We start from the raw sequence: 1,153,433 nt of genomic DNA, 5'->3' as shown, positions 1-1,153,433 counted from the left end.
ATTCCATTGTGTATATATACCACATCTTCCGAATCCATTCATCTGTGGATGGACATTTGGGTTGTTTCCATGTCCTGGCTATTGTGAATAGTGCTGCAATGAACATGCGGGTGCATGTGTCTCTTTTAAGTAGAGTTTTGTCTGGATAGATGCCCAAGAGTGGGATTGCGGGGTCATATGGAAGTTCTATGTATAGATTTCTAAGGTAGCTCCAAACTGTTCTCCATAGTGGCTGTACCAGTTTACAACCTCACCAACAGTGCAGGAGGGTTCCCTTTTCTCCACAGCCCCTCCAGCACTTGTTATTTGTGGATTTATTAATGATGGCCATTCTGACTGGTGTGAGGTGGTGTCTCATGGTAGTTTTGATTTGCATTTCCCTTATAATCAGCGATGTTGAGCATTTTTCATGTGTTTGCTGGCTATCTGTATATCTTCTTTGGAGAAATGTCTATTCAGGTCGTTTGCCCATTTTTCCATTGATTGATTGGCTGTTTTGCTGTTGGGTTGTATAAGTTGTTTATATATTCTAGAGATTAAGCCCTTGTCAGTTGCATCATTTGAAACTATTTTCTCCCATTCTGTAAGTTGTCTTTTTGTTTTCTGTTTGGTTTCCTTTGCTGTGCAAAAGCTTTTCAGTTTGATGAGGTCCCATGGGTTTATTTTTGCTCTAATTTCTATTGCTTTGGGAGACTGACCTGAGAAAATATTCATGAGGTTGATGTCAGAGAGTGTTTTGCCTATGTTTTCTTCTAGGAGTTTGATGGTGTCCTGTCGTATATTTAAGTCTTTCAGCCATTTGGAGTTTATTTTTGTGCATGGTGTGAGGGTGTGTTCTAGTTTCATTGCTTTGCATGCAGCTGTCCAGGTTTCCCAGCAATGCTTGCTGAATAGACTTTCTTTTTCCCATTTTATGTTCTTGCCTCCTTTGTCAAAGATTAATTGACCATAGGTGTCTGGGTTTATTTCTGGGTTCTCTATTCTTTTCCATTGGTCTGTCTGTCTGTTTTGATACCAGTACCACACTGTTTTGATGACTGTGGCTTTGTAGTATTTCTTGAAGTCTGGGAGAGTTATGCCTCCTGCTTAGTTTTTGTTTCTCAGGATTGCTTTGGCAATTCTGGGTCTTTTGTGGTTCCATACAAATGTTTGGATTGTTTGTTCTAGTTCTGTGAAAAAATGTCATGGGTAATTTGATAGGGATTGCATTGAATCTGTAGATTGCTTTGGGTAGTATGGCCATTTTTACAATATTGATTTTCCCAATCCAGGAACATGGAATATCTTTCCATTTCTTTACATCTTCTTTGATTTCTTTGATTAAAGTTTTATAGTTCTCAGCATATAGGTCCTTTACCTCCTTGGTCAGGTGTATTCCGAGGTATTTGATTTTGTGAGGTGCAATTTTAAAAGGTATCATATTTTTGTATTCTTTTTCTAATATTTCATTGCTGGTATACAGAAATGCATCTGACTTCTGAATGTTAATCTTATATCCTGCTACTTTGCTGAATTTATTAATCAATCAGTTCAAGTAGTTTTTGGGTTGAGTCCTTAGGGTTTTCTAGGTATAGTATCATGTCATCTGCATACACTGACTGTTTGATCTCTCCTCTTCCTATATGGATGCCTTTTATTTCTTTTGTTTGTCTAATTGCTGTGGCTAGGACTTCCAAAACTATGTTGAAGAGCAGTGGTGAGAGTGGGCATCCCTGTCTTATTCCAGATTTGAGTGAGAAGGCTTTCAGTTTTTCCCCATTGAGGATTATATTTGCTGTGGGTTTATCATAAATGCCTTTGATTATGTTCAGGAATGTTCCCTCTATACCCACTTTGGCGAGGGTCTTGATCATGAATGGATGTTGGACTTTGTCAAATGCTTTTTCTGCACCTATTGAGATGATCATATGATTTTTGACTTTTTTTTTTTGTTAATGTGGTGTATGATGTTGATTGATTTGCATATGTTGAATCGTCCTTGTGAACCTGGGATGAACCCTACCTGGTCATGGTGTATAATTTTTTTGATAAGTTGTTGGATTTGGTTGGCTAAGATTTTGTTGAGAATTTTTGCATATGTATTCATCAATGATAGTGGGCGATAGTTTTCTTTTTTGGTGGTATCTCTGTCTGGTTTTGGAATGAGGGTGATGGTGGCCTCATAGAATGTCTTTGGGAGTATTCCTTCTTCTTCAACCTTTTGAAAGAGTTTAAGGAGGATGGGCACCAATTCCTCTTTATATATTTGATAGAATTCGCCTGTGAAGCCATCTGTTCCTGGACTTTTATTTGTAGGGAGTGTTTTTATGACCTCTTCAATTTCATTTCTAGTGATGGGTCTGTTCAGTTGGCCTGTTTCTACTTGATTCAGTTTTGGCAGGCTGTAAGATTCTAGAAAATTGTCCATTTCTTCCAGATTGTCAAACTTGTTGCCATACAGTTGTTCATAGTATTCTCTTAGGGTTTTTTGTATTTCTGCTGAATCCGTCGTGATTTCTCCTTTTTCATTTATAATTTTGGTTATTTGGGTTCTTTCTCTCCTCTTTTTAGTGAGTCTGGCCAGGGGTTTGTCAATTTTGTTTACCTTTTCAAAGAACCAGCTCTTGGTTTTATTAATTTTCTCTATTGTTTTTTGAATCTCTATTTTATTGATTTCTTCTTTGATCTTTATAATTTCCTTCCTTCTGCTGACTTTAGGTCTTTTTTGTTCTTCTTTTTCTAATTCATTTAGGTGTAGGGTTAAGTTGTCAATTTGGGATCTTCTTTTTTGAGAAAGGCCTGTATTGTTATAAATTTCCCTCTGAGCATTGCTTTTGCAGCATCCCATAGATTTTGAGAGGTTGTGTCTTCATTATCATTTGTTTCAAGGCATTTTTTAATTTCCTTCTTGATTTCCTCATTGACCCACTGGTTTTTTAGTAGCATGTTGTTTAGTCTCCATGTAGTAGGTTTTTTCTCTTTCCTTTTCCCATGGTTGGTTTCTAATTTCATGGCATTGTGGTCAGAGAAGATACTTGAGATAATTTCTATTCTCCTAAATTTATTGAGGTTAGCTTTGTGTCCCAATATGTGGTCGATTCTTGAGAATGTTCCATGAGCACTTGAGAAGGATGTGTATTCTGCTTTTTTTGGATGTAGTGTCCTGAAGATATCAATGAAGTCTAACTTTTCTATTGTTTCCTTTAGGATCTCTGTTGCTTTATTGGTTTTCTGTCTAGAGGATGTGTCCATTGATGTGAGGGGGGTATTAAGGTCTCCTACTATGATTGTATTCTCATCAATATCTCCCTTTATGTCTGTTAATATTTGTTGTATGTATCTGGGTGCTCCTATATTTGGGGCATATATGTTGATGATAGTAACATCCTCTCCTTGGATGGATCCCTTAATCATTAAATAGTGTCCTTCTTTGTCTTTCCTTATGTCTTTTGTTTCAAAGTCTATTTTGTTTGATATGAGTGTTGTGACTCCTGCTTTTCTGTCATGTCTATTGGTGTGAAATATTTTTCCCCACCCTTTCACTTTCAATCTATATGTATCCTTTGTCCTCAAGTGAGTTTCTTGTAGGCAGCATATTGAAGGTTTTTGCCGTTTTATCCACTCAGCCACTCTGTGTCTTTTGATTGGGGCATTCAGTCCATTGACATTTAAGGTGATAATTGATAGATGATTATTTATTGCCATTTTGAACCTCGTGTTCCAGTTGATTCTATGGTTCTCCATTCTTCCATTCTTTTTTTTTTTTTTTTTTTTTTGGTTGGATGGTCTCCTGTTATTATCTGCTTGAGTATTTTTTTTTTTTCATTTTTTGCGAATGCAATATTTGGTTTTGGCTTGTGGTTGCCCTGTTTTTTAAGTATGCTAACCCCTTCCTATAATTGTGTGTTTTAGCCTGATGGTCCTATAGGTTCAAACACTTCATTACTATATTAAAATTAAGAAGAGAAACCTACAAACAAACAAAAAGGGTTATTTATTTCCTAACATCCCTTGCCCACATTTCATGATTTTGATGACTTTATTTTTTTCTTTTTAATTTTATTTTGTTTGAAGCATGTTCATGATTAAATCTGTATGCTGGCTTATTTGAGTGACTGCTCTCTGATTGTGGTTTCCTCAGTCCTAGTTCTTCCTCTTCTTCATATTTTTTTTTCTTTTTTCTTCCCTTTCCTTCCTTTCTTTTTGGTTTAGAGAAGCCCTTTCAGTATTTCTTTTAGCCTGTGTTTTGTGTTGCTGTATTCTTTTAGTTTTTGTTTGTTGGAAAAAATTTTTATTTCCCCTTCTATTTTAAATGATATTCTTGTTGGATAAAGTATTCTAGGTTGCATATTTTTTCCTTTTAGCACTTTAAATATCTCTTGCCATTCCCTCCTGGCCTGTAGTGTTTCTGTAGAGAAATCAGCTGATATTCTTATGGGGGTTCCCTTGTAGGTAACATTCTGTTTTTCTCTTGCTGCCTTTAGGATCCTCTCTTTATCACTAACTTTTGCCATTTTTATTATGATGTGACTTGGTGTGGGTCTGTTTGGGTTCAGTTTGTTTGGGGCCCTCTGTGCTTCTTGTATCTTGAATCCAGTATCCTTTAGATTTGGGAAGTTTCCAGCGATAATTTCTTCAAATATATTTTCCATTCCCTTATCTTGTTCTACTCCTTCTGTAATTCCTATTATGCGTAGATTGGCCCGCTTTGTATTATCCCATAGGTCTCTTATATTGCTTTCCTGTTTTTTGATTTGGTTTTCTGTCTGCTGACCTGATTGAGTGATTTCCATTATTCTATCTTCCATATCACTGATTCGTTCTTCTGCATTATTCATTCTGGTTTTTACTGCCCTTAGTTCAGTTTGCATCTCTGCAAATGAATGTTCTAGTTTTTCTTGGCTCCTCCTTATATTTTCTAGTTCCTTTCTGAGGGTATCTGCATTAGTGTTCATATCTTCTCTTCATTCCTTCAGTATTTTCACTGTTTCTCTTTTGAACTCCAGGTCTGTCAGACTGCAGAGATCTGTTTCATTGTTGACTGTTTTAGGTGAGTTCTCCTGTTGGTTTGACTGGGGGTGGTTTCTCAGCTTCTTCAGCTTGCTTGTTGTTTTCTTTCTCCTGAGGGAGTTGTACTCTCCGTGATCGGGCAGTGTTTGCCTTGTCACTGCCGTGGAATATTTCCTGAGGGCTGGTGTTGTTGGTCAATCTTTTTTGAGGCAGTGTGGCTTTTCTGGAGTGTTGATGGGGCTAACAGTGTTTCTTTGAAGCAAAGGAGGACTTCCTGAGGGCAGACAGGACTGGGAGGTCCACCCCACGATGGTAGCAGATTTCACTTGGTCATGCAGAGCTTGCTCTGGTGTTTTTAGGCTGTGGGGTTCTTGCAGGGGGTTGGCGGTGTTGGGCAGTTGTTCCTCAGGTGTGCAGCACCCCCTGAGGGCTGGAGCAGCTATTTGGGTCACTGAGAACCCAAGAGGCTCTTCCCTAGGGCAGCCCAACTCAGAAGGATGACCTGAGAATGTAGGCGGATCTTTTCACAGTCTGGCGGAGCTTGTTGTAGCTTTTCTGGACTGCAGGGGGTCCTGCAGAGAGCTGGCAGTCCTTTTTTACTCCTTCTGGAATTCCTATTATGCATAGATTGGCCCACTTTATATTATCCCATAGGTCTCTTATATTGCTTTCCTGTTTTTTGATTTGGTTTTCTGCCCCCTACTCCTCCGCCATCTTGTCTCCTCCCTCAAAAATCTGCTTTTATAAAGTTATTTTCTAATTGCTGTGTGGGTACAGACAATAAATTATAACAAATAAGTAAATGGCATACTATATCACAGAGTGATCTGTGTTTTGGAGCAAGTTAAGTAGGAATGAATAAGGACCTTTGCAATTTTAGAGTCACCAGAGAGGGTCTCCATGACAAGAAGACCTTTAATCGAAAAAGTTTTGAGGAAGTGAAGAAGTACACCAGCTGGACACTCAGGAGCAGGGCATTTGAAGAACCAGCAAGCACAAAGGTCCTGAGGCAGTGGAGTACTGAGTCGCTAAAGTAAGTTAGGGTGGCTGACCAAGTGATGGAGGGGTGAGGCGGGGGAATTTACCAGAGTGGTAGCTCTGTATAACTAGAAATCAGGAGCAAAGGGTTTGAATCTTAGGACCACTAGTCTCCAGCTCTGCGATTTTAAGCAGGGCATAACAGTCCTACACTTTAATTTCCAGTTGTCTACACTTGCTCAAAATGTGGCCCCTTGATTCCTGATGTAACATAGAAGGCCAAAATAATTTGGTAGGTTTACCTGGTTCACGAAATCACTGGGCCCTAAAAGGCTAAGTGTCTTCCCAAGTTTTTCAAAGAAAGCCAGATCTTCAAAGTTTCAGAGCACCCATACCTTCCCAAGTCACCTGTAAGCTATTTTTCTACACATTCAAGAGACATTCATTGTCAAACTGTCCTCTCTCTCTCCCCTCCTTCACTGACCTTCTTTTACAGGGTTTTATATGCTTTCTGTCCCCATGTCTTGTAAGCCCACCCACCCACTTCCATGAGACTCTTCTTACCAAGGTCATCATTGACGTCTGTGTGGCTTGATCCTTACTTTACTTAACCTCTCATCAGCATTAAATCATACTGAGGATTTCTCATTGCAGTATACCCTGCTATGGACAGAATTGTGCCCCTCTCCCAGTTCCTCTGTTTAAAGCTTAATCCCCAGTGTGATGGTATTTGGAGATGGAGACATGGGGAGGTAATTACAGGTAAGTGAGGTCATAACAGTCAGGCCCTCTGTGGAGATGAAAGGAAAAAGAGCAGTCTCTTTCCCCACCCTATGAAAATATATCAAAAAGGTTGTTGTCTGCAAGCAAGGAAGAACAGATGCTGACTCACAGACATTGCAAAACTTATGGTCTCCGGAGGAGACAGTTTGGGGGGTGGGGGGATGTGCCTGGGCTGTGGGACGGAAATCCTGTGAAATTGGATTGTGATGATCATTATACAACTACAGATGGGATCAATTCATTTGAGTGATAAAAAAGAGAGAGAGAGAGAGCCTAGAAACAAATCTTTCTTGCATTCTGGCCTTGGACCTGCTTCCAAACTGTGAGAAAATAAATTTAAAATTGTTAAGCCACTAGGTCCATAATATTTCGTGATGGCTGCCTGAACTAAGACACAGTCTCTTCCCTCATCTTCAGCCAGGCTTCTCATTCTAGCCTGATGTTCTCTTTCAACACTGGCTGTTCTTGCTTTGCTTCTTTTTAAGTCATAATTTTTCCTGATGATGAAGAGATCAAATATCCTCAAGGCTGAGAGAGTCAATTAGTTCTTCTCACTGCCAGCTCTTCCAGAAATATCCATGACTATGGCTTTAATTGGCATTTTGTCAATGGATTCCTCTGTATCTCCAATTTACTATTCTTCTTTGATATCCAGATCCATATACCCAACCACCTACTTTGATTTCTCCTCCGTTTGTCTTGACAGCATCTCCAAATTGACCTGTGTAACCCTGAACTTGTGATCTTAGTGAATGATACAAACGAAAGTATTCTGGATAGAAATCTAGTGGCTATCTAGAAGATTGCTCTACCTTTAACCACTTACCATCAAATCCACCACTAAATCCTCTTCAATTTTCCTTTCTATAGATGCTTCCAATGTCTTACCTCTCGCATCTTCACTGCCCACCTCCTAGTCTCATAATTTCTCCTAGTTCATGGTGTGACTTGGTCACTCTGCAGCCAAACTCTGTCTCTCTTCTCTTCTCCACACTGCATTCAGAGAGATTCTTAAACATGGATACTGGAGGAGGTTTTTTTATTTTCAGCTCTGAAAGCACTTCTTGGGGCTGGCCTATGAGGTCTTCTACGGCCTGGCCCCTGCTGCTATCTCCTGTCTTCTTGCGTTCTTCCTTGCAGTCTGATTTCTAGACATACTGGCTTTATTTCTCTTCTTGGAACATGACCTGTATTATTTCATCATGTGCCTTTAAGTAGTCCTGTCTTTTCCTAGGGCTTTCACTTCCTCCTTCACCAGATGAACCCTGCTGTTGCCTGTCAGCTCACGGCTCATTTTCTTAAAGGCTCTTGCTGACTACAAATGTTTACTGCAGTTCACTCCACTTCTCACCAACTACCTTGTCTTTGTCGCTTAATCCAGTTGCTATTTTCTATTTATTTTGTCTTCATGTGGCCTTTGATCCATATTTGAATCCTCAAGTCGACTGTAAACTTCCTGAGGGTAAAGAATATGTTTGCATTTTCGTTTTGGTTTGGTTTAGTTTTTGGTCACTATTTTATGTTCCGAACCTAAGTCAGTGCCTATTACATCATAAATGCTCAATAACTACTACTACTTGAGTTTCGCGTGAAAGAAACCCAAAGCACCAGTGGGGGTACAGTGGATAGATACTTTTCCAAATGCCAATCAGTTAAAATTTTGAACTGTCTTACTCGTTACTCATCCCATAACCAATAGGAACATTTGAGTTTTCAAATCCCAAGTTGTCTTGCTTATAATGTACAAGTAGGAAGTTGTCTTACTTATAATGTACAAGTAGGTTGTCTAAGTTTATTTCAGAGATAATAAAATATCTAATCAAAAAAGTTATGGGTTGGAGTTGAAAGGTGGCTCAGTGAGTTAAGAATCAAGCATTGTCACTGCTCTGGTGTAGGTCTGATCCCTGGCCAAGGAACTTCTGCATGCCCTGGACATTGCCAAAAAACAAAAACCAAAAAAAAAAAAAACAAAAAAAAGTGGGAAGAAGTAGGGAAAGTTTTTTATTAATTAGCTAAAACACCATAGACATGCAGTTATCCAAATATCCATGCACTTCTGCCTTTAGATAAATTGAGATAAAATGAGATGGAATAAGATTATTTGAGTTTTAGGTAATTTTTAAGATTACTCTTTGGGTTCAGTATTATTTCTGATATTATTGCTCAGCAAAGGCCTGTTCCTATTTAGCAGCAAGGGCACAATCATGTGAGATACATTTATAAGTGACATCATAATATTCTTTGCAGTTCCTTTTGTGGCTCAGCGGGTTAAGGACCTGACATTGTTTCTGTGAGGATGTGGGTTGGATCCCTGGCCTTATTCAGTGGGTTAAGGAGCCAGGGTTGCTGTAAGCAGTAGCGTAGGTCACAGGTGCAGCTCGGATCCCGCATTGCCGTGGCTGTGGTGTAGGCTGGCAGCTGCAGCTCTGATTCTGCCCCTAGCCTAGGAACCTCCATATGCTGCAGGTGTGGCCCTAAAAAGAAAAAAATATTTAATTTCCTGGATGAAAGAATAGTTGGAGAAACAGATGGGCAGCAGTGATAACTTTGACTGATAAGAAGGTTAGGGATGGTACCTTTTGGTTATCTATGCAAAGGGCAAATAAGACATTTTAGCTCATTGTTTTCAACCCCATTCTAGAGCATATGCTAGGCATTTTATTAATATTTATTCTGATCCAATGTTTACTTTATGCATTAGATTTTAAATCAAGTTTGATATTATCTGTAAGATAATGCAATGTCATTATCTGCTTTATCTGCTATACTAGTGAACTTAGGTGCACAGGAGAGAGATTCCACATGCTTCCAATTTAAGTAACATTTGTAAAACTGATTGTTTCCGGTACAAATGCTCTTGATAAGTGTCATACTTAAACCTATGAAAAATTTCATGGATCTCCTCAGGCAGTTGGTTTCCTAGAAAACTGCCTGGGGGGATATGCTCATCTTACATTCCTGATACAACCTCAAACAAGCATTTTCAGAACCAAGTTCAATGAAAATATTTAATTATTGGGGAGTTCCAATTGTGGCTCAGCAGTAATGGGCCTGACTAGTATCCATGAGGATGCAGGTTTGATCCCTGCCCTTGCTCAGTGGGTTAAGGATCTGCCACTGCCATGAGCTGTGGTGTAGGTCACAGACGTGGCTCGAATCCTGCGTGGCTGTGGCTGTGGTGTAGGCCAGCAGTGGTTTCTCTGATTTGACCCCTAGCCTGGGAACTTCCATAAGCTGTGGGTGTGGCCCTAGAAAGCAAGGGAAAAAAAAAAAGAATTACCAGAAATCATATGAGACACATAGGAAACACTTTCATGGGCAACTTCAATCTGAAAGTTCAATCACCTCACTCACTTGGATCGATGTCTGAATTATTTTCTCCCCTCTGTAGGAAGATTCCAAGTATCTAGGGGCTCCTTGGCATCTGAATTCTGCTTCCCACACTTGCCTGGGCCTGATGGTCTTACTTCTCTCAGCTCATCCCCTCCAGGGCAAACTGCTGGTTACAGCAAGTGCAGGGCGGTGGGGAACTGGAATGAGGCAGAAAAGCCCCTCTCGATTGGCTTCCTCAAAGGTTCTAACTTCGGAAAATCCATGGGGTGTTGTCCTGCTCACGGACCACGCCTCCTGCTCTCTCCCTTCCAAATTCACTTCATGACATAGTTGTCACAAGACAAAGTTTGGGAGGCACCCTGTGAACAAATAGAAGAAGTTGTTTTTGTTAAGAACGCTTTATCTAGGCTACAATTCATCTTGCCTGCAATTAATTTTCTGTTGCTGGGACTCTTAGGTGGGGTATTCTCAGAATCAAGGGCAAAAGGAACAGTTCCTCTGGAGAGGGTGTAAAGTTAAAATGGTATCGTCTATCTTAAGAAGAAAATGCAATTTCCTTATCAAAAAGGATTTTTTCCATTTTCCCCGTTGAAGTCTAATTGCATTTTAATTTAACCTTACTTGATGGCAAAAGTGTAGTAAAAAATTGGGAGTTCCCGTCGTGGCGCAGTGGTTAACGAATCCAACTAGGAACCATGAGGTTGCGGGTTCGGTCCCTGGCCTCAGTGGGTTAAGGATCCGGCATTGCCGTGAGCTGTGGTGCAGGTTGCAGACGCGGCTCGGATCCCGTGCTGCTGTGGCTCTGGTGTAGGCTGGTGGCTACAGCTCCCATTCGACCCCTAGCCTGGGAACCTCCGTATGCCACGGGAGCGGCCCAAGAAATAGCAAAAAAACACAAAATAATAATAATAAAAAAATAAGGAATAAATAAAGTGTAGTAAAAAATTGATTTAAGGTCATGGAATCATATCCAGTATCCTCCATGGAAGGAGACCTGTCTCCAGGGGAGACCTCTGGAAGATGACTTGATGTGGATAAACGACGGTTTCCAGTTTGCTTTTCTTCAAGGGATTAAAACAGCAAGTAAGATGACTCTTAATCATTCATGCAGTCAGCGAAAGCATCTTGTACAAATCATGGAAGGTGGGAACGAAGAAGCGAGCTTAATTAAGGCATCTGCAGCCTACTTACATAAGCAAGAAAGGTTGAAGTCAGTGCCTTCCTTGTCACTTATTTATTCATTCAACACATCTTCACTGAGCTCCCCAATGCGCCAAGATCTGACTGTTGCTGCTTTCGGAAATACTTTCAAGGGAGGGAGCTGGTCCTTGGCCTCCTGAAGCTAATATTCTAGTTAGAGGGGAAACAAGTCCATATTTCATAGGACCTCAGAAAGTGATACGTGCTAAGAGGAGCAGAGAGGCAGGGGAGGGCTGCAAAGTGTTGGATATTGTGCTGAAAGACATGGGAAGCCACTGGAAAAGTTGTGAGCAGGGGAGGGACGTGACCCAATTTATATTTTGGCGACCTTGTGGAAAGAATGCCTATCAAGGGATAAGAATAAAGGGAAAATGACCAGCAACTTGCCTTATTCTTGGGTTCTTGGACTAGGTTTGCAGCAGTGGTGATGAGTAGGAATTTGCAGATTAAGAATGTATTTTCTATTTTTTTAAGTTGTATTGAAGTATAGTTGATTTACAAGGTTGTAATAATTTCTGCCTCACAGCAAAGTGATTCAGTTACACACATCCACACATCCATTCTCTTTCAGATTCTTTTCCACATAGACGATCCAGAATATTAGGTAGCGTTCTCTGTGCTATACAGCAGGTCCCTACTGGCCAGTCATTCCATATTCCTCACTGTGCATATGCCAATCCCAAGCCCCCAGTCGACCCCCCCCAAAAAAAAACCAATAACCTCTCCTCTTTGGTAACCATAAGTTGGTTCTCAAAGTCTATGAGTTTGTTTCTGATCTGCAAATAAGTGCATTTGTATATACGTTTTAAAGGCAGAATCTTTAACAGTGTTTTAGATGTTGTCTCTAAGAGAAATAACAAGTCTGGAATGACCCCTGGATTTAAGATTTGGGCCCCTGGACAGATGATGTTGATGCTTTTAACAGAGATGAGGATGCTGGAAAATCATCAGGTTTGGGGGAAAAAATCTGAAATCCTATTTCAGATGTGTTGACTCTATAGACCTGTGGCAACAAGCTCAAGGTGTCCAGGGCACAGGTGAGAGTTAAAAATGGGGACAGAAATGAGGAAATTGTCATTTTCTGATAGGATTTAAGTTGAGGGGACAGGCTGTGAACACCAAGGGAATACAAATACGAGCCCAAGGCATTCTCCATCTCCGTGTCACTGCCATTTTTGAGCCCCTTAACTCTGCTGTGGGGACTCTCCTGCCCCCTCGGATGGTGAACAACTCTCCTGGCACCTCCACATTAAAAGCCGGTGGCACCTCTTCCTGTCCCCCTGCAACAACCCCAGAGATTTTCCGACACTGCCACCTACCCCCCGGTAGGAAACATCACCTGGCCCTTGATAACCACTGGTGTAAACAGGGGTGAGAAGGGAGCAGAAGAGGGAGCAGAGTAAGCCCTGAGTCAGCCCAACATGTAGAGCTTGAGACAAGGAAGAGCAGCCAAGGAAACTTAGACATTGCAACGAGGAAGGTAGTTGAACAGGGTGGAGAAAAGATAAAGCCACTGACTCTGTGCTGTGTAAAGAGATAATAGCTGTCCTACTGAAATGCAGATTCCCTAATGGCGTAAGAACCCTACTATGTCTAAACTTGGAAGTATTTGTGATTCTTTTAAAATGAAAATCATGTAGCTGCCCTGTCCTACTGTTTCCCTTCTCTTTAAAGTAAAAGGCAACATTCTTACAATGGTCTGGAAGTTCCTATAAGATGTGAGCCCCTCTCCCAGCTGTTCCCTGGGACTTGATCTGCTAAGGACCCTGGCTCTCTCTGCTCCCCCGTGGCTGACATTCGTGGCATGCTTTTGTCGTGCCTCATACTCAGAGCCTGTGTCCTAGCACAGCCTGGCAGGATCGTGCCCCCCAGGGCTCCCCTTCAGCTTTTCCAGTTTTGCTCAAGTATTTTCTTCTCCATTGATCTCACTTTCTACAATTGCCACTCTCCTCATTTTATCTCCTTCCCTTGTGTTTGTCACCATTGAACAAACTGTTTATTTTAACTTATTTTTCTTATTTCCTCTCTCCCTCTATTAAATGGTAGGTTCGATGAGGAACTGTTTGTGTGATTTGCTGTTCTATCCTTAGCACCTGTAACAGTGCTTCCTATAGAACTGATATGTATTGAGCTGATGAAAAAAATAAATGAACTAACATTTATTGTGTACTTACTATATTCCAGGTACTATGCTAAAAGCATCAGGATGAAATAACATCCAGGAGTGGGGGTGGGAGGCGGTTCCCTGGTGGTCTAGTGGTTTAGAATCGGTGATTTCACCACTGTGGCTGGGGGGTTCAATCCCTGGTCTGAGATTCTATATCTAGCTGCTGCACGTCATGGCCAAAAAAAAAAATTGTGTAATTTTTAATCAATAATTTGTTTTTCCTTTAATCAAGAAATGCATTGCCTTTAATTGCACAATGAACACAGTTACTGAATAGTATAGGTCAGTTACTGTGCTGGGACTGGGGACTAAAACAGCAGCTACACTTAGAAGGAAGATGAAGTACTCAGAACAGGGTAGGATCAGGATGGCTCTGGGATGGACATCTGCCCAGGGCCCTGGCAGAGCCTCAGAGACGGACACGCACATGCTAGACTTAAGGGTAGGGAAGCTTTCTGGAAGAGCTGGTCACTAAACTTTGTGGCAAAAATGCAAGACTTAATCTAGAACAAAATGGGCAGACCCGAAAGGGAACAGCATATGGGTTAGTGTAAAGCTGTGAGGTCCACTGGCATCTTTAAGAGGTTTCTATATGTATTTACTGTCACGACGAGAGACGAGACAGGTGTATGATCATCAGCAGAGTGTCTGTATTCTCAGGCCTATACAAGGGGGCCACTGAGAGATTTTTAAGCTAGGAAATGACACACTCACAAGATCACATTTTATGAAGGTCAGCTTGGCATACGTTGAAGGTTCACTGTCAAGGAACCAGACGGCAAGCTGGAGGTTGCCCATGGAGCCGTGGCCTTTTTCCAGCAGAGTGTAGACCGCAGCCTGAACGAAGTGTCCCAGAGATGAACAAGGAAGGGCATTACAGAAGCCTTCCCGTGTTATATGAGTCAGCTAACGAGTGTTTATATTTTCCTAAAGCACATGTCATGATTGGAAACCAAAGCTCTTGGTGTCTGAATTTTTTTCTTGGAAAAATTCTATCCTGTGGATAAGGTGTGTGACTATATATGGAATAAAAAGTGAGCTTTTAAATATAACATGTATCATATTAGAGGATAAGCAATACTTTTTAAATCTCAGTTTTATTTGAATTTATTAGACATACCCTGAGAGCACAGGGTATATGTCCCAAAAGTTAAATATTCAGAACACTATGGCACATAATCTGTGTTCTCGAGAGTAACTTGATAAAACCCAAAAGATGTGTAAGGTACATATCTGTTTTGGGTTTATAAATATAACAGATTTTTATGGAAAAAAAATACATTAATTCTTGAGCAAACTGACAGCTCTATTATCTTTTTAAACAGCATCCCTCCAGCCCTTATTTCATACAAGCTTTTCTGTTGGTTCATCTAAACGTTGCCCTGTGATGAGCCTGAAGAGTCGATCATTTTAAGGAGTGCAGCCCTGAGATTAATGGGCAGGCTGGGAACCAGATGTCTGTTGTGAGGGCTGAAAACCCAATTAAAAGAGAGGTCGTGAGATGGCAGGAGGAGAAGGGGTTGCTGGAGTCGGTCGGGCAGGGGCGCAGCATGGCAGGGCACAGGTGGGGAGAAAGCCGAGATTCTGTGCTATGTTGGCAGACCTGTTTCGGAAACGAATCCATAGATACTTTTATCAAATGCTCTGAAACTCGGGAACCAGATGGGATTCGGGGAGACAGTAATATCCACAGTAGTTTTTGGAAAAGTGTGCTCTGAGTGTTGATCTCAAGAGTAAATTGCAGTTTTGAAAAACCCATTAAAACATATGTGTTAAGACGGTTAGCCGAAGTCTCGGGAATGATTCTTCAGTCATATCCGAAGTAGCTTTCTGCCTGGATGTATTAGTGTTCAAATAACCAGCACCTATTTATTTATCTCTACCTAGTCAATAAGCTAATGCAAAACTTTCTTCCTGCTTCCTATTCCTTTAGCTGCTCTGCCTATCACGCCATGCGGTAGAGCACCCCAGGTTAATCTTTGCAAAGCAGCGCTCTAACAGGTCAACGTTTTAAAAAATCTATGCGAACTCCCAATGGGTTACTAAATACAGTCCAATTTTCTCTCTCCCCAAAGCAAGAATCTGTACAATGTGATGCCATCTTTCTCGCATTCATGTACTCACATGAATAAATATTATGCACTCGCTAAATGCCAGATATTCATCTAAGTTCTAAGGATACAACGGTAAATAAACAAAGACCTCACCCTTGTGGAATTCATATTCTAGTGGGAGGAATAGAAACATAAAAGAAAAAATAAATATTCATACACATATACACAGAGGATGAAAAATACTCTGAAAAAAAGCAGTGTAAAAATAGGTAGAAATTATCATAGTTTTGTGTGTGAGTTTTTTTTTTTTTTTTTTTGTAAAAGGTATTTTAAAAAAGCCTTCATTGAAAGGGAAAATTTGAGTGGCGGCTTAAAGAGGTGAGAAATAAATTTAAGTATTTGAGGAAAGGCTATTCCAGGCAAAGGGAACAGCAAACAGTAATCCTAAAGAAATACAGTGCTTGGTAAATAACTAGGCAAAAGCCACGGGCAAAAGCCACGGGCCTGGGGCAGGGCGAGCAGAGGCACAAAAGCAGGTGAGGTGGCCGGAGAGGGGATGGGGAGGCCAGACCAGGTAGGGCATCAAGGTGGTGGGGAGCTTAATAATTTTAAGAAGTGACATGGTGTGGTTTATATTTAAAAGGACCCTCTGGTTCATGTGTTTGAATGGACTATGGGGGTAAATAAACATAGGGAGATCATGACTATACAGGTGCTTTTAGAGTCAATGAACTTGGAGTCTACCGAGGGAGGAGGTATAAGTCTAAGGGGGATGGGGCCTGGGAACTGCCTCTGGATATTGGATATACTCATGCAGATGCAGGAGGCAGTGGTGGAGCCTTAGAAGGAATGGCCAGGGAGCAAGAGGAAAACCAAGAGAAGGCTTATCTCATAGAAAGTGACCGAGGAGGCTCCGTGCAATTGTGTTAAATGCTGCTGCTAAGTCAGATGAGGGTGAAAATCATAACTGAGCTTCAGAAAACAGAAGTGATAAGTGATCTTTAAAAATACAGTCAGTGGACCAGCACGAAAAGAACCGGTACAGACAACAGTTAAGGAATTGAGTCATTAAAAAATGGACTGTAGATAAATATGATAGGCAAAGGGTGATGTAAGGTAAGAAAAGTGTTTCCATGCCAGTACTTTCCCTATGTTTGCATGTTGATAAATACTGATGTAGGTGCCAAAGGCTCTCGCGAGAGCAGCAGGGAGCGGGGCGTAAGTTTAGAGACTGGCCTCCGACCAGAACAGGCAGTTTATGGGCGTTGGAGAAGAGAGAGACTGGAGGATGTGCTGGGAGCGTGGGGGTCTCCTTTGGAGAGTTTGGACTTTTTCAGGGAAGTAAGACAAGGGTCTTCAGCTGATAACGAAGATGGCTAAGCGATGTGGAGGTTGAAGAAGAGAGACGGGATAAAATAATATCCAAGACAGTAAGGAACCAGGCTAATGCAGCGCTAAAGAACTGTTGGATCCGGGGTGGTAGTGAATGAGGAGGCAGGCTAGAAAGGTAAGAGGCAGGTAGGAATGTGTGGTGTTTACGGAGGAGGATTTTCTTTTTAATTGAAGTATAGTTGGATTGCAGTGGTGTGTTAGTTTCAGGTATACAGCAAAGTGATTGAGTTATTCTTTTTCAGGTTCCTTCCTCTTAGAGGTTATTACAGATAGGGAGTGTCGTCCCCTGTGCTACACAGTAGCTCCTTGTTGATATCTGTGTTATGTATGGTAGTGGGGAGGTGTTAATCCCAAACCCCGATTTATCCCTCCCACCCCCTTTCCCCTGTGCTGACCATCCATTTTTCGATGTCTGTAGATCTATGTTTGTTTTGTCTATAAGTTCATTTATGTTGTTGTTTAAGATTCTCCATATAAGGGAAATAAGATATGTTCCTTTCTCTGGCTCATTTCACTTAGTATGATCATCTCGAGGTCCATTCTTGTTGCTGCAAATGGGATTATGTCATTCATTTTTATGGCTAATATCCCACTTGTGTGTGTGTGTGTGTGTGTGTGTGTGTGTGTGCATGTGTGTGTATCCACACACACCCAGGGGTGGGAGTGAAGGATCTTTTTTTTTTTTTTTTTTTTTAGTTTTTTAAGGAACCTCTATACTGTTCTCCTGTTCTCCATAGTGGTTGCACCAATTTACAATTTACACTCCCACCAGCAGTGGAGGAGGGTTCCCCTTTGTCCACACCCCTCCAGTCTTTGCTACTTGGAGGTTTTTTCACGGCGGCCATGCTGACCAGGGCCAGGTGATGCTAGAGGACCTTGCCCGAATGTGATGGGTGGAGATACTGTGAGTAGTCAGGTACTCGTGAGAGTGGAGGTCGGAGTATGGACAGGCAGAGCCAGAAAAGCCATAGGATGACTGCAAACATACCGAAGTTATGGAAATGTTTGCAAGCATAAACTAGATGCTACAATCGCGAAGGGACAGAGTGTGTGACAATGACCACAACAAGGAAGCGCAGCGGGTGGGATACACTCATGGTTAGCGCTTCCAACCTACATACTTTAAAGAGAAGGATGGATGAGGCTGGAGGAAGCAAGGGGGATCAGGTCCAAGAGGATAAAGCGTGTAGAAGAGGAAGTCTCTGACTGAGAGCGCTGCAGGGGAGGCCCCGTCTTCAGGGAAGAGCCAGGTCTCGGAAGTGAATATTCACAGAAGCCATGTGGGGAGATTTTTCCAAGAGGGAACCGTAAGTTCCAGAGTGCACAGCGAAAGGGGTTTGGCATCAGGAGATAAAAATCTGATAGGCGAGGAGGGTGGCTGAGGACAAGTGCATTTCTGGTGACGACTTACATAGTCAGGAATTGAGGGAGCGTGAGATGCAACCTGTCGTCCGCGTCGCTAAGGCAGGTTGCACTGAAGCGGCTGTGCATGCTGATGGGGAGTGAATTGCACAAAGACACGGACATGAGGGCGTGGGGACCTTTGGAAGCCACTGCAGAGGCTGTGCACCCCAGCTACAATCACCAGCCGTGGCTCCTTTCGAACTCACTGTTCTTCCCATTATCTGGGCTGAATTGTGATGGCAACTTTGAGAGCCCTGGCATTTCTCGGAAGCCAAAGGAAGCATGGAAGTTGGGAGGAGAGCAGCCTCAGCAGGAGCCCTTGAGCTTTTGACCATGTGTGTGCGGGAGCCTCCTCTTCACTCCTGCTTTTGAAGGCATGGAAATTTAGAGAGTGGATGCGGCAGTGATGCTAAGACAAATGAGGTCCTGGGACCACTTCCTTTCATTATTTTTCTGACGGCTCCCTGTTGCACACAGTCTCTTCATCCGCTCCATCTCTGTTGCAGTTGCATCACTCCCTTTGTGTTTTTACCGACGTTTGCTCCATCTGTATTGCCATCTCTCCACTTTTGAAAATGTGACCCCCCCTCTATCTCACTTTTTTTCTACCAGTTCTTCTCGTCTGCGGTATTGTATGGCAGTATCGCCCTTCCAGAGATCACTGGGAAGTGTGGTTTGCTTGAGAGGAAAGAAAACAGGCAGGCAGAAGAGAATTAGAAATTCCAGTGATGTGGTGGGTTTCCCTTACGAGACGCATTTCTCTTATCGGTGATTAATTAGTTTTGCCGAGTGTCTCAGCAGATGTTGCACACACAGGACCCAGCTGAGGTTTATCAACGAGCAAGCACACGTGCATTCTTCTCTGTTGTCTTGTGAGCTTTTCCACCCTGACCCAGGCACTCTGCATTTTCAGTATATAATATTTTCATCACTTTGCAGCTGCACACCTGCATCGTGGCAATGTGCTTAGTCTCGGATGAGCCATCAGAACAGGCATCAGTATGTGTCACTGCATACGGTATTTTGTTTATACTTCTGTGAGCCCCAGGAAAGTGGGTGTACAAATCTTCTTCCACACACTGTATAAATACAGCCAGTGCATTTTCTGTGTATTTGATATAAGTATTCCTGAATGAATGAATGAATGCTGATTTTTAAAATATTGGGGAAATTGTTACATAAAAGGGTGTACATAGCTTAAGAACAAAGTTAAGTAAATGAAGGACAAACTGGAGATTATTTCCCAGACCACACTCAAAACAAACAAACACAACCCTACAATGTCAGAAAAAAAATTCAGAATCTTAAAAACTGGAGGATATATTCAGAAGGCAGGGCATAGCCAATGAAGAATGAGAGCAAAAGAAAGAGAAATAGAGAAATTAGAAAAGGAAATAATCAAAGACCTGAGTAACTAGATTTAAAGACGAGTCAAATATTTAGCAGGAATCAATGCTATTTTTTTGTCTTTTTAGGGCCACACTCACAGCATATAGAGGTTCCCAGGCCAGGGCTCAAATTGGAGCTACAGCTGCTGGCCTACACCACAGCTCACAGCAACGCTGGATCCTTAACCCACTGAGCAAGGCCAGGGATCAAACTCATGTCCGCATGGATACTAGTGGCATTTGTTTCCTGCACCACAACAGGAACTCCAATCAATGCTATTAATAAAGGCTCATTTTTGTATATTTGTGAAATTTCTGAACTCCAGAGATAAAGTTGAAATTCTAAATGAGTCCAGAAAGAAAAATAACAATGACTATTATTTAATGTAGTTCAAAAACTGGAGAGGCATCAGATTTCCCATTACTAAAATGGTTCTAGAAACACATTAAAAAGACTTTAAAATTATTTTAATAATATTTTAAAGCTAGAATTTTATATCCTTCCAGTGCTATTTGTAGAGATTTCATATCAATTGAGTATAAAAGTACATATAAAAGAAATGGAAAGCAAAGGATACATCCAGCCTAATCACAAATACATTGAACTGTTCTGCAAATAAAAGGGTTAGACAAAGTAAAACTAAAATATCACTTTATACCACCTGAGATAAGGTAAAGATCTTTTCTTCTTAAACGCTGCTAGAGAAAGTGTACGTGGTTCCATATTATTATTTTTTTTCTGGGTTTACCAAAATTTTCTTTGTTTTAGTTTCATAGAGAAAGCCAACCCCTAGTAACTAATATCCACACCAAATTATTTTTTTTGCAACTCAAGATGAAAATATCTAAAAATGTTTAAAATACATAAACCCTTCAAGGATTAGGAATATATGTACAAGGATATAAATTGCAAGGTTGTTGATAGGAATATAAAATGGGAAAAATAAAGAATGGTTGAATAAATGATTATTTACTCATAGAATTATTAAAAAATGATGAATTTAGTTGTGTATACGGATAGACTTGGCTTTTCATAAGGTATATTGAATAAGAAATGCAAGATGAAAAAGCATAATATAATGGATTTTTATGAGAGAAATTAAATGTACATGTGTACATATGCATATATACAACATGCATCATTCTACATACCAACACATGTAAGTAGTGCCTTGTAGTTGCTTATGTATTTGTACATAAACTTTGGAAAACTAGAGAAGGATAAAGACCATTTTGTTATACTTAATAAAGGAATTGATTAATAAATTCAGGCAAGGAATATCAGTGGTTACTAACATTATTAGTTGGAAGACTAATGGCAAACTGGCTATTTTCGGGCACCTAAGCATCACTCCAGGAATTGCTGCCTGTTCCAATGGGGGAAAAATATAACATCATAAGGGAAAATTAAGGCTGTCATGACTTTAGTCTGATCCTCTTAGACATGCTATTACGATAACCAACCCTTATGCACATAGTGATGAGGCTATAGATTAGAGGAATATCTGACATTTTATTTCTAAAAATTTAATTTTCACGTGCACATTTTAAAGTAAAAAGTTTTCAGCCTGATCAGTGTTGACAAAGTTGAACAGTCATGTATGAACAACATCTTGAAACAAAACAGACTCCTGTCTGTGCCACAGAATCTGCCCCCTCTCTTCTCTCCTATGTGATTGACAATTTCTATACATTAAGTTTAAAAAAGACATTACAGGGGAACCCATGTATTGTGTAGATAATATTTGCTGAACAATGAGAATGTAGAGGTAATTACTCCAGATTTGCCTGCATCATGTGTTTAAACCATTGGACATTTGAATCAGAGACATCTTCTTCTCGCCTGACTTTATATTTACGTGTCCATTTTGTTGATGTTGCTAACAATCTAAACCTTTCTAGAGTTTAGCCCAAATTTCCTTAAAAAGGATTTCACACTAATAGATACATCTGAACTTGTTTCAATTTCAGTATTACTGGCACCCACTTAATAGGTTTTTCCTTCAAACTTCCATTTTCTTGTTCTCTGTAGAAAATCAATATGAAGTTAAAAAAAGAGCTGTTAGATAAAATTACAAAGGGTTACCTCTTCCTTATTTATAGATATATCTACTTTATAGTGATGCTAAGTAGACTTTTTACTCTTTAATTTCAGATTGAAAGTTTTTGAAAAGACTGCTTTATATCTGAATCTTTCTTTTATAAAGAGATTCTTTTTCATGCTTAAAATGGCATTTGAACAGAAAAATATTCCCTTTAACAAGAATGTCTAACAAAAATACGACTAAATACCAAGTATAATTACAAACAATAAAACCTAAAACTGCTAAAGGCCAGAAGTACTATCAGCCTAATTTATGCTATACTTTCAAATGTCTAGGATATTATTGAAGCAGCTCTGAAGAAGATTACTTTAATATCTGTGCTTTGAGAATATAAGTCATTTATGGACTCTAGATGGTATAAATGCTAATTATTTGGTTGTTAGAGTAAAATCAAAGTGTAAGCATATTTAGGGCTTTATTATTTTAATTTTCATAGTCTGTGGGGTTTCCAATCTAAATTAAACTAAATATTCTTGATAGTTCACTAGTTAACACAGTATATACTGAGCTTTTGGTTATAAAAATACTGCAAAGATTTTTATATTGGTCTGTAGCTGTTTGAACTAGAAAAATAAAATGATTTAAAACAGAGTTAAGCAATTTGGTATCTTAGGTCATTGCAGCTTGGTTAGAACCAGTTCAAACATACAGAATAAATACCATTTATTGATTTGTTTATTTAAAGATACACACAGTTCCCTTGAAATTTCAATGATCTTAATTGAACCCACGGACTTTTATTTGGATTCCTGTTATGGAGAGGTCTCCTTGACCGGCTGCTTGTTCTTTTCAGCAAATGGTGCATTTGAATTAATTCTTTCTCTGCAAGAAAATATAAAATTGTCTTCTCTGCACTTACACATCTGGGATCAGGTGAGATGTCCTGACACAAAAGCTTACTGACGGAGTTATGTTTTAATTTTTGGACCTTTCATTATCTACATTCAGTGATTTATTTAAATATAAGAATGAATTTACATAACAAAGTGACAAATTATAGAATGGATAAAAACAAATATACTATGAAACATTTCATCCCAGGGAACAGAATGAAATTCAGTCTATACCTTGTGATGTTGGTGACAGAGCATTGCCATGTATCATTTTTCTAGACCCTGGTTGGCAGTTTGCTACAGAGATTTCATAAATGATGTACTTCCCATGGAAAAATCATAAGATATGTGCAACCAGTTATATTTTTTGTCTGGATTTAGAAAACTACAATTTAGAAAAGATTGTAGAACCATATATGGCTTTCTTCTATCCATGAAAGCAATAGAGAGTTTTGGTGAGAATTAATTCTAGTCTACATTTTGTTGATACTATTAGGTGATAACATATTCTGTTGAGTGCTTCAGGGCATAATGTAATGAAAGAGTATCCCTGTCTAAGAGAAACTGACAGTCTAATAGAAATATTAGTCTGAAAATAAAAAGACGCCATGTTACAACAAGGACAAAATTGGTGCCTGAGATGTCTAAAAGTAAATTGTTGTAGACATATAAGGGAACAAAAGTATAGATTGTCCTACATGTAGCTGTAGAAAACCTATAGTTTTAAATGGAAACACCTACAAGGACAGAGACGGTACTAAAAGTACCCTGAGAAATTTATACCTAAAATAGTAGGATTTTCTTTTTTCTTTTTATTACTGAATGAATTTTACTACATTTATAGGTGTGCAACAATCATCACAACCAAATTTTATAGCATTTCCATCCCAAACCCTCAGTGCATCCCCCTACCCCCCAACCCGTCTCATTTGGAAACCATAAATTTTTCAAAGTCTGTGAGTCAACATCTGTTCTGCAAAGAAGTTCATTGTGTCCTTTTTTTTTTTTTTTAGATTCCACATGTAGCATTTGATGTTGGTGTCTTATAGACTGACTGACTTCACTTAGTATGATAATTTCTAGGTCCATCCATGTTGCTGCAAATGCCATTATTTCTTTCCTTTCAATGGCTGAGTAATATTCCATTGTGTATATGTACCACTTCTTTATTTACTCATCCATCACTGGATATTTAGGTTGTTTCCATGTCTTGGCTATTGTATATAGTGCTGCAATGAACACTGGAGTACATGTGTCTTTTCAAGTCATGGTTTTCTCTGGATAGATGCACAGGAGTAGGATTGATGGATCAAATGGGAATTCTATTTTTAGTTTTCTGAGGAATCTCCATATTGTTTTCCACAGTGGTTGCACCAATTTACATTCCCACCAACAGTGTAATAGGGTTCCTTTTTCTCCACACCCTCTCTAGCACTTACTGTTTGTAGACTTTTTGATGATGGCCATTCTGGTTGGTGTACAGTGGTACCTCATAGTGGTTTTGATTTGCATTTCTTTGATAGTGAGTGATGTTGGACATCTTTTCATGTGTTTTTTGGCCATCTGTATATCTTCTTTGGAGAATCATCCGTTTAGATCTTCTGCCCATTTTTTGATGGGGTTGTTTGTTTTTTAGTACTGAGCTGTAGGAGGTGTTTATAAATTTTGGAGGTTAATCCCTTGTCAGTTGATTCATTTGCAAATATTTTCTCCCATTCTAGGGGTTGTCTTTTTGTTTTATTTAGGGTTTCCTTTGCTGTGCAGAAACTTTTAAGTTTAATTAAGTCCCATTTGTTTATTTTCGTTTTTATTGTCATTACTCTAATAGGTGGATCTAAGAAGATGTTGCTGTCATTTATGTCAGAAAGTGTTTGGCCTATGTTTTCCACTAAGAGTTTTATAGTGGGTCTTATATTAGGTCTTTAATCCATTTTGAGTTTATTTTTGTGTATGGTGTTAGGGAGTGTTCTAATTTCATTCTTTTACATGAGGCTATCCAGTTTTCCCAACACCACTTATTGAACAGGCTCACTTTTATCCATTGTATATTCTTGCCTCCTTTGTCTTAAATTAGTTGACTGTAGGTGCATGGGCTTTCTGTCCTTAAATTAGTTGACTGTAGGTGCATGGGCTTTCTGTCCTGTTCCACTGATCTGTATTACTGTCTTTGTGCCAGTACCACATGGTTTTGATGTCTGTAGCTTTATAGTATAGTCTGAAGTCATGGAGCCCGATTCCTCCAGCTCCAAGTTTCTTTTTCAGGATGTCTTTGGCTATTCTCGGTCTTTTATGCTTCCAAACAAACTTTAAAATATTTCGTTTTAGTTCTGTGAAAAACGTCCTTGGTAATTTGATGGGGACTGCATTGAGTCTGTAGATTGCCTTGGGTAGTATAATCATTTTGTTAATATTGACTCTTCCAATCCAACAGCATGGTATGTCTTTACATCTGTTTGTGTCATCTTGGATTTCTTTCATCAGCATCTTATAGTTTTCAGAGTACAAGTCTTTTGTCTATTTAGGTAGGTTTATTCCTAAGTATTTTATTGTTTTTGATGCAATGGTAAACAGGATTGCTTCCCTAATTTCTCTTTCTGATCTTTCATTGTTAGTATATAGAAATGCAGTCGATTTGGAACATTCTCTAAGATTGATCACATCCTGGGATAAAATAGTAGGATTTTAAACTATGTTTGGCACCTGAGAATAAAGTCAATAAAAATTTTGTATATATATATGGAAAATTTAATTCCAGACAGTCCTAGACCTTTATGACAATGCAAAAAGAATGGTTTCCAATGAAACTATTGGCATTAATTAGGCATTAAGTATAATTAATATTGTTTTAACATATCTAAAAAGAGAGGGGTGGGATATTCTGCCAAAAATCCTTAGTCAAAGAGCTGGAGTTCAAAGCTATTTCCAGCCTTGCCTTGCCATAATTATTTTTTAGTTTATATTTACTTTTTAAAGTAATTAATTAATTGAAAAGAAAATGCATGTGATGGACACGTAACTGAGGCACATTCTGGGAGATAAAAGAATTTATTCATTCATTCACTTATTCATTTGTGGATTTTTTTCTTATATTCAATAATACATGAATAATATATGAATTCTTAAGTTTCATGCACTGTCCTAAGTGCCAGTCTTACAATACTGAATAAAAATAAAGTGGTCTCCGATCTCATGGGTTTAGAGGCTTTGATAAATGAATAAAGTTGAATGCATTAATAACATTATTTTTTCTAAATGAAAATATCAGGGACCAATAGTATTAAACAGAATATGGTGAATAGTTGAGAATTTCATCTGTTGCCTTGTAAAACCAATGTTGTTTTCTAAAAACAAAAAAAGAATGTTACATAACCAAAGCATAGTGAGTCTTTTTGTTAGTTAACTTAGCTTGTGATGGACTAACCAAATTAGAGACCCAAGAGTACTGTTAAATTTAAGAACTAAGTTTCCAGCTGCCAATACTCTGTTGAGGATCCAGATGGTGCTTTTGGAAGAACATGCTTTCAGTAATTTGGCAGCATTTAATTCCATCATTAGTGAAGAGAAAGCTTCATAAATTGAGTGGATGTGTTATACCAAGAGTTTTAATATATTTTTTACCACGTTGAAACCATACAAAACAGGAATATAGATGTTTAAGATGAAAAAACTGTCTTAAAAGAGTTAATATGTGTTAGTCTTGAAATGGGATCCCTACTTTGAAACACTGAATTTTGTGAAGGCACATGTTTCATCGTATTGATCATCATGTCCCATATTTTAAACTTCCTTTTCAGTGTTTTTAACACAGCCAGATACTCTTTCAGGTAGGTGATCTATTCCAAGGAATATGGGAACACTGAATCAGGACAATTTGGTTTGAAATGGCTAGTCCTGTTGTGATCCATTCCAAGCATCACATATTGAACTCCCTCTTCTTTTCTCTTTGAAATGCCTGAGGCTCTGATGTGATTCCAGCCAGAGTCTCTACCCTTCTCAAGCTGCCTGGATGTTCATAACATTCTCCAGAATCTCAAAGGGTTCCCACAACTCCCTAGCTGCCTTTTTGTCTTTACTCACTGTTTATTTGATGATTTTACCAACGGATTCCAGACATTATAAACTTGCTTTTCACGTCCACTGTGATACCTTTTCTCTTCCTGTGAGTCCGTGTTACTAGTGGAACAATGTTTATCATCCATTATGGATCTAAACAATTCTCTAAGAAATATATAAATAAATGACATAAAACAAGCCATAGCCAAACCATGGTGAACTCAACCAGTGCCAGAGAGCGTGACAGGGCACTAAGAACTGAAGATGACTGGCACTGGTTGAGGATGGGTCATAACACTCTCGCAGTTTTCCAGAGGAAGCGTACACTCTGGAATGGAGATGAGTCCGTGGTGATTAGGGAATCTTTCTGGGGTCAACACCAGCAGAGAGAAGGGAAGAAAGCAGAATGGGCTAAGGAGAAAACTGTCTACCATGAGTTCTTGATGGAGACTATGGCTGACTCCACTGAGAGCTTGTGAAGTAGGGAGCACCTTTTAGGTTGTACCTAGGTGGGACAAGGGCCCCGGGCGTTCATATCTCTGTGTCTGTCCAGTCACTGAATGTGATGCCACTGTTAATCAGATGGCTGACAGCTGAGGTTTTTCTTTCAGCAGCATGCCCAACAATATTCAGCCCTTTGGGAAGATCTAAGTGATGCTTTGTGGCATCCATCCCAAAGAGTCTGTGGCCAATATTATCCAGTAAAATATTCCACACTACTGTTCATTGATTGAAGCATGCAGTAGTACTCAGAGAAGGACAAATATATACAAGTGTTATTTCATGGGTTTGTTTCATACACACACACACACCTATAAATATGTACATAAAATATATATAAAATCATCGTCTTATTATATTAACTATCATCTATAGTGGGTTATATAAATGAACTTATAACTTCATAATGTTAGATGAACAGCACATTTAAATTTATAAAATTACAATATAGTTGATTTACAATGCTATACCAATTTCTGCTGCACAGCAAAGTGACTCATATATCTGTATACACATATAGATGTGTATATCTGTATATATTTGTGTGTGTGTATACACATAGTTCTCTTCTTATACTATCTTCCATCCTGGTCTACCCAAGAGACTGGGTATAGTTCCCTGTGCTGTGCAGTAGCACCTTATTGTTTATCCATTCCAAATGTAATAGTTTGCATCTACACCGACTCCAAACTCCCAGTCCATTCCACTCTCCCTGCTCTTGGCAACCCCAAGTCTGGTCTCTATGTCTGTGAGTCTGTTTCTGTTTTGTAGATGGGTTCAATTGTGCCATATTTTAGATTCTACATATAAGTGACATCACATGGTGTTTGTCTCTTTGTGATTTATTTCACTTAGTATGATAATCTCTAGTTGCATCCATGTTGTTGCATTTGGCATTATTTCATTCTTTTTATGGCTGAGTAGTAGTCCATTGTATATATGTACCACATTTCTTAATCCATTCATCCATTGATGGCGATTTAGTTTGCTTCCATGCCTTGGCTATTGTGAATAGTGTTCATGTATCTTTTAGAATGAAAGTTTTGTCCATATATATGCCCAGGAGTTGGATTACAGAATCACATGGTAGTTATATATGTAGTTTCTGAGGAGCCCCCACACTGTTTTCCATAGTGACTGTACCAATTTACATTCCTACAAACACTGTAGGGGGGTGCCCTTTTTTCCATACCCTCTCCAGCATTTTTTTTTTTTTTTGTCTTTTTTGCCATTTCTTGGGCCGCTCCTGCGGTATATGGGAGGTTCCCAGGCTAGGGGTCTAATCGGAGCTGCCGGCCTACACCACAGCTCACAGCAACGCCAGATCATTAACCCACTGAGCAATGGCAGGGATCAAACCCACAACCTCATGGTTCCTAGTTGGATTCGTTAACCACTGTGCCACGACGGGAACTCCCCTCCAGCATTTTTTATTTGTAGATTAATGATGGCCATTCTGACCTGTGTGAAGTGGTATCTCATTGTAGTTTTGACTTGCATGTCTCTAATAATTACTGATGAGCATTTTTTCATGTTCCTACTGGCCATCCATGAGTCTTTGTAGAAATGTCTAATTAGGTCATCTGCCCATTTTTCAATTTTTTTTTTTGTAGAATGTATTTGAACCTATAGGACTATCATTCTAAAGTAAGCAGATACAGGAAGGTGCTAACATACTAGAAAAGCAGAGCAAGCACAAATCAAAGACAAACAATACATTCACAAAAACCAAGAAGAGGACAAAAGCATAAATAGGATGTGTGCACGTATGTGTAAGTGGGTCACCATGCTGTACAGTAGAAAAAAAGATTGCACTGGGGAAATAACAAGAAGAAAAATCACTGAACCATAAAAGAATAGAAATAAACAGAGGAAAAACATAGAATCCTCTGGAAAAAATAGTTTAAAATGGCAACAAATACATTTTGCTTTTGAGTTATATGAGTTGTTTGTATATTTTGGAGATTAAGCCCTTGTCAGTTTGCATCATTAGCAACTATTTTCTCCCATTCAATAGGTTGTCTTTAAAAAAAAAGTTTCCGGAGTTCCCGTCGTGGCTCAGTGGTTAACGAATCCGCCTAGGAACCATGAGGTTGCGGGTTCGATCCCTGGCCTTGCTCAGTTGGTTAAGGATCCAGCGTTGCTGCGAGCTGTGGTGTAGGTTGCATACGTGGCTGGGATCCTGTGGCTCTGGCGTAGGCCAGTGGCTACAGCTCTGATTCGACCCCTAGCCTGGGAACCTCCATATGCTACAGGAGTGACCCTAGAAAAGGCAAAAAGACAAAAAAAAAGTTTCCTTTGCTATATGAAAACTTGTAAGTTTGATTAGGAGCTATCTGTTTATTTCTGGCTTCATTTCTATTGCTTTCAGAGACTGAACTAAGAAAACATTTGCATGGTTTATGTTAGAGAATGTTTTGTGGTGTCCTGTCTTATTGAAATCTTTAAGCCATTTTGAGTTGATTTTGTGGATGGTAGGAGGGTGTGTTCTAACAGTGATTTACAGGCAGCTGTCCAGTTCTGCCAGCACCAGTTACCAAAGAGACTGTTTTTTTTTCGCATTTTATATTCTTGCCTCCTTTGTTGAAGATTAATTGACCTTAGGTGTCTGGGTTATATCTGGGCTCTCTATTCTGCTACAATTATTTTTTTGGGCTATTTTTGTACCAGTAGCACACTGTCTTGATTACTATAGCTTTGTAATAGTGTCTGAAGTCTGGGAGAGTTTGCCCTCTGGCTTTTTTCCCCCTCGGGATTTCTGGGTCTTTCATAGTTCCATATAAATTTTTGGATATTCGTTCCAGTTCTGTGAAAAATGTCATGGGTAATTTTTCAGGGATCACATTAAATCTGTAGATTGTTTTGGGCAGTATGGCCATTTGAACAGTATTAATTCTTCCAGTCCAGAGCATGGGATATCATTCCAGTTCTTTGATCCTCCTTAATTTCCTTGATTGATGTTTAATAGTTCTCAGGATATAAGTGTTCTGTCTCCTTGGCCAAGTTTATTCCTAGGTATTTTATTTATTTTGGTGTGATTTACAAAGATTTTTTAAAATTGCCTTTTCTAATATTTCATTGTGCGTATATAGAAATGGAACTAATTTCTGAATATTAATCTTGTATCCTCCTACGTTACTGAATTCATTGATCAAATCAAGTAGTTTGTGTGTGGAGTCTTTAGGGTTTTCTATACATCCTATCATGTCATCTGTATATAGTGACAATTTTACCTATTCTCTTTTAATTTGGATACCTTTTATTTCTTTGTTGATGTTCGCTTGCTGTGGCTAAGACTGCCAATACTATGCTGAAAAAGGGGAGTGAGAATGGAGATCCTTGTCTTGTTCCAGATTTTAGTGGGAAGGTTTTCAGCTCTCCATTGTTGAGAATTACCTTGTCTGTGGGTTTGTCACAAATGGATTTTATTATGTTGAAATATGTTCTCTCTGTACTCAGTTTGGTAAGAGTTCTTGTCATGAATGGATGCTGTATTTTGTCAAATGTTTTTTCTGCATCTATTGAGATGATCATGTAGTTTTTGACTTTTGTTAATGTGGTGTATGACATTGATTGATTTGTATATATTGAACTTTCCTTGTGAAACTGGGTTGAATCCCACTTGGTCAAGGTGTATTATCTTTTTTTTTATGTGTTGTATTCAGTTGGCTAATATTGCCAAGACCAGTTCAGCAGGTTAGAGCTTAAGAACAGGTGCTGTGAAACTTAAGGGAAAAGTTAACACAAAACAAGACACAGAGACATTTATCTTAATTAAAGGTGGGAACCAGGGGACTCAGGGTCTCAGGGAGCAAGAGCGATGCCTCAAGAAACCACACTACTTTTATTGTGCTCTTTAGGATTACGTCAAGTGAGGAGGGGGTTGTAGGTGCAGGATATATATATGTGTATTTTAAAGTCACATAGCTGGTAGCTGATTAAGCTTTTACTCTGACCTTTAGGCATTTAACAATCATCAGCATTGAGGAAGCTTGGCGTCAGCTATCTATGCACAGCATCTAGAGAATCACCATCGTGCTTCTGCAGATGGTGTACCTATCTGCAGCAACCAGGCATGGCTAGGTTTGCACCTGTTTTCCTTGCTAATGCATATCCTGATGATGACCCTTCATAAACCCCTTGGGGCCATGAGGCTCATCTTCCTCTTATTCTTTAGAGGACATATCATGCTGTGCTAATGGAGTGCCTATCTGCACAGGTCCAGGCATGCCTAGACCAGTGCATTATGTCCTCATTCAGCTGACCACATGAATAACTTATGCCTTTAGGTTTTTGTTCTTGAGCTTAAGTCATTTACCAGCACTGCAGGAATATGGGGTAAAGTAAGGCAGGACAAGATGGAGTTTTCATCATAGAAAATAGAAGCAAAGAGGCTGAGAAAATATTGTAGAAACATGTCTCGCAACATCTTAAGTTTTGAGAATTTCTGCATCAAAGAGAAGGGCCTGTAATTTTCTTTTTGTGGTAGTATCTTTGGTTTTGGTATTAGAGTGATGGTGGCTTCATGGTATGTCTTTGGGAATATTCCTTCTACAATATTTTGGAAGAGTTTAAGAAGGATGGGTATAAGTTTTTATGTTTGGTAGAATTTGCTTGTGAAGCCATCTGTTCTGGACTTTTGTTTGCAGGGAGTTTTTATTGCATATTCAATTTCATTTCTAGTGATTAGTCGGTTCAAATTATTTCTTCTTGATTCAGTTTTCGTGGGCTGTATGTTGCTAGAAACTTGTCCTTTTCTTTTAGGTTATAACATTTGTTGGCATATGATTGTTAATAGCATTCTCTTTAGGTTTTTTTTGTATTTCTGCAGTATCCACTGAGACTTCACCTTTTTCATTTCGTATTTGGGTTCTCTCTTCTTGCTGGTGTATTTGGCCAGAGGTTTGTCAACTTTGCTTACCCTTTCAATGAACCAGCTCTTGGTTCTATTGATTTTTTTTCTATTTTTTTAATCTTTATTCTTTATAATTTTCTTCTTTCTGCTGACTTTAGGCTTTGTTCTTTTTCTAATTCTTTTATGTGATGGGTTAGGTTGTTGATTTGAGATTTTTCTTTTTTTTTTTTTTTTTTTGAGGAAGGCCTGTATCACTAATGAACTTCCCTCTAAGAACTGCTTTTGTGGCATCCCATAGATTTTTGTATGGTTGTATATTCATTGTCAGTTGTCTCAAGGTGTTTTTTTAATTTCCTTTTTGATTTTTTTTTTGGTCTTTTTAGGGCCACACCTGCAGCATATGGAGGTTCCCAGGAAAGGGGTCCAATCAGAGCTACAGCTGCTGGCCTCTGCCACAGAAACAGCCACAGTAATGTGGGATCCGAGCCATGTCTGCAACCTACACCAAAGCTCACAGCAATGCCGGATCCTTAACCCACTGAACAAGGCCAGGGATCGAACCTGCAACCTCATGGTTACTAGTCAGTTTCGTTAACCACTGAGCCACTACAGGAACTACTTTTTGATTTTCTTGTTGAGCCATTGGTATTTTTTTGTTTTGTTTTGTTTTTGGTTTTTTTTTTATAGTGTGTTATTTAGTTTCCATGTAGTCAGTTTTTTACTCATTTCTCCTCCTATGGTTTATTTCTAGTTTCATGCCACTGTGGTCAGAGAAGATGCTTGAAATGATTTCTATATTCTTGAATTTGTTGAGGTTAGTTTTGTGCTGCACTATGTGGTCAATCCTAGAGAATTTTCCATGTGCACTTGAGAAGACTATATATCTGGCTTTTTTTGGGGGGGTATGTGTAATATCCTGAAAGTATCAGTTAAGTGTTCTTTTGTCTCATTTAGGATCCCTGTTGCCTTATTGATATTATATCTAGAGGATCTATACATCAGTGTGAGCAGGATGTGAAAGTCTCCTAGTATTACTGTATTCCCATCAATTTCTCCTTTTATGTCTATTTATTGTAGGTATTTAGGTGCTCCTATATTAGGTACACATATATATTGATGAGTATAAAATCCTCTTCTTGAATTGATCCTTTTATTCTTAAATAGTGTCCTCTTTATTTTTCCTTATGGCCTTTGTTTTAAATCTGTTGGGTCTGAGTATTGCGACTCCCACCTTCCTGTCATTTTCATTTCACATGAAATATCTTTTTCAATTCCCTTTCAATTTATATGTGTCGTTTGTGCTAAGGTGAATCTCTTGTAGGCAGCATGTTGTACGCTTGCTTTTTTTTTTTTAATCCAGTCTGCCACTCATGTCTTTGGAGTATTCAGTCCATTGACATTTAAGGTAATTATGATAAAAATGTACTTGTTGCTGTTTTAAGCCATTTTTCCAGAGGATTTTATGTTTTTCCTTTGTTCCTTTTTTTGTGTGTGTGTGGTTTGACGATTTCCTTTTATACTTGTGTCCTCTTCTTGGTTTTTGTGAATGTATTGTTTTAGATTTGTGCTTGCCCTGCTTTTCCGGTATGTTAACCCCTTCCTGTATCTGCTTGCTTTAGACTGATAGTCCTATAGGTTCAAATTCATTCTACAAAAAAAAAAAAGTCTAGGTTTTCTTCCTCTATTTCCAACATTTTATGATTTTGATTCCCTATCTTACATTTTCATACTTATCCTTTTGCTGTTCCTGGGTTCATCACTTTCACAAAAGGCTTTTTTTCTTTGTGATCTGTACGCTGGCTCACTCAAGCGATTTCTTTCCAATGGTGATTTCCGTCATCCTGTATATCCTTATAGTCTTCTTGCCTATTTACAGGAGAACTTTCAATATTTCTTTTAGAATGGGTTGAGTATTGCTGTATTCTTTTAGTTTTTGTTTATCTGAGGAATTATTTCTCCTTCAATTTAAATGATAATCTTGCTGGGTAGAGTATTGTAGGTTACAGTTTTTTCCCTTTGAAAGCTTTGTACCTCATCACTGTCTCCTGGCCTGTGGCTTTGCTCCATAGCTCTGATCTTAGCACCCAGCCCCTGCCCGAATGTCTCAGCTTGTGGTGCCCTTGCCGGGTGGTGATACCAGCGGTCTGAGCAGCTATCTTGGCCTTTCCCTTCTCAGACTGGCTAATGTGATTCTCCCTCTCCTTCTGCCCACCTCCCCTTTTGTTCTACCCAGTTTCATGGAGTGTGGGATCTTGCCCTTTTTGGAAATCTGAGGTCTTCTGCCAGCATTGAGTAGAGACTGTGATTTTTTTTTTTTTAGATGTGTCTGTGGGAGATGGTGAGCCCCACATCCTACTCCTTTGCCATCTTGATCCCACCTCTGGATGAACAGAACATTTTTAACTTGCTGTGAGCACTTCATTACTGGGGTCTTGTGAAACTTTAAAGTATTTGTTATGCATTTTTCTAAATTTTTTTTTAATTTTCAGAAAGACACTGAAATCACCAAGCAGAAATTCTGTGACATTTATGTGAAATCAAATCTTACAGTGCAAGCCACCCTGCTGATTTAACTATTGGATCCAACAACCTTTCAACCTGACACTTAGACCACCATTGGTCTCAATTAGTTCTACAATTAGTCCTAATTTAATGGCAGTCATTCTTTTTTAACATAACCTGATTTAGCAAGGAATAAGCTGGACTGAGACTACCAATTCACTTAAGACTGGCTAACAAATAGTAAACAGATGGCAAAAACTATTACTCAATTCAAATCTGGGCTAAAAATCAAATAATGACTGTAAGTAGAAATCTATGCTTTTTTTTAAATTCATTTAATATCTATTGCTTCCTTGGTACATGTTAAAGATTAAGGTTGAACTATTAATAAAAGTTGTTAAAATATCACCTTTGGTTTATATATACATATCAATATTATAAATATATATAAATTGAAAATTTTTAATTTACATAGCTGGACATTTTATAATATGAAACATACATATTTGAAATTTTGCTTTTTATAGTGACCTTTTAAAATTAGTAGCCAGAATACATAATGTAATTTTGGTATGGATGAAATTAATGATTGTTAGCTCATTTGGGCTAAGACTACATATAAACCATCTGGTGTAGTAGACACTGGAATATTCCCTCCACGAGGAAAAGGACATTATCTTCCTGTGTATTCCTTACACCTTCAACACTTAATCCAGTTCTTTTAACTGTAAGCTCTATAAATGCTAAATAAGTGAATAGATATGTGTGGCATTTGTTAAATCTGATAATACATGTTGTGTATATTCTTTTTAATAACACAACATTTACAAAATAGTATTTGACTCCAGGCTGTGCACTGGAGTATTTTAGGAGTATATAGTCTCTTCCAAAATTTATCATTTACTGTTGGTCAAACTATGAATCTAAAAATACATCTTTGAAATGAATTTATGTAAGTTACAGCACAGAGAAGTACACTCATTTCCAGGGTGTAAATGAACGTTGAAAATAAGTAGATATCTTTGCATCATTTAAAGGTATTATGTTTCTTTAATATTTCAAATATGTTACATGTTAAAGGACATAACATAATGTCATTGGCAATGTTCTTCATAATTCTTTTAAAATGTACTAAATGATATTCTATCTGCATCATTAGGTTACCGTACCACAGTGTCCTTTGAGAATATGGTTTTGCTATCATTTCTAGTTGTAATTACCTCTCACAAAAACCGTACAGGCTTATTGAAATGACTTGATGTGTGAAGGTTGAGAAGACAATGCCTACCATCACTGTAAATAACTGCAGCTTGATGGCATGGCGTGTTTATTTCACACAGGCTCACTCTTACAAGGTGCCGAGTTTTTCAACCTCTCCACCATTTATGATTTTTCTGAAAAGGCAAGTTTGAGATATTTTTTTTTGGAACTCAGAGTTTCTCAACCTTGACACTTTTGACGTGTTGGACCAGGTAATTCTTTGCTTTATGAGGGTATACTGTGTGGTACGATGTTTAGAAACTGCTCTTTTCTCCATTTATTAGATACCAGTAGCATCCTCCACCTCCATTGTGAAAATCATGTTTCCAGATAGTCATATATTGCTGTAGGGGCAGACTCTCCCCTGGTTATCAACTATTGCATGAGTTTCTTTTTCGTGCATGTATGTGTTTAGAATATTCAGGAGACTGTTACTGTCACTGTCATTGAATCTTAGTGTCAAATTTTACCAGGCTCGAAATTAAGAATGAAATGTTAAATGCCACTCAGTGTAAAGAGAGACCCCATGGAAAGTATCCCAAATGGGAACCAGGCACCTTGTCCACAGGCTTTCTTGGAGGCAGGACCAGCTCTACTTTACCAAACAGCACCTGAGCCAAACTTCTCCCCATCAACTGGCCAATAGAAGCGAATGGTCAGAAAGGTGATTCCCTCACTCCGAGAGGGCAGAGTCTTTTGTGACAGGCTTGCTTACTCAGGAAATTCTTGCTGATGGAAACTCCACAAGAGCTTGTAAAGTATCCAGCCATGTGCTGGGAGGAAATATTAGGTGTCTGCATGAAACAGTCAGGTGTCATAACCAGCCACTTATTGTGGCCACTGTTTCCCATGTTATTCATAATGACTATCTGAAGATTCTTGAGTGGTTTTGTTTCTTTGCTAGCTTGTTTTTGGCTATGTTTTGATTTCTTTTGTGCAAATACCAAAGAGTAGCTCTTTTCTGAGCAAGGAGTGACAGGTGTAACCTTAACTCTATAGGCAACTGCCAGAGGTTTTTCCAGAAGGCATCAAAGGCCAGTTAGAGTTCTGTCACAGAAGCAGCGACAAGTGAGAAAGAGAAGGCAGTGACATCACCATGTCAGGCACTGATTTCTTCCTCTCTGCCCCCAAACACTAGGGCACCCAGAGCTGGGATGATGGTGGAAGGTCTGCATGTTTAGCATCGGATATAAGACCAGAAGTTTTAAAATGGATTGGACCAAGTTTAATTGTCCACACTGATCAGAGGTTAGTAAAATCTGTCAAAAATAATACAACGAGCCCAGATATTAGAAGAAAAACTTTTAGGGAGTTCTCTTGTGGTGCAGTGGGTTAAGGATCTAGTGTTGTTGTCACTGTAGTAGCTTGGGCCACTTCTGTGGCACACGTTTGATCTCTGGCCCGGGAACTTCCATAGGTACAGCCGAAAACAAAGCAACAAAAACTGCTCTGTTCATGCCTCAGAGTTGAGATGATGGAATAAACCTGTCTCACAGATACAGATCTGCGTATGCATTTATATATATATGTATAAATATATATATGTATAAATATACATGTGACAAAACTCAAACATAGTCGAAATGAAGAAATGAAGGATTAAATTGTATGTAACAGAACTTAGGTTAGCTTTGCAGCTGCCGCTTCTTCTCATGGGGTAAACAAACAGAAAAACAAAACCTCACCTGATAAGCATTAATCTTTAAAAAGCTCAGTTACTTTGGGGTTAAAATTATTTTTTTAGGTAAAACTCAAATTCAAGTCTACCCAGTTTAAGACTTAGTATTTTTCGTACTTCTCTCTGCCCAGAGTGAGGCACATGAAGTATTCGGGGCTTCCGGATGGTCCTGCTGTCAGCGAAGGAGCATCGGATCCACGGAACTCACGGTCTGCGGTTGTGCCCAGATATACAGTCACGCTTACGTGTCTAGGCGTTATCCTGTGTCCTCGCTCAGGGCCACTCAGCGGCTCCACTGCAGGTAAATGCACCCTCAGGAAGCCCAGAATCGCTCCCCACCAACTCACCTCCCTCCAGTGCTTCATAGCCACTCGGAGGCCTGAATTCAGCTCCGTCCTTCCCCAGGGTCCCTGACTTGCATTATTTATCCAGAACGTCTGCAAAATTGAACTCACACTTCCATAGGCACTGTTTAACCTGGTTTAGCAAATACCAAGTGATGGTTTCTGTTTAGAACTACTGCTAATGCTGCTTGTGATTGTTCTTATATTTGAGCTCCACTTGTCAAATCCATTATATATACACAACTTGGTTACATGTTTAACCATATATCAAACATATTTTTAGGATCTGCTAATTTTTAAGTACACGTTCCACCATTATTTGAACTTTCCCAAGTTTTGTTAAATCGCTTTTCCATTCAGCACATAATTTTGCAATACAAAAGCATTCAGAAGATATTTTACAAAAAAAAAAAAAAATCAAGGTAAATAGTGCACAAAAACAAAGGAAATTTTAATAATTATATACAAGAATTATAACACTTTTTAAAGCAAAGCAATGTGCCCTTTATCATGCTACTGTTTTCCCTGAAAAAAAAAAAAGCACTAGATATAGGAAGAGAAGTTAGGACATGATGACTGTAATTACTTTATATTCTTATAGCATTTATGACAATCATATCTAAAATATAGTCAGCATTCCCAATGTTAACACTTTTTACAAACAATTTTGGCATCCATCCAGTTGTAAATGTAATTAGTTTGCTTCTATCTTTCAAATACAAAATAAAATCCAAGTTGTAATATTATCCTCAAGAAAAAAATTGTATTTAACTTTTTCCAGAGAATCAACTCTAATTTTCTTTCTACAAAGGTATATGGCAAGTGTCAAATGTAACATTTGTAAATATTAAGAATATTTTTTAAGTTTTCAACCATAGACTAATCATCTTTCTGCTTGCTTTGGAAGCATATGTGTTAAAATTGGAACAATACAGAAAGGATTAGCATGGCCCTGTTCAAGAATATTATTCTATACTTTTGAGGAAAAAGATGAATGGAAATTAATAAAACTAAATTTATGATAGAAAATATTGGATTATTTAAACATTGTAAGAATAGTATTTCAACTAGCCCTTATGTCTAATTATGTTGCTTCTTATAGTATACAAGCATACCTCAAAGATACTGGGGGCTTGATTCCAGACTATTAGAATAACCTGACTATTGCAATAAAGTGAGTCACATGAAATTTTTGTTTCCCAGTGACTATAAAATTGGTTTACACTATGCCGTTGTCTATTAAGTGTGCAACAGCATTATGTCTGCAAAAACCAATGTACATACCTTAATTAAAAAACACTTTATTTCTAAAAAAAGCCAACCATCTGAGCCTTTAGCAAGCTGTCTTAATACCACAAAGGTCACCAATCACAGTGATCACCATCATCAGTATAACAAAGGATGAAATATTGTAAGAATTACTGAATGTGACACAAAGGCTCTAAAAAGGTAAATGCTATGGGCAAATTGCACCAAAAGACTTGATAAACAGAGGGTTGCTGCCCACCTTCAATCTGTAAATTGCAATATCTGTGAAGTATGATAAAGCAAAGTGCAATAAAACAAGGTATACCTGTAATGTTATTCTCCATAATTATAGTTGGTTCTAAGTCCTGAGGAAATTATTGCTGGATTATTTTATACCTGTGTTCAATGTACAGGTGTTTTGACTTTTGTTTAGGTTTAAAATTTTTCACGCTAAAATATTTGGAAACTATTTTGTTTACATTGCAGAAATATTCTGGATCTTGTGTTTGCTGTGTAACAAATTATCCATTTAGCATCTTGAAACAGTACAAAGTTTGTTTCAATGGACAAGAATCGAGGTATGATTTACTTGAGGTTTCTGTTTTAAGATCTTACAAATCTGTTATCAAGGACATGCTGGTTAGGGCTGTGGTGTCATCTGAAGTTTGAGTGAGGAAGGATCCATTTCCAAGTTCATATGGCTATTGGCAGAATTCAGTTTTTAAGGAATATCATTCTGCTTGCTGTTGGCTGGAAGTCACTTTCAATTGCTAATCACTTGGACTTTTGCATATAGCAACTTTTATGCCACCAAGGGTGAGAGGTAGCAGAGAAAGTCTTCTAGTAAGACAGAAATTATGATCTTAATCTATATGTATGTTTTTGTGCTGGTATCATAGTGTTTTAATGACTATAGTTTTGTAATATAGTCTGAGGTCAGGGAGCCTGATTGCCCCAGCTCCATTCTTCATCATCAGGATTGTTTGGCTGTTTGGGGTATTTTGTGTTTCCATATAATTTTTTTTTGCTGTTGTTGTATTTGATTTTAGGGACACATCTGCAACATATGGAAGTTCCAAAGGGAACTGCAACCATACAAATTTTGAAATTTTCTGTTCTAGTCCTGTGAAATATGCCACTAGTAATTTGATAGGGATTGCATTGAATCTGAAAATTGCCTTGGGTAGTAGAGCCATTTTAACAATACTGCTGCTTCCAACACAGACATGGTGCATCTTTCCATCTACGACGTCCTATCACGTTTGCCATATTATACGATTAGAAGAAAGTCACAGGTCCTGCCCACACTCAAGGAAGGGGATTTCAAAGGGCATGAATACTATGAGATGAGGAAAATTAGAAGCCATCTTGCATTCTGTCTTTCAAGCAATTAACATTTTTATATTCATTAGTTTTTAAAGAATAGACTTACTGGAATTCCTGTAGTGACTCAGCAGTAATGAACCAAACTAGTTTCCATGAGGACATGGGTTCGATCAGTGGGTTAAGGATCTGGCATTGCTGTGAGCTGTGGTACAAGTTGCAGACAGGGCTTAGATCTGGTGTTGGCCAGCAGCTGCAGCTATGATTCAACCCCAAGCCTGGGAACTTCCATATGCCACAAGTGGGACCCTAAAAAGCAAAAGAAAAAAAAAGGAAAAAAGAATAGACTATTTGAAATAATTTTATAGTTATGTTTATGTGCATCTTCAGCCCCCAGAATCTAAATGGTTTGTAAACCTTGAATATTCCCTGGTGTGGTCTGTAGGTAGTTCCCCCAAAGGAAATCCATTGTATTATCTATCTTATTGTTGATATATAAATGGGAAGAGGGATAAACTACTTTGGCCAATGATTATATGCCATGCATTGGCACAGGGATTTTAATTAGATCTTATATAATCTGTTTGGATACTGCAAAATTTATCAATTTTTACAACTGGCTAGAAGGAATCAAATAGATTCATGCATATGTCCATGAATAAATAAAATATAAATAGCTGGCCTGTTTTGATAAAAAAAAAATGTTGGTTGGGTAGGGTGGAAGACAGATGAGAAGAGACTAAAAAAAGACTGATAAACAACAAAAACACACTAGAAATTGATTAAAAATTTTTTTAAAAAGCAAAAATCAAACTCCAGGAGGTTAAACAATATGCTACTGGACATTCGGTGGATCACTGAAGAAATCAAAGAGGAACTAAAAAGATAGAGACAAATGTCAATGAAGATACAGCAATACAAAACCTTTGGGACATAGATAAAGCAGTTCTGACAGGGAAGTTTAGAGAAATACAGTCTTATCTCAGGAAACATGAAGAAACTCAAATAACTTAATATTACAGCTAAAGCAACCAAAGAAGGAAGAAGAGACAAAACCAAAAATCAGTAGAAGGAAACATAAAGATCAGAGCAGAAATAAATTACAATGAAAACAGTAGAGAAGATCAATGAAACCAAAAGTTGGTTCTTTGAAAAGATCAACAACACTGATAAACCTTTGGTCAGATTCATCAAGAAAAAGAAGACAGAGGACACAAATCAATAAAATTAGAAATGAAAAAGGAAAATTTAATACTGACTCCATAGAAATACAAAGTATCATAAGAGATTACTATAAAATGCCAATAAAATGGACAACTCAGAATAAATGGATAGATGTTTACAAGGTACAAACCTATCAAGACTGAACCTGGAAGAAATTGAAAACTTGAACAAACCAATCACAACACGGAAATTGAAAATGTGATTTAAAAACTTCCAACATTTGGAGAAGAGTTAACACCTGTTCTTCTGAAACTCTTTCAAAAATTAGCAGAGTAAGGAACACTCCCAAGCTCATTCTCTAAGACTACTATCACCCTGATACCAAAACCAGACAAAAAGAAAATTACAGGCCAATATTCTAATGAACATTGATGCAAAAATCCTCAACAAAGTATTAGCAAACTGAATACCAATAAATATTTTAAGGATCATACACCATAATCAAGTGAGATTTATCCCAGGGATGCAAGGAGTTTTCAATATCTGCAAATCAGTCAGCGGGATATACCACATCAACAGACTGAAAAACCCTATCATCATCTCAAGACACCCATAAAAAGCTTCTGAAAAATTCAACACCCATTTCTGATAAGAACTTTCCACAAAGTGGGCATAGAGGGAACCAAGCTCAACCTAATAAAAGCCATCTACAACAAACCCACAGCTAAAGTCATTCTCAGCGGTGGAAAACTGAAAACATTTCCACTAAGAACAAGAACAAGACAAGGATGTCCACTTTACCCACTACTATCCAACATAGTTTTAGAAGTCCTAGCAATGGAAATCAGAGAAGAAAAAGAAAGAAAAGGAATTCAAATTGGGAAAGAAGAAGTACAAGTATCACTGTTTGCAGATGACATGATACTATGCCTGTAAAATCCTAAAGACACAACTAGAAAACTGTTAGAACTCAATGAGTTTGGCAAAGTTGTAGGATACAATATTAATACACAGGAATCAACTTCATTTCTAAATAGTAAAGATAGCATAAAGAGAAACAATCCCATTTAGCATCACATCACATAGAATAAAATATCTAGGAATAAACATATATAAGGAGACAAAAGAACTATACTCTGAAAACTATGAGATGCTGTTGAAAGAAATCAAAGATGATACAAACAAGTGGAAAGATATATACCGTGGTCTTGGATTGGAAGAATCAACATTGTCGAAACAACTATACTACCCAAGGGCATCTACAGATTCAATGACATCCCTGTCAAATTACTAAGGACATTCATCACAAAACTAGAACAGAATATTTTAAAATTTGTATGGAAACACAAAATACCACAAATAGCCAAAACAGTCTTTAAAAATAAAAATGGAAATGGCAGAATAAGGCTCCCTAACTTCAGACAACACTACAAAGTTAGAGTCATCAAAACAATATGGTACTGGCACAAAAACAGAAATATAGATCAATGGAACAAGACAGAAAGCTCATAAATAAACCCAAGCACCTACGGTCAACTAATCTGTGACAAAGGAGGCAAGAATATACAGTGGAAGATAGTCTCTTCAGTAAGTGGTGCTGGGAAAACCAGAAAGCTACATATACAAGAATGAAATTAAACACTATCACCATACCCAAAAATAAACTCAACATGGATTAATGACCTAAGGCCAGATAGTATAAAACCCCTAGAGGAAAAAATAGGCAGAAAGGTCTTCAACATAAATCACAGCAACATCTTGTTTGGCCCACGTTCTAGAATAAGGTCAACAAAAACAAAAATAAGCCAATGGGACCTAAATAAACTGACAAGAGTTTGCATAGCAAAGGAAACCATTACAAAAATGAAGAGACAACTCACAGAATGGGAGAAGATCTTTGCAAATGAATCAACAGACAAAGGCCTAATCTCCACTCATACAATTCAACAACCTAATAGAAAAATGGGCAGAAGACCTCAATATATATTTCTCCAAAGATGACATATGGATGACCAACAGGGACATGACAAAATGCTCACCATCTCTTAATTATAGAGAAATGCAAATCAAAACTACAATAGGGTACCACCTCAAACTGGTCAGAATGGCCTCATTATCAGGTCAACAAATAACAAGTGCTGGAGAGGGTGTGGAAAAAAAAAAAAAAAGGTACTCTCCTTCACTGTTGATAGGAATATAAACTGGTACAACCACTATTGAAAAAAGTGTCGAGGTACCTCAGAAAATTAAATATACAACTACTTACCATATGACCCAGCAATCCCATGCCTGGGCATATAGTTGGGCAAAACTTGCATTGAAAGATACAGTGATTTTCATGTTCATTGCAGCACAATTTACAATAGCCAAGACATGGAAACAACCTAAATGCCCATCAACAGATGAATGAATTAAGAAGATGTGGCACATACATACAATGGAATACTAATCAGCCATAAAAAAGGACAAAGTAATGCCATTTGTAGGAACATAGATGGAACTAGAAATTCTCATATTAAGTGAAGTGAGGCAGAAAAAGTGATACCATGTGCTATCACTTGTATGTTGAATCCAAAATATGGCACATGATCATGTCTACAAAACATATAAACTGTAGTCAATAATTAAGCAGTAAATATTTTTGAGAACCCAGACTTACTGGCTTTGTAGCAAAGTTACATTACATCGTATGTACATACATTTTAAAATTCTTATTACAAAATCTATGTGTGAAACAGCGACAAAATAAAAAAGTTCAAACAAAATAAAGTTCAAAGGCTCCTTTTGCTGTGTAATGTAAGGCTATAACATTACAATGGATGCTTTACCAAAATACTGTATTCAAATATTTAAATAACAGAGCATTAAATTTAAGAATGAAGCATATATCTTACACATAGGTAACTCGTGACTTTGTTATGAGCAGAACAAACTGTAAAATATGATAATGATTTTCTTTTTAGTTCTGTTAAAGATTTTTGGCAAATGATATGTAGCTATTTTAATGAAGAAGAATGTTAAAGGTACCTATTTTTCCAAAATAAGCCGATACTGGCGTGCTTGTAAAAATCAGCACTTTGAACACCATTTGAGCCATTAAATGAAACAACTTATTAACTCAGAAGAAAAATGTGCATAAATGTGAACCGGTGTGTGGAGAATAATTAAATTGTAATTCCAAAAGGTTAATGTAGCGATTTACTTGTCCTGATTTTTTTAATATAGATAATAGTGCATATTTTTGCAATATGGCAAACCTATGTATGGTGTATTTTCCAATACATGTGGGAATTGTACATCTGTGCTAGGGTTTGTGTATGGTACTCTACAATAATTTATTTGATATCAGTTATTTTTACATACTGCATACCAAATTGTATTAGCATTTAGATTTCAAAAGTTTTAAACTATTCTGAGTACAATAACAATACAATCAATTTATATCTAAGTTGACTGATGAATATCCTTCTAAAAGAGCACACAGTGACATCAGCTCTATAATGCTGTAACAGCTATTTAATTTCCTTTATTTAAAAACTCAGGGGAGTTCCCATCATGGCACAGTGGTTAATGAATCCACCTAGGAACCATGAGGTTGTGGGTTCAATCCCTGGCATTGCTCAGTGGGTTAAGGATCCAGAGTTGCCGTGAGCTTTGGTGGAGGTCACAGATGTGGCTCAGATCTGGCATTGCCGTGGCTGTGGTGTAGGCCAGCGGCTACAGCTCTGATTAGACCCCTAGCCTGGCAACCTCCATATGCCACAGGAGTGGCCCTAGAAAAGGCAAAAAAAATTTAAAAAATAAAAAATAAAAATAAATAAAACAAAAACAACTCTGAGTCCCACTTTGTTTTGGGCACAATTTCTCAGGCAAATTTGTTCATTTATTTTACATATTCTTCTTTTTACAAATTGACAATAGTATTAATAAGCTTTTTGGAAAAAAGATTTATATATTTTTAAAATTTTCAAATGCTAAAATATGTAAGCAAAATTTTAATTTACATATTAAACAAACTAAATTTTCACAACCAAAATTAAACTTCATCATGTTGCTATAATTACAGTATATATGTTTTCAGCATATCTATTTTCAAATGTTATCCTAATAACAAAAGTTGAGACTGTATATACCTTTTAGTTTATATAGTACACTTATAAGAGACAAGCATATATAGTGTTTAAATCTATACACCAGTGTATGTTGTGTAAGTATAATGTGATTTGGAAATTACTTTGCACTGCAAGACTCCTTGCTAAAAAACACAGTATTTGAGAACCAGTTTTATTACTCTCATAAGGAATTTAAAAAATGTTATTATTAGAGACAAAGAGAGCAGAAAAGAAGAACTTCAGCTCTCCTCCACCCAGGAGAATGCCAAAATCACAACTAACTACTGCACAAATCTCAATTAAAAAAGACTGGAACCTACCAAAAAAGATATTCTACACCCAAAGATAAAGTAGAAATCATAAGACAGTATGAGGGGAGCATTCATGATATCATCAAATCCCATAATTCTACCCCCTCCAAATAAGCACTCCATAAACTGGAAAATAATTATATCACACTTCTCCCATGGGGTGGCAAGTTCTGAGCTCCACATCAAACTCCCCAGCCAGGAGTTGCATCAGGAGGAAGACTTTACAGGCAAGTGGGGCTTGATCACAGGAACTCCACAGGCCTGGGATAAATATGAAATTCCATTCTTGGAGAGCACACACAAGGTCCCACATACACTAGGTACCAGTGAAAAAGCAGTGACTAAAAGAGCTTAGGCCAGAGCCTACTCATCTTGGAGGGTCTTGTTAGGGAAGCGGGGAGCAGGTGGAGCTCTCTCGGGACAGAAAAGCTGATGGCAAACGTATCCAGAAGTACTCATCTGAAAGTTGACATCTTACCTGGAACATTAACACCACAACTTGGCCCCGACCAACAGCTTGTAGGTTCCAGCAAGGGCTGGGATGCCTCAGACCAAACAATCAATAAGGCAAGAACACAGTCCCACCCATCGACAGACAGACTGCCTAAACATTTTCTGATCCTACAGCCACATCTAGACATGCTGATTGACATGGCCTGCCCACCAGAAAGCTAAGACCAACACACCAGCCCCTCCCATGAGGATCTTGCACAAGACTAGACCAGCTTCACTCACAAGGGGGGAGACACCAGAAGTAAGCAAAGTATGAGACTTCATCCTGCATAATACAATCTAGAAATGCAAGTCAGAACCTACCTTAGAACCAGCTGGTCACTGGTCCTTGGGTCATGAGAGGGGAGTGTACGTCTGGGGCAGAGAGGACATCACATAATGAAGGCCACTTCTCCAAGGTCAAGAAACATTAAGCTACTACATTTACACAAATACAAATAGAAATCTCAATGAAGTGAGACAGCAAAGGATTATCATCTGGACAAAGGAACAAGACAAAACAACTACGGGAAATAGAGTTAGGGTGTCTAACCAAGAATGAGTTTTGAGTAATGATCATAAGATGATCCAAGGACTCCAGGAAAGAATGGGGGCAAAGAGTGAAAAGTTACAAGTAGTTTTTAACAAAGAGTTAGAAACTATAAAGAAAAACCAGAGCTGAAGAATGTATTAACTGCAATGAAAAATACACTAGAAGGAATGAATAGAACAACCAATCAGTGAGCTAGAAGACAGACAGGTAGAATTCACTGCCTAGGAAGAGAAAAAAGAAAAAAAAATTAAAAATGATGAAAGGTTAAGAGACATTTGGGACAACATCAAATGTGCTAACATTTGCATTATAGGAGTCCCATATGGAGAAGAGAGAGAGAGAGACAGAGAAAGGGCCTGAGAAAATATTTGAAGAGATAATACCTGAAAACTTCTCAACATGAGAAAGTAAACTGTCTCATAAGACAGGATGCACAGAGAATCCCATACAGGATTAATAAGCCAAAATACATAGTAATCACACTTAGAAAATAGTAAAAGCAATAAGAAAAAGGCAACAAGTAACACACCAGGCAACTTCCATAAGGTTATAAGCTGACTTTTCAGCAGAAACTCTGCAGAACAAAAGGGGGTGTTGAGATATTTTTAAATTGATGAAAAGGTAAAACCTAAAACCAATACCACCCCACAAACCTCTTATTTGTATTTAATGGAGAAATCAAAAACTTTATAGATAACCAAAAGCCCAGAGAATTCAGTACCACGAAATCATCTTTACAACAAATGCTAAAGGAGCTTCTCTATGCAAAAAAGAAAAATCCATTACCAGAAACAAGAAAATTACAAATATGAAAGCACACTGGTAAAGGCAAACATAGAGTAAAGTTAGGAAATCATTCACACTCAAATAAGACATCAAAACCAGCAATCATGAGGAGAGTACAAAAGCTGGACATTGGGAAGGAATTTGAAATGAAGAGACCAGTAGCTTGAAATAGTCTTGTACATAGACTCTACATCAAAATATTAAGCCAGTAATCCTCAATAGATACACCCATAAGAATTAAAAGCAATTTCAATACAACACTAAAGATAATCAAATAACAAGAAAACAGAAAAAGAAAGGAAGTAGAAAGACCTACAAAAATAAATCCAAAACAATTAACGAAAGAGCAGTAAGTACCTATCAATAACTGTCTTAAATGTGAATGGATTAGCTGCTCCAACCAAAAGGCACTGACTTGTCTGAATAGATACAAAAGTAAGACACACATATATGCTGTCTACAAGAGACTAACTTCAGATCTAGGGACATATACAGACTGAAAGTGAGGGAATGGAAAAAGGTATTTCATGTAAATGGACATCAGAAGAAATCCTGACTAGTTATCTCAGGAAAAATAGACTTTAAGATAAAGATGGTTATGGAGTTCCTATTTTGGCTCAGAGGGTTATAAACCCAACTAGTATCCATGAGGATGTGGGTTCAATCCTTAGCCTTGCTTAGTGGGTTAAGGACCTGGCATCGCCATGAACTGTGGTGTAAGTCGCAAATGAGGCTTGGATCCCAAGTTTCTGTGGCTGTGGCATAGACCAGCAGCTGTAGCTACAATTCTACCCCTAGCCTGGGAACTCCCATACATATTCTGCAGGTGTGACCCTAAAAAGAAAAAAAAAAGAAAGGATGAAAAATGGCTAGGAGTTCCTTTTGTGGCTCAGTGGGTTAAAGACCCACATTGTCTCTGTGAGGATGCAGGTTCCATCCCTGGCCTCACTCTGGGGTTCCACAAATTGCAGCATAGGTCACAGATGCAGCTCAGATCTGGTATTGTGGCTGTGGCATAGGCCAAATCTGCAATTCTGATTCAACCCTAGGCCAGGGAACTTCCATATGCCACAGGTATGGCTATAAATATAAATAAAATAGGTGGTTATAAGAGACAACAACATTACATAATGATCAAAGGATCAATTCATGAAGAAGATACAACAACTGTAAATATATATGTACCAACCATCAGAGCAGCACAATATGTAAGTCAACTGCTAACATCCGTAAAAGAAGAAATTGACAGTAGCAGAATAACAGTGGGGGACTTTAAACACCTCACTTACATCAATGGATGGATCAACCAGACAGAAAATCAATAAGAAAAGACAGGTCTTAAATGACACATTAGAACAGATGGACTTAGTTAATATTTGTAGGGCATTCCATCTGAAAGAATACACATTCTTCTCAAGGGCACATGGAGCATTCTACAGGGTACATCACATGCTAGGCCACAAATCAAGATTTGGTAAATTTAAAGAAATTGAAATTGTATCAAGCATCTTTTCCAACCATAATACAATGAGACTAGAAATCAAATACAAGAAAAAGCTGCAAAACAAAACCCCAAACAAATTGAAAAAGCACAATAATGTGGAGACTAAAACTTATGCACCAAACTTATGCAATCAGTGGATCATTAGAGAAATCAAAACATGCCTAGAGACAAAGGACAACAACAACAAAAAACAATGATCCAAAACTTATGGAATGCAGCCAAAGCACTTTTTTTTTTTTAATGCTTTTTGCTTTTTAGGGCCACACCTGTGGCATATGGCTGTCCCAGGCTAGGGGTCAAATGGGATCTACCACTACTGGCCTATATCACAGCCACAGCCATATAGGATCCAAGCTGCATCTTTGATCTACACCACAGCTCACAGCAATGCCAGATACTTAACCCACTGAGCAAGGCCAGGGATCGAACCTACAATTTCATGGTTCCTAGTCAGATTCGTTTCTGCTGCGCCATGAGGGGATCTCCAGCCAAAGCATTTTTTAAGAGGCAAGTCTACAACAGTAAAACCTCCTCTAAGGAAGCAGGAAAATTCTCAAGTAAAACAAATTTACACCAAAAACAACTAGAGAAAGAACAACAAATAAAACCAAAAGTTAGTGGAAGGAAATCATTGAGTTTAGAGCAGAATTAAATGAAATAGAGACAAAGAAAACAACAGAAAATATCAGCAAAATTAAAGCTGATTTCTTAAAAAGATACATAAAATTGATAAACCTTTGGCCAAACTCATCAATAATAAGAGGGAGAGGGCTCAAATCAATAAAATTTAAAATGAAAAGGGAGAAGTTATACCTGACACCACAGAAATACAAAGAATCATAAGAGGCTACTACAAGCAACTATACATACCAATAAAATGGACAACATAGAAGAAATGGACAGATTCTTAGAAAGGTACAATCTTCTAAGACTGAACCAGAAAGAAACAGAAAATATGAACAGGAGTTCCCATCATGGCTCAGCAGTTAGTGAACCAGACTAGCATCTGTGAGGATGCAGGTTTGATCCCTGGCCTTACTCAGTGGGTTAAGGATCTGGCATTGCTGTGAGCTGTGGTGTAGGTCACAGACACATCTCAGATCCCACATTGCAGTGGCTCTGACGTAGGCCAGCAGCTACAGTTCTGATTGGACCCCTAGCCTGGGAACCTCCATATGCTGCAGGTGTGACCCTAAAAGACAAAAAGACCAAAAAAAAAATAAAGAAAATATGAAGAGACCAATCACAAGTGCTGAAATTGACACAGTAATTTAAAGACTTCCAACAAAAATCCAGCATAAGATGGCTTCGCAGATGAGTTCAGTCAAACATTTAGAAAGGAGCTAAACACTATCATTCTGAAACTCTTCCAAAAAATGCAGAGGATCACTCCAAACTCATTCTATGAGGCCACCTGCACCCTGATACCTAAACCAAACACATTACACAAAAGAAGGAAATTAGAGGCCAATATCACCGATGAACATGGATGCAAAAATTCTCAACAAAATTCTAGCAAACTGAATCCAATGAAACATTAGAAGAATCATACACTATGGTCAAGTGGGATTTATCCTATGGGTGCAAGGATTCTTAAATATCTGCAAATCAATCAATAACATGTCAAAAAACTGAAGAATAAAAACCTAGATCATCTCAATATAGACAAAGCTTTTGACAAAATTCGACACTCAGTTATGATAAAGAACCCTCCAGAAAACGGGCATAGAGGGAACCTACCTCAATATAATAAAGGCTATATATGACAAACCTACAGCTAACAGCATAATCAATGCTGAAAATCTGAAAGCATTCCTCAAAGATCAGGAGCCAGACAAGGATGTCTACTCTCACCACTGTTATTCAACATAGTTTTGGAAGTCCTAGCCATGGTAATCAAAAAAGAAAAATAAATAAAAGAATCCAAATTTTGAAGTAAAACCATCACTCTTTGGCATATGACATGATACTGTACATAAAAAATCTTAAAGATACTATCACAAAACTATTACAGTTCATCAATGAATTCAGCAAAGTTGCAAGATACAAAATTAATACACAGAAATCTCTTGCGTTTCTATACACTAACAATGAAAGGTCAGAAATTAAGGAAACAATCCCATTTACCATTTATACTAATAGTGAAAGATCAGACAGAGAACATAAGGAAGTAATCCCATTTACCATAGGATTTACCCATCCCATGATGCAAAACATTTTTACTCGAACAAATATAAGACACTCATGAAAGAAAACAAAGATGACACAAACAGAAAGAAAGATATACCATTAATTCTTGGATTGAAAGAATTAAAATTGTCAAAATGACTGTACTACTCAAGGCTATCTACAGATTCAAAGCAATCCCTACCAAATTACCAATGGCATCTTTCATGGACCTAGTAAAAAACCTTTTTAATTTGTATGGAAACACAAAAGATGCCAAACAGCCAAAGCAATCCTGCAAAAGAAAAAGAGAGCTGGGAGAATCAGGCTTCCTGGCTTTAGACTATAATTCAAAGCTACAGGTATTAAACAGTATGGTATTGGCCCCAAACAGAAATATGATCAGTGAAATAGTAAAGAAAGCCCAGAAATAAGTCTATGAACCTATGGTCAATCAGTCTGTGACATAGTGAGCAAGAATATATAATGGAGAAAAGACAGTATCTTCAAATAAGTGGTGTCAGGAAAACTGGACAGCTACATGTAAAAGAATGAAATTAGGACTTTCTCCAACACCATACACAAATATAAATTCAAAATAGATTAAAGATCTAAAAGTAACATTGCATACTATAAAACTCTTACCACAGGCAGAACTCTCTTTGATATAAATCACAGCAATTTGGTTTTTGGATCTGTCTGCTAGAGTAATGGAAATAAAAATAAAAAAATAAACAGATGGAAACTAATTAAATTTAAAAGATTTTGCACAGCAAAGGAAACCATAAACAAAAAGGACAACCTACAATAATTAGAGAAAATATTTGCAAATGATGTGATTGACGATAGACTAATTTCCAAAATATACAAACAGCTCATACAGTTCAAGATCAAACAAAAGCAAAAACAACCCAACTGAAAAAATGGGTGGAAGGTATAAAAACACACTTCTCCAAAGAGGATACACAGATGGCCATAAAGCACAATGTAAATATGCTCAACATCACTTGTTTTTAGAGAAATACATATCAAATCTACAGTAAGGTATCACCTCACACCAGTCCAAATGATCATCAAAAATTATACAAAGAGTAAATATTGAAGAAGGTGTGGAGAAAATGGAACCCTTTTACACGGTTGGTGGGAATGTTAGCTGGGAATTCCATTATGGAGAAGGGTATGGAGGTTCCTTAACTTAAGGGCTACCATATGATCCTGCAATTCCACTACCGGAGAAAAACATAATTTGAGAAGAGACAGGCACCCTAATGTCTAAAACATCACTATTTACAATAGCCAAGACCTGGAAACAATCTAAGTGTCCATCAGCAGAGGGATGGATAAAGACAATGTGGTATCTGTGTACACACACACGCACGATGGAGTATTAATCATAAAAAAAGAAAGAAATAATCCCATCTGCAGCAACACGGATGGAACTAGACATTATGTTACTTAGTCAAGTAAGTCAGGCAGAGAAAAATAAATATCATATGATAGTCTTTCTGTGTGGAATCTTAAAACAAACAAAAACGAACTTATTGACAAAAGGGAAGTCGACCTACAGACATAGAAAATAAAATTTTGGTTTCCAAAGGTAGGTTGAGGAGAGGGATTAAATCAGGAGATTGGGATTAAAATATACCTACTACTATATGTAAAATAGGCAGCCAACAAGGACCTACTGTATATCACAGGGAACTATACTCAGTATCTATACCTATAATGGAACATAATTTTATAAGTACTTTTATAGCTGTATCTATCACTGAATCACTTTACTGTATACCTGAAATTAACATAACATTGTAAATCAACTATATTTCAATAAAATTTTTAAAGACTGATACATATATTCACAGAATAAGCAAAACAAAATGTTATTTTTAAAGCATTTACCTGATGAAATGCACTTAATATTTCTTTTGAAAATTCCATTATTATTGGAGAGTATTTTGTTTGTTTGTTTCATATGGAAGTTCCCAAGCTAAGGACCCTAATTGGAGCTACAGCTGCCAGCCTACACCATAGCCACCACAATGCAGGATCCAAGCCACATCTGTGACCTACACCACAGCTCAGGACAACGCCAGATCCTTAACCCACTGAGTAAGGCCAGGGATGGAACCCACGACTTCATGATTCCTGGTCAGATTCTTTTCTGCTGCGCCACTACAGGAACTCCTGGAGAGTATTTTAAATCATGTTAAGCATATTGGCCAATCTGTCTGGCAATTTAATAACTTCAATTTTATAATGTTTAATGATTGTTGTGTTATTTACCAGGGTTCTTGGTCTCCTTACTCAATAGAAATTGGTAAGAAGCCAGACAAAATATTCAGGTAAGTCTTTACTGGGACTCATGATGCAGCAGAAGGGAGTTAAAATAAGAGTTTCCTTGATCAATACCTGAGGGGAGTCATCAGCTTGTTCCTTATTTGGGGTGAGGGTAAGGGTGTAACAGTGCAGGGGTCCGGCCTGTGGGGTGTCTTAGGTGGTTTGCCTACCCCCCTGGTGGTGCTGTGTGCAGGGTTCATGTACACTACTCTGATTTTGCACCCAGCTCCCCAGAAGTGTCAGTTGGGTTTCTGGTCTTTTTGTATTTTGTAGTTCATAATTTGCCCCAACTACACATGCATCCAGTTATTTTTGGTCCCTTATAATTTCTCAGTATTGTGTTGCTGGAGGAGGCATTTGTCTAGGTGAAAGCACCATACAAAAAGGGTCTCAGGTCTCAGCCTGGCTCATTACCCCCTGGTTCTTAAAGGGTATAGGGCTGAAGATTTTTTCTTCTGAAACTTCTATGGGAAAGAGGCCACAGACTCTAGCCTACCCTGGAGACATAGAAATCCCTTGCTGACTGTCCCAAGGACTTGTGGGGACCTGAGCCACCCTCCACTGGCCATCATGAGTCTTATTTGAAGCTACTGGAGCCTAGAAAACACAACCTCAAGCAAAAGGTTAAACACAGGCCAACAGGGAGAACAAGAGCCACTGAAGACCCTGAACATGAAGGAACCAGTGTAACTTTAGGAGTGCTTCACCAACTGTGGATCAGACAGTGGAGGCAATCACTGACCCCGCCAAAATCATAAAGCCGTTTTGCTTGGCTGTACATTTCCTACATGTTAAATTCTATCCTGTCATATGGGTCTAGTTCCAGCAGTAAGTACTGGGTATCACCCAAAACTCCACCTGGTTTTGTGAAAGGTAATCAAGAGCAAGATGATTTTCAAAAACGGTATCGGCCAAAGAACCAAGAGAGGTCTTACGCCCTGTTAAGGCTTGTCCTGTCTGTTCCATCATATTACCACGCTGTCTGGTGAGATTTATTAGTGTTGCTTCATGATCACTTAAGCCTCCCTATGGAGCTATCAGTCCCACGGCCAATGCTATCCCTGCTAGGATTTTTTCCAGTACTTTCTAGGTTTGCTGTTAAGCCAGAGTGGCTGTGTTATAAAAATCCCTCTTCCCCCATAGTCTTTATAGGGCACTCTCCTATAAGGTGGAGATTATCAATGCATTTGTAGGCTGTACCTTGGTTGGGAAATGACAGAGTCATAATTCCAATAGCATATGATGGTTTGGGTGTCTGCAGAGGAAAACAAGCCCTACAGAGGTGCAAAACTAACTGTCTTTCGGAGCTGTTAAGGGCAGTCAGGCCTGGAAGCACAGTAACTATTGTTAGTACTTCATGAGGGGACAGTGGACAATTATGTTGATAATTTACAACATTTTAAACAAGATGTTCATGTATGATCCTGCTGACAACATCAGAGGGTGGCACTCCATAGGCCAGGTAACTATTTGCCCAGAACCCCACAGATGGTTTCAACTGGACTGGCCAGGTGGATGGGACATTTCCTTTGTGCCACTCCCATTCCCCTTCCATGTTGTTTAGGGGGACATGGCCATAGTGTGAAACAGGGCACCAATGGGTAAGGTTGGAGGTACAATTTGTTCTTATATGAAAGGCAGGATATCTGGAAATCAAAGAAGATGTAAAGAAATGGAAAGATATTCCATGTTCCTGGATTGGGAAAATCAATATTGTAAAAATGGCCATACTACCCAAAGCAATCTACAGATTCAATGCAATCCCTATCAAATTACCCATTGACATTTTTCACAGAACTAGAACAAACAATCCAAACATTTGTATGGAACCACAAAAGACCCAGAATTGCCAAAGCAATCCTGAGAAACAAAAACCAAGCAGGAGGCATCACTCTCCCAGACTTCAAGAAATACTACAAAGCCACAGTCATCAAAACAGTGTGGTACTGGTATCAAAACAGACAGACAGACCAATGGAACAGAATAGAGAACCCAGAAATAAACCCTGACACCTATGGTCAATTAATCTTTGACAAGGGAGGCAAGAACATCAAATGGATGGAAAAGGAAAGTCTATTCAGCAAGCATTGCTGGGAAACCTGGACAGCTGCATGCAAAGCAATGAAACTAGAACACACCCTCACACCATGCACAAAAATAAACTCCAAATGGCTGAAAGACTTAAATATACGACAGGACACCATCAAACTCCTAGAAGAAAACATAGGCAAAACACTCTCTGACATCAACCTCATGAATATTTTCTCAGGTCAGTCTCCCAAAGCAATAGAAATTAGAGCAAAAATAAACCCATGGGACCTCATCAAACTGAAAAGCTTTTGCACAGCAAAGGAAACCAAACAGAAAACAAAAAGACAACTTACAGAATGGGAGAAAATAGTTTCAAATGATGCAACCGACAAGGGCTTAATCTCTAGAATATATAAACAACTTATACAACCCAACAGCAAAAAAGCCAATCAATCAATGGAAAAATGGGCAAAAGACCTGAATAGACATTTCTCCAAAGAAGATATACAGATGGCCAGCAAACACATAAAAAATGCTCAACATCGCTGATTATAAGAGAAATGCAAATCAAAACTACCATGAGATACCACCTCACACCAGTCACAATGGCCATCATTAATAAATCCACAAATAACAAGTGCTGGAGGGGCTGTGGAGAACAGGGAACCCTCCTGCACTGTTGGTGGGAATGTAAACTGGTACAGCCACTATGGAGAACAGTTTGGAGATACCTTAGAAATCTATACATAGAACTTCCATATGACCCCACAATCCCACTCTTGGGCATCTGTCCGGACAAAACTCTACTTAAAAGAGACACGTGCACCCGCATGTTCATTGCAGCACTATTCACAATAGCCAGGACATGGAAACAACCCAAATGTCCATCAACAGATGATTGGATTCAGAAGATGTGGTATGTATACACAATGGAATACTACTCAGCCATAAAAAAGGATGACATCATGCCATTTGCAGCAACATGGATGGAGCTAGAGAATCTCATCCTGAGTGAAATGAGCCAGAAAGACAAAGACAAATACCATATGATATCACTTATAACTGGAATCTAATATCCAGCACAAATGAACATCTCAGAAAAGAAAATCATGGACTTGGAGAAACTACTTGTGGCTGCCTGATGGGAGGGGGAGGGAGTGGGAGGGATCGGGAGCTTGGGCTTATCAGATACAACTTAGAATAGATTTACAAGGAGATCCTGCTGAATAGCATTGAGAACGTTGTCTAGATACTCATGTTGCAACAGAAGAAAGGGTGGGAAAAAATGTAATTGTAATGTATACATGTAAGGATAACTTGATCCCCTTGCTGTACAGTGGGAGAATAAAAATTTAAAAAAAAATTAAAAAATACAAAAAAAAAAGGCAGGCTATCTGGTGTAATTATACCTCAGAGGATTCTCGGAGCATGTGAAACAAATGCCCTTTGTGCAGGTTAGCATAGCATGCCCCATGCCTCGAGTCTAGTTGTATCGGGGAGTCAGGTTAATGCACTGGAATAACCCCCTAGAAAGCTCAACAGTGGCTACTAGAGGTCAAGGGGATGGCAAGTGTCCCTGGTTTAGATGGTTAATTACAACTGTACCCAGAAAGTTCAGGGGAAATGCAAGAGGAGGGCCAGTGGTCAGCTGGGGAGTTAATGGCATTATTTTACAAGTTTCTCCTTCAGCGGGGGTCTAGAAATGTTGCTAAGAATATTTTCTTGCCATTGTTCCTTAGGTACAGGGACTGGTAAGGTGCACGAGGTTAACAGGAGGAGTATTTCTGTGCAAGAGTGTTTCCCTCATACCCAGCATGGACAGAGGAGCTCCTTCCCTGGTGGGAGCAGCTGAGCAAACTGGTACATCACAAGCAAGATTACGGTAGCAAGAAAGGCAAATAAAAGTCCAACCCACCACATCATTCTATTTGTCTGTTGCTGGTGCCTGTCTTTTGAATAGGTGTCTCAGATTTTCCACTGGCTCACAGGTGTATTGTTCTACTGTTGTGATCTGTGGGGACTTTTGGTGGTAAAAGCTTTAGTCTGGACAAATTTACCCAACTAGGTATCCCCTGCAGGTTGACAGCAGCGGGGGTGGCTAAATTTGCTTGAGAGAGGCTCTTCCATTTGACAACAGTTTGTCCACAGGGGATCCCTCTTACCATGTTTAAGAAGAACTTGGGGAGGGATCAGATGGTGGAGGGTAGGTTGGGGAGTTTACCTACTCCCACATATACACCAAAAATAGATCTACATATGGAATGATTCTCACAGAACATCTGAACACTGGCAGAAGACCTCCTGCTTCTGAAAGGGCGAGAGAATCTCCATGTAACTGGATAGGACAAAAGAAAAAAAGAATCAGGACAAGACCTGCGCCCCCTGGAGGGAGCTGTGAAAGGGAAAATGTTCCCTCAACCCTGGGAAGTCACCTCAAATGGGAGGCGATCCGTCAGGATGGAGGGGGAGCTTTGGGGCCTCGGAGGAGAGTGCAGCAACCAGTTTATGGAAGTCAAAACAGAGAGAGATCTGCACAACTGCTGCCACTGCCCAGCCCGAGACCCTCATCTGCTGATAAGGGCTGGGGTTTGGTGCAGAAGCTCAGGCCTCAGAAGTTAGACCAAGGGCGAGCACTGGGGTTGGCTGTGCAGAGGAAGGGGCTGAGTATGGAACAGCCACAACCAGGAGTATACATGGAACAAGCATGGGCCTCTAGAGGGGAAGGGAACCACTGTTGGGGATCATGCAAGGACAGGGGCAGGTCACCATAGGTTGTTCTTTCCCCACTCGCCTGCTCTCAGGCAACAGGATACCACCTGCATGAGCTCTATGGTGGGTGCGAGCTGTGCTGCCATCAGGAGCAAGAGGAAGGTATGGGCTGCTGCTCAGAGAGCTGGGAGCAGGCACCCATCACTCCCTGGGCCCAGGGATGGCACGTAGACTGCCACTAGTGCTGAAGGACGTGCAAGCAGGCACCAGTCACTGTCTCCATGTCACAGGCCCAGGGAGCCCGCTTGAGACATTTCATCAGTACAACCGTATCAAGGGGATAATGGCCAGCACAAGCTGAGGAAAGAGGTGGAAGGCGTCCATACAAAAAGCAGCCCTCGGAGTTCCTGTCATGGCGCAGTGGTTAACGAACCCAACTAGGAACCATGAGGTGGGAGGTTCAATCTCTGGCCTTGCTCAATGGGTTAAGGATCCGGAGTTGCCATGAGCTGTAGTGTAGGTTGCAGATGCAGCTCGGATCCCGTGTTGCTGTGGCTCTGGTGTAGGCCAGCTACAGCTCTGATTAGACCCCTAGCCTGGGAACCTCTATATGCCATGGGTGTGGCCCTAGAAAAGACAAAACAAACAGACAAACATTCATACATACATACATACATAAATGCAGCCCTTATCCCAAAAATATTCAACCCACACAAGCCATCCAGGGATGCTCCTGCATATAAATGGCCTTCTAGGATGACAGTTGATAACTGTTTCTCCTAAACTCAGAGTGAGAGGAATACAGGTAAAAATAAAGAAGCAGAGGAACCACTGTCAGTTAAAAGGCCAAGAGATTCCCCTGTAGAAGCAATGCAACAGACCTCTTCAGTCTATTAGACACTGAGTTCAAAAAGGAGATAATAAAAATACTGAAGGAATTAAGCCTATTGACAGAAATATCGATTACCATCAAAAAGAATTACAAACTATGAGGAAACAAAAAAGTTAGAAAATTCATTTGCTGAGATGAACACTGAAAGCGTTCACTGAAAGCACTGAGTGAATAATGCAGAAGAAAGAATAAATGATCTGAAAGACAGAATAATGGAAATCACCCAATTAGAACAGCAGACAGAAAGCCAAAATAAAAAATAAAAAATAAAACCAACATAAGAGACTTGGGATAACATAAAGCATGCGAATCTACACATAATAGGAATCCCCAAAGAAGGATCTATGGTATAAGCAGTTCCTAGAGGGAAGTTCAGAATGACAGAGGCCTTCATCAAACAAAAAGAACAATCTCAAAGAAATGAGGGAGTTCCCGTTGTGGTACAGTGGAAATGAATCCAACTAGTATCCATGAGGATGTGGGTTCGATCCCTGGCCTCGCTCAGTGGGTCAAGGATCCGGTGTTGCCATGAGCTGTGGTGTAGGTCACAGATGCAGCTCAGATCTGGCACTGCTATGGCTGTGGCATAGGCTGGCAGCTGTAACTCTGATTCAACCCCTAGCCTGTGAATTTCCATACCCCACACCTGCAGCCCTATAAAAAAAAAGAAAAAAGAAATGAACCTACCATCTAAAAGAGTTAAAAAAAGAAGAACAAAACTGAAGTCCACAGTACGAAGGAAATCATAGAGATGAGAGAAGAATTAAAAGAGAGATGAAGAAAACAATAAACAAATTCATTAAACCTCTATCTGGTTCTTGGAAAGGGTAAACAAAATTGACAAACCTCTGGTGAGGCTCACCAGGAATAAAAGAGAGAGAACCCAAATAAATAAGTTGAGAAACAGGAAGCAGCATCAAGATGGTGGAGGAGCAGGACATGGAGCTCACCTTCTCCCACAAACTCATCAAAAAAAAAAAAAAATCTCCGTGTAAAACAATTTGCACAGACATCTGCTGAATGTTGGCTGAAGACCTAAAACTTCCCAACATGGCAAGAAACCCCCCATGTAATAGAGTAGAAAAAAAGGAAAATTGGGGAGGGGGGAGAAGAAGAAAGATGGGAGGAAGAGAAAACCAGAGATAAAAAGAAATCAGGACAGGACCAACACTGCTGAGAGGGAGCTGTGATAGGAGAAAGGAATCCATACCCTTGGAGACCAACTAACTGATGAGACGATCAGTCGGGAAGGAAGGGAAGCCTCAAAGCCTCAGAGAAAAGGACAGCAGCTGGTCTGAGGAGGGCAAAGCAGAGAGAACCATATGGACTATATACCACCACCTGACTCACCAAAGCATGAGACACTCAGGCAGAGGCCCCCTCGGGCTGGGCACTGCGATTCAGATCTGGCATTGCTGTGGCTCTGGCACAGGCTGGCAGCTACGGCTCCAATTAGACCCCTAGCCTGGGAACCTCCAATGTGCTTTGGTTGTGGCCCTAGAAAATACAAAAAAAAAAAAAAAAAAAAAAAACCAAACAACAAAAAAAACCCACCTACAATACGCTACCTACAACAGACTCACCTTAGGGCAAAGGACACATATAATTAAAAAGTGAGGGGATAGGAAAAGATATTTCATGTGAATGAAAATGACAGGAAAGAGTAAATGGCAATACATACATCAGACCAAATAGATGTTAAGACAAAGGTCATAAGAAATGATAAAGGAAGACACTACTTAATGATAAAAGGACGAATTAAAGAAGAGGATGCTACTTTCTCATATATACCCCTAATATAGGAGCACACAGATACATACAACAGATACTAACAGACATAAAAAGATAACCTGATGGTAATACAACTATACTAGGAAACTTTTAATACCCCACTCACATCAGTGGACAGATCATCTAGACAGAAAATCAACAAGGCAACAGGGATCTTAAGTGACACAATAAAACAGCTATTCTTTTTTGTTGTTGTTTATTTTTTAAATTTTATTTCTTTATATATATATATTTTTTTTTTTCTACTGCACAGCATGGTGACCCATGGATGGAACTCGAGACTCATCCTGTGTGAAGTAAGTCAGAAAGAGAAAGACAAATACCATATGATATCACTTAATACAGCCATTCTTAACTTTCAGGATATTAAGTATTTTTGAAAAAAACAGAACGTATTTTTCAAGTGTACTTGGAACATTCTTTAGGACTGATCACATACTGGGGCACAAAACTAATCTCAACAAATTTAATTTATAGGAATCATTTCAAGCATCTTTTATGACCACAGTGACATGAAACTAGAAATAAACCACAGGGAAAATGAAAAAAACAAACAAACAAACAAAACTGACTACATGGAGACTAAACAATGTGCTACTACAAAACCAATACATTAGTGAGGAAATCAAAAAGGGACTTTAAAAATACCTCAAGAAAAGTGACAATGAAAACACAACCACACAAAATCCATGAGATCCACAAAAGCAGTTCTGGGAGGAAAGCTCATTGTGCTACAGGCCTTCATAAGTAAGAAAGAGAGAGAAGAAAAATGCAAAGTCTCAATGGATACTGCAGAACTACAAAAAACCTAAAGAGAATACTATGAACAATTATATGCCAACAAATGTTATAACCTAAAAGAAAAGGATAAATTTCTAGAAACATATGGTCCATCAAAACTGAATCAAGAAGGAATAATTTTAAGACTCCGCACTAGAAGTGAAACTGAATATGCAATTAAAACACTCCCTACATTTGCAACAACATGGATGGAACTAGAGATTCTCATACTAAGTGAAGTCAGAAAGAGAAAGATAAATATCATATGCTATCACTTATATGTGGAATCTAAAATATGGCACAAATGAACCTACCTACAGAACAGAAACAAGCTCTTGGATATAGAGAACAGACATGTGGCTGCCAAGGGGGAGGAGGAGGGAGTGGGATGGACTGGAGTTTTGGGGTTAGTACATGGCAAACTATTACATTTGGAGTGGATAAGCAATGAGGTCCTGCTGTATACAGCACAGGGAACTACATCCAATCACTTCTGCTTAAACGTGATGGAACGTTTTATGAGAAAAAGAATATGTGTATGTATGACTGGTCACTTTGCTATGTGAAAGAAATTGACAGAACATTGTAAATCAATCATAAGTTCTTTTTTTATTATTATTATCTTTTAATACTTATTTCCCCAATACACTTTTTTTTCTACCATACAGCATGGTCAACCAATTACACATACATGTACACATTCTATTTTCACACATTATCATGCTCCATCATAAGTGACTAGATATAGTTCCCAGTGCTACACAGCAGGATCTCATGGCTAATCCATTCCAAAGGCAATAGTTTGTATCTATTAACCCTGAGCTCCCCAACCACCCCACTCCCTCCCCCTCCCCATCAGCAACCACAAGTCTATTCTGCAAGTCCATGATTTTCTTTTCTATGGAAAGGTTCATTTGTGCCTTATACTACATTCCAGATATAAGTGATATCATATGGTATTTGCCTTTCTCTTTCTGAATTACTTCACTCAGTGTGGGAGTCTCTAGTTTCAGCCATGTTGCTGCAAATGGCATTATTTCATTCTTTTTATGGCTGAGTAGTATTCCACTGTGTATATATACCTCATCTTCCTAATCCAGTCATCTGTCGATGGACATTTGAATTGTTTCCATGTCTTGGCCATGGTGAATAGAGCTGCAATGAACATGTGGGTGCATGCATCTTTTTTAAGGAAAGTTTTGTCTGGGTATATGCCCAAGAGTGGGATTGCTGGGTCATATGAGTTCTATGTATAGATTTCTAAGGTATCTCCATACTGATGTCCATGTGGTTGTACCAGCTTACATTCCCATCAACAGTGCAGAAGGGTTCCCTTTTCTCCACACCCCCTCCAGCATTTGTTGTTATTTGTGGACTTATTAATGATGGCCATTCTGACTATGTGAGGTGGCACCTCATAGTAGTTTTGATTTGCATTTCTCTAACAATCAGTGATGTTGAGCATTTTTTCATGTGCTCATTGGCCATCTTCCTTGGAAAAATGTCTATTCAGGTCTTTTGCCCATTTTTCTATTGGGTTGTTGGCTTTTTTGCTGCTGAGTTTTGTAAGTTGCCTGTATATTCCAGAGATTAAGCCCTTGTCCATTGCATCATTTGAAACTATTTTCTCCCATTCTATAAATTGTCTTTTTGTTTTCTTTTGGGTTTCCTTTGCTGTGCAAAAGCTTTTCAGTTTGATTAGGTCCCACTGGTTTATTTTTGCTCTTATTTCTGTTGCTTTGGGAGACTGACCTGAGGAAATATTCATAAGGTTGATGTCAGACAATGTTTTGCATAAGAGCATCTCAATAGATGCAGAAAAAGCATTTGACAAAGTCCAACATCCATTCATGATTAAAAACTCTTACCAAAGTGGGTATGGAGGGAACATACCTTAACATAATCAAAGCCATTTACGACAAACCCACACTAAATGTAATACTCAATGGAGAAAAGCTGAAAGTCTTCCCACTAAAATCTGGAACAAGACAAGTATGTCCACTCTCACCACTGTTATTCAACATTGTACTGGAAGTCCTAGCCACATCAATCAGAAAAACGAAAGAAATAAAAGGCATCCAAATAGGAAGAGAAGAGGTAAAACTGTCACTGTATGCAGATAACATGATATTGTATATAGAAAACCCTAAGGACTCAACCCAGAAACTACTTGACCTGAACAGAAAATTCAGCAAAGTAGCAGGATATAAGATTAACATTCAGAAATCAGTCACATTTCTATATACTAACAATGAAATATTAGAAAAGGAATACAAAAATATAATACCTTTTAAAATTGCACCTGCAAAAAATCAAATACCTGGGAATACACCTGACCAAGGAGGTAAAGGACTATGCTGAGAACTATAAAACATTAATCAAGGAAATTAAATAACATGTAAAGAATGGAAAGATATTCCATGTTCCTAGGTTGGAAAAATTAATATTGTAAAAATGGCTATACTACCCAAAGCAATCTTCAGATTGAATGCAATCCCTATTAAATTACCCATGACATTTTTCACAGAACTAGAACAAAAAATCCAAAAATTTATATGGAACCACAAAAGACCCAGAATTGCTGAAGCAATTCTGATGAACAAAAACCAAGCAGGAAGCATCTCTCTCCCAGACTTCAGGCAATATTACAAAGCCATAGTCATCAAGACAGTGTGATACTGGTACCAAAACAGACAGACAGACCAATGGAACAGAATAGAGAACCCAGAAATAAACCCAGACACCTATGGTCAATTAATCTTTGACAAAGGAGGCAAGGACATAAAATGGGAAAAAGACAGTCTTTTCAGCAAGCATTGCTGGGAAACCTGGACAGCTGCATGTACATCAATGAAACTATAACACACCCTCACACCGTGCATGAAAATAAACTCAAAATGGCTTAAAGACTTAAATATAAGACAAGACACCATCAAACTCCTGGAAAAGTTATTTTTTAATTAAAAAAACACTCCCTACAAACAGAAGTCCAGAATCAGATAGCTTCACAGGGAAAATCTACCACACATACCAACAAGAACTAAAACCCATGTTCTTAAACTTTTCCAAAAGATTGAAGAAGGAACTCTCCCAAAGACATTCTATGTAGTCACCATTACCCTAATACCAAGACCAGACAAAGATACTACCAAAAAAGAAAATCACAGGCTAGAATCTTTGATGAATAGATGCAAAAATTTTCAACAAAATTTTAGCAAACTGAATCCAACATATATAAAAGATAATACACCACAACCAAGTGGGATTCATCACACTTCAAACTCAAGATCAAATGATTGAATAGGAGGGAGCAATCGCAAAGACATCCTGTAAAGCCACCATCACATCACCCTGATATAAAAACCAGACTATGACAGTACTTAAAAAAATTCACGGGTCAACATCTTTGATGAACAGAGACACAGAAATTCACAACAAGATGTTAGTGAACTGAATCCAACAACACATTAAAAAAAGATTATACACCATGATCAAGTGAGATTCAATCCAATTTCACAAGGACGGTTCAACATACACAAATCAGTCAATGTGATACACCACATCAACCAAAGACAAGATTATATCCACATGATTGACTCCATAGATGAAGAATAAGCATTTGAGAAAATTTAACACCCATTCATTACAAAAATAATTTTACCAAAGGGGTATTCAGGGAATGTATCTCAATGTAATAAAAGCTATTTATGACAATCCCACAGCCATTATAATACTCAATAATGAAAATCTGAAAGCCTTCCCACTACAATCTGGAACAAGAAAAGTATGTTCACTCTCATCACTTCTATTCAATATAGTATTGGAAATCCAAGCCACAGCAAGCAGACAAGAAATTAATGTATCCCAAATGGATGGGAAGAGTTAAAATTGTCATTACACATGAATGACAGAATACTATATAGAGAAGACCCTAAAGACTCCACAAAAATTCTCTTAGAACTGATAAATGAATTCAGCAAGGTAGCAGATACAAGATTGACAAATCTAAATCAGTGGCATTTATTTATACTAATAATAAAATGTCAGAAAGGAATGTATAAAAGTACCTCTTAAAATTACACCAAAAATAAAATACTTTTGGAATAAACTTTATCAAGAAGGTAAAGGACTTATTTACAACAAACTATAAAATACTAGTAAAGGAAATTAAAGAGGATGCAAAGAAATGGAAAAATATTCCATGGTCCTGAATTGCAAGGATTAGTATTGATAAAATGGTCACAGTACCCAAAAGCAATCTACGAAGATTTAATGGGATCCTTATCAAAATACCCATGATATTTTTCACAGAACTAGAACAAATAACTCAACAATTTATATAAAACCATGAAAGTTATGAAAGACCCAGAATTGCCAAAGGGGGAAAAAAAAAAATCAAAGTGGGCATATTACAAGGCTAGCTACAGTAATCAAGATAGTGTGGTACTAGTACAAAAACACACATACAGCTAGCTCAGTGGAACTAAACAGGGAGCGCAGAAATAAACCCAGACACTTACAATTAATCTTCGATGAAGGAGACAAGAATATAAAATGGGAAAGAGTCTCATCAGCAATTGGTGCTAGGAGAACTGGAAAGCTACACGTAAATCAATCAAACTAGAACACACGCTCACATTATGCACAAAAATAAACTCAAAATAACTTAAATATAAGACATTATTCCATCAAACTCCTAGAAGAAAACACAGGCAAAACATGCTCTTACATAAACAATACAAATATTTTCTTAGGTCAGTCTCTCAAGGCAATACAAATAAAAAATAAAAATAAATGGGACAAAATCAAACTTAAAAATCTTTTGCACAGCAAAAGAAACCATAAAAAAAAAAGGCAACCTACTCATGGGAGAAAATAGTTGCAAAGGATGTAACTGACAAAGGCTTACTCTCCTGAATATACAAAGGACTCATACGACGACAACAAAACAACAAACAACCAAATTGAAAAATGGGCAGAAGACCTGAATAGACATTTGTCCAAAGACAGTAGAAGGATGACCAATAGGGACAAGAAAAAATGCTCAACATCACTATTATAGAAATTCAAATCAAAACTACAGTGAAGTAGCATCTCATACCAGTCAGAATGGCCAGCATTAACAAGTGTACAAAAGACAATGCTGGAGAGAGTGTGGAGAAAAGGGAACCCTCTTTCACTTTTGGCAGGAAGGGAAACTGGTACAACCTCCATAGAAACCTATAAAGAGGTTCCTCAGGAAACTAAATATAGTACTAACATATCATCCAGTAATCCTACTCCTGGGATAATATCTAGACAAAATTCTAAAAGATATATGCAGGATATTCGAGACAAGATGGCTGAGTAAAAAAGAGTTAAGCTCACCTTTTCTGATAAAAACATCAAAATTACAGCTAACTGCTGAACAACAATTAGTAAAATAGCCTAGAAACTACCATAAAAGGTATCCTACACCCAAGGACAAAGAAGAAGCCATATCAAGATGGTAGAAGAGGCACTTTCATGATCTTAGCAACTGTATACCCACCAGGTGGATGACCCACAGACTGGAAAACAACTTTATCACAGAGGTTCTACCACAGGAGTGAGAGTTCTGAACCCCATGTCAGTTTCCTTAGCCCAGGGGTCTAGCATTGGGAAGAGGAGTTCTGAGAGCATTTGTTGTTGAAGGCCAGCAGGGGATGTGCACAGGAGCTTCACAAAACAGGGGGAAACACAAAGTCCACTCTGTTAGGGAAAAAACAAAACAAAACTGGAGCACAAATTGATAAATTACAAGAAACGCTGAACAAAGAAATAGAAGACGTAAAGGTTAAACAAGCAGAGATCCAAGATTCAATTAAGTGAAATAAAAAAATTTGCTAGTAGGAACCAATAGCAGATTACAGAAGCAGAACTTATGAGCAAGGTGGAAGAAAGACTGGCAGAAATCCCTGATGCAGAAAAAAAAATTTAAAAAAAAGAATGAAAAGAAATGAGAGTATAAGAGAACTCTGGGATAACCTTAAATGCACCAACATATGATAGGTGTGCAAGAAGGATAATAGAGAAGGGGTCAGAGAAAAATATTTGAAGAGATAATAGTCAAAATTATTCCTAACATGGGACAGGAATCACTCACTCAAACCCAGGAAGCACAATGAATACTATATAAAGTAAACCCAAGGAAGAACACCATGAAACATATTAATTCGATTTATCAAAATTAAGGACCAAGCAAAAATGTTGAAAGCAGATATAAGTAATGAGAAGCAACAAATAATAAAAAACAAATAATGGGAGTTCCCGTTGTGGCGCAGTGGTTAACGAATCCGACTAGGAACCATGAGGTTGCGGGTTTAGTCCCTGCCCTTGCTCAGTGGGTTAACGATCCAGCATTGCCGTGAGCTGTGGTGTAGGTTGCAGACGCAGCTCAGATCCCACGTTGCTGTGGCTCTGGTGTAGGCCGGTGGCTATAGCTCTGATTGGACCCCGAGCCTGGGAATCTCCATATGCCACGGGAGCGGCCCAAGAAATAGCAAAAAGACAAAACAAACAAACAAACAAACAAATAATGAAAAGCAACAAATAATAAACACGGGAACCTAATAAGGTGCCAGCTGATTTTTCAGCAGAAAGCCTGCAGGAGAGAAGAGGGTGGCATGACATACTTAAAGTGATGAAAGGAAAAAACCTTCCTCCAAGAATTTTCTACCAGGCAAGGCTCTCATTTAGATTTGAAGGAGAAATCAAAAGCTTTACAGACAAGCAAAAGCTAAGAGAACTCAGCACCACTAAACCAGCTTTGCAACAAATACTAAGGGAACTTCTCTAGATGGAAAAGAAAAAGCCACAACCAGAAGCAAGAAAATCACAAATGAGAAGGCTCACCAGTAAATGCAAAAAAACAGTAAAGGTAGGAAATCATTCACACACAAAAATGGTATAAAAACCAGCAAGTGAGAGGAGGATACAAATATTCAATACTGAAGATACATTTGCAATTAAGAGACCAGCAATTTAAAACAATATTGCGTGTGTATGTGTGCGTGTGTGTACACACACATATATGTATTTACACATGCACATACGTATACACAAACACACACTTCTGTATCAAAACCTCATAGTAACTGCAAACCAAAAACTGGCAATAGATACACACATGAGTAAGAAAATGCAATCCATACACAACTGTAAAGACAGTCATCTAACCACAAGAGAAGAAAATAAGGGAAGAAAAAACACCAACAAATCCAAAACAATTAACAAAATGGCAGTAAGAATTTACATATCAATAATAACTTAATGTAAAGGGACTAAATGCTCCACCTAAAAGATACAGACTGGCTGAATGCATCCAAAAACAAGATTTTATATATATATATATATATATAGTTTACAGGAGACCCACCTCAGCTCTAAGGACACATACAAACAGAAAGTGAGAGGATGGAAGAAAATATTCCATGCAAATATAAATTGATAGAAAGCCAGATAGCAATACTCATCGCAGACAAAATAGACCTTAAAATAAAGAATGTTACAATATTGACCATTATGTACTGACCAAAAAAGGTCAATACATAATGATCGAAGTCAATCCGAGAGGAAGCTATAACAATTGTAAATATATATGCACCCAACATAGGAGCACCTCAATATATAAGGCAACTGCTTGCAGCTATAAAAGGAGAAACTGACAGTAACACAATAATACATAAAACATAGTAATATACATTAACTTTAACAACCAACTTACAGTAATGGACAAATCATCCAGACATAAAATCAACTGGGAAACACAGGTCTTAAATGATGCATTAGATCAGAGGGAATTAGACAGTTATAGAATATTACATCAAAAAGCAGAAGAATACACATTCTTCTCAAGCACACATGGAACATTCTGCAGGACAGATCACATTCTAGGCCACAAATCAAGCCTCAGATGTTTTAAAAAATTGAAATCATATCAAGCTTCTTTTCCAAATAATAATCTATCAAACCTGGAATCAACAAGGAAGAAACTGTAAGAAACAAAAACACGTGGAGACTAAACAACATGCTAATAACCAACCAATGGATCACTGAAGAAATCAAAGAGGAAATTAAAAAATACCTAAAAGCAAAACAATTCAAACCTATGGGATGCAAAAGCAGTTCTTTTTAGTACTTTTTTAAAATTTTTATTTCTTTATATATATTTTTTCTACACACAGCATGGTGACCTGGTTACACATACATGTGTACATTCTTTTTTCTCACATTACATGTTCCATCATAAGTGACTAGACAGTTCCCAGTGCTACACAGCAGGATCCCATTGTTAATCCATCCCGAAGGCAACATTCTGCATCTGTTTACCCCAAGCACCTAGTCCCTCCCATTCCCTCCCCTTCCCCCTTGGCAACCAAAAGCAGTTCTAGGAGGGAAGTTTATAGCAATACAAACCTACTTCAGTAAAGAAGAAAAATCTCAAGTAAACAACCTAACTTTGCACCTAAAGCAACTAGAGAAAGAAGAACAAACAAAACCCCAAATTAGCAAAAGGAAAGAAATCAGAAAGATTAGAGCAGAAACAAATGAAATAGAAATGAAGAAAGCAATAGAAAAGATCAATGAAACTAAAATCTCATTCTTTGAAAAGATAAAAAAAAAAATTGATAAGCCCTTAGCCAGACTCATCAAGAAAAAAAGAAAGAAGACTGAAATCAATAAAATTAGAAATGAAAAAGGAAAAATTATAATGGATAACACAGAAACACAAAGGATCACAAGAGACTGCTACAAACAACTGCATGCTAATAAAATGGACAACCCAGAAGAAATGGACAAATTCTTGGACAGGAGCAATCTTCTAAGACTAAACCAGGAAGAAATAGAAAAGGTGAACAAATGAATCACAAGTACTGAAATTGGAACTGTGATTTAAAAACTTTCAAAAAACAAAGAGCCAGGACCAGATGGCTTCACGGGTGAATTCTCTCAAAAATTTAAAGAAGAGTTACCACCTATTCTTCTGAAACTATTCCAAAAAAAGTGCAGAGGAAGGAACACACCCAAACTCCTTGTATGAGGCCACCATCACCCTGATAGCAAAACCAGACAAAGAAACCACAACAAAACAAAGAAAAATTAAAGGCCAATATCACTTATGAACATAGATGCAAAAATCCTCAACAAAATACTAGCCAACTAAATCCAGCAATACATTAAAAGAATCATACACCATGATCAAGTCAGATTTATCTTAGGGATGTGAAGATTTTTCAATATCCACAAATCAATCAGTGTGGTAAACCATATTAACAAACAGAAGAATAAAAAACTGTATTATCCTCTCAAAAGATGAAGAAAAAGCTTGATAAAAATCTAACACTCATTTCTGATAAAAACCCTCCAGAAAATGGGCACAGAGGGAACCTACCTCATCATAATAAAGGCCATTTAGGACAAACCAAAAGCTAACATCATTCTCAATGGTGAAAAACTGAAAGCATTTCCACTAACATCAGGAACAAGACAAGGATGTCTGCTCTCACCACTTGTACTCAACATAGTTTTTGAAGTCCTACCCATGGCAATCACAGAAGAAAAATAAATAAATGGAATCCAAATTGGAAAAGAACTATCATTGTTTGCAGATGACATGATACTGTACCTAAAAAAACCCAAAAGACACTACCAGAAAACTGAGAGCTCATCAATTAATTTGGTAAAGTTTCAGGACACAAAATTAATGCATAGAAATTGACTGCTGCATTTACCTATACTAACAGTAAAAGTTCAAAAAGAGAAATTATGGAAACAACAACATTTTCCACCATATCAAAAAGAATAAAATACCTAAGGATAAACCTACCTAAAGAGACAAAAGACCTATACTCTGAAAAGTGTAAGATGCTGATAAAAGAAGTCAAAGATGACACAAAGAGATGGAAAGATACACCATGCTCTTGGATTAGGAGAATAAATATTGTCTAAATGACTATACTACCCAAGCATGCTACAGATTCAGTGTAATCCCTATCAAATTACCAATGACATTTTTCACAGAACTAGAAAAATATATTTTAAAATTTATTTGAAAACAAATAAAACCCCCAAGTAGCCAAATCAATCATGAGAAAGTAAAATGGAGCTGGAAGAATCAGGCTCCCTTGCTTCAGACTATACTATAAAGCTTCTTTTATCAAAACAGTTTGGTACTGGCACAATAGACATATAGATAAATGGAACAAGGCAGAGAGTCCAGAAATAAACCCAATCACCTATGGTCAACTAATCTGTGAAAATAAGGCTAGAATACACAACAGAGTAAAGACTGTCTCTTCAATAAGTGGTTCTGGGAAAACTGGACAACTATATGCAAAAGAATGAAATTAGAACATTCTCTAATACCACCTACAAAAATAAACTCAAAATAGATGAAAAGACCTAAATGTAAGAACAGATACTGTAACTCTTAGAGGAAAATAGAAGCCTGACACTCTCTGACACAAACCACAGAATATTGTCTCAGATACACCTCCTAGAGTAATGACAAAAACAAAAATAAATGGTACCTAATTAAACTTAAAACTTTTTGCACAGCAAAGGAAACCATAAACAAAACAAAAAGACATCCCACAGAATAGGAAAAAATGTAAGCAAATGAAACAACTGACAATGGATTAATCTCTAAAATATAAAAAACACTTTCTGCAGCTCAGTATCGGAAAAACACAAACAACCCAATAAAAAAATGGGCAGAAGATCTACATAATTTCCTCAAAGATATATGGATGGCCCCAAAACACAAGAAAAGTTGCTCAACATCACTAGTTATTAGAGAAATGCACATCAAAACTTCTATGAGGTACCACCTTAACACCAGCCGGAATGGCCATCATCAAGAAGCCCACAAATATTAAATACTGGAGAGGGTATGGAGAAAAGGGAACCCTCTTATATTGTTGTTGGGAATGTACTATGGTGCAACCACTATGGAAAACAGTATGGAGGTTCCTCAAAAGACTAAAAATAGAACTATCATACCATCCAACAATCCTACTCCTGGGCATCTAAAACCATTGAAAACCATAATTCAAAAGATACATACACCATAATATTCACTGCAGCACTATTTACAATAGCCTAGACATGGAAAGGACCTAAATGTCCATCAACAGAGCAAGGAATATAGAAGATGTGCTACATATATACAATGGAATATTACTCAGCCATAACAAGAATCAAATAATGCCATTTTCAGCAAAATGGCTGGACCTAGAATTTACCACACTGAGTGGTGAAGGTCAGTGAAAGACAGAAGTCATATGATATCACCTCTATGTGGAAACTAAAAAAAAGGGGATACAAGTGAACTTATTTGCAGAATAAAAGCAGATTCACGGATTTTGACAAACTAATGGATACCAAAGGGGACAGATTTGGAGGTGGGTTGGAGGGGTGGACTGGGGGTTTGGGACTGGCATATGCACAGGAAGATGTCATACATGTATAAAATGGAATACTACCCATACTTAAGAACCAAATAGTGCCATTTGCAGCAATATGGATGCAACTAGAGATGATGATACTAAAATGAAGTCAGAAAATGAAAGACAAATACCATATGATATCACTTATATGGTGAATCTAAAATATGATGCCAATGAACCTATATATGAAACAGAAACAGATTCACGGACATAGAGAACAGACTTGTGGTTCCCAAGGTGGGCAGGTAAGGGAGTGGGATGGCCTAGGAGTTTGGGGTTAGTAAATGAAAATTATTACATTTAGCATGAATAAGCTATGAGGTTCTACTATATAGTACAGGGAGTGATATGTACTGTCTTGTGACAGACCATGATGGAAAATAATGTAAGAAAGATATTGTATATACATGTATGACTGGATCACTTTGTGTTACATGGTACAACATTGTAAATAAACTCTATTTTAATAAAAAATGTAAAATAAAATAAACAATAAAAAAGTAAAAGAATACTATGACCAATTACATGCCAACAAATTTGGCAACCTAGAAAAATGTGACAACTTTCTAATAACATACATACCTCCAAAACTGAATCAAGAAGAAACAAATAATTTGAACAGATCAATCACTAGAAGGGAAATTGAACCCATTATTTAAAAAGAACACCCTACAAAAAAATTTCCAGCACCAAATGGATTAAAAAATGAATCTATCAAACATGCAAAGAACCTTTACCAATCCTGCTCTAACTTGAAATCAAATGATGGAAGAGGAGAAAAAAAATGGCTCTATGCAGCCACCATCCCTGTGATAAAACCAGATGATGATACCATGAAAATGAACATTACAGGCTAATATCTTTGACAAATTTGGAGTCAGGGATTTTTAAAAAGATTTTAGTAAATTGAATTCCACAACACATAAATAAGATCATACAGCATGACCAAGTGGGATTTATTCAATTTCACAAGGTTGTTTCAACATACATAAATCAATATGCTACACTGCATCAACAAAAGAAAAAACAATATCCACAAGATTGACTCAATAGGTTAAGAACAAGCATTTGAGAAAATTCAACATCCATCCATGATAAAAATAATCCTACTAAAGAGGGTATTCAGGTAACACATCTCAACATAATAAAAGCTTTTATGACAATCCCACAGCCAATATAATACTCAACAGTGAAAAGCTGCTAAAATCTGGAACAAGAAAAGGATGCTTGCTCTCACTACTTCTACTCAACATAGCATTGGAATTCCAAGCCACAGTAATCAGACAAGAAAAAGAAATGAAAGGTGTCAAAATTGGAAAGAAGGAGGTAAAATTTTCATTATACACAGATGACAGAATTCTACATAGAGAAAACCCTCAAGACTCCACAAAAATACTTTTAGAACAGGTAAGTGAATTCAGCAAGGTAGCAGGAAACAAGATTAACTTGTTTCCTTAAATCAGTTCCATTTCTTTACATTAATAATAAAATATCAGAAAAGGATTATAAAAAGTAACTTTTAAAATCTCACTGTAAGAAATAAAATACTTTGGAATAAACCTGACTAAGGAGATAAAAGATTTATATACTGAGAACTAAAACACTAATAACAAAATTAAAGAGGAATTCAAAGAAATAGAAAGAAATCCCCTGCTTTTGGAGAGGAAGAATTAACATAGCTAAAATAGCCATACCACCCAAGGCACTCTACAGATTTAACGTGATCCCTATCAAATTACCCATGACATTTTTCACCAAACTAAAACAAATAACCCAAATAAAAATGTATATGGAACCATGAAAGACCCAGAATTGCCAATGCAATCCTGAGGGTAAAAAAAACAAAGCAGGAAAGATATTACAAAGCTAGCTACAGTAATAAAGACAGTATAGTACTGGTACAAAAACAAACATACAGCTCAATGTAACAGAATATATAGCCTAGAAACAAACCTAGACACCTATGGTCAATCAATCTTTGCAAAGGAAGCAAGAATATAAAATGGGAAAATGACAGTCTCTTCAGTAAGTGGTGCTGGGAAAACTGGAAAGCTGTATGTAAATCAATGAAACTAGAACACCCTCTCACATCACGCACAAAAATCAATTCGAAATGGCTTATGTTCTTAAACATAAGACAAGATACCATCGAACTCCTAGTAGAGAACATAGGCAAAACATTCTTTGACATAAATTGTACCAGTGTTTTTTAAGGTCTCCCAAGGCTACATAAGTACAAACAAAAACATATGGGGCCTTATCAAGAAACAATAAACAAAGCAACAACAAAAGAAAACCTCTCAGAATGGGAAAAAAATATATAGTTGCAAATGATTCAAGTGGCAGGGGCTTAACTGCCAAAATATACAAACAGGTAATACAATTCAACAACAAATAAGTCAAAAAAATATGCAGAAGACCTGAACAGATAATTCCCCATTGTGACATTCAGATGGCCAGCAGGCACATGAAAACATGCTCATTGTCACTAATCATTAGAGAGATGCAAATCAGAGTACACTGAGGTACCACCTCACACTGAACAGCATAGCCATCATTACTACATCTGCAAATAACAAGTGCTGGAAAGCATATGAAAAGGGAAACATCTTACTGTGCTGTTGCAAATGTTAGTTGGTGCAGCCATTATGGACAACAGTATGGAGGTTCAAAAAAACTAAAAATGCAATTAACCTATGACTCATCACTCATCAATCCAATTCCTGGGCTAGCTTATAGCTGGACAAAATTATAACTCAAAAAATTACATGCACCCCTTATGTTCATAGAAGCACTATTCACAGTCACTAAGGCCTTGAATCAGCTTGAATGCCCATCACCATGTGAATGGATAAAGAAGATATGGTACATCTGTACAATGGAATACTACTCAGCCTTTAAAAATGAAAAATGCCATTGGAAGCAACATGGATGGACCTAGAGATTGTCGTAGTAAGTGAAGTCAGAAAGAGAAAGACAAATACCATATGGTATCACTTATATGTAGAATCTAAAATACAATGCCAATGAACCTATCTATGAAGCAGAAACAGATTCAAAGACATAGACAACAGATTTGTTGCTATTACGAGGTTGGGGAGGGAGAGAAGGATGGGTCTGGAGTTTGGGTTTAGTAGATGCAGATTATTACCTTTGGGAAGGATGGCAGCAAGGTCCTATTGTAGAGCACAGGGAACTATATTCAATATCCTTAAATCATCAATATATGTGTATGTGTAACCAAATCACTTTGCTATACAGTAGAAGTTAACACAACACTGTAAAGCAATTGCACTTCAATTTTAAAAAAGAACTTGTTCCTCAAGGTTTATTTGTTAAAGATAAGCTTCAGAAACAGTCAGTGTCTTTTTAATAACTCAATTTGAAATTTTACAGTAAGGGGAAGAAGGATCAAGATGGCAGAGGATTAAGATGTGGTGCTCACCTTCTCCCACAAACACATTAAAAAAAAAAAACCTACATGTAGAATGATGTGCACAGAGCATATACTGAATCCTGGCAGAAGAATTTAAACCTCCAAAAAGGGCAAGAAACCCTCCACATAACTGGGTAGGACAAAAGGAAAAAAGAGAAAGAAAAGGAATTAGGACAGAACTAGCCCTCCTGAGAGAGAGCTGTTCAAGAGGAAAGGAACCCATAGCCTGGGAAGCCACTAACTGATGGGGAGATCAGCTGAGCTGGAGGGACCTCAAAGCGGTGGAGAAAAGCACAGCAGCTGGACTGAGGAGGGCACAGCATCGTGAGAACTGCACAGGACATTGCACCACCGACCCAGAAACCACAGCCCGAGATGCTCGGGTGGGGGCTGGGTGCTGAGACTCAGGTTCTGGAGGTCAGTTCTGGGAGAGGACTGGGGTTGGCTCTGTGGAGACAGGCTGAGGGAATAGGGAGTGGGGCCCATGGGCTGGTGAGCAGAACATCCCAGCTGAGGGAGCCCATGAGGAGGTCTGGTCTGCAGGAGAAGCAAGCCACCACTGTTGAGGAAAACGAGAGGAGGGGTCAGACCACCGGAGGAATCTCTTTCCCCGTGCATGTGAGGGCTCTCACAGGGCAGGGTGCCTCCAGTGCAGTCTCTGGGTGGCAAGATGCCACTTGGGTTGGCTACGTGCAACAGGGCGCCTCTTGTGCAGGCTGTGGGTGGCTGGGCACCTCCTGTGTGGTCTATAGGTGGAGGCAAACCACAGCAGTCCTCTCAGCTACCAGGGGTGGGCGTGGCCTGCCACCACTAAGGGTCTGTGAACAGGCATCACCAGCGGCCCTAGACACCTCAGAGGTTGGCAAAGAGGGCACTGCAATGGAGCACCACTCACTGTTGCTTTCACTGCCCTAGGAACATGCCCACCCTGCTGCTGCCACTGCCAAACACTCCACACACCACTTACACCTGCCTGATCACTGTCACTTCCCAGGGCCTGCAACTAGAAACAGCCTGTGCCACCTTCCCATGGGTCTTTGCCACTGTCAAGGGCCCTGCAACCTGGCACTAGCTACTAGCCCTGCCTATTGCCGCCATCTCCCTGAAAGCACCCACAGCACCCTAAAAATAAAAAGCCGTAATAAAATGCCCATGGGTTCCCACGCATATATATAGCCCTCCAAGACTACTGTAGTTGTTTTCCCTAAACTCACAGAATAAGAAAAATATAAGCAAATTCCCATTGTGTCTCAGCGGTTAACAAAACCGACTAGGAACCATAAGGTTTCGGGTTCGATCCCTGGCCTGGCTCAGTGGGTTAAGGATCCAGCGTTGCTGTGAGCGGTGGTATAGGTTGCAGATGGGGCTCAGATCCCACACTGCTGTGGTGGAGGCTGGCAGCTGTAGCTTTGATTTGACCACTAGCCTGGGACCCTCATATGCCGTGGGTGTGGCCCTAAAAAGACAAAGAAAAAAGGCAGCAAAATGAAGCACCTCAGGAAACTTTCCCAGTTAAAAGGACAGGAGAATTCACATGAAGGAACAAACACCAAAACAGATTGAGCAAACAATTCTAACAGACACCAAGTTCTAAAAGGAGACAGTGAAAATGCTATAGGAACTATGAGCAAATATGATGGAAATAAGAGTAGATATGAAAAGTAATGCACATTACTTTAGAAAGGAAACTAGAAAAATGAGGAGCCAAGAAAAATTAGAAAATTCATTTGCAGAGACACTAGCTGAGTTAAAGGCACTGAAAAGTAGAATGACTAATGCAGAGGAACCAATTAGTGACTTGGTAGATAGAATAATGGAAATCACCCAATCAGGACAGCAGATAGAAAACCAAATGAAAAAACATGAAAGCAATATAAGAGGTCTATGGGGTAATAGAAAGTGGTCCAACCTATACATAATAGTGATTTCCAGAAGGAGCACTATTCACATTAGCCAAGACATGGAAACAACCTAAATGCCCATCCACAGATGAACAGACTAAGAAGATGTGGTACATATACACAATGGAGTACTTCTCAGCCATAAAAAAAATAATTCCATTTGCAGCAACATGGATGGAACTAGAGACTCTCATACTAAGTGAAATAAGTCAGAAAGAGAAAGACAAATACCATATGATATCACATTATCTGGAATCTAATATATGGCACAAATGAACCTATCTCCAGAAAAGAAACAAACTCCTGGACTTGGAGAACAGATATTTTAAATCAACTATAACAGGAAAAATAAAAATCTTAAAAAATAATTACAGGGAGGGACTATCTGGGAAGTGAGTCTTAGTACATTCAGACCTCAATTAACAGAATTAGAATTTAATATCCACTGAAACAACATTTTTCTAAAATTACACTCATATTTACCAAATATAGCCAAATTAAGATTAATTTGTTTTCCAATTTCAATAAACTTGGCTTGATTACTTAGATGTAAGTGTAATGGATCGTATAAATTCTTTTAAATAGGCTGTGCTGGAAATTTTCATAAGGAATCTCAGACCAAACTTGAAGTTTGTTTGTTTGTTTATTTATTTATTTATTTATTTTTAGGGCTGCACCTGCAGCACATGGAGCTTTCCCAGGATCAGGGTCAAATCAGAGCTGCAACTGCAGTCTACACCATAGCCACAGCAACATGGGATCCAAAGCTGTGTCTGTGACCTACACTGCAGCTCACAGCAAAAGGGGATCGATCCTTAACCTACTGAGTGAGGCCAGGCATCAAACTTGCATCCTCATGGTTACTAGTCAGATTCATTTCTGCTGAGCCATGAGGGAACTTCTCAGACTAAACTTTTGAAAGGCTGCTCAGGGCCAGGAAAGCAATGCCCAATTTTCTTTGCAAATTTGAATGAATTCAAATTTGAAGTCTCCTCCAAATACCTTGAGATACTTGCATCTGTTAAGAGATGGCCTTTCTTATTTACCCAATAAAGCTCCTGGGAATCTCTGTATTTCCAACTCCTGGAGGGATCAGGTAGAGGGAGAAAAACAATGTTTCAATTCTACTTAGGGGTTAAATTTACCAAAGTGGGAGTTCCTGTTGTGGCGCAGTGGTTAACAAATCCGACTAGGAACCATGAGGTTGCAGGTTCGATCCCTGCCCTTGCTCAGTGGGTTAACGATCCGGCATTGCCATGAGCTGTGGTGCAGGTCGCAGACGCGGCTCGGATCCAGCGTTGCTGTGGCTCTGGCATAGGCTGGTGGCTACAGCTCCGATTCGACCCCTAGCCTGGGAACCTCCATATGCCACGGGGGAGCGGCCCAAGAGATGGCAAAAAGACAAAAAAAAAAAAAAAAAAAAAAAAAAATTTACCAAAGTGCTATAAATTCTGATTAACTAGAGGGGAAGGGTTTCTGGGAAAATGCAAATGAATAGCCAGAATATTTTAGACAAAACTGAAAAATTACAACATCCATTGGTTTACTCAATCCTCTGTAATTAACAGTTTTATAAAGCCATCAGGCTTAATTCACTAGTATGCTCTGAAAGTTACCAGAAGCCTGTACTTGTCAAAAAGCCCTTTCTTTGCATCTCCCTCAAGATAAAGCCTTTTGTCCAAGCATCAGCTTATCTGTCTATGAATGACAGAAGATTTAAATGGCACAGTTAAGCACCTGATCACAATGCAACTGATAAAGAAACTTGGTTCTAATAACTAGAATTAGAACTGATAATATTTATCAGGACACGCTAGATTTTTAGGATTTCCATATAATTTCTACAATATCGATGTCAATAACTTACCCACATGATACAACCTAAGATGTGATTTCGTATTGATTTGACAATGCTCCCCAGTCATTTAACTCCCCAAATGAACAGTTGGTTTAGGATCTATCTTTGGGATGCTCTTGTGAGACTTTGAAGTATTCTAAAGTTAGCTGGAGGTCAAAAGAATTTTAATTAGAATTTGATATTTGGCAAGTCTGTCAAAATTATCAAAAAGTTTACACACAAGTCATAAAATCATAGGTTGCTTTGAAACAATACTTATTCATGTAATCAAAATGAAAATACAGTATTTCAAAGGGCAAATAGGGAACAGCTTATTTAAAGGCAAATAATTCATACAATCTCTTATCAAAAGCAGCATTCCAAGAAAAAACTGTTCTCTTGAGAGACAAAATCTAGTCTTGTATCAGCCTACTCTTAATCAAATTAATTCACCTAATTAAATTTTTTTTTTTTTTGGTCTTTTTGCTATTTCTTGGGCTGCTCCCGCGGCATATGGAGGTTCCCAGGCTAGGGGTCCAATCGGAGCTGTAGCCACTGGCCTACACCAGAGCCTCAGCAACGCAGGATCCGAGCCGCATCTGCAACCTACACCACAGCTCACGGCAACGCCGGATCATTAACCCACTGAGCAAGGGCAGGGACCGAACCCGCAACCTCATGGTTCCTAGTCGGATTCGTTAACCACTGCGCCACGACGGGAACTCCCACCTAATTAAATTTAACCCAACCTTAGAATATTCTAACCATGTACGAAAATATCGTCCCAATGTTCCTCTTCCATAAACCTCCAACTTTTTGTATCCAGTATTGTTTTTCCCTTTTTTTTTTCCCATTGGGAACTAGCTCTAGGACAAAAATCACATTTTTTGTTAATAAAATGCATTTCATTCCTCGTACCTGCTTTCACTGAAAACATGCTTTCCATTTTTCTTGCATACAGAATGTTTCCCTTATAATTTTTAACCTTAAAACCTTAATCTCTCGCAAAAAAAACAAAAACAAAAAAAACAAGCAAGTCATTGCAAATGGTCACATAAGTATTTTTTGATTGGAATGTCTCATAACCTCTAGAAGCGTGCGTCTTCTAAAAGCATTTCTTTCCTCAGTGTGGCATAAGAGATGCGTCTAATAAACCCAAACGTCTTTAGTTTCCCTCTTTCCTAAGACGGCAAAAGTAGGTAGAGTGAGATCTGTTTAGCAGTTAATGTTATAGTATTTTCTTATTTGAAGTGATCTAGGTATTCACTGAATTCTTATCATTTAACTTAAATTTAGTTTCAAGTTGCCAAAATTTGGAAAAACGATTTTAGATGGACATTTCCAAAACATAATTACTCCTACACAAGTTTACCAAAAGCTCTCGTCTCAGTTAACATACTTAAAAGTTTAATCATATCAGGTTATTTTCCTTGTAGACGAATTTTATGGCCAAAACAGCATGCACTTATTGACTTTGGGTAACTCTAGGTACAATAAAGTGTTATACTTAATGTTGATGACTCTAAAGACCAGTCTGTGTTAATTAAACCTACCAGCTTAAGCTAGCATTATCATCAGCTATCCATTCAATACAGATTATTTCCCAGATCGCGTGAATCTGAAACAACTTGTTGTCTGGCAAGTGTTTTGTTTTGCTTTTGTTTTGTTTTGTTTTCTGAGAAAGTAAGTGTTCAGTTTCCTTTAAGACAATTAAATACAGCTCTTTACAAGTTAAGTTTTGCATAACAACAGGTAGAACCAGAGATCTCCTAGCTTTCCAGCCTGAGTTTAAAATCCCCCCACCCCCACCCCGTCTGGGGGACTAGAGATAGATCAGCTAGTTCCTGAGAGCCCAGGCAGAACAGCTACCTGGTAAAGGCAGGGGAAGGGAATGCAAGCTCCTCTTTGTTGTTGTCCTTTAAAGTCCTAGTAAGCAACCTAAGGCCGGAATCTCATTGTGGTCTGGGTTTGCATCTCAAGGCTTAAGCATTCCACTGTGCCCACAATTTCAGCAGAGTCTTACAAGAGTGGACGGACAGACAAAGCTACAGAAAACAAAGATCTTTTGAAATTCACTAGGACTCAACAGGTACCAAGGAAAGAACTTAAAGACCCAAAGAAGGAGTCTTCAGGATGAAAGCAACAGGAGTGTCGGGGGAGACTAAGGGAGAGGCAAAAGCCGGGGGATCCACATGACTGAAGAAGAGAAAGGGACACCGAGAAGGGCTGCCGTTTCCACCCACCCCCTCTTGGTGTCTGTTCAGGCCTCGACCCGCCTGAAGGGGGGGGGGGGGAGTGCAAGAGGGAGCACCCCGTTCACTGTCCACCGGGTGCTGAAGCCCAGAAACCAGCCAGCTGTACAACACCTGCGGGACTCTAACTCACAAGGGAACTCTCACCCACACACACAATTTGTATGTTGTCTGCGGGCCCCGCCCCCAGGCACCCACCAGTATTTAATCACCTGCCACTTCAGCATGTTCCCAACGGGACTTCGCTTGGCATCAGGAAAATAAAGGTGAGGATATTGAGATGGTTGGACTTCCAGCCACACAGGCTATGAGGTTTGAACCCCTATCGCTGTCAGCAATCTCCCATCAGCGGGGAGCCTGACAGACCAAGATCCACACAGTATGAGGTGAGTCTTTCTCACCTCTGCTTGTCACCTGTCACGGTGAGCTGTGGCCAGCCGTAGGGGGCATGGGCTCACAAACTGAGAGGAGGGACGTTGTAGCTGCTCGATGTCCCCTCTCTTGGAAAGATAGGACAGAAGTAGCAGAGGACAGAGAGAGGAGCAACAGATGTGAGTAGAGGGAAAGGATCAAAGGGAATGGGGGAGTGTTGCCTGACCCAGGGCCCTGAAAGGCAGAATTACCAAATGCGGTGATTGCTGAGAGGCTAGCCAAGCGGTTCAGGCAAGGGTTTACTGTGACTTGTGCTGCAACACAAGGGAGCAGAAACAACTAACAGGTTCCCTTACTTGCTCCCTGAGGAGGGCGCTGGCTTGTTCCTCATATGGGGTGAGGGAGCAGTGGGTCCAGGGGTTGGACTGGAGGGGTAGCTAAGGTGGTCTGCCCACCTCTTTGGTAGTGCTGTGTGCAGGATGAATGCCACTACCCTGCTTTTGCTCCTGGTTCCTCAGAAGTGACAGGTGGGTTTCTTATCTTTTTTAGGCTGTATCTGCGGCATTTGGATGCTCCCAGGCCAGAGATCAAATCTCAGCCACAGCTGTGACCTCTGCTGAAGCTGTGGCAATGCAGGATTCTTAACCCAGGGTTCAGCAGTAACTTGAGCTGCTGCAGAGACAACACCAGATCCCTAACCTGTTGCACCACAGCGGAAACTCCCTGATCTTTTTTATCTTGTGCAAAATTTGCCGCAACTGCACATGCATGCAGTTATGTTTAGTCCCTTATAGACTTTTGGCGTTTTGTTGCTGGAGGAGCTATTAATCTAGGGGCAAGCACTGCAGCAAAGGGTCCCAGGTCCCAGCCTGACTTAGTTCTAAAAAAGAGAACAAACATAAAAAAAAGACAGAAGCAAGCTTATGTTCACTTCGAAACTATATGTTTTAAAACAAAATATTGCACTATGTTTTCACCAGGGAATGCTTGTATTCCCTATTTCATTTCAGTAATGAAAAGAAGAGTTGCCATCTGGCTATTTCAAATGTATGGAATTTATGCTTCTATATATAAATGATAGCATATGCAAAGGGAGACTTGTAATCCAGTGCATATTCCTAGAAATACTTAGATAATTTATTCCTTTGAAAGTATGTACTATCTGCCTCAGATAACACATTACTTCTAACTTTAAAAAAAAATAAGGAAAATTTGAAATCATTTTACCCTCAAAAGTTTAGGACTATATTTTACCAAATTTAGCTTATTAGATAGTTTCCTTTTAAGATAACTAAACATTTCTGTATGTTTTAAGCTCTCCCACCCAAAACCTACTGATAGTAAAATCTGAAAGGTATTAATATAGGTATATAAGCAGAATAGGAAATGCAAGTTTTCAACAGATTTTTAAAAGCATAGACAGAGGCAGGGAAAATGATTTAATAGAGCAAAATAAGCAACAACTAAAATACAGCATGGAGAGATAGTGATGAGAAGAAAGACCATTCACCCTGCAGAAACCTAAAAACATACAAACGAAAGCTCTGACCTTAGAACTAATGGCAAGACAAAGCAAAAAATTGGAAAATATATTGAAATATGTGGAACAGCCACTTCTCCTTCTGCCCCAGCAATTGTGCTTTTCCCTGAGCATCCAAAGTTCCTTTGCTGTCCCAGCTGCTCTGCTCACTGGTCAGAGGACTCCCCCAGACGCATCAACCTCCCCTTTCCTGCAGCTTCCTCCCTGGGACACGGGTCCTGATCCTCCTCTGCCTTTTTTTTTTTTAATCTCTTTCATCCTACCCGGTTATGCAGAGATTTCTCTTGTCCTTCCAGGTGTTTGAGCTCTCCTGCCATTGTTCCGTAGGTGACCTGTGAAGACCGTTCCGCTTGTAGATGTATTCTTGCTGTATTTGTGGGGAGAGGTGAGCTCCGCGATCTCCTATTCTGTGATATGGATTCCTCCTGCCACTGCTTTTTTAATGAAAGTAATGTTGTCATGTATCACACTGGAGGGTTTAATTTATTCCCACTATTTCTTACATTATATCTGTTATAATGATTTTTTTTTTCAAACTTGTTTGAGGCATAGAGTTTACTTGGCAGACAAGAAGGATATAAATATTCTCTATCTGGGCTGAGAGGGAAGATCTGACCATTGAGGATTTCAGATTTTCTCCCTCCAATCTGATTCCTCTAAAGAATAAGCCCACTTAGGTGGCATGTGAAGTGTGGGGCTGCCATTACAGCCTCCTTCCCCACACAGTCCCCTGTCTCTGTAGGCTCTGGGGGAGGCTGCTGCTTGAGCTGGACTGCACCCTATCACAGTCCTGGCCTGCCTACCCAGAACAAGCTCATGCACACTGCAGTTGCTGCCCTACCCTCATCCTGCCAGAAAAGTCCCTTGTGCACACAATGGCATCCTACCCCACCTTCCCACACACCAGTCACTGCCTGGCACCACTGTGCACCTTCTACCTCAAGAGGAATTTCTGGTAGGTTGCTCACATATAGAAGTGGAGCTGAAACCATAGCTGAGTTCCAGGGGCCCTACAACTAAGAAGAAAGAGCTGAAACCTCTTTTCCTGGCTCTGTGAACTGTAGATTTACTCCTCCACTGCTGGCCTTATAAATTGTTCAGTGCTCATGGAGTTCTGAATGGACGAGTGCTCCTGCAGATGAAAGAGGTCTGACTATAGCTGTCATGGGTTTTGTGGGTGTGTCCATGTGGGGGTTGGACCAGGCCGGTGTCTGAGCTGACTCCATGGTTCCCACAGGTGGCCCAAGTGCACAAATACTACAGCCCTGGGTCCTGACCTTGGCCACCAACTAGTGGCTTGGTGAAAACAAAACCTGAGAGACACCAGGGCCAATTACCAACATACTTATTGTCAAGGCATGCTGAGAACAGTGCCAACAGCGGTGGACTTTGTGCACCCAGACAATGGGTGAAAGGTAGGCACAACAGAGCACACTCACTAGTGAGCAGCCCCAGTGGAGGAACACGCATTGGCTCCTCTTCCATTGGGAGTGCTGAAATCCCTCCTACCTTGCATCACAGATCAGAAATGCTGATCAGAAACAGATCTGGGGGTTTCTACTCCAGCAACTACAGGGCAGACACTTCCACTTATGAGGCTGTGACAACCACAGAACAATTAGGAAGCCCCATTCAATATCTAATACCCAGTGCAGACTCTAGTCACTGCATCAGTCATACCTCCTGTCAAGGGGATAATGGGCAGTGTATACAGGGGAAGGAAGTGCAGGCATCCAAACTAAAAAACAAAACAAACAAACAAACAACTATTAAACCAAAACAGGCTGCCTTAAGTTGTACTGAGCCAAAGCCACCTATAAACATACCCTGTGACACAGCTCTGACTAAAAGTGAGACAAGACCCAGATTCACCCATCCGTGGGAAGGCATCAGTTCCTCCAACCAGGAAGCTTGCACAAACCTCTAAACCAAACTTATTCACCAGAGGGCAAACACAAGAAATAAGAGGAACTAATACACTGTAGCCTATAGTGAGAAGACCACACATAAATTTAGAAAAAAATGAGACAATAGAGAAATATGTTTCAGACAAAGGAACGAGATTAACAAAACAAAACCTAAATCAACTAAATCAAGAGGAGATAAAAAAATCTACCTGAAAAAGAAGTTAGAATAACAACAGGAAGGGTGATCCAAGTTCTTGGAAAAAGAATGGATGCACAGATTAAAAAGTTATAAAAAATGTTTATGAAATTGCTGGAAGATTTAAAGAGTAAGCAAACAAAAATGAACAATATCTGAAATTTAAAAAATGAGCTAGAAAGAATAAATAACAGAGTAACTGAGGTGGAAGAATGAGTAAGTGAAGTAGAAGACAGTAGTGAAAATCATAGCCATGAAACAGAATAAATAAAAGAATGAAAAGAAATGAGGACAGTCTAGGTTTAAACTGGTATGTTTAAAGAGTCCTCTGGGACAGGTTTAAACATATCAACATTCACATGGGGGTGCTAGAAGGAGAATAGAGGAAGAAAGGCCCTGAGAATATATTTGAAGAGATTAAAGCTGAAAACTTCCCAGATATGTGAAAGGAAACATTCACTCAAGTGGAACAAGCACCAAGAGTCCCATACAAGATAAACCCAAGGAGGAATACCCTGAGACACATTTATCAAACTATGAAGAATAAAGAAAAAATATTAAAAGCAACAAGAAAAAAAGCACAAATAACATACAAGATAACTCCCATAAGGATATTAGCAGATTTTTAAACAGAAACACTACAGGCTAAAAGGGAGTGGCATGATATATTTCAAGGGATGAACGGGAAAAAAACTTCAACCAGAAAACTCTAGCCAGCAAGCTTCTCATTCAGATTCAACAGAGAAATCAAATACTTTACAGACAAGCAAAAGCTAAAAGAATACAGCATCACCAAACCAGGTACACAATAAATGCTACAGGAATTTCTCCAGATTTAAAAGAGGAGACCACAACTAGAAATAAGAAAATTGAAATAGGAAAGCTCACCAGTAAAGGCAAACAAAAACTAAAATGGAAAATCAGGAAGTTACCTTATGGCTCAGCCCTGGGCACACCTACGGCATGAACCACAGCTGCAGTGCACATTTGATCCCTGGTCCAGGAAATTCCACATGGCATGGGTGGAGTCAATTAAATTGAATTAATTTTTTTAAAATGGGATATTATCCACAAACATGATATCAAAACAAGCAATCATGAGAAGAGGTGATGAGGACAAATGCAGATTTTTGAAAATGCATTTGAAATTTAAGAGAACAGCAACAATCTGGCATATACAAGAATGCTATATCAAAAACTCATGGGAATCACAAACCAAAAAACTGTAATAGACACACTCATAAACTTGGAAAAGCAGGAGTTATCTTGTGGTCCAGTGGGTTAAGGAACTGGTGCTGTCACTGCAGTGGCTTGGGTGGCTGCTGTGAGGCAGGTTCGATCCCCAGCCCAGGAAATTACACATGCTGCAGGCATGGACAAAAAAAAAAAAAAAAAGAAAAAAAGTGATTCAAGTACAACACTAAAAATCAACATCAAATCACAGAATGAGAGGAAGGCAAGAAAAAAAATCCAATAATAACAAATCTGAAACAATTAAGAAAATGGCAGTAAGTACAGACATATTGACAATTATCTCGGAATTCAATGGATTAAATATTTTAACCAAAAGACATAGACTGGATGAATGGATAAAAAAACAGGACCCATACGTATGCTGTCTACAAGAGACCCAGGTCAGATCTAGGAACACGTACAGACTGAAAGTGAGGGGATAAAGGAGATATTCCATGCAAATCGCAATCAAAAGAAAAGTGGAGTAGCAATACTCACATCAGACAAAATAGATTTTAAAACAAAGAATGTTATGAGACAAAGAAGAACATTACCCAGTGATCAAAGAATCAATCCAAGAAGAGGATATAACAAGTGTAAATATATATGCACCCAACAAGGAGTACCTCAATATTTAGGGGAACTGCTAACAGTCATAAAAGGAGAAATTGACCATAGCAAAGTAACAGTGGGGGACATTAACACTCAACTGAAATCATACATTTCATGGTTTTATCCAGTTTGCTCAGCCCCTGACTCTCTTCCCTTCTGGTAATCACTAATTGCTTCTGTGTATCCACACATTTTTTTTTTTTCAATTCTACATTTGAGTGAAATTACATGGTATTTTTTTTTCTGTTTGATTTATTTCACTTGGCATTATACCTGTAAGTTTTATCTATGTTGTTCCACATGTCAGAACTTTATTTTTTACAGCTGAGTAGTATTTCATTGTACATTTTAACCACATCTTCTTTAACTATTCATCCACAAATGGATGCTTACATTGTTTCCCCATCTTGGCCACTGTAAATACTTCCGTAATAGACATAAAGAGTGCCATGTCTTTTCAAATTAGTGTTTTTGTGTTTTTCAGATAAATACCCAGAAATGCAATAGTTGGGTCATGTGGGAGACCTGAATTTAAGACCGGAAGGGATAAAATTCATGGAAGAAAACATCTGTGGTAACCTCATTAAAATTGGTCTGAGCAATGTTTTTGCGGAGCTGACTCCAAAAGCAAGGGAAACAAAAGCGACAGTTAGAAAATAGGACTGTATCAAACAAATAAGCTTCTGCACAGCAAAGGAAACCATCATCAAAATGAAGTTATCCTCCTGAATGGGAGAATATATTTGCAAATCATATTTTCAATAAAGGGTTAATATACAAAATATATATAGAACTCACTAAACAACTCGCCAATTAAAACACAGGCACATTATTTGAGTATCATTTTTCCAAAGATAATATACAGATGATCAACATTACAAGATTTTTAAAATCACTAATTATTTAGGGAAATGCAAATCAAAACCCCAGTGTGATATCACCTCACATCTGTTGGAACAGCTATCATCAAAAAGAAAAACAAAGGTTGGCAAGGATGTGGGGAAAAAGAGAATCCTCCTACACTGTTGGTGGGAATGTATATTGGTGTAGCCACTATGGAAAACCGTTTGAAATTTCCAAAAAAAAAAAAAAAATAAGAATAGAACTACCTATTCTTTTAAAATAATTTATATACAAAAAAGTCTGCTGTGATATGCACAACAGGCCAAACACTATCTAGAATTTTGGTTTTACTATCTAAATTTTTTACCTCAAGTAGCAACCCTCACTATAGATCTGACTTGCTTAATCTCTTACTTACACAGGTTCTTACTTCTCAGTTTCAGGCCTGAGAAGGGGCCATGGCACTGTGTTATATAATCACCCATTTTATTAAATTTTGCAAAAGTAAGCTATTTTACGACTGATGTTATATGGTATTTCTCTTTGTCTGATTTAATGTCACTTACCATAATACCCTCAAGCCCTAGCTATGTTGTCACCAATGGCAAGATTTCATCTTTTTTCTAGTTGAGTTGTATTCCATTGTATATATGTTTCCTCAATAAAAAAATAAATCTAAAATTAAAATATATATATATTAACTGCAACTTGATAACATGATTCTTTCTTTCCAACATGAATTTTTATCAAAGTTAGCCTGGGTGTGTGATGGCAGGACAAAGACCTGGACACCCTAGTGACCCAGATAAGGGGAAGTTGAGTTGGGAATACATTTAGTTTTCAGGGACTTCCTTATACAGATAAATTATTATTAGCTAACTATCTGAAGGAGAAATGGATTCTAGAAATACTCCTCCTGCCAATTCATGCATCATCGTGACAGAAGACTGTGGCACAGACATGCAGGTATGGAGGTTGCCAGGGAGGCACAAGGTTACAAGTGTACAAAGTCAGATGGTAGTTTGTGGAAACTTCTTCCAAATCCTATAGACCATATCAACACTGGATAAATTCTCCTGTATTTGACAATACCAATCATTTCCATATTGCCAAGAGAAAATTTTGAAGTACAAAAATAAATCCATTAATAAGAAAGACTAGAGGAAACTGAGGAATTTTTAAAACTGTATTATCTTCCTGAAATGTGAAGTATTTCAGATTTTTAAAAAATGTATATTTCTTTTATTATATACCTATTTTGTACACCTTTGAAAATTTAGACATGTAGTTGATGTACAATATTATGTTAATTTCTCCTGTACAGCAGCAATTCATGTATTGATATACACATATCCATTCCCATATAGGTTGTCAAAGAATATTGAGAGGTCCCTGTGCTACACAGATCCCTGCTGACTATCCATTCAATATGCAATAGTGTGCAGATGCCAACCCCAAGCTCCCACTCCATCCCTCCCCTGACCTTTCCTCTCTGTAGTATCTTTTTAGAACCTGCATGTAAGTGATATCATATGTCATTTGTCTTCCTCTGTCTTACTTCACCATCCACGTTGCTCATTTTTATGGCTGAGTAACATTCAGTTATATATGTGTACACACACCGCATCTCTCTTTATCTATTCCTCTGTCAGTGGACATTTAGGTTGCTTCCGTGTCTTAGCTATGAACACTGGAGCGCATGTATCTTTCCAAATTGCGGTTTCATCCAAATGTATGGTAGTTCTATAGTTCTGTTTTTAGTTTTATAAGGAACCTCCGTACTGTTTTCCAAAGTGGTTGTATCAATGTGAATACCTACCAACAGGGTAGAAGGGTTCCTTTTCCTCCGCACCTTCTCCAGCATTTATTATTTGTAGATTTTTTTTCTGATGATTGATATGGCCATTCTGACTGGTCTAAGGTGATACGTCATTGTAGCTTTAACTTACATTTCTCTCATAATTAGGAATATTGAGCACTTTTTTCACGTGATTTTTGGCCATCTGTTATGTCTCATTTGGAGAAATGTCTATTTAGATCTTCTGCCCATTTTTGGATTGGGTTTTACTTAATTCTTATAGTTTTGTATTATTTTTCTTAAAAGAAGCCTCTGAATTCTTATAAGCTTTAGGCTCAAAAGATCTGGGTTCACCTCTGCCTACGAAGTAGAATAATTGTTTTTATTATTACTATTATTACTGTGTCTAGTTGAAAATGAATGAAAAAGACGAGTCTTTTAGAACCACAGTGTAATTTCTCCCTCTTCACAGAGCAGATGATAGGACTCAAACCTATCTGTCTGAATACATGGTCTAATGATTACATAATGTCGCCCCCCAAAATATTTGTGAGCCAATCACAACAGGTCACTCCTGGACATTTTCTTCCCATTCCTTGATTTGTCCAACATTATGCAGTATGATTAAGTCCAATTAAAGCTTTCTATCTACTATACATCAGTGTACTAAATATATAAAACTAGTGAACTAGGTACACAAAAATAAACAAAATTCCATTTTCCTTGTTTTCTAGGCGTGAGTATTCTTGTCAGGAAGAAATGAATGAGGAAATGATTTCTATATAATATAAAAGTATCTGGTAGAGACATTCACGAGTTGCATTTCCAGAACCTTAAAGTATGCTTGACTCAGTGTGAGTGAAGCATTATGATGGGATAGAGCTGGATTCAGTAAAAGATTCACACCAAATGCGACACCTGAACTGAATTTTAAAAGATAAATAGGAGGCAGCAAGGTAAAGAAGAAAGGAGATGATAATACCGACAGGATTGTGTCGTTTTAGGGCACAGAGGTATGATACAGCACAATGGAGCGTGACATCTGAAAGTAAGTAAACGGACAAAATTATACCAGTAAAGGGCCAGAGTTTTATATACTTTGTTAAGAAGCTTGGATTTTATTTTACACTTAAGATGAGTCTGGAGTTTAAAAAGTATTTAAGGCAGAGGGATGGTTTACTGTGAATCGGAATTAGCTCCAACATGGTGGCACAGGCGTTCAAGATGAATCTGAGATGGACAGAACACCCAGTGCAGTGACGAGGCTGTGGCCGCAATTCTGGTGAGAAGGAGAAAGTCTCGACTAAGGTGGGGTGATGGAGATTGATCAAAGAGGATGGATTTGACATAAGTCACCATGACGGTCCGTTGAGAACTATGCAGGGTACCACGACGGCTCCTGAGGTTTGACCAATCATGGTACGATGATGCCAACATTTAAAGCAGGAAAAAAACAGAAGAAAAATCAAAAAGGAAAGAGCAAAATGATGTTTCATCTTTGACTTGTTAAATAGGAGTGACTTTGAGACAATCTATCTGAAATGTTAAGCAAACAATTTAAGACGACACCTGGATATAGTTATAGGTTTGCGATTCATTAGTATTTTGGTAGCAGCGTAAACCATGATTACAGTGGAGTCGCCAAGCAGCACTTAAAGCAAGAGAAAATAATCCCTGGGAAAAAAAAAAAAGAAAAGGGGGACCAGCCATATAATAACGTATAGGGAAATATGAAGGATGAGCATCAGTGGCATTAAAAAAAAAAAAAAAAAAAAGATTAGTTCAAAAACTAGGAGCTGTCAACATCCAGAATGAAAGAGAAATCAAGAAAACACAGGAAGAAAGTATTTCCATTGAATCTGTTTCAGAGGCTGTTGGTGACCATGGCTAGACTGTCCTGAATAAAATACAGTGATGGTATAGCAAAGGGAACTGTATCTAGTCACTTATGATGGAGCATGAGGGAGGATAATGTGAGAAAAAGCATGATTATACGTGTGTGTATGTACGTGTGTGACTTAGTCACTTTGCTGTACAGTAGAAAACTGACAGAACACTGTAAACCAGCTATAATGGAAAAAATAAAAATAATTATAAAAAATACAGTGATGGGAGTTCCCGTCGTGGCGCAGTGGTTAATGAATCCAACTAGGAACCATGAGGTTGCGGGTTCGATCCCTGCCCTTGCTCAGTGGGTTAAGGATCTGGCGTTGCCATGAGCTGTGGTGTAGGTTGCAGACGCGGCTCGGATCCCACGTTGCTGTGGCTCTGGTGTAGGCTGGCAGCTGTAGCTCTGATTCGACTCCTAGCCTGGGAACCTACATATGTCACAGGTGCGGCTCTAAATAAATAAATAAATAAATAAAGTGATGGTACCAGATTCTCATGAGCTGATGAATGAATGAGTTAAATGTGTAAACTGTTACTCTAAGAAGTTTAGTTGAAGAGAGAAGAGGGAAATGTAGGGTAGTATGTATTTAGAGCCTAAATATTACCTAACAAAAATGTAATTATTATTTACTCCCTGCTCTCCAGGCTCATCTGCTGTTTGTATTCACATTCAGTTGGTATTAACTAGTTCAAAGAGAAACCTATAGTCAGAAAAGCTTTTATATATGTGTATACACACATGTATATATAACATAGTTCCTTCATTTTTATTTATTTGGATGCTATCCTCAAAGGTCTAGCATTTTCAAATTTATTTCCAGTGTGTATGTATATAAAAATATATATGCATTTTTCTTTCCCATTAATTTAACAAATGTCTCATATATATATTCTATATCAAGCTATAAGTTCTCAATTATATTGCCAATTATTCTTTGCCATCTGTATACACACAATTTAGTGCTAAATCCAATTTGAATAATGTGAAGCCCTTGATCTGAAAAATGGATAAAGACAAAGCCCAAGATAAAAATCCATGGTGAATCTTAAAACATTAATTTTTTAAAGATATCGCTCTTTATATCATTCTTTTCCTACTAGAAAAGTTTTTTTTTCCCCAAAACTGCAGATATATCAACCTGAGTTACACTTTTTCCTTCTGATTTTGCCTGAAAACATTAAGTGTAACTTTTTTCATTTCAGTTTTGGTCCTGTGCCCAGATGCTAACTTCTAAAAGTTAAACAAATCAATACAAGGCTGTACTTGAATAGTCTAACTTCGTCACTGGGAGGGAAATAACTAAGATAAGATCTACCTCCTTGCCCCATGAAGAACAAATATTTTTTCATTTTTGACTTCTGACTTCTTCAGCATTTTATATATTTTGTATGAAATTCTACTCAATTATTTTTCAAAGACTGAAGCTACAAGATTTATTTACAATTTAACTGAGTTTGTCCTGTTAGATATTAAAACCAACAGTGCTATTTCTCCTCACTGTCTTTATTTTCCCACCCTGCATATTCTGACCTTGAGTTCACTTTTAGAGACTCCTGCTTGAGATGCATAGTACATCAAAAAATAGGTTAAAAATTTTAATAGCAATCGCTTCATCACAACTGAATTTCATGTTATTCTATCAAGAGTTACATGAAAAAATAAAATTTTGATGTTCATAGTAGGAAGGGTAATGGTTTTATCTTCCAGTGCTCTCCTGCAGAACATGCTTAAATGAATGCATTTGTAATACAGAGCGAAACATCATCTGTGTTCTGCATAACTGCATCTTGGCTGTAGATGATTGCAGTGTGGGACGTGAGAAGGAATTCTGAAATGAGCAGCCTGTTTCCTACAGATAACTTTATGTGTCCTTCTTTCATCATGAAAAGAAGTTAAGGTAATAGCCATCCTATAAACAAAATGCAAAATTTCCAATCTAACTCTTGATTCTCATGGCTTTCAGTTTGGGTTCAGGATTGTCACAAGGCACTGTGTGAACCTGCGCTGCGTTAAGCTCAGACAAATTTCTCAAAATGTTTTAAGGATGATTTATAACAGGTAGTAGGTTTTTGAATGTTGTTTTGATTCTGACATATGCATATTAATAAATAGTCGATGTCGATATAGATGCAGCTGTCAAAATAATCAAGGTCAAAATATTGCATCTGAGAATGCACACAAAATGCTTTCTTGCCTCAAAGCTTTCACGGCTAAAATAGTTATTATGTTATATAGTTTTAACAGTGATAATATAACTCTCTCTATATAACTATAACTATATAACCATGTAACTATAACCATGTAACCATAACTCTCTCTGTATACATATAGGGTTACAGTGTGTGTGTGTGATGGAGGCTAATAGATGAAAAGCCCAGAAGTGAGAATCAGTTCCACCATCCCCATACCCTAACCAGTCCCACTTAAGCATTCACCTGTTTTTATTCTTACACATACACCCTAAGACAATCATGCCCTGAGAAAACCTCTTTCCCCCCCAAAAAAAAACCAGCAGAAGAGACGTTGTTGTTGGGGCACAGTATTGTCTGGATACGGCTGTCCCCATAACCTGGTACTGTCACTCATTTCTGATTATAATGCTTTCTGCTTGTTACTGTTGCTGACCACCTGCTTAAATGTCTGATCTTCGAGGTCCCTGACTCTCTGAGACCTGGCCCTGCTACAATGGTTCTGCCCTTAGGTTTCAGGTGGGATAATAACAAGTCAGCAAGATCCCTTTCTTGCTCCCTGAACATGTGTTCTGCTATTGGCTTTTTGCCATGCACTAACCCCAAAATTTAGACCTCTTGGGTCCTAAGAGCTACAAACTTTTTAACCAATTACGTTCTTCTGTTTGCTATCAGTCATTCCAAACAAATCCAGAGATCTCTTCCACAGCATTCTTAGCAATGGTGACATATTTACTTTAGCACATCAAGTGATTAAGCATTCAGTTTATTTAAGAATTCCCGTCATGGTGCAGTGGAAACAAATTTGACTAGGAACCATGAGGTTGAAGGTTGCATCCCTGGCCTCGCTCAGTGGGCTAAGGATCCAGTGTTGCCATGAGCTGTGGTGTAGGTCAAAGGCGCAGCTTAGATCCTGAGTTGCTGTGGCTGTGGGGTAAGCGGGCAGCTGTAGCTCTGATTAGACCCCTAGCCTGGGAACCTCCGTAGGCTTCAAGTGTAGCCCTAAAAAGCATTAAAAAAATTCAGTACATTTAATGCAACTTATTGCTATTTTGAACAATGGCTCCTTAGTACAGCAAGTTAATGATTGGTTTATCTAAGTGGGTCAGTTTCTATGTTAAATAGTTACATTCTATGTGCATACATCCATAGTCAATTTTTGTAGGTATCCTATCATACACATTGGAATGTATGTGAAATTCATCTCTACTTAGACTTATTTTAAGTTGATGTTCTGGGAATTCTGATAGATACAAGCTTTTCGAAGAAAGTGGGTACACTAAAGGGAAAAGATGACTAGAAACTGGAAAGGGGTCAGTAGACGTAAGCATTGATGCGGGACCTGAAGGTCAGAGTGCCTGAAGGTCAGAGTGCCTAGGGATAGTCTGCGGCAATAGTTGAACCACCCAGACAGAGCTCTGTGGCACTGCTCACATACCCTAGGAAAGAGAGAGCTGTATGATAAAGCTGAAAGATCTGTGTCACCAGAGAGCCACACAACTATGACAAGGACTAGTCTGTCAAAGAACAGGCTTGTAAAAGTAACACAATACCTTAACTGGCCGGAGAGATGATATATTTTTTAATCAAGGCTAATTCAAAATCTGATGGGCAACATAAGCATAATATCTGCCACAAGGCTTGTTTGTGTGCATGCATGTGTGGCAGGACCGCACGAATAGATGTTTTGATATCAGTCATCAAGGCATGTTCTTGCTTCTAAAGAATGGATAGCCCAGTTGTCTGACAGATGGGGCATTAATGTGAGACTGTGAGCAGCACAAATCAGACAAAACAACCAGCAAGAGCAATGGCCAGGACAGACAGTGGAGTAAATCACAGATGTCAATTCTTGCCTACCATGCCTCCAACAACTTTTAGAATCCAAGATCAAAGGAGAAGGAGACAGGGAGACAGGGGTTATTCATCCAGCAGACTTCTGTACCAATTGTATGTGTGTGCATGCACGCTTTTTTCACACAATATCACTCTTCTGCTCAAAAATCTTGTGACCATTCCTGTTTCTCTTAAAACTAAAAGCCAACTTTCTTTTGATATCCTACATGTGTTGATCCTAATTATTGCTTTACCTTCATCCTATCTGCCTCTCCCTCACTGATTCTAACTTCCAACACTCCCAAGTCTTTTCTTAATTTCTCCCTCCTCATTGAAGCCTATCCTGACCAACTTCTTTAAAAATTCTTCTACTCTACCACCAGCTCTCCAAGTCTTCCTTACCTTGTCCTACCTTTTTTTTTAGCTGTTGTGTTTACCACCTTCTAAAATACTTTATTGTTCATTCTCTGACTCTTCCTAGATTATTAGCTCCAAGACATTTACTGATTATTCCATGAACCCAGAACAGTATCTGAAGAGCCTTAAATGTTCAAAAGCGCTTCTGAGTCAGTGAATAAAGTAGAGCTAATGTTAAATTATTTGCCTCTTTTGGTGGCCACATGGGATGTCCTGCATTTTATTAAAGTCCTTAAGTGGCAAGAAGAGCTGGAAACACTATGAGAAAACAGCTTCACCCATGGTAGTGGTAGCCCTTAAAAAAGAGTTCAGACATTCCAGGGTGAGGAAGTGGTTGCCCCAAGAAGTAGTATATCTGGAAACTGAAAGTACTTTAGGAAGAAAAAAAATCAGTTAAGGAGCCTGGAGGGTGTGCCAAAGCTTCATTCACAAAATTTTACTTATCTACTGTGTTTACTGTTTGTCTCGCCCCATAAAAATAAAAGCTCTATAAAGACAGGAATTTTTGCTCATTCAGTTCAACACTAAGAACTCTGTATTTCAGAGGCAGGGCTCAATACATGTTTGCTAAATTAAGACAAATACTACTTTACTAATAGAAATTATATTTATTAAATATTTTTGGCTCATATTTGTGAATATTGTAACCAAAATATACGATCTCATCAAGTTATAGTCATGTGTTAATGAACATAAAAATTGTTCTCTTCTGTTTTAGTATTAATGGATTTGTTAGCAAGAACAGAAAAATGAGTAAAATTTGAAGATATTCACATACTGGATCTACCCAAGATAGAATGATTTAATAAAAATGCTAACTACGAGAACAAAGATTTTCATCTTTTTTTAAATTGTTGAAACTGTTACACATAAAGGAGGAGAAAAAAAAAGTAATTCTATCCAAGACCCTAGAAGAGAAGTAATGAGTAATTAATGTAGCCAAGAAGATATGACCAAGACTGCACACTGGTACCACAATGATTCACCACATATGAAAGTTCTGTTTGTCTACCTCAAAAAACTCAAGAAATAAATAACATACTCAAATAAGGCGATCGGCAGGTTTTTCAGCAGAAACCCTGTAGCCAAGAAGGAAGGGGAGTTATATACTTAAAACAATGACATGGAAAAACCTGCCATGAAGAATACTCTACCAGTAAAGCTCTTGTTTCAGATTGGATAGAGAAATCAAAAGCTTTGTATACCAAACCGAATCCAAGAACACATAAAAAACATCATACACCTTGACCAAGTGGGATTCATCCCAGGATCAAGGATGGCTCAAAATACACAGATCAATCAATGTGATACACCACATGAACAAAAGGCAAAAAACACATGATCGTATCAATAGCTACACAAAAAGTATTTGATAAAATCAATATCAACTCAGGATAATAAAAACCCTACAAAAGTGGGTATAGAGGGAACATATCTCAACATAATACAAGCTATCTATGGCAAAGCCGTGGTCAATATAAAACTCAACAGTGAAAAGCTGAAAGTCTTCCTGCTAAAATCAGGAACATGTCAAGGATGCCCACTCTATTTCATTCAACACGGTATTGGAATTCCTAGCCACAACAATCAAACAAGAAATAAAAGCTATCCAAATTGGAAGTGAAAAGGTAAAACTGTTACCATATGCAGATGCCATGATACCATATATAAAAAAACTCTAAGGATCCCACACAAAAACTACTTGATCAATGAATTCAGCAAAGTAGCAGAATACAAGGTTAAAATTCAGAAATCAACTAGATTTCTGTACACTAACAATGAAATATTAGAAAAGGAATATAAAAAGGAGAATACTTTTTGAAACCACACCAAAATAAATAAAATACATAGGAATAAACCTGACAAAGGAGGTAAAAGACTAATATGCTCAGAACTACAAAACATTAGTAAAGGAAATTAAAGAGGATTCAAGGAAATGGAAAGATATCTCATGCTCCTGGATTGGAAGATTTCATATTGTTAAGACAGCCACACTACCCAAAGCATTCTGAAGATTTAATGCAATCCCTATCAAATTACCCATGACACCCTTCAAAGAACTAGAACAAATAACCCAAAAATTTATATGGAACCATAAAAGATTCAGAGTGGCCAAAGCAATCCTGAGGTAAAAAAACAAAAAACCAAAAAACATAACAGGAGGCCTAACAATCCCAGACTTCGGACAATGTTACAAAGCTACAATAATCAAGATGGTGTGGTACTGGTACAAAAATCAACAAATGGTTTGTGGGAACCAGAGAGCCAAGAAATAAACCCAGACACCTATAGTCAATTAAACTTTGACAAAGTAGGCAAGAATATAAAATGGGGAAAAGACAGTCTCTTCATCAAGTGGTGCTGGCAAAACTGGACAGCTGCTTGTAAACTAGTGAAACTAGAACACATCCTCACGCCATGCACACATACACACAAAAATCAATTCAAAATGGCTTAAAGAGTTAAACATAAGACATGATGCCATAAATCTCTTAAAAGAGAACATAGGCAAAACATTACATGACATAAACCATACTAATGTTTTATTAGATCAGTCTGCCAAGGCAATAAAAATAAAAACAAATAGGATTTAATAAAACAAGTTTTTGGGCAGCAAAAGAAACCATAAAAAATATATTAAGAAAACCTTATGGAATGGGAGAAAATATTTGCAAACAATGCAGGAGACATGGGCTTACTCTCTAAAATATACAATCAATAAAAATAATAACAAAAAAAACCCAAACAACCCAATTCAAAAATGGACAGAAGACCTAAATAGACTTTTTTTTCAAAGAAGACATATGGACAGCTAGCAAGCCCATGGAAACATGCTCAACATCACAAATTATCAGAGAAATGCAAATAAAAACTGCAAAGTGGTAGCACCTCACACCAGTCAGAATGCCCATCATTAAAATGCCTACAAATACAAATGCTGGAGAGGGTGTGGAGAAATGGGAACCCTCTTATACTTCTGGTGGGAATGTAACTTGGTGCAGCCACTGCGGAAAACAGTATGGAGGATCTCCAGAAAAATGAATGTAAAATTACTATATGATCTAATCAATCCCACTCCCATGTTTACATTAGGACAAAAATCTAATCCAAAAATATGCATGCACTATTCACAATAGCTAAAACATGGAAGGGACCTAAATGTCCATGGACAGATTAATGGATTAAGAAAAATCACACACACATACAATGGAATACTACTCAGCCATTAAAAAGGATGAAATACTGGAGTTCCCGTAATGGCTCAGTGGTTAACGAATCTGACTAGGAACCATGAGGTTGCGGGTTTGATCCCTGGCCTTGCTCAGTGGGTTAAGGATCCATCGTTGCCATGAGCTGTGGTGTAGGTTGCAAACATGGCTTGGATCCCAAGTTGCTGTGGCTCTGGTGCAGGCCAGTGGCTACACCTCTGATTAGACCCCTAGCCTGGGAACCTCCATATGCTGCAGGAGCAGCCTAGAAAAGGCAAAAATACAAAAAAAAAATGAAATATTGACATTTGCAGCAATATAGATGGAACTACAGATCATAGTAAGTGAAGTCAAACAGAAAAACAAATATATGATATCACTTATATGTGGAATCTACATTATGACACAAATCAACATATCTACATAAAAAAGACTCACAGACATAGAGAACAAACTTTTGGTTGCCAAGGGGGAGGTAGGACGAGGAAGGGAAGGATGGGGAGTTTGTATTAGCAGAAGAAAATTATTACATAAGGGATGGATAAATAACACGGTCTTGCTGTAGAGCACAGAGAACAATACTTAATGTTCTGTGATAAACCATAATGGAAACGACTATGCAAAAATATATGTATAACTGAGTCACTATGCTGTACAGTTGAAATTAACATAACATCAACCGTACTTCAATAATTTTTTTTTTTAAATAAGGCTTTTCAGCACTATGTATGGAAAAACTTTTAATAGGTTTTAGGTGCAAAAATCAGTTAAAAGACTGAGATACTTCAAAGAGATGCATGCACCCTTAAGCACCTCAATGTTCACGGCAGCACTATTTACAACAGCCAAGACATGGGCACAAAAAGCCAAAAAACAAACAACAAAACCAAAAATACAACCTTTTACAGACAAGCACATCTAAAACAATTCTGCACCATCAAACCAGTTTTACAATAAATACTAAAGGGTCTTCTCTAGTTGGGAAAAAAAGCAGGGGGGAGAACAACTAGAAACAGGAAAATCACCAATGGGAAAGCTTACTAGTAAAGGCAAACATACAGTACAAGTAAGAAATCATCTACACACAAATATGCTGTCAATCCTAGCAAAGAGGAGAGGAGGAGAGTACAAAATGCAGGATAATTAAAATGCACTTGAAATTATGAGATCAGCAACTAGACACAATCATATATACACACACACACATATATGATTATGTATGTATCTCATATATATATATAGCTATACCATACCTCATGGTAACCACAAACCAAAAGTCTGATATACACACAAAAAAGAAAAAGGAATCCCAACACAACACTACAGACCATCACAAATCACAATAGGAGAGAACAATATATCTAGGTAAGCACTTGCGCTGTGAGCATGCATCCTTCCTTCTGCTCAGATTCTGAACAAGGTACTAGTTACCCAACCCTCCAACCAGTCAGGTCAGACCTTAAAGAACCTGGAGCAGCCCTGAGGTCCACAGGCTCACCTAAGAATGATTCCCGCTGGAGTTCCTGCTGGGGGGCAGTGGGTTAAGACTCCGACTGCAGTGGGAGGTGCAGGTGTAGATTCAACATCCGACCGGCGCAGTGGGTTAAAGGATTCGGCATTGCCTCAGCGGCAGCTCGGATCCAGTCCCTGGCCCAGGAACTTCCATTTGCTGTGGGTATAGCCATTAAAAAAAAAAAATTATCACTGCTTCTATAATAAACATAATAGTAACTATCACTTAATTATCTACGATTTGAGTCCTCCGTTAGACAAGCATTTTCATTTGCCTAGAAGACCATCTGAGGATAAAGTGACTCAGGTCACGCAAACCCCGGATGGATTCTAGAATCCATATTCTTTCTATGGCATTGCTCAAGAATAAGAGCCTACCCACCTGGGTCTCCGGGTTACCATGGCCCTTTCCTCCTTTGGGGGCTATAGCCTCATCCTGATTAGGCAGCCTTGACTGAGGCTCTGACACACCTTTTATGTCTCATTAGCCCCCTCTCTGCAATGGTTGCACCTGACTTGGGGACTCAGTCACTGCCTGGAGTCCTGCTTCCTCAGGGACGGGTTAGGGACAACAAAGCTATTCACTGGTCACTGTTGAGACCAGTGATGCTGGGATGACGCCACCAACCACAGAAACTCTGGCGTGGAGTTAGTTCACCCGCCTGACCTTCTTTCAACACCTTTGTCTTAACAAATGCTGATGAGAGACGTCTGGACGGTAACCGACTGTAAGCCAGCCTTAAGCACTTAAAGTTTATTGCTGAACTTGAGTGCTAAGGATCCATCCTGGACTGTCATCCAAGCCCACATCAGAGCATAGTCAAAAGCATGAGGAAATATTCCAGTGGTATGCTGACAAAGTCGAAAAGGCTTTGTGCAAAAGATATAGAAAAAATGACACATGTGAAATGTATGGAGAGACCCTCTGAGTTCCTGTAGAATCATGAGTTGTTTTAGTTCACACTGTCAGCCAGAAATGCATCCAGCATGATTTTATAAAATCTTATAAAATTTCATCAGTGGTAAAAAGGAAGTTGGAAAAACTAGTGATTGGTTGAGTCACAGCCTCAGGTGAGAGCAGTTCATCCTAGGGGCGATTTACCACACATCCCTCCTTTACAATGTGCATGAAAATCACCTGGAGCTCCTGCTACCGTACATCCTAATTCAGGACAGCTGAGGTGGCGCCCGAGGCTACCTGCATTTCTAACAAGCTGCCCAGCCTCGCTGAAAGCCACTGATCCTCATACTACATTTTAAACCTCCTTGACACAGGTTTAAAAATGAAAAAAAAAAAATTATATATATATATAGTTGACTTACTTGGATTTAAGTCATGCACAGAGGTGGCATTAGAACTTTCTCGCCAAGGTACGCGATCTTAACCAGAAAAGTAATCATAGAGGAATAAGTGAAGCCAGCGCTGAGTCTCGGAGCAGGAGGGAGATGGAGGCTGGGGGTGGAGAGCCTGGAAACACATATACAAATCAAGAGAGGCAAAAAATGGACAGCAGTTCTAGAAAGAGCAACCATCCCTGTGTTAAACTCAATCACCCATGTTTGAAAGGCAGATAAGCGGGTAGCCTGGAGTATTTGAAGCCAGAACCAGGAATGCCAGACCCAAGACACTACCCTCACTGGCACAGAGAAGGCAAACGTCAAAGTCCTAGCAGTAAGTAATGGAAAGAAATCAGGACAAGCAAACCAGCACCGCCAAGGTGACCACAGGATGACAAATGTCCAGTAGGCAACTAGGAAGATTCCCAGATGCAGGGAGGGAACTTACTTACCTGCTCGTCTCCAGAGTCCAGAAGGAACTGAGCAAGGGGAATCGAAGTGTCCTAGTATTGGAGGAAACAGCGCGTCCAGCAAGGAACCCAGAAGGAATGAAGCACCACAGTCAAAGAACACAGCAAAGGCTCTGCTACCCCCCGCAAAGAGAAACCTGCCGTAAAGGTAGGTGTCGTGCTGAACCAATGAAAATCTCCTATTCCTGCCTCCCTGCGTGGAGCAGAATCAACACTACAGGAGATAAAACTTAAGTAGTTCTAGCTGTGAAAATTGGCAGATAGTATGAGGCAGAAGGCACACAGGTAGAGCCTCGAGTCTCAACGTGAGGTCCCAGATCTGCAGTATCAACACCACCTGGGAACCTGCTAGGAAATGCAAATTATCAGCACCCACCCCCCACACCTGGGGGGGGGGGGCACCCTGCAGCCTGCCCTCCAGGTGACTGCCGCCTGCTTGCTGAAGTAGATTCTACTGAAAGCTGGGCAGCGAGATAAGGCCAGGTGTGACAAAGGACAGTCATTATAAGTAGGATTGAAAACTGAGCTTTTAAAGAGCTGGTGTAGACTAAAGCCTGTTCACAGGGAGAGGAAAACCAGATAGAGATGACGTACAGTAATAATTAAAAAACATGGGGAGTCCCTGACAGAGCTCAGTGGTTAAGGAATCTGACTAGCATCCATGAGGATGCAGGTTCCATCTCTGGGTTGGGGATCTGACGTTGCTGTGAGCTGTGGTACAGGTCACAGACACAGTTGGGATCCTGCACTGCTGTGGCGTAGGCATAGGCTAGGTGGGCAGGTACAGCTCCGATTAGACCCCTAGCCTGGGACTCTCCCTGTGCCGTGCCACTGTGGCCCTAAAATAATAATAAATAAAACATGCTCTGTGAACAACAGCAACAAAAACCAAAGCAGATGAATGGAAACTGTAGTAAAAAAAAAAAAAAAAAAAGTGAAAATTAAATAACTGGCATAAACCATCTTTGACTCTCAAGCTTTTTATTTCCCAACGACATAAACGTGTCTACTGCTAAAGACACCATTAGAAATTCTCAGTAATCCATATGCTGCTTTCAAATGTATTTCTTTAGCAGGGAGAGAGAGACCACGTTAGGTAGGTAGCTCCTTGGCCAGGGTGGTCATGTCATGTAAAAATATTTATCAGAGTATCCAGAAAAATTGCTAAAAATCCTGAGCCCAAAACATATGTCTTCAGAAAATTCCATAGTACAGTAAAAATGGAGGCAGCAACGGGGAAACATTAAAAAAAGAAGAGAAACCTCCCAAAAGTTTAGTTCTACCCAAAGAAGGCTACAAAAGATGCGGTGTGAAAACACTGTGCTGACTCCGACGGCCCCACAGTTGTAGGGTCAGGAGACTGGGAGGTGTGGGATGAAATCCAAGAGAAAAGGGCAGTCTTGGTGTTCGGCAGAGCGATACAATCAGAAAATAATTACAAATAATCCTAAATTTTAATTCTTTCATAGGCTCATCTATGTATTGGCTACATGACTAAGAGGCCGGAGTCTTCCAAAGAAATTGACGCTCTCAAGTATAAGCAAAATAAAATGGAGACATTGCGGTAGGACTAAGGTGTACAAGGGCTTAGGGACTGACAGTGATGAGCTGTAATATATGTAGGTATTTTACTTTATCCAGGAAGCATTGCGCTGAAGAACCCTTTTGGGCAGCATTTCTTCTTTTTTTTGGCCACACCCACAGCATGTGGAAACTCCCTGGCCAGGGATGGAGCAAGCCAAGCAGTGACAATGCTGATCCTTAACCTGCTGCGTCACAAGAGCATGCCCGGGCATCATTGCTATTCAGGTTTTGTTAAATAAAAGCAAAGGCTCACTCTTTTTCATCCAAGGACATCTCTCGCTCACTCTCTCTCTCACACACACACTCACCCCAATGAGACCATCACATGCTCAACAGGCGTATCACCCAGTCTGGAGAAGTGGGGAAAATGAAGAGGCAGATTTCCCTCCCTATACATGACGAGGGATGTGAATATCTGGAGCCACGCAGAATATCATCCCAGATAATTTTAAGCATAGTCCTGGAGGGCATAGTGCCTTACAGAAATCTTTTAAGTCGTTGTTATTAATGAGGTAAGTGAATGACACAATCCAACCTGTGCCCTTTCAGCCAAGTGCTTTCTCTGTAGTGAAAGAATGGAATAAATCGTACCATGTTTAGACATAAACGAAGTATCACATTTTGGGGAAAATGCATTAAAACGGTGCTCTATAAATGTTGCTCGAAACTGCTGTCAAAAGAGTCAGGACTTCCCAAGCTGGTATTACCAGCCCCCCTATGGCTGAAAGCTCAAAGAGAAGATGGTTTATATTTATCTTGAGGCTCTTTACCTTCCTGAGAGTAGGAGCTTAAAGGGGTAGTTTTAAAAATTAATTATCTGGAGGTGCTTATTGGTGAGATAACATAATAGGTTTTGATTAAAGTTTCAGAGAGTACTGACAGAAAGCCTCCAAAGGGCTCATGTGTCTAAATGACTGTAGCAGACCTTGGCTAGTCATTTATCAACCTTTTTCTCTTCCTTGCTGGAAGGGTTATTACACAACGAGACTACATTCCCGTCTCCTCACAGTCAGCCGTGGCCACGGGGCCGAGGGTTTGTTAACAGAGTGAGAAGGCAAAGCGCACTTGGCCACGTCCAGCCTCGGCCCATGAAACCCTCTCGTGTGGTCCTCTGCTCTGTAGGCCATCTCCCCATACGATGCTGAAGATCCAGCAGTGGCCGTTGACATCTAGGGCATGGCAGGGACACTTTTGGAAGGAGCCAGGATGCTGAAGTCATTGTGTGGGAGATCACCCACAATGATGGAACGTTGTGTGAGCTAAAAATGCGCTTCTGATGGATTAGGTCTCAGACTTCATCAATCTGGGGACTGATTTTATAGGTCTTAGTTTAATACATGAGACAGGTTGTCCGTGGATGTGGGCCGTATCTGCTAAACCTGGTAGATATGGATGATACATAGTAAAACAACAAGTGAGCAGGAAAAAGTGTTGTTTTTTTGACACCAGATAGCCAAATCTCCAAAACATAAATTCTCTATGACTAAAGAATATAGGAGTTCCCTTGTGATGCAGCAGGTTCCCTTGTGATCTGGCATTGTGTCTGCTGTGGCTTGGGTTTGACCCCTGGCCCTGGAACTTCTTCATGCTATGGGTGTGGCCAAAAAATGTAAAGAATGCAGCAGATGTAGGCATATTCTATAAGAGACTGGTGAAGAACTATTCTATTGGGATGACAAAGCAAAGCCAAACTATAAGAAGAGTGCACACTTACGAAAACTCTGTAAATAACGGTTAGGTGGCATCTTAGTGGTGATTCAAGGACTTGGAAGCTTGCATTGGGCAGGAGCTCGGGCTAGCAATTACCTTTCATTCTCCACATGCCTATCAGTTGTTGGAACTTAGGAATAATGTGCTAAAAAGGACAAAGAAAACGAAAGGATGTTTCTAAAAATCCTGATGTACGATTGTCACAGACAAGTTTGGGCGATGTATATGGTGTCCTTTTCAAAAAATAAAATGACTTTCTCTATCATATAACTATTTGGTGTCAAGCTGAATAAAATGTGGCCGTGATGGTAGTGACATTAGAAAGTTTCCATTATGGGAGTTCCCACTGCGGTGCAGTGGAAATGAATCTGAATCCGACTAGTATCCATGAGGAAGTGGGTTCGATCCCTGGCCTCACTCGGTGGTTTAAGGATCTGTTGCTGCCTTGAGCAGTGCTGTAAATAAGGCTTGAATCCCAAGTTGCTGTGGCTGTGGCATAGGCCAGCAGCTATAGCTCTGATGCAACCCCTAGCCTGGGAACTTTCACATACCCTGGCGTGGGTGCAGCCCTAAAAAGTAAAAGCAAAAGAAAAAAAAAAAAAAAAGGAAGTTTCCCAATCCAAATGTCCATCGACAGATGATTGGATTCGGAAGATGTGGTATATATACACAATGGAATACTACTCAGCCATAAAAAAGGATGACATAATGCCATTTGCAGCAACATGGATGGAACTAGAGAATCTCATACTGAGTGAAATGAACCAGAAAGACAAAGACAAATACCATGTGATATCACTTATAACTGGAATCTAATATCCAGCACAAATGAACATCTTCTCAGAAAAGAAAATCATGGACTTGGAGAAGAGACTTGTGATTGCCTGATGGGAGGGGGAGGGAGTGGGAGGGATCGGGAGCTTGGGCTTATCAGACACAACTTAGAATAGATTTACAAGGAGATCCTGCTGAATAGCATTGAGAACTATGTCTAGATACTCATGTTGCAACAGAAGAAAGGGTGGAGGAAAACACTGTAATTGCAATGTATACATCTAAGGATAACCTGACCCCCTTGCTGTACAGTGGGAAAATAAAATAAAAAAATAAAAACAAAAAAAAAAAAAAAGGAAGTTTCCATTATGGGACAATACTTAGCTTTGCATTCTTGCTTCAATCACTAGATAACGAAGAGAATCATATTGTCACGCAGCAAGTATGTTAAAAAGCTTTATGTGGCAGTCCAATTTGTGACTCTGGAAATATCTATAACATCTCGAATTAGAATCCAAGTTTTTCCAGGCAGAAAAAATGAGCAATACCTCTAGGGAAATTACAGGTTTTTTTTTTTTTTTCCTGACTTTAGCATAAACTACACTAATACAGTGAATATTTAACTTGCTTTTACTATCCTGCATTTAGGTACCTTTTTTATTATTATCCTAATGTCTTTCCTTGAGGGCAATTCGCAGGTCTTTACAGAAGGGCAAATAAGTGGGCCAAATACTGCCTCTGTGTTTCCTGGAGAGGACACGTGACTTGACTGAATGTTTTACTCCTGAGTCACTGGAGCAAAGACTGTAATAATGACAGAATTCAGATGTCTGGCCGCAAATCTGACTCCTGCAATGACGTTTAACTGTGAAGATGGCACCTCTAAAGCCTGTAGAGCAGCCCTGGCATCTAATACCCACATTTCAGCCAAGACCATCATTCTATACCCCTCTAACATTTTTGCGTTTATTCTCCTTTTATTTAAGATTTTTGTTTCGGCTTTTAAGGTAAATAGTTACCGTTGTTTATAATTAAGACCTTGACTGATGCCCTTGATTCAAGTAACAATAGGACTAGTATGTCTGCCAGCTGTGTGAAGGCAATGGCAACGGTTGATATGTTCTCTGTTTCATAAAGCATGAATTGTGTAGCATTGCAGTTGGCTTTCTGAGGAGGGAAAGAGCCCCCAACCTGGTATGTGCAAAATTTGGTTTATTTTGCCCCAGGAAGACTAAGGGTGTTACATCCAAATGTAAGACATTTGCCCATTGCATTTGGTAGAATATCTTCCCAAATCTGAAAGCGCACCTGGAAGGGACCCTACAAGATAGTCCCTGGAATTAAGGCGAATGTGTTTTCTTATCCTAAGAACGATGGAGCAGAAATGCTGGGAGCACAATATTGGCGTCACAATGTTTGGTCAGGTAAACTTAAGATTTTCCCACCACAGAGAAGACGGTATGGGTTTCCATCCATGACAATGGTTTTTAGCGAGCTGTGTACATTGGTTTTTGCTTTCTTCATACAAAAGGGTTTACCTAGGCACATGGCCCCACACTGGTAAAGATGTATCAAATACAAATCTCATACTAAACATTTAATCTGCACTAAAGCTCATGTACTAATACACCTTTATCACTCACATTTTACCGGCATGCCTGGAAGGGAAAATTCTAGAAAGCACAGAAGAATTGAGAACCTGCAAGAACAAAAATAATTTCTGAATTTAAGATGAGGAGCCACTAAGGAAAAAAGTTACAATGTAAAGTAACATGGCATGATAATTTAAATTCCGATAGTATACTAGAGATTTCATAGTCACTCTTCCATACTCTGAGCTTGTACACCAAAACGCTGTATGCTCCTAGTCCATGAATGCAAGATTGCTGTGAAAGAATTAAAAGAATCAAAATGTATGAAATGTCTTTAAAGAAAACTGTGTGTTGTTTAGAGGACACACTTTGGGGTTCTCAGATTCTACGTTTTCATTTTTATTTTTTGTTTCTTTTTTCATTATCTTTGAGCTATTTTACATCTCTCTAAGCTGTAAACAAAAAAAAAACTCATTAAAACAAATTTGGCACCACATTGTAAATCAACTATACTTTAATAAAAACAAAGAAACAAACAAATAATTCTTGTCCCTAGAAATTCAAATGTTGTCTAGTACAATGTAAATGATTATTGCATGGTGGAAATTGGTATATTCAACCTGTTTTGCATTTATTTTGTAAATTCACTTCGGCACTTTTTACCTGAGCACAGAAGCATGGTATTTTGAGTTTTCTTTGTAACATCTTACTGGGTCCTTCACTGAGTTTAATACAATATTTGATATGTGCATATTTGATATTTATCTTATAGGAGGTTATCTTTTCTTTTGAATCTCTTTCAGCCATTTATGAACCTGAATTGTGAGTTGCAATCATTTACCATAGAGTGTGTTCTATAGATTATATTCCAGTAAATGACTATTATTGAAGGACAATGTGTCACTTGGATATTTACGAGATCTCACATTTCTGTGAAGTATGTATTTGTAAGGGGAAAAATTATCTTAAAAGCGTTTTATTTTACTTCAATAGCAAAATATCCAAAAATTGCCATCACAGTTTTCACAGCATATTGTGTTTTTTTTTCCTGTTGCTATGTATTAAAATATCCTTTTCTTTTACTACCATATATTTTCTGAAAGCTTCCCAATACTTGAGGGAGAAATCCTTGAAAGAGTTGTTGAATCTACAGAAAACATCATATACCTCTGAATAGAAAGAAATTATTTTCCAGAACTATATTGTTTTAATAATACATTGTATGATTTTCAGGGGAAAAAAGTAACATTAAGAGCTGCAAACTACTATAGAAGTTATCATGTGATTTTAAAAAGTTTCTGCAAGCACACTTCAGAATCAAAGGTCTCAATATCATCACTTTATGGGGATTTTTCTTTTATTTTAATAAGTTGCTGAAGTGTGTTGCTATAAATTATTAAACAAGAGTAGCAAATATAAAGGGATTTATGTGTTCTCTTTCAATGAATCTCATTTATAATTCTCAAAAAATCAACAGAAGATTTTTTTAACATGAGATCTTTATATTTATGGACAGAGAGACTTATTTAACTATTCAGATATTGCCTTCCTACAGCTTTTATAGTTTAAATACACCTGCACTCTATAGGGTGCAAAAATCAGGCTTTTCCCCAGACAGTTCTCAAAGGGTTGCTTTTTCTCTAAGGAAGTATGCATTAATAAACTTGTCACATGTAACCCATCAAGTATTCATGTTGCAGAAATATTTATCTAACCTAAAGCAATATATCCTATACACATTAGGCATCCTGAAAAGTGTTTAATGAAATGAATATAAAATTAAGAAAAAGTCCTCATATATGTGTCTATTTAGCATCTAAAGTGTGTCTGGCCCTGAATTAGAAGTTAATGATACAACATAAAATCATCATGTCTTTTACCTAAAAGAAACTAGAGTCTCTACATTCCAGGGGAAAGAGGGAAAGGTGAACACACCCTGCAAACAATAAGGTAGATGCTGTGTCAAAGTATGTCTGTGTGTATTTTTAGGAGTGCATGTGTATATTTTAGAAGTAAGTGTGTGTGTGTGTGTGTGTGTGTGTGTGTGTGTGTCCGTGAGAGGCAGAGACAGAGAGTTTAAAAGGCTGATAAAGCCCAGGACAGGGTTCTCATCTTGCCTTCGGGAAGGTTTCCCAGAGGAAGCAAGTCCTGAGTGGAGAATTTGAATAAACAAGTAGGCACGAAACAGAGAATGTTACAAAATGGGTAATTATTGCAAGTAGGAAAAAAACAAAAATCACAAGAAAATAAAATATGGGAATGTGGGGGCAAAAATGGCTACAGGACCAGGAGACAGAAGGCAGATCATGAAGCATCAGGAAAGCATAGGGATTTTATTTTACAGTTCGTGGAGTAACCCGAACGGCTTACTTTTTCTAAACATTGCATATCCAGTAAATCTCCACGGAATAGATCATATATTTTGTGATTTGACCAGTTCTCACAGTGCCAACACTGGAATCCTTACCCAAACAACAATTTCTCTCCAGGACAACCACGACAGCGCACTTCCTATCGTCCTGCTTTCATTTTGTGCCCTTACAAGTCAATTCTCCACTCAGAACCGATGTCCTCCTAATACTTGTTTTAGATTTTGGTCATCCCGTTGCTCGAACACCTCCAGGTGGAGTTCTCTGGTGCCTGGAGGTTAAAGATCTGACATTGTCCCTGCTCTGGTCTGGATCACGGCCGTGGCTCGGATTCGAGCCCTGGCTGGGAACTTCTGCATGCCATGGGCAAAGCTAAACACACAAAGCAAATTAAAAAAAGCTCCAGTTACTTCTCTTTTGACACACGAATTCCCTAATAGGCCTTGAAGTGCTTCCTAAGTTATCAAGCCACCCTCAACTTTATTTATTCTTGCTCTTCCTCATATGCCTGCCGATCTAAATGTAGTGACCCGACAGTTACTCCCGGAATATCCAAAGGCACTTTCCCTCGAGTGTTGTACTGGCATTCCTTCTCCCTGGAAATGCTCTTGGCTAGATGCCTTCTGGGTCCCTGTGTTTCATTCAGACTCTGCCTTCCCTGGACCCCTCTTCTAAAGCTGAAGCCATTGGGATGCTCTCGATGCCCTCAATTTTTTTTCTTTATACATTTTTTCACTGCCTGAAATATTTAGTATATATGTATATTGTATATCTGTGATATCAGTAATTTAACAAGATACTGTATACCTTCCCCTGTAGAAAGCCAGCCGCATGAGTTCTGCTATGCTAATTGCATTGCTCAAATCCAAGCATGTAGGAAAATAGGAGCTCGATAAATACTTTGCTGAATGACAAAATAATGCCATTTGCAGCAACGTGGATGGAACTAGAGACTCTCATACTAAGTGGAGGAAGTCAGAAAGAGAAAGACAAATACCACATATCACTTATATCTAGAATCTAATACACGGCACAAATGAACCTTTCAGCAGGAAAGAATCTCATGGAGAACAGACTTGTGGTTGCCAAGCGGGAGGGGAGGGGGTGGGATGGACTGGGAATCTGGAGTTAATAGAGGCAAACTCTTGCCTTTGGAATGGATAAGCAATACGATTCTGCTGTACAGAACTAGGAACTATATCTAGTCACTTACGGAGCATGATGGAGGATAACGTGAGAAAAAGAATGTATATAAGTATGTGTGACTGGGTCAGTTTGCTGTACAGTAGAAAACTGACAGAACACTTATAACCAACTAAAGTGCAAAAAATAAAAATCATTTAAAATTTAAAAAATATTTTGGTGAATGCATGAATGGATTGATTGCTGATTCCATGATAGGAATGTTTATGATTTGAATATTAAACATATGTATGGATCACCACAAAATGAAACGATCACAACTCAATCATCACTTCATTCTATTAAAGCATATCTTAGTTCACGCCATAGTTGGCAACGACACAAGAGGATTTTGTTAGGCGTAAGCAATATTAATGCGGAAAAGAATCTGTTTTCGTGGTTGATATTGCTTTTGTAAATAAGTTATGGGCATGGATATTAACGTTTTGAATTAACAGATGGATGTGAATCAGATATGGGACCGGTTTTATTTGTAAATCGCTAGAAATGAAACGAAATTTCCTTTTGTAAATATATTCAGAATTTTTGCTTTTATAAGACGTAGCATGTTATATTAGCATACGTATTTTGTTAAAACATAAGTACTTCTGGTTTTGCCATTCCCATTATAAAATAATAATTAATAATAATGAGACCAGCCCTTGAGTTAGTTCACTGAGTGATATTCACTCAGAGCTCATCTCAATAATACTAAATGATGTGCTTGAAAAACTTAAAATGCCTGAACTTCAAAATGATTAAGTACTTTCACTTAATTCTCCCCTGTGTTGTGCCTTGCATTGCATCATTGCTGTTATTTTTCCCGACCTAGTCCCTCTGAGATGAATTGAACTATTCTGATCTATTCCCTCTCAGATGAATTGAACTACTGGTTTATTTTTGGTTTGCGCATTGTTAAAAGATTTTGTCCATGTTTAATAAAATGTGAAGTTGTTTCTACAGATTCCTATATTTCTGGCTATGGTTTCCTATTTTTTATTAAAAAAAAAAAAAAAAGAGTTCCCATTGTGGCTCAGTGGTGGTTAACCAACCCAACTAGTATCCATAAGGACTCGAGTTCAATCCCTGGCCTTGCTCAGTGGGTTAAGGATCTGGCGTTGCCGAGATCTTGGTATAAGTGGCAGTCGTGGCTCAGATCCTGCATTGCTCTGGCTGTGGTGTAGGCTGGCAGCCTAACCTGGGAAATTCCACATGCTGCGTGTGCAACCCTAAAAAGTAAAGAAAAAAAAATTCGTTGTAATACAGCACACCTTTCAAATATCAATGTAGTTTCCATCCTATTTCTCTTTGAATATATCAGTGTCTGATCTATACTGGATTTAACTGAAATTCCATGAGATACATTAAAATTTTAATCTTCATATGTAGTTAGTGTTTACCAACAAATGGTTCTCTAAGTGGATATCTTTCATCTGCATTTGTAATCAGAGCATTTCCATGGAAGTATAAAATTTATAGAAGTGTTTTTATTTAGATTTTATGTAAAAAAAGAGTAGTGCTAATTAAGACTTTTGTAGGGCTTTCTGTATTACAATGTGCTTGGAACTTCAGTGAATTCCCATTTTGTAGAAGAGAGAATCAGCAGAGAGAGTTAAGCAGACCAATCACTTAGTAGAAGAATCTTGACATGGACCCTCTTATGAACTTTGATATTATGGTCTCAAAGCTTTAGGTTTTTACCATAACTCGCCCTTCCATGACCTCCTAGAGGGGAAATAAATCAGCCAAGAGCTAACCCCACAAGAGTTTGTAAGGGAGAAAAGGAGAGTGATGAGAGTTTATGAAAACATGTACTTTTCACTGATAATCACCCATGTAATAAAAAGACATCCAGGAGTTCCCGTCGTGGCGCAGTGGTTAACGAATCCGACTAGGAACCATGAGGTTGCGGGTTCGCTCCCTGCCCTTGCTCAGTGGGTTAACGATCCGGCGTTGCTGTGAGCTGTGGTGTAGATTGCAGAATGAGGCTGGGATCCTGCGTTGCTGTGGTTCTGGCATAGGCTGGCGGCTACAGCTCCGATTTGACCCCTAGCCTGGGAACCTCCATATGCAGCGGGAGTGGCCTAAGAAATAGCAAAAAGACAAAAAAATAAAAAATAAATAAAAAAAATAAATAAAAAAAATAAAAAGAGATCCAACAGCTCCTGGATATAGTAGTCCGTAAAACAGCAGGCATAGAATATTCCAGCTAGGTTGATTTTAGAATTAACTAAAAAGAAACAAGAGCAAAACTCCTATCAAGATGTACAATACCATTGGTTTGTTACATAGAGAATTTCACTAGACTTCCAAAGGGTTTCCCCACCCAACTCATCTTCTCTCCATTTTAAATGGAGCAGCAAAAGGGACCTTTAAAAACATAAAATCTTTAACGCATTGAAAATCCTTCAGGGACTTTCTCCTGCACTTAGACTAAAATCTACATTTCTGAACCTAGAACATGAGGCACTGTTCACTTGCCCCATCCCATACTTACTCCTGCTATGAGCTTCTTTCCAGGTTTCCACACTCTAGCCTTCTTCCAATGAGCAAGTGGTATCTGAACCTGATAGTCTTCCTTCCTCGTCTGATTTTCCCCGACTTTTGTTAACTTCCACTCAACATGCAAATTTAACTTTAAATGTGGATTTTAATTGGCGTAGATTTCCTGAATTCATCTCGTGGAGGTCCCACCTGACCGTCCCTCATAGACCTTATCAGAATTTGTCAGTCCATGTTGATTTGTATCTTTCTTTGTTTAATTTTTAAGTCCCTTTCCAAAAGGTGAGCTCACGCAGACACAGGGCTTAAGTGTAAGCTTATAGAGTTCTCCACGCTGTACACATTGACAAGGGCAGACCTTTAGTAGGCATTCAATAATGTATATATTTAATATTTAAATGGATGAATTTTTTTTTTGTCTGTTCGTCCTTTCTAGGGCCACACCCAAAGCATATGGAGGTTCCCAGGCTAGGGGTCTAATCCAAGGTGCAGCTGCCAGCCTACACCACAACCACAGCAAGGCCAGATCAGAGCAATGTCTGCAACCTACACCACAGCTCATGGCAATGCCAGATCCTCAACCCACTGAGCGAGACCAGGGATCAAACTCGAAACCTCATGGTTCCTAGTTGGATTCGTATCCACTGCGCCACAATGAGAACTCTGGATGAAAGTTTAACACTTTAAACATTTCAACCCTTGGATTTCATATATATATATATATATATATATATATATATATATATATATATTGGCTTTTTAGGGCCGTACCCATGGCATATGGAAGTTCCCAGGCTAGGGGTCCAATCTGAGCTATAGCTGTTGGCCACAGCCACAGCCATCGCAATGCAGGATCCTAGCTGCATCTACAACCTACACCACAGCTCATGGCAACACCAGATCCTTAACCCACTGAGAGAAGCCAGGGATAGAACTCGAAACCTCATGGTTACTAGTCATGTTGGTTTCTACTGTGCCACATGGGGAACTCCTGATTTCATCTTTTGTTTGTGTTAATGCCTTTCTAAACTGGGTCTGAATGCATTGGCAAATGCAATCCTTGAATATGCCATAACCTCTCTCTCATGACTCACAATCTATGCTGTAATATGGCACTAACCTAGTTTTTAAGCACTGAATAAAGGAGACACTTTAACCATTGACTGGAAAACGGTCCTAATCCAGGATCAGCAGAGAGTTTGTTAGACAAACACCTACTTGGCCTCCATCCATGACCTACTGAATCACTGTCTCTAGGGCTGAGGACGAGAAATCTATATTTTAACCAACTATTTGATGGATCTCGTGAATACCAATGTTTGAGAAGCACTGCTCTAGACAAATTTGAGTTTTTATGAGCTGACTTATTTATGTGCATTTATTAATTAAGCCACGCCTATAATGTCAAGACATGGCCCCTAAGCCTTAGAATGCACCACTTGAAGATAACTTTTCAATAAGTTAACATACAGGAGCCTTTTATTACCTGGCCTCTATCCACACCAAAATGAAGGAGGAAACCAATAAGACATCAGAGAAACATCATCATTTTGCCTAATTCCTCATGATGCCAGCTGATAGCACTTTTACCATTTCTACATGAGCTCCATCATTTGGCTGAGCTTTGAATTTTTTTCTTCTAGTAGCTATCCAGATGATTAAATCATGAATAGAAAAATTAATGCATTTTCAGAGTTCTGTTGCTGAGAGCTATTTATAGTCACACTTCCGTTGTTGATTTTAGTTGTTCCTGGTGATTATCTAGCATCATGATTTGGAAATTAGAAAACAATATGGACAACTGATGCCAGAAATAGAGCACTAATGGCTCTTCAGTGTCATAACACTCTGCTCCCAATTGGGTTATAAAAAAGTCAGATGATACTTCCTCTAAAAACTGTGTTTGGGGATTGAAGGTTTTCCAAGTGTACGTTTTTCTATGAAATAAGTGATTTTTACCCTGCCTCGCCATGGAAGGTAGGAAAGAAAGAAGGAAGGGAAGAAAGAAGGAAAGAAGAGAGGAAGAGAGAAAGAAAGAGAGCAATGTATAAATGTTTTATATATATATATATATATATATATATATATTTTTTTTTTTTGCCTCACTCATGGCATGTGGAAGTTCTTGGGGCAAGGATCAAACCTGTGCCACAGCAGTGATCTGAGCTGCAGCAGTGAAAATGCTAGATCCTTAACCCTCTGAACCAAAAGGGAACTCCCTATATTCTTTATATTCTTTAGGAGATGGTGAGTTAGGTGCAGCCATAAGAGGAGACAAGGAGACTCGGGGAAAAAAGCAGAGTTTACAATGCCCATAGGTCCAAGAAGCACAGGCATGCCCTGTAAGGCCACCCAAGGAAACTGCCAGGGTGGTCAGGAGGCAGAAGACAAGATGCAGGGTAGAGCTTGGCCTGTGGCCTTTCCTGAGCATTCACAGGAGAGGCAAGGCAGCATAAAGGAAACAGCTGAGGCTAATTTGAATAATTTCACAGGGCTGTCGGCTGTAAGGGTGGGCCCTGGCTACTAAAGGCAGAGGAGTGTCACTTGGTGCAAAAGGGCCAGATACGGGAGGCAAGGCTCCAGGCTGGTGAGCTGGCACACCAAAGGCATGCTCCTGTCTGGGCATGTGTTATCTCCAAGAGCCGGCTGCCTCCAAGGAAGGCAGTCCCTCCTTAGCCAAAACGAATGTTTGAGTTGTCAAAACACCATAACATACCAACAATTAAAAATACTTAGGATACAGTAAACGTGTGTGAGAGAGTGTGTGTGTGTGTGTGTACCCCACCATCTATGTGTGTGCATGACACAAATTATAGAGAAAATATAAAAAAATCTTCATCATAGGAAAGGAAGACAAGAAAAAAATACATGGCAGCAAACCAATTGGAATTGATTTTTTGATTTTGTAAAATAGTGTGAAATTATGTTTAATGGGATTTGCTCAAAAACAGTTTTCAAAGAAAGAGGGATACATCTAAGTACACGAAGCACCAGCTACGGGAAAAATAAAATCTGCCCCGGGTCCCCTGAAATAGACTCCCGTGAACCTCTTCCTCACGTACATGGCCGGCAATACCACCTCCACCTTCCCCGCTACGATGGTGTGTTTGAGGACCTGGCGGCCCATTCAGGCACTCATGGCCATTTCAGCCACTTTCCAGAGGCTAGAAAGCTGAAGCCAGACGTCTCTTCCGAGTTTGGTGTACCTCACTGGGAACCTTAGGGGTCTGGCATGGGCTATTTACAAGTGCCAGTCAGGAGGACTGCTGCCCACACAGGCATCAGATTGGTCAGCCTTCACGGAGCCCCCTCAGAGGATGGAGTTCACGGTGGAGGCTGCTTTGATGAGCCTGAGAAAGCAGCAGGCGGTGCCTGTGTAGCTGGATCTAGTTACGACCTTCCGTGTGCCCGGTGGCTTCTCCTCATCACACCAACTCTTAACATTATCACTTGCTGGAAAGAATCCACCGTTGTCTTTTCTCCCTGGCGAGGAGACAAAGCCTAGAAAGACAGTGTGTACATATCGCTGCCAGTACAAAGAAATTATGCCACAATCGTGACTGAAAATAATGCAGAAAACTTTATTTATGTTTCCAGGATAGAGCAAGACAACACATAAACCCATAACTATGTAAACCAAAGAATGGTTGCGGCTCAATCAAGAACCACAGCAGCCTCTCCTTGGACTAACTTAAATGGTTAAGAACAATGCTTTAAAAAAAAAAAACATACAGCATGCATAAAGCCAAAAGAATGTAAAAGAAGCAACTACTGGCACATGGTGAAGCAATTTCATATCTGACTTGTGAATTCATCTGTGAATTCCTTCAACTGTAACTGAGACAGGCTGGGACCTGGGACCCTTTGCTGCAGTGCTCGCACTGGACATGCATCTCCTCCGGCAACAAAATACCAACAAATGACATGGGACTAAAATAACTGCCTGCATGTGCAGTTGGGGCAAATTATAAACAATACGATAACAAAAAGACCCAAATCCAAAGGGCACTTGCGAAGAGCCAGGAGCAAAAGCAGGGCACTGAGAATGCATCCAAGAGGATGGGCAAAGTGGCTGAGTCATCCCTCGGGCCCAACCCCTGCCCCCACCCCTACCCTCACCCCGTATAAGGAACCCTCTCCAGAGCAAGCAAGGGGACTTGTCACCTGTTTTCGCTCCCTGTGGGGCAGTCCCAATAAAGCCTTGCCTGAATTTCCTGTCTGGGCTCTTATCAATTTCCATTGATTAAAGACGCCGAGAACCCTGGTCGGTAAGAGAACTACCCTGACGACAAAGGAAATGCACTGGATTCAGTAACCTGATTTTTAAAGTGAAAAGTGAAAAGCTAAATAATATTAACATAAACGTTTGCAGCTGTTCCCTAAGAGAATTCTGATCTCTGCTTCGCCCTCTGTGTGAAATCCTTCTTGCATGGCATTGGTAATTGTTTCTGTCAAGAAAATGAAAACTTGTAGATATTTACTAATGTGCCTTGGAGAGCATGTAACCCTGGAGATTTGTGTAATGTACCTTTGGAAATGGAAATTCTACGGATAGTTCACAAAATACCTCCTTGACTCAATAGTTAAATTCTTCTTGAGGCAATCAGTGTCCTTGGCAAAAGCTATTTTGTTACCATTTTCTTTATAAACAGCAAAGGAAACTGAATGACTCGGAGATGATCAGATACATTTATTAGAAAACGTTTTGCAGATCATGAAGTTAAGATTTTGTGTTTACAAGTGACCCTTTTAACTCTATAGTCAGAAATGAGCTGTGACCTGATCCACCATTGTAGTTATATTACAAGGCAACACGGATCTAAGTTATATGAAGGACTCTGCTTTATTGATATGAATAAAATTCACAAAAAACCTTCTACATAATTTTATTTTTCTTTTTAGGGCTGCACCCACGGCATACGGAGGCTCCCAGGCTAGGGGTCGAATCGGAGATACGGCTGCTGGTCTATACCACAGCCACAGCAACGCCAGATCCAAGCTGAGTCTCTGACCTTCACTGCAATGCTGGATCCTTAACCCACTGAGCGAGGCCAGGGGTCAAATCCTCAATCTCACGGTTCCTAGTCATATTCGTTTCTGCTGAACCACAATGGGAACTCCATTTCTACACAATATCTTTATTTGTTATTTGAAATAGATCTATGGTTCTATATATTCATAACAGATTTTACTCTCAATGTGAGTCATAGAAATTGATACTACCAAAAATAACTCAATTACACTTTCAACACTGAACTATAAGAAACTGGACACCGAGAAACCTGGAATAATGAGAAAGGTGAGTTCCATGGATGAAAACAAATACATATTGATATATACATCTGTTTGAGATTCTAAAGCACTGCTATTTAAAATATTTTCTCAAAGAAAGCCCCTAAAATGCAAGGATTATTCTATACTTTCTTTCCCACTACCTAGGGGCTTAATACCTAACTATTCATGATCCCAAAATTACCAGTAAGATTGGCGTGAGAAAAAAAAGGCAAAGGTTAGCCCCCTTTGACTGAGGAGAACTGAGAAATTGAAATAATGAGTCATTTATGCAGAAAAGCAATGTAGAAATTGGAACACTCATCTCCACAGGAGAATCATCTCCTCGTTGAGCTAAACAAAGCTTCTCATTTTTTAAGAAGTCAAATTCCAACTGAATTAGTAAGAGTGGACATAGATAGCACAGGCTTTTATTACAGAATTTATTTTAGTCTGCATTTGAATCTGTATTTTAGGCGTTTAGTTATCTTGGAAGAGAAGTACTGCTGGTGCCAAAGAGAAGTTACAGTAATGTGTATTTTAGGAAAAGTTACTTTCTTTTCCTCAAGGCTTTAGAACATAGCCCTGGATTGGAAGAGACCAAAAGTGCTACTGAAATGAACAGCCCAACACTCCTCAGAGATCAGCCATACAAGCCCAGCTCTTGCTTGTTCTTTCAAACTTCAACACTCCTTGGCTCCTTATTCAAAATATTCCCTCTTACGAACATAAATATGATATTAAGCACCCATTCTGAACAAATAAAGCTTGTTCTTCTTGCTTCCAAATCTGTTTTTCATTTTGAAAAACAATGAATAGTTTCTATCAGCAGCCAAGTCTACATCAGCAGCAGCAGTAGAAGCTCTTTGACTTCGAGAATGCAAAGTACAACAAAAAGCATCAGTTATGTAAAATATTGCATGATCTTAATCATTCAAGTAACTGGGTCACCATGCTGTACAGGAGAAAAAAAAAAAACTGTATTGGGGAAATGACAATTAAAAAAAGGAAAAAAAAAGAAATGCATAGTTACTACCATATTACTACTATGTTATAAAGTAAAAATAAGTTTAATTTAAAATGTTCAAGACACGGAGGCAACCCAAATGTCCATTAATAGATGGAGGACAAAGAAGATGTGACATTTTCATACAACAGAATATTCCTCAGCCATAAAAAGGAATGAAATAATGCCACTTGCCGCAACATGGACAGATCTAGAGATTATCACGCTAAGTGAAGTGAGCCAAAGACAAATCGCATGTGATATATTGCTTATATGTTAAATCTAAAAAAAAGACACAAATGAAATTATATACAAAACAGAAACAGAGCCACAAACATAGAAAATGGGAAGGGGAGGGAAGCGGATAAATTAGAAGTTTAAGATGAACATGTCTACACTACTACATATAAAACAACCCACAAGGACCTACTGCATAGCACAGGGAACTATACTCAATATTTTGTAATAACCTATGCTATAAAGGGAAAGAATCTGAAATATATATATATATATATATATGAATCACTTTGCTATGTCCCTGAAACTAACACAGCATTATAAATCCGCTATACTCCAACAAAAATTGAACAAAAGACTTTTTCTATGCAAAATCCAGAAACGAATAAGTATGCGAATGTCCTGAAACAATAAAACAAAAAAATGAAAAGACTATAATTTTGATTTTTTTTCTTAAGAAATTCACTTCAGGAGTTGGTGTCGTGGCTCAGTGGTTGACAAATCCGACTAGGAACCATGAGGTTTCGGGTTCGATCCCTGCCCTTGCTCAGTGGGTTAAGGATCCGGTGTTGCCGTGAGCTGTGGTGTATGTAGGTCACAGACATGGCTCGGATCCCGCGTTGCTGTGGCTCTGGCGTAGGCCGGTGGCTACAGCTCTGATTAGACCCCTAGCCTGGGAACCTCCCTATGCCGCTGAAGCGGACCTAGAAAAAGACAAAAAAAAAAAAAAAAAAAAAAAGTTCACTTTGAATTATTTTTGCAACTGTGTCAAAAAGAAGACGGCTCTGTATTTCTCTAGCCACTCACATAAACCTTCCTTCTTTATAACCCTTGAAATGTAAGACAACCAAAAAGCAGAACCATGACTAAATAAACAAATGTTCCAACAAACTCTTGCCAGGGTTCAAGAGAGAAGATGACTGAAAATTACTGCAGAGTTTCTCATATGTGTGGGTAAAAGCAAAAACAGGTGGACGAATTGATGAATACATGATAGATAGGAAAACAATTTTTTTTTGTTTGTTTTGGTCTTTTTGACATTTCTTGGGCCGCTCCTTTGGCACATGGAGGTTCCCAGGCTAGGGGTTGAGTCAGAGCTGTAGCCACAGGCCTACACCAGAGCCACAGCAACGCAGGATCCACCGAGTCTGCAACCTACACCACAGCTCACAGCAACGCCGGATCCTTAACCCACTGAGCAAGGGCAGGGACCGAACCCGCAACCTCATGGTTCCTAGTCGGATTCGTTAACCACTGTGCCATGACAGGAGCTCCCCGAAAACTCGATGTTTTAATATGGTCATAATTCAGTCTCTTCTTAACGTGAAGACTATTCTTAGGGTTTCTAATCTCTGCAGTTTTGCTCTTAATAAAGGCGAACAAGCATTGGGAAGAAACAATATAACTCTGTTTTCTGAATAGCATTTTCCAGGGTACCGCCCCCAGCATCTTGGCGGTTTCACTGTTATTCCGCCCTGGTCCTGCCTGAAGAGCACAGGTTTTATACTTCACTGCGGCGGCAGTCATCCCCTCAATTCAAACTTCTATCCCACACACAGCTGTTTCACCATCGCTTATTACAACAGTCTAATAAATAGATACCAAAAAAAAAAAAAAAAAAAAGAATTCTTCTGCTCACTTCCCTGTTATTGGCAGTTCAGAGAAACACGCCATCCTTAAGAAATGGTGGTCTCCTGAAAAATTTATGTCTCTTTTTTTCTTTTTCTTTTTTTTTTTTTTTTGTCAAGGGGAGTGGGGAGGAGGCATAGTTTATTTCCAATTGGAAATAATTGACTGGACTCTTGAAGAAGAACAGGAATGAATCTTTCTGCATATAATTACTTTATTGATTTACAAGTAAATTTATTGCAATTATTTCTCATACACATGCTGCTCCACTTATTGACTTTCAGTCCCTGTGATCATTTTCTTTCTTAATAAAAGAAACTATGAATAATTCCTGACTTCATCTTCTTCTATCTTACTTTCTAAACTTCAGTTAACAATTCCGACTCCAAATTTTGTTCAGGCAGAAATTATTCTCATGATCCGTTGGTTAAGTTTCTGTTGGTTTCTAGTAATCTTTTTTTTCACTTTTTTTTGCAGTACAATTCACAAAGAATTAAGACAAACTGTCAAAAGCAACTACATTTTCTGGCTATTTTGATAACAGTCGGTTATTTATTTTGGCCTGAATAGTTATTGGAATCATTTCGAAACTGAGCTTCTGGACCAGAATAGCGTTTCTTAACAGCAGAGCTATTGACATTTGGGGAAGGATACTTTCTGGCAGGAGCTGTCCTGCGCACTGTAGGATGCTTGGATGCATCTCTGGTTTCTACCCACAGATTTCAGTCACACCCTCACACCTGGCCACGACAATCAGAAGGGTCTCCAGACCTTGGTAAATGTCCCCGGTGGGGCAACATCACCAGGGTGAGGTCAACCTAGAGGTTGAGAACCATGAGGCTACAACATTCACTTCTTTTTTTTTTTTTTTAATGTTAAATGGTTTTTATTTTTTCCATTATCTCTGGTTTACAGTGCTCTCTCAATTTTTACTGTACAGCAAGGTGACCCAATCACGCATACATATATACATTCTTCTTCTCACATTATCATGCTCCATCGTACGTGACCAGATATAGTTCCCAGGGCTATACAGTAGGATCTCAGTGCTTATTCATTCCAAAGGCAATAGGTTGCATCTATTAACCCCAGACTCCCAGTCCATCCCAGTCCCCCACCTTGGCATCCACAAGTCTGTTCTCCATGTCCATGATTTTCTTTTCTGAGGAAAGGTTCATTTGTGCCGTATATTAGATTCCAGGTATAAGTGGTATCATACGGTACTTGTCTTTCTCTTTCTGACTTATTTCACTTGGTATGAGAATCTTTAGTTCCATCCATGTTGCTGCAAATGGCATTATTTCGTTCTTTTTTTATAGCATTCACTTCTAAATTCATCTCTGTAGACCTACAGAATCTGCTCTTCTGCTGCTTTTGTTTCCAAGTTTATACTCCTCAGTTGTGACACCTACTGCTCTTAGGTTAGTTGCTACCATCAGTCTTTGCCCCTTTTTTTCTCTCTTTTTTTCCTATTGATTCTGTGACTTTACATGTTTGCTGAACCCCATGTTAAGAGAGTTAAGTGACGGGAATTATGCACCTTAGCTTCTTAGAGGTTTTAACAATGACAGAGTAAAAGACAACTATATATCTATCATATTAAAATTTATTCACATATGTACCCATTTCTATATGTCAATGGGTAGAAATAGATTTATAGAAATTGTGAGCAAATCTTTTTTTTTTTTTTTTTTGTCTTTTTCTCTTTTTCTATGGCTGCACCCACGGCATATGGAGATTCCCAGGCTACGATCTAACTCAGCTGTAGCTGCCAGCCTACGCCAGAGCCACAGCAACGGCAGAGCCGAGCCACATCTGCAACCTACACCACAGCTCACAGCAATTCCAGATCCTTAACCCACTGAGCGAGGCCAGGGATCGAGCCCGCAACGTCATGGTTCCTAGTCGGATTTGTTAACCACTAAACCACGATGGGAACTCCAAATCTTATTACTAATAAAATAACAGTAAAACAAATGCATGTGGCACACTTCTTATTAGCAACGATGTTCAGGTCCAAATATTTTTCCAGTTTCACAATTTTTAAAAATTGGTTATTTTATCAGAAGATTCTAGAGTTCCCCAAGAAGCTAAGCCTGGGTCAAATTCTCCATGAGAGTGATGATAATTATCACATGTAGAACGCTAAATCCAGGCATGAAAAGAGGCAAATATTGCCTCGATGGCTTTTAGCCACACAAGTATCAGCTTCACTGTTCTGTCTCTTCATCTGTAAGATTACTGGGTTGTCATAAGAATTGAATAAGGGAATAAAACAGTTAAAACAGTACCAGGAACAGAGGAAGAACTCAGGGATCTTCTTTGATAGATTGCTCCCTCTCCACTTAATTGAAATGCTAATAGGTTAATTACAACCAAAACTGTGAAGTTCAGAACATGTATTCCTTCAAATATTGTCCATATTTGACCATCTTTTAAAGACTTCAAATGCAACACATTCTATAACAAACATAAAATCTAATCACTTTCTAATCTTCCCCTTGTATTCTCTAGCTCTAGGTATATTCCTATTTTTTTATAGCTAAATAGGGTTGATTTAAAAAAAAATCTATTTCCTTGACTCATTCCACTTTCCTTATTCTTCAAGCCTTAGAACCATTTAGCCTGGGTCTAAGTTATCCCTCAGCTTGTGGTCCCTCTCTGATAACAATCCTCACAGTACCATACACAATAATCTTTCTAAAAGAAATAATCTGATCAAGTAACTTTTTACTTAAAATCCTTCAATAGTTTCCATGACAATTCAAGATAAAATCTGACGTCCTCCGTATGCCATAGAAGGTTCTCTGTGATCAGGCCTCTTATCTTTTGTCTGTCTTCACCTTGAATCTCCTACGAGAGTCCTACTGAGTCATTTGACATTGATCAATTCCAGGTGGTGCTCTAGCAGCCTTAATTCTAACTCATATGTCCCTCCATCTCCTTGAAATGCTTTTTTCTTAAATTTTTATTATACTTGATTTATAATGTTCTGTCAGTTTCTGCTGTACAGCAAAGTGACCCCGTTATACATTTATGTACATTCTTATGCCTTGTTGTTTAATGCAAACTCATTTTTGGACTAAATGTCAAACTTGGGTGCTTATATTTTACCTATGATTTATGTCTTTATTATATTTATTATACTATACTTATAGTCCATATTTATCTGTTTGACTCCTCCTAAGATGCTCAGATTCTTAAGGGCCGATGCTATTTTTTTTCTGTAGCCCCTTATGTCTCACATTTTTCTAACTGTATCTTGAAATGAAGATGTCTAAAGTGATGTTGCTGATAGAAGTTTGAAGACAGTACACAAATCACTGTGAGTACAGTGTAAAGAACAACAATTTCTTATCTAGAGATCCAGATTTGCCTCCCAGCTCTGGTACCTTACTTACTAGCTTGCACACCATAATGCAGGCAGTGATCTATTTGTAAATTCTATTTCCTCATTTGTAAAACCGTGAATAATTGTGGCTACAAAGGGTTGAGTTTAGAGTTGAATAATGTAAAACATATGAGGCATATGGTAGGTGTTCAGAAACAGCATCTATAATAATTGGTTCCATTTTTAACTTCAACTCAAATTCCAAGCAGGATTTAAATTCCTACAAAGAGTTACAATGAATTTTCCAAACAGATCAGAATGGTCCTAAAAAGTGAACGTGAGGCTTGAAAAGATTCTTGGAAAGAAAGGACAAAGAAAAGAATGTTTCACGTATTAAAAAGCAACTAAAAATGGCAACATATGCACTTTTCCATACCTAATTTAAACCTTCCATTAGGATAGTGACAAAATAATGATGATAAGAAGTAAGCCCAAAATATACAAAATAATCAAAAAGATTATGAAGCCAAATACATTTACAACTAAAATCATAATTATTAAGCCACATTCTAAGTTTATAATGTCCTTGGAAATATTAGCTAATAACAATATATATACATATATATATATATAAAATTTAAAATGAAGAAATAAATATATGTTCAAAAGTTGTAGAGAACTGAATAGTTCTCTTGCAGAGCAGTGGGTTAAGGATCTGGCATTGCCACTGCAACAGCTCAGGTCACTTCTAGGGTGTGGGTTCAGCCTCTGACTCTGGAACTTCTGCATACCATGGAAGCGCCAAAAAAAAAAAAAAACAAAAGTTTGTAAAGCACTGAGATACATGGTGTGGTGCCTGGATGCCACTATCAACATTTAACATAACACAATGGAAGGAAATAAAACCTTTCATAGCCTGCAAACAATCAACTCTTAGCTCTTACAGAACATACTTTGATTGAGTGCATAGAGGCATACAAAATAATTGAGAGTTGATCTTGTAGGTAAACTTGCATTCTAGAGCAGTTGTTTGGCTTAAGAGCAATAAGGGGTCCTAGTAGGTGAAGTCAGACTTAACAGGAGACCTCTTCCCAGGGCCACACAGCAGATGAACTGCAGATGATTACTGAACGTACTGCATATCTGGGTTTTGTCATATAGAGCTATATTGTGAAAGAAGAATTTTTAAAATACATTAGGTTCTGTCACCTTCCACAGAACTTTCTGCTACTTTTATCACATATTAAATTAACATCTAGATGAGTTGTTAAATGCTGACATTTAGACCTGGTTATCAGTGTCAAGATTCTGGTGCCCAAAGGAAGTCAAAATACAATGACAAGAAGAGTTTCCATTAGTCACACACAACAAATCATATTTAACTAAGTCCCTTAGCAATGCATGAACATCATTCCCAAGAGACACGTAGAGCAAAATCAACAAAAATTTAAGTGACTGAATGTATTATTAATGTATTAATCAAGTTTGGCTTTAATGTCAATGTTTTTATATTTTTATACGTGTAAGAATAGAACCTAGATGAATTTAAACATAGTCAAGTGATTTTTTTTTTCACGACCACAACAGGTTATCCCATTTAGTATATAAAAGAGATTTGTCACACATAGGTTCCATAATACCTCTAAAAGCTTCATTAGTCTTTTGTTATGTTTTCAAGAGCAAATATTAGTTTATAAAGCACATACAGGTCCAAGTTCTCAGTTTTCTATTTTCCAAGAAATTGAGTGTTAGAACAGGATGGAAATCGCATTCTTCTCATCTATGTGCTCGTGCCCTTTGCAATTTTACAGCTTTTCCCATGTAGAGGTGAAGTGTATTTACCCACCTCTTCAGTTTTGGTCTGTCTATTTATGTGCTTTGACCAAGGAGAAATTAGGAAATAAGATGCAAGTAGAGGCTTAAAAAGTACTTGTGCAACGAAGCCACCCTCTTCCTACACTTGCACTCTTAAGACCATCATGTGAATAAGGTCAAAATAGCCTACAGGTGTACATAAGTGATCAGATGGAACAGAATAAAGATCCCTGGGCAGAGAGCCTGCCAGTCACTGAACAGAGTGAGGCCATCCCACCTCATTCAGCCACCAGCCACCTACCAGCAGACCAGGAATAAAAGAGACAGCTCAGCCCATCACCCATGCTCGGCTAGAAGAGGCACACAGTCAACAGAATACTAAAGTAAATAAAATGTATTTGTTTTGTTTTTTGCCTTTTCTAGGGCCACTCCCACAGCATATGGAGATTCCCAGGCTAGGGGTCGAATTGGAGCTGTAGCCACCGGTCTACACCAGAGCCACAGCAACGCGGGATCCGAGCCGCATCTGAAACCTACATCACTGATCACAGCAACACCGGATCCTTAACCCACTGAGCGAGGCCAGGGATTGAACCCGCAACCTCATGGTTCCTAGTTGGATTCATTAACCACTGCGCCACTCCAGGAACTCCTAAAAGGTATTTTTCAATCCACAAACTTTGGGATGGTTTGCCTTGCAAACTGATAATTGTTACAGAATAATTTCTCTCATAGATCAAAACCAAAACACCTTGATACATAAACTGTGTTCTGACAAAGAAGCCTTTTAACATAATGTGTACCAAAATTAAAACAATGATGTCATCATAGTCAAGATGAAAAATAAATACTCAGGCTTGCTACTACTCATTCATGACTGCTAGATCAAATGCCAGATCAAATACCACCTCTAAGGAAGAATTCCCTGATTCCTTTTTCTGAAGATAATCTCTATTCTGCAGCTTTTTTACTATATTTCTCTTAAGACATAGAATTTACCACTTTTTTACTGCATTAATTTTGAATGTGTGCACTTTTGTTTCCTCTACTTATTTTAACCTAGAAGAGAGTAAGATCTGCTTTTGTGTCATCCTTATTCTTCATTATGAGCAATGCATTGGTTGGAACATAAAATTATCCAGCCTATTTCCTCACTGGAAATCACATGATTAGCCTTGATGCTTGGTGTGCTGTTTGTATCATGATCCATGATTCAAAGCCTATACTTTGGAACAACAAGGTTCTACTGTGTAACACAAGGAACTATATTCAGTATCCTGAGATACACCGTAATAGAAAAGAATGTAAAAAAATGTATACATGTGTATAACCGAGTCACTTTGCTGTACAGCAGAAATTAACAACACTGTAAATCAACTATACATTAATAAATAATAAGATTTTTAAAAACAAAGTCCATCTTTTGGAAGAAATGTACTTATATGGGAGAGCTCAGATTTAAGGAGCATTTCCTGGACTTTACGCCAATAAATGTTGAAATCTTAATATAAACTAAAAACTAACACTAGAGAGTATATTTGTTACCCAACTTTCATCATCTGCTCATTGTTGCTGGGGTCTTATTTCTTTTAGGTCCTCTCAGCTGCCTGAGCAAGAAAATACGCGTGCATACTAACCTATATATACGCACATGTCTATAAATGTCTAAATCTAACCATTTGTGTCTACATTAAATTAAAGACGAGTTCATACTGATGTCTCCAATGTTAGCCCATTACCACATGGATTATTCTAGCCTTCTCCGTTTGTTTGTCTGTAAACCCTCACTCAAAAAAGTAAGACATCTGGTTCCTATGGTGTGTCATCAATTCACTCATTTTTTTCAAATTTAGTAAACATACATAGCAGTATTGAAATTGTTAACCCACACGCCCTCAGAATACTTATCAGTTAAAGTGCTTATGTTCAGTTTCTTTTGCTTTTAATTTACAGACTCAATTCATTTCCAAGATTACTGAGGTCGGTATCTTTTCTTCCACCTCTTTCAGTTTGGTTGTTTCACCCATTTGGAACACAGTTCGATTTTCTTGTCAAAGTCTATATTCTTTCCTGGGAGTCCCCGAACTCCTCATGATTCTTTTAAATTTGCATACATTAAATTTCACTCTTGTGTGATCAGTGTCCATTTGACAAATGCATAAGGCCATGTTTCACAAGAAGAGTTTCACTAGGTAAAAATCTGCTGTGCCTTGCCTGGTGATCTTTCCCACTATTCTCCAAAGCCCTGACATCTTCATAGTTTCATCTGTTCCAGAGTCGCTGTTGGTTCACAACCTCCTTGGAGCTTCCCAGGTGTAAACTGAAACTGGCTCTGTACACGCAGAGCTTGGCGAGACCAAAGAAAAGAGGCAGACCAGATTGGCAGGTGGAGGATTTGATGAGCAAAGGGATCTGTATAGGAGGCTTGTTTGGGGTGGTCAAGGAGTAAATTTGCACACCCACCCATCAACTCTTCAACATTATGCAGAGGTCTTCACCCAGGTCAGTCGTGTAACACCACGTTTTGTTTTTTGTTTTTTTTTTCTTTTTCTTTTTTAGGGCTGCACCTGTGGCATATGGAAGTTCTCAGGCTAGGGGTCCAATTGGAGCTGCAGCTGCAGGCCTCTGCCACAGCCACAGCCATGCCATATCCAAGCCACATCTGCAACCTACATCATAGCTCATGGCAATGCTGGATCCTTAACTAACTGAGCGAGGCCAGGGATCCAGCCGGCATCCTCATGGATACTAGCTGGGTTCATTATCACTAAGCCACAACTGCAACTCAACACCACAGTTTTATCTGTAGGCTCTATCCATGAGGCAGCTTTTGGAAACAGGACAGGCAAACCAAATGCAAATGCCAAAGACAGGGGAGCAGGTGGAAAGCCTCCAACTGCCTGGATTCAGCTTGAGAGTCAACTGGCAGTCACTTCTCCTTGACCTCCTGCAACAATCATGCATTATACAGACTTTTCAGATGGGTATCTTCTATTTAACTGTGTGCACTTAGAGTTTTTTCATATCCATCCGTGCTTGATAGTTCTTTCTTTTTATTACTAGACCTCATTTTTTTAGAGCAGTTTTAGACTTACAGAAAAACTGAACAGAAAAGACAGAAAGTTCCCATATTGCACACATGAATGTAGTCATTTGTTACAATTAATGAATTAATATTGATCTATTGCTATTAACCAAAGTTCAGAGTTAACATTAGGGTTCCTTCTTTGTTTCATGGGTTATATGGGTTTTGAGGATACAGAATGTCCATCATTACAGTATTATACAGGATAGTTTCACTGGCCTGAAAATCCTGTTTCATCTATTCTTCTCCTCTCTCCTACCCCCTGCTAAGCCCTTGGCAAGCACTGATATTTTTACTGCCTCTGTTGTTCTGCCTTTTACAGAATGTTATGCAGTTGGAATCACATGGTATGCACCCTTTTCAGACTTTTTTCTTTCACTTAGCCATAGGCATATAAGGTTCTTCTATGTGTTTCCATGACTAGGTAGTTCATTTCTTTTTATCTCTGAGGAATCTTACACTGTAAGGACATATGGTTTATTTAATCATTCACCTGTTGAAGACATCTTACGTCTAATTTTTTTCCATCATGAAGAATGCTTTTATAAATTTGCATGTGTAGGATTTTGTGGTGACAAAATTTCACCTCATCTGGGTGAATATCAAGGAGCATGAATACTGGACTATATAGTCAGAATATACTTTTCGTTATAAATGGCAAAGCTGTCTTCCAAAGTGGCTCTTAAAGTGAAGTCAGCCATACAAGAGACACTGACATCCAATGCTTTCCCTGACATGTGGAATCTGAAAAAAGGACAGACGGAACTTCTTTGCAGAACAGATGCTGACTCACAGATTTTGAAAAACTTATGGTCTCTGGAGGAGACAGTTTGGGGGGTGGGGGGATGTGCCTGGGCTGTGGGATGGAAATCCTGTGAAATCAGATTGTTATGATCATTATACAACTACAGATGTGATCAATTCATTTGAGTAATAAAATAAATAAATAAATAAATAACTTATAACAGCAAAAAACAAAAACAAAAAACAAAGTGGCTCTTAGATGTGTCTTTTTCAGAGGAGTTTTTAATTTTATTACATTTAACATATCAGTGTGTTTCTCTTCACGGATTATGATTTAGGTCTTGTATGCAAAAACTCATTGCCAAACCCAAGCACACCTAGACCTTCCTCTAGGCTATCTTCTGGAAATTTTATAGTTTTGTATTTTACATTCAGGTCAATGATTAATTTTGAGCTAACTTTTTTGAGAGGTGTAAGATCAATTTTTATATTCTTATTTAATTTTTCTTAGCATATGCACATCCAATTTTTACGCTACCATTTATTGAAAAGACTATTCTCTATCCACTGAACTGCCTTTGCAACTCTAAATGGGTGGCTAGTTTTGTCCAGGTTTATTTCAGGGCTCTCTACTATGTTCTGTTGATTAATGTGTCTATTCTTTCACCAATACATGCTGTCTTGATGAAAGCAGCTTTGTAATACGTCTTGAAGTCAGGTAGTGCTATTCCTACAATTTTGTTCTTCAATATTATGTTGGCTCTTCTGAGCCATTTGACTTTCCATATACACTTTAGAATTGGATTTGCAATATCATCAAAATAGCTTACCAGTAATTTGATCTGGAATTCACTGAATACATAGGAAACTGGGGGAAGAACTGACATCTTGACCATATTCAGTTGTTCAGTCCACAAATATGAATACCTCTCTATTTATTTAGATAGTCCTTGATTTTTTTTCATCAGGGTTTTACAGTTGACTGTGCACACATCCTAAACATTCTTTGCTAGATTTATACTAAAGCTGTTTCATTTTTTGGTGCTAATGTAAACAGTATTATGTTTTTAATTTCAAATTCCAAATTGTTCATTGATCGTCTATTGACAAAGCAATTTACTTTTATATATTAATGTTCTATTCTGTGACTTTGCTATATTTGCTTATTAAATTTCAGTTTTTTGTCTACTCCTTGAGATTTTTGTACATAAACATGTCTTATGTGAAGAAATACAATTTTGCTTCTCATTTTCAAATATGCCTCTTCTTTCTTTTTTCTTAATACATTGATTCATATTTCCTTTATAATGGTAAACAGGAGTGGTGAAAGAAGACATCCTTGCCTTTTTTCCACTTAGCAGGAAAGTATCTAATTGCTCATCACTAAACATGATGTTGGCTATAGGTGGTTAGTAGACATTCTTTATCAAGTTAAGATTCTTTCTATGTATCATTTGCTGAGCATTTTTATTACAAATGGGTATTGGGATTTTGTAGAATGATTTTTTTGGCATCAATTTATATGATTAATTTTATTTAGCCTCATGATGTTGTTACATTAATTGATCTTCAAATATTGAACCAACGTTTTATACCTTAAGTCCCACTTGGTCAAGGTACATAATTCCTTTTATACAATGTTGTATTAGACTTGTTGATATTTTGTCGAGAATTTTTGCTTTTATTTTGTTATTTATTTTTGAGAAATGCTAGTCTACAATTATATTTCTCATAATGTTATCTCATTTTTCTATTAGGGTTAAGATGACAATAGAACAAGTTAGAAAGTGGTTCTTTTGTTTCTATTATCTAGGTAAAACTGTAGAGAATTGGTATCATCACTTCTTTATACATTTTATAAAATTCACCGGGAAAACCATCTGTATCTGGTGCTTTCTCTTTGAGAAGTTTAATTATTGACTCAATTTCTTTTAATAACTATAGACATATACAGACTACATATTTCCCTTTGTGTGAGTTTTGGTTGCTTATGTATATCAGAGAATGGCTCTATTTCCTCTAAAGTATCAAATTTATGAACATAGAGTTTTCATAATTTCCTTTATTTTATTTTTTATATTAAAGATATAAATGGTGGATTACTCTTTTTTCATTTACGATATTAGGAATTTGTGTCTTGTATCTTTTTTCCTTGCTTAACCTCGATAATGACAAATCTTATTCATCTTTTTACCATTTATTTATATATTTTTTCTACTGTACAGCATGGTGACCCAGTTACACATTCATGTATACATTCTTTTTTCTCTCATTACATGTTCCATCATAATTGATTAGACAGAGTTCCCAGTGCTACACAGCAGGATCCCATTGCTAATCCATCCCAAGGGCAACATTCTGCATCTAGTTACCCCAAGCACCCAGTCCCTCCCACTCCCTCCCCTTCCCCCTTGGCAACCACAGGTCTATTCTCCAAGTCCATAATTTTCTTTTCTGTGGAAAGGTTCCTTTGTGCCATATATTAGATTCCAGATATAAATGATATCATATGGTATTTGTCTTTCTCTTTCTGAATTACTTCGCTCAGGATGAGAGTCTCTAGTTCCATCCATGTTGCTGCAAATGGCATTATTTTGTTCTTTTTATGGCCGAGTAGTATTCCATTGTGTATATACACCACATCATCCTGATCCAATCATCTATCAGTGGACATTTGAGTTGATTCCATGTCTTGGCTATTGTGAATAGTGATGCAATGAACATGCTTTTGGACAAACTCTACTTATTCATCTTTTCAAAGAACCTACTTTTGGTTTCACTTATTTTCTCTATTGATTTTGTCTTTTTAAATTTCACATATTTTCATGCTAATTGTTATTATTCTTTTTTTTTCTGCTTGCTTTAGGCTTAAAGTTTTCATCTTTTTATAGTTTTCTAGAATTCAAGTTTAGGTTATTGATTTTAGATGTTCTTCTTCCTTAATATATGCATACATACAATGCTATAAATTTCCCTAAAAATACTGCTTTTGTTACAGCCCACAAATTAGGTAAAATTTTATATTCACTTTCACTTAGCACAGAGAATTTTTAACTTTTCTTGGCTCATATTTTATTTTGTAGTATGTTTGGTAGGTGTAAGAGTTGAAATGAGAGTTTGCCTTCATTGCATTTTATTCTATGAATTGACTTACATCAGAAAATTAAATTTGCTTTAATATAATCTCATGTGCTTTGGGATTTTTCATCATGATGAACAAAGTGAACATTTGAGCTGGAAAATCAGTGAAAGTGTTTGAACCAACTAAAAGGTAATAAAAAGCATACTTACCCTTAACTTAAAGAGGCAATTAAATTTAAAAACTGTGACTATTTTGGTGACTGGAATAAGGATTTTATTAACCAGAGCTCAATTTTGTTCATTTATTTTTTTCCGGGGAAGGGGTAAAGATTAATAGTTTACTGTCTGAGCATCTGTTTCCTGGAGACCCTTGATCAAGTAGGCACTTAAAAAGATCACTTCCACTTAACATGTGACCGACCACATGTTACCTCTGGGGTTAAAACCTAGTAATTGTTCTTAAGAATCCTCTTCTGTAAAAATCTCATCTGCCTACCTTCCTTGCTTAAACAGAATAACCACAATAGTATTTCCAAGACACTAGTGTCTCTTTCTTTGAAGTAGTTCTCTCTCTCTCTCTCTTTTTTTTTTTTTTTTTTTTTTTGATAAAAAATGTTTCCTGTGCCCTTCTGTGGGCCATAGTTAAGTATTAGCAGAAAAGTTTGCACATAAACATCCATTCTAGTATTTCTAACTCCCCACATTCCATAAAGGAATTTCTGGCATTTTAGTTTCATTTAGCAAAGTCACAAAGGAATCAAGCTTTTAGTAACTATTAGTAATCAGTTTGTTAATTTGTGGTAACACACTAAATTTAGAATCTCTGGTAGTTGCATCCATACATTCAGTCATATCTAAACTACATTTCTGGAGTTCCCGTCATGGCGCAGTGGTTAACGAATCCAACTAGGAACCATGAGGTTGCGGGTTCGGTCCCTGCCCTTGCTCAGTGGGTTAACGATCCGGCGTTGCCGTGAGCTGTGGTGTAGGTTGCAGACACAGCTCGGATCCTGCGTTGCTGTGGCTCTGGCGTAGGCCAGTGGCTACGGCTCCGATTAGACCTCTAGCCTGGGAACCTCCATGTGCCACAGGAGCGGCTCAAGAAATGGCAAAAAGATAAAAAAATAAAAATAAATAAATAAATAAAAAATAAATAAACTACACTTCTCTCTCTTGGGTCTACATCCTCAAGATGTACTGGCACACAGATCTATAGCTAATCAATTAGAAAAATCCTGCAAGGGTAGATCACTGCGAAAACCTCTTCTCATTTTGCTTTTTTAAGTGCTACCTCTCTTATACCAAGCTCGTGCTTGACTTTATCAGCTTAGCAAGGTGATGTGGTGAAGGGGGAGATATAAGAAGAGACAAATTTTTCTTGCCGGGTAACTGTCTCAGGCAGGTTTTTTTCTTTTTTCTTTTTTTGGAGGCAGGCAGGGGGAGTCACATTTGAGGCATATGGAAGTTCCCAACCTAGGGGTCAAATTGGAGCTAGAGCTGCTGGCCTACACCGCAGCCAGAACAACGCCAGATCCAAGCCACATCTGTGACCTGCACCACAGCACACGGCAATGCCAGATCCTTAATCCACTGAGCGAGGCCAGGGATTGACCCTGTGTCCTCATGGATACTAGTCGGGTTTGTTACCGCTGAGCCATGTTGGGAACTCCAGGCAGGGGTTTTTAACCAAGTCTTAAAACAAGGCGGGGATATCTTCACTATGCAGAGGCGGAGGTTGGCCTGGAATACCCGGTGAAGTAGGTGGATCCAGGGAAACCTGAGACATCTGACTCCTTCTGCACATCCTCATTCCACCCCAAAGAGGTCATGGAGGTATATTCTTCCTCACCAATGCCCTAACTTTCCTTAAGGGGCCTGGTAAATATTTAAATAAAAAATAAATTTATATATATATATATGTACACACTATTATAAAATAGGTAAACAAGAACCTCCTTATATAGCACAAGGAACTATATACACTCAGTGTCTTGTAATAACCTTATACATGGACTGGAATCTGAAAAAGAATATATGTTTATTCGCTCTGAATCACTTTGCTGTACACTTGAAACGAACACAACATTGTAAGTTCAATAAAATAAACAAATAAATCCAGCAATTCAGAGAATCGAATGTTGGTTTTGCTTTTGGGCTGCATTACTGTCCTGGCAGCAAACATTAAGAGAGGCTTCAGAATGCTTATACGAATTTCACGGTCTCGGATGATGCCTCGATCTGAGAATTTAGGATTTTGAGTACATCGTTTCTTTTCTCTAAGGTTTCTACCCAATGAAAAGCATCATGAAACCAACCCCTTACTCTTATCCAGTTTATCTGAATAGACTGTTGGTTCCCTGATAGCCTTACTTTCAACAAGTATTTTAGTCAAAGCAGTTACAGGAAATGCATGTATTTATTTTGTCACTGCCTGCTGTGTGATAAAAAAAGTTTCATGCTGGCTGAATTCTTATTGTTTTCAGAATTATCCTGCTAGATAACAAAGTAAAATTGTCCACAGATAATGCAACCATGTCGCCTGCAATGACATGCAGTCTTCCTACACATGCTCTGGGACATCAGTTGCAACGAGAAAAGTCCCTTTGCCTCATTTATGCAAAAAAGGGATTTGCTAAAGAGCATTAGAAAAAGCTGGATGCATAGAAAGTACACGGGAATAATCTTGGTTCTCCTCCTCTGGAAACACATCCTAGAGCCTCAGGAGAACAGGCCTCTTGAGAAAACTGCCACAGCTGCCCTTTCCATCACGCGGAATAAGATGATAACGGTCACCGGTATGAAACCACTGTCCAGCACCAATTCCACTTCTGCCTCAGCAAATCAATCAATCACATAACTCCTGATGTTCTTCCAGAGCTTTGTGACAAACTGGACAAGCAGCCCTGGAGTTTCTTCCCGAAGCTGTGGTCACCGATCTCCTGCTATGAATCATATCTCTGTGCGTCTGATGGGCAGAGGAGAGATCACACGTCCACCTTTGATTTGCTAGGGGATCTGATAACCCAAATGCTGCTTTCTCGTTGTGAGAGACGGATTCATGGAAACTTCCCGAGTTACAGAAGCACGACTCAGGAGGTGACCAGGAACACGACCTGTGTCAGTTCAGTAACCAGCTGCTACTGTGAGACTCACCCTCCTTGTTGTGTTTACTTGTTTTGTCTGTGAGTCACACAGACTGTACCTTGACTGTCATGACTCCTGGTCTCCTCATTCACTGCTTATTGCTCACTCGCAGGAAGCTCGTCTCCTGTCCTGTTCTCTTGAGTAGACCCCACTCAAGACGCCAGTACAAGCAAGTAGTAATTAGTGTGATGTAGAGTTTTATTCACTGTGACTTTAGACTCTTAATTAGGACTTAGAATCTGATCCTCTTTCATTTTGAAAATGACCCCGCCTATAAAAAGAACCCCTTCTTTGGCCTCAGGTCAGAGTTAAGGAGCTTAACAGCATCAATAAAGACCTCAGCTCCAGGATGCTGGCGTTGGTCTCTACCTGTGCTGGCCATGGCCCCGCACACCTGTTATTAAGAGAGAAGCTCAGGCGGCAGAGAAAGCGGTGACAGAGACAAGAGCTGCAGGAACAACGAGCTGTTAAGAAGAGTGTGTAATGATCTCTGCTCTCTGGAGCATGAGTTTTTAACCAAGGTTGTAGAGAAATACACACGCCGGGTCCTATTCCATCCAAGGTACTCACTTGGTTGGTCTGGGGTAGTGCCTGGGGACTCAAATTTGTAGACAAACAAACAAATAAATGTTTCACGTGACTCTGAAGCATGCTCTTTGTTTAAAAATCCTGCTCTGATGGAGGAAAAGATAACTCTTTTGGTAGAGATTAAAAAGGGGAGAGTTGATTTTCTCGATTCGGTTAATACCCACAAGTAAAGACAAGATTGAGAGTGCCTGCCTTCAGGTGTAATCTCAGAAGAAACACTGTGTACGTGTGAGGGGTGTGTGTGTGTGTGTGTGTGTGTGTGTGTGGTGGGGGGGGGCACAAAAGCAGTAGACAGAAAGAGGTACAGCTCTACTTCTTCAAGATTCTAGCAACCAAAATATTGAAATGAACATAAAACACTGACCCTGGAGTTCCCATCGTGGCTCAGTGATTAATGAATCCAACAAGTATCCATGAGGACGCAGGTTCGATCCCTGACCTCGCTGTGGGTTAAGGATCCCGTTAAGGTGGCTGTGGTGTAGACCGGAAGCTACGGCCCCGATTTGACCTCTAGCCTGGGAACCTCCATATGCTGCCGGTGAGGCCCTAAAAAGACAAAAAGACCAGGAGTTCCCGTCGTGGCGCAGTGGTTAACGAATCCAACTAGGAACCATGAGGTTGCGGGTTCGGTCCCTGCCCTTGCTCAGTGGGTTAACGATCCGGCATTGCCGTGAGCTGTGGTGTAGGTCACAGACGCGGCTCGGATCCCGTGTTGCTGTGGCTCTGGTGTAGGCCGGTGGCTACAGCTCCGATTCGACCCCTAGCCTGGGAACCTCCATATGCTACGGGAGCGGCCCAAAGAAATAGCAAAAAGACAAAAAAAAAAAAAAAAAAAAAAGACAAAAAGACCAAAAAACCCCAGCAAAACAAAACAAATAGACTGATCGCAATGAACAGACTGCATATTTTTAGTTATATAGTTTTGCTGTACATCTGCTTATTTAGCTAAATTCTATTACTATTTCTTCGTATGATGGTTAATTAGCTGAAGGATAACACTTTAGATAGGAAATAGAATCTTTGAGCTATCTTTTCAGAAGCTGATTTATGGTACGTCTTATTTACTCATATGAGGTATGTGCTTCCTGTGACTTTGAATGCAAATACTTCTATACATTAAATGTGGGAATGGGCCCATTGAATGTGCAAATTCCAGCAGGACACAATATCGTATTAGGTATGCCCTCATTTCTCTCTTTAATTATCCCTTTTGAGGTTCTAAGTCCTAAAGCCTAAATGAAACAGTAACTAGACAGATGCTATTCCTCACCCACCCCTTCCAGCACCTCTTCTGGAAACTTAAAGAGAATCAGAAAGTTTCATTTCCACAAGTAGACCTTCCTACATTCAGATGTTACTGATCTTAAGCTCAAAGTTCTTGAACAAATTGATAAGATCTTTGTAGGAGGAAAAACGATAGGGTTTTGAAACCCGAACGACAAAAGCTGCAGAAGGCGCAGATCTTAACCTCCACGTATTGAGGGCAGAGTTAAGGTGATTAGTTATCTGGGTTTGATATGAGGGGCTCCGTGCGGCTGTTGACCCCGTCTGTTCAGTGCCTCGTGGATGAAGCCGCTGAGTTTTTAATCTCACATATTCCATCACAGTCTCCATTAGAGATGTAATCACTCAACTGTCAAATCTATTTTGAAAAGGATTTTGGAGAGAGAATACAGCAATTTATCCTTTGCTTCTCTGAAATGATCCTTTCTGAAAATCGCACCACAAGCAGACACAGGGGAGAGTGTAATACAATCCCTGACAGCCTTCGTTTGCTAACCTTATCCAATAAAGAGATTCTTCTTACAAAGGTTTATCATATTACCTCATCTCATGGTGGTATTGCCCTCTTTGGGAAAAAAAAAAAAAAAAAAAAAAAACCACCTATTCAGAGAAATGCCAAAAAAAAAAAAAAATCTCTTGGAAGTGTAAACACATATTCTCGTGTTTTCAGGGTAATGTGAGCAATGCAGCAGCATCTGATGCTGGCGAGCCATCAGTCTCCTGTCACACACAACTCACAGATGCATACGTTTCACTGAATGTAAAGCACACGACAGTCAGCCCCATCAGTACCAGAATATTCACTTGTCATTAAAACTGAATCGCCTAAGTTTCCATCCAAGCTTCTAATCAGAGCATCGGCTCTCGAAATTAGCAATGCTGTGGAGTACGATGCAGGGAGGAGGGATGAAGACTGGGAAAACTAGAAAATTGTAGGTGGTGATTTGCACAGACAACAACATAAAATTCAATCTAACAAACATTAACAATGTGTGTGGGGGCGTGCTTCTTGGATTTTTTGGAAGCAGCCTCCTGCTTTCAAATATAGCTGATATTTTGGAGTTCCTGTTAGTGCTCAGTAGGTTAAGAACCCAACTAGTATCCATGAGGACGCGGGTCCAATGCCTGGCCTCGCTCAGTAGGTTCAGCATCTGGCGTTGCCACAAGCTGCCACAAGGGGCGTAGGCTGCAGATGAAGCTGGGATCTGGCACTACTGTGGCTGTGGCTGCTGCTGTCCCCTAGCCTGGGAACTTCCATACGCTGCAAAGGGAGCTGTAAGAAACAAAACCAACCAACCAAACAAATAAATAAAGCTGATATTTCAAGATCCTGAATCTTGTTCTAAACGTTGACTGTTCACCCCATGCCTGCAGGAGGGATTCTCCAAACAGAGAGTCCCACACGGATGAACACACAACAACCAAACCAGACAGATGAGACAGATGAGTTTATTGGTCACATACACTCACAGCCTGGGCAGGGGAGGGCACGGCAAGACAGGCACATGGAGTTTCAACTCAGAATACAAAAACGGGCTGTGGGAGGCAGGCTTTGTAGTAAGGGGGTGGGGGGCGGGGGCTTGGTGGCCACGGGCTTATTGGACTAATTCTCTAGGCTGGTAGGGAACTTACCCCCACTACTCAAGGATAAGGGGGATCGGTGCCTGGTCCCCGTGATACGGAGGGGTGTTTGGCTAAGGGATCTCATCCAGGGACCTCCGGGTTTCCCCAGATGCCAAGGCCACCCTTAAATCTCTGTAATCTTAATTTCAGGCCCTCGTTCATGTCCTGAGATACACTGAAACTTATCCCATGGTACTCCAGATTATCCTTTTCTCATTTCCATCACCGTATCCCTGGTGAGCACTGCCTGGAATATACCCTACCTCGGTAGGAATGTTAAGTCCTCAGTTCTGTGCTTACTTGGTCATTCGCCTTGGAAGCATCATTTATTTCTGAATTAAAACCTAGTTTCATCCAATATTTGGGTGAAATTCCCACTGTACAGAGGTCGATAGTAAAATCAGAGATATGTCTTACCATTATCCATGCAGCAGACCTGTGAATTTAATCATTAAACAGTCAAATAAAGAAAAGGCACCACATTTGGGTTTTAGAAGTCCATTGGGTCACACCCAACACTGCTTCGACCAAGAAGCTGACTTCAGGTAGAATTATAGGTAAAGGCTCCTCTTTTTCCCCATTTTTTTCCCCCAGTAAAACAATGCTTAACACTGTTGGTTTATTACAGACATTTAGTCCTGCCTTTCCAAATCACGACACTCTGTTTGCTAGGAGAATTCATGCAATTTCTTTGTAAGCTACTCAGATTTAACATAGCACACTCCTTTGGAAATCATATATTACTGTAGTGAATTTTGATCTAGGATCTTAGGGTGACTGCTCGGAATTCACTCAAAAAAGCAAGCACGTTATTGAGAACATTTAACACCACTGTGATAGATTCACTAAAAAAATATTTGTACATGCTATATACTTCAGAAACCACTGAAGGCATGGGCGACTGTCCATGGTGTTCCATTAAAAAAATACACCTTCGCTATGCTTTATGCATGAAGAGAATTTTGACTCACTGTATGCAAATATATACATCACTGAGTTATATCAGGAAGATGTCGTTGCAAGGAAATGTCATTTTTCAAGGAAAGAAAAATAGATTGTACTTGAAAATTTATAAAAATGTTAGTACTGAAATAATAGAGATGAGCGTGTATGTAAACTTTCCAAAAGAAAATATCATTCTGGAGTTCCCATGGTGGCGAGGGGGTTAACGAATCCCACTAGGAACCATGAGGTGGCGGGTTTGATCCCTGGCCTTGCTCAGTGGGTTGAGGATCTGGCGTTGCCTTGAGCTGTGGCGTAGGTCACAGACGCGGCTCAGATCCCGAGTTGCTGTGGCTGTGGTGTAGGCTGGCAGCTAGAGCTCCGATTTGACCCCTAGCCTGGGAACCTCTATGTGCTGCGGGAAGCGGCCCTAGAAAAGGCAAAACGCCAAAAAAAAAAAAAAAAAAAAGAAAAAGAAAATATCATTCTGGCAAGTAACAACCTATCCATTATGGAAGACCTTCCCAATGAATTACATTGTTTTAAAAATAATATAAAATTCTTCCTGTAAACAGTAACCACTGCCCTATTGAAGACCACGCTGACATCACCATACTTCAAACAAAGCAGAGTTCATACAACACTGTTAGGATGGCAAAATATGATCATACTCACACAACTAGCTTCCTGTGTCACAGTAAAGACAGAATCCTATTTAACTTTAAGGGCAGACCACGTGATCCGAACCATACAATTGGATGCGGGGTTTAAGAACTTCACTGTACAAGTAAATTTGTGACATCATTTCACTTACCATGCTGATGATTACACACAACAAAAACAAGTTAATTTGCCTTAATAAAAATGTATTATTGGCCCACATAGTTGAAACAGCCTTAGGTAAGGTGAGTTTCAGGCATGAATCAGTTGGGGGGGGGGATGCTTTCATAGGTGCTGATCTCTGTAAGGGGCTTATTCCCTCGGGCTGCTCTTGGGACCTGAAAAGGTTAGGATAGGATAGGGAGTCTGACCTGGGTGGTTCAAAACAGGCCATTGATCATTACTGAAAACAAGAGGGCTGCAATGAAGCAGAAAAGGACAAACAGAGACAGCAGAGGCGTGGTCTTCAGAGCCTACGTAAATGAGGCATGCTCCTCGGAGCACTTCCCTGTAACCTGTTCCCTGTGCAGATAAGGGATCTGCCCCCAATCAATCAGAGGATCCGAACACACCCCCGTACAGAGATCAAAAAACACTCAGCCCTTACCCCTTTCGCAGGGTGCAGGGGGGGCTGGGACAGGAAAATTTAGTGGGTCTGGGGGTGGGGAATTGGGGTCCCCAAACACACCCTCTGTATGGGGATATAAGGAAAGAAGCCAGACGCAGTCTCTACTGCAGGATGGCCTTCTCCCTCTGCGGGCATAAATACCCTCTGCTGTACACTGTCACAAACCTGACTCTTAATTGCGATCAAGTTTGTGAGCTCAGAGACAATCGGCAGGAGCATTTTTCACGTGGGGAGACGGGAACAGCCCATCAAGAGTGCCCTATCAAAAGCTGTAAATTTTGAACTAAAGCGCTGTCGCTGCAAGGGGAATTCGCTTTGACCCAGAGCCGCTCCTGTCCTCAATGGAACGCTCCTGCCTGGAGAGACTGCCTGCCTCCACGCCTGCCCAGCGAGACCTCTGGCTTTATCCCTGGGGCCACCGCAGCACGTCCCAGCTGGAACAAACTCCTGCCAGACTGCCTGCACCTCCGAACCGTTGTTGCATGTGGGCGAGAATTGAGAGACATAGCACAGAGGAACCTGACAGTTTTTACATAGTGTTTATTCAAGAACCAGCTTTTATGTATGTGTATCTTTGCTTAGGCTCTGGAGCCTACCCCCAAATAATTCCAATTATATTGAGTCTTTTGTTCTTAAATCATCCCATGATCACCTGCATGCATCCATCTGTTGTGATATATTGACTCAGTCTGTCTACTGAAGTGTGATTGAGTTTATTCAGCTGGATACCAGAATGCCTATAACAGTATATTTACAGTTCATTTATTTTTGTGCTGTCATTGTGTTGTGATTGGCAGGTCCCTGGTCACATATACAAAAGTCAATCAGAACTCTCCCAAGTATTCTGCCCAAAGCATGTAAGAGTTAGAAATGCCTGGTGTTTGACCTACTTTTTTCTTGTAGGTTTTGGAGACATTTGTTGTCAAATTTAAACACACAGAGTAAGAATAATTCTGCTCTTACTGAATAAAAACTTTTTTTGGACAGTGGAAATGAAAAAAACAAAAATAAAAACACACCAATTATAGGCTGTAGGCTCCAAAGCCCCATTTAAGAAAAAGGGAAGAATCTGAATTTTCAGTTTTTAAACATGAATTGACTTAAAGTTTAGCACATGCTGAACAAATATATTATGCTGAGAAAAATATTAAAATAACTATATGTAGGTTTATTATTCATATTATCAATATTACTTTAGGGATATGATAGATTAGTAAAATAAGAAACAAGGGACTTTAAAGCAGTAATATATGTATTTATGCTGACAAGTGTAAACAAGCGCAAAATGCTGTCTAAGAGCTAGAAGCTAGAAGCCTTTGAACAAGTGTAGCGACATGTTTTTGGTGGGGGTTCATATTAAATAATACCTGTAAACACATTCTCTAACCAGACGTTTTGATATTTGAGTGCATTTTTTATGATTGCAAAAATAATTTACAGCCACACATCACATCATGTATTACGCCTAAACTGACCCCGGTTCAAGTACATGCTATGCACGTGGTAAATACTTACAGACAGTTAACCGTGGTCATGTCTGCCAGTACCTACTATGTTTTATTTATTTATTTATTTATTTTTTTTGTCTTTTTGCCTTTTTCTAGGGCCGCTCCCGCGGCATATGGAGGTTCCCAGGCTAGGGGTCCAATCGGAGCTGTAGTCTCCGGCCTACGCCAGAGCCACAGCAACGCGGGATCCGAGCCGCGTCTGCAACCTACACCACAGCTCACGGCAACGCCGGATCGTTAACCCACTGAGCAAGGGCAGGGACCGAACCCGTGACCTCATGGTTCCTAGTCGGATTCGTTAACCACTGCGCCACGACGGGAACTCCTGCCAGTACCTACTATGTTTTAAAAGTGACAGGTGAACCAGCATGTTTTATTACCCAAACTTATTCATTTACAAAATGATATTTTAGAATTAGAAGAAGACTAACAAAATTCATCCATCTATCTGTTAGGCCGGTGTGACCAAAGGAAGTTAGGGGATTTGCTTTATCTATGATCATAACAAGGGAAGATAGAGGATTAGGAACAAGACCTCCAAATTTTCTTTTTCCTTTTTTTTTTTTAGGGCCACACCAGCGGCATATGGAGGTTCTCAGGCTAGGGGTTGAATCGGAGCTGTAGCCACCGGCCTATGCCAGAGCCACAGCAATGCCAAATCTGAGCTGCGTCTGTGACCTCCACCACAGCTCACAGCAACGCCAGATCCTTGACCCACTGAGCGAGGCCAGGGATCGAACCCACAACCTCATGGTTCCTAGTCAGATTCATTTCCGTTGCACCGTGACGGGAACACCAAGATCTCCAAATTTTCTACTTTCACATCGTGTCCCTGTGTACAGATTACTTTACAGTCCAATTACTTGAATTACTGGTAGTTACGCTTCTTTGCTTTACGTTGACAAATTATTCCTCAAGGGAATTTCAGTCCTGACTATGATGTAGTCAATCAGATAGAACAGCCCTCTTTCAAGGGTAGTTACCCCTGGGTGGTGGTGGTGGGGGGGAGAGCTTCATTACTAAACATATTCAGGTGTTTATTCTACTTGATACAGATTGAAATTAGAGCTATTTGAAACTGGATAAATTGTACAAACTGAATTGGAAGAGGAAGTTGTGTCTATGTGTCACCTTAGCCAGGGAAACAGCTCCTTGGTTATGGGAAAGAAGACAACGGGAGGTTCCATTTGGAGATGAAAGTGTTATGTGCATGTGCAGCCAAACATGACAATTGCAGTTTTGCCACAATTATTAATTAACCCTCCACTTTGTACATTTCAGTGGAGAAGACAAGAAATGGACACTGCCGCATCAAGGATTTTTCACTGAAGCAAAACAGAAAAAAAGATTCGGGTTAAATTAATGGTGTTTATTTTGCCCTTTTTATCACAATGATCAAGATAAGCCCATTGATACAACCAACTATTATTCAATGTCTGTTATGTGCCAGTCATTGTTCTATTTGGCAAAGGTGAAAAAAAATAGTTTCTACCATTCAGGACTCATAAGCTAGTGGAAATAAGAACAAATATGCAAATGAATGAAGCTACTAACGAGACTTTAGCTATTAACGAGACTTTAAGTTCATAAAATTATGAGTAATGAGTGTTATGTCCTTTGGGAGGGGTGAAAAATGCTGCTTGAGAAAAAATCATTTGATCTGAATATTGAATTTGAGTACAAGTATTCTTTTGAGTCAGGGAAAGGAGCATTTTACAGAGAAAGAACAGTATGTACATACATATAGGCAACAAATAAAGCTGTTTGGCTCTGAAAGAACTCAATTTAGAAGGTCTTTTTTCTTCAGATGGCAACGGTAATGAATTAAGATAAAATTGTGTTCAATTTTCTATTCCATAATGAATTTTGTCAATCAAAAATATACTTCCTGGTTAAAAATTCAAAGATCAAAATGTAAATGAAAGACAAGAGCGTCTGTGGTGACAGGTTCAATTCAGAACTTTCAAAATCATCAGGTTACAGAGGCAGCCACATAACTAACAGCATGCGTAAAACAACCCCAATTTCTTATAAAATTACTCTTCAGAAATCATGGAAGGTCAGTTAATTCCAAAACGTATGATCCCATTTTGTGTAACTAACATCAAGGTAATTTTCTGAGTGTGGCAATGTATGGAGCAGAATTTGGTTCCTAAGTGCAAATCTTAGTTAGAAATTTGTTATTGTTTAATTGTTTAATTTCCATTCAAACATAAGAGTTAATTAAATGGTACTTTGTCAATATCCATTTCAGTCTAGTTTATGATCGGCCATGCAGTTTTCTATTGCTAATCAGTCTAGAGACAAAAATCAAGGTTTCTATGAAATGTACATCCTAAAAACATTGTGCTCCTCCTATATTTCCCACCGGAAAAATACATATTAGAAAGCACTACAGTAATTCACTAGCAAAATGCCATATAACTGCACTGAAGAATTCATATTTAAAATTTAATGTTGGAGTTCCCGTCGTGGTGCAGTGGTTAACGAATCCGACGAGGAACCATGAGGTTGCGGGTTCGGTCCCTGCCCTTGCTCAGTGGGTTAATGATCCGGCGTTGCCGTGAGCTGTGGTGTAGGTTGCAGACGCGGCTTGGATCCTGCGTTGCTGTGGCTCTGGCGTAGGCCGGTGGCTACAGCTCCGATTCAACCCCTAGCCTGGGAACCTCCATATGCCGCGGGAGCGGCCCAAGAAATAGCAACAACAACAACAACAAAAAGACAAAAGGACAAAAAAAAAAAAAAAAAAAAATTTAATGTAAAAAATTTAAGTTGATAGGATAAACATAAATTTCCTCATCTGTTGAATTTTGTAGCATGTGAATATATTTCAACATAAAAAACACTTTAAAATTTTGTTTCATCAACTGCACAAAATATATACAATAAATTCCTTATATACTTGAGCAATATGTAGACATAACAGCCATCTATTAATGTAAAATAATTTGTGCCCAATTTTTATAATGTATTTTATTTTTATATGTCTTATTTTATTTTTATATGTATTTAAATATGCTCCATGGAATATGACTTCCAATTAATCATTATAATTTTTAGAATAATGTAGAATTTGTTCCCCTATTTGGAAAGATACATGGGAATTTTCAGTTATCAGATTTTGTCTTAATGTTTAAATCTGCTAGGACTCTTATTCAAAAGCTCAAATAAATGTGCTAGGAACATTCTTTCTTAGAGCTAAAAGTCTAAGTTAAAATGTATACTAATAATATCAACAGTCCCAGCATGAGTCATATCACCACTACCATAACCTCACAAATAGAGAATTTAAAGAAGAACAATGCTACCTTGTTTACTAGTATCTAGAACAACAGTAAGAGTTGGTGAAGATGCCAGGTAACCAGATTCTCTCAACCGCCGTTTAACCCCACAGATTGCTGAGGATGCTGCCTGATCCTCAGAGGCTTCATCAGTGTTTATAAACTTTCAGAATTTCAAAAGCAAACTTCCTCCAGTCTCGAAGTGCTCAATGATCTTTATTATTACTTGATCAACTCCCGAGACATGCAAGTGAAGGTGAAACTTTCAAGCTAACCTCCAGCAGACGGTACTTTATTTTTCACTCTGGCCCTAAGAGCTGCACTATTATCCGCCTTTGCTCCTCAGTGGGTTTCCCCAGTTTTACCACTTAAGTATCAGCTTTACCCCTTATGAACAGGGTCAGCTTGAGCCAGTCTCATTGTCTTTTAGCCTTGCATTTTTATCTGTAACAGGGTGTTAACAGTTCCTGACAACAAAATCCGTGATTTGAGTCAACCATAGACACTTGATACATGTTTGTCTTTGGGTGTCCAATGTTCCCCGACGGAGTGTCCTGCATCCAGTGTGTCCACACAGAAGACTGTGTTCTTTTAAGTAAAGGAAGCGATGGACATAACTATGCTAGGAACGTATCTCACGTTAAGTCACTGATGACATTTAATTCACTAGAGTATTCTCTGTGTATGGTCTACAAATAGTGCTCACGCTTGCCCAATAAAAACCCTTGAATCACTGAGGAATCCACACAGTCATTGCTGCTTTCAACCCATTCTAATGCTAATTTTCCTAAAAAAGCAGAGAGGATCCACTTCTTTTTTCCCACCTTTTCACCCAAGGAATGGTTCTATCACCAGTCTCTTGGCGTTTGAAAATACTGCCTGGGGTATATATTTCATAAGTTCAACTATACCCAAAGGTATCAATCTAAGGACTCCTGGGATAGAAACAGAGAATTCGCGTAGGTTTATGACATTTTAACAGGATAGTTTAACTGTTATAATGGAAGAAGAGAAAACAATCTAGATACCTCTGGAGGTTAAAGTTATCTTTCATGAAATAATAGATATGAATCATTTAAAACTTGAATATTGAAAAAATTCATTGAACACAAAAACAGATGCTTACACAATTAGTTTACCGCAAAGCTGGAGACAATGGAGAGTTTTGAATTTATATGCATGAATTATTAGATAGTAACCAGATCAAAGGAAAATAGTACCCATGATATGGGCTCTGAGTTATTCTGACGTCCACAGTACATCTTCTAAATCTAATGGGATTTGATTAATTTTTCACATTATTTATCACAGGGAATGGAAGCAAAAATGATAATTATGTCTTTTTAACGACCTGCTCTATATTCCTTATACCCACCCTATCACCTGAGTAGATATCTAATCACCCCTTTTCCAAATAAAATTTTTAATTTTAAACACACGAACTAAAAGAAGGAAAAGAATCCATGACTTCAAGGAACAAGTTTTAAACAGCTGACTGTGTAAGAACAAGAAAATTGACCCATTTTTTGATCAATAGAGAAAGGTAAGACCCTGTGTTCTCCAAAGATGCTATAGATTTCTATAGATGCAGAAGTCCTATAAAATTGGTATCATTCTTTTTCAGCTTTTAAAAGTATTTTTGAGGTAAGAAATAAATTGAGTTCCGACTGTTTCTGTCAGAACACAGTTTCAAAAAATGACTGAATGTTGCATTCTCAGCTCTGCCACTGACTCTAAGGCTTGTTACAGGAACCAAGTGTGCCCAGTTTTGACATTTAAATGTTATCATTAGGTTGCGATAGATGAAAACAATTCTCAGACTGTGTTCAGTTCCCTGTTAGTTTTCCCTCATTCAGAACAGTTTTCTGTTTGTTCAAGATCAGCATATCCAGAGACTCTGAAACAGAAACATTTTGTTGTCCTTAATTCTTATCATTTTCCTCTCTTCTATGCTCTCGTAGTGCTGGCATCTCATAGTTTAAATAAAAGCCAAGGCTAATACTTGTAAAGACAATGAAAGCATGCCTGTAACATTCTAAGGATTGACTGTAGCATAAAGTTACTCTTTGTGTGTCCTGAGTCACCATTCAATACATACCTCTAGGTTTGAGCCTGGGCAGATTGCCATTGGGTTTTGGTACAAACTTTCTTTTCCATTTCTAAACCAGAACTTGATTGTCAAGAATCAAGAATTCAAAGTGAACATAATTTTAAGAAGATAACAGGAAGGAAATTGACTTTATTCTTTTCTTATAATGTTTCCTTATAATGATCAATGATATTTGATGTACTCTTTCATGTTTTACTAAATGTAATGCTAGTCATAATCAATACCATACTGGTACTGGCATTGACTTACAATTGTGTTGTAAGTCAATTAGAGTACACTTTTTGAGTCCTAATTGCTGTATTACACATAATCTTCAATAATGAAATATACGTATTTTTGAATAAAATAGCATGATACAAATATGCACATGAAAACAGGAGAAAGATGTGGAGAAACAGGTTGAGGTAGGCCAACTAAAGTCCTAAGAAACTTTTCCATAAGAACATTAACGGTTTCTTTATCCTGACATACTAGGCTGAATGTCTGGTATATAACATAATATTAGATTTAATATACAGCGCTACCATTTAAAAAGGTGGAAAATCATCCACAAAATGAAAAGACAGCCTATGGAATGGGAAGAAAATGTTTTCAAACAATGTGACCAGCAAGGAGTTAACATCCAAAATACACAAATTACTCATACAGCTCAATATAAAAAAAAAAAAATCCAATCAAAAATGGGTAGAACACTTGAATAGACATTTTGCCACAGAGGCCATACGGATGGTTAATGGGCACAGGAAAAGATATTCGACATCACTAATTATTAGAGAAACGCAAGTCAAAGCCACTATGAGGTACCACGTCACACACCAGTCAGAATGGTTATCATGAAAAAATCTACAGATAACAAATGTTGGAGACGATGTGGAGAAAAGAGAATTCTCCCACCCTGTTGATGAGAATGTAAATTGGTGCAACTGCTACAGAAAACAGCATAGTGTAGCCTTAAAAACTAAAAATAGAGTTACCATATGACCAGCCATCCCAATCCTGGGCACATATCAGGGAAAACTCTAATTCAAAAAGATACATGCACCCTAATGTTTAGTGGTGCTCCTTAGAACGGCCAAGACGAGGAAGCAACCCAAGAGCTCATCAACACACCATTGGATTAAGATGTGCTATGGACTTCCTGCTGCCCCAACCAGTATCCATAAGGCCCCGTTCCATCCCTGGCCTCACTCAGTGGGTTAAGGATCTGGTGTTGTCGAGAGCTGTGGTGTAGGTCACAGGGTGGCTTGGATCTGGCGTTGCGGTGGCTGTGATGGAGGCCGGCAGCTACAGCTCCAATTCGACCCCTAGCCTGGGACCTTTCATATGCTGTGGGTGCGGCCCTAAAAAAAGAAAAAAGAAAAAAGAAGAAATATATATACATATATACATGTATATGTATATATATACACACATACATACACAATGGGATATTACTCAGCCACAAAAAAATAATGAAATGTTACATTTGCAGCCACATTGATGGATCTAGAAAATATTATACTTCGTGGAAAAGACACAGAAAGACAATACTATGTGATATCACTCATATGTGGAGTCTAAAAATAATACAAGTGAATGTATATACAAAATAGACTCGAAGACAAAATGCAAACAATGGATACCAAAGGGGAGACGGAGTTGGGGGAAGGACAAACTAGCTGTAAGGGATTAAAAGAAACAAACTACTACACATAAAGCAGATAAGCAACAAGGATTCACTATACAGCACAGAGTATACACAATTATCTTGCAATAACCTATAATGGAATATAATCTGCAAAAACACCCCTGAGTCACCATGATGTTTACCTGAAACTGACACAATATTGTAAACCAACTGTACTTCGGGTTTTTTTTTTAAAGGCAGAAGTATCTTGTTTAAATGGTGTATAAGGAAGAGAGAGGTTACCAGCTTATGAGAACAAAGATAAAATGTGCAAAATCAGAGAGAACAGTGCTATGGGCATTACCTGGATGGAACAAATGGCCAAACTAAGACAAAAGGAAGACCGTGTACAGAACTGGCACTGAGTTTTGACAGAATTTGTGGAGGCTGGCTGGTTTAGTGTTCTGTATCTTTAGTTGCTTTACTTGGGAGCAGAAAACATAAGTACACTAGAAAAACACCATATGGACCAACGTGGCTTTTCATCTTTGAACGATGGCATTCCTCTTTTTCCAGTATTCTGTGAACTAATCTGAATTATGGAAATGTTCACTGAAACAAAGGAACTGTATCAATACAATGTATTTTTTTATTCCGGATACACTATGTTGGTACTCTATAAAACATCTGCTTCAATATTTTTACTTTTGTGATATATATTACTACAAACATGATAATTATAGAGCAATTTTAAAAAATCTATAGGAAGTTACACATGAGGATTGTATTTTTCGCTTTGTTGGAAATATACCCATTTTTACCTACTTTTCATATGTCCATATACATAGGATTTAGGAGATTTAAGTTAGTTGAAGCTATAAAAACACAATGAAACACAAATGTAAAGAGGACATTTTAAGGAACTTCTACTTTGGATTTCTACCTTTTCAGAAAACTTCAGAAAAGATGCTTTCATTTTTTTTGTCCTTTGATTCTTTTTTTTACAAGTTTGTGTTTTTCTCAGGTTTATAGCTAACAATGTGTCCTTCAACCTAGTCCAAATTCTACTAAGCTCTACCTTAGGTACTGTCTTACCTTATTCTTTTTCCCTTTATGATTTTTTTTTTCTTCGTGAACATTTCTTGGAAGTTCCTCTACGTTCTCAAAGCTTTTGTTTACATATGGTCTTATATTACTCTCATTTTAAGTTTCAGATGGATTCAACATTTTGAATAACGCTTTGTGAAAAAAAGATGGTCTCAATATTCTTAACATAACTCAGGATCTTGAAAAGGCCATTCAAAATATTCACTTCCCTCATGCTCCACCAGTGTATTTTTTTTTTCCCCTAGTTCTTTGAAAAGTTTACCGTTATCCAGGGAGCAAAGAAATAGCTTTGGTTACCTTTTAAAGAGTTATCAGCTAAGATTACAGTGTTCCTGCTCATCAATTTGCTTTTCCACACTGATCTCTGACTTGAAATTTTCAGGCTGTCTTGAAGGTCAAGTAACAAAATAGCACCATTCATTATAGAGAACATCCCTCCTGCCCTTTCGTTTGGAGGACCCTGCTGTTCCATAGGTATGACAGCAAAAGGAGAAGCATGAAGGCTCCATCTGGTTCTGACCTTTGTAAGCTTCATTTCAGTAGAGGCAAGGATTAATGTAGAGAAATGTCTCATCTTTTGAAAACATCTTGTTAAAATTTCACAACTCAAAAAAGGTGTCCAAATGTTCTCTTTAAAGAATCTAAATTTTAAAACTAAAAAAATAGATTATACATTCATCACAGGCCCGAATTGTTAGAAATTTAACAATTCTTTTCTCTCATGGAAACACTGGGCTTAACCTGCCCTTTTCGATGCGGTTTCCAAGATAACTCAAGCATCTGCTTTATGACAGGACTTCAATCAGCATGGAGTCAAGTGTGACTGTCCTGCTTCTTTTTATAGAAAGGATTAATTGTGTTTTACATCTTCTGAGTGACAATTATTCTGATAATTGTCCCCTTCACAATTCCTATCCTCTTCAGACGCAGCAGGATGACAACTGATGTTCTTCCTACAATATCAAAATCTGACCTATAGGAACCTGACCTGAACTGGCACAGGAACAAGAACCCAAACCGGCATATGAGAAAAAAAAAAACATTTTATGGGAATCTTAAATATTTTGACCCTCTTTGATGTATCACAATAGCCTATTCTAGCTCATACGCTCTCATAATGTATGGCAGGCATTTCTCATTCAAATATGAAAGTTAACTACTTAGACTGCTTGTGATTTTAGAATTAAAACCTAACCACTACAAGCTCACATGTTCAAAACTAATGTTGATGATTCCATAATATAAATTATGATCATGATCCCACCATTAAAACACCAACTGCACTGATTTGCTTGAACAATTTGCCACAAAGACATTTCATAAAAAGAATGGTCTATTAGCTTAATCGTTGACGTTATTTCATTTTGCTTCAGACCTGCTCATTTTTTCTAAAAGGTTTTGCCCTATTGTTTTATTCTTTGTGAATTCTTTTCCTCTTTTGATTCGGAAACAACATTTAGTCAAGTTATCCCTTCCAAATAATTTTTCATCTGATTCGTCAGTGTTCCTGCATTTCACTTTGGCCACGATCCTTTAGTCTGCTTATATCTTAGAAGTATGTAATGATATCTTGAGCATATGTGGCTCAGAAGTTGCACTACAATAGTTCTTTATATATCCTTCCTAAAGGAAAACTGGAAGTACTCTTCAAAATTAGAAATCTTAGAGTCCTGTTCCTTGCTTTGCCCAACCCCTTTTGTGAAATTCCAAGACACCGTTCTCAAACGTTATGTGTGTTTTGAGAAGAATACTTTTTCTCAAGTGTAGTTATATATCTATCTGGAAAACTATACAGTGATACCCAAGAAAATGGAAATACTAATTAATCTGGGGCTTCATTTTCTTTTTTTCAAGCAGAATATAAAAACAATATCACAACTGAGATTCACTGATGAATTTAGCATCATTTAGCAATTCATTTTTTCTAAAAAGTCATTATATTGCCAAGAAGTGAAACTAACAAAAAAAAAATGAAAATTCCAAATCTTTCAATTAAAGAAATTCTGAAATATTCATTTCTTAATATAATAAAAACCATTTGGGAAACATTATTAAGGAAAATTCTGCGGCAAGCATAGTAAATTTAACAAATTCACTATCTCTTTGTATTGGGCTCCCATTGCATTTTGGCAGGGCAAACACCTAGATTTGACATTGATCCACAACATAGATAGATTAAATGGGGGAAGGAGAAAGATGGTAGAAATGTGCCCAGTGGCATCTAGGAGGGAGGAAATAAATAAGCAGCTACCATTGTTTGAAGAAACCATGAATTGTGTTATGTGTGGTACATGTGTGTGGACAGGGAGTGCTGCCTGCCCTCCAAGTAAATAAAGTTTGCTGCCCAACCATCCCAGTTCTAAAAGGATCAAACCATTGGTCACTGCAGCTGCCTGGGGACAGTGAACCCCGAGGGGAATTGAGAATGGAAAGAAATAGGAAGCATTGTGTGCTTTGGATACTGGCCCTTGATAATTACAATGCACATCTAAGGAATAATTTCAGTGAGCCCAGATTATTGCATCTTCCCAAATACACAAAAGCACTAAAATCATTAACTTGAGATGTGTGTTCTTTGTGATTAGCAGTAATCTTTTGATGTTTGATTACATGTCTCCCCCCATCCCAGGCAAAAGAATTCCTATATATTCTGGCTCCTCCCTAATCTCTCCAGAGCAGTTCCTCAGAGCTATCTGAGAGGCTGTCTCCTAGGCTATAGTCTTCAGTAAGACTCCAGAATACAACTTAACTTGAAACTTGTAGGTCGAGAGTTTTTCTTCACTCAACATATGTGTTTAGGTATAAATAAAAGACTAATAAAGTTTGATGCTATATTTTATGAAGAATTTTTGCCAGACTGTCAGTTATAAGAGTTGGAAGAATTAAAGTCTGTCCTGATGAAAATTACGTAAAAAATAGATAAACACATCAAAAGGAAAATGTAAACTAGAGAAATGAGAGACAGTACATTAAGTATAGAAATCTATAGTGGAAAAAGTAAAAACAGGCTGTACAGAGAATAAGAAATGATTAACAAATACAAATTATCTAAAATGACTTAAAAAAGAAGAAACAGGGAGAATATATAGTTATAATTTTCATTGTGATGAAATCAATATAATATAGGCAAATTCTACATTTATGAATATGTAATTTTGGTGTCAGTTACTGTGTGTGATAAAATTTAGACAAAGACTACTGTAACTAATAAAAATTACTTTCTTACTCCTAAATATCTTAGAAAACATCTGTTTTTAAATTATATTTGTTTCCTTATTGTCTTGAAAATCACCCATGAGAAAACAGAAAAATGAGAAACATTGAACTATATTTCTGTTTTTGTGCCAGTAAATATTGTTTTGATAACTGTAACTTTCTTGTATTGTCTGAAATTAGGGAGCTTGATTCCTCCATTTCTGTTTTTCTTTTTCAATATTGCTTTGGCTATTCATGGTCTTTTGTGTTTCCATACAAATTTTAAAATATTTTGTGCTAGTTCTGTGAAGAATGTCCTTGGTAACTGGATAGAGATTGCATCGAATCTGTAGATTGCTGTGGGTAGTATAGTCATTTTGACAATATTGATTCTTCCAGTCCAAGAGCATGGTCTATATTTCCATCTGTTTGTGTCATCTTTGATTTCTTTCACCAGTATCTTATAGTTTTCAGGGTATAGGTCTTGTGTCTCTTTAGGAAGTTTATTCCTAGGTATTTTATTCTTTTTGGTGCAATGGTAAATGGGATGGTTTCTCTGATTTCTCTTTAATAGGATAGAAAGCTCAGAAATAAACCCAAGCACTTATGGTCAACAAATCTAGGACAAAGGAGGCAAGAATATACAGTGGAAGAAAGATAGTCTCTTCAATAAATGGTGCTGGGAAAACTGAAAAGCTACGTGTAAAAGAATGGATTTAGAACACTCTCTAACACCATATAGAAAAATAAACTCAAAATGGATTAAAAGACCTAAGTATAAGGCCAAATACTGTAACAATTGTAGAGGAAAATGTAGCAGAATGTTCTTTGACATAAATCACAGGAACATCTTATTTGATCCACCTCCTAGAATAATGACAATAAAGACACAAATAAACCAATGGGACCTAAATAAACTCAAAAGCTTTTGCATAGCAAGGGAAACCATTAAAAAAAAAAAAAAAAAAAAAAAAAAGATGACCCACAGAATGGGAGAAAATCTTTGCAAGTGATGCAACCAACAAGGGCCTAATCTACAAAATATACAAACTCATACCAATCAACAGCAAACAAAAAAAAGCCAACAACCCAATTGAAAAATGGGTAGAAGACCTAAATAGACACTTCTCCAGTGAAGACATACAGATAGCCAACAAGCACATGAAAAAATTCTCAACATCACTAATTATTAGAGAAATGTAAATCAAAATTACAATGAGTTACCACCTCACACTAGTCAGAATGGCCATCATTAATAAATCAACCAATAACAAATCCTGGAGAGGGTGTGGAAAAAGGGAACCCTCCTTCACTGTTGGTGGGAATGTAAATTGGTACAACCACTATGGAGAACAGTATGGAGGTACCTCAAAAAAAAACTACTGTATGACCCAGCAATCCCTCTCTTGGGTATATATCTGGACAAAACTTACATGAAAAGATACATGAATACCATTTGATATTACTTATATCTGGTATCTAATATACAGCACAAATGAACCTTTCCACAGAAAAGAAAAACATGGACTTGGAGATTAGACTTGTGGTTGCCCAGAAGGAGGGGGAGGGAGTGGGATGGATTGGGAGCTTGGGGTTAACAGATGCAAACTACTGCTTTTGGAATGGATTGACAATGAGATCCTGCTGTGTAGCACTAAAAACTATGTCTAGGTACTTATGACAGAGCATGATAATGTGAGAAAAAAGTATGTATACACATGTATGTGTAACTGGGTCCCCATGCTGTACAGTGGGGAAAAAAAAATTGTGTTGGGGAAGTAACAGTTAAAAAAAAGAGAGAAAAAAAGATACATGTACCCCCATATTCATTGCAGCACTATTCACAACACCAAAGACATGGAAATGACCTAAATGCCCATTGAGAGATGCATGGATTAAAAAGATGTGATGCATATGTTCACAATGGAATACTAAAGCCACAAAAAGGACAAAATAATGCCATTTGCAGCAACATGGATGGAACTACAGATTCTCATACTAAGTGACGTAAGCGAGAAAGAGAAAGAGAAAGACAAATACCGTATGATATCACTTACTTGTGGATTCTAGGATGTGGCACAGATGATCCCATCTATAAAAAGGAAAAGGCTGGAGGACATGGCAGATTTGTGGTTGCCAGGAGGTCGGGTGGAGGGAGCGGGATGGATGTGAGGCTTGGGGTTGGTAGATGCAAACTGTCACATTTGGAATGAATAGGCAATGGGACCCTGCTGTACAACACAGGGAACTGCGTATTCCTGGGTAAATACGCTGCATGACAGAAACTGAGGAAAGTCTGCAAATCAGCTATACTTTAATAGAAAATAAATAAATAAATGAGAAACAAAAATAAAACATGAACTTTGAAGAAATCAAGAGATATCTAAAACTCAAAATCCCAAATACTAGAAGTTATTTCCAAAAGCTTTTGGAGGTCAGTAAAATGTAGATTAGCACAACTATGATCAAAGATCTTGACAGAGCTTAAAAAGCACACTTCTTCAAGTAAGTAAGTAGTACACCCTGAAGTAGAAAGCCACAATGTCTATTTTCACCTATGGAAATTAAGTGCAAAAACTGGCTGTAAGATTTTCTGAGTTGGTAGCTTGACAGGCAGGGGTTAAAAAAAAAACAAAACAGCACACGTGCCATTCATGAGTCTAGACAGGCACATACTGTTGCAGCAGAGAGAGGAAAGCTACTCTGGGTTGAGAGCAGCCCTATGCTGCTACTCCTGACTGGCTGGGGGATCTCACTCACATCTAAGTAACCTTAAAAGGGCAATTTTACTAAGTATGAGGATGGACGTGGATTCTGCCCCATGAAGATCATCTGGTTCAAAGAGAACTCTTTCAAAACAAATGATAAGAGATGGATAAAAAGCACATATAATGAATAGGACAAAGAGTGAAGAAGGAAAGGAAAGGAAACTCAGCAAAGGAAAATATCATTAAAATGTTTCAGCAGAATGGCTACAAACTGTCACAAAAATATCACAATTGATTATAAAACCACTGAAACAATCATGTTAGGAATCTGAGAGCATTAAACGTTTCTTCCTAGAGGGGGACTGGTGAGAAGGAAATGAAACAAGAATTGTTAAAACTCAGAAAAGAAGTGAAATTTCCAACGTCTCACAGAAATAAAGGCTAAATTGGAAGCAGTGAAAAAGTAAAAATATGGCTAAAATCACAGTAAGAGAAAACAGGAAAGACTTAAAAAATGGAGCAAAGTGAAGTAAGAACACTCAAAAAGTTGAGCAACTACAGAGAAACTTAAAATAAGCAGTATTTTTTTTTTTTTCAAATAAGAGTTAATATATTCACCCAGCATCTCCCAATGGGTCCAAATAAAATGAAAGATCAAGGAAAACATATTTAGATATTCAATTAAAAAAGCTCTTCAGATATAAAAAAGGACTTGAATTTACTTCTTTAAAGAGAACACTGTATCCTAGGAGACGCTGACCTGAAGGTATCCACTATAAAATAAACCCTTTAAGTTAACTGAATTTCAAATTTTATATAGATACGAATGCTTTGGCCAGCCAGGAAAAAAAGATTTAATTCATCTGTAAGGTGAACAAAATAGGCTGACCTTCAGCTTCTTCACAGCAATACTCAGTGTTTCAATGATCACGAAACAGCACCTATACAATCTTCAAGGAAAGAAAGTGTGACCTCATAAATTTATTGCTGACCAAACCACTGTTCAAACATGGGGATGAAACAGGGACAAGAGAGCAATTTTTTTTAACTTACAAGAAACCAGAGTTCGTAGTAAGTTCATGTGAACTCTAAGTTCATTTTGAAGAAATTCTTAGGGAACACATATCACCCACCAAGAGAAAAATGGCTAATGAAAAGTCAAGGACATTAAATCTATTTAACTGATTCACTGAGTAGAACTAGAAGAAAAGAAGGTATTATATTTACAGAACATAATGTGACTCTTAAAGAACAAATAACGAAGAACTATAAAGAGACAGGTGAGATTTTTAAGCGTGTTGATTTCTAAAGTTTTACGAGCTGGAGTAAAACACGTATCACTTGAGTACATGCATTAAATAATAATCATAACAATAATAAACATTGAAGCTTGAAAGTAGAAAGAGTGGAAACGGAAACTCTAAAAAGGAAAGAGAAGTTTCTTTTCATCACATATCTTGCTGTACACTTAAGTTGTGAACTACATTCAAACAATATCCATCAAAAGAAAAGAAGTGGCACAACAGGATCAGCAGCATCTCTGCAGCCCCAGGTCACAGGTTCGATCCCCAGTCTGGCACAGTGGGTTAAAGAAGTCATTGTTGTGGATCTGATCCCTGGCCTGGGAACTCCATATGCAGCAGAGCATCCAAAGAAGAAAAAAGAACAAAGAAAAGCAAAGAATAAGACTTGTGGTTGCCAAGGGGGAGGGGGTGGGAGTGGGATGGACTGGGAGTCTGGGGTTAACAGATGCAAACTATTGCATTTGGAGTTGATAAGCCATGAGATGCTGCTGTAGAGCACAGGGAACTATATCTGGTCACTTGTGATGGAACATGATGGAGGATAATGTGAGAAAAAGAATGTATCTATATGTGTGACTGGGTCAGTCTGCTGTACAGTAGAAAATGACAGAACACTGCAAATCAACTATAATGGAAAAAATAAAAATCATTTGAAATGATAAAAATAAATGAGAAAAAGAAGGCGTATTTATATATATCATTGGGTCACTATGCGGTACAGCGGATATTGACAACACTGGAAATAAACTGCACCCTGATAAAAATAAAATTAAAAAAACCAAATTAAATAAATGAACAAATAATAAACAGATTAAATCAATACATAAAGACATAAATAAATAAAATTCCTGATTTGGTCTGGAAGATAGCATAAGACAAAAATTTCTAGAGAGTCAAATAGATCTGACGATTTTCTAATACCAAGTATTTCCACACTTACATAACATTCACATGCTTCTAGCAATCTTCAGACAAATATCAAGCTGTAGTTCACAGGACTATTGCAGAGTAGATTTGAAGTCTATTACTGTAAACTGAAATGTGTTACAAACATAATCGCAATCAAAAGCAATGAGGTCCTGCTCTGAGATACCTACATACTCACGTACTGTGATTATGTATATATTTATCTTCAGGTAATAGTTTATTTAACCATATGATGAAAATATTCAATTCCTTAAAATTTATCTTTGTTCAATTGCTCATGATATTTGTTTTAAAATTTTCTTTATGAACTCATAACACATATGCTATCTGTCAGGATCTCAGGAACCGTAAGAATGCAGAATATATATAATATTATAACTTGTTAACCTGCTATTTGAGAACCAAAAAGCCCAAATGGGCAAACTGAGAGATCACGGGGGCTAGTAAATTGCAGGAAGCTGCTCCCACACTTTGTACTGGAGAACAAGGTGGAGTCTGAAATTATGAAAATTGTAGTTTGAAGGAGGCATCTGCTGAGCTGAGGTCTGTACTACTGAGGAGGGGTGCCTGTGGGTGGCGTGGAGTCTTGGAGGAGCATGAAGGGGCTGGACCTGGTCTGTGGACCAACCACAGCTGGACCCAACCAACAAGAGCAGGAGGCAAAGGCAGAGGAAGGCATCCTTACACCCCCAGCATTCCATCCTCCCTCTTGAGCCCTCGACTGGCATAACCTCCTAAGATGCTGGCATCCCAAAGAAAACCACAGGGGAGCCTAGTTCTGAGGCTGAGAGACAGCAGTTAGCAAGTAGCAGAAGCAGAAAACACCTGCCAAGTTTTCCCATGTGTCAGATTCCAGGAGTTCATGACAGAACATGAAGTAAAATGCACAATAAAATAGTCAATCAGGAGTTCCCACTGTGGCTCAGCAGTAACAAATCTGACTAGTATCCATGAGGATGTGGGTTTGACCCCTAGCCTTGCCCAGTGGGTTAAAGATCCGGTGTTGCCATGAGCTGTGGTGTGGGTCTCAGACATGACTCAGACCTGGCGTTGCACTGGCTGTGGGGTAGGCTGGCAGCTGTAGCTCTGATTTGACCCCTAGCCTGGGAACCTCCACATGCCGCAAATGCAGCCCTAAAAAGCAAAAAAAATTAATCATATCAGGGGTGGATTTCTGGGTACAGAAGGCTGAGGAGCGTCCTTTAGATCAAAACATGTTCAAGGGAGGAGAAGGGGGAAAGAAATGAGTTGGGATACACCTCAGCCAACGTCACAGCGATCTTTGGAACGAGCGTGGTCTTGCAGTCTTGTCCCTAGCGGGGCCCTGATGGCAAAATCTTCCAAAATCAGACAAAATCTTCCCTCATCAGTCAGTCATCAGATGCGGTCTGTCCTGGGAAAGGTGGTCTGTCCTTGTGCAACTGAGGCGACCTCTAAGGATGCTGAGGATTTTGCAGTCCAGGCCGCCACCACCACCACCCCAACAAGCGAGGCAACAGTCTACCTCTGGAGGATCAGTGTGACACGGCACAGTGCCCATGACCTTCCGATTCACTGTTGAAGTTATTTGCAGGAAAGGAATGTGACATAAAGACGTGGGTGTGGCTAAAATAAAAATAATAGTGACAGCACCAACTTCCGAGAAGGATGCAGAGAAACGGAATCCCTCGTGCACAGCTAGTGGGAATGTAAAAATGGTACAGCCACACTGGAAAATGGTTTAGGATTTTCTTATAAAACCAAACAGGCAATTACCATCTTCTCTAGCAAAGCACTTTTGCGCATTTATCCCAGTGAAATGAAAACTTATAACCAAGCAAAAACGTATACAAGAAGCTGCAGCAGCTTTAGGCATAACAGTCACATGCAAATCGGTTCAGATGGACTGCAGCGGGTACATGGGTGAACGAACTGCTATGTGTAAACTATGGAAAGCTTGTCAGGAATAAAAAGGAATGACCCACTGCTGCATATAACACTTGGATGAATCTCCAAGGACTGATGGAAAAAAGTCAACCTCGAGAGGTTATAATATACTGTGTGATTCCATTTACATAGCACTTTTGAAATGAAGGCACTTTGGCAATGGCAGTCGCCCTAGTGGTTGCAAAAGGTTGAAGACCTTAGGCAGGTAGATGTCAGAGAGGTGAGTACGGGCCTCAAAAGGCAGGAGAGGGATCATTGTTTATTGAGTCTCTTCAGTATTTTGACTGTCATGAGCTACCTAAACCTACACAAGTGATAAAATAATATAGAACTTATTACACATACACACACACAAATACAAGTAAATCTGGGGAAATCTGAAAAAAATAGGTAAATTGCATCAATTCCAATATCCTCGTTGAGAAATATTATAGTTTCGCACCATGTTATCTTTGGGAAAAATGATGTACAAGAGATTTCTCTGTTATTTCTTACACCGGCATGTGAATTTATAATTATCACAATAATAATTTTAATGTAAAAAGTCCAACAGAATGATCTAGATAAAAAGGCGTATGTTCAGACCTGCAGGGAAACCACTGTGAGGCAGTAAAAAGAGACGGACAAAGACCTTAGGTCTTAGACATTAAATCCTTAGTTTCAGAGGTAGCAGCAAGAATGCAGAATATTCACCCCATCACTATAGTTAGCCCGGTTCATTATAAAGATAAATTTCCTCCCTGTGTTCTTGGAAGAGGTCATGAACTCCTCTAGGAATTCTGATTCTTCTCTGCCTCATCCATCCCATTCACTCAGAATTTAGCACTGTTACTTGCATGCGGTTTCTGGTCAGGAAGTATTTGGTGATAGAATGTGATTTAATCAATAAGTTCACTGATAGAGGGGAGTATATAAGTTATTGTGTGATAGACTGAAAATACCGAAAAACCTTTCCTGCTTAGGAAAGGTAGTAGGACCAGAATGAATGCAAACAAACATTAATTGCAGATTAGTGGAAGAGACACTAAAAATTAATTAGAATGCAAAGATTGGAGGTTTTTGACCGAAGAAGGAGGGGTCTTCAAGATTCTGGAATGAGGAAAACCATGTATCTCTCCATATCCATGTATGGAAAGAATAATTTCAAATTCTTAGATGTGCTTTTCCTGGGTTTCTGATCTAAATTCACAGCCTTACCATCTTTGCCAGTGGCTAGGATGCTGGAGACATTTTTCAGTCTTCCCTGTTTCATCCCAAATATATCAAATTGGTTTACCTTCTCTTCTTGATAACACTTCCAAATGGTTTGTCTCCATTCTTCCTGCCTCTATTCTAAGTCTAGTTCATTATCTCTTACCTCAACTATAGCGATTATCTCCAGACCGCATCCCTGTTGGTCATCTTCTCAGCTTCAAATCCATCATTGCACTGCCAACAGAATTAGTTTTCCAAAACACAGACCTGACCAAGTCATACTACTGTTCAGAGAGCTTCGATTGCATTCTTTCTCTCATGAAAAAAAGTGTCAAAAACTCAGGAAAACATTTCTTTTAGATTAATGTTGCCTCATTCTTTCTGGTATTAAGGCTATTAAATCTTTTGCTATACATTAAAAATTACCATGCTCTCAGCAGGCCATGCTGTCTTCAAGAACACGTCTTTATTTTATAATTATTTCGATCTTGAGCGCCATTTCACATGTCACTGTATTCTTCAGAATCAATCTCAATATAAACTTTCATTACTTTTCTTTAAAAATTCATTCTTTCTAAAACCCTATTTAGAAAGGCCTTATTGGAGTTCCCGTCGTGGTGCAGTGGAAACGAATCCGACTAGGAACCATGAGGGTGTAGGTTCCATCCCTGGCCTTGCTCAGTGGGTTAAGGATCCAGTGTTGCTGTGAGCTGTGGTGTAGGTCGAAGACGCAGCTCAGATCCCGTGTTGCTATGGCTCTGGCGTAGGCCAGCGGCTACACCTCTGATTCGACCCCTAGCCTGGGAACCTCCGTATGCCATGGGTGTGGCCCTCAAAAGACAAAAAAAGAAAAAAAAGAAAAGAAAAAAGAAAGGGCTTATTAGCACAAATGCAGTTCAGCTCTTATTAAATGCTGTCTCCACATTTGATTTTTTAAATCCTTGGGAGTAGGTGCAATGCTTTACTCATTTAGCATCTGCAAGAAGGTCTAGCTTTGGAGTTCCCATTGTGGCTCAGAGGGTTACGAACCCAACCCATATCCATGAGGAGGTTTGTTCAATCCCCGGCCTTGCTCAGTGGGTTAAGGATCTGGCAGTGCAGTGAGCTGCGGCATAGTTTGAAGATATGGCTTGGATCCCATATGGTTGTGGTGTAGGCTGATGGCTGTGGTGTAGGCTGACAGCTGTGCTGCAATTCGATCCCTATCCTGGGAATTTCCATATGTGCAGGTGTAGCCCTAAAAAGCAAAAAAAAAAAAAAAAAAAAAAAAAAAAAAAGGTCTAGCTTTCACTGCATTGAATTGAATACATTCCATGCATTATTTCAACAATTCTTTATTGCAATTGCAAGTCGTGCCCACACGTTTGCGAGTAGATGAGGAAGAAAAGATAAAAAGCCCCTGCCTTCATCTCACATTCATTCTACTGGGAAAGACAAGCAATAATAAACGAATGCATAGTAATAGCTCAGATACAGTGCTGTAAGAAATAAATGGAAAGAGACGATTAAATTGAACTGAATTCATGAATGCTCTCAAGAGTTAAAACATTTTTCTATAAAAGTCAAACTGACATGTTAATTCTTCTGGGACTACATTCTAAATGTGAACCTAGTATTGTGAGTGATAAAACTATCACACATTTGGTGACTGCTGGGGATTCAGAAAGAGATACTTTAGATGGATGAGAGAAATGAGCAATCTCACTGATAAAAGAGTGTCATGCAATAGACATTAACTTCCAGATTGTGACACCAAGGCAATGCCTTTCGCACTCAGCATACGATACAGAAATCATGACCAAGTTTTGTTCAGAATTTATCATTACCCTGTGTTAGACTAAAGGGGTTTTGAAAACATAGGGAAGAATGAACTGAAAATTCAGGGACTATGGAAAAAAGGCTTTTCAAGATATCAAAAGCTAAGAAAAAGACATGTAATTGGTTATTTACAACTTTACATTTGAGCTAGATGGCAGGATTAGAGGTTCCTGACCTTCCCTCTACCTACAGGTGGACTGAATATAGAGCTACACATGGGTCAGTTCCTTTGGAGAGAAATTTTGAAACTAGTAGACTGACTCCTACAGACCAGGAGAATGAGAAAGTACACAGAGACAGGTGGAAAAGGCTGAGGCCCACTTTCACCCCCAGGATAGCAATTCGTCATCAGGAGTGAAACTCCTACCACCAGCTTCACCCTGAGGAGTGACGGGCTTGGACCCCACATCTGGTGCCCCAACTTTTATGGCCACCCCCAAAGGGCCTGGCTCCCAACCCTCCGAGCTTGGACAGCCAACGGGGTTTGGCATTCAGGAGTCCCGCAGGACACATTTAAACAAAGATACACTTTTTATATGATGCACTTTTTATATGGAAGGGATCTGACTGCATATTTGCTCAGCTGACATTCAACGGTGGGCTTGGAATCAACCCGCCCTTGGGAGCTAACTGAAAGAATGGGGTGGGTACCCCCACCTCCTCCCCCTGGCCCACTCCAAAAATAAATCCAAGTTCCCGTTTTGCAACAAGTACTAGTGCCCCAAGTTTTAAGCTGTCCTCTCAGGGCCTAGCTCCCGAGCCACCAAGCTCTGAGGGCCAACAGGTTCATCATTCATGAGTCTTGGGGACAACATGTAACACAGAAGGAGCTTCTAAACACCACACAAGTGCTTCCCACAGTTACCCCTCAGCACAGAAGGATCCGGCAAATGTGCTCACCTCCCAGTTTCTCCTCAGAAGGCTTTTTTTTTTTTTAAGTATAGCTGATTTATAGTGTTGTGCCAGTTTCTGCTGTAAGCATAGTGACCCGGTCATACATCTAAATTCCCTTTTTCCCCTACTCTCTTCCATCATGTTCTATATCCAATCTCTTGGGACAGAACAGGAATGGAAGGCTTTTGACTGCATACTTTGCTGCCAGAGGGTCAGGCTTCTAATTCCATGGACCTGGGAAGTGAGGGGTCCTATAATTACTAGTCTTCTGGGAGCCTTAACTGCACTGTGGGAACTTCCTGTGCCTTCCTCTGGGCTTGTCCCAGCATTTAAACCAAGTCACCAGCATCTCCCTGTTTGTCCACCTACTAGTGCCCTAATTTCTACAGCTGCCAACTGAAGGGCTGATCCTGGAGTTCCCGTCGTGGTTCAGTGGTTAACAAATCCGACTAGGAACCATGAGGTTGCAGGTTTGATCCCTGGCCTTGCTCAGTGGGTTAAGGATCCGGCGTTGCCGTGAGCAGTGGTGTGGGTTGCAGATGCGGCTCGGATCCTGCATTGCTGTGGCTCTGGCGTGGGCTGGTGGCTACAGCTCCGATTCGACCCCTGGCCTGGGAACCTCCATGTGCCGCAGGAGCGGCCCAAGAAAATGGCAATAAAATAAAATAAAATAAAAAATAACAATAATAAAAAATTTTAAAAATGAAGGGCTGATCCTAAATCACCTAACTTTAGGAGATGACAGATAAACTAGGAGGGATAGATAAAGTCTTAGAAACATACCACCTATAAAGCCTGAATCATGAAGAAATAGAAAAGCTTAAATAATTCCAATAATTTGTAAGTATGCAGAATCAGTAGTCATAATCTCACAACAACAAAAATGTCCAGGACCTGATGGCATCACTGGTGAATTCTATCAAAGATTTAAAAAAGAATTAATGCCAGCCCTTCTTATACTCTTGGAGAGGAGGAAATAACCCCAAACTCAATTTCTGAGGCCACAATTGCCCAGATACCAAAGCCAGACAAGGATACCATGGGAAAAGAACAGAGATGCAAAAATCCTCCCTAAAATATTAGCAGACTGAATTCAACTGTACATTAAAGAATCATACGCCATGACCAAGTGGGATTTACATCTGAAATACGGAACGGTTCAGCATATGCAAACCTATTAACGTGATATGCCATATTTACAAAATGAAAGAGAAAAATATGGTATTTTCAATGTATGAAAGCTCTTCCTCCAACATCAGGAGCAAGACAAGGATGCCCACTCTCACCACTTTAATTCAGCAAAGAATGGGACGTCCTGATACCCAGAGCAGCCAGATGAGAAAAGAAAACAGAAGGCATTCAAATCGGAATGGAAGAAGTAAAACTGTCTCTGTTTTCATATGATATGATATTATATATATATATATATATATATATAAGAAAACCTAAGGATGCCACCAGAAAACTCTTAGAACTAATTAACCGAATCCATTCAAGTTGCAGTATACAAAATCAATATACAAAAATCAGTTCGTTTCTGAACATTAACCACTGTCGGAGAGAAATTAAGGAAACTGCATTTATAATAACATAAAAATGAATACAATATTTAAGAATAAATTTAACCAGGGAGGGAATCCTTTCACAATATATACACACATCAAATTATCACATTGTGGAGTTCCTATTGTGGCTCAGCAGAAACAGATCCGACTAGGAACCATGAGGTTGTAGGTTTGATCCCTGGCCTCGCTCAGTGGATTAAGGATCTGGTGTTGCCCTGTGCTGTGGTGTAGGTCGCAGATGTGGCTTGGATCTGGCATTGCTGTGGCTCTGGCATAGGCAGGCAGCTACAGCTCCAATTAGACCCCTAGCCTGAGAACCTCCACATGCCGCTGGTATGGGCCTTAAAAAAAAAAAAAAAAAAAAGACAAAAAGACAAAAAAAAAAAAAAATTATCATGTTGTGAGCTTTAAATATATTGTAATGATATCTATCAACTGTAACTCAAATCCAGATAAAAACTTCATACCAAATTATATATCTTTTATTTTTGTTTTAAGCAAGATAATTCATTAAATAAGGATTTTGTGAATACCATGAATTAGTCATGGTAATTTTTATGATCTTAACTATAACTATTCATGGTATATAACTGGCTGTAATTTTAATTCATGTACATCATTTTATGAAACTTGAATTCTCTCTGTAACTATTTTCACATATAGTAATATCCATACGTTGTTATTATAAAATAGGTGAATGTTTATAGAGTGTTTTGTGGCATTAATCATCTAGGTTAAAGTTACATACTATAGCCATATGTGCTTATAAAATTATTAAATACTTCATTAGGACATACACAATGAAAACTGTCTTCCTCCCTATACTCCTTTTCATTTCTTAGAGTAAGTATTTTTGTTTGGCAATTTCTGTCTTTTTTAACCCCTTCTTCCAGCACTAAGCTCCTTATTGTAGGAAATACATGCATGTCACCATGACTTGATTTATTATTCTGAGACCTTATTTATTAGTTGTCCTGAAATGTGAGGTTGATATTACTGAACACTTCCCAAATTTTTGTAATTATAAAGTTCATTGTTACAGTGGTTAATCTTTTAAATGAAAGGTATTTGTATTCTTAGAATATTTAAGTGCTGTGAGAATGAATAACAGCCTTTTAAAAAATTGTAAAGATCCCTGTTATCTAATATCATAATATATGATGTTACAAGCCCAATACTTAGAGGCTTATAACCTGACCCCCTTGCTGTACAGTGGGAAAAAAAAAAAAAAAGGAAAAAAATAAATAAAGCAAACAAACAAAAAAACACAAAAAACAAAACAAACAAAAAAAAAACAATAGCCATTTATTATTTCAATAAATTCACAGATCATCTAGGCTTTTAGGGGATCTTGTTCCAGGGTGGCTCGATGGTAGTTTTGGTCTCTGGAAGACTCCATACGTGTAAGAGTGCCTTGACTGGCAACGGTGTGGCTTTTCCCACTGCTTTCCCATTTTCAGAAAGCCGAAGTGAGTTTATCCTTGTACTGTAAGCAGACGTCTAGGAGATAGCAGAATCTTCAAGGCCTCTCAAGGCATGACCTTAGCTCTATGAAATGCCACTGACCAAAGTAAAATTGAAATCCACTTCGGATCTCTTTTTTGTTGTTGTTTGGGCTGCACCTGCGGCACACGGAAGTTCCCAGGCTAGGGGTCAAATTGGACCTGCAGCCACAGCCAGAGCAACGCCAGATCCGAGCTGTGCCTGTGACCTGCACCACAGCTCACGGCAATGCCGATTCCTTAACCCACCGAGCGAGGCCAGGGATCAAAGCTGCATCTTCATGGATACTAGTCGGGTTTGTTTCCACGGAGTCACTATGGGAACTCCGAAATCCACTCTGGTTCAAAGAGGGTCACCATCTCCCCCTCCTGGTGGCAGAAGATGGGAACTCATTTTTCACTACCATAGATAACAAAGAAATGTGGAGAAATGGTGTGATTTTTCCTATCATCTGGCCACAGAATGTTTGAAAAATAGCCATATTAGAAAATATATCTGGTTCTGTCTGTCATCAGAATCAAAATATAAAATAATCTGGCAATATGCTTTTTTCTTTTGTTAGGACTAAGGTAACTCTCTTACTATATTTTAACTCATTTAATCGAGTGGTATAATAGGGAATGAAGATTGTATCACTCCTATTAAATTTCACTGCGATTAACATATTAATAGAGACACCAGTAACGCCTTTGTCTGACTAAAAAATGTATCCTGTATATGCACCTTTTCCCTAAGTATAAAACTTAGATATTTAAAACTTAATGTAGGTGCAATGGGAGAAGGTTCATTGAATCCCAATTCAACACTCTGCTATTTTAGCTCCCATACCACCATTGCATGATGATGCTATTTAAAGAGATTTGTAAAATATAATGGCTGTGATTAGCTATCTATATGCATAATTCATGAGGACAAGTTGCTAACATTTCTGGTATATGAAGCAAATCTATTTTTCATTTGCATTTTTTTCAATGACTGCTCTGAAAGAATTTTCAATTTTGATGTTTAAAAAGAATCAGATTTAGGATTTGCATATCATATAGTCATATGTATTACTTATTAAACTAATTTACTCCTTTAAATCTACTGTAGGTTAAGAAGCCCCACAGTCTGCTTATAATTGTCAGTTATCCCTGCAGTATATGAAACACATCAAAGGAAAAGGTCAGAGAGTTAAAACAGGCCATTTTCCTGTTGATCCACATTAAGCAACTTTAAGAGGCTCACACTAATTTTCTAAGAATCAGTATGAGGAAGAACAGCTTACTAAAATCAGTCCAGCTAGGATATATCAGACTCTGATCATTTTCCTTAGGACATTCAGGTGGGATGGGATTCCTTTTACCTTGAAATATTGTATGTTGCATGGTTATAATGTTACAGATTTTTTAAAACTATGTTAAAACGAATCTACTTGAATAATTTTTCAGAAAGAATACCTTTGCTATGGCCTGGAAATGTTTTTGCAACTGTAGGATAGAGGCACAAGGTAATCAGGGTGTTCCATGGTGGTAGTTTTAGGGACAAACTGGAAGCACAGATCGGAAGAGGCAAAGCCTCAAATAATTAATCTGTGATGCATTCTGATAATTCTGGTTATGGATAGGCAAAATAAAGAATTCGTGATAAAAAGCTGATGGGGAGGCCAGATAATCAAATGACCATCAAAAATGGCCAAAATCTCCTCCCTATTCAATTCGTGTTTGTTTCTATACCACTAATGAAAATAAGTCATTCTTCTCTGATTCAAGTTTGATAAATTATTCTTGGCCTTTTTTCTTAATCCAGACGTAGTACTATCACCCAAATAACAGAAAATAAAGCATCCTCTTAAAGATGTTTGTGCGAAAGTTATGCAAGCACTAAATGGAGCATATCTATGAAAATCAGGCTTTGTAACTATTCAAATTAAATTATAATCTTCACCTTATTTTTCTCTCATTTATTTCCCATTCTGTTTATGGAATTCTAAATAGTCTGCACACTCAGTAAAATAAGTATGCACAAATTTTATTTTAGCCTAAACATTGGTGCTAGACAGAAAAACTTATGCAGCATGTTCTGCACAAAGTTTTGAAATGTCTATAAAATGTCTATAATATAATAGCTAGTATCTCATTGATACTAAATACAAACTAGACCCTAGGCCATTCATGAACTTAACTTGTTAAAATAACATTAGCAGGCTCAGAAAGAATATCTCATTTTATGTGAGGTCAAGTTCAGTGTTTTTAACATTAAAGAGAACTAGATATTCTAATTGCTAAACATTAATTATATTATGACTTAAAGGTACCACAGTACCATCTGTTAACAAAACGGGAAAAGAGAGAAATCCACATGACGATAGGAATCAAATTCCAGGGATTGTGGATGTTTGTTTCCACTGAATAAAAGATAAAGAAACATAAAGGGAAAAATATTCTTAAAATATTCGGTGTCTGTATTTAAATGGTAATGGTTAATAATTGCCATGAGAGCCAAGAATTTTGAGTAGGAAGCGTTTTAGAGCTTTCCACACTGACAACCTCCGTGCTCTTAAGGAAAACCCTAAATAACACAGAAGCAAGATGACTTGTCCAAAGGCATGCATCAGATTTAGACTTTTGAGCCAACAAGAGGATCTGAGGTTCAGATCATGGAGTCCCCTTGCAGAGGCCCTAGACGTTAACACCATTTCTCAGCCTCCGGGTTTTTTGTTTTTGTTTTTTTAACTATTGGGAACTTGACAAATGGAATCCAGATATTTGTTCTGCAGGCAGCTGTAAAGATTAAATGAGAGACCACGAGGAACTCCGTTTGGCAAAACAAACAACAGCAAATACTCAGTGCTCAGCAAGTGTTTGTCTTGTCTTAACTACCATGGAGAGGATAATAGCTCATGAAAAGTCTAAAATTTGAAAGGAAGGCTGATAAAATTCTCAGATTTAAGTGCGAGCCCCAGAAGTACTAAAAGTTTGCCATTGATCAAGCAAAGGGGACCTGAAAGACTGCTAAAGAAAAGACGGGATTTTAGTTAAAATAAATGGAGATGGAGGTTGCCTGTGAAAGCATGACTGGCTCTTTGCATTTTGCTAACATTATCTTGAATCTACCTTTCAGCCAGTCGAACCCACCCCCCAGAATCACAGGTATTAGGTAAGGACTGAGTAATTGGAGGAATGTGCCCCTTTTAAAAGTGGTAGATTTTTGCTGGCTTCTGCAATCCTTTACTTCCCAAGTCCTCATCATCCTACACAACCCTAATGCAAGCCTTCCCATACATCAACGGTTCTCTTAAGTAAAATGAGACTCTAGGTAATAATTTATATGTAGTCACAAAATGTCTCAGTCGAACTATGCAGGAATTTAGGCCACGTATGAACATAAATGAAAAAAATAGCATTTTGTTTGCTATTTGACTCAAAAATTTATTGAGCACACTAGATTTTATAGTCTTCAAATAAACTACAATTTTTTTTTCTATTTAAGCTATTGCAAAGAATGGAAACATGCTGAAATGAACTAGAACATGAACATTAAAAGATTTGGCTAGTTGATGTTTCAAATTAATATAAACAGTAGAACCCTATATCCAATATGAATCACACGGAGTAAATAGTTACAGAAAAAATATTTTCTCTTTCTCTGGTTGTTTTTTAGTTATTGTTAAGGGTACATGTAGAAGACTGCTACTTTAGTGTTTAAAAATTCTATGCTACTTTTAAAGGTTGTTATTCTAGATTCATCTAGGAACATAGATTCCATAGGTTTGTGAGATTTAAAAATTCTTTAATGGTGGAACACAACGCAGTGGCATTTGGATAGATGAAAAGCAGAACTCTCTGTTACTTACAAAACTGGGAAGGTTGCCTTAAAATATAAAATAAGAGTAGGTTGTCGGGTATGGCCAAACAGGGGCTGAACGCAGGAATGGGGTAACAGTAAGCTGAAGTTACAAGAGGCGGCTTTTAACTAGTGGGTGTGGCTAGTGGGGGTGGAGTTAGCTATTTCCGAGGCTCTCTGTGGATTGGCTAATTTGAATGATTGCTAGACGCTGTTTTTCCTTGTTTGGTACCTTGCCTCAGGCAATTAGAGTAGCTGTATAGATGCCCTGGAGTCTAAAAGCTGAATAAGGAAAGAGGTTGGTGTGTGGACTTAATCTGATACTGAAGAACTGACCAGTTCTATCCCAAACCTCAAAATTGACAGCCTTTAAAAAAATTTCTTAAGACAGCATTTTAAAAAAAGTCACACATCAAATTATTATCCTAATAAAATGATAGCCATCAGTCTGCAATTTTGAATATTGGGAATAAGCTGCATAGATTTAATGAAAACTGCCAAATTGAAAGTGATTTAACAGACTGCAGAATAAAACCTAAAAATGAAAGAAAAAAGAGAATAATTTGACCCAAACACAGCTTTTAGAAAATATAGATTCCCTTTTCAAGTAAAAGAATTATTATAGCTATCATAAGTAATTATTTGGGGCAAGTAATGAGAATCCAGAATTTTCTTAAATATTCTTTCTTTCTTCTTCTTTTTTTTTTTTTTTTTTTTTTTTTCATTTTGGGTTGCCACCATGGCATTTCCAAGCTCCCGGGCTAGGGGTTGAATTGGAGCTATAGCAGCTGGGCTGCACCACAGCCATTGGAGCTATAGCAGCTGGCCTGCACCACAGCCATAGCAATGCCAGATCCTAGCTCATGGTAATGGATCCTTTAACTCACTGAATGAAGCCAGGGATGAACCTGCATCCTCATGGATACTAGTCAGGTTCATTACCACTGAGCCACAACAGGAAAACTCCTAAATGGAATTATTTAGCATATACTCTTTGCATTTGAATTCCTTCCTTGAGCATCTTTGTGAGATTCATACATGTTATTGCATTAAAAAGTAGTTAAATTGTTTTTATTACTGAGTATATTCCATTTAATGGATATACCTCAGTTGGTTATCTCTCTACCTACTGATGGACATTTGAGCTCTTACTAGCTTTTGGCTTCTAAGAATAAATCTGCTGTAAACTTCTGTGTGCAAGCCTTGTTTCTCTTTTGTCAATACCTAGTAATGGGATTGCTTGGTCAGATGGTAAAAGTTCAATTTTATAAGAAAATGTCAGTGTTTCATATCCAAAATGGCTGTAACACTCGGCATTCCCACCATGAATACACAAAAGTTCTGGCTGTTGCCTGTTCCCCTTTACTACCTGTAATAGGTGTTCTGAGTACTTTTTTTTATTTTTTAATAATAATTTTATTTATTTTAGTAGATTTGTGGAAGTATCTTGCAATGGATATAGTTTATATTTCCAAAATGATTTATGGCATTGAGCATCTTATGTGATTATTGGTCATTTATATCTCTTCTTTGGTATTATCTTTATTCAGTTATTTGCCTATTTTCTAATAGGTTGTTTTTTTATTCAGTATAAAAATTCTCTATATATTCTGAATAAATCCTTTTTAGTAATATGTTTTGCAATTATTGTCTTCCAGTCTGTGGCTGGATTTGTATTTTCTTAATGCCTTTCTAAGAGCAGATTTCTAACTTATTAGTTTTCTTTTTCTTTTATTGTCTGAGTATTTATAATCCTAAGAAATCTTTAGGATGTAAAGTATACAACCTTTCCTAAGGCTGCAGAGATTTTCTCTTCTGTTTTCTTCTAGAAATGCAATAAGTTTTACTTTTAGATGATCTTATTTAAATTACCTGGGTATGTTTGAACAGGCAGCATTAAATTGCTAAGTGAATCTGAAATTTATAGAGGAATTAGAATATAGTTTAGAAATTGAAAGATTCTGAAAGATGAAATTGATTCCAAATTCCCCAATATCATTCGGACTCCTAGTATTAATATATATAAAAAAAAATTAATAGTGTTCAAATCCCTATTGTTCCAATATACCTCATTCAAGAAAGAAAAGGAATTATTAAATGGAGCTTGCATTGTTATTTGAAGTTCAATAGATTTTAGCTAGGTAAGAAAAATTATTTTGGAGAAACAAAATTGATATCCAAAGAAATGAATTCTGTGGGCAAACAGGAAAAATAAAACAAGTTTAAAGTCCAAGTCACCTGAGTTCCTACCACTAATTATATTTACCATTTATTTTATGTAGTTAGAAGCCAAGGAAAAGAGTTAAATTGAAAATTGCAAATAGTGTTAATTTCAGCTAATTTTTCCTTTTATTTTTAATAATTATTAAAGATAATTATTAAAACATTCTCTAAGTTTGCTTATACTTCCCCTGCTATATAACTATGTCAAAGAGATATTATCAAACTTAAAATTTTGAATAAATTAAAGGCTTATTAATGCACTAAGGAATTCACTAAATATGTATCAAATAGTCCAGGGATTCGGCACACAGCACTTTAAAAAAAAGTCACAAATTCTATTTATAATGGAGATTACATTCTGCATGACTTAACAGCTCAAAATCTGTTCTTCAAATATGCCAGGTTGATTAGAATTTTTAAATGATTACTTCATAAATACTCCACTGAAATACACACACATACACGTAAACCCATGATTGCATGATTTTTCAATGCAGAATATTTCAAAGCATTAATGCTAAAATTTGATAGTAATATCATTAAAATTATTAGTTATAAAGTCAAAAATTGTAATCTATTCTTTGGTGCCTACAGTAATGTAAATAACCACAAAGTGAAAGCATCTATATAAATTAAAATTTTTCCACATGGGAGTTAAATACTTAACCTTTCAAATTTAAATATTTCATTTCAAAATTAACTCCCATCAGAATGAATGAACTATATCCATTTCTACTTTCTTTTTTTAATTAAAATATCATTGATATTTATAACACAGTAAATTTAAGGTGTACCGTGTGTTGCTTTGATGTGCATATATATTGCAATACAATTACCATTACAGTGTTAGCTAAACTTCCATCAGGTTACATCATTATCAGTTATTTTTTGTGATGAGAACACTTAAGATGTGTCTTACCGAATTTAAAGTATATCATCCACATTATTATTAACTATAATCAGAATGCTGTGCATTAGATCGTCACAACTTAATCCTCTAACTGCAAGGTTATGCCCTTTGAGCAATGTCTCCCCAGTTACGTCATCCCCCAGGCCCTGGTAACCACCATTCTATTCTCTGTTCCTATAAGTTCAGCTCTTTTTGGATTCCACATACAAGTGACATTAGTATCTGTCTTTCTCTATCTGACATATCTCATTTGGCATGATGCCCTCAAGATCCATTTGCATTATCACAAATGCCAAGGTTTCCTTCTTCCTTATGGCTGAATAAGATATACATATATACAAACAATGTATCTTTATGCATTCATCTCTTAACAGACACTTAAGTTGTTTCCATATCTTGGCTATTATGAATAATGCTACAATAAATATGAGCATGCATTTATCTCTTTGTCATCATATTGTCATTTTCTTTAGATACCTACTCAGAAGTGGGATTGCTGGATCATGTGATAGTTCTACATTTAACATTTTGAGGAACCACCATTCTGTTTTCATAGAGGCTCAACCCAATTTATACTCTAATAACAGCAATGGGGTTTTCTAAACATAGCATTTTGTTATATAATTAATTCCAATGTAAAAAATTAAAATGCAAATAAAATAATTATATACACAGGAACTCAGATTCGAAAACAGCAGGCAAGATAGGAGAAGATAGGGAGACCCAAGGGATTCGATACAATATTAAGAAAAAAGGAAAATTTTATCTATGTTCAGAATAAGATGAAATTTTTTCTCATATTGTCTTTGATTTGTTATTTATGTAACTTTTATGAAATTAAGTAATATGCTCATATTCCCACTTATATTCGATAGTGCCTTACTGCCCTTTAGTAAAATAAGAACATAGGTATCTCTATTATTTTACAAAATCTTTCCACCTTCCAACTTTTAGCAGCTAATGCTTCTACATTACAGGGATGTAGACTCGGGGTGATTAATGTTTCATTGCTTCTACACATGAGCTTGTATGTTGTGCTACCCATTGAGCAAGACGGTGGGTATATAAAATGGAAAAGGTCAAGCATGAGCCTTTAATGAGACGGGTAACGAATCACGTGCTTTTGTGTGGTTTCAACAGTACGTTTGCATATTTCCCTGCATTTTCTGTGGCTTTGACACTTGTTCTGATGCATGGATAGTTTAAAACTCCAATGACAATTCAACCCAACACTGAAATATCAAGTTTTGTGTGATGAAGTTGCTGCTTGAATTTTACCCGTTATCAATACTGGAATTTCAGGATTCCAAAGTCAGAGCTATTCAGAATAAACTTTGTTAGTATCTGAGGATATCTTCATCCAAACGTCTTTTAAGGACAAGAATGGAGACTGTCTTGTACGAACACTTTGCAAGTTCAAAATGAAAAGCACTAATCTAGCACTAATCTCATCTGCATTATCTAGCAATATGCCCTGCCTACTAAAGGGGAGAAAATGGGAGTTCCCGTCGTGGCGCAGTGGTTAACGAATCCGACTAGGAACCATGAGGTTGCGGGTTCGGTCCCTGCCCTTGCTCAGTGGGTTAACGATCCGGCGTTGCCGTGAGCTGTGGTGTAGATTGCAGACGCGGCTCGGATCCCCAGTTGCTGTGGCTCTGGCGTAGGCCGGTGGCTACAGCTCCAATTCGACCCCTAGCCTGGGAATCTCCATATGCCGCGGGAGCGGCCCAAAGAAACAGCAAAGAGACAAAAAAATAAATTAAAGGGGAGAAAATGATAACTTATTCTCCTGCTGCAAATGGTACTATGGTTTAGTTGCTATGTTTTGCTCAGGACTAAAAAGAGGTGGGTGGCAGGGAGACACAAGTCCACAGGCACTGACAAACACAAAGCATCTGCTGGGGTCACCCCTGTACTTTTCTAAATAGGCTCAACATCGGGGGAGCTACACAGGATTGTTTTTCCCAAAACGTTGGTGCTGAGACAGCTAATCATAATAAGCATAGAAATCTTCAGGGGTATTAAGGGGAATTACTTAACCAGTTAATCAGAAAGCACAGCATGAATGAGGCCAGCTTAAATCTGGATGGTAATTCCCCAGGAAAGTCCTAAAATAAAATTTTGTCCAGATTTTCTTGTCTTTAAATACATAAAATAATTCTGAAGCAACACAACCTTTTAAAAGTTTTAAATAATTGTACAGAAATAAAAATTACAGGTGAGTCCAGAATTTCAGAAAGGTTACCCTGGAAACTTTCCAGCATCTATGGACAATCATATCAAAAAGGAACATGTAAAATAAAAAGAGAGAATACGGCCTTGGTAGCCATGAGAAGAGAATATTATGGAAAATGAAATAGTTTCCTATGGAGACTGACGAATGCACAATGTTGAATCCATGCTGTTTCCAAGATATTAAAACTAAATATAGTACATCTGCTCTACTGCATCAGAGATAATATATCACAGTGTGAAGTTTCATGATGATTATGTGTATTTGGCTGTTTTTTTTTTTTTTTTTTTCTGGTATTGCTATTCCTTTGCTTTTTTTCATTAGCTGAGAGCAAGAAAGCTTGCTTTTCAGGGATAGTATTAAAAAATAGTAAAGCAATCCAGCTGATACCATAATGAAATCCTACAATGGAAAGAAGTCTGGTATTTAGACCTAGGACTGATTATGTTGTTGGATGACGAAATACTCCAGGGGTACTATCCAACAGCTGAGCTGCCGTCCAAACCAGGAGCACACCAGTTCAGCCATGTGATATGATTTCTGCTTGACCTCAGAGAAACTATTAACCTGAATGCTTATCCTGAGCTAAAGTTATGCAGATACAGCAGAGGAGCGGGAGCAAGATACTACAGGGATATACATTCACAGCAAAATGAACAGGAAAGAGTTACTTGTTGTTAGAAAAACATGTTATGATCCTGTGCCATGAAACTGTCAGCCACCCCAAAGAGCATTATGAAAATGAAATGTTTCTGTTTCTTCTACGACTTATAAAAGAAAAAGAATATATATATAGAGACATACATATATATGTCATATATATGTATATATATATATATAGACATACATATATATATATGACTTTGCTGTATATAGGTCACTTTGCTGTATAGTAAAACTTGACAGAACACTGTAAATCAACTATAAGGGAAAAATAAAAATCATAAAATAAAAAATTAATTAAAAAAATGTAAAGCAGAATTTTTCCTCCTTGCCAGCTTAACAAGGGGAGATGAAAAACCAGTGCAGGCACTTAATCATAATAACAAAGTTATTTTGCAGTAAAACGAATGCATGAGAGGCAATCTTGTAATGGAAACATGGGAACCGATTAACTTTCAGATAACATACAGCAAGAGTAGTTTTATTGCAGGAGCATCCATATCCAAGCCAGAAAGCTTAGATTTCCGTGATCATGGACAGAAGCTCATTATTAATGTGTTTTTCTTGCCCCTTAGTCTCTTCGTTGAAATGGAATTCAAAGCTCATGCTGTGACTCTGCAATATTGTTCCCTGCAAGAAATGAATTTGTTCCACCTCAGAGGCAATATGTTTTTATGCTTAATTCTGCCCTGGGCAACCACAATGCTTGTTTATGTCTTTAACATGGCTTTTAAAGAAACTTATTTCCATGAATCACCAATAAATCCTGCTTCTAGGATCTAGTTCAGTTATGAGTTGAGGAAAAATGTACATTTTCTTGCTCTATTGTATGTTTATTAATCTTGATTAAGCAGTAGCACTGAATCACAGGTATGATGATATATAAACATATCATTTTCATATTTCAGTATTACTTTAATTATATGCTTTTATTTAAAGTTTTTTTTTCACTAGATCAGTTTAGCCCTAAGTATAATTAAAGAATTACATTTACAGGGTAATAAAGTTATGTGGTGAATTTTAGCTTTTGAATAAATACAAAACAAAGCATAGTTATGTTCAAAGGAGTGAGAAAAACGTTCAGACTCAGTGGCTGAGGAGCAGGAAAAAAATCTGGAGCCATCATTAATGACTGACATCTCTTTATGTTATTTTCCTAGTTCCCATAATAATAGGCCACTTTGAAGAAACCAATCCATAGTTCAGAATAAGTGATATAATTAAAGTGTCACAATTTGCATTTTGAAGACAAAATTAAATTAAATTAGAGAGGTGTTTTGAAGCAAAGCTGCCTCCAGCCTAGTAAAAAGGATCATTAGATATTTAGATATTTAGTCATTTTAAAAAGAAGAAGGAAATTCTACATAGAGTGTTTGCTTCTGCTAAGCGGAAAGAAAAGAATCTGAACTAATTTTCAAAATTCTTATTTAAGACTGGCCAGCAGGGACCTGCTGTACAGCACAGGAAACTGATCATTTATGTGGGAAAGGAATCTGAAAAAGAATGGATGTGTGTACATGTATAACTGAATCACTGTGTTGTACAGCAGAATTTATCGCAATATTGTAAATCAATGAGACTTCAATCAAATGTAAAGGAAAAAAAGAAGTTTCCACCCAACATTAATAATACCTAATATTTGCACAAGATCTCTCAGCTTTCACAGTGTTTCACATGGACCTACAGTGATGATGATGTCTTAACTGGCCCCCCTGATTCCACCCTTCATCCACCTCAGGCTAAACTCAGCAGCTACTCACACTGCGAGATAAAGTCACAGTCTTTGCAGGGGTGGGAAGATCCTTTCAGGATTTCGCCCTCCAATAAGTTTCTAAAGGAGGGAGAAAAGAAGTGGGTGTCGGGGGTGTTGTTGGGGAGCAAACGACAGACAGACAGACAGACACCAAGGAGAAAGTCAGATAATTAATTTCTCAGTATTGACCACTATGCCACAGTTAATGTAAAACATTAACAATTAGGGGAGTTCCTGCTGCAGCTCAGCAGTAATGAACCTGACTAGCGTCCATGGTGATGTGGGCTCAATCCTTGGCCTCACTCAGTGGGTTAAGGATCCCGAGTTGCAGTAAATGTGGTGTAGGTCACAGATGCGGCTCAGATCCCACGTTGCTGTGGCTGTGGTGTGGGCCGGCAGTTACAGCTCCAGTTGGACCCCTAGCCTGGGAATTTCCATATGACTCAGGTATGGTCCTAAAATGAAAAGGAAAAAAAAAAATTAGGGAAATGCAGGTGAAGAATACTCAGGAACTCTGTATTAAAAAAAATAAGATAAAAAAATGAAAAATCTGTTGCGTCCATCTGAATATTGAATGTTTCCAAAGACATTTTAGTTTTGTCAAAAATATATGTGTTCATGACTATTAAAGCTATAACCACTGATGACTCATTTTTGAACATTCTAGTAAGCACTACTATTGTTTATATATTCAGATAAATCAATAAACTCATACACACTTATGTGATTAATAGTCCCCAAAATGATAACATAATGCGTGCTGCATTGTAAACTATGTATCACACTTGCCATGGTCATTTTCCATATCCACAGATATTTTCCTGCATCATTTAGACTGTTTTTCAATAAAATTCAAAGCAATAAGTTTACGGGTATTTTCTTAGCAATAGCCTATTGACGGGTAATATATTTTCCCCAATTTTGCTGTTATAAAGACTCCAAAACGATTATCAATATTTGCTGAGGATCTGACTTGGCCTTCATCTGATGACTAACTTCTATGGTCACACATTTCACTTCATCCTAACAAATAACGAGAGGTTTAAAATTTTAATATCAAACATCACACTCTCCGACCACCATGTCGTATGTGTCCAGCAAGTGCTCCCCATTCCTCTGGCTGCAATAATCCTTAATCCGTGGCGCTGACCGTGGCTGGAGGAAAACACAGGCCTATTCTCACTTGCGTTGCTTCATCTCCATGATCAGCAAGCAGAGTAGGCTTGCACAGCACTCGTCCTTGCTTCATGCTCTTTCCTCTTCTCCTAGACAACTTTGATAGACTTTTTTTTTCTCCTAAAAGCTTCGTAACCTCCTCCTTGATCTCCAATCTCAGCTAAAGAGCTGGGTTCTCCCTTCACCTGGGAAATGGAAAACAATCAGAAAAGATGTTCCACACGCTTCGACCACGTCAGGGTTCTGGTGTGGGACCCGATGGCCTTGTCCTCGTCTTCTTTCCAGTTGCTACGAACTTACTGTTGAAACCACACCTTTGCCCTCGACTCCATTTCCTTGTGCTCCACTCCAGGGCTCCACTCCGGCACCATATGCACTCCTGCCCCCTCCCGTGCAATCCCTTCCTCCACGGCACTGGACCCTACAGATCGGTAGACAGATATTACTATTTATTTTTTTCTATTTTGCAAACAAAGCAAACACAAGAAAAACCAACAGAAGCACCAACAAGGGTGACACTGCCCAATTTCTTGTCTTGACAATACAGAACAATTCCTTGGTTGTTATCTCTAATTCCTCTCCTCCTTCTTTCTTACTCCAAATTTCTTCCTGCCACAACTCCTAAACTGTTCTTGCCAAAGTTGCCAGTGATCCCCAAGGAGCTAAACTCGGCAGCTGGTTCATAATTCTTACCCTACTTGATGGTCCCAAGGGATGACGTTTTGCCTCTGAACAATATTTTTTTCCTGTGGCTTCCAGGATGCCAAGTTCACCGGCAGTCCTCCTCTCTTTTTTGGAAACTTCTCAGTGCATTTTTCAGATTTTTCTCAGTAACCCACTTTCTAAAGGTCAAACCCAAAACTCCACGTTTTATTTTGTCTTCTTTTCCATTTTTACTTACTCCTTAGGGGATTTTCACCAGCATTGTGGTTTTACCACAATTCAGGGGCTAATGACTTTCATCCCTATATCTTTAAGCCAGACCTTTCTCCTAAACTCCACATACTATATTTAACTGCCTACTTCAATACCTAACACTCATCACATATGAAATTGAGCTCCTGGCTTTCTAAACCCCCATTCTGGTCCTCCAGAGGCACTGCATCTCCGTTACGTGGCAACTACATTACTCCAGTTGTTTATTCCCTTTGATTCCTTTCCTTCTTTCACTCCCTAGACCGAGTGTACAGAGGAAATCCAGATGACAGTACCTACAAGAGATGTCTGCAACTTGGCCATGTGTACTCTGCCCGCTGCCTTCACCCTGGTCTACGGAACCAGAATCTCTCTATGACAAAACTGCGTTGGCCATTTATCCGGTCTTGGGTCTCAACTCCCTGATCCGTCAACACAGCTGCCAGAATTTTAACACGTAACTCAGGCACGGAGTCCTGTTGTTGTGTCCTTTAAACACTCGCACGGCTTTATAGATCCCTCGTGGTGATAAAGTATTTAAGAGACCCTGTGTGACCTGGCTCCCTATCACCACATCAATCTCGTCCATCCTTTCTCCCTTGATCTTTCCACCTGGGTCCTCCCAGCCTCCTCCTCACTGCTCTGTGGTCCTACCAGGTGTGCTGCTGTCTTCAAGGCCTTTGCCTGACAGACGTTTATGCAAAAATTCACCTTCACTCAAAACTTCACCTTCTTGGATAAATATCTTCTACAGACACTTTATCCAAAATTCCACACACATCCCTAACTTGTGTAATCCCTCTTTGATTCTTACTTTCTCTTTCTCCCTTGCCACTAATATGCACAGTCTATATTTATATTTATCTTGTATGTCTTTCTCCTGCAAGATAACAATTCAGAAGGATAGAGACTGTTTTTCTGTTTCATTTGTAACTGTATCCTGAGCACTGGAAACCATGCTAGACACAGAGCAAGTGTGCAATTAATATGTGGGGCAAATAAATGGATGTTTGCTGCCTTAATTCCATCTTACTGTATATTAAGGTGTCTATATCATTTGCCCCTGGAACTAACAGCTCTGCTTTGCTTGAGAAGAAGAGGTAGTTACAGATAATACCAGGCAGGTTTATATGAATGGTGAGAAACATAAATTCTGTAACAAATATAAAACCTTGAGGAATCAGTGTGTTATGGTCTTGGAGTTTGAGTGATGAGTCATCCAGAGCAATAACCTGTATCAACTTCAACCACAGACAGAGATATTAATACCTGAAAATCCAGGAGAGAATCCACTGGGTCTTTAAAATATTTCTGAGTTGAAGAGATGAACACAAAGGTGTAAGGTGGAAAAATGGAAAATGAATGGTTACCTGATACTGTCACTGAGGTGCTTGAATATTTTAAAACTTTCCAAGTAGGTCATGTTCGTTGGCTTGGTTCAATTATAAAGGAATATTGTATATACCATGGAACAGAAGCCTTTTTTTTTTTTTTTTTTAGGGTTGCACTCACGACATATGGAAGTTCCCAGGATAGGGGTTGAATCCGAGCTACAGCTGGCACAGAGCAACACAGGATCCAAGCTGCATCTGTAAACTGCACACAGCTCTTGGCAACACCAGATCCTTAACCCACTGAGCAGGGCCAGGGATTGAACCAGCCCGCATCTTCATGGATTCTAGTCAGGTTTTTCACTGCTAAACCATGTTGGGACCTCCAATGGGGATCATTCTTATAAGAGGAATATGTTTACTCTTATTTGTCTCTTAACACCTGGACCTTTTATTACATTCAATTCATATAGTATTTGATTAGGAGAAGAGTCAGACACGCGCACATGGAAAGTTCACTTTTACATTTAGAACACATTTTCCATGTATGTAGGAGAGGAACAAGGAAACACAAGTACGAAGGGTGTAGTCTTCCTTGAAAAAGAGAGAGAGAAAACTGGGGTCCCCTTTGTGGCGCAGTGGAAATGAATCTGACTAAGAGCCATGAGGTTGTGGGTTCCATCTCTGGCCTCGCTAAGTGAGGTTAAGGATCTGGCATTGCCCTGAGCAGTGGTGTAGGTTGCAGACGTGGCTCGGATCCTGCATTGCTGTGGCTATGGTGTAGGCTGCAGCTACAGCTCTGATTGGACCCCTAGCCTGGGAACCTCCATGTGCCGCAGGTGCAGCCCTAAAAAAAAAGAAAAGAGAGAGAGAGAGAAAATTACTTCCTGTTCTTTCCTCAGCACACATCTTGACAATGAAGAGCGAATAATAAGACACTTTCTATTTAAAGGAGAATTCATGTTGGAACATAGGAGGTTATTCAGAATGTATTCCAATGTTGCTCCCTGTCGGGACCCAGGCAAGGCTTGATTCAATAGCAGTAGTGTAGTTTTGGTTTATTGGATAGAAGAATACCTCGGATAAAGTGATTTTATGAAGACTGGTTCGACAAGAAACACACTGGAGGCAGGAAGAGTGGAACATGTGGTCATCAAGACATAAGATTTGGGGAAATGAACATTGACTCCGGTATGAAACAGAAGATATACTGAGGAGCAGGAAGAAGGAGGAATCGATTTGACTTAGTGATTAGTTCATGATGGGACGAGAAGACTGAGTAATTATTACCAGACAACTTTAACTCTTTGGAGCTTATCAAAGCACAAGATACCATGGCTTGGTTCGTTATTGTTAGAGAAACTATTCATTAACAGCAAGAATGCTAATAACGAGAATGTCTACAGAGCACATTCTCATACACACGATCACAGTTTGACCTCAAAACCTTCCCTGATTCAGTTTTATATTCCAACGTGTTCTTTAACGCAACATGATTTTTAAAAAATAGTTATATGGTTTGCTTAATGATATGTGTGTGTGTGTATATATATACATATATATATATATATATGCCTTTTAATTATATATAAAATACATATATATTTGCCTCTTGGATTTTTTAAACAACTGAATGGTTAAAAAAAAAAAAAAGAATACCTCATAATCATTCTCAGATTTACTGACAACATTTTAATATCTTTGATCAAATTCTAAAAAGACATTTAGAAACTTAAATTTTTTATTTATTTATTTTTAGGGCTTTGGGGCTGCACCCATGGCATATAGAAGCTCCCAGGCTAGGGGTAGAATCGGAGCTGTAGCTGCTGGCCTACACCACAGCCACAGCAACACAAGATTTGAGCCGTGTCTGCAACCTACACCACAGCTCATGGCAACACCAGATCCACCAACCCACTGAGCGAGGCCAGGGGTCAAACCCACATCCTCATGGATCCTAGTTGGGTTCGTTAACCGCTGAGCCACCATGGGGACTCCTTTAATGTCTTTTCATAATAATAAAGAAATGGTACATTTACTGCTTTCTAGTAAATAGAAAATAATATCTAGAGTTGATTGCTTTTGCCACGTGAAAAATGCCCTTTTCTCAGCAGGAACTTCCTTCTCAACTACTGTTGATTAACACGTGTCCGAGGGAACAACCATCATGGTCTCTATAAATCTATTACCACTCTTCCTATCTTTTTGAAACTGTTTTCTATTAAGTAGATGAGCATATTAAAGATGTCAATTTTTTTCGATCCTCTGCATATTTTGAGTATAAAAACGGAATGATTACTCGCATAAGAACAAACAGACCAAAGGAACAGAACAGAAAGCACAGAAATATACCTCTCATATACAGTCGACTGAGCTCTGAGAACACACAAAGGCAAATAGATGGTCTTAGACAAATGACTTTGGGAATATCCACAAGCCAAACAAAGGAACCAGACACTCATCTTATACCATACACAACCACGAGCCCACAAATGGTTTAATGATGTAAACATAACACTTGAAACTATAATTTTCTAGAAGAAAACTTAGGGGAAAATCTTCATGATAGTGATTTTGACAATGTTATCTTGGACACGACACCAAAAACAGAAGCAACAAAAATAAAAATAAACAAGTGGGGGCCATATCAAACTAAAAGCTTCTGCACAGCAAAGGAAACAATCAACAGACTGAAATAGGAGAAAATATTTGCAAATCATATATCTGGTAATGGAGAATATCAAAATCTATAAGGAACTCTTACAACTGAATGGTAAAAAAAAATAATAATAACCCCACTCATTGATGGCATGAATTTCAAAATACCTGTGGCCACTTTATTTTATTAATTTTTTTCTTTTTACAGCTGCACCTACATCTAGACATTCCCAGGCCAGGGGTATGACTGGAGCTGCCCCTGAGGCCTACACCATGGTCATAGGAACACCGGATCTGAGCAGAATATGTGACCTACACCGCAGCTTGTGGCAAGGCCGGATCCTTAACCCACTGAGTGAGGCCAGGGATCGAACCCACATCCTCACAGAGACAACGTCTCATCCTTAACCTGCTGAGCCACGAGGGGAACTCCTCTGCAGCCACTTTAAAACCTTCACACATACATTTTCTTATGCATTCAGATACAGAGTCACACGCTATGCAACCGGACTAAATTTTCTTAGATTACATTATTTTATCTTAAGGTTTCTAGCCATAATGATTTTTACTTCTGAATTCTCTGATAACAAGAAAAAGATGGAGATAATGCAGATTGTCCATTTTATAAGTATACCCCATAAATATTCATTCTAATATAAAACAATCTTAAATTGGGGGTACGCTCATAGGAAAGTACTGGATGAAACATTTTTTATCAAAATGATAAAAGTACATGTTTGGTGGCACAGAATGTAGTCCTCTGAAAAAAATACTTAATATTTTATGGTAGTCTCATATTATAGATTAATTTTTTATCCAGAGAGTCGATTTGCATGTATCTATGACTGCTCAGGATTTTAGGTGAAACACATGTTATTTCTTAAAAGTCAGTTTAAAAAATGGAATAATAATATATTTTAAAAATGTTTGAATATATATTTTTAAATAGAAAACAAGTGGACACAAAGCAGGTCTAATCACATTTCAAAGACTCTTCAGATAAACTTTGACATTTTTCCTCAAAGTTGACACAGTGAAATGTCTGAGAAATGTAAGGAATTTTCTAGATACCACTAAGCCTTTGAAGCCACTTCCACTACATAAAAGGGTTAACAGATGAATCACTGAGTGTCAGATCTGTTGGAATCAGCTCTGACGACTTTAAACAAATTTGCGCCACCAACATATGAGCGGTGAAACCTGTCTTATTTGGTTAATAGCAAGTTATTCCTTAAGTTGCTCTTCAGGTTTTAAACCTAAACTTATGCATTTTCCTTGGAAATGTGATTATTTACTAAAAAAGGAAGGAATATTTCTACACATTTTACTTCTTTCATAATTTTTCCTTTTTGTATTGCTCTCAGAAAGGTGCCACATACAAGGAAATACTCTAAGATACTGTGTTCAGGAAACCTAAGAACTGGAAAGGGATGCGACAGACTAAAATTGAACACTTTTCTTCATCTATGTGTATCTCCAGCTCTTCTCTGATTAAGTGTCTTCGGTATTTTGTAGCATTATTCTGTCTCAGGAGCTAGCATTTTCAACTGAATTTCATTTATTTTCTTCTATAACATATTGTGTTAAAATACTATAATTTTCAAATAATGTCATGGAAAGATGCCTGGGATTCATAACTGAAAGTCACATCCATTTATTTTAAAACAATATACTGAATTTTAACTTTGGATGATTTTTACACTGCTAAATCAGCATTGATTCTGCCTTTGAATATAATCCTTGATGTAAGACAATATTACTTAAATCAGTAGTAAATCCAATCTACTTCAGTTGATCTTAACTTTTCAACTTTTTTTTTTTTCTTCACAGCCCCTGGTTTCCCCTTTCCTAAGAATTACTCATCAAAAATAAAAGCAAATAAAAAAAAAAACAAACCAATACTTGCAACACTGGAATGACTTTGAAGGCCCAAAATGAAAAAACCCTGCAGCAGCCTAGGTGTCCCCAACAATATTTTTTTTTTTCTTCTGAATGAAGTACAATTCCTGTTTCCTGGCATCTAAATAAATAAAAAAAAAATAAGATTTTTCATTTGCCTTTCTTTTTTGCCCCTGAAATTAACAATTACTGACCTAGAAGTCAGCAATGTCATTACCGCATCTGATATAAGCTGTCTCACTTACAGCTTTAATTGTTTTTCTATTTAAAATTTGAAATATGAGCTGCATACTAACAGCCAAATAAAGTAATTAATTGAATTCTCACCAACTGAGGGTGATATTCAAAAAAGTCTCAGCATCTTGAACTATCATGGTAGGTATGTGACATGATGAAATATTTCAACTGATAGCAGAAGGTTGTTTGTCACCTATTTGAATACATAAATTGCTTTGAGTGGCGAGCAGTAAAGAAATTGCAGTTTGTCATGCTACTTTCCTAACATTTTAAATAGTAACTGGTCTCATAAACTGTGTGTAGGAAATGACATTTTCTTTCCCTAATAAAACAGGTTTGGAATTAAAAACAATTCCTATATTTTCCAAGTAAAGATTTGCCTTAGAGGAGAATTAATTTTGGGAGAAAAAAATCATAAGATCTTTTTTTCTCATTAAATGTATGAATCATTATGGAGGTGATATTACTTTGGGAACATTTCTTTCCCTAGAAGTAATATGTACCACTTCTTCTGGGGAGGCTGTGCATACTTATACAAATTTTACTGTGCACAATTACACTTAAGGTGCAAGTGAATTTTACAAATATAATTTGAGTCAACCTGTCAACACTATAGGTTAATCACCAGTCCCTCAATATTTTTTTCTTTAAATAGTGAGATTCATGTCCAGGGTAAATACATGACATCATGCTATAAGCCAACTTTAAGCTAAGGGCAAGTCCCCAGAAAAGGGTGAATGTGTAAACCATTAACCCACAAGCACAGAACTGGATGATGGGGACAGTGGCAGGCTGCTAAATGCATCTCAGAGGAGGACCAAAAGCCTTTACTATAAGAGATAAAACAGATCCAGTGTTTTACCCCTTCTGTAATCAGGTACTATATCCGCTCAACTGAGAGCCAGCTATGTGTCAGCTCCTATCCTAGAAGCCGTGGATATACAGGCTTCTGCACTAGAGGAGACTTCAGTGCAGTTGAGAAGAACAGAGAACACAAATAATTACAGCAATAAAATGAAGTCTGTCCTAGAAGTATCTGCAGATTTCTCTGGGGACATTGAAAACACAGAAAATTTCATCTTCCAACAGGCACTTTTTCTCAGATCCTTATCCTCTAGATTTCTATTTTCTTTCATGATCCCTTAACCCTTCTCTTCATATATTTCACCTGTCTAAATAAAGCATGTCTCCTCTTTGCACACTGATTGTATTAACATCTCTCTTAATTACAGCAGAGCAGACAACCATGGAGCCTGTCTCTCAAGCATAGTGCAGAATATACACGCATAGCTTTCCTCATCCTATGCCTAAGCTCTGTTTTGCTTTTCTCATAAGATAATGTGAAAATCTAACTCAACAGCGCTCGATGTCGATGTCCTTCTCTTGGAGTTCCCTGGTGGCCCCATGGGTTAAGAACCTGGCTATGGTACGGGTTCAATACCTGGCCCAGGAACTTCTGCATACCACAGGTGTGGCAAAAAAAAAAATTCTTTTGATTGCTCAACAAGTCTTACCTCATTTGACACAGAAATGGTTCTCAAAAAGAAACTTCTAATGAACATTTTTTAAATTTGTTCGCAAAATATTCAGCTGCAATGAGCAGCCTCATTCTTGTCCCCACATGTACCTGTGTGGGAGTTTCTTTTGCATATATATGAAAAAGCCAAGTGTTGAGGTCAGGAAGCATGAGTCTACTTAAGGTGAACACGTTTCAAAAGACTGGTCTTCAACATGACCACACCTACCAACCCTTGCACCAGCCGTCCATGAGGATGTCCATGGCCTCGCTCAACTGCAGCACAGGCTTCATTCCACTTCTTATTCTGTCACTTCAATGACTTTTATGTTACAGCTCACTGATATTTCCACTTCTTCACCTACTAATGTGCAATTCCTCCTCTATAAATTTCCTCTTCATATTGTTTGCTATTTTGATATTGAAGTTCCTTTTATTCTTGCCAGTTTACAAGAATGCCTTGATCTCCTAGACATTAACTACTATTTTTAAAAACTTTAAGTACCTTTTCCCAATCTATAATCTATCTGTGAATGTTAGGATATGTCACTGCAAAGAAAAAAATGACCTTTATGGAAACACAGCCTCCAACATCATATTAAGGTGGTCCTTTGAGAGATTTAGGAATTCCTTTCTCATCTCTAGGTCACAAATATGTTTGTGTTAATCAAGATTTTTTAGGAAAACAGAAGCAATACGAGATTAGATGGATCTAGGTCTAGATTTTTTTCCTCCCTCATTTCCATTCTGTACAAGTTTTATCCAAAAAAAAAAAAAAAAAAGGAGGGCACCAAGATATTCATGAAGAGTTACCATTATTACAATAAAGTCTTCATTTGGACACAATAAGGACCCAATTCGGTTTTCTGCTATCCTAGTCTTGCACAAGCTAAAAACTTGAAAATTTTCTCAGTGTGGAAGAGTAGGACAATTTTTATACTGAAATTGTGCCCCATACGAGTTATAAAAATTAGGACTTTGTCTTCTATTTATCTTTTCTTTTTCCATTTTTCTTACACTCAGCTTTAGTTTTTCTTCTTCATAATTTTTAAAAATACACATAAAGAAATTTTTCTTCATGTGTGTGTTTTATTCCACACTACCCAGCAATATTCTGGCATCAGCTGGGTGTCCTACAGTTCAACTCCATTCTGACATTGTCTTCCTGGAGATAGCAACAAATCCACAGATTAAGGGCTCAGTCCTGCAAAATAGCCCCCTTCAGACATCAGTCACAATGCCGTGTTGTCACCTGGGCTATCGATTGGCCATAGACTAGAGATTCCAATGACATCCCCATGGGTTGAATATGCTAGAACAGCTACAGAATCCAGGAAGACATTTTACTTAGCAGATTCCTGGTTCATGATAAAAGAATATAACTCAGGAACAGATAGATGGAAGAGTTGCACAGATCAAGCTATGAGGGAAGGGATCTGGAGAGTTCATGCCCTCTTCAGGCATGCCACCCAACCAGAAAGAACACTTAGCCAACTATCTGGACGCCTTATGATCCAATCCAGTTAACACCTAAAAATAATGATCATAATATTCATTAACAGAATACTTTCATATTTAATATTTCAAATAAATATAAAGCAGGAAACAACTTGATTTTTCTCCACATAATAATGAATTTTCTAAACACAATGTTTATTTTATAGAACTACAGAAAGCAATAAAAGTTTTCCAAATATCTGGGAGTCATTTCCAACATCTGGGAATCATCTGGGAATGGCTAAACTCAGAAATAAGGTCAAAACTTATGACATGTAAACTTGCACTATTTCTATCTCCCTCTCCCTAGCTCTGCTATAGTTTGGAGAGAACTGTGACAATTTTACCTATATGACAGCTCCCTGAAGAGCTGGGATCAGCATCCAATTAGATGATACAGAAGAATGCACAAGCAACCTGGAAAATAGAACACTGAAAATCACCCAATCTGAAGAGCAAAAAGAAAAAAAAAGAATTTTAAAAAATGAGGATAGTTTAAGGAAACATCAGTTGAACTAAGATTAAGTATACTAACATCTGCATTACAGGGGTCCCAGAAGAAGAGAGAGTGAAAGAAACAAAATGTACTTGATAAAAGAAAAGTGGTTCAAAAATTCCTTAACCTAAAGAAGGAAACAAATGTTCAGGTCCAGGAAGCACAAGAATCCCTAACAAGATTACCCAAGAGAGGCCCACACTAAGACATATCATAATTAAAATGGAAAATGTTAAAAGCAAAGGGAGATTTTTAAAAGCAGCATGAGAAAAACAAAGAGTTACATACAAGGGAATCTCCATAAGACTATCAGCTGAGTCTTCAGTAGAAACTTTGCAAGCCAGCAGGGAGTGGCATGATCTATATTGGAAGGAAAAAACCTACAACTAAGGATACTCTACCTGGCGAGGTTATCATTCTGAGTTGAAGGACAGTTTCCCAGAGAAGCCAAAACTAAAAGAGTTCTTTCTCATCACTAATCAGGAACGTTTAACAAGAAATGTTAGAGGGTCTTCTTTAAGCAAAAAAAGAAAAGGCCATAAGTAGAAATAAGAAAATACATGAAGGAAAAAAATCTCACTGGTAAGGAAATACAAGTCAAAGCAAGGTATCAACCAAAGAAAAGCTACTATGAAGGTTAAAAAACAAAACACAAAAGATCAAATATAGCTGTAATAAATATGTAAGAGATAAATGAAAAAAGATATAAAATATGACAAAACATAAAACATGGAGGGGGAGTAAAACATGTAGAGCTTTTAAAATGTATTTGAACTTAAGTGATCATCAGCTCAAAGCAAGTGGCTGTGTATGTATGTGTGTGTGTGTCTATCAATATATTTGAGCCACACTGTAACTACAAGTCCAAAATCAATGAGATACTCCAAAAGTAAAGAGAAAGAATACCAAAAAATACTAAAGAAAATCATCAAACCACAAAGGGAGAAAATAAAAGAAGAAATAAACAGACAAGAACTACAAAACCAACCAAAAAAAAAAAACTGAACCAAATGGCAATTAAATAGACAACTATCTAAATATGAATGGAGTAAGTGCTCCAATCAAAACACATAAGGTGGCTCAATAGATAAAAATACAAGACCCCTGTATATGTTGCCTAAAAGAGAGTGAGGGTATTACACTAAGTGAAATAAGTCAGATAAAGAAAGATAAATGCTCTATGTTTTCATTTACATGTGGAATCTAAAAAACAAATGATCACATGTAACAAAACAGAAACTCACATATACAGAGGACAAACTAGTGAATGCCAGAGGGGACAGGAATCAAGGGATGGGCAAAATAGGTGATATGGATTAAGAGGTACAAACTATCAGTTATAACATAAATAAGTCTCAGGGATACTGTATACATCACAGAGGAAATGATAATATTGTATTAACTTTGTATTGTGCATAAAGTATAAAATATGGACTCACTACATTGTGTACTTGAAACTATTATGATATTGTGACTCAATATTTAATTATACTCAATTAAAAAAAATGTCTGAGGAAACCCAAACTTAGTACGCTAGTAAGAGATTGATTCACTCTACGAATCTTTAAAACAATGGTTATAAATATATTCTAAGAACTAAAGAAAACCATGTATATAAAGGAATAAAGAAACAAAATAAAAATGATGACTCAGAAAATATGGGATATTAATAAGAGGATAGAATTTATATTTAAAAAGATCCAAATTAAGTTTACACCTAAAAAGTATAAAAATTGAAATGATAAAAATCCACTAGAGTTTATCAATAGCATATTTGAACTGGTAGAAGAAGGTGTCTGGAGTAAGAATGAAAAAACAAGCAAAATGAACAGACCCTCAGAGGTCTGTGGGACAGTATCAAGTATAACAACACAGGTCTAAAGAAAATGCCCAAAAGGAGAGGAGAAATGGAGCAGTGAGGATGCTTCAAAAAAGATAACCTCCACAATATTCCCAAGTTGGGTGAAAAATATTCATCTATGCATCCAAAAAATTGAACACACTCCAACTAGGATAAACTCAATGATACATATCTGTCGACATCATAATCAAATTGTTCATACACAACAACAAACAGAAAGTCTTGAAAGCAAAAAGAGAGAAGTCAATCATAAAAAAGGGAATCCACTGTAAGATTAACAACTGATGTTTCATAGATACCATGGAAGACAGAAGTACTGAGATGACAGCTTCAAGTGTTGAAATAAAAAGATTGTCGGGAGTTCCCATCGTGGCGCAGTGGTTAACGAATCCGACTAGGAACCATGAGGTTGCGGGTTCGGTCCCTGCCCTTGCTCAGTGGGTTAACGATCCGGCGTTGCCGTGAGCTGTGGTGTAGGTTGCAGACGCGGCTCGGATCCCACGTTGCTGTGGCTCTGGCGTAGGCTGGTGGCTACAGCTCCGATTCAACCCCTAGCCTGGGAACCTCCATATGCCGCGGGAGCGGCCCAAGAAATAGCAACAACAACAACAACAAAAAGACAAAAGACAAAAAAAAAAAAAAAAAAAAAAAAAAAAAAAAAAAAGATTGTCAAACAAGATTTCTATTTCCAGAAAAACTATCCTTCAAAATTAAGCAGAAATAAGACATTCCAATGTAAACACAAACAGAACAGGTGTAGGAAGAGAGAATATAACAAATCCATCTTATCCTTATGAACTGTATTGTTCCAATCTCTCTGGCAAATCTATCACTCCCTTCTGCCTGCAAAGTATTCTTCTAGGGCTATGAAGGAGGGTATGGGGCATCAGCAAAGGCAGTTCATACAAATGAAAAGGGAAAGAGCATAACACTGCAAGGTAGAAAAACAGATTCTAAATGCAGAACCTGTAAATTAACTGTAGGACTGGGGCTAGCTGAGTTTCAGTTTTCATATTGTGAAATGAAAAAAATCACCCTAAATCAGTGGTCTTCAAACATTTTTTTTTTTTACTTCCTGCTAGTGAGTCTAGAAAAGATAACATATGCCATTAGTTAAATTTTCTCAGTGAGAAGGGTTGGGATCACATCAGAATCAGAGCAAAGTATGAACTATGTTTATAGCATTTATTGCTTTTTTAATGGGCAAATAAGGGAGAAGATGAATAAGCCATTTTCCAAAAATTTTAATTATAAGCAATTTAACAAGATTCTACTAAGAGATGAATGAAAAATTTATTTTGTAGAAGCATTACATCTCACAAATAAATAAGGAATGACAGAATATGACAATCACCACCTCAAAACTCCTACTGATTTTGGATGATGGGGACATGAGTATTTATTATTCTATTCTTCCTACTATTTCATTTATTGTAAATTATCCATAATAATTTAAAAAAATCTTACATAGACTTTACTTGCTACACGTAATCCTGGCATTTTTCTGATAGAGAATTTACTACAATGCGTTTTTTTTTTCTTTTTTTTCTTCTTTTTAGGGCCACACCTGAGGCATATACAAGTTCCTAGGCTAGGGGTCTAATCTGAGCTGTGGCTGCTGGCCTGTGCCACAGCTACAGCAATGTGGGATCTGAGCCACATCTGCCACCTATGCCTCAGCTGGCAGCAATGCTGGAACCTTAACCCACTGAGTGAGGCCAGGGATTGAACCTGAATCCTCATAGATACTAGTCATGTTCTCAACCCACTGAGCTACAAAAGGAACCCCATACAATTTAATGAATTATCATATCAGTTTGGATAGTTCCTCTTTTTCACTGTTGTTTTTCAAAGTAGACTTTATATTATGAATATTTTTTCTTCATAAAATTTTAGAAAAAATTATCAATTTCAAAAGTCTAAAACAACTGGTAATTGGCAGGAAATTTAACTTATAAATTATTTGGGGATAATTAACATTTTCATAATATTGTGGCATCTCACCAAAGAGCAGGGAATCATCTCCTCTATTTTCTTAAACAGTGTTGTAATTGTTTCAGCACACAGGTCCGCATATCCTTGTATAAGCAAGTATCCTACACGGATTTATATACTTTGTTGCTAATAATGGAAATTACTTATGGCATTTTCAGGTTTTCTATTGCTATTATAGGAAAATATTGATTTTAAAATGTGGTTTTTATCAAAATATCTTGCTGAATTCCCTCATCATGATTAATAGTTAATACAGTCTGTGTTTTCTGTGACAATAATCATATGATCTGCAAATAATGTTATTTTCATCTCAATTTCTTTCCATTGCTGTGATTCTTCTTTCTCATTCTCTAAGTACATCTTCTTCTGTTACAGTAAAGTAGAGCACAAGAAGTTCTTCGTTACATTAGATTTCAGCTGTCTTTTTTCAAGTCCTTCACATTAACTGTTCATGTTTTATACCTCTGCTGCTTTTTTTTCCCCATTATGTTGGAATATATAGTACAATACAGAAATGTGAAAGTAAGTCCCATTAGTATTCAAGAGAATTTCAACTGAATATTGTAGAAGACAGTAAATCTGACGTTCACCACCTTGGAAGAGATTTTTCTGAAAACATAGATTATGTGGCCACTGTCTACTATGTGTAGGCAATTTTGACTTTATCACCAGGCAAATCAGACCTGGAGAGAGATATTTATGAGTTCTGTATTCTCTAACGTCTTTAAAGTTACACAGTTATTTTTCTATGAATTATGATCATGTTTTTAATACATACATGAGCACTCAAAAAGCTTTCTTTAGAACTTTGCTTACTATCCCAAGCAGCAGATATAAATTAAAGGTTCATTTTTCCCTTTAATTACAAGATATCTTAATGCTTTTGTAAAATATATCCAATGTCTTCTGAATCCTCTTTAGAATATTTTAAAATATCTGTGTTTTAAGTAAACAGTAAGAATTTGTATATTTATTTTCCAATAAAAAAGGACAGCATAATAGTCTACTCCCCAAAGCCAAATACTATTCAAAATTTTCTCATTATTGAGTAACTAGAAGTAAAATAATGATTATTTTGTTTCTTGGTCAAATAAGGTCTTTTGTGTACATATAACTTTCAAATAACTACTCTTTTGTAGTTATATTGCAAATGATCATTTATAATCGAATATAAACAAATCAATGGGCTTTGTAAACTAAGTGACATACGCAGCCCCAAACTATTCACACACATCATCCCTGCTGTTTTTTCAATACAGAAGAGTTGGTAAAATAGATTTCATTAGTAAAATAATCATGAGAAATCTTTTAAGGTAGGTCTGGATTCTCTTAGAGATCACAAGATGTAACTGTGCAACTTTATTTGGATAATTATTCTAATCAAAAAAACTTAACCTCTGTTGAAGACACATTTTTTTTAAAACTGGATTTAACACAGAACACTTTTTGACATGATACCATTGCAGAATCAGTGATCACAGGATGCTCTTTGGAATGGGCTGTTCTAAAACAATTTTCATAGATAGTTGAGTATATTATTTTTTATTTGTGGTTCATATTGCTGTACACTCAGACTGATATATACCTGGAGACATTAGTTATTTATATTTATGTATAAACTTCTTTTGACAGTTCTACATGAATATGCTAAGGCCATCTCTAAATCTCTCAACCATTCTCAGATTATGAGTAGTTCAAATTAATATCATTATTAACATAGAATTAGGGGAGCAATATCTACGTTGGACCAAAACTACACAAGCCTATTTTGACATTTATATTTTATTGAGGTGTATTATTTAAAATTAAATTCTCTAGATGACTGAATGTAAAAATTGTTAGGGCAATGATTGTACATCATTTTATTTTCAAATTTGCATTATCTAGCATAGTCATAAAGACTCAACAACTATCTTTGGATAAATTAATGGATATGTGATAGAAAAAAAAATCAGCTATGGATTGATAACTAAACCTACTAACCTAGTTGGTATAAATTTAAATAATCTAGACGTGAAACGTTTGGTATCATAATATTGATATCCCCGGCCCTTCGTTTACTTGTCAAATATATTATAATCAGTTTTACATTATGTGACTGGAAGCTACATGGCACTGCTAAGACCTGAAAAGAAGAATTACTCTAATGTAAGTAAATTACTTTGCCATGTGTTTGCTAGTTGTGTCAACAGATTCAACTGAGGCAACTGTTTAAAAACCTGAACAAATCCCCTTATTCCAACTGCCACTTGCAAAAAAAATTAACTATGTTAATGTAATAAAATAAAAAATGATCACATAAGTGTGAAAATGAACTACCAAAAATAGAAACTTTTATTGCTATCATACTGAAAACTAAGGACATAGCCAATCATTTGAAAAGGGAAACTGCTGAGATGAAAATTAAATGTTTCTTTTAAAAATAGCTTTTCAATGATTTCTTTTAAAAACAGTTTCAAATGACCAAAGGAGAAAAGAATCTTGTAAAACCATGGTAATTTAAGAAATGTGCAATTAAAGTTAATATGATAGTACACACTTTGCTAATCTTTATACTATATGAACATAATATAATTAATAAAAAGTTACATATCTTCATATTTAATGTCATAAAATGAAACATAGGCATGTAGCTCTCATTTTTTTAAACTGAAAGTTTAATATTCCTGACTTATTAAAATTGCATCAAACAAGAGTGAAAATATCCTCCCCCCCCAAAAAAAAAAATCACTCACAAAGGGAATACTAGAAAGTTCCCTCAAATTTTTTCTAATACTTAAATTCTTTAATAGGAAAGGGCATTCTAAGAACATAGATTATAGAAAGTCTGTTTTATTTCTAAGTTTTACCCCCAAACTGGGTTTCTTGAAAATGTACCTGGACATTATTCTCAATCCATGAAAAATTTTAGCTTATCTAAGATGTCGTACAAGGCAATTAATCTGTATAGGAATGGTTTTATTGTGGAATTTATTTTTCTTAAAAATGTCATGACCTTTGAAGATACAGTCTGTGCTGTGTCAAGACATAGAGCTAAGATTGGTTATACATCCAAAGGTAAATAAGAGGGATAGCCTCAAAGATCACAATAAATTGAGAATAAATCAATATATAAACTTCATTAGAGACAAATTTGCTTAATGTTTCAAACTATAATGCCCACTTGCTGCTGTTTCATTATCACGAACAACTTTCCACATCGTCTTCATCATATTCTACATTATAATATTCCTCATTCCTTATTGACAACCTTGGTCAAATAAACATTGGTCTTACTCATTTGTCTTCCTTGCAAGACTCAGTACGTCCTTTTCTTTTTGTCCACACTTAAAACAGGGGCACAAACATCTGTCTTGTTCACTAATGTAGTCCACTCTTACTATACAATGCCCCCCATAAACAGTAAGAACCCCATCAACTTCACGCTAATAGTTTTTATCCTTTTCTCACTTCAGAGCCTCACATCCAAATTCCCACTTCCTTCTTTGCAAATGTAATGACCTTGAGCAGGAGAACTCTATGGAGCATCTCTATCCATGGTGATAGTTACCATGTCTTTTGCCTCGATGTATGTTATAAATCCACCAGTGCCTTGAACTTATTAGCATTGTGTTCTTTTAGGCTTTTGTCATTATTGACGAGAAGTCAGCATTAATTATTACCATTGTTCACATGTACGGATCTTTTTTTCCTTCTGGTTGTTTTCAAGCTTTTACCCCTAATCTTACTAACTTTCCTCCATGTCCTTGCTGACTATATTTATGGTGTTTGGGGTCTGCTGAGCTACTGGAATCTAAATGTAACTTTTAAAGATTTTAGCCTTTTTTAAAAAAAACTTTTCTGTCCCAATTTGTTTACTGTTTGGTATTGTTCCACTCAGTCCCCTGAAACTCAGCTCACATGTCTTCAATCTTTGTCCCTCTGTTATTCAGACTGAAAATTGCTAGAGATCTGACCCCAACTGACTCATTTGTTAATCAGTCACTTTAATCGTCTAAGACCATCATATAGTTTTCTTAAAATTTTAGGGAGTTCTAGGATTTATCTTCTATTCATTATTATTATATCCACTTATATGATAACATTAACATTTATGATTAATTCAGATAATGTTCCTTTTAATTAAAGATATTTATAATAGTGGCTATATATCTATACATACTAAGTCTAACCTCTGTGCCATTTCAGGTTTGGTTTCTATGAATTGCTTTTTCGTGACTATGTGTAATATATGTTATTACACATGTATCATTATATAATTATCTTTCTTTGTATAATCATTGTTTGGGGGAGATGCAAGCGCTTTACTAAAATAAACCTGTATAATTTACCCACTTATTTAAAGTGAATAACACGATGGTTTTCAGTATATTTACAAAATTGTGTCATCATCATACTCAATTTAAGAACATTTTCATCATCCCTCAAAGAAACCAGGCACCTTTCCAGTCATTTTCCATTTTCCTTCACTAATCTACTTTTATCCTCTATAGATTTGCCTATTCTAGACATTTCCTATAAATAAAACCATGTAACACGTGGTCTTTTGGGACTAGCTTTTTTCACTTAGCCTGACATGTTCAAGGTTCACCCACACTGCAGCATGTATCAGTACTTCCTTTTTTTAAGTGCTTATTGAAGTTATTAAGATGCTCCAAGCCCCAAGCATTATGTACATCTTAATTATATAAAGATATTTTAACACAAAAAAAATTGGGAAGAAGATAATCCTTAATGAAAGGTTCCCATACATTGATTAAATTTAGCCAGTGGAGAAACAGCATTTCTTAGTGTGGGTCATCAAAAAATCCTAGTGACTTATTTTAGTCTGGTATCTTCAGCAAAAGGGATACAGCACAACAAAGACTTTTTTTTTTTTTTTTTTTTTTTTTTGCTTCCTTTCTAGGAACTTAGGTGACATGAAAAACCTATGACTGTTCAAAACAGTGGGGCTCCCCACTCCTCAAACTATAAAGGACATGTTGGACCAGATAATTCATCCATCATTCCATTAAAAAACCATGAACGCATGGTTATTATTATTATACGCAGGCATTATCTTAGCATAATGACTCTTATTAAATCTTTAATTGTATAGGCCTTTACTATTCAACTCATATTTTTTAGTTTTATATTCCAGGCAGTAGACTAGGCTGGGGTTGCAAAAAGAAGTTCAAGACAATGTGCTGTAGAGAAGCTAGCTGGTTACATGGGTGAAAGATTATTAGTCGTCCCTTGGGGTTTAGGGGTCACAATAGAGGTGACATTTTCAAAGGATATGCCAGGCAGGGCAAGACATCTCAAGACTAAACTGAAACGCAGGTGGCTGTGTGGAAGTCACAAGCAAAGAAAGGGGAATTTTACCTCTGAGATGAGCTGCCGGCTGGGCTTTTTCAGCAGAGAACCAACAGCGAACGTGCTTCCGGGCCTCACCACCGACAATGAGCAAGGCAAGTGCAAGGCTGGGACGCCAGCAAAAGTCTGAGCTCAAAGGGTCCCACTAGAGACGAAAAGAAGGGGCCAGGTTTCAGGCAGTTTCGAAGCAGCAACTCTTGCAAAAAGCACCTGCCAACTGCATGGGCCACACTGAAGACCTGATTTCATTTTTTGGGAGCTGCCATCATGCCGCTGTCAGAGCTCCTTTGTCTGACCTTCTTAGAGCACGAGTGTCCTCGGGGGCTCAACACTGGCTCTCAGAGGTCTGGACCTTTCCTATAGCACAACTGAGTCAGCCACCCAGCGGGTCCTCGTGTCCCAAGACCCCCGTGTGGTTGCTGTCGCTGAGTCCCGAGCCGCGGGTCACGCAGCTGCCCTGGCCCCTTTTTTACGAGCAATTAATACGCAGTTGCCCAGGTATGCCACGTTTCCTTTATTTGGGGGGTTTACGGGCATTCGGATTGTTTCCACTTCATGGCTGTTATGAATAATATTTTCATGAACCTTCCAAGTGTAGATTTCTGTGAACATATGTTTTTATTTCTCTTGAGTAGACACCTAGGAATCATATTGCTAGATTGCATAGTAAGTAGCTGTGGGAGGAACTGCCAAGCTGTTTTTCAAACAGAAGGCATTATTTTACATTCCCACCAGCAACGTGTGAAAGGTTCAATTCCTCCCTGTCTTTCCTTGTGATCTGTCTTTTGCATCACAGTCATCCTGGTGGACGTGAAGCTGTATCACAGTATTGTTTGGGTTTGTATTTCCCTAATGGCTGTGATACTGAATATCTTTTCATGTGCTTATTGGCCATTTGTAGATACTTTTTTTTTTTTTGAGAAATATCTGTTCAGATCCTTTGCTTATGTTCTAAATGACTGTTGGCTTTTTATTATTATTATTATTATTATTACGTGGTAAGAGTTCTTTACATTTTTTGGTACAAGTTTGCAGTGATTAAAATATAAGTGACTTTTAATATTCTCTTCCATTCATTGGATTGTCTTTTCACTCTACCCTGGCGGGAGTCTCACCCTGACCTATGCAGCTCCCTCTGCATAACATTTTTGCTCTCCCTGATACTTCATCTGATAGATTCCAGCCTCTTCATCAAAGTGTAATCACTCTCTCCTCAGCTTGGTGGGATGGTATTCTATTGAGACCCCAACTCTGAGCTGTGAGTCATTGGGAAACTGTCAATAGACATTGAAGCTGGACAGGTATGGAGTTAAACTCTTGTTTCCCTTTATATAAAAATCACAGCTATGTGCTGCCTGTTGCCCATTGCCTGAAAACAACTACCCTTTCTTATTCTTTACAATGGTAGGGCTAATCCTGGCACCAATTCCTCCATTCAGGCTATTTGCTGTAGAAAAAACTAGTTTACAGGGGAATGTATTTCTTCCATTTCTCTAAGTACTCAGAATCACAAAGTAATATTACTTATCCTGAGAAGTCATTCTCTATGTTGTTTGTGATAAATAATGAAATCTTCTAACATGAGCTTAGTATCCTGGATTTTTTAAATGATTTTGCATTGAAAGGAGAGTTTAATACATTCTGTAAATTTCTGAGACCAATAATTCTGAAGATACCTTAAAAATTACAGCATAGCTCTTTCAATTGCAAAAATCTAAGGAAAACTGAAAAATACCTGCTATAAATTAGCTGAATTATTCGAATGCAATTCAAATTACTAGAAATAATTTACTAAAGAGTGCAAATAATACTGGTACAAGAATGATAACGAGGGGAAAATTATTCTAAAGAAGTAGACTGCTCACCTGGAGGAGATAATTAGGTAATGAATGGTTAATTGGTAGAGTATGAAGTTGGTGTGTAGGTATATTAAAGTAGATTAAAAAGTCTCAAGAGAGACAAAGCAAAGGAGAAAGCAATTTAGCTTATTAACCAGTATCCTCCCTCCACACTTCTTAGACATATGTAAGAGCATAATCTTTCAGGGAGAAATCTAATATCATTCATTTATTCACTAAATGGAGAAAACCGTGAAAATTATTTGGAAGCATCAAAATTATGAAAATTATGGCATTGAGAAATTAATTAAATAGCTATTTAATTTAACTTGACTCTCAGCTTATTAATATGTAACACTGAAACTTTTAAAGACTAGCATCCTGAGGTTAAAAAGTTAGCACTAAACTACTCAGCACAGGAAACCAGAAGATTCTGTTAAACCTATAAGTATCATAGGCCACCTCTGTTCGTCCAAGTGTGGGACTGCGGTACAGATAGTACATTGTCTAGTAGAATAAAAAAATGTCCCCTTCCAATAATTGCTTTATGTATTATTTTCTTATCTATGATGCATAATAGGTGGTCAGTCTTTTGAAATTCTGCCTGCTGAGAAATAATCTCTGCCCTCCTACAGATTTTGGTTTCTCTGAACCATCTTTTAAGTGCTCTGTGTTCCTGATCAGATCTCCAGACCTTGTCTATGAAACCAAACAGCCTGTAGGTAGAGCTGTCAGAAAAAAATGCAAGATGTGCAGTTAAACTGTATTTCAGATAAACAGCTTTTGAGGGGCGGTATAAGAATATCCTAAATACTACGTGGAACACGCCTGCACTTAAATTATTCATCAGTCATTGTTTAACTGAAACTCAAATTCCTCTGGATGTCCTGTGCTTTTGTTAAATCTGACAAGCCCACTTATTCAGTAAATGCAAGGCGGCTTGGTTGGCCACCATGGAAACTGGGTGTTGAGGCTATAGCCTTAAAGTCTGAAAGACTCAGGTTCTTGTATAAGAATTGCCTCCATGTGACCTTTGTTGGGTATGACATTTTTTCTACTGTAAAAGAGGATAATTATAGTATGTTTAATATTCTTATTCGAAGGATTCAAAGAATTTTTTTAAGTGACAGGACAACAATGTGAAGCCTTTACAAATAATAAGCCCCCATAAAATAATTAATATAACGATAAAATCATATGTTATTATTTTTCATTCAAAGAGACTTAAGGAATATATATTTCTATATCTATGTGGTGAACTATACATGTGGAGGGGGTGCCCCTGGGAGCCAAAAGCCTCAGGCTTGTCACCAAAAGAAACTGATTTCTGCTAGTCTCCTAAGAGAGCTGGGAAAGAATCCCAAACTCTAGAAAAGAACCCAGTCCAGACAATGTCTTGATTTTGGCCTTGTGAAATTCTGAGCAGAAGAACCACTGCTGTGCTTGGACTTAGAACCCAAGGACACTGTGAGATCATAAATGCATGTTATGTTAAGCCACTAAATTTGTGGTCATTTGCTATGCAGCTTAGAAAAGGAATACAATCACTCCAGTGCCATGCAAGACGATCTATACTTTCACTTGCACACATAGGTTTTCTTTTCTTTTCCTTAATCTAATCTAAACCTGGTTTGTCTTCCCTCCTTCCTAAGAGGTATGACGTTAGATCTCATAGAGTTGAACAGAAAAATGTATTTCATTTTCCCTTACATTTATAGTTTTTTTCCATGTTAAAGTATACACATCCAAAGGGTTGATCATGATTTGTATCCAAGAGCACCTAGCACTTAGCTAACTTCATGATGCTATTCCATAAATGTTTGTTGATTAGAGAAACAAAGAGAAAGGAAGTCAATTTTCCATTTCACAAGCGAATGTAACGATGTAAAAGAAGATGAAGGATGGCAGAAATTTACACAACACTGTAAGTCAGCTGTATTCTAATTTAAAAAAAAGATGAAGTTAATTGGCTAGTCTGTAATGCTGGTTAATTTAAATGTGGTAAATGATATCCACCCTTTTGATTGTTTCTTTCCCCCTCATTCAGCTATGTGTACAAATCCTTTCTTACAAATTTCCATAACTGTAATAATATATTTCCTTACATTTTCATATTAAATTTATTTTGTCTCATCTTTTTCAATTTGTACTTTAGTAATTAGAATCCCATTCTGTTTTTTAAAATTTTGATCAGAAAAATTTGAAATATAACATTAATTTGGATGGTTTGTGTGTAGTAATATTTTTATTTATATTGCTGTGAAACACTTTGTGAACATAAGATAAATATTATAATACTGGGATAAAAATTATCTTCGGGAAATCGTTAATGTGAATTGCAATTGCATATGAATGGCGTGTTTTGAAACTGAATTAACATTGCACTTGTCCTTAGTAGATTTGATATTTCTCTTCTTGTCTGAATATAAAGTTCATATGTAAAAATTTAAGGTCTTCTAATTATTGCTTAAGAAAAATGATATGTCGCTGCAATTATTATTATTTTGGTTAGGATGCTATTATGAAGTGTCTCATGTACACAAAATAATATCAATAATTCATATGAAAATGAAGTTTTAATTCTAAATACATTATTAGAGCCTATGAAAAGATAATAATGTGAACTGTTATAAAATTGGGCAGAATAAAAGGTTAAAACTATAAAAACAACCATTTCATTTCTTACACATGTTTATGTAATACTGGCCTTAGGCCTAAGTGTTGGATATAGAAAAATGAATGCAACAGTAAGATAATTTAGAAAAAATCCAATCATCTACCCAGTCCTGACATCCTATAAGCTAATTTAAACTAAACACATTTACACATTTCTGGCTTCAGACTTCAGAGTTGAAGTGTGTAGTCTCTAATTACGTTCTGGCAATTATTTGCTAGAAGTTTAAGGAAGAGAGCTTTGAAATCTTTCTGGAATGCTCTTTGTATATTAACTAGCTCGACAGTAATGTGATTAAACCAGTGAGTCTCCAAATCAGTCTCAAGGGAAGAACATTCTTTGAACATCTGTGAAATTATTTTTCAATCATTTTAAATTTTATTTAAAATTAAGTTGAGGTGTCTTGAGAGCCCCCACTTATTCTCTTGTTATTTATTCCTACTGCCATCTCAGTCTGCATGTCAAGGCCATGGTTCTCTTTTGGTTGTTAATCAATTTCATTTTGAGATGTGAGAATTAGACAAAATTCAGTGTATGTGAAACTAATTCACTCTTCCTATGAAATGGAACACTTCGCCTGTATGTCCAATTTATGTGCTTTGCTATTAGCCAGGATCAAACATAATTTTTGTTGCATTCTTCTTCCTTGCAGTGTACTATCAGTTGTCATGTCTTGTCAAGTCTCCCCTCACACTGTCTATTGCATGTGTTAGCTCTAGTTGCCTGCAATACACACATAGACACACACACATGCATGCACATATGTACAGACACGAGGGACCTGCACTTCCTTGATATGATGCTAGTAGATATTTCATGTACCACACACCTTAATAAGGAGGTCGGGATGGATGGGGGTGGATCTGGAGAAAGAGAGCACCCAGCAAGCCAGGAGGATGGGACTAGAAAACAAGAAGGCAAGTGGAATGTAAGGAGATAGAAGTGTCTCAACTTAGAATAGATTCACAAGGAGATCCTGCTGAGTGGCATTGAGAACTATGTCTAGATACTCATATTGCAACACAACAAAGGGTGGGGGAAAAATGCATACATGTAAGGATAACTTGATCCCCTTGCTGTACAGTGGGAAAAAATCAATTAAAAAAAAAAAGTGTCTGCCAGTAGTTGGCTTTTTTTTTGTGCTGTGATGTGTCGATGATGGGTGAGTAAACCATCTACACACAAAAGTTCAAAGGCCAGAAATGTCCTCTTCTTCATCAGGGCTCCTTCTTGGATGAAACAACTTTCCTGAGGGCCCCAAATAAAATACTTGGAAATACCCTGGTGCGTATCTAATTCAGGGACTAGTTCTCATGACTTTTTTGCTAGCCCGTGTCTTCCCCAAGAAGCAGACACCAGCGATTTCCTTACTACATTACTCTGCCATTTGTAGGCTCAAATGCATGTCATGTTACTATTCAGAGGACCAAGAATCACCTGAAATTTTAATATTATTGTTTCTTTTTGTAAATAAAACCAAGTTTTACACTGGTACACTTTTGAGTGTGGCATTAAAAACCATCCCTGGCTATTTCCACCTGTGCCTTTAATTAGTGTAGGATTCCAGAAAATTCTGATATAAATTTCTTCCCATTTTCCCAATTCTGATACAAATTTCTTTTCATTTCTATTCTGATATAAATGTATTCCATTTCTATGGATTTAGTTTTAAGGTAGTTCAAAAATTCGGCTTTAGTATAGCTCTCACAATTCTCTGGATTATTTTTCTTGCCGTCAGTAATATGGCCTAATAATACAGCCACAAGAATACAGGGGTTTAAATGTCTTTTCAGTGAAGCAAAATTTTAAGGGACATACTTTGATCCATAATATTTGTATTTGTGAAATATACTGAATAACTGCCTTATACAAGGAGGTTTATATCATTATTGTTCTTTTTCTGCTTGATATGGAAAGTTGTCACATCATTTTTATTGCAGGCATAGATATGTAACTGGAGAGTATTTACTTTTGTTTGTTTTAGAAATTATTCTAGCTAGTATGCGGTTATACAAGCTGCTGCTGTGTGTTTGTATTTATGTTTAAATACTTTAAACAGTATTTAAATTCACACACATTTTGGATCACAGAACATAGCAAATATTCAGCACTGTGGTTTTCTATTCAAAGATAGATTTTGGCTGCTGAATTGATGGTTCATGTGTTGAAATAAAAATGTGGCTATTGAGAAGTTGATTAGGCTTCTTCAATATATGAGTGCTATAAAATATCTTTAAAAGAACTTAAAAAGGCAACATAACATAAATTCTGCTTTTTCACAATGATGCCAGAGCTGTGCAATTAAATACATTTTAGTGCTTATAGAAAATGTGAAAGAAATATATGACTTTATTTCTAGTATTATATACAGTCTTGGTGGCAAAGATAGAATGAAAGGATGACCTTATTTTGTCAGTATGAAACTGATTTCAATATTCAAGTGTTTTTTGTATGTCTATCATTGAGTAATATGAAATTGCCAGTAGTCTACCACTTTTGAACCTCAAAATGATGATTTCCTATGGTTCAGCCTAAATTATGTGAAAATCTGGGTATGTGAAAAATCTAGGATAATATTCTACCTCTAACTTATTACTGCACGAAGAGAAAGTAAATACAATTCTGAACACACAGAAGTAAAAATACAACAGTCAACTAAATGACCAAAAGGCATGTAGTACTTATAATCACAATTCTCAATCTTTTAAAGATTCCAGATTTTTTTTTTCTTAGGGCTGTACCCATAGCATTTGGAAGTTCCCAGGCTAGGGTTAAATCAGAGCTATAGCTGCTGGCCTATGCTAAGGCCACAGCACCATGGGACCCAAGCCACATCTGTGACCTACACCGAAGCTCACAACAATGCCAGATCCTTAACCCACTCGGCGGGGCCAGGGATCAAACCCACATCCTCATGGATGCTAGTTGGGTTCGATACCACTGAGCCACAACAGGAACCCCGAGGTGACTTTTTATAAAAATATGTATTATTCTTACTTTAACTTCACAAAGTTACTGATGTACACTCTGTAATAGGCAATGTTGACTTTATGCAATTTGAGGAACTGGTGTTTGTCCTAAAGGCCCTCTCTTAGTTCACGTGTCTTTTCCCCTCTTTCCAGCAGCAAGGCTTATTCATTCTAGCACACATGGGGAAAAATGCTCTTTTATCTTCCCTCCTTAGAGCCCATTAATGGTTCTTTTTGCTCTTAGTACTACATGACAAGAAGGAAACCTAAAGCTTGTTGATCACTTCAAATTGGGAGGCAAACGAACATTTTAGGCGGGGGCCTGCAGCTGAAATCTGAGACCACAAACAGTTCATTACAAGTAATACATGTAGAGGGAAGAAGGAGGAGCAGCAGGAAGTTTGCAGTGTCTTGACCATTGCTGCTAGATCAGATTTAGTACTTTATTTTTAGCCAACTGGCAATGATTATATTTGTGTGAAAAATTTTTGAATTTAGGCTTTAGTTCAAGATAGACAAACGAGGAAATTCAAGGATGCCCAAGAAAAGAGGCAACCAGGAAAATGACAATACACTAATTACATACCATATGCAAATTATATTAAAGATGGTATTCAAATAATCTCTTGGATCAAGTGGTCAAGGGGCCATGCACTTAGCTGATACGATGCTTAACTAACTTGACCGTCAGTGACTTTACAAACCAACAGCGAAAGGCACTGCCTTTTCCCTATGTCTTGATAATCCATCTACTGCCTCTGACTGCTCTTTATTCCTAGCCTGTGCATCAAACGATACTTTGTTCATGAATGTTTCTTATCCCAAAGAAAGTAACAGGGTTACAGTGACCTTATATTGTATGTGAAATGGTCCAGGGCCAGCTCAGTGCACTCCAGGGAAACCCAGAGAGACTGATATTTTGTTTTTTGATGTTGGTGAAGCAAGCTATATTTTTGTGCTCATTGAGTGTTTTAGACATGACTTATGTTTTGTGAATCCAGGGTCATTTTTATTACTGCATTCAGAGTACCGATCAACACATGTAAGCACAAGAGATGTTACGTTTTACATCTTAAGCACTAGCAGCAGGTGTTTTTCTCCTGTAGGAAATATAGCCGTATCCTTTTCAAAGCAACTTAAAAACTTATCAATAACTTGGTAGCATAATGAATGGGTAAATATGCTTATAAGTCTAGAAGATAAATCATGTTTACTTTTTTTCCGAGAATTGCATCACAACTAACAAGGCAGGTGAGACATCCTTAACATAATGTAGAATTCATAAATATATTGTTGTCTCTATACTGATGTCCAGAATATGTCCTTATTCATTTTTCAGGACTCCTGAATGTTCTGCACAACAATTCAGTCAGTTTGTTTTAGAACCAGGTCTTCTGCTTTCTCTGGAGCCTTAAAAAAATGCAAGAAACTTCCTGAAGGATGCAGGCTCCAATTGCACATTGGAAATTTTTTCCTAAAGAAAAAGTAATGAGCACTAGTAAAAGTGGTGAAAATCATTAAAGGGCTAAAAAGAATTAATAAGACAGTGTGAATGTACTTTATCTGAGGTTACATGCCCCAAATAACATGTGTTTCACTACAAAAGATGAAATCTTGAGGAACTCAATTACTTGCACAAGAAGAACTTGGGCTTGAAGGAATGATCTGGAATAGGTAATGAAAGAATGATCCAATAGGAAAAGAAAGACCAGGACCTAGCAATGAGAAAGAGCCAATCAGTGGCAACAAATCCATCAATGAAAATTCTCCGAATTCCTTAGGGCCTGTTTTTAATCAGTTGGATTTTGTAACTTTCTTCTCTTAAAATAATTAAATAACAGAAGCCAAAAGAATACTTTTATTTCTACTTGAGACAATGTGAAAAGCTGCGTAAGAGCTTTGGTCAAAAAAGAATGAAATGATGCCACTTGCAGCAACATGGATGGACTTAATAGTTATCATAAAGAGTGAAGTCCAACAGAGAATGACAAATACCATATGATATCACTTATATGTGGACTCCAATTAAAATGATATCAGGAGTTCCCGTCATGGCGCAGTGGTTAACGAATCTGACTAGGAACCATGAGGTTGCAGGTTCGGTCCCTGCCCCTTGCTCAGTGGGTTAACGATCCGGCGTTGCCGTGAGCTGTGGTGTAGGTTGCAGACGCGGCTCAGATCCTGCATTGCTGTGGCTCTGGCGTAGGCCGGTGGCTACAGCTCTGATTCAACCCCTAGCCTGGGAACCTCTATATGCCACGGGAGCGGCCCAAGAAATAGCAACAACAACAACAACAAAAAGACAAAAGACAAAAAAGACAAAAAAAAAATGATATCAAAGAACTTATTATTTATTTATTGGTCTTTTTAGGGCCGCACCTGCAGCATACAGAAAGTCCCAGGCTAGGGTCTATTTGGAGCTCTAGTTGCTGGCCTACACCACAGCCACAGCTATGTCAGATCCTTAACTCACCGAACAAGGCCAGGGATTGAACATGTGTCCTCATGAATGCTAGTCAAGATTCGTTTCCACTTAGCCACGAGGGGAACTCAAAAGAACTTATTTAATAAAACACAAACAAACCTACAGATTTTGAAATCAGTTTTAGGGTTACCAAAGGCAAACCTTTTGGGAGAGAGGAATAAATTGGGAGGATGGGCTTGACACATACATACTACTATGTATAGAATATATATAGCACTATGTAGCACAGGGAGGTCTCCTCAGTGCTGGGTAGTAACCCATATGGAAAAAAAGAATGGCTCTATGTACATGTATAACTGATTCACTTTGCTGTAAACCTGACGTTAACAAAACACTGTAAATTAGCTATATTCCGATACATTTTGTTAAAGTATTTTCAAATTAGATATGGGCTTAGCAAGTAAATACAGTTTGCAAATACTGAGTCAGGCGACAACTTTTAATATTTTTAACTTCAGTTTAAACAAAAGCATATTGTATATTCTTTCTTTCTGTTAAAATCCACATGGTTCATGTCAGTGTGAAAGCAGATTTAGTCTCTACAGATCACTTATAGAGCAAATAATTCAAAATATTGTAATCTGTAAGAATGCTTCCGGTAATAGAAAATAAATTGTTGAGGAGCATTTGCATATGTATAACACTGACTTAAACCTCAGCATTCTGAAGACTGACAAAAGTTTAATTACAGACTCAACTGTAGTTTTTACTTTATATCCTTTATTCTAGACACATTTTACATGCAGATACATCAGTCACAGCTATATCTTCTTGCATATTTGCATAATACCCATTCTTTTCCAGCCCATTTAACAAATAGAAGCATGTCTGAGGTATTATAAACAGGTGGGCAAAAAATCAACTCTTTCATACAGTGAAATATAATTTTTAACTCTATTCTGGTAATGGATTTTGAAGAGTGGATTGTGGGGAATATGGCTTATTTTAAGAGGCAACAGACTATATATCACTTGATATATGAAGAATCCTTTGAATTTTGACCTCCCATGTGCAGGTACAGTTATCCATCAGTATCCCTGGGGCATTAGTTCCAGGACCCCAGAGGATAACAAAATCTGCAGATGCTCAAGTCCCTTACATAAGATGATGTAGTATTTTATATAACCTATGCATATTCTCCTTATACTTTTTAAATGATCTCTAGGTTACTTATAATACCTAATACAATATAATACTATGCAAATAGTTGTAAACATAATGTAAATGCCATATAAATTGTTGCCTAGGTAGCAAATTCAAGTTTTCCTCTTTGGAATGTTCTAGATTAAAAAAAAAAAATCCCCCCTAGTTGGCTGAATCTGTGGATGGCAGATGGGAACCTGTAGCTATGGAGGACCAATTGTATGTGCCTTTCTATATCTTTTAGTTTCCTTTTTACATATTTAGATTGTGTAATTAAAGATACTTCCTATCTCGTTGAATGAAAGGATTTTGTAGTTTTCTGACTTTCAGAATAGTCTTTTATCCATGTTAAAACTTGCCTTGGAAAAAAATAGATATAAACAGTCACATGCATGCATAACTATACACTTGAGATGGTAACACTTTAGGGACCCAAACCATGAAATTACAAATAGAAGATGCTCCCAATAAACCTTGACTGAATGAAGGACTAATATCTTCCTTAAACTTAGCCATTAAACAGTACATAGTAAATTTCACAAAAAATAAAAAATGTATACACTTCAAATTATTTTCTTTAATATCTTGAAGAAAGCATTATTTTGGTATTTCTTAATAATTTGAAAGACTGTAATTTTAGAAGAGGAAAAACTTGCAATTTTAATTACTTATGGTGGAAAAATCTAACTTGTTTTTGAATTTTGCCTTCAAAATTACTCTGCAATAGCGAGTCAGTTCTCAGGATCTTTTAGCGCTTGGAGAAAGATCTATTGAATGACACTAAATTTAGTCTAACTGTCATAATTGAATCAACAAATAGTGACAAACAAGATTTCTAATCACTTATTTTTCAAAATGTACATGAAAGTTCTAAGTTGTTTCATTGCAATGGAAAGTCTCATGCATGGATGTTATGTGTTATTGTGTAAAGAGATCCTGATTAAGAGGAAAGGTATACAGTTCCTAAAGATTTGTTTTGTTACGTAACCTGCAATTTTAAATTTCCTCACTTGAAAATAGAATTCAGTACTACCCATCTTACTCATTTGTTGTAATTGTAGGAGTCTCTGATAACCCACTTTGGTGAGAGAACTTTGAAATGAGTATAAAAATATCTAAAATAATGACACAGCAAATTATTTTAAAAAGAAAATTGTATAATTTAATGTGATACCATATGTGCAAATGTGAGAATTTGCTTAGTTTTATGTAATGTTAATTGAGTGCAAAAAGTATTTATCTGTCAATGTTTCTGATAATTTGATTAAAAAATAACAATACTGATAACATTCTGAAAATCAATTAAAACACTAGAGTTTAAAATTATTCAAAGTAGTCATGGTTGCTGCAAAGGCAAAGAAATATGGAAATGGTGAATTATTTTTGCGAGTCACATCTAGGAGAAGGAAGAAATAATATTTGGCATTTTTACAAATAAGCAATAAACACAGGAAATATCTACGGACATTTTAAACAATGGACAGGTCCTAAAACAAGACATACTGTATATATGCAAAGTTTTCAAAATAACAATGGAGCAATGTGCCTTGTTTCAGCTCCCCCAGTATAGGAAATGTGTATTTTCAGCACTAAATATAGTGCCCCTTCATTAGCTCATAACAGGGGATTAATTATCAATTATTTATTGTGTACATTTTAAGGAAATTAACACATAGTCATTTGACACAAGACTACAATTCTAAGTGGAAGGAAAAGATAGAAAATACTTTCTAATCTATACATAGAACTTCCATATGACCCCGCAATCCCACTCTTGGGCATCTATCCGGACAAAACTCTACCTAAAAGAGACACGTGCACCCGCATGTTCATTGCAGCACTATTCACAATAGCCAGGACATGGAAACAACCCAAATGTCCATCAACAGAGGATTGGATTCGGAAGAGGTGGTATATATACACAATGGAATACTACTCAGCCATAAAAAAGGATGACATAATGCCATTTGCAGCAACATGGATGGAACTAGAGAATCTCATACTGAGTGAAATGAGCCAGAAAGACAAAGACAAATACCATATGATATCACTTATAACTGGAATCTAATATCCAGCACAAATGAACATCTCCTCAGAAAAGAAAATCATGGACTTGGAGGAGAGACTTGTGGCTGCCTGATGGGAGGGGGAGGGAGTGGGAGGGATCGGGAGCTTGGGCTTATCAGACACAACTTAGAATAGATTTACAAGGAGATCCTGCTGAATAGCATTGAGAACTTTGTCTAGATACTCATGTTGCAACAGAAGAAAGGCTGGGGGAAAAATGTAATGTATACATGTAAGGATAACCTGACCCCCTTGCTGTACAGTGGGAAAATAAAAAGAAAATACTTTCTAGAAATATTCAAAAACAGCCTTTTTATCAAATTTATAGATTTACTTACTTGATATGTAGCCTAAGTCCATTTTGTTCAATGTATGCTTGATATTTTCTAATACTAACTCATGTTACACACTGTCATCTTATTTGTAATTTTGACATATGTAGGTATAATTATTTGGAGATCAGAAATCATCTTCAGTTGAAATTATAAAATTCTAACAGACCTCCTTGTGGATATGTTTATAGACATATTTTATAAACAATTTGTGAAAATCTAAACTCCTGAGCGGACAGTGTTTATAAATGTAAATCATTTTAATCTCCATTGTATACAGGTTATATTAAGTGAATGTTTTGTCATCATTTGTGCGTATGTAGGAAATTGCACAAATCCTAAGTATGCAGTTTGATAAAATTTCACAAATTAAACACTTACATGTGACCAGCCCCGGCTCAGGAAATACCACATTACCAGCAGTCTCGAGGCTTCACCTGTGTGCCTCTAGTTATAAATCCATTCTAAACAGTATGACAGTTAATCCTACATGTCCACGTCACGAGGCCACAAGGTGCCCGGATATTTGCTCAAACATTATTCTGTGCCTTTCCGTGAGGGGCTTTTGGATGAGATTAACATTTAAATCAACAGCTGAGTTAAGGAGACTGCCATCCATAATGTGGGTTCATCCAATCAGTAAAAATTCTGAATAGTACAAAAAGGCTGACCTTCCCTTGAGGAAGAAGGATTCTTCCTTCTGAATTTGTTTTTTTTTTTCATTCCTTCAAACTCAGATTGAAACATTGCCTTTTCCTGTGTCTTGAGCCTATAGTTAGGCCTTGGGACTGAAACTAAACCATCAGTTCTCTAGGATCACATGCTTGCCAACTGACTCTGAGGACCTTGAAACTTTCCAGATTTCATTGACAGGTGAGCTGATTCCTTATTTTATGTGTGTGTGTATATGTGTGTGTATATGTGTGTATATTTATATCTATGTCTACATATCTGTATATATACAGACACACACACAGATGTATATACACAAACACACACAAACATCATTTCTCTGGAGAAAACTAAAAAAAAAATACTATTTTAATGTATCCCTTAGAATAGCTTTGCCATTTTTGAACTTTATGTACATGGTATCATAAATATGCATTATTTTATATTTGGTTTCTTTCATTCATCAGTATATTTGTGAGATTTACCTACAGTGTCAGAAGCTTGAATTTCACTTTATTTTTATTACTGTGTATATTTTTAGTCTGTGCGTATATAATTCATGTTTGTAAAATCCAATTCACTGCATATTAACTTCTGGGAGGTTTCCAACTTAGGGCTAGTATGACTACTACCCTATTCACACTAATTAGATGATATAGAATTCTACTACGTTTCTAAATTTTTGCTTTTTTTTTTTTTTTTTTGTCTTCTTAGGGCCGCACCCGCGGCATATGGAGGTTCAAAGGCTAGGCGTCTAATCAGAGCTGTAGCCGCTGGCCTACACCACAGCCACAGCAACGTCAGATCCAAGCTGCATCTGCGACCTACATCACCGCTCACGGCAACGCCAGATCCTTAACCCACTGAGCGAGGCCAGGGATCGAACCCACAACCTCATGGTTCCCAGTCAGATTCGTTAACCACTGCGCCACGTTGGGATCTCCCCCTAAATGTTTTTGAATGTGTCCTTTAAGTTTATACCTAGAGGTACACTTGCTAAATAGTAAAAAATGCATGTAGTCATAAATATTTATGACCATATTTATTCACACTATTGCAAACATTTTAAAAGTGTCTGGTTGCATCTATGAGTTGTTCAGTTGTTTAATTGTAGCTTCACAGTAGGTGTGGATGGGTATTGCATTACATTTTAAAATTTCCATGACGGTTAATAGCATTGACTACTTTCTCATATGTTTATAGATTACCTGCATATATTTTATGGCATACCTGTTAACTATTTTTCCACTTTTCTAATAGACTGTCTATCATTTTTCTTAATGATTATAATAGATTTTTAAACATATTGGATAAATTTTTTCTCAGATATAAATATACATATGCTTCAAAATTGGAGAAACAGACTTTCTCAGAAAAACAAAAATTTGAAAGTGTGTTGATGGTAGATCTGCCTGCAAAGTAATGATGACAGTTCTTTAGTTTTATAAAGTTTTTTGCATCCTTTTTATGAGGTTCCACATATTAGTGATCTCATGTGATATTTGTCTTTCTCTCTTTGACTTACTTCACTTAGTAAGAAAATTTCTAGGTCCACCCATGTTGCTGTAAAAGCATTATTTCATTCTTTTTATAGCTGAGTAATATTCCACTTTATATATGTACCACTCTTCTCTAGCCAGTACTCTGCTGATGGTCATTTAGATTGCTTCCATGTCTTAGCTATCGTAAATAGTCCTGCAGTGAACGCTGGGGTACAATATATACAACACATAGGTAACAAGGACCTACTGTATAGCATCAGGAAATCTACTCAGTACTGTGTAATAACCTATATGAGAAATTAATCTGAAAAAGAATGGATATAATGTATATGTATAACTGATTTACTTTGCTGTACACCTAAAACTTTGTAAGTCAACTACACTCCAATAGAGTTTATTTTTAAAAAAGAAGTTCATTAGTGAAAAGGTAAATAACATGGGTCAGAAATTCAAATCTACATGAAGAATGGAAGAACAGTGAAGGAGAAATAATTGAAGTTGAAACACAAACTTTTATTTATCTTATTTTCAACTGATTTTACAGGATACACTTTTTTCATAATAAAACAGTAAAAATGTTTTTGATTATGTATGCTTATGGATATATCTTATGTTTGTCTATATATGTGAAATGAATGACAGTAATGGGAAGGGAAGGGTGGGAAGAATTAGGAATATTTTGTTATTATAAGGTAGTTGCATTGCCAGTGAGGTGGTATAGTCACTGGCGTTTTAAATTGGACTTTGATTTTTTTTTTTTGTTTTTTTTACTTTTTAAGGCCACACCTGCAGCATCTGGAAGTTCCCAGGCCAGGGGTCAAATTGTAGCTGCAGCTGCCAGCCTATGCCACAGCCACAGCAATGCCAGATCCAAGCCATGACTGCAATCTATACCACAGCTCACAGATCCTTAACTGCCCTGAGCGAGACCAGGGATCAAACCCATATCCTCACAGATACTAGTCAGTTTCATAACCCACTGAACCACCTGGGTAACCCTTTTGATTATTTTTAAATGTACATTGCAAATTTTATGGCAACTGCTGAAAAAAGTGAAAAAAGAAGCATGATTAACATGCTAAGAAAAAAAGAAGATGGAATCATATAAAATGCTCAATTTAAGCCATAAAGGGCAGAAAAAGAATGCAAAATAAAAACAGGAACAGGATTTCCTGCCATGGCACAATGGGATCAGCAGCATCTCTGCAGCACCAGGAAGTAGGTTTGCTCCCTGGCCCAGTACAGTGGGTTAAAGGATCTAGTGTTGCCACATCCAACAATTGTTAAGTTGCAATGATAGCTTGGATCTGATCCCTGGCCTGTGAACTCCCTATGCTGTGAGGCAACCCAAAACAACAACAACAAAGACAAAATAGAAACTAAAAACAAAAGAAACAAATAGAAAACAGTGCTGAATATAATATTTATCTAACTACATCAGTAATCATTTTGAATGTCAGTGGGTCAGTGCATGAGTTAAAAGACAAGGACTGTCACGGTTGATCAAAGTCCACAACTCAACTATATGGTGTCCAAAAGAAATACACTATAAATATAAAGATACATATACATTAAAATTACTTTGATGGAAAAAATATACCATACTAACACTAACTAAAAGGAAGCAAGAGTGCTATGTTAATTTCAGACTGAGCAGACTTCAAAGTAAGGAAAGTTATCAGAAGTAAAGAAAAGAGTTACATGATGATGAAGGAGTAAATTCTCCAAGGAGATAAAACAGTTCTTAAGGTATATGCCTGCAAGTGGCAACAACATGAGGCAAAAGCTGATAGAACTGCAAATAAAAATAGATCAATCCTCTCTGGCAGTCAGAGGCTTCACTTTCCCTTTCCCAGAAATTAACAGATCCAAGAGGCTGGAAGTCAGAAAGGACATAATTGAATTCAACAACACCATCAATCAATTGCATATAATCGACATCTAGAAACTCCTTCATCCAACAAGAGCAAAACTCACATGTTTCTCAAGCTCATGTAGAAAATTTGCCTAGATCACATTCTAGGCCATAAAACATACTGGTACTTATTTTAAAGGATAGAAATCATAGCAGGTCACCCTTGAATTACAATGGAATTAAACTAGATGGTAAACTGAAAGATAACTGGAAAATCCCCAAATAAGTGGAAGTTAAACAACACACTTCTACATAATACCTGCCTAAAAAGAAATCTGAAATTTTAAAATATCCTGAACAAAATGAACATGAAAACACAACTTAAAATTAATTTTACTGTAGCAAAAGCTTAAAGGAAAATTTATAGCATCAAATGCACATATTAAAAAAAACAGGAGTTCCCATTGTGGCTCAGTGGTTTGCAAATCCAACTGGGAGCCATGAGGTTGCGGATTTGATTCCTGGCCTTGCTCAGTGGGTTAAGGATCCGGCATTGCCATAAACTGTGGTGTAGTTGCAGACGTGGCTTGGATCCAGCATTGCTGTGGTAGTGGTGGAGGCCGGAGGCTAAAGCTCTGATAAAACCCCTAGCCTGGGAACCTCCATATGCCACGAGAGCAGCCCAAGAAATGGCAAAAAGACAAAAAAATTTTAAAATAAAAAATAAAAAAAGACAATTCTCCAAAGAAGACATACGGATGGCCAAAAAACACATGAAAAGATGTTCAACATCACTCATGATTAGAGAGATGCAAATCAAAACCACTATGAGGTAGGTACCTCCTTACACCAGCCAGATGGCCATCATCAAAAAGTCTGCAGACAATAAGTGTCGGAGAGGGTGTAGAGAAAAAGGAACCTTATTACACTGTTTGTGGGAATGTAAACTGGTGCGACCTCTGTGGAAAACAGTATGGAGATTCCTCAGAAAACCAAAAATAGAACTACCATTTGATCTAGCAATCCCACTCCTGGGCATCCATCCAGAGAAAACCACGACTCAAAAAGACACATGTACTCCGATGTTCATTGCAGCACTATATACAATAGCCAAGACATGGAAACAACCTAAATGCCCATTGACAGAGGAGTGGATCAAGAAGAAGTGGTACATATACACAATGGAATATTACTCAGCCATTAAAAAGAACGAAATACCGGCATTTTTAGCAACATGGATGGACCTAGAAATTATCATGCTAGGTGAAGTCAGTCAGTCAATAAGACACCAACATCAAATGCTATCACCTACATGTGGAATCTGAAAAAAAGGACAGAATGAACATCTTTGCAGAGCAGATACTGACTCATGGAGTTTGGAAAACTTATGGTTTCCAAATGAGTCAGGTTGTGGGGTAGGGGGATGCACAGAGAGTTTGGGATGGAAATGCTGTAAAATTTGGTTGTGATGATTGTTGTACACCTATAAATGTAATAAAATTCATTAATTTAAAAAAAAGAAATGGGAAAAAGTTTTTTAAAAACCCGATTAAAAGATTAAGTTAGCATCAGAATAAATTTTGCTGTGAAAAATTGCTGTGGAGAATGAAAGTTTTCAACAAAAATATAATAAATATCTAAAAACTAAAATATCAAGGAAGTTCATATTCAGAATTAAGGAAGTGAATGTATTAGAAGAGATGCTATTTGAAAGTTTCATTTAAAAATATACATTTTTAAGAACATCTTTTAAGAATATTTTTAGATTTAAAATTGTCAAGATAGCACAAGTCATTTCATATAACACACACCAAGTTTCCCGTCATTAACATGTTACATTAATAGAGTATATTTGCACAATTAAAGAACAAGTATTGATTCATTCCTTTTACCTACAGTCCAGTTTTCTCTGACATCCTTCCTTTTTCCCTAAAATATTACTCTGTGAAAGAGTACAATCCAAGATAACCACAATGCACTTAATAATCAATTCTGCTACTTCTCTTGACTTTAATAGTTTGTCAGATCTCCCTTGTTTTTGATGACCTTGAGAGATACTGGGTGCACTCATATTTTGAATCAGTTTGTGTTTGCCTGAATTCCTCCTTCTCCTTGGAATGGAGTTAATGTGTTTTGGGGAAGAAGATCACAGAGGTCAAGTGACATCATTAATGGCATAAAATATCAACATGGCTTGTCACTGTTCATGTTCACCTTGACTATGTGGCTGAAGTAGAGTTTGCAGGGTTTCTCAGTTGTAAATTTACTTCCTCCATATATACACAGAGAAATCTATACCTATAAACCTATGTGTGTGTCTCTGTCTGTCTGTCTATCTAGCTATCTAGCTACCTATCCAGGGTCCATTTGACCTATTACCTATCTGAAAGGAGGTTACTATGAAAAACAACACTTAAAGGAGGTGGAATTTATGTTTTTCATCCTTGAAAGAGAAGTGAACATATAAGTCATCTGCAATTATTTTTCACAAGGGATTGCTCTGCCGTCTTTCATTATTTTTTAATTCAAATTAGTACGGGTTTGTGATTTATTTCATACTTTGGATTATAATCTAATATCATTTTATTTATTTTGTTGTTCAAATTGTTCCAGGTTTGGCCATTGGGAGCCTTCAGTTGGCTCCTCTGTCAACTGTTGCTCTGACATGCTCCAGTCTGTGTGTGAATGTGTACGAAATTTAAAACTTTCTTCATTTGTGGATGCTCTGGGTTCATTTTGCACAATTCCTGTCCTCCAGGTCCTGACCTTTGTAATGCATCTATAATTTATCTTTTTCCAAAATGCTGTATAAGAGGAATCTTATGGTACATAGCCGTTTCAGACTGGTTTTTTGACCCAGAGATGTGCATTCTCGATTCATCCATGTCTTCATGTGACTTTATAGCTCATTTTTTTTTTTTTTTGGACTATCCATCCCTCCTCTAATTACACCATTCTGTACATATTTAGTATAATAACAAATTTTTGACTTATTCATACATAAGTTCTATTATTATTTAGACCCTATGTAAAGTACTGGTGATATGCATATGAATATAGCTCATTTTCTTTTATCGCTGAATAACAGTCCATTGTGTGATACACTGTGGCTTGTATATCCATTCCCTTATTGAGGGACTTCTTGATTGCTTTCAGTCTTTGGCTACTATGAATAAAACGTTATAGACATTTACATGCAGGATTGTACCTGGAGGGAAGTTTCAAATCATTTGGGTTCACAGGAGCACTATTGCTAAATTGTACAGCAAGATTACATTTTGCTTTGTGAGGGAAACATTAAACCATCTTCCAAAGTGGCCCCACCATTTTGCAATCCTATCAGCAAAGAATGAGAGGTCCTCTTGCTGCACAATATAGCCAGTAATTGGGCTTGACTCCTTTTGGATTGTAATCTTTATAATAGGTGGGTAGTGGCATCATATTTCCATTTTAATTTGCAATTCCCTAATGTCAAATGATGTCCATTACCTTCACATATGCTTACTTACCATCTGCATAACTGCTTTGGTAAGGTGTCTTTCTGGATAGTTCACCTGTTTGTTAATTAAATTGTTTATTTCCTATTGTTCAGTTTTAACAGTTATTTGTATAGTTTATAAATAAGTCTTATAGAAGATACGTATTTTGCAAATATTTTCTCCTAATCTGTGGATTGCATATTCATTTTCTTAAAAGGTTCTCTTCTATAAGTTTTTGATTTTATTAAAGTCCAACTTGTCATTCTTTTCATTAATACACCAATTTTTTGTGTTTTATGTAAAAATTAATCACCAAATACTAGAAAATATTCATTTATTCTTGTTTTATTTCTCACCAGAAGTGTTATAATTATACAATTTACTTTTAGGTGATGATCAACTGTGAGCTAATTTTTATAAAATTATCTAGGTAGATTCCATCTATGCCTCAAGCTGCCTTAAAAATACAGACAGATTAGGTGTTAGATATTCCTAAGTAACAGCTGAAAGATTAGTCAGATTTATATAAAAATTTTGTTCATCTAAAAAAAAAATAATGATTAGAAATTTTTTGTATTATGTGCTTTTTTTTTTTTTTTGCTATGCAGAGGCATGGCAGTGACAATACCAAATACTCAGCTTCTAGACAACCTGGGAACTCCCTAGAAATTTTTTGATAAGAAATTCAAAACAGCAGGTCTAGATGCTATGTTTTGTTCATTATTATGTTCATCTTTGCATATGCATCTGCAAATAATGCTCTCCAAATAATATATTTATTTTTTAACAATAATTTAGAATATGTCAGCATTAAGCAGAGCTACTTTAAGGGCAGTTATTAAAAGGGTATGAAAAAATTGGTCAGCTTGGTAAAATTTAGAATATTGCCAAGTAAGCCCTATAATTCTCATTCTGCAATTCAAATTCTTCTCCACGTAATAATTTTTTCTTCTCTCTCAAGGACTAAAAATTACCTAGAAGAGCAACACATATATAATCATTTTAAAAGTGTGATACAGAAAAATGTATAATGTGTTTATAATCTAAATGTTCTCATTGAAATACCACATGTAGACGGATGAATAGGTAGATAGATAGTGCTGGTACAATAGATTCTTAGGAAACACATTTTGAATTAAAAAGAATTTGCCTTCGTGTTTTACTTGTTGAAGAGTGTAGTACTTCCCGCGTTCATAGTACTTTCCATCTAAAATTGGAGAAATAAAGAGCATGTCATGCGAGCAGTAGATGTACAGAAATCCCTGAGCCACTTCCCAAGATGAAGAGGGAATCCACATCCAGAAGCTTCTATGCCGGGGCCTGGGCAAGCATTTCAAAGCATGAGAGTTTAAGGACCACAGCTGGGGATATCTAACTTATTCATCCCTTTGTCACAGGTAGTAATGAATGGATTCTGTGACTTGCCTCTATCATTCTACCTCCCCATAATTCTCCTTTGGTCACAATTAATAAAAATAAGATTCTTTTGACGTTTCCAAAAGAATGTTTCCCCGTTATTATGCAGTGTTGTTTCTGCAGCAACCTTGATGTAGTACTTCTATACATCTGCCGCTACTCCTCCTCATTGGCAGAGTCTCTGCTGTGCTGAAGGTGTGCCTGTGTTATGGTCCTCCTTGCATGTGGCTGCTCTGGCGTCCCAGCCTTCAGTCAGATGGACATTTTCCTCTGTCCAGATTTCTCTCTGTTCCAGTTGGGGAGGAATGCCTAACAGGGCAATGTTCTCCCCCACCCCACTCCCAGAGATGGCTAACCCTCATTCCTCCTACAACATGCAAGGAGAAAACATTCTGTCATCTTGGGTTTCAGTTTTCCTCTGAGGATCCCACGGTATATCTTGGTTGAGCAATATACTGTTACTATTAATCTGACTTTGATCCTGTTCAGTAAGAAATATCATCATCATCATATTTTGCTAAAACTATATTCACTAAATACTTAGGATCATTTTCCTTTCAAGGCTCACTGGCCTAGAGGGCCAAGGTGCAAAAAGTCATTCCCCATAATTGCAGGATAGTTTGCGAATCCAAGTTCATTAGCCACAGATAACATTCTGTGCCCATATTTTATATAATGCCTAATGGGGAAAACAAGCATCTGCCTTTTCAGTGTAATGTAGCCTGCATACCTCTTAATTTGGAGCCAGACTGCCTTATTTGGAATCCCTCTGGCTCTTAATGGATCCAATTTGGGGCAAGTTCTTTAACTTCTCTGTTATTAAGGGTCTTCATTTGTATAATGGGGATATTAATAAAATTATCTCCTGAGGTGATTATTAGGAATAAAGCAATGTGTGTATGTAAATTGTTAACACATATATGTCTGCATATATATAGTATGTCTAATATACATACATATATATTAAGTGTTCTGTGTGTATTTGTGCATATGTGTATATTCATGTGTGTGTGTATATATATATATGTAGTCTTTATTTTTATTGCCTACCATATAATATATAATAAATATTTTGCAAATATTTTCTCCCATTCTGTGCATTGTCTTTTCATTTTATGTATGGTTTCCTTTGCTGTGCAAAAGTTCTTAGCTTAATTGGGTCTCATTTGTTTATTTTTGCTTTTATTTTCACTATTCTAGGAGGTATGAGGTTTATGTCAGAGAGCATTTTTCCTATGTTTTCCTCTGAGAGTTTTATAGTATCTGATCTTATATTTAGGTCTTTAATCCATTATGAGGTTGTTTTTATGTACGATGTTAGAGAGTCTTCTAATTTCATTTTTTATACATACCTGTCCAGGTTTCCCAGCATCACTTTTTGAATATTTGCGAATGAAGTAACCCAGAAAGAATGAATCTCCAAAATATACAAATAACTCATGCAGCTCAATATAAAAAAAAAAAACTCAAAAAAATGGGCAGAACATCTAAATAGAAATTTCTTCAAAGAAGACATACAGATGACACAAAAACACATGAAAAGATGCTCAACATCACAAATTATTAGAGAAATGAAAATCAAAACCACTGTGAGTAATCACCTCACGCCAGCCCAGATGGCCATCATCAAAAAGTTTACAAATGCTAGAGAGGGCGTGGAGAAAAGGGAACTCTTTCATGCTATTGGTGGGAATGTAAATTGGTACAATCACTATGGAAAACAGTATGGATATTCCTCAAAAAACTAAAAATTGAACTACCCTATGATTAGGCAATCCCATTCCTGGGCATCTATCCAGAGAAAACCATTGTGGAAAAGATATGTGCACCCCAAAAGATATATGCAGCACTATTTACAACAGCCAAGACATAGAAGCAACCTAAATATCCATAAACAGAAGAATAGATAAAGAAGATGTGGTATATATATACAAAGGACTACTACTCAGCCATAAAAAATAATGCTATAATGCCATTTGCAGCAACATGGATGGACCTAGAGATTATAATACTGAGTGAAGTGAGTTAGTGAAAGACAAGCATATGATATCACCTACATGGGAATTTAAAGAAAAGTATGAATGAACTTATTTGCAGAACAGAGACAGACTCACAGACTTTGCAAACAAATGTGTGGTTACCAAAAGGGACAGGTGGGGAGGTGAACTGGGGGTTTGGGATTGGCATAGGCACACTGTGGTATATGGAATGACTGGCCAATGGCTATCTGCTGTAAGGCACAGGAAATGGGAAAAGAATCTGAGAAATAATGGATTTGTGTATATGGATAACTGAATCAATTTGTTGTACAGCAGAAATTACTGCAACCTTTTAAATCAACTGTATATGAATAGAACTTTAAAAATAAAAAAGAACTATCCCCCGAATTACACTGCACTATTTTTTTGCCTAGAAAAAAAAAAAAAACTTAAAAAAATAAAATAAACAGGTCAGAAAAGTGAACACAATAAAATTAAGAATTGGAAAATAAATAAGTAAATCTTACCACAAGCAAAAACTGCATAATAACAGAGATAAGTTTTTAAAGGTCAAAAAATTGCTTTAACTATTTAACTATGCCTCACTACAACACATAATTACCCTACCCACAAAAGGCTCTTCAAAAAATAAGACACTAACCATAGTTGAAGGCGAGTGGGATGTTGGAATAAGTATTAACCAGAGGGGGAGAAAAATGACTTTAGAAGTACAGATTCTAGGAGAGGAAGTTAAAAAAGGAAGCAAAGCTTGTGTTAAATCAGATGTGTGAATTTAGATATCCACTTCTCAAAGCCAGGGGTTGTCAAGCTTTAGCCCCCACTGGAGTCAAACCACCTTGTAGGAAGGACAACTTAATACACACATGGCAGGATACCACCCACTGGAGGTTCTAATTTAGTAGGCCTGGGCTGGGGCACAGGACTTGCATTTTCTGTTTCACATGTCATTCTAATGCTGCAGGTTGTGCAGGGAACATAACAGGAGAATGATGGATTTAACCACACCTGGAAAGGGAATCTTGAGTGACGAAGGTGCAAAAGGAATGCCCGAAATAACAAAGTAAGGAAGCATAGGGATCCAGAGATGTTTTACATAAGCAGACGTCTGGTTCCTATGTTTGACCAGTAAATGCCTCTCTGTCCTGTACAAGGATTTCTCTTCTCAGATCTCTCACAACAGAAAGGAAATAACTGATTTTCCAAGGAGTACACCAGGCTTCCCTAATACGTGGAACTGAATGACATTTTCATATTAAAATTGGATGGAAGTACTACTCCTATTATTTTAAAATAAGGATTAACATTGCTATTCATCTACATTTAAGCAAGTCAGGACTTGTCCTGCCTGGAGACCTGAAAATAATTACATTTTATTACCTGGCCATAGGATTGTCTGATGTGTTTGAAATGGAAGGAGTCCTTTTTAATTTAGGCTTTAAGAATAATGTATGTAGGCTTGATGTATGCAATTTTAATAACATGGTTATTAATAAAGATTTGGCTTACTGTAACTACCTCAAAAATAAGTTAGGATACTGAGAAAATTCTTCAAAAGTAATGACTGCTATCAAAATCACAGCTGGCTTTTTTGTAGAAATTGACAGTCACATCTTAAAAATTGATATGGAAATGGAAGAGACCCAGAATAACCAAAATCATTTTGAAAAATAAAAACTTAGAGAACTTTTGTAATTTCAAAATTTACAGCAAAAATATACTACAAAAATTTAATATTTACTATAAAGCTACAGTGATCAAGAAAATATGGTTTTGGCTTAAAGATAGAGATATAGATTAATTAAGAGTCCAGAGTAAACCCTCAGATTTATGGTCAGTTGCTCTTCGACAAGGGTATCAAGACAAGTCAATGGGAAAAAGGAGAGTCTTTTTAACAAATGCTTCAGAGACATGCAGAGATTTTTATGGAAAAAAATAAAGTTATATCTCTGCTGTGCACCATACGCAAACACTAAAAAAAATAATTTTGGGGATAAATATATGAGCTAAAATTACATAAATCCTCAGTTAGAATATAGGAATAAAACCTCCTGATCTTTGGTTAGGCAATGACTTCTTAGACATGACAACTAAGTCACAGGAGACAAAAGAAAAAGTAACTTGAACTTCTATAATCAAGAAAGTAAAAACATAATCTGAAGAATGGAATAAAACACTTGCAAGTCATATATAGGTAAGGGACTTGTATCAAAAATATATAAAGAATGTTTATCTCAATAATCAAAAGAACCTAATTTTTAAAAACAGGCAAAGAATCTGTTCTGACGTGCAGTAGTATACAGGCTTAGACGTATGGTGCCCGTCGTACTTTTGGGAGATGTTTCTTTGTTATTTCCTAAATGCAAAATTTTTTTGAAACATTTTAGAAATATAAGGTCTCTTCTTTTTCCACGACTGTAATTGTTGTAAACTCCTATATGAAAAATATTTTTTAAGTATAGCCAGTTATGGTTTATTTTCTTTGTCTTTGTGATGGGCACCTCACTTGACGGTAGGTGTGTGGATGTGTTCTGAAGAAAGTCAATCAAGTAGCTTTTGAAAAACTTTATATTGAATGATCCTAAGAAAAATCCCAGACCCTTGACCACAGAAATAACTGAAATGTAGTCACCCAAAAGACTCTACAACAGGGAAAGATTTTCATCTAGAAATAAAATTGCTAGTAAGGAGGAATCAATGATATTCCGCTAGAGCCTTGAGTAAGAAGTAAATACACTTTGAGGAAGTAACAAAGAAAAATATTCCAAGACTAACAAAGCTGTAAAAATTCAGTAACATAGATTATCATCATCGTGTCCATGAATGCCAATCTCTCACCTCATATAAGCACTGGAAAATTAACTTAATAAATGGACTTTCTACAAATGTTCTGTATTTTGACAATAGTGTTTAAATGCAGTGAAATGGTTACCTGAAGTTCTCAATACGTACAACACATTACAGTGAAGTCTGTTAAGGCCCTCAATTCCATCAGAGGCCTGCAAAAGTGTAATATTAATTTGTAGAAACTTGAATTGGAAATGTGATATCACCATGCCTCATTCTAGGTTTAGTCATTATCATTGGAATGAAGTCTTATTATTTCATTTTCAGGTTTTCATTAGAAGCTTCATAACAAGGGTGAAACATTAGCATTTTAATGCTTTTGTGAATAAAATTGTTGTTGCATGGGCTCTTGAACATGGGTGCAATCATTTTTCAAGTGCTCACTTTCCATTGTAATTAAAGATGGCCTACTTGACAAAAATCCAGGTCTCTGAAGTAATAATAGCATTGCTTTTAAGTACTTTATTATTATTCAGAAAGCATTTTGTATCATTTTTACATCTCTTTTAGTATTTTTCCCCAAATTATCAATATTCTTGCTTAAGCCCAATGGACATTTTTCAAATCTGATCTTTCTTGTCATCTCAGTCACCTACAACATCAATGGCACTTCTCTTCCTGATGAAACACTCATCTGTCACCTATGAAGATTCTAGATGTCCTTATTCATATAGGATACACATTAATTTATTTTGTGATTTATTTTTCTCTTCTCATCTCCCCAATTCTGGTTGTCTTCATATTTCTGTGCTGGGACCTCTTTTTGTTATTTATTTTTTCATTCAAGCTTTCATACATTCATTTACTCTATATGCCTTTCTGGGCAACCACATTATCTGCAAGGGGTATATCTCTGAAAATAGCATTAATCCAAAATAGAACAACAGTCAGAATTCATATGCTAATTTCAGAGAGATAGAGATTCAAGTATTTGCTTTGTAACTTGCTTTTTGCATGACTGTGGTAACTTGCTAAGTCTTAAATTTGTTTTTTTTTAATACAATAAGAGTAATCATAATAATATTGCTATCATTCACTGTAAAATTCATGCCAAATCCTATAAGCACCATACATACAGCATCTATTTCATTTCTCATTTTAACACTATAAAGTACTGTGTGGCATAATATCATATACTTAAGAATTTGAGTAACTTGCCAAAGTAACTTACCTGTGATGAGAACTCAGGTCTATATGAACCAGAGAATGAGTTTTTTTTAATTGAGGAATCATTACAATGTTTACGATGTAATTACTTACATTGTTTACAGTGTTTCAGGTGTACAGAAAAGTGAGTCAGTCATATATATACACACACACACACACATAGTTATAAATATATGCATTTTTTTCAAATTCCTTTTCGTTATAGGTTCTTACAAGATATTGAATATAGTTCCCTATGCACTACAGTATGTCCTTGTTGCTTATCTATTTTATTTTTTTGTCTTTTTGTCCTTTTAGGGCCGCACCCATTGCATATGGAGGTTCCCAGGTGAGGGGTCCAATTGGAGCTATAGCCGCGGCCTACAGCACAGCTCAGCAACACCAGATCTGAGCCGTGTCTGCGACCTGCACCACAGCTCACAGTAATGCTGGATCCTTAATCCCCTGAGTGAGGCCAGAGATTGAACCTGCAACCTCATGGTTCCTTCCAGATTCGCTTCCACTGCGCCAGGACAAGAACTCCTTATCTGTTTTATATATAGTACTGTGTATCTGTTAACCTCCAATTCCTAAGTTACCCCTCCCCCACCTTTTCCCTTAGGTAACAAGTTGTTTTCTATGTCTGTGAGTTCTTAATATCTCTCTAAAATTTTCACCATCACAATAGTCTACCTTAAATAGCCTGTACCATAAAAATATCTTACCTGTAGTACATATGGGCACAGAGAAGGACACTCATACACCAAATTACACACTCAATCTCTTTAAATAAGGTAGATGCCTCAAATTCAACATAATCTACACTAGTTAATAGACTATTTCCCTATCTCCACCTGTTCCTCCTCCTTTTCCCTTCACTATCAAGTTCCCCACCTTTGCTGCTTCCCCTCACGCGTGAACCCAACTTATCAAGTCCCTAAATTCCATCTCATCCGTTATGTCTCTCCCCTTTTTCCACTGCAATTTCCACTATCAAATCCACCATCTTCTCATGCCTGTATACCCGAGATATATTTTACCAAATGTCATAGTCATTTTGTTTTTTAATTAAAAGCAATTATGTCACATTTCCTTTCCTACTACCCAGACAGCAGAAAACCTCTCCTTTTAACCTCCATTGCTTATGAAGCTAAAATCAAATCATCTTCGAGTAGCTTAAGAGGTGTGTATGTCTGAATTTGTCATAAGTAATTCTCACATTCCTTATTAAGTAATAAGGAACAGTGGTTTTTTTACGTTCCTGGCTTTTACCTTGCTTCTAATTTTATCTAAAAGAGTCTTGCCTATCTTCATTACTTGCTCATCTCTTTTTATTTTCAAGTTGAAGCATTTATTTTTGTCTTAAGTTTTAATTTGATGTTTTTCTTTTTTATTGAAGTATAATTAACATCCAGTATTAGTTTCAGATGTGCAATTTAGTGATTCAATCTCTATTTACATTCTAAAATGATCACCATGTAATTTAATGTACTATCATTGACTGTGCTATCCGTGGCGTATGTTGTATCCCCATGACCTATTCACTCTCTAAGTGGAAGTCTTACCTTCAAAGCCCCAAGAATTTCTCCCACCCCGCAAAACCTGCCTCTCTGGTAACCCCCAGTCTACTCTCTGTATCTGTGAGTCTGGTTTTGTTTTGTATGTTTTTGTTTTATAGATTCCACATAGAGGTGATACTATATAGTATTTGTTTTTCTCTGTCTTCTTTCACTTAGTATAATGCCCTAATGATCAATCCACATTGTCACAAATGGCAAGAATTCATTCTTTTTTACAGTTGAGCAACTTGTGATATATGTATACACACACACATATATATGCATGTGTATACACATATATATAAAATCTCCTTTAACCATTTATTATAACAATGTTTACAATGTTTACATTGTTGATAATGTTTGAGGTGTACAGAAAAGTGAGTCAGTCATATATACATACATAAATATAGTTATAAATAGTTTTACAATATGCATTCTTTTAAAAATTCTTTTCCATTGTAGGTTCTTACAAGATATTGAATATAGTTCCCTATGCACTACAGTATGTCCTTGTTGCTTATCTATTTTATATATACTTAAGGAGTAGAGCTTTTTCTATGTTCCTGGCTTCTACTTTGCTAAAAGAGTCTTGCCTACATTCTTACTTTCTCATCTCTTTTTATTTTCAAGTTGAATTTTTGTATATGATGTAAGATACTGGTCCAATTTAATTTTTTTTTGCATATAGTTGTCCAGTTTTCCTAATACCATTTACATCTTCAAGAAACTGTCTTTTCCTCATTGTATTGTATTTGTTCTTCCTTTGTTGTAGATTAATTGACCATATTAGTGTGGATTTATTTCTGGGATCTCTATACTGGTCCATTGATCTATGTGTCCGTGTTTGTGCCAGACTATACAGTATCCACTACTATAGCTTTTAGTATAGTTAGAAATCAGGGAACAAGATTCCTCCAGCTCTGTTGTTTCCCAAGATTGCTTTGGTTCTTTGGGGTATTTTGTGCTACCATACACATTTGGAGATTATTCTTCTAGTTCTGTGAAAGATGCCATAAGTATTGTGACAGGGATTCCATTGAAACTGTAGATTATTTTGAGCAGTATTATATTTTAAAAATATCAATTTTTCCAATTTATGAGCACAGTATACCTTTCTGTTTATTTCATACATCTGTCATCTTCAGTTTCCTTTATCAGTGCCTTTAGTTTTCAGAGTACAGGTCTTTTAGCTACTTGGTTAGAGTTATTCCTAGGTATTTTCTTCTTTTTGATGCAACTGTAAGTGTGCTTGTTTTCTTAATTTCTCTTTCTGATAGCTTGTTCTCAGTGTATAGAAACACAACAAATTTCTGCATATTAATTTTGCATCCTACAACTGGACTGAATCCATTTATTCCAGTAGTTCTTTTTGGTGGATTCTTTAGAGTTTTCTATATATAGTATCAGTCATCTGCAAGTAGTGACAGTCTTACATCTTTTCCAATTTGAGTGCCATTTATTGCTTTTCTTGTCTAATTGCTATGGAGAGGACTTCCGATTTTATGGTGAACAAAACTGCTGTGAGTGGTCATTCCACCCTTGTTCTTTATATGAGAGAAAAAGCTTCAGGTTCTTACCATTGAGTATTATGTTAGCTATGAGTTTGTCACATTTGGTTTCTATTACATTGAGGTATGTTCCTTCTATAGCCATTTCACTGAGATTTGTAATAATAAATGACGATTGTATTTTGTCAAGTGCTCTTTCTGCTTCTATTTAGCTGTTCATATAGCTTTCACCTCTATTTCGTTAATGTGGTATATCACTTGATCAATTTGTGATTGTTAAACCATCATTGTATCTTTGGAATCAATCCCATGTGAACATGATGTATGATCCTTTTAATGTGGTATTGAATTCAGTTTGCTAATATTTTGTTGAGTATTTTTATATCTATTCTGATCAGTGTATCAATTTCCAAATGTGTTACATGGGAAAAATAATAACACGTGCCTCATTAGTTGTTACGAAGACTGCATGCTTTAAGATTTTTTACTGAAACAAAACTAGCATTTACATTGGCTGCAGAAAAGACTCTCCATAAGAAAGACTGTAACTTTAAATGTCACAGTAATCTAAAATCTTACATATATTTTGGTATATATATTATAAAAACGTTGCATATATGTTACATTGCAATAAATATGTTAGTAAATAGTAATGATTAATTGTTAGAAAAATGAAAATACATAAATATGTTCTATGCCATTTCAGTGAAAGGTGCTGAACAGAAACCTAGCTGACAATCAAATGATTAATTTTATTATTCTCCTAGCATAAATGTCTGTACTAGATCAGTTCTTGGAAACAAATTTTAATAGAAGGAGTAAATGATGTGCTCAGTACTATCCTATTTAATGAAGGAAGGTATACTCACGTGTTAATATGTTTCAAGTAAACAAATAGTTTTAAAAACAATGAATTATCTTTGGTTTCATAACACAGGGCCATTTAATATTTTCTGTATTTATATGTAATGTATATATAATAAATGTAATGTTTTCAAATGTATACAAGATACTTTAAAATGAAAACCTGATGCAGATTTTACATAATAAGAGAATCCAGGATGACATATTTTATTTAATTATTTTTTACACAAGTATTTAAGTTAAAGCATGAAAGTTCCAGAGTGTGCTAAGTTGTGCAACAAATGTCACCTATCCAAATAAAAATAATTACGAATTTAATTTTCCCTTGGTTCTGTTGTGAATTGATGTGTGCATGCTGAAAATGAGTGATTAATTTCCTCATAGGTTAGTGCAAATTAAAGAATAAAGCTTTTCAAAAGAAAGGTTAGAAACTCATATGATCTGTTCTCAGATTTCAACCTTTCTTAGTTGAGATTTCCATTATTCCAAGTCAGCAGGGAGAGTGCTAATTACTCACTTAGGGATGCTAAGGTGGCCCTGGGAGGTAGATGAGATGAGGTAAGACCCTAACTAGTAAACAGGTCCCCTACAGGGACAACTTTTTAGCAGCTCTTCCCATTGAAAACCTCAAAGGGAAAGATTTTTTACAGTCAGTCAGTCAAAAAAAAAAAAAAAAAAAAAGAAAGAAAAAAAAGTCTATCAACTTATAAGTAGAAATAACAAGTATTAAAATTTTAATGTTAAGTTACTCCTTTAGGGCTTTCTATAGAGGCCTGGAGCCCTTGATCTTGCAGCACTGAGTGGCAAGCTCACTGCGGGGAAGGTGCCTGCCATCCACGACCTTGCAACCTGGACCAAGGCCATCTACTTCTGAGCATGGGAGGTGGATGAGCAGAAATCCCCAGCAAAACAGTCACGCAACTCACTTCTTAAGGAAGAGAAAATCAAACCAGATGTCCATAGTGCTATTTTCAAGATCAGGACTAACGGTTGGAGCGAGAAAGGGCTGTGGGTTTGGAGATGAAGTCAGCAGGCAGGGAGTCAAAGCGTTGAAGCGTCAAGTAGGTTTAATTACCAGCAAATGTCCAGGAGCACTGAGAGAAGGCTTGGGCTCCCTGACATAGGTTTTAGAGGGGCTTGTGGCTGAAGTAACCCGTCTCAAGGTTAGCCTCAGGCTACATGGAAGATGTAGGAGGGGAGGATGTGAAAATTCCAAGACAGGGTCATGGGAAGGGTAGGAGGAAAGGGTGAGGACGTTTCAAGACAGGGTGTGGTTGAAGACTAACATCAAAATGCAGGGCGGTCATTGATCCAGAAGGTCTGTTCTTGGCAAGATAAGTGGTGGGGGGGGAGTCAGCAGTTTGAGTGGTTTAATCTGGCTCTAAGTACTAATAACAGAAGGACAAATGAAGAGAGAACAGAGCTACCTACACCTTACCCAAGAAGCTGATGAGAAGCAACTGAGTAATAACACAAGCCACAGAGAAGTCCTGAGAGGGATCTACATTCTCTCCTCTACTCAGGGAATTCTTTTGAAGAGCTGGACTGAAATCACAGCCTCTCCAAGGAGTCTACGTTAGGAGAGAGTCAACGGTGAATCTGAGACACAAGTAAATGTGTTGCCTCTGCTGCCCTTTGAACCCCACAGAACCTGAGGGACCAGGTAAAAGAGCTGCCTTTGCCTTGGCCGTGCTCAGCCAAGGACACCTGCCAACATAGAACTTGAAATGTTTGTGCCTCTCCCCAGCGTATGAACTGCCCTTCAAGCAGGAAAAGCGACTGAACTGATCAGGATGGCATCTTCCCTGGTCACGTCATACCATGTATGATATTGGCACTTTTTAAGTAAACTGGAGGATTACACGCATGCCTGACTGGGGAACCACCTTCTGCCCTTCAGAACAGAAAGCCTAATTTTTGAGCACGTATTTACTCCTCTAACCTGTAATCGCCAGCATCATTTTGTAACTCAATCTGCTCTCAATCTCTAAGGGCATTATTCTCCCTCAAATTCACCTCTTTCTCTCTCAAAAGTTTTCTCCAACAATTCCTTAGCAAAAACTTAACCAAGCAAATTTTATGTTACCAGGATGAAAAAAAATATATCTTGCTGGTATAAACCATAAGAAACCTGGAGTGGCTATACTAATATGAGACTAGGTGGACTTTAAATTTTAAAAGAAAAAAAAAAAGAAAAAAAAGGCCCTGCACATAATCAGAGACATGTTACAACAGCAATGGCTCATCTCTTAAGGAGTGAATTTTTAGTGTGTTGGGAAAGCCCTTTCCAATCAATCAATCTTTTCTTGATCTTTCTATCTGATGGAATAGCAGAACAAAAACTACCAAGGAGCAAAGATGGGCACTGGTGGAGTTTACTTGGGTTCCAGGCACATGGCTAAGCTTCAGTCTAGGAATTGGTTTCTTCACTTGCTCGGCCTGCTTATTAAGATTCAACACTCAAGTCTGAGTATATAACAGAGGTTCATTTTGCAGCATGCTTGCTTCGCTTTTCTTCTCTGTATACATATTACTCCCAGGATTTTCTCTGGCAGCAACTATAGGAGAGTTTGTCTAGATTTTGAGGTCTAGAATTCTTGCCACTTCTTCATCTATCTCCAATGATTTTAATCCTTTAGTCTACTATGTAGATGACTGATAATTTTGAATAATTCTGTTTATTAATTCCTTGGCATATGCATGCTTCTAGGAGGAGGTTTAATTGCTGCATTTCCTTAGGTTTCCTTAGGTACATTAGGAAAGATGGGAGAAAGCAGAGCAAACAAGATTGTCTTACTGGAAACCCTTGTTAAATTGCTTGCTATCTCACCTTGCTTGACCAAATTAGATAAAGCCAGAGAATCATTATTTTAACAGTATGTGAGTTTGCCAATCACTTATTAAAATAGCTGCTGGAGGTTTACAAATTCCAGCTATATACAAACACTTAAAAAATGATTTTGGATGTCACAGTGGAGATCCCAGGCATTTTATTTCTTCTCTGAAAGAATAATACCTTAACGAATGTGAAATTAACAGACATGCCAACAATAGACTGAATACTTTTCTTGAAGTAATAGTATATTATTCAAAGACAAATCTAATTTGTTTATATATTAAATATAATTTGTGCTAATAATACTTCACTTGAGAGGAATACATTAAAGAAATAACATAGGTATTTATTATATTTATTGAAGCCACTAGTTCCTGGTATATAATCTATAGTTTTATAATTTATTATAAATTGTCAAAAGTTGCTGTAATTCTCTAAATAGCTTGTTCTCAACCTGGGGTGGTTTTGCTTCCCAGGAGCTATTAGACAATGTTTGAAAACATATTTTTGTTGTCATGGCGATGGTAACTATTTGCTTCTATTTGGTGGAGGCCAGAAATGCTATTAAACATCCTACAATGCAGGACAGCTTCCTACAAGGAAGAATGATCCAGTCCAAAAGGAATTCTGCTCTTAACTGTATAGGATGCTTGAAAACAACATTTGACCAATAGATTTGGGAGAGGAAGAGGGAGAATGAGTATAACATTCTTTCTGACCTAATACCTTTTTTTTTTTTTTTTTTTTTTTTTTTGCTGTTTAGGACCACAGGTGCAGCATATGGAAGTTCCCAGGCTAGGGGTTGAATTGGAGCTGTAACTGTCATCCACAGCCACCACAGCAACTCGGGATAGGGGCCATGTCTTCGACCTACACCACAGCTCATTGCAACACCAGATACCCCGCCCACTGAGTGAGGCCAGGTATCAAACCCTTGTCTTTATGGATATTCGTCAGATTCGTTTCCACTGAGCCACAACAGGAACTCCCTAAATAATACATTTTTGCTCATTTTTCTGTTAACTAAAACTAATCTAAAATATAGATTACTTTTATAAAAAAACAAAGATGAAAGATATTTCTAAAAAATATTTGTTTAAAACTAATATATGGAAAGAAAAATAGTTTTTTAAAGGTTTTTTCTGAATAAAATAATTCTGAAGGAGAGACGTTAAAAATACATTTTTAAAGTTTCATCACAATCACATGGGCAGAAAAGGACATACTTTTTTCTGTGTGTGTGTGTGTGTGTGTGTGTGACTGTGTGTGTGTGTGTGACCATGCCCACGGAATGAAGAAGTTCCCAGGCCAGGGATTGAACCTGCACCAGAAAACTAACCTGAGCTACAGCTGTGACAACACAGGATCCTTAACCCACTGAGCCACCCAGGTAATTCCAGGACATACCATGAAAGGGAAGAAAATGTGATATATATACACACATATGTACATATATATATCACATTACATCTATGTGTGTATACATATAAATATATTTCATATGTAAATTTATACATAATGCATGTGTTATATATAATGCTTTTGTTAAAAATGTATCCAAACAAAAATTTTGTTTTAACTGTTGCAAAAACTGAAGGAAAGAGTCGGAAAGAACATCTAGAGAATGCCAGCGATCAATCACAGCTTGTCACGATGGTGGAGATGAGTGACTCTGGTGTTAATTTCATAAAGGCAAACCCCCCCCCCCCCATAACATTTGTTAATGGCCTGTCCTTCTGGGTTGCTAGGCAGAATGGAAATCTTAAAAACAATGCCAACTCACTGTTACTTGAATTTGTTCTTCCAGATTTATTTCTCATACTCACCCATAAATCTGCTGCATTATTTTTCTTCATTTTTTTATATGTGGAGTCTAATTTTAATTTCTAAGTTTTATTGAAGTGCAGTTAATGTACAGGGTTATGATACTTTCTGCTCTATGTTCCATTAATTTTCACAGGTATATCTACTATGATATTTGTTACATAACTGCGTAAAAGTTGCATATATGAGGAACTGTTTCTAAACATGAACCATACCCTTCTTAGAAAAATGGAACACATCTTGTTCATTTTTGTTTCTTTGAAAGCTAGTATGTTTCCTAGCATGTATATATGTATATTCAAGCCTTATTATATATATGACATATACATATAATCCTTACAGATTTAGAAGGTAGAGAGGAAGGAAGAAATGAAAAAAGGAAGGGGGCTTAATTTTTTAAGAAATCAACACTAAAATTTCCCCACTCTCCCTGCATCAGTCAGTCATTATTAAGGAAAAAGAGAGAAATTTGATTTAAAAAATGGCTACAAAGGGGCCAATTGGGGACATAATGTCACCCAGAATTATGTGCTGCTCCTTCCCCGAGGCTAGACTTATGAGATGAAAATGACTGCTGTTTGAGTGACTGCCACTGCTGCGGCCTTTTGAGAAATGATACTGGGGCCACAGTCACTGCCACTCTTGGAATGGACCCCAGCCAGTAGGATTCTCCCTGCCTCTGTTTTCACATGAACGCCTTCTAGTCAGATCCTTCAGGTTAGGCGTCACGAAGGACATGAATCTGGGCACAGACCCATCCAGTTAGTGAGTCCGAATCTTTACAAGATGACAGTAGTGATTGGTTGTATATAAATTTATTATATAAAATAAACATATATAATTATCCAAGGAAACTCAACAGTACATAAAAACTTGACTCATTATATAAGGAAAAAAAATCAACAAATTCTCCAGTGTTATTTTCCCTCTGCAATGTATAAAACGGGTGTGCTCCCTTGATAGCTTCAAAGTGCTTCTTTTCTACAGAAATCTCAGTTTTAAAAAGAATGGCTGGTATATTTCCCTCATTTTCCTCTAATGTTTTATTCTCCACTCTCCAGAAGTTTCAAGTGGAAAGCCAATAATTGTGTTGTCAGGAAGCTGGCATACATCTTTGGGCAGGACCAAAGCAGGCCACAGTGAACAATATACAAAAACGGAATCTAAAAATTAATTTTCATTTTTAAATTGGAATATAAATCCTGTATAGTAGAATATTTCAAAGTAACATATAACATTTACTTCTTTTTGTATGCATTCCCTGGAAGCCAAAATTGCCTGGACGATGCACATGAACAGGAGAGAGGTGAACATTTATGAGATCTGTTCCAAGGTCACTTTTTTTTTATTCCAAGGTCACTTTTGCCTTTAAAAAGTATTGAAGCTTCTACAAATGATACCTCTCTATTACAGTAGTAGAATAATCTTAAGGTCAAAGAAGAGCCATTTCTTCATTTTTTTTTATAAGAATCTAAACCTTACAAGAACAGAAATGCTTGAGGATATCAATAAAGAAAGCATTTTAGGATAAAATCCCTAAAGGATGTTCCCACTGTGTGAAAAGGAGTCACACTTATTCAACTGCCTGCATGCTTATCTTTAAAGTGCCTCCAGATAGTATATCTTGAAGAACTGAAATTTGGAACAAAAGACAGTGCCCAGGATTTAGAAACTGTGTTTTTAAATGTCATAATGTAGTAGAAGACTTCTGACAAATGGCAAGGGTTGGAAAAGTTTTAATTCTTTCTTTCTTTTCAGTTAGTTCTGAGAAATCTTGGGAAAATTCATTCAATGTGTAGCTATGACAAAGACTTCTTTATGTATCTGATTTTTAAAAAGGAGAATAAATATTTATTCTAATTTTACTTCATCACAATAAAAATAAAGGTTAGGGAAAAATATCCCTAACTACGTGTGTATTTGTGTGTATATATTCTAAAGCCTTTTAAAACTCAGAAATCATAATATGTTCGACAGTCTTTTTTTTTTTTCCTTTTGAGGGCTGTACCTGCAGCATATGGAAGTTCCCAGGCCAAGGGTGGAATCAGAGCTGCAGCTGCAGGTGTACACTGCAGCCACAGCAACGTGCAGCAATGCAGCATCCAAGGTACATCTGGGACCGACACCACAGTTTGCGGCAAAGCTAGATCCTTAACCCTCTGAGCGAGGCCAGGGATCAAACTGCATCCTCGTGATGCTATGTTGGGTTTTTAACCCGCTGAGCCACAACGGGAACTCCAACAACAGTCTTCATTTTATAGTTATAGGTGTAATAATTATATAATTTTATAGGTAAATATCTATATCCTTTTATAAAAAGGACTGTTGAAATTAGTATTTTCTGAGATTATTCAGAAGATAGACCAATCTATCCATTCATCCATGTATCGACAAATTATATTCAACAAGAAATAATTGTTGAAAAATAGATGTTTTAAAGAGAAACTATATCTTACATGACAAGTTTTAAAAAGAAAAACAATTTTTCCGTGAAAGTCCATTGATAAGTAGCAGTGGACCATAGTCCCAGGAATTTATTTAGAATTAGCTGTAACAGCATTGTCAGAATCTGCATCTCTGTGTCTGCGTTATTCCCTGACACTAGGGAAAGCCACGTTGGTTTGTCCGTCCAGCAAGCTCATGGTGCTATAGGTATTAACAATCCCGGGGGGAGCAGCCCTCAACCAAATTTCATATATATACACAGTAATTCAGAACCATGGGTTTTAAACTGTTTTCCAGTGTGTCCTACAGGAACGAACTTCAGCCACGTCTAGACAACTGGCTTAATAATGAACACTTTATTGGCTCTAATTGGCTGGGCTTTATTCCTTTATCAATTCCCCACTCGAACAACTTATGTTTCTTGCACCTGCCAAATAAATTGCTTACACATATTATTGTGTGGGCCTACATAATTTACCAGCCTAATGATACAAAAAGACAATATTGTCGGTAAATATCCTTGGAATCTCAGGATCTCTAACACTTCACAATTGTTACGATTCTCGAATGTTGTGTAATACGATGATATGATGAAAATTTTAAAGACAGTTTTTTTTTAAGATGTAACAATAGGCAATATAGACAATAGCTAGCATTTACGGGCTATACTGGCAAGGGCAATTATCAGAACGTGTAGTTTTTGGTTGGTTGTTGTTAAGCATCTTTACTGCATTGTTAAGAGGAAATTCTAGGCTAAATCACCCAAGAATCAGCTCAGGGCATCATGCGAATGTCACTAGGCAGGGAGGAAGACTCAACTCTTGCAAGTGGAAGACAGACCATCCTGAAAGCCAGTTCCATAACTGATAATGAGAGCAAGAGAAGAGAAGGTTTAATTGAAGCTAAGTACGCCTAGGAATGGATTTGGAAAGATAGATGAAGAGGGGGGATGTGATGATAGATAAGGAGATTTTTTTAAAAGCCAGTGTTATTTTCCACCAGCAGTGTGTGACAGTGCTGGTTTCCCCACATTCTTGATATATATTTGATCTTTGAAATTTTCATTTAAGCAATTTCGGTGGGTAGGAAATAGCCTTGTATTTTGATTTTAATTTGAATTTCTCCTAATGGCTAATGAATTTGATCACTTTTCTATACAGTGTGATTAGCAATTGTGAAATCAACCAAGTGGAATTCCTTTAGCCATTTTTCTATTTAAGAGTTTGCTTTTCTTTCCTCCTTGGTGAGATATATATATAGAGAGAATGTAAGTCTTTTGTTGATTATATGCATTTCAATTCTTTTTCCCCTTCTGGATTTGTGTTCTCACATTAATGGTATTCTTTTGCATCAATTACATAAGACTGGATACTTGAAAGTACCCACAAGACTCTTCAGGGGTTACTCATCCATGGCTCTAACACAGGTAAAGCACAGAGAATTTCTTGATGAAGCACTCTCTCATGCGATTCAAGATTTTACACACGGACAAATATATCTGGAGCCAGTACTAATACACAGCTGGATTTGCTACTTCGCACGTGGACAAATCAGTGGCTTACAATTAATGGGACAGTGATAATATGGAGGTAGAAGAATATTGAAAAATGGATCACAAACCCTAAAGAGATGAGGATGCCAATATGTATAGATTACATAAGCCCAGAGAATAGATAGATAACTATGTTAGCCAGGAATCACTAAGAGACATTCTTTTTAATAAAACAAATAATAATGGCTATGATATGGGGGACCTGTTCATCACCAAGAAGCCAGAGTTGATGGTGTTATAGAACTTATCTCCCTAGAATTAATGGGGCTAATAGAGGATTCTGCAGCAGCAGAGGCCAGGTATTTTACTTTTAGAAGAAAGGTGGACATATTACTATAAGAAGCAGACTAAAATAATGACTCCCAGAATTTGTGGCTGTGGCTAATCTACCATGGTGTTCCTAGGGTCAAGAGACATGAGCAGCCAAAAAAGATATTGATTGATCTATGTAACCTACAATCGGTGCCAGCCAAATAAGAAATTAGTACACCTTAGCCAATATCCAAACCGAAACCAGTTTCAGATGCTATTCAAACTAAGTGGAGCTAAGATCATCTTGAAGAAGAACCCTAATCACACCACAGGGAGAGTGTAGAGCAGAAATTTCTGCAATATTTCACCCAAAGAAGCCTGTAGCCATTTATCAGGGAATCATTCACTAAGGGAAACAGAATTCCAGATATTTCCAAGGGTTTTAGATATATGGCCTGATCTATTTTCCAAGGGTTTTATATAAATGGCCTGATCTGATACAGAATTCCAGATATTTCCAAGGGCTTTAGATATATGGCTAAACCATTGATGGCACAATGGGCCATGAATAGATTTGCCATGGTGGTAGGAAGAGAGGCTTTTCATGGGTCCAATGACATTGAATTTCCTCTCACAAAACCATCATCTAGCATATGTGCTACTGAATGTCCAAACTATAGGAAACATTTAGAGACTGAGCCTATGATACAGTACCAGCCTGATAATTGGTAACAGGTTGATTACGTCACAGCCCCTCCACCAGGGAGTTGGAAGGCATATTTACTGGAATTGAAACATATTCTGAACATAAGTGTACCTTTCTTGCTGATAATACTTCAGCAGGAAAACGACCTGAGGGCTTACTTGAGTGTCTGACTTATCAGCTTGGGATCCTGCCTCTAGAACCTGGACTTTCCAGCCTCTAGACCAGTGATAACAAAATATGTGATGTTTAGGCTACCCAGTCTACGGTATTTTGTAGAGCACACTAAGACCTCTCACTAAGGATAGAAGTTAACTCCTGTGGGACTGATTGCTGGCCTACAAGATACAGTATACACTTGAACTTGTTTCTGAGAACCAAGAAGTGGGGTTGGAGTGATTCATCTCAACATTAATCCCAGCAGCTCACCTGGAGAATCTGTTCCTCCTGTCACCATAACTTTAATCATAGCTGGTGTCGAGGTCCTATCTGCAATGGGAGAGAGAGTTCTACAATGGGCACAGTAAGGGTTTTACTAAATCAAAAAGTACGGCTGCGGCCAAGGAAAGTTAAGGGTTCTTGATTCAATAAACCAATAGGTAAAGGAAGGAGTTACTCTGCTGGCTGGATCACTGATATGGATTAGGATAAAGACATAGGGTGTCATTATATGACAAGAGCAGGGAAGAGAAATTTTGGAAATGAAGAGATTCACGAGGAAAGTGATTAACGGTTTCACATCAGCAGATAACCATGAATGGGCAGCTACTTAACTAGAGACTCAGACTCCTTGGGATAAAGGTCTGGGTTTCCCAGCAGTGTGCCAGAGCTGCTCAGACCAACTTATAAAAGGAAGTTGATAAAATATCAGAAGGTTGTGACTGGTTGTTAAATATAGTCATAGTTAGAATATATAAACTTGTAATTAAATAAACTTAATATAAAGACCAAAGATAATAATATCAAAATATTTATCTATAAAATAAATGTTGTTAGTTTATAAATAAAACATTTATAAATGTTTTGACTAAATATTTGACTGTTGTTGACTAAATAAAACATCTCTGAATGACTGTCCCTTCTTTGTTTCAAATCTTCAGTCCCCTACCATTGTTCCTTGAGTTCCCAACTAAATTATTTTCACTGGAATTGGCTTCCCCAATAACTCAAATTAAGACAACTTATAGTTCCTTAGAGGTCCTCCTAAGGGCTGATGTGACCTTCCATGCTTTCTAAGGATGTTGTAAGCCTCTGAAGAAGAGGTAAAAATGTCCTGGTCCATAAGTGCTGTTTTTGACTTAAAAAGCAAAGTGAAATGACGAGAATCTACTTTACATGTAATTATATACTATCATGAATTGTTATCTTGTTTCCTTTAATTATTTGACAATTCATTTGAATAATCTCCGGGGAGTGGAAAAATTAAAAAGAACTAGAGCTAAAACCAGGCAAGGTGCTCTGGTTGATGTATAATTTCCCAGGGCCTATCTATCTGTATTTATATTTATCCATCTCTCCATCTATCTATGTTAATCTATTGTCCATCCTGAGCTGTAAAGTAATAAGCGTTGCCCTATTTGTGTGGCAAGCATTACATATATAATAACAGGAGAAGAAGAAATAGAAGTGAGTTTTTTTTCCCCCAAATGATAGAGAAGTACTAGAAATTCTCTAGGACATCATTTCCTAAAATAGGCTCTGGGGAAACACTAGTTCTTTTACAGCTCTTAAAACTGGTAAAGTAAGAGACCACAGGGATAGCTACCTTTTCCCTCACTTCACTTACCCCAGTTCCCCCTCCTGCATCCTCAATGCAAACGTGAAAATCCTATTCTAAGAAATATTTCTTGAATATTGTTTTACTTAGTATTCCTCTGACATACTTTACCAAGAATATGTAAATGTAGGTGTAAAAATATGTAAGTTCTCTAGACTTTGGTAAGCACTGCTCTTGACACTCAAATATTAGGATTCAAGCAAATCTTATTAATCACACGTCTTATTAACTCAAATACCATTCACCTGGACAATTCATGTATGTATTTCAGTAAGTCAAGCATGACAATTAGCTCTTAAGTCCACAGCCCTGCCTATAATAAATATAAAACCTGTATTAATTGGCCAATGATTTACCAGTATCCAACCTGTCCAGGGACCACTTTTTGTGGTTCTACTCAGATAATCAACTGATATTATCTAAGCCACCTCAATATTTATTTAAGCAATATGAAAAAGAATTATGATTAAGCATTGAATAAACACAGACGCCATGAGGGATATTGTAGAAGGTAGCTTCGTTTCTTACCATGAATAATTTGAAATTTTGGAAGAAAACAAGATTTATGCGAAATTATTAGAGCATGGAAGTTACAATGCATAACTAAACGCTAAAGCATCCTTCTATAAATTAGAAGTGCAATACCGTTTCACAGAGAATCAATATTAGCATAAATTTCTCTATTTACCAAGGCCTCTAAATTGTTCTTAACAATGTAACAGTAGCTAATTATTTTGAGGCAGTGCCACTATTTATTTCCTCCTATTGGACTGCTGCTCTCTGGCCCTAGAGCATGATTCAAACTACAGTTTGCCTTGGTACAGTGAGAACTTTCTTCAAAGGCACAGTAATCTTCATGTTAATGTAGCTTGGAATTTCAAGGGCATACCTGATATAACACTGTGTTGTCATAAATATTTCTGACATTTATGCATTATACTTTCTTTAAAAGCAAGTTAATATTTCAAAAATAAATTAATAGTAACATCATTTCTCAGCTCAATTATAAAATATGCTAATGTGTCAGACATTCTTAATGCATCAGGACTGGCTGGGGACTGCGGTAGCCAAAGTAGAAAGACTTTTCAGAAGCAGTATTCCGTGGTGGATAATTTAACCATATGGTCATTGGCTTTGATTTAGTTCCGCAGTGGGTGTTGGGAATTTTATGGTGTAACTGAAATAGATGTAATACTTCTAAAAGGGACATTTTACAGAAAAGGAAATATAAATAGTATGATGAAAATTCCATTTATTATATTTCTTTCCAAATTTTACTGTGGCCTTTACACATTCTCCAAGGAAACATACTTCCTTTGGTATATGAGACATGACTTACCCAGTTCAGGTTAAATCTAAGAGCCCTAACACTGCTCGCATGTAGGTATTATATTTTGGATGAACTTCAATAAATCAGAAATTATCTGGGAAATTTCTCACAGTTATACTTTACGTAGTCCTAGATACCAGAGAAGGGGGAGAGAGAGAGAAAATGAGAATGGGAACAAGAGTGAGAGTTGTGGGAGAATGGAAGTGTCTTGCACTGATAAAGGAAAGTCTTAAAGTTCAATCTGCAGGCACATTAAAAAAATAAGTCAAAAAACCTAGCAACAAATATTTCATAGAGGTGTAGTAAATTACATATTTGGATATTTGCACTATAAGTGTGTATGGACAGTCACGCTTGGTTTTGAGTCAACGATTCCGTCTTCTACCAGATAAAAGCACATCCGTGACGTATAGAAATGACTTGACCTGGTTGCCCATATTAAACCCATGCACTTAGTGAGAAGCAGTGTTAAGGGGAGCTTGGCTTGCCATGTGTACCCCTGAGAAACAAGAACTAGAGTGGAGACCCACGAAGTTTCCGGAGGGTCCATTTACGGATTCTATTAATATTTTGTGTTTAAATGTAGCAGCGTTTAACAGCCTGACTATGCATGGGATCACTCAGTTCTTTCAGCACCTGTGTCTTCATCTATACAATAGGGATTATAATTTCTGTCCTCCCTTCTTCCTGGTTTTGTATCAAGGACCGACGGTAACTGAAAACGCGCCTACACAGAAACGGTTTCGTTCTCCTTCTAGTTTTGTATCTGACTGTACTTGTCAGCTAAATCTGTTCGGTCTGCATGAGAAAGTACGCAGGACAAAATTGAAGCAAAGAAAATAAATACATCCAGTGGATATAAAAATGGGATTACCATTTAGAGAGAACATGAAATGCATTTTTAAACTGACATTTACAACGGAAAAGCAATGGCCTGAGGGAAAATGCAGTGCCCTGATGGCCCTGAAGTTCTCTGGTCCAAGAAAGCCAGAGAGAAAAATAACCACCTGTGTGTCATGACCTTGCACGGAAATGTGAACAGTTGAAAAGGCTCACAGGGAGTGTGAATATGCTGCTGATAAGATGGAAAGATAAAACCATCCAACACCAGATTCTAAGAATTGCCGTCACAATTATATATTTAACTGCAGCAATGTGATACTTCATCTTCCTTTAAGCTATCATTATTATGGAGCCTATTAAGCCAACCAACAAGGATCAATGCTGATTTTAGGTTAAAAAAAAAAGGAAAGAAAAAAACTGTTTGCTTCTTCCTAGAAACAATTCTGAAGCCATATTTTACCAGCTCTCTCTTGCCCTCTTTTTAATTCATTTCATGTTATTTCTTCCCGCTGGTGTTCATTTTCACTGCCCTCACTGTCAGAGAGGTGTTTTCTCTCTAATTGTCACCAATGTCACTCTCTTCACAAGGTGACACTGCCATAGCAGTTTTGTCACCTAAATCAGTGGGACCATTCAATCTTTTGACCAGTGCACTAACATCTGTCCTCTCTGATGGCTTGGTCCCAATTAAGAACTTCGTGCTCAAAATAAACTTTAGTGCCACAGCAGTCAGGTTTTTCACCAAGAGAGGAGTAGGTTAGAACTGCTTGATTGGAAAAATAAAAAAATTAATGTGCACTTGTACTTTCATTATACCCTGTCTTCTTCATTCCATTTCTTATTTACACGGTATCTATTTTTTTCCCATTATGTGCTATTTGTGTTAATTCTACACTTTCCTAGGATGTTCATGGTTAAAGGCAGTTACTGTTGAGGTGGTGAGAAGGAAGAGATAAACCAGTGATTTATTAAGCACTACAGCTCAGAGATATAGGACAGTGACTGTATGCATGAGGCATCTCAGCTATTTCAAGTGTAATATTAGTTTTGTCATGATTGCTACTTTGGTGTAAATCATACTTCCATGGAATCCTGTCTCTCCCACATTCTGAATTCCTAATCCTGACCAAGTTGATTAACCTCGGATACCTTCTTATAAATAAAACTAGTAATACAGCTCTTGAGGGTTTGCATCATCTTATTTATTTACCCATGAATTCATTACTATAATATTTCTTCCTTGTTACATTGTCAACTCCAAGACCAAAGGGTCATCTCTATTGGTTTAACTTTATGTTCCCAATACTTAGCACTACGCCCAGCATATAGTAAATACTCAATAAATATTTGAAGGATTGTCTTAAAGATCAAGCAGTATCTGCACAAAAAAAAAAAGAGAGGTGGGGAGAGAAATGAGTAGGAACTTGGATAGTCTTCTAAAAAGGAATTTTTAAATGCTTGAAAAAGTGAGTGAAAAAGTCCTTGATGGTACATAAAAAATTTAGTGATATAAAGATGTATGTTGGAAAATAAAATTAATATTTAAACAGAGTTGGTAATGGAAGATAAAAGGCATGTTATATTCTGTAGATAACTTATGATTTGCATATGTCAATACCATAATGTCATGATGGAAACGGATGCCTTGAAAACGTAACTTACTCCATAACACATGGTAATAAAGCACTGGGGTGAAGATTAGACCTGTAATACTTGATACTCAGAATGATATTCACTTCATTTCATACAAAGCTCACAAATTCTACTTTACATTGGGTTAGGTCAAAATATTATCATCAAAAATAAAAATATATTTTAGTTCATAAAGTAAAATAGGGACCCTATGCACTTTTAAGTGGTAAATATCCTTTTGTAAAGAAAATTGCCACACACGCATCAGATGCCCTCCCCTCCCTGATACTATTTGTTTTTCACTGGGCTTAAAAGTCCTTAAGTAGCCTTTTAAACCATAAGAAGTTACAAAGAACTTCTATATTTTATCATGTTACTTTATTTATCAATTGGTATATCTATAGCTATTTTTGACAATGCTGTCGTGTAAAGAGAAAAATAAACAGAAAACCTAAAAATTTTAAATACGGAACTTCAAAAAATGGTGTTTTGGCCATTATAAATCATTTTACTAGGAAAATCTTGGCTCACTTAAATTGCATTTTAGAGGAAAATATATTGATTCATCTAAATGGGCACAATTAACAGGGGAAAAAAGAAAAACTAACTAGTAAAGATATAATCTATGGTAATATATTTTACATTACAAACTCAAGAAATAACTGAAATAACCAATTATCATTATATAGCATAAAAGTTATTTTTTAAAAGATAATCCATTTGAAAATTCATCAACTTAATGGTAAAAGGATTCTCTTTACCTGAAATATTTATATATATTTTTGAATATATTAAAGAAAATGCTTTTTGACTTTGCATTTAATTAGTCTTTTGGGGATATTGTGTGCTGAAAATTTATCACTGCAGATGTAGAGTTTCAAAACATGAAAGTAATTAGTGCTCTCTTGTTGTAAAAATACTGAATATTACACTAATTGGAATTGTTTAAGAAAAACTAGTAAAATATTTTCCCAGTAGAAAATTTATATATTAATTATACAAAATATAAATGTAACATTAAATATTTCCACTTCTTTTTTTTCCTTTTAAGATATTTTAATAAGTTATTTTCCCTTTGAAAATATTTTTCTATGAGTTCATATTTTAGGAAATGCCTGAGAAGACCTTTTGTAAGAATGGATTTTAAAAATTTACATGTTAACAAGTGATTTCTAAACACACATTTAACTATAATACATTAGTATATAATTTATCAAAATATTTACTATACAAAATATTTAAATAGTCTCCCATAAATCTCTGTCTTTACTTGGTGCCTTACATTTTAAAAAATCAGATTTTTTAAAAAAATTTAGAACAGTTCTAGAACTACAGAAAAATCATGCTGATGGTCTCCATATACTGTCCTCTGGTCCCTTATTATAACATCTTATATCAGTACCACATATTTTTCACAATTAATGACCAACTATTGATACATTATTATTAACTGGGGTCCACACTTTATTCAAATTTATTTATTCAGATTTCCATAGTTTTTACCTAATGTTCTTTTTCTGTTCCAGGACCCCATCCAGGAAACCATATTACACTTAGTTACTCTGTTTTCTAGGTGCCTCTTAGCCGTCCCAGGTTACATTTCTGTTCCAGGACCCCATCCAGGAAACCATATTACATTTAGTTACTGTGTTTTCTAGGCTCCTCTTAGCCGTCACAGGTTACATTTCTGTTCCAGGATCCCATCCAGGAAACCATATTACATTTAGTTACTGTGTTTTCTAGGCGCCTCTTAGCCATCACAGGTTACATTTCTCTTTTTAACTAGTGCTTTATTCCTAGAAATGGCCCTAGTGTTCTCAAGCACACTCTCTCTCTCACTATCTTTCACTCTCTCTCCTCCTTTCTCTCTGTTTCTCTATTTCTGTCTCTCTGTCTCGGTTTCTCTCTCTGCAGACTATGGCAGCCCTCAAAAATCTTGTTACTATTAAACACAAAGCTTGATTTACGTACTTGTTTTAGATGATGCAGAAAATCATTACACAACAACATTAATGTATTTGGATATTGTGCACTATTTTATTCAAATAAAGATACATTCTTAAATGCTTCCTAAGTGAATCCACTAATTTATTTATTGCTATATCATCTTAAGCTGAGATATGTCCACATATCATAGCAACAACCTACTTTAAAATGTAAATGACTTATAACAACAAAGATTGAATTCTCATTCAGTTGGCATACCCACCGAGAGTCACTGCATGTCTTCTTCATTCTGTGACCTGAATGAAGGAAGAGCCTGTGAAATTGCCCATCTAATTGCCATTGGCTAATGGGGTCCATTGCCATTGGCTAATGTAGGAGAGGATATAACAGAACTGTATGATGGCCCTAATGAGTGAGGCAGGAGAGTAAACAGACTTCTGAGATTCAGCACAAGTCACCTGCTTCTGGAGAAAAGGAGGAAGGTTATAAAAGTCTACCTGGGTCAGAATTTCTAGACAGACTCTGAGAAAAAGTAAATTAACCTAGCAGGGAAGACATGCAAGAGCACTCCAGGCAAAGAATGTAATATATCTAAGTGAAAGAAAAGCAAAGATACCTCCGTGCGTTTAAGGCATTTGCAAGAATTCAGCATAGAGAGAGGGCACACTGCGAGGATGAGGGAGGGAACAAAGGAGCCTAGACCAGTTGCAGTGTTTTATGTACGTGACCTTGTGGTTGAGAAGGCGAGTCCTGGGATTCCTGATGAAGGAAGCCATCTCCTGAAAATTGCAAGATCAATATTAAATACTACTTTTACGCAGATTATAAACTTGAGCATCGGATAGCTTACAGTGTTCTGCTGTTTTAACAACTACACACTGTTGACAGTGGAAACAAGACAAGAGATAGTCATTTATAGCCAGGAAAACTGGGCAGGAAATGTGCCAGGATGACAAAACTGGGCAAATTTAAAACTTCTGTGCTGAGATGTAAGATTTTGAAGATGCTGTCGCTGGCAGGATCATTTCTCTCCATTGCCTCATGGGTATTAATGTAAAAGTCTTCAGTCTGTGAGGAGATGGGAGGCAGGGATGAAGAAAATAAAGATAAGGACTTCCTTATCTTTCAGGTCCGGTCTTCAGAGAGAAAGTGAGCCTGGGTTCCTCTTCAAGGGGCCAAAGAGTTGATTAAGATAACAACTGCAAGAGGAGCTCAGCGGATTAAGCACCCAACATAGTGTCTTTAAAGATGTGAGTTCCATCCCTGGCCTCACTCAATGGATTAAGGATCCGGTGTTGCCACAAGCTGCAGTATAGGTCACAGATGAGGCTTGGATTTGATACTGCCGTGGCTGTGGTGGACCCGGTGTTGCTGTGGCTGTTTCATAATCCTGCAGCTGCATCTCCATTTGACCCCTAGCCTGGGAAGTTCCATCTGCCGCGGGTGCAACAGTAAAAAAGACAAAGAGAGGCGAGGCAAGGCAAGGCCAGGCCAGGCCTCCAAAAGATGCACAGGAAGTGAGGGATAGTAAGGTTGAGGGAATCTTCAGGAGACTAGAATTGTCAAGAGGGGGATTATGGGCATTTACCTCTGCCAGTAGGACCTGTGAGTCTTTTCCTATCTGAGCTAGAAACAGATATCACCTCTGCTGAAGGACCAGTTCAGATAATGAAAAATTCACTCCTCTCCATCCTCTTCCACACACACAAAACACACACACACACACACACACACACACACACACACACAGAATGATGTGAGTCTAAGAGCAGAGGCCAATAGAGAGCAACAACCCCCCCCCCCACCCAAGAAGGGCTGTGTTTTCCTTACAGGAAGGAGAGGAAAATTCCATAGGTATGAGTGTCCTGGCCAAGAGATTGTCCTAAGAATCAAGTAGAACATAAAAGAAGGGTTAGGGTTAGGGTTAGGGTTGTTTCTTAGGGAAAAGAAATGCCCATCAAAGCACCAAAAATAATATTTCTGTCTAGTGATCCAATGAACTTCCTTGTCTGTACATCCTATATCCATTCTCTACTCAATCCATCAGGACTACAGATTGCCTGAAGGATCTTACTATTGACTGGTCTCTAACTGAGGAATAAACTTACTACTTTATGCTTTGTTTCCTCCTTTTAAATGGGAACTACACATTCCCCTGTTCAGAAGTTAGTCCTTGACTTGAGCTTGAGACATGAAAGGAATGTGGGAGCAAGCAATGCATGTATCTGGAGAAACGCCACTGAGACAGGAGCACACCCGGTGTATTCACTGGCTAGAAGACAGTGAGCAAGGCTGCAAGAAGGTGTGTAGGAGGGGCTGGTTGCTTAAACACAGAAACCATAAACACTGCCTGAAATCCTTTGTATCTACCCATAGCACAATTTGTAATGATCTCTTGATAGTGCTGTTTCTAGAAAGCACAAATGTACATAAACAATATTATTAGGAAAAAGCAAAAGCACCCCTAGAGAGAAATTCTAATGAAACAATATAAATCTTTCAACATTCAAGAGCATGCTAAAATACTGCAAAACCTACCCCCAAATAAATGTACCCCCACATTACAAATTACAGAAATTTGTGTAGAGTTACAAAAAAATTATAAAATAGACAGAAATTGAGGACATTTAGAACACAATAGCTGAAGTAAATTTTCATTTCATAAATTACAATTCTCATATTCAGAATATACATGGACAAACAGCAAGAAGATATGAAATGAGGATTTAGAGAACTCAGGAAAGAACTTGAAGACAAAATCATCTCAAATCATCGCAGAAATAAAAAAAAATAAAGGACAAATTGTGTCTCAAGAAAGAAGAGACGTGAGTAAAAGATGAGTAAGTACGAGGGAAGGTAAAAATAAATTTAAAAAGATCAAGAGTTAAGAGAGATGGGAGTATATATAGAAGACACTCAAAGAATATTAAACACATGTGTAACAGGAATACCTGAAGAAGAAAAGCAAATATTGTAAGAGAACTAACATCTAAGAGTATAATTTGGTGATAACAATGATATTGGCAGAGTAAAGACTTCCAAAACTTCATCCCTCCATAAAAGCAATGAAAAAAATGCAAAACCTGGAAGAACTGCCATTTTAAGAACTCAAAATGAACCCAGCAGTCTGGAGAGAGTTCAAGAAAATGACTGAATATCAGTAAGAACAGTGAGCTTGTAACAGTTTGATGTGCCTTAATCACATTTCCTGCTCCTCCATTAAAACTGTACTCTTGGAAAATAATAGTTCACATTCCTGGGATCAGACTGAAGGTAGAAGAACGAAGCCGGAGTTCTTTCAAATGGTCACAGCTAATAAATTATCACTGTCGGACTTGTCTGATGGTTTTCTGGAAGACCCCACTCAAGGGTCTTATCTTTGACCTGCAAGCTGGGCTAAAAGTCTCTACTCAGAGGAAGTTTTAGAAATATTTCTAGGTCAATATTTTAGGGTCACAGCTGTCTGAGGTAATGGGTAAGCCTTGGGACAAATAACTGACTAACCAAGAGCCTAAAGAAAGGCTGATGAATAAAATGGCCATGGGGTTTGAAGAGAACTGAAATCTTTCTGGAATCTAGAAGGTGGCTCACATGCCCAGGGTTGGGTGTCTGATCAAGACAGACACAAACATCTGATGCTCTCATCTCTGTCTGACCTTGAGGCTCTGCAAACGTTGAGATTTAAAAAAGAGAAATGAGGAATAATTCATGCAAACAATTACTATACAGGAGCCAGAAATGCTACAGGGCTTATTTGTGCTGTACACAGACATCTTGATAAGAGGAAGGATAGAAGGGTTGACAAAAAAATGTGCAGTGTAAATTGGGTACAACTGAGGCATATCTAAGGATGTGTGTGAGGGAATTAGAATCGTAGGAAACTTCGTGTTATATGTTTACATTTTATTTAATAAGGTCACTGCAGTGGTATGTAAGAGTTTCTCTAGGACTCAGCACTTACAAAAACATCAATAATACTGATCTGAGACAGTGATTCTGTAAGATTTTTCTCTTATCCAGCGTTGATCTCAGATACTCTTTGTTTCATGGCAACAGTTACTATTAAGTCCTTAAAACAAAAGGACCAGTCACTCAAGCGATGGAAAAAATATTCTTCAAAACAATTCTGGAAAACCGATGAGAAAGAAAGAATCAGATATTGGCCTGGGATTAAGAAAAAGGTATCTCAGGAGTTCCCACTGCGCCTCAGTGGGTTAAGGATCTCATGTTGTCTCTGTGAGGATGTGGATTTGATTCCTGGGATCACTCAGAGGGATAAGGATCCAGCGTTGCTGCAAGCTGCCGTGTAAGTCGAAGATGCGGCTCAGATCCGGTGTTGCTCTGGCTGTGGCGGAGGATGCAACTGTAGCTCCAATTGGACCTCTGGCCTGGGAACTTCCATATGCTGCAAGTGTGGTCATGTAAAAGAAAAAAAAAATTAGAGTAAGAATAAAAAGCTATTTAGATATCTAGCATTTATCCATTAGGGCTGGTTGAATATGGTATCCTGCCTCTGATCCATTCCCTATTGATAAAATTTATCTAAGAAAATAAAAGAACGACTACTTCAAAAGGGTTTGTGATGAACTGTTAGCACTACTTGAGCCAGTGAAATATCTACAAATCCCCTCAGGGTGAGCTTGAACCTAGTAGCATAGTCCTGCCTGGAATGAAACCCCACCTTAATTAAAATCCACAAACTTAAGTTCATATGCTCAGGACACACGGTTTTGATTTTGAGAAACCTTAATCCCATACTTATAAATACTTTAAGATCATCTGGGTTTATCTAGTTATCATTTTGATTAATAGTTACATGATTTTCTCAAGGCACATTGCATATTTAATTTTGACTTTTAAACCTAACTTTCTATTTAGATGGAATAGTTCCAAATTTCAGTTTGTGTTTTTATGCTTTTTTCCTAAACCACATACAGGATCTTTTTAAAATGTTAACTTTTTAAATTTATCCAACTCTTGCTGTTATTGATGTCTTTGAGCAGCACATAAAAACTCATATATTTAGATAAATACACAAAAGCTAGTGTTTATTTGCTCAGCATTAGATAACATTAAATAAGACTCGTATATAGCAGTGGTCTGCAAACGCAGATGGATTCCAGGGCCTGTCGTGTAAATAAACTAATGAAGTGATGCAATAACAAGGAATAGTGACAAAATAGTACATTCTGCATCTAACGGCATAAAAAGACAATTTTTAAAAATTCTGCTGACCAAGCATAATACAGCCCTATGTCAAATTTGCAAATGCTACTTTAGAAGGCAAATAAAACTATACTGATTATTGTATTAGAGTAGGGTAGGGTGTGCTACAGGAAAATAAATCCCAAATAGCAGTGGCTTCATGCAATAATATTTTATTGCTTCTTGTGTTTTTGTCTAATAGGAGCAGTGAGGGCTCTGTTAAATGCAATCATTTAAACACTCAAACTTCTTCCATATTTTGATGCTACCAGCTTCAAGATACGACTTTTTTGGTCACTGCAAAAGGGGAATAAATAAAGTGGAAGCTCTCCCGAGAAGATTTATAATCACGTCTGAATTCATGTGTCTCATTTTTACCCATATTCCACTGGCCAAAAAATCAGTCACACAACCTGACTGCAAGGGCCTAGGAAATAAAATTCTTCCAGAGATCCCAGAAAAAAAATAACAAAATGGATTCTCATACAAAACTTCACTATTGTCAAAATTAGGTTTCAACAAAACAAAGCCAATTTCCCTTCAAGGGTAAGTACCTTACATTATGTTTTAAAAGTGATAAATAAATATTAAATTAGTAATTACAGATGATCAATAAATTAGAAAAAGTGCTAGTGCAATTTATATACATTCTTGCTCAAATACTGATTACAATTTGAATTATTATGTTTTATTCTAGCATTTCAAGATAGATCAGCCTTTTCATACGCTTCGGGACAAACTATCCCAGAATTTGTCAAAACAAAACAAGAAGGTGTATAAGAAACCTTTCAGAGGCAGCCATAAGGAACTGTGATTCACCCTCTGTTGGGAAACATAGCCTCCAGGAAACGTGTTCTAATTAATCTGCAGGCAGGTTTAGCTTTTTGTTCCTCATTAGCACATGATCTCCTGATCTGCCCAGCCCGAATGCAAACCTGTCCAAATACAGCTTGTGTGTACTATTGCCATGTTTTGATCAGCCTCAAAATTCCTCAAACCTCCTGCAATTGCAAACCAGACATATCAGGGCCCAGATTCTTTGAACTGAATAAAACGATCTTCTGGGAAAGCAACGTGCAATCATTGCCTATGGGAGTCCTAACTTTCTCTTTCATCAGAGAGACTAGTGAAACAAACCAGTTGAGTTGGAGTCTCAAATCCACAGCTTCCTTGGTCTTAACAGTTGGGGATGTTATTCATCATTATAATTAATAAAAATAGCTCTCGTGGTTGCACAATTAATATTTGCTAATCACCATGACGAAGTTTCCAGGACTGTCATTTTTGAAGATAACCTGAATCTTTTTCCTCTTTATCGATATAGTAGTTTTACTCTAGCCTCTCCCCAAATTATTATGATCAAATCAAGTAATACATAAGAAAATATTTATGAACTTCAAATACCATATTGTTCCTATTTGTATATAATGTATTATGGGCTAGCCAACCTTTACCATTTTCAAATGAGACTATTTAAAGATGCCACAAAGCTGTTCTATGCTTCCAATGCATGCATATGTATGTATGAGTGTTGAGAAATATGTAGAAAGACATAAGATCTATTGTTTGAAATGTTCATGTAATATAATGTTTTTACAGCTCCTGGATATGAAAGCTAATGTCTAAGAAAGAAGGAAAGAAGTCAGGTATGTTTGGAAGAAATAAAATCTACCAGGAAAAAGAAGAGGAAGGAAGGAAAACGGAAAGGAAGGAAGGAATGAAGGAAGAAGGAAGAAAGTCGAAATTTTCTTATCGGACCACATTGTGCTTGCATATTTGATAGATGCAGAGAGGAGAGACTATCTTCAGTCCTCTTTGAAGAAGCAAGTAGCTACAGACTCAGCCATATGTCTAGGACTGACTTTGTAATGAGATTTCAGGAGTGTGAACAAGAGCACACAAGCGAACGCAGAGTTCTATTACAGCGCACTATAAAATGATGAACTGTTAATTTAACAGAGTTTTGCATGAAAGTCTAGTCTTTTTCTGTAAGACTGGGTTTTTTAGGAAGAATGATTGGAAACCATTACAGAGGAAGCAAAGCTAACTCCTTCCATATGCAAGGTTTCTGAATTCCCAATTGCTCTTGCTGCAGACATATGGACACGGGTAATAAGCTTGGCTTCTACCGGAAAAATACCAGCAGTTTCACGAGTTAATTCATCAAGGAAACGAAAACAATGTAGGAGCCTCGTATATTAAACTGTATGTGGTCATTACACACACTCTCATTGTAATGAAATAATGCAAAAGAATCATCTTTCTAAAATCAAGCACTTCACATTTAATTAACCAGTATCAGAATATTCAATTACAATCTCAGGGGACAGATTTTTGAAAGCGGCTCCTCCAGTTTCTTGAGCTCCTCTTTGTGTGCAAAAATGATTTTGTTGACATGTAAAATAAGTAGCTAGGATCCTTTTTAATAAAACCAAAATCTCACACTGCTTAGTCAGTGGCATAATTATACTCCAAAATAGGGAGCTTTGGAACAGAGAATACAGCGATGGAAAATTTCTAATAGGGAAACATTTAAAGTTATACATGATAAATTTGTATATAGGAAAAAGAAGATCAGACACTGAAAAGCCTTTTTTTTTTTTTTTTAAGACATTGAGTTTATTGTCCTTACTAGAGGACACATGGTTTTTACCTTTTTTTATCAAAAATGAAAACCTGAAGTCATTTTTAAAAATTCTTTGTTTTGGAGTTCCCGTCGTGGCGCAGTGGTTAACAAATCCGACTAGGAACCGTGAGGTTGCGGGTCCGGTCCCTGCCCTTGCTCAGTGGGTTAAGGATCTGGCGTTGCCGTGAGCTGTGGTGTAGGTTGCAGACGTGGCTCGGATCCCGCGTTGCTGTGGCTCTGGCGTAGGCCGGTGGCTACAGCTCCGATTCAACCCCTAGCCTGGGAACCTTCATATGCCATGGGAGCGGCCCAAGAAATGGCAAAAAGACAAAAAAAAAAAAAAAAAAAAAAAAATTCTTTGTCTCTGGAAGTAAAATACAGGTAAGAGATACTTAATTAGGGAGGTCCCCTTGTGGTACAGCAGAAACAAATCCAAATAGCATCCATGAGGATGCGGGTTCGATCCCTGGCTGCTCAGTGGCTTAAGCATCCAGCGTTGCCGTGAACTGTGGTGTAGGTTGCAGATGCGGCTTGGAGCTGGCATTGCTGCAGGTCCCCATTTGACCCCTAGCCCTGGAACTTCTATATGCTGCATGTAGGGCCATAAAAAAAAAAGGCAATGTTTAGATTGTTAATATATTATGCACAGAAGCACATATCAGCAGTTTAAACACAGGGATAGTGAATGCTCATTATTCATTTTTTAAACCCTAAATTTGTTTAAATTTAATTTTATTAGAGTATAGTTGACAAAATATTCTTTAGTTTCAGGTGTACTGCAAAGTGAATCAGTCATATGTATAGAGAGAGGGATATGAAAAATATGGAGATATATATGTATATATATCTCCACTCTTTTTTCCCATATAGGTTAGTACAAACTTTTGAGTAGATTTTCTTTCTTTGTTTTTTTCACGGCCACACCCGCGGTATATGGAGGTTCCCAGGCCAGGGGTCCCATCAGAGCTGCAGCCGCCAGCCTACTCCACAGTCACGGCAATGCAGAATCTGAGCCATGTGTGCGACCTACACCACAGCTCACGGCAACACTGTATCCTTAACCTACTGAGTGAGGTCAGGGATCGAACCTGTGGCCTCACGGATACTAGTTGGGTTTGTTAACCACTGAGCCAAGAGGGGAACTCCCAGAGTAGCTTTTCTTGTGCTACAGAGTAGCTTCTCCTTAATCATCTACTTTATATAGTATAAACACTAATTTTGAATCACACAGAAAAGCCTATTTCATATTAGCATTACATATGAACGGAATAACAAGTACACAATATTTTAAAGAGTTTTTTTTTTAAAGAGTATATAAGATTTTAGGCAACGAGTTAATTAGATGCCTTGTTTGTCAAGTTTACCCCATTTCCTGGCTAGACAGGGTCACTAAGCCATTGCTATATTAGACTCAGTGAATATTAGCTTTCCATGTGTATTTGGGGAAATGAAAACATGTCCAAATACACATGCTTCTTGACATTTTACTTCCTTTAATTTTCGCTTTTTAATCCATTTCCCTTTAAGTCTTTAATCATCTTTCCAGTAAAGATTTTCCCTTTCATTCTGTTCATGTGTCTGAGGAATTAAATATCCTATTCTCAGTGGTTTCATGTAATCAAAACCTCCCGATTCAAACCCTGTGTGCAATCTGCAGGGAGAAATGATTAAAAGCGCTTTGCAGATTTGTTTACGCTCTGCTCAGAATAAGCAAGTGCAGACTTTTAAATATCTGCGAAGAGACTGCCAATCCATTACCATTCTGGATGAACTTTCTGAACAAGACATTTTCCATTATTTACAGTATGAGATGCTTGCAGTCAAGTTTCTGCTAGAAACACTTTTGGGTAATAGATGGCACAAAACGAGGCCACGTCGGTCGGTTTCATACGCACAAGCTCATTAAAGTTTTAAACACCCAGACCAAAGCACAACCTCTGGCAGCCATTGCTGAAAGGCCCCAAAAGATTCCCCAGCAGAAATAAAGCCATGGACACAGATGAAATTTAGGGCGTGGGGGTGTCGAGGAAGTGAGACAGCAATTTTTAGAGTATTTTTTTATGTAAATGCTTCCAAGGGACGGATTCTTACCCTAACAGTCTTCCATGGCTGCAGTGGGGGCACCTCACTGAAAGATTGATTATCCGATGATGAAGTAGGGACAACGAGTCATGTTCTTTAAAAGCAACTGCTCATGAAGGAAAGGAAAACACGGGCCTGTCATTCAAGGAGACACAGGATGGAGAGAGATGCTCACAAGCACAGAGCTTGGAAAGCAACAGATCTGGATTTAAACCTCAGCTGTGCTGCACACCACTCGTGGGACCTAAAGCAAACCAGGGAACTTCTGTGCACGAGGTGGTATGTGTCAAATGGGGCATATCACTCCTAATCTCAAAGGAAGACTGTACTTGACACAAACATGATTCCATAAAATGTGGAGCAAACTCTGGAGTACGTGCACGTAAAAATTTTAACTATGTTGAATGCTATTATGATTCTTCTATCTAATGGATTGTATTAACTGTGAAAATTCTTCTAATTTCCAGGCGTGTAATTCATTGTTTCTAGGTTTGAGTCTTAAAATGACTGGCATCAGCACTTTAACTGGTAGATTTTATACTGAGCAATCAAGACACTCCATCGCCAGAACTGAGAGTACACAGGGGACCCTGGGACAGCTCAGGAGTGAGGCGTACCAATTCTCCTCGAAGTCAAAAACCTGCACATAACTTTATAATCACGAATCTGTATCTATGGTCCCACATCCTAGATTCAACCGACTGCGGATTGTGCAGTACTGCAGCATGTATTTGTTGACAGAAATCCATGTGTAAGTGAACCCGCCATTCAAACCCATGTCTTTCAAAGGTCAACTCTATGTATTTTGTGTCTATAACCACAATGATCAGGAGCCGAGCATATTTATAAGACAGTTACCAAAAAAACCAAAACAGACTTCTAGAGTAGGTTTTCTTAAGGAGAACCTACGAAATCCTTCTTTTGCTTAAGCAATGTACGCTCTAGGAATGATTTTAGGGAGCATTAGCTGCACCAGAAATGTGGAGAAGAGTGGATACTTAAGTATCGAGAGGAATTTAAAAGTTAATTGTTGGGGTTAGAGAAAGTAGGTTACCTGAAATCAAGGAACGGGAGGAGGGTCAGGAGAGGAAGAATTAACATGTTGCTCTAGCCCTGATGGTTAGACGAGGAAACGAGAGAAGTGGACAGTGAGAGAACCACGGGAATAGAGATTCACCCTTGGGATGCCGAAGGGCCGGGGGTGCGCCGTGGCAGCAAACCCCCAGCAGGGCGCACCCTACGGTGAAATTCAGACCAGGTTGAAAAAGAAGAGTCCTTACATTCTGGGACGAAGGCCAGAGTTCAAAACCAAAAACAGGGGATCATTATTGTAATCTGGAAGGATGCATATAACGCTATTCACATTCCAAGCCAGAAGCAGACTGTGCTCCGAAAGTTGACTATTTTATCCCCTTAATAACTGAACATGTCTCCCCCTTAAACCATATATAAATTTCTCTGTTATGACACTGATACGCAAGTTCTCTGTGATTTAACTGTGATTATAAATGCTGAGAGAACAGTGACCAAGAAGACAAGGTCTTATAAAGAACAGACTTGTGGTTGTCAAGGCGGGGGGAAGGAGTAGGATGGACTGGGAGTTTGAGGTTAGTAGAGGCAAACTATGACATTTAGAATAGATAAGCAATGAGGTCCTGCTGTACAGCACAGGGACCTCTATCCACTCTCTTGGGATAGACCATGATGGAAGATAATATTACAAAGGAAATATATTTATATATATATGACTGGGTCACTTTGCCATACAGCAGAAACTGGCACAGCATCATAAATCAACTATAGTTTAAAAACAATAAAAAGATAAACAAAAGAAGATAAGATCTTTAACAATGAAGGGCAAGTAAGTTTAACAATCCTAAAACAATAATACGAGCTAATATTTATTGAGCACTTATCAGTTGCCAGGTACCGTAATCTTATTTTTTAAAGTGGAAAAATGAAGCAGAGATGCATAACACCTGGTAAATAGTACCAGCTTTAGTAACAGTGGGGAAATGGATTGTGTATTAAGCTAGAGAGAGGGTCAGAGAGAGAAAAACAGAGAGAGAGACAGAAAGAGAGAGATTTGGTAAGTTTATGGAAATACTTAGCATTAGTTTCCTGACACATAAAATGAGATTAAAAATATGAACTGGGGAAGGTTGTGAGGAAGAGTGGTAGGAGTTAATGCATAATCTATTAAAACCTTAATATGAGCAAGAACGGTTCCAAGTGCTTCACAAGGACAGCCCATCCGTTTGCACAACAAAGCCATGAGAAGAACACCCTTGACCTGCAACTGTACAGGTTAGGACACTGGGGGCAGGAAGGTGAAGGGACTTCTGCAGAATGACTGTTAATAAGTTGCAGAGTGGCTTTTTAGGCCAGGCATTCCGGTCCCAAAGCCCAGTCTCTTCAATACTATATGCTTTCCCATCAATACCACACTTAAGATCTTATTTATACATGTGAGCGTGCTTAGGTCTATATAAACTCATACACATTTTACACATGCATATTAAAACGTGTTCATAATGTACATAAAACAAAATAAACTCCCCATAGGCTATTGTTGTTGTCATTTTTATTGCAATTATTATTATCATTTCATAGAAACTAATTCTGTCCTACAGCTCATTTCTGGAACCAGGACCCTTTAAGTCTTAGGGTAACCATAGAAAAAAAGGAAATAAAGAACAGGAGAAAAATTAAAAAATTTGATTGGCTTATAGAGTTTTTGATATCGTGCTATCTGATTGGACATAGAAGTGAGGCAAGTTTTTTCTGCCATACTTCTGTAAGGACATTCTACTTCCATTCCAAATGAATTCTAGGCAATTTGAATACTAACAAGAACAAAATAAACTTTATCCACTTCCCATCTTTTCACACTTTCAGCACTTTCCTAGGAGCAAATCAAATTCTGTTCTAGAAGAACATCTAAAAGATGAAGATTCTACTGTTGCCTTTCGTCAGAATTCAGACATAACTATGGAAGCTCCCCTCATTTCATTTCATGAGTACATACTCTCTTAGGATCTGTGCTATATATACTTTGACCCATCTGCCAAGTTCCCAAATGCAAGGACATACAAATAACTGGAAAATATATACATACTGATTATGATAAAACCTTTGGGGAAAAAAAAAAAAAAAAAGCCCTGTTAGGGAGTTTCACACTGTTTAATATAAGAGTAGTAACTCATATCACCAGCTAAGGAGGCTAGAATTCTTGTCTCAATTCCAATTCAGGGAACTCTCAATATTCATAAATAGATCAATTATGCTATGAAAAAAAAATCTATTTTTTACCCTTAATTCCTAAAGAGAAGGTAGCACACATCTCCTGTACAGTCTATGAGGCATCTGCCTGGACATAGATATGGATAAACTTCTAACATGCCTTTGACCTCAGATGGTCCTGTTTCGTGACATTAAAGAAACATCTGATATTCCATGCTCCTGGGTTGGAAAAATTAATAGCATAAAAATGGTCATACTACCCAAAGCAATCTACAGATTCAATGCAATCCCTATCAAATTACCCCTGACATTTTTTCACAGAACTGGAACAATCTAAAAATTTATATGGAACCACAAAAGATCCTGAATTGCCAAAGCATTCCTGAGGAACAAAAACCACGTAGGAGGCATACCTCTCCCAGACTTCAGGCAATATTACAAAGCCGCAGTAATCAAGACAGTGTGGTAATGATGCCAAAACAGACACACAGACCAATGGAACAGAATAGAGAGCCCAAAGATAAACCCAGACACCTACAGTCAATTAACTTCCACAAAGCAGGCAAGAATATAAAATGGGAAAAAGACGGTCTTTTCCATAGGTGGTACTGGGACAACTGGACAGCTGCATGCAAATCAGTGAAACTAGAACACACTCTCACACCATGCACCAAAATAAACTCAAAATGGCTTAAAAGACTTAAATGTAACACAAGACACCATCAAACTCCTGGAAGAGACAGAACATAGGCAAAACATTCTCTGACATCAACCTTACGAATGCTTTCTCAGGTCAGTCTCCTAAGGCAACAGAAATAAAAGCAAAAATAAACCAACGGGGCCTGATCAAACTGACAAGATTTGCACAGCAAAGGAAACAAAAAGACAACTTACATAATGGGAGAAAACATTTCAAATGAGGCAACTGACAAGGGCTTAATCTCTAAAATACACAAACAATTTATACAACTCAACAGCAAAAAGCCCAACAATCCAACTGAAAAATGGACAAAAGACCTGAACAGACATTTCTCCAAAGAAAATATACAGATGGCCAACAAGCACATGAAAAAAAAAATGCTCAACATCCCTGATTATTAGAGAAATGCAAATCAAAACTACTATGAGGTACCACCTCACACCTGTCAGAATGGCCATCATTAGTAAGTCCACAAATAACAAATTCTGGAGAAAAGGGAACCCTCCTGCACTGTTGGTGGGAATGTAAACCGGTACAACCCCTATGGAGAACAGTATGGAGGTACCTCAGAAAAGCAAATACAGAACTACTAAATGACCCAGCAATCCCACTCTTGGGCATATATCTGGACAAAATCTTCCTTGAAACAGATACATGCACCCACATGTTCACTGCAGCACTATTCACAATAGCCAAGACATGGAAACAACCTAAATGCCCATCAACAGATAAATGAATTCAGAAGTTGTGGTATATATACACGATGGAATACTACTCAGCCATAAAAAGAACAAACAAATGCCACTTGCAGCAACATGGAGGGAACTAGAGACTCTCATACTGAGTGAAGTAAGTCAGAAACAGAAAGACAAATGCCATATGATATCACTAATATCTGGAATCTAATACATGGCACAAATGAACCTTTCCACAGGAAAGAAATTCATGGACATGGAGAACAGACTCGTGGTTGCCAAAGGGGAGGTGGAGAATGGATGGACTAGGAATTTGGGGTTAACAGATGCAAACTATCGCCTTTGGAATGGATAAGCAATGAGATCCTGCTAAACAGAACTGGGAACCATATCTAATCAATTATTACGGAGAATGATAGAGGATAGTGTGAGAAAAAGAATGTATATATGTATGTGTGACTGGGTCACCTTGCTGTGCAGTAGAAAACTGACAGAACACTGTAAACCAGCTATAACGGAAAAAATAAAAATCATTTGAAATTAAAAAAGAGTCACCTGGTGATTAAGGACAGTAGCTTTGGAGGTCTATGGCTCTGCCTAGAAGCATGTGGTAGGGATGCAGCAACAGACAATTTGTTTCCTCCTCCCAGCCAAGACAGAAAAGCAGCTGCAACTTTGCAAGCAACAGCAGCCCAGGATGGGTGTAGGGAGCAGAATCTGTGTTTGAGTACACCGGTAATTCTAAACTGATGTAACAATACTCTAGCACAAATGAACTCAACAAGGATCAAAGGACCTGAATATTCTTGATGTATCCGCTGATTTAAAATAGAAAACTTGGGGGAAGCAGACTGTGGTCAATATAGACTCTGGTTATAGGTAGGTGGACTGTACTTGTTCATTTTGGTTAATATATTAGCTTCCTGGGGCTTCTGTAACAAGTTACCATGTAACTGGTGGCTTAAAATCAGTAAAAGTGTATCCTCTCAATGTTCCTGAGCTAGAACCCTGAAGTCAGTATCACAGGACCACAGCGCGGTGCCTGCCAGGCTCCTTTGGAGTCTCGAGGGCAGAGTGTGTTCCTTGCCTCTTCCAGCTGTTGCTGATCATCATCACTCCGGGCATCAAGACCTGCCTCTTTAAAGAAACTCTGCTCAGTGTTCATGTCACCTCTGTGTGAAGGGAATCTCCCTCTGCGTCTCTCTTATAAGGACACATGTTATCATGATTTTGCATTTAGCTATTTCAGGGTATTTACCTCATCTCAAAATCCTTAACTCAATAAAAGCTGCAAAGAGCCTGCTTTTCTCTTTCTTTTTCCTTGGCCATATAAAGTAACAGACATAGGTTCTGAGAATAAAGACATGGATATATTTTGGGTTTTTTTTTTTTTTGGATTACTATGGTATATATTTAGTAAGAATCCATGTTTCTGCTAAAAGAGTTGCATACTATCAAAACTTCCTAGGAACCTTTAAGATTTTCATCAAGACACAATCACAACACCAATCAACCAATCAGTGATAACAACAAGAAGTTCAATTAGCACATATACAGTGAATACAAACCAGGCTCCATTCTAAGTGCTTAACATTTATGAATACATTATATAGGAAATACACCACCCAAACTACCTCTGAATGTGAGAATGGGTCAATTTCCCTATATCAGTGCAGAACTGTTCAAATCTTTAAATTAAGCTTACTGTCCCCTAGAGGAGATATATAAATTCATGTTCAATCCTGGATATTTTCCACAGTGGTAGAAGCTCCTTCAGGGGAACTGAAGAGTAGCTATGGTAAAAGGGGATGGTTGTTGGTCCCTTTTGTCCATCATCTACGACAGCTGCATTAGGCACCTGCAGCCTGGACTATGGAGAGTAAGGTCATTTTCAAGAAGGTAAGGTAATATACAATTCTGCTAATTTAAATAAGGCCTAAAGCATTCAAATAACTCAAATATAAAATAATTTATTTTAGAGAGCAGTTAATGAGGAGCTTGTAGGGCTTTGATTTTTATGTTTTTTTTTTTTTTTTTGTCTTTTGTCTTTTTTGTTGTTGTTTTGTTGTTGTTGTTGCTATTTCTTGGGCCGCTCCCGCGGCATATGGAGGTTAACCACTGCGTTAACCACTGCGCCACGACGGGAACTCCAGGTTTACCAATATTAAAACATAAAAATCGGAGTTCCCGTCGTGGCGCAGTGGTTAACGAATCCGACTAGGAACCATGAGGTCGCGGGTTCGGTCCCTGCCCTTGCTCAGCGGGTTAACGATCCGGCGTTGCCGTGAGCTGTGGTGTAGGTTGCAGATGCGGCTCGGATCCCGCGTTGCTGTGGCTCTGGCGTAGGCTGGTGGCTACAGCTCTGATTCAACCCCTAGCCTGGGAACCTCCATATGCCTTGGGAGCGGCCCAAGAAATAGCAACAACAACAACAAAACAACAACAAAAAAGACAAAAGACAAAATAATAATAATAATAATAATAATATTGGTAAACCTGAAAATTTTCTTCAATTAAGTGGGCTGAACTCCCCAGCTTAATGGGAAATGGAGGATTTTTTTTGGGGGGGGGGGTCTATTTAGGGCTGCACTGCGGCATATGGAGATTCCCAGGCTATGAGCCAAATTGGAGCTGTAGCCACTGGCCTACATCACAGCCACAGCAATGCCAGATCTGAGCTGAGTCTGTGACCTGCACCACAGCTCACGACAACACAGGATCCTTAACCCCTGAGCGAGGCCAGGGACTGAACCTGCATCCTCATGGATACCACTGAGCCATGATGGGAACTCCAGAAATGGTTGAATGTTTAAATGAATGCTTCTCATTGAGACTAAAATGATATTTGAAGAACATGAAAAACTTCTCGGTGTAGGTCAATGATTCATAATGAAATATTACAAAATTTTGCAACCAAGTATTATTATGTTTCCTATCTCTCTCTTCTCTTAAAAGTGTTCTACTTTGGGCATTTGTAACAAGTTACCAAAGACTGGGTGACTTAAATAACAATCATTTATTTCCCATGGTTCTTAAGGTTGAGAAGTCCAAGATCAAGATGCTGGCAGATCCAGCATCTGGTGAAAGCCCCTGGTTTGTAGGTAAATGAATTCCTTTTATGTCCTCACCTGGTGCAGAATAAAGAGACAGGAAGTTCTCGTCTCTCTTTTTTTTTCCTGGCCACATCAGTGGCACATGGAAGTTCCTGAGCCAGGGACGGAATCCCAGCCACAGCTGTTCTCCGCCACAGCTGTGGCAATCTCAGATCCTTTAACCCACTGCACAGGGCTGGGGATCGAACCTGCACCTCTGCAGGAACCTGAGTCTCTGCAGTTGGAGTCTTAACCCACTGTGCCACAGAGGGAACTCCCATGTCTCTTCTTACAAAGGCACTAATCCCATGGAAGGGTTCCCCCTTGTGGCGAAATGACTTCCCAAAGGCCCCCACTTCCTGATATAATATCAAATGGAGGGTTAAGATTTCAAAATATGAACTTTAGGGGAATGCGTTCAGTCCATAATAGTTAATAGCCACGTAGAAATCCATTCCCCTACATTAGCAAGCCCCAAACCAAAGGCAACACTCCCTTGGGGCCACATCTTGAGGTTTTTCAGCATTGTCTCTCACCCCACTCCTGTTCTTACTTTCATGTAGAAGCAAGCCAGCAAGCCAGTGCTCTTGTGTTTGATTCCCCTAGCCCTTCTGTTCTTCAACCCCTTCTCTCCCCCCCTCTTTTTTTGGCTTTTTAGGTCCACACCTGCAGCATGTGGAAGTTCCCAGGCTAGGGGTCTAATCGGAGCTACAGCTACTGGCCTACACCACAGCCACAGCAGCACCAGGTCCAAGCCGCATCTGCAACCTACACTACGGCTCACGTAACACTGGATACTTACCCATTGAGCAAGTCCAGGGATTGAACCCGCATCCTCATGGATACTAGTTGGGTTTGTTACTGCTGAGCCACAATAGGAACCCCTCTTCCTTCCCTTTTACAACCTTTTCTTTTTCCAGAAAAAAATTTTTTTTCTAATCATTTACTTAGTGAATTTGCCCTTAAAACAGCCATATTCCTTCATATTTTTTTTTCCAGTTTAGCAGACTCTAAAAAGAGCTGAGACTCTAAAATGGGTCCATCTCACTAGTAGTATGTATTCCTTATGGCAGTGTACATACTCGACCCCAAAACTGGCTGTTGAATCTGGTGCTGCTTGGAGTTATTATTATATTTGTTTAGAATGGTTTATTGGTCCAAAGTTTGACTCTTCCATGGCATGTATGCAGTGTTTTCATTTTAGTGATATGTTTTCATTTACTCACAGCAGCCAAGTTTAAAAACAATTCTGATTTTTTTTTCACATCTTTATTCCTATGATTCTACAGTCATTTCAGGAACACACAGTGCAGAGCAATGAGAGAATCAAAAAAGGTGCATGTGAAGTGATTTGTAAATGTGGTCTGAAATGCTTTAGATCAGTGCACAATATTTGCAGATCATAATATAATGGACTCATAATAGCACATGATTCCCAAACCTGGAGATCACGAAGGTAAAATGAATTTCCAAACCATATTTGTTTTCTTCACCTCAAAATAAAACCACCCCCCAGCATTTCCACTGTTGTAATTAATGCCGAATATTATGTAGCAAATCATTCTGCCTGCTGCTTCCCTACCCACTTGCTGATTATCCTGGGACTCGTCTTGCTGCTTCGTCAACCTGATGAGTGGTATTGCCTGCCAGACACCGTGCCCACCTGTTCATAATTTACCTCCAGCATGTCATCCTTGACTAGTATATGAAATTTAAAAAAAAATACTGTGAAAATGATCACCTTTCAAGGCTGAGATTATAACAATGCAGATGCTTTGGCTACTTCTTCCTAATTCACTAATGACTGCCCGATATTCCTTTTTTCCTGATATTCCATTAAACAAGGGCGCTCCCCCTGTATTACAAGCTAATTTGTTCTCACGAATGTCCTTCACCGTGTGCTTTAAGAATATATTCTCCAGGTAGCCACCTTCTTCTTCTCTGCAGAAGCTTCTGGGACCAAGAACAAGAAAAATGTGGCAGGGGCGGCGAGGGCCAATTAAAAAACAAATCTGCACTAACTGCTGGGTAATCTTCAGTAAAATCACGAGTGACAATACCAGATGCCTGGGGAAAATTGACATTGACCAGATCCGTTTATTGCTGGCACTGCTTTGATTCATCTGCACCAGGCAGCTGTTGTAAAGGTAAATGGCTCGCACTCCCATTTTGTGCTTTTATGGGTTTGTTTTGTTGCGGCCGTCTTCCTATTTCCTTTTTCTCACCCAGGCTTGTCATAGGTCAGATGTTACCATTTTCAAATGGCCTTTCCATCTCTCCTCATTTCCCAGGCACCAGATTTGCAAGTAGATTAGTGTAGCTTTTAAGCTAATCACATGCTGAATTACTGAGCTGTTTGAATATAATGAATGAATGCACATTTACCTAAAAGGTGGACTATTCAAGCGAGGAAAACACAGAGTCTTGACCCTAGGTTGCTCCCATTGTTCAATTCAGGGGCAAGTTCTTTTTTCATCTAAATGACAGTTTCCCTTATTCACACTATCCTAGGTCATAGCCTAGCTGCAATCAGCACACAGGAAGGGCTATTTAATGTTGACTGAAGGGATATTGGCACATTTAAGAGACGTCTAAATCCCAATGCCTTCAAAGTTTTAATCCTTATCAGTGTATTAAATACATTCTACGCTTTTGTGATTTGTTAGAGCTCTGTGCTTGGGTGGTTTCTTCAAAGTGTCTAGAGTTACATAAGGCCACATACTAAATATATCATGTTTTTAATCATAGTTTTAATGAATGGTCTATAATGTTATAATGAAATAAAAATCTACTATGGAGTAAAATTGACATGCTACACAGTTTGGTTTTTTTTTTTTTCTTTTTCTTTTTTACAGCTGCACCTGGGGCATATGGAAATTTCCAAGCTAGGGGTCAAAGGAGAGCTGCAGATGGGGCCTCCACCACAGCTATGGCAACACTGGATCTGAGCTTCATCTGCACGTACACACTAGATCCTTAACCCACTGAGTGAGGCCAGGGATCAAATCCAAATCCTTGCAGAGACAACGTTGGATCCTTAAGCCACTGAGCCACAATGGAAACCACCCCCCCCTTTTTTTTTAATAAAGCAAGAAACTAAATATATTTTATAGTTGCATGGGAGAACTAACAAGCCTGGCATCACAGGAAATGTTTCCTTCTCCCCGTCATTCAGTGGTATGTTATGGAAGAGATTAAAACAAACAAAAAAACCCTCATTAAATAATATATAAAATATATTTTGGATCAATACAATCCTTTCCATCCAAACCACCTCCCCATCAAGTCCAAGTCACCTTCAATAATCACCTAGACCAGGGGTTCTGAAACCCTAAAAAAGTGCATACTGAACACGTTAAAGTCTTGTGAAAATGCAGATTCCACTTCCCTGAGCCTGAAGGGGGCTCCCAGGTAACGCTGAGGCTGCTGGTACCCTACCCTACTTTGAACAGCCAAGCCCAGGGCCCATTTCCATCTACCTCCTACCTCTCATATTGCCGGAGGAATCTCCTAGAGGAGACTTTTTGTTTTGTTTCAAATAACATAAATCTAACCCAAGCGTCAGCCACTCTAAACTTCATTACACGTTCGTTACTGTAACACGCGCTGGCCACAGTGACCTCAGTGGCTCCATCAAGTCAGCATCTTCTCTGCAACTGTTCAGCAGTTATGCAAGGCTATCCCTCTGTATGGATCTTCCTACTTCCCACCTCGGTTCATAACTGGGTATGTCACGTCTTTCAATTTTCAGCTTAAATTTACCTCATTCAGATATGACTTCCCTGACCACCTGTATGGAAGCAGCAATTTCTTCCTACTATTCTCTCATGTGTGTTTATCTTATAAACACAGTATGTGTTCATTTCGTAGTTATGCATGCGTTTATTTGATTGTTGACTGGGCCCCACTAAGCAATAAGTTCCATAAGAATAGGAATGGCATCTGTTGCATAAACCCATTTATACATAGGGGCACACACAATTCCTGTTACAAAGGGGTGCTTAATTTCTAAGTAAATAACACTGTATTTCTATTAGGATTTTCTAGGTTTTCTTTAATGACCTATCCACTAATACAAACACAACTCTCTGAAATTATCCCACTTTTTCTTTTTCCTTTGAAGCATGTTATCTTGTTGTGCTTTTTCAATCTTATTTGAAGCCATTAATTCCATTCAATTTATTTAAGGAGACACTCATAATTTCAAGATACAATGGAATTTCATAAGGAACAGTCAGTATGTCAAATTCTTCTTCCAATGCTTTGCAACAAGCAATTCTGCAAACTGGTTTATACTCCATTACTATTCCATGAATGGTCACCATGCAAATTCATAACGTATCTGTACAGCATGTCATTGCTGATACCTAAAAAGACACTTAGGGACCTTCTGGAATTCAGCCATGATATTTTATAATTAATAGATAATATTTATTAAGTGCTTATTATGTCTTTTTTCTTTTTACCTTTCTCTTCTAGTTGACTTCTCCTCCCACTTCCTTTGGACTGATTTCTTTTTCTGCCTTCTCTTATCTTCTCTAATACAATAAACTGTTTCACTTTGGCAGCAGGACTGTGATTTGTAACCTGTCATCCTTTTTTTTTTTTTTTTCCAAGAGTTTTAGGATTAGTAAAAAGAATTAATTATAAGCCATTCTCTAAATCAAATGTTGAGACACACTCAAGGTATTCGTGTGTTAGTATTTCTTCAGAACTCAAAAGACTTGCTGAAAAAAATATGAAAACAAAGCATCTGCATTCAGGCACAGAGTAGAATTATAGTTTTTTTTTACCATCATGGAAAGCAAAAAAGAATCTGTACAAAATATCTTCAACCATTTGGTTAAAAGAGTTCAGGTTTAGTGTCTTTTAACACGAAATTGCCCCAGAAATCACTGGTTTCAACACTTCAAACCAAAATCACTTGTAAAATACACAAAATTCCCCTTGGCTCCGTTTCCCGGCACATAGTACTGAGTTCCTAATTCCATTTATAGAAGGTGAAAATCAATTGCTTTTTTTTTTTTTTAACGTAAAGCAATCTTCAGCCTATAACACTCCCATTATTTGGGAAGCCCTGTCCCACCAGGCCCAGCAGGGCTATAGACTCCCTGGCTTAAGGAGAGAGTGCTATTAATTGAGAATGATCAAAAAGTACTGCCAATTTGCTCCAGGAAGTCAGAGAAGTTGGAAAAAGCTAAAAAGGCTATTCTCCTTTGTATCGATCCTTCTATGAAGCACAATCACAGGTCGCCAGCAGTTTTTCCTTCTCTTGTTTAAAATCAGATGTAATTTACTGTTGACAAACAGCAGTGCAAGGTGTGTTCGATTTGAGGTCACTTTTCTCCACTCTACGCTTTGATCCTATATTGAACTCACTAAGAATGTTCAGTTATCTTTAGCTGACTAAGTTTATACTGGCTACCTGTAGGGACTTGCAATTTTATCTATAACTTCATCTAACATCTACCTGTGAATAATGAAGCACAACTGCAGCCCAGTCAGCAGCCCGATGGAACCTGATGGAAGCAAAAGTCTGACTACACAGGAAAGTAAAAACTCCTTAAGTTTGTGATGGCATAAACACAAATTTCTACTCTGAAATTTGCATAGCATTAAATCACATAATTATGAACCTCATTTTATAAAAGCAGAAGAAACAGAGAGGTTTGTTTTTGTATAATCACGAGTTCTTTGTACAAAAATAATAGTCAGGAAATCCAATTAAAGTTAGTTGTTTACAATAAAACAAGTGTAACAAAAGTTGGAAAGGCGGAAAAGAAATAAAATAGCTTGCAGTGCTGAAAAAGTCTTTTCTGCTCTAAGAGAATTATTTTTAATATCTACTTTAGCTCATTAGAGATTTTAAAAACTCCCCTTCTAGATTTGCACTGAGATAAGACCAGTAACAAATTTAGGTACACAATGTCATTAGTTATGGGATCCAGAGTAGGGTAAAGAGATATAGAAGTACAGCTATGAATTTAGTAGGTGGTTAAATGGGTCATTATGGCTATTTGTTTATGAAGATAAAAAATATGTGGGTAGATAGAAATTTTAAAAGGGGAGGTGGCAAATTTGTCCACTTGGAATATTTACTTAGTACCTATTACTTTTCTAAGTCCCAAGTTTAAATACAAAATTAAGAAAAGAAAAACAAAAAGAACCATGTGGGATGGGCATTATCTGTGTAAAGGGTAGACTTCAGAAGAGGAGAGAGGAAAATAAAGGGGAAATTATCACATAATTGCCCTGAAAGAGATAAGCATATAATATACACACAAGACAAGCATATCATATAATAAGCATATACTACAGTATGCCCTGAAAGAGATAAGCATGGCTGCTGTTGGAGTCCTGGGAGGGGAAGAGAGAAACTGTCCTAGAAAACAAGAGGAAAGCCTTGGACCATTGCTTGGAAAACTCCCATCTTGAATGATGATTAGACTAGTGCCACCTACTGGAGATGGAGGGAAAGTGCCTAATGCAGAGGAAGGTTATGTCCTGCGGTCTAGAGGTCAGGTGGGGGCTGGTAAAGCTGTGGAAATGGATCACATGACTTACTCGGGAAAATCAGAGAACTTCGGGGGGGAAAAAAGCAAACCAATGAAGTTGAAGATATCATCTGAGAGCAGAGATCGTACATCATAGAAACAAGACTGGGCATTTCTGCGGTGCAACAGCATTGGTGGCATCTCGGGCTCCATAACCAGCCCGGTACAGAGGGTTAAGGGTGCTGCATTGTGCAGCTGCGGCTTAGGTCGCAACTGTAGCTCAGATCCCACCCTGGCTGGGGGAACTCCATACGCCGCGGCGGGGCAGCCAGAAAAGGGGAGGGGGGTAAGAAATGAGATGGTAGTTTATCTTAAAAGCTGAGGGGAACCATACAAGACCTTAATTGGGTAATGAAAATAATAATAACTGCCAGCCTGTATGGAGACCTTACTATGTGAATGACACTGCTAAATCTTTCACTCATTATCTCATTTAAGTCTCCTATTAACTTTATGAGGTAGGTACGATGATGATTTTTATTTTATGAAGAAGTGAACCAAGTCTTGGAGAGGTTAAGTAATTAACTTGTCAAGGCCACAGAGCAAATGCGTGGTAGGGCCAAGAACTTCACATTATTACTCGCCTTAACTGCTTCCCAAGAAGGGGCATAACACATCAGATTTGTCTTTTAGAGATGTCACTTTGAGGTCAGTACAGATGGACCTTGTATTCATGAAGGGCAGATTAATAGCATGATATCAGGTGTCAGATGTAGACAGTTGCTCGGGTGTTGTTATCATGTGGGTGAGAAATAATACGGACTTATAAACAGAGATACGATCAGTGTAACAGATAATGCAACGAGTTTTCTAAACTCGTAACTGTTCCAGATTGAATGGCTGTGTCCTCCTAACATTCAAATGTTGCAGCCCTAACCCCCAAGGTGACTAGAATTCGGAATCGCATCTGTGAGGAAGTGATACATGTTTCTGAGTCATAAAGATGGGGCTTTCATCCAATGGGGCTGGAGCCCTTCCAAGAAGAGGAGGAGACAGCAATCTCTCCCTCCCTCTCCCTTCCTCTCTCTCCTCTCCGCTCCTCTCCAGTGAGGACGCAGTGAGAAGGGAGCCAGCTGCCAACCAGGAGGAGAGCCCCTACCAGGAACGGAATCGTCTGACACCTGGATCGTGGACTTCCCAGATTCCAGAACTACGAGAAATCAAATTTCTGTTAGGTCACCTCGTCTATGGGATTTTGTGACGACTGCCTGAGCTAACAAAATAAGCTTCTAAACGGAAGCTGAATGGAAGGGCCAACGACTTTCAAGTTTCCAGCTTTGGAGTCTGCCATTTCCTCAGTGTGGAACACAGACAAGTTAACTGTGTCAGGGAAGAGGATGGATTATTCTCTTGTAATATTTATGGGGATTTTCCAATTGTACGGACTAATGTGGGGAATTTTTCATTAGGTGATTGACTAATGGAGTGATTTGAGTTGGAAAGATATATGTTTGAGTGGGAATGATAAATTTTTGTGTCACCTGTATAGATAATCATTTCTCCATTAACAATGGTGAAATTGCTAAGTATTGGAAATTATAAAATGATCTCAAATTTGCTTTAAATGAAAACAACCAAAATCTAACATAAATTTTTGTCATTGAAAATTATGTCCAATATTTTGGAATAATTTCTGTATACATTATTTGAATCATAGATATAATCATGTGATTAGGAGAAACTCAAAACATGTTACTTGTGACAGTCAAAATATTAAAATATTTCAAAAAACATACTATTATTGTGTCTCTATTAGTTCTGTTTTCATTTTCCAAATATGAAAAAAAAACCCATACTTTATCAGTTTGTCATTGAACAAAATGCCCTCCTTGATTTCTCAGTTTCACATACAGTGTGGAAAACGAGTAGGTTAGAATCAGCTGATTATGTTTTGCAAACTATAATTTCTCCTTCTCTGTTCCTGTCTCTCACTGTGTCATTAATTCTCCATCTAAGACACAGAGTTCACAGGCTTCGCTTGGTAGTCTCTCAAAGTAGAAGTTAAACTATTTGTCAACCCTTTCATATTTCTTTCCACCCATTCCTCAGAGTGACCCTCAACTTTCCGAGAGGCCAGCCCCTAAATCTCTCAAGAGCTAAATTATAAGGTTTTGTTGTTGTTTTGTTGAGGAAGGTCAGTTTCAGTCTTGTCTTCAAAGCATAGTCAGAGCCTTTGATTGCACTGACTGCTAAGTCTTCTACAGTCCCTTTCCTGTGCTTATTTTTCAAATATTTTAGAAATAATCAGAGCAAAAAAAAAAAAAAATCAGTTTTCAATGAAAGTAAAAACTAGAGAGGAGGTGAGGGCGTCACAGGACCCTGGCAATACAGAATTTACACTCCCCTTTGATAAACAGCCAAGGGAAGGCTGCAGGTACAGCCACCACCACCCAGCACGCATCTCATTAGAACTGGAGCAGAGTGTTAATTTGTTGCAGTAAACACAATGTAAACAATGTAAACACAATGTGTTTATTTTATTTATTTATTTATTTGTTTATTTATTTATTTTTGTCCTTTTAGGATCATAGGTGTCGCATATGGAGGTTCCCAGGCTAGAGGTTGAATCAGAGCTGTAGTCACCCGTCTATGCCACAGTCACAGCAAGACCAGACCCAAGCCACATCTGCGACCTACACTGCAGTTTAGGGCAACACCAGATCCTTAACCCACTGGGTGAGGCCAGGGATGGAACCCACATCCTCATGGATACTAGTCGGGTTCGTTACCACTGAGCCAAGATGGGAACTCCCTCATTTTTTTTAAGACGCCATAGAAAAACACATTTTTTTTTTTTTTTTTTTTTGTCTTTTTGCTATTTCTTGGGCCGCTCCCACGGCACATGGAGGTTCCCAGACTAGGGGTTGAATCGGAGCCGTAGCCGCCAGCCTACACCACAGCCACAGCAACACAGGATCCGAGCCATGTCTGCAACCTACACCACAGCTCACGGCAACGCCGGATCCTTAATCCACTGAGCAAGGCCAGGGACCGAACCTGCAACCTCATGGTTCCTAGTCAGATTCATTAACCACTGCGCCATGACAGGAAATCCGAAAAACACATTTTAAATAATCAGAGGAAAACAGTGGAGAAGTAGACTGCATAGAAGAGTTGAAGATGATTCGAGGATGAACAATTTAGGATAAGAATGGAATTAGATTAAAAATTGCTATCTGACCCAAACGAATCTGATAATAGATAACTCTGATTCATTTCGGTAATAACGACAGATTCAGAAAATTTAGAGTGGAATGATGTTCAGTCATTTTTCCATAGCTCCCACCATGTGCTTATTGTAAAGCTTTCAGTCCAAATTCTGCCATACAGACAACATCTATTAAAGGAATATTTATTACCTAGCAAATTTAAAACACCTTTTTCCAATGCTTTCTAGACATTTGGTGACATCTCAGCCACTTCCTTAAATACAAGGTTCACTGAAGACTGTCACCTCACCATGATATTCCAAGAAAAGTATTCGTTCACCCGAGAGTTGACATCTGGAAACCAGAAATTCTACCTCTATACCTGGACTCAGCCTTCCTAGGAACAACGGCACAGCTCCTATCTTTAAAAATAAAGGCTCCAGGGTTCTTTTTTTTTTTTTTTTTTTTCGGTGCTCCAAAATGAAAATAACTTGAGCTTTTTGGTTATCAAAGATACTGTTAAAGTAATCCCAGAAAATACCAATATCAACTGAAACTTTTTTTTTTTTTTTGTCTTTTTGCCATTTCCTTGGGCCGCTCCTGCGGCATATGGAGGTTCCCAGGCTAGGGGTCGAATCGGAGCTGTAGCCACTGGCCTTCGCCGCAGCCACAGCAACGGGAGATCCGAGCCGCGTCTGCAACCTACACCACAGCTCACGGCAACGCCGGATCGTTAACCCACTGAGCAAGGGCAGGGACCAAACCCGCAACCTCATGGTTCCTAGTTGGATTCGTTAACCACTATGCCATGAAGGGAACTCCTCAACTGCAATTTTTTTAAAACTGGGAAAATGGAAAGCAATTTTTTAATAGGCAATTGGTTGGGTTTTTTAAATCACTCAATTTTATTACATTTATAGTTGTACTATGACCATCACAACCCAGTTTTACAGCATTTCCATCCCAAATGCCAGCGCATCTCCCCACCTCCCTCCAGGACTCTCTTGATTCCTACACCTTGCTTATCTAAGGATCAGGAATGTAGCCAAAATATTCCAGCTAAATTATTCTCTTAAATACCCTCAATTCCTCGATCTTAACTCTAATAAAAATCATGCTCAGAAAACACCAATTTTACCACTGGAAACCCATTTCAGACCTTCAATGTGATAATTTGCCAAGGCATGCAATTATTCAGAGGTTTAGATACAATCAGAATGTAACCTTTCTGATCCTTCTTGCAATGCATATTCCTTAGTAGAGCAGCTGATTCGTTTAATATATTTAAATTAACTAGCACATGTGTGTTACACTCTTGATGCTCCAGAGTTTTCACGTAGATGATGGATATCCTGACATATGAAATTGTGGCCAAAATGCAAAGTCATCTACACCAAGTTATCCTTTAGAGAAATATTCTCAGGGATGAAAATGCAGGGCAAATGGTGAAGGTTTTTTTTTTTTTTTTTTAATTCTTAGATTTTTTTCCTCAATTGTCAAAGTAGAACATGAGTAAGCTATAAGGGGCCATAGAAATTTTTTTTCTGTCAAGGATGGAACAGCCAAACTTAGAGATATAAACAGAGCAAAGCAGAAATAGTCTGTTTGGACTCTAGTCCTTCTAAACCGTTCCACAGACTTTTATTTTTCTACTCCAGTTTTAGATTCTTCGAGCAAGTAAAAATACAAAGAGAGGTATATGCCAACAGTATTTCTCTTACAGTCTTTCTGAGAGAGACTATACAGCTATCAAATTCTGACCGGCCCCAGGCCAGCGGCCAGGCAGAGCTGAGTCGCAAAGGAGAGAACTCCAGGAGTGCGCGTGAAGGTGCGACCAATTGTCCCAGCATTTGTAGCAAACTTCCTCCTAGGACATAAAGAGTGTCAAAGATATCTGGGAACTCTTTGGAGCAAAGCGGAAGCCACTAATTCAGTTCAATTTGAGAAACCAATATTCAATTCAGTATGCACAGTAAAAAGTAGCATGGCAGGGAGTAATTTGGAGAAATCGAGCCCAAATGGATTACTGCAATCCATTATGGAAAATACAAGCACACAGAAAGGAAACTGTGTTTTTCCGCCTAAATAGAAATCAGTCTTTAGAATCCACCTATATAATGAAAATGCAGAGAGAGAGACAGGAGAACAGAAAGTGAAGGCAACAGAGTAACAGTGGCATCTGTGATGAGGACAGAAAGTTTTACAGGCCGAGATTCAACATACGCAAATGTGGCAAAAGCCCCCAGAGGCGAAATACTTCTGCAGACAGGACTGTCACACAAGCATGAAGCCGAAAAGAATGACAACCTCATTCAAGCCTGAGACTTGGACTCTCATAATACAAGAGTTTTCATGTGGCAGAAACAGAGAATAAACAAGACAGTTTTTGTGTGCTGCTAGGTATGCCTTTAATTATTCAATAAATCCATATGCAGTTCACCCATAATGTAATGTGGCTGCTGTTCAATTCTTAATTATTTTCCATATGATTCAAAAGAATCTAAGGTTTTCAGTTACTGTTAACTTACCCAATTCAGAGGACATGTGGATGCAGCTGAGCATCCTGTGAGATTCAGTGTTAAGGCAGCAACGTGCACTGACTAAAGGCATAGCTGCCACGTTTGACTGCATGCGTTGGATTCATGGCCCACTGATTATGCGACCTTAGGTAATTTGCTTATTCTCTCTAAGCCTCAAATTCCTTGAAGGAAACTTGAAATGATCATAATTTCTATCTCACAGGGTAGCTGTGAGTTTTAACAGAGAAATTAGTACCTAAAACATTATAAACACTTGACACGTATGTCCCATTACAATTATTATAAATCAGGGGATTCACTGCACGACGGTAGAACACTTGCATTCCGTCCTTCTTTGCTATGTTCTGGTCGTGCTGCTTTCAGACAAGGAAACAAATCATTTCCATAGAACTGAAAGCAGTGTTCTTTGGGGTGTCAAGATGAGGCTACCTATGGCACCCTAGCTTTACCTGTATGCAAAGTGAATCACCTCAGCCAAAGAGGAAGGGAAAACCTCTTCTGTTTCCTTGGTCATTACCAAAGCAGCTCAGCTGGGAAAACAAGGAATCCGTCTATGCTATAAATGGATAAAGGATCACGAAGCCTACAAATAATTTAGTGATGAGATGCTAAAGGATTTCACAAGTTAAAAAGGTTTTTCAGTCAGAGTTCCCATCGTGGCTCAGTGGTTAACGAATCCGACTAGGAACCATGAGGTTGCGGGTTCGGTCCCTGCCCTTGCTCAGTGGGTTAAGGATCCATCTGGCGTTGCCGTGAGCTGTGGTGTAGGTTGCAGACGTGGCTCGGATCCCGCGTTGCTGTGGCTCTGGTGTAGGCCGGTGGCTATGGCGCCAACTGGACCCCTAGCCTGGGAACCTCCATATGCCGTGGGTGCAGCCCTAGAAAAGGCAAAAAGACAAAACAAACAAACAAACCAAGTATTATTTTTCTCCATTATTTAGCTATTTTTGCATGGTAATAATATGCACATGTTCAAGAAATGGCAAAAAGACAAAAAAAAAAAAAAGTTTTTTCAGTTATATTAACTGCTGCCTATGTTACTAGGGACCAGCAAGTTTTAATCACAATCTTTTAGAACTCGCGTGTGTGCACACACACTCGTTATCTTGTGTCGGTCACTCCAGTTAATCACTTCAGCATAACATGGTAAAAGAAATCAATAGAATATGGAGAAAAGAAAAGCATTAAAATTAAGCCACAGTGCTTTCTGCCTTATAGATGATATTTAAAACCTGTATTTCATTAATTAGTACCCTCGAATCAATTAAAAATTATTACTCAGAAGGATTTTAGTACATTGAGATGATGATAGGACAACTGTGAAACTTTCAACGCGTTCTTTTGTTTTTAGAGTTTGTTTAGGTGGGCACAGACTATTACATAAATGAGAAGCATCAGATATTCTGGTCATCTTTGCTTTGGACATGGTCACATTAAATTTTTTTTTTCTTCACACTGTTTCACTGAACTATATGTGAAGTTTTAGAAGCAGAGTAAATCTGAGCTACTATAAGAAATTTGAAAACTTTTGCGCTCAGAAGAAAGAACAATATCGATTTCACTAGTTTTTAAATGCAAGTCCCAATCTTGGCATATTTGCCAATCACAGATGCAAGCATATTTGTTTCATCGTTGAGAACACACTTAATATTTGTTTATTGTGGTTTTAGCTTAATGCGGGGTAGTCCATTTGGTCAATACAGGTTGACTTTAGAGAATTCTCATCAATTATTTCATTGACCATCTCAGCCACAAATACATTGTTTATTGCTTGTTTTCACAATTCATTATTGAATATAGATCAAACTCTACTTCTCTGTCATGTTATCCAAGGTTTTAGAGTACTTGTGGTCTACCTTGCTTCAAGTTTTATCTGTTGTGTTAAGAACTGACGATGAAATTTTCACACCACTGCTATATTATTCTTTTTCTTATGAGATTTAGCCAAACAAGGACATGATTATGTTTCACAGAAGGAGAAGCTACTTTCTTCATTTGGTTCTAACTATTTGCCAGTTTAACAAATCAAGCATCAGAAGACTGACACCAGAGAATTCTCAGCTATAATCAATTGAGCCTTCCAACCTTTTATTGCTTTGAAAAAAACAAACAAACAAAACAAAACCTAACAGTTCTTATCAACGCCTCTGTTCTCTAGTGATAGCCCTACTGAAGATGAGAAATAGACTATAAAACGTGGATAATTTGAATTGAAAATCCAAAATATAGCACTGAAGCTAAATTCCAAGAATTATGGTCATTCTCTCAGTGTATGGCTTTCAAAGGATTATAAATTGAAAGACTAAGACTATTTTACTCTATGCTGAGAGAATGATTTGGCTTCTTTGGCCAGAATAAACGTCCCAATTATGAGATTTGCTTTGTTTTCCATATAGTAAAATGTGATCAAAAAGAGTTGTCGTAAAAAGCAAATGTCCCATTATCTTTCTTCATATAACGTATTTTCCTTCTGGTTTCACAGTGCTAAACCAACATGGTGCTTTTTCTTATTGTCGTGTTTTGATGGGACAGGTATGAGCTGATACTTATGACGCATTTCTGTTCAATATGTTCTAATGCAGGCAGAAAAGAGATGGCATCCAGCTGGAAAAAAGAAATAGTGCCTTTCTTTCTTGTTATTCTCACAGCAAATGCAAGTGGGCTTTCGTTGTTGTTGTTCAACCATGCTTTCTAATTACTGATTTGAATGGTTCTGTAGATTAAAAATAAAGTTCTTAATTGAGTATAAATGAGTTTGGAAAATATCCAACTGGCAACGCTTTTCTCTTGTAGCATTTATTAGAATCAAGATGTTTCCTAATTGAAGAAGCTAACACATTGCTATATCTTTTAAACTCTTCTATGTTCAGGCCTTATGGGAAAAAGCACTGGGGGTTGATGGTGTATGGTTTGGGAATTGAAGTAGGATGTATAAATATATTAAAACACCCTCTGAACAGATTTTTGTCGAATTAACTACTTCATTTCTTGAAGACTCCCGAGAAAACTTGCACCAGCATGACAACAGCTGCCACAAGTTTTTTGGTCTTAAATACATGTAAGACAAGTAATCATAACACTTGATGTAGCCTGAGGCCATGTGTGCATGTTCTGGAGAAGTGATAGCATGACTGAGCGATAAGCAGCGGATTCAGACCCAACCAATTCCTCATCCTAGCTGGGTGTAACATTCTTTTCACTTTCCATACGTCCTGGTCTTTCTTGGATGGAGCTTGACATTCATCAGCGTTGCTAATTATTGCACATATTTTCATCAAAATAGTATTAGTGAAGTGAATTGTTCCATTGTTACGTATATTTCATTATCTAGCGTATTTAATTTGAATATAGGTAGTATAATGGCGAGAGAAAGTTTTACACATATAAATATATGACAACAATGTAACATGTAGACTATGTAGAGGGAGTCGTGTATATTTGAGTAATTATATAGACATAGATGCACACACATAAAGTCTTGTGTGCCTTTATAGACATACACGTTTTATATAAACATTAAAAATCTGGTGCTGAATGTTTGCTGCTATAAAATGTAGGGGAAGGTTATTTCAGCCAGATCTAATAAAGGGAAATATCCTGAGATTCTATGAAATAATCTATTAGGTCACACTTTATTACAAATTAAATATTCACATTTTCCTGTCACCCTGCTTAACTCTTCCACTGCAAAGGTCACAAGTTTAAAAGACCAGGGTATCAGTAACTGGCAGATGTGACTGAAGCACACACATGTTCTTTCACATACTGTATTTTCATGACGATATCATGCTGAATACTCAGTTATAACTGCTCTTTCATCTTAGTGAATCTTCACTACGAAAGCAGACACCACTATCAAATATGCCGCTCAAAGATTGAGAGTACATTCCTGCATTACTGGGTCCTAATTAAAATATTGGCCTGAGGCCCCTTTAAAACAAACAAACAAACAAACGTATTCATGAAGCTTGAGGTAAAGTCTTAAAGTGAATTCTGTGATTTATCAAAAGAGGTATGTTCAATTTTAAATGTTTGGTGGTAGTACCATTGCTTTTTCAGAATAGCACTAGTGTTATAAAAAATCTTACTGGTTTTGAAGTCTTTTTAAGTAAGAAAACCAAGTTTCAAAGAAATGAGGTTATTGGTCCAAAATCCAATTAGTTGCTAATAACTAATATTCGATCTAATGAGAACTAATGGCAGAACTAGAATGAAAGCCCAGTTTTTTTTTTGTTTTTTGTATTTTTTTGTCTTTTTGCTATTTCTTGGGCCGCTCCCGCGGCATAAGGAGGTTCCCAGGCTAGGGGTCGAACCAGAGCTGCAGCCTCCAGCCTACGCCAGAGCCACAGCAACGCGGGATCCAAGCCGCATCTGCAACCTACACCACAGCTCATGGCAACGCCGGATCCTTAACCCACTGAGCAAGGGCATGGACCGAACCCACAACCTCATGGTTCCTAGTTGGATTCGTTAACCACTGCGCCACGACGGGAACTACGAAAGCCCAGTTTCTTGAGCACCCAGGTCAGGCTTTCCCTGCGGTGTGGTAGCCACTGCACCGTGTGGCAGGGAAGGGGGAGGGGGAATATGTGTTTGCACAATAACTCTTTCATGGCGCCCACTTTCATCTGCAAAATGTGGAAAGTCACGCCAGGCTCTAAGAGAGACTCATAAGCTTTGGATAAACTAATTAGATTGTTTTCAAATCATGCATTCTTTCAGGGACTTACTTCACTCATTTTGTGGTACATTTACTCCTCACTAAGTGAAATCTGAAAATTGGTACACAAGCACGACTATAAAAAGAGTAACTGTTTCTTTGTTTTTTTGTTTTTTTTTTGGCTCTTTAGGCTGGGTTAGGGATTGAATCAGAGCTATAGCTGACGGCCTACGCCACAGCCACAGCAGTGCCAGGTCCAAGCCATGTCTTCGACCTACACCACAGCTCACAGCAACACCAGATCCTTAACCCACTGAGCAAGGCCAAGGATCGAACCTGCATCCTCATGGATACCCGTCAGGTTCTTAATCCACTGAACCACAATGGGAACTCCAGAGTAACTGTTTTTCAGGTGGAAAAAATGTCTCAGAAATGTGGAGGGAAAGTGATAAATAATATATGTACAATAATAATAATACAATTAAAAAACACAGTAATTTTCCAAAATTAGAGTGGTCCAGAGACAGAGCATTTCACTAAAGAGACAATGAGTTTCCAATCAGTGAGGAACTTCAAGCAGAGGCTGAAATACTGCTTTTGCCAACATGTTGTATTTTAAAGCCATAAATTATTTGAAGTTTGCATTAGATGATTTATAGATTTCCTTCAAATTCCGAGTTTCTCTCTTGACATACCTCTGAGTTTTCCCAGGCTGCATGTCCCACATTTATCAAATAGAACCTACAGAATTCAGACTTCATTTGCTACACACCCCTTTTGGTATTGCATCAATTTTGCTTTCCTACAGTCTTCACTCTAATGGATTTTAAAATACTTTTGGAAACTGCCTGACTTTACTTACAAACGTGTAAAAATAAACAAAAGCGACATGGAAACAGTCTTACCTATTGGGATCGGTGATGGTTTCATTTTGCTGTTTTCCGTTAAGTGTGACTGTGTTTAAAATAGAATCCGTTTTTAAGACAAACGAGAAGAAATCTGCATAGGGAGATTATAATTAAATACGTCATGTAAAGCAAACCAACCCATTCTTACAAACTTTGATATTCAGATTTGTCTGCTGGTTGACTTTATTTGATAATGTTTGCCTGTCGAGCATTTCCAAACACCTTTTTGCTATTGGAAACCTTTGTCCTTTGGCTTGTAACCCTGCTCTGCTCAATTCTGGCCAGTTAACACGCTGGCTAGAAGGCAGCATGCCAAGTGCAAAACGGATTGAGTCCCAGAAGAAACCCCACTAAAATGCCTTATTCTTTTTCTGAGCCCAGCTGCAAAATGAGAGTAACAGAACTACAGCCAGGCGCTGAGGTGCCTCCACAGAGGAAATTCTGAATAAACATGCCATGCGATGAATTTAATAGTTTCTCAAGCTCAAATCAGTTGACAGAGAATTTCTGGAGAGATCTTTGTTTCCCTGTTCCTGTGTCTGCAATCGTATTAGCATATTGTGACAGGAAGAGTCATTACTAATAATAAATTAGGTCTTAATTATAAATGACGTTCTGGCAAAAATTAGGGAAACAAGGGTTTGTCTCAAGATTTTCATGTGCCTGTCAGCAGTTATACAGGCAAAAATCAATATTAAGTTGTAGCTCAGGAAGAGGCTTGAAAATCATCTATTCCGTTATCATTATTATTTTGTTGTCTCTCACAGGAACGTCAGACATCTGGTTTCAAAGATAATGGCGGTAACAATTATTTGCATCATAGCCCCAGCTAACTAGATAGCTGAAAACATCTGTTATAATCTTCAGTTTTTCTAACCTGTCCCTGGAGAGGTTTTGATGGCAGAAATATTCTCCCTCTCTCTCTCTCTCTCTGCAATAATCATTTTTTGCAAAATACAGATAATTTGATGCTTCAGGAAATTATCTCTAGTGGTGCCTTTGTCCTTTTGATTTTAAAACTGGAGGGGAGGTGCCTTAAGAAAAACTTGGGAAGAAAGTCGTCTTGTCAGAGTTGGAATTTTAAGGTCATAGTTTCTACTGAACTGCTCTTTTTAACTGATGGGCATGGTTTTTCTCTGATAGACTAAGCTCATAAGGAGTAGAAGTACTAATACGTGAACTAATGCATCAAAGATGCACTGGACTGCTGCCCTTAGGATTCATTAAAACATACAGGCAAAGTTATTAAATTTTTGTGCACTCTAATCCAATAATTAATTAGGAAGTATTTGTGATACTACCGCGAATTGACAGTATTCTGGACCCTGGGCTCTGTGGTGCCTGCGAACAACCTAAGTCACACGGTCCCTTCCAGCATCGAGATTCTAAGCCTGTAGAAGAGCTTTAAGCCTTTAACAAGTGAGACAAATTATAAATCCTAAACTACAGAATATGTACAATGATGTGCAGCAGAAAGAAATCAGTGCAGGCAAAGGAAACGGAAGATTTTAACCTGCAGCAGCAGCACGCTCATGACAGCAGAGTTTAACATGTGTTGACTGCATGAACAAAGGAATTCATGAGTGAATGAATAACACAGGAAACTCTTGGAGATAAATGGGATCTGATCCAGCTTTAGAGAATGGTTGTAATTTTTGTAGATAGAGAGTAGGAAAAAGTGAGAGGGAATGGGTATGTGTATAACTGAATCACTTTCTTGTACAGCAGAAATGCTCACAACTTCATAAATCAACTGTACTTCGATAAAACTTAAAAAAAAAAAAATGGAGAGGGGGAGCATGGCCCCTGGCTTTCCTGCCAGCGGGACAGAATGACGGTGGTGAAGGAGATGGGTGGGGCGCTCCTAAGAGTGGAAAGCAGGAGCACAGCAGAGAGAAAATTCTTGCTCAGGCATAAGGCTCACATGAGACAATCAGAAAAGTATGTTATGCCAGCATGTGAGTACACTGTAGAGGTCTATAAATGATGGGCTGGAGAATTGATTTGTAACCAGATTTAAAATTTCCTAAGGAAAAACCTCCCCCAAACCTGAGGAACATTAAAGAAACTGGGAGTCTTATGAAGGTGCTCTTTTGATAAGACATGACAACAGCTTACATCAGTTTGAGTAAGGTTGAGAAAATATGATGTTTGAGGGACCACAGCAAATGGTTACTTGGTAAGACTTCCTGACCATGAGATATGCGGAACAGGGAGAAGAAATCTCCAGCGCTGGGAAATGCGGGTTATTTTAGTTGCAGTCACCATGTTGTGTAATGAGATGGTACGCTGAAATGAAGACCAGGTCCGTTTGGAACATCTGGGGTCTAAGGATGCGTCCAAGCCTTTGAGTGGAAATATTACACAGGTGGGTGGAAATACAGGACTGGAATTCTACCGATAGTTATTTGGAGCTATTAAATTGGCGGTAATAGCAGAGATTGATATTGGGAAAAAACCAAAGAGAGTCATCTCTCAAAGTGAATACTATTTATATTTGTTTAAATTACAAATCAATTTTGGAATGTTTCTAAACATATCTGCTTCATGTCAAGTTATCTCTGTGGTTAGCAGTGTTCTGTAGGTTTCATTGTAGTGTTAGCTTCATATGATCTCCCTGGTATACATTTGACCAAATGGTATTGACTGTAATTCCAATATTTTACATGTAGTGAAGCTACTGGTGTTTAAGGATTAATTTGTGCTGAAAGGTTGCATAGTAATGTTTATGACGATAAAAATAATGCCTTGGTCTGCATAAGAATACAATTTACACATAATGCCTTTAATAAAACAAAATCATCTCTCTAATTTTATACTTCCCCAACTGTATCAGTATTTCATGGCTAACTTTTTCTCACCTTTCAGTGCTATGAGATTTGGATAAAGCTCTTCTTTTTTTATAAATGTTCTTCAGATTCAACCTGCTGCGAGCCTAGGTTAGCATAATTGAACTCAGGAGAATATTTAAAGTGCATGAAAAAATAGGGCATCAAGAAAACATATGGCTTCCTAATTACGTTGTAGGCTTTTAAAAATCTTTCTCTCTCCCTCTCTCTCTCTCTCTCTCTCTCTCTCTCATGATTACTTTCCCCAGTCCACGTGCATAAATGGTTCTGTCGGAGACAGGCATTGTCATGGAGCAACAGCGACATTCACTTAACTGTGGACAACTGGCATTTGGTCTTTCAGTTGTGTTTTTTAGGTAATTAGAATTTTGGAAGTTATAACCCAATACCTGTAACAGAAAGTCTCTGAATAAGAGCTCTAGTTTATAACTGACCGGACCTTAGAGAATTCAAGATGTCTCAATATAGAAAGTTGTTTACAATAAAAAATCATTGCCCATCAATAGCACGATTTCACAGGGGATTTTGGCTTTAATATTACAAGAATATATAGTAAGCTTTTTATTTTTTTTAAGGAGATTTAGGTTTCATATGGTGTTACTTATCTGTCATTTTACTGAATAGACACAAATGCTCTGAATCCGTAAACACCAAAAGCATCAATCATAATACGATTCAATTTGAAATAGTCACCTGTACTCTACATATTAAGTGTAGGTCATATTTAGGTTTGTGTGGTTTCCGCATAGATTATTTCTCTGCTTTTCAAGAACTGTTGGTTTTACAAAGGGGCCCCACACGTGGAAGACAGGAAGAGATGGAGGACAGAGGCCAACTCCATCCGGATGGGCAGGTGGCAGGTTTAATAAGCAAGAGAACTTACTTAGACGTGTCTTGTGGCCTCAAGACTAGTAGATCTCCGACTTCCCATCAGCATCTCCGAAGATCTGAACTGGGTTCAATCATGTATATCATCCCCGATGGTCTCTTGAGAGACCACCTTACTCCCTCAAGGCTGTGTCCCTGGAAGAGCTCCCACTGTGGGGACGGCGCGATGAGAGTACATTCCAAGGACAGGGGTGGGGTGAGGAGCCTCCCATGGCCCAGGTTGGGTTCGCAGGTCAACTTGCTGTCCCTTCTTCCGAGCTCTCACTCTGCCTTGGGTCTTTCCCAGAGCCCGTACCCATTCCTAGGATTTGTCACTTTCCCCCAGATCAGCAATGAATCGCCCAAAGCCATAAATGTTTTGTTCCATGACTGGACGTAGCATGAATATCAATGTCTCCTACCAGGTGCTGTGGCTGGACTGGAGTCTCTTAACTTTCATTCTTGCAGTGAATGTGGCCCCATCAAAACAGACTGTTTTGGAACAATCAATTCCAAAAGACTTGTTTCTGAAGAATTTGTTGTACCTCCTCGAGAGACTTCCAGGATCCCCTGTGTCAGGGAGGTCCCCCTCACTGGGCCAGTCCTCCCTGCAGGCTAGACTCATCCAGTCTCTACTGGAGTGAGGACCTTGAACCCCAGAATGCCATGCAGAGCTTCTGGAGGGCAGATGTGTGTGATGATGCACATTTTCTCTGCCTCCTCTGCAGCCAGAGCCATGCCTCCCATATCCCACAGCCTCACTAGCCATGCCTCCATACATGCCCTGACCTTTTGTTGGAACCTGGCATCTATCTCAATAAGCTCTGTGGGAATGCATTCGCTCATTAGGAACATTGCCTGAACTGGGTCTGCCCTCCTGGCAGGGACTGTTGCTGTGCTTTTAGCTTTCCTTTGTACTAAGCATGGGGCATTTAGTCTGTTTCCTCATCAATCACAGCATTCTCCTCCTCTTCAGTCTCCTCACTTTCCCAGGGACTCTGCCTCTCAGGGTCCCAATCAGGCTTTGTCACAAATTCTTGGACTTTAATTCATGGCGGTTGTGTCCTCCTAGCTTTGCAAAATGGCACTCTAAGTGCTCCAACTTAACCATCCTGCGCTCCCACCTTGTGTGCTGACTCTGCAGCCAGCCGAGTAGTGGACCACTGCTCAGCCTTCTCCAACCTCAGATCTTCTTCCAACTCTCTAACCTGAGCTTCGGCCCAGTTGGACACCAGTGTCCAGTGAAAAACCCACTCCAGAGGCCCACCTGCTGTGCGGTGATGTGTTGTCCTTCTTTGTCACAGAGAAATGTGGCCCTTAAACAACGGCATTGAGGCAGCTGGCATTTTCAGGGCATCCCTGCACTCAAGCATCTAACCTATGGGCCTCCCTCCTTCCTTTACACAGAAGCCAAGAGCCAGCTCAGAATTTCTCCCACTGAGGACTCTTTCTCAAGGCCCATTTCTTTGATCTCCTAGCTAACTCATCAAAAATTCAGAAGCTTCCAGGGTGTAACGTGAAACCAGCCCTCCCACATGAAAGGCAGGGAGAGACTAAAGAAAGAGGCAGATCCCACCAGGTTGGTAGGTGGCAGGTTTAATAAGTAAGGGAACCAACTTACAAGGCTTATCATCTTGGAGGCCACAAAACTAGTACATCTTCACACCTGCCCACCAGGCCTTAAAAGTTTATATAGAGACCCCAACGGAATGCCCTCCAGATAGTCTCAACAACACATTCTTCTCTCGAGGCTGTGTCCTTGGAACAGCTCCCACGGCGGGAACAGTAAGCACACCGTACATTCTAAGGTCGGGGAAGAGGGCTTATATCCAACCAGGTCCAGTTATCAGTCAACTGGCAGTCACATCCTCTCAATGACCTCCTCCAATAAGAATAAGACAGAGATAAGGTCAATTTTAAAATTTAAAGTATATAAGAAAATATGCTCCACACCGTATGTCCTCAGAAACAGGGAAATCAACGCAACAATGAGTTACCACTACGCGTTTCTTAGAACGACCAAAATCCAGAACACTGACAGCATCAAACGCTGGTGAGGCACTGGAGCAACAGGAACTCTCACTCACTGCTGCTGGGCACAAAATGGTATAGACACTCTGAAAGACAATCTGAAGGTTTCCTACAAAATTAAATACAGTCCTACCATATGATCCAGCCATTGTGCTTTTTTGTATTTCATGAAAGGAAATGAAACCATGTCCAGATGAAAACCTACACACAGGTGTTATTAGCAGCTTTATTCATAATCGTCAAAAGTTGGAAGCGACTCAGATGCTCTTCAGTAGGTGAATAGATATAAAAGTGTGGTATATCCAGACAATGGGCTATTATTCAGAGCTAAAAATGGAACGAGCTATCAAGCCATGAAAAGTCATGGAGGAATCTTAAATACATATTACCAAGTGAAAGAATCTGAGAAGGCTACATGCTGTATGAGTCCAAATATATGACATTATGGAAAAGACAAAACTATGGAAACAATGAAAAGATCAAGGATTGTCAGAGATGGCTAGTGCAGATGAATAGATAGAACAAAGAGGATTATTAGGGGAGTAAAAATAGTCTGCACGATACTATAATGATGTATATGCCATTCTACATTGGTCCAAACCCACTGAATACACAACGCCAAGAATGCTTAAGTCATGTTGCAACAGAACAAAGGGTGGGGAAAAAAATGTAATTGTAATGTATACATGTAAGGATAACTTGATCCCCCTGCTGTACAGTGGGAAAATAAAAAAAAAAAATAAAAAAAAAGAATGCTTAAGTGAACTATGGACTTCGAATGATCATGATGTGTCAATGTAGGTTTATCTTTGGCAAAGATGCACCATTCTGGTAGGGATGTTGCTCATGAGAGAAGCTATATATGTGTGGGAGCAGGGAATATATAGGAAATCTCTGTATCCTCCTTTCATTTTTTATTATAAACCAAAAACTGCTCTGAACATAGCAACATCTTTTAAAAAATTAAAGGAAAACATTGGTCCATGATGCTTGAGATGAGTTATATGTATAAGTGATTTATTTTTGAAGTAGTTTAAATATACATTGCTCTTGGTACTATTGTATTATTTCAATCAATATTATTGGGTATGCCATGCCTTTAGATATTCTTGCACAAATTTGGTCATGAGTGGTATATTCAATTTTGTTAAGACAACATTGCATTAGAAGAAAAACATACTGTAAAAAAAAAATAGATTAGGAGAATTTGTCAAGTATTTTTCTTTAAACATATTCAAATAAAGGAAAAAAGAATATATTTGATGAATTTATATATTATTTTGGCTTCCAGAGTTGTCCTTTCTATAAAGAACCAATGAACTAATCAAACATTTTCATATCTTAAGTAAAGTACTTGTCAATACATCAAGTGCCCTTTGCTACAGTTTTTGCTTCCCAGAGTAACTGGTGAATTTTAATGGACTCTAAGTCATAGATACACTGATAATGAAAAATAAATATTCTTTACAATTCCCAGGGAGAGATTGATGTGAAGGTATTTTCTATTTAAAGTTAATAAGTTGGCATCTGCTTTGTTTTGTTTTTAATTTTTTAATTTTTTTTTTTGTCTTTTTAGGGTTGTATCCCTGGCATATGGAAGATCCAAGGCTAAATGGTGAATCAGAGCTATAGCTGCTGGCCTACACCACAGCTACAGCAACATGGGATCTAGTCATGTCTGCAACCTACACCATAGCTCACAGCAACGCCAGATCCTTAACCCACTGAGCAAGGTCAGGGATCAAACCAGAGTCCTCATAGATACTAGTCAGTTTTGTTTCTGCTGAGCCCTGACAGAAACTCCTGGCACCTGCTTTGTTGATCACACTTTTATGGACTAGACTAGTGTCTCTCAGTCCCCCAGAGACTGATCAACTGATAGAATTGAGTTTCTGGACAAGCAAAGTTGAGCCCCACACCCTAGATGCCCTTTATAGAACCAATTTATTATTTGTATTTTTGAACATCTGTATAACAACAGAGAAGAAAATGGGGAATTCAGTGAGAATTTAAACTTAGATTTTAAAAATTTTACAATAAAATATGTTCAAAGAAGAAAAACCATAAAAATGAAGTTATTAAAAATCCATGCTCAAAGAGAAAACAGTACCTTTAGCATGTTAGTTCTAATAATATGCAGTCAGTTAGGATGAATGAAAGGAACCAAAGGTCATTGGCAAACCCCCTTGCCTTCCTCTTTTTTGTCTTAAAGAAAGGAGGGAGACAAATGAAATCACTAAAAGATTTCAGTATCAAGGAAAATGTGGTACATACTAGCCAATGGTGATCAACCATTCAGATTACCTTCCAATTACTCTTCTAAAACTGAACACTGAAGAATCCTTGCATCCCTGGGATAAAGCCTATTTGATCATGGTGTATGATCTTTTTAATGAATATTTGTATGCTAATATTTTGTTGCAGATTTTTGCATCTATGTTCATCAGTGATATTGGCCTATAACTTTCTTTTTTTGTGATATCTTTGTCTGGTTTTGGTATCAGGGTAATGGTAGCTTCATTATCCTGAATGAGCTTCAGAGTGTTTCTTCCTCTGAAGTTTTCTAGAAAAGTTTCAGAAGAAGAGGTGTTAACTCTTCTCTGAATGTTTCTATCAATGTGATACACCACATCAGCAAACTGAAAAATAAAACTATCTGATCATCTCAATAGATGGAGAAAAAGCTTTTGACAAAATTCAATACCTCTTCCTGATAAAAAACTCTCCAGAGAGTGGGCATAGAGGAGAACTACCTCAAAATAATAAAATCCATTTATGACAAACCCAGAGGTAACATCATTCTCAGTGGTGAATAACCAAAGGCATTTCCACTAAGATTAGGAACAAGACAAGGATGTCCTCTTTCACCAATGTTATGCAACAATGTCTTGGAAGTCTTAGCCATGGCAATCAGAGAATAAAAAGAAATAAAAGGAATCCAAATTGGAAAAGAAGAAGTAAAACTATCACAGTTTTCAGATGACATGATTCTATATTTAGAAAACCCTTAAGACACTACCAGAGAACCATTAGAGCTCATCAATGAATTTGGTAAAGTCAGAGGATACAAAATTAATACACAGAAATTGATTTCACTTCTATATACTAACAATGAAGGATCAGAAAGAGAAATCAGCAAAACAATCCCATTTACCATGGCATCCAAAAGAATAAAATACCTAAGACTAAACCTATTAAGGAGTCAAAAGACCTGTATTCTGAAAACTGTGAGACACTGGTAAAAGACATCAAAGACACAAATAGATGAAAAAATATATCATGCTCTTGGATTGGAAGAATCAATATAGTCAAAATGACAATACTACCTAAGGCGATCTACAGATTAATGAAATCCCTATCAATTTACGAATGACATTATTTATAGAAATAGAACAAAGTATTTCAACATTTGTATGGAAACACAAAAGAGTTCGAATAGTCAAATAGCCAAAGCAATATTGAAACGGAACTGGAGGAATCAGGCTCCCTGGCCTCAGACTCTACTACAAAGCTACAGTCATCAAAACGGTAGGGTACTGTCACAAAAACAGAAATACAGATCAATGGAACAGGATAGAAAGCTCATAAATATACACAAACACCTATGGTCAATTAATCTATGACAAAGGAAGCAAGAACATACAGTGGAGGAAACATAGTCTCTTCATAAACGGTGCTGGGAAAACTGGACAACTGCATGTAAGAGAATGATATTAGAATATTGTTTAACACCATACACAAAAATAAACTCAAAATGGATTAAAGACTTAAATGTAAGGCCAGACACTATAAAACTCCTAGAGGAAAACATTGGCATAATGCTCTTTGACATAAATCACAGCAACATCATGTTTGACCACCTCCTAGAATAAAGACAAAGACACAAATAAACCAATGGGACCTAATTAAACTCAAAAACTTCTGCGCAGAAAAGGAAACTATTAAAAAAACAAAAAGACAACCCATAGAAAGGAAGAAAAATTTTGCAAATGACTCAATCAACAAAGGTTCAATATACAAAATATATAAACAACTCATACAACTCAACAACAATAAAAAAAAAACCCAACTGAAAATGGACAAAAGACCTAGACATTTCACCAAAGACATACAGATGGCCAGCAGGCACATAAAAAAATGCTCAACATTGCTAATTATTAGAGAAATGCAAATCAAAACTATAATGAGGTACCACCTCACACCAGTTAGAGTGGCCATCATTAACAAGTCGACAAATAACAAATGTTGGAGAAGATGTGGAGAAAAGGGAACCCTCTTACATGGTTGGTGGGAATGCAAATTGGTACAACCACTATGGAAAACAGTATGGAAATACCTCAGAAAACTAAATATAGAACTACCATATGACCCAACAAACCCACTCCTGGGCATATATGCAGACAAAAATTTCACTGAAAAAGATACATGCACCCATATGTTCACTGCAGCACTATTCACAATAGCCAAGACACAGAAACAACTAAATGCCCATCGATGAATGGATTAGAAAGATGTGGTACATATAGACAGTGGAATACTACTCAGCCATAAAAAAGACAAATAATGCCAATTTCAGCAACATGGATGGAACTGGAGACTCTCTTACTGAGTGAAGTAAGTCAGAAAGAAAAAGATGGACGCCATATGATATCACTTATATGTGGAATCTAAAATACGGCACAAATGATCTATCTACAAAACAGAAAAGATCATGGACATATAGGACAGACTCGTGTTTGCTGGGGAGAGAGGGAGGGAGTGGGATGGATTGGATGTCTGGCATTATCAGATGAAAACTGTTGCATTTGGAGTGGACGGGGAATGCGATCCTGCTACAGAGTTCAGGCAACCACATATCTAACTGCTTGTGATGGAGCATGATGGAGGATAATGTGAGAAAAAGAATGTATATACATATATATGTATGACTGCATCACTTTGCTGTAGAGCAGAAATTGACAGAACATTGTAATCCTAGTAAAAAATTTAAATAATAATACAAATAGTGAACATTATAAGACACATTCATTAATAAATAATGAACAATAATAAGACACATTTCCGTGTGTGATAATCCAAGGTAAATATTTTAAATTTGTTGACCAAAAGTCAAAACTCTTTTTTTTTTTTTTTTTTTTTTTTTGCTTTTTAGTTAGGGCTGCATCTGTGGCATGTGGAAGTTCCCATTCTAGGGGTCGAATCAAAACTACAGCTGGCAGTGCAGCAAAGCAGGATTCAAGCTGCCTCTGTGATCTACACCATAGCTCTCGGCAACGCCAGATCCCTAACCCACTGAGCAGGGCCAAGGATGAAAACCTGCATCCTCACGGCTACCAGTCAGGTTCGTTACCACTAAGCCACAACTGCCACTCTTCAATACTCTGTGTCAGTGTTTAGCTTTATACATACAATCTTTTCTCTCCTCCTTAGTAATATAACTGGTTATTTTCATTGGTTGGTCTTATAATATTAACTTTATACTGTAGCAGTGTGTTTTTTGTATTCATTTTTTCTCTTGTATTTTTACACTTAAACATCTGTCACTTGACAATGACAAGATGTCAGTGTACAATGTACGTTCTTTTTTTTTTTTTTTTTTTTTTTTTTTTTTTTGGTATTTCTTTGGGCCGCTTCTGCGGCATATGGAGGTTCCCAGGCTAGGGGTCGAATTGGAGCTGTAGCTGCCAGCCTACGCCAGAGACACAGCAACGTGGGATCCGAGCCGCATCGGCAACCTACACCACAGCTCACGGCAACGCCGGATCGTTAACCCACTGAGCAAGGGCAGGGACCGAACCCGCAACCTCATGGTTCCCAGTCGGATTCGCTAACCACTGCGCCACGACGGGAACTCCTCAATATATGTTCTTTGCAGAAATATTCTTGATTGTCCACATGGTTTATGAAGTTGGAATCTATTAATATATTCTTGTTAAATATAGTCCTTTCTCATGCTTACCATTTCTTCTCCATCCATATGCTTAGTTTCTTCATTACTACTAACTAGTCGAGAGGTCAAAGGAAGGATAAATTAAGGCGTTAATTTCTTTGTGCTTTTTTTCTAGTTCTTTTGCTACTGAAACACTGCTGGATTCATCTTAGTGAACCAAGGAAAGCACATCCATTGCTGGATGATATGGGAGAGAAAACTGACATTTTAGTACCTCCAGTTTCAGGTACTTTCTTTGCGGCGGGAGGGCCACGTTCGCGGCATATGGAGGTTCCCAGGCTAGGGGTTGAATCGGAGCTACAGCTGCCAGCCTACACCACAGCCACAGCAACACCAGATCCAAGCTGTTTCTGCGACCTAGACTACAGCTCATGGCAATGCCGGATCCTTAACCCACTGAGCGAGGCCAGGGATTGAACCTGTAATCTCATGGATCCTAGTCGGGTTCATGACCACTGAGCCACGTAAGGGAACTCCCTCAGATACTTAATCTTAAATACACTTTCATCCTCACAATTCTGAAAAACTGATATACTATTTTTAAATAATCGAGGAGACTGGGGCTTAAAAAGCTCAAGAACTTGTTCAAAGTTATCTGCATTAGGAGGAGAAAGGGGAGAGATTTACTCACAGTCTCTGCAATATCAAAGTTTGATTTTTTCAAATTTGTGGTTTATAAATTTACATCTTTTATGTAACAACACCCCAAATTTTTTTGCCATATCCACTTATGAAATGTATTATTTACTATTTCTATATACACCTTACTCTATTCTCTCCTGCATTTTAATATTTTAATTAAATGGATTTATTCTTAAATGAAATTTTATCATTCTCATAACTGAAAACAAATATCCTCTCATATTAACAGACTGTAATCATAACAATAAATTTAAGGATGACAAAATAATGCTGGCTGCCAAATGTTTGGAGCTCAAAAGAAGCTGTTAAAAATGGAGACTAACAAGTGATAGAGAAATATTAAAAACATATTCGCTTCCAAGGAGGCTTTTATGTTTGAGTTCATCAGAAAAGAATGAATGGAATTGATTAAGGACTATCTTTCTCTTGGCCTCTTTCTTATGTCTTTCTCTTTTTTTCAATAATTTTTGATAATCTATCCATGAGCCGCCTAAGAGCATCCAGAATTCAAAACTGGCAAAGGCAGGACAACCAAAACATTCAGGAGGAATCAAAGACCCTAGTGGATGCTATTCTCTGGAGTCCTGAATCACTCATTACTATCTCTGCTGGTTAATGTATTTGCTACGCAGCTAAGGCAGGGTCACTGGACAATAGATGTTTGAAATCACAAAGGACTCATGGAAAAGGCTTCCGTGTATTAGCATTTGAGAGAGTGTAATGCTGTATTTTAATGATTGGACCCATTAACCCCGAACCAGTAAATTGTCCATTAGCAGGTAAAATAAGAATCTATTTGAAGTGTCTCTTCTATTATCACAGGTCTGTGATAATCTGTTTCCCAGTTCAAAGTTTAAAGGTATCAAATAGAATCGTAGAATCCAGTGTAAAAATACATTCCTAGCAATTCAAAGCTGGAGAGCACCTGGTAGATTATACAGTATAATCACCTGTAAAGAAAAGTGTGGAAGCTAAAGTGTAAATAGAGGAAGAGATTGCCCAAGGTCACACGCTAATTAGCAACACAGCAGTAACTAGAGCTTATTTCTCATTATTTAAGGCTTTTCCCTGTACACTTCAGGATGACGCTCACTCCTGGTAAAAAGGATGGAAATAGCAACAACAATAAATGAAACAGATGGAAGCTTTCCTAAGCTCAAATTGTCTGATAAAACTTGAATAGTGAGGAGTTCCCATTGTGGCGCAACAGAAACGAGTCCAACTAGGAACCATGAGGTTTCCAGTTAGATCCCTGGCCTCGCTCAGGGGGTTGAGAATCTGGCATTGCTGTGAGCTGTGGTGTAGGTGGCAGACATGGCTCAGATCTGGTGTTAATGTGGCTGTGGCGTAGGCTGGCAGCTGTAGCTGAGATTCGATCCCTAGCCTGGGAACCTCCATATGCCGTGGGTGTGGCCCTAAAAAGCAAACAAACAAACAAACAAAAAACCCTTGAATAGAGAAAGATGAGTCAGGTATTTATCAAATCACCTTTACATAAATAAATATGTTGCTTCTAAACTTTCATTTTCTACTTTAATATATATCTGAGTGTCTGCATGGAATTATATATTCTACTGTTTATATTGCCAAATGCCTTGCGCTCTTTGTTAATTGCAGGTCCAAGACTGATTAAAGCAACCAACAGATTTATAAGTGCTAACCAGACTAGAACTTTCCTATTACAGGGTGTAAAAATCATCAAAAACCATAGGAATATTGCATGCATTATTGAAACTGCCGTCCAGCACCATTTGGAGTCATAACTTCTAGTTTAAATGTCACCAGATACTCTGAAGATTACTTTTTCAAATGCAGCTTTTTAATTAAGTCATATTTTACACAGAAAGTAAAGAGACAGGCTGAGTGTACACAGAACTGCTGAATTGACTTCCTGGTGGTTACTCCTGGGGAGGGGACCTGTGCATGGTAAGGACATCTTTTGAAGTCCATCATTTTGGCTGCATGTCTTATTAACTCAAGCGCTAAGACGTTAATGACTTTGGTTTTACCAGCAGCATCTCTAGTCTAGGCATACATATAATCCGGATGTCAACTGCTGGCAGTGATTTTTAATAATGGGATGATTTGGTCAATACAAAGTTTAGTATATACTCCCACAAGCCAATCTTTAATGTTGACACAAATATCTTAATATCTTATTGGTTCTGCTTTTTGTTCTTATATATCTTTATACATCTGGAATGTTTTCTTCTTTGGCTTGCAATATGCTATAATTTTATTTCACTCATAAAATAATTTTCATTTATGTGAAAAAAAGTAGATTCTGCATGGGGAGACTGATAGCATTCAAGTAATAGGTATGTGCAGAGAAAAGTTGGCATTATCCAAAAAACCAATATTTTTTTACATCCTGTTCTTCTCCAATAGAATGTTTTAGACTCTTTCATATAATGCTATCATCACATAATTCTACGCAAATGTTATTAGCTGTACATTTAAACATGCTTTACATAAATGAAGAAAATAAGAGAAAAGAAATATGAAGTTTTTATTGTTTCACTGTTGAATTCTTTTTCACCCAAACTGTATTGATTCTTTTAGATCTGGAAAGGCTATGTACAGTGCTAGGTTATTTAAACTTTTCAGAAAAGTTTTTATTGCAATGTATATAGAGAGCCATATATCTCCCTACATAATACATAATAAAACAAACATTTTTGTCTAATGCCTTAAAGCATAAAATATTTCATTATGTATAATTATTTAATCTCCTGATCACCTTTCCTATTTATTTATTATAATACTTTACATCTTCTTATCACTTTTTTCTTCCCTCACCAAATTCTCAAGCATAGATCTTAAATCAGAACAAAGCCAAGAACAAGAAATAAGGGTAGAAAGCAATTGATCTATTTTGGTAAGAAGAGAGGGTGTAAGATTTAGCATACTCTCATTGAATATATTGTTGTCACTTAAAAATATTTTTTATGGGAGTTCCCATTGTGGCTCAGCAGGTTAAGAACCCGACATACTATCTGTGAGGATGCGAGCTTGACTCCTGGCCTCACTTGGTGTGTTAAGGATCCAGTGTTGCCAAAAGCTGCAGTGTAGGTAGCAGATGTGGCTTGGATCCAGTGTTATTGTGGCTGAGGTATAGGCCTGCAGCTGCAACTCTGATTTGACCCCTAGCCTGGGAACTTCCATATGACATAGGTGTTGCCGTGAAAAGAAAAAAAAAATAATAAGAAAAAAAGATAAAAATTATACTGAGGTTAGTAACATATAGAACTCCAAGTGTTTCTAATTATCTTATAATGAGTATTAAGTGGGGAGTTAGCTTAGACTGTTAACCCCTAAATTCACTAGGAAAAAATGATAATTGCATATAATGTTAAATTCTACCTGGTTCAGGCTTAATTATAGCACATAGGTTTTTAAAAAACAATAAAATAATTTTATATCCTTTTCATGTAATGTAAGAAGACAGAAAATAATTACAAGATGTTTTCATGGTACAGAATACAACATCATGCTAAACAAATTGTTCTTATCTGCAGCACACTGGGTTACACTGTTGTTAACTCTTGCTGTATCTTTTGCAACAGTATCCTGATGATATCAGCATCACCAGTCTTTGGTTCACTGCCTAAAATAAAGACCTAATCATGCTATGTCCAAGATTTCACAGTAAAATCAAGACCTACCAAGCACTCACCTGATTAATTTTTCATTTCTTCCATAGCATACATCCCCAGTTCTCTATATCACATGCCTTTCAGTGAGCCTGTGTGGTACTTGTGTATTTTACAATCACCATTAATTGTCCATTCATGCTCTTATCTCTGCCTGGTCTTCACCCTCTATGGTTTGAATTAAGAGCCTTAATGCCTACATATTTAGAGTGTTATTCCCAATGGAATCAATCATGTTAATTCTGTGTTGCCAGAGCAATTCTGTCACTGCTACTCTAGCAGGTAGGAAACACTGCTTTGCATTATAAGTTACATGGATGTGTGTTTACGTGGCTAGGTTATCAGATCTTTAAGGATAAATGTAACATAGTAATTTCATATTCCTCCGAAACCTTGCATGAGGTGCTCAATAAACACATGTTATATTGTTCTTGCATTTCTAATTCCTACTTTTGTCCTTCACTGTTTATCAAACTCTTAAAGTATATTATATTGTATATAATTAGGATAAGTGATACTTATATTTAAATATTTACATTTACATATTTTAAATATAATATATTCAAATATATTTTATGGTAAGTTTTGAGTCTATCATACATTAAGGGAAAACATCTAAATTATTCATTGCCTTCATTTATTTAAAATTCACTCATAAGTAAATCTTGATACTGATATTGTATTAATTCAAACTGAGCTTTATTATTGTGTGCCTCTTGTTTGTGGAGGACAGCATTGGGAAGGAAAATCAACATTTTTTGTCTTACTAATAAAATGAGCCAGTTTCTGATCAATTGACTTAATCTAGGAAAAGTATTTGCTGAAGGTGTGTCAATTGAATTATTTAATATTCTACTAGTTGTAGAGCCATGGAAGCCATGGAAGTGTACACCGTTACATATTGTTTTTGAAGTAGATGCTGCCTATCTCTATATTTTTATAAGTATACTACCTGCAATTCAGCAATTTCAATGTACTCTTGCATTTAAAAATGTATTTTCAATTGTGTGCTTCACTTCAAAGATGACCGGAAACAGCATATATTATGGAAAATGTGTAAATTTATTAATATTCACAAATGTCTTATCCCACAAAAACACTAAAGATAATTCCCCTTCTGCAGCTCCTCTCTTGTGGCTACTGTGAACAGGCGACTAATGATAAAGACAGGTGACAACGAAGAAGGCGTGGGATGTAGAGCAGAAAGGGCAGAGAGGTTCGCGTAGAAGGGTGATGAGGATGGGTGGGCAGAAATGCAAGTGTCACCAGGACCTGGGGTTGACAAAAAGCTAGGGACAGTTTTAAAGTGTAAGCTGACAGAGATCAAGGGCGTCTTTGTAACTGAAGGCAGGAGCTATGGATCCACATACGCTGAGGAAGATTTCGTAAGAGGGTCTTGTGAAGTTTCCATAACGTCTACTCTGAAATCTCTTTAAAGTGGGCCAAGACTTAAACATATTTTCAGTGTGTCATAAATGTTGAATTACATATTCTGGATGAAACAGTCAACTAAACCATGAGATGATTCAACTTTATGCAGGTTTCAGAAGCCAATTTGGGTTTGTTCTCAAGTAACCAATATTTCCAACTATTCTCTGCCTAAGGTTTTCTTTGCGGTATAGATAACACTGGCTACATGCAAACAGATATAAATGATAGCATATATGGCAGCTATTAGTTTGTTCTGTCCTCATGTTAAAGTGATAATTACTCCCGAACTTTTCTAGAATTATAACGTTAAAAATTTTATTGTTCTGCGAAATTTCACTATTTTTCCTTCTTTTCTTTTGAGGGCTGCGCCTGCGGCATGGTGAAGTTCCTAGGCTACGGTCACATCAGAGCTACAGCTGAGGCCTGTGCCACATCCACAGCAACACTGGGTCTGAGCCACATCGGCAATCTATACCCCAACTTGAAGCAATGCCACATCCTTAACCCACTGAATGAGGCCAGGGCTCAAACCCACATCTTCGTGGATACTAGTCAGGTTCCTAAGCAGCTGAGCCACAAGGGGTACTCTGTGAAATTCCACTTTTATTAATAATCATTTACTCTTGAGTTATTTTCTAAATAAAATTTTTTGAAATACTAAGAATTACAGAGCACTTGAAAGATGTGCGATAATTGGTATGAATTGATGAGAAAAGCACTAAACTGGGAGTAAAGATAAATATATACTGTCTTGCTTCCTATGGATGCTGTAACAAATTACCTGAAACTCGGTGACTTAAAATAGCATCAATTTATTACCTTACAGTTCTGGAAGCCACAAGTCTGAACGTAGTTTCACTCATCTAAAGTTGATGTATCAGCAGGGCTGGTTCACTCTGGAAATGCGAGCTAAGAATCTCTTTCCTTGCTGTTCTAACTTCTAGAGGCTTCCTGGACTTTATGGTCTGTGAGTCCTTTCTAGCACCTCCCCCACCTCTTACTTCCATCTCAACTCCTACTTCACCGGCTGTGTCTGGAGAGACAGAATTAAGTACACTGGTAGAAGAAGACTACGAGGCAGAAATACACCCTGGCCTGCAACAAATCAACTGCCACATTTTTCTCCAGCAGAGATGGGTTTTTTGAGGTTCAGCAGAGAATTGCCTTTTGGGATGCACAAACAAGTGCAAATCCCAGACAGCGAGGGAAAGAGAACACTTTAATAAAGGGAAAGGAAGCTGGGGAAGGCTGGAGTAAAGGAAGAGTCCATGGCTTTCCACTGGCTGAGTCCTTCCTCTTCCTGCTGGACTTTGCTATCATCACAAAGGGCGTGAGAGCGCCCCCTTCTGGTTTCCCATTTCATTTAATTGAGGTTTCTGTTTATAAATTTCTTACACAGAGGTGCAGGCAAAGAAAAAAAAGAGAGGGGGGGAATATTAGACACAGAGGAAGAACAACAGGAGAAAGAAGTGAGATAAGACAGGAAAGGGAAAGGAAAGAAAAGAGAACAGGAGAAAACAGATCAGAGGAAAATTTTTTAAGGGAGAAGGAAAACAAAAGAGCACAAGTTAATAAAATCTTCAGAACTAAGAGGTCTTTAGTTTTTGTTTTCACTTCTAAAGCATACTTCTTATGTTGACCATATTATGTTTAAAGCATTTCTTGTTTACCGAGCCCCCAAAGAAGTCCACTGTGGATGAACTGATTGAGTCCCTTTGTATTTTCCAATGACCCACAGATGCTTTGAGTGAGAATTGCCTGTGATGTCGGTATAAATTGAGATTCCTGGACACATCCCAATCTGCGGATTCTGAAACTCTGTGCTGCAAATATGCTTCCCAAGCAGGCTGGGTGACTGGATGTGCAGCTATATTTGAGATTTCAGATCTCGTATTTACAGAGCTATCATCTAAATGTGGCCTGCGGGTAGACCAAAGCTCATTCCTCCCCATCTGCAGCATTTACTCTGTGCTTGGGATTGAAATGCTGGTTCCGCCTTGTTTTTTTAAAATCACTCTTTGATGTGAAAGGCAAACCAAAGGCTGACACTCCTAGTGACAGAATGAAGTTAATACACATGCCTGACTTGCAGGCTAGAGGCCAGAGAGGATCTGATGTTGTACCTCAGGCGTGAAGCAATCTGGAGGTGGAATTCCTTTTTCCTTGAGGGACATCTGTCTTTTCTCCCCATCATGGCTTTCTAATATCATCTTCCAAGGGTTCTTAATGCCATTCTGCATCTGGGACACCACAGGTGATCTTCAAGCTAACATGCCTGAGTCCCTTCCCAGAAACAGCTTACAGTGGTGTGAGATGGGTCCCGAGATGGATGCTTGTATAAAAAGCTTTCGAAATGATTCTAATGTGCAGCCAAAGGTGCCATCACTGAATTGAGCATCATAAAACAATTCTCAATTGGCAAGATCATTGACTCAAACTTAGTAGCAGTGCAGAATTCCCTTTAAAATGTGCACCTCTTTTTAAAGAGGCATTAACTGACCACTGGGCTGCTGATCGGACCCCAAAGACGAACCAAACAGAGGCTGGAAATGTTGTGATGCCACATAGACCATGCACACAGTTGCCAGTCTCCTTTAGTCAGAGCCAACTGGTTACGTGGTCACATCTATGGGATATGATATATTATAGACAGTGAAAAGCAAATGAAAAAGTGAATTGGGTACCATTAGTTACTTATAAAAATAAATAAGTAAATAAACTAATACTTCCTACCAATACATGTGAGTCTGGCAAGGGCCATGAATTGAATCAGAAAAGAGAGTGACCTTTTAAAGAGAAACATGCGTTATCTTCTAACGTCAATATTGACCTAATTTACACTGAAACTCCCTGGAGGGAGGGGAGGGGGGCAGGAGACCATGGCTGAATTAACACCTGTGGGTGACTAAAGGATGCTCTTTTCCTACCACTTATGAGGAGTCTTCTAATGAAAATGAAGTCAAAAAACATTGTTTGGAATCTGCTGCATGCAAGGTAGTTTGTGTGATAGACCAGTTTCCTTCTTTTCTAAGCCAAAGCGTTATGTTAACTAAAATCATAGAATAGTATTTGTTGAAATAACTGAACCAAAAAAAAAAAAATCACTTTTCCCCCAAATTCTACTCAAAATCTATGTTTCCAGCATATTAGAACATTTACAGTCACTTAGCTGTGTGTTAGAGCAATAAAGCAGCTCAAAAATATAGCTTCAGAGAAAACTGGAGGAGAAGAAACTTCTTATTTTGAAATAAGTCAAGCAAAATGTCCTTTTTAACCTTCTTAATAGCACCCTCCCCTGTTTTAAATTGAGTCATTCTGAGTACCTGAGTTTCATGTTTTATAGTTTTATAATTTGTAACGTCTGGCAAAGATCAAGGTTCTCACTTTCCACCTCACAGATGTCCTTGCAAACTGGAACAAGATTTAAATGGTTTACATACATATATTACCTCATTAGTGCCTAATTAAAAATACGTCTGACAGCTGGCAGACAATGAGGTGCTTCAGATAATCCAAGGGAACTGATCAAGGATGGAAAATTGTGCTTGTACCACTTAGATGAATTCATGACATTCATTTTTCATTTTTAGGAATGGGCTTTTTTTCCTCCACCAACTTTATACATTTTGTATACACGTTGTTACTGACATAGGCCTGGTGCATTTAGATTACATGTCATATTTTATAGGGGTATATGCAATTCTTTTTCTATGAGAAGTTCTCCTTAGAAAAAAGGGAGAAGGAAGGGTCTTTTTAAATGTCATGAATTTGATCTGATTCCCTGATAGCTAATATTACCTACCTGTTTTATCAGTTTTGTCTTCTATATTTGTTAAGGTTCTACCTGGTCCATGTCCTCAAGTATTTACACATCTTACTGTTAAAGAAATAAACAGGGAGTGCCACGGGTATTGTATTAGGGTTCTCCAGAAAAAAATGCAATCGAATGTGTGTGTGTGTCTACAGAGAAAGAGAGCGAGAATTTACTTCCGTCTGAAATCTGCGGGGCAGGCTGACGCACTGGAAACCCAAGGAGGAGCTGCTACGATAGTTCACATCGAAAGGCAAATCAGGAGGCAGATCTCCTCTTCTTCAGGGAACCTGTCTTTTCGCTTAAGGTTTTCAGCTGATTAACTGAGGCCCACCCACGCTATGGAGGGTGATCTGATTTATGCAAAAGCTATTGACATACATGCTAATCACACCTGAAAAATACTCTCACTCTATCACCTCTCCTGGTATGCCACCCCACACGGATATGCTGGCCTTGCCAGGTCTACACATGAAAGTAACAATCCCAGATTTACAGAGGTACATAAACACACAAAACTCAAAGCGATCTGAATAAATCACAAAGGCAGGAAAGGTTATTTTAGGGGAAAAAGCCGATTTGCTTGGAAAAGAGACAACAGTACAGATGCCCATCAATAGCGATAATAACAGAGATTTCAAAGACAAAACCACAGATGTCATTGTTAAAAAGTTGAGTCAGTCCTGTTCTAGTAATTACGATCTTTTCCTTCACTTTGCTCTATTAATTATTCTAAGACCCTTAATCCAGAAATGCCTCGTTTCCCAGGGGAAGTCGTTTGCAGGCAAAATTCCGTGGAAGTCATTTGTAGGCAACACAGATAAGAATGCAAATATTGCCTTTGGCCTAAAAAACATTCTGGAGTAGTATGCTTGAAACACCAGTAATAACCAGAAGGTAGAGCTCTGGGTTATTAGAGCTCTACGCCAGCAATAAGTTTGTAGGGTTTCCGGGAAGGAAAGCTGATCAGTGATGTAGGTGCTGCTTTTCCAGCTTTACTCTAGGGAAGCAGTATCTGAAACACTAACTTATATAACTGGTTACAATCCGTCCAGATCACAAACTGTTCTTTAGGAAGAAAACTGCTGAGTTAAAAAACAAATGATTAATATTTATTCCCTGAAACCCTTTCAAAATATATGAATCAAAGTTGTGTGTGGGATGCTAGAGCCACTCAGACGGCCTGGCAAACATTCTCGGCTTCTCTTCCCAACTCCACATGCAGAAAGAGCGACTGGTAATTGACATCTTCACTACAGGACGTGGCAAATGCCACAAAAACGGCTTTCCCCCAAGACTGGGTGTCAAATATTTACACCATCCACTTTAACCGCAGGTTTGTCGTTTCAAGTGGAAATGTGTGTCAATGACAATGTAGCATTACACCACAGAAACTACATAATTCCTTTATCGTTCAAGTCCGTGGCCATCAAGTAAACTCTAAGAACATGTATGCAGGTAGAGTTAGATAAAATCGCTATTCCATCTCTTCTGTACTAAAGAACCTGTCTGACTTCTGTTTATGCTTCCAAAGTCCTTGGAACCTCCCACGTGAATGTCTTTGTTCTTTATGGAGGGCCCTTCAGCCCACACCTGCGTTTATGCTAACAAGTGATTCCGAACAGGGTCTGAGTGTGTCAGAAAGACCAACTCTGTCATGTGAGGGGCCCTTGAACCACGTGGTTTCATCCTGACTTGCTGAGGGGCCTAGAGACTGAGTTCAATCACATGGCCAACGGTTCAACGGACCATGCCTGGGCAACGAAATCCCAGGAAAACCTCTAAGGCCGAGTTCAGCGCGCTCCCCTGATGAACCATTCTCCAGACGTACTGCTACCTGTTGATGACACCCTGATGTCAGGACGACGATGAATCCTTACTCCAGGGGGAAGGGACAGAGGGAGTTCCATCGGGGGCCCTTCTTCACCCTGTGCGTCGCTCCTTCTGAGTGGTCCTGATTTGAATCCCGTTTTTGTTACAATCCAACTGTAATCATTAAATACAATGCTTCCCCAAGTCCTTGAGCTGTTTGAGTCAATTATCCTTGCAGTCATTTGATCAGAAGTGTTTTTGGCTTGGGAAGCCCCAGGCTTGTAGGTAATGTCTGAAGTAGGGGTGCAGGTCTGTGCCCCTCATTTGTAAAGTCTGGCCTAAATTGAGGTAATTGGCATTGTATATTATAGATCTAAAAATGAAAAATCTATAATAAAAACAATATTAAATTGAAAGAGATTCACTGTATTTTAGTGTTTTTTTTTTCCCATACTCCTTTTAAGGTTTATTTGATTCAACAAATTCCTTTTTTCCTTATCATATATATATATATGTATATATATATATATATATATATACACACACACACACACACACACACTGACTTCAATAACTAAGCATAAGAAAAATGTAAGACAGCCATGAGACGCAACATAAAATTATCAAAATCACCCCATCTCTTATTAATGGTTCCTTTGGGGGTTATTAAGTCAAAGAGGAAGGAAAAAATGTGTTTTGTTCATATGAATGGCTAAATAGATGTTATTCAAGGACTAGAAGATAAAAATGCAGACTATAGAATACAGTTTTACCACTCTTCTATTTTTTTTTCTCTCAGTCCTCTCTTTTGAATTTTTGTACCTTCTGTGTTTTCTCTTTTTTTTTTCTTCTTCTAATTGGAGTGAAGTGTCTTCAAGAAACACGGTCCATTAATGATGGGAAATCATCTCTATGTTAATGAAAGTGATTCTCCAATTAACTTTAAAGTTATTTTTCCTAAGAAAGCATAACAGTAATAACATTGCTTTCTCAAGTTCAAGACCAGGTGAAATGAGGGTGTATCTCTCTGCACTTTTAGTCAGAGCCCCAGGAAGAGAACTAACACTTAAGACAGATGCCTGTAAATGAACTCGTGGCTTAGGCCAGTTTGTGATGTTCTGTGGCCACACTTGGTCATGTGCTCACCCCCAAAAGAGGGGTAACAAAGAAGCTATTAGCAAAAGAAGAGAAAGGATTATTTCAGGTGAGGTCTTCATTTGGGGGAAGGAAAGGACAGGGCACTTATCATGCCGATTACCTCACTCTTGGGGATCAGGAAATTTCAGATTGATATCTGAGAGGCTGAAATTACAAGGCAGTCTTAGTTTGCTGTTGTGGGAGGCAAATTACTCCATTTTGAGCTTGTGACCTCTTTTTAAAGACGGTAATCCAATACAACACCTGTTCTTTTCAAATGCAATAAAAATACTTTTTATTTTTACTCAGCTACATTTTATGCCTTACAAATTGGAAAAAGCTGTATACAGTAAGTTTAATTGTTGAAGAGGAAATGCAACATATGCCCACAATGTTATTGTGTGAAAAGTGCCCTACAGTTATTGGGGAATGAAGGTAAAAGGCACAAATCATGACCAGTTGGAGTTAATGTGGAAGGTGTTATAAAGTCTGAAATCGGTCTTTGAAGTGTTGATAAGATTTCAAAGATAGATGAACTTTAATTCAGGTAATAAAGATATTTCACTTCATCTGGTGTTTCATGGGCTCCCGACTGTGGTTTAAGAATGACTAGCTTTTTGCTTTCAAAGCCTAACTCATTGTTGTACATTTAATTTATATCTTAACAGACAAAATTAATTGCAGTGCTTTGCCACATTCAAAAAGATTTTTCTTTAGCTCTCAAGTGGAAGTATTAACCTACTGTAGGTATCACTACCTCTCTTTGTAAAGAGGAATAAAAATGTGCAATTAATTTTGGACGATTTCTTAGAAACCTCGTATCCTACTGGGCGATTTCAAGGCAGCAATCGCTTGATGATAGATTTCTTCTCGCCTGACATTTAGCTCCTGAAAACATTATTGGAACTTTTCAGGTCTGTAAGGGGAAAGGCATGTCTGTGGCAGAAAGACTATTAATGGAGGCCCTGAGTAGAGAGGTTACTAATGCTCAAGAAATTGGGGCTGTTCACAAGCCAGCTCAGAGATCATCTTACTGTTGAGATGGCTCCACAGATTTTGAGTTAATAGAAAGTACTGGATCAAAGTTTAGAGAGCTGCTTAAGAGCAGGAATGAAGCAAGGTCACTCTTGAAAAAGTTCCCAGAAGAATAATACAAAAAGAAAATGAACACTTTTTTACTAGGCTTCAATGCTCCTTTCAACTTCAGTTGAGGAACACCAGCTATGGGCGTTTTTAATAAAAAATGTATTTGTGTTTTCTCATAGAAGGTATTTAAATGTTTACATTTGATTGAAGATGGTTAAAGGGGATTTTATTGACTTAATGTGTCTGCTAATGGACTGTGGAAAACAGATGACTCTTAATGATGCTTTGAGGTGAAACCTGTGTCCCTTCTTGAATCCGAGCTGACCTGTGCGTGACCAAAAGAATGCAGCAAAAGGGATTCCCTTCGACTCTCAATGACAGCTCAGAAAAGGCCACTCAGCCTTTGTGGGGCTTTCTTGGAATCATCGCCCTCGGCTGTCATAGCCAATTACCTTGTTGTGAGAAGCCCAAGCCACGTGGAAAGCCATGTGTAGGTGTCTCCAGCTATTGGCACCATTTCATCTTTGCAGCCCAGGTGCCACACATGTGAGTGAAGGAACGTCGCCTCAGAGGAGTCTAGCCCCCAAGCTGCTAGGGACCCTCAGGCTTCAATCTTTCCACCCAAGTCCCCCGGCATCTTAAAGGACAACAGGCATCCTCACCATTCCTGCTGCATCCCATCCAAGGTCCTAGTCCATTATTTGTGAGCATAACACAAGAAATGGGTTAGGCCACTAAATATCTGGGTGATTTGTGATAGCGAGAGCAATGGAGACAATCTTTGTCCAATACACTTTTAGTTCAAGTAGAAGGATATTCATACACAATCTAGGCTGGGTTTGTATTAAAATTATGACTTCGTTCCCATGACAGCTTTTTAACTTTTGTCGCAGTTCCTAAGTCAAACGACTGCTGTAAGTTCTGAGCGTACCATACTTTTGCTTCTGCAAAAGGTGAGGAGACATTTCTTTCTCCTGTGTTGGAGACACTCAGCCATCTATTTGGTCGTCTACACTCTTTCCCATGTGGGAAGCAGGCCAACAACTCTAACTCAATATGTTTTCTGGTTATTAGAATGCAGCATCAGGGCAGAAGCAGTCTCCGAATTCTGATGACTAGGTTAAAGTTCTCCAGAATCAGGATGTCTGTAAGTAGACAGGTAAGGGAGTCCCGGAGAAAAGAGAACTGGAGGGGCTTTCTTGACCTAAGAGAAGCCATTCTGGCCTAAGCCATTCTGCGATCTGTTTGTCCACAATACCCGTCTTTGACCAGCTCTCAGTAATCAATGATCTTAGGGAATAAGGAATGTAGAGCAGAGCAAAGGCAGTCAAGCAAACCTAGAGCCATAAAGCAAAGTCCCAGTTCCACTTGGGAGGAAATACATAACAATACACCTCAGCTCTGCAGGAGCGCAGGCCCCCACCCAGGTGAAGGACAGAATGATGCTGACCCTCTGACTTTAACCACCTGAAGCTTGGCCTCTGTGCACCTTGGCCCCAGTTCTATGCTGAATTTTCCTCCATTCAAACCCCCGCACGGATGTGCATGTACCTGTAGCTTAAAACCCCCCCAATTTTGCTGTTTGGGGAGACACTGCTTTGGGAAAGATCCCTGTGTTCTTTCTTACCTGCTGCATGTGACAATAACCTTTCCTCCTCCCCACCTTTGGCTTGGCGGTGTCTACTGGCTGGACACCCACCAGCGGGTGAATCCAGTTTCTGAGTAACCCGTCCACCTTTGATTTGTGCAGCCCTTGCTCTGCTTCAGTCAACATGCTAGCTCAAAACGACAGATACAAGTTAGAACTGCTCTTTTCTATTAGGATTTATATAAATGCCTATTTCTACGGATTACAATGGATTTTTACATATTTGTTTTTGAATGTTTAAATGAAGACAGTATTTGGAGCCCACAGCATCCGCAAAGATAATAAGCATGAAGGAGAAGAGAGAAGAGTGATGTAACAGAGAAACCGGGGACGGGGTGGGATGGGCTGATGGATGGGGTGCAGGAGGCGGACCTCTCCATCAGTCTGCTGCTGGCGCTACAACCTCACAGGTGAGGACCACAGAGAACTGCTGGGCTCTTGAGCACCTTTTCCCTGAAGACCAGGGAAGGACATGTTCTCTCTGCCTTCTTGCTTTCGGTTCATCTCAAAGCTACCAAGGCATTTTCATCCCCAACACCTTGCTCGGCACAGAGCTTGCATTTAGAGACAAAACACTGTAAAACAGGGAAAGCTGTGTTTTATGTTTTTAATCCAGTTAAGAGACAGACTAAGTGGACCATTTTCTCTCGGGATGGGCAGTGATTTGAACTATGTGTGTGTGTGGGGGTGTGTGTGCTATGTTTTCCCACCTTCTGCTTAAAGAGTAAAATGATGCACCTGTGAGGATCCGAGGTATTTTCAGGAGTAAGTCTCTCCTGATCAAAATTGTTGGTTGAGGCCAAGAGAGGATGCACACCTGTTTGCTCTTCCTCGTGTGCAGTCACTGTCAGCCTCCTGTCTGTGTGGTCTGCACATTCCTGCCCAGAAGAGTTCCTGTTCCGGGTCGGCCGCCTCAGCCCTCGCTTTCCCTCTGTAGCCGGCCATGCGGGGACATGATTTGCACTGCCCGAGTTTTATAATGTTCCAGAAACCAATGCAGAAGACAGACGGAGGAAAGGTTTGCTGTACTTACTAAAATCGACTCTGTCCTGCTGTTAATGAACATTGATGTAGGCAATAAACTGATTAAAATTGTTTTGCGGGCGGATCAAGAAATAAGCTATTTAAGGACAGACATTATTTCAGCATGAAGGGCTTTGCAAATTTGTAGTTTGGGTTTTTTTGCATTAATATAATGTAAACAGCTAGCTGGATTAAAAATGACCTGTCGCAGTCACAAACTATTTAGAAAAACAGCACAATTATATGAAATTATGATGACTTGTTTCCTCTATTACCAAAGAACTCAGAAATGCAGTCGTTTTCAAAGAATATTATGTGCGTGTAATGGAAATGGTTTCAGTGAAAGAGTCTTGCCTCGTGTTCATTAAGTTTCCGCATTATTAACAGTTGTTTCGAGTTAGAAGGCAGATTGGAACTAGTTTATTTTGTTTGGGGGAGGGGACAACCTACTGTTCCAAATAATTAACTGTAAGATCATACGTGGGTATACACAGAAAATGATAAATATATAGGAAGCACTAAATAGAGTGCTTGAAACCATTACTGTGATTTGACAATCTGAAAATAATTTCCTTTGTTCTCGTCATTAGGGGAGAACCTAGAAACAAACATAAGGGTGATTTAAAAGCCATCAGTAAAAAGCTCTGACTTTAATTAGTGTCATCATCCTAAGGAAAGGAAAACGTTCCTCGTGGAACATGTGCTGCCCTCTTCACAGGCCGGGATGCATCCCAGGGGGTTAAAGCCAAACAAAACACAGAATGCGAATGCGAATTTAGCTAATAATATACGGTATAGCTCCACGTTATGTGCAAATGCATTAGATCCCATATTGGTATGAGATCAATTTAACACAAGGCAAAACACAGAATGATGGAAAAGAGATGCCAACACATTTCTAATGACACTCAGAGGAGGACAGAGAAATATCGGAGAGAAGAAAGAAAGTCTCGGTGATGGAAAGAGCCTATTTTAGGGGGCAGGGAGAGACCGAGAAATGCTGGGCTTTGGTAGATTGCGGTGGTGTTTTTCTGGTTTTTTGTTTTGCCCTTTTTTTTTTTTTTTCTTTGACCATATCCACAGTACATGGAAGTTCCTGGCCCAGGGAACAAACTCACATGGCATGCCACTGTTCTATTTATGCTATTTATAATTTATTCCATGAATCAAAATATAGGCACTGGACATCTACTGAGTTAACGTAGCTATACTATTTATTCTAGGAAATAGATAAAATACATGTATTTTCCTATCTATCTAGGAGAGAAAGTCATGCATAGCAGTAATATATGTTGGAGTTCTCAGATGGCTTAGCAGTTAAGAGCTTGGCTTTGTCACTGCTGTGACTCAGGTTCAATCCCTGGCCTGGGAACAATTCCCACATGTCACAGGTGTGGCCAAAATTGTGTGTGTGTGTGTAAACAATACAAAGTAGAAACCATGACAGTTCAGAAAAGGGGAAGCTTCTTTCCAGGTAAGAAAGTCAGAGATAAAACTGTGGAGAAGGTGGACTCGACCTACCCGCTTGAGGATGATTTGCACTTTGAAGCAAATGCTTGGCTTTCATTCTTTTCCTGCTCCTGACCCTTCTCTTCTTCCCTGTCCTCTCCCTCCTCTCCTCATCCCCCTCCTCCAAATTCCTGCTTCTTGCCTGACTCTTGGAGGAGAGGAGGGTGAAGAAGACAGCATATACCTTATCTATGACCAAACACCCGTGTCCACGGCAGGCTACCTGCTTCTCCGTCATTGTCGCTACTTGTCTATGATGTCTCTGAAAGCAGAGGCAATATTTCTTTCACCCATGGCTCTTACCACTATGCACAATGCCGAACACATGACCATGACGAGCCCACAATAAACAACACGATGATGCTAACGAAGGGCGAAAGAATTCGAGCCCGGGCAGCGCGGTGAAGAATGCAGTCGTGAGCTAGAACGAAACAGTCTGAAATCAGGAAAGAGTGCTTTCACATTATGTCATAAGGACTCCATAAATCATGCTGCATTTAGAAGAATTCAGACAGGCTACCAGGGGTTCTGGAGCCCCTCCGCCCCCTGGGACAGTGAATTGTACGGAATCGGCATTATTTCTTCCCATCTGTGTCATTTCCCCTATCTCAATATTGTGCGTTATTACAAAACATAATTATACAATATCTGTGAAGTCTGGAAGACACTGAAAGATAAAATCATCCAAATAGTTATAATTTATTACAGGTTAGGATGGAGATTCACTACAAGTCATGGTTAAGGTTTAAGCGCATGGAAGTTGAAATAAGACAGACTGCAATTTTCCTTGTTCTATCAGCTACTGTCAATTTACTGTTATTTAAGCCTCGATTTTCTCATTTGTAAAATGGGGTTAAAATAGCACCTACTGCATAATTTTCTGGCTGGTGTGAATGGAGGTAATATATGCAAATCCTTATCTAACCCCGTAAAAAAGACAAGTTCTTTCCATTAAAGCAGAGGTAGCCAGCTACGGGCTGGGCTCTCTGCGTCACTGTAATTCACGAGGCGCTTTACACACACCAGTCTTACCATCCCCACTACCTACCTTAGGTGCGCAGAATTTGAGGAAGATACGAGGTCTATAATTACAGGGGAAAAAAACACTTACTGCATAGAGATGGTTAACGAATGTTGTCGATATAAGGGTTGATAACATCCTGTCTTTTATAGCCATTTTTCAACAGTCCTCCTGGAGAAGGAGGCATAGAAGCAGGGGGGAAGGGCTCACTGATAAATTAAGGCTGTTTTACATTCTTCCTGTTGTTGCCGTCACTAGACAGTCATAATATACCTGGCAAAAGATGCCCATCAGGGGCTAGTGCAATAGCAGATGGTCAGAGCAGAACCTGGGTTTACAGTTCCCGACCCTCTGTATTGAAACACCAGCTACACATGAAGGTGACATTGTCTGATGTACGTTCTATTACTTTACATTGAAGCGTCCCTCCTTCCAACAAGGAGGCGCTCTGAGGTGGGATATTATCAGAGCACCAAAACGTGACACCCCCCCCCAATTGTTCATTAATCATCTCTTATTACTGGGCTTTTCCTTGTTTTATCATTAGAGAACACATGGAAATCCACAGACATGTAGGAGTTTGCAAGAGGTAGGACATAAGATGCCAAGCGCTAGGGCATTCATTCATTATATGGCTAGTCTGCAGCATTTGCCTGTGAGGCTCTCAGAATTGAATGGGGGCTATAAAATTTCAAAACAAAACAACAACACAAACACCACAAACCACCAGAACACTTCCTGATTGATGATGGGCTAAGTGGTAGGAATAAGCTACCGTAAGACCTTAAAGGAGAGTGACATACATTCTAATTGGACACAGAACACAGTACAGTAGGGAATTATCCAATTAGTACTTCAATAATTTAAGCTTGAGTGTTTTGAAACCTACAAACATGAAATATTTATTTGAAATTTAAATTTGACACCGCTTCATTTTTTTTCTTGGGAGTAAGTAGTCTCTGATAAGATGTGATGGTGGTATGTGCATTATTTTAACAACAGCCCTTACATCAATTTGTAAGACGTCAAGTGAATAATCTGAACAAATAAAATCAGACCATGTGACTTTAACTGGAATTTAAAAGATTTAATGAACACAAGATGTGAAAACTGAACATTGTGCTTAAGGAAAAGTATATAATCAAAAACTTTCCTTGTTCTGATATCAGTACACCAGGTGTAATGGTTTACACCAGGCAGGCAGGACAATATAGAGAAGGCCACAAAACTCATGCTCCATGGCTACTACAATCTGGAATTTTTGTTGCAAGAGTGTAACTCAAGTGATTTCTAGACCTACCTATACCTTCTCGGCTCAATAATTAGAATCACCAGCCCCACAGCTTTTCAGAGATTATCACACGTCATCCTCAGAACACAGTCTCTGGAGTAAGACTGTAGCTCTGGGACTTTTAGAAAGGCCCCTTAACCCTGTTACACTCAGTTTTCTCAGTCTAAACAGTGGGAATCTTACTAATGCTTTCTTCTTAGGATTCTTGTAACAGTTCAAATAACTAACCCATTCAAATCTCTCTCAGAATGATTTACACATGTCGCACATTCAATAAGTGTTACTGATCATTATGTTAACATACACAGTCAGGAGGAATCCGGTTCAAATTAGCCCAGTGGATTGTCTAAGGGCAAAGGGCAAGAAAGGAAATAATGCAGGGCTTGAAATGAGGCTGCTGTGATTTGAAGCTGTAGACAGCATTAGTAGCTATGCTGCGCAGCCCCAAGTTCAAACAAGCCACTACGTACTCAGCCCCTACCATATGCTGATAGTGCATCAGCTCCCACAATTCAATGATGAATAATGGGAATATTTTTACTCACGAAATTTATTTTCTAAATGAGATTAAGACGATAAACAAAAAAACAAATAGTTGAATTGGTTTCAGATTGTATTGAATGCTATCAAAAAAAATAGGTTTGTAAGAACAGAGAAAACAGGGGGAGTTTCTGTGGATAGCAGAATCAAGGATGGCTTCTCCAAGAGGTGACATTTGATCTGGGACCTGAAATACGAGAAGGCACCACCTAAGCAAACAGAAGAGGAAAGAACATTTCAGAGAGAGGGGTCAGGATATTCATGTGCCTGGACTTAGCTCTGGGATGTAGCATTCCAGAAGAGAGCAATGGGTAAGAAAGTTCTCTCCTGCGGGAGGAGAGCGAAGATGGCAGCTTACATACCCGCCAGAGCATCCTCGTTCTTGGGGTCTTTGTAAGAAGTCTGAATTTTATCTTAAAAGAGCTTACACGCCACTGAGCGATTGAAGCAGAGACGTGCAGGGATCTGGATGGCCTTTGTGAGACTGGATCGGAGAAGACCAAGAAGGAAGTCATGAGGTCAGCTTTTTATAGGGCTAACACCACGAACTAGGAACTTTTAGGGGAGGTGGAAAGAAAGTCATGGATTTGAGAAATGTTTGGGGTGGGAGGTAGATAGAACTGACAACTCTTGGTGATGACCAGCTATTGGCTGATGAAAAAGAGGCACTAATTCTGTTTAGGTTGAGAAACTGGGTGGAGGAGGCGGGGGTTACTCTGAGAAGGTCAGAGTGGGTAGAAATGTCAAGAGCTTCATTTTGAGCCTGTAAATTTTAGACGCTTCTTTCTAGTTGAAGTGGCGATTAGCGAATGCAGGTGAAACTCTATGTATGCCATCTCAGACACCAAGGAGCCATCAACGACGTCAGGCTTACCACGAAGACGGAGAATAAGGAACAAGGGTAGGGTGCCATGGAAATTAGGGGCCACTTTGTACTGAGAGCGTTCAGTTTTCTCGTCCACAGAAAAGAAAGATCCTTTGCTTTTGAACGCTACTTCTGGAATAAGCAATTTCCTCAAAAGCCAATCCTGTCACAGTATGAAATCGGTAACATCACCTCATACTGAAGACAAAAATCCCAAATTTCAGCTGCTTAAATGGAAATCTTTTTAAAATGTTGTTCTAAAAATGGCATTTCATTATAACTTTAAGTTTCTAAAATATGGTCCACAAGTAATCATGGATATACTTTCTTCAAACACATTTTAATCCTGTGAAAAAGGCTTTCTTTAAATAATCCTTTTTTATTAATCATCGCAGAGCAAAAGACTGCTGTTTCTGAAGTGTTCCAAACTCTACATCTACAGATTAAGAAAAATTCTTACAGAATTTTATAAGTATGAATATTGGGTTAAATAAATTTTATAGTCATGTTGGAGTGTCATGAAATTAATATTCACAGTCCAGATTGCTACAGTTTATACTTCTGTATGTTTCAAATCAGGTGAATAATACTGGTACCTAGAGCCCCACAGGATGAATTATCCAATGTCCATTGATTTCCATTTGAGTGTTGGTTTATAAACAAATATTAGTAATATCTTACAAATTTCTAGAAATTAGTTGTATCTAAGAATTTACGTATCTGTTTTTAGATATGTATAAATATAATTTAAGAAACAAAAATTGATATTGAGTTATTAAATTTGCAGTTACTGAAAACTGTTTCAGTAATTATTGATTATAGCCCTTGTTAAATACATCTAATTACTCTGTCCTAGTTCTTTTATGTTGAATATAACTACGTCTAGATAATTGAAACTAGGAAGTGATTAAATGGTTTATATAGAAAGATTTGTTGGAATAGGGCTAGCAAAAGGACAAAAGATCTCATGAGTTCTGTGGAGAACTAGATGTTATATTCTACACTTATATTTTCACCTAATTTTTCCTAGGGAGTAAGGGGCAAAGATGTTTATGTTCTGTCAAACATGACAATACGGTGTTATAAGAGGTATGCAGAGCTGGCACAAAAACTCATGGAATTTATTGATGCTATGAAATTTAAAGATGTGATACTTTTGCCCTTGAGACAAGAAACATTCATTTAATAGAGGGTAAGTGTAAACATATTACTTTTTACACAATTCATATTTTTTAAATTGACAGCATGCAATTAAGACATATTTCTCTCTATATATATAGAATCTCTCTTTTTTTTTTTTTTTGTCTTTTTTTGTTTGTTTGTTTGTTTTGGACCACACCCATGGCATGTGGAGGTTCCCAGGCTAGGGGTCAAATCAGAGCCACAGCTGCCGGCCTAAGCCACAGCCACAGCAACACCAGATCCGAACCACATCTGCAACCTACACCACAGCTCGTGGCAATGCCAGACCCTCAACCCACTGAGCGAGGGCAGGGATTGAACCTGCATCCTCATGGATACTAGTCAGATTTGTTTCCACTGAGCCACGATGGGAACTCTTTTTTTTTAAACAAACAAACAAACAGATTTTTAGTTAGTTTCTATTCCCTAGGAAGCAGAAAATAATATTATTTAGTAATGGAGATTTAAAAAAAAAAAAAAAAGCTTAAAAGTCTTGGTAATGTTTACATTTATTTAAAAGTCAAGACTGTTTTATTTAAAGCAGCCTCAAAAATGGGTTCAATCCCCTGCCAGAAGCAGTGGGTTAAAGGATCCCATGCTGCTGTAGCTGCAGAGCAGGTTGTAGCTGTGGCTCAGATTCAGTCCCCAGCCCAGGAACTTCCATATGCCGTGGGTGCTGCCTTTAAACAAATAAATAAATATAATTTAAAATACAATAAAACAGGCATTCTCGTCGTGGTGCAGTGGAAATTAATCCCAACTAGGAGGTTGCCGGTTCAATATCTGGCTTCGCTCAGTGGGTTAAGGATCCGGCGTTGCTGTGAGCTGTGGTGTAGGCTGGCAGCTGTAGCTCCAATTGGACCCCTAGCCTGGGAACCTCCATGTGCTGTGGGTGGGGTGCTCAAAAGACAAAATAAAAAATAAAAAATAAAAAAATAAAATAAAACAAAGCAGCCTCAAAATGGTAATTCTTTTCTTCTTCTTCAAAAAAGCTTGGTAGTGATGCCCCTCCTTCCACCTGAGTCAGTGTCTAGAAGTGGGAATATATCCTTCCTGGGGTGCAGTGGTCAAGGCAGCTTGTTTCTATTTGGGGGGGCAAGTGAGAGATTTGGTAAGACTACCAAGTGATACATCTACACCTTACAAAAGAGGTCAGAGGATGAAAATGAACATTACAAAATCAAGAAGATCAGAGAATATTCTTAATATTTCCAACTTCTGAATAAAAACAAATATCTTTCATTAAAAACTAAGTCTGAGAGCTCCCACTGTAGCTCACCAGGTTAAGAACCTGCCTTACAGTATCCATGAGGACACAGGATGGATCCCTGGCCTCGCTCAGTGGGTTAAGGATCCAACATTGCGTGAGCTGTGGTGTAGGTCACAGATGTGGCGCGGATTTGGCATTGCTGTGGCTATAGTGTAGGCTGGCAGCTGCAGCTCTGATTCAACCCCTAGCCTGGGAAGTTCCATATGATGCACATGCAGCCCTAAAAAAAAAAAAAAAAAAAAAAAAAAAGTCCAGTCTTTGAGTCAGAACGGCTTAGGAAGCAGAAGCTCTTGTATATTCTTTCACTCAGATAACAATTAGTGGAAGATAAAACATAAAAAAAAAAAAATCATGGTCAGTTTAAAAAATATTTACATTTTCAAAGCCAAGAAATTGAGCAGAAATGCAAAGAAATGAGCAGGAATAGAGCCACCAGACTGCTAGGCTCTGGTACAGAAGCAGGAAGGGCCAGAAGTCCAGCTCTCCTGCCCATAACTCTTCCTCTGGCTGCTTCCACTTAGCAAAGAAGCAGGGTAGGTGCCTCTGCTGTGAGGAGAATCTGGAAATATAGTAAAGCAATGTCTGAATCTATCTGTTGTTCATGTCGAATGGTGGACCAGACACACAGGGAGAAACAGAGATTTTTTTTTTTTTTCCTTTCTTATGGCCACACTTGTAGCACATGGAAAATCCCAGGCCATGGGTTAAATCTGAGCTGCAGCTGCAGGTCCACGCCACAGCCACAGCAACCCGGATCCAAGCCATAGCTGTGACCTGTGCTGCAGCTTGTGGCAATTCCAGATCCTTGACCCCCTGAGCAAGGCTAGGGATTGAACTCGCATCCTCACAGACACGCTTGGGTTCTTAACCCACTGAGCCACAACAGGAACTCTGAAACAGAGATTCAAGATGAGCCTCTGAATTGAGTTTTGAATTGATAAGTGGAAGGTCCAAGATATTTTGCTTGCTGAGGATCCACGATGGAGTGAGCTGGCTGGGGCATACAGGCAAACTTTCTGGTAAGGAAGGAATGAGCTGGGGGAGAGAGGAATACAATTTTGATGATTTGGAAGGTAAAACCAACTCAAAATTATAAGGCATTTTGCCAGCAGACAGTCTTCAGACTTGAAATGTTGCTCCTTCCTGGGTCTCCAGCCTGCTGTCCTCCCTGCAGCCTTCACAATCCTTGAGCAAATTTCACAAAGATCTCAATCTCTCCTGAGTCTCTCTCCTCAATCATCAGATCTCATGATGCTCATAGTAAAAATCAATGCGATTACAACTGGTACTATCCTAAAAGCTTTATATGCCAAATCTTTAAGTCTTTACCCTAAGAGATTGACACTATTTTTATCATCCCATTTTACAGATGAAGAAACTGAGACAAAACAGGTTAAAAGCTTATGCAAAGACATGCAAAGTGTATGAAGAAGGTACAGGATTCCAACCAACCCAGCTGATTTCCAAGTTCAAATTCTTGGGAAGAGGTGAGAATATACATATACACACATACTCATACACTTAAAGATGATACTTGATAGTTTTAGACAGTAAGATAGGAAAGCATGGTCAAGACTTCCCAAACATTCATTCACTCTCAGGATACCAGCTCCCGTGAGAGAACGTTAAGAGCTGAAACATCATTAGCAGTTTTATTTCCTACATTTCATACATTTAATTGCTTGTAATGGATAAATACTGAAACTGAAAAAATGGATTTTCAGTCAGTGATAACAGAATAAATTGAGAAGATGCACATATCCTTGATCAGATGATCAAACTACCTCAAAATGAAATTTTCTAACTAGGGTGTAACCCAAATGTATGTATAAGCAGAAATATCTTCTCTTTGGACCTTGTCTCTAGCTACTTATGAAGGAGAGGGTAATGGATCTTTAAAGAGGAATAAAGTAAAAGTCAAAAAAGAAAAAAATACTGCACTTGAAGCTGACATTTTGAGATTTAATTTCATTGACCCTAAGCCACTCCAATTTATTGATTCAGGATTCCCTTCAGAGAATGAAGACCTAAAGGGAGGGGAGAAAGATGAGGTACATATGTAGGAAGCATTCTTCCCATTCTTATTTCTAGTCAGTAAAACAGTTTGGTTAATTTGTTTGTTTTAGGTAATTGTTTAAAATACTGTATTAGTAGAAAATCAGTTACATTAACTCCATTACAAAAGAGTACAGTTTTACTGTTTTAACTTAGAATTTGGATGAAGACAACAGAAAATGAGGAAGATTATCTTATGAAAACATTTTGTTGATTTATTTTTAATATATAGATTTGGTATCTTTCTACTTCAACATGAAAAATCTAAAGGTTTGACATTCCGTGATAATAGGATAGTTTTAACAGTATTAGGATTTTGGCTCTAGAAATATTTGAGCTTTAAACATCCTAGCACCAACCTAAAGTCTTACTTTATTTTGCATGCCATTAATTATACTTATTTATTAGCTTGATATTTAAATGGAAGCATCAATGATTATTCCTTCTAGATACAGTACTCTCGGTGTTTTGCAAATCCACTCATCAGTGGTCCTTGGCAAAGGAGCTAAGCTGATACTGACTTAGCACATTCACAGAGAGGCCAAATTAATAATGAGGAAAACTTTCGTAGGGATAATTAAGAATGAAAGAAATATACCCTCCAGCCATGTGAGCCCTTCAAAGACACAGTACATGCAACTGCAGAAAGACCAATTATAATTTATTATGATAGAGTCACTAAAACAAGTTCCCCTAGAGGTTTTCATGAAGTAATACTTTTATTGCCTGTACTTCAAGCATAAAAGCAGCTTTTATTTTAAAATAATCATGAGTTTAGCCTTTGTACTAATTTATAATGATCTCTAACTCTTTTCTTTTATTAAAGTGATTCAACTTTCTAATTATGGAACATTGTTCTGCTTTCTCGTGCAGCTCTGAACTGTTCAGTGTCATGTTACCTGGTACTCCTTACTTAGTTCTTACCAGATTTAGAGACACACCCCCCCACACACACACACAAACACCTATTTTGCAACATATCTGATTAATTAGTGTCTGTCTCCTCCTCCAGAGCATAACCTTTGTGAGGGTAGGGATCATATTTATTTTACTGCTGATGTATCCCTAATCTATATAAAAGTGACATGTATTGACAATGTGCTTAAAAAGCATTTGATAAATTCATGTGAATTAATGATTAAAATAAGTCATAGAATGGAGATTGCTTTCCATCGAATATACTCCCTTTGAATTCAAAATTACCAGCTTTGCCTTGAGCTCTTCACTAGACAAATAAGACCAGACTCCTATATAGAATTAACTAATTGCTGTGAGAGCCTCATAAGGCAGGATGACTTATGTTCACACAGTTAATCAGTAAAAGGAAATGATTGGAAAACCTATCTCCCGGTCCTAGTGCTCCTTCCATTATACTCCAAATACTGATTTTCATGGAGAATTGATAGCCTATTTGTTATTTAAGGACTGAGTCAACATTTACAGCGCAAGAGTATTAAGTAATAGCCATTAGGATTAAGATATCTTATTATCTTAATAGGATTAGGTGTTTTTAAAGCTAAGACATCATAAAATATAATACAGTCCTAAATGTTGTCTAATTGCATTCTTCAGGGAGCCTCAATTTATAAAGCAGATGAAAGAAAAATACTCGGGTTGGGAAGGATGCTGGAAATAGAGCCTTCCCAGCTCCCCTTCACCCCTCCTTAATCCCTGAGCTATCACCATGTCTAAGGGATCAAAGACACGGAGCACCCCATGAACACTGTATGAAAACCATCACTTTTGTCCAAACTCTCAAAGGTTCAGAGGAAGTTACAGACCATTAAACCTTGTTTTTTGTTTTTTTTTTAAATACCCCTGTTATTTCCTAAGTATGTAGTGAACCTTAGATTGATATCAAAACAATGAAACACTCACTCTTTTATATAATATGTAATCAGAATTAATCTACTTTGGAGAAGATGGTTCTAACAGGTTTTACACCCCGAAGATAGGTATCTGTAATGTGGACCAGAATTTTATGAAACATTTTACTTGCTTTTCTTTTTCTGTTTGTTTCATACATTTTATCAGAATCTAGTTGGCTTAGAAAGTTGTGCTAGTTTCAGGTGTACAGCAAAGTAAATCACATATACATACACATATATCTGTTCTTTTTTAATTTTCAGATTATAGATATCTGCTTGCTTGACCTCAATGGGATATATCTCCATTATCCTTTTGGTGATGTCAGTAAAGTCAAAATAATGTTCCTTTGATATAAAATATACCATTATTTTTTAGGAAAGTAGAGCTGTTAAACAGCTGGATATTCCAGATTGAAGTGCAGGCAAGGGGCTGAGCCTAGAAATATGGAGACACAATAAGCTACGATAATATTTAAATAATGAGAAGAGGATTTTTTTTTTTTTTTTTTAAATGAGTGAGAATGCCTAGGGAAGTACAGAGACTGAAGCAATTACTCAGACCTGGGGAGCCCTTTACTAAATTTAGGGATTTAGTAAAGGATGAGACACTGGCAAAGTGACTTGGAAAAGGGGAGTTAAAGGGCACAAGACTAGTTAGAAACGTGTTGTTACAGAGCCAAGGGAAGAAAATATTTTAAAAAGAAGGGAGTAATTGGAGTTAACTGGAAGATCCAGTGGGAGGAAAATTACCCAAGTAAAGCTTTGGCCATGGATAGAACATGGATAACGTTGATATGAAGGTTTCCTTGGAATGATGGAAAGTCTGAGAGGTGTGGCTGTAAGACAGCCTGGGAGCTGAGGAAGAAGTAATAAGAGAAAACTCTTGGGTGGGTTGGTCAATGCGTTAGGCCCTTTGTGTTGGCTAATTAATGTTTATAGAAGAAATTAGGCTCCTGTCCTCCCAGAGACTCTGAAATAAGGGTGCTTCCCCCTGCCTTTTTTTGGATAATTTTTTATTATGGCTTTAAGAGTGTTATAACCAAACAGTGCCTTAAAGATTAGAATTATAATATATTTAACGGCACTTGGCTTTCTAATATTTAACTCATGGTCTCAAAAAATGATACAATGTTCTTCAACTCAGCCAGCCAAGGCTCTCTCTCGATATCTGGTCTAACTTTCCATCTACAGAGGCTTTCTTGATGACTGCAGTTTCGAAGAAATGGCTCTCAGGCCCTTGAGAAAGACATTCCTAGGTTGTAAAACTGCCAAGAGGCTGATTTACATCTCAAAGGGACAGAGAAAGAATTCAAAATTGCAAGTGTTCTAAAATCAGTGCTCTAAGAAAAAGGAAGTTAGAGTCTGTCTGCAGAAAGAAATCCTTCTAAAATGTAGTCAAGATGAAGGGAGCATTATGGCCTCTGTGGTCACAGAGAATCTGAGCTGTACATGGAGGGATGCCAGGGAAAGAATAAGACAATGCACAGTGAAACATGCCAGGATCCATGGCCATAATAAAAACGGATAATGGTAAATTATGGTTACTGCTTAAAAGGGGCAGAAAAAAGGGGAGCTTGGTAGTTAGAAAGTAGAGTACCTGAAACAGAATTTTTTTTTTTTTTTAGTAGTATAAAGTTATAGTTAGTAAAAAGATGCTAGGCTATAAACATGGGAGTGGGAAGAAGTTATTGATACAGAAAGAGTTATTCGATGAGGAGATTTCAGATGTCAATAAATTGGATGTTTTGTGACATGGTTACTTAAGTAACCAGGAATGAAGAAAGACCACTGATTAAGAGATAGCAATTGAGCTTGGTGTTAAAAACTTCAGTGTTTTAAGAACAAATGGGAAATATATAAACAGTGGTAGCAAGGAGGTGCTATGGTCTGATGGCCATCAACAAAAGCCGTTTTCTTTTTCTTTCAAATTTTTATTTTTTAATTTAATTTTATTGGAGTCTGGTTGGTTTACAATGTTGTATTAGTTTCATGTGTACCTATACATATATCCATTGTTTTTTCCTATTTAAGTTACTACTAGCACTACTGAGATTTTCCAGTAGGTTCTTGTTAATTACCTTTGTATCTGTATTATTCCCACTCTCCCAATTCTTCCCTACTCATGATGGTTTCACCTATGTAACCATAATATTGGTTTTGAAATCTGTAAGTTTGTTTCTGTTTTTGTTTTAAATAGTTCTTTTGTATCATTTTTATTAGACTCCCCATATAAGTGACATCATATGATGTTTGTCTTTCTCTAACTTAGTTCACTTAGTATGATAATGTCTAGGCCCATTCATATGGCTGAAAATGGCATTATTTCCTTCTTTACGTGGCTGAATAATAGTCCACTGTATATGTGTACCACATCTTCTTTATCCATATGGACATTTAAGATGCTTCCGTATCTTGGCTCTTGTAAATAGTGTTGCAGTGGACATCAGGGTGCAGGTAGCTTTCGAATTAGAGTTTTCTCTGGATATATGCCTAGGATTGGCATTAAAGTCGTGTTCTTTTCATCGGTTTGTTTGAGAATGGAGGCAGAAGAAATGGTTGGAAGTGAGAAAGGAGGAGGAAACCACTTTCAGGGCTCATGGTACACAAGGTAGGGGGAGAAAGGAAGCCTCCAGCGGAGTGATGCCTGCTTTTCATTTTCTCCTATATTTCAGCGGGGTTGAGAAGATGAAAGCGATGTTCAGACAAGCTGTTGAAGATGTGGAAGATTTGGTTGTGATTTCTGGAAAATACAATGAAAATGTATGGGATTCGGAAGGGGCAGGCGTTTGGGTCAGGTCAGGGGGTAGGCAGAGTTGTTGGGTAAGTGGCCAAATGATGATGGCTCACCTGAACGTTTTAGATTTGGGCCAAGAGCCGGATAGAGTCACCACACATGGTAGAATGAGAACAGGCGGTGAAAGTCACCACTGCCGTTGCCTCCTTGGAGGCGTGAATCTCCTGGGCACTGTAGATCAGGAGACAGACGGCATGGCAGAGGGAAATGCCTCGCTGAGAACAAGAGGGGCTCTGTGAGTTTCCCTGAAGTCTCCCAATAGGCAGGGTCCTGCCCTGGAAAAGGAGCTTTACCAAAGCCGTTTGATTGCTGTTGTGATGGTGACTGCTCCCATGAAAGTAAAAACACTGAGCATTACAATGACGTTACTCATGGTATTAGCATGGTAGCATTAAAAACACATAAACTCCCACTCTTTGGCTCAGTATTTAATTAGAAAGACTAACCATTTGTGAGCAATGACCACTGGGTAAAACTAATGCCCATATTTATCCCACAAATCCATTTACATTACATTTCAGAGTACTCGTTTTTTGTTTTTTTCCCTACTTGAAGGTGAAAGGAGAGAAAGTGATTTGATAGAGACATTTCCTTTGTACTGTTTACCTGTAATCCTATATTTGCGATTTTTTTAGAACTACTATAGAAAGGGATGGGTGCTCTGTAGGAGAAACGGCTTTGCAGTTCCACAGGCACCCACCCACCTCTGCTCCCCAAACCCTGTCAGCCCCAAACCCCTAAAGTGACAACCACGGTGGAATACCCTATACAGAAATGGATTAGTCTATGAAATCACTCTGCTACATAGAGGCTGTATGTTTAGGCAAGTCTGACAGATTCCTGTAGCTAATAAGGCACTGTGTCAAATGACATTTCTTTATAACTTGCATTAATGTTTTAAAATCTGGACTCCTGAAGTATAGACTTCTTGATTGATTTTACAGAGACCATGCACATTTATCTAAAAATAATGCTGACTGTGAGCTGGTATTTGTTAGGAATGTATAGAAAGAAATGGAATTTCAAAGCAATCTCTCTCTCTCTCATTCTTTTTTTTTTTTTTTTTTTTTACTCTGCACAAAGAAACATAGGAGATAATAAAAGGAAACACAAAGATGAACAAAAGAAGTAACTAAATAACTTCACCTTCATCTCATGCACCTCATGGAGCCAAGCATGGTACAACATGCTTTAGCAACATGTATTTCTCACAAGGACACAGCAAAACCACTGTAAAACAGATGTCAGTATTTCTGCTGTAAGTAAGGTGACTTTCAGGGAAGGGAAAGTGAATGAGCAACTGATCCACCATCATATAGCTGTTACCTGTTCTACATGACCACAAGATAAATGCTGCTCCAACACATCATACTCTTTTTTTTTTTTTTTTTTTTTTTTTTGCCTTTTCTAGGACCGTTCCCATGGCATATGGAGGTTCCCAGGCTAGTGGTCTACTCAGAGCTGTAGCCACCGGCCTATGCCAGAGCCACAGCAACGCCAGATCCGAGCCGCGTCTGCGACCTACACCACAGCTCATGGCAATGCTGGATCCTCAACCCACTGAGCAAGGCCAGGGTTCGAACTCGCAACCTCATGGTTCCTAGTGGGATTCATTAACCACTGTGCCACAATGGGAACTCCCATACTGTTTCCTTTTAAGAAACATCCTCTACCCATCTCATGGAGGAAAAGAGACCCAAAGTCATTTTTCCTAAGAAAAAAGAAAGAAATGCAGACAAAAAAGACTATATGATGGGAGAAGAGAAATTGTCCAAAAGTCCCATGAGATTGCACATGAAAAAGAGATGATTTCTGGGAAATTTTGTTTAAGAGCGGCTATTTTATTTGAGTCAGGCAGAAAAGAATTAGAGAGATTTCACCGAAAGCCCAGTCCATCGAGAACAGAGCAAACTGAGCTGCTGAATTCCAGTGAGCGGACGTTTCTAGTGTCTTTGCTCTGTTTTAGTTTTTATGTTGAGAAGGAGGATAAAGTGTAGGCAGAGAAGAATGGCCCAGGCAAGTCAGAGAGACTGAAGCTTCAAGGGAGAGAGAGGATAATTGATGAAGCAATGTTCTAGGTGTAATAGGTCCAGAATCAAGCCACCATTTGTCATCATTTTTACATTTTAACCCCTCTGGAATCAGAATGGGTTTTATAATAAAGAAGCAATATCAAATTTTAATGGCAGCATTTTTCCTTTCTCAGAATATATGAAGTCACTGTGATTCATACAAAAAAAAGTCTTCAATTTGAAAAATATAGTTAATATCAAAAGTTAATATATTTTATGGTTTCCAGACACACACTTTATTTTTTTTATTACTCAATGAATTTATTACATTTACAGTTGTACAGTGATCATCACAATCCAGTTTTATAGGATTTCCATCCCACAACCCCAACGCATCCCCCCACCCCCCGAACCGTCTCCTTTGGAAACCATAAGTTTTTCAAAGTCTGTGCATCAGTATCTGTTCTGCAAAGAAGTTCGTTCTGCAAATAAGTTCATTCTGTCCTTTTTTCAGATTCCATATGTCAGTGATAGCATTTGATGTTGGTGTCTCATTGTCTGACTGACTTCACTTAGCATGAGAATTTCTAGGTCCATCCATGTTGCTAAAAATGCCAGTATTTCTTTCCTTTTAATGGCTGAGTAATATTCCATTGTGTATAGGTACCACATCTTCTTGATCCACTCCTCTGTCAATGGGCATTTAGGTTGTTTCCATGTCCTGGCTATTGAGAATAGTGCTGCAATGAACATTGGAGTACATGTGTCTTTTCGAGTTGTCGTTTTCTCTGGGTAGATGCCCAGGAGTGGGATTGCTGGATCAAATGGTAGCTCTTCTCCTCCTTCCCATTTTCTCTCACTTAGACTACAGCACAGCTCACATTTTCTTCGTTCTTAAAAATCTCTCATGCTTCAGCCCATCATGGAAATATGGTGAGTCCCAAGAGTCTGCTCTGACTCTGCCCTCCCCTGGCCCTGCCTCTATCTCTGGGCTGTGTTCCACCTTCCCGACTCCCATGTCCTCAATCTCTGCTAACAAACCCTTCTATATCTTCAATCTCCATACCTCTAGAAAAATCACAAACTCATATTCCTGAAAACCTTTCAAATATATCTGGTTCCTGTCAGTCTAAAAAAAGTGTCTTGTTTCACTTCAGCCTTCCCTTTATAAAACAATAAAACACCCCTAACTTTCTATTCTCGATCTTGGTTAAAGAAGTCAGAATCATCGCATGCAAGTGAGCGATCACAGTTTAGTAAAAATATTCTACCCTGTGACTTGCTCATGCGGCAGAGACATAACTGGTCTCAAAGTCCTGTTAATTGTACTCAATATCTCTTAGGTTTGCTACTTGTTTCCTTTCAAGAATCATTTCTATTTAAATCACTAAAATAAAAGAACAAATCGTACTGTATGCAGCAATACTGAAGTTTCAAAGATAGACCTACTCTACCCTTGTCATTGTAGTTATTGTTAGTAATTTACTGTGTATCATTCCATAATTGCCCTTGACTTAAATAAACATAAATGTTTTTGGGATATGTAACAATAGACTATATGTGCTTTCTCTCAGTAACATAAATTTTACCAATGAAAATAATCAATGACTTGAGTTGCTAATATAGAATTTTTCAAAGTTTTCATCTAGATCAGTTTAATAGAGCCTATGATTTTAATCATTTTTTTTCTGTCATCCTAGTAAATTTCTCTAGTTGGATTGGACTTTGGATGATGTCTTCAATTTTACTATTTTAAGAAAGGCTAACAAAACTAATTGGAACATTTTAAGATTTTCCATTTCTCATTCACATGAAATGTGCACTTGCTCTTTTGAATTCATAAAAGGCGAGAGATCATGATTCCTTTGTCTATTTTTCACTCTGAAATTGAGATTTTATACAGACGATGGCTGTCAAAATATGATTACTGACATCTGAGTCAGCTTTGATGGTCTGTTCTCCAAAATACAGAAGACATTTTTTTCTGTGTGTATTCTTAGATTGCGTGCATCTTAGAGCTTTCCAGTACATTATGATCATTTTAAACAAGACAGAAAAAAGGAGGAAGAAAGTAATTTTTGGTTTGGTTGAAAAATATAAAATTGTTATTGTTTCCTGGCCAGAAATATTCGAGTCACTTTAAAATAAAGATTTTAAGAATTAAATCTAAAACTTGTTGACCATATTCCTATTCTGTATATTTCTTCCTTATACAGGGAGGGAGTGGGATGGACTGGGAGTTTGGGGTTAGTAGATTTAGAGTGGATAAGCAGTGAAATCATGCAGTAGAGCACAGGGAACTATATCTAATCCCTTTTGATGGAACATGATGGAGGATAATGTGAGAAAAAGAATTTATGTATATGTATAAATGGGTCACTTTACTGTGCAGCAGCAATTGACGGAACACTATAAATCAACTATAATCAAAATTTTTTAAAAGAAAGAAAAAAAGACAATCGTTTGTGTATTAGTAACCACACAGTTGTAATCCTATAGTTGTTTTGTAAGAATGGAAGACATTCAGAAAGTTTTACCTTAATACTTTAGTTACTAAATACTGTTTTTAAAATACTTCAAAAATCCTTTCTTAAATTATTTGAGAACAGAATTGATTAATTTAATAGACCTTGAATTTTAAAAGAGCTAGTATCCTCATCTCTTAAAAATCCATTAAGCAATCTAGACTTTCAGGAGATCTAAAAGGGAGCATTATCCAAAAGTATAAAATTCATAGAAAAACCATTTTCCCCTGAGCCTCTGTCTCTTGAAGAGCTTGGCTTAAGGAAGGCATCTGAAGAACAATTTTCTTTCTCACTAGCCTCTACAAGAGACTTCTCTCATCCTATTCCTCCTGTTCAAAGTTTCTCCCAAGGCTACAGATAATAAATGTGGGAGAGGGTGTGGAGAAAAGGGAACCCTCCTACCCTGTTGATGGGAATGTAAATTGGTGCAACCACTATGGAGAACAGTATGGTGGTCCCTGAAAAAACTAAAAATGTAGTTGCCATATGATCCAGCATTCCCACTCCTGGGTATATATCCAGAAAAAAAGAAACAAACCTATAATTTGAAAAGATAAATGCACCCCTATGTTCAGAGCAGCACTACTTACAATAACCAAGACATGGAAACAACTTAAATGTCCATTGAGAGAGGAATGGATAAAGAAGATATGGTATGTCTTACCATATACATATATGTATATACATGTATATACATATATACACACACAATGGAATATTAGCCATTTAAAAGAATGAAATAATGCCATTTGCAGCAACATGCATAGATCTGGAGATAATCATACTAGGTGAAGTAAGTCAAAAAAAGAAAGACAAATTCCATATGATATTACACATGGAACCTAAAACATGACACAAATCAAAACAGGCTTAGACACAGAGGGCAGATTTGCGCTTGCCAAAGGGGAGAGGGAGTGAGAGAAGGAAGAGTTGGGAGTTTGGTATTAGCAGAGGCAAACTATTGTACATGGAATGGAAAACAACAAGGACTTACTGAACAGCCCAGGAAACTATATTTAATCTCCTGTGATAAACCATAAGGGAAAAGAATATGGAAAAGAATACATACATATACATACATATATAGACACACACATATATATGAGTTACTTTTCTGCACAGCAGAAATTAACACAACACTATAAATCAACTATCCTTCAATAACATTTTTAAAAATAATAATAAAAATGTTTTTTCAGTTTCTTCCAAGGGAATCTTCACACTTAGAGCTCAAAAGTAATAAAGACATCTACGAAACTCAAAGATATTTAGTAGTTCAAAATATAGATGATATCAAGAGGATTCCTCCCCAACTTTAGATAAAAGTCCAATATTCTCCAACACTTGAAAACGTAATCAACCAGGAGAGAGTAAACAGAAACCTAGAAGTTTGTGATTTGAAGCAAGTTACATACGCTTATGTCCCTCACTTTTTTCATCTGTCAAGTGGGATAATGATTGTAACTCCATCATAGGGTTATAAGTAATGTGTGTACAGCATTTATGACAACCTACGAAACATAAAGTATTTTTAATGATTAGCAATCATTACTGCTACCTCTAAAGGGAATACTGTTCTACATCCAACCTTCCTAGACTATAAATCTAAGGCCCTCATGAGGGAATCAAAACTATGGATCGCTTTAAATTTGTATTTGAAGCAACTCTGGGTTTTCATCAACATACTGGTAGGAGTGCAGAATCTTCCATTTCTATAGTTTATTTATTTATATTTGAAAGATATGCAGTATCTCTTTAGGCAAAATTAGAAATTACATCAAATCTTGTTCTTCTTGTTTTCTCTCATCTACTTCTCTCTTTCTCCTTCTCTCTCATATACAGACACACGTGTACACACACATACACACTTCTGTGTACAAGCCAGAAGAATTCCTGATCATGCATATTTATGGCTCATCTCTTATATAAGTCATGAAAAAAGCTCACAAAGAACTCAAAACATTAATAATAGGGGAAAGGGGGAACTAGTATAAAATATATAAAAATATATATTACAAGAAACAAATAAGACAGAAATAAAAATTTATTTATTTATTTTGTCTTTTTGCTATTTCTTTGGGCCACTCCCGCGGCATATAGAGGTTCCCAGGCTAGGGGTCGAATCGGAGCTGTAGCCACCAGCCTACGCCAGAGCCACAGCAACATGGGATGCGAGCCATGTCTGCCACCCACACCACACACAGCTCACAGCAACGCCGGATCGTTAACCCACTGAGCAAGGGCAGGGATTGAACCCGCAACCTCATGGTTCCTAGTCGGATTCGTTAACCAATGCGCCACGACGGGAACTCCAGAAATAAAAATTTAAAAAGGAATATTATCAGAAAAACATATGTCATGGAGCTGTTGAAAATTTATTGAAATATATTGCCAAGAATTAAAAGATAGTTCAGTGAGTAGTTTACCACTTTAAAAACATAGCAAAAATTAAGCGGGAGAATTTATGGCAAGACAGGAAAAATAATGCAGCATGAGCTAGTAAACTAGGAAAAGGAAAATAAGTACAGTATTCCAGAAATTATGGGAAATTGGAGGCAGTGAACAATCAATTGTTAAAAATTCAGAACAGGACAAAAAGAACCAGATTAAAAAAGAGTAAATGGAAATAGAAATGTCCCAAGTGATATGACAAAAAAATGTTTTCCAGCAGTTCCCGTCGTGGCCCAGTGGTTAACGAATCTGACTAGGAACTATGAGGTGGAAGGTTTGAGCCTTGGCCTTGCTCAATGGGTTAAGGATCTGGCATTGCCGTGAGCTGCGGTGTGGGTCGCAGATGCGGCTCGGATCCCGCATTGCTGTGGTTGTGGTGTAGGCCGGCGGCTACAGCTCCGATTAGACCCCTAGCCTGGGAACCTCCATATGCCATGGGTACGGCCCTAGAAAAGGCAAAAAAAAAAAAAAAAAGTTTTCTGAAAGCATAAGATTCATATGAAGAGAAATCTATCAAGAACTACATTGATCTAGATACCTTAAGACATGGTGAAAAATTGTTTATATGATTACTTTATGTAGTTTGTTATATTTTATGTAAAATGATAATTTATTGTGACATAATTTAATAGTTGAATATTACATATTAAGTACATTAATTATGAATCTAAATTTTGTTTTCAGACTTCTACAGACAATTTCAAGGGCTTCTGCTTCAGCAGGCAATGGCTTCTTCAAATTTACATAATAATAAAATAATGATTAAAGAAATTTAATCAGCATTGAGATTTTACAAATAAAATGCATTTTGTGAAGATGTTAATTATAACAACATAATTCTGACTTTTCCCAAATAAAACCAAAAATAACTATATTAATACATTTCATAATCTAGAAATTGTATTTTTATTTAACTGTGGATCACTGAACACTGTCGTATCAAAAGCAATAACCCCAAATATACTTACTAAATACTGCATTTGGTGGTTTTAATACACTGCCACTTTGAAAGTAGAGTGACTGATTGTGAAGTACAGTGATTGTTTTTTGGACATGACTATATTTTCAAAGTAGGATGACAGAACATGATTTATTTAACATACGTGTTAACTGAATCTATTACGTTTAAGATGTAGAATTTTGGTATGTAAGGTACCATTTTTATTCTTGCCAGAGACTCCACCAATATCGAGAAGATTCTACATTGGAACAAAATGAATATGGAAAAATCAACATTGAGTCATGTCCAAATAAAGGTACCCTATTACAGAGAAAAATAACAAACGTCCATAAGAAGATTAAACATGTTTAACATTGAAAGTCAAAGGAATGATGCATATTTTCTTCCTTCTTGAATTGATGTGACTCTCAGCTAATTCTCAGGTGAACAACATGTCTCAGAGAAGGAGACAAAGGGTGACTACACAGAGTCTGATACATACAAATACTTAAAATTAAGTCTGAAGAAAAAGACGCACATTTTACAAGTAAGCCCACTTACACTTAGATCTGAGTCGAATCAAACAGAAATCAGAAAAGACTTGATAATGCATTTTGACAAGAATCTGAGCTTGGATTTGAAAACACTCTAATGGTTCAAGAACCAAAAAATACACTTAGATATGCAATTTTTTTTGCGGCTAGAAAGCAGGACCTCTTCAGATGTGACCAAGGACAATGAAAAAGAAAATATCCCCCTGAGCGTACATCTAAAAGCCATGGATAAAAAGAGACTTGAGAGTTTCTTACCAGGAGCAGAACCAAAGCCACATCAAAGCACATTCCCACTTTCTAAAAAGGAAACTCTTGGCGTAGTTGCCTGTAAGTATTTCAGAACTGCTATTAACCAGTAGCTGCCATATGGTTTGCATTCCTTTCCTTTCCAAACAGGAATATTTGCTACAATTACCATGGTCTGTTTTCACCATTGTATAAGGTTTGTCTCTATTTCATTTATAGGATTCCAAATAAAGAGAATTTCATCTCATCCTGACAAAGAGTTGTAAATCATGAGACTCTGGGTTTCAAGCCCAAGGCCAGATATGTATGACCCACTTGCAGTACCTTTCCTGGGGAGGAGTAAGTGTATTTTGCAAGAAGAAAGGAGATAATCACAGTTACCAAGGAACATGCTTGTTAGATCATATTATTGTCAAAGCCGTGCACTCCCTCTTTGCCAATGTGGTGCTTTGCCATACGGCTTTCTGCCAGATGGGATTTTGCATGATCTGCTATAGCCAGTAGAATGTGAACAAAAACATCAATGTGCCAGTCCAGAGATTTTAAGAGAAATTTCATCTTTTCATCCGTCCTTTTTATGCTCCTGTCCCTTGCCATGAAAACAGCAAGATCCGGGCAATAACCTTTCCTTCAACCTATGCCCCACAATGAAAAGGTCATAAAGCCCTACTGAGCCAGTCCAAGCCAGTGGAGCCCAGAAAATGCACAGCTGAAATCTTGGTTACTTGTTCCTATAGCAAAAGCGGACTAATACAATATATTTAAAAAATAATAAGCCAGAAAATACATTTGAGCACACACAGAAAAAAAAAAAAAATCCTATGTTCTGCAAGCCCTTCCTAAAGAAATTAACTATTTTATTTTATTTTTGTCTTTTGAGGTCCACACCTGTGGCATATGGAGGTTCCCAGGCTAGGGGTCGAATTGGAGCTGTAGCTGCCAGCCTATGCCATGGCCACAGCAACGCCAGATCTGAGCTTTGTCTTCAACCTACACCACAGCCCACAGCAATGCTAGATCCTTAACCCACTGAGCAAGGCCAGGGATCGAACCTGCAACCTCATGGTTCCTAGTCAGATTCGTTTCCGCTGTGCCATGAAGGGAACTCCAAAATTAACAATTTTAAATCTTCAGCTGAACATAAGGTGAATTGAGAAATTATAGTGCTTTGTGCTATGCAATTCAATTTAGTTAATAACGTGTAAATGTAATCAAATCTGAAAATCCATAAGAGATACAATTGATAATATTTAGGAGGGAAAAGGGAAGAAATATTATGAGGCTGTGAAATCACCCTGATTATCTCATTTGAAATTGGTAAGCAAGTACAAAATGAGACTATTCAAAGGTTTTAAAAAGTAGAGTAGGAAAAGAAAAGAATACTAGAAAAAACAATATTGTCATTAAAAACCAGAAAGTGTATAAGGGTTGTGATGTGGGGGCAACGCATAACCCGTTTCAATGAAGGACTTGTTGCCCTTGTTGAAAGGCTTTGTTGATAAATTCTTTGTGTCTTCAAGGGTTGCCTCAACTGGGAAGACCAGGTCATGTAGCCCAAGTCACATTCTCCAATATACAATGACCGAGAGCCAGTGGAGGGTAAATGACTGAACATCATGGCTCAACTTGAAACCACCTTGAAAGACCACTGTACTTGGAACTCCTAGGGTCATCGCTCTAGGCTCCTGTGGGCTTACAGTCTCCTACCCCTCGTCCTGCTTCTGATCCCTCTGGTGCATAAAACCGTATCCTAAGTGCACTTCTTAGCAAATATCTTACATATTAACTATCTCAGAACCTGCTTCCTCGGAGCCCAACCTGGAACACAGGGTAAGGGTGAAAGAAGACAGCTGAGTTCCTTCCAAAGGCTGACTCCAAGACAAATTTAAGTAAATCTTTTACATGTGAGATGAGCAAACACAAAGGTTCAGATGTAAAGCCAAACTCACAAGACGCAGAGACCCTACCTATTGTCAAACTCTAGAAAAAGTTTAAGAATAAAAGCAATTGAGAACCCTGAGGTGCACCACAGAGCTCTGGGCAATCTGCTCGCCTGGCCCTTCTTTCCCATTTGCTGTGTAACCTAGAGCTCCACAGGAGGTCTCCTGTGAGATACATGTGGTACACCACACAGTGGGAAGTGTTTGATTTATGAAATATACCCTTTTAATATCATAGGTTATTATATAGCTTATGGGGCAATCTTCAGGGAATCATAGCTCACAAAATCCACAGACTCTAGTTTTGTTCACCATATGTAAATCTCAACCATGGATATTCTACTTAAAGCATTTCATACTTAAGAAGTTTCTCCTGGAAAATAGTAGTTGTGTGGCTTGTAAGGACAAGAGATTGAATAATCACCACATTTAAGAGGAGGTAAGACTGGGGCAGCTGCTTCCTTTCTTTCCCCGAGATACTTACCTTCAATGATCAGCTTCTTTAATTCCTTCCTCCCCAGAGGTAGTAAGATTGGAGGACGAGTAGTTGCAGGAGTAGGAAATTAATCAAGGAAGCAACGAAAGCCATTAAAATGCCTTCTAATTAGAGTGGGCCACTGCAGGAAGCAATGAGGAATTTATTCACCTGAGATCTTGAGAAGCCATATAAAATCTCAGAATTGTTCCAGTGGGAGAAGCAAGGAAGTTGGGATATTTTGCCACAAATTCTCATTATCTTTCATTGGTTGGAATTTACTCGAGGAGACAGAGAACGCTCACGTAAAACAGAGTATGTCCTCAGACAGACACATGGTGTTTGAACCTCCGTGTACAAGGTATGTCCCCTGTCCACTGCCAACTTCCATGGCTAGTTAAGGGGAGATGGACAGGGTAATGCCACCATCTGTTACGCAGACCAAAGGAGAGGAGACTGATGTACCTTTGTTATTTTCAGAGTATAAAGTCAACATAAACTTTTCAAAATGCAAAGATGTCTAGTACATAATCAGTGAAACAGAAGTTAAATCTTCCTAAATATTGGAAGAAGCAAAACAGAGAGACCACGATGCAACAACTTAAAAAAGAGGTACTGAAAGGGAAACTAAACATTAAGTTAGTGTAAGAGAACTAAAAGTAAAAACATATCTGACATATCGATAAAAGGACTGCAGACTTAAGTGTATACTAAACATAGGAGACACATGCAAAACAAATGGAATGTCAGCTTAGATATAGTAGCATATACAGGATTTTTAAGGAAAAATTGCAAACAAAAATAACAAAAAAGAGAGTCAGATTAATACTATACAGGTATATTTTTGGATGAGAAGCATTAAATGAGATAATAAGGGAAATTTATAATAATTAATAGTTCCTCAAATGAAGATCTAATGATTATAAGTATCTACAAACCTAACAAAGACAAAATACACATTCTTTAAAATTGTACACAGTACATTCAACTTATGCTAGGCCATAAAGCAAGTCTTAGTTTCAAAGGAATTAGATCATTCAACGTGTTCACTGAGCATAGTGGAATTAAGTTAAAAATCAACAGAAAGAAATTCAAAAGAAATTCCAACTTCTGGTAAGGTAAGCAATACAATGCTAAATAATCCTTGAGTCAAATAAAAAATCTCAATGGAAATTTAAAAATGTGTTATTTAATGATAAAGAAAATATTCATATCACAACTCAAAATTTGTGGTACTGAAACTAATCTAGAAGCTTAACAGAATTCAAATAAAATCTGAGCAGATTTCTTTTTGTCAAATTGAATATGCTTATTCCTCGATTTCTAAGGGATTTCAAAGGACAAATACTAGTTAGGGAATTTTGAAAAAGAAAAACCATTTGCAAGACTGTCCTTCCAGATATAAACATTATTATAAAGCTACAGTAGTTAAGACAGTGGTATTCACATGAGGACAAACAGCTGGATCAGTGGAATACAACAGAACGGGTTTAAAACCCACATATTTATGGTTATCTAACTTACTCTTTGCCATACAGTGATGAAAACAGCCTTCTTAATAAGTGATCCAAGTGAAAAACATGAGAATAATTTCCTTACTTTGGATTCAGTAAACATTTCATAAACATGATGCAAAATAAATTAACCATACAATGAAGTGTCGATAAATTGGACTTTAAGGAAACTCTGTTTATCAAAATACACTGTGAAAAGAATGCAGTTGAGGGTGATTTTATTATTTAGCCAGCAAATTCATCAAAGTGTTCCGTTTCTATCATGTTTGTTGTGTGTGCCATACACACCCCATATTGTCATTTTGTTACTTTCAGTGTGGCTGCCAATCCTTCCAGCTTGGAAATCTTTAGCACGTATATTATTCCTGCCCTTTTTAAAAACTCATGTCTAATCTGTTCTTTCTCATGAAATGCATATATTAACGGAAACAAAAGTTTCCAGGAGAGGTTTCTTCTGGATGTAATCATAACACAAAGATACTCGAGGTAATTACATGAACCACAACAACAACACACAAGCACGATGGGTACCGGGTGGAACAGCTGTGATGTGATTGAGTAGATGCAGTAAGTCCATGAGTAGATGCAGTCAGGTTTTCCCAAGGTCATACTAGTTCCACGGCGTTTGAACTAGCATACACGCAGGTACTTAGACTATCGCTGGAAATACTAATTCCCATGCCCCATCCTCAGGAATTTCGTTCCAGGGGATCTGGGACACGTCCCAAGAATCTGTACTTTCCAGGGATGAGGAGAAGGAGAATTGGGGGATAGGTGGTCAAAAGGTACAAACTTTCAGTTATAAGATAATTAGGTACGAAGGGTGTAATGCACAACATGAGGTGGCCACAGTTCACTACTGTATGACACGAGGGAAGTTGTGAAGGAGGTAGAGCCTAAGAGTTCTCATCACGAGGAGATTTTCTTTTTTAATTTTTCTTTTTGCTGTATCTTTATGAGATGATGACTGTTAACTAAACCTACTGTGATATTCATATTCATTTATATATATATATAAATCAAGCCAGCATGCAGTATGCCTTAAACTTATACAGTGATGTATGTGAATTATTTCTCAATAAAAGTAGAAAACAAGAAAGAATCTACATGATTGACATGCACTCCTAAGTGACTTGAACGGCAAGGTGACTCAAGAAGTCCATTTTAAGAAACTTGTATAGATTCTTTGGAGTTCCCGTTGTGGCGCAGTGGAAGTGAATCTGACTAGGAACCATGAGGCTGCAGGCTCGATCCCTGGCCTTGCTCAATTGGTTAAGGATCAGGCATTGCCGTGAGCTGTGGTGTAGGTTGCAGATGCAGCTTGGATCTGATGTTGCTGTGGCTGTGGCGTAGGCCAGCAGCTATAGCTCTGATTCAACCCCTAGCATGGGGACTTCCGTATGCCGCGAATGCGGCCCTAAAAAAATTAAAAAGAAAAAAGAAAGAAAGAAACTTGTACAGATTCTAGCTTATGTCTAGAGGTATGAGGCTGCGTGGTGTTCAAAACGTATGCAAAGAATGTGGGCACACTGTAAAGTAGAAGGAATGCTATCTTGATTAAAAGATGTACAGAGTTCAATTCAAATATTTAGAACTCAAAACCCGAGTGAAGCTGCGAGACTGTAAAGACTGATATGCCGTGGTTGACCTGGGAGGGCGGGGTGATGCTCTGGCTGGGACACTGATGGTGATGAAGACGCTCATGGACAAGAGGGCTCAAAGATGTATGACTCAGGGAAGGAGCCTTTCTGAGCAGAACAGGGCAGGCTCCTGAGCTGGTCTACACATGGTTGGAGAGTGATAGAGCAGCCGGTGGCTTGAGGAGTTGTCATAGTTAGTAAGTGGCGTGGAGGGAGGATTCCTACTCGCTAGCTGGGGTTTTCATGGTTCCAAGTTCCTGCTGGAGCCAAAGGAGAGGATGCAGGGCTTTCTAATCAGATGTGGGCAAATGAGGAGAGAGAAGTCTGTGCTTGAGAGTTGTCAGCCAAGATCAAAAATGCAAGCTGTTATATACAGGATGGATAAACAAGTCCTACGCTATAGCACTGGAGAATATATTTGATTTTCTGTGATAAACCATAAGAAAAAGAATATGAAAAACAAGGTACATGCGCATGTGTGTGTAAATGAATCACTTTGCGGTGCAGCAGCAATTAACACAATATTGTAAATCAACTATTCAATTTAAAAATGGAGTCATACTTTTTATTAAAATACCTGACAATATAAAGTCATGAAGACTTAGTTGAAAGTTCTGAGATACGACTTTTAGCTGCCTGTAATCAGTAGGAGTATCCATCTGTCTACCCATCTATCCATCTATCTGTCTATATATATCTGTCTATCCATCCATCTATCCATCTGTCTATATATATCTGTCTGCCCATCCATCCATCTATCCATTTGTCTATGTCTATCCATCCATCCATTTATATCTATCCATCCATCCATCCATCTATCCATCTGTCTATGTCTATCCATCCATCCATCCATCTATATCTGTCCACCCATCCGTCTATCTATATCTGTCTATCCATCCATCCATTTATATCTATCCATCCATCCATTCATCTATCCATCCATCTATCTATATCTTTAAGTAAACAGAGGTGAGGGATCTATAATTATTTAGTAATAATGAAGTACATAATATTGTATCAAACACTGCAAAGCATAAAATGTTTATTTTTAATATGGAAGCATTACTTCAAAAGCATTATTCTATCCTTTTTTTTTTTGCATTATTCTTCCTAAACCTACTTTATTGTTTTTCTATCAGCTTAATCCAAAAATTTTAAAACAAATATTCTATAAGAACAATTCATGGGTTTACCAAATCACACACACAAAAGAATCTAACAATTCTAAACAATAAGTGTATATAAGCCTTGTATAACTCTCAAATAAAAAACGAAAAGCTGTTTCCACAGTGGGGTTATTACACTACACAGGGACTCTTTTGTAGCTGAATTCCTTCAGAAAGTGGATTCCCCAGCAAGATTTCAGAAATTGACTCAAAAATAAGAAGCCAAATAATGACTTTCACTCACATGTATTTTGGTATTTTGAAGGTATTAGGGTAACAAACAAAAAATAGAAGAAAACTGTTGGCACATATACATCCAGCCAAGTACTAAAGTTTAGCGGAACCAAAGGCAACCCTTGGATAAATACACAAAGATTGCTCTTAAAAATACTATGTGAAGATCATCATTCTAAATATGGGAAAAATCAAATTGATTTCTTTCAAAGTATAAAGTAAGTTATAACCAGCACTGACAAAAACCTTACCACCTACCTATGAAAACAAGTTTTAGCTGCAGGTGAGTAAGTAAACAAGCCTTAAAAAGCTTTCAGAAGAATAAAATAACAAGGAGTAGAAATGGGGGAATAATGTCTCTCAGGAAACAAAGAAGCCAATCTGTTCTATAACTCTGCAAGGATGACTTATGGCTGTGCCTGTGAGTACAGCATCTGGGAAAAGCTAGGTCTTCTCCTCAACTTTGCATTTTACAGGTAAGAGGACTGTTTGGAAACCTGCTCTGGCCATTGTTGTCTTTTCTTTTTTTAATTGATTTCTTTGAGAAGGACTGTGAGATACTCTCTCTTTTTAAGAGGAAAATTCTGGGCGCCAGTGCTATTTTATAGAGAATTTTTGGTGGTACACCATGGCACCAACTAGGCAAGAACATATCCATATCTGAGTCCCATTTTGAAAAGAATAAAAGTGTCTGCCAGCAATAGAAAGACCATTTATCTTCTGAGTTATTAAAAACTTCCATTTCTAACTGATATGAGAAGAATAAATTCAATGGACCAGTAAATTAGTGGCTTAAATAAACCTCAGTAGAACGGATGAAAAAAGGAATCAGTTTATGATGCCACAGAAAATTTATGGGCTTTGAAGTCACACAGATCCGGGTTCAAAATTTAGTTAGAAAGTTAATCACCATATAACCTTGTAAAAGGTACATAATACTCCTGGATTTCAGCTTCTCCCTATAAAAACCTGCAAAATGACTATCATGGTTTGATGTATGGGAATCATGGTGCCCAGGAATAATCTAGTAGCTTCTCCAAAATTAATGTATATTGCTTAATAATTATAGAATGAGCACTTAGTCAAACATTAGCCATTTCCAAAGTAAACTCTACTGAATTCTGGTTCCTTGAGGTTTCTAAGAAAGAGAAAAAAAAGTTTTCTATGTCAACACAAGATTGGTTAGTAGTGTCTCGGGAGGGAAGACTCGGGTGTTATTTTGCAGGTTATGAATTGAACGTCCAAGCTATGTCTGACGTTGACTTCCAAGAGCCTTTTTGACATCTTCCTTGACAACCTAGGAGGCATTTAAGAAGTCACAGGGCCAAAGTGGAACTCTCTGAGTGTACCCTGCCAACGCCCTCACTATTTTACAGACATCCAGTCCTCCAGATCTACCAACTAGTTATCATCATCTCTGAAAACGTCAGCAGTTCCCGCATTACTGTTAATTGAAACTGAGTTTTCTCTTTGATTAGTCCCTCCTTCTCCATCACTCCACTTAATGCTTTTCATCAGAAAGTTCTATAATTTCTACCTTTTAAATATATCTGCAATCCACTCATACACTTTTTTATTCCGATTGCCTGCGTATCATGCAGAGGTCCTTTACATGGCATCCAAAGACTGCTAAACCATCCTTGGCTATAGCTCTAATGACATACACTTCATTTTCTTTAAAGTCATATTTACTTTTGCATTGAAAAAAGACGATTCCGAAACGTTGTCCATTGGTCTGAGCAGACTGCCACAGGTATTCCCCCTCACTCAAAGAGAGTCTTTGGCCTGTAATTCATTCTAATAGCCATTTTACAAAATAGGGGTACGACTAATTTTTTTAAACAATGTTGATTCTCTTTTGCTGTCATTGTTGCTGTTACTGATTTTAACTTTTTGTCATGGTTCTGCAGCATCCCAGTTTGGTTTTCAACTTGACAGTTAAATACAACAGATTCTAAGATTGAAATTCGTTCCTATTTTATTTAAATGGTGATACAGGAATTTGTTTAATGTGAAACTGAAGCAAAGGAAAGGGGCAGACCTGGTATATCATGTATTGTTTACATCTTGCTCCATAATTCTGGGGGATGGATATGTCACAGATATTGCTTATACGAAAGCAGTCTTCTGAATTTGCAAGAGATTCAACATGTTCTACGCCCCAGGCTTTTCATATTAAGAATTGTATCTCAGTTCAGGAAACACTCAACTCTGTCTCTGTTGTAGATGCTCTTGAAACAAACTCGGGGTCTACACACCATTTCCTCATCAGAATAAGAAAGTGTTCGCAGACAGAAATCTGAAGCTGGGTGTCACTGGAGATAAACTTCATGCTCACTTCTTGAGGAGGAGACCTAAGGATGCAGGCATGCAGACAAAGCTTTTTCTAAAGCTACTGGTTACCATAGGAACTAGATTTATAATTCATGCCTGAGTGTGTGAGTTGCAAACGCTACATTTTTACAGCTGGATTAAAACTTTTAGATATGATACAGACTGTAGATAATTAGGGTTAATCAGTTTAAAATCTGGAATATTCTCTGTCAAAACCTGGGTGCGTTGGTTCTAGTCCCAAAGATTCCAACAGTTCTTCCACTGATTAGATACTGAAAGAAGTGCAATAAAAGATGAATCTAACGGCAATGGCTTGAAGCTGGTTATTAAATACATAAAGCCATGTTTGGAATATTTCACTCAAATGATCTAAAGCCAGAGAAACAAGTTTTGCTTCCTTGATTTCCAGCACAATAGCCTCCAGAATATTTGTGTTAAAATGAATACAAATTTAGTTAGAATTTTACTTTCTTTATACAAGAATAGAAAATATAGGTTTAGCATCCAAGGGAGCAGCATACAATATTCTGGTAGGACTTCTCATTTCTACCTTTGTGAAACAGACTCTGACTTTGTGACTTGTTAAGTGAATATCTGGGGTGAAAGTAGAAATTTCTGATTATAATCTATGTTCTATAAATCAACCAATTATAGGCTTTCTAATGCCATTTAAACAGTTAAGCCCCTTGTTACCATTCTAACACTTGAATGAGAAATTAACAGTTGAATATATTAGCAATAATTGAACCTTTGCATTTCCAATTACTCAATCAACCCAAGCTTAAGAATTTGAGCAATACATATCTTCTACCGAAAATATTTTCAATTTTTAAAAAACAGGTTTTTAATCCAATAAAGAAAAGACGCCCTTCAAGAAATCTTGCTTACATTAAAAAAGACTGCTAATGAGGCAACTCAATACCTCCACAGGACAAATGTTCTTCTATCCTCTCTGTACCAACAGACCTGTATTCACGCAAAATATCTCTGATGTTGGCCATTCTCCACTTAGATTTGACCCGGTTGGCATGACCTGAAGCCCTCAGATGCAGTTCTTATCAAAAGCCCTGATGCTTTTTAGAACAGAAATCATTCCAGCTCAGGGTGGTTTTAGGACTATAGATTTTTGTCCTCGATATTAATGAGGCAGGTCATTAGTTGGTAGAAGCTTCACTCTAGATAGTAGGTGATAACAGTGCATTTAAGGAGATGTGCTGAATTAGGAGAAAAGCTACCGGACTCTTGCTTAAGACTTTTATCAAGTAAGATACTTTTATACTCTGACTTCACATTTGGTATTAATTACCAGAGCAAGTCCTAAGAAGTCTTTAATATCATATTCACAGCTTCGGGTCATTCTTTTCTTGTTTTGTGAGTTATTTTTTTTTTAGGGCCACACCTGCGGCATATGGAAGGTCCTAGGCTAGGGGTCAATCAGAGCTGCAGCTGCTGACCTCTGCCACAGCTCATGGCAACGCCAGTTCCTTAACCCACTGAGCGAGGCCAAAGATCAAACCCACATGCTCATGGTTACAAGTTCGGTTCACTACCACTGAGCCAAACCAGAGCTCCTTTTCTTGTTTTTAATACTGTATTCTCCAGGGTAATTTTATCACTGACCCAGAACCTTGAAAACAGCTGTATGTTATCTTAAGGTAGCTATGCTATATATATAACTATGTTCTATTCTAACATCAACTCCTGGTACTCAGATTATTGTGGATGATGACCATAGTTCTCAAACGGGATGTCTTGACTTTAGGAGGAGGTATGATCTGAAACTGTATGTATGTGAATATAACACTCCACCACGGCTCTTATATCAGTTTTTGCATATGTGGCGGTGGATTGGCTTTTCGTCCCTGTGTTGATCGTTTTTATGCCTGAAGCAAAACTCTCTCCAGGCTTAGCTTATTTAGGATGAATAGGTCAAGCAGAGTATGGAAGCCAGACAATGAAATTCCTTATCATCAGTGGCACAGAAGGCTACCAATCCCTCTAAAAAATAGGTGCTTAGGGATACTATATGAGCATCTTCCATGGCCTTAGAATCGTGCTTTTTAATGCATGGGCAATGGAGAAATTCAGACAAGAACCTAATATGTTATACTGCAATGTGTAGATTTGAAATTAAATTATTCATTCAACCTCTTTCAACAATTCTTGGGAAAAATGAAATGCAAATCAATGACATATTAGTATTTTCTTGCCTCAATTTTATAGGAAATGAGAAAAACAACAAATTATGGAGAGGGATTTTAATCTTCTCCCAAAAACAAATACCAAAATTATGAATATACCATTATTAGATTGTCTATGATTGGCTTTTGAAAACATGTCTTACATTGTAACAATTTTCCATTTCCATTTATTTTATTAGAATTTAGTTCACAAATCAATGGTCGATTTTTGAGCAATATATGCAATATGTGTATATATAGGCATTTTTAAACAAATATTGCATATCTATAATATTCCAATGAACACTGAATAGCATTGTGTTCTTATACTTTATACTTCGAGTTATACCATAATAAAATACAAATTACACACATACTTATATTCATTTTTAAATTATCTTCAATTATATTCACATGTGCCTTAAATATTATTCTTAAAAAGGAAATATTGTTTTACAAACAAGTTTCCAAATTAGGTACATTCTTTTTAGGGGAGTTTGATGAAATGAGTATCTGTGAGTATGTTTAAATTTATGTCATTTGATTATTTTTATTGTTTTGCTCAGTGTAAGTATAACAGCAATTTTTATTAAATTATATCAGGTAAATCATCAGCTCGAAAATATCCAGCCACTCTGTTTAAATAAACCGGTACTTTTAAGATATATTTAAAGAATGCACAAGCTATAATATCAATTTCAAGTATTTTGGAAATGTTTCATAGAAAAAAACAAATCTAACAACATTGCAATAAGTGAAAAACAATATAAAATCACAGAATCACTGAATAGAGAAAGGATATTAGGAAAACCCATGACCTGGAGACGTAACAACCCTGGACTAATCTTCGTCTTTAACAAATTAGCTACTCACATCCACCCTGGTCCTTGTTTTCACATTTAACTATCAAGAGGGGTGACAAGAATTCTGCAACTACTTTGAGTTTTAACACCCTGTGATTTGGTAAGTGAAAAGGAGCATTATGAAGTGAAATTGTCAAGAAAGACTTCATAACATACATATGGCTGCCTGAAACCTTAAGTGCTGTACATGATTGGTTGCGTAAAGAAAAGAAAGAGGCATTTCTCTTGGGGAAGGGATCCACAGATGAGGAAATACGAAAGGAGGGAATAGTGGATGGGAGGGGAACTACCTCGCTGGAAAAAATAGTGCATATGACCTAGGTATCAAGTGTTAAGACAGTGGTATCAGTGACACGCCTTGAATTTTTGGATAAGAAGCTTGGACTACACTTGACATGAAATAAGAAGCCATGGGGGAGCCTGAAGCATGGGGCTGGCATCCTGAAATCCGCCTCTATGACTTGCAATTCGAGATGAACTGGAAGCTGGAGATAAGAAAGAATGTCCATCAGGAGGTGACTGAGTTATCCAAGTGTGAAAGGATGCAAGCTTACAGTGCTGGCAGTTGGGAGCCAAGAACAGCACAAATTTGGCAGTCACTTCAAAAAAAAAAAATTGAGAAAATTTGGAGATGTTTAAACTTAGTAAAGAACACTGAATAAATTAAAGCATGTGCAAAACTATTTGCACTTCATCTAATGCTATAGTTTACCACTGCCTGTGAGTGTGTAATATTTTACCTTGCCACTTAAAAAATTCTTCTCACATTTGACAAAAACATTTCATTAAAAACCTATCTTTCCTCTTAGCATCATTCTCTGTTTGGCAATCTACCATTCTTCAGAACAAACTGAGATAGAAATATACATATATATTGGAATAAGACCTACGTGAGCCTGGTGTGAGACCATAATTACTAATTGTGATTTCTTGTATGTCAAACCTACTCTCACTTGTATTCATGTTCCCTAGAAAAGTTCCCAGCACAGAACAGGTACTCAATAAATTAAGTCCTATGGTTTAATCCCTGGTTAATCCTCATGATTACAATTTCCAGTCTACCATTCACTGATTATGAGAAAGTGGCATTTTACTAAACAGGAGGTTTTATGTTTACTCCGTGCAGGCTGGTGGTGACAGAGCATGAATTATAATAAAAGCAAAGTGAGATGTTACAGATCCGATGAAGTCCATGGCAAGGGCATTTGGATTTCATACTAGTGGCGTTGGGGGGCCACTGACGAGCTTTGAAGCTGGGAATCTGACTTAGTTGGATTTTGTTTGCGTTCGCTCAGTCTGAAAATGTGAATAAATGATAAGAGGTACAGGACTAGAGCCTAGACGGCTCAGTTAGCATCTATAGCAGAAATCTGCATGGGAGTGAGTACTCAGAGCAGAAGAGATGGAGGAAAAAATAAAAATGGGGAGAGAGATGCAATAGGATTCCATCTGCTCACTCTGGCAAAACCGCAGAAAGATACTGAGATTTGACATTAGACTCAAGAGCACTTGATACAGGGGCTTTTTTGTATTTCCATTTCTTGAGAGGTATAAAATATTGATATAATTCATAACGAAATATAGAGATTCTACAGTTGTGATCGGCTGCTTTAATGCACATTGTAGACAGAGGGGTAATTCTTTAGTTGTTTAGAAGTTCAACTAAAGGAGTTGGGGAGAAAAACGAATTAAGGATTATTTCTGGGTGGCTAAAATGGGTTTACTGGTATAGATGATTTTTTAAAAATGAAACTGATACTAGAGAGTTTCGTTTAGAGAAGGAAAGAATTATTATCTATAAGAAAAAGGTTTATTTTTTATTTTCAAATTTTATTTTATTATTTTTTAATTTTTTTTTTTTTGTCCTTTGAGGGCCTCACTCACAGGATACGGAGGCTCCCAGGAGAGGGGTCCAAACTGAGCTATAGCCACTGGCCTATACCACAGCCACAGCAGCTTGGGATCTGAGCCACGTCTACAACCTGCGCCACAGCTCATGGCAACACCAGATCCTCAACCCAAAGAGAGAGGCCAGGGATCAAGCCCTCATCCTCATAGATACTAGTCGGGTTTGTTAAATACTGAGCCATGACGGGAATGCTGAAAAGGGTTTATTCTATGAAGTCCAGGACAGTGCATGGTGGGCAAAGATGGAACAGGTAGCAAGAGACAGGAAGGGCAACGTCTCACCCTCTGAGGATGAAGGAAAGGAGATGGAGAGAGGACTATGATTACGAAAGCAGAACTCCCTGGCGTCATAAACCCCGAGACAATGGGGGACCTCGTAAAATACCTCCTCCTTCTCATTTCACTCATTCTCACCAATTAGGCTTTGTGCCTAGAAGTATCTCCCTATTGTGCCTGGCCAGCATATTTGTTCTTAAAGATTAAGTTATCATCAAAAATCTGTTGTAGCCTCTACTCTTATCTTGTAGATTACTAATTAACTGACATGTAGGGCATTTTAGTCTACCTTCCTCGCAGTCAGTGTTATCATTCTCCTTATCCTAATAATACTATGATGTCATTTGAGAAAGCAGAGATTGAGGCTAACAGAAAGTATATATTATGAAGCCTTTTAATTTTTTATAAATATAAGAACAGATGAAACCTGCTGTTTCAGTCAGCATCCAATCTGCAAAAGGAAACCCACACCAGATAGTTTAATGGGAGCGGGATATTTAATAAAAAAAAAGTGCATTCCTTTTAGCCAAGTGCCGAGAGCTAGCCATTATACATGCCTGATGGGCACAAATCATTTCACAGAACATCTACCCAAAATGACCGTAATTGAGAAGGACAAAAACAAGACCACTCTGCAATTATGTGTGAGCACAGACCGAAACAGGAACAAACACCATACCGCTCTCCCTGCAAACAAGAGTGGCTGCAGCTCAGCTCTGTCACCCATTACAGCTTTATACTCATTCTGTTCTGTTCACGTTCTAAATAACAACGGTGAGGATGATATTGATGATGAGAAAAACGTTAAGGTAACTGATAATATCATTAACAACATGTTTCAATAGCACCCGTTTGGGGCAAAGAAACGTCCCCAAAACTTCCTTGTATTTGTCCCCCAACCCCCTAATACATCTATTAATGAATCCATCCCATCACCATTTTTCTGAGATGCCCCATTCTTCCCTTCTTCCCCTGTGTGTTTTCCCTGGATGCAACAAGTAAACTCGAATTTAGATTAAAAAGAAAAGCAAAGTAATCCCAACTTTGACCAAAGCAGTGTTCCGGTGGGAATCAACAGAGAATTTTAAAGGAGGGTGACAGAATAACTGAAAGGAGACAAGTAAGGCCAGTAAAGAAACTCTGAGAGGAGCAACAGCAAGCCGATGGAACAACCTCAAGAACTGGAAAGATGAAGACTGGAGCTAACTTTTACAAACATGGGAATCTGGTGGGGACTTAGAATGATGACACTGAGACTCTGCCAGAGACAGAAACTGTGGAAGGAGAAGCTACTTGTTGGCAGCTGGGAGCACGGAGGATTCAAGTACTGCTGGGGAACGTAGCATAAGCAGGGGAGGGAGGGGAGACGTTTCAGCTTCTTATTTCAGGAGGAGGAGGTGAATTTTCTTTGAAGGGTGATTATTTAATTAAAAACTGCTACATTTTTTTTTTCAGAATGAGATCAGACATTCAATCAGGAAATCCAGAAAACAGGGCTATGGAAACAAAATAGACCAAAATAAGAAAACCTCCTTAAAAATTATTTGATGCTTTGGTGCATTTGTGAAAAAACACCTATTGAAACAAAATAAAACTGGTGACCTAGATATGAGAGTTATGCGTCTTGGATACAAAAATAATTCTAATTAATAGGTTCAAGAGAAGAAATAACGAAATGGAGTGTGTATCAGAGAACTAGAAACATATATTGAAAACAGTAGTATAAATATTAATTCTACAAAAACACGTAATTACAATGTTGAATTCCATTAGTAAACTTAACGGGATATTTGATACTACTGAAGAGAGGATGAATAAGCTGGAAGATAGACCAGTCAAAAAATCCAAGAGGTACTGAAAGCATAAAAGGTAGAAGGTACAGAAAGTATTATAAGGAAATATATGGACAAAGAGAGGCAACAGCCAACAAAACATGGACTAGAAATTCCAGATATGAATTATAAGTTTGTTTATATAAGTTATAGGAAAATATAATGTCTGTAGGGTGTTTTCAAATAAAGATTTAAGTAGGCCAATTTTCCCTTATGATATTAAAAGAAAATCTACTTAATTTGCATGACTGGTTTAAAATTAAGCATTAAACATAATCTTTTACAATAAAGAATTAGAACCACATCAATTAAATCAAAATGATTCATAATAAATTTTATATCTCATTACTATATTTTAGTTTACCTGCGGCACATGAAAGTTCCCCAACTAGGGGTTGAATCAGAGCTGCAGCTGCAGGCCTATGCCACAGCCACAGCAACAGCAACATTGGATCTGAGCTACATTTGTGACCTATGCCATGGCTGCAGCAACTCTGGATCCATAACCCACTGAGCAAGGCCAGGGATCAAACTCACATCCCCACAGATACTATGTTGGGTTCTTAACCCACTGAGCCACAATGAGAACTCCACCTTGAGTATTCTTAGTTAATTGGACCCATTTCCTGTGCACCTAGAAATAGTACTTTGGCTTCTGATTAACTCAGACATGGACAAACTTTCTGTAAAGGACTAGAGAATAAATATTTTAGGCTTTGCTGTCAATGTGGTCACTGTTACAACTATATGACTCTATTGTTATGGCATAAAAGCAACCACTGACAATACATAAATGAATGGGACAGCTGTGTTCTAATAAAACTTTATTTTAAAAAATAGGCTGCCAGTAGAGTTTATCAACTCTATTAGCACACAAAGGTCAACTGAGGCCTTCTTTTGTTGAAATCCCCTCCAAAAATATTAATATATTTCTTCTTGAAAATAATCATTTCATTTGGTATTTTACTGTTTCACTCAAAGTTTGAATGAGAGATGATTTATGTGCAAATCTTCATTATGAATTACACAAATGCTAGATTTCATATTTTAAAAGCAAATATAATACATGCATATACATATAAATGTATGTATATAAACTACATATAGTACACACATATAAAAATATATAGTGTGTATGTATATATATTCTCTACCATTTATTTCTAAGTGTGCACACATATATTTCTATACTATTTATTAATAAATTAAAAACATTCTATTCAGCATTATAACTATGGGCATTATGGGAAGGTTACTGTGTATAACTGAATCCCTTTGTTGTACAGCAGAAATTATCTCAGCATTGTAAATCAGTTATAATTCAATAAAACTTAAAAAAAGAGGAATTTCCTGGTAGCCTGCAACATAACTACTGCTCCGGCTCTGGTTCAATCCCTGGCCCAGGAACTTCTGAGAAAAAGAGACAGAAAGAAGGAAACAAAAGAAAAGAAAGGAGAAAGAGAGAGAAAGAAAAAGAGAGAGAAAGGAAGAAGGAAGGAAGGAAGGAGGCTACTGTTAATAGAGGAAATCATTAATTTTAAGGCATTTTCTTTTGTTTTCAATAAATAAGTATTCCAAAATATCGACTAAACTCAACCTGTCCCTGGAGATAAAAACAATTCTCGTGTAAATCCACATGCAGCACAGAGTAGGAAATGCTCCTCGAGACAGCTTTAAGAATCTTTGGGGAGTTCCCGTCGTGGCGCAGTGGTTAACGAATCCGACTAGGAACCATGAGGTGGCGGGTTCGGTCCCTGCCCTTGCTCAGCGGGTTAACGATCCGTCGTTGCTGTGAGCTGTGGTGTAGGTTGCAGATGTGGCTGGGATCCCGTGTTGCTGTGGCTCTGGCGTAGGCCGGTGGCTACAGCTCCGATTCAACCCCTGGCCTGGGAACCTCCATATGCCGCGGGGGCGGCCCAAGAAATAGCAACAACAACAACAACAACAACAACAACAACAACAACAACAAAAAAGAATCTTTTGGGGAAACGGATCACAGGTAGAGACTTACATTTTTCCTAGTCATCTCTGGTTCTTTTTTTGTTTAACAAAATTCTAGAACCTCTCACGTCTCCTTGATTCTGACACCTTAAACACCTTGCTATCAAGAAAATTCATCCAAAATTTGGAAATAGAGACAAAAAGAAAAGGGCATATCTTCTCAAAGTAAGCCTGAGGCATTCTCCACAGAACTTGAACTTTTTATTTTTTTGTTAACTTTTCTGGAGGAGCATACCAATGTTTGATTAAATGTTTATGACTGACTAAGGCTCAGACTTCAACTTGTAGAAAATAGAACCTCAACAATTATGTTTTTAGTGCCCTAGGGAATAATATTCACTTTTGAATCCATTGATAAATTAATTTCAGTACATATTTTTTCTTGGTCTAAAAAACTACTAAAAACTCAATTTTTCCAGTTTGTATTTGAACCAGCTTAACTACCCTACAGCTTCTCTCATTACTAAATTAAAAAACCATTTACTCATGCCAACCAAATATTCATGGTAACTTTTAACTTTATAAAAATTATACTCTGGCAACTCCTATTCCTTCACTCCAAATTATGGCTATTACAGATTGTGTAATTGATTTGCCACAATTACAGACCAGAGAAGGGGTTATATACATGCGCGTGTTCACACACACACACACACACACACACACAAACTACTGAATCCCAGACCTGACTGCTGTTCCAATTCCTTAAGTTCTTGCTAAAAGGGAGGCCTGACTGTTTCACCCGTGCTCCAGAATCTGTGATGTTATTATCGCATCTCTCTTTTATCCGACATTCCCGCTCCTCGTCCTAATTAATGATCATTTCTCTCCTTTCCAAACAGAAATTTCTATCAATTTACCCACAGACTGGTTTAGTCATCATTTTAAATTATATCCTAGTTTATTAAGACTGTACCTCAATGCCTGCACATAAATAATCAAACACAACTGCCAAAAAGAATATCTAAAATAGAGATGCATTTCTTCTAAGTTCAATTCTTTAAGAGACTGGAATTCTCTATGAAACCAGGAACATGTCTTGTGGAACGCAGGTATAATAAAACGTGGGAAGACTTGAGAAATGGGGACAAAAATATCTTTCACTCAAAAGGGCAGTAAGAGGAATCAATATCCTCGCAGTGGGCCCTAGTTCTGTCAAGATACATTTCGGTTTGCAGGAACACCGAGCGAAGAGCACGGCCGTACAAAAGAGTATTACTGAAAAGTCTTTGAGACAAAGCACCGAGGAAAGAACAAAGCATCTGGACAACATGAAAATGAGTTAATAAGAGAATATACAAGCAGAAAATGTCTTATTTGGCCAGGCAGTAAGGGTAAGATGGATAAAAAATGTGTGATAACAGGTCTGGCACGAGGAAGTCTTCATCAAGGCTGGGTTTCAACATTGTGAACAAAGGAAAACTCATCAATCAGAATATAAAGTGCCAATAACTGAGGGAAATGATGTATCCATGTTAATAGTAGGGAGCTCGGCCTCACAGAGGCAGTTGGACGTAATAAATGTCAAGGGTAAACAAGATGCTAAAAGATGTATCAACACCCGACAAAGATAAATTTAACCTTGGTGACATATTTGGATACAAGTTCCATGAGAAAGAGAAAAGCAGCCTGTGACATCTGGGAGCTGGCCTGGCACTCTCAGCGCTTAGTGTTGCTACCAGCTGGCCTGACACTTGCAGACGAGCTGTTTCTCTCCTGTTCCATATGAACACGTGCACAGAGCACCAACATCAGACAAGGATAATCCGTGACCGAGAAAAATAAAGGCAAAAATAAGACCAGCTTGTCATCATCATATCAGAATGCAGATTAAAGAAAAACCATTGTACAAACTCCCCATATGACCAAACACATCTTTTATTCTGGCAAATACAAGTGGCTGCAGCTTTAAAAATATCAGTAGGAGCATTAGACTTACTCAATTTTTCCCTGTCTTCTAAAGAATTATTGAAAAACTCCATCCTAGAATTATCTCCGCTTCAGACAACATCCAGTTCAGAGCAAAGTCCTACTTGTTTGCATGCTCCCCAGAATCACCCAACACAAATCCAACATCCAGGCTATGTTTTTACAGCTTCCTTCTAATGAGACATCCCTCAGTTCCCCATGGTGTGCCGTACCCATCGTGCCAAAGAACCTGTAAACCTTATTTGACTACAGGTGTGCTCTTGATGGTCTTTGGCACTAGAGAATTGACATCTATAGTCATTTCCTCATGGAAGAGTCACTTAGAGAGTGTCACCGATGCGTCTGGTCTAGAATTTTCAACGTTCAGCCTTTTAATGTTAATTCTAGTGGAAATTTTCACTAAGAAAACTAGAGAGAATGCTGGGTCCCAGGATCCTGAGCAACCAAGTGCTGCTGTGAGCAGCAGAGCCCAAGGTCTCACAAGGTCACTGAGGAATGGAAAAGGAGCAGATTATGCAGGTGACCAGAGACACACTTACCAGTGACTTGCTGAGATGCAGATGAAAACAGTTTAGCCCTGATGATCTTGGTTGGACCATGTGAAGGTGCAAAAATATGTCTTGCCAAGGCAAAGGTAGATCCAACTGGATCTAAAACATGTGACATATCCTCCATTTCTACATCCTCTCTTAAACCAAGATTTACATATTCACCATTTCTACATCCTCTCTTAAACCAAGATTTACATATTCACCATTTCTACATCCTCTCTTAAACCAAGATTTACATATTCACCATTTCTACATCCTCTCTTAAACCAAGATTTACATATTCACGTTCTTGGATCTTACTATCTGAACTACAAGGAAAGGAAAAAAAGCACACCAAAAAGAAAAAAAAAAAAAGATGAGGGAGGGTCCTTCCTAAACTCTATGAGAGTCTGGTCCAATCCAATTTATTTCTCCTAGTCCTTTAAAGATACACCAACAATTGATGCTCAGTACCAGAATCCAAGAAACAGTCTCGATCTTGATCTAAGATTATCAATACTCCTTTAACCATTTGAATTTTGGGGTGACCGTGAGAGGTCCCTGGAGGGAGCTTTTCATTTCTCTAACACAATGTCTGCCAATATTAACTGCTTGTGAGAATTTTTAAAAAGATATTGTCAAAGCTCCACCTGAGACTAAATGGGTTATAAACTCCGTGATGGGGATCCAGGCATCGTTCTTTCTTAAGAGCTACCCTGTGAGGGAAAGTTGATGATCACTAAGGACACAATGAACTTGACCCACTTGAATCAGATGGCTGTGACCCTCCTTGAAAGAGATCAGAGGGATACTGACAAGAAAAATTCTGCACACCCCTATACAGAGCCCCTTCACCATCTGCAACAATACTAGACAACCATCCGGGACCAACGAGATTAGGGGTGAATCTCCCAGTGTCAGTAAGAAAAAGGACTGGCTACAATTTCTCAAAACCTCTGAAATCGTCAAATAACGATTTCAGGAGTTCCCGTCATGGCACAGTAGAAATGAATTCAACTAGCATCCATGAGGACGCAGGTTCCATCCCTCGCCTCACTCAGTGGGTTAAGGATCTGGTGTTGCCGTGAGCTGTGGTATAGGTTGCAGACGCAGCTCAGATCTGATGTGGCTGTGGTTGTGGTGTAGGCCGGCGGCTACAGCTCTGATTAGATCCCTAGCCTGGGAACCTCCAGATGCCACAGGTGCATCCCTAAAAAGAAAAAAAGTACTTCAATTAATTTTACCCCAAACTTATGCCAAAATCAAAAGCCTAATTTGTTCTCACTATTCTTTTTCATATTTCAATTTTTGCTTATTAATATATTTTCTTGTCCTTTCACATTTACTAGCACAGAATAATGTCAAGTAAATGAAGAATGAATAAATAAATACCAATAGTAGAAACTCACCAGATTTTTTTTTCTTCCATTCTAAAAATAAAGGCAAAACAATGAGATGTCAGCAAAAAAAATGGCAGAGTAAGGGCATCTAAAAATTATTTTCTCCATAAAAGCAATGATAAAATTGGCAAAAACTGTTAGAATCCATGTTTTCAAAACATGGGAAATTAACCAAAAGCTTACAAGGACCCAGAAAGGATTTATTCAGGAAAAATGGCTGAATCTTGGTTAGAACAGCAAGCTCTGTGGTGCTCTGGCATGCCTACTACCTATGCCCCTCTCTAGCTCTGCGGTGGTCCTGAAAATCAGTGGCTCATAATCACGGCGAAAGCCATCGTCAGCCTAACAGCCAGAGGGTTGCGGAACAGGGTTGGAGCTTCTTGAGAGACTTATTCCCAGAGAACGGTCATTATGTTACTTGTTCGTGGTCCCTGGAAAACTTCGCCTTGAAAGACAGTGTTGAGCACCTGACTTAGTGCTACCCAGCGTGAAAAATGTTATCCCCAAGGAAATACAGGTAAAGAAATGAGGAGCCTGCGTAGAGGTAAAACACAGGCAAAAAATATAAAAGATATAAATATATTGTTCTATTTATAATTCTTATTTTTTTCTATCAGACTTAAAAGAAAAGTGCATGATACGAAAAACTATAAATCTGTGTGGATGGGCACACAATGGAGAAAGATATAATTTGTCTGAGAGCCACAGAACAAAAGCTGAGCGGTGGGACAGCCGTGTTTTCATAGACAGTAGAGACTGAAATGGCATCGATCCAAACTAGATGGTTAAAAATTACAACGGCGATTTTAATTTCCAGGACTAAGAAAGTAACTTAAAACAATATACTAAAAAATGACAGGGGATTGAAACGAAACACAGTAGTTTGCATGGCCCTTATGAGTTTCCTTGCTCCCACTAATGGAGTTAGTCCCAATAAGGTGGGATCCTGATACTTCTATGTGGGAACTCACGGAGTATAAATATGGCAGGGGATCCCTACAGTTATTTCATTTTAATTTAAATAAAATTATGTTTTTTCCCCAACTAAAAATTAGCAGTCTCTAGAAGGGAATGTACTTGGTCAATCTTAGTCCCCTAACATTGGCTTACTGCCAAACCCATGTCAAAAGCAACCAGCAGCTAGCTTCAAAAAGAGAGAGAGAAGCAATAGGAGAAACCATGCAAACTTGGGTTAAATGCTACAGTTCTTCCCGTGACACGTCAAACTTCCACTGCTGCGGCCCCGCACAGTCTCTAACCCTCACGTTGATGGTGAAAAACAAAGTGGGGGGAGAGATGGGAGGACCTAGAGCTCTCTTCAGGGGGTAAGGAGCATCACCAGGCACAGAGCGTGTTGGACAATTTCACGAAGAGAGCTCTCATTTTTCAGAGGCACGACAACAATCGCAGAAGCGTGGATAATCCACTTGTGATTTGTTTGCTCTACTTGGCTCTTGTACTGGTCACCTGCAGCTCTTCAAGCTTTGTCATTTCTGCTGGCAGCAGGCATGGGATCTTTCGCTGATTTCAAAATAGCATCAGAGGTACACAAATCCAGGGCGAGGCCACCAAGGCAGGTGTGCTGTTTGGGATCTTACGGATCAGACACCAGTGACATGAATGTACATGTGTGCTGAGTGAGCTGCATACTGACTCTCTGTACTTTCTTGATATTACTGGAGGTTGAATAGATTAACTGGTTTCAACTAATAATCTAATAATCACAGAAAGCAACAAACAAAAACCCCTCTACGTTTCCCCTTAAGATTTTTTAAATCTGTTGCAGACACACAGAATTTTGGAAGGAAAAAAGAAAAATGAAAAAGTTAATGGTCTTCTTTTGGATGGTGAAAAACGTAATACGGCACTGCCTCCAAAATCCTCTGAAGCCCAAATTAAGTTAGGATTTTTGTGCTGTTTTGTTTTCATCTCAAGCTAACCAGGAGAGATAATAAAAGTGCCACAGAAACGGTTAACAAATATATGAATTACTAAACCTTCTGCTGTGTCCCATTATCTGAAAGATATTTCTGCATAGTAGGAATACAAATAAGATCCAATATCCTAAAGATTAAAAAGTATAGCACTCCTTTTAAGGTTTTTTTTTCCATTAATTTCAATTAAAATGTATTGAATCCTTACTAGACGCCTAAATCTGTACTAGGCATTGGGGAAGCAAATATAATTAAGATGTTGGCTTTACGTGTCATCACTCAGGTAGCGGATAGCTTAGTGGGGAAAATGAATCCATAACAGAATTTGATCAGTACACTGTGGAGCTTTCTTGCATGGAACAAATGAAGATTTGCTTTTCATGTATCACTTAGAAAGACTGGAGCCTTAATTTTCCCTTGCCTGAGTAATAGTGAAACCACATCTTCTTCAATCAGCTCATCTGATGTTGGCTATTACATAGTTTTACCCTGCTAGTGTATTTATCGCTTATAATTTCTTTATGAATGTCCATTACTTGTGTTCTTTCTTTTTTTTTTTTTTTTCTGCTTTTCTTGAGTCTTTTTTTTTTTTTTTTTTTTTTTTTTTTGGGTCTTTTTGTCTTTTGTTGTTGTTGTTGCTATCTCTTGGGCCGCTTCCACGGCATATGGAGGTTCCCAGGCTGGGGGTTGAATCGGAGCTGTAGCCACCGGCCTATGCCAGAGCCACAGCAACGCGGGATCCGAGCCGCGTCTGCAACCTACACCACAGCTCACGGCAACACCAGATCGTTAACCCACTGAGCAAGGGCAGGGACCGAACCCGCGACCTCATGGTTCCTAGTCGGATTCGTTAACCACTGCGCCACGACGGGAACTCCACTTGTGTTCTTTCTTTATGCTTGTTTCACATCTTCCTCTGTATCCCTCTATTTTCCAGTTCAATTTTTAAAAATGCCTCTACCAAATATTTATTTATTGGTCCCATCTAGTGATATTTATATGTTTCCCCTTATGGTGTTCTAATTATTGCACCTGCGGCATATGAAAGTTCCCTGGTGAAGAATCGAACCTACACCTTAGCAGTGACTTGAGCCACCACAGAGACGATAGCAGATTCTTAGCTTGCTGTACCATCGTGGGAACTCCTCAATTATTTTTGATAGCTTTATTATCCTGCATGCTATGAAAAATACAAAAAGTATTAACGTATTAAGATCACTAACTTTAGATTTAGGTGTACTTATGACACGTAGTCATGAAAGCAAGATTACTGAATTAAGTAAGCATTTTAGGTTCAAATTAGGTTCAAATTAGATAACACAGATGGCACACCATGTATCTGAGGTTTTCAGTAGCTCCTCCACTTTTCAATATTCTATGTGAAGCTACAAAAACATTCAACGTTCTTTAGAAACCTTTCTCAGCTTTCCACACTCAATGAGCCTGAAATCATTAAGGGAGATGAATGAAATGGTAGTTCATTCCATTTCTTTCTCAAAGGAAGAAAATCTAATAAGGAGTTACAAAATAAGTTCTATTAAACTTTCGGTATGAAAAATCTTTGAAAAATGTTCTAGAGTATGTTGTCAGACTTTTTGACAAATAGCATAATCATGTTTAACAAACTACTGAAGCCCAGAGAGGTATCTAGAAAATGAACCAAGTTTTGATTAGGAAAACAAAGCTTCTGTATTTTTTTTCTGGCAGTTACTGATAGCTAATCAAATACCAATATCAAATCTTATTTTGTAAATATTTTCTTGTATTTCAGAAATGATGAGATATATATATATATATGTATATAAGATTATATGTTTTCCTTCTATCATGATAAGGGATTAATATTCAAAATGTACAAATAATTCACACAAGTCAATAGCAAAAAAAAAAAAAACTAATTAAAAATGTTCATAGATATTGCTGTGGCTGTGGCGTACGCTAGCAGCTACTGCTCCGATTTGACCCCTACCCTGGTCATAAAAACTAAATACTTTCAGAGAAAAGACATACAAATGGCTAAGAAGCACATGAAGATGCGCTGAGCATCACTAATCATCAGAAAAAGGCAATTCGAAACCACAAAAAGGGAGTTCCTGCCGTGGCTCAGCAGTTAATGAACCTGACTAGTATCCATGAGGATGTGTGGGTTCAATCCCTGGCCTTGCTCAGTGGGTTAAGGATCTGCGTTGCCATGAGCTGTAGTATAGGTCACAGGCACGGCTCAGATCCCGCGTTGCTGTGGCTGTGGTGTAGGCCAGCAGCTACAGCCCCGATCTGACCCCTAGCATGGGAACCTCCATGTGCCATGGGTGTGGGTACAACCCTAAAGAGACAAAAAACAAACGAACAAAGGAAAAAAAACAAACAAACAAACAAACACAAAGAGAGATCACCTCGCACCTGTGAGGATTATCAAAAAAACCCAAAAGAACGGCACCTCTACAGTCACTCTTCAACAAAGGAGGCAAAGAGATAAAATGGGGAAAAGACCATCTCCTCAGCGAGTGGTGTCGGGAGGTTGGACAGCCACATGTAAATCAGTGAAGTTAGAACACACCTTCATGCCATACACAAAATAAACTCAAAATGGCTTAATGACATAAATATAAGACATGAAACCATAAAACTCCTCGAAGAGATCACAGGCAAAACATTCTCAGACATAAATCATTCCAATGTTTTCTTAGGCCAGTCTCCCAAAGCAATAGAAATAAAAGCAAAAATAAGCACGCAGGACCTAATCAAACTTATAAAATTTTGCATAGTAAAGGAAACCATAACTAAAACAAATAAAAAAACAACTTGAGGCCTGAGAGAAAATACTTGCATCAATAAGGGCGTAAAGTCCAAAATATACAAACAGCTCATACAACTCAATAACAAAAAAAACACACAATCCAATCAAAAAATGGGCAGAAGACCTAAACAGACATTTCTCTGAAGAAGATATACCAATGGCCAACAGGCACATGAAACGATGCTCTCCATTGCTAATTATTAGAGAAATGCAAATCAAAACTACAAGGAGGTGCTGCCTCCCACCAGTCACAATGGCCGTCATTAAAAAGTCTACAAATAATAAATGCTGAAGAAAAGGGAACCCTCTACAGTCCTGGTAGGAATGTAAGTTGGTGCATCCACTATTGGAGAACAGTATGGAGGTTCCTCAAAAAAAAACTGAACAGAGTTGCCGTATGATCCAGCAATTCCACCCCTGGGCAAATACCCTGACAAAACTATAAATTCAAAGATACAGGCACATCTGTGTTCACAGCAGCAGATGTGCCCCAGCCAAGCCATGAAAGTAACCTAAATGTCCATCAACAGATGATGAATGGGTAAAGATACATATATATACAATGGGAAACGACTCAGCCATAAAGGAGAATGAAATAATGTCATTTGTAGTAACGTGGATGGACCTAGAGATTATCATACTGAGGAAGTCAGAAAGAGAAAGACAAATATCGTTTGATATAACTTACACGTGGAATCTAAAATATAACACAAATGAGTATATCTACCAAGCAGAAAAAAGACTCGCAAACGCAGAGAACAGACCTGTGGTTGCCAAGGGGGAGGGGCTGTGGGAGGGAAGGATTGAGAGTTTGGGATTAGCAGATGAAAACCAGTGTATACAGGATGGATAAGCCCCAAGGTCCTACTTCATAGCACAGGGAACTACATTTAATTTCCTGTGATAAACTATAATGGAAAAGAACATGAAAAAGAGCACATAGGTATAACTGAGTCACTTTGCTGTATAGCAGAAATTAACACAACATTGTAAGTCAACTATATTTCAATAATTTTTAAAAAAATTATTTTCAAAAAGAGAAGAGAAACAAAGTTGGAACGGATGTGGAGAAGGCACCTGTGCGTTGCTGGTGGAAATGTAATTGTTGCAGCCACTGGGGAAAGCAGTATGAGGCTCACTCAAGAAATTAACAATAAAATGACCACATGATCCAGCAATCCACTTTCGTGTATGCATCCAAAGGAAGCAGTTTCTATCTCAAAGAGATATGTGTCCTCTCATATTCAGTGCAGCATTATTCACAACAGCCAAGGCATGGAAACAACCTCAATGTCTACTGACAGGGAATGAAGGTAATACACACAGTAAAAATTTTCCACCTTAGTTACAGAAGAAGGAAATGCTGCCGTTTGCAACAACATGAGGAATTGGAAGGCATGATACTAAGTGCAACAAGCCAGATAGAGGAAGAAAAACTACTACAAGGTATCACATATATGTGGAATCCAAAAACGTAAAAGGCTGAAGTCAGAAACAGCAGAATGTAGCTGCCAGGGGCCGGGTGGGGAGGGAAATAGAGAAAGGCGGAAACTTTCAGTTACAAGATGAATGAGGTCTGAGGAGCTAAAGCATAACGTGGTGACAACAGCGGACAATACGGTAGCGTAGACTTGAACAGTTATAAGATGAAGAGCTAGAGTATAACATGGTGACAGTACTGCAGCAGAGACTTGAACTCTGCTGCGCAGCGAGCAAAGCGTGTGTTCTCACACACACACACACACACACACGAAAGCTAAACATATGAGTGACGGGCAGTTAATTAACTCCGTGTGGGAAATCCTTTCACAATGTGTATGTATATCAAATCATCACATTATACAATTTAAAAATCGCACAATTTTGTCCATTAGACCTCAAAAAAACGAAAACTAATTAAAAACAAAATGCTCCTTTAAAAGATATAGCCTCTTTTTGTCACTTGAGAATATTGCGAGTACTGGGCATTTATTTCCAAATGCAAATAAAACACATTTTACATTTATTAGTCTGTCACTAAAAGTAAACGGAATAGCTTTATTTCATTAGAATATTCCAAATGTATAAGTGACTATTATCCTTCCTTCATTTAAAACAGATTGCAGTAAGCTCCATTAAAAGCAGTCTTAAATTTGACAGGGGATTGTTGAAAATACTGTTATTTACTGCTCATCTTACTTGGTCTTGATATCACCACAAGGTTGAGATACTAGAAAACTGTGTTTTGATGCAGTTTATTTTTTGTAAAACAAGTTGAAACCTGCGGATAATTTTTCCATTCATTTCTTCCAATTCAAGTTCACCATCATGAAGCTGGGTGTCTAACCCGCATCTGAAGGTGCCCACAATGAGGCCTTCTGGGCAAAGCTGGATTTGTCACGTGTGAATTACTAATCTCACAGCTCTGTTCTTTTCCACCTGAGGTCTCCTGACTCACTCCCTTACTGCTGTGTCAGGATACCCTCTCTTACTTCCTCTCTCCAGGCATCAGTTTCTTTCCCTATAAATGAGGATAATGGTACCTACTCCACAGACTTGTTTTGAAGATTAGTTGATACAATTTTCACAAAGTATCGAGAGTTATAAGGTGCTCCTTAGGAACACTGCTTAAGGGACAGTAATGGGAGTGAGAAAGAGGACGAAAGAAAATAGCAGTATTTTCATTGGTTGGGTCAATCCCATGATTGCTTTAATTTTTTAGGCTTCTAGTTGTTTAGTCTCTGCAATGGACACAAGAAGGAGCAGAATGTCTTCGGTCATGGCACAGTTATTTTAAAATCTTAATTGTGTGCAACACAGTGCTAGACCCTTTGGACAATAAAAGGAAACCCTATTTCTGTCTTTAACAATACTGCTTGGCCAGAAGGAAACAGGCAAGGAGCTGAGAATGCAGCCTTGACAGTACTGGAAAGCAATGAGTGTTAAACTGCACGCTGTTTTCTAACCATACAACAGGACTTCAGAGAAAGAAAGCACATTGCGTGCACTGCAAGACTTGGGGAAAAAAACCCTTACGCTAGGACTTGGAGAATGAGGGAACCCAAGCAGTGGAAAGGAAAAGGGAGTTATCCTGAAAGGAGGATGCAGAGAAGAAAAGTCAAGGACTTTGAAGTCAAATAGAATCAGCTGTGCCTTCTGCCTCATCATTTTAATAGCTGCAGTATCTCAGGAAGTCATTAAAACTCCTAGTGGATAATAACACTACATGGTTATATCAAATGGCATTTGTACCACGGGGCAACCATTTGGAAAGACAGAGAACACAGAGATACACACCCGGGCCACAGCATAAAACTGACTTACGATAATCGGTCAACATGTTATCAGTGCTGATGCGGCCCCTCATCCAAGTAAATGGTGCAGAAATCAAGGGTCCCATGGTTCTCTGCTTGCCCTGATCTCAGCGAAATCTGTCACTCAAGGGATGCCAGTTAACAACGAACCGAGTGGGACCCCTGGTGAGGAACTAGGGAGGCTTTGGAGACTCTCTCTCTCTCTATTTATATATTTATTTTTTGCCTTTTCTAGGGCCACTCCCATGGCATAGGGAGGTTGCCAGGCTAGGGGCTGAATTGGAGCTGTAGCCGCCAGGCCTATGCCAGAGCCACAGCAACATGGGATCCGAGCCACGTCTGCGACCTACACCACAGCTCACAGCAACACCAGATCCTTAACCCACTGAGCAAGGCCAGGGATCGAACCCTCAACCTCATGTTTCCTAAGTCGGTCTCGTTAACCACTGAGCCACGACGGGGACTCCCAGGGAGACTCTCATTTGCATATTTATTCATTATTTTTTTTCCATTGCTTGTGTCGTCAATGTGTTTGATAAACTAGGGAAGAACTATTTATTTATTTATTTATTTATTTATTTATTTTTGGCTTTTTGGCTTTTCTAGAGCTGCTCCCTTGGCATATGGAGGTTCCCAGGCTAGGGGTCTAATCAGAGCTGTAGCCTCTGGTCTACGCCAGAGCCACAGCAACGGGGGATCCGAGCCACATCTGTGACCCACACCACAGCTCACGGCAATGCCAGATCCTTAACCCACTGAGCCAGGCCAGGGATCAAACCCACAACCTCATGGTTCCTAGTCGGATTTGTCAACCACTGAGCCACGACAGGAACTCCAGGAAAAACAATTTAAAGGTGGTGTCTTCGTCACCATTCTTGAAGAATCTTTAAATGAGACTTTTTTGGTCTGGTCTAGTGAATTTATCATCACATCAGCAAAGGGCTAGGGAGGGCTCTCTGTTGGGAAATGTGAAGATCTGAGAGAGAGATGAGAAGTAACGTGCATGTGTACACACAGACACAGGGACACACACACACAGACACACAGGGACACACACACAAGAGAGACACACAGACACCACCTTCCTGGACACTTCAACTGAGTTAGAGTAAACAAGAGCCCTAAGACACTGAGAGCGTAGGGGATTTATTTTATACCTTCTAAGTTGCGTGAGGACCCTGGCAGGGGAAAACATGCCTGTCTGAGCCTGGTTCACTGCAGGACCCCAAGGTCATGCTCAGTGGGGCAAGGAGGAGCCTGGTGAGTGCCCCATCTTTGCTATCCTTCCCTTCACACACACACCAAGTACGGTACCGATTGAGAGAGGGCCGGGCTACACAGCAGTTAGGAAAGAGGCTGACAGTGCTAGTACTACGGGGTCTGGAGACAAGATTCTGGCCTTACCTGTATTTAATCAAACGGCTTCCTTCCTCAGCCTGCCCTTCGGGTCAGTATCGCTGGCCATCGGGGACTTGGGGTTCATTGTGGAGGAAAGCAGCTGGGCCAGTGGGCAGCCCAAATCAGATTCCATCAGATAAACACCTAGTGAAATGAGTGACTGCAAGCAGTCCTCACCTTTGCACTTTCATTTTTTTTTGAAATATAGTTGATTTACAAGGTTGTGATAATTTCTGCTGTACAACAAAGTTACGCAGCCATACATACACATGTGTCCATGCTCTCTCAGATTCTCCTCCCACAGATGATCACAGGATACTGGGTAGAGTTCTCTGTGCACTAGAGCAGGTCCCCACTGGCCAGTCATCCCACAGACCTCAGTGTGCCTATGCCAATCCCAGACCCCCAGTCCATCCTTCCCCCATGCCCCCCTCCGCACCTGTCCTCTTTGGTACCCATAAGTTTTTCAAAGTCTGTGAGTCAGTTTCGATTTTGTAAGTAAGTTCATCTGTATCCTTTTTTTAGATTCTGCATATACATGGTATCATATGATGTTTGTCTTTCACTGTATGACTAACCCCACTTAGTATGATAGCATCTAAGTTCATCTATGTTGATGCAAATGACATAATTTCATTCTTTTTTATGGCTGACTAATGGCCCATTGTATATATATGTACCACATCTGCAATATCTTCTCAGCTCCACCTCCTAGAGTAATGACAGTAAAAACAAAAGTAAACAAATGAGACCTAATTAAACTTAAGAGTTTTTGCACAGCAAAGGAAACCATAAACAAAATGAAAAGACAATCCACAGAATGGGAGAATATGTTTGCAAATGAAGCAACTGACAAGGGTTTAATCTCCAAAACAGGCAAACACCTCCTGCAGCTCAATATCAAAAAAAAGCAACAACTCAATCAAGAACATGGGCAGAAGATCTAAACAAACTTTTCTCCAAAGAAGACATGCAGATGGCCAAAAAACACATGAAAAAATGCTCAACATCACTAATTATTGGAGAAATGCAAATCAAAATTACTGTGAGGTACCCCCTTACACCAGCCAGAATTGGCCATTATCAAAAAGTCTATAAAAAATAAATGCTGGAGAGGGTGTGGAGAAAAGGGAATCCGCTTAAACTGTTGCTGGGAATGTACACTGGTGCGACCACTATGGAAAAACAGTATGGAGATTTCTCAAAAAACTACAAATAGAAACTACCATACAATCCAGCAATCCCACTCCTAGGCATCTATCTGGAGAAAACCATCACTCAAAAAGATACATGCACCCCGTGTTCACTGCAGCACTATTTACATTAGCCAAGCCATGGATGCAGGTTCATTTTTTAAAACACTATAAAATAAAATCCCTGGAAATCAATAAGAAGCCCTTCTCCTCCTCCAAAAGGAGCCACCATCCCCAGCTCCTAATAATCTCTTGTGCCTTTTCAATGGACTCACTTAAGAGTGTACCCCTAGACGATATAGTTTCATCTTGGCCATTTAAAAAATTATGTGTCTGTTAAGTCTCTTTAGTCTGTAAGCTTTCCTTCTGCCTTTTTCCTTCCCTTGCTTTTCAGTTGAAGGTCCAAGGACATTTGACCTGTGTACTCAGCCCACTGGACACTCTTTGTGCAGCTTAACACCTTCCTGTGTCCTCTGCATCTCCTGCAAATTGGCAGCAGGGCCCAGAGGCTCCATCAGACCCAGGTTCGACCTCTTTAGAAGGACGTTAGATGGCGATGTTTCCTCATATCTGGGGACCCATGACTTCTAATTTGCCCCTTCTTGGGTGTCTTATTAAATATCTCTATGGCTCAGCACTTAGATTTCATAATTCACTGGGGAATGCATGATGGTGATGTGGTTTTCAATTGTTTTTCATAGTTAGTTGGAATACTTTTATCAAGAGACACCCCTCCTTCATCTATTACCGGTTCTCCGGGGTATAGAGTTCATCCAGGAAAGGCAAAATAAATGAGTGATTCATTTATTTACCAGTCTTTATTCTAATATTTAGGTTTATAATAACCTTCCAAAAATAAAAAATATATATATTTTAACATCATTACGAACTCATATATATAAGAATATTTTTGATTTTTTTTCTTTTTAGGGCTGTACACGCAGCATATGGTAGTTCACAGGCTTGGGGTTGCATTGGAGCTAGAGCTGCCGGCCTATACCACAGCCACAGCGAGGCTGGATCCAAGCCACATCTGCAACCTACCCCACAGTTCATGGCAACACCAGGTCCTTAACCCACTGAGAGAGGCCAGGGATCAAACCCACATCCTCATGGATACTAGTCAGATTTGTTTCTGCTGCACCACAATGGGAAATCCAAGTATATTTTTTATTTTAATCCACTGTAATTATTATCCTTACTGAAGCTCAAATAATCACATTCTGACCCACAGGTGCCCCTTCAAGTAGAGTAAGTCTTTTTATCATATTTATGTTTTATTGGTTTCTTTTTGTATATATTAAAAAAAAAATGTTCTGATGCCTGTCTCAGGCCTGGAATCAGCCATTTATTCAAGACAGAAGCAAATTTTATTGCAAGGCTATAATATGAATAACAATCATGTCCCCTGAACCTGGATTAGTCAGGCTGTTTCAAAAGATCTAGGAAATATAAATTTGAATTTTTAAGATAAAATACTTCATGTATTTACACTGATATTTTCTATTAGATTCAGGTCTGTAGGGTTTTGTTGTTTAATCTCTTCTCTGTTGCATCTTTCTTCCACTCTAAGAATCTTAATTGTCAAAGACCCAGGAGAAGATAGAATATCTCAAAGAATTAATTCGCATTATATGGCACGTTACAATCCAACAGTCTCAAAATAAAAATATGGCAATACTAATATTAATTTGGTTACTAAAACTCACTTTACATATGCTTTTCCTATTCTCCTCACATTTTTTTACAATGGTACTGTGTCTCCAAGGTCATTTATATTCAGCTCTATAAGTAACCATAAATTTCATGTTTACTACTAACTTTATGACAACATGTTTCTAGTAATTTTAGTTCTGTAAAGAGTATTATCCAATTGAGTTACTACATTACTACACGTTGATAATAGTTTTTCCTACTCTTCAGTAAACTGAAAGTTATTTTGTGACGTTTGAACTTGAAAGTCCTTGTCTCACATATTATTTCCTGGGATATATTAAATATGTTAGTTCATTTTCTGCGGGTTAGAAGAGTTGTTGAAGATCTGATGTTTATACAATTTTCTTTCTCTTTATTCCACTGCCTAGATGCCCAAATGATTATGTTTATTAAATGTTCAGTAACTGTATTATAACATATGATCTTAGATACACAAAGGTTCTTCAATGTGCAGTTTCCATTTTTTTTTTTCACTTCAGAAAAGTATTTTAAAAATAGCCCTCTAGTTTTAGTTCTGTTCCCCGAACTTATCTTGTTCTTATGGCCTATATAGTGGATATGATTAGCCTTTGATAATTCCACTGACGTTTTTAAAGATTTCCTACATTTTGTACTTTTAAACGTGTCTTCCCTTTCACCTCGTTATCTTGAGGCAGTATTTGTTGTGTTTATTGGCTCTTATAATTCTTCCAATTTGATTTCTGGTATTTCTGATTCTTTTCTGACTTATGACAACTCGTGTCTGGGTTTTTATTTTTTTGATTTACGTTATCATTTTTTTATCATACAAATTGCCTAATGTTCTTCGGTTCATCACAAAGCGTAGATTTTATTTCTATCTTTTTGGTGAGCATTTCACCTTGAGAACTGGCTTTATCTGTGTGGGTGCCAGTCTTGTCCATCCCCTCTCTTTTTTTATCCCTGTAATAATGTCGTATGAGAAGATAACCTTGATCATTACCGGTTGCTCATCTTCCTCAACTTCTCAAAGGAACTGCGGTTCAAGAGTTTTCCTACCTTTAGAGTGTCCCCTCTTCTGTTGTTTTCATGGAGTATGGAAAATCTGGTGCCATACTTCTGAGGTATCCTGACTCTGTTTCTCTGCCATACTTTTACCTGGATTGTCTCTTTCCTTCGGCTCCATTAGTCCTACTCAGTTTCTGAACCACTCCCAAGAGGTACTCCTTAGTTAGGAGTTCCATCATAAAGGAACTGGGAATGGTCATGTCCAGAAGTTTAGGGAAGAGACTGCCTGGGTCTCTCCTGACCCTACTGTGGAACCCTGGCGCTCACCACTATTAGCCTGGAAACAGAATCATCACCACAGTTCAGGTAATGGTCTCACACTGACCATCTGCCCTGTCCAAGGAATACTTGACAGCTACTTTGAGCTTATCTTCTTTTCTCCAGTACATCCTTCTCCTTCCCACATCAGTGCCTGACATCACACAAAATAGCATGCTGGTATTTCAGCCCCACCTGTTGTTGTTTAGGGGCTTATGATGACTCCACGGCACCTAGTTGTGTTGGAGATGTAGATAGTTTCTCTAGGTTTGTATACGGAAATTCACCCCCTTCTTCCCAGAATCCCCTTTGTTGCGCTTGTTCTGAGAACTCTAAAGTCAGGATCTGAAGGTGCTGGCTTTGGGAAATAAACACGGTGCTGGTACGGGACTCAGTAAAGGAGTCCTAAAGTATCCACGATGACCGGGAGAAATATTAGAAAAAGCTGCCACCAAAATCAAGAGTGAATGCATTTCAAATGTAATGGTATTTTTTCCATTATTACTTTTCTTTCATTCTGGTGGTCCCTACTAGTGGATGTACAGGATTGGATTTTAATGCCCCATCTAAGCAAATAAAGAATTGTGGGTAGGCAGAAAACTTCCCCACTTAATTAGGATTCACCTTTCTAGATGCCTTAAGAAAATTCTCCCTCCTTCTAGCCTTGTCTGACTAGGTTTTATGTTTGGGGTGTGTGTGTGTGTGTCTGCTGGGAAAGGCGATTAATTTGGATTCTCAAGAACAACAGCGGTATTGGTGTATAACCAGAAGAATGCAGTTTCCACATGGGGGAGAAGAAGAGAGTAGCTTTAGTTACTTCTTCAGCAGAAGATGAAGTTAATTCTTCACCAGCCTCTTCTATCCCTGACCCTAACCCTCACCCTTCGATACCTGAGGACTGAAGGATGGGACTGGCCGTTCTGGGCTTGCTACAGATGGAAGGTTTGTGATCCCACAAAATCCACATGCTGAAATCCCAATTGGTAGTATGTGGTGGGGGAGGGGTTGGAAGTGATGAAGTCAAGTGGGGCTCTCACGAATAGGATTTGTGTGCTTCTAAGGGAAACCACAGAGTGACCCCTTGCCCCTTCTGTCATGTAAGGACAGAGAAGAGAAACATAGCCATCTATGACCCAGGAATAAGATCCTTCTAAACACTGCATTGGCATGCATCTCGATCTTGGGCTTTCCAGCCTCCAAAACTGAGCAATAAATTTCTGTTCTTCATAAGACGCTCAATCTATAATTCATCACCACATGAGGTGCATGATATCTTGCCCACTGAATGAAAACTGAAAACGACAATTGAAAGAACTGTAGAGTAAGAAAATCTGACCTCCAAAAGACCTGAAGTAGTCACCTGGAGATTTTTATAACAGGTAGACTTTCCAAGGTGGAGGTTTACATAGTGATTTGTGTCACCTGTTTACGATGGTGACTGTATACAAGAGTAAAAGGTTTACGCCTATTCACACTGTCCATAAATATTGAATATTTACTGGAAATAAGACGTGGTCCCAGAAACAAAAGGGTGAATGATGGTGAGTCATGTCCAGGTCGGCTGTTTGTCTAAGGCTCTGGCAAAAATCAGGTTACGGACATGTATGCTTAGAGTATCACAAAAAATTTATTTATATCATAGATATAAATATTTGATTATTTATGGGTCATTTCCTAGCATCTAATGGTATACAACGAATGAGTCCACAGGTTTCTGGGCCCACTCAACCTTGATTGAGTGAATTAACTAAAGTAACTAGAGAAATACTGGAAGCCGTTTGCACACTTTTAATTGATTCTTATATCACAAGTCCTTTGCAATTTTGTTTTATGCTAGGTAGTAAAACAAACTGAAAGCTATTTAATCTGATTCTGAATCACCATTCTTGCCAAGCTCTGAACTCTGACAAGGCTCTTTCCAGTTCATAGACTTCATGATTCCGTAACTTTCTATACTGCATATATAATCTATACAAAGAGGTGTTTCTTTCTGGAAATACCTCTCAAGTGTCCCATTACAGCACTCTTATTCCATGTTCTTTACTCTTACAATGGTGTTGAAAGTATATATATATATTGTGGTAGGTAGTAAAACAAAGTGCAAGCTATTTAATCTGTAGTACAGCCCAGCTTACCTGGCATTACCTGGATACTTGCTTACATACACCACAACACAAAGCCTACTCGGGGATCACTGATTTAGTAATCGCATCCTGAGAATCTGGCATCATCTTTACAAAGCACGAAATAAACAAAATCAAGGTGTTTCTCAGATGTATTCAGGATGGGCTGGTTGATGAAGAACTCCAAATCCCTAGTTATATACTTTCCAAATCCCTAGTATTACATGTCCCCAGTTATATACTTTCAACACCACAGTAAGAGTAAATGAACACGGAATAAGAGTGCTGTGATGGGACACTGAGAGAGATTTCCAGAAAGAAACACCTCATTCTATAGATTACATATGCAGTATAGAAAGTCATGGAATCATGAAGTCTATGAACTGGAAAGAGCCTTGGAAATAGGAAACCACTGTAATTTCCTAATATACAGTGGTGTGTTTCTCAATGCTATATGTATGGTATACACGAGAAGAGAGAAGTCTTCATGAGAAGAGAGAAGTCTGTGTTTCTGGATTTCTAATTTGAAAGAATCAGTGGAGCCACTTACTACACAAAAGCTGTGAATTTACCAAAGAGATGAACTCAGGCTGAAATATTTATAGCTGGGTGGATAGTACACATCAATATAAACATGTTGTCATAATAATTGTTATGGAATTATAGGAGGAAAGACCAAGTGAACTTCAGCTGCACTACTTGTTTTATCAACTAGTTTAAAGCTTTAGCATGATGAGAGCTGTTGAACAATGCAAGGAGGATATTGATTTTTGATTTCTAGAGGTACTCAAGCACAGCATTTGTCAGATGTCTTTGCAGCGCCTTTCTATTTCAGAAACTATATCCCTTTTTTTCCTCTGTGTGTACTCTCTGTATGTAGCTCTCAACTCTGTTTTTTTTTAAATTTATAGTCTTTTTTTTTAATTGGTTCAACAAAAGTACACATCTTGAATCCTTACACATTTTTAAATTCTCCTCTTTCTGAACTTAATAGCATTTCATCAATACGGAGTATAGGTGAGGAAAAAAAAAATCTGAAAATCATTCAAAGCAATTCTGAAGACATCCTCAAGTGAATTTTATGCCCACAGCAAAACCATCAAAACTAAGTCAAAATTTATACTGGGCCAAATGCTTTTAATTTCCTTCCAGATGTAATTATACATATACACAGATGGCAGGTAAGTAGCTCAGTTATGTAGAAGAAGGTGCATGAATAATTGCTATACAGTAGTTTAAACAATCAAAGTAAGTTGTTTTACATACAAAATGATAGAATAAAAAGATGTAGTGAATTCTATATCTAATTTAAAAGGGGAGCATCTGATTGACATTTTAGTCTCAATTATACAAAACTGTGATAAACAATAGTGAATAAATGGTGTAGACCCATCTAAACAGCTGCTTATAATTGCAGAATGATGCAACCTGTTTCAGTGAAGGTCCTGGGGAACAGCTGAAACACTCAGATAAAAATGTTTACCTGATGGAAATGCTGGCCAGCCAGCATTGCTGAACACCTAAAAAAATCACATGTAAACAAGCACTTAGAAACAGTTGCTGTGCTCTAACTAGGAGCAGCCATCAAAAGCAATAGTTAAAGCTACAAAACCATTTGGCATTTATTTTCTCAGGACAAAGAAGGTTATATATAAAATGTAATGAATAGTGATTTATATTTCCTAATAAATAAACTACTTTTTCCACCACATGTTTTAATTTATACCTATCTTGGATTATCACTATCAACTAGAGATTTAAAATTTTACTAAAAATTTGCTTTTCTCTATTACTAACAACTACAATGCATTTTAGTTGTTGACTGTGTGCCCACAGAATAAAATAAAAACATTAAAAAGTTACAGACTTATTTTGAAGATAAGATCTTTTCTCAATAATAACATTTTAGAAAGCTGAGAATGCACATCCTACTTTGAAGAACCAATATACTTTTCCATCATTTTAAAATATTTCTAAATTTTCAAAAATGTGTCTGAACTTGAATTAAAGTGGGTTACCTTGACTGAGAAAAAAATATGACAAAATTTTTGTAATTTTCCTTAATATGACTGTTTGTGCATCTAACTACTTAATGAATAAAATACCAACTACTGAAAACAGATACTTAGTAAAATAGATATTTCTATTTAAATCATTAGGGCTATATGATTGAAACAATTTTAACTCTAAATGCATACTTTCGGATACATATATTTAAAAAATCTTATCCACAGTATGTGAAAGAGTATTTTAATTCTCTAGAATCAGAATGGAGACCAAAAAGCATGTCATATCATTTACACAGAGTATCAAATGCCTCATAATTTTGACAGTTTTTTGAATTAATTAAGCCCCTCCACTGCTGAGTTTACTAGTACCCCTGGGCAAATCATTCTAAATAAAGAAGCTTGCCAAGGTGGACTATAGACTATGTTGTAGAATAGAGAGAAGCCATTCTTTGACCTTTCAATCGGTAGTTCATGACCACACTTCTATATATGAGGTATCAGATGTACACAAGGAGAACAAAATTCTAACAGCCCAATCTTTGAGTTGTCCAACAAACACATCCCAACTGAAGCTGAACAAGGCCATGCTCTGCCTTTCTTTTTCAACTTTCACCTGGTAAACAAGTGTCATTTTCATGGTATATTTCTTGCTATATCTCCTGCCTTCTTGTGCTTTTTGTTGATGACTTTGCTGCTTAAAATGGCTCTCAAGGGAGTTCCCGTTGTGGTGCAGTGGAAACAAATCCACCTCATATCCATGAGGATGCGGGTTCGATCTCTGGTCTTGCTCAGGCCAGGATCCCGGTTGAAGATCCAGGGTTGCTGTGAGCTGCGATGTAGATCGCAGATGCAGTTCAGAGCCTGGGTTGCTGTGGCTGTCGTGTAGGCTGGCAGCTGTAGCTTTGATCCGACCCCTAGCCTGGGAACTTCCATATGTTGTGGGTATGGCCCTAAAAACCAAAAATAAAATAAAACGGCCCTCCAGCTCAGTGCTGAGTCATTGTCCGATGCTTCTAAGCAAAAGACTGTGATGTGTGAGGGAGAAAACACACGTGTTAGATAAGCTCCTTTCAGGCATGAGTTGTAGTGCGGCGGGCCAGGAGTTCATTATTAATGAATTGACAGCATATATTAAATAAGATACCTTTAAACAGAAATGCACACAAAACAAGTCTATATACATTTGGCTCATAAAAATGTGTGATCAGAAGTTCCCGCTGCAGCACAGTGGGTTAAGAATCTGACTGCAGTGGCTTGGGTCACTACTGAAGGGCGGATTGGATCCCAGCGCAGTGCAGTGGGATAAAAGGACCTGGTGTTGCCTGTGACTTTGGCATAGGTGGCAGCTGTGGCTCAGATGCAATCCCTGGCCTGGGGACTTCCACATGCCCTGGGTGCAGGCAAAAAAAGAGAAAAAAGAAAGTGTGACCAGAGGATTTTAAGAAAGTAACCCTGTATTTCCCACAGGTGAAATGGTTCAGTATTCACTCATTTGGTGCTTGTCATGACTTCATAGAACATAACTTCCCCAAATAAAGAGAACTGAGTGTATATAACTCAGCTGTTGTAATGGAAAAGCAGTGACAGAGGACACTTATTTAGTGAGTATGGTTGAATAAGTACACGGAATTTTTGAATGCTAATTATATAAGGCCTTGTACTAAGCACAGTGAATTTATAACATTTGAACAGATATAGAGAGACAGATGATGACAGATAGATAGGTAGATAGATAGGGAGAGATTTTTTTTCTTTTCTTTTTATGGCTGCTCCTGAGGCATATGGAAGTTTCTGACCCAGGGGTTGACTCTAAGCTGCAGCTGAAGTCTATGCCACAACCACAGCCACAGCAACACCAGATCTGAGCTACATCTACAACCTGTGCTACAACTTGCAGCAACACTGGATCCTTAACCCACTGAGCAAAAGCAGGAATCAAATCTGCATCATCATGGAGACAAGTGTCAGGTCCTTAACTTGCGAAGCCCAACGGGAACTCCTATAGATTTTTTTAAATTAATAGAAGTAACAAGACATGTACACACCTTTCTGTGGAACAAGCCAGTAAGTCAAGCTTTCACCGAATGGTACATATCAATTACCAGAGGACTCCAGAGGAAGTAACAGCCTTGGATTAAAGGAGACCGAGGTCGGTTCTCCTTTAAGCTACAACTTACATTAAAAGAAAGGATGCAAACTGGGCATATAGAGGTAGAAGCTGGCCATCTCAAGCGAGGTCAGCAGAGGAAGAACAGACTGCAGATGGTCCCTGACCGACAGTTCCACTAAAGGATTTTCTGACTTCTCTGTGGTGAGAGAGGGGTATGTATTCAGTAGAAACTACACTTGGATCTCTTCCTGGGCTGCATGATGCGACACTATCTCATGATGCAGCAGCAGCAGCAGCTCCCGGGCAGCCCAGCCATCATGAGCATGAACCACCACTACACTTACAACCACTCTGCAACCACCAGCCCGCTATGCTGCCTTTCACTTTCAGGACAGCATTCAATCAATTCCATGAGATACTCAACACTTTATTATAAAATAGGCTTTGTGTTAGATGGTTTTGTCCAACTATGGGCTAATGTAAGGGTTCCAGTCAAATATAAGTTCAGCTAGGCTCAGAGAGGATGTTTGGTAAGTTGGATGTTTGGTAATATTAAATCATTTTCGATTTATGACATTTTAACTGACAGCACGTTATCAGGAAGTAACCCCATCAAAAGTTGAGAAAGATCTGTAGGGTCCAGAAATCACTGGGTTTATTAAATGAATGGTTTGCATGTTAGTCTGGGCAGAATTAAATGCCAGAAGCAAATGCCAGGGCAGAATTAAGTGTATGAGCGTTTTATTAGGAAACAAACATAAGAGGGAAAATGGAGAGGTCTGTAGAAGTCAGGAAGGGTAGGTCTGACCCTGAGTGATGAAGACAGGAAAGGCAGATCACTCTGAGGTCTATGGCCAATGTCAGCCTCAGAGGGGAACAAGTTACTACGCTCAGTAATTGGCTGGAAGCTGTGCATGGGAAGTTGACCTCAGGGGAGGCACTAAGGGTGATGGCCTCAAGAGGGCAGCACTGACACCCTAGCTCAGTTACACTCCAGGTGGGGGAGCTCTCCCGGCCACTAAATTGTGAGCTGAACAGGTTACTTTTCATCATCTTATAAAATGTGTTAAAATATTCATTTATTAACATTAGTTTTCAGCATTAGTCAGGCAAGTTTAGAGTCTGATCAGATTTAAATCCTAGATACCACATATATGTGGTTTGATGCAAGATAACTAATACCTCAGAGTCATGTAGTCTTCATTTGTAAAATTATGATAATTATCTTAATCTCATATATTTGCTGTATGCATGTAAATTACCCAGCACTAATGTCCAGCACACAGAGGGGAAAAAATGGTAAGAGTCTCCTGATTTAATATCTAACAAAAAGTGTATTCTAAAATTTTTGAAAGATGGTTCTATTCTCAACAAAGGATATCTATTTAAGTTTAGATAATCAATGTTAGCTCCTTTCTAATAATAACAGTATCACTGAAAATATTATGTCCTATATCTCTCTGTTAATAAGGTTTGCCAAATGACTTGTAAAAGTAATTTAAAAGGCCAGCAATTATAAAGTCACTTGTCACAGAAGTTCATTTTGTCTGCAGAACTCATGAAAGTCAGTGTGATTTCATTATGAAATTGTTCCACAGGCGATATGAAAGCATTTTCATATTGTCAACAGAATAACCATTGCATGAGAAATTATTACTTAGCACACCTATCCATTAACTAAAGTGTACACCTACAAACCATTAGGAAATGAAGAAAATGTAACAAAGTCTCACTAAATTGACTTTTAATCTGGTTAGATTCTTAGGTTCTTATTCTTTACAACTGCAGTTACTAAACTGCATATTCCAATAATTTTTCATAAGAATGTTCAAAACGTGCCGTGCATAAAAATATTGACCATACATTTTTAGTGCATTATATACAGTTTAGATTAAATGTAAGGATACTTAGAAAATAACAGAGTTCTTCAGATTTCCTTTGGGAATTAAACATATTTTCATATAGTGAAAACAAAATCATGACAAAAGAATCTATCCAATTGCAGATGGTTTGAAAAGTTTCTTTTCATACTCCACTTGAGTAAAATATAATAAAACTCTGCTCAGAATCAAATCCTGATTATTTGATGTTTAAAATCACCCTTAGTTTCTTTCAGAGGTAGAGAGCACAGAGCCAACACTGGGAATTATTAGGGTGTATTCCTACAGATATGTCCTTTGCCTACTGCTACTCAATTCCTAGTCTTGCAAAATATCTTCTTCCTGATGAATGTATCTGTTTAGGATGAGAACAAGATGAGCATATCATGTGAAAAGATGTGTTATAGTCAACAGAGAACGTCAAGAATGTCTTCAGTGACAGGAGTTCCCACTGTGGCTCAGTGGTAACGAACCAAACTAGTATCCGTGAGGATGTAGGTTCGATACCTAGCCTCTCTCAGTGGGCCAAGGATCTGGCATTGCTGTGGCTGTGACATAGGTCAGAGATGCGCCTCGGATCTAGTGGTGCTGTTGCTGTGGTGTAGGCCAGCAGCTGCAGGTCCAATTTGACCCCTAGCCTGGGACCCTCCATATGATGCAGGTGTGGACCTAAAAAATACACACACACACACACACACACACACACATATATGTATATCTTCGATTTCAAAGAACTGTCCATATAGTGGAGGATATAACACCAATCAAGCTGGAATTAAACAGGCTCATAGACAAAGCCATGAAGTTTAGACAGAGGGACAGTGAGTGACGGCAGAGAATCATTCCTTAGCAAATATGTATTAAGGATCTCTTGTGAGCCAGGACTATTGCAAGAACTGTAATATGGTAATAAATAAAATAATAATTCTCTGTCTTCCCAAGGTTTCCATTCTTGCAGGGGAATACAAGCAATAAACAGTGGAATTATCTACACTATGAGAAGCTCTAACACCAACTGGACAAGAGCACAGATGCTGGAGACAAACAGCGAGCCTCTGAATCTCTGCTCTGCTACTTTATTGCTCTGTAGTCTAGGATGAACTTTGCATATCGGCAGGCCTCAAGTTCCCCACATGGAAAATGAAGATAATAAAACTGTCTCCTCTTGTTGTTATGAGGATTAAGCGAGTTAATATAGCTAACGTTCTTAGAACAGTGTATGGAACATAAAATCATAGAAACACCTGCTGTTATTACTATTAATGCGATTTATCAGGTGGATAGATGAGCTATGGGGAAATTCATCAGTTGGAGGGGAGGCTGTATGGGTACCTGATAGAAGGCGTGTGATTAGATGACACCTGAGCAGAGGCCCAGAGATGATGCAGAAGGAGGGCTTGCTGACCTCTGGGACGAGAGTGTTCAGGCACAGGGGACAGGATCATTTTAGGAGCTTGGCCTTTACAGTCATTGATCTGGAACAGTAGAGGGATTTGGGCAGAATACGACACGATCTAACTTACATTTTTAAAAAGATCATACTCCTTAAGCCAACCTATATTTTAAAAAAGACCACACTCACTGATCTGTGGAGCACAGGCTCTCAGGGATGGAAAAAGACACGCTGTTCGGAAGCTACTGCAATGATCTGGGAGAGAGGACGGTGCACTGGACCAGGGTGGCACCGGGGATGACATGAAAAACCAACAAACAAAAAACTGAAGTCTACATATATTTTGTAGATAGATCTAATGGGATTTTTTGACGGAGAAGATCTAGGTTATAAAAGAGAATTCAAGTGGTCTCCCAAGTTTTCAGCTTGAGAGATTACAAGCATAGTTTCCATTTATCAAGGAAGGAAGGCAGGCCAGTGGATGGACAATGTTTTGGCCCCACTGGAAAACGTAAATTACAAACAAGAATACAGCTCGCTGAGATTAGCAAAGACACGGACTGCAAATGAGAAGCAGAAGATACATCCTCTACGTATGGACAGTTCGTGGAAGAAAGGATTTTATTTTGGGGAAGCTTAGGAGAAATCACCCTTCTTTCTTGCTTCCCTCCCTCATTCCCTGCTTCCTGTGTATTTTTCTTCCCTCCTCCCTCCCGTCCTCCTTTCCTTCTTCCTTCCCTTCCTGTTCCTTTCTTTGTCCTCCCTTTCCTTCTTTTTCTCAGTAGACAATGATCTATGTTAACTTTTTCTCAGAACTCTGCATGTTGGTAACTTTGAACTTACTGCGAAATCGACTATGTCTCTCCATCGGATGTAAAATGTGCCACTTGAACAAAGCAGAAGCTATTATGAAAGGATGGGCTTTGTAAGAACCCACTTGGGTTCCTTCTTTGTTCTCCTCCACTCCGTGTGCATAAAACCCCATGAAGAGCCCCTCTCTGTCACCACTTGTGTCATGTCCCAATGTCTAGCACCTACTTCTTGTGATCTTTTAGAATGTCAGGACAGCACCTTAAAAATCTGTAAAGTGTATTGAGTCCAACTCTTCATAAATAATGTGCTTAGAAGTAAGTTATTCTTGGATTTCTGGGATTTTTTAATTTAATGTGTCACTAAAATAATTTCAAAATATTTCAGTACAATTTCATTTTAATATAAAATTGTTTCCTTGTTAATTTCTCATATGAGAAACATCTCTAAAAGCTATTTCTGAAAGTCATAGAAACATGATTTTAAAACTGAAAAGCCATGTTTTGAAAAGTCAAAATTAGTTTATCATCAAATAAGAAAAGAAATGGTATCACTTGCTACAATGTGTATTTGTACTGATTAAATCTTTTATAGAAAAAAAATGACCTTAAAATACCAAGGCAAAATGCTTTGTAAAAACAATGTTAGTAAAAAAGTAATATAAACAGTTAATATTGCAAATAGTACAATTTTACAAGTACATATAAATGTGGGGTCAAATGAAATCTGAACGATGTAGTCCATTATTTTTTGAAAGAAATATAGATTTCTTATAGCCATCAGGAATTTAAATTTACAATTGCTATATTTTAATTTAGAGGTTTTTTTTTTTTTCTCTACTAGCCTCTCTTTACAAAACTTTGTCTTTCTCTTGGATATAATGCTTTACCTTTAATTTAAACATGCTGTAAATAAGTGGAATGACTGTACAACAAAGAGATATCTGAGTACCAACAAATCTGCTTTTTAAAAGTAAAGGTTACATTGATTAGCAAAATACAGGGCAAGGGTACATGTTACGATGTTACACATCATATATAATTGCTCCATATTAGTTACCCAAAAACAAAAAATGCTCTCACCTTGGATACAATCTTAATTTCAAACCAGTGTGATAGCTGCCTGGATTCAAGTCCTTCGCCCATCACCACACTGGCCCAGAGCAAAGAGCTCCCCAATCAGGAAGAGTCAGAAAAGAGATTTACTACACTGCAATTTGCCAATGGAGCCATTCCTAAGATAACATAGAACTGATTTTAGGATGTTAGAAAGAAGAAACACAATTTATAAAAGAATCTTAACTACAATGGATAATGACAATCACAGGTTCAGCCACTCATGAGGAATCCCAAGGAATCAGAGTGTGTACATTTTGATTTATGCGTCGCCAGTGAACCAAATCCAAATAACTGAAAGGAACGGCAATGAATAATTTCATGAAATAACATTAGTAAATAGATTGACAGTGATACATGTAAACTGAAATTCCAAACACTGAACAAAGATAATACCAAGAGGTCACTTTGCACACTTGGTAGAGATAAAAAGAAACAGATCTGACCTTTCAGCAAATATATATATATATATATTTCATCTCATTGCTGAAAGGATGAAAAGTGTAAAGAAAAGCGATCAGTGAATTTCCTACTTACTTTCTGCTTATACTTCCTTGAAACTCTGCAGCTGGGGGTAGGATGGGGTTGCTTGTCACTCTTACTGCCTTATGAAAAAAATGAAAAAGAAAAAAAGAAGTCATCTATTAGAGTGGCTGCAGTAAATTACAAATGGAGATCCTGCGATTGAGCCATGATGGGTCCGGGGACAGAAGCTCCCATTTCCACTTCAAGGGCCAGTGGCCGTGTAGGTAATGGAATAAATGTAGATATTTCCACCAGTCTCTGAGAGGCAGAGCACAGCAGCTTAGAACTAAGAGTAGTCTGCCCTCCAGAGATGGGCACTGGTGAGGAGCTAGTGCCATGCAGCAGAAGCATCAGGAGGGGTTCACATCCCAAGAGATGCATGGCTGGTTTTCTGTCGGTGAGAACCTCAGTCAAACTTCATTATGGGACCCTGGTCAGTAGAGAAGGACTGCAGAACTTCCCTCGGAGCCTCCGATGAGTGCTGCCTGTGCTAAGAGAACGGTTTGTGTGTTTCTTGGGTAGAGGAAGGAGCGAGGATAAGCACTTGTTGTTGAAGAAGAGGTAGCAAGACCTCAGCAGGGACTCAGCAAAGACGGTATCAGAAAGCTAAGCACTTGAGGATGAAGGCGAGTGCTTTGAGATGAAATGCTGAAGGACAGAGCAGTTACAAAACTAAGAGGTACAAAAATGACATTAAATATACCATTTTAAAAAACCCCAGAAAACAAAGAAAAAGCAAGAGTGCGTGTCTGTTTCAATAGAAAGAGCTCAATGACCTTGAAGGGACATATTTAAGTGCCTCTCCAACCTCCAACCCCATCAGTGAGCATACGGCTCCAGGGCCAAGTGCAATCAGTTCTGGGAGGCAAAGAAAGTAGCTTTTTTGGCACACTTAAGTTGTAATGTGTAGACTTCGACAAACCCCTCCATGCAGCAGGCTCTCTTTTGGAAAACTGAAGACAATTGAAAAATAAATTCTGACATAATCTTATCTTTCACAAGACTAACAGTTGCCAGTACTCCTACTTACTTAGTTCAAGGATAGTTTTGTATTTTATTCAAAATAAGTTTCTTCCGTCTTTGCTCCTTAACTACATTCTGTGCAAACAGCTGTCATTTCAGTTTTTGGCAGCAGGGTTGTTACAGAAAATTGACCTTCAATGGGTCATATTATCTCATCCAGGTAGACTATGAGGCTTTAAGCAAGTGACGCTACTTTTCATAGAGAAACTTTAGGTCCAAAAGGAACATGCATTTTGTTCTATCATAAGATACAACATTAGATTTTCAATAGAGTTGCTTTTCATAATATTGTTTAATTAAATCACTATTTTTTCTGTTAGACAATGGGTTACTTATTTTATACTGTGTATTAAATTTACTTTTAGGTCATTTACAATGATTTGAAATTGCTAAAGTTATGGTATTTATACATTTAATTTATCATGTTTTCCTTTGCTCAGAATTTATCAAAAATTTCACATTTTTTTTTCTCTAAACTTGCCAGAGTTAAAAAAAAAATCAAAACGGGGGAGGGGAATAATTTCTAAAATGTGCTCAGATAGAAATATAACATCTAGGAGTTCCCTTCGTGGCTCAGTGGTTAACGAACCTGACTAGGAACCATGAGGATGTGGGTTCGATCCTTGGCCTTGCTCAGTGGGTTAAGAATCTGGCGTTGCTGTGCGCTGTGGTGTAGGTCACAGACGTGGCTTGGATCCCACATTGCTGTGGCTGTAGGCTAGCGACTATGGCTCTGATTTGACCCTTACCCTGGGAACCTCCTTATGCTGCAGTTGTGGCCATCAAAAGCAAGCAAGCAAGCAAGCAAGCAAGCAAGCAAGCAAGCAAGAAAGAATCTATTTTTTTCAATATACAACTTGGCTACTGGACAGAGAAAGTAGCGGTCATGAGGTTTCAGCTGCCCTAAGTCGGACTGTAGAGCCTTCTGTAGGTCCTTAATTCTACCATTTGCATGGTAATAAAAAACTTGAGTTCCATTTATTGTCTCTTACCTAAATAGAAGGCAAAATGAGACAGACAAATTCTAATTCAATAAGTGAACATATTACTGAGAAAGGTCTATAATCATTATACTAAACTCACCTGTTACATGAGTTGACCTGAAAACATTCCATTGGCGGGGGCCCTGCTTGCAGATTAGCAGAAGCACCAAAGAAGAGGTCGCAAGCGATGGCACAGGGCCAGCTCTCTGCGCAGAGGTGAAATGACAATGAAGGAAGGGAACCCCTGCCTGACCTCACAAAATCATTAATCAGATTTGAAAGCAAGTTCATCCTCAACCCAGTACCACATACTCACTGTGAAAACAATGTGATCCAGTTAATGTTGTCAATGCTAGCTTGCCCTAATGAAATTGCTTCAAAGGATGAAATGTTTGTGCGTGCATCGTCTACTGCTAGAATTATCTAAGGATTTGCCTTTTGGATGTTTGGATGCTGAGTCCTCTTTGTATCTGACACTTACAAGGAGATGTTCTTCCACCAGCTACACTGCCATGTCCTCAATTAGTAGAAGCTAGGAGGCCTTTTATCAAAACAAAGTAAATGATACCTCGCTTGAATTGACAAAAAAAAAAAAAAAAATCTATGTTTGAAGTGAAAATTTTTGAGCAGCTTTTAACAGATATTATGTATCAATGGATTATCTTTGCAGGGACAACCCAGCCTTTGTAAATGTCATTACAATTTCCTGTTAACCTAAGAGAAGCCTCCCTTGGCAGCTCTTTCTGGGGTTCTGGGGCAGCCATCCTGGACTTTACCTGCTGCTTCCTTATGCTGCCTACACAAGGTACACCCAGATTTTCAAGAACACACAGGCTGTGAACAGTGAGAACCACATACTGACGAAGGTGGTGAAAAGCTGGAAACTTCCTCCCCTCCATAACCATACTTTTGTCATTCCCCACTTTTGATCTATGGTTGGCAGACAAAGACACACCATGTGAATACTGTCCTCCAGGAACAGCTCAAGCATTTAGGAAAGAAAAAATTTTTAAATGTGTAATTCCATGTTTATAATGTAAAAATTAGTCTTGGAGTTCCCATCGTGCCACAGCAGAAACAAAATGAATCCGACTAGGAACCATAAGGTTGCGGGTTCGATCCCTGGCTTCACTCAGTGGGTTAAGGATCCGGCATTGCCGTGAGCTGTGGTGTAGGTTGAAGATGTGGCTCGGATCTGGCGTTGCTGTGGCTGTGGTGTAGGCCGGCAGCAACAGGTCCGATTAGACCCCTAGGCTGGGAACCTCCATAAACTGCAGGTGCGGCCCTGACAAGGCAAAAATTAGAAATTTTGCCTGTGTGTGGCACGCATATTTTAGACTGCCAGGAAGTCAGAGATGCTTGTGCTCAAAGCCAAGTTCAGTTATTTACTCGCCATGGAAAAGTAATTTTTCTGAGCTTCAGCTCTTTATTAAGTAAAGAGTTGTTCATTGTCAATATTTTGGAAGGTTGTATTAAATGGTATAACATTGATCATTCATATATATTGAGCACTTACCACAGGCTAAGCACTGGGCTAAGTGTTTTATATTGAGTGTCCCATTTTACCATAAAATAGAATCTGTACTTAATATGAAAAAGCAATGAGTTTTAGTAACTTGAAAACTCAATCTTCGTGCAAGTTAGACCAAACTCTGCGCTACCAAACACACAAAAGCAATTTGTGGCCACAAAATATTTTAGAGTTTTGAGCAAGTGCCACTGGATATTATCCTGAACATGCAGTTCAATAACATATTTCAAGTCAACCAATATTTTTGACAGTTATCCGTCATGAAGTCTGTGACTATATCAAGATTTGCAAAAGCAGAGAGGAGAGAAAATTGAAGAAAGAAATTCATTTTTATGGTTCAGATATACTATAAAACCTTGACCAAAAGGTCTCAAGAAAGTAAGAGGGATTTGCAGTTTTAGAGTTTATTATCCAACTGAGAATCCTGTGTAGAGTACTTGATTAAGGAGATAAGGTTACATATAAAAGTCAGAGAGTCTAGTTAAATAGGCAGTGGGTTTCCCATGTCACTAGATGCACTGTAAATAATACTTTTTAAAAATATATTCTTCAGTGATTCATAAGATTAAAGCTTTGTCTTTCAAAAACGACCCTATCTCCATCATATTTAAGGACTGCCTTAATTTGAATTTCTAACAATTAACTAATCTATTATGGGAAAATTAAAGATAGATATTTGGCATGATAATATAAAGCAATTCTTAGCACCTCCAAAGTACATCAAATCTAAAGTATTTTCTCTAGCAATCAACTCTAAAATTGGAAAAATTGGCATTTTCAATATATGTTTGCTATTTGATCGATTAATTATCAGAGCACACTAAATGGAGAATTTTGGAAAAAGGGAATGATGCAAATATTCTTGTAATGAAAGAACGGCCCTTTTTTTTTTTTTTTTTTTGGTCTTTTGAATATTTGAATATCTACAATTCCCACCCCCAATCCAAGCAATACTATTTTAAATTCAATCATTTTCTTAGAGAAAATAAACCGCAAAAATTGCAGACTTGGGCCAGTTCTCTTTCTTAAATGGAATTACACTCTTTAGCCATTAGCTTTAAACATCAAAAACACAACAGGATCAGCCTGCAAACAAGACAGGCCAGCATGACGGTAGTTCCTCCCTCCACGAAAAACAGTGTGATGACCTACTCACTGTCTAATCCGTCTGCATTTTACATAAATCAGTCATCTTCAGTTGAAGACTCTAGGGTTCTACTGTGATCTCTCTGCGTGGCGGATCTTATCTTGGAAGATCCTCTTATTGAAACACTTAATTCAACTGACATCTTTGACATTAACTTCAAATACAAGTGGCTTCCACAGACGAATAAGAAAAAACTAAACTCTGTGTACTTTTCTGAGGACATTGTCTTTGGATAGAAGCTTGGGAAGACACATAGTCATAGAAAGCTCTCACAAAATCAGTATCTTTTATAGCTGTGATTTAATGTATTTTCATTGTCTGTGTGCAACAATCCTAAAACTACATTTTAGAGAAAACACAATCTTGGCCCAGTGATTTTCAATGGAAGCAAGACTATGCTTTCAAGTATGTTTACATTCATGGATGTTCTAGCTCCTCATACCTTCCGATGAGTTTTGGTTCAGGGATGGAGAAATGTAAGATATTTACTAAAATGTTCATTGGGCAAATAGTGTTCCAAGGACTTTGAAATAACCACTGTTCCCTTTAGTTACAATTCAAATATGCATATAAGCACATACTGCATCACTGCCCATGTCCACCCTTGCTCTGTCAGCTGAGAAGGCCTGGAAATCACAACTCTCCAGGAGCGAGGATGCCTAGATCCTGGATTCGAACACTCTTTTCCATTAAAAGGAACCAGTGCTCCTTAGAGAAATGACCGATTTTAGTGCTGGGAATATACAAAATGCGTCTGGAGCATCCTATAGGCAATGCCAGAAAGTATTTAAAGGCAAACAAACAAAAACTTCAAAGATGGGATATGTTCATACGACACAGAAGCCAATCATTGAGCTCCCAGTATCCAAAGCTGGGGAAATTTGTGCAAGAACTAAATTAACTAGCATTAGGTTATAATTTAAAGCATAAAAGAAATACCTGTGCCTTCACAATGATATAACAAATGGTTGAGTAAATCAACAAATAAACAAGTGAATAATCAATATTCCATGCAGGAAGTTTTTCAAATGATATATGTACATATTCCCCATTCTTTAACCCTGGACTGTGCATAGTGACTTTTTTCCACAAGGTAAGGTATGAAAAGAAGGAAGAAAAGGCAGCTTTATAGTGTAGCAACTTGACAGATGCTGCCTCAGGTAAGGTGATTAATGTCAGCATCCACAATCACCGTTAAGTCACATTGATAGCCTGCACCCTTGATATGATATGATGAGAATGGCATTACCTCTCCGGCCTCCTGGTAAAGAATGAGCTTTACCTCCCCATTCTGATCAGGAGAAAAACCTCGGGCAGCTTTCCACTGAGGGATATTCTAGAGACTGCTTGACCACTACTTCTAAAAAAATGTCACCGTTGTTAAAAACAAGAAAATTCTGACAAACTATCACAACCAAGCGGAACCTAAAGAGACCAGGTAACAAGATGTCATGAGGTATCCTAGATGGGAACAGAAAACGTTCATGAGATAAAATTAAATCTGCATTAGGTATGGACTTATCACTGTTGGTTCCTTAATTGTAATAAGTGTAACATATTAATGGAAGATGTTATTTAGAGCAGAAGTTGGGTTTGGAGTATATAGGAACTCTTTGGAGTCTTAACAATTTTTTCTTCTTTTTTGCAAATCTAAAATTACATTAAAGTTTAAAAAATAAAGAAGAGAATGCGGTATATATCTTCATAAACAATAAGGCATTTAGATTAAATAAAAGGCAGCTCCGCCCTTTTCTGGAAGAGCATTTTTAAGTTTTGAACTAACCAGAATCCTGGCTTAAGATTCTTCTCATTGCTATGTGGATACATTTGTGCTTCCTTCCTGCTAATTCCATAGTTATTTGCATGTTCTTCAGTAAAAATCCTATAACCTGACTAATGATATGCATTTATCTTTCTCTATCTCCTCTTGTCCAATTTACTACTTTAGGGAGGCAATGAAATCAATCCATCTTTATATCCATAAGCTTTAGCATAGTCCCTACCATATAAGAAAACTGAAACATATATTGAATGCCTACAAACAAACATAAATGAATAAATATAAACATCATGCCTTAAATCCAATCATAGAAATCAAAGACTTTTTAAGCTACACCAACATGAATTAAAGTGCTGTTGTGGGGTGGATTATCTGGCTTAAGACTACCAATAATTTTTGGCAGTAGAAGTATAATTGTGATCTCTAGTTTATGAATGTTTTTCATTATTCATAGGTCAGACATGTACTAGCCTTAGTAGTTATGCATAAATACAAAATTACTAAGAGTGACATTGATGTATGTAAGACAGCGTTCTTTTATAATGTGGCCACAAATTATAAATTATATTACCTTTCTAGCTCCATCTACAATTACTCCAAGAAACCCTATAAAACTGATTTTTCCTGGAAACTGTGTTCTCTCTTCATAGAACACATACATTCTGGTGCCTCTGCCAGGCACGTTCTTTCCATCTTGCCAATTTGGACATTTCCTCTCCACATTTCAAGTCGAATGTGGAATTAGCGAATGTGAAAAACACAATATGAGCTCCGACATAAACATATGCTAGTTCCCAAACATTTACAAATTTGCTATTAAGTGCAACTGTGGAAGTCTTGCTACAACTTTTAAGTCTAAACTTTGAGATAAAAGGCTTCAGAATGCCCTAAGTTCTCTAAAAAGTAGATTGTGAAATAGGCACTTTGACAAAGAAACCCTTAGAACACTGTTAGAAATTTCTCCTTTCTATTTAAAAACGAAATTCTTATCTGCATTCTTCGGGTTACCAATGGGCTATTAAACATATGGTGGACATGAAGATATATTTAGATCTTTTAACTTGCTTATATTCATATAAGAAAAATTCTTATTGAAAATCGGTTTCCAAGTGCCCAAGATTCTGGCTGCCTTTTTTCATACAGTCAGTTGACTGTATGAAAGCTAAGTTCGTGAAAGCTAAATTTATTTATTTTATTTAATTTTTTTGTATTGTTTTAATATAATTATTTTTATTTTTTTCCATTATAGCTGGTTTACAGTGTTCTGTTAATTTTCTGCTGTACAGCATGGTGACCCAGTTACACACACATGTATACATTCTTTTTTCTCACATTGTCAAGCTCTGTCATAAGTGACTAGACATAGTTCCCAGCGCCACACAGCAGGATCTCATCGCTAATCCATTCCAAAGGCAACAGTCTGCATCACACATGTAAACTAAATTTAGAGTGCACTTGTTTCTACTTTGGTCTATGAGGCTACTTTTTGTTTTCCTTCTGAACAAAATCCACTCAACTTTATCATATCTTCTAGAGGGATATTAAAATGGAACATTTTTGCTTGGACTTAATAATTTGACCTTTAATGTTTTTTTAAATGGCTGCACCGGCAGCATATAGAAGTTCTTGGGCCAGAGACTGAATCCAGTTCGGGATACATTAACCCACTGCACCTGGCCAGGGACTGCACCTGCACCTCCGCAGTGACCCAAGCCACTGCAGTCAGATTGTTAACCCACTGCACCACAGTGGGAGCTCCCGATCGTTAACATTTTTAAGCCTCAGTTTACCTACACATCAAATTTAAAGAAGGAGAGGGAGGTTTAGAGAATGAGGAATCGAAGGTGAAATTAAAACCTCACCCATACATTGGATACCTTTTGGAAAGGCTTTTTATCTGATAGACCTTTTCATATTGTTTCTTGGGCAAAATCATTGCCATTCACTTATTTTGAAGTTATGCTAAAACTAGAAATGCTAAAACTAGTCTTCATAATAACCATACCTTCAGACATCCAGTGAAATACAGTCTGTTTTGCATTATATAGAAGACAAGACAGCCAGATGACACTATAAATATTAAAAATAATAGTTTTCCCCACTGTTACTTATTATAATGAACAAAACCAAGTGCCTGCACTATACCTATACCATTTATAGCATTTATCATTTTGCATTTAATTAGATACTATTCCTCAATTTCTTAGGAGATTGTCACTTATTTACAGTGAGCATCAGACCTTGTTAATCATTCCGTATTTGACAACAAAATATAAATAAGATACTAACACCAATAATAACTGAAGTTAGTTTTTGTAAGTTTACTAAAGCACTATGTTCAGTCTCTAGTTTGTATTATCTAATTTAATCCTGAAAAAACCCTACAAAGTCATTACGTTTAATCCTCTTTCACGGATGCACATCTATGCTTTTTAAAGAGACTAAGCAAGTTGGCTAACATCACATCACTAGAAAATAGAGGGTCTCCTTTAAACTTTTTTTATTGCAGAGCTCATGCTCTTAACCTTTACATGATGACACGATGTATTCATTCATTCAACAACTAGATGGAAAATTTACTGTATATGTCAGATATCACAGGGTACTGGAATGCATCCATGCACAAGGCACACTCTATGCTATCATGGATCTTACATCACAGGAAATAGGAGGAAAGAAGACAAACAATGAACAAGTAAATAAAGAAATATTCAAGGTAGGGAGCTCCCATTGTGGTTCAGCACAAATGAACCCGACTGGTACCCATAAGGACGTGAGTTTGATCCCTGGCTTCGCTCAGTGGGTTAAGGATCCTGAGTTGCTGTGGCTGTGGTGCAGGCTGGCAGCTATAGCCCTGATTTGACCCCTAGCCTGGGAACTTCCATATACTGTGGGTGTGGACAAGAAAGAAAAAGAAGAAAAGAAGGAGAGAAGGAAAGAAGGAAAGAAAGAAGGAAGGAAGGAAGGAAGGAAGGAAGGAAAATCCTGAACAGATTGAAATCATTTAAGAAGATGAAAGAATTCAAACTTTAAGACATGTTACAAAAAATAAATCCCTGTAACAGTGTTTTATGGTGATATAGACCTTTACCAACTTTTAAATGTTTTGAAGTCATGTACAGTTTTACCACCTTTAAAAGAACTGATGTCCTTTGAGGTACAAAGTTTTCAATTTTGATGAAGTCAATTTTACCTATTTTGGTGTCATATCTAAGAAACTACCGCCTGAGCCAAGATCAAAAGATTTCTAACTATGTTTTTTTCCTAAGAGTTTAATAGTCTTAACTCTCTCATTTAGATGTTTGATCCACTTTGAGTAAAATCCGTATTCTGGGGTGAGGAAGAGAGCTATCTTCATTCTTTTTGAATGTGGATATCCTGCTGTGCCAGCACCACTGGCTGAAAAGATACTCTTTTCCCACTGGAGTATCTTGGCCTATGGCTTTTTAAAATCTACCTTAAGTGTTCTCTAGATTGTGGCTGTGGATACATAACTGTATGCTGTGTATCTGGCAAAACTCACTGAATTGTACACTAGGAAGAAATTTTGTTGTATGGAAACACTAACTCAACAAACCTGACAATTATAAATTCTCTTAAAAAAAAAAAAAAAAGAACTGATGTTCCCTACATGGTACAAATAGCTTTAGAGATTAGAGAAGGAGGGAAACTCCATGGGGATTTTACAAACCTATGAAAATATTCATTAAAAACAAAGTTGAGATCAAAATTATCCATCAATCTCAGTTACGAAAAAGTGAAGTGATGATTTTAAAGAAAATATTACTTAAGGAGTCAGGAAAACACACACATACCTCATGATTGATATAAAAATATATCTATTTGGGGAACACATTATGGCCAAGTATTGAGGAAACTTTTGCCTTATATCACCATATTAACAGATCAAAGGAGAAAACAAATGCACTTACTTCAACTATGGCAGAAAACTATTTATTTAAAATAGAGCAGACGTAATTCATTTAAAAAGCCAAGGGCATAAAAATTCCTTTTAGAAAATTAGAAAATAAAATCTTCTGTACTTTAATAAAAATATTGATGTGCATCAAAAGCATACTTTAACATGAAACAGTAGAATCACTCCATTTCAAGTAAAAAACATGGAAAAATTCACCCCTTCTGAAGGGGATGAGTCAGCATAGCAGGATATGAGAGAAAAAAGAAAAGTATAATGATTAGAAATAGGAAGAAATAAAGCTGGATATATTCTAGAGGACATGATTGTCTACAGAGAAACTAAAAGAAAATCCACAAACTATTGGAATTAGAATCGGAAAGTATTCCCGTCTACCACAAAAGGTAAAAATCCAATTTTAAACAATGCCATTTATAAAGTCAGACAGAAAAAGATAAATACTGTATGATATCACTTACATGCGGAATGCAAAAAATACAATAAACTAGGGAATATAACAAAAAAGAAGCAGGCTCACAAGCACAGAGAACAAACTAGGGCTACTAGTTGGCGGGAAGGGCAATGAGGGGGTGTGGAAAGCACAAGCTACCGGGTGTGAAACAGGCTCAAAGATGTAACGGACAACACGAGGAACAGAGCCAATATTTTGTAATAACTGTAAATGGAAAGTAACCTTCAAAAAATGCATACAATTTTTAATTAAAGTTTTTTTACATTACTCCTTACCCTTTCACTGTATGCTGAACAAAGTGGCTTTCCTCCAAAAACTACATAATGGACACTGGTTTTTTGTTTGACTGGTTGGTTTTTTAAAGGAATAGCTTTGCAGTGGGGAAACTTGACAAAACACTCCCTCTAAACCAAGTGATCAAGATCAATAGCCATGACAGTCATGTTGACAGTACATTTTTTTGACACGACGTCATGAAAATGGCATTAATATCCCTAGTCTTCCTCCCAGAAACCCACAGCTCTGGTTTAATCTTCAGAAAAACATCAAACAAATACCAATTGAGAGACTTTCTAAAAATGCCTAACTAGTATGCTTCAAAACCTCTGAGATGATCAAAAGAAGCGAGGTCTGGGAAACGAGTCAGAGAAGGACAAGGAGTCTTTTTCTTTTTTTTTTTGTCTTTTCGCCTTTTCTTGAGCCACTCCTGTGTCATATGGAGGTTCCCAGGCTAGGGGTCGAATCGGAGCCGTAGCCACCGGCCTACGCCAGAGCCATAGCAACATGGGATGCGAGCCATGTCTGCAACCTGCACCACAGCTCATGGCAACGCCGGATCCTTAGCCCACTGAGCAAGGGCAGGGATCAAACCCGCAACCTCATGGTTCCTAGTCGGATTCGTTAACCACTGCGCCACGATGGGAACTCCAAGGAGTCTTAAGAACTAAGTGCAACCTCCTATCCTGAGTATGATCCAGAAAACAGACACTAGAGAAACGAATGAAGTCTGAGACTGCGTGAGCTTTCTTTAATAACAACATATTAAACATGGGTTAGCTAATCGTGATAAATGTACCATAGTGCTGGAAGATATTAATAAGAGGGGAACCCAGACTGAGTGCATACGGCAACCTTATTACTTTTTCTGCTCCTCTGTACACCTGCTATTATAAAACGAAAATTTTATTTTAAAATGTCATTTATAATCATACCAAAGGATACAATTCCCAATTCACCAAGGAACAATACTAAGAAATATACTTATATTTCACTAATATTACTGAAGGAAAAGAAGTAAAATAAGAACTAAGATGTATATGCATAGGAAGACTAAAAATTATGAAAATAAAAGATATTTCCCAAGTTAATCTGAATTACACACAAAATTACAACTGCATTTTCTTCAGAAAACTAGTAGATTTATCCTAAAATACATAGGGAAAAATAAAACCAAGAGTAGTGCTTGGCCAAGCAAACAGAATGAACTGTTTCAACATCTCACACCTATTTTTGTTTTTGACCTATGTTAGAAAGGCATTACAAAGCAGGAAGGGAAATAACTGTTGGTCAATGCATTGTTGGAGATGACTGCCCACCCCCACTGAGGGGTGCAGGGGATAGTACATAAAACGTATGCCTCCACAGCACTTAAATTCCGGGTAAAGCAAATACTCACATGCAGCAATGTGGATATTACAATGGTAAAATCACGTTAAAGAAAATGAGAGAAATTTTCTGATCACATCAAATAATTCCAACACACAAAGCAAGAAGAGACTTTCACTCGCAGCGGAAAGGAAACTTGCAATGAAAGCAAAACTATCCACTCACCCAGAATTTTCTAGACACACTCCCATATTGAGCTAGAAAAGAGAATGTAGCAACCTGTCACAGAAATGACTTTACAGAGAGATGTTTGAAAGTTTGGGCTTGGCTTTAAGAATATTAATTTTCTTAGGTAATTGTTAAATATTGGCCCTGTTTCAAACCTACTTTTCTCTATTATTGGCTTTCTGATAAAAAGGCTATGACTCTGCAAACCATATTTGTCCTTTGCCAGATGACTCCCTCTTTCTAACAATCCTGGGTGTGAGGAGCCTGGATGCCTGCAGAAGGAAGAAGGAGCCCAGAGCCTCCCCCTTTGCTTCATTTTTTTCCTGTCAGCATCCTTTTTGAAGCATATTTTTAATTCTTTGTTTTTCTCCCCACCCCTCACCCCTTCTTCAGGAGTAGTTCATTCCAATTCTCAGTTTGCCAACAATTGCAAAGCCAGCCTCATGGGTGCTCTCAGAGATGACAGTGCCAGCCAGCTGGAGTCCTTTCTGTGAGGTCTGGGTCCCAGGTCCCAGGGGTCCCTCTCCCAACCTTTACTCATCGGAAATTCTCACACTCACTTGTGGCAGCTGCTTCCCTTTGCTTCTACCTGTGTGATATTCCTGTGTTTCATTTTCGCCTTCTTAATTATCCAATAGCTAATCAGTGATGCTTTATACTGACATAGATTAAAACATTATTGAATTATTTAAATAACTGAAGTTGTTTCTCCTTTCTGCACCTTTACTATTTCATGACAAACACTAAAATTTGGTTTGGTTTGAAGGATATTTCCTTACACGAAACGTTTTTGCTACCTATTTCTAGAAAATTAAAATCACATAGGATAACTGCTTCTATTTTACCTTAGCACCCTAAAACATGAACCAACTACAAGGTGGCCTTTCATGTATTATATAAACAAACATCCATTAATTCTAATGGTAAAATTTGCCAGCGATCTAAACTTTTGCCCATCAGAAGCTTTTGTCAAGGAGGAAGTCTGTGGACCCCAAAATAGAGAAACAAGATCAAGTTTGGTGCCAATAGGACTTGCCAATGTCTTGATTAGGGGGGAGAAGTTTGACTAATTATCACAGAGTTGAATTCATCCAACATATTGCCAACATATCATCCAACATCTTTAACTTAGGTGGTTTTAAATTAGGACCTCTGCAACCTGGATGTTTTAATTAATTTGTGAAAAAACATGAATTTTAAATCATATAATTCAAAGCATTTTAAAGACCTCTTATGAAATTATTATGTTGACTCAGTTTTCTTGCATGGATTGTGCTAATTAAATTTCAGTCTTTCAAGCATACGTTATAATTTAGTGCAACGGCATATAAAATTTTATGTAGGATTCAATGTTCATAATACTCTCATAGGATCCACTGTACCAGTGAAATCAAACTAATAATGCTGAAAAGGATGTTTACCTTCAAGATCCCTGTGGCACTTTAAAAGATCAATCAACTTGGCACTTTTGAAAATTTAAATTAAATTGATGAGGTCTCATTACAGTCTCTTTGATGATTATGATTACATAGATGCAGAATATAAATCTTAAGAAGACTGGCTCTGAAAGGCTAACTAATAGAAAACATGGCAGATATGGAATGTACACATTATAACTTTTGTTCATCCCTGAGAGAGTAATTAATCACTTAAACTTGCTCCTTCTTGATACCTGAAGTATACCTTATCAACTAAAAAAAAAAAAAAAAACCAAAAATAAGATAGAAATTTTAAGAATTTTAAATATAAAAAGTGTATTTTTACTTCTATTACTAATTTATTATTCAAATAATAATTACAGAATAAGTCCAAAATTATTTAGCTTTTACATAATAAACTATTAGTATATGGCCACATTATTTATATACCAAATTATAAATGATGATTCTAAAACTGTATTTTTTAAAAAAACAAGTAACAAAATTACAACTTAAAAATTAACAATTTATAGACATCACTGAATAACTTCTTTTCCTTTAAAATTTTATATACATTTTGAAGAAGAAAAAAAGTCTTAATTGATGCAAAAGGTCAATATCCATTATTAATTTTAAAACCCAGTTAATTCAGGTTAGAATGATATTTTCTTTAATGTAAGATATAGTTTCAAATTCCACTCTTTGTCTTAATCAATACACAAGAGATGACACAAGTTGAAGTTCTAGCAATTTAAAAAGTACGATAAAACTACCAAGTAAAAGTGAATGGAGAAGGCAAAACAATCATACGTATCTAATACCTACTGGGCACATTCTGGCTGCAACTAGTTAGAACTGTATTTTAAAAGGATCTTATCTGGAATTGTAAACAATATAATGCACTCACTGAAAATAAATCTATTAGGATATAAATGGGAACAATATGAATAAATACTTCAAAATTTATTGATAAACACTGAGCCATAAGAGGCAGATATGTTACAGGAACGAAAATATCGTAAATCCTTCAACAACATTAGAATCCTGAAGGATTTTATTTTTCACTGGACAAATAAGTGATTCCTGCAGCGTGCATGGCTTGCCAAGCCCCCGGTTCCCTTAGCATGGTGGCCTCCTCTGGCCTCAGGCTTCAAGCATCCCTGAGCAGCCGGCAGCTTCCCCCAATGTCCTCTTTCCCCTCTAGGCTGTTCTGTAGGCAAGTCCCTCCAGGGAGACTTTATCCCTTGAACAGAATTCTCAGACACCCTGGAGCTAGAGCAGGTGTTAGAAGACTATGGCCTGCATGCCAAGTCAAGCTGCCAGATGCTTTTGTAAATAAAGTTTCCCTGGGACCTTGCTATAGCCACAGCTCTCGTCAGATGTACCAGGAAATGGCATCCTGCGACTGCTGAACTGAGTAATTGTGACAGAGATGGTACGTCCCACGAAGCCTACAGTGTTTATGACATAGCCTTTACAGACTACTTTGCCGACCCTTGCCCCAGAAGGTGGACTTCTAAAAGTTCTGTTGGCCATATGCTCTCTCCAAGAAAATCTGAATCTAACCTCTGCAAGGGAGCGCTTCACCTTCATTAGTCCAGCTCAGCCCCTAAGGGTGATAACTGCTCTTTTATCTACTCTTCCTATAGTCTTCGAAGTTCTAGGTACCTCTTACTAGCTACTCTGTTATGACTGCAATTCCATGTTTTAAGTAACCATCCCTTATATTAAACTGTTCCTGTTAAATAATTCTATAATATGAAAGGATACAAAAAAAGTATAATATAGGTGACATTATTATTATTATCGCTAATGTATAAAAATAATTGCAAACTGAAAAAATATACAAATGCTTACAGTTTCATTAAATTAGACAAAAGATAAGAATAGGGAATCCACAGTGATCTGACACGAACGTCCAATAAATAAGTGTAAATAAACTCCAGTTCACGCTCAACAAGGACAGTGCATGCTAAATTACCAGTAAGCTATAGCATCCCATCCGGAGAAAATCAATCAATAAAAAGAACTACGTCTGGTGGCAATCCAAAGAAAAATTTCTAACAGAAAAGCAAAGTGTTGCCATCTTCGCTAGAAAACAACGTCTATCTATTAAAATTAAACATAACATTTTGAATATTGGAGGAGGACTAACACCTCAAGAAAACTACGCCGCAGAACTAAAAGCACTGATGGGGAAAGGCCTGTTGCTATGACCTGAACTATGTCCCTCAGAATTTATGCTAAAGCTCTAGCCCCCCTGTCTTAGGACAGGACTCGATTTGGAGACAGGCAGGGTCTTTCATGAGGTCACTGAGGTTAAGTGAGGTCATAAATGTGACACAGAGCCCTAATCCAATAAGCGGATAAGGCTAGTGGTCTTTTAAGAAAAGGAAGAGGCACCAGGAGTTTCCACCCAGAGGAAAGACAGCAAGAGGCAGCCGTCTGCACACCAGGAAGAGAGGTCAGGAAAAATCAAAGCTGCCAGTGCCCTGACCTTGGAGGTCAACCTCCAGAACAGGGAGAAATACTTGCCTGTTATTTAAGTCAGTCTGTGTTTTTTGTTATGGCAGCGCTAGCAGACAAACACACCCATGTACATGTACAAAGATGTTCACTGCTGTAGTGTCCACAGTGGTTAAAAAAAAATACAGAGGAGTTCCCGTCGTGGCGCAGTGGTTAACGAATCCGACTAGGAACCATGAGGTTGTGGGTTCGATCCCTGGCCTTGCTCAGTGGGTTAAGGATCTGGCGTTGCTGTGAGCTGTGGTGTAGGTTGCAGACGCGGCTCGGATCCCACATTGCCGTGGCTGTGGTGTAGGCCGGTGGGTACAGCTCTGATTCAACCCCTAGCCTGCGAACCTCCATATGCCGCGGGAGCGGCTCAAGAAAAGGCAAAAAGACAAAAAAAAAAAAAAAAAATACAGAGAAACAGCTGAAAATACTGTGGTATATTCACTGTATGAACTATGATGTGGACCTTACAAAGAATCATTTTATCTACACAGCAGATGACACGGTTAGAGTTCAATCAGGTATTTGTGAGTGAGAACACACAGGTGTGAAGAAGTGACTAAAACCTGAAGTAGTCTGATTTGTAAAAGCAAACTATATTACATATACATATATGATGTATTACACATAACAGTATTTTGAAAGCACAGTTTGTTTTTATAAAAGCTTACAAAAAACAGGACCATGTCAGATTATAGTAACTTTTTTTCATCTCCAGCTGTTGCTTTCCCTGGAAAGTTTTTCTTTATTCCCAATAGTTCCACGCCCATAACGCTGTGCGCACCTCTGTGGAATGATTCATACGAAATCGGCTGTGCAATTTTCAAAAGTTACTAAATGAGAGAAGTTGAGGGGTTTTAAAAAACCTTCCTATGATGATTCTTCAAAGCTGCTTTGAAAGTATTTGTGACAGAAGCTGAATTTGTATAGCAGTGGTTTATTATTCTTTCAACAACAATAAAACCAGCATATTTATTTTTTTGAGAGATTCAGAAGTCAGAGATCAAACAATGGTTCACCCATTTTTAAAGATAAATTTTGACTAAACAAATTAAATAGTACTGGGGAAGATAGTTTACATTATTCTGTCTCAATAGGTGTAAAATAAGTAAGTCTATAAAATTAGATGTAGTTAGAAATCTATATCCTTGGTTTATTGCGAAATAATTTATGTGAGTTAGAACAGACAGTATAGTAAAAAATTTACTTTCTTATCCAACACATTTAATTTATGATCTCGGTAACAAAAAAAATAAGTACATTCTCCGGGAGAATTTTTTTTGCTTTTCCTAAGAATATCTCAGTAAGGAAATAAAGTGAGAGCACTTGCAAATGCGGTAATTTTAATAAGAAAGAGAGACAGAAAGGCATGAGGAGCGAGAGAACAAATATTCTCAGTAAAATTTTAATCTTCATACTATAAACAATTGATTCACAAAACTAAAGAGGGATGATAGTACTAAGTTCAGAGATTTTTTTTTAATTTTTAAATTTTTTTAATATAATGATTTTTTTTTCCATTACAGCTGGTTTACAGTGTTCTGTCAATTTTCTACTGTACAGCATGGTGACCCAGTTCTGCATACATGTGTATATTCTTTTTTCTCGCATTATCATGCTCCACCATAAGTGACTAGACATAGTTCCCAGTGCTACACAGCGGGATCTCATTGCTAATCCCTTCAATAGTCTGCATCTATTAACCCCAAGCTCCCAATCCACCCCACTCCCTCCTCCTCCCCCCTTGGCAACCACTAGTCTATTCTCCAAGTCCATGGTTTTCTTTTCTGCGGAAAGGCTCATTTATTTTCATTTTTTTCTTTTTAGGGCCGCACCTGTGGCATATAGAAGTTTCTGGGCCGCTGCAGTGGCTGACCTATACCACAGCCAGAGCAACAAGGAAGCCTAAACACATCACGACCTACACCACAGCTCACAGCAATGCCAGATCCTTAACCCGCTGAGAGGGGCAAGGGAAGAAACCCACATCTCCATGGCTGCTAGTCGGGTTCGCCACTGTTTAGCCACAACAGGAACTCCCAGGGATGCTTTATCATGCTTTTGGAATTCCTCATCCCCCCACCACCACCGACCCTGCCCCTAGTTACGGTTCTTGTATTCTAAAATTTCCATTTGATTTTTCTTTCTATCTTTTTCTTTGCCTTGTTTTTTCATTTATTTTCACATGTTCAAGAGTATCATAATTGTTATATTTTATGATGGCTGCTTAAAATATGCATCAGATTATTCTACCATCTGTAGCACCTCCACGTGTGCGTCTATTAGCTGTCTTTTCATTGTGTTTGAGAGCTGCTCGATTCTTGGTGGAAGAAGTGATTTTCCCTTGAAACCTAGGGATGCTGAGTAATGTGGAATAAAGACTCAGGATCATGTCTACATCTCATGCTTCAAGAGTCCTCCTCTGCCGTCGCTCTTAGTGAAGGGGATGCCCTGTTGTTACCGCCAGGTGGGTGGGGACATCCGGCTCCCAGGTGGTCTCCAGTGACACTGCTATAGAGAGGGAGGGGGTGCTGTCACTTATTTCTACCTGGAGGTGATGCAAGTCTGAGCTCCACACTCTACCTCCTCAGGCAGGCATGGTACCTCAACAGGCTGGCCAGGGGGGAGTCTAAGCTCTCCTCTCTGCTCTGCTGGAAGGGCTGGAACTGGCCACAGACTTTGTTTTGTGTATCTGGTTGGAGTGGTGACTGTCTAACAGTTATTATCTTGAAAGGCTATTTCTTTCCTGCAATTTTAACCAGTGAGACCAGGCTTTTGGGGAGGGTCTTTTTTGTCTGCACCTGCTGGAATTTCCAGGGGTCCTGCTTCTTCAGTCCCCGGTCTGGATTCCCAAGGTGGCTACAACATCTGAGAAACTCAGCACCAGGCCATCCCTCAGGTGTTCAGACCTCTTGCTCCTGTGCCTCCTTCTCCCACCTCTCAGAGCCTTTTTGTGTCTGTTTGCCAGAAGACGTCCACAGGTGTCAGCCGTAATCAGTGGGAGGACCAGGGAAACAGATCTACGAATGGGGATGGCACTGTTTTCCAAAGAAACATGAGCCATTCTTTTAAGTTTGCAAGGACATAGGAGGAAAGATGTTCAAGAACACCAAGAGCTTAACTACACAATTTTTGTTTATTTTTCTTCCCGAGGACGTGCAATCTAATCATCCTCGGAAATCACACAGGAGGCTGTTCCAGGACTTGTGTGATTGCTGCTGATCTGTAACTGCTCGCTGGTCTCATATTCCACTGTGAGAACCTGGGTAGGAATGAATACGCTGCATCCAGGCCAGGGCAGTTGGCACTGTTTTTTTTTTTCTTCTTCACTCTGTGCCAATTTTGGCTTGCTTGCTACTATCATTTTTTTTCTGTAGGTTTCTCTGCAGTAGCTGACCTATGTCCTCTCATGGTCCCTGCTTCCTGTGAAATCCTATTGCAGATGGTAGCCTGGCTGTGATATAGGAAAATCCTTCCATCTCTCTTTTTTCTTCTGCTCAATTAACTATACTTAACCTATGTTACTCTCTCCAGGGGCTCCTTGTGACAGATAATTATCTAATTCAAACTGATGAGACACCAGGTCGTTAAATCTCTCAAGTTAAACACTTTGATTTAACAAAGATTTTTCTGAAGGCCGTCACATCTCAAAGGAGTTTCTGAAACAGGAACGTCGGACACAGTGTTGGACCCACGGGGGTAATGGGGCTATTGATTTTGTGCTTAAAGAGTCCGGGATCTCATAAATCACAGCTTCTTTGTAGTGCTCTGGCTCTGCTGTAAGGATGCGTGTCCACTGTCACATCCCAGGGCAGCTGAATGCTTCTGGGGGAATCAGCATCCACGGCCCAGCTCTGTGTATTACAAGTGCCTTGAGACAAACAGAACTCAACCCCTGCATGCAGTGTACTTTCACCCCTTCCATACTTCGAATGAGTATGGAGTTATGATTTAAGTTTCCATAAGGAGCATTCTTAAAACTTTTATAGGGCAAAAAAAAAATTTTTTTCTTCTAGTGATTATTGTCTAATAAAATCAGTACCATCATCCACCGTCCTGGAGCTGCGCTTTTGCTAAGAGACCATAAAGTCAAGAGTCGAGTAGAAATACCCCCCCAAGGCTGCTTTTTTAGGGCCAAGAGGGATTTGGGATATTACATAAATTGGGCAAATCATGCTTTCTCTTTTCTTACTTGCTCCCTTACCATAACTCCCTCTCCCTTTTCCCTTTTTTCTTATTTCTTCCTTTCTTCCTCTGTCTCCTTTTTTCTATCATTCCTTCCTCACTCTCTCTAGCCTCCTTCTTCTCATCTCTACACATTATTTTTCTAAAAGATGACTCCTCCGGCCATTGACCACCCCCTGTGAGTCTTAGAGTTACCTAATAAGGAGGCGTGAGTTAAGACTCAGCATTTCGGTCCTAAGAGCCTCACTGGACTGAATATAAATGGATCTTGACCTTGCACTTAGAACACGGTGTTCGCCTACATGCCATTTCATCCAAGAGATTGTTTTGTCAATTCTATGCTTATTGCATTTCAAACTATTTCCAATGAGAAAGCATAGACAATAAAAATTCTTACAGACATTTTAACAGGTTTGGGGAAAGAAGGCATTAGGGCAGGTATTCTGGAACTGGGCAATATTTTCCCTCTTTTATTTTTTTCTTTTTAGGGCTGCACCCTTGGCATATGGAAATTCCCAGGCTAGGGGTCTAATCAGAGCTGTGGCTGCCAGCCTAGTCACAGCCACAGCAACACCGGATCCAAGCCCAGCAGTATCTGCAAGCTACACCACAGTTTGTGGCAACGCAGGATCCTTAACCCACTGAGTGAAGCCAGGGATCGAACCCACATCCTTCCTCATGGATACTAGTCAGATTCTTAACCCGCTGAGTGACAACGGAAACTTCCCCCTTGATCTTTTATAATTGAACAAATACCCAATTCTTATTAAAGGAAGACTAAATTAATCTCAATTTAATCATTCTAATACAAATCGATTACTTTTAGTAGGTATTCTAATATGTCAAAAGCACGGTATTAGGAAAAGTACACAGGTTCTAATCCAAATAATATATTTAGAAGGTAGATTTTAGAAATTCAGTTTAAGCACTGAGGAGCTTGAGGTTCACAGGGGTTAGGGTACTTGTCCATAAGGCATGGCTGTAAGTGCCAAAGCTGGAATTAAATTCTGTACATGTGAAACTAATGCGACATTGTTAAGTCAACTGTAGTCCCATAAATTAAAACAAAGAAACAAACAAGATGTTGGATGGCCCCCCAAATATGCCATCACTTACACCTGACTCTGTTCGATAGGCGACAAAGCAGCTGGAAGGTAATGGAACAATTCAGACAAAAATTTCTTTTTTTGGCCACACCTGCAGCACGTGGAAGTTCCCAGGCCAGGGATCGAACCACCCTACAGAAGTGACAATGCGGGATCCTTAACTGCTAGGCCACTAGGAAACTCCACATTTTCTTTACTATTATTACTAAATACACTGGGGCATTATAGAATGTAACATTTTGAAATACGCTATCTGTTTAAATGGCTCCATAGGGAGTGTTTTTACATGACCATGTGTAAGGTGATCAAAGGAACTTGAAATGTTAGTTAATAAATTTAAGAATTGAATGTTTATATTTAAATATGTCATGACTACATTAAACACAAACACTTAAAGAGATTTACTAGTATATTAAATTAACTTTATTTCTATCTCCATTATTTTATATTTCTTACTTGGTAACTCTGAAGTTAGCTACAGAATTCAATTTTATTGATTGACAGAACAGTGTAAACAGGTAGAAATATATAGATATGTATTTTTTTCTTTGTCTTTTTTTCCCATTTCTAGGGCCGCTCCCATGGCATAGGGAGATTCCCAGGCTAGGGGTCCAATCGGAGCTGTAGCATCCAGCCTACGCCAGAGCCACAGCAATGCGGGATCCAAGCCACATCTGCGACCTACACCACAGCTCACGGCAACGCCGGATCCTTAACCCGCTGAGCGAGGCCAGGGATCGAACCCTCGACCTCATGGTTCCCAGTCGGATTCTTTACCCACTGAGCCACTACAGGATCTCCTATAGATATGTATTTTTAAAGAAAATTTATAAGTACACATTCATCTATGTGATAAGGCCAATTTTGTCATTTTCATATTATTTCTAATACAAAGTAAGATATTTGACAAGAAGACTATAAACCGAAATATCTTTAAAATAGTTAGGAGAGGTTGATTAATTAGGGGAAATAGCTCTGGTTTGATAACTATTTTATATAACATTCATTTTCAAGAAAAAATATATAAGCTTTCTTATTTTCAGTCTCAAATTTGTTCACATAAATACACATTAGAATAAAGCATTAGCGTTTATAGATCAAATTAAATTCTAAACAGATTGCTGCCCTTGAACCCTTTCTATAAAAAAAGTGCATGTACCATGGCCCTTATTTTTAAGAGCATTCTGTGACCATGGGCAGATCATTTAAACTCTCTGAACTTCTGCTTCCTTTTCTTTAAAAAATTATAATAATCACCAGTCTGGTCTATCTCAAAGGTCGTTTCAGGACCAAAGATGCTGATATAAAGAAAAATGTCTTGAAGAACTATGCAACCTTCTCCGAGTGGGACTTATTACAATAAATATGCAAACTGAATTGTTAGTCAGGGTATAACTTTTTGATGGTCACTGGAATGAAATCCCAAATAACTGATTGTACTTCAGTCACTCTTCGACCATTGGAAATACATCACGTATTCTCACCCACGTTTCTATAAACAGTAATAGATAAAGCTGGCATTGCTTGGTAAGTCACTGTGTAGAACATACCCTTCTATTCATCCCACGTAAGAGCAGATCAACCAGTATTTACAATAAAAAATAATAGGAATGATTTCTGGGGGAGACGGAATTACCCACATGGCCAGAGTAGGTATAAACATGTCCTTTTTATGTTTATAAACAAACACGAAAAGGTCACTTCTCTTTAGTTGTATATGAAGGTATAACATCTCTCTCCATAGGTAGATATGCAGATTTATATTTAGATAGATAAACAGCAATAAGCACACAATTTACTTTATTTGTAATACGATTCTATTACTGTCTAATTCAGGCAATGGACAAAGGCTTATCTCTGGGAAAATACAGCTAACAAAGAGATCCTCTAAGGCATACTACCTCTACCTGCTATGTTATTTTGTAGAAGTACAGATAACATCTATAATAGCTTATTTTTAAAAAAGAAATAGTTATTTTATACATATATCTTTTACTTTGCTGATTATGCATTAATTCTTTTATGATATATTTCTAATGTGCTTTGGAAGAATTCTCTGTCTCCTGTGTTTTTACTACACATACTATAGCATTAATCAAAGGAATGTAATTGTGTGTATTTTCCTCACTTCTAATAGCCTGGATTTTTTGAAAGCAGGAAACAATTTTTTTGGGGGGTAGGGGAAATTACCAGAAGCTACCCCATTTATTAGGTGCATATGTATTTAAAAAAACGGTTTGTACACTATGAAATTATATAGAAGTAGAAAGTAGAATTAATATGGAATTAAACATATTTGGCATTAGATATTGTAAATTCCAGCAAGGGAAACAGAAGAAGTGATAGAGAAAAAGAACCATAAAAGTATAATTTAGACCCAGTTCTCTTAGAGCCACTCAGGAAGATTTCTTTCGCTCCCCCAGATATTACTAATTTATAAGACAGTATAATAAATCACTTTAGGTTTTAATGGTTTTAATGACTTGGCAAAATGAGAAGCTGCAAAGTGTTTCAAAAATTTTATTTTATAGAGACAGTGAAGGGTGCATGGCAATAAAAATCCTTAAAAATATTTTATTAGAAATAAATGTTGGGCATTCCCATGTGGCATGGTGGGTTAAGGATGCGGCTCTGTCTCCGCAGCAGCTCGGGCTGCTGATAAGGCACAGGTTTGATCTCTGACTGGATACAGTGGGTTAACCATCCAGCGTTGCTGCAGCTGCTGTGTAGGTTGCAGCTGCGGCTCAGATTCCATCCCTGGCCCAGGTACTTTCATATGCTGCGGGCATGATCCCTCAAAAATACTGTTCCATTAAAGTACTGAAACATGAATTGTTTTTATTTTCCTCCTTTTAATATTTTCTAGAGTGATTTTTATTAATACGGTTTATTTTAAAATATGCTTATATATTATTTTATTTTTCATTTTAGTTTGGGAGTTTACAAAGTAAAGATTCAATTACCTGGTTAAAGTACTTATGCTGCTTAAGAAATGCAGAGGTGCGTGTAGAGTGTGTGTGTGTGTGTGTGTGTGTGTGTGTGTGTGTGTGTACACATGCATGTGTGACCACAATAGTCTCTTTTGAGTATGTGGACAAAAAAGAAGTCATTAGCAAATGTTCACAGATTGAAAGAAAACTCAGAATAGGTTTCCTATAATAAAACATTTTTTGTTAAAACATGGTTTACATATGGGAGAAAAAGCATGCAGGCCCTAAGATATGCTGCCAGACACACAGACATTTAGAAAAGTACTTTATTAGCTAACTGATATAATTAACTGAATGATTTCCATTCGTAGTCATTCACCTTTCCATTAGTATGAAAATGTGAACACTTTGGAGTTCAATTAGTAGGTTGAAAGAAAATAAAAATTACCTTTTTGATCTCAGACTTCACTGTGAAGCAGAATGATGTTCTAATTACCAAAGTGGTTAAAATTATTCATGTACAGAGACTATTTAATTGATCCAGATGCACCTTTTAAGGAGACCAAACCAGCTCCAAAGGAGTCTTTCCTCCCAAGAGCTGACTTAATTCTATGGCGACAATAGGAAAAACGAAGAACATTTACTTTTATCATAATTTCCTAATTTTCTTGGTAAACCTTAATAAATGTATCTATCTTGACGTGTTAGCTCTTCAGCCTCAATGTATTGGTATGAACCTAGAAGTTGTACTGTTAAAATATTTAGACATGCCCTGTAGGAGGAGTTAGCACACTTTTTCCGTAAGAAGACTACAAAGTAAAAATTTAGGCTCTGCAGACAGTGCAGTTTCTGTTGCATCTACTCTGTGGTTGTATGGAAAGCAGTCACAGACAAAACCTAAAGGAATGGGCTGTGTTCCAATAAAACATTATTTACAAAACAAGAGAGGTCCCTGAAAAACATGACAACTGCTGAGATTAAAGCATGTCTCTGCTAACTAAAACGTCTAATGCTTTGAAATAATTTTACTTTCTACTCATCCATCTCCATCCTTTTCAACATAAAAGATATATAATGAAGTTCTAAAAATGGCATTCATAGAATTTCAATGTATGTTCAGCACTGCATATATAGAATCTACTCTCTATGGCTTTTCATAATAGGAAGCATTGGTTTTAAAAATGAGTAGATATTTTAGTAAGATTGTTCTGCAACCCATGTAATTTCTAAGTAAACCAGATTTTCTCAGTGCACTACATATTTCTAAGCAATAATTTAGAAGATTTCAGAGGGTTCAGTCCGTCATTTTTGAACAAATACGAAACTTAAAGAATTCATGCGACTCCCCAAAAGGCGTGATTCCATTGGGATGCAGATAGAGGTGATTTATTTTAGCTTATTGAGAGACAAATATGATCTATAACTATAACAGTGAAGATGCCCAGTGAATGACAAAGACCAGACCCTACAGGATAACAGAACTCTGACCCACAAGCTCTGCAGCAATCAAGCCTGAGAATCCAAACCACAAGCTCTGCAGCAAAGAGCTCAGAAGATCAGAACTTGATCAGTGATGATCAGCTTCCCCACTTTTTGCCCCCTTCTTCCAACACAGGACTGGCCAGAGAAAGGCGGGTATGTTCCACAAATAAACCAAATAAGATGTCTCACTTCTACGCAGCTTGCCTCTGGCTTCCTGAAGCCAACAACCCCCAATTAAAACAATACCTGAAAGGTTCCCTTTTGCTTCCCCCCCTATAAAGCTTTCCTTTCTTACTGGCTGCCTTCCAGTGTCTAACATACATAAAGGATGGGGGCTGACTCCCAAGCTACAGACACCTCTGAATAAATAGCCTCTGGCTGGTCTCACTGGCAAAACGTTTGTGTATTTCCACTTTATGGTCTTTACAAGGAAGCACAGACCTCAGAGTCGGACACACCTCAAAATGGAGCTTTACCTCATAACTTGATGACAAGGGCTCTCTCAAAGGCTCACACGTACTAAAAATTCTTCCCGTACGGGTATAATTGAAGGCAGAGAAAACATAACAATATTGCTAATTCATACGCATAACCTGACAAGTAACAAACGGAATGCATTGTTGGAAAGACGTGTGGTCTGAGGCGTGGTGCCACATCTAATGTCAACTGACCATTTTTATCTGGAGTGGCTTAAAATGTTATGTCTTCTGTTCTTAAAATTCTTCCCCAGCTCCCACCAACTTCCCAGGACACCTCGGAATACATATGCTTCTTGCTTATCACCCCCGTCAGGTTCATACTGGAGTTCTCTGAGGACCTTTGGAGAAAGCACTAATGCCTTGACTCCATTCTAAAAGAGCTGATTTAGGAGTTCCCACCATGGCTCAGTGGAAACAAATCTGACTAGTATCCATGAGGACACAGGTTCCATCTCTGGCCTCGTTCAGTGGGTTTGGAATCTGGCATTGCCGTGAGCTGTGGTGTAGGTCACTGATGCAGCTGGGATCTGGTGCTGCTGTGACTGCGGTGTAGGCTGGCAGCTGCAGCTCTGATCCAACCCCTTGCCTGTGAACCTCCATATGCCGTGGGTGTGGCCCTAAAAAGACAATCAACAATCAAATAAATAAATAAATAACTGATTTAGAAACTGAGAGGTGGACTTGATATGAACTAGTATTTTATTAAACTTTTCTTGAAGAATAATCACATATAATCAATATCTTACTGTAATCAAATATCTTACACATGACCACCCCACGGTGGCCATACCACCATATAAATCAGCCCGAGTTGAGAACCCCGCGACCAGGTAATGTTTCCATCTACGTACCCAAGCACACACTGCCACCAACTCATGTAACTAATCCGCTTACAAATTTACATAATTTTGTAATACTTTGTGGCGACGTAGCTTTGGGTAAAGGTATTGGTGATACGCTGACCAAGGAGGATGGTCTTTTGCCATTTTAGTCAATACCAATGTGTTTCAGTTGGCAACAGTGTCTACATGATGCAGTTCCTCTGTCAATTTTTTAAAAAAATTCTCCACTATCTAACTTCTGGGTACTTTACTATGCCTACTAGAACATGTATCAGGAGATATAGCTAATGAACTACGAAAGTATGCTGTGCTTTTAAAAGTGTATTATTAGAGCAGGTTGTATTAAAACCCTGAGGGGCACTGGGATTTCTGTTACAAAAAAAAAAAAAAAAAAAAAAGCACATAATCTGGGATTTTCTCCAAACATACTGAATTAGAATTTATGAATGTAAAGCCTTGAAATCTGCCTTCAAAGAACTCCATAATTCTACCATATAGCATATTGATAATCCTTATATTCCCTTTGAATAAATTCAGTATGTATTGTTATTAAAATGTGCAAGATAATGTAAAGGATAAGAAAATAAATGGAAGTATATAAACTAGCACCTCTGAAGTCATCGTTATTTTATAGTTAGAGCGATTTTAATATATTTTTATTTCTTGGCTTAGTAACACTAAGAATCCAACCCTTTAAATGGGAGTATTTTCTCTACACACATTAGGTAGAGTATACCTTAACAACCTCATTACTTGGTTTTAAGCTAGGCACCTACAAAAAATATAGTTGATGGGCCATGAAAAAAATATCCAAACCATTTGAACCTCACTCCAAGACCTCTTTCCTACTTAAGGAGAAATCGCATTTGCAAAATAACATATTCAAACCAAAGAGGTAGTGAATATCCATCACTTTTCATTACACATTTTATACATTATTTGTTTTCAAAATTCTTCTAAAACTATTATTTTCATTTTATAGACAAAGAAGCTGGGGCATTAGAGAGGTTTCCTTTTTCTTTTTTAACTTGGTCCACGTTTCATAAGGGAGCAATAACTGAGGTGATAGATTCTACAAGTCAATATACTATAATGGTATATATCGCACTTACTAAAGTGGCTCCACTGTTCAAACCGAAAGCCAGCAACTCAGCCCACACTTTATTTTTGAAAATGGACACAGCGAAGATAACAGAGATCGTTTTCATGTTACTGTTCAATTCTGAAGAAGTTTATAAAGCAGTATGTATTGAAAGTCACATCAAAATCCCAAGCCCTTTGCTCTTCTGAGTCCCCTTTTTATTGGACAGTATGTTCCTAACATACCATGAATATTCATCTCTCTACATAAAATGAATGTTGAATAACTTCAGGAGAACTTTAAGGAATTGCTTCATGAGAGCAATTGCAACAAGGGTTAGAAATTCACTAAAAAGTTTCATCAGAAGATGAAGGACTTGAGTTTTTACTGATTATATTTTCTATCATGAGTAGCATTTTTCTTTATCTTTAGTGGGTAATAGAGAGTCTCAGTAATGCGAATAGACATTCACTCTGCATATCACTTTGTGTTTGTTTTGTGAGTATGAATACAAATACACTGATTTTAATTTCATCTCAGAATCTGTCCTTTAATCATATAATGGGATGAATTCACCCACTTACTTAGAAACATCATTTCTCATATAATTAAACCCACTAATTAATATTTTTGGATAATGACAAAATTTATCCAACTTCGGCAAAAATAAATAAATAAATAAATAAATAAATAAATAAATAAATAACTGGAGACTATGGGTCTGTTAAAGTAACAAAAGGAATTTTTTTTCTATGAAAAATTCACTGCTTTATTTGGATAACATTTAAGATTTTTCATGTCCAATATTTTGAGTGACTAAATTATGGGACGATTTAGGCAGAGAATAAGAATCATAAAATTTTAGTACTGGAGGAGATTAAAATCATTTAGTCTGACTCCATATTGCCCGTAATTAAACTGAAAGCCTGAGAAACGAATGACTTGATGAAGGTCAGAAATCCAGTGATCAGTGGACTCTAGATTGAAGACGACAATTTGTACAATTTTTTCTGTAATCCGCTGTTACCTGAAAAAAGGTTAAATCTTTTTTAAAGATTTGAGAAGGTTAAAGGCTAAGAGCGTCAATGATAAATAAATTTCTGTTCTTAAAAAAGAAAGTTAGCATTTATCGAGGATGTTTGGCAGTTCAAACATCATACAAGTCACTTCAACATGGACGCTCTACTTTGATGCTCCCAGTAGCTTTGTTTGTAGGCGTTATTATCCACAGATGACAAACTGAAACCCAGAAAGACGCTGTTTCCCCTAAGTTGCAGTGCTAGTAAGTATCAGACACAAACATGGAAGCCGGGTTGTTGGAAAGAGAGGAAGTACTCTTAGAGCCCATCTAACTTGTTTCCATGAGCCAATCTGCCCCTTAGTCCGCTTGACAAAGGGCAGAAGTAACGCCCTCCTTTTCAAACATACGACAAGGGCCAGGGGTGTCCAAGGCTCACACTGGTAAAGCTGTTTACATGTAATGTATTGACACTGAGTACATGAGGGCAACTCTTTAATTCTCCACTTTCACAAACTCTTCCAGGACTCCATCATCTAGGGGCCACAAGTGATCTTAGGGAAACAGTATTTGGAATATTAATCTCCCCACTGAAAGGGTAAGAAGGACTTAGCCTTTCTGCCACACATGGACTTCTTATGCATCAGAGCAGTATTTATTATTTCTCCATTTTGGAAATTCTCCTTTACGATGACGTCAAAGCAGAGATACTGACAGAGATTAGCCAAAATAAAAAGATGGCTAGATACTGACCTATGAGACTGGTCACACCTATGTGTACGGGGTTATATGTGGATGCTCATTGTTGGAGCTCACAGCCCCAGAATTGATATAGGTACCCAAGAACCAATGCTTGGGGGTCCATCTGTGCTACCCTCAATGGCCTAACAGCGGCCCCTTGAGCCTCCATGCCTCTCACCCACGCCAGGACTTGTCTTGATCTTCTCTGCAAACTTGCATGCCACAGGGACTCAGGAAATTGCTAGAGACACATCTGTTGAGCTCCAGCTACTCACTGTGCACCCTTATCCCACCACTTACATGCAAGATCAACATCTGCATCTCTGCCAAAAATATATATATGCTGACCCCTCTCATCTGTCCAGACTATCATGTACTTCCCCAGCATACGGACCCGCTGGACCCAGAGGGCAGGGAAAACACTTTTTAAGTCTTTTATCTCCTCTCTGTCTCTTACTTTTTCTCTTACCCTAATTTACTAAAAAAAGTAAAAATATAAAACACCTCAATCTGGAAAGGGCAGATTTTCTTTTGTTTACTTCCCAAGTGTAATATTTTACACATCCAAAGAAAATCAGTATATATATTTTTTATCTCAATAGTTTGCAGTTTTTGAAAATCTTTCTGCAGAATCCTATTTTTACTATAAGAATCTAAATTTTATTTTATAGATAGTTTTTACATTTTTCTAGATTAATTACAAAATAACTTTACCTCTACTAAAGGCTCATGGAAGCTTGGGGCTAAGGAAAGAGACTTACTTAAGTGAAGCCAAGAGATAAATGAAACCACATGAATATTTAAAAAAAAATACATCAATTACAAAATGTGTTCCTTGGGTACCAAAAATATAACTGGGGCGTCCTCTTAAGGGCTGTGTGTTCTGTTTCGGCGACTTTGTATTATTCTCCTTCCCAGAAATGCCACAGCATCTTGAATTTTCTTTTTCTTATAAAAGCAACATACATTTCTGAATATTGAGTATAAGTCTTATGTTCTATGTGAAACTGTCTCCCATACATTTATAACTGAGGGATAGCCTTATCCAATAAATAACTGGCAAGCCATCTGGTGTGAAAGATCTGGTCTGGTCACTCACTGTCTTTAAAGACTTTATACACACACTTCTGTAGACAAACTTTGCCTATGTTTTGTAAATATCTTAGGCTTTTGTGACATTTCTCCTTCCCTCCTCCTCCTCTTCTTTCTCCATCTTTTACAATCATTTTAAAAAATGTTTTTTAAAAGATGAAAATCTATTCTTAGCTCTGAGGCTTTGCTGCAATTTGCGCACTGTATTGTACTTGGCTGATGCCTGCCCTAGATCAAGAAGGTAGATAATAAATACACACACACACACAGGTGTATTTCTGTGTGTGTGTGTGTGTGTGTGTGTGTACATATACAGGAAATGGATGTCATGGATGACAGAGAAAGGGGTGGGTGTCTACTTTAGAGAGAAATAGCAGAGAAATGGCTTCGTTTAGGACAACGCCTTGACTGTAATGAATGAAATAATGGAGCCATGTAAAGATCGAGGAGACCATTCTGGGCAGAAGGAATATCGGTAGAAATTCCCTTCGTTGAAGAAGAAACAAAAAAACATGACTCGGATGGAGTGAAAAAGTTACCGTGAGATCAGTGATAAGATCAGAGATGACAGAGACAGTGCCTCCTAGAGAGGGACAAACGACGGTGGCTACTGCAGATTCATGCCAAGTGTAACGGAAGCCACAGGACGATGAAGGCACCTGACCCAGGAGTTAAAGAAGCTGCACGATGGCACTTGGAAGCTGAGGGCAACACAGCTGCTGCTTCATATTAATAAGATGTGCCTGCAATTAGGACAGTGTGTTTTATGCACAACCACTGACTCCACACTGACCTTCTAAGCACAAAAAAACGTGTCTCTGCTTCACTCCTGACCTCCTGGTCATATGTGAATCTCTTAAAAAAAAAAAAATCTAGTAAGAAGGATGGGCAGATGTATGGATAGACAGCATCACCAATTTCCTTCTCACAGACAAAAGAAAAGGGATGCAGCCAAAAAGGAAGAGCTTTCCTGAAAGAAACTGATCGACTCGGTTGAAAGCTGTTCTGTGGTCAGTAAAATGAGGACTCAGAACCAGGCTTAGATCGTGTAACTATAGGGGATTAGCACCCTGACTGACAAGGATGGATTCAGGATAGAGACAGATGCGTCACTGGAGGACCAATGGCGACATATAACTCTGTTAAGAATTTCTGCGACAAGGAAAAGCGGAAAAACAACGGGCATCAGAAAGGAAGTATTTCTTTCTAAGAAGAGCAATATTGAAACAACTGTAAATGGTTGTAACACATCAGAGAGGTAGAAATGAATGACTCGGACAAGCGAGAGAAAGCTGGGGGTAAAGCCCTATCTGGTGACGGGTGAGCGCAGCTCATTGCTCCCCTCCTGCTACAGTCTGGATCGCACAAATAATTTACAATTTTGTATTGTTTCTACAGCTTTGTATTACCAAGCCACATGAAAGGGAAATTTCTCACCAAGACTGAAATCTCCCTTTTTTCCTCACTGGCTTTATCATTTATTATTTATTTATTTATAATTTATTTTCTGAAGCATTTGGGCGTGGCATACATTCCAGAGCTTACATTTTAATATATCAACCTGTTTTCTAAAAATAAGGATATTTTCTCATCTGAGCTTACCATAAGTGAATAGTTATCAACTTCAGCACATTGAGCATTAGTAGTATATTTTTATCTAGTCCACGATCCTAATTCTAGTTTTGTCCATCAACCCACTAATCATCTTAACCACATATTCCTTTTTATTCTTTTTCTGAAAGTGCAGGATCTAGTACAGGACTGGGTATTATAATCAGAGGCCATATTTCTCTAATATAGGTAAAAAAAAAAAAACAAACCTCTATTTTACCATTTACATTATCAGTGATAAAGGATATACCTGCACATGGTTGGCTCATGCATTTATAATTCCATGAACAAAGTAATAGAATAAGCTACAACTATTTATCTGGACATTTCAGTAGTGTTCAACTGCCCAGAGCAACATTCCAAAGCCATCTCTCCAGCATTGCAGTGCTTTAAAATACACTCTTAACTCTAATTATCTCTGTGCTATTCCTCCTGGTGGGCAGCAACCTGCAGCTAGAAAACCATGAGCTTGGTACAGGCATCGCGCTGGCTGTGAATTCCAGCTCCACTGCTTGTTAACTGCATGGACTCTAGCACATTCTTATTTAAACTAGGCTGTCAACTTTTGATTGAGTATGATTCTCATTTGGGCTATTAAAATACATACGACATTTTACCGTTTTACACGGCTTAGTTCTCTCATTCAACCAGGAAATTATGAGGGATAATCCGGGTCCGATGTGTTGAACAAACTGAGCCATGAATGTTTTCCTTTTGTCTTGCTTCTGTATAATACAATTTACATTCTTAGTCAGTCATAACTACGAATACCTATAGTTTTTCAAATATATTAGTGCGAATACATTTCATAATCAGAATATTTGTCAAGTGGCTTAAGATGGTAATGGTTAAAGGTAATTTCATGCAGGTGTTTTTTGATAAGCCTGGGAATGTCTTGATAGCAGACCCAACTTAGGAAGCCAGTTCTCAAGTGTTCAGATTTGTGCAGCAAGTTGGCTATTCTGTTAAGGAGAAGGAGTTCAGATGCTTAAAACAAATATGTAATTATGAGTCAAAAGTAATTTAACGATGCCATAATATAGAGTTTAATAATGACGGACTAATTTGCATTTAAATCTTGGCAACTTCACTGCACTGTAAGATGTCTATTCAGTTATAAGATAAGCTTTTTGAAGAAACATGTCTGGTTGATTAACAGCTACAAAAAGTCCCAATGTTATACAGATATGGACACCACACATGAAATTGCACAAATGTTATTTTGTCAATGTAGGGTTTTTTTTGTTCATTACTTTTTAGGGCCGCAGGTGCAGCATATGAAAGTTTCCAGGCTAGGAATCGAATCAGGGCTGCGGCTGTTGGCCTACACCACAGCCACAGAAACGGCAGATCCAAGTTGTGTCTGCAACCTCCTCTGTAGCAGAGCCAGGGATTTAACCTGCATCCTCACGGATATTAGTTGGGTTCATCTCTGCGGAGCCACAGTGGGATCTCCTCAATGTAATTTTTATCATGCCAAAATACATAGTTTAGAAAACTTCACAAAATACCAAGAATTTTTAACAGACTAGAAAAAAATTCACAAATAAAATATGTTGAAATCTTAAAAATGGTGTAATAAAAAGTATATGCATGCCAATCAAAGTAGCAACAGTCTTTTTTGGTCAGTCTTCTAGTAGGCATTTCTTATCTACTACATAGCAAAGGGAGGCCACGCTACATTTACCCTTCAATCTTTTCCAGAAATACAATGAGCAAAAGTTCTTTGTTTAAAACTAGCAAAGTATATAAACTAATTTACTGCACTGATGCTTATAATTGATGTTTTCTACTCATTTCAAATTTTCCATAAGTATAATACACCTGTAATTTTCTTGAGGCCATCTATAACTCATACCAATGAAAAATCATATTTATCTCAACAAAAGCAAAGATTGTAATGTGTGCAGTCCAGTGATTTCGATGCTATGAATGCAGATTTGAAAAACTGTCTTGGGAGTCTTGAGTAGCAATGATAAGAGTTGTTGGAAAAAAAAAAATCAACATGCAGCTAAAAATACCTCAATGATATTACAGAGAAAAATCTAATGATCCACAGCTAAAAGTAACTCTTTTTTGATAATAAATATACTTATATACTTTCCATATAAACCTATCATCAGTTTTAATTTTGCTTCCAAGTCCTATCACTGAAACTTAAACATTTTCCTTATATACTCCACCGAAAATGGTAAAAACTGAAGAGACATTAACTGGAGTTGGGATTGAAGGAAAAGAATAATTTCTAAATATATTGTTTCCTCATTTTAAAAATAAATGTTACGTTCCTATATTTTAAAAATAAGCATCCTCTATATTTGGCTCATCCATTAAAACGCATCTGCCCATCTGCCAGATGCATCCATCGCATGTAATTGTGTATAATTAGTACCTGCTGTGACGGGTGGCCTTATCTCTGCGGGGTTGAATCGGAACTATAGCAACTATAGCTGCGGGGCTACACCACAGCCATAGCAAGGCCACAGCGCACTGCAAAGGCGGATTCTTAACCCAAGAGCGAGGTCAGGGATCAAACCTGAGTCCTCATGGATGCTGGTCAGATTACTTTCCCCTAAGCCACAATGGGAACTCCTACCTCTGCAGTATAGGAAAGTGAATGAGTTACCAAAGGGACCGTTTCCCAGCTCAGTACTGATTATGCATCTGTTATTTATGCTGGAAAAAACTGAAATCCCACCTGACAAAGTCTCTACCATTACCATTCTATGTACAGTATTTTGCTTCCGAATAAGCCAATTTGTCTTCAACTTCTGGTGCCAGAATGGTCTTTTAGCTAACCCCAGGGTAAGCCATGAAATCACATTTGTTTTGATTTTTTACTTTTAATTATTTTGCTTTGTTGTTTGTATTTTGTGTTACCTGAGCTCTGAGCTCTTTTCTAGATCAAGTGAGAATTTCTAGAAAGGTGAGGAGACAGGAAGACAAGGCATAAAGGCGTGTACCTTCCACATTCAATCTTTACATGTACACACTCTGCTCTTGGCTAACTCATGAAATGTCAGACATGACTTTCCCTGCAGGATATTTGCCTATTTTGAGAGAACACACCCACACAAGTGCTAGTCTTAGCATATGAGCCTTGTCAGATAACAAATCAGTCTATGATGTAATTGTCCTCAAATGATCAAAGTTTATTTTTCCAAATCAATACTGTGTTGATTGACATGCTGACATTCAGAGATATAGTAATATGATGTCTTACCAAAGCTTCCTAGAAATATACAAAAGTGGCACTGATAAAAAACAGAGAGGATATAGGGGTTGCCAGGGCCTGAGGGGAGACAATTGTGGACATGCTGATCAAAGGATACAAACTTTTGTTTAGAAGCTGAGAAAGTTCTGGGGATGAAACATACAGCATGGTGGCTACAGTCAACAAAACGGTATTGTATGCCTGAATTTGCTGAAAGGGTAGATCTTGTACACACACACACACAAACACACACACACACACGCAGTAACGACATGAGGTGAAGGACATTTTGATGTATCACACTTATCATCTCATAATATATATCAATAATCACGCTGTACACTTTAAACTTATAAAATGTTATTTGTCAGTTATATCTCAGTAAAGATGAAAAAAAAAAAAAAAAAGCCTCCTATCCTAGAGCTTTAAGATTCTTTTTTTGTCACCATCTAAGTCATTCCAGTGGGGAAACTATTCCAAAATTTTTCATTTTAAGCCATGATGCAATAGCTAAGGAGAGAAAAATCCTGAAAACCATGTATTCCTTATTTTGTTTTGAGGTTTTACAGAAATGCACGTGTAATGAAATAGAAGTTCGTGTTTCAAATACAGCGACTGATATTTAATAAACAGATGCTTTGGCAATCCTGTTTCAGATGAATCAGACAAAACAGTACCAATAACATAATACTTAAAGGGAACAGGTTTACTTCAAAGAATCAGTAATGCACATACGTAGTAATCAAAAGGAGTTATGAGACTTCAGACTAAGTGCAACAAGTACTCATCCCTGCATTCATTAAATTTAGAATAGGTCAAGTTCAAACCAAGAGCACAAGTACAGAACTCTCTTGATCTCTGTCTAATGGTGCTAAAAGCAAAGAAATCAGCAACTCTTCTGTGGGCTTTTATTAGGTGAGGTGCAATTTGAGGTATGTTATAAATACAAAGTGAGTATCAATGATGAAATTTTAAAATTCTATTAATTCTATTAATGCTTTTGCAGATGTTTTATAAAGTGATACATTTCTTAAAATCAATTTAAGTGTTTACATACTCAGGTACTATGTAAAATTTAAAAAGTAAAACCTTTAATGATGGAAGACTTTCACATTCTAGGGTATTCAAATCACTTTTAATTTAACTAAAGACTTCCGATTTCTCTTTGTAAGTGACCTCAAAGCCTTTATCTAGACCTAATTTGGGAAACTGTTTCAAAAACATTTTGCTTTTTAGTAAATATTGTATTTGATTATATATAAAGAATTATTTTAATTCGATTTTTTTTTTTTTGTCTTTTTGCCATTTCTTGGGCCACTCCCGCAGCATATGGAGGTTCCCAGGCTAGGGGGTGAATTGGAGCTGTAGCCACTGACCTACGCCACAGCCACAGCAACTCGGGATCCAAGCTGCATCTGCAACCTACACCACAGCTCACGGCAACACCAGATCCTTAACCCACTGAGCAAGGCCAGGGATCGAATCCGCAACCCACGGTTCCTAGTTGGATTTGCTAACCACTGAGCCACGACAGGAACTCTGATATAAAGAATTATTTTAAATAATTTTAAAGTTCAAAAAGAAAATATTGTTAATTATATCACCTCTCAAAGGTCATTTTAACATCTTTCAATCTCTATAGATTAGTTAGCATAAAGAACAACACTTTAAAAGGCCAAAGCCCTTTTCCTTAGATGTCTATAATAATTTTAAACGTAATATAATCTTATAAAAGACTGCTGTGTATCAGAAAAAAAAATCTTCAAAGAAGAAATCAGCAAGACTAGAAAGATTTTGGTGGATATGAAGAAATAATTGAGTGCCTGACATCTAAGTTTACAGGTCAGACTTGAAAAGGCAGTGTGTGAACTGTACTGATATAAAATCATAGATTTTTAGGTGGGAGTTAGGTTGTTGGTCTCATAATCCAACTGAGGACGTGGCCTGGATTTCAGAAGGTGGACACAACAAAGAAAGCGCTCGTTAAGAGCTGGCAGCCTGTCTGGCCCGTGGAATCTGACACAGTGGGTGGGTGTGATTAAGGTCACCTGTGGACACAGAGTATAAATGGCCACGGAGGAGGTGAAAACATGAACCAGATTAAAGTCCACTTTTCTAGTTATGAGAAGTGGATATTGGGGCATCCAAGTCTTTCGGAGCGAAAGCCAAATAACAAAGCTACTCCCGTAAACAGACTGTGCAAAACATGGTACACAAAACGCATCACTTTGCAGCAATACATGATCCATAATCTTTTCATTTTTATCCCATTTCAAAAACTTCCCAACTGTGAAACAAGTCCGCTACACAAAAAGACAAAATTCAGAAGACTTTTTTTTTTTCCTTGCATTTTAGAACCATACCTATCTATGGCATAGGGAAGTTCCCAGGGTAGGGGTTGAATAGGAGCTGCAGCTGCCAGCCTACACCAGAGCCACAAGGCGGGATCCAAGACACATGTGCAACCTACATCTCAAGGCAATGCCAGATTCTTAACTCACCAAGCAAGGCCGGGGATCAAACCTGCATCTTCATGGATACTACTTGGGTTTGTTACTGCTGAGCCACAATGGAAACTCCCAAAATTCAGAAGATTTTTGCCATCTCAAATGGATAAATTATCATAAATTACTTGTGAAAGATTAACTTTAAAAATTTTTATAGTTTGCACACAAAAAGTGTATAAAAATTTGTAAATCTAAAGGTACTGTCAATGAAAGAAAACGTTATATATTTTTATATATTGGTTGCAATTAGCAATGACATTATCCATCTGTAATATGGGCATAAAAGCTTCTTATGAGTTAATTCACAAAAAAGCTATTGCAAATCGTGTGTGCGTGTGTGTTGGGGGTATGTGTGGATGTACAGGCATCCATGATTGGATAGAAAAGACACATATTTATGATTATATATTCAAACCAGTATTCTTCCACATTTCCCAGAATGAGACCATATATTTTTAAATACAAATTATATTTGCACTTCAGTTAGAAGATGGACAAAAGTTGCAGCAAAAAAGGGGGAACTCTTGTCAAATAAAAATTTTTATTGTACAAGTTTAAATTTATGCTTATTTGTAAACTCTACATCTGGTTCTTAGTACTAATATATTTCCAACATTGGAGCTGTTTTAAAAGCTGTCATAATAGAGGATTTTTACTAATCACTAAGGTGGCCTTTCAAATTTATATGCATGAATGACCTCTATGACCTATCCATTTCTGTTAGGACATACGCTTCAAAATTGCAATTTCTTTTTGTCTTTAATTCTCTAAAAAGTAGTATGAATTAAGATGATATGAAATATAGAAACTGTGTGACTTTGGCAACAACTAAAGTGAATATACCTCTTCAAATCAAAGTATAAAGAAACAAATAAACCCGTATACCTTCTTTTACCATAGTGGTAGAAATTAAACATGTGCCACTTGGGAATTCTCTCTGCCCACAGATTCCATTTAAAGTGCCCAAGATTATAAAGTATGTTGGCTATCAAGGGAGTAGTCGAGGGGCATTTTGTCCTCAGTGCTGTGTTTTCATGAGGATACCCAGTGTCATGTGTGATCCACTGACTTCAGCGTAAGCAGGACACAGGCTGTTGCTGAAGGAGGCATTACCCACATGATGCATGTGTTTCTACTGCATCTCGGACTTCGAGTCTTGGCTATCAATTCACCTAGATAGAAAGGTCTGTGTGTGTGTGTGCACTTGTGTGCACAATGATGAGAGAGACTGAGACAGAGAAAAGGAGAAAGAGAATGTTTTGCTCTGTATTTCTTACTAGGAAGAAAAGTCACTATTTCCTAAATATAATCCCACTGCACAATTATACCCATTATTAGTAATGAACTACTGTTAAAAAAAAAAGACCTAAACCATACAACTCAAACACAAGAGATTCCTTTTTTTTTTTTAATTTCTTTAGGTGTGTGTAATAACCCAAAGCCGTCATTTTCTGGTTGTGTTTTTTTCTGCACAATAATCCAAGGACTCTTCGATTGATAAAGTGTCATTAGCATTCCCTTGGTAGGTGGATAAAAAGGAGTACTGAGGAGGAATCTGTTCTTTAGAAGCTTTTTTTTTAATTGGAAATGTCATACATTGCTTTTTCAATTTTTGCTGGAGTTCATCCATAAAACCAAATTAATTCCAAGGAAAGATGATAAAATGTGGTTATGTGCTAGAACAAAGAGATTTTTAGAGACAACTAATATTCTCTGCATCACTTTGCATTACTAAATATCCCTAAACCCTGTTTCACACACATGGAACATACTTATTCCCATCCCCAAATAGAAAATAACCCCATCCAGTTAACGCATCCGGCCTATGGTCCAAGGTAGCTTGGTTGCTGCATGGGCTCTGTAGCCTGGAACCCTATAAACTACAAGAAAATGTATATACACCTACCCACCCATCCCCTTGTATTTAATAAATCTCAGTGGAGGAAGAAGACAATCACCACCAAAAACAAACAAAACAAGAAAACAATCCCTCTCATTTAGAAAAGGTAAGACTGGGAATCACAGCCATGACGGAGTCTGGCTGTGTGAGCAGTGAGATCAGCTTTTCAGATGGTCAAGGACATTCTCTGATCAGACCCCTGATTATCTGGTGGGAAAACAAACAAACAAAAACAAAAACAAAAAAAACCAAAACCACTCCCTTATCTTTTTTGTGCATATCTATTAGTTCTGCTTCTATAATATCCTTCCAAGTGTATTATCACTTACTGTGACATCTGACATTGGTTTGGCTAAATATGCTCCACCTGACTTACATTTTATAGCCTGTTTTCTGTCTGTGCATGTTTGATGGTCCTAGAATTGTTTTATAGTTACAGGTCTTTTGTTTTCCTTGATGACAAATCCCTTCAAAACTTAGTAGAATTCTAATCTGTTACCATGATATATTTGTCATTATATTCCGAGTTCATTCTTAGATACAGATAAGGCTTCCTTATAGCCTTACTGTTCTGTTTCTGTCTCTCTTTCCTGCTCTCTCTTGCTCTCACTCTCCCATTCTTTCTCTAGATAGTTCTACCCCTCTTGGGGAAAAAAGGCTATGGTAAGGAAAAAAAATAATGTCCTTTCTCAGATCTGCAGTGTTGATTAGGAAAAGACGTTACAAAGGCTTGCAGGGCTGTGGTCGTTTGCTTGAGCGCCCTCGGTCCACCACGCTCTGCGAGAAGACCATGGAGCTGGTCCCCGAGCTGCACCACGAGGCTGAGGGACAGGTGCCAGCCTTCCGTGAGGACGGACTCAGGCAAGTTCTGGAGGAGAGGAAAGCTTTATAGGAACAAAACCAGTCTGATGTGAATGAAGCCAAGTCAGGTGGACGAAGTGATCTGATACCAACCACCAAGTTTCGAGACGGTCCTTTGTGAAGAAACCAGCGCTGCACGGCGGCACATCTGTACGACCGACTGCTCTGGATTAGAGCACTCAGGTGGGAGGATGGCAGTGCCTTGCCAAAGGCTTTACGATTTCACGTATGTGCTGAAGAAACGGATTGGTTCAATCATTACGAAAACTCCCTTGCTACCCACACGAGGCCATCGGGAGGAGAGGAAGGCCCGGAGATGAAACACAGGATAGGAAACCTCCCAACAGCCTACCTATGGAGGGGCAGTGTCAAAAAGATGACGGAGAATTTGAAGGTACTTCCGCCCTATTGGAAAAAAACAGCCTTCACTTTCTGCCTCAGTGGAAGGGTGGAAGTGTAAACAGCGGATTAGACAGGGCACACTGGAGCACGTGCTGTCCTGTCCTCACCTCGCTCGCCCACTGCCATCCAGGCCCCAGCCTGTGGCCCGAAGACGAGCCACCCAAGGACACTTCCCCACCTCTCCCAGGCCCCCCGGCCCTTGGGTTTTAAAAGTTACAGACATTCCTTTAGGATAATCAGGAATGCCTGGGAGTAGAGCATGGTTTGTCTTTCTTTTTTCTTTTTATTCGAACCTGAGTTTCTCTTGTATTTAATTTCCAAAGGGAATCCCATAACCTTCTAAACAATAAATAAATAAGTAAATAAATAAAGTAAAAATGACTGTAATTCAAAACATGTTTCCATACCTCCCACTTTTGAGATCCAAAGGCCGGCGGGTTTCGTAATACTGTGGAACCCAAATACAGATAGTATTTTTCCCCTTTTATGTATGTTTTTATGCAAGTCAACGCTCATCTGAGCTCATTTCACATTCTTGTGTTTCTAGGCTATAAAAACAACACACTTGGACTCTTTCTGTCGGTTTCCTCTGGAAAAGCGGTTCTTAACCTGGGGCAATTGAGTCCTTCAGGGCACGTTTGGCAACGCTGAGAAACATTCCTGCTCGTCAGTCCTACGAGAGGAACACGGGCATCTGGCAGGTCAAGTCCAGGGATGGTGCTAAACACCCCACATTACACAGGACAGACTCTCACATAAAATAATGATCCTGCCCCATATGGCCACAGTGTCACTGCTGAGAATATTCAGCCTTTATCTACCACTCAGGAGGTACCTGGTATGCGCTCTAAATAATTCTATGGAATGGTATTGCTGGCTTTTTACCACTACAAAAAAAGGAACGTCTGTCTCTCTTGCCTGACACCTCACCACTGAGGCCAGTACAATGTTTATTTATTTATTTTTTTATTTTTTTGGACTTTTTAGGGCCACACCCATGGCATATGGAGGTTCCCAGGCTAGAGGTGGAATCAGAGCTTTAGTCACCGGCCTACACCACAGCCTCAGCAATGCCAGGTCCGAGCCCCGTCTGTAACCTACACCACAGTTCACAGCAAGGCCAGATCCTTAACCCGCTGAGCAAGGCCAGGGATTGAACCTGCATCCTCATAGATGCTATTCAGATTCAGATTCATTTCTGCTGAACCACGAGGGGAGCTCCTATTTTTTATTTTTTTGTTCTGGTGCCATTCTACTTCAAGCAAAAATTTCCTGTATTACTCAGGATGGAATTAACTAATGTACCAAAAACAAAACAAAACAAAACAAAAAAACAATCTCACAATATAAAAGGGTATAGACTGAACACAACAGCATCTAGTTTCCTTAATTAGATAATCCCAGTGTCTCTGTGGGAAAGCACTTACAGCTCCTTGTAAAATACCTGCTCTGGAGACAGGTGCGTCATCTGTGCTCACCTTCCACTCACTAGAACTTGGTCATACCGTCCCACCTGTACACCAGGGAGGCTGGGAAATGTCCAGCTTTGTTCTCAGAAAGCGGAGAAAATGGATATTGAGAGAATAATTAACAGCTTCTGCAACTGATGATTTCATCAGTTTCCAGGAATAAAAACTGCAAGATAATAGTGGAATATAATCTCTGTATGTGCGTCTCACCACTGCTGTACAAACTGTCCGAGATTTAGTGCTTTAACACAGCACAAATGTGTTATCTTACAGCTCCGGAAGTAAGAAGCCCAAAATTCGTCTCAGTGGGATAAAGCCCAGATTTCTGCAGGACTATCCATCTTCTCGAGCCTCCGAGAAAGGGTGTGGAAACTGCCGGTACTTCTCGGTCACGGCCAGCCTCTTCCGCCCCGACCTCGCCTTTCACTGTCCCACCTCTTTCCTCCTTCCTCCCTCTGCGTCTACGATCGCATCACCTTTGCTGACTCTGACCCTCCTGCACAGCCCTTATATCGGACCTTTTTGGTTCCCTTGGGCCCATTCAGATAGGCCAGGATAATTTCTCTAACTCAAGATCTTGAGCTAAAGCACAGCTGCAAATTCCTTTTTGCTCTACCGAGTCATCTGCGCACTGGGGCTTGGGATTAGGGCATGGGCATCTCGGGAGGGGCCACCACAGATCCCAACAAGTAGAGGCAATAATTACTTCCTTCCTGACTCCTCTTTTCTCAGTGTTGAACACTGTACTTTCAAGAAGCTACATACGTGTGTGTGTATATATATATGTTTGACAGATAAATAATACATAGTTTAGCAAGCTTTATGCAGTCCATTTTTACGTGATGGTGACTAAAATCTTGTCAGATTTTATCAAAATAGCTTCATCATTGAAACTAAATCCTATTTTAGAATCCGGATTTGATGTTGGGGGGGAAAAATGAAGCTAGAAAACTCCTTCTACCATCTTGCATCTATCTGACTTTCTAGAAAGGGATAATTTACAGAGTTAGAAGTTTGACTTCTTGTTACAAAGCTAATCAATAGATTATCCTTGATGCGGAGCTGACACAGATCTTTATCTCACCCGGTTTCACATGCCTTCATGCCTTGTAGCCTTCTGTAGAAACACAAAACAAGACAAACCCTTCTTTCACTGAATGTGCCTTCAGGTATTTGGGGTAACTTATTTACTCATTTGATTAAATTATTTTCTAGGACAAGATCTTCAAAATTCTTAGTGCTAGATATATTCTTGAATTCTTCTAGTGTGTAAAGAACTAATTAATATATAGTAACCAACAGAAACATAGTGTTCCAGGTTTTCCTGTGATCAATACAGTGTATAGTGGTAGTAGTATTACCTTGATCAGAAAAATCTATCAAATAATCAATCATATTTTGTTTATAAATGCATTTTACCTCAGAAGGACCTCCTAGGAAGAGAAAACAACCTCTAATTTTGATACAAAAATCGTTTCAAGCAATTATTTAACTTGAATGTAGAGCTTCATGTTTAATTACGGGAATGCTATCATGTTGCTTTTAGCTCATTCTTGGAGCCTACCAAAACCAGTTCAAATCCAGGCTTTTCTACGAACTAATTACCCAGAATCACCATTATCTTTCTCCATATTCACTAAGAATTGTTTATTAACCCAAAATTTACTTCTTTATCCTTAAGTGTTAAAAATGGCTTTACAGTTGACGCCCTGAACAACGTGGGTTTCCACTCCAGGGTCCACTTATCTACAGACTTTTTTTCTCAGCAAAGGCACTGTACATTTATCGAAAGAATCTGCATATAAGTGGACCTGTAGAGTGTTCAGATCAGTGTTGCTCATGGGTCAACTGTATACCATCTGAGGTTCACTGAATCCACATATGTTAACCCATGGGGACAGAAGGCCAATCCTGCAACTTTAGCATCACAGATTTCGGTAACCCCGGTAGGTCCTAGAACCGATACCTGAAGATACCATGGGAAGAGTATACACTTTGCTAAAAAAACAAAACAAAACAACACTACCTAGTGTATTTCTGTGATTGTGGGATCAAGTAGAAATACAACTTTCAAGTATCTTCACTGATTTGGATGGATACAAATAACATTAAGTTTAGAAAGATGTAAAACCAAAAACAAGTCCCTTCATCGAAATGCCAAAAACACACAATATATTTCAAATTTAACTGTAGAAACCAAGAGCTTAAAGATTTGGTGTAGTTTTTTTCAATCATGTGTATATTACAAGCTTCATGAGACCATTATGTGACAATTTCAAAAGAAACCTGAAAATCACATTAGAGGGAGTTCCTGTCGTGGCTCAGTGGCTAGCGACTCCGACTAGGAACCATGTGGTTTCAGGTTCGATCCCTGGCCTTGCTCACTGGGTTAAGGATCTGGCGCTGCTGTGCACTGTGGTGTAGGTTGCAGACACGGCTCTGATCCTGTGTTGCTGTGGCTATGGTGTAGGCTGGCAGCTATAGCTCTGATTAGACCCCTAGCCTGGCAACCTCCATATGCCATGGGTGCGGCCCTAGAAAAGGCAAAAAAAGACAAAGACAAAAAAAAAAAAAAAAAGAAAATCACGTTAGAGTGTGGAATTAATATAAAATTATTATTTAAAATTTGGAGATATAAAAATATTTATTGAAAAATAAATTTAAGATGGTTTCCAGTATGAGACAAAAGAATAAAAATTAAAATAATGTGGAAAAATGAGTTGATTATAAAGAAAAAGAAAAAAAATCAATTTGTAAGTATGGAGTAAGACATGAAAATAAACTAATAGAAACCACACCCAAAGACTTATTTAAGTGAAAACTTTTCTCATATGATGAAATTCTGTGGATTAGAAAATTTAAAAATTAGGAATTTAGAAATAAAGAAAAAATGATAGGTATTCAGGAAAAAATACCTAAGTCTAAGGAACATTAAAAATAGGGATAAATAACATTACATTACATTAAAAGTAAAGAAATTTTTAAAAAGTCATCCTAAGGTATGTTTATTGCATTAACAAGTAAGTGAAACAAAAACTCAGCATTTCGATAGTTAAATAAACAAGCCCACAGTTTTTGCCAGGTATCAGTTATGCTTAAGACGTAAAAGAATCTCTTAGGTATAAAAGAACTCAGAATATATAGGTTTCTGAAAACATTTACCAGAATTTTCTTGTACTGCAGCCAACCAGAGACAAATCAAATAAGAATTCAAGACTAGGGAAAAGCATGAGTAGATTTACACCAGTTAGTTTATTTTTATAAGTGCCACATAAATTCCCAAACAAACTTTAAGGTCAAAAAGTATTCTGATAATAAAATGCACATAATAAAAACACAAAGTAATTTAATTTTGATAACCAGGAAAATGGAAGAGTAATGTGTAGGAATAAAATGTCAATATTTTAGGTTACATGAGGATAAAAGATGCTGCCTCAATCTTGACTTGATAATTAGATAAACATTTTCCTTAAAGGTTAACAACTATCAAAATACAAAAATTAAGCGCATGGTTGAAAGTTTCTAAAAAGAAAAATAATAGAAACATGATTCGTTGAGTGAAAATGGAAAACTGAAAAGAGCTTGGATGTGGTGATTGTAAAGTGTGATTTACAGCTAAGCCCCAGTGCTCTGTTGAGAGCAAACCTTTATAAGCTGGTTCAAAGTATAAAACACAATTTTACGACTATAAAGGAGATGAAAAGAAAATTTAAAAGATAAGAGGATGGGAGGTAAGAAAGTGGCAGGAGAGGAAAGCTAAAATTCTGAGTTCTCAGTATTGGACAAGCATTTAAAAATGTAACAATTCTCAGAAATAATGAGAATCATAAGGATCACTGTATCTTCACGCCATAAATGTAAAAACGGAGACAATGAAGTTTGATTACAGTAACAACTGGTGTTTATTGAATGGCTGTTATGTTCTAAGTCAAGAAATATTAAAATAGGGCAACATACGTAATTCATATTTTTGTAATTGTAATTCATTATTAAGATAAAATAATTATGCATCTTTCTGCATGAGTAACAAACTACAACTCTAAGACATCCTGGAATTAAAATATACCAACAGAACAAGAGTAGAAAATGAAAAAAGGGCCTCAGCTTTTGAGGACAAATTGGGAAGAAATTGATGAATATTTAATGGCTCTAAATAATATGGGATAATGTATTTGAAGGATAAATTAAAAAAAAAAACTTTTTACCAAAATATTTCCAAGCAATTCAGTCAATAAAATGATATCAAACAACTGCTGACATCCACAAAAGAATGTAAGAATATATAATGAGAATGAATTAAGTCAACAATATTTTGAGAAAGAAGTAGAAAGATGGTAACGGCCTTCACCCAGCAGAAGTTGAAACTACTCTCTAGAGAGAATAAAGAGTCAGCAATTTCATGGCTGTAAAATCCTAGAAAGACACCAAGGTGGCACATACCAGGTAGCTAGTGGACAACGATGTCAAAGGCAGGAAGACTCGTGTGACAACACTAGAAATCACGCAAGGAGACAGAGGTGTCTCCTCCCCTCAACTCAACAACAGACACCTCAGCCAATACACGATATATTAGAGAATCTGTACCTGGAGAAACTGGATGCTCAGAAAAGTTACAGTGCATGACATTTAAGACATCCCAACAAAGAGACATATAACTATCTACTCGTCTCTGTAAAATTCAACCCTGTCATCATTTAAAACTAGCTTACACTCTATGTAAGAGACCTTTCTATGAACTCAGTTTCAAGTTAGCTTTTAGAGACTCAATTTTTCAATTTTTATTTTAGTTTTTTATTATGATAAACTATACATAGAGTTCACCATTTTATTTTAACCAATTCTAAGTATACCGTTCACTGGCATTAAACGTATTCACATTGTCATGCAACCATCACTACCATCCATCTCCAAAACGTTTTCATCTTCCCAAACTGAAATCTCATCCTCATTAGACAATAACTCCCTACTACCCCCTTCCTTCAGCCCTGGCAACCATGATTTTACTTTATTTTTTATAATGGTTTTTATTTTTCCATTATGGTTGGTTTACAGTGTTCTGTCAATTTTCTACTGTAGAGCAAAGTACCCAGACATATGTACATACACATGCATATATATTTATTCTTCTTCTCATATTATCTTCCACCATGCTCCATCACAAGTGACTAAATATAGTTACCTGTTCTATAGAGCAGGATCTCATTGCTTACCCATTCAAAAGGCAAGAGTTTGCAGCTATTAACCCCAGATTTCCAGTCCATCCCGCTCCCTCCCAACCCCCTTGGCAACCATAAGTCTGTTCTCTAAGTCCATGAGTTTCTTTTCTGTGGAAAGATTCCTTTCTGCCATATGTTAGATTCCAGATATAAGTGAATCATGTGGTTTTTGTCTTTCTCTTTGTGACTTGACTTCACTCAGAATGAGAGTCTCTAGTTCCATCCATGTTGCTGAAAATGGCATTAGTTTGTTCTTTTTATGGCCGGATAGTATTCCATTGTGTAAATATACCACATCTTCTTAATCCATTCATCTGTTGATGGACATTTAAGTTGTTTCCATGTCTTGGCTATTGTGAATAGTGCTGCAATGAATATACGTGTGCATGTGTCTTTTTCAACGAAAGTTTTGCCTGGATATATGCCCAGTAGTGGCACTGCTGGGTCAAATGGTAGTTTTGTATTTAGTTTTCTGAAGTAGCTCCATACTGTTCTCCATAGTGGTTTTACCAATTTACATTCCCACCAACAATGTTTCAGGGTTCCCTTTTCTCTACACCCTCTCCAGCATTTGTTATTTGTGGACTTATTAATGATGGACCATTCTGACTGGTGTGAGGCAGTACCTCATAGTAGTTTTGATTTGCATTTCTCTAATAATCAGGAATGTTGAGCATTTTTTCACATGCTTGTTGGCCATCTGTATATCTTCTTTGGAGAAATGTCTATTCAGGTCTTTGGCCCATTTTTCAATTGGGTTGTTGGGTTTTCTGCTGTTTAGTTGTATAAGTTATTTGTATATTTTAGAGATTAAGCCCTTGTCAATTGCATCGTTTGAAACTATTTTCTCCCATTCTGTAAGCTGTCTTCGTTTTGTTTTGTTTTCTCTATGGTTTCCTTTGCTGCACAAAAGCTGGTTAGTTTGATTAGGTCCCATTGGTTTATTTTTGCTTTTATTTCTGTTGCCTTGGGAGACTGATATAAGAAAACTTTTTTAAGGTTGATGTCAGAGAATGTTTTGCCTATGTGATCTTCTAGGAGTTTGATGGTTTCTTGTCTTACATTTAAATCTTTAAGCCATTTTGAGTTTATTTTCATGCATGGTGTGAAGGGTATTCCACTTCCACTGTTGTACATGTGGTTGTCCAGGTTTCCCAGCATCACTTGCTGAAAAAACTTCCTTTTTTCCGATTTTATGTTCTTGCCTCCTTTGTCAAAGATTAATTGACTGTAGGTGTCTGAGTTTATTTCTGGGTTCTCTATTCTGTTCCATTTGTCTGTCTGTTTTGGTACCAGTACCACACTGTCTTGATTACTGTGGCTTTGTAATATTGCCTGAAGTCTGGGAGAGTTATGCCTCCTGCTGGGTTTTTGTTCCTTTACTTTTTTACCTTTTTTTTTTTTTTTTTGATTGTGCCCATGGTATACAGAAGTTCCCAGGCCAGGGATCGAACCTGCACCACAGCAGGGATCCATAACCCAGAGATTCAATTTTAAATGGGAGTGGAGAGTCAATAATTATGGGACCTAAAAAAGCATCCAAGATGAAGAAGACAGATAAAAGCATCAACAATAAACAATGGCAATATCAACAGAAACATGACTTAACGAATAAAATGAAGAGTAGGAAGCTTCCAGATGGCAACTACGTCACTGAAAATTATGAAACGGTATTAGATTTGTAAAACAAGAACACTATGATACTATAAAGATACACTGTGGTAATAAGAATTAGCTTTCAGGACTTGAAAATACTAGAGAAAAATAATAGTAAAAATATAAAAGCAATGAAAGAGTTGGAAGACACCATAGATGAAGTTACTTTGAAAATGGTAATAACAGACCAACTTTAGCTGAAGAAGGAAAATTTAGGAGTTCCAACATCAGACTATAGGAACATGTGGTTAAAAAAATGAGAAAAAGGAGTTAATTACAAAAGAAAAATGAACAAATGTTTTCCAGATATTAGTTCTTGGTTTGTTAAATGGCCTGCCAAGTACACTGCCTAAGAAATCAACACACACACACACATCAAATTCTGTAAAATTTCAGAACACCCTGGTCGCAAGGAAAAGTCTGAAAAGATTTTTGGAAATGAAGAAAGGCATATCCATCTTCTCAGGAACAACCCTGACTACTAGAAAACTAAGGCATAACATTTTTAATATTTTGAGGAAAAAATACTTCTTAGCCTAAGAATCCCATGACCAATCCAACTACAACTCAAGGATGAGGATAAACCAAAGCATTTTCAGAAATGAGTCAGCAAAATGTTTAAGAAGAACCTTGCATGTTTCCCCTTCTTTGCAAAACTGTGAAGAGTACTCACCAGTCAACCAAGGCAGTAAAGCAAAAACAAAGTTACAGGATAAGGACGTAGAAAGAGGCAAATCTCCAAGTGGCTCTGTGTGTCTGTCCTCCAAGTGGACCTGCCCATGGGAGGTGAGCCTTACAAAGGAAAAGGACGGAGGAAGTACAGGAGGAGGAAAAATAAAAGGACAAGGAGAGAATTTCTAAGGAAAAAGCGATAGACTTTTGGAGTTCTTGAAAAGATGTTGGAGCCTTTTGAAAAACTAGTGGTGGATATGTATTAGTATCTTACCCATCTGGAAAAACACTTGGACTAATCAGAAAACTAAGCTGGTAACAACTGTGATAATTATTAAATCCAGGAAAAATGTTTTGCAAATGAATTATAATCCATATATCATTTGAATTAACTACACAATATTTACATAATCTTTGTGGTATAAAAATTAGTGTGCTCTTGAGCATCTAGCAATTGAAGGGGAGGGCCAGAGAGTTAACACCTCAACTGAAAAGCAAAGTCTATAGATAATATCCGTATATTTCAGCATTTTCAAAGCTATTCATAAATATGGGATTTTTTCTTTTTCTTTTTCGGCCTCACCTTCAGCATATGGAAGTTCCCCAGTCAGGGATGGAATCAGAGCCACAGCCGTGGCAATGCTGGATCCTTGACCCAACCACGATGGGCCACAGATATAACTGGTGCCTCCACAAAGACAAGCCAGGTCATTAGCTCACTGTGCCACAGTTGGAAATCCTTTTTTAATTATTAATATTTTTAAAAAAGAACGTTATGACTGGGAAATTCACTTGAGACTCCACTACCTTTGCTGCAATACATTTTGGGTGAATTAAAACAAAATCTTGCTGTAGAAAATACATGAAGAAGTAACTGGAGCTCTGACAGCTGAGCCTCATGTGCTCAAGGACACGTGTTTCCTTTGGTCAACATGGAGTTTCTATTTTCTGAAAGGTTTGAAAACTCTTAGATCAGCTGCAAATGTTTAAATGCTCAAAAAGCTTTGGTTATGACAGTACTTTGTGGGCCCACATGATAAATGTGATACAATTTTAATCCTGATCATCACCGCCGCCATCTGCACCCCTAACCCCATAGTCATGTCTTAATCTTCTGCCAGAAGGTGGTGCCTCAGGACAGTGACATTACTCATCACAGCCTCTCCCTCTGGCTGCTGCTCCAAGGAAGGAATCTTCAGTTGCGGGGAAGCTCAGTCAGAGAAACATGGTGTTTGTGTTGAAGGCAGAGTTTACTCACCCTTGAGGGCTTTCGAATCCACGTAGTTATCATCATTCACTATCATTCCCTTTCACGATGTCGCCTCGGTATTACGCCAGGGAGCGAGCAGCCACAGATGCAATTGGACCACATGTTTTCAAAGAAATATGCCATGATTTGCTTCCTTGAAGTAAGTTACATTATTTAGGTAGATACTGGGAGAGCATGTATATTTAGTAAGTATGAAGAGAATACCCTTTAATGTAGTTTAACCAACGACGGCCTAAATGCAGGAAATGTCACAGCCTAATCTAAAATCTCCATGGTTTGGTGTGTGTGTTTGTTTTCATGAATGAACAAGTGCTGTGATGACGCTCAAAGTTAAGTACCGTGGTGGAAGACAGAGCTTCTCCTCAACAGTTGTTTATTTTTTTTCCCCACCCTCCACGTCGGCCTTTGCAGGACACTGAAACTTATTACAAAAGAAGTACCTATAACTTCAAAAAGACTGTATTATGTTTTAGATAACTACTGAAAAAAGTTTAAAAGAATCCATTTGAAGTATTCAGTGTGTAATTTAACAAATTCATAATTTCAACGAACGCCTCACATAATTTAGATAAAACATTTCTCAATTTAAACATTCAGAGGAAAAAAAATGTTTTATAAGCAGGGATATAAAAGTCACATACTTTCAAAATGTTATCAGTTGCTTTCAAAACTATAAAACGATATGCTACTATCTGAATTACATTCTGGTTAATATTGAAGTATGAACTTTTCCATTTCAAATAGTAAGGTTTTCCAATATAGATCTACTTTACTATAGTAGTACTATTTTATCTACCTTGTTAATTTTTATTCATAGCTAACTTTTTAACATTATATGACAAAAATATTTAGGTGGAACATTTTTATAATATTTGGGGAGTTTTCCAAGGCTTTCAAAATCATACACAGGTTCAGCTTCAGCAATTGTTGGCACATTTTTTAAGACTGTTAAGATTAGAATTCATTAACATATATAGTTAAACCTACTACATCTTTTATCAAAATACCATATAGCCCACACTCCTTGACGGATTAAAGAAAGCTGTATCATAAATTGTGTAAACTGAGCCTCTGCTGCAAAAGTTAGCCAAATCATAACTCTGCCATTTGCCTCTTATGACAGAATAAAAATAAGAGGCTCATAAAAATAAAATAAAAAAAGACAGTCTGTCCTTCTTTCCTAAAGAAAATATTTGTCAGGAGCCCTTCAAAAATAATTGGGAAGAAAACACGTTAGGTTCTACCACCCATTGAGTCATTTTAAGGTGCACAGGAGCATGTTCGAGTGCGGTATTTTTAATAATCAACCTAGTTGGGCAACGACGTCATTCCTGAAGTTTTCTCAAACTTGCTTGAAAAGAATTATTATGCCTGATTCTAAGCTTAAGCATTTATTCCATTAAAGGAAAAAAAAAAAAAAGCCTTAAATTTCCCTAGACTGACTCTCCATGTTCTAGTAGACGGTACATACTTTATGGCTAAATTCATTGTGCCGTGATTTCCTCTGACAAATATTGTTTGGAGTCTCATCGTATTTTCAAAAAACAGAGCCTAGATTTCAGTTTTTAACGTCTATGTTAAGTAAATTCATATTTTCCTCTTAGAATGTAGTGTTACCATGTACGTGTCAGTCAAGGGAATGTATTTCAATTAAACAGCACGCATCGGTTTACTAAGTTGGTACACTTGGTGGTTTCTTTCAGTCATGTGCCACCCACAGCAGAAGAGAGGCATATCTTGTCATCCTTCTCTCTCTTACATTGCCTTAAACAGAGCTCAAAATACTTTTATTAAATGTAAATATATGTATATATTGTTGTTAGAAACCACTTATTTGAGGCTAAGATGGGCCACAGCATTCCTAGCCATTTGATTCCATAAGAATTATGGTAGCTTTGTTGGAGTCCCCGTCATGGCACAGTGGTTAGCAAATCCAACTAGGAACCATGAGGTTGTGGGTTCGATCCCTGGCCTTGCTCAGTGGGTTGACGATCCGGTGTTGCGTGAGCTGTGGTGTAGGTCGCAGACATGGCTCGGATCCTGCGTTGCTGTGGCTCTGGCATAGGCTAGAGGCTACAGCTCCAATTAGACCCCTAGCCTGGGAACCTCCATATGCCGAGGGAGTGGCCTAAGAAATAGCAAAAAGACAAAAAAAAAAAAAAAGAATTATGGTAGCTTGTTAAATTCTACCTACCCTCTTTGACTTGATGGTTGAAAATAACTTTTGGATGTACAATTTTATTAAAAAGAAGGATAATTTTGTCAAATGAAAAGCACTTCTGAGATTAGAAGACTTTTATTTGATGTCATCTAATTTTACAAGCCCCTACCTTCAGCCAATGTTGATAACTTCAAATTGAGTGTATCTAGGAGCGATAAAATGTGTGCCAATCCATGAATCATGCCTGTTAAATTCTGTCAAGCTCTTATCCACGCCTAACGCCCCTACCCCACATGCTAGGAGTCCTATTCTTTCAAAAATATCTATAAACAAACAGATGCCCTGCTAATTAGGAAATGTAAGAGGATATGATATAAAAGCCTGAGACAAGTCCCTCTTAGTGCCACATTTTTATATCATTCTGTGTCTCAAACACTCAAATAATGGGTCCAAAAGATACCAAGCAATGATTGTTAATCAAAAAGCAATTGTGGCCCCAAATCAACTTTTACAATAAAATTCCAGACCAACTAATTTGTTAAAATAGAAGTGTACTCCCTATAATTACTTGAGCGGCACGGTTAATAGAACATAATATTATTTTAATGGGTATTCATTGAAAGAATAGATGCATTTTTTAAACTATAACTTCACTATAGAAGCAGAATGTTACTAGTAGCCAGAGCATGAGATGGTTGGCCAAATTTCTGGTCATGTGACCAGTCTCTGAGTAACTGCATTGCATGTTCAGAGGGTGTTTCTTTCTTCTTTTTCTTTTTTTTTCTTTTTAGTGTCACATCCATGGCATATGGAAGTTCCCAGGCTGGGAGTCAAATCGGAGCTGCATCTGCGACCTACACCACAGCTCACTGCAACGTGGGATCCTTAACCCACTGATCGAGGCCAGGGATTAAACCTGCCTCCTCATGGATACGAGTCAAGTTCGTTTCTACTGTGCCACCATGGGAACCCTCAAAGACAGCATTTCTTTTTTTTTTATTTTTTTATTTTTTTGTCTTTCTGCCATTTCTAAGGCCGCTCCCGTGGCATATGGAGGTTCCCAGGCTAGGGGTTGAATCGGAGCTGTAGCCGCCGGCCTACGCCAGAGCCACGGCAACGCCGGATCCTCAACCCACTGAGCAAGGCCAGGGATCGAACCCACAACCTCATAGTTCCTAGTCAGATTCGTTAACCACTGAGCTATGACGGGAACTCCCAAAGACAGCATTTCTTTAGGTTTTCTCTGATGTGTTGGTATTGATTTATACCAGTTCTTGTAACATTGAGATCCATAAATACAGCAGTTTAAACAAGAAAGATTCACAGTTCTCGCTCGCAGGGCTGCCCAGAGGTGAACATTCCAGGCCTGGCAAAATGACGGCCGTCCTCTGTGTGTGGATTTTATCTGTGCATCCAGAGTGGCTGTTCCACCGCTCCCTTGGCCAGTCAGCAAATCAGGGAGGCTGGGAAGAGCCTCACTGGAGTCAGGGAAGGGGAGGGTATCCTCGGCTAAAAACCAGGAGTTCTAATATTAAAGGAAGAGCAAGAAAAGAAAGGTAGGTGAACAAGTCTTTGCCACACTGTGCCTCTTACTCGGGATAAAGTAGGCATGATGACACTTTACATAGGTTTTAGCTTTCTCTGGAGTTTCACTGAAGTGGAACAAATGATAAAAAGCATACTTAAAATGCTTTTTTTTTTTTCCTCTAGTTTGGGTACAACTGGTTACTTTAAGTATCATTTATGGTGAACAGGTTGTTTCTATAAATGCCTTAAATGCTTTCTTGGGATTTTTCACTTTTTAAATGATGAGGGTTCTCAAGATTTTCCTCCTCTTGTAAAACAAAACCACAACTCTTCTTTAAAAAAAAAGAAAAAAAATCTTGAGAAGTTATCGGATATAGACCAGACACCTAAGACAATAGTAAAATCAGGTGGGACCAAGTTTCTTTATCAACTCTGGCTTTCAATCATATGTAATTACTATTTTTTGGAAAGTTGGTAATTTAACTCTGAAGTAACACCGGTTTCCTGTTCCACTCTGTTCCACTTCGTATACAATGTTAAGGTTAATATATCACTGTAGGACAGTGAGTCAATTACATTGGAATGGCACAGCCAGCTTTCCGCAAGAGGTAAGTGTTAAAGACTCCAAATAAGATTGAAAGGTGAATATATGTTTGACAAGTGGAAGAAGGTGTAGCTAAAACCTGTGTGGTAGGGAGCAGCTATTCTCAGCAGAAAGAGGCACATTAGCAGAAGAATTCGGAGTTAAAATTCCACGGTTGGTCTGGAAAACTACAGGTTTAATACAGATTCTATATACAGAATATATGGTGACCGGGTGTCCTGAAGACGGAAGACCCATTCTACACCCACAAGCTTCATTTCCTTATACACGTATCCTGTCACCGTATCTGATGGACAAACCTCCAGGCAGGACCCAGAGGTGGGTGAATGATTTTCCACATTCTTTCCCCTTTCAACTCGTTCTATGTCAAAACTTTGTTGCATCTCATAGAAACTGGTGCCCTTGACTCCTCTTTGAACATCTTTGAGGGCCCTCTTTTCCCAAATGTAACTGAAATTACCGAAGTTAATTTTTAAAAGTACCCTCCTACTGACAAGGGTACGAGCAGTAATCCTAACACAGCCTGAGACAATCTCCGCAATATTTGGAATATGCAACGGCAAAGAATGAGAGTGAGGAGGGGGCCAAAAAACATGTGATCATCTAATGAAATATTTTCAGGAGAGTGGCACCACATGACGAATTTTGTGAAACCAAGGGTAAAAATGAGAGAGAGGAGAGAGAGGAGGTAAAAAATGAGAAGTACAAAGAGAAGATATTTGCTCAGGACTTTAGGGGCTTTTTTCGCTTATTAAAGTATAATTGATATACAACATTGCATTAGTTTCAGGTGTACAACAGGATGGTCCAATACTTGTATATACTGAGAAATGAGGAGCACTCTTTATCAAAAGACAAATTACCAGTGATTGAAATCTCACTACCTGGTGTTCAGGGAATTCAAACAAATTATAATAAACCCCCAGGAACATAAATAACATAGAGGATTCAATGCAGAGAATGGAACCTACCATAGATATTGTTTGCTAGAAAGAATTTAATACATGATACTCAATAAAATGTCATGATGACTGGAGAAGCAGATTCTAGTCAGCAAATACACAAATTACTTTCAGGACACGATCAAAGTGACGTAAGTCAGGTAGCTACTCCTGAATTGGGCAATGTCAAGTTATTCATACCAATAGACGAGAAAAATAAAAGGGCCGATAGAGGAACACTTTGGTACAGTTATAAACCATTGTTCAGACTTGATAGAGCGAGAAATTATAGTTGGGTGTTTTATCTAAATGTATACAGGTAGCCAAGATAAGAACCAAAAATATTAATAAACCTCTTAACAGTCAGACAAAGGAGGAGGGTGGGAGAAGTGGAGAGAGGAATAAATAAGCTGTTTTTCCTATTTGATGGTAGTGAAATAAATAATACAAATTAATTTAGTCAAGAAAGTATTGATATTATTTAGAGTTTGGAGAAAACTCCCTAAAGTCAAAATTCAAGAAGAGTTTCAAGTATTTGCCTCTTAAAAGTATGACTGCAAATACTACTACTTGGCAGGAAGACCTAGCATTTTTTCCTGTAATGGTTGCCAAAGTATTAGGGTTGACCTATTTTTATTACGTTCATATTGGATTTTGATAATTTTTTTTTGTCTTTTTGCGATTTTCTTGGGCCACTCCTGCGGCATATGGAGGTTCCCAGGCTGGGGGTCGAATCGGAGCTGTGGCCACCAGCCTACGCCAGAGCCACAGCAGTGCAAGATCTGAGCGAGTCTGCAACACCACAGCTCATGGAAATGCTGGATCCTTAACCCACTGAGCAAGGCCGGGGATAGAACCCTTGGTTCCTAGTCGGATTCGTTAACCACTGAGCCACGATGGGAACTCCATGGATTTTGATAATTTTAAGTACATATGCTAAAGTATTCAAAAATTAAAGGTTAGAGATCTGCGTCAGTGGTAAATACTTAATGGAAGCTCAGATCTCAACCTGTTCATCCCAGCTGTTTTTTCACATTTTTTTTTTTAGGGCCACATTCATGGCATATCGAAGTTCCCAGGGTAGGGGTCAAACTGGAGCTATAGCTGCCAGCCTATGCCACAGCCACAGCAACATGGGACTCAAGCCTCATCTGTGACCTACACCACAGCTCACAGCAACACTGGATTCTTAACCCACTGAGTAAGGCCAGGGATTGAATGTGCGTCCTCCTGGTACTAGTCGGGTTTGTTACCACTAAGCCACAATGGGAACTCCTTTTTTTTTTTCTAACTTGGTTTCCTGTTTAACTACAGAGGAACGCTGTTGTAGACTCACAAGTCTGACTGCTGTATTATGAGAGTAGTACATGTCAACAGAGGTTATGCCCTTTATCTATATAAAAACTAAGTGTTTTTAAAAATATCATGTCTTAATTTAATCTTGGTACATCTTCCATTTTTAAGTGTTTAAATGAATATACATTGCAACAAAAACGTAGATTAAAAATCACATTATTTTTAACCTCCACTTAAGGTCTTTTGTCTTTGCCATGCCAGAAAGTTTTTAGCTTCCTGGCAAAGAGATCTTTTCCCATAAGCTATTTTTTTTTTTTTTTTTTTTTGGTAGATAGAACTTTCTTTTCTAGGAAACAGAACGTAAATATTAAATAAACAATGTGTGGAGATCTGCGCAGTGATAATGAACCCGACTAGTATCCATGAGGATGAGGGTTGGATCCCTGGCCCTGCTCAGAGGTTAAGGATCCGGCATTGCCATGAGCTGTGATGTAGGCTGGAGACACAGCTTGGACCTGGCGTTGCTGTGGCTCTGGTGTAGGCTGGCAGCTACAGCTCCGATTCAACCCCTAGCCTGGAAACGTCCATATGCCGCAGGTGCGGCCCTAAAAAAGCAAAAACAAAGAAACAAAGAAACAAGCACACAATGGCGTATTAATTTAAAATGAACTGCCAAGGTTCGCTATGAGAAAATGAGTCAGAATAAAACATCGTTTTCAACACTGTTCTTAGACAAATGAACTATGAACTATTTAGGAGGAGCCCTTCATGAACAGCAATAAAACTGTCTCATTAACACCGGAGTTCTCGCAGCTTTGAAAGACACTCCAATTTCTCCGGACAATAGTCATAATAATTGTGGCATATGAAACTCTGTGTTAGCTATACGAACCAAACATGCAGAAAAAATGTGGCAGAAGGGTTTCTTATATTTTCAGTTTAGGTAGTGGAAATTGTGAAGATGTTTTTATTTAAAAAGTTATCATAATAGGGTCAACATGTAATAAAACGGGAGATGGAAGTAAAGTGCTTTTTTTAAAAAAAAGAAATGGAAAAACTTACTAGGGAAAAAGATCAATGACTATAAACTTTAACATGTTTCGTTACATGTAAAGTCAAACTATTAATCTTGGAAAACCTTGGGAAAGGTAATTTTTAAATATGACACATTACTGAGTAGATCTGGTAAATTTAAAAATACATCTATAGACTTCATAGACAAAATCCTCTATATGTTAGTGAAGTTTTGCAAAAATATATTATGGATACTGGGTTAAAATAATTATAATTTCCAAAATATTTACTTTTCTAGTTTTAATTATGAAAATTTCACTGAACTTTTCATAGACACACCAAACATACTGCATAAAACAATTTGGTAACCACAAATCTTTAGTACTAATTTTTGTTGGTTGATATTCTTTTCTGTTATATCCATGTATTCTGTGATGTTGCAGACTTCTTTCAATGTAAAACTTGAAAACTCTGCATGTGAAGATATTATGAGTCTATGGAGAAACATATAAATAATGGATTTCACTGCCTTATTGAACACATTTATTACAAAGTAAGTTCAAATATAGTTAAATCTCAGTATCTACAAAGAATGAACATGGTCATTGCAGGAGAAGGCAATAAAGTGAGTTTTTAGAGTGTAATGATTCAGTGCGTTGCTTTTTTTTTTTTTTTTTAAGATAAATGTATGTTTTAGGAGTTCCTGTTGTGGTTCAGCAGGTTACGAACCCGACTAGTATCCATGTGGATATAGGTTAGATCCCTGGTCTCACTCATCGGGTTAAGGATCTGGCACTGCCGTGAGCTACGGTGTAGGTCGCAGACATGGCATGGCTCAAATCTCGCATGGCTCTGGCTGTTGCTGTGGCAGCTGCTGTGGCTGTTGCTGTGGCTGTGGTGTGGGCTGGCAGCTGCAGCTCTGATTGACCTATAGCCTGGAAACCTCCACATGCTACGGGAGTGGCCCTAAAAAAAAAAAAAAAAAAAAAAAAGGAAAAAAAAGATATTTATATATGACTATTCACTAGTTTTATAATAACATGTATGTGTAAGATTTTTCTTCTCCAATAATACTCAGAAATAAATTACAATCAAACCTATTATAGTGACTACAGATTCCCTAATAGCATTACGGAGGTGTTTTTCATTCAGCTTCTTACGGCTCATTAACATTTAAGAGAGTATTTATTATTTTTTCTTTCAAAATAGAAAATTTTCAATTTTATTGAAAATCATTTGCTTTTAATTATTTCATAGACTATTAGAGAAATGATCGATGTGACCACCAAAAACAAAATTAAAAAATAATTCATCAGTTAAAGAACACGATACACTATTTCAGAATATAATTATGATGTTAAAATTAACATAAAATTTGATATTTACAAATAGAACAAAACACTATGGTGGTTAATTTTTCCCCTACCAGTATTCATAAAAAATAACAGATGACAATGAAAATTAACACAGTAGTTTCCCAATAATCTATCTAAACTGTAGCTACACATGGGTACTTACCATAATATTGTATGTTCTGTTAGTCAAAACTTACACACTGTACTGCCATTCATCATTTTATGAAAAAGAAACACTTTTGAGGGCACAGTACATGACAAGCATTAATCTATTCTTTGGGAATAAAGCAATGATACAAATAAAGTCTATGCTTAAGGTTTACTTTCTCAGGGTGAAGGCAATTAAAAAACAGATACGTAAATATATAAGGGAAGGAGAACATGACATAGTGATCAGTGCTGTAAGAACAAATAAAGCAGGGTACGAGAAGAGACGAAATATAAACACACGGGAATTGTGAAAGGCTTTTCTGACGATGCTGAATTTGAGCAATGACTTGATCTGTTAGTATTATGGGGAGGCAGAAGGTGACAAGGCCATGGAAAAGGCAGATAGCGATGACGGTTTATATGAACGAAGCAGAACCACCTAGGATAGGAGCTCAGGAAAGGGCATTGCAAGACATGAGAAATTCAAATGCAGTCACTGCAGTTTGAAAATTATTTATTAACTGATGCATTTATTAGAAAAGAGCTTACCCTTTGGTGTGCCTGGACGTAGGATGTGGAATTTTGAGAGATGCAGTTAGAAAGAAATGTTGCCATGAGGAGGTATTGAGCTGGAGGGCCGCTTATCTAATCATCTTTTCGTTTGCCGAGGAATATCATCAATGATGCAATCACTATTTTAATAGTTTATTTCTGGGGGAAAAAAAAGATGTAGGGAAAGCAAGAAAACTACGTGTAAGGTTATTTTAGGGTCCTGAAAATGTGATGATCAATTTGGACTGGACATTGGTCAGTGACAGTGGGAATAAAGAAGAGAAACCCATTTAGGAGAGATTTCGAAAATAAGTCACGCATGAGTATAAAACTGACCTGATGTGGAGACTAACACACAGGAAGACACAAGGCAACATGGGGACTTACAATAAGGCTGATTAGGTAGGTAATGTAATCATGTACAAAAATCAATACGCTTTGTGCCTTCTTAAATTTTCACTATATACAAGTTCCGAAAGAGAATAAAAATCCCTGAAGAGAGATCTACGTATTTCTATATGAAGATAATTTTGCATGCATGCTACTGTATCCTATTTTTGTCAGGGAGGAGATACAGCCCAACTCTCAACATCCTAAAAGGTAAAAGAAAAACAAATTATTATTGTCATCATTCTCAGAAGTGAAAGAGGCCAGGATAAGGTTGAGGGTAGAATGAAATTGCTAACAAAGGTAGAAACGTGCAAATCAGGACCCTACTGGTCAATGTAGGATAAAGACAATCATAAAAAAGCCTAGTAGAATGCATACGTCCCTTCTAACTTATTCCATTGGGTATAGTGAATGGTACTGCGCCCCTGCATAAAGATGTGAAGTTTAAACATAAAAGCAAAGCGACAGGAAAACACTGCATAACCCCAGACACTGATGTCTAAAGGAGAGTTTAAAAGGATAAAATGGTTTTCACTGACAACTTCAAAATCAATGTTAATTAACAACTGATTTTTCACACATATGTATGGGAATTTTAGATAACTTAGCCTTTCATTTTAGAAAAGAAAAAAATGCAATTAAAATAGATCATAATTTGATGAAAATAGTACTGTAATATTACGGAATTGTTGACTTCATTTCAATTATGTTGGAAGATACCCAGCCTTTCTTAATTACAAGTTTCTCATCAGCATACACGATTGATCTTTAAAATGAACCAAGCGAGGCTTATTAAGGTAATTATTCTGTGTAGAATCATAAACAATAATAAAAACATGGCAAGATTATAGTGACCTTCCACCACTAGAGTCAGACAACATATAAACAAAGAGCTGATATTCATTCCTTTATCCGTAATGTCTGAAAAGGCATTAATTTGGGACAATGGTCTATAGGTTGCCAGCTGAGAAAAAGCAAAAAGAGAAACAGCTACATTTATATGGTTAAAAATCAGAGCCTAGAGATTTAAAAACAGTTTATTCTATGTGATATCTATTCCATTACTCTTGTTATATAAGCTCATTGAAGGAAATGAGAATTTTTACCCTCAAACTAGGGTGTGGTAATGAACCAATCAACCTCAATATAACTCCACTTGAAGGAAAGTGACTCACATCCTCATTGCCTTTACCCCAGAAAACCATCTCAGAAAGAGTTATAGAAGAGTCAGTGCTTGCTGGCCTTTTTCTTTTCGCTTTTCAGGGTTATATGTGCAGCATATGAAAGTTCCCAGGCTAAGGGTCAAATTGGAGCTGCAGCTGCTGGCCTACGCCACAGCCATAGCAATGCATGATCCAAGCCACATCTGCAACCTACACATCAGCTCAGGGCAATGCCAGATCCTTAACCCACTGAGCGAGGTCAGGGATCGAACCTCTGTCCTCACGGATACTAGTCGGGTTCGTCACCACTGAGCCACAAGGGAAACTGGGAAACTCCTCGGCAGCCTTTCATGTCCCCCATCTTTATCTCATCAAATCTGCTTGAAAAAAATTCTCCAGGGGCGGCCGCCCCCCCCCTTATCTTTGCACCTGCAAAGATAATCCTAATACCTCAGCCCTAAATGGCCCCTCATCTCAAGCTAAGGAGGGAAGTTGATGAGAAGCCTGACTTCATCAGGTTGATACAAGGATATAACTTTTTAATAACTGCCCAGCTTTCTTTGGAAGAATTATGTAACCTCACCATGCCTCATATGCCGTGGGTACCTCAGCTTCTTCCAAAAGCCCAGGTCTATCAGGTCAGCCTTCTTCTCATGGACGGCCAGCAAAATACTGCTCTGCGTATTTTCTATTACGACCAAATATCCCACTGCCTCTCAGCTCCCAGAGTCTTCCCTTTTGACATTTTAAATCCTACCTTTACGATCCCCAGATTCTTAGCCCCTTTTCCTAATTAATTTTCAGGGTGGACTGCTCTTCTACAGGATCTCAGAGCGCTGCCTGGTTCTCATTCTCCAAGCCTCAGCTGTGCATCTCAGCTTTCTCTGCCAGCTCTGTTTGAAATCACTACCATGCTTCTGCTTCACTCATTCTCTGCTTCTTCCCTTTATTAAATATTTTATAATCTGTAATTATTTTATTCATGTGCTTACATTTTAAATCATGTTTCTCCACCAATTGTAACGTGGACTCCTGAGTATTCCTCTTTATCTCATCTGTGGTTTTATTTCCCTTGCTTCATATCCTGCCTGTTTTTTTCAGGTGCTGCTCAGTAATTGTTGAATGAATGAATGAATAGATGTGTTGGAAGATAAAAGACAAAAATAAGAATGGCAATGACACAGTAATTAAAAATATGTCTAGCCTTCAATATATTTTTTTTCAAGCCTGAGTGGAAAAATGAAGGCAAGGTTACCAGGTAGGTAGTATAATTACAAATCACTGGAATAGGAGTTTCTAATCTCTTTCATATCGTTCAGTTTTGCTACAGGGACAGCATTTAGTCTTCACTGTGGATTGGGAAACAATTCAAAACTAACAGTAACATGCCACGGAATTTAGCTGTTGACTATGCATGTGCACGTGTATTTCCATGAGAGTTAAATTGAGCAATTAATGAAATTACATTGGTGACAGACATTAACTATCCTGTTCAATAAGACCACAATGGTTTATAAACATGGAAAATAAGCAAGTTATCATTCCACAAATTGTCCACTCCAGACTAAATTAAGTTTACTCTGAGTGAAGGGTGTGACCTGGGTGTTTTGCTCTAAATTCCAGTCGTAGAAAAGCAGTCTGCAGGGATCACATTTTAAAAGTTACATTATTGGGAGTTCCCGTCGTGGCGCAGTGGTTAACGAATCCGACTGGGAACCATGAGGTTTCGGGTTCGATCCCTGGCCTTGCTCAGTGGGTTAAGGATCTTGCGTTGCCGTGAGCTGTGGTGTAGGTTGCAGACGCGGCTCGGATCCCGCGTTGCTGTGGCTCTGGCGTAGGCCGGTGGCTACAGCTCCAATTGGACCCCTAGCCTGGGAACCTCCATATGCTGCGGGAGTGGCCCAAGAAATGGCAAAAAGACAAAAAAAAAAAAAAAGTTACATCATTAAAGGTTCTTTATTCTGTCTTCAGTAGTGTTTCCCATCTGCTCTTTTCTACAGGCTGCAAGCACTGTTTATGGTAACTTGATTGTGCAGTAACTAGATATGGAAGTAATGGGTTCACTCACCATAATTTAATAGCAAAACTGACCAGTATCCTATGGTTTTAATTAACTGAAAACTATTTTTTCCAAAGAGAAAAAAAATGTAGAATTAATCAAACTTTATAGGGAAACTGAACTTTAAGAAGTTTCTCTAAAAACAAGTTGATAGGGAACAAATCAAGATTTTTATTTCATAAAAAAGTTCTTATTATAGACACTAATTAAAGTGTTTATACAACATCTTGCTTTCTGTAACAGTATATGAGTTTTCTCTTGCTGACGTGGTAAATTACAATAAATTTAGTGGCTTCACACACATTTATTATCTTACAGTTCTGAAAGAAGTCTCACTTGCTGAAAATCAAGCTTTCAGTATGGCTCTGTTCCTTCAGCAAGCTCTCTGGGATAATGTGTTTCCAGGTCTTTTTCTGCCTCCAGGCTGATTCCTGGGCTCTTGGTCCCATTTACCTATTATTTTTAAAGCCACTAAGGAGGAGTAGAGCCCTTCGCGTATCACCTACCCAAATCCCTACTTCCATTTCACTTTCTTCTCTCTTATCAAGCCCCCCTGGACAGTCCAGGATACTGTCCCATCTGAATGTCTTTCAATGAATCATATCTGCAAAATCCCTTTTGCCTTGTTAAGGTAACACATCCACAGGTTCCAGAGATCAGGGCATGAAGATCTCTGGTGGCCATTACTCCACTAACCACAAGAAGCATTCAAGGGCGTTCATTTCTCATCTGTGTTGAAATCAGAAGGACATCGAGGAAGGGTTTGGGCAGGAAACAAATATAACCACCTTTGTAATTACAAGGGCCACGCAGGTTGCGGTGCTGGGGACCGAATGAAGAGTGGACAGTGGTTAGGAGGCCACCGCCATCATCCAGGTGAGAACGACTAGAGTGAAGACACTGGCGATGAAGGACAGGAGCGTAAAGATTTAGGGAAGTTTTGGGAACTCCAAGTGTGAAAATTTGTCCCAGGATTGGATGAAAAACAAGAATAAGGTAGAAAAGTCTGGCATGACTCTGAGATTTCTGGTTTTGGAGAATAGGTGGTGCGGTAATTCAGCAGCAGAGAAAACACTAAGGGATTCATGGAGACCCTCAATTCTATTTAGCAAGGAGCTTAGGAGTTCCCGTCGTGGCTCAGTGGTTAACGAATCCGACTAGGAACCATGAGGTGGAGGGTTCGATCCCTGGCCTTGCTCAGTGGGTTAAGGATCTGGCACTGCCGTGAGCTGTGGTGCAGGTTGCAGGTGCAGCTCGGATCCCGAGTTGCTGTGGCTGTGGTGTGGGCCGGTGGCTACAGCTCCGATTAGACCCCTACCCTGGGAACCTCCACGTGCCGTGGGAGGGGCACTAGGAAAGGCAAAGTTTAACTTCCAGACATCCAAGCAGAGATGCTAACAACACTGAAGTTTGGAGGCAAGACCTGGAAGAAAGATGTCAATTTGTGAATCATCAAAACCTAAGAATGAAAATGGCTTTGAAAGAGGAAATACACTAAAAAGACCTGAGGGCCTGGGACTTTAGGAAACGGATCTTTTAAACGTTGGACAACGGAGGTCAGGGCAGCAAAGGACTATGGAGAGGAGCACTCAGGCTGGTAGGAAGAAACCCGGATACGCATTGCCATGGAAACAAGAATAGAGGAGGATGAAGAAGTCAGATTTTGAAAGCTGCCAAAAAATACTGCTGGGTGAGTGAAAAATTCTCTTTGGATCAGAGGTGTTGATTAAAGCGAGCCATTTTTACGGACCTGAAACCATTCTGGATTGGAATAAAAAATGGCATAAATTGAGAAAATGAAGAGTGTTCACAAAGTTTTGACCTTTGGGCTTTGGGAAGTGATAAAATGAATTGTGATTGCTGGGGAAGTGACGCTGAGGGCTTTTTTAATGCACCAGAGAGATGCGATTACAGTGAAATTCAACAGCACCTGTTTCATGGACACAGAAGCTGTGCAGTTACATGAATACCTGTACTGGTTTAATGCTCTGCCTCTGCCCTCTTGGATTTATTCATCTTATCTGTGACTCTGTGATTCGTATAGGTAAGGTCTTACGGAACAAAGAGCATGTGACAGGGGTTTGGAGCCTGGTTCCGTCTCCTGTTGGCTCCTCACCACCTGGGAATGGCTTGGCCACCCACTCTCCCAGAGCCAGGCCTTCCTCTTGGCTCTGCACCTGGCCAATAACCACACGGGTTCTGAGGCGAAAGGAGACCCTCATTCTGCTGTCAGCTCCTGCCCCCCTGAGTGCTGGAGGCAGAGTGTACACTCTGGACCATCTTGGCTGGAGTCTGGCTAGAGCGTGGTTGGCAGATGGCCAGGCAGCCCTCTCACTTGTTCCCTGTCCTGGCAACCAGGTGTGGAGGCTTAAAGGTTTAAAGGCCTTTGGGGGTTGCAGGCAGACCCCCATTGATTGTGATGGCTGGGCCGTGGGAAGGAGAGATGCCTGGCTCTGAAGCACAAGGGTCTGGAGGCTGGGGAGGGGGGGGATCCTGGTGGCTGTACTGAGCCAGAGAGAGTCCTAAGTCCTGCAGCAGGGCATCCAGGCCCCTGGGAGGGTCTGCACCCACCAGTGAGTGACCCCCGTGCCTAAGGAGCCCTTTCGGGGCGGGATCCACGCTTGCAGGATCCTCTCCCTCCTCTCAACCTTCTTGAGTCAGTTTTTCACTTGTCCGCTCTGGTCTGCTAGCAGCTGGAAACACGACTGGGTAATTCATATCATCCCTCATAGGATTTAACTGCTCAATATGCCTTTTTCTAGCATTGCATGGAAAATAAATGGAAAAAATTCACACTAATAATATGTTTTTTTTTTTTTTTCTTAGCTTGAAACAACATTAAAGAGCAAGCAGCATGAGTGGTCAAGACTGGAAGATGGGAAAAAGCTTTACATCTTTTAATACTTTCACCACATTTTTTCTACATCCCCATCTTGAAGGAGGAACTCTCATTTTTATTTTGCAGTATGCCCGGCAATTAGGAAGTTGGAAGAATCAAATGATGAGGAAGAGGTTAAAGAGAAAGGAGAGAGAAGCATTAATTCATTGTGTAAGATCCCTATATAAGTGGGGAGGTGATAGGGGATCGGCAAAGGAAGAAGGAAAGAGAGGGCTTTCTACTCACCCCATCACTGAAGAGCTGAGTCATGAACTGGATTTACAGGGAAGCCATTTGGAAAATAAAATTCAAAGTCATAAAATAAATGGGAAATTCTCTTTCCCCAAACTAGAATTATACAATGTGTTGATTAGAAAAATGCTGTCTTCAGAAGAATTTAAAGCCTATCCTTCCACTGACAAGAAACATAATATTAAACAAAGTACATCCTTGTATTTACTTATCTAACTTTAATTGGGAAATGTTTCACAAAATTAAAAATCACTTAAAACAATTAGTGATACACGCAGAACAAAGAGAATCTGGAAGGAACCCGGGGATTACACCTTACAAGGCTCTTGGATGAACTAATTACTTATTAGCTTACTCTGTTTAAGTCCGATAGAAGAAATGGTCCCAAGCGTCAGATTCATTAATTACTAAAATTAGATATTATCAAATGAAATAAAATTTGTTTTAATCAAGAGAGTCTCAAAGGGAATAGAAGTATCTTCGTCTGACAAGGATGATTTCTTCTTAGACAGTTCCATCAAATTGAACCTTTAGGCCATATTAATATTGTTTGAAGGCTTCTGTTTGTTTGCTAACTGATTTTAAGACCATTGTGATTTTAGGAAGGGCTTTTTGTCCAGCTGACCTTGTTATGAGGTCCTCTGAATAGGTCCTTCGAGGTTTCCCTGATTAGCCATAACAAATCCGGAGACCACCTCTCTCTGTTCCACAGCACAGCTCCACTGTGCAACTTCTGAAAACAGCAGAGATTCTTGGACAAGATACTCAGCATTCCTGTGATCGTAACTTCTTCATAAGGAATAGAATTTAGACTTTATATGTTTACAACGAATTAGTTCCGTGATACTGATGTTAGGCATCTCTGAGGCTGCCTCATTTTCTTCTATTTATTCAACAAATATATACGAGGGAAGCATTGCCTGGCCCATACGAGACTGGATGTTTAGGTATTGTCATTGAGCTGGATTTTTCTCCTTAAAAACAGACGAGAGATTGAGAGGTACAAACTTCCAGTTATAAAATAACTCATGGGGATGGAATGAACAACACAGGGGCTACAGGCAATAAGATTGTAATAGCTGTATGGTGACGGGCGGTAACTAGACTGATGCTGGTGATGATTTTATAATGTTTAAAACACCAACTCCCTACGTAGTACACCTGAAACTAATATAAGATTGTAAGTCAGTTATATTTTAATAAAAAACAATTGTTTTTGCTTGTAAAACATATTTTCTTAGGAGTGAAAATGAAAACAAAGAATATATCATATGTCTGACTAAAATAAAGCCATATGCCAAAGTGAGGTATAAATCAGATGATTGACTTTTTTTTTAACTAGTTGATTGACTTCTAAGGGAAATTTAATTTCTAGATTAATGATTTTAGGGTTTAATATGCCTTATTCCATGTGATGGCTAACATGTGCCTTTGTCCCTAGTTTCTGCCATGCACCTGTCTTAAAATCAGAATATTAAGTCAGAGAATAACTGGCTACATTATTTAAGGAGCTACCTTCTTCTCCACTAGATTGGACCAGGAATCTCATAAATATTCACCCTATATGGATTTTCCTTTTGTAACCTTGGAAATGGTAAACTAAGTCTTCTTAATGCTGTCAGTGCTGGTTTCATAACTGTGGTAACACATAATTCAAAGACAAAAGGACAAAAATATCTGTGTGTGTGTGTGTGTGTGTGTGTGTGTCTTTCTAGGGCCTCACCCGTGGCATACGGAAGTTCCCAGGCTAGGGGGAGAAGCAGAACTGCAACTGCCAGACTAAGCCACAGCCACAGCAATGAGGGATGTAAGCTGCATCTGCGACCTACGCGGCAGCTCACTGAAATGCTGGATCCTTAACCCAATGAGTGAGGCCAGGGCTTGAATTCACATCCTCATGGACACTGATCAGGTTTTTCACCCGCGGAGCTGCAATGGGAACTTCCCAAAGGGTTTATCTTTTTCAAAGTGTTTATCTTTTTTAACTGTAAGATACTGCCAACTATATTTCATAATATTTAAATTGTCTACCCAGGCTGTGATAACATGAAGTACTAAGATATGCTCTTTTTGAATCTTTCAGTTTGGGGCTCCTATTATCTATTACACAGCTACTAATTATTAGAACTAATTATTAGAGAGTCACTCAGTCACACAGCAGGGTACTTAGATTCCTTTTCAGATACTTGGCAAAAATAATTTTGCCATATAAAAGATCATAGAATGTTTCATGTCTTAAATATTAGCCTTTGAAGATACCTGGTTTCATATCAAAATCTTGATCCAAATTTTTGATCCAAAATCGTAAAAAACTGATTTTGATTTTTGATGAATAACACAAATACCAATCTCTTCATTAGCACTTCAGAATGCTAAATTCCACTGGAAAGTGCTGTGGACTCTGTTCTCTAGGTAGCCACTGCATATTAACATTGACAACTGTGTCCACGGTGACAACTGTTTGGATGGTACAAAAACTTGTTCTTCAGAAGGCCAAGAAGGATAAATTCAGTCTTACGACACCATTCTATGCGGATTTGTGTGAGCTTTTTGAATGAATCAAAGGAAATGCCTGAAAATTAGCACCAGAAAATTCATCTAGCACCAGAAAATTAAAATACTGATTGCTCTGTGTTCAAAAGTCAGGAAATAATTCAATAGACCTCTCAAGCGGGAACCAGCCTTAGTTGATGTTAAGTCATACGCTGATCATCTTCACTTAAATACAGGTGGCCCAGACGCAGGTGAATCTACAGAGCACTGATCTCACATATTATCACACAAACAGGTGTAACACTTAAAGGGACAATGAAGGTGAAAAATCAGGAACTGAGTCCTTAGCCACTTCTGCAGGCCCAGCGATTAGATTGCACCCACCTCAGTATTGGGGGCAAATTATCCTAGTTTAATCAAATAAATCTGAATTGTAAACTAGGCAGCAAATACTGAGAGTGGCATGGGAAATAAATCCAGTGAAAAGTGAGATGATTCTTGATCCCTAATTCCCGATTTCTACTTCCCTTCAGCATTCTTGTCATTGAGTTAACCACTAGTTCAGTTAAACATGTACAAACATACACGCTCGCGTATTAATCTGCCATTTTAACCGAAAGTCATGGTATGTTCAATATACTTTCTTGACATTTTTTCCTTTTACTTAATATACTATGAAGACTGTAATATATTTTGAGGATTGCTTTTTTTTTGCTTTTGTTTTTTGGTCTTTTTAGGGCCGCACCCATGGCGTATGGAGGTTCTCAGGCTAGGAGTCGATTCGGAGTTGTAGCTGTTGGCCTACACCACTGCCACAGCAACGTGGGATCCAAGTCGTGTCTGTGACCTACACCACAGTTCAAAACCCCAGCTCACAGCAACGCCATATCCTTAGTGAGGCCAGGGATCAAACCTGCATCCTCATGGATGCTAGTCAGAGTCGTTTCTGCTGAGCCATGATGGAAACTCCAAGACTGCTGTTTTTATTTATAATTCCATCTAGGTATTTTTATCTCATTTTAATAGTTGTGTATTCTTCTCTTCCATGAATTCGCAAAACTTCATTAAATTGTTGTTAATCCATTAGTAATGGACATCCAGATAATTTGGAGAAATCTGCTACTATACACAGTACTGAAACTCATTTTTACTTTTATAATAGATCATATTTGTAAGAGTATATAATTAAGATACATTTTTGAAAAAGAAAATAGTGGATTAAAATGGGTGAGCCTTTCAAAACTTGATAAGTATTACTAAATTACTTACAAAGATAATGTACAGGAGTTCCCATGGTGGCGCAGTGGTTAACAAATCCGACTAGGAACCATGAGGTTGCAGGTTCGGTCCCTGCCCTTGCTCAGTGGGTTGACGATCCGGCGTTGCCGTGAGCTGTGGTGTAGGTTGCAGACGCGGCTCGGATCCCGCGTTGCTGTGGCTCTGGCGTAGGCCGGTGGCTACAGCTCCGATTGGACCCCTAGCCTGGGAACCTCCATATGCCGAGAGAGCGGCCCAAGAAATAGCAAAAAGACAAAAAAAAAAAAAAAAAAAAGATAATGTACAATTTATAGTCTTAAAATACTATGACAATGAGTGTCTGAGATTTCTTATCCAATAGAGAATACTGCCAACATTTTTATCTTTGCCAGTGGTACAAGATTCTGATATTCTTTTCTATTTATTTTATTTACAGATGACATAGACATCTTTTAAGTGTTTTAAAACCATTTGAAGATACTCGGACATCTGCCTTGGAGGACTAATGTATGTAACACACTCTCCACAAAAGTCAGAAAAAATATGTAACAGATATATGCTTGCAACAAATTTAAGAGTATAGAAGTTATTTCCGCCATCTTTTCTGACCCCATGGCATAAAATTACAAATCAACCATAGAAAAAGAAATGAAAAAAAAATTACTTGGAGACTAAACAACATGCTACTAAAAACCAATGGGTCCACAACGACATCAAAGAGGAAATTAAAATATATACGCTTGAAGGCATCAGAGGTGCATTAAGAAATGAAGACCCTAGTAAGAAGGGGCATGAAGAAGAGTGAGCCAAACATCTTTTGACATGAGGCAGGTGTCAAAGTGGCACAGAGTCTGAAAAGCGAAGCAGAGCTTTCATTAGTCTCCAGGGTCAACAGGAAAGAAATCAATTTCAGATCCTGAGGCAGCGGAAGGGACATGGCAAATGCCCCAGTCTTTCACACGTGACCAATTACACAGCAGGAATAGTGATGCATCAAAACAGACAAGCCTTCAGCAGCAACACAGCTCTAAGTTCGATCCCTCATTAGAATAAGCCACAGTTCTCCCTGGAGAGAGCTGTTATTCTTCAGAGGCACACATTGTTTCAATGCTTTTTCTCGTACAAAAACTAGCATTCATTAAAGAGTTAAAGGCATATTAGGATTTGAGTTTAAATTATTTAAAACTGACAGAAAAAAATAAGAAAGTAGAAATGGATATACGGGAGAATCACTTATTAGACAAAAATAACAATGCATCACGTGTTCAAAAATATAGATGACAAGATGGAGACTTTCATTAGAGGAACGGAAATCCAGAGAAAACACGAGAAATTTCAGAAATTCCTAGACGGCAGCGAAGATGAACAGGACGGATCTAAGTAAACTGATGTGGAAAGATCTTGCGCATTATGGAGTGTAAGCACCCTGAATTCAATGCATGTACAGTAAAAACATATGCAACAATATTATACGTTTTAGACCAGCATATGCACTGTAAATGTATATGTGCAGACACAGGTCTGTACGTACATACCAGAAACCACTAACACCGGCAAACACAAGGAGGGGCCTCCGACTGATACTGGCTGCCTATCTGAATGATTGATTTGTTTACTAAGTGAATGTGTTAACTTACCACTGAAGCAAGTGGACAGTAATTGTTACACTAGAGCAACACCTGAATGCAGGCTCCCTCTCCTGCAACTCAGTGCCTGCCTTCCCTTAATCAGGAAAAAGACAGTTCACTATAAAGAGGTCAGGTGAGCTCCCTGGCCTCATATATATCCACAGAGAAAGATCCAGAAGGAGAGACGACTCTATGGAGCTATGGTTCTAGAGGAAGTCCTTTCTCCAAAGGTAACTTGATGATTTAATGGGATTCAGGAGACTATAAACTTGGAGGAAAATGGTGGTGGCAGACACAGAGAAAAGAATGGTTACATTTTATATACTTAACTTGTTTGTGTTACAAACCTTTGCATTTAAAAACTAATGGGTTTCAAAAGATCCTACAGGAGGATTTTAGTCAATAAGACAATACGTGGCAGCCTGGCGCCCTGGGCGGGGATAGAGCAGCCTGAGGAAACAATATGCTTCCATCCTGGACAAGTAACAGTCCTTGACTAAATTTCTTGGCCTCGGTTTACTCATTTAAGAAAAGAAAAATAATTTGTGCTTATTGAGAAAAAAAGGGGTGTTTGGAAGTGAGAGGGACAAAGTGGTAACAGAGCTGTAATCTGCTTTATGACTTTGTTAAATGTAAGAAAACAGCTGTGAGTTTCGGCCCTGCGTTGTTTCCCACTAAGAATGAAGGGCCTGAGATTGTTACATGGAGAGTTTGTGAACCCAGCTCATTGCTTCCTATCATGTTCTGCTGTGGTCCGATATCAAAACGTCTTGTGTAGAATCAATGTGAAAACGCTTGCACATTAAGAAAACTTGTCTAGGAGTTCCTGCTGTGGCTCAGCAGGTTAAGAACCCAACATAGCGTCTATGAGGATGCGGGCTCAATCCCTGGCCTACTCAGTGGATAAAGATCTGGCATTCTTGCAAGCTTTGGTGTAGGTCAGAGATGAGCTCAGATCTGGTATTGTTATCGCTGTGGCATAGGCCTCAGCTGCACCTCTGATTTGACTCCTAGCCTGAGAACTTCCATACGTCACAGGGGCAGCCATAAAAGAGAAAAAAGAGAAGAAAACGTGTCTGAATAAACATCCTAGTCCCACATTTTCTAAAGGAAAAGATATGAAATACCTGCACCTAAAGATGCAATTAAAAGCAAAAGAAAGGGGGAGTTCCCGTCATGGCACAGCCGAAATGAATCTGACTAGTATCTGTGAGGATGCAGGTTTGATCCCTGGCTTTGCTCAGTGGGTTGGGAATCCGGTGTTGCCTTGAGCTGTAAGATAACAGACGTGGCTCAGATCCTGCACTTCTGTGGCTGTGGCGAGTAAGCTGCAGCTGTAGCTCTGATGATCTGATCCCTAGCCTGGGAACTTCCATATGCTACAGGTGCAGCCCTAAAAAGAAAAAAAAAAAAAAGGCAGAAGAAAGGGGGAGAGAGGTCTCTTTTTAAATAAATGTAGATACCCTTCATAATACACTCCTGTTTTGAAGAGTCATAATACACGACCATTTTTTTAAAAACCAGGCGACCTTAGACAGCATCCACTTAATTGCGTTTAGTCCACTGTTTTCTAAACATGTTAACAATTATCCTTTTCCTATTAACTTTTGTTAATACAAAATCTGCAAACCTAGTCTTTCACAAAATGTGTTTATGAAACATCTCCTCACATAAAAATAGTTTGTTCCAGTTTAAATTGAGCTGCACATGTTGATTTGCCAAATCTAAATTCATTCTATCTAGGAGACCCAAACTACTCTGAATTTCTGAAACTACGTATATATTGGAAATAGGAACTAAGAGTCTATTAATCCAATCTGCAAACAGAAGCTGAAGAAAAAAAACTGAAACATAATAATTCCTCTCTTATAGAAGTTGACACTTTCCTGCAAGAAAACATATAAGCAAACATTTTTTGTTGTTGTTGTTGTTTGTCTTTTTGCCTTTTCTAGGGCTGCTCCCTCGGCATATGGAGGTTCCCAGGCTAGGGGTCTAATCCGAGCTGTAGGCCTACCCCAGAGCCACAGAAACGCGGGATCAGAGCCGCATCTGCAACCTACACAACAGCTCACGGCAACGCTGGATCCTCAACCCACTGAGCAAGGCCAGGGATCGAACCTGCAACTTCATGGTTCCCAGTTGGATTCGTTAAACACTGTGCCAGGGAACCCCCCCCTTTTTTTTTAATGGAAATGCTACAAGCGTGATACTTGAGAATTTCTCTTGAAGCATTTGAGTATCCTTGTTCCTATGGTTTTTCCTCTCTATCGGCTCTGGCATTGGACATTTACCCTAATGGGTCCTCTATATCCTTCGTGATCCATCCAGATGGCCCAAATAACAGCTGCTAATTTTCAAGAACAATTCCTCTATTCTCTATAAAGTCCAGACTCTCTTAACAGTGGCTGCGAATCCACCCTAAGCATTCACTGTGTCCACTTCCCAAACCCGCTGCACACTTCAGCAGAGAGCCTCTGGGCTGTAACCTACCTGAACGCTGAACAGCCGCCTGCTGCTAAAAGCCAATAAAACACTGCACCCTCCTTGCTCACGGTTGACGTCCCTCTGGAATTTTTCATGTTCGGTATTCTAGAATAAAAGTTTGTGCTCAGGCTGCTCTGGCTGATTTTCTTCCATGAGTGCTAGTGGCATAGTGTATTGTCAAGGTACAGTGTACAGACAGACATCTCATCCGGCCTTGAAGACTGGGGAGTCTGGCCAGGAGAGGCAATGTTTGAGGTCATCTTAAAGAGACTAGTTCTTCGATAGTAACTTACAATAACTTAGTATAAAGTAACTTGTAATAATAGTAACTTCGATAGTTACAATTGTGCTCAGTGTTTGTTTTGGGGAGGAGGATGCATGCTGAGTATTTTCAATGTTTTTATTAATTTAATTTTCACAAAAACTCTTTGAGGTACATTTTTCAGATAAACAAACTCAGACATTAGAATTTCAACTAACTTGTCCAAGGTCACATAAGCAGTAAAAAGTCAGAAGCATAGTCAACAGCAGAACCTTATCTCAATAGGATTTCTTGTGATGATTAAATAAGACAGTGCAATGGATACAGGAACGGCTCAACAAAATTCATTTATCCTTATAGTCGTATTATTATAAGAATTCTGTGATATCTTTTAATATCAATAAATTGATTCAAATATAGGATCTACATAATAAAGATGAAAGAATTCTGTTGTCTGTATTTCTGAAGCAGACTCCCTCTCTTCAGAAGGCGGTAGATTTAGCTAAATCCTACATTCTAAGTAATATTTAAAAATAACAGGCCGCACCAGAATAACATAACGTCAAAAGCATGTTCTCTGTCAGTATTAGCTCTAGGTAAATACTTTGAACTTCATGAGAGTCATTTTTCTTCTTTGCAGTATGGTGATAACAATAATACCAAATTCATTGGATCATCAAAAAAAACATCTGCAAAGCAATTAACACAGTTCCTACCTATAGCTAGTCCTCAGTAAGTACAAGTTTGGCAGTAGTTTAAGAAAAATAAAGTCTTCTTTCTTTTACGATATCACTTATACGTGGAATCTAAAATATGGCATAAATGAACCATACGTGGAATCTAAGATAGGGCACAAATGAACCTAACTACAAAACAAAACAAACTCAGGGACATAGAAAACAGACTAATGGTTGCTGAGGAGGAGGGGGAGGGAATGACATGGACAGGGAGTTTGAGATTGGCAGATACAAACTTACACTTAAAATGGATAAGCAATGAGGTCCTACTGTACAGCACAGGAAACTATATCAAACCTCCCGGGATAGAACACAGTGGAAGGTAATATGAGAAAAAGAATGTATATATATGTATATACACATATGTATAAGGTATGACTGGGTCACTTTGCTATACAGCAGAAATTGGGAAACACTTTAATCAACTAGACTTTAATAACAAGAAAAAGCAATGGTTGTAAATATTGTACCCATCTTTATATCGCATGTTCCAAGCATTATTTTCCATTTCAAGGAATTATTTCACAAAGCAAATATCTCCCTGAATACGTTCAACAGAAGAAGCTCCTGTTTATGCTCCCTAGCGAGGGGAATGCCTGTAAAGCAGTTCTACAAGTGTCTCTTATGCATCAGATCTTCTTGAGTTCCCAAGGAAAATACTTACAAAAGCACAGATAATGAAGGAAATTTGACACTATTCATTTCCAGACTTATCAAAACATTTGGCATCATCACTGTTTTTCTATGTCAAACACCAATTTTCTGGATGTAACATATGACTTCCGGGAGACTGGAAATCATCAACGGTGAAACAAAATGTATTAATTTTTTTTTCTTTTTGTCTTTTTTGTCTTTTCTAGACCACACCCGCGGCATATGGAGGTTTCCAGGCTAGGGGTCGAATCAGAGCTGTAGCCACCAGCCTACGCCACAGCCATAGCAATGCGGGATCCGAGCTGTGTCTGTGACCTACATCAGCTCACAGCAATGCCAGATCCCCAACCCACTGAACGAGGCTAGGGATCGAACTTGCAACCTCATGATTCCTAGTCAGATTCGTTAACCACTGAGCCATGACGGGAACTCCGTATGAAATGTTTTATATCCTAGATTATTCCATACTTTACTGAACTTAAATCACTATACACATGTCACATACAACAATAAAAACTGAAACAATTTACATACCCCAAAGAGAACATGGTTAAATGAATTCTAGGTATAATCATGAAATTAATGTTTTAAGGGATTAATGGCTTGTAGAAAGAAGTCGGTGGTGAATTTCATGTGGAAGGTAAGGAACAGAGAGGTGTCGTAAGAATTCCTAATTTATCAACTTGCGAACTAAATAGATTTGAGGTTAGAGATCAAGAGTTCTATGTGGGACACTGAAGTGTAGCTGAATAAATTACCCAGGAACTAGAGAAAAGATCTGGGCTGGGAAGAAAATGCATATCGTCGGCAGGTAGAGGACAACTAAATCCATAGGTATGGATGAGAAAATCCAGGAAACCAGGCATCAGCTCACCAAGAGAGGTCCAAAAAGGCTCGAATAACCTTAATTTATGGAAAAGTTGAAGAGTAAGCTATATTTATTTTGATTCACCGGGCCTGTTATCATTCACAAAATAAAATACATAACATTGCACTGAATATTCACATACAATTACTACAGGGTCTTTCCTCTGCTCTTGCCTGGCTTGAGTTTAATAGTTTCCCTCAAATGGGATCGGTAAATTATTGACATATATTAATACACGTTTCATATATGCTTTCTTCTTTCCCACCCATGGGCAGACGTTAGGAGATAAATAAATACATGCTACATTCCAAGGTCTCCAATTCTCCAGACCCCTCATACTGTTTGAAATTGCTTTTCTGGGGCTGGTTGCTTAAGTTTCCAACCTGCTGTTTTCTACGCGGACTCTTTGTGCTGAGCCCATGGACCAAAGCTTCACTTAAACTGTCCGCCTAATTTTCATTGCTGCCGTTTCCCCTAGACACTAATTTTCCAGAATAAATGATCTCATCTCTCCAAAGTGATTTCTATTATCCAAACGTCTATTTTTTAATCTTTCTGAAACTTAAAAAAAAAAAAGCTGAAGACAATGTATTGGGATTTAAAAATCACTCCTGAAGGCTGGGAGGAGAAAGGAAGGGGAGGGCAGGGTCCCTGTTGTCAGAGACACCCTCAAACCGTTCTGTACTCATTCTCCTAACTTAAGATGCAGTTGGTAGTTTATTAAAGAGCTACCGTGGGAAAGAAAGCGTTCCTCTGGTCCAGTATTCTGTGGAGCACAAGAACCTCATGCATCCATTCACTCTTTTTGCTGTTAATTCAATGTATCCACATCCAACACCAGTTGTCCCAGCCACAGTGGATACAAGGGTGACCATAATGGTTGCTGTCGCCAAGAAGCTTGTGGCAGGGGGGGGATAAATTGGGAGGATGGGATGAACATATACCTACTATTGCATATAAAATACAGAAGTAACAAGGGCCTCCTGTACAGCACAGGGAACGACACTCAATATTCTATTAATAACCCAAATGGGAAAAGAGAATGGATATATGCATAACTGATTCACCTGCTTGTACACCTGAAACTAATGCAACATCGTAGGTCAACTGTACTCCAATAAACTTCAAAAAAAAAAAGTGCAGTCAGGTCTCCTGTGAGACTTCCTGGAGCCACTGGCTCCCTCTGGCTGCCAGCGCCTGTGTTTCCACCAGGCCACTCATTCCTCTAAGTGTCTCCCCTTCCTCACTCCTTTCTTTCCATTTCACTTGCCAAGAAATCGCAGATATTCCGGAGGATTTCTAAGGGCCTTTCCCCTCCATGTATTTTGGGAGAAAAACTGCTAAAAAGCAGAGAATAAAGACTCATTGGGGAAATGTCATAAAAATACAAAATAGTATTTGTCTGCTTTGTTTTTTTCTTGTCATTTTGCTCTGTCAGTAACAAAGGTTTTATTTGTATTTTGTAAAAGAGGTAACCATTCATTGCACCTCATCTACTCATTGGGCTGATGACCTTTTTTATTTATATTTTTTTATAACACACTGAATTTCTAGCAACCTTGGTGCTTACTATGTGCTATTCAAACAAGAACTTATAATTAAACTGATTTAATTTTCATAACAAACACATTTTACAAAGAGGAAATTTAGAGCCAGATTATTATTTTTTAAATTGTTTTAAGATTTTTATTTTTTCTATTACAGTTGATTTACAATGTTCTGGCAATTTCTGCTATGCAGCATAGGGATCCAGTTATACATATATATATATATATATGCATATATATATTTTTTTCTTTTTCTCACATTATCCTCCATCATGTTCCATCACAAGTGACTAGATGTAGTTCCCTGTGCTGTGCAGCAGGATCTCATTGCTTGTCCACTCCAAATGCAGTGGGGCCAGATGATATTGCCCCACTCACACAACTAGTGGTGGTGATAAGATCAGGATTCAACGCCTGTCCTCTGGCACCAGTGACTCAGATGTGAACCACTGTCTACTGTTGCAAAAGCAACCACAGCCAATAAAATTTGATGATCAGCTAGCAGGGTGGTCTCAGGTGAGGCTAAACTTCATTTCAGAGTAAATTATAGCCAACATTTCCAATGTGTTTCTCAGAACACAGTCCCATGGGCTATTAACAGGTATTACAGGGGGAAAAGGAGTGCCTTGTCAAATACGTTTAAAAAACACAGGATTAATGAGTACTAAACAGTTGTTTTCAGGTTTTTTAACACCTTTAAATGCACTGTGATTCTAGTGGTAGAATCTTTATGCACTGTTTTCCAGATACATTTGATGATGAAACACACTTTTGGAAGAACACATATTTAGTAAGAATTCAGGCACCCATTTTCAAAAACTCTGATATAAACTGTTCCTCCCTCCCTGATAAGGAGATCTCAAGAAACGACTGCTTTTTCCTGGGATAAATACTCTTTTAAATCACTTCCTCACGTCAGGAGGATGTGGTTGGCATGATTACAAATAAAACTGTACTTCTCGTGTTTCCTAACTTATCGTCCCAGGAAATACCAAGAGTGTCGTGTCTTTGTTAGGTAACAACCACGCTGCTATAACATACAGACTCTAATACCTCAGTTAAAATAAAAGGACTTCTTGCTGATATCAGAGTTCAATGCATCGCTGCAATGGGCAGACAGCTCCTTCCAGGGGTCATTCAGATGCCAGGCTTCTCCCATCTGAGGTCACATCAGATTTAACTGCAGCTTGGGAAACGCAAAGTGTGAAGAATGAATACCACGGTCTCTTAAAGGCTGGCCTGAAAATAACTTATGGTCATATTTCATTGGCAAAAAAACAAACACACAGGCTCCTAGGAGAAAGAAAGCTGGAGATAAACTGCTTAGGGGGCAACTATTCAGGGATAGTTTTATAATATGTAAGCAGAAATGCAAAACTGGTGAAGTGTTAGTCATTTCTGCCACAAGGATTGCAAATATTGGCCAATACTGCTTTAATTTCTTTTTCTTTCTTTTTGTTTTTTTTTGTTTGTTTGTTTTTTGTTTTTGTTTTTTTTTTTTGTCTTTTTAGGGCCGTACCTATGACATATGGAAGTTCCCAGGCTAGGGGTCAAATCACAGCTGCAGATGCCAGTGTATACCACAGCCACAACAATGGCAGATCTAAGTCACAACTGTGACTTACACCAGAGCTCATGGCCATGCTGGATCCTTAACCCACTGAGCAAGGCCAGGGATCAAACCCAAGTCCTCATGGATGCTAGTTAGGATCATTACCACTGAGCTATGATGGGAACTCCCTATTTACTGATTGATTGATTGGCTTAAAGGCCACACCCACGGCACATGGAAGTTCCCAGGCTAGGGGTCAAATCGGAGCTACAGCTGCCAGCCTACACTGCAGCCACAGCAATCCCAGACCTGAGCCGCATCTGTGACCTACACCACAGCTCACAGCAACATCAGACTGCTGACCCACTGAGCGAGGCCAGCGATCAAACCTGCATACTCATGGATACTGGTGGGATTCGTTTCTGCTGTGCCATGACAGGAACTCCAAGGGAACTCCCAATTTCTACACCCCATGCTGAACACGCAAGGTTCCCCAGGTGGTGCAGCCATTCACAAAATTGATTCACTAAAATTTCCACATTCTTGTCACGTATAAGATGACCAGTCATTATCATTACCATGGTACCTTTGTCAACGATGAATTGCCAGAAGAGCTCCATGAACAGCATTTTCAGTGTGTGTATATATACAATCATTTCCTGTTATATTTATATTTAATCTATATTTCTTCCCTCAACTTTCTTTATTCTTTCACACTTACTTTTCATTCTTTAGACTGGTAAAACTCTATTCCTTAGGGCTAATGATAAAACCAAATTCATAAATGTCATGGCAGAATTCACCAGGCATACATAACTGGTTACTGGTTGGCACAGAGCAGCACTTAGAAAGAACAGGGAAGAGATTATACCAGTATTATGAAGTCAAGGGCAACAGAGGAGATTAAGAAATGGCCAGGGCTGCCTCAGCCACACCTTCCCCAAGAAAATTCAATCTAAAAAGGAAGATTCGAGCCCTAGATAAATAGCTGAAATGAGAGATCAACATAATCAAAGTAAATCCCCCGTCAACTTTTTAGACACGGCTGGTTCTGTCTTCCTCCAAGGGAGGGCGCTGTGGGGTTAGCTCAGGCCAGGGGTCCTACTTACTTTAATGACATCGCTATACAAGCACCTTGCCTAGTGCTTACGAACAAGTGAATGGATGGATACAGTGAACTTGAGCATTCAGTTAGCAAACAGAACGCACAACCAAGAATCTAGAAAAAGTCACAATCACTGTCTCAGGGAGGAAGGTAATTAGCCTGATGCCCCAGTGTCCCAATATCTGATTCAACAGCATTTATAACCCAGCTTCCTGTAACTGGTCTTCATCTCACAGTGTCTCTGACTCAAGTAACAGTGGAGCCATATTTATCTTATTCAAAGTTTTATCCATAAAATCTGTTTTTAGCACAGACAACCTGTTTCTTAAATAAATAAATTCTGCCTTGAGGGGAAAGGTCCCCACCCCAGGCCTAGGACTGGGATTCAGTTCTGTTCTCTGGAACAGTGTTTGGATGAGCTTCTAGTCTTGAAACGGAGGTAACACCAAAACGGAAAGAAGGGGGAAGGTAGGTTTAAGGAGGAGACTCTGAAAAACTGTTGTGCGTCAGCAGCAAAGGAATACAGATCCCAGACTTACGAGCAATTGCCAAAACCCAGGACCCTGTTCAAGGATCACAGTGGCCTCAGAGGCTGCTTGGTGCTCTGGCCAAGATGTAAAGCTGAGACCACTGAAATGCTCAACAGTTCAAGTCAACATTCATCATGATATCTGAGAATGGAGCTGAGCCCGAACATGGGTATCAAATAGCTTTTACCTAGGAGACTTACATTTTAAATGCTATGAAGAGATACAGATCATGCCCCAAAGTACTAAGTCACTTAAATTATTTTTAATCTATATCCCAGCTAGTTGACAAATTTTATTTTTGGAGTGTCATTTTCGTTCAGAACACATTCTCTCTCCAGATGCTTGTGCTGATGCACGTGGTGAAGGTGAAGAGTAAACATGCGTCCATGGGGCTTTAAGCAAACTATAAATTGTGATGCAAGTCTAGAAATGCAAAGGAGTAAAATATAAATCTTAATTAAAAATTACATGAAATGTAACAAAGACGGTAACTCACAGATTTCCTTCTCATGAAATTACTGATCAAGACTGGTCTTTGAAAAAAAAAAAAAAACTTATGATTGTCAGAGAGGGAAGGTGGGGGGAAGAGACGGATTGGGAGTTTGGGACTGGCCTCTGCACATAGTGGTACGTGGAATGGACGGTCAATGGGGACGTGCTGCATAGCACAGGGAACTGGACCCAATATTCTGTGATAGGCTAGATGGGAAAATAATCTGAAAAGGAAGATCTGTGTATGCATGTAACTGAATCATTTTGCTGTACAGCAGAAATTAACACACCACTGTAAATCAACTATACATCAAGAAAAATGTCTTTAAATGCAAAACAAACAAACAAGACTGGTCTGGAGAAGGTGGACAGTTTTGCCACGTCCATAGTCTGGAGACAATAGGTACATCAACAGTCCAGGTCAGAGGGTGTGGCTTAGAAATGATATGCCCCACATGTCTGCTCTCAAGCTAAACTAGTGTCTCAATGTTTACTCTTCCAAGACTTTTATATTAGAAGGGATGCAGGAGAAGACGAGGGAGAACACATCAAGGCAGAAAAGTCACTACGATACTGGCCGAGTTACTGAACATTCAAGAGCTTCCAAATTCTCATTAAATCGGATAGTTGTGGTTTTGAGGTCGCCTGATGAATAGTCCATCTTTCCTCCCCTTAGTTCTGAATACACTAGTATATTTAAAATACTGCTTTAGTACCATGAGAAGCCTTGTAAGACACTACAGGACTAGTTCTCTTTGCCAAGTGACTTTGCTAAAGCTGACGTCCAGAAGTAGGCAGAGTGAAGCCAGGAATCACAGACTACGCTCAACTAAGGGAATAATACTTGCTTCCTGCAGGCAGGTAGCTTTTCTCTTAGCATCGGTTGACATTATAAGAATTCACATCATACTAAATTTCCAAATCTCATTTTGTATCTCTAGTGCACATTTTTATTGTCTCAAATGCCAACTGCTCTGCATAGGGATTTTTAATTAATAAAGTTATTTCATGACCATTGTATCTTTTTGTAGTAGCACAGACGATTATACCCAAGATGTAAATCCACATGTACTATCCCACCTAAAACTTTGATAATTGCATATGCTTATTTCATAATTGTACTTTTGTTAATGAGGTATTTATCATCTTTTTTTTTTTTTACTTTGTCCTTGGCTAATGAAATTTAATAGTTGCTGAGGCATCATAGTATCATTAGCCTTGCTAGATCACTGCCTTATTGATGAAAACACCTTAGGACAAGGTCTCCATAACTCTACCTCACTGGACACCTACAGAATAGGTCTGCCTTTTTCCAAATTCCAATACACAGCAGATTGCTTTATAACACGTCTCCTGCCTGTATCTCATTAAGGTTAAGTATTCTTTTACAACAAGCCAATTTTACCACACATTTTGGCTTATGCTGTATCACAGGTAACTCTGCTGTTGGGCAGTGAGTGTTTTCTGCTCTTGCAGTACAGTTGGTCTTTTCTTAAGATCCCTTGCGTTGAAAAGAGAAATGCGACAAATCTGTCTTGGCCTCAGCCATCAGGTATTGATGTATTTGTTCTCTCTTTGTTCATTTTCTGCAAGTCCAAATAGTTTAAGTACTGAAAGCTCTCAAAGTAGTGACCTGAAATATTAACAGGTTATATTACCTCATTAAGTAAAAGAAACTGCTCTTACTCATAGTCTGTAGATGCTGACATTGCATTTATCCAAAAATTTATTAATGTTTGAATAGAAGTGTAGTTGGAAAGATATTCTGTACTTCCAGAGTGAGGATTCTTTAACTTTTCATGGGTTATCACAATTTCACCCATAAGTTATTACCTTTTCCTTGAAACATAAGGATTAATGATACTAAAATGATACATTTTAATACAATCAAGTTAGACTTCTTTCTGACTTCCTCAGATATTGATGATCTGGCACTTTTTTTTTTTTTCTCCAGAAATAGCACAAGTTCATTTGAAGGAGAAAGACAACCCTTAAATAACAAGGCAATTATTATTTTAATAAATAGCAGTATTATGTTTTAAATTAATCTTCAAAAGTCCCTGAAGCTAAAATTTCAAAAGTCATTAATCAATTAAGCACAAAAATACATGGTCTTTCAAAGCAATCTGTCTCCTGAAGGTTGGTCAAACTGCTTCCTGGGAATGAAAACTTGGCACTTTTTCTTCACTGCCATTGAGTAGTTTTATTTTTCTAATAAGTGTAATTGCCCAATATGTAAAAATAACCTGATAGTGCAAATATGAACATTCACATGTATTTAAATGCTTTTACTTTAATCAGAACAAAATAGTGTAAAAATTGCTTTTGCTTCTCAACAGAAGAACAAGATGGTAAAAAAAAAAAGCCTTTCTTCCTAAAATCATAGCTCATCAGAAAATGTCTTTTGAAATCAGAGCAGAGAGCCTGGAACATGCCCCTCCTGTCTGAAGGATATGGGCCACACTGGTCACTTTGACCCAGAGAAGCAGCCTTGGTTTCCAATCCAGGTGCAAAGCTTGAGACAGGGCCTTTCCAGACACATCATATGTTTAACCTCCAGGAACATCAACTATTGAGTCTGAACCTCAGCTCTGCCAGTAATCTGATAATGATATTCTCATTAGAGACTGGCACACCAATAATGGGACACCACTCATGTCGCACAGCTTGTCACCTTTTTGCTATTTTCTTAACAATGGTTTCCTCTCATCTGATACTCAATCCAGAGTTAATCCCTGCTTTCCAAGAATCTCACTTTAGAGCTAGTCATGGTAAATCCAAACCCTAAAAAAATTTCTCTCCCTTCTTGCTGAGATACACAATCCAGAGTTTCCAATGGTGTATTCTCTTATTCTCTCTCACTGCAGAAAGTTATAAATCTATTAGATTTCGTTCCACTGCAGATATGTTCCTCGTGATCTTTATCTGTTGGACTTGGTCAAAATTCTTTTTTTTTTTTTTTTTTTTTGTCTTTCTGCTATTTCTTGGGCCACTCCCACAGCATATGGAGGTTCCCAGGCTAGGGGTCAGATTGGAGCTGTAGCCTCCGGCCTACACCAGAGCCACAGCAACGTGGGATCCGAGCCGCGTCTGCAAGCTACACCATAGCTCACGGCAATGCCAGATCCTTAACCCACTGAGCAAGGGCAGGGACCGAACCTGCAACCTCATGGTTCCTAGTCGGATTCGTTAACCACTGCACCATGACGGGAACTCCATCTGTCAAAATTCTTAAGGGACCTCTGCAGCTCACAAAACGCTACTAAAACTGTATGTAACAAATACAGTTGACTCTTGAACAACAAGGGTTTGAACTACAAGGGTCTGCTTATATGTGGGGTTTTGTTTGTTTTTTTTTTGTTTGTTTTAGTAGTAAATATTACAGTACAACATGATCCAAAGGTGGTTGAATCCACAGATTCAGAACCCTGGATAGGGAGAGCCAACTATAAAATTGTACTCAAACTTTCAACTACGTGAAGGGTCAGCATCCGTTACCCCTGAATCAAGGGTCAACTGTATTTAGGAATAAAGGAGTTAAAAAAAATTAAATTTAAAAAAAGGAAAAAAAAAAGAAAGGAGTAATTCAACAGAAATGAAATGCAATGAAGGGAATGCGTACACATGATAAATATCAAATTCAGTCTCATCTTTAGAAATGAATCAAGGATCATGAGATGCTACAAAGTAGAATGCTGAATACTGTTGTTTTTCTGCCTCCCCCAAACTATTTAATACATGTTTCTCCACTTTGCTATTTCTATGCCTTTAAATTTTTTTTTAATATACCACATGAAATTGCGGCCCTCAGGCAGTGCATTTTTGCTCCAAATAACTTTCCCAACCTTCTTCATGTTCATCACCTTCTTCTTCCTTTTTTTTAATGGCTGTACCTGTGGCATATGGAAGATCCTGAGCCAGGGGCTGAATTGGAGCTGCAGCTGCAACCTACGCTACAGCCATGGCAACACTGGATCTGAGCTGCATCTGTGACCTACACAGCGGCTTGTGGCAATGGTGGGCCCTTAACCCACTGAGAGAGGCCAGGGATGGAACTGCATCCTCATAGAGACAATGCTGGGTCCTTAACTTGCTGAGCCACACTGGGAACTGCATCTCTTTATGTTCCACTATGCCTACAATTACATTATTCTTCCAGAATATTCCTCTTAACATAAATTAGTTGATGTTTCAATGTAGAGCATTTTAAGTGTCTCAGAACTGAGAACCTGAATCATTTTCAGAGTTACTCAATGGACAGCAAGAAGTTATCATTTCAGGCATATTTCAGGTAAGAGAGGTTTTAAACACTTTCCAATATTCCTTGGAAAGAATATGTGCAAATATGGAGGCAAGAAGCAGCTTGTCACTTGTGTTGCTGAAATGTGGTGTGCAGGGAAGAATAAATGGTGAGTACATTAGATAAAACTAGGGAGCAAGCCTAAGAACTTGACTCTCAGGCACAGAAAAATTCTGCTCCTATCTGTAATGTAGAGGAAGATGTCTATTTTTATGCTGCTGCAATGAGCAGAAACATGACTAATAGATGGCAGTTACAGGTGACTTTCTGTTCACTATAAGAAATATTTTTCTAATAACTAAAACAGTCCAGAAATATGATGAGCCAATTAGGCCGAGTGCCTCTTACTTCCTGTAACTTCCTAGAAGGAACTAAGTAGATAATAAATGCCTATGACTCAGAAATGTCTTACAAATAAGTTCTCTTTTCAATTCTATGATTCTATGATGTTCTCTGTTGGGATTCTAATACACTAATTACAGTGTGTGTTAAGATAGCTAAAATTGTGCTACCTTCACTAAGCAATGAAATAACACATAACAGAAGCACTTTAGAGTTACACAAAATAGTGACCTCTGCCTTGCCATGGTGGTAGGACTATAGGAAAAAAGATATAAGATCTGATATACTTTTCATTTTTTTAAGTTAATTTATTTATTTTCAGGGCCACAACTGTGGAGCATATGGAGGTTCCCGGGGTAGGGGTCGAATTGGAGCTGCAGCGGCTGGCCTACACCACAGCCACAGCAATGCAGGATCCAAGCCGTGTCTATGACCTACACCACAGCTCATAGAAACGCTGGATCCTTAACCCACTGAACGAGGTCAGGAATCAAACCTACGTCCTCATGGCTACTAGTCATGTTCTTAACCTGCTGAGCCACAACCGGAATTTCCCAACATAGTTTTGAGATGGGATACTGCATCCCATGGTAGAAGTCTTACTTTGCACAGGACCATAGAAAAAGGATAAACTAGGTTAGTTATATCATAATAATATGTGATAATAGCAACTCTATCATAATCCAATCACAGACCAATTAATCTATAGTATCATCCAGAAGAAACATTTTGAAAGCCTACTAGGAACAGGGCACTCCAAGATATTTTACATATACCATCTCTAATCCACCAACCAACCCAAAAAACAAATATTATCCTCTTTTTACAGATTACAAAGCCGAACTTCAAAAAATCAGGCTCATCAGAGCTAATAAATGGCCTATTGAGAACTATGTCTGCCTCCCAGCCCTATGGCATACTCACATAGTACACAAACCACTTAAAAAGCGTTACTTAATTTTTTAAGACATTAATATATTTACCACGGTAAAATGCTAGGATTAGCCTCATACTGGCATAAAGAAAGAGAATCATCAATTTGTTTAATACTCTTTATTCCAGTTACAAAGTGAGAACATACTAAACTCTAAATTCAATAATTCAAAGGCAAATTGCCCAAAGTCTGTGTTCAAAAATAAATATCAACAAGAACACTGGAAAAAAAGAGGTATAAATTAATAAAAATTGAAAAACAAAAAATAATATCGTTTAGTTCATTTGATTGAAAGAACTTTCACATCTGACAAAATTGGAATAAATATGTTAAAAATCTCTGATCATTTTAAGATATACTAGCAAGGCAACTGCTATCCCTTCCACTTTTGTAAGCAGTGTGTAGTCCACTGTCTTTAATAATCACAACTTGTGTTATCATCCTGTCCTAAATTCTCCAATTAGCATCCTCTTTTGTGACTCCTCTGAAGAGTGTGAATATCTTATAATTTTACTTTTCAGATATTAAAAGGATATATCTTGGATTTCACTGTAATTTTGCCCCATACCACTTCCCAGTATGACTAAACAATTTAGATATTTTATAAGAAAAATGTTAACAGTAAAATGTAAATGATGAGATAGAGCTGATTTACCAAGTGCTATATATTATTGCAGAAATAAGTGTTATTGTAAGTGGTGTATATATATGTGTGTGTATACAAATATACATATACATACACACACACACATATATATAAACATAGGCACAACAGCATTATTTTCTGAGAGTTAAGTGCTTTCTGTTCCTGCTCAGGAATCAAAGATAAACACAGAATATACAATGTACACTCATTAGAAATAGCCAAGCAAATAAAAGGATCCAGCAGCATCCTGAAATGGCTGTTATTTTATAAAAGAAAATGCGTATGTGTAGAACCACTCACATATACACACATATTCATTTACACACACACACACACACCCCCACTTCTATAGCTGAATCCCTGATGACGGGCCATCTAAGCTCTATATTTTCACACATGCCTTTGTCCAAACTAGAAACGCCTTCCTGTCATCTTCTTCCAGGAGCACGTGCACTCCTGTTCCAAGATCCAAGTCCAAAGTGTTCTACAGTATATTTCTTCCCTGTTACTTTACTGGGTCTACCTTGGGGCAGAATTAATTACCACATGCTTTCCTTAACAAACTAATTACATATACACCTAATATATGTAAACTGTATGATTATAATTATTATGTAATTGTACAGTCTATAATTGTCTGTTCATTCAGATTTTGAATGTTATACACAGAACCTTCACGCAGTAAAGCAATGATCCAATACCACCTTCTACAATGTCTTCAACATTTGAAGGGTAAGGACCACAATTCCTATTGTGTATACAGCATTTTTCATAGTCCAAGACATCAAAAATACATTTTTCTTCACAAATACGTCTTTTAAAAAACCCACTGACTAAAGTACAACTTGGGCCAATGGAGTTTTTTAAACGTCGGATGAATCGCAAACATATTTATGTGTACCTGAATAATGCTTAATATTTTTAACCATGCTTTCACAGATTTAGAATATCGGGATTCTTTGATTGTACACGACACAGTTAAGGTGGTAAAACCCAAAGTGGTATTTCCCAGAGGCCCTTGCAGCTCGAATTCAGCACGTGATCTAGGTCTCACCAGGCAGAGGCACTCATGCAGCAGTGTGAGACGTGAGGGGATGGCTCCAAGCAGGGAGACTAGATCATCTGAAAAGCACGAACAATCTAGGACTCCAGCTCCTCTCAGTGAAGTTCACAGCCTCTACTCCCTGCTGTCAGGGCAACTGAGCCACAGCAGCCTTAGGAGACGGCTGCAAATCACCTCCGGATGCTGTTTCTAGCCGGGTAACAGTCAAACCTTTAGCAAGAATTTCAGAACTACAGGATATCTTCCGGTTAAATCCTACACTGTTCCAACTGGCTATGTTACACTTGCATGTTCTGGAAAGAATCTTGAAAGACAATCTATGAAAAGAAAACTGCTCAATTATTTGCACCAGGAGACACAGATATTTTTCCAGATGGTGGTAGGCTGGTCCTCTGGTTTCGTACACTCAGGAGCTGGGATGGCCATTACTGGATCACGTTCAGGGTGAGTTTCCGGGGAAGGTGTGCAAGATAAAGACAGGAACAAATGAACAGAGGAATAGAGAAAGAGGCAAAAATATAAGAGAAGCGGAGAGTAATCCAAGAGACAAAGAGTAAAACATTTGCCTTTCTTTCACATTCTAGTTTCCACAGAGCAAGTTGTATCATTTGTCTGCAGGTATTCAAAATGTAATAGAATAATATGTCCTATGATACCTTAACAATTCATTTCCATTTTCTCAAGCGAGCTACATTATCTATGACTTTACAACCCAAAGAACATGGACTAAACTACACCATTTTTTATACCGTTCGGACTCATTATATAAAAGCGGAAACTTAGATGGTATCTTCCTAACAATGTTACTATACCTTAGAATTTAACTCTAATGTACAAACTGTGAATATAAACAACACTTTTATTGTTTCCGATAATGAGGAGAGAATCTCTTTCTCGGAGTTTTTATGCATTTTAATTCCAACAGCATAGAAAAATTTCTCTAAACAGAGAAATGTTTATTTTTTTGAATGCTGTATATTCTGTGTCTTAGCTCAAGGCAAATGAGTAGTGCCATTAGGAAGCATTAGGAAAAATACCTCACAAATTTTAAATGCCTTGCTTGTTAAAAGAAAAGTAGGGGCAGAAACAGAACGAGAAACCAGGCATCAAGATATAATGATGGAGTAAATTGTGATATATATTCATTACAAGATTTTGCAGAGAGCCACAGAAATGAACGGTGGCAATGGCATGGATGAATCTTAGCAATGTAATGCTGACATCATAAATGCACAGAGTATGATCAATTTGCATAATGCTCAAAAAAAGGCAAAATTAAACCACATTGTCTGGGGGGAGAATATAAAGACGCAGCAAAACTATAAAGATGTAAGGAAATTATTCTCATCAGTACTAGCATATACGACTTCTGGCAAGGAGGAATGATACATAGTCAAAAGAGGACAGGGCTGAAGCTTCTGGCAGCTGACAACTTTCCACTTCTAGGCTGGCTGATCCCTGGATATTTACAAGAACATTTGCCTTAGAAGTATTTATCCAACTGCAGATGCATGTTTTCTGCTATTTTCTGTATTTCTTTTAAATATGAATTAAAAGGGCTTTTAAAAAAAGAGAATCCCAAAGAATTTGATTTCTTTGAGGCCAAGATGTCTCAGAGATGTTACAGCTGAGAGTGAAGATTGTGAAATGAATTATTTTAACCAAAACTGTAAGTACAGAGGGTTCTGATTTCAATGTTTGTTTTTAAAAGTCTAGGTATCCTTTTAACCCACCTCCCCCGCCCTGCGCCCTGAGACAGGTCCTCTAGGTTCCCCAACCCCTGCCCCAGGGAGAGCTCTGCTGCACACAGGCTTTCAGCAGCAATATCTACAGCAGCCCTTCCAGTGTCTGTCTCTCCCTGCTCTCCCACAGGCAGCTCCCGAGTTTCCACTTCTCCCTACTTCATCCAGTCACAGGATAGGGCCCCTTCCCTCGGCTGAGGCCTCAGGAGAGACAAAGAAAATTCTCCTGAAAGTTAACTCTCCTATACTGCTGGTTGGAAAGTGGGTTGGTTCAACCACCTGTGGAGAGCAGTGTGGAGGCGCCTTCAAAACTAAGTGTATGGCGTTCCCGTCGTGGTGCAGGGGAAACAAATCTGACCAGCATCCGTGAGGACGCAGGGTCGATCCCTGGCCGGTGGGTTAAGGATCCGGCGCTGCCCTGAGCTGTGATGTAGGACGCCGACGAAGCTCAGATCCTGTGTGGCTGTGGCTGTGGAGTAGACGGGCAGCTGTAGCTCCAATTCGACCCCTAGCCTGGGAACATCCATATTCATGGGGTGCAGGTCTAAAAAGACAAAAATGAAACCTAAATAAAGCACTGCCACATTGATCCAGCAACCGCACTCCTGTGTCCCAGCAGGTCACCTCTCTTTCTCAGCCTCTTCGGTGTTCTAGTTGTATTGTTGTATTTCACGGGATGGAAGGAGTGCAAATATCTTGGCGGCAACAAACTGAACTGAAAGTCTAACTAAAAACCTGAGATGGGTCCTTACTCTTTTCACTCGTGTGTGACTATGACGCTTAAACAAACGCTCAACGTTTGAGTAACTCAATGAACATCAGAGCCAATAAGTGGTGGAAGCAGAATTCAAAACCCAGGTTCCCTCCTCCTTCACAGCCTGAGCTGTTTACGGCTGTACAGCAAGGCCGCCAGGGACTGCAAGTCAAGGAGGTACATTCATCTTCATCAGCATCACTAGCACATTTAAAAGCTTGTTTTGTCCATCGACAGATGATTGGATTCGGAAGATGTGGTATATATACACAATGATCCAGCAACCACACTCCTGTGGAATACTAGTCAGCCATAAAAAAGAATGACCTCATGCCATTTGCAGCAACATGGATGGAACGAGAGAATCTCATACTGAGTGAAATGAGCCAGAAAGACAAAGACAAATACCATATGATATCACTTATAACTGGAATCTAATATCCAGCACAAATGAACATCTCCTCAGAAAAGAAAATCATGGACTTGGAGAAGAGACTTGTGGCTGCCTGATGGGAGGGGGAGGGAGTGGGAGGGATCGGGAGCTTGGGCTTATCAGACACAACCTAGAATAGATTTACAAGGAGATCCTGCTGAATAGCATTGAGAACTTTGTCTAGATACTCATGTTGCAACAGAACAAAGGGTGGGGGAAAAATGTAATTGTAATGTATACATGTAAGGATAACCTGACCCCCTTGCTGTACAGTGGGAAAATTTAAAAAAAAATTATATATATAAAAAAGAAATAAAAAAATAAAAAATAAAAGCTTGTTTTGGTCCCTGTGACATCCCAGGTGCACATAATGGAAAGGCGCAGTGGTTAAAGTGGGATAAAGAAAGATTACAGCACCTTGATCTACGTGAATAAAGCCATGTGTAAACTACCCAGTAAACTTAAAAGAAGAGCTTACATATACCTGTGCTGCATAAGGAGCCATTGTGGTTAGTTAAGACTTGGAGAGTTCCCACTGGGGCTCAGTGATAACAAACCAGACTCATATCCATGATGATGCTGATTCCACCCCTGGCCCCACTCAGTGGGTTTAAGGATCCAGCAGCATTGCAGTGAGCTATGGTGTAGGTCTCAGTTGCAGCTTGGATCTGGCATTGCTGTGGTTGTGTTGTAGGCTGGGGGCTACAGCTCTGCTTTGACCTCTAGACCCCTACCCTGGGAACTTCCATGGGCCACAGGTGTTCCCCAACCACCCCCCCCCAAAAAAAAGAGAAAAAAGAAAGAAATCTGAGTGTCATCCTAGTCTCAGCCTTTTCCAGCCCCCCCACAGCTCACCAACCCACAGCAGGTGAGCTTGTGAATTCCTCTCCTAACCTCTGCAGACCCTCTCAATCTCCACACTCACCGAAGAATCCAGGAGATACCCCGTCCAGCTGGATTCCTGCAACTCCCTACGGGTTCTCCTTTTGCTCTGCTTTCCTGGTCCCTACCAACTGGCTCTCCACACCGGGGTTCTTCCTAAACACGCAAGCTGGCCCTGATTCCAGGCTTCTCTTCTGGCATTTCGACCCCACTGCTCTACTCCCTCCCTCTCAGGCTCCCTGAAGCATCCTGCACCATTTCTGAAATCAGCCCTTCACAGTCTGGGCTCCGGGCCTTGACACATGCTGGGGGACCCCTCTGCATCTTCCCTCAAGGCCTAATGCTTATAAAACAATGGCCTGTTTACTTAGGCCTCTGCCAGGGGCCCATCTCTTTTCTTACTCATCTTCTTAATGGTAAGAACATTCAGTGAATGTCTGAATTGAATAAAACAGGGAGCATTTTCTCTATGCCGAAAAAACGAGGATTTTAGTCCAGCCCTCAGGTCATTAAAGGAGTAAGTGGTTCCATAATACAGGTAATGATTCATTTTAAAATGCTACTGTACACGTCTGTTTTTATAGATAAAAATACTAAAAGTTTTTATGAATTTTTGCTTTGAATGTTTCTATGTTTAAAGAAGCTCCGGGCCTCTTATTCAAACCACCCAAGTGTCAATCATTTTGAAAAGGGCAACCTGAATATGAAAAATATATATATAAATGTCAAAATGATAACTGTTTCACCAATAGGGCTCTAGATTTAAATCATTCATCACCACCAAGCGAAAAAAAAAAAAAATCAATGGAAGGAAAGTTTTTATGACTTTCTATTTTTATAAAACTACCAAAAAGCATAATAAACACATAGAGGTATGGTGTGTTTTCAAAAGAGGAAAAGATTTGAAACAGTAGTAATAAAGAGAATAACTAGCAAGTTTCCTTCCCTGACTGCAGTTATGGCAGATGAATGACTATTTACTTTGTTGGTGAAAATAAATGCCTGAAGCCTAGTGATCCTGCCCTTTCACAGCAGTCCAAGTGGGAAGCCCCATGTATTTAGAATCTGCACTGGAGTTCAAGTGCCTCTGTTAACAGTCACCTCTGAGGTCCTCACAGCACCTGGGAAAGCTCCGTGTTCACACTCTGAGACAGGCAGCATCCCTACAAAGGGACGGGCTGCTTGTCCCAGAATTTAGGGGTCATACATGTCGTCTGCATTCCATCCCTTTGATGTCTTAGCAGTCACTGGGTTCTGTTATTTTTTTTTTTTCTTTGATTTATTTTATTGAAGTATAGTTGATGTACAATATTGTGTTTCTGGTGTACAGCAAAGCGATTCAGTTATACATATATATAATAGTTTGCACCTGCTAATCCCAAACTCCCAATCCATCCCTCCGCTACTCCTGCTTCCCTTTGGCAACCACAGGTCTGTTCTCTATGTCTATGAGGCTGTTTCTCTTTCATAGATACATCCATTTGCATCACATTTCGGATCCTACTTATAACTGAGAAAGTCTTTCTCTTTCTGACTTGATTTAGTCTGATGATCTCTAGTTGCTGCCAATGGCATTATTTTGTTCTTTTTTATGGCTGAGTAGTATTCCATTGTATATATGTACCATCTCTTTATCCATTCATCTGTTGAGGGCATTTAGGTTAGTACGTCTTGACTACTGTAGAGGTCCTGCTGATTCTGCCTCTAATGCTTCTTATTCTTCACCCTTCCCTCCACCTTCACTGCCACAACTATCTCTTGCCTGGGCATCTATCTATGGTGATGCTAAGATGATTCTTTTTCCACTCTTAGCACCCTCTTGGCTATAATCTTCAGGGAAAGGATGGTATTTTTTTTAGAACCACAAGTATTATTCACTTGGCTATTTTTCTCCAGTCTTATATGTGTTTATTTTCTTTCCTCTTTCATGAAGTACCCATCATTTTCAGCTTTGATTGACATAAGCTGAACGTTCAATTATGCCAAGATTGACATTTACTATAGCTGTGACACAGAGTTTATGTTATTCAGACTTTTATTAAATAATGTTTGGAAATAGTTATATCTGACTAACCATAACATTAGACTGGAGATCATTTATCATTCACAGATAACTTTTAGTGCATATATAATGTGACATAGGTTAATCAGTGGTTATAAGATAGTCATGTTACATATTTAGGCATTTCATTTTTAGCCTAACTGCATATCTTTTTCAATAAAGGCAACTTGTTGCAATTGCTAATGATCCCTTGCTAACTTAAATCAATGGAAAGGAATGCCTGCAACTGCCTGAGTTCTCTCTCTTCCTGTGGTCATTGCTCCACTGATTTGGATGTTTGTTTCTCTTTAAGAAATTCCTCTTTTTCTCTTATCTCCTTCTGGTTCATAGCATTTTTCCTATTTATCCTAGTATCCATCACATTTCAATAGCTATGGAAAAACCTTCCCATCAAGACCACCAAATATTTATGAGCCTTCATGTGTGGCCTTGCCTATAAATTACCTAAGGTCTCTTATGATTTTTACTTGATAGAGTAATTTACTAACACACTGTCTTGGCCCCAGATGCCTTATTTTGTGGATAATCAAAGAAGAAAGTCTCTTCTGCCTCCAAGCAAGTTCCTGGCATGAGCACTTGCTCCTGAGTTTGGGGAGATACTGGTTACAACTATGAATTCTAATACCTCTTTACTCTATTAGGATATTATTAGAATTTTAAGTGGCAGGATGGATTATTAAGGGCATGACTTTGGGATCCAGGATGCCTACATTCGAATCCTTGTTTGGTCATTTTTCAGCTATTGTGGGGCCTGAGTGAACCGCTTGACCCCGTTGTGACTCACCTTTCTCATCAGTCAGAAAGGTGGGCAGTGAGTAGTTCCTAACTCACAGATTTCTTGTGATGATTAAATGCGTTAATACTGATGTGTTTAGAAGAGTGTTTGGCATGTATAAAACATTCAGCATGTGTTAATTATTGTTATTATTGTCCTACTTCTTCTTGCAGTACTTCCACTGTCATTATAAATGCAAATAGGAAATCAGACTTCTAAGACACAAATAGTTTTAGTTTTGTATGTATTTGTTTTGTTTAACTAATTTTATAAAAGGATGCAGGGCAGAAGATACAGCAAGTACACTGCTACTTCATCAGAAAATCCCAGAAGCTACCCAAGTACGCAGTGTCTTTTGACTCACACCCATAGAAGGTGTGTACAGCTGCCATGAACAACAACAGCCTTATGATATAAGCTGCTTTCTCTATGTCCCACCAAGCCTTAATACTGCCCTGGTTACGCAGGTCTGAGGCCAGGATGCCAGCACATTCTCTTCCCAACACAGTTGCAGTTTCATTGGATAAACAAAGCCAACACAACTTTCTCACTTATTTTAGCTCTACTGTTTCTAAGAAAACAGTTCTCTGGGAGACACAGATCATTCTAGAAAAGTCTTTGGTCAGCCCCAACCAGCCCAGAAGCTCATCATTTACTCACAGTTTATTTCATTTTGAAAAGAGATTCTGTGTAATATAGAAAAACCCTTCTTTCGGGGAGTAGAAACTCTTTAAATTCAATTAAAAACTTCATCTTAGATGTATACAAGTGTGGACAAATTTCTGCATCAGCCTTTTTAAGCATTCATTGCAAACAGTGTTCTTCCCAGAATGTTCTCGGCTTTTCCAATTCTTATGGCGATATCATGTTCATGAGAAGTACATAATTAGGGGAGTTTCCATTTCAGCGCAGGAGGAACAAATCCAACTGGTACCCATGAAGATTCAGGTTCGATCCCTGGCCTTACTCAGGGGTCGGGGATCTGGCATTGCAGTGAGCTGTGGGGTAGGTTGCAGACACGGCTTGGATCCCACAGTGCTGTGGCTGTGGCATAGGCTGACAGCTGCAGCTCCAATTTGACCCCTAACCTGGGAATTTCCATATTCTGCAGTGTGCAGCCCGAAAAAAAAAATTATATCACTGGGATCATTAACATTTGATGATGTTTTATATGAGTATAAAAATAGCATTCTTCCAACTAAAGACCAAGGGCTTATTAAATGACTCATAACTCAAGGATGGTTTGATGGGACAGATTCCAGTTACCTATTGCTGCATAACAAACTGCTCCAGAAACTAGAATTTTGAAACAATTATCTTACCATAGTGCATAATTGTGTGCATCAGTAACTCAGAAAAAGCTGGGATAGACAATTCATTGGATCCATTTGGCACTGATGGAGGTCAGTGGGGTTATTCAATTTGCAGATTATCTGAGGCCGCTTCCCTGACAAGGGTGGTTTCTTGGCAAGGATGGTTAGAATGCTGTTTTTATTCCGGTATCACCAGACTTTTATGAAATAAAAACATAAGCAAATCACATTTTTATTTATTTTTAGTCAGACTTTCTACATGCACGCTCAGGCCTCCAACAGCACATGTTCCGGTAAACAATGGGGAAACGCCGCAGTTTGACAGCTAGGCAGACATGAGTGCTCCCCTCGGCCCCCAGCCGGTCGGAGTCTCCCTTCTCTATCCCTCCCCACCTCGCCACCAACCGGAACATGCCCAGAGAGCCTCCCCTTTGTGGTTGAGCACTGCTAAGCCCCCAGCTGTATCAGAGCCAAGGAGAAGATCAAAAACACAGCTCCTGGGGGCACAGGTACAGCAAGACCTAAGCGGTGATCCAGAACCACCTGGGCTCATGATGCCACATTTAGAATAAACTCGCATGGCAGTTTTGGCTCCCCCCAGTGGGTTTCTATTGGGTGCTTATGGGTAAGCACCTGCACCCAAGAAGAAAAGTTATATAACCTAAAGCTGTCAATCACCCCATCAAATGACACAGGGAGGGACTTTCTGCCACTCTGAAAACACCCAATCCCACCCTCACTGAGGACTGCTTCTGGTTTCCAGACTGTCTGCTCCAGTCTCTTTGGGAGCGTACTTTCACCTGGCTTAATAAAACTCCCGCTACTTGAAACTGCTCTCTGTCTCTCCTACCGAACTCTTTCCCTTGGCGGGGCAAGAACCGAGGGACTGCCTTTGCATGGTGACAACCTCAGAAGACACCACCACCTCTCTGCCACACCCTGTGGAAGTAGTAACAAGCCCACCCATCTTTCAGGTAAGGGGATACAGATGTCCTCTCTATGAGAAAATGTCAAGGCCTCTGGGGCTGCGTTTTGAAACAGTAACAGGAGAATTGTAAAGCAATGTCTAGCACAGTAGAACGTTTCAGGGCAGTACTCCTGAGTGGGGTGTCCCTTGCCAGGAAAGAGGAAACATAGGGCACACTTTGTTGGCTAAGAAGACTTGAGTTAAGAGGCAGAAATGTATGACTGACAAGTTACCCCTTCAGACTTCAGCCACAGAACTTACACCCAACAGCAATGTCTACGATTACGAGCAAGACCGAAGCTAAAAATCCGAAACTGGAAAAAATGGCTTGGAATGTTAAAAAGTGGTAAGATGGTGATTCAGATGATTGTATATTTTATTAACTCATCCATCTAAAAGGCAGATTAGGAGTTCCTGTCGTGGCTCAGGGGTTAACAAATCCGACTAGGAACCATGAGGTTGTGGGTTCGATCCCTGGCCTTGCTCAGTGGGTTAAGGATCTGGCGTTGCCGTGAGCTGTGGTGTAGGTCACAGACACGGCTGGGATCTCGTGTTGCTGTGGCTGTGGTGTAGGCTGGCGGCTACAGCTCTGATTAGACCCCTAGCCTGGGAGCGGCCCAAGAAATGGCAAAAAGACAAAATAAATAAATAAATAAATAAAAATAAAAGGCAGATTCAAGTGTGGTAAAGCTGCTATAGGTACCTTTCCTCTAATGTATAGGCTTCATCAAATGCAATTTAAACTGGAACACCAAAGGTTCCACAATGAAATCTAGATGTCTGTAGGTTAATGCAAGGGCTTCTGCAACCATTTGCTATTTTTCTACAACAAACACATTTTTATTTATAATAATGACAATTCCTTTGTAGGCAAAGTATAAAGGATGGCTTTATAAAGAGACAAAGACTGTATTTTAAACACTGAGTGTGTTTCAAGAACAGTGAAGGACAAGGACAGATCCCAAAATAGAGGAGAGGATACACTGTGGACCGATCAATTTATCTACAAGTTAATTAACTAGTTTCCTTTCAGTGATACCCACAGCTAATAATATCCACAACAGTAATATAATTTGCAAACTCTCAACATTTTTTAGGTCTTTAATATAAAGAACTAAAACCAGCATAAAATGATTAGGAAAAAAAAAAAAATCACATGGGAATTTTGAATACCCAGCCAATCCAAGTTAATTCATATTATGGACTTTAGTACAGATGTATATAAGCACATATTTATGTACATATATTATGGGAGATTTATAGATTTTAATTGCTATAAATTTGTAATATATATTTGTATGATTACATATTTAATCTCACTAAAATATAAAGTTCATTAAAAAAGGGATTTCTTCTTTTTCTCTATATATCCCAACGACTGAAAGAGTATCTAGCACATGCTAGGGTTCAAGGTGCATTTATTGAATTAAACCTTATTCCTGCACGATATCAAACTCAGGTCATTAACACTGTCTTGCCCTGTAGGAAACTCATCGTTTTAATCAATATGTGTGTGTGTGTGGGTGTGTATACACAGAAACACAGCTTTTCTTTTCCCTAGCCACTTACCCCCTTTTCATGTAGGGCCCTTTCTTCTTTTGCTCATCTCCAGTAACAGTAAATGAGAATTAATTATCCTGTGCTATTTTTACTGCACCTGAACGCGAAGCTATGAGGCTCAACTATATTTTCAATGACTATTCATACAACTGGCCAAATCACTTAAATCCACCAGTTTATACTATGGTATAAATACAGACTATAGGCCCTTTTCTGGTCACTAAAGAAGAATCAACTTGGCTTTGCAAGATATTTTGGGATATGGATCAATGTTCTTAGGAGACACAGATGACAAGGCTTTTACATGACCTATCACCACTCAGTCACGAGCTGGATGTGCCAAGATCTGTTTACACATTTGATAGGGCAAGTAGTCTTTACTGAATCGCTATGGACTATTCAATACCACTTTAGTCATTATGGCAAGTAAAAACACGTCACACAACTTCAAAGACAACATTTCTGCATACATCATCATGAGAGACTGTCTAAGACAATACATGCAGACAAGACTGGAGGAAGATGGGGAGCACGACGCAGACTAGAAGAATCTGTAAAGATTTTGAGGAGGAAAATTCGAGGCCTCATCTACGTAGAAAAGAGGCAGAGAAGCACTGAGAACTTTGTCTAGATACTCATGTTGCAACAGAACAAAGGGTGGGGGGAAAATGTAATTGTAATGTATACATGTAAGGATAACTTGATCCCCTTGCTGTACAGTGGGAAAAAAAAAAAAAAAAGAGGCAGAGAAGATAATAAACTGATGCTTCAGTTTAAAATCTTATCACAGTTACCATTCTCTTTAGGGGTTCAGGATCTGGTAGCTCTGATCAACATTAAAGCAATTATATAAAAAAAAGGTTTTATTTTGCAACGAACTCAGGAAAATCCAGTTATGACCTTCGTTATAGTTACTCTCCTCTGTGAACAAGCAAATCCCAAGCCTCTCTGGCTGTGCGTCTTCAGACCTCCTCTAACTGTCCTTTAGAGCCCTATCGGGCTTAACGCTACGGTTACTGTTCTCTCCGAAATCGACTCCTGTGGACCAACTGTTGTCCACGTTTCTTGCTGAAAGACTCCCTAGGTACCTTTACAGAATGTCCATGTCTTTCTTGTGTAATTCTCAGACAATTTTTAAACACCAAAAGATGGACCAGAATCACCCTCACTCTCACCACCTCTTACAGACCCTGGACACTTTGGAAAAACCACCGCTACTCTTTTTGCTGATGTCATCCAGCGATTCTCCACCACCTGCTCCCGTACAGTCCATGAGAACCTGCGCCCTGACTGACAGTCTTATTCCCCATCTGAATTCCCAACAGCATCCCATGATCGGTGCTATTAAAATAAAACTGAAGCTGACTGACTCCCTGATGGTCTTCCTTCCATTCCTAATTGACCATTGTTTACATAACCACGCAGCCACTTGCCATTGTTTTAAATCTGTATTCGATTTTCTCACTACAACTGCATTCCCCTTCTACTTTTTATTCCCTTGTACCTAAAGCTAATACATATCCTACCACAAATGTTTAAAATATTTCCCTTCTAACTAGCTTTGAATCAAACACCTGTTGAAACATTAAAATAGTATGCAAATATCCACTACTCAGTAAATTCTTTGATGCTCTTGACTTGTCTAGAATTAGTGACTTTCTTCTTTGTAATCCTAGAGTATTTGGTTATGTTGGGGAGGGAAAGGTTTTTCCTCCACCCTTCCAAGTTCTTTTGGCTGGTCTGTTAATTAAATTGACATAAGACGTAGCTTAACAGGAGGAAAAAACATGTATATATGAGAGTCCCAGGAACTCAATGAGAGGTTGCCCAAGAGTCAGGCAATTGAAGCTTATAGGCCTTTCTGAGCTAAAAAGAAGAGAGGACGGATGCGGGGCTTCCAAGGGAAGAGGATTCAGAGGAGGATGGGAAGAGCAAAGGACTGACGAGCAAACGCCAGTCATGTCAGGCAGGGATGAGGGGTCACAGGGAGGTTTCTTAACAAATAGGTACAGCCCAGCCCCCCACCCCCAAGACCCTTGCAAACTCTTCACAGTTCTTTCCCTTGAGGGCTGACAGCTCTACTTCTGAACCAGACCCTCTATCTTGATGCTTTTAGGCAGTTGAGGGGAATGCAGACAAGCTCCTCCTGCGTCTTTTGGTTTCCACTGTTTTTGGCTCCACATAACCCCCATGGAAAGGGGCATTTCATGGGGAGGCTTGTTCTGAACACCTTTGGTGACACGTACAATCACTTATTTGCTTGGGCTGCTCTCTCTGTAGTCAGGTGAACCTGATGCACCACGTGGCCCTCAGGTATCTTTCAAGGCCCTGGGAAATACCAGCAACTCAAAATGTTTCATAAAATTTGATTGTCTGCGATATACTGATTTTCGTCTCTCTATGTGACATTGTCCCTGATGAAAGCATGGTTACATCCCTTGATATTACTTTCTAGATGTTGAGTGGATATGGCCTGATAAGGTAACAATCTTACACCTATTATAATGTCTGTATTCCCACTGGGTTTCAGCATAGTTTCCTTCAAAGGTAAAGATGCATGGGAATAAAATCCTACGCTCCCCTGTTTAACACCCTTTTGGGGGACTATTAAAATCATCTCTTTGATTTAAAAATCCCCTACCCCAGCTGTCAGAGGAATAAAAAAAAAAAAATCCATCAATGTTATAATTAACGTATTTTGCTCTTTCTTTACTTTTTCCCTTTCCACTAAGAGGAATGTGCCTCTGTGTCCCAAACAGATGTTTTACCCAGGCCTGTGAAACCACATTTCTGCAAAGCCCCCTCCTGGGCCCCATTCCCCACTGTCTTGAGGCAAAATAATGTTCCGGATTGCTAAGTATGAATATTAGAAGGTTGAAGATTAATAATTTCATAATTTTTATTTGGTCTCTATTTCCCCCTCCCTCCTATATGAATGACAGATAAAGGAACACCATAGTTTTTAAATATGACATGCTAAAAAGGTCAAATTTCTTAGTACCAGTATTTGATACTGCATAGGAAAAGGGTTACGCTAATGGGCTAATGCATATTACTGCATTTTCTATCTAAAGACCTATGTAAAGACTGCCTAGCAAAAGGATTTGAACATGGACTCTACTGGGTCACATTAAATCTATGACAACGTATAAGCATCACACCTTCTCCTCCTTACATCTAGCTTTTTTCCATACAAAATACCAACCTGTGGGTGAGAGAGAATGGTTTTCCTAAACAAACACTAAATATTTCATATTTCTTAATTTACGGGACAAGAACAAACTATTTTCTGCTTACCTACTTTAATCTTATTGACTGGTATCTTTTCTTACACATGGGCAAGTCAAGTAAATTAAACCGCCAGATTTTGTTTTTATTTCTGTTTGGTGACATTTAAACTTCCTCCAGTGATACCCTTGCAGATTTTCTACTCAGGTAGGAGTCAAGGCCGCTGTAATCAGTACTCTGTTTTATTTTTGCAGAGATCATCTGCTTATGAAGTCTCATTAGAGCATGATGAGTCAGGTATGTTCTAGGGTACATTTTAAATTAATTATGTTCTGAACTCTTACCTTTGATCCTTTGGGCATAAATTAAAAGAATCTAAAGCATTTTTTTAACATTTTTCAAAAAAGTATTTTAAAATGAATTTTAGAAGATATTTACAGAGAAAATGCATCCAATTGGAGATCTAAATATAAAAGAGAAATACTACAGCTTGCAAACTCTCGAGTGCAGAAAAAATAACCATGATTTTATTATGGCAGAGGGTATATTTCAAGGTCACTGCCTTGCTTTGCTACTGAAGTTTGTTTAGCAGCGAGGAGAATACACAAAGATTCAAATGCTGGCTTCTTTTAAGTGACATTCAGTATAAAAGCATTTGATCAGGGAGAGAAGTACAGCCTCTATAAGCAAGCCGTGCAATCTGAATTGGTAATGCTTTACAACAAAACATCTGACTGTAGTGTAAATAATATTATGTGTGCAGACTTTTCATTGTAATGTCATAGACCATATTTTCTATTTAAGTGAGAATAAGCAGCTAAATGCCAAGTCTACATTGAAATTCAAACTCCTTTTTCTGTTTAGGAAACGCAAAGATTTGTTTTCTTATAGTCTATTGAGTCCCTAACCCCAGAGAATGAAGTTCAGGAAATCCAGCGGTTTAATCTTAAGTCAGATGGTTGGAGAGTCTTCTATCTCAATGTTACCTTTAATTTAATTGTATTCAGATATCATATCCAATTAAATAAATTCATTAGCACTGAAATATAGCATGTCAGCTATTCACCAACCCAAATGCGGATGGTACACTAAACCCACGTTAATGTGTCTCAGAAGGGGAGGAACTAATTGATTTAACATCATACCCTCTCCTAATATTCAGTGGCAGGAAGAGCTTTCTTTATGATGATCTTAAAGGCTGTTTTAGTTAAAAAAAAAAAAAAAAAAAAACCTCTTTTTCCAACACTCCTCCAAACCATAATATCTAAAATCTCCATGGAGAACTCTCAGGGTCTAGGAGTTGAAAGACCTCCCATAAGCTGCAAATTTTAATTGAATTGAGATCCAGGTCCTTGTCTGGTCAACAAAGAAAGGCACTGAGAGCCTCATCATCCCCACGTGTGGCATGTGGCTGGACTCCATGGTATCTAAAGGTATGTAAGCTGCTTAGTTTTAAAATTCTGTAAGTCTGTGAAACATCTAACTACCTAGGGCTGTCAGCTAACACATCAAGACTGTCTCAGTCATTGGCATCATGGATGAAACTGCTTGCTGAATAGATCCACTGAAGTTAGTTGCCTAGCAATGCAGTAGGGAAAGCTTTAGCGACAGATGATATTACAGGAAATATTTAGCATCACAAAAGAAACACCATGCCTTTCAGTTTGGGTCATAAAATTGTTTAGAAGGACCCTGTCATTTTCTTGAGTTCTATATCTTGAAAATCTCTAACTACATTTTAACGTGATAATGAGAACAGTATTTGTTCAATTTGTCTTCCCACAAAGCATAGACTGGCTCAAAGTAAGTGTCCTTTCAATGAATGTGTAATGGGGTCAATCGGTCAATTAATATGAAAACTTGGATGCACGGATAGGCCTGAATGAGGAGCCTAACAAAGCTATGGACCTTTAACTGCTGGGTCCTTAAATAATCAAGCTTTCAAGTGAGGAGTGTGTAGGATTATTTTAATTTCAAAAGAAAAATAATCCAGAAAAAAAAATCTGATATTGACTATAAGTTAGAGAGCACTTACTTATAAGTAATTATAATGTATAATTATTATATAATTCTCTAAAAATTCTCTGATGACAATAGTCAGAAACGAGGGAAGACTGACAGCCAAACCAGCACTAATTCAGCATGTGATAAATTAGGATTCCATCCTGTCCCCCAACACTCCTTTTTTATGCTGTGTCTCTTCCTCAATTTTTCTGGAGTTTATAACATGCCAGGTGTCCATCTCATGTCATATACACTGAGGTCCTAGATGTCTATTTAAAAAAATTAATGGGTGCTTTTAATGTATCTAGGAACATGGAAACCTCTCAAAGACTTAAGAATATTCAACTCTGGAATTCTAAGTCTCTAATTTTGGGGCTTGAACAATAACTCTGCTCTCACTTAGGCTGTACTCTGTACTCTGTGTGCTTGGTGGAGGCTCCTAAATTCATGACAAGCAATGTTATTTCTTTGTTACTACCAACAGTTCACAGCACATAGTTGCAACTCAGTTTTCTATTGATTCTTTTCAGCTTACCTCTAATGCCCATGGAGCAGTGCGGCAGAGAGATCGAGGTTAGTGACTGACTATTAAGGGGCTAAGTTGTTTTTCATGTTCAGTTACTAAAATTTCTTTTTTATGTTTAGTTACTAAATAGTCAGTGACTGACCATTAAGGGGCTAGGTTCTTTTTCATGTTTAGCTGCTAAAATCTTTACAGCAAGAGGAAATTCTAGCACAGCAGCAACACAGAATTTTCTGTAATCCTTCTGCATGTAGCTGAAACTGAACCAGAAGCTGTAAAGCCACCACAGGAGCTAAGAGATAAAACCTGTAGGATGGAAAGCAAAGAGAAAGAGACAAAATGTTGAATAAGAGAGAAGGGGCAAAAAAGGAAGAGAAAAGAACAGAGGAAGCAGAAGAAAGGAGGGGTGGCTATAAGGAAAGCGTGGAAGAATATCAATTATTATTATTAAATAGACTTCTTCCTCTATAGAGTTTTAAATTTTCCTCAATAGCCGAGGCCAGGACCAAAGAAAATGAATAAAGCACAGGGTTTAGGCAGAGGCTTCCATCACTTAAACATAGCACAAAAAGAGACTTTTCCTTTCTCCTTCCAAAATGTAGAAATTTGCTTATTCTGAGTCCACAGCAACATTATATGGAAAAATGTCTTAACATTTGTACAGAAACAATCCAGTCAGCAATTTTATATCATATATCTGATTCTATTGAGAAATAATGAAAGAAAATTTTTAGTTTTATCAGTTTGCTTTGTGGCGCTATGCAGTGTTTAATATTTGATTAAAATTAAAATGGGAATCCATGTCAAAGCTGTTTTTGTCCATACCTGTTTGTGTGCAAAATTATCACTGTTCTAGGACAATGAGGGGTTACACTGTACAGTGGTTCCAGGAGAATAGCGTCGTGGCTGAACCACAATTTCTGGAGCCAGATTACATAGGTTTTTGAGAGCCATTTTTTCCTATGAAATCTTGGGCAAATACTGAACCTCTTTTTTCATTAGCTTCCTCATTTTCAACATGAAGGTTCCACTAGTGTGTGAAATTTATATTAGGAGTCAATTCTTACAAATTATTTAGAACAAGTAAGTGTGAGTTTTCAAGTGTATTTTTGTTTCAAATTTATTTTTAAGAGAGACTATGCAAAAGTAAAGGTGGATTTTTATTTTATTTTGCTACTTCAATGTCTTTTATTTTTAAATGACTCCCTCTTAGATAAAACTGAAAAGCCTAGACTATAAGAAACTAATTACCTAGGGCAGAAGAATACAGCATTAAAAAGAAGGAAGGAAAATAGAAACTAATTATTTTAAGTACATCACAGCTTCAGTAAATTAAGATATTAAAAGAGATGATAATATTATTACTTCTTTGTTTCATTATTAATATTTCTATTCATGTGCATGTAAAGATGAAGCATGGTTTTTTAAGCGGCCTCTTTTCCAGCTGCATGTTTGCAGCTTCTTCTCCATCTAGTAAGTTGAATTAGTACATAAAAATACCAAACTCTGTGACTTCTTCACTTCTCATTTTGTGTAGAAGTGTAATTACCTAATTTTCTTTTTAAAATTTCAAGTCTGATTCAAAGTCTTTTTCATCAGATTTCATTTTACATAGAATTTCAATACATAAATATCACAATTTTATAAAAAGATACCCTTAAAGAGTATTTTTCAATACCAATTGTATGTACCCTAGTGACTCAATTAATGAGAAAAATGTAACATAAGTGCTCAGGATAAATCCCTTTGTAGATTATTTAAAAATAATCAACAGTATGAAAATTCAAAATACCTGGAAAAATAAATTTAAAACAAATGCAAAAATTTCTCTTAATAAGTTACCAAAAACACAAGCAAGCAAAGGAAGCTTGTTTACCACGTACATCTTCCCAACGATTAAATCACGAGGCAGCACTATTCTTACAGGTTCATTAACGATTACAGGTTAAAGAAACACTGATTACGGCTGCATATGCAAAACATAATTAATTTCTGAAATGAGATCTCTTTACTGATGAAACAAAAGCTGCTGATTTCCTTCTCTTCTTAAAATCATTCTTTTGTGTGTAAGGACAGAAAAAATAATTTTCCCCCTACCCTTCTAGATTCTTGGCTGAGACACCCCCTGTAATAAATACAGATTCACAGGAAAAAAAGTAGGTTTAATAATACGTATACTTCCTGTATCCATGGAATAGTCCCAGGAAAAGTGACTAACTCTCAAAAATGGTCTGTGTCTTAAATAACATCTCCAGCTAAAAACAACAGAAGATGTTGAGGGTTGAGGGGGGGAGCCAGTTATGAGAGATTAAGAAGAAAAGCACATCAACAAGAGTAAGACTGTTATGCAGATGTATACCGATCGTTTCTGGAGATTGAGAATCATCCTCTTTTCCAGGTGCAGAGACACGCGTACGAATACAGATTTCCCTTCTAAATGTAAATCTCTCTTACGAAAGGGTAACTTCCACTACTCATTTTCAGAGCTTTTCCTATGTCCACTGCTTCTTAAAAAATGATCAACTCACAACAATCCTTCTGCCCGAAAGACATATTTTGGGATGACTTACTCTGCTCCCCTTCAGCTGCTACCGACTTTTCAACATTCCATAGGACTGTAACAGAGCAGGGCCTTGTGGGGTTCCTGGGAGCAAAAGCCTTTCCGTGTCCCCCATTTCTTGTTTTTAGGAAATGGGTCTCATTCAGCCTCCATGACCTTCCCTGAGTTCCTAGGGACAGGTTCAGAGAGTTGCTCATCAGGCAAGGGAGGGGATGCAGAGACCAAGGAGCCACAGTCAGGAAACCACAGCACAGCCTTGGGGCAGGATCCTGGTTCCCCCTCAGGGCGCACACATAATGACGTAGGCATCTTATACACCTAAGAGAAAAGTTATATTCTTTCCGCTTCTTTTAGAAATGAATCCATTAAAACGGAACGGCTTGGAGCCCTTCCTTGTGCTTCTCCCTCATTTGATTGCACCCTAAACACAATCACCTGGAAGCTAAAGACCACAAACCCGAGCACAACTGCCTGTGGGTTAAAGATGATTAGCACATGATGTTTTTCAGGAGCTTTCCTAGTTTGTTCTAATCTCTGGTCAATATGCCCTCGCAAGTACCATTATTCTAGGCAATAACCCAGAAGACCGCCACCGTGGTCAGGCCGAGATCTCTTGACTCCAGTGTTGATGACTAAGATTCCCTTAAAAAGAGAAAACTGCATGTTTGCCCCAATCCTGAGTCGTTTCTGAAAGCCTGTTTTTCTCCTTTTAGACTATAAAATAGCCTGCAATTCTTCCCCAAAGGAGGACACACTCTTTAAGGCATTAGCCTGCTGTGGCCTCCTTTGCCTAGCAAAGCAATAAAAGCTATTTTTTTTTTCTCCTTCCCCCAAGACTCTGTCTCCATATTTCTATTTGGCACTGGAGAACAGAGGCTGAGTTTTGGTGATGGTACTACTAACCTTTAATCAAAATTAAGCCAAATAAAAGTACTTTTCAAATAAAGGCTTTAGAAAACATATGTGAAGAACATGGAAGAGAGGTCAGACAAACTAAACCTTATTTAAAGGTGATTTTCTTTTTCACCCCTTCTTATTCCCTCAAAACCCAACTAAAGCCATCCAAATATCAACTTTAGATTCCATGGCATAAGGAAAGATACAACAGCATAAGGAAAGGGTACGGGGCTGTTGACCCAAAGCAAACAGAGTGCCAGGTATTTCTCCAGCAAAAATAGGTTCATTCAAATCAGCAGAGAATTGCAATTCGAGGTCTGCAGCCCAGATGAGCCACGCACAAGTCTTCCACAGCAAAGGAAGGAGAACACTTTCGTGGGGAAAAGGAAGTTGTGAGCAAGCAGAAAGTCCCTGGCTTTTCACTGGCTGAGTTTTTTTTAGGAAAGAAGAGGAGCCTGTCTTCCTGTTGGGCTCTGCTGGCGTCTCAGGGCAAGAGCTCGCCCCCTTCTGATCTCCCGACTCTGTTTAATTAAAGTTTCCGTTATTAACTTTTTACAGGGCCAGTTTTGCCAAAATATGCTTCCCCAGCAACTGGTTTTAAACCCTTCAAAAGGGCAGAGGAAGTTCTCTTACCTGATTCTGGCTAATTATCACAACTATCCCAAATCATTAAAACGCCTATTCTACTGCCTTCACCTGATGTGGACTCTAAGTGGATTAGCATAGGCACAGTCCACTCTGCAATGGTGTGGACTTCGAACAAAGGCATGGCTTACCTTTTATTAAACATCAGAACGTTGTCTGCTGAGCAATGCTGGAGATCCTTTCTTCCGTAGAATCTACAAATAAAGGTGAAAAGATTTGAAGACTCAAACTTAATCCAGAATGTTTCAGCATGAGTTTCCAATCGCCATACCAAATGCATTGGTTCATTTCAACATAGATACATAAAATTAGACAGAAAAGAGAGAAGTTAGAGTTCCCTGGTGGCCTAGAGGTTAAGGATTTGGTGTTGATACTGCGGTGGTGCAGGTTTGATCCCTGGCCCGGGAACATCCACATGCAGTGAAACTCCTTCCATTTTCTCGGAGAAAAGAAAATAGAAAAGTGAATTGATTCAATCACATGCCTATATTTTTAGCACTATATGTTCGAAGTTCTAACATCTCTGAATCAGGACATCCTCTGCCTAATGATATCTGGGCAAGAGGCCAAGAGCAAGAGGAAGATAGCTTCCCCCCTCCTGGCCATACAGGCTTTCTGTGTGATGGGGCTACCTCTGCCCAGAAGGCAAACACCTTTTTATTCTGATTCCTTGATACACCCAAAAGGAGTGTCTTTTGGAATTTTTCAAGGGACGTTTACTTTTTGTTCTTTAACTTGCCTATAAGCACCGATTGCGCTCGCTCTATAAAACACGGGAAAAGAGATCAGATAAAAAACAAGAGGGAATTTCTCTTTAAATGAGCAGTATCTAGCTTGATGTCTGAAATATCTGTTAAGAGAGTAAAGAGAAGGTATGAATTAATTAGTAAATGAAATACAGGAGACTCTGAAACAATGAGGGTGCCAGGGGTGCTGACTCCTCCCTCATTTGAAAGTTTGCCTCCTGGCATCTCTGACTCCAAAAATAAGGGATTGATAAATGACTCACCCAAGAGCAAGAAGCTGACAGTTTGTATAGAATCAGGATTCAAACCCAAGTTCTTTCGGTTCCACATATTCTGATCTCTAATCCAACACAAACTTTCCCAACACGTAGTTAAATAAAGATTTGGAAAATAACAATACGAGTACTATACTTTCTGAAGTAAACCCACATATAAGTGGACCTGAGCAGTTCAAACCCATGTTGTTCAAGGCTCAACTGAATTACTTTTAAATCTAAGAGGGAATGAATGAAGGAATAATACGTCACAGAAACACCACCCTCCAAACCAATTTCCTTCACTTAGCTCTGAGCATCTTTGGCAAAATGATTTCTAATTGGATGTAATACTACACTTCTCTTTTCATTGAAATACTTTGTCTTGTTTTTATAATTTTCTAATTATTTTCAATGGTTGCACAGAATATTTGCATAGAATTTTATAGAATAATTAAGTTGTTTCTCTTTCGGCCAGTAACAACTTTGATGAAGTTACATATAAAATATTTTTTTATATATTTCTTTGCATATAGGAGAACACTGCTAACTATAGAACTAATAGGTTAGGAAATACATGAAATTTTATCTTTCATATATTTCAATTATTCTGATAGTTTTTAGGAAGATTGAACTAGAAATTATTAATATTTTGAAATATTTGCCAAATTGTATAATACTGTTTTGACTTGCATCATTTAACTATTTATGAATTTATGCATCATTATGTTAATTTGTGTGGAAACTGCTTATTCATTTCTATGCTTATTAGATAATTCATATTTTTTGAGAATATTTATAAATGTCCCTTCTTCTAATCCTGGAAATGCTATAGGAAAAACAGAAAGGTGGTTGGAACACAAATCTTTGTTAAGCAACCAACAGAATTGTAGAAACTCTTAGAAGAAAGAAATGGATGGATCTCAGCTAAGGATGGGAGCTCTGCCAATTGTTATGAAAAGAAAGGCTGTTCAGATTAGGCTGAATTTTAGGCTAGCTTATAAATATAGAAGGCCCAAATCAAAATTAATTAAATCAAAGCAAAGTGGAATACAATGTAATAAATTATAATAGGTAGTAGCGCTTTCAATCCTGAAGACAGGAACAGAGTAAAATCAGAAAAGAATAGAAATCTGTATTTTTAAAAATGTATTCCTCTGAGTATCCACCAAACTTTCAGACAAAACCAGATGAAAGACAGAAGAAAAGGTATTTCAATATTTAGCACAAATATTTTTCAATGCCCCATTTTCATGTGGCAATACTTAAACAGCACAAAAGAATGCCATATACTTTATAATTTTTTCCCTCTTCTCTGTAGTAGTTCTATATATGTTCTTGATAAGAATACTTTCTTGCTTATGTGTATGGCAGCTCTCTTTTCCCAATCTGTAGTTTGTCCTTTAACTTTTTATATGGGGACTTTCAGATGAGATTTGTAAGCTTTTGCTTGCTACACAGAGGGACGCATACATCATTATTCTGGGCTCCCGTCATAACTTAGAGGGAAACTTTTACAGTATCCAGAGCCCTTGATGTCCTGCAAACACAGACGGAGGAGATCCTCAAATTCCTTGCAGTAGGAACACACTTAGGGGGCACCAACCTCCACTTCCAAATGGAACAGTCATTTAAAAAGGAAAGGTGATGTAATTACCTCTAAATCTGGAGAACCTGGAGGAAGCTTCTGCAGGCAACTCCCGCCATCAAGGCCACTGAAAACTGGGCTGATGTCAATATGATAATGTCCAGGAATACCAGCCAGCGTGCTGTGCTGAAGTTCCCTGCTGCCACAGGAGCCACTCTTCCTGCTGGTCACTTTCCTCCTGGAACCCCCCTCACCAGGGCCAGGCAGCCTCCAGGAGCCGGAACTCGCGGTGGCTCCAGGCCCCAGGGCTGACCTCCAGCACAGGTGGCGTCTTCTGTGAACCCGCCCGCCACTGCTCCGAGTACACAAACCAGTCTCTGTGCTTCGTGGACACTGCCATCCCTGCCACAACAAGGACGCTCCCTCTGAGGGTCTGACGCGATGGACGCCGCGGGCAGGCAGGTCTGGGCGCGCGTGCTTCTCTCTCCCATGAGCCCCCGCGGGCGTCCCGGGAGTCCCGCCTCTGTTTCCCTCTGCAAAGAAAATCCGCAACAGGTGGTAAAGGAAGGGCTGGCCATTGCTGAGACGGCGGAGAGCAGAGGGGAATTCAGGGCGCACAGACTGTCCCAGGTGCTGAAGTTACCGCACCTGGACCCAGGGTGGCAGCCTGGTCTGAAGGCAACAGGTGCCCTCCTGCGCCCATCCAGCAGGTCCCCACCAGGGCTGCTGCGTGCAGCCGCCGCAGTAGATCGGTCTGCAGCTCCCACCAGCGCTCAGGCCCCCGAAGGTGGTGGAGCAGCCATGGGGTGATCTTGAGCTGTTCTTCTGCGGACTTTATCCCAGAAAATGGAAATAAAAGTGATGAAAAAATCCCACTCTCTAAAACAATTTCTAAATTATGCAGTGAATTCAACAGCATTAGAAGTTGGAGTGGGTCACCAGTTGCCTGTCCTCATCCACTCATTTGCAGATAATGCATACACTCATGATAATGTCTATTTCATAAAAGAAACTCAACATTTATACAAATAAATTGCTAATTCTTATGATCTTAGCTACTTTTTTCTCCACATTTTAAAAAAGATATATCTTATTAATATTTCATATGTGATATCTTGCTGCTACAGTACAAAAAAATACAAACTTTTTGAAAAATATAAAGACCTAAGTAGCTGGAGGTTTATCTCTTAATACATAAACTGTAAAAGTTTTCTCCCTTTTGGTTTCTTTCCACAGTATTTCATATGGAAATAATAGCAAAAGAAGTTCTTTTTCTTGTGATTTTGTTTTATCTCTTTAAAGAAATACTCTCTGAATTACCTGGTATTTTTCTCTAGTCACAGATTGATGTGCTACCTTTTGAAGCATGTAGTCAAGGCTGTATTTTTACTCGGGTTTTACATACCGAGCATATATCTTCTGGTAAGTTGCACCTTTTGTTCTATTTTTATGGCTTTTATGCATTGTTATTCCATTAGTACAAGGCTAGCTCTTGCTACAAACGTCCCACAGAGAGAATATTTCAGTGACTTTCTTGACAATGCTGCAAAGTCTTTGTTTAGCATTCATTCTGCCTTCTAATTCTCTCTGTGGGCTCCAGTTTAATTCGGGTTGGGTTAATCTGAGTCTTCCAGCCTCTAATCACTAGCTCTTATATCTTTCAATTATACAAATCTGAGCACAGCCCTCATCTAGACTCTGACAAGTTTGGTCTGTCATGTGAGTTCAGGTCCAAAGAAGTTTTTGACGTTTGCTACATTGTCAGCCTCAGATAAAGTTGTCAGAAAATTACCGCCTAATTTGGATAGAGGGCTACTTAAAATGAGTTTTCTTGGAATAGACTTATGGAAAAACATGCCGTTCAAAAATGAATTTGACAGAAAGATGTATTAAAATGTCCACATAATAAAATTATTTAAGTAAGATGAGTATTTATTGGTACACTAATTTGAAATTTCCAAAAATATGCACTTCAAGGTTTTTATAACTTCCTAAGGTGAGTAATAATAAGAGAATATTGTGAACAACTTTCTCAAAATAAATGCAGAGCAAATAAAGATGATACATAAATTTTTCTAATTATTAATCAAGCTTTGATATTACTATTTTTCTTTGATTTATATTATCACATGTATTTGAAATTACAAAAGGCATCGCTTTCAAAATGCATTCTGTAAAACGTAGCGCAATGACCAAAGGAAAAGAACAAGAATATAATTACTACGCCAATAGTAACAATACATGCCATGCTAAAAAGTATTAAATTAATCCAAGTAAGGCAGGAAAGAAGCAAGGACTAGATCAAAGAACAAAAACAAAAATAGGAAACAAAGAGCAGATGGTATATTTAAGCTCAGTCATGGTGGTAACACTATTAGGTATAAAAGATTTAAACTCAGGGAGCAAGGCAGACATTATCAAAATGGGGAAAAAAGTTCAAGCTACAGAAAAACTACTTTTAAAATGAATACGTTGAAATCTGAACGGACTTAAAAAGATACATTATATAAAACCTATTCATAAGATTCATCGAGAAGTAACATTAATATTAAATACGGTAGATTCTAGAACAAAAAATTATGGATAAGGAGGAAATTGTGATAACAGAGGGGATGATTTATAAAGAGGATATATCAGTCTTAATTTTTATGCATCTAAGACAGTTTACATAAATCAAAAATTAATAGTACTGATAGAATAACTAGATAAAATTACAATCACAGGTGAAATTTGTAACACTTCCCTCACAGTCCACTATCAGAAAAAGATTATACCACTACACTCAAGTTGTATACTCTTACAAGAATATCCTTTAATGTTCTTTTTCCTGTCCCTTGGGCAATAATTATTACATATTTTATGTCTATATGTGTTATAAACTACACAATACATTTTGATTTTTATATATATATTTGGGAGTTCTGCATAATTCTGTGGACTGACATTTTCTTAAATGACCAACGGAGGATGTTACAAATCTATTCATCTGGAAAATATCCATTCAAAGTACAAGACAGACTAATGAATTTTAATGTAAGAAATTACAAAAGTACATGAATATTGTTTCACATTCCTTATTGAAATTAACCTCTAAGAAGCTACCACTTAACAAGTTGTGACACTATATCAAAGAAAAGTATATAGAACTATCTGAAAAGGCTTTTCAAATACTCCTAACTTTTCAAATTACTTGTTTGGGTTGACCAGCGTTTTTTCATATACTTGATCTTAAAACACACACACACACACAATGGACTAAATGCAGAAATAAATCTGAGAATCCAGTTATTTTATATTTATACAAACATTACAGAAATTTTGAAAATATACTAACATTGCCTCTCTCTTATGATGCTATATATAGTTATCTTTAATTAAAATATTTGCTTACATGAAACACAGCAATAGGTTGGACTTTGTTTTCAATTTAAAAAGTATTAACGTTTTTCTGTTTTTTTCTTTTTTCTTATGTTGAGAATACAGACTATGAAATATAGTCTTTTAGTGAAGTTTTAAGTACACAACTCAGTGTTGTGAAGTATAGACACTGCAGGGTGCATGTACACCATGTACGTAGAACTTGTTCATTTTACCTAACTCAACTTTGTATAAGTTAAACAGCAACTTCCTCTTTCTTCATCACCACAGCCCCTGGCAACCATCATTCGACTCTGTGTTTCTTTGACGTTGACTATTTTAACTACTTTTAATAAGTGAAACCATGCTGGCAGAATTCTGTGTCTGACTTACTTCACTTACCGTAATGTCCTCTGGGGTCACTCATGTTGTCGTATAATGCAGGATTTCCTTCTTTTTAAAACTGAATAATATTTTCATTGTCTGTATACACATGTTCTCTATTCATCCATCAGTGGGCATTCAGGTTGTCTTGTCTCCATATCCTGGCTATTGTGAATCATACTGCAATGGATGCTAGGGTGCAGAGATCATTTTGAGATCCTGATTTCAATTCTTTTGGATATATAACCAGAAGAAGCATGGAGAGATTATATGTTAGTTGTGTTTTTAGTGTTTTGAGAAACCTCTAGACTGTTTTCTCTAACAGCTTCACCAGTTTACATTTACAGTTTACATTTCCACTAACAGTGCGTCCTATCACCCATTAGTTTTTTTTTTTTTTTTTTTTTTTGAGTTTTCTAGGGCCACTCCCACTGCATATGGAGGTTCCCAGGCTGTGGGTCTAATGGGAGCTGTAGCCACCAGCCTAGACCACAGCCACAGCAACTCAGGATCCGAGCTGCGTCTGCAACTTACACCACAGCTCAGGGCAACGCCAGATCCTTAACCCACGGAGCGAGGCCAGGGATTGAACCTGCAACCTCATGGTTCCTAGTCAGATTCATTTCCGCTGCGCCACAATGGGAGCTCTGCTTTTGGTTTTTTGATAATTGTTATCCTAACAGGTGTAAGGTCATAACCACATAAATAAAAGCACTTTGGTGTCTTTAATTATTTATACATGTATAAATATGTCCTGAGACCAAACATTTGAGAACCACTGATACAGATTCAAATTCGTCTCTGGTATTATATTATTTTCTACCTAAATTACTTCCTTTAATGTATTTTAGAGTATTGTTCTCCTCTCAGTAAATTCTCTAAGCCTTTTCTTTTCTTTTTCTTTTTTTCTTTTTTTTTGGTCTTCCAGAGTCTTTATTTTGCCTTCATTTTCAAAGATATCTTTACTGGGTAGAAAATTCTGCTTCCTTCACTCTTTGAACATGGATATGTACATGAATAGATTGAAATTCCTAGGGCTAAGCAAAAATCACTTGGCAATGGAGAAAACAGAACAACTTTTGGGATACCATCTGTTTTTTCCAGAATTTTTTAAATGTCCCATATTGTATGCTGATGGTATTTCTTAAATATGTCTGCAGATTCTTACCTTTATATATTTGAGTACAGTTTTTTAAATATTCTCTTTGACACTAGGTTTTTTTTTTTTTTTTTTTTTTTTTCCAATTTCATTATGATGTTGCTGGGTGTGGTTTTGTGTTTATACTCCATGCTGTATAAACACAAGCTTGAGCTTTTTGTACCTTTAGGCCGATAATTTTCAATAAAATCGGAAGGTTTTCTGCCATTATCTTTTTGGTTTGTTTTGTTTTTTCCATCTCTGCCTGTTTGTTTGTTGCCACTTCCTTTTGACATTCATGTGTTACTAACTGCGCATATGTTAGACAGCTTGAGACTGTCCTTAATTAACACATAGGCTGTTAACTATTTTTAGTCTATTTCCTCTCTGTGCTTCGTTTTGGATCGTTTCTATTGCTCTGTCTTCAAATTCAATAATATTTTCTTCTCCATTATTTAGTCAGAACTAATCACATAGTGTTAATTTTTATTTCAGACATTATAGTTTTAATTCTTATATATTCCATTTAATTATTAAAATATTGTTTCTCTCATTATGTTGAGAATTTTGTTTAAACCACTGAGTATATTTATCAGGTATTTTTAAGGTCTCTCTACAACTTTATTACCTTTCCCAATTTTAGACCATTTCTGTGGAACACTTCTAGTTTTTTTGGACTTAGTATGTTGCTTCTTTACATGAATAGTACTTTTATTGAATTTCAGATGTGGTGAATATTGTTATCGATTATTGTATAATTTTTGCATTATTTTAAAAAATGCATAAGCTTGTTTTAGAAGATGTTTATGTTACTTGCAGATCAAGCAGATTCCTTGACATTCTTTAAAAAAATTGTTAGTATGGATCTGGTGTACCTTTATTTTAGGCATAATTTAGCCCTACTACAAAGATGTGACAATCCAAGACCGCTGTTTATTTCTCCAAATAGTTACTGAGTTCTTGGACTTTGGCCTATAGAAACCTCTCTGCATATACACCTTAGTATTCAGCTGAAGTTTTCAGCAAAACAATACGCATATTTCTGGAGCTCTTTCTCTGCATAAACCCTCTTCTCTGCTACTCTGGCCCACACGTACCAGCCCATACACCTTCCCAAATTTGTGTATCTGCCTCTTCAACGCAGTATGTTATATTCTGCTTGCTCCTTTCAGTTTTATCTGGGAAGTGCATCCAGGCAGAAAGTCAGGCAAAAACTAACATTTGCCTGATGTGTTTTTTCTCTTATGACTCATGATTTTGTGTAGCTAGTAGTCCCATATGCGTTTTTCAATTTGTAAATAGTTTACGGTAAAGGAAAAATCTGGTACCAGTTCATGGTAAAAAAACAGAAATCCAGGGTTCCCACTGTGGCACAGCAGAAACAAATCCGACTAGGATTCATGAGGATATAGGTTCGATTCCTGGCCTGGCTCAGTAGGTTGGGATCTGGCTTGCAGTGAGCTGTGGAATAGGTGGCAGATGCAGCTTGGATCCCACATTGCTGTGGCTGTGATGGTAGGCCTGCAGCTGTAGCTCTGATTTGACCCCTAGACTAGGAACTTTCATATGCTGCAGGTGTCGGCTCTAAAAAAAAAAAAAAAAAAAAAAGGCAGGAATCTTCCTTGTATCACTGTTTTCTTTCATTGGCATTTTGGTTAATTTACTTAAATTTCCTTTTTAATTTAATTCTAATCTTGTATTAATTTTCCATTTAGTAACATTTAGAAGAAGAGAGAAACAATAAAATATCAATGGCTTAATATAACCAGCATGCATTTTTCTCACACTCACAACCTCTAGTTAGTGAGACAGTTCTGCCTCAGGCTATAGGTTGGCTGCTTTTAGCTTCAAATTTCTGTTGGGATTCAGATCTGCTCCATGTGATTCTACATTTTCCTTGGACAGGTGACTGTCTGAGACATATGATTCTCATGACAGGCCATAGAAGCACAGGAGGACAGGCCATTTTTCCCAGGCATATTTAACAAATCTTTTCTCATCATGCCTGATAGCACGTCACTGGCCCAAACATGGAACATGGTAAGTCCCAAAGTCAACCTGTAAAAATGTACATTGATTTTACCAGGAAGCCGTGGTAAAGGCAGTGAAATCTGAAGCTAAAGCAAGACTGGAGTGAAGAATTAAAGATGATGTCTCCCAAGATACGAATGGGTCTCTGTATCATTTAGCAAAGTTAAGACAGCCAGTCCTCATACACTCTTGCTGTGATACTTTTCTTCACTTAAATAATGTGCATTAAACAATTGAAAGGGTCTGAAAAATGTTTAGCCAATAACTTCTTTGGATAAATGGAGAAACTGATGTCCCAGAGGATTTCGGCACTTTTCTTCATTTGTCCAAGGTTATCAATATCTGCCATGGAGATAACCGATCTCTCGCTCTTCCTGAAGGTGGTGTTACATTGACTTTCTCTTACGATTCATGTGAACTTTCAATATTCCAATGCAGTTTTTATCAGACAGGATTTAGACAGGAAAGAGATTCAGGCATTCTCAAAAGGGTTTAACAGAAAGTTAGACCAGATGAAAGAGATTTAAGAAAGAGATTCTTAGCAGAGGTGAGAGCAGATTAGAAAAATCCACAGGAAATGAGGAAGAATCCATGTTTAACTGCATGAGGCAGCATCACCTGGTCTCAAGGGGCAGAAAGGGGAACAGGTTTCTAGAGCCCCAAAGGGCGGAAGTCAAGGAGGAGGAGCTCTGCCCTTAGAAAAACGCCATCCCACTAGAATCCCAGAATCCCCATGGTGAGAAAGGACGTGAATAAGACATAAAACTCTCTCTTTCTCCTCCTTCTGCTCTCCAACTTCCTGTCTCAGGTAAGGAGGTGTCTTTGAGATGATCAGAGAGGTGAGCATCTCTGATCTTGGAGCCGAGAGGAGATAAGCAGAAAAAGGATGGTGCGTCCTAGGGAAAAATCAGCTCCGCCTTATGCTTACATGAGTGTCTTTTGTAGACTATTAATCACTGATTCCCATTAACAACTATTTATTGAAAGAGATGAGGAAGGCGATGTGGAATATCTGTTTCCATCCATTGAGAGTGCAGCAATGAACAAAGCAGCTAAAAAATCCATCCTGGAAGCTTGTCCTCTCGAGATGGATTCAGTTCATAAGTAAGAAAAACAAGTAAAATTATATTATGTTAACAGTGATAAATACCAAGAAAAAAAAACAGGGAAACAGAACAGGAAGCAGATCTTACAGGCCCTTGAGCAGAGTGCAAGATGATTTGACTTACACTTAAACAGGAAAACTCACTGCTGAGTTAAAGATTAGCTGAAGATGGGCAAAGGCTGCTGCAAGCCAGAATTGTATAATATGTTAGTTCCAGGATAATATATTCTGGAAATACAGTTAATTTTGTCATCTATTTAAACAGCATAAGAAAAGAGAGAAAAAGAAAATGTGGCAATTTTTAAAAACAATTGTGTCCTAATTTATTAAGTGTATAAATCTAGATTTTTACATATTGGTTTCCTTGAAGGTAGTTACAAATTAACCAAAAGTAAAGAGTTGTTGACTGAACATGAGCTGAAGTAAGTTTGCAGATAAGCCTGAGCTACTTGTAAACTTTGCAAAAGAGATGAATTTTAAAATAAATTCTAGACTTTTGAAGAAAATCTTTAAACAGGAGGCAGAAAGAAAAGACTCATTATTTATAACAGATGAAAACTATAAATTATTTGGAAGACGAAATAGAGAAATAGATAAACCTGGATAGAAAGATAGAAGATATCTTTTATAAGATGTAAACATAAACTTTTACCCCCCCAAGTTAAACTAAAACTAGTTAAAAAGTTAAACCTAAAAGTTAAAACTAGTTAAAAAGTTAAACATAAACTAGTTACCCCCCCAAAGTCCCCTCCTCTCTAAACAGCATCCCATTGGGATTAGGGTTTCAATAACTGGTTTTTTTTTGGGGGGGGGGATGAATACAACCAGATGAATTAGGGTAAATTTAGCAATAACTTTTTATATAGTTTGTAGTAATAAAATGACACCTTTTTAATAATGTATCAAATTACAAAAATTCCAAACCTACCTTCACAAAGGTGACTGTAAGTTTATTATACTGCATTTCTCTTCCTTTATTTCTTAAAATGCCCTCAAAATTCCACAAGTAATATGTGGAGCTCTTTATATTTAATTTTTCAATATCACATTTCTCGATGTAACTCTCTTTATTAAGAAAAAAAACAAAAACAAACCAAACAACCATCTTTGCCAACATGGTAATGTTTCTTAAATTTCTAAGACTCTGGGGTTGAATGTTTATAGAGGTTTCTTGGAAATAGAGGTAAAATATAAAGAAAAACTTAGACTTTTTCTCTAAATGGTCTCTTAAACTTTAGGGTATCTAACCCCCAGAAATATCTCATGTCAGGGGTCCAGCTCAGCTTAGAATCTTTTGGCCTCTTCACACAGTAGCGTCCATAAACAACTCCACTGGCTTAAGAATTTGGTGATAGTTCCTCCCACCCTAAGGTTTAAAACTTCTTTCTCCACTGGCAGTGGAACACCAACTGCCTGCAAAGGAAAATCCCCCCAAAGATGCAATGCTGCTCTAAGGCCCAGAATTGGCACCTATAATAACCATGACATGTCACCAAAAATCTGTGGGAATTAACTACCACGTGGGGGGGTTGAGGGGCTCTAACTAAAATTTTATCAAATTTACCTTCTTGAACAGAGCATTTCTATATTGGTCTGTGGAATCTAATTCAATTTTATGTTAACCTCACTGTTCTCATTTACTTTATGAAATTACTGAATATCACTTTTCACTTGATTATCAGAAGGAGATGATTCTACAAAAACATCTGACATCATCCCTACAGAAACCTACAATTGCAGGAACCCTCAAGGATTAGATTTTTCATAGGAATAAAATGAAAATAAAAGTCTTCCTTATCCTCCGCAGGAATCCACTGGCACACAGATTGGCCCTATTGCATTTGAGTCTCCGTGGCCCGATTTCACACGCGTGCTAAAATTTTTCAAATGTATTCATTTTCACTGGTTCACCAAGACTGATTTTTACTTACAACATAAAACCACTACTGTTTCAGTTTCTACCAGACAATGAAATACGATAATAGGAGTTCCTGCTGTGGCTCAGTGGGTTAAGAACCCAATGTTGTCTCTGTGGGAATGTGAGTTCGATCCCTGGAGGATCCAGTGTTGATGCAAGCTGCGGCGTGGTTCGCAGATGAGGCTTGGATCTAGCGTTACCATGGCTGTGTCACAGGCCGACAGCTACAGCTTCAGTCTGACCCCTAGCCTGGGAACTTCCAAATGCGGCACGTATGATCAGTAAAAAAAGCAAAAAAAAAAAAAAGAAATGATAGCTGATCAAGGCTCTGCTTCAAACTTAGTATCCCTTCCCTGTCTGTGCTCAGACTCAGTTGGCCAACTTTGGTTTATTGCTTGCCTATTTTTACCATATAACACATATATGGTATACTGTATGATATATACAAAAATATTGTATATTATCTATAGAATACAGTATATATCATCAATAAAATGTGTGTGATCTTTACACATTTCTTCTCCATGTATCATCTATAAAGGAGGTGCGTAATATATATATTCTGTGTGCACAGTGCACACATGCCACACACTTATAATTACTATGAACCTAAATTATAATATTCAAACCACTAAAGTACAATTTCAGAGTCCTTGAATTTCATAGATGAGATGACGTTGCCCAGTCTCCTGAGAGCAGAGATAAACTGAGGTCCCCAAAGTTGATGTTATTTTGTAAAGTTAATAACAGGGGGAAGCTTAAACCTTAAGTCATGATTCCAGTTTAATGTTCTTGCCACCTCATCATCCTATTCCATCTAAAAGATTCTGGTAGACCATTTCTGGAAATTCCAAACTCAGAAGCTTTAAAAAAAACAGTTCATCTATTGGCTACATTTTAAAAGCCATCACTTTTGCTTAAGGTGCTACCTAATACACATTAGTTTATATAGGAGTTACCAAGAAAATAATGTATACTATAAAAATAATTTATAGGTTGTTATATTACGCCAAATTAAACATGTGTGAGAACATTAAAGTACTTAATTGCTTCTGTCTTTTTAATCAGTTTGGCTTTTTAAATATAAATGCATCACTTCACCACCACTACAGTTCTTGACCAGGCTGAAAATATACAGTTTAGTGAATATCCTGAAGATAAAAATGTATTTTAGAATACTTTCTTTTAGCACATATTTTTTGAGTGCCTGCCCCTTGTCAGGTCCTTATAAAATGGCATAATATGACAAAATTAATATTTCCAACATTTTTCTAAAATTATCACTACATTGTACTCATTAGTTTGTAGAAAGTGACACTATATATAGCCTGTTGTTTTCCTCTCAGTGATTAAGGAGAACTAAACCTACTAACAAAAGTAAATTAAACCGTTTAAAATGAATAAAATTCTTGAGGAGTTTAAATGGGGATTTTCTAAAATATAATCCATAAAAGAGAATTCTGATATATATACATATATATCACTAAAATATTACAACCATAATATTCTTAATACCATTATAAAATATAGACAACTTTTAGAAAAACACATGCACAATTCTTTTTTTCTTCAATCTTTTTTTAACATGGATATATTATTTTATATTCATTTTATAAAGAAGTAACTAACAAAATAGTTACTATTGATATAGAAAAGAAATGATATAGAAAAAATATATGGTTTTCAGCCCCTGTGGAGGCTCGTACAAAAATATGTACTGTTTTTCAACAATTTTCATAGTATTGCTTATTATACTCTGTAAAGTCTTAATTCTTTTCTCTATAAACCTGATGAATCTTTGCAAAGTAGTATTTCTCCTTTAACCAAAAAAAACAATATATTTTTAGATCTCATTTAGCAATATTTTCTACTTAGTAACAGGATATGTTTAGCATTCTCAACATTTACTATATTACTTCAGATCTGTATAAATTAAATACTTATTCATGGAACTCAAATATTTTATAATACTGTGTAAATACTTTTTCACAAACTCTGACTTGATTGTTTTAAAAGACTTTTAATCTAAGTCTCCTAAATTGTCATAAAAATTAGGCTGATTTGCTGTCCCTCTGAGACGGTGATATAAAAGCCCATCCATCACGGTGTATCTAATTAAGAAACTAAGTTAAGAGGTGTTTGAACAAGATATTTGAAAATCTCAGGAGACCAGACAATTGAATTGGTATTTCAGACATATCAAATTAGTTAATGATTTGGGAATCTTTATTCTGCAAGAGTATGTAAATTAAAAAAGAATAATGAAATTCATTAAAGCTTGGTATCGGGGAGAAGAAGGACCCTGTGCACCGCTGCATATAATTATAAGTACCTGCTTCATTCAGATAGAAGGACAGGAGACCAGGGAAACAAAAAAAGCAATTTGAGTGGGTTAATTTTTGTATTGGACATAGATAATTACAATTATTTTTCTTTATATTTTTAGGGTCTCTTTCTCATAACTGCCAAATCCATATTTGGTAACCAGGCTTGTTTTCCATTTTCAATGCGCCACATGAACTTGTAAGATAAATGTCTTGCCATTCAAAATGACAATAGATATTGAATTTTCTCTCGAGATTTAACAAAGTATTTTATTTATTCAGGCAGCCTATTTTGATACCAAAAGAGGCAGAAGAATAAAACTACACTGCTCAGTCCAAACACAGGGAATGAATGGAATATTAAATCTCTCCCGATAGATAACTGGACTGGAATATGTATTCAAAATGTAAATAAAACATTCTCTTATGTTCCAAAGTAGTATCCTCATGGTTCTTTTTCAGCATCTAAAATAAGAATGCAACTAATAGAATACAGTTTTGTTAAATAAAATAAAAATAATAATTTTTCCCATTTTGTACCACTTCTGGTTTGTCCATCCAAAACCATTCATTTTTGATGCATCATTTTAGAAACTTAAACTATGATAAAATGTGAAAAGTATTTTTAAAACTTGGTTGTTGGTAGAATGTGCCCTTTTCTATAAAAATGAAATAAGTTTCCTGGGTTTTTGTGTATAAGAATATTTAGAAATATAAAAATAAATATTGAGCCATGATGCTATAATATCCCAGGGGACATTCCCACCAATGTTCCCCTCCCCTACTCTCCTCTCTGCTATTCCCTCCAAGCCACTAGCTTCTCTGGTACATTTTTAACTTTTATGATATTTCTGCCCTTTTCAATCTTAGAAGCACCGGTAAGTGTAAACATTTGCAAAATAATATTTGTTATGGCCATATAATCAAATTGATATCAAAATCATTATCAATTGATCAAGTTGATCATCAAGTTGACATATATCAAAAAACAAAGCAGGTGAGAACAGAGTAGCTTAAGTGTCCATTCTCAATGAAATGAACCTCATTAAGATGGAAGGCATTCAGAGCAATGAGCTAACAGTAAAACAAAAATATGCACTCAAAGTAGGAATAGTGTTTACAAAGCAAAAAAATCCCAAAATAAAAATAAAGAGTATGAACAAACGTTTATGAGTAAAGATATTCATTGCAATATTATTCTGAGTTGTGAGAATGATGACACTACAATAGAGAAAATGATTAAATATATAATGGTAAATCCATCAAGAACAACAAACATTGATTGAACAGGCTTTAGAAGAATATTTAATGACAATATGAAATACTCATAATTTAACATTATGAGTGAAGAAAGCACAGTTCGAGATAAAAGATATATTGTACAGTTGATACCAAAGTCATTTTTTAAATTTTATAATTACATTTATATAGAAAAAGGACTGAAAGGAAACACTCCACTATATTGAGAAATTGAACTCTATGAGTCTGAATTATCAGTAATGTTAATTTTATTCTTTTCTGATTCCCATCGTTTTAAATGAACTTACATTATTTTAACAGAAAAATCAATAATAAAAGTGTAATTTCTATAAGATTCGTTTTTCCATTTGAAAAATATTTTTTAAAAACCCAGAAATCGAAGTTGCCTTCATGGCTCAATGGTTAACAAACCCGACTAGGATCCATGAGAACGCGGGTTCAATCCCTGACCTTGCTCAGTGAGTTAAGGATCCGTGGTTGCTGTGACCTGTGGTGTAGGTCCCAAACACGGCTTGAATCCCACATTGCTGTAGCTGTGATGTAGGCTGGCGGCTATAGCTCCCATTGGACCCCTAGCCTGGGAACCTCCAAATGCCACGAGTGCAGCCCTAAAATAGAAAAAAAAAAAAAAGACAAAAAAGAAAAACAAAACCCCCCCCAAACTGCTTTTTAACAATATTGGCCATGCAAAGTATTATGCTATAACAAATTTATTTTCCCTAGTATGAGGAGGACATTTTATTCCACAAGGAAATGTATAGATATAGATTAGTGATATATATATATGTATATAAATTTTCTGATTCTTAATATTTGGTAAAATTATAATTAACATTTGCATTTCCTGAAGAACTCCTGACATAATGCTTATAAAGTTTCTTCAGCGCCACTATAGATACTATGGTTATCATCAAGTTCCATTTCTTCTCATCTATTTTGATCCTATCCCAGGCTCCCTGGTCATCTAAGACCGTCAGAGTAATACCATTCCCCTGGTCAAAGGGATTATGTCAAAAAAGACTCCTAAATCAAATCAAGAACCTGGAATTCTGCCGCTGGTGTAATTGCTTCAGCCATGTTCACATCGGCTATATTAGGCAAGAAAAAGCAAGGCTGAGGGGCAATGGTCCGATGGCACAGAAAGAGGTCCTCCCTTTCCTTCTAGAAACCTGCAAGGACCCTAGTCGCCATGGTTTGTCAGGTTCCTCTGCATTATTTCTCTTGGTTCTTGCCCAAACACAAGGATTTGGAGGTGCAGGCGATGTGGGGGTGGGGTTGTTCCGGCTGGGAAGTGCTGCAGCAGTGACAGGACACAGCCACCAGTCTCGCCGCCAGGGATGGAGGCAGGTGCTCTCTCCCAGCAGGAGCGTTTTGCTCAGGACGGCAGTGGCTCCAGGTCAATGGGAATTCCCCTCCCAGTGACAGCACCCTAGTTCAAAAGTTACAGCTCTTGATAGGGTGTTCTTTAATGAGCCATTCCGGTCCATCTCCCTAAGCCAAAAATGCTCCCCGCAGTTGCCTCTGAGATCGCAGTCTTGATCGCAATCAAGAGTCAGGTTTGCAGCAGTGTATAGCCAATTTTATTTACACCCTCAGAGAGAGCAGGCCGTCCTGGGGTAGGGAGTGGCTCTGGCTGCAACTGGGTCTTTCCTTATATCCCCATACGGTGGATGTGTTTGGGGACCCCAATTATCCTTCTCCAAGCCCACTAATTTTTCCTGTCCCAGCCCAGCCCGGCTGCGCTGTGCCTAAGGGCTGAGTATTGTTTGATCTCTGTATGGAGATGCGTTCTGAGCCTCTGATTGGTTTGGGGCGGGATGCCTTATCTGCACGGGGAACAGGTTATATATAGGGACGTGCTCATTTGCATAGGTACGTGCCTCATTTGCATAGGGAGGTGCTCCAAAGAGCGTGCCTTCGGTATCCGCAAGTGTCCTCACTGCTTGATTGCAGGCCTCCTTTTTTGGCAACTATAAATGGCCTGTTTTGAATCACCTGGGTCTGAGTCCCTACCCTATCCTACCTAACAAAATCACTGAGAAGGTTCATGCTTCAATTGTGGGAAATGTATCCACAAAATAAACAATATTCCACCATTCGAAACTAACTAGATTTCTGATACATAACACAGTATATAATGGCTTTTTTCCACTGGTTGAAATGAACAAATAATCCAGTTCAATTACTGTTAATACAAAATTGGCAAATACAAATAATGAAAAGTTATGCAATTATGTCTCAAGTAATTGTTGAGACTGCTTAAGTTTTCAGATACACAACGATTTAGTTGGAGTGCAACCATATTTTTGAAAAAGGACATTAGATAATTCAGTCATGCTAGAAATTAGTGCATTGGTCAATTTCAGATCCTATTTATTAATTCTGCTCATATACGGTTATTTATTCAGTAGACTTTAAAAAAGCAAGTGCTATTGGTTCATCTATCTATATCTATATTATTTGCATTTATAAAGGGATGGGAAACAAAATTTATACTTGAGCAGATGCTGAGAATTAACCTTAGTCTTCTGTAACTCTAAGAAAGTGATTTCGGAGGTCCCTCTCTTTGTTGAAACAACTCACCTTCCATTGCTTCAATTTTAATATTTATTTAGTTTGAATTCCAGAATGGAGGGATTCCACTTCTCAGATATCAGCCCCACTTAGGACAACAGATCTACTCCCCAGCAAAGCAAAGCTAGTGAAGGCCATTAACAACAACCATTTAAAGTCTGGAAATTGTCCTAAGGGCATTAAAGAAATGAAGAAACATTTATTCAAGAAAATCTGTAAAACTCTGTACGAAGAGCCAAATTCTGTGGCCTTTGAGCCATAACTGCTCCCTCCATCCCGACTTCCCTCAGCCTAGCAAAACTTACAAGCTCTACTCTAGACTCCCTTTCCCATCGAGTCTCAATAAAGATTTCCTGTATCTGGAGAGACAGAATATGAGCACTTTCCATCCTCTCCAACGCTCTTAAATTTCTGCTAAGAGACTGGGGGTCTTTTTCTGCACCCAGCTCTACCCAGTGGATGGAACTTACTCCCCTGATACTCAGGCTGAAACTTGTGGGTCCCCAGCTGTCCTTGCCTTCATTCTCTCAAAGAAATCCTAATATCTGAGGTACCACCACACCCAGCACCTAGAGTAATGACTCAGGGATTTGGCCTAGGGGGAGACACAGTCCAGAAGGAAAAGAACACTGGAGCTCTCCCCAGAGACACCGAATTTACTTGAAAGAGAAAGAGGGCAAGTTAAAATCTACCAATGTTCTTGAAAACAACTGCTCTTCTTAATTAAGAGCAACAAGATAAACCTGGACCAATTAATTTACCAGAGAGAATCAGGAATGGAGAGAGCGAAGGAGAGTTCTCTTGGGTTCAGAACAAACCTCAAAGAAATGACCTCAAAAACCACCCCTGCCCAAATGTAATTGGATCAGACTAATGAGGAGTGATGCCCCAGGGCTTCATAGCCAACAAGAGAGAAATCAACTAGGAATTAGTGCCTGATAGTAAAGGAGGCTTTGTAAAACCAAATAAATCGGACAGCTTAAGAAAAACCAGGAGAAAAGACAGAGACGTGCAAATACTGCTGTTCTCCTGGTGTCTAAGCACACATCCAAAATTGCACCCTCTGTCAAACTACAGAAGACTTGAACGTACAAGGGAATTAGTCTTCCCTAAATAAGTCACAAACAAGTAAACAACAGTAAGAAATAACCCTCAGAGAGGGGGAAGAATATTAGTATTCAGTGTTACCCTATTACGTTAAATGCCCAATTTTCGACCAAAAATTATGAGGTATACCGAGCAGGAAAGTTTGATCCATACACAGGAAAACCAGCAGGTAACAGAAACGGCCTCTGTGAGAGAGACCTGAGAGCAGATCTAAGAAAAGACTGTGTATTACTCATTATAACGGTGTTCAAAGAACTAAAGAAAACCATGCTTAGAAAAGGAAAGGAAGGCATGAAGACAAGGAAATAGAGAAAATCAAATCTCATGAAAGAGAGACGATACAGAGACTGATATTATTAAAAGAATAAAATCTGTCAATGAAACATTAGTTGACCTAAGAAAGAAAAGGAAAATTTTATTCGAACCAAATTGAGGATTACAAGCTGGGAATTAGCTCCCAGGAAGCTCTGAGAATTGTCCCGTTGGGTAGAGATCAAAGCATAGTTATGTAAGCATTTGAGACAGAAGACGGTCCATTAAATGACATTGACAGTTCACACAACCTAGCAGGTAGTGGGTCATGGGCCATCGTGGTCCCGTAAAGACTAAGAAGGAATATGTTTTAAGGAGTGGGCTTGTCAGTGGTAAGAGAACATTGCTCTTTATGGTTGAGCAGGTTATTTCTACTGATGGAGAGTACGGTCTGTGCATGATGCAGATACATCATGGACAGGAGAGGGGACAGAGGAGGCCGAAGGGCAGAGGAAATGTTTTATGTTTATATTTTCCCTATCTTGTCATAAAATATGAATTTCATTTCACAAATAGAAATTGTGGATTTCAAATCTACAATAACTGAAATAAAATTCACTAGAAAGACTCAAGGGTATATTTGAACTGGCAGAATGTTTAAAGATAAGTTGATAGATTGATAGAGGTAATGCAACCTGAAAACAGAAAATAGAAAGAAGAAAAATGAACAAACCTCAGAGAAATGTGGCATGCTTTAAAGTGCATCACAATACACATAATTGGGAAGGACTAAAAAGAGAAGAGAAAGAAAGCAGCAGAAACAATATTTGAAAATATTATGGCTGGAAACTACTTCACTTTCGCTGATAAATATTTATCTGCATATCCAAGGAACTCAAACTCGAAGTAACATAAATGCAAAGATATCCATACCCAGACACAGCATAGTACAAATACTGAAAGACAAAGAGCTTACTTGTGTGCTGGCATCTTTCCCTAGGTTTTTTAATACCACGAGTGTGCCCATGGTCACGGCTGGATTCTCACCCAGCCAAATTCTCACTCTTAGACTGCTGAACATAGCTCATAGTGAAATAATTATAACATCCTGTTGAAGTCTGTCAGATTAACCGAACCTATCCCTTTATTCTTTACTATTTTTTAATTAAGTCTGTATTGACTTTGACTTATAGACCACAGAAAATCTTTTCAAATCTTCTCCATGCTCCTTGAGCTTCCAGGCCAATTCTGCATTTCCTCTTCTTTCTATTACTTTTTTTTGTACTCAAAAGGTTGCATCATATGCATAAATTCCTTAGCTTATCTTGTTTCCACTGAAAATGTGTTTTGTGCATTTTTACTTATTCAATCTTTTATTCTTAACGTTAAAGTTTTTCTCCTGTCTATGCCAAGGCTATTATCTCAGTTTATATCTTTGAGTGTTTTTTCATATATATTTACCCTACTAGTTTTTCTCCAAATTTACCTGACCATTTATTGCCTTTCTTCTCCCTGCTGAACTGATCAAGCTAGGGATACATAAACAAACAAAAATTTCTGAGCCTTTTTTTTTTTCCCAAATTTAATTTCTCTCTCTCTCTCTTTTTTTTTTTTTTTTTTTTTTTTTTTTTTTGTCTTTTTAGGGCCACACCAGGGGCATATGAAGGTTCCCAGGCTAGGGGTTCGAATCAGAGCTATAGCCACCGGCCTACACCACAGCCACAGCATTAGTCAGATCTGAGCTGAGTCTGCAACCCACACCACGGCTCATGGCAAGACCGGATCCATACATAACCCCCTGAGCAAGGCCAGGGATCAAACCTGCATCCTCATGGATGTTAGTCGGGTTCATTCACCACTGAGCCATGATGGAAAGTCTGAGTTTCTCTGAAACATTTGTGAAAATTAGAATAATCACTTTTTATTTTCTTTCCTTTTTTTTTTTTTTTGTCTTTTTACCTTTTCTAGGGCCACTCCCATTGCATATGGAGTTCCCGGCTAGGGGTCGAATCAGAGCTGTAGCCACCGTCTATAACAGAGCCACAGCAACGTGGGATTCGAGCCACGTCTGTGACCTACACCACAGCTCACGGCAACGCCAGATCCTTAACCCACTGAGCAAGGCCAGGGATCGAACCCGCAACCTCATGGTTCCTAGTCGGATTCGTTAACCACTGCGCCACGACGGGAACTCCTTCACTTTCATTTTTATTTCATCACCATTCACTAAGGTCTAATTAATTTCTGATTTTATCTTATTTTTCTTTTGCATTTCTTTGGTTGTTTTAAAAAATTTATTTCACAGGCCCTTTTTCCTTTAATTATCCTCTTATTATTGAATTTTATCTTGATTGCACTACCATCACGTTCTTAAAAATTTTTTGGTATGTCTTACCACAAACATGTGGTATGATTTTCAAAATTTCTTCCAGATACAAGGGGAACATTGCAATTATTGGGAGGGCTTTATTGTTTCGTATATTAAAATATGTTATTTAATTCTTTACCCTATTAATTATTTCTTCTCATAATTTACTTAATTATTGCTTTACATACTTTAAAAATGTTATTAGGTATATACATACTTAGAATATTAATGGTTAAACAACCAACCTACCTTTAAATCATGACACTCTTTTCTTACTTTGCTTGTGTTATTCACTCTTAGTATAGTTACTCAGCCTTATTTTGGTTATAATTTTTCTATTATGTAGTTTCCCATTTTCCCTTTCAGTTGTGTTTTAATTCTCACATATTTTAGGAATGTTTATTTAAAATACACCTGTAATAACAATGGTTTGAATAACTAGAGAAACAGATATCATTTTCTTACAAATCTCTAGAAGCCGGCAATAGTTTCTCAGGCTTCCACTTGCACTGCACGTGTAGAAGCCAAAAGTCAAGAGTCCATGTGGAAAAGGAATAGACAAGGGCATGAATACTGGGACAGTGCTTCAGGAGAGGAGAGGTATTTAAACAGCCTAACAAACTAATACATGAACCTATGTTATATCACGTATGAATTTTAAAATATTGCATATTTGTGGAAATATATAACCCAAATAACTTACCACTGTGATTTATTTTACATTGCTTTATTTATTCAGCCTAGCGCTAATCATTTCTTTTGAGTCATTTGAGCTGTGGCTGTACAAAGTACTACACAGTTGCATTTATTGGAAATAAAAAACATATATATTATTGAAAGTGCCAAGTACAACATTTAAAATTAGAGTCTACACCAGTAAGGTAAATGAGATTGTTAGAACTCACTGCCTTTGTCAAAATTAATGAGCCTATATATAAAATGCCTTGGAAGATAATTACCAACTTTTATTAAATAATGATAGTAGTTAGGATTCCCTAGAATACATATGGATGTGTCCTGATCCTCAGCCATGATAATTTGCAAATAATTTAGTTAGAACATTATTTTCTTTTTTTACCCGGAACTATGTATTGAGATATCAAGCTTCATGTTCCAAAGTAGATATGAAGAGAAATGTCAATAAATGGCATTTCTACCAAGGAAAACAAAATCACCATAGAAGATGCTATAATATATAAAAACAATATGTAAAACTTCACATTATTATTTTGTCTATTAGTGTTATATGCCTATTACCAATTCATATTTAGCCATTATGTAAAACTACCTATTTTAGATTCCTTTAAAGCATTTATTATGTCAAGGTACAGATGTTAAAATATTATTCTTAGAATATAAAAAGATGAAAAACAGCAACCACCACTAAAATTTGGTGAGGGTTTGTTGCCCTTTACGTATGAACAAAAGGCTGCTCCTGATATATTGTTTACCGAGGGCTGACACCATCCCCCAAAGCAACTGATCTAGGGCACTGAGAAACATGTAGCATTTAAGACAAGTGAATAGATTTGTTTAGACTATGTGCTTCTTGTTTAGTAATCTGGGGCTAGAACACATCTGTTTTAGAATTTATGCTTTCCACAAGCCACCTCCCACTGAAAACCCAGGAGGCAGGAATTCTAGTCAAACCTCTCAGACCACTGTATTTGCAAGTTCCCTCTTCAGCACTGCACAGTTTGCAGGAGACATATACTGGCTTGGGTGCTTATTTCCACACTTTAAGGAACCTGTCCCTCTCTTCACCCACAGGTTACCAAAAAAATAGCCACTTGGAAACAACACAAACCTGTGTTACATATCTTAGTCCATCTCAGAGGTATTCAGAATATTAGATCATCACAAATCTTAATCTATCTGCTCTCTTGAAAAGACAAAAAGTATAGCCAAGATTTTTTGTTTCGACTCTAACACGTAACGAGCTTAGAAGTCATGGCTCCAATTTGCAGAAGAAAAATCTAAACAGATGGAAAAATCATTTTTTTCTTGGTTATATCAGAGAATAGAGAACCCAGGACAAACCACATGCAGAAATCTGAAGAAACACATAGCTCCACAGAGCCACAGCCCCAATCTTACATAGAATAGAAGTTTCTGAACCTATAAATTGGCCGAAACACTTACACGGTCATTTTGATGAATTTCTGGAGGGTCACCTTCAACGTGAGACACTCCTGGCCACCACACTTTCAGGGGTTATACCTCCAGAAACACCACAAAATTCTCATAGTGAAGACCTGAGGAAGATGCCTTCACAGATATGGCCAGGAGAGCAGATGATAAATCATTGTGAAATCCTGCCAAAATGTTCTCCATAACCAAGACCCACTCTCAGGGGAAAAGACTTTACCAGAGCCTTATCTTACCTGGAAGAAGGGTGCTTCTTCTAAGCCAGCCCTGTTCAATCTTTCTGTCTTATTAAGGGGCGAGGGGAGGTGTCTGAGCTCAGGAATTTGTAGCCATCAGAGCCCAGAGACACTGACCAGCTAAAACACTGCGATTTAACCGTAAGATTATAGAGCGCTTCCTCTCACTCACTTACCGCCACCATGAAAGGGCTTCGATATCAAAACAGTGGATTCCAGCCAAAAAAAAAAAAGTGGCAAGATGCAGATTTTCTTCCAGGAGTATTACTTTTGCAAGTCCAAAGTAAACATGAGAGACAAAAAACAAAGGTGTTAGATGATTTTTATGTCCACACGGCTACAGCAAATGCTGAACCCAGCCAACTCCTAGTGAGGTTGACTCAGGCTAAACGACTCCGTTCTGATAACTCAATATATCCTGCTCCACATTCAAGAAAAATTTATCAGACATTACAAAAAGAAAGGAAATTACAGTTTAAGAGAGAATAACCATCAGAAACAAATTTAGATGTGGGCATTAGCACACGGAGAAGTTAATAACAAGGACTGCTTTGTTAAGAAGTCTAATAAAAAAAAAAGACATCATATATAAGAACAGATGGGTAATCTAAGCAGAGAAAAAGCCACTCATAAGAAAGGATCAAAAAGAAATACTAGAAATTAAATATTCTGTAATATACATAAAAAATGCCCCATTAGCAAAGAAAACACGTAGCAGCCACAGCTTGGTTTCTAATACAAGGAATGAGGAATCCTTGGAGAAATGGCTGATTTTAGTGCTCAAGGAGGAAGAAGAGATGGGACAAACTCCCAAATGACGGGGTATGTCTTAGGACCCCAAATCCAACAGAAAGAGCCCTCAGAAAGTAAATCTGAAACAATTTGACCAGTAAAAGAAAGTAGTACCGGATTTAAATTAGGTTATCAAATAAATATCTCTGAGCCCATGCTGATGTAAATGAACGGTTGAATAAATCCATAGGGAGGAAGACGCTAATCTCTTGTGAGGAAGTAGCCAAAAAAATTTTGTAGATACTTGTGTACATCTCCTTCCCTTAAGTGTTGGCTGGGCACAGGGACTTCATTCCAAAGAGTACTGTATAGACAGGAGGGAGCTGACAATGGCCCTAAGGACACCACCCTACCAAGTGACCGGGTTTCATATCAACCGTGGTGCACTGACCGTATGAACTGCTGACACGAAGCGATGAAAGTGGCACTTCATCTCTGTTGCCCTCCTCCCCAAAACCATAAATAACCACAGTCTAATTATGAGAACACGGCGGACAAAATACAACTGGCTGACATTCTACGATCGAGATATCTGACCACACTCCTCAAAACTCTCAGTCCCCAAAACAAGAGAAGTCTGAGAAACCGTCCCAGGCAAGAGGAGCCCAAGGAGACATCACCACTAAATGGTAAGTGGTACCTTGGTCGGAATCCTAGAACATCAAAAGGACATTGAGTAAGAACTGTGTAAATCGAGGCATAAAACTGGGACTCTAATAACAATGAGTCAAAGTCGATCCACTGAATTGTAACCAATGAACCATCCTAATATAATACATTATGATAAGATTACCTTCGTGTTTGAGACTTTCTGTATTCTCAATGAAAATATTTTATAAATCTAAAACAGGTTTAAAATTAAATTTTTTAAAAGGATAAAACAAACCCAAAGTATATCATTCATAATATTTACATTGATTATTTGTTGAACAGATATCTTAGATATACGACGTTAGGTCAAACGTTATTAATATTAACAACAACAAAGAGAAAGCAGACCCAAGAGCTTTAAGTGGCCTGGTTGTCTCTGGTGGAAGGGCAGTAGAAAAGTGTGTCGGTAGCAGAAGCAGAGCCTTACAAATGGGCTGGAAGAATGTGCTGTCTTTGCATATCCTCTCCTGGGTTCCATCAAATTTTAATGATCGGTTACATTTTCCATGGATTCCATGAGACAATGTCTGTTTCCTTGTAATAAACTGCTTCCTGAGAGTTCCCGTTGTGGCGCAGCCGAAACAAATCCGACTCGTAACCATGAGGTTGCAGGTTCAAAACCTGGCTTCGCTCAGTGGGTTAAGGATCCGGCATTGCGGTGAGCTGTGGTGTAGGTCACAGATGCGACTCGGATCCCACGTTGCTGTGGCTGTGGTGTAGGCCGGCGGCTACACTTCCAAATCGACCCCTAGCCTAGGAACCTCCATGTGTTGCGGGTGCAGCCCTAAAAAGCAATAAATAAATAAATAAATAAATAAATAAATAAATAAATAAATAAAATTGCTTCCTCTATTTGAAGGAATCTCCAATTAGATGAATGCTGCAGCTGGTAATTCTTATCTGTTCAAGAGAAAATCTTGCTGTGTTTTACCTTTTCTGTGGCCCATACTCATTCTGTATTTGTGTCCTTTCTTTTCTCTTTTCAACAGGTAGTAAAGCAACTCAGTAGATCTTATTTTCCTTATAATTACACCCATCCATGAATTTCTCATTATTGTTCGAATAGGATATTGCTAAAAATCTGAATACACTGAATATTTTTGGATAATTTATTTCAAAACAACATTAATATGTCAGATAATTCAGTTGAAAGAGATGAATGTGAATTATTATTTTAAAAGATACAATCTCTGTGAACTTATCTAAGAAAAACCATGAATATGATACAACCCTTGGCTTCAAGAAGCATAACATCTAATAATATTTCTACTAAGCGGTGAGCTGAAAATTCACAACCGAGTTGTAATACAATTTAACATTTAGCACAAAAAAATGTGAGCTATAGTTCACAACACATCAGTTTTTACAAGTTTCCTTTTAGAGGAGAACAACTTAAGTTTCCCTCACTCCATTCCTATGTATTGCTTTTTTTTTTTTTTTTTTTGTATTGCTTCTTAATCCATAGAAGAATCGGGCCTTAACTTCACAAGAAAATAAACTGTCAAGAAAACAAACTTCAGCAAACATGTATAATATATATTTGAAAAGATACATTTTGAAAAAATAAGATATTTATATACAATGGGAGTCAGACACATATGAGTTTATGTATGAAGAATTTATATTTTTCATAGCATTTATTTTTTAAAAAATAGGAGAATATGGCCATGCTACATATTGAGCATAATTTGAGACTCAGAAACAAATCCAGGAGTTCCCGCTGTGACTCAATGGCTTAAGAACATGATATAGTGTCCATGGGAATGCAGTCTCCCTCCCTGGCCTCGCTCAGTATGTTAAGGATCCAGCTTTGCCGCAAGCCACAGCCTAAGTTGCAGATGCGGCTGGGATCCAGCGTTGCTGTGGCTGTGGCGTAGGCCTGCAGTTGCGGTTCCTATCTGACCCCTAGCTACAGGTGCAGCCTTTAAAAAAAAAAAGGAAACAAATCCAGATCTACATTTCAAGCAGTTCACATTCTGGGAACCTCAACTGCAACCAGCTACTGCATCAAAAATTTGCTTTGATTTCCAGAAAACAAAACGTGTTTCTAACTCACATTGTAGTTGAGATGCTCCTGGCTGGTGGATGGCTTTCTTCCAGGCAGGCATTCCAAGAAGGAGGTTCCCTCTATTTTATGTCTGACTATCACCAAGGGCGCGACACTCCCTATGAGAGGAGAGGAATGAGCTAGTGGTTTCTGACACAGGAGAAGGATAGCATATGCACCGGTGCCCAGAAAATGAAAGCGAGGTCATGCTGAGAGAAGGAGGACCATAAAAGGCAAGGCAGACACCTGGACCACAGGTGCCAAAGCCTTAGAGAATATTCAGATGTAAAAACCCATGTTCCTCATCTAGTCTGTGGCTAATTTTCAGTGAATTTTCTACTCACAAACAAAATATCGAAAATGGGTTCTAAGGTATTTCAAACGCATATAATACTCTTACCAAGAACGTGTAAGAATAGTGGAAAAGAGAGTATCACAAGTAATGTATGATGCATTGAACCCGAACAAAATGCTCTAACCAGCTTTCATTTTTTGCCTGTTCACCCTATTTAATGAAAACTTTAGACAGTCATTCGATACCCAAATTACTATCATAATATTTTAATTTTAATGAAATTAAAATTATGCCTGGCTGTGTTTTGACTTTAAAATGGAAAGAAGATAGCTACCATGTCCATCATGGCATTCTTTGCCTGCTGTACCTCCTGTGTTGACTGTCTCAGACCAGGGATAACTAAAGTGCTTGAGAAAAAAGGGTTTAATCCCTGCAGTCTTGTGTCAGTCTCCCTGACCCACTGGCTGGTAAACTAAACGGATGAAGCTAGTCGAATGGAGGGGTTGGGAATCAGACCTACTCTCCCAGCCAGGTATCTCTTTTCGCCCTCTTTTGCCCCTCTTGGAATCACACACTGCTTAACTGACAACAAAGAGGAGCTTGAGCAATTCTAAAAGGTCCATTTAACATCCTAATTAGAACCAGGTGACAGAGAGATCTGGTGGACGTCAGGTAAGAATGTCAAGTTGGAGTCTTTCATTTTCGCCGGATCTGCATGAGCGCCGTGCTCTTGCGGGGTGGGGATGGAAGGACAGGATACCCTCCCCAGGATCATTGTCTAACTCATGGGGAACCATGACAGGCACCTCCAGGAATCTCCAAATCTTCCAAGGTATGCCTTTAAGCCTTTAAAATGTCCTCTGTAACCTGCACAGGAATCATGGTACACCGAAGCTCATGTCGTAAGAGAGTACCCTGGGTACCCTGCCCTGGCCACGGGGCCTCGGCTCCCAGCCACAGCACACTCTCAGCTTATAACATATATTTGGGGATCCAGGGGCATCCAAAAATGTCTCATTAATTGTAACAGGAAAGGGAGTTCCCATTGCGGCTCAGCTGAAACGAATCTGACTCGCATTCCCGAGGACGCAGGTTCAATCCCTGGCCTTACTCGTAGGGTTAAGGATCCAGAGTTGCCCTGAGCTGTGGTGTAGGTCGCAGACATGGCTTGGATCCCATGTTACTATGGCTGTGGTATAGGCCCGTGGCCACAGCTCCGACTTGAGCCTTAGCCTGGGAACTTCCATATGCTGTGGGTGTGGCTCTAAAAAGACAAAATAAAATAGTAATAGAAAGAAATAGACTGCTTTCTCTTACATTGGTCTGTCTTCAATGGGTATGTTAAGAACAGCAAGGAAATAGTAATTTTTCCTTAGTTTGTTTTATTTATTTATTTATTTGTTTTTTCTAGGGCTGTACGCACAGCATGTGGAGGTTCCCAGGCTGTGGGTCTAATGGGAGCTGTAGCTGCCAGCTTACACCACAGTACAGCAATGCGGAATCCAAGCTGCGTCTGCGACCTACACCACAGCTCACGGCAACGCCGGATCCTTAACCCACTGAGCGAGGCCAGGGATTGAACCCGCAACCTCATGGTTCCTAGTCAGATTCGTTAACCACTGAATCACAACGGAAACTCCTATTTATTTTTTAAATGCTTTTTATTCTCTGTCTCTTCCCTTGGCCGGGTCTTCCCGGGTCTAAGCTTAAATCTTGAAAATGAGATCATAGACTTATTTGGGACTTTCACTGCTTCACCCAAAGATGCAGAGAAATCCAACCTAAAGTCCTGTTCTCATCAAGTTTTCCACTCTCTCTTTTCTACTAAAAACATGAAGTACGAGTCTGAAAAACAATTTTGCTACTTCTACGAAGCTGTAAGGGTCGATCTCTCAAAACTAGATGCTACCTGACTCTAAACTTTGCTAATAATTCGAAGGATAAAGACAACAACCAGGCCTAGATAAAATATGCCTGAAATCTAAAACCTCTGGAACCAAAAGCCAGGAGAAATAGATGCTAAGTTTTGCCTTTCCCTACATCAAATTGTGAGATTTGGATCATAACTGCAAAGACGGTTTAAAATGTACCTGTTTTCGGATGTGGGGATCCTTCTTTTTTACAACTCTAAACTTAGAACAACCAGACCTCAAATTTTACTTGCATTAAAAATAAGCTATGTAGGCAGATTATGTATGCGCTGTTAAAATATTCTATTGGAGAGACTTCTGTATATGCTTCTGCTAGTAAATTTCATTTTCTAGATTTTCTATGATCAATTCAGTTCATCTGGAAACTATGTTTTTCAAAATGCATTCATCTAGTAAACTTGAAAATGCTTCCTAATCTGTACCTTAAGTTATTGTTTCATTTTTTAAATGAAACATTAAAAATTATAAATACTATAATTAAAAAAACCTCTCCTTAATGTTTTCACTACTAAGAAATTGAGGGGAGTGATAAAGTCATACGGTAACAGAAATCTTGGGAAAAGGCACTCTCAGAAGCAGCTATATATTTGAAACGTAAGATACATAGATGGTTATATAGATAAATAGCCAGCTAGCTTATCTTTATGCTTGGCAGAACCCAAACCATGATTCCAGTATTTCCATTTTTTAATTTATGAAGATGTTAATTTTTATTTACCTCCTAATGTTATAGTAAGCATAAGAAGACAGAATTTTTATTCCAATTGAAGAAAAATATTCTGATTTATAAATATCTGTCTTTAAATAGAATGTCATTAGTTCAATTAGATTTTCTTGAATTAAATTTCAAAATGAAAATTATATCGTGAAGTATAATATAAAACTGAAATGGAAATGCATACCAGGTATAAAGAATCTGTAATTTCAGTCATGCTTATATTTGAAAGCCGTGAGCCTTTCATAATTATGCCTCCTCATTATAGGAAAATATTTCTTTTTTTTTCAAATTATCCAAACAGGCATATTATGAAGAGTGAAACTTGTTTAATAAAAAATATTATTAAAATATACCTGGGTATTGTTCTGAATGTTTATGGTCTCCTAATAAATGAATTAATAGAGAATCGCTGAACAAATGTCTTGGCCTAAGATTTAATTAAGTAACACCTGAACCACAGCTGAACTACAGTGTAGTACACAGTGTGAAATAGAATTTTTAATGTAAAGGTTAATGAGTTAATCAGCCACATTTAAATGTTGAATTCAAATAAATGCTCAACCAGTTAACTGTAAAGTTCAGTCATTTCTGTCCCCTCTGCTTCTTTCCTCTCAGACTCCTTCTCCTCTGAAGTCTGCTAAATGGAACAGCACAGAAGATTGAGAAGAACAAGGCTTTGGTCAAGTCTGTATGAATGTGTATGCTACAGTGAAACGCATGATCAAATCGGGTAAATATTCATAATTAGATGAGGACAAAGAAGTCAAAGCTCAAGTTAGGCTTTATAATCACTGGTGTATTTCTTACATTTTATTTGAACTGCCTTTCTTTGGTAGATTGCACATCATCTGAACACCAAAGAATCTGAAGATTTTTTAACAAATCCACTTTCCAATTAGTGTTCTGTACCTCAAAAGAGTATTTCCACCCTAATCTTTTTTTTAAAAAGTATCACACCCACCCTCACAAGGAAAAATGAAGGAAACAAAGCATGAATACACAACGGATGCTACCTTCCTCCTTTCTTATTTATTTATTCTTTACTTTTGAAACGTGAGCAGTTTTATTTCTAGTCTAAGGATGTGGGGAAACATCATGAAGACATCACATGTACTGATTATTTAGAGCCGTTTTAGAAATAATAATACACTATACACATTCTTTGCTCACATTAGGAAATTATACTTGGATTTTTCCATTATAATATTTTAATGTGCTAGTCTTATAATAAAGTAATATCCTAAGCCTAAGTCTTACTCATAAGACAGAGCCTAATATCAGTTTTACTAAAATGTGCATAAGAATTTTAACTGGTTACACAGCTCAACATACCCCTATCTGTATGGCTGCTGTTTATTTTAGTACCTTTGCTCATCTCTTTCATTTAAGTTTTTGAGTTCTAAACCATATATTTCCTTTCCTCATGGACAAAACCACAATTTTCACTGGAATGGATCCACATTAATTAGCTCGATCTGCCTTTACCCACCATATTTCTTTTACCTACAAACCCTTCTTACATTTCCGGCTCAAATGCAATTTGCTCATCAGCATTAAACGCATCATCCAGGATGCCGCACTCAAAAAACAAAACTGTAGGATTATTCAGAGAAAACAAGCACTTGACTCCTTTTCAAAACTGTCCTCAATTATTTCTCAATTCAAAAGAGAAAATTGAAGTCACACCTCTGTTACTATACCATGGAAGCCGAATTGCAGAGACATCACAAGAGTCGAGGAATTTACAATTACTTCTAAAATATATGAATAAGCTTTAAATGAAAAAGCTCAACACTCGAAGTACATGCTTCAATTAAGCATTGAGGGTTAAATTCATTCCATGGAATAAGAGAGACTGAATTTAGAAACTTAAGTACAGCCAAAGGCAAGGCAGAAGGTAATTTATCCTTTAGTAATTTAAAGCATATTTTAAATTTCAAAAATCATCAATTATGGGATGGGGAATTGTAACCATTCTAGGATTCTCCTATAGCCACCAGTATGAATTAGTTAAGAGTATCAAAGCTTCTCACAGGAAAGGTATGCTCGTTGACCTTCCATTTATAATTAATCTTTCTTTTGCAGTTTTAAATATATAATTACTGACTAAATACGAATTTAAGAGTTTGTTTCCCTCTTAATGACTCTTACACTATGTTTTATTAACTCTAATCATCACTTAATAATGAACAATCTCATGTCTGTTCCCTTTCTATTTATTTATTTATTTATTTTTAATTTAATTATTTTTTCATGGTCACACCAGCGGCACATGGAAGTTCCTGGACTAGGGGTCAACTCCTCGTCACTGCTGTGACCTACATCACAGCTTCAGCAATGCCAGCTCCTTAACCCACTACCACCACAGAGGAACTTCCAACTCCCTTTTTAAAGTTACAGCTGTCTTTCGCACTGGGTAATGAGTCTGCTAATTACAGAAGTACTTGTCTTTGTAGGAATTACAAATATTTCTCTCTCCTGTCCCCTTAAGCTAATTCTGATATTGCCCTCTCAGTTTGCTCCACATCTATCCCTCTTGGGTGAGTTAGGCCTTGCTAGTCAGTTTTCTTACGTGCTGCTGATGCTCTATCTAGGGGAAAAGAAAGGGGAAGAAGGTGTAGCGTGTGACTCTAGGACCCAGAGGAGTCCATTTACAGAAGCTTTGGAGGAGGAGTACCTGCGACTAGACTGAGCAGCTGCGTTTCCTACGCCCTTGGGAGACGGAACCAGGGGTGGCTGCCTTCTGGCTCCACAATTCTTCCAGGGCATGGATCTCGTCTCTCTTGTCAAAAGGGTTTCACCACCATCACATCTGGTTCCCAATGTTTGGCTGGGGGGAAAGGCCGTGCAAGGTGTGTAAATTCATTGTGAGGATGTCACACACAAGTTACACGCATCGCTCCTGTTCACATTTTATTGGACAGAACGTGGTTGTGTGGTTACATCAGCTTCAAGATTTGCTGCCTGGATGCGTGCGCCGCTAAACTTTGAGGTGCTAGATTCCATTACTAACATAAAAATGGAAAGAATGGATATTTGAAGATAATTAACTTAGCTAAAATTATTGATTGCCACTGAGATTTTCTTTCAAGGTAGAACATCACGGCATATGGAGGTTCCTGGGCTAGGGGTCCAATCGGAGCTGTAGCCACTGGCCTACGCCAGAGCCACAGCAACGCGGGATCCAAGCCACGTCTGCAACCTACACCACAGCCACTGCGCCACGACGGGAACTCCCCCAAGACAGAACATCTTGAACAGCAGCATCTCATCGACCTTAGCTAACAGAGAAGTAGTAGCAGCCCTTTCTGATGTTTCTGTTGTCCAACAAGAGTCTTTGCAGATATACTTATATAGGGAAATGAATGTATGCCATTTCACTTGATTTTTGAAACTTGAGTCTTAAAGAGTTCACAGCTTGTTTCTTAAGTAGTGATTCCATTTACAAATCTATTTTGTATTCTAATTTGTCCCAAGGGAAAAAAGACAGCTTACATGAAGAATTATTTATTCCATTACTCAGGTTTGCTCTAATTTAAAAAATAATCAACTCCAGAAAATAGGGGACCACATTCGTATAAAATGTATTTGTTCTCAAATAATTATCTTACATTAGAAATATGCAAATCAGTTATGAGAGCAGCATGAATAAATGAAACGAAGTTAGTCATTATTAAAAATATACCCTTCAAATGCATATTTTGTCTATTTTTCTCTTATTCCTGAAGAATATTTCTAGATTATCGGGTAAACACACTCAGTAATACTATTGCATGTTAAATGTTAATCAGACATTCTAAATTATGAACTACCTCTTAAATGTAGAATATCCTGTTTACTTGCAAGTTACTGCCCATAAAGCTGAGAAAATCAGCTCATGTAAGTTACATTAATTACAATCACGCATTATTCTTTGTGCCAAGTTTATAATGGAGCCTGTTTATTTTCCAGAATGTGCTGGAGCAGCTGTGGGCTGTAACCAGGAGTGCTCTTTTCATTTTTCATTGTTGTTGGGTAATTGCCTGATTTTTTCTTTGATATTCCCTCATATAAGGAACCCAAATACAAATATGATATTTTCATTCCACCCTGTGTATTAATCCGTTTTTTTTTTTTTTTTTTTTGGTGTTTTTAGGGCCACACCTGCGGCATATGGAGGTTCCCAGGCTAGGGGTCCAATTGGAGCTTCAGCTGCGGGCCTACACCACAGCCACAGCAAGGCGAGATCCGAGGTGTGTCTGCGACCTCACCACAGCTCCTTAACCCACTGAGCGAGGCCAGGGATCGAACTACGTCTTCATAGATACTAGTCGGATTCGTTTCTGCTGAGCCACGATGGGAACTCCTACTGCATTAATCCTAAAGTCACAGTTTTAAAAGTTTTAACCCATGGGCATGCTGTTTTCTTCCAATTAAATAATAATAATAGAATGCATTTATTCTGATGAGGCAAAGACATAATATACTGATAAATATGCAATGTGACTTTCCTAGTTTTAGAAATAGAATTAAATGCAGATGTCAGTTTTGACAGATGATTGACGAAATTATCACTATACAACATTCGTTTCATTAAACTAAAAGGTACCTCAAGTTTTTTTATGTTTCTGTATTATCCTTAAATGGTATTTTTGTAAGCTTGACACAGAGGGATAGGAGAATGAAAAGGAGTGTACATTGATACATGTGGGAAGTCCCGCCACCTTTAAATAAAAGTCCACCTTGGTTTATAAGTAGTTACATAAAAATATTTATTCATATTTTCAATTATGAAGAGGATCAATTTCATTTTCAATAATCTCTTCTCCTATATAATATCCCTACTGAATCACTTTTATATGGTTTAAAAGCAATCTCCCAAAAAATCCCAGCTAGGAGTTTCCATTGTGGCTCAGTGGCAACGAATCTGACTAGTACCCATGAGGATGCCGGTTCAATCCCTGGCCTTGCTCAGTGGGTTAAAGATCTGGTGTTGCTATGGCTGTGGTGTAGTTCCCAAACGCAACTTGGAACTGGGCTGTGGTATTGGCCGGCAGCTGCAGCTCTGATCCGACCCCTAACCTGGGAACTTCCATATGCCGCACATGCAGCCCTAAAAAAAGAGAAAGAAAAAGAAAAAAAAAAAAATCCCAGCTAATTTAAGTGTTATGATAAATGCCCATTCTTCCAATGAGACTTTTCCATGTAACAGGTGTGGACATTAAACTGGACTCTAAGTGAGCTTTAAGCAGAGACTGGGTTTTAGGGCATCTCTTTTGGGGAGCAAATATGTGAGCATATTTTATCTACTTAAGAAAAATGGAATAAATGCTTAGTGACTAGAGTAGACTGTGGTGGAGGCAATCTTATTCCTTCAATGAACTGTCTTAATTTTCCTCATTGGCACAAACATATATTTCCAATTTCTCTTGCTTTTATGTTGGGTCCAGAACCTGCCTCCTGCCAAAATAAAGTGAGAGTGACATCTCACATCTTGCATTTCAAGCCTGTTTTCCAAAATGTCCTAAATGATCATCCACTTTTTCTATCTTCCTTTGCTTGCTGTATGTATGAATGAAAGACCCAAGAAGGAATAATGCTCCAATATGGTAGCCGCACACTACATGTAGATAGCTATTGAGAAGTGGAAATGCGACTAGTGCACTAAGGAGACTTGGCTTTTATTTAAAATTAATTTGGACCTAAAGAGCTGCCTGAGGCTCCCATCTACAGTATCAACACAGCTCTAGAAGTTTGGAAATTTAGAGGAAGCCAGAATCCTAAAACATTACACAGAATATTGCTCTTTGACACTATAATCAGACTTTGTTGTAAGAAATAAATTTATAACTTCACACCACACACACACACACACACACACTAGATATTTTGATTCCGGTGTAGTAGTCAGAGTTAATCCGCATGGCTAACATAAATCATGTCCTATCTATATGTGTAACCTTAGTATTTAGTCTAGTACTGTCACATGTTTTGGTGAATAAATGAATTAACATTTTATATTCATATATTCTGTATGTATTGAAAGAGCATTTGTTCAACAATATATGGCCTATAAAGCAATTTCAACTGTTATCATAGATATAAGTATGCTTAAATATGATGCATATGTACGAATGTATGTTTGTGTATATACATGTACATATATATATATATATATGCATTTCAAAAATCCTGAAATAACACTCTTGTAAAAAATAGCGTGGCCTAATTTTCTCTTCATTCTGAATACAGAACTTTAGCAGTAAAGTTAAACTGGTAAGAGATTTTTATGACCCTTCATTAAGGCAACTCAGTTTAAAGAATTAAACCAAAATCCTTGATTCATGACCTTTCCTTTACCTTAGCAAAGGTGCCTTCCATGATGTCTGTCAATGACTCATACATCTGCCAAGTTAGAAGAGCTAAGTGTTTTCATCAATGTCAAGGAGTAAAGGAGCAAGGCGTGTGACCGTTTTCTGAGGTAACTGGAACCCAGGCAGACGAGAGGCCATCTCTTGAATGAGTGTCACAGCACACTCGTCTCTTCCTATTAAGAGTGTATTCTGTGACACAGTTAACCCCAGAGAAGTAGTCCTTTTGTCTTGACATTCAGTAATGCGCGCATGAGATGGCCACGGGGAGCGTGGGGAGGGTGACAGGTATCCCCAGGGAGCTCTTTCTCACTAACTCTCCACGGCACCTCCCCTCTGACAATAACCTCTTGGAGGCAGTGTGTTCCCATCACTTGATGACTATTTGTGCTTGGTCATTACAACGCACGGTGTGTCACTCTATCCTGATCCAGAAATCAAGGAGAGTTTCCAGGAGAAAGTCTGCAGTGCATACATAGAAAGAGGTATGGAAATATACAGAAAATCTTCCACTGACAAATGCTTACTATGATTTTTCCAGATAAAGTCTGGCCCTGTTTGGGGGAGCTTTCCTTGAAACATAGCCTGATAAATAATTCATGAAGCAAACATATGATATGTGCCTAATTCATTCCTATTAGGGGCATTTATGTTCTATTAAGTAGCGCAATGCCACGGAAATTTCTTTGAGTTATTAACAGAGTCCCATAAGGAAGTTAATAATAAGGCTTTATTTTACATACATTTTAAAGATTTTTAGCATTTCTTATCTATGTTATTTTTGGACAAAGTTGCTTTTGATTCTGAAGACAAAGGGATATCAATTTCTATACATATTTTTCTCCTCGCATTTTCAAATTAGTTTACTTTGTTTATACGTCTATATATCAATAGGTTGGGAAAGCAGCAAAGGGTGCATAACCAAACGTGATGTCCAGTAAACCCAGCTGTGTATAGGATCTGGGTTACATGCAGAAAACTGGTGGTGGGTAGGAAGAGGGGGCACATTTTCCTCTCAGAGGAGGAAAAGCGGAGATGGGTGACAAGGCAGGTAGCTGGGTGGATGCATGGGGGTTTAGGAGACACCCTCATTATCTGATATCCTTCTGCAAGCTGCTAGAGGTGGCAAGACACACAAAACAAAATAATACACGATAAATATCGGCCCTAAAATAGCGCTAAAACATTTTAGGGAACTGGAAATGTGTACTCAAGTAGCAATACTAGTATTCAGTTCATAAGATCCCCCAAACAGTCATTCGGGCTCCTGCAATCAGATTTTACTAACTACACCCTCCCTGACCAAGGCCCAGGAGACTGGGGTCTTCTGTTGGCTGCTTATGTCCAGAGAATGTGCCAAGTGGAAGCACAATTAGTGTCCCATCAATGTATTGCCAGGTCAAATGGCACATTTCTATAATTTGAATGAATAAGAGCTGAAGAGTTTGCCTCCTTTCCTGTCAGACGGTATTACGGTCAAGAGACTTTTCCTTGGAAAATAAGTAAGGCTTAAGCCTGTTATCACTGAGTTTATTGAAACGAATAAGCCATAGCTTCAGGCAAAAGTCTATACAAATCAGTTTGATAAACCTAATTACCACCTTTTATAACACCTTTGGGCTACTTTGAAATAGAGTCCAAGCACCGTACGATGAATGGCTGACTTTCCCCAAAAGGTACCGAGACATTGATTTAATTGAACTTTTTGCAAACAAAGAGCAGTTGCCATTTTTTCTCAGTCTCCCAAAGTATAGAGAAAAGCAGAATGAAAGCGTGTCCTGACGGTCCTTCATTTCAGCTCGTAAAGCCTTAAATTCCTTATTTTAGCATCTTTAGGATCCTTTGCTAGAAGATTGAGGAGCTTTACATCACGCCTTGTTTTTAGCTTAACCTTATTCAATTGCAGGATATGTTAGTACATGAAGAGCCTGATTTGTGAGGGTAATCCCGCCACCCCCGCCCTGCACACTGCTGCCCAAACTACCCCGGGCTGGTTTTCCCAGCCCCGCAAATGCTGACCACGGCCTCACTACTGACTGCCTCCCCTTCATTAGCAACAGTAGTTTCAGACTAGTTGTGGCAAAACTAAGCTGTGTTTACACCACTCTTTTTACTTGGGTGTGTAATTCTGGCATCCCAAAGCTTTCTGAGAACTGTCTTTATAGCTTCTCACAGTATCACTCCAGTTTCCAAATGTGCTTCCCACTGTGATTCCATATTAACGTCATCTTTAACCACGCCTAACCATTCATAAATTTATACTGAGAATGTAACTCTTGATATATAATTTTGAAAGTAAACTTTATTAAATTGCAATGCCCATTTAGAAAACTGAACAACTCATGGTATATAGCTCACTAAAATTTCATTATCTGGATGCTCATGTCTACACAGCACTCAGATCAAGAAACAGAACATGAGGAGGATTCCAGACGCCCCCTTTATGACCCTGTTGTTCACGAAACTGCCCCTACCAAGGGGAACCGGAAGCGGAAAGCATGTTTTGAATTTTACATGGAAACCATGCTATGTTTCCCTAAACACTGTATTTGTGAGATTCATTCAAGGTGTTGCTTACACTAGACTTTCTTTTTCTATCAGGTGTGAATTCTTAGCTCTTCATTATTGCTTAAAATACACAAGGTTTAAAATGCAGTTTCCCAACTCCAAGTCTGTTTTCTGCCAGCCTCCCTGTTGGAAATTCTGAACATTTTTTTCAAGCCAGTCCTGGTTCAAAGGCTTTTTTTTTCCCGGGATCCAGCTTTTGTCACTTTCCTTCTTTCACCTCGGTTCTCAGCCAAAGCATGGCCCCTGATAGTCTAAAGAACCATAAAATAGTTATGGTACTTTTAATCCTGCACGCAATGTATTCTGCTCAGCTTTCTCTTTTGGTTGCATCATGTATTGTACATAAGACACTGTTCTAGATACGAGGAGACAGAAAGCTCACAAAGCATGACAGACAGCCTCTCCCACTGTAGTTCCTGACTGTACCGTTATTTGCACTGCATCTGCTTCCATTTCCTGGATGTAGGCATGGGATTAGAATAATGACACCATCATTAAAAGCAAGTCGTACCTTACACGATGCCAAAGACCATGGACAAATTATTACATTAGCATTCTCCCGCGAATTCTTTAATTCCATATACATGCATCCCAGTTTGGCCAGAATTTCCTTATGGAACTTGTTCAAGCTCTTCTTTCCTATTTTTGGACCAAATGCCTTGTCAATATTTTGATCATTTCAGTCATTTCATCTAGATAAGATGTACCTACCTTCCTCTACACACCAAATTTGGTTCACACATCATGACCGACGATATTGTACACGTATCTATCTCTATATCTTTATCTATGTATATATAAAGGTACTTATCACTCGCACAGTGAGACCCTACGGAGGGAGCAAGGCAAGTTCCCCAGCAGGTCGGAAAATGACTTAAGAAAGGAAAGGAGACAGGCTTTGGGGTTTCACGGTGCACAAGAAGTAGGGCTGGGGTGATGATTCTTGTGCACATGCTAGGGCTTGTGTGGTTTGAATTTCCTGTCAGTAACAAAGTAGGGAGCAGCCGAATCGTCTCATCAGCTTACCCTGATATGAGCGCAGAAGGGAAAAGAAATGGAAGTGTTGGGACTTGAAAGCTCTGAACAGATTTTACTGTAAGGTCTCAAGAATTCAAGGTCTTTATGCCGCCACTCTTTCTTTTTAGTATCCACAGCAGAAAGATGATCATATTATTTATTGGATGTGGCTGGCTCAGTGTTTCTGATAACTCAATCCTCTAGCAATGTCAAGAATGTCAGCAAAACTGTTATAGAGAATATGGATTATTAATCCAGAGGAATCGGTAAAAAGGTTAAGAGAAATCTTGGGTTGCCAGTTCAAGGATATTTGACTTTTAGGAACCGTAACTGAGAGATTCTGTATGTGAGTGTGTGTGTGTGTGTGTGTGTGTGTGTGTGAGTGTGTGTGTGTGTGTGTGTGTGTGTGTGACAGAGAGGGAGAGAGAGATGAAAAACATTTTATTTTGTAATAACATGTTATTAAAGAATCCAAATATTTCAAAATGTAGTTGTTTGTAGAAATGGTGGATTAATAAATTCAGGCTTTTAATTCCTGTATTACCACAAATCCGCCCTTTGTTTCCGGCTAAAGGTGGAGGATTGATCTTTTTGGTTGTTTTTTGTGGTTTGTTTGTCTGATTTTATTTTTTCCTATGAGCACCAGATTCTGATGAGAAAAGACAGAGAAATAAATGATTATAAAAGTGCTCCTTCCCTTCCTGAACTTGGGATAGTTTTGGGATTTTGATGGTTTTTTTAATTTTTTGTTTGTTGGTTTTTGTCTTCTTGGTGATCGGTTTGAACCCATGGTTGCCAAATGCATGTTGTAGCAATTCCTCTCTCCTTAAAAAAAAAAAAATAATAATAATAACTTGAACCTGATTTGTATCATATACTTATTTCCATGGTGTAAATATTATTACCATGGTCTATTTCAAGCAATTAACAAGATCGCATCACTCTTTCAAATCTTTAGGGATGAAGATCATGAGATGCAGTAGCAGACGAATATTTGCTGAGATTTTAAGTTGAAACTGCACATCTTCAGGACCTATGTAGCTAAGGCTAACTCAGAGCTGAGACAGCTCGTGTGCTGTTTCTCAGGGCCTGGGGAAGCTCCCAGCAGGCATCGGCTGTGCCTGCTGAAGAGCATTCTCCACCTGCGAGGGCCACAGGGAAAGCCATCAGGAGGACGGGGAAGCAGAAAAACAGGATCTGGCTTCCTCCTGAGTACCACAGCTTGGAACCCCGCTGGTTCCTAGAAAGACCTAGGGTAGGAGGCAAACAATCATGAGGGCTGTGAGAGCTGGTTGAGACGAAGACAATATATTTATAATGGCCATTTCAAATCCATAGATAAGTGAGAAGACGTTTTAACAGGAAAAGCTACCTGACATGACCTTGATGAAACACAACTGGAAAACAACTACAAAAATGTAGATAAAATTAAACTTTAGATGGAGACTATGAGTACAACCCTAATCACAATGAATAATTCCTGTTCTTGAATCACGACTAATACAGTACACCGTAGGGATTATTAATTCTTTAAAGGTGAAGATTTAATCTGATATTTGATTTAAACTTAACAATATAGTTTTAATTTTCATGGTTCACACTGTAAGTAAGGTCCCCATTTGTTCATTTAGTAACATAATTGTTCCTTATTTAAATAATAAGACAGCCACACATCAGTTGCAGTGATAAGTCTCCTTTCTGTTCCATGAACTATGTCAATTAGGCTCTAGAGCAATGGAAAAATCAACAAGCAGAGACTGAATAATTAATAGGTATATTTTGTTTTGCATGAGTAGATGTCTGTTGGGAGGCCTTCCATATCCAGTATATGCTCCCTAAAGGAGCTCCGTTCATGGCTCTTTATTTAAAACTTTAAACTTCAAGGTTGGAAGGTGGCTGTTATACCTCTTGATACTGAAAGAAAGAACTACAACAACCAAATATTATGTCTTTTCTACTTTTCCTTTCTTTTATGTTTTCCTCTCTTCTTTCTACTTTCCTTTGTCTTTTTCCTCTCTTTTTTCTTATTCTTTCCTTTCCTCCTTTCTCTTTTTCCTCTCTTTTTTCTTATTCTTTCCTTTCCCCCCTCTCTCCTCCCTCCCTCCTTCCTTTCTTGCTTCCTTGCTTCCATACACCCAATGGCAAACACAAACACTCCTCGGTTCAAAGAGAGTCTAGATGTTGGGTGTTTTCTTTCTGGACTCTAGAGTAGAATAAAGCAAGGGAGAAGAGTTTGAAGTAGGACTGGAAGAAGTCAATCTGCAGTATGTATCATGTGGACCTTCTATTAGTCTTCGTCAATGCCCCGGGACCTACGTCCTATATGGAGAGCACACACACAAGGAAAATGAAAGAAAAATACTGAAACTGCAGAACTGACCTAGTGAGGATGTTGCTGTCATCACCACTAAACAGTAAATGTTGCCTGTTACCATGATGATGCTTTGAGAGCTAGCTTGGAAGATGACAGTCAGTGCTGTTACTGACACCCAAGAATCACTGTCTTAACCTGAGACATGGATTCCATGGGAGAATAACTGACAGGCAGGAAAAATATTGGGTAATCATACAAACACAGCAAACGCCCACTAGCAACCCCTTTGGGGCTCTTCTGAAAGTCATGTACCTTTGCTACAAAAGAAATGAATAAATTCTTATTCTTAATTTTTTTGTTGTTAAGCATGAAAATCCAGAGCTCAGTGTTGGAATTTCAGAGCAGTAGGTGCATAAAGAGCATAGTCTAAAATATGGAATATGGGGTTAATGGATGCAAACTATTGCCTTTGAAATGGATAAGCAATGAGATCCTGCTTTATAGCACTGGGAACTATGCCTAGTCACTTATGATGAAGCATGATGGAGGGTAATGTGAGAAAAAGAACATATACATGTATGTGTGTGTGTGTGTGTGTGCGCGCGCCTGGGTCACTTTGCTGTACAGTAGATAATTGACAGAACACTGTAAACCAGCTATAATGGAAAATATTAAAATCACTAAAAAATTTAAAAAATAAAATAGGTTATACTTAAACATTTAGGTAGGGTTGGAATAAACAGTCTGAGGCAACTCTGGTGAAAATATCATTGTCCTTCTATCTTAAGAAAACTGATTCAGGAGTTCCCGTCGTAGCTCAGTGGTTAACGAATATGACTAGGAACAATGAGGTTGTGGGTTTGATCCCTAGCCTCGCTCAGTGGGTTAAGGATCCGGCGTTGCCTGAGCTGTGGTGTAGGTTGCAGACGCGGCTCGGATCCCTCATTGCCGTGGCTCTGGCGGCTACAGCTCAGATTCGACTCCTAGCCTGGGGATCACATCCAAGAAATGGCAAAAAGCCAAAAAAAAAAAAAAAAAAAAAAAAAAAGAAAGAAGAAAACTGATTCAATTGGCTTCATTTGTAAGACAAAGTGGAGAGAGAGGAGACAAAGATGAAACAGGAGACGGAGGCCACAGATCTTTTCAGATCCATTCATCAGTGTGTGCGCTTGAGATAAGAATTCATTGCAGCATATCGAGACGTAAATATATTCCATCATGCAATATTTCAAGCATACAAAACATATAATATACACATAATTCTGTAACATAATTAGAAAATTTTTACCCATGAGTTACCACTCAAATTAAGACTTGGAATATTAGTGATGAGTTTTACATGAAACTATGTGCTCCTCCATTTTCCTGCCTTTTGTCTACTCAAGTTGCTTGTCAGAAATTATCTTTCTATTATAGTTTAACCATAAATGCCTTTATTCCTAAACAATGTATGTTTAATTGTGCTTGCTTTTCAGCCTTTAATGAACAGTATCTTACTTTCTGTAGCTACTGACCTTTCTCACAAGATACTAAATTTTTTAAAGCTTAGCAATATTGTTTTAGATACCTGCTGCTTAATCATTTTCCCTGATATAATGGTACAAACATACATTCCATTAATACATTTATCCATTCTCTGGTTAATAATCATTTGTTTCCAGCTATTTGCTATTACAAGCAACACTGCTTATGTATGTCCAGTCTTGTACATGCTTCTTGCATTTGCACAACAATTTCTGCAAAATGTATTCATCAGTATGGAACAGCTGGTACTGAGAATTTATATGCTTCATCTTTATAAAATAATACAAAAAAGTTTTCCAAATTGTTTTTGTCAATCATTCACTCATACTAGACAAATCTATATTCCCCTTCTTATCTATGCCCAATTTGATAGTAAGAAATTTCTTAATTTTTACAAATCTAGAGAGGAGAAAACTTACATCTCAATGTTTTCAAAATTTGCTTTTTCCCCAATGCTAATGAGATTTAACTTATTGCCATTTATGTGTTTCCTCTGCATGGTAACACTTTCTACCTTAAGGTCACATTTCCTTGAGATACTAGATTTTCTTTGAATGGCATGCTTGCATGTTTTGAGTATTATTCTTTCACAGCTATGCTTTTCAAATATCTTCTCTGAAATATTGCTTTATCATTACACTGTTACATGAAATTACAGTTTCAAAACAATCAAAATTATTAATTTCAACTTTCTTGATTTACTCTTCATGTGACTTTTGTTTATAAAATTGAGATCATAAAAATGTCCCAATATTTCTTCACCTGACTTTAGTTTTAATCTTTCAGTTTATCTAGAATTGAATTTTGTGTATAGTGCAAAGTAAGGACCAAATTTCTCTTTCATCCCCTTATAGATATTGCAGCAATTGTTGCACAACGATTATTTTAAAGATTTGCGATATTATCATTGTTGTACAGCAAGGTTCATTACATGTTCATCTCTTTCTGGAGTTTCTATAATGATCCATATTTTAATTGGTAAATCCACAAGGTAACAAAGCAACATTAAATATAATAATTTTGTAACAAATATTAATATCTGATAAGGTGAGCCATCTCAGAATAGTCTTCTTTTTCAAACTATTTTTAGATACTGATTTCTTCATTTAAATCTTGTAATTATTTTCTGAAGAAATATTTCAAAGGGGTTGTTTGTAATTTGCACCGGGTATAAACAATGATTTTGGTGAAACTAATATATTTACAATATCCTTATTCCTGGCCAAACATTTGGCTACCTTTTGTTGACTGCATCAGGGAAGGCAGAGTGCACACCTGCTAGAGATATGCTGTCTGCGAGTTGTGATGGACAGAGAAAAAGCTCTGCTAAATCTTCTCATGGGCTACAGTCTACTTTGATGGAGCCTTTGGGGTCCATAGCACAAGACACAGCTCTTAGAAGCAGTGATCTTAAAGTGTCTGTCTTATGAAAGGATAAGTGTTTGGCCCAACCTCCTCTAGACATATCTTCTGCTAGGAGCTTTCCAACCTGTGATGGGAGCCAGCACAAAGTGAATCAGCAAAGAAGCATAAGGTCCCAAACAAGCTGCTTGTTCCCTATGAGCACACTTAAGGTGAGAGACAGAGGGGGGTAAGCAGAGAACAGAGTTTGTTGAACATGAGACAAAAAAATCCCTCGGGTTCAACAACTCTATACAGACAAGATCAGTAGTTGCTTGTACACAGAAGTGACCAGAAACAAACATTTTAGGGAGTTCTCATTGTGGCACAGCAGAAACGAATCAGACTAGGAACCATGAGGTTGCAGTTTGATCCCTGGCCTTGTTCAGTGGGTTAAGGATCTGGCGTTGCTGTGAGCTGTGGTGTAGGTCGGCAGCTGTAGCTCCAATTAGACCCCTAGCCTGGGAACCTCCATATGCCACAGGTGGTGCCCCTAAAAAGCAAAACAAACAAACAAAAAACCCCAAAATTTTAGATTTGTAGGATTTCTATTATCAAAATAAGAAAAGGAGTTACAAACCTGCAAAACTTGTTCAACTCTTAGAATATGAGCAGAAGTAAGCCACACAAGGTGACTAGCTGACTGATTATCTGAGGATGCATATCTTTCAACAACTCTAGAAAATTCTTAGGTATGATCTTTGAAATACTGCTTCCCTTCCATAGTCTTGATTTTCTCTTTTAGGGACTCTCATCAGCCGGTTGTACATTTTGTCATCTATCTTTCATGCCCTATAATAGCTACTGGTTTTCTTCTACATTTCAATCTTTCTGTGCTTCATTTGAATTAGCCGCATCAAACTGAACTTCTAGTCACACATATTTTCAGTGTGTCTAACTGTTCAAAGTTTTTAGAATATTTAAAATTCATTTCTTCCTTGTGTGTGTCTATGTAAAATATAGTTGACTTGAACAATGTGGTTTTAAACTGCAGGGGTCCACTCATAGGTGGGTTTCTCTTTTTCAGTAAGCACTGCAGTACTATACTGTCTATAGCTGGTTAACCCACAGATGTGGAACCTCAGATACAGAAAGCCTATAATGGGACTTGCGCATCTGTGAACACTGGTAGCCACAGTGGGTCCTGGAACCAACCCCCCCAGGATCTCGAGGGACTGCTTTGCTATCAGTATAGTTTCCATATCTCACGGGCCATTTTATAATCTTTCGTTCCTTTATCATTTTCGTGATTCCTTCTTTTATTTTATATGTATTTCTTAATATACCAAATTTATACTCCATATTTAATAATTGTAGTATCTTAAATATTTGGGGAACTAAATCTGAGGTTTTCTCTCTTTCACTTTAGTTTCCAGAAAACAGTAGTGAAATGGTTCTTTCATTCAGAGCTAATCATAGTTGGGTGCCCTGCTTGTTATTCTTGTTTTTAAACTAAATTTAATTTCACTTTTATTTTGGAAGTCAGCTAAAAAAGTTTACACATGAGGCTCTCCCTGTTTCATTTTCTGTTGTGTTGTGTGTACGCGCACTTTAGCGGGAGCCTCTTTGCAGAAATCAGGTTGACACCACGTCCATCAAGAGCATATTGTTTTCTCCTAATCATTTTATAAACCACATACATGCATCCCATCTAATGTATCTCTTATAATTAATTTTAAAAAAGAATACATATAAGAACAATATTCTACATGCCATGAACTCTGCTTTATGCCATTACACAAAGTTGATTTAAAAAAGCGGCTCCATTACTTCGGATATTTCAGATTCACACAGGTGACAAACATGAAATAAATCCATAACAAATTACGATGTTAAACAGCAAGATAAAATACAATACAGTAATAAAATGGTGAAGATCACTATTTCCTGTTGCTTGGAAGCAAAAACTCTGGTTCACATGTGATGGTTTACACAAGAACGTATGAGGATGGAGGACTTCTATCTGCCTGTGGAAATGAATGACGACCGCCCGGAAGAGTGCAGATTGACGTAAAATGAATATTGAGAAAGTAAACATAATTTAAAAGTCATTCAGGGTGAAGTAGCTGTATAGGCTTCATAAGAGAGAGAAGGTACATTGATTGAAACATTGCTGTTTTGTCGTATCATCTTTGGGAAATCAGTAAAGAACTTGGATTGCCAGTAAATGCCAATAATGCTCCAGAAAAATGGGAAGGAAACTGAGAGCTGACAGAGCCAATGGAAAAGGATTAAGGTAACCTCAAAAGCAGAGGTGGAACTTGTAAGTAGTGAAATCAGGATGCAGATGGGGGAACGATTAACAGTGGATTAAACACTGAAAAGGGGTGGCGTTTAGGATGGTTTCCAGTCCATTCTCTGGGCAAGCGAGGAAAGGTGTTATTCATCCAGATTAGAAAGACTGGGGAAAAGGGAACAGATTCTGGAAGGGATTTAGTTTTGGACGGAGTTGAAGTTGCTCCTGAATGTTTAGGAGAGGGTGTTGAGAGCTTCATTAGGTATACAGAAACGCAGTTCGCATTAAGTGGGATGAAATGAGACGCGAATTACTGAGTTTTCAGCTTTTGCAGAGACTTTCTTTGGAAGGCTGTATAAAATACAAGGAAGAAATGAGGCAGAGTATTAGGCCACCCAGTACGTAGAGGACGAGGAAGGAGCCTACAGAGGAAAATTACAGTGACATGATTATTTTCCTTCCTATCCTCAGTACACTCGTTATATTTTGTATTTTTATGATCTTAACATGACTAGATTAATTTTAGATCAAATATTTGGAGCAAAAATATTTCTCTTTCCTTAAGTTACCAAATTATTTATTTACTGCTGTAGAATTGCTGTGCGGAAGATGTTTTATCATGCTATTTTAAGAAGTTATTTCATTGTGCTGAAAAATCACCCAAGGTGCTTTTCTAACACTAAAACCAAGCCTACACTGTGCTTCCAGATTTTGAAGGAAAAAAAAAAAAAGAAGGAATTTCTTAACATCCTCCGTTCTGATTGTCATCCTGGTTAGCATGACTCTTCTCTGCCTCCGTCATTCATTATGAGTGTGTTCATATTGTAACATCTCATATTTATGAATACTATTATGTTTGCAATCTTTGAATTTGATAAAAATCCAGTTGTTTTTTTCTTTTATTTTTAGAGCATGCATTATGCATAATAATTCTCTTTGTTCCCCAATTCTAAAACCACATAATTTGTTGTCTCTTAGCAACAGACTGGCAAGGCTACCAGATGTGTTTATTTACTTGTCTGATTTCTGAAGGGAGGTAGACAAACTGTGTATCATTCAACAAATGCCTAAGAATACTTTCTATAGTCATTGAGATGGTTTCAAGGGCTCATTAAAAAGGTTGAATGCATTTCGCATAGCATATTTCTTAAGAGATTCCAAAGTATTTTATTGTACTTGTTATAAAAAAAAATAAGAGATAGGCTGAAGTTGAAACCACTCTCCCCACCAAAATTTTTAAAAAGAACTTAGAGAGTAACACAAAAGAATGATTACGTAAGACTTAATTTAACCGGAGTGCTGGTTGAATGCCAAATTTTAAACAAACATGAATAAAGTTCCTTTAAAAAAATTCCTTGATCATTAAGTTTGGAAGCTGTAATGGGAAGAGTAGAGACAGTGGGTTGGCTGGTATATTTGTTTCCTGTAGTCACTGCAACAAATGGCCACAAATTTAATGGCTTAAAACAACACACATTTATTCTTTTAGTCTTGAGAGCTGAGTCTTACGGGGCTGAAAAACCAAGCTGTCAGTAGAGCTGGTTGCTTCAGGAGGCTCTGAGTGGAGAATTTGTTGCCTTGCATTTTTCTGCTTTTACTGGCCGCCTGTACTCCTTGGCTTATGTCCTAACCCCACACCTTCAAACTGCATCTCTCCAGTGTCTGTGTCTATCACCACACTGCTTTCTTCTCTGGTCCTTTTTTCTGTTGACTCTCCTGGGTGCCTCTCACAAAGGTCACTGCGATTACATGGGGTCTGTCTGGATAAGCCATGATAATCGCCCTGTCTCAAGATCTTTAAATGAATCACCTCTGCAAAATCCCTTTTGCCAAAAAAGTAACATTCATTCCAAGAAAAAGGGATGGGCATATCTGAGGAGCCATTCTTGAGGCCACCACAGGTGACCTGTTTTCTTTTCACCTGCTTTGTGTTTCTCTTCTCCCCGAAGGAATTTCGTCTCACACAATCCTCCCTTCGCTTTATGTTCCACCTTATATGTTTGATGCCATGGAGGGTCCTAGACTTGGGACACTGGCTTTTCTAATCTTTGAAAAAAATACACATGGCCATTTGTCACACATTTGAATTTTCATGTGTTTTAAGGACCTAGTTGTTATGTAAATTTTAATACCTTTGCATATGAAAAAACTTGAGAAAGAGCATTTCAGGCACAGGGAAGAGTATGTTCAAAAACTATGGCATGTATAAGCTTGAAAATTTTGAGAAAGATAAATTCGGGGGTGGGTAGAGCTGTCAGATAAGAAAAGGACACCCAGGAGTTCATGTCATGGCTCAGTGGTTAACAAACCCTACCAGTATCCATGAGGATGAAGGTTCCATCCGTGGCCTTGCTCGGTAAGTTAAGAATCTGGTGGTGTTGACCTGGGCTGTGATGTAGGTCACAGACAGGGCTTGGATGGATCCCAAGTTGCTGTGGCTGTGGCTCAGGCTGGAGGCTACAGCTCTGATTTGACCCCTAGCCTGGGAACCTCCACATGCCATATGCCATGCGTGTAGCCCTAAAAAGACCAGGAAACAAAAAAAGGAAAAAAATAAGAATGGATTTATCCTTCTTTGCCTTCTTAAGAACAAGTTTTTGTACCATCATTGACACAGTTGTCAGTGTCAATATGCTGTCCAATAGCCGTAAAAACACACACACAAAAAAAGGAAAGAAATAAAAAGAAACAGGACATCCAGTGAAAACTGAGTTTCAGATTTATAAGAAAAAAACTTGCTTTTTATATGATGTCTCAACTGTTGCATAGCACATACTTGCATTTTAAAAATAGGTGTTTTGTTTTTCTGATCTGAAATTTAAATTTAAATGTGTGCCCTTTTTATCTTCTCTTCCTCTTTGCTAAAACTGGCAACCCTAGACTGGCTCACGGTGAATAAGGGGATGTGGCTGATGATGTCAGAGAAGTCGGAGTTACATCCTGCAGGTACTCAAAGGCCTGTAGAAAAAGTCTGCATATTTTCTACTTGCAATTCAAAGCCACTGGTTTGAAGCATTCAAGTGACAGATAAATTCTTATTTATATCACCAAATAATTGCCCTCATATCTTTGTGGAAATAGATCATAAAAGGAGAATCTTGAAAGCAAGGAGACAATATGAGTAGCCAGTCTTGGCGGGAGATAATGGTGTCTTGATGTGAGAGGTAATCAAAGCAGAGTGAAGTGTCACACAGCTGTGGGACCAGTGTTCAACTCAACAGCTAGCACGGCGATGGTGAATGGAATAATCTAGGTTTAATAGAATACACGGAAGAATGGGAAACAGTCTTTGGGCTGCCTCTTTGGGCAACTGCAGAAGGGGGTTGGGGGCATATCCTGACCCAAGAACTTAGTGGGTACAGATCTGCCTGATTTGCATTCCCGAGTAAGAAACTGCTGGACCTAGAGCCCCATTTGCCCATACCTAGGCAAAGAGCTGAATCGCAGCCCCACCCTCTGTGGGGAGTATCTCCTGGCCCTGTCTGAACAGAAGGGCTGGCAATAACTCCTGGAATCTGTGCAATCCAGGGGCATTCCAGCTGAGACGCAGGCAGAGCTGACTGCCCTTGGAGCAAAGTTAGTACTGTGCATAGGGCATTCCCACGCTACCTAGAGGCAGGGGAATAATTCACAGCCAAGGCTGAGGGTACCTTTAAGCCTTTTCCCAAGTCTTTTAGGGAAATCGAGAGTAGTCTGGAGAGGTCCTTTACTCTCCCACCAAGGCAAGGGTGCTGAGACACAAGGGTGCCGAGACACAAGGGTGCCCCACCCACCGTGGAGAGTGTCTTTTAGACCTATCTGACCAGAAGAGCTGGAGACAACTGGAAATTGCGTAGCACAGTGGTACCCTAGCTGAGGCAGGGAGGAAAAGCTGATGGCTTATAGGACAAAGCTAAGGGCCTTGTTTGGTCAGAAAACTTGGGATGCAGGTCTTCTTGAGTTAGGACAACAAAAACCTTACCAGCTTTATAGCAGCTACACCTGCTGTGCCTAGGCAGGAAATATAATCCATAGCCCTCCTCATCACTGAATACAGCCTTCCACCTGTCTGACCACACAGAGCACAAGTGAAGCTGCACAGCCTCTTCAACAGCCCTAAGCACAGTGGCACTTGAACAGAGAACACAGCCTATGACTTCCCCCGTGTACAGGGAAAACCCTTATCTAGCCTGATTAGATAAGGTAAAAACCTAACCAGGGAATTCAGTGCACACTCTGGCCTGACTGGGATCCCCAGGCAATGAGCTGTATAGGCTCTAGGTCCTATCATGCTGCCCCATCAGGACAAGGAAGCTAAACCATCTACTATGGAATATAGTACCTAGTCCTGACCATCTTGTAAGCCTGACCAGAGGACCCAAACCACCACAGAGCCCATCCTATAGCCTCACTTTGGTAGGAAATAGCAGTTCTAATCAACAGTGCTCAGCAAGTGGCATTCCCCCCATACTTGTCCTCAAAGCTCAAACAGTTGCTTCATCTAGAAACAGACCATAATAGCAGTTCCCACATATCCAAGAACATTACTAGTAGCCACGTCCAGAAACTGAACTGAACTGACTAGTAAAGAACTGTCTCTGCCGAAGCAAACCTGTAAAGTCTGGAAGAGGAGCTTGATTACTCACATGTACATATATCAACATAAGGAATCAAGGATCATAAAAAATCAGGCAAATATAATAACACCAAAAATCAATCAATCAATCAATCTCCAAAAAGAAATGGAGGTCTATGAAATGTCAAAGAATTCACGATTGTCCTCTTCAGGAAGTTTAGTGAAATACAAAAAAATCCCACATACAACCATTAACCAAAATTATGAAAACAATGCATATATAAAATAGGAAGTTCCACAAGGAAATAGCAACCATCCAAAAAATAACACAAAAGAAAAAACCTTTAGAAATCCTAGAGTTGAAAAATACCATAAATGACCTGAAGAATTCAACAGAGAGTTTCAAACATAAACTCTGCCATACACAAGAAAGAATCTGCATCTGTGACTTAGAGAATAGGACATTGGAAGTTATCCAGTGAGAGAAGCAAAAAGAAAAAAAGAACAAGAAAGAATGAAGAAAGCCTATGGGAATTATGGGACACAATGAAAAGAAACAATATTCACATTATGGGAATTCCAGAATGAGAAGGGAGAGAAAGGGACAGAAAATATTTAAAGCAATAATGAAACTGAAAACTCCCACAACCTGGAGAGAGAAATAGACATCCAAAATCCATAAAGCCCAAGAAATCTCAAATAGGTTGAACTCAAACAGGGCTAAAATGAGACACATTATAATCAAATTGACAGAGTTCCCGTCATGGTGCAGTGGAAACAAATCCGACTAGGAACCATGAGGTTGCTGGTTCGATCCCTGGCCTTGCTCAGTGGGTTAAGGATCCAGCATTGCCCTAAGCTGTGGTACAGGTCTCAGACGCAGCTTGGATCTGGCATGGCTGTGGCTATGGTGTAGGCTGGCAGCTACAGCTTCAATTAGACCCCTAGCCTAGAAACCTCCATGTGCTGTGGGTGCGGCCCTAATAAAAAATAAAAATAAAAAATAAAATAAAAATTATAATCAACTTGTCAAAGTCAAAGACAATTTTAAAAACAGCAGAGAAAGGAGAGAAGTTACATACAAGGTAACCCCATCTGGGTGTCAGCAAATTTATCAACAGAAACTTTGATCCAGGGGATACTTGGATGGCATATTTGAAATATTGGGAAAAACACTGTCAATCAAGAATTCTATTACCTCTGAAGCTATCCTTCACAAATGGAGTTAAAAATCTTTTTTGAATAAACAAAAACTGAGGGAATGCATTACCACCAGAACTGCTTTACAAGAAATGCTAAAAGGAGTTCTTTGGGTGGAAGTGAAAGAACACTGATCATAAAGATAATATGTCTTTATATCCTAAAGATATAAAAAAGTAGTATAAATCTCACTGGTAATGGTAAATATACAGTCATGTTTAGATTCTTCAGTATGTAATGGTGGTGCATAATTCACTTAAAAAAATTAGTTTGAAACTCAAAAAAAAAGAGAATGTGGCAAAAGTAACCATAATTACAATAATCTGCTGTTACACCATATAAAAACTCATGTAAATTTTAATAGCAACAGAAAAATGTGAGAAGGAGGAGAAGTAACAGTGTAAAGTTTACAAATTCTATTGAAGTTAAGTTGTTAATTTTTTTTTTTTGTCTTTTTGTCTTTTTAGAGCCTTAACGTGGCATATGGAGGTTCCCAAGCTAGGGGTCTAATTGGCGCTGAAGCTGTTGGCCTATGCCAGAGCCACAGCAATTCCAGATCTGAGCCATGTCTTCGACCTACACCACAGCTCATGGCAATGCCAGATCCTTAACCCTCTGAGTGAGGTCAGGGATCAAACCTGCAACCTCATGTTCCTAGTCGGATTCGTTTCAGCTGCACCACGACAGGAACTCCAAGTTGTTAATAACTTTAAATAGTGTTATAAGACTAGGATATTTTATGTATGCCTCATGGTGTTGGGATAATTGGATAATCACATGTCAAAGAGTGAAACTGGATCCATATCGTATATCACACATAAGAAATAACTCAAAATGAACTAAAGACTTAAAACATCAATTCCAGAGAAGAAAATATTAGAATAAAACTCCTTGACATGGGTCTTGGTAGCGATTTTTTCATTTTGCTACCTTAAAGCACAAGAAACAAAATAAAATACAAGCCAATTGAACCACTTTAAACTAGAATGCCTCTGCACAGGAAAAGAAAGCATCAACAAAGCAAAAAGACAACTTAACGAACAGGAAAAAATACTTCCAAACTACATATCAGATAAGGGGTTAATATCCTAAATATATAAATAACTCAATAAAACTGAATAGCAAAAAAAAAAAAAAATCCAGTTTTTGAAATAAACAAAAGACCAAGATAGACATTTTTCCAAGGAAGGTATGCAGAAGTCCAACAGAAGCATGAAAAGATGCTCCAGGAGTTCCTGTCGTGGCTCAGTGGTCAGTGGTTAACAAATCGGACTAGGAACCATGAGGTTGCGGGTTCAATCCCTGGCCTTCCTCAGTGGGTTAAGGATTCGGCGCTGCCCTGAGCTGTGGTATAGGCCACAGATGCAGCTCGGATCCTGCGTTGCTGTGGCTCTGGCGTAGGCTGGCAGTTACAGCTCTGATTGGACCCCTAGCCTGGGAACCTCCATATGCCACAGGGAAAAAAAAAAAGATGCTCCACATCACTTGTCCTTAGGGAAAAGCAAATTAAAACCACAATAAAATATAACCTCAAGCTATTATAATGGTCATTATCAAAGGCAAGAGATAACAAATGTTAGCACAGATGTGCAAAAGAGGGAACCCTTGGCACTGCTGGTGGGATTGTAAGTTGGCATAGGCCCAATGGAAAACAGCGTCGAGGATCCTCAAAAAATTAAAAATATAACGACCATATGATCTAGCAATTTCACTTTGGGGAATATATCCAAAGAAAACAAAATCCCTCGCTTGAAGAAATACAGGAACCCTCATGTTCACTGTTTACATTGCATTATGTTATTTATAATAGCCAAGACATGGAAATGACCTAAGTGTCCATCGATAGATGAATGGATAAAGAAGTTGTGGTGTATACATGCAATGAAATATTATTCACCTATAAAAACAAGGAAATCTTACCATTTGCAATGACATGGATGGATCTTAAAGATATTATGCTAAGAGCAGTGAATCACAGAGAAAAACGGTCTCTATGCTCTCACTTACATGTGGAATCTAAAAATCAAAACAATAAACCAACAAGAATCACCAAACTCACGGAAAAAGAAATCAGACTTTGTTGTCATCAGAGGCAGGGGGAAAGGGGGTTGGAAGAAGATGGTCCAAAGTACAAGCTCCAGGGACAAGATAAATAAGTATTGGAGATGTGATGTGCAACATGATGACTAGTGCTAATCGAAAATCGCAATATACAGGAAAGTTCAGAATAAGTTCAGTTCTGAACTTATCCATCATAAGGTGATGATTTTTCCCCTTTTCTTTTCTTTGTATCTATACGAGAAGATGGATGTTAACTGAACCTACTATGGTTATCATTTCTCTATATGGTAATCAAAGTATCATGCTATAAGCTTTAAATTTATACAGTGATGTATACCAATTACTTCTCAATAAAACTAGAAAATCAAAGAGTGCTAACAAGTTTTTTTCAAGACGGTTCTATTTTTCACCTGTTATAATGGTGCTTGGGAATATATTGTATTTTACTAGTTCATAAGCAGATCTCTAGAATCAATTGTTGAAACTTTAGTATCATTTTAGAATAGAAGTAGATTTTTGCCTAATTGTTAGTAGCCTTTTCGTTTGTTAAAAAGATTTTGTCAGAAAATGTGCTATTATTGTTTTTAAATAAGTATAAGAGTATTTAAGATTTTAAACAATATTGATACCTAGGGAAAATATGATTAAAGGAAAGGAAACATAAATTTTAGAGTTAATACAACATTGAATGTATTCTCCTTGATATTCAAAAAATGTAATTTGCTACATTTTTCTCCTGTAATTAATTGAAACAGCATCTCTCTCTTCTCCAACAGTTTCCTGTACACTTGTAACACAGCCTGTACTGCTTTTTAATCAAGCACAATTAACCAAGTATTATTTCTTTCATTTTCTTCTTGCCCTTGTATTCTCTCTCCAGTTATTTTTCCATATAAATTAGTTAAAGTTCCAAAAATGAACTTCATGAAACATTAATGCTCAGTAAACAATTAAGTTTTATAAATAGAATAATGCGTTACACTTCAAGGATTTGACATCATAAATTATGATGAATATTTGAAAAAAATTATTAGCAAGATACAAAAATTAACACAAAATAGTTTCATTGCACTCCATAAAAGAGTATGAATTATTATCCCAGTTTTTTAAAAATCACATATATCTATTCACTAGACAATGTCATTTTGAAAAGGAAATGGAAAAACCAGGGAATAGGAAAATGCGGCACATGCCACAAAAGAAATGAAGGATGTAAAAAACACTATGATGCTCAGAATTACATCTTTTTCTCAATACCTTAATTCAAAAATTTTCCTTTTTTTCTCAAGAAATTAAAGTTACCTTGAGCTAGTTATTATGTTGTTTTCTGTTAAATAATGGCTTTTTTAAATAACATATACATCACATATTTGAAATTATTTCATTAGGACAGATTCCCCAATTGGAGTACCTGGTTAACAAGAATATTTTGAAAACTTATGATTATTTTCCAGAACAACTGTGCCATTTTAAACTACCAGTAATGTTTCAAACTGTTTCACCAGCATTATCTTCTGTCATTAAAAGCATGTTAACAAAAAATCCACTTTTGTGAATTTAATAATAAAATATCTCAATATTTCTTCACAGTGTATGTCTTTGAAAATACCTCAGATATTTTTGAGAATTGTAATTCCTTATGTTTAATGGGATATTTCTTTAACAATAAATTTTTCTCCTTAGTTTCTTTCATTTTTGTGAAGGGGATCTTATTATTATCATTTGCGAATTTTCTAAGTCCTTAATTTAGAAAACGATTTTTGTCCTGCATGACGAATGATTACATAGCATTTGTTGAGAATATTTTACTGAGTTTCCTATTTGACTTTCAATTTAGTTTCAAGTAAAAATAATTTCGACTGGCTTATCTTTACCTAGAAATAGCTACTGTTTGTGGACAAACTGTCCAATTTTCCTTTTGTCAAATCATCCATAATTTTTGCGGTTTAAAAATATTTCCCTAATTCACCATTTAATCAACTGTTAATCATTGTTTTTCGTTGTTTTTCCTAGTGGCCTGACTTTTAATATCACCTCACTATTAAGGTTGGTGGGATTTGAATGTCCTTTTATACAGGGCAATTATATCAGTTATGTAATTTTATTTTGATAACGTTTAGGATACCATATGTGCCAAATGTTCAGACTGATATTAAAAATAAATTGTATGGTAATTCCAGGGTTTTTTTTTTTTTTTACAATTATTTTAACAGAGAACAGATTATAAGTGTATGGAATTCCCTAACATAATGCTTATTTATATTGCTTTAGCGTTACCTCTTCGATCAGTAACATTATTAAAATCTAATGTTTGAAAGTTAGAAAACATTATAGCACTTTTTTAAAAAAGTGTCTTTTTTGTTATGTAACCCAGGATTTTTCGGGGATCCATTTCATCATTCAACTGGAAACGACGTCTGCTGCCAAGGGGAAACAACAGATTTCCCGAGGCCTTTATAAAGCTATCCTTACGTCTCTGGGACCACAGGTCAAGGTTTTCTTTTTTTTACCACTGTAAATCAACTATACTCTAATAAAATTTTTTAAACAATTAAAAATTAAAAAAATAATTTTAAAAGGCTCTCTTTTCTATCTGACCCTATTTGACACCTGTCAGTTATACCAAATGCCCAAAGTTGTTTTACTTGAAGCTACCGTCTATAAAATGTTAGACATTTACTGAGCATCTACTTTATATCTAGTTCTAACTCTCACAATAGGGTACCTACAGTTATTCTTATTTTATAGATAACAATACCAGGACTAAGGAAAATGAAGAAATTCAGCTGGTACATGATAGTACTAGAATCTCAGTCCAGATCTTTTCGCCATATTGATTTTGACCATTTGCTACGACCCATGGATTTCGCTATATCAATTGTACAATTAAACAAGAGCCATCAAACTGTTGACTATCAAGATAAAGAAAAAAATTGATACCACCTTACTGACACTCAAGATTTTCAAAACTTTCTAATAAAATGATTAAAAAATGTTCTTTCCGTCTTCTTAGATTTGTGTATTTCACTTATAAATTATATCATAAAAGCATTTTCAGGTACAATTGACATTACAGAAGGTTGATGAGGAGGTGGATTTAGCCTTCTGAGTCTTGTTAATTACACATGAACCAACAATTCCCTCATGTGCTGCGGTACTATTGACAAACAGGATGATTTATTAAGAACTAAGAATTCAACAGAAAATAAAGAGTAATGCATCTGTCTCTTTATGGAATCAACATAGATCATATGTTATTGATCAAATTAAAGTACTAAGACACGCTAATCAATTTGAATACATATTATTTAAATCGCCTCCAGGTAATTATTGCCATTGATTTCTTGAGCAAAAAATATATCAGTCAAATAAAAGTGCGCTCTTCTAGCAAATATCAAATGTGCAGAATGAGGAGACTTTAAAAGTCTACTGACAACAGTCAGGCACACAGAGTTAATGGACTGTGGTCCCTACAATCCATCAATTGTCACATAGCTGCTATCTAGTGATAAAATCAATGCAAGTGCTTTCAAATACATGGCACTGCTTCATTGAGAACTCTAACCTCAATATGTCATCACACAGGTATTTAAACATCAGGCAAGATGTAGAAAAGCTTCAAGTGGTTTTGAACTTGTAAAGCCTGACAAAAGATTTATATATTTTACAGATTTGTTTTCTTCTAGCTCAGTACACACTTTCAGACTATATCAATCCATCAACCATTCTTCTTCAAATGGTTGTGAATAAATTGTAGCAGGAATTTTACTACATGTTACATTGACTGGTTAAATGAATGCCCCGACTTAAAAGAAAATAGGAAAATATATAACTTCCAGAGTACAGAGATAACATTTCTATCTAGTATCTATTGTTAAGACATATGATTTTGAGTTTTAAAATTAAAGTCATCTTAAAACATTTCCCCTTAAATAATGTGATTTTCTGCATCAATGCTCCCCAAAAGCAATGATCTAAAAGTTATAGCTGGGCCCAGAATGAACTGAAATTGAAATTCGATTTATATGGTGTGGAGAAATTTTGGTTCTAAAATAATCGATTTTGGTTCAAAGTGCTAGGAATAAGGATTGTTGCATAAACCTCACACGTCATTTCTACTATAGTGAATGTAACTGCTTTTTGGAGAAATTGTTGGTCCTCTGATCCTTAAATTGAAAGGAAATTTATTTAGTTCCCTGCCCTTAGGGTTAAGATTGTATTCCATCAGAATTCATGGCTAGAACTAGACAATCCTTTTGGAGTTAACTCAAAATAAATTCAAAAGCAAGAGAAAATGGATGCACAGAATACACAATAGTAACACAACACATGATTGAAGGAATGGCATCCATTATTTTTCTTAACTTTGTAATTTCATGTGCTTTTTTTCACATGGTATCTTAATCATGTCAACAATATTAATACACGCATTAGTGGTGAGTTTGAGAGCTCTGTGGGAAGGCTATTCTTGGCAAATCCAATCTGTTCCTCTATTTAGACTACTTAACCTTCCAAAGACATTTTATTTAATTCTTACAGTTTAATAAATAGAATGAACAGGTGGCAGAATTTCTAATTTCATAAAGACAACAGAAGACTAACTAGAATATTGATCAGACCAAATGAACACAATTAGATACTTATTTTATTTTTTAAATTTTTATTTATTTATTTTTGTCTTTTTAGGGCCACACCCCGGGAATATGGAAGTTCTCAGGCTAGTGGTCTAACTGGAGCTGCAGCTGCCAGCCTACATCACAGCCAGAGCAACACCAGATCTGAGCTGCATCTGAGACCTACACCACAGCTCATGGCAACACTGGATCCTTAACCTACTGAGCTAGGCCAGGGATTGAACCCGAAACCTCATGGTTCCTAGTAGGATTCGTTTCCACTGCACCATGACAGGAACGCGCCACAGTTAGATATTTATCAAAGAGATTATTATAGAGTGTTTCTGATTCTTGATCATTTTCATTTATTTCATTACACTATCTACCAAGAAAATACTAACTGGAAATTTGGATATTACTTTTCAGGAGACACTTTTGTCTCTAGGTTTAATAAACACACAATGCAGGCAAAATCACCTACACTGCGAAGCATACTCTTGTGCACACCTACATAAGTTCCTGTAAGATAATTACTTGGGTTCATGACTGAACAAGATGCTCACTTTAGACTATTAGAAATTGTGTAAGTACCCAGAAATTAGGTTCAGGATAAAATAAGAAAATATTTTTAAAATTGGTACTATGTATTAGTTTTGTAGGTATTTTAAAACACTTTGTTTAGAACATCTTTTTTATTATAGAGAATAGAAATAAGACTTTGCTTTGAGTGTTAAAAGGCAAATAACGTAGAATCCTTGAATCCTACTTTATTTTCATAGAACACAAACTATATTAAGATCACCTTCTCTACAGTGTCAGCGTAATTATGCCATAAAAGAAAATTCTGGAGAAAATATAACAACAACAAAAAAACTTGAACGCCTTTAGATGGCACTGAATATACAATTCAATTTCATGAGTATATACAAATATAGGAAATCAAAAATGATGTCATAAGTTTTGACTATTTATAAAATGTATAATATTTTTATCTTAATGTGTTTTTATTTTTAAATTTTTTTCTTTTAAAATTTAAATTTATATTAGAAAACATTTTATACATATTTTATATGAAAGCATAGTTTCGACGAGTACTATACTTCCTTTTTCAATCTAATTAAAAATACAGGGAAATTTTAACTTTTTCATATAACTTTTTTTATAAATGCCACATATAAGTTTGTTTTGGAATAAGATCTGCTGCTTACACAATGTAGGAAAAATTTTAATAAACATATATTTGGATAGTTATCTTGATTTTTTTTTTCTTTGTACTTTTTGGAGTTGGCTTTAGTTTTGTTTTTTTGTTTGTTTGTTTGTTTGTTTTTTTTTTTTTTTGTCTTTTTGCCATTTCTTGGGCCATTCCCACGGCATATGGAGATTCCCAGGCTAGGGGTCCAATCGGAGCTGTAGCCACCAGCCTACGCCAGAGCCACAGCAACGCGGGATCCGAGCCGCGTCTGCAACCTACACCACAGCTCACGGCAACGCCGGATCCTTAACCCACTGAGCAAGCGCAGGGACCGAACCTGCAACCTCATGGTTCCTAGTTGGATTCGTTAACCACTGCGCCATGACGGGAACTCCTTTGTTTTTTTGTTTGTTTGTTTGTTTTTTTCTTTTGTGGATAGTTATCTTGATTTTATTAAATTTTGGATTGGGTGTTTTTCTGCAATATTTATAATTTAAACGTGAACTATATTAATGCTTAAAACTTAAAACTTTCCACTAATTCTTAAAGCATCAGCCCGAAAGTAACCCGTATCACTTCCACTAACACTTCATTGGCCATACAAGTCAGAGTCACTATTAGACTTCCGGTTTCCAGTCCCAACGTAAAGAGCTTGGAAGTCATCAAGCCCTCTTTGTAACAAGAAAACTACCTGAAAAACTGAAAGTCAGTAACTCTCTTATTAGATAAGTAAGTTCGCAGGGGGGAAAAAAAATAAAAAGACCAAAAACACTGCCCTGAAAACTGGAGGAAAAAAGCAGATACAGAGATTTTAAATTACTAGGAACAGAAACAGGCACTAGAGCCAGCACTCGTAGTAATAGTTAAACGGTAACTGGTAACTGACTTAAAGACTAGTGTGGACTAATGGGAGATACAGAAACTTCAGAAAGACAGTCCTGAGGATCTCTTGCACTAGTGCAGTCTTCCCTCCAGGAGCCCCACGAAGTTTTCAGGCGGAAGAGTTGAGAAAAATCCGCTCCTATTTCCAACAAGGGGAGGGTAAGCTAACCATTCAGGAATATGCTCAAACCAGTTATTTGCTCCTTAACAAAGACATGCTCATTGGAAACTGTTCTACCAAAGTCTGCCCACAGCGCATTTCAGCAGAGCCTAAGCCGTGCGGAGGAAGGAAAATACCCAACCCATCCATCCCTCTCTAGCCTTCCTGTCTCACTTAAGGGGGAGAACAAAGGCGTGAAAGAGAAGGGGAGAAAAGGACTGAGAATCGCTTGTAAAGATCACAGCTCAGGGGCACAGGCTTCCTAAAAGACCTAGACTTGACTTGATCACAGAGCCACGGAAGATTCCCCCTGCCCCAAGTCTTACTAGCCCAGCAACCAGCTCCTACATCATAAAAGGGAATTAAAGTTGACAACAACCACAAAACTCAGAAGCTATCTGTAAAGGAATCTCTGCATAGCCCAGGGAACTATATCCAATCTCCTGGGATAGACCGTGATGGAAAATAATATACATAAAAAAAAGTGTATATATGTATGACTGAGTCACTTTGCTAAGCTGCAGAAATTGGCACAACATTGTGAATCAACTAAACTTTAATAAGAATAAAATTAAATTAAAAAGAAAGAAAAAAAAAAAAGACTATCAATGGAGACATAAGGCAAGAGAGGAGAGTAAAACTGAAACAGCAGAAGAAATTTTAACCTGTGGCCTTTACAGCTACAGCAAATATTTAACACAGAATAACTCCTAGCCAAATAAACATAAAACCCCAGATCGAGGGCCTATTTATCACAATTCCTAAAGTTAATATTACTGACTTTAAAAATTCATCATAAAAATAAAGTACACCCTTAGGTCCTGTGCCGAGTATATGCGTGTGTGTGCATGTGTTTATTATTTAAACTAATGAGTTAATAAATTGATAAATCAACACATGAATTAATAGAAATTTCAAAAACCATAACATTATGATACTTTTCAACAAATATGCAATCTCCCTTAAAGAGACAGTAATTTGCAGTATTAGTCTGTAGCAGTTTTAAGGGATTTACATTCTTATGAAAATGTCCCGGCTAGTCATGCATTATAGATGACCTTACTGTATCAATCTTAAGGGGACTTCCCCTTAACCCAAGTGCATTATTAGCCACAGAATACTGGTCTCTGCTATAAACTGAATGTTTGTGTGGCCCCCCCAATTTATATTTTGAAAACTCATCCCCGGGGTGATGCTATCTGGAGGTGGGGTTAGGAAAGCGATACGGTCATGAGGTGAAGGTCTCATAAGTGGGATTAGTGCCTTTATAAAGGACACTCCAGGGAGCTCCCTTGCTCCTTCTGCCATGTGAGGACACCGCAACAAGACAGCCATTCATGAGACGGAACATGGGTCTATCAGCAAGTTGATCTTGGGCTTCTAATCCCCAGAGCTATGAAATACAAATGTGTAGTGTCTAAGCCATCCAGTCTATGGAGTTTTGTTACAGCAGCTCAAACGAACTAAAACAGAAATTGGTTCTGAGAAGTGGGATGCTGCTGTAACAAATACCTAAAAAAGTGGAAGCAGCTTTGGAACTGGGTAGGGAGTAAAGGCTGGAAGAGTTCTGATGTGAGGGTATAAAAAGCCTACATTTCCATGAACAGATCTTTAAAGGGGAGTCTAGCGGAGAAACCCTCAAACTTCTGAGACAGTGTTCATGGAATCCTAAGTATGATACTGGTAGAAGTAAGAACAGTAAAGACGTATCTGACCAAGTCTCAGATGAAAATGAACAACATGCTGTTGGAACCTGAAAGGAAGGCCATTCTTGCTATAAACTGGCAAAGAACTTTATTACGTTGTGTTTGTGTCCCAGTGATTTGAGGAAGGTAGAACTGGAGAGCAGTGAAATCAGATACTTACAAACAAATCCATGACGTTTTGGACTTGGCTCCTCCTGACTGCTTATAATAAAATGCAAGAAGAGAAAAAGGACTTAAAAATGAAATGGTTCAGAAAAAGGAGGCAGAACTGAAAACGTGGGGAAATGCTCAGCCTATCCGTATTGCAAAACATGAGAATACCAAGAGGGTGGCCAAGTGACCATTTAATGAGGACATTTGTATGGGTTAGCTGTCTCAGCAGAAGCCAGGAGTTATCATTCAAGGCAGTGGAAGAATGACCCAAAGGCAACGCAGAGATCATCAGGGCTGCCATTTAAGTCAGAGGTCCAGAGTGTAAAGTCTTGCAAGACAGAGCGATTTCAAAGGATTTGCTCCCGGGGTCGAGAGAAGCCCACTGCCCACACACTGCCAGGTGCCACCTCACATCACCTGCTTTATTCACACCCTGACACCACTCCTCAGCTGTCGCAGCTTTCGATTCAGGAGGCTCCAGTACAATGCAGGCCAGCTGGCTTCCCCTCCCAAGTGCGAAGGCAGCAAACTTTGGCAGCTTCCTCTGGGCACCATCTCCATGACTGAGCAGGAGTGTAGGAGCCCAAGGGAGCACATCTGCCTCTCCTTAGAGTTCAAAGGATGGGTCACGGACAGACTGAAGGGAGCCAGGCAGAAAACCACTTGGTAGGTCTGTCCTTTCAAGCCCTAGAAGTGACACTGCCAACCCTGTGGGACTTGAAGGCAGATGGCCACGGAGGATCACTCTCGAGATTTAAGATTTATTGTTGGGTTTATCCCATCATGTTTGGGACTTAACCTGGAACCTATCACTTCTTTCTCTCTTTTGGAATGGAAATATCTCTCCTAGGCCTGCCCACCACAGTATTTCGGAAGCATGTAACTTGTTTGGTCTCACAGGTTTACAGCTAGACAGCAGTTTGCTTCAGGATGAATCATACTATGAACCACACCCATATCTGATTCTGATCAAACTTTAGACTTTTGAGCGCATGCTGGAATTAGTTAAGCCTTTCAGAGCCGTTGGGATGAAATGAGTATCTTTTTCATGTCAGAAAGACATAAATTTGGGGGAATCAGGGCAGAATGCTAGAGATGGGATGTTTATATCCCCCAAATTCATATATTGAAACCTAATCCCCAAAGTGATGGTATTTGGAGATAGGCCCTTGGGAGGTGATGAGGGCATGAGGGCATGGACAAGATTAGTGGCCCCAGGGAGCTAAATGAGGCCCCAGGGAGCTCACTTGCCCCTTCTGCTGTGTTAAGATACCGTGAAAAGACGGTCATTTATGAATCAGGAAGCAGACCCTTAACAGACATTGTACCTGCCTGTGCCTTAATCCTGGATATCCTGCCTCCAGAACTGTATGGTAAGGATGTCCAAGCCCCCCAGTGTGGTATTTGTGTTATAAGAGCCCACAGGAGCTAAGACAGTGTTCTGTTACTCATTCCTCCTATCAACACACTTAAAAGGCACACGGAATAGCAGTACTTCCTCCTTCTCTCCTGAATCCCAAGCACGAACTCATGTTACCCTTGAAGGAAAATAAAGAACAAAAAGACTTAATTCAAGTGCAATTAAAAAGATAAAATACGGCAATTCAAAACATAATCAGTTATTTACTTTTAGCCTACTCAGATTAACTCAGATCGACTTAGATCTCAACTTTGTCCTTCATAGTACTTGCTCAGTTTTTCCTTTTTCTCTCTACGTCTCTGCTTCTGACTCTCACTCTGCCTCTGAACTTGCTCCACTCTTCTGATCTATTTCTTATTTATGGGAAAATAATAAGACAATAAGAAACTATGTACTTGAAAAATCTTCTCTTTCAGTTTTATTCTACAAATCTACACCAAACTGTTATTGTTTGTATAGACGGCTAGATTTATTTACTTAGGTGTTTGGACAGAAACATAGTTAGGAAATCGATGGTCCAGAGTGAAGGGATGTTTCAGATGAGGACTATGTTTTATCTGGAAAAAAATTTATCAACTACCTTGACTAGAAAATTTAATAATAAATTTAAAATCTCTGAGTTAAACTGAAGAAAATTCATTGGAGAGTTATCAGAATTACTTTTTGACCACAAAAAGTTGGAGAAAAGTAAATTATAAAAGTCAGCACTATTGGATCTCTAAGATACTGCATTAAATCAAGGTTACATATATTAAACATAAAGCATCTCCATAACTTATTTATTATAAACCATACATTTCTATTTGTTCACGTCAGTAAAATATAGATGAGATGGTGAAATGAATTAGTTATGAATCACTGCCTATTGAGTGAATGCTAATGTTACAGTTACTGATTTTTCCAGGGTATTTTTTTTTTCTTTTAAATTCTGGAGAAAATATCTTTCAATTCCAGGCTAGTCTTGCCATTATATTCTATGAATATATATTTACACTACTGAGTGTTTTATTAGATGCTTTTTATACACTCTGGACACCTAGTCTAACCTTTAGCTCTGAAGGCCTATTTTTCTTTGTAAAGTGTAGCTTATCAGTTTAAAAATCAAATATCGTGGTACGTGAAGACTAACATCTTCTGGTCATTAAGAAATCTCAACAAGCTGAGAAGCAAGACCAAAGGGAAGATACCGCTAAAAATCACACGAGGTAATTGATCTTCCCTTCGGCAGTGTTATATCTGGCCACGTCTGACGAGTTTCAGGGCAACTCTTCCACTTAAAAACCTCGAAAACGCTAAGTATCTTGCGTCTGAAGGCGGTGGAAACCTACAAAGACACTGAAACTGGGGGGAGGGGCTGCCATCTCAGATTGGAGGGCCCTGCAGTGAGCATCTGCCTGTCGGACCATTTTTCCCTTTCAGATGCTTAGTGACTCAGGAGGTTAAAACAGGAACCACAGGCAGAGAAGCTAAGCAGAGGCGGCTGCAGTCTTAATGGGACTTTGAGGACCCACTTGATATGAGAACTTCGCAATTTTTCCAAAGCCATCGATTGGTGGTTCAAGGAATGAAAAGCCAAGCGTAAACATGGTCACAGAAGACTAAAGCCTGACTTCATATCATCTTAGTCCCCAGCTGGAAAGGGAGAGGAGACTGTCACTACGCTGCTACTGTGAAGAGGACAGCCGTGCACCCCCAGGAACCATAAATCATCTCTGAGGGAGAACGACAGCCAGAGCCTCAAATTCTTTTTTAAAAAAATAAATGAAGTCCGTAATTCAGTTAAAAAAACAACCAGTTTTAGAAGGACACAAAGCTTTTTTTGTTGAAGTATAGTTGATTTACAATATTATGTTGCAGGTATACAGCAAAGTGATTCATTATATGCGTATATATGTTACATATATATATAATTTTTCAGATTCTTTTCCACTGTTTTTCAAAGAAGAATTCCAATATGAAGTGATAGGAGATATTTTAAAAAGGAGATTTCAGATATAGACTGTAATATGACTCCCAGATAAGTCTAGAGATAGAAGAGACACCAAAGAAAAGAGCAGAAATCACAAAAGACAAGGGAAGAAGAATTCTAAACTGCCTAATAATGTATGAGTGTAAGAGAACAGCAAGTAGAGGATAATGAATTGAAAAATAGGTTAAAAATATCTAGACTGAAAAACAGTGGGGCAGTTGTATGGAGCATACAGAAGAGAGCGCAGGGATTGTATAAAGCGAAAGGAAAAAACTAACCAGGATGTAAACACCGTCGTACAAGAGTTAAAACATGACAGAATCAATCACTGAGAGATACTGAGGAAGACATTTCAAAAACGGGTAACAGAAATCAAGTCATCCATCAAGCAGGATACACATAGATACGCACAAAGAATGCCACACTTCCGTTCATAAAGGAAAAACTCCTGAAAACTAAAGTGTGAGTAGGTTTAATTTTTCCATAGTCCTCTTTCTTTTATATTTGTCCATCTAATTTTTCTTCCTTTGTTGATTCACTGCTGCCATCTTTGTAGTAATTATTTTTTCAGTTTTGGAAATGTATTTTAAGGTTCTGTTTTTAGGCTTTACAACATGCATTCTTGCCTTGTTACAGTATTCCGTGAGCTAATTTTATACCATTTTACCTATAAAATAGACACCTTATAATTGTATATTTCCACTTACCCTAGCCTATTATTTTTATTAATGTTGATTTTTATTTTACTCCTTTACGTATTATCCATGCTATCATGTAGTTGTATTTGCGGCAAATATAAAGTGAGGTGTTTGTCAATACTTCATTACTCTGTAATAACTAAGTAAGTCCCCAATGGGGAATATTAGATATATATTTCAAGAAGTCTGTCTCTACAAGATGTTAGTTTGGTTAACTTGAAAATTGGAAAAAAAAAATCACAGAGAAAACTCTGAATAATTTTAGAGTTCAAAAATTAGAAAAACAAACTTTACATTTTTGACATATTTGCTATTACTCATCTTTATTCCTTTGCATTCATTTCTATACTGACGTCTGTTTTCTCTTAACTCATTATATTCATCTTTTATAAGAGATAAGTAACTTTTTCTTAAAAGTCTTGATAGCATTTTAGGCTTGTAGCCATATAGTCTAAATCACTACTATTCAATTCTGCTGTTTTTGGCAGACACAAGACTAAACAATATATACATTGTTAGGTTTAACCATTTTCAAGTACAACTGTATAAAAACAGGTGGCTAGCCTCTGGGCCGTCAACTGCCGACTCCACCCTCTTAGCTTACGTCTTTGAGCATATATGCCATTCGCGTTTTAAGGTCTGTACTTGCTAAGCTGAGATCCATGTCACCTCTGGATCCATTTCTATGACTCTTTTCCTGCTTATGGGTCACACATTCTGCTTCTTTCCATGCCACGTATACATTTTTTTCTTCTTTTAAAAAAAGTATTTGTTCTTGTAAATAATACGTTACTAAAAGGTGAAATTTTATTGATTTCCAGTGAAGAGTGGGGGATTTTGTTTTGGAAAGCAGGTAACTTGCTGGCAAATTAACCTGATCCTCTTGAGACTCATACTTAAGCTCTGGTAGTGAGAGTATACAGAGCCTTTACTCTAGGGCTAAAGGGGGTGCTACTGCTAATTAACACCTTAATTGACTATTTGGTCTATTCATTTTGCTTTTTCCACTCTGGCTTGTGCCCACCTCTGTTTCTCAGGACAGTGTTATGTAACTCTACGGAAGCCCAGATGCCCAGTAACTGTTTTCTGCCAAGTCTTGCAGACTCCTAACCTGTGTACCCATAGCTGAGTATCCATCCAATACTTTTTTAAAAGAGGTAATGAGATGTTTATTCAAAGCAATTTTTTTCACCCAGGGGCAGGTGAAATACATAGTGTAAAACCTAGCCTACAATAAAAGGGGAGGACAGGGTCGGGAGAATCTATGCACCACCAACCAGAGGACCATGACAGACAAGGCCTGGGAGGGGCTGCCCCAGGGCCCTATGGTCTGTCCTCTTCTGAGGCCAGGAGCAGCAGCAGCATGGGAGGCCAGGAGGCCCTGGCACTGCCTAGTGCACAGGCCTCTCCAGCTAGGCCATTGCCCTCAGGAAGGGCCCTCAGCGGTATTCGTCCATCCTACTCACTCTGCTCCCCTCTTCCCCCACAAGTTGCTGAGGCTGAACTCCACAGCTGCTTTCTGAGCTTTGTCTGTTTTCTCCAAAAAACTTTACAAAAGAGGTGGCTGACCAATGAACCATCATTTACCCACCGTTTCTCTAGAGCATAAAATTATGACTCCACATTTCCATCCTTCCTAAACTGCAATCAAATCCTAGTATTACCATATATTAAAAGCAATACGGGGGAGTTCCTGTGTGGCTCAATAGGTTAAGGATTTGGTGTTGTCACTGCAGTGGCCTGACTCACTGCGTTGGCAGTGGGTTCGATCCCTGGCCTGGGAACTTCCACATGCCATGGGTTTGGCCCAAAACTTAAAAATATATATATTATTTGGGGTAAGATATATAAGTTTTCTCATGAATAGAAGAGCTTATTTTAGAAGAGCACCATAAGGTTGGTGTAAGAATTAAATTAGATAATTCTTGCAGTACTGCCCATGGTACTGACAAATAGCAAAAATAAATAATGAGAATCATTACTATTTCTATTATTTATGTTGTTTTTCATTATGCTTTTAGTGTTATTTGTATTTTATCTCTGACAAAGGAAAAATACAGTGCTATATTAACTGAGAAATGCCTCAAAATCTACTGGGCATGTGGCGCGGAGGTAGGGAGCTGTAGCTGGAAAAGAACTTCAGACACTGGCTGTCCTTGAATAGTATGGTATTTAAATTCATATTTTAGATGGTAAATTTCATTTAATGTCACAAAAATACCATTTTCCTTTTTCAATCTAAATTTCCTACTAGTCTACTATAAGTTAACTTTGGAAAGTTTGATTCCTTTATAAATTATAGGCTGCTAGCTTCTCCTCTTTAGAATGACTATATTAATATGATTAATATTGTAATGTCTCAGGAAAACATAATTATTCATTTTTCCATTCACTCTAAAATGAATTGATCTGCAGTGACCTAAATGTGACTACACATTATCCTTCTCTTTGTAAAATTTTCCCCCAAGATGGAAACTGTATTGAGTAACCTCCTATACTTATAAGCTTTCCAAACCCTTACCAAGTATAAATGGCTAATTAATTACATAAAATATAACAATGTGTTTTACAACCAAAGAACCTGTCATTACCAACTCCAACACTGAATAAAAATCACAGGGCAGTATAGAATAATTCACACAGTCAAGAAGTACCTCAGTCAAAATACATGTAAATTAGCTTATAAATATGCTCACATAAGTTAAAAGTTCCTTGACTTAGTTGGACAACTTAATCCCATACCGCTATGTCAAAATCATATTGCCTATAAATATGAGTGCTAAATAATCCAGTAAGCTGGTACTGAGTTTTGAGATGTTCTACTGTACTCTATGAGTGAAATACCTTTACTTCAAATTAAGCAAAATCGTAGGATGGATCAACTGACTTTTAAAAAATACATAAAAAACCCAGCTTGCTGAAGACAGGGATATTCATTTATTTTCACAAATATTTAGGACTCACATCTTCAATATAAATTCAGATCAGATACTTCAGATATGATGCATGTGAACTGAATTTATTAGACGGTTCTGTCTTCATTCAGTTATATACTTAAGCGAAAAAATTCTATGTATTTCTACATCAGTATGGATCAGTAAGTTATACACAGAGTTTCTTTCTTACTATATATATATATAATACGATAGAATATTATATACATATTATAAGTATATAATACATAATTATTCCCACATTATACATTACATTCATATAATAATATATAGCATGATTTACATATCTATATTCATTTAATACATAATATACATAACTATATTAGATCCAGTTAATAATCTAAAAGATATATTACTATGTATCATATAAATATGTATATGTAAATATACATATATAGCTAGAGAGAGAGAGCATGAGATAGAAGCAGATAGAGAGTATTCAACAGACACTGTTCAGGAGTTCCCTTGTGGCACAGTGGGCTAAGGATGCAGTGTTGTAACTGCAGCAGTGCTGTGGTAGCGTGGCTTTGATCTCTGGCCTGAAAACTTTCACAGGCTGCAGGCACAGCCAAGAAAAAATATAGACACTGTTTAAAGTAAAGACAGTTCAGACAAACAATATTTCCACAGTTACAGCATTGTAGAGATGATTAAAATCTAATAGAGACTTTTTCTTAACGTGATTTCACAGATTAATAATTGAACCTAAAAGATTTTTCTTTGGAGTAATATTGAATGACTACTATTGCTTTAAGAAATGTAGAGTCTATGTCTTTTCATACCTTGAAGAGATATGAAAAGAACTAAAGAAACCAAGTAGTTTTATGGGCAAGAATCAATACTGCTTTCAAGGTCTAGATCATTTCCACGCTCTATAAACTCTTTCTGAACATATAATAATAGAAGGTGTTGATAAAAAGTCTTTAATTAGTCTAACTTTTCATAAAACATCATAAGTAAAATTTAACCGTATACAGCACACTTTGAATTAATATAAAATTTTGGACAGAAGAAAGTGTTAATTTATAAAATATCATCATGCTAATCATCCTGAACAGTTAAAGGATAATTAATTATATGAGGGTTAGAATTGAATTTGGAAAAGAATGCTTCCAGAGAGAAATCGTAAAAGTTATAGTCACAGATAAATGAGCTAAAAATAAAATTACAGCATACCTTATTTTTATTATTTGTGTATTTAAAATTAAGTATGCATAGCATATAATAACATGGAAAATACCTGTATGATCCTAGACAGAAATTCGTAAAATGTTTTTTGGATAGTTGTCAATATTTATCAAAAATCCAACTAATCTGATAGAAGTACTCTATGTCTACTTCTTAAAATGAACTTTAAAGGCATAATTCAAGAGAAATATTCAAATATATACATGAAGATGATATATACCTTTGAATAATTATGACTCAAGTGTTAAGAAATGGATATGTGACATTATGAGAAACAAAATAATTGAAATTATCTGTCACCTTTCCCCTTTAGTACAGTGTTTATTTTTTTTACCTTAAACAAACCACTCACTTAATATTCTTTTTTTCAGTGTGTGGAATTTTTCCATTGGGGTGGGGGCATTAATTTAGATTCATTATGTTTTTGATCGTTTCTTAAGGGTGTAAGTTTTCAAATGAAGACTTTCTTTCTTTAAAAAGTTTTAGTTTTAGAGAAAAATTGAACAAAGTACAGAGTTCTACACACAGTTTCTCCTGTTAACGGCCTCTTGCATTTGCGTGTGGATGTTTGTGGCAGCTGACAAGCTGATACTGCTGTATTGTTATGAGCCAAGTCTGTAGTTTAATAATGGAAAGGTGTCACTCTTTTTGTGGTATATTTCATGCGTTTTGACAACTGTATAATGGCATCTATCAAAATTACAATAACATACAGAGTAGTGTCACTGGCCTAAACACCTCTTCTACTCCACCTTTTCATCCCTCTGTTCTTTTTCTCTCTCCCCTTCCCCACGTCTACTGATCTTTTCACTGTCCTCATCATTTTGCCTTTTCAAGAATATTATATAATTGGAATCATTGGAAAGGCAGCCTTCTCTGTTTGGCTTCTTTCATTAGCAGTAGGCACTTAAGTGTCCTCCATGTCTTATCATGGCTTGAAGCTCATTTCTTCTTACCACCGAATAATACCCCATCGCATGGATTTGTTTGTACCATGGTTTGTTTATCCGTTCACCTACTAAAGGGCAAAGTTGTTGCTTGCATATTTTGGCAGGTATGACTAAAGCGGCTACAAATATCTATGGGCAGCACTTCGTGTGGACGTAAGTTTAAACTCCTTTGAGTAAACACCAGGCCATGTTATTGCTGGATCTTATAGTAAGAATATATTAAGCTTTGTAAGAACTGACCAAACTGTCTTCCACAGGGTCTATTCCTCTTGGCGTTCCCACCAGCAGTGAATGAGGGTTCCTGTTGCTCCATGTCCCCACCAACACTTGCTGTTGTCAGAGTTTTAGATTAGCCATCTTTAAAATTGTTTTTAGGCCCACATCCACCGGCATGTGGAGGTTCCCAGGCGAGGGGTCGAATCGGAGCTGTAGCTGCCAGGCGATACCACAGCCACAGCAACATGGGATCCGACCCACGTCTGCGACCTATACTACAGCTCACGACAATGCCAGATCCTTAACCCACTGACTGAGGCCAGGGATCGAAGCCGCAACCTCATGGGTCCTAGTCAGATTCGTTTCCAATAAGCCATGATGGGAACTCCTAGATTAGCCATTCTAACAGTGTGAAGTGGCTTTTCACCATTGTTTTAATATGCAATTATCTAACAATATGATATTAATCACATTTTTAAAAGCCTACTTTGGTGCCAACATTTTCCTGGAATTTAAATATATAGAACTCCAGCGAGGAGTTCCCATTGCGGTGCAGCAGAAATGAATCCAACTAGGAACCATGAGGTTGTGGCTTCGATCCCTGGCCTTGCTCAGTGGGTTAAGGATCCAGCTGTGCCGTGAGCTGTGGTGTAGGTCGCAGACGCAGCTCGGATCCTGTGAGGCTGTGGCTGTGGCGTAGGCCAGCAGCTGTAGCTCTGATTTGACCCCTCGCCTGGGAACCTCCATATGCTGCGAATGCAGCTCTCAAAAGCAAAGAAAAAAGAACTCCAGAGGAATATCCTTTCTCATTTGGGTGGGGAGCAAGAGATCAAGAAACAAGAAAATAATTACTATAATGTGATGCTATATATGCTAATATAGTATATCTAAGTTTTCACAATATGTGATATAATCTAAATAACGATATGTGCAATAAAGAAATTAAGTCTAGGATGAGGAAAATGAACAGACAGGTGGGGGATTCTCCATAGTTCAAAAGAGAGGGCATGTGGCAGTGGTAGGGGCTGGGGTGTTAGCCGCAGAGTTGATGGATGTTTATAATTCCAAAGGTTGGCTTATGTATGTAGTATGTGAAACAGATAGAAATCAAGAGCTAATCCCAGATTTTTGGCCTGAGCAACTGGGTATGTGTTGCTGCTATTTACTACGAAGGGAAAGCCTAGCTAAATGGGATGAGTCAAAGCTTACAGCAAGTTTCTTGTACAAATGTTAAGGTTCTGTAAAGACTAAAAATTGAGCATAAAGTCACAAAAACTGCTGATAAATTTAATCATGGTTTCTCATTTTTTTTTTTTTTCAGACAGTCTATGACCACTACTGGAGTAACACGACTGGAACACAATTTTACTATAGAAATTAAAATTATTTCACAGCTTGGGAAGAACAGAAGGATGACGGAATTTAAAGCTGTCTCCTTGTCTACTTATCCACATCCCTAGCCAAGAGTAGTTTTATATCTAGATGCTTGAGAATAGAAGAAAAAGGACAAATATAAACGAAAAATCTTCCAGCATACTTGAGACCCGAAGACGGAGTAACACATTTTCATCTTCGCATTTCAAAGTATTTCTCTTATAAAGGCTCATTCGCACTGTTGAAACACAGATGTCTCTTCAGTTAAAACTTTCCCTGTCCTGTATTTAGCACAGTTATATGTTTCCTGCCCAGATTTAATTCCTCTCTATTTCTGATTTACATTTTAACAAGCTCATTCTGGCAGTTGCTGCTGGAGAATGGACTGACATTCCAAGAATGTCAGTCTTACACTGGATGCAGTCTTACACTGGAGACTGCCAGAAGAGAAGGGATTCTATACAGCTGGTGATCATTTGGGCATGGGTTGTAAAGATTATTTGGGTGTGGACTGTAAAGATGACTCCAGATTTTTGACTTTGAGAAACTGGATCAATGGGAGAAGCCTTTTACAGACACATATTAAATGCAAAGACTTCGCAAGATGGAAAATCATTCATTTGGTTGGCATTTCACCTTTCAGAGGATACATCGAAAGGCCACATAAAAAAAAAGGACAACAAATATATTGAATTATGACTGGCTTTAAAATATTTTTCATGTTCTATTTCTCTTTTTTTTGTTTATTTCTATTAACATGTTTTTGCAAAGAGAAAAATAACATGTTTCATAGGTGTCTATATTAGTTGCCTGTTAGTGGCTCTGGGATTTCTGGAAAATTTCTCTGTTGAAAGATTATAAAAATATTCTATACATTCTCTATTGCTATTTTAATAGTTTTTAATTTCTTGTTTTGACTTTCATTCAGCTTAACATTAATTTTATATGATGTGTGAAAGTATACTAATCGATTTTTTCTTCATTTTTCTGAGAACTGTTATTAACTAATTATATAGTTTCCAATGGGTTACCATCTTAGAAACACCGGGATATCTACAAGTTACCGCAGATATCACCCAGCTGGATTTTTGGAGATGAGATCTCATGGGTCTCACAAATAGCTGGAGTGGTCACATGTATACGCAATCCTTTTTAGGGACAGGCATTTCCGATACAAGTGTTTGTACACAAATTACAGGTTAATAATGATTTTAAGAAACTTAATGTTTAATTTAATATATACGGCATAAATATATGCTGTAAAAAGAACGAGAATGAATTAGTGATACATAGTTTATATTTTTAATTATTTGAGGTATAGAGAACAGTGACCTGGAGTATTTTCTTTTTCACCATTTCATATATATCCCTAACCACAAATGCTTTTCTGAATGAATATTACTTTTAATTAATTTACTAAGGAAAATGCTATATTTAAAATACCCTTTGGAGTTCCCATTGTGGCGCAGCAGAAACGAATCTGACTAGGAACCATGAGGTTGCGAGTTCGACCCTGGCCTTGCTCAGTGGGTTAAGGATCTGGTGCTGCCGTGAGCTGTGGTGCAGGTTGCAGATACAGCTCACATCTGGCGTTATTATGTCTGTGGTGTGGGCCGCTACAGCTACACCTACCTACAACGACTAGAGCTCCGATTAGACCCCTAGCCTGGGAACCTCCATATGCCTCAGATGCAGCCCTAAAAAGCAAAAAAAAAAAAAAAAAAAGCAATACCCTTATATATACTAATACTCATACTAATATATATATAAATACACATACTGATATATATACACTAATACACACACTAATATAGCCACACAGGTATATATACATACATACATAAAAAATCTAGACCATTCCAACTAAACACATTTAATTTTTTTAAATTTTTATTGAAATGTAGTTGACTTACTACAAAGTTGTGATAATTTCAGGCGTACAGCAAAGTAAATCAGTTATATCCATATATCCATTATTTTTCAGGTTCTTTTCCCATATAAGTTATTACACAGTATTCAGTAAATTATCCTGTGCTATGTACAATAGGTCTTGTTACCCATCCGTCTTATGTAAAGTAGTGTACATGTGTCAATCCCAACCCCCCAAGTTATTCCTTCCCCAACATTTCCCCTTTGGTAACCGTAAGTTTGGTTTCAAAATCTTTGAGTCTGTTTCTGTTTTATAAGTTATTTTGTATCATTTTTATTAGATTCCGCATATTACTGACCTCACATGATATTTGTCTTTGACTGATTCACTTAATTTAGTACGACAATTTCTAGGTCAATTCATGTTGCTGCAAACGGCATTATCTCACTTTTTAATGTCTGACATTCCACTTTGTTTATGTTCTACATCTTCACATGTTCCTCTTTTGATAGATATTTAGGTTGCTTCCATGTCTGGCTATTGTAAATGGTGCTGCAGTGAACCCTGGGATGTGTATATCTTTTCTTTTCTTTTCTGTATGTATCTTTTGAATTATAGTTTTCTCCAGCTATATGCCCGGGAATAGGATGGCTAGAGCATAGAGTGGTTCTATTTTCAGTTTTTTAAGGAGCCTTCATACTGTTGTGCATGCGGTTGCACCAGCTTACATTCCTGACAACAGTGTAGGAGCCTTTCCTTTTCCCCGCAGCCTCTCCAGCATTTGCTGTTTGTAGATTTTCTGATGATGGCCATTTTGACTGGTGTGACGGGGTACCTCATTGTGGATTTGATTTGCATTTCTTCAGTAACTAGTGATGTTGAACATATTTTCATGTGCTTTTTGGTCATCTTCCTGTTTTCTGTGGAGAAATTTGTTTAGATCTTCTGACCATTTTTTAATTGGTTTGTTTGGTTTTTATATAAAGCTATCTGAGATGTAAATTTTGGAGATTAATCCCTGTCAGTTTTTTGTTTGCAAAGGTTTTTTTTCCCCATTTTGTGGGATGTCTTTTCATTTTGTTAATGGTTTCCTTTGCTATGCAAAAGCTTTTAAGTTTAATTAGATCCCATTTGTTTATTTTTGTTTTTATTTTCAATATTCTAGGAGGTGGATCAAAAAAGACATTATTGCAATTTATGTCAGATGTTCTGCCCATGTTTTCTGCTAGGAGTTTTATAGTATCTTACATTTACATTTTTAATCCATTTTGAATTTATCTTTGTCTCTGGTGGCAGAGAGTGGTCTAATTTCATTCTTTTACATGCAGCTGTCCAATTTTCCCAGCTCCATGTGTTTGAAGAGACTATCTTTTCTCTACTGTATATTTTTGCCTCCTCTGTCATAGGTTAATTGCCCACTAGTGGGTGGCTTTATTTCTGGCCTTCCCATGGTAACTGCCAATATGTTTCTTTTTTGAGACGCAAAACACATTTGAAAAGAAGATGTGGTGTGTGGATAGAATATGGAATATGACTCAGCCATCAAAAAGAATGAATCGCTGCCATTTGCAGCAGCACCCATGAACTTGGAGGATATTATGCTAAGTGACGTTAAGTCAGACAGAGAAAGACAAATACTGAATGTTATCACTAATAATCTAATTTTAAAAATACAACAAACTAGTGAGTATAACAAAAAAGAAAGAGATGCACAGATATAGAGAACAGACCAGTGGTTACCAGTGGGGAGAGGGAAGGAGAAATGGGCCTATAGGGATGGGGGATTAAGAGGCACAAACTACTAGGTATAAAATAAGCTGCAAGGATAAATGCACAACATGGGGAATATATTCAATATTTCATAATAACTATAAACGGAGTACAACTTTTAAATTGTGAATCACTATATTGTACACCTGTAATTTACATACATTTGTACATCAACTGTGCTTCAATAAAGGAAGAAAAGAAAGATCTCATGTATCACCAAAAATGAAACAAACAAGTCCCCCCTCGCTGTAGCACACTATTTCTTCAGTACTGCATGCTGATCCTCCTTGAATACCGTCAAGTTCATATTTGAGTCTCCCCAAGCTGGTCCTTTTGGCTATTATGCTACCTATCATTTTCTCCTTTTCTTGCTCTGCTTCTTGTGTGGGTATGTGTGTGTGTTTCTGTTGCTCTTGATGCAAAAAATAATAGCTTTACTGAGTATCCCACCAAGATATTACTATTTGTAGTGCTCTCTGATTTGTGAGTTGAAATGACTATTATATAAAGTCATAATGGGTTACTTTGAACCCAACAATTCCCAATGTCCTGTGCATTCTTGATCCTGCTCCTGCCAATAGCTACTTCAGGCTTGCTCTGCCTGAACACAAAGAATATTAACAATTGCAGAAGAAATGACTTTTATATTTAATATGTCATAGTTTTAAATTCGGTATTTTTAACTCTGTGTGTATATGTGTGTGTGATTACATTTTCTTGTTCCCAGTTTCCCATCTATAACCAAAGCACAAGCTCTACGGGCTAAGGAAGACCATTTGGAGAACAGTATGAGGTACTTTTACTCTCCCAGACTCCTAAAAGTTAATTCTGCACCTGCAGTCTCTCTGTCCCCTCCCTTTCCCTTGCAGTTGCTCTGTTCCACATGTAGCAATGGTTAAAATATAGACCTTTCTGAAATCCATAGTAACATGAACAATATAAAAACCTAGATCCCTGCTGAATGTATTATCTGGATTTGGAAACGTTTTATAAACATATTTCAAAGCTTGGAGTCAGTTATCATTTGTAAATTGATATTTCTCTATTTGGTAGGATTTTTTATATTGATTTATGAGTGAATGAAGCTATTCAAAGTTTATCCTCAAAGCAATGACCCACCTGCATGCAGCAATATCACCCATCATCTACCCAAAATAACTTTTTACTAAGAACCTAGTCAAGGTATTTTGCTTGGTTTGCGTATGTGGTTAATGCCATAATTCCCAAGCTGTTTTTTTTTCTCCATATACAATGTCAAGCCATACCACAAAAATATAGTAATAATGCAATATTTATAAAGCATAATTTGCACTCTCATTCTAATCAGACTAGCAAATTAATTAAATAAAAATTACAACAATCTTTTATAAAAAACACTAATTTCTCTTGTTTTTGGAAGCCACTGCACTATCACTTTTGTGATTTTTCAGCCACAAATATTTATAATTCTACAATTTTATTTTCATAATAATTATGTTTATTTCGAAAGTTTATTCTCACTTAAATTGATGACATTATCATGAAGATTTACTTTTACTCTAAAATAATTTTACTCCAAAGTATTTTTGCTCTAAAAGTTTTTCTTAGTTATGTTCTACATTTAATTGCATTTTCTCCAGTTTCACTGAGATGTAGTTGACATATAAAATTGTGTAAGTTTAAGGTGTACAACATGATTTATATGTATATATAGTAAAATGACCAGCACAGTAAGTTTAGCTAATACCCATCACCTATATAGTTACAATTTTTTTCCTTGTGATGAGAACTTTTAAATATACTTTCTTAACAACTTTCGAATATATAACATAGTGTCATTAACTACAGTCATCATATTGCATCTTCCATGCTGACATTATTTATAAGAGGAAGTCTGTAGCTTTTAACCACTTTTACTCCCTGCCCTCCAACACACACCTCCCGCCTTTTGGTAATCACAAATCTGATCCCTGCTTCTATGAGTTTCTTTGGGTTTTTTTAGGATTCCACATTATTACATAACACAATACTTGTCTTTCTTTGATTTATTTCACTTAGCATGATACATTAAGTCCATGCATGTTGTTACAAATGGCAGGAATTTTTTTTGTTTTTATAGCTGAATACTCTTCCACTATGTGTTTCTGTATACAAATGCACATCTCACATTTTCTTTATTCACTCTTCCACTGATGAAAACTTAGTTTGTTTCCACCTCTTGACTATTGTGAATGATGCTATAGTGAACATGGGGGTGAAAATCTCTTTGGAATAGTAACTTATTCCTTTGAATATATACCCAGAGTGGCATTGCTGGATCATGGGGTCATTCTGTTTTTAATTTTTTGAAGAAACTTCATACTGTTTTTCACAGTGGCTGTACAAACTTACATTCCCCTCAAGAGGACACGAGGGTTCTCTTTTTTTCCCCATTTCCTTAGTAGCATTTCTAGCATTTGTTATATTTGTTATCGCTTAGCTTTTTTTTTTTTTCTCTCTCTTTTTGGTCTTTTTAGGGCCACACACACAGCATATGGAGGTTCCCAGGCTAGGGAGCCAACAGATCTGAAGCCTCTGGCCTACACCACAGTCACAGCAATGCGGGATCCGAGCCGGGTCTGCGACCTACGCCACAGCCCATGGCAACACTGGATCCTTAACCTACTGAGCAAGGCCTAGGTCCTCACGGATGCCAGCTGGGTTCGCTAATCGCTGAGCCATGACGGGGACTCCTCGCTTAGCTTTTTTGGTAAGAGCCATTCTAATAGACACAAGGTGGAATCTCTATGGTTCTGATTTGCGTTTCTCTGATGAGTAGTGTTGCTTAGCACCTTTTCATATACCTAATGGCCATCTGAATATCTTCTCTGGTTACATGTCATTCAGTTAATTTTATATATGTATAAATTACATATACTTTCTCCATGCCTTCATCCATTGACAGAAATGCTTGACAGACATATATATATATATAATATCATAATATCCAATATTCTAAAAGGGAAATTCTGTCATTTGCTATGACATGAATGAACCTTGATGGCAACATGTTAATCAAAATACGGCAGAAAAGATAGATACTGCATGGAGTCATTTGTGAGGGGAATTAAATAATAAAAATTGAACTGGAACATATGGGGAGAGTTTGAGTTTGGTAAAAGGGGACAAAATTTCAATTATAAGATGAATAAGGTCTGAAGATATAATTATAACATGTTATAATTATGGTAGAAATGTTAATACTGTATAGTAGAACTGAAATTTTCTAAGAGAGTAGAACTTAAGTATTCTCCCCAGAAAGTAAAAATACATAAAAAATTAAATATATATATATACAATTCATGGTGAAGAAGTTAATTTTATTATCACAAGAACTTGACAAAAAGTTTCCATCCAAAAACAATTTTAAAAGTTTTTAAAATTTATTTGAATGTATAAATATTCAAAAATTTCTCTCTACAACTAGTATTGACAATATTTAAATGTCAAACTGGAAAAGGAAATAATTGTGGCATTCCTCAAAAATATAAATACCACAAGAGTAGAAAGTGTCTTTGTTTCATTTTTTGTTCCTAAAACATTGCCTTGCAAATCATGGGCCCTTGGCAATGTTTGTTTAATGAATGACATTCAGTAAAAATAACTAATATCAAAAGAAGAAAAATTAATCAAAGGGTATTAATAGGTAATTCACGAAAGGAAGATTAAAGATGACAAATACACATATTAAAAAAAATCTCTAACACTTTGTGTGGGTGTGCACACACATACAGAGGTATATTCTCAGGCACATAAAACAGATTTGGAAAAATGGCTCTCAGAGAGGATAAGGCAATTATTTTAAAGGTTTTATGGCTCAGCCTTCTTTTTTGTACTTGCCAATGACCCGAAAGGGATTCTGCCAAGGCTAGATCAGTGGAGAGGAATTTATGGTATCAGGAAAATGCTCAAAGAGAATCTTCTCAGCCATTCCCGGAAGAGGCTGTGAGTGACCTATGACGCTGGCATCTTTGTAATTGCTAACTCAGGTGTCGTTCCTTCTTTTCCTTCCATTTTGGAAACGAATGTCTTACAAAAGCATTATAAACTAGCTTTCCAATGGGAAGCCAAGAATCAAACAGTTCTTCTAAAATGACCACACAGTCTGTCTTTAGAGAAGAATTAATGTAAGAAGAGAAAAAGAAGGTTAGAACTTGAAATAATCAATTATCTGGATGCCACTGCTGAAAATCAGTACTTGGAAAATTATGGCATATGCTTCCAGAGAAGAATCACCTGATGATGCTTTCTGAGGGCTGCCCCAAAGCTAAAAATAATTCTTCATCATAAATGTATTTTTCCAATGTAACATTTTCGAGCCCTAAGAGATGAGTGCTGAGAATTCCTTGCAGGTGTTTCGGAGATTACAATAAAGACACACAGACTGCTGTTCCTTAGAGGCTGACAAAAAATGGCTAGAAAAGTAATACCGGAAAATGCTACCCTGCTTGGTGTGTGCACCCTGACATGTTAAAGGTATCACACATACCTGTTCAATAATGATAATGGAGACGATACTAATAAGCCAAGCCCTGTATCTGATCCTGCGGATGGATAGTTTACGGAAAATATTTCTTTACCAAAGAATGATCTGCTGAAGAAATTAAATGCCTTGATAATGTCTCAAGAAGCATGCTACAGTTTATTTCTAAGCTCTCTCATCAGATAATGTGATTATAAAATACTTATGAAATAACACTTATGCTAACATGTACTAGTCATTCTTTCTTAATGTGATCATTTTCCTTCGGAATTTTACTGAAATTATTTAATGTAAATTTGAAAACACTTTCCTATGATAAGAATCTAAAAGTACTAAAAAGATAAGACATTATAAATTATAAAATATTATTTTTTCAAATTTCTAGTTTCCTTTATGATCAATAAGTGTTGGTCAGACAATGTATCAGTAAGACAAACAGCGAACAAGTAAATAAGTATAGGCAGAATAATGATACATAGTATAGGTAATATTTACTGAACACTGGTTCTAGAAATGAATAATATTCATGAGCTCAAAAAATGCAAAAAGGTCAGACAGTTACACAGCTCAAATATTCTTGCTTCCCATTTTTTAAAAAAAGCTGTTTTTCCTCTGGTTTATTCACTCTGTGGTCCTTTTCTCTTCCTCCCCATCTCTGAGTGGGCATCAGCTTAGACCTCTGGGCTTTGCTTAAAAGAATCCACATTAATTATTGCTCATCAGCATTCATCATGGTGACAGCTCCTGTTAGCAGTGCTGTTTATTTTGTTCTCACCTTTCTGCTTGGCTGTCAAATGCAAGAATTTTATGGTTCTTGAGGGAACAATCTTTCTCTATGACCAGCTGCTTTGAGAGGTTAAAAAAAAAAAAGTCTTTTCTTCAGTGTTGTATTGGCTTTGGTAATTCCTTGTAAATGAAATGGCACAAATGCAGCAATTAACAGTCTCCTTTAATTGAGTTCATTTATAACAGAGCAGAGTTAAACCAACCGAAACTGTTGAACAAAATCCTCAACTCGACTAGTATTTCAAGTGCTTTTCGAAGATGATAAAACTTAACATTGCCTTATAAAGATCATATTTGTATATTATTTGACCTAAATTTAAACTTTATTTTTAACTAAATATCTTAAGTATGAAAGAACCAACAAAATAATGAAAAATCACTGACCACAAGAGAGAAAAAGAATTTCCAAGAGGTAAAAAACAGTAGTTGGAAATATCTGAATATCTCATAGGTAGAGGAGATAGAAGAGGACTTTTGGCAGGAACAAATGTGAGGGATCTTAAAAGCAGTAACTGCAGGAGTTCCCGTCGTGGCGCAGTGGTTAATGAATCCGACTAGGAACCATGAGGTTGCGGGTTCGGTCCCTGGCCTCAGTGGGTTAAGGATCCGGCGTTGCCGTGAGCTGTGGTGTAGGTTGTAGACGCGGCTCGGATCCCGCGTTGCTGTGGCTCTGGCGTAGGCCGGTGGCTACAGCTCCAGATTCGACCCCTGGCCTGGGAACCTCCATATGCCGCGGGAGCGGCCCGAAGAAATAGCAAAAAGACAAAAAAAAAAAAAAAAAAAAGCAGTAACTGCAAATCAGACATAAATTTCCCTGATAAATTTCCATCCTACATGACATCACTGTCCCCTACCTAAAAAAAAAGTACCTCAAGATCTGGAATTGGATTAAGGTGATAATGTGTGGCCACATGACATTCAAAAATAAATCCAAATACTCTCTGAAAAAAATTACTGAAATTAATTTTACCCTGAAATTAATTCTGTGATTATTTTATTTTCCAAACAATCTTTATCACACAATCAAAAATATTTAGGCACACAAGGATAAGACACAAGGTGAATAATAAGTAGCATGTGAAGTGGACTTGTGCTGTAGTAGATTCATATACAAAGACTATAAAATAAATATGATTGATATGCTCATAGAGAAAAAGGCTAAACTTTAAAGCTTCAGCAAGACCTGGAAATTAGAAAAGTGGCACTAGATTTTAAAGATTCCTAGCAGAAATTCCCATCTTCATATTTCAATGAGTGAAATTAGAGGTCAGTGGTTTAACAGTAGATTACATTTATATATAACTTAATAAAAAACTTAATAAAAAACATTAAGAAAACTAAACTGAAGGACAGTTAGAAGAAAATATCCAGAATGAAACAAGGAGATAAAATAATTTTGAATGCAAAGGATAATTTAATAAGGTTTGAAGATTCAAAAAGACCTACCATACATTGGCTGGAGTCTGAGAAAAGGAAGTACAGAAGATAGCAGTGGTAGTGTTTAAAAAAAAATAAAAGCTGAGATTTTCTAAAACTGATAAAAGCTATCAAATGAAAATTTTAAGAGTTCAACAAATCCCAAGCAGGAAAAATAGAACAGAAATTCACACCTAGACACATACAGTTTTTGTAGAGAAGTTATAGTAAATTGAAAACAATAAAGAGAAGTTTACAAATAGGCACAGAAGAGAGTGAAGAGATGAAAAAGAAACATCAGACTGATAATGGACAGCTCCAGAGCCTCAACAAAAGTGAAAGTGAGTGTAAAATCTCTTAAACATTTTGAGAGACAATAACTGTCAAGCCAGAAGGCCAGACAAGCTAAAGTGCCCTTTGTTCCCTTAGAGATAATCTGTCTTTTCCCTTTGGCTATTGCAATAGTTTGTTTTAGTCAGATTGTTTGTTTGTTGTATTTATTGTTGTGCAGTTTCAAAACATGTTGTTTAAGAGTAGATTTCCTGTTTGGTTGTGTTTGTTTGTTTGTTTCAACGTGTGATGCTTGAAATTCATTCATTTTCAGATTCTTCTTCCATTCTGGAAATTTTGCATTCATTTTAACTCCAGAGTTGCCCTTCTACCATTCTACCTGTTTATTTTCCTTCTGGAATTCTGGGTATATACATGACAGTCTTCTGCACTTGTTTCTCTTACCATTGACATAATCTCTCCTTAATACTCCCAGATGTATGTGGGGTCCCTTGTCTAACCTCTCATGATCATTTCCCAGTCTCTGCCCCTTTTATGCCACTTACAGTTTATTTAAACTCAGCTAACAGGCCCCTATAGATCGTCAAATCATCCTGAAGTAAACACTGATTTCATTATTTTCGTAATATTTGGCCTTCACATCATTGCTGGACTCTAAATTTTCTATCAATTGGGTTCTCAAAAATATTTTTTAAATTAATGTTTGAGTAAGCATTGGGAGTATTCAATACCCAGAGGAGATTTTTCTGCTCAAGTAATACTGTCTATCCCAGAACCAGAACATTTCTCCATTTCTCTGAATGAAATTTAATACCTAAATATCATTTGATCAAGCTCTAAAATACAGTATCTTATTTCGTGTGTGTGTGTGTGTGTGTGATTATCCATTTTGACAAATTCTACGCTTGTCCTCTAAATTTAATTATGTGAGTTTGCAAAATAATTTTCACTAATTCTTTCATTTTGCCTAAGCTAGTTTAAATGGTCTCTGTTGCTTAGAGACAGATATTTTAAAAATATCCGTGCCTTTTCAGAAAATTATTAATTTGGTTCAAATAATAAAAATGAAATGAAGAAAATTTTACCCCCAAACCTATACATCTACACTCATTGTTCTCCCAATAAGAAGTATCAACAATGCATGTAGTGTTCAGCATCACTTACTCTGCCCTTTATCAATTTACTACCTCTTGGCTCCAAAGTCACTTTTTCTTTTCCCTGCTTTTCAGTGCTTGCAGTAGACCTTGTAACTATTTCATCTTTGTAAATAGTCATGATGTTAGGCTTTGTCAATAGAGGGCACTAGAAGGATACTGCAAGATAAAACAGACAAGCCTTCTCTTCCTGGTCCCATCATTTGTGAGCAGTTTATTCAGTATTTTTTAGAAAATATGTATATTATTAATGAGTATTTTAAAGTTTTTGATGACTCAAAAATCTGAATCACCTATGGACCTGCTTTTATTATTTATTTTTTTCTTGATTATTAGCCATATTTCCTGGACATTTTTATGTCTAATATTATTTTCATTTATTTAAAATAAAAGATGTTTTCTTAAACATCTTGTATCATAACATTATAGAGCCTCCTACAAATGTTATCTTTTCCTCACTAAGGGACAGTGGTTGTCGAAATCAATCAGGCATGGAGTCAAGACAGAACTAGGCTTCTGGTTTGGTAAGACTTACTATACTTTGATTTGTTCCCTTTCCTGAAGGTGACCTTCTAGCTTCAGACCCCTGAAAAACTCGAGAAAAAAATTCTAAGTTAATTTCTTACCCTTTACTCATGGCTTAACATTTTGGCAAATGTCTTCAGGGCTGCTTGGTAATGTGTTTGAGGCAGCCACCTCCTCACAGTGCTTTGTCTCTTAAGCCCTATAGATTTAAAAAGACTTGATCCTGACTTATGAGGTCAGCCTGCACCAGAAATCAGCCAGAAAATGAGGAAACCTATGGTTTCATACAAGCTTTCTTCAGTTTTCAGTTTACCACAAGAATCCAATGAAACACCACTGACTCTCTCTCCCCTAGTTTTGGCCTCTTTTCTAAGGGCAAACTGGAACCTTAGCTTATCCTCATAATCAACAAATACCTCCTAAGGGAGGAAAAGACCAACAATCACCTGAGAAGAACTCTTTTCTCCACAGATTTCATATAGGATAAAACATAAATTTTATACTTTATCTGCCTTTCTTTGTTAATTTTTGCAGAGGTGGTGGAAACTAACAATCGACCATATGCAACCTGAAAGTGAAGACGTTTTTTACATTGTTCTCTTTATTAATACATATACGTAATAAAATTCACTCAATTACATATACACTGAAAAGTTTTGGCGATTGTTATATAACCCTGTACACAACCATCACCACAACAGATTTCCATCATCCTAAAATGTTTCCTTACACCTTGCTAAATGATCCCCTTGGTATAGGTTGATTTAATTTTCCTCTTAGAGACAATTTTGTCTTTTTATTTAATTTTTTTTTAAATTTCAGATTTCACAACTCTGTATATTTCTCTTCTACGTTTCTGAATTTCTGACTTACAATATCCTACCATATCTTTCACTGCTTATTTAATTATAATTAATTCATTTTAAAATATTGCGTTATGAATATTCTTACTTTGTGGTTGGATTTTGGGTAGTGTTTAATTAGCTAATTAATATTGATTATCTTCTTCTATTTTACTCTTATTGCATCTATTTATGGATAATGTCTGCCCTTTCTCATTTGTTTTAATTTGTGCTTTTTTTTCCCTGGAACAACAATTGTAAATATTTTTAAAGAGAGGTCAGTATTCTTGGTACTCTTTCCTGTTGGTAATTAAATGCAGTTTCTCAAATACATGACACTTTTTTTTGATTGAGAAGTTTTAGTGAATCTGCTGATTTTGTGATGAGATCCTTACTTTTCTCCTGATTTGTTCTTTTTTTTTTTTTTTTTTTTTTACCATCAAGCCTCTGGGTGGTTTCTTTCTCTCCCAAGTTTCTTTCCTCTCTCTCAATATTAGTGTCTTCTAAACACTATTGTGCCTATTAATGCACTTACCACACTAACCCTTTAGGTTCATTAGTAGGCAGTACTCTGATCCAATGCTTCTGATCCAGTTAAGGACCATTTCTCAATATTTCTTCCCCCAGGGTTAAAACTTTTGCTTCTGCAGGTGATACTGCTCATTTATCCATCATTAGGACTCTGCTATATTTTTCTTATTTTCACTTAATTTTTACCTGACTCTATGTACTGATGTTGAATTCAGTGCAGGCTCTGCTGTTTTCAAATTCTATTTACATAGGCTATAATATAGTTTTCCAGAGAACAGAACCAGTAGGATATTGACATACAGATAGAAAGATTAAAAAAAAAAATGTATTGAGAGTTCCTGTCGTGGCTCAGCAAAAACAAATCTGACTAGCATCCATGAAGACGCAGGTTCGATCCCTGGCCTTGCTCAGTGGGTTAAGGATCTGGCATTGCCATGAGCTGTGGTGTAGGTCGCAGATGAGGCTTGGATCCTATGGTTGCTGTGGCTGTGGTGTAGGCCAGAAGCTACAGCTCCGATTCGACCCCTAGCTTGGGAACCTCCATATGTGGTAGGTGTGGCCCTAAAAAGACAAAAAAAAAAAAAAAAAAGAAAGAAAGAAAGAAAAAAAAGAAAAGAAAATATGTATTGGAGTTTCCATACATAAACTATAACATCAATAACCTATAATATAAATGAGGTGGTAATAAAAGTGTAAAGTTTAGAAATGCTATCAAAATTCAGGTGTTATCAGCTTAAACTGTTGTAGATATAAACTATTTTATATAAGCATCATGAAAACCACAAAAGAAAAACCTGTAGTAGTCACCCAAAAGGTTACGATAAAGAAGTATTGTCAGAGTCCCCTTCACGGCTCAGCGGGTTAAGGACCCAACTATTATCCATGAGGGTGTGGGTTCAATTCCTGGCCTTGCTCAGTGAGTTAAGGATCTAGAGTTGCCACAAGCTGCAGCATAGGTTGTAGACATGGCTCAGATCTGGTATTGCTGTGGCTGTGGTGTAGCCTGACAGCTGCAGCCCCAATTCGACACCTAGTCTGGGAACTTCCATATGCCACAGGTGTGCCCCTAAAAGGCAAAGGGAAAAAAAAAAAAAAAAAAAAAAAGAGAGAGAGCGCGCAAGGGAGATGTATTATGAAAACTGGCTCACATGATAATGGAGGCCAGGATATGCCCTGACCTGCTGTCTGCAAGCTAGAAAACCAGGGAAGCTAGTGCTATAATTCTGTCTGGGTCTGAACATCTGAGAACCAGTGGTCCTTCTGGTCTTAAGTCGCCGAGTCCAAAGGCCTGAGAACTGGGAACTCCAATGTCGCAGGGCAAAAGACAGATGTCCCGCCTCACAAAAGATGATTTGCACTACCTCTCCAGACCCTCACTGGCTTGGATGATGCTTCCTTCACATCTGAAAGAACAGGTCTTCTTTACTCAATCTATAGATTCAAATGTTAATTTCCTCTGGAAACATCCTAACACACATACCCAGAATTAATTTCTTCTGGAAACATCCTAACACACATACCCAGAATTAATATCCTCTGGAAACATCCTAACACACATACCCAGAATTAATATCCTCTGGAAACATCCTAACACACATACCCAGCATTAATTTCTTCTGGAAACATCCTAACACACATACCCAGAATTAATTTCTTCTGGAAACATCCTAACACACATACCCAGAATTAATATCTTCTGGAAACATCCTAACACACATATCCAGAATTAATTTCTTCTGGAAACATCCTAACACACATACCCAGAATTAATTTCTTCTGGAAATATCCTAACACACATACCCAGAATTAATATCTTACAAGCTAACAAGGTATCCCTTAGTCCAGTCAAGTTGACACACAAAATCAACCATCACATCGGTAAACACAGACGTTGAAGAAGTCTGTCTCCTAGTTTTGACTTCAGAGGGGGGGTTGGGAGATTTGTTTCACCAAACTCCATCTTTTTGACCTATTGCCTTCATTATGTTTGGAGGTTTGGCAATGTCTGCCTTTAGCAGAGAAAACCATTTTTGTCCTCATTTCTTCTTCTCCCTTCTTCAATATTCATGATGTTCAGGCCACCCTGAAATTTTTTCCCATCTTCAAAATATATAAGCTCATTGTAACCTCAAAAGTTTTGTGGGTCTTACTCCCTCTGCCTGAATGCTCCTGACCTAAATCTTCACATACTTCAATTGTTCTAATCATCCAGATCTCTGTGTCCCCATTTCAGCCACTCTGTCAGTTTTCTGGACACTTTAGCCAAAGGAACCCCCATGCTTCAGTTTCTCTAATTATTCCTTTCCATAACTACTCAACTTCTTTCTGTTTAGAATGTTTGTCATTCTTTAAAAAAATCTCTGATGGATACATTTGTTTTTACATTTGCGCCCTGCCTTCTCTAACAGAATGTAACTCAATAAGGGCAGATATTATATCTGTTCTCATTGTATTTCCAGCCCCTAGAATCATGGCGGCGCATAGTAGGTATGTAACACATATTTGCTGAATAACAGTTTTGTACAATTTAGTTTGTTTTAACCTATTTATATACAGTGGTTGTCTAAGCAAAATGCAATATTTCATGAGAAAACGGTGCCAACTCTGTGCTCCATTATGATTTACCACATCAGAAGGGTTCTATGTTCTGGAAGTAGGATTACTGGTTTGAACTGAAACTTTGAATTACGACGCAATTTATTATTTTTGTATAGACATCACCTGAAAGTTACTTAAACTTCTGTCATCATCAACAAAACAGCATTTTATGTCATTCCGGCCTACGTGTAGGTTGAGAGGGAGACTTCCCTGCTGAAAAGCATTTCTCGTGATGCAGGCTTCCTAAGTTTCTGTGCTTGATTTCTAAGAACAACTTTCACTTTGCAGGGAATATTATTTATCCAATATTCTTTACCTCAAAGCTATAAGCACTTTCGAGAAGCTCACTAACAAGGTATAAACACAACATCTATCATTTCACAAATGTTTTGCTTTTCTTTGAAATCCCTTCTCTTTTAAACCACAGCAAATCCTAGTCCTTAAAGGTCCGTGACAAAAGAAAAGGAAACTAAACATGAGAAAGTTGCACAACCCTATGGGTGCTCTTCCTTTGAGCTCTGTGGGGGTCTCCGGTTTTTTCTAAGACATTTGAGCCAAAGGAAGAAGAAGCAATTTTGACTGTTCCTTCTCTGAGCATATCCCTGGGGCAGAGTCCATTAAAGAGAGAGAGAGAGAGGGGTGGGTCTGGGGGAAATGGACTGAGAACTCACTATAGTAGGCTAAAGTCTATACCTTGGCAGTTTCTATTTTCATTTGTCATCTTTGAAAGCAGCATTTCACAAACATCCTCATGCCACACTGTAGAGTCACTCTATGCTACAGAGATTACAGAGTTAGGAAAATTGAGAAATAGATGCTACCCAAGGACAACAGCACGGACAGTAATTATTACTCACGAAATTGATTAGGAAAAATGTAGAAAATGTACATTATTTAATGTAGATAGAAATCCTTAGCCATGTGTGCTTGATTCCCCTAACTCACAATCGTCAAAATTATTGCACAATGTATTTCATATATTACTTAAAGGTACATGCATTGCACTGTCATGCTACAGCTTATAGAATATCTGAGAAACCAAAAACATACACAGTATATCAGCTCCTTGGGAAATTAATTTTTTTTTACAAATAAAAGCATAAACTAAAGTCCCCAGCATTTCTGTCATTGGAATACAAAAAGGAGAATTGTTACAAAGTATCCTGCACAACTATAAAACATGGTCACTCTTTCTCCTCAAAATATTTTCCTGAGATTTGCCTGACATTTTGTGTTTCAGGTTCTCCTAGATATTTAGTCAGAGTTCCAGTTATCTGATGAACTTTTTGCTACTCTGTGCAGTCTGACCTTCTTGCGTTCATTCATGTCATTTTCATTATATTGAGAGTTACAGGTCATGGGCCTATATATTTTTTTTCCTGACTAACTCAATAATCTGCTGTACCAGGTGATCGAGGAAACTTTATAATGGTGTCTGGTCTTACACGAAAGACTTAAAGACCACGTAAAGTAACAACATATTCTGTTGGGTACCAAATGTCCTTTCATCCTACCTGTGGATGAAAGTCCCCGTGGATTAGCTGCACAAAGTGGGGACCTCCAGGCAGAGTGTAGCCAGCCATGAGAATCCAGCCACGATGGAGCCAACCTAAACAGATAGGCTTTTTTTTTTTTTAAAGATAAAATCAGAACTCTCTAACAAATGCAAAAGGAAGCATGCTTTAAAGTTTTTATTAGTTAATGTTTTCTCTTCAGGGTGTCCCTCCATAGGACAAAAATCACTTCTATGTCCACAAGAAAGAATGATTTTTTTTATCGCTATTATTAATTACTTACAACTTATGAAGCTATATGGCAGTTCTCATAAAATCAGAACAAGGTAACCGGGGAGGGGCTGCTAGAGACAATGCACAGATGTCCACGGAAGCCCAAATTTTCCTCTATGAGTGAAAGAGGAATCATACATAAGAAGATGTGATGAACTCGAAAGATTAAAGACAGCGTCAACCTGAGATTTCTCAGAGGGTGATTAGAGCGTACCCGTTTTGAAGACACACTATTAGTATTTCTGCATCCGAGGATTAGAGGAAGGACGGATCATCTTAAAAAGTTAGGAGATGTACTGATGATTGAGTGCTTATCTTCTCTATCTAGGGCGTTCTGGGATATTATGGGGAACACTTCATATTTAACTTGGATTTGGATTGCTGATCTGAGCAAAGTAGAAAAGCACATACTCTTTTTTTCTGTGAACAGATGAAATGAGGGGATGATGGAGGCAGTCACTTTGTATTGAGAGTAAAAGAGGATGGTACCTTCACATCGACCGTGAGAAGCTTCTCCCTCTGGCCTATGGCCTCAAGCACCTGCCCAGAATTTTACGCACCTTCTTTTCTTTGGAGCTGTTGCCTCCGGTTTTGGCTTTCATGGGTGCGTGCCCCAATCTGTTTGGTGGAATTCGTCCAGGACCGAGGAAAAGTGAGGAGGCTGACTTCCCATTTACTGCTGAAATGCCTCCTAGTCCCTCACCCCTTCGGCTGTGGAAATCCGGCCTAAAGATGCCAATAGGGAAAGGAAGACCACATTCCCTCCAAGTAACACCATTTTCGAAATGCCTATGGACATTACGAAGCTATTCAAGCTAACCTATTAAAACGCAAAAAGGCGATCAAGTGAGCTTACTAACATTTACAGCAATATTCTTTCCAGAGGATGCAGACGCTGACGCCTCGGTGTACCACGGCACAGTTCTGACAAGGAACGGAAGGACGCTGACATTTGAACACTGAGGAGCAGCGAGGTGTATAGATGGGGCCTCACAGCACATACATAGGAAGGATTACTTGAAAAAAGTATTTATAGTCTACAGAAAGATGGTTGTTTCTACTTTAACGTGCATATCATCATTTCTAGCGTATTTCACCTGCATTATTCACGGGGTGTGATATCTCTCGATATCTTCCCACTGGTAGAATAAATTATTTCAGCAAAATAAGACTATCAATCAATACCACCATAATATGATTGCAACTCCATAATGCTGTTTGAAGCTGGGTTACTTTCCCTAAGCAATACTGCATAAGATGCATTTTTTACCCTCTCGTACATTTGCATTCAGTTTTTATACTAGACTTAACAAAAGAATGCTTTAAAAACAAATGTCTCTCCTTAGGAAATTTGCTCAAATACGCTTCCTGGAAGAATCAAATGCAATTCATTGTTTTCTTTCCTTCGGATGGCCCCATTGTCTGAAATTGGATGTTGTACAAAAAAAAAAGCAACTAATGAAATGCATGAGGATAACAATATTTTGAATTATTAGAATAATGTTGGATACAAACACAAAAATGCATTAATGTTATACAAAACAGGTTTTTTCTTTCTGCCTCTGTGTATTCTTTACATTTTTGAAATTTGGTTTTCAAAGGATAGTCTTTATATTTTTCAAATTTTATTTTTTAAGGCCCCCTTCCTTTCTGGTGAGCAATATCAGTATTATATCCATACCTTTTTGCAATGCCGTTTTATATGCTGTGACCTTTATATATTTAAGACTCTTGTTGAACTACAAAATATCTTACCCATTAAAAAATGTACTAAAAAAACTAAAGCTATTCACCTTACTAAGTATATGAGACAGCATTTCTGTTTAAGATTATCTATCAAACAATAAATATATAAAATAATTATGAAAATGATTTTATGAATTTTTTTTTCTTTTTAGGGCCACACTAGTGGCACAAGGAAGTTCCCAGGCTAGGGGTTGAATCAGAGCTACACACCAGCCTCCACCACAGCCACAGCAACGTGGGATCTGAACCACATCTGGGACCTACACTGTTGTGCATAGCAATGCTGCCGAATCCCTGACCCATCGAGCAAGGCCAGGGATCAATCCCACATCTTCACGGATACTAGCCAGATTTATTTCTGCTGCACCATAATGGGAATTTCTGAATTATCTTTTATTAGAAGAGTTCCCTCTTCTATGAATGAAACAAAAGGAAAGAAATGATCATATTACCCTTTAGTTGTTCAACACTCTGGAATGGGTTTTACAATGATTTTATAAATAATTGATGATATGTCTATTTGACATGTTTTTATTTTACTAAGTTTTCATTTTGTTACATCAAGTTTTGCCACTTTTATGAACAAAATAACAAAATACGCATTGTGTCTTCAATACTATTGTTTTTCTATTAGGTAAAATTCTTCTAAGAGACTATGGAGAAAGAAGTCTTATCTTTTTGCACAGAAAGGGTGTTCAGTGCAAATTTTACCGAAACTTGGGACTTGAACTAAAAGTCATGAAAATTAAATTATGACTGACTGGAGTTTCTGTCGTGGTGCGGCACAAACGAATCCAACTAAGAACCATGAGGTTCGGGTTCGATCCCTGACCTAGCTCAGTGGGTTAAGGATCGGGCTTTGCTGTGAGCTGTGGTGTACGTTACAGATGAAGCTTGGATCTGGCGTTGCTGTGGCTCTGGTGTAGGCCGGCAGCTGTAGCTCTGATTCGAACCCTAGCCTGGGAACCTCCATATGCCACGGGTGTGGCCCTGAAAAGACAAAAGACAAAAAAAAAATTTAAAAAAAATAATAAATTATGACTGACTAGAGAATTTTAGATAGAGACTTACTTCCAGAGATATATGTGTTTACGTTTCATGGGGCAAAAGGCCATTGAGATATCCAAGAGGTTCTAAAGTTTGGGGATACTAGTTTGATCTTCCCCCTAGAAGCAAAAGGCTTCTCTCCATCTCTAAGGAAGAGAGGTAGGCACAGCTGACCCACTCCTATGTAATTCCCTAGATTCATATTTTCAAGGTCTTGTTTCCAGAACAAATTCTGGTGCCTGTGGATGATCTTTTATCATGTTCTCATTATGTTGCCCTGAAAGGTGTTGCAAGACATGTTTCCTTGAAAACTCCATCTTGCCCTTCTTTACTTTATCCCATCTTCTTGTCTTATTTTATCCCATCTTCCTTCTTTGGAAAAACAGTCACAGTGCTGGTAAATGACTTAAGCTTAAGAGCAAAGACCTAAAGGCATAAGTGACTTAAGCTTAAGAACTGTTACTGCCTAGAGGTCAGAGTAAGAGCTTAACCCTTTACCACCTAAGTGGCTTTTTAAATAGCAAAAGAACTTATATAATAGTAAACAAACCCTGTATCATCCACCCATAGCCACTCCTCACTTGATCTCACAATAAAAGCAGTGTGGTTTCTTGAGGCAGGGCTCTTGGTCCCTGAGACCTGGAGTTCCCCGGCGCTCTTGGTCCCTGAGACCTGGAGTCCCCCGGCTCCCACCTTTACTTAAGATAAATGTCTCTGTGTCTTGTTTTATGTTAACTCTTTTTCCTTAAGTCCCACAGCACCCGCTCTTCAGCCCCCTCCTGCTGAGCTGGCCCCGGCAGAAAGGGAAAATCATGCCCTAAAGAATAAGCACCTTAAAGAACAAGCACCATTATTGGCTGAAAGATCTGCTTTGTTCTAGAAATCATATGTTTGCATGCAAAAATATTAATAAATATGGATATATAAAACTTAACACTGTCTTCCTAAACAGATCATTATTTTAATATGCAATTGTTGTGGAATGAATGTTTGTTTCCCCCCAAATTACATTTTGAAACTCCGCCCCTCAATGGGATGGCATTGAGAGGTTGGGTCTTCGTAGGTTATTCGAATTAAATGAAGTTATAAGAGTGGAGTCCTCATGGATGGGATTATTGACATGGTTCTTCCACTTTGTTCTCTACCATGTGAGGGTATCATGAGAACTCAGCTACCTGCAAGCCAGAAAGGCACTCTCACCAAAACTCAACTGTGCTGGGTCCCTAACTTTATTTATAAGGCAGCAAGTTTTTGGTACTTTGTTACAACAACCCAGACTAAGACAACAGTCTTTCTTAAATCCCTGAACAAATTATTTCCAAGTCTCCAGTTAATACTTGAATACATTTTTTGTTTTTGTTTTTTGTTTTTTTGCTTTTCTAGGGGTGCACTCATGGCATATGGAGGTTCCCAGTCTAGGGGTCAAATCAGAGCTGTGGCTGCCAGCCTATGCCACAGCCACAGCAACACAGGATTGGAGCCACTTCTGCAACTTACATCACAGCTCATGGCAACGCTGGATCCTTAACCCACTGAACGAGGCCAGGGATCGAACTTGGGTCCTCGTGGATGCTAGTCAGATTCATTTCCACTGAGTCACAATGGGAACTCCTAATACTTGAATTCTCTAATGCTAAATTATCTTAAACCACAAGTGATTACATTTAAATGCCTAACAGATCTTAGAAAGAATACTGGCAGAAGAGCAGGTCAGACAAAGTTTATAATGCTTGCTTAAGAAAACCAAAGTTCTCTGGGCATTCATGAATTACTGCAAGATCCTTATATCTAAGAAAGTAAGTTGTGAACCTTCCAGGAAATAATGGAAATATTTAAATATACTAATTAAACTTATAAAATGGGACAATGGTTTTCAGCGTTCCTCAGGTTCAACAGGCTTCTCACAGTCTCCATTATTTTAAGATCAATTTCTTCAACACGTGTCAACCTCAACAAGACACTTCCAATCTCACCACTGTTTGAAAATAGGCCAGATTCAACTTAACACTTTATCCCATGCTTTTACTGAATTCTTCTTTTGTAAGGGCAGAAACCATAAATACTCATTTGGCCACAGACAAAGTCAAAATGTTAAGTTTGAACCAAATTAATCCAGATAGACTCGAAGACAAGCCAATCAACCACCACAGCTTGTGGAGGCAGATTTCCATAAAGAGATTTACTACTGGTTAGCACTACATGTTAAGAGACAAACTTAAGATTGAAGAAGTCAATATTTGGGGTATTCTTTTGGAGTTTATATGGTATGTGTTTGTTTTAACACAGGGATCTGTGAATCCCAACAAGTTTCAGGTGAGATAATTCAAGGGTTCCCTAAGAACTTTAAAAAAAAAAAAAAGTAAGAATTTTGAAAACCAATTTTCAAAGGAAACCACAGAAATGGTAATACAAATTTTAAAGCCTAGCTATCAAGACACTTCAGATACAGGTATGCCTGGATGCACAAATATTACGGAAATGCATATTTGTGACACAGAGTCTACACTTGTATGATAGATTTCCTCAAATGAGAGTGTGATTCTTTACATTGCATCTAAACATCTATACTCCAAACTGTCTCTTTCATAAATTTAATCTGATGCATCTTTTGAAACTGAAAGAACTGTGGCTCTTTAACTACTCGAAGACAACACAGCCTTCTCTGGAATTTTTGCCAAGAATATAGGATATACCATTGGATCTATGTTTTTAGTTCCACGGGCAGTAGCATCTTCAAAGGAAGAAGCAACTGATCTATACTAAGCAACCTTGGGGAATTTTCTGATTAGGTGACAATTTAGACGCTGTGCATGCTCTAAGTGCCATATGGAGTACAAAGTACAGACTGGGGAAGAAGTCCAACTGTGGCACTGCAAAGAGAACAGATGGCTAAGAAGCAATTTCTACAATTATTTCTGGGTTTTAACTTTTAAGTCCGTTCAGCATTATTCTTTAAATTTAATTATTGGAATTTTCAGTAGGAAAACCATGCAAATATTTTCCATTCTCTGAAATAATTTACCAATCAGATCACCGATAACTCAAAGTGTTACCACAAAACAAAACAGAATTAAATTCGCCTCGGCAATCTGCTATATGAATGCAACAAGTAATGGTGGAAATGGAACTTTTAAGATACTTACCACTGTTTGAATGCATTGCTCAGTAAAACAAAACAAAACAAGCAAACAAAAAATATGTGCATCATGTATAATTTTTATTTATCATTAAGGTGTACTTGCTTCAAAACAATATATGCATCAGCTGGCATATCGAATATTAAAATGAAAATAGACACAATGTTTTTAAAGCTGAACTTTCTACCAATCGAGGTTAAAGATAAATTGTATTTTGAAAACATATTTCTGGATAAGGGGATTAAAATTTTCTTATAAATATTGGTAACAGTATAAGATCAAATTTGTAATGTGTGATTCAAGTTATTCTTCTATTTGCTATATGTTAAAGTTGTGCATTTTAATCAGCATGTTAAATATGAATTTATTACACACTATATGTAAGTATAACATATATTTATCAGCACTTTTGTTGATATTTAATTGGGCTTAACCCTTCATTGGGATTTCTTTACCAGTGTTTATTTTCCTGAAACTGATACTCTGTCATGCAAACATCTTTGCTCATCTCAAAACCTAGTTAGCCCTGCCTCCTTTAATATACACACTTCTTACTGTATTCCATTTATTTGCTATTTTGCCACATTTCAGGATTTATCGGTCAGTAATTGTCATTAAATATACACATATGTGCGTGTATATATATGGCGGTCTTATATAAATAGATATTTATACATATATATTATATGAAATATATATATAGTATAGGGGTTACGGTTAAAAAAAAAAAAAACCCACTATTTTCGAAAGTGAGATTACCAGTTAACAGTCAGGAGGATACATAGAATAGAATATGGGCTTCTTATCAAAAAATCAAGCCCAGAGTTCCCATCGTGGCGTAGTGGTTAACGAATCTGACTACGAACCATGAGGTTGCAGGTTCGGTCCCTGGCCTTGCTCAGTCGCTTAAGGTTCCAGCGTTGCCGTGAGCTGTGGTGCAGGTCGCAGACGCGGCTCAGATCCCGCGTTGCCGTGGCTCTGGCGTAGGCTGGTGGCTACAGCTCCGATTCGACCGCTAGCCTGGGAAGCTCCATATGCCGCGGGAGCGGCCCAAGAAATAGCAAAAAAAAAAAAAAAAAAAAAAAATCAAGCCTGAAGAAATTATAGAAGCAAGATGACAACACGAATTCAAGGAACTAATAAAAACAATAAAATATATGTACCGACGATGCAGAATGACTAGCGAGTGTGGGAGCTGCAGGGCTGTGAGCCTGTCGGAGGGCGGCAAGATGAAGCCTTGAGATCAGGTGGAAGGAAGTCTTAAAAACTGGCTCTGGCTTTTACTCTCCACACTGCTTTGGAACGATGACTATATGTGTCCTTTTGCTGCAGAAATTGGCAACAACAGCAGATCCTGGTGTCAATAGGATTTAGGGCAGTGCAAAGGTTTGGGTGGAGCAAAGCATTGATTTTAAAAGCCAAAAAAGCATAGAGGTTTGGCTTTTAGAGATCTTCACTTCTCCCCTCTTTCTCTGGTTAAATTGTACCCAGAAAATTGCTTCTGCAAAGCTGCTATTCCCTAAGAATTTCAAGGCAAAACCAAGATCAAAGAGGGTCACCTGATATGCGGGGGTGGGGAGGAGAAGTACCAGGGTGAGGACACAAGCATGAGTGATCACGGTGGACTGGAGTTGCAGGCACCTTCCACTCCTTCAAATTCAGGACAAAAGCCTTTTGCTGGACCAATCACATTATCAAAGCAGCTTATTCTACGAAGAGACAACAAGCTCATAGACCCAAATTAAACACCTCCATGGCCTAAATTCTTTAAGACGTATAATACACTAAAGAACATATGCTACTGAAAGGAAGTTATTTGAAGAGAAAGACAAATAATTAAAAGTAAGATTATTTCATAAGGGTATAAGATAAAATACTGGCACCATAAAACAAAATAATAAGAATTAAAGAATACCCAAGGGTTCCCAATTTGGATTCCACATGGAAGAAGCTTAGAAATTGCCCTGCTGTTCCTAACAACACATCAAGTGCTGGACAGGCTGAAAAATCAACTCTTTTTGTTCTATGAGAGGGGAGGCTGCAGGGCAAATCACTGACCCCAATATTGGAGAGATAAGAAATACAGGGAGTCAGGGCTTAATGGAGCAGAGAATCGCCAGCAGAGATTGTGTTGAAAGATCCAGAAAAAAAAAATAGATCATAAGATTTAGAGCATGAATCCATGAAATTGAGAACAGGAAGTCAGTAGAAAAAAAATCAACAAAAGTAAAAGTTAGTTCTTTGGAAAATCAATAAAATTGATTGTAAGAGAGAAGACACAAATTACTAACATCAAAAATGAAAGATGGAACATTAGTACACGTGATGGAAAATAAAGGATCACAAAGGAATATTATATTCACACCCAGGTCCAAAAAATTGATAACCTAGGAAAGCGGACCAATTTATTGAAAGATATAATTTGAAAAACTCACAAAAGAAGAAATATTTTATCTGAATTGATCATATCAACTAAAAAATATATACAATGGAATATTACTTAGCCATAAAAATAATGAAATAATGCCATTTGCAGCTTCATGGATAGACCTCGAGATTATCATACTAAGTGAAGTAAATCGGAGAAAGACAAAGAACATATGATATTACTTATACGTGGAATCTAAAATATGATGGAAAGGATTTATCTACAAAACAGAAATAGACTCACAGATGTAGAAAACAGATTTGTAGTTGCCAAGGAGGGAGGTGGAAGTGGGATTACTGGGAGTTTGAGGTTATCAGATGCAAACTAGTATATATAGAATAGGTAAACAATAAGTTCCTACTGTATAGCACAGGGAACTATAGTCAAATTCCTTAGATAAATCACAATAGAAAAGAAAAAACAAATTAAAAAAATTTTTTAAAGTAAATATTGAATCAATAACTAATACCCTTCTAAAATATAAAACACTAGGTCCAGATGGGTTCACTGGTGAATGTTAGCAAACATTTAAGTAAGAAATTATTTAAATTCTCTATAATCTCTTTTGGAATATAGAAAGAGAGGCTATGCTTCCTAACTCATTCTATGAGACCAGCATTACCCTAATACCAAAACCAGATAAGGACATTACAAGTAAAGACACAGCCCTATTTCTCTCATGAGAGATACCAGCAAATAAAATTCAACAATAAATTAAAAGAATTATGTTCCATGGCTAAGCAGGATTTATCCTAGGTACACAAGGCTGATCAATATTTGAAAATCAACTAATGTACTAACGTCATCTACTACATCAACAGACTTAAAAAGAAAAATCATACGATCATGTCAGCAGAATCAGAAGAGCATTTGACAAAAACCCATACCCATTTAGCATAAAAATGCTCAGTGAAATAGAAAGAGAGGGAAATTTTCTCACCTTAATAAAGAATAATTACTGAAACCCGACAGCCAACATCACACCAAACAGTAAGAAACTTGAAGCTTTTCCATTAGGAGCAGGTATGAGGCAAAACGTCCCCTCTCACTGCTGCTTTTCAATAGCACACTAGACGTTCTTGCTAAGGCAATAAGGCAAGAAAAGGAACTGAAAGTAGACTGATTGGGAAGGAAGGTACAGAACTGTCTTTGTTCATGAATGACATAATCATCTATGTGATATTCTGCAAAGGCAAAACTATAACGTCGGTAAAAAAGATCAGTGGTTGCCAGAATTGCTGGGAGGAAAGAGAAACCTGTGGAGTACGGAAGATTTTGGGGGCAGCGAAAATACTCCGTATAATATTAGAATGATCAATACATGTCATTGTACGTTGTGCAAATCCACAAACAGTACATACCAAAGTGAACCAAAGATAAACTATGGACTTTGAAGGATCATGTGTCAACATATTAAGAGCCCAACAGTAGTAATATTGGCCAATGCCACTACACAATAAAAAGTTCTATCCATCTTAAACTTGTATCCACCAACCAAAGCAGCTATAAGTGATTCTCAAATAATAACTGAGGGACTTAAAGGAAGAAATAGGTAAATCATCAATTCTAGCTGGAAAATTTAATAAAAGTGATGATTATTGCAGATATATGGATAATGTAGACCAATTTTTTAATTAAAAATGAGATCTGAGCCAAGTAATCGAGGGACTCAGTTCCTAAATGTGGAAGGAGAACTGTCATGCACTTAATGTTTGTGTTCCCCTTGAATTTGTATTTTGAAATTCTAACCCCAATGCAATGGTATTGGGAGCTGGGGGCTTTGGGAGGTAATGTGATTGTGAGGTTACAGCGCTCCTGAACGGTAGCATCAACCTTATAAAAGGCACTCCAGAGAGCTTTCTTGCTGTCTTTCTGCCATATGAGGATATCCAAAGAAGGTCTTCTGGAAGGAAGAAGGCCCTCGCTGGATCACCACTACATCTGCAGGGCCTTAATCTTATACTTCCCAGCCTCTAGAACAGGGACAAGTAAAAAGGTCATTGTTTAAGCCACCCAGTCCATAGTATTCTCTTATGGCAACTTGGACTGACAAAAAAAGGACTTCGCCCAACTCAGAAAACCTTTGTTTCAAGCACATACATTTCTAATATATTCATATTAGACGCTACAGAAAGCCTTACTTGATTCTAAAGGGGACGTAATATTTTATAAAATGCTTAATATTGTCTCTCTCTTAAATAATACAATGATATTTTTTATGGATGGCCAATTAGTTTACTCAGTGGTTTTCATAATATACTTGAACTTTGTATTAGCATATGTATTTGAACTGTACAATGAAGGCAGGCTTTTATTCTGACAGAAACCAACCATGATTTGTCTAATTATTTTAACAGTAAAGATTGGCTTTCTTAATTGGGCTATGTGAAAGGATCAAATCATTATTAACAAATATTGCTTTGGCAAGTATAAATTAGAATGAAAAGTATTCTAATTTTCATTACCCTTTTTGAATACATAAGATTGAATACATGTCTCTAGGTGAAAAAATAACAGATGTAATTAATAGTCAGTTGATAATACTTGGTAAATCATTTTTGGTTTACTTCCCAAAAATTGGGGCATGAATGATTCTGTTGGCACACGAACAATTTTGTTTTTAGAAGCCAGTTTATTGCTAAACCTTTGCTTTCAACATATTGAAGGGGAATCTTATTTGTCAGCTAATATCTCATAAAAATAAATGTATTATGTATACATCTGCTTATAATTTTTAAAAATTCAAACAACTCAGTGACAACTCTAACAAAACTAATAATATTTATTTACTTATATGAACAAAATTTTTAACACTTAAAATTGATTGTTGTCTAAAAAGAAACTTAACTACCACTGAAATTTTATTTAGTCTAATAATAGTGTGTAATATTTACTAATGGATATTGTGAGCTGGGAAGATCCATCTCATTAAGGGATTTTTAAAAATAAGATTAACTTTTTGTTAAATAAAATTTATCTAATTATATAAAATTTATTATTACATAATGTATTTATATTTTATTTATTATTTTTATTAATTACTAATAATTATAACTGAATACAGAAAAAATTAGCGTCTTATATCCACTGGAAAAAATAATTAGATTTCAACTTGCATACTCTTTTGCATGAAATATACTAGAAGATAATGTCATAATAATATTCTGATTGTGCATAGTTAGAAATTTGAGACCATGGAGAAAAAGGAGTGATGATGACAGCTATACAATAGTAACAGTTTTGGGGGATCCACTAGATATGCTTAAAAACATCACAACAATTTTATGGCACCATTGTAGTAAAACGGTTCTGTATATTATAATAAAACAATTCTATGCCTTTTGTGACAGCTTTTTCTCAAACTCTCTTCCCAAATCCATCTATGTAGAAAATAGCCTTAGAATAGAGATAGTATCTCCACCTGGGACAGAGTTTACATTGGTTTCCTTGGTGGTATAATAAAGATATTTCCAACCACACGAAAGGGGTTTCCTATTGCCTTTCAGTATCCACCAGAGTCCAGCCCTTCCCTGCCTCTAAAAGATTGACAAACTTGAATCTTAGGCTTCCTGCTCAGCCAAGAACAATGAAGAGCTCTTTCAGTGACACAGGAGGCTCACATTTCCACCAGTATCTGTAAAACTGTGCCACGCTAACCTGTCAGTTTCCATATAGGGTAAAATCTCACTCTTTGCAGTTCTTGACAAATACACGCATAATACACAGAGTAAGCAAAAGTATACCCTTAACAGTGATTTATGCAAATGCGATGAAATATTTAGATCAATACGCAAACATAGATGCTCAAAATATGAAGGCCATTACCATGAATTTACTTTATTAATCTTGTAATACATATAGCCATGTTAGTAGATTTTAACCTATAGGAAGGTAGGAATATTGTCTGGGTTTTTTTTTTTTTTTTTATCCTATTGTAATATCCCTCGTAACTGCCTGCATGCACATCGTTGGTGTTCCAAAACTCTATGTTGAATCAAATGAATACTTTAATCAGTCTTCAATTATTAAAAAAAAATAGTAAAAGAGAATACTTTAGAGATTTAGAATTTAGAGTGCTGGAAAAAATAGGGGACACCATCGTTTGCTTTTGACCATAAAATATATATTTATACAAATTGTGTAAATTCACGTAAAACTTATTGAAATGACAGAGCGAACTTTGTTAATGCCATTTTTCAAGAACCTACACAAAACGTTAGCAGCCATTTTCCTTAAGAAGACATTCCTGGATTTCAAAAATGTTGACATGAGTACGACTAACTTGCTTGATGTGGAGAATCAGAGTTTATTTGACTACGATGTGTGGCCAGCTTGAAAACCTGATGGCGTTTCAGCAGTCTCAAGAAGTCGGGGCCTGATTTTCACAATGCTCTCAGTCACATACTTGGTTTTTTTCCTAATGCTATGTAGCAAGGAAATGGAAGAACTCCAAAATGTTCTCGGGGCTCTCAAATATTCATTAAATATGACGCAAATGTGTGAAAAATTCCAAGTATGTATCCAAACATTTGAAAGCAGAAATGAATAATTAACTTTCAGAAAGTTGGTCAAAAACATGGTGAACACTGACGGGGTGAATAAAGTGCATTAGTGGTGCTCATGTAATTATAAAATATTGACTCTGGAAAGGAAGAATTTTTTTTCACACTTGTTAGTGAATTAAGTATACTGAATTCCAAATATGAATGTGATTTTAAAGTAATTTTTTATTATCATGAAATGCTAGATGTTAGAACCATTATTTCTAAAAGACTTAACTTTTATCCTCTTAACAGAATATATCTAAACAAAAAAGTATGCATTTCTAAACCATTTTTCACATAAGTAGATCCACATAGGTACTGTTGAAAAAAAAAATCTCTTCATAGAATATTTTAAAAATTAAAATTGGCAATTTTGAAAATCTATTTCCTATTTTGTTACCTGTGGAGTAATGAATAAAATTAGTATCTAAACTTTTAGAGTTTAAAGGTCTCAAGAGTAAGTTTGCCAGTTCAATAAAAATAAACAGTAATTGACAAATTCCTCTTGTTTTGAATAAATTTTACCCTGTTGGTTTGATATATTCTATGTCTTACGACTTTTGTTTTGAGATTATATAGTAGGTAGTACAAATTAAAGAGATATTTAGTAAGATTCATCACATTGTTTGAAAATAAAGTGTCAAATTTTTTCAAAAGGCCTCATTTTTTTCAGTTAAATTTCAGCCATAGAATCATAACTAACAAATGAGACACCATATTTTAAAATCATGTAACAAATTAGTTCATGGATTAGTATGATTCATTTACAGAATGTTCACTTGCTCCAGATTGTTTTGCTTATAAAACATAGGTCAGTGCTAATTAAAATACACACACACACATAAAATGTGGCCAATTTGTTTTGGTGGGAGAAAATAAATGTGTGTTTGTATGAATACTATTGTACTATTTCTCTCTTTCAACGTTAATAGGCAACCAGAACAATTCTAAAGCAAAGTCCGAGTCTATACTATGATTTCAACTAATATGTTTTAATGTGTAATACTGTAACTGTCTAAACTGCCAAAAGATAATTAAATATCAATTCAGTGTTGCAAAGACAAATTAATATGCTCATATCCAGAATATTCCATTTCCATTTTTAAGTCCTGTCACTTCAACTATTTTGTAATGATGTATTTAGAACTAATGCAGACCGTGTAAATAAAACAGAGGCAAATAAAATCTAAGAAAATTACACTTTTATTTTGGGTGGATGATAACTAGGTGTTTTTCACCAGAGAGAAAATTCTGTACTCAAAGCCAGTACTAACTTCCAAGTTGAGTTGCAAAAAGAGTATGAGTGAGAAAGAATTCCATTCCTCTCTGCTTAGTCAGCATCCTAACTAATATCTCCCACAGAATAGCCTATAAATTCACAGTCTCAGGGTGAGAAAACCATTGTAAACCTTAGGGAAAAAAACTAACCAAATTTAGCAGTAACAAAAACAAATATAATATTGACTTTATGAGCAAATGTAAATGTAAATATAAACATAACTTTATAAAATATATTAAATATAAATTATATTTATATCTTTTTTGTGGGATCTAATGATATATTTAGAAAAGTCCATCTGCAAATATATTCAGTGCTTTTGGATATTTATTTCTTCATTGATATTTAAACACAATTCTTAGAGTCAAAATATTTTTGGAAGTTGTATTCATCAATCAAAATGGAAATTAGGGAGAAGGCCAAATATCTACAATACATAATAGCTCACCAGCAAATATCCAGCAGAAAAGAGAACACTGAACTGTAAGTATAAAATATATGGAGTATGAAATCAGGTAAAATTACTTAAATTTCCTCCTCTTATTCCCTTTCCAGATTCATTAATAGACGGCCGGTGCACCTTTGAGTTCACTGTCTACCCAGCTCAGTGGACAGATGGCTGCCTATTTCAGTTTGGTTTTATATATTTAGAAAAAAATAGAGTTGCCTTGATACTATAACATCAGATTACCCAAATAATTTGGATAAAAAATTATAAAAAATTAATGCTGATACCATGCTATTACCTGGTGTAATGAGCGCAGGTATTTTCACACATTTCTTTTTTCAGTCATAGTGAGCAAGCCATTTAACAAATATTTGAGGACATTGAGATAAACTGCTTAAACTTCAGCAAGATGCCAAGGAATATCTTTAGGGAGCACCTGTATAATTACAGTTTCATCAACACTATCAACTAGTCCTGAAAAGCTGAAAATTTAAGAAAAAAACAACTCATATGCAAATTTACTAGGTCACTGTTCCTAAAACATTTCTTAAAAGAAATTCACACACAACTTCTAAAATTTCTTCTAAAAGAAGCATAGATATTCTTGGTGGGCTGGTGAGATGTGAAAAAAAAAAAGGGGGGGGTATTTTTAAATAGACATAAATTTTAGATACATTCATTGACGAAAGCAATGAGTTAGCTATTGGGGAGAATGATAACTTTAAAAAAGAAGGCTTGAGGCAAAGTACCAATGGTTATATATTCTGAAATAAAATTTAATACCTGGAACAGATCATTTTTTAATATGTTCTTTCTCTATACTGCAGGATTATTTTGAAATTTATTATTTATAAAGTAAAAATATTAATAATGGCTGCAAAAGTCATTCTCACACTAAAATTTTCTTTTGTTAAAATTTACATGTGTAAACAAGCCATTAAAATACACTATAATACAAAAAGGAATATTTTAAAATTACATTTAATGTTTTTTTTCTTTTCACTAGACTTCATTTTTTAGCGCAGTTTAAAGTTCACAGCAAAATTGAATAGAAAGTCAGAAGAGTTCCTATATGTTCCCTGCATGCTTCAAATACCCACAGCGTCCTCCTCAACCATCAACAGCCCACAGGAGAGTGAGGCATTTGTTACAACTGCTGAGTCTGCGTCGACACATCATTGTCACCCAAAGTCCAGACTCTTGAGTAAACACGAAGCAGCATGATCGCTGGATCTTATTGTAAGAGTAAGTTTGGTTTTGTAAGTAACTGCCAAACTGTTTTTCAAAGTAGCTGAACCATTTATAATTTCCACCATCAATGAGTAAAAAGTTCCCATTGCTCTATATTCCCAATAGCATTTGGTTTCAATGTTCTAGATTATTCTAATGGGTATACAGTGGCATCTCACTATTGCTTTAATTTGCATTTCCCTGATGACATATAATGTAGAGGGTTTTTTTCTGTTTGTTTCTGTCTTTTTAGGACCACATCTGCAGCATATGGGAGTTCCCAAGCTAAGTTCCCAGCCTACGCCACAGCCAAGCCATGCCAGATCCAAACTGCCCCTGCAATCTATACCACAGTTCATGGCAACACTGGCTTTCAACCCATTGGAGTGAGGCCAGGGATCACACCCACGTCCCTCATGGACACTAATCCGTTCCATTACGGCTGAGCCACAATGGAACTCTGTGGAGCATCTTTTAATATTCTTTTTTGCCATCTATATATCTTCTTTGGTGAGGCCTCTGTTAGGGTCTTTGGCCCATTTTTAAAGGGGGCTGTTAATTTTCTTATTGTTGAGTTTTAAGTGTTCTTTGTACATTTTAGATAGCAGTCCTTTAGCTTTTGCATTAATATTTTTTTTTTGAAGGAAGGGAAATGACATCAGAGGAAATGTTCCCCATAAGAAATTCTGCCAAGATTAGGGAATAATTTGCACAGAAAGTGATAATAAACGTTACTCAAATTTTATTTCTGTCTGTTTGCAATCACTGTGCTCTCATGGTTTATTTTAAACCTACTGTTAAACATAGTAAATTGTAATTATACACATACAATAATTACATGGTGGCTGTAGACACGTCTGGCCCCCCAAATTAGTTGGATTCATGCTGAATCGCTACGTACTTAACTCTTGGAAGAAATTTGTGTAACTGATCTGTTTGAGTAGAGTTTGTGTAACTGAGAGGCCTCAGAATAAAATTCTATTTAGAATGCAAAGATTATTAAAGGGAGGAATAAAAATGTGCTAATTGAAATCTGAATTTTTGTCACATTACTAAAACTCAATGATAAGTGAAGAACTTGTCTCAATTTTAAGCCAAAAAAGAATTTTTGACAGAAATATTGGCATTAATATTATTTAGAATTTTCAATGCATCAAGGTGATGAAAGAACTATACCAAGTTTTAGCCAGTTTTACTACTATTTTTAAATTGTCTATAGTCTCATTCCTCTTATTGCCTACATCTAGTGCAGACAGTTCCTTTGTACTTTACGTGGGACTTCAAGGCCTTCAAGGAGACTGAACCCGAAGCCTCTGGCCAAGGCAAGAACTGCCAGACCCTTATCATTGCCCCACTCACCTGTCTCATTGCAGTGTCCCCTCCCCCACCCCAAGCAACCTGGCCTACTCCTTCCTACCCACGACTAGGAAGAAAAGGTATGTGGCCCACTCCCCACCCTGTCCCTATAGGGGCTTTATATGCCCCAACCAATCAACAGGTCAGCAGATGTATCCTAAGGCCTCTCCTCTCCCAGGGCTATAAAAACAGATATGACCACAGGGTCAACGCTCCCTGATTATTAGCAGCATCTTTTATCTCAATAAACTCTTCCTTCTCTTCACCAAGCTATGTTGGAAAATTCTTTTTCCAATCCTCATACATGGACCGTGACACCTCATGGAAGATTTATTCATCATATAGCTACATACATACACCTAAACATCTTCCTATAAAGAAAATTCAAAGTAACAATAACCCATAGGGAATAAGCGGTTTGGATATATACCCATAAGTAGATATATTTTCAAACATATTTTTTTCAGTTCAAGAATTTTCTTAAGACATCTTGTATTCTCAATTTTCTTTATTTAGAATGAGGTTGATAACCAGAGAAAAATGCAGAGACTTGTTTTGCACAGTCAAGTTGCTCTAGAATTCTTGACCCAAAAAAATCATGAAAGATATAAATGGCTATTATCCTGTTTAAGATGCTCAGATTTGGGAGTGATTCATCCCACATCAGATAGCTCATATCATGACAGAAACACATTTTCTTAAAGATATCCATTAAGTAGAAGAAGAAAAAAGATCAGAATGTTTGTTCTGTTGTGTTTTATATGTGTCCTTATCATTTAAACTAGATACATACACTTCAAAACTCAGGTCAAAAACCTGGTTTTATATTTAACAATATTTCTTTTAAATATCTTTTCAATATTTAAAAGAAATATTGAAATGCATAGTTCCTGAGTTTCTTAACTTTATTTTGAAAACTTAGACATGAACATAATTTTTATTAATCGATCACTATTAATTAAGTACTTTTTGTGGTAATGTGAAGTAATGAAGGAGAACAATGGTTTTTGTAGCAAAAGGCTAGTATTATACTAAAAGTATGTTTCGGAATTTTTTAAGTATGGACTTTATTCCATGTTCCTACCACCAGTTTCAATCAACTTAAGAAAAAACACAATTCAAAAGAGCCTAATTTTCAAAACAGCATTAAATTTAGTCTCTTACACTTCTTAACAACTTTATTGTAACTGAGAATTTCTTCTCTATGTTCAATTAGATTAGAAAGATAAAATTAATTTATATTGCCTAGTAGAGAACTGTTGCTCAGTTAAAGTTTATTTTGGGAATGAGAGAATGATTCCATTAAATCCATGCCCAAAAAGATAAACCTATGCATAGTCTATTGATTTTCTGTTACTTTGACTCTACAAGGAAGAAGAGTGGTAAATGAAAGTTAAAATATTAAAAGACATTTTCCCTAAACACTTACAATTTTAAACTATTCCATCAACTTTTTACTATAGCTGTTTTGCAAAGCTCAAAATTACTTCAATATTATGGAATTGAAGGACCTATGAATTATATGTGTTTGCTTGTGTAAGAGATTAGATGGAGCAACATACACACTTGCTTTTGCAACTATTTTTATAGGTTTCCAAAATATCTTGGGTCTCTAATTCCCTTAGTTGGAGCTGTAGATATTTAGCATAATTTATTAATTGCAATTTCCCCTTCAAAATAAAACTTTTGGAGCTCCTACTCTGTGTAAGACGTTGCACTGTGCTCTGTGGGTGATTCAGTCATAATTAAGAAATGATTCTAGCTCTCAAAGATGGGTCCATTGGGAGAAGTAAAACATGAACACAAATAACTCAAAGACAGTAAAAAGCGATTAGAGCCTTTAGGGAGCTATACATTAGTGCTGTTAGAGCAGAGATGAAGTGAGTCATTCCAGACAGTGAGTGAAGAAAAAATCACAGTTGAGGCTTATCATTTCACTTTGATAATTTGAAAATCTGGAGTTGGGGGGCTGGAGAAATAGGGGATCCACAAATGCTTTGTAGAAACATGTAAGCAAAGGCATATAGGCAGCAAGAATCATGGAGAATAACCAGAGGCCATCAAGCAACTTAGTTTGGCCCAATAAATGTAAAGAAGCTAGTTATATCAGCTCTGGACAGATATTAAACACCAACTATTAGGCTAATGAGTTTCATCTCCTTCTAAAGTATAGTAGAATGTTGCTATTATTTGAGCTGAGTTTCAGGGACTTTACTAGACACTGCAATAAGGAAGTAGGCAGTATGAAAAACAGTTAAAATCATTGTTATGATAATTCAGACAAAAACAAACAAATCTTAACCAGAAGCTTACAATAGAAATGAACATAAGGGAGCCAGATTCCAAAGGTAATTGTCTTAGAAAATTTATTTTTAATGGCTAAGTTGTCATGGATATGGATATAATACACAAAATATTTCACATTTTTATACAAAAAGTCAGCTGATATACTTTTTTGCATTTTAATAAGTTTTGGGCTTTATTAATAGAGAAAACTCCCAGAGCACATTATAATGAGATTCCTGTATAATATGAAAAAAGTACAATGGATATCTTCCAAGGAAGTCTTAAGGTGAAGGAGGCAGACATGAGGGGAGTACACAGTTACATCCACCAAGAAGATAGAGCTTTTTTCAAGCCACAGATAACTGAACAGAGCATTTCATCCATGTAGCTTCCGAGAATTAATTCAGTCATCACAGTGCAGGTGAGCTGAGATCTGTAGAAGGGTGTTGTGCAACAGGTTTGCAAAGAAATCCTTTTATGCATCTAAAAACCATGCTTAGGTCTGAAAATGATGATTTCTTTTAGCCTTAAATGAAGTTTCTATAAATTCAAACTAAAAAAGTCCTGATTAATCAATTCTAACGTGCATTTGAGATTGGTGCAAAATTTGTTTCAATTTGTCAAGAGATAATAGCATGTCGATGAAAAGACAATTTAGAAAAGAGTTAATATCCAAGATGCCTCGGTCTTTGGATTCTTTTTCTTATCTTTGGATATGGAAGAACTATAGCCTTTGAAGAGCTAACATTTAAAACAATTGATAATAAAACTATAGCCTTTGAAGATCTAACATTTAAAACAATTGATAATAAAACTTTTAAAATATACAAATGAACTGGAACTTTGTCCAACAGCTCTTTCATTTTCCTCTGTTAAAAAAGTCCCTTGTGATCACTTAAAATTAATTTTTAAAAATACATTATTAGCATCTTACATTTGTGGAAAGCAGTATCTTTAACAAAGGTAAATGACTGCAAGGAGGAGGGAGAGGGAGAGAGAGAGAGAGTCAGAGGAGAGGGAAAAAAGAAATTGTTCTTTCTCATTTCTTGCCTCTTTTCTGAAAGTTGCTAGTGGATGACTAAACTAAGGCCAAGTTAATGTAAACAGCTAGATGTCTTCAAGGCATGTAAATGATTCACCGAATCATTTACTTTATCTCTATGTTTTTCATTTCAAAGATAAAATTTAAACATTTGAGTTCTACAGTCTTCCTATCAAATGCTCCATGAATGCTCTCTTTATTTCAGGAAAAAGAGTAAAAAGACAAAATAAACAAAAAAGTTAATTTAAAAAAATCTGCTTTTAATTTTTGAATCCAACTTTGTAGAATTGGGAGTGTAATGCATTTTAAAATTAAGAATATAGAAAGGAAGATAGAGTTTATAAACTGCCTAAAATTTAGAATGATATTCCGTGAAGGCAAAACATCTTATGGTTTCATGTGGGATAAATATGTATCAGTCAGAGACAGCTAATTCCAAAATTTGAATCAAGACTGTGTTTTTTAAAAGCTTATACTCAAGTCACCTGTGATCTTTCCGTTACGCTAATTTTGATTTTCTGAGCTGCAATACTGATACAAATTTGAAGCACATTACATATAACATACCCATATACTTCATATTCTGAAGCTGTTGATGTTCACAAAATGTGAAAAATAAGGCAAACATGTTATGTGTACTTTTAAAAAGCTATGAATAGAAATAAAAATAAAAATCCTTCAATCGTTTTTCTCTTAATATGAGAAAAATGTAATAAAGAGTAGTCAATTGATTATAATCTCTCCCCCCAATATGATTCTACTAGTGGGACAAATATTAATTTTTCACTTTAAGCATTGAGGTATTTCTAAATACAGAGCATCTTTGAACATTTTCTTCAACATAGCTGAACTGCAAAAACTTTCCCTTTACTTGAAATTTCCGTAAGTGCTTTATTTCTAGATGAATTAGATTTCCATAAAAATAATAAAGCAAAAATGTCTGTTGAAATGTGTTGCAAATTTTATGCCACATTCATGAAAAAGATTTCTTCCAGAAATGTGCTGGGAGTCTACTAAGTTTAGCATTGTGAGTTGGAGGCCTTGGATTTGAGAATTCAAACTGTTTAAACTTAAATCCAACCCTGCCCTGACTCTGTGACCTTGAACCAGACTCTAAATCTCCTTCTGACTTAATGTCTTTAGTCTAAAATAAGAGTAAGGCTGCTCACAACCTCGTAGGATAATCTTGAGGATTAAATGAGTTGACACATAAAACACAGCGCACACTGCAGGGCACATCATTGGTCTTGAATAAATCTTAGCTTGTGTGTATTTTCCGCTTAAGCCAGGGAGCTAGGAAATTATTTAGAGAATTTTCTCAATTTTAAATCATTAAAGTGAGAAGTGCATCTTTGTCAGGTATGGAATAAACCAAACACCTACTCTGTTGTTGGACAAACTTAAAGTGTGGGAAATGTTAACTGCACAGTTTAAGTTGATTTACTTATTTTAGTCAAAGATAAAGGTCAAGCCTTCCCATAGACCAAAAGTTTAAAAAGATATAGTCTTGTAATTCAAATACAAAAGGGCACAAGTAATGTATACAATATTATTGAACCTATCGGCACACATCATAACAAAAGAGACTAGAAAATGCTAGTGGCTGGGTCCCTTTCACGTAGGACAGCCAGGGACGTTTCTCTATGGAGGCTGAATCATGCAGGTTTGACAGGAGAAAGGAAAGGAGGCAGGTAGCATCTGACCAAGAGCCGAGAGGAATAAGCAGTACAACCTGAGGCACATGTGTCATCCCACCTGTGCACCCCCAACCCCCCCCCCCCAAAAAGGATGTATTCAAACCATTCTGCTGCTAGAAAGTTTCAGTGACTTCAAGTCAGAAGCATGAAACTGTTGAAGAGGCCTAAATTATTGCTCAAAGCCCCAAAGTGCCGGCTTCCTCTTGGTCAACACTGTGATAACTGGCACATCGCAAAGAAAACTGTAACTTTACATTATAGATGACGTTGAGTCCTTCAAAAGGCATGAGTATCTCATAACACCAATACAAGAAAAAGGCAATATATAATTTATAATGTATAAAATATAGTACATAACGTATTAAGAGTATATACTATGTAATAATTAAGTAATGTCACATACTACATAAAATACAATGGGATATAAATATACTGTGTATTTTTTTTTAAGGGCAAATTCTGGCACAGGTAAAAAATAGATCCCAAACAAGAAGAGCTAGTAAGTGTTTGAGGAGACTTACCAGTTGCTACAAGTGTCTGTCAACACCAGTATCACTGTACTGATTACCGTCAGGGAGAAAGAAGTTTTCCTCTGCCCTTCTAGGTTTTTCTGGATGGTCTAAGAATTAAGTTGACATAAGGCATATTGGAGGAGAAAAAGCAAACTTTGACAACATGTATCCATGGGAGAGACCCAGGAGAACTGAGTAATCTGCCAAAATTTGCCTCTCCTTTAAACCATCTTCACTGGGAACTATGTCTAGTCACTTAGGATGGAGCATGATAATGAGAGAAAAAAGAATGAATACATGTATGTGTAACTGGGTCACCATGCTGTACAGCAGAAAAAATAATAATAATGTATTGGGGAAATTAAAAAAAGTAATAGTGGGACTTGTAAAAAAAAAATGTTCAGCTAAAAACCAAATAATCTTTTAGGGGCAGTAGTTTGGGACTTCAACAGGGCAGGAAGAGGGGAGGAGAGGCAAGTCATGGAAATGGAGAAGTGAATGTTTGGTAAATAAATGCTTGTTGCGCCATACAGAGACAGTGGGGCACAGAGAGGAAGTTTAGCAAACAAAAAATTTTTAAACAGAAATTTGCTAGGTTCCTGTCTTCAGGGCTTGTTCATACTGTAATTATCTATGATGATACCTCCCTTCTAGGCAGTCAGGGGAAGGGGAAAGTCAAAGGTTCTTGTGACTTTTTCTTGTCTTGATTGTTTTCAGCTCAAAATAATCCATACGCCAAAGGGACATTTTGGGGTGGCAAGTTTTGCTCCTCTACATTATCTACCGCTGTGTAAAAAGTATCCTACATTTGACAACTTAAAACAAAGAATATTCACGATTTCGGGTTCAAAGAAGCAGGCATACGGGAGTGGCTTATCAAGGCAGTTCTGGTTCATGGTCAGGCTGCAGGAAACTCAAGGCTCGAACATAACTGGAGATCTTCTCCTAAGCCACCTCACATGGTTGCTGCCAACCTCAGTGCTGACAGCTGTTAGTGTGAAGACCTTCTCAGGGCCTCCTTGGTTTTGGAGGGAGATTTCTTCAAAAGAGAACATGAGATGGAGCAATCCAGGCAGAAGCCACAGTGCTCGTGTATGACCCAGTCTCCAAGGGTGCACGCCATCACTCCATTTAAATGGAATTGTTAGAAGCAAGTCATTGAGTCCTGCCTCATGTAAGAAGAGGAGAATTAGGGTCCATCTGTCAAAGATGGAGGTGGCAGATCAGGTGCCGGCAGGTTTTGAAAACCTGTGAGTTATCAGCCAGATGACAAGGAGAAAAGGGGGTTACACTGGGCTTTCCGAAAATTATGAATTAATAAAACGTTCTAAATGGGAAAGCTGATTCTACAGACATACTACACTGGATCTGGGAATTAAACCTAAACAATTGTGCTGTTAATGAGAATGAGCTACTTAAGAAAACAGGCACAGTTTTTGGGTAACACTAACTGCCAGGTCAATATGAAAAAATAACAGGCCGATGGACCAGGTAATGTCTGAAAAGCAAAGCTAAAAGGAGACAAGAAAAAAAAATTTTTTTCAGGAGAATTACATTTTTGTAAAATCAATGAGCTTAAAAAACCCACTGGAAAGCAAACAAACCAAAAAACCCAGTGGTATAAACACAGACTTTGACTATAGCAAGCTGATGGTTTAGATTTGCTAGTAAGTTCTGCATCAGTTTTCCAAATCAATTATTTAGTAACCTATTACTTAAAAACTTGGCTTGGATGAAGCAGTAGTCTTTTTTACATGGGTCAAATATTTTTTTTCCCCAAAATATAGGGGAAATTATGTGCAAATGTACTGAATTCGGAAGGGATGTAAGAACATATGAAAAGAATGAAATTAAATCATTGATGTTGTTTTCATATCAATGTGTAATAATGGGTACACTTTTTTTTGCTTTATCTGCTGTTTAAGACATTTCTAAAAGTTCTAAAAAGTCATGTTAAATTTATAATTATAGACTAAAACTTCAGATGGCTTCTAATTATTTTCAGTCAATAATTATTCTTCCAAAAAATTTTAGTTTTACCATTTTAATCCACTATTGCATCAGTGGTGTTTAAATATATGATGTGCCATTTATTAACAGATTTATAAGATTCAGAAAGAAACACAGAATGTGTCATTAACAGGAAATATTCCTCTTCCTGCTCACAAGACTCTCAAATATCAAAAATCTAACGAAGAGATTTGATAGAGACCGGATCCATACAATATTTAAACAACTGGTTTCTTCATTAAGAACAGATCTTGTGAATAAGGCACCAGGAAAAGAGTAACGAAAACCCGAAGGAAACTTACGTACTTTGTTTGGTTGTTTTGTTCAAATATATTATTTAGGCCCCACTGAAAACCATCACGTTGATCACACTATGGCCAAGTTATTTTGACTATAGCTATAGCATGAATCAATAATCTAAATAACGCTATAATAATCCATATTGGTCTTTAATTTAGCTGGTATAGCTAGTCTTTACTTTTTTCCTACAGATGCAGCCTTAGGCCCTTTCTCATCAGAAAGCTTAGGAACACAAATGCATGCGTAAGCTTGGGTATATTTATGCGCTTTCTCTTTCCCACATAATAAAGTGACTCATTTTTCCATGTTGCAACTTGATTAACTAGAGCAGATGAAATGAAATAATAAGCAAGCTCATATCTTAAAATTTAATAAAATGATATTTTACTCAAAAGATTATTCAATGATTCAGATTTATTCAATGATTCAGATTTCTTTCCTCTTAATCTTAATGAGTTCAATCATTTGACGAGCCTGATGCATAGCTGAACAACCTGATACATTTCTAAAAGATGAAAAATTTGAAAATAATTACTTGTTTATTATGATCCAAGGAAACTTCTGACCATTGATACTATCTATTTTAAAGTATCTATTTTATTTTCTATTTTTTTAAATTAATTAATTTATTTTGTCTTTTTGCCACGTCTTGGGCTGCTCCTGCGGCATATGGAGGTTCCCAGGCTAGGGGTTGAATCGGAGCTGAAGCCACCGGCCTACGCCAGAGCCACAGCAACATCAGATCCGAGCCGCGTCTGCGACCCACACCACAGCTCACGGCAATGCCGGATCCTTAACCCACTCAGCAAGGCCAGGGAATCGAACCTGCAACCTCATGGTTCCTAGTCGGATTCGCTAACCACTGAGCCACGACGGGAATCCCTTAAAATATCTATTTTAAAGTAAAGCAAACTAGAAAGAGAGAATAAATGAATTAAATTTGGTGATGGATACAAATTCTCTGAAGTTAAGAAAATTGAAGATAACCCATTAAAATCTATTAAGGCATAACAATAGCTGATTGTTTCCTTTTAGAGCAGGAATCAGCAACAACCTTCAAGCTTTTTATAAGGTAAATTTAAAAGATGCATTTACTATACTGAGAAAAATGGATGACACATAATAATCATTCAACAATATTCATGTGTTTTATTTTACCATAATCAAATAAAAAGATAAGTTGCAAATCATGATGAAAGACTGTCATTTTCTCAGAGCTAAGTCAACTGATTACAGACAAGGGTTAAAAGCCATCCATTGGATAAATGCCAGACAGAGTACATCCATTAGCTAAATAAATAGCAAATGAAGAGCGCTGAGCTGGGGAGAATTCCAGCCCAGGCAGAGTGAAGTTACGATGTTTAATTTTACTTTTGCTATGTCCTAAGGATCCCATCTTGAAGTGCAGAAAACGAGGCATTCATTAATAGATATGACAGGGAAAATCTGAAAAAGACTTGAAAGATATAGGGAGAAGCTAGCATTTACCGAGTTTGGGTGGTTCATATAAACTCCCAATTATTTTTCACTATCTTTATTCAAAACTAGATTTAGTACTTCACATGGGTCAACTCAGTGCAAGAATTTAGGACTTGGGTAGTGCTTCTGTTAGAAAACCAAGGCAGAAAACCCGTAGGCAGTTTTAGAAGTAATATGAGAGTTCAGGAAGGTGTCAAGTACAACATCAACTTACAGAATTAACAACACCTCTCCATAACAGCACTAACCAGTTAAAAACCATAACAGGAAATAAGAATTACAGCAACAAAACTATAATGTATCTAGGAAATAACCTACCCAAAATGCCAAAAAGAGTCTAAACTAAAATAAACACAAGAATAAAAAAGCAGAGACAAAGTTTGTCCATGTTAAAATATCATTCTGCCCAAATGATCTATAAAATCACTGCCAAATCCATGGAAATTATTTCAGTGAGGTTGTTCAAAAACTGAACAATGTGCCTACACCGCGGAAAGTTGTGCTAAAATGTCCGTGTTGGTTATTGCAGCTTTTCCCTTGCCTGACCCAATGTCTTGGATAATATCTTCCACACTCCCTGCTAAGCTGTTAGAGATGGAGACACAGACATGGAAGACTTAGTTCCCTGCATGAAGAGCTGAATGAGAAGGATGACGCTCTGGAACTAGCGTCAACTGTTAAATTGTAGCATGGCCAGGGAAGGTAGGAATGAAGGCTAGCAGGGATTCATTGGACTTTGCCAAAGTTAAAAGCACTGGTGTGGCTAAAGTAATCCAGTGGCAGGTACAACCTACAGCTGTATCAAGTAAGGCAGCAGATGTTGGCTGTGTTTATCCACAGGTAGATGACCCCTTGTCTCCACTGTGTGATTAGAGAAAGGATTCCCATTTCTAAGATGCTGGAAAAGAACATCTTTAGTACTTGAGCAGCCGTGGTCTAAGCACTTTGCCCAACCAGGCTTTAGAAGCAGAAGCTTCTAGAGTGATCTAGTTATGAGATATTGGCCACGTGTTAGGGATTTGATCTCACGTATAAAGAAAAACTCAGCTAGTGGAGTCATTGCACATATTTAGACTCAGACAAGAAGTAAGGGCGAGTTAATATTAAATGTCAGACAACAGACTCAAGCAGAAGTCCTTGAGTTTCTCTGGCGAATGCCAGATTTAATTCTGGAACATGGAGTGTATCTAAAATAGGTGTTGGATGGCAAGCAGATAAAGCACGATAAAGACAAGGACTTTCATTTTTGTACTCACCATCGTATCTCTCTCCCTACAATAGTATGTGACTTACAGTAAGAATGCAATAAATATGTGCTTCATATTTATTGAATTGCTAAATTAAGAAATGGGAGGACGTGTTTACGGGCTGCAGATTTCAGAAGGTCCTGGCACAAGTGAAGTTGTGAAATTGTGCATTATAGGTGTTTTCAGTCAAAATATTCCCTTGTGCATAATAATAGTGCAAAATAACATAGGCCAAAGGCCATAAATAAATATTTTATGTCGTGTTTAATTACCATTTTTGAATCTACAAGTTAGCAGTTCAAGACTATTCAAGTATTCTAAACCACCAAGTATATATTTTTAAACATTTATGAGTCTTGTAGAAAGTATAATAAAATATACTTATTTTACTGGTTTAATACCAGTAGCATAAGAGGAAACAATCAAATTATTATAATTGAAAATTCAATCTTTTTTATCATTCATTGAAGTCTCTGTCACACCATGAGTCCTTTTACCAAGTCACCTAAGAACACAGCTGAAACAATAATTTAGATTCGTCAGAGCAGTATCTTTTTTTCTTTTTCTTTTTGGGCCACACCCATGGCATATGAGCGAGAGCAGGGACCAAACCCACATCCTCATGGATGATTCGCTTCTGCTGTGCCACAATGGGAACTCTCATCAGAGCAATGTCTTGATTGAAAGAATCATTAATTAGGTTATTAAATTAATCACCAAGAAAAACATTTTTCTCACGAAAAGAAAATTACTTTTAGGACCTCTCTCACTTAGACACAGTGATAGTTTTTCCAAAAATAATTTCATTTCTTCTCTAAATTATCCATTATTCAATCATCACTTTTTATTCTTAAGTAAAAAATAAATAAGAAATAGGGAGTTCCCATTGTGGTGCAGCAGAAACGAATCTGCCTAGGAACCATGAGGTTGCAGGTTCAATTTTTAATTTCTCTTGAAAGTAGCTCTATGCTACCCATCAAATCAAGCACAAATCTTTCCCCTACTTTTGTGCGAGAGAAAACAGAGAAAAACATCCTTTTTGCTTATTTGTTTCAATTAGTCCGCTGACCCAAATGCTGTCATCATGGGCTTGTTGATTATCTAATATAAAAGCTAGTTTTCAGTTTTAGGAGAATTAATATTTTAATTATTGGTCTTTCTAAAGGCAGCTGCCCAATACGTTCATAAATATGCCACCAGTTAAGTAAGTAAACCAAGTAACAGGACGTGTGAATTTAAAAAAAAAAAAAAAAAAAAAAAAAGCTTGTAGAAAGTTTACAGTTTCATTGATCTGAATTGTGACTTCCATGTAATAGCAGTGTAATTTTTAATATATCACAAAGATCTTTGGGCCTCAAATGAGCAATACTTTTCCCAGTACTAATGTAAAGAGAAGCTACTACTATTATTTTAACTATAGCATACTTTACATAACAATCCTTTGAGTACTCACTATAATCGTCTTTTTTTCAAAATATTTTTTTCATTAATTTTTTGTCAGTTATCTGCCCACAATTCTTCCAGTTACCCAGGCTCAAATTCTCAGATTCTCTTTTTTTTTTTTTGCTCTTTAGGGCCACACCTGAGGCATATGGAGGTTCCCAGTCTTGAATTGGAGCTGTAGCTGCTGACCGAGGCACAAGAGCCACAGCAATGCCAGATCTGAGCTGTATCTTCGACCTACACGACAGCTCACAGCAACGCCAGATCCTCAACCCACTGAGCGAGGCCAGGGATCAAACCTGCATCTTCATGGGTGCTAGTAGGATTTGTTTCTGCTGCGCTACGAGGGGAACTCCTCAGATGCATCTTGAACTCCTCCCTTGATCTTTATGAACGACTCGGCTGACAGGTCATCTAAATCTACGTCCTTCTGTGGTACGGCCGCATCTTTCTCATTTACCAACGCCATCACTACTTTCAGCAATTTCCAGTCATAGCTCAGCACTGCCATGGATTTGCCCTCACTTTGCCTCCTAACATTTTTCTCATGTTATCATAATCCTCTGTATGTAGCAGCCTGTTTTAATTGTTCTAAAGTGTGTCTTCCTAATCAACTAAGTTTTATGGTTGTAAAATTTCAGTAGCCTGACACCATTTAAAACATTGCACACAAAACACTACTTCAGCATCTGGAATCTTACGGGAGACAGTCCTACGATACATTTCCAACATACCCCAGTATCCACGAAATGTATCATATGTACCAAAAGTCAACTTGGCCCTTAAAGCGCTTCTTACATGGCAAAGAAAACAATAACATTAATTTGCAACCTCTAAACTGATTATGTTCTCATTATCATTAACTTCCAAAGAGCCTGATGCACGATGGATTACTATGACTTTTTCGGTTTCAAGAGAATTGCACAGCTACCCCATCTGCTACCTTTTAAGCTCTTGAGGTGGAACATCATTCACATCACTTAGCAAAATTTCTGGACGGTATCAGGCGTTCTCAATTTTCATTTCAAGAGAGCATTTTTATTTATTTTGCAAGGAAGTTTTATTTACATAGCCACTTTCTCTTCCGTTTACTATGCTGATGAATCACCATAATGTCATTTTATGAATGGTGATATATACTCAGTTCAGTCCATAAACATTTTGGTGTCAGGAGTTGCTGTGGGGATTGGGAATAGAAAACCTCCAATACACTCTGTCCTGAAGACCTGAGCCTACTGAAAAGAAGCAGACAGAGTAACAAATCAAGACTAAAATATTCTACTTTGTCATGCACTAATACGTACAGACAGAAGTAAAGCTCCATGTGAGGAAAAAGTAAATAGGATCTGCACGGTCAGGAAAGTTCCAGAGTCATTCGGCAAAGGCACCAAGATTTTCCAGCATCTTCTAGCATTATTAAATAACTCAGCAGGCCGGGAGAGAACGTCTAAAACAGCTGCACAGTCTAAAACAGCCTCTCCGTGAGGCTGGAGGGGGGCACTGGGTCACCTCATCAAGCATGTTGATCGATCTGCTGAATCTGGAGGCTACCGCGAAGCCACGGGGGTCTCTGGGTGCGTGCATGCTGGCTGGGGTGGTGAAGGCCTCGATGACGTCTGCCTTTTAGGAAAAGTCACGGCTAACTCCTCTAAGCATTGTTGTATTAGCCAGGATATTTACTCCGCCACTGAAGAAACGATCTAACACTGGTAAACACTTTGCAGTCATTTTAACCTTTTCGAAGGGCGCTCCCTGTATCACGTCATTTGTGGACTCTGTAACGTGGGGCTGGAATCCAGCCTTTCTTTTGTCTCATTTATTCCTACTGAGTCGGGAAAGGGTGGGTTTATAAAGAAAATTATAAAATTATATATTTCTGTCTTAACATCCAGAACACGGTTAGCGCATTCTGTTTGGGAAATTAACTTGCTTCAGTAACGTCACTCTCACGACCTGTCTGTGCATATTTTACATTCGTGTTTTCTCTCACTTTATTTATTTATTTATTTATTTATTTTTTTGTCTTTTTGCTATTTCTTTGGGCCGCTCCTGCGGCATATGGAGGTTCCCAGGCTAGGGGTTGAATCAGAGCTGTAGCCACCGGCCTACGCCAGAGCCACAGCAACGCGGGATCCCAGCCGCGTCTGCAACCTACACCACAGCTCATGGCTACACCGGATCGTTAACCCACTGAGCAAGGGCAGGGACCGAACCCACAACCTCATGGTTCCTAGTCGGATTCGTTAACCACTGCACCACGACGGGAACTCCTCTCTCACTTTAATGTGAGAACATTTGATATCAGGAGAAAAAAATCAGAGTCAGACAACTTTGATTTGATCCTTTTCTCCTTGGTTCTGCTCCTCAAGCTTTGCGCTGCTCTATTTATGGGCTTGCCTCTATCTTGTTCTTGCTTGATCCGTATCTCAAACCTGGGTGAAAAAAGTCAGAAATGATTTTTCACAGTTCATGGGTCAGACAAATACATGTTGGGTAAGTTTTCACAATGAGTCAAGGAATACACATCTTAGGCAGCTGTCAGATACGCTCTGGGGAAAAACGTGGTGAAGAGTAATGAAAACTGATACAATGTGGCCTTTTAAAAAAATAAATGAGTTTTTTCTTTCCTGCGTGGGGATGCTAAAATATGAAATAATATAGTAACAAAGTAACTGTATACTAGTATCCTAATTCCCCTTCTTATTGCCATAAGTTCTATTTCTTAGAAATCTTGGACAGAGCCTTTGTTAACTCATTAAAATCTGGGGACAAATTTGGGATAAATTTGCATATATGTTAGTGTAGGCATTAATGTAAGCTAATTAAAACTCAAGAAAGATACTATAATACAGAAAAGGTAAAAGTAAAATACACTATATACAGAAAATCACCAACCATTTCCAGTGATTTTTTTTGTTGCTTTTGGTCCTCTGCATATTAGAGAAGGTGTCTGAGAAAAATGCTCCCCCTCTAACCACAGGTAATATAAATTCATATATCACTCTGTCTGCTTTGCAAACACTGGGATTTGTGAACTGGGAGGCAAAGGAGTACAACTAATACTTATCAAATGTATACAGAAGAGGAAAATACCGAAGTGTCAGGCAGCATAATTGCTGAAGACTTTCTAGAGAGCCCATGCAAACAATTTTGGATTTTCATGTTAAAATGCATAAGTGACTGCTTTGTGTATGCTCACCTGAGCCTGCTTTCTATTTGAGTTCTAGACACCCTTTAAACCACCTTAAGCCACCTGACCTATCTGTCATGTGATCCATCTGTCATATCACTTCACTGGCTTAATTAGTGAGGTCATGCCTGAATTCCTTTTGGGCCAGATCATGGGCCCATATTCCATAATACTCAAATTCAGCATCTCATGGTAATTCATCATTTGGGATACAAAGCGCAGCAGGGTTACTCGTCCTAGGTAAGCTTTTGCAGAAATAATTGTGAGCTGACTAGTCATGACCTTGGCTTTATCTGTGCTCAATTTTTGATCTAAAACTTCAGTGAACATCAATTTTGAAACCATTTCCGAGTACACGGAGAAATAGCGTTTGAAGCTTGGGACCATAAATTTTCCTTTAGATATTTCCCTGTTCAGGGTAGATTGAGTAGGATTAAAGGGAGCAGTCATGCACTCAGGGTTAAATAAAAAAAGTATTACACTTGAATGGTAATTTAGGTAGGACGGATGTTTTTTGCATTACAAGACACAGGGGTAAAGCATGGCAGGAAACTATTTCAGCGAGGAAGATAAAGGGAAATGATGCTTTAAGCCTCCCTGACCCACAAACAGAAAGAACAGCCATTATTAACTGGAACCAGGAGAAACTGTAAGGCAGGGGACAAACAACCTGAAAGTGAATCACCCAGGTAAGTTAGCTGCAGTTTGCTTTCATCAGATAAAAAAAGTTCAATGACGATGAATGTGATAACTAAGATTTAGTTAAGTGGTTAGTGAAGAATATTAAGCTGGGTTTTAAAGTAATATCTATTATCAGATAATCAGGAAAATGTAATCTAAAACCCAATATGTGGAGTTCCCATCATGGCTCACTGGTTAACAAATCCAACTAGGAACCGTGAGGTTGCGGGTTTGATCCCTGGCCTCGCTCAGTGGGTCAAGGATCTGGCGTTGCCATGAGCTATGGTGTAGGTCACAGATGCGGCTTGGATCCCAAGTTGCTGTGGCTCTGGTGTAGGTCGGCAGCTACAGCTCCGATTAGACCCCTAGCCTGGGAACCTCCATATGCTGCAGGTGCGGCCCTAGAAAAGACAAGAAGACAAAAAAAATAGAAATAAAATAAAAATAAACCCAATATGTGATAGACTCTGCACACATCAGATAAAAAAAAAATTGAAACTAGGTAATACTTAGAATCTATATTGGCAAAAATATTTTGGAAATTAGTTTGGCTTTATAAAGATACTTCACATTTGGTTTGAAATTTGTACAAATGGTATTATACTATATAGACATGTACTCAAGCAGATATTTTTCAAAAATATTTATATTGCAAGGGGAGGAGGCAAAATGGGAGAGAGTAAGAGGACAGGCACACCCTCTCCCACAAACACATCAACCAAACACATCTACATGTAAAATGACTCGCACAGAACATCAACAGAATGCTGGCAGAAGAACTTAAACCTCCAAAAAGGGCAAGAGACTCTTGACATAACTGGGTAAAACAACAGAAAAAGAGAGAGTGAGAAAAGGAATCAGGATGGGACTAGCATTCCTGAGAAGGAGCTGTGAAGAAGAAAGGTAACCCATACCCTGCAAAGCCACCTAACTGACGGCAAGATCAGCTGAGTCGGAGGGATCTCCAAGATGCCAAGAAAAGCGCAGAAGTGGGTCTGAGAACCGAAGAGCAGAGTGAGAGGCACACAGATGATCAGAACCACTGGCACACGGACACCACAGCCTGAGACGCCTGATACTTAGGCTCCGGAGAAAAAGAAAAACACGTGGAAGACGAAGAAACTCAGAAAACATTCTCAGTTAAAGCAACAGGAGAATTCACCTAAAGCAGTCAACAATGAAACAGACCTCCACAGTCTGAGAGACTTTGAGTTCAAAAGGGAGATTGCGAAAATACTGAAGGAATTAAGAGAGGATATGAACAGTAATGCAGACTCCCTCAGAAAGGAACTAGAAAATATAAGGAGGAGCCACGAAAAACTAGAAATTTCATTTGCAGAGAAGCAAACTGAGCTTAAGGCAATAAAGAGCAGAATGAATAATGCAGAGGAATGAATTAGTGACGTGGAAGACAGAATAATGGAAATCACCCAATCAGGACAGCAGACAGAAAACCAAATGAAAAAACATGAAAGCAATATAAGAGACCTGTGGGGTAATACAATGATGGCCAATCTACACATAACAGGAATTCCAGAAGGAGAAGAAAAAGAAAAGGGGATTGAAAATATGTTTTAAGAAATTATGGCTGAAAACTTCCCAAATCTAAAGGATACTGACATCAAGATACAGGAAGCACAGAGGGCCACAAACCAGTTGAATCCAAATAGGCTCACACCAAGACATATTACAATAAAAATGGCAAAAGTTAAAGATAAAGAGAGGATTATAAAGGCAGCAAGAGAAAAGCAAAGCGTTAATTATAAGGGAACCCCAAAAAGACTATCAGCTGATTTTTCTACAGAAACACTACAGGCCAAGAGGGAGTGGCCAGATATATTTAAAGCACTGAAAGGAAAAAAGGTGCAATCCAGAATACTCTATCTAGAAAGACTATAATTTAAGATAGAAGGGGAAATAAAGAATTTATCCAACAAACAAAAGCTAAAAGAGTACAGCAATACTAAACCCATTCTAAAAGAAATACTGAAAGAACTTCTCTAAATTAAAAAAAAAAAAAGAAAAAGAAAAAAAAAAAGAGGAAGAACTAGGATGGAGGAAACCACAATTGGAAAGCAGTCACTTAAATAAGACAGCATACAACTCTAAACACGAAGATGTTTAAAAAAAAAAAAAAAAGACATCAAAATCATACAATGTGGGTAAGGGAAGTAAGAAAAAATAGATTCTTTTTTTTTTTTTTTTTATCTTTTCAGGGCTGAACCCACGGCATATGGAGGTTTCCAGGCTGGGGTCCGATCAGAGCTGTAGCTGCCAGCCTACACCACAACCATGGCAATGCAGGATCTGAGCCGCATCTGTGACCTATACCACAGCTCACAGCAACACTGGATCCCTAACCCACTGAGCAAGGCCAGGGATTGAACCCACAACCGCATGGTTCCTAGTTGTATTCACTTCTGCTGCACCACAGTGGGAATGCCAGTAGATCCTTTTTTTATTTTAATGATGTGTTTGAGCCTATATGACTATCAGGCTAAAGAAAGCATATTTAGGAAGGGGTTAACATACTTAAAAAACAGGGCAACCGCAAATCAAAACTGAACATTACATTCACAAAAAATGAAAAGTACTTGAGCATAAAATAAATGGAAACCATCCAACCAAAAAAAGAAAAGAAGAAAGGAGAAACATAGAATCAACTGGAAAACAAGGTTTAAAATGGCAATAAATACGTATCTATCAATAATCACCTTAAATGTCAATGGACTGAATGCTCCAATCAAAAGACACAGAGTGGCAGATTGGATAAAAAATCAAAACCCTTTAATCTGCTGCCTACAAGAAACTCACCTTAGGACAAAGGACACATACAGATTGAAAGTGAGGGGATGGGAAAAGATATTTCATGCCAATGGACATGACAGGAAAGCAGGAGTTGCAATACCCATACTGGACAAAATAGACTTTAAAACAAAGGTCATAAAGAAAGACAAAGAAGGACACTATTTAATAGTTAAAGGATCCATTCAAGAAGAGAATATTACAATCATTGATATATATGCCCCTAATATAGGAGCACCCAGATACCTACAACAAATACTAACAGACATAAAAGGAGAAATAGATGGGAATACAATCATAGAAGGAGACTTTAACATGCTACTCACATCAAAGGACAGATCCTCTAGACAGAAAATCAATAAAGAAACAGAAATCCTAAAGGAAACAACAGAAAAGTTGACCTGATCGACATTTTCAGGATATTACATCCAAAAAAATCAGAATACACATTCTCAAGTGCACAAGGAATATTCTCAACAATTGATCACATATTGGGGCACAAAGCTAACCTCAACAAATTTAAAAGTATAGAACTTATTTCAAGTATCTTCTCTGACCACAATGGCATGAAACTAGAAATCAACCACAGGAAAAAGAAATGAGAAAAAACATACTACATGGAAACTAAACAACATGTTACTAAAAAACCAATGGGTCAACGAGGAAATCAAGAAGGAAATTTAAAAAATACCTCGAAACAAATGATAATGAAGACACAACCACTCAAAATCTATGGGATGCCACAAAAGCAGAGCTCAGAGGGAAGTTCATAGCAACACAGGCCTTCCTCAAAAAAGAAGAAAAATCTCAAATCGACAACTTAACCCACCACCTAAGTCAATCCGAAAAAGAACAACAAACAAAACCTAAAGTCAGCAGAAGCCGGGAAATCATAAAGATCAAAGAGGAAATCAATAAAATAGAGATTCAAAAAACAATAGAAGAAATCAATAAAACCAAGAGCTGGTTCTTTGAAAAGGTAAACAAAATTGACAAACCTCTGGCTAGACTCACCAAGAAGAGGAGAGAGAAAATAAGAAATGAAAAAGGAGAAGTCACAACGGATACTACAGAATACAAAAAACAATGAGTGAATACTATCAACAGTTATATGCCAACAAATTCGACAACCTAGAAGAAACGGACAACTTTCTAGAGACTTACAGCCTGCCAAAACTGAATCAAGAAGAAATATATCAACTAAACAGACCAATCACTAGAAATGAAATTGAATATGTCATAAAAACACTCCCTACAAGTAAAAGTCCAGGACCAGATGGCTTCACAGGTGAATTCTACCAAACATACAAAGAGGAACTTATACCCATCCTCCTTAAACTTGTTCAAACTGTTGAAGAAGAAGGAACACTCCCAAAGACATTCTATGACGCCACCATCACCCTAATTCCAAAACCAGACAAAGATACCACCAGAAAAGAAAACTATCAACCAATACCTTTGATGAATTTAGACACAAAAATTCTCAACAAAATTGTAGCCAACCGAATCCAACAACATATCAAAAAGATCAGACACCACGACCAGGTGGGATTCATCCCATTGAATGATGGTTCAATATACATAAATCAATCAATGTCATATGCCGCATTAACAAAAGAAAAGTCAAAAACCACATGATCATCTCAATAGATGCAGAAAAAGCATTTGACAAAGTCCAACATCCATTCATGATCAAAACTCTTACCAAAGTGGGTACAGAGGGAACATTCCTGAACATAATCAAAGCCATTTATGACAAACCTACAGCAAATATAATACTCAATGGAGAAAAACTGAAAGCCTTCCCATAAAATCTGGAACAAGACAGGGATGCCCACTTTCACCACTGTTATTCAACATAGTGTTCGAAGTCCTAGCCACAGCAATCAGATAAACAAAAGAAATAAAAAGCATCCAAATAAGAAGAGAAGGGGTAAAATTGTCACTGTATGCAGATGCATGATACTATATATAGAAAACCCTAAGGACGCAATCCAAAAGCTGCTTGACCTGATCAACAAATTCAGCAGAGTAGCAAGATATAAGATTAACATTCATAAATCAGTCACATTTCTGTACACTAACAATGAAATATTAGAAAAGAAATACAGAAATATAATACCCTTTAAAATTGCACCTCCAAAAATCAAAAACCTCGGTACATACCTGATCAAGGAGGTAAAAGACATATGCTGAGAACTATAAAACATTAATCAGGGAAATTAAAGAAGATGGAAAGAAATGGAAAGATATTGCATGCTCCTGGGTTGGAAAAATTAATATTGTAAAAATGGCCATGCTACCCAAAGCAATCTACAGATTCAATGCAATCCCAATCAAATAACCCGGGAGATTTTTCACAGAACTACAACAAACAATCCAAAAATTTATATGGAACCACAAAAGACCCAGAATTGCCAAAGCAATCCTGAGAAACAAACAAACAAACAAAAAAACAAGCATGAGGCATAACTCTCCCAGACCTCAGGCAACATTACAAAGTCACAGTCATCAAGACAGTGTGGTACTGGTGTCAAAACAGACATAAAGACCAATGGAACAGAATAGAGAACCCAAAAATAAACATATATGCCTATGGTCAATTAATCTTTGAGAAAGGAGGCAAGAACATAAAATGGGAAAAAGACAGTCTTTTCAGCAATAATTGCTGAGAAACCTGGACAGCTGCATGCAAAGCAATGAAACTAGAACACACCCTCACACCATACACCAAAATAAACTCAAAATGGCTGAAAGACTTAAATATAAGACAAGACACCATCAAACTCCTGGAAGAGAACATAGGCAAAACACTCTCTGACATCAACGTTACAAATGTTTTTCAGGTCAGTCTCCCAAAGCAAAATAAATAAAAGCAAAAATAAACCAATGAGACCTAATCAAATTAACAAGCTTTTGTACAGAAAAGGAAACCAAAAAGAAAACATAAAAACAACTTACAGAATGGGAGAAAGTAGTTTCAAATGATGCAACTCACAAGGGCTTAATCTCTAAAATATACAAGCAACTTCTACAACTCAACAGCAAAAAAAGCCAACAACCCAATGGAAAAACGGGCAAAAGACCTGATTAGACATTTCTCCAAGGAAGATATACAGATGGCCAACAAGTACATGCAAAAATGGTCAACATCACTGATTATTAGAGCAATGCAAATCAAACCTACCATGAGATACCACCTCACACCAGTCAGAATGGCCATCATGAATAACTCCATAAACAACAAATGCTGGAGGGGGTGTGGAGGAAAGGGAACCCTCCTGAACTGTTGGTGGGAATGTAAGCTGGTCCAATCACTATGGAGAACACTATGGAAGTACCTTAGAAATCTATACATAGAACTTCCATATGACCCAGCAACCCTATTCCTGGGCATATATCTGAACAAAACTCTCCTTAAAAAAGACACATGCACTCGCATGTTCACTGCAGCACCATTTACAATAGCCAAGACATGGAAACAATCTAAATGTCCATTGTCAGATGACTGGATTAGGAATATGTGATATATATACACACAATGGAATACTACTCAGTCATAAAAAAGGACATAATGCCATTTGCAGCAGCATGGATGGAACTAGAGACTCTCATACTGAGTGAAGTAAGTCAGAAAGAGAAAGACAAATACCATATGATAGCACTTACATCTGGAATCTAATATACAGCACAAATGAACCTTTCCACAGAAAAGAAACTCATGGACTTGGAGAATGACTTGTGGTTGCCTAGGGGAAGGGGGAGGGAGTGGGATGGATTGGAAGCTTGGGGTTAATGGATGCAAACTACTGCTTTTGGAATGGATTAGCAATGAGATCCTGCTGTGTAGCACTAGAAGTATGTCTAGTTACTTACGACGGAGCATGATAATGGAGAAAAAAAAGAAGGTATACATGTATGTATAACTGGATCACCATGCTGTACAGTAGGAAAACAAAACTGTATTGGGGCAATAACAATTAAAAAAAAAAAAAAAAAAAAAGAATGCACGTAAGGCAGTAACCCAGGGGCAGGTGGATGACTAGTCCCAAAGTTTTCCTTCTAAAGGCCAAGCCCTCCTTCTCCGCTCCTCTGACACCCATGAGGGGCCCCCGGTCTTGGGGGGGCGGGCGGAGAGACCACAGCCTGGGCCTTGAGAACGGAGCCAAAGGCAGCCTCCAAATGCCCACAGTTCCCATGCTCCCAAATTGGCTCAGGACAGCGCAAAACGTGCTCAGTGAGACCACAGCCCTGCTGGGACCCACCCAGCCAACAGGCCAGCCTCAACCCAAGACAAAACCAGGCCCTGGGGCCCGCCCCGCTCAGCGCTGAAGATGGAGCCTGAGGCAGCCGGCAAGTCAACGGGCTCCACCCGACCCCACACATCAAAACCGGACTTTTAAAACCGAGTAACCCGACCAGCCCGCAACCCTACGCCCGCGGGCCTCCTCACCAACCTTCCCCGAAGTTCCGACCTCGGGGAGGAGCGAGCGCAGTAGACGCGAGGCCCCTCTGTCTTCCTGATTGGCCAGCTTCTCCGCCCAGTGCATCCTGCGCCTTGTAGTCCCAGCTTAAGCCCTGGCCCAGAAGGTTCTGGGTGCCAGGCGGGAGGGGACTAGCACGGCCTCGTGGGCAGAGAGGGAATGTGGGCAGGCATTTTGCCTACCTACCAGGCAGTGTGCTAGGTTTGCTACAGCCCTTGTGTGTCTAGTTTTCACAGTCCAGGAGTGTGGTTAGACAGGCTCTGGACTGAAAGTGCTTGGGCTTGAATTCTACTCCAGCACTGGTTTAGCCATAGAAGTCCTTAACTGTCACATGAAGACAATATCTGTTTTCTTGTGGGGTTTTTTTTGAGGGCTAAGTGAGGTAATGCATCACATTGGGCTTGGCAGATGATGTGCCCCATAAAGGCTCGCTCTTATCATTCCTATATATCTGTATGGATGAGGACACTGCAGCTGAGAGGTGGACACTGGTTTCTTGCCAAGCGGCAAAGTTGGGATGCAAGCCGTCTTTCCTGGATTCCAAGAGGAATCTCTTTCACTCCCATCTTTGGAGCCCTCAGGAATGGCCTGAGGCTTGACCTCCAGCATCAGATTCTACACAAGCCTGCCTTCTCCAAGTCTCCATCCTAACACTCACCACCCTCTCCGACCAGTCACTTTCTGGCCACCTTCGACACATGGAATGTTTTAATTTTATATCCAGTTACCTTCAGTTTAGTGCTAGCATTTGTTGTCTCATGCAGAGTTAGACATATGACGAGGGGCACAGGAGAACTGGATTTCAGTCCTAAGGATAGCCAGCTATGCAATCTTGGAAAAGAGTAACTTATGTTATCTGATCCTTTAATTTCCTCATCAATTTCCTTATGAGAGAGACAGGCTCCATCAGTATTTTCTCAGTCTCACTCATTATTGGGCCACTGTTATGCTTGGTTTCCCTAGCTGTGTACCACCTATATTATTACCTTAATTTTTATTTATTTATTTAAATTTGCTGCACCCACAGCATGTAGGAATTCCCAGGTCAAGGACTGAACTCCAGCCACAGCAATGACAACAGTGGATCCTTAATCGCTTGGCCACCAGGGAACTCCATTACCTTAGTATTTTAAATTTACTTCCCTTTAATGTTAAAATCTACTTAAATTTTTAAAAATATAATCAGTGTGAATGGAATAAAAACAAGCAGAATGGAATGAGGAAAATAGACAATGAGAATAAAATGATATTTATAATCATTAAAATATTTATATTGCTATAAATCTGATAGAAAAAAAATAAAAATTCCCTAGTATTCAGTGACAGATGAATGAAAAATAAATAGAGCTATAGTTGGCCCTCTGCATATACAGTGGATTTTGGCATGGGGATGATGGAAGGAGAAATGGGGCTATCACATAGTATAATATTTAATCTTTTGGTTAACTTAAAAACATTTATTATGGAGAACTTTAAACACATACAAAGCAGAAAATGATAAATAACCAGGAGTTCCCGTCGTGCCACAGCAGAAACGAAGCCGACTAGGAACCATGAGGTTGTGGGTTCGATCCCTGGCCTTGCTCTGTGGGTTAAGGATCCAGCATTGTTGTGAGCTGTGGTGTAGGTCACAGACGCGGCTCAGATCTGGCATTGCTGTGGCTCTGGCGTAGGCCAGCACCTACAGCTCCGATTAGACCCCTAGCCTGGGAACCTCCATAGGTCACGGATGTGGCCCTAAAAAGACAAAAGACCAATAATTAAATAAATAAATAACCATATTCCCCTTAATTATTGCCACTTATTAGCGCATAACTGATTATTATTCATCATACTTTTTCAATTTTCCCCATCTAAGTATTCTGATTCAAGTTTCAGCGTATGCCATTTAACTAATGAATATTTAGTATGCTTCTTTAAGGATAAAAAAATCTTTAAAATTAAAAACAATAACATTTTTACAATTAAAAATCATTGGTAATTCCCTATATTATATATATGACAAGTAATAAAATTTCCATGGGTGCCCCATTTTTTTCAGTTGTTGCTTCTGAATGGGGAATCAAATAAAAATCCATGCATTAAAAACGGTTTGCCTATCTGCTACGCGTCTTTTTTAAATATTTGCTTTCCTTCTTGTTTTCCTTTTTGTTAAAAAATATTTGCTTTCCTTTGGAGAATGTTGCTGCCTGAAACTATCTTTTGTATTTTCAATGAAATTTGTGCTTAACCCTAACAATGTCATCACATTTACATACCCTTTTAGGAAAAGAGAAGTTCCCATGGGGCACTGTGTACTTCCACCAAAAGGTAAATAATGTCATAATATTAGCAGCCATCCGTGTTCATTGCCTGAATTATCATTTATTAGCAACTACAAAGTGGTATTATTGTAAATTCAGCAATCCTTTATTATGTCCTTCATAAAGATCAATTTTATATTCAATTTTTCTACTCTGTATATTGTTCAAATGAGAAAGATGAGATCAATGATGGTTTTTCCTTAACAATTTTCAAAATTTTGAGTAGCTTCTAGGGCAGACAGACTCTCTTTGTCTTAAATGGCAAAAAGATTCTTAATCGACTCTTCAGAGTTTGTTCTGTGGCAAACAGACTCCTACACAGACCCGTTTATTCCTCCATTCTTGGTTTTCACTCCATTGTGTAATCATTTCACTTTGAGTGGGAGGAGACCTGTGATTTGCTTGCAATAAAAAGCATGTAGCAAAAGATGCCACCGCCAGGATTAAGTTATGTTATAGACAATATCACCTGAGCAGACTGGAGCTAGAGACGCTCTTTGCAGGCGAGATGAAGTGGCAACCCTGTTGGAGAAGACGGTGGGGCAAGGATTTCTGGCAGCTTCTAAGATCAGAGGGGCCCCTCCAACTCATAACCAGCAAAAAAAGACCTTCAGTCCCTCTTCTGTAGACGCACTGGATTCTGCATATAATCTAAATGAGTTTGGAAACAAATTCTTCCCAAGTGAAGCACCAAATGGAAACAAAGCCTAAAAGTTAGATTACACAAATATACAACTATTCCCTTTCGGCTGGGCTCAGACTCCTTACTCACAGAAACTTTAAAATACATTAATCTTGTTAATGCAAAAATTCTTCTTTTTTAAAGCTTTGAGAATGTCTTAAATTTGCTCCTGAGTCCACTGACGTGTCAGTTGACTTTAATAGCTTCCTTGCTCCCTGCCTTGGCAAGATCTGTCAGTCATATATTTTATTCCAGATCTGGAACTAGCCATCTTCCTTAGAACGCTGGTTCCTTTTACCTGAGAAATGGTACTTAAAAATCGCAGTTGTGATGGTAAATGGATGCCGAGGGATTCTGAGCTGGTCACTATTTTTGGACATTTAGAAAGGACAGAGACAAACTTTTTTTTATAAAGAAAAGAATGCACCATGAATGCATCCTATCACATTGAATTCTGCTTTTATGTTATGTGATTTTTCCCTTAATTAAAGTTGACCCTTGAATAACACCGTTTTGAACTCTGGGGGTCCAGTTAAAGGTGGATTTTTTTCAATAAAAAAATGCCCTCCATTTTCGTGGGTTTTGAGTCCTCAGATTCAATTAGCCTTGGGTAGAAATTCCCACCCCTCATTTGTTGTGTATGGTACAAGGAACCCATGACATGGGTTGATTCTGGCACCTGAGTGTGGATGGATTTGGGACTGTCTAGGGCTCCTGGGACCATTCCTCTGCTGATACCAAGGAAGGACTGTATATAAATTTTGCATGCATCTCTTATTCTCATACCTCAAAAGCCCATTTCTAAATGACATAAGTATATAACCCATTTGATGTATCATAAACGAAACACATACCTGCTCTCCCCACATACCTCTCACATTCTTCCAGCAGGCTAGTTTTCATGGCAGGAACAGTGTTTCAAGAGAGAAAGCAAAAGGGCAAAAGCACCTTTTCAAGCTTGTTTGGGTCAGGTTTGCTTCTGTTACTCTGACACAAAGTCAAGTGCAGAGCCAGTGTGAGAAGGCACCATCCAAGGGCATAGGTACAGGATGGTGTGGGAAAAAAAAAAAAAAAAAAAAAGGGCCACTCATGCAATGAACCTGCCACAATTCCTTTTTCCCAGGCTCTGTACTAACCACCTGTCGTGTGAGGTTAAGGGTGGACTTGAGGTGTCAGGTGGTAGATGAGGTAGATGATGCACTAAAAATCATCTGGAGCTGGCTGGGGGAGGACAGCTTGGATGTGACTGACTATATAAAATTTTTTTTATTAGAGTTGATTTACAATGTTCTGTTAATTTCTGCTGTACAGTAACATGACCCAGTTATATAACTTCTTTTTCTCACATTATCCTCCATTCCGTTCCTTCTCACATTGACTGGATATAGTTCCCTGTGTTATACAGTAGGACCTCATTGCTTATCCGCCCCAGATGCTAGAGTTTGCATCTACCAACCCCAAACGCCCAGTCCCTCCCAGCCCCTCCCTCTCCCTCTTGGCAACCACAAGTCTGCTCTCCCTGTCCTTTTTTTATTTGAGTGTCCAATTGACTTGCTTCTCTCTTCTTCTTCTCTGCTCCCCCTTCTCCTTCCCCCTCCTTCTTCCCCTTCTTTCTCTTTTCCTTTCTGTCTTTCTATCTCTGTCTCTTTCTTACACACACACACACACACACACACACACACACACACACACACACACTCTTAACAATCACCCTGTCACCTTATCTAAAATAACTGGAGCATGTGCTCACGGAAATTGGTCTTTCCTCTACTTGTCCCTAAGTACATTTTCACACTTTGTCTCTTACACATGGAGAAAAAGACTTTGAAGGGGTAAATGTTGGTGAAAAATACTTGGCTGAAGTGCTTTTTGGAAGATTTTTTTGTTGCAATTACAACATAATTACTCCACAGAGTATTTGTAATGTTCAGAAATACCTAAAAAGATTTAATATGAAGGAAGGAAGAATTGAATAAATGACCAAATAATTAAATTGCTAATATTCCAAATCTAAGTTCTTTCCAATTCTTAAGATCTAAGAATTGTTATTATAGGAGGAGGATATATATTTGACGTAAGTTTCTGTTAAAAGTTGAAATGTTCCCAAAGATTTTGAAACAATCATATATTTACTGTAATTGCCAAAGTGATTTTTCTAGAGTCTCTTGAAGAAATCAGAGAGTTGTAATTTTACTAAAAGGTTCTTAATGATGTAACATTTACTGACATTTGAAGCGATATTAAGTTGAATATACCATTTGGGTAAACTCTAATGCATCTGAAACATTTTAAAAATAAGAAAAATAATCATTCATTTTTTCTCTCACTCCATCCTGATAGTGAAACACTGGCAAAGCATCACTTTTTAAATTCTTAGATACTTTTCAGAATACATAGAAAAATATTTAATTTCTAATTTTTCTTAAATAATGGAAATACTTTTAGGGCTATATATATATATATATATTTCAATTGTATTTGTAATAGTCTTCTGTTGTTATGATGAATAACTATGAAATATCCTTAAAGAAATAGACATATATTAATTCTATAACCATGGGAAACAATTTCAAATGGTCTTAACATTTGCCATTCCAAATATTAGTCAGTGGCCAGGCTGATGTGTATTTAAAAAAGAAATGTTCTTTTTTTGTCTTTTTAGGGATGAATCCGCGGCATATGGAGGTTCCCAGGCTAGGGGTCGAATGGGAGCTGTAGCCGGCCTACGCCAGAGCCACAGCAACGCGGGATCCGAGATGTGTCTGTGACCTACACCACGGCTCATGGCAACGCCAGATCCTTAACCCACTTCGTGAGGCCAGGGATCGAACCCACAACCTCATGTTTCCTAGTCAGATTCGTTAACCACTGCGCCAGGACAGGAACGCAAAAAGAAATGTTCTTAATATTCACATATATTTCAAGCATACCATTTCTCTATCAATAGCATAATGTCTGTTTTCTAAATAAAACTTTTTTTCTTTAAAAATTCTGGGGGGTTTTTCTACATGATCTAACCATAATCCAATACGTATAGGTTTTATAAATGTCTTAGTAAGAGGATATAAGCTATAACAAAGAATCTAGGAAGAAGGTTTTGACCTTAAATTTTGTACAACCATATTGGGGAGATAGTGATCTACTATAAGAACCTTTATTAATGGGAATCAAGCTTACTTTCACACACCTTTCCAATATACCCTCCTAATTGCCCTAAAATGCAGATATTCCTTAAAATCCATCATCTGCTGTTGCTTAAAGGATAAAGTTGCTTCCCTAAACCCCTTGTAATCTGACTGCCTTGCCTCTTTATGTCTTCAGCATATCTCTTTTATAGCCAGAATAAACTACAGACAATCCTTCAAAACGGTATCATCTTTGAAGCCTTCCTAGGTTTTCTCATGCTATTCCTCTGCCAAGAACTCTGTCCCAGCTTCTGTCTAGTCAACTACGTCCAACTAATTGTTCAAGACTCAGCTCAAACTTGACTTCCTCCTATCACGCCCTCTCCCTCACCCTCCACAGGATGAGCTGAATGTCCTTGATAGGTCGTCTGCTTCTCTACTAACCTGCCGGCATGTGTCTGTTTCAGTGCAGCACATCCTACCCGAAAATATGATATTCTTATCTATTTCCAGGGTCATGCTTCTTAGGTGGGTTCAAAAAATCAAATCTACCACCAAAGGATAAATACTAATATTATAATATTTAAAATAATACTCAATCTTAAGAAAACTCCAAATAAAGAATTCAATAGATTTTGAGTGACGGTAAATATTTTTTAATAAGGGTATCATCTCTAAAAGAAATTATCAATTGATACCTTCTTCCCAATTTTAAATCAGGTTATATCTATTTTATTATTGACAAGTATTTTAAAAATATCAACTCTCTGTTGCTATATTTGCAGCGAAGTTTTACAAGTTTGCTTATGTCCTTTCATAGTGTTTATTATTTTAGATGTAACTCATATCTTAGATTATACGTATTCAAACTTACCTATCTATATTTGTTTTATTTATGGGAATATTTTCCTACAGTTTAATTAAACAAAGAATTATTAAATCTGAAATTTATTTTGATGCATGGAGTCATGTGAGTATTTCAACTTATTTACCACCCTGTCCCAAAAGAGTTTCAACAAGAATTTCAAAGGGGATGGAAAAGGGTGATTACAGAGGTGAATATATGACACTGAATTGAGAAAATTTTGTGACCGATAATATGATTGAGAATATGAAATTTACCTAAAGCTTGTTAAGTGGTTAAACTAAAGGAAAAATAAAGTTGGTCATATGATCCACTACACACCGACACTGTGAAATCTGCACAGATATAGGACGGCGAGTTATTGAAGGTGTGTGAACCTGAGTGTGGTATGTTCACAACTGGGTTTTGGGGGTTCCCGTCGTGGCGCAGTGGTTAACGAATCCGACTAGGAACCATGAGGTTGCGGGTTCACTCCCTGCCCTTGCTCAGTGGGTTAACGATCCGGCGTTGCCGTGAGCTGTGGTGTAGGTTGCAGACGCGGCTCGGATCCTGCGTTGCTGTGGCTCTGGCGTAGGCCAGGGGCTACAGCTCCGATTCGACCCCTAGCCTGGGAACCTCCACATGCTGCGGGAGTGGCCCAAGAAATGGCAAAAAAAAAAAAAAAAGACAAAAAAACCCTGGGTTTTAAGTAAATCATTTTTCCACGTTTGTACAGACTATTGCAAAACACGTGTAGAACATGAAATGAGATAGATCAATGTAGCTATACTGGCACTTGCCATACCAAAAAAAGCCCACATAAACAATCTAATAGGAGGTGCCATCATGGCTCAGCAGAAACAAATCTGACTGGCATCCATGAGGATGCAGGTTCAATCCCTGGCCTTGTTCAGTGGGTTAAGGAGCCCGCCATGCTGTGGCTGTGGTATAGGCCAGTGGCTACAGCTCCGATTCGACCCCTAGCCTGGGAACTTCCACATGCTGAGGGTGCGGCCCTAAAAAGACAAAAAAGACAAAAACAAAAAAACAAAAACTGAACCAATGAAAACGTTCATGTGCCTAAAACTGGGTTGGTTAAACAGTATTAAAGTTAAATACTACTGCTGGATAATAGTTGCGTTAAATATCGAAGGAAATGTGATAAATTTTGTGCTTTTTATGCAGTATCACTATTTTCTGATTCCTCAAATGTCCATTCCTGAAACATCTGAATGCCATCTTCAGCGCCTGTCCCTCCGCCCTCTACAGTGTTCCTTGAACTCTTCAGTGTTCTTGCAACAATCCCTTGCTTTCCATTCTCCAAAGACACCCTCCAAATTTAGATCCTTATAAAGACTTTCAGCACAACATCAGCAGAGGGCTAAGGAGGAGCCTGAAGCCTACCCCACTAGCAGTACTGAGGCGACCTCTCCTGGGGGGCGGGTCAAGCAGCCGGGGGCGAACCTCACCTTCCACCTGCAGGTGACAGTAATGAGGCATTGCCTCCTCTCCCTACAGGTGTGATGTCGTCGGAAGTCTGATAAAACAGAAGATTTAAATGAAACACAGAGTCTCCTAACGCAATATGCAAAAGGCCCAGGTGACAAAAGAAATAACTTAGACCCAGAAGCAGGAAATCACCACCCCTAGGAAAATACACTCATGCCCAGATAACACAGAGGCAAAGGCAAAAAGGTTTCTACCTGTGGGTCAAAGCAGCATGAGAACACTAATTTACGGAACACAACAATCTTTTATAATATGCTGAAATTCAAAATCTCACTCCTCTTAGGATATGAGGCTTTTAAGATTAAGCTCTGGTAATAAGTATAGTTTTGTTCTGATGATATATTCTGGGTCAATACGCTGTAAAAACAAACGGACGCTATCACCTAGAATTGACCTGCAGAGTGTTCAGAAGCCTCCTTGTTCTGAAACAACTGTGTTTGTGTTATTAGCTCCAGGATTTGAAATCCAGCCCCACTTTATTCACCATCCTGGGTCTACTGAAGGCTGCTTACAATGAATATGCATCGAATTAACATCAGAGGATTCAACACATGATGTATATATTCAAATGGCGCAAAGGAGCTGCTGAGAGGTTTACATGCACTATGTTCCTAAAAATGGTTTTACCTGACATCTAGAAACACCAGGAAGAATGAACGCTTGTGAGAACTGTGGCCTACAAAGAATAATGTTACCTTTTCTGTGGCATGTTGACCTCCTTTTTATTCATTTATATTATTTCATTTGCTTGGTACCTCAACCTCAAGGCAGATAAGAGTACATATGGTGTACGAACTCCTAAGTATGTTTTTAGAATTTTATTTAAAATCTTTAAAAAATAAAAAAAAAATTTAAAAAATCTTTGTTCTGAGAGATTATAGATTTTTAAAGCTATGAATAAATATGTGATAAAGTCTTAATGAACATGTAACCCTGACCAGCAGGAACATAGCCCAAGTAGAAAGCTGATTAATTTTCATAGTACTTTGGTCACCGTATTTAACAAATATACCAAGATTGAGAAAATAGTTTTGTCTTGTTTTAATTACAGAGATCCTTTCCCTAGGTCTTCTGCTTCATCATATAAAGGAAAAATAGAAATTTCAGGTTCACCAATAATAATTAGTATACCATATATTGTATAATACATAATCCCTACACGATAAACCAAATACATGATGATAAAAGCAAATCATTAGATTTTAGATATGTAAGTTTTACATAAATGTGAATAGGGATGCATGAACCAGGTGGAGTAAATTACTTTTTACTCCTTCAGCAAATTCAATTTAGAGAGACAGTCTTACCCTTCAGGCCTATTTACACTTTAACGAAATAGTCTTGTTTGCTAAACTCTTTAAACGTATTAAAACGAGATTCTTTCCTTTATCAGTTTTTACAAAAAACAACTATTAACATAAAAGACGGTCCTCTTAAAGTATTATATATAGACGATTTAATAAGTATCTTAAACCTTTTAAAACTGAAAGACTTTTTAAGTTATTCCAGTAAGATATCTTTACTGGTAAAACTCAAAAGTGTGATTGTTTACTTGATGGGAATGACCCTATGAACTCTTTGAAATGAAAGGAAGAATATAGATAATTATGTGTTACACTCACAGCTATAATCTGCATTGTGTACCATCTATTTAGAACTGCTATGATGTTACACTGCTGTCTATTTTATCCCTAATGTTTTCATTCTAGCATTTCTAAATTTCTCTGCTTAACAATTTTAAATTGAACTGTAAGGTAACAACATAATTTAGGTTACTGGAAGTCAATTAACTCTGCATGATACTTGGGAAAGAATTGGCTTATACAATTGCAATTTCAGAAAATAAAAAGCTTCATTTTTGTTTGTAAAGAGTAGCTCACATCAAGGACTATTATTCTACTGGAATATATTTTTGGCTCCAACCTAGCAGAAAATAAAGACACTTTTTTTTTTTTTTTCTTTTACATCGTTGACTCCACTGTATCCCCCTAGCTGAAGAAGTTTCCGTAAGATATTGCAGCATGTTCAATGCTTTGGGTTGCTTTAGGGAATATTGTTTTAAAAAAGATTAAGCCATTGATGACTTTGGCTTTTAACCTCAGTCATAAATACAAGTACTCTACAATATCCTCACAATTTAAATGCAAATAATCTTTAAACAAAACTAATCTTGAGGCTTTTGTATAGTGAATGATAAATGGAAGTGAATTTTATAAAGTGTGAGAGTGAGCAACCCTAGTTCCTTTTTCACATCAATCATCTCTCCACATGGATCAACAATTAAAATAGTTCAGTGCTTTTGAGGGAGTCAGGGAAAGCAGGTGCATCATTTAACTGCCCGTGGCATTACCTTGGGGACAGACAAGCTGATCCAAAGGGTAAGTGTTAATTGAAAAACGTGTAAAGGAAACTGAAAATCCTTTCTCTAGGTTTGCTTACCTGCAGAACCAAATCTGGGTTGTGCCTAGAAAGCTTAATTATCTTGTCTAAAACAGTACACGCTTAACACAAACAAAGTATACAATTATTATAGTTGAGCTCATTACATTGAAGAAATTAACTTATCTTTTGAAAACATTACTTTCAGGAGAATTTTGTGATACCTAAAATAATATTTTACATATGTCCGACAGAAAGAAAATTTACCTTTGGTTATGGTAATTGTTCATGAGCTTACTCTATATATGTCATTGTAAGTTTAAAAATAGGAAATTTGTGTTCAGTATTTCCTTCCACTTCAATGTTTTTTTTTCTTGAGACATAGAGAGTGTAGGCAAATAAATCAAAATTTAAAAATGAAACACTATAATGTATCTTCTTCACTAACCAGATCTAGGCTTCTGAGTGAAGAAGCTAATTTCAGGTCTAATACAAAGGTAATACACCTTGATCCTTTATTATTTTGCAATACAAAAGTAAGAAAGGGTTGAAAGGATGGTTGGGACATACATAAAGGACACAGGAACCAGTTTGAAGGGGCAACCACTATCTAGATAGGAATCTAAATTCCTACTGACATGGATGAACAAAATGAATGAATGAATGAATGAACAAATAAGCAACGGAAAAAGAACGCTCTTCCTTACAGAAGATTAGCTAAAATACATAAAAAGAATTATAAAGTCAAAGTAGAATTAATAGATAATAAACCTAGCAGGTCAAAGTTTAATAAGTAAAATTAGTTACTAATTAAAAAGACTCCAAGGAATCATTTTATTCCCATATTACCGGGAAGAGCAGAAATGAATGCAAGGGTTATACGAATCAAATTGAGTCTAAAAGCTACAACTGCTTTGATCATATATTTGAAATAACAGTGAACTGAATCAACAGACTAAACATTTTAAGTACTTTGTGTTTATTACAATTATTTTTAAAAACTGTGCTGCACTGGTGACATGCAGCACCTACCAACAGAAATGAGTTTTATAAAAGCCTCACTCAGAAGGCAGTTTTTCTTTCCTTGTTTAATCTACTGTTTGGCGTCAGTATTTGATTACTTTTAAATCATTTTTTAAATTGAAGTGTAGTTAATTTCCAATGCTGTGTTAGTTTCAAGTATACAGCAAAGTGATTCAGTTATGCATATGGATATATATAGCCTTTTTCAAATTATTTTCCATTATAGGTTATTATAAGATATTGAGTATAGTTTCCTGTGCTATACAGTAGGTCCTTATTATCTATTTTATACATAGTAGTTGTATATGTTAATCCCGAATTCCTAACTTAGCTCTCCCTGCCCTACCCTCTTTGTTAACCATAGATACATTTTCTATGTCTGTGAGTCTAGTTCCATCTTATTTGTTTGTAATAATCATGTATGATATGTACTCAAGAGAGCTACCCAGAAAAACTCCTGGGAATTGTTCAAATCAGGACTTGGAGATAAAGAAAGAGAATAATAGGCATGAATAGACTGAAGAAGAAAAACTGGCTTCATTTTACCACTGATTTAACTGTATGTATATTTCTGAAGGATTTATAGTTGGGTTTAAATAGAAATCTCTAGTTTCTCTGGACAAAGAACTAGAGAAACTCATTAGCTAATTTTAACTGTGAGAATAGTTTCTTTTCTAGTATGTCTGAAATCCTTTACTTCCATGCTTTCATGAAATATTTTTTATCATTATTTTCCCCTCCCTTGTTGTATTTCAGTCAGTAAATTATTCAACAAGTAATAACTAGATCTTTAAGTGTTCTACAGGAATAATAACATGAATAATAATACATTTTCTAGTTCTAGAAATTACAATCTAGTGGGAGAGAAAAATTAAAGGTGAAATTTGTGTTACAGTGTAGTTTTGATTTTGGTCAGAGTTTTCAGTACTGTTTGCAAGGTGTTCACAATCTGTGCAGTTGTTTAATGTTAAATACAGATAGTGTAATCACATTGTCATTAGTGAGAGTTCTTTCAATAAGTTCTTTGAATGTTGTTTTCAACCTGGAAATGGTTGACCTGGATTTTTTTTTTTTTTTTTTTTTTTGCTTTTATGGCCAAACCTACAGCATATGGAAGTTCCCAGGCTAGGGGTCGAATCGGAGCTGTAGATGCTGGCCTACACTGCAGCAATGAGGGATCCGAGCTGCATCCGTGACCTACACCACGGGTCATGGCAACGCCAGATCCTTAACCCACTGACTGAGGCCAGGGACTGAACCTGCATCCTCATGGACACTAGTTGGATTTGTTTCTGCTACGCCACAGTGGGAACTCTTATTTTTAGTATAATTAAAATATTACATAACATTATTAAATACTAATATATTCTTCTTACTAAATACTTGTAGATTTGGGGGCACCTTTTGTGCATTTAGCATCTTCTTTTGAATATATTTTATATAAAATACTGCAAAAGAACCCATAAAAATATGTGGCCTAAGACTAGCAGAAAAAGAAAGAAGTGGGAGCATCACTGCACCAAATTCTAAGTAAAAATTTTATCATAACATTTGGTCCAAGGAATTATGAAATGCCAGAGTTTATAAATTCTGCTGAAATAAATTGTGGAGGCCAGGAACACGGCAAGACGTTGATAGTCCTTTTACACCAGTGGTTTTATCAAGGATTAGGACAGAAAATCTCAAATATGAAAAAGAAAGCTCATAAAAAGAAGACGCATTGTTAGAGCTGCTTTCCACCGACAATAAGGCTGGGACCGCTCATCCGAAAGGAGCTCTGGAGGACAGTTTTAACTTAATATCTAGGATAGAAGTGTCTGCATTTTTTAAAAATTTATGAACGAATGTCAATTTTACTGCTTAACATAGAAGAAATTGTATGTTTAATATTAGGAGATAGTGAATATGGCATTTACCTTTTTTTTTTGAAAAGGAGTTAGGTTTTTTTTTTTACTATATCTATGTTATGCATTTATTAAAATAAATATAAATGGATCTATAGGTACTTGATTTATTGAATCAGTAGCACAGTCCATTATAAACACTATACTATTCGTCATTCTTTTGTACTAACTGCCTAAATTATAAGCTTGTACTTTCTACTCCCATTTACCAAATATATATTGAGCACCTATCATGTACTAATGACTCTTTAGCATCTGAAGGATAGAACGGAGAATCAAACAGACCAAAATTTCTGAATGCATGAACTGTCTATGTTAGTTGGGGGGGTGGGGTGGCAAATAGCTTAACTAAATAGTATTTAAAAATTAATAATTGTTGGGGAAAAAGAAGGCAGAAAAGGGAGATGAGTAAGCAGATGAGTTAAAATTTTAAGTCAGGTCGCCAAGTGTGACTCATTGGGAAGCTGACACTTGAGCAAAACTTCTAAGAAGGATGAGCACAAATTAAGGATTAAGCCTCACAAATATTTGGAGGGGGGGAGAGCATTCTAGAAAGAAGGTATATTGCAAAGCCCCAAGGAGGAAATGTGCCGATCATGTTCAAGGAAAAGTAAGATTTGTTTAGCTGGAGCAGAGGGACAGTTTAGGCAAAGATGAAGTCAGAGATGCAGCAGGTCCAGACTCTAGGACCTTGTAGGCCATTAATACAACTTCGGTTTATGTTCTGTGTGATGAGGGAGCCTTCTGAAGGGTGAAGCAGAAGAATAGCAGACCTCGCTCACACTCCCAAGTGTAATGCTGTGTTGAGAACAGACTCTAAAGAACAGGCATGGGAGTTGGGAAGCAAATTGAGACGATCATTGAAACAACCTGGAATAAAACATCCAGGTAAAATTAGTGAGACGTGGTCAGATTTGAGACAGATTTTTTTTCATTAAAAAAAAAAAAAAGAGTCAATATGTTTTCCTGATGAGCTATGAGCATGAAGAGAAGAGGAGCTCGAGAAGGCAACCAGCTGTGCTTGGGATTGGCGTGTGCACACTGTCATATATAGAGTGACTGGCCAACAGGGACTTTCTGGGTCGCACAGGGAGCCTAGCCAATACTCGGTGATAATCTGTGTAGGACAAGAAGATGAAAAGGGACGTGTGTGTGTGTGTGTGTAGCTGAATCGCTTTGTTTCACAGCGATTTAAATGATCACAACCTTTAAATCAACTTATACGTCAGTAAAACCCTACAAAAGAAACAAAAAAAGAAGAAGACACCCAGCAAACAAAGGAATGAGATGAGAGATGAGAAGGTGCACCTGCGGAACATGACTGAGGGTGATATGAGGACCTCCGACGGAGGCTGATATGCCTGAGTTGCGAAAATACTGGGTACTTAGTTGTATGTAAAAATCTGTGCTTTCAGAGGCTAAATCTCCAATAGAAAATTAGCATTTTCACTAAGTGGTCTTTAGAATCACATGATTGGATGGAATTACTACACTGATTTTATACATAGATGAGCGTTCCACAGATTCAGCCTAGAATATTCTAGTATTAAAAGATAGAAGAGGCTGGGGCTCCTGTCATGCTCAGAGGAAACAAATCTGACTAGCATCCATGAGGACGCAGGTTCCATCCTTGGCCTTGCTCAGTGGGTTAAGGATCTAGTGTTGCTGTGGCTGTGGTGTAGGCCAGCGGCTACAGCTCCGATTTGACCCCTCGCCTGGGAACCTCCATATGCCACAGGTATGGCAATAAAAAAGACAAAAAAATAAATAAAAATAAAAATAAAATAGAAGAGGTAGAACTGGCAGAAGCGGATGAGTGGTAGACACAAGAATAGTGAAAACCAAGAGAGTTTTCTGTCCTGAAAAGTCTGTGAAGAACATTTATCAGAGAGAAGGAAGGGACCCCCTTGCTCAAGGCTGCTTAGATCAAATACGACGTAGGCTGGTCTTTGCCGCTGGATGTGACAGTGAAGGAAGCTGTTGGAGACGTTTATGAGAACTGCATGCATAGCAGAGTGCAGGTACGCAGGCAGGATCTCCTTATAACGGGCAGAACTGACCTTGTAACAACAGATCTGGCCAGGCTCTTCCGTGGTGGTAGGGAAGAGAGTCTACCTGGACAGGTGGGGATACACAGAGGTGGGAGTGTCTGAAATCTTTCTTCCAATTCTTTCCATTTTCTCATCGAAGAGATGATACAAAATCATCGCTGAAAGAATGAGGATACGACAAAAAAATTTCCTCTTCTTAGGTACCTATCTCTCTGTTCAATCTTTCACCAGCTTTTAAAGAAGTCCTACTTTTCTCAGTCGACAGATGAGCTTTTTCCCTCCCTCGATCACATACTCTTCAGCAGTAACACAAGGAAACTTATATATGGGAATTCATTAGCTTTAACATCAGTTTCTGGGGAAAACCAGTATCATTTTTTTAGTCAGTGAATCAGATTTTCTATTAATTATATGGATAGCACAATTTCCAGGACTATTAAAGACCCTTTCCTACTCAGGAAGTACTTGGGGGTAATTAAATTACGTTAACGGATATAGAAATGCCTATGTGTTAGACATAAAGAAACAAAACAGCATGTAAAATGAATGTCAAAGAAGAAGGAAAAAAGAAAAGAAAAAGTGAATGTGGGTATGTATACTTAAAAAGACATATATTTATATATACATATGTATATATACACATAATTGTAAATATGCATATGCGTATATATTTTATACATCCATATATGTATACATATATATATATGAATTTAGAGTCAAAACTTTCACTGGCATGAAAGAAAATCGCCAGATTTAGCCATGGCACCAGTACCAGTGACAAAACAACAATGAAAGCAACACAATCCTAACTGCCTTCTCTGTATCTGGCATGGGAGTAAGTATTTTTAAATAGATTATTCAGTCCTCACAAGCATTCTGTTTGGGCTATCCTATTTTCATTCCCGTTTTACAGGTGAGAAACTTTGAATATGCACCTGTCCAACTTCGCAGAGCCAGTAAGCAGTGGAACTGGAATCCAAAGCCAGACCACACCTGCTTGTACACTTTCTCCCTGGTATACAGAATATTTAGACTACAGAGGAGAGAAGATAGACTTCTTGGAATACTATGAGAATGACTCTATCATTTTTGCAGTGACATATTCTTCTTGGGAGCTCCCGTGGTGGTACAGCGATAATGACACAACTGGAATCCTTGAGGACACAGGTTTGATTCGATCCCTGGCCTGGCTCAGAGGGTTAGGGATCCAGCGTTGCTGTGGCAGGAGGATGGATGTTGATGCCAGGCAGTAAAGAACAAGGTCCACCCGCAAAACATGCTTTTCAAGGAGAAACAATAACAACAAGAACTAAAAGGAACTTGATGGCAGAGAAAACAATGAAAAGCATCACTGTTTGCAGATGACAAGATACTCCCTACAGAAAAACCCAAAGGTGATACCTGTAAACCCAACATTGGAAATTGAGCTGTGGAGGACCCAGAAGTGAGAGAAACAGTGGGATGTCGGAGTTCCAATGTTCTCCATCCTTCTGCTGAAAAAGTATTGGACCTAATATGTGAATGGAGTCCAGGGACAAGATCCATACACAAAATTCCACTGTGTTTCTAAACACTCACAATGAACCATCAGGAAGAGAAAGAAAACCGTCCAATTAACAACTGCATCAAAAAGCACAAAAGACCAAGGAGCAAATGCGACTGAGGACTCAAGAGACCTGCACTCGGAGCACTTTAAAACATGAGGAAGACACCGGAAGGAGACCCACTTCAGGGGAAAGACAGCCTGTGCTCATGGTACGGAAGAAGGAATGCTGCGAAATCGCCATTCTTCCCAAAGCAACGCACACAGCGAATGCCATCCCGGCTTCAACCCCAAGGGCGCTTTTCACAGAAATAGAGCAAACCCTCCTAATACTTATGCGGAACCTCAAAGGACCCCAAACAGCCCAAGCGATCTTCAGATCCTAGATCAGGCTGGAGGCATCTCACGACTTGACTTCAAAGGACACTGCGCAGCTCCAGTCACCAAGACAGGGTGCAGCTGCCACAAAAAGGGGCGCAGGACCAGAGGAGCAGGACAGAGCCCAGAATTCAACCCACGGGGATACCGTCAGTTCACCTACGACAAGGGCGCAGGTCACAAAGGGAAAGGACAGTTCCCGCAAGAAAGGGTGCTGGGAAACGTGGATACCACATAACACACGCCGTGCAGCCCACACAGCACGTGAAACTGACTTAGTATCTAGTTTAATACATCAAGCCGTTCCTGGGTCACCTGAAGGCGTCCCACCCTCACCCCAACCATCAGTCGCACGCAGGGAGCCTGTCCCAATTTTTCCTCACTTCTCCTTCCTTTTTTCTCACCTTTTCCTCGCGGCATCGCCTGCATCATCTGTACCCCCAGCTCCTGTCCGAGTGGACGCAGCCCCGCGTTGCCCTGAAGCCGAAACTCCAGCAAGTCCTAAGGAGACCAAGCTCGGGTCAGCAGGGACGCTGACCCTGACCCGAAGCCCTGGTGGCGCCTGAGGACACAGAGCTCCTCTCAGCCACCTGCAAAGCCAAGGCCAAGGGTGGAGTGCGCATGCGCTGCGCTTCAGCAAGCCGGGCTCATCCCCGCTGCAGGAGGAACGGAAGTACAGGCTGAGTCTACCTCCCAGGGCACCGGACACAGCGCCACCTGCTGGCACAACCTCAGAATCGCTTCAACTTGGGACGTTCAAACTAAAAGGCCGACTACAGATACTTAGGGACCAGTTCATTGGCAACCCTTTGGCAAGAGATGAACGCAGGTGAAAGCTTCACAGTTTACACCTGATTCACTCACAGTTATTCATGGGCAAATTTTAAATGGCAAACTGTTTAAAATTAGCGAAGAAACAGAGGAAAATTGATATGAACTTGGGTTTGGTCATGGAGATCATGGGCATTGAATTTTAACACGCTACCCAAAAAAAGCGATCCAAACAGAAAAACAAGGAATACCACGGACTTCAGAAAATTCAAGATTTCGGAGAATCAAAAGACAACTCGTAAAATGGGAGGAAAGCCAATACATATCTAGTTAAGAATTTGTCCCCAAATATACCAAGAACTGTAATAGAAACAATCCCATTAAAAATAGGGGAAAATATAAACAGACATCTGGTCAAAGGAGGTTCACAAATAATAAAACCATGCCCAGGATACGGGGGCAGGAAAATAAGGGTCCAGTTCGACTCTCTTGGTCTTGTGAGACCCTGGACTAGTCCTGTCCCTCTTGCAGTCCTGAGAGATGGAAAGGCAAGAAGGGAAGAGGACCAGTTATGCTCAAACCTAAAGCCAACCCTGACTATACGCGTCTTTTAGTTCTCCTTGAATGTAATGATGGTATCCTGCTTTTGGAAAATGAAGACTGATATGAAAACAGCAACCTTCTCTGATTGAAACTATTTGTTTACTTTGATGAAAAAAACAAGTTTCTTCCATCAGTATATAAAGCCTTTAGAGAATGTAAAATATTCTAATTCTAGTATTAATGGCTACTAGTTTCTAAACCACTTTACACTTATAACCCTATATAATTCTTATAATAGTACTATAGTTCATTAGTTTTATTATTCTCATTTACAGATAAGGAAAGAGAGGCACAGGAAGGTTGAGTAATTAGTCTAAAATTATAGATGGTAAGTGGCAGCACTAGGATAAAAGGGTTATTTATACTTGATCTCATTTGAAAGAGAATTAAAATGTACATCAAACATATCTTTCTATATAAAATACTCTTTCAAAGAGCTTTCAGAAATAATACAGCTTGTGTATTGCATATGTTTGAGTCAACAAACTCTTACTGACTCCATGATCTCAACTCTTAGGTTCTTCTATACATGCTCAATATTTAGGTTCTGTATCTTGCATCACCTTTCTGTTTTAACAATGTTTTGTTAAGAAAAAAAAAGTTCCTTTGCTTCTGAAAGAACAATCATTAAAGGTTTTTTACAAGGAATTCTCATTAAAATCTGTGTCAATTTGTCCATTACTTTTATGCCCTTAGATTACATCTTTGTTTCATTCCATTATTAGAAAGATTACTGGCTGCTATATTCTCTTTAAGCAGTCCCAATTATACAATCAATTAAGTGGTAAGGATTATAGGGAGAAATAACTCTTTTAAGATACCGTCACATTCCTTTACAACTGGAAAGTTAACAATAGGCGAACATACTGTACTTCATACATTTCCACCGCATTTTCTTCCTGTCCTTTTATTCATGTGTTTAAACAGTATTCTAAAATGTGCTCAATTTGCTCAGGCATGGAACAAAACTATATCCATTCCTGAATTATTGGGCTCTCAGAGGAGATGGGACACTTTTACTTTTTGCAAGGTAATCATTTTTTTTTTGGAAACTACGTTTTTAGACGATCATATTTTACAATAATGAATCATTTTATATTGAGGAATCGATGGATTTTTTTGTGATTCATTTGGGACTTCCTGGAAATAACAAATAAAACCAATCAAACATAATTGCAGATGGAATACTACATCTAAATTTTAGATATATGCATGATGTTGGCATGAGCATTCAAATCAGCCCACATTCTTTATGTTCAGGTAGCTATAACTGCCTCAATAACTATCTGCTTTTATGACAAACAAAGACATGAAATGAGAAGCTTCATAATTAAAATGTCTAACCATCCAAATGCTTTCAGCATTTTACTCAATGCACTATATTTCCCTGTAAATGTGCTGGAAGGAAAGATGGAATAATAAAATTAAATATGAAGAATTGAAAAAGGATCTAAAATCTTAGCTTTAAGAAACCTATGAAACCACATAAAATTAGTAAGTATCAAAAAGATTTTTATGTACTAAAGGTTAGAAAAGCCTGCCAGGCACATACAACTTTGGAAAAAAAAGCTCCTAAAATTGGCCAAAATATTCTCAGAAAGAAAATAGCACATCAAGATTATCAGCCAGGACTCTTTCTATATAGAGATTCTCTCAGGTAATATATGATTACTCTCCTGTGTTTTCAAAAATGCTGACTGAACTGTATATATTTATATTCCAAATAGAAACTATCAAAAGTAGCTTTCATATCTTATTAGACACAGGGTGTCTTCAGAGGATCAGAAGATACTAGAGGACTATTTTCTCTAATAAAGCATTTATTATCACAAAATATAATTCTTAATGTTAATTTAGGTTGTTAAACACAAGGCATTGAACATAATTATATGAAATGAATCAGCATCAACATATATTATTAGAAAAAAATAAAATCTTTTTAAATGGAGAAAGATCCATAGCACGCTCACACACACACACGCCTAATGACAGTTGAATTGGAAAATCATTCCTTTGTGCACGAAATATTTTGAAAACATATTAGAATTAGCTTTATCTATCATGGATCCTTATGCACACAATATAATTACTTAATGCTGAATATGAAATTTTGCAGTATCATTTAATGGTATAAACATAACTATGATCATTCCTTGTCCATAAAATATTAGATATATGAATAAGCATGTTCATCAAGGACCGAGGAGCACAGTCTGTACCAAAGGAACACCTCCTATTGCTGCAGAAACATTTAAGGATGCTGCCCTGGACACCCTCGACTTCCGATATCCCAAGAGGAGTTTAGAGGGGGAAAAAATACATGTAACGTTTTGGAACGTTATGGAGGGAACATAGCATATATTTTCATTGGAGTAAGACAATCAAAAAATCACTTGAAATTGTGTTTTAGTCAGTCAAATAATTTAGGAAAACACAGTCTCCAACATTGTTCTTTAAATACCCACAGAGGAAGGTATGAATTGATGTAACTATGGAAAGGACATTGAAGAATAACGGGAGAGCGTTCCTGTTGTGTCTCAGCAGGTTAAGAACCTGACATAGTGTGTCCATGAAGATGCAGGTTCGATTCCTGGCCTTGCTCAGTGGGTTAAGGGTATGGTAGGTCACAGATGAGGAGCATAGTTCACAGATGTGGCTCGGATCCAGTGTTGTCGTGGCTGTGGTGTAGGTCTGCAGCTGAGCTCCAATTCAACCCCTAATCTGGGCACTTCCATATCCTGCAAAAGCGACCATAAAAAAAAAAGAAAAAAAAAAAAAAAACGAATGATGCAAGGATTTCCTCACACTAGACTTATATAAACTATTTAACTTAAAAGATATATACAAGATTGCATCTTTCCTCTGAAAGAAATACCGATCAATTATAAATATGATTGTAATTTACTTACAAAACAAAATCATAAATTAAAATAGCAAATGTACTTTTCTTACAAACTAGTGTGCCAATTGTGAATTTAATTAGGAAGACACTAAAAACTGTAGAGAAACTACCTTAGAGGATTTCTAAGAGGTTTATGAGGATTGTGTGAGTTTATAAATCTGATGATGCCAGTGTTTCACTCTGCTAAATTGAGAAACCTATTATTCACATTTTTCTTCATGCAGACATACTGTGAATGTATTTTCACCTTCAGCCTCTGAATGTGAGAGCCAGCCTCCAAGACGGTGCCCTGTGAGACCTCTCTCCTGTTCCCAGCCTGGAGGCCCTTCCAATGTTACATCAGGGCTGGTGGCCCCTGTGACGCGAGGAAGTGACGGTGTGATACTCCTGAGGTTGCTCTATTGTTAGGGGAAGCCAGCTGTGATATCATGAGCAGCCCTTTGGAAAAGCCCACACGAGCAGCTCAAGCCCCCTGCCAACAGCCATGCCAGTGAATGCGGAAGTAGCTTCAGAGCCAAGTCAAGTCCTGAGGGGGTTGCAGCCTCAGCTTATGTCTTGAGTGACTTCATAAGCTCCTCAATCAGTGTTATCTAAGTTCCCCCCAGATGCCTCAGCCTCTAAAACAGCAGGATAAAATAGAAGCTTATTGTTCTGAGCTGCTAAGTTTTGGATTAATTTGTTATGCAGCAAGAAATAATACAAAGAGGAGCTCCCTACCTGGCTCAGAGGAAAAGAATCTGACTAGGAACCTTGAGGATTCAGGTTCAATTCCTGGCCTCGCTCAGTTGGTTAAGGATCCGGCATTGCCATGAGCTGTGGTGTAGGTCACAGACACGGCTCGGATCTGGCATTGCTGGCTGGGCTGTGGCATAGACTAATAGCTACAGCTCTGATTCCACCCCTAGCCTGGGAATCACCATGTGCCTCGGGAGTGGCCCTAAAGAAAGACAAAAAAATAGAAAAAAGTAATTTCAGTCAGGTGAAGAAGACACAGGATAAGGATAAGAAGAAGGAAAATACTGGTCAGGTAAATTCTTGTTGCACAGGAATGCACATCTACATTCCAATTTTCCTAACTAATGCAACATGATTTAGAGGAAAGAATAGTACAACTAAAAAAAATAATTTTAATAATCATAAATGTTATTACCCTAGTCCTAAAACATTTGTGAATGACACACGTGTAACTCTGCAATCCTCCCACATTCTGTCTACATCTTTTCAAGTTTTTTGATCATTACAATAAGTTTAGTGAACATCCATCATCTCATATACATGCAAAATTAAAGAACCAGAAAAAAACTATCTGCCCACATGTCTTGCCTACAACTGTGTATTGTGTTTTATACTTACATATAATTTTACCACTATAATGATGAATATTTATGCATGTATACATAAATTCTTACCAACATATTGTTTTTGTTTGCTTTGGAGTCACAGAAAAAGTAACAAATTCCATGCAGTCTATTTGGATTTGTTCTTTATACTCAACATTATGTTTCCATGATGCATGCTTATCATTATGTCATTATATTCATTTTCCCTGTGGAATAATATTCCATGGCGTGAAGGTATTAAATTTTTATTTACTCACTGTTCCATTCATGGATATTAAGTTCATTTCTAGGATTTGTTGTTACAAAGAATGCCATCACAAGCATTCTTACACAAGCCTTCTGGTCCACTGCTGGAAGACTGTATCATGCATATAAGGGTAGCTTGAGGGTCACAGAGTTTAGAGATGCTCAGCTTTACAAGATAATGCGAAATTGTTTACCATAAAGTGGTATCATGTAACACACTCATTACTTAAGAATAAGGACTCTTAATAATGTGAAGCTCCCTACGATTTGATATTGTCAGATTTTACTTTATTTCTTTTGCCAGTTAAATGATTGTGACATGGAAGCCTCCTTGTGGTCTTATTTTGCTCTGATTAATCATGAGGCTGATGAGGCTGAGAAATTTATTTTACAGTTATTTATTTTTTGTGCTGGAGAATTCCTCCTTATGACACTTGCTAATTTTTAGCGGGTTTACATGGTAGATTTTTTAAAAAATGACCCTTACAGTTTCTCCTCTTCTCAAGGCTTTGCGAAGCCACTTCTCCCAACAAAAGTAAATGTCTGTGTTCCCTCCCCTCAAATCTGTGACTTACTTTAGTGAATAGAATGGGACAGAAGAGCTGCTGTGTTACTTCTGTGCCTAGGTTTTAAAGGCCCTTGGTACTGTCCTTTCCATTCACTTGGAGCCCCAAGCCATCATGTAAAGAAGGCTGACCACTAGATGGATGGAGAAGCCACATGGAGAGAGGATCTGGAAGATGTCAGATGAAAACGAGAGAGTACCAGCCAGTCAACCACTGAGCCACCCAAGGGCAGGTGGCTGAAAGGTGGTCATGTCATCTGGGACTTTATCTCTTAGCCCAAGTCAACACAATGTAGCCCAGAAACACGCTATCCCAACAGCACAGTGTTTAAGTTGTGGAATGATGAAAAGGTATATATGGCTCTTGTCTTGATCCACTGCATTCTGGAGTTATTTTTCAGGAGATTATTTAAACAGATTGTCTACCTATTATATATTCTATATATATGTATTAAAATATTATATATATATATGTCATTATATATGACATATATATTATTATATGTTATTTCTCTATATACTCATGTTTTATAAGTTATATGTGTTGCCAATATTTTCCCAAGCTTACAGCTTGATTTTTTCACTTCGTAAGATATTTTTGGAGGAACAGAAGTTTTTGAACTTAATATAGCCAAACTAGAATGCTGATTTTCTTTAATAATGAAAACTTTCCTATCCTTTTAAAGAAACCTCCTATCAAAAATATCTTCATCTATATTTTCTTCCATACACTATAAAGCCTTGTCTAAGAAATCTCAGGTTTTAAGCCAGCTGGGTTTGAATTACAGATATGTTATGATGGAGGAATTCAATTTCACTTTTCTTTCCATATGGATAACAAATTTTGGCTGCTCATTCTGCCACCCCAGCCCTAAATCAAAGTAGCATATTTGTGTGGTTCTATTTCTAGGTTCACTGTTTGGTTCTATATGTCAATTTGCCTCTCCTCGTATCCTTCTTGCACTGTCTGAATTACTATAACTTAACATAAGTCTCCGGATTTAGTAAAAGCTTTTCTTCTTTCACATTTTTTCTCTTCTGGAAAGATTTAAACTGTTTATAGTTCTTTGTTATTCTATATAAATTTTAGAATCTATTGAGCGTGTAGATCAGTTTGAATTTGTAGAGACGGCATGACATTTTTATGATATTCATTTGTCCTATATATTGATGTAGGGTATATCTCATTGTTTTAGAGTTTCAATGATTTTTCAGTAGATTTACAAGTTTCTACACACAAGTCTTGTATAACTTTTGTTACACTAATTTCTAGATTTTTTTTTCTTGCCATTTTAACTTCTCAGTGTTGTTGGTAAACACTGATATTCTTGCATATTTTTTTGCATATTTTTCTTTTTGGAGCCACCTTAGTATTTTTTCATATTTTTTAATACTGAGATTGTCTCTTCTTCAACAAATGATGATTAATTGCCCTCTTTCTAGTTCTCATGCTTTTGTGTTTCTCTTACCCCTGCTCTACCACCTCCTACACTGTTGAGTGTAAGTGATAACGGATGTGTCTCAATTTGTAAACAAAATGCCTCTTGCCATACTCGTTTACAGAGTTATATTTATTGAAAACATTTTCACCTTATCTTTATCAGGTTAAATAATTTTCTCTGTATCCCAGATACTCTAAAAATTTCTATCTAAGCATTTTTCAAGAGGATTGGGTATCAAATTTTATCTTTTATCTTTTTTTTTTTTTTACTTTTCAAACTTTTTTTGAGTGATATGATCATAGGTCCCTTTTTTATAATTTAGTAATTGTCTATTCAATTTTGATTATAATGTTTTTTCATTTCTACAAGTTTTATTTTCAAACCTATTTCTCACATTTTCTCTGTTGAATATTTATTTTAAAAACTACCTGATTTATCTCTATAAACATTTTATACATAGATCGTCTATATTCTGTGAATGACCTTCTAAACACAATCAGTCCCCCGAGTTAAAAATCAGTTGTTTTTTGGAATTCCCTCTGTGGCTTGAGGTTAAGAATCTGACTACATTGGCTTGGGTTGATGAGGAGGTGCTGGTTTGATCCCTGGCCTGGTGCAGTGGGTTGCAGGATCCAGTGTAGGTTGCAGCTGCAGTTAGGATTCAATCCCTGGCCTGGGATTCCATATGCTGTGAGTGTGGCCCCTAAAAAAATAAATAATAACTAAATAAATCAGTAGTTTCTTGTTTCCTTTAGAACTTCATGCATGGTTGCTGGGATTCCTGTGTGCTTGCTGGTCTTTGCGAGTGCATTGCTTTGTCTAGTCCTGTACCGGTTCTGGATCCTGTATTGAAACTTTTCTCCAGAGATTTGTTTTCTCTGCCGACTCTTACGAGATTATGTCTCAGGTCCAGTTTCTCTACCTTGTTGCTGTTTCAAGGTTTAAAATCCCCAAACCAGTTATTAGGAATTCTTCCCCAGACAGGCCTGTCACTCCTGGCAGCTTGAGTCCTAGAAGCCTTCAAACAGCTCTCCGGACTCTCATTTCTCAGACCTACACTACCAAGCAGGTAAAGAATCCAGGCTTCTTTCCCAGACACCTTTTCTCCTAGTTTTCCTGCTCCATGGTCTAGGACATGTCCCACCAGAAAACTTTTATTCGTTTTAAGACAGTTCTTAACTTTAAGAACTGTAAATTTTTTTTTTTTTTTTTTTTTGCTTTTTAGGACCACACTCGTGGCATGTGTAGGTTCCCAGGCTAGGGGTCAAATCAGAGCTGTAGCCGCTGGCCTACACCACAGCCACAACAATGCCAGATCCCAGCCGCATCTGCGACCCATGCCACACACAGTTCACAGCAATGCTGGATCCCTGACCCGCTGAGCGAAGCCAGGGATTGAACCGGCATCCTCAGGGATACTAGTCAGAGTTGTTTCCACTGCACCACAACAGGAACTCTTAAGTGGATTTTTTTAAAGACTGACGAAGTGCTGACTGAAGGGGACTGAAGGGGAAGCACTGCAAGTATACCTGGCAGTATAATTTGGAAAATGTACAATTTTAGCAAGTTTTTATGGATCTTATAAGCTTAAATCAAGAAAATGTATCTCTCACTGATGCTATATGCCATTGATGGCTGGCAGAGGGTTTGGCCTTAGCAGTTACACACAGATGTCAACTGAGAAGCTCCATCATAATAAATGCAAATATGATTTTGGAAGGAAGAAGGAAAAGAAAAAATGGCTAGCCCCACGATGACACTTCAAGTTTTTGTCTAGCAGTGATACATGTCATTTCAATTCATGTTTTATTGGCAAAATAAAATCACATGGAAACACTTTAGTCAAAGTGGGTAGATATGTTTGTGTTTATTTTTATTTTTATAGAAACACTGATTTACATGGAGTTCCCATCATGGCGCAGTGGTTAACAAATCCGACTAGGAACCATGAGGTTGCAGGTTCGGTCCCTGCCCTTGCTCAGTGGGTTAAGTATCTGGCATTGTCGTGAGCTGTGGTGTAGGTTGCAGACGTGGCTCGGATCCCAAATTGCTGTGGCTGTGGTGTAGGCCAGTGGCTACAGCTCCATTTCGACCCCTAGCCTGGGAAGCTCCATATGCCGTGGGAAGCAGCCCTAGAAAAAGGCAAAAAGACAAAAAAAAAAAAAAAAGAAAGAACTATTGATTTACAACACTATATTAGTTTTAGGTGTACAGCATAATGATTCAATATTTTTACAGATTATACTCCATTAAAATTTATTACAAGATAACAGCTATTACTCCCTTTTTTATAAAATACATCCCTGTTGTTTATCTATTTCATACACAGCAGTTTGTATTTCTTAATAATCTATACCTTAATTTGCCCCTCCCCCCTTTCTCTATCATTTGGTGACAACTAGGTTGTTTTCTGTATCTGTGAGTCTGTTTGAGCTTTGCATATATGTTCATTAGTATTATTTTTCAGATTCCATATACAAATGATATTATATAGTGTTTGTCTTTCTCTGATTTATTTCACTAAGCATAATATTATCTCTGTCCATCCATGTTGCTGCAAATGGCAGAATTTCATTCTTTTTTATGGCTGTGCTATATTCCATTGTGTGTTTGTGTGTGTATCTCCACATTTTGGTTATTATAAATAGTGCTACTGTGAACATTGGGGCACACATATTTTTAAAAATTAATGTGTTTGTTTTTTCTAGATATATACCCAGTAGTGGAATTGCTGGATCATATGGTAATTCTACTTTTAGTTTTTTGAGGAACCTCCATACCGTTTTCCTTAGTGGCTGAACCAATTTACATTCCCATCAACAGTGTACAGGGGTTTCTTTTTCTCCATATTCTCTCCAATATTTGTTTTTTGTAGACTGTTTGATGATAGCCATTCTGACAAGTGTGCGTTGATGTCCCATTGTGGTTTTGATTGGCATTTCTCTATAATTAGTGATATTGGCCATATTTTCATGTGCCTGTTAGCCATTTGTAAGTCTTCTTTATATAATATCTATTCAGGTCTTCTGCCTATTTTTCGATTAGGCTGTTAGTGTTTTTTGATATGGAGTTGTATGAGCATTTAATGTATTTTGGATATTAACCACTTGGTAGACATAGCATTTGTTTTCCCTTAGACATCTGTTTTACTGAAAAGATTTTCAAGGTACCATCTTAATCCAGTCACAAGTTTTGAACATGAGTGTGGCAGCTGCACCTTTAACCTTACCCTCAACAAGAGGCTGAGATTTAAAACCTCCTTGTGGCTAAAAGCATTTCTTAATTGTATCTTCGACTCTTTGGGTTTAAGACATAATCTCTTCCAACCCCTAGGTCTCTGAATTTCTGCTTTAACAATGGACAGCTGTTTACGGAGCTAACTTATTTCTTGGTTGGGCCTTGTCTAACGTAGCCAATAATTAGGCTTATGCTTTTAAATTCTCTTTGTCAGTTTCAGCATGCAGTAGGCCACCTGTTTTAGTAAATAGCATTTTATCAGGTTACAGACACACATATTTATTTATATATCCTTTGTGGCTACTTTCTTTCTTAATGGCAGAGCTGAGTAGTTTTAACAGATAACCATATAGCCCACAAAACCTAACGCCCTTACTAGCTAGTCCTTTACAGAAAAGGTGTGCCGACCCCCGATGGAGAGCTATATCTTATCATAGGCAAGTGGTTTACTATGTTTTGTTATCACATAACATGAATAGTTCTGATATCTTTCAGCAAATATGATGAACACTGTGAACTGGCCATTTATTTTACTGATATGAAGGTTATTGGCAGTTTTGTAAAGAGCAGATTCAAGGGAGGAGCTAAGTGAAAACGGGGAGGAGAAATAAGAAGTTAAGAGGGATGGTGGCAGAGAAACTGGGGGCTCTTTAAGGAAAGAAGAGAAAAGGTGAAGTAGCTGCCCATGATAGTGAGAAGCTAAACAGAAAAAGGAAAGTATAGTATGATTTCCAGGAAGTATTAGGATAGATTTGATTTTCAGAGCAATACATTTAAAGTGAAAACCATCAACATGTTTTTTAGGGTTACTTCAACTATACTCAATAATTTTGTACAGTTGTATTACAAGCAGACAATTGGATTTAATAAGCATTATGATTGAATATGTGCTTAGACTTTATATTTGAGTCAAAAGACTCTTGGATTTAAGCTATTAGAGGGAGTAAGCTGAGACACAAAATACTGGTGACCATTGATGGAAGAACTTACCTTTTTTTCCTATTATTATAAGAAATTTACACCTGAATAATATTTCTGGAAATAAAGGTTTTAGCACCCCAAAACTCTGGGGGTTATATTTTGTTAACTCTTCTTCCCAGTGCTGAAATCCATATTCTGGATAGTTTAGACACTCAATATATGTTAATTGGCATTTACATTAAAATAAAACAACTTAAGTAAATAAGAAGTTAAAATTCTCTTAGGCTTTAATTATTAAAATTAAATTCATGTTATATTTCTAATTTAACACCTTGCTAACAAAGAGCAGGGAATTACAGAGATCAGAATTTTTTTTTTTTTATGACAGCTGCCCTGAATATAATTTCTCTACTACCCTATCCATGAAAAGTGAGCTACTTAAGGGGATAGGGATACTCCAATTAATCTTAACTTATACAATACTTAAAAGGACCTCTCTGAGTGCAGTTAATTATTATCTTTTTATCCCATTCAATCATATTTCATTTTGGGAGGTCAACAATGGCAGCCCATCAGCTGCCATTAAACCACTGTTAATTAACAATAATCATAGCTTAAATTTCTTCTCCCTTAAAGAGGCTTTTTTTAGGGCTGCACCCACAGCATATGGAGTTTCCTAGGCTAGGGGTCTAATCTGAGCTACAGCTGCTGGCCTACACCACAGCCACAGCAATGCAGGATCCGAGCCATGTCTTTGACCTGCACCACAGCTCACGGCAACACCGGATCCTTAACCCACTGAGCGAGGCCAGGGATGGAACCTGCAACCTCATGTTTCCTAGTCGGATTCATTTCCACTGCACCATGACGGGAACTCCAAGAGGCGCTCATTTTTTAAAAGGGATGTTTCTGTGTCTGCTGAAAGTCTTGCACAAATTTTGTATTTGAAAAAGAAAAGCTACTATCTAGCCGAATAAAAAAAATTGTAGAGCTGCAAATTTGTCTATTTGATTTTTTCTGCCTTCTATGCCAAATTATTATTTGTCTTATATTCTAAATTATTATTAATAATTCCAAGTTATATGTTTGACCACACTTGAGTATGTCATTATAAATTTGAAATGAATAAATATTAAGACTATTCAGAATTTAGGTAGTAAGTACATGGTAAATGCTCTATCGGTAATTTTTATGGGCCCAATTCACATGTGATAGATCCAAAGACTGAAAAATCAAAAGAGGAAAAGTACCAACGTATGATGAAGCTTAATCATAGAAACTGAATTTTGTGTAATGTGGCTACTTCTGTTTTCTTTTCCTCTTTATTGTTGGTCATATATGGTTGACTCTTTCCGTGCCGTGTATACTTCGATGATACACTGGACATCATGATGAAGGAGGCAAAGAAGCTCCGAGAAGGTTATGTTTGCGTGGTGTCCCCTTTTCCCTCTGTTAGGTGAGCAGGTGAGGTCCATTCACCTCAGTCCATTCAGGTTCACCTGTATTTTAGTGAGATTTCTTCCACACCACCTCGATGTGGGTTTCACCTGGTGTGCCCTCTTTTGATCCAGTGCCTGGCACATCTCCACTCAATAGCATTGAAAGAGAAGGAGGTCCAGCTCTGACCTTTAGAGGTGTCCCGCTCAGGTCTCCACCCTTCTACCTCACTCAGCTTCAAAATTTAGCAAATGCCCTGAAGAGGAAAGCAGCAGAGTGCTTGAGGCAGGCCCACTCCCTCTGGTATTTTCTTTTCTAGCTATTGCAAGGCAGAGGGAATTTTCACCCTGTGTTTTCGAAGCCATTGGCCTAGCTCTATAAGTTCTTATAAAGCCTTTAAATTCAGCAGATACCTTATAGGGGAAAACAAAAAACAAAAACAAAAAAACAGCTATATATTGGAGGCCTCTCAAGTTCTCCATATTGTACTTGATATCCACACAGCTGTCCAAAGTTCTACTGTTTCTTCCTTCCTCAGTGAACTTTCATGAGCTTACCTTATTTAATTCAATAGATTTAAGTACTGGGCAAAACCAGCAATTAAGTTCAATGTGCAGTTTTTATTTCTGCTCCTCCTCCTCACCAACAATTTCTGACAACTTGCCATATGACACAGTACAGTTCCTTTAAGGGTAAACATGTGCATATCACAGAAGACACAGATTAGTGAGTAATGCAAATGAAAATATTTTATATAATATATAATATTTGAATTTGGAAGATGCTCATTTATTGAGAAATTTTAAACAAAAAGCATCTGTGCTTAAAACATGGGTGTTATTCAAAATTTAGTATCTATTTTTCCTGTGTTGCATCAGAACTTTCTGTTATATACATGTGAGAAATCATTTTTAGGTATTTATAATTATACCTTTGCATTTTAAACCAAGGAATATTTTAACAGCACGTAGGGAAAAAAGCATAACAAAAAGAGCCAGCTGTTGGCCTTTCAATTAGGAAAACAATAAACCTCCACGTAGTGACAAAGAACCAACAATCCAATCTCAACAAAGCAGCATGCAAAGCAAAAACTGTAACAGATGCTGTTTTCAGTATTATCAAACACTTTATATAGAAGAAACTCCCTTGAAAATTTAGCAGAGAGAGCATGCCAATTTTTGATTAATTCAGGTTTTCCTCGGTTCTCTAGAGCTCAAGTGAAAAACTTACTGGCCCCTGTGGTACTAGAACTAGAAGCAAGGATCTGTAATTCAAAAGAAAACTCTGAATCCAGATGGCTTTAGGGCAAACTTTCAAGGAAAGTTTAGGTGCACTCATTAAAAGGCCTTTTTTACATATGATGTAAACAACCCTTTACTACCTACCCAGTAAACAGGAACTTTCAACGTCCTCTCTAGTGCCTTTTGATTGCTGCCTACTTAGTAGACTTAACATGACTCTATTGCAATAATTCTTGGGGAACAGTTCTGCTACTCACTTCTTCATTTAAATGCAATGTCTTTTAACTTATTGCATTGAGTGTGTGTGTGTGTGACATATTTACGGATCTAATTAAAGATTATTCACTGCAGAGGAATGCCCATTTGACCTCACAAAGCCTTATGTAAAATTACAGGGAATTTCATCAATCTTGAAATTTATACCTCGCCCCTAAAAAAGCAAGGATCTGAGGATAAAAAGAAAAACTGTCTTATAAGCCCATATAGATATGAGAAACTATTATGATACAAAAAATTACTTTTCAAATCAGGAAACATGTTCAATAAATGATTCTGGGAAATGTTTAAAAAGCATATCCAATGAGTCCCTACCTCACACAATTCTAAATATAGTCCCTGATGTACTGAAGATCACAAATATTTTTAAAGGAATAAAAAAATTATGGAGGAAAATATGGAAGACTAAATATACACCCTTGGCCAAGGGAGGATTTTTTCCAAGAATGTGTGAAAAAGCTAAAGCCATGAAGGGAAATATAATAATTCTGAATATATAAAAATCATCTACCTTCTCATGGAAAAAATGACTATAAACAAATTTTAAAGGGTCTTAGAATGGATAATCAATGGAATCCTACTGTATATAGCACAGGGAACTTTATTCAAGCTTTGGGATAGAACATGATGGAGAGGTAGTATGAGAAAAAATGCATTTATATGTATGACTGGGCCAATTTGCTGTAGAGCAGAAATTGTACAACATTGTAAATTAACTATACTTTAAATAAATAAAAAAATAAAATGAGAAAATAGTGTATTGGTCCTCAAGGAGAAAATATTTGCAATATTATAATAACAAAATGATATCTAGAATATAATGATAATAGTATTCCCAAAAGAAAAATAAGTAAATGTTTTAATCAGGCATTCCATAGAAACATAAAACCAAATGAGCATTAAAGCATATGAAAAGATAACTGATTCTATTAACTGTTACAGAAATCAAATTAAAACCACCATGAAAGAGCATTATTTTTACCCATTAAAGTGTCAAAAATTAGAAGTTAAATATTTATTGTTAGTATGTATATGGGAAAAAGAAAAAAATCTTACATTCAGATAATGATTGTATATATAATTATAGCTCTTCTGGAGGCCAGTTTTGTGATATAAAGTTAGGAAGAATACTTATAGTTTGGCTTAGAAATTCTGTTAATGAGATATACACTAGAGAATAGTGTATATCAATGCAATAAGTTAAAAGACATTGCATTTAAATGAAGAAGCGAGTAGTTGAACTGTTCCACAAGAATTGTTGCGATAGAGTCATGTTAAGTCTACTAAGTAGGCAGCAACCAAAAGCAAGCATACGTTCTTGATATTTTTATGAAGATGCTCATTGCAGCATATTTTCTAATGACCAACCTGAAATCAATCTAAATGTCCATAAATTGAAGTAGTGTGGCCTAAATTTTGCTTCAGTCCATGCTTCAGTTAGAAAATAGAGGTAGCTTCATATTGCTGGACATAGATGGATGCTTAAACTGCATGGGTTCACTTAGATGCAGAATTTTTTTTCAATAAACAGTACAATGCTACCTGATTCATGGTTGATTGAATTCTAGGATGCCAGGGAACTGTGCATAAGGAATGCTTATTATAAATTTATTTGGGGATTTGGGGCTGGGGGGATTGACACACCTAGCCCCCACATTGCTCAAGACTCAACTGTAAGTTAAACGAAAAAAATTGCAGAATATTTTATTGAACTTAATACCACTTAGTTTAAAAAAGGGAAAGAAACACAGCATATCTACATTTGTAAAAATACGTAAGGTACAGAAAAATACCTGGAAGATATACACCAAAATGACAACTGATTTTGAAAATACTTAAATTTATTGAGTGTATCAGAATTTTTATGAAGTGACTGTACTGTTGAGGCACAATATTAACTCAGATAATCAGTGTAGGAGCAACGGCTTTGGTGCAGTCTTTGATATGGCCATTGATTAACATCTGTGGCTTAAGGGCTGGGAGAAGTAACATCCCCACAGGTCTCCTTTACTACAGGATGTGTACCTAAACTCAGGGGGACATTAATCCCTAATCCCCTGTGACTCAGTTTATGGAAGAAAAGGGCAAAGAAACTAGGAGACTTACGGGGCATTTCCACCCCTAGGACCCTATTAGACGAGGACTGATACAGGTAATTGGGAGAAAACCACATCTTTCTGGGCCCCATGTCGGTGCCCCCCCATCTTTAAGAGATAAAAATTCCTATAGGACGATAGAGAAGGGGGCTCTTCTCCCCCTCCCAGCAACCCTGGGAGCTATTTGCTTTCCTTTAATAATGACTTTGCTTGCTTGCTCTCTGTGTATTTGCAGAGTTCATTCTTGGACTGCCATGAACAAGAACCTGGATTCTGGTATCATCTTTCTGGCATCACTGTCATGTTGCTTATTCAACTAAAATTTTACATTTTGTGTAAAGCTCATTATACTTTGAGAAAATTTAGAGGAACAAAATAAAAACATTATCGTGAACCCCCAAATGGTACCTATTTGAAACACTATTATTTCTAGAAAGCTTAATTTGCACTGTACACTGTTACAGGCTAAACCAATATAAAATTGAATTTTTCAACAGCTCTGTAAGTAAGTTAAGACCTCATTTTGCATATAAAGAAATCCATGCTTGTCAGTCTACTTGTACAATGTTCATCAGAGAGTTAATACGGAATCAAAATGCAAAATCAAGTTCATCTGATTGGTAACTAAACCTGGTTACTGGCATCTAGTGGGTGTGTATGTATAAAGAATACATTTGGGAATCTAAATTATTTTCAATTTATAATAATTTTTGAAACATGAGTATAAGTTATTTCAAAATGTCCTAGACAAAGTTCAAAAAAAAATCACAGGTGAGAAATGAATATGTGAATAAAAAAGGAAAATATGAATTGAGAAAAGTGCTATGACCAGGTTTTGGAAAAGCTTGTTTGTAGAGTTTACTTTTTGCTAAAATTGCTAAAAATAGATTATAAAATAGGCCAAGCTATTTTTAGCATCATTCAAGTTATGAATGATGCTAGAATTTAGTAGTATTAATTCACTATTGAGGAAAAACCTTTTAGGATAATTAAGTTATTATATATTTTTCAGAGAAGTATATATAAAATAACTCACCCAATGAATTAAAAATATTTATGGCGGTAATAACATCAAGAAATATATGAAACATTAATGAAAAATTTAAAAACTAGTAGAAAGTGTTTAGATGTGAAGTTCTATGAAAAATAAAATGATTAGGTATATAAATTTCCATTTCTATAGGTCAATTGCATATCAGTGACTTCATATGGTTCTGCTTAATATTTTAGAAATTATCCACATGCTCTTTTGAAATTATCAACTCACGTCTCTCTCTTTTTTTTTGCCATGTGGAATTTCCTGGGCTAAGGATTATACCTGTGCCACAGCAATGACCACACCAGATCCATAACCCACTCCACTACAAAAAACTCCAATCCACCCATGTCTTATGTCAGGTTATTATTCTAATTGTTCAGGGACCAGTTGTTACATTTTGTTAATTTAAAATTTCTAAAGATTATAATTTTTCCTTTTAAGGAGAAATTCTCCTAAGAACACTGGCATAAAACTAGAATCCATAAAACTGCAACCTACTGTAAATTTTAAAAATGATGGGATCTAAAAATGCACAAAGTAGGCATAAAATTTTTTCAATAGGGTAATAAGCCATAGAATTTAAGAGAGCAAAAGTTATAATTCTTGTTAGCAAATATTATATACTTTAAATAGCATTACTCACATATAGAATTTTTAATGAAAATTCTAAGGTAGTCTAAGAAGTATATATTTACAGAAAAGAAATCAACATTTCCTAGGTAAAAACTGGTTTATAGTAACCTATTACATAGTCACTTAATATATATTCATTGACCATATTTTTTTATTTTTACTTTTAAGGGCCTCACCTGTGGCATATGGAAGTTCCTAGGCTAGGGGCAAATTGGAGCTACAACTGCCAGCCTACACCATAGCCATAGCAACATGGGATCTAAGCCCCGTCTGAGACCTACACCAGAGCTCTTGGCAATGCCAGCATTGCTTAACCCACTGAGGGAGGCCAGGGATGGAACCTGCATCGTCATGAATACTAGTTGGGTGCTTAACCACCTGAGCCACAACGGCAATTCTGACTATTTATAAAACATAAGAAATTATGACTGATAACACCTAATTAGGATATACCAGATTTTTAGGAATTCAAATAATTCCTTTACCCATACAGTACAACCTTAAAAAGCTTATCATTCATTTAACAATTCTTCCCATGCAACTTAACATACTCAAAATAACAAAGGCCTTTTTTTTCCTTCACTCTCAGGGAATCACATGTGATTAGATCAAAGTTCCAGTATATCATTTACATCTCAATGGTACAGGAAGAAAAATACTGGTTCTGTTTAGAAAGCTAACTTCCTCTAACTGCATATTCAAAAAACAGTTTTAGAATGTCAAATGACTCCCTTCCTAGCTATTTTCAGGGATTTATTTTTCATTTCTAAATAATCAATTCAGATATTATCAACAACAGTAATAGACAATAATACTTATGACTTGCTCACATTCACATGCCTCCTTTCTGGATGAACTTGAACCATCATTCTAGCTACTAGGACCCCTTAACAAAGATCAAAACCAGGGAGAGCAGAATTCAGACTCCTGCACCAAGAAATTCATGTACACACTCAAGATAAAAGCTGAACCAATTCCGTAAGACTCACTTTGATATAAAAACAGAACAATTAGTGTCCTTCGTTCTTCAGATCTCAAGGCATCTTGAGGCCAAATATGTTACAATAAAAATATCACTTTCTTTCCGTTATGAGAACATAGCTGAAGCTCTCCCAGTTTTGCAAAATAATACTCCCTAGAGGACTTGAAGATGGAAGAGAGGTCTGGTCAATCATACTTATATTATTCACAGCTAAACAGAAAACCAGTGCAGTACAGAATGGTTTCTTAGAAAGGGAAATTCCCAACCAATGCTCCACCATAGGCAAAGCCAATATACAGAGAAGAATGACTTGGTGTCTTCAGAGTTCAGAGAGCAGAGACATCTCAATCAACCAACCCAAGTATTGATAACACACACACATATTAACAAACATGGTCTTACAAATAAAAGATCAGACAAGGTGTAAGTGCAGCCTCCAAATTCCACTTCCACTCTGAGGTGGAGTCTTCCAAAGAGACTGACCCAGCTCTTGAAAAAGAATAGACCCAGGGTGGCTAACCACGAGCCCAGAATGGCTCACTCACTAAAAGGAAAATGGAGTGGGTAGAATTTTCCCAGGCTGTGGGAGCTAGAGTGACTCCCCTCAAGTGATGCCAAGTGTGCACCATACAGCTCAGGACATTTCATGACTCCAAACAACCTCATTCAGGGGCAACTACTGCCTTCCAGAGAGAGTCCCTCCAAGTTCCCTGAAGTAAAAAGAGCTGCAGCAGCTTCTGGGGACTCAGGGAAGGGGCTACCACTGGCCAGGTTGACCTGCCATGGGCATGGACTCCTGGCTAGCTCACCAAAATTGTTACCAAATGCAAGTTCTGCCCAAGACGTAGTATGGCCAGACTGAAACATCAAGTTTGGAGCAGAGAAAGGTTCCATACAGAACCAAGAAAGGAGAATGGGGGTAGCTTGTGCTCAAACCACAAACTCCCCTATGGTGTGGGGGGAGAAGTTTCTATAGGCAAAATATGGTGTGAGGGCTGAGGGTGTGTGACTTTCTTCTGATTGGTTGGAGGTGAGATAGCAGGGTGGTGTTCCAGGAATGTTGTGCTCAGACTGAAGTTACCATCCTCCACCTGAGTGGAGGCCTTAGTTCCTGGCAAAGGACTCAAAGATATAGTTACGTACATCCCTGGTGGAGGAACCAGGACGCTGATTTATTGCTGCCCTAAGGCTCTTCCCTTGTTTCTGCATTCCTTCCCTTCCATGATTGCCAAGTGTTTGAATCTTTCCCTTGGAACTCAGGGAAAGTCTAGGATGCTGGATGAATCCTATTTCCTATCAACAAGAAATGGAGGACACTGAAAGAAGGATTTGTACCTCGGAGGGCCCTACAGAGTTTTGCTAGGTTTCATTATAACACATTACAATTATTCAGTTTGTCACATGGCCACAATGACCTGGAAATCAGGATGAGAGAAATAGAATCTAATCTTAAGTGACCATAAGAAAAGCTAAAATCTTACAGTTGAATTAAAGAAAAAAAAAAAAAAAAGAAGAATGGATAAAGGGAGCGATGAACAGTTACTGCTACATTCACAATAGACGGACAATCAAAACAAATTAGGCAGTACACAGAATATAAAATGGTCATATTTAATAAACATAATCATCACATAAAGTACATTAATATTATTTATACGCTATTATATTTGCAAATGTCTGTGATTCTATATGGGTAGCTGTATATATCAGCATGTCCCCAGAGTTAGATTATGGGTTAAGCGGAAGAAGAAAATGAAGATTTTTTACATTTTCCCCTTTAGGCTTCTATACTTTTCTTTTTCAAAGATCATATATACTTTGATAACTTAAAGAAAAATATAGGCTTAAGAGACTTAACTGGTAAATTTACAGTTTGAGTGGACAAATACATCATAATGAGAGAGAAATGAACTTGTAAGCAAAGAACTAAATATTACATCCGTTTTGACTGTTATATTTTCAGATATTATTGTAGAAGTTGGACAGCAAGCCATTGTTCTGTTTTTAAGTATCAAACTAGAATAAGTCCAAAAAGAATGTCAGAATACTTGTAAGAAATCATATAAGGATTCACAATCCCTACAAGGAAGAAAAATTAAAACCAGTCGACTCTGGGGGAGTTCCCGTAGTGGCGCAGTGGTTAACGAATCCGACTAGGAACCATGAGGTTGCGGGTTCGGTCCCTGCCCTTGCTCAGTGGGTTAACGATCCAGCGTTGCTGTGAGCTGTGGTGTTGGTCGCAGACGCGGCTCGGATCCCGCGTTGCTGTGGCTGTGGTGTAGGCCGGCAGCTACAGCTCCAATTTGACCCCTAGCCTGGGAACTTCCATATGCCGCGGGAGCAGCCCAAGAAATGGCAGAAAAACAAAAAAACAAAACAAAAACAAAAAAACCAGGCGACTCTGGTCCTTGTTAACAACTGTGTAATGTTTTCTGAATTATCTACACCAGTGATCTTTAGACTATAATCCTTGTGGACCAGCCGCAGTAGCAGCAGCACGCAGGAACTTGCTCAGAAGTCATAAACTTGGGTACCCACCAACTCCTATTCCATCAGAAACTATGAGTTGAGCCCAGCCATCTACCTTTTTTACACAGAGCGCTGTAGGTGATTCCATGCAAGCTCAAATTTGAAAACCACTGACCTAGATAATTGCTTCACCTTTTGTTTTGTTTCCCTTCTGCAAACATGTCAGTAATTGCTATGGAAATGTATTATAATATCGTCAACATGCAATTATCTCTGATATTCAGGGAGCAAAATGATTTGGACAAGAGGATACCCTGGATAATCCCCACACCTTTCTTTAGCTGTTAGTTTCAGACTCCACCCACCCAGACTTTTTTTTTTTTTTTTTGCCAGAGACCCTAATGAGAGCTATAATTGACTGACTCACATTTCAGCTCTTTTTCCCTCCTGCCCACTCTCTGGTGAAGGTGCTAATGAGCAGTGAAAACAGCCTGAAGGCAAACAGCAGGAGGGAGAAGGGGGAGAGCCCTGTCCTCCTGCATATCTGAGAATACAGTACAATATCAAAAACAATTTAAAAAAAAAACAAAAACAAACCTCTTTTTCTTGGCTTAAAACTTCTGAACCTGCCCATATTAAATTCATTTTAAACAGTTTCTAGTAAAAATTTGAACTGCTATAGTCGTACTAGTATTTTCTGAAGATTACTGACTTTTCCTCCAACTGCTGCTTGATTGTCTCCTCCTCCTTGAGTCCTGTTTTGACTGGTTTCCCTCTATTCCCTCTATAACTGCTATCAAACAAAGCCTTCCTTTCCGTCTCTCTCTATCTCTGTCAACTTTCATCTCCCCATTCAACTGCCTTTGAATGCTGGTCTGTAAACCTACTTAAAAACAGATGAGAAAGAAAGGAAAAATAACATAAACCTAAATACCAAGCCACTGTTATAGGTATAATTCTAAAGGGGTTCCAGGGTTTGATACATCAAATAAGCCTCAGTTTGAAGGGTGTTATTTGGCCTCTCTCTCTGTATTGCTTTCTGTAAAGCGGTAGCAAGACAAAAAAATCTTTATAGAAAATTCTTTTTGTGATTTTGACTGAAAAGAAAAATAAAACCCTGTATCATTAATGTAGTCATAATGCCAAACTCCTCTTTTTTATATTCTTTTGAATTTGATTCAAAGGTTAATGCCTCCCCCCAAAACACTAATCTTATCTCGTAAATCTTTTTTTTTGTTTTGTTTTGTTTTTAGGGCCACACCCATGGCCTATGGAGGTTCCCAGGCGAGGGGTCCAGTTGTAGCTACAACTGCCAGCCTACTCTATAGCCACAGCAATGCCAGATCCGAGCCGCATCTGTGACCTACACCATAGCACATGGCAGCACCAGATCCTTAACCCACTGAGCAAGGCCAGGGATCGAACCTGTGTCCTCACGCAAGGCCAGGGATCGAACCTGTGTCCTCACGGATACAAGTCAGATTTGTTCCGTTGAGCCAAGACGGGAATTCCCTATCTTAAAAATGACTCTGTAAGCTTCCTTAGACATAGACTAATAGCATTACAGATTAGAAATCACTTAGTATAGTAGAGAGCCCTGGGTTAGACAACTGCCATGTTGACCCAATGACATTGATGAGATTCTTGCAGTTACCAGCATAGATGTCAACATTAATACTACTATTCAAATTCTAATTCTCTTCCTAACAGGCTGAGCCATGCACCACATTTTTTTTTTTTTTTTTTTTTTTTTTTGTCTTTTTGCCTTTTCTAGGGCCGCTTCCACGGCATATGGAGGTTCCCAGGCTAGGGGTCAAATCGGAGCTGTAGCTGCTGGCCTACGCCAGAGCCACAGCAACTCAGGATCCAAGCCGTGTCTGCAACCTACACCACAGCTCACGGCAGCACCAGATCCTTAACCCACTGAGCAAGGCCAGGTACCGAACCCGCAACCTCATGGTTCCTAGTCGGATTCATTAACCACTGCACCACGACGGGAACTCCCATGCACCATATTTGATGTGATTTAGTTTGCAGACCTTTGTTAGATATCTGTGTTGAAATCGAAATAAAGCAAAGAAAATTGCAAAGATCACAGTCATTTGATCATTAACGTCTTCAAAGCCTACAGCATAGACCTGTGAACTGATGCACAAATACCATGAGCAATGCTTCCAGGTACCTTAAGGTAACTGCTTTTATTTAAAAAGTACAGTAACTCTTCCCTTTAAAATCATTTCTTTGAGAAGATCGAGGTAAGTGTTATTATTATTTATTTGGCTGCACTTTGCAGATTATGAAAATTCCCAGACCAGGGATCAAATTCATACCATAGCAGTGACCACGCCATATCCTTAACTTGCTGAGCCACCAGGAAACTTCTGTAAATGTTATCACTAATATTTAAGGTAAGTTTCAAATTTAGGAGTTCCCGTTGTGGCACAAATGAGTTAAGAATCCACCTGCAGTGGCTTGGGTCACTGAAGAGGCATGCAGTTCTATCCCCTGCCCAGTGCAGTGGATTAAAGGATCTGGCATTGCTGCAGCTGCAGGGTAGGTTGTAGCTACTGCTTAGATTCAGTCCCTAGGCTGGGAACTTCCATATGCCATGGGTGTGGCCATTAAAAAAAAAAGAGGTTAAGTTTCAAATTTCAAAATATAATGGTTTGGTTTTCAAATTGTTTTTCATAATTCTCAATATTTTCAAAGCCTTATCTGTTGAAATTGAATTTAAATTCTGATAAAGAGTCAGAATATTTGGAACAAATTCTGGTGAATAAAATAAGTAATCAACCCTCAGTATAGATGAAACATGACAGCACCAAAAGACGAAAGTGCTCTCTGGTGCTGTGCAAACAGAAGCTAAGGGCAATTCCATATTTTCATCTTTAGCAGAATTAAAGCAATTTGTTAATGAACTATATTTTTATTAGTTTTAAGAATTGTCTGACTTCATATATTGTGAGATTATTGATAAAACTATGTGGCAGATGCTACTGAATGGATTGAATTATACCAAATGTATTCAATTTGGTAACATAATCAATCTATAACTAAGCCCCCATAACTGGTAGAGAGCTGGAGAATCAGCAGCATAGCCTGGTTCTAGAACGTCCCTCAACTCAGATTTTTTGGGGGGGCTTTTTTTTTTTTTTTTGCTTTTTCTGGAAATAAATGTCACTAAGGACATCCTTAACTATGGGAAGATAAAATGAAAATTTTTTGGAAATTGAATTTTGTCCTATGTGCATCCCTGAAATCACTATTTTTATTTCATTGTCTGTTGTGCGTGGAGAAGCACATTTGTCTAAAATCGTTTAAGACAGCTTATTTTATACCCTTTTTAATCTCTGAAGTTTAAATAAAGATGTGTGTGTTTTGCATCTGTCTTTTGACAGAATAAACAATGCAGTAATGCATTTTTAATAAACCAATATTAGTTTTGCTATTGAATATGTGCAACCCTTACTTTTAAAGCCAGCAGCTGTTCTCACATAGCAGAACTGCTGCCAGACTTGACGAAAATAATTCCTACCATTTCTAATTCAGGCTCATCCACATGCTTAGAGAGTTGCAAACATCTGGGAATCCAAAGGTTTCTGCCTATATTTAAATCTAAATCTGGACTTTTTTTTTTTTTTTGATATTGAAGGTCTTGAAAAGAAATGCATTTAAAGTGGCCACTATATTAGATACCAGTTACTGTTACTGAATACAAACTACCTGAAAACTCAGGCTTAACGCAACCTTTTATTTTGCTCATTGACTTTGTGGATCAGGAATTCGGACAGGGCATAGCAAGAATGACTGATTTCTTAGGCAACCTGGCTTCCTCGCAGCATGGCAGACTCAGGGTGGCTGAACTTTATGTTATACATGGTGGCTCAGGCCTTCGAGTCCAAGTATTTCTGTGAATTATGCAGAAACCGTGTCACCTTTCATGACCCAAACTCGGAAGTTACTCAACATCACTTCTTATAAACTAATGATTAAATATATATGAAAGCCCACTCGGCCCCGAGAGTAGAGTACAGAGACCCCACCTCTTTTTTTCTTTGGTTGCACCTGCAGTATGTGGAGTTCCCAGGCTAGGGAATGAACCCATACCACAGCAGTCATCATAGCTATAGAAGCGACAATGCTGGATCTTTAACCCACTGAGCCACAAGGAAACTCTCAGACCCCCACCTCTGAGAGAAAAAATGGAGACCCATTTTTAAATTGACACACTATTAAAATTTAAAAACATCCAAATATACTGACGTTGAATTTTTCATTGATCCTTCTCTTTCTTTTAAATGTGAGAGATTTCGTGTACAGCACAAAAATAAAGCAAAAGTCACAATAAGGATATCTCCTTCGGCATCATGTGCTATTCTTAATTATGCATATATAACATCACTAATTATTATAAACTAGAATGGACTACTCCATACTGGTGCCCCAAAGTGTCATTTATACACAAAATTTTGCTGGGCCTCTATTTGTATCCTCTTACAAATCCATCCTATTTTAAGAAAACCGCTTTATTGCTAGAGAGTTGGCAGATATAAACCTATACAATATTTAAAGTGTACAATCTGATAAGTTGCGAAATGCAACTTTTTGAGGATTTCCTCAAAAAAGCACCTCTTCAAGATTAAGACCAGGTCTATCACCCCCAAAGTTTTCCAGTGCCCTTTGCTCTCCATCTCATTCCTGGAGTCTCAGGCAGGCGAATCTGAATATTAGTTTGTATTTTCTGCAGAATTGTTTATGTGCTACATGTGTGTCTGAATGGAGAGTATATGTGTTGCATGCATAGAATGCACTACCTTTTGTCTGACTTCTTTTTCTCAGTACCATTACTTTGAGATTCATTCACATATGCAACCGTATTTTTTATTGCTCAGTAGTAATCAGTGCTATGAATATACCACAGTTTGAATATCTGCCCACCTATAGATGGCTATTTGAGTTGTTACTAGTTTTTGACAATTGCAAATAAAGCTGCCTGGAGTCTTTTATGTGTAAGTATTTGTAAAGATAGATACTTTTGCTTCTCTAGAACAAAACAACCTCAGAATGGCTGAGTGATTTGGTAGATTTGGTACACATAATTTTCAGGAAAATGCCTATTTTCCAAACTGGTTATGTCTTTATCCTTTCCACTAGCAATACACACATATATCAATTTTATATGTAATCATATTATTTTACATATATAGACCATACATATGCTACTGATCTACTCCTTCATATTGGGAGTTAGGGATGGATCAGTTCATTACAAATGTTTAGAAAATATGACTTTATCATTTTTGATGTGATTACTCTTTGGCCTGTGTTCTTTAGAAAATTATTTATTAAAATTTTCACATGGAGGAAATTCTGTTGGCTATACGGTTAGTATTATCATTTTGCTCGCTGTATCTTGTTTCATTTCAATATGTTTAATATATTTAGATTTACCCTTTAATGAGGATTTTTTTGCCTTAGGATATTATTAATTTTTTATAATTCTCCATGGTACAATGAAAAACTATATATGTTATAATACATGTAATCATAATATATAATACATATAATAAAAATTATATATCTATTCTAATACACATAACTTTAATATATATTGTCACGCATATAATATATGTCGGAGAGAAAAGTTTTCCTGAAAAGTTCATTTATAAGATTTGAGTGTTTGATTTCTCCTTGTCATTTTTAACAGTTATACTGCTTATAGAATGCAGTATGATTAATATAAATATGATGAACCACCTTTTAATAAAATTATAAAAATCTTATGATTAATATAAATATGATGAACCACCTTTTAATAAAATAATAAAAATGTAAACTAGAGATAATTTGGTCTATAAATTGACAATTTGGTCTTCTCTATCTTTTTTTTTTTTTTTCGCCTTCACCCGTGGAATTTCCCAGGCCAGAGATCAAATCTGAGCCACAGCAGCAATCCGAGCCACCACAGTGATAGTGCCAAATCCTTAACTCTCTTAATCACTAGGGAACCCTGATGATTTGGTCTTTAGAAAAGACCCATGCATTTATTTCCTGGGGAAAAAAAAAAATCTATCTTTTTCCATGTGCACGGATACTGTTGAATTATTTTAAACTGTGATTTTTAGCAAACTCAGTCATTACATGTTCTACATTTGGAGGCAGACACATTTCTGTATAATTCTCAATAAAACTTGAGAAAACAGTATTTAAACAATCTTGAAGAATCAAGTTGAAACTCTCTTACTCTCTCTTGTCATTTTTCTCTTGCTCTTGCTTTAATTAGAGGAGCTGGAGTGAAAGGCAAATGATTCAGGAGCTTCAAGGGATTTAATATTCAAAATATTTTTATTGAAGTATAGTCGGTTTACAATGTTGTGTTAGTTTCTGATGCACAGCAAAGAGATTCAGTTATAGACATATTCTCTTTCATGTTCTTTTCCATTATGGTTTATTTTGGGGATACTGAATATATGTTCATGTTCTATATAGTAGGACCTTGTTGTTTATCTATTTTATACAAAGTAATTTCTATCTGGTAATCCCAACCTCCTAGTTTATCAAGGGCTTTAATTATTAGAAACATCTATATAAGTAAATAAGGATTAACCTTTTGAAGATCCTTATATTTGAAGAGTATAAATTGCAATATGTTCAAAGATATTAAATATCTTTACAGAGTGCTGCTGAAGTGCAGAATTTAAGAGGAATGATGAAAACAATCAATCCGTTCTTTAGTCAAACACTATAGTTTGTGATGGTTGTATCAGCTTTACTTTGTAGGACATTAATGATGCTATAATGCCAAGAATTCTAAAGATTAATAGAAAAAAATGAGGCTACTTTTTAGTGGAAAGAAATCTAAATAAGATTTAGTGATTTACATTTTTATTCAGTAGAAAAGATGAATATTTTCTTCATTTCTACATGATGCACTATATAATAAACATGAATTCCTAAGAAAAGTTTATTTTATTAAATTAAAATGTGTTGGATGATCCACTATGTCATTGTAATTGTATAAAATTGTCTTAGTCTCTCCTAATGAACATTAACTCCTGTCATAAATCTTTATTTACTTCATCCTCCCATCAAAATAAGTATTTGATAGGCAGATGGAATTCAAAGTCTTTAGCCACCTTACTGCCTCATCCCCTGCCCATTTCTCATCCTCCCACATGTGTACCCACAACAGAGGCATATCATCTTTCGGAATCCGTCTCATAATTAATTCTCTCACTGCTGACCTCTTACTAGTGTTGAGTAAACACCATGATATGTCTCATATCCATTCTACTACATAACGCCCGCCCCACATCATTCAAAGTCATTTCCCTCTTACATTGACTCCTGCACCCAAGGACGTCTCGCCTCTACAGCATGATTTTGCGAGTTAAACAAGGGAATCTCATGTGTATGATCACAGCCCTGCCACCGTTCTTGGCTTGGCCAAAGTCACCACTTTTTCTGAGGGACATAATCCCTTCCCAGAACATCACTTTGTGCCATTTGCCTTCTCAAAATATTACTAATCCCTGTGACCTGATTGAGCATGGAAAACAAAACGAAGCAAAAAGTGCTTGTGTTATGCATTCCTGCATCCAAGCGTGTATTCATTTATCTGCCTGACATGTTCGAGACCCTAACATGTTCCAGGCAATATTTCATTCAGCGAGGATACAGCAGTGAACAGGACGTCAAATCATTGCATCTAGGAGGTGTATATTCTAGTTGGAGAAATAGAAAATAAACAAATAAACTCCAGTATAACTAACACCAGTAAGTGATAGCTGCCGAGGGACCTATGTAATAAGTCTTCTGTGAACTCAACTACATCTAAGTAGCAACTAGTAAACACTGAAGCCACTATTCAAGTGCAGAGAGTCTAATTCCATAGTCCTTGGGGAGACAAAGACCTTTTTAAAAAACTCCCCCACTTATTTTGGTTAGTTACTTGACGATATCGTAGACTTAGCTTCAACACTGGGTTCTCTGACTTCAGGCTTTGCTAGAATTTCTAGCCAGCAGCCTTCTGTCAATGCCTGTGGCCTTAGTGACCCTGCCAGAGATGGGAGTCCCAAATCAAGCCTGGCCATCATTTTTCTGTGCAATCATTGACCACTGACCATGAATTTGGAATGTTTTCAAAATTACCTTCTGCTACAGCCAAAAATTTCAGAACTTATATTGCTGAATGTAGCAATTATATTTTGTATGTTCAATGCCTGATAGTTTATCACGGAAAAACTTTATTTTAATGAATCTGTGATTTCAGGGTTTTGTTTGTTTCTCTTTTTACCCAACTAAGCCGTTCTTACAGCTAAGACTCTGAGAGTGGATACTGGAATGGCGAATAAGAATAAGAGGAAAACTAAAAATATAAATATTTCTACAAAATAAGTTTCAAAAACACAGTGTCTTAATAATAAAATGTAACCACAACCACTTGTTCTCTAATAACAATCCTTGTTTAATTTGTTAACTAACTTACTATACCCAAATCCATTCTAACAAATCAACCTGGATCTGACCATCCAACTGCAAGTCCCCTATTTATAATGTGCATCGACTTGTCACCTGTGCCACAGCTGCGGCAGTGCCAGATCCTTAACCCCCTGTGCCGCAGGGGAACTTCCAAGTCCTACAATTTCACAATTTATTTTCAATTGTTCATATTAAATACTGCATGTTATACCAAAAACAGTCTATTTCATGAACAGGACAGGTGAACATTCATATCTGTATGACAGTTATTCATAGTGCATAAAGGCATTTTCTTATTTCTTCTTTCACAAGGGAGGAAATTAACTCTGTACTATGCTCCAAGTACAAATAATTTGATGAAAATGCACAAAAGTATGAAGTCTCTTCTTAGAGTTGAACATCTCTTTCTTTTCTGATTTCCTTCGTTCAAATTTGAAATGTAATTGCATTCTGGAGTTCCCGCTGTGGCTTGTCTATGTGGAGGCACTCATTCCGTCCCTGGCCCAGTGCAGTGGGATAGGATCTGGTGATTGCTGCAGCTGTGCAGTAGGTTGCAGCTCCAGCTTGGATTTGATCCCAGGCCCAGGAACTTCCATATGCCACAGGTACGGCTGAAAAAGAATTGTATCCCATGACTGTGAGTCAAACTATGGTTAACAAAAGGAATAGCAGAGGTGGGGGAAGATAATTAGAAGTTTGGGATTAACATATACACACTATATATAAAATAAACAACAAGGACCTACTATACAGCATGGGGAATGAGAGTCCATCTCTTATAATAACCTAAAATAGAAAATAATCTGAAAAAGAATATGTAGGTATGTACATATATATGTATAACAGAATCACTGTGTTATACACTTGAAACTAACACAAAGTCATAAGTTAACTATACCTCGATAAAAAAATTAATTGTAATAAAGAGTAGAAGTCACCCTGGGGATACTGGAATTTTATCTTATTTATGTAAAAATAATTCATTGAAAAGATTATTCATGTTTCAGTACAAAGAAACAAGCATTTACTCAGTCTATTCAAAAGTGAACATTCTTGTTGAATAGATATATGTCTAATAGCTCATAAATATTTATAGATTCTTAAGCAAAAAAACCACACAGAACCTTGAATTTTATGATCACAGTTTTGTTAACAGTTCAAAAGTTTCATATTCTCCTTTGAGAAGCCAGTCTTTAATCTGTCTTTGAAATATTGGGTAAAATAAAATATATTAAATTTTAAGTAAATAAGGGATTTTTGCCAGTAAAATACAAGCTGCTTTGGTTCTATCATTTGTGCTCTCTGGACCTGAAGAATATGCTGTTTCGACTTTCATGTCGGACATTTTTTTAAATTAATTTTTGTCTTCTAAGACTGTGACAACTCATGGAAGCCCTTACAAGTTTCTTCAAGAAGAGAGAAGAGCCAGATGCACATTATTAGCATCAAGAGAATGTGAACACGATTAGACAACAGACAAGTAAAAAGAAATTAAAAGTAGAGCATTAAAGTGCATCCTCTCAAACTTTTTAATGTGTTAAAAGCTTCTATTCATTACATGGATGGTATTTTTTCTGCATGCTAGTGCCCGAGAATAATTATCAGAGGCTATAATATTGATTGTTTTGAAAGAAGAGCTTTTATAAATTATGAAGAATTTCATCACAGGTAGTATTAGCATTAATTTGTAGCAACATTTTAGCACATTTATCTACTTAAACACTAAGAAACTTCCAAATTAAAAAAAATTAAATGTGTTGACCGATATAGTTATTTTTGCACCCCATGTGTTATGGGGCTTTACCATGCATGGTGAAATGTTTTTCCTGTCCTTGATTTTTCTTGGCTACAAACTTAGGCAATATTAAGAAGTGATTTGCAGCTACCGATGTGTATAGGTTTCCAATTTAAAGGTTCTTATTTACAAAGAGTACAAACAGAAGCAACATCTACTAAAAATCGAATATCTAGGTTACATTTATTGAATGATCTCTATGTTTCATCATTTTTTTTCTCATCTTTGTTTTTTTAACCTAAGAAAGATCCATGAGGATTTTTCTACCACCATTTACTTCTTTTGAACACTTTGGGTGATACACCTAAAATAACTCATAAAAGAAAATACACTGCATGTAGAGTTATCAATTTATCTTAATGGGTATCTAATATAATTACTAGAATTAAATGACAGAGCAAAATCAGATGGCCTGTTGCTTAAAGATAATTTGTAAGAAACAAAAACAAGAAAACCAACCAAAAAAAAGTATTTTGAAATACATCTGTTTTCAGGTCACTCATTCTAAACCTATGTGCGGTTTTTTACCATATTTTAAAAATAGAGGAATATGACCCCAGAGCTTGCTATGGTTAAGATTTTCCCTTTCGTTTCATTTTGAAGCATTTTAAGCTTTCTTCATAGGTTTCTGAAAATCTTAAGGATTTTGTGCTGTTTTTGCTCTCCTTAATTTGGTGTTACATTTCTCTTAAGGGTAAGTTTTTCAATTAGGAACAACTTCTCCCTTAAGCTTATTATCTATTTGGTATAGAACATTTCAATTTTAATTTTACTAATCAGCGCATTTGGAAAGATTCCCTCTAACCTTTTTCAACTATCCTAAGCTATCTAAAGCAACCTGCTTTCTCTAAGAATTATGCTAATATTTTATTGGCCTTTCTATTATGTAGGTTCAAACATGAAAAATATCCTTAGGATTCTTGATACATTTGCATTTCAATTCCTAAGAATTGGTTAAAGGTTTATCATATTGTATTATTAATTGATTTTTTTCTTGGCTTTTTTTAAACTTAAAAGAACTGTTGTCTAATTTATCTCCCCCCACCCATGGCTCCCCCCATGGTAGCCATAATTAGGAGGATGGAAATAACATACACACACTACTGTTCACCAAACAGAGCAGTAACAAGGACCTACTGTATAGCACAGCGAAATCTACGCAATAATCTGTAATAACCCATATATACAAAAAAAGAATGGATGTATGCATAATTGATTCACTTTCCTGTATACCTGAAATGAATACAACATGGTAAATCAAGACGCATCAATAAATTGTGTTTTAAAAAAAGAACTATAGTCTAATAAATGTTTAGGTCTTAGTCCTGATTTTTTTTTTTTTGTTACAGAAAAACAGCAACAACAAAACATTGAGGGTTTGAACATTAGTGATGTCACAGTAATTCAAAGCCCACATCATTCTTGGTCTAATTGGAGCACTAATGGACAGTCAACTTAAGCAGAGCTTTCCTGTGACCTGTAATGCGGCCTGGCAGAAAATTATGAGCAGACTAAATAAGGCCAAGAGAAAGCGAGAGGGGGAGGGAGAGAGACAGAGAGAGACAGATGGAATAGCCAAGCATTAATACCAGAGCTGCTGCTAGATGATAAAAGGTGGGGAAAAAAAAAAAAATATATATATATATATATATATGTGTGTGTGTGTGTGTGTGTGTGTTTCAGGGTCACACCTGTGGCATATGGAAATCCCCAGGCTAGGGGTCAAATCAGAGCTGTAGCTGCCAGCCTACACCACAGCCACAGCAACGCAGGATCCTTAACCCACTGAGAGAGGCCAGGGGTAGAACCTGAGTCCTCATGCATGCCACTCAGATTCATTTCCACTGAGCCACGATGGGAACTCCTGAAAAAAACTTTTATTAAGGTAATAGTGGTGTATACTTGCTCCTTGCTGCAAAAATATCTTAACAAAACACTTACGTAAATTACCCTGAGAATTTCTAACTCAACAATAAGGGGCTGCCTTATCAACACTACTAATAGAATCACATAGGAAAATTGAGTCTGGAGGGCAAGGGACCTCAAGACAAAGTCAGTTTTTCCTTGTCCCTTTTTGATAGCCTGATTAGAATAGGAAGGGCGAGTTACATGAGGTCAAGCGTTTCTATGTGTTGTTCAACGGTCTGTCTCAACACCTATAAAAATGTATATATTGTGTAATTTTTAAGAATCTTTTCTTTTTTAACCTGTTCTAACATTTTCTTTCTGTCCACAATTCAACAAACATGTTGACCACATTAAGGCTGAAACAATTTGTGAAGTAAAATGTAACAGACCTTTATATTTTTTTCCAATCTTCAAATAATTTTGTTATTTGAGAAGCTTTGCTTTGTTTTTGTTTTTGTTTTTCTTTGTTTTGTTTCTGTTTTGTTTTTTTTTGTTTTTGTTTTTAACGGCCAAACTCATGGCATGTGGAAGTTCCTGGGCCAGGGGTCAAATCAGATTTGCAGCTGAAGCCTATGCTTCAGAGATATTTGACCACATTTTTGGATCAGAGCAATTCACTAGACAAATGTCCACACATCTTAGGGTATGTGAAAATGTTTTAGGAAGCTGGGATTTTTTAATCAGAACACAGAAATTCAAGGGAATTTTCTTTTTCACAAGCAATGTTAGTATATCAGTTTTAGGACACATTCCTACTGCAGGCTTTCACACAGACTTCTGTTTCATAACATTTATCACTACTGTAGTTTTATATTCATTTTAATTATTTTTGGTCGAACACGTATATAAGCTACCAGGTTGTAAACTCCATGAGGATGACGGAATGTTTGGGTCACCCTTCTACCCTTGGCAATCAATTCAGCGGCTGACACAGTAAGTCCGTACCTGTCATATATCTTAGGTCATGAGCGTCTTGACTGTGCAATGACAACTGCACTGCTCGCGCTGAAATGGCATCTTTCAAATAACAAATTTTTAAATATTTTTCCCAGGGCAGATAATCACTTAGGACTTTCCTACCTAAAAGGTTAATACATATATCAACAATATATCACTTAATAAATACGTGGAGAAATTCTAATAATCTCCATTAAGGTCTCAAAGAGGTTACATTTTTGTCTGTTTCCTCTATATTGTTAAATTCATTGATACGCGCAAAAATGTAACTGAGCAGGACCTTATGAGGCCTTCCCAGAATAGACTCCACCCATGTCCTCTGCCTGCCTTTTGTTTGTAAAAAAAACAAAAAAACAAAAAAACCCCACAAAACTTTAGTCAAAAAATAAACTTAGAGGAGTGAAAAAAGGCAGACAGGAAGGGAAACAGTGAAGCAAGACCAAATAATCATAGTTTAGGCATTCAGCAGAGGCAAGGACATTCAGCTCTTCCTCAGGGACTATAAATAATATTCTGAGCATGTTCTTCGAGTTGTTTGGCAGATCCTGAAGCCCTCACCAGGCGGGTGGAAGAAATTAACTGGATGCGGCCCACATGCACGTACAGCCCAGACCCACTGGAACCAGAAGGTTGACGACACTGACTCCCAATGACCTCACTACCAACGAATCAGGAAAATGTCCCCCAGGGATCATGCCCTGCTGCTAGAACACTCTAAGACTCCTCACTCCCCCCTCCGGCCGGGGGGGGGCACAGTTTTTGAGGCACTAGCTTGGTATGTTCCTTCTTTGCCTGGCAAAGCAATAAAACTCCTCTTTCTATTTCCCCCAAAATTCTGTCTCCGTATTTTTACTTGGCACCAGAGTACAGAGGTGACTGAGATTTCAGCAACAAAGTGTCAGTCTGATTTATTATCTCATTGTATGTATAGTTCAGTAATTAGCATTTAGTAGTTGCTCAATAATAAGTGGCTGAATGAATTAATGAATTAATAAGTTAGGTAAGCAGCTTAATTTAAATTTAAACTATTTGAACAATGTATTAAATTATCTTAAATATTTACTTATTATTAGTAGTAGTATTATTAGTCTTTTTTGGGCCACACCCTTGGCATATGGAGGGTCCCAGGCTAGGGGCTGAATCAGACCTGTAGCTGCCAGCCTACACCAGAGCCATCCAATGCAGGATCCAAGCCGCTTCTGCGACCTATACCACAGCTCACTGCAATGCCGGATCCTTAACCCATGAAGTGGCACCAGGAATCGAACCCGCATCCTCATGGATACTAGTCTGGTTCGTTAACTGCTAAACCACGATGGGAACTCCCATATTTACTTATTAACAATTAGTTATTAGTTTTATTTGCTAAAGTTATTCAGAATCATTTTGTCTTACCTCATTTTAGCATGTTAAAACCCAACCAGTATCTCTCCAGAACAGAGATGATTATCATTAAACAGATGCTACACTCCTTTTTACTTAAACCATAAGATTTTAAAATCATTTTTATTAAAGTGTATTATGCATCATAAAAGGATATTTAATCATGTGCACAGGTGGATGAATTACCACAGTGAAAAAGCATTTTGTAACTACCTCCCAGATCAGGAAGCAGCACAGGACCAGGCGTATCTAAGGCGCTCATGTGCACCCTCCCCAGATCTTCTCTTGCCCCCCCCCCCAATAAATAAATAAATAAATAAAACCACCATCCTGGCCTCTGACAGTGTGAAGCTCATATGAGGAAATATCTAATATATTCTTTTGCATCTCACCTCTGTAGCACAATATCGTTTGCACAACAGCAAATCATGTTAAACTCCATCCACACGCTGCACGCAGCAATGGTCATTGCTATGTGTTCTTGTATGGTATCTATATACCCCAGTTGATGCAGTCTTCAACGGAAGCATAACAGGATTGTTTCGAGGTTTCAGGTTATTAATGATAACGTTGCAATGAACATTCTTGGACATTTCTTTTGATGCACACGGGAGTGTAATTCTCTCAGCTGCACGCTCCCAGGGGAGGAATTGAGCCACAGCCTATGTATTGATGTCACATGGCAAATGAGGTCGAAGAGCTTCTAAATATCATCTCAGCAGTTTACAATCTCTCCAGCACTGTATGAGAGCCCCAGCAGTTACCACTAGACAGTCTTAGTTTTTCTTAATTTAGTCACTCTAGTGGTGTATATGCTCTCACCGCATTTTCTCATACAGCATTTTCCTAACTGCCATTGAGGTTTAGTACATGTTGTGTGTGTGTTGCTTAGGGGGCAATACACCTCTTGTGAAAGACCCGATCCAGTCCCATCTACTTTTCTACTGGATTGTTTGTCTTTTTCTTTTCATAGAATTTCTGTTAAATTCTAGGTATAAGCTCTTCATTTAATTGTATGTAACACCACTTTGTTCTTCCACTCTGTGAATTTCCTTTTTCATTCTTAATGGTGCTATCTGAGGAACTAAAATTTTGTTGACTGCAGCCCAATTACTTACAGCTTTCATTAATAATTAGTATTTTTGTCAAGTTTTAAGAAAAATTTCTCTACTGAAAGAACATGAAGATAGGTTCATACATGATTTTATAGATGTTTTATAACTTCTCAAATTTTAATGTACAATTTACCCAGAATAGATATCTATCCACCTGCATCTTTCATTGGACTCGCTGCTTGAGTTTTATTTAACAGAATTTTCTATGGTGATGGAAATATTTTATATCCGTGTAGTCCAAAATAATAGCCAGTGGCTATATGCTGTTGAGCATTTGACATGTATACAGTACATTTGAAGTTTTGCATGTTTAGTTTTATTTCATCCTAATTCGTTAAATTTTAAATTTAAACAGCTGCATGTGGGCGGTGGCTGCCATATTGGACCACACCAGAGATCCCATTTCTCTGATCTATGTCTCTGTATTTCACACCAAATCCACAATTTTTTTGTCTTTTTTTTTTTTTTTTTTTTTTTTTTTTTTGAGGGCCGCATATGAAAGTCCCCAGGCTAGGGGTCGAATCAGAACTACAGCTGCTGGCCTGTGCCACAGCCACCACAGCAACGCAAGATCCAAACCGCATCTGCGACCTACACCACAGGTCATGGCAATGCCAAATCCTTAACCCACTGAGCGAGGCCAGGGATTGAGCCCATGTCCTCATGGATGCTAGTCATTACTGCTGAGCTACAACAGGAACGTCCCAAATCCACAGTTAACTTATAGTTAGGGAGGTCTCCAGTACAACCCTCGGGGTTATAAATAAGAAGAAGGCTCACAGAACTCAGCAGACTTGTTACCTGATGTTTGCAGTTCATTACAGTGAAAGGTTTCAGATTATGATAAGCAGTAGGAGAAGTCATACTGGGCAGGGTGCAGGACACAAGACTTTCTGTTGTCATCTCCCAGAGGAGTGGTGCAAACGGCCTGCATTTCTCCCAGTAATGACTTCTGGCAAATCTCCTGGAGTATTGCCAACCTGGTGTCCACAGGTTTTTTTAGGGGTTGGTCATATAGACATGGCTGACCACCCACCGAGTTGACATACGTCTCCGACCCCTCCAGAGGTGGACCTGACACCAAGTGGCCCAAGACCCACCCCCTCTAAATCACATTGTTAACATAGACTAAGTGGCATAGCCCAAGATTTCCCAGTAAATAAAGATACTTTATCAGGCAGGCATAGTGGTTGCCCCCCAACACAGGAGGATAAAAGGCCAAACCTTACTCTGGCCCTTTTTTTCCTTTCCTGATCATATCCACAGCATGCAGAAGTTGCCAAGCCAAAAATTAAACCTGTACCACAGCAGTGACAATACCAGATCCTTTAACTGCTAGGTCACCAGGGAACTCCACAGGCAAGGCTCATCCTTTACTGCACACAGAGTATATCTTGAAGTTGAATGAATCATGTCCTACTTTATTCTTTCATCAAAGTTTCCCTCGACATCGTTGAACCTATGAATTTTTATATAAATTCTAGAGTCCATTTGCGAATTTTCCTAACAGACTTTCTTGGATGTTTTGAGCAAAGGTAGAAATGAAATACGGGATATGATAAGGAAAGATATGTATTTTTCAAAAAGACCCCTGCCACTTTTACATTTAGCAATGAGTTTAAAGAAGAAAAATGTTAGTAGAGAAATTGGTAAATGCTTTATGAGGAATTGAGCTTTAAATAATGGCAAGTTTAGAATTATTGAGAACCAGAACAAGAATAGTGTTCAGAACTATGACATAAAATGACCTTGAAAAACTGTTGGATATAAATGCACCTCAAGTGCTATCACTTGCATTTATGAAACTAAGATATTTAAGCAATTTGAGTAGCCCTACAGCTTGGAAAAGTCCTCCAAATACCATCTGATTATTTGAGAAACCTGAATAATACATGTAGTGAATCAAATCAATTATGGACCTCAATCATACCTGACCCCACTAGTTATTTAAAGTCAAAGAACAGAGAAAGTCCTATCAAAAATATGCAGCAAATTTCACGTAATTATTTGCGAAGGCAAGGTAATAATTTTGAAGACATCTGTAACTGTCTATTGTCTCAACTAGTCCATCTTCCAAACTATCGACACCTTGTGTTGTATTTCCTAAGGTCCAGGTACTGTTCCAAGCACTTGATACATTTTAAGTTCTCTAGTGTCGATAACAACCCAGTCAGGGTTATTGCAATTTTTTCCATCTACAACACAGTCTCTGTATCACCTCTGTGTATAAGTTTAGAATATTGTGAGCATATTTCTCTCCTTAATTGGATATCCCTTCAGTGATCCCTGGCACATTCGTAATTTATTAGATGGGCAGGAGCTCCTACTTTCTTTCTCAAGGGCTGGTGTGGGGAATTTGGAGATCTATAAAACTCCAGAAAGTTAAATTACCCTACAACCCTTAGGTACCATCTGAACACAAATTTTCAACCCTCCTCAAAGAACACACAGTTCACCAAATCTGCAGGCAGGACTGTTCTTTTACATAGTCTGCTCTGTGATTTGCAAGAATTACTTTACAACAACAACAAAAGCACTTGAAAAGTATCTGAAGTTATTTTTCTCAGAGGGCTCTACATTTCTCTACCTATGACAGCGGACCATTCATATAAACATATTTACGGCTGTGTCAGTTCATATCAAGCACCCTGGGACAGTGAGAAAATGCAATCGAGATGAAAGAGAATTTTATCTGATTCTCAAGAGTCCCTGCTCTCCGGTAATGCCTTGGAAAAATCACCATCAGGATGTTGTAACCTGCACATCATCACAGCTCAAGAGGCATCAGGTACTATCACAGAAGTGCCGGGAGCTTCTTGCATTTTGATACTGTCTCTGCAAAACACCTAAATAAAAGGCTGGTTGATGTCAAAAGAGTCTGGGGCTTGCTAATTATTATTTCTGGAAAAGAAATACCAGCAGGACAGACATAGTCCTGCCACATGTTTATGTCTGCTTAAGATGAATGCTGACATGGATGTTCAAAAGGGACATTACCGTTTTTTCAAATAGAGTGTAACCTCGCTCTTGTTACCGGTGTTCAGCCGTTCCGTGGCCAGGTCACCGCATTACCGTAACTTCTTGCTGGTTTGCAGCCTCCTCAGGGCATCTTCTTCCATGTCACTTACAAACAGCCCAATATTGGCTCAGCGGGGGCGGGGGGGGGGGAGATAAAGGGATAAAGGGAGGTTGGGAGGGCAAGAAAAGAGCAGAGGAAGAGGTGGGGCCACTCTAGACTGACAGGCAGTCGTTTTTAATGAGTATGGGGTCTTACCTAGCAGGCTGGTCTCGGGCAGCTGCAAACAGATTTCCTCATCTGCCCACCACAACTTAAACGTTTCTATAGAGGCTTTAACTGGGCTCAGGAAGGGACCCCGTCCAGAGGGTCTCAATATAGCACCTTTCCATTTTGAGATCTTAACCAGGAGCAACTTCTGCGAGCCTGCAAGGCAGGCAGAAAGCACCTTCTAAGGACACGAGCAGGGGTCAGGGAGGCTGCGATACAGTGTCCAGGTCTCAGGTTCGCTGGCGAGCAAGTCTTTTTGATGGGCTCCTCCAACGCTTCTTAGGATAAGTGTGTTCGCTTCTTTTTAAAGCATTTTTTCCAGGGAATGTTTGAATACACTTCCTCTTAATCATCATACCTGAGCATACATGATCATTCTGGACAGGTAGGGTGGCAAAGAATTTTGATAAAAATGTTTCAGTAACAGTTTGCTTGTCTCTCTTTTGGAGATACTATGCTTTTTAATTAAATGAAAAATATTCTAAGACTATGAGGATAATTTGTTGCTTTATATGCATTATATATTGTACTGCATATGGATAGAATATTCTATAATTTTAAATAACTTAATTTACCTTTTTAATAACACCAAGCCATTGCACTTACAGTGTTTTTAATGCAATTGTTCTTTTCGTTATACAATTAGCATAAACTGCACATTATCACAAAATTGCCTCAGATACCATTATGTGTATCTTCAGAAATTATGCGTTTATTTTGCACCTATTTGTACAATGTTTGCTTTTCATGTAGTGTGTATTTTATTCCATCCCATTTAGGTCATACATTTCTAAAGGCTGATTCCATCATAACTTCCTTTTCCTTGTGTATTTCCTCATCAGCTTTTGGATACTGGGGATGGAATTCCAATGAATTTTATCTTAAAGCCTAACTTCTCAGAAAAAGATGGAAATGTTTCAGGATAGCCAGATTGAATGTGAAAAAGAATATTGTTTGAAGATCAGATTGAGAAAAAGAATAAAGAATGAAGTTAGATACCATAATATTGACTGTAAAATGGCTTTGCGGTTGTATTTATGCATGATTGATTTTGTGTGTGAAACAGTTGCTTCACTAATATCTCACATTTTCTTATTGTTTGTCAGGTATTTCTGCCTTTTCTAATCTTATCAACCTTTTGTGGCCTTTTAAAATATAGAATCAGGAGTTTCTGTTGTGGCACATGGAAATGAATCTGACTAGTATCCATTAGGATGAGGGTGTGATTCCTGGCCTTGTTCAGTAGATGAAGGATCCGGCATTGCTGTGAGCTGTGGTGTAGGCCACAGACGTGGTTTGGATCCCGAGTTGCTGTTGGCTGTGGTATAGCCGGGCAGCTGTAGCTCCAATTCGAGTCCTAGCCTGGAACCTCCACATGTTGCAGGCACAGCCGTAGAAAGCCAAAAAAAAAAAAAAAAAAAAAAAAAAAAAAAATATATATATATATATATATATATATATATATATATGTGTATAATTCAAATCATTGAATTATCATGCTAAAGAGAAACATTCTAGAATGGATCTTCCACATTTCAGTTCAAGGTAACTAGACCTTCAATTATAGATAATGTTATCTACTTCTCAGTGGTCATATGTGCCTTATTTCTCTGTCTTGGTTTCTGTTTTTGCCTCTACCCCAATACTCTCTTTTTTTTTTTCATTTTGTTTAAAAAATCCTTAATGACAGATATTCATTCTCTCTAGTGGTATACTTGTTTCATCTCATCTGATGTGCAAGGACTCATAATAGCGCATAGCTCAATGCCTTACAAAGTTTTTTGTTTGTTTGTTTTGGTCTAACTTGCAGGTTGTAGAAGTTCCCAGGCCCGGGGACAGAATCCGTGCCACAATAGTGACAAACCAGGTCCTTAAGCTGCTGAGCCACCTGGGAACTCCTCTTACAATTTTTTGTTTGTTTGTTTTTGCTTTTTAGGGCCGCGCCTGTGGCACATGGAGGCTCACGGCCCACAGCTCACGGCAACCCCAGATCCTTAATCCACTGAGCTAGACCAGGGATTGAACCCACAACCTCATTATTCCTAGTCTGATTCCTTTCCACTGCACCACAACAGGAACTCCCTCCTCTTACAATTTATTGATTGTATGATTTAATAGCTTTATGTAGACTATAACATTATTTCAGGAGTTTGCAACAAACATGACTAGTAGCCATGAGGACATGGGTTCGATCCTTGGCCTCGCTCAGTGGGTTAAGGATCCAGCATTGCCATGAGCTGTGGTGTAGGTCAAAGATGTGGCTGGGATTTGGCATTGCTGTGGCTGTGGTGTAGCTGGCAGCCACAGCTCCGATTCGATCCCTAGCCTGGGAAACTCCATATACTGCGGGTATGGCCCTAAAAAAAAAAAAAAAAGTTATTTTAAATATACTGTATTATATTTAAAACAAAGCAATATTTATTCCAATATAAAGCAATACTATATACCCAACATTGAGAATATAAAGAGTTCAGAAAAAATGACAAAAATTAGTTTACATTTTTCCACAAGATCACCATCCAGAAATGTCTTCTTCAGATTAGAAAACGGAAAAAGAAAACTTTTTTAGATATGCTATTGTATTTACATCTTTGGAATAATGGCTATCATACTAACTCCATTTTCGAAGCTGTTTTTACGTGCCTAACTATCTTTTTCTTTTGTTATTATTAGCAAACCGTCTCTTTACATTTAAAACCCTAAGAAGTACTACGGAAATTATGAGAATTTTGTTAAAGAATATTTCTTTGTCATGTCACTATGTACTCAAAGACATGGAAGTTCAACTACATGCTCTCCCGTGTGTCTGAACTGCAGCGGCTGTCGGGTGTTGAACACACCTTTCCTTCACTAAGCGAACGTGTATTTACTGGACCTCATTCCAGACAGACAACTTGGACAAAGACCCGGCTCTCGTGACCTTGACAATCTGGCGGAAGAGATGGCTCCTAAGTAAAGATACACAGAAAGGACACAGTTTCAAGAATGACGTGAGCCAGGAGAAAAATATGGCAGAGTAAGGAGTCCGATATTCTCGGATGAATTGTCTAAAACTACTCCATAGACGTAGAGACAGGAACCACTAGCAGGCGAGCCATGTCGTCCAACTACGGATGCACTGAATTAGCCATAAAACTTCTATGCATCGTGCTGTTTAATCCGCAAAATGATTTTAGGAGGTAGGTATAATTTTTATACAAGTGAGGAAATGATGCTCAAATAAATTAAAAGCCAGGCACCAGACGGCACAACTTATAAAATGGTATAGCCAGGATGTGAATATAGGTTTAACTGATAATAAAGTCTGGTGTTTATCCATTGTCCTGTTTCCTATGTTCCCATTTTCTGTTTTTTTTTTTTTTTTCTCTCTCTCTTTTTTTTGATAACTACTACATTTCCAATTTTCTTTCATTCTGTGAGAATAAGTTTCAGCCCGGAAAATTGGTTTCTATGTCCTATGCTTAGTTCTGATTAAGAGGAAAGTCCAGCCTACAAACATAAGTTCATATCTAGAATGAGGCATGTTTTGCTTCTCTGTAATGTGGTCACTTGGGGCTAATGTAATGGAGTCACCAAGCCAGTCCTGCAGAGCGCCCCCTGACCTGAAAATTTAGGATAGGGACCAAGGGAGAAAAAGAGAAAAAATAATCCTTCCACCTTCCTGGAATCGTATGACTCTGTTTTTCTTATCATGTGGATTAAGTAAAAGAGAACACAGCTGTGCTAGGAAAGCTGAATGAAGCCGACTCAAAATAATTCGATATTAAAAAAATCAGAGAACGCCTACATTCCGTTTCTGATAGCTCTCTTTGTTTTGTTCACAGTCCTCCCTAAGGCCTCGCTGCCTCTCTATCCTGATCTGAAACCACCTTTTGTACTTACAAAAAAAAAAAAAAAATCTCTCTTTTCTTAAGCCGGCTCAAGGTATTTTCCGAAACTTCAAATCAAAAATGCCCTAGCTAAAGCACTTAATTAGCAAATGGTGGGATTAAAAAAAAAGTAGTAGCTAGATGCAAACTACAAGACAAGGCTCAGATGTACATTTTTAAGATATCTAATAAGGAAAGAAAAGATGTTGAAATTTGTCATGCAAGCAAGATATAAATGTTTTCCGAAGAAACCATCAGTAGAATCAAGTATTTTCTAAAATACCCAGAGAGTCTCCTGCCCAGATATAAGGGGAAAGTTCTCTATAGGTTGCTTTTATCCAGCATAGGCGATTTCAATATTAAGGAGGGTTGTTAATTTGACTAGAATTTTGGATAGTGACGTTTTAGTGTTTTGAATGCAGGGTAGGATGGTGTCGTTGACAAGGCAAGTGGAATCCATTTTTATGTATTAGGACATTTGACTAGGGAATTCGGGTTACTGATTGGCATTTATGGGATGAAAAGCGATTTTTTGAACCAATAACTTTAACAAATACTTATATTATTCCAAAAGCCATTTTATGTTTGGGCAAGGTGGCCTGTTTCACAGGAGAGCCATTAGGTTATAATTTTAAATTTCATCAGTTCATTGTAGAATATGAACTGACATATGCGTGAAGAAAAAAAATAAGAGTTAATAAGAGCAGGCAGTGATAAAATATGTGATTATCAGATGCCAAAGGAAACTGTAATAACCTGGCTAGGGTACTTTTGAGAACACTATAAAATAATTAATAAGAAAGCAAAATCACGAAAATACCTCTTCTAAGGTGAACAGTGAGATGCTCCGATAGTTAAAACATCAAGCAGTAGAGTTAGGTGGTCTCCTCTTAATTTCGTGTGTTTTCAACACAACAATTAATTGTTGAAGCTCTGACCAATACTGTATTTTGATCCAGGGAGTTTGAATTTTACTCCATAATTTAATGCAATGTTTGTTCTTTTTTATTTTCCATCTCTGAGATGTTTTATATTTGTTTTATATTATGACTTCATCGAAAGAGAATTAAGTCAATATATTTTTCTTTTTTAGTGTTTACCGAATAGCTATAATTAAATAATATAATTCTAGACTTTTTTCAATGAAAGTGAAAAATAAGCCAATGGCGACATTGTGGAATATGTTAATTTTACAGTATGTTGGAAAATAAATTTATGTTCCTAATTTCAAAACGTTTTAGTCTTACACATTACGGTCATTACATTGTCATTATATTTTATCTTTTATTAGTATGCTCTGCATGCCTTCCATGTGATAATCTATCTTAATGTTGATTGTTATTATATTTAAACAACTTTTATAAAATGAGTCCTGGTGCTTTTTATATTAAAAATATTCATATTCTTAATTACTCAATGCTAAGTTAATTGAGACACTTTAGTGTTCCCTAGATTGGAATTAAATTAAATTTAACTTCTACAAGGTGGCCAAAAGGTAACTAGCACTTATTGCACTATCTGCCATGTTGTCTTACTTTTCTGCCAAACCAAGTACCAAGCAATGGTGCCATGTAAAAAAAGCCAATATGTAGTTGCATGAACCACTAAATTATCTAGAATATATAAATGCATGATTCAAAGTTAATCTTGATTGTAAACATAAAATATTAATATTCATTCACATTTTCGTTGTTAGATGATATATATATATTGTCTAACTGATGACTTGAAATGTTTTCCTCTCGAAAGATTCAAGAGCTTATATCAATCCTGAATTATAATTGGCGTTACCGATTTCCATTAAGTTACTCTAAGCCCAGAAATTCCTTCTTAAAGTATATATGGGAGATAATAAAATTAGAATAAGTGGTGTATCTACATAAGCCTTTGATATACTTCCCCTTTGTATTTATAACGTGTCTTATCAAAACCAAGACAGAACCTGCGGGAATGGGATGAAGACAGGTGATTTTTGATGAGAGGCAGAAGATGACCATTTGTTAACGGACTCTGCTAATGGGACTGGCGGCCCATGCTCACTCTAGAACTTCATGGTCTCCGGAGCTGGGCAGAGGCTTACGCCTGGCATTATCTAAGATTTCCTGTATCCACGTGACAAACTTGCCCAGGGTGACCTTATCAAAAATTGTGTTGTCTTTGTTATCATGTCTGATTAAGACATAGTTGAAAACAATGAAGATGGAAGGCACTGTTGGTCATGGAATTTTGAATAAGGTAGGAAATAAGAAATCCAATATTTTGAATACTTTTAATTCAACTGGAGCACAATTATTTTTTTTTCATAGTTGATGTCTATATTAAAGAAGGCCTTTTTTTTCATATTATTTTTCTCTTCTTACACTCTCCTAGAACAAAGTAATGCATTAGGATTATAGATTTCCTCTCAGGGGAGTAGTTCTAAACATTCAATGCAATTAACTATATTCAAACCCTTTTTTGGATTTCCTTTCTTCTTGCTTTTCTAAGCTCATGACTCAAGCATAATTTAAGTTTTGGTTAAGCAACGTCTCTGGGGATGGGATGAGTCATAAATCCTACAATTACGGTGACAAAAATCAAAAACTAAAGCTGTGGAATGCCACACAACAATGCTAGAGACAGACAGATAAATATGCAAGCATGATATAGAAAGTGAACTTTTTTTTTTTATTTTGGTCTTTTCTAGGGCCGCATCCGTGGCATATGGAGGTTCCCAGGCTAGGGGTCCAATCAGAGCTGCAGCTGCTGGCCTACACCACAGCCACAGCAACACTAGATCCGAGCTGCATCTGCGACCCACACCACAGCCCATGGCAACGGCCGGATCCTTAACTCACTGAGCAAGGCCAGAGATCCAACCCGCAACCTCATGGTTCCTCGTCGGATTCGTTAAGCACTGAGCCACGACGGGAACTCCAGAAATTGAACTTGTGACAACAATTAAACTAAGATTACATACAAGATACTGGAGGAGCTTGAGTATTTCTCCCATCCTAGAAATACTAAATTGCTAGTGTGGAAAGTAGATTGCTAACCCCGAAGGAAATAAAATGTTAGATATGAACTTGCTACTGAAATTAACAGTGGTCATTTTATTCTGTTGGTATAAGAGCAAATGAGGCTTAAATTGAATCAATTTCAAGCTTCTACTAATAATTATCCTTGCTCATAATGGACACACATGGCTTCAATAGCTATATATTCATTACCTTGCAGACGAGAAGGAATTTTATATCTTTCCTTCTCTGTCAGATTCTTGTCAATATTCAATTCTTGCCAATATTGAGATTTACTGTAAATACAGAGTCATACAGCTACTTTCAACAGATAAAGAACATAAATTTTCATAAGAGGAGTCTTCTGACTGCTGAATCTTTCTTCCGTGCTAATGGCTTGGGAACCATAATGTTGACCTCCAGTGATTTCTGGGGTAAAATGACTGTCCCTTAAACATAAATTCGGCTTCTCCAAACCATTGACATTGAACGAAGAAGTCACATAATGGAAGGAAAACACATCTGATAGAGAACTCGATAATGTTAGGTAATCAATATGCAGCAACATTCAAACAGTTATTTTCCTTTGATGCTGAAGGGTGAGTTGGGGACTCCTCCTAGCAGTAAAGGAACCCACCTTTTAGGGTTTTCAGGTGCCACTGAGGAAGCCGGAGCCAAGCCTGCCTGGATGAAAGGACGTATTAAAGTCGTAGTAACCAAGGCTTTGAAGCAAATGTTAGGTGTTTTTTTGTTCTTCTTCTTTTTTTTTTTTAATTTCAAGGAACTTTGGGAACAGCATCCAAGTGGAAAGAACAGGATATTTAAATGTGTGGAGGAGGGAAGAGAAGAATGAGACACTGGGAACATGTGTAGCATCATGTCTAAGGTTTCTTCAAAAGAAACTTACTCTAAAAAACATGAATCAGATACGACAGAAACCTTCTAACTCCCCACTTCATCTTCTACCATTTTACATCTCGGCTTTCTTTTTTATTATTTCCTTAGGCTTCTATAGCTAGAAGTACCTAGAGTTATGGATATAGACAAGAGACCATCTATATTAATCCATAATATGCATACAGTACATAAGCTAGATCTCTATAGATTTACATATAATTACTATTTTATAAAATATGGCATATTTAGCATCTTCACTTATCTAGCAGAAAGCAAATTCCATTTATCTAGTAGAAAGTAAATAAAGGGCAGAGACTTTTTTTACTTTAAGATTCTTTACCCACAAAATAAAAGAATTCATAGTATTTAGAAGATGCTCGATACTTTTTTTTTTTTTTTTTGCTTTTTAGGACACACCCACGGCATTTGGAGGTTCCCAGACTAGGGTTCTAATTGGAGCTATAGCTGCCGGCTTACACCACAGCCACAGCAATGCCAGATCTTTAACCCACTGAGTGAGGCCAGGGATTGAACCCGAAACCTCATGGTTCCTAGTCGGGTTCGTTTCTTCCATGCCATGACGGGAACTCCTTCAATACATTTTTAATGAATAGATGGACAAGTGAATGAAGAAAGGAATGTATTAGTGAGATCAATGGAATTTTTGCTTTACCCTTAGACAACAGAGAGCCAGCAAATGTATTTTCTCCTAGATCATTTTTGAGCCAGTTCCTAAATTACTCCCTTCTAGCAGTTGAATTGAAATTAACATGCACCCTAAATCATAATCCCTAAATTCAGATTATCTTGTTTGGAACTAGTTCACCTTTTTTCTGTGTTGTCAGCCTGCCTAGTTGCAGCTTTTGAGCATCTCTTATCATTTCCTCTTTCCTGCTCACCTAACTGGTCCCACTGTGGCTTAGCTCTGCCTGGCTCATCTGGCTCATGTGACTCTAACACATTATAATTACAACAGTCTTAACAAAATGATATGAACTTAATCTATGATCACTAGAATTCAGGCTCTGAGGTGACAAATCTGCTTTGTTTATCATTGTACTTGTGTGTCCAGTTCCAGACCCAGGCAAGAGAATGTGCTTAATATATGTGCCTGATGAAAAAACAAGTGATCCCTGAGCCCTGATCTGTTATTCCTACGAGCTAAAAAAGAGATTTAATGAAACCTTATAAAAAATTACAGATAGGCTTATCATATGTTTGGCTTTCCTCAGAAGAGTAAACTCAAATGACTATTTTGAAACATTTTAATTTCTTAATTAAAAATATGTCTTCAATGTTAGAGCTGGTATAATTTTTAAAATATATAATGTTGCATGGGAGCATCAATTTATTTTTAAAGTTTCATTTCTATATGGCATTTTTATAAATATCAGGTAACCAGAAATATAAGGGGATTGATTTTCTAATTTATCAGATGATTTCAAAAGGATGTGGGCAGGCGCAAATTGGAATAGGATTTTAGAAGAAAATTAATGTTTTCGGGAGCTCTCTGGTGGTCTAGTGATTAAGAACTGGGCATTGTTACTGCTGTGGCTCAGTTTTGATTCCTGGCCCCCAGGAACTTCCACATGTTGTGGCTATGGCCCCCAAGAAGAGAAAGATTTTATTTAGATACCTTATAACATAGCTTTAACTTATAATATTTTTGTTTAGTTTTCAGCAGTTCATATAGCTTTACCTTTATTAAATCTAGAGCTATTTTGGAGTTATCTAGCATCTTGGACTTTGCCTTCCTTGAAAAATGAGAAGTTGTGCTTCAAAAGCAATCATGTGCTGCCCTGAAGCATTTTTATCTCAATCCACAAAGACTCATTCATTGAACACTTGGGCTAATTATTATTTCTGCAGGCACGTATTCATATTCCTGATTGACACATTCTCTATTCCTTTTTAAAACCCTCTTTTAAAACCTCAACCCAATACTCCAAATTGCGAGGCAGTAGCGCAGGCATAAACACAAAGTCTGAATAAAACATCTTTGCCTCCATTGTTGGTATTTCCATAAGGTCACCTCTGGATGTATCCAAAATTTGATGAGGAGTGATATCATTTCTAGTTAATGTACCTGTATCCCCAGAGCACTTTAGATTTCAAGATAAATCATGTGGGAGATTTTCCTGTCATTTGATTGGCCTTGTGGGTCTTTAAATATAAGTTGATTTCTGGCTTTCTGGGGGCATATTTAGGGGGACCAAACACTCCACGCATGCCCCCTACTTGGGCGGATGCATTTACTCATCTGATCACCGCAGTCCGTTAAAATGCCCCATCCTAGCAAGCGCCCCATAAATACTTCCCTTACCCGTAGGCATTTCAAGGGTATTTGCTGCTCACAGACGTGTATGCATTCCTGTTTGTATTTATATGCATTCACTTAAAAATGTCATTGGGAAAAATCAACTTAGGAAGTGTGTCCTACATACATCATCTCCATTTTCAAATTCCTATAATTACTTTGAGGCACCAAATATATCTGGTCCTAACCTGAGGGAAACAGACAGCGCAGGCCCCTCTCACTCTGGGCCGTCTTTCCCCCAGATGACAGGCAGATCTGTCCTGGGCAAAGATGATTTATCTCCTCTGATTTCATCCAGGAAAGACGCCCTGTACAAGGTGAAGTGATCATTTTCCTCGGAGTTAACATGGCCAATGTCTCATTTTTCATTCTAGTCCTTGTGAAATGTCATCCAACACTAAATTGGGAACTAATTTTGGTTGTGAGGTTTGGCTGCCTGCCCACTTCCCTGGGAAAACAAGCAAATTATCTGTACTTTTTAGTCATAGAAGTTCGGTGATAACTGGAGCTGCCTCTTTAGAACGAGGATTTTTTTTTTTTTTTCTTTGAACCCATGCTTAGAAGCCAAAGAAAAATATAGAGGACAGGGAATTTTGCAAAAATATATATTTTTGCCAGAAAATTAATTGACAAGAAATATGTACAGTGCTGTATATTTGTGGAAAAGAATGACAATTTAGGGGAATTTTGGCGAAGGAGTATGGTTACCATATATTTGAAAACAACGCTAAAATACGTAATTAATTTAGTATCATTTTGGGGAAGAACAATGCTCACAATTATTTGAGAGTAAAAACTCAGTCAACATATTATTTTCATCTGGCAGGTAAACTTCAGCAAGAAAATGGCTTTGTAAATAGTTTTCTTAAGTCAAGACACAATTTTATAATTCTTTTTCTGTATGCACTTATCTTAAGGTAGTCGATTGTGAAGTGTATTTGAGTAGACAACAGATGTACGTGACAAACTAAATTCTAACCTACATAATTACATATTTTTCCTCGATGAATAAAATTGATCGTGGGCTATATCATTTATTAGGAAGGTGTATTAGCATTGAGGTACCTAGTAATAGGAAATTTATATGACTTTAAGTCATATAAACTAAAAACTGAGAAAGATTGTGCTTTCCAAGTATAGGATTATTTTATAAGATGGACATTGTAAAAGGATACAGATCTTAGTTGAACTGAATGGAAGTTCATTAAGCAATAAGTATCTGAGAATTTTGCAAACCATTCCGGTGGTCCCTGCCATCATGACTCGCATAATCTAAATAACAAAAAAGTGAATATAAAAAATAGTCAAGGAAGAGCAAACATTTACTGAAACCTTGCTATTCATAGGTGCTAGATGAAATGCTTTAAGTAGATTATTTTATTTATTCTCTGCAGCACCTACAAGAAGTAGGGGGATCATTAATTGCATCCTTTTATGGTTGGGAAAAATAAGACATAACAAGAAAAGATAATTTTCCCAAGATCTCACTCACACTTAGTAAGTGGCAGAGTTTGAATCCAAACCTGCCTAGCCCATGCATTTTTCAACCTCAGACTAATAAAAAGCAAGGTAAGATGGGTCTTGCAAGCATCTAGTAACACCAAAGAGAAGGATGATGCATCTGGACAGGGGTAGGCCTGTCCGTTGCAGCTTAAAGGATAAAATTTTTTTAAGCGGGGATAAGGGAAGGGAAAACTACATTGAACAGATAAAACTTTATGAGCAAGGCAAGTAAAGAGGAAAGCCCCTCTTCTCTGTAATAACATGTTTTTTTATTATAGTTGATCTGCAGTGTTGTGCCAATTTCTGCTGCACAGCAAAGTGACTAGGATATATATATATATTCATTTCCTTCACGGTCCATCCCAGGAGATTGGATATAGTTCCCTGCGCTATGCAACAGGGCCTTGTTGTTTATCCATTCTAAAGGTAATAGCTTGTATCTCCTCACCCCAAACTTCCTGTCCTTCCCTCTCCTTCCTCCCTCCCCTGCCTCGGCAACCACAAGGCTCTTCCCTATGGCTGTGAGTCTATTTTGCAGACCATCTGGAACCTAAGCTTCAGAGAGAAAATTTGAAGGAGATCAGGCCTAAAAAGAGTTATCTGTGGTCAGTCCCTTGCCTTTAAGTTCCATGACAATACTAAGCCCCCCAAAGAGAAAGACTGTTATACAAGTATGCTTGTCAGTGGTGAGCAATTATTTGCTAAAAGTGCAGTGATTTTTGTGAATGTATTCATCAGTTCATTACACAATTTTATGTATATGAAATATTTATAAATGAGTGTGAACTAATAAAAAGAATAAAATATAGGCAGCTCCTTTTTTTCAGACGGAAGATACCTATATAGTACCTGAAGCATTTCTATAAATTAAGAAAGAAAACTATCCACAGAAAAACTTAAAAGCTCTTGAGCATGCAGTTCCTAACTTCCTAACTCAAGGCATGTAAAGGATCATCAAACAATAACAAGGTCACTTTTGTTATCAGAGAATTACAAATTAAAATAGCAAGGGAACACATTTTTAATTCTGCCAAAATAGTATATATTCAAACATCTTATTTCAATAATCTCTTTGTACGATCTCCAGCAAGTTTATATTATAATCGCTGTGCCTTATAACGTAGTTGAGTCAACTTCAAGCTTCTCCACGTGTCCTGCTCTTCATACTTCTCTGGTACCCTGTGTTACTCCTCTAAGGAATCTGCTTGGCTCTACTTTCAAAGTACATCTCGTTCTCTACAACCTTGACCTACGTGTCCACCATTCTTTACTAGGGTTTTGCAATAGCATCCTAACTGATCTCTCTCTGCTTTGACCTTTGCATCCTCACGGTTCACCCACAACACAAAGGTCAGAGTGGTCCTGCGCTGATGGATCACACCCCTTCTCTCTGATGTAATCGCCCCGGGGCTCTTTACGATGGCCTCGGAGGCCCCACGTGACTGTGATGTCACACCCTCCTCTCTTCTGTTTACTTCCCTTCCTTTGATTCTCAACCTGGGTCCCTCCACTCCAGACATATTCACCTCCTTTTTACTTCTGAGCATTCTAGGGTTGCTCTGACATAAAAGGTTTCTGCCCTGGCTCTTCCTGCTTTCTGGAAGCCAGCTTTATTATTCTTATTATTTTCCTCATTTTCTTCCAATAACTTCAGGGCTCACTTTCTCTCTTCCTGAAAACCTTCTATTAAATGATACTTCTACTGGGTGCTCCATCTAAAATTCCAAGTCCCTCATTCTCTCAATGCCTGGTATAGCACCCAATTTTAATTCTATGGCGTTTACTACATTCTGATTCTGTGTATTTATTTACTATTTCAATATGTCTACTGGACAGAGTTTTGTGTTTTTTCTTTACATTTCAACATTATGGAAACCCTAATGTATCTAATAACCACTGTCAGCCTAGTATCATTAGTGACCCAACCGTGTGAAAAGCAACCTAGTTATACCTTCTAATAATATGAAAACAGCAGCTTGAAAGTAACCTAGATTTCAAAGGGTGCTTATTTTTTCCTTGGCTGCCTTCTCCACCCAGGAGGAAGCTTCATGAATGCAAAGACATTATTTTTTCTATTTTGTGTACTCAGGCATTCCCAAAGCCTGGAATAATTTCTGGGACATGGGAGAGATCAAATAAATATCTGATGAATTTATGGATTAATGAAGAGCAATTATAATGCTTCACTCCACTGTAGGTCCTCAATAAATGTTGTTTGTTGTAACAGTAATCCTAAAGAACAACCAGAAATGATTTTGCTGATATATGTTGTGGTAAATGTTTTATCTAGAGACAAAGACTTTGTCCAGTTTTCTGGTTACTTCTCTTTTCATGATATTATGATATTCTTAGAAACATTTTAAAAATTTTAGGGAAGGTACTAAATTTATTTTAATAAATGAAATTTGAGGAGTTCCCATTGTGGCGCAGTGGAAATGAAACCGACTAGGAACCATAAGGTTGCAGGTGCCATCCCTGGCCTTGCTCAGTGGGTTAAAGATCTGGCGCTGCCATGAGCTGTGGTGTAGGTCGCAGATGCGGCTTGGATCCAGCGTTGCTGTGGCTCTGGCGTAGGCCAGCGGCCCCAGCTCCAATTTGACCCCTAGCCTGGGAACCTCCATATGCTGTGGGTGTGGCCCTAAAAAGACAAAAAGACAAATAAACAAATAAAACTTGAAAAAATGATCATTTATTTCATTTTGGCTATATTTGAACTCCAAAATAGACTGATGAGTTTTTCAAACAGTAATAAACTGAATGAAGGCGTTTCTATCATGAGAAAAGGTAAATAACTGAGAACATTTAGTTTACTATTGACTGCATACTACTGTTTTGGGCATATTATTTATAGTCCAGTTAAAACCATTTCTTAGATAGATTGGGAAAGGCATTTCGTATTCAGCAAGCTTTCCAAATGCCATGGAAAAAAGTCTGATTCACAGAACCATAGTCATCAAGAAATAACGCCTGAATCTGAAATAACTTTTCTCTCATTATTTCTAATCTCAGCACAAAACTGGTGCTCTGCAGATATTAATCTCTATCATTCAAAGTGAAACATAACCAAGTCAATTAGATTCTGAAATCTCGTATAAATGTTTGTCTCTGCCTTCTCTCCAGCTGAAATTTTAGGTCGCTTCTAAAACACTATCTCCATTTAGAAGCTTGGGTTATCAGCGGCATCTGCCCTACATTTTACACAATTAATTATTATCAAAATAATATTGAAACAGGAATTGCACACTTTGAATCTAGTAAGAAAAATTAAAATATAGGCATCCGTGTTGGGATTTGCACAAACGTCTTTCTGAAATCACCTTCTGCAGACTTATTCCATGGCTCTTTTTTATCTTGTCAAAACTTTCTTATTCTTTTGTGAGCGAATCATGTCCAATAAAGAGTCAAAGGGTGCTCAGAGGGGTTATAAATATTAGAATGCTTCAGATGACTAATTAAACAAGTATTGACTTTAACTTGTCATTTTTATTAATTATTCAAGCCATGCCCTTGGAGTATTGCCATTTTTCCTGGTATTGTTGACACAGAAAATATGAATTACTATAATATTCTCTTAATTTACATCCTGCATTCAGCTCCAATGCAATCCAATTCAATCTAGATAATCCTGAAACCCAGGTATGGGTGGATGGGTTCAACTAGGAGAATCAATATTTATTTTCACCTTAATAACCAATTTTACAAAGGCGGTTTAATTAGCTCCTATTTCCACCTCGCCGGGCTGTGTGAGATGAAATGTGATAAATTAGATCATAATTTTGTGCACATTCTAAAACAGTATCAAAACTAAGGACAGATCTAATTAAAACTTACATCCAGCTTCCTTGTCCTTCCACAAACTTTACTTAAACATTTTTAAGCAGTTATATTGAGGTATTTTTGACAAAACATAAAATTCATTATTTTGAGTGTAAAATTCAATAATTTTATTCCTTTACTGAGTGCTTCTACCCATCATCATAAATTAGAACATTTTATCTCTCCTAAAAGATCCCTTGGGTTCAAATAAAATTAATCCCCATTCTCAACCCCAGCCTTAAGCAACTACTAATCTACTTTTTGCTTTTTCATGTAAATAGAAGTATTAAATATTTGGTGTCGTGTATGGTCATTTAACATAACTTTTTTTTTTTTTAGGGCCACACCTGTGGCACACAAGTGCTCAGGCTAGGGGTCAAATTGGAGCTAGCTGTAGCTGCCAGCCTACACCTCACACAACATTTTTGAAGTTTATGGAATATGACAGTATTTTGTTTTATTGCTGAATACTATTTGATTATATAGATAAGCCACATTTTTTTTTCCATTTAGATTGTTTCTAGTTTGGGGCTATGATAATGCTTCTATTAAAAATCAAATCCAAGTTTTTGTGTGGAAAAATATGTCCATTTCTGTTGGTTAGACACTTATTAGTCAAAATGCTGGGTCATGGGATAGGTTCACGTGTAACTCTTCGAAATAGCCAAACCTTTTTTTCTAGCAACTGCACCATTTTACATGCCTACCAACCAATAATATGAGGGTTTCTGCTTCTCCATATTCTCACCAGCTTTTGCTCTTGTCTGCCTTATTTATTATAGATATTTCAGTAGAGGTTAAAGAGTTATCAAATTGTGGGTTGATTTTCATTTCCTTAATGACTAAGTATATTGAATAACTTTATATGCTTTTTAGCCATTTGCATATCTTCCTTGATGAAATGTCTGTTTGACATTTATTCAATTGAATAAATACTCTTCTCATTGTAAGATTTTGGTTAATTTTCAGGGTTCTGAAAAAAGTTGATTTTGATCATCTTCAAGTTTTTTAATTAGTAATTTTATGCAGAAGAGAATTTACAGAAGTCCTCAAGTTACCATTAAAGGAAGCACACATGCTTAATTTTTTTTTTTATAAAATGGCATATAATCCTGATAGCTAAAACTTACCTTTCTTAATGCCAAACACTGTTATAAGCACTTCACGTACATAAATGTGTTTAATCCTTGTAACAGTCCTGTAAACTAGGAAGCGTCACTTCCTCTATTTTATGATGAAAAAACTGAGCTGCAGAGAGGTTGGGCAAATTGTCCAAAGTTGGACAGCTAATAAGTGGGGAAAGCCAGATTTGAAACCAGAAAATGAGTTTCCAGCATCTACGGTACCAACCGCTTGTGCATTCTACATGACTACAACCAGCTTTCACACTACCCTCTCGGGCACTGGATCCTAAGGCAATTTTTAATGTCATCCAGATCACTGTGTCCCCGTCATCACGGATCGTGTGGTTCTCAACGGATTTGTGGATTTGTTCACGCATTATTGCATCAACTACATTCTCTTTGTAGATATTAACTATTCTGACCCATACACCTCAAAGTCTATTGTTTCTTTAAGGCTTTCCAAACATTGCATGGTTTAAAGATGACATTTATTCATAACAAGCCATATAGCATTATTTAAAAATTAAAAATTTTTAAATTTTGTCTTTCTAACTTTATCATACATATATTGAGGCTAAGGCTGTGTCTTATCTCCCATAGTTTCAGGAAGAAATTACGCATCATAGGTTCCGTAAAGACTGGATAAGTGAACAGACATTAATTTCTTAAGAAACCATATAGCGACAAATTGTTTGCTGTGTTAACTTACATATTATCTTCATTCATTGATTAAACTCTACTATATGAAACACACTCTGTTAGGAATACCTTAAAGACATCCAAATTATATGCAAACATTTTTTACATACTGTTAGCAGCTTAAATATTTTCTAAGGCATCTTACTTTGTATTGCTTTGGTTCTATGATCCTAAAGGAATGATATGGTACAATTAAAAAGGGAAAATAGGAGTTCTCATCATGGCTCAGTGGTTAAGGAATCCGACTTGGAACCATGAGGTTGCGGGTTTGATCCCTGGCCTTGCTCAGTGGGTCAAGGTTCTGGCGTTGCCGTGAGCTATGGCTAGGTCGCAGACACGGCTCGGAACTGATGTTGCCCTGGCTGTGGTATAGGCCTGCACCTACAGCTCCGATTGGACCCCTAGCCTGGGAACCTCCATATGCCATGGGAGCAGCCCTAGAAAAAAGGCAAAAAGACAAAAAAAAAAAAAAAAAAAAAAAAGAAAGAAAGAAAAAAAGAAAAGGGAAAATAAAGTGCTCTATTTGCCTAGCTTATAAATCTGAACCATAATTATAATATTTTTTTCACTATTTTTGTTTTTACTTTAATTTTTTTTACAGGTTAGACATTTCTAATCAATTATTCTAATGTGCAGTTTTGCATCATTTCTCAGATAAAGTACAAGACAAGAATTAATTTCCCATGGCTTTAATAGATAACATAATGTATTAACCACTTATATTAAGATTTTATTTCTTCAACTCATTAGTCCATCTATCATGCTAAAGTCTGATGTATTTGCGAAAAATATAAAAATAAAAATATAATGGCACTACTATATTTTAAGGAAATTTATGACGAAATTAATTGTATCCTTAAATGTATTTCTCTTTTAATTTGGCCATTGTTGCTTGGAATCCATTATATAGTAATTGATTTTCAAGCTATTGTGACTTCCATGTCATCTTTCGTTTATAGGGGTGTATAGATGTAATATGAATACACATTATATGGAATTACAGGTAGATAGCCCTTTAAGAAACGGTTACTTAAATTTGGACAAAAATAAACACAAAATATTCTAAAGCAGTATGAGAGAAAATTTTACACTCAGATTGCTTACACTGACACTCCAGAAAGAGTAGGTTAGAGAATTTCAAAGCCAGCATGCCCAAACTAGATTTTGCTGAAATGACTTTCGCATATTCACATCTGGTTCATCTAATTAGGTTCACAACTGTTATACTTTTGGCACCCACATTTTATAGGACTACACTTGTCAACACAGAATTTCATTTACTCATTTTTAAAGGAATCATTTATAACCCTTAGGAGTTGTTGCTGTCATTCTGTTTGCTTTAACATCATGTCAGTTTTTTCTAAGTGCTGAAACTTTGCTTTTTATTTTTTTGGAGGTAGAATCTCTAGCTAGCATTACATTGTTTCCTGTTTCTGGTTTGCAATTCTATCTTCAGTGTGCATATACCCCGTGGATGTGATTTGTCTCAGCATGAAGCATCATGCTTATGTCAAAGTCAACTCTCTTTATTTTTCTTTCAAGACTTTCAATGTGTCTAAGAATCTGCTCAGTGGGAAACAGCATTTTATCAAGGTTCTGTGTTTTGCTGCTTCATCTGACAATTTCTGTGTTTACAGAATGAGTGACATACAGATGCCGATTAGAAATATTCTCTTAATTGGGGTGGAGTTTTCCACTCTTCTTCTTTCAGAGTATACAGAACTTAAATGAGGTACAAATACCTCTAAAATAGCATGTTAGAGATTCAGGAGTGAAACTCTTTAAATATAAGCAAATGGGAAAATTGCAGAAAAAAAATATTGTAGAAAGGCACCCACAGGGTTTAGTGGCATTGATATTATTTTCTAGTATAAACTAAACTAAGTCTTCAAAATAAGGAATATGAAGATATACGTGAATCAGTAAGGGCACCAATGGGAAAGATTCAGAGAGTGATAAACACGCAGCATTTTATAAAGGAAAACAGATTATTTATGCGGTAAAGTATTAAGTGAATTTTTAAATAACACAAAGCCTATGTCTTTAGAATTCTAATATGATTTAATGTCATTATCTCAGGGCTATTTACTGAACTGAGGTAACTGGAACCGTTAGTCTTGACTCTGCCTCATTCTAAACAAGTTATTTGAAGAAATATATGTGAATCAAAATAAGCCTTCATCTCTTCATCACATAACAATTACAGTTGTTTTGAATATTTCACCAGCTTTAGCAATAGTTATATAAGAACATAAAAATACACTGAAATGGAAAAACATAACTAGATAGATATGGTTGTTGTCATTATTGCTAGGAGTTTCCAAAGTTTTATCTACAAAGTGTTCAAGTTACTGGTACTGGGAATAAAGGAAATATGACTTTCCAACCAAACACAGTTGACATGTAAGAACCTCCTAGATTGTCTGCAGTATCACTCTCTCTCTTATCTGGGAACCACTCTTCCTCTCAATCTGCTCAGTTTTACAGGTGGGACTCTTGTCCCTGGAAGCCTGGATCTTTTTAAGAACTTCCTCCTGGAGGGAGGGAGGGTTTAAATGACTTAATCAAAATTCTTTTCCATCAGAATCGGATTTAGAAAAGAAAAAGAGGGAGAAGAAGATACAGAGAGAGAAAGAATTCTGCTTTTCAGAGGCCATAGTTTCTGTTACGTTGGCCAGTCATGCAAGCAGAGTCAATTATCAGAGAAAAATATGGAGCAGCTGTCAGGAGAGGTGGACAAAGAGTTGAAGTAAGCGCTATAGTTGGGTGCCTGTTCCCAGGTCCTGTTGATTCACAGGGTCCTGCATCACTACCCTGGTCTGTGACACTCTCTTGAATCTTTGATGATCAACTGCTTTTTGTTTAAGTTAGTGGACTTATTTTAACTTGTAAGTAAGGTGCTAATATAAAAACAAAGTGCAACAATTGATGCCACCTCTGCTAGTCTGTTAGGGCTACCTCAACAAAGTCACACAAACACGGCGGTCTGATCAACAGAAACATATTGCATTTTCAACACTAGCAATACTGCTATGCCAAGGTCATGGTTTTGATTAAGAAGGACTCACAACATGGATTTCCAGATAAGGATACTGAAAACAATGCCCTTGAAAAATCTAGAAGTTCTAGATTCACCTGAACCATGTAGGTCTGGAAAAAAATCACCTTCCTTCTTGTTCAAAGCTAGTATTTCCATCTGTTTAAAGAGGATGTAGAAGCTTCTGCCCTGCAAAAAAACAAGGATTTATGGGGATATTTGCCTATCTTTCAACTTTGCCACCTGGTCAGGTCACAAAGTATCTGTGATTTCTAGAGTTGGTTATTAAAAAAAATAGCGTTCCAGAAGTAAGCTATCATATCAATGGTATCAATAGTATCAATAGTATTGTGCATTAATACCATGTATTTGAAAAGAGATGTACTCCCCATAATAGTCTGTTTGTTGGCAAATAATTATTCATATTAGTCTATTATGATCTTAATGTATTTTGTGGTATCACTTGTAATATATCTTATTTCATTTCTGATTTGGAGTTTTTTATTTCCTTAGTCTAACTAAAATTTTATCAATTTGTTTATCTCTTCAAAAAGAGTTTTTAATATTTGTTCTTTTTAAATTGCTTTTCTAGTCGTATTTCATTCATTTCTCTCCCCATCTTTGTTATTTCCTTTCTTCTGCTGACTTTGGGTGTAGTTTGTTCTTTTTCTTGTTCTTTGAGGTATAAGGTTAGATTGTTTATTTGAGATCTTTCTTTTTTCTTTTTTCCTTTTTTTCTTTTTAGGGCCACTCCCACGGCATATGGAGGTTCCCAGGCTAGGGGTCTAATTGGAGCTGTAGCTGCCAGCCTATGCCACAGCCACGGCAATGTGGGATCTGAGCCGTGTCTGTGACCTACACCACAGCTCGTGGCAACGCCAGGGATTGAACCTGAAACTTCATAGTTCCCAGTTGGATTCGTTCCACTGCACTATGATGAGAACTCCTATTTTTTCTTAATTTATGGATTTATTGTTATACACTCCCCTCTTAGAACTGCTTTTTCAGCATCCCATAGATTTGGGGTGTGTTACATTTACATTTTCATTTGTTTTGAGGTGTTTTTAAATTTCTTTTTGATTTATTTGTGACCCACTGGTTATTCAGAAGTGTGTTATTTGTTTCCACATGTTTATAGAATTTCTGATTTCTGCTTGTCATTGATTTCTAGTTTCATAGTACTGTGGTCAGAAAAGGTGTTGGTGTGACTTTAATCTTCTTAAAATTGTTGATATTTGTTTTGTGAACTAGCATATGATCTATCTTGGAAAAGTGTTCCATGGGTATATGAGAATTATATATATATTCTACTGCTGCTAGATGGGATGGCCTATATATGTCAGTTAGGCCAAGTGGTTTCAACTGTGGTTCATGCCTAATATTTCTTTGTTAATTTTTTTGTCTGAAAGATTTTTCCATTGCTAAAAGTGGAATATTGAAGGTCCCTACTGTTATTGTTTTGTTTATTTCTCTCTTAAGATCTGTTAGTATTTTCTTAATATATTTAGTTGCTTTGATATTGGGTATGTATATACTGTTATATGTTTTTTGGTGAGTTGACACTCTTATCATTATATAATAACCTTCTTGACTCATATTACTATTTTTGAGGAAAAATGCCTCTGACTAGTTCAGCCTCATGCTTTTCTACCTCGAGGAAGATTCAATGCTGGCTAAGTTCTTCTTACCCTCTTAACTGTGTCTAAGTGCACTAAAAAAGTTGTTATTAATTAGTTTGCAATTGAAATATACATTTAAAAAGTTAGGGCAAATTAAATCAAAATATATAGTGTCATGAATATTTAAGAAAACATGGATATCATGTAGAAATTATTGCCAACAGAGAAGTTAGTTAAATTTAAAATACATCAAAAAATTAAATAATTATAGAAAAAAATGAACTTAGAAAACTTGCTAGTTTAAATTTTCATGTGTGCCTTGAAGAAGGAAATCTTTATCTTCAATAGACATTTCTGGCTTGGAAAAAAAAGAGGAAGCAGGGAAGACAGATATATCTGTATCAGTCAAATTGACAAAAAGTCAAATTTTTTTAAATTTGAAATTTAAATTGGAAGAAATGAAAAATATTTCTTTTTTATTGAGCTAGAAATTGAAGTCAACTTTTCTTTTAAAAATCAGACTCAGTAAATATGTTCGAGTCACAACTAAGATCTATACATTTTCTAAAACTGTTAAAATGGACAAAACTCATGGAAAATCAATATTTAACTTTTTACTGAAAGAGGATTTTTCTCATAATATAACAATAGCCTCAGCATGCTGAAGATGATTAGCCATTCACCTATTGTTATGATTTCTGCTCTCAAATTTTCTACTGTATGTTGAGTTGAAACTAGCTTTCTATGGCTTTGGTTTACTTTATTTATGTTTTGGTCTGTTTTGTTTCCAGTGTAGGGGTGTGTAGCACAAATTATTAATTGTAACAAAAACATATCATTGTATTTCTTTAGAACAGTGAAGTTAGAGGGACAGGTTTGGGGATAATAATTCTATAAAAGCATATGAAGCAGAGGGGATAAGATTTCTCAAAACAGCATTAGCTGCTAGAATAAAATGTGGCTACTTCAAACTTCTAAGGAAACATGATTTCCAGCAAGGATTACATACACAGCCAATGTATTAATCAAGCATGAAGAAATAAATATTTTTAAATTCTAAAACAACTGAGAAAAATCACTCTTATGTACACTTTCTTAGGACACAGTTCCAAGAAAGCAAAACAAAGCAAAAGAGGAACCCCAGGAATACTGTCATTGGAGAGACATCAAGGGAAGGAGAAGATAGAATCTTACTTGTGGTCAAAGTGCAGCCAGCTTGTGTTCAGTAGAACATCTATCCTAGACTTTAACAGACTCCAGGATGTGATGCTTATGGATTTTAATGTGTTTGTAATTTGTGAGCAATTTGATTATATAATCTTTTGATTGGCCAACAGAGATATTAAAAAATAATGAAAAATTTCATCGAAAACTTAATCTACCAAATTTCTTTGGCATTTAGTTACTGATTCTGCATAGCTTTTTCTTTAACAATATTGATAACATGACAGGTATAAGGAATAGTTGTCATGCTCATGGCAGTCTACCTTTTTGAAATAGCTTGTCAAATATTCAGGAATATTCGCATGTTACAGTTCTCCATCTTGCCATGGAGGCATCCAAAAATTCATGTTTCTGGTTATTCTTTAGCTGAAACAAATGCAGATCATCTGGACTTTAATAATTGCATACATTTATTTATGAAAGAGTAGGATTTGGAATTTAAGATAAGCAAACAAACTCTAGACAGAACTTCCATTATTTTCCTGGCAAAGAGTAGTGAAAGTGAAAATAATAGCAAATAAAAATACCTGGCAGTTATAAAGTTGAGACTTTTGAGAAGCATATTTTCTTTAGGTTAATATTGCTTGAGAGTATGAAACCCGTAGACCAATAAAATTAAAACATGATTACAGATCAATCCCAGAGACTGTAGACTGTTTCCAGAAAAATTATCTCTTGGCTCAGCTCTTTAACCATTGTAATAATCTTTCCATATATTTACAGTGAAGTAATATTGTCCAAATCCATTCTTTCCCTATACAAATGGCTGCTGAAATATTAGATATGAGTTTAGACTTGTACTTCTATTTAATAGATTCTCAAATAGAACCAAAGAATTGAAAATTAAATGACTTAAACATATTTTATTTATGCCGTACATATTGAAATTCAACAAGCTAAAATCTAATTTGTTTTGAGTAGTGATTTTTACCTTTCTCTATTTCTGAAAGTTTATCTACAAATTATTGTCAGAGAAATAGTGCCTGAGAATATCCATAGAGTTTTAATAAGCTATTCACTAGAAGACTGCTTTATTGAAAACTTGAGAACATAAAGCAAGCCAGCAATACTATTATGTATGGGAAAGGAAACAACAACAAAATACTTGGTATACTTTATAGGGCTCTCTAAATTTGAGATTTATATTTATTTCAAGAAAGTGTGCTTTTAAACAGCAAAAGAAATCTAAAGGCAAATTTTGCTATAGCAGTTGAAGTGATATTTTTCTTCCACTTTCCAGTAGGAATTCCTATAGGGAATAAAGCAGAAATGATTTGATTTCTAAGGCCAGATCTCTCTGTTCAGTTGACTTGGAGATTTGCCATAATGTGGATTCCCACTTCATAGAGAAGCCAGAGATAGGACTTCAGAGAGGACTGGAGGAAAGCCAGTCTTGTCTGGTAATCAACAGGGAGAGTTTCTACATCACAGGGAAGAGTGATTAGTTGAGATACCCTGGAGCAAATGCTGTGGCAGGTTCTAATTCCAGTGTTACCCACCCATTACTGCCCTTCCCCTTTTGTTTGAACAATTCTCAAAAAGTAAGTGATTGCCTTTTCAGCTTTAGAGTACGCATTTGCTCCAAGAAAGCTTTCTTTTGGCTTAACGTGTTGGTGGGGATAAGCTGTTAAAGCAGGGAGATGTTATGACTTTCGGAGAATGGAAACCCATTTCTAGATCTTGACAGAAGAATTTAGCTTCATAGAGTGCTAGAAAGGATCCCAGATTCTCATCCTAGACAATTATCAACCCTACAATCAAGTCCGGGAATGTTGCTAAATAATGCGAAGCTTCCTTAAGTAAGTACACAATGTGAGTGCTAATAGTAAGTGTAAAAACTTAAGTAAATATATTGGATTTTGTTATCTATGCTAGCAATCTATACACAGAGGCTGGATGAGTGCTAAGAACACCTAAATTTCTGCATTCTCATTCCTGTTTAATATATAGGCGATACAAGAGAAAGAGATAACTTGTGGGTCTTTTTTCCCAATCATGTCAGAAAAATAAGATTTTTTTTTGTTAGTAATAAGTTTCTTTCTCAATCCTTTTGCAATGGTCTTTTGGGAGACTAGAGAGGATATAACGTGGAAAACTAATAATGAGAGCAATATCTTCACAACAACCTTGAAAACACCAAAGCATAGCAAAGCTCGAGAGTTACACTCTTTGATGAAGGTAAGAATGGATGATAACATAATTCTACCAATCTGTGTTTTATGAAAATTTGATCATGGTAGTGAGCCCAACCATGTTGAAATGTATGTTCTTAATATCAATGCCCAATAAAAAAGGCACCAGATGGCTTCATTGCCACAAATTAAATTTTAAAATAAAACAATCAATACAGAGTCACCTGGTTGTACTTGAAGCTTTGTGAGAGCTAGTGTATTTGAAAACTTGATTGCTGATAAATGCTTGCAAAAAATCACAACTCAACTAAAACAAGTCATGTTGCTATAAAAAAATAAAGTTTGAAGCATCATTGTAAAGAAAATGTTGAACAGTTTGAGGTTTCTTCAGTTTCGAAGAATCTGTTTATACTAGATTTGCTTCTTAAATCATTTCGTAGTACAAATGTACTTCCGCATTGTTTGCAATGGCCACCTTCTTTATCACTTCTTTGAAGTTTTATTAAAAGGTTCAGTTTGATGTATTTTATCTCTCTAAACTCACAAATAGGACTGAAGAAGTTCAAAATAATTCAGCAATGGGGAAAACGATCAGAGTAACGGCACTGGATTTGGAGGGCTTCGGAGAGATAAAAACTTAAATGACTAATAGCCAGTTAGTAAATGTCAACTAAAAACAAAATACAAATGCAGAAGATAACCAATAATTTTTTTTTGACTTTTTGCCATTTTCTTGGGCCGCTCCCAAGGCATATGGAGGTTCCCAGGCTAGGGGTCGAATCAGAGCTGTAGCCGCCGGCCCACACCAGAGCCACAGCAACGTGGGATCCAAGCTGCGTCTGCAACCTACACCACAGCTCAAGATAACACCAGATCCACTGAGCAAGGCCAGATTTGTTAACCACTGAGCCACGACAGGAACTCCCAATAACCAATAATTTTTTTGCAGTTGTTTTAACAAGTGTGGGAACGTGACAAAAAATATAATCTATCTAATAACATTAAAATTATTTGGCACCTTTTCATGCCTACATATATGTGTATGCACACTTAAAATACTAAAAGAAAATCTAATATTTATCTGGGTCTCTATATCCTAGAGTACTCAAATGCCAATTCTTGAAAATTTTTGAGTTATATTAGTGACAAAACGTACCACTTTAAAATGTGATTTCTTAAAGACTGTTAAATATTTCAGCAAATGTTTTTGTTGCAATGAAATTGGAAGACCTCATTCAAAAAGAATTACATGGCCAGGTGTGGCTGTTTATTTCTGGGTTAAAAAAAAGAGATGAAGGTCATGGTTTGTATCTTTCAAGAGATTACAGTTGATTGGAGGAGATAAAACAATAATATGTTTATGCTTTTTTCTTTCCTTTTTTTTTTTTGCTTTTGGGGGCTGCACCCATGGCATTTAGAAGTTCCCAGGCTAGGGGGCTAATCAGAGCTACAGTCGCCAGCCTACACCACAGCCTATGCCACAGCAACACTGGATCTAAGCTGCATCTGTGACCTACACCCACAGCCAACGGCAATGCAGGATCCCCCACCCACTGAGCAAGGCCAGCGATCAAACCTGCATCCTCATGGATACTAGTAGGATTCCTTTCTGCTGAGCCACAAAGGGAACTACTGTTTATGCTTCTTTGTCTATGCAGATTTTAAGTGTTGTGGGAGCAGAGAGCACTGGGGCAATACTTTCTGTCTGTGGGCTGTGGGGCAGAGATAGGAGGTGGTTAAAAAAGGTCTTTAATTTTATTTTCTGATTAATAATTAGATATAGTATCTTTGTAAAAAAAAAAAAAGTTGTTAAATATCCCAGAGAAGTCCAGAGAAAAAGTTTTATGTAATCTCATGAGTCAGAGGCATGACACAATATTTGTAATATTTACCTAATCTCTCTATGTCAGTCTGTCTACCTATTTATCTATCTATTCACCCATCCATACCCCTTCATACTCCCATACCTATTCTTCTATAAAATTATCTATTGGGAATAATGCTGTTTGTATATTTGCATTTTGCAAATACGGCTTTGCTGGACCCATACAATTATGTGGCCATTTTCCCATACCATTAATACCTTTGAGAACATGATTTAAATATCTGTCTGATATCCAATGATAAGTATATATAATTTATGATTTTTCCTACTGATGAATATTAGGCTTTTATTAATTATTACTTATTAAATTCTTTCTAACAAGTTTCTTATCTGTATATCTAATTATCAAGAAAGAATAAATTATTAGAAATAGAATGTTCCTCCTAAAAACAATAAAATTTACAACTAAATGCTGAACAATCTTCAACCAAATGGAACGGAAACTTTCAAAGAGATCTCCTACTCCAGAAGACAAAGAAAAGGCCGCATCAAGAGGTAGGATGGGCGATCATGAGATGTAAGCAACCCCATAACTCCTGGGTGGGAAGCTCCACAGACTGGAAAGTAACTGGTTCACAGAGACTCACCTACAGGAGTGAGAATTCTGAAACCCACATCAAATTCCCACATGTGGGGATCTCGCACTGGGAGAAAGAGCCCCAAGAGCATCTGGCATTGAAGGCCAGTGGGGCTTGTGTGGAGGAGCTCCATGGGACTGGAAAGGCGCACACAGTGTTTCATGTGCACAGGGTCCCAGGGCAAAGCAAAGGAATCTTGGATGTCTTGGAGGACATCCTGGGAAAACAGAGGTGAATGTGGCTTGTTGTGGGGGAAGGACACTGGAAGCAAAGCTCTTGGGAATATTCAGCAGCCGTGCCTTTCTCTGGAAGTGGACATTTTGAAAAAATCTGGCCCAACACATCAGTCAGCACTGAGAAGCCCCAGGGGCTTCCAGGTAGGATCACAGCCCCACCCCTCAGTAAACAGGCTGTCTAACCCCCCCCCCCAGATGCAGAAAAAGCCTTTGAAAAAAATCCAACACCCATTTCTGATAAAAACCCTTCTGAAAGTGTGCATAGAGGGAACGTACCTCAACAGAATAAAGGCCATATATGATAAACCCACAGCTAACATGATTCTCAATGGTGAAAACTTGAAAGAATTCCCACTGAGATCAGGAACAAGACAAGGATGTCCACTCTCGCCACTACTATTCAACGTAGTTTTGGAAGTCTTAGCCACGGCAATCAGAGAAGTAAAAGAGATAAAAGGAATCCAAATTGGAAAGGAAGAAGTCAAACTACCCCTATTTGCAGATGACATGACACTATACCTAGAGAATCCTAAAGACTCTACCAGAAAACTGTTAGAGCTCATCCACGAATTTGGCAAAGTCGCAGAATACAAAATTAATACACAGAAATCAATGGCATTTCCATACACTAACAATGAAAGAGCAGAAAGAGAAATGAGGGACACAATCCCATTTACCTTCATATCCAAAACAATAAAATACCTAGGAGTAAACCTACCTAAAGAGACAAAAGACCTGTACTCTGAAAACTATAAGCCACTGATGAAAGAAATCAAAGATGACACAAACAGATGGAAAGATATACCATGCTCGTGGATTGGAAGAGTTAACATTATCAAAATGACTATACTACCTAAGGCAATCTACAGATTCAATGCAATCCCTATCAAATTGCCAAGGACATTTTTTACAGAACTCTAACGAAATATTTTAAAGTTTGTTTGGAAGCACAAAAGACCCAGAATAGCCAAAGAGATGCTGAAAAAAAAAAATGGAGCTGGAAGAATTAGGCTCCTGGACTTCAGACTATACTACAAAGCAACAATCATCAAAACTGTATGGTACTGGCACAAAGACAGAACTATAGATCAGTGGAACAGGATAGAAAACCCAGAATTAAACTCACACACCTACAGCCAACTAATCTATGAAAAAGGAGGCAAGAATATACAATGGAGAAAGGACAGCTTGTTCAATAAGTGGTGCTGGGAAAACTGGACAGCCACATAGAAAAGAATGAAATGAGAACACCCCCAACACCATACACAAAAATAAACTCCAAGTGGATTAAAGACTTAGATATAAGACCAGACACTATAAAACTCTTAGAGGAAAACATAGGCCAAACCCTCTCTGACATAAATGACAGCAATGTCTTCTCGGATCCACCTCTTAGAGTATTGACAGTAAAAACAAAAATAAACAAATGGGACTTAATTAAACTAAAAAGTTTCTGCACAGCAAAGGAAACCCTAAACAAAATGAAAAGACAACCCACAGAATGGGAGAAAAATCTTTGCAAATGAATCGACTGACAAGGGATTAATCTCCAAAATTTATAAACGCCTTTTGCAGCTCAATACCAAAAAAACCAAACAACCCCATCAAAAAATGGGCAAAAGATTTAAACAGACAGTTCTCCATACATACAGATGGCAATAAAACACATGAAAAGATGTTCAACATGACTCATTATTAGAGAAATGCACATCATAACCACTATGAGGTACCACCTTACACCAGTCAGAGTGGCCATCATCAAAACGCCTACAAATTTTAAGTGCTGCAGAGGGTGTGGAGAAAAACGAACCCTATCGCACTGTTGGGGGGATTGTAAATTGGTGCAACCACTGTGGAAAGCAGTATGGAGATTCCTCAGAAAACTAAACAAAGAACTACCATTTGATCCAGCAATCCCACTCCTGGACATCTATCCAGAGAAAAACATGACTTTCAAAGACACATGTATTCCGATGTTCACTGCAGCACTATTTGCAATAGCCAAGACATGGAAACAACCTAAATGTCCATCGAGAGAGGAATGGATCAAGAAGATGTGGTACATATACACAATGGAATATTAATAAGCCATTAAAATGAACAATATACTGGCATTTTTAGCAAGATAGATGGACCTAGAAATTATCATGCTAAGTGAAGTAAGTCAGACAATGAGGCAGCAACATCAAATGCTTTCACTGACATGTGGAATCTGATAAAAGAACACAATGAACTTTGCAGAACAGATACTGACTCATAGACTTTGAAAAATTTACAGTTTCCAAAGGATTCACTTCGGCAGGTCGAGGGATGCACTGGGGTTGTGGGATGGAAATCCTCTAAAATTGGATTGTGATGATCATTGTACAACTATAAATGTAATAAATGCATTGGGTAATAAAAATAAATAAATACATTAGGAAAGAATAAGATACTCATAAAAAAAAATGTTCCTTGATATGGCTTACCCACTTGAACTAATGAAAATTTAAACTACTTTATTCCCCTGTCTATGGTATATGTATATGCCAACAGATGCTGTCACTTTAAAATAGGCAATACAAAACAGCTTATTAACCATAACCTTTTTACACATATCTCCATTGTTGTTCATTATGGTGCCTTGAATATCATGAATATTTCTTAAATGTTTGTTTCCTAGATTGTTTTTTTTAGCATAAGCCTCCACACTGGAGATGACAGAGCTAAGTGGTATTTATTTAGATGGTTTTATCTAGACCTCTTCCATTTGACAATCTTGTTACAAAATCTGACTTGAAAAATGTAAAACTATTGTGCTAACTCCAAATTTGAATGGAGTTGATTTTGACAGCTGTCTAAAAAGTTACAATTCAATTTGATTTTCCAACTTGATTGTTTCCCAAGTATTTTTATTATTTATTTATTTATTCATTTATTTACTTTAGAGCCACACCCCCAGCATGTGGAGGTTCCCAGGCTAGGAGTCTAACTGGAGCTATAGCTGCCAGCCTACACCAGAGCCACAGCAACGCCAGATCCGAGCTGTGTCTGAGACCTACACCACAGCTCACGTCAATGCCGGGTCCTTGACCCACTGAGCAAGGCCAGGGATCGAACCCACAACCTCATGGTTCCTAGTTGGATTCGTTTCCACTGCACCACGATGGGAACTCCCCAAGCATTTTTTAAATTGCTATCTTGGAAAGACTTCTGGATTGGTCAAGTAAAGAGCTTGGTAATTTTGTATCCCCAATATTGAATGATAAAGCGACCACATTGTCAAAAACAACCGTTTTGGTACTCTTCAAGTTGACTTAATTTATCCCAAATAACTTTTAGAAAATAAAGGGGAGGGAAATTTTGCCAACTCATTCTATAAGATGAATATTATTAGTCCAATAACAGAGGTAGATGAAAAAAAAAAAGATAGTAGTATGAGGAAGCAATCACAAAAAAGGAAAAATCTGCTTATAAAATCACAAATTTTCAATAGAACACTAACAAACTGCTTCTAGCAGAATGTAAAAAAGAAAAAAAATGATAGACATTAGAACCAAATGAGATTTGTTCCAAGAATGTAGATTATATATCTAGTAAGGGGTTAATCTCCAGAATATATAACTCTACAACTCAGCAGCAACAAGAAATCCAAACAAACTAACAAATGGGCAAAGGACTTGAATAAATAATTCTCCAAAGATGATATACAAATGTTTAATCAGCACATGAAAAGATGCTAGCAGAATTATCATTATGGAAATGCAAGCCAAACCACAGTAAAATACTACTTCATGTCCCTTAGACTTTCTATTATTAAACAAAGAAACAAACAAATCCAGACTTAATAAGAGTTGGCACTAAGTTGGAGAAATCAGTACCCTTGTACTTTGTTGCTGGGGAATGTAAAATGATGCAGCCGCTGAGGAAAACATTATGGTTTCTTCAAAAATTAAACTTGGAATTACCATACGATCCAGAAATTTCACTTCTGGGCATAAATTCAAAAGAATTGAAAGCAGAGACTTGAAGAAGTATCTGTACACCAATATTCATAGCAGCATTATTCACACTAGCCCAAAGGTGGATAAATACATATATATAGTATCCAACCTTAGAAAGAAATGAAATTCTGATACATGTTTCAACATGGATAAACCTTGAAAACACTATGGTCAGTGAAAGAAGCTGGACACAAAAGAAGACACGTTGTATGATTTCACTTACATGTGATATGAAAATAGGAAAATGCATGCAGTCAGAAAGTAGAAGAGTGATTACCAGGAATAGGAGGCAGAGAGAAGGGGGCATAGTTTCATGGGTATGGAGTTTCAGTCTGGGATTACCCCAAAATTCTGGAGATGGATATTGGCAGCGGCTGCAAAACATTGTGAATGCACTTAATACTGTTGGCATCTTTTCATGTGCTGATTAGACAGCTGTATATCATCTTTGGAGAATATCTGCTCAAGACCTTTGCCCATTTGTTAGTTTGTTTGGATTTTTTGTTGCTGCTGGAGATTTTGACTGGGAAGACCGCTGAGCAATACCCTTATAGTCTCTTAGAAGGGACTATGTACTATAAACCTTTTAGTCTCTGAAATTTTGGTCGAGTTGTACAAACACACAGCCAGCCTTTCCTCTATGCCAAATTTATGGGAGCCATTCCTGAGAGCTATCTGAAGAGGCTGAGAATTTTCAAAAAATCATCATATTCTGCCTCTTTGTCGCTGAATAATCTCTCATTTTACTGCTCTCCTGGGACTTTTAACCATAAACAACAAGAAGAAATCGCCTTTGTTCAGAAATTTCTTTAGCTACAAATATCCAGGTTTATTACTTACCTTTTTGAGTTGTCACATAATTGCAGGTTATACTTTTGCAAAGTCTCTGCCACCAAATAAAAAGGATATTCTCCCTCCATTTTCCAGTAATACGTTTCTCACTTCCTTCGGAGCCATCACTGGTAATTTTCTTAATGTCCAGAGTAATCGTAATTGTCTATTCACTGCAATTTATGTTTTCTCTAACACAATTTGTAATTTCTTTACATTGTTCCTTCCTTCCTCTTGAGCCTCACCAGAAGGGTCTTTGGTGTCCACTTTTTCTACGAAAATAGGCTATTCAAGGAAATCACTGATTTTTCTGTTATTCTCCTCAAAATTCTTTTTTCAAATATTTTCTTACATCCACCTGCTTCCAAAACCATTTTCACCTTTCAGGTATTTTTTAGTACAGCACCCGCTCTTGGTACCAAACTCTGTGTTGGTTTTCTGCTATTACAAATTTGCATAGCAAGTACCACAAATCTAGAAGTCTAAAAACATCTATCTGGTATCTCATAGTTTTGTATATTAGCAATCTGGACGGATTTTTTTTTTTTAATAGCCACACCCATGAGATATGGAAGTTCCTGGGTCAGAGATTGAATCCAAACTGCGGCTGTGACCTATGCCACAGCTGCAGCAACACAAGATGCTTTCACTGAGCTAGGTAGGGATCAAACCTGAGCCTCTGCAGCGGGATCCCTACCCCACTGCACCACAGTGGGAACTCTTGGATGGCCTTAACAGGGTCTTTTCTCAGGTCTCTTCCACCAAACAGAAAGGATATTCTTCCTCCATTTTTCAATAATATGTGTCTCACTTCCTTCTGAGCCATCCCTGGCAATTTTTCTTAAAGTCCAGATTAATAGTAATTGTCTATTCACTGAAATTTATTAATAGAAAATATGTATTTGTTTTTACATAAAGTGAGAGATAATTATACTTTGAGGTATTTTTTTGTGAGGACGCTAAGCCTGTTCATGAAATCATAACAGGTGTGTTTCTGTCCTCTGTGGCCACTCACAGGAAAGAACACATAGTCTTTTAATAATTCATCTATAAACCAACCTTTCTAGAGCGTCACCAACTACGTCCATACCCACAGATTGCTTCAGAATATTTTGCTATCTTTATACAATCTTTAAGGATAAATGATTTACCTATGCCCCCAGGAAGTCTCTTCTATGGATTTTTAACTAATAAATGTGAAAGTAGATAAAAAAATTAAAGGAAATGTTGACGGTCAAAAGGTGTCAGAGGAGAAAGTAAGGAACTTGGTAGAAAAAAGCAAGTAACTATGATGCCTCCTTGCATGTCTGTTGCATAAACTTGCTTTATATAATTCATTAAGCTGTGCATGATACCTTTTCAGCTAGCAAACTGGGACAATTTCGAATTCCATACAATTTGATCACACAAAGCTCCATGCAGTTCCCATTGCTGACTGATCTGAGAATATAATCTGACCATGTGAAGAAAAGAAAAGGGGAAAAGCTCACAGATAAAGGAAATGGAATTTCACTGACGGTGCCCAAGAGTGATGACACTGCCGCTTTATAATTGGGGGATGAAAATTTAGTCATTATCGAGCCTTAATAAAGAATACTCACTTCGACTCTCATGGAAATTGGATATAATAAAACTCCAGATTTAGCAACATTTCCTAATAATGGTGTGTGGGACAAGAAAGAGAATGTGTGTGGGGAAAAAAAAAATCACAGAGAGTACTTTATTGTAAAAAATAATGGCTAGCACTTTTACAAAGTAGGTCAGGTAATATTAAATGTATTCAATAATTTGGAAAGGCCTGAAAATTTCATGGCGACAGAAACCGACTGTCCATGAGAAACGCTGAAATGAGTTTCAGCCTTCATATGTGTTCAAATCTCTTTTTAAGTGGGAAACTTTTTAAAAGAAATAGAAGTTTCTATGAAAAGAGAAGAGAGATAGGAAACAGTGAGAAATTCTGTTGTTTATTACACTCTTGCTATATTTATTTTTTAAGACAAACATCACAGTGAGGTGTTAAACTCGCAAAGGAATGCCTTATGTTCTTCACCAATTAACTCTCTGAAATTGCTTGCCATCAAAATCCTCTACATTTATGAAAAGTTATCAAACAGAAATGTAAAGTGGAGATACACTGGTTTGATGACAGACCATGCGACATCTAGATTAGGTGTCTTTCCCCTTAAGATGTGAAATGTGTATTTTGGTAGTGTAATGTTGTACAATTTTGAAATTTTTTTAAGTTTTTAAATTTGTCTTTGAGGCAAAATCTGCAAAAAAAAAAAAAAATCTACGAAATACATAAAGTCATATATTTACCTCGTGACCTCCACAGGACAGGTTACCTATTGTCCTAACCAGATATGTTGCATCTTTCACCACCTAAACACCTTAAACGCAACACCCAAGGACTTATATGCATACAGCAGAATTTCAGTAACTATTTCACAAATTTGGGTTTGGGAAGAGGTTCTAGCAATTATTAAGATGAACTTACTATTATATTTTTGAGAAAATTGCCAGCCAGAAAGTCTGAATGATTGGCCCAGTTATGAGTTTTAGAGCCTATATTAATCCCCGTTGTATCTTTTTGCTTTTCAAACAAGGGGTTTGTGGATCATGTGGTCACGAAGAGGCAATCAGTGAATTCACCAACAGTGTACTGAATATTTCAGTCTTCCTCACCCCGAATTTATTCCACTCCAAGTGACCCTTATTCAATTTTAATCCATGGCAAATAAATGGCAGCTCCATTTGCCAATTGACCTAGGCTAAAACAGGTGGAGTCATTATTTGCACCCATCATTACTTAATACCATAAAAATTGTTCATTGGCAAACTCTACAATCTGTACCAGAGATCAACAACTTTTTCTGTAAAAGCCAAGACTGTGTTGTAATTTTAGTCTTTGCATATTTTCTTTCTTTTTTCTTTTTTCTTTTCTTTTTTTTTTTTTTTTTGCTTTTTAGGGCCGCATCTATGGAAAAGAACGGGTTTTGCTGTGTTCTAATAAAATTGTATTTACAAAACAGACACTGACCTTATTTTAACCAAGGGCTACTGGTTGCCAACTCCTCTGACTACCTTCCAAAAGTATCATGGATGTGTAAACCTCCTCCGCTTACCACAGCCATTGCTCTCTCCCTCATAGTTCAAGGCAAGCCCTAAAATGACCACATCTGATGTCTCTGACCCCCTCAATTTCAAGTCCATTGCAAGATCTTTTTAAAACTACATTTTCTTGGGGGGGGGGGGTCTTTTGTCCTTTTAGGGCCGCACCCATGGCATAAAGAGGTTCCCAGGCTAAGGGTCCAATCGGAGCTGTAGCTGCCAGCCTATGCCACAGCCACAGCAATGCAGAATCCAAGCCATGTCTGCAACCTACACCACAGCTCAGGGCAACGCTCAGGGATCCTTAACGCAGTGAGCCAGGCCAGGGATTGAACCCGCAACCTCATGGTTTCTAGTTGGATTTGTTTCTGATGCGCCACGTGGGAACGCCTATAAAACTACATTTTGATTCAATTTTTGAATAGCTGGAAAACTCTCATGACTCACAGAACAAAAAGAAGAAAAAGGTATATGCACTCGAATGTCTCTACCTGCTTTTCATTCTCTATCTGAAAGCAGATAACCACTGTTATTTTTGTCCTGCTCGTTCTATATATATAGATAGATGGATTGAAAGATATGAACTGCTTTTTAATAAATGATGGTATGTGATACAAAATAATCTATGAGAAAATGGACTTTGTATAACTTTCTTCTATACCTAGTTTCTGCTACAAATTAGGCACTTAAACAACATTTAAAAAATGTAAATGGACAAATATAGTATAAAATAGTATATTTTTTATTATGATATATTTTTAAAAGTAAGAGCTGATGACTTGCCTCTTGGTTTAAATTTTAGTTTTAAAGACGGTTTGAATTCACACAGTGTTATTTTAATGAGAAAAGGAAAGTTTGCCACATCTACTAATAATGAGATGATGACAGAGTATATTAAATGTAAACTCTGCATTTTCGCCTAGTGATTTAGGTGGGTGAATTATCCACCAAGCCTTGAATAAAAATACTGGTATGAAAATTTAGCTTTCACAGAGCGCAAGCTTGTAGGTATGTGGGATAAAAAATACCCTGTGCCTAGCACAGCTGGTTATTGCAATTAAGTTCAGTAAAATATTATTTGTGACATTAAATCAGCGCTGTTAATTTGAATATTATTAATTTTATAGTGTTTATAATTAATTTTTAAATTAGTTTCAGTTATACAGCTGTATAAGCATATGGATTTTATATCCAGGTCCATGTTTTGAACTTCCTAAGTAAGATTAAAATAAGTGATTTAAGTAAAGTGGGATGTACCTAAGTTTACCTATAGGTATACGTATTTTTTTCTATTACAATATGACTACACATTACACAATTTTGAGAAATACTGTCTATTTTGCCTTCTCCCTTTCTATTATTTATTTGATAAACCAAAGGCAAAGTACATTTTCCCTCATTATGAATATCTTTGTAGCATTTTTCTGCCAATGCACTTCAAAACTCCATGAAAACAATTGACATTTCTCGTTTATTTAGTATCAACAACAAAGCCCCAAAATATGCTAAAAATTGTCTACATTCTGATTTTTAAGTGTCCATAAAAATCACTAATCTGAAATATAATAAATCTTTCACTATATATAAACATAGAGACAAGTGATTATATAACTTTGAAGCCCATGCAAAACACCTGTCATGTGTAATGAATTAATATGCCTATAACAAGATCATAATAATCTGATATAAAGTTACATTTAAATTCCTAAAAGGAAGATAATAAATACCATATTATTAATCCTGGTTTTCAAGTTTAATTTCCCAAGTGAATAAGACTGATAATAGCAGGCTGTTAAACTGTTTGTGTTCCCACATTAAAAGTGTAAAATAATTTGTAAAAAAAATTAAATGCCACTGAAACCCAAATTATTATTATCATTATTAATATCATTATTAATGAAATTGATTGGGGGACAAATAGCAAACTATTTAAATGTGCTGGGCATTAATACAAGATATGTAGTTTTTACCATAAATAATATTAAGGCCTTTAAACAATGGAACACCATAAGGGCTGATTTTTTTTCTGAAATATAATTTTTCTGGACCTTCATTTATTACTTGGACAAGTAGAACTGTATGAGCTCAGGAGTTCCCACTGTGGCACAGTGGGTTAAGAACCTGACATAGTCTCCACAAGGATGCAGGTTTGATCCCTGGCCTCATTCAGTGGGTTAAGGATCTAGTGTTGCCTCAAGCTGCAGCATAGGGCACAGATGGGGCTCGCATCCTGCATTGCTGTGGTGGTGACGCAGGCCTGCAGCTCCAGCTCCAATTTGACCTCTAGCTTGGAAACTTCCATATGCCGCAGGTGTGGCTATTAAAAAAAAAAAAAAAAAAAGAACTCTATGAGCTCAAATTTTTTCAACCTCTCATTTTCTTATTTTCTTAATCCATAAAATGAGTGATAACGTTTCCTAAGAGAATTGTTACGAAGTTTAAATAACTTAGTAGGTTTAAGGCCCTTAGAAAACTACTTGGCATGGAGGGGTAGGGAGAATGCTGGAGCAGGCAAAGGACAGTATTTATTAGAAATTTCTTACATTTTTAATTAATGTGGGCTTTCTTGTTTATTCAGTGTGTAAGCTGTAAGGATGCTATGCATCAGTGTCCTATAAAATTGCATTTTCAAGTCACTTTCCATATTGTAAACAATAGAATTAATTTTCACCATGGATTTAAGATAATCCAGTATCTACCCATTCTACCCATTCTTAACATGGCATTATGAAAAGACACAACGAAAATGGTTTTTACCAGCTACACATGCAGTTAGATGTGGGCTTCCACAGCAAGCAGCTTCTAGCAGAGAGCAGGAACACCTAGAGTTTGAGCCTTCTGCTTCTGTGATGTCGTCATTGCCAAACTCTTGATTTTTGCTCCCCCAGCTCATCCAACAGTTAGCTGTGCCCTACTTTTTTTTTTTTAACTGTTTCCGATTTCTTGATCAAACCTTTGCATATAATATGATAATTAAAAAAACCTACTCATTCAGTTAGATGGTCAACCTGACAATCGATGTTAACCAAACTGCAATTACAAGTGAAGGCCTGTCTTCGGAGTGGAGGGGATTCTGAAAAGGCATAGAATGCAGACCCAGCAGTTCATTTGTGGCGTATAATTGTACCACACCCTAAATTAAGAATGAATCATTCATGAAAATATGACTTCATTGATTTTTGAGTTAGTGTTAAGTTACCATCATATATGCTGATTCTGGAGCTTTATTTTTGTTATTTATTTATTTATTTATATTTAGGGTTGCACCTGCTGCATATGGAAGTGCCCAGTCTAGAGGTCGAATTGGAGCTGCAGCTGCAGGTCTACGCCACAGCCACAGCAACACCAGATCCTATAGCTGCCTCTGTGACCAGGATCCTTAACCCACTGAGCAAGGCCAGGGATGAAACTGTATCCTTGTGGACACTAAGTCGGGTTCCACCTGCTGAGCCACACGGGGAACTCCCTGAGGTTTATTTTTAGATAATATTGAAAAGTAATAAAAAAAATACAACAGGCCTCGGTATGCGCATTATGTACGATATATTATTATAACCACGAAAAAGTTAACATCTGAATAAGGCCATCTAAATAGCGGTTTCCTCTTAGAGGAAAAGATGCCTATTGCTAAATCATCATTGATTCCAGAAAGGTATGATTTATTTACAAATTAGCACAACGAAAACATTAACCAATGGTTTTTCCTTACTTTCTAACAAAGATGAGCGCTTTAAGATAGGGGTACAACATAACTAAAAGATGAGATTACTTCTCATCTTCAAACTTTAATCAAATGCTAAAAAGTACGGTGGAGGACCCTCAAGGACTTGGCTGATGCATATGAAGATGAAGCCTGGTTTTGTGTAAAATCACAGGCTACTTGAAGACTCTGGTCATGAACAGATCTGTTTTTATTTATTTAAAGAAAAGACTGGTTTTCATTTGCTCAGATTCAAATCTTGTTTTTTCTAAATATAGACTAAACCCTACTCCACACCGTCCAAATCCTGTATGGCCTTGTGTTTGGATATTATTTATTCTTGTTTATGAGAAACTTCATTGTTCGTAAAAAAAAAAAAATCAGGTTTTTCTTTTGCAGATTTCAGGGGATTGTGAACTTTTCCACTAACATGTCCTTGAGAAGAATCTTGCTTATAAGATTCATTGGAGTCAAGAGACCTCCAAATATACATTTCCTGAGCCTTTAGTAGTCACCAATCCAGCCAACCCTTGTCTCCTTCATAGATGCATGGGTGTCTACTGGAAATCTGAGATCTGGAAAAACAGAAGTCTGTAGAAATCACACCAACTGGACCGGGTTAAATTTATCTTGTTATCCTACAATGTAATGGCTTTTAGGGCTAGAGTTAGGATTTTTCGTTTGTGACTTTTTTTTTTTTTTTTTTTTTTTTTTTTGTATTTTTGTACTTTTGAGTGTATTGTTTGACTTGAGCCTTTAATGATAAAAAGTGCTCTTACTTGGTGAAGTACTGGCTGCCCACACTGGCACCTTTCACACACAAAGAAAATTGAAAGTTCAAGAATCACGTGTTCGGTTTTCTGTTTCGTTTAACCTTATTCCAAGGGTGACATGGGGTTTCCCTTGTAACTGAGACAGTGTATAGAGCTGGCCAGTGTTTAATAGTCACCTCTGGCCAAAGGGATAAACAGAGGGATGGAAAACAAAGGAATTCTATACTTGCCGGGAGAGAGCTTTTGCACACACACAGGAACCTGTAAATCCTATTCTTCTTGAAGGAAGCAACACACATATGCAGGAAGCTCCAAAAGTCTGTTGTGTTGAATCCCTCTCAGTCAGCAGACACCCCAGAGGAGATCCATTCTGGATGGTAGAATGTGTTTGTTCAGTGACCAACTCTAATTCAAACCCTGGTTTGTTGAAATCTAATTCAAATTCCAGGTTTTCCCCAAACCTAAGTAACGTCTCATCTTCTTCGTACAATGACAAGCTGAGTTTCTATATTTACAAGTATTTCTCCCTTAGTCAAGGAAAAGAGTCAACACATTTTATATATGCGGCCTTTTGCTTTACATATATGAGTGATTTGAGATTTCCATCACCATTATTCATGTGCAACATAATTTTTTCTTTGTCATTTCTAGTTGATATGGAAAGAAGGAGTGTAAGTTAACACTAGTGTAAAAGCAGATTTATCTTCTCTATGTCCCCATCTGGGTTACACTGGATTGCCCTATTCCAGCTGTGGGATACTGGGTAGGAAGCCACTCTTCTCCTTTTACCGTGGAAGGTACAAACTGCTAGGTGAGAACAAAAGGATCTCCTGTTTGGTAAACAACGGATTTGACATATGACAATTCCAAGTCTCAAAAATATTTCTGAGATCCCAGTTTGTGGATAATTCAATTACCGTCAGAAAAAAATCACTCAGGATGTAAACAAGGAATTATGCCTCTCAGTGAATATGTGCAAACTTCATTCTTGCCCAAAGCGTTGAGCTGGTATTTTTATTTGCATGGATCCTGACAACTCAGATTGTGCTCCCTGTCTCATCTGTTGGACTTAACTAAGCCTCCAGCTGAAGACATGAATGAGGGTCTGCTCAGAGAAAGGACCCTTGCCTCTGAACTCTGGGACACTAACTCTCTCCTCCTCCATCCATTCATCTGAGCATCCTCCTTTTGCTCTGGCTGGTCCAGAAACAAAAGTCCTTATTTGAATTCTTTTTCTGCAAGTTGAGACTTACATTATCCAGGGGTAAGATTAGATGGGCCCTTCCAAGGACAACTCCCATCTTTAGACACTCAAAATATTATCTAGGCTTCCTGAGAACATGAAAGCATTTCTCCTTAAAAATCATAAGTTTCATTCTAGATAAATCACTCTCAGAGGCTGATTAATCAGCCATAAAAAAACCCCAAATAATGCTATTTGTAGCAACACGGATGGAACTAGAGACTCTCATACTAAGTGAAATAAGTCAGAAAGAGAAAGACAAATACCACCTGACGTCACTTGTACATGAAATCTAATATATTTCACAAATGAACCTATCTATAGAAAAGAAACAGACTCATGAATATGGAGAACGGTCTTGTGGTTGCCAAGGAGGAGGGGGAGGGAGTGGGATGGACGGAGAGTTTGTGGTTAGTAGATGCAAACTATTGCATTTGGAGTAGATAAGCAATGAGATCCCGCTGCATAGCACAGGGAACTATAACTAATCACTTGTGGTGGAACGTGATGGAGAATAATGTGAGAAAAAGAACATATATATATAAAATATGTAAAACTGAGTCACTTTACTGTGCAGCATAAATTGACAGAACAATACAAATCAATTAAATAAAGAATTTAAAAAAGGATTTCTGACGAAAGCAACCAAACTGAGATCATGGTTGAACTTCTATGCTATCGTGTGCCATGGTTTTCTTATCCATATTTCACATGTGTAGGGAATATTCTGGACTATCTCCTATTCAGAATCTTAGAACAGACAACTTGATAGCTTTTAAAAGCTTTTATTAAGTGCTAACTCTGTAAAGTGCTTATTTTCTTGAAATAAAAAGTCTTCACTCACGCACATGAATGAAAAATACTGAAACTGTCAGTTCCTCTGAATTTTTTGAAATACTTGAACTGTTTTATGTTTCAAATGAGATAAAGACATTTACAAAATCCTTTTCCAAAGTGCATTTTTACAAACAAATTACCAGTGTGGGCTTTAGGAATGTTTATGTGAGTTCAGTTTAAATTAAGGAATCAGAGAGATAAAGGCCACTGACTCACACAATGAACTACCACTGAAATTTATAATTTAATTAAAAACTACAAGATTCTTTTATGAAATGGTCCTTTTCTTTTTGAACATAGGAATTCAAAACCAGAGGTTCAGTGTTTACTCGATAAAATGAGGTTAGTGGATGGGTAGAACTCATTAAACAGCTATGTAAATGTAAGAATGCATTGAGTTTTCTGTTACTCTGCCAATTAATATTATTCCTGTTAATAAATAAATTAATGTATTTGAAAGTAAATCTTAATTAAAGGTTACATAAAGGATAGATGCATTTTAATTTGGGGCCTACAAGTTTAGCTGTGTAGCAGAATAACATTGTCCATGGTGTTTTACCTTGGGTACAAGGAAATTTTGTTCTTGATCTGGCCCTCTGAAATTTGAATGTAATAACGACTCCTATTGCTGTAGATGATCTGTTAGAAAGTTAGCTATGGAACTCCGGAGGAAAATAACTAGTTGCAAGTCACACACATGGTAATTAATATTGATAGCTCATCTTTAGCCTGTAGTCTGAACGTCTGAATGGTTTCCATGACTATGTGTATATAAGCTTGCAAGTATATAAAAATATATGAACATGTGATATACTACAAAACAGAAACAGACTCACAGACATAGGGAATACATTTGTGGTTGCCAAGGGGGAGCAGGGAGGGAGTGGGATGGGTGGGGAGTTTGGGGTTGGTAGATGGAAACTATTATATTTAGAATGGATAAATAACAAGGTCTTACTGTACAGCACAGGGAACTATATCCAGTCTCTTGGGATAAAACATGATGGAAGATAGTATGAGGAAAAGAAATATATATATATACACACACAACTGGATCAATATGCTTTACAGTAGAAATTGGCACAACAGCGCAAATCAACTATAATTAAAAAATATTGTTTAAATTAAAAAAAGAATATGTGACATATATGCAAATATAATAAATGCGCAGGTGTAGGTATCTCTGAATCTCCTTTGGGAACAGAAAGACCAACCCCCCTGTTTCCACTAGACACCAAATCTCACCACTGAGACCAGGAATCCCGGTTCATCCCTCATCATGGAAACCCCATTTTCCCTTAAGAGCTCCGTGTCCTTTTTTTCCCTCTCAGTTGCTCCTGTCAACTATGTAAGCTGCTCTCCAACTTGTGAATTGATTTCCTGATGCCTTCAGGGCACCACGGCTGTCCATCAACAAACATATTATATTCGAAATCCCCTCTTTGAGCATTTCCCTGGCCTTCTTGGTGTCAGTGAAACGAGGACCTCCCTCAGGACACTGCGCCCTTTGTCATACTCAAGTGATGGCTGCTCTCTCTGACACAGCCCCTTGCAGGTTTGGGTGGCAGGACACTTCTCATCATTGTTTTCAGAATCTCCATCATCTCTATTCACAAGTTACCTCATAAATACAAGTTATATTTCATGACACCAGAGTATACCACTATCTTTTTTTTTTTTTTTTTTTGGCATTCATAAACACAGGAATACATGACTCAATAATTCTGGTTGTTTCTTGCAAGACCCCTGCCCTGCTCCCTTCCCCACTATGCTATCAATCTTATCACCCTAATTTTCCAGCTCATTAACCATCATTCAAAGATTTGAGCACCTGGCTGTCAAGTAGTCTAACATTAACATGAATATCACCTTGATTTCTTTTTTGTCTTTTTTTAGGGCCGCACCTGCAGAATATGGAGGTTCCCAGGCTAGGGGTGCAATCGGAGTCGAAGCTGCTGGCCTACACTACAGCCATCACCATGTGGGATCTGAGACAGGTCTGAGACCTACACCACAGCTCACAGCAACGCCAGATCCTTAACCCACTGAGTGGGGCCAGGGATTGAACCTGCATCCTCATGGATGCTGGTCAGATTCTTTTCTGCTGAGCCATGATGGGAACTCCCTTCTCCCCGATTTCTGATGATTTAAGAATTCATTTATAAAATTCATCTACTAACGTTGCCACTCCATCTCTCATCCCTCCAGTAATCACAGTTTTCACTCTACTCCAGTTGTTCATTCTCACCAAGTACCCTTTCCTTTATTACCAATATCTTTAACACCCATCATCGCAATTCTAAACACTGCACTCTGCAGCAGCAACTTTCCATCTTGCTCTCCAGTTTACCTTCCTCTCTCTATTTCCACTCACTGTAACCATTTATCAACCACGTCATTATTTCCCTCAATTATTTTGAATCATTACTCAAATGCTATGTTCTCTCTCAGTGACGCTTTCCTTGGAGACCCAGTAACAACATCACAACTGCCTACACCTCTCTTTAACTGAATTTCTATTCATCCAGAATATCAGTGGTGGATGTACTTTGGAACTGTGTTAATCTTTTCACATCCCTCAGTTTAGTCCCTTCTAAGTTCTTCTAACGAACTTTCTATTTGAAATTTTTATTATTTATTTTATTTTATTTTATTTTATTTTATTTTATTTTATTTTTGTCTTTTTGCTATTTCTTGGGCCGCTCCCACGGCATATGGAGGTTCCCAGGCTAGGGGTCCAATTGGAGCTGTAGCCCCCGGCCTACGACACAGCCACAGCAACACGGGATCCGAGCCGCGTCTGCAACCTACACCACAGCTCACGGCAACGCCGGATCGTTAACCCACTGAGCAAGGGCAGGGACCGAACCCGAAACCTCATGGTTCCTAGTCGGATTCGTTAACCACTGCGCCACGACGGGAACTCCCAATTTTTTTTTTTTGTTTTGTTTTGAATTTTAAAAGTGCTGTCAAAGTATACATGAAATATGAATATGTATACATATGCATATATATACATACACTTGCATATATGCACATATATAAATACAAATGGATTTATGTATATACTTGCATATATAAACATTTATATTTATGTAGATATATTTATACATGTTTATAGGCAAAGACAGTACAAAAGATGGATCTTTCCCTGCTCATAACTTATCAACACCAACTGTATATACCACTTTCTTATTTGTTCATATAAATTTTATTTTCCCTGACGAGAATGTAAGCTTCATGATGGCAGGTATTTTTGTCTGCTTAGGTCACGGCTAGCCCCCCAGTCTCAAAGAGAAAAACTGGAACGTGGTAAATACTCGCTGAATTAATTATTTCATCTTTTTTATTCTTGTTCACCTCCATTGCAAATGTTATTGGTATTTTATTTATTACATGGAGACACAATTAAAATTCTTGATAAACCAAGAAGCCGAAAAGGAGATAAATGCCAAGTTCCTTAAATGACAAACATAAGAAATTTGTAAGGTATATGACATAGAATGTAAATAGCTTATGGAGCAGATCTGTCAAGAACACGGAACTGCTTTAAAGAAAGGGGAAAATTATTTATGCTTAAAAAATGCAAAGTGAAGAACAGTGTGGCACAGTTAACTATTCTCAGAGCAAAGGCAAAGTAGCAATCGGAGCATGGTTGCTTAGCAACGAAGCTGAGGCATCCATATAAGTGGAGAAAGTTCAAGGCGGTTTCACAGAGGGCAGAATTGTACTTCATTCAGAGTCAATTCTAATTAAACAAAGTAGTACAATATGAAAATGTCGTATACGTCTCCATAGGTCTTGGAGACAGTACATGTACATTCCGACAGTCTGTACAAAAGGCGAGGAAACAGACGTCCTTTTCTTTTAAGTTTCACCGCATGACATCATTAGGAGACTTCAAGAAATAATATGCAAATATGCATTTCCCTATGCTTGAAATGACGATGACAGTTGTTGAAGGATGTCAAATTGACAATAAGAACACATGAGATTTTTCTGGAAACTATACCCCATCCATTTATAAGCAAATGCTCCCTCAGAGATGCCTTGCATTTTCAATACGTTATTTGAAGGTATATTATTTCACTCAATCCACAAATGCCAATCGTATCTTTTCACCCTTCACAATCCTAATTTTTGCCAAGATTCAAGAGGAAAATTTATTTCTTAACATTTTTGTCATATTCACCTGCCTCCTTTTCCCTCCTGGAAATTAAATGTTTTCTGAATTTCGATTCATGGAACGTAACATGATTGAAACTGTGGTAAATGTCACATATGTGAAAGATGCTATATCTAGTTATGACGGTTGAAGAATTAGTTAATTTAATATATATTTTGAATATCTGAATATTCTTTGGATCACAGAGTATAATATTGTTCCTGGGAATTCCCTGGTGGCCCAGTGGGTTAAGGAGCCAGTGTTGTGACTACTGTGGCTTAGGTCGCTGCTGAGATGAAGGTTTAATCTCTGGCCCAGAAACTTCCACATGCCATGGGCTCAGCCAAAAAATAATAATGACATTGTTCCCTCACAGCTGGAAGGAATAAAATACGAAGAATAGTAAACCTCATCAATATGATGGGTTTCTTTTCTAGAAAGTATTTTGGACCCAAATTACAAAGTCATCAATCAACAGAGTGCCCATCGTAGCTCAGTGGTTAACAAACCTGACTAGTACCCATGAGGTTGCATGTTCCATCCCTGGCCTTGCTCAGTGGGTTAAGGATCCTGCGTTGCTGTGAGCTGTGGTGTAGGTTGCAGATGTGGCTCAGATTCCCAGTTGCTGTGGTTGTGGCATAGGCCGGAGCCTGTAGCTCCAGTTCCACTCCTAGCCTGGGAACCTCCATATACTGTGGGTGCAGCCCTAAAAAGACAAAAAAAAAAAAAAAGCCGTCAACGAATTAAACTGTCATGACTAACTACATTTGACATGTTCACTTCTCTGTTGCTACTGTGTTGGATTCTTTCCACTGTTTTATGAAGTCGGTTTTAGCCTGGGTTCAATGTTAGGGTTAACATTCCTGCTGTTAGAAACAAAGAAAACCAAACTATGTTTTTCTCAATGTTCTTTTTTCTATTTCATCTAGAAAATTCAAACTCAGATTGCCCTCATTTTTTTTTCTTTAATTCTTACTAGTTACAAAAATGAGAGATATATGAACACTGGAGACCAAAAAATGGAAAAAACCTCATACTTAACAAGTATTCCACATGAATTACCTCCTCTGTTTTTGTAAATTGAAATAGGTAATGTGATTTACTGAAGCTGCCTTAATTCTTTGTCATCTTAGTACCAGTCTCTATTAACTTTATTGCATTATTTCAATAGTGTACACACAAATAGTATAAAAAACCAAAAAATAAAGTCCTTTTCCTAGAGGAACTGCAGACTCCAGGGGAGAGAAATGGACTAATACGATCAATGCTATGACAGGAGTAATGTGTCCTGGACAGGAGGCTTAGCCACCTGGTGGTACATGGTCAAGTGTGGAGCCAGGAGATGCTTCCAGAACTGGTCACCTGTGGTGTGTGTTGAGTCTCTAGAGCCATGTAAATCTCCTTCCACCACCCATGCAAGATGTTGTGCCAGGATTAAACCTTAAAATGACCTTGGTAAGTATTCTGAGTTATAAAGTTCCTAGAATTCAGATTACTGGCCCTTCGGTGATTGCTTTGAGCTCTAATGTGTGTCACACAAAGATTCACAGCACTGAAAGTTACGTTTAATTAAACCTAATTAAAAATTACTTGCTGCCGCATCTGCTACTTTCAAAGTATTATGGTTGGTGTTAATAGGATGCAAGAGGAGGAGGAAGTGGTTCCTGCTCTGGCTAAACAGAAAAATCCAGTGGGAGAATTCCCTCCAGCTCACCGCAACTTAGTTACAGCCAAGAGTACAAAAATTATTTCGGCAGATGGTTTTCCTTGGTCAATTTGCATATAATTATTTAATTATTCTATAGGAATAGTCTTATGTGAAGATGTTCTTAATAAACAACTTTTACTTCTAGATTGAAATAAAAAATTGCATGTTACACAATTTGTAAAATGGCTGTGCATGGTCTACGATTTACATTGCAAGTTATAACAGGTGTTTTGAAGGACTACTGAATTAAAAAAAAAAAAAAAAAGAGGGGGAGGGGAGGAAGGGAGAGAGGGAGAGGAGGAGAAACTTGCGATAGGATCCAGGGCACTACAAGTGCAATTTGTTAAATGAAACCTTGCTGGGCTGAGGGCACTGCTCCTGGTGTGCTACTAAATAGAGACAGCATGGCAGCTGCCCTTTCTTTGCCTTGATAATAACAGGATTCTCTTACCTCCAATAGTGCCATTGGGTTGACTGACAGGCAGCCCTGGAGAAATGGTTCAGAATGACCACTTGGGCTCCAGGAATCCTGGCAATAGGACACAGTCATTGCTTGCATTATAGCAATGATTATCTGCTACTTGACTATTAAGATAAAGCATTTTCTTCATTTAGCATTATTTACATCTAAAATGTAACAGTCAGTAAAAATTGTGTACAAGGTAAATTTTAGAGAAACATACCATTTCAAAACTTAAAATTTCAAATCCACTCACCTTTTACTAAATGAACACTTTGAATATGCCAAAAAATGGCCGATTTGGGGAGAGAGCAAAGGGGGGGGTTATATAGGGTGAATTCACTTTTTTTTTCAATATTATTCATTCAATAAATGCAATTTACTGATTTTGTCATATGTATGAGAAAGGCAACTGGGCTGAATCTACACAGAATTGACAGCTATGCTACAGGAAGAAGGAGAGGGCCCCTTTGTTGGGGGGAGGAGGTGGGGAACAATCAACATTGAATTTCATTTATTTAACAGCTCTGTAGAAAATAAGATATTGAGAGAAATTACTAAAGGAAGAGTGAACAGTGAGAATACTGGAGCATTTTCTAAATAAAGAAATCAAAGTCCTGAATCAAAGGTGTTGGGAAAGTATGGAGTTTTGTATTTTACAGTTTCAGAACTACATAATGAATAAAGATGAAAGGTTTGAAAAAGTAAAATTGAGACTATGAATACTCGTATTCATATTATCTGTGGCACAGGGCATTAAGAATCTGATTGCAGTGACTCAGGCCATTGTGGAGGCACAGTCAGCCAGGAACTTCCATATATTGTGGACACAGTCATAAAACTAAATATGAATACAATAATAGAAATATTTAGATGACTCTACCGTCTTGGGTTGGGGAGACAGGAAGAATGCCAGTGACATTAACACCAAGAGATAATATACAAACAGGCAATGGTCAGACCATATATAAAAATAGAACCTCGACCTACAATCTTAGCAACTGGTACCAGAAACCAAACCACAACTTCTGCAGTAACTGGCCCCAAATTGTCAGAATTTGGTCAATACCTGACAGATTCCCTACACTGTCCTCAAACTTAGGACCAACTGGAGAAAGCCAAAAATACTCTTCCGAAAAACAAAAGAAAAAAAAAAAAACCACAAAAAACAGGTAGGACACTCCATTTCCTGTTATTGTTTCTCCAGCTTTCCAAAGCCAACAGCCTCCAGTCAGGGCATCTTCAAAGCCTTCCCTTTGTTCCATTTTTAAAGCTTTCACCCTTCTCTATGTGCCTTGAGTTTCTGCCAAACACAAGGTGTGGCTGTCTCTTGCTATAGCAAACTCTGAATAAATAACCTTTGCTTGCTTTCCTTTGAATGGTCTTCTTTTATTTCCACAACAGAAAAAAGGAGTCAAGATTAAAATGACCATCAAGTTGGTGAGTTTCCCCCTTTAAACTTGTTAATTACCTATTGTATGAAGACCACCGGTTAGAGCTGTCCAACAGGCAATTCAATAGTTAACAAAGTACATCAGAAGGAGAAAGACAGCCAACTGACGTGCCAGGCCATTGACAATATTTGCCCAATCTGTCTCAATGTAGTGCCCCCTCCCCTACCTTGAACAACCTGGCCTACTGGGAAAGGTATGGGGTATATTGTAAGACCAATCCTCTCTTCCTGGGCTATAGAAACAGACATGACCACGCACTCTGGGTCAGCTATCCCTGATTAGTAGGAGGTTGTGCCACTGCTAGCAGTGTCTCTAATCTCAATAAACTTATCTTTCTTTCCACCTTGCTATGAGTCTGGAAAATCCTTTTTCCAAGCTGTGCGCATGAACCACAACATTAAAAATTGATGATTTAATTAGTCATGCCTACATAATCTACTAAGTAAAACATTTCCCTGAGTTCTTTGAGATGCTCTGGAAAATTAATGGAATCCAAGGAGGTGGTCATTGAAATCTCTGAGCTAGAGCCCCGCAATCAGAAGCACAAGTAATAATCTGGGCTTGCAATTTGCATTTGAAGTGTGCATGGAGTGAGGGGAGGTAATCTCACAGGACTGAGCCCTAAACTTATAGAACGAACTACAGAATCTGATGCCAGTTCTGGGTAAATTGTGTCAGAATTGAGTTAAAATTAAGGACATCCAGCTGGTGTTCTGGGAATTGCCTGTTATTGTGGGAACCACCCCTTCCTCCAACCACTGGAATTGGGTGAAGAATTTTAGTCAAGAGAAAGCACAGTTGCCCAGTGACTTAGTTTTAGACAATAACTTTTCTCTATTGCATTTCTCAAGATGCTGTGCAACTATACTAATTTTTTTTTTTAAGTAATAGAAATAGATCTATTTGGGAGGAGGAGTACAGAAAAATAAACATAGGCAGAGTTTGGTGGTTTTTTAAAAGTATGAGAAACAGAATGTCTCTGATGTCAATATTTAATCCTCTTTAAATAAGTCATCCTGTATTAAACAAACAACACATTCAAAAGCAACCATTTGGAAACTGACATTTTTCGTATGCCAGAAAGCTGAAGCTAAAAAGGGGTAAAAATTGGTTAGGATTAGGCAGAGCCAAATTATTTACAGAAATGAAACCAGTATTTGAGAACACAGAATACAAGAAATAAATAGGCTATGACCCAAAGTAAAATGGTCAAAAATTGTGCCTGGGGTTAGGACATGGGTTGGTTTTGAATGGATGAGGTGATGTCAGGAGCTGTAAGAAATCACAGGTTTGGGCATAAAACACCTTTCAGATCATTAAAACTGGAACAGACCCAACTAATGGTACAGGGTCACTTTAGCCTATGACACAAAATGACTTGCTTTAAAGTTTTACAAAACAAGCTAACTCAACCAAAATAATGACTTTCTAACTAATTAATAGAACTGGTTATCCTCTTTAAGTGTGTTTAAGAAATTCTAATTGGAAATGCAAGTCTGCTAACATCTGTTAGATGTTTTGCTAAATGTATCAAGATGAGAAGTTTCCTTAACTTTTCTTCTTACACATTTTAATGTCTTCAAGCATGATAATGCACACATTCCCTGAATTTCTTCGTATCAAGTGAGCTCCCCATTAAAAATTACTTTTCAGGAGTTTCCCTCGTGGCTCAGTGGTTAACCAAACCGACTAGGAACCATAAGGTTTGGGTTCGATCCCTGGCCTTGCTCAGTGGGTTAAGGATCCGGTGTTGCCTCGAGCTGTGGTGTAGTTTGCAGACGCAGGAAGGATCCTGAGTTGCTGTGGCTGTGGTGTAGGCTGGTGGCTACAGCTCCAATTAGAATCCTAGTCTGGGAACCTCCGTATGCCGCAGAAGCAGCCCAAGAAAATGGCAAAAAGACAAAAAAATATAAAAATAAAAATAAAAAAATAAAAATTACTTTTCAGATCTTATTACTCATTTTTGCTTATAACTATCCCTCTTTCTATACTGTATAATGAAAAAATATTTCAGAATTATTTTATATTTTCAGAATGATTAGCAATTTTTAAAATTTTCCTTTAGAAAAACTATGTAGTATATTTTAAATTATGTCTTCATTCCATGTAGGAAATATTTAAGTAACATGGGTATAAATAACTTGTTTATTCACTAAATATGTAAAACTTAGTAGTATTAGATAATAACAGTAATTTAAGTTTACTTGTTTTTGTATTTGAAATGTATTCCATATTGAATTAACCACTTAAGATGGAATCTACTTGCTTGTTAACAAATTTTTTTCTGGCATTTAATGTTTCATTGTTGCAGCCTTCCTTAAATAAGATTCCTAAAAATGCAAGAAAGAATAGGTTTTACCTCATCTCAATTTTTATTTTTTTTTATTTTTATTTATTTATTTTTTTTTTGTATTTTTGCTATTTCTTGGGCCGCTCCTGCGGCATATGGAGGTTCCCAGGCTAGGGGTTGAATCGGAGCTGTAGCCACTGGCCTACGCCAGAGCCACAGCAACGCGGGATCCGAGCCGCGTCTGCAACCTTCACCACAGCTCACGGCACAGCTCACGGCAACGCCGGATCGTTACCCTACTGAGCAAGGGCAGGGACCGAACCCGCAACCTCATAGTTCCTAGTCGGATTCGTTAACCACTGCGCCACGACGGGAACTCCTCATCTCCATTTTTAAAAAGAGATAATCTTTGGCAAATAACCCTGCTTACCTTTTTAATTTGGAAATGCTTTTTCTTTTTCCTAGAAATCAAACACAAGCTGATTGGTTTGAAAATGAAACTCATTACTCTCTTAAACTCTCATTAAACTTCATCAGTTCTTATCTAGGAATAAAAGGATGCTGTTACAGGTATTTTACTAGAAAAAAAATGGACAATACATTTTACTGCTATATATTTAACTAACACATGATATAAATATTATTTATTGTTCTCTCTATAAACTTGAGTGGAGATATAAAGGATTCAGAATGCTGTTTTGGTGCTTTTCAGTCTATACTGTATGGCACCCTCATTTTCCTATAAGTAAAATTTTGCTTCCCTTCAGTTGGTGGCATTTATTCACAAAGTTGTGTACACCAGTTGTGTAAGTTGTTGCAATTAAGTGCCACTATTGAAAAATGGAAGGAAGGAGGGTGTGATCTCTTAAAGGTTGAATGCTTTGGAAACATTTCCTTTGGAAAGATTTTATAAATACAGCTTGTGTTTTTACAAAAGTTTTGCAAATTTGCTGTGGATCAGACACTGAAAAAGATGGGAAATTTTATATGAAAATTTAGGAGTATTCACTCATTTGATTCCTTATGTTTTTAATTTTCTTTCTTCTTTTTTTTTTTTTTTTTTTTTTGGTCTTTTCTAGGGCCGCTCCCACAGCATACGGAGGTTCCCAGGCTAGGGGTCTAATCGGAGCTGTAGCCACCGGCCTACGCCAGAGCCACAGCAATGCAGGATCCGAGCTGCGTCTGCAACCTACACCACAGCTCATGGCAACGCCGGATCCTTAACCCACTGAGCAAGGCCAGGGATCAAACCCACAACCGTATGGTTCCTAGTCGGACTCATTAACCACTGCGCCAGGATGGGAACTCCTTAATTTTTTTCAAAATAAGTTTAAATATACAATTATTGATGATATATTATAGCTGTGTTTTATGTGAGAAAAAAAAAATGCTGACCTTCCAAGTGGACCTATGGTCACAGAAATGACCTTTACCCTGTATCAAAAAGGTGTCAACAAATAGCAACAAAAAATAAATTACCTCCTTAACGACTGTATAATTACTGCTTTCAAAGTACTTTGTCTTTAGATAACTTGCTGGATTATCATAACACAGGAGAAGGTCTTTAATGGACACAATAATGAGCTCATCGTGCAGGGTGAAAAGTGTAATATATGAATAGGTATTTTGATAGGGAACCTTATCAAGTGTCAGATCCTATCTTTTCACTTGAGAGTGTGCAGTAAGTACCTACCATGTGGTTAAGTACCATGTGGTACCATGTGGAGAAAAAACGTCAAGTAAAGAAGTTAAATATTTTTAATAATAGCAGGAAGTTCAAAGTGTTAATGTAATTTCTTATTGCTCAATATACTAGTGAGAAACCAGGTGGTTAAAGGTTAAAGAAGATTCATATGTTCATGAAAAAAAATGATGGAAAATGATAAATCTGATTTTCTGTTTCATCTCTGACATGTAAAAAGCCTAGATGCCACTATTCAAGGATCAAACTGAAATCAATGATTTTTCTTGGAGTCATGGAAGAACTGAGGTCTCTGGACAAACAGCTGCCCTAACATCTGGAGAGATACAGGTAAATTCACAGAGTCACAGCCAAGATCTGCATAGGAAGAGCAGAAGCTACTGATGCAATAAAACTGCTAGGATCACTTTAATGATTATTTTGAAGACTCCCTCCAGGCTGAGTGTGGACTAGCTTGAGAGTAGGAAACTCCTGAACTCTGTGGCCTTAAATTGCCTCCTGGATATCAGTGGGTCTTACTCTAGGAACTCTACTAGGTTCTCACAGTGAAACATCCAGAAATCTCCCCTTGGAGTTCCCATTGTGGCTCAGTGGTAACGAACCTCTAATATCCATGAGGAGGTGGGTTTGAGCTCTGGCCATGCTCAGATCCATTATTTCATGAGCTGTGGTGGGTTAAGGATCCATCGTTGCGTGAGCTGTGGTGTAGGTCACAGATGCAGCTTGATCCTGCATTACTGTGGCTGTGGTGTAGGCCAGCAGTTGCAGCTCCAATTCAGCCCTTAGCCTGGAAACTTCCATATGCCACAAGTGTGGCCCTAAAAAGCAAATAAAATAAAATAAAATAAAAAAATAAAATAAAATAAAATAAAATAAAATAAAATAAAAATAAATAAATAAAAAAAAATTCTGCTCAGACCCTTCTTCCTAATAAAGACCGAATGCCTAAGGGCAAAGACTTTATCAGATTATCCCACCACAGGTAGGAAACACATTCCTCAGACCCCAGTCCCTTCTAGTCTGCTTGTCTTGCCTGTGGGTTGGGGGAAAACTAAGAAACACTCATGAAGGTCACAGTCCAGGGACAGAGACTCACTAAAAATGTGAGACTTGATGATAAGATAATGAAATTCTCCTTACCCAATACCCTACCATCACACCAGAATAACTCTGTATGTCAACTTAAAGTGCTGCATATACATGACTCTATATAAGGAAAAGTTTCAGCAAATTTAAAAATAACAAACTATTTCCCATGTGGTCTGGGTTGATAATTCTGAAACTGATAAACGCACACTGGAATTCAGCAGTTATATAAATGGGAAGAGCCTAGTTTCTCACTACTGAAGTGAGATATTATAGCTAAACAAGGAAAAACATTAGGATGATGCTCGTGGTGCTGGGTTAGAGTTTGAGATATCAATGTAAACTCATGTTTAGTTTAACGTAGATACAGACGATTACAAATGAAATATTTACATGTGTGTATATGCGTTACCATGACCCACATAGATCTTCTTACTCTGTATGCTGAACTTTGGAATTCAAAACCCACTAGTAGCCCTGAGCACACTTAGCCCCCAGATCTTAGTTTGTAATACCATTCTTCAATAAAAGGAACCGGGCTTCTTAGGAGAAATGGCCCATTCTAAGCCTCAGGCAGGAAAGATCCAAGATGAGCCTGCAGCCTGGGAGGAAGTCAAGTGCTTTAACAAAACAAGACCAAACAAAAACAAACAAATAACCCACAAGGATGGGTGGATGTCAAAGAACACAGGTGCCAACTCAAAGAAATCCCAATGGCCCACAATGGAACAAGGTCAGCCACAGGAAAAAAAAAAAAAAAAAAAAAAAAGAAAGAAATATTGGATTATTGCACCAATTATAAATATATACATACTAGTAAACACATACTGATAAGGATAGATGACTACATAAATCCATGATGGAGAAGAGACAAATCTCATCAGAAGAAGAATCCTGAATAATTATGCAGATGTTCTGCCCTTGGGAGATGAAGCCTGACTCCCCACTCCCTAAGTGTGAACCAGGCCCAAGGAGACTCATTTCCACAAACTCATGTGTAAAAAGGGAGGGGAGAAAAAGAGCAACTCTATAGGCAAGAAATCTGGCAAACACTCTCTCTGGTCATCAACTCAGTTTCCACAATGATGACTCAAGTGCCCGTGATATGATGTCATGCTGGCCCTTCACCTCTGTGTCCTCCTGCCAAAAACCCGTTGCCCCAATCTCATCATGAGGGAAAAAAAATCAGATAAATCCCAATGGAGGGACGTTTTATTATATCCCCCAATCAGCACTTCTCAAACTATGACCGTCATCAAAAAACAAGGACAATGTGATAAATTGTCCTATCCAAGAGGAGCCAAGGAGACAGGACAACTAACTCGAATGTGTCTCCTGTAATAGAATGAGGACACTGCTTATAAACTAAGAAACCCAAGTCAAGTTAATAATAATATATCAATATTAGGCTTTAAATATGACATAGATACCACACTAGTAGAAGATATTAAAATAGTGAAAACTATGGGATATTTGAGAACTCTCCGTAACAATTTCTAAATTTTTCTGTAAATATAAAATGGCTATAAAAATAAAGTTTATTAAAGACATGGTAAATCTAAACACATTTAAAATGCATGGATGTTCCATTAGACAGAAGCAACAACACAGTGTGCTTGGTAACAGGCGAAAATGAATTATTAGCAGTATATACGGAAGGAGTCGAGAGAAAAAAAGTGAATGATCAACTGCCTACCTTCGCTTTCTTAATCTCTTTTTACCTATTTCCTCAGTTAGTACGTGGAGTCAGTAATAGAACCCATCTAGGTAATTTCTTAAGATTAAAAAGTACTTGGAACCATCACAGAACACAGCAAATCTCAAAAGTACTGTCTATTGCTATCTTTACATGTCAAAACATTTTTTGACTTTTTACTTGGAAATAATTTTGACTTACAGAAGGCTTGAAGATACAGTAAGAATTTTCCCTCCTGCCCTCCCCAAGCTTCCCCTAATGATAATCTCATATACATAGAGGGCAATTATAGCAGCTTGGAGACTGACGCTGATAGACGGGCATTAAATGACAGAACATACTTGCATTTCACTGCTTCCTCAGCGTTGCCCTTTCCTGGTTCAGGATTCATCCCGGGACCATACTTTGTATTTAGTTATAATGTCACTCTAATCTCCTCTAATCTGTGGCAGTATATCGATCTTTCTCTACTTTGAGATCCTGACACTTCCGAGGAATACTGACCAGATATTTTGTAGAACGCCCCTGCGGTAGCATATATCTGAGATTTTTTTCAGGATGAGTTGGAGTCTGTGCATTTGGGGCAGGAATAAAACAGCAGTATTATGGTACTTTTCTCCACGCCTCACATCCAGAATGGGGTCTATTTATCTTATTGGCGCTGCTAACTTGGATCACCAGATAAATGTGCTGTCTTCCAAGTTTCCCCATTATAAAATTACTAATTTTCCCTTTTGATGAATACGTCTCTTATGGGAAGATTCCTTGAGACTATGGTCTATCTATCGTCGATGCCTACTTGCAACGCTCATTTATACTAGCGCTCACCTAAAGATGATTTTCCATTTCCATTATTCCTCCCACTTTTAATTAATTGAAATTCTGCTTTAAAAAGAGCTCTTCCTTCTCCCAATTTATTATGTACTCGGTTATTTATTATCAGTATACATATATAGATACATAAAACTTGCTAAGTAAATCTCTCTTGTTTGCAGTCACTGCTGTTGATAGTGGCTACTGTCAGAAAATATGACATAATTAGAAGAAGATTCAACTGTGTGTACACAGGAAACAGAAATCTGACATAAAGTTAGTATCAGACTGGTTAAATTTTAGAACTATGGGACATTTGCAAGTTAGCTGATATGATGTTTATCACAGCAATTGCTGTTTATTCACTGATTGAGTCAATTAATATACATGTAAAGATTTCTAGACTTCTACTTCTCTGTGAAAAGGGAAAAAAGGAAATAAAAATAGCACAATGCACACCATTTATTTCATTTCTTCCATTTACCTTTATTTCTTGTTTCCATGAAATTTTATATATATATAAAATCCGTAAACGTGTATCTCAGGAACTGCAAATTACATGAAAAAAAGGTCCTGAGAGTACAGTTCTATTGAACTTTTTGTAGCTAAGAAGTAACCAAAATGGAAACAGAAATAAAAGCAAAACATTTCAGATGCATGGAGTCATTAATTAGAACACCAGAAAGAAACAGAGTCACTGGCCATTTAGCCGCACAGCCACCATTATATAAGCATAAGACGGTAAGGACTGTGAATGGAAAGTTTGTCTGATTTAAAAAAAACATTAATTTTTTTTAAATCCAAAACAACTACATTATATTTTAATTTCTTTTCAAATTTGCACTTCAAGGTTTTGTAACAAGTGAGTGAAAGAAAAAATGCGAAGAATTATAGAATACATATGTATATTCATATGTATATATAAACAAGTATGTGTATAAACATATTTTATATCTTTACATATGTAGACATCTTGAAGATAGACACGCCAGGGCAATCTTATTAAAAGTGAACTTTGTTTTGTTTTTATTTTTTGGCCATGCCCAAAACATGTAGAAGTTTCTGGGACAGGGATCGAACCTGTGCCACAGCAGTAACCAAAGCCATAGCAGTGACAATGCTGGATTCTTAACCTGCTAGGCTACAGGGAACTTGCTATTGGAGTGAATGTTTTTAAGTACTTAAGACATGTTTGATCAATGTGATAGCGTGTTTTTAAAATTTTACTATAAAGGATTTTTCTAATTTTCTTGCCATGAATATTTATCATTTCTATAAACTCAAAAAATAAACAGCATATTCCAATAACTTGATTTAATATTGTTTCTTTGAACTGTATTCACCAGCGTAAGGAGAAAAAGACAGCTGGAAAGACAAAGTTCAAATCTTTATCTTCTTTTTTTCTCATAATCTTCAAATATTTTGACATGATTCCCAAGTGTTTGTCAAGCAGTTCTGAACAAAAAAGTACAACAGTAGGTCAAATCTTTGAAATAACAAAAGTCAGGCTCCCTCAGTGAACTGCCTAGATCCTCTGATTTTTTTCTCCTACAGAACAAAGGGAAGGTATGTTTAGAACAATTTTATTTAAAAATAATCCATTGAGATTTCAACTTCAAAATGTACACAAATAAGTCTTGACTTCCAATATAATCCTTTGAAATACTATCTAGAACAGAAAAGCATTTGTCTAGAATATATGTTTCCACCTAGGGTATAAATTCTAACAAAAATTACATTGCTCTACAAGTTTGGACAAAACTTTAGCATCACTGTCTAGAATCAGGGTGCATAAGAGAGTAAAAGGTTATTTCACGAAAGCACAGAAAAGAAAATCATGGACATGGAGAACAGACTTGCGGGTGCCAAGGGGGAGGAAGAGGGAGTGGGACGGATTTGGAATTTGGGGTTCATAGATGCAAACTATTGCCTTTGGAATGGAAACGCAATGAGATCCTGCTCTATAGCACTGGGAACGATATCTGGTCACTTATGATGGAGCACGATAATGTGAGAAAAAAGAAGGTATACATGTATGTGTAACGGGGTCACCTTGCTAAAGAGTAGAAAATTGACAGAACACTGGAAACCAGCTATAATGAGCAAAATAAAAATCATTATACACATAAAAAAAGAAATTACATTTTAATGGTTTTTACATGATATCGCCACTCTTAGCATAGATTTACTAAAATATGCCATTGCTCGGGAGTTCCCACTGTGTCCCAGCAGAAATGAACCCAACTAGTATCCTTGAGGATGCAGGTTTGATCCCTGGCCTTGCTCAGTGGGTCAAGGATCCAGCATTACTGTGAGCTGAGGTGTAGGTCATAGATGCGGCTCGGATCCCACGTTGCTGTGGCTGTGGTGTAGGCTGGCAGCTGTAGCTCCAATTCAACCCCTAGCCTGGGAACTTCCATATGCTGTGGGTGCTACCCTAAAATAAATAAGTAAATAAGTAAAATACACCTTTCCTCAAAAATTATTACAAATCACTGTATTCCTTTGGCAGACAATGCAAGTTTGTGTGTGGAATGCATAGTTTTTGGCTGAAAGGGTGAAATCTAGGTGATATCAGCACAGAATTGGCAAGTAGCATACAAAGCACATTAAATCATAAGGATTATGAACACATATTCTTAAAAATTATCTGTTAGCTATATATTCAAAACAACTCTCAAACAACAGCTGAGAACCAAGGTAAAAAGTCACTGCTGCCCCTGACAGATGCAAACTGATGTAGAATCAAGAAGCCTGGAAAATCAGAACCCTTCCCCCATAGTCACTTACTATAGAATTATATTATCTCCGCTGCTGACATTGTAGAAAAATAGAGTGACTATCATATAGAATAAATCGTCATGCACCGTCAGGCTTAAATATAGATAAAGAATAGCATATGGGATAAAATATCCACACTTATTCCTCTATATAATATTCACATCTACCACTAATTATGAGCATTTTTTATTTCTGTACAAGGGAATCTTCAGATAAATATGCTCTACCATAGGGACTGATATCTAAATACGCATATTTTTCCGGGGTGACTGCCGATTTCCAAAATCATCGAATTGTACATATTAAATGTGGCAGTTCTTTGAATATTAACCATACCTCAATAAATCTGTTGAAATAAATTAAATATAAAATCAAAAGCTCAATAATCTTGAATGCATTTTATCTGGCTTAAATTTATTAATTTTATATGAATTACTCATGATAAAATTAAAGTTTATACTCATCACTGTTTAAAATAAGAATTCTATAGGCCCTTTGTAAACTATTTAATTTTAAATCAATAAAAATTATATAGTGTCTATAATTGCTATACCATACGTATAGAATAATATGTTTAAAATAATCTAATTTTATTGACAAAAACATTGAGACTTACTGCAGAATTTGAGGGAGATATCTGCTGTTATAAAATAATAATTAAGGAAAAATTTTATGGTTTATATAATGTGGCAAAAATGCACCTTTGTCAGCTTTCTTAGTGTTTGCCTGTCTCCTGAGTCATGAAAACTCAGGAGCTCTCTAAAAGCCCTCCGAAGATAGAGAATATTTGCTTTCACTTCCCCCAGAAATATTTTAGTTTTCACATACCATGAGAATTAGAGTTTGCAACCTAATAGTCCAGCAATTGCTTCCATCCAGTAAGGTTTTTCTTATACTGGCAAGAGCCGAAGTTTACACTTCCCAATGGGCAACTCTCTTAGAATATGAGGCAAGAGATTATATTCGTGCCTCTTCAAAAATAAAGGAAATTTGTATTTTCCCCACCCTCCCCTATGGAGTGAGCCTACCACGTGTGTAAGAGTTCCCCCCAGCTCTTACAGCATAGCTCTTCACGAAGGCTGGGCATGGGGGGCACAGACGCTGCAGTGTTACTTTAGCTATTGATTGTGCTCTGAGCATAAAACAGTTCTTTATGCTCATCCAGGTTCATGTTCTCCACACAGCCTGTGTAAGGCGGGTGACATCTCAGATCCTTCCCACTTTCTCACAACCTCGATTTACACAGCGTTTAAATGGTGTCGTTTGTTAAGAGTTGCCATGAACATAAAATTGTCTATTTCCAATCTTTTTTCTGGAAGTTCTTAAACATCGTATTTTCCCAAAACGTAATGCTTTACGCTATCCTTAAATACCACTTTAAGACGTATGAAAACTCCCAAAGGTAAAGATTTATAATGGACACAATGAAGATTTCTTAACGATAGGATCATAAGAAAGAAGCAGCATAATTTATAATGGGCTGTGAGCTGTGGTCTAGAGCTTACATCCCATAATCAGCACAGAGCTCTTGTTATTAACAGGAAGCAAAACAAATTAGTAGCATTATGCTAACATTTTTCAAATGTTCTGGGTTACTTTTCTGAGGGTTCTAATATCAAAACATTTGTGATTTATTTTGCAGGTAGAGCAGTAATGGAAATCTATCAAGGGCAGAGAGGAAATATTTTTTTTACTAGAAATATTAAAGTGAAATACTTGATTTGAAATCAGCTGTAATCATGCAGTAAATCCATTCCTCTGTAGTATCAAAAGGTTACATGCAGTGTTCACCCGTAAATACTAATGAAAGAACGTGCAATACTGTAATTCTGATTATTTTAAGCACCTGAAAGTTGATGGGTCTCGGGCAGCTCATACAGCTAATGGACACCTCTATGAATTTGCATTTCAAAGTTACAAATGTCACTGAACACAGCAAGTGTGTTTATATAACATACAATCAGAGTTCTATTTTTATTTACATTTAAAAACTATTTCTAGCTTATGCACGTCCTATTCTGCAGCACCATGATAAATGAAAGTCATAAACACTTCTGAAGGAATCAGTGAGCCAGCCATGATTACAAGCTTACTGTGTACATCTGGCTATACTTTATCAACTTGCATATTTTAATTAAATAATTGATGTCATGGATCATTATAACTCTTTTAAGTACTTTTCCATGTTCTTATGACCATGGAATTCAATTATAAAATTAAGAAAAACATTATATTTTTAAGCATGCTTTGCAAAGTAAAATTTGAGAACTAAAACGCTTCTCATGACAAAATGGAAATATAAGTTGGCAGAGACGATATCAAGGTGGTGTGATAGTTTTTGCTCCTTTAGATTTTCCTTTAAATCTTGCCAGCAGGATATAAAGATATATACTTACTGTGGTTTATAGTCTACATACTCATAAATAATAAGTTGTGTTATTAAACTTCCGTTATGGGTACATTGAATAGAGCTTTAGAAAAGGAACATTGTCAAAGACAGAATCCTCACATTAAAATAGTTCCATTATTTAAAAAGATTTGCTTTTGTTTCTTGCCTTGTCTTTCTCCTCCCTCATTCTCTCTTCCACCTCCTCTAGAAGGTTTTGTCTCTATCTTTTTCCTGACAATTCTTTTATCACCTGAACTCCATGTTGCTAAACCCACTGGTCATTTCCGCACTCTCACCTCAGGGCCTGACTTCACTGACTTCTTCTTCCTAAAACACTTTCTCCTCTTAATCTCTCTGGCCCTACTCTGTGTTTCTTTCCATTCCTCATTCCTGGTCAGCATTCTTGCTCTTCCTTAATGTGGCTCCTCAGCTTCCAACCTTTAATTGTGGGGATACCTTAAGATTCGGTGCTGGGTTGTTTCTTAACCCACACATTCTCTTTAGAACATTCATCCTGAATATTAATTTGTATACTCAAAATCCCAAAGCGATACCAACCTCTCAGTAAAGTAATTGACATTATCATTCCTTTGTTGTTAGAATAAAACTAGCAGCGACTGAAAAAAACAAACAAAAACCTAACAGTTGCTTAATTCTTCCATTTTCCACTCTTTTACATCTATTCCATCACCAAATCCTTCCAGCTTAACATCTATAACAAAACCCATTACATGTTTCTTCATGCTATGCTACTGCCCTTATCCAAGTGTTCCTTCATCTCTTCCCTAGACAAGTACAATGACAGCACCCCCCATGGTTTCCCTGCTTCTGCCCTCCCCAAATGCTTTCTGCATGAAGCAACCAAAAACTCTTCTTAAAACAGAACATACTCAAGCTTTATAATAGCTTATCATTCCATTTAAAATAGATATAAGCCTCTTATCATGGAATCCAGGAGCAGCGCAATGAGGATCCATGAAGCATCTTTCATGACATATAAAATATGTCATGAAACTTTCTCCTCTACACACAGTTGACCAACCACACTGACTTTTTTTTTTTTTTCCATTTCCACAACATGTCAAATCCATGCCTACCTTAACATTTGCAGGCTGTTTCTTCTGGTTGGGGAGTCTTTCCTCTGCCTTGTCCACAGATGTGCTCAGTGAATCAGCCTCAGCTCTGTCTTCTCTTTCCGGGGCGAGGTCACATTTTTTGAACCATCAATATCTAAAATGTGATGTCCACCTGTATCTCAACCACTCTCATATCTCTCCATTTTCTTTCTTTCTTTCTTTTTTTTTTCTTTTTTTTCTTTTGTCCTTTTAGGGCCACACCCATGGCATATGGAGGTTCCCAGGCTAGGGGTCTAATCGGAGCTGTTGCTGCTGGCCTGTGCCAGAGCCACAGCAGCGTGAGATCTGAGCCGGGTCTGTGACCTACACCACAGCTCATGGCAACGGTGGATCCTTAACCCACTGAGAGAGGCCAGGGATCGAACCCACAACCTCATGGTACCTAGTTGGATTTGTTTCTGCTGTGCCATGATGGGAATTCCATCCATTTTATTTCTATTACCTGAGAGCATCTTGACATTATCTTAAACGCATTTAAGTCGACTTCTTTTCTTTTCTTTCACTCACTCTGATGTTTTCCCCAGGAAAATGAGGGCATGTACGCCTGTCCAGGGCTAGATCACTAGTATGTGGACAAAGTAAGAGCTCAATAAACTTTTGTTCAATTAATAGATACAGTGCTTGAGTTTCCAAAACAGCCTGAGGTATGTAATTTAAAGTAACTATCATAATTTTCTATTGTAAAAGAAACATTTGTATAATAATCAAGATAAAAATTCTAGCAAAAAGTCAATAAATTACAAATGTAATTCAGAGAAAAACAAAATGAACTTTTTTCGAAGGATAAAGATGTATATTATACACACACACACACATCTTTGTTTCCATGGCAATATCTATAATTACTGAGCAAATGTAATATTAAAAACTCAATTCTTTAAAATAAAGCATGCAACAAAAATGATTTGAATAGATTTATGTCTGTTTCCAGTTTACCCCTTTGTTGACTTTTTTCCTATGCTTTTCTTCTCAGCTACATTCTCACTCATTGTACATTGTTTTTCTGTTTTTATTTGCTTATTGACCAATCCCTCAACTTGACAGTAAACTCTATTAAGAATATTAGCCTTTACCCTGGTTTACCACTGTTGATTCATGGCCAAGCGTGGAGTCTACATTCAAAAATTGCACAATAAATGATTGTTGAATAAATGAGTGAATGAAAACGGTTGTAAGCCTGAAACACTTGGTACTATATTACCAGTTCCCACTGAGATCTTAATTTTATAAGACTCGGCACAGTTTCCATCAACTTTCGACCATGTAGAAGTGCTCTGTCCTTTCACGAACATGTGTGGGTTTTGCATGTATCTTATTTAAAGTATATAACATTGTCGATATTTTTATAAATATATTGCAAAACAATTAGCATTAATGTTATTTCTTTAGTGACACGGATTTTCTTTTTTTGATTGAATATATCTGACATAGAGCATTCCATACCTTTAAAGTGTGTGTTTACATAGTGAGATAGAATTGGCTTTGCAGTGAAATTTATCAAGTAACATAATTACAGCACAAGACTGTTGTCTGTATTTGTTACGCTGTGCATTAGATCTCCACCGTTTGTTTACTACTCACTGCAAATCTGGACCCTTAAACAACACAATCTTATTCTCCGACTCGTCAGCCTCCGGTTACCACCATTTCACTCTGTTTACTATGGATTTGACTTTTTTAGGTTTCCGTTGTACTTACCGTTTGCTGCTCCTCAAGTGGTCAAGCTTCTGTAAATAGAGAGTGCAAGTGCAGTGACAAGTCAAGATGTGCATCCCAACTCTGACAATTGTCTCCCAGGATCAGTCTTCCCAGGGTGGAGCCTTTTAACGTAGTGCTCGAAAAGGGAAAAGAAAGAAGACGTGTATTTGCTTGTCTGCTTCTCAGGAAATAACTAATGAAACACATCTCTCCCAAATTGCCAATTTGAGCTGTACAGCAACACTTCCTAATTGTGAATGGATGGATGTCACTTAATTCAGTAAAGTTTCCATCCTCCAACTAGGAAAATTGGGTTACCTTTCACTTAGCCAACCAAGGCTTCTCTTCCATGTTGAGCAGAAATACAGCCTATAGAGGCACTTTTCTTTATAAACGTGGCTAATATTTTTAAAGGTATTCTGGAAGAGAGATAAAGAAAAAGCAGTATTCCTAACCTAAAGGAAGATGGGAAAAACAAAACAAACAAACATAAAAACCTGGTCCATTTGGTGAAGGAAACAAGCAGAACTTTGGCTGAGAAAACAAAGGAAATATTTATGCAGAATGAAAATCAAGAGAGTCCTATTTCTCCAGAACAGAGAACAGAATTAATTGACATGGCGCAGGTGAAATTTAGAGGCTGGCAGTCGATGAAACTAATAACCAGTAAAAATCAAGAACGAAAAGAATCGGTGAAGGCTTTGGTGAAAGGCAACTGTGTTTTACATGTGCCCTAGTATTTACCGAAGTACTTCACACAAGATGTTTGGAAATTTTTGCCGTAAAGGTCCCGAGAGTGAATATTTACAAATTGTAGGCCATATGGGCTCTGGTGCAGTAAGAAAACGGCCATAGACACAAGTAAGGGAAGGACAATGGCTTTGTTCCAGGTAAACTTTATCTACCAAAACAGGCAGCCGACCAGATGTGGCCTGTGGATGGGGGGTCTGCTGACTAGTGCTTCAGACAATAATTACAGGAATTGTGAATTTTTCCAATGTTTTTCATTTCTTTCATAAAAAATATTACACAATTAAGAGATGCTTCACAACCCTGAAACAAGTCTGAGCTCCTGACATTCCGCAGAAAGTAAAATGTGTGTCCTGATGAAGAGACAGGCAGTTATGACAGACAGTAAAGTAAGATGTGTGTTTATTTACTAAGGCAACATCTACCTCTGCAGAGAGTGGTTTGAATAATTACATTGAAAAACATTGGGCGTTCCTGTTGTGGCTCAGTGGAAATGAATCTGACTAGCATCCACGAGGATGCAGGTTCGATCCCTGGCCTCACTCAGTGGGTTAAGGATCCGGTGTTGCTATGAGCTGTGGTGTAGGTCACAGGCTCAGCTCGGATCCCACCTTGCTGTGGCTGTGGTGTAGGCCAGCAGCTATAGCTCCAGTTTGACCCCTAGCCTGGCAACTTCCATGTGCCACAGGCGTGGCCCTTAAAAAAATATAGCAACACAGGAGAAATGTCTACGCAGAGGGTGGTAGTCCATTTCACCAGGAATTGGTTCTACCTAAAGTAAACATGCCCTACAAAGTGTGGGCAGTTGAAAAGCTCTGCATATGCTCATTAAAGTCACACCCCTACCTCGAAGAAGCAGAGACTGAGCCATTCCTGCCCCGGGGCTTTTGCCCACACCGTTTTCTCTCCCTGGATTTCTCCTTTCACTGCTTTCCATGAACGCAGTTGCATCATGACAATATCAGCAATACCGTAAGAAACAGAAATCATGATTGAATGACTATAGCGTGACCATGTATGTAATGTCACGACTCCTTGCTTTTTCCAATCTAGTTCTCAGCCCTTCAGACAGGACGTCCCTGGCAAACAGTACATGCTTTGCACCCCTCCTGCTCTTCCATTGCTTTGTTGAATGTCCATCGGTGCACTATGTAAAACCACCTTATTTGTTTGACTGCTTGTTGCTGACTGTACCCCAACTAAAACTTTAAGAGGCCCAAAGAAGGATATTGTTCACAATTTACAGGGGTGCTTGGCATATGATGGGGACTAAGCCGGAATTCTAAGTTCTCTGAAGGCAGGTACGTTCTGTTTTTCTATCACCCATAACACCCAACTTCAGTAAGTTATTTATTGTGGAAAAATCTACCAATTTTTGCTTTGGATTGTTTAGAATGGCTTTGATTTTCTTAAGTGTTTTCAATAATAGCTTTTGAGTGCAGTAGGCTGAACAAAAGGACATCCTTCATCTTCATAGACTAATGTCCTTTAGGCTAATGAATAATTTTAGGCCTCGGAAATTCACCTACTGTCATATCCAGGCAACTTCAGCATCCAAGCTTCTGGCTGTTTCCGAAATTCACGTTCACGTTCCAGCGTGAATTTCCAGTTTGCACTAATTTATTCGGAATAGCAAATAGAAAGGCAAATTGATTTTAACTGGAGTGTCACTCTCATGGGTTGGTAGTGGCTGTTCAGAGCACCAAGGTGAGGTCTGCTCTGACGCTGCATCTGGGCTCAGCTGGAGGGAGACTGCCCTGGAGGCTTAGTGATGCTGTCTGGGGGAGGAGAGCAAAGATTGGGTCCAGGACATGCGCAGTGCCTATTTCACATCATTCAGAAAGAAGCATGGCGTGTTATTCTAAAAGATGTTTTGGAATGCGCATCTATTACTACTGCTTAAATAACACCAGTGCTTTCTCTTTTACATGGGATTTTTACTTTGTCCTCCCCGTCTTCCTTTCTATTGTTACCACAGATGTCCACTGTATTTCACTCTTACACTAGTTATTAATACGAGTATCTCTTGCTTGATCAAATTCTTAGATTCAAACAGCCATACACAGATTAAAAACTTAATGAACTACGTATTTCAATTCTATGTTGTGTTAAATTTTAAATAGTTATGTAATAGTTGCAGGGGAAAACAAATGTTAGCTGATGAAATATTAACAATGTAGAAAATATGAGAGCATAATTGAATGACAATGAAAATAGCATTAATATCAGATAATGTCTGGACATTTTTACTCCCATTGCATTATTTATTGAGGATGGCAATGTTTATATGGCCATCTGTTCAATATCCAAAGTGCTGCATGTCATTAAGACGCTAATTTACTATCAGTGGCAGAACAAATAAATAAAAAAAAACTATTTTCTTACGTTAGAAAATATGAAATAAAAATTCCTCTTAAGAGACGAAAATCCTTAGGGAATCATTGTGAATGTTATCTTCAATTGTAAAAATTCCGATTCGATTTATACTGTTTTATTTCCACGCCACTGAATGTGAAATCTATGATATGGAGCTTGGAGTCTGTTAAGTCTACAACAAAGAGATATGTGGTGACAAAGCAAAAACCTTGTCTGAAAGACTTTAAAAATACAAACCTAGGACCATGCTACCACAGAAGATCACTGTCATTAAAATCCACTGGCTCTGAGTTTTGAGTCAGAAAATCAAGATTTCTGGATTACAGTGATCCCACGGGCTAATTATCCTAAATACTGTTTTGCTTGAATTTCTTCATAAACATCACTGCTAACTCATTATCCACTAGAGATTGTAGAGTTTAACCTCAAAATTAATTTTTTAAATCAACCGAAGGAAAGCTCAAGTCATCAAAAGTAACATCATTATACAAGTATTCAGAATATATTTATAAATGTATTAAGGATACATTTTTTAAAAGAATGTATTGAGAATAGATATTTTATAAATGTATTGAGAATAGATATTTTTAAAAGGAAAGAATTAAGATGAACCCAAACCCAGTCATTTCCCAGAAATTTGGCAAACACTGGTGCGTTACATAATTACACACACCACTTCTGGTCCATTTTGCCTTAACTGGTGAAAATTTTGCTGTAAACTCATAGTTCTCTGACTGTCAACATCTATACACCACTGAGGTACTCTGAAATAGCCTTCACCATATTTGAATAGATCAAGATGTCAGAAATTTATATTGCATGTCAGGCTAAAATGTAACTTCGTACAACGTTAAGTTATAACCTCAAGTTCTACCTTATGGGATCACATGAGAAACTCTAATGCATCTCTGAGTAAAGAGTATCAAATTTTTGAGAAATAGATCATATTTCTTGAACTTATTCTCTGGGTTTTGTACTTATTCTCTTGACTTTCGGATCCTTTACCACCATGGTCGTATTCCATGAAGAATGTATTTCCCAGTGTCCCTCCTAACATGCCATGTTCATAATGACTTCAAATTAATGACAAGGAAAGATATCTATAACCCAAATATATGGATTCTACTTTATATTAAAAATATACTTTTTCCTAAGAAATAAAAGATCCACTCTCAATTCTGATAAAAACCCAAAGTAAGGAAAAGTATTTATGGAGCATAGCCTGAAGGATTTGCAGTCCGTACACTCATTAAGTAATTCTAAAATCTATTTTTGGATTAAATCTGGCAATTAGGAAATTCCCATAGGATTAGCCAAACTGCCTTGTGCCTTGGCCATGACAGAATTAGAGTAAATTGCAAACATTAAACGAACGGTCCACACTTTTTCACCCCTTACGTGTAGTTGACTCTGTTTATCATTATATCACCCCAGCTCCTCTTCAAATTGAGTGCAGGAAATCTTGGAGCTCAATTTTTGGCTCACCTCTTAGAATAGACTAGTGCATCATTTCATCCCACGTGTTTGGAGTGCAAGGATAATACCTGGCTTACTCTCATTGTATGTCCTTGACTTCCTTGTTTATGTAAAATATTTATCTAAAGCAGTGTCATTTTTTAAGGAACAAATTAAGGAACAAGGAAATGAAAGCAAATGTGAACTGCTTACAGAGCAGGGCACTGTAGTAGGTGGAGTTACCTCCTTTATATTTATACAACACAACACGACATGTATATATATGTTCAGGCACCTGAGATGGCTGTTCTCTTGCTCTCTGTACATCCCTTGTTCGACCAGTCCCTGCCTCACCTACACCCTACTCACCTGACTGACCTTCCCTCTTCATTGCAGAGCATAATCAGTAAATGACTCCATACTTGCCTCTGGTCCCAGCTAGTGATGACACCGGCCACTGTGATTGCTTATCAAAGGTGGAGGGTGAGGAGTGTTACACCTGGATTGTCAATCCAGAACCTTGCTTCAGACAGGTAAGGTCCCCCAGGCATTAATCCATTCAACCACGGATGTCTCTGTCACTGACTCCAGGCTCGCTCTTTGATTGCAAGACTTGACAAGCACAGGGTTTGAAAGCCACGGGGTTTTATAGCCCAACAACATGACAATTCGATGAATTTGTGCACTTAAGGGCTAGAAATAATATCCACCTACATTTCAGAAAGCAACCACGGTTTTCCCACAAATGAACATTCTAGGCATTTGTTAAATAGATATTCACTGAGTGGCAAAAAGCTAGATATAACGTGGCACCTTCCCAAACCTTGTCGTCTCAGAGGAAGAGACAGCCAATAACCCATAAAGAGTCATAGGGACATTCATGGGATGAAATGGGAGCGTGGAACAGGGATGTTGAGAAAGATCACAGGGGGAGGTTTAAAGCTGCCTAGAGGACGTGACTCTAAGCTCTTTTGAGAGATGAATGTTAATTGGTTCAAGAAAGGAGAGAAGAAAGCATTCAAGCAGAGGACACAGGATTTCTGTCCAGAGGCTGCAGTGTTAACCAGGATGTGATTCCTGGTGGCAAAGCAGAAAGAGAAGAGTATTCAGATGCTGAGCCCCTGCTTTCCTCTTCTTCTCATTCTCTGCCTTTTCAGTTATCCATTGCCGCTTCTATCGCCACCTCAACACTTCATGACTTTATAGATAGCAATGACCTACTCTTTCTCACAGTTCCGTGGCTTGGCTGGGCAGTTCTTGGTTCATCGTGTGCAGCTTTCTTAGCTGGCTCCAATCATCTGACCCAATGACTGGCCTCAGAGAGTTCAAGGGCATTTCATTCACCTTCAGCCAGCTGGTACTGCCTGTGAGTTAGGCACTTTGGTTTCCCACCAGGATCTTACTCCCCGATCAGCAGACTGACCCTTGCATAGTAAGGCAGTGTCATGGTTCTAAAAGATCAAAATTAGGAGTTCCTGTTGTGGCTCAGTGGTAACGAATCAAACTAGTATCTGCGATGGTACGGGTTTGATCCCTGGCCTTGCTCAGTGGCTTAAGGATCCTGCATTGCCTTGAGCTGTGGTGTAGGTCACAGATGTGGCCCGGATCCTACACTGCTGTGGCTGTGGTGTAGGCTGGCAGCTGCAGCTCCAATTCGACCCTTAGGCTGGGAATCTCCTGGCCGCACCTGAGGCCCTAAAAAGAAAAAAAAAAAAAAGAAAGTGAAAATTAGAACCTGCAAGACCTCTTGAGGCCCAGACCTAGGACTAGACTTTCATGGTGCCTTTTTTTTTTTTTTTTTTTTTTTTTTTTTTTTCTGTATTTTATTAGCCAAAACATGTCAGAAGCCCGCCCAGATTCAAGAGGAAGGAAAACGGATTTTACCTCTTCATTTGGAACCAGTAAAATCTTTTGCCCAGTGAGCATGATATTATTGACATAGAGTCACTTTTGACCGTGGTCCATCACACTGCCACTAATGAACTTGGACTGACTTGTGAAAGAGAGCAAAGGCCAGGAGGATCCTTACAGAAAGTTGTCATGTTCCCAGAAGCAAAAAGGCTTTAGAAGGAATAGGTAAAAGGGAGGCTGGAAGGAAAAGAAAGCACCCCAAACAACGCCATCATGTACGATGCTCATTTATACAGAGAGGCTGTTTGTTTTCACTGGAAACGCATCCACCACAGATACACAGTAGGCAATCTACTGCGTAACAAAAAAGCTAAAGAAAGAAAATATAGCCCTAATAGTTGCTGCAATTGAAAAATATAAAAGAATGCTTATTCTTATTTCTTTTATCTTATTTAGACATTCTGAAAAGTAAATGATATCACTGTGCATTTTAAAGATGAAAATCTGAAATTAGGTTATTTGCAAAAAGCCCAGTACATCTTATTCTAAATGAGTGAAAGCAGAAAAGGACATGTGGCCCCCTCGTCAAAGGATGGAGCCTATGGACCCTTTCAAGGGTTATTTCTCCTTCACTTGACGCTAAACCAGTAAACAAGCAGAATGGAGAATACGCGTGCATCCACATACATCCGCCAGGGGGCGGATGCAATTCCTCACCTGGGGAGGCTGAAATTCAACCATCAGTGAGGAATTTGGGGACCCCCTGAGTGAGAGGAACAAAGTAACTGCAGAATTACTGCCTTAGGTAACATTGGCTGGCAAGTAGACCATACCAGCTCTCAAGAATCTACCCACTTTTATAAACAGGGTCTTCTTATTTTGCACACTATTATCTTCAGGACTCTATTAACAGTCTCCGATTCTGAAATCTGTTCCTTTTCTGTAACCCTAAATTGCTTCACTGTGAAAATTTGCTAACGTTTAATCCCCAGCTAACTTTGACTTCTTTTCCTAAAAGACATATTGTATATCTAATTATACAGTGTTTCTAGGTCACTCCAATAAATTCTATGACAAACAGGCTCATCTGAAAACATCTCTAAGTTGAGTTAACAGATTTATAGAATCACGTTCCTTTAGTATCATGCTGTAAAATTACATAGGGGTAATATTGAGTAGAAAATAGTTTGAGCTCAGGTAAGAAAACCATGTCCTCAAATGCTTCCAATGTTCTCTTTTAAATTTGGAAATATTTATGTAACACCTTAGAGTAAGACGACTGTGACTTTTCCAGGTCACTTATACCTAAAAATATTACAAAAAGCAAACACTGATCTTTTCTGGGTTTGAGCACAAAAATTAAAAGCTTCCTTATTTTCGATTCTTTGCTTTTTGGACCATCTCCAGGGAAGCTCTGCTTCACTACAGATTGAGTGGGTTAACCTGTTGCCCTTAAGACTATTTGTCTCCATGGAACTTATTCATTCATCCTCAAAGGCACCTTTCCCTTCAAAGCCATGCAAGCAGAGAGGTTCTTATACAGAAAGAGAATTGATCATGTATTTGTCATACTGCACACAAAATAAGTCATTTGATACAATGGAGCAAACTGTTAGCTGTAAGTTAGTTCATTCCAGTGGACTTTTACAATATGACATTAGTCATATGCTTCTTGGGCGACAGGGAGAAATGACGGTAGGGTCCAATATTTTAATTTTCAATTTGCACAACTACAGCACTCAACCTCAAGAACACATTTTAAAGCAACTTTAGTAAGAAGGCAGCATCATACATGGACAGTATTGCTATCAGTAGGAAGGCATTTTTCTTGGGTCCAATCTTGAATTATTTAAGGTCATAGAGGTACATATATTTGGATGAGTTACAATTGATTTTAAATAATTCAACTTTGCTGTGTTTTATTACTTAGATTCCTAGCAGTTTTAATTATTTAGCACATTGTATCAATTGGGTTTCTCTTATGTAGAAAACAACACTTTTGTGGGTTTTATTTTTTTGTTCTACAATTTGAGTTACTAACCACATTGAAATTTATGTAAACAAATTTACCCTTTTAAAACTTGCCCCATGAGATGGCAAAAAAATTATTTGAAAGAGATTCCAATGAACTATACTTCTCTTTAAACAGCCTAAAGAGGTATGGAGACATGGATTTCAGCCAAGAAAAGAAAAAGAGTAATGGGAAAATAAATTAATTTTAGAAGCTATAAAGGAATAAGTACCAGTAATTGGTAGATATAATATTAGAGTAATTTAAAAATATACATTTTAAACATTATTTTTAAATGAGAACTCCTGAAGCTTTCCGCAACTAGCTCACGCTCTTAAAAGCACTATTATCATACAATCATTTTCAAATAACTTTATTCTCCTTGACTTCCAAGAGAAGTTTTTACGGAAAAGAGTGGGTCAAAATTTTCAGAGTTAATGTATTGGAGCAAGTTCTAGATGGAAGTATAATTCTCAAAAATTTTGCTTTTTTATGTTGGTACAATCACCATCTTTTGCTACTGGAATAAAATCGCATAAAAACTTTACCGTTCTTGAACCCCTTTAGAGTAAGTTGCCTAGATGATGACCCCCTCAAACCAGAACTTTATTTTTATTTTTTTATTCTTTTGCTTTCTAGGGCCACACCTACAGCATATGGAAGGTTGAATTGGAGGTGCGGCTGCCTGCCGACACCACAGCCACAGCAATGCGAGATCCAAAACACACCTGTGACCTATACCACAGCTCACAGCAACACTGGATCCTTAACCCACTGAGTGAGCCTAGGGATTGAACCCACATCCTCATGGATACTGGTCAGGTTCGTTACCACTGAGCCACAATGGGAACTCCAAATCTGAACATTTTAATAAGTACCAACCACAAAGAGGGACATTCATCCTACATACTAGTCAAAATGCAGCCATTAAATAAATCTATTGGAGTTCCTGTCGTGGCTCAGTGGTTAATGAATCCGACTAGGAACCATGAGGTTGCGGGTTCGGTCCCTGCCCTTGCTCAGTGGGTTAACGATCCAGCATTGCCGTGAGCTGTGGTGTAGGTTGCAAACGAGACTTGGATCCAGCATTGCTGTGGTTCTGGTGCAGGCCGGCGGCTACAGCTATGATTCGACCCCTAGCCTGGTAACCTCCATATGCCACAGAAGTGGCCCTAGAAATGGCAAAAAGACAAAAAAAAAAAAAAAATTTAAAATAAATAAATAAATAAGTCTACTAACATTGATATATTACTACCCTCTGATCCAAAGATAATACTCAAGTTTGGTTAGTTTTCCCAGTAATGTGCTCGATAGTAAGTAAGGTCAGGCCATTATCACCTCTTAAACTTCGTTGTCATAAACTTTTAGGTTTTGTTAATTATTATATTTCTTCTTCTTACAGCCCACCTGAGGCATATGTAAGTTCCCAGGCTAGGGGTCAAATAGGAGCTGCAGCGGCCGGCCTATGCCACAACCTTGGCAATGCTGAAGCCTATCTGCATCTGTGACCCACACCACAGTTTGAGGCAATGGCAGGTCCTTAACCCACTGGGCAAGGCCAGGGATCAAACCCACATCCTCACAGACACCGTGTCAGGTCCTTAACCCATTGAGCCGCAATGGACACTCCTAGATTTTGTTTGTTTGGTTGGTTTTGGTTTCTACTCGAGAGCAGTTGTTTGACCTTGATAATCTTGACATGTTGAAGATCACAGACCAATCGTTTTATAGCATGTCTCCTAGATGACGTGTATCTGAAGTGTCTTCATTTTTTGAAAGATTTAAGTTACACAGTTTTGCAGGAATATCGCAGAAGTGATGCTGTCCTCTTCTCCTTCCATTCTAGCAGACAGGACACAGTTTCAATGGGGCCCACTGCTTATAAGGTTGAACTGGGGTACCTTGATGAAAGGGTCCCCCGCCCGGTTTCTACCTGGTGAGTGAGTCTTTTGGTCTTTACAAGGGTTGTGTAGGGAGGCGACTGAGACTGTAACATTTACTCATCAAACTTTCACCCACTAGTTTACCATCTACTTCTGTTTCTTGGATAAATTGATTATTGCTGTGATGCTTGCCAAGTCGTGGTAACCTAATCCCATCCATCCCTTTAGAGTTTTCTAATTCGTGTGACGTTTAAGCAGAGGTTTTTTCTTCTGAAAATTAATTAATTCAGTTAAAAAATCATAGGTTCCTATTTGTTTATAATAATCCAGCCCCATCATTATTTATTTTGCTGATCAGATAACCCCCAATATGGCCTGTGCTCTATCCTTCAAGCTGCCTTTCTGTGGTTCTTGTCTCATCCTGATCTTTCTTAGAGAAAGTCTTTACCTTTTACTACAATAAGATATTCCAGGCTTACCTCACACTTTCACTGCCCCAACCTTGAAATCAGCAATTTCTCCAGAGAACTCTGGTTCTTTTCGATATACAATAGCGCTAAAAATCCAGATTGGACTCCATTTCTACTCACTAGGATTGGGTCCCTGCTACTCTTAGGCTTTTTCAGCTTTTCAGCAGACTGAGCTGAAAATACATTTACTCTTTCCATCCCCCCCACACACTGAGGTCTCTCTGTATGCCACTGGTGCAGCTTAACTGCGGGTTCTGCAATTGCAGATTCAACCAACCTCAGGGCTGTGTCACTGGATAAAGAGGGCTGACTGCACAGTCTGTAAAATGCCATTTTGTACAAGGGACTTGAGCATCCATGGGTTTTGGAATCAGTAGGGATTCTGGAACCATCTCCCATGGTTATCACGGATACGGAGGCACAACTCTCCTTCCCAAACCGTTAACGTCACATTGCTATTCAACATCATAGAAATCATTCTAACATTTCCCTTTTGATGTCTTCTTTCACAGACAGAAGTTTGATTTGATCATTCCTAATATACTTGGTTTTTTGACAAGTTCCTTTTGCATGTTACCAATACCAAGTCACCATTGCAACCCCTCTTGTGCTGAAGGCCTGCTCCACTGGCTTGACGTGCCGCACTCAGCAGGCAGCATCCTCTCGGCTCTGATGCTCCCTGCAGGCTGCCTTCTTTCACTAACCTAATGGATGGACAGCTTCTCTCCACTTGGGCTCTGCACCCCCATACTGTCCTGCCCACTCCAGGGCAAGTAGTTCCTATCTTTCTAGATCCTACCTACTGACTTTTAGAATGAAATATTTAAGAGAGAAGAAAGAAAAGAAGGAAAGAAGGAATGAAGGGAGGGAGGCAAGCAGATAGCAGAATTATTCTCCAAAAGCAAAAAATTTAGGAAACTAAATAATTGTTCTCCCATGAGTGTTTTGTGGGACTTTCTGAGAAGAACGTACCTTTAAATGGCTGTTTCCCATCATAGATGCCATTCATATATGCCAGTACTGAAGGACAAGTAACGTATAGGGGCCATGATGCATTGTCCACCTGCTCAAATTTCCCCAAAGACAAGGTGGACTTCCTAATACGCCTGTTCTTCTCTTAGCTAGACCATTCTAGAACAGTCTATAAAGAAGAAGAGTAATGATAGGATAACACCACTACAGACATGTTGGTTCTGTCTGACTTTTACTCTCTATGGTCCCTACTCTGAGATTAAATAGCCAATCTAATGCACAATAGTTCATTGAACAAAGTATTGACTTATAACTCATGGCATAATGTATTACTTGGTGATAGTTCATACTTAGCGAGCGCTCCATAGCGTTCATATTAGGGGAGTAATTGAGGGTGACAGTCATATAAACAGGTCAATCCTTTTTCTTGGAGGCAGTTGCCTTTTTTTGGTTATTTTGCTAAAATGGCCTTTCTAAATATCTTTCAAGTCACATCCTGTGGCAATCGCGTGCTCGGTCTGTGCATGCAAAGTTCAGTTCTGTATGGGAGCAAGACGGCTGACCTCATCTTTAAGTGTTTTGCCTAATGTAAGAGAAGGTTTATACCCCTACGTGATCCACTCACCCCAACAAATCTATAAGGTCATGGTCAGAATTTAAACTCTGAGTTACAATCAGCAGGACAAGAAGCAGTAGATTTTTTAAAAAAACTGCACGGCACCACGCTGTAATAGATATTTTGTTATTGTTAGATTGCTTGGTTTTGGTTTAACCATTTTCCGAGGGAATGACAAATTATGTTTTCATAACAGCCTCAGAAGAAGTAGCGGGCAACACTGTGTTTCTAATTTTGAATCAGTGGATTTTATAATGTAAACATAAAAGAATTTTGCAGCATGGTGGGAGAAAATGATTTGACTAAACTTGAAATTCTACTGAGATTGCTATTTAAAATAATCAGCTGCAGGGATATCATCTGAGAATGAAAAAATTCATGCTGACTTGTTTTTAGATGAGTTTTTAAAAATATTTTTGAAACTGCACTCATAAGATGAAATTATTAAATTATTTTGAATATATGTCCTTGGGTGATAACACTTACCAACCAAAACATGGCTTATAACACCAGTTCCATTTCACCAACCTCAGGATAGAAAAAAATACCACAACACCCTATCTATTCCACATTAGGTGGAATTTATTTTTTAAAAAGACAGACTTCTTTATTATGCCAAAAAGAAAAAATCCATATTCAGGATACTTAGACAAATGTATCTGATGATAGTGACTTTTATTATAATGAGAGATTATTGGACTGTAATATCAGTAATCATAATTAACGAATCATCATTCATATGTCCATTAAAGTTGAATGTTGTATCTTTACACCGGAAGAAGTAGTGGCTATAATGAGAACAGCACAAGCTTTAGAGTAAAATCATTCTAAACCCCACCTCTGACATTTATTATCTCTGTGTCCTTGGGCCAGTTAACCACCATCCATTTCCTCATCTGTAAAAAGTATTTACCAAATAGGCTTGGAGTGAGGTTTCATGAACTGATGCATGTCAATAACACAGCAGAGTGCCTGGGGATAAGTATGACTCAATATGATACCTTCCTAATATTAATAACTGTGCCAGTTAGGAAATTATTCAGCAAAAGTCAGTTTTGCCCCTAACATTGTGTATTAGCAACACAAAATCAATTCACAGCCTTTTTTTTTTTTTTTCATTTCCTTCTTCTGCTTGTAAAGCCTACCTTCTCTGTTTCTTTTTAGCTAGAGCTACACAGGAGACCCTGCTGTGACTACAGGGGGAAGAAACACATAAACAAGCAAAAAACAAAAACAAAAACAAAAACAAAAACCAAAAAACAGTTCTGAAAAAACATTTTTAAAAGGCAGACTTGTACGATCTAGACTTTGTCCCTTTTTTTCCTTTTGTTTTTTTTTTATCTAACACCCAGGATGCAGGAATGATGTGTAAAACTGTCCAAGTTGCCCTCAAATTATGAATATAAAAGCCACCGTCTTAAAATGGCAGGGAGAAAGGAGAAGAAACCTGAATTCTTGACGGCATTTTAAAACTAAAATAGGAGAAGTGAGAAACTTGTCCAAATGAGGATGCCCCCAATTCTTGCCTCCTTGTGTTCACGAATCCTGAACTATTATAACTCAGACTTTACCCATTCACAAACAGGTTCCCAACACTGAGACAGCCTTCTTGAATTAGGCACCAGAAATCCGTAACTATCCTGTCTGTGGTCGCCCTCTTCTAAGTAGCTATGGAGATGGCTTCAAGCTCTCACTAACGTGGGGAGAGATAAACTTGCTTTTATTTTATGAGGCAAGAATTTGATGGGCTTTTTAGGACTTGGTTAACAAATAAAAAGGCTGGATTAAGTTACATAGGATTCTTGATATCAGAAAAATAAACATCTTTGGTCAAAACCATTCCATTTGGTGGCAGTCTTGGGAGCACTGGGACACAAGTTTGATCCTTGGCCCAGCACCGTGGGTTAAGGATCCAGTGGTGTGGCAGCAGCTTCGGCTTAGGTCACGACTGCGGCTCAGATCTGATCGCTGACCCAGGAACTCCACATGTTGTAGGGCAGCCAAAACAAACAGCAACAAAAAAAACTATGTGCATTTTAACTTTGTTATTTATTCCTGATCACTTTCCTAACAAATGGAAGTTATTATTTTGTATAAATATTTTATGTAGGGACACTAGCACAGTATTTAGCGTACCAATATTCAATAAGCGTTCATTTACTTTAGGACCATCCCTTAAGAATTATTTCATACAACCTTCATGAAAAATTTTTGAAAGGCAAATTTTAAAAAAAGTGTCTATTCTTTTGAGTCAGAACTTGATTCAAGCTGATAGGGATAGAGCAGGATAGCTACACAGGTAGCTGTCCCAGTAGGGGACCACAGACAGGGAAACCCAGGGAACTTTGGGAGATCCCTGTAAGTTAATAATAGCTCTAGAAAGCCATCAGAACATCCTGGAAAGAAGTAGGCTTGCTTAAGTATGAAACCATCAATAAAAGCAGGAGATAGGTCGCAGGTCATTAAGTGGACGGTAAAATGAGGTCTGCATTCAAGTTCAGCAAGATAATGATGCTTCAGGACCAAGGACAGGAATTTAAGGGAACGATAACATTCCAAAGTAAAGGACCCTCATTATACAGAAACCTGAGATGATTCAACATATTTTACCCTAGGTTACTGCCCTTCTGCTGATTGGAAGAATCTCCCTGACTGTCCTCGTTTGACCTCACAAGGTCAAATACTCTCTTCCCTGATATGGAGGAGGAGCTAGTGAACAGAAGAACCACGACAAAGAGCTGCTGGAAGAATGAGGAAGAAGGCAGCTTTTCTCCCTCCCCACTTTCCTTGGATTATAAAAATGTAGCCCACCTGATCCTTGGGGCAGAGCCTCCTCATCTGCTGCTCATCCTATCTTAATACATCCATTTCTTGCCTATCACTTTTGTCTCTTGCTGAATTCCTTCTGTGCTGAGACAGAGAACCTGAGCCTGGATAAGTCCAGACACCAGATGCGTTGTTCTAATTAAAAAGCCAGGGCTTCAAGTCCCAATCTGCGTTTAGGCAGGGTTTGAGTCAGAGGTGTTTCGCTTTCAAAAGGTTCACTTTGCTGTCTTTTTTTGTATGACCCTGGACACAGGGATGAAATACTTTCAGCCTTAATTTCCATATATATAAAGTTGTCATAGCAACCTTGCCAGATTTTGGTAAGGGAAAAAATATTATTAAATAAAGGTAAACTATTTAGGAGGAATATTAGCTCAAATTATATTCAATGAATTCCACTTTGCTACCATATTTTCAAAGCTTCGTGTTTCTTTTTGGCTGTCCCTTCCCACAGCCTATTGACCCACTAAAGCCTGAATCCTCCTTTCTGAGTTGCTTTCTTTTTTCTCTACCCTACAAATGAAAGAATGTTAACCCTATTGTGAACCTGTACATGTTCTAATTCTTTCCTGTTAAAATGTTATGACTAGTCAACGTCATTAGGTTGCTCTGCCCTAGGAGTTTTGCATTTTCTAATGTAGAATCTCATGATTAGGAAATGACAGTTGAATGATTTCTGTTCTCCTTTGTCAAAGAAGGAAGGAATTTATGAAGTTGAACTCACAGTAGGTAAACATTTAACTATTCCTGTGTAACTGTCATGTGTCTATAACATATTATTATTCAGCAGTTATGTTCAAAAGGTCAGTTATCAATGAGTAATCAGTCTGCAGAAGACCCAACAATCCACATTTAGATGTATCAGAGCCACAGGAAAATAGACTTTAAACATTCTGCTTTGTAACATTCATGGCAGACTTGACTCTGTAAGTTCATCAGTTTCATTAATTTCTCTACTGTCAGAAAGTATCCATTTTAGCCTGCTCCTTGCACTTACATCAGCGAAACCACACCAACACAATTCCAAGAAGCTTCTCACGTCATCCTTTTTCTTGCCTAAAGGACAGAATCTTTCAAAATGAAATGCTCAAGATATTATATTCTGGATGTTTACATGTTTAGTTTTAAATGTTTTCAATTACGATGACTAGTTATATTTATGATAGATGAATATGAGAAAAAGAGTAAGAACTGATTTGAAAGAGTTAGATCAGTATTGGTTCGAGTTTAAAAGTTTTCATTTGTTTTGACCCAGCCTGTCTAGTGTAGATCAGTACTGAGACTTAAATTTGGTACTATTGGCATTGGGGTTGGATATTTTTGTTTGTGTGTTTGGGGGAGTAGTGTCCTGTACATGGTAGGGTGTTTAATAGCATTGCTGGCCTCTGCCCACTAAGAGCAGTAGCAGCTCTCTAAGCCCTTTGGTGACAACTAAAAATGCCGTCAAACATTGCCGAATATCATCTGGGAGAGAAATGACCCCCCTTGGAGAACCACTGGTTTAGATTTGATATTTGCAGTTGACATGTATCACTGTCTTATTCCAAATTAGAAGTCTTTTAGGTAATTCCCGAATATGTTGTATAATTTGGGGAATATTTCTATTTTTTAATTACCTCTTTTTAAAGCTTATGAACCCTCTGGAATTAGTATAAGGTGTTTGTATTATCCTCTTAAAAATTCCAAGGTATGGACAATCAGATTGCTAAAATCAATTGATATATGCAAAGACATGCACCTGGGGTCACAGAAACAATCTATCTTTTTTTGCCATTTCTTGGGCCACTCCTGTGGCATATGGAGGGTCCCAGGCTACGGGTCTAATCAGAGCTGTAGCCGCCGGCCTACGCCAGAGCCACAGCAGTGCGGGATCCCAGCCTCATCTGTGACCTATACCACAGCTCATGGCAACGCCGGATCCTTAACCCACTGAGCAAGGGCAGGGACCAAACCCGCAACCTCATGGTTCCTAGTCAGATTCGTTAACCACTGCGCCACCACGGGAACTCTTGAAACAATCTGTCTTAAGGAGAACTGGAAAATCATTCAGAGTGCAATGACTTTCAATAACAAAAATATATTTCTCTTTCTCTCATGGATATCTAAGGCTTCTTCTTCCAGTTACTCCCTTTATTTCTGGTCATACTAACGCCTTTCTACTTTTGTTTACTCCAAATTTACAGCTCCTGCTTACGCACTGATTTTGTTGCCTAATAGATTCTGCTGAAGGGCCTCTCATTCTGTGTGTTGTTATTCTTAACTTCTCTATTTCCCTCACTAAATTCCCTAATAAAGAGGATCTGAGTATATTTCTCATTTCTAATATACAGAATGATCTTACTGGGCTACTCCTTGGACTGCAGGCCTGCCTCTCGTAGGAATGCCTTTTGGTTCAGCATCCTGGCTTGATTGCTACAGTCAGTAGGGTCAGTTCTGAGAAAGCTGTCCATGGTCATTTTTTTTCAGTAAGAACCTTGGATCAGGAAGGCGTCCTGAGCCATCTAAGAATTATGGTGTTATTCCTGGCAAACATCTCACCCCCTTTATCATATAACATGAAACGTGGGCTTTACTTTTTTGCCACTTGAAATTCAAATCTCAGGAAGAAATATTATTTTACCTGGAAACTTCTCTGTCTCACTTCTTTGTCCCTCTTCTTCTGAGTGCCGCCCTCATTTACTCGAGGAGGACTTTCACAATGCTTTCTGAGGTCCCGAGGACAGTCATGGCTGGCAGGCTGCTACCCTTGGGCGGTATTCTGTCCTTGAGAGGAATTACGCAGAGAAGTTGTCCCAGTGCTAAGAAATTATGTGTTGTCCTATCAATGACAGCAGACCTGCCACTATAGACTGACTTTTAAACTGTAGGAAAAATACTAGGTGTATGATCAAAGAGTCATGATCCATCAAATAATGTCTTGAATATAATTAGGCAGTTGTGAAAACAACAAACAAACAAATCCAGAAGCATGGGTGATTTGGAGAAGCAGCCTATGACAGGGCAAAATTTTTGAGCATGAAGTAAGCAAACACTGAATGTTTTTCCTTCTAGACATTTTTAAGTTATTGAGAAGAGGGTGTCATTTATTCAAGGCTAGTTTCTTCTTAGAGCTCACATCAGCCTCTCTTAGCTTTGAAATATCGATGTGAAGTGAATCTGAGACACTTTACAAATTATTTTTACCAAGGTCATCATCAGGCCATCTTGATTCGGCATGATAAAACTAATGTGTGCATTTGAATCTCCGTTTTTTTTCCTTGTGATTACCGACCGTGTTCTGTCTTCTGAGGAAGACTAGAAAAGCATAACTCTGCACCAGAGGTAAGGGGGGAAAACGAAACTCCTAATTTCCTTGGATGTGTGTGACCATTAAGGAGCATTGCTAAAGCTCCTGGGAGGTACTGAACCAGGACTGAATGCTTTTTTTGAATCCTTTCGGGAAACAGCTTTGTTATGCTCCAAGAATACTCAAAATACCCCTTAGGAAATTCTGCTAAGGTTAAGATTCTTCTTGAGATTCATTTTAAAAATAGATTATTTTTTCCCTGAATACTTTTCTTCCACCCCTGCAAAATATACTAAGGAGAAGGACACATACTCAGCAGTTTTGTCTAGAAGTTTTATAGTTTATTTTTCTTTATATAAAATAATTTAACATTCTTTTCCCACTAGAACTTCCTAATAGTCGATAAAATAATTTGGAAAGACATTGCTAATTTGGCCAAATGAAGGGCTTAGCTCATTCACTTTTTAAAATAATATTTATTTATTCATTTATTCATTTTCCTTTTAGAGCCACACCTGCGGCATGTGGAAGTGCCCAGGCTAGGGGTTGAATTGGAGCTGCAGCTGCCGGCCTACACCACAGCCACAGCAATGCCAAATCTGAACCGTATCCTCTACCTAAACTACAGCTTGCGGCAACACCAGATCTTTAACCCACTGAGCCAGGCTAGGACTCAAAACCGCATCCTCATGGATACTAGTTGGGTTCTTGACCCATTGAGCCACAATGGGAACTCCTTCTCACCTACTTTCAAAGAAGAAACAATATTGTCCAAAGCCAAACACCAAGACTGTAAATCTTAACTGGTGATGGGCAGTGATTTTTTTTTTTTTTCCCATGAATTGTAGCAAGTGAATAACAGAGAAGACGGCTGGAGAAAAAGTTATGTTTTCTCTAACTATAAAGGAGAAAATAAGTTACACTGTTTATCATCCTATTAAATTCACTCTTGGTGTTATCTAATTAATCTCGATCTGTCAACATGCATTTCAAATACACTTTTATATTTTGAAATGTTTCTTGCCTCATATCTATCATCATATCTGTAAATCTGAAAACACACAGTTGCAATTATTTAGGCATTCTATTTTGTCTCTATCCTATATTTCTGTGGAAGAAAGACTTGCCAGAATTTTTAATCTTTGCTGATAACTGAAAGATAAAATTTACATCTTTATATTTAACATCTTTAATCATACACATGTAACACATTTTCTCAAAGACAAGCTACTGGCACCCATGCTCAGAACTGTCTGAAGCAGCAATTAGTGCAGCAGTATTATGACATATTCTGCTATTGCCACTTGAAAATTTGGTGAAGTATGGTCAGATGCCTGCCTCTGGAGAAAATGACATGAATTATCTCATGCCTAATAAATACAACTGTGAAAATGTAAATGTTTTAAAAATATCCTTATCACTAGGTGAAAACAACACAGGAGAAAATGTTGAAGGCAAAATTAAAGAAAGTCCTGTATTTTAATTTTGCTTTTAAGAGTAAAAATAGTTAAAAGCAAATTTTGAATGGTGAATAAAGGCAGAAATATATTATTAGGATTTTACAAAATAGAAGGAAATAGACATTTATTGCCCCCCAAAAGGAATAAAAATTTAATGATCTGTCTGAATTTGTTTAGAGTTGTGTCGGCCAAGTTTCTCCCCCAATAAAGCTATTATTGTACACTTTATAGTGAATAATTAGCTAGCAGTGAGATAATTTGAGACTATGTAAATGTCCTACTTCTCGTTATACATTTGCCTTTAAATTTTAACATCTGTTGATGATACTTGCCTACATTAATTACTATAAGAGCTTTTGATTAGTTATGATATTTATATTTTTAATATTCCCTTTATATTGATGAGTTGGAATTCAACTACATGGATGAATTTCTCAACTATTTGCTTATCTAATCATTTATACCAGCATGGATTCATGGGTAATTATTATAACATAACACTTATAACTCATTGTTGTCTTTATTTATTTCCTTTTTTGGCTGTAATTGTCTCAGATTTGGTTATTGAGAGCTCCTTTAACTTTAAGCTCCTTTGGCTTTTCAGTATGGAGCCAATATAGTCTGAGCAGTTTTATTTACTAGCACCACAGATATTTCCAGATTTATCTTCTATTGTATTTGCCCCAGCCATTTCTCCAACCTAGTTCCTTTTATTGGACATAATATTTAGAAACTGATACCTGGGTGCCACATATGCCCATCGATTTTGAAGCTTCAGGGACTTCTCAGTTGACAGGGCTAGAAAATATACGCACAGATATTATGCATGTATGTCCATATCTATATTTATCTCCTCACCTTCCTTTCTTTCTTTTGTTTTATCTTTTTACCTATAAAAATCTAGAGTTTATGCTAATGCTCACAATTACCCATTACATACCCACTGAGTTCACTAGATCAGAACTTGAGTCAGACTTCTCCCACACACCCCTGAACTCTGCCTTATGCCACACTTTACGCAATCCTTATGGTACAAGATATTCGGGTTTAATGGCTTATTCCAAGAATCAGGTGACTGAAGGGTGGAAAAATAAGTATTTTCACCCTGGAGGGACAAAAATGCTGGAACTGAAAAAATGGATGTAGTTGCAGGATACCAAACCAACATATAAATATCAGGTGTTTCTGTATCCTAACAACCACCCATATGAAAAGGGAATTAGGAAAATAATCCCATTTACAGTAGCACCAAAAAAGAATCAGATATTTAGAGAAAAACTTAACAAAGGAAATGAAAATTTATATACTGAAAACTGCAAAATATTGATAAAGGAAATTAAATAAGATACAAACAAATGAAAAGACATCCTGCGCTCATGGATTAGGAGACTTAATATTGTTAAAATAGTCATACTATCCAAAACAATGTACAGATTCAATGCAATCCCTATCAAAATCCCAATAGCATTTTTATACAAGCAGGTCATTCTAAAATTCACAAGAAACCACAAGATACATAAAAGACTACGATAATTTTGAGAAGGAAGGACAAATCTTCCCAATTTCAAATGTATTACAAAGTACAATAATAAAATAAAATAATATGCTGCTGGATAAATACAGAAATATAGACCCTGAGGTCTACACGAACAGAATAGAAAGTATAAAAATAAATCCATGTACACACAGAGAGCTGAGCTTCCACAAAAGTGCCAAGAATACACTATGAGGAGAAGACAGTTTCATCAACAAATGGTGTTGGAAAACTGACTATCCGTATGCAAAAAAATAAAATTTGACCCCTATCTCACACACAAAAATCAACTCAAAATAGATTAAAGACTTAAGTGCAAGTCTTGAACTTGTAAAACTTCTAGAAGAAAACACTGGTAAAAACCTTCTTGACATTGGTCTGGGCAATGGTTTCTTTTTTGGATATGACATAAAAGCCTAGTCAACTACAATCAAAACAAAATTAAACTCCATCAAAGTAAAAACATATGCACAGGAATATAGATAGTCAACAGAGTGAAAAGTCAATTTTGTAATGTGAGAAAATATTTGCAAATCATATATCTGACAAGCGGTTAATATCCAAAATATATAAGTAACTCAAAACTCAATAATAATAAAACTAATAAACCAATTAAAAATAGATTAATGGGGAGTTCCCATCGTGACTCCGCAGAAACAAATCTGACTAGTATCCATGAGGACTCAGGCTTGATCCCTGGCTTCACTCAGTGGATTAAGGATCTGGCATTGCCATGAGCTGTGGTGTAGGTTGCTTACAAGGCTCGTATCCCACATTGCTGTGATTGTGGTATAAGCTGGCAGATACAGATTCAACCCCTAGCCTGGGAATCTCCATATTCCATGGATGCAGCCAAAAAAAAAAAATGGATTAGTGGTTTGAATAGATATTTCTCTGAAGAAGACATACAAATAGACAACAGATATATGAAAAGATGCTCAATGTCACTAACCATCAGGAAAGTGCAAATCAAAACCATAATGAAATACCAACCCACATCTGTCAGGATGGCTATTATCAAACAAAACAAAACAAAACAAAACAAAAAAAACCTACAGACAACAAGAGTTGGCAAGAATGTGAAGAAATTTAAATCCTTGTACACTGTTAGTGCGAATGCAAAATACTGTCCAAGATACTGTGGAAAACAGTGTGGAGGTTCCTTAGAATATTAAGATTAGACTATCATACTATCCATCAATCCTGCTTCTGAGTATTCAAAAGAATTTAAATCAAGACCTCAAGGATAGAGTTCCTGTTGCTGCTCTGCAGAAACAAAACCAAACTAGGATCCATGAGAATGCAGGTTCAATCCCCAGCCTTGATCAATGGGTTGAGAATCCAGCGTTGCCGTGAACTGTGGGGTAAGCTGCAGGTGCAGCACAGGTCTTGCATTGCTGTGACTGTGGTGTAGGCCGGCATCTGTAGCTCTAATTCCACCCCTAGTCTGGGAACTTCCATTTGCTGATGTTAGCACTCCTGTGGTCAATGCAGCACTATTCACAACAGCCAAGATAAAGGAACAATCTAAATGGCCATTGACAGGTGAGTGGATAAAGAAAGTGTAACATACATACAATGGGAGGTTGTTCAGCCTCAAAAAGCAAAGAAATTCTGTAGCATGTGACAATACGGATGAACCTTGAGATATTATCTTAAGTGAAATAAGTCAAAGACAAATATTGCTTGATTCTATTTACAAGAGCTATCTAAAAGAGTCAAATTCATAGAATCAAACAGTGGACTGTTAGTTGCCAGTGCCTGGTGAGAGGGGAAAATGGAGAGTTACTATTTGAGTGGCATAAAATTTTAGTGAAGCAAGATGAATGAACTCTAGAGATTTGCTGTATAACATCGTACCTGCAGTCAACAAGAACATACTGCACATTGGAAAATTTATTATGGAAAATTTATTAAGAGATAGATTGTACGCAAAATGTTCTTACCACAGTAGAGTTTTATGAGAAAAAGGAAGATTAGCAGTAGCCATGGATGTGTATATATCAATAAATTATTTTAAAGAAAAATCCTGGCATGCAAGTATATTCTGCTTGAATAATCATATTTTACACATAAAGAACTGAATATTACCTTTGTTCTGTGTTTCTTTATGTTTAATTTCTCACTTCTCCTCGTCTCCCTTTCTTATCCCATCCAAACTGGCTTATGGATGCCCCAGGATTAGAGAGATAATCATAGAAAATCTTAGAGAGATAATCACAGAAAATCATAACAATAATTGAAAATTAATGTCTTCATTTCACAAAAAGAAACAATATAAATTAATTTTTCATACCTGTCATCAATCCAGCCAGCCATCTAGACACCCATCCATCCATCTACTTGTTTATCTAAAGTCATAATAGCAAACTCAATCTGAAATAAAGGTGGACTGAGAGCAATAAAATGATGCAAAAATGACTACCTGGTTTATGTGAATAATGCCTTTTGGAACACAAAGGGTTTTCTGCCTTCACTTTTACCAAGTTAGAAATTTTCTAAAAATTTGCAGAAAGTGCCTTTCATTTTAAAAGTGTTGTTGCTACTTATATAGAAGAGTCATAAAACATTTTAAAGTTTTATATTATAAAGGTTTTGAAAGAAAAATGTTCTTGGCCAATAATTATGTTTCGTTTCATAACCTGTTAGGTCCTATATCTCAGTATAGTTAAAGACCTGAAAGGGTAATTTGCATGTTTTGATGGGAAAAACTTAGGAAGATATTTTAATATCCTCTTGCATTTTATTAAAATAAAGGTGAAAACTTGAATCAGTGCATTATATGTCTACAACTCTCGCTTCTCCTCACTACGTGGGCTTTTACAGTTTTAACTTCCAAAATAATTCCATGTCAGATATGAACACAGCTTAAAAAGTCCATTCGACCTATTTCTGAAGCCCGTACTCAATTTCCCAGTGGTGTTCAGTAATATAGTCTGTCTAGTGTTTCCATTTGCCTTTTAACTTTTTCTTTTAATGGATGCACCTGTGGCATATGGAAGTTCCCAGGCCAGGGATTTAATCCTAGCCACAGCTTCAACCTATGCCATGGTCGAGGCAATGCTAGATCCTTTATCCCACTGCACCATGCTAGGGAAATCAGATTCTTTTTTTTTTTTTTTTTTTTTTTTAGGGTTGCACCTGTGGCACATGGAAGTTCCCAGGCTAGAGGTCAAAGGGGTTGAATTGGAGCTGCAGCTGCAGGCCTATTCCACAGCCACAGCAACACCAGATCCAAGCCTTGTCTGCCACCTACAACACAGCTCAGAGCAACACTGGATCCTTAACCCGCTGAGTGGGGCCAGGGATCGAATGCATATCCTCATGGATGCTAGTTGGGTTAGTTACCACTGAGTAACAGCACGAACTCCCATGCAGTCAGGTTTTTAACCCACTGTGATGGAAGGAACTCCTGGCTTTTAAATTTTGATTAAACATTTTGATATCTAAAACTGAGTTGCCAAATTTCTCGCTTTTTTCTTAGCACTTTCCATTTTAATACTTTAATATTTGGGTATTTAAATACTTTTTAATAGTTTTTCAATCACTATTTATTGAGAACCTACTGGAAACCAAGCAGAGTTCTGTTTCTAAGGGTACATTAATAAAGAAAACAATAAGTCATCAGAGTATTCACTCCATTTTGTAAATCAGAAGCCCCACGTTTTCTCTCTCCGTCAGTAGATACCTTCATTTTCCAACACAGTAAATGATTCCATCTCAATCGTTTCACTCCACAGAAATTTAGAACATTGCAAATACATCATAAAGACCATCTAGGAATGACAACTTCTTAGTTACTTTTGGCTCAAGTATTACAACCAAGGAGAAACCTATGGGGCTTGCCAGGGCAGGCCCTTCTTCCTGAATCTTCTGCTTTAGGTCCTCTCTGAGGTATAACATGTATCTTATTGGAGGTTTACAGGAACACTGTGACCTGACCTCTCTGGACAGCTACAAGAACAAAGGAATTCTGCACCAAGAAGTTTGCAACAGCCAACAAAGCCCCCTCCGCAGTTTGCATTTAAGAAGTCTTTGCCAATTCTGTTTCAGGGAGTTCAGGGTATTTGGGGGGCATGAGTCATTCATTTTCTTGCATGGCTCTGCAATAAAACTTTCTCTGCTCCAAACTCTGATGTTTTGGGTTTTTGGGCCTCACTGTGTGTCGGGTACATGGGTAACCCGCACTAACAATATTAGCCACATCTGGAATTGGCTTTATATTTTCCAGGTCTAGATGGTTTCCATGGGTCACATGAGGAAGCTATGAGAACACAGGCACATTGAAAAGGGGTCAGAGCTTGCTGGTGGCTCAACGGGTTAAAGATCCAGCCTTGTCACTGCTGTGGCTCTGGCCACTGCTAGGGAGCAGGTTCAGTCCCTGGCCCAAGAACTTCTGTGTGCCATGGGTACAGCTCAGAGAAAAGCAAGGAAAGGAAGTATAAATTTTGTTCACCAGAAGAAAATCCTACTGGTTTAATGATTGAAAACATCCAACAAAAACACATACACAGGAGTTCCCGTCCTGGCGCAGCGGTTAACGAATCCGACTGGGAACCATGAGGTTGCGGGTTCAGTCCCTGCCCTTGCTCAGTGGGTTGGGGGTCTGGCGTTGCCGTGAGCTGTGGTGTAGGTTGCAGACGCGGCTCAGATGCTGCGTTGCTGTGGCTCTGGTGTAGGCCAATGGCTATGGCTCCGATTCGACCCCTAGCCTAGGAACCTCCATATGCCGCAGGAGCGGCCCAAGAAATAGCAAAAAGACAAAAAAACAAACAAACAAACAAACAAAAAAAACACATACACAGACATTCACACATGTATTATTGTGCACAAGGTAAAGACTGACAGTGATGACACCTTGAGACAATACTGGCTTCGGCTGCTTCAAAAATCTATCTCTTGTTCTAAATTATATGAAGATATATGAAGATACAGGCCATGTCAGCCCACTTGTCATCACGAACCTCCTGTTTATTCTTTTATCACGTTTTCCTTCCCTGGATTCATGGCATACTTTCCGCTGACAGCTCCTCTGCTAACAATTCTTCTCTCTCTGCTCTTCCCAAACGTCCCCAATGAAAATATTCCAAACTAAGATAACGGGGTTTTTAGAGGGACATTTTTGAAGGAGACTATTGTCTTAGGTAAGCCGCCTGCCTGAGAAAAGCACCGAATATACTTTTAACACATATGGTCATTAAATATGGCATGATTTGTATACGACTGAGCTCACCCACTGAAAAAAAAGGGACCATAATAAGAATCACAGGTTCAAAACCATGGTCTTGTCGCTACATATGGCAGAGTATTATTACCCAATGGGTTAAATTATATCAGAGAAGGGAAAAACACGACCAGTCTCAAAATAAAGAAGGAAGATCAGCCTGAATATTCATTGTAAGCGTCAATATTACTATTGTTAAGACAAACACGAAAGGAATTTACAAATTGGGTAGGAGATCATGATTCTTTTGAACACACAGTTGTAAATGTGTCCAGGACTCACACACAAGCAGTCAAATGACAAAGTTCTAAATTCGCATTAACAAGGTGGTATAGGAATGCAGTAGCACTGAATATATTTTTTTCCTTAGATAATAAATAATTCAGGATTTCTGCCTTTAAATGGCATACAGCAAGCAGCGCTTGGGGCAGTCTTTCCAAAATGTCTCCTAAAATATCTAGAGAAAAACAGAAGATGAAAATTCACAACTCTGAAAAACTGAGACATCCATACTAAGGACTGCCAGGATTGGAAGGAATTTTTTACCAAGTTCTTATGGTTATAAAGATGTTCTGGGGATGGGGGAGGATGGGAATGTCTCTCCTCTAAGAGATCCAAGGCCTTTATCAGCTAGAAAATTTGTCAGATCCAATTTGTCTTTAAAAGCATTACTCATGCGAAACACCTTTTTTTTTTTATTATTTCAGAGAAGACACTTTGCCTTTTACAGAATGAGTCTTTGCTACAATTCTGTTTCCATCAGACGGCTTATCTGAGTATTAATTTCATATCCATCGAAGGGACTACTTCTGTCTTGTCCCTCTTTCCTCTCTTGCAAACTTCATGCTCCAAATATTATACCTCACCTTCACTGCCAGTATTCTCCTTAATAAACTCATTTCTTACCCTAAGAATTGAAATGGTAGCGTATATTGTATTTGAGCAGTTCACAAACGTAGTTTCAACTGTGATGTCCTAAACACAATATATACAGTAGGGCTTCGATAAATTAACCTGGAAATAATTGAATTAATTTAAACACTATATAAAGTAACATTTAATTGTGCAAACATTTATTATAATAAATCTCAAAACATTTTATATATTGATGTATTTATTTTTAAATGAGAGTTGCAATGTTCATTTCAGGTTCCCTCTTGTTTTTCTGTTTGTTTGTTTGTTTTCTTTTTAGAGCTGCACCTGTGGCATAGCATTGGCCACAGCCACAGCAACATCAGATCCAAGCCGTGTCTGTGGCCTACACCGCAGCTCATGGCAATGCCGGATCCTTTACCCGCTAAGCGATGCCAGGGATCAAACCTGCATTCTCATGGATACTAGTTAGGTTCATTAACAGCTAAGCCACAATGGGAACACCCTCTCTCGTCTTTTTGTTTGTTTGTTTGTTTTGTTTTGCTACATAGGCAGTATGTGGAAGTTTCTGGGCCAGGGACTGAACCTACACCACATAGCAGCAACCAAAGCTAGAACGGTGAGAACACAGTAGCCTCAATCTACTAAGCCATCAAAGAACTCTCTCTTTTAAAACATTTTAAAAGGAACCCTCTTGCATTTATGTACAATAAAGAAGTAACTTCGATTTTTGTTACTTATGATTATAATGCAATCTACAACATGCCAATTCATTAGAGCACCAAGAGCAAACCTAGTAACAAGTGAGGGATTTAGGAGGGCAAAATGTTTTGTTTTGTTTTTTAATTGAAACTTGGCCACTGCTCATCAGTACACTATGATAAGACTAATGAAAATTCCAACCTTTGTTACTATCCTAAATCTGACTTTGCTTTGAAACAGTCTTTACATATATAATTCCAGTTAAAAAAAATGTATATCAATAATCCGCAACTTAAAAAATAAATAAATCTTACACCAGGAATGCAATTATTTTATTAACATGTATGACCCTCTAGCTATTATTTAAATACTGTTCTCAAAAATGTATTTAAGAACTTTTTTTGAGAAATGTATGCTATCTTTTCAGATAAAAAAAAAAAGACAGTGTTTAGAAAACACTTGAATACTGAAAAACTAAGGATTACTTGTTCTGTCCTTATCCATTATGTATTTAGAAATCTTAAATAAATGTAGCATTTTCTCTAGACTAGTGCACTTAGTTATACGACCACTTTATCACTTGTGAAATCATCAAGGACTCAAGAGGAAAAGCAGTAGATTAAAAAGAGATAGGATTAATAATTTATATTTGAACCTCTTGATTCACATTCAACTATTATTTTTCTACTCACTGAAACTCTCTGTGTTTAAAACTAAAGCTAGTGAAGATGGATTCACTTAAAGTAATGCTGATTCATAAACACTTAAGTGAGCCAAAAGTATAATTTAATAGCAAGAAAAGCAGAGCTTTGAACAGAGCAAAGGAGAAAATTGTATTATTAAATGCTTGCCAAGAAGGTGAACATGCTCAAAAGACTCACATTTCTTGGGACATTTACTCAGAAGTATCCCATATTTCTAAAAATCAGGTCAAGTTTGTTATTGCATTAATGCACTTTTGTGATTAATTTTTACTAATGAAGAATATCCATTTTCACAAAGCATATGTAACAATATATCACTTTTAGAGAGAAGAGGTTTGCAAGGTCAATTGAGTTATTAAATAATGCGGAGTAGATGCACTATATTTTTTTTAGGGAAGAAAACTGAATTATTATGCCAATAAGGAAAACAGAAAAGCATTTTATCTTTTATCCTATTGCAAAATTAAGCAGCATAAATGATTAGAAAAGTCAATTTATCTAGGTATACGTATTTCAATCATGGCATTAGTACAATTTAGAAGGGTATAAAAGAAAATATCTTTGTAGGAATTTTTGAAGTGGCATTATCTTAAAGATTTATATCTTGCATCATAAAAAATATATCAGTTTACTGTGAGCCAGGATTTAAATTTACTTTATTTAAATCTAAATGGTTGGAACCAATAAAATGTGTTTATCATTTTGCTAGAACCAGGTTTAGAACTTGGTTCACATTATAACTGTACTTTATTTTTTAAGAAAAATATAATGCTGTTTGTAAAAATATCTACTTACTTTGATTCTGGCCTATTTTTTGAACATTCAAAATAGATGAAATTCAGGATGCTACCATGGGGATCTTGGAGCCACAATTTTAAAACATGGCAGTAGTGATTCCTTTGAATACTGAATGTGGGAAGACTACTCAACATAATATAGTAGATAATGAAAGAATAATAGCATTATATCCTACAGAAATATAACCTAAAAAATCAGTATTCTTTTGCTTTGTGCTGTTTGTTTTGTTTTTCAGAGAGTAAGTCGATTTCAAGGACGTGTAATTATTTTGTTAGTATAGGCAGCATATATATTTAGTATATATATTTGGCATAGATACCGAGAGAGATGATAGATAGGATTATGTCTAGCAGGGGTGAATTAAAGAACTACACAATTATTTAATTTACATTAATTAAAAAACATATGGAGGTATGCACATGTGCCTCAGTAGACATGATTTTGTTGTGACCTATGTATGTTTTCTGTAAATCATTTTCCTCTCTTGGAGAAGCTGTAATCACCAACAGTAGTCTTCTGGAGTTCCAGAAACTTCCTGACTCTGAAAGCCAGCTCAGACTCTGACAGCTAACAGATATCTCTAGTGACCCTCTTTCTTTGAGCTTTTGCAAACATTTCTGATTGCGCATTCCTCATAGAAACACCCGTCCTGTTTGGAATATCTTTAAAGGTCTCAGCTTTCATGTTTAAACTTTGACAAATAAATGCAGGGGTCATTATTTTTCCTGGGATGGAAAGAGAGGCTTTTACATGGAGGTTGACTCTTGAACTGAGATTACAAAATAGTACACCAGCACATTTAATGGGAAAAGACTCCTAGAGCTGGAAACAATTCCTGAAAGCCATGGAAATTGAAATTTCATGTATTATTTTGCAAAGAGATAGTATGTGCTAAATGTATTGACACCAGAATGGGATTCATGTTGTATGGCATATTAAGGAAAGAATTCTCAAAAAGATTAGGTTTCAAAAATGGCACAGAACACAGAAAAGCAAATAAAAGAACTACTTAGATTTATGTGTGTAACTTTCTAGACCGAAATAAACTAAAGATGTTCTCAAGAGGATTAGTAAACTGGAACTTTGGTTTAGACGGAGGTTATTTTTATCAGATTGTCAGAAAGTTTTGATACTGGAAAAACGTTATCAAAAGTCCAGGCTCTTGTTCAATTCATCCAAAAAGAATTTAGACAAAGAACACAAAGGAAAAAAAAAAAAAAAAAAAAAGCACACTGAGGCTGAGGAGCAAAGAGAACAAAGAAGTAGTTTATTGAGGCAAAAGTGAAAGAACATCATTCAGAGAGGAATGGGGGTGATGGGTGCCCCCAAAGTTTTTTGATCCCCTTTGAGCTTATTTTTAGTCCTTTGAACAGGTAGGGTCTTTGAAATGAGGGTGGAATATTCATGGAAGGGAGGATTGAGATGCTGCCTGGCTTTTGCACCAGGCTGTCTCAGCTCCTAGTGGTCTTGTGCGATTTTCTCCAGAAGCCACCATACTTTTCCCTTAAGAGCTGTTTTGCCTAAAATTTACGCTTACTGATCAAGCACCACACGTGGAAGGCTGAGGGTCATCAACCACCTGCGCATTTTTACTGCGCATGCTCCACGATTTCCACGGTCAGAGTTGCAGATGCTACTGATGTTTCTGTTTTAGACGATGTTCTCCATGCTTCACGGCTTCACTAAGTGCAAAACAAGGAGGATTTGCCTTCTGCCTCATGCCTGCAAGAGGAGGCTGTCCTTGGCCTCAGCCTTAACCGTCTCCGTTTGAGATGTAAATTCATGCCAGATTGATTTTATAAATGATGGGCAGCAGCAAAGATCTTCTGAAGTTAATTGCATACTGGGTATTTTCAATTTGCTCCTTTAGATCTACCTTCTGCCTTTCTCCACTCTTCTTTCCACTCTGGGGGGCTGGGGTGATGGATGTGCTTTCTCACAGGCTTCTGGGGAGGCGCTAAAGGGATCTGGAAGATGCAGGGTAGCCAGCTGGGAGAGTCATTCTCCACGCTCCTCCGTGCTGGTTGTCCCAGACGAGGGCCATCTCACCGCCAAAGACCACAGCCCTGCTTCGCGTTATCCCTGGGTTCCAGTACTACTCCTTCCTTTTTCCTTCCTGGGCCAGTAGAGGCTCCACATTTTCTACCAGCAAGCCCTTGCTGGGTGCTTTTCCTACACCAACACTTCAAGAAGGTTAAATGAGTCATCTTTTTTGTTGTGGGCAATCCAGGTTACTACTCAGAGACTATGGTATTGGTATCAGAGGCTTCTAAAATGTGCTTAGTCATTTCTAGCCATGCCTAGATATGGCTGATGCCTTAGATGGAATATTAAAAAAGCTATGACAGTACCACATCCACTTTAGTTGCATCTAGAGAAATGTCAAATCAAATCCCTTCCAGAGTTCCTAGGTCATCATCTTGTCTCATAGTTATAAAATGGGTCCTGCCAAAAGAAGTTAATAAATTAGAGCTGAAGGTAAATTTTGGCTTGATACAAACTTCGTACCTTCCCTTTCAGTAATTTTTATTTCCTTGACTATATAATGTATTCGGTAAATATTTATGGAAACTTGACTGTGTTCAAAGCACTCTCTTTGGTGTCAGAGTGTACAAAAGATGAATTAGCTTGAGATTTCAGTTTTTACAGTTATAGATCCTTTCTTTTTTCTTTCCCAGAGTTCATGTAAAAACCATGAAAAAAATGTCCTGTACTAAATGTAAATTCCTGAAAAATAAAAAGCATAGCTGTATGTCTTCTGTGCACCCAGGTCACAGAGGTAACAGCAGAGCGTGAGGTCATTGCCAGAGGAATCTAGCACGTGTCTCTCTCTCACTTCCTCTTACTGCCCAGAACCTTTGAGGCGTTTTTGAAATATGGAGACCAAGTCTCTACATCAGTACTTTCAAGTGTGAAGCCCACACTTTCATTTGGTACAATGGGAACTGGGCTATGTCCTTTCCAAAAAGGTAAATGATGGATCAACTTCTTTATGATTAAACCAAATCAAACCAAAACAAATAACAAAAACAACATCTACACCCCCCAAATGTTTAATAAATTCCAGGGATACCGTCTAAAGCAAATCATTAGGGTCAAAAATCTCAGCATCTGTTACTTGTCATCTCTTCACCAAGCATGACATGTGTTCATCTGCAATCAGCTCTCAGACTCTCTCAAATACATAGTGTATCGCTTGAACATAAACATTCACAATCTATTGGTTATTTTACAGAATCCTACATAAATGTGCTGCTTTATTATCATCTGGAGTAAACAAGTTTTGTAAGATAGGTGACAGTTTAAAAACTTTAAAATATCTATTTAATTAAAAAGTGCATATTACTTCTGATATGAAACTGAGGATTGTGTTAAAATTATTTTTGTCATAATCCTCCCTGACATTTATAGTGAGAATTGCGGAACCTTCATAAATAACCCAATTTGATTCTTACATCTACTCTGTGAGGTATGTAGGGCAGGAAATAACCTTAAGGAGGTTAAGTGGCTTGTCCAAGGTCCAAGTAGTAAGAGGCGGCAATAAATCCAGAAATCAGGGTTTTGTATAAGGTCATTGCTTTTGCCACACTAATACTCAAATGGACCTGAAACACACAAAAAGTTGATTAATATAGTGTGATATTATAATATATGATATGATGTATGATAGATTTCCCTTAGAAATAAAAATAATTTTCTTATTACAAAATGAAAATAATTTTACTTTAGAAAATGTGACTAAGAAAACTGAAAAAAATTATTCAGATAACAACTGTTCACATTTTAATATTTAATTCCTATTTCTCTATGTAATATAAATAATGCATATGTTATATCATCTTTTATTATTGTTAAGAGAAATATATTGCCACCAAATGCATATTAATTCAAGTGCTCTGGAAGAAATAACTTCGCTATTATTAAGAATAACATCTAAATCCAAATCAGGATTAATTTCCTAAATTGCAAAGAATACTTTATTGTCCCAGCATGTCATCTAAGTCAAATCAGAAGGATGTTGGATTTTTCTTTTTTCTTTTGAATCATTATAGTACTTTATTTTTATATTTTTTCTTTTTTTATAATGATTTTTATTTTTTCCATTATAGCTGGTTTACAGTGTTCTGTCAATTTTCTACTGTACAGCAAGGCAGCCCATTCACACACATACATACATATATAAATACACATTCTTTTTTCTCACATTATCATGCTCCATCATAAGTGACTAGACATAGTTCCCAGTGCTATACAGCAGGATTCTCATTGATTATCCATTCCAAAGGCAACAGTTTGCATCTATTAACCCCAAATCCCCAATCTACCCCACTCCCTCCCCCTTGGAAATCACATGTCTGTTCTCCATGTCCATGATTTTCTTTTCTGTGGAAAGGTTCATTTTTTCCATATATTAGATTCCATATATATTAGATTCCAGATGTAAGTGATGGTATTTGTCTTTTTCTTTTTGACTTACTTCACTTAGTATGAGAGTCTCTAGTTTCATCCATGTTGCTGCAGATGGCATTATTTTGTTCATCTTTATGGCTGAGTAGTATTCCATTGTGTATATATACCACTTCTTTTTAATCCAATCATCTGTTGATGGGCATTTAGGTTGTTTCCATGTCTTGGTTGTTGTGAATAGTGCTGCAATGAACATGTGGGCACATGTATGTTTTTCAAGGAAAGTTTTGTCCAGATATATACCCAAGAGTGGGATTGATGGGTCATTATGGGATGTTGGATTTTTCTGTGCAGACAGAAGCACATTGTCCTCTGGTCCCCTGTAGGGGAAGCTCTGCTCTCTTAGCTTGAGGAGATGCCATCAGCTCAGTCCTTTGCATCCATGGTTTTATACTCAAAGCTATTCTCACTTCATCTCATCCCTCTCTGTCCCTTTCAGTCCAGGTTGGCATAATATCTGCTGGTATAAAATTCCCAAAACCAATCTCAGTCAGTCTCCTGTGCAATTCAGGGTAGTTTGTCATCAACGAGGGTATCTTCCACAGATCTTCTCTGGATAACACATCTCTTTTCCTGATTTCTGCCAAGATACTTGATTGAATGCATGTATCACACATTCTGTCTCCAGCAAAAAGCTGTCCGTCAACTCCTTTGGTGTTCACTCCACAGCATACTTTGTCATTTTTTTTTTTTTTTTGCAACATGGATAGACCAAGAATTTCCCAGATCTTCAAGTTAGGCTTCCTTTTTTCTTTTTGCTAGCATACATTTAGTAGGCATGTCATTTGCTTTCCTTTGAAGAAAACAGTTTCTCACACTTTCCATGATTTTCATGACCTTGAAAGTTTTGAGAAGTAGTTGTCAAGTTTTGTTTCATTTTGTACGATTGTCAATTAGGATTGGTCTAATGTTTCTCTCATGACTAGATTGGAATTAAGTATGTTGTTTTGAGGAAGACTACCACAGAGGTAAAGTGCTGTTTTTCATTTTCATCACATAACATCAAGGGTACATGCTATCAACATGACTGGTCAGTATTGGCGTTAACCTTGACTGTCAGGCAGAGGTAGAATTTGTCAGGATTCTTCACTGTGAAGTTATCCTTTTTGTCCCCTTTTTCTAACTCTTCGGTACGCTGTCTGCTCTTGAATGCAGAATATCTTCCTAAATTACTTGGGATTCTTCTGCATGGGAGATTTGTGTCTTCCCTCTTATTTATTTATTTATGACATCATTTATCTATATCATTATGGACTCACAGATACTTTTTTATACTCTTGGTAATGATCCAATATTATTTTATTTTGTCTTTTTTTCCCATTTTAGTCATTGTGATGTCTTACAGTTGGGTCCTGGTCCCTTTGACACATCCCACTCATTGTAGGATTTGTGAGCTCTCTTTTAATTTTTTGCAACATAAGATCTCTAGACTTGTCTTCTAAAATTTCTAGTCCATTCCTAGAATCAGTGATTTCTTCAAGGAGTTCCTTTAATAGGAGAATGGCAATACAAACCAAAATATAGATGCTGGGTGATAATTTACTTTCACACTTTAATTTGTAATATATTATTAGGTTCTCTCTCTATACATTTAACATGCACATAAATATATTAAAATACATAAAATTATATATTCTATAAATAAGTCCTTTTATAAGTTTTGGATTGATTGATTTTATACCATGTGTATAATCTTTCACATATTACCATTGTCTTTTAACTTTGTTATTATTGACTTTTCCTTCATAGATCTAAAACATATTTGAAAGTGTCTTTCCTGGGTGTTCCCATCATTGCTCAACAGTAACGAACCTGACTAGTATCCATGAGGATGCAGGTTCAATCCCTGGCTTCGCTTAGTCAGTTAAGGATCTGGCCTTGCCATGAGCTGTACTGTAACCTGCAGACATGGCTCAGATCCAGCATTGCTGTGGCTGTGGTATAGGCTGGTAGCTGCAGCTCTGATTCAACCCCTAGCCTGGGAACTTGCATATGCCATGGGTGTGACACTAAAAAGATTTGTAATGTATAAATGTAAGGATAACTTGATCCCCTTGCTATACAGTGGGAAAATAAAAAAAAGTGCCTTTCACTTTTTCACTTACGCTTTGTTTTGTTCTGTTTTGTTTATAAAATGTTATAGTGCCCTCAGAATGTAAATTTATTCGTTGTACCATGTTGAAAGTTTTACATTTTCATTTTCCATATAACGTCTTTAATTGAATATGTTTTTTGAGGCACATTGTGAAATAGGGGTTGAATTTATTTTTTTCTTTTCTTTTTATGGCAGCATATGCAGCATGTGGAAGTCACCAGGCTAGGGGTCTAATTGAAGCTGCAGCTGAGGCCTATGCCACAGCTATGGCAATATCAGATCTGAGCCGTATCTATGATCTATGCCCCTACACCACAGTATTTAGCAATGCTGGATCCTTAAGTGATTATGGGATTAACTGAGGGATTATCGACTGTTCCAGAACCACTTATTGAATAGTTAGTTCACCAATCATGAACCATTTGTATTGTTCTTTCAAATAATTTCTTTCTTTAAAATGTTTCATTTATTTCTAGGCTTTCAATTTAACTCAATACTTAAGGCAATGTCAAATTCACACATTAAAATTAATCTTGAGGCGTTTCCATTGTGGCACAGTGGAAATGAATCCAACGAGGAACCATGAGGATGCAGGTTTGATCCCTGGCCTCACTCAGTGGGTCAAGGATCCTGCGTTGCTGTGAGCTGTGCTGTAGGTCTCAGATGCCGCTCAGATCTGGCATTGCTGTGGCTGTGGTATAGGCCAGAGGTTGTAGCTCCAACTAGAGCCCTACCCTGCGAACCTCCACATGCCATGGGTGCGGGCCTAAAATAAATAAATAAATAAGACTAATCTTGATATCTGGTAGATTGACCACCTTCCCAAATTATTTTTTTTCAAAACTGACTAGGGCAAAATTGCACCTTCTGCTGAGAGCTCATACTTCTGCATGGCTAATAATGGGGATATAATATCAGAACTACATATATATTATTCTATATAGCATAGTTTAGGAATATAATAGATCAGGTAGTACCTCGTGAATGGCCTCATGCAGCTGCTGTGTATGAGATGGTCTCTCTATTTCTAAACCTGCTGGTTCATCTAGTCTAGAGTTTTGGACACTTTTTTTTTAACCTCTTTTTACATCTCTGTTTAAAAAACAGGAATTCTGTATAGCTCTTGACTCTTGACTTCTGCCTCCTTTGGAGACTATTTATTCTTTGTTTCTTGTAGGACATAAATTTCAAATTGTCTTTGTCTATTTCTGGATCCAGAGACTCACAAGTCTAAAAACTCCAGCAGCTCACACCTCTGATCCCCACCATCTCTGTACACACATGTTTATCTTCGTACGTATGTGTGTGTTGAGAGTTGGAAAGAGGATAGAAACTCAAGGGTTTGTTTAAAATACATTATACTAGAATACTAGTAGTTTTCCTTTCTGCTGGCTGAAGAGGAAATGAAAAAAGAAAAAAGAGAGGTGGTATATTATGTAACTGCAAATAAAATAATCCTGTGGGAAAAAAATAAGGATTTTTAGGTGTATGTATTGAAAAAGGAGTTTGAGTAATGGACAAGTGGTCCTTGACAGAAAGGAGCTTTAGAATAGAGGTTCTTTGTCCCTCTATATTTAATGTGTTCTTTAATGAGCTTTTATTATTCACTAAGACTGAATAACATGCCATGCAATGCATATAAGCCATTCACAAAAGAAAGATTCAAAGCAGAACATAATGACAAATTTTCAGTAAACAATAACAGGTTAAGGAGATTGAATAGAACTAAAAGCTAAAGCCCATATGCATTCAGCCAGGAGTAGATAAATCTTCAGTCCTCAAAAAAAAAAAAAAAAAAAAAAATCCCACTCCTGTGCTTTTAAAGCTCTAAACTATTATGAAATAGATGTTGGGACTGGAAGGCACTCATTATCTACACAATAATAGCCTCAGGAAAACCTGCATTTGCATGCCTCCTGTGTTTTCAAAATTAGAAATATTGGAATCTCTAGTGGGTTCCCCCCTTTCTTTCCTAATAATAGAGAATTCTGGAGAGTTAGGTGGCTTTGAAATATTTACTTTATGTGAATGTATGTAAACACTTATTTTGCACTTTAAACATTAGAGTACAGTCAATACTTGCTTTGAGAATTATAAAAATCTATGCATTTTGATGTTCTAAAACTCCCTCATCAAAATGCCCAGATCTTTATACTTTCTCCCTGCTCTCCTCCCCCCCATTTTAGAACACTGCCTGACAGAAATCAGTTTTCAGGAGAACAAAGTTGTTGACTGATGTTCAGTTTAAAGTTTCGTTCCTTTTATTCCTCTCCTCCACCTCAGTTCCATTTCTTTAACCTGACCAGGAAAGTTGTTGGCTAGAATACCATTTGAAAAGGACAAACTTGTTTATGGATTAATTATGGATTCCTGAAGCATCACTTATGAAATATTTTAATAGGTGAAGAAAGGAGGAGAAATGAGAACATTTTCTCATGTTGATTTGGTCCAATATTGCCTTTTGTTTGTTTTGAAATCCTAAAGTTAAAACAAAATACATGACTTTAAAAGAAAATGCAACATTTGTAAAATACACCCTTATGTATTTTATGTCACTACTTCATGTAATTTAAACAGATTTTCAAAATGTTCACTGGTGTAGCTAGTTTTGTTAGATCAAATGTCATAAACCTTTATGGAGATTGTGTTTAAAAGACATTAGGAGTTCCTGTCGTGGCGCAGTGGTTGACGAATCTGACTAGGACCCATGAGGTTGCGGGTTCGGTACCTGCCCTTGGTCAGTGGGTTAAGGATCCGGCGTTGCCATGAGCTGTGGTGTAGGTTGCAGACAAGGCTCAGATCCTGAGTTGCTGAGGCTGTGGTGTAGGCCGGTGGCTACAGCCCTGATTGGACCCCTAGCCTGGGAACCTCCATATGCTGCGGGTGCAGCCCTAGAAAAGGCAAAAGACCAAAAATAAATAAATAAAAGACATTAAACAGAACACAGGAACTTCCCTCCTCTCCTGAAATTTTAATAAAAAAATATAGAAATACAACCCCCCCCCCCCCAATTATAGCAGAGTCAGGATGAGGTCAACAGAGGACAAAGGATTTCCAGATTTGGGGGAGGAAGAAATTATAAAATTGTATTGGCAAATGAAAGCAGAGGCTATCTCTCCTGAAAAGGTTTTGACTCTGAATGTGAGAAACAGTGGAGGAAGCTAGGGAGTGAGGATGATAGAGGGAAAGTTAAAGCCAAAAAGGATGAATTCATAGAAAAGTGGCTTTTTTTAAAAATACTGACTGACCCCCAGCCTCCCTGCATAGTTCAGGCCACTCAGAGTTTATCCACAAAGGGAACAAGTCAATGCTTTTGCAGAAGGAAATGGAAAAAGGAATATTAGGCCTGTCAGTGGGTTCTGACATTCCAGAAGCAAACCCTCACCATTCCACTTTGATCTCAGCAGAAAAACAAGTAACCTCTAAAGGCTCACTCCAGAAAGAAGTACGTCTTTTAAAAAGATCTTCATATTCTCATTGTAACAAGTTATGGATTACATGGAGTTCCCTTGTGGCCTAGACGGTTAAGGATCTGGCATTGTCACTGGTGTGGCTCGGATTTGCTACCTGGGCCCAGAAGTTCTCCATGCCGCAGGTGTGACCCCCCAAAAAAGTTATAGAGTGTAACTAATCACTATGTATTTCCTGAGAATGATTGATGCATATAAAAAGATTGCTATTTCTCAGCATAAATAATACAGAATTAAAAGAAAGAGTAAATCACATAGGATGACATAGATATTCACCAAGAGCATCCAACACCAGATTTGCAAAAAACGTTATTAACGGAGTCGTCACTATGGCACGGGGGTTAGGAATCTGACTGCAGTAACTCATGTTGCTGCAGAGGCGTGGGTTTGTCCCCGGCCCAGAGCAGTGGGTCAAAGGATCTGGTGCTGTGCAGCTCCAGTAGAGGTCAGCAGCTGTGGCCTGGATTCAGTCCCTGGCCCAGGAACTTCCATATGCCTTGGGTGCAGCCATTTAAAAAAAAAAATTACTAAATATGATCTTCCAAAAGTGGAAATGCCATGGCAAGTTCAAAGATAAGCAAAAATAAAAGAAGAAATCTCCCTTAAATGCAAAAAAAAAAAAAAATAGTTTGCTGAAATCAAGTAATAGTAACAATAATAAACTGAGTTCATAATTTAAAGTTGAGGAAATACCAAGAAAGATAGAGCTGGAAATTATAAGAGAAATTATGAGCAGCACAGAAGTTTTAAAATGGCAGCTGTCCACCATGCAACTAAGAGATATTTTAACTTTGGAAACAGGGTAAAGGGAGGAAAATTATTAAAAGAAATAATAGGATTCACCCAACAAGCAATCTGGTCCTGGGATTTTCTCTGTTAATTTTTGAATAGTGATTCAATCTTCTTATTTGTAATTTGTCTATTCAGATTTTTTTATTTCTTTTTGTTTCAGTCTCAGTAGATTATATGTTTCTAGGAATTTATCTACTCCTAGGTTATCAAATTTCTTGGCATGTAATTGCTCAAAATTGTCTCTTAGGGGTCTTTTATTTTTGAGGCATTCATTGTAATATCTCCCCTTCCATATCAGATTTTGAGTCTTCTCTCAAGTCTAGTTGAGGGTTTGTTGATTTTATCTTTTCAGAAAACCAACTCCTAATATTTTCGATTTTGTCAGTTTTTTTCTATTCTTTAATAGCTTTATTTCTGTTCTATTTTTTTATTATTTTCTTTCTTCTACTAGCTTCAGACTTGTTTTGTTCTTCTTTTTCTGGTCTCTTGAGATCTTAGGATGTAAAGTCTGTATATTTGAGATCTGTTTTATGTTTTTTTGTTAACGTAGGTGTTTATTGCTATGAACTTCTTTGTGAATACTGCTTTAGCTGCATTTCATAAATGTTGGTATGGTGTATTTTCATTTTTTTTACTATTATAAATTTCTAGTTCCATTCTATTGTGGCCAGAAAATATATTTGGCATGATTTTGATCTTTAATTTGTAAAGACTTATTTTGTGACCTTACATGTGATCTGTCCTGGAGAATGTTCCATGTGCACTGAAGAAGAACGTGTATTCTGCTGCTGTCGGGAACAACGTTAAGTATTTGTGTGTTAAGTCTTTTCAGTGTGTTGTGTTATTCAAGTTCACTGTTTCTTTATTGGTTTTCTATATGAATGCTCAATCCTTTATTGAAAGTTGGGTATTAAATTCTCCTACTATTTTTGTATTGCTGTCACTTTCTCCCTTAAGACCTGTCAATGTTTGCTTTATATTTTTAGATGGCCTGTTATTTATAACTGCTAAATTGCTCCTGAATTGACCCCTTTCTCATCAGATAGCAACTTTTTTTCCTTAAAATCTATTTTATAGTCTGCTATAACTACAGCTCCTCTGATTTCTTTTGGTTACAATTTGCATGGAATTTTTTTTTTTTGATCCCTTCATTTTCAGCCTATATTTATCTTAAAGTGAGTTCTTACTGATATAATTGGATCTTTTTTTTCCCTATTCAGCCACTCTATTATTTCTTTTGATTGGGGAGTTTAATCCACGTACATATAAAGCAATTGCTGTCAGGAAAGGATTACTATCGCCATTTTAAATAATTTTATATTGGTCTACTTGTCTCTTTTTCTTGCTGTCTTATTTTCTGTTTTTTTCCTATTGGAAGACTTTTGTTCTTCTTTTCTTTCTCTTTTATGTAACTTCCATATGTATTTATGTGCATGTGTGTGTGTGGTTACCATGGGGCTTATATAAAATATTTTATAGAGTAGCCTACTTTAGACTTATAACCACTTCACTTGCACAAAAAAACTACAGTTTTACCTTAATACACTATTGATGTCAAAATTTACATCTATGTATATTGTTTATCCATTGACAAATTATTGCAGCTGTAGTTATTTTTAAGAATTTGACCTTTAACAGCATTCTGTTCCTTAATATTAGTGTCTGACAAAATATCATGCAGTTAAAACAAAATAAACAAACCAATAAAAAATAAAATAAAAACAAACTATGGAGTTCTCATAATAGTAATGTTACTGGCATTTTTTTTTTTTTTGTCTTTTTTTGTTATTTCTTGGGCCGCTCCCACGGCATATGGAGGTTCCCAGGCTAGGGGTCGAATCGGAGCTGTAGCCACAGCCACAGCAACGCGGGATCCGAGCCACATCTGCAACCTACACCACAGCTCACGGCAACGCCGGATCGTTAACCCACTGAGCAAGGGCAGGGACCGAACCCGCAACCTCATGGTTCCTAGTCGGATTCGTTAACCACTGCGCCACGACGGGAACTCCCACTGGCATATTTTATGTCATAATTTGGGGTACAAACTGAATAACCCTGACAGTTCCCAGAGTGTAATGGTTAAGACTTATCCTGTGTAGGCATAACCCGTCTCAAATTCATATTTATTTACTATGTTGTCCCCAAAATTTTGACCTTTTATGCTAGGAGCCTCAAAGTACTGATAGGCATCTTTTTAAATTTATTTTTTAAAAATTTTTCTTATAATTGATTTACAACGTTATAGAAAAATGCAAATCAAAACAACAATGAAGTACCACCTCACACCAGTTAGAATGGCCATCCTTAACACATCAACAAACAACAAATGCTAGAGAGAATATGGAGAAAAGGGAACCCTCCTTCACCTTTGGTGGGAATGTAAATTGGTACAACCAGTATGGAAAACAGTACGGCAATACTTCAGAAAACTAAATATAGAACTACCATATGGCCCAGCAATCCCACTCCTGAACATATATCCAGACAAAACTTTCATTGAAAAAGATACATGCACCCATATGTTCATAACAGCGCTATTCACAACATCCAAGACATGGAAAAAACCTAAATGCCCATCAACAGATGAATGGATTAGGAAGATGTGGTACATGTATACAATGGAATACTACTCAGCCATAAAAAGGACAAAATAATGCCATCTGCAGCAACATGGATGGAATTAGAGACTCTCATACTGAGTAAAGTAAGTCAGAAAGAGAAAGACAGATGCCATATGATATCCCTTATATGTGGATTCTAAAACATGGCACAAATGATCTCTCTACAAAACAGAAAAGATCATGGACATGGAGAACAGACCTGCGTTTGCCAGGGTGGAGGGGGAGGGACTGGGATGAATGGGAGTCTAGGGTTAGTAGATGCAACCTGTTGCATTTGGAGTGGATGGAAGATGGGATCCTACTGTGTAGCACAGGGAACTATATATCTAATCACTTGTGACGGAACATGATGGAGGATACTGTGGGAAAAAGAATGTATATATATGTATGACTAGATCACTTTGCTGTACGGCAGAAACTGACAGGTGTCTCGAATGGTGGAAGAGACCCACTGCATCCTATTGTGATGTGCTGCTTGTAGCAGAGAAGAACTCTCTCCTCTAGACCAGATGAATTTCTGTATTATATTTGGAATGTAGATACTGGAGTAAACTTCTCTTATCTTTCAGTGACCACGAGTTTTAAGACGGCACCTTGCTCTGGAGGTAGAAATTAATCCAGAATAGACTGACCCTTTGTCTAGTGTTGCTCTTGGTGATAACTCTCCAAGTATCTCTGGCTCTTCTACTCAAAGATCTTTTCATTCTTTTGCCTGACCTTTTCTACACTGTTGATGCTGGCAGAGATTTGTGCCTCAGGGAACCTGGGTAGCTCACTGCTCTAGCCAGGGAAGCTCCCTAATAGAAGCACAGGGCTCAAGGGATAAAGGCAATATTTATAGAGTAAATCTTTATCAGAAGGTCATATCCAGTGGGTGGTATCAAAGCTAGCATTCTCTGCTGAGCTTACCCCCAAGGAGGCTTCAGTAAAACCCTTCCCTACTGCAGAATGTGTTGGATAATCAACTCTTACATAAGGATCTTTAGCCTTAAATATGTAAATAGAATTTAATAGTCTTGCAACACAGCACAATAAAATAACTAATAAATGACCAGGAAGTGATCAGAACAGTGCTATGTCAATTAATCAGCTGCTGTCTTATTGTAGGTAATCAAGAACTAGTCAAAATTCAACAAAACCATTTTGAACAGGGGAGCATTAGTGATTTCTACTCAAGAATATATCCAAAGCCAAGCATGGAGAAAAGTAAAAATGCCTAATTGAACAATTTATTTTATTTTATTTTATTTTTGTCTTTTTGCTATTTCTTGGGCCGCTCCCGCGGCATATGGAGGTTCCCAAGCTAGGGGTCGAATCGGAGCTGTAGCCACTGGCCTACGCCAGAGCCACAGCAACGCGAGATCCGAGCTGTGTCTGCAACCTACACCACAGCTCACGGCAACGCCGGATCGTTAACCCACTGAGCAAGCGCCGGGACCGAACCCGCAACCTCATGGTTCCTAGTCGGATTCGTTAACCACTGCGCCATGACGGGAACTCCCTAATTGAACAATTTAAAAGGAGCTAAACGGAGGAAATCCTACAAGGATTAGTATTAAGAATTAGTATTAAGTATTAGTATTAGTATTAAGTATTAAGAATTAGTATTAAGAATTAGTATTAGTATTAAGAATAAGTGGCATAGTATTAAGAATAAGTGGCATAGTATTCTCTCATGTACCTGGGTCACCATTCTGTACAGAAGAAAATTGACAGAACACTGTAAACCAGCTATAATGGAAAAAAATAAAATCATGATTAAAAAAAAAAAAGACTAAGTGGCAATGAAAAGGAGAATGCAGTTCTCAGCCTTAAAAATAAAACCACGGAGTTCCCATCACGGCTCAGCAGAAATGAATCTGATTAGTGTCCATGAGGATGCAGGTTTTGTCCCTGGCCTCGCTCAGTGGGTTAAGGATCCGGTGTTGCCCTGAGCTGTGGTGTAGGTCACAGACGCGGTTCAGATCTGGTGTGGCTGTGGCTGTGGTTTAGGCCAGTGGCTACAGCTCCGATTCAGCCCCCAGCCTGGGAACCTCCATATGCTGTGAGTGTGGCCCTAAAAATGAATAAATTAATTAATCTAAAAACCTCCCATAGGAAGGAAGCTACTTATCTGAATGCCTGTGACGGTCACGGAGCACTCTGAGGATGCCTGGACAATTTTCTGGGCATTGTTCTTGGTCAGGCTTCGTTAGAACAAGTGCATGTCAAGCTATTCTGAGATGACTGCTTGACTTTGACTATGTTTTTTCCTCCGGACCTGAAGAAGACCTACCCGTTACAGCTGATGTAATGCAGTGCCCGTGGGGAACGCCACACGCATGGGAAAACCCGCTCTTCCGCTATGTTCTATGAGATCCAAGAAAAGTGGTGAAGGAGAGAGCTATAGAGATGATGATGCCACTACGAATTGCTGAGGACAATTTAAACAAGTCCTATTTTGAAAAACTGATCTGGGTTTAATTAATCTAAAGTATGGATGTGATAGAAAACGGGTGATGGGATTTATGAAATCTTCTCCGTTCCTATGACATAGACACATTTCACTAGAAGCCATGCAGATGCTTTAACGTTATAAATAAAATCTTAAAAAGCAGTATTAAGATAGTTCTCATTTACTTTAATGTAAGAGAAACTAGTCCTCTGTGGAACTAGTCAACAAAGTTTCGACTAAGGTAAAAAATTTCAGACTAATTAGAAAACAAAGCATCAAGATCTTCCTACTTTGATTGTTTAGACATGAGCTTGTGATCAAAGGAGTAAAACGGGAACGGCCCTATTGAATACAATTGGTTCCGTTTAGAAAAAGAGACAACAACAAATATCACTGGCAGCTTGTGATTAATATTTGATTTGCAGCATAACTTGTATTTAAAGCTCCTCCATTACTTCCACGTATGAGCCTTCTTTCTCCTGTCATCACTTTTCATCTTCTCACCATTGCTAAGAAATATGTGGCTGAGATAACTACATCTTCTCCCACAAATGCTGTGGTCCATTTAACTGAGACAGCGATATTCAATAGCGTGCTGATGCTGACACAGATTTTAGTAAGGACAGGATCACCTGGGAATAACTCTCCTTGCCTAACTACTGAAGCCAGCATTACTGAAATACAGGTGGCAACACAGCAGTTATTAAGTATCGAACCATAGTCTCCGTCAGGGTCTCACAGAGGTAAAGCTTGGGGTGTTTCAAGGGCATTTTAAAGAGTTTCAATTTACCTCTAACAGGTAAGTCACAGTTAAGAAAGCAGTCATTTATATCTGTATCATGTGGGTGACAGGCGAGTCACCCCACAAGGCGTCTCCTTCAGCTGGTGGTTTATGATGTCCTGATTTTATTATGTAAGAAAAGCATCACAATTCAATGAGCACCAGCCTCCACACGCCAGCCTATTCACAAACATAAATGCCATCCATTGCATTTGATATTCTGCTTGACGATCCAGACTCCTTCAAAACATAGCAAACATAAGTGCAAAATGATTTAAGATTTGTATAAGGAGGCTTTTCAAAATCTCCTAACTTCCTTTTGACTCCTGATTCCCTAGTATGTCAGTAAAAGAACCACTTAATGACCTATTTTTGATTGTTCGACAATAAAAGAATAATTACATGATCTCTAGATACCAGACAAATAGCAGTGTACCTAATTCTACCATCACTTGCTTTCTGCAATATCATTTATAGGTCATATAAATATGTGACATTAAAGAGTGCAACATTCATAACTTTTGTAACTCCTTCTTATCCCTCCTCCTCTTAATCTTATGATGTGAGGAAAAAAACCCCAAGATATTAGTTTCAAATAATTATGTCTTTTAACCCAAGTAAAAGTACAATTGTAAAGTTTTCATCTTATGTAGAGACACATTTAATATTAGCTTGTTATCCTATGCAAGAAGAAAAATGTTGTTTAACAAAATTCCAAGTACATAAAGCTTAGAGAAAATACATTTAAATACGTTTCAAAAGACTGATTTGTACTTATATATTTTTCCATTTTATTTTGTAGTAAAGTTTTTATTTAAATTAAAAATACAATTTATCCAACTATCCGTGCCTGTGGAATTAAGTTTAGAGAAAGTAATTTTCTATGAGTATTTAAAATGAAAAAGGTATGATGACAGAGTATGGTTTCATTTTCATGAAGTTGACAAACATTTAGAATCAACTCTATGTAAGTTACTACACCAGACATTAGGAGATTTCAGTTGAACCCAAGAGAAAATACTATTTGTGTGCCTCTTACATCCAAGGAATTGTGTAAGCCAGAAACAAATGATGAGTAATACCTAACAACTTCACTCAAAAAGTTAACGGCCTTATCAAGGATACAGATAATTGGCCAAGTAATGGAATTTAGTCTGGTCGCTGTGATAACAGAAGGATACCCACCATTGATTGAGTTAATAAAGAAATGTTCCCAGAATACTGGATAGTTCAACTGGGTGTGTGTTTGTCTTTCTGCCTTTTTTAGGGCTGTTCCCGTGACTTATGGAGTTCGAAGGCTAGGGGTCAAATCAGAGCCACAGCTGCCGGCCTTCACTACAGCCACAGCAACGTGGGATCCGAGCCGCGTCTGCGACCTACACCGCAGATCACGGCAATGCTGGATCCTTAACCCACTGAGCAAGGCCAGGGATTGAACCCGCAACCTCATGGTTCCTAGTCGGAGTCATTAACCACTGAGCCATGACGGGAACTCCAACGAAACAGCTCTTTTCTATGAGACATCTGTAACCCCCTCACTTCCTCTGAAAATCTTTCATCAATGGATGACATTTCAAATATTCTTCTCTTTGCATATTTTAATAAAGTTGAAGAATCAAATCTCATTTTCTGTGCCTGAAAAAATGCTCAGAACTAATATCATCTGTTAATTAAAAAGTTCAAATATAATTTCAAGATCAAATATTTTATAAATAAGTATAATACCTATTGAGGGGTATATTTTCAAAGAATTCATTTTAAACTATGTCTTTCAAAATGAAAGAACCTATACAGAGTTCTTATTTTGGCTCAACAAGTTAAGAACCCCACTGGTATCCACGAGGATGCGGACTTGATCCCTGGCCTTGCTCAGTGGCTTAAGGGTCTGGCGTCGCCACAAGTGGCAGTGTAGGTCACGGATGCGGCTTGGAACTGGCATTGCTACGGCTGTGGTTTAGACCCGCTGCTGGGGTTCCAATTCGACCCCAGCCCAGGAATTTCCGTATGCCAATTCAAAATAAAAAAAAGTAAAAAATAAAACGACCTCTACAGTGAGGTTTGACACATCATAGCAAACTGAGCACAGTGAGATATGAAATAACGTCATGATAACATTGGCTATTTCCAAGAGACGACTTAAACCGAAAAACGGAAAAGAAAAGAGATTAAGGGAGACCCATTCTATGCATATGATTTATGTAGACATGGGAGAGTACATCTGTTCTTTGAATTTGACATGTTAGGGTCATGTATAAATTATAATCTAAACTTATCTCTATACCATCTTGCACAGTCAAGTGACAGACCTAACACACCACTCTAGCCTAAGGAGGAAAACAAAATTTCAAGAATTCTGGGAGTATCAGAAACACAGCATTCAGATAGTGTTTTAAATGTCCATAGTCAGGAAATCTATAAAAAGTTTCTGGGGTATATCTACTTAGGGGAAAACAGAAAGTCTACGGATGCTCATCTTTTAGCAACTAAACTACAGAGACAGACCTTTAGCCATTAAAGAAAATAAACTAAAGGGCGGGGGCAGGGCAGAGCTTTATGCTAAAGCATTTGACTACTTAATGTTCCATATTTGCCAAATACAACGGACGTTAAGGATAATAAAATGTTTCTGAAACAAATGCACCACATTCAATGAATTTTATCCAAGGCTGTTTTCTGTGTTCCTATGATTGTCTGGGGCCAAGTGGTGGCAGCAGTAGCTAAAATTACTGCCACATGCATTGCTGCTACAGATTCTGAGATCTCAAAACTTCCCATAAGCTCCCTTTCCAAAACTTTTGATTCTTTACCTTGCCTTATGTCATGACTTCAGTCTAGTTATGGTAATAGCCTTCTTCTGACCGTCCATCAAAGAAAAAGGAAATTAAAAAAATTAAAGTGGCAGTTACCTGCTTTTATTCTTCAGTTTTTATGCTATACTCTAACCATTCCAGAAAATGAAAGACAAGAAATAAGACCATCAGTTAATGCATAAAAATTGGAAGAAGAAAAAGTATATTATCTATTTTACAAGATCAGTTCCTTTGAATAATTTGGCCAAGTTAAATCCATAATCAAAAATATGTGGGGGAGTTCCCTGGTGGCTGGCATTTAAGGATCTGGCATTATCCCTGTAGTGGCATGGATTTGATCCCTGGCTCAGGAACTTCTGCATGCCATGGGTGCAGCAAAAAAATATATGTATATCTTTGGTGGAAATCATATCTCATCTTTACTAAAAATATCTTTTCTGGAAATTATATCTCATTTTTACTAAGACTGTGAACTTGTTTCATATGATAATATTATAGGCTATCTTGATTTTCTTATATGATGGTACACAGAAAATCTTGGTGGTATGTGAGCAAAGATGCTGCAGTGGTCCTGGGCTCTGATCACCCTTTGAAAGTCTATTTGGGTTGTCTGGGCAGACAACCTTGCTTTATTTGGAGAAAACAAATCTGCTCATTCAGTAGACAATTTCAAGTGCCCGCAGATACCAGCCGCGGTTCTAAACAAACACAACAGACATGCTTTCTCTCCCTGCGCAACTTATAATTTAGTGGGAGAGAAACATGAAAACAATTGGAAGCATAAATAAAATAATCATGCATTGTGTTGATGGCTAGGAAGGAAACTCAAGGATGAGGTAGACAGAGGGATGTCCTGCTCGTACAGCACAATCAGAGCAGAACTCTGTCCCCAGCGAAAGAGCTGAGGCTGAATAAGGCGAAGGTGCCAATGGGGAGGGAGCGACAGGGCAGCCAGATCACAGTCTCCTAAAAACCTGGGCCAAGGATGCGGCAGGGTCAGGGCCTGAAGTTCTGATTATAGCGACACTAGTGCATAGTCACTTTTTTTCTTTTCTTTTCTTTTCTTTTCTTTTCTTTTCTTTTTATGGCCGCACCCACAGTATATAGATGTTCCCAGGCCAGAGGCTGGATCTGAGCCCCAGCTGAGACCTATGCCATGTCTGTGGCCATGGCGCCTATAACCACTGGAGCCGGTGATCAAATCCACTCCTCTGCAGGGACCAAGGCCTCAGCAGCTGCGTTCTTAACCCAGTGTGCCGCAGTGAGAACTCCAATCCTTACTCTTCGATTGCCATGAACCAGGCATCAGGTGAAGTCTGAATTCTCCTAAGAATTCTCCAAGGGAGGTTTGCTTATTAACCCCATGCTACGGAACATGAAACTCAGGGAGAGAAAGGCGAGTCTCAAGTTTACACCATCAGCAAGGAAACCAGGCTTTCTACTCAACCAATGCACACCCTCGTTCTCACGGCTATAGTCTCCCCGCACAATTGGCTTTCCCTTAATAAGCACGTCCTTAATAACAAAGATCAAGCTACGCCCTTTGGAATTCATAATTTTTAAAGAATCTTTACAGCGATCACATGATAAAAAAGAAAACATTTTTATTTTTAAATCCTATTTTGCAGATTAGGCAACGAAGACCTAGGGGGGCTAGGGATGTTTTCAAAGTGACCCAGACAGTGAGAAACAGAGCCAGGATTTGAATTAAGGTACATTCTGGGGACTCCTACACAGACGTAAGAATAGCTGTGCTTTGTTTCATTATCTAACAATTAGCTTTTCAGTTTTTGGCTGTACTGGCACCATGAGGAAGTTCCCAGGCCAGGAATCAAACCCACACCACAGCAGCGACCCGAGTGACACCACCAGATCCTAAAGCACTGAGCCAGGAGGGAACACCACAGACGTGCTTTCTGGGTGGTAGAAGGAAGGGCCTGGGACAACACAGAGGATCCAGAAAATCCTTTTCCAACAGCTTTTTTCTCTTTCCAAATAGGGCCGACTTTCTTTGTTTGTTTACTAAGAACGCCTTACCTTTGTTGACAATTCACATGGCAGAGTTGCCTGTTTCTAACAATTTCTAAGCTAACATTTTTCTAGAGAAGAGCAAAACAAAGGCTGAAAATCCTGTGTTTCAGGGATTCTGTCAACACCAAGAAACTATGAGATGGAGCATAAGACTGGCCCACTGCATGAAGGTGATTTTTCCTGAGGCCACCTGAGGCCAACTCCTTACTGATGGAAACTTATAAGAGATTACTGCAACATTAGAAATGTGCTTGCTTCAAGATTTGGTCTACACCCAACTTTCTTTGCCCACACCCTCCCCCCGACACACACCAATTATACAACTAAAATATTGGGAAAATACTATCAATACCTTTTAAATATATTTCCACTTTAAAATTAATATTAAAATACACTCAAGTTAGCATTTAAAATAGAAATTATGTATTATGTATATGAATTTTAGACAAGGATATTTAGCATTAATTTATATATTAATGTATAATAGGACTTCTTAAAGATTAAGCAGAGTATCAATTATTCCTTTCTGCATCATTTCACCTAACTCAAGGCACTCTATTGATAGATAACATATATGTTCAGAATATGTTTCAGAATATATATATTCAGAATATGTATGATGTATGCATGTGTATGCAAGGATTCAACATATCACAGTAATCGTTTTATCCTATTTACCTATTCCTTGATTTATCTGCATGATGAAAGGACAGTAAAAACCTAAAGGTAGCTTGAAAAAGGTCTATCTGTTCCATCTTTCTCACATTACATATGAGGGTCCTGAAGCTCAGAAGCATGACTTGCCCAAGGTCACAAAGCTAATTGATGGGACAGTGGGAACTGGACATCCAAGCCTAAAGAGGCAATCTTTCCCTCAGGGTAATGGCTCTCAGTGTGGGGTAATTCTGCCCTTTAGAAGACTTTGTCAATGTCTGGAGTCATTTTGGGGGGTTGTTTCAAAGGGGGGGCTGTTAGTGGATTAAAGCCAGTATTGCCACAAAATATCCTGTTGTGGTAGTACGGTCTCCCCAAAAATAAGTCTCTAGCCCCAAATGTCAGCACTGCCAAGGTGAAGAAACAGTAAGAGCCAAGATGTTTCTTTTACTTTATACACCAGAGTTCTTCAAGAAGCAGCTTCACTTAAGATAATTAAAAACATTACCCCAGAGTTCCCATTGTGGCTCAGTGGTAAAGAACCCAACTAGTACCCATGAGGATGCCAGTATGACTCCTGGCCTTGCTCAGTGGGTTAAGGATCTGGCCTTGCTGTGAGCTGTGGTGTAGGTCACAGATGTGGCTTGGGTCCTGCATTCCTGTGGCTGTGGTGTAGGCCCACAGCTGCAGCTCTGATTCAACCCCTAACCACCAGGGAACTTCTATAGGCAGCATATTTGGCCCTAGAAAGCAAAAAAAAGAAGCAACAACAAAAAAAACAAAACCCACTTAAAATAAAAGGTGAGGTGAAACAATACATTCCGCTTGTCAGGATATGTTATTCCTCCAATCAGCATATAGCTAAATATTGAAATTCTTCCATAAAGTATAACAATTGCCTATGAAATAAAAGTAATTGAATTTATATTTTAGAAGAGAATGTAAAAAGTGCTGTTAGTCTAGATTTGAAATATACTAGTGCATATATACTTTTAGATCAATTTTCTTTAATTTAAAAAAACAGGAATGTTTATTGGAATCAACACAGGGGCTTGTTCAACATGCATGAAATTTATGATTCTTGGTTCCTATTTCAAAGTAAATCCTGAGAATTATAGATTTTAAAGGTAGCCCAACTGATCTGTGTCATCCTGAGAAGTAGTTTAAAGGGCAGCCCACTTGATTCATACACAATCTGACAATTAAAAATATCCCAGCTAGAGAAAACAATTGAAACTATGAAAAGAAACACAATTCTAACATGTTGTAAGACTAAACTATTATCCCCTGACAAATTTTTGTAACGAGTATTTTTATTCAAAGTGGATCATTCAATACACACCCGAAAACGGCACCAGGGTAATAATACAGTGAATTATGAGATAGTGAAATAGAGTAGATTCATTTCCAAGGATGAACTGTGGTCATTGAAAGATTTTTTTTTCCCCTCTGAAGAAATGCCATTTAAATTGAGATGCGACGACTTTAATATTACGTAGTACTGATGAAAGAACGTTTTATTCAGAAGCATCACAACTTTACCAAGCCCCTCTGGTAGGTTTTCGGTACAGCTCTCCTGGTCAGAAGACCATTGTGGCTAGCCACTGGGAACAAGGAGAGAAAGCAACACAAGAAATGCTTGCGGAGGGAAGAGGTCACCATATCAAGTGTAACAAAAGTAGACTTCACAGCTTGCCGTTGCTGTTGTTTGGCTGTGCCCATGGCACAGGGAGGTCCACAGGCCTGAGTCAAACCCACAGCAGCGACCAGAGCCACAGCAGTGACAACGGCAGATCCTTAACCCACTGAGCCACCAAGGGACTCCTATTTCACAGTTTTAAGGACTGTGATGGGATTTGGTTTGTTCTGAAAAGACAGTGTGGACAGTGCATGATAAATGGGTGTGTTCGCTAGTGTGGAGACCCGGGAGGAGAGGTTTGACCAGCGCAGGGAGAAGCAACGGTGGCTGAAGCTGAACTGGTCGCGGTAGGAAAGAGGGAAAGAAGAGGGCTGAGAGTCTGGGGCGGTAACAGCTACCAGACGTGGCGAGGTGAACTTGACAGGCAAGACAAGAGACGATTACTTGGTCTCTAGGAAAGAAGAGGACAGACTTCGTCAGCATTTTGTCCATCTAGCCGAGTATGAGACATGGCAACCCGAGGCAGAGGGAGCGGTTAAAATGCTTCTTATTTTTCTGATTTGAGCAAAAGTTGGACAGAGGAGCCATTTGAAAGCACAGGAAACACTGAAGGAGGCGCTTATCACATGGCATCTATCGGTTCAACTTTAGTAATATTGTATCTTAAATGCCCCTGGTACATCCAAGCAGAATTTTCTAGAAAATCAATATACAGGTCTGAGGTTCACAGAAGGGATGGTGTGACACGACACATTTGACTTTTTACAGAGACAGTATGTACGTCTCTGGCTGAGTTTTCACACTGAGAAGAAAAGGGGGCCCGCGGGCACTCCCCGAACACCTTGTGCATTGAAAGGAAGTGGACAAAAAAGAGCAGGTGACGGAAACGTTGAAGGAAACAGAGGTGCATGAAGAAAGCAGGGGGTCCGATGTAACGGAAGAGGATGAGGACGAGGCAGCCGGCCAAGTCCTGGCCCGACTGAGCAACGATAAGGCTATTAATAAATTACCAGGAAGAATTTCCATCAAGCAGTGAGGGAAGAAGCCAGGTCCAAGTGCCAGGAGTAAACGGAACATTGGAAAGTCAAGACAGACCTCGAATAACTCTTCCATGAAGCTTGTCTCAGAAAGCGAATGGAGAGATAGGATACCAAATGGAAGGAGTTATAGTTTTAGAGCGCTTATGGATGCAGAAGATATTATACGAAGAGAAATGGATGAAAGGAAGATGATGACATGAAAATAAATGAGAAAAATATCCTATAGAATTCTCTTAATGACTGCTTCAGTTACCGTTGCTTTCCATTTTGTGATATAGTCTTATTTTGTATATTTGAAGAGAGCTGTGAGTCCTTCGAGGTACAATTTTCAGCAGCAGACAGATGTCTCCCAGAAATAAATATTAAATCATGGCTCTATCTTACTTGTGAAATATTAAGGCAATAGCTTAAAATGGCATAATGATGGCTTGAAATATGCTTCTATCATGTAGATGCTTTTACAGGGAGAAATCAAAATTGACAGTTGAGTTTGTTTTTTCTTTTTTTGAAATATTCTGCTTATTCTCCCCATATGTCTGTAATGTGCCAATAACTCTTTTATTGTTGATTCTCTAACCACAGAGGAATTAAGAAGGAGAATTATAAGTGAGACAGCTATAACAGGTGTACTCTCACAGTGACCTAATACAAAGTATCACATATTTCTCTGGTATCTGAAATTATTTTAGACTGAAATTGTTTTAAAATGCAGAGGGATTAGAGCTGAGGTAGGTGGATGATCTGATTATAATTAGGTGATCTGTGAAACAAATTGGATCTGTGTTAACCCTAAGGCAGAATTCATGTTTAGTTATCCATTCGAATAATTACAGTTGAAAAGAGACACACATAAAAGTGCTACATGATAATCTTTCCCCTCAAGGCAATAATATTCTTAGTAAATAGAAAAAAATATTTTTCAAATGAAAATTTCTCTGGGCAATGATACAAAGAATGGATAGTTTGGACTGTATCATCGCATGCAATTACTAACTCATCTATTAATTACTATATTTACACATTAAACTTGATGTCTTATATGTATTTTACCAAAGGTTATACGTATGTCACTCAGCACCTGAAAACAAAATCTAGGTAGAAAAACAGAAAAAAAATCTTGGAAGATACATTCTGTTAGGAAGACAAAGAAAAGTGAAGTTGTAAAACATACACCTTCCTTCAGTTTTCTGCCTCTTTCAGGCAAGACGTAGAGCGTTCCACTTTTTGGCTGATTTTGACGTCATGATTTCCTTATCTTTTCCATTTAAAATTATTTTGAATACCATAAAATCTACCGAATTCCATTGCAGATGAACATTAGCAGTCAGAGAAACATAATTACTCTCACAAAGGAAAAGAGGCTGCAGCTCTGGTTCGAGCCCTGTCCCTGCATGCTGCAGGTGTGGTCAACCAATTTGTCCATTAAAAAAAAAAATAGCCATTTTTCATCTTTTACCTAATTTAAAAACAACAATATAGTTTAAAGAAGAAGAAGAAGAAGAAGAAGAATCAGGTATTTACTTCTTATGTAGGAAAAAGTAAATAACAAAAAATTAATATTTTTTTCAATATTTAAGTTTTCTACAAATATTTTAAGTCATTTAAATTTTTCAATGTAAATACATATGTCAGAAAGTCAAGTGGGCAAAAATGTGACAATACGTTGGCAATAAGTCATTTTAAAAGTTCAAATAGGCTGGTCCGATGGTAGTGGGTTATCAGAACTTATTAACGTTAGTGTCTCTAAAGTTGGTATACAACCCCCCCCACTGCTAAATTTGACTGGCTTAAAAAAAAAAAAAGTTCAAATAAGCACATAGTAATTAAATATAAACTGTTTGCACGGTCCAAAAGAATGTAAAACTATATTAGCTGGAGATTGCAACAGAATCTCTTAGGAAATAAACCTAATAAAAACACTCATACTTTATCTTCAGGTTACTATTTAATCATAATTATTTTTCCACTTTGATTTTATTCATTATTTGGCATAAAGCATAAACAAAAATTGCATATTTTACTGACCTTAAAAGTTCTCGATAAGTGGAGTTCCCGTCGTGGCGCAGTGGTTAACGAATCTGACGAGGAGCCATGAGGTTGCAGGTTCGGTCCCTGCCCTTGCTCAGTGGGTTAACGATCCGGCGTTGTCGTGAGCTGTGGTGTAGGTTGCAGACGTGGCTCGGATCCCGCATTGCTGTGGCTGTGGTGTAGGCTGCGGCTACAGCTCCGATTCGACCCCTAGCCTGGGAACCTCCATATGCCGCGGGAGCGGCCCAAGAAATGGCAAAAAGCAAAAAAAAAAAAAAAAGTTCTCAATAAGTATCTATAAAGAAAATTAACTGACCACATTCTACCCCTTAATGAAAATAACAGTCATTCAATAAATGACCTTCCCCAATAAGTTCTCAATATTTCGAACTCTTCTACAAATTAATGATTTTAATTACAATAGGAAATGACCTTAAAAATAATGTTTTGTAAAATGTGAATCTCGCATAGGTTTAAAATACTTGTTAAAAATTCCAGTAAAAAAGCTGACTGCATTTTATAAAATGCATAAATATTTATAAAATATCAACTGTTAGAAGATCTAAGCACCCATATATGCTTATCATTAGAAGTCTTTTAGCTGTAGCAATAATTCTCAACTAATATGTAATATATCCTTAAAGTATGACAAGTAAAAATGTCAAGAGAAAATCTGAATACATTAGATAGTAGTAAGTAATTGAAAATTATTACCTGAAGAGTGAAAACATACTCAGGTGAGAACATGTGAGTCTTTCATGCATTTCTCCTTACCTCTCCCCCCACTCTGAATTTGCTCATCTTTGCTTTTGTGATTATAATTTCATGTATTTAGTGGTAAATTTTCTTAAGTTAGAATTTTCAAAATGCGATGATGTCCAGTAAATGTTTTCCATTTAAATTTTTTAGTTTCCACCTCATGCACTTTATTTTAGCCAACCTAGAGAACAGACCTTGCGTGATGATGCAATTAGTTTATACGAGAATTTTGCTGTCAGAAATTAAATTAATTACTTGAATGTTTGGTGTAAATACTAACGATGGTATTCATTTAGGATCAGGATATTAATAACACACACACTCAAGACTGGGTTAATTATTCCTTTATAGATCTTCCTTTGATATCTATATTTAAAAAAAATATGTTTTCTCAAGTTGTTCTCATGAATTTGTGAAGTAATTCTCTACTTCTATGGCCCCACTTGTTTTATGTGTTCTATTTTATAGAACCAACTGATAACATATCTTTCAGCTCTATGCCAGCATTGAAGAGTCTTAACTACCTATGGTATTCGCTTCAGTTGGACAGTACAGAATCTATCTCTTAAGTTCTTATTGATGTGAACAACTGTCTGACTTGTAAAGTTATCAATGGCAAGCAGTATGATGGCCTCTCGGCTCATTTATGCAATATAAGTGTGTCAATTGCAAATGATTTGTAAGCCATTATTCTAGTTATTATGAAGACACAGAAACAGCCTGGATATGGGTTCTGACTTCATGAAACTTTCAATCAGAAAACTGGTACAGGTCAAATGCCTATATAACTAAAATGCAAGTTAGAAAATAACTGGTATCTTAATAGAGACCCCAAAGAATGGCCAGGAAAGTACAGTTGAGGAAAAGCCCACGCCTAAGTGAAAAGAAGCAGGTGGATAGGTACAAACGCTCTTCTTGAAAGATCAGATTAGGAAATGTGACAAAAAGAATAGGGAAATGGAATTCTGGGAAGCCCCACTCTACAGAGACAAGGACAGTGGAAAGCTGGGCAAGCTGCGGGAAACAGAAAATAGTTTCTTGGTTTCAGAGTAGGCTAGTTGGTGGAGAGCGCTGATAAATGAAGTTCAAATACTGGACAGTGTGTTTTGATTGTGAAGTTCCTAATATAATATGAATAATTCTGGAGTTTCCTTATGGTGCAGCGGGTTAAGGATCCAGTGCTGTTTCTGCAGTGGCTTGAGTCACTGCTGTGATGAGGATTCAATCCCTGGCCCAGGAATTTCTGCATGCTGTGGGCATGGCCAAAAAAATAAACAAATAAATAGGAATAATTTCAAATGTTACTTAGGCCATAAGCAGCCCCTCTGTCATGGCCATTACTATAAAACCTTCTCTGAAATTACCTTTCCGCAGAGTTGTGGATGCTCGGTAGCACCTGATAATTTTTAGATTTAATTTCTTTTTATTGAATTTTACATTGCATTTGATTGTAAAACTTTCCAGAGCTTTTTCTAACTCATCACATCTTTGTTTCTATCATTTTGATCAATTCCTTCATCAGCAGATAACAGAGGGATTATAGCACTGTCTCAAAAATTTGACATTAACCTTTTTAAAATTTATTCATGTTCTCTGTGACATTACTTTGAATGTTTGACTGGCACAGCTCACTAAAGTTGAAAATATTCTCATTAACTTGAGCCCTGTTTAAGCAAAACTAGAATTCACAGTTTAAACCTAAGCAAAGCAGTAGCAGTCATAACTCAGCTGGCATGAAAATAAAGACAGAAACATACATGATCAAAATATTTGTGTTTAACTTGTAGAGGATCTATAAATCTATTTAAACACTAATGTAGAAATATTTTATATGCCCATCGTGATTTATTGCATGTAAAGTCTTTTCAGAATATTATACAGATATATTAACTGCAGTGATTAGGTTGTCATCACCTCTGATATACTGTTATTACAAATTTTAAAACAAAATTATCCATTGTAAAAGATCTTTGGTTAAAACCAGGAGGGGTAGACTTGCAAACGTTTCGGAACCCATTCTCTGCAAAAACCTCACCCTCCATTTCAACATTTTCATATTTATGTATTGCGTAATTTTAGGGTACTATAAACTGCTTTAATAACGATAATGATGCTGCAAAGCACTCTGATGGAGGTGCTTGGGCTATTACCAAACACTCTGCGGGGATGTGTCCACAGAGACCACGAGGCCGGCCACATCAACGGCGTCTATGGGTTGGTTGTGGTGGGCAGTTTCTAAGTTTGATGTGTCTGTAATCTCCTCCCCTTCAGTGCAGGTTGGATTTACGGACTCAGCTCCAACAGAAGGACAGGATATCAATTCTGAGATCAGGAGAGTAAAAGTTAGTGGTTTCCTGGTGGTGAGAGCTCTGTCTTTCGTGGAAGGCTCGCCTGTCCGTCAGGAGGCAGCCCTGTGGAAAGCCACCTGTTAGGGACTATGAACTTAGAAGCGTGTTCCCCCACTCCCAGCCCAAGCCTGGCTGCAATATCATAAAAACAAACACAAAAACAAATAAACAAAAAAACCTAGAGGCAGAATCACCCAGCAAAGCCATACCGGAATTCCTGATCCTCAGAAAATTGAATGTTTTTTGCTTTAAGCACCTAAGTCCTCAGGTAATGTTAAGTGGCGTGGACAAAAATCTCAGTTCCCTAAAGACAAAAAAATGACTGATATGTGTGTGATAACGCGGTGTACTGAACTAACTCCGGAGTTACAATTTTTGTGTTTGACCGGTGGTATACTTCCCTTTAGAACCTGTCAAAACAAAAACCAAAACAAAACAAGAGTCCTATTCCTGGAGTTTCTGCCATGGTTCAGTGTGTTAAAAATCCAACCAGGGCAGCTCGAGTCACTGAGGGAGGCGTGGGTTCAATTCCTGGTCCAGCACAGTGGGTTAAAGAATTCACTTCCTGGCTAGGGAATTGCCATATGCCACAGGTGTGGCCATTAAAAAAAAAAAGAAAAAGTGCTTCTTATCTCCATATGGTCCATATGCTATGCTGTTAATATCATCAATTATTTAACCTTTCAAAATCTGCTTGATTTGTGGAGAAACGAAACCTCTCTGGATTCCTCAGCTGTAAAAATCCCAAGCCTCCTGACACCCTTCACAAATTTGGGAGATTAGAGCTCCACCCTTCTGTTTACTTAGGGCTCTGATTCAAAAGAGTGATGCAACTTCCTCTTTTCTATAGAACAGGTCATCTCTTAGGGCCTGGCGTGTATCCCTAAATCAGAGCCCTAGCTACTGGGAAGAATGGGTAATTAGTTATCTTCCTAAGCATTTACACGTCAAGATCAACGAGGCCCCCAACCTTGGAGGAAATTCAGTATGGAACCATCTGGCTCCTGGAGAGATTCTATCAGAGGACAAGGGCTTAAGATCTGGATTTAAGATTCAGGGACATTACTTTTCCAAGGAGAACCTTTTAGGATGGGAGGGGACATACTTCTCCATTCTTCTTTATAAGCAGAGAAAAATTATTTTTCCTTACCCTTCACCTAGTTCACTGCACAAGGGAAAGAAAAAAAAAAAAAAACCCATCAGCTTTTATCCCATTGCCTAAGGGATAAACTCTAGGACAGTGAGGTGCTGACACATTATTATTTACTGTGAGGAATTTAATAAGAAATGTGTTTCTGACCTGCAAAACCTCTTGTGTTCATTTAGGGTCAAATTAATAAAGACTATTATTAAAAACCAAACAGTGGAGCTGTTTAAATTCTAGGCATGTTCTGGTCATATTCTTTCTAGCATGGATGGGTATGAAAACACTGATCTTAAAAGCAAGCCATTTGGTCAACGTAAATTAGATTTTTGAGTCAACGTCTTGGAATCCATTTTAATTTTAGCATGTTAGAGATTCTGAAATTCTCCTTTGTTTAAAAAAAAAGGTTACATTTGAATAATAAATTTTTTCTCAATCTCGTTTGATCCTATGATTTATTTTGTGTGAGCTTTTTTTCTCTCTCTTATGCATCACCCGGCACAATGGATTTGGGGTATATTTCACAAGTACAATATAAACCTTATCCATATATTACCTGAACAATTTCTTCAAAAATTGATACAGATGATATAGGTGGCAATGATGACAATGCTGATGACATTTGGCTTACGAGGTGCCAAACACTTTCCCAAGATCTTTGCCTATATTGACTCATTTATTTCCTATCTTAGTCCAAAGAAATACATTTAAATACGAATAAATTGTGCTTATAGGATTTTGTGACTTTAAGGCCACAAAGATATAAAGCACAATATAAATGCATGCAACCTGGCGCTAGCATCTTTGCTAAAACTAATCGCTAACCTTATACTGCTTAAGGTTTATCATCACAATTATCTGTTTTGAGGAACACTCCATTGGATGGTGTTTTCTTTGGGTTTTAACTATTATTTGACTATTAACACAGAAGAGGATCTGAAAGGAATCATGCCAATTAGCATAAAATGTAGTCAGGTTGCCTTTCTATATTCAAGGAATAATTGATACTTGTGCATTCAGCAAGTTCGATACCAGGCACTTTCATAACTGTTGAGACAGATGGAATGCATTGGCTGGGAAAGAGACTAAATATCAATCACTTAAAATAATTTTTAAAAAATTTAGTAAGTTTTAAAAAGAAGGCCTTACCATGAATAGAACATACAATTAACAGGAGTTTTAGGACATATGCCAAGGACTGCAAGCAGGACTACACAAGTTGTGAGAGCAAAGTCAGCTAATCCGCTAAGATAAAACGGTGGTCTTCAATCAGCCTACCTCCTCTTTATCTGTATTTGGATTAAACATATTTTGGGGGAGTTCCCGTTGTGACTCAGCAGTAGCAAAACTGATTAGTAGCCATGAGGATGCAGGTTCGATCCCCAGCCTTGCTCTGCGGGTTAGGGATATGGCATTACCATGAGCTGTGGTGTAGGTCACATATGCAGCTTGGGATCTGGCGTTGCTGTGGCTATGGTGCAGGCTGGCAGCTGCAGCTCTGATTCGACCCCTGGCCTGGAAACCTCCACATGCTGCAGATGTGGCCCTAAAAACCAAAATAAATAAATAAATAAATATGTATATATTTTTGTATATATATCTTGGGAAATCTGGCCTTGATATTCTTCAAAGAAGTAAATAGAAACAAATACTGTATCCATAAATACATTTTACTAAAGTTTCCATAAATATGTGCAGTAACTAAATACAAGCATCTTGGATGAAATTTGCAAAAAATAATGACTGTTGTTTGAAACAATATACTTTATTGACAGTTTAAAGAGAAATGTGAAAACTTGAAACATCAAATCACGTCAGCAGTATCTGTACTGTTTTCTCCTATTTTCCATTGTAGGATAAACTAATTTGGCTCTTTTGCACATTCTTGTATCATTAACATACGCTGTAATACGGTTTATATTATTCTTATGTTAGTACTTCCTGTGTGGTGTATTCGTATTGCCTGTAGTTCCCACGGTCACAAATATATATTTATGAAAGGGAAAAAAAAGTAAGAATGATGACTGATGTAGTACAATGTAAGAGCGTTCCACTTAGAGACAGTCAGACAGACTCAAGGGGTCTGTGGCTGTCACGAATTTGGTTATTGACAGAAGGCAGCAAAGAGGCAAAAGTATAATTATTGAAGCAAAGATCTACTTACAGAATCTTAAAAAAATATATATCAGAAAAGACAAGAAAATAATAATGAGGAAAATGTACATAGATAAGGGCATCAGAAATTTAAGAAGGAGAATTAAGAATCCCCTGACCTTTCTGCATGCTAGACTACATTTGGAGGCAATATAGCAAGAAATAAAAAAGAAGACAGATAGGTAGATAGATAGGTGATAGAGATAAATTTACATAGGTAGAAATATAGAGATATGGAAAATATTTTAGTCTTTGATTAAGTTAATGAATACTGGACTCAACTAAAACAAATTAGAACATAGCATAAATTCCTAGAAAATATAACCTTAAAAAAAACTGCTATAACAAATAAATGGCTTTTGGTTAGGATTTGCTTTTCTTAGATTTTTATTGCTAGCTAACTATTACATACTAGCTCCACACAATAAGTTCAGTAATTTTTATTTTGCTATTCTCTGAATTATTCTAAATATTAAATTATCATTTTTATATAATTCATATATAACAGTCTTTGATTTTTTTTTTTTTTTTTTTACAGCCACATCTGTGTCATATGGAAGTTCTGGACCAGAGGTCGGACTGGAGCTGCAGTGGAGCCTACACTACAGCCAAGGCAACACCAAGCCAAACTGCATCCATGACCTAAGCCACAGGATGGGCCAATGCCCAAATCCTTAACCTATTGAGGGAGGCCAGGGATTGAACCTGCATCTTCATGGAGACTACATTGTCTTCTTAACCTACTGAACCACAATGGGAACACACATAGGTGTGTTCCTAACTGTTCCATTTAAATTTGTTGATAGATTTCTATTCTTATGAAGTAATTTTTTTTTTTTTTTTAAGTGCCACACCTGCGGCATATGGAACTTCCCAGCTTCCCAGGCTAGGGGTCGAATCGGAGCAGCAGCTGCTGACCTACACCAGAGCCACAGCCACACCAGATCTGAGCTGCATCTGCCACCAATACCACAGCTCACAGCAACGCCGGATCCATAACCCACTGAGCCAGGCCAGGGATCGATCCCGCATCCTCACGGCTACTAGTCAAATTCGTTTCTGCAGTGCCACGACCCAACTCCCTGAAGCAATCATTTTTATCTGTGCATCATTCACAAATCTTGCTCACTCTTGCCAGAAAATTTCCTGATTTATTATACTTTACATAAAGCTATTACATTTTTGGACACTTCAGTAATGTCTCTGTTTAATACTCCATTATTTTCTAGCTTTTTCTTTGTTATTGCTTTCCCTCTATTTCTTTTTGACTTACTTTATTTTTCAATTTCCAATTTGTTACATGGTTTCTTTAACTCATAATTTTTCTTCAGTATTTTAAGTATCGAACACTAAAATGTTAAGTGCAGATGGCAAGGTTCTATATGGGCAATACTTTCATTTTTTTAGTTCTAAGTCAAGTCCTGGTTTCCAAAATAATTTCCTCATTTATCTGTAAGTTTCTTTTTTTTTTCCCAGTGTGTTGCTACTTTCCAAAGATATTTTATATCTTTTTTTCCCCTAGATATCTTTTGCTAGTTGAATTCTACCTCATTTTTGCTAATGTCAGAAAAGTTTGTATGATGCTCATGCTCATGCTCAGAACCACTGAAATTTTTTTTTGTTTAGCTTCTCAGAAACCAGGCAAGTAACAGAAATGTGATGTGAAAGCAAAAAGCTCAATGATAGAAATGAGATTCGTTTTCCTTCCTCTGCAAACCCAGCCTGTGATGATAAAGATTCGTTCTCCTTCCTCTGCAAACCCAGCCTGTGATGATAAAGTTGTTTGTGGCCTCCAGAGATTGTGTGGATGGCATGGGTTTCTGTGGGTGGAACCTACGCTGAGTTAGTGATTTAAGTTTTGTCTAGTCCTCCCTGGGCTCTTTCAAAGGCTGAGGCCCAATTGTTAGGATGCACAAATACCTCTCTACCTACTAATCACTCTTGTTTTTTGTTTTTTGGGTTTTTTCCCCTTTGCCTCTGGTGACTTCTATTGTTTCCTGAATTTAGCTTTTTATACAGAGGGCCATTTTATATTTGAACCATAATCTCTAAGTAGGTGGTCTCTCAAGGTTTTTATATACGTCTTCTCTATCATAATGCTAGATATAATGCTAGATATTAAAGTCTGAATTTTTTCCAAATTATTGCAGTAAAATTAAGGGGAGAATGAAAACTTCACTGCAACTTTTCATTAGCTTTGGTTTAAAGATATATTTACCTTATGAGGAGTCTGATCAATTAATTTTTATGGGTCTGCTCTGGAAACCATACCTCAGATATTATAGCTTCTGTTCTTTGTGCCAACAGTAAGTCTTTTATTTTCTTATACCTGGGAGCTCTGAGAGCACAAACTGACTTAAAGTTTCAGGAAGTCCATGAAGACTGAAGGTGCTAGAAGGGCTGAGAGGGGAAGTTAAAGGATGTTTTAAAGAGAGAAGGTAAATGCATTTTTAGAAGTGTCTGCTTTGGCAGTATATTGTTTCATGCTATTCTTACACAAAGTCTGACTTGTGTCAAAAGTTTAACTGAATCACAATGCATTAGACTTGCATTGTGTACCATCCTACTCCTATGACTTTTATAATATGTTGGATATTTTTCCCCCAGTAGAAACAAATGAGTTCACAACTCTCCACTTTGCTATGAAGAAGAATGTACTGGAGTTCCCGTCGTGGCGCAGTGGTTAACGAATCCGACTAGGAACCATGAGGTTGCGAGTTCGGTCCCTGCCCTTGCTCAGTGGGTTAACCATCCGGCGTTGCCGTGAGCTGTGGTGTAGGTTGAGACGCGGCTTGCGGCTTGGATCCCCCGTTGCTGTGGCTCTGGCGTAGGCCGGTGGCTACAGCTCCAATTGGACCCCTAGCCTGGGAACCTCCATATGCCGCGGGAGCGGCCCAAGAGATAGCAAAAAAAGACAAAAAAAAAAAAAAAAAAAAAAAAGAATGCACTAAAATAACTTCATTTTACTGGATCCACTGATAAATCTTCTCTGCAGAAATAATTCTTCCTCTTTCAAACCAGAAACTTATTAAAATTTATTACGTAGTGTATTAAAACTAAAATTTCTATGGTGTGACACCAAATCATGTCCAAGTTTATTTTTCAAGCAAAAGATACATGTACAAACACCGTAGTTTACAAATTAACTCTGTATTACCTAGACTTTACAACATATATTGTCTTATATACTAGAAAATACAAAACTGACATGGTATTACAATAAATACAGTCTTGGCCACAAACGAGACAGTACAACCCTGGATTACTTGCTTGGTTTTTGTGTTAAGGCTCTTCTAGGTTTCTGTACTGATACATTTTTTTGGTTTGACACTTTCTAATTTACTTTTGAAATATAAATCTTAAAAGGGAATGCCATACATACTGGGCCGCTGCAGAAATATTCACAGACTTTTGTAATTAATAGATTTAATCCTCTTTAATCGAGTTTGCTATTTTACACCTGTATCTCTTGAATTTTACAACAACATGGCAAGATGCTAATCCTTTCTTTCTTGTCTCTTTTAAGATCTACCGTGTAAGTCTTCCAAATAAAACCTGTATCGTATCATTATTGCAAATAAAGCAGTAAATGAGGACACTGGGAATGAAGAACATACATATTGACATAGTATTTTAAACTAAGCAGCAAGCATCAGCTGAGTTTTGGAATTATTAGGTCTTATACTTTTCATAATAAACAAGAATTCCACTAAAATTCTCAATTTTGGTAACCATTATGCATAAAAAAGTAAATGCATTTTATTATATTTTGAATTTTTATAGTAAGGTAATTTTAAAAGAATTTAAAAATGTAAGAAAGCATAAGAGTAATAGGATCATATTTTTCTGAGCTTAACCTGTGACATTTCCCTGTAGATTTTTTTTCTTTTTCTCTTAACGTAACATTTTAATTAACTCATATCTTCTCTATGTAAAATTGAAGGGCAAGTTAAAAAAAAATAACTGTAAGGTAGTATTTTACAGCAGAAGAGTACAGGCCTCTTAACACTGAATGTGAACTCTGGAAAGAGATGCTGTCCAGGGTCCCAAGCCAGCCTGAGCCAGTTCTGCCACTCTGGAGATCCAGCAGTTGCCTTCATGTCATCGTGCTAAGAAATACATTTTCTAGTGAATATCTTAGTGAAGCACTTTTACTTACGGGAATTTTCCATAGAAAAAAATTCAAAACAAATGATTCCTCTTTGAAAGCCAATTTGCTTTCCACAAGGCTATCCCAATGATAACAAGGAAAAATGAAATTATGTGAATAAATAGCTATTAAAATTATTATTTAATTTTAGTGGGTCATTTTCTTTTGTTCTGGAAATGCCACTGTGTTTGGTAAAATTGGTAAATGACAGTTTATTTCGGGAATTATTACCATTGCCCTAAACTGTAACAACATTGATTTGTTTTGCCAGCTGCGTGTTTAAAATAGTTAAATAAATCAGTGTGTGTGTGTGTGTGTGTGTGTGTGTGTGTGTGCGTATTGTATTTAATAGTGCAAATCCTCCAGGTTTGTTCTTCTTCACTTTATTTTGACTATTCTTTTTTTTTTCCTGTCATTTTAGGGCCACACCTGCAGCATATGGAAGTTCCCAGGCTGGGGGTTGAATTGGAGCTATAGCTACTGGCCTGAGCCACAGCCACAGCAATGCCAGATCCAAGCCGAGTCTGTAACCTACACCACAGCTCATAGCAAGGCTGGATTTTTAATTCCCTGAGTGAGGCCACGGATTAAACCCTCATCCTCATGGATACTAGTTGGATTCGTTTCTGCTGCGCTGCAATGGGAACTCCTGTTTTGACTATTCTTGACCCTTTATGTTTTTATATGTATTCTAGAATCAGCTTAACAAATTCTGGAAAATAAATGTCCCATGACTATTAAAATAGTGAATGTGGAATTCCCGTCGTGGCGCAGTGGTTAATGAATCCGACTAGGAACCATGAGGTTGCGGGTTCGATCCCTGCCCTTGCTCAGTGGGTTAACGATCCAGCGTTACCGTGAGCTGTGGTATAGGTTGCAGACGCGGCTCGGATCCCGCGTTGCTGTGGCTCTGGCGTAGGCTGGTGGCTACAGCTCCGATTCAACCCCTAGCCTGGGAACCTCCATATGCCACCGGAGCGGCCCAAGAAATAGCAACAACAACAACAACAACAAAAAGACAAAAGACAAAAAAATAAATAAATAAATAAAATAAAATAAAATAAAATAGTGAATGTTCTAATCCATAATTAGGATGCATCTCTCCATTTACCTAGGTCCAATTTCCCTTACATCAAAGCTACTTTCTTGTTTTCAATGCAGGGACCTCATATTTCTTCTTAGATCTATTCCTATATGGTTGCTTTTCAATGCTATTGTACATGGTATTATTTTAAAAATCTCATTTCTATTTAGTTTTGATACACAAAATTATAACTGATTTTTTTGCCTGCATATGTGCACAAATGATGCTGTACCTGGTAACCAGCCACCTTTCTAAATTCATTACGTCTCAGCTCTGCTTCCACCACAGGACCTGGCATGGGGTGTTTAATTAAAATATACTTATTTACATTTATAATGCAGTGCTGCTCAGCTCCCACATTATAAGTGGACATGGTGAGGGGTCTCAAACCAAGAGCCTCATTGACAGAGATGATTATCGTAGTAGGATTCAACTTCGGCTCTCGTGCGGCCACTGAAATAAAGGGAGATGCTTTAAAGTGATCTGTGCCTTTGCTGACTTACTCTAGGACTCTATTTATTCAGAAACACAACTGAACCACATTATCCCAGAGGTTACAATAAGTTGCCTGGCAGACATCTAGCCTACCCAATCTGTTCCTGCCGAGCCCCGACCAAGCCTTTAATTTTGTCGGCTCCAAATTCCCAAACGCTTGCCTCTGATGAAGTACCAGGACTCCACATCAATCTATTCCAACTCAGTTTCAGCCCATTGTATTTAGCAGCGAGCAAACACACAAGGGCTCTTCATGAGAATGAGCCAACATCTTTCATGTACCAGATCTATCTATTTCTTGGCCTACTCACAAGTCCATTAACATACAAAATAAGCAATTCGTTTATATTCCATGGTTCCTCTTATAAAACAACACATTTTGAAAAGGAAATGTGTTTTATATTTCACACCAAAAATGAGATATTTTTTGGCCTCAACCAATACATGAAGAATTCCTAGGGCCAGGGATCCAACCTGAGCTACAGCAGTGACAACACTGGATTCTTAACCAGCTACACCACCAGGGAACTCCCCAAAGCGAGATTTTTAACTGTGTAAAAACCACTGTCCCTTGGAATATGAATTAGATGAAAATAATTATCTCATTTCTTGAAATATAATCCTATAAGATCTGAAGTTTCTCTTAATGAAGAGATTATGCCTCCCTTATTGGTGTGATAAGATATGGATAATTAAATGTGGGTCATTGTGACTTTCTGAGGAAAAGGGACACATCAAGTGAGGAGCTAAGATTGTTTCCTGCTTTCAAGCACCTACCTGTCTAAGTTTCCTATAATCAACTTCACTATTAACCAAAGAACCTTATCCAAATATAAATGCTTTGAATTTGAAATCACTTTAAATATAGGAAGAAAGGGGAGTTAATGAAACTCTTGTTTAAAAACATGGCTACACTTCACTACTTCTCTGTTGATACCTCATTATTTTCTGCTGGTGGAACCAGGACAGATTAAACTCTATCCTTTTTTTGTACCTAAGCCAGTAGAATGCACTGGATGGACTTTTTTCTGCACAGCCACAAAATCCAGGTCTTCCATTTAAATATGAAAAGATGAAGTTTTAATGATTTGAATGCATTATGATGAAAATATAAAATTCAGTCATTTCAGTTTTGAGTGCATGTTCAAATAAATTTTCATTGTAAACTTACAAAAAAATTGCAATTTTCTTTTTAGTGTCCTTCACTCAGATGGACAAAATGTATTTTGAAACTTAATTTAGTCTGTCTTCCCTTTGTCCTAATGTGTTTTTCTAGACATATGCACTTCTGCTCCACAGGTAAAAGTAAACACTTATCTTTCATGTTCATCAGCCCTCACCCAACACACACACACATACACACACACACACACACACACACGATGTTGTTGTGTTGTTGTCATTTTTTTATCCTTTCACACACGTTTGGGGACTGACAGATTCGAAAGCCTTGGTTTTCATTTTCAAGAGCGAAACATTTTAGAAGAAAAAGGGTTTTGTACTCTAGAAACCTTGTTATATAACATCAAGAACAAAAGCCTGAAGGAGTTAGTGATATATCCACAAACATTAGATTCAAGACAAACATGAAATTACTCTTTTCCTACACGACAGACAAGAACATTTAGGGATGGAAAAAGAAGATTCATATCTAGGCAAGAAGAGATAGAAGAGACCAATGTTTTAAGGTCTTATTTTTTTAGAGCAATTTTAGATTTACAGCAAAATTAAGAGGATGATAGATTTTCCATATGACCTTCTCCCCCAAACATACACAGCCTTCCTCATTTGCAACGCCTCCCCACCAGAATGATAGTTTGTTACAACTGATGAAGCTACATCAACCAATGATAACCACCCGGAGACAAGAGTTATGTTAAAGCTCACTTTTGTACATTCTGTGGGTTTGGACAAACAGACGAAAATGTTCATCCATCAATATGATATCATATGGAATGTTTTCACTGCCCTAAAATCCTCTTTCCTCCATCTGCTCATCTGTCTCCCCTCTCCCTTCAACCTCTGACACCACTCTTTTTAATTGTCTCCATAGTTTTGTCTTTTCCAGAACATCACAGAGTTGGAAACACAGAGTTCACAGCCTTTTCAAGTTGACTTTTTCATGTTGTAAGTAATATGCTTTTAAAATCCTCCATATTTTTATGCCTTGATAGATCATTTATTTTACAGTGGATAATATTCCATTGTTTGATATATCATAGTTTATCCACTTGCTTACTGAAGCACATTTTGGTTGCTTCCAAGTTTTGGCAAATATGAATAATGAAGCTATAAACCTCCATATGCAGGTTTCTGTGTGGACATAAGTTTGATTGCTGCATGATATAGTGAGAGCATGTTTAGCATTGTGAGAAACAGCCAAGCTGGCCCCTGAAAGGATGATGCTTGTTTTTAAGAAAGGGTCCGATGTCCTTTTTCTCCTCGATTCAAAACCTGAAGGCATGTGGTGAGATCGTATAAGACAACACCAAACAATTTTAAACAGACTACCAAACCAGAGTTGGACACTCTCTTTCTTGGATACAGTCTTTGAGGGTTGCGAACCCCTGAGACAACCTGTAAATAGAAAGGCCCAGAACTACCGATGGCCTGGACCAGATTAACAGAAGAGGGCTTTGATGCCTGGTCCGTACATAAGACCAAGGATGCCAGAGTCACCATAGGATACGTCGATGCAGGGAAAGGTGGTCAGTTTGCAATGTCCTAGATCTAGACGAGGAGATGGAGTAGAGACCATAGCTACTGATGAGAAGCTGCAGCAAGACCACCCACATTAGAAGTGGGCACACCCGCAAAACACTGAGGGACAGAAGAAGTCCTTCACAAGGAGCATCAAAGGACAAAGTATCACCAACCAGAAAGCCTCTAAATGGAACCTGAATGATACAAAACTCTTCCTCAATCTTGACCTTAAATCAATTACTCTTAAGGGCAGAGAAAGAAAGATGGAGAGAGCTGAAGTCATACACTTGACCAATGACCTAAGGAGATGAAGTTTAAAGCCATGTATGAAGAAGGAGTCTAAAATTAGTGAGGTTATTGGGAACTGACAGGCAAGTTAACTTACAGGGAAATAATTGAAAAACCTTTCTAGAATATTTTCAACAGGCTATTATTTAGATCAGTTTTAGGTTTAGATAAACATTTCACAGCAAGCACAGAATTTTCCATACAGCCCTCCCCAACACACACACACACACACACACACACACACACACACACACATACACACACAGATTTTCTGCTATTCTTAACTTCTTCCATTAGTGTGGTACATTTGTTTTATGTGATAAACCAGGGGTGATATATTCTTATTATCTGAAGTCCACAGTTTACATTTGTGTTCACTCTTTGTGTTATACAGTTTTATGGGTTTTGATAAATGCCTAATATCATAAATCTACCATGACAGTATCACACAGAATAGTTTCATGGCCCTAAAAATGCCAAGTGCTCCATCTGTTTTCCCCTCTCCCACTTCCCTGAAACTGTGACAACTACTGATAATTTTACTGTCTTTATAGTTCTGCCATGGTCAGAATGTCATACAGTTGGAGTGATACAGCATCTACTTCCTTCCTACTGACTTCTGTCACTTATTAATATACCCTAATTTTAGAATAGTAAACAAACACTTACATGTAAAATTGATTCTGCTATACAGGTGTTTTAGAGTATTTAAAAGGTGATGCCACTATCAGAGGAAAGGAGAAGCTAATAACGTAACAGAGAAGAACAAACCTGACTCCATACTGGGTCTATTCCTTTAGCTCTAGCCCTCGTGCTCTGTGGCTGTGCTTAGTCATGCTGATTCTGCGCATTGGTAAAAGAATGTTGCCTAGAGCCTGAAATAGACAGGATCGCCTGTTCTCAAGGCTCTGACCTTTAAAGGTAGAACACTTTTCTATTCGTATAGAGATGAAAAATCGCAGGGCAGAGAATGACATTTGTCTCGTCAGAGGTCTCTGGGAACACGGTGACCACACCCACATGGACAGCAACAAGAACAAAGGATTCTGGCACCAAGACGTTTGCAAAAAAGCCAAACCTCCTCCACTTTTAGTGTAAAAGAAGCCTAACTTGGGTAAGATGGTTTTGGGGACACTACTACCCCATCTTCTCTGTCTGCTGGCTTTCTGAGTAACCCTAACCCTAACTCTGTTTGCTATTCCTCCCCACAACGACTCCTCCCTACATTTTCTGGCCTGTCGTGAAGTGTGGTGAGCAGTACAAGTTCAGAGTCGGTAACAAGAATAGGGCAGAATATTACCCATAACACATGCCTATGGGAAATAAACACAGACGCATTCATATATGGAACACGGGTCCTGTGCATGAGGAACCTGGTTTATGTACACAGATGCAGCTCTAACAGATGGCTTCCGAAAAATGGTCACCATTCAGCCAGAACTATAACCAGACACTTGAATCATAGAGCTAAAAAGACGGAAACCCAGGAGCTTATGTGATTTATCCAAGTTCACAGATGCGGAGTTTGAAATGAGAGAAGACTAAAGATTCCTATCGCTGATTCCAATAAACTTTCTAGGAGTTTTCATGGCTAAGCCCATATCTTGTCACTATCTATGCTATTACTTGAGGTGCTGGTTGGGGAAAATGCTACACAAGCCCTGACCCTCTTCTGTACAGTCCATTTGTTAGGCTTTGCTAGTTTCAGACACACGGAAAACCATATCAAGATTTATTTTCTTATTAAGTCAAGGTCAAGAGAGTTGATCGTCTGAGTCATGTGTGATTAAATTCCAGTTGTTGATGGAGTCTGTTGGGGATGCGTTTGTGGTGAAGATGTAAACATCAGAGCCTTCTGTATCCTGTGTTCATGACCTCTAGGGGGAGCCACATGGCCCATGTTGCTGAAGAATGTCTCCATTTAAAATGCTTGTTCCTTCCCTATGGCCAATTGCTATAACTGTGCTTTGATTTTTTTTTTTTTTTTTTTTTTTTGGCTGCCCCTTAGCATGCAGAAGTTCCCGGGCCACCAGGGATCTCCAGCAATTGCTAAAATCGTAAACATTTCCTATGCCCTAGTTATTCTTCTTTATTTTATTATATATAAAGTACTTAAAAATACAAATATAAAAAAGACGTTATTTTCAAATATGCCAATGGCGTCTAACCAGATTTAATCCCCCAGTCTTCACTGCTCAGGCTTTTCATTTGGAGGATTTGGTTCTACGTGTGATTAAAGAATGTTTTTGATTATTTTAGGGTTTGCTCACTGTGCAGCCAACTGTTGCCACTTTTTTCTTCCTCTATTTCTAACTCCCCCCTTCCCAGAATCCATCATTATTTGTGGGTTTATTCCTGCCTGATCTTTCATTTTCTCCAGCATGTACGGTGATCTTCTTCCTCCTTGCCACACACTGCCCCTGGTATCTGAATATGTCACCCCTTCCTCAATTTTTTTAAGTCAACTTATATTTATTGTGCTTCTGCTCTGTGTGAAGCTCTGTTCTTGTTACTGAAATTATGAAAGATCAGCCAAAAATCTCGGTCCTTGAGGAACTGAGTTGATAGGGTAGACACAATCAAAAAAGACAAAATAAGACAATAAAAAGTGTTAAATAGGACTTGCCATCATGACTCAGTGGAAACGAATCTGACTAGTATTCATGAGGTCGCAGGTTCGATCCCTGGCCTCGCTCCGTGGGTTAAGGATCCGGCAACGCTGTGGTGTCAGTCACAGACACGGCTGGGATCTGGCTTTGCGGTGGCTCTGGTGTAGGCTGGCGGCTACAGCTCCAATTCGACCCCTAGCCTGGGAACCTCCATGTGCCACAGGTGTGGCCCTAAAAAGACAAAAAAAGTGTTAAATAGAAAGAATGTTAAGATGTTTTATAGTTTATTAGAAGGTGATAAGTGCTATGAAAGAAATCAAGTCAGGAAAGGAAGTAAGAAGTTCCACCTGGTTTGGGGAACTTGGCACAATTATACATGGAATAGTGGGTGAAGACTACTGGCAAAGTAACACTTGAGGAAAGACAAAGATGTAAATGAGTGAGGCGCTGAGTCCTCGGAACGCTGGCCAGACTGTTGATGATGAGGAAAGATGGAGGACAAAATTCCTGTATTTGATGATGCCTGCGCTGCTAAAGAAGCCTCAAGGAGGCCAGTATAACGTGAGCAGAGTGAGTGGGGAGAAAAACTAATAGGAGAAAAAAAATCAGGAGGTTACCTGAAATTTAAACCATCGTGGCCTTTGCATGACTTTTGAGTAAGATTAAGAGCTGATGGAAAGTCTTGATCTGAGGAGTGATGTGACTTGATGTAGACCCTTAGAGGAATATTCTGGCTGCTGGATTGAAGGTGGGCATTAGGAAAAGGCAAAAGCAAACATATTATGCTCCGTTAGAGGCACTTGCTATACGATAGTCAAAGATTATGCTGGCTAGGACCAGGCAAGCATCAGGAAAGGGTGAGCGTGGATTCTGTATCACTTCTGCAGAGAGGATATATTGATACTCAACAGCATGCATAGACTAATACGTGCCCTGCTCTGGAGCAGCACTAAGAGCCACGTAATTGCACTGGCAGGACTCCATGCTCAGTCGGGTGGCTATCAACAACATTTTGCCAATACATTCATGCAAGATTTGAAAGGGAGAAAAAAAGAAGCTGTCAGCCATTATGGCTCTCCCAAACCAGCGTGTGCATATGTGACTAAATATATGGGAGGTTTGCAAATTCCCTGGGTGAAAACTTGGGAATCTCTGGTTTTAATGCTACAGGCAGCCAAGACCATTGGAACTGGCTTCTCTGCAGCTTGAGTGTTCCTGGATTTCAAGAGATCTAACAGTACATTTTTGTGATTGGCAGTGATGGCATTTGTTGTTGTTGTTATCTTTTGTCTCTTTGGTGTGATTTTATTTCCCCAGCATGTTCAGCAGTCAAGTGGCTTGATGTGCTGTGCACGTACCATTAATGACCGCTGGCAAATTATGAGCGATGACACTGGGTGTTTACTACTGACCACATTCTCAACTGTATTTGGATTTTGCTCTAAGGACTTGAAATGCATTACTAAAGCATAGACAGATTTCAGACAGCGACAGAGCAGGATCATATTTGCATTCTAGATCATTAAACACAGCAGTGAGTGAAGGATAGACTGGAGTGTAACAGCAGTTCAAAAGTGATGATCATAATCTCGTGAGATTACATAGGTGAGAAATGAGAACTCAGACTAAGGAAGAAAAGAGCATCGTTATTTGACAAGACAGAGAAACTAGGCGGAGTAGTAACTTTAGTATAGCAGACCTGGAGTTGTGTTTTCACACCACTGAGAATGTGTGTAAGGCCTCCAGTGGGGTTAGTCATCAATAGCGCAGACTCTTGGGATCAGAGAACAAATTCTCACTCCATCATTTCTTGGATACAAACCCTTGTGTGATCTACCTTACACATGTTCATCACCAGGTAGTGGATGCTTTGTGGGCATACGCTGAGAATTCAGTGATGTGGTGGAATGATGCATGGACGTTATTTGTACAGCATCTGGAACATCATGAGCATCAGATACACATTGGCCGTTAATGAGATGGAGACGGTGGGAATGAAATTGATGGGATTATACTTCAAGCCAGGAAATAAGTTATGAAACTGGATACAAGAGATTGAATTAGGATGTGGATTCGAGCTAGAGGTCTAAAATGCATGCTACGTATTCAAAATAAGGATTTTGAGCAGATCCCTCACCTCTTTGCACAACCAAGAACACTTAGCGTCCGGTGGATAAGATGTATTGGTTCTTAAACAGTCCTGTGGGGACGCAAAACACGTCACCTGGCTTTGGCTTCCTAGCTCCATACATTAACTGAGCTCCCGAAAGAATGAGTTTAATAGCAAATCACTCTGAAATAAAATTTAATGAACATTCACAAACACATTCCACCCACCTGCCTATTAAGGAAATCATGTTCCATTTCGCTGTACTTCCGGGATGGGACCACCACTCCTTGACGGAGCAGTTGTGACTCTCGCGTTTCTCAGGTTTACCAAAGTAAAATAATTACGTCGTCATATGTCCCGTCAGTTTTACTTATTTAGTTATTTTTCTTTTTATGGTCACATCTGCAGCACATGGAAGTTCACTGCTAGGGGTCAAGATCGGAGCTGCAGCTGAGGCCTATGCCATAGTCACGGCAATACAGAAACTAATCACATCTGTAACCTACACCACAGCTTGTGGCAACGCCAGATCCTCGGCTCATTGAGCAAGGACAGGGATCAAAGCCGCATCCTTTCGGAGACAGTGTCGAGTTCTTAACCTGCTGAGTCATAATGGGAACTCTGCCACGTCAATTTATGAACCCTGTTTTCAATATATCGTTTCAAACAAACATTAAAAACAATATTTGTACAAATTATACATGTGGAGCTGAAATTATTATGAGAAAAAACCTCTGTATACTATTTTCTCTTAGTTCTTCCTAAATCTTTGACCATTAAAGTATCATAGTCAAAGAACACAGAAATTGTAGAAGAGTGTTTTTTAATAATCAGTCTTTGTATGACCTTTTTCAAATTTCCCTAAGGTAGTATGCTCATCTATTTCTAAATTAAGTTTTCCTATGTTGCATCTTTAATTATGAGTGGAATTTGAATTTTTTATTTCTTATAATACCTTTCTGTATTTTAATCAGATACATCACAATTTGAGGTGTGTAATGACCCAGAGCTACTTAAAAATAAAGCAGTATAGTAATGCACATATAATGAGAGATTATAATAGCTTAAAATAGATTTAGCAGAGTCATGTTTCAAAAATCAAATTAGTAGTGTATCTATGCATGCTCAGTTGGAAAAGAGAAAGTAAGAAAGAATTTATAATCTGATGCAAGTAACCTATTTCTTTTATGAACTTATTTTCACATTGGACCCTGTTAAATGTCTCCAGTACAATAAATACTGAAAAAAGCTAGACCGATAACCACACCAGATAAGGAAATTTGATGAAATAATTACATAAAATGTTTACATAAGAGCAGAGAAATATAATTTACATTCTTGAAAAACCAAAATGCTGAAGAAAAACATCTTTTATTTTGCCACAAAGTGCAAAATAGCTTACACAAAGCATGGTATTTTATTTCCTTCTTAGCTACATAGGATGAAAGTTTCACAAGCTTTATGTCAATCTTACTGGGCCACGAGGGTCAGATATTTGGTCAGGCCTCACCCTAGATATTCTTGGGACTGTTATTGGATGAGATTAGCATTTAAATTGGAAGACTTTGACAGATTAGCATTTAAATTGGAGGACTTTGACAAAGCAGATTATGCCCCATAAATGGGTGGGCCTCACCCAATCAGTTGAAAGCCTTAATACAACAAAGACTGACATTTGATCCTCTATTTTTTTGTATGCATGGCCTTTTTATCTTTATTTGATCCTCTAATTAACTCATAGACAGTGGGGTGTGTGTGTGTGTGTGTGTGTGTGTGGCTAGAAGAGAAAGCGACTTAGACAAGACATCTCTGAGCAGGTTACATTTGATAAGAAGCAAGCTGTGGAAGGCATGGACAGATATTTACAATCTGAGAGCAAAAAAAGTACCATAGATCTAATCCAGGAATGAAATAAGTATGTCCAAGCAACAGAAAGTCGATGGGAGGCAGAGAACCAAAGGAGCATGTGAGTGAGAGGCGGTGATGCGAGAGAGGGAGAGAGGCGCACAGAGACCAGACCATACGCAAATACAGCAAATCCCTGTTTTGATTTTTAAACAAAACGGAACATAGCCACATCCATTTGTTATGTATTTTCTGTACATGCTTTCCTGATGCAAGAACACTGCTGAGCAGTGGAGACAAACATCTTAGGACATGCAATGCACAAAATATTTACTGTTTTTTATTTTTTTTTGTTTTTTTTTTTTTAACGAGAAAGCCAATCTCTGATATAGAGCATTAATATTGTTGATACATACTTAGTTGCATGTCAATTAAACAGAATAATATGCAAGTGAAATTGGATCTCTCAGTGTTATACCACATTTCTAAAGTATATTTTCTTCAGTGATAACACGGGATTTTTAATACCTTAAGGGAAATTACTTAATGGCTGTATTTGGCAATACAATTACAGTATTTGTTAACTAGATGATAAATATATTTGGTGCTAATTCACAGATTCTACATATAGGAATTTTAGCTAATGATAGTTTTTGAGTAAAAGCATGAGAAACAATTTAATGTGCTCCTTACCCGATTGTCAAGGAAAACTAAAAGTAGGAGTTCCCATCATGGCTCAGTGATTAATGAATCCAACTAGGAATCATAAGGTTGAGGGTTCAATCCCTGGCCTAGCTTAGTGGGTTAAGGATCTGGCGGGGCTGTAAGCTGTGGTGTAGGTCGCAGATGTGGCTTGGATCCCGCATTGCTGTGGCTGTGGTGTAGGCCAGAGGCTACAGGCTCCGATGCAACCCCTAGCCTGGGAACCTCCATATGCCGTGGGAGTGGCCCTAGAAAACTCAAAAAAAAAAAAAAAAAAGTAAACAATAAATTTAGAATATTTTTAGAGATTAGTATGTCTCTTTCATTTTTCAACTATGTTTCTACTTATTTAAAATGCATGCAGGAGTTTCCTGGTGGCCTAGCAGTTAATGATCCAGCATTGTCACTGGCATAGGTTCAATCCCTGACCTGTGAACTTTTGCATGCTGTAGGCATGGCCAAAAGAAATTTTTTTTTTTTTTTTTTTGTCTTTTGTCTTTTTGGTTGTTGTTGTTGTTATTGTTGCTATTTCTTGGGCCGCTCCCGTGGCATATGGAGGTTCCCAGGCTAGGGGTTGAATTGGAGCTGTAGCCACCGGCCTACACCAGAGCCACAGCAATGCGGGATCCGAGCCGCGTCTGCAATCTACACCACAGCTCACGACAACGCCGGATCGTTAACCCACTGAGCAAGGGCAGGGACCGAACCCGCAACCTCATGGTTCCTAGTCGGATTCGTTAACCACTGCGCCACGACAGGAACTCCAAGAAATTTTTTTAATAAAATAAAATAAAATGCATAATAGGATATAATATTAGGTGGTAGATGTGATTTTTAAGCATGCACTTTAAATCTTGAACTATCAACAGAAAAATACTTAGGAAGTAAAATTGGAACATATATATTGAATGAATTTATTGTTTAATTTTAATGACTTTAAACATTTTTTTCATAGAGATAATTAAATATAAAAGTGCATTTGAGGCTATGAAGATTTAATACTATTTTGATTAGCTATCTCAATCAAAGAATACATTTTGCTTTAAAAATTCAAAAATGACACTTCCCCCTAATGATTTTAGCCAACCCAGTGGCATTAACATTTTTCCATTCAATTGAAAATAATGCAAGACAATGCAAGGCAGAAACCCTGCCAAGTTTCAAATGGCTTTACACTTAGAACACAGATAAGCTTGTCTACTCAGAATGAAATATTTTTCTTTGTGCAGATTACATTTCAATGCATCAATGCATCTCTCGATAAGATAGTTCATTTTGCGTTCTGCCCATCCTATGCTTAATGTCCGTTTCTCAACTTCATTAACAACCACTCCAAAGAAAACAGTCACCTTTAGAACACATTACAGAGATGTGCCTGATTCTTCTCCAGGTGACAGAGATTTTCAAGTGGCAATGACGGCTGAAAGAATCACCATCAGTGGAAGGACACGCCTGGCACTGGGTGGTTCTGCTGTAAGAGGCACATTTCTCTCCATGGCCTCGGGGACACAAAGGGTCCCACGCTGTGTGAGTTCGGGCACGATTTTCTAATCTTTCTGTGTCCTTTTACTCATCTATAAAATGGGGACAAATCAGTATCTCTGTTTGTGTGAATTATAAATGAGCCAACACATGCAACCCACTCAGAAGGTTGTCAGACATATAATTAAATTTTGATGCTATTATTTTGTTAATAAAGATTGTTCACCACCTCTTTATCCATTCTCAAACTGCCTGATTTATTTTCTTTTCCATATTATTTTTATTTACTCTGAGAATATTTGTTATTTTACATGGGATCTAGGTTCCCTACAGATTCAAATTCTGAAAATTTATCATAAGGATAAATGCATTTCTGAAATCAAATATGGGGACACCTAGAGTCTATATCTCTGGGTGCTGGCTGGGAATATATAAATATTTGTAAGACATAGAAATGTGTATCTTCAACTCTTCTTAACAAATAATCCACGGTTTTAAAGGAACAACCATGTAAAGCAGATTTGGGCTACCAATTTTGCCAATGAAAATCAAAACTATTTCGCTTTTTTCAAGAAGCTTTAAAAAAGGAAGGCTAAGATTACTCATATTATTCTTACTCAAGAATAACATAAAACGTTTACACCAGGGTACAGAGAGAGTTACAAGAGAGATTCAGCTGCAGGAGAGGTTTGGATGAACTTGTGAAAATAACTAGTAATGCATGAAAACTTAATTTTCTGAATTCCATAGAGGTGTGTTTTCTATTTATATCTCTTTTATAAAAACTGGTGTGTATGTATGTGCATATATATACATACATACGTGTGTGTGTGTGTGTGTGTGTGTGTGTATTCTCAAACAAAACTAAGACTGAAAGTATATAGGAACAAGTTTTTATTAGTTTTACAAATAAAACTAGGAAGATCCTTGGTATAAAGACATTCTTTGAAGTCAGGTTAATAAGGAACTTTTATACCTTTTAACTTCAACCAGAGGTGGTATCATTGCTACTGAGACATTAAATTACTTTCTCCTTTTGCACCTCTCTCATCTCCAGTACTTTCATTTTTCCTAAATACCAATCCCCAGCTCCACTGCTGGTCTGCAGTTGGGTTGCCAATTCCTGCCTCATGGCCTGTAAGCTGTTTTCAGGGAGTAGGTTGGTCATAATCACCTTTTAATCCCAGAAATCACAGTTCCACATTGTCTTGTTTTACAATGTCTGTAATAACTACTTTTACAATTTTCTAGTTTTTAAGGTATAAAGTAAATCTGGTTACTGTTACTCCACTTTATTCATCAGTGAAAGACAGCAATTCTTTTGTCTCATCAGCAAATGTAATTGGATGTCATTTTTTTTTTTTGCTTTTTGCTTTTTAGGGCCTTACCCATGGTATATGGAGGTCCCCAGGCAAGGGGTCGAATCAGAGCTACAGCTGCTGTCCGACAGCACAGCCACAACAACACCAGGTCTGAGCCATGTCTTCAACCTTCATCACAGCTCAGGGCAACACTGGATCCTTAACCCACTGAGTGAGGCCAGGGATCAAACCCTCATCCTCGTGGATCCTAGTCGGGTTCGTTAACCACTGAGTCATGAAGGGAACTCTCTGTATGTTAATTTTTCAGCCAATCTGGGAATCTGTTTTAATAATTGGTTTGTATAGTCTATAATTACTATGGTTATTGAAATATCTGATTGATATGTTGATATTTAGTTTCATTTACCATGATTTCTATTTACTCTTTTTCTAAATTTTATTTCCCTTACTTTTTTGATCATTATACGTTCTCTAGGATTTAGGCTTTGCCTTTAAATTTTGGCATAGATACATGCTTTAGCAAAGTCTAATGTTGATAAATATATTTTCGCTCATGTGGTAAAGCTAAACATTTCTTTGAGTCTGACTTGTTATTTATATTTAAGATTTTAGGTCCAATTTGTTTTAACTTTATTTAAGACCCAATGTCCTTTCAGACCTATCAATCTATTACTAGTAAATACTAATATTTTGTCCTGCTTTTCATACCTTTCTTCTGAGATTAATTTTCTCCTATCAAACTTCTTCTCTAGTGTTTCTTTCAAGAATGTTTTATTAGCAGTATATTTTTTATGTATTTATTGACCATTTAAACTTAACTATTTATTTCTTTAATATTTTTTCCTACCTATTTTCCATCTCTACTTCTATGCTTGTTACGGAACAATTCATATAAATTTGTCTTCCATTCCAAAATTTCTATCTTCAGATTTCTACTTTTCTATTTCATCACCTACTGTTGTTTCTCATAATTCTAGCACATTTTTTTTGTGAAAGATTTCCTAGTCTATTTTCATATCATCCTGTGTATTTACTTTTATTTTTTTTATCTCGCCTTCCTCTACTTATTTTAAAAGATTTTTTTTTTTTTTTTGGTCTTTCTGCCTTTTCTAGGGCTGCTCCTGTGGCATGTGGAGGTTCCCAGGCTAGGGGTCCAATCGGAGCTACAGCTGCCAGCCTACACCAGAGCCACAGCAAAGCCAGATCTGAGCTGTGCCTGTGACCTACACCACAGCTCACGGCAACGCCGGTTCCTCAACCCACTGAGCGAGGCCAGGGATCGAACCTGCAACCTCATGGTTCCTAGTCAGATTCGTTAACCACTAAGCTATGACAGGAACTCCAAAAGATGATTTTTTTTATATCCTTCAGATTATGCTTTTACTAGAGTTGCCAGTTATTCCACTCACTTTGTAGAGATTTCTTGAAGTTTCCAGTTCTTGAAGATTTCTTATGTTTTCTTTAAAGCTTGAATATGTTTTCTAAGATTATGTGTTTTGAGGTGGTAGCTGTTGCAGATGATTCTGCTATGTTTATGCGATTCACATGTAAAAGGGCTCATTTTATATTATTCTGACTCAATCCTTGTAGTCCATCTTCTCTCGTGCCCATTCTCTTTCTCCCACATTGCCTCTCTCATCTTTCATTTTCAATGTAAGAACGTTAATGAATATTCATCTTGAATGCTGCAAATGTGGAGCATATTTTTGAAAAGGCATCCTAAAATAAATAAAATAAGGACATCTTAACCCATACTATGAATATATACCAGATTGCAATGCCCTGCTGAAAGGATCTCCTGATAGAATAGCAGCTATCCATTGACTGCAAATCATCTAACACTCCCTAACTTATATGACGGTGGATGAAAATTTCATCTAACAGAACTTAAGCACGTAAAAATTCCTAATTTTTAAATACAGGAGCTCTCGTCCTTGAAGCTTTGGCATGTGTTGTTAACTTTAGTTTGGAAACTAGATAACCGAGGATTGAGGAAGGATACTTAAATATGGAGAAATGGAGTCCTCATGTGTGTAATAGGTTGGTTCTTCATGTGTGTAATTGCCTGGGTTGGGGTCAGCAGGAGAAGAAGATAAAAGCAGAGGTGTGAGATATGGATGCATTTACATACACTCTATTTTCACTTACTTTTCCCTGGAGTTAGAACTTACTGAAATAGTTTTTGAATTTCTAGAAGAAAAAATACTAGTAGAAAAGCAAATACACAGAAAAAAGATAATAACGTAGTCTGTAAGAAAATAAGTTTATGTTACTTTAAAATAATAATTTAGATACAGTTGTGTCCCATATAATTTAAAAATTTTACACTTCTTGTGGTACTGAAATTCCACCAGTAAACCTGTCACGTACATGCTCTATGTCCTTGTAATATCTTTGTCCCATGGTATCCACTTCATGTAATCTTTGTCTAAGGGTCAAAAGGTCTTATTAAGGTCTCGTGAGCTCTGAAAGGTTCTGTTTCTTTTCCTCTTTTTGTTCAGCTATCATCCTCAGTTTCTTTTTAGTTGAGGACTAATTTTTCTGTTGTCTTTTTTTTTAATGATCTATTTCCTCACATCTCAACTCCCATTTATATTAAAATATAGTCACCTGTATTAGATGATTAATCTTTAAAAGATGGTATTTTAATCAGGTTGGCATATTGAGATTATGAATGAAAATAGCAAGAAGTGAGCTCAAGTAGCCACACGAGGTTTAAATACAGGGATTAATGTTGACTCCATGGATAAAAGACAAATGTACCTGTTATACCCTATACCTATAAAAATGCAGCTCAAACTCTTTTGTCAGGTAGGAGGCATTAAGAAAATTGGTAACCCTTTGAAATAATTGGGCAATTAATCATTGCTGAAATCACTGTTGAAATCTCCAAAGAACTAGTTATGACAGGCACATTAATACCAAATGAGTTCATCAGGATGAATGCTGTGACAATAAATACCAGAGGAAATTAATAATGATCAGCTATTATTTTAAAGCCATGCTACATAAGTCAAATATTTTATCTTGAAATGTAAGCACTTTTAGGGTATATGCTACATACATTTTTTTCTGAAGTGCGTTTTTACTCAGCTTCATCATTTTATTTTAATACATTTAGTTCATAAAGACATATTACTAGATCACATAATTTATTCCTTTCCACCTGGTGAGAAGTGATGAGGACATTTGACAAACAATGTGATTCAATTTTAGGTAAGGGCATTTTGATTTTTTTAAAATCAATTCATTAATTAAATAATTAATTTTGGGGGCTGTGCTTGCAGCGTGCAAAATATCCTGGGCTAGGGATCAAACCCCCACCACAACCGTGACCTGAGCCATAAAGGTGACAACACAGGACCCTTAACCCACCAGGCCACCAGGGAACTCTGAAATTAATTTAACTAATACGAATTTCTTCGCTACAAGCAGAGAATTGTATCATTTTTTTTTTCTTGGAATGGCATTCTTCTCAAATTAAGGAAATTTATGTAACTAGCAGCATTAAAATTTCCCAAGGCCATGTGCATGGCTACTCTAAGTACATGCTTTTTCTAGGGCAAAACCCTCAGTCCATTTTAGCAGGGCATTATCACAAGTCAAATCTGTACCAATATTGGGAAACCTCAATAAATCAATATTAATGTTAAGCAAACTGGTTTCATAGGCCAATGACAATTTTGAATTATTGAATTATTGTTTCTTTGTCACCCCTCTTGGAGAAGAATAATACTCTAGTGATGAAGTGAATACTCGAGCAAGGTAGCCCCTCACCTCTGACCTGTCCATTTAAGTATTGCTTCCTCCTAAATTCTCTGATCGTCCTTGAACTTATTCTCTTGGTTGTCTACTGTGATTGGACTTGCTTTACTGTGATTGCAACTTATTTTGAGGAGTTCTTGGAACTGTCTGCTTACACAGTATACCATAAATGATGTTATTTTACTATTTAATTCTTAGTTTAAACAAGTGCTGAACTTCACCAAGCCCTTTATACCATATAGGAAAAAAAAATCAATAAGTATGCTCATTATTCTTTTTATGCGGAATGGCAACCCTTAACCCCGTAATTTTCAAGTCTATGCTTCCTCTTCAGTGTGGAGCTTCTCAAGGGTGTCACATGTCATTAACTTCAGAACACTCTTTTCTGCTTCTTGCACAGATAAGAGTGACTTGGGGTGGGGGAGGCTCTGGCCCTGGCTAAATTATTACTGTGCATCTTTTAGCAGCTTAGCTAGACTTGCCTTCTGATAAGACTTAATTGCATCCACTAAGAACACCAGTACTGTCCAATAAAATGGTCTTTGGCTCACAGACTGGTCTTCTTGGGGCTTCTCTGTGTTTACTCACAGTCTTGACATCACTGTCACTAAGTCCCACCCAATGCTTCTGCTTTTCCCTCCACTTCCAAACAAAAGAGAAATCTACCCCCTTGTGGGAGACACGGGAAATGACACATAGCGAGGAGCGGGAGACACACATTAATCTCTTTTCCCCGCTGACAGCCGTACCTCCCACTCCCAGCTTAAACTGAGCCACAGTGGGAGAGGATGAGCAATCTGAAATGGATCTAAGTAGCCACAGCTAGAAAGCATTTTAAAACACAACCACCTTCTGGTCCCCAAATTTTGTGACTTAGATCAGGTCATCAAGCCAGATTCATCTTCCACCTAGGATTTTGCCTTTTGGGTGAGATTCCAGTGTTTTGTTTTGCAGTAATTGCTTCTCACTTTATGACCCTGATACTATTTTAGTTGTTTCTCCGGGTATTTCCTCAGACCATAGACAAATAAAGACACAAAATGATACTGGAAATATCAAAAGTGGTCACCACGGATATATCTTGAATTTTAGACTCAGTCACGAAATCATGCAACTTAGGAGATAAAAGCTCTATATTTATATTACCTTATGAAATCATATGATTGCATTAGCATAAATAAGAAGCAGCACATGTATGAATAGCAAAATTATAAGGTCATATCCTGTGACATATCAATCTCTGAATGTACACTAAATGATGCTTTAATTCACATAATGCATTACTTAGATGATAATTATAGAGACAGCATTGAGCCAGCAATCAATAAAGCTGTGAATAAAGAATAAATAAATTAATTAATAGAGGTATTTTGTAGTCTACAATTGAACATGACTGTATAAGCCTTAAAAAAAAAAAAAAGTGGTTGTGCCTTTTTAAAGATGTACCTACGGTCCATGTGCCATTGCAGTCTTGTGTCTACACAGAGAGGCTTGTTTTTTTTTTTTGTTTGTTTTTTTTTGGTCTTTTAAGGGTCGAACCTGTGGCACATGGAAGTTTAGAGTTGCAGCTGTCTGCCTACTCCACAGTCACAACGATGCGGGATCTGAGTCTTGTCTTGGAACTGCACCACAGCTCATGGCAATGCCGGATCTGAAACCCATTGAGCGAGGCCAGGGATCAAACCCACATCCTCATGGATACTAGTCAAGTTCATTTCCACTGAGCCAGGATGGGAATTCAGAGAGGAATTTTTTTTTTTTTTTTTTTTTTTTTTGACCATGGCTGTGGCATGCAAAAGTTCCGGGCCAGGAATCAAAGTTTTTCTTGACAAGGATTCCAACCAAGAAATTTTTTTCTCAACAAAATTATTTAAAAATAGCTTTCTGTGATCGCATTTAAAAAAGTAAAAAAAAAAAAAATAATAACTTTTGTAACACAGATACTAAAATACCAAGGATAAAAAACAAGCATGCAGTAAGTTCCCACTGCGGCTCAGGAGGTTAAGAACTCAACTGGTCTCCATGAGGATGCAGGTTCGATCCCTAGCCTCTCTCAGTGGGTTAAGGGTCGGGCGTTGCCATGAGCTGTGGTGCAGGTCACAGATCTGGCTCGGATTCCCCATTGCTGTAGGCCAGCAGCTGTGGCTCCGATTCAACCCCTAGTCTAGGAACTTCCATAGGCCACAGGTGTACCCTGAGGGGGGGGGGAAGAAAAAGAAAAAGAAAAAAGAAAAAAGAAAAAAGCATGCATGCAGCCTAAGCAAGCCACAGATAATTGTGGAAAACAAAAAAAATTGACATCCAGAATTTTTCAAACTATATGAAAAATAAACAGTCCAGAATCATATTTGCTAAGATAACAATCTTTTCTCAAGTAGCAATATGGCTTCTAAAATAAGAAAGGGCAAACCCCCATTCAAAGGAAGCGATTTGAATGCACAGAAAACAAACAGTAGACATGAAGAGACATGCACTTGCCAAATAGGACAGAGTGTGGTCAGTATAAAGTGTTCAGGTGAATGAACACGTGTGCATGTGTGCGTTCATCTGAACTGGGCATAGCACATTACATTCCTCCTCTCATTGTGAAAATCTGAATTGCCAGATCTAGGTAGCTCAATCAGGCTGACTGATTGTAACTGGTCAATTCATTATTACATCATAATCAATACAAGATAACCCATCCCCTTTTCTTTCTCCTTTGAGCTCTGAGTGATACATAATCTCCCATGAATCTTATGTCTCAGGTCTCACGCTGGCTTGGGAAAGGCCTTTGTCTGTTCCTTTGCATTTTTTAACACCTGTTAACCAGCTGGCCTGCGAGGTGTTGGTTGTACTGGGGGGGTGATGTCTTTAGGTCTGCCTCCCACGACTGGATCCAAGATGTGCTCTCCATTCTCAAATTCAGACTTCCCCTCAGACACCCTGAATATGCCTATCTTCCCTTCACATCATTTCAAAGTCCTCCAGGCTTTGAAATCTCCAAAGCTTTTAATCTCTTTCCTTGCATCGGGCTATCACCGAGGAGGCCCAGAACCCTGGAATGCTGCCATGTTGTGACTGAACCATTGGTGTCAACTGTGTGTGTAGGAGTCATGCACGAGAAACTGTCATTGGTCCAAGGTAACAAAACAAAAGGCATTATTTCATAGTAGGAAATGTAATATATCAACCACGAAGGAGTCCAAGAACAAAATGATAAACTACAATGTTTTTAAGTTGTCCGAATTCTCATCATACCATCCTCTCAGTAGATATCATTCTTCTCCTTGTTCTAGTTTTTTTTTTTTTCTTTTTCTTTTTGGCATGTGAAAGTTCTCAGGCTAGGGATTGAACCCATGCCCCAGCAGCGATCTGGGCTACTGCAGGGTCAATGCCAGATCCTTAACCTGCTGAGCCATCAGGAAACTCCCTCGCTGTTTTTTTCTTCATTTAAACAAAACTAAAGCAATTTACACTAACCTATTTTTATCAATAACACACATGCATTTTATTTAAAATTATATTTATTAATGGATTTCATTGTTCATATATGGATGATTTTAATATACTTAAATAATTCATACTCTTAAGCATTTGTGTGGTTTTCTTTTTTTTTTTTTTTGGCTGCACCCACAGTGGGCCAGGGATAGAACCCATGCCACAGCAGCAATCCAAGCCACAGCAGTGACAACACTAGATCCTCAACCCACTGAGCCACCAGGGACCTCTGAGTAGGTTTTAATTTTTAAGCAATATCAGAAATATGTGGAGCAGCCAGCCAGAACCTAAAAATGTATATATTAATATACCCTTCTGATAAAAAGTATAAAAATTTGGGAAACTCAACAGAGAGGGAACTATCATGTCAAAGAGTTTTGATAATTTTTAATCTTCAATTCACATGAGCTTCTGGAAATATTGTATGTGTTTATATATCTAATTGCTGTCTATTAATGCCCTTTTCCTACTATTCTTATATATATGGGTATTATGATTAGAAATCCCAATTTCAATATAATTTAAAAATATAAGAATTAATTACCATGTAAATCTGTAGTTACTTGATTATAAGGACAATTGGATAGTTTATATATCTTTGGTACTATTATACACCTATTTCATAAATATGTCATTATAGTCAGTCAAATAATTTTATTGGTACTTTTTACTTTTTTCACAAATTATATATATATGTTTCATTCTGTAAATTTAATTAAGAATATTAGTTCTATGTTTGTTATAGTTCAAGTATTTTTATATTTTTGGTGAACAACTTATTTTTTTTGTCATACATAAACTTTATTTTCCATAATGGTATCTACTTTCACTTTTACTTTGTTCTATTATTTCTTTTATAGCCTGGATATTAGTTGAATATTTAACAATGTTTGTCTAGTTCTTTTCTGCATTCTATTTGTGAGTTTTTAAAGTATTATTCAAATATATTTTATGCATGAAAAAGCATACGTACATATTTATTATTCAAATATATTTGATGCATGCAAAAGCACACGTACGCATATATCACATTGGATAATAACATTTTAATACAAAATGATTATAAAATTAAAAAGCCCAACAACACACTGCCCAATCCAAAAACTTTATGTCTATTTACCTATTTTTAAAAAGTATCTAAATGCATTTTAAAGATCTTACTGGCCTTATTTAATGATATATGAACTGGGGACAATAATACCTATTGAAAGGAGCGCCAAAGAGGTGTACAAATTTAAAGATTCTCTTAGGCAGACTGAAGCAGGAAGTCACACTCGGCAAAAGAGCGAATTGGCTTTGCAAGGCTACTTTCTTAATAGGGTATGGCAGGGTTTACACGAGGTTATACGACTAGTGCTGAGCAGGCAATTCCTGACTGGTTGGTTGAAGACTCCATTTCCGGAAGAGCGAAGTTGTAATTAAGTCTTGGTTTGGTGAAGTGGGTCTTAGTTATAAGCGACTCCATTTGGGGCCTGTCTTATTTTTAACACTGGGCATATATACTGAGGCCTGAATGGTAATTTTGCAGTTATTTTTTCTTAACACTTTGAGAGTATTATTTTAAGGGGTTCTAGTTTCTTTTTCACAGATAAGACTCTATTCTCAGGCTCAGGTTGTTATTTACTAGAATATTTCATTTTCTCTCTGGTGACATTTTAGTCCCTTTATGTAGAAGAATCAATGGTCAATGAACATTAATAACCCTACTTTTATAAACTGTTTCCTAAACCAATAAACAAAATTCTTTGTAGTGGCCCAGAGTCTAGTGGGTAGATTAGAACTTAATTTTGTAACCCTTAAATTTTTTCTTTCAGTTTACATGGAGGAACCAGCCTAATACTAGGCCTTACTTTCAAACTAAAGCAAAGTCCTGCCTACATTATTTTTTTTTTCTTTTGGCCATGCCCATGGCATGCAGGCCAGGGATTGAACGTAGGTCACAGCAGTGACAATGCCAGGTCCTTAACCCTCTGAGCCACCAGAGAACTCCCCTGCTTAGATCATGACACGAATCCTCACTCAAGAAAATACCTGGTCTAAAAACAGATTTACTTTTAGAAGAAACTATTACATTGTTTTTCTAACTTAACACGATTTGGTGAACAAGAGTCAAAAATACAAGTTACATGATAGATGAAGATAACACACACACAAACACATACAGACACTCTAGCCTTGGTGAAATAAAAACTTATTTCAAGAACCTGATAGAATTTAAAAAAAAGAACCTAGTAAAGTTTTAATTAAAAATTCATGAATTTCAAGAGAACGTTCCTCCATAAGTTAAGAACATGATGGTCTTTTTTTTACTTAGATGGAACACTTGGAGGAAAAGGATGCAGACATGGAGATGTAGGGTATGTTGCCAAAGTAATAGAAAATTAATTTTGGGCTTTCTGACTCATGGTTTTAACTGGACACAAATCATTGCTACAGCAGTAAACAACAGACTAGATGAAATAGTATGTAGATAAAATAACTCATCTCATTGATAGCAACCCATCATTTTCTCCTATTTAGATTCGAAATAAAATTCTTTTCTTAATAAGCAGAATGAAATTTTATGGTGTGGTACTAAAACCATCTTCTTCTTTTTTTTCCCTTAGTGAACTCGAAACTTGAATTTAGAGCACAATTCCAATTTTTATTAATAGGATATGATTTATAAATGCAGTGAAATTCTGTGCGGTGTGAAGGGGGCCTTAAAAATGTCCAATTATAATCAGAGATTATATGGCAAAATGAAGCACTGCAAAGTTCTTCAATCATAATGTCTTGTCAATTTATCTCCTACGTTGGACCAAATTTATCTTTCCCATGCAGACCTTTCAATGTTTAAAACTGTAAATGGATTGGTTGCATAATCAGGAGATAATATAACAATGCATTTTCAAAACAGCATTAGCCTTTGCATTAAAAAATATATATTGCCAGAACAATAAGAAGTGCCAGGTTGGTTTTTATTAATAGAAATTAATAACTGATAGTTAAAATAGACACAACTATGAAAACTAAAAATGATGAGTACCCCCTAACTGGTGGACAGAGTGCTCAGCTTTTTATACCTATCAGTAAGTATTATTGCCCCCATTTTACAGATAAAGATATTCAGGCTCAGAGGAGAAAAGTAACGTCTTCTTAAAGTCACAGCTCTAGGATTTGAGGCCAGGTCAGTATGAATTCAAAGTACACGTCCTTAAAAATACTCTTAATAAACCAAAGTGCCACAACGTTGTGTACATACATGTTTTAAATTTTTTTTAGTATTATTTCCATATCATTAGACTACCATTTAATTTTTAAATATATTTCTACCTAATTCATGCGAACTAGTTGAAATGATAACTGTATTATTTTATTTTTATGGAAGCCTACCTGATTTACAATTGTACATTAGTTTCAGGTGTATGACATAGTGATTCAATATTTTTATAGGTTGTACTCCATGTAAAGTTATTAAAAAATATTTGCTGTATTCCTTGAGCTATAGCTCAATATCCTTAGAGCTCATCATTATATTTGTACCTCTTACTTCCCAAGCCCTTCCTACGCCTTTCCTTTTCCCCACTGGTAATCATTAGATTGTTCTCAATTTCTCTGAATATGTTTGTTTTATCATAGTCTTTCATTTCTTCTTTTAGTTTCTACATATAAATGAAAATATACATGTGTGTTTCTCTGTCTGACCTATTTCACTAATCAGAATACCCTCTAAGTCCTTCCATGTTTTTGCAAATGGCAAAATTTCATTCTTTATTATGGCTGAGTAATAGTTCTCTTCTTTATCCATTTATCTGTTGGTGGACACTTAGGTTGCCTCTGTATCTTGGCAAAGGAACACTAGGGTGTGTGCATATTTTCCAATGTATTTTGGGGCTTGGGGGGATATAAACCCAGGAATGGAATGGCTAGAGCATACGGTAACTCTATTTTTAGTGTTTTGAGGACCTTCTCCACTGTTCTCCATAGTGGTTGCACCAGCTTTTATTCCCACCAACAGTGTAGGCAGATTCCCTTTTCGCCACATCCTCACAAACATTTGTAATTTGCAGATTCTGGTGATAACCACCTGATAGGTGTGAGGTGCGATCGATCATATTTTGGTTTTAAGTTTTGTGCAGGCGGTGTCTTCTTCCTTTGCTGTAGCTGAGTATCTTTCACACACTTATTTTAGAGAAAATGCCACATTATAGTTGATAAAGGAGAATGTAGTTATAAAATTTCACCAAATTTCATGAAAACTAAATTTAACCTACTGTTTTTACTCTCACAAGACTTACTTTTTCCTAGATACTTTCAATATGTTAAATTTTCTTTCCTATAAATCTGTTTTCAAGGACGCTTAATAGAGCTGTACATTAAATGTCCACATTTTTACAAGTGTATTTTAAATCTGAGAAATTCCCTATAGACAGTGTGACCAGGTGGTTGGGAGCTTGATTCTGGAAGTGGAATTCCATTTCTGCTTCAATTTTTAATATTTATTTGTTTTGAGCAAATTATACAGCTTCTGTATTCTTTTTGCATTTATAAAACATAAAAATAATACAATTTCACAGTGCCATTCTGAGGTTTAAATGGGTTAATGTCTGTAAAGCACTTAAAAACATGCAGGGGAAAATATTCACTCAAAAATGTTAACTATATATTATTAGTCTTCATTTTTTTATTTAGCTCTGCAAATTTAAAGTAAGATGGCCAAATATTTTATTATATCTGTGACCTTCTATCAATATGCTATTATTACCAAACTAAGTATGGTTGTTTTTGGTTTTTTTTGCTTTTTAGGGCCACACCTGCAGCATATGGAAGTTCCCAAGCTAGGGGTCGAATTAGAGCTGCAGCTGCCAACCTACATCACAGCCACAGCAACACCAAATCCTAGCTGCATCTGCAGCCTACACCACAGCTTATGGCAATGCCAGATAGTTAACCCACTGAGCGAGGCCAGGAAATGAACCTGCATCCTCATGGATACTAGTCAGGTTCATAACCCTCGGAGCCTCAATGGGAACTTCAAACTAAGTATGGTTTAAGTTCCATAATAATTATTAGAATTGTGTTTTTTGAAATGAATAAATGCATAGAAGAAAATGGATCAATTTGTTTAAAAAATTAAGCTTCAAATGTGAGCCTTAACCACTTGTAGTAATTAGAAAAGTTATACTTGGAGAAATATATGATTACGACAGAAGTGGGCTAGAGAATTAAAAAAATGGAATCTAGTTTGCTTTATGCTATAGATTTTAATCCTGTAACCCCAAAGCTCTACAGGAATTTGGATATGAGGATGAAGAACTAAACATTTCCTAAGTGGGACCTAAATATTTCCAAAGAGAACAGTGATTGCTAATAACCTAGCATTTTACGTTTTTTGTGAGTCATAAAATAGAGATGCTCCACGTGTTTGTAATAAATAGTTAAACTGTAATGTACTTCATGTCATTTATATTTTAAGATAAAACAAACGATATTATCAGCAAGTTTTGGTTGAGAAAAAATGATCACTGGGATTTATGTAACTGTCACTGATAACTGATTTTGATTAACATTGGTTGAATTTAGTCTTTGCTAATTTACTAATAAGTGAAGCAAAATCAGCACTGGTAAAGCCAAATTCATATGGGTGCACTGCACACGCGATACTGAATCTCAAGCAGAGCAACTGTCAGAAATGGCAAAGATACTCTTTGTATTCATTTCATCATGAAAATATTTCAATGGAAGTCATGTCTTATTTAGACAGTTTATTTAGTATGTTGATTTATTTATTTTGGGTGGCACCTTAGCATTTTGAAGTTCCTGGGCTAGGGATCAAATCTGAGCCACAGCTGCAACCTACACCACAGCTGTGGTAACGCCAGATCCTTAACTCACTGCATCACAGTGGGAACTCCTAAATAATTTAATTGTTGTTTTTTAGAAGAAAAATGCCAAAATAATTGTGGATTAATATTTAAATCTAAAATTTGTGCTAAAAGCCCTTGAATATGTATGTCATTATATCCAAGTTATTAACAAAGCTGATGAGAAATTATTCGCTATATATTGTTGTGATTCCTAATTTATAACTGTTGATGATTATTGGTCCGAAAATTCTTCTAATTACATTTTTCCTAATTAATATGTACTTTCTTAATTCCATATGCTGAAATACTATTAAAGTGAGTTTTATTTTTTGTTAGAATAATTATTTCTCTTTATTATATTTTACTTTTGGTCTTTGGTGGATGGAAATGTTCTCTAAAATATGCCTCTGAATTATAAGGAACTTTTTTTTTTGAAAACAGCCTCCCATCACATCTATAAATTCAAATAATAAAAGTTGGTAGAATGGAAAGCTTGTTAAAAAGATCACCTCACTTTAGGTTTCATTAACATTTAATGGAGACAAGACAGTGTTAGAAATCAATTTAGGCAAAGTCATTCTTCAAATACAAGGCTTTCTAGAAATATTTGTGACCATAATCACATTTTTTCAGAGTAATGAATTTTACAGTTTTGAAAACGTCATTTAGAGATATTTAAATATCATTGTAAAAGCATTTAGGTATTACAGTAGACATCTAATAAAAGTTTACTAGAAGGTATAACAACATATGTATGTTTGACATACAAAAAGTGACTAATTATAGTAGAGGTTTTCTTTATATTTCATCAACTTGACCGAGTTCATTAGATCACTGGCTTTGTTAATAAACACTGTATGTTTATTGAAGTACATCTATCTTTGTAAATAATTATAGCTACCTCTCTGCTAGTCAATTAAATTTACTAACAGAGTAAAATATTGTATCACTACAAATAAGAATATAAACACAACAGAGTTGCATCTGATTTCTCTTTAAACTATCATTTTTTCCAAAATGGAAGTGGAAAATAATAGCACATAATTATTAAGCAGAAAATCACTGCCAAATAAGCCAATAGAAAAGACCGTGGGTAAAGTCTGGAAGATAAATTACATATTTTATCTACAGGAAATAAAAAGTAATCAAATGGCTTTTAGAAAGACAAGGACACTTTTAAGTAAATATGTGTAGAAAATGTCCAAATATGTGTAGGAACTGTTGCAGATTATAATCTTGAAAGATTATACGCTAAATTCTAAACTTCTGACTTTCGGATTGAATTTCAGAGCTGTCAAATGTATGTCAAACAGACTTTTCCCTTGCTTCTCTTTTAAAATATCTATAGTGAAATAATTTTTAAATTACAAATAATATCCAAGAGATAATAGCCGAAAACTTCCCTCACATGGGAAAGGAACCACTCACTCAAATCCAGGAAGCACAACGAGTACCATATAAAATAAACCCAAGGAAGAATACACCAAGACACATGTTAATCAAACTAATCAAAATTAAAGACAAAGAGAAAATCTTGAAAGCAGCTAGGGAAAAGAAACAAGTAACATACAAGGGAACCCCAATAAGGCTATCAGCAGATTTTTCAGCAGAAACTCTGCAGGCCAGAAGGGAGTGGCATGATATACTTAATGTGATGAAAGGAAAAAACCTCCAGCCAAGATTACTTTACCCAGCAAGGCTCTCATTCAGATGTGAAGGAGAAAGCAAAACCTTCACAGATAAGCAAAAGTTGAGAGAATTCAGCAACACTAAACCAGCCTTAAAACAAATACTAAAGGACCTTCTCTGGGCAGGAAAGAAAAGACCAGCAACAGGAAACAAAAATTCCACAAATGATGAGGCTCACCAGTAAAGGTATTTATACAGTAAAGATATGAAATCATCCATGCACAATTATACCAACAAAATCAGAAATCATGAGAAGAGGTGGGTACAAATGCAGGACACTGGAGATGAACTTGCAGTTAAGAGAACAACAACTTAAAACCATCTCAATACATATAGACTCTTATATCAAAACTTCAGAATAACTGCAAACCAAAAATCTACAATTAATACACAAACAAGGAATCTCTGGAGAAGAAATATACCTCACAGTAAATAAGGGCATAATCCACCATGAAGGGGGTCATTTGACATCATTCTTGGAATGCTGAAGTCTTACATCTGATTCTGATTTCCTCTCCATCAAGGAGTTTATGATAATTATAATTAAATAATGCAACTGTACAATTAAATAATACAGTTCTATAATTGTATTGTTAATAACCATTTCTCTCCACGGTACAATGTAAGGTCTATAATGTCTTGTTTATCACATCACCTAGAATGGTGTAATGCCTATATTGAAGAAGCAATAAGATGTAACAAATTGTGAGGACATATTTATATAGTTACACTGTTTTTTAACCAATTTATGCATTTTATATTTTACTTATTTTCAGAGGGTGTATTACTTTTGTTATTCTTACCAGTTATTCTTTTTATTATGCTATATAAAATATTTAATGGTATATAAGGCTTTCTTCTTTATAAATTTTAGTTGCATAATATACACAATTTTAATATAATGCTAATATTTAAAGAAAAATTGAAACGTAATAGATAAATACTAAATAGTAAGGATGAAAGCCATACGAAATGGGACAAAGTATAGAATAAATTTCCTATTTGTCTCAGCATATTTTCCATTCCACTTCTCCAGAGGGAGTCACTTAATCTGTTTCTTAACATCCATGATATAATAATCGGTGTGAGTGTAATTGTGTTTAAATGTAAGTATATTATTCTGTAAAAAAAAAAAATTCAAATAAATAAATAAATAAAAAGAAAAAAATAAAAAAAAATAAATTACAAGTAATATTAGAGAATGGACAACCATATTAGAGGGAAAATATTGAGCAGATTTTGATATGTGCCTCCCTGATTATGAGGGACAGCCATTTAATTGGACACATATAGATTTATGGAAAAAAATGGAAAAATACAAAATGTTTATCATTCAAAAACTGTAACTTCTGGTTACTTTTTATCTCAAAATTCTGAGAAAAGTATTCTTACAGGAAACATGTCATTAATATACTTATGATAATGATTAATGGGACACCCTCATCCAAGATATTTGTAATTAATATGGAAGAAATAGGTGATATTGGTATATCAACAAACTAGTGGGATAAATATAATTTTGACTATTTCCCTAAAGATGATATGGAATTTGAGCTGTTATTATTACATATACTAAACAGATTTCATAAATTTAATGCATAAGGGATGGCGGGATTATAATTTGGTTAGAAGAAACTGCCAAGCTATGTACCATTTCAATGATTTTATTCCTTTGTTTTTCTCTATCAGATAAAAAAGAACTAATAAAAAAGGTTAAAAAGGTATAAGAACTAATATTTTTATAATATGTCAGTGTGGAAATGTCACTGCAGCTTAGATACAAAGGCAAGACTTTATTTCAATAGTAAGGTTTAAAATATTTTAATTGCATTTCAAAAGAACAAAGCTAAAGTTTACGATAATGGTAAGAATACTGCTTATTTTGCATAAAATTGCAATTACCTAATTTTAATAAACATTTGATTTTGGTTTTATTTTTAGGATGATTGTACAGGTAATATATTACTGCTTAATGAAGTGCTGCAAAATCTAGCAGTTTAAAACAATAAAATTCATTATTTTAGTTTCTGTAGGTCAGGAATCTGGGTAAGACACTGCTGAGTCCTCCCTACAGGACCTCTGACAAGCTGAAATCAAGGTGTAGGCTGGGGTCAGGTTCTCCTCTGAAGACTTACTCGGGGAATAACAGGATCCCGAGCTCACTCACAGCATTGTTGGCAGGACTCAGTTTCAGAGTGTTGTTGGACTGAGGGTCTGCTTCTTCCCTGGCTCTTAATGCCCTTGGATTCCTTCCCATCATCCCCTCTCTATAAAGCAACTCACTGTGGGGAACTTGCTTTCTCAGAGCAAGTACAGGCAACGAACAAAAGATCCATGGTGCAAGCAAGATGGACCTCAACCACTCACGATCTAATTGCAGGTGTCATTTCATCACTTCCACAGTATTCTACTAGTTAGAAGTAAGTTTCTAGGTCCCAACCACACTCAGGGGAAGGCACTGATTACACAAGGGCCTGGGTGTCAAAAGCAGGGAGCGTCTGAAACCAGCCAAAACTGCCCATCACAAGACTGAACCCCCACCTCAAAAATCTGTTCTTGAAATTCATTTAAACATCTTTACTTTGTCAGTCTTTTTCCCCCCAAGAAGTTATTACAGATTTATGATAGATTTCGATGTTTCTATACTTACATCCTGTGGATATTTTTAAGATTCCTTAGCATTATATTTCTTTTCAGTGCTACCAGTGGTGGGCTGGTGAAGGCTAAACAACGAGCTCTCTGAAAGTAATGTGTGAGTTTATTATTTGGGGTACTGATATAACAGATACATAGGACAAAACTTACATATAATAAAAATACAATATGCTAAAGTAATTCCACATCGCTAATTGGTTTTCATAGGATGCTTTTATTGATTTTTCCCAACTCTTATATCTGTAGCAGACTTAGTTTTCAATTTAACATTGATTTGAAAAAAAAAATCGGATTACAGATAAATTCAAAGAAGTCACTCATGTCATTGATAAAGGGGTGTGCTTTTGACATAGTATTAGTTAATAATTTTGCTTACTAGGCAAAGAGGATGAGAGTAAAAAAATTTTTTTGGAAATTCTCTCATGTGTCAATGGTATAAATGGGTTATTTGCTGAATCAGATGATAGTATTTAGTTACTAGAAGAATATTTTCTCTTTTGTGTTTGTATGTGCTCGTCTGGGTGTGCTAGTCAATGTAATGACTAGAGATATAGCCACTTTTTAAATTTAATCTGCATTATAATTAGCATTTTCTTTTCACTTTCTTAAATCTAGGCAGTCAACAAAACAGTGAATCAAGTGTAAGTGGTGATATAAATATTCCCATCAGGGTGGATATCAGTCTACCAACATGGTGTCACTCAATTAACACTGGAAAGCATTGCAGTAATACTCCTGATTAGCATTTCACCATACAGATACAATAAACATGAATAACTTGAAGAATACTGGTCATAATTAACAGAGTAAACAACATATGGGATATTGATTGAGTTTTGAATATTTATCACCTTTGCTCTTAATAATATATAATTGTGTTTCTAAAGCTAACTTTCAATAATGATAGTATTTTAAAACAGACTGGTGAAATCTCTGGAAACTTAGCGATGGATGTTCATAAGCCAGCTCTAATACACCACTGCTCATTTATATATACATATATGTATTATATATCTAAAAAATATATATAATATATATATGAAAAAACTACTTTGGTTTTTGCTCATAAGGTTTTCTGCCAGAATAAGTAGTGAACTAATAGCCAGTCATTTTGAGAAGAGTTAAGAATTTCGACATTTTTTATTGCCACAAAATGTATTTCAACAAAATGGATGAAAATAACTGCTAAAATTTTTCTCAGGCAAACTGTCGTGAAAACACGAAAAGGCAGAGGTCATGGACACGTGCTAGCTCTGCTCACCCTCAAAATGTCCCCAGGTGCCTCTTTCGTAAAATGAAGAGAGAGAGTATTTATTTCATGGGGACACATCTTGACCGAAGATAAGAAAGGTAACGTGTATAATATGTGGCGGGGTCCCTTTGCCGTACAGCAGAAATTGGCACAACATGCTAAATCAACTGTACTTTAATAACGAAAAAATAAAAAAACCATGGAATATAACTACAGTTGGCCCATTTGTGAAATGGGCAGTAAACAAGGAAAAATGACTCATTGAGATTGAGTCATTTGCCTGAAACTTGGAGCTGAGAAGATCAGACCGGAATCCAGGTCTGTCTAGGTCTCAAACCTGTGCCCTTATCATAGGTTTGGTATAGTTATTTTAATCAGAAAAAGTCTGGATATTCACATTACCTGAAATATTATTCTTTGGCATTCGAGTTCCACTTTTGCATAATGCAGCAATTTATGCCTTTCGATTTTGTTGGAAATACTCTGAAACTCTTGTGATATTTCAAAGCTTTATTATATAAAATATTGACATAGTACATTTCGTAGGAGTTTTCCAAAGAGTTTTAAGTACCTCGCTAGATCCATCTTTGTCTTCACATGCTTTTGATGAGGATTCTAAGGAAAAGGGCTCTTTCCCTATCATTTAGGATATAAAAGATCTCTAAAGTGACTTTACTGAGGAGAAAAAAGAGAACAGGATGCTTGATCCAGAGCCCTGTGTCTCCTGCCTCATTGCAAAATGCCCTTTATTTCTACCAGACTATGTTGTGTTTTCTGTTTCTTAATGGGAAAGTCTACCGAAAAGCCTTGACCGAATGAGGTTGTTGACAGAATTAAGCAGAGTAATAGAGTCAAGCATTCATAAGGAAATTTATGGGTCAGGAACCAAGAAAGCAAAGAAATGCCTCCACAAATATGACCCAGTGACAATTTATGAGAACTCTTGTGTTATTTTGAGGAAAGATTTTTTTTTTTTTTTTTTTTTTTTTTTTTGCCACAACTCCTGGCCCCTCCATATATGGATATATGCAGGATAGGGCCATGTGATGAGCTGGCAGCTAGGTTACTCTATCAAAAGTACAGGTGGTGGGAGTTCCCATCGTGGCTCAGTGGTTAGCGAACCTGATGAGTATGCATGAGGACGTGGGTCTGATTCCTGGCCTCGCTCAGTGGGTTAAGGATCCGTGTGGCAGTGAGCTGTGGTGTAGGTTGCAGATGCGACTTGGATCCTGCGTTGCTGTGGCTCTGGTGTAGGCCAGCAGCAGCAGCTCCGATTCGACCCTTACCTGGGAACCTCCATATGCCACGGGTGCGGCCCTAAAAAAGACAAAACAAAAAACAAAAAAACCCAATAAAGTACAGGGTAGAGTGAGGGCTCAGAACAAATTCTGATGTAGCAGTAATGCCTCACGCAAGGAAATACTAGACTTTATATCACTTCACTTTGAAACACTTGGGACAAGCATGTTCTTCAATGCAGAGAAAGAGGCTCAACAAATATTCATGGAATTTAATATTCATTCCCTAAAGCAAAATAATCCTGCCACGGTAAAATAAGCAATCTGTTTCTACATTGCAATGGCAGTATATATCTATATCTTGAAATATATTGCCTATGTAATTCACAATATATTGCTCTAGTAAATCAGCCCTAATTCCAAATTTATTTGAAATAAACTTCAACTTGTCAATGCTAAAACGTTCTGTAAGCATCAAATAAAAAATAACTGTAACATTTACATCCTATCATTTTCCGTGTAGTAGAGTAAAACTTATTGTGTTAAGTACTTTGTATCAAGAGAGACGGAAACAGCTTCAGCAAAGCTGCACCTTGGAGTTTGCAACACCTTATCTGTCAGATGAGTGCTCTCATTAAATCTTGTTTCTAACAATCCCTAATACATTTTCTCCTATTCAATATTTGAATATCAGATTTTTTTAAAAAAGAAAGATTGTTAGTTTGCACACATGGGAGATAGATTTTTGGCAAGCAAGAGTATCCTAAACACGGCATGAAGTCCCATTACTCAGTTCTAATATTGGTCACTAAAAAGCAAAGACCTAAAATGTACAGTCAGTAAAAATTAATTCCCAATCTTAGAAAGTACACTGAAGTGAATACTTTACTTTCAGTCAGAAATAAAACTATCAGCTACTTAGGAGAGCATATTAGAGGTGTAAGTTGTGTCACAGATTTCCTCCCAAATCTCATCAATGGTCACACCTCCTTAGGTGATAACCTCTCTTCTTAAACTTGTAAGAATCCCTGATGACCCATGACCCCTCTTTGCTTTGCACCTGTAGATCTGGATCCTATAAACTTCTATCATTTCATGTATGGCCCCCTGTCCCGAAAACTTACACAACTATACTGTGACCTTTATTGGGCAAAACAGTTCTTAGAGCTAGCTGAAAGGCTGTTTCTGGGTTATAACCCTGTTTGTTCCAAGTAAAATTTTCCATTTCTCTCTTTTGATTGGTTACTTTTTCTTCAACAATACATATTTTCACACATACATATACACACAAATCCACTCATGTATACATATGTTATCTTGCAAAGCTATTAGCTAATATTATTAATTTTAAAAATTAAAAACTAAATGAATTGTTCGGTCTAGTAATGGCAAAGAACTATGATCATCCAGAAGAGAAATATGTAAGAATACTTATTAAAATACTGACAAAGGTAGTGACGTTAGGGGGATTTGGGGTTCCTTGTCCAGTGCCTTCTGTCTGTGTCTGTTTCCAACATGGGAGATCAGATAGGGTATTTCGTTTGCAGCAGGTTCCACAGAATCCCTCTTCCTATGAATGGCTCATTACCTATTGAGCCAAAGGTTCTCCTTGACAATCTCATTCCCCTCCACCCTTGCTGCTGAGTGCGCCTCTTGGCAGGTGTAGAGCCAACAGACACGAAGACTACTGCCATGTGAGCACACATACATTTTTCAAATATGAAAATCCTTGTTTGAAGAGCTACGGAAATCCAAATGGTAGAAACCCATCTAAGAAACAAATAGGTAACACTGAGAGAGAATCAAGGTCACAGGCTTTTCTCTAGGTAACTGTCTCAATGCTTTTTGAGCAGAAGTAGCCTTTTATTAGGGACAGGGGGAAATCTAAAGAAGCTCAAGGTCTTAATTACATGTTTCCCAAGTCGTATTTAGGCAGGAAAGTGCAAACTCATTTGAATAATTATTAATTGGTCCACTCGACAAATTGCTAACCAAAATTGTCATTTAGGAAATACATAATTAAAAAATGAAAGTGATGAAACCATTTATACTTTTTTTTTCTTTCCAAAATAGGCAGAGTTTTTGTTTTGTTTTGTTTCCTCACAGTCTCATTCCATTTAACACAGATCTTGGCTGCATTTTGCATATTACTACAAGATTTATGATGTGATAATATTCTCTCTGATGTCAAAACAGAAAATGTGCTGCTAAGTATTACAATTTTATGATCTCTGGCTTAACCTCATTGCAACAAATATGATGGGTTTACTACTATCTAAGCTAAGTGAGCAATTGTAAAGTAGTTTTGAAGTAGTTTAATGTTGGAAGTACTTGGTGGCTTTGTGGGTAGGACTCAGGGCTTTCATCCCTGAGGCCCAGGACATCAAGCCACCGCATTCTAAGGCCAAAAATAAATAAACTATATAAAATAAAGTAGTTTAATATGGTCCTTCATGATCATGATTAAAGCTTTTCCCTTAGTGATAATACCCCCAACTTGTCAATTCTCTCATCTTCAATTCTAAAGACTCAAGAGTACTCTTTTTGACTACAGAGTAACTGTGCAATGGGCTCTTCAGTCATAAGAAGGGAAGAAGGCAAAATCTTTGAAGCAATAAGGTATTGCTCATATCTAGATGGTCAGAAGGTTGAAAGGCTGGTCCCTGTTGGCCAGTGGTTCTTCTCGCCAACAACAGGACCCAACCTTTGTGTTGAATTGGCTTCTAGCCAGGTCTCCTAAATTTCCCCCTGCAAAGCAATGCCTTTCTTTTCTCCTTCCCCTTGGAAGTTGTGAATTTTAATCTTTATGTCCCAGTCAGGATTGAGTCTTTGTTCCTGTTTCCACAGACTCAGGCTCACCAAGGAAGAGACGATTTCACAGGGATCCAATGAAAATGCCCTAGTGAACATGGTGGATGCTATAAAATGCAGATTAACCCTAACAATCATTATCTACTTTTTTTATATTCTTATATATTAGGAAACTCCTAAGAAAATCTTAAAAATCATTATAAAGGGCACATAGTTCGGACTGGTTTCAAAAGGGCACAGTTTCCTTGTATCCCAGTATATACTAACCAAAGAAGAGAAACGTACAATGACTTGAAAGCTATTTGGAAGATAAAATGCGTAGGATTTTGTGAAGGCTTTAGAGTGGAGAGGATGAAATAATGGGAGGAGGTGGTTGTAGAGTTCCGTTTTCAGGCTAAAGAGAAAACCAGGTTTGGAGGGAGACTTCTGTGAATTCAGGGGTAATCATGCTGAATTTGAAGTGCTAAAGACACTAGGAAATTGCTCTCCACAGAAGGGAGCCCCTTCACCAAAGTCATACCCCTTCCAGAGACAGAACTTGCATCCAATGACTAGTTAATGTAAATCAGAGTCTCTTAGGTCCAGTTGAGAACATTTCTGAAGGGCCATGCCCGTGTTGGAGTTCAACTTAGAACTGGTTGATCTTGTCCAAATTTTGGCCTCGACAGAGTGTTTTTGAAATGGGAGCCTCTCGATGCTAAAACCAGGAGGGTCAGAAGCAAACCAGAATGGTTGGTTCTCTGAGAAGCTAAGTAAAATTCACTCTGCTCGGTCTTTTTTCTGGCATTCCCTTCATGGTGTTGTTTGTAAACACTGCTTGTTAATGCTTGCAAGCAAATATTCTCAGAGCCTATTTTGTAGGAAATCTTACCTAAGACAGATAACAAACCATGTTCCTTTTGGAAAAGCATTCCGTGCTATACCCAGTTTTAAGAGGTTCAGTACTTCATGGATGTAGGTAAGTCTGCAAGAGACTCAGAGCAAGTATCCCTTTATCTTGCTTGTCTCTATTCTGCCTCCATCTACATATGTTGTCTTTAGTTTACATGTCTCACACTCCCAAAACTTATATTGTCTACAATATTTTGTTTAATTTGGGATAAAATTTCAGGTTAAGTTTCTTGAATCTAGCTTTATTTTTATTTTAATTCTTAAAAAATTTTGACCATGGCTGCAGCATGTGGAGTTCCTGGGGCAGGGATTGAACCTGTGCCACAGCAGTGACCCTAGACACTGAAGGACAACTAGGCAGACTCTCAATTGCTGAGTCACGAGAGAACTCCTTGAATTTAGTGGTTAGATTGACTATGTGATCACGCATTGATAATGCATGCAATCAATAGTTTAAAATTAAAAGTGTTTTTTCAAAAAAGCTTATTTTTATATGTTATGTGAAATAAACATTCATCTAATATTTATTAGAATTTCTTGTTCTGTCAAACTATTTTTCTTCAAGATCAATTTTCTTCTGTTTTCTTTCTTTCTTTCTTTCTTTTTTTTGTTGATAAGGCATGCCTTATCTCTTTCTGCTTAAAACTAGAATTTCACCAATTCTATTCCCATAATCTCTGGTTTCAAAGATAATTGCTGTCCATGGTGATGGATACACTACCAATCTCTTACTTCAAGACAAAAGGATATAATCGAAATATCCCTGTATGCTAATTTTCCCCCTTTTATGCTTTTCTAATATGATTTTAAGACATTTAAAATATTTCATGTCCATCCAAATTCTGGTTACTTAAATCTTAAGAACTTGAAACGATTACTAAATTGGAGTCAATCTTTACAAACTTGTCAAGTTCATATAAAGCACTACCATCACCATGAACAGCCATGAGAGTTAATTTACAAACTTATACTGATCATTCGAGGTCTAGCATCTCCAAAATGTTACAATAAAAAATGATCTCACCTGATATGCTCTTGTCTATCCCCCATCTGTCCCAACCTACTTAGTTCATTGGTCAGAAGTACGCTACAAGACCTCACAAACAACACTCCTTAGATACTGGCTTCAAGTTCATTGCATTCCTGTAGCAGATGGTATTTTTCAAGATGGCTTCAATGATATTCCCCATCCTACGCAATCTCTACCTTGTGAACCTCACCACTCCCCAAACCAAAATGCTGTTTAGTTTCTCTGATTTATTTTTGGGGGTTGCTTTGTGACTACTTTGACCAATTGAGCATGCTGTGTAACTTAACAATTCTAAGTCAGAAAAGAGCAAACCGTTCCTGTCTGGCTCTTTTAGACAGTTGGACATTCTCTGTACCAACTTTGGGCACTTGAAACTTTTGAACAGCTTTGGACACAACTTCTACATAAGAAATCCAACTCACTGGAAACTTCAGGCTGTAGGGGCCACTGATAGTCAGCATTAACTGTCACATATAAAAAAATATTTTGGGGAAAAAATACCTGCAGTAAAAGAATTATGTCATATGTATTTTATAAAAATAGTAGATATATTAATTTTGACACTAAATTGTCAATATACAATAGTGTCAATATGCAACAGATATTCAATAAATATTTGTTAATGCATGAACTAATGAAAAAATTAAAATTAAAGATATTCAATCTGCATAACCATTTCTCATAGAGGGAATTTCTAAAAATTTTTAATTGCTGTTGTTTGAACATTAAAATGTTAAAAGGTTTTCATTTCTCTCAATAAAACTTCCATGATAATGGTTGGTATTTCAGAAAATAGATGTTCCATCTAAAGTATCAATATTTATTGGAAAAGAAAATGCCTATAAGGAGAGAAGTATGTCATATTTGGTTTTTAAAGGATCACATCAGAAATATTACATTTGGCCATCTTAATTATTAAGACGCGTCCAAGGATTGTTAATTACTTTGCAGCAATCAATGCTAATGATAAATTTAATGTCTAAGTACAGCTTAATGCTGACTGTGTTCTACCTTATATCCATGTAGAACCTAAAATATCACCCTTAGGAAAAAATTCGTAGTATTGATTTTGATTATTGTGCAAGATAAAGTACACTTAAAAGCAAGAAATTTCTTCCTTACAGGATTATATTTAATTCTAGGTTATATAAAGTCAATTTGTTCAGTCCAAATTACCCTTGGAGTGGCTTGATGTGACTCTTCAATTAAGCATATTGGATGAGTTTCATGTCTTCTCAAAATCACAAGGTATAAAATTAATGAGTCAAGTATTTAATTAAATTAATTTTGGATGGTGTATTTGACAGTTATTGCTTAGGGTCTTAATAAATCAATGATCTATTCCTTCCAGGAGAAAAGCATCTACATCTAAAATTTTAAAAGTACAAAACCATGGCTTATTCTACCAAAATTCTTTAAAAATAAAAAAATTGCAACAGCACTGTTTTTTTCCCAGAGGAAAAAGCATTGAGAGAAAACTGATATGGTTATATTTATTTTTGAATGTTAATTTTCTACAACTCCATCTTCAAATTTCACTTGCGTCATAAAGAGCCACTTCATTGAAATAAAATATTTCTATGAGAGTTTTTTCTCTCCCTTTTTCTACTTAAATTCTAACTAATATTTTCCTTGTACATTTTCCTACTACAGCAAGCCGATGTGCTGGGTTCCCTAAGAATTTTAAAGTATTGCTCATAATTAGGGGTATCTGCTTCAACAGACTTTGCACAGGCACCTTCAAAGCATTGTGAAGTTTTCGGAAATAAGAAACTGAGACAGCCGTTTATAACTGAATGTCTGAGTTGTGACTAATACTCACAGACATTATGATCATTAGAAACTCACATTTTTAGGTAATGTTATGATGATATCTTAAATTAAAACACCAAATAAAATATTTTCTTTAGCATTAGTAAAACAAATATTTCTTGCCATTATAGTCCTGAGAAAAATTCAGGAGATCAATTAAGTTTCTGCCTCAACTGTAAGGAATTAACTGACTTTGTTAAATTGTGGATGTACTATTCCTTCTTTGCTTAGTAAAATGTACGTAACTCTACGTAACAGAACTTTGGTAGAAGCAAAGAAGTGGTACAAACTGAATTCTTATATGTTATAGATCATATCCTAAGAACCATCTCGTATTTATTTTTTATTATTAGGAAAACCCGACAGTAAAGATAGATTAACCTACTTTAGTCTATAATATCATATTAAGACACCAGAAATTCTCTAAAATCTCCATATAAATTGAGTAATCCAATTTGCATATTGATTGTGATAATCAAAGGAAATATTGCCTTATTCCCTCTTAATGGTAATGCAGTGCTTTACAGTTTTTAAAGTTATATTTAAACTAAAAGAATGCCACAATCATTGACATTTTCATATATAATATATATCTGAACGCTTTGTATTCACTGTTAATATCAAATATACTTTAAATATGTTTCATATATCCAACAATTATAAATTAAGAATTCTCATAATATACTATATAATTTTTCTTCATTATTTTTCTTCTCAGACTTACATTTAGCCTATTTTCTTTTGTGATGATTTATAAGAAATTGCAGGATACCTCCTTGACCATTTTTTTTTAAACTTTTGCCAATTATGCAGAATTTTGGACCTGGGATTTACACAGTCTATTTATGTATTTATATATATTATACATATATATCTTTATATATATCGGAGAGTATGAATATATATGTGCGTGTATATGTATATATAAGTATATATAAATGTATATATTACACAGTCTATTTATGTATTTATATATATTATACATACATATCTTTCTATATATCACAGAGTATGAATATATATGTGTGTGTATGTATATATAAGTATATATATAAATGTATATATAGTTTTATATATATCGGAGAGTATGAATATATATGTGTATAGGCATATATAAGTATATATAAATGTATATATTACAGTCTATTTATATATTACATAGTCTATGTATATATATTATATACAAATAGTATATATTACACAGTCTATTTATGTATATATAAATATATTTATATTATATAAATATAAATGTATATAAATATATAATACAAAATGCACATATATTTATAAATGTATATATAAATATATTATATAATGTGTATTTTTAAATGTATATATGATATATTTATAAATGTATAAATATATTATATATAAATATATATTATTATGTATATATAAATATATTTATAAATATATTTATAAATATATTATATAAATATATATAATAAATGTATATATAGAATACATTATATATAATATATATTTATATACATATAAATGTATAAATACATTATATGTAAATATTTATATATTTAAATATATATATGATATTTTATAAATGTATAAATATATAATATATATAATTATATTCTATATAATTATGTATGTATAAATGTATTCTATATACATAATATATAGATATACATGATAATATAAATAGTATAAATAGTATATATTTATAATATAAATATATGCTATAATATAAATAGTATATGTTACACAGTATATTTATAGTATATATAAATACATAAATAGTATATATTACACAGTCTATGTATTTATATATATTATACATATATATCTTTATATATATAACGGAGAGTATGAATATATGTGTGTGTATGAATATATGTGTGTGTATATATGTATATAAGTAAATATATATATACACTTTACTTATATACATATATACATATATTTTCAGCAGCACAGGTATTGCTGGGAGCTGTATGTGTGATTGACAGACTTGGGGTAAAAGTGAGTGGGGGCATGGGATTAATTCTAATACCAGCAGTAATCACGGAGAGAATATGACTTAATAATTATGTTTTCCACTTCATCTTTTTTTAGGAACAAACTCTTTCTTCAGCTTTATACATCCTAAGAATTCTGGTCAGCAGGTTTATACACAACATTACACAATGTAACTATGAAAGCTTTTTTTTTTTTTTGTCTTTTGTCTTTTTGTCTGTTGTTGTTGTTGTTGCTGTTGTTGCTATTTCTTGGGCCGCTTCCGCGGCATATGGAGGTTCCCAGGCTAGGGGTCCAATCGGAGCTGCAGCCACCGGCCTACGCCAGAGCCACAGCAACGCGGGATCCGAGCCGCGTCTGCGACCTACACCACAGCTCACGGCAACGCCGGATCGTTAACCCACTGAGCAAGGGCAGGGACCGAACCCGCGACCTCATGGTTCCTAGTCGGATTCGTTAACCACTGCGCCACGATGGGAACTCCTGAAAGCTTTGATACTTTACAAAGGACCTTCATACACAGGGAGTGCAGGTCATTCATGATCTCCCTGTGTTCTGATAACATGTCTAAGGAAACGTGACTCTCTCCAAGATTTTTGTGGAAACTTAATTCTTACGTATTAGCTATGATGGATATCAAGATACTTGAATTTTTAAAAAAAGTAATTTGCTACACAAACATATTAAGAAGGAAAAGTTGATTCAACCAGAGTAAGGAAAACAATCATTAGTCACCAACCACTGCGTAATCCATATGTATTTTTTTTTAGGGCCACACCTGCCGCATATGGAGGTTCCAAGGCTAGGGGTCTATTCAGAGCTACAGCTTCCGGCCTACACCACAGCCACGCCAGATCCAAGCCACATCTGCAACCTACACCACAGCTCATGGCAATGCTGGATCCCTAACCCACTGAGTGAGGCCTCATGGTTCCTAGTCGGATTTGTTTCCGCTGAGCCACAATGGGAACTCAGGTGATCCATATATGTTGAAATTAGCATACCAGGTGCCTAAGTGACAATGGATTTAAAATAACAACAATAATAATAATAAACAGAGATTTTTGACATGTACAACAATGTAATTTAATACACATGTAATTATAGGACTGGAACAGAGTAACGAGAAAGTGGGGCAACACAAATTGTTGTAGAAATAATGACAGGAACATCCCTAAATTAAAAATAAAAATATCTCAATCAGGAGATCTAAAAAGTTCATTCAACACTAAGCTCCATAAGACCAAACAGGATCACACCAAGGAACATCGGAGTTAAATGGAAAATACAAAGGTAAAAAGAAGATCTTGAAAGTAGACATTGGAAAAAGATACTAAACAATGATAAACAATGGAACAGCATCTATAAAGTGCTGGGAGAAAACACACGCTCGTGCACACATGCACACACATGCGCACACATACCACTGTCCAACTCAAATTCTATAGCTGGTGAAATTATTCTTGAAATAGAAAGGATGAAATGGAATTTTTTTCAGACAAATGTAATGTGAGAGAATTAAGGACAGTCACACAGAATAATTCCTTTAGTTCTTGCTCCTTGCTATTTTTATTATATACTTTACATTTACACCTAGCATGTTTGTGTGATGCGATATTATAAATTATCCTACAGACAGGTGCCCTTACGTGATACTAGTTGTCACACTGATTCGTGCATTTTTTTAAATTCATTCTTGTGAATCTAAGTTAAAACTGGTAATACTTCCCTTTATTCTGAAGAATTACCTTTCACAGGTTTAGTAGTCCATATCTGTATGTGATGAAGTCTCTTATAAAGTTTAGTGTTTTGTGCTTTATATTTAAATTTATAATTTTAGGAGAGAGAAAGACAAAAAGTTTGAGGTCGTATCAAACATATAAAAAAATCTTTTGAAACTTGAAGACTTCGATGCAATGTGCAAAAGCAAAACAAAGCCTATCTTGAATTGGAGTGATTTATCTCCCATTCCCCAGAGGCCTGGCCAAAAGCTCCTGACCACAGGTGTTTCTCCAACTGCCATTCATTGAAAAAGTCGCCAAGTTCAATATCCCCTAAACTCTCATCTCATCCTGGCTGTATAGAGATCTAGTGTCAGTAATAAGATAGTATTGCAAATTACATGGCAAAACCAAGTGCCTTGAGACTGGAGCTGCTGCAAAGTAGGTATGAGATCATGAAGTATGTCATGAAACTATTTTCTGCAAATTTGCAGTTTTTTCATTTCCACACACTTTTATTTCATATTTGTTCAAGTAATTATATACCCATTCAATATATCCAATCGAACATCCAATTAATCAAAACCCATTCAAGTAATCAAAGTGATTATCTGTGCTTTTTCTAGTTCTTTTTTGGTTATGCTCCTTTAAGCTTCTTTAATGACAGAAAGTTTATTATAGATAATTACTATTTTCCCAGGCATGGACTTCCTATATATCAAATATAAGTGCTCATTCTTTGAACTATAGGTTAGTCCTTGGCTCTTATTTATTATTTTGTGGTATTTATGAAATATTAACATTATTACTAATAGTTAATGGATATAGATGAAATAAAAAATGAATGGACATACTGCCCTTTTCATTTTGAAGTTTAAAGTATGAAGTTCAAGAAGAGGTTCATATACCATAGATAATTTTATCTGTGGATTTACCACTCTTAAAAATTCCCATGCAAGTATTTAAGTATATATTAATAACAGCAGAATTTATTTTAATTTTAACCATTAGCAGTTATTTCTAACATATACCATTCCAATCTAGAAAATATTGTCTTAGTCATATATTTTGACATAATAATAAAAAATATTTGAAAGTCTAAATAAATTTACTGCAAATTTCCAGAAAGCTTATAAATTAAAAAAATGTTAAGCCAATTATATATGGTTCCCATATCAAAAAGTCACCTATTTCATAGTTTTCCGTGATATTTAACATGAAATCTTAACATATTTCATATTAAATAAGCATTTTAAAAACTAGGGACAGTAGTTTCAGCCAGTAAGGGTGTTACTTTCTAGTGATGATCATACTTCCAAAGGGTAAAGCCTGAGCCCAGCTGCCTATACACAGAGGTTAAAATCAAAGCCCAGAATATCCTCTTTCCCGGTTCTACCCCACATCACCAACTTATGATATGAGATGAGTGAACACACTCTGAACGAAGTATGGGGTTCAGCTGGGCAGAGGCAACAGCCCAGCAGGACAAAAAACGCAAATAAAACCAGTTTACATTTATAGACATGAAACTTCGACTTTTTATTTTCACCAAAGCATGCAGTTACATAAAGAGGAGAGTGTCTCTAACATGTATAACCTCTGCTTTCTTCAGGAATTATTCAGTGCAGTATGTGGCTATCCTGGATACAGAGCTCAGCGTGTGATGTTATTTTCTTATCAGTACAAGCCCGGGAAGAGAGTCATTAGCCTAGATCTGGCAGGGTACTCTCACTCTATTTAAAAAAAAAAACAAAAAACAAAAAACAAAAAACTTGAAAAAGTGATCTGGACGCTGAGGCTGACATGTTTATTCGTTATTCAATCTTTCACTATTCACATATTTAGTCCTACCTTGTGCCAGGCATGGAACTGATGGTATCACTGACACTAAATTAAGGTTAAAAGATAATGGCTCTGATGGCGACTGAAGCAGCAAGGTTCTTTCTCCGATGTTAGGAAATCAAAGTACACTTTACTGGTCACTTCAGGATATGAACTATGGGGTCTGAATTAGAGATAATAGCATGTGGTCAGTTGTCATCCACAGATAACAGATGGAAGGATAAGGCAGAGACAAATAATTTTGGGGTAGTGACAAGGGCCAAAATAGCTCCCAGTTAACTCCTATGATCCAGAATGTTTGTCACTGGGAGTCCAAGTGAGGTAGAGGAATCAAGAAGTAGTGGACAAATAAAAATTTGGAAAAGTCACAGTACTCAATGACTGAAGTCAATTGAGGAGCCTCAGTGTCCTGGGTAAGCAGGTGGTGATTGTTCAGAAGATCCATTCACAAAATAGAGTCATTGTTTGGTCAAAGACACATGTACTTCTGAGTCTGGAAGAATAGCATCATCTTTTTCATGAAGGGCTTGAGCAGTATTTGCTCCATGTAAGACACGTCCAATATCTCAAATTCTTAAATCAGCAGCAAAGGTTTTTTTTTTTTTTATAACTGAATAGACCAAATGCAAAATATAAAGTCACCTTTCCATAACACTGCTGGTTAATGAAACAGCTGAGATGATAAGACATGATTTTTTAACTCCAAACCAGAAATATTTGTTAGAGCAGTTGTTTCCTTGAAATATTAATATCCTAGCTGGCAAAAGACTCTCTTACTATGGGATAGTTTTCTAGATTTGTCCAGAAATGGAGACACGAATGAAATCACTTTTGGTCACAATGAAAGGAATCAGAATTAACAGACTATTTGCCAATGATCAATTTTGAGATTGATGAGTAAAAAACGAGGCCGCACACATGCCCAAGTATATACATTTATATAACTGCTGGTGCCATTGAACTAATCTTACAAATTAAACAGCTTCCTGAATCATTTAGGCTTTTTCTATAAAAAAATTAGATTATAGCTATCAGCTTCATAACATGAAAATTACAATTCTTAATTCAAAAAAGCAATCACATTCTTTGAAGATTTATCTTAACAATGACAAAGCAGTTAATCGAGAAGTAATGTTTTAGTCACCTAATCAACTATCTGATCTAAGAATATGGTTTGCATATATATTTAATTTCTACTCAAGTAAATGAATATAATAGTTTATACTATATATTTATTTGACTTTGAAAAATTCAGTTAAGGCTGTCAATTCTAAAATATCAAACTCCAGTGACTTCGGCAGTCCTGCTTTTGAACTCAGTGGTTTGGAAACAAGTTTAAGTAAAATATTCATGATTTCATGGCACTGTCTACATTTTTTTCAAAATGAGAAAAAAACAATTATACACTTACTTCTGTTGATTATTAAGGGATGTTCTTTGTGTCATCAAATATTTATGTTCCCTGCAAATGCAAGCACTGTACACTGGTATTTTAAATAAAATTATCTTGGCTTAAAAACCATGTATCTTTCATGCATCTTAACCATCTGATCAATGGCTGGAAAAGTTGAAAGTGATTCAGGATCACTGGGTGTTTCTCAGTCACATTTAATAGACTGGGCCCAGTGTCTTTGAATTTTTATCTAGAATCCTCATAGATTCATGTACAAGCGGCTTCTCCATACGAAAGCAATTTTAAGTGTTTGTCATCTTTTCAACATTAGAAAACTCTTCAACATCAACTGTGACCTGAACGACTGCTTTGTTCTTCCTTAACGTTTTCTCTTTCAAACTTGGTTCAGAGGTTATCACACAGCATTCATTTTCCCAAGTTTGTTTTTTCCCAAAAATCAAAAGTATGCATTGTTGGGGAAAAACAAAACAAAACAAAACATTTTATTTAACAATAGAGGGTAATTTGACAATAGATAGGTTTTGAACTTAATTCTACAGTACACACGTGTTTCAAAAGAAATCTCTTGGTAGCAGGAATAGACTGTTTCACATACAGGTGGCAGAGCAAGCATGAACACTTGAACTGAACACAGCTAATTTTGCTAATGCATCACAATTACAGAAACACCTGTGCTAAATAACCTTGTCCTGTTCCCATGAAAAGGAATAGTGTTCAATAACCCTCAAAATATCCCATTTCATGCAGATTCAGATTTCCGCTAACCATTTTTCTGTGACATGGCTTCCACAACAACATAGCATCGTTTTGAAAAAAATAATTCAATTTGTTTCCATGTCTATTTCAGATATGTCCTTCTCATTTTCTTTTATAATAAAGCAGTGTTTCTTTTTTAATTTATTGATTTTTCTTATTAAAGTATAGTTGATTTACCATGTGCCAATTAGAAAGCACTGCTTCTTGAAGCTGTTATCATGGGTAGTCTACAGATTTTTTTTGCCTGAAGAAAACAAAAAGCTGTCATTTGTTTTAAAAAGCCAATCCAAACATCACCACCCTGCTTATATAGGGGTACACACTGTTAATTTGGCATAAACAGACTCTCAGTGAGGAAGGATGACTTGAAACACAACTTGGTGTTTAATGCTTCGGAAGTTACCCATGCCCGATAATGTGTTAAATAACCATAGCTTGTAAATCAGGAGCTACGAATTAGAGTTTCACTTATCTTTTCACCAGGGTGGTAATGCACATTTGTCCTTCTAGAATCTTATCCACTTAACAGTATTTTATCCACTTTAACAGTAAATAGAAGACAAAACAAGGCAACCCTCAAACCTCTGAGATATGAGCTTTTTGTTCCAAATCAAAACCCCCTTATGAAACATAATATTAAGACATCACCTATCAGGTGTTCAACTGGAGTGCAAAGTTAGTATCATATGTAATAATATTACATATATTATATGTAATAAACATATATGGAGACAGTTGCCTGGTGACTAAGCCTAGGAACTCCGCAGTTGATAGTATTTATGTAAGAGCAGTGTTGACGATTATATTTGAGACGTTGAATGCTAGCATTCTACATCCCATTCAAAAGATGAAGCGCATGAAATCATCTGCATCACTCCGCATAACAGATGTGAGAGGCTTGGGCCACATGCAGGGAGTGTACTGATTTGGGTGCCTGGCTCAGGGGATCTGCTAAAACATGTTTGTTAACCAGCTATCTCACAGAATGAATGAACGTGTGCTGTAAGCAAACCCCTTACAAAATGAAGGGAATTACTTTCAATCTGAGTGCATCAAATCTTCATTTTGCCTTTTAAGTGTAAACAAAGTTTTCAATTTGGTAGAGGAAGATATAGTTTTAGCTTAATTTCTATTTTTATCTTATGTTCTGGTACAGACATTTGCCTGGAAGTGCAATATCATTGTCTGCATCCTTGTCATCACAAAATAAGATAACAGTAAGTATTCCAGGATTTGGAACTAGAGTATAAAAGAAGAAAGGACTGACAAGCGGAATTACAAAAAGGTAGCATGAGTTGCATTTACATGTTCAATTTTTAAATGCTTATTAATCAAAAAACCATATACAATAACACTCATCATCCATAAATGGAGATTTTACGGCATACACATTTGTACATGTAAATCCCTATGAATTTTTGCAAAGACAAAATAAGGAAGTAACATTTAGATTTAATACGTATCTTATATAGGGTAAAATGAAACACAGGATTGAATTATCTACAAAGTCTTCTTACAATAAACATGACGTTATACTAAAAAAGGAAAGGCAGCTTTTTTTTTTTTTTTGCATTAGAAAACACTCAAGACCTCTATCCACGTTGTCGTAACAGATTCTTCTATTTAGTAAAGATCTATTTTCATTTTTTTGCTTCCATATAGATGCTACAGAAAACCTGCAGCACTTACAGAGCAAGATTTGTTTCAAAATTTCTGCTTGGTATTATCTATAAAGTTACGTAAGATTTTCTCTATTTTCTTTTCTCCTCAATCATTAAGAATAAACTTTAAAAAGAAAAAAAATATTAAAACACAAACAAAGGGAAAAAAAGCCCTTTCATGTGGCAAACACAATGATTGGAATTGAAGAGTCAGTATCCAACAGGGCAAACATATTTGTTCTCATTAAGCAATTTTTTCCAATGAAAGCTACTAAAATGTTTTCAAACAATATCAGATTGTGTCCATATGATTATCTATTCACTTTTATTTTTTTGTTTAGTAGCATGAGGAAAATCAGGAGAAGGGGGTGTGCAACCAAAGGCAATGATCTGGTGTTTACTGAATTGATAGTTTTGATCCATTGCAACGGAATGCAATGATTTAAGCAAAATATAATGCCTGTAGCATTGTCTCACTTTCTCATCTATTGTCAATAACTTATTTTCAAAGGCTCTACCCAGTTAGTTGGGTCGCAAGTAAAATGATGTTGCTATTTTTTTTATGTATGGATACATAGTTGGTTTACAACATAGTTTTTGCTATACAGCAAACTAGTTCAAATATATGTATGTGTATATTCTTGTTTATATTCTTTCTAATATGGTCTATCACAGGATACTGACTATAGTTCCCTATGCTACACAGTAGGACCTTGCTGTTCATCCATCCTTTGTATACCTGTTTGCATTTGTTAACCCCCAACCTCCTAAACCATCTCTCCTGCATTCCCCCTCCCCCTTGGCAACCATGAGTCCCTATTCTATGCCTGCGAATCTGTTTCTGTTTTGTGGAGAGTTTCAACTGTGTCATATATTAAATTTCACATAGAAACAATATCTTACGGTATCTGCCTTTCTCTTTCTTGATGTTCTATTCAGCTCAAGAAGGGCTGTCTTGCTGCTGTTCACTGACAACCTCGGCCTTAGAAATGATTTTCCCTAAATGGGATCATGACATAGGGAAATACACTGATAAACTCCTACCCACCCACACAAATACAGACATGCAGACACATGAGGAGGGGAAAGGAATGAATGAAGTTTTCCCCTGTTAGGAGGGTGAACTAAGACAGGCACAGAATCCTTGAATCTGATGCACCAGACCTCTCTTACCACAAGACTTCCCAAGTAATAAAGGTAAGAGGAATTACTGCTATTTTTCAGATTTCAAAAGAGGAATATTTACGACTGAAATTTCATTCCTGGAACACATGTTGCTTAAAACAAAACATAAAACTGACCAAAATCATATCAAGTTTAGTTTTAGTCCAAATGGAAAATTATCAATCATGTGCTTACGCCGATAGTCTCAAATAGTTTGGAAGTGAGTCGCAGGTATATGCTTCTTCCCCAACAAACTTGGAAATATTTGATATTACATTCAGATACCATATCAAAACCCCTCTTTCTTCCCTAAAGATCTGCTCTTCTAGATGGAATTAGACACTGATTCAGGGGTGCAGCTGGAGGCCCACCTCACCACCAATCTTGCCTTCCTCTGCCTGCTTGTCACCTGCATCATCCCAACACTCAAGAGCTGGTTGTCTACACTGCCTGCTCAATGCAGGGAATGAAGTAACTCTTTGAAGTTGTTTTGGGTCTAAAAATTATCTGAAAGGAATAAAGAAGGGAATCTCATTTAAAATGACCAGTCAATCAAAACATCAATCAATAAAGCCCATTCAGGCGTTCCTGTTGGGGTTCAGTGGAAACAAATCTGACTGGTATCCATGAGGCTGCAGGTTCGATCCCTGACCTCTATCAGTGGATTAAGGAACCGGCATTGCCGTGAGCTGTGGTGTAGGTCACACATGCGGTTCAGATCCTGTGTTGCTGTGGCTGTGGTATAGGCCGGCAGTTGGAGCTCGTATTCAACCCCTAGGCCTGGGAACCTCCACATACCACAGGTGCAGCCCTAAAGGACAAAATAACAATAACAATAATAAAAACATGATAAAAATAAAGCAAATTCAAACTCACCTTCCCTTCCTGTTTTCAATCTGCAAGAATCATAACAGAGATTACGGCTTCCCTAAGCAGTGACACAAAAGATTTCGTCTCATTTATTCAGTGCAAAAAAAAAAAAAAAAAATCAGTTTAATCTGTAGTCGGCAAGATGTCAAAAAAATAAGCAAATGTTGACTAAAGTTTTTATTTACACCACCGATAGAAACATCATCGCATCGGGCTGTCTTGAGACCTACCTGCCTGTTCTCTATCAAAAAGTCATACCTGACAATGCCTCCTTACAACAGTGATCCCCCCTGTACATCCTGTTAAGTGTACTTACATACGCTAAACTCAAATTTTAGGGCTTTTCATGTTGATCTTAAAAAAATAAGCGTCACTGCTCATTTATCTTTATAAACCGCTTGATTTTCAGACACTTCTTTTTGAATATACACTCATCAATTTCCATGAAAAGAGACCATGAAAATGTCATGCATATGGAATATTATTGCTTAGAGAAAGGATTCTGAAGGCAAAAGAGAAGTATTGGAATATCAGGCACACTGATATTAGTGAAACTACCTAATCAACGTATGTCACTTAACAGATATTCTGCTTAAATATTACCAGTTAGGGTTCATTAGGGTATAAACCTATGAAAATGCTGTTTGTCTTCACTCTCACACAATGTAAACACTTCAATTTAAAATGATTTTCACATACCCACCCCAAGAACTGAAATGATTTTTACAAGCATAGCATTTCTTATGAGGATAGTATACTTTTGCGAATGAAGTTAATAAATAAACTACATATAATTTTCTTTTCAAAAAGGAAACAAAAATTGAAGATAATTTTTTAAGTTGTATGAACATGTCTATATCCTCAATTACATTTTGTGTTGCTGTATTTACATTGTTATTTGCTCTGTAGAAGATACATTTAATTTTGCATCAGAAGTCCAGATATTCTATATAACAGCTTCAAAGAAGTATGTGAAGGCTGTTTGTTATTTTACATAAAAACTAGTTTCTAAACTCTACATAGCATTTTCCCCCCCACAAATTGGGTAAGGAAAAGTAGGCTATCCCTATATAGTACATTTCTAAGGTTTTATGAAAGAAAAAATAACCATAACAAAAGTAACAGTTATGAAATCATTCATATTAGATTTTCTTAATCATCTTCCTAAATATTTGGAAGGCAAATATTTTCTAAAGCATCTTCATAAATATTTGGAAGGTAACAAACCCACATTTCTAGTATGACACAAACTTAATCTGATAGACAAATGAACTGAACATAAATTGCCGAAATTAATTTTATACTATAAACTCACTCATTTACAACTATTAAGAGAGGAGTCTGACACTGGCTCACTTTTTTGGTCACCGATTTTCTGCATAGCCTTGTGTTCAAATGATAGCAGGATCATACAAGAGAAGAAAAGCGAGTTAAGTGTTCAGTTTCGCTGGTTCACACATGGCACCTTGAGATGTCGAAGCCCTAGGAAGGGAGGAAGCACCTGCGTCTCCCGAGGGAATCTCCACCGGCAATATTATTTAATACACCGGAACGGAAAAACAGTTATATAACCCGGAAGAGGGATCACACGGCGCATGAGTGAAAGTATCGTATCTAAAATACATTACATGTAATTCCATTTCAGCCTTGGAAATATAGAAAGTTTGAGATTTTCTTTAAGAGTTACCAAAACGAAACTTGACAGTGATTTTTTTTTTTTTTTTTTTGGCTTTCTTGGGCCGCTCCCACGGCATAGGGAGGTTCCCAGGCTAGGGCTGGAATCAGAGCTACACCTGCTGGCCTACACCAGAGCCACAGCAACGCAGGATCCGATCCGCGTCTGCAACCTACACCACAGCTCACCGCATCGCCGGGATCCTTAACCCACTGAGCAAGGCCAGGGATCGAACCTAAAACCTCATGGTTCCTAGTCGGATTCGTGAACCACTGCGCCACGACGGGAACTCCGACAGTGAAATTTCTGGCACTGTTATCCGACGAGATGTGTCTCAAATGGGAGAAGTATTCTTTTTGTTAAGATGGACACATGAACTTATCAGAGCCCTTCAGTTTTAACAGCTGTATTGATGTCATCAACTGTTCAGTACAACCTAGCTTTTAGTCAAGTAATTTGTTTACTTAACAATAAGGTGAGCTCTGGCTGATGATGTAATTGACACAATGCAAGACTGCCTATAAATACATAAATAGGAAATGATAGAAATTTAAGTTAGCATTAATCATAAGCATCTAGCTATGATTTAGTATCATACTGTATAACATAGTACAGTCTCGCACATGACAGATAACAACGCAATACAACATGACACAGCATAATGTAACGTGAAGGAATGTAACCTAATGTAACATATGACAATATACCTAATACTCGATGTATATAAAGAGTGCTATAGGGCATATTTTCATTTCAGTTAATACTCTGAAGTGAGTAATCTCCAGTAGTTCTTCAGAGTGTCAAATCAACAGAGCTTGATGAGTTTTTTCACACATAATGTGATTTTCCTGCAAACAGTCCATCCTGTTTTAGGACCTCTTAGACATGTTAGGCAGTTTCCCCGAAAGGCATTCTCTGTGCATTTCCTACAGGACACTAGTTACTCTGAGGTGTCTCATCCTAATGACGTGACATGCAGAGGCTGAAGGAGTGAGTTAGGAAGTTCTTATTTCATCACATCTTCCTGTGGTAACGGCAGGATGCGGAATGTGGTCTGAATGAAAAATGGCTCTGGGCACTATTTTTTGACAATACTTTTCCAGCATCTTGACAAGTTTTGAGTTCAAAATGACTGATCAATTAACTCTAGTTCTCCATGTGTGGTTCTAATATCTATCTATATATATGTTATATCTATACATATATGTTATATATATATATTATAAAGACAACATATAGATCATGTGATTTCATTTTCTTTTAATTTTTTCTGTGCTTTAGGTACATCATAAAGTCTCTTAGATATTTGATAGTAAAATGTTTGATAATGATTCCCCGAGCTTCTAGTGCCTGTGTGATATTTAAAAGTGTTACTCTTAATATGTCTTGGCACGGAAAAGTTTTGAACTTGAACGCTAATCAGGAAGTGACTCTTGCTGTCAAAGCTAGAGGCAGAGATGAAGCCTCAGGAACAGAGAACTCAGACAAGTAGGTAGATTGGAGCTTTGAGGTCAGAGCAGCAGCATGGAGAAATTCTCATTAACATGTAAACCAGGCAACCAACGTTTTGCTGAAATTACTGGAAGGAAGCAAAGCCTTCTGTAGAATCTACGGAAAAAGATGTTTTCTTAATGTGAACTTTGAGCAATTTTATAGAAAAGACGAATGATTTCCTGAAATTACCCAGGGCTCTAAATCAAAAGGTAGGTATTCCAGAAAGACATTTGGAGACTTCTAAAGGATGATGGGCAGGTCTTAGAACAAGAGTTCTGATAGCTAGAAAATAGACCGTTCCATTGATATACTAAATGAGATCTTTCTGTGTTTCTAATTGGTTAGTTTTTCACAGGTAAAGGTTTTCTGGTTTAGCTTTTTCAATGTGTAAATCTATACAGGCATAGGTACACTTCCTTTTATGAGTTCTGTCCATATGTTTGATCACAATTACCCTGGTTATTACTAAGTGCGGCAATGACAGCCCTGAACGATGTTCTCTTTTCAAAGTCTGACACTGAGCGTTCTGGGTATTCATCAGTAAAACCATCCACACAAAACCAATCCCCAGCCCACCTCCTCATCCTGCTGACTACAACCGCAACGGACAGACCCATTTCACTCTGGATCCAAACTCTTTTTATGAAATAGTTAATACTCCCCTCTGCTGTTCCCGAAATATTCTTACAGAATAATGAGCCCTACATACTCACATATTCTTTTAGAGTAAGTTATTGGTGTAGGTACATGTTGTGTATAAAGGTATTATAATAATCCAACATCCTTTTTAAAAACTTATCTCCATTATGCCATGAATAAATCTTATAGATTAAGGCAAATCACACAAAGTAGGAAATTCAATTATAAATTATCTTTACCTAAAAGGCTAGTTCCAAGGTAAGAGAGAATTTGAGATTGTAAAATTAGTAAAAAGGCCTTTGTAAAAAAAAAAAAATACAATTTGTTCAACTATTATCATTATTAGGATTTGGTTTAGGATTATTTTTATTTTATTTTTATTTTTAGGGCCACACCCACGGCATGTGGAAGTTCCCGGGCTAGGGGTCAAATCAGAGCCACAGCTGCTGGTCTACACCACAGCCACAGTGATGCGGGATCCGAGCTGTGTCTGCGACCTACACCACAGCTTATGGCAGCTCCAGATCCTTAATCCACCGAGCGAGGCCAGGGATCGAACTCACATCCTCATAGATACTGGTCGGGTTCATAACTCCCTGAGCCACAATGGGAACATCCCAGGATTGTTATTTTAATTAACTGTCTGAAATGACTCTATAATCCTTTTTCCTCTGTTTTTAAAATGAACACTCTTTTTTGCCTCTTCATATAAAAGAAACTTTTAATTTCCTACAGAGATAATGGAAAGATAATTCAGTCTGCTTTTATAACATTTGTCTGAGAACAGAACTATAAGAACCAATCAAAAATAAATATTGATGGCAAAGGTGGTTTATATTGTTTGTTTGCTTTTTAGGGCCGCACCCGCGACACATGGAGGTTCCCAGACTAGGGGTTGAATCAGAGCTACAGCTGCCGGCCTACACCCACAGCCACAGCAACGCAGGATCCGAGCCGTGTCTGCAACCTACACCACATTTCATGGCAATGCCGGATCCTTAGCCCACCGAGGGAGGCCAGGGATCGAACCCACAGCCTCATGGATCCCAGTCGGGTTCGTTAACCACTGAGCCACAAAGGGAACTCCACAAAGATGTTTATGTTGTTAGCATCATGGGATAAAAAAAAGACAGGCACACAGAGAGGAGACATGACCATTTAAATTTTCCATATCAATTGCCTCAAGCTCTTTAGCTTGACCTGCATCTCTGTTAACAGGGTTTTCATCTCTTTCTCATCTTCATATTTTTTTTAAGACCTTGTTCCACCCTTAAACCTTTTCTATCTATATATTATAAAAGAGGTCTGTGAATCTAAGGATATATCAAAACACTGTGACTATTTGTTTTTGTTTTTTGGTGGGGTGTTTTGTTTTTGTTTTTGGCTAAACCCAGGGCATAGGGAAGTTCCTGGACCAAGGATCAAATCTGAGCTGCGACTGTGATCTATGCCACAGCGAGATTCTTAACCCCCTGTGCCACAGTGGGGACTCTAATTATTTGTTAATTGTACCTACCCTTCTAATTGATTCAGATTGGAGATGTGACTGAGGAGGCTGAACCAGGGGATGGAAGGAAGTGAAGAGGGAAAGCTGGTTCTGAAAGGACACTTTTGGTTAACCCTCTTAGAAAAGTTTATGCTATCCCTAAATAACCTAATATTGGTGAATGTTACCTGCCTTCAACTGTCACCTCTCCTTAGACACAGAAATCAGCCAAACCATATGGATGTTTTGTGACTGTATTCTCGGAAAAGGTAAAAGTAAAAACTAAACCTTCCTTCACGAAAATTTTGATTTTTCTTTTTCATCCTTTTCATATTAAAATGATTACCCTGGTAATATATGCCCTAGCATATCTTATTTAAATAGATGAATGCCGCAGGTACAGCCTAGGCCACAGGTGCAGCCCTAAAAACATTAAATAAATAAATAAAATATATGAAATATATATTCCTTTAAAATGCTTCAATAGCCGTGCTTTGCAATTTCTAATTATGGCAATGGTTAAAGTTATCTTATTGATGACCAGCAAATGTGGCTGGTCCTCAAGTCCTATTTTTTTTTTTTTTTTTTTTTTTTTGCCTTTTCTAGGGACACACCCGTGGCACATGGAGGTTCCCAGGCTAGGGGTTGAATTGGAGCTTTAGCCACCAGCCTACACCAGAGCCACAGCAACACGGGATCCAAGCCGCGTCTGCAACCTACACCACAGCTCACTTGGCAACGCTGGATCCTTAACCCACTGAGCAAGGCCAGGGGTTGAACCTGCAACCTCATGGTTCCTAGTCGGATTCGTTAACCACTGAGCCACGATGGGAACTCCTCAAGTCTTATTTCTTTTACTGTGATGTGTTATGACCCCTTTGCAGAACAAATACCATAAAACGTATGAAATGTATGACTCAAAAATATTTTCTTCCTCACACACATATAAATTGTCAGATATTTTTTTAGTGCTAGCAAAAATAAGAAGTTCGTAATTGCTTAAAACATTCACCAAAAGAGGAAAACTTTTTGCCTTTGCACACTAATAACTTAGCCAGATTTGCTACCAAGCTTCAGGGCTATCAACAAAAAAAAGCTTGTTTTTTTTTGAGTTTTATTCTATTTACCAATGTTGACACCGACAGATGAATTCTGAAAATTGGATTAACTGTGTTCATAATAAATTTATACTTGGTGTGTGTATTTGTTCATTTATTAAATATTTATGCAACATTTGGTATTCCGAGGTAATTTTTAAGGTGATCAATCAAAAAGGAATCCCCTGACAAAAGGAATGAATTAAATATGACATTCACGCATATTGTTATGTATTTTCTAAATTGACCAAGTGTATTATGGAGATACAGTGGCATGTTAGAAACAGACTTCCTATTCATAAATGATTTAATATGTATTGGCATTTTGTGTAAGATATTTCTGCAATGATATATATTATACAGATGGGTAATAATATATTTTAACATATATTTTTCTTTTTATTGATAGAGTTTTTTTTTGGCTGTGCCCCTGGAAGTTCCTAGGCCAGGGATCAAACCCATGCCACAGCAGTTACCCAAGCACAGCAGTGACAATGCCAGATCCTTAACCCACTGAGACCTCAGAGAACTGCATGGCCTCTATTTCAAGGGAGCAAGGAGAAAGACTGCAGTCCTACACGGACAGAAAGTAAACTCTGACAACTACTAGTGATCTTGGAAGAAAACTCCAAGCTTCAGATGAGATGACATCCTCGGGTGACACCTTGATTTCAGCCTCATGTGACCCTCAGCAGAGACAGATACGCTGTACTAGGACTTTGGACCTACCGAAAATGTGGGATGAGCCGTATGGTTTCAACTGCTTAACTTGTGGGAATTAGCTACACAGAAATATAGCCGTAAAAAACCAATATAGAAACTTGAAAATAACTGTGTCTGAGATGTTAAATGATATAGTGGAATCTGTATCAGTGGCCAACAGGCATGAATCCCAAAGGAGTTTCAGTAGGGATGGCCAGTACTTCAAAAGAATAAAATGGAAATGCTAAGATTAAATATAAAAATAGAAGTGAAGAAGAGCCTTCCATTGAATTATTAGTAGATTTGAAAACTGAATAAAAAACCAGAAACTTGAAGGCTGGACGATAGACATGACCTAAAATGAAACAGGAAAAGAATGGGGGAGTTCCCTCATGGCTCAGTGGGTTAAGGACCTGGTGTTGTCACAGCTGTGGCTCAGGTGGTTGCTGTGGTGCAGGTTCAATCCCTGGCCCTGGAATTTCTGCATGCCACAGGTGTGGCCAATTAAAAAAAAAAAAGTAAAAAGGGTCAAAAACAAAAATAGAATCTAGCACACAGTGGATGGTGTGGAAATATTTATGGAACCTTAAATGGTGCCAATTTATGTATAATTTGAATCTCAGGAGGAGAAGAGTAAATGGAGTTAAAAAAAAAAATTGGAGAGAGAACGACTAAACAGTCCCCCAAAATAAATGAAGTAAATAAAATGCAGAAGAACAATCTCAGCAGTCAAGAAGGCTCAATAAAAAATAAAACGTGTCTAGAATCCACATAGTCAAAATTTGGAAAAACAGGAGAAAATCCACAAGGCAACCAGAAGAAAGTAATATTGCGAAAGAGTGTGTTAGCGCAAACACAAATTTGAACTGATTATGTAAATCTACCATTTCATAATCTCTAACAAACACCTCAGAAAAAGGAGACTTCCGTTTTCCGTCAAAGCTAAGGTCCAGATCACTGAACAGGCAATTTAGTTGCATGTGTCTGTTATCATTGACCCCACTGTTTATTTCCTAAGTCAAGAGCATGCATTTTGTCCTCCGTTCTCCTATCAGCAGGCCAGTGATGACATAGGTATTTGTCTAACACCACGTCTGAGGTTAGTTTTGGTAACATCTTAACCCAGTTTGGCAGTTCTGTGTATGCCTAAGTGTTGAGGCCAACATTCTGCAGTACAGATTTTTCTGATGCTGAAAACGTTCTTTACTTGGGTTCTGAAATCTGCTAATCACGACCCACATGTGGCTTTTGAGGACTTGAACCATGACTGCGATATCTGATGAAGAACTGATTTTTTTAATATTCTTTTTACGACCACACCTGTGGCATATGGAAGTTCCCAGGCTCTAGGTCGAATTGGAACTGCAGCTGCTGGCCTACACCACAGCCGCAGCGACACCGGATCAGGGCTACGCCGAAGCTTGGGGCAATGCCGGATACGTAACACACTGAGTGAGGCCAGGAATCAAACCCGCATCCTCATGGACACTAAGTTGGGTTCTTTACGCACCGAGCCACAACGGGAACTCCAGAACTGAATTTTAAATTGTATTTCATTGTAATTAATTTAAATGTAAAGAGCCACATGTATTAGGAAACAAACACCTAGACCGAAATCATCGGTATCCAGATAAACAATTCACTGAAGCCTCCCCACTGCTCCTCTTCTTTTTAATCAATATCAAAGCAATGACTCTGCCGCTTTACCTCCAAACTTTTGAGTTGTCCCTCATTTTGGTATCCTAAAATATATCTTAGTCGATAACATCATGCAAAAAAAAAAAATCACATAAAGCGAACGGCAAAGTGCAGTAATTTAAAAGCATTTTAAAACTCTTTGATATGGTTCAATAAATAATCTTCTGTTTTTAGTGTCATCTCTATATCTTGATTTTATTATCTGTAAGATGCTGATAACACCAGGAAGACCTACTCCATATAATTTTGAATTAGCCAGCTGAAGTAACGCATACATCATAGCATATCATGCTTTACAAAGCATGAAGTCAGGATAATGAGGTGGTGAAGAGGATGAGCTTGGAGGTCGAATCTGTCTCGGCTCAATGACAGCCCTGCCGTTTAAAAATCACACTACCCTGAATACACTATCTGACTGCTCTAAGTTGCAGATTCATCATCTGTAAAATCTCGATAATAATGCCTAACTTCAAAGATGAGTGTGGAGATTAAGTAAGACAATGTTGATAAAGCCCTTGGCACGGAGTGCAGAGAGGTTGGCAAAAGGTAATAGCTCAAAGGAGCAGCCGTGTTAGCACGGGTGCTATCGCTATCTTGTCAAAACGCTAGAAACACAACGTCTTTTTCCGAGGATTTTTTTAAGTGCTTGTTTCCAAGTTAAAAGACATATCCCCCAACATAAGAAATAAAAAATAATTTGAATATACTTTGCTTTAAGTATAAAAGAGCTACAGGACACAAAAAGGGATTGGACAGATGCCCAGGAGTGGGATTGCTGGGTCCTGTGGTAGTTCTATATTCAGTTTTCTGAGGTACCTTCACACTGTTCCCCACAGTGGTTGAACCCATTTACCTTCCCACCAACGGTGCAGGAGGGTTCCCTTTTCTCCACACCCTCCCCAGCCCTTGCTATTCACAGACTCATTAATGACGGCCATCCTGACAGGTGCGAGGTGGTACCTCACTGGAGTTTTGATGTGCGGTTCTCTAATAATTAGTGACACTGAGCACGTTTTTCATGGGCCTACTGGCCGTCTGTAGGTCACTTTGCTGTACAGCAGAAATTGGCACAGCATCGTAAATCAACCATACTTTAATTTTAAAAAAAGAAAAAAAAATATTTGGCCGTCAGGACTGGATGCCCTCAGGTTCTGCTGAGGGGCTCGTGCCCTATGTTTCTTGGCATTTGGAACATCCTGAGTCCCCCTTAGGCAATAAGAGTAAGGAGTACAGTTGACCGACCCTAGAAATTAGGATTAGTGACCTGGCATCACTGCCTTTTTTGTTGCCCATTTTGTGTCCATATTTAACACGGCAAGTGTGCTCAACAAGTCACCTTGTGACCTCTCATGAAGGCTCTGACAAAGTCACTTGGAGACTGGGCCAGTGGGGGTGCGGGGGCATCCTCAGGTCACTTTAATTTGGAGAGCTGCTCTAAGAATATACAGGAAAGCACAATAATGGGACACTTCCTCACTTGGAACAGTCTGAATCACTGCATAGCCTGATATAAAACAGGACGGTGTATCTCTGGAGCTTGAATGTTACTAGAAAAAAAAAAAAATGTAGTTTTAGCAAAGCTCCAACGGAAAGTCTGTCCCTGCCCTTGTCGATGCAGCCCTCGGCCCTTCTAGGCCCTCCTTGCCTGTCCCTTTGTCACCTGGGCTCAGCTAACGTTCTTTTCCCCACAGCCACATTACTGGCATCGCTGCCTTTCTTCCCAGTCTGTTGGACATTTGAACTCCTTTACGATCCCATTGTTTTTAGAAACAGTCCTTCTGTACTATACTCTAGGGCCCTCGGAGCATCCAGTCTCTACAAGAATATGATTATTCACAGCTTGTATAGGCTGCCTCCGGACTCAGATCAGCAGCTCTGGTGCTCTTTTCACTCGTGTTTCCTCCAGGTAAGGCTGGAGCTGCAGGGTTACCTGCTACAAAAACCAATTTAGGAATAAATTGACCTCTGTGGCAATCCAGTTAGCCAGCATTGCTCTTGACCTTTCAAGTATAAATACCTTTTACTTCTGGATGGAACCAAATATGATAGTTTATGTACAGTTGGCTTAGACTCTCATCTGAAAGTCTGCTCATTAAATAGCTAAAAATATATACACATTTTGTCATAAACGCCTCTGGATGTGTTAATGACATGTCAGGTATTACCTGTAATTAAAGGATTGGGCTAAAGGATAACATGTTAAAATATTATTTAAATTTTTCAAGTTGTACTTAAAACGTAAGCATGAAATACTGGGCATTGTTCTATATGTTCTATGTCCTGTCTGAGAATAGGTAATTTAACACGGGAAAGTCAGTTAATTACTGCAGTACTTAATATCCTTATCTATAAATACCATATCCTTTAATTCCATTATTCATTACATGTAGTAAATGAATGACCCACACATAGTCAATTAACCAGATGCACGCCTAAAGTATGGAATAACACAAATGATGAATAAAATATGTGCTGAAACATATAAGACTCTTCACACCAAAATTCAACTACACATTCAAATTCAGCTACCTTTTCTTACAAGGGTACGAGAGAGACAAACGTAAGGTTCTATTCTATATTTTACAGTGGCGGTCACTGTACATTGTACATTTTAATTATGGGGACATTTATATTTATATTACTCATTTACTTATTTCACAATTTAGAGATGGCTTGAAACAAAAAGTCTGAAATTAAACTGTATATTAAAATATATTACCCCGCATAAAAATATTTTGATTCCCACTTCTGCCCTTTATCAGAACGCATGCTAACTAATTAAAAGCTATTGTAAAGGGCTTCTAAATGAAAATTAAATATATTCCAAGTGTAGTTGGTAAAAAAAAAAAAAAAAAAGCCATCCTTTGCTCTGGCTGTTCCTTTCATTCCCTAAATTTATAGCTAATTTTCACGAGTTATAAAGTTCGGGATTACACATCCCCCCACCCACGACACCTCCCAGCTTTTAAAAGAGCTTAACAATTTATTACAGCAATTTAGCAAAAGTACTGCTGCTTCCTGTCAGAATTTACTGGCATCTTTGCTCACAAACTGGACGTAAAATATGTCAAAGTGACCCTTATTGGTATCCTTGATGCCTGGCATTGATGGCACATATCCTTTCCCCTGATTTTATGGTGCATATTTGATAGATCAGATAAAGCTGGCAGCACTTTCAATTTCTATAATGAAATCCTTGGATTTGCAGAAAACAATTTCCTAGTCGAGGAATAATAGGTTAAATTAAACTGAAAAAAAGGTAATAGAGACTATTTGTATCATCTGGTAAAAGACAACAAATATTAAGTTATATTTAATAATCACATCTGACTTAATTTTTGTTATTTATTTCACTTTATGTATTTATTCGGCTGCACCTGTGGCATAGGTAAGTCCCCAGGTCAGGGGGACTGAATCTGAGCCATGGCTGCAACCTACACCATAGCGGCAGCAACACAGGATCCTTAACCCACTGCACCCTTTCAGGGATCGAACCCTCTGCAGCGACCTGAGCAGGTGCAGTCAATCCCGAACCCACTGTGCCACAGCAGCAGCATCTACATTTAACTTTTAATCTAGTAATTTATAATTATAGTAAAAGGAAACACCTGAAGTTATGAGGTTATTTCCTCAAAGAAAAAAGCCTTACTTGTGTTATTCTCTAGTCCACTTTGTATGCCTCCATCTAAATTACCCAAGAGTAATAAGAGTGTTTCTTCTCTAGCCCCCTTCACTCACCTTTTTTTCATATGAAAGAGATGAACAGCAGTGGAAAATAACATTTAAGCCCGCCAAGACCTTAATAGTACAGTATTCATCATATTGTGAACCGATATAATGAAGAAAAACTGTTTTTCCAAATTCTGTTAATATCTGTCTCCATCACCTCTGTGTCATCATTTGCATGATCTTATAAGATTCAAAAGGCCCTGAAGGCTGCCATTGCTTTTGTTCTTCTGCTTAATGGCTTTATGTGACAATAACATCGATAATCTTTACTATTTACATGCCAATACAACATGTATTTTGGAAAGTTTATGCTCTCAATAATATATTGTGGCAAATGAAATTGATTTGATATAGTGGAAAACAGAGTTTTCTAAAGTAATGAGGAAGTTATCTTAAGCATTTATCCTTGCTTTTAAAAGTGAAATTCCTTGTAGTGATTTTATTTTTCTTATCTGAAAAGTTTTAAATAAACTATTAAGTGGTATAATATTTCCTGTTATTATTTATTTGTGTAGCCTAATGTCAGAGGTGAAAAACCCATGCTAGTTAGAAAATTTAATTACGAATATGAGAAAAATGCTAGGTTGTCTGAATGAAGCATTTAGACCACAAAATTATGCATGGCAGTGCATATATATATTCATACACATATATTAATATTTATTTATATATACAAAACTGTATATGTAGAGGTGTATATTGAAGTTTATTTCTCTCAGATACGATTTTATTTAAACTTTGAAATTATTTTAGTTTTAAATAGTAATTTTTTTTCCACGTCTACAGCATCCAGAAGTTCTTGGGCCAGGGTTCAAACACAGCAGTGAACAGGACTCAGCAATGCCAAATCCTTAACCCACTGAGCCACTAGGGAACTCCTAAATGCAACAAATTTTAAACCCTATAAAATGATAATACAATTGCACATGTTCTAAAAGACACAGTTTATTGCACCAATCGTGTTTGGAGGTTAACAGCATTTTGCTTTCTTAGAGGGGCTTGGAGTCTCATTAATAATAATACCCTTCACTCAGGGGGACATGCCCGGACAATAGCATGCGGTCTGCAGGGCCCTGTCCACTCCAAGCCAGATGAGGTTCTGATTCCTCACCTCCACTCACTCTGTTTCTCTCGGATATAACTAACCTCCTCCAAAAGTGAGCATGACAAGTACATTATTTATGGTCTTCTTTTGTTCTCACACGAATGTATCAAAAGCAACTTTAGTTTTTAAAATGTAATTTCATGCTGTCTTTTTATCTATGTTTCTGTGGAATAATCTTGGTCCATATATTTGTTCTATTCCAGACAGAACAGGGTACACTTCCCCTCTCTGGACTAAATATGCCCAGGACCATTGCTTTTTCAAGCATTATATTTTTTGTTCTGTTTTAAAATTAGGAATGATCAGACTCATATTAACAACTTATTGTTTCAACTCAACCATATTTATATGAGTGAAAAATTAAATTCGCCTTTTGGTATCAAGAATTATCTCAATTTAAAATATACATATTTAACAAAAAAAAAAAAACACTTTAGAAGAAAGTAAAAATACCCTTATGTTACTACTTTAAAAATACCTTGAGTCACCTGGTGTTAACATTTCTTCCAAATTTCATGGAATAGGTATTTATATTCCATCAGTTTTATTTAAATGTTATAGAAGTTTTGAAACCTCCAACATCAAAATGCACAGTAGCAGAGCTAATCAAATGAAGAAACAACAACAGACTCAAAACCAAAAAGGATTCTATAGACCAATCTAACCAAAAGACAGGGACAAACTTCTAAATCAAGATCAAGAAATCAAATTCATAACACATGATATAAAACCCCCACAAAAGTCAAATAGGATTCATTATCCTTGAATGAAATTATGGGTGCAGAGTAGGAAAACTATAAATTAAACAAATCAAATTAAAGGCTGTTTATGAAGAAATTATACTCCTACTGTTGAATTATTTTGCAAGCTACTCGGTAGAACACAATGTATTCTAAAAGCCATTCTAATATATTTACAGAATTTATCACTGAAGTGAACTCATTAAAAAAGCATAAGGAAATGAAGAATGGTTTTAAAAAGCATTCAGACATAGTTGTTTAGAAATTGAGGGGAAAAGCAGATTCCATAACATATATTCAATACTTTAGAAATAGAAGATAAATTTGTCCTTATTTTGTGTCTTTGAACAGATATTTGAATCCTATGCAATTTATTTTAAAATTTAGGAAATGCTTACTGTTTCCTATACCAACACTTACGCTAGCAGAACTAATCTAATGAAAGACAACAAAATCAAAACAAAAAGGATAATCTAGACCAATCTTCTCTCTTGAATAAAAGATATGAGTTTCAAAGCCTCAAATATACATTCAAAGAAAGAAAAATATTTTAATTCATTCAACTATTTGAAAATGTTTACTGAGTACTTACTATCTGCCAAATAAATTCAGCTTCTGGAGATAAAGGTAGTGTGAAGCGGTCCACTTTCATGAAGTTTAAGTCTAAGGTGGAGAAAAGGAAATGAACAAAAAAGAATATTCAGAAATTTTAAAGATAAGAATCAGTAGGGGGTCCAGATTCCACAGGGTCTTATAAGTCAAACCAGGGACTTTGAGTTTTACTTAAGTGAGAAGCCACTGAAGTTTATTTATTTATTTATTTTATTTTTACGGCCACCCCTATGGTATATGGAAGTTCCCAGGCTTGGGGTCAAATCAGAGCTGCAGCTGAGGTCTATGCCACAGCCATGGATGGCAACACCAGGTCCGAGCCAGCATCTCTGACCTAAGCCTCATCTTGTGGCAATGCCGGATCCTTCACCCCCTGGGCGAGTCCAGAGATATAGAGCCCACATTCGTACAGAGACAAAGTCAGGACCTTAACCTGATGAGCTACAACAGGAACTCCTGAAGTTTTTTGTTTTTGTTTTTTTTTTTTTTAATTTTTTTACGTGTTGTGATATGACTTAGATTTTTATTGCATACTGTGGCTGCTGTGTGGAGGGAGACTCCTTTGAAAGAAAGGCAATGGCAGAAGCTAGAACCAGGATACAGCTCTTCAGTAAATTTGAACATCCTTAACACAAGAGTTTAGAGTAATTCTTATTCCACCAGGAAACTTCTGGGGTAGAGTTTTGTATTGGTGTGGGAAGTAGTATAATTATCTACCTGGTAGTGCGAGCAGGAAGGTGCATTTGAAAACCTTATTTGGAATTACTGCATTTTTAATGATAAAGCTGGCTGAGTTTTCATACACACCAGATGGGGAAACAGGTGTGCGTGAGTGTGCACGTGGGTATACTCAGGGGGTGTGTGTGAACGAGAGAGAAAAAGACAGAGAGAGACAGAACAGCAGAGAGGGACAACACTAAAAGGTGACAGCAAGAAAAATGCACCAAACCACTAGAAAAAGGGAGTTATCATTAAACAGGACAGGAAGCACAGGTCTGGGGAGAAGCAACAGGTCAAGTCTGCACATGGTAATTTTGAGGTTTTTGGGTTTTTTTTTTAGTGAATAGCTAGTCACTGTATTTGTTTTTAAACGTTATAGTTGATTTACAAGGTTGCGCCAATTTCTTCTGTGCAGCAAAGTGACCCAGTCCTATCTATGTGAGCTGTTTTTCTTATGGTATCTTGGTCGATCCCAAACGACTGGCTATAGTTCCCTGTGCTGTCCGGCAGGACCTCACTGCTTGTCTCTTCTAAATGTCACAGCCTGCATCTGCTAACCCCAAACTCCTCTACATGCCACTCTCTCCGCAACCCCCTTGTCAACTACAGTCTGTTCTCTGTGTCTGTGAGTCTCTCTCTGTGTTGTGGATTGGTTCACTTGTGCCACATGTTACTTTCCACACAGAAGTGATATCCCGTGGTTTCTGCCTTTCTCTTTCTGACTAGAGATTCTTAGCAGACATCAAAGTAGAGATAAGGTTAGTGAGTGTTGGGGATAGTGCCTAGTGCTCAACGGTTGACTTTCAATATGCCCGTTAAAAATGCGTATAATTAGGAGTTTCCATCGTGGCTCAGTGGTTAATGAATCTGACCAGGAACCATGAGGTTGCCGGTTCGATCCCTGCCCTTGCTCAGTGGGTTAAGGATCCGGTGTTACTGTGAACTTTGCCGTGAGCTGTGGTGTAGGTCACAGACATGGCTCGGATCCCACGTTGCTGTGAGGCCGGTGGCTACGGCTCCAATTAGACCCCTAGCCTGGGAACCTCCATATGCCATGGGTGCAGCCCTAGAAATGCCCCCCCCCCAAAAAAAGAGAGAAAAAAATAAAAAAAAAATGGAAAAAAAAATGCGTGTAATTGGAAAACTGCCATGTTCACTAATTCACCTAAAGTTGGCGTCCATATATTCAATGCACCACACATCCTTACTGGTAAAAATGCGTTTTTTTTTTTTTTTTTAATTTGTTTTAATTGTTCCCGAATGAAAAAAGTTGGGGGGAGAGGGCAGAGCTAGAGACAATCCCATAAGGGATTTATTTTTTAAAACGTGAACTTTTTCCTAAATTGCAATTTCTACATAGGAATCTTCACTAATCCTTAGAGTACAATTAGATGAGTTATGTAAAATGTTAGCAATCATGGAAACCCCATTACAGTTGAAATATAGAATATTTTCATTATGAGAAAAATTTCCCAAGTATGTCTTTGCAGTTAAGGATCCCCCATATATTGAGCTTCCAATTTCTGTGACTATATTTTTGCCTTTTTTTGCATATGTTAGAGGTTGGCTCCTTTCTTTGCAGAGAAGGTACCATTTAAGAATGAACCAAATTTGTTTATCTTTTCACCAATTGATAGACATGTAGGTTGTTTCTAAGTTCTGGTTGTTATGAATTGGGCTGTTGTGAACATTCAAGGACAGTTTTCTGCGTGAATAAATGTTTTCATTTCTCCTGAATAATCACCTAGGAGTGGGATTATATAGTCCCATGTATCAATATTTTTTTAGCTTTCAAAGAAACTGCCAGACAGTTACGATGTGTCATTGTACAGCCGCACAAACAAAATAGGAGAGTTGCAGTTCTGGCCCATCCCAGGCAATACTGGCCTTGCTACGCTAACTGTAGTCATTCAATTCGGGTGGAGGAGTAAATTATTGAGGCTTTAACTTGCATCTCCCTTGTGACTCATGTTGAGCAACTTTTTCCCAGGCTTATTTGCATTTACATGCATTCTTTGATGAAATGTCTTCCAAATCTTCAGCCCATTTTAAAAATATAATATTGGAAACATTTTTTTTTTTTTTGTAGAACATGAACGCATTTTTCTGTTGCACCATTTCAATGATTTAATATTGCGAATGAATGAGGACTATTCATTAAGATCATATAGAAATTCTTTACAGTATCATTTCTCAATTTCTAAAACCAGGTAATTTTTTGTTCTCCTTTATTTGTGTCTACTTCTCTCTCTCCTGGCCCCTTTCTCCCCCTCCTCCCCTACCCGCTTCTGTTTCCCTCCTACCCTCCACCCATCCCCCTCCTCCTGCTCTTCCTCCTTTTTCTTCTAAAAGATGACCCAGCAAGACTGTCTTCTCCAGAACATGCTTTGTGTTTCTTTGGATTATGACAGAATTTTCTGCTTCTAAAAATATTTTTCTAGAGTATATGAAGAATGTGAATGGCTAACTTGTAAAAATAATTCATTTTTCTTGACCATTCGCCAATAAAATAACCTCCCTGATAAGCTTAGAATAAAATAGAGAAAATGGCATATCTTAAAGAAAAATTAGAGAGGCAAAAACATTGTACTTCACTCACAATTGGTACTGAAACTTTCTTCCTAAGATATTTTTAAATATTTACCACATTATAAACTGTCGTTACTTTTTGGCAGCTCTTAGCATTTGAGGTAAAGTCTAGAAAGGTTACACGCGTGATTCTTATAAGTAACTTTCCTTAGATTGTGAAGCAAAATGTCAAAATTTGTTTCCATTTTAGGAAAGAATGTTTTCCAATATTTGAGATATTATAAGCTTGGTAAAAACTGTATTGTCACTTTAACAAAAACCATGCTGTTTTGTAAAGTATAAATAATCCTTGGTAATTAAACCTATTTGATGCAATAATTACGTAAATATTTTACGTAATTCTTTTCCAATCTTCTGAAGTATTTGTGAAAATTTCCTCCTGAAGAGATCATTTTTTCAATCTAGGAAGTTATTACTTCTCAATAAACACAATCGAGAAAATTTCAAGGACGTGACCATTCCACAGACTTTATATTGGACCTCAGGTAATCCCAATTATATGATTAACACGAAATAATAAATCCTTAGTCACATGAAGTCAAAAATTGCTTCAAACCAGTACTCTTTATGACAGTGACAAGTGTTACAAAAAGAATGCAGCTGCGCTTTCTCTCGGACACACACCACTCATTAATATGGCATATTTGCTAGAGAGTTCCGTGTGCCCACACATATCTACTGGCCACTCACGATTCATTTCCCCCAACATCTTCTATAGGTCACATCTCTGTCCTTCTATTAAGATGCATGAGTGCATGTGTGGTGTGCAGTATGTGCAGTGTGTATGAGAAATACAATGGAACAAGGAAATCTGTGTTGCAGGTCACGGAAGCAAGCAACTTAGACGCTACATACTATTCCTCAAATCTAAAGGAAAATGGCTTCTTTGGATATTAGTGTTGATCATGACTAGCGCAGGGGAATCACTTCTCATGTGTCAGGTGACAGGCTACACCTCTTCCCTGTATTTCCTGTTGTCCTTTGAACAACTTTATGAGCTAACTATTGCATTTTTGGTTTTGTGCGTATTGCTTTTTGTTTGCATTATATAGTTTAATTTGGTTTATGGACTAAAGCATTAAAATATTTTAAATACTCAAGACCATATTTCCCTGACTCACTATGTAAGTGTTCACATAAATCAAATTAAATACCTCATATAAACTTTCTTTTCCCCAGTTTAATAATAGTTGCTTGTTTCCAAGCTGATGATACCAGAGGATCAAATAACAAAACCTCTCAGCAGTAAGACTCTTTCATGTCTCTTCTTAGTGAGCATTACCAGTCCAAGATAGAAGCCAGTTTTTAAAGAGAAAGCTCTTTTTTCAATAAATTTTAAAATATTAACAGAATATATTCACTGGCGTTTTGAATGCACTTTTGCTTGTTTCATAGTTTCTTAAAAATATGCTCCATTTCAGAGTTCCCATCGTGGCGCAGTGGAAACGAATACCACTAGGAACCATGAGGTTGTGGGTTCGATCCTTGGCCTCACTCAGTGGGTGAGGATCAGGCATTGCCGTGAGCTGTAATGTAGGTCACAGCTCGGATCTGCTGTTGCTGTGACTGTGACATAGCCCAGCAGCTATAGGTTCAATTTGACCCCTAGCCTGGGAACCTTCCGTTGCCACTCGTGCGGCCCTGAAAAGACAAAATAAATAAATAAATAAATAATAAAAATAAAATAAAAATAAATATGCCCTATTTCTTAAAAATATGCTCTATGAAAAAACTTGAAGTGTACATGGAACTATACTTATAAGCAATCCTTATATGTATAATTGAAATATAAAATAAATGATTAAAATAAAGATTATTCAATTTTGGATCATTTCTGTTATTTTGAAACTTTATATTAACACAGAAAAGCTATTTCCCAGGGAATAAATATCTAGGAAATGATAAAATAAAAAGCGTAGCTTATTAACAATGGGTTAGCAAAGTTTAGTCAGAAAAATCAAATTTTATATGATTTAAATTTGCCAATAAGTTTAAAGTACTTTTTAAAATATAAAGGATCTTCTAAATGAGGGATTTTAAATAAACACATTATATGCATTGTTGGTTGAATTGCTGGAAATTGCTTAGGATTAGCCAACTAGTGCAAGACCAAGAAGTGATATTTTAAGGTCTCAATTCTTATGAGCCTGCCACACAAACCCTTCTCCCTCCCTCTCTCTCTCTCTCTCTCCACCCCTCCCCCACACACATCCCTACCAATTTGTTGAGGTTCTGCCACATACAGGGCTCCAGCATGATTAGTTCACATATTTGACTTTAGAACTTTTGAACTGGAGCGATCATATAAACTATGGCCAAAAAAAACCCAAAACCAAGAAAAACAATAAAAACGCAATAAAGATAACTGAGGGGAAACAGGTAATTTTTAAAGTTATTTCACCTTTGCTGGTAATTGAACATGCACTCTTGTAACAGAGACATACAGAAAATAAAAGAGGCCGAAAAGTACTTAAGTTGAAAACAATGTCTCCTGCTTTAGGTAATATCTTCAGGGACTATATACAGATATATACATATCAAAAATCAGTGATATTCTACTCCATTTTATTGTTTGATTTTATCAGAGTCATATAAAATCATAATAAATACAGATAAACTGACACAAATTCAGACTTATGGAATCAAAATCTCCAAGAGAAGAAAAATCAGGAATAGGCCTTGGAAATATCTCCTTCAGACGATTCTGATATGACATGTAAGGCAAGTTTATGACACATGGAAAAATAACTCTGTTTCTTCATAACAAACATGGAATGTCTTGCAGCAAAAGTGATTATCAAGAGAGGCTGAGTGTTTGGTTGACAAAAGTGGGAGACTGTAGTTAAGATTCTGCTAAGACAAGGAAACCAAACAATGGAAAAAGGTAGACAGATGCTGAGAAAATGAACTCCACTGTAGGCACCCAGCTTCACCGTCAAGGAAAAAAAATACCATTGTCCTCACCAACTGCCTTTCCCAAACTTCCATTTCAGGGTTCAGGTCTGCTGAGCTGCCTTTAGGCATTACATTCATGATGTACTTTGAGGTTTTTTCCCATAGTCTTTAGATCTGGAATGCCATTTTCTTATCCTGCTCAACGTTCTGGTCACGCCAGACCCAGATGGGTGGGTGACTTCTCTTACAAACCTTTCCGACCAGCCAAGCTTACCTGTTGCTCCTGACTGCTGTGCTTCTTTGATCATTACACTTATTATATGAAATTGAAACTGCTATTTGTTTGCCTCTCTCTCTCACTATGAAAGAAGCTCCTGGAGGTCTAGCTTGCCTTCTTTTCTCTTGTAGTCCTCATTAAAAATCGAGTAATTGTCCCGTGTGATAAGCTTCCATAAGTGTTTGTCTAACCACTAAATGACACAAGATAACAGGGACAATTAATTTTCACAGAACAATTTTACTGACAGACTTAAGAGAGCAAAGAGACTTAGGTGAAGGTAATTTGGGAGCCAAGAAAACGTTATTACCTTTGTGAACATTGTTTGTCAAATACTAATAGATTATCCATCAATCTTAATTATTGTGATTGTTTATTTGGTTAATGTTAAGTCATTCATGACTAAACATAAAATCTTTTCCTAGTCAACAGTGCAAATAAAAAATATAATAAGGGCATTTTTTTTAACCTTGATTTTTTTTTTTTGTATTTATGCAGACATTTTTTGCGGTAAAATTTTATATTTCAAGTGATGAGATAAGCATTACTTCTATGGCAGTCTTCTCAATATGATTTACGATGAGTCTCGAGATTTGAGAATCAGTTTAGTTGAATAAGGAATACACTTAGATACTATCTCTAGGGGCAGGAAACTTCTACACATAACTAATCACATATCTTGTGGTGATTTTTATCAACTTTAGTTTCAGACCTTGTCCTTAGTTTGTAAGCATAAACCACAAAGTAAATTTTATCAGTAAACAATATCATGGTACGATTGTGTAGTTTCGAACTTTGTTCAGTAGGATTAAAGGTCAAAAATATCAAAATATGACCCATCTTAAACTTCCTGGATAGAAGAGACCCTCCAAACTAACATTTACTATAACATAAACTTTTCAGAAAAGTTTTCTTTGATTATACTTTGTATGATCACTGCAATTCTAAGGTCCGAAAGCAAAATCTGTCAACTAATTGTGCCACAACCTGTATGTGACTGAACCCCAACAAATTGGTAGGGGTGTGTGTGTTGAGGCGGGGGGGGGGCGCGCTTTATGGGACAGAGCTCATAAGAATTGAGAGTACAAAATACTGCTCCTTAGTTATGTACTAGCTGGCTAATCCCAGTCAGCTTCTGACAATTTGATCAGCAATAAGTATAATGTGGTTATTTAAATGATCCTCATTTAGATGATGGATATTTTATAAAGTACTTTAAAACTTATAGCAAATTTAAACCATTATTGATTTGATTTTTTTTTGACCAAATTTTGCCAAGTCATTGTTAGTAAGCTGTGCTTTTCATTTTATCACCCTCTAGATATTCATTCTGCTAGAAATAGCTTGGCAGAGTCAGTATAAATTTTAAAATAACAGAAATGATCCAGAATGATCAATCTTTATTTTAATTATATATTTTGTATTTCAGTTACATATGTAAGGATTGCTCATAAGTATAGTTCCACGTACATTTCAAGTTTTTAAATATAGCACGTTTTTAAGACATGTAACTATTTCACTTTCTATAATTCATTGAAAAAAGAGCTATCTCTTTAAGAACCTCCTTCCACCTTAGTCTGGTAATTTAACTAAGAAGAGGCATGAAAGAGTCTCACTGCCAAGACCTCCGGTGTCATCAGTTTGGAAACAAGCAACTATTATTAACCTGGGGAAAAAAAAGTTTATATGAGCTATTGAATTTAATTTATATGAACACTTACATTCCAGTCCAGTGAAATACTGACTTGAGCCTTAAAAATATTTTGATGTTTTAGTTCATAAACCAAATTAAAATATATTATGCAAACAAAAATACATATATATGAAACAAAAAATGGCGGTGGACAGTTTCACAAAGTTATTAAAAGGACAAAAGGAAATACAGGGGAGAGGTTACCTGACACATGAGAATCAATTAACCAATACTGGTCGCTATCAATACCAATATTCAAAGAAGTCCTTTCCTTTAGGTTGGAGGAATGTTATGCAGAGTCTAAGTTGCTTGTTTCTGTGACAAAAAGTACAGTTTCTGCTGTTCCATTTTACTACTCATATACAGTAACAAGTGCATTCCAATGAAAGGACGGAGATTTGACACAGATATTATGCAAATGAAAATACCTCAATAAATCAACATCAGGTCAGCCACATGTATATTTAAGGATGATAAATGTGAGAAACTTTAGAGGCTCTCAGACAGATGATTACATTAACAGAAACTAAATGATTATAATATTTACCAATAAACAAAAAAGAAAAAAAAGAGGATTGCTTAATTTATTCAATGAACACTTTAAACTTGCAGAAATAGACAAATTCCTTCACAATCAAATGTCTATGCATTTTTTGTTGCAATAATTTATTCTTTCAGCCCAATAAAGGCAGAAGAGTGACACAAAAACTCCTATTTTAGATACTAATCAAAAAGTCAAGGTATTAGTTTAGAATACTGAGGTCAAGCATGTGGACTATCAAAGGCGGCACAGCTGACAGTGTTTTTGAGTATGAAAGGCCCCAAAGGAGACACATGCTTTTTATTTCTTTCTCTTAGCATACTATAGCTTGTCCTGACCATCACATCCAAAGTTTCCAAGTTGGAGGGCTTAATATATATTGAGGAAAAATAAATACGTACTGCTTTTCATTGCTTGAGTTCTCTGAAAATTAAAAAAAAAATTGATAAAGAAGTTCATAACGAGTGCTGAAAATAACAGCATAACAGGGAATAAGTCATTAACACCAACCTACTTTGCAGGTTACCATGGCGGTGTTGTGTTCTCATCAGAAACGTTTCCCTAGAGTTCAAGGCATTCACGGTATTCCATCCAGGTAGACAGTACGGTAGACATCTAGTGGTGCCAACATTTATGACTTTGATTTCAATTACACCCTCACAACAGTTCTTACAGATGATTATAGCTACCTTAATTTTTTAAAATGAGTAGAATTAGAGCGTAAGCAGTCTGCGCTATGCCACACAGTTCACTGCAACACAAGTAGTCAAGTCCAAATCCACCTGGATCCAAATGAAAACTCACCTTATTGCACTGAAATGTCAGTGCTTTTGGAGGAAAGACATTTTCTACTCTCTTATTAATACCATGTTAGCTATAGTTACTTCATCTAGAAATAATACATGAATAAAAACATAAATACGTGGGTAATTAGCTTAATTCCTTAAGGAAGTTAATGAAGCCACAGGCTAATTTTGTATAGATCACTAACCTTTGAGTGTCAACAATAATATTATTCATAAGTCACAGAGAAGATCAATTTGAAAAAGAAATATATGAACTAGAAGATAATTGCCACTTGGATTAATGAGCATCCTTGGATGCAATGGCAGATACATTTATAATTAAATTTGAGAAATACAATGTTTAAAATATATGAGTACAAATAATACATCCTCGTGTTAATTAAATGAAATTGTTTCAATATTAATATAGAAGCAAAAATACCTAGGGATAAAAATGTACTTAGATAAGAATTAAAAATTAAAGAATTTTTGGGTACTGTATGTTAAGAATAAGGACTTATTACCCAAATTACCTCATATTAACTTATTACCTCTTTAGTCTCTACAACATTGAATGACCTACAAAGAAACAAGACCATAACCTTGTTAATGACAAAGTTTAATTTTACATATTTAAAAGTCTTGTTTCCTCCATCAAATTCAAGTGTTAACTCATGGATACATTCTTGTATTGTACTATGCCAGCTCCCTGGTAAACATAGAAAGGATGGTAGGATGGAAATACCATCATCTAAACATTATTATTTAAATAATTTAGTACCAATTCATTTGCCTTTGCATATTTAAAAATGTAAATGGATTTCTCATATTAGAAAACATCCTTTTCTGAAACCCAGTTGAACAAAATGCATTGCAAGAGCAGGACTGCTTCCTTTAGTAAAAAAGAAACTCTGGATGTGAAGTCCAAAAGACAGCAAATATTTATGCTAATACCTACTAACACTTTATTCATTAAAATAGAAAGCTGTAGATATTTAAAACGACATTTAAATTATTAGTGACGTTTTTATTTTATTTTCCTTTCTTTGGAAAACAGTGTTTGAAAGTTGATTCTAAAAAGACTAAAGTTTACAAGAAATACTAACCGAAATAAAGTTGAACTGAAGTATTCAAATACATTAGGATATGAGATTGGGAAAAATGAAGAAACCCTTAGCAGCACAAAACCATCTATGCAAAATTAAGAAAGTTATTAAGAATGTTTAAAGTACGCAGTCAACTACAGTCTAATGCCTACCATAAATAACGTCCCTTCTCATTAAAACAGAAACTCTTCATGGAAAAAAATTCATGTTTTATTTGGGAATAATCAACATAAGTTTTCTCCTTGAGTACTAACTTGTGCCTGGAAATTTTATAGGTTCTCCTTTTATGTCCATATGCCCCTGATAATTTCCTTTTTCGTTTCCTCCCATCAAATTACTTCCTTGGGAAAGTAGAGGTGCTCATACTGCACTCAATATCAGATCATGCAGGGCAGTAGAAGTTACATACAGAGTGTATTTGGAGTTTAAGAACATTTGATATTAGGAAAAAATGACTCAAATATGTTTTCCACAAAGTGAAGTAATGACTACAAATTTTTCTAATATGTTGATGAAAATGCCTTGTCGTCTCACTATTATAGAAACCAGTGTGGTACAGCTATAAACAAATAAGCTTAAAAAGTAAAGAAAAGAAGCTCACAAAGCAGAGTAACATTCCCAAACTTAATACGTGGATGAGAATGTGCATAACCTATTGTGCAAATGCTACTGTAACAAATTCAAAACAAAGCAAAACAGAAGTGGCGTTGGACACATGTCTGGAAGCATGCCTGTGTTCTTTCTCTGTCTCCAGCTACAAAAATAGTGGTAATTATGGACTCATCTAAAAACCTGTGGATACGTGTGCACAGTAGGAGATACTCTAAGGATGTGGCCCCACACTACAAGGCAAGAAATTTTATATTTCTCCTTGGGCTTATTCTAGAATGCAGAACTAGCTAAGAGACAGTTAAGAACCACTAAAAATCGTTCATTTGGCAGTCTTCACTGATCAGCTTACAAAATCATCACTTCATTTAAAGTTTGAAGACAGTCTGACACTGAGTATAAAGTCCTAAAATATTCTGCATGATCATCACAGAAAGTCATACATTTACCTCCTTTGTATATTTACTACGGAAAATTTCTTTCCAGGAAATTTATGACAGGGATTTGTGGAGAAAAGCATCCAGAGAACTTTAAAAGAGTACTTACAGCTTAACTACATAGGCCGACAAAGGCAATGCCACGTTTACATCAGCTAGGATGATGACTTCATTGTGATAGTGTATTTGTTTCCCAGCTCCACGGTCTATCTCCTGGTTTTAATAGGATCTTTCCTCACTGAACTTTATGCTATAAATTTAATGTTCAGTACATAACACTGGGTACAGTTTCTTAATTTTTTCACAAACTTTTCTAATATAAGTCTTTCAAAATTCAATACCTACTAATGTGTTTCCTTCTGAAAAGGCATCTGCAATTGAAGGTTAAGTTCCAAATGATGGATTTCAATCTGGCACAATATCCCTAAACTCCACTGAAATTAAGAAGACATGTTTGATGTTTTCTTCCAGGATTTTGATGGTGTCTTGTCTTATATTTAAGTCTTTAAGCCATTTTGAGTTTATTTTCATGCATCATGTGAGGGTGTGTTCTAGTTTCACTGATTTGCATGCAGCATCAAACTCCTGGAAGAGAACATAGGCAAAACATTCTCCGACATCGACCTTTCAAATGTTTTCTCGGGTCAGTCTCCTAAAGCGACAGAAATAAAAGCAAAAATAAACCAATGGGGCCTAATCAAACTAACAAGCTTTTGCACAGCAAAAGAAACCAAAAATAAAACAAAAAGACAACTTACAGAATGGGAGAAAATACCTTCAAATGACGCAACTGACAAGGGCTTAATCTCTAAAATCTACGAACAACTTCTACAACTAAACAGCAAAAAAGCCAACAACCCAATGGAAAAATGGGCAAAGGACCTGAACAGACATTTCACCAACGAAGATGTACAGATGGCCAACAAGCACATGCAAAAATGCTCAACATCCCTGATTATAAGAGAAATGCAAATCAAAACTACTATGAGGTGCCACCTCACACCAGTCAGAGTGGCCATCATGAATAAGTCCACAAATGACAAATGCTGGAGGGGGTGTGGAGAAAAGGGAACTCTCCTGTGCTGTGGGTGGGAAGGTAAGTTGGTACAACCACTATGGAGAACAGTATGGAGGTACCTTAGAAATTTATACATAGAACTACCATATGATCCAGCAATCCCCCTCTTGGACATAAATCCAGACAAAACTTTCCTTAAAAAAGACACATGCACCTGCATGTTCATCGCAGCTCTCTTCACAACAGCCAAGACATGGAAACCACACAAATGTCCACTGACAGATGATTGGATTAGGAAGATGTGATATATATACACAATGGAATACTACTCAGCCATAAAAAAGAACAAAATAATGCCATTTGCAGCAACATGGATGTAACTAGAGATGCTCACACTGGGTGAAGTAAGTCAGACAAAGTCAAATACCATATGATATCACTTATATCTGGAATCTAATATACAGCACAAATGAACCTTTCCACAGAAAAGTAAATCATGGACTTGGAAAATAGGGAGTCAGTTGGAATTTCAAAGGGAAATCCTTTGTTGGATTGATAGAGTTGTGTTGCTGAGTGCAATGTATTGTGCACCCAGTGGGAGATAAGGAAAGAAAAGGCTCTATTTAATCAGAAATTCTTGCTTGGAAGAAGGATAAATTAGGAGTTTGGGATTCACATATATACACTACTATATAAAAACAATAGATAACCAACAAGGACCTAATGTATAGCACAGGAAACTCAACTCAATATTCTGTAATAACCCATATGGGAAAAGAATCTGAAAACGAATGGATATATGTATTTGTATAATTGAATCACTTTGCTTTACACCTGAAACTAGCAAAACCATGTAAATTAACTATACTCTAATCAAATAAAAAGATAAATGAACAGAAAACCTTATAAGAAACTGGTCTGAGAAGGGCAAGAATGGGTAGTAACTAAAGCAGGATATTTTGCTGTTTTGTCGATAAACAACATGTTAATATCTAAGTCCAAATGAATAGATTTGGGTAGGAATTGAAGTTGTTACTGGCTTATGGATTTTAGTTTTATATATGAATAAGGAAATTCAGTCCTTATACTGAATAAGGAAATTTCCCTATACTAAGAAAAAAGAGAGTTAGGGGATTAGATATTTGAGATATAAAGGAGATTTGAAACAGTAATTCTAGAAGTTTGAAGAAGATGGTGACTAGGAAAAAGACTCAAGAATTTTGAACGACTATTGAGAGGCTAGTATGAATCTGCTCTGCCATGTGATAATCTCTGGAAATGCTGAGCATCCTGCGTCCGTTCTTCAAGGACTATACATTATTGCTTGGAACCTAGGGACTCTAAGGGTCATTTCTATTGCTTATCACATAAGACATAAAGATGGCACTTATGGTCACTTAATCCCTTATCATTGTCCCTAATGCAATTTTGCACCTGAATGATCTTGAGAGAATAGCTGTTCGTTCAACAGAGTATGATGTTTTCCTAATGAACACCTGTGCAAGATAGAATAAATGATTCATTGAATTGCCAACACCAGAAATCAAATTCTGATCTATGAGAACTATTTCACAATCAACCAACCTCTACTAAAATATGCATTGTTGCCCGTCTTGTGGAACTAAAATAAAACAGAAAGAGAAAGACACCCTGAATTTAGGGAAGTAATGGGAACTAAACATGAATACGCACATAAGGAAGGGACGAGCCACCTTACTGTCCATGCTTTCTTTGGTTGCCGTGGTGATCTGAGATAAAATTTGATATATAATTAAGCACAAATATTTGTATAATATATTCTTTATGCAGAGAGGTGGTAAAAGAATGCAAAAATGTATCAAGGTGGCCTCATAAAATAATTCAAGCCATTTGAGAAAATGGTTCCTAATTTTTAAGTTAGGTTAGAACCACCTTCAGGGTATCTTAAGGATACAGAAAATTTGGTTCCAGTTATTGGAAGGTGGGGAAGAGGAATCAATTTTAAATCACCACACCAGTTTATTCTGATGCAAGTAGTACAGAAATTATAATTTGAGAAACTGTAGCAAAGAGCTAGTCTAATATTTTATGATGTTATATGCTTAATTATTTTATTTTTAATATATATTTTATATATAAATTACATTTGAGTTATGAGTCAGGAATAATTAGTAATCTCTTCCTATTCCACTCCAAACCTCTTTTGAAAACTTCCCAAGATAAAGAATGTGAATAATAAAATGTGTATCTTTTAATATTTCTACCTATAAGCGCATATGAGCGCATATACCAATTGCCTTTTACAAAAATGAATATATTTACACATACTCACATATGATATATATATCATGGGACAACTATAAACTAATGACAGTTTACACAGATTGGGAGACCACCACCAACTAAATGACTCACATAATAATAGAAATATTTGGAAACAGAAGCAAGACAGATGAATGAGTGACAGCAAAGATCTAATGAATTCTATTGTCATTATAGCCTTTTAGGGAAGAACAGCAAAATTTAAGAGGGACACCTCCAGTTTCTAACTTGCTGTGAGTGTAAAAGGACAGAAAAATGACTGGTAGGCCATGTGAATATTTAAGATCTAATCATCCATGCAGGACAAAGATTGCACTGTTAAATATCAACTGGAAGTAATATTCAAAATGCACTGTTAAATATCAACTGGAAGTAATATTCAAAATTATCAAGCTGGATACAAAAGGGAAAAGAAAAATACTGTCTAGATAAAATGGGGGGAGGTAATAGTGGGGGACACTTCAGCAACAGATAATATTTGAACACATAATGAACAAAATGAGATATCTGTAGAGTTATGAAATTAGAAAAGCCACTGCAGAAAAGCTAATGACACGACCTTAAAAGTATAGAGAAGGCTTATTGTACTTTAAAAGGCTCATAGAAAAAAGTCATGGTTGTATCTCATAGTGACAAGCCACTTTTCTCTTGTTGCGTTAAAGATGCTCTTTTTGTTGTTGACTTTTGAACATTAGATTATAACTATCTGAGTGTGAAAGGCTTTGAGTTCTTCCTCCTTGGAATTTATTTTCAGCTTCTTGGATGTTTATACTCACATCTTTCATAAAATTTGGGACATTTTCAGCCATTATTTCTTTAAAAATTTTTATCTGTTCTTTCTCCCCGGCTTCTTCTGAGACTCCCATGATGTATATGTTGGCATACCTGGAAGTGCCTCACAGACCAATTAAGTTTTCATTCACTTTTCTTCATTTTTCCTTCTGTTCTTCAAAAAATACTTTCTATTATCTTCAAGTTTACTAATTCTTTTATCTGCTCAAATATACCTTTGAATCCCTCTAGTGATTTTTATTTTAATTTCAGTGAGTGCATTTCCAGGTCAAGATTTTTTAAGGTTTTCATCTCGTCACTGAAATTTCAATTTTGTCCATTATTGTCTTTATCTATATCTTCCTTTAGTTCTTTGGGCATCATTAAGACAATTGTTTTAAAGTCTTTGTATAGCAGATGTGCTATCAAGTTCTTTTCATGGACAATTTCTGCTGATTTATTATTTTTTCTTTTAATGGGCCATATTTTTCTCCTTCTTTGTATGTCTTTCAGTCCTTTGTTGAAAGCTAGACAATTGAAATTTACGTGTTAACTCTGGAGGTCAAAATCTCCCCCTGCCCCACGGTTTGCTGTTTTGCTTCCCACCCCCCTGCCCCCTACTACATCTGCAGCATATGTAAGTTCTCAGGCAAGGGGTCAAATCAGAGATGCAGCAGAGGCATATGCCATAGCCACAGCAATACTAGATCCAAGCCGCATCCACAACCTACATCACAGCTTGCAGAAACACCAGATCCTCAATGCACTGACTGAGGCCAGGAATCAAACCCGCATCCTTGTGGAGATTACGTCAAGTCCTTAACCCACTGAGCCACAATGGAAACTCCTTGCTATTTTTTTCATTAATTAAATTTAATTTTTGATTGCTAGACTGTCTCTGTGCCTGGCATCTGCCTAAGGTGTAAACTTAAGGTCTTCTGGGGCCTTTTCTAAACCTGTAGCTTTCCCTGCTCACACATGATAACTTTCTTTGTACAGTAGTTGCTTTTGAATGTCCTAATCTTCAATTTCTATCTCCCGAAAGGGGAAAAGGGGGGAAAAAAGAAGAGGATGGAAGAAAAAGGGGGGGAACTGCCCTTTAGGTCCTCTGAAAATCATTTCGGGCATAGGATGAGGATCTTTGACCGTGGAGAAGATGCAAAGCCATGACTCTTAATTTTGTGCCTACACTTCTGTGATCATAAGCTGCAACCAATAATCCGAGCCTAGATCCCTGCTATTTGACAGGGTGAATTTTTTTCATCCTGGCTCTTGAAACTCTGTGCAGGTTGCTCCAGAATAGGTGTACAGCTGTCTGCCAAGGTGTTGGGGTGGGGGATGGGTAGTTGCTACTGTGCTAAGCATTGAAATTGACCACAATTTACCATCAAGACTTTCCCTTGGAAGTTGCAAGACTTAACAGACTCTAGAGTTCCAAAATAGTTATCTGAGGCAGATGCTGACAGCAATTTTTCTCTAGGTAGGAAAACAAACTACTGGTGTTACCTATTCTGCCATGTTCCAAAACCCTCGGATAATATTTTTAAATTTGTGTTTTATTTCGATAAGGTATTAAGATTTTAAATACAAATTTGTATATAAATATGTTGTATATATACTATAATTATTTAAAAACATAAAACCTCAGAAATATTTAGCATATTGAATTAGATCTGTTGGCAGAGTTGAAAATTTTAGGAACATTTTTACTAAATACATCAAAATAATATAATAAATTATAGTATTTTGCTTTAAAATATATAAAACATTGTAATATGTTTATTAATTTCTTCTTCACAATCTGAGAAGTGTACATGGAAAGCCTTAATGGTCTCATCTGTGAAAATATCTGAACTCAATGTTTTATGGATAAGGAAACAGGGCCTCAAAAAATAAAAGTACTTTGATCAAGGCCAACAAAAATTAGTTGGCAGTTGTAAAGTTGAAATGACAAGATAAAAGTCAATACCCTTATTCCATGTCCAAGGTTTACTTTCTCTATTGCCTTTTGCTTTAGCATTAGCTTATGCCTTCGTATGCCAGACGGATTTAGCACACATGTGCTCTGTGATAATTGTGAAAGGCAAAAGATATGATCAAAACAAAAATTCTGATTTGTCATATTTCTCTGTTTATGTAAATAAGATATCTTTAGAGTTATTCAACTTTTGAACATTTGCTAGTCTTGATATAATTTCATCTTCATTATATATTTGTGTTCTGATTACCTTTAATATTTTCCAAAGTTCCCAAGTACCATAAGAATTCTCACTCTTTACAACCAACGTGAAACATACTGCTTTTTACACAGGATGTTATGCATGAACTTCACAATAGCCATAAGAAAAAAAAAACTTACAATAAATACACAAAAGAAAATGAGAAAAAAATCTAAATATAATACTAATGAAAAACAGCAAATCACAAGTAAAGAGAGAAAGAGATGAAAAAATAAATAGGAAGGAAGCACAAAAGTAGCCAGAAGACAGTTAACAAAATGGCCATGTGTACATAATTATCAATAAATATTTTAAATGTAAGTGAACTAAATTCACCAATCAAAAGATGTAGAGTGGCTGAATATATTTTAAAAAGACACATATGATGCTTACATGAGATTCAAGTCAGAAGTAAAAATACAACAGACTGAAAGTGAGCGATGCAAATGGAAATGAAAAAAAAAAGCTGAAATTGATACACTCAGACAAAATTGCCATAAATATTGTAATAAAAGGCAAAGAAGAGCACTGCATAATGATAAGGGTGTTAATCCAGTAAGAAAACATAACATTTATAAAGTTATATGCACCCAACATAGGAGCACCAGGAGGTATAAAGCAAATATTAACAGAGTTAAAGGGAGAAATTCAAAGCAAAGCTATAATAGTAGATTTTTAACACTCCACTTAAGTCACTAGTAGATCATCCATACAGAAACTCAGTAAGGAAAGAGTGGATATAAATGATGCAATTAGTCAGATGAACTTAGTAACTATATTTAGACTATCCATCCAAAAGCATCAGAATACAGGTTCTTCTCAAGTGCATATGGAACATTTACCTAACATCACATGTTAGGTCACAAAATAAGTTTCAATAAACTTTAAAAGACTAAAGTTACAGCAAGCATTTTCTAGTTTCTGGCGTGAAACTGTAAATCAATCATAAAAAAAAACTGAAAAAAAAAAAAAAACCCACAAAAACATGGATATCAAACAACACACTACTGAATAGCCAGTAACTCATTAATGGAATTGACAGAGAAATCAGAAAATACCTGGAGACAAATAAGAACAGAAATATGACATATCGAGAGCTCCTACTGTGGCTCAGGGGGTTATGAACCCAACTAACATCCATGAGGATGCATGTTCAGTCCCTGACCTCATGCAGTGGGTTACGGATCCAGCCTGGCTGTGAGCTGTGGTGTAGGTCGCAGATGCAGCTCAGATCCTGCGTTGTTGTGGCTGTGGTGTAGGCCAGCAGCCGCAGCTCCGATTCAACCCTTAGACTGGGAAATTCCATATGCTGCAGGAGCTGCCCTAAAAGGGGGGGGGAGGGACAGAAAAAGAGAAAGAAATATGACATATCAATATCAAAGGGATGCAGCAAAAGTGTTTCTGAGCAGTTTTCTTAACCTGCTTCAAGAAAGAAGAAAAATTTGAAATAGACAATATAACTTTTCACCTAAAGGAATTAGGAAAAAACAAACAAAGCCCAAATTTAGTATGAGAAAGAAAACAATAAAGAGCAAATTGGACATAAATAAAATAGAGACCAAAAAAATCCTACAAAGGATCAAAGAAACTAAAGAGCTGGTTCCTTAAAAAGATAAGCAAAATCAACAAACCATTAGCTAGATTAGCAAAGAGAAATAGAGAAAGAGCTCAAATAAATAAAACCAAAAATTAAAGCGACGCCAAAGAAATTCCTGCCTATTGGAAAAATTAAAGGCTGAATAGTAGACATATCAATGAGTGGGGCAGGGCAAAGAAGGATCGTCTATGCAGAGAAATGGAAGTGTTTAGGAGCCTGGGTGCGGTTATTACAGAATAAATTTACTTTACATTGGATTATTGGATTAGCAACAAGTACCCGGTGACTGCCATATTGAGATGCTCAAAATTATCTGTTTAATAAATAAATGATGGAGGGGATAGAGCTTAAATTTTAAGTATGACAACTTCAGACAGCTTCAAAAATCATATTTGAAAGACAGGCAAGGAATTAACCTTCAAAATTTGTCCTCTTTGTTCAGAACCCCTATAATCTCACCCTGGGATTATCAACCTCTTAACTGACCTCCCTTTCGACACCCTACAGGATATTTCCAGCATATGGATGCAATTCCTTTGAAAATATAAATCAGATTACACGACCCCTTTGTCCAGAACCTCAAACACCCATTTCACTCAGAGTGAAATCCATAATCTCTATAACGGCCTTCCGTTCTGATTATGCCTGGACCTGAACTCTGACCTAATTTTTTTTTCTACACTGTACTGAGGCAACTTCATTCCAATCACACCAGCCCCTCTGCTGTTTATCTCTCTGCTTCGGTTGTTGGTACCGATTCTTTCTAGAGCCCGGCATCCTGAGTCTCCACATCACCCCTTGGCAAACTTCATCACGACCTTCAATCTCTTGTTCAAATGTCTTTTTCTTAGTGTGAATTACTCTGGCCATCCTGCGTACTTTATGGATTTCTTAAATTATATTGCTCAATACTTATGGTTCTCTTTCCTCCCAGATAGAAGCTCCACTAGGGCAAGGACCCATCTTTACGATTCTATCTAAAGTGCATCCCAACAGGGGGGGCAGAATAATGCCATTTGCAGCAACATGGAAGGACCTAGAGGTCAGACAGGGAAAGATAAATGCCATATGACGTCACCCATACGTGGAATCTAAAACATGACACAAACGAACATGTGAAACAGAAACAGACTCATGGATAAGAGAGCAGACTCCTGGTGGCCAAGGCGGAGGGAGGTGAGGGAGAGAAGGGTCGGGAGGTTGGGATTAGCAGATGGAAACAATTATAAACAGGATGGATAAAAAACAAGGTCTATTGCATAGCACAGGGAATTACATCCACTATTCTATGATGTACCATAATGGAAAGAATAAGAAAACGAATATACAACTGAATCATGTTGCTGTACGGCAGAAAATAATACTACATTGTAAATTGGCTATACTTCAAGAGAATTTTTTAGAAAAAGAAAATAGAAAAAAACGCAGTAAAAGGGACACAGAGTACTCTCACCCTTTGTTGAATAAATGAATGGTTTAAAACGTGGGTGTTAGTCAAACATGGATTTGGATAGAGACGTTTCAATAAATTGATGAAGCTAAAACTCATATGCATTTTTTCTTTGTTTAGTGTGAATAAAATGGAAAAGTGAGCCATGTAACAATTCATTCAAGATGTTTAGCGTAGTAGGTATTTGGCTTTTGCCTCCATAACCGCTATAATCCCTCATTGAATCCAAAGCACAGTGTTTTTCCTTTGGGAACTTAACATTATATCTTCACCACTGTTTACCTCTCTCCTCTTCTGGGGCATGTCTCCAGCTAGTAGGTCAGTAAGCATAATCCATGCCCATAGTGGGGTAACTGATTCAAGAGTGGGCAAGGAAACAAGCAGAGCCAACATATGTGTTGATTAATGTTGGAGATTTAAAGATAAGAGATGTGTATTATCTTCTCCAAGTTACAGTCATTGAGGACGTAAGGTCCATAGCTCCTACAGCCGTTTACCATCATGGGGGAGGCTGACTTGTGGAAAAGACTGAAGCGTGGGCATTGAGATTTCCCATCAAGCCAAGTCACAAATGGGATGTACATCTTTTTTTTTTTTTTTTTTTTTAAGGGCCATGTTCATTTTTTCTTTAAAACTATTTGATTTAGGCTTGTGTCCCTTGGAGCAAAGATTCTTCATTTTGATATGGCTATGATGGGAAGCAGAACAACTCCAGGAACTTAGAGGGAGCATGTGTTCCAGGGTGTTCTGTTTACTTGGTTTGGTTTGTTTTCTTAAGGTAAGATATGCTGGAGACTCTTTAGGCGTAAGTGAAACTGGGAAACTAGAGAACGGTTGCATGTATGGAAAAATCAACAGGATTCGTAACGTAGTGGAATACGCATCGGTGTAATGGCTGATGAAGGTACAACATCAGGTTCAACTTTCGATGGAAATAGGAATAACTTTCCAAAGGTACTAGAAGAAACATGAGTGGGAATTTATTTAGACTGACAGTGACACACATCTAGAAAGTGTCTACTGTGATCTCTTTAATAACTCTTGGAAATTGTTTTTAAATAGAGGAGGAGTCTGAATAAAAATAACATGTTCTATACATGAAATTTGGGAAAGCCTAAAGGAAAAAGATATCGGTAGGGAAACGAGTTCGAAAGTGATGGTAAGTGTCCAGATATGAGAAAAGAGGATCAAAACTGGAGAAAAAAATAAAGGGAATGGAAAGGAAGGGGCTGATAATAAAGATACCACTTTCTCTGAGTCATTCATATTCTTTCTGGCCCTATTTTTATGATAAATATTTCAAGCTCACTGAACAGAATCCATACCTATCTATTGAGTTGTGTGCAGTGCCAAGCACATTTTCCATGCTCAATAAATGTTAAACCATAATATCACTGAAGGAGGACATGAAATAAGGAAAAAGACTATTCCAGAGGAAAAGTATTTGTAACACTATGAATTAACGCATTCTCTTGAATAATTTCCTTATTTCCTTCTTTTCTTATTAGGTAAATAGCATCTTCATTCATCAAATACACATTTAATGAAAGGAAGCCACCATTCTAAGAGCCAGGGTGATACAAATAGGTCTCTAAAATAAATCTGAGAAATTAAACCTATGAAATGCTTTTCTCAGTTCTCTGAACTAGTGAATAATACATTCGAACATATAGACAGATGTTGAATTGCATGGGCATTTAGAGTAGAAACAATAATACTTTTGCCCGGAGCCCGTAAAAATGGTTTTTTTGGAACAAGAAAGATATAAGCTCGCTAGAACTTGAAGCGTCGGGTAGCATTTAGAGAGGGAAAAAAATGGGGGGGGGATTTTAGATTAGAGGGTAATGGTGTAACAAAAGAACAGTAGTTTAAATGCAGTGAAAATTTTGTCTAAAACAGAATCATTTCACGGAAGCACATCTTCTATGTAGGCGAATAGTGGACACGAAGCCTGGGAAGATGGTATTTCCTCGTGCCTTGAATTCAAGATAGATGTGTTTAACATTTTATTTGACTCTAAGGATCCACTGAAGATTTTGAGAGGAAAACCTATAAGGAAAATATGGTTTTAGGAAAAAATGAGATCGGTTGTGAAGTTTAGGAAGGATAAGAAAGGGATAGATTGGGTGTAGTGAAATCTCAGCTATTAAATAGTCTGGACAAGAGGACATAGGATTAAAATAAACTGTAGACTTGGTGAGAAGTGACACTAAGAACGAACTATGGGGGACAAGGAAATGGGCAGTGGATGGAGACAAATAAGACAGAGTGTGTAGGGTTGGGACGGGCAAGTGCAGGTGGCACTTGTAGAACAGTGGCCCTCCTTAGATATCATTTTAGCACAAGTACTTAACACTTAACTTTTTTTCATTTCTGCATCTTTAACCAATTAAAATGAATGTTAGCTAGCAACGACATACCTTATTAAAAGGGCAATATCTTAGAAAGAAACACTGGAGTAAGGCTTAAGAAAACACCAAAAAAGAAAAATAAACCACTCTCAATACCTGTCACACAACTATGGTTTTGAAACTTAGGAGCTCAGTTTCAATTCAAGTAGATTTATTTACAGATAATTATACCACAAACTCCAAAGGGTATTTACAGAAAATTAAACGACAAACTCCAAAGGATAGGGCACCCATGCTAAATCATCTCTGCAGTTTTCAGCCCAGTAATGAAATACACTGAAATCTTAAAAGTCACTTTGTATGCTAAAAAACAAATGGTTTAGACGACAACTCTATACATTCGAGTAAGAAAAGGGAATTTACATCATTTCAGAAAAGGTTACTTAATCAATTTTAATGGGTAACCTCTAAGGAGAATGGGGCTAGGTCCCAAGTATAAGGCAAAACATTTGATTTTGATAAAAACTGGTACAACCTGGACATAAATGAAGTACTTGGCTTATCATCATTGAGAAAAATAAGGGAACGTTCCTCAGCTACTTGGGACGGAAGGATATTATAAAAAATGTGTATGTTTCCATTGCAGTCAGGGCCTGGAGCAATATTTTGGTACCAGGTTAAAATTAAATTATACTGGAGGCAAGAGATTATATCACAAATTGAACAAAATAATGCACTGTGCTTTGGTCTCTGTGATGACCATCTACTAAACATTAGAAACCACTTCTCCATAAGTGTTTTCTTTTAAATCTTACTTAGAACAACTGCATTCTGAAGGGAAATTTGATGTGGATGCTGTGATAAGAAACTTATTTTGGAGTTCTCCTGTGGTGCAGCGAGGTAAGGATCTAGTGTCGTCATTGCTGTGGCTCGGGTTGCTGCTGTGGTACAGGTTCGATCCCTGGTCTGGGAACTTCCACATGCCACAGGCACAGCTCCCCCAGCCCATTTTTTTTTTTTTTTAATCAGTGATACAAAACCATTAGAAAAGGAAATAAATATTAGATTAGAATCTAATATATATATATATTTGATTATGAAGTATGCTTGATAATTTATCCATACTCTCACTTGATAAATATCCGTTGCTCACTCACTAGCGTGAAAAGCTAATGTTCTACAAACAACCTCTGTGATATCTGAATAACAAAAGTGTGGTCTTTATGTGTATCTTCCGTGTTTCCGCAGAGACGCAGTCTCCATCCGCATCCTGCTCTCTATTCAGTGAAGCTCACCCTTCCAGAATGAAACCCCTCTTCCCCTTGCTTTATGGCTCAGCTCCAGTTCAGCCAATAGAAGACAGCAGCCAGGATTTGGCAGCGGGAGGAGAAGTTATTTGACACAATTAAATGGATATTAAGATGAACCTTAATACTGCATTGGTTTTTTATTGTTTTCTCTTACATTCAATTTTTCCTTCAGGTTTATTATTGCTTGATGCGCTTTCTTTATAAGAAAGTTTTCAGTCCCACATCATTTTCACTGGAGCTCACTCCCTGCCACAAGAGAAGATGCTGATTTTGATTTACGGTACGTTCTCCCATTCTTCGTGATGGAGAAAATTAGCATAGCCAAGATAGACATTTGCTCAGCATGATATACCTGTTTTGCATATGTTCTGTTCCATCTTGCTACAAGAAGGCTCTGCAGAGTTGTTTTAATTTTTATAAACAGAGTGAAGGCTGAGGAACCTTATTACAATTCAGCCTTGGAAACGTTACAGGTTATTTTAAGATCACTTATCTCCACAGTTTCTTTTTGCTTTGACTACTGGAAAATATGACATAAATATAGAGACCATATTCTCACAGTTCTGTGGATGATTAAATGACTTAATATATGTAATCTGTGTGGAACTGTCCTGGACATATAATATGTGCTACATAAGAGTTTGCTGTAATTATTAGTAGAGCACACTCCAAAATATTCAAATACTTTCATTATACAAACTATTTCTCTGTACTTAATTCACTTAAAGCATAAATTAAGATTTAAAAATTACAACCCCTATATTTGGAAACTAAAAACACATTAAAAAAACAATGGGTCAAAGAAGAAATTGTGAGATTAAAAAAACCTCCTTGAGACTAGTGAATAAAGAAAACAATACTTATAAAAAGCTGTATAATATACTAACATCATTAAATAAAAGGAAGTTTGTAGTAGTACATTCTCAAGTTAGGAAAAGAATAAGATAGAAAATAAAATACTGAATTTCATACTTGAATCCTTGCAAAATAAATCAAAGAGTGAACACATATAAAAGTAGGAGAAAGAGATAAAAATTTCTAAGAGAAGAAATTAAGGAAATGTAAAACAAAGATATAAGAGGATCATCAAAGCCAAAAATTGGGTCTTTAAAAAGAATTATAAAATAGAATTGTGATAAAATTGATGAAGAAAAAAATTAACATATCCTCACATGCACTATTTTTTACAATGTAAAAAGTGAGACTTAGAGAAAATATTTCACTTCCCAAACCCACATAAATAAGTGGTAGCTAGGAATTCCCGTCGTGGCTCAGTGGTTAACGAATCTGACTAGGAACCATGAGGTTGCGGGTTCGGTCCCTGCCCTTGCTCAGTGGGTTAAGGATCCGGCGTTGCCGTGAGCTGTGGTGTAGGTTGCAGACGCGGCTCGGATCCCGCGTTGCTGTGGCTCTGGCGTAGGCCGGGGGCTACAGCTCCGATTCGACCTCTAGCCTGGGAACCTCCATATGCCGCGGGAGCAGCCCAAGAAATGGCAAAAAGACAAAACAAAACAAAACAAAACAAAAGTGGTACTGAAATGCATTCCAGTGGAGTTATACCACCTATTTGACTGGGTAACATATAAAAAAAAAGATCACCACACACATAGATAATGATTAATTCCGGAGTAATTCAAAATATCATACTTATCAGGATACTACTCAAAAAATAAGTAATTTTATACTTATATGAGGCACATCAATACAGGCAGAATTGATCTACATAGTAAAATTGTACGATTTTTTCCCACTAATTGTGATGTTCTTGCTGTGCCGACCAAATTTTTATTTTAGTAGTCACATTATCACCTTCTCCCTTTTTTTATATTATCAATAAAACCCTTTCCATTCCACCCGAGGTTACTATGTAGCTGCATTTTATGCTCTATTTAAAATGACATGACCAATAAATATGAGCAATTTATTGACAAAACAAATGACTACCATATACATGGGAGGCAGAGTTAATAAAATGCTTTATTGATAGACTCTATTTGTCCCATCTGAGTGAAATGTAAGAGGAAAAATCCTTTCTTGAAGCCTGCCAATATTGCAAAATATCTGTTGCTTGGGAGAAATCAAACACATTCATATTGCTTCCTAAACTGGCATCATGGCCTTTATGTCCTGGAACATGATAATGGTCAGGAGAAAAACGGTCAGTTACGAAGGCGCGTGTGGATACATTTCCTGTGAATCTGTGTTCATTCATTCATCCCCAGATTAGTTATGGAGCCTGAGTGCACAGCGGTGACCCTGTCAGCATGAGGCTTTTGGAGAGATCCTGGAAGAAACACACATAGACTTCACCGTAGTTGACTGTAATCCAGAGGTTAAGATGCGTGTGCACAGGCACACATGCATGTGTACATGACACAAGAAAGTTGACAGGTGAATGCATTTTAGCTCTGCCTCTGAAGATCACAGACTGCATTTCATGGGTTTATTTAAAGTGGAAAAGTAGTTTAACAGATGCACCAGGAGAGTATTTCTTTTATATAAAGTGTGAGTTTTATTTTGCTGGTCATTTCAGAGATTATTCTCCCCAACAATTATATTTTATTTTATGACAAGAGGGTAAGTTTCATAGAAGGCCGTGGGGAAATACTTTAAAAATGTTTCTGTAGGAGCATTCCCACATGGTAAAGGAGAGTAATTATATATATGTCTTTCTTTTCTACAATTGGTCTGGGATCACAGCTGTGAGGTTTGCTCTTGTTGATATAGTTTAAAATTTATGTTATTGGCGTATAGTTAGTTTAAAAGGTGTTCATTGCTGCTGTACAGCAAAATGACTCATGTTTTTCATGTTCTTTTTTATGTTCTTTTCTATTATGGTTTATTATAGGATATTGAATATAGTTCCCTGTGCTCTGCAGTAGGATCTTGTTGTTTATCCATTCTATATATTATAGTTTTGTATCTGCTAACTCCAAACCTTATTTATCTTTCTCTGTTTCTTACTGTGCTTAGTAATTATAATCTCTAAATCTATCGGTGCTGCTCCATATAGATGGAATATTCTTTCATTGCTTTTTTATGGTGAGTAATATCCTATAATATATATGTGTATATTATATTTATATACACACACACAATCTTCTTTATCCATTCATCTGTTGAAAGACACTTACTGTTTCTTAAAGGTAAATGTGCTATATCTTAAATATTAAAGAAATGTTTATCTTACATCATGACATTTTTGTTTGAGGATAAGAGAATGTCATTTTATTTTGCTTAATTCTTATGAGATTCTTTGAGTAATATTTTATTCCTTATTATTTCCGTAGTCTTCGAGTAAATATCTGAGCTCAGAATGACCCAATATGTTTGTCTTTGAATTCAGTCTTCCATTTACGTTCTATTTCGCTGCTTGATAGATACAGGAACCTCCATTTGAGAATCAAAGCCAGACACCATACTGTCTATTCAAATCCATAATTACAAATTACCATAGAGACTTGGCAATCTATGACTGTGTGAACGTGCTGATGAAGAAAACACTGGGGGTAGTACCAGGAATCAAACCATATTCAGTTACCTACTATCATTTACGTCTGCCAACGAAAAATTAATTACTCAATCTAAGAAAGCATCCAAAAATTGTAATGCAAGCCACATTTGAGGTCTGTAGCTGGGGAAAAGCATCTCAGAACGTTCTGAGAGCTATTCCACTGGTTAGATATCAGGGCACAGTTTAATGAGTTTGGTGAGACTGAGGGCTGAACATCAAATGATGCATTATTGACAGTTTACATAATCCAGATGTAAGCATCATCGTGGTGAGTCACATGACCCCTTACAAGATCAAGAAGGGCTGTTACCTCTTAAGGAGTTGTCTGATTGATGCTAGGAGAAGGTTTCTCTTTGTGGTTGAGCAGGTACTCCTGTTGATGGGAAGGTTTAGTTCACTGTGGGGTGAGTGGAAGCCAAAGGGCAGAGAATAAATATTTTTATGTTTAAATTTTTCTTGTCTTGCCAAAAAATATGGGTTTTATTTCACACACCTAATGTGGAAGCTTCAATAAATATTATCCTTCCATTTCTCATACATACCCCAAACATCTGGATACATTTTTTTAATACCATCACCCATGAAGCATATAAACTCAGATGAAATATGTAAGATTGTGGAATTTGTACATTGTGTAAATCAGACTGTATTTTATCCACGTTGAATTCTTCCTGTCACATCTGGCCTACTTGTTGGTTTTTTGTTTTTGCTTTTTTTTTTTTTTCCTGTGACTGTATCAGTCTCTTCCGATTCCCATTCCTACGTATGGCCAAACTAAATATTTACTGTAATTTTGATGTAGTACTTAGCCCCGTCCTTCCATCTACTTTGCTTCTCTCCTTCACTTTTGCTATTTAGCTTATACTTAATCCAGTCTTTCTTTTTAAATGACAACTGCAGAATTTACAGTAACTGTGATTTTTTTTAATTTGTTTGTATCTTTTTATCTTTTTAGGGCTACAACCACACATATGGAGGTTCCCAGGCTAGGGGCAAAATTAGAGCTGTTGCTGCCAGCCTATACCACAGTCACAACAATGCCAGAGCCAAGCCGCATCTGTGACCTACACCACAGTTCATGGCAACGCCAAATCTCCAACCCACTGGGTGAGGCCAGGGATAGAACCTACAACCTCATGGATACCAGGCAGGTTTGTTAACCACTGAGCCATGATGGAAACTCCTTTTTTTAAAAAAAAAATTCACTTCATTCTTTTAATCCATCCCATTTAGGATGTTATAAACATCATTTATTTCAAATAACATATCAGGGTTACAACTGTTATTTATCCCCAAATTTAATCATTTCCATGTATATCTTTATCAAATTTATTGGAATAAATATTGATTGACTTTGCTAAATAACTATCTGGTTCTGCTGCATGCCAGTAAGAGTTTTTTTCTCAGGGTGGCATTAAAACAATAATCAATAGTGTCCATGTAAATTACACATGTAAGTCTATGTGCACCAAATTAATGTTTCAGTCCATATTTTTTCACTTTGTTAAAAAGATGTTATGAAAAGTTTAGCTAAATTATTATCACATTTTCTTAAAGCGATAGTCTGAGAATAAATTTATCCAGAAAGAACATATGACATTGAACGTCCTCTTTTTACCAAAACTGTTTTAACCTCTGGGAATCAATTATTTTTTCCTAAGAGCTCCCTTATTATTTGTCATAAGTAATTGAAGAATCACCTATGCTAAATATAGCAAGCTCTGTATTATAACTTCCACAAAGTCTAAATTTTTAAATTTTTTGAACAATTATATTTCAAATTTGTGAAAAGGTAGTGGCAGTCTCAAAATCCAACTTGTTGTTGAAACTAGTGAGTTTAAATAAAATTGACAAGTCCTTCCAAGTCATTTATTATAACGGTTCTGATCTGACAGCACGCATGGTTAGGGAAGTGCCAGATGTCAACACCTTTCCTTTATTTTCAGAACAATAAGCACAGTTTGGGTTTTTTTTTTTTGTTTTTTTTTTTCTCTCTCTCTCTCTGTAAGAACTCACATGTTCAGGGCAATCTCGAGGTCTTTCTGAACTCATAGTATTCCATGGATATTTATAAGGCAGCTTTACCACTAACCGGCATTTAGTATTATTGTAACCTAGCAGGAATCTATGGGGCTTTCCTGGATCAGGTCCCTCCCCCATATCTTCTGCTCTAGCTCCTTTCTGAAGCACCTAGATAATAGTATCTGATGCGTGTTTCCTGGGCTGTCTTACAGATGCTAAAACTCTCACCAAATAAAAGATAGTAACTACTTGAAGACCATGAGCTTATAACTTCACACCCCCCACTGGTGCCTGAGGATTGATGATGTAATCCCTGTGGCACCGCCCCTGTTACCTCACCATCAACCAGTCAGAGAATTGTGCAGGGGCTGATCACATGTCTGGCAGACCCTCCCTCACCTGGCCTTTAAAAATGCTTTGCTGAAACCCACCAGGGAGTTTAGGCTTGTTGAGCACTGGCTGTCCTGGACTCCTTGTCTGATGCCTTAAATAAACACTGAACTTCTCTTCACCACATCTGGTGTCAGTAGACTGGCTTTACTGTACACAGGTAAATGCACCCCAGTTTGGTTGAGTAACATAATATTTAATTTTCGTGGAGGACTTAGTCTATAGTGGAAAGAACAGCAAACTGATTTTCAAATATTAGCTTTAATTAATTTCTTGAATGGATGGAATCCTCTCTAGAATATTTTTTAATTTCAATATTCCCTATATACAATGATTACTATTATGTTACTTTCATTTGCTCCCCTCCACTCTTCTTTCATTTTACTTTCCCATCTTTTTCAGTGTTTGGCTTGGATGAACTCTCCTTTCTTCTGGGCAAGGTTGTCTGGTTAGTTGTGAAGCTTGAAGAACAATTTTACTTTTGATTTATTTTCAGCTGTGCCCAGGGCATGCAGGAATCATTTTGAAATCTCCTTACTCTTTGGAGTTCCCCTTGTGGCCAGCAGAAACAAATCTAACTAGTATCCATGAGGATGTGGGTTCAATCCCTGGTCTCGCTCAGTGGGTTAAGGATCCGGCATTGCCATGAGCTGTGGTGTAGGTCACAGCTCAGATCCTGCGTTACAGTGGCTGTGGCTTAGGCCAATAGCTGTAACTCTGATTCAACCCCCCGGCCTGGGAATTTTCCATATGCTGCAGGTGCAGTCTTAAAAAGCAAAAAAAAAAAAAAAAAAAAAAAAAAAAATTCCTTACTCTCACTCTCAAACACACACAGCACACCACCCCTGATACATATACATGTACATATACATGTATTTATCATCCTACTTTGGCTTGCATTATTATATTTTAAATCTGAAATCATTATTGATAACTTAAACAGAATATTTTAAAAAACATATTCAACCAAAAATTAAACCTCTTCAATAAAAAAGAAATACTAAATGTAATGAAGATATGACTATTATATGAGTTAGAAGAAATGAAGTAAGGATACTGTGGTTTGTGATTTCCTAGGAGACACAGTTGGAGGCAATGATGAGCATAAGCTAATTTCATGATTAAAAAATAAACTGAGTGTAAATGAAGGCCATTTCAGTTAAGAAAAAGAGATTGTTGTGTTCTGGTGTTTATTACAGTATCTAATGTTTGATTTATGCAATGTTTAAAATCTCTTTTGAGGTGGATTTACTTTGTGTCAGTTCAGGGAACTACATTTCCCAGAATTCTCTTCTTTCCTAGTCCCAGGTTTTTATGGGGGATGGGTCACAAGAGAAATGTGGTATGAGAATTTCAAGGCATGAATGATACAACAGTTGACTGCTGTTTGTATTAGAAGGTGTATGCAGGGCTTGAGGGGCTATTGCAGTTGACACAAAATCTCATCATTTATCTGCTGGCTCACTTGATTGATGTAGGCAACAACAGACCCACAGCTTCCTCATCTCCTCAAGAATCTCCTGCTTCAATTTCTTGACTCCCCGTCCAGCCCCATGAAGAAGGGTGCCATGTTGCACTGGAAGATACCTCCATTGAAAGTAGGGGGCTTGGAGGAAGTGAGAGATGAATTTAGGTTTAATTCCTTCTTGTGAATCCTACTCTTAGAGGTTGCCATTTTTCCCCACTTTCCACCCTCATAGCCATGTTTCCTTATGAATGGCATGCCCTGCTGGCCTCACAAGAACTAATCTATAATTGTGTTGGGGAAAAATCCACATTGCAATACGTATTTATGGATATGTAACACACATATATCTGCACATCACACGTGAACACATATATCCATGGACATTAGCTAGTGGTTCTAGCTGAGACAACCTTGACTGGTCAATCTTCTTAGCAAAAGATTCTATGATTTCAACACATATGCTGGTTTTAAATAAATTTGTGAAACTTTTGTGCTCTAGATTCTCTGTTATTTTGTTTGGTTCCCTGGCTAGCCATCAAGTACATGTGAAGGCAGAAATTCAGAATTTCTGCAATGTATATGGTCTTCAAACCTGGCAAAACTGAAAGAATAATCCAAAATTGAAAGGTATGTGAATCATTACACCTTTGCAAATGAATATGATGAAAGCCACCCTCCGAAGTCAAATATGGTTAGGGTCCCCTGGTGGTCCAGTGGTTAAGGATCTGGCTTTGTTACTGCTGTTTGGAACACTGCTATGGCAGGAGTTTCATCCCTGACCTGGGAACTTCTGCCTGATGAAGGCATGGCCAAAAGACAACTACAAAAACAACGGCCAAAAAAACTAAGTTAATATTATCATGGGTGAATATTTTTTGTTAGGCCTATTCATTAAATTGCAATTAAACTTTAACTATATTTAGGTTTTATTAAATGTCCTTTAGTGAGCAAGGACAATGTCCTTCCCTGGATTGGTGGGTCCAGAGTTTTTATGAACAGTATTTATTTACAACATGTTGACAATTAATAGAAGCAAGGTATTAATTTACTAGCAGCTCATTCTCCTGGAGGCAGTACATTCAAATCAAAGCACCTTAATTTATGCCAAAACACATTTACATATGCACTAGGTTTTATGATTTTAATTAACCATGAATTAATATTTTAATTATCTTGGAGTTTCCATTGTGGCTCAGTGGTAAAGAACTGATGAGAATGCAGGTTGAATCCCTGGCCTTGCTCAGTGGGTTAAAGATCCAGCATGCCATGATGTAGCCCACAGACTTGGCTTGGATCTGGCATTTCTGTGGCTGTGGGGTAGGCCAGTAGCTGCAGCTCTGATTGGACCCCTAGCCTGGGAACTTCCATATGCTGCAAGAGCAGCCTTAAAAAGAAAAAAAAAAAAAAATCTTTGGAATTCTCCCATGTGAAATTCTTTGAAAGATGTAGATAGCATATGGTTGATCTACAAATCCTTTAGCATAATATTTTAAGATTTTTACCTTTTTATTAGCTGATAATAGCTAGCAAGTTTGAAAAGAAGATAAATGGATTCAAATTGATATTGATTAATTCTTTCATTAAAATTAGGAATGTACTTAAATTTATTCTCCCATACTACCAAACCCGTGTTTAATACAAAATTTAAAGAATCAAATAGATCCTAACACCTAACATTGTCACTATTCGCATTTTACTCCACCTTAAAATTTTTTACCTTTTAGTTTTTAAAAATATAACCCTTGAAATACTATCTTCCAACTCAAAACAAGATAAGAAAAAAATTAAAGGAAGTGTTTCTTTATTACTATAAATATGATATTTATTCACCAGATCAATCATATACAGTGCAAAATTGTCACATAGGTAGATTTTTGGTCATGTATGTGTCTTCTAGTAACCTTAAGAATCTTGTCCAAGGAGTTCCCATTGTGGCTCAGTGGAAACGAATCTGACTAGGAACCATGAGGTTGCAGGTTCAATCCCTGGCCTCACTCCGTGGGTTAAGGTTCCGGTGTTGCCGTGAGCTGCGATATAGGTCGCAGATGTGGCTCAGATCTGGCATTGCTGTGGCTGTGGCATAGGCCGGTGGCTATGGCTGTGATTAGACCCCTAGCCTGGGAACCTCCACATGTTGCGGGTGTGGCCCTAAAAGGACAAAAAAAAATAAAATAAAAAAAGAATCTTACCCAAAAAGGTGGGAATATATTCATCTCTAGGCTCCAATTGATTTCTTATTAGTAAGTTAAAAATAAGTTTATCAACTAGAAAACATTGCCTAATAAACTGAAAAACAGAAACAAGTTGATATTAAATATTTACATTTTATTAGCATTTTAAATATTTTGCCTTTGTGCTTATTCACTAGAATCTGAATATGTTGGTTAAAAAGCTCCTAAATTTTAAGCTTATTTATAGAGAATTGTGATCTGAATTGCCTATACCCACAGTTTATGAACAGATACTGCCTGCTATTTTTCAGAGGTGAAAGATATGCATTATGAGAGGTAAAATATCCAAAAAATAAAGATTGATGTGGTTTGGCTGCATCTGTGAGTCAAAAATGTAGACTGGAAAATAATTAAATAATTAATGTCCTGAAGAAGGACTCTTTTCAAACAAGAATTTTTTGAGAAATCATCAGATTGCACCGAATGCTTTTTTAAGTTTTTTTTTTATTTTTTTTTTATTTTTTTTAATTTTCCCACTGTACAGCAAGGGGGTCAGGTTATCCTTACATGTATACATTACAATTACAGTTTTTCCCCCACCCTTTCTTCTGTTGCAACATGAGTATCTAGACAAAGTTCTCAATGCTATTCAGCAGGATCTCCTTGTAAATCTATTCTAAGCTGTGTCTGATAAGCCTAAGCTTTTAAGTTTTGATAACTGCCCATGAAGAAGATAATGAGTAATGGAAGTGGATCAAGCATGCTGTCAGGAGAATGAAATAATGCCATTTCCAACACAGATGGACCTAGAAGTCATCCTACTAAGTGCTGGAAGTAAGTCAAACTACCATATGTTATAGCTTTTAGGTGGAATCTCATCAAAAATGATACAAAAGAACACATTTATAGAAAGAAACAGACTCAAAGTCACAGAAACAGACTTACATTTACCAAAGGGGGACTGTTAGGGGGAGGGTAAATTAGGAGGTTAGAATTAATATATACACAGCACTATATATAAAATAGATAAATACCAAGGATTTACTGTACAGCCCAGGGAAATCTACTTAATATTCTGTAATAACTTATATGGGAAAACAATCTGTAAAAAGAATGGATAATATGTATATGCATAACTGATTCAATGTTGCACACCTGAAATTAACATAACACCATAAGTCAACTATATTCCAATCAAAAAAAAAAAAAAAAAAAAAGCACACCGTCAGGAAGTGAGACTTTCAGTCCAGACTCTTAACTTCAGCAACATTAAAAATGGAGAAGAAGTGAAGACGTTAGGGTGGTGTGATTCACTTCACGGATCTGAATATCTGTCATGCTGAAAATTGATTAGAGCATTCATTTGATCTTAAGATAGTTTTGAAAACAAAAGTGATAGTCACTTTGGTTCTTAAAATACGGACAAAGACAAGTGGCCTTCACTCAGCATCCTTCAGTGTGTTTTGAATAGGAAGAACCAACTTGGCATAGAGAAAAATATGTTAAATTTTGTGCCAGGTACTTCAGATGATAGACTTAATAGGAGTTCCCTATGGCACAGTGGGTTAAGAATCCAGAGTTGTCGCTGTAGCAGCCCAGGCGCTGCTGTGGAGTGGTTTTGATTCCTTACCCAGGAACTTCCACATGCTGCATGCATGGCCAAAAAAGAAAAGATAGACTTATTAAATATGTGAATTTGAGAAAATTGGTTACATCTCCGAGAATAAGTTATCTTACATAACAATATGTACCTTATTCAGAGCTTATTAGGAAGTTTGAATTAAATAATATGAGTGAAATGGCTACATTTACTCTTAGCAATGTTATTATATGCATACAGTTCAATATTTTAATGGACATGATACTAATGAAAACTATTTTTCAATGTTTTAAGAAAATAATTTTATTACATTTAAAGTGCTATAAGGTAAACTACATCTTATATTCCCAAAATATCATGGCAATATGAATTCAGATGGTTGACATGCAAAAAAAATGGAAAGCCTTTCTAGTTTAAATAAATTTCCTATAAATGTCCATCTCCTTTAGTGAATGTTTATTCATGCAAGAAAATATAGCACACCAATCAAACTGTAGGTGTAATAATGTAAAAGCAAAACTATGTGGTATGTTCTGAACATCTCTTTAATTTGACAGCAGTTACCTGCCTAGAGATGAAATAGTCAGAATTATTTACAACTGCAGAAACCACTGCTGGGTGAAAATTGACATTGAAGAAGCCTCCCCTTTGGCAACCCCCCATTGGCAATGGTGCCACTGTGTCACTGTGAATAACCCTGCTGGGATCAATTGTCATGCCCCCCAGGGACACAGTTGTCTATAATATCACAGAAAAGTAATGAGAGGGAAAGATTTCCTGCTAGAACATGAGTCATTTCTAAGCATTAAACTAACAAAGCTTGAACTCAGCTGGCCGAGAAGCCCACGGTAGGAAACTGCACAGAAGCTGCATCTCAGCAAAATGTCTTGGCAGGAAATGGCTGGACATGCAGAAATGCAGTCACTGTCTTATTTATTTGCCATGCTTGGGAAAAGTAATAGGAAAGTGACTAATACGGTATAAAAGTTCCCAGAACCAATTAATTAATCAAAGCATGCCATTAATAGAGTTACATTCCTTGGGGGGAATCTTTCACGCTCAGGGAAATTAAACTATTTTATTATGATAAAGTTTTCCTAGTTAAAAGTGCTGTAAATTTACATTCTTGCACTATTAGCAAGGTGGGGATTTCCTAAGTGAAGGAATGATTTTCATGTGATATACAGGTGATTTCTGGAGAAAATTAAGTGTTCGTGTGAGTCAAATTTGAGAAACTTTCTTGTTTCTCCTCTTCTTGCACTTGGCATTAATTGAAAATATTTAGTGTATGAATCCCATTTGCAAAAAAGCAAATTGAGATCAAGTCAACTTTCCCTTAAAAACTGGTCAAATATCTATTTTCACTTCAATTAAATGGGAGAGAGCTCCAGTCTCTTCAAAAATTTGAAGTTTTGTTAGCTAATTTATGACTTCTTTCCTTTTTTCACACAAATGTTAGATGTTAATTATTTTCTTCCCTAGGTTTATGAATCAACTTACACCAGGCAGATACAGTAATGTTTTCATAAGCATTTGACTTGTCTGTATTATTACAAGCCAGTTGTTTTATTGACAGTAATACTAGGTATCTAGACACGTGTGTGAAGCATATCAAATTTATTTTCTTCGATTCTTCCTCCCCAGGAACATGTATCCTCACGATACAGATTATTTTTCACTATCCCCAGTGCCATATGTCATCTCCTTAAATAGTATCCGGCACTATCAACCTCATGCCTGAAATAAAATATTAAAGCTAAATTTTCTTAGTTTTCTAACTTGTTATTTTCTAAGATGAGAAACTATACTTTAATGATGATATTTTAAAAATTCCATCTACAGGCTACCAAAGGGTCCTTGTCATTGTTTCCACTCGAGTCCTCAAGAATGTCATATTGTGTATCACATTCTTTCCATGACCTTTATTTCTGACTTCTTACCTCTGGATATTAGCCTTGAATCTGGTTATCTGAGTTCCACCAGCATTTCCCACACTATTTACAGCTTGAATGCTGGATGGGCGTGACACGCAACTTTTAAACATACAAAAGGAAATACTGCTCCTCCTTGGGTTTGCTCTCCTCACTGTTCAGAAATACCTCTCTATCCCTCCCCCATCGCACCTCGTGGACCACTGTTTATCTCTAAAGAAAGGAATGACAGACTCAAGCTCCCTCTTCTTACCATATAGATAGCTTTATGTGTGTCTGTGGTGTTTTTTCTTGCTTGGAAACCAATTCATTGCTTTCTGGACACTCTTTGGGGAACTCTGTACTATTCCAAATGCTTGGTCCCCCTTTTAACACAATTCACACCCCGCTATGGCTGCTCCACACCTGTCACGTTAACACCTGTCACACTGATCGGCAAGATAGGTCCCACAATCAATACGCATGTCCCCTGGTACAGGAGGCAAAGTCTGCATGAATCCAAGTTGCAAGATAACATTAAAACCCCACCGTGGAGAAATGCACAACATGAGGAAAAGAGATAAGAAAGCATGGGCGTGAACTTGGCTTTGAATGCACATTGCCTGTCTCTTGACATAAACTAGAGGAGCTGAAGAACTGAAGTTCCTCCATCCCAACTCTCCTCCTTTGGACCAGAGCTAGAAAGACTGTAAAATTTATTGTCCAAATGGTACCTTTCTGAGATTGAAAGAAAGTATTTTACTGATTAGGTCAACGTTATAGCCCTAAACATACACTCCTATACACAGTACTTGGATATAATATCACCCACAACACTTTGCTAATACGCCTCAATAAAACCAGTAGCTGTTTCCAAAATCTCAAAGCTTATTCTTGTATAGTTCCCTTCATTAGACACAGGCTAACTATTCCTAATAAAATGCAATCCAACAAACTAACAAAAATGAAAGTTTTTCCCAGATAAACCAAGTTTTTAATTTGGCTTTGGCCAAAAGCATAATAAAATGTTGACTTTTATTTTCAAAATGTTTAAGATTAAATCAAATAAATTAATGATAAAATAGTAATAAAACATTAGGACTTGAATACTGAATTTATGCTTGAGTAGAACTTAATCTAATAACAACATTAAAAGCAAACCGGTTCAGAATACTGACTTGTATAATATTGTACCAAGGGATTTTGTTATAAAAATGTAAAAAACAAATCTAATAATTATCATTATCCTTACATAACAAAGGAAAATTTTTCTTCTTCTATTTGGTGGCTGTCTAGAGATTAAAAACAGCTAAAATATTAGTAAATATTCATATGCATACTGATCCTGATAAACCATATCCTGACAAACACATCCATTAATGATTAAAGATTCTGGAGCCAAATTCCAATCAATTACTGCTTAATTTTCTTTTCATTAAACAGTCTGTGTTCACCTCACCCCACCACCCATATATTTCATCATTTTATTGTTCCCTCAGTTACATTTTTCTTTATTTTTTGGCCCCACCCACGGCATATAGAAGTTCCCAGGGCAGGGGTCAAGTCTGAGTCACAGCTGTCCACCACAGCTACAGCAAAGCCCGGTCCCTAATCCACTGCATTAGGCTGAGGATTGAACTCAAGCCTCCATAGCAACCCAAGCTTGCACCGCAGTGGAAACTACAGAACCTCTCATCGACACTGTGTATTAGTCAGTATTTTCTTGAGAAACAGAAGCTATATGTATGTATCTATACCTTTCTTTCTATACCTCTATTTATCTCATATATCTCTATCTATCTAAGATATGTAGGAGAGAGAGAAAGAAAGAGAGATTTTATTTAATGGGTTCATTCAATTATGGGAGCCATCTAGTATGAAATCTGCAGGGCAACCAGTAGGTAGAAAATTCAGACAGAGTTTCCTCTTCTGAGAATTTTAGTCTTGGCTCTTAAGGCCTTCAGCTGATTCAATGCAGCTCACCTGTAGTAGGCAGGGTAGTCTGCTTTATTCAACATCTAGTAAATACTAATGCATCTTAAAAATATCTGCACTGTAACACTTAAGCTGTTGTTTATTTTAACAACTGGGTTCCACAGACTAGACAAGTTGACACACAAAATTAATCATCACATCCTGCCTGGGACTGCAGCTTTCCTAAGAAAAATATAGGAAGAAAACATAGAGCTCTCTAAGATGATTACTGTTTATCAAAATATGATTCTTCTCTTTCCTTATTCTCATCCTCCTTTGGACTACGTCTTATGCTATCTCTTCCAAGAATTGTGCTTCTAGATTATGGAGTAAAACATCTAAATGAATGTTACTGTTCTGTTCTCAGATGAGCATAATATAAAAAATGGCAAAATAAAAAAAATAAAATTGAGGAAGTATGTGGAGTCTGCCTTGATTAAAAGAATCTAGCATCTCAATAACATACATTTTTTCTTCCAATATTTTTGCTGAATACTGAGACCTCAAAGACATAATCATTGACCATTGTTCCTTATCCTTTGCTGAAACAGCGTACAATGGAGATTGGATAAAACTATGTAAATGAGGAATCAATTTCTCTCAGTTTTCACTTTTTCCCATCCCAAATATTTTATCTGATACTATTAAAGTTCTCTCTCTCTACCCCACTCTCGCTTTCTTTTCTTAATAAGTTTTCTCTTCCACTCCTTACTCCAAGTCAAAGGAATAAAACCAGTAAGAATTGGGAAATAAAGCAAAGCTTGAGTTTTCTATCCAACTCAAATATCTATCTCTCCAACAAACTGTAATCAGAATGTAAGTATCTTTGTGATTTCAGTGATAGCAACAGGCCTCATACACAGCATTTTTAAAATGTTGTTAACTTCTCTGATAGGCTAGATTATGGTGAGCTAAAAAAAAATCCAAACACACATAAAATTTATTTCTCATTCCTCTTAATCACTTATGTAGCCGTTTAGTCAGGTATGTAACCTGCTGATGGAAGAGGCGTAGTGATTGAAGCTTCTCTCCAGTCAGGATTTAAAAGTGCAGCAAATCATATTGTCCCTCAGACTTCTGCCCAAAGGCAACATGTATCAGAATACAACACCATGCTGGACAAAGCAAATGGCACAGTGGAGTAACCAATCAAAGAGGGGCAGGGAAGAGAAATCATATCTTAAACTTGGAAGGAAAAACATATCTATGAGAGGTCCTGGTAACTATCAGATGGTTTCATCAAGATTTGAGGATATGACTTTCCTTACCCTTGATCTTTACAAATGTGAAGTTTCCCCTTCACTGTTTGAAGGATTTCTCCTCCAGTTGTTGAAGTGGTAATGCCTCTTGGCACAGGGCACGTACCATGTTGATTCTGATGGCATTTCTCTTTGGGTTTTTTCCCCAGTGTGTATGCACGATGCCTTTTATTTCTTGGAAAGAAATGTATTTCAATACCTTCTATAATCTTTTACATCTCCCTGCCTCTCTTCACACCATTCCTTTTTATTAGAATTCATTCTGTATTCTTTTTTTTTTTTTTGTCTTTTGAGTCTTTTGTAGGGCTGTGCACGCAGCATATGGAGGTTCCCAGGCTAGGGGTCTAATTGGAGCTACAGCTGTCGGCCTACGCCAGAGCCACAGCAACGTGGGATCCCAGCCGCGTATGCGACCTACACCACAGCTCAAGGCAATGCCGGATCCTTAACCCACTGAGCAAGGCCAAGGATAGAACCCACAACCTCATAGTTCCCAGTCGGATTCGTTAACCACTGTGCCACAACAGGAACTCCTCTTTATTCTTAAACAGATCAATATCTACTCATATTTGGAACAAAACTAGAACTTCCTAATCTCTCTCTCCCAAGGCTGGACTAGGGCTTTCTTCGGTGTTCCCAGGTAGATATCTGGCTCTACGAATGGGTTTTATAGCCCTCAAAACCAGTGGCAGTATTTTATTTTATCTGAAATATATTTAACTGTTTTATCTACCTTATACCGGATTTTATATCCAAGGACCAGGACATGCTCGATAAATGTTTGTTTGAATTACCTCTGTTGCTGAAGGCATCTTTCAAATGATAGCTGACTGGCTGTTGTCCAGATATTATTGTGGGACTAGATTTTCTGTCCTTGATGGGAGTTTATCTATTTATGATGAGTTCCTACCTTTACTGAAGATCAAGCACAGATAAATTAACATGTATTGCCACCAGACTGATTTTATTTGCACATGAAGAATGACTTAATTATCAGAATTATTACAAAATAGAAGCCATAATATAATAGTAGGTGGTAGATTCTACAACTGAAATGCTTAACTATATGGAACAATACAAACCCTTTATTGGACAGAATGTTTATTCATTTCAATGACTTGATTTGTATCAAAAGGTAATAGAGTTCCCACTGAGGCTCAGTGATAAGGAACCTGACTAGTATCCATGAGGACTCAGGTTTGATCCCTAGCCCCACCTAGTCAGTTAAGGATCTGGCGTTGCCACCAGCTGCTGCATAGGTCTCAGATGCAACTGGGATCTGGTATTGCTGTGGCTGTGGTGTAGGCCGGCAACTACAGCTCTGATTTGACACCGAGTCTGGGAACTCCCATATGCCATGGATGGGTCCCTAAAAAAAATGGTAATAGTTGTCTTTCTCAGTAAGTTATATTTCCATGCACAACTCTTCTAACCCTGGGATAAATCCTAATACTTCTCTTCAGTATTCAAAAGAATGCTTCAATGAAAAACCCAGATGTGAAATTTTGCTAAAACCTTCATGATGTGGAGAGATTTCACAGCATATAATCATGCAGTGCCTTACACTCAAGTACCATTTCATATTTTTTCCCGCTGAAATGTCTTCCTCTGACCCCTTGTTTCCTCTCTCCAGCTTCTCCTGGTCTCTCATGTGAAGAATATAAAATAATGATCAAGAGAGTGTAGGGATGGGGTAGGCTAGTAATGGAATCCAATTTAACACAACATCTAACTCATTCTGTACTGACTGTAACAGTGGAAATAGACTAAGCATATCCTCTCTCTGCCTGAGACAGAGAGAGGATATGCTTAGTCTAGTTCACATAATCTTCATTATTCTTGTTAACAAATAGCATATAATACACAATGCCGTTAGAAATGGGTTTACTACAAGGTTCTCGGGCTTACCTTCTAACCAATCTGCCATTCTTAAGTTCTTGTGCTAGAGACATTGTAGACAGCTTTATAAAGTAATCACTCACACCCCAAAGCAAGCCTTGGTAAATTTAGGAAAACTGAAATTGTATTAAGCATCTTTTCTGACTACAATGTTATGATATTAGAAATCAACTACAGGAAAAAAGCAAAAAAAAAAAAAAAAAAAAAAAAAAAAAAGCACAAACACATGGAGGCTAAACAATATGCTACTAAACAACCAAAGGATCAATGAAGAAATCAAAGAGAAAATAAAGCAAGCACTCAAAATCCTGGCTCGAGTCCCTTTTCTCCTGGATAGTCTCTCCTGAGGTTTTTCTCATATTTCGTTCCCACCAGCATCCCAGAGAATACACTAGCCCCCTGGATTATGTTTTAACGTGATTTATCTGACAAAGTACTTTCGGTCAATACATTAACCAGCAGCAGATTTCACTGCTGGACTACTTATGTTTATACTAACTGATTAGTAGATGTGGTTATGACAAGTGGTTCTCCACGTGTAGGCTCATGAGGGATTTTCAGATGCTTTAGGCATACTGCTACTCAGTCTAAGTTTACAAACTTCAGTATTATTTTCTGCAAGTTTTTTGACAGTCCTAAGAAAGTACAAATAAGTTAACATGTATCAAAATTTAAAGATTTATTAAAATGCTTCCAGGATTAGAGCAAATATTTCCCAGGCCAGGGATCAAATCTGAGCTGCACCTATGACCTGAGCTGCTGACAAGGCAATGTCACATCCGTAGCCCATTACATCACAGTGGGAACTCCTTCTAGTGTCTTTAAGAATAGTAAAAAAAAAGTTCATCAATTCCCAAACTGTGATTTTCTATGTGTTGTTACATAGTCCATGAAAAAGATCAAAAATATATTCAAATATAATTTCAAAATACTTTTGTTATATTAAAAATCATCCTAAGGGTCCAAGAGGATGTCTTATCACGAACGTATTTTTTTTTTTTTGTCTTTTTGCCTTTTCTCGGGCTGCTTCCCACAGCATATGGAGGTTCCCAGGCTAGGGATCTAATCAGAGCTGTAGCTGCAGGCCTACGCCACAGCCATAGCAACGCGGGATCTGAGCCACATCTGCGACCTACACCACATCTCATGGCAATGCAGGATCCTTAACCCACTGAGCAAGGCCAAGGATCGAACTCGCAACCTCATGGTCCTAGTTGGATTCGTTAACCACTGCGCCACAACGGGAACTCCATGAACGTAATTTTTATAGTTATCATAGACCCTTTCATTGAGATGAATCTTGCAGTTCCTATAATCCAAAGAATGTTTTTTTTGTGTGTGTGTGTTTTTGTTTGTTTTTTTTGTTTGTTTGTTTGTTTGTTTGCCTTTTTTAGGGACACACCTGCAGCATATGGAAGTTCTCAGATTAGGGGCTGAAATGGAGCTGCAGCTGCTGGCCTACCCAGCCCCAGCAACATGGGATCTGAGCCATGTCTGCAGCCTACACCACGGCTCAAGGCAACGCTGGATCCTTAATCCACTGAGCAAGGCCAGGGATCAAACCTGCATCCTCATGGATACTCATTAGGTCATAGTAACCCATTGAGCCACAACAGGAAATCCCCAAAGAACACTTTTAAAAGAAAAATTTCAGACTAGTCTGTCTCTGTTGCAATGGCAGGCGTTGATTACAGGTGTATATTACAAAGTGAACACAACAGTCAAAACTCCCTAGACTCACAAAATTTATGTTCTAGTAGAGGAAGAGGCACTTTATAGTTTACATGTAAAATATACAGTACGTTAGATCATTCGGAGGAAAAATCACAGAGAAAAGAAATGGGCGAGTTTAGAAAGATGAAGAAAATCTTTTAGTAATAGGGTTAGACAAGGGACCACTTTGAGCACATTTGAGCAAAAGGAGGAAGAAGGTGGATTGCTGAGCCATGGGGCTGTCTAAAGAGCACTGCATTTATAGGCAAGAAATACATGGCAGGGAGTTTGCAAAGTCTAAAGAAAAAGGCAGGGCAGAGCTAGAAATGAAGCAAATGAGGGGACATTTTTGAGAATGAGGGCGGCAAGGTAAAGGGATGTGGAACGTATCACACTGTAAAGGGTCTTGTGGGGTTTTGCAAGAATTGCGAGTGAAGTGGAAACCAAGTGGAGAGGACTGGGCAGACCAATGTCAGGACCACTCGCATGTCTTCACCGGCGATGGAGATGGGCCAGTGCGAAAGCAGGGAGATAGGAGGTAACCCAGGTAAGAGATGACGGTGGAAGATTTATTTTTGTTTGTTTGTTTCCTCATAGTATTTCTTTCGTATTAACACTTATCCCTTTAAAGACCCTGGGGCAGTAAATGACCCCACGGAACACTTATGCATTGCCGGCATTTCTGTGCTCTGGGATATTCTGCCACGTTCGTATAACATTAGATTGAGTGAGTCTTCACCACATAAAAGAAAAAAATATATATATATAAAATCAAACTGTACATTTTCTTTTCATCTAGGAACATGAAAGATATTAAAGCAAGAACAGTAACTTCCCAAACCACAGATTGCTACTGAATAGGAAAAAAAAGCCAATTAGTATAAAACTCTATCTGGGGGGAAAAAATGAAAAGCTTAATTTAGCTATCTTCAAAAGATGTTTTCAACAGGTTTCCAATTAATCATTGCAAACTTCTCATTAATGAGTTCCTATTTCAATTCAGGGGAAGGTAGTAAAACCTATAAACTACAGAAATAATTATAGTTGAAAGTCCAAAATGGATATTTCTCCAAGAATTTTGTTGTTACTATTGTAACTGCTACAATGGTAAGCTGTCAGTTAATCATGCTCACTAAAACAATACTTAACAATATAATGATTTTTGCTCTTTAACTCAAGCTGTAGGAAAAATATTAATAAGGTATTATAATGTGTATCCATTCTATAAATACTTGCTTGAACAAAATACAAAGCTTACATAGCTAATCCCCTCAATTGAAAAAAACAAAACAAAACTATGTTTTCTAAATATAAAACAGAATTAGGATTTACAACTTTTATCTAATAATTCAAAGATTTAGTAATTGACTGAGCATATAATGTAAACCTAGCCTTACATTAAAGTAGATGGATTAGAATAAAAATAATTAACTACCATCATTGTTTTGTATAAGGCTATGAATATTTTGCAAAATATAGTGAGGTTTTCCAATCATAGCATATAATAGTAAATAACATTTGTACTTGGTAAAATTTCACAAGCACTATTATAAAAAAGTACTATAAAATACTGTGAGGGGTTTAAAAAGGAATAAGCCTAAGAATGCCATTTATTTTAGGAACGTTTTCTTTCTGTCAGTGTAAAAGTTATATCTATGTTCCTTAGTAGATAACTACAATTGATATTATATGTAAACGGATAGAAATGATTGTTACTTAAAAAGGTAGAACTAGGAATTCCTTAGTGGCTTAGGGGTTAAGTATCCTGTGTTGCCACTGTTGTGACAATAGCCTGGGAAGTGGAAGGTTCCCAGTTACGTGGCAAAAAAAAAAAAAAAAAAAAAAAAGAATTTAAGCAACCTTAAGAAAATAGTAGAAGAAAGGGCACTAAATTCAACTAAAACTTAATTAACATAAGGATGCCTCCCCATTCCTTTTCGCATAGAGTTTTCAACATTGTATGCATATTGTTACAGAGTATGACTCATTTCTTTTACAGTTATCCCTGCTCTCATTCTGTAATTACATGCTTGTTAGTGTGGACCACTCATGGAGTCTGAAAGTATTTGCAGGAAGAGAAACAAGGGCCCCAGGAATTCTCTAACACCTTCCTTTCACTGGAAAATCCGACTAGTTTCTAACGATTTCCTGACTAACTTTTCTCTGTGATTCCTCATAGTTATTATCTTTCAAAGATATTAACTATGAGAGTCTCCAAAATTATCTGAAGTGAATAATGCCCAGTGCATTTTAATAAATGCAGCAAAGAATATTAAACTGAGACTACATGACCTCCTCCATCCAGTGGTTGTGATTCCCTGGATGTTTAATAATTCCCAAACTAAAACCTCTATTCTCACATATAATTACTGATTCCTGAAAGCAAACAAAGGAAGGTGCACTAACTGTTGATTTCATTTAAATGAATTACAAGGTCAGGTTGGGCAGAAAAACCAATAGATTCATATACACTATCCCTAAGGGGATTTACAATTTCATAAATAGGGCTTCAAATAAAAGCATGATCAAGGAAACTTTTCAGTAAGTAATGTGAATGGCGTGTTTCACAAATGCCATGGCACACGTTACATAGATTTAACGATACCATGTAAACAGATGACCCCTCAAAGACATGCTGTGAAATTCTCCTGATTCGAGACTACCTATCTGGTGCAATTTTCTGACTTTCTTTTCGTTTGAAGAATTTACTTTTTCTGCCTTAGGAAAAAGATTGGCATCTGTTTAAATTTTCAATCAGTATTCTGCTGCATGACAACATATGTTTGTGCTGCCCATGATAGAGTTCATAAAGTTTGTAAACCAGACCTCCAAAAATGTAAATCACATACAGAATTTTTTATTTGTAGAAGGTCTTCAATATTCTAAATATTTTTATAAATGTATTTAACTTTATATGATCCTGAGCTTTCCCTAGACCAAAATTTCAGTCCTATAAACATTACACTCCTAAATTAAAGTTAAAATGTCATTACTTTCCTTTTTTCTTCTACACGGCTGTGGATTTTTTAAACTGTGTGAAATATAAATCTCTGAATGTTTAAAATTAGATTGCTGCAGGTTGGGTGGGTTTGTAGAACTTTTTCTTCATTCACTAATCTTAAAAATATTTTCACATTTTCTAAGCTATACAATGAGAAAAATAATCAATATTACTAAATTAGATCTTTGTTAAAATGTTCTTGAAATATATCTTTTGTACTTAGCATCAATTGATCTCAAACAACTGCAAATAAAACCTTGATCAAATATTGGGGTGTGTCCACATCTAGAGCTATGGAACTCATTGAGATGGTTATGCAGTAATAAAGATGAAATGAAATACTGAATCATCTTTCTTACCAATTAATTTATCAAATATCTATATCTAAATAACTGAATATATTAGAGTACCATTAGAGTTTAACGGATAAGAACATTTTTTACAAAAATATGAATAAGAAAAAATAGTAATCTTATTGTTAAAACCAGTTCTATCAGTTTGTCAAGGATGACAAAATATTTTATAATATTTAAAACTGGCATGTAAGTTTATAAAAAGACATCAATGCATCTGTAAGATGATAATTACATATGATACTTAAAAATCATACTTGATTAAAATATTTCAAAACATCCCAGCCAAGTTTATCTTTTGATAAGGAAACTATGAGTAAATATTCTCATATATTCTATGCATTGGCCATTATGGCAGGCAGGATTCTAGAATGGCTCCTAACATATTCTGCCTTCTCCTGGGGTACAATCCCCACATAATCCCTGGGACCCCGAACATGATGGATTTTATTCCTATGATTTGATTGTGTAAATGGCACAACTGACCTTACGAGAAGACAATCACTTCCGTAGGCCTGACCTAAATGCAAAGGTTTTTTTTTTTTTTTTTTTTTTTTTAAGTAGAGTTTTTTCCAAGTCAGCACAGAAGAGGAAGTCAGAACTTAAGAGCCTTAGCATGGTTTGACAGGTCATGGTTAAGAGGAAGATGAAGACAACCTGTGGGGAGAAGGGCAGGTGACCTTTCAGTGTCCACAGGAGTCTTGCGCTTGCAGCAAGCAAAGAAGTAGGAATCCCTTCATGCAAACACAAACAACAGAATTTTCAAAACAAGAAGGGGTTGGGGGTCGTTTTGCTTTTTTTTTTTTTTTTCTTTTCTTTTCCTCAGAGTCTCCAAGCAAAAATTTAGTCCTACCAACATCTTGATTTCAGCCCTGTGATATCGTGAGCCAATAACCCAGCCAGAACATGCTGGACTTCAGAGGCACAAAAACTGTCATTTAACTCATTTGCGTGGTTAAGTAGCTTAGTTTGCAGTAACTTGTTCAGAAGTGCCAATAAAACTAATATAACTATATATATATATATGTGTGTGTGTGTGTGTATATATATATATATGTGTGTATATATATATAACTATATATATATGTGTGTATATATATACAACTATATATATATGTGTGTATATATATAACTATATACATATGTGTGTATATATATATAACTATATATATGTGTGTATATATATATAACTATATATGTGTGTGTATATATATATAACTATATATATATGTGTGTATATATATATACACATATTTTTTAAATATATAGGTCGATTTTTCTAAGTAAAAAAAAAAAAGTAATGGTTGCTGACATCATTCAACATTAAAATCGAATAAATAGGAGTTCCCATTGTGGCTCAGTGATAATGAACCCAACCAGTATCCATGAGTAGGCAGGTTTGATCCCTGGCCTTACTCAGTGGATTAAGGATACGGCGTTGCTGTGAGCTGTGGCGTATAGGTTGCAGGTGCAGCTCAGATCCCATGTTGCTGTGGTGGTGGAGGACCCGTAGCTGCAGCTCTGATTTGACCCCTTGCCAGGAACCTCCATATGCCACAGAAGTGGCCCTAAAAAAGCAAAAAAATATATAATAAATAATATTAGGATTGTGGGATGGAAATCCTGTGAAACTGGATTGTGATGATCATTATACAACTACAGATGTGATAAATTCATTGAGTAATTTAAAAAAATAAACATAAAAAATATTATTGTTTTCTAAATTAAAATGATACTTCCCTAGCAAACTAGGTAACTGATTGCCCTGCCAAACACATAAACACATTTATTTCTCATTTTTAATCCTTCGGGAATGAGCAAGAAAAGTTATTCTCCGCAGCAAAACAACATGAAAGTTTACACATAGTATAATAAACATTGAAAGTAGGTATAAACTAAGAGGTCATTTATTTATTTATGGCTGCACCCTTGGCATATGGAAGTTCTCGGGCCAGGGACTGAATCTGAGCCACAGCTGTGACCTACAACAGAGTTAGGGCAACTCTGGATCTTTTAGTCAACTGCACCTCTACAGGGACCTGAGCCTGAGCCTGAGCCTCGGCAGTCCGATTCTCAACCCATGGTGACACAATGGGAACTCCCCAAGAGGTAATTTCTAAGGAAAGAGAAATAAAAAATTTGAGAAAATTTTCTTGTAAGTATGAAAAAGATGATCACCAAGGTAACAGCCAAATTATTAAAATTATACCATTCTTTAGAGGAATACAAAGGCAAAACCATTACAATAGTCTTGCTAAATGATGAATAAAACTTATTATATCTTTATATCCAAATATTATGATGCGTTGTTCAGAAATGAACCAATATAAATCTGGAATACACATTTCAGGTGTCTACACAACAAAAGCTGTCAAATAGGACAGACTTTGCTCCCCATGACAAATCTGTAAGAGAGATGTTTCAAAAGAGGGAGAATTTAATCTGAGCAACTGTTGTAAAACATGTTTTACAAATTCTCATCATCTCTGCTTTCAAAAACTGATACTATCTTCATAACCACAAAACATCTCCTAGGGAAAAACGATGCTCTTAGTGATGAGTGAAACAGTCACTAAATTAGAGTAGAAATGTGCCTGAGTGGGTAAATTCCGTAATGATAACAAAAATTAAAACGCACACAAAACCCAATGAATTAACTGAGGTTATAGGCTAAAAACATCAAGTACTAAAGAAAAAAATTTTTTTATCTCTAAACTATGTTGTGTGAATTTCCAATATTAGAACCAAAAAGTGGTAAAAACGGATCTCTGCGTGACATTCGTATTTTTAAGAGAATGATCCTTTGATTAAGTTTCAGGCTTATAAAAGAGAGAGAGGCAATATAGTCTTATACACAAAATACTTGCACATGTAGATTAAACCTGTAGTCATCTTCTATTAGCCAATGTGTAATATACATAAAATAAAATTAGTCTAAATATAGATGGTAACTGGTAATTAGTTTTCCACTTTACATAATTCACATACATTTTAAATCGAAACTGCAGTGAAATGGCAGTATTTTTAGAAGTATAATTATTTACCCATGATAACTCAAAATTTAATTTAATTTTAATTTCACTTACTTTTGTGAATTCTGGAAGCTACTTCTAGTGGATATTTACTCACATAGTGATTCGGCTTGGTATTTGACCTCTGCTTATCTTAAAATTTAATGACTTATTTGGGGAGAGTGAAAACAGCAAAGGAAAACTAAACTTTTGTGCACATGTGTGCATGCATGCTCCAGCAGTTACTACTGTGACAGGTAAGCTCAGTATTGGTCCCTGTCGCCTGTGGCTGGGCATCTAGTGCTCTCTGCTGAACCTCACATCACTGTGTTTGGTTAAGACGCTTCTCCATCAACCCCCACATTCCTTCACCTCTTGAGAACAGAGGCTCTAAACACCCTTTCATTTCAAATTTTAACTTCAGGGATGTATGGATAGCAAACCACCTCAGAAGACAAAGATAAGTTTTTTTTTTTTTTTTTTTTGCTGCAGCCGAGGGCAGATTTATTCACAGTCCAGTGCAATAACGATGATGTATCTTTAGGGAGAAAGGTCGGACCTGCTTTCCTGTAGTCCAATATCAATGATTCAGAAGTCTCAAGTTCAGGATTCCTTTCCTATAACAAAACCCAGTGTATGTGGGGATCTCCTAGCCTTTGAGGCATTGCTCTGTGGGAAATGGGTTTTGGAAAACTGACAGGAGAATTAAACAATGGTCTGACTATTGCTGTTGTCAGGTGTAAGATAGCATCGTTTGTGTCTGACCCAGGAGCGTTGTGTCTTCTGCCAGCACCCATGAAATGGGAGTCATTCAGGGTCCGGACCCAATTCTACCCGATGGGGGGAGTCGCTGTTCTCCACACCAACAAGAAATTCTCTGAACGCCAACTGGGTGTCCTACAATTCAACTTGATTCTGAAACTATCCACTTGGTAAGAGCATCAGGTCACACAGGTTAAGGGATCAGTCCCATAAGAATGTCCCTCTCCCTTCAGAGGCAGGGAGCAAGTCCAGGTTGTTCCCTGGGCTTCTGACCCCCCAGGGTACAGAGTGGAGGTTTCAATAGCCCTCTCTAAGGCGGAACACCAATTATAAGTTCAGGCTGTTACCTGCACTGATCAACTGGCTGTAAATCAAGGTCACCTTGACCTCTTCCTTCAGTTTGATTAACTTGCTAGAGCAGCTCAGAGACCTCGAGAGAAACATTTTACTGACTGGATTACCGGTTTATGATAAAACACTGTTGTGCATATATATCGCGCATATAGTGTTAACTTATTTCATTTTTCCAGGTTTATGGGCAGGAGATGGATGGAGTTAAGTTACTACTCCATCGAACGTGCTTCTTTCTGTGGCTACAGTTTTATTCTCTCTTCCTAGAATATTTGACCTCAGAAAGGTTATAGAAAATTGAACTGCAGTCACTTCAGTGAAGCTGATCCTCTAGGTTAGACTCTTAAAACATGTCTTGGCCATGTACTTTATGCCACAATAAATTTGCTTTCCTCCTCTGAAAAATAACATCAAGACTATAAGCTGAGGTGCTCTATTCTATATGAAAGATAAAATACTAGCAAACAGAATTCAAACTGTTTTGTTTTTTTAACTTCAAGGTGGTTCAGAATGTCCTTCTGTTGATTGCAGCAAATGGATAATAGGCTTCTATTTTAATATTCGAAAGTGAGTAGAAATATTCTCACCCCATGGACATTTCAGGGAAGAGTACAGTAATCTTATTTACTTCTGGACAAGCGTTGCAGTTTACTAGCCTGGATGAGTGGAGAGGCACAAGGCATGATGGAAAATGGCAACATGGTTCTCGCTGCCTTATTTTTCTCTAGCAAGTGACTATAAGGAATTAACAAAAAGCTTCTTGAAGAAATAAGGAAGAATGGAGTTTTCCTTCAATTCTATTTTGCATCTATACAGGATGATAGATGTTCCCTAAACTTATTGGGGTAAATATTTCATGATGTATGTAAGTCAGATCATTATTCTATACACCTTAAACTTACATAGTGCTATATGTCAAATCTATCTCAATAGAATAGGGAAGGAAATTAATTAACTGATTAATCTTAAAAAAGATGAACATGAAAGTTTTAAATTTTTTCTGTTGTAAATTCCTGATGTCGTCTCATAATGTTTAGCCTGTAGTTCAATTTCAGGAGGTATTAATTTGTTTTTTTATATATGAGAATCTCTATATTAACAAATATATATAACTGGTTCTACTTTATAATTTCATTGTTCCACATTAAACAGACAATTTTTGACTTACATATCATTGCAAAAAACAAAACAAAACAAACCGAGACAAAAACAAAACAAAACGAAAAAATCCTGAGGTTATATTTGGGTTTGTTAAGTGAAATATGTATGTTTTTCCCCCAGCAAACACTAGTAGTCAATAGTTAAAATAAATAAACATATTCGCTATAAAAAGGCTTATACTTTTCTGGTTCATTGGCAGCATTAATTTTCCGAGCCTGGACTCTCTGGATATATCTTAGCAGAGAAGATGCGTTCAGGGCTGTTCTTAATGCAATTCCTAACATTTGGTTGCACTTTTCATAACTGTCAGGTCAGGTAGTTTTTCTTCTTCAGGAGAATCCGAAGGACAATAGTAATTCAATATTCTAGATGATACCAGCCCCTGAGATCTATGCTGCTTTTTATTTTTAAAAAGGAAAATAAATGTATAAACACATCAAAAGCTGGTAAAGGTTATGACTATTTTTACATATGGAGAGAAGCCATGATCAAATAATTTTATTTCTCCTTTACTAAAATAATAATTATGCTCCATTAAATCCAGATTACTCTTTCTTAGAGGGAATTATAAATCAAGTGTCCACTCCCCCAAAACTAAAACAGTGACCAACCTGAAGAACAATTCACTATCGCCTTGAGGATGTGGGTAACAAAAGCTAAAAGTAAGGCAGGACACAGGAAGAGAAAACTGGATTAAAGCTCAAGGTCTGGGTAAGAATTTGCTGGTTTGCAACTTCTGAAGCCTTCCACTGAAATCTGAAACCGTTCCCTGTATGTGGAGGGAGACCAAAGAAAGAGATGTCCACTCCAGGTTAGCAGGTGGCAGGTTTAATAAGCAAGACGACTTAGGAGGCTTGTCATGAGTGAGTGTATCCTGCCTCTGAATTTCAAAAGTTTCTGTAGAGTCCTTAACTGAGCTGACCCCCATATACTATCTAAATGGTCTCAACAACACCTTACTTTCCCAAGGTTGTGTCCTTGAAAATGGCTCTCACTATGGGCATGATGAGCAGGGCATCCAGTCCAAGGGGTGGGGGGGTTCTCATACTGTCCAGGGTCAAGCAGCGGACACGTCCTTTTGAGGACTTTCTCCAGAATTAAACGCAGGAAAGATGCAGCCAGGGAGTTCATGGTCCCTAACGTGTCAAGTAATATTTATTTGGAAGACGGAGGCCAGATTACGGTTCCAGAGAACTAGGCAGAGATGTGCATAGTAAAGTAGCTGATTCATGGGAATAAAAGCAGAGAGGGGGAGGGAACAGTCTCGGGGGAAAAAAAAAGATATGAGTCCAAATATTGGCATTTGTATGTTTCCATTACTCTGTTTCCTCTAAATCTCAACTTAGGATAGTTGACAGAGACTTTCTTCACAAGAGATGAAATTGTCCCAAATTCTGGGTTATTGTTGATATTATTATATGTTAGGGGCCCTTGCTGCTTAACTGTGGAGGGGTCAGAAATTTAGCATCTGCCATAAAGTAGTATGTAATATAGTTACGTACTACTTGTATTATACCAGCAATAGATTTTCATATGCATTATTATTTCCTATTTTTGTACATTGATTAGGGTTGTTTTACAGAGTTATGCCATTCATCATTTTCCAGTGAAATACTGGTAAGCCTAAATAGAGAATAAGAGTTAGAATGTGTGTTTATCAACCACCAATGAAGCTAGAATAGAATGTGACGTATTTCGCCAATCTAGAAATTACCTGATGATTAAAGTGGTTGGGACATTGCGATGAAAGCACTAAGCCCCTAGAATCTGTTTTCCATAGAAATGATCCAGAAATGAGAATTCAGCTTCCCCAATTTTAATATATTTAGAGAAATTAATACTTTAGGAGAACAGAGAATTAATCCTTGAATATGTCATTAAAACCTTATTCAAAGACACAGAATAATATTTGCTAGGAGACCAAAGTTATTCAATAACACTCACTTGATACAAAGAAAATTAAAACATAAAGTAAACTGTTTCTTTTAACTACCATCATCAAGTAAAAAACCTCGTTTGCTATTTCAATTATATTCTTCAAGTATATATTGACTTCTGCATCATACTACATACAAGATTAAAGTTAATCTCAAAAATTAAATAATAAATAACAATGAGACTGTAGCTATATAAAATAGGGTAATCAGGTTTGATATTAACATAAAAATATCGAGGTAAAGATATCAATTCTAGTTCTTTTAGCTGTGCTTTATATACTACACTTGATTAAAAAGACAAAAGTACATTGAGGGTGTGCGTTGCGTGTGTGTGCGCGTGGACAGGCACACTTACACACACTTGCATTTGCCACATGGGGGGAAAGACGAGGCAACCAGTTCCAATGAGAAGTAATCAAACGAAATTAAATTAAAAACCAAAAGAGACATTTGGGTTCTTTCCATGTCTTGGCTATTGTGAATAGAGCTGCAATGAACATGTGTCTTTTTTAAGGAAAGTTTTGTCTGGATATATGCCCAAGAGTGGGGTTGCTGGATCATTTAGTAGTTCTATGTGTAGATTTCTAAGGCACCTCCATACTGTTCTCCACAGTGGCTGTACCAGCTTACATTCCCAAACAACAGTGCAGGAGGGTTCCCTTTTCTCCACACCCCCTCCAGCATTTATTTGTGGAGTTATTAATGATGGACATTCTGACTGGTGTGAGGTGGTATCTCATGGTAGTTTTTATTTGCGTTTCTCTAATATTCAGGGATGTTGAACATTTTTTCATGTGCTTGTTGGCCATCTGTACATCTTCCTTGGAGAAATGTCTATTCAGGTCCTTTGCCCATTTTTCCATTGGGTTGTTGGCTTTTTTGCTGTTGAGTTGTAGAAGTTGCTTGTATATTCTAGAGATTAAGCCCTTGTCAGTTGCATCATTTGAAGGTATTTTCTCCCATTCTGTAAGTTTCTTTTTGTTTTATTTTTGGTTTCTTTTGATGTGCAAAAGCTTGTCAGTTTGATTAGGTCCCACTGGTTTATTTTTGCTTTTCTGTTGCTTTGGGAGACTGACCTGAGAAAATATTCATAAGGTTGATGTCAGAGAATGTTTTGCCTATGTTCTCTTCCAGGAGTTTGATGGTGTCTTATCTTATACTTAAGTCTTTCAGCCATTTTGAGTTTATTTTGGTGCATGGTGTGAAGGTGTGTTCTAGTTTCCTTGATTTGCATGCAGCTGTCCAGTTTTCCTAGCAATTCTTGCTGAATAAACTGTCTTTTTCCCATTTTACATTCTTGCCTCCCTTGTCAAAGATTAATTGACCATAGGTGTCTGGGTTTACTTCTGGGTTCTCTGTTCTGTTCCATTGGTCTGCCTGTCTGTTTTGGTACCAGTACCACATTGTCTTGATGACTGTGGCTTTGTAATATTGCTTGAAGTCTGGAAGAGTTATGCCTCCTACTTGGTTTTTGTTTCTCAGGATTGCTTTGGCAATTATAGGTTTTTTTGTGGTTCCATATAAACTGTCTGTCAATTGACAAATGACTGGATTAGGAAGAAGTGGTAAAAATACACAATGGAATACTATTCAGCCATAAAAAAGAACAAAATAATGCCATTTGCACCAACATGAATGGAACTAGAGACTCTCATGCTGAGTGAAATAAGTCAGAAAGAGAAAGAAAAATACCATATGATATCATTCATATCTAGTATGTAATATACATCACAAATGAACCTTTCCACAGAAAAGAAAATCATGGACTTGGAGAATAGACTTGTGGTTGCCTGGGGGAGGGGGAGGGAGTGGGAGGGATTGGGAGCTTCAGGTCATCGGATGCAAACTATTGCTCTTGGAATGGATTAACAATGCGATCCTGCTGTGTAGCACTGAGAACTATGTCTAGATACTTACAACGCAACATGACAATGGGAGAAAAAAATATGTATACATGTATGTGTAACTGGGTCCCCATGCTGTACAGTGGGGGAAAAAAAGTGTGTTGGGGGAAATAACGAAAAATAAATTAAAATAAAATAAAATAAATAAGGCACTAAAAAAAAAGGGTATACAATTTTGACTGATTATTCTTGGAGAAATCACATGAAGTTCAATGCATCAAAGTCTAAAGGATAAAGTTTATCAATCAAGTTGTTACATAACCAAAATTGGTTCCACTGTCCTGAAGCACAGCAAAGCCAAACTAATGACAACAGGCTGTGGTGAAGGAAAGTACAGTTTATTGGCAGCACTAAGTAAGGAGAATGGGCAGAACATGCTAAAAAGATCACTACCCCCCCAACCCCCCACCCCATAGGTCCTAGGGAAGAATTCTTTTTTTTTTTTTAAATTTCATATCCACACCTGCAGTCGAACCTGCACCTCCACAGTGACCTGAACCACTGCAGTCAAATTCTTCACCCACTGCACCATGGCGGGAACTCCTGGGGAAGGATAAGGATTCTTTTAAGCAACACTAAAGTCACAGGGTGATCAGCTCGTGGGCATTCTTCTGATTGATGGTGAAGTAACAAGTTGGTGTTTTAGAGAACTTAATCATCAATCTTCTGGCACCAACCAGTCTGTGGTCTTCATGCTTATAGTCAGCATTTTCTACCTGGTTGGGTCCTGGCTTTAGCAAAGGAACTCAAGGATATGTGTCATATTGTTATCTCTATACCTTGCAAAGCAACTACGGTCCTGTGTCTGTTTTACTGCTAACCTGCAGTTTAAACTATCATTGCTGTTGCTCCACTGATTTTCCTTTGTTTGTGCATTCCCTCACTTCTCTAATGAGTAACTGCTGGAGCTTTTTGAAACTCAGGAAAGGATTAGAAGACTCAATAAAGCCTTTTTTCTATAAACGAGAAACAGGGGACAATTAGGGGCCTGCCCTCAGGAAGTCCCTAAAGTGTCCTGTTGGGTTTGAATGCCTTCAAGCATTTCCACTGGGTATCCAGAAACCTAAATTACAAAACATAGCTCCCTTCTGTCACAGATTATGCACCCAGAAAGAGAAATATGTGAATACACCCATGGAGGTGGCATCATGAAAGACTTATTTTTAAGGCGGGAATGTTTACATCATCTCTTTGTCTTTACCCCTCATCAAATCCTACTTTTTTCCCCCTCAGCATCTCAGCCTGTGGACGTTCCCAGGCTAGGGACTGAACTTGTGCCACAACAGTGACTCAAGCCACTGCAGTGGCAATGCAGGATCCTTAACCCCCTGTGCCACGGAAAATTCCAAAGTCTACCTCTTACTCCAGTGCCCTTTCATCCTGAATCTCCGCTCCACCTAGAGGGCTTCTCCAATCCTTCCAGCCCTCTGCCCTCCCCATTCTCACCACTGCTACAGCATCCCCTTGTCTCTAAGGATCACAGCTTGGCCTACATTACTTCATTTTTGTGAATTCACGATTTCTCATTAGATAAGATCCTAGGGGACTTACTCAAATCCCATTAGACATGTATCAGAGACCTATGCTCTTCATAGATGCTCAGTGAATAGTTACTGTTTAAAGGAAGAAATTTTCTCAGTCTAGGACCAATGAATTCCACTTCTTTGTACTATGCAGGGATCACACCACATGGTTCTCTGCTAAGTGATCTCTAGCTTAATTTACAATTTGACAGGTTGACAGAGATTTATTCCATTACACTCTTTTGCCAGCCAAAAGTCACTCACCTTATTGTGAATGTCCTTATCTGATATTTAAGGGCCATTTGAGTGGAACATTTGTATAGAAAATATATTTTATACCTCACTTCCCAGCAGACCTTACTTATCAACACTGGGCTCCTGAATGTATTAACCAATCAAGAAAGGCAGTTGTTATTTTACAACTTTATAGATTAGAAAGTTGAATCTCAGGCCATATAAATGGTGAAATTGGGTTTTGGTCTCAGGTTATAAAGACATGCTATTTTTATTAAAACATGCTTAATCTTTTGGACTTCAGTGCTGGCTTCTCTATGAAATTTTAGACGTAAATTTGAACAGGTGTTCCCATGATTTTCACAGACCGTAATTCTCAAGATGATGAGTAGGGATACATAGAAACTGAGACCCCAGGAGGAGTCTTCATCAGATGGCGATGTGATATGCTCAAATCTTAATTCTATCATTCTTTTGTGAAATTTTGATCAAGGTAAAAAGCTGTCAATCCAGGTTTCTTATGTTTAAAACAAGTAAAGTAATAATACCTAACTCATGGATTGATTGTGAATAATACTGAGATAATATCTGTAAATTTCTTCAAAGGGGTCTGGTACATAATAAGTGATTAATCCATGCCAGTATTTATTACCATTCTTACTGTTACCATTTAATTTATCGATAGAATTATTGCAACTGGAGGAACTGGTTTCAATTTTCAGTGAAAACTAAATCAGTTATGTTTACCTGAGGGGACAACATACTTCTTTCCTTTCAAATAAATTTCTAGTACAAATTTATTCTTTCTATAATTATGTAATAGTTGAAATCATTACGAGTAAAGGTTTCTCTAACTTTATAAAATCATCTAAGAATTAGTTTTCTTTTGCTTGCTTTTTAGAACTCCCCCAAATAATGTCAAAAATAGCTAGACACAAAATACATGCTCTAAATAGGGGATCAATAAGAATACAGAGACTGATGTAAGCTGCATAGTTTTAAGGGTCATTTTTAATGGACTTATTCTTTTTCTGTCAGTCTTTGCAAAATAACTCCAGCATAAAGGTTAAAAGCCTGTCTATAGCAACCAAATAATAAATGACAAGACGGAGCTTTATAAGCAAGTGGTAAACAGCCATGTAGATAATCCATTCAGTGAATTTAGTTTCTTTTATGTACTTCTAAGTATATGATGTCTGGTCTTTTTAATTTAATCTGAGTAAATACAGCTTTTATAATTATTATATCATTCAAAGTTTTTAATTGAGAGTTTTTTCCTTTCAGAATGTTTGTACTTATTTGACAGTTTTACAAAACAGGAGGTTAATTTGAAAATATTTGAAAAGTAATTCAGGTGTAAATGATCCCATTTGAATATTGACTATATAAGAAGTGAAGAGCCTCTCAAAATCACAGAGTAATAAAGTCCCTGAGTAATAATTCAGGAAAGTTTGACTTGCAGTATACACTCTTTCCCTGGTAAGAATACCACAATTACATCTTTGGAGGTGAAAGCGTCCATATACATTGAAGGTGGAAAAGGATAAAATACTAAAAATGATTCATGAAGAAGGATTTCATGATTTCTTTTCTTTCTACATCTACCTTATCAAAAGCAATATATTATCTAAGTAAACTTATTCGTCAGTGAAGATTTACATTTGCGAGGGTTGGGAAGTTAGAGAGAGATTGGCAAATGGGTATAAACTCTCGGTTATAAGATGAATAAGGTCTGAAAATCTAAGGTATAGCAGGGTGACAACAGTTGATAGCACAATACTGTATAATCAATATTTTCTCAGAGAGTAGTCATTCTTTATAAGGTATGACAGGTTTTAAACTAAGTAATTATATGCTAAATTCTCTTAGGGTCACATTATTTTCTATGCCTGGTATTTTATTTCCAGAAGAACCTTTACAATTTGGGGGCTAATTGCATCTATCTGAACATCGGGACTGCTTCTGTGTCTTCTTGGCAAAACTCATACAGAAGACACAAGACCTTGGATCTCTCTAACATTATTTTGCATGTGTAGCTCACTTAACGTAGAATTTCTTTAATTTCACTCTATGTCTTTATGGTCTTCTTCTATGTATTCTAAACCAAATTATCACCCAGGCGTATTCCTGAATTTTTATGTCAGGTCAATTTAAAAAAATAACCCAGAGCTCCTATTATGAGTCTCCAATTGAGACAAGATGCTTAAGATATAATTGCTGGTCTCGAGAAAGCACAGAAATAATGAGAGATCTATGCCCAGACTGAGCTGATGATTTCAATATGCTATCATCACAGAATTGAGGTATTGCTCTAAAAAGCAAGATGAAGTTTTTAGCTGTTGTTCATGTATTTATTTGGAGGTGGATGGAGAAGAGAGAACTGTGGGTTAAAGTATTTCCCCCCAGTGGAGAAATTTAATTTTTTTCTACCTGACTCTCCCTTTGTTTAATCCCCACCACAAAATTCTGATGCTTGATCAGGAGCATTCAAATGACAAGAACCTCAGTATTCTGGAACTTGAAATAAATGCGCAAAAGTAATCTCGTTTATAGTTGTGTCTGAAGTAAGAGTAAAACAATCACCCATTTAGCAAAACCAATGCATTTTTGGGAGTAGAAGACCCATGCATGTTTGGGTCATTCTTTCCCAGAACATAGTGAAGCATAAAACCAGTACACAGTAAATAATTTTTGGTTGACCAGATAAACTTTGCCCATAGTCATTATTTTGATTGCCAATGTTATTTTTCTTACTTCTGTGCTTCAAACTGAGTTCCAAATTGTTGAAAAGATGTGTATAATTATAGCAAAGACAAGGCTGGGTAACTCTTACTGGTCAGGTACAGCTGGTCAAGGTCTGTTCTAGGTTTTGACATGGATTCCCTAATTTAGCATAAAAATACTCATTTACAACATATGCTATTCAGATTTAAACCTAAGAAAACACGCCTTGTGTTTTTCTAATTGTAAATGGTATGTGAAATAATTCCAATAAAACTCTTTCCTAATAGCTTGGGTCTCCTCACTATGGAAGCATAGTCCATTTTTCACCAGAATTAGTACGATTTAATGAGGGAATTCACGATATTCATAGCATGGTTTCCCAACTCTTCCTTCATATTCTTCTTGCTGTTTTAAATTTGCATTTGTAAGATTAATGTGAGTGACAGAAAATTTATTTTAAAAATCTTTTTGCAAACACCAGTCCTCAAAAGACAGAGAAATCTACTTCTCTGCTCTGATGATTTTATTCTTCCAAAGAAAGTATTTAATTTATATTATTTTTTAAAGCTGTTTTGAAGTATCATTGATTTACAATGTTGTGATAATTTCTGCTGCATGAAAAAGTGATTCAGTTACACATGTACATGCATCCATTCTCTTTCAGATTCTTTTCCCCAACAGATTATCACAGAATATTGGGTAGTATTTTCTGTGCTATACAGCAGGTCCCCATTAGTTGTCAAATTAATGCTGATATTTTTCTTGAATATCTTGCATGGGAAATATAGCTGCATAGTTCTGGTCACGCTCAGAAATATCAAAGATGTGGGAGGAAAAAAATTAATAGTAGAGCAGGAGTTCCATGGCAACCATGTGGCTTCATTACCAAAATCACACATACAGTTCTGCCTTCATAGTTTCTTATACATTAAGTAGCATAAAGACACTGTATGGTTCATTTAGTCCCTAATTTTTCACTTGGATAAATTATCTAGATGTTCTGACTCACATCAAATTCATCCTAGGAAGAAACAGCATAGCTACTTTAGAAAAAAAGGACTTACTCTCAGATGCTGTATCTAGTTGATTTATTATTCTGCAGTGCCTCAAAGTGTTCTAATTATCAACAGAATCAAAAGCCAAACCAGAGGCAAATTCATAATTTTTAGAAGAAAAGAAACTCAATCAAGCTAAACCTGGGTGATGTCAGACCATTTTTTTTAAACTATCCATAGGGCTCACCTAAGTTTTTTCTTTTCTCTTTTTCTTTTTTAATGGCTGTACCTGCAGCATATGGAAATTCCTGGGCTAGGGCTGCCGACTACACCACAGCTCACTGCAATGCTGGATCCTTAACCCACTGAGCGAGGCCAGGGATTGAACCTGCAATCCTCACGGATACCAGTTGTGTTTGTTACTGCTGAGCCACCATCAGAACTCCTCCCCTAAATTTTTGCCCGTCTTCTTGCTTTTGCCACCCTGTCCCCAACCTACCCTTTCCCTCATTCTATTAAAGCACAATAGGTTTATGTTGCATAAATTGGAAATACTTAATTCTTTTGTAAGATTTAGTTAAAATTATTTATTTTAAACTTCTTGGCTACATTAGCTTCTCTTTTTCTGTCATGTGCTCTTTTGGGCTGTAGATACCTCTGATAAATAATACATGACTAAAATTATTTTATGGAGTTCCCTGGTGGCCCAGTGCATTAAGGATCTGGCATCATGGCTGTAGCTTAGGTCACTGCTGTGGTGTGAACTTGATCCCTGCCCCAGGAACTTCCACATGCTGCAAGCTGTGGCCAGAAATTTATTATTATATATGTCTTATACATTAAACAAATATACTTTATGTGTTCCATCATATATAAAATATTAAGTAAATGATTTGTAGATATTTGTAAATGTAGAATATTTGGAAGAAAATATTTAACAGAATATAGTTAATACATCAAACAAAGAAGTGCAAAATCTATTGTAACAAAATATACCTTTTTCATTATCTAGATACATGTAAAGATACTTTTTTCTTTTTCTTTTTCATTTTATTATTATTATTTTTAACAGTTATTTCCCCAATACAATTTTTTTTTCTACTGTACAGCATGGGGACCCAGTTACATATACATGTACACATTCTATTTTTGCACATTACCATGCTTCATCATAAGTGGCTAGACATAGTTCCCAGTGCTACATAGCAGCCTCTCATTGCTAATCCATTCCAAAGGCAATAGTTTGCATCTATTAACTCCAAGCTCCCCAATCACCCCACTCCCTCCCCCTCCCCTTTGGCAACCACAAGTCTGTTCTCCAAGTCCATGATTTTCTTTTCTGTGGAAAGGTTCATTTGTGCCTTATATTAGATTCCAGATATAAGTGATATCATATGGTATTTGACTTTCTCTTTTTGACTTATTTCACTCAGTATGAGAGTCTCTAGTTCCATCCATGTTGCTACAAATGGCATTATTTCATTCTTTTTTATGGCTGAGTAGTATTCCATTGTGTATATATACCACGTCTTCCTAATCAGTTCATCTGTCAATGGACATTTGGGTTGTTTCCATGTCTTGGCTATTGTGAATAGAGCTGCAATGAACACGCGGGTACATGTGTCTTTTTAAGGAAAGTTTTGTCTGGATATATGCCCAAGAGTGGGATTGCTGGGTCATATGGAAGTTCTATGTATAGATTTCTAAGGTATCTCCATACTGCTCTCCACAGTGGTTGGACCAGCTTACATTCCCACCAACAGTGCAGGAGGGTTCCTTTTTCTCCACACCCACTCCAGCATTTGTTATTTGTGGACTTCTTAATGATGGCCATTCTGACTGGTGTGAGGTGCTATCTCATGGTAGTTTTTATTTGCATTTCTTTAGTAATAAGAGATGTTGAGCATTTTTTTTCATGTGCTTGTTGGCCATCTGTACATCTTCCTTGCAAAAATGTCTATTCAGGTCTTTTGCCCATTTTTCCATTGGGTTGTTGGCTTTTTTGCTGTTGAGTTGTAGAAGTTGCTTGTATATTCTAGAGATTAAGCCCTTGTCAGTTGCATCATTTGAAACCAAGATACTTTTAAATTATACAATTTATCGGCACCAGATGTAAGTGCTGTGTATGTTACTAGGTGGTAAAGAAGAAATACACCATAAATCTCTCCCTTGATTGATTGATATGGATGTTAAAATATATACCTATATATTTATATGTATTTAAAAAAACATACATTGTATAGAATGGGTAGTAGTAGGTTATTTCATACTGAGTTCCCTCTGCTCTGAGCATTCACTTATGCAAAGGCAGTTAAGAAGGTTGCTCCTGGGAGATCTGAGTGAAGCTACTCTTCTAGGGATTTATCCACTATGAAGTATATTGTCCTACATGGAAAATTCCAGGAAAAAATTACTCATTGGCGATTTCTATTCTCTTGCAGACAGGTTAAATATTGTCAGACTGGGAGGCCATAGGTCAGTGGATAGCGGTAACTGGACAGCAATCTGTTCCTAGTGTCTGGGGTGGATGATCTACAGATTTATAAGCTCACTATGCATAGGAAAAGAGATCCTTGCACCTTCTATATGTTTTGAGCTGTCTGAGCCTTAAGGTAACCTAGTGACAGAGCACCAGCAGCTTACAAAGAAAACGCATGACATGTGCATGGTAGGGCAGACGAAAGAAAAGGCCCCAAACACTAAGAAAAATATTCCGGAAAAGACCTATACAACAAGTTAAGGAGCAGAGATCTTGAGGTTCTGCACGATGAAGAAGGGAGGAAACAGCAGCGGGCAGTGTACAACTGTGTGCCATGGAGTGAGTGATAGACACCCTGCAGAAACACACATTCTGAATAAATCACTGAAACAGAAGGGACATACTCTAAGTGAAATACGACCTCCATCACAGTAATATGGGGAGAAAACTTACACATTATTCTGGACCCACTGAGAAGAGGCAAACCACATAGTGATTTAAATAGAGGAAGTTTAAAATGAAATGGAATTTAAAGATCAACCATCACAGGGGCTTGAAATGACAAGGGACTGGCTAGTAAGAAGCAAAGATGAATTTAATGCATATATATGTGTGTGTGTGTGTGTGTGTGTGTGTGTGTGTGTGTATATATATATATATATATATATATATGAAAGAGAAGAGAAGAGAAGAGAAGAGGCGAGGTGAGGCGAGGCGAGGCGAGAAGAGAAGAGAGGAGAGAAGCTATAAGGAGCAGTCACCCCTCCCAGTGCAGACCTGCTGTGCACGAGTGCACCTGCAGGGGAGGGCCCGGGCAAGGGGGATGGAAATCCAGATCTTGCTGGAGAGACACAGCTCTGGCCCCATCAGCTGTAGAGATGTCACAGGAGTGCTGTGCTAGGGCAGGTGGAGATTTGCCCTCTGGATCTTGTGGGAAATCCTAATCCTGCGGGGTTAATGAAAGCTGTCCATGGGGTGGTGTCTCCTCTGAGGCGCTGCACTGGTAACCTGCCCAGTGGGAGGTCTTGGGGGAAATCACCTCCTGGTGTGCACTGCTGCCCACTGTGCCCTGCAGGAGCTGCTTCTGGGGAGACCATGGGCACCGCAGGAAGCAGAGGCATTCTGTGCAGAAACCACCCGAAGCTGGGGGATGCTAGGCACACCTCCCACCTGCCTGGTCCTCCTGGTTTTCATAAGCCACAGTTGCTAAGCCCTGAAGATGCTGTAGAGCCCGTTTCTGGAGAAACTGCACACACTGCAGGCGCTGCCCAGGGGGCCCCAAAAGAACCAGGAAGCAGAAATATTTCTCCCTGCACAACTCACCAGCACTCTCTGCTGACAATCTTTAGTGCCAGCGGTAAAGAGAAAAGACGCTTGAAGGCCTGGATCTATTTTGCACAGAAAAGATGATTTGGGGGTGAAGGGCCCATAAACCAATAACTGGCACATCTGCTCCTTTGACCTGCTGCTTCCATGTGGGACCTTCCACAGCCATTTGAACACGTCAATGAACAACTAAATAACTCTATATTTCTACTTAACTAGATGCCGTTATCATTCTAACAAGTGAGAATATCCCCACATCACATGAATCAGGGGGACATCGCTGCATAAACTAATTACCCCTCAAAGTCAGCCACCACCTGCTAAGTATTCTGTTATCTAAAGACTAAATTATAAAGTTAACATCTAAAACTTACATATAAAAATTGGAAAATGGAAACAGTATTTTCAAATACACACATGCATGCATAGCTATAACATGCAAGTAGAAATATGCAAAAATTAATTTTTATAATTGGTTATCAAATGAAGTGATGTGTGTGTCTTTTTTCTTTGGCTACCCAGTCTCTATGTCCCCTGACTTCCCCAGGAGGCTCCATACACCATTCCGATTTGACAAGACACTTTAAATATCTTAACACCTGTTGGACCACAAGGCCTGGAGCAGAGCAACCTATACTGGATGGAGCCTGAACTCATTGCGGAGACTTGTCTTGCTCTAGTCCCTTTAAAAACTCACCTCCCTCCAGGTGAGTCGATAACATATGCTGCATCCAATGTCCAAAAATGCCTGTGGAGTTTTGTGCCTCTCGGATTTTATGGCATTTGATGTGAGGTGCAGCAACCTGTCTTACATCTTGAGGTGGTATCTCCACCTGCTCCAGACCAATGGAAACCCGGATTCAATGCATGACTAAGGTGATTGGTTCCTGCAACTGTGAGAGGTGCCCCTCCCACCCTCTCATCTGTGTATCTCCTACGAAGACCTCTCAAGTGCTTGTTACTCTGCTCATCAGATCCAATCATCATGTCCTCAATGTAGTGAACCCGTGCGGTACTCTGCGGAGTGTCACAAAGATCAAAATCTCTGGAGAGTATGATCTGGTATCATCATACCTGTATCTTTCAAGTTTTTTTTTTTTTTAATAAGTTTTACTGAAGTATAGGTGAGTACCGCGTTGTGTTAGTTTCAGGTGTACGTCAAAGTGAATCAGCCTTACATATACATATACATCCATTCTTTTACAGATTCTTTCCCCCTGGAGGCCATCTCAGAGTACTGAGTGGACTTCCCTGAGTTGTGCTGTAGGCCTTCGTTACCCATCAGTTTTGTATAGAGTAGTGTATGTACACGCCGGTCTCAACCGCCCAATCCATTCCTCCCCCCAGTGTTTCCCCCTCAGTGGTCACAAGTTTGGTTTTGAAATTTGAGTCGGTTTCTGTTTTGCGAATAACTTCTTTTGTATCATTTTTATTAGATTTCACATTATTAGTAATCTCATATGATATTTGTCTTTGTCTCACTCCTTTCACTCAGTATGATAATCTCTAGGTCCATCCATGTTGCTGCAAATGGCAGTATTTTATTATTTTTATAGCCAAGTAATTACTATATATATGTACCATATCTTCTTTATCCAATCTTCTGTTAATGGACATTTAGGTTGCTTCCATGTCTTAGCTATTATAAATTACGCTGCCATGAACACTGGGGTGCATGTATTCTTTCAAATTATGGTTTTCTCCATATATATGCCCAGGAGTTGGACTGATGAATCACATGGTAGTTCTATATTTAATTTTTTAAAGAACCTCATACTGCTCTCCATAGTGATTGCATCAACCTACATTCCTCAAGTGTTTTATGGTGGAATTAATTTCTGTAATTTCCCCAGGGATTTGGCATTGCTTCTAATTTATTATCTTGGAAGCAAGAGAAGGGCCAGGATCTTTGAGTCAATACTTAGGACACTGTACTGCCCTCCTATGGGTCAGTGAGCTGAAGTGGTGATTCTCTCAATGGCTAAGTGTGTCTATGCCAATTAGATAGCATGGGTGTTACAGGAGACGCTCCCAAAGAAGCCACCTGTGCTGCAAGAACTGGACACAGGGAAGCCAAGTGTGGTGCTGTGGGCGTCTGCTGAGAAGGACCACATGAACCAGGATGCGAGTGTTCTTTCCTCCTGCAAAGTCTCCTCTGTGCCTTCTCCTGACAGAACTTCAATGACAGCTAGCAAAGAAAACTACTTTAAAAGCCTAGATCCACTTTCGCAGAGCAGGAAAAATATAGTATTTCAGGTCCAGAGGCAATACATCAATAACTGGCCCAGGTTCTAAGTTTTATCAATTCAATATGTATGGGGATATATACTTATATATATATATATATATGTGTGTGTGTGTGTGTGTGTGTGTGTGTGTGTGTATGTATGTATGTATATATATATATATATATGTAAATAGATATACAGTGTATGAGGGGAAAAGTAAAAGCATTTCACATATATCACTTGGGTTATGGCTTGCAAACAAAAGTTCTTAAAATGTTAAACCCTATTGGCAGAGTATGCCAGCAGTGAAAAACTAGGGGAAAAATGATAAGACAGACATAGGAAATTATGTTTCTGAATATTATCTTACGAACCAAAAGGCAAACAATGCATGTATATGTGTGGATGTATAATTTTTGCTAGATGGGGGGAGAGAGAGAGATAGGTATCAGGTGCAACAGTCATTCAACCAGTTATGGAAGAGATGATCCATTCAGTACCATTTCCAGCACTAAAGCGACACACTAGGCATCCATTTTTTCCCCATTTTATGAAGATATTCAAATTGTGGTTCTTAGGTTGAATTTGGGATGGGCAAGTCTTGAGAGCATTAACAAACGATTGTGTTAGTGTTGCCAAGCTATTAGGAAATCCTCAAATAAGGTAGGATAGTCAAGAGAAGTAGATTGGATTGCTTAGAAACTCACTCTTACACCAAATTTATATTCTTGTGTTCAAGCTTCTCTTATGTAAAATATATATTACAGTCTTGGGCATAAAAATCAGAAACAGTCAATACAAATATTCTTACCTAATAGGATTATAAATCATGCTTCTGAAATGTGTAGACTGAAACTGCATTACTCAATGACATGTCAACCATCAATACTGGTGATCGGCAAACTATTTTGTGCTGTGGCATGAGTTACATCACCGCTCCAGCATCAGTGTGTTATCTACAAAAATGGTAGAACTTGTAAGAGAGTACACATGTTCAACTTTTTGGGACACTACTATTTTTATGTATGTATATATATATATATGTGTATATATATATATATATATATACCTGAAACTATCTCAACATTGTAAATCAACTGTATTTCAACAATAACGAAATTTTTAAAAGTCAAAAAATTAAAAAAAAACAAAAAGGAAGGCATTGGTCTCCATTTACATATAACATCTGCATTACTGCTAGTAACAGTGGTAGTAATGGTAGCAATAGCAATATTACAGTGTTTTTCATTTTTTTCAAGTCCTTAAACATCAATTAATTAAATTATTTAAGGTATGTGCAGGAGAAAAGAGGATTATGTTTTGCCTCTACAGAGAATAGAGTAATACTAAGAACGTACAGAAATTAAAACTAATGCCATCATCACTTTCTTGGAATATACCAATTAGCTAGTCAATCAGACTAACTCAACACAGTATCCAAGATTAAAATAAGTGAAAATATGACAACTTCACATAGTTTAAGTAGGTTGAAAATATTCTGAATTTCTAATTCAACTTTCAATTTTAGCTAATACTTAATAACAGTCATGCCAAATAGACCAAGAAACACTCCCCCCAAGACATTACAAGAAAAGTCCATTCTATGTGCAAGTGACAGCATTTATTTATTATTCTGCTTTTACTAAGCTCCAGCCAAACTCAGACGTTCTCTGAAGGGAAGCCCTATAGGCTAAGAGCTGGAAGAGGGGATATGGCTTAGTGAATCTCAGTCTTTGGGCAGAGTCCTCCAGACACGCTGAAATCAATTTACGGAGAAGTTCTGCATTGCTTTGTGCACATATTACAGAGGAAGCTGAGTCACCCAGGCAGAGTCATTCTCACATTTAAATGAGTGATGTACTCTAACGTCACTTTGTTTTGCGGTCAAAACATTTTATTGTTTTAATCCTTGCGAACAGCTACTGCTATTGATGTCTTCCAAGAAATATGTGACTTGCCTATATTACCCCTGGAGCATTTTTCTTTAAAAAAATTCTGTAATTTATTATTTTTCATAAAGTAAATTTTACTCCCTATAAAGTTTAAGGAAATTAGTATTCTGTTTACTATATACAAGGACAGGAAAGTCCTGATAGGCTCAGTATGCTCATTATTGAAAATGATCACTACCTCTTGGTACTAAAGAATGACTCAAAACCTGTATGAGAGATCAGAACCTGTATTCTCTGCATAAACAAATTAAGTGCTTCTCCTCAACTCAAGCGTGTCCTCATACACTGAAATCTTAAAAAAAAAAATCTTAAAGCATCAATGGGTACAATTTAAACCTATAGAGTTTGCTTAGTTTAACTTTTACATACTTCATGCATTTTAAACCAGGCAAAACACAAGAACTTTAAGCAAAAACATGATCTTTTAAATTTTATATATAATAAAGATATTTTCTCTTTATATTAAAAATTCCCCTTTGAAGGGGTTTTCCAGAGATAAAAAAAATATGGCTTCATGTTTTCAACATATCTTGGCCTTACTTTGTTATTCTTTATTATTCAAGTCTGCTTTTCTATTTTTCAACTTCTTGAAAAGCCAACAATAATTATAATATGTATGTTGTCCATTATATGTATCTTGAAAAGTCAACAATAATTACAATAAAAATATTATTATTTATAATATATAATGTAAAATCACTACTTCCTTCTGCCATTTGAGGAAAAAAGCAGCCACAGGTGATACATAACTGCGTGATCAATGCTATATCCAAATAAAATTGTATTTTTAAGGATGAGTGGCAGGCCATATTTGGCCCACAAACTATATTTTATTTATCTACCTTTTAGAGTGTTTCTCTTAAAATGAAATAACTCCTAATGATTCTAATTTGAGCTTGTTTATGAATGACTGAGTCCTAAAAATATTGCAAAAAAAGTAAACTTGTAAATAGACTTTCTTTTCCTATTTTATTGGTATTTTACTTGTGTTTTGTCTTTGGAAAACTTGGAATAATTTATATTGGGAGTTAACCTATACACAGGAATGTAACGGTTATTTAGCCTCTAAAACAATAGAAATTGCTTATTATTGGCGATGTGATTTTAATATTCACAGGTATTATATGTGAAATACTTTCATCACTATTTTAAATATATATGATTCTATTTGATTTACTTTTGCAATAATTTCCTTTGTTCAGATTGTCAGGCATTTCCTTTGTAATAACTTGAGTCTCCATTACAACTTGTCACAATTAAGTTTTATTCCACCATATCTTTTTGCCTTATTTCAGAATGCAAGCACCTACATTTTTTTCTGAGTATATTATATATTATCACATCATATGGTTCATAAATCACTGAGTAAGTATCTCTAAGTGATAAGGATTTAAAATACTAATATTATCACATCCAAAAAATAAGCAAAAACTGAAAAAGAAACACAGTATCTTCCAATACTCTGCACATGTCAATTTCTCCTGATTTTCTGAAAAATCTTTTTTTTGCCTTTGGTTTCTTCAGTTCAGTATTCCAACAAGATCCCTACAATATGTACTACATAATTCTGAGCAGATTTGACTTCCTGTCTTCTAAGACTGCTGCTCTGTCCCAGCTGGACTCAGCTGTACCAAATAGCTTCTTAAATGAGACGAGAACGTGGTGAGACTGCATGGCCTTAACCTTCAGGGCTTTTCAGTCATGGACAAGAGACCAAGAACACACACACTTGTCACGCTGCAAAGCAGAGGTGGTGAATGTTCAAATAACATCATGATCAGAAAAACGCCTCAACTTCCAGTTCATTGAGACAAGTCCCATCTTCTTTATCGAAAAGTGTTGTTAAAAGATGTGGAATGTGAAATTCCTACGTGTAGAGCAACAAATGGATCAACTACTAAGAGAATCCTGCAGCCCTTTTCGCAATGTACAAGGTATGGAAGCAAGTAAGATTTCAGGGAACAATACGAATGTTTATTTATTGTTTATGTATCTAATGTATTTATTATTTTTTTTATTTATATATTAGTTATGGCTCCAAGAGCTGAACAAGGCATACGTCAGGGGAATGTGATCCTCTAGGAGGCTAAGTTGAAATTTCTTGGTAAGCATTTATTGTCATGAGCCAGATACCATCAACTGATGAACACCTTTATAGTTATGTGTATATCTAATTTATGAACAGTTTTATAATATATATAAAACTAAAGGCTTAATGGATCAGATTTCAGGAAGCAATGAAAGACAGAATAAAGGACATGAAAAACCGGGTAGTACTTTTCACTAGTTTGCAGCAGCAGAACCCTTCTTTTAGCCATGCTGAGAGAAATAATTTAAAAATTAGTGATACTGCATTTTCTTTGGGAAAGAAGAAGATGGGGCGTTCCTGCTGGGGTACAGTGGGTTGAGAATTAACTGCAGTGGTTCTGGTCACTGTGGAGGCACGGGTTCGATCCCTGGCCCCGCACAGTTGGATTCCCTGCCGCCCCTGTAGGTCGCAGCTGAGGCTTGGATACAGTCCCTGTCCTGGGAACTTCCATAAGCCACAGGCGTGACCATTTAAAAAAGAAGAAGAAGAAAAAGGAGCAAAATAGATCAAATTTGCTCTGCTTAAATGTCAGAAACAACACGGACAACAAAAAGACAAAATAGATGAACCAATGACTTTGAGATACCAATGGGCAGGGAAGGATGAAATGTGATCTCAGAGAGATGGGAAATGCCTGAGAGGAGCCTCCATTTGCACAGGCTCTTGGCTTTGAGAGAAGCTCCAGAACTCAGCTGGGAGACGGTATCAAGAGACTCTCTGAGCGGATGAGATTAAGCTGAGAAACCAAAACTGCCAGAGCTTGCAGGATAGCGCTGGGGAGAGACCTGTACAGAGACACAGCTCCAGAGATCAGGGGAGGGTCCCTTTCAGGTATGCAGTTGACGGCTCATGACTGCAGCTTATAAAACTTGGCCCAAGCTGTTTTTTTCCTTTTGCCATCATGGTGTTCAGGATAATAAGAACTGATAACTCACTGTAATTTGTTTTGTTCTTCCCTGAGTTTTAAGGACATTAAACAGTTTTTCTATGCTTATTAACCATACATACATATTTCTTTTTCTTAGTTGGAGGTGACATATATAAATACGTATTTATTTTTATATGTGTGTATGCATATCCACTTATATATGTGGCAATTTTCCCCACTGGCTTTCTCTTTCACTCATTTTTTAGTATCTTTGGATAAGCAGATATTGTTAATTTCTACGTAGTCAATAAATATAATTTTTTAAAATAAATAACTACTATATCTTGCATTTCCAAACAATAAAATCATGGAGGAATTCTCTGTACTTGCTTCTGGAAATTTTACTACTTTACTTAAATTTAAATGTACACTTCATCTGAAATTTACTTTTGCATATGGTGTGAGGTCAGGGTAAGTGCTAATATTTCCACAATCATATCCAACTTACATAATTATTTAAAGGTCATTATTTTCTCATCTCTTCAGTGATACTTTTATCATAATTCTAAGGTCCAACTAGGTGGAGGTCTGTTTCTGGAATTTATAGTGCTGTTGGCCTGGCACTCCAGAGTCATTCAATCAGATTTCATGAATTATTTGATTCCCAGTTGAGCTTCAGTTCTTTCTAAGCTGTATCCACCTACATATCCACACTTACAGTTTACTTTAAAATCACAAATAAAACTGAACAATTATTTCAGTAAATTCTACTTTTCATGTCAATTTAACCATGGCAATATCTGGCAATTATATTCCTAAATAAAGCTGCTTGAATTTTACACTTGGAAAAAAAAAGTGAACACAGTTCATTGGATTTTCACGTTTAAAGATGAATTGTTATTGTGTGGGAGTTATCACACAATATTTTTGTATACATACCTTTCCAAATATCTAAAGGTGTTACCCCACTGGTACTATATTCAGCTTCAAACTCTTGCTAAACTATTTTTTTCTGATGACCTTTTGAACCAGAATGTGTCAAACATTTTTTTGACTGAAAAAGAATAAATCAGAATGTGCTTGGGGCAATGAAAAATACACACCCATTCTCAAAATGAAAGAATAACCAAAACTCCTGCTAAGACATCCCATGATATGATAAGAGACATGATAAATGCATGGTTCTTAACAGAGTCAAAATTCACATACACAGATAAAAAGTAGTATTTCCTGCCACAAATAGAAGTTATCTTCCTAATGACCCTAATACATTACCGAATAAGCCTGACTTTCAGCTCAGAAAAGACAAGCTGTGAATGCTGAAAGCTTCATTAACGTTTTGTCAATTTCTTATGCTTCAAGCAATTTCACGTTAGCTGTTATGAGTCTAAAAAGCAGAGGTTACTAATTTTATACTTACTAAGTTAAAGTTTCAGGTACCTTTCAAAACTCCTCTCATTTCTACATATGTGATTGATGTGAGGCTTTATATACTGAAAAAGATATTTAATCTAATTTCTTTGAGTTTGTGAGAGACTATCTTTATCATTTTAAAGAAAAATACACCTTTCAGGATCAAGGTACTTTCAAAAGTTAGATAAATTTGACTTTGGTTCAGAGTATATGATTATTCATGTTCTTTTGTCATTGAATCATTGTACTTTGCTAAAATACTTGAACAAGTTAACATGTATAATTAAATGCCAACTGTATGAAATCAGTAAGGAAATTATTATTTTGATTTCTACCATAAAGATAATAACTTGAACTCAATGGAACACCTGACTGCTTATTATATACAAGGTCCTATGTAAGCATCTGGGAGGAAATATTATTGACCACTTATGTTGATAACCTTAGAACACCCATTAGAACAGCAAGTCCATGGCTTTCAACTTTTTTCAATGTCCAGTTGCTCTCTTCTCTTACTGGGTGACTGAGGATGCTTCATATCTAGTTACATCCTCTCTCAGGGAAGGTAGCTATATTGGTCAGTGGAACAGAGACCCCAAGCCTGTAAAGGACTAGGACTCTAACAACAGCAACAAACCAACTGTTTGGGAGCAAAAGCAATCATGGCGACTAGATGTATACTGACATAAATTATAGCAACACATCATTTGATTAAATTATTGCTGGCACTTCATGTATCATACATGACTTTAAAGGGAGAGGCTGGATAATAGGACTTTGGTAGTATATATTTAATAGTAGCTTTGGAAGAAATAAAAAAGAATAGAGAGATTCCAGAATCCTGGAGTATTAAAGAAAACTTGCACAGAACTAAGACAGTTTTAAGTAAGGTTGGCGCTAAGCAAATTATTTCCTCCGATAAAATGAATCAGGGCAAAGACGAAATGAGTAAGAAGCCTTTAAGTACAAAGAGAAATGTGTAAAAGTGATAAAGCAAATAATTATAGCTGATATGGAAACTATTTCATCAAGTAAACTCTGGGGGTGATTACTGGAATATGGAACAGACTAGAAACAGACTACTACATTATCAAACATGTTGCTTTAATAAAAAATTAAAAAACAAAAAATTTTGAGCCTGGACAAAATAGCCTCGATTAAGTCTTGACACTATCCTTGCTACTGCAACACAAACTCCTGACAGCCAAAATTAAAGGGACTGGCAACACCGATGTTGTTAAGAAAGTGTTACAACCATATATCTCAGAGTATTGGTTGGGATGTAACCACTCTGAAAAAAAAAAAAAAAAGTATAATAAGATTTCTACCTAAGAAAATCAAACAAAAATAAAAGAGAAGAAATACCTACTTTATGACAAGGAATTGTACTCTTAGGAATTCATTTAAGGGGAATGAAACATACAGTCACAAAAAGATTTGTATAAGAATAGGCATAGCAGTTCATTCAGAATCACCAAAAATGGAAAAACAGAAAATCAGGCGGGTGTCCATTCACAGAAGAATAGAAAAACAAAATAGTCTTATAGTGGACTATTACTCAGCAATGAAAGGAAACACACTAGTGATACATGCCATGGCTCGAATGAAGCTCAAAAGCATTATGCTGAGATTAATAAGTTGTAGAAAAAGAAAGCTGGAAGGTTACAATGATGTAAATTTCTAGAACACCATATGGTGCGGGAAATTAGAACATGAGTTGCCTCTGAAGTGTGGGGCAAGGGTTGACTGGAAAAAAAACAGAGGAAACCTTCTGGAGTCATGATAACATTCAATGACTTGATCGGAGTTTGAGTTACGGAGATAAACCTGTCTGTCAAAACTCGGCAAATGAACAATTAGTACTTTGCATTTTATTATACGTTAAAGTCATATTAAAATATAAACATTTTTAGCTAAAGTTAATGATGTTCATGCTAAGGTATTTAGGGGGACATATGTTGATAGTTATAATTAATCTTATATGTATTAAAGCACGATTAATTAATGGATGTAGGACAGACGATAACAGTTGGACAGGAACAAGAGAGAATATGCAGAGTGACAGGTTAATAGAGTCTGGAGAGTGAATATGCAGAACTTCACTGGGAGGTTATTTCAAATCTGCTCTTTGTACGAATTTTTCATAATAAAATGTTCAAAAATATCCTCTTTGAGCTCCTAAACTTCCATGAGTAAGAACACAGATGGGAAATGCATGCAACCCCTAAAGAGGGTCAACCCTCTCCCTCTGTGGCCAAGGATTACTGGAAGAAATCTCAGATGGAATTGAGGTTCTGGTCAAAGAGAAAAATAAAAGAGGCTATTTCTCCCAGAATCCTAGAAGCTGAACATTATTCCCCACTCCTAGGGATCATGCACACACACAATAATTTCCCAGAGGGATTGCAGATGTTTTCAGGGCCAGTGACTTCACTATGTTCATATAGGGCTGTTGTAGCTTATCTTTTCCTTATTCCCTCCTTGTATGTGGACTGTTAGTGATTTTGAGATGGACAGGTAACTCCTCGTGGTAAGTTCATGGATCTCTGGATCAAAATAAGCCACATACACAGCGAATGCATCACATAGACTAGATTTTGAGCTCAATACCATGAATGTATTCTTGTTTTGTACTAAGTTCCACAAGGAGGGTTGAATGTGTTCTGCGTGGAAAGAAGAGGGCATCAAATATTTGTTACTGGACAAACTCTCCTTAAAAAAGACACATGCACCTACATGTTCATTGCAGCACTATTCACAACAGCCAAGACATGGAAACAACACAAATGTCCACTTATAGATGATTGGATTAGGAAGATGTGGTGTATATACACAAAATGGAATACTACTAAGCCATAAAAAAGATGAAAATAATGCCATTTGCAGCAACATGATGGAACTAGAGACTCTCATTCTGAGTGAAGTAAGTCAGAAAGAGAAAGACAAATACCATATGATATCACTTATATATGGAATCTAATATACATCACAAATGGACCTTTCCACAGAAAAGAAAATTATGGATTTGGAGAATAGACTTGTGGTTGCCAAGGGGTAAGGGGAGGGAGTGGGAGGGACTGGGAGCTTGGGGTAAATAGATGCAGAATGTTGCTTTTGGGATGGATTAGCAGTGGGATAAAAAAGTGCCTAATTTGTAGCAGAAACTAGGTATAGAAGAAAGTTATACAAAGTCCATTTTCTCATAGACTTAAAATTCTGATGTGAGAAAGGGGAAATTAAAAAAAAATCTCTATTGATGGACATTTGGGTTGGAATGGATGAGCAGTGAATGCTGCTGTGTAGCACTGGGAACTCTGTCTAGTCACTTATGATGGAACATGTAATGTCAGAAAAAAGAATGTATACATGTAAGTGTAACTGGGTCACCATGCTGTACAGTAGAAAAATATATATGTAATAAATGATAAAAAAAAAAAGGTAGATTGTGGAAAACATCGCTAGTAGTCACTACCAACACCCAAGTCTCTCCCCTTCAGAGCAGATGGCATATAGAATACTGACTGTTAACTGAGCTCACCGCCCTTGGGCAGGATCCACATGTCAACAGAACTGTAAATGTGTGCTGCTCAGGGATGTGGCTCTCAAATTTCTAAGCAGGATGCTCCAATCTCTCTTTTATTCTGCTCTGGGAAATGTGGAAGCCTCATATTTCAAATGGTACAATCAAAAGGTGGTAGAATTTCTGAGTGACACCCTGATGGCTGCGTGAACAAGGGCCCCTTATTGCCTTGAATGGGATGTATGGGAGGAGTTAGAAATATTTTGAGATTTTTTTTTTTTCCATTAAGATACTGATTGTCACTATAGCATAACATAGACTCTTTGGCTGAATCAATATATAATTGATAAGTCATTGTAACATTATAAAATATAATAGTTTTATATTTATAAAATTTACTATATAATTTACATATTCTAAAGTAAAGAGAGTCAATAAATGAAATGAGAATAAAATGAACATGATGGAGAGCGAACTAGTGGTTTAGAAATTATAATCTTGAAGAATCTTGACAAAAGAAGAATACCAGTAAATTTTCAGAAGGATAAAAGAGATAATTAGGAATGGGGTGGATCATTGATGAGAGAGAACATTCAAACAGAAAATTTATCTTAGTTTAAGAAAGACTTCATTTATCTGATTTTTTTTTAAAAATCAGTATTTCTGGTACCGGTGAAAATAATGGTTATGTAACCCCTCAAAGAGGGCAATTTTAATAAGATTTATTGTGGACATACTAATACTAACCTGCGAAGAACTCTTTCCCAAAGCGTCTAACCACAGAGGCATTCGATTGTTTCTTATGTTGGGCATGTTCTTCCTTTGAAATACGTACACCATTTGTTCCGAATGAAGCTGTGCTGCTCTTGTTTTCACACACCCACTTTCTCCTTTTAACAAAGACTGAACAGAATGTGTGTTCCCCAAGGACCAACTTCTGCTGTTTGAAGTGTTGTTTAACACTGATGCGCTTACACTTACCTAGAGATTATTTCTAGACATGTTCTCTTTTTTGCTTTTTTTCTCAGTACCTTCCTTGTCCATTAAAGCAGAGTGCATTTGTATCATTCTATTTGCTCCAAGTACAATCACATTTGATAAATCACATGTGTTTATTATATTTTACTTCTCATTTCGAACTGATCCAAGTGTCTCAATAGTTTTACTATGTCTGCCAAATTAGACCATACCTCCAGTGTAACAATGTGTACTCTACACAATGTAGTGTGATATAATAATTGTGTATATTACACAATTGCAACAATGTGTAACTCTGGTTTTCTTCCTATTAGCTTCTGTTTGAGTTTGCAACCATACTTTATTATCATATAGTTGAGGTTGATTTCTGCAGCCTTGTTTTCTCTTCTCATTTCTCTTAGAAGTTGTTAAAGGAGACTCCTTTCTACTAAAGAAACTTTGTTATTTTCCAGTCTTGTCATTTAACTATTATTCCTTTGCCTTCCTCTCCTGAAACAACTTTCCCTAGTCTCATTTCCACCCATCACTGATGGTTACGTAGCTGTTCACTCAATGTTAATCTCATAACATCCTTCAACAAATGTAAAATTTAAAAAAAAAATTTGGATTGAAGCAAATACAAAAAAAAGAGAAATCTATCTTATATATTTCTCTCCCCGATATTTCCTTATAGATCAGTTTTTTTTTTATTGTATGTAGAAGAAACATTTTCTTGCACAACATGGAATATGTTTGCCATAACATCCTTTTCAGCAAAGAATAATACTGAATATTTGGATTTATGTAGAAGGAAAGAGAAGAACTACAGAATTTAGCGGTTGGACAAGAATGGAACTAAAGAATAACACTATAATAGGAAATCTATCATGGACCATAAGATGAGATGTTTTTGTAAATGATAATCATCTTTTTGACATCACATGGGAATGATTCAGGGCACAGTATCCAATGGTTTTTATTGCTCTAATTGGAGAAAAGATAAAGGAAAAAAAGACTTTCCTTAGAAATCCTTGCAGAAAGATTATAATAAAATAGGGATTATTTTAACCCTGGAAGGAATCTCAGAGAGCATCAAGTTCTAATTACTCAAATTTAACTCACCAAGATAGTAACATCATCTTTGTCAACCTGAATATAAGGGCACAAGAACTACCTGACTCATCAGATATCCAGTATCTGTTATCAACAATGACTTCAAGAAATTTCATGAAATTTTGTCCTTTTTTTAAATCAACTTCAAAATATATATTATATATTCAGAATTTTCTCAAATTAATGCAATAATGCCTTCAAATGATTTATGCTATGAGGCTTATACTTTTTAGCCTTTGATGTAAGAGATTCAACTCCCTTATCAAATAAATATTGAATATTTACTGAATTTCTATTGCTGGACAGTAATTGGGATAAAAAAAACATTGTTATGATATATGCCCATAACAAAGAAAATTTAAAACCAAGGGTTGTATGTTATGAAATAAAGCAAATATGTTCTTACTTAATGTATTCAAATATGCTTTGTGTATATGTTATTGGGGTCACTTTAAATCACATTAAATGTTGTTATATGTTAAATATCACAGGTGTTTTCATATTACCTCTTACGTAGTCCTCCCAATACTCTTATGAAGCAATATTATTGCACACATTCAGATTAGAAAACAGAGGTTCTGAGAGTTAAATTATCCATAAATGGTTAGTTATATAAGAAGTGGATGAACTGAGTCAAAGCCAAGTTCATTTCTTGCCTCATCACTAAATTTTCATTTATCCTCATAAAGAAGTTATTATGCTTTAAAAATGTTTCTAGTTATCTTTCTCTGTACCATTGTGAACAAACAAGCAATTAATCAAAGTTGTAGTAATATTTCCCAAAGTGTGTACCTTTTCATTTTATGTAAGTTCTAAGATGTCCTCCCCTTAAAATGAACTCTACGGATGTTAATTTCTTCACATTTACTTAGAAATAACAACACCACCTCACCTAATTCATTGTGCAGTTTTCAGGATCAAATAAATGAATATGTGTTGGAGTGGCATTTAATTATACCTTCATCTTCCTAGCTGCTTCGAGCAAATTGAGAAAATAGACATAAAATTGAAGCACGAAAACACAGATTTCTTTTTTTTATACCTGAAGACCAAAGCTTGGAATGGAAACCAACAAATGTACCTTCTCCCAAATTTGATGTGAGTTCCAACTAAAGAAGTGATTAAAGCTGGTAATGAACTACAGCGTATGCACATGGAGCAGTGCAGCCTGCCACCCACCCAGCCAGACATAAAGCAAGACGTGGATGCGACAAGATGTGTTCTTTGGCCAGTACCCAGAATGAAGGGTGTGAGCGCTGACCCAGTTGCACAGTGGGTCAGAACAGAGGGGAAAACAAAGTGATTCTGTTGGAACCGAACCAGAGGTGTCCAGGCCCAGGCACTGTGGTTAGAGATTGCTGATTCTTGCCCAATATCAATCCCTCTCTTCTTATACAATAATGCAGACAGACAGACATACAGAAGGCTGAGAAAATGACTACTTTTGTAAAACCTCTCTTTCTACACTGCAGACACGTGATAAGGTGTGGACAAAAGGCACAGAGGGAAAAAAAATGTGACAAACTTTGAATTCTTTCCTTTTATTGAAAGGAGTGAGCTCTTCTGTCTCACCTCCCTTCTGCCCACGTCAAACGTGGGCCGGAAGGCAGAAGTAGGACATCTGTGATATTAACATAAAGCCTGAGGATGCAAAGGAAGAAGTCTTGGAATAACGGGTTCTAAATATCTGCACCACGTGTCCTCTCTCATATGTTCAGAATGAAATCATTTGTCATGTTAAAAGCAGCCTATTTTGAGATCCCCCTCCTTTTTTTTTTTTTTTTTGGTCTTTTTAGGGCGCACCCATGGCATATGGTGGTTCCCAGGCTAGGGGTCTAATCGGAGCTGTAGCCACCGGCCTACGCCACAGCCACAGCAATGTGGGATCTGAGCCGCATCTGTGACCTACACCACAGCTCCCAGCAACACCAGATCCTTAACCTACTGAGCAAGGCCAGGGATTGAACCCACAACCTCATGGTTCCTGGTCAGATTCCTTAACCAATGAGCCACGACGGGACCTCCTGGAGACCCTCGTTCCATCAGCCTAGCAAATAGTCTGACTTATGATAGATAAGCACAATAAAGAGTGCTCTGATATTTCCATCTGATAAATCCCCTGTTCCCCATGAACAGGATCCCTTGAGACGGGACCTTCTCCAAAGGAAAAGTGCCCTATATTTTCTAGGATGGATTTTTTCCGTTAGGTAACAATTTAACAGGGACTGGGACGGCTCATAAATTGCAGCAATGCTTCCCATCCAAGTTCTGAAACAATGGATAGAAATAAGGATGCAGGCAAAAGGTTAACAAAATATTATCAGAAGACATTTTTTTTTTTTTCTGCTTCTGACCATCGGAATTAGATTGGTCGTGGAACAGGTGGCACTGTAAAACAACAGATTTCCTCAGAGTAAAATCACATTTCCTGTGGACAACTGTCTCCTAAGAAAATTATGATGCCTTCAACACATGTCCAAATCATTATTACGAATCCATCAAACCTGTAAACATCTCTCCTCCCCAAGAAATCCGTGCATTAAGAAATTTGTGGAGGCCAGGGTTATTACACTAGCAGACTTCCCCACATTTATCTCGAAATATCAGAGGTCAAGAATAATTTCCTTCTTTCCCAGAATCCCAAAACGCTTTTTTTTTTCTGCTAACCTAGCTTCATAAAACATTTAGCCTATAATCAAATAGAAATATTGTTATTGAATCCTGGAGTCACTGATGAGTCTTTTTCAGACTCATAGGCAACCTTTCTGCTCTGTGTATACACTCTTTAAGGACTACCACTGACAAGTTGGATGTCATCTATAAAAGGCAGAAAAAGGCATCAAAAGAGTGTGCTTATTACATTGAGTCCATGAACACTTTATTTATCTGAAAATTTTACTTCCCATTTTTTTTCTTCTCTCAAATTACATCCTTCTTTCTTTTTCTCACACATGGCAACCATGGCTCAGCTGAGACAGTAAAACTCAACATGAAAACAAGCTGATCTTTAAACTGTGGTGGTTTGGGTCAGTGTAGACTTGACTAGAGTAGCATGACGTTTCCCAGAATTCCTTGCCCTCTCTGATTCCAAATCAGAACTAGACAAAGGGAAATATACACGTGATTTGGAGAGTGGAAGCAAGCATCATCCATATTGTCTTGAGGGCCTAGTGACTGACTGGAAGCAGAGAGACAGATGCAGGTGTATTCTTTGGGTTGGTCCTGCCCTCAATTTATCCAAGGTCAGAGAGAGAGGCAGCCACACTCTCAGGTTCATGCCAGTGCTCATCCCGCTGCCTTAGATCCAATCCTTCTTCCTGGTGACCTGCAACCCCAAGCCCACCAACAGACAGAGACAACAGCTTCCACAGACCCAACCCCCTTCTTCCTTTCTGTGATTCCACCTGCTGGAGTGGAATGCCCAGCTCTCCAGATTTCCTTGGAAAATCCTACTTGTCCACATGCTTTAGGGTTTGACAAAGGCTGGTCAGTGATTTTTCTCTGACAATCGAATGCTCCATTCCAGACCACACTGCCCCTCTTCCTCCCTTAATTGTGCAAGTTCTAATTACTATAATAAAGCAACAATCGTGACCATAGTGTTTCTGCTTCTCTGATCAAACACCGAGCGATCCAGCAACCACAGACAGTCCCAAACTGAATATAAATTCCCTATCATTACTGAATTCTGAGGGAGAAATTCAGTTGAGAGACTACATCTCTTTGAAAGTTCAATTTCAAAGTGAAAAACATCTAAAAGAGTTAATGTCTTAAATCAAATTCTATTGCCCTTGTAAGTGAAGGTCAAAGATATTAAAGCCCAGCATTCAAACTCATTAATTACTTGTTCTTATTCTCAGCCAGGGAGTTTCTTGAAAAAGGAGGTATAGTCAGAGTTCTTTTAGCAAATGCAAACCTGGATTCTCTTCATGGAAGAGCTATGGTATTTCTGGAGTTGCCAGTATTCTATAGCGTAATGCCAAGTCTTGCTAAAAAGGAATCCAAATGGTTAACAGAGAACACAGATCATGTTCAAGTGAATGAGTGTCACTGTCACTTAGTGAGGGCGTAAGACGCTCTTAAAAAAAATTGTTATTTTGAAAAAATTATATATTCATGGAAAATTGTGAAATTAGCACGGAAAAGTCCCATGTACATGTCACTCGGTTTTGCCTAGTGGTTACATCTTGTCTAATGTAATAAACTATAAAAAATAGGGATCTGACCAGCCATTGTCATTTGACAATACCATTTTGTGTGCATTTACCTATACAGAGCTGTGTAATCACCGCCACAGTGAACGCACACAATACTCCATCCGGGCAAAGATCCCTTGGTACTATCCCTTTATGGTCACACCCCTATATTCACCCCTCAGCATGCTTAAATCCTGGCAGACACCAATCACTTTTTCATCTCTATAATTTTAAAAATGTTATATCAACGGAATCACATACGTGATATTGTTTCTTCATGAAGCATAACATACTTGAGGTCCATCCAAGATATTGTGTTTGCTCCTTTCTATTATTTGCTCTTCTCTGTTACTGAGTACGCGTCCACTGTATTCATGCACCACTTCTTAAATGGGTTTATTTAGTCCATCTGCATTTAATGTAATGATTAAATGTTTAAGCCTATGTCTGATGGGTTTTGTTTTGTTTGTCCTGTTTTTCCTTTTTATCAATTTTCCCTTAGTAGCCTTCATATAAATTATATGAACTTTTGAAAATATATTGTTTATGAATATATTATTTATAATTCTTTTCTTAACTATTTGCTTTAGGTTTTATACTATAAATACATGACTAAGCAAAGTGCACCAGTGATGACATTTAACCAGTATAAGTGTAAAAATCTTACCTTTTTGGGTTCCTGTTGTGGTACAGTGAGTTAAGAATCCAGTATTATCTCTGCAGCAGTAAGGGTTTGATCCCTGCCCAGTGCAATGGGTTAAGGATCCTGCATTACTCCAACTGTGGCATAGGTCACAGCTGCAGCTCAGAGTCTATCCCTGGCCCAGGAACTTCCATATGTCATTGTCATAAATATGTCCTTTCTCTCTATATTAATGCCACATAGATACTGTGACATAAATCTTTTACCATGTACTATTTGTTACAGATGTTTTAAAAATATATCCTACATATAGAATGCGTTCCAGACTGTTTATTTAAGTTCAAAGTGCTTATGTTTTCTCACTGAATGGAGAATTACTACAGCTGCTGGTTTAGGCTTTCAAAAGTTTACATATTTATAGAATGCACTGGGAATTTTCCATCTTAGAAAAGAAACAATAGGTCCATAGAAGTTCTACAAATAATAATATATTTAAGATAAGGATCTAAATATTTTGTATCATGTATAAGATGAGTTAATTTCTCTTTATTCTCTATTGTTCCTTTCCCTGTTGGTAATCTTAGTGATAAAATTTAGGTCCATCCTGCTATTGAAAAAGAACACTACCACAGAAGTCACATTAACTGCAATTATTCAAAAGACCTTTAGTGGGACAATTTGGTAATACTTAAATATATATTAGAAGAGAGACGTATTAAAAAAATCTATAAATATTTAAGCACTCTTTTGAGAATCAATACAATTGTCAAATTATCTCCTTTCCTGGCTTAATTTATGCCCAATATGTATAAACATATGAAGTATATGTTAAATCAGATTTACATAGAGTGAAATATAATTTTTCATTATTTATCTTCCTTCTTGATACAGAGATCTGAATATTGAAAAATATTATGTAAATGTTTGAGGTATGCTACATGACTATGTTTACATGAAAGTCTTAATAAGATCATGGTAAAAGAAATATTCTTTCTTACAGCATTTATTACTCCATAGTAATATTTGCTAAGTTGTTGAGAAATAGCATATTTTTAAAGAACAATAATGTAGGCAAAGAGAGTTTCAGCTCTGACACATAAAGTGCATGAAAGTCATCACGCCCATCCTCACAAGAAAAATTCTGAACAAATCGAAAATCAATGACATTTTTCAGATGTGTCAGAGAATCGAAGTCACCGGGTAATCTGCAAAAAGCCAAAGACCAAAAGAAAACCTTGAAAAAACGCTAGAGGAAAAGAACCTTAGTTACAGAGAGGCAAGGAAAACAATCACACTGAACACTCCTCAGAAACTATCTGAACCGGAGTAGAGTGGAATGAAATCGGTGAAGTGTTGAAAGAAAAATATGAAAGTAGACACCGATACTAGCAAAAGTGTCCTTCAGACTTCGAGGAGTAATAAAACTTATTCAGATAAAAAGTCAACAAAATAATTTACTTTCCTTAGTCTTAATAATAATGATCTATCTGATACGTGCTCAAAATAAGAAGAAGGAATAATGGATTTAGTGGTTATCGTATACCGATAAATGAAATTAATGACAACAATATTATTGGGTCTGGAGGAGGAGGAATTGAAAATATTCTAATGTAAGGTGCCTGCAGTACCTGGGAAGCAGTAGAGCAACCATGGAAAAGAGAAATTAAAGATGGGAAATATGCTAAAGAAGGGGAGAGAATGGAGTAATGAAATGTTCAACTAAATCCGTAGATGGCAGGAAAAGGGAAGATAACGTAGGTATAGGGATAAAAATAATACGGGACGCAAATTCACTCTTAAGAATCATCTGTCTGGGGATTTTCATTGTTAAATGAAATATGATTTTTAACTAAGTCAATAATCACATTATCATATGAAGCAAGATATATTAAAGATTCAGGAAGCAGAGGCTTACTGCTAAATAACTGTCAGAGTGATGTGTTTCTGAATAACTTGTACTGATCTATCTTGATTTTGGATGAAAGTATCCAAATGAACTTGGATAGATTTTTTTTTAAAGAAAAGAAAAAAATGTTCAGAAAAAGTGTAAAAGAGAGGGGAAAAAAAGCAGTAGACATTTCAGGAGGTGTTCATTACAAAGTGAGTGAGAAGCCGTTTTGCTAAGATTCCATCAAACTGTGATGGATCTTTTAAACTCTCCTTAGCTATGCTAAGAGATTTCACTTCCTTTGGGTAGTAAATTGTGAAGTATTGATTTTGCAGGAGAGAACATGTTAACAGCACTTTGGAGTACACGTAAAAATCAATATTTTACAATAATGACAGTAATGCTCACATATACTGGAAAGAGGAAAAAAATGTAGGTTGTGGGAAAATTTCAGTTTGAAGTCCCGGAGATAATAAGTGAAAAGCCTTCTAGAGGAGATGGGGGTGAAAACAGCTCACACAGAGATGAAACCGAGTGAATAGAGAAAGAGGCTGAGTCTTTTTTTCTTTCTAACACTGTGAATTGGAGCTTAAATGTTTGGACTGGGTGTCAGTTTCAAGGAGGCAAAGGCAGGGACATAGAGATAAAAAGAAACAGATACTAGGAATGGGTTGAAGGTACAGTAACAAAGTAACTGACAATGGTTTTTAATAGAATAAGAAAACTTGGGGAGCATTTCAAGAAGTAAACTGTGACTAACCTGGAAGAGCAAAGAAAAAGAATTTTGCTTCTAACTTTAGAATGATTTCATACCGTAAGGAGCAAGGGGAGTTGTTTCAAAGCTTTGCTTCTGCTCGCAGTTCAATGATCATAATTATTCATAAAATGACAAGCTACCACCTCAACAGCATTAAAATTAGTATGTTTAAATGTTCATAGAAAACACTATATTCCATTGTACTTGCTGCTATGGGTGTTATACTTTGCTATGATCAATCATTGTTATTCTAGCATGGAGTACACTCTCCTGTCGAGAAAAAGGAAATTACACAAGCATTAAGGTATTGTAAGGGTGTCATTCAGAGTTGTCAAATCAACATGAATAATGAATACAAGTATTTAATATGAAATTACTATTACACTGTTCATTTCACCGTATTATCATACAGTCAGCAAGAGAAAAAAATTGTTTGCTAAATACTCAGTTTTATAATTTTCAAATAAGTATGTGTTGAATATATTTGTAGCATACAAAAATAATTCCATAGCATAACACAGGGCTAAAGATTTACCAGAATTGGGGGATATTTATTGTTCAATTAATGTATATTGCATATGTTTTACAATTTAATATTTCACTGTCTAAAAGACTGGCTTAAATGGGACTGTTTACTATATTGAATTGAGCCAGATAACTTAATGATCTTTTTATAGTCCTCAAAATCGATGAGATTCTTAAGGCATAATAGAGATAAATGCAATTAAACAAAAAAATGCTTTGAGGCTGCTATTCTTAAATTTATTATTTCTATAGCTATAAAAACTCTCCTCATTTAAAAGGCTTTCAAATAAATGTTATTTAGAGTATAACACATTTTTTTTCTAAATTCTATACCAAGCAATAAAGTAAAAGTACTAAATACAGGAATTACATGAGAGTAATGACATTTATTAAACTAAATATATAATGTCTCGAAAGTAATGTGACTTGTTCGAAATAATAAAAATGGCAGGCTTGAAAGCAGAGCTTCTGACTTTATAGTGGTCTTTCCATTATGACATTCAATCATGAGAATTAGCCTTAAAAAGAAAGAAAAAACATTTCGTCTAAGATAAAATAGAGAAGACAGTGGGTGAAGATACAGAGAAATGCTGACATGAGAATAAGCAAGTTCAGTAAACTTAGTTTTATAGGCCTAAACTGTTTCAAAAAAGAAGGTATGAGCACCTGAAAACAAGGCTTGTAAAAAGTGAAATATTTTGTAATAACAACTATAATTTTTTTTGGCTTTTTTTTTTTTTTTTTAGGGCCGCACTCATGGCATATGGAGGTTCCCAGGCTAGGAGTCTAATCAGAGCTACAGCTGCCGGCCTATGCCACAGCCACAGCAACGCAGGATCCGAGCCACGTGTGTCACCCACACTACAGCTCACAGCAACACCAGATCATTAACCCACTGAGTGAGGCCAGGGATCGAACCTGCGACCTCATGATTCCTAGTCAGATTCATTTCCACTGAGCCACAACAGACACTCCCAACTACAATTTTAATAGAGAACTAGGGATGAATAATAGGTATGTCAGTTCTGAGTTCTTCGTACGAACCTAGATTCCAACAGAAAACAAATGGAAATTCTAAATTTTAATTTTGTCTGCAAATTTGATTACATGTGAACAAAAGGGGTTCTAGGGTGAAAATGCATCATCGCATGGAACTACAAAGAAACCAGTGGACTAAGCATTAGGTTAAGTCCATATGACTTGAACCATTAGAATGTAATACAGTTGCTATAAAAATAAAAGTGGGTATGAGAAAAGACAGACACTCACAGCCAGAATTACAAATTACAAACATAAATCTTAGGTTACATACATATGATTTACACATAACTATACATAAGAATGTTATTTAGTCACGAGGAGGAAGAACATCCTGCCTTTGCAACATGGAAGGACCTTGAGCTTGAACACATTTTGCTAAGTGAGAAAGTCATGCAGAGAAAGACAATATATCATTGCATGTGAAATCTAAAAAACCAAACACATACAAACATGGAGTAAAATGGTGGTGAGGGTGGAGATGGAGGGAAAGAACAGATGTCCCCTAAGGACACACACTTGCAATGAGATGTAAATAAACCCTTGAGCTCTAAGGCACACTCCAGTGAATACAGACAACAGAACTCTATTATAATCATCTAACTTGCTAAGGGACTAGGACTTAATTATTCCAACCACTGCAAAGAAATGATAATTATGTAATGCACCTAAGAGCTAAATATTGCTACCATGTAATCATATTACAATATATAAATATATCAAATTAAAATGTTGAACATCTTAAATTTATACGATGTTATGTGTCGAATATATTTCAACAAAAAAAGAAAGTTATACTAAATCGGTAATGCATGCATGTGGAGAAATACTTAAGAATACTTTTTTGGGGGCTGCACCTGTGGCAAGTAGTGGGCCAGTGATCAAACACATGCCATAGCAGGGACCCTAGCCACAACAGAGACAACACCAGATCCTTAACCCCTGCATCATAAGGGAACTCATTTAAGAATATTTTTAATAAAGATGTTTCTAAGAAAGCTGGAGAAAAACAAAGTCAATTAAAAACCTACTTTTAGATTTCAGATTTGAAGTACTGAAAGTAAATACTTTCAAGTTGATATCAATGTATGATAGAGTCATCCTTAAGGATAGCAAACCCAGGATGTAGAATAAGATTACTGCTACTGATAAGGCAAGAAAGAAACAGTGAGGAAAAAGAGCACATGTATTTTGAATATTTACACTGACATTCAGCATTTTATAAGGAAAACTGTGAACCAGATACTGGGCTTCTCAAGAAAGTCAGAAATCCCACATATCTGCTTTATGTTTGGGAGGAGTGTTAGAAGCAATAATGATAAATTCCAAGGAAGGAAGGATAGAATATTGAAAGTAGCTGAATGATCACTTGGAATCAACAATGAATGGCAAAGAGAATGCATATTCTCCTCCTAAACTCTCAGGTATGGAGGAGAAAAAGAAATAGCAGCCTCAGCTGAAGAGAGCTTGAGCCAAGTTTTATAAGGTGTAAGAATAGAAATAACATTTCAGAAAAGTCAATTTCCATGTTGGGATGCATACTGGAGACAGATTATAATTTCTCAGAATAGGAAAACAGAGAGAAAAGAGGTAAACATAAGAGGTAAACCCCAAAGAGGTGTGGGCTCAGGCAAAGACATCTCAAATGTGAGTAACAGGAAAGACACTGTCCAGGCTCATAAAAATGAGTAGGAGTATGGGGTTGGTAGATGAAAACCATGACGTTTAGAATGGATAAGCAATGGAGACCTACCGTACAGCACAGGACACTGTATCCAGTCTCTTGGGATAGAACATGAATGGAAGACAGTATGAAAAAAGAATGTGTGTGTGTGTGTGTGTGTGTGTGTGTGTGTGTGAGAGAGAGAGAGAGAGAGATACACATATGACTGGGTCCCTATGCTGTACAACAGAAATTGACACAACACAGTAAATCAACTATAATCTACTAAAAGTAAAATAAAATGAGTGGGAAAACACAAACGAGAAATTGGGTTCCTATCCATTTGTAGAAGCTGACAATCATCCCTATCTACTGACCACTCCATGAATAACTATTGTGTAGTTTGAAATTAGAATTTGAGTGCAACCATGGGAATAGTATGATGAGTTTTTCTTTTGAAACCTTTTTTTGTTTAGGTTACTGACTGCTCATATTTTATTTTATTTTATTGTTTTTAATTAATTAATTTATTTATTTTACTACTCAAATGAATTTATCACATCTGTAGTTGTATAATGATCATAACAATCTGATTTCACAGGATTTCCATCCCACAGCCCAAGCACATCCCCCCACCCCCCCGCCAAACTGTGTCCTCCGGAGACCATAAGTTTTTCAATGTCTGTGAGTCAGCATCTGTTCTGCAGAGAAGTCCAGTCTGTCCTTTTTTCAGATTCCCCATGTCAGTGAAAGCACTGGATGTTGGTGTCTCATTGTATGGCTGACTTCACTTAGCATGATCATTTCTAGGTCCATCCATGTTGCTAAAAATGCTGGTATTTCATTCTTTTTAATGGCCGAGTAATATTCCATTGTGTAGATGTACCACATCTTCTTGATCCACTCCTCTGTCAATGGACATTTAGGTTGTTTCCATGTCTTGGCTATTGCAAATAGTGCTGCAATGAACATCGGAGTACATGTGTCTTTACGGGTTGTGGTTTTCTCTGGATAGTTGTCCAGGAGTGGGATTGCTGGATCAAATGGTAGTTCTATGTTTAGTTTTCTGAGGAATCTCCATACTGCTTTCCACAGTGGTTGCACCCATTTACAATCCCACCAACAGTGTAATAGGGTTCATTTTTTTCCACAACCTCTGCAGCACTTAAAATTTGTAGACCTTTTGATGATGGCCACTCTGGCTGGTGTAAGGTGGTACCTCATAGTGGTTATGATGTGCCTTTCTCTAATAATGAGTGATGTTGAACATCTTTTCATGCGTTTCTTGGCCATCTGTATGTCTTCTTTGGAGAATTGTCTGTTTAGATCTTCTGCCCATTTTTTGATGGGGTTGTTTGTTTTTTTGGTATGGAGCTGCAGAAGGTGTTTATAAATTTTGGAGATTAATCCCGTGTCAGCTGATTCACTGGCAAAGATTTTCTCCCATTCTGTGGGTTGGCTTTTCATTTTGTTTAGGGTTTCCTTTGCTGTGCAGAAACTTTTAAGTTTGATTAGGTCCCATTTGTTTATTTTTGTTTTTATTGTCAATACTCTAAGAGGTGGATCTGAGAAGATGTTGCTGTCGTTTATGTCAGAGAGTGTTTGGCTTATGTTTTCCTCTAAGAGTTTGATAGTGTCTGGTCTTATATCTAGGTCTTTAATCCATATTGAGTATATTTTTGTGTATGGTATTGGGGGTGTTCTCATTTCATTCCTTTCTATGCGGCTGTCCAGTTTTCCCAGTACCACCTATTGAACAAGCTGTCCTTTCTCCATTGTATATCCTTGCCTCCTTTAAAATTGATCACATCCTGGGCTACAAGTCCAACCTCTGTAACTTTAAGAAAATTGAAATCATATCAAGCATCTTCTGTGACCACAACACTATACAACTAGAAATCAACAACAAGAAAAAAACTGCAAAAAACACAAACACGTGGAGACTAAACAACATGCTACTAAACATCCAATGGATCACTGAAGAAATCAAAGAGGAAATTAAAAAATACTAGCAGCAAATGACAATGAAGATATGACACTCCAAAACCTATGGGATGCAGCAAAAGCCATTCTAAGAGGAAAGTTTACAGCAATACAAGCCCACCTCAGGAAACAAGAAAAAGCTCAAATATACAACCTAACTTTACATCTAAAGCAGCTCGAGAGAGAATAGACAAGACCTAAAGTTAGTAGAAGGAAAGAAATCATAAAGATCAGAGCAGGAATCAATGAAATAGAAACAAAGAAAACCATAGAAAAGATCAATGAAACGAAAAGCTGGTTCTTTGAAAAGATCAACAAAATTGATAAACCCCTAGCCAGACTTATCAAGCAAAAGAGAGAGGACTCAAATCCATAAAATTAGAAATGAAAAAGGAGAAGTAACAACGGACACCACAGAAACACAAAGGATCAAAAGAGACTACTATATGCAACTATATGCCAATAAAACGGAAAACCTAGAAGAAATGGACAAATTCTTAGAAAAGTACAATCTTCCAAGACTAAACCAATATGAAACAGAAAAGATGAATGGACTCATCACAAGAACTGAAACTGAAACTGTGATTAAAAAACTTCCAACAAACAACAGCCCAGGACCAGATGGCTTCACAGGCAAATTCTATCAAACATTTAGAGAAGAGCTAACACTTATCCTTCTGAAAGTATTTCAAAAACTTGCTCATATTTAAAAAAAAAATATATATATATATAAGGACCTAGAGAAAGCAGATGACTCCAAGTTCCACTTAAGGCAATAGATGGAAAGGAGTCAAATATGAATAAAATATGTTGCATAAAATATTAACTGAAATCAAGAGAGTTAATATCACAGCAGATTTTTCACCATCAGACCTAACATGGAACACTGAGTTCAGTTCTGGGCGGCGATGTAAAACCTGCTTTCTGTGTCCAGATTGATGAAGGATCTGAAAATACTGATGTTAAAAAAAAGAAGAAAGAAAAATAAGAAGAAGAAGAGGAAGAAAGAAAAGGAGAGGGATTTGAAAAAAATGGAGGATATTTATTACCCTACTGACAACTCTAGTGCAAAACACTGATTTCCTTCATTGACTGGGAGACAGTGAAATTTTTAGGCTTTTTCTGTTTCATTTCATGGGACAATAGAACAAATTGAAGATAAAGTTGGAATTATAAGGAGATGGCTTTTAAATTAATTTGCGTATATTTTTTTCAAAACAATAGGTATGAAAATGGGCTACCTGAAATTTGGTGAAAATGGTGTGTCCTGATGTGTACTCATTATGGAGAAAGTGACATTTTCCTGATGTTATTTGTATTTTTTAATTTGTATTTATTTATTTATTTGCTTTTTAGGGCCACACCTGTGGCATATGGACGTTCCCAGGCAGAGCTGCAGCTGCCGGCTAACACCACAGTCACAGCAATGTGAAATCCTAGCCACATCTGTGACCTACACCACAGGTCTTGGCAACACCAGATCCTTAACCCACCTAGCGAGGCCAGGGATCGAACCCACATCCTCATGGATACTAGCTGGGTTTCTTTCTGTTGAGTCACAATGGGAACTCCAATAATCTCCATTCTTAATTTTTAAAACTAATTTATTCAATGCCTATGTAAACAGTGATATTTTATGGCACTTTTTCTTTTTTCTTTTTTTTTTTTTTTACTTTTTCTCATATAGTTGAACTAGATACATGTTTTTCAATCAAATGGAACAACTAATCTTGAACTATTTACATATAGGCTATTGTAGAGTGAGTATTAGAAAAAAATAAGCTCAATTAATTCTAAAATGCAATCAATTCACCCTACAAATCCAAAATTTAAAAATTTTCTCATCAAAAATTGTCTTAAACAGGGAATTACTACTTTGGCTTTTTGCTATTAAGTAGAGTGTGTTTATTTCCCAATTTTTTAAAACAATGTAGCAAAATATATAACTAAGTCCCTGAAGATCATTATCACTTCAAAATGTTTAATGTTATATTTATATTTATATTAACTACAATGTAATTTATATTTGTTTCCAATTCATTTTCTTGCTTTAATCTATCTGCTTTACATTGATTCTGGAGGTAAATTTTCCTCCTCGGTGAACCTGAATCTCTTCTGCAGCTTTATCATGGTGAACAAGGTTGGATATTCTTAAAATAAATTGGTTGCAAATAGGGACCATCTGTTCATCTGGTATAGTTTTGCTTTAGGATCTGACCCCCTTCTACTCTTTTCAGTTCTGATAGTATTCAAGATCAATATCCTCCATAATCTCCACAGAAATAGGGCAGGATCCAGGGTAAAACCCTGAGTTGCTCTATCCATACTGGCACAGTAGAGCAGAAATTGGATGGTATAAAGGCTTTCTTCGCCCCATACCAGCCACAGCCACCCCATATGTTGGAGCCCTAACTAGAAGACTCAAGTCTTAAGCACTTAGCAGTCTGACTTTGATACCATGTAAAGAAAGCCCATTTGGGAATGAAACCAACAGGGATAAAAGCAGGAGCAGGAGCTGGAGAAATCAGGAACCATCCTGAAGACATCATTGGTCCCTAGATGTCAAGAGGCAGTAGTCAGGCTCCACCCTTAGATCAAACACTGGTGTGAGCCAAGGAAACTCGTGTTTAAGCCAGTTGAGTTGTGTTATTCTCCGTTATAATTGAAAAGCTTTGATATTTAGCACCTATACCTTGCCTGATCCCTTGAACCTAGAATACAGAGCAAACCCGAGATCTACTGGCTTATTCCTCTTCTTCCAAGTCCCATTCTAATGGATCCCTACCTTCTCCTACCTTCCCTAGGCCAGCGGAACCCGAGATGCACCCCATGAAAAATGTGTGTCCCCCAGTTTTAAGATCGTGTCACTTTCTATTGACATACAATTTTACATGGCAAGGCCTGTGAGGAGACGAGAAAAAGGAAAGGATGGCAAAAAAATTATATCTCCAGTTTTTTCTACAGTGTGTTACACTCTACACTAAATGGTTACAAAACTAGATTTAAAACTTCCAAAATCCTTGTTAATTCTGATGTCCTCAGAGGATTTGTTTTCCCTGTACTACACTTTTGTGTCGTCTTGACACTCTCCAGAAAATCTCCCTGGTGAGCCCAAGTTAAGATACAGGTGAGAATGTGGTCAAATATCAGACTCACAGAAGCTGGCGATTCGGTTCATAGGTATTTCGTTTGGGTTTGTTTTATTTGTTGCTCTGCGCTTCCAACCCAGTGAACTGATTGTTTCTCCTTGGGAACATCAACATCCAGCTAATGTTTGCATTTCAGACACAAGCATTTGGGTCTGCAGCTTGTAGCTGTGTTCTGTGGTTTATTTTGTCACCATCTTTTGTTCATCGACTTTACTCTGGGGACTGGTGGTGTCTGCTTCACAACGGGGAGGCGCATAAAGGCAATGTGAGAAGAGAGTAAACAACGTGCACCTCAAAGCCATCCCAGCCAGCACTAAAGGGCTTCTTTTCCCTAGGACGCATAAAGAGATGGCTAATAATGGGTCACACGGAGGTCAGAGCATTCAGTGGAGACACAATGTTTCTTTAAGACCAACTAGTTTTATGATGACAATAATATCGAATTTGAACTTGCCTACTTTGTGTATTTTGGATGGTTTGCTGCATAGATAAATTAGCAAGGGTAGCAGCAATGCGGGTTCAGGGGTGACCTGCTTATTCTCACCAGAGGAACTGTCACTCAACTACCTCCATAATGTCTATTTCGTAGCCATTGTGTTTAGCAATTGATATCAAGCTATTTCATTTCATGTTGAGAGACACGTGAATACCCAAGGACAAAAGGGGGCTGATGATGTTTCACATAGAAGAGCCAGGTATTCTTTACTGAAGTCTTCCAAAATGAATTTATCATTGGCAAATTAATTTTTTTAATAAAAAAGCATCTCTGTCTGCTTCTCTTTCCATGAAAGATTTCCACATTTAAAATCTTTGCTTATAATTTCAATTCATAAAATGATGAAGTGCATATTTGAATTACTTCCACAATGAAAACTCCATTAATCATCCAAAATCCAGCTCAAAAACACATCTCTGGTAAGTTTTATGTACTTCATATCATTTAAATTATTTTTTCCACTTGATTTCTGTAATTTATCATTAATTTAAATCCTGCAATGCTTACAAACAATAAATGCTAGAAAGGGTGTGGAGAAAAGTGTAAGCACTGTTGGTGGAATGTAAATTGGTACAACCACTATGGAAAACTAAATACAGAACTACCATACGATCCAGCAATCCCACTCCTGGGCATCTAGCTGGAGAAAAACATTATTCAAAAAGATACATGTACCCCACTGTTCACTGAATCACTATTTACAATAGCCAAGACATGGAAGCAACCTAAATGTCCACTGACAGAGGAACATATAAAGAATATGTGGTACATATATACAGTGGAATATTACTCAGCCATAAAAAGAATGAAATAATGCCATCTGTAGCAATATGGTTGGATCTAGACATTACCATACTAAGTGAAGTTAGACAGGGAAAGACAAACAGCATATGACATCACTGACATGTGCAATCTAAAATACAAAAGGATAAAAATGAACTTATTTCCAGAACAGAAACAGACACATAGACTTTGAAAAACTTATGGTTACCAAAGGAGACAGGTGAGAGTGTGGACTGGGAGTTTGGGATTGGCATAGGTACGCTGTAATATATGGAACCATTGGCCAGTGGGGACCTGCTGTATAGCACAGGGAACTCTACCCAATATTCTGTGATAGCCTATGTGGGAAAATAATCTGAAAGAGAATGGGTGTGTGTACATGTAAAACTGAATCACTTTTGCTGTATAGCAACAATTATCACAACATTGTAAATCAAATATATTTTAATAAAACTTTAAAAAATGAAAAAAAATCTTGTGATGCTAATCTTATATTTTGTATAATTTTGGTCTAATCCTAAATTATAGGCTCCTTTAGGGAAGGGATTCTAGTGCATTCTTTTTTTTTTTTTAATGTTTCTTTGCATTTTAAGTATTAAGCATGCAACCTAGAACCAAGCAAGATTTAATTCTTTGTAGCTTAAATGTTGAGACACATTTCATTTTTGGAGTGCTTGAGTATTTTGGGACGAGCTAGTATTTATTTAGAAAACAAATTATGGATTTCTTCCCCATTGGCAGGAAGAATGATTTAGAGAGACACACACAGATGAACATAAAGGCAAAACCACATGCTGCCACACCCACCAACATGTGCAGAGTAAAATTTACCATTATCCATAAATCTAAAGGCACCATGCTTCTATCTCCTTTTACAAACCAGTTATAAAGATAATGAAATGTTAAATACAAGGAAAAGGCAATTTTAAATAAAAGAAAGAGAAATGAAATAAGTAGAATGTAAAATAAGGAAGCACCAGGACACCAGAATATTTTGCGGCTGAGGTTTTATAGCATAGAGAGATAGTAACAAACGAAATTCAAGTATGCCAGTAAAATCAAAATTTCCTAATATCTCTCACTCTCAGTTTCCTCACATAAAATACATTTATAATAACAACAACCTCTTGGGATTACTTTGGGGTGTATACATGTGTCCACACACTCATTAATACATAGTATCACAAAGTGATAGAATTAGCAATTAATAATAACCCATGAAAAGACATAAAATAGTTCAATTAACAAGCATTTCCTAATTGGGAGTGAAAATTACACATCTTTGATTATCTTATCTTTCCCAATAACATTCCCCTGTGGTGACAGACCTTGAACTCAAAGGCGACTTTAAAATATCAGCTGTGCTCCTAAAAAATCCTCATCGTGAAAGAAAGGTTTTCATATCAACAAAAGTTGCTGAGGTTCCCTGAGGCATTCTGGCCTTTGTCTTCTGAACTATGTTGGTAATCTAGGGAGCTCTTGTGTAACAACGTATATTCCTAAAAAACAGTGTGGCAATATTTAAGTATCATGTTTATACGCTGTAATATTGTAATTCTGAGCTCTTTCTAAAGAATTATTTTCCTTTATTGCCCACAGTTTTAAAATCACAATAATTATGCCTTTGTTATTTGTAATGATGGCAAGTAATATAGTTATCACTCATAATTTTTAGTGTTTAATTGAAATTCTGAGACACTTAAAACAAATATTCTTCTTTTTGTAAAACCATGTAGTGGTTCTACATGACCCAAGTTCCACTGATGCAATGAATTTTATTTTAATTCTTAATGGTTCTATATGCTACTTAAGAACACAATATACATCTATTATTTCCTGAGACTTTACCTGGCCATGCATTCAACATGGCATTACATAAAATTTGATTTACATAGATACTTAAATTGATTTCCTAAGCCTAATTAAGAATGATTTTTATGATGATCTTTTAAGAGGTCACTGCATTTAAAAATATTCCTTAGGGTATTACCAGACAGATATTTAATGTTCAAGTGCTCGGAAAAAATGTCATCAACAGCTTCAAGACATTAAGCTAGCCTATTTACTTTACAATAATAGCAGTGGGAGGAAAATCCAGTTATCATCTGTTCTACTTTTTGAGTCTCGTGTTTTCCCTTTAGCTCAGCATACCAAAATCATAGTCCTTTTATTGTGAAATATTACAACAGGGTACTTCAAGAAATTAGTTTTTAACACTACATGACCCAAGTTGCACTGATGCAATGAATTTTATTACGATTGAGGAAGAATAATATCAGTTTTTTAACATCCATTTTTTCTATTGATCATAACAAGATTATTATTATGAAACAATTACTTGACTGTGAAACACACACAAAATACCTATATATTCTTATATAAAGCAAGTTATTTAAAATTATATTTTATTGTAACTCATCATTTTCCTTTTGTTTGTATTTTATATTTTGGTGCATACAATGGAGGCGCTTACAGGGGTGGGATAAGAAAACACTTAAATGGCTTAATGCTGCATCAAGGATAGATAGAGAGGAAGACACTGTAATGTCAGAAAATACTCTAACACTGAAACAAACCAACAAAATCCTGTGGCTAAAATATGTCTCCAAGTCCCCTCTTCTTTCCTCTCCCTCTCTCTCTCCCCCTGTCTCTTTCTGTACTTAGACACACACACACACACACACACACACACACACACACACACACACACACACACAGAGATTCAAACAACCACGGAACCCAGGGTTGGTTGAATCTGCAGATTCAGAACCTGCAGATAGGAAAGACAACCGTAAGGGTCATTTGCAGTAATTAATCATTGTTGGGTTACAAAAACTCAGCCTATGTGCCCAACGTTGAGACAATTTTAGAGAGTCCTTCGACCCTCCGAACTTCCTGAGGCTACTTTTAAGTTTGCGTTGCAATTAAATGTCTGCCTGAACTGTTTTCTCTTCCATCTGCAGGTGTTCATTTTCAACACACTTGCTAATACACCTCCTATGCTTCTCTCCATCTAAGAACTGGCTCTCCTAGCACCCAAACCTGCAGGCAGTTAGTTCCAAGAGTGGCTTGAATGAACAGACACTATAATGGGATTCCGCAGTTAGTGATCTACACAGTCTCAGAAATCTCCACTGGGTGGGGAGCTGGGGGTGAGGGGTCATACTCGCTTGTGACTGCAACTCACCAACCCTTCTTCTTTGACCAACACCTCTTCCTCTTCTTCCAGCCATGACTATTCTCCCCTCCCTGCCATAGGTCATGACCAAAAAAGCATTCCTTGAATGCTAAATCGCATCTCAGGTAGCCAATCTAAGATGGTGCCTTTCCACTGTAAAAATAGAAAAGGACTTCAAACGTAAAAAGAGGATATTTTCATGTTTAGGGGGCAAAACCTTTGGCTTCTTAACTGACCCTCACATACACAAATAGGGATAAAACAAATCAATTAATCTCAGAGAGAGAGGATGAAGATGGTGGAATAGAAGGACTGGAGCTCAACTTCTCTCCTAAAAACAACAAAATTCACAACTAAAGGCTGAGCAATCTTCACCCAAACGGACCAGAAACCTTAAAAAAGATATCCTACTCCAGAAGACAAAGAGGAGGCCACATCAAGAAGTAGGAGGGGCGATTTCACGATATAAACTATCCCATACCTCCCGGGTGGGAAGCTCCACAGACTGAAAACTAACAGTGTCACAGAGACTCACCTACAGGAGTGAGAGTTCTGAGGCCCACATCAAGGGGGCAGATAAAATATTCTAAGAGATAATAGCTGAAAACTTCCCTAACATGGGAAAGGAACTACTCACTCAAATCCAGGAAGCACAACAAGTACCATATAAAATAAACCCAAGGAGGAATACACCAAGACATATATTAATCAAACTGACCAAAATTAAAGACAAAGAGAAAATCTTGAAAGCAGCTAGGGAAAAGAAACAAGTAACATACAAGGGAACCCCAATAAGGCTATCAGCAGATTTTTCAGCAGAAACTCTGCAGGCCAGAAGGGAGTGGCATGATATACTTAATGTGATGAAAGGAAAAAACTCCAACCAAGATTACTTTACCCAGCAAGGCTCTCATTCAGATGTGAAGGAGAAAGCAGAACTTTCACAGATAAGCAAAAGTTGAGAGAATTCAGCAACACTAAACCAGCCTTACAACAAATACTAAAGGAACTTCTCTAGGCAGAAAAGAAAAGACAGCAGCAGGAAACAAAAATTCCACAAATGATGAGGCTCACCAGTAAAGGTATTTATACAGTAAAGATACGAAATCATCCATGCACAATTATACCAACAAAATCAGAAATCATGAGAAGAGGTGGGTACAAATGCAGGACACTGAAGATGAACTTGCAGTTAAGAGAACAACAACTTAAAACAATCTCATATACATATAGACTCTTATATCAAAACTTCAGAATAACTGCAAAACCAAAACTCTACAATTGATACACAAACAAGGAAACCCTGGAGACTAAATATACCTCATAGTAAATAAGTGCATAATCCACCATGAAGGGGGTCATTTGACATCATTCTTGTAATGCTAAAGTCTTCTTAGATCTGATTCTGATTTCCTCTCCATCAAGGAGTTTATGATAATTATAATTAAATAATGCAACTGTACAATTAAATAATACAGTTCTATAATTGTATTATTAATAACCATTTCTCTCCATGGTACGATGTAAGGTCTATAATGTCTTGTTTATCACATCACCTAGAATGGTGTAATGCCTATATTGAAGAAGCAATAAGATGTAACAAATTGTGAGGACATATTTATATAGTTACACTGTTTTTTAACCAATTTATGCATTTTATATTTTACTTATTTTCAGAGGGTGTATTACTTTCGTTATTCTTACCAGTTAAGTTATTCTTTTTATTATGCTATATAAAATATTTAATGGTAAAAAAAAAACTCAATAAAAGCTTATTTTATGGCTTGCTTACACATACTCAGTACAGAGGAGTTCCTGTCATGGCTCAGTGGTTAATGAATCCGACTAGGAACCATGAGATTGTGGGTTTGATCCCTGGCCTTGCTCAGTGGGTTAAGGATTCGGCATTGCCATGAGCTGTGGTGTAGGTCACAGATGCAGCTCGGATCTGGCATTGCTGTGGCTCTAGCGTAGGCCGGCGGCTTCAACTCTGATTAGACCCCTAGCCTGGGAACCTCCATATGCCATGGGTGCAGCCCTAGAAAAGACAAATATATATACATCTATACACTCAGTACAGAAATCAGTTAGTGATTGAGTCAGATAAGTATCATTACATACATTACCAAAGTATGTTTCAAATCCTAGAGAAGGAACCATATGGATTGAGGCTATTAGTTTTTTGTGTTACTGTTATAGATCTATTTTCAGTTTGAAAATATTTATCAATTTTTTTAGGGGGGTAAGACATAATATATTACATCGATACAAAAATACATATAAAGGTAATGAGATGAAAAATAATTTGAGGATAAGCATTTTTAATAAAGCTGTTTTTAAGTAGCATGCAGCTTTTTAAATTATATTTAATTTCAGCCGAGGCGAGCTCAGTCAATCTAGGAGCTATTATGCTCCTCCCAAGATTAATATGAAGTGCATCCTTGGGCATTTTTAATCATTGAACCTAAGTGACCTTAGAGCAAAACAAAGTTTAGTTAGAAATTCTGCTCCACATCAGCATTTTCTTTGAAGTTCAGAAACGCTGAGTAGAAATGCCACTTATGAACCATGTTTATACTTTAGGAAGGAAAACACAAAAACCTTTTGAGAAAATACTTATTTCATGTAATCAGAAAATAAATTTTTAATACTTCTAAAGAATTACTTTGCCAATTCTTAAAAAAAATACGTAATTTCAACATATACCTCATGAAGACATACGCTTGTACTGTCAAGAAACATTTAGCATTAAGCTAGGGTGGGGCTAATGCTTTATCTGTGCTTATGTCAATAGAAGCTCAATAACTGACAAAAAGATTCAAACAATAATCACTGGTTTCTTATGTGGGTAAATAAATGAAATTGTTAAGCTCATAAACATTGAATATTTTTTAGGGACCTTTTGCTCTTGCATCTAATCAAAAATGGTACCTGCCATCCTTGAAAGAGACCCACGGATCTTAGGAGAGAGAGAGGCCCCTTTGGGTAAAGATAGAGAAATCTCAGTCTGATAATGGAGGTATGTGTAAGGAATTCGAAAAATTACTGAGCTGCAGAAAAGTACTAATAACTCAGTTGTTTTGCAAAAGATTGGAAAATGGTTTGATTAGTGTAAATAAGCACATGATGAATTTTTATTACTGTCTAGCAACTACAAGCAATGTATTTTTATTAAATAGGCTTACAGGCCAAAATAAAAGTCATCTGAGCACCATCTTATGCTTGGACAGGTTTGTCTTGGAATATCTTTACTTAAGTCAAAGATGTGTGTTCTTCTCTTAGGCATAAAATATATCATAGCAAAGACAGATCAATCATCCTTAAGGAGTTCCCTTGTGGCTTGGCAGGTTAAGAACCTGAAATAGTGTCCATGAGGATAAGGATTCAATTCCTGGACTTGCTGAGTGGTTTAAGGATCCAGCATTGCTGCAACCTCTGACATGGGTCACTGATGTGGCTTGGACACAGTGTTTCCATGGCTGTGGCATGGGCATGCAGCTGCAGCTCCAATTCAACCCCTAGCCTGGAAACTTCCATATGCCACAGGTGTGGCTGCTGAAAAAATAATAATTAAAATTAAAAAAATAAAAATCACCCTTAAGTAGGTTTCATATGATTTCAGAATCTGAGATTAAAGTATATAATGTTTAAAACATGGTATTTCTTTTGTCCTTTTTTTGTCTTTTTTAGGGCTGCACCTGTGGAATATGGAGGTTCCTAGGCTGGGCGTCTAATCGGAGCTTCAGCCACTGGCCTCCACCGGAGCCACAGCAATGCAGGATTTCAGCCGCATCTGCAAGCTACTCCACAGCTCACTGGCAAGGCTGCATCCTTAACCTACTGAGTGTGGCCAGGGATCGAACCTACATCCTCATGGATACGAGTAGGGTCTGTTAACCGCTGAGTCATGACAGGAACTCCTAAACCACAATTTTAGAAATTGACATAATATAAGATGTTATTACACTAAACACTGCTGTCTGGAAATACACAATATTTAGGATTGGAATGTGAGAGGGTGAAGGCTCCGTTTGGACATGTGCAGAATAAGCAGGGTGGCCTTTAATTCAGTGACAGGAATTAAAGATAAAAAGCATATGCACAAATAGGGTAAAAATATACACATTATCTTATGAAATTCACAAGATTTAGCTTTATCAAGGAGAAAGGAACTGGGTATTATCATGTTGGCACCATTTTTCTAAGCTGGCATATTATATGAATATTGAATTTGACACTCTCATAAAAGCTTGTATTTTTATTTATAACGTGTCACTTTCTAATTGCTTTTTTAATACTTTGCCTCCATAATAATTTCTTTATCCTGACAGTTTTTATAGACTAAGTTTGAAAACATTTCAAAAGATTGTTTTTCCTCTAATAAGCAAAGAATTATAGCTGGACTTACAAACTGGAAAGTCTTGCACTTCAAAGAAATCTTACCCACTGGAATATAGACGATGTTAAAGCTCTTTTCAAAATTAAGTATATTGGATGGATCTTTACTTGTATAATTGATTCAAGGTGTTCTCATACTGCTTGCTTTCTTAATACACAGAGAAATAGGAAATTGAGAAAGCATCTAGTGAAATATTCCACAATCTCTCTCAATATTTTAAGATAGTTAATTTTACCTTTTTTCTCTTTGGTGTACACACTGTATTTTAACTTCAATATTAGTTGTGAATATTTTAGCTTTTTTAAAGCAGCTATACTTTTAGTGTTGCTATATTGTATCTTTGTGATTTTTTGACTTAAATCTTTTGGCTTCTGTTACATCCTTTGGAGAAATACTTAGAAGTGTTATCTATTCATGTTTAACCCTCAATATTTGAACAAAGCAAATACTTTTGTGTGTGTGTGTGTGTGTGTGTGTGTGTGTGTGTGTGTGTGATCCTGTGAGTGTTTTACAGGGTTACATAACAAAGATAATGCTATGATTATATGCTTTCTCTTTGAATTTATGTCCCAGGTAAACACAACTGCTTGGGTACCTTCTGATACACGAGGTAGTTTTATACCCATGTTCATTTAAACACACTGTCTGAAACAAGGTTACCATTTTTGCAAACCATCAAATCATATTTTAAAAGAGTAAATATCTACCAGAGCTATCTGTGTATCATAGTATCCCTTTCCTTGAGCTTACATTTGCTCCTTCTTTTCCTTTATAACTTAAACATTGACCTAATACCTTTCTTTTAGCCTTTCGTGAGCTTTTAAAAACCTGACTCGCTCAGGACTTTAAATGTTCCTTAGATGCCTCATGTTGTCAAGTGCGTTTGTTGTTGTTTTTGCTTTTGCGTTGGCTGTTGTTAGACCATGCAAAAAACAAAAACAAAAACAAAAAAACAAAAAACAAAAAACACAGTGGGGTGGTATGGTCCATACGAGGACATAAACCTCAAGAAGGCATGGGAAAGGAAGAGAGCAAAGCCAGGAACAGTAACTCCAGGCTTGTGGCATTCCGAGTCCAGAGCTTATGGCGTTTGGCAAAGCTAATCTGATCCAGGAAGTGTGATCATGCCCGCACAGATTCTACCGCACTAGCAATGATCTGCAAAAGCGAAATTAGATTAAGCTAATATTTCTCTTTTTTTCAAAACACATTATATACCACCATGATTTTTTTTCCATTTGGCTTCATACATTTAGGTCATTTGACAGCTGCCCATTGCCTAATGAGAAATATCTGACAGAAATACTGCTCTGATGGAATCCATTTCCTGAGAGCACTTGCACCGTATCATTTAGCCAGAAAGACTCTATATGTTTGTATCAAAGAGTATGATGCAAACTCTAACTTCAACAGATATAAGCTGATATATAAACTTTATAATTATTTTCCTTATTTGTAAAAGTATTCTAGTTTAATAATTCAATTAAAATAATTAGAGTTATCATGGTGCAATGAGGAAAAATATAGGCTTGGGGATAAGGTATTTGCTTGATCCTGATACTTTTCAGTCTTGTTGAGAAGTTGACAAGAAACCTGGCCTCTTGAGGCCAAAAAATAACAATAATAACTTCCACGGCTGAGGAGATGCTTTCAGTAAGTCGTTAAGGTGCTTTGCACACAGTGAGAGCTCTGAAAGTGGGAGCTTTATTATAAGTAATAGCTTATTACTATTTAAATTAAGAACCACTTGGTAATAAGGAGCCTGGCATTTGCTAGTGTTCTGTGTCCTAGTTTGGCTTCTTTGTTTTCCTACTTACAAATGTCTGATTTTTTTTTTTTTTTTTTTTTTTTAGGGCCACACTTGCAGCATATGAAAGTTTCCAGGCCAGGGGTCAAATTGGACTTGCAGATGCTGGCCTATGCCAGAGCCACAGCAACACAGGATCTGAGTTGAATCTGCAACCTACACCACAGCTCACAGCCACAGCAGACCCTTAAACCACTGAGCGTGGCCAGGTGTGCGTCGACCTGCATACCAGTCAGGTTCATTACCACTGAGCCACAATGGGAACTCCAAATAATCTGATTTATTCTCACACTTTTTCGTGAGGATTTAAACATGGAGCAAGAGCTTGGAAAATGGCAGGTAGTCTTATTTTATTAAACATTCAATATCTGATAAACATATTAGCATGAAAGGAAATAAAAATAAGTAGCAGGAAAAAAGTCCTACTGAGAGTTTCACAAAGACAAACAGACCAAAATATTCAAATTGACCCTATGGTGCTCTAAGATCAATATCAATGACAAAAAAGAATAACCCCATAGGCATGTTTTGTATATTCTTGCCACTTCAATTAATTGCCAAATGCGTTCAACTCAAAAATTAACTCAAATTTAATATGTAGAGATGACTTAACATAAAGAACTATATTTTCTGATCTACATAGATATGAAATTTAAGAACACCTTTATGTATAATGAACATATTTTTAGTTAAAATATACAGACTACTGTGTAACTTTAAACTGATGTGAATTCTTATGGTTGGGCTGTCAAGTAAAGATAATAGGTGTATATAATAGAGGTTTTTGATACAGCACCATTATAATAAACTAGTTCATAAATAGCCAATGCTTCAAAAGTCCATTAGTGAGGATTAAATGGGGCAAGTCCAATTTTAGTTTCATCTTCTTACTTGTTCAGTGTACTTCACACAATTTTGCAAATGAGCTTTATAAAGGTTCCTGAGAGATATATCTTTGATTTGTAAATCTTTAAGTTAGTGTACCACCACATGAATTACACAGCATTTAAATATCAAACAGAAGAATTTTTCTATAACTGTTTTCATTCACACTGCAATTATCTGCATGTCTACTTTCCTTTTTTTAATTTTATTTTATTAGAGTATAGTTGATTTACAGTGTGGTGTCAATTTCTCCTGTACAGCAAAGTGACCCAGCTATACATAAATATGCACATGTACTTTCAACATTTGAAAGAATTTCTGATATTTATTAGTCATTTACTCAAAATTTTAAAATATGTATTATTATGGCAATTATGCCATTTATACTTCAGTCATTTCTTGATGTTAGGTGACTGCTTTCCTCATGCATTTTTGTATAACCTTCTTTTTTTCCCATTTATAACCATAATTTTTAAAGTGTATATTACATCAAATATATGGGTACCGAAAGATTTTTGTAAAGAATTGTAGGATTATAAATAAATGTAATTTGTGTTTGCTTATATCTTTTTAAAACTTTTTCCAGATCTTCTGAGATATAGTTGAAATATAACATTGTGTAAATGTAAGGTATACAATGTGATTTAGTACATGTCTACATTGCAAAATGTTTGCAAAACGATTAGCACAAGTGATAGTAACACATTCATCACCAGAATGTATACTTGCCAGTTGCTAAAAGATTAAATTTTCACAGTTCTCACCACACACACACACACACACCCATACATTCTAATTGGTAACACATATTTGTGAGCCATATTACGAATTGGCCTGTGACCCACTTCTCCATGTCTGTTTCCCAAATTTGTTGAATATAATTTTTTTTTTTCTGAAATTCGTTTGTTGAAAGGAAGAATGAAAAATAAATTTAAGAGCTGTGAGGCAGAGCTTGGCAAGGGTCAGTATTGTATGCATCCTCATCTCAGCCTCCAAGAGCAGGAAGGGAAGTCTGCTCCTTGCTGCCTAATGGCAAAGAACTTGGCTTTCCTTTTCCATGGATGCTGCAGGTGACAGAGCTCAAACTTCTAAATGTGTCTCCAAACTTCTCAGTTGTAGACTAGGTGCGCTAATATTGTCTGCCTCGTGAGGTTGCCTTAAAGACTAAGTTAGTGACTAGGCACAAAGCAGGGCCCTTTAAAGATCTATGTAACAGAAACATGGACGTTAATTTTTCTGTATTTTACAAAAAAAAAAAAAAGTAGGTATGCGCTAACATGGAGAAGAACATGTACTATTGACATATCCACTGATAGAGGTGATTTTGTTCAAAAAGTTTTGCTTTACTGTTATCTTGATACAAACGCCCATTAGTGAACTGTAGAGAAAGTTTTGTGTTTCTGTCCCCTAAAAAAAGGTATATGAAAATTATTACCACAGATGTATCATTTCTGCCCTAGGAAAAGGAATAAAAGAAGTCAAAGTAATACCCCCTTTATAGAAAATAACCCTATTATTCATCACCTTTACCAAGAAAGCTGCACCAGGAGTCCTGGGCATTATGGACTTTGAAAGATTTCCACTTTGGGGGCAAAGTAGTGGAAGCTGTGTCTGAACAATTCCATATATAATATTTGAGAGAGAATAAAGATTAACTAGTTTCTTTTATAGAGTATCTTAATCTTTCCATCAAAATTTCATACAAGGCATCAAATTATAATCAGTATAACCCAGAGAAGTACAGCATCTGCAGACTGGACAGACTGAAAACAAACATTTGGATTCCTACTCTTTTCTGGTAAAGAAATGAAGATCTATACACATTTTTCTAAAGAGCCATTGAGTGTTCAAGATGTTTTCTCAGCCCAGGGCAAACAGAATGAACTCCAGGAGACTCTCCTAACTCCACAAATTGTGTTATCTGATTCACAACTCTGAACACCTAGACATCTTATTTTATACCTTTAAAATCATACATTAGACCATTATTTTTTTTCTCACTGCATGATCTGAAAAGAGCTATGAAACCACATCCAACTGTTTTCATCATAACTTTACAATAGTATCATTATCTTCCTCTACAATTTCTATCATAAACCATGGGCCTTGGCAAATCGAATCAATTTGCCCTTCTCAACAATTATGCCTAATGACACAGCCCCTTTAAAGCAACTTAGAATTTTGACTGTGAATCTATGCATAATACATTACATTACACAATAATTAAACTTTTTGCCTATGGACCTAAACTAAATAGTGTTGGTATTACTCTTAGAAACATGATTTTAGGAAATTTAATTTTAGGAAATAAAATCAGGGCACTGCTAAATATACAGTATTGATGCTCCTCCCCAAATAGGATAGGTGGAGCTATTGATTAGTACATTCTGGAAAGATGTTACTGCCATGAAATCTGGGCACTTTTACTGAATCATCTCTTGCTCCTGGACCAAAATTTTTGATGTGTCCTATTACTCGTCAGTGATTTGCGATGGTTTCAGTTGAGCTATTTATTTTTCAACTTTTTTTAATTAAAAAAAATGTATTGCTTTTGATTTACAATGTTCTGTCAATTTCTGCTGCACGGTAATGACATCATGTTTAAACTGTAACATCAATTTAAAGTCTGCTGAACATTGCTGTGAGCTGTGGTGTAGGCTGCCGATGATGCAGCTTGGATATGGCTTTGCTGTGGCTGTGGTGGAGGCCGGCAACTGCATCTCCAATTCGACCTCTAGCCTGGGGACTTCCATATGCCACATATGTGGTCCTAAAAAGCAAAGTAATAAAATAAAACAAAATTAAATTATATTAAAAAGTCTGCCTGAGGATATAGTCACTGATGAGAGATGTCATGGGGCATCCTTGTAACATTAAGAGAAATTTTCGGCAATTGGAGGAATTTGAAAGACAAATTTAAATACTAGATGCGGAGTTCCCGTCGTGGCGCAGTGGTTAACGAATCCGACTAGGAACCATGAGGTTGCGGGTTCGGTCCCTGCCCTTGCTCAGTGGGTTAACGATCTGGCGTTGCCGTGAGCTGTGGTGTAGGTTGCAGACGCGGCTCGGATCCTGCGTTGCTGTGGCTCTGGCGTAGGCCGGTGGCTACAGCTCCGATTCAACCCCTAGCCTGGGAACCTCCATATGCCGCGGGAGCGGCCCAAGAAATAGCAACAACAACAACAACAAAAGACAAAAAGACAAAAAAAAATAAATAAATAAATAAATAAATAAATACTAGATGCGGAGACCGGCTCAGCAGGTTGGGGCTGAAGAACGGGTGCTGTGAAACTTAAGGAAAAAAGTTAACATAAAACAAGACACAGAGACATTTATCTTAAGCAAAGGTGGGAACCGGGGGACTCAAGGTCTCAGGGACCAAGAGCCCCGCCTCAAGAAACCACACTGCTTTGATTGTGCTCTTGAGGATGGCGTCAAGTGAGGAGGGGGCTACAGGTGCAGGATATAGTTTTTTTTTAATTATTTTATAAGTTCTGTTATTATTTTAAAAGTCAGTTAGCTGGTAGATGGTTAAGCTTTTACTCAGACCTTTAGGCATTTAACAATCATTAGCATTGAGGAAGCTTGGCCTTAGCTATCTAGGCAGAGCATCTAGAGAATCCTCACTGTGCTTCTGCAAACTGCATGCCTATCTGTGGCAACCTGGTGTGCCTAGGTTTGCACCTTGGTTCTCCTGGCTAATGCATATTCTGCTAAGGACCGCTCATAAACCACTTGGGGCCTTGAGGTTCCTCTTTCTCTTATTCTTAAGAGGACATATGCTGTGCAAACAGCGTGCTGATCTGCACAGGTCCGGTGTGCCTAGGCCAACGCATTATGTCCTCATTCAGCTGACCCTATGAATAACTTAGGCCTTTAGGTCTTTGTTCTTAAGCTCAAGTCATTTACCAGCACTGCGACTGTTTTTCAAGTAGGAATATGGGGTAAAGTAAAGCAGGACAAGATAGAGTTTTCAGCAAAGAGGCTAAGAAAATTGTGTAGAAACACGTCTTGCGACAACTAGATCTCTAACCCTATTGATAAATCAGATCAAACGATGCCCCAAAATGGTCTAATCAGTTATATTTTATTGACACTCACTGTGTTAGTGAAATATGGAATTTACATGCATTTTCTCTGCCTTCTTCACAATGCTGAAGTAAGCATTAGAACCGCTCTTTCACAGACAAGGAAATAAAAGTTCTGAGAGGTTAAAGAAACATTTCAGGATACCCGAGTGCATATGTTACAAAGAAAGAATCCAGGTCAAACTGATAGAAAGTATCGAGCATGTTGATGAGGCTATTTAGGCTTTGGTGTAATTAATTCAAGGCTGTCTACCCTCAGTCCCATCAGGTGAGTTATACTATTAAGTCTGAGGATTTATCCTGCGTTCACAGGAAGCACATTAATTTGACTGCAGATCTTCCTTGGATACATTTATTTTGATGTTCTACTCTACCTTATTATATTTTTTTCTGAAAAAATGTGGAGTTTAGACTTGTAATCATGGGCTGGTCTGCATGGACAGGTACCGTATTTATGCTTTGAAAACTTAACAGTCTTTCATTGCTACATCTTGAAAGGTTGTTCCCAGTTCATCCTCAGCCTGTTCATTTTATTTAAAAACAATGACTATTCTCTGAATTAATCTGACTGAGGATAGCAGATTGATTATTATAGGAGATCATAGACTCCAAAAAATTTTTTTTAAATCTTAGATATTTTCTGCATTGACATTATGTAGTTCAGTGGAAAAACCAGTTGACCTTGTGGAAAGTAACATGATGTCTTTTCTATCAAAGGAAATCTTGGTGACTCCATTTTCCTCCGGTTTCAGCGGAAACGCCCCCTGCGACCCCCTTCCTCTTTGCCTCTTTTCCCAGCAACAATTTGTTGCAATTAGCCCGTCAGGAAGAATGTGCGCTGACCTGGCCAATGGATAGGGGACAGGTACATCACCTGCGTTGGGGAGAAGTAGGGGAGGGTCCTTTGTTCGGCACACGCTTTTTGGAGCACCCGCACCCTTCTGCAGAAGTAGAGAGCCTTGTCGAGATTTCTCCTTGTCCACGTGTCTCAATTTCTGACAACGACGACCTGACCCAGAGTTATCTTAATTTCCAATAACCTGGAGTCACACTCATTAATTCAGTGCACACAATTATAATTCAGGACTTACATCTTAGGAAGACTTGCCATGACTAGTAACGATTCAAAGGGCATTATATGCATACACTGAATTAATCCCCACAACAATCTGAAGTACCAGCTCCATCCTAACGATGAATAAAGGGAGGCGTGGTGCAGTTGAAAAAGCCCAGGCTCAGGTAGGCAGTCAGGCTCCTGGAAACACCATGTCAACCACTCTGTTCCTTCTGCCTGCTTTATGCCCACGTATTGATGCACATGCCTGGTGGTTCATAGCGAGTCCTGCCCACTTAGAACTTCAGACCTGGTTTTGGTTTTCCACATTAGAGCTATTTTTAAAAACAAATTTCCATTGAATTTTTTTTCCTGCTCTGTGATCACTATAATATTCTCTGTAGCTCAAAACTTATGAATATTACTGAATCTTAAATAGGACTGATAACAAAAGGCACAAATTTTCCGTTATGCAAGATGAGCAAATTTTAGAGATCCACCATACATCCTTGTACCCATAGTTAACAATACTGTATTGTACACTTAAAATGTAGTAAAAATGCTTATTTATTTAGCATAAAACCCTACAGTTTCATTCACTTTTTAGATATGCTCTTTCTTTTCTAAGGTTGAATAATATTTCTAATATGTCTATACAACATTTACTTATCCATTCATCCATCAACAGACATTTACATTTTTTTAATATATTTTGACAACTGAAAATAATGCTACAATGAACACTGAGTTCAGATATCTTTTCAAGATTCTGATTCCAATTATTTTGAATATATACCCAGAAGTAAGACTGCTGGATCCTACGGTAGTTCAATTTTTTAATATTTAGTGTATGCCACTTGATAAATTTGGAGATATGCATACACCCATGAGATTACCACTACATTCAAGGCAATAAACATATCTATAATCTCCAGGTTTCCTTCTGCTCCTTTGAGTGTGTGTGTGTGTGTGTGTGTGTGTGTGTGTGTGTGTGTGTGTTGTGATGAGAACATGCAACATGAGATTTCCTTCGTAACCAAATTTTACATATACAGTCATGATTGTTGAACAAGAGATTTCTGGAAGTTGTTTATCGTGCATCACTGAAAGTTTAGACCTGTTGAACAACCCCCATTTCTTCTTCCCCTCAACTTCAAGGAATCACCATTTTACACTTTGTTTCCATGAATTTGAATACGTTCAATACCTTGTATGAGTGAAATCACACAGTATCTGTCCTTCTGTGACATGTCTCTTTCACGCAGCATACCAATTATACCTCAGTAAAGCTGTTTAAAAAAATACTTTTTAAACGGTAGATCACATGTTAGGTGTTCTTACCACAATAATCTTAAAAAAAGAGGACCATAAAATCTTTAATCTTTACACATATTAAACCACCTAGAAACAAAGAATATTGAGTATTCAAATTTCTATACACTTTAAAAGCAAGAAGTTAAAAACATCAAAAAATATATTAATAGACAAATCTAAGAAATAGCGATCAATTCTACACACAAAATGTTTAAAAGATATCCTTAAAATAAGCAATATATAGAAGTACATATAAATCTATATATCAATACAAATATAGCTATTCTTATATCAGAAGTACTTGGTATGCTTATCATCTTAAGAATAACTTAAAAGTGTCAAAATTGTAGGCATTATTCATCTTAGTGGGCTTGAAAATAATATGATAGAGATTACTTGTGTCTAAACAATAGCAACAAAGGTTTGTCTTACATACATTTTCTGCTATTTCTCTGTAACATCAGAAAACTAATTAGAAAATTGGAAGATAATACCAGAAATCAGACAGAAAGAGTGTGTTGTTATCATTAAGACATGCCTTCGGGATAATGAGAATTAAAATGACAAAAGGACATCTTGGAGAAGTGTTTCTCCCTTGCATTTGATTCAGATGATGAACATAAAATAAAAGAATAAGTTATTTTAATCTTAGAAGAAAATACTATATTGTTTCACATAGACTCTTTCACATTAATTCTAATTCCTATCATCTGCAATAGGATATGAATGTAATTTGTAATCTGTTGAGAAATATTAAACGATAATTGAAAGGCATTTTATTTATCAATGTCCATGAAAATTATAACTCCCTGGACAGAGTTACCTCTGGTTATTGCTTCAGAGATTCTTAATTGTAGCCATCACTTTAACAACATTCCTCAACAAAGTACATTTTTAAAAATTGTATTTTTGACTACAATTAATTCTCCTTTATATTGTTAGTAAGTTGCAGAACTTGTTCTGCTTTATTTTTTTATTACAGTACAGTTGATTTACAATGTTTTGCCAATTTCTGCTGTACAGGAAAGTGACCCAGTCATACACATGTACCTACATTCTTTCTCTCATATTATCTTCCATTATGTTCTATCATAAGTGATTGGATAGTCCCTCATTGATTATCTATTCTAAATGTAATAGTTTCCACGTACTGACCTCAAATGCCCAGACCCTCCCACTCCCCCTCAGTGGTTCTGCTTTTAGCATCAAAGTCTATGTTGATCTACCAACTCAGGCCTTTTAAAATTGTCTTGGGGACTATCATTTGCAGTTTCAATGTCTCATTCTCTCTTCTCTCTCTTAAAAAGGCCCAACTTCAGTTATCTTTCTTGTTTTCTTTTTCATCATTTTCAAATATTCTATCACATGGAATTGTTGTTACCAATGACGAAAGAAAAAACATTAAAAACATATTTGGATTCTCAGTGAGCCATAGACTCACATAGTGTACAATGTTAAAAACTAACAGTGGAAAGTCATCACCCATATTTAAGGTGAGTGCAGAAAGGTAAACCCACGAAGAAGAGACTTGGAAAACATCTCCTTCATGGAGACTGCTCAAAGAAGCCAGAGGATGACATTTTGCTAGATGATGAATGATGTCATAACAAATACAACCGTTGTTCTTGATACCTTGATTGTTACTGATAGAGAGCAGCTTCATTAGTGAGATGAGGGCAGATAATTTGTTTGGGAGGGTGAGGCATAAATATAAAATGAGAAAAAATAATGTGCAAGTAAAGATTGTAAGCAGTATAACACGTCAAGAGAAGCAATGCAAGAGCATAGAGAAGGAAAGTTAAGCCAAAGAAGTTGTTGGTTTTAAGAACGTTAATGTGCCTTAAAATGGATAAGCAATGAAGTCCTGCTGTGTAGCATGGGGATCTCTATCCAATCTCTGTGATCGAACACGAGGGACAATAATATGAGAAAAATAATGTGTATACATATTACACATTATTATATATATGAATGACTGGGTCACTTTGCCATACAGCAGAAATTGACCCAATAGTGTAAGTCACTATAATTTAATAAAAAAAGTTCAGAAAGAATTGTAGAAAGGATCTGAGTGTGTGGTTTTACACTAGAAGTGTACTCAATTCTAGGGAGAGAAATGAAGAAGAGTGTTGGTGGATTCAGAGGTTATAGTTTGGAGGGCAGCTGTGAAAGAAGGTCAGGGGAGCAAGGGAGTCATTAGAAGACTAATTGAGTTGACCAATATTTATTTTATTGGTTTGATAAATATTTTATTTTATCTATATTGAGCCTATTGAGCCCATGAGGCTTTCCAGTCCTTTAATTATTCGATCTGCTTTCTGACATTTACCATCAACACATTTTTTTCCCCAATACACCTTGTAGTCCTCATCCTCATAACTTATGCACTTATTTTAAATTAATGAACTTTAACTCCCCTGAGTTAATTAATTAACTTTCCTTCCCTGAAATCTGCATTGCAGGTGTTAGAAATGCCTACTCAACCATAAAAGCACAGAAACACTACAGTCCGTGGCCTCTGCCCATCAGAAACTGCACAGCAAGCTTCCGTTTCCCTCCCAGTCACAATTCTCTCTCAATCTTTATGGTAGCAATTGCAAGTTTTCTGCAAATCCCTTGAGCTACTCATCCAAAATTTATTACGCAGTTCAAACCTAGTAGGGGAGACACTTCCTTTAAAAAAATCAATTGCATCAAAATATAATCTGTGCTCTGACCAGAGAAGGGCAAAATAATGTTAAGGACACATAGCAGAATCAGCTGACCCAGAAGTGTTGAGTCAAGGGGAATAAGTAACGTCTATGATGAGAGCTATGTGATTGGAAGGGCTTATCTTACTAACGAGAGTGGACATCAGGTGATTCTAGACAGAGCAGAAGGTGACGACATCAGAGCTACCAGGGTGCACTAAGAAAAATTTATAACACGCGAGGAGTGCGGGAGAAACATCTCTGGGAAAGTGCAAATTATCCAGATGCATGTTTTGATGGACAAAGAGCAGTTAGCTTAGTGGAGAAAAAGAAGTTTCTAGAGAGAAAGAAAAACACGACCCAATTCACATGAAAATGAAACTTGTCCACGTGGACAACCACGCCTGCTCTGGCATGTTACCACTTGGGGAACGTGCAGCCGGAAGCTTCATCACAGCCATTATCATAGTTGTGAATTGTATTTTAAAAATGAGCAGCCAAGGTTTTGATCAATATAGAAAAGTATAAAGAAGAAATTAAAGGCACCTGCCATTCTACCAATCAATTGCCTATGCTTAGCATTTCTATAAATTCCCCTCCATTAATTTTCTAGGCATCTGACAAGGTATCCTTTTTGCACAGTAAGGATCACTTCCACAGAGGTATCCATTAGGCACCAGGAACTCTGTTCTTCAGTAGCACCAAAAATAGAGAATCCTAAAAAGCCATGGGTTTTTAAGATTTGCACATATGCAAGTTCTATGTAATGATAGACCATGTATGTCGTCTATATGACAGAAAGATAGTTTCAGATGGTGGCTTATTTCAGCACATTTCTACCTGGAAGTTATCTCCTAATGCAATTTCCTCAGATATCCTCTCCTGCAAATGAATGTCCTTGCTAAGTTGTGGTTCAAATATGTTTTCATCAAAGGGCACTTAGGGCTGCTTTGGAAATTGTCAGGCTAATTGTCAAAATATTTGACCACTTACAAACTCTTGATGAAATTATCCTAATCACATTTTTCACTGCCTCTGCTCTGTCACTCTCTCACTCTCCTCTGCTCTGTCATTCCTGCAATTAGACCCTACTCTGTCTTCTTTCCGCCTGGACAGAAGTGAAAATGGAATTTCACAGGCAGTGTGGCAGGTATCCTTTATTCTACTAAGTACAACTTAAAAGTGTAAAGGCTGTAAGAGAAGATGTGTTCTCGGCTGACAGCCACAGGTTGTGTGAAAGTGTGTCAACCTCTCCAGCGAATTGAGGATTAAGGGGGAAAGCAGACAGACAAGATCTGCTTTGGAAGAGAAAGACTGTGGTGTAAATCAGGCCCTCACACTTAACCTGTGATATCTGGCAACTGGTCTAACTTCACATATCCTAAGCTTCCACATCTGTCATATAGCTTTAATAATTCACATTAGAAAGTTGTTTTGAGTGTAAAAGGAGAATATTATATTTGAAGTACAGGGGATGTCCTAGGAACTCAAAAATACTGCTTCCTTCCATTCTCTCTCTCTCACCTTTTGAACCTCAATGCCCATGTTGTGCTGGACCCCCAAATTTTATTTACAATGCCTGATACATAGTTGGTGCTCATTAAAAGCTTGTTGTACTAAACTCAGGTAAGTCATTTTAGGGTAGATCCATTTTCAAATAATTTGTTAATTATATATAAGAAATTTATTAACCTGCAAATTCTATTTTTGTCACAATTCTCACAGATATTTCCATTACCGTGTTTTTTCAGACTGTAAAAAACAGTGCACATTATAATCTGCTAGCCTGAATGCATACTTAACTATTTAGAAAGTAACTCAAGGTCGGCTCAGCAATAAGCCTTTCCGAACCTTCAATCTCTTCAAGAACTCTCACCCCCCCATCCTGTCATAACACACTACTTCTCTTTTAATATACTCACCACATATAAAACAATATTTTAATTTTCATGGCTAAATCTACCAGCAGGCAGCTCTCCTCAAGAGAAAAATACTGTTAAAACTATAGCATCTGGCATAGAAAAGGCTAGCCATTGTATTTCCTTAAGAGCTGAAAGATTATAGAGGAAATAAATAGAAATATGAAGAAAAAATTATAAGGAAAATAGTTATAAAGAAAAAATAATACTGATACATCAACAAGATTTATAAAAATCTTAACCATACGAATGCATTTGGTAATTTAATTACTTGAGAAAGGAAGAAATCAGATATATTGTTTCAACTGATAATATTAACAATTTGAAGCTATTTTACTTAAAATAAAAATAGCTTTAAAGCATTCCATCACTTAATATGGTGGTATTATTTTGGTGATTGACTATGATCAATACCCTTCCTATTCTAAATGAGAAATGGGTTTATGTAAACTTCTTAGTGAGTAATTTGTGATTATTTCACCAGATGAGAAAAAGTTAACATCACTGTCAGCCTAATCTAAGGAGTTTGGACAGGTTGTTTTATGATTTCCTTCCCTCAGGGTTGGGAAGTACAATGTGTTAAATCCTGGGCATGTTTTGTTTGAAAATATACAATAGATCAAAAATAGATTCCTACAAGCCAACATGACTTGGCTAAATGAATGTTTGTTTCCTCACAATTACCAAACTCTGCCTGCATAAGACTGACACAGTAATAGTGCGTAGAATGAGTAAACTTCTAGTCTCACCATTAGGTCTTTGATGGAAGCCCATTTCAGATATATCAGTATTAGTGAAGAGGGGCCTACCCACAGCAGAAGTCATCTTACAGGCAGAGGAGGAAGAAGGAAGGATTCTGGAGACCAGTGTTCTTATCCTGGGTGCCCAGCAGAATAATCTGAGAGTTTTTAAATTCTCAACATGGCATCGCCAGTGATACCGGTGGTTGGATTGTTCTGGAACTTGGATGGACATCATAATTTTTTAGAGTTTATCAAGCAATTCCAAGGGGAAGTACAGCTTCAGAACTGCTGGCTTAGGGGAAGCAGGCTAGAACTCCCAGCCGGAGACTGATGTAGTCCACTTTCATTTTGGATGCTGTTTTTATTGACTCTTACTGTCTCCGAGAGATCAAGAACCAAACAAAAAGACCAGGGATTGGAGGGGATTGAAGATACAATGTAATAGGTACTCGTGCTGCTTTTTTTTGTTTTTAATTAAAGTATAGTTGACTTACAATGTTGTGTTAATTTCAAGTGTATGGCAAAGTGATTCAGTTATATGTATACATTGCTTTTCAGGTTCTTTTCCATGATAGATTATTCCAAGACATCAAGTATAGTTTCCCGTGTTGTAGAGTAGGTACTTTTTTAACTCTTTTGTATATAGTAGTGTGTTTGTGTAAATCCCAAACTGCCAATTTATCTCCCCCCGGCCCCTAAGTATGCTGTTTTTATTTCCTCTATATTAGCATGTGTGTGTTGAGTCTTCTCTCTCTGTCTTTTTCTCTTTTTTCTGGTGCTTTGTAAAGTTGCATTATATTGATAAAATAGTTTTAAATACTTATTTGTATTTTTGTATTTATGAAACACATTAATAAATGACCACACATTGGATTTATGGGAATGTGCAATGGCAATTATTTGATTATAATAAAAGTATTATTTATTATTAAGTATAGAGTAATAAAAATAAAGTACTATAGATGTATAGTTGTATAACTGTTTGGAGTAGTATGGCACAGTAGTTCGGTAGTCTGTTAACTTGTAACTAAAAAACTATAAACGATATAAATTATGTGCACACATATTTAAAAATTCTGTGTTTGAAGTTTTTCAGACAAAGCCAAACATATGCAAATTGTATTTCTGAACTTTGCACATGGCAAACAAAAGACTGGATTAATTTCCTTTCTTAAATTAACAGGTTATCAATCTGACACTTTTTCAGTAACAATTATAGCCTAAAAGAACCTGACTTCTTAGGCTTTCATATATGTTATCAACATCTGTTAATTACCAGCAGACTATTTCTACACCTACTGTTACTGTAACAGTAAATCATCTAACCGTCTGTTCTAACTCTGCAAGATTATCAGTTCTTAAGCATCCAACTTAAGAGGAAAGTGATAAAAATAAGAAACAATCACTGAAGAACTTGAGGATGTAGGGAAACTTACTGTAGAGTGGAAGGCTATGGGGGAAGACACGAAAATTCAGGGCTTCATCAGAAGAAAGTAAATACAAAGAAATAGATATGAGGTATATTTAAATGATATGAATATTAGAAAGATGTAGGACATAGAATTAAGCAATCTTTCTGTATAACTGGATTTGGAGACTGGAGAGAGATAGTTACATTATTTTCAAGTTTCTAATTAGTAATTTGTTAGGGCAACACCCTCAGCATATGGAGGTTCCCAGGCTAGAGGTCGAATCAGAGCTGTAGCCACTGGCCTACACCACAGCCACAGCAATGTCAGATCTGAGTTGTGTCTTCGATGTACACCACAACTCATGGCAACACCAGATCCTTAACCTACTGAGCGAGTTCAGGGATCAAACCCACATTCTCACGGATACTAGTCAGATTAGTTTCCATTGAGCTATGATGGAAACTCCCTAATTAGTAAAATTGTGTGGATAATAATCAGCTTGCATGTTCTATGATATTTATTCCATTGTATCTTAGGGATACATGTTGAATTATTGTCATTAACCCATATAATATCTCATGAATAAAAAACGAAGATCTAGATAAAGTGAGTCATAAGCACAACCATATTTTCCTTCAACAAATTAGTAACTGTAACAAAACAGTTGAAATAGAAACAAGAAAACAGCATCTTAGTTCAGAAATACTTTCAGCACAATTTAGTTTAGTGCTACAATATTTTTATTGTAATATACTACAAGATTAGCTGACACTATGGTTAATTGTTTTTAAGCTTTAGTTGACGTATGAAGTTAAGAGAATGAACAGTAACATATGAGGGAAATGAACACTAGAGATATTTCCCCAAATACAGAGTTTTTTGGTGAAGATTCAGAGGAATTCAGTAAATTAAAAGCATACTGAGAAAATGATGAAATACAACTTTCAATCACAAAGTTTCAGTTGGATTAAAAGGAAGTACATTTGAGATTTTCTTGGCTCAGATTTTGATAAGCAGTAGGTGTTTCTGTGGAAACCTATTTATAGCAGAACTATATATTGGAGAAATTGGGCACAAGATGTTCTCATTCAATCTATTTTCCTTCCTTAATATCTCCAAAATAAAAAGGGCTATTGGTGATCTATATAAAAAGATGTATTTAATTTTGTAATTACTATTGAGTGTTTCACTTCAAATGTGCATGAAATGTGTACACGTGAGAAATATTAATCCATGCTAAAAAAATTCAAAATTTAGTCATGTTTACTTTCCAACAGGCTGATAAATGAAAGACCATTTCACATGGATCACTGGTGTTATTATTTTTTAACTTTTATTTATGTGCTTGTATTTTTTTTCAGGTAAATTTATGTACAGTGAAAGGAACAGACTGTACATGTAAAATTTGATGTTCTGACAAGTTTCGAGAAGCCTGCAGCTAAAAATAGTCAAGAATGAGAGCATGTTCCATCTCTTATGCACTTTCCCCTACTCCCTTCAAGTTAACCTTCATTATCCAGAGACAAACACCATAATTATTTCGATCAGACCTTGCTTACACATCAACTTCACACCAAGAGAATTATGCAGCATATATTCTTTATATGTCAGTCTATTTATTCTCAACAAAATGATTTTTTTTTTTTTGTCTTTTCTAGGGCTGCACCCACGGCATGTGGAGGGTCCCAGACTATGCGTCCAATCAGAGCTGTAGCCGCCGGCTTACGCCAGAGCCACACACCCGAGCCACAGTAACGTGGGATCTGAGCCACATCTGCAACCTACACCATAGCTCACCGCAACGTCGGATCCTTAACCCACTGAGCGAGGCCAGGGATTGAACCCGCAACCTCATGGTTCCTAGTCGGATACGTTAACCACTAAGCCACGACGGGAACTCCATCAACAAAATGATTTTAAGAATAATAAATGTTATGAAATAATAATAAATGTTATGAAAAGCAGATTTATTTCATTCTATAATATACAATGATATTTTTATTCTCACACTGCTTAAGAATTTTTTCATTTCTAATTTGCTAAGGTTTTTTAAAATTATTATGAATAGGTAATGAATTTTCCAAGTGATTTTATTGCATCTACTGGGATAAAGATATTTCTCTGTCTAATAAAGGAACTTTCATTGACTGAAATTCAATATTGAATACTGAATAAATTCTGTATTCCAGATATAAATCATGCTTGGTCATGTTGTGCTATACTTTTGCTATAGTGCTGAATTCTTCTAAATACATGTAACTACATTCTACCTAAACTATGCCAGAAATAAGAAAATCCTGCTTCTTTTGTCAAGAAGAGCATTATCCTGATGCTAAAACCAAGCAGAGGCATTAAAACAAAACTCTAGACTAATTCCCCCATGAACGTGTATTCAAATGTCCTTAATTTTATTTTACAGCATCTCAAATCCAGCAATATGCTAGATGCATAATATATCATTACCAAGTTTTGTTTTCCCAGGAATTCAAGGTCGGTTTATCAAATGAGGAAAAACAAAATGATTAAACAAAAACCCAACTATTTAACCATATATGGTAGGTGGAATAAGTTCCCATCAAAATGTCCGTGTCTGAGTTCCTGGAGCCTGTGACTAGGTTAACTTACATGGTCAAAGGGAATTTGCAGTTGTTATTAAGCATTGAGGGATGGAAATATTAGTGTGAATTATCCATGTGGCCCCTAAATTTAATTACAAGTGTCCTTCTAAGAGAGAGGTAGAGGGAGATCTAACCTCAGAGTAGGAGTGCCAGAGTCATGCCATGTAAAAAAGATTAGGCAGACTTTTCTAGGCTTTGAAACGGGGGAAAGGGGCCATGAGTCAAGGTAATGAAGAGAGCCTTTAGAAGCTGGAAAAGACAAAGAAATTCCCTCATAGAGCCACCAATAGGAACAAAATCCTGCCAACTCTTTGATTTTATCAAATGAGATCCATTTCAGATTTTTAACCTCTAGGACTGTAAAAAAATCTGTATTAACACAAAACTATTGTTTTAACACTAAGTTTGGGTTATGTTGCAGCAGTAATAGGAAAGAAACCATATTCACAGACTAAATTCAGGAAAGAGCAAAGAAACAAAATATGTTTAACAGAAAATACAAATAAGATGTTTAATCTCATATAATAGTATAATGAAGGTAAAAGGGTGAAACTCTCTGATCAAAAATTGAAGTCTTTCGCTTTTGGCAAAACAAGAAATAGATCTAAAATGCTATAATGGGATAAAATTCACATCAAATTATCAAAAATTTTTAAAAATGGTAAAAGGAGACATCAGATAGAGAAAAATTAGCATTATTATTTGTCACTTGATATTGTTTTCAGTGTTCCAAATAAAAGGTATCACTTTGCTCAAATGTTTATTTCCAAGAAAAGAAATATATTTTTAACAAACTGGGAGGTCTGATTTCTGCAGGGCTCTCTTTATGGTGCTGAAGAAAAAAAATTACACACACACTTGTGGGTTTGTCTCCAAGGTCCTACCTGTAGTAAATTTTGTGTACGTGTGTGTGTGAGGGAGAGAATGAGTTAATTCTACTGAATTTGTATTGCTCTTTCCAAGAGAAATACTAAGCAAAAGAAAATAGAAAACCAAAAAAGCAATTCTGATCCCATCAATTTAAAGATGGTTAGTTAATGAAATCAGTCAGACTGTTTGAATTACCTTGCATATTAATATTATATTCTTATAATGCATGTCCAGTTTAAATCATTAAAAGCAAAATAAGTAAGCTGATTTATCATGGTAATTTTCTAAAACAAATAATTTTTAAATATACCTGGCTTTTTTTTCTGCAGCATGTGAAAATTCCTGGGCCAGGGATTGAACCTGAGCCACAGCAGTGATAATGCCAAGTCCTTTCCTGCTAGACCACTAAGAAACTCTGAATAAACCTGTTATTGGTGAATTATTATAAGGTATCTTAGTAATTATGCTGCCAGTTTCATTTTAATAAAGTAATAACAATATTTTTGTTTTCTTTCCTAAATTTGACCTAAGTGACAAAGGAAAATTTGGTGTTTTCAAGATCTACTTTGTCACTACTTCTTGAAATATTTGCTAAACTGCTATTTCTTGCATCCTAATCATAGACTTTTTGATTAAGTAATCTTGAGAGGATCATGGGAATCCATAGGTTACCAATCTCTAGAGAATTTTACTACAATTGGTCCTTGTGTTTAGATTCTAGTTTAGGAAGAGAGTATTTCCTTTTTTTTTATGTGTGCAACTCCTGTTTATATCCAGTTGATGAAAAATCATACATTTAAAATACTTTTCACTGACAACCAAACATTTAACGTACAGTGTGATTCAATACTTATCATGGATTTTTTTTTGGGGGGGGGGGAGTTGGTGCCTGGAACCAGAATCTTGTCTTTCCACCTTTGCCCTGACACTTCTAGCTGGGTAATTTAGAAAGCGCCTTTACCTCTTGGGTCCCAAATTCCTCATCTATAAAATGGGATTTAAGAGCCATGGCCTATATATCTGAAATGAGTGACACAAAAATAAAGAACTAGTTATCCCAAATAATCAAACTTATAAAACAGAGTGGTGGTTACTGAGGGAAGCGGTGGAGGGGGGGGGATGAGGATTTGCCACTCAATGGGAAGCGAGTCAGAACACAAGATGAGTAAGTTCAGGAAGCCTACTGTACAACACCATGCCTATAATTAACAAGATGGTATTGTGCGCCTTAGACTTTGTTAAGAGGGTAGACCTTGGGTCATGTGGTCTTAATAAACAAAACAAACGCCATGCACAGGGAAACAGGACACTTCTAGAGGCGCTGAGTGTGTTCAGTGTGATGACTGCAGTGATTGTATCATGGATGTGTGCATATGTCTAAACTCATCAAACTGCCTACATTTAAATATGTGCGGTGTTTTTAATACCAGTTAAACTTTAATAAGGCTGTGAAATATTTTTAAAAGGAACGACGTCCTTTATTTTCAGTAACTGTAAGAGTGTTTAATGGCGCTGATAGTGATGTCAGCTGGCAGCTAAGTCCTAGAGCAGTGCAGAGAGCACTTTCAGCATCTGCAGTTGCTTAAATGCGGCTGTGGTTTTGAGTTTCAGAACTACAGATGTCTGACTTGTAAGATCGGCCCCATTAGTCTTGATAGGTTCTGAAATCTCTCAATATCCTTCTAATAAATTGTATTATCTTGCTTCAGATACAAGATAGCTTCTAGTTCTTGTAACCAAGAATTACGCCGGACGTGAAATGCGATCTCTGGTTATAGCTGTAAATTACTCTCTCTGTGGATCAGCCTTTAGTGTAGATAATGATCCTTCTCTAGAGGAATGCATTGGCAAGTAGGTTCCAATCCAATGATTCTATTTTAATATATCTAGGAGAGTATCAATTCCATTTATCACCTCATGATTTTTATTTTGAGGGCTTGTGAGGGCACTGGAAGGGGAGTGGGACTTGGGAAAATTTTAAAAGTTGTCTGTGCTACATCAAAGTGGTGATGAGGTGACTCACAGATGACTGTTTCATGGATTTCTTCAGTTACACTTAGAATTCAAGTGTGTCTCTGTACGAAAAAACAACTTCTGGGGTCAATCTTTTCTGACTTAGGAACACTTTCACCTCAACTTTTGCTTCAAATATGTTCATGCCTAGCTCCTATCACTCTCTATTTTATGTTTCTTTTGAACCTTCAGTTTGTCTTTATTCTTAGCTGAATAGGAAATGTGATCATGACTCCAGGGCAGCACAACTCCCTGAACTGGGCGTTACTACGGCTCCTACAACGGCTCTTCAACCAACGACACAAGAGAAAGACGTCTCCTCAGGACTACCCAAAGCCTCTAGGAAATTTCACATTAGCCAAGAGGCATGCACTGGATTATGTCAAAAAAAAAAACCCAAAAAACAAAAAAACTTTGCATGTAAAAGCCTACATCATGGGCCAAACACTGAAAACCACAGCCAAGAGATTAGCACAATAAGAGTCAGTACATGTAACAAGGGTTAGCATACAAGTCTATTATTCAGCTCTGGTTCTGCTGATACAAAAATAATGTCAAAACAACTATATTTTTAAAAAATATATGTTCATTTTCAGAGGAATTGAAATAGTTTTCCTTAGTTTTAAAAATCTCCAATTTTTTGGTTAAAAGTGTTTTTACTTTTTTAAATATATTTTTCTGTTAAAAATTCACATGATACTGATTAAACAGAGTTTGCAAGAACCAAATTATTTTCCCCACGATATATTTTCAAAGGTTCTTGAGAAAATGGCTCAATAATACCCAAAGATCCATAATCCCATACAAATGAAATCTATGGACATGTCCAATTCATTATATTTTGTGCGTACAAGGAAAAAAAAAAAAGACCCACTGGATTTCACGTTCTTGTGAGGAAACAGAATGGAATGATGACAAAATAAATTGATATTTGTATTATCGTGGTTAGTATATGCCAGACATTGCGCCAACACTGAAAATTATATTACTCATTATGGGACAGGAGCTACTATGTAACACAGCCATTCAGAGAGAAATAGACAACAAGAATAAGAACAAGAATTAATTAAGTCCCCTTTGCCCCATGACCAGTTCCTCCATTTTGGACACTGTCATTGCTCTTAACAAAAAAATTTTCTGAGCTGTTGCAAGTAAGTATCTTGCACAATTCGAAAATAACTAATCAGACCAGACAATTCATCATTCAGGAGTAGTTCTGGAATTAGCAAATTTGGAATTAAGACATTCCAAGGTTATTCATGTACTACAGAAACAGCTTTCTTTTTTTTTTTCAAAATGTAATGTAAAAAAAGGGAAAAAAGATTTTTAAAAAAGAAGCATGAGATGTGAATGCATGATTTCGTTTTGTATTCTTCTGTAAATATCCCAGTGCTAATGTTAGTCCAATGCATTCTTAATGTGATTTCCCTCAGTTACATTACACTTTAATTCATTATGCATTTTATTTCTCTTTCAGGGATATCAACCATGTTGTTATCTGTGCTAGATCTTACAATTCAGATTCCTCTTAACCAAGTCAGAAATGTGGCTTGTGGTGCTTAATGACATCTGGGATTTGCATTTCAGGAAGTACAACCATACTGTTGCTAGGGGATGCCATAGATGTGCAGGACTACGAGTCCATTTGCATATTTTACTTTAATATTTTATTGCCTTTTGACAAAAATACTAGAATCATAAAGTCTGGAGAACATATCCTATTTGTCCAACATGAACTCTGTTGTTACATGAATTATTTTATAACAGAGATAAAGAAGTTTTACAGATAAGACACAGGAGATACATAGGATAAGTAAATTCATACAAAGCCAGCAAGCTGATCTCTCCAATGTTCATTTTTGATGGCAAAGTACAGGCAATAATAGCTTAGTAACTGGCATGGATTTCCATCTCAAAATACTGTTAGGATGACAAAATGAATTGATGTGAAGTCTGGTTCATATATATATATATGTGTGTGTATATATATACACACACATATATATATATATATTTCTTGAGAACGAAGACAAGACTGTCTTTATTTACAGATATCACGATCATTTAGATGTAAAATCCAAAATAATTGACCAAAAAACTGGAACTAATAAGTGATTTCAGCAAAATTTCAGGATGCAAGGTTAATCTACGAAAGTAAAGCTTTCTGACATACCTGCAAGTGAATTTGGACTTAATGATAGAATCAAAAAGTGAACAAAAAAACCAAACTCTATGTGAGGAAAATGAGAAAACTCTAATGAGAGACATAAAAGAAGAAGATATAAATGGAGAGAGTTAACACTGGAGAAACCTTGTGTCTGGCAATGACTTTTTAGATATGACACTAAAAGCAAGAGATAAATAATTGCTAAGCTGAACTTCATTAAAATTAGAAACTTTTGTTCCTCTTGAAAAAATCAACAAGAGAGTCAGAAGACAAGGTACAGAGTGAGAGGATATATTTGAAAAATACACTTAGGATAAAGGACTGTTATTCAAAATATCAAAAGGATTCTTAAACCTCAGCAATGAAAACAGAGGCAATCTGATTAAAAATGGGTCAAAGGTCTTAACAGACATCTCAGCAAAGAAGATACACAGATAAAACAAATGCATCTTAAAAAATGCATCATATGTTATGCATGAAACGTGAATTAAAACAACAGTGAACACTCTACATCCCTCAGAATGGCCAGAGCTCAGTTCACCAACATCAATGATACAGATGCTGTGGCGCAACAGGAACTCATACACCTTGCTGGTTGGGATGAACAAATGGTATATCCAAAACTGTTCAGCAATTTCTTGTAAAACTAGGCATGCTCTTAACCTACAACCCAGCAATCATGCTCCTTGGTAATTACCCAAAGGAGTTCAAGATGTAGCTAACACAAAGCCCTGCACGTGGATGTTTACAGCAGCTTTATTTTTCACTGCCCCAATTTAGAGGCAACCAAGATGCCCTTCAGCAGGAACATGTAGACAACGGAATATTAATCAGTGCTAAAAAGAAACGAGCTGTGCAGCCATAGTAATCCATGGAAGAACCTTCAATATATAGTACCACGTAAAAGAAAGCTAGTAAGAAAAGGCTACAGACATATAGGATTCCAACGATATAATGTAAAGCTACGGAGACAGTAAAAAGATCAGTGGTTGCTAGGAGTTGGGGGAATGAGGGAATAAAAAGGTGGAGCATAGAAAATTTTAGTGTAGAAAAAATACTCCATCTGATACCATAACGGTGGACACATATCATCATACATTTATGAAACCCAGAGAGCGTACACCACCAAAAGTGAACCACAGTGTAAACTATGGTCTTGGAGCGATTATGAAGTGTCCGTGTAGGTTCATCAATGCACCACTCTGACAGAGGATGCTAACGTGGGGAATCTCTGTACCTTTCCTTCAATTTTGCCATGAATCTAAGTTTTCTTTAAAAACGTATCTTAGTAAAAAAGGATTTAATTAAATCTTTCTAAATTTGTTCAATATACATTATCTTACTCTAAAATATATCTTTAAAAAGAATTTCACTTGGTATATATTTATATATTTAGTTAGTTCCTTATCTGTTTCTGTGTTTTCATGTAATGCTGGTAGACTATTTTTATAAATATATTTTTAAATGATCTTAGGGTTTTAATTCATCGCCTATTTTATTCAAAATCCCATCTTGTTCTTTGGTTAATAAAATTAAAAAGTTGTGACTTTTTGATTCACTTTTTTCTGTGGAGCATGCATGTTATTAGTTTTAAAAAATTAAATCTCTTCAATGCTGAATTTTCTGCAAAGCTCATAGGAAACTGCACAATGGAATATATTTTATTTTTATTTTTCTCTGGCATATATTTATATATATGTACATTTATACATAAATATTTACCCTGCATATTTTCAAAGGTACTTATTTTTGCCTTCAAAGCAACTGATTTCAAAAATAATACATTTATGGAGTTCTTTGGTAGCTGAAGATCTGACATTTTATCACTGCTGTGCCTCTGGTCACAGCTGTGTTATAGGTTCAATCCCTGGCCCAGAAACTTCTCTACGCCTTGGGCGCAGCCTTATGTTTTTAGGAACTGTAAATTAGAATATTTATAAGTTGGGAAATAACATATGCCATTTGTTTTTTCCCTGTATCTTAAATTTTGTCATCATCTATTATGTATAAATTTGCTTTATGAAGTGTCCAACTAAATTTGCAGTGTCTAAAAGTCTCCTTTGGCTCAACGGGGGAGAAGTTTTTATGTTTATGTTAGTGAAAGCTTGCAGTGGTGCTTCTCAATCAATGAAGAGATTGATTTGTTAGATGTGATAATCATGATTTTTTTAAAAATGAATGAAAATTCATGACTGTGAAAGTACAATATTTGTTAGAAATTAAAAAAAAGGCAATGCTTTCTTTCTAGCTTATGTTCAAGATGTGGTTGACTGAATTATTGATCCTAATTTGTTACTTTATAGTAAGCATTACACATCTAAAGACTTGCCATGGCCTCATGGTGGCAAAGTGTACTTCCCTCTTGACTTTTGGGCTTGACCGTATTATTTGTTTTGGTCAATTTAATGTTGATGGATAGGAAACAAACAGAGGCTTCAAATGCATTTCTGTGCTTGGATTGCCTTCCTGGCCTCTGAGAAGACGCTGTCTCAGATCTGAGAGGCACATCACAGATGTGAACTCAACGTGCAGCTTGGAGCCAAGTGCCTGTGTGCCCAGACTAGCCCAGCCAAGACAAACAAGTTGCAAAGCATGATGAGAAATAAATTCTTAACAGGCGATTGTCATCAATTAACAGAAGATTATTATTTGCAAGCAGTTCTGTGACACTGGCAAAGAAATGGGTATATATGAGCCTGCAGGGATTACCCCCCACCCCAACTCTCCCTTAGGCAGATTTAGAGTCATAAAGAAGGCAAAATTTAGAAACAGAACAACAACTTGAGCAAGTAGTTTGATGTTTATAGTGGAGTTGAAATGTAGATGACTTATGATAAAGCAGTGTTAACCCCGGGTACATAACCTAGAGAAACCTGCAGGCTGGGAGGACTTAACGTGGTAGGATTATTACTTTTAGGAAAAATCACTAATCCTCGTACAAGACTACGGAGAACTACGAGGATGACTGGATGGTTTGCTCTTAGAGATAACTGACAGCAAAGAAAACGAAAGATACTATTCAACTAATAGCACAGAGACTTTTAGGTGAGCGGATACTGGTTATCCCTAAGCTTTTATGAAACGGACTTCTGCAGTTTTGGAAATTATAATAATTCTCTGGGCATTTTTCAAGTACTTTTTAATCGCTCTGTCAAATACATCAACTTTAAAAGGAAGAAACATGAGGATGCAGCAAGAGGATGACTGCCTAGAAATCAGGAAACAAATCTACCAGCACCTTGATTTTGTACTTCCCAGCCTCCAGACCCCTGAGCAGTAAACGCTGTGATTTACACCACCCTGTCCATGTTAATCTGTTACAACAGCCTGGAGAACACGAAGATTAAGAATTCACTGAATATTTTTTCTAGAGCTTTTTATTTTTCTTTACACACATTTTCATGCTATGGAAAATGTCTATTCTAACATCATCATAACTACTTAAGAAAGTAATTTTCTTGAAATGCGTTATTAAATAGTGTTTTATCTGCAGTTTTCTAAATCAGTGTGAGCTTAATGAATATATATATATTATCTATCGGCGGAGTTCACATTTCCCAACAATTGAAGTTATACTCTTTTTTGAGTTTATAAGTCATCCTTTGAATTAACTTGGAAAAGTGCAAGGGATATATGTTCTGATGAAAGGCAAAGTATATTATTACATAACACAAATATTTTCATATAATTCATGCTCTCAAAACAATTGAGACATACAAGTATTTTTGACTACAGATAAATCTGTTCTGACTCTGTTTCTATAAATCCTATTCAATTAAATAATCCGGCAATTAGAATAGCTACATGATGAGAAGCAACTGCTTTAAATGAATTGCCCCCTATCAAATGACTGCTTAAGTTAATTTATTAAATTGGTCATTATTCTGATTCCATATTGGCAAAGATATCATTCAGTTGATCAAAGTAGGCATTTGAGATACTTCCTTCCCCTTTAAACTCTCATTTTCAACTTCATTTCATTTGAAACAAAGATAATTAGTATAATTTGGAAACCAACTTGTGTGTGTAATATACATACATTTGAACACAATGATAGATACATTAACGGTTCATTTGCATGAATAACAATCCAGAAGAAGTTAGTTTTAATTCTTTTAAAAAAGTATTAGGAGTTCTCGCCATGGCACAGCGGAAACAAATCTGACTGGGAACCATGAGGTTGCAGGTTCGATCCCTGACCTCTAAGGGTTAAGGACCCAGCGGTGCCATGAGCTGTGGTGTAGGTCGCAGATGCGGCTCAGATCTGGCATGGCTGTGGCTCTGGCGTAGGCCAGCAGCTACAGCTTTGATTAGACCCCTAGCCTGGGAACCTCCATATGCTGCAGGTGCGGCCCTAAAAAGACAAAAGACAAAAAAAAAAATTTTAAATAAAAAATAAATAAAAAGTATTATATCTCAGCCCCTGGAATATTTTATGCAATTTTAGTCAAGAGCTTTTTATGCAGTGAAAATTTCCAGTCAAGACAACAAAAGTGATGAGGGTGGAAAGAATGATGTTTTATGACGCAGTTTATTATTTAAAAATATTTCTGGAAAGACAACATTGTATAGCTAATTTTACATCGTAAAGAAGGAAAGAACAGACCTAAGATGCACTTCTTTACATTGCAGAGCTGGGAGTTATTTCTAAGAGCATCGACAGCCATATGGTAATCTGGAGTGGAAGTAAGTACAGGGTAAGAACAAGCCGGGCCTAGGAAAAGATCAATAAATTTGCCTGCAGGGCAAGCCAGCCATTTAGGTTGAGGAGAGAATTAGGGGATGGCCTGTTGTTAGGAGGTGTCTTTGACATGATTGAGGCGACCAAGAGGCTTTGAAACACTGCAGGTGCAAGAAAGAGCAAATGGGTTCCTAACTGGGGAACTGCTCTAAAAGGCCTAGAGTAAATACAGAATAAAGCAAATAGACCATATACAGATCATCCACTGCTGCTGGAGATAAGCGAATGACCGCAGGGCTTTACATGTTTAGATATGCGAATCTGAATTGCCTTAGAAGTCAGAGAAACATAAACGAAAATCAAGATCGAAGAACTGGAAAGGTAGAAAAGGGATGTCAGTAAACTGTGTAGGGACTGATAACCCTTTACTTTGAGGAGGTAATCTGTGGGTGAAATTTTTAGGGAGGAAATTATAAAGAGCTTGGTTTACTATTGGTGTGAAATATATATATATATATAGACACACACACACACACATATTGCCAACACAAAAAATACTAGCCTTTGTTTGACTATAGTATTCACCACAAACAAGAAATGTCCTCTGTTGGAGATATGAGTTAGAGGTAATTGTCCATTCTTAAGAAAAACAATTCTGATTTGGGGTTGTTAGATCTGGGATCGTGGTCATGGTTTTAACCAGTATAGTGCATCCCTCATCATTAAAAAGACGTACGTGACGGCAAGAAGATAAAACAGGTCAGACGACATATGATTTGTATTGTTTGTAGTCATACATTATAACAGGGAAGCTTCACAATGAAATTGAATTGATTTTAATATTGCCTGTGGTTTCAGTAATGCCACACACTACAGAACTATACAGTATTACCTGTAGCTTGCCTTTTTCTGGCAGGAAACATCAGCTATGTTGACTTAACTCGTGATGTGGGAGACTTACTTTGGTTTCAGAATTAGTTCTATTCAAAAGTGTTCAGAACACGCTCCTTTATTGCAAAGACAAACTGCAATTAAAATTCTACACTGAAGCTTAGCGTGTCACCGAGGCCAAGTGACATTCTACCCTTTTACACAGGCTGTATGATAGGATTGTGCTCTTCCCCTGAACCGTAAGCCTTGCTTTTGTTCCCACAGTGATGGCTGTACTCCAATTACTGGGAAGTAAATGGATTCTGTGCTATAATTGCATAACTTTGTGAAACTGGGACACCTGTAATCCTTCAAGGAAGAAATATGGAGCTGATATTTTGAAGAGAAAAACAGGTCTTCAGATGGTAGGAAAGAATAAAGAACTGCAGAAAAACAAGGCATAGCATCCAAACAGGTTAAATGCTCATTTTTAGGACAGTAGTGCCTTCCACAACACTACTGTGTAGAGTTGCTTCTCACAAGATAAGCAGTAGCTTTCTCAAGCGTCTCAGAGGATCCAATATATTTGGCCAACAGAGTAGTCTGGTGTTGAAGAAACAACTGGATGAAAAATAAGACTCAAGTCAAGACAGGCTAAATCCTAAAGAGAAGAGATGTGGGGTGTGTTTGTTTGTTTGTTTTTGGTCTAAGTTGCAATCTCTATAAGAGCAAAGAGGAATAAGTATCTGGAAATATTTTCATGATATATAAAACTTTTACAAATCTACTATTTGACTTGACCATTACAAAGCCAGTGAAGAAGGAGAACTTGTATTTTATTACTATACAATCAGGGGGAACTGAAGTTTATTTGCTGTAAACTTCAGAGAGGTTAAGGGGTTCTCCAGCAGTAACACCATAGTTAATTACAGCACACAAGTCCGATTTTAGAAGCATCATCTTTAGGTGGTTTTGCTACTTACTCTAAGTGCCTATTTGTAAAATGTTTTGTGACTCCACTTTGTATCTGATTAAATATCTATTTATTAGTGAATCTCTCATAAGATTTGGGAACAAATGTAAAGCTCATTGTCCCTATTTTTCATTCTTAGTTGGGGAGCAACCATTTTTAAAATATCTAACACGGATTCTCTTCCTTGAAAAATAGACTTTTCCGAAGTAAAGAATGGAGAAATGTAGAGAGAAAACATGCCATCATCTTTCCTTTTCAAAATACTGAAATGATTTTATGGCGATACATAAAGGCTATTTTACTAGGTTTGCCATCTAGTTGAAATTTTGTAGATCCAAATATAAGAATTCCTTTGAAATTCTGTAGATTTATTTTCAAATTGCTGCTCTGCTCGAAAACTTTTGAAATTTACTTTCTATAACTGCTTTTAAAAATGCTTACACTATTTTTAAACAATGTAGTATTATGCAGCTTGATTATCCACTTTCCTTTCCAGATGTACTTCTGAATAAGATCTGAATATTGCTTCCAAATCAAAGGGGTCCTTTTTTCCCCATAATTAAAAATTACTGGGTGTCCCCTGGTGAGCCAGTGATTGGGACTCAGGGCTTTTACATCTGTGGCCCAGGTTCCATCCCTGGTTTGGAAACTGAGATCCCACTTCCAAGATATTCCATTCTATGCCCCCCCCCCCAACTCCGCCCAAAAAAGTAGAGAGCAAGAGAGAGAAAGAAAAAAAATTACTAAAATCAGATTCAATTTTTGAAGGCATTTTTTGGAGAAATTACAAGATTAATTTTGATACATGACATCACCTTAACTGTCGAAGGGTATGTTGTAGTAATTGGTAGGCATTGCTTAGATATGTTCATTTTAAGATGGATGGCAAATCAGTACTTCATATAAACATCTCTACTGATGCTTTTTTTTTTTTTTGGAAAAGTGTGTAAAAGCAAAGAAATTGTCAAATAAATATGTAAAGGTTTTCTTGTGCATGTATATATACAGAGATTTTTCTCTTTTGTATGCTTTGCTATAGATTTTTGACCTATCATTGTTATAGACTCTGTTTGTTTAGGACTTCACTCAACAAATGCACCACACGTACCATCAAATCTAAAGAAAACGATAAAATCCCTGCCCTTAATGATTCAAGAACACAGAAAAGATTTCACAGTTGGTTCAACTCTCCCTCTTCCAAGATGTCAAAGATGCTAAAATTTTATGCATCCTAGGAGAAGTGCTGCAGAAGTGAGAGGAAGAGCAGTGTCAGTACCATGGAGCATCTTATTTTTTCCATCTAAACAAATTAAAAAATAGAAAATACATATATTTTAAAAGCCCTCTTTTTTAAAAATCTATTTGTCTCTACTTCCTAATAACTATTCCAACTCTTACATTAACTTAATATAAATATGACACTTATCCATTGATAAATGGATATGCATTGAGAAACTTTATAAAATAAAATAGAAAACATATTTTGATGTTTTCCAAGAAAATGGATAATTGTTTTATAAATTGTAATTTTTGTTGATTCAAAAATATTTAACCATATTGTACAAATTCATATGTAAGTAATTGGTTTCAAATGCTAATTTGGAAAATAGTACAAATTTAGATCTCTTTTATTTATTTATTTATTTTTTGTCTTTTTGCCATTTCTTGGGCTGCTCCCGCGGCATATGGAGGTTCCTAGGCTAGGGGTCTAATCGGAGCTGTAGCCACCAGCCTACACCACAGCCACAGCAACGCGGGATCCGAGCCACATCTGCAACCTACACCACAGCTCATGGCAACGCCGGATCGTTAACCCACTGAGCAAGGGCAGGGACCAAACCCGCAAGCTCATGGTTCCTAGTCGGATTCGTTAACCACTGCGCCACGATGGGAACTCCAAATTTAGATCTCTTTTAAGTAATAGGTTTTAAATGCTAATTTCGAAAATAGACAGAGTTTAGTGTTAAATAAAACTATCTTGAGAATATGGAGAAAAACCCCCAGGGAATTAGAAGCACAGAGAAAGGAGATTGAGACTGATTGAAAGAGTAATAATCCCGTGAACTGGAGATCTTAATAATTAGGTAAAAAACACTACTTTGTGAACTAGCCTTATCAAGAACCAATGCTTCAAAACTGTCTAGCCCACACTCAGACTGGATACTAGACATCTAAATCACACCCTCATGTCCACATAATAATAATTTTGCAATTCCAGTGTCATTATCAGTATATCTTTACTCTTCCAGAACTGTTCTGCCCCAGCAAAACGGTTCATTAGGAACTTCCTGCAAAACAATCAACTCTTTATTGGAAAGCTTCAACAGTTTACACCCTAAGGTAATCTGAATACTTTTCTCAAAATCCTTTCCTGTCTGTTTCCACTAATTCTGGACTATAGTATATAAGTCCTACCTCACCTTTATCAAGTCCTTCCATTCAAAGACTGCCTTGAGCCAAAATGACTTAATGAAGTTTGACCTCCTCCCCCAAGCATACCTACACAGACATCTCCAAAGTTCTGTGTGGCGATGGTTTTCCCACCGTATCAACAGATTTTGGCGGTGATAGTTAACAGCAGGTTTCCATGTCAGCCATGAAGAAAGACACATTTAAATGATTTTCTCAGTGCTTTTTATTTCATCAATTCTGGAAGTCACAGTCATTACTTTTTATTCTCTATGACATGTCAGACACGTAATTTTTTGACACTGCCTCGTGGACTCCCATTTAAAATAAAACTGAAAAAAAGTAAAATATAACAAAGCAACCACTCTAGTGTACATTTATTTTACTCTAATATCCATTATTTATTTTATACTCACTTATGTATACACATACACAGGCCACTGCCTTCCCTCACAGTTATCATTTTGCTATTTAAGACAAAGATTTATAAATAAGCAATTAGATTATTAGCAGGTCATATGATGACAAGTGGTATGGAAAAATATAAAGCAAAGGGAAAAACAAAGTGGTTAGGGATGGTTTATTTGACACAGAGTGGTCTGGAAAGGCATCTGTAGTAAAGCTGCAAGCCAGCTGAATCAGAAATGTTTCCTGCAGATTCAAGGAGCCCAGGGCAGTGGATTCTGGGAGGCGAGAGGCAGGAGGTAACATCAGAATAGTGGTGGTGGGTGGGGATTTGAGTTTTTCTCTATTGACCCTCTTTGGCTCTTGGAGGAGAATTTTCTTTTCTAAGTGACCTGGGTAGCCACTACAAGGTTTTAAAAAAAGCAATGTCACAATTTAAGAGGCTTCAAAAAGTTCACATTGCACATTAGACTGACAGCAAACTAGAGAGAGCAAAGAGCAAAGGTGAGAAGTCTGTCGGGAGGCCACTGCAATAATCCAGGGTGATACGTGACGGTGATTAGGACCAGGCGGTACAGGAAGCAGTGATTTTCTTCTGTACATACCTTGAAGGCAGAACTGAGGGCACGGCTGATGGAGAGATGTGGGTGTGCACAGTCCAGAAGAAAGCATCAGTGCCTCTTAGATTGTGGCCTGAGCTAACATTCCCCCAGCCGCGGATGCTGTACGAGGGGCTATTTGGAGGTTTGGAGACCATGATTTTGGACTTGTTATATTTGAGATACCTGTAGGTGGAGATGTTAAGAAGGCATTTATATATTGGAGTTTGGATTTTAATGAAGAAATCAGGATATAAAGGGCTTTTAAGCCCATCAGAGATTATGAATCACTGCTAGAGAAAGTGTTGATAAAGAAGCAGCTCTGGATCATTCAAACACTTCCATGTAAAGAGTATCAGAGACATCAGTGGGGGAGGAAGTCAACACCTGGAACATGCTGGTAAGTAAGAGAAGGAAGAGCCAAGGGAGGCAGGGAGAAGAAAACACCGTTTGCCTAAAGCAGGAGTATTGCCGCCGAATCAAGTAAGAGAAAGAGTGAGTACCAGCCATGGCAAACAGCACCTTGGAGGTAAAGGAATGACCTCGAGTAAAATCTGGTTTTGATGAAAGCTAGATTTAACTGGATTGCGGGGAAAAACGGAGAAGAGGATTGGCGCAGCAAAGGCAGACATACTCTTATGTTAAGGCAATTTATGGAAAGACAGGGAGACAAAGGAGAAACACTGCTGGAATTTTTCTGGCACAAACAAGGAGAAGTGGGATCTACTGCAACACCAACAAATCGAATCGTGGGTCTTAACTCACATTCCTCCTTGTTAGACACAAGCCAATGAATGGAGAATATCAATCCTACGGCATCTAGACCAGTGAACATGGGGGCAGGAGCGCATGCATGACTCTTACAACTGTTTCATTTTCTCAAATACATAGAAACAAGCTGAAGGCAATAAATGAAAGAGGAGATGTTCAAATTTAAGGAAAAGAAAGCATAAAAAGTTGATGAGGAGACTAGAACACTGAACACAATTAAGACAGAAATGAGAACCCATCGGAGACCACTTAAGCTTAGAGGTAATTAAATGGTCATACAAATTATCAAATGAAAAGATATTTTTAGAAGATTAAAAACATAGAAAAAAGAAAAGTGAGTGAAAAACAAAATTTTAAATATCAAACATAATTTTAATTTTTGTAAAAACCACACATTTGAATGTAATTTTCTTATTTGGGGAGGTGTATATTATTTTACATCATCAGTATGCTGTTTTTATTGTTTTCATAGCATGCGATAATCAAAATCATGTACACGTTTGCCCTGTTTTCTTGATTCCAAAACATAACAAAGATAAAAATATGAGTTTAGAATTGTTGGTGTCTACTAGTAGCTGCCAGCACACAGACGTCATATTTACCCTGGGAACCAAAAATAAAACATTGGGGCTTTGAATTTTTTGAAAAAAAAAATAATTGTAGTAATAAAAAACCATAAAACAGTAGCTTTGGATTGCAGAATTTACATTTGTGCTACTGACATAAAACTATTCTAAGACTGCTCGTCTGTGTTTCCTGTGGTGAAGCACAACTTCAAAAGGATTGAAAAAGTTTATTCAAACAAGTAAATATTCTATTTTAAGATTATAGCCTGGAATTATTAATATCAGAAAAGTAAAATTATTATATATATATATAACATTACAATGTATATATTATATGTGTGTGTGTATATATATGTATGAGAGAAAGAAAAAAATTATCTGCCAACATATCTAATTTTAAACTAAAGCATACATATATATGAAATAATTTGAAATTATTTGAGATGCATTGTTCTTATTTTCGGTAAGCCCTTCTACCAAGGTGCAAGGCTCTGCATATCACTACTTGCAGGATAATTCTAAGTCATTTTATTAAGATGAGAATAATAATTCCTAATTAGAGTAACCAAAAACTAAGAAACTTTGCGTGGAGAATTTCAAGTGGGAATTACTAGGAATTCTCTTGAGCTATAAAGTCAGTAAGTGTTAGCTGGGGCCTCTGACGCCAGGTAGAAAGTTAATATCCTCTGAATGCTTTTTCATAGATTTACTGCAAAGATCTTTGAAGGAAGTATTTTCCAGAGGGTGTTCCCAAAAGAAACTAATTGAGAGGATTACTTCATTTTACAGTCCCCAAAGAACACAAATGTCTTGGCTTGGCTGGAAAGGAAACCTAGGAAACAAGCCTATGTATTTGTGTCTGTTCTACTGCATAATCCGTGCCAGAGAACAGACAATACACGTAAATCAAGAGCCACACAGGGAGAGGAAAGAGCACACAGGTGTCCAGGACAGAAGGAGGCTTGATCAGTGAAGAACGAAAGGTCTAGAGTCACCAGAAGGTACAAATCTGCAGGAGTGTAGTTTAGTCATCGACAAGAGGAAGTCTGGGCATGGAGCTTTGAAAATGATGCTAAAGGAAACAGTCCTTGTTGGAAGCACTAGAGATGGTCGTTTAGGATTTTAAAATGGAGAGGTGATCAATTTATAGCAAAAAGATTTGAGTAAGGACGGTACATCTTTGTATACCCGTCCAAGGTTTTCATGTTGAGATCAGGTGACAGATGGTAGAGACTAGCGGTTAGTTGACACTAGTGACTGGTTTGGAGACATATTTAGAAAGTGCCAATCCTAGGAAGCAGTGATGAATTTAATGAGAGAATGAAAGAGAATGAAAGTCAAGAATTTTATCCTGCTACAGGTTATGGAGTGACACAATATGTGAAAGTATATGTTGAAAATGTAAGTTCTATATAGTTAGAGAGTCACATGTCTTAATGGGAAACACTATAGATTTAATTCTGGATTAACAGCATTTTCGATGATTCTTAAACAGCGTACAATGGATATAAACAGACGGTTAGGGCACAGGCTGAAGAGCCCGGGCACCCAGAGAAGCCTGGTCCCTGGATCTAGACTCACCATGACCAACTTCCCCTTTATGACAAAGGTCCCTGTCATCTCAAGAGCAAGTTACCTAATAAAGTCAAACTGCTATTGATCTAAACCTACCTTGGAATGTTCAATGAACATCAAAAGAAAAATTAATGCTTTTGGTGCATCAGAACCCCTAGAAATAATTTTTATAAACAAAAAGATGTTTCGTATAATTCCTCATAATTAGATAATGAATATTCCACTACTTAAACATATCACTTGAGGGTTATTTATAACCATTTTACTTTTTATCATAATTAAAATACTTGAGGACTGTAAAATTATTGAAGCAACAGAATTTTGCTACAGAAGAGGAGAAGGGGCATTTTCATAGAAAAAGCAGACAGAAAGAGAACAGTATAAAAAACCCTGCGGGCTGCTTTCCAATCTTGCAGGTTCCAAATCACTTGTCTCCCTGTTATGTTAGTGGCTATTGAGTGATTTCAAGCCATCCTACACCTCAATTTCCAGTAAATAGGTAAAATATGTACTTCTTTGCAGCAATGATGTCTGTAATTTCCTCAGAGTATGTCACCTATGTTAAATCATGTTGTAAAACATGGTGGGGGTTGGAAGAAGAGGGGGTTTTATATCTATAAATATATATATATGTAAAAAGAGAAATTTACTCAACTATGTGATGAAGTTAAGTACACCTGCTCAAGAACCTCTTCCAGCACGCGTGCTCTCTAACTAGACCCAGAGAATGTCAATCAGATAAGAAGTACAGGCATCTTCCAGCCATTCTTTTCCAGCCACATTGTTACTCTCAAATTTAATTTCTGAGCTAGCATCGTTTTGACTCAAAATGCAGTACTGTATAAAACACCGCAGTGGACAATGCGAATAGAAAGAACCGTGTGTAATCTGTGGGAAGTCTATAAAACAGATTTTATTAGACTCTTGATCCAGAATGCTTTTCATAATTCTAAGTTAAAGAGTGACTCATGACGTCATTTCTCACAGATCATTTTTATAATTTCCCCAAAGTCATTCCATATATCAAGAGTAACATTTTTCTTTTAGAAAGTTTGCAAAAGTGAGGACAGCGTACTTTACGAATTGCTACTCAAAGAAGTTGTATATCAAAAATGGTATATTCCATTGGTAGGGAGTTTAGTTGAACAACAGCAAGGAACTGACACTGTGCTTAAATCTGCCTATGGAAAAAAAAACAAACAAAAACACTTGTCCAAACAATCTATCAGTGTGCACAATGCTGTACAAAATCCATTAATCCTACCATATTTGCAAAGAGAATCAAATACTTTTTTCAGTTTTCTCAGGAGCACATGCTGGCGGGGAGGGGACAATCTGTGTCATGTGGGCTTTCTGGGGTTTCCTTGTATAACATTTTCCCAGATTCATCTCCAAACCCTACAGAGGCAACTATGTAGAATAAACCATTCTTGTATATAAAAAAAAACCAAAGAGGAGTTCCCTTTGTGGTGCAGTGGTTAACGAATCTGACTAGGAACCATGAGGTTGCGGGTTTGATCCCTGCCCTTGCTCAGTGGGTTAACGATCCGGCGTTGCCATGAGCTGTGGTGTAGGTTGCAGATGCGGCTCGGATCTCGCGTTGCTGTGGCTCTGGCGTAGGCTGGCGGCTCCATTGGACCCCTAACCTGGGAACCTCCATATGCCACGGGAGCGGCCCAAGAAATGGCAAAAAGACAAAAACAAAAACAAAAAACAAAAAAACCAAAGAGGCTACCCAAGTTCATTTTAACTGTATATGTCTACTCGGCTAGGCCAAGGTGCTGTGTTTTGTCAAACCCCAGTACAGAGGTTGCTGTAAAGGTATTTTTACATATGATTAACATTTAAATTAGTAGACCTTCAGTAAAGCAGATTTGCCTCCACAACGTGGGTGGTCCTCATCTAATCAGTTGAAGGTCTTAAGAGAAAAGCAGGTCCCCAGGGAAGAAGAAACTGTGCCACCAGACAGCATTTGGACGCAAGATTTTAACATTAACCTTTCACAGCTCTCCAGCATACTGGCTTGCCTTAGAGATTTTGGATTTGCCAGCCACACAGTTATGTGAGCCAATTGCTTAAAATCTCTTCCAACACATGTCCTACACATCTCTGGAAAACATACTGACCATGAAGTAAAGTTGTTAATTCTTTTTGTTCGAATTTAAGATGTTCGCCGAATTTGGATGCAAAGATGTGACGACGACCATCAGCGTCCCCAGAACTGACCCGATTATTTCTTGAGCTTCCTACACAGCTTGTAAATGTAGTCTGCAATTTCAATGAAACCGCTAGATTTCTGCTTGATGTTTTCAGACCACCGAATTTCTTTAGCCATAAATCTTTGTCATTTTGTTGATTCATTTATTATTATCCATTTTCTCCTCATGTATATTCTCAAATCACTATGTTTCTCTTTCTTGATTTATTCTAGAGCTATCCATATCCTTCTCTATTTCTCTGGATTTCTCCAAACCAAAATCAATAGAGAATAGAGACTCCCCTCTTCCCTAGACTCAGTATAAACTCTTCTCTGTACCTCCTGGTGTCCATTGAAACTCACTTCTCTAATGCTGCTACAGCCTCAAGCTCTTTTAAATGGAAGCCACATATTTACACAGATTCCACAGGTAATTTGGGATTTCATCTCAGTGTTCAATGACATTTATAAATCAAAATTCCTGGGTTGAACACATATATAAAAGAAAAAATATGTCCTTTAGATATTGAGCAATTCCACCGTCTAATCCTCCTAATTTCCATCATGAATGATTATGTACTGGTCAGTCTCCATATTTATTGAAAATATTGGTTCACATCTCATCAGGTTCATTTCCATCCCAAGTGACATTAAAATCAATACTTGTTCAATATCATTTACTCATACATTTTCTTTTCTTTTTTTTGACTGCACCCTCAGCGTATGGAAGTTCCCAGGCCAGGGATCAAACCCACCCACACCTCAGCAGCGACCCAAGCCACCACAGAGAAAACTTAACTCACTCCATCACAGTGGGAATTCCACACATCTTTTCTTTTTTATTTTTCTTCCTTTTCTTTTCTGTTTTAGCAGACAACTCTTCCCTATGGGGAAGTGATTGCAATTGGTCTGAGGAGCTAATTTGGCCCCAAATGGTAATGACTAATTAAGAGCCAACTGCAATTACCAGCTCTCCAAATAAAACAAACTTATAATCTAAACCTGGTTAATTAGATCTCCCTTCAAAATTATTTTCTTCAGATATCTGAGCCTGTTTTTCAGTTAGGAAAAACAAGATATTACAATGTAAATCCAATCCCATAGGGATTATTCTATATCCCACAAGGAAGACTTATGATAGAGACAATAAGCAGAGCAACCAGAGCTAGAAACAGAGAGAGGGATAGAACACTAAAACTCATGTACCATTGCTGACATCAGCAGTGCCAAAATCCAGACCACTGCTTTTAGCTGCCAGATCATGGAGCAACACATTTCCATTGTGAATGTTAGTCTCAATTGAGTTTTCCTTTGTTAAAACTTTTTATTGATAATCATTATATACAGTAAAATGCCAAAATATTTTACAGACAGCTCAATAAAATTTTGCATATCTAAAACCACCTATATTGACATAGTTTCATATCATCTAGTCAAACACCACACCCTCCAAAACGCACACACAGAGGTCACCTGTACTCTAAGATTCATTGCCACAGGTGAACTATCAAACTCCATAGAATAAGAATTTTATAATATATATTTATTTTATGTTTGTCTTTTTCATGATGCTTTTCAAATTTATTTCTGCAGTTGAATATATAATTGGCTTGTTCCCTTTTATTGTTAAGTAGTTTTTTTTATATAAATATAGCACAACTAGTTTTTCATGAGCATGTTGATTGCTATTTTACTAATATGTAAAATAAGACTACTATGAATATTTTTGTACAAGTCTTTTTTGTGGAATATGAGTTTACTTCTTTAATACTAAATTTCTAAGGCCATAGATGGTCAAATGCTTGCTGGTTTTAGAAACTGACACAACTCTTCTAAAATACTGGGACCTGTCATTATGATTTAAATAAATCTGCCAAATGTAGAAAATAGTGGAGTATTCTGTATGATGTACATTAAAAAAATGAAACTGACTCACCTGTAAATATACACGCACCCAACATTAGAGCACCAAAATATGTAAGGGTAATACTGACAAATTTGAAGGGAGCAATTGACAGAAATACAATAATAGTAAGAGACTTTAGTACTTCACAGTCAATAATGGATAGAACATGCAAATATGGTCAACAAATCTTTGACAAGAATGCCAAGAACACAAGTGGAGAAAGTATGTCTGTTCAAGGAATAATAGTAGGATAATCAGGTATCCACATAACAAAGGAATGAATTTGTGCCTCTATCTTAACCCTACATTAAAATCAACTCAAAGTGAAGAAAAAAAGACAAAAAAAAAACAAAAAAAAACTCAAAGTGGATTTAACTTTGAGTTAAGACCTGAATGTATAAAACTTCTAGGAGGACACTTAGAGAAACAGCTTCCTGACATTGGTTTTGGCAATGATTTTTTTTTAATTTGACACTAAAAACATAGGGAAAAAAAAGCAAAAATAGACAAGTGAAGCCATACCAAACTTAAAATCTTCTGAACAGCAAAGAAAATAATCACCAGTGTGAAAAGGCAAACTATGGAATTGGAGAAAATTGCAAACCACATATCTGATAATAGGTTAATTCAAAAACCTATGAGGAACGCATTGAACTTAGTCGCAAAAAAACGATAGTAATAATAACCTGATTAAAAATTGGCAAAGAATCTGAAGAGGCATTTCTCCAAAGAATACCTGCAAATGGCCAACACCGACATGAAAAGCTGCTCAACACGACCAGTCATCAGGGAAATGCAAATCAAAAGGGCCATGAGGAATCACCTCACACCTACCAGGGTGGCTATTACCAAAAAGTCAAAAGCGAACAAGTGCTGGAGAGGATGTAGAGAAAAGGGCAGGAATCCTTGTATGTGGTTGGTGGGGGTGTAATTGGTATAGGCATTGGAAGTGTCGCAAAAAAGTAAAAGCAGAGCTACCATATATATGATCCAGTAATCCCACTTCTAAGATACATCTAAATGAATTGAAGTCATGATCTCAAAGAGAGAACTGTGTGCCCATGTTCACTGCAACAGTATTCACAATAGCCAAAAACGAAAACAACCAAAATGTCTGATGATAGATGACGGTATAAAGGAAAATGCAACATATAGTGACAGAAATGTGCATTTCATTACAAAAAAAGGAAATCCTGTCATTTGTGGTAACGTTGGTGAGCCTGGAGGCTATTATTCTAACTGAAATAAGCCAAACATTAGACAGACAAATGCTCTCACTTAATATGGGAGTCTAAAACAGTCTCAAAGAAGCAGAGAGCAGGATGGTGGTTACCAGGGACCAGGGGGTGGAGGTGGGGAGGTGATGGTGTGTTGCAGAGATTTGTTCAAAGGTTCCAATACTCCGGTTATAAAAGGTGAATAATTTCTAGAGATACAATTTACAGCATGGTGACTATATTTACCAACCTTGTATTATATAGTTGTAGTTTGCTAAGAGATTATATCCTAAGGGTCCTCACTACGAAAAGAAAGGAAAAGAAAAGAAAAAAGAAAAGAGAAGAAAAGTTAACTATGAGTTACACATAAGTTATTTAGCTTGATTATGGTTATCATTTTACAATGTATACATATATCAAAATATCAATCTTTTACGCCTTAAATATGTAATATTTTTGTGTATTTAACCCTTTGAAAGCTGAAAAACAGTAAAACAGTTCTTAAAATTGAAAATAGTGTGCACGAATTAATCATACACAAGGTAAAAATCAGAATGTTGTCTCATTATTTTTAAACCTCTTGATACCTAGCACAGTGCTTGTACACAGCAAGACTGTCACAAGTCATTTTACCATAAGGTTGAGTAAATAGAGTAGGTTGGTATCATACTTCTGGATGTGTACCTCATGATTCACATTCTCAGACTATAAAATGTAAGTAAATGGTTCCTTTAAATCCAAATGTTCTTTGGTTAAATATGTTTATCGTGCATGCTTACATTTTCTGCTACGTTTGAATACTCACAGGGTAGGTGTTCTAATATGTAAGAAGATATAACATTAAACTATGTTTCTCAACTAGACATGATGTTTCCCTATGGCAGATATTTATAATATCTAGATACATTTTAGTTGTCACAACTAGAGGATTGCTGTTGGCATCAAATTGGTTAAGGTGAGCCATGCTTCTAAACATCCTACAATTTCCAAGGCAGTTTCTAAAAAAAAAAAAAAATCTGGACCAAAATGTCAATATTGCAGAGGTTGAAAAATCCAGTATGAAAAGGATTATTCAGGTTTGAAACATAAGTCTTAATGGACATGCTTTGTATTATGATGCCTAATGTCTGCAATTTCTTTTTCATGAGGATTTCTCTTGGTTTAAAGCATTTTAAGTTGCTCACGACATGTGTAAAGCAGCAGCTCACTTCTGAGAATAATCTACACTGTTAATTGGATTTCTTTGACCAGCCTGTACTTTAATTATCTGCACATTTAATAACTGATTCAAAGGTTTGACAATTTTATGTCACAGAAAAGTGCTTCTAATTCCAGGTGACAAATCAGAAATAGTTTTATGTGCTATTTTTCTCCCATGTTGATATATTTTTATCTTGGATCATTACTTTCCACAGCCAAAACACATCTTGGCTTTTTCATGCATCCCTAATGAAGACAATTAAAATACTTGATATACATTATATGGACGAGATCTCTTTTTAATTGTTCATTGTTTGCTTTCATAGTGATCAGTTTTATTAAATGAGCCTTGACATTAAAGAGCAGCTTGACGTTCTGTCTTTAATTTATCATTTCAGGTGATACCGACTGCTATTAAGGGTTCAATCAAGAGGCTGAAAGACTGGTGATATTCAACTCGAGTAGTATAAACAACAAAATATCTCAAAGAGATTTGGAGATGACTTTCAGAATTAAAGAGGCTTCTTTGGTCTCAGAAAACATGACAATGGATCCAGTAAGAAATTATAAATTATTCATTCTTCTAAAATGAATTTATTCAATACCATCAAGATTTTATGTTTGGCAAGTAATGCAGTGTGCTGAAATAATCCTTTAACCTAAACTGACTGAGTATAAAAAACAATACAAGCAAGATAATACAGGACAATGGACACTGGTCTGGACGTGAACAACCAACTGTCCAGGAGAGGAGGGAACATGGCAAATAAAACTGAGGATGACAATCTAAAGCAGGAAGTCCATCGCTGCCATTTGGTGACATACTGGATTTTTCCCCAAAAGTGAGTTTTCCTCCTACCTACCTTAAAAAGTCTCTTGATTTTAGATGTTGACCAGTAATCATCCTGAAAATACTCTGTGAATCAAAACTGTACGGTCTGCTAAGGATCGATGGGGCCAATAGATTACAATTTGTCTTTGTTCCTTTAGTTTTCATACATTTCAGGACTGGTCCTCAATTTTAAAACAGGATAAACTATTAAAATGCATATGTATATTTTCACTTAAGTGAAAGTGACTCAACTTTACCAACTGTGATAAAGTTGATCTGTCAGGTTGGCTGGGCCATGGTGCCCAGAGAGTGGTCAAAGATTATTCTGAATGTTTCTGGAAGGTTTTTTGGATGAGACAAACATTAAACTGGTAGACGCTGAATAAGCAGAAGCCCTCCATAATATGAGTGGGCTTTATTCAAATCAGATGAAGGCCTTAAGAGATCAAAGATTGATCTCTTAAGAAGGAATTCTGCCAACAGGTGGCCTTTGGACTTGAAGTGCAATATTGGTTCTTCCTTGGTTCTCCAGCAGATTTTGCACTTATCGGCCTTCATAAGCTCATAATCAATTCCTTAAAATAAATATCTTCTTTCTATAAACATACATCCGACTGGTTCTGTTTCCCTGGAGAACCGTGGCTATGCACGCAAAGAGAGATACTAACATCAATGCCCTTATTTCATCTATTAGTCAGAAAATGTATATAATTCATTGCACTTGCATTAATTAACTATTTTTAATGAGGTTGGATATTAAATAATCAATAAATTTTGGTAGATTTCAACAACATATCTTTAATTTTGCTCATGCATCTGTGAGTTAACTGCGTTTACTCTTTCGCTTATTACTTATTATAAGACCCAGAATGAGTCAGCGGTTCCTTGAGACTTGCTGTTCACACTGGGGTTATAAAAGGTGCAAGAAGGCAAGTAAAATCATGTAAACATATTTAAAACGTCTAATCAGGTAAAATATACATCATTATCATATCCCATGGGCAAAGCAAGCCAAAAGATCCAGAAGATAATGAAATAGTATATAAATGGAGAATAAAGAATTTTGAGAAAAAAAATATGATCTACCAAAGTCTTGTAAGAAAGGACACTTTCAGCAAGAGTTTACTTGTTGGTCTCTTTGCCTTTAGTGAAAATCTGTAGATTACCTTTAAGTAGAACAGAGACAGTGATTACATTACCCAACTTTAGTAAAGTAATACTCACAAATAGAATAGCTCTAAACAAGAAATCTCATAATGAATATACCAGGTGAACAAAAGAAAAGAAATAGCCAAAGAAAATAAAATCAGTATCGTAAAGTTATATCTGAGTTCCCCTCTTTCTTACAGCCTTATTTACAAGAATTGAGATACAGAACAACTCAAGTAAGCGTCCAGCCACAAATAAACGGATAAAGAAATTGCAGTATATATGCAATTATTCAACCATAAAAATGAAAGAAATTCTGTCATTTGTGACAACATAGACAAACCTGGAGGATATGATGATACTTTAAAAAAGCTAAAGACTCATACTGTGTGATCCCGCTTATATATGGACTCTAAAAAAGTCAAACTCACATAACCAGAGATGCCAGGGGCTGGGAGGTAGGGGAAAGGAGGAGATATCTGTCAAAGGCAAATTGAAACTTTATAACTGAAATTTATAAAATGACTAAGTTCTGGTATCAACATATGGAAGGGTGACAATCGTCAGTAACATTGTATCACATACTTAAAACTTACTGAGATTATATATTAAACATTATCACCACCAACAAAAAAAGGTTCATTTAACTCTGAGTGACTAACATGTTATTAACTTGATAGTGTATATATTAAATTATCACACTGCATACTTATAAAAGAATCTCTTCGTACAACCTAAATACATACAACTTTTAACATTCATTTGTGAAAACGAATAAAGGAAAGAGGAGCTCTCACTGGCGTATCACTCACCACAGTTTACAGACCCCAGCAGAAACATTTTCTCCGATCCCACCGCCTACAGCCAATGAAGAACCACAGCCCTCCTCAGTTTCCTCCTTTCCTGTATGAACCACGTCCCTTCCCTCTGTTCTCAGGACTTGCCTACAGTGCAGCATAGTTTGATGGTCCCAAATTGCAATTCTAGGCTATGCCAGAATAAACTCCTTTTGCTGGTAAAATAATTGGCTCTTTTCTTAAGGTCAATACATTCATACATTAGTGAAGTTGAGAAATAGAAGAAAAAAAAAAAGGAAATAAGCTTCTTAGTATAAAGCAAGCTCCATGAATACATGATTGAATGCATGGATGGATTAATAACATAGACTAAGGTATGAATGGACTATTACATATGCATGAGAGTTAGTGTGAGTAGACACACACACAGAGACACACACCCTCACATGAACACACATAGAATCTGCATGTGTATATATGAATAAAGGGTTTAATTTATTAATAATATGTTATTTCAGAATAGCAAGGATAAACACACAGGTCCTGTAGATTTTAGTCACATTTTATATTCTGTAGAACACACTACATAGTCTCTCATTTTTTTTTCTCCTTTTGTTCTCCAACCCTCTCTCATCTCAGCTATCTCTTTTCTAAAATTACTAACACCCTTGCTATACACTGAACACTTATTATAATGCCAAACACTCTGAAATATACTGTTATCCTGAGTAACATAAGCTCCAAATGCCATGGTCTTTAAAAATTAATACTGAATACAAATTATAGCATGCTAAATTAACAAAAGTAGAAAATAGCATATAACCATCTATACTTAAGCCTATGTATAGGGAAGTATGAACTTTCTTCTATGGTTCCTAAGCAACTACTACTGAATTTTTTTATAATGTTTATCCTGCTAGTTGGTAATTGGCAATTTCCTTCTTTAGCTTATTCAGATTTTCAGATTCAAATTTCCAGCCCTTGGAAATTATGGATGTTTTTTCATTCATCAGTCTAAACTCTCAACCTAGTTAAATGTTTGGCACAAAGCCTTCATCCAGTTGACACATGTTAAATTTAATTGCATCTCATTTGCTACATTTATTGTGCATTTGTTCAAACTCATGCCTGGCTCTATCTACATACTCAGAATATTTCCCCGAATTATAGTATTGCTCCATTATTTACCCTCACATAAATCCAACATTTTCCTTTAACAATCTTTATTTTATTTCTGACCTTTTATGATTCAAATTAGTTCATTTTTTTCCTCCACCCAACACTTGTTGAAATCCCACCCAGATTCCAAGTCACATATCATCAATGTCATGTCCTGGTTTTTTATTGTCTATGCGAACTCTAATTTAGCCTATATTTCAAATTTTTCCTGTTTATCTTTGGCCATGGTATGCCATTCATTTTTATTGTGTATAGTTTCTAATGCTCGCATCCTTACTTTTCAAATTGAGTGGAGAATGTGAACCAAGACATTTTTATGTTACCCATAGTCTCATCCCACAATGCATGATATATGTTCAGAATATGTAGTAACTAAACACTTCTAAACAAATAAAGGTGTAACTTAAAACTGGCAGTACAAATCATGCTTACAGTAGTTGACACAGTCTCAAAATATTTCAACACTAAGTATACTCACCAACTCTGTAAAGTGATTTTCCACACTTACAAAATTAAATGTCCCCAATTTTATGGTCAAACATTCAACTGCTTATAAACATTTTCTAATGAGAAGTAAAACGTCTCTCAATAGAAAGTAAAATAAAAATGGAAGCATATTTAACAGTAAGCAGACTATAACAAAAACCCAGAAAAATGGTTTGCATGGAAAAATAGCTTATCTTCCCAGTGCTTTCTTTTTTGTTTTATACTTTCAGATCTTATGCTTAAATTGTTAATCTATTTTAAGTTGATTTGTTTTTATAGTGTGGGAGAAGACTCCAGTTTCATTTTTCTGTGTGTGGCAATCCAGTTTTGTTAGAGAGACTCCTTGTTTCCCAGTGTGTGTACCCGGCACTCCTATTGAAGGTCAGCTGCTCATATATGTGTGGATTTATTTCTGGGCTCTCTGTTCCATCAGTCTACATGGCTGTTTTCACACCAGTGTCACACAGTTTGTATTTTTAGAATTTGTGATATAGTTTAAAATCAGGAAATGCGGTGCCTCAAACTTTGTTCTTTCTTAAAATTGGTATGGCTATTTGGGATCTTCCATATTCTTTATAAATTTTAGGTTTGTTTTTTCTATTTCTGTGAAAAACGCCATTGGAATGTTCATAGGAATTGCCCTGAAGCTTTAGGTTACTTTGGAAGGTATAAGAATTTTACCAATATTAAGTCTTCTGATTCATTAATATAGGGTAACTTTCCAACTATTTGTGTCTCTTTAATTTTTTCATCATCTTATTGTTTTTAGTATACAATTCTTTCACCTCCTTGGTTAAATTTATTCATATATATTTTATCCTTTTTTGATGCTACTGTAAAAGGGACTTCTTTCTTAGTTTAATTATTGGATAGATTATTATATTGAAAAATGTTTAAAAATAAATACTACATTATAAATTCCTCTCTTCCCAAATAATTTATGTGTATCTATAATTCCTGAAGTGCCCTCTTTACTGAGTCCTCTTTGACAAATAAATAGCTATAGATATGTCAAAATAAATAAAAATTAAAAAAACCTTTGTGTGGTAGATGCCTTTATTAATAGTTAATTTCTCTTTGAATATGGCTATTGAATAAATATTCCCTGACTGAACAGTAAGTTGTTTCGATGGTGGAAAAATTATTGGTTTACAGTTTAAAAACAAGTCCTCATTTCACTTATGCAAAATAAATTATGAAACAATTGTAAAGTCCAGGGTGGCATGATCTCCAGGTGAATCCATTTCTTGCCATGATGAGGTTCCAAGGAGTGCCCTGGTCTTTGGTGACCACTCTGCCATTTCCAATGGGACATAATGAAGGATATGATGTAGGTTGGAGATAGAAAAAAATCAAAAGAATTAAACATGTCTATTAGATGATATGTATCATAAAAGAAAAAGAAAATTCTTTTGAGCCACTTCTTTTTTCAAACATGATGAAGCAACACAGTCTGTATCTTTCTTCCAGCTTGAAATGAATGGAAAACCAAATATAATATAAAAAACAATTGTCTTTAGGACACCTAAAAGAAGATAAATCAGAAAAATAAGGCTAAAAGTGTAAGTAATCAAAAAGGAAAGGAAAAATTGGTTCTTTGAGGGGATGGATTCAATTTATAAACTTCGAGACAGAGTGATCTTTTAAAAAAAGTCTTAATACAGAAGCTAGCAATGACGAGAGTAAAAGTTTCAATACTACAGAGCCTACCAACAGAAAAAAAAATGATAAGGCTACACTTTCTTTTCCAGAAAAAGAACAGGGAAAATGTTTTTAACGTCCTGATTTATATGAATTACTTATTTGATTGGTTACCATATTATAAAATATTTTACCCTTGAAGCTTCTAGTTCTCCTAAGATGGATGAGCATATTTAAGTAGCTTAAAATAATACAGTTCTTCGCTGTATTAAAAAGACTGTCTTCTGGAAAGTTTTTGTATCTACTTTCACATCAACTGCAAGTGTATAACAGTTCTAATTCTAAACCCGCTTTTTTCCCAAATCTGTATCGTTTAAAAACTTTACCAATTACATAGGCAAAAGGAGCACACTTAGAATTTTTTGTGATAGGCTAAATATTTTTTCTATGAATTTTGCGAAATTTTAAATTTTAAATTTTTATTCTGTGCCCTTTTCTCACTTTCTACTTCTAAGTGTTCTATAATTAATGTATACCCACTTGGTAAGATTTCTCTTAGTTTATCATAAACTGGTTTAACTTGATTCTTCGCTTTTGTTCCCTGACTAGTTATAACATTAGAATTGGATTTTTCAATTAATAATCAGCTGTTCAACTAACTTTTATCCACATCTTTAAAACACTTCATAGACAAATTGTTATGAAAATATAAGATACCTTGGTAAGTGTGGTTCATTTTTCGGTTAGTTTTGATTGTCTGTTGCTCTTTGTTGAGGCCATGACTTTGGAAGAAGAAAAAGGAAAGAAAGTAAGAAAGAGAAGGAGGAGGAAAAGGAAGAGAAGCAGGAAAAAAATATGAAATAGAAGAAGCATAAGAGGAGGAAGAACAAGAAGACCTGAGATGAGAAGGAAAAGAGGAGGGAAAGGAGAAGAAAGAAGAAAGGGCAGATGATGGGATTGAGTGGCCAAAATGAATACCTTCTCTTATTCTTGCTGGTTCATGAAAATTGTGAAAGCTCAAAAATTTTTCTTCTTTGTTGGGATAGTTTTTACTACTTCTCATTTATTGCCATCAAATACTTCACTACTTACATTTTATTTAATCTCTCTTGGAAACCCTTTATAATGTATGGTTTTCATGTTGATGAGTATTTAAAATTCAGCATCTTTGACTGATAAATGGGGGGAAGCAGAAATTCTGAAGGAATTAAAAACATTCTTCTTCACTTTTCACTGCCAAGAGGGATCAATTTTTACACACAGTTAAATCACATTATGTGACATTTAACCAGCATAAAATGGTGCATACTGCCAATTCATAAGCTAAATATCATGAGGATTAGTATAAAATTGGGTCAATATCAAATATTTGTAATTAAAATTGCTAGTGCCTTGTAAAACAAAATATATAATTCCAAGAGATCTCATTTTCATGTTGCTATTTAATGTAAGATGCCTCAATTGATTTACTTGTGTTCTATAAAAAGTGTTAGTATAAATGTCTCTATATTCTGTATTGCAACGAGGAATTTTTAAGCATATTAATCTATATAATACATTATATACTTAAGTGAGAAAATTATCTATCCATACCCTGCTCTAATGGAGATAAATATAACATTGCACATAGCCTATCGCCCTTACAGTTCTTTTAAAAAATTAATTCAATCAATAAAAAAATCAGTTCAGTGAAAGAAACAGGAATGTTTACTTGCACAAGAATTTTTTTAAGTAATTTTAAACCAAATTATGTCATTATGTATACCTCCTCTAACTGGAATTAAAATATCAAAAGATTTGGGGAGTTCCCTGGTTAGTGCAGTGGGTTAAGGAACCCACAGTTTCACTGCTGTGGCTCTGGTTACTGCTGTGGCATAGGTTTGATACCTGGCCTGGCAACTTCCGCATGCCTTGGGTGTGGACCAAAAAAAAAAAAATCCAAAGTTATTATTTCTATGAATAATGACTAAAAACAAAATATATATATAATATTTAAACTATATATGTAATATATATATAATATGTAAACTCATAGTTTTATAATTCATAGTTATTATTTCTATGAATAATGACTAAAAACAAAATATATATATAATATGTAAACTATATATGTAATATATATATAATACGTAAACTCTTATAGTTTTATAATTCAAATTTCCTAAAGTCCAAAACTTTATTCTAAATGTTTTCATCATATGTGAGTACATAAAAGAAGGACAGTAGTTATTCCATGTATAGACATGCATTTTCTAGGGATGTAATTATTATGTAAATTCCTATACATTAATGACATTTACAAATAAAATTTACAAACTTCAGTTAAAGTTAGAACAGATCCATTTTTTACATCATTCTTGAATTTTAACCATGCAATGTAGAGATGAACCACTGTACTTTAAAAACTTTTAAAGCTTAAAAACAAATTTCTTAAAACTTGACAATACCATATCACAAATAATTTCAAAACCAAACTGTTTCTGGCATGATATCTCATTTCTAGTGGTTAACAGAAAGAGTGGCCTCTATGTAATTCCCCTTGGACTTTGAAATGTCATTTCTAAGCTGCAAAGTGAGTGTTCTATACGTTAACTTTATTCACAAGACTTATTTGTAGACCATCCTACTGGAATAGAGTATACCAATAAATTACATTTTGCTTTTTAAACACAGAGTTGAGGAAAGTGAAACCAATTGCATTTTCAAAAGTGATGGCACTTTGGCCAAAAAGATAGCCTCAGACTGTCATTTCCAAAGCCTCATTATTTATAAGAAAGAAGGAAAGGAACAAACATTTACCAAATGTCTTGTGTCGCAAATACTATTAGATGTTTTACATAAAGTTTTTAACCTTTCTATAAAAGTAAAACATAAATACAAAAAGTAGGTTTGTAGAGCTCAATTAACCTTTAAAAACTGAACAGACCTATGCTCAGCAGGAAAGTGTGAGAATCTCTTGCACATATATATTGTGGTTTTTCCAGCATTCCTCTGCAGTATGCAATTGCATCATTATTACATTACATACATACATCATTATTACATACACATTATTACATATATTTACATTTTAAATATAAAATTAGCCTTAGAACACTTGTGTGTGACTCAGTCAGAGACACATAACGAGTAAGACAATGGTGACCAGAACTACAGCCTTCTGGTACTAAGGCTACATTCATATATTATAGAAATAATGGATCATTACTTTAGCACCAATCCTGATGGATAATAAGGACCTCTGTGACTCCTCTGCTGAAGAAGATTCTGGGGGGTTACCCAGGTACTGTTGATAAGAGTGAACCGTGATTTCTCACATGGTTGCCATGAGAGAGAGTACCATATTACTGTGGTGAGGTTTGTGAACTTCACAACATAAAACATACTCTAGTGAGAAAACTTAAACTTTCAGTTAATTTCTTACTTCAAATATAAAAACTTTGTTCCAGTTATACAAAGACATATTTAAGTGAATTTATTTTAAAGAAAAATAGTTTAACATTTACCCCCTTGGTTTTAGTTGGAACAAAGAACAATATCAGCTTATAGATATAAAAGAAATGATGGAATTAGAAGTTGCCATTGTTCAATTTCCATGTACTTAGAGAATCATGAATCATTAATACATATTAAACCCACTGCATAGTGAAGGACTATTGACAAATAGGAAATTTGGTAGATGTCAAAATATCACTCTACATATTATTACTGATTTTGGATGGGTTCAGAGAGGACTGTATTTACAAGGAAATGATTTGGTAGTAACTTCCTTCACCAAATGATCAGTCTTCATATCTTTAAGGGTTGGGGCTGTAACCTTCTGTGTATCCTGATTCCTGACTCCTGATGTAACATAGTATGGAAAAGGCGGTACATGACCTACGCAGGAATTCACCAAGGATGTTTAACCTGAATATAATCAACTTTTCAAAAACAATCAGATACATCCCCAAAGTGAAAAACTCCTAAAAAAAAAACAAAAACAAAAACTGGCCTCATTTCTTCAGAAAGTCAATGTAATACGAGTATATAGGTTTTTTTAAATGATGAGACTATTAAGATTTAAAGAAACCGATGTTCCTAAAAACAACATAGAATGTGGTCTGGATTGCTTTGTAAAGCTGAGAGTAGGCAGAGAAATGAGAAGAGTGGCAAAGATTTATACAGCGAATTGATTACGTTCCTGCTGCTCACACTGCTTTATCTAAAGTGTGTAACTTGTTCACATCTGCAATGAAATACCAAAGCGAACAATAAAAATTAAATTTGTAATTTCAACCAATTTCATGGGAATAAAAGAGTACTGGACATGAGCTTTATCCCTTTCATCCTTACCTCAGGCAAAAATATTACATTCCATGTTTCCATTTGCTGTGTAGCCCATAATTTCACTTTGACTGGCACATTTCATGCTTCTGTGTGCTGCATTGCCCATGGGTTTACTTACTATTGTTAGCTAAGTTTGGCTAAATATGGCATAATAAAAACCGATAATTAAAATTTTGCTTGGTCTACTGGGAATGAATATTTTGCATGAAATGGCTTTATAAATATGTGCCACATGTGAAATAATTTCATTATCATCATTTTCACGATTTATTTATTGAAAGAAAGCCTTGCATTAAGTATACACATACATATTCATAGTTCACATGTGAATGAACTATGAATTCATAGTTAGTATATTCATTATAAAAAGAATACACCTATTCATATGTGAACATATATTCATATTCATATTTCATGTATTATCAAGGGCTTACTTATTGGCTCCAATTTCTTCATTGAATTTGACCTTAAAATCTGATCTTCATGCATATATTCAATCACTCATTGCTTACATGCCCTGTTCTGATTCCCAAGTAAGATCCAGTATTTAGAGTCTGTTTTGCTGATTTATTGTTAAATTTGTAATATATGAAGTTACCCTGTAGGAGGAAATATATTGATAGATTTAGCTGTCCTGTATAATAACAACACAGTCTCATCACTCGCAAATAACTAGACAGCTGTTAGCTATAATTTAGAGTTACCCAAGTCTTCAAAATATCATTAAATATCATAAATTAAAATTGCAAAATTCTGTATGTTTCACAGCTTATTAAGGAGAAAATGGAAGTTTCTGAAAATTATTTCAATGTCACTTCTCTTGATGTCCCTAAAGCTAGACCCCTATTTGCCACTATCTCCTTTCTGTCCCACGTCTGCAATTTCATAGTATTCTGCTTTCCTCTCTATCTCTTAAGGTCCCTTCTCTATTTGAACTGAATTGTCACTCCTTCTCTACTAACTTCCTTATCTCAGCCTAAGCAGTATAACATTATGCTCAGCCTTCCATATATAACTCCAGGCTTATCATATATTTATTTACATGTGTGTTCCTCTAACTAGCCTGTAATTAAGCAGCATCAAGAAATCTGTATTATTTATTTAGTTATATCACTTCTTAATCTTAAGATAACACGTATCCAAGTAATTTATAACCTCAAGATTTAAAATGATTACTTTGTATTCTCTTTTCGTAATTACTGACTCACTCTTGAAACAAGTAGATGTGAATTAACATATGAAATAATGGATGTTGATACATATTAAGGTACCTATGAGTATGTGTGTGAACATTATATTCTGTACATGTGTGTACATATATTCCAAACATATCAGACATTTAGAGAAAATCCTCTTAAATAAAATTTTATGCAAATGGACTTTTAAAATAAAGACTGTAGGTTTAAGGAACCCGTTTCATTACAAAATTTCTTTATTTTCAAGCACTGACTTGCTGCAATTTAAATCTTGGCCCTTCACTGGCTAGTCTGCTCCTAACTTGACCCTTTCAAATGGCAGGTACAGTCTTCTGTATTACTCCCTCTCTTTAGCCTCACACCATTAGAAAAGGGGTAAATGAGCTTCCTCTCCCTCCCTTCCCCTTATCTTAGCTCCCTAGTTTAGCTCTTAGATTATCAGAGGATAACCCCAAGCCTGCCTTCTTGCTGTCTTCATCTGCAGCCCCATGAATCATACTCTCTCATTTCTTGGAGATTTTAATCATTGGGGAAGTCAGTTCTCATCATAATTCTTGATGATTGGAGAATCCATTATGAGCTCAAACCAAGGCTCCTTTCCATCACTCACCAGCCCCTGACATCTCAGAGAATACACTAGACTTTGTCTAATAACCACAAACCCTCCCTAATCTCTCAGGTGGCACTTCACTCTCCCAACATTGCCTCCTTTTTCTTACCTTCTTCGACACTGCAAATCTAACAGTCCACGCAATCACGGTGTTGCGGTGATTAAACTATTTAAACACTCTCACATGCTTTGTAAAATAAATTCTACCAAATTGCATCTTTGTATGTTCCTACTCCCCTTTTGTTACTGTGAGTAAATTGTACTTGCTCTTGTGCAAAGCCACTATTCCTCTTAACACTAGATGCCGGAATCATTTTCTCTCAGTGAAAAAATTCAACCTTCCCTCCTACATACAGAACTATTCATCCTGCTTTTACTCATCCGCTCCTTTTCTTGATTTTACTTCCTCCGGCTTCATGCCCAGCTCCTGAAAGAAATCCTGCTGACAGGGTCAGCAATGAGTAACATGTTTCTAAACCTAACAGTCGGTTCTCAGTTCTCATTTACTTGATCATTATGTCTTCTCTGATTTTTTCTTATGATTTCCAGAATATCATACAAAAAAACACTCTACTCTAGATAATTTGACTTATAGGGGATGCTTGGTGGGCAGGGGTTTTTTCTCTTTTGTAACTTTGGATATACCAGCCCTCTGCTTTCTGGCTTCCAAAGTTTCTGATGAAATGTCTGCTGATAGCTTATTGAAGATTCCTTGGAAGTTTCAAGTCACTTTTCTCTTGCTGCTTTCAAGATTCTTTGTCTTTGAGAAGTTTGATTATAACTTAGCTCAAAGTTTTTCACTTTGAGTTTAATCTCACTTAGAGTTTACCGAGATTCTTAGATGTTTATATTCATATCTCTAATCAAATTGGTGAAGTTTTTCAGCCATTATTTCTTCAAAAATTCTATCTGCCCTTTTGTTTGCTTTTCCACCTCAGGAACTCCCATAATCCACACATTGATCTGGTTGATAACGTCTCATAGGTTTCTTGGGCTCTGCTCACTTTCTTCATTATTTTTTTCTATGTCTCAGATTCAATAATTTCCATTTCCCTATCTTCAAACTTGCTGCTCCTTTCTTCTGCTTTTTCAAATCTGCCTTTAAATCCCTCTAGTGAATGTTTCATTTCAATTTTCAGCTCCATAATTTCTTCTTAGTTTCTTTTTAGGTTTTCTATCTCTTTGTTAATAACTCTATTTGTTTATACGTCATTTTACCAACTTTCTCCACATCTTCCTTTAGTTCTTTGGGGCTCTTTAAAATTACTGTTATACAATCTTTGGTTAATAGGCCTGCTACCAAGTCATTTTTTAGGAATGGTTTCTATCATTTATTTTACTTTGAATAGGTTATGATTTGTTATTTCTTTGTATGCTTTTTTGGGGTATATATTTATTTTGGTATATTTTTTTAACATTTGAATCTAATAGTGTGGTAACCAGGAAAACAACTTCTTCATCTCCCCAGGGTTTACTGTTTTTTAGTTTTTTGTTTTATTTGTTCTTTTTGGTTCTTAATTGTTTTAGATTGTTCCTGTGCTGAAAATCAGATTGAGGTGTAACCTTAAGGTCTTCTCTGGTCATTTCTGAACCCATGCGTTTCCCTAGGCATTTGAGGTGACTTTTTAGTTTTCCTTTACATGAAGTTGCTTTTGAACGTCCTAGTCTTTAAAGTCTGGCTTCCACAAGGGGAAAATGAAAAAAGTAAGCAGGGAGATGGAGAGGAAGGCACTAGTCCCTTAAGTCCCCTCAGAAGGCACTTCGGCCCAAAGAGGAGGGGCTTGCTTAAAGGCAGGAAGTGCAACGATAGCCATCTGCATTTTGTGTGATCCTCTGAAATCAAAAGCATAATTCAGCAATCAGAACACAGATTCCTAATATTTGGAGAGCAGGGTCTTTTTGCCCACCATGGCTTCCATAAGCTGTGTGCAATTTTGCTCCTGGAAAAATATGCATGGATGCTGGCCATTGAGGTTGAGGGATGAGGGATGGGTAGCTGCTACTATGCTAAGAGCTGAGATTGATGAAAATTAACTGTAATATACTGTCAGTTGTGAAGATGTTAGCTAAACTACTCATGGAATTGCTACCTCAGCATATATTTTCTTGGAACAAGTGGACTGCAGTGACCTTAAAGTGACACTAGCTCCTCAGGCAAGTGCATGCCTCAGATAACAGCCTGCAGAATCGCAGTAAATGTAACTTCCTATTATGACTTCCCTAACAGCCCTTGGAATCAACAGTCTCCCCTGCCTCACCCTAACACACCTCATAGATAAGATGCTGCTCTTCTGATTTAAATTGATCAATCTGGTTTAGCCTGGGAATCCCAAATCACTCAGAGATCCTAATAAAGGCAACTGCTAAATGTCCTGTCTTTCTCTGTACTCTGCATTTTCCTGATTGCTAGTAATATTAAGCATCTATTCAGATTTCCATTGACTAGCTGCTTTTACTTTCTAAAATGTCCTAATGATTTTCATATCGTCTGCCATATGAAATGATACACAATATATTGTTTGTATTTTCTTTTTCTACTTATAAAAATTATATATTCTGGATAATAAACATTTGCCTTTGTTATATGTTTCAAATATTGTTTCCTGGATAGTCATCTGCTTATTATTTTGTGGTTTTATTGTCATATAAAATTGTTTTGTTAAGGTAAAAAATATTTCAATATTTACTTTATGCTCTTTATCTTTTGAATGGTATTAAAAGAACCTTCCATTCCCCCCCCCCCAAATTTTAAGTATTTTCATCCACATTTTCCTTTAGCTTTTGCAGGTTTTCTGTTTTCTAGTCCTTTATGGGTTATCCACATGCTCTGGTTTTAGGCCATCTGATATTTTTATTTAGCATGTGAAAAGAAAAAGGGTTCTGGAGTTCCCGTCGTGGCGCAGTGGTTAACGAATCTGACTAGGAACCATGAGGTTGCGGGTTCGGTCCCTGCCCTTGCTCAGTGGGTTAACGATCCGGCGTTGCCGTGAGCTGTGGTGTAGGTTGCAGACACGGCTCGGATCCCGCGTTGCTGTGGCTCTGGTGTAGGCTGGCGGCTACAGCTCCGATTAGACCCCTAGCCTGGGAACCTCCATATGCCGCGGGAGGGGCCCAAGAAATAGCAACAACAAAAAGACAAAAAGACAAAAAAAAAAAAAAAAGAAAAAGGGTTCTATCCATTGCTTGAATATGTGTTCTTTTCTCCACTGGTTTAGGATTGGATGGCACCACTATTGCATATCAAATGTACATATATACATAGTACTGTTTCTCAAATCACTTTTTAGTTCCTTTATTATCATAGTCTATCTCAGCTATGATAACTTTTTAACTGCATATTTTTATGCATGAACAAAATAATATATTTAACATTTAATTAACATATTATGCATAAAATTTTTTAATGTTAACCACTGCAGACATGAGAAAAATTGGCCTGGGTAAAGTAAAGTCAAATGCACTTTTGGATTTTTTTTGCTATTATTTTATTTAGAATTTTTAAATTATTTTTGTGGGAACCCTAAAACTGACTTCTCTAGAACTTCCTTTGGTTTTGTCATCATGGTAATCTTTGCTTCTTCATATTAGTTGTGCTGTTTTACATCTTCAATGAATTAGAATAATATATATAAAATTAGAGTTACCTTCTCCTAGGAAACACTTTAGGTTATGAAGAATTGATCTCAGTTGTTTCTCTGCCATAGAACATTAAAAGAATACAATATACCTGCAATATTCAGACCTTGTGCTATTTCTTCAGCTTACCTTTATTATTATACTGAGGGCACAGCGAATATTATATCATTGTGAGAAACATCTAGTTCATGTTAAAAATAATTTTATTAATCTGTGATGCCATAAGCAAACATAATGTATATATATATATATGTATTTCATATGTGTGTGTGTATAATATGTCCTTAAAATAAATAATCACAGGGTGCCTTTCTTGGCCGTGCCTACTAAATGTGGAATTTCCCAGGTCAGGGATTGAACTTGTGTCACAGCTGTAACCACACACTGCAGTGGCAAGCCCAGATCCTTAACCCACTGAGCCATGAGGGAACTCCTGCATTTTAAATTAAATTTTTTTTTTCTGGAAAAACGTGAAGAGGATTCTAAGAGTTTAACTACATATGTTTAATATCCTTCTTACTTTTACTTCTTACTGACTTCATAAGCATCATGAAATTAATGTGAATAATAGCTGCACTAGTAGGAAAAACATATTGTTCTTTACTCTTTTTTTAAAAAAATGTCCCAAGTTTGTCTGATTTCTCATTACTAAACCTGAGTATATCCCATAAAAAAATCAGTAGAAATTGCCAAGCATTGCTGAAGGATCAGCATAAATCAAGGTAAGTGTTCCTTTTAATAGTCTATAATTCTACATAAAGAACTCTGGAATTACATCATTCCTCCTACAAAATTTTATTTATTTATTTATTTATTTATTTATTGCTTTTTAGGGCTGCACCCATGGCACATGGAGGTCCCAGGCTAGAGGTCCAATCAGAGCTACAGCTGCCAGCCTACACCACAGCCACAGCAACACCAGATCCGAGCCACGTCTAGGACCTACACCACAGCTCACTTCACGGCAACGCCGGATCCTTAACCCACTAAGCAAGGCCAAGGATTGAACCCACAACCTCGTGGTTCCTAGTCAGATTTGTTTCTGCTGTGCCATGATGGGAACTCCAAAATCTTTAGCTTTTTGTAGTATATTAAAGTTCTCATCACTTGCAGCACCCGTGAAAATGAGTTTCCCTGAAGTCACTCGCTGAAATATTAATTAAAATTTTAAGATCAACTACTTTGGTTAGAAATATTTCTCCAGAATTTCCTTACAAATTTATTAAAAATGGATGATGAATAAGTACATTTAGCATGAAGAAAACTAAAAAGTGTGACAGTAACAACACTTCATTGGGTATATTTTACAGGAAAAACATTTAAAGAAAGGTATAATATTGAATTCACTCATGAAAATTAGGATAGGCTTATACATTCTGCGACTGGAATAAAGTGTTTTCTAGGACAACTTAAATTGCCTCCTAGAGCTAAAATACTGTAATTCTTTCAATAACTTATTCTTGATACTAGAAGACCAGTGTTTTATATAAGATAGAAAAGTTTGGTAAAATTTTTAAGTTGACAGGAGATTTTATACTTTACTGATTCTTGAAAATTCAGGGACTATTTTAGCAAAAAATAGAAATGCAGTAGCAGCTCAGAGCATTCATTAATAGCAGCACATACTGAAACTGAGAGTGGGAAAGCAGCATAGATATTAATGCCTGAACAATTCATCCAAAATATGAGAAAAATAAAATCCACAAGAGTGAGTCAGGGCTAAACACAGGTTTAGAAATCAGAATTTCCTTATTTCCTAGGCAATTTCTCTTTGCACACAGGCAGCTTCTAAAAGTAGAAGATACCAATAAAACACACGTCAGAACCACATATGGTCTTGAAAGTTCATAAGGCATATATGTAAGCCCCTGTCTTTTATGATCAGGAATATCAAAGTTTACAAAAATAACACTACTTACTCCTATAACATCCTATACACCATCCTTCAGCTTTGAATTTTTGTGTAATTAATACTAGAACAAGATCATCAGCATATTTGACTTCTACATTCCCCTCACTCAGTGGTGACAGATTTTCAAATCTAATACAATTCACTTACTAAATTTCTAGAAGAATTTTGTGTGATAAAATGCATTATTTTGAAATGAATTTTTATGTTGAGGTGAAGATGCTGTGCTTAGCTGATAAAATACCAGCTTCTCACAGCATCTTAAAGTGAGTAAACCTATTTTTGCCTGGCGATACGCATCTGCTTCTGTAGTTCATAGAGTGAGTTTCCTGCTGAAATGAGGATATGAATGTTCACAAATTGAGTATTAGCAAAAGGCAGATTTCTTCCCACTGCTTTTGGATAGGATACTGACGATGAACAGTAGGAGGTAAATTCATCTCAATTCCAATTATAAATAACACACAAGCCTTCTTTTCCATCCATTGTCTGAAAAATAGGAAGCTACATGAATTATATCAAAATAAAAGCAATTATAAAATTGAGTTCCAGTGAATTTTTATGGTTTACTTACTCCTCTTTTTAAAAATTTCATGCTGTGCCCCAGTGAAAACTCAAAAAGATGTTTTCAAATAATATTCTCAAATTCATGGAAGGAAAAATATCACATCACCTAGATATCTACTTAAGTTATTACTAGACTAAGAAACAACTTTATCACATCAATTTTATTTCAAACAATCAAGTGATTCAAGTACTTTATTCTATCTTCAATTCAACATGGTTAAAATAATTAATGTTTTAAAAGATAGAGATAGAATTGTTTTGAGAAGGCTCAAAGACTAAGCCTCAGGCTGATCTAAAAATAAAAGCCAAGTATAATCTGTGAACTTGAACATAAAATATCAGGGTATAAAGACAAGCTCTATGTCTTAGGATAAACTATAGTTTAATCTTAGGCATACTGATTGTATAGGTCTATATGGATTACTGTAGTTTAGCATTAAGATGTACATTATGCATAATTTACTTTCAATAACTCCTTCACTTATTGCAGGGAAATAAAGGGGAAAAGATGGTTAACAAACATATTAAATTTACTAATAAACAGTATACCTGCTTTAAATTTTTCAGAAAAAGAGATTATAGAAGCTATATTAAGGGAACATTAGACTTCATAAGTTGAGGCACATTGGTAAAAATACTGGCTCTGGATTCAGAAGCCCCAGAGCTGCATCCGACTCTACTAAGTTTAACCACAAATGGAACTGCGGGATGTGAGAAAATTCTCTCTCTCTAGGCAGAATATAAAGTTCCCTCTCTATAACTTCTTGATTTTGGACCCCCTCTTCAAATTTTATGGGAAAAATAACATAATCAGTGTTGTATTTTAGAAAGATTATTTTTACTGTGAAGTAATGGACTGAAGAAGACCAGTAAGGTTACTGAGTGTATCTGAGGGTGAGCATGCTCTAAAGTATACAGAAGTACAAATAGTACATCACAAAAATAAAACATAGTATGATATAAACCAATGTTACCTAAATATAAATGAATAAATGAACAAATAAGAAACAACTTAGTATTTGAAATGGAAAAAATACAGAGCTACTAACAGCTAATTCAGGGTGATGACGACACAGAAGTGGATTGTAAGAACGAAATTAGAGAGATAAATATTGGTATTAGCAAATATGTGTGTACTATTTTAGGACGTAGAAATGAGGCACAGGGATTTCAAGTAACTTTCTTAAAGCCATAGAGCTAATGGCAGAACTCTGTGATTTGAACTTTAATCGTTTCAGAGTTTATGTCCTTAACCTTATTCCTGTGTGAGAAGATGAGCTGCACATGGTAACTACAGAGAGATAAAGGACAATTTCCATATTGCGGGTTTAGGTAATTGAGTATATTGCGCTGTTGGTGAAGTAAGGATAAGGTCCTATACAGACAGACCCAATAAAGAAGGGAAGGGAAGCTTTTGAACCAAAACACAATCTATAACATAGAGCAGGAAAACCCCCACTAGCTGGAACAGCAGTGACGAAATGAAAACGCACTGAGGTAGGAACATGCTGTGCATGTTCAAAGGGGTGTGGTGTAAGGAAAAAACAAGGTTAGTTGGTACCTACTCAGCTGGAGACGGCTTTGTAGCCTGCCCACATTTTCATTAGACAGCTAGCTATGTATCTGTTAATTAGAAATAACGCAGAGTTTCTTGGTGCCTCAGTACGTTAAGGATCCCACATTGTCACTGCTGTGGCTTGGGCTGCTGCTGAGATGCATGTTCAACCCCCGGCCTGGGAACTTCTACATGCTGTGAATGTGGCCAAAAAGAAAAAGAAAAAGGAAATAACACTTAAAGGTAGGGAAAATTGTTTCTGGAAAAGAATTCCAAAGAAGGCTCAGGAGAGGCAATTAAATGAAGTTATCATCTAGAACACGAAGAAAAGACTGTTGTGTTTCAAGGATGGTGAGAGACAATTGATGCTTACTTTCAAACATGTACTGATTTTTAAAACTGTATGCTCTGCTAATAAATATGTGTTGCACATATTTATTACTTTTCAGTATGATTGGAACATAATTTAAACTTTTTATACTATCAAGAACAATCACTAGGGATATTAATTATTGAAAAAATTTTCTATGTTTCTTAGTTTTAATCATCTGAGACCAGTACTACAGTCTGTCTGTCTGTCTGTCTCTTTCTTTCTTTCTTTTGATCATTGTTGTCACCTAACATTTACTAAATAGCTACTATATACAGGCCATAGAAGTTGGCTTAATATATTTATTAACTATTTTTATTTCTCACATAAATTCCATAAAGTTAATGGTGTATAGTATTTAAAACAGTCTTTTCTTAGCCCATATTTTCAACTCTTATTGATGCGCGGTGAGGCAAATGATGACACACCCCCAAATGAACAATATGTCTACAAAATAATAAATTTGCCCAGCCTGGGGAATCCATGGTTTCTCTAAAAACTAAAGCACCTGGAATTGAATACATGTGAAATAAAGAGGGAACCCTTAATAAAAGTAGGTATCTTAAAATTCAATGAGCTTGACCAGCGGAAGAGTCACTTGTGTTATTATTTTTAAATTGTTTTGATGGTGTAAGAACAGAAGGTTGAGTGAGATGGAGAGGAGAGCATAAAAATGAAAAAAACAAAACAAAACAAAACCGTGTACAGGTAGAATGTTAAGGAAGAGTCTAGTAGAGGTGACAGCTAGTAAGATGCAGCTTTGAGGGAGTTTTTTTTTTTCACCATAACCTTTTTATACACTTGATCAAATTTAAAAGATACTGAAACACCACCCACCTTTCTCCCCCTCTCCCCTAAAAAAAGGAGCAAGGATGTAATGGAGCAGTTAGCTAATGATGAAGTAAGCACAGAATGTAAAACACAAATGAAGAAGTTTGCCAGAGAAAAGCATGTATGTTTATCCATTGGGGTAGACAAAAATGTCTGGATACGAGTAAGGAACACAAAGGGGAAGAAAGTTCACCCCGTCTCCTGATGATGCCTTTTTATTTTCCCATAAAAGTATTAGGTATATTCAAGCGACAAGAGTCAGTGTAGAATCAATGGGGTAAAGCACATCTGAAAAGTGACAGTGCTTTTTTGAACAGCCAACAAGGGAAATCATAAGTAACACATATAATACATTGACTGTAAAAACACCCTCCACTATGTTATTTAATCCACATTTTCTCATATTATTTTTCATTCCCAGATGAAAACTGAGGTCTGCAGACACACCACATTAAGTAAGAAAGGCGAGTCTCTGTCACCTGCCCTTCTAACTCCAAATCGCATGCTCTCGCTTTAAAACCCCATATTAGGATATTAAACTGTCCGCTTCCATGCTATTAGTATAGTGCAGCAAAGGATACAGAGCGGATTTTGGATTCAAGGGCATAAGTGTGTAGGGACCTGATTTCTGCACTTCAGGTGAATTCTCAGAAGTGCTCGGCGTCCTTCCTGGAATTGAAAGGAGATCAGACAGAAATGCTCTGTGCTTGATGAGTGATAGGTCCTTTCTCCAGAAGCACAAGGGGCGAGTCATCCGAGGGTACCAATGAGAGTCATTGCACTTAGGAATCCTCGGAGCCCTGACGAATGGTATTGAAGGGAAAGTTGATTGATAACGACATAAAGAGTTCAATATATTTTTCTAATGAGGTTAAAGCACTAGTGTAGTCAGAATAAAGAGGTGAGAAAGAAAAATGAAAAGACGAAATGTTTTAATTATGCCTGGACTAAATTGCTGAAGCTTATGAGACTGACTGAGGATCGCCTGAAATCATTTGTGCAGTACAGAAGGAAATAGAAATATATGTTACCGATCATTTCTATTTTTAGAATTGTGGTAGATAAAAAGCACTTTGTAAATATTTAGGTGATATGGATATTTAAGAAAAAAGGTGTAAAGGAGAATTAAATTTGCATATACGTATAAAACCCAGGCTATTTTTACTCAAGCCGTGACTGCAGACCCCCTTACGCCCGCAGCTTTTCTAGTCATATGTGTGATTCACATTTTTAATAGTATTGTAATGGCATCTAATTTGCAGAGATTAATTGAAGCTAATATTTAAAGAATATGAGACTCAAAAAAAAACTAAACAACTTTCCATTCCAACCACATAAAACAGATTGAAAGTCGCTGAACAAAATTGCTATTTCTCTTTGCCATAATTGGATTTTCTCCAGTTCTCTGATTTGTGAATTTCTCCTCAACTTTCAGAAGCAAATTCCTATTTTTTTTTCTTCTGTGAAGAACTCCCTGAACATTCCCAGACACTTCACTTACTGCGTCCCAAGGATGGGTTTAACCTCAGCTGTGCAATACCTTGTAGAAATCCCTAGCATCTCAATTACTGTCATATTTATGAACTGGTTCCTATGGGTTTTATTTTACTGCATGGGTCTCAGCAGTAGTTGGTAAATTATTTGACTTCAACGGGTGTCGCTATTTTTGTATCTCAGCAGCATCTTAGGCATTTGATAAATATTTAGCAGTTCTGATGTAAGAGATTAAATCCAAAGAACAGAAATAACAGAGCTGTTGCAACGGAGTGTGATAATAGACAAACAAACCCTTGAAATCTCAGTTCTCCTCTCTAAGGTCCTAGGTGTGTCCTGCTCAGTGACCTTTATTTTCTCGCCTGACAAAACAACAACAACAACAGAATTTAGAAAAGCGCGATAGCTCCGTAGTGGAACCAGAAAAACTGAAGCAGTGCCCAATCACCCAGAGAAAGATCCGGTCAACGAAAGGGAGAAGCAGCAGCTTCTGTATGAGCACCATCTTATTAGCTTTCAGCTGCCACAAAGGGAACATTTGTTTTAAAATGGAATCACCTGAATTCCCTTGATGGCAGTTGAACGTCTAAAGTTCAGTGAATAACTTCATCTTGCACGTGATTTAGATTAACCTTTGAAAAAGCCTTTTCTTGCGTAATTTCCTGATCTTGAGGTTTTCCATCCCAGGCCTGGCACAGGATCCAGTGTTGCCCCCACTGTGGTGTCCTCGCAGGAGTTCCCAACATGTCTCAGGGGTTGACAGACCCAGCTAGTATCCATGAGGACACAGGTTCGATCCCTGACCTTGCTCACTGGGTTAAGGATCCAGCACTGCTGTGAGCTGTGGTGTAGGTCGGTGGCTACAGCTGCAATTTGACTACTAGCTTAGGAACCTCCATAGAGGATGGGTATGGTACTAAAAAGACAAGAGACAAAAAAAAAAAAAGAAAAGAAAAAAATCTTTGAGATACAGATTTTTACAATTTGTTTCTGGGAATTCACGTTGTGGCTCAGGAATAAAAAACCCGATAGACACAGACTCTGAGAATGAGGGTTCGATCCCTGGACTTACGTAGTGGGTAAAGGATCTGGCATTGCAGCAAGCTGCTGCATAGGTCACAGATGCAGGTTAGATCCAGTGTTGCTGTGTAGGCCGGAAGCTGTAGCTCTGATTCAACCCCTAGCCAGGGAACGTCCACATGCTACAGGAGCAGCCTCAAGAATAAAAAATAAATTTTCTAATATTATATATATCTACCTATCATCTGTCTCTCTGTCTCACTGCATTTGTTAAGAACGCCAGTGTTCTCGTAGGCGAGTTTGTATAAAGATGATAATCATCAGCACTGCTTTCAGTCTCTCGTTTTAGAAGATAATTAAGTCTATTTCATTTTTAGTATCAATTTGTTTTTTATTTTTTTAACTATTCTTTCTAGTTTGTTTGAGTTTTTATAACAAAATAATTTATATGTATTCCCCAATCTAAGGAGATGTACCGATGTATTCAACGACACTTTTTACTATTATAAATGATGCTGCAATAAATATTCCCATGCATGTTTTGATATCCAATTATGAACGCATTTCTGGGGAAGACAACTGGATTAGTTAATAAACCATGAAGAAGATGTTTTTTGTTTTTCTCATTTTTCAGTTGAGGGAACCAAGGTTTAGAGAAATTAAATATCTTGCCCAAAGTCATTCATTAGAAAGTGGCATATGCACAGCATAAAAAGACATATATTTGATTTAAAACACAATTTTAATCCATTGGAGTTCAACATAAACCTGAGGCTACTTTTGTGAAGGCATCTCAACTTTCTCTCCTGCACTCTGACAGTGATTGCATATAATGAGAATTATAATATTTTCTGATATTTTTAAAAATGAACATTTTATGAGATCGATAACAGAGCAACATCATTATTATAGTCAATCATTAAAATGAATTGCCAATGTCAGGGTCTCATTAAATACAGAAAATATTCCTCCCGTAAAAACTGACTTTACATAATTACAGCAGAAGGTAGATTAACACCTTCTTAGCAATGAATTAACTATTTTGACTTTTAATAGGTTGTAATTTTGGGGATCATGAAAGAGCTTATTTGTTAAACTGTGATGTCATTTCTGACTTACAGTAGCCGTCATGGTAGCATACATGCATAGAGGGCATGCTTCGTACATGGCATGAGCCTTTTTGTTCCAAAGTATTTCTATTAGATTAATTTACTTATTTAAATGTCTTCTATCTTTTCTGCTTCCTTCTTCCATCCTTCTTTTTGTTCTTATTTTTTCTCTTTTTTTTTTCCTTTATTGATATTGAATGTAAGAAAGTAAGGAGTGGAGAAATTAAGAAATGTCTGGAAGCCTTCATAGATAGCAGGTAGTCTAAGAATTTGAACGTAGACAATGTGCTTCAGTCTGTCCCTTGAACCACACAACAAATCACTCTGGTTTCTGGTGAAGATATTTAAAGTGACGTGTAAATGTCCTTCAAACCAACATAAAAAATAAAGTTTTGTGTTTTTGTTTTTTGCTTTTTATGGCTGTACCCAGGCATATGGAGGTTCCCAGGTTAGGGGTCGAATTGGAGCTATAACCACCAGCCTGCACCACAGCTCACAGCAAGGTGGGATCTGAGTGGAGTCTGCGACCTGCACCACAGCTCACAGCAAAGCTGGATCCTTAACCCACTGAGCGAGGCCAGGGATGGAACCTGTATCCTCACACATGCTAGTCAGGTTCATTAACCACTGAGCCATAAAGGGAACTCCAAAAATAAAGGTTTTTTCAGTGTTTCTTAAGGAAAAATCTTCTTCATATTTGTATCTGCTCCTTTGCCAATTTGATCAGGACACCAGTGGAACACAATAAAGTTTTAGAATAAATGGATATTGATAAAGCAGTTTTTAATGTTTCAGTATTTTGACTAGGAAGATTCCAATATAATTACTTTGCAAAAAATGTCCATTAGTAAATGAGAAATATTCATAAGCTAGGAAGCTATCAATGCAATAAAAATATATTTAGAAGAATTATGTTATCATTTTGTTGTGTTTAAGCATGGAATTGAGCATAGCTACCTATATACCACAAAAATGTTAATGTAATTTGAAAAACATGACAAAATATATAAAAACATATATGGTCAAAATGAAACCTTGCAAATTTACTACTCTAATCTTTACGGTCCTTACGTATCATAGAATGGTTAAAATTACATACAAACTAACAGATGATCATTATGTGAAGATTTTATGGCAGAGCTGAAATTAAGTTTCTTTCAAAATTTTATTACAAACAAGGGAGCATATAAAGATGGGCTCCTGGGAGGCTGGAAACAAAAATTGAGAAGGCAAGCGGAGTGTCTGTTTTATTTACAATAATCGTGACGGTAAAACCACCTGCTCTGATCACCACCATCATCTTTACTCCCTGAAAACTTAAGCAGGCTGCGCCGCGTGGTCTCGGATCTCAAAGAACAGCACGGTGAATTCCAGCCAAGGTGAGCACATTCCAAAGGCTGGAGAAGTTGGGGTCAGGAAAACGCAGCAGTGCCAGAGAAGGGAGAGTGTTTCGCAAAGCCCAGTGCAGGACTGTTCAGAAACAGAAACAGCTGATCTGTTGCCTTGTCTCACTGACCAAGAGTTAAAAACCACTGCAGGTGACATCAGTCTAGCCCCATAGATCTCACTGCATCCTACCTTCCAAAAACGCCCTTTGAAAGAGAAAAGCAGCAATATACTTCTAGGGCAAACAAATCTATATAAAGTAGGAGTTATAAATGTCTTTCCCTCCTGCCTGAGCAAATTAACTGTGTTAACTGACATCATTACAGAATTTTGCTCATAAAGGGTTTTTCATTTTAGTTATCTTTTTGTTGTTTTTTTTAATAAAAAATTTTATAAGGGACAATTCAATGTATGGGTATTGAATTATTTGCGAGTTGAATTAAAAGAAAAACTTTGACAGCCTAAAATTCTTTATAAATGGAAATTACTGTATTCTACATTGTTTTTCATACAGATATGTATTCAACTTTTTCCTACTACAGTTGTGAATTTTCTACTAAAGATAGATGAACTTTCAGAATATTTAACAAATTCAATTTTCTATTTCAGGACAATAAAATTACATTGGGTAAAAGAGTTCTAAGGAAACATAATCACTGCTATTGAAAATTTCCTAAAATCCCCAAAACCTAGATTTTACTTAAGTAAAAACAGCAAAATTAGAAAGTGCTATTTTTAAATACGTTTGATTGTGAAATACAATTAAAGCTTTTCAAATAATTTTAAAGTACATTTCTGTTTCCATTAGCCTTTTTGTGGCTGTACCTGTGGCATATAAAAGTTGCCAGGTCAGGGATCAAACACAAGCCACAGCAATGACAATGCTGACTCCTCAGCTGCTGAGCCACCAGGGAACTCCTACATTAGCCTTTAAGAAAATTCAGTATGATTACCTTCATTTGGTTCCAGTGGACTAGGTGGTCTGAATCTATGCAAACATAGGGTAATCATGTATCTGTTCAATATAAATTTTACCTAAATCATCTGAAAAAATATGTCAGCAGGTTATATTCACTCATTAATTCACCCAACAAGTATTTAATAAACACTTTTCTGAACCCTTCTTGATGAACAATAAATAGTTTTGGGCTTCATGCAGCGTATTTTTTAGTTAGTTTAGTAAACTAACCAGAGGCGTAAATATCATATAATACAAACTCAGATAGTGATAATTAATCTTGAGAGAAATCCTGCATGGTGCAAGATTAGAGATTAAAAGTACAGACCCTAATCTTGATAGGGTGGGCAGGAAAGCCTTCTCTGAAGGAGTGATGGATGAGCAGAATCCTAAATAATGTGAGACATCTGTCTGAAGGAACATTTCAGAAAGAAGAAACAGCAAGGGCTAAGACTTTGGATTAGAACTGGGTTTAGCCTATGGAAGGAGCTAAAGGAAATAGCGGGTTCCTGGAGACAGAGCAAGAGGGGGGAAGGAGGGAAGGGGAATAAGATCAAATCAGGGGCAGGGAGCCAAACAGTTCTTTCTTGCTGCATTACAGGAGCTGGATTTTAATCTGAGAGTATGGAAAACCAATGCAGGTTTTTAAACCATGTGGGATGTAATATGATTTACATTTTCAAAAGAAAGATTCAAGATTAGGATAGAACTGACTTTGAGGAACTGAATGTGTAACAGGGAGATCAGTTTAAAAACAGAACAGAACAAAACAAACAAAAACAAAACCAAAAACTCTTGCAGTACTAGGCCAGATATAATTAGAACTAGTTTAATTTGGTATCTATTGCAGAGGAAAATTCAATAGGAATTACTGATTTTTGCCTCTGCGGGAAGTATGTTACAGAAAGTAAAGAAGAATTACTCCAGAATTTTGAGGTTAAACTACCAGGTAAATTGTATCCCCATTCACTGTGATGGATCACATTTGATTAAGATATTTGAAGAAGAGAACAATATTTATATTTGGGTGCTTTAAAATTATAAATTAAGAGATAACTTGGCCAGAACAATGGATGAATAACCCTCATTTCTCTGCTGAAACATGTAAATGCTTGTTTCCAATCTTTCCTAAAATGTCCATCTTTAATTTGGAGCACGGGGAATCCACAATCATTCTTTTAAAACCTATTCACAAGATTTACAGTGACTTACACAAAGCATGTTGGTGCTCTGAAAATGCCTATTTGTTTGTTTTGAATCAATGAGTATACTAATTTGTTTTTCCATTCATCTATAAAGTATAAAATGAGAAAAAAGACTTGATGTCTATTAAAAGTTATGCCTGATTATTTATTATAGTGCCTGTTAAAATGTGCTAAGGAAATAATATAGTCTTACTTCCAATTTTACTTCTCTCCAAGCTAAAACTAATGTTGAATGAAGTACAAAAATTGATAATACGCAGAATTCTTCTGCCTTCCACATCCGTGACAAAATATTTTTTCAAAAACATTTTGGATAGACTATACTGTTTTCCATTAAAAACATTAGTGAAATGGCTTATATGACAATTCTCAATACCTAAAACTATCATGTATAATAATATGTATTCTACATTTTAAAACATAAAAACCCAAAAACTGTATTCAAAACCTGTATATTAAATCGATTGAACTTAGATATTGACATTCATGTGAGTTTGCATAGTTTTTCTTTACTTTCACTCGTGTTTGTTGCCTCAGACAATATTTATATTTGAAGATGGAGTGTTTCTCTATAAATATTTTTACTTTTGTTTGTTTGTTTGGCCACGTCCTGAGGCATGTGGAAATTCCCAGACCAAGTCACTGCAGTGACAATGCAGGATCCTTAATCGAAGTGCCATAAGGGGACTCCGAAATATTTCCACTTTTAACAAACTCATACTATGATGTCTTATGGCAAATTGTGAATAATTAGTATATTTCAATTTTGAAGCATTTTTGTACATGATTTTTTGTTTTGTTTTGCTGGGTTTTTTTTTGTTTTTAGCGTCGCACTAGTGGCCTGTGGAGAGTCCCAGGCTAGGGGTCTAATCGGAGCTACAGCTGTTGGCCTATGCCGCCACCACAGCAACACGGGATCTGAGCCATGCCTGCAACCTACACCACAGCTCACAGCAAAGCTGGATCCTTAACCCACTGAGCAAGGCCAGGGATTGAACCCGCAACCTCTTGGTTCCTAATCGGATTCGTTTCCGCTGTGCCACGATGTGAACTCCTGTACATGATTATTTCATGATAACAACTGTGAAACATCCAGTTACAATGACTACAAAAGACTATGCATTTTAATCCCAGTCTCCCATAACTTCATTTGAATGTAGTTATGATTTAAGCAGGATTTTAATGATCTGATAATTGCATGGTCAAAATAATCTTATTAAAATGAGGGTGAATGAAGGAATCCTAATATAAGTGAAGAATTGTACAGAGAAGAGCAACACAACTTAAATTCTGAAAAATTGTGAAAGTATTTAATTTTACATCTCTAGTACTCTATAAATAACGAGCATACAGTAAATTATGTTCAAAAATAATGCCTACAAATGGTAGCTAATGTTAATGATCATAGAGAAAAATGAAAAATACAAAAAAACCCATAAAGCTTATTCAAATAATGGTTACTTTATAAAATTTAATATTATACCATCATACAGTTGGAAGTTTTAGGATCATTTAATGTCAGAAACTTCTACCATTCCCCCATCTTCACCTTCATGGTCAGTCTCAACATGTTTCTAATCTATTCATTCAGTACCACAATCTCTCATCCTTTTGATTCAAGATAATGTCATCTCTTGTTTAATTACTTTTGTTATTGATTTTGAATTGACTCATTCATCCCCAATCCAGTTTTGTTACAGTTATATTAAAGCATGGGTGATTTCGCAACTTCAAAACCAATCACAGTGTTCCTTTCCGTAAAACTTTATACAATCCCCATCTTTCATTGGCTATTGTCCAAATTTCTGAACATAGTTTAAAATGCCTGTAACTATGTAACTATTTCCACACTGAGACTGTATCACTTTTTGCATTTACCTTGCTTTTCTCTAGAATCATGGACCCTGCTCAAGACTTCCCCTAGATATAGTCACTTCCCATTGCCCCCACATCCTCAGCCACATGCACAGAAGATACCTCTTCACCCTTAATGCCATTATTTCCTCTGGGAAACCTTCTATGTCTTTTCGTCAGCTGTTAATAATAACATTTCTTTGTGGTCACATGACACTTTGATTTCATCTATACTAACACCTATTCAAATACGATCTGGTTGGCTCTGCGTTGGGGAAAAGCATAGTATTTTAAGTTTCTTTTCCTTTTTAAGTATCTGTTTTATTATATATATATATATGTATATATATGTGTGTATATATATATGTGTGTGTATATATGTGTATATATATATATAAAATGATCCAATAATCCACTGAATAATATATAAGAAAATTTAAAATAGTTGTAAAACAATTGAAAATCACAAGTGAAAATCATAAAGATTATTATCAAGTGTGCATAGTAGTAGAAGAGCAAATAATAACAGTAAATGAAAAAGCCATCAGGTTTGGAATTTAATAGACCTGAGTCTGAAATTTCTATCCACTGTTTAACAATACTTTGTGATATTTTGTGTATGAGTGTCATATTATTCCTCTGTAAAATAGCAATAATAGTGTCTACCATTTTGAGCTATTGAAACATTAAATAATATAAAATAAAAAATAGAAACACAGCTCAGCAAATATATTCATTCATTTAAAAAGTATATATTGATTCTCAACGAAGAGGCAGTATGCTAACTACATTGCAAAATTCTCAAGAAACTCGGAGAAAAGTGTAGATAAAATATCAATTTGTCTCTGCTCCTTTCTGCACTTTTACTTCTATTTTAATCCTTACATAGAGATTTTGCTGATATAACTATTTGGAGTCCAGATAATTATTTAGGCTACAACCATTTACTTTTATTTGTCTTTATGGTGCTGAATCTATAAGCTGAGTCAGCCTCTCTCTCTCATCTTCTCATTACCTTTCACTTTTCTTCATGTCTTCTATCCTTCCTAACTTGACCTTCCTGCTTGTCTAAAAGTAGACATCCAGAAATTGTATGCACTGCTTCAAGTTTGTATACTACACAAAAGCAGCAAAAGAATAAAATCTAAAGGTTTAGATCCAACCTTAATGGAATATACTAACTCCTCCTTAGCTCTATTATTTATATACAATTTATCCTCACCAACTTTTCCAGAGTTTTGTGCTATGTTTTAGCAAAATAACAAACATATAAAAATAATATTAGATTATTAATTATTAAATTAATAATTGAATACAACTTTGATCCTCAGATTCTATTGCTACATGAAGGCATTGCTGTCTTCGTAATCTCGCACAGAACAGGTGCGATGGTAAAGTAGGAACTGAGAAATTTTTCTGGCCAAATGTCAACTAATATCACCTCATCTTTAATTCCCAGTGGTTTAAACTGAAGCTTGACCATGTCAGGTACAGCAGGTGACTTTTTAAAGCTGTATAACATCACTTGGCTGGGTTTCTCTAATATCTCCGTCGTGAATGCCAACTTTAGGAGTCAGCATAAAAGTAACAGAAGTTAGTACAAGAATTATTTTAATTTGACATTAATTCAATTCTCAAGGAATCTGTACACCAGAATTGCAGTTTGCAATAGGTGTTTAAAGTGAAGTTCCTAACCATGTCTTCAGAGGGCAGATTTCAAATAGTTGCCCTGAGCTCATGTGCTTCATGCAGTGAAACAGGTTATTTCAGATAAGAAGGCTAATCTGTATGACAGAGTTTGCCATAAATTGCATTGTTTATTACCACTTTTTTTTTTTTTTGGTTGTACTCCTCACATGTAGAGGTTCCTGGGCCAGGATTTGAACCCATACCACAGCAGTGTCCCAAGCTACAGCAATGACCACAATGTATCCTTTACCAATTTTCTAACCAGAGATTGTTACCATGAAATTATTGCCCTCCATTCCATACACTGTTTGAAAGAAATGTCTGAAAGTCACAGGGGTAGGACATGTAGACCTCTGGAGTTTTGTGAAGCAGAATAAGTTCAGTTATGAGGTTAATGGACTCAACATATGTGTTCTGTGAAAGAAAGCTGGTGTTGAGACTGACTAGAGGATCACCAAGTGATGAAAGAAGGATAGATGTATTGCCTAAATAATGCTTTTTGTAAATTTTATTGTTACTAAAAAAAATAGCCTCCTGGCTTGATTCTTCCTTGGGAATCTAATACATTATCAATAAAGTGTTTCCCCTGCATGATAAGGATAATGATTAACATTGGTTTTACTTAGTAATAAAGCTTCATATGAAAGCTCCTAGAGGAACTCCTCTGAAATCTGGTAACTGGTGAATGTTTGGTTACAGTGAAACGAGGCAGGTGGGAGAACTGACAATACTTAGGGGACTTCATCAGTTTCTCAGTATGACTGTTCACAAAACTAATTTCCAAATGTCTCTAATCTATATGCTTATTTGTGTATGAGAACAAGAATTGTTTCTCTTGTCTCTATAAATAAGAAATAAATTCAAATACTAATTAAATTTATACCTTAAAATATATGAAACACAGACACACTCCCTTTGGAATTCATTCCATACTATTTTGTAATGCACTTACAGCAATCACCTAAAGCTGCCCTTCCAGAATTTAGGAGCTAGCTCACTGTCACACACTATACCAAATATTTTGTACTATTTGTATTGAATAGTCAGGGTAATACTAAAAGTTAAATTACAGTATAATTCTTCAACTTAGCAGACACGTTATTTGTTTAAAAAGGCAGCATAAATTATTGGTCTTTTTAATTTACCTGAACATCTGCAATTAATATAAAGTAAAATGTTGTGAATATACTATCCTAGGGGTCAGAGCATCAGGTACTCTGTAGAATTTGGAGTCTTTAAATCCCAGTGCTATTCAATGTTTATGATAGAAATACCATACTGTACTCTATTTTTAAGCATTATTTCTTACTTGTAGTGACATATTTGAGAATTCTGATGATTGTATAATGAAGTGATTAATAATGCATGTTTGTTATAATAAATTCAACCTTTTACTCTCTAAGAATATCCCACTTTGTGACATTTATGGTTACTTATAAATGATGATTTAAATATGAACATGCAGATTCTGGCATTCTGATTAATTTTTATTCTTGGATTCTTAAGATCAGATATTTAAGATATGGTAAAAATTATAATAGGCTCCTAAGATATAGAAGTATGTGTTAAGCATTTAGTCGTGTGCTAATCCCGGCTGGTATTTGTTTCCCCTATACCACAAAATCTGAACAATATTTACATCTATTAGCTCAAACTGTAGTACAGAGGATTGCTATAAAAATTATGATGTCAATTTTATAGGATTCCTTTGGATTGAGCTAGCTCTAAGCATAATAAACATTATTAATTGCATAATTTTGTAAATTTACATGGCCATTTCTTCATATGAGAATTACTTGATCTATGTGTACTTATGGTACTTTATTAATATCGGCAAAGGTTATAGTTCACCTTTCTTTGAGAATATTGCCTATGACATCGCCTATGAGATATACTGTGTAAGTACTCTTTAAGAAATAGTTAAGAATTTGTTATAAAATACGGAAAACAAAAAATAAAACAAATAAATCATAAACTAGTTTAATTACTATAATAATTTAAAATGCATAGACTTTAGGCCAAGTTTAATAAATTATCAACTAATAGTTATTGCATTTCTTACTAGCGAAACACCATTCTAAGAATTTTATATACATATATACATAAGAATTTAATAATCATATCAAAGCTTTCATCTTGAAATTATTTAAGCACTTAAGTAAGTTGAGGACTGAAACTTGAACCCAAACAGCCTCTCTTGAGAATTTATATCCTACTCATTAGAAAGATAAAAGGACAACACAATAAAAATAATGATAATGCATAAAATAATAGTAAAAGGAAAATAGGCTTCAGAAGAAAATAAAATATTTAAATGAGAATACAGTAATATTGAGAACCTGAAAATATTTGGTAATTTGTAATATTATCTGAAGTAACTAAAAATAGATCTAGAAAACATTTTAAAATATCAATACAATTTTGGAAAGTTTCAAGAAAGTAACAATGAGACTAACTCACAAAAATAACACCCTCCTAAAATATTCTAACGTGGGGTTTATGCTAATTTAATTGATTCAGAACATCATTATCTAGGACCAAATATCAATGATGAAATCTCATAAAGATAAAAAGGAACATATCAGTAATGAATTTTGATTTTAAAATGCTAAACAACACAGTAGAATGTAGCTAAACACAAAAATATAAATTTTCCATGAGCAAATGGAGGTGCAAGTATTTGTTCAGAATTAAACAAATTGTCATATAAATAATTCAACATAATGTAGAAACTTCTCTGTATATGCATAAACATATATAAAGGTATATACACATATAGATAGATATACTAATGTGTATATGCATCTATAAATATACACATACTTATGTAATCCTTGGAGTTAAAAGGGATATAGAGATATATAGTATATTGTGCATTATTTTCTCAGTAGAATGTCTTTAGTTATAATACCCTAACTTCATTGAAGATAGTTTCTCTACTACTTTTTTTAGACTGATGTATATATGGGAAAAGTACCTTCTTAAGGAAAAAAATTGATAGAAAACTTAAAACAATGCACAGAAGTGCTATTGAGTTACATTCCAAATATAGTTTGTGGCATTGTGTACATGGCATTTTGATGAAGTTGACACTACTGCACTCAAAACATTTATTTTTATTTTTAGCATAAAATGTTGGTCGCCAGTGAATGATGCTTTAAGTATGTTACAGGCCAATATAGCTGACTGTTGTTTATATACATTTCACTGTGTTTCATGTTGTGTTTTAGCAAATCTGCTGGAGTTTTCATGTCATGGTAGAACACATTAGAATGTTTCCTATTTCCACTAAGTGAGTACACAATAACCTTTCCTGGACAACTTGGCTATTACAGAAGCCCAAGTTTCACTTCCAAAAATTTCCTTCAGCCACTTGGGTGTGTGTTAAGAACATTTAACATGAAACCTACTCTTTTAATAAATGTTTCACTGTACAATAATAAATTGCTAACTAAATGCAATATATGGAAAGCATTTTGTTGAATTTATTCTTACATAAAATATCTTGATGTTAAGTAACAACACTAATATCAAGTATTTGAAGTTTAATCAAAAAACGTTAAGATGCAGAGCTGGAAAATTTCGTGTTGATTAAAACTAACAACTGTTTAAGAAACAAAGAATAATCTATGTTTATACAAACAGAAAATCACCATACTCTATGAAGAATAAGCTGAAAGGGTTACAGTGCTTACAGGAGAAACTGCAGATTCATGCAACTAGATAGGGGTATTTTGATACTCCTCCGTCATAAAAAGGCAAAAAAAAAAAATCCTTTTAAAGTACACACAGGTTATTAACCAATAAGTAACCATTTGCTGTGTTAACAATAGTCCTGAATATATTTCAGAGGTTGCAAGTGTACCGGGCAAGTTATCTGAGAATCGTACAAATAACTTAGAAATCAAAAATTAAAAGGTAATGGAAAACCATATACATACATATGAAAAATAAATCAGTAAACCAAAGAACACCACCACCCAAACAAACAAATGAAAAAAACCTGATTGAAATAACTGTCAAGGTGTGTGAGCGAAGGGATATTTACATGACATTGCCCACATGAACGGCATGGTGCCCAGAGCCTGCAATTTCACACTGAAGAGTCACCAAGATAAACCATATTCTGAAGCTTGAAACCGATGTCAACCAACTTAAAATAACAGATATAATATAGATAATGTTTTCTAAGCAAAATGGAATGGAACCAACATTCGTAACAGAAAGATACCTGGGAAAACCCCCACATATCTAGAAAGTAAAATGATCCAATGTAAATAAATCATAGGTCAAAATCACCAGAGAAACGAGAATATACTTTATGGAATGAAAACCAACACACAACATATTGAAATTTGTGAAGCATAACTCAAAGAGTATTAGGGGAAAGAATGGAGCATGAAAAACATACATTAGAAGGGAAAGAAACTTTTCAGATACATATTAAGGCATAATAACAGTATGGCACACTTTTCCAGAGAATTGGAAGAAAAAAGTAAAGGAGAAGAGACATATTTTCAATAGTTTTAAGAAATCAGCATAAACTTGCTCTTGAACATGATGAGGATACGACAAAGCAGGGAAATCCTAGAGCAGTTCCAACCTGAATTTAGAAGGAAAAATTCTGTCCAAAATATGTGTGGCCTAAATCCATGATGTTAGCTTTATTCCAGGATTGAAAGTTTGTTTTCGACATGAAAATCAATCTGCAATTCACCACATAAACAGAATAAATGAATAAAAAACCATTATATCAACATGTGCAGAAAAATCCTATGATAAAAAATTCAGCTCTCTTTTATGATTTATAAACTCTCAGCAAAGTAGGAATACAAGCAAACTTCTACCAACAGAATGTCCTTGAAATCAGGTACGGAAACTTTTTCACCTTTGTTCCTTTAATAACTGGTTCAATATCTGGCACATACTAAGGAATCGATAAAACATAATTTAATGGAAAGGTGAGCACCGCAAACTTTTTCAAAAGAATTCGTATAAGGAAAAAACAAAATGCTAAGATATAAACCTCGGTGAGCACCCAGAGCTGAGCGGAAAGATAATCTGCCAAGAGGATGCGTGTACAGCAAGGAAAGCGACGGCATTTTAGTGAGAGAACAAAGGAGAGTTTCAAGGACTGTGCTTATCTCAACTGAGGCGTCAAGACTGCATTTCCCGGGCAGGGACCACCCTCCACGCTGCCATTTACAAGGTTCAAAAGAAGTCCCCAGAATGACCCCACAATCATAGCCTCCTCATCACTGCACCTCTGAAGTCTACCAAGAGGATTTCAGGATGTCCCCTTCCCCTTGTTTACGTTGTTACGGTAATATGCCCCCCAGTTCGAAATCACCCCTCCGCTCCCAGTGTACTTGGGGCTCTGGTCTCCTTCCCAGATCTTTCCATCCACTGAGCATGTCCAGTGTGGCAGCTGGAATTCCTGTTCCATCCTTAACGGAATCCCATCTATCCTCGCTTCTGTTCTGAATATCCTGTGCAGGGTTCATCATCCCTGAGGACCAAGAGTTTCCGTTCTTGGTCCTCTTCTCTGTCTGCATCAATATGGTAAATCTCAGTCGTCTCAGAGCTTTAAATAACATCTACAATTTCCCTCCTGTTCACACTCCTGCCTAGTTTGGAAAAAAAAAGGAAAGATGAAAAGAGAAGAAGGAAGGAAGAAAAAGAAAGAAAGAAAGACAGCCAGACAAGACAAGACAGACAGACAGACATGGAATTTTAATAAAAGTGTCGACATTGTCAAGCAAACGTTGCTCTCACTCCATTATGCTGTAAAGGGTTTCTTGTCAGAGGAAAAAAAGCTAGTGGAGAAGAAAATAAATGAATGTAATGGACTGGAAGGAGAACATATGCAAGATAACTTCATGCTTGTAAGATTTCTCTGAAACCTCAAGAGAAATAGAGTCTCTTAGAATCTACCTTTAAAAATATAGTTAAAATGCATAAAGATATTTCTGTACTTGTAATTTCCCACTCTCTCTCTCTCTCTCTCTCCATATGTAAGTATGAACAGTCCTAACAGCGACTTTTCCTTCATGAAGTATGATATTTGGAGACAATTCAAGACCTCCATAGATACTTATTAAACTGTATAATGAATTTTCAGATCTAATCTATAGCGAGTAAATGTCAGAAAACAGGTGTTTATGCAACCTGGCAAGGATATATTATTGTTACTAAACACAGCGGATAACTTAAAGGGTAAAATATAACTATATTAACCAGAAATTACACTTTTTTTCTTTTTTTTAAGGACACATCCAGGGCATATCGAAGTTCCCAGGACAGGACTGAACCCAAGCCACCGCTGGGATCTACCTCACAGCTGCTGCAAGTCTGGATCCTTAAACCCACCACACCTGACTGGGATTCGAACCCAAACCACTGCAGCGCCCAAGCCACTGCAGTCTGATTCTTATCCACTGAGTCACAGCAGTAAGTCCTCATATATATTTTTAGAGCAGGCTAATTTGTTTCCATTTATGTCATAAAATGTCTACTTTTGGTCTGAGTTCTCATTTTAACATATGGTTATTAACTTCATTAAAACCTGATCTTGGAAAAATTTATGTTGTCAGAAATTATCCCAAAGTCATGCATTCACCCTTAAAAAAGGAAGAAATAACACACTTCTTCCGGAAGTTCGCACATTCTCAGCTTAACCAAGTATTTTGTTTGAATGGATATGCTTTCAGAAATACTTCTTCTTCCAAAGAATTGTCTAGAATGGATGAATGAATAATTGCTCCGTCTTAGAGAAGAAGGCGATGATATGTGCGATGGGAACTTCAGGAGCTCTCCTCTGTCATAATGGTTCCCGTGTTTCAGGAAACTGAACTGAATTGCTACGTGCTTCCTGCTGTCATTGACAAAAGTGAAGGCCAATGCCTTTCCTAGCGAGCATCACTTATTGGCATTGAAAACATTTAGCGTAGGTTTCCCCGTTTCACTGACAAAGTCATTCTGATCAAATCTTAAACTTCCCTTTCAACAGAACCTTTCCAAAAAAATGCAACTCACGGACTTGGAAAACTCATGGACTTATGGCTGCCAAGGGGGAGGAGTGCGGATGGCCTGCGAGTTTGGGGTCAATAGATACAAACTATTGCATTTGGAGTGGATAATCAATGAGATCCTCCTGTGCAGCACAGGGAACTATACCTAGTCGCTTGTGACGGAACTTGATGGAGGATAATGGGAGAAAGAGAACGTATATATGTGTGTGACTGGGTCAGTCTGCTGTACAGTAGAAATGGACAGAACATTGTAAACCAACTATAATGGAAAAAATAAAAATAATATTAAAAAATAGAAATAAACTAATATTGATATGTGTAAAACTTACTTAGAGCCACAAAGTTTGGAAAGGTTTTAATTTGATTATAATAAAATATTTCTATGCATATTTAAATACTCTGTCAAATCTATATAAGAATTATATATGAATATATACATATGTACTTAATAAACTTAGTTTATATATTTGTGCTGTCATTTTATTAATAGAGTTATATTAGTCATTTATACTATAAATGACATTCTTCTATTCTCTGTTTTCTCATGCCAGAATAGGACGTAGTTAAATATAAATTGAGTATAGGTAGCTCTTCTGGGGGAAAGCGTTGTGGTGTAAAGGGGAGCCAAGAAACGTGGCCTAGACACAAAGAAGTAATGGTTCAAATGACAGAATATTGTTTTGAAGATGTGAGAAATGATAGCAGTCATTTATACTCAATTTACATTTAATACATATATTAAATATAAATTCAATTCCAACTTTGACTTTTTGTCCTTGCAGTAAAATAAGTTCCACAACGATGCTTAAAGACACCAGAAACCCAACGGATTTTATCTAATGTAGTTTAATTTGGATATTCTGTATCAATTTGGGTATTTTATCAAAATATGAAAACTAAAGTGGCCAGCTAAGAAGAATGCAGATAAGGAAGGAAAAAAACCTCTTTCCATTCATCCATAAGGTACTTATCAGGTATCTCTGTTAAGTCTTAGGTCTGCTCCCCTTATCAGGCAAAGCATCCCTTGTCACATGAAACTTACATCAGTTTTGAATTATTGATCCAAATCTCTTTGATATTCGTAGTATATTGTTTTTTTGCTTCAGTTGCATAGACAGTTGTCCAAACATTTTACCCTTTTCTGATACATACAAATGCTTATTCTCACATGGGGAATATGCATTCGTTTCAATAAATATAATTTTATTTTGCCTGCTAGATCAATGTCCCAATGCAAATGTTTAAATGATTTCAGAAGTGGTTGTGGGTTTTGCTATAGCACTATGGTAACTGCTGTCATTTCTCACATCTTCAAAAAAATATTGTCATTTCAACCACTTCTTTGTGTCTAGGCCACGTTTCTTGGCTCCCCTTTATACCACAACGCTTTCCCCCAGAAGAGTTATCTATACTCAATTCTCCAGTTCTTTATATCCCAATCTTGCTTCAAGTTATTTCAATTAGACCTCAACCCCTAAGCCTCAAACAAAATTTCTCTTATCTGTCTGGCTCTAAAGAGGAGATAAAACCACAGTCATTTGAACAGAGAAAGTTTAACACTGACAAAGTATTAATCATAAAAGTGGATTGGATTAACAAGGATCCGGCTATTAAGAAGTAAGAGAATTCTAGATACAGAATGCAGCCAGTACCCCTAGGGCTGAGACGGAGGCTCATGTCAGAGACCCTCTCCCCACCCCACCCCAGGGACTGAAATCCACCTTGATGGACAAGGCAGACCTCGGCTCACTGGATGGCATGGAAATTGCCATGATTCTGTACCCACAGAACTTGCTGATTTCTGTCTTCAGAAATGTGCTGGAAGTAGGCTCTCTAGGGTGCTGAGAAAAGCATTCGTGGGAGGGTGCCTCACTGGAGACACTCTGATACTCCTGGGGGATGCCCAAGACTGAGAGGAAGTACTGAGGGTGGCTGCCCGCCCTTGGATGCTGCTGGCTGCCTGCGTCCTGCAGCAGCAAAGCCCTGGGTGAGCCATGGGTGCTGCAGGAGCTGGGTTCTGGAGAAAAGCAGGCATGCAGAAGAATCAGAACCCGAAAGTAAAATCTTCTCCTCCTGCAATGTCTCTCTAGCGCCCTCAAGGGGCAAATTTTTAGGGCCAAAGGACAAATGGTAAAATATTTTAAGAACCCAAATCCATTTTTTTTATGATTTTTTTTTTTATTTTTCTCCATTATAATTGGTTTACAAGACATGGAAACAACCTAAATGTCCCCTGACAAATGAATGGACTAAGAAAATGTGGTATATAGACACAATGGAATACTACTCAGCCATAAAAAGAACAAAATAATGTCATTTGCAGCAACAGGGATGGAACTAGAGACTCTCATACTAAGTGAACTAAGTCAGAAAGAGAAAGACAAATGCCATGGGATATCACTTACATCTGGAATTTAATATATGGAAGAAATGAACTTTTCCCCAGAAAAGAAACTCGTGGACTTGGAAAACATAGCCACTTTTACAGAGCAGTCAAAAAGGATGGATTTGGAGCTAGAGGCAGTAAATGGGGCACAGCACAATCCCCGAAGCTCTTCAGTGGTTTGTAACAGTCAGCTTGCAGTCTGGCATTTCCAGTGTTTTAACTGGCAACTATTTCTCAGGTTTCCATGCTACTTAACCCTTATCTCCTTGATCTATAACATATTAGAGAATCCAGGGATCATTCTGTACTTTTTTTTTTTTTGTCTTTTGGCCATTTCTTGGGCCGCTCCTGCAGCATATGGAGGTTCCCAGGCTAGGGGTCTAATCAGAGCTGTAGCCACCGGCCCACGCCAGAGCCACAGCAATGCAGGATCCAAGTCGCGTCTGTGACCCACACCACAGCTCACGGCAACGCCGGATCCTTAACCCACTGAGCAAGGGCAGGGATCAAACCCGCAACCTCATGGTTCCTAGTTGGATTCATTAACCACCGAGCCACGACGGGAGCTCCTCTACTTATTTTCTAGACCATTTTCTCTACTTATTGCTTTGGCAGTTTCATTCAATAAGATCTTAAATGCCAACTCTATGCTAACTCCAAAATTTAAATCCCAAACACAGAATCATATAAATGTTACCTCCAAAACTTAAATCTCCAACAGAGGTCTACTCTGAACTTTAGAATCACATAAACAATTGTTTAATCAGCATCTCCAGGAAGACATCTAATATGTATGTCAAGATTAGCATTCTTAAAACAGACAAAAAATTTCTTTATCAAACTGACTCCTTCCACAGATATCCTATTTTCAGTGAATAATCATAATTCTTTTAGCTGCTTAAGGCATGATCGTTAGAGTAAGCCTTGATCTTAAGGTTCAATTGCAGACAACTCAATAAGGAGAACTTCTGAAATAAAGCAAGTACACATTTTTTTTTCACTTTCCCAGAGCATATAAATTTATGTTTACACTATTTCTGTGCCTTGTACAAGAGTTTTATGTCTATTAAAAAATGTATATACCTTAATTAAAAATACTTTATTGCTAAAAAATATCCTAACCATTTATCTTAACCTTCAGTGAGTCTTATAGTAACATCAAAGATCACAGATTACCATAACACATAAAATGATAACAAAGAAGCTTGAAAATTGTGAGAATTACCAAAATGTGACACGGAGACACTAAGTGAGCAAATGCTGTTGCAAAAATGATGCCAATGGATTTAAACTTGACACAGGGTTGCCACAAATTTCTGATTTGTAAAAAACAAACACATACACATGAAAACTCTACAATATCTGCAAAGCACAATAAAATAAGGTATGCCTGTGTACCCACCCATTCCTCTCTCACTCTGCTGATCCTGGTAAATGCCAGCCATGTTCCTACCAAGGGGTTTTGAGATGACAGTTTTCTGTGCCTAAAATATTCTTCTGTTGGTTTGCAAACTGGACCAACACACAGAGAGCTGGGGGAAACCAAGGAAAAAGGCAGGTGCTCTTGGCAGGTTTAATACGCAGGGGAACTTACTCACAGGCTTGTCTTGGAGCACCGGATAAACAGACCCCAGCACCCACCTGCCAGAATGTGAACAGTTACGCAGAGACCTTAACTACAGGCAATCACATATTCAGTCCAGGTGGTCTCAGCAACACCTCACTCTCTCAAGGCTGTGTCCTTGGAACAACCTCTGCTGTGGGCACAGTGGGCAGAAGGCACATTCCAATGGCAGGGGAGGGCGAGGAGCCTCAGATGTCCCAGAGTCAACCAGCACCCCGTCCTCTGACGACTTCCTTCAACACCTGCCTCTGCCCTTCACCTGCCCTAGGTTTTAATTAAATATTAGTGGAACCTTTTCAGTGCAAAATTCCCTTTGTCTTGTCTCATCTTTCTCCATAACCCATCATCCTATCGAAAATTTTATACATTTTAACTATGTGTTCGTCTATGTTCTGTCCCCTCCTGCTACCACGTAAGATTCATGAATGTACAGCTACTTGCTTGTTTGGTTTCACTGGTACAAACATTTGCGCCTTGCACAAAGCGTGGTTGTTAGGATTACTTAGCTTAATTTTGGGAGAAATAAATGCATACCCAGAACCACCTGTGATTACGAACATTTAGCCAAAGAAAACAAAATCTCCAATGATGGTGATGAGTCAATCAATATTCTTTTAAACAATCAAAAATTTTATCCCACGGACTGCATGGTGTTTTTCTTTTCTTTAACATTATGTGATTAAAATATAAATTCACTTACTAACACCCCGTTCTTGAGAAATGGGCAAAAAGGCAATGATTCATTACTAGCTAAATGAATAAAAGAGTGAATGAGTGAATGAACAACTCCATAAGTAAATACATAAAGGTGGCCTGCAAACATTGGAAGTCTGACTTAGTGTCAGCAGTAGCCATAAACGTAAATTTAAATAGGCACTAGTCTATACTCATCAAAATAACAAGAAAAACACACAAAGCTCACCAGCAGCAGCCACCACCGTACACTACATTGCAAATGGTTACAATCTTTTCAGCAAACACACTGGTGATACTCTTTGAGAACTTTAAAGTGTGTTCATAAACGCTGATGCTTCAATGACTCTCCCAAGACTCCAAAATGAGAAAACAACCTGAAACGTGGATGGAGATAATATAAATATATATCATTTGAGCTCTGATATCACAAAGTTAACCGTCTATCTTGAAGTGAGAAAGACAGACTATCCTACAATAGCTGTGTATTCAAACCCTGATAGTAGATAACTACTAAAAATAGCATTTGGGGAGTTCCCATCATGGCTCAGCAGAAACAAATCTGACCAGTCTTCATGAGGACGCAGGTTTGATCCCAGGCCTCTCTCAGTGGGTTAAGGATCTGGCATTTCCATGAGCTGTGGCGTAGGTCCAAGATGTGGCTCATATCTGATGTTGCCTGTGGCTGTGGCTGTGGCGTAGGCTGGAGGCTGCAGCTCCAATTTGACCCCTAGCCTGGGAACCTCCACATGCAGCGGGTGCATCCCTAAAAAGACAAAAAAAAAAAAAAAAAAAAAAAAAGAACATTTTGCATTGTGTTAATTGAAGCAGAAAAAGACACTTGAAATAATTTTAGAGACAACTGTCCAAGCCTTTAGACACATGTGACTTGATTCGTCTTTGGAAAACGTATGCACGTGATCTTTAATTCAATTACCCACACAAGTAAATACACGGAAAATCAGAAGCGTGAATCAGTTCTCTGTTGTTTATAATGTTCCCTGTCCTTTCATTTACATGTGAGGGTGTGTTATATGCATAGTTACATAGATTACTAATGAACTGACAATGAAGCTATTTATTACGTGTCCTGAACGCATTCTGGAGGGGAGAAATATCACAAACGCTAAACCACAGTGGCTTTACTAATGTCTTTGCTATATACACATTTTTTCCATCGGTATAATTTTTATTAGTTTTTATTTTAAAACATTCACCACTGCTAAGAGATAGCCCAGATTTTTCTAATCGTTGCCCTCTGCAAATAACGTTACAATGAACACCTCTGTGCATGTATCACCAGGGGCAATTAAGCATATTTCTGACAGATAGCTTCCCAGCACTGGAACTGCTGACCCAAAGTAAACAAACATGTTAAAATATGATCATTACATCCAAATTGTCCTCAGACACGCCATTAAACCCATGCTTCCGTTAATTGTTTATAGCAGGGCTAGTCCCACTTTGGCCACATCCACACTGAGATTGGATGCTATAAATTCAATAAATCCTTATCTATCTGATAGACAATGACAGCATCACATTGCTTCTTCAACCTGAGTTGCCTGATTACTGTGATTCCAATGATATTGGAATCATATTTATATAGTTTATATTTACTTTTTTCTGTGAATTCTACTTCCAGCCTCGTCGAATCACTGCAAACTTCAAACGGAATAGAGAAGGAAACAAAACTGTTTTATAGAAGTCTTCTCCTCATCTAAGTAGTTGAATTAGGAAAGAACAAATCACAAATTTACCAGGACAACACAATGTCTTTTTCCCAACAGCAATACAATGTGGCTAGAATCACACTCATAAATATCTCCCATGACAAACCAAATGCCTTATGTACCGCAATCATTCACGTTGCATCGACAAATCTTTTTTCTTTTTTTACCAACTACATATGGTCAATTTCTTGCTTTTTATGTTGTATCTTTTTCAATTGCACCTAGGAGTCATTTTAATATAGATAATTGAATTGCAGTTAATTCTCCATCTGGCGTTCCAGATTGGTTACTTACTACTGCTGATTTGAGGCTGATATTTTTCATTTATATTACTTGATCATTTTATTCACTGGCGCATTCCTAACAGTATGTGACATTTACAAAGCATATCATGTGAGCACAGTTTAAAATGCCCAATGTATAATTCCTTTTTGAAGCACTTGGAAGTCTGACACATGCCCTTCTATGATCTTATTTTTGACTTTTAAATGACCATAACTTATAATCTACTTTGAGGTGTAATCTTAAAATAACGTTACAAATGTTTGGGACCAAGCATGGGGTCTGTTATTTTCAGGGTATTACTTTAGTGTACGGAATACACTGCTGACCCAGTAACCCTTGATAAATTGGGTTATCTTTTAATGATGTATGAATCCTGACATTATTTTTTCAGAAAACTCTAAGTTAAAAATATGGACTTAGTACCATGGATTCAACTGTTCTACTAATAACCTGTCCTGTTTAACGTTGGAACAATGAATTACAGCTTTAAAGTACTTTCCTTTGATGTGATACCATGAGGTAAGCAAGGGAGCTTGCATTTGGTGAAAGAATTACTTGGAGCCAGAGGAAAGGTTCGTTTATAATTAAGACATTTAATAATTTGGATATTAGATATTCTTTTCACATCTCGCTTTCAAAAGTGTGCTAGCCATATTTCCATGTTAAGGTTTCTGAGAGGATTAAGTGATAATTCACTAGACATAAATTCGACATGTGTTTGTCATTTCATCACCTCCTTTGTGATCCCCATGTCAGGGTTTATGAATCGAGTCTCACAGAAATTGGAATGACTTGCCAAATCCAACACATTTCAGAATCACCAAGAACCTATGGTTCTCATTCCAGAAAGTGCTGTGTAAAATGTGGCACAGATTTTGGATAACAGGCATCAACAAATCTGCTCATTTTACAGCAGAAAAATCTAAGTCACAGTGACTTAGTGGATTAGCTCACAGGCAGGCCCCTTGGTTTCGACCAGGTCACAAAATAATGATACCTTAGTGTGGTATTTGGAGATGGTTTGACACTGCAAACATAAAACGGATACTGGGTACATAGCATTGTAGCCAAATACATCAGGTTTTCAAAGATTGAGAGACGTGATTAACTCTGCTTTAGTTTATGAGACATCTCACCTTTCCTCTGTTTGAAAATGTACTCATGTTTCCTTCACTATCTCCGCTGTCCCACAGCGAAGAGCCGTATCCCTCCACTTGTTTAAAGAGGCATTTAAAAAAAGCCTTTGGAAATGTCTATTTGTGTGGTACATTAGATACGCCACTCTAAACCAGGTTCCTCTAAACCAGAAAATCTTTTAAACCCTTAAGAATATTGTATATATATATCTTTGCAGTTATATACGTAAGTACATAGATAAGTACATTATCTCCATTCACTATTTACTATTGCTGACACAGCTTTTTCCAGGTACGATTTAGCTACCCAATGTGTCTGAGTCATATTGCTTCCTGTTATATAAGCTATATCAAGAAAATCACAACATCTGATAGACAGTTGAGATAGCATTTTACACATTTCAGCAGATTTTGAAAAAAAATTACTAGTGGTAATTATATAAAACAGATACATAGCTTAAGTTTAGCATGTTTACAAAATTCTAAAAAAAAAAAAATGCTTTACTTATCCACTAAGAGCTTCTGTCATTATACCTTGAAATTCATGTCTGCTTAAATAATGGCAGAAATATGAAACTTTTTTTTTCTTTTTATTGGCTGCACCTGAGGCATATGGAAGTTTCTGGGCCAGGTTTCGAATCCAAGCTTCGAATCCAAGACACAGCTACAACCTATGTCATAGCTGTGGCAATGCCAGATCCTAACCCACTGCACCCGGCCAGGGAGCGAAAGCACACCACCTCAGAAAAAATGCCAGGTCCTTAACCTGCGGTGCCACAATTGGAAACTCCATGAAACCGGTGTAGTGGAATCAAAGCACTAGGTAAAGAAATCCTGAGGCCTTAGAGATGTCCTGTTTCACACATTTCAAAAAATGATTTCAAATGTCTGTATGATGCTAGAGAAGTAAGATTTTTTTAAAAATCTTGCTTTCCTTTAAAACGTGGTATTCAGCAAAGTTATGTTTTTATAACAATGTTCCTTGTGTGTCTAAATGCAATAGAAAATCAAGTCCATTTTTATTTTACTTCTAATTTTTAAAACCTTTAAATGCACCTTATGAAAGTTCAGTAATGCCTATGGAATCATAATGTAACATATAAAATGTATACACATATGTGTCTTTTCTTTAATTGATTATTTTAATTTTCATTTGCTAAAATAAATCATACGATGAATTTCCATTCTCATTTTTCATCTGAAAGCACTGTGGCAACTAAGAAGCACGTTAATAAGCATACAGTTTTAAGTGCACACACACACGTTCACACACTGTGGAAATATTTCTGAATTAACTATGATCAATTAAAGCAATTTATCAGAGATTTTACCTTTCCAAGGAGTTTTTTTCTGACTATTTATACCAAAGACTGGAAACATGTATGATTTTTGCTAAAAATGGCCACATGTGAGTGCTCTAATTCTTTGAAGGAGACTGTTCATTGGTTTGGGGAATATTAGTTAACATATTTCTGATGTCAAAAGCACTAGTATTTCTGCTTTGTAGAGTTTTCGCATTAATCCTGCAAACTCCCCATTCTCAAAGATGCCCTCCCCCCAAGTGTTCTCACAGGACCTGAGGCTGTGCGGTTTCTATGAGACCAAGTCATAAAACACACGCACCTCTACATCACAAACAACAAAGTCACAGAAAATATGTATAAATAAGGACAGAGAAATATCAGGTGAAGTAATTGCTCAAAGATACATGGAGACACTGTCTTTGAAAATGTGACTTTCGGGTATTGTAATACGTCACGCCCTCTGGGACACACCTATCCTTGACTTTCAGCCATCCCTTTGCTTGTCTTACCAGGCTAGATACTGTGTATTCATTTTTAAGTAAATACATAATTTCAATATTAAATTGCTTGAGAAATTTCTTTGTCAGAATTTGAGGAAATGTATTCAAAATAAACGAGATTATGTGGCAAGTTATTATTTTTCCAAAGCTCACACTAGCATATATTACAACAGTCATGGATTGGCACCGATAATTTAGCTGTGATGGATGGACCTAAAAATCCAGGAGTGGTCACAGAGATGATTTGCAGATTTAAAATGTGGTACTGAAGCATCGGAAATCTTCTTTTTACACCAGGAAATTCAGTGCAAGGTCATTTGCTATAACAGCTCAAGTTCGTTCTCCCGTGATTTTCTGGCTTTTCTTGCTAGCCTGGGCAACAGCCAAATCTACTAGTCCTCCAGCTCCTGCTGGAAGTTTTCCACTATTTTCTCCCACTTTGAGGACAGATGCATGCCTCGCTTTTCGACAAATGATTCTCCTTAGGTCACATATCATTAAAGTTGGAGACCTGGAGGCAGGGAGTAACCAAAATGAGTCCCAGTTTATTCTCATGGTTTCCTCTTTTTTTAAGTCCACACCAATCTTTTCTTCACTCAATGTCTCATTATCTACCCTGCTGACTCAAGGTCAACATCAAATGCAAAAGTAAGTAAGAGTTGTGTAAAAACTGATCAACTATTTCCTACAATTGTATAAAATCCAATTCTCATAATAAATTGATACATGTAACTATAGTTTTATATTCATATACAAATATCTATCAGTCTACCATTGACTTTTTTTACCTAGCATTTCGGATTGAACTTGAAATAAGGTCATCTCATAATAAAACGAAAGGTTCAAAGTTTGTTCCTTTTCCTTCTAATAGGTAACATCAGTAACTGACTTTCAGAAAGCTAGTTTTCATCTTTACTGATAGAACTGCATTTTGGAACTAGGATATATGGCAAAGAATAGGCAGCACTCTTGAATTTGGGTGATATGGTGTGTAGTGGATGCTACCGGCACTTCACCCCATCTCCTGAGGCCACTTCTATGATTGCTATGCATTAATCCCCCATCTTTGCTGTGTTTCTCATTTGTACCCACATTTTTCTAAAGACTGCCCCGAGGCTATTGGAACCGTGTTGCTCATATGCAAAGTGACATGAACTAGCCTGGAGGTTTACACTCATTGTATTGACTCAGACCCAGTTCTTGTTATCCATAAACCTGCAGCTGTCCTCATGTAATTTATGCTCCAGAGCTCTATCCTCAACTTCTCGTGTCATAAGCTTGTAGACGGGGCTTTGCCTGAACCCGCAGCCATGTTGAGACTCTTCCCCGTTCTGCTCCCAGGCACAGGCTCATTGTTCACTTGTATTTGATTTCTCATTCCTAGATCACAGTTTAGGAAATCCAGTGTAAGGCATCGCGGAATGTATAAGAAAGACTCTGTGTTCATTCCTCAAGTAGAATACATGAAAACAGGCCATTGTGACAAATGTGACCTAAACCATGTTTAATAGAATTTTCTCAGTTTAACTTAACAAGAGTTCTGGCAAGCCATACGTTTTTACTTATTTATTTTTAGAAGATGATTTTTAAGTGTCTATTTGAAAAACGAAATGAAAGAGTGCCCAGAAAAAGTCATTTTTTAAAAAAAAAATCAGTGACTTTAAAAAATAAAATTGTTTCATTATAATGTATTATTTAATGAAATCACTATACTTTAAAATACTGACAATGACAATTTATCCTTTGGATCAAAATCAAATTTATTTAGTGAATACTGTATGCAAAATGCATGCCAGCTTTGTCCTATATAATTATGTTTTACATTTATTTCCTAGTATTACTCTTATAAGATGCAAAATGTATTTTTCATTTGCAAATATGGACTTCATCTCTTAAGTATTAAATCTAAGGGAAAGTCTTTATTTCCCTTTGTCAATGTGCCGGAATTTGATGAAGATCATGATGTAATCTTCCCAGATATCCTTGAGTTTCTGTGAACCCAAATATGTTCATTATTTGTCCCCTTGAAGTTGCTTGTTCACGTGTAATGGTTTCATTAAAATTTTTCTTCTGATTATTTATGGATCAATATACTTAACTACGAATGCTTTTTCATTTAGTGTATTTGCTAAAAGCCCTTTTATTATGTGATTCCTTTGTTCAGTATTAACTCATTTGAAATGCAAACATGATCCTGCCTTTCGTGGGACAAGGAGATGAGATGACAGCTAATCAATGATTGACTTTGTCCTTAAGTTGTTCAACTGTCAAAGATAAAACATGTCAATCAGTAAGAACAAATGTACCTACCATTAGTTGTAATTACATCAGTAAAAAAAAGTCATAAATATCCTATCAGCTTCCAAATATTAAAGCTAAGTAGAAATTAGCAACATTGAGCATTCAATTTCATTGTCCTATATTTTACCTTAATTAAGGAAAAGAAATGTTGAGTTAATTCTACCTCTCAGACCTATCCATTGATTTTTATATAAGCATTTTCTTGTCCTTGACTTAGTAGTCAAGAGATTTTTAGCCTTTAATTATATCCGTAGATTAAAAAACATATACCAATCTAATTCATGGAAAGATTAGAAAGAAAATACTCATGAAGCTTGTCACTTATATTTGTACGGTCGTGGGCAAAATACTCAATTTTCTAAACCTTAGTTTTCATATTTCTGCTATGATGATTAATAATTCAACATTCTAGAGTTGTTAGAAATACAAAGGCAACATATATGTGAATACATCTAACAAAGGTGCTATTCAGAGGAGTAAAACATTTGGGTGTATGAATACTTTCTTAAGATTCATATCTTAATATAGTTCTTGATATTAAATAGTGTTACAAAGTTACATCTAACCCATTCTTTGTGTAAGGATTAAACTGTATGCTTATAATTCAAAGAAAAGAAATCAAAACAACATGCCACTGTTCGTTTTATATTACAAATTTTACATAAACAGATACACATGCATGCACCTAACACCAGGAACATGAAGGCTTCAATAAATAATGAAGGGGCAGATCATTTTTCCCCTAGAAGGTACACCAAATCCTTTATGAAACTCATGAATACTGTGACCTTAAATCGATTCCATATTATAAACTTTAAATATTTTTGATTTTTATATTGCTTGTGTGTTTTCTTGTTAACAAATCCATTTAAACAATATCCATCATTAAAAATATTTATTGTTATAAGCAGTTCAAGGCAGACACATTAATCTACCACATGAATACAAACTTTAAAAAAAAAAAAGGAACTCCTTGAAGTAACACGTTGAGCAATTTGCAACCTTGAAAAGTGTAATTTATCATGTCAAAAGCCAGGCGCTCAGTCCCCAAGGGGCCTATAATCCAAGGCTGTGAGGATATGAGGTTCTGAGTACCATTAGGAACCAAAGGATTACAGAAACAGCCAGGCACTCTCCATTCTGCTTCTAGATAAGCAACACATATGGTTCCTGCCATGGGGCAATTTTTAGTGGCCACTGAGGCCTTTCAAATGAAAATCCACTGACCTTGAGTGTAAGCAGTCTGGCAACACCAGGACTTGTTCCGAAAGATCTTTGAGTAATTCGAAGTGACTCAAAACACTGTCGAGTTGGGGCGAATTTTCACCCATAAGTCAAAAAGGCAGCAATTAAAAGTTGAAACTTAGCAGTTATTGTGAAAGGTTGGGAAAGCCTATCTTCTTTGGTACAGATGAAATTGAGTGTTATACACATGGAGGAAATAAAAAAGATAAAGAAAGGAACGGATATTTTTTGCTACCATAGAAATTACATAATGTCACTAGGATACATGACATTGTTTCTTCTCTGCCTGGAAAATCAACTTTCAAGAATTTGCTTTGTAGTAACCCAGCCAGGTCTGAGGTTAAGAATACAACCTAGCTAAACTTGGAGCTAAGTAGAGTTAGGGCTTCTAGGACATCTTCCTTTCTGCATCCCCCGCCCCCTTGAGTTAAGAACACATGGCAGTCTATACTGGAAGAACTTAAAAACACAAACCACAAAAAAAGAAAGCAATATCCCACAGCCTCCCAACTGCTGGCATCATGCAAAATTTCAAGGCATACTTAGGGTACATTTTGACAAAATTTAAACACGTCTTTTCTGCCTCTTTTTTACGTTCAGTTTCGTGTTGTCGAAGCCTTATAGCTTTTGCCTCTTCCATAGCATTTAATCCTACATCTCTTAATAAAAAATGATGGCATTTTCTAGGAGATGATGATTAGGGAGGCTAGAATAGGACTGTGATTATCTATTAAGAAACATTTATACTAAGTATTTAATCTTCATGTAGACTCTTAGAGTCATTGCGTATAACTCCAGCCACTGGCAATAGATGTGTACTCCAACGTCACAGTATCAAATAGAACTTAAGAGAGCATGTCCCTACTGCCAGACATGATGTTTAAAACTCAATATTTTTTTATTTTTAAAGCAATATTTAAATGTAGTATGTTCAACATTTCAAACAGGGAAAATAAGAATTGGAATGTCTACTTACACCCTAAAAAAACAAGGAGAATACGTAAACATGTCTTTGAATGAATAATAACCATAGCCAAAACTCCTCAAAAAAGGGAAGCAAGGGATTATGCACAAAGGAAAAAAAAATCAGAGAAGAAAGGGCCAACTACTCACTGGCTTCATATGTTTTTACCTAAAGTAATCATTCTAATGGATGACCCAGTTTAAGTACTTAAATACTGAAATCCTAAGAAAATAGAGGAGTGGGAAAAGCTTTAAAGCATCTTATTTTCCCTTTACAAAATGTAACTCTGCAAAAGCGGACGAGAGGGACCGTCAACATTACTGGACCATATTCAGCAATGTGTTACTTTCACAGTGAGAAAAGATCGCATTTTATTGGATGAGTAGGTACAGTTTCATTAAGTGATCTTACAAACTATTCATCTGCATGCTGACACGGATGAGGCACTATGTCCTAAACATTGAAACCATAACATAACATAAATGCCATTACTTTTTTTTTTTTGCTGTAGACACAACTTAATAAAGCTCCTGTCAGCTACCCTACGCACATCTTACCAAAACATACTTCAAGACTGGTGAATCCCGCAAAGCTTTGCACAATCTTCTGTATTGCCAGTATTAAAGATTCATTCTTGCAGTGTATTACTTATCATTTCAATCTAAGTGTTGGATGTATTTTCTAGAATGCACTGACATTATCCTCCTATATAAATTCTTTGGGGATGAACTGATAATTTAGAGCCTGTTCTAGTACAAAGCCAAAGCTTCCTATTCCGGTGAAAGAAGCAGAATGCATAGTTATGTGAGTAGGAAAAGAACTCAATACATCTTTACAGGAAATGTGTTTTTGAAGGAAAAGGTATTTTTAATTAAAAACAATGCTTCATCTAAACAATCAATCATGAATTAGAGTTTTTCTGCTTTTTTGACAAATAAAAAAATAACTGAGAGCTTAAACAGTCCGACAAATATAAAGTGATATTAAACGTTTTCTGAGGCATATTTTACCAGTAAAAATACGTTTTATAATAATAATTTCAAATTATTCTGCCACAAAAATCAAGTTGAGCAGATAAGTTATATCCAGGTCCTACGAGCTTTGTAGAGGCCCTTTTGTTGAGAATCATCAGGAAGATTTTTCTTTAATATTTTAAAAATTATTTTTAATAGTGAAGTGCACCTATAAAAATATAACCAAATTGGCAATTTGTGTATCTTTTATAGAAAACAGTCTCTTAAGTCTATTGCCTGCTCTTTTTTTTTTCTCCCCAAAGTACTGTTGTTGATATTGCAGTTCCTAACAAAAATACATTAACAATCTTTATTTTTATTAAGGTGATTCTTCTTAGAAAAGTTTGAGTTTCACACCAAAATTGAAGAGAAGGTACACAGATTTCCCTCACACCTGCCCCCATCCATGCAGAGCCTCCCTCACAACTAACGTGCCCCACCAGAGTGGCACGTTCTTCTTAACTGATGAACCTACATTTACATATCATAATTCCCCAAAGTCCATACTTTACATTCTAGCTCATTCTTGATGTTGTCCATTCCAAGGTTTGTACAAATGTATCATCACATAGATCCTTCACTGCAGCATTAGAGAATCTTTCCTGCCCCCCAAATCCTCTATGTTCTGCCCATTCATTCCCTGCTCCCCTCACACACACACACACACACACACACACACACACACACACACCTCACAAGGACTGATATTTTTACTATGTCCATAGTTTTGCCTTTTGCAGAATGCCACGTAGTTGGAATACCACACTATGTAGGTTTTCTTAGATTGAATTCTTTCCATTAGTAATATGCACTTAGGGTTCCTCTAAATGTTTAAGGTTGATATTTCTTTTTAGTTCTGAATAATGGTCCATTATGTGCCACAATTTATTTATTCATCCACCTATTAAGGGATCTCTTGGTTGTTCACAGGTTTTGGCAATTATGAATAGAGCTATTATTAACCACCTTATTTGAACACATGTGTTTAGGCACAAGTTTTTAACACCTTGGGGAAATACCAAGGGGTATACATGTTGGATATTTTTATAAGAAACTGTCTTCCAAAATTGCTGTACCATTTTGCAACCTCATGAGTGATGAACAAGAGTTCCTGGGGTTCTACATCCTTGTCAACATTTGATGCTGGCGGTCCAGATTTTAGCCATTCTGGGAGGTAAGCACTGGCATCTCGTTGTTGCTTAACGTGCATTCCCCTGAGAACATGATAGGTGGAGCATCGTTTCACATACTTATGTGCCATCTGTACATCTTTGGAGTGTGGTGTCTGCAAGGTCTTTGGCCCACTTTAATTTGGGTTGTTTGGTTTTCTTGTTGTTGAATTTTCAGAAGTCTTTGTATTAAATGCATCTTCTGCAAATATTTTCTCCTGATCTATTGTTTGTCCCCTAATTCTCTTAGCATTGCCTTTCACAGAGAGAAGTTTTAAATGTTAATGCTGAACAACTTATCTAATATTTTATTCATGGATTGTGTTTCTGGTGGTACATCTAAGGAGTCATTTGATCTATGTGTCATTACTCACACGGTAAACAGGTTGTTATTGTTATTATTATTGAATTGTAGAATTCATCAAGAAGAATAGAAACTATTATACAATTGATGAACTTTTGATTGTTTATGTTTTCCTATCAGGAACACTGATATGATTATTCATGTACATTTATACTTTTGCACAATTTTATGCATTTTTATGAGATCAACTTCAGCCAGGGCTGTATTTATGACCTGGCTTCAGTATACTACCAGTCTAAGAGAGGAGACATGGTTATTTTTTGCCCTTAATTGATCTACAATCATTGTCACTTTAGATTCTATATCCTTTGGAACCATTTCTTATGTAATATTTGGTAAATGGCCACACATCCCTTTTGGGGAAAGAATGAAAAGGATGTTTATTGTTTATGACAGTGTGTCATAGTTTTTAATCATTAAGATTTGGCCTCCTTTTCAAGAGATGAGATCTGAGTTGGAGAATTGGGCCAGTTTTGTAAACAGGCAAAGGGTATAACTTTCTCAGTCACTGCTGACTTTCTGCTCCCCCATTCTTGATTGTTTTGGTTATACAGCTAAACCTATAAGTTATATAGGTTATAGCAACACCTCATTGCTGACTCTGGCCTTGGGGGCTACTGAGGTAAGTACACCCATTCTTCCTTTCATTTCAGAATCCTCTTGTCACCAAGCTCAGTCTTAGAGCCCACACTTAGCTTCTCAACAGTTCTGGGCCACTCCCCATCACTCTTTATAGCATTAATGAACTGAATGCCTTTCTGAAGATTTGAGTCAACTAGTCGGTTTCCTGTTCTTAAAGAGCAAATCCGTTTCAGCAGGCTCGGCGTTCTGCGTCATTTCTTTCTCAAAACTCTGTCACAGCTATGTATCTCCTTTCTTCCAGTCCCTCTGTCTCCCTTAAATCCTATGTACTGCAGATTCAGCACAAGCACGCACACACATATAAACATACATGTGTGAGCCCTTTTTGCTGTTTCAAAGCTTAAGAGGGCTCATTCTGATTCCAGAAGTGTGTTAGGTATGGCTGCATGTACACATCACATGTACATGCTAAATCCTAAATCACAGCAGTTTAAGAAAGAATGTCAGTGAAAGTTACACACACACACACAATTGTAGCCCAGGCAAAATAAAGCTCAATTTTGCTTCATTGTTGCCTTGTGACGGCACTGCTGCTCCTCAGAATGACAGACATGGACGTGTGGTCAAAGGAACTGCCAAAAGGCTCTGCAGTGTTCTGAGAAGTGATTTCCTACGCTGATTAACTTATGTGATCCTGTACCACACAGAATGAGGCAGATTACACTAATAAAGTCTCGCAGATCAAGGGCTAAAAACAACAAAGCTTCATTTTCCTTTCAAACTCCATGTCCACCCCAGGTCCTCTGGAGGCTGCAATCCTTGCACTGTTCAGCTGGGGCTGGAAAGAGAGTTGCCTGCACCATCTGGACCTCAGCTCTTGCTAAAGCAGGGGAAGAAAATTCTGTAAATCACTACCTGGCCCGCACAGGCTTCTGCTTATAGTTTGCTGATTAAGACAGATGACATGACTGTGCCTCATTTAAATAGGTAGGAGAGATGCAATCCTCCAAGGTATCTTGAGGAAAATAGTGGGACTTATCAGCGAGGACACTATAATGTCTTCTGTGGGTTCCATGTCGTGTGGAGACTAACTTCTAACTCTAGCCGCCTAGCAAGGTCTTTTAAGAAAAGTTAGTTCATTCCTTTAAGATTAATACTATAAAGTTAAATTTTTTAAAAATACTGACTATTCCCTGGTGCTTAAAAAAAGAAACCTTTTCCTCTCTTCCTTTTCTTGGAGCATATCCTTAAAAAAACTTGCAACTGAAAATCCTTTTTCTGTTTCTTTGATATGGAGGTAACACAGTAATACTTTATAAAAGCTAAACAAATCTCTTACTCGTTTTATAACCTAAGAGCCAGCACTCTGAAATGTAAACATTAAAGAAGACAGATAGATAGCATCCCCACATTGTAACTATCTGTTTGCCATACAGATGGGTGTTTTCTTTTTGCCTTTTTTTTTTTTTTTTTTTTTAGAAAAAGGCAATTAACTAACCCAGATGGCCATCCCATTATCAGGTGAAATTCAGATGAACTATATATGGCAAATATTGCTGTCAAGTCCTTTCGTATGATAACAAGTTATACTTTATCTCAAGGACGTGCATGTAATAGATTGTATCTGCCTGGCTATATTAAGGGGTGAGATTTCACTCTGTCTTTGCAATCTCATTAGCAGATGGCCTGTGATACACACAACAGTGTGGCTTGAGTCTTATTCAATAATGAAAACAGTGTCTTTCTTTTTGACATTTGTGGAGAGGTTTTTCTGGTTTCGCAGAAAATTTTAGTTTTAGTTTTAGCTTTTCCCCCACAGAATGGCCATTGTATACATAGACACATGACTCAGATTTATAGCAGATTTGTCTAGGAGGCAGAAACTAGTAATTGTTTTGAAAACAAAATTATACATTTGTACTTACTAGTCAGTAAGTAAGAAAATGATTTCCCCTTGATATCAGTCGTCTTGTTTACACTACATGCAGAATAGGAGCACAGGAATATGCAACAGTCTGAAACAGACATTCTAAGTAAAATCACAGAAGTCTAAAATGTGCATATGTTAGTAAACCATTATCTATAAGCAGAGGGAGTAACAACAGTGATACTCATAATCATATTAATACTCAGGGAGTAATTTGCGTTAAATTTATATTAAAAATCACATATATGATAGATAAAGCATATATTCTGAAGGCTATATGTGTGACTGCATACACAATTCATGCATATATGTATTTTACCTAAACAAGTATATATTTTAAGATATTTTGTAATGTGCCAGAAAGAATGCTATTTTCTGATCATCTTTATTCATGATGTCATATAAATGACTAATGTAATATATATATTTAGTCATAAATGAAGATAGTAACAAATATTGAGAGATTTAAAAAATAAAATACTGTGTTCTCAAATTATAAAGCAAATATATTTTAGAATGAGAATTAGATCACAGATTTGACTCGAGAGTACATCCCTTCTCCTTTGTTGCCTATTATAGAAACATGTGCCTTTACTTTCAAATTTTAATAGACAGAATATGCCTCCCTAAATCCTAATTCCTAGAACCTGCAAATATGCTACCTTACATGTCAAAAAGTACTTTGCAGACCTGATTAAAATAAGGATTTTTAGATGGCAAGATCATCCTAGATTAGTCAAGTAGGTCTAATGAATTGAAACCACAGAGTTATTAGCAGGGACAGAGGGACAAGGGTGCGTCGTTGTTAGGGAATGTGTTGTGATGGTGGAAGCAGCGATTAGTTCAGAGGGAGACATTTGAAGACGCTATGATGCTGGCCTTGAACCTGGAAGATGGAGCCATGAACCAACAAATAGAAGTGCAAAAAGACAAGGAAAGGAGTTCGCCTTCAGCGCCCCCTGAAGGAATTCAACCATACTGACATCTTGATTTTAGCCCAGTGAAAGCCATTTAGACTCCAGAACTTCATGACGAATGTGTATTGTTTTAAGCTCCTCTGTTTGTGATAATGTGTTCCCGAAGCAACAGAAAGCTAATACCTAGGTGGCTGCGTATCATCCATACGCATTTTCCACACACTCTTCTCCCCTCACCCCACTGCCCTTGCCCCGCAAAGCTGTGCCTGACAATCGTCTTGCTGCTTCTTCAGCGGCTGTTTGCTCAGCACGTGGGACAGCACCAGCAGGAGCTTGGGGCAGAAGAGAGTGAAAATGAAGTGGGTAATTGGCCAGCTCCCTCTTGTCAGTTGACCAGAGTTCACTGTATTATTTTTTCTACTGAATTTTTCACTATATTTTGTAATGCATTTTTTTTTACTGCATTTTGTATTTCTATTCATAATTTACTGTATGTTTCCACCAAAGGCCACGGCTTAATCTAAAGTGGCTGCTCTTTGGTTCTGCTTACCTTCTCTCCCTGCTTCTTTGCTCTTCAGATCTAGGGGGACAAAGACCTCCCTAATGTTACTGGACCAGGGACTACAGTTTTCCTGAGGTGCTTTCACACTCTGCTTGAATCCTTGTAAAATGTCCTTTAATTGAACAGAGTGGTCTGTACACATTCAAAAGGACAGGACCTTCAACTTGTATCTTAAGTTCAACCATCTCCTCCTGGTATCATCACTGGCCTTCAGCATTTCTAACTTGGAGTAACGTGTCTAAACTTCTACGTACTCGTTTTCTCTTCCTGGACCTTGTGCCCCAAATGTAAAATATTCTGTCCCAGTTAATACTGATGATGTATATTTACATGGGTAAATACCTTCTATACATGGCTTTAGTGCTGAAACAGGAAAGCCAGAGTGTATGATCAGTTCTTTTCCTCTATGAGGTTCAACTGCTGCTGCTTTAAAGCAGAGGTTGATGTTCTACTTGCTTCATACCAAATGGAGTTCTTGGACCAGTTTATTAGCTTCTTTTTCTTTCTATACTCTGCCAAGTAATGAGACTCATATAACTATGTAAATTCATTAATCTCATAAAGCAATTAGTGTAAAATCCAATGACTGTTAAATTATTTCAAAATGAATTAGTTACAACATAACATTTAATTTTCATGATAACCCTCATTTATTTACACAATATGATCATTTTGATTAAATAAATGTAAAGATATAATGCATTAAACAGAGCGGCCAAAAGCTTGTTCATTTCTTGTAAAAGTGCCTTCTATGACCTATGGTGAAGTGAATTAATGTACAGAAGACATTTAGCACACCATCTGCCCAGCCATCATAAATTGCGCTTTCCTGCACGTTTTACCCTCTGTAGATAGTCACCGTGGTTTGTTAAGAACGAAGTGAAACTACATCCTAGTGTATTCTAGAGAGGTCTCACTTCACGTAAGCCTTGCATTAACAAAAGAAAAAGAAAACCTCCAGACATCCCTCCAATACTTCTCTTTCTATCTCTCTGAGCTTGTTTCATTTTATAATATTTATACCACTCTGGGATGGAGGAGAATGCTATGAAGTAAAGAGAAGATGTCTATATTTGAATGAGATGTGGGAATGATACACAGTGGAATCCAACTTCTTTGGCAAGTTGAAACAATCTTGCATTCTTCAATCAATCAAATATTTTTCTAGCACTTCAGCTCCGATGTAAATTATAGGGATATACGATTATGGCACCTTAGATTTTGGAAAGACACGAAGTACAGTGTGTGATTAATATAAAGAGAAACAGACACTCAATGAGAAGAACGAAGAGCAGTCCTTGGCTCCTACTTAACCAATAGCATGCCATTTTCAGTCTTGATTTCCTGCTTTACAGTATGAGTTATGGTGAATGGGGTGAGTGTGACAATGATTGCATCCATATGTTTAACTTGTGGCTGTGATTCATAGCTAACATGGCTATAAAAATCAAATAGAGTAATAGATGCATAAGAAGCCTGTAAACTAGAGAGTAATTCACGTACTGCTCATAAACAGGTGTTCACTGTCATTAAGAAATGAACTGTTTGATTAGCTGAATAAAACAAATTCAGAAAAAAATTTTAAATAGGTTTTGGTTTTGAGTTGGGGCTATTTGGGATTTTGAGGATATGAAATTTGGCTGGAAAAAGTGGATGGGAGAATAGATAAGAATAAAAAATGCAGTTATGGAATAGTTTCCTGATTTCTATTAAAAAGAAATGCCTTGTTTGAAAGGAACATACACTTCTGTTTCCCGACATGGTGAAGGGATGTGTCTCAGCCCTACCCTTGGGCAGTGAGAAGCTGTAAAGCCTGAGAACACAGCAGTTGCCGTGTTAAAATACCACTATCTGACTTTGAACCCTTGAGAGAAGGACAGTGTGTGAGGAAAGTTCCACATTCACCCCAAATGTCTGCCTGGCTCTATTTCCAAACCACAGAGAAGATAAATATAGCCTGATGGACAGCCATAGTATTGCTTTGTCAAAAAAACGGAGATAGGAGTTCAGAACTGATGAACCAGCTGGAATTTGTTAGACAGGGTACCATAAAAGATAACTTCACTGAGAAAGAGCTCAGAAAAATCTGTATTCAAATCGCCTTCAGTCTTCGGTTGAAAATAAAGCTGGCATATATACACACACATGAATCTTGCCTGAAAACAGCTACCAGCAGCCCCTGAATAAATGGGGATTCAGAAGGATGAACTTAGCTGAGACAAGTTAGAATTCTGACCCAGAAGAGTCTAATGACCTCTGGGAACACATCGATTGAGACCCAAGAAAGACCATACCTTAGGAATAAGGGTAAGTTAGTCCTTGGCGGGAAATTAGGCTCCTCAGGAGACATTTGGAAAATGTCTGGACACATTTGGGGGTTGTCAAAACTTGGAGGAGGCTACTGGCAAGAAACATGTAGAGGCCTGGGATGCGGATAAACATTTTGTAATGAACAGGACAGCCCTTAAAATGAAGACTCTTCCAGTCCAAAACGCCATGGGTCTGAAAGATGCTTTCTGGAGTCTGAGAAACGCTGCTGTAAGAGAAGCCTTACTCTAGACACATCCAACAAAGTCACAAAACTCAAAGACTCCTAGCAATATGTCATCCCTAATTTCCTCTACAAAATAAAAATGCTAGACGTGTGAGGACACAGGAAACTGTGACCCAGTCAATCACAAAGTGTCAGTAGAAACTCCCTGGGCTCAAGAACTGTGAGAAATGTGATGTGATGTGAAGTCACCCAGTCTATGATATTTTATTACGGCAGCCCGATCTAAGACACGGACCGTAATTTATTTCCACATCAAACACACACACACACACACACACCCTCTTTTAATGGAGGTGCGTATGGGAGCCCAAGAATGCTCAAAGCCTCATGAGATGAAGGAAATCTTCCCGTTAACAGTCTTCATTTTCTCCAGAGCAGCATGTGGCAAAAATCATTCTCAAGATGAGAAGATGAATCTCTCTGATACAAGTGTCAGGCAGGACTCATCGAACCCACTCATAGGCACTAAGGTCTAACCCCAGCGCTGCTCAGGAGCATGTTATTTGGTGGGAAGGAGAAGAGAAGTCAGCCGTGTAGAGGGGACCGTCTCTTACTCCTCCCTGCCTGCTCTTTAAAACCATCTCGAGATAGGGCAAATTGTTCAATAGGTCAACCGAAATTCCCAACTCCTTGCCTGCTGGGCTTAGCATGGAGGTGACGACATCACGAAGCACCTGCTCAGTCTTTAGGAATTCCTTAATTCCTCCATGAAAAGGAGTTCATATTCCCCCCAATAGCCTTATTTATTCCTTCCTACAGATGAGCTTATTTAGGCAAATTAATCCACTAATCTATTGATGGGATTTCTCCAAGCCCCAACCTCCTCCCTGCCCCCAAACACCCCCAAACACCCCAAAACACCACAAAACCACAAAACAAAATTCAAGGTTGCAACTTTACAGTAATCATCGATACATCTTGTGAAAGTACCTTAGAAATAGACTTCAAATTTTACTGCTCTCACTTGTATATAGCATTAGTAATGAAAATTGAATTTTAAAGTGGCATGATGATTTTATAATGTAATAATCATGATAAAACATAGACCTACATATATAAATTTATACATATATAAATATGCATACATTTACTTTTATAAAACTACTCTAAAATAGACACATTTTCTTCAGAGCAAATGTGTGAAATTAACACTTAGACTAGGTGACTTACTGCATTCACTGTAATTCAGTAACAGGAGTCTACACAAGAGCATGGCCAAAGGGCGGCATTATTATTTTCTGTCAAATTCCTACAGGTACTTGAGGACAAATAGTACAGTATTTTATTTCATAGTCTTCTATTTTATTTACTATTCTTCTATTTTATCTTCTCATTACAATTTCTTGTCCTCACCCCTGGTATACAGACATTCCCAGGCCAGGGGTCAGATCTGAGCCATGGCCATGACAACACAAGATCCTTAACCGCTAGGCCACCAGGGAACTCCAGTACCCTTCTACTTTAAACACAGACTGAGTAGAGACATGTAGGGACGATCATCTGGTGGTAAAGCATTTCTTGCCGAGGTGGGACATAACGAGGGTTTTAGGAGGCTGGTAGGAGGGAACAGGCAGATGTGCCTCACCCCTGACGGGACTGGTTCCCAGAAAGAAGAGAACCTAGATGACACATCCATTGCCCCTTCTGCCTTATGAGGACTCTGAAAAGACCGAAGTTTGTGAAGGAGAAAGAGAGCCCTCATCAGACACTGAATCCCTCTTTTTTTTTTTAGGGCCACATCTGCAGCATACGGAAGTTCCCAGACTAGAGTTTGAATCAGAGCTACAGCTGCTGGCCTACACCACAGCCCCACAGCACCAGCAACCTAGGATCCCAGCCGCATCTGTGACCTATGTCTCAGCTTGCAGCAACGCCGGATCCTGAACCCACTGAGCAAGGCCAGGGAACAAATCTGTATCCTTACGGAGACGACGTCAGGTCCTTAACCTGCTGAGCCACAGTGGGAACTCCTGAATCTCGCATCTCAATCTCAGTCGTCTTAGCCTCCAGAACTATAAGAAATAAAGTTCTATTGTCTATAAGCCACTCAGGTTACAGTATTTTGCTACAGCAACCTGAGTAGATTAAGACTAAATCCCAGGTTCCAAATAGGACGGCCTGGATGAGATGTGTGTTTGGGGAGTTTTATGAGCATCTGCTTTGTGTGTGTGCATGTGCGGTACCTTCAGTAGATCTGAATTTTTTTGACTGATGCCCAAGATACATGCTCACCACTGTCGCCGCTGCCTATAAGACTAGACCGTAACAATACTGGTTTTAAACAGTCTGACACAGGAATGGGTGAATTTCCATTCACCATCTTTTGATCCCTTCCCCTCCACACAGCTGGAGCCCGTCAGCTCTTTCACTGGCCAGCTGTCTGCCTAGTCATCGCACATACTGACTGGGGGCCAGCAACTAAGAGCCAAGGAGGAAGAACAACAGTCACATCTCAAGGACACTTCGGATACATTTGTCCTTGTCTACCAATTAAGAGATTTTTTTTTTTAAAAGAGTATTACTCTGAATTCAGAAACTTTTCCTGGTCAAACATCATTCCCATCCAGCAATCCTTTGACTTGAATTTGCTTGAATAAAACTATCAGACCAGTCATTTTAAAAGCAAATGCCTTTGCAAGGAGTGGTAAAATGTCACTCTCTAAATTATTAATAACACGACAAACTATTCATTTCTTTTAGAGAGTGGGTTAATGCATGGTTTTGGAGCCAAGTATCTAAATTCATATTTTCCCTTCTACACACAAAAGTTTTTAAATATGTTTTTTATTATTAAATCTAAATGCTTCTTAAATTTTTGTGATATGCTTTAAACTATTCATTTCTAGTATTGAATTATTTTATTATTTTCTTGTAGTCTGAAGAAGCAGTACGTTTTGTTGGGCTACAACTTAAAATCCTCTGTGTTCATTTTTCATTAATTACTTAACAGTTTAAGTTCCATACTAATCAAACATTCTAATATAAAACTTTTATGTCTTTTTTATTATTTAGAAATTTACCCTTCCTTGCTCCAGCAACTTTTCTTTGTGTTCAAGCCTTTGATATAAACAAGGAAGACTATAAATAATTTATTTTTAAAATAATAAATAGTATGTTAAACATTTTCTCCTAGAGTTAAGCTTAAGAACAACAAATAGGATGAAAAAGTTAAGCCAAATGGAATAATTTCAGAAAATTATATTTTATCTATGATAAGCTTTTCCTAGTCATATGGTGAGAATATTTGTCCCTATTCCATTGAATTTATGTGGTTTTTTTTTTTTTTTTTTTTAGCCAGTGAAATGCCACTTCCAGTCAGAAGCATTTTTAAGTACATGGGTAAGACTATACATTTTTCTTCTCCTAGGAATCATGATGTTCCTTGTGGAAAGTCCAAAGGCCTGGGTTCCAGAGGGTGAACAGTTATTTACGGTAACCCCCACTTTCCACTCCTAACCCTATTTGAACATGCAATGTGAGCAAAATTTTATCCTTCATGATTTTAACCCACTGAGATTTTGATACTATTCATAGTTGTAGCATAAAATCAGCCATCTTTGTGAAGAATGCATTATTAAATTTAATAACATGGGTCTTTTGAAGAAAATAATTTCTTAAGCTGTTTCCATGTGCCCTTAAATTCCTTGACTAATCTTATATGCAGTTAATCATACATTTACCCAGAAAAGTCTATTCAGTACATGCTTTGTATGCCAGGTATGCTTGTCCCTGGACTACGTGAGAGAGTCTAACAGGAAAAACACCCACGAAACTCCAAAGCTGTATAGCCTATTAGCTGAAGGAGGCAGACAATCAACAGTAAACCTAAAACATATTTTAAAATGATCTTGTGTGTCAGAAGTACCATATCAAAACTAGAGAAGTGTGAGAGCCAGTGTGATTAGATAGAAGTTAGAAATTAGGGGTAATTAGCAGGAGATGAGGTCAGAGAACGAGCATCATGCATTAGTAGGAACTATAATATACGATAGCACACGTATACGAGGTACAACCCCCCCCAAAAAAAGAAAATACATGTAATTGTAAGGACTTGGGCTTTAATTATGAGTAATCCTAACTAGCATTGTAAGCTTTATAAGTTTTACATTCACCCAACTTCTCAATTATAAAAGATCACCCTAGATTGTATTCAAAGTAGACTCAAGTGGGGTTGGGTGGTGGAAGACTAAACTTCTAGTAAGAGAACTGGTTAAAGATAGTGGTATTCTGCACAGATTATTATTTTTTTTTTGGCTGTACCAGCAGCATGTGGAAGCTCCCACAGTTGAACATGCACCACCATGGCCCTAACTCAAGCCACAGCAGTGACAATGCTGGGTCCTTAACCCACTGGGACACAAGGGAACTCCTCTGCATAGATTTTGAAGAGAGAGTAAAACTATTTGTTATAGATTAATATTGTGTGATATTAAAAGAAGAGATTCTTTTGCATGGATTATTTAAGTTTCCATTCTGCATGAGGCTCATGTGGTTAAGAAAAAAATTCCAACAGTACACTGTACACCAGTTATTACTTCTAGATGGATTAAGCATTTCAATGTAAAAGATAAAACTATGTATTTATTTCAGAGAGAACAAAGCAAAATATCTTCATGGTTTATGGTTGGATAAAATGTCTGAAATATTAAAACATCAAATATTAAGGATATATTTGAACATTCAATTGAATTAAAATGGGAAGACTATATATTTCTCAAAAAACAGTGTGAGAGTAAAACAAGATCTGTAAAATGTAGTGTATAAAATACACTGAGGAACTAATCAGTAAAAGGAATAAATTTCAATAACAGAGGCAAAGGTAATTAAAGAGAAATTTTACAGAAGTAACATCACAAGCGGCCAACAGACATAAGAAAAGATGCCCCACACCACTTGTCAACAGAGTAATACAAATTTAAATAAAATTGTGATAGCCTTACACATTCAATTGATTGGTAAAGTCTGATGATGCCAAAGCTTGTTAAGAATATGGGGTAATTGGACTTCTCATGATCTGCTGATAAGAAGTTCAACTTAAAATATTTTGGCCTCATCTAGTAAATATTCTGTGATGATAACTGCGTGCCTACCTAGTTTTATACCTAGAGCCATGTTCCCCAGCAGCAGCACTGTTGGCATTTTTGGCCAGATACTTTTTTCTTGCAATGTTTAAGAGCATTTCTGGTACCCTGTACCTTCTAGATGCCACTAGTAACTCCTACCCCCAAATTAGAACAACCGCAAAGTTTCTGTACATAATTGCTGAATGTCCCCTGGTTTCAGAGGAAGCATAATCATTGGAGTCGAGAATCACTAACCTAGAGAACCTCTTACACGGCACCTGGTTACATGCAAAATATGATTATAGAAGCTTTTCTATGAGAGAAAAAAGAAAAACTAGCAAGTTATCAGAATGGCCATCAAAAGTAGCTTTCTTCCTAGTTCTCTCGAGATAGAACTGACATATGTTGCTGTATAAGTTTAATGTAAAGAGCATAACGGTTTGACTTACAGTTTGAAATGATTACTACAGCAAGTCTCATTATCATCAGGTAATTACCCATTCCACCTTGATCATCTTGAGTGTGTCAGTCAGAAATCTCATCTCCCCCAGTAAATGCAGGGACCCATTTCAAGGAGAGCACCTCCCACCACCATCCCTGGAGCCCAGCACTCGCATCGACCTTGGCTTTGTACACTTGCTCTTACGTCATGGAAGTTCTGTTACATTGACGTCCCATGGTATCGACCAGGAACCAATGTTACTGAACTAATTTTCAATCAACTAAGTATATCGAGCATATGCCATCTAGGACCTTGGGAAAGTGCAGTATTGTACATTCTACACGTTCTGCTGCTGCATTTTTGTCCTTGGGCTAACACTTAGACTTCACCGCCATATACATTATACCGGGATCCCAGACTGAAAATTAGCTGGATGACAGATACAATCATTTGATGTTTAAGAGGTCTCATCTTGAAATGGACTTCAGTATTCTTCACAGGGATACCTTTCTAGATATGAGAATGGGGGCAAAAGGAAGATTAAATGAGATGAGAGAAATAGGCATTCCTTGCAAGATAAGTCTCAGGCATGATCACTAAAATATGTTGAGCAACCCGAGGCTAGGTCTTTCACATAAGTGAAAAGAGAATGTCTCCTCTGACCATGCAGTTTTAAAAGATTAGTGGGTTAATACCCAACAACTCAAATCGGAGATGCGTACTAATTCTCAATTATTTTCTTAATATAACTCAGATTTTCTAAGTCTGCCTTGAGATTTTCATTTAAAAATCTGAGGCTTTTATTTATTTTTAATTTGGGGGGTAGTGATTATTTCTCTACTATCATGTTTTTCCTTTAGTTCTCTGGAAACATCTAGAGCAGATTACCACATCACTTGCCATAGCCCTGGGTTAAGGATCCAGCGATGCAGATGCAGCGAGCTGAGGTGTAGGTCACAGATGCAGCTCAAATCCTGTGCTGCTGTTACTGTCACTGTGGGTAGGCCAGCAGCTGCAGCTTGGATTTGACCCCTAGCTTGGGAACTTCCATATGCTGCAAGTGTGACCCTAAAAAGCAAAAAAAGAGAAGGCAGGCAGGCAGGCATGCAGAGAAAGAGAAGAAAGAGAAGAAAGAGAAGAAAGAGAAGAAAGAAAGAAAGAAAGAAAGAAAGAAAGAAAGAAAGAAAGAAAGAAAGAAAGAAAGAAAGAAAGAAAGAAAGAAAGAAACGAAGGAAGGAAGGAAGGAAGGAAGAAAGGAAGAAAGGAAGAAAGGAAGAAAGGAAGAAAAGAAGAAAGAAAGAAAGAAAGAAAGAAAGAAAGAAAGAAAGAAAGAAAGAAAGAAAGAGGGAAGGAGGGAGGGAGGGAGGGAGGAAGAAAAAAAAAAAGATAACACTTGTCTCTCCCTTTCCTCAGGCTATCAGTTGATCATTTGACCCAATTTACATGGAAGGCTTAAGCAAAGGATGCGGGCAAAGAGTTTGCGAGAGAAAGGCAAGAAGTAAATAGGAATGTCTGAGAGATGATGGTTTACGGCAGACATGATACAAATCTATACACTTAATAATAGATCAGATACATTTTAAGAGTTATATGAGTGGATACACTGAATGCATTTTATGAATAAACAGTTGGTTTTCTTCAAGAAATTACTGACTACTGTATTCTCTTAACTTTTAAGAAATTATTCGTTATAACCTCCTAGAAATGTAGGGGAAAAAAATCCTCTGACTTGCTTAAATTTTTTTAAATTATATATATATATAATTATATATATATAATTTTTATGTATTATTAAATTATATATATATATATAATTTATATAATTTTTTTTTCGCTTTGCCTGCAAAATGGCAAAGTTCCCAGGCAAGGGATCAAACCTGAGCCACAGAAGGGTCAACACTGGATCCTCAACCCACTGAGCCACTAGGAAACTTTGATTTGCTTCATTTAAGAATGTGAAGCTGAAGTGGTCTAAGATAAATTTTATAATCTAATAACCACACATAACTATGCATTGCATTTAGAAAAACAGTTTGGATTTCAAATTTTGAAAGTATTTTCAAGTTGTTCATGTCGTAAATGGCTACACAGGAACATCAGGAAACGGACGTGCAATGGTTTACAGGACTCAGCTGAGTTTTTTACTTTTCTCTTAAACACTAAGAGCTCTGGCAGTTAATACACAGGACTGACTTTCCGGTTAAGGCTGTATCTCACACAAAATACTGCCCCATGCCTCAGACCCCAGAGTCTCCCAATGAAGAAATATGGGATGGACATGAAGCAGTGAGCAAATAAACAAGGATTTCTTTCCCTTCCAAGGATAAACAGCTGGGTGTCACTTAATGGAAGTTATTAAACTTACTAAAACTTTTTAAGGAAAATGATGAAGTCTGATTTTCAAATAGAAACTTCAAACATTTATATGAAAAATATGCTGCAGCCATTCTAGTGTGGGCAGTGTATGATGTATACAAGCGTATCAGCTGACTGCATAGAGGCAGGATATAACAATAATAATAATAATAAAAGAGTAACAACTTTTATTTTAATTATTTGAATTGTCTTCTGTTTCAGTTCCTAAAAAAAGACTGCCAGGCAATACTGTATGGTCATAACTCCATGAGTTGTATATATAAAAATTACAATTGATTACCTATATGATAATTTTAATATATTCAGGCAAGAGTATAAAAAATCCATTTATCAGGTAATACTTTATTTTTCCTAATAATGTACTGATCAAGAGTTCATTTCTGATTTTAACGGACAATCATATTGACTGAGGTTTCCTATTATAGAATCGGATATTTGAAATCACAGAGCATGCAAAAAGGATCTCAACACTACGGCCCCTTAAAAATCACCAACCTATATGAGCAACGATCTCTTTGCATCTACACTGCCATGTTGCCAAAAAATAAAATTCTCAGTTGGATGAGTTTGACAAATTTATACAGTGGTATTGTATAGTCACAACAAAATTCAAAATGTATTTTGTATTACCCCTGGAAGTTATCTTTTGCCCTTTTGCAACCCCCTTCTCCTCCCACCCCAGGGCTTCCTCTATTTGCCTTCTTACAAAGTCATGTCAACAGAGTCATTCACTCCACAGTCTTTTGCTCCTGGCTTAGGTCACTTTGCCTAATTCTACAGAGCTTCACCTCTGCTGTGTCTTAATATCCATACCTAGTTTCTTTTGCATTTTTAAAACTATTACATTGCATGACCCTCCCACTTTGGGTTCTCTCACTGATGGCTATTTAGATTGTTTGCAACGTCTACTACTTTGAACAAAGCTGCTATGAACATTTACATAACAAAATGTTTTCATTTCTCTTGTGTAAATACCTAGGAGTGGAATTGCTGAGATGTATGTAACTGTATGTTTAATTTTACAAAAAACTGACAAACTGCTTCCCAAAGAAGCTGAGCCATTTTGCATGCCCACCAGAATAGAAGATCTCTCTATTTTAATAAATCGAGCAGCAACTGCTACTCTCAGTCACTCTTTTTTGTTTCTTTTTTTGCTTTTTAGGGCCTCACCGGCAGCATTTGGGAAGCCACTGAGCAAGGCCAGGGATCCTCAATGGATACCGGTCATTGGTTTTATTACCACGAAGCCACAATGGCAACTCCATCTGTCACTTTAATTTTAGAAATTCCAAAGGGTAGAGTTATTGAATTTCATTATTTTTTAAATTTTCATTTTATAATGAGTAATGCTATTATAACATCTTTTCATGTGATTAATTTTCTATCCATATTTCTTTTATAAAATGAGTTTAAACTTTTCACTCATCCAAAAAACTTGGCTTTATTATGATGTAAATTTCTTTGTGTATTTTATATATAAGATCTTTATCAGGAGTTCCCGTCGTGGCGCAGTGGTTAACGAATCCGACTAGGAACCATGAGGTTGCGGGTTCGGTCCCTGCCCTTGCTCAGTGGGTTAACGATCCGGCGTTGCCGTGAGCTGTGGTGTAGGTCGCAGACGTGGCTCGGATCCCGCGTTGCTGTGGCTCTGGCGTAGGCCGGTGGCTACAGCTCCGATTAGACCCCTAGCCTGGGAACCTCCATATGCCGTGGGAGCGGCCCAAGAAATAGCAACAACAGCAACAACAACAACGAAAGACAAAAGACAAAAAAAAAAAAAAAAAAAAAAGATCTTTATCAGAATTTGTTGTGTGCTTTCTGCCAGGTTTATATGTCTTTTTATCTCCTTAGTAGAGCTCTACGAAGCACTAAAGTTTTTAATTTTCATGAAGTACGATTTATTTCATTTTATTCTTGGTTAGCAGGTTTTAGCTCCTCCAGGAAAGTACTGCTTAACTTCACTTCTCCAAGGTTTATTTTTTCTATAATTTTATTTAAGAAATTGAAAATTTTTAGCTTTATAGTTAGTTCTCTGGTGAATGTCAAGATAAGTGCTGTGTATAGTGTAAGAAAGAGTGCAAAGGTTCACTTATTTGCACACAAATGCAAATTTATTGCAAAGAGTCTCTTTATCCATTGATTTATCCTTGCACTTTTGTTTCAGTTCCATGTACTATATGGAGGTGGGATTATTTCTGAAATCCATAATCTGTCTCATCGATCTTTATGTCCATTTATAGAAATATCACCCTCTTAAGTCGTATTTTACCCTAAATGCAAATGGTGTTATATTATTATTTGACATTCTATCAAATATTAAAAGTTGACATTTTAGTGCAGAAGAATTCAGCTTTGAGTGCAGCTTTGATTGAGATCATTATACCACAAAATTACAATGTAACTTACACTTACTTTTGAATGGTCTCTTTTAGTTACATCAGTAACCAGGAAATGTTTTAATGATATGGTTTCTAAAAGAAAGTTTATATAGTCAGTACACATAGTTCAGACAATTATAAAAATTCTTCATCTTCAAAACATGTAGCAATCTTTAGAAAATATTTCTCTTGGGTTGTACTTTTTAAAAATTTCCAAACTGCAAACAATAAGGGACTATTTTCTTAATGAATACATTCACAACTCTCTATTTTTTCAAATTGTATTTAGTGATGTAAACACTATTTTTCAAGGTTTACTTAGACTAAAGGTGTTCGAGTGGCCAAATTTTTCTCTTACACACTTTTCCTTTCTTCTACTTCTTATATTCTTCATCATGCTCTGTCGGAATCAAACATGATTTATGACACTTTCATTGCACATGATTTCAGAGTGGATCTTCTGGTGAGTTTTTGAGATGACAGAGTTGACATAATAATTGGACAGTTTTATTAGGAGATAATTTATATGTGGAAAAATGCACCCGTTCTAAGTGTGTAATTTAATGATTCTAGTAAACTTGTTGAGTTGGGCAGTCATCAAAACAATCCAGATTTCAAGCATTTCCATCACTGAACTTCCCCTTCTACTGACTCGCAATCCAGCTCCACTACCACCCCTGTACCAGAGTAGCCACAGATCTGCTTTCTGTCTCTTTAAATTTTGTTTTTACATAGTTCATAAAATGTAATCGCACAAGCTGTAGTTGTCTTTTTTCCTTTAGCATCTTTTTTTAATCCTTTTAATGGCTGGATTATAATCAAATGGACACATCTTTAATCTAGTTTTCAGCATACAAAGAATATTGAAATAAGACATTTTCTTTTTTTTTCTTTCTTTTCTTTTTTTTTTTTTTTTTGTCTTTCTGTCTTTTTCTAGGGCTGCACCCACGGCATATGGAGGTTCCCAGGCTAGGGGTCTAATGGGAGCTGCAGCCGCCAGCCTACGCCACAGCAACGCCACAGCAACACAGGATCCGAGCGGCGTCTGCAACGTACACCATAGATAGCTCACAGCAATGTGGGATCTTTAACCCACTGAGTGAGGTCAGGGATCGAACCCACAACCTCATGGTTCCTAGTCAGATTTGCTAACCACTGTGCCAAGACGGGAACTCCCTGAAATAAGGCATTTTCTTCAATGAGCTGTGCTTAAAAACAATGAGCTAAGAAGTAAATTATGGTGTTGAACGCCAGCCTATCGAAATCCCAGAAAGCATTACATTTATCATGTAATCAAATCAAATAATTGTTTATTATATAATCTTATATACATTGATTTTTAGTTTAAACTTTATAAACATTTTAGCTAAAAAAAGCTATGAGCTTCTTCAAGTTACTCATTTAACTTCTATAATAACCCTCAATATTTTTATTAATCATTTACTTCCTTATCATTTAACACTATAAAATATTTAATGATTTTTCTGCAAAAAAATATTAACAACTATTTTAGTTTGTTTTTGTTATCCCCAATTTAAGCTTTAACTAAAGAAACTAAGCACCCATAACACCCAAGGGAAAATTATGCCTTATAAGCCTCTCAAACAAAGTTAAGACTTTCTGGTAATTAAAAGCATATAAATTAAAATAATGCAATATACGGAGAAAGCATACTACCTGATTTCAAGCTACAGTACAAATCTATAGTATAAAACAGTATGGTACTGTCATAAAAGCAAATACATAGACCAGTGGAACAGAACTGAGACCCCAGAAATAAATTCATGCATAGTCAGTCAATGAACATTTGACAAGGGAGCCAGTCCACTGCATTTCAGTCCATAAATCTGTGTAGCACCAGGGGAGTGGCAAACCACCAAGAAGAAGTGGTGAGCCATCTTTAACCAGAATCTCAAATCTTTCTCTCTCTCTTTTTTTTTTTTTTTGCTATTTAGGTCCACACCAGGCTACGTGTGAATCAGAGCTACAGCTGCAGGCCTACACTACAGCCACAGCAATGTGGGATCCTCAATCCACTCAGCGAGGCCAGGGATCGAACCTGCATCCTCATGGATACTAGTCGGATTTGTTTCCTCTGCCACAATGAGAACTCTTCAAATCTTTTTAAACTGAGATATAGTTTACATGTAACATTGTATTAGCTTTAGGTATACAGCACAGTTATTTGATATACATATACATATTGCAGAATGATTAGCTAACATTTATCACCTCACATAACTACATTATTTATACCACAATTAGCTTAATATTTGTCTTTTTTCTGTTTATTCCACTTAGCCTACCCCCCTCAAATTTCATCCATGTTGCCACACATGGCAGGATTTTCTTATCTTTTATAGCTGAATAATATTCCATTGTACATATGCACCCCATTTTCTTTATCTCTTCATCCGTCAGTGAGCACATGTGTTCTTTCCATGTCTTGGCTGTTGCAAATAATACTGCAGTGAACATGGGAGTGTGGACGAGTTTTTGAGGTAGTGATGGAATTTTCTTTAGAGAAATACCCTGAGGGGAAATTGCCAAAGCAAATGGCTCTGAGTCCTTAAAACTGACTACGAGTCAAGAAAAGCATCTGAGTAAGTTCCCAACCTTGATATCAAAGCATGAGAGACAGTCCCTCTCCTTTTTGAAGGGCAGCAAATGCTATCCTGTTCAACAAATAGTCTTATGGGGTTTCAAATAGACACCACGTGCTTTATTTGATGTTAGAAAGTCTCCCTCGTATCAATTTTTACCAATCCACTTACTTTGAGTTAAAATCCTCTATTGGGTGTTCTTTAGGTCAGGAAGGAGTTGTAAGTGTTTTTAAAGAGTGTAATAAATCCACCATCTAATTGGAACTTAAAATCCATTAAAATACATAAAACTTTAAATTCAGATGAAAAAATCAAGAATGGAGAGCTATGTATAGAAAGGTTTCTTAATATGAGTCTTACATGCTGATTTTGAAAACAAAAAGGACAAATGTGCAAGGGAAAAATACTGCATCAAACGGTTATGAACTGGATGTTCCTTTCAGAATCTTTACAGGATGTTCACAAAAGGGAGCCGTGAGTGGATACTGCACAATTTCCTTCACGATCAGTTCAAACAAAAATGCAACGACACTTACTACATGGTCACTCTCCCTTACAACTTTCCTTTCTGGCATTGTCATAATTAAATTTTCAAGAGGCTTTTTCATTACTAAATGCTTTCTGGTTTATATAAATGAACTCAATCTTTTTACAAAGTTTTCAAACTTTAAAGTGAAGTATTCTCTGAAGAAAACACACTTACATGCAGTTCATGGGAGGTGAAAATAGTTTATAAGGTCAAAGGTAGCAGAGTGTGAATTCCTTTAAGCTCTAAGATTCTGTAAAGTCTGATAGGATGCTTACAGAGACTCTTGTAATGGCAATTTCTTGTTACAGAGAAGAGGAAAAATTGGTCAGGTTTGTACACAGTCTAAGAGGCATCAGGTTTTATTCTTTTACTGCTGTGTTCAGTTTTCTCTAGATTATGGAGAAAAAAAATGAATCATAATTCATTTTCAAGGTTGCCAGAAGCCATTGATACTTCCAAATTGGTATTCATGTATTATTATATTTTACATCAGAAAACCTTAAAGAAACAATAAAGAAAATTAAATTGTAACAAAGACTCTTACTTCAGGGTAATCGCCACTGCAATGTGATTATTTTTTGCATCTGTTGTTTTTGACAATGTATTAATGAGGTCTTAAAAATCTTCTAATAACTTTTGTCAACTTAATAAATAAAATATTGATAGTAAATAGTAGCAAGTGAAGATTGATTGAAAGGAAAAATAAAGTGACAAATAAAATCATGATATATTATCTATGATAGAAACATTAAATTTGTTGAAATAGATGTAATTTTAAATATTGAATTTTGGGGGGCAAAATCTAAAGAAATTAATACTTAAACTATGTAATAACATATGTACTTAACATTCCAAATGAATATTAAACTACAACTATCAGGAGGCCTACATGCAGTTAGACACAGCTATGATTACCATATATGTTGTGAAAAAAAACAACAATGTTTTCCTTTCTATACTTCTCATGTAAAAAAGGGATAAAGGAGAACAGATACAGAAGTATATTTTGTTTGAGAATATTTTCAATCTTTCAAAATATTATTTAGTGTGATTTCTAATTCAAACTCTGAAAAGGGTAATTTATTTGACCCAGGCTACACACTAAGTTATTAAAGGTTTAATCTTTTCTGGTTTTGAGTCAATGATATAACCATCTCTCTCCTGCCTATATAACTGGAATATCATAATCTTTCTTTAAAAGTGTTTTCATCTCATGATAAATAATACCATCCTATTACTGAAAACCCAGGCACTATTTTCTTACATTCTGCTTATTAATGATATTAAATGATAGTATGATATTAATAGAGCAAAACGGATTTAAGATGATCCAAAAGGATTTTCAATCAGCTCGGACAGACAACAATTATAAAACTTATTTCTCGCTCATTATTACCATGATTAACATTTTTTAATAAATGCCAGATAAAACATATGGAACAGCTGAGGGAGTAATGACTTTCTGAACGGACCAGAGGCATAGCCCACTCATTTTTTTTCACCAATCATACTTTTAAAATAATTATATATATGAAATGATACTATGGAAGGAGGAAGACAGGACTGAAAAAAGATGTGTGCAGGTTACTGACACAGAGATGATGACTGGACGTCCCCCCATGTCGGTGTCCAGGCAGGTGACAGAGAGCAAAGCGCCTTGTAATTAATCATCACCGGACAACACTGCACCGAGGGGACACCCTCTTGAGCATCATGTGAAAATACAGGCATTGCACTGCATCCTAGTGATTTTGAATTTGGAAATAATTACTCACTCTGTCCCCTCCCATGGTGACTAGACTTGCTTCTCACTTATAAGACAGAACGAATTAAAATATATCCTCTAGCTTCCTTTTTCTCTCTTTTCCCCTTTCTCCCTCTCTCTTCCTCTCTCTGCAATATTTTATGAGTAAATAATGTGATGTCTTCACAAAAACCTGTATTTTCTAATTACTAACTTTCCTTAAAGAAGATATTGAACGTTTCACTTCTGGTCATGAGGTAGTAACAGAAACTGTTCTGACGCCCCCACGGTAAATAACTAGAAAGATGGGCAAAAGTCTGGGCAACAATGGTGTTCAGCCATCGCAAAAGACTCAGCATAGAGGCATGTTTTTGAAAGAAAGAAATCATGGCTGTGGACTCGGGGAGAGGGACAGGACACAGAGCCAGAGAGTTTTGCTGGATTGAGAAGAGAGTGCAGGGGTTGGGGTAACCAAAGAAGACTAGAAAGTGGGAGGGAGCAGTTTAGCACAAGGGCTTTAGAAAAATTCTATACAGAGATCCACTTGAGTCTCTGCCGAGATATCAACCTATGAGTTTGTCGTATGAAATTTCCAAAATGTCAGACAAAATGAACTTCCAGGTACAAAACAACTATCTAGGAGCTATAAGCTGAAAGAATTACCAAAAAGGGCCAGAAATCAGATATGTCAACAGCAAAGTGTAGAGACCTTGTTAAATGTAGGAGGTACTCAATACTCACAAGAAGGGTCTCGTCATAGGAATGGGGCTGAACTAGCCACAAAACAAATTATTTGTCCAACACAATTTTATAAAAATAAGCCTCAAACTGTGAAAATTCACGTGCAAATAATTTTAGCTGCCTATTAGTAAAAATTACAACTTTCGTGAAAAGAACACAACAAAATCAGGTATTTGGCAACAAAAACTTTATCCTTTTGGACAACAAGTATATATATATTAGACAGGTGAGGAAGCAGAAACATATGACCCATAGCGAGGGGACAAGTCAGACAAGAGAAACAGAAATAATGGGATGAACAGAAAAGAAAGTTTAAAAGTTATAATCATGCACCAAGATTTATAAGAAAACATGTATAGAATGAATAGTTTAAAAATAGGCAAAAGTTTTCCAAAGATAAAAATATACTATCTGAAATGAACCATTCATTAAATTATCAATAATTTAATTTTTGGAGTTAGTTGTTCTAATAATTAAATTGGAGATCTAACAATAGAAACTATGAAATAAAATCACAGTAGGAAATAAAACTAAAATAAATACATACACAGGGACAAATCCTAAGTGGAATTTGGAACAAGAGTAAATGATAATCTATGTGTAATTGGCATTCCAGAACAAGAATAAAGATACTAAAAATAATTGAGAAAATAAGTCAAGCACTTCCAAATGAAATAAAAGCGATAAACCCAGGGTTCCAAACAAAAATAAATGCTTATATATTGAGTCCTAAAGGAAGAATCAAAATTAAAACTTAAAAATATCTATAATTTATATTTCCTCTATTCCATTCAACTATCCTTGATGTTTCTTTTTCAGTACTGTAATCCAATTTCTTATAATGCCATTTTTCCAAATGATTACCTACCTCTTGCTAAGAATTTGGTCCACAATTCCATCATTTTCTATATATGGGTTGGTTTCCAGTCTATAAATTTCAGTAGCATCCCACTCTTGTTCTATTATTAACTCTCTTCTATAATTTTCAAGTTGTGTTTTATTTTATTTTATTTTATTTTATTTTATTTTATTTTATTTTATTTTTGGCGGCACTCATGGCATATGGAAGCTTCTAGGCCAGTGACTGAATCTGAGCCACAGCTACAATCTATGCCACTGCTGTTGCAATGCTAGATCCTTAATTCACCGCACTGTGCCAGGGACCCAATGCATGCTGCCACAGAGACAGTTTGGACCCCCAACCTGCTCCACCACAGGAGGAACTCCAGACGAGTGTAATTTGATGCTCATTTTAGATTCCTGTCTATTTATGCCTCTAGACATTAAGCTACATCCTAGCAGAAACAATATATTGCTCACTTTTTCTATATATAGCGCCTGTTTCCATCAACACAAAAAAACTACAAGAAAAAAAAAATACAAGAAAATGTCATCAATTACCGAAACACCTAAAGAGGCACACTGTCTTTTCTAGGATCCTATCGCATAATTCAATGCTGTTCCAAAATATATTTAATTACAGGAGAGTGTTATTTCTGTGTAATGGAAATAAGTATTCTAAACTCAATGAAAATCTATATTAAAATTGTAGCAGAAAATGGCTGAACCGGGACCAACAATAGCATTTCAGATACATTATTTTCTTATCATGACAGAGTGTATCCCCTGAACTGTGGGCCCACTATTTCCTGTCAGTTTAAAAGAGGTCTCTTGACAGCAGGAAAAAACTGCAAAAAAAGGTGAGAGAAATATGTCCACAGTAGCTATTTACATTGTCATGGATTATCGATCATTTTGAGTGTTTTGTGCCCTGAGCAGATATGCAGTAATAAAACACTCCCGAAGAAGACAGAAATGAGATAAAAGTGGCTTCAGCCCTTTAGCAGCATATGACCTAGGGCCAGTGTCTTGACCCTTCTGAGTGGCACTTTCATAGACTCAAGATGAGGGCTGACCTATGACTAACCCTGCATGGTTTAATGAGGATGTGATTAAGTAACAAGAGGGTAAAATATGTGTGAAACTTAGCAATAGCATGTGCTTAATAAATGCTAGTTTACTTTTCATGATTAAAAATGATACAACCATTTCTCTCCTTGTGGCTCCACACCTACCAGGCAAGTGCCTTCAGTCATTCTGGGGGCGCTGGTCTTAGCGTATTTCAATTCCTAGCCTAACACATTCATTCTTGGGTCTCTACCAGGCCCTGAAGCACAGACGAGCCTCCTTCAGGGAAGAGAGGGAGGAACCCTGGGCACTGCTCTTCCCAGGCTGACTCAATACCCAGTACTTCTAAGGATGCCACACCCACGTCCTCACTTCCTGCCCCCAACGCGGGGTTCCTGGAAGTGCAGGAGCCGATCCGTCAGACACCCTCCCTCCGAAGTGGAGCCAAGGAACCATCTGCCTGATGCTCTGTGCTCCATTTCACGGTGTAAAACGCCTGAAGTTGTGGGGCTTTCTGTGGTTTCAGCTCTTGCTTATCCCCTTGTTGTAAGTGACTGAAGCCTTAAGGCTTTCATCTCTGCTTTGCTGCTTTCACTGGCCACCCTGAGATCTGGCAGAGACCCCCTCTCCTAGCTCTTCTGAGCACTCCATCTACTGAAACCAAATCAAAGCCAGAGGTATACACTTTTTAATTTGCATATTTAAATAAAATTACTTCGAACAAAATGTAAAACAACGCATTTTACTTAATGCATGAATATCTTTGTAAAGAGCATCATTTAAAATAATATAGATTTTAAAACTAATTTAAATAACTTAATAACATTATGTATATTTTTAAAGCATTTATTAAAAGAAGGTAGAGGTATAAGAAGCATTCCTTATGGCTGAAAGTTAAGGTATTCATTAGGATTTTTTGTAAGAAGGATATATATTGGAATATACATTTCTTCCAATTTTTAAGAAGGCAAACGCTTTCTTTTAAGGAGTCCTAGTGACATCCTCATACAATTGCTTAGTTTTCATTGGAGAAATTGATATTCGGTGTAAAGAATTGTAGTAGCTATTTTTTTTTTTTTGTCTTTTCTGGGGCCACTCCTGCGCAGCATATGGAGGTTCCCAGGATAGGGGTGGAATCGGAGCTGTAGCCACCCGCCTACACCAGAGCCACAGCAACGCGGGATCCGAGCTGCGTCTGCAATCTACACCACAGCTCACCGCAACGCCGGATCGTTAATCCACTGAGCAAGGGCAGGGACCGAACCCGCAACCTCATGGTTCCTAGTCGGTTTCGGTAACCACTGCGCCACGACGGGAACTCCTGTAGTAGCTATTTTTATTACCAGGTACATGACTCTGAGGCAAGACAGAAAATCTCCCTTTTCTCATAGGACAGTTAGAACTCAAAACACCATATTCTGTTGATAAAAGCAGTAGCCATCCTGCCCAAATACAAGGGCAGGAAAGAGACCCCCTTATCTCCATGAAGAAAATGTAAAATTATTTGCTACTATGTTTTTGTTTGCTTGTTTGTTTTATGTTATCATCACAGTATTCTTAAGGAAACCGAAGTTGCAAAATTAGAAGGTTGGAGCTAAGGTTTTGGGGCATTGATAAAAATATGTTTGTGATGAAGCCCAGAGATTTTTTTCTCTTCTGTGATTTTCTTTAAGTTTCTCACTGCAGAAGAAACTGAAAAATAATAAAAACCTGCGGATGATGAAGATACAGCATGTATATCTTGATATGTTCCTGCCTCAGCTAATGGTCTCATTCCTACAGGTGCATCTGGTGGAGACAGAGGTTGTGGACAGGCCAACAAGGAGGGCTCATGGTCCTTTTAAAACTTCAACATTTTGTGATCTTTACAAGTGCAGAGAGTTAAATTGAATATTTCAGGGGAGAACTATAAAAAGCAATTTAGAAATCTAAATTGAAGATGTTTCCTTTGTTATTCAACATGTAAGCTATTAGAACAGGCTTTTCTTTCCATAAAAAATTGATTTTTAATCATACGCTCAATGCGTAGAGCTCTTTTTTATTTTTAAGCTGGGAAAGTAATTTCATTACTCTATCATAATTCTACAATCACATTTTTGTGCCTGTTTGAATTAAAGAAACTAATTTCAAACCTTTTGATATAAATGTGTATGAATGTTTTATATTTCTTATAAAATTGTACATACAATTGATTGATACTTTTAGAAGTCTGCCATGATTCCCTCAAGGAAGGTGTTAAAACTAGACAATGCAAGTCATTTTGTGTATTATTTGTATTTATTTTCCATAAGAATATATCACAAATAATTTATTACCGTCTGTTGACTCATTTGATTTTCAAAATAATCTCCATTTCTAAATATTTTTTTATTTAAACAATACCTTTAGTTTGAATGTTTAGCTTACATGAATTAAATTATATGCTTAAACCCATGTTTATATACATTCAAATTATTGGATTAAGTCTTTTGCATCAAAACTTTTTAATTATGATAATTATCTTATTCAAAATTGACCCCGATACAGAATATTACGTATAAATTATTGCTGGATTTATTTTAATCTAATCAGATATTTTTACTAGGGACATGAGGTTTAGTTTACATGAATTAAATTATATGCTTAAACTTATGCTTATATATATTCACATTACTGGATTAAGTATTTTGTATCAAAACTTTTTAATTATGGTAATTATCTTAGTAAAAAATGACCCCCGACATGGAATGTTATGTATAAATTATTGCTGGATTTATTTTAATCTAATCACAGATATTTTTACCAGGGACATGATACTCAGTAGCTCATTTTTTTTGTCTTGGCAGTTCTATTTTTCTGTTATTAATTTTCTACAAAACACAAATAAGGAACTTTCAGAACATATGTTGGAAGGTGAAAAAAACTATTTCTAAGTCTAAAACATTTTTAATTTTAGATTTACTTGTGTAAAGGGTTAAGGTTACATGAATGTCATCTCTTTATGAAGTACTACACTCTGGTTTTATTACTAATTCCCCCCTTCATCAAATCAAACACTGCATATGGTTATAACACTGATTTCTTAATTTTACGAAAATTGCCCTACCAACAGCTGGTCTCTTGAACAAATGAATATGTCAGAGGCTGATTATAGATCAACAACGTAGCTATTCTTCAAAGGTGCAGCAATCCCCATTCGGATTCAGCCTCATAGTACTGAGAATGCTTATTTAAAAGGAATACTCTTTAACTTACGCATCTAAGTATTTTATTGATATGAAATTGAATGCTTTTGAAGACATAAGGTACACACTTTAGGAGGAAAAAAAAGAACTGAAATAATTTAAATATAGGGTTATAGAAAAGCACATCTGCTTTGAATGTGATGATTTATCAAGATCAGCAGGAAATAACTGCTAATCAAATTTGCCTGAAGACATCAGACAATACTATATTATCAGACAAGCTTATTTAGGGTTATTTTAAAAACATTTATTCAACTTATAAAAATTTAAAATTGAGTTAAATATCAAAAAGGGCTCTGGAATTCTCCTTGCCAAGAATATTCTGAAAAATGCGTCATCATGCATTTAAAATGAGACAGAATGCTAATCATAACAAGAGTTTTCTCACACTTGAGGATACTACATAACTTCATTAGGCTACAATAATTTCTGAAATGAATGTTCTTTTACCATTTTATTTCTTTCTATCAGCTACTATCATAAATGGTCTAACTACCCATCAACTAGATGTGTAAAAAATATTTTTTATATCAGGTCCCAATGGTTACATAAGCAATGACAAATGTAATAAACAGAATAAAATTAATAGATAAACCTATTCTCAGTGTTAATAATTTGAATGCACCACTGTGATGCTTCAGTTTTGAAGAATTTTGCTTTTACTGTGATTGACATATTGAAAGCTGAGCTTCATTTAAATTCATATCACCTGACATTAGATTTGAAGAAAACTTTACTGATATTAAATGTATAATGTGTTTAATGCACATAGATAAATAAAAGTCCTCTAGAACTGAAAATTCTGCTAAAAAAAATGCAAGTAGTTGAATGTGTTCCTATGAAAACTATCTTTTCACAAAATTACCTTTAAATTCCTATAGATTTTAAAATTTCCATTTAAGCAAATCTGAAAGTTGTGGTTACTGGAGTATGAATGTATTCTGTCATATAATTTTTCTACCACTGAATTATAGCAATAGCAAAAATGTCAGCTGAGATCACAAGAGCATTTCAAGGAACTTAAACACACCAAAATCATGAATCATTAATGAAATCTTTTGTATAAAAGACAAACTCTTTGGTGTTAAGCAAATTCTCACAAACTGACCAAGCTAATGAATAACTCACACAAACATGCACACACTCAAATCAGTTAAGTCACCTACGAGTTCACTGGCCACCTGTGCAGCAGTCAGACTCCATAACCCAAGGTGTTCACCTCTGCTGTTGGTCTAAAATATTGTCTAATGAGGTGACTGAGGAAGAGGGGACATAATTTGTCCGAGGCCACACAATGACTAAGTGGTGGAGCCATGAAAATACAAATACAATTTAAAGATAATTTAAATGCTTAGCACTGAATCATTAACCCTTCATTCGAGGACTCTGCAAGGCTATTGTTTTTGAAATGCCCTCTCTGAGTTCAGATTGCTATATAAATATGTAGGCTGCGTGGTCTACATACTATAAACAGCAGATGTTTATACCTCACATTTCTTGAGACTGGAATTGGATACTGAGATGCCGGCCGGGGCAGATTCTGGTGAGGACCTTCTTTCAGGATGCAGAAGGCTGACTTCTCGAATTCTCATGTGGTGGAATAGAGAGAAGAAGCGAGCTCTCTCCTGACTCTTGCATGGGCACGAATCATGACTCCACCCTCATGACCTTATCTAATCCCGGTTACCTCCCAAAAGTCCCACCTCCTAATTCCATCACATGGGGGTAGGGTATCAACATAGGAATTCCCAGGGAGACACAAACAAAGAATATTCAGTCTATACCAGCTCCTATTCCATATATTAAAAACAATGTAAGAACACTGGAGGAAGATACTGAATTTAGTTATACTTTTTCTTGTAAAATTAGATCTACCAAACCTATAATTAATATGATTCAAACGTCAGAATTAGAGCATAAACTAATACTTTGAGTATAAACTAAAAAAGTATGTATTTATGTTCCCCTTAAGAATATAACATGCTCATAGCTTGGGCTATGAAACTGGATTATATTTTCATAATGTTTTGGTCATCTTACTATATTTTAGAAAACCAGAACAAATCATTTGCAAAATATGGAAAAAGTCATTTGTCTTAATTATTAAAATACTTTCCTGTGCAGAGGTGGTATTTTTTATTTAATATTTCCCACTTAGACTAGAAATAACCATTAAAAAAAAACTCTTGCATTAAATACACAGCTGCACTTAACACTTTCCAAATGTTTTTCTCATGCTTACTATTTTGTATTTATGCAAATATAATTAATTATACTGAATAAGATAATGACATACAGTAATTCTTAACTTAGCACCCTAAAACATGCCTAGTTTTTACCAAATTAGTAATCACTTCCTATTACCTTAGTAAGAAATGTTCTCAATAGGAAAAGATTCCGTAAGCTTGATACTCAAGGAAAAATACATTCAGGGGAAAATTGGGGGTATAAAAAGCCACATATATATAGAATTATTAAAATCTATCAGCTGGGCTACCATATACAGTTTGCTTCAGAGCTGATAACAGAGGGGACTGCTATGAAATAGTTTCAGATTGTTTAACACTTTACTTGGAAAAACCTTATTAATAAATATCAGGAGAAGATTACCCTAAAAACCTATTAGAAAATTACTCACTTTTTCTCCCTAGAAAAGAACATGGTTCTGGTGATATATTTATACTTCCTAAGTAGAACAATGGTAATTGCTCCAAGAACAGAACCAGCATGGATATTTATAATCATATGACCCACATATTTTTAACTTTAATAATACATTAATAATACTTCTGTCACACTTTTACATTTGCAAATGTTCTTAAGAAAATCTTCTGTATCATCTTCAATGTTATACCATTACTATTAGTCATTACTGCCTATAATATGTGAAGGCACTAGTTCTTCTAGCGTGAACTGGTTAGGTATGGAAAACCTTGTACTCTGAAATTAGAAATATCCCCAATGTAAAAGCATACAGCCTATATTAATGTTAAAATACTTACAATATTTCTATTTCACACAATTTTACTCTTCTCAGGAAAAAATTACACATATACATCTTAATATGCATAATTTATTTGGCCAAGGCATTCAACAGTTTGTATAGGTATAAAAAGAAGTAATGTGAGCATGTAGAGGCCAATATACATTTTTGTATCAACTAGTCTCAATGCTTTAATTTCAACGTAAGAGTACCTTGTAAGAGTTAAATGTCCTACCTTTCTCTGCCTCTTTCTTGCTTGCTTTCAGTGTTCAATCTTCTTCTCCCATGCCTCAGGTAGAATTTAAGCGATCATCCTTCTTAGCATTTTCTTTGCAACTGAAATTAAACATACAGAATTTTTCATCAGGCTCTCTATAAAATTACTAACCACAACAAAAGCACGGTGAACATAATTCCCATGAATATAATAGAACTTAATTTGCCAACCAAGATCTTTTGATGTGATTGTGTTGAAAGAAGGCCTTTTATTGTTTGCTTGAGAGGGAAAAAAAACACTGGTTTTACTTGCAGACACTCATGCAGCTCAATCCATGAAGGTCTTTGATTCTTCCCATGAGAGAGAATTAAAGAAGATACTATATGTTAATAAGAGAACAAAAAGGTTTCGTTCTGCATATTTACTATCTAAACATTGTCCTGATAAATGACTACAATTTAACAGACCTAGATATTTGCCTTTTATAAATAAATTATCACATGTAATTCTATTTTTGCTTAAATGATTAATGGATAGAAGTTACAGAAGTTATCCTTTTGTTCCATTAGAACTGGATGTTACTGAAGCAACTCGAAGACTGCCAACCATAAACGGCCTTCAGGACTGCGAGAGGACAAAATGTCTTTTTGTTTGATTTCTTGAAATGTGATATTGGGATGGAAAAGAAGAGATAGCTTAGCAAGTCCATGTTTAAGTAAAAGGAAGAATTGGTAGCAGCTATTTAATTACTATGAATTGTTAGTTCATAAATTTCATTGATTAAATTTATTCTTCATAGTTTCAATTTATCAACCCACTATTCATGCTATTCAGTGTTTTGTTTTTGTTTTTTGGTTTTTTTTCTGATCTTTTCTATGTCTGAGAGACCAAATGGAAAAAAATGAGTCTTTTTCATAACTACATGCAGTGGTTTACTGCTTGTCCTGATGGAAAGCACTAGCAAAACATCTGAAGGCAGAAGAAGATCAAGTGTTTATTAAGGTATTTAGCCATTTATTTTTTTCCTATCTTGCCAAAGTTACTAAGTGGCCATAATGTATATTACAGTTCCAACCTCTGCTACAGGGAAGGAAAGACTGGAGGAGAGAAATGATTTTAAAACATGGAATCCAGTCTTTTAAGTCCATTTTGGGAGGTTTATCTAGCCCCAAGGGGGCTCCCCTCAGCTGTCTTTCTGCCTGCTTCTCTCTGTTAAAATTCTAGTTGGTTGAAGTTTAGATGGTTGCGCTCAAGGACGTGCCAGCCTCCTCTAAATGTTTGCTACTAAATCTCCTCTGCCTTAAACGTGCCCTTATGCTTAAACTTCTCCGTGCTCGGTTCCAGATTCAGCCTGTCCCCCGAGAACGTCTCACAGCTCTCTGTTTTTATTGCCTTCCAGGTAAATCTCATGCATCACCACTGGGGATGTGCAATATGAGCTGAGACAGTGGTCGGATTCTCTCAGAATGATATCTCTGCTTTACCAGCGGGCTTCTGGGCAAGGGCTGTAGCTTGTGCTCCTCTCCACCTGCCTCTAGGGCACAGAACCTCTGCCATCTGAGTAATGTTATGCAAGGAAGCCGGGACTCAATGTCTTGGGGCTACTGCACCTGGACCGGAAACTCCTCTGTAAGGAGTTCCGATGCGTAGGGGAAGGGGCCCCAGATACCTATTTTCTATAATAGAGCTTCTTCAGCCCAGAGCTGAGGAAGACCTGAAACGGAGGTTCTACGTCTCCTGGGGAGACACTGCAGCCCTAAGCTGGGACCAGGAGGAAAAGAACCCTGTGAGCTTGGCCACACCCACCTGTAGCCATGTCCTCAGGCTGGGTCTGGAGACCACTGGGGCTCAAGTGCCAGTCTCTTGATATTCTTACCAGTACTGGCAGCTTTCCTTTTTGCGTCAATACATTTTTCTTCATGTGTTGTATTACTTAGGGCAATTATGCAAAGACTGTAAACATTTGATTTTTTTAAAAGATAATTTTCACTGATTTTGGCTGTTCCTCTTGGGAAAGGGTTCTCTGCCATCGCAGATGCCATTCAAGACAGATACCCGCCCAAAAAAATATACCACAGTGAATATAATGCTCATTATTTCATTTGAAAAATTTTATATGAAAATATTTGAGGGAATGAGTGACTCCTATTCTCTGTAATATGTCATAGTGTTTTCTGCATATTAAATAATGAAATATACGTGACGTTATCTAGCACAGGAATTGCCATGTTAGTAGTTCTTCATCGATTATTTCTCTTTCTGAATATGCTGGGGGGATATTTCATGAGTATATGATTGGTCTGGAGTTCATCTTGCCTTCAACAGAGAGGCTTGAGAGGGCTTTTTAAGTCGTCTGTCTTGTCAAAAGAGAACAGATGTTAGGGCAATTTTCTGGAGATGATAATGTCTCATATGTAATTTGCCAAAGTGTGAACTCTGTTTAGTTGTATATGTTTTTATATCAATAATTATTTTATGTTAATGTTCACATAGGAAGGTTCTTCTAACATCTGTTAGTTATGCCTGGAGAACTACAGCCACCTCGTGTTTCTAACACCACGGAGCCTTCAAAGAACAACGCAGGGGAAGCAGTACACCCTTGACTATCACAAGAATGCCCGTCCCTCTACGGGTTAGCCCTTCACTTGATCAAGTTTAATCAGTCCTACCTCTTCCTGACCTCAGAATGGCCTTTTGGAGGGGGCACTGATCTCGGTTTCTCTGCTCTGCCCTGGGAACTGAGTAAGTATGGAACTGAGATTTACTTTTTCGGCTTTTCTCACTTTTACCTAGGTATGAGATTTCATATTAACCTCAGCTTCTCCTAACCTGCCATACGAGGGAGTGAAAAAAATTAAACTCATCCATCTGACAACTCCCTGAATCAAAGGCCACTTTGCATTATACATTATACATTGCACACTGTATATATCAGAACAATATTTTTAGAGAATATTTATTTGAAGGAATTATATATACATATATATATTTTTTTTATTATTTTTATTTTTATTTTTTGCTTTTTAGGGCCACACCTATGGCATGTGGTGGTTCCTAGGCTAGGGGTCCAATTGGCTACAGCTGCCAGCCTATGCCAGAGCCATAGCAACTGGGGATTGGAGTCACATCTGCAACCTACACCACAGCTCATGGCAACGACAGGTCCTTAACCCACTGAGCGAGGCCAGGGATCAAACCCGCAACCTCATGGTTCCTAGCTGGATTCGCTTCTGCTGTGCCACAACAGGAACTCCCAAAGGAATCGCTTTTAATTGTTTTAATTTGACATAGACTTTAAGAAATAAACTGGACTGTTATTTTTAATCTTTAAAAGCGCTGTCGGAGTGAGAAGGAAGACGTCCCTCAAGTTGGGGTAAAGGCTGCAGGGGGCAAGAAGGAGGTGGAGAAAAAGCCAGACCTTAAAGGGCTCCAATAAGAGAAGAGAATCCTGAGTGAGCGAATTAATAAACATTCACAAAAATTAAACCCTTAGAATTCATAAAAATGCCAGAAATACTGAGTGACTGGAGGTTTACTGGCAGCAACATTGGAAGATCATCTTTGAAAGGCAAGCTGAATTCAGATTGTAGGTTTCCATTTGAAACAAATAAAAGGGTCTCCCCTTTAAAAAGTGAAGAACTCTACACATGATGCTACTGGGGGTGCTTTGCTCTTTGGAACAGAGGAAGTTCACATGTGCAGGAGATATTATACATGCAGATAAAAGAGCCAGGGACAGAGCCACGAGGGAGGAACCATTAAATGGGTGTGAGTTTCATAAGGAGCTGAAGAGGAAAGAAAGAAGACAGAAGAAAAGTCACAAGGACAAGACCCACAGACCTATGAAGGGAGAGAGAAGTGCCAAGTGTGACCAAAGCAGCTTTAGAAAATAAAATAGGAGGAACAAAACAAAAGCATGAAGCGATTGATGATGGGGACTCAAGATTTATGCAATTGGTGCTCAACTGTTTATTGCTTCAGAGTAATATCCTGCACTATAAGAAGACCTAAAATTTAAAGTAATAAGCAGAGAATGTGCTACATTATATCCAGAGATAATAAAACTGCATAGCCTCAAGTGTCTACTGTGAAATTTCCTTTATAAAACATTAATTATAGGAATGTGTCACATTAAGCAGTTCTTGGAAAGAATTCTTATGTTCCACTCAGAAAGCTGCATTGATTTTTTTTCTACTCTTGAATGGGAAAAATTTAGTTAAAATATTGCTTCTCATGGATTTTATTTCCATGTGTAAAGGGTTATTTCATATTGGATATCAATTCAGGTTACAATTATTTCCAGTGGGCGACCTGTTCTTAAGACATATGGAACCGATTAGAAAATCCCTGTAGGTTGAATATTTAATTATGAATAGTTTAATTAATCTAATTTCTTCTAATACCTATAGTCTGAAAGTTTGCAGACGTCAGAAAGATACACTTTCCCAATCACAACACAGGACTTTTCAAAATTTCTTAGTGTAGAAAACACTATAATCCCCCATATTCTGGACGTTTATACCTTGGGCAAAATGCAATAGTACCTGTGATTTAGCTGACTTGAAATTTATTAATTTTCATTACTAGGACTAATTATGGCCATTTCTACTTACTATTTCTCTCATTAGAAAGCTCTAGTGTACATCATCAGTCAGTTAATGACTCATACCTCTCACTGTCTTATCTGTTGTGTTACATTAACTTCATGAATAGGAAGGGTTTAAGCATTTTGTTTTGGTTATTACTATTGATGAGGAAAAGTCAAGTAAAAATTACTTAAAAATGTAATAAGGTGATCTGCATCATATCCAAGTTTTCCCAGGCCTAAAGCTTACATTTATGAAGGTGTTTTTTAAGAAAGATAAAATAAAATAATGTATTGATAAAGATATAAGTAAAACTAGGACCTTGCAAAGCACCCTGGTAAGTGTGAGGTCTTAAAATGTATGCTGCATGATAAATCTGCCTCTAAGAAAGGGTAACCGTCACTATGATATTGAAAGGGTGAATTCAGTTCCAGTGGAGAAAAAGACTTTAGCATATGGAATATTAGAAAGCACAGGTGGAACTTTTTTTATTATTTATTATTATTATTATATCTTTATAAAGCTTGTGGCTAGAAAGGGGTGTAATCCTATCTTTAGATATTGTATTATCAACTTAGCTTATGGAAGGTTTACCAGAATTAAAACTTTCATCCTTAATAGCTTGAAGATAATGTTGTAGCTAATAATAAACCCTGGAAGGGAGAAAATACTCTTAACACATAAAAGCAGGTATTACCTTGGTGAGGAACGATTTGCAACATGTGTACTTGACAAAAGTCAAATATTAAAAACACAAAGAACTGTTATAAAGCAACAAGAGAAAAAAGATAACAATATAAAAAATGAACCAATTCACAGAAGTTATAACCGAATTATTAGCCTTATCTTGGTGATCAATTCATAATGTATATATAAATGTTATCACTCGCTACGTGAAAGTGAGTAATATATTACGTCCAATACAATAAAAAAGAGGAAATAAAAAGTGCATGTTATATGATTATTATGAAAGTAATAATTACGGAAGTAATATATTACATCCAATACAATAAAAAAGAGGAAATAAAAGTGCATGCTATATGACTGCATTTACATAAAATTTTCAAAAATACAAACTACTCTACAGTGACATAAAAGTAGATGAGAAATTACCAGAAGATGGGGTGGAAAGAGGCATTTGGATCCTGTTGATTTTATAAAATGAATTTGACTGAAATAGTACTTGTATCTAGCTTAAATAAAACCTAGCTGTGCTTCCTACAGTGTAAGTTATAATAAAATAATAAGACAGTATGTAGTTTTCTATTGATAAGAGCGATTTAAATATTGGTTAAATTTGGTGGTCTTCTTATACCTAGGAATAAAAAAATAATTAAAATTAAATATATATATATATGGGTATATATACATATATATATATATATTTTGGATTTTACAACCATACTGTTCTACTTGCTGGTGTGGTAGTAGCAGGGTCATATTCCCAAAAAAACAGTGATAAGGAATAAAGAAAAATAATTAAGTACAGTATCTGTCTCCCCAAAATCTCTTAATTCATTGAAATTTAACTTGGAAAAATGATTAAATATTGACCAGGTTTGGAAGACGGTGCATGAAAAAAATGCCTAGTATCTTTCTTTAGTGCTTTTGTATGATAAATGAACTTTTTTGAAAAATCAAAATTACAAAGAAATTAAAAAAGCATACTGGGTGAGAAAGAGTTACATATTTCTATCTAGCAGAATTACCTTGAGGGAGCAACTGCGAAGAAGTAGATGGAAGTTTTGAAGGACAAACAAGGAAAGAGGGTTCAGTTGTCTAAGGATGAATGTCTTTGGTTCTATTCCGTGTGGGAGCACTTTCAGCCAGCTCGCAATCAGAGGAACAAGACAAAAACATGAATCTGACTTGATAAGGAGATCATTGCAAATACAGAACTCAGGAAGATTTTACACAATGCAGAGCTCCATACAAAGGGGACCATATACCATCATCAAACTAGGAAACTTAAGACCTAAAGGGAACCCATTAATAATTTCCAGACAAGCATAAGCCCAGACTGTCCTGGGCAAATGAGAATTTATAGCCTCCTTACTAATGCTGGGGAAAGATTGGTTTGATGGATGGTCTAGCAGAGCTACTGTAGCCAAGATGCTCAAGGAAATCAGATCGTTTTAAGGATGAAGAAAGTCTCGAAAAATATTTAGTGAAATTACAGACACCAGGCCAACGGCATCATTGTACATGTTTAGAGAATTAGAAAAGCAGCTACTGTGAGAATGGACCTGGTCAGAAGAAAAAGCTGAGGTTCTCAGAGTACTTGTACATCCAAAATATATCACCAAAGTCAGGAACGACAATAGAAACCAAAGAGAGATTTTTGAGACTAGTGCTATATTCCATGTAGCCAGTCTCCAAACAAACAAGATAAGAAATAAAAATGAAGAAATGACAGAAATACGTCTGTTACTCACAAGTGGTATCATGAAATGACAGTAGTAAAATACTGTCATACCTCTTTCCTACTTAGGCCCAGGGAAGAAGGTGACTGCCATGGGTTCTGTGCTATTACAGGCACAGCCTGTGAGTGACCCTGCATGTCACAGCACACAAAGCAAATAACCTGCCAGGCGCATCCCCATCTCTAGGGATTCAGAGCCCTGAGTTGGCAGGATGCTGCTGGGAGACAGGAAATACCCACTTCATGACCAACATCCCTCAAGCCCGAGGGAAAACCTTCACATCGCTTGTCTCATAATCTTGGTAGGAAAGGCAACAAGTTCCAGAGCCAGAGGTTTTGCGGGCTTTGCCACAGCTGACAAACATGTAGATGCAAGAAGAGGGAAGAAAACCACTGAAGTGCCATATCCTCCTATCGGATTCAATGAATGTAAAGGATACCTGAACGGGGAGAGCTGTCTCCCTGTAACGCTGAGTGCAAAGTTCTCCAATTCGTGGTTTCGGTATACTCACAAATTAGTGCAGCACTTGCAACAAATTTCCTGTGGTAGTAACTGTCCACGAGGGTAAGGAAATTTTCAATATTAGCTATCCATTATTACTCTTAAATTTGGAGATAAATGTCTACACCTAACAAGTAAAGCACAGTAGATTCTTCAGAATTCTTTAGCAACTAGAATTCCAAAGAGTTTTAATACAATGTTCAAATATCATACCTTTATGTCACATTGATTTAAATGCTTGATTTTAAAAGTATATATATATATACGTATATGTACATATATTAGTTACAATGTGTATTTTATCAATTAATTTTAATGTACAATTTTGAATCTATTTAGAGAAAAATTTTTTGGAAATATGTTTGAAGCATTTTTTAAGGTTGTGAGTTTTTACAATTACTTGCACTTGTATTTTTCATGAAAATATATATATTTAAATTTAGTATACTTATAATTATATTAATTTTAAACCTCTACATTATTACTATCAACAGATTATATGAAAACTAAAATAAGAATATGAAATTAATTTTCTTATATATAAACAAAAAATGAATTTTATTGAGCAAATAGCAAGGATTTATGTATTGTGTGTATGCTTACTCTTGGGAATACCAACATTGCCAGTCTATCAACGGACCGTGTAGAAATATGGAATATTAGTTTTATTCACTTTTTTAGTTTTATAAAATCATAGCTTTAATTAATTTGTCCATTTTGTTGGAATGGAGGTATTTTTTCATAACAAAAGGAAAATATTTTAATAGTTTATTAGCTTTACTTTTAAATTTACTAGACCTATGTTTTGCTAGCCTCGATTTATATCCATGCACAAGCCCAACTAATGTTAGAGGGGAACCTGAACAAGCCTCAAATTGTCGGTGGACTCTGAGCAATTTAAGGAGTATTTATTGATCCAGGATTTCAAACGGAAAAAAACAGTCCTAACAGTTATACCGGAGGTGAACAAACAGAGATAGAAATAAACGAAAGCAGAGTTTGAGTTCTGAGGAATGAAGTGTAGAACAGGACAGAAGAGGAATATCTGAAGCAAAGTAAGTGACTAAATCCAACCACCTCTACCTAGGTTCCCTTGGGATTTTCAAAAAATACCCTGATGTGATTCTAAGTATTTATTGAGTGTACTACTGCATAAAGACAGGTGATCAAGGCCACATTTGTTTTTTTTTTTTTGAAAGATACAGGTATGATGCAAATTCTAATTTCTCTGGCTACAAACTGTGCCCTAGCCACTGTGTTCTCTTTTAAGACTCAAGTGATTGTTTTCATAGAAGAAATAGTTTGCTAGAGTATATTTATTTCTCAGTTTTCTCCATTAGAAATTGCACATTTATTAAAGAAGTAGGATCAAGACAATGCTTTGTATATATGAACAAACACCTCATTTTTGCAATTCAAATCAGAAGATTAAAGCATAATTCTACAGTCCCCATCAAAATTAGCAAACTTTAATTAGCAAACTGCAATTAGCAATCTGGTATAAATGTTCACAGAAGTAATCTAAATGAAAGATTTATTTTTTAATTCTAATAAATAAGAGAAAGGTATAGGAGTTACTCCTCATAAATATTAGGTAAGCCAATATTATATTTTCACCTTTTTAGAAACCCTGGCATTGTGATTACTTTCAAATATAAATTAATCAGCTATCACATAAAGGGATTTTATTGCAAATATCTAAAAAGCTTATATGAATTAATTATACTAACAGAATTATTATATTATTATATATTATTAATTTTATATTATTATATTGTTTATTTTATTATTACTTTATTATAATTATTAAGTATATTACTAATTTTTTGGCCTTCGGGTCAATAAAAATAACAGCATGATAATAAGATTCTAGATCTTGATGCATTTGTCTTTTATAGCACTAACATAAAAATTGTGTGGTTCTGTGATAATCTATGTGGGAAAAAAATCTGAAAAAAAAAAGGATGTGTGCATATGTATAATTGAGTCACTGTTGTACAGCACAAATTACCAGAACACTGTAAATCAACTATACCTCAATAAAACATTAAAAAATGCAAAAAATAGTGTTGGTTTGCACTTGATGAAATTCTAAATATCAGGGTGTATTTCTGGACTCTTGTGAAGAAAACACTATGCCCTTCACTTCTTATCTGTTAGATTACTTTATCAATCTCTCAAGAGAAAAATTCCACCTCATACTGACTCAGACTTTATTGTTCTTGAGAATCTATTTCTGCTTTTAGAAGGCAGAAGTCAATGCTTTGTAAAATGTAAAATATAAATAAGTATATAGAATAACATAAAACTTTGTCTCTACATGAACTTTAACTGGGCTCAAGAGATTTCAATAAAATAGATAATTGCAAATATATTTTTCAATTCAATACACAAACTTTGGTATATTCTCCTTAAGAATTGATACTCTTTAGAAAGAAGAAATAGTTACAGAATTCTCATTGATTTCCTGTGAAGAAATAATCCACAAGGATATTATTTTCAGGACAATTCTGAAAATTCTTACCTTTTGTGCTACTTTGAACTATACTTAATGTACTATAAATAACACTTCTAAGCGCAATATTTACCATAGCTTCTTAGAATGATTTAACTTGCACATAAAGAGATTTATAGTTTTTAGGAGCAAATAAAAAATCTAATCTCTAAGTTAAAATCCTATATTTTTAGAAGCTAGTCTAAATATCATGTAAATATAATCAGGACAAATACATTGTTTCCTAGTCCTTTTCTTTGTTTCTGAATGAACTGTACCAATGACTATTTTAGAGTGGGCTATCACCAAGAAAATATATTCACAGGGATTAATCACAACGTCCTTGGGGAGTATTATATTTCTCATAATAAAGATCACAGAATTAATATTCAAACAGGTTAAAAGGCCTATAGTTAAGAAGTAAAATTAAGACTGTAACAATATTTCATAGCCTGTATTCTGATAATCAGACAATGGTACCTCTCTATGCAGGGTACATTAACAACAATAACAAAAACAATTAGTATAAAAACGACAGAACTCTGGAGTTCCCGTCGTGGCTCAGTGGGTGACGAATCCGACTGGGAACCATGAGGTTGTGGGTTCAATCCCTGGCCTTGCTCAGTGGGTTGGGGATCCGGTGTTGCCGTGAGCTGTGGTGTAGGTTGCAGACGCGGCTCGGATCCCACGTTGCTGTGGCTCTGGCGTAGGCTGGTGGCTACAGCTCCGATTGGACCTCCTAGCCTGGGAACCTCCACATGCCGCAGGAGCGGCCCAAGAAATGGCAAAAAGACAAAAAAAAAAAAAAAGAAAAGAAATGACAGAACTCAAGTTTTGGAACCATTCTTTAAAAGCCATTTTGCCCAAAATCTTTATAATGAGGCTTCTTCTCCCACAAAATAGAAAAGGGGGTCTCTAATATGATATTACTTCAACAAATATAAAGGCTAGGGAATTATTGTGATTGTATTTCGTATACATTTATACCAATCTTTAGCACCACCTGACGCAGAGTCAGATTTACAATTCCTATTAGGAAATTTAAAACCAGAAGGCATAATTAATTTTGGCAGTGTTATAATTAAAATTTTATCCCATTAATTTCAAATAGTTTCATCATATTACACTTCTCTAAAATAATTAACCTATCAAAATTGGCATGCTATAGTTATCTAATGAATATCTGTGTCTTTGTGAGTTATTCTATACGGCAATTATTTATCTTTAGATAGAAAATTGTTAACATCAATCTTTACAGTGATATTCAAAGGTACAGAGAGTAGGGGAGATCAATTTAAGCGACAGGCAACAAGGCCGTATGTCTCTCAGACTTCCTCCTATCTTCCTACCAAAGTTCTTTATGCTCCTTTGTTGGTGAAGATATTCCTCTCTTTGAGGAGATTTTAAAGATATCAACCAGCTATTCTACGAAACATCAACGAATGCTCTACTTTGGCATTAACAATTTTCTGCTCCCTGACAGCAGTATCTCGGAAAGCGACACTGAATGAGTAATTATGTGGTCTGATACAATAGATGTTGTATATCCCTGAATTACAGAGAGCTGTGTAATTCGAATTCTGAAGTCCAGAGAAAGGAGAAATCTCATAGAAGGATTAAGGCAGTCCTCACATTAGGATAAAGTCAACTCTGCTATTACACAATTAAAATTATAAAATGATACAGATAATCTGTACACTGTCCCTACCTCTTCTGTCAATGTCAAATAATTGTCACTGTCTGGCTAGTTCATATTTAAAGGCCAAAAAACCACAAGAGCAAATCTCTAAAGGAATAAGAACAATGAAATAATTTGTATATTTCAAAATATCTACATAGTCTAGAAAATATATTCCACATTCATGGATTGGAGGAATTACATTGTCAAAGTGATCTACAGGTACAACTGAGTGCCCGTCACCATTCCAATGCCATTTTTCAGAAAAATACTAAAACCATTATAAAATTAATCAGAACCACAAAAGCCCCCAATAGCCAAACCCATCTTAAGAAGGAGGAAAAGAAGTGGAGACATAGCACTTCCTGTTTCAAACTGTTTTAACACAACTACAGCAATCAAAACAGTACAGCACAGCATAGCACTAGCATAAAAACAGACACACAGATCCATGAACAAAATCAAGAGCTCAGAAGTGAATTCACATATACAGTCAACTAATATTTCACAAGGAGGCCAAGAAGACACAATGGGAAAAGGACAGCCTTTTCAATAAATGATACTGAGAAAACTAAAGATTCACATGCAAAGGAATGAAACCAGACCCCTATCTTATGCCACTTACAAAAAATTAACTCAAAATGGACATAAGACTTGATATCATAAAATTCCTAGGAGAAAACATACAGATAAATATCTTTGACAACGGTCTTAGCAATACATTTTTGGATATGACACCAAAAGCAAAGGCTACAAAAGCAAAAATAAACAAGGGGGACTACACCAAACTAAAAAGCTCTACACAGCAAAGGAAACAATAAAATGAAAAGGCAATCTATGGAATGGGGAAAATCTTTGCAAACCATATATTAATAAGGGATTAATATCCAAAATATACAGGGAACCGACAAAACTCACAGCAAAAAAATAAATAAAAACCTGTTAAAGCACGAGAAAAGGACCTGAATAGATAATTTTGCAGAGAAGACATACAAGCGGCCAACTGATACATAAAAATTTGCTCAACATCACTAATTGTCAGGGAATGCAATGAGGTACCACTTCCCACATGTAAGGACAGCTATTATTGAAAAGACAGAAGATAAAAAATACTCTTGAGGATGTCAAGAAAAGGGGACGCTTACACAGTTTTAGTGGGAATGTAAATTGGCATATAGCCACTATGGAAAACTCTATGGAGTTCCCTCAAGAAATTAAAAATAGAACTATCATATGATCCATCCATTCCACTTTTAGGTACATAAGCAAAGGAAATGAAATCAGTATCTCAGAGGGATAACTGCACTCTGGGGTTACTGCAGCATTTTTCAAGCTAGGGAAACAATCTAAAGGCCCACTGATGGATGAATGAATAAAGAAATGTGAAATAATCTACACAATGCATATTACTCAGCCTCAAGAAAGTGAGAGATCCTGACATTTCCAACAACATGGATGAATCTAGAGGACATATTACTTGGTGAAATAAGCCAGACAAAGAAAAACAAAACAAAACAAAACCAACATGCTTGCATAGTCTTATTTATAGTCACGATTCTTTAACTCTTTCAACAATATTTTGTAATCATGAGTTAATAAATCTTGAGCTTCTCTGTAACAAGACCCCAGGATAAAACTCTGGCCTGCCAGGGGGTTGGCACTACCTCCAAGATCTCTTGCATCCCAATTCCACCCACCAGTGAGCCAGCACTAGCCTACAGGATCCCAGGGTTCTGCATTCAGCTCCCTGGTGACCTTGCCCCACCAACCAGTGGCTCCAGCAGCCTCCAAATGAGGCAGGCCTGGTAACCAACACGGACCAGGGGCTCACAGAACAGTCTTTGAATTTCTGTTTGTCTGGGACTGTCTTTACTTCAGCTTAATTTTTTTGTTAGATAGTTTTACTGGATGTAAGATTCAACATTGACAGATTTTTTTTTTCTTATACAGTTCTCAGTATTTCATTCAACTGCCTTCTAGCCTCCATTGCTTCTAAGAAGTCAGTTCTTAATATTTATTTTGTATATTATAATTCATAATTATCTTGCTACTTTTAAATTTCTTTCTTACCTATGACATTGAGTATTTGACTATCCCATATCTGAGTGAGGTTCTAATATTTATTTTGAGTTGTTCAATATTCTTGGTTATACAGACAAATGTTTCTTCAAATATGGGGAGCATCCAGTTATTATTTATTTAAGTATTTATTTGTATATGTTTTTCAGGCCTCTGCTTCTGATACTTCAATTATGCATATATTGTCACACTTAATTTTGGCCTACATTCTCTTTGGCTCTGTACATTTCACTTATTCCTTTTCTTCTTTCTGTTCTTTCAGATGCATAGTCTTTATCTATTTATGTTCAGTTTTCTGAACTTTCTTTTTCCTTCCAGCTCATATCCATTCCTGAGCTCCTCTAGTAAACTTTTCACTTGGTTATTGTGCATCTCAAGTCCATTATTTCAATTTGGTTATTTTTTATAATTTTATATTTTAATAACATCATATAAATTGATATTTTTGTGTGATAAATCATTTTCATCATACCCTCCTTTGCTGCTTCTTTTAATTGAAGTATATTTGATTTACAATATTGTGTTAGATTCAGGTGCACAGCAAACTGATTCAGCCATACACATATATGTATATATCTATTTTTTAAATTCTGTCACAGTATAGTTTATTATAAGATATTGACTATTGTTCTCTGTGTTATATAGTAAATTCCTTAGACTCTGTAAACATGGTTACTTTAATTCTTTGAGTATGTATTTAAAATAGCTCTTTTGTCTTTGTCTTCTAAATCCATCACAAAGGACCACTCAACTACAGCTCTCTGTGTGTCTATTCTCCTGTAAAGCTTTCACACTTTGCTTCTCCTTGCTTATCTTATATGGGTTTTTTGTTTGTTAGTTTGTTTCTTTAACTAAAAATTAGTATGGCATTATTTTTGGTACCATTGTAAATCAGACTGTTTTCTTAACTTTTACCTTGGTTAGGTTGTTTTTGGTGTATTGAAATGTAACTGATTTTTGTGGTAGTTTTCTATCCTACAACTTTACTGAATTTTTATGTTCTAATATTTTTTGATAGAGTTTTTAGAGTTTTCTATATATAATATTATGTCATCTATAAACACAGACAAGTTTACGTCAATAATACTCCACTGAATACTGGAAATTTGCTAAGACAGTAGAGTTCAGATATCTGCGACACAATTTTTTAGACTGGTAAGATAAAGTAAGGACAGCGCTAAAAGTTCTATACTTATGACTAGAAGAAAAGGCACTGCTATATTAAGATAATGTTAATTCTACTTACATAAAGCTTTACCTTCTATGTCTTGTGGAGTCAAAAATAAACCTATTGGGATTTTAGAATGAAACACGGTACTGATTTGCAGAAATTTCAAATTACAACATCCAGATTTTCCACTCAAATGTCAACATGCCTGGATGACAGTCAGATTTTCTCCCCATGACCTCTGCCACTCAGTCATGCCTGTATTGGGTTAACTCACAGGGCAAAATAGGCTGCAGATTCAATTAAGGTTATTAGTCATCCACCTTATGAGAAGGAAATTATCCTGGATTGTTGAATATCCTGGACGCAAGGCAAGCCCAGGACCTCTTGGAGATAGAAAAGGACGTCAGTGCGATTTACAGCAGGGGATCTGATTACTTTGTGTAGCCTGAAGAGGGAGAGGGCGACAGAGGCAGGAACACAGGCAGCCTCTAGAAGAGGACAGGGCGTGGTCCGCAGCCAGCGTACAAAACGGGATGTTCGTCCAGTGGACACAAGGAATTGGACCAACAGCATGAATTAACCTGGAAGTGGATTCTTTGTGTGAGACGCTAATTAGAGCTCAGCCCACTTTAATTTTGTCCTGGTGAAACCTTACGTAAATGACCCAGCCCTGCCATAGTGGATTTCTCACTTAAAGACCTATGAGATAAATGCATGCTCAATTTGAGGCATTTTGTTAAACAGCAATGGAGAATTAATATGCTTGGGTAACTGAGATTTATATTTTGGAAGGAATTCTATATAAAGGTCAGCTAGGCATAAATAATTACATTACTCATCGTCTCACTTAAAATTAATTTGAGAAAGTTAGTTCAATACACTACATCTGCTCTTTTTCTTTATTATCTTTGAAAACAGAATTGATATCCCATGTAATATCTTGGCAATAACTAATATTCCTTCTGGATACTAAGTAAATTTTACTTTTATTACATGTGGGCTTATTTTAAAAAGTTGATATGATTTCTAAAAACTTTTCCACTGAAGTCTAACTAGTACATAACATGAATGTAATAAATAATGTGAATGAATAGATCTAACCAACCACTCAGGTCGAAAAAGAGGATGTGGCAGGTAAAACCTGAGATAACCACCAAATGGCTACTGCCTTTTGGTGCATGTATTTGTAAATTCCCTTCCCTTTGATTGTGGATAGGATATGCTGTTTGTTTCTAACCGGTAGCCTGTGAAAAAATGATGGCCTGCCACTCCAATGACTATGTCCTATTTTGCTACTAACTTGCTCTGGAGACTTTGATGAAGCAAATCACCAAGAACCTCAGAACAGCAAGGAAATCAGTCACCCCAAAAATATACGTGATCTGGAAGCAGGCCTTTTCCCAAACTAACCTCCAAAGGACAACCAGGACCTGGCCAATCCTTTCACTGCAGCCTGTAGAGGACCCAGCTAAACTGTGCCAGACTCCTGATCCAGCACCTCCTGTAATTATATCTTAATGAGGACCAGTACAGATGACTTTACCAATAATCTCTTTCAAGCATGATCAGTGATATAAGGATAACGCTGGCCGCAAAAGGAATGAAATGTATGAACACTTAATTTGGATTTCAAGATTGGCTTTCTGGAGGAAAATATCTTTTAACTAAAAAACAAATTTAAAAAAGTTAGGCAGGTCAAATACTCAGAAGGGGAGGTTTAGTTAAACGGAACACAATCATCACAGACTCGGAACAGAAAGAAGAAGATGCCATATTCGATAAAGTAAAAGATCAGTGTGATTGAAGCATTATACGAGATAGTTGTATCAAGACAAATGATAAGAGAAATAATTTCGGGTCTTGTACCAGGCCTTGTAAATGAGTTTGGAATTTAAATATACTTTGTAAGTCTGTTGGCTATGATGTATTTCATAAATTTCTTATATAATTCTTGCACAATAAGGAAATATTTTCCTATATTTTTATTGGTACAGAAATTTGGAATGGAAAAATCAGTAGAAGTTGCAAAATGTTATTTATTGAATTCTTTTTTGTATTTATTGAATTCTATGTGCGAAGCACATTACTCACATTATTGAATTTAATCCCCACATTGCATTATAGAGTTTATTATTTTTCAGAAGGAGAAAATAGGTTTAGTAAGTTTGGATAGTGTGTTCCCTGTCATTTAATAAATACCAGAGCTGAGATTCCAAAAGGCCCTCTTACTACAGAATTTAAGATCTTTCCACTTAAACAATGCGTCATCCATAAATGATATTTTTCAAATATTAAACTCATATTATTTCTCAATTGCCTATCCATTTCTGTATTATAGTTTCCTTTTTTAAATTATTTTTGGTACCATGTATTAATGTACAATTCTATTTTTATAACTTGCCAAAACCTTTCCTACAGATTGATCATTGTGAGAGAAATAGTCAGGAAAATATTAAATTATATGTTTAAAATAATATAATCCAAATTATATTACTCTAGCACATGTTTGCTGCAAATGTTATATCTAATTTAACAGTTTATTTTTACACAGGCTGATTTGTAATGCATCTGAATGTAATGGAAAAAAATCAGGCTCTAGAAATGAACAGCATAGACTGAAATACTGGCTTAATGGTCCTGGGATTTTGGCATGAGGAAGTCATTTAACTTATCTGTGGCTCCCCTTTCTTACCCGTAATAATGATAATACAGATATTTGGGTGAGCAGTAATGTTTGTATATAAATACATACAATCATATATTCTGATATAATATATAGACAACATATACTATATATATGTGTGTGTACACATACACACACACGTAAGTTCCTTAAACTTCTGTGTAAACCTTAAGCTTAAGTCTGCATGTTAAATCTATCTCAATAAAACTGGATGAAAATAAATATACAAATACAATATATATTATTTAGGAATATATAACTAAGATATTCAAAGATCTCCTGCCATATGCCATGTCGTGTTTAGCATTATATACTACTTATTACAATTGTTATCGTGTTGTGATCGTGCACCATGTATGTTTCCCTCTACTTTGACCAATTTATCTCCACCATGAATCTTTTCCCATCTTCAAGCCAATGAACTTGCTGCTTGGACTCTGGCTGGACATCTCCGTCTTTGCACCTCTTGCCCCTAAATATAGGCCACTCCAAACCCTCAACATGCTTGCCTATCGCTGCTGCAGCATGTGTTTCTCTCATGGCAATTCCTCCACTATTCCCAAATACATTCAATTTCTGATCATATGAGCCAGCCTCGGGAAATTTGAGATGGCTTATCTCTTTATAGGTTGACATCCAGTGGTGTCAGCGTGGGATCCAAAGGAAACAGCCATCAAAGGGACGTCTAGCTTTGGAATTGAGCAAAGTTCCCACACTGAGCACCTGGTGCCTAACACCTATCAGCTGCCTTCGCTTCTGGTTTGGTAAGCTCTCCCCTTTTGGTTGAGCTGTCTCTCTCTCTGACTTTGTTTGGGGTTTGGATAAGGACAGATTTCTCTTCCGCTGGGTACTCTGTTGGTTTCTGAATGAGAAGGCATTTATTTTAGGTACAAACGTGTGGATTTTCCTGAGAGCAAAACTAACACTAAAATCAGTGGGGATGGACCGAGCACCTAAACATGGATAGAGTGCTTGCCACATTTATATACGGATTAATTGTCTTTGAAGCACAAGACTTCTGTTTAAGGATAAGGTGGTCACGGATGGGCAAGTTTCACAACAGGTCACTCGCTGATTGTAAATTCCATGCAATGAGTGACACTTGGCCACAGCTGCACAAACAAGGCAAAGGCCTAAAAAAGAAACAGCCCATGAAAAGCACACTGTCAAGTAAAACCCAAGTGCCAACCTTAAGCATACCCCCTAAGTTATCTAGGATTTTTTTTTTTCCTTTGCTTTTAAAAAACTCCAAAAAACGGGATGCCAGGCATCTAAATGTTCTAAGGGATCCCCCCTCCCTGCTTTAAGGATCCAAGACGGTTTTACATTAAAAAAAAAAAAAAAAGCAAAGCATGGTCTCTCCTCAAGCACATGGATCATTCTTGGCTGAAGATGACTTAGAATCACAGTGGCCATTATAAGAAGTATCTCAGTGGCACAAGAACATTCACTAAGAAGTACATTTGCAAGAAGTATTCCTTCCCAAATTAGACCAGCAGAAGGGGATACTTTTTCTAACTGGCAATGCAGAAGCCTCCCAAATCTTCTACACTATGACAACAGCACTTTCCTTTTTTAAGTTATTTGCTTGACTTATAAGATGACTGGAAGGAAATGCTTTGATTATACCTGAAAATGGCAATTGGTTGCTAGTATTTTAATTATCTTTCGTTTGTCTCTATTAGTGTGTTTCCTTATTAGAAATTGTGTATCGTCTGAAGAGATTAAAAAGTCATCTTTAAAAATCACTTAGAGCAACCTATTAGCTTATTGGCCTTGACCAGAGATCAGGAAATAATGCGTTTCAGTTCTCCCTATTTGCTGTATGACTTTGAGACTTTGTCCAATTTTAAATTAAGTGATGGGAGTTCCCATGGTGGCTCAGTGGTTAATGAACCCAACTAGAATCCATGAGGATGCGGGTTTGATCCCTGGCCTTGCTCAGTGGGTTAAGGATCCTGCATTGCTACGGCTGTGGCAGAGGCCAGGAGCTACAGCTCCGATTTGACACCTAGCCTGGGAACCTCTACATGTCACGGGTGAGGACCTAAAAGGACAAAAAAAGACAAAAAATAAAAAGATAAATTAAGTGGGTCTTACTATTTTAAATTAAGGAATTAGGGAGGTGTCTTTGGCTATAAAATTATATACATTTGCAGCTCTATTAGCAGTTAGCAAAGCTTTTGAACTCATGAGAGTCTCACATTCATGTAGGATGAAATTTCCCATTTCTATATACAGATCATGCAATGTCAAGCAGTAATTCACCCACATAATTCTGCTGCTGTTTGGCTGACGCCAACACTTTGTAAATTAATAGACATATTTTATTCAAGAATTATCAATATAATAGTTTTCTAGCCAAAATAATTGTGGCAAACATGTTCCTTAATATCTCAGTGCATAGAATTGCAGGATAAGAAGGGACTCCTATATGAATGTGTTTCTTTCCTAAACATTCATGGCCTCACTTGGTCTCTGATACTTCAGGTTGTTTTATTTCTCCTATTGGAAACCATAAAGCTTGTACTGTGTCAAATGAAGCCTATTAATTCAATTCCATTCTATTTTTTTTAACCATAAAACATCACTGAATATAAACAGGAAGGAGGAAAATACTCAAATCAACAATGACAAATGGAAACAACTCCAAGAAATTTTAATATTCCTCCTTTCGGTAGTAACTAGTTAGAGATGAATCCTTTCTTTTCGAATTGTTCCATTTAAGATAATCTTGCACAATTTGAATTTTGTATGAAGCAAAAGCAAAGAAATGTCCTCTAAACATGTGTTTTTGTGTGTGTACGTGTAATAAACAAGCTGTGCGTCTGACTTACAATCTCCCACTTACCCCAAGTAAAAGCCATTAGCCTAATTTCCATAGACTTCAATCCTAGTTAGGCTATTTTCTTTTTAAAAATGAGGTTCTAACATGCGCTTTTCTGAAGCAATCTGGTTGCATCCGAATGTAAAGTTTTATGGCACACAACTCTGTTAATTACGTATTTTTTTCAAACCCCTTCAGTTTCCTTGGCTGCTGTTTTACATACACAATTGCAATGAATCCTGCCTCCAGTCCTCAGTCTGGCCCGTACAAAATTTGTGTTAGGATGACTCTGGCTGGCTTTGCGCGCATCATCAGACACTTTTATTCTGATGCTTCACTGATGGCGTCAGTGCTTGGCTCTCTTTGAAGCGTCTAGGAGTTGAATGCATACAAAAACAACAGGCAGCTAAAAGCAAAAGTTGCCTATTTACGGTTGCTGCTGATACCTGACTTTATTTTTAATGAGTAAAATTCACCCACCTACTACACCACTTTTTTGTCTATATAAAACACATGTGTATTCATAAATACATATTTTTATTTTGTATGCTTATTTATATATAATTGATGTTGCTTTATATATGTGTGTGTGTGTGTGTATTATTCTTAAGAGTAGTTTTGGGATCACATAAAAATTGAGGGCAAGATACTGATATTTCCCATCTACCCCCTGGCCGACACCTGCACAGCCTCCATCGTCATAACATCCCCCACCAAAGCGGTACATTTGCACCAGCTGATGCACCTCCACTGACACATCATAATCACTCAAAATCCTTGCTTCACTTTATGGTTCACTCTTGATGTACATTCCACAGTTTTGAACAAAGGTACAATGACATGAAACCATCATCATGATATCACACAGAATACTGTCACCGCTTTAATATATTTTATAAATTGCCCACATATCTAAGAGATTTTCTTGACAAAATGCTTTGTATAAGATCAATTTTTTTTTTCCTTAGGACTGCACCCGTGGCACATGGAGGTTCCCAGGCTGGGGGTCGAACAGAAGCCTCAGCTGCCGGCCTACACCACAGCCACAGCAATGCGGGATTCGAGCCACATCTGCAACCTACACCACAGCTTACAGCAACACGGGACCCTTAACCCACTAAGTGAGGCCAGGCATTGAACCGTCATCCTTATGGTTACTAGTCAGATGCAGTTCCACTAACACATGACAGGAAAGCCTAAGACCAAGTTTTAAAATCATAGAATAGCATGTTTCTGGGTGTTTATTCATTAGCTTGTAATTCATCGATGAGCCCTCAACTACTGGTTTGTCAGGATAATCACTGTCAGCATTGTTTTCCTGCAGCCTTGTTAAAGACTACACAACGAGCTCCCGCTGTGTAGCACTGGGAACTATGCCTCGTCACTTATGATGGAGCCTGATAATGTGTGAAATCAGAATGTGCACATGTATGTGTAACGGGGTCCCCATGCTGTACGGTAGGAAAAAAATTGTATTGGGGAAATAATTATTAAAATAATAATAATAATTTTTAAAAAGACAACACAATTCCTCAATTATCTGGGTCTCTCAATCTTTGTCACGTGGAGGGTGTGCAGCGTTTTATCAGACATGAAAGCCCTAAGCCTAGAATCGCTCTTTCTCAAATTCACCCAGGAGGGGTCTTGTCCATCCCCCTCTGAGCCCTCAAAGGAATGTTCCTGTCTGTCCTCTCCTCTTCTTTCTGGACACCCAACACAATCCGTTCTGGGGAACAACCCTTGGACTTTATGTAATCTTTACTGTGCCATAGCTCTGCTGAGATTAGACAGAACGAAGTCTGGCTATCCAATTACACAGAAGGGAGACAATCTATCTTAAAAATTAATAAAACAATTGGCTCATATTTCAATAAATCGTACCACCACCACTATTCAATTTAGTATTCTACAACAAAGGAAGCAACTGTATTATCCTGTCTAATGTTGATTCTCTCTAGGAAATGTCATTAATGCCAACATCTATGGTTATCACAAAAGATACTTCATTAATCCTTTCTACATTGTGGTTTCGAGTGTATGCATTTTAGATCGCTCACTTAAAATTAATGATCCACAAATAGGGAAGACGAAAGAAGCTGCCTGTTTGTGGTGAGCAACTGCTTTGATTTTCTTATGCAGATGAGTATTGATTTTTCTTCAGATATGTATTAAACAAATATGTTGTGTCTGCTTCATAACTGGAACGAAGTAACTTCTTCATTCAACCATTTCTCTGTATGTATATATATGTGTGCATGTGCGGTGTGTGTGTGTGTGTGTGTGTATAGATCAATAGAGAGATAGATAAACAGAGATACAACAAAAACAAGCATATGACCTATACCAGGCAACCTACTAAGCTCTGGGGTAAAAATAAATGCTTTAATAGTTTATTTAGAGCTTATATCTTAACAAACACGAAATTAAAAGGATCTGTATGCTTTGCTTATATTAATGTGTGAGTATAATGCAAAGAAAATTGTTTATGTGGGGTACGAGCCATGTATATAAATACAACTATTACTAGAATATATGTATTTCACGGGCGAATACGACAGGAATGGCACATCAAACCCAGCCCTCGTTCTCTTCCTACAGGACTACTCCATTATGTTAATTGGAATGATGAGTTTCTTGCAGAGGATTTAGTCTACTTAGCTCTTCCAAACCTCCTGACTACAGAATATGTCCATCACAGAACATTTTAAAGGATTTATATTTTGTGGAACACGCTTTCGAAAAGTGTTTCAATAATATTCTCTCTTGGAAAGCTCAGGAGCCTTCATCAGTCCTTTTTTTCTCCTTCAACAGCAGTTCTGTGCTGTACAGGGCAGTCTCCCCAAATCGTCCCCAACCCTTTTGAAGATTCAGCTTGGCCAAGACTGCTGTTCTGTAACGTGGGGCTGAGATACAATGTTAACGCTGAGTACAAATGTCTTTTTACAGTATCTGATATGTTTACACTCCGAAATGTCTGAACCTCAACATTTCATGTACTTCTTTACAATTTCCTTTTTCTATATCTGTGACCTTTTTAGTATACTATTATTTGATTGGCTTTCATATTTAATAACCTCTTAGTAACCTAGATTTTATAGACAAAGCTTCATGAATGGTATTAGCCCCTAAAAACAAACAAAAAACAAAACAACTTTCAACACTGAGACAATGGATAGATATAACACACTAATAGAGAAAATAGGTAATATATGGACAAGCCCTATCTTGCTTCTTTGACTCTAAAGTCGATTCTCTATTCAATATAACTGAATCTTGCTCTTGAATCCAGTGCACACTTTTAAAAATGTCAGCCTCTTCCCTTTCTGTGCCACCCAGACAGGGGCCCATAGGGCACTGTTCCAGGTTTCAGTAACTTAAAGGGAAATTTTACAGCGTCCAGGGCCCACGATGCCCTGCAAATAAAGGAGGAGGAGGTCCTCAAATTCCTCAAAGCAGGAACCCACTTAGATGGCACCAACCTTGACTTCCAAATGGAAGAGTCATCTACAAAGGAAAAGTGATGGACTTTACCTCTAAATCTGGAGAAGCTGGGCGAAGCCTCTGCCGGCAGCTCCTGCCATCAATGCCATTAAAAACCTGGCTGGTGTATCTTCACGTCCAGGGACACCGGCCAGGACGCTGTGCTTCAGTTCACTGTTGCCGCAAAAGCCACTCCTCTTGCTGGTCACTTTCCTCCTGGAACCCCCCTCACCAGGGCCAGGCAGCCTCCAGGAGCCGGAACTCGCGGTGGCTCCTGGCCCCAGGGCTGACCTCCAGCACAGGTGGCGTCTTCTGTGAACCCGCCTGCCACTGCTCCGAGTACACAAACCAGTCTCTGTGCTTCGTGGACACTGCCATCCCTGCCACAACAAGGACGCTCCCTCTGAGGGTCTGACGCGATGGACGCCGCGGGCGGGCAGGTCTGGGTGCGCGTGCTTCTCTCTCCCATGAGCCCCCGCGGGCGTCCCGGGACTCCCGCCTCTGTTTCCCTCTGCAAAGAAAATCCGCAACAGGTGGTAAAGGAAGGGCTGGCCATTGCTGAGACTGCGGAGAGCAGAGGGGAATTCAGGGCGAACAGACTGTCCCAGTTGCTGAATTTACTGCACCTCAACCTAAGGTGGCAGCCTGGTCTGATCGCAGCAGGTGCTTTCTGTGCTGTCCCAGCAGGTCCCCACCGAGGGCTGCAGTGCGCAGCCGCCACTGAAGACAGGTGGGCAGATCCCACTGCTGCTCAGGCCACGGATGGTGGAGCGAGCAACCCGGGAGTGGTCTTGAACTGTTCTTCCATAGGCTTTTACAAAGGAAACAGGTTGATGAAAAATAAATGGTTTCAAATAAATAAATAAAATCTCTGACTTAGGAGTGATGAGTCCATTTATACTCAAAATAATCATTAATATAATTGGCTTTACAACTGATTTTTTGTTGTTGTTGTTTCTTGTCTTTGTTGCTCCTTTTGTTGTTGTGTTTTTTTTGGGGGGGGCACACCCGCAGGAAATGGAGGTTCCCAGGCTAGGGGTCTAATTGGAGCTTCTGCTGCAGGCCTATGCCAGAGCCACAGCAACGGGAAATCTGATCAGCGTCTGCAACCTACACCCCAGCTCACAGCAACACAGGTTCCTTAATCCACTGAGCGAGGCCAGGGATTGAACTTGCAACCTCATGGTTCCTAGTCGAATTCATTTCTGCTGTGCCACTGTGGGAACTCCGTCTTTGTTGCTCCTTTATTCTTCCTTAACTAACTCCTTTTATATAAAATAAGTTTTCTTAGTATTCATTTTAATGGTTTTCTATTTGCTCTAGAATTTACCATATGAATCA

The 1,153,433-nt window shown here is 37.3% G+C and overlaps 1 protein-coding gene, 1 non-coding gene and 1 pseudogene across 9 annotated transcripts; 2 read left to right on the top strand and 1 right to left on the bottom strand.

Annotated features, from left to right (window-relative positions):
* The first annotated feature begins 38,714 nt into the window (after positions 1–38,714).
* Positions 38,715–38,817, top strand: LOC146398774 (U6 spliceosomal RNA). The gene has a single exon (XR_014818497.1). It is a non-coding gene; the product is annotated as a U6 spliceosomal RNA (small nuclear RNA).
* A 347,990-nt stretch (positions 38,818–386,807) lies between these two features.
* LOC146398773 (uncharacterized) lies at positions 386,808–1,152,536 on the bottom strand. 7 transcript variants are annotated; one of them, XR_014817271.1, is made up of 7 exons: positions 1,152,144–1,152,536; positions 1,128,189–1,128,289; positions 893,714–893,784; positions 759,035–759,170; positions 502,651–503,114; positions 500,125–500,187; positions 386,808–388,141 (listed from the first exon to the last, which is right to left on the bottom strand). XR_014817271.1 is itself a non-coding variant. In XM_084979043.1 (4 exons), exons 1-3 carry the CDS (start codon positions 506,363–506,365, stop codon positions 500,131–500,133), a joined length of 546 nt encoding a protein of 181 aa, XP_084835169.1. In that variant the 5' UTR covers positions 506,366–506,495; the 3' UTR covers positions 386,808–388,141; positions 500,125–500,130. The 7 variants fall into 7 exon arrangements, 3 of the variants coding, with proteins under 3 accessions (XP_084835169.1, XP_084835170.1, XP_084835168.1); XR_014817272.1 differs by lacking the exon at positions 386,808–388,141 and adding an exon at positions 466,442–469,870; XR_014817270.1 differs by lacking the exon at positions 386,808–388,141 and having other exon boundaries at positions 495,996–500,187.
* Positions 425,746–432,157, top strand: LOC110255625 (DNA replication complex GINS protein PSF1 pseudogene; annotated as a pseudogene). The gene is made up of 2 exons (XR_014818354.1): positions 425,746–430,316; positions 431,872–432,157. The product of XR_014818354.1 is annotated as a DNA replication complex GINS protein PSF1 pseudogene (transcript).
* Positions 1,152,537–1,153,433: the final 897 nt, after the last annotated feature.

Source organism: Sus scrofa, chromosome 10 (assembly GCF_054392235.1).
Source record: "Sus scrofa isolate SSC_HxYL_T2T_F1_AM1 chromosome 10, Sscrofa_HxYL_maternal_Yorkshire_Landrace_v2.0, whole genome shotgun sequence".
Classification (NCBI taxonomy): Eukaryota; Metazoa; Chordata; class Mammalia; order Artiodactyla; family Suidae; genus Sus; species Sus scrofa.
This window is presented reverse-complemented; position numbering and strand designations above follow the sequence as displayed.

Bases quoted from the DNA above. Each gene is read 5' to 3' on its own strand.
- LOC146398773 (XM_084979043.1), bottom strand. From the start codon at position 506,365: ATGAGTGACCCCAGAGGACATTACG. The intron at 503,115-506,340 runs GTAAGTGAAGTA...TTTTCTTTGCAG, and splicing joins TGACCCCAGAGGACATTACG to AGGGAAACAGAGGCGGGACT. The intron at 500,188-502,650 runs GTAATTACATCA...CTTTATTTGTAG, and splicing joins CAGGTTCTCCAGATTTAGAG to ATTCTACGGAAGAAAGGATC.